The sequence below is a fragment of the Aquarana catesbeiana genome, linkage group LG08, assembly GCF_042186555.1.
Source record: "Aquarana catesbeiana isolate 2022-GZ linkage group LG08, ASM4218655v1, whole genome shotgun sequence".
In the NCBI taxonomy this organism is placed as follows: domain Eukaryota; kingdom Metazoa; phylum Chordata; class Amphibia; order Anura; family Ranidae; genus Aquarana; species Aquarana catesbeiana.
Genome location: NC_133331.1, coordinates 32,200,838 through 33,354,270, shown reverse-complemented (window position 1 = coordinate 33,354,270; position 1,153,433 = coordinate 32,200,838). Strand labels below are relative to the sequence as shown.

Below are 1,153,433 nucleotides of genomic sequence, written 5' to 3'. Positions count from 1 at the left end.
GGGAAATGTAGTTCCAAAACATCTGGGGTGTCAAGGTTCGCCATCACTGGCCTAGGGCATTAACCCCCCTGGCGGTATTCCCGAGTCTGGCTCGGGGTGAGATTTTAGTACCAAAAGCGGTAACCCCGAGCCAGACTCGGGATCGCATCGCTGGATCCTGGAAGACGCGACTCACCTTGTCTCCGGGATCCCGCGATGTTCTCCCGCTGTGTTCGGCGGCCGGATCTTCCGCCCGATCCACTGTGTGCCCTGGCTTCCGTTCCCTGCGAGCGTAGCGACGCAGGGGGTGGAACCGGCGGCAAATTCAAAATGTATAAAGCACAAACACACTGACACATTGTAATCCTATTGGATTACATTACAAAATATAATAAATATTAAAAAATTGACCTCAGATTGCCCCCCAGTGCTTTGTCCAGTGCCCCTGCCTGCAGTTTTACTGTACTTTGTGTCTGGAAACTGCAAAGCGACCATGGCATCCAAAAAGCGCGCTTCAACATCAAAAGCGACATATGACCTGCTGGAAAACAGCGACAGCGAGACAGAATCGCTTGCAGATGTGAGTGATAGCGAATCATGGGGAAGTTCGTCATCAGGCACGGAAAGCGATTTCAGCGATGATCCTGCGACTTTGCCCAGCGATGTGCGGACTTGGTGCTCGATTGATTGCGGTACAGAGCACGCAGCGCCCCCAAGATTCCCGTTTACCGGAGCGCCTGGTATAAAAGTGGAGGTTGAAGATGACAGCCCCTTGGGATACCTCCAACTCTTTTTGACTGATGAGGTCATAGAAATAATTGTTACAGAGACCAATCGGTACCAGGAACAACAAGCTGCTATACCGCAGAGGTTTTCAAGGAGCAGAAAATGGGAACCAGTGACCAAGGAGGACATCTGGAAGTTTCTGGGCCTAATTATTCTCCAGGGAGTGGTGGGCAAACCCCTGCAAAAGTGGTACTGGACAACCAACAAAATATTAGCCACTCCTTTTTTTGGCACCATAATGTCGGAATACAAATTTTCACTCATAATGAAATATCTGCATTTTCAAAACAATGACGAATTTGATGAGACTTCTCATCCAGCTCCAAAACTGAAAAAAATTTGGGACTTATATCAAATTATTCAGAAAAATTTCCAGCAGACCTATATACCAGACAGAGACGTCAGTATCGACGAAAGTCTTATGGCCTACAAAGGAAGACTTAGCTGGATACAGTACATCGCGTCTAAGAGAGCGCGATTCGGCATAAAATCATTTATGCTCTGTGAAGCCAGCACTGGTTATATATGGAATTCGGTCCTTTACACCGGGAAAGGGACGAAATTCAACGACAGATTCAGTCAATATGGAATGGCAACCGCTTCTGTTCTCACTTTGATTGAGCCATTGTTGAATCAGGGGTACTGTGTAACCACAGATAATTTTTATACTTCTCCAGAACTCTATGAGTTCCTTATACAACACAAGACAGATGCTTACGGGACTGTTAGAGCTAACCGGCGTGACATGCCGCCAACCTTTGCCAAAAAAAAGCTCACTGCAGGAGAAATAGTTGCCTGGCAAAAAGGCAAAATGATGGCACTAAGATGGCGAGATAAAAAAGATGTGTGCCTAATGAGTACCATTCACAACACCTCTACTGTCATGGTACGTACAAAAGTTGGAAAAGATGTTATGAAACCTCAAGTCGTAATGGACTACAACAACACAATGGGAGGTGTTGACAGAGCTGACCAGGCCATGAGTTTTTACCCTGCTATGAGAAAGCAACAAAAAAAATATTATAAAAAAATCTTCAGGCATCTTCTTGAACAGTGCCTGTGGAACGCTTTCATTCTTCTAAAAAAAAAGAGTGACAGGCCTGTGATTCATGCAGACTTCGTTTGGAAAGTTGCAGAACTCATATTTCTGAAGCACCAAACACCGACCACTGTAAATCGATCTGGACGTCGTGCTGCTGGCGTTGTGAACCCGGAACGTCTGACAAGTCGACACTTTGTGGACCACATTCCACCAACAGAAAAGAAGGCAGCACCCACAAGGATGTGTGTGGTTTGCTGCTCTAAACGTGACGACACAGGAAGGAAAGCCAGAAAAGAAACCCGGTTCTACTGTCCTGACTGTGACGTCGGACTTTGCGCTGTACCCTGTTTTAAAATTTACCATACCCGAGACGTTTACTAAAAGCAATATGACTACTAATATTGCACTCTTGTTTGGACAAAAAAAATGTCAGTGTTTTTGATTTATATTATTTACTAAAATTTATTGAATAAAAAGTATTATTACTATTATATTATTATTTGTTATTATTTATAGTTATTTATTATATTATAATTTATGATTTTGTGTTTCAAACTTTATCATACCCAGGATGTCTACTAGACTCTTGTTTGGACAGATTTCAGTGAGTTATTCCTAAGAATTACAGGCCTACAATATAAAACGCCACATTTCCATGCAAAAATAATGGTACCGCTTTCAGCACCTAAAATCTGAAATAATCATACCGCCAGGGAGGTTAAGACTTTGGGTGTCACTCTTAGAGTCAATGGCCCACAACAGGAATTCTGTCTTTCCTGAACTGCATGCTTGTTCCAGGACAGTGACCCAGATAGTACTGGAGTCAGAGACAAGCAGGCAGCTAGCCTTCAGAAGTTGGTAAGCCATGTCAGCTTTCACATTTATCGCCTCAGTACAGGTTTTCTTCAACCTTTTCAAGGTCATTGATACCTAGACAACCAGGCCAAATTAAGAAACATCAGCAAGTGTGGGTTGACTAAACAATAACTCTAATATAAAACCAGCAAAAAAATGGGACTTTATGGGTGCTTAATATTGCAATAAGCAAGTGTTTCATAAAAAAACAAATACCCATGCTCTAGCTTCAGTCTTAAAATATGAGTACTAAAAAGAACATTAAGAATATCTTAACATATTAATAATAATAATAAATAATACAAAAACATATGTGCCAAAACATGAAGGTATAAAACCTTCACTATGATCACACTTTTTTCACAGACGATTAATACATATTACAAATGTGAAGGTTACATGGAAGGCAAGGCAGGTTGTATTATTTCTGGAGATATTGTGCCCAACGGAGGAAGGATCCCAGCACATGGAGTATTATTCTTTCATTATTTGATGCCCTAGCGTTGATCTGGCCAGCTCATACCTGTGTACATAATACCTGAAGTATTAGCCCCCTGCCACCTGTCGTGGACTCCTCGTGGGGTGGATTGATGTGGTCACTGGCTCCCCTGAACTCAGGATTTATGCACTCATTGAAAGCAATATACAAGGACTTACAACTAACTTCCAAATATCCCCCTGAAGAAGCAAGGCTCCCTACCAAATGCATCAAGGATTTATTTTATTTTTTACCTCTGGATGGGATTATCACACCATGTAACACTTTGGAATTTTGTTATTACTGTAAAATCATACAAAATCGTAGGTGGTGTGTGCGGCTATTCCTTTTTAAGGACTGCTCTGCCCTCATCTGTGGATGGAATGATATTATGTGACACTTCTGAATTTTGTTGTGATATAAAGCATATGGACCCTGGCAGGGTTTGCATTTGATATAACCTTTGCATTTGTAATATGTATTCATTATCTGTGAAAGATGTGTAATCATACTGAAGGTTTAACCTTCGGCACATATGTTTTTTTTTTTTTTTTTTTTATGTCTGTGTTAAGATATTCATAATATTCTGTTTAAATAAATAGCTGAAAATCATACAAATATGTCTCTCTGGTATTTCGTGTGAAATACTTATCTCGATATTAAGCACGCATAAAGTCACTTTTTGTTGGTTTTATTTTTTCTCAGTTCTGTGGATGTTGTGCTGCTAATACATAGGCCAGAGACCTCGCCAATTAGACTAAACAATAACTCCAGGAATCATTTTTATATACAGTATTTTCAATGGCATTAATGCCTCGTTTCCACTGAGCGGATCGGTTCAGTACGGTACGCTATTTTGGGTGTTTCCATTATGAAAGCGGCCCATACAACCGAACCGTACCGCTCCATTCAAGGTCCTGTTTCAGATGTGAGGCCATAGAAAATGGAACGGTTCGGTTAGGGCGGAGCTACGATACATTCCACTGATTGGCGAACGTGTGACGCCATGCTAGGCATTTTTTCTAAACCCACATATGGCCCCTGTCTGTCCGACTTGCAGTGGAAATGCTCACCAGAATAGGCCGGACCATTCCAGGCCTTCCAAACTGTACCGACCTGAACCGATCCACTCGGTGGAAACGAGGCATTAAGTGGGTTTTTTTTGTTTGTTTTTTTGGTATACTGTTTTAGTTAAAACACCCTGCTCTGTTTTTTTTATAGGCAGACAAACACCGAAACATTTTATAAAAATGCATTTTTTCTACATTAAATATTTTTTTTTTTTTTTTTTAATAATGCGACTGTATTTGACAGTTACACTATTACATTAATGGCACCGCAGATGGAAATTGCAGCCTGAAGGTGGCAGTGTTCATCTGCAGGCTAACCTAACCACTTGCAGTGTTGGAAGCTGGGGGTGGGGTGAATATATTTACTTACTTTTTTTTTCCCAAAGATTTTTCCTTTATAACTTTCAAGCAGCAATTCCTCATAATGAAGGGCCCTATAGAAGGCTTCCCTTGTTGATGCAAAGTCCACTTTGCAGTGAAACTGGGTCGCTGTAAGGGGGCGATACCATACCTCCAAACTTTTTGAGATGGGAATGAGGGACACCCATCAGCAAAAGTGTGCAGGCATAGGACACACCCCTTGCCACGCCCCCTTAAAGGAGAATTGTACAGACAAACAAGATTGGTTAAACCCACAAGTGCTTTTTTTTACCACTATTATTCCTTTATATTGGATTTTGGAATTTACATTTGCAACAATTTAGAAATCAGATGAAAGGTTTAGTGCTGGAAAACACTTTTTGATAGATACAAAGTGCATTTTCTATACATTTATATAGATCAGACCAAAATGAGGGACAAATGAGGAGGAATGAGGGACAGAGGGACATTGCTCCAAATCAGGGACAGTCCCTCCAAATCAGGGACAGTTGGGGGCTATGCGATACCACCAGCCTGTGGGCCAAACAAAAGAAATCTCTCAGATTCCTCCATCCATGCTAAACAGGGCAGATGGACTCATTTCCAATTACCGCTATTGTGTTCCAACAGCTGGCCCTGTTGGCTGTCAGAATACCCAAACAGTGCCTGCATCTGTGTCCACCTGGAAAAAAATCTATATGTCTGTGGCCAGCTTAACCACTTTAAGACCAGGCCTTTTTCGGAAATTTGTTGTGTACAAGTAAAAATCAGTATTTTTTGCTAGAAAATTACTTAGAACCCCCAAACATTATATATTTTTTTTAGCACAGACCCTAGTGAATAAAATGGCGGTCATTGCAATATTTTATGTCACACTGTATTTGTGCAACGGCCTTTCAAATGCAATTATTTTAGAAAAAATACACTTTAACTAATTAAAAAAACAAACAAAAACAAAACACAATAGTTACCCCAATTGTTTTTTTACAATGTGAAAGATGATGTTACGCCGAGTAAATAGATTCCTAACATGTCATGCTTTATAATTGCGCACGCTCGTGGAATGGCGACAAACGACGCTACATAAAAATCTCCATAGATTTTTAAACATTTTTACAAGTTATCTGTTTAGAGGTTATTGCTTTTGCTCTAACGATTGCGGCAATACCTCACACTTGTGATTTGAAAACCGTTTACATATGCGATTTACTAATTTTTTTATTTTTATTTTTACTTTTTTTTTATTTACACTGCCCCTTTATTTTTATTTTTTATCATTTTATTCCTATTACAAGGAATGTAAACATCCCTTGTATTGAAAGTAGGCATGACAGGTCCTCTTTATTGAGAGATCTGGGGTCAAAAAGACTCCAGATCTCTCATTTACCCTTAAAAGCAAAAGACTTAAAAAAATCAAAAACAATCTGGTTTTGCACAGAGTGGCCCTGATCCTCCTTTTCTGGGGTCTCTCTGCGACGCTCCTGGCTCTTCCTGTTCTTGAGTGCCGCTCTCCCTCAGGGCACTCATGCGGGCGCGCTCCCATGTCCTTCTGCGTCTATTGACACAGGCAGCAGGACTCGCCCCCCCCCCCCCCGGCGCCCACGTCATTGGATTTGATTGCCTTTTGGCTAAGATCAAGTGTAGTATCTGTTCTTATCAGTTTCCAGAGGAGGCGCTGTGTCACTCTCGTTGGGGAGGGCCAGCAAATCCAATGGTGTCATAGTACCTGGAAAGGCGATACTCAGCAGGGACTACGCCGTGTTGCCCGACAGTATACTGGGGACCGGCGAATGGTTGAGTCTGAGCCGTCTGGAAGGGTGCTCCTGGTAGGGATGGGTGCTGCATTTTGGTCTGGCTGAAGGGTCGGGTCCCTGGCCTTCTGGCCTGGATTGTGGTAGCTCTAGCTGCTGACAGTTATTTGGGTAGGAGAACGCTTACTCCCCTTTTGCTGGAGGGGGGGAGTGGCTAGTATCCATTTGCCCGAATGTGAAACTGGAAGGGGTGATGGGAGTGCAGTGGAGCCTACGGGGCAAGGGCTCTCACCAAGCTTCCTGAACCTCATGCCTTTTCTGTCTGCGGTGGGGGCTGTCGTGGTCTAGGCTGTGGGCCAGGGTAGGTCTTGAAAGCCTATGGAGTAGTGCCATAACACAGCTTTTTTTGCACCTGCCTCTTGGGCCGGGCCTTTTGGCTAGGACCAGAGGAATTTTTTATTCTTGGCCGGAGGGCCTGGTCATTGTGTTACACAATGGCCACTTCTTTTCACTCTCCTCTCCACTATCCCTTCCCCCACTTTTTATTTATTTTGATTGAACCTATGTAGTCTGGTCACGTCTTGTTTTTGTCACGTTTGTCTCACTGTGTGATGAGTAAGGATGCGGGTCCTCGGGTGAGCCCTGAAAGTCTTGGGAAGGGGTGGACATGGCCTTTTGGCTTAGTTCGCCCTCTCTCATGGGGTCTCCCTTCGGGGGAGCCCCACCTAGTACTTCGGTGGGCCCTGTTTCGGGAGGCCCTCCAGAGAATGGGGTCTGTCTGGTTTCGGCCAGATAGACCATTGTAAGTACCTTTGTCCCCGCAGGAGTATTAAAGCCCCGGGGGATCAGGGAATTGGCACGTCTTGTGTACCCGTGGCACTTTTTTGTGAGCACTCTTTATGTGTGTGCACATTTTTTATGCACCGGGTGAAGTTTTTGGGTGTGTTTTGCACGCCATAGGCTTTCAATAAAAAAAAAAAAAAAAATTGGATTTGATTGCTAGCAGAGGGAGCCAATAGCTACGATGCTATCAATCTATCCAATCAAGACCCCAGACACCGGCTGGAGCGGGCGTGCTCGTCCCCGCCGCTGGAAAGACCAGGTTCAGGTAAGTATAAGGGGGGCTCTGGGGAGGGGGCTGCTGCATCACAGGTTTTTTTACCTTAACCACTTGCCGACCGCCTCACGCAGATATACTGCGGCAGAATGGCACGGGCAGGCAGAATCACGATCGGACCCCCCCCCCGGTGGCAGAGGCATCGGCTTCTGTCTGGGAGCGATGAGAGGTGAGGGGGAGACCATCCATTCGTGGCCCCCCCCCTCGCGATCGCTACCAGCCAATCAGATTCTTCATCTGCTGCTGTATGCTAAACAGCAGCAGAGGAAATTATGTCATCTCTCCTCGGCTCGGTATTTTCCGTTCCGGCGCCGAGGAGAGAAGACTTCAATGTGAGTGCACAACACATACACACTCAGTAGAACATGCCAGGCACACAATACACCCCCGACCCGAACCTGGAACCGGTTACAGTTATAAAAGTTACAGTTACAAAAAAAAGTGTAAAAAAAAAAAAAAAAAAACACAAAAAAATATATGAAATAAAAAAAAATAGTTGTCGTTTCATTGTTCTCTCTCTCTCTATTCTCTCTCTATTGTTCTGCTCTTTTTTACTGTATTCTATTCTGCAATGTTTTATTGTTATTATGTTTTATCACGTTTGCTTTTCAGGTATGCAATTTTTTATACTTTACCGTTTACTGTGTTTTATTGTTAACCATTTTTTTGTCTTCAGGTACGCAATTCACGACTTTGAGTGGTTATACCAGAATGATGCCTGCAGTTTTAGGTATCATCTTGGTATCATTCTTTTCAGCCAGCGGTCGGCTTTCATGTAAAAGGAATCCTAGTGGCTAATTAGCCTCTACACTGCTTTTACAAGCAGTGGGAGAGAATGCCCCCCCCCCCCCACTGTCTTACGTGTTTTTCTCTGGCTCTCCTGTCTCAACAGGGAACCTGAGAATGCAGCCGGTGATTCAGCCAGCTGACCATAGAGCTGATCAGAGACCAGAGTGGCTACAAATATCTCTATGGTAAAGAAACTGGAAGCTACGAGCATTTTATGACTTCGATTTCGCCGGATGTAAACAGCGCCATTGGGAAATTGGGAAAGCATTTTATCACACCGATCTTGGTGTGGTCAGATGCTTTGAGGGCAGAGGAGAGATCTAGGGTCTAATAGACCCCAATTTTTTCAAAAAAGAGTACCTGTCACTACCTATTGCTATCATAGGGGATATTTACATTCCCTGAGATAACAATAAAAATGATTTTAAAAAAAATGAAAGGAACAGTTTAAAAATGAGATAAAAAAGCAAAAAAATAATAAAGGAAAAAAAAAAAAAAAAAAAAGCACCCCTGTCCCCCCCTGCTCTCGCGCTAAGGCGAACGCAAGCGTCGGTCTGGCGTCAAATGTAACCAGCAATTGCACCATGCGTGTGAGGTATCACCACGAAGGTCAGATCGAGGGTAGTAATTTTAGCAGTAGACCTCCTCTGTAAATCTAAAGTGGTAACCTGTAAAGGCTTTTAAAGGCTTTTAAAAATGTATTTATTTTGTTGCCACTGCACGTTTGTGTGCAATTTTAAAGCATGTCATGTTTGGTATCCATGTACTCGGCTTAAGATCTTCTTTTTTATTTCATCAAACATTTGGGCAATATAGTGTGTTTTAGTGCATTAAAATTTAAAAAAGTGTGTTTTTTCCCCAAAAAATGCGTTTGAAAAATCGCTGCGCAAATACTGTGTGAAAAAAAAAATGAAACACCCACCATTTTAATCTGTAGGGCATTTGCTTTAAAAAAATATATAATGTTTGGGGGTTCAAAGTAATTTTATTGCAAAAAAAATAATTTTTTCATGTAAACAAAAAGTGTCAGAAAGGGCTTTGTCTTCAAGTGGTTAGAAGAATGGGTAATGTGTGACATAAGCTTCTAAATGTTGTGCATAAAATGCCAGGACAGTTCAAAACCCCCCCAAATGACCCCATTTTGGAAAGTAGACACCCCAAGCTATTTGCTGAGAGGCATGTCGAGTCCATGGAATATTTTATATTGTGACACAAGTTGCGGGAAAAAGACAATTTTTTTTTTTTTTTTTTTTGCACAAAGTTGTCACTAAATGATATATTGCTCAAACATGCCATGAGAATATGTGAAATTACACCCCAAAATACATTCTGTTGCTTCTCCTGAGTACGGGGATACCACATGTGTGAGACTTTTTGGGAGCCTAGCCGCACACGGGACCCCGAAAACGAAGCACCGCCTTTAGGCTTTCTAAGGGCGTAAATTTTTGATTTCACTCTTCACTGCCTATCACAGTTTCGGAGGCCATGGAATGCCCAGGTGGCACAAACCCCCCCAAATGACCCCATTTTGGAAAGTAGACACCCCAAGCTATTTGCTGAGAGGTATAGTGAGTATTTTGCAGACCTCACTTTTTGTCACAAAGTTTTGAAATTTGAAAAAAGAAAAAAAAAATTTTTTTTCTTGTCTTTCTTCATTTTCAAAAACAAATGAGAGCTGCAAAATACTCACCATGCCTCTCAGCAAATAGCTTGGGGTGTCTACTTTCCAAAATGGGGTCATTTGGGGGGGGGGTTGTGCCATCTTGGCATTTTATGGCCTTCAAAACTGTGATAGGTAGTGAGGAGTGAAATCAAAAATTTACGCCTTTAGAAATCCTGAAGGCGGTGATTGCTTTTCGGGGCCCCGTACGCGGCTAGGCTCCCAAAAAGTCCCACACATGTGGTATCCCCATACTCAGGAGAAGCAGCTGAATGTATTTTGGGGTGCAATTCCACATGTGCCCATGGCCTGTGTGAGCAATATATCATTTAGTGACAACTTTTTGTAATTTTTTTTTTTTGTCATTATTCAATCACTTGGGACAAAAAAAAATTAATATTCAATGGGCTCAACATGCCTCTTAGCAATTTTCTTGGGGTGTCTACTTTCCAAAATGGGGTCATTTGGGGGGGGTTTGTACTGCCCTGCCATTTTTGCACCTCAAGAAATGACATAGGCAGTCATAAAATAAAAGCTGTGTAAATTACAGAAAATGTACCCTAGTTTGTAGACGCTATAACTTTTTCGCAAACCAATAAATATACGCTTATTGACATTTTTTTTACCAAAGACATGTGGCCGAATACATTTTGGTCTAAATGTATGACTAAAATTGAGTTTATTGGATTTTTTTATAACAAAAAGTAGAAAATGTCATTATTTTTCAAAATTTTTGGTCTTTTTCCGTTTATAGCGCAAAAAATAAAAATTGCAGAGATGATCAAATAACATCAAAAGAAAGCTCTATTTGTGGGAAGAAAGGGACGCCAATTTTGTTTGGGTACAGCATTGCATGACCGAGCAATTAGCAGTTAAAGCGACGCAGTGCCAAATTGTAAAAAGTGCTCTGGTCAGGAAGGGGGTAAATCCTTCCAGGGCTGAAGTGGTTAATGCATAGAATGCATAAGGGTGAAAAACCTTGAGGGTTTACAACTCCTTTAATACATCTGAGGAGGTACCTATCCAGTTAGAAATCCCATAACTGAACCGCTCTTGCACTGACTCAGCAGGGGTGTTTAGACCACTGCAGAGAGACTGCTGCTTCAACAGAGAGAACAAGGATCCTTCTCTATAGTATGTTTGCAGGGGACAGCCTTTTCTACTCAAGTTGTGGCTGCTAACTAATAAATAAATTGAAAGACTTTGCACACCTTTTGTTTTTGATGCATCTGGGATGTATTTAACTGAGTTAAGCTGAAAGTTCAGTTGGGTTTTAAATCAATTTCACGTTTTTTCAATTAAATCGGTGTTCTCCTGCAAAACTACTACCACAGTGTAAAAAAAAAACATAATATCCATCTTGCCAAACAAGTTACTTAACTGCCACTACAATCTATGCACAAGATAATCATAATTCAATTGACCAAATCCGGCTAGCGTGACGGCTCCCCGCCAGGCGCATCTTAGGGGTCTAATCCTAGTTTGATTGAATTTCATTTATTTTCATATAGCAATATAAATAATTGAACTTCAGAGCCTTTCATCACAGAATCCTGCCATTTAGCGTGAATTTTATAGTTATTAGTTTTTCTCATAATCTGAGCACCTAAGCAGATGTTTCCAGCCAGGTTGTTGTATAATTGGAAGTGAGATATGTAGTCGTTGGTGCATTCGGAGGGGAAAATGCCCTGCGAGACTTTGCCAGTCTGCAGTATGTAATCTCGTCAACTGCGGGGCTATGCTGCGCTCAGCAATCGGCTGCCATCCCTTCTTGACACAATGCAAACGCCATTATGGTTGTATCGAAAGCCCATCTATTTCAAGGGTTTCATTTCCAAGCCATGAATGGTTATTGGTACAAATTACCGAGACATTTTTACTGTTTGTCTCTGTTTTCTTACTGCATAGTGATGGCTTATTAACCACTTCAGCCCCAGGAGATTTGGCTGCTCAATGACCAGAGCACTTTTTACAATTTGGCACTGCGCTGCTTTAACTGGTAATTGCGCGGTCATGCAATGCTGTACCCAAACTAAATTTGCGTCCTTTTTTTCCCACAAATAGAGATTTCTTTTGCTGCTATTTGATTGCCTCTGCAATTTTTATTTTTTGCGATATAAACGGAAAAACACCGTAAATTTTGAAAAAAAATGATATTTTCTACTTTTTGTTATAAAAAAAAAATCCAACAAACTCAATTTTAGTCATACGATTAGGCCAAAATGTATTCAGCCACATGTCTTTGGTAAAAAAAATGTCAATAAGCGTATATTTATTGGTTTGCGCAAAAGTTATAGCGTCTACAAACTAAAAAAGAGGCATGTTGAGTCCATGGAATATTTTATATTTTGCCACAAGTTTCGGGAAAATTACAATTTTATTTTTATTTTTTACACAAAGTTTTCACTAAATGATATATTGTTCAAACATGACATGGTTATATGTGGAATTACACCCAAAATACATTCTGCTGCTTCTCCTGAGTACAGGGATACCACATGTGTGAGACTTTTTGGCAGTCTAATCGCGTACAGGACCTCGAAAACCAATCACCACCTTTCTGAAGGCGGTGATTGGTTTTCGGGGTCCTGTACACGGCTAGGCTCCCAAAAAGTCTCACACATGTGGTATCCCTGTACTCAGGAGAAGCACCCCAAAATGCATTCTGCTGCTTCTCCTGAGTACGGGGATTGGAAAGTAGACACCCCAAGCTATTTGCTGAGAGGCATGTCGAGTCCATGGAATATTTTATATCTTGACACAAGTTGCGGGAAAGTGACCAATTTTTTTTTTTTTTTGCACAAAGTTGTCACTAAATGATATATTGCTCAAACATGCCATGGAAATATGTGGAATTACACCCCAAAATATATTCTGCTGCTTCTCCTGAGTACGGGGATACCACATGTGTGAGACTTTTTTGCAGTCTAATCGCGTACAGGACCCCGTAAGCCAATCACCGCCTTCAGGCTTTCTAAGGGCGTAAATTTTTGATTTCACTCCTCACTACCTATCACAGTTTCGGAGGCCATGAAATGCCCAAACAAATAGCACAACCCCCCCCCCCCATGACCCCATTTTGGAAAGTAGACACCCCAAGCTATTTACTGAGAGGCATGTCGAGTCCATGGAATATTTTATATTTTGCCACAAGTTTCGGGAAAATTACAAACTTTTTTTTTTTTTTGCACAAAGTTGCTACTAAATGATATATTGCTCAAACATGACATGTCATTTGGGGGGGGTTTGAACCGTCCTGGCATTTTATGCGCAACATTATCACCCACTCTTCTAACCACTTGAAGACAAAATCCTTTCTGACACTTTTTGTTTACATGAAAAAATATTTTTTTTTTTTTTTGCTAGAAAATTAATTAGAAAACCCCCAAACATTATATATATTTTTTTAAAGCAAAGGCCCTACAGATTAAAATGGTGGGTGTTTCAATTTTTTTTTTCACACAGTATTTACGCAGCAATTTTTCAAACGCAATTTTTTTGGAAAAAAAACACTTATTTTTATTTTAATGCACTAAAACACACTATATTGCCCAAATGTTTGATGAAATAAAAAATATGATCTTATGCCGAGTACATGGATACCAAACACGGCATGCTTTAAAACTGCGCACAAATGTGCAGCGGTACAAACTACATACAGTTTTAAAAGCCTTTAAAATCTTTTACAGGTTACCACTTTAGATTTACAGAAGAGGTCTACTGCAAAAATTACTGCCTTCGATCTGACCTTCGCAGTGATACCTCACATGCATGGTGCAATTGCTGTTTACATTTGACACCAGACCGACGCTTGCGTTCGCCTTTGCGCGTGAGCACAGGGGTACTTTTTTTTTCATTATTATTTATTTTGCTTTTTTTTTTACCCACTCATGTGGTGTGGCTGTGGTGGCCTCCTCTCCTGGAGTGCGGGCAGTGGCGGCTCCGGTGTCTGCTCCTCCAGTTTCCTCTGACGTGTGTCTCCTCTTCCACCAAACAAACAAGATAAACTCATTAAGTACCTCTCATTAGTGTCCACTTGTGTCATGGATGGAGACCTTAAGATTCTCCCATTTAGAAGAGTGTAATCTCTCATGGTTCAGAGAAGCAGGATCTCCCAGTCTATGGATAGTGTAGGACCCACTAATCATGGGGTACTTTGTCGCAGTAAGTGGACTTAGCACCATATAGTAATATGGTGTGACCAAATCCCCATATTTTTTGATAATTTTTTTTGAAAATGTCTAGGTGTTTTAAACTAGCCTTGCTGGAGGTAAATGTCTTTTTTGCATGTGTGCGCTGTAATATTTTCTTCTTCCTCTTCCACCAAAGCGCGAGGCATCCAATAGGATCACCTGACACTTTGGCCAATCGGGAAACAGGTCTCACAGACCTGCCTCGTGATTGGCGGGGAGGAACTTTAGTGTGATAATAGCGAAAATTAATTTGTCACAACTCTGCACTCCGAGCGGACCCTTTTTTTAAAGCCTATTAGAGCCTCTGGCTCTAATTAAGTGCTTGAAAAAAACACAGCGCCACATTGGAATGCATGGTCCAGCGCCACTGTTATGTAGATCAGGGGTCCTGGCACATGGATAGGGGAGGCGGCGCCCATGCGCCCTCTATGGATGGGCCGCCATTGCCCACAACACAGCCCTGCCTATCAGGGGAGGGGAACTCATCTTTCTCTGCTGTAGTTTCACTTTCATTTAAAGCAGGGGTGTCCAAACTACGGCCCTCCAGCTGTTGCGGGAAACTACACTTCCCATGAGGCATTGTAAAACTCTGACATTCACAGACATGACTAGGCATGATGGGAGTTGTAGTTCCTTAACAACTGGAGGGCCATAGTTTGGACACCACTGATTTAAAGGTATCCTCCTTACCCCACTCTGTGACTTGACAGCGAAAGGAAAAGCAACACACTGATGATCCCTGTCACTCTGTCTTTCCTACTGTCAGCATGCTCCTTGCACTGCAGTACACCTGACTGTCTCCTTGTGCTGATTTTCCATCCCCTACATGCCGTAGACTTTAAAAAGCTAATACCAAATCAAATTTAGTTACCTACATTGACTGCTTTAAATTAAATGTTTACAGAGCTGCATTATTGGCAATTTTGCATTGTGGGACTATGCCTCAACTGGCTCATGGTTGCAGCATTGTTCCATACACTTTCATAGGAGAGTATGACAGGCAGCAGCACCTGTAAAACTTGGCATGTTCAGTTAAAATAGCCACTGTGGTAATGAGTACTCACCTGAGCGGCACCGAGTCTGTTTGTAGGTGGGAGGTCAGGGGGCAGTAAAAACACAGATCAGCCCCCTGCTTTTACCATCCAATAGCTTCCCATGTGAAAGAAGCCTTAAACAAACCCTCACTAGCCAGTGTATCTGCAGGAACTGTTTAGTAATTCATCTGCACAGTTCATACAGGAACACTGAAGTCCTTCATTATTTCAACAGTTAAGCCGTCTGTTACCCCCTCTCAGCAGTGACTGAGCATGCATGACCTCTGTCTGTAATCTGAGAACTGAAGAAACTAGATATCCCACAATGCCCGAGTCTCTCAGTCTAGTGCTGGTGCAGGTGGGAGAAAACAGTAATTAGATCTGACACTGATACAAACAGGCAGAGAAACTAACAGAGAGCTCACCATGCTGGAAGAGATGTATTTCATCACATTAGCACTTCCACATTTTTGAAGCAACACAGAGGAAATGGCGAGGCATGGATTGGACGCTGTGTGACTCGGAACAAAAAGTTGCCTGACCCATAGGTGAACAGGGACAAGCTTAGTGAATGAATACACGGACATAGAGGAATCGATCAGTTATGACACTACAAACTGCAGCCACAACAACATGTGAGCCCCTCAATACAAGGTAAGGCACACAAACGACACAGGGAATATAACTACATAATGCCGCATACACACGGTCGGATTTTCCGACGGGAAATGTTCGATGGGAGCTTGCAGTTGGAAATTCCGACCGTGTATAGGCTCCATCGGACATTTTCCATCGGAATTTCCGACAAAATTTGAGATCTGGATCTCCGACAACAAAATCCGTTGTCGTAAATTCCGATCGTGTGTACACAATTCCGACACACAAAGTTCCACGCATGCTCGGAATCAAGCAGAAGAGCCGCACTGGCTATTGAACTTCCTTTTTCTCGGCTCGTCGTACGTGTTGTACGTCACCGCGTTCTTGACGATCGGAATTTCCGACAAGATTTGTGTGACCGTGTGTATGCAAGACAAGTTTGAGCCAACATCCGTCTGAAAAAAAACATGGATTTTGTTGTCGGAATGTTGTTAATTTTGTTGTCGTGTGTACGCGGCACAATACTAGCTAAAACAACAAAAACATTTGAAAGCGTACAATGTATATAAGTGACACAAGAAGCCGGTTCAGCAAAGAGATCCAAACCATATAAGCATGATCAATGTGGCTGTTCCTAAGATTTTTCTTCTTTTTTGTCCACTTAACTAAGTCAAAAGTTAAGGTCGTTTTCAGGGGATTGAACACTTTTGGTGTCTTGCCAGAAGTACAATCACAGATTCTACCAGCCAAGTATCACATATATGGAGGGTCTTCCATCTTCTCCAATCCAATGAACAGCAACATTAACCACTTGCCATCCAGGCCAATTCTGACATTTCTCTCCTACATGTAAAAATCATACTTTTTTTGCTAGAAAATTACATAGAACCCCCAAACATAATATATACAGTGGGGAAAAAAAGTATTTAGTCAGCCACCAATTGTGCAAGTTCTCCCACTTAAAAAGATGGGAGAGGCCTGTAATTGTCATCATAGGTATGATGACACACTTTCTGTGTGTTGTTATTGGGGATTTAACTACATTGTACAAGATCCTGTGCAGCTAAAGGTGGATTCCAGAGAGAGCATACAGCACATGATAGCCATCTCTGCAGTATACCAGCATCACATCTGATACCTGAGGTGTTTTCCGTGTTTCAAAGAATTTACCTGACCTGCAGATGACAGCCAGCCCAGCAGCTTGCCACGGGTCCATTCATGCCGTTTTAGACCCCCTATAACCAAGGGGTCAATTGGATCTGGTAAGCACAATCTTATTTTTCATTACATCTCCTGGATAAGTGCCTTATACAAGCATCCCCAGAAGAGGGTGATTTCCTTATCGTTAATGAACTTTTTGACTGCCAATTTATGATTGGACTATTCATTATCCCCTTTATTCATGAATATAACATTTTTTTGCGCTGCACTTACTTTGTTTATTGAAAGTTAGCCCAATGTTTTGGATATTATGAAAGATGAAGTTACGGCGAGTAAATAGATACCTAACATGTCACGCTTCAAAATTGCACACGCTCGTGGAATGGCATCAAAGTTCGGTACTTAAAAATCCCCATAGGTGACGCTTAAAATTTTTTTACTGGTTACATGTTTTGAGTTAAAGAGGAGGTCTAGGGACAAAATTATTGCTCTCGCTCCAACGTTAGCGTCGATACCTCACATGTATGGTTTAAACACCGTTTTCATATGTGGGCGGGACATATGCGTTCGCTTCTACGTGTGAGCACACGGGGACAGAGGCGCTTTAAACTATTTTTTTTTTTTTTTTATTGCTAATTATACTTTCTTTTTTTTTATTTTGATGCTTTCTTGGAAAAAAAAAATGTGATCACTTTTATTCCTATTACAAGGAATGTAAACATCCCTTGTAATAGGAATATGACATGACAGGTCCTCTTTATAGTGAGATATGGGGTCAATAAGACCCAACATCTCACCACTAGGCAAGGGGAAGCCTGAAATAAAAATAAATAAATAAACCGATCACCGTTTCCTAGCCGAGGCAGCGCCGTTTTTTTTTAATGCAGAGGCCGGGCGTGACGTCATAACGTCGCCTCCGACGATCATAGAGACTCCGGCGACCATCTGGTCCGTCGGAAATCTCTATGATCAACATCCGGGGCCAGCGGATCCTGTGTCCGACTCACCAATCGTAGCGGTGAGTCAGTAGAAGCACCGGAGGGTGGCGGGAGGGGGGATGTCCCCTTTCACCTCCCGTAAGAACAATCAAGTGGTGCAACAGCCGCTATGATCATTCTCATGGTGTAGGGAATTGCCGGCTGAAAACGGCAATATCTGAATGATGTCTGTAGCTATGGCTAATCATGCTTTTATGTCTTGGACTTTGGAATCTTTTTGCTGTACCTGCTATTTGCTCTTCCTATAAAAGCATATGTGTCTTTAAAGTATGTTATTTACTTGCAGACATCCAAAAATCTAGGACTGCACTGCCAACTTGGATGTGGTGCTTGAATTTTATGGTGCTAAAACCTTAGGTAGATGTTACTTGGTACATGTGATGGTTTTATCAAAACTATAAAAATTTATAGCAAAAATTCAAGATTAACTCCAACCAGAGACTGGCCCAATGGAACCCTTCTCTAACTATTCATTCCAGTAGATTAAAAACACTAAAACTAAAGCTGGTCTTACACTAGTAGAATTTCATTCAAATTTTTTTCATTTCAAAAGTGTTCATTCAATTTATAATCATTAATGGGGTCAAAATGACGTTAATTTTCGACCACAGTAATGAGAAAATTCAAAGGAGAAGAATGGAAAATTTTTCTTGAAGAAACAAATTTCCATCAGTGTGTGTGGTTTTTTGTTCGGTAAAGTCTGTTCCAAAGTCGAATGTTAAAAGTAAACACAATGTTCAACTGCTTTCAAACAACATTTCTCAGGTCTTCAAAATAAATTTTTGTATACATTTTTGTGCAAATGTTTGTTCAAAAAAAACACCTGAATCTGTTGTCATGTGACACTCAAGGTCCCGAGGCTTCTCAGGAGGATGCTTCTTCAGGTAGCCCACACAGCTGCCTGGTGATATGAACACTTCTCATATAGCGCATCAATGGGAACCTTAGTGGGTCCCAAAGACTCTACTGGTGGTGTGATGACTTTACAAAGGGGGACTTCAACATGACTGGTTGGCAAAAGGTCTGGACTGCGGGGGTAGATGACAGGTTTTCACTGGCCAGAAATGGCACCTTAGCAGGTCACATGACAGGTGAGTTAAATAGAGATTATTAAATGGGCAGGAACAGGGTGAGTAGGAGGGATCAGGGGTTTTTTACATTTTTCCTGGAGATAGACTTATAATATAATGAAAGTATTACAGTAATAATGTAAAATACGTAAAAAGCCACAAATTACTTCAACATTAAAATAATAATAATATTCCTACTGCATCTATTTTTTTTTTTACGTTTTTTAATTTTTTTTAAATCCTTTATTTTATTATGGCCACATGGGTCACATAGGTAACATAAGAGGATTCCCAATTTAACCTCGCTGCTGTACCACCAAAATTGCAGTTTTTCATTATTTGTAACTTACGTTTTCAATGGCGACCTCAGATAAACAGCTTTTTCCAGAGCAGAGTGTACTATTGTCTTCATGTCGCTGTGAACATTGAAAGCTTACACAGAAATACTACAGCCATACAATTTTCAGGTAATATTTAAATTGAATAGAAATTGTTATGAACCATCCACAGCAACGTGTTCAATTGACTGATCGCTGTTAAGCCTTGATGATTAAGTCTGTAATACCTTCTATTCAGAAAGCAATTAGCCTTGGAAAGCTAAATGTATTTCAGTTACATGAATATATAATTTTTTTATCTTTATTTAAAAAGTGCCATTTAGACTCAAAATCAATAGTTTTGTTGTCCTCTTAGAATGGAACTATTGTGCATGTCAATACAAATCATAATTCAAAGTAGAAGGCAAGGCAATACAATCAGCTACATTTTAAACATTTCCTCTCCACTATTATTATATTTCTTGCATACAGTTACAAAGAAATCTTTAAAAAATACCTTTCTTTTAACTTTTTCCAAGTGGTCACATTACCCCAAGGCGCCAGCGAACATGTCTCTGTGGTTGGTGTGACTGATGAGTGTGAATTCTTTCTGGGCTGACAAGGCCTTACAGATATGGACCCCGGTGGGATGATGTCACAAGCTGTTCATACATTTAGCAAACTTTTGACCAGTTCCTCCTGAATAACTGGTTGAAATTTACTTACTTACACCCAGGTGCACCATCCCACCAAACATCCTTTGTCTAAAAAATCAAAGGAAGCATGTGAACAATTGGCAGCCAAACAGAACCTGCATTCAGTCAGATGCAGGAGCTGTTTATTATTTTGGTAGCCAATGTTGTCAGAGTAAAATATCCACAGCAGGAGATTCGCAGATGCGCAGATAGAGGAATCATTTTTTTCATCGCACCCTCCTAGATAGTTTGCTAGGAAAGCTAGGTAAATGTAGTTCTTTTGATTCCACTGCAATCAGTGGAGCAGTTTGTGATTGCTTTGGGCTGTTCTGGGCTCCACTGGTTACATGGTTGCAAGTTTGATTGTTTCCCCCTGCCTTCTGGAAGATTCCAGAATGTAGTGGGCTGGTAAGGCAAATCAGTATATTAATGTTGTCTCATCTAATCCCTGGGGGGGTGCAAAGAAGGTTGCTGGAAGAGTGCATAAATAGTCTGGGGTTCAGAGCTGCCCTCTTCTTGTCCAGGAGGAAAAGTTCCCAGACTGAGGGGCTGCTGCACTTCTAGGCAGCCCAGCTGAAATTCCACTCATGCTCATCGAGGAAAGTCTCCTAATCTTGACCCTATATAGGCCTCAATCTATAAGCAGTATAGGCCACTGATGCACCAACTTAAAATTGTACCTTCGTTATAACGATCGGCGCTTCCGCTACACCTTCCTCCGCTCACAGATTGGACGTACGACGCACGCGTGTTACACTTTATATGCACTGCGCATGCATGAAACTCCGCCCGCGTCGCCCGCCCCTGACGTTCTTTCTAGAATATTCCCCGCCCCGTCTCTTTTGTCGCAGTGGGAGACGACATGGTGCTTAATAGCAGTAACGAGGAGGAAAGCCCAGAGCAAGAAACGTCCCGATCCAGGAGGAGAAGATTTAAGGCCTCAGATATGTCCTTTGAAGGGATGGTGGAGATGGTCGACATATTGAAGAGGGCCCACTATGATGGGAAGTATGGACCGTACCTAAACCCAAATGTGAGAAAGGCCAAGATCATGACTAAAGTTGTGAAGAGTCTGCGCCGGAATTTTGGGGTACGACGATCCAAGGAGGAATTGAGGAAACGCTGGTCGGACCTCAAATTAAGGGAGCAGGATTAGTACAGAAGGATCAAGAAAGTGCTCCTAAAAAGTAAGTAGTTGTCGTGTGTTCCTATTCTTATTATTACTTGCATGCTGCGCCATGTGCTTTTCTTTACTGTTGGACAGTTTAAAATGGCTACTTTCATGTTCGTGGGCACAGCAATCGGTTGTAGTAAACATATTCGTTTGCAAATAACTACGCTGTTTTTGCTAGATACAGGATTAACTACATTTGGTCATGATAATTTGTATTCAAAGAAGTTTAGGACATTGTTGTCTAGATGTGTTTCAAACTAGAATGAATTGCAAACTTGATTCAGTGTAATGTAAGGACACTCAGCAGCACATTTTACACATCTGGACTCTGGAGCACTAGTGTGGGACACAAGAACAAACCTTTTAGGGTGTCTCACACAGGTGCTCCAGCGGATACTTGGGGTGTCTACATGTGTGAAAATTGTCCAAAAAAGGTAAGTATTCCAGCTTTGGTAAGACAAAAATACATGTCTTCAGCTTGGAACTCTGCCCAAACAGACAATTGTACCCCAATTCCAAGCAATATTTCATATTCCTATTTCTGAACTCAAATATCTGTGTGCTAAATATACCCTTTGTTTCATTCTCATAGGGGAGCAAAGACTCGGAAAATATGAGGACACCAGGGATCCCCCATCCCCCCACCCACCTCCTTAAGAAGGGGAACAAAGGTTCCTGACCTGAGGATGTGGAGGAAGGAGAAGTGGTGGAGATTGTCACCACAACAGGTCAGTGTCAGACACCACAGATTCAGGTAATAGATGTATGCCTGCATATTTATAATACATGGTGTGTATTTTTATTTTAGGTGATGTTCAGGTTGTGGTACCAAAATTGAGTCATTTCACCAGTGACAGTGCCCAACGGATGATCCAGGAAATCATGTTTTGTAGTCAGGATTTGGACATTATCAAAGAAAAAAACCAAGGAGATTGAACAAAGACTGAGGAACATGATTGATGTACTAGGGAGAATTTAAATCCTAAACAGATTCCTGGAATTTTTTTTTTTATTTTTTACAATAATTTTATCTAAAGTTTTAATACAGTTTAAAAGCCAAATTTGGAAGATGCACACAGTGTGTCAACATGTGCTATCTGCCATCAGGGGATTTCAATGTACGCGTTTTGTGGGTGCAACCCCTTCCTCCCAACTCTAGTAGGTGAGAGGAAGTGGTTGCACCCCCAAAACACGTCCATTGATCCCCCATGATGGGAGATAGCACATGTTGACATTAGGTATGGGATCAGAAAGGAAATCCCCATTTTGACTCACAATTTGTGTGCATCTTCTAAATTTGGCTTTTACAGGGGCAACTTCACCCTGATGAAGGCAAGATCAAGACCTTTTTCACATATAAAATGTCTGATATTGCCTTCTTTTTTGCAATGTTGAACTTTGTAAGTTCCAGAGTTGTGTATGTTATGTTTGTAAACATGCCTGTTTCTGTATTTTTTCTGAAATTTCAAGGTAAAGCTTTGAAAAAAAAAAAAATTAGTGTTTTTTTACCGCCAAATGTTTTATAAAACGCACATGTGAATGTGCACGGAGTAAAAGGTTTTATACTCAACGATGTGTGGCTTCTTCTTTCAATGATCAATACCATTTTTTGTGTTAAGTTGGTGTTTACAGTGACAATGGGTGTTATTTAATATTGGAAAAACCACTTGGCACTACAAGTGCACTAGGAGAACCTAGGAGACAGCTAAAAGAAACCCAAGCAGTAAATGAAAATCAAGATTTGATCTGATAAAAGAGAAAATTTATTCAAAATGTGCTTTCATAGCAATGGCCCCCCCTACCGGTAAAATATTCTACACATTTTTTTCGCACGTCACGGGCGCTTTGGGGGGCATGCCAGGATGGACAGCTTCCAGGGCCATCATTGGAGTTTCTGAAAGTCCGGCCTCAGGCCCAACTGAGGCAAGATAATTAGGATTATTACACCAAGCCCCTGCACAGCACAAACTCTACGACGAGCACATATCCTCAACATGGCTTAAAAAAGGTCGGCTGGTCAGAACGAAGTAAACAGAACACACTGAAGAACAAACAGCAAGGCTTGTGAAGAGCGAGCTGAAAATCAGTAACGAGCGGACAAGAATGCACTGGAAAACAGATATGAACTGACTTCACGCACTGAAAACCAGATACAAACCCACAAGCACAAACTGAACAGCAGTAAAACAAACAGAAAAAGCAGGAGTCCGAAAAGCATGAATTGTCTCTCATCAAACTTCTACTAACACGAGATAAACACGAGATTAGCAGAAGGAGCCCAAAGGGGGGCGCACTGGGTATTGAATTTCCCTTTTCTAGTCCCGTCGCATGTGTTGTACGTCACCGCGTTCTGGATGGTTGGACTTTGGTGTGACCATGTGTATGCAAGACAAGCTTGAGCGTAATTCCGTCGGAAAAACCCTCATAGCTTTTTCCGACGAGAATTCCGATCGTGTGTACGTGGCATTAAGGTTCTCTAACTTAATGCATTCTCTGCATTAGAGTTACAAACCTTTCCGTGCTGCAGGATCCCCTCCTCAACCCCTTTATACTTACCTGAGCCGGAACTCAATCCAGCACTGTGCACAAGAGCAGTGGCTCTTTCGCTATCGCTGCTCTCTCCCTCCTCACAGGGCAGATTGATAGCAACAGCAGTCATTGGCTCGTCCTATAACGAGGGAGCTGTCTGCGTCAATGGATGCAGGCAGTGGGGCTTGGGAGCGAGTCCGCACCAGTACCCCCCCTTAGTTAGCAGCTTGCTATGGTGGGGTAGGAGCCAGGAGCACCAGTGGGGAACCCCAGAAGAGTTGAATCGGGGGCTGCTCTGCGCTAAACCAGAGCAGATAAGTATAGCATGTTTAATATTTAAAAAAAAAAGTTTAATATCACTTTAAAGATTAAAAATACAATTTTAGGGCAGTGAGTGAATTCTTTCACATGCCGATACTGTTACATTTTTAAAATCCCACCTTTAGAACATCCTAAAACCTTGTAGAATGGCAGCTGGCAGATGCAGCAATTTCCATTTCTTAAAATATTTCAAATGATCGTTAATTTGTGACACTGTGTAAAAGGAAGCATAATTGAATTTCAGCATTCAAACAGAGAGCAGATAAGGGTCCATCAATAGAGAGGAGCAGGCACAAAGCAGTGGCAGGCACTATCTCCCTGAGATATTAAAAAGTATGCATGCCATGACATTAGTTTATGAAGCAGAAATTATTATTCTGAAGTTGTAAGACAGCAGTTGCACTAAGACAAATCTGGAGATTAGCATTGGCAGAGCACAGCACAATAGCCCAATATGATACCAGGGAGACACAGGAGGGATGGCTGTGGGTGTAAAATTAAAGGTACAGTCCACTGTGAACATTTCATGAATATTCTTACTGAGTGCACACAGTGGGGTGATATTAGTAAAAGAAGAGAATCTATTCACTGTGAAAGTGTTTGCTCACTTATAGGGCTCATTTACACTTGCTTCGGCTTCAACACACATTAACGGCTAGTTTACACTTGCTTCAAAACAAGGCTTCGGACGCACTTTGTTGAAGCTCTCTGAACGCCAGTCAAAGCTCCTGTCATTAAATAAAAAGGTTAGCTTACAGTCCTGTTTACACCTTGCTTTTGCTTTGGCTTCGCTTCAAAAATTATACCCCATGTAGCTTTAGTGGTGCTTCAAAGCATCTTCAAAGCCTCCATAGAAGTCTATGAGAAAGCTCACTTGAAACCCCACTGAAGCCCCACGAAGCCTCACCAAAGCCCCACCAAAGGCTCGTCGAAGCCTCATCGATGTTCAACGAATGCCTCACCAAAGGCTCATCGAAGCCTCATCGATGTTCCACCAAAGCCTCACCAAAGACTCATCGAAGCCTCATTCATGTTCCACCAAAGCCCCACCAAAGGCTTGTCGAAGCCTCATCGATGTTCCACGAAAGCCTCACCAAAGGCTCATCGAAGCCTCATCGATGTTCCACCAAAGCCTCACCAAAGACTCATCGAAGCCTCATTCATGTTCCACCAAAGCCCCACCAAAGGCTCGTCGAAGCCTCATCAATGTTCCACCAAAGCCTCACCAAAGACTCGTCGAAGCCTCATCGATGTTCCACCAAAGGCTCGTCGAAGCCTCATAGATGGTCCGCCAAAGCCTCACCGAGGCCTCATTGAAGCACCAAGCAAAATCAAGGTGTAAACAGGACTGTAAGCTGACCATTTTATTTAGTGACAGGGGCTTTGACTGGCGTTCAAAGAGCTTTAACAAAGCATGTCCGAAACGTGTAGACTAACCCTTAAGGTGATCTAAATGCTGATAATCTCCTGAAGCCCTTTTCGCAGCTGCATTTCCTCCAGCGATAACTGCATGGCATTTCTCAGAGCAAGTCTCCCGATGGTGATAGCACTGGACCGTAGCTGTGTAATGTGTGTTGTCTCCATTGGAAGGCCTTGTGCCAGGAGGATAACTCACAAGCACAATTGGGAGACAGGAACAAGATGTTGTCACCCTGTAACAGGAAGTGCCTGAATAAGGACCTTCATGGCAGGTATTCATTAACCACTTGCCGACTGGCTCACGCCGATATACGTCGGCAAAGTGGCACGGGTGCGCAAAACAACGTGCCCGTATGCCGCTGCGTCATCCGCGGTGCGCGCATGCCGCCGCTGGTGCACCGCAGGAGCCTGCCCGCAGGTCCCGCAAACTCGATGTCCACTGGTGGCCCACGATCGTGGCATGGGGAGATGCCTATATAAACGAGCCATTTCCCTGTTCTGCCTAGCAACATGACAGGGATCTACTGCTCCCATTGATCGGGAGCAGTGATCTCTGTCATGTTCTAGTGGGCCCATCCTCCCTACAGTTAGAACATGCTGAGGGAACACAATTAACCCCTTGATCGGCCCCTAGTGTTTAACCCCCTCCCTGCCAGTGACATTTACACAGTAAGTGCATTTTTATAGCCAATGCCAATGGTCCCAAAATAGTGTCAAAAGTGTCCGACCTGTCCACCGCAATGTCGCAGCCATGATAAAAAGATCGCCGCCATTACTAAATTCAAAAAAAATTATTAATAAAAATGCCATAAATCTATCCCCTAGTTTGTAGACGCGATAACTTTTGTGCAAACCAATCAATATACGCTTATTGCGATTTTTTTTTTTTGCCAAAAATATGTAGAAGAATATATATCGGCCTAAACTGTGGAAGAAATGTGTTTTTTTTTTTATATATTTTTGGGGGATATTTATTATAGCAAAAAGTTAAAAATATTGGGTTTTTTTTCAAAATTGTCGCTCTTTTTTTGTTTTTTAAAGCGCAAAAAATAAAAACCGCAGAGGTGATCAAATACCACCAAAAGACGCAGTGCCGTATCGCAAAAAAGGGCTTGGTCAGGAAGGGGGTAAATCCTTCCAGGGCTGAAGTGGTTATGGCTGGGTTCACATCATTGCGGATTGGATGCGGGTTTGCTCCGCATCCAATTCGCAATAGCAGGAGATTGTGACCGGCACTCTATGGAGCCAGTTCACATATCTCTGCAGCAAAAAAATGCATAGAATGCATTAAGGTGAAAAACCATGAGACTTTACAATCCCTTTATTATCTCTGCTCTTGTAACTGAAACTGACTGCTTAGAAATTCATTCAGTGCTTGAGTGGAGTGCTGAGAATTGTGCCTGAGCCAATGATTTGCACAACATATTCGAAGTTATGTACAATCTCCCTTAACCACTTAAGCCTCGGACAAAGACCAGAGCACTTTTTGCGATTCGGCACTGTGTCGTTTTAACTGACAATTGCGCGGTCGTGCGACGTGGCTCCCAAACAAAATTGACGTCCTTTTTTCCCCACAAATAGAGCTTTCTTTTGGTGGTATTTGATCACCTCTGTGGTTTTTTTTTTTTGCGCTATAAACAAAAAAAGAGCGACAATTTTGAAAACAAAGCAATATTTTTTACTTTTTGCTATAATAAATATCCCCAAAAAATATATTAAAAAAACATTTTTTCCTCAGTTTAGGCCGATACGTATTCTTCTTCATATTTTTGGTAAAAAAAAAATTGCAATAAGTGTTTATTGATTGGTTTGCGCAAAAGTTATAGCGTCTACAAAATAGGGGATGGTTTTATGGCATTTTTATTAATATTTTTTTTTTTTACTAGTAATGGTGGCGATCAGCGATTTTTATCGTGACTGCGACGTTATGGCGGACAGATCGGGCACTTTTGGCGCTATTTTGGGACTATTCACATTTATACAGCGATCAGTGTGATTAAAAATGCATTGATTACTGTGTAAATGTGACTGGCAGTAAAGGGGGGCAGTGAAGGGTTTAATTGTGTCCTAGGGAGTGATTCTAACTCTGGAGGGGCTGGGCTATGTGTGACACAACACTGATCACCGCTTCCGATTACAGGGTCACTAGGCCGAACGGGGAAATGCTTGTTTCCATCAGCATTTCCCCGTTCTTCCATTCCGTGAGACAATCGCGGGTATCCCCGCGGATATCGAGTCCGTGGGACCCGCGATCACACTCATGGAGCTCGTGGCGGGCGCGCAAACGATGACACGGTGGCAAATTTACATGGACGTACCAGTACGCCCATTTGCCTGTCCGTGCCATTGTGTCGACGTATATGTACATGCGGCGGTAGGCAAGTGGTTAAATCTACCATCAACTAGGTAGTGCAAGAACCTGCATGGTTTGATGCAAGCTTAAAGCGGAACTTCAGTCATTTTTTTCAATTAGCGCCAAGCCAATCCTTTAAACAGCTTAGGAATTTATTCAGTATATAAGTATAAAACAACACTAAAAACTTGCGTGAAAAATGTAGGAGTACTTGCAGAGTACTTGTGGGTGGGAGCGTCCACGTGCAGTGTCACAGGAGCACAGGAGGACCACCGCAAAGCCTCTATTGAGGGATCCACGAGCGCCATGTGTTAGCCGCAGCTGGAGCCTCGATAAGCCTCGTGGGGACGTCGGCTGTGTGTCTCTGGGTGGGAGTGGTCCAGGGCTGTCAAACTGGGGACCCGCCCACACGCTGTCTGGCCAATCAGACTGCATTTTGAAGGCACGGCCTCGCCTTCTTCATCAGCTCTTTCAGGCGGTCCTCCTGTGCTCCAACTACATGTGGAAGCTCCCACCCGCTCTAGCACTCTGCAAGTGCTCCAGCATTGTTCACGCAAGTTTTTAGTGTTGTTTTATACTTATATACTGAATAAATTCCTAAGCTGTTTAAAGGATTGGCTTGGCGCTTCTCTCTCCTCCTTGTACAGAGGTTGTACAATCAGATTGTATGGCCAATTTTAGGCTAGGTTTAGATGGGCAGCATGTTTTCTGTGCCACTGAAAAACAATCCGCGTTTTGGTTGCTTTTCAGAGCCGTTTGACAGGCGATGAGGAGGCGATATGATGCCTCCTCACCGCTTGTTTTAACCCTGTGAGTGCCCCACCAATGTGCATTTGTGATGCTTTTTCCATTTACTTGATTGGGCTTATAGGTGTGGCCCAGGATCACTGACCAAGGCTCCCCCTGCCCCAAAGCACCCACCCCCCCATGGTACTGTTCGGGGGGGGTGCTCATCCCCACCCCATTTCCTGGCCTGCCAGGCTGTGTGCTCGGGTATGGGTCTGGTATTGATTTTGGGGGGACCCCATGCCGTTTTTTCAGCGTTGGGGTTCCCCTTAAAATTCATGCCAGACCGAAGGGTCTTGTATGGTCTTGCAGGGGGAAACCATGCCAGTTTATTTTAATTTTCTGCGTGGAGCCCCCCCTAAAGATTCATACCAGGCACAAAGTGCCTGGCATTGTCGGGATCAAAGCCGGATCCCCGTTCATTGAAATCGGACGCATGTCCAACTTCAAATCGCAGGGCAAAGTCAGATCCACAGTCGTACCAGTATGAACCCGGCCCTAAGCCTCGTACACACGATCGGATTGTTGGCCAACAAAACCGTGGAATTTTGACCGAAGGGCGTTGGCTCAAACTTGTCTTGCATACACACAGTCACACAATTGTTGGCCAACAATTACAAACGTAATAGACGTACTACATGGTTTTTCAGCTCTTTAGCGCCACCCTTTGGGCTCCTTCTGTTAATTTCATGTTAGTAGAAGTTTGGTGAGTGTTGATTCGCGCTTTTCTTTTTGCGTTTTTCATTTAGCGCTTTTCAGTTCACGCTTTTCATTTCGTGCTTTTCGGTTTGTTTCTGAACGGCCGTTCGACTTATGCCCTGTACACACGATAGGATCTTCCGACGGAAAATGTGTGATAGGACCTTGTTGTCGGAAATTCCGACCGTGTGTGGGCTCCATCACACATTTTCCATTGGATTTTCCGACACACAAAGTTTGAGAGCAGGCTATAAAATTTTCCGACAACAAAATCCGTTGTCGGAAATTTCGATCGTGTGTACACAAATCCGACGCACAAAGTGCCACGCATGCTCAGAATAAATTAAGAGACGAAAGCTATTGGCTACTGCCCCATTTATAGTCCCAACTACGTGTTTTACGTCACCGCGTTTAGAACGATCGGATTTTCCGACAACTTTGTGCGACCGTGTGTAGACAAAACAAGTTTGAGCCAACATCCGTCGGAAAAAATCCATGGATTTTGTTGTCGGAATGTCTGATCAATGTCCGACCGTGTGTACGGGGCATAAGGCTAAAACTAAATTGAAGTTTGACTTCAAAATTAACACTGGTCTGTAGTGCATGTTCATACCTCAATGTAATAATAAATAACATTTTAGATTTTTCACTCCAGCAGTATATAATGAGTTTGCAAATTGTAGAGAATTGTTAACTAATGCATTACAATTGCATTACACCCATTAGATTTTAGACGACTAAAATGAGTTATAGTCAACTAAAATATACTGGAGATTTTAGTTGACTAAAACGTAGGACATTTTAGTCGACTGAAATGTACTGGAGATTTAGTCGACTAAATACGACTAAAACTAAAACAATTGCAGAAGACTAAAATGGGACTAAAACTAAAATGCCATTTTAGTCCTAAGACTAATGGCCCGTACACACGGTCGGATTTTCCGATGGAAAATGTCTGATCGGAGCGTGTTGTCGGAAATTCCGACCGTGTGTGGGCTCCAGCACACATTTTCCATCGGATTTTCCGACACACAAAGTTGGAGAGCAGGAGATAAAATTTTCCGACAACAAAATCCGTTGTCGGAAATTCCGATCGTGTGTACACAAATCCGACGGACAACGTGCCACGCATGCTCAGAATAAATAAAGAGATGAAAGCTATTGGCCACTGCCCCGTTTATAGTCCCGACGTACGTGTTTTATGTCACCGCGTTTAGAACGATCGGATTTTCCGACAACTTTGTGTGACCGTGTGTATGCAAGACAAGTTTGAGCCAACATCCGTCTGAAAAAATCCTAGGATTTTGTTGTCGGAATGTCCGAACAAAGTCCGACCGTGTGTACGCCCTATTAAACTAAATCGAAATTTGCTGCCAAAATGAACACTGCTGTCTCGTCCTTGCTTCCGAGCATGCGTGTTTGTACTTTGGACTTTTGTCCGACTGACTTGTGTACACACGCTCTGAAAATCCGACAACACACATTTGTCTGTGGAAAATTTGAAAACCTGCCAGCCAACATTTGTTGGCGGAAAGTCCAACAACAATTGTCCGATGGAGGGTACACACGGTCGGATTTACCGCCAACAGCCTGACATCGAACATTTCCCGTCGGACAGTCCGATCGTGTGTACGAGGCTTTATGCCCCGTACACACGGTCGGACTTTGTTCGGACATTCCGACAACAAAATCCTAGGATTTTTTCCGACGGATGTTGGCTCGAACTTGTCTTGCATACACACGGTCACACAAAGTTGTCGGAAAATCCGATCGTTCTAAACGCGGTGAGGTAAAACACGTACGTCGGGACTATAAACGGGGCAGTAGCCAATAGCTTTCATCTCTTTATTTAGTCTGAGCATGCGTGGCACTTTGTCCGTTGGATTTGTGTACACACGATCGGAATTTCCGACAACGGATTTTGTTGTCGGAAAATTTTATAGCCTGCTCTCAAACTCTGTGTGTCGGAAAATTTGATGGAAAATGTGTGATGGAGCCCACACACGGTCAGAATTTCCGACAATAAGGTCCTATCACACATTTTCCGTCGGAAAATCCGACCGTGTGTACGGGGCATTAGAGTGTGTGAAGATACAGCATTTATATAAAAATGATGCAACTGATGCTGCAGCTGCTTCTATCTCCCTACTAATACTCTCTGCAATTTACCGGTACTTTCCAGGACTATGCATTTTCGTTATCTATGAATGAGCTTCAGATGATTATATGTTTGTAGCTATCTACCAGGTGTCCAGAGCATTCTAGTGACCTGCTGTCGTCATGATACAAGACACAGAGCAAAAATGGTCTTATTTTAGATGATTAAGGAGAGAATTGCAGTAGATACAATATATAGATAATGGGTAATAATTTTTTTGTATAGATTAGCATACAAATGACACAATAGTTTTACTGCAAATGGATTTCAAGGTGAGATAATTGAGCTGGGAAGGGATAGAAATTATAGTGTTCACTTACCATATCATACATGTAGTGATAATGTGTGGTAAAAGGTGTCATTAGTCAAATGAAGAAATGTGAGAAAATCTTCCTGAATCCTTCCAGATATAGTACTGTATTTGCAAAGTATAAATCTGTCTATCTATCTATCTATCTATCTATCTATCTATCTATCTATCTATCTATCTCTGTCTGTTGCGGATAAGTGCCGATTCACACTCCAGCGATCCGACTTGTAAGACCTCAAGTCGCCCCAAGTCGCTCGACATAACAAATGCCATAGAAGTGAATGAGAGCCGTCTTAATGTACACTACAGAAGTCACTCCAACTTCAGAAAAGGTTCTTGTACTACTTCAAGGCAACTTCTAGGCGACTTGTACCCCATATATTCCAATGGAAGTCGCCTCCCAAGTCGGATCTCCATCTACAGTATATTGAAGCGACTTTACAGGAAAAAGAAAATCATTTACCCAGGTACTCCCCACGTTTACCCAGGCAACCCCCTATCTCCAAAAAAGATAAAACGACTCCTGCGCACAGGTGGATCACCATATAAATAATACGTCAACACAGGCCTTGCTGCCCTCAAGGATGGGGGATCCTAGTGGAGACCAAAAGAAAAAAGAAACGGGGGCGCACCAGCCATGTGCATTAACTTTTAAAACATTTATTGAATAAAAATAGTAAAAAGAAACAACTCACAAGCAATTGGTGAAGGAGGCACAACATGAAAGTGCGCCGACAAACAGCATGCGACTTAAGATGAGCGAAACCTTCCAAAGATCGTGGAGGCACGCACAGGCATCACAATCAGCTAACGCGTTTCGAAGGGTACGTCCCTTCTTCGTCAGAGCTATGCTGTGATTGGCCGTAGCCACGATGACGTCCCTCCCGCGCATGAGCGCGGGAGCTGCCGGTCACGACACAGGGCCCTGAAGAAACAGCGCGAGTGGCCGTTCCTTCAGAGCGCATGCGCCGATAACGTAATTGGTGCAGTATACAATAATTATCTCCTAAATGGGACAAGTTTACAGTACAGTACCTACCTATAGATAAGCCTTATTATAGGCTCACCTCTAGGTACAAAAAAACAAGGGGAGATTACTTCCTCTTTAAGAAAACACCTTCCTTTGGCTATGAATCTTTTGCAGTTGTCTCTTCCACCAGTCAAAGCAAGCTTAGTACTGCTTGATGGAAAAGCATGCTAAAAATGACCTAAAAAACACAAAAAAACAAACAAAAATAAATTAGATTGAGGTTCCAACGCTAAACCAAGCTCATTGTACAAAACAAAAAAAAATCTATTTCACTGGCAAGTATGCACTTCTAGAGTACACTGTCTCTAATGCCGCGTACACACGATCGGAGTTTACAGCATACTTGGTCCGGCGGACTGGATTTCGTCGGACAATTCGATGGTGTGTGGGCTCCAGCGGACTTTGTTTTCTCAAAAGTTTGACGGACTTAGATTTGAAACATGTTTCAAATCTATCCGACGGACTTGAGTCCGGTCGAAAAGTCCGCTCGTCTGTATGCTAGTCCGACGGACGAAAACCAACGCTAGGGCAGCTATTGGCTACTGGCTATAAACTTCCTTGTTTTAGTCCGGTCGTACGTCATCACGTACAAATCCGTCGGACTTTGGTTGATCGTGTGTAGGCAAGTCCGTTCATTCGGAAAGTCCGTCGAAAAGTCCGCCTGGGCAAAGTATGCCGTAAAGTCCGCTCGTGTGTACGTGGCATAAGATTGTCCAGGAAAATAATACAATTAAACTGCATACAGCTTTAACACATCCCGCAAGCTTGTAATTTAAAGTATTTTTTCAATATACATCTCAAAGCTGCATGAAAAGGCCCTCTCCCGATCTATGGAATCTTTAAATTACGGCATTTAAAGCCTGTGCCTGGCTTCCTATGCTGTTTATTTGACAATAGCTTGTTTATTCCTCCTACAAAAGTCTAGAATTGAATTACAAAGTTTACCCCTTTAGGCTGGATTCACATCTCTGCATTTTTAGTGCTTTTTGCATTTTGCAGATTTGCACTACAGAACGTGTTCCATAGGAAACAATGTTAAATGAACTGTAGTGCAAATCTGCAAAATGCAAAAAGCACTAAAAATGCATAGGTGTGAATCCAGCCTTAAAGGGGCTCAATGGGCTTCACTGTAAAGTGCCAAAACTTTGAATTTTGGGCAAAATTTTAGAAATGGTTCACAAACCAAACCCTGGTATGTTTGAGAATATCTTAACTGAATCAAATGATTGAATTCAGGTCAGCTGTAACTATGAGAAATAAATTAACAAAAACAACAATTGATATTTAAATGATGCCTTAAATTCACAATTTAAAATAATATTTAATTACACAAATTAGTGATTGTTATTCCCAATATTGTGTGTATATGAGGGGTCGACCGATTAGCAGCGCAGCCGATATTCACTTTTTTTTTAAGAATCGAAATTGGTCACAAACTTACCGATATTGCTCCAAGGGAGTTGTAACAGGGTGATTCCAGGCATTACCCCGGTGCCATTCTTTAGAGCGAACGGTTGGCTTTCTTGTAATAACAACGGATACGGCTAAGCAACCACTCGGCTGTTATTACAAGCAGCAGGAGGGGATATCCCCCGCCACCTTCCGCCACTCCGTCCGGGTCCCACCGGGCGACCAGCCGGTCTCGGATCTAGTAACCTGGAAGCGATATCATGACATCACTTCTAGATTACTGGCATCCTAAAGGCGCCAGTTTTTAAAAATAGAAAATATTCAAAAACACAGATCTTGGCGTTTTGAATACATTCAAGTGCAGAGGAGGGGTTTGGGGTCTTATAGACCCCCGATCCCTCCATAATGAGTACCTGTGACTGACTATTACTGTCACAAGGGATGTTTACATTCCTTGTGACAGCAATAAAAGTGATAAAAACAAAATAATGAAAAGGACAGTGTAAAAATAAAAAATTTACATCTACAGAATATCGGCACCTGATATCCTCTATCGGCCTGAAAGGCAGGCAAAAAAGTGGTATTGGCCCTGATATCGGTCAACCCCTAGTATACACACAGTAAATAAATATATATATATATATATATATATATATATATATATATATATATATATATACAGGTAAAAGCCAGTAAATTAGAATATTTTGAAAAACTTGATTTATTTCAGTAATTGCATTCAAAAGGTGTAACTTGTACATTATATTTATTCATTGCACACAGACTGATGCATTCAAATGTTTATTTCATTTAATTTTGATGATTTGAAGTGGCAACAAATGAAAATCCAAAATTCCGTGTGTCACAAAATTCGAATATTGTGTAAGGGTTAAATTTTGAAGACACCTGGTGCCACAAACTAATCAGCTGATTAACTCAAAACACCTGCAAAGGGCTTTAAATGGTCTCTCAGTCCAGTTCTGAAGCCTACACAAACATGGGGAAGACTTCAGATTTGACAGCTGTCCAAAAGGCGACCATCGACACATTGCACAAGGAGGGAAAGACACAAAAGGTTATTGCTGAAGAGGCTGGCTGTTCTCAGAGCTCTGTGTCCAAACACATTAATAGAGAGGCAAAGGGAAGGAAAAACTGTGGTCAGAAAAAGTGTACAAGCGATAGGGATCACCGCGCCCTAGTCAAGATTGTGAAAAAAAACCCATTCAAAAATGTGGGGGAGATTCACAAGGAGTGGACAGCTGCTGGAGTCAGTGCTTCAAGATCCACCACCAAGAGACGCTTGAAAGACATGGGTTTCAACTGCCGCATACCTCGTGTCAAGCCACTGTTGACCAAGAAACAGCGCGAAAACCGTCTCACCTGGGCTAAGGAAAAAAAGAGCTGGACTGCTGCTGAGTGGTCCAAAGTCATGTTTTCTGACGAAAGCAAATTTTGCATTTCCTTTGGAAATCGAGGTCCCAGAGTCTGGAGGAAGACAGGAGAGGCACAGGATCCACGTTGCCTGAAGTCTAGTGTAAAGTTTCCACCATCAGTGATGGTTTGGGGTGCCATGTCATCTGCTGGTGTCGGTCCACTCTGTTTCCTGAGATCCAGGGTCAACGCAGCCGTCTACCAGCAAGTTTTAGAGCACTTCATGCTTCCTGCTGCTGACCTGCTCTATGGAGATGGAGATTTCAGGTTCCAACAGGACTTGGCGCCTGCACACAGCGCAAAATCTACCCGTGCCTGGTTTACGGACCATGGTATTTCTGTTCTAAATTGGCCAGCCAACTCCCCTGACCTTAGCCCCATAGAAAATCTGTGGGGTATTGTGAAAAGGAAGATGCAGAATGCCAGACCCAACAACGCAGAAGAGTTGAAGGCCACTATCAGAGCAACCTGGGCTCTCATAACACCTGAGCAGTGCCAGAAACTCATCGACTCCATGCCACGCCGCATTAATGCAGTAATTGAGGCAAAAGGAGCTCCAACCAAGTATTGAGTATTGTACATGCTCATATTTTTCATTTTCATACTTTTCAGTTGGCCAACATTTCTAAAAAATCCCTTTTTTGTATTAGCCTTAAGTAATATTCGAATTTTGTGACACACGGAATTTTGGATTTTCATTTGTTGCCACTTCAAATCATCAAAATTAAATGAAATAAACATTTGAATGCATCAGTCTGTGTGCAATGAATAAATATAATGTACAAGTTACACCTTTTGAATGCAATTACTGAAATAAATCAAGTTTTTCAAAATATTCTAATTTACTGGCTTTTACCTGTGTGTATATATATATATATATATATATATATATATATATATATATATATACATACACACACACACACACATACATATATAATCCGTGATAATACAACTGATTATCAGAATCCATTATCTATCAAGGTTTATTTTTAGTTGCAGAGCTGTAAATTGTTCAGGATGGAATAACAAAAGCATTTCCATAACCCTTAACAGCAGCGCCATCTGGTGGACAGCAAGCCTATAGCTATACCTGCTAAAGATCATTGACTCATCTGAAAAGCAGAGGTTCTGTTTGCAAAACCACAGCAGGCTCTCCTGGCCATAAATAATGTCACAGGGTAATTGTGAGAATTTTATCATACAAACTGAAATAAATACAAAGTATCATAGCAGCACATATTTGAATACCTTATTGAAAGGCAATTAGAGTGCCTGCGTTTTATTGCACCCTTCTAGGCTTCCAGCCTGGCTCCTCGTATCCATATATCGAGCTCTTGTATGGAGAGCCTGTCAGTCAGATCAGCTTTAAAATTAAAAGCCCTGCTTGAGAGTAGACAATGCAGGGTTCCTTCTATTATGTTTTAAAGCCACTCCTGTGCTATCTTCTCATCATGGTTTCAATTTGTTACTAAGGGTAAAGAGATGAGCGAATTAGCCTGGGTTCAGGTTGCGGGCTGTCTGTTGAATGCATCATAAAGTCTAAAAAGTGAAAGCTTTATTTCTGAACTCCATCGCATCATTTCTGTCCATTTTCAAGATTAAAAGGAAAGGGATTGTCAAAGGGCATGGAGAGCTAGGCACTGGCATGGGAAAATGTACCACTTTAAAAACATTACTATACAGCCGGAAGAGGACCCACTTTTCAATATGACTTTGAGGACAACATGTAACCAAGCATTATCATAGACTTTTATGGAGGCTTTGAAGATGCTTCGAAGCACCAAGAAAGTAACATGGGGTACATTTTTGAAGCGAAGCAAAGGCAACATGTGAACAGGACAGTAAGGTAACCATTTTATTTAGTGACAGGGGCTTTATTTGGCATCCAGAGTGCTGTAAATAAGTGTGTCCAATGCCACAGGGGATCTGCTGAACAAGGGTACTACTGAGCAGGGGATCTGCTGAACGGGGGTACTACTGAGCAGGGGATCTGCTGAACAAGGGTACTACTGAGCAGGGGATCTGCTGAACAAGGGTACTACTGAGCAGGGGATCTGCTGAACGGGGGTACTAATGAGCTGGGGATACTACTGAGCAGGGGATCTGCTGAACGGGGGTACTAATGAGCTGGGGATCTGCTGAACGGGGGTACTACTGAGCAGGGGATCTGCTGAACGGGGGTACTAATGAGCTGGGGATCTGCTGAACGGGGGTACTACTGAGCAGGGGATCTGCTGAACGGGGGTACTACTGAGCAGGGGATCTGCTGAACAAAGGTACTACTGAGCAGGGGATCTGCTGAACGGGGATACTAATGAGCTTGGGATCTGCTAAGTGGGGGTATTTTGGAGAAAGAGTTGTACTGGGCCTAAAAATAGAAAATCAACTCACACAGGACATTTGCCAAACTTCATTAAAGCTTCAAAAAAAGCATCAACGAAAGCATCATAGAAGCGTCAAAAGCACATCAAAAAAGCATGTTGAAGCTTTCATGTTTCGAAGCAATTGTAAAGGAGCCCTTAATGTGAACGTTTATTAATGCATCTCCTGTCGGCGTCTCAGTTGTGGTTTGCATCCTCTGCCTCAGCTGTGGTGAAAGTGCCAACCATTTTGGTACCACATGCCTGAAGAAACACGTGACTCTGCACCACAGAGTTTGGTGGAAGCAGCACCTCATTGAGACAAGCAAAAGACACATCCTCATTGTTCCTAATATCAACCACTTTCTTTTAAAGTGCTGCTTATGCATTATCTTCTTCCTCCTCCTGCTGGGCACATAGCAGCCATTTTCCCTGAGAACGGATAGTGTGCTCTTTTCCTCCACTTCTGCTAATCCTGCTATAGGAGAAGTACAGTTTGGAGAAATGTGGTTTTAGAAGAGGAGTTTATTAAAACAAAAAAAAAATGCTACCTGCCCTTCCACAGGGTAGGGAGAAAGGCAGGTAGCATGAAAAGGAGAGGAACGTGAACGACTTGAGTGTCCCATCTCTGCAACAGAAGTCATTGCGGCCATTAAAGTGTTTGTTAACCCTATCATGCAAGTCTATGCCAGCCCCTCTATTAGAGCCTGGCATAGCACACTGTACATGTCTTATAAAAATGAGCATTGTAAATACTTGTTTAAAGCTGTCTTCAGGCCGGTCACATGACTTGCGGCCGCTGTACAGCTTCCATGGATGGCTTTTGCAGGAGGGGCCGAGATCTCCCTCTATGACATCAGCTGGAGAGATCACATGACCGCTCAGCCCCTCCTTCAGTAACCCTGGAAACCGGCCGAGAGTCACCTGACCGGCCTGAAGATTGCGATATACAGGTATTTACAACACTTGTTTTTATAAAAGAATAACCCAGTGTGCTATGTCTGCCTATAATACATAGCTGGCAGTGATCATTTCTAATTTTTTATTTTACAAATAGTGGCGGGGGCTGAGGGGGCGGAGACGGGGACACACAAGTTGCTGACAGGCAGAGAGGAGGGGGTGAGGGGCAGAGAGGAGAGCTGAGAGCAGGGCTTTGTATGACAGAGTGATGCAAACTGACTTAGGATAATTGATTTATATTTAGCTAACTTCCCTTCATTACTAAAACAGGTTACTGAATTATTATCACAATGGTCCTCTATCCCTCTGTCCTGGATAGGCAAAATTAATGTAATTAAGATGGTTATATTGCCCAAGTTTTTATATCTTTTTAGAGTCTTACCCATCCCAAGCCATCTAATTTTTACGGCTTATGCTGCTGGTAAACGGACGTTTAGGAGCAGTTAGGCATTTTTTTCAGCTGCCCCTGAACTCTCCTCTATCTTATCTTATCCATACATGTACATGGAGTCGTTTATAGTTGTTTCTAAGCAGTTGAGTTTAGAAGATTTTTTTGGAACGCAAAAAAATGGGTTCAGATGGATTTGAAACGCCAAATGCCTGTAACAGCTTGTAAGCCCTGCTAAACGTGGTAACTCGCTTTAGCAGCTTTTTTCATTTTAACAAAACAAAAAAAAAATAAATAAATAAATATATATATATATACAAACGCTTCTAGATGCAAACACGGCTAAACGTGGCATGTAAATGCGGCTAAGCGGCCGTTTTTAGTTGCCGGTTTCTAGCTGTCAAGGTAAGGCCCCTTTCACACTACCACAACTTCAAAGTCGCGCGATTTTGCGTCCACGATTTTTACGTAATTTTAGCTGCTATTTTAGGGAATGCCTGTGTAACTCACATCAAAGTTGGACCAAAGTAGTGCAGGGACTACTTTAAAGTTGGCACGACTTGAAGTCGTACTAATATGAATGGTAGTCATTGGAAATTATGGGGAGCGACTTGTCATACGACTTTGCGGTCCCAAGTCGTAGGAAAGGTCGTACAAGTGTGAAAGGGGCTTAAATCATTCAGGAGAGGTTGAACAACGTCCCATGTACATGAAGCCTTATACAGCGCAGAATTCTCTCCTTTATCTGGGGTAAAATGAAACCTCGAACCTCTAAATCCACTCTCTGTCTCCCACAATGTTGCGGAGGTTTAGGTCTCCCAAATATTTCTGCTTACTATCATGCTGCATACCTTGCACATTTACCAAAATACCATGCAATCAAAGAAATTCCTTTATGGGTAACAATTGAGTTTAATAACTGTGACTCTATTTCAGTATCTAACATGTTATGGTTAAGACCAACCGATCGTACTTTTATTCGCAATCCTATCACAGAACATTCTTTATCCATCTTAGACAGATTCAAAACTTCTCTTGGCCTTCAATCCTCATTTACCACTCTTTTTTTTTCTTTTGTTAAAAATCCCGCTTTTTACCCTGCCTGGATGGCTCCTAATTCTTTCAAAGCATGGAATACAGCTAATTTATCCTGTTTAATTATATAATTTGGTATCTGCCTCCTCCATACATTCTTTTCCTACTTTGTGTGATAAATTTGGACCCCCTCAATCTGAACTGTTCCGATATTTGCAGATCCAAAAAATTTTCCAACCTTATCCCAGATGTCACATTTTGAACGCATATGTATTTCTGACCCTGATGCTGGAGGACTTGTTTCATTTCTCTATAAGCAAATTTTAGCTAGTACTAACACGGTTCCCCCTCATATGTCTCCAAATAGAAATTCACCTTAATCGCTCATTTAATGCTACTGAATGGTCTAGCATATGGTCTGCCACTAAGTCTGCTTCTTCTAATGTTGTTACTGTGGAAACTAACTTTAAAGTGCTAACCCGTTGGTATTTGGTTCCTGCTAGAATATCGAAATATGCTTCTGATTACCCTGGAGCTTGTTTTTGTGGCTGGTCAGAGTCTGACACTCAACTTCATATTTGGTGGGATTGCCCAATTGCCCAAAAATTCTGGAAGGCAGTTTTTGACTTAGCCTCCAAAATCTTTGATACACCTATACAGCCAAAACCTGCTACAGAATCAATTTCACCTTCTTTTACAGCTCCTAACAGCCACAAAACAAACCATTGCTAAGGCAAGGAAAATTAAATATTTAATTCTAGCTGAGACCATACACAGAACTAATAAAGCTCTTATTCATGCTAAAATGAAAGCATTCGAAAGAGATCAAATTGGTCAATTTGAGAAACTCTGGCTTCCTTGGGTTAAGCATTGTTTACCTCCAGACATTGATGACACACTATTATTGCCTTGGTAATTTTACTCTATTATGCCCCGTACACACGAGCGGAATTTCCGTCGGAAAAATCTTGGATGGTCTTTCCGACGGAATTCCGCTCAAGCTTGGCTTGCATACACACGGTCACACAAAAGTTCACTGAACTTTCGACCGTCAAGAACGCGGTGATGTACAACACTACGACGAGCCGAGAAAATGAAGTTCAATGCTTCCGAGCATGCGTCGAATTGTTTCCGAGCATGCGTAGGAATTTTGCGCGTCCGAATTGGTACAGATGAATTTCCAATCGCAACTTTTTCCGACCGAAAAATAGAGAACATGCTCTCAATCTTTTGCAAAAGTCCGATGGAGCATACACATGGTCGCATATTCCGCCCAAAAGTTCTCATCAGAGTTTTGCTTGCGGCATTTCCGATCGTGTGTACGCGGCATTAGCCTTATATATAATTTATATTAATCTGGGATCGCATCACCACTTGTAAACCCCCTCATTCCCTTCCCCACTTTTTTCTACCCTCTTCTCTCTATATACCCCTATTTTTTGTTTTCTACCTTTCTTTTAATATTGTGTGGTACTTATATACACAGTATCTCTTCTGTTCTGAATATATACCTATTAGTTTGATCTCTTTATTACTGCTCTTGCAAAATAAACCAATAGTCACTAGCTTACTTTTTTCCTTCTGATGGAAGTTTCTAATGCTTTTGATGTAGTAATTTATTGCTTTATTCGTTGCTCTACTTGTTACATTTTTGCATTGTTAAGTACTTATCCTGTTCATAAATCGATATATTTAGCTTTATTGCTATTTGAATATTGTACCACAATCCTTGTATGTACTCAATTTGTCAATCTTTGTTATATTTAAAAGAGAATAAACTAATTCGACGAGAAAAGGAGAGGAAATTCGATAGCCATGGGGCAGGGCAGGCAGCAGCAAAAATGAAGTGTATAATCATAAGGTCATAGGCAGGCCCCGGACTGGGACAAAAATAGGCCCAGGCATTTTAGACTGAGCAGCCCATGCCATATTTACCGGGAGGCACGGAGAGAATGGGGGGGTGTGGGGGGGGTGTGGAGAACATGGGGGGAGTGGAGATCACTAGGGGGGCTGAAGAGCACTGGGGGCGAAGAGCACTAGGGGGAGCTGGAGAGCACTGGAGGGTCTGGAGAGCACTAGGGGGTCAGAGAGCACCGGGGGGCCTGGAGAGCACTGAGGGGGCGGGGACCACAGGGGGGCTGGAGAGCACAAGTGGGGGCAGAGAACACTGGAGGCGAAGAGCACAGTGGGGCTGGAGAGCACGGGGGCTGGAGAGTACTGGGGGGGGCATTGAGTACAGGAGGGCTGGCTTTGCACAGGGGCTGGAGAGCACTGGGGGGTGGAGAGTACAGGAGGGCCAATGCGCACAGGAGGGCCTGAGAGCACTGGGAGGGGCTGTAGAGCATGGGGGCTGGAGAGCACGGGAGGCTGGAGAGCATGGGGTGGAGAGTACAGGGGGGCTGATGAGCACAGGGGGGCCTGAGAGCACTGGGAGGGGCTGGAGAGCATGGGGGGAGTTGGAGATCACTGGGGGGCCCAGAGAGCACAGGGGGCCTGAGAGCACTGGGAGGGGTGGGAGAGCATGGGGGGAGTTGAAGATCACTGGGGGGGCCGGAGAGCAGTGGGGGAGCCTAAGAGCATGGAGTGGGGGCACCCGAGAGCATGGTGGGGGCCTGAGAGTACAGGGGGGGCCTGAGACCACTAGGGGGCAGTAGAAAGAAGCTGGATAGGAGGAGCGACTGCTAAAACAGTGGAAGAATCCATATCTTTTTTTTTATCTCTTACAGCCTCTGAATGCCCACGGGAGGGAGAGAATGAGAAGCAGGCATTCAGAGGCTGTAGGAGAAAAATAAAGAGATGGATTCTTCTACTGTATATGCAGCTACTCCTCCTATCCAGGCACATGCATGGGGAGCCGCACTCACTTTCCCTCCTGTCAGGCATCTCTTGTAGATCCCCTCCCTCTTCATGGTCACAGTAACGTGACCTGTAGTCTCCGTCCACCGGCCGAACTGAAACGGCCACCGGCTGGCCGCGGAGAGACCAGGTGAGCGGCGGGGGGCTCAAGGAGTGGAGCCTTGGCCCCACAAGGACATGCAAGTGCCTGGTGTGCCCTATGGCCAGTCTGGGCCTGGTCATAGGTTGTCTGCCCTTCTCCAGATCTTTCTATGATAGGCAAATGCCAAAGGCAGTCTGGATCGGCCTTTCGGCATTCATAGACTGAATGTTATGTTTACATCATGCAGTACTGTACCCAAACAATATATATATGATTTTTGGCACACAAATAGAGCTTTCTTTTGGTGGTGTTTGATCACTGATCACTGTTTTTTTAATTGTTTGAGATATAAATGAAAAAGAAGGAAAATTATGGGAAAAAAAAGACAATATTTTTTACTTTCCGCTATAAAACATATATAAAAAAAATAAATTATTAAAAATTAATCTAATTTCTTCATAAATTTTGGTAAAAAAAGTGTATATTGATTGGTTTGTGTGAAAGTTATAGCAACTACAAACTATAGTATACACAGTATATTGGATTTTTTTTATTTTTATATACTACTAATGGCAGTGATCAGCAACTTATAATGGGACTGCCATTGTAAGACAGGCAATCTAAGACTAAGAGCCCTTTCACACTGAGTCGTGCCGGGCGTTAGCGGTAAAGCGCCGCTAGTTTTAACGGAGCTGTACTGTCGTTTTAGAGTAGCTTTTCAGCTGCTAGTGGGGCGCTTTTAACCCCCGCTAGCGGCCGAAGAAAGGGCTAAATGCGCCCGAAAAGCGTCGCTGCCGAAGCCAGGGGCAGTGGTGGCACCGCCCCTCCAGCGCCCCAAAGATGCTGCTTGTAGGACTTTTTCTAACGTCCAGCAAGCGCACCGCTCCAGTGTGAAACCACTCGGGCTCTTACACTGGGGCTGCAGGGGAGGCATTTTTCAGGCGCTTTACAGGCGCCATTTTTAGCCCGAAAGCACCTGAAAAATGCCTCCAGTGTGAAAGGGGTCTAACTGATGCAGGAAGGGTGCTGACTAACTGCCACTGACATCACCAATGACACTAATACAGTGATTAGTGATAATACTATACACTGTCACTGTACTAATGACACTGGCTGGGAAGGGGTTAAAAACAAGGGCGATCAAGGGGTTAAATGTGTGCCTAACAATGTTTACTCTGTGTACTGTGTGCTGTATGTACTAAGCAATGTGCCAGTTTTTACTATCTGCTTTGCAGGGAAAACCGGCACATCACTGCTGACAATAGAGAGCTGTGTGTTGTTTACCTACACAGGGCTCTCTTGTGTCATTCGCTCAGCCATTTGGTGGGTTCCCAGGATTCCACTGATCATCTTGTGCTGTAGCAAATGGCAGCACAGCTAGGGTGGCGCATGCGTGTGCCTCCTACTCAGAAATGCTGAATCATGCAAATGTACGTGTTCCAGCCAAGCAGGGCCGCTCTGACACAGTAAATCTGCAGTAGGTGGTCCGCAAGAGGTTAAAGCTGAGTTCCACCCAAAAGTGGAACTGCCATTCATTGTACTCCTCCCCCCCCCCAGTGCCATATTTGGCACCTTTCGGGGGGGAGGGGGGACAGCATACCTGTCTTTCATAGGTATGCTTTCCCCACTTCCGGGAGCCTTAGCCGTGGGTATTGACGCCATGGCTGGGGCTCCCTCCTCCTCCCCCTGTTGCCAAGCCAATAGGAGAGAGGAGCGGAGCCTCGCGCATGCACAGTAGGATTCCCGGCGTGAAGCCAAAAGGTTACACTCCCGGGTTCCCTTACTCGCAATGGAGGCGGCATGCACCCAACAGCTGATGGAAACAGTCCAGCAAAGTTGGCCCTGCAGCTGATGGAAACATCAGCTGCAGGGCCAACGTCGCTGGACTCCAGGACTTGTAAGTGTCCTATTATTAAAAGTCAGCAGCTGTAGTATGTACAACTGCTGGCTTTTAATTTTTTGCAGCGGTGGGTGGACCTCCGCTTTAAGGGAGCTGGAAAATAAGAAAACCCACAAGACTGGCCCTTCTAAGTCACCTTACCACAGTTTAGAGGCCAGGAAGTGAAACAAGTGGTAAGTGATAATCGGCTGCTATAGCTGTGAAAGGCCTAATTATTTTGCCATTATCTTGAACTAAAAACAACTTTTGGTTCAGTTCAAACTCATGTTCAACCCAAACCTAAAACTCATCCTTGAATTAAACACTAAGCGCCACCTTCCCTCCATCATCGCGTTCCTCTCTCTCACAGAAATTCCCTGGCAATCATGGACTTGCCAACATGGCGAATTGTGACCACGCATGTGAGCATGTGAGGTCACATCCGCCGCTAGAGTTCCGGACATAAGCTATAGCGTTGTCAACATATCCGTGCCCCGTTGGTGACGTCAGACGCCGGCAGGATGGGGAGAGTTTTAAACGTGGCGTTCCGCCACCATGCACTGACGGGGAATTTCTGTGAGAGAGAATGTGTGCCTCCTCTCTTTCCCCCTTCATCAGTGGCGGCCCATCCATAGGGGCGCACGGGCGCCACCCCCCCCCCCCAACTCCCCACCAGGCAGTCACAAAAATTTTTTAAAAAAATAGAATAAAATGTTCTTTAAGTGCACTGTGTTCGGGCGCGGGACACAGTGCACTATGGGAAGTGCCACATCAATGTAATCACAAGATTGCAGACGGTGGGCTTCATTTGCAGGCTTTTGACCTGCTTTGCGGCCCAATCCAAAGCGCCGAGCAGCTTCCACTATTACTACGGGTGGGAGCTTTGTTCTTCTAGTTAAGAGGTTACTTCCAGTTTCCCTGTACTAGAGGGAAACCGGAAGTGACTTCGGCAGCTCCATGGAATGCACAGCCTGAACGGAGCTGCCTGTAAGGTAAGTGCAGTTGAATATGATGGGGCACAGTGAGGCTGCATTTGATGGGGCACAGTGAGGCTGCATTTGATGGGGCACAGTGAGGCTGCATTTGATGGGGCACAGTGAGGATGCATATGATGGGGCAAAGTGAGGCTGTATATGGTGGGCACAGTGGCTGCATTCGATGCTGCACAGTGGCTGCATTTGATGGGGCACAGTGGCAGCATTTGATGGCACAGTGGCAGCATTTGATGGCACAGTGGGAGCATTTTATATGGCACAGTGGCTGCATTTGATGGCACAGTGGCGGCAATTGATGGACACAGTGTCTGCGTTTGATAGCACAGTGGCTGCGTTTGATGGCACAGTGGCTGCGATGGATGGTACAGTGAGGCTGCAATTTATGGGATTTTTTTCAGAATTTTTCAGTTTGTTTGCGCCTCCCCAAAAATTTTGAGCACCCTCCGCCACTGCCCTTCATAGCTAGTCTTTTCTTGAATTTTTGGCACATGTAAGTACTCTTTGTTGCAATATGTCCATTAGTTTTTTCCTGTTGGGGAGGGGGACTTGGGGTTCACTGGTCAACATTTGCCTATGTCTGCATGAAAAGAGGTGGCATCTTTTTCAGCCACAGATGATTTGTTTCCACCTGTTTTTCTGAAGTGCTGATTCCCCCGTCAAATTGACCCTTGAGCTCCAACCCCATCCAGGACAGGAACAATCTGTATGAACATATTTAGGAAGTCTGATATATAAATTTCCATTAAAAGGAAACAATTTCTTTTTCTTTTATGGATTACGCTGGCTGATTTCCCAGGAAAACAGACTTTGCAGCAGGAGTGCTGTTGGTCTGTATCTGGGTCTTGTTAGGGTCCATCAAATATCCTCTGCTGTTTCTCTACTAGACATCCCAGCAATAAACCACATCCCCTTGTCTTGGAGACAAAAAGATCGTACTGGTTCTATATTTTTGCAACTTTGAACAAGGTAATTTTGCCTCATTTTAAAACTACTATTAACCATTTCTACGATCTTAGTTTGATTAATTAGGGTCATAGAGTTTAAAATATACATGTGGATTCTATACATTTCAGAATCCTATCCTCTCCCTATGGTTGCACATTTGCCCCTATAACTCGGGCTTCAGTCTAGAAATCAGAATTGTCCAATTAATTCAAGTGTTATTGAGAACAAAAGCATCTGGTAGGCATGCATTCTCAGCTCGTTATTATTACATTTGAAAAAATTTATGTAATCATGATTTATGATTTGTTATGTAATCTTTTTTGACACTATTGTCTCAAAAATCTTTCAAGTATAATTATTTATAATTATTTGTTTCTTTTGTAGTATTTAACTTCATGCAGCACTTTCAAAAGCTCCTGAGGAAGCTCCTATGAGCGAAACATGTAGAGTAAGAAGTGGCTGCACTTGTTACATGAATTCTATGCTTTTTGAACATTAATTGTCATTTTAAAGAAACTGATGTTTAATAAAATGTATATTTTTATACATCTATTTGCTAATTTTTTTGGTACCTTTAAAGTCCCGCTTGTTCTTTACCAGTTGTTTCTATTTACTTAATGGGATGCGGTGCCTAGTTCCAACCCCTCATTGCCCAGTTCTAAAAATATAAACATTGTAAGTTTTGTTCTTTAGATCAAAGGAATGAACTTTGGTCTGTAAATGAGGGAAGTTTAACCACTTAAAGACTTAACCTTTTTTCTGACACTTGTTGGTTTCAAATTAAAATCATTATTTTTTTGCTAGAAAATTACTTATAACTCCCAAACATTATATATATATATATATATATATATATATATATTTTAGCAGAGAACCTAGAGAATAAAATGATGGTTGTTGCAATATTTTATGTCACACTGTATTTGCGCAGTGGTCTTTCCAATGCAGTTTTTTGAGGAAAAAATACACTTTAATGAATTTAAAAAAACGAAACTGTAAAGTTAGCCAAATGTTTTTGTATAATGTGAAAGATGGTGTTACACCACGAGAATCATGAGAGAATCGTGATCTTTATTCTAAGCAAAAAAAATGTGATTCTCATTTTTCACAGAATTGTGTGGCTCTACCTAGACTCCTTAGCTTGTTCACACATCAGATGATGTAGTTCTGGGGTAGTGGCTCTGTCAATAGGAACTGCCAACAGCTGCTCTGCAAGAGGTTTTCAAGTCTGGTGATGATCTCAGGAGTAAGAACAGTTTCTCATTACAGAAGCAATCTAATACGTGGACATGATCAAGAGTGGTAGAGGGAGGTTTGGGGGTAAATTTGAGTCATGACTACACAAACCATGAACTCTTGCAAGATACACTAAAGCCCTCATCACTCTAGAAACCCACCAATCACTGCATCTAGTTCCATTTATCAACCTATCCATGGCATTTTGTTTACTCCTGAATGAAAGGGGCTCTTTAAAACTTAGAGGCTTGAAAAAAAAAAGGATATACTTAGCTCATTTTTCAATTTTATTTCTCAAACTTAGGATATGGTTGTCTTCAGAGGCAATTATTACCTCAATAATTAATACAATTACAAACCTGCCATTTGGCGCCTGTACTGGAATTTGTATATTAAGAATCGTCGTGTTCCAAATGAACATTTCCCGCATTTCAAAGTAATGCAAAGCTCTTTGGAAGGGCTCAGGCAGTTATCTTAGATTGTAATGAGAAACCATCTGTCTCTCCACTATCAGATGTGCAAATAAATGTATCCCCTTAGTTCCACATGATCCAGCAATGTGCTGCTTTGTAGCCTGCTTCTAAATGACATAACTGTGTGCAGGTTACAGAAAATACCATTTGGAAGTATCTGTGATGAAAACATTTCCAGGCCAGTTTTCAATATATCAATGTTCTTGTTATATTCACATCTGTGCTCCTCTATACAGCAGAGGTCCCAACACTCCTGATGGGACTAATTTAAAATGGAGCTTTATATGCAGGTTCCTCCTCCAGTTTGTTAACAGTAACATGTAACAGACAGGAGAACTGGGAGTGAGCCAAAAATATAGGTACTGATGAGACCTTTGAGTATTTGAACAAATGCAGTCCAAGTTTTTTTTTCTTATGAAGTTGGACATGTTGCCTGTATGCATGGGCGTCTGCAGGTAGGGGCAAGGGAGGTCAAGTGTCCCCCCTGGAATCAGGGATCGGATCGGCACATTCAGCACAGTGGTGTCGCTATGGGGGTGCGGGCAGCCATTGGGGCGACACCATGAAGGTGCTGTCAAAGCCACCCCATCAGTGTAGTGTGACTGCAGGCTCTTTTCCCTGCTCAGTCCAGCAGAGAACTTGGCGGCGCTGTGTCAGGAGAAAGGCGAGCTGCGGGCTGTCAGAGGCTTCCCCTGCTCACCCCCCCTTCTCCTGTTCGGGAGAAGAGACGGCGTCTCTCACCAGGTTCCCCGCTCAGATTTCTTCCCACTCCGTTCCTTCCCCATTGGCCATAACTGAGAGCCAATCAAAGGAGACTAGGAGAGGAAAGAATAATGGAACATGTAGTCCCGAAGATTGGCGGCCCCATTTTCCACAGGAAGGAGGCTACAGCTCGATGAAGAGAGATTGAGAGACTGCAGCCTGGAAAAAAGCTCAGGGAGTGAATGCTACAGGACAAAGAAAAAGGCGTGTGCTGGGCGGAAGCCAGAGAGAGCCACACTGCCCAGTGTCACGAGAGAGAGAGCCACGCTACCCAGTACCACCAGAGAGAGCCACGCTACCCAGTACCACCAGAGAGAGCCACGCTACCCAGTGCCACCAGAGAGAGCCACGCTACCCAGTGCCACCAGAGAGAGCCACGCTACCCAGCGCCACCAGAGAACCATGCTACCCAGTGCCAGAGAGAGAGCCACACTACCCAGCACCACCAGAGAGAGCCACGCTACCCAGCGCCACCAGAGAGATCTATGCTACCCAGCACCACCAGAGAGAGCCACGCTACCCAGCACCACCAGAGAGAGAGCCACGCTACCCAGCGCCAGAGAGAGAGCCACGCTACCCAGTGCCAGAGAGAGAGCCACGCTACCCAGCGCCAGAGAGCCACGCTACCCAGCACCAGAGAGAGAGCCATGCTACCTAGCGCCAGAGAGAGGGCCACGCTACCCAGTGCCAGAGAGAGAGCCATGCTACCCAGTGCCAGAGACACGCTACCCAGTGCCACCAGAGAGAGCCATGCTGCCCAGCGCCACCAGAGAGAGACAGACTGAGCCACTGCCAGGGTACAGACATGCTACACTACTGACCAGAATCGCCCCCCGGGAAACCCAGAGTGAGCGATCGTCCAGCCGGAGGGATCACTGCTGTAGTTTCGCTGGGTCTGGTAAGAAGGCCTGTTGGCCATTATCCATTACTTATCCTAGGGACTGTACTAGGCCTGCTGTCTCTGACCATGACAATGTGATAATGACATTGTTGAAAGGGGGCGGCGCATAGGTGTCCCTAAAATGATGCCCCCCCCCTGAAAAAAGTTCTGCGGACACCCATGCCTGTATGTGTATGGTTATAGTCACTGGATCAGGAAGAATATTAATAAAAAGCAATGACCACTTCTTGCATTATTGAGATCAGTTTCTCTAGTGAAAAAAATATTCTTTCCATCACAATTGTAGCATGTTGCTCTATAACTTGGTCATTGCTTGAGCCTGTACTTATGTCTCTATGGCTTGAGCATGTAATTCCATCTTCATTGCTTGAGCCTGTATTTATTTCCACATTGATTGAGCCTGTACTTATGTCTCCATTGCTTGAGCCTGTTCTTTCCACATTGCTTGAGTCTGTACTTCTCTCACCGTTGCTTGAGCATTAACTTCTTTCCATATTGCTTGAGCATATACTTATGTTTCTATTGCTTGAGCCTTTACTTGTGTCACCATTCCTTGAGCCTGTACTTATGTCTAAAATGCTTGAGCCTGTACTTTGTCTCCATTGCTTGAGCCTGTTCTTCATCTCCATTGCTCGAGTTTGCACTTCATCTCCATTGCTTGAGCCTGTTCTTCTTTCCACATTGCTTGAGCCTGTACTTCTTCTCCATTGCTTGAGCATTTACTTTGTCTCCATTGCTTGAGCCTGTACTTCTTTCCACATTGCTTGAGCCTGTATTTCTGTTCACAATGCTTGAGCCTTTACTTGTTTCCACATTGGTTGAGCCTGTACTTCATCTCCATTGCTTAAGCCTGTACTTATTTGCACATTGGTTGAACCTGTACTTATGTCTCCATTGCTTGAGCCTGTTCTTTCCACATTGCTTGAGCCTGTACTTATTTCCACATTGGCTGAGCACGTAATTCTGTCACCATTGCTTGAGCATGTACTTCCTTCCATATTGCTTGAGCATATACTTATGTTTCTACTGCTTGAGCCTTTACTTGTGTCAACATTGCTTGAGCCTGTACTTTGTCTCCATTGCTTGAGCATGTATTTCTTTCTACATTGCTTGAGCCTGTACTTGTTTCCACATTGCTTGAGCCTGTACTTCATCTCCATTGCTTGAGCCTGTACTTCATCCCCATTGGTTGAGCCTGTACTTATGTCTCCATTGCTTGAGCCTGTTCTTCTCTCCACATTGCTTGAGTCTGTACTTCATCTTCATTGCTTGAACTTGTACTTCTTTCCACATTGCTTGGGCCTGTACTTTTTTCCACCTTGCTTGAGCCTGTACTTCGTCTCTATTGCTTGAGCCTGTACTTATGTCTCTTTTGCTTGAGCCTATACTTCTTTCCACATTGCTTGAACCTGCACACCTGTCACCACTGCTAGAGCCTGTACTTCTGTCTCCATTGCTTGAGCATTCACTTTGTCTCCATTGCTTGAGCCTGTACTTATTTCCACATTGGTTGAGCCTGTACTTATGTCTCCATTGCTTGAGTCTGTACTTTGCCTCCATTCCTTCTGCCTGTACCTGACTGATAACATTACCTCAGCCTAGGCAAATTTGTCTACTATAGCTCAGGTAATACTTTTTAATGATAAAAGGCAGAATTGTGTTTATTTTAAATACACTGCTGCTCTGTATTTGTGACATGTCAGGAATTTATTCATGCAGACTAGTAATATTAAAGGTTTCAAAGTAAAATGAATATGAGCAGTTCCTCTTTTCTGATAATGTGTTATTGCAGCGTTGGCTCTGCACTGCTTAAAGTGGTTGTAAACCCTTTACAACCACTTTTTGCTACAGGTAAGCCTATAATAAGGCCAGGGGTGGACTGACAACTCATGGGGCCCCCGGGCAATAGGAGATTATGGGGCCCCTGGGCAATAAGAGAAGATTATGGAGCCCCCGGGCAGTAGGAGATTATGGGGCCCCTAGGCAATAAGAGAAGATTATGGGGCCCCCGGGCAACAGGAGATTATGGGGCCCCCAGGCAATAGGAGAAGATTGTGGGGCCCCCGGGCAGTAGGAGATTATGGGGCCCCCAGGCAATAGGAGATTATGGGGCCCCCAGGCAATAGGAGATTATGGGGCCCCCAGGCAATAGATTATGGGGCCACACAGTATACACACACACACATACACATACAGTATACACACAGAGATACACAATATACACACACAGTATACACACACTGAAAAGGTACTGGAGAGGCGGGGCAGCTATAATCTTGGAATTTTTAAAAAAACACAGATTTTTACATACTGTCCCTGGTTTTATTGAGGCTGGCAACCCTGATGGGGCCCCTTAGTGGCATGGGGCCCTCAGGCAGTGCCCGAGTGCCCAAATGGTCAGTCCCCCCCTGAATAAGGGTTACCTGTAGCTACCCTGGATATCTCCTAAACCTGCACGGTTTAGGAGATATCCCCTGTATTTGCATTTACCCATGTTATCGGCACATGCGCACTGAAGCAACGGCACGTAAGTACCGTTGCTTCAGTTAGACTGTGCCGTTACTGGCGGCTCCCATGAGCATGCTCGGTAGTGACGTCGTAGTGGCCCTAGCCAATCACAGCGCCGTAGCCCGCGATACACGGGAGTAACTCCGGGCGCAATGTCACCGGCCGGAGAGGTGAAAGAGGACCGTTGCGGGGGCTTTGATCTCAGGTAAGTAATACTAGCTCATTATGCCTTTGTCTTGCAGGCTTTTTTTTTGCTTGTTTTGTTCCTGGGTTTACAACCACTTTAATGTTCTAAGCAGCTCTCCAACTAAATTTATATTGTAAAGCAAATAGCAACACACAACTGATAAGAAATCAATGTTCAATTTTTGACTGCTCTAAACTGATAAAAGGTGAAATCTGATTTGTTGCTTACTGTACATCAAACCTCTTTGCACAGCCTTATAAAAATAAGTCATTTTGACTTATGTAGCTGTAAAGAAGCATCCTTTTCTAAGGCAGAATATACTGTTACACGGCTCATCGGGAAGATGCATTGTTCAGAGGAATGTGTGTTCCATCTGCAGGTTTTCAGTCTTCCGGTAAGCTTTCACCACAGTCCAGTGAAGCATTTACATCAAAATTCCTGTAATAAGCGCTCAGCTTTTTTTTTTTCTAAGCATACAATATTGGTCATTCGGCAGGACTTTAAGCGTGTAGCTTACTCATGTTTATTTGCTATATTAAAGCAAACTAAGTCAATGGAGGCGATTCATGCAATACATGGCACTGGCAGAAGAAAGCACGTCCTCTATATATTCATAAATACAATGCTAAAACCTTTTGTGCCTCTTCAAAATCATTTTTAGCTGAGTATGTCAGATTCTGCTGTATAGGAAAATGGAAGAATTTCCCATCAATACTGAATTCTAGCCATAAAGCTACTGTATATTTAGAGTTAAGCTGGCCATACATTACTGATTTTTGAGCAAACATTCATATAAAACATTCGTATGAATTTTCTTATCAATACATTCATTCACATAAATGCCATTCTAAAATACTTTCACCACCTGACCTCCAGAAGATTTACCCCCTTCATTTTTTGCAATTTGGCACTGTGTTCATTTAATCTGACAATTGCCCGGTCGTGCAACACTGTACCTAAACAAAATGTATGTCCTTTTGTTCCCACAAACAGAGCTTTCTTTTGTTGGTATTTGATCACCTCTGCGTTTTAAATTTTTTGCGCTATAAACAAAAAAGCCTGACAATTTTGAAAAGAAAAACAATATTTTTTTACTTTCTGCTATAAAACACATCCAATAAAAAAATTTAAAAAATTTAATTTCTTTATCAATTTAGGTCAATATGTATTCTGCTACATATTTTTGGTAAAAAAAAAAAAATCCAATAATATATAGCATATAAAGCATGCATATAAAGCATATATTGATTTTTTTTTAACGAAAGCGTATATTGATTGGTCTACAAGCTATGGGATATTTTTATGTATTTATTTTTTACTTTTTCACTAGTAATGGTGGCAAACAGCGACTTATATTGGAACTACGATACTGCGATGGACATTCTGACAATAATTGACAGTTTTTGGGAACCAGTGACACTAATACACCAGTGCATAAGAGTGCCAGCAAACAGTGCCACCTATAAATGCCCACGAGTGCCACCTATCAATGCCCACCAGTGGTGCCAATCAGTGCCACCTAGCAGTGCTGCCTATCAGTGTCAACTACCAGTGCCCATTACTGCAACCCATCAGTGCCCATCACTGCCACCTATCAGTGCCCATTAGTGCCAGCTATCAGTGCCACCTATTAGTGCCCTTCAGTGCCACCTATCAATGCCCATCAGTGCCACCCATCAGTGCCACCTCTCAGTGCCCCCCAATGCCATCTATCAGTGCCCACCAGTGTCACCTCATCAGTGCCCACCAGTGCTGCCTATTAGTGCCCATCAGTGCCGCCTTATCAATGCCCATCAATGCAGCCTATCAGTGCCCATCCGTGCAGCCTCATCAGCATACATCAATGAAGCAGAAAAATTACCTGTTTGCAAAATTTATTAACAAAATATAAAACGGTTTTGTATTTTTTTTAAATTTTTTTAACAAACTATAAAAAACCCAGAGGTGATGAAATACCACCAAAAGAACGCTCTATTTGTGGGAAAAAAAAGACAGTACCGCGCAATTGTCATTCAAAGAGTGACAGCGCTAAAAGTTTTAAGTTGGTCTGGGCAGTCTGCCCAGTAAGCAAGTGGTTAAGATGACTTCTCCAGTCTACTACAAGTGTCATGAGTCCCCAGTCTGCAGTAACATGTTGAGAGCCCCCCTCATACTCCCTTTAGTTATAAGAGTTCAAATAGAGAAAACGCTGGAGAACTCAGTTTCAAATTACTTTTGTCTTTTATTGCAAACAAATGACAGCTCTGTGTTTTTTCTGGAAAAGCGGTAAAGAGAAATGGAACTATTGAACAGACATTCATTACCATGCTTACTAGACAATGGGGAAAATATTGCTAGACATTTCAGTACTACAGAAAAACCTTGGATTGCGAGCATAATTCCTTCCAGAAACATGCTTATAATCCAAAGCACTTGTATATCAATGCGAATTTCCCCATAAGAAATAATGGAAACTCAGATGATTTGTTCCACAACCATTTATTCATAAGTCCCTCAGTTTATAGTCCATATAAAAAGATTATAGCAATGTGATAGGTCAGTGATGGCTAACCTTGGCACCCCAGATGTTTTGGAACTACATTTCCCATGATGCTCATGCACTCTGCAGAGTATGACGAGTATCATGGGAAATGTAGTTCCAAAACATCTGGGGTGCCAAGGTTCGCCATCACTGTGATAGGTTGTGTAACCATAAAATGTCCATCCACAAATGGAAGCCTCCACAAGGGGATTAGAAGCAAAATCCAGCAGGAGCTCCAGAGTATAAAAGAGAAGAGAGGAGCCTCTAAGTGTAGCAATATGGTTACATTTAACCACTTGCCGCCAGCCATATAGCAGAATGACAGCGGCAAAGTGGTTTCAATATCCTGACTGGGCGTCATATGACATCCTCAGGATATTAAGCCGCTGCGCGCCCCCGGGGGCACGCACCGCGGCGATCGTTGTTGGGGTGTGTCAGTCTGACACACCGCAACTCCGATCTAGGTAAAGAGTCTCTGACGGAGACTCTTTACCACGTGATCAGCCATGTCCAATCACAGCTGATCATGATGTAAATAGCTAGAGACGGTGATCTGCTTTTCCTCACTCGCATCTGACAGACGTGAGTAGAGGAGAGCCGATCGGCTGCTCTCCTGACAGGGGGGTCTGTGCTGATTGTTTATCAGCACAGCTCCCCCTCGGATCCCACCCAGGACCACCATCATGCCGCCCAGGACCACCAGGATGGCCATCCACACTGGACCACCAGGTATGCCCCCCCCCCTAGACCCCCAGGGAAATACCAATCTGTGCCCAGGCAGCTGCCAATCAGAGCCCACTCAAATGCCTACCACTGCCAGTGCCACCAGGGATGCCCATCAGTGCCACGTATCAATGCCCATCAGTGCCGCCTATCAGTGCCCATCAGTGCCCATCAGTGCTGCCCATCAGTGCCCAGCAGTGCCGCCTATCAGTACCACCCATAAGAACTCATCTTTGCTGCCTATCAGTGCCCATCAGTGCCCATCAGTGCCGCCTATCAGTGCCCATCAGTGTCGCCTATCAGTGCCCATCAGTGTCCACCAGTGCCACCCATGAGTGCTCATCAGTGCCGCCTATCAATGCCCAGTGCTGCATATCAGTGCCACCCATCAGTGCCGCCTACAAGTGCCCATTAGTGCCGCATATCAGTGCCCATCGTCAGTACCTGTCAGTGCCTGCTCATTGGTGCCACCTCATCGGTGCTGCCTTATCAGTGCCTGTCAGTGCCGCCTTATCAGTGCCCATCAGTGAAAGAGAAAACTTACTTATTTACAAAATTTTTTAACAGAAACAAAAGCAAAACTTTTATTTTTTTCAAAATTTTCGGTCTTTTTTTATTTGTTTAGCAAAAAAAAAAACCCGCAGAGGTGATCAAATACCACCAAAAGAAAGCTCTATTTGTGGGAACAAAATGATAAAAATTTAGTTTGGGTACAGTGTTGTATGACCGCGCAATTGTCATTCAAACTGCGACAGCACTGAAAGCTGAAAATTTGTCTGGGCAGGAAGGTGTCTAAGTGCCTGGTATTGAAGTGGTTAATGAAGGTACAACATTTAGCAACTCACATGGTTAATGATTAAAAGAGGCACATCTAAGTATGCAAATATCCGGGGTAAAGCTGTCCACATAGACCATCCCCCACACCGCCGGCTCTCACCGCTGTCAGTCTGTAATCGTGACCAGAAAGACTACCCTGCAGTAGAGCGAATTCATAGCGAGGCTTGAAGCGCTCATGGAGCACAGCGTGGAAGGGATGACGTCCATGGTGGTGTGGAGTGGCGGATGGTGGCGTTTTAGAATGGGGGCCAGACCCTGCCCTTCCTTTTTGACCCCTCCCACTTCCCATAAGCCCCACCCCTTATAGAATCCTATGAAACAATTGAGTCTCAATGAGAAAAACTTTCCATGAACATGAAAAACATAATTTGTACTAATAAATAAAAAGTGAAAAATAATAGCACACATTAATAGAAATGAAACAGTGGTGATAAAGTCCCAATATATTGATGAGTACAAAATAGTGTTGAATAAATAGTGGTCTTGAAAGGTAAGTAGATTCCTCTGTAAATATAAATAGAAAATCCTTCACCAAGAATTTAGATGCACCTCGCAGTGGGAAATGGATAACTGCTTACCAGATACCAATGACTCCTTTAGTTAAAAAGAGAGTCATTAGCGCTTGTGCCGGATTGTGCCCGCTCACATGGAACGGCTGGATGCTGGATGACAATAGACAATTTTGTACTATATTGGGACTTTATCACCACTATTTCATTTCTACTAATGTGTGCTATTATTTTTCACTTATTTTATTTATTAGTACAAATTATGTTTTTCATGTTCATGGAAAGCTTTTCTCATTGAGACTCAATTGTTTCACGGGTTTTCCTATACTGATAACCACTAGCGCCCTCTATCTACTTACAATCCTATTGACCAATTTTTTTTTGTTCAACAAGGAGAGCAGCTTATTACTAATTACTTTTTTCTTTATTAATTTAATCTCACAAGCAATTTTCTCTGGCGCAGAGTTTTATTTTTCATTTCCCTTATAGAATCCACCCACTCCGTCCCCTGTATTCCACTTGCTTCCACCCATAGTGTCAGGAGTATACAGCTCAGCCTCACAGATAGGGTATATAGCTCAGCATTACAGATACGGTATATATAGATCAGCATCACAAATAGTATATAGATCAGCACCACAGATAGTATATGGATCAGCATCACAGACACACTGACGGCACCCGAAACTGCAAATGGGTCGTGGCACTTAGAAAAGTATCCTCCCCTGCCCCCTGCTAGGGGGCAGAAAAAAAAGGAGAAAAAAAAAGGAGAACCTTTATAACTTATATTTTATAACAGAGCTTTAAGGGCGTCAGAAGTGGAAAAATCAATCCAGACATACCACAAAGCTTTGAACTTCTCCAAGGAGTCATTATCCATTGCCAGCATCACCTCCATCCGCATCATATTACTCACCGTGGAGACCCACAGAGCCAAAGAAGGAGACACGACTGACTTCCAGAATAGAGGAATCAATTGTCTTGCGGCTGAAAGGAAGAAACAAAGCAGACTCTTCTTTTGTGAGGCAATCGAGCCAGGGAGTACAGATAGCAATGCCACTTCAGGTGAAGGCAGTAGGGAAGTATTGTATATTGTATTATCTACAGTGAAAACTTGAGACCAAAAGGGTCATATCCTGCTGCACTCCCACCAGATGTGTATGTAGGTCCCTTCTGCTGATCCACATCTCCAACAGTTGGCAGGTGTGGATGGGAATATTCTATGTAAGGAGGGATCTCTGTACCATCCAGGCATAAGCTTAAAGTTTTTCTTCTGAGCATAGCAGGAAATAGTGGATTTGTGGTGAAGTGGAGGGAGGTCTGCCAGTTGGCTGTCGTGAGCTCCCTTCCCAAGTCCCTGGACCACATCCTCGTGTAAGTAGGGAGCTCCTTATTGCTCAACGTGTGGAGTAGTTGAGAAATCTCAGATTTAGCTGGCAGTGGTCCCTGTGATTTCCTCTGTGACCTTTGGAGATTATTGTTCCTCTTAGACTGAATGCTGCTATTTGGTGACTAGTTATATTGCAAAAATTCTGCAGTTGTTTGTGAGTAGTTTTCTTTTGTATTACTTTTAATAAATACATATCCAAAGGTTAATGCACAAGGCTGGTGCGCCCCTTCTTTTCTTCTATATCTTTGACTATTAGGATACCCCTATCCTTGAGGGCAGCAAGGCCTGTGACATTATATAGTCTGTCTGGTAATCCACTTGTGCGCAGCAGCGTTTCTTCTCTGCTATCAAATTTTTTTGGAAAGGGAGCACAGTCGCTCAAATTCAGTAAAGGGGCGGTGAATCTGGGTAGAGCGTAATAGTTCCATACAGAAGGTAGAGAGATAGAGGGCGGTGAGCCAATTGCCATCACCCCCTGGGATAACCGGCTGCCCAGTAGTCTGGTGCACAATCAAGTGTACCACTGGCCACATGGCTCTCGTCAGTGTACCCACTGTAGGTGAACCCAAGCTCTGGGGGAGAGCGGGGTTATCGAATAGGGCTGTAAGGGGGGAGGGGTCAGAAGACAAGAGGTTCTGTAGGCCTCTCTGATACCATATACAGGTTAGAAGTGAAGAGGAGTGTAGCCTGGGTAGGTCTTGGGAGTACCCCCAAAGAAGGGCCCTGAGATCCAGAGGAGAAAGATCTTGTTCCACCATAATGGATGATTTAATGAAGGGGCGAGTGAACCATTCAAGCACTCTTGCCAAGATAGCAGCTTTGTGGTATACTTCATAATCTGGGAGTCCCACTCCACCCTGTAGCCTGGGGAAGGTAAGCAGTTTGTGGTGTATACGAGAGAAACCCCTATTCCAGATAGATCAAATAGACATTGACCGTAAAGAGAGGGAGAACTGTTTAGGGAGGAGTATGGGAATGGTCTGAAATAGGTAGAGCAGCTTTGGCAGCGTGTCCATTTTCAAAGTGTTTATGCCCCCAAACCAAGGCAGGGAAGAAGACCCCCAGGAATCCAAGTCATTCCGTATCCGAGTTAGCAATGGGGGGTAATTCAGTGCATATAGATTTGAGAGATTAGATGGGATGGTGACGCCTAAGTATGAGATTCCTTTAGTGGACCATTGAAAGGAGAAATTAGAACGGAGCTGGGAAATAGTGGCGGGGGGAGTGATATATTAAGGGCCTCTGTTTTAGATAAGGACTGCAGCCAGGAAACAACCTTGTTCTTGTTCTTAGCCACTGTAGAAATCGAGGAGTGATATTTTAATTTGAGAAACACGTACTGTCCCTTGGGGTCTATTAGAGAGTCAATAACTTCTGGGTGGAAGGACTTGTGGAAGGCTATAGATGCCCCTATTGATTTAGCCTGTGGATTAGTGCTATGATGCCAGGAGTGATAGAAGTGGTTATTTATGGCCGGAGTGCTATCAGAGCGGAAGTGGGTCTCTTGGAGGAGCAAAATCTTGGATCAAGTTTTGTGGAAGTAATATAAGACTTGGCTCCTCTTCTCAGGCGTATTAAAGCCTCGACAATTAAAGGAGGAGAAAGTAATATGATCACGAACCACCATAACACTTGAAGGGGGGGTGAGCAGCCATCATAAAATGGAATCCCATAGTAAAATGGTCAGTCAGGTCACGAGAGAGCTCAAGAAAGTAGAGAGGGAAGAGGAGAGCAGTGGGACAGGAGAAAAAAAAGAAAAAAGAGAAAGAGCAGAGAGTGGAGAGTCGACTGTCCTCGTCCACAGTAAGATGTAGCCTGTGAATGTGGTAGGGAGGAAAGCAACCAGGTGTATAAACATCTCAGGCCACTAGGTGGCAGTATGTCACTTAAATGGTGAAAACATCAAAAATCATAGAACTGTAGAAACATAGTCCAATGCATTTTTCTACACCGGAGGGCCTAAGTGGGGGTAGTAAGGAAGGCACATGGACCAGCCCCCGGGCCCATCCCCCTGGGGTATAGTAATTGAAAAACTAGAAACATTAGGGATTACCTTAAGGGTGTAAAAAAAAAAAAAGGTATAGTGTACAATCGATCGTACAGATGCATATTGCAAACGTCCAAGTGAACCTAGGCAATAGCAGGGCAGATCAGGGCACAATGGGGATACCTCAATCACAGTCAGTAGAGTCACTGAGCCCTGTGGAATGAAAATATTAATGAAAAATAAAAATAAACATCATTCAACAGTGATAACTAGAAAAAATCTGAAATAAGTAAGAAAAACAAAGACCTCCCGGGTGGAGCCAGAGCTCATTTCCGAAGTGAGTAAAGTCCTGTATGCAGGGGGATCCCCAGAAGAAAAAAAGGCCATGGTGACTCAAAACGTCAATCATCAGGTGGTCTTTGTGAGGAGGATCTAGGGCGCTTGTTCTTCCCAGCTTTCTGACCAGGTGTCGACAGCGGGAAGGGCCAATCTGGTAGGGAAACTTGGGGCAATTCCAGGGTCCCGAGGAAAGTGGGTAGGTCCCACAGAGTGTGAAACAATGCAGTCTTGCCCTCATGGTGCACTTGGAAAAGAAGGGGGAACCTCCATTGATGCTTGATATGTCTTTCTTGGAGAAGCTGTGTGAGTGGTTTCAATGCCCGCTGCATGGCCAGGGTCTGACGAGATAGGTCTGGTAAAAGCATGACAGGGGTGTCATTGAATAGGATGGTGTCTTGGGAGCTTGCAGCCCGCATAATATTCTCCTTGATCTTGTAAAAGTGCACTCTGCATAAGGTATCACGGATGAAAGTGGAGTCAGGGTGTCTTGGACCTGAAGTCCTATGTACTCTGTCCAGTTCCAAGGGTGCATCTTTTGGCCACTGCAATAATTGGTTGAAAATGGCAGTGGCCGCCGCAGGAAGGTCCTTATGTTCAATAGTTTCAGGAATGCCCCTTATTCGGATGTTATTACGTCTGTTTCTATTTTCCATGTTTGGTGAAAACAAGTCTCCCACAAAAAAATAAAGCAAATGTCTTAACACATAAAAAACAAATAAAATCAAATTCTAAATTGAATTAAAAAATGTGGATAATATGAGTGTCAAAACACAGAGGGAAGATGCATACAAAATAAATGTGCAAATAAAGTCCCAATAACAGGTAGTGCAAAGGATTCAAAACTGATCAGTCCATATACAATGTGAATTAAGATCCAATGTGAATAAAATCCAAAGGGAATGTGATACAGGTGAGTCCATCATCCAGAGTAATTCACACCCAAGTGAGATATGAGGCTCCTTACCAGCTAGAGATGACCACCATAACAGTGGTCTCAGCAGGCATTTGGGAAATTATCAGGTCACCCACAAACCTATGCCGACATCCACAGTTGAAATCGTGGTACTCAAAAGACAAAAGCAAAATATGCTCCCATAGTGTAAAAATGCAAAACAAGTAGTTTATTGAGCTATTAAGGTTGCACTTGCAGAAATCTCCATCCGTTAAAAGCATGTAACAAAAAGTAAGGATCGCGGCGTCTCCATGAACTTCCTCCCGCTTACTGTGTGTATCCCATCAATCACAAAGGAAAAACGTAGTGACGTCAGCGTCACAGGCTCCACCCTACTAGTCAAGGAGCTATTCTTACACCTGCACATACACACTTTGACACCGCCTCCTCTGCTCATTTCACGGTCCCATGAAATCCGGGATGGTTGGGAGGTATGGGTGATAAAAGTTTTATACCTTTGCTGGGACAAGCAGAGGTGGGGGACTCGAGTCACCTGTTTGAGGACTTGCTTGACAAAATTAAATAAATGACTCGACTTGACTTTGACTTGTCACTAATGACTTGCGACTTGACTTTGACTTGGGCTATTTGACTTGCAATAAAAATTCAAAAGTGTGGCGCTAGAATTTACGTGAAAAAATAAGTATACAAATACAGTGACTGCAAATCAGAATTTTCGATATGAACCAAAAAAAGTGCGTGAATATACAAATTAATAAATAAAAAAATGACAATCAATATACATGTATTGAACCAAGTGTAAAAAAAATGTGAAATATAAAGTCCAAATAAGTGTGCAAACACAAGCAAAAGAGTCTGTGACAATGGTGAAAAAATGATGGTAAACAGGTATCTCCTGAGCTTGCAGGGGGATGGTTCCGAGCCAGCAACCTGGTAAGTAAATAAACCGTAGAGAAACCGGGAGTGCACAGAGGATTGAAATCGGTGCCAGGACCATCACCAGAAACCAAGGAGGCTTACCAGAAAATGTGGCCTGAAATGGCGTATGCCATACAGGTCAAAAAGGCTTGATGACCAACAGTTCTAGGCAAATAATCTGGCCAGATGTCATCACACAAGGAGGGAAGGGGATCAGCACGGCTTCCTCAGCGGTGGGTACACCGTAACCAGGTAAATGGTATGGATAACATGTGAGGGAAAAAACACTCACATAGCGTAATAACGTTTGAACTTGGATTTATTAAATTAAAGAGAAAACAAACTCACATTTTCAGAAGATAAAAACAGCATATAATCTTGTAGCGGTAGTTATGAGGGGTCCACCCGACATGTTTCAACTAAAAAGTCATCATCTGACTTGGCACCACCAGTGCTGTGTCTTGGCCTAGGCAAAAGCCCCCCCCCCCACAAAAGAAAGCTCCCCCAAGTCCCGGCTTCGGGGTAGATCAGTATTTTGACTTAATTTGTGACTTGACCAAAATAAATGACTTGACTTCTAGCAGGGACTCAACTTGACTTGCTTGCTTTTCGCCACAGTAACTTGGGACTTGCTTGTGACTTGCACATGTGTGACTTACTCCCATCACTGGGGACAAGCACATCATCAGTTACCCGCAGTCCTAGCAACCAACTGACTTGGAGAAGGTGGAACCTGACCTGCGGCCCGAATGCTATCCTGTAGCAGGCTGAATTTGACTTGCAGGTCGTAGTTTCGAGACCCCTGACCAAGACCATAGCGGCAGCACAATCAAACCCAGATCTATGCGGAGGAAGTTTGACTTTACCTCCTGGTAGTAACAGCAACGGCACAGCAAAAATTGATGGCATTATATCAATTAATAATAATGAAAGTGGAAACTCCTTTAAACTGTAAATAGAAATAGACCTGAGTGACAATTCTTTGCTGCAAGCTGTGGGGTTCCATCAGCAGAGGAAATTTCACAATTTTATGCACTCCGGGATATAAACTGAGGCTCTGTTCTGTGTCAAACATTAGCAGTAACTATATGCTGCCATTAAATTCAGTAATAACTCTGCGCCAAATACTCCCTCAGGCCTCTTTTACTGCAAATTACAATGATTTGTCATTTAATATTCATCAATATCCTCTTATCTACCAGCAAGCCTACTTTTTTTCAATATTCAGAAAATATTTACAAGCAGGACAAGCCAGTATGAGGGAAAGTCCCCTTTGTATAGACACCTCAACCACATCAACTGTCTGTATCATTCATAATCATTTCCTGCAGCTTTAGTGCTTTCACCCAGGAGACTGCTGCATGTCGTTGCCGGAGGCCGAATACTAGTTTTATTATGTAAATTACATGTTTTTCAGAAGTTTGCCTAAGCAGGTATAAAAAGGAATAATTACCAGTAAAACTTTATTTTTTATTTCTGTATTTTTGCTTTACAAACCACAGAACAAAAAGATCAATATGAAAAGAAAAAAAAATTGCTTAATACACATTGGGATCCCATTCAGGTTTAGGCAAGTTAGGAATTGAACAAGCTGACAGTGCCCTCTGCTGGAGATGATCAGACATTAGAATGCAGGAATACATTGTTGAATGATAATAGCTTGTTATTATTTCAGATTCAATTGCTACAAACATAAATGATGTTGCTACATTATTGATACAAATTACTGCAAACTAAACAAGGATCTTCTTTAACCGCTTAAGCCCCAGACCATTTGGCTGGCCAAAGACCAGACCACTTTTTGTGATTCGGCACTGCGTCGCTTTAACTGACAATTGTGCAGTCGTGCGACGTGGCTCCCAAACAAAATTGACATCCTTTTTTCCCCACAAATAGAGCTTTCTTTTGGTGGTATTTGATCACCTCTGCGTTTTTTTATTTTTTGCGCTATAAACAAAAAAAGGCGACAATTTTGAAAAAATTGCATTATTTTTTACTTTTTGCTATAATAAATATCCCCAAAAAATATATAAATAACATTTTTTTTCCCTCAGTTTAGGCCGATACGTATTCTTCTACATATTTTTGATTAAAAAAAAATCGCAATAAGTGTATATTGATTGGTTTGCGCAAAAGTTATAGCGTCTACTAAATAGGGGATAGTTTTATGGCATTTTTATTAATAATTTTTTTTTTACTAGTAATGGCGGCAATTAGCGATTTTTATAATGACTGCAACATTATGGCGGACACGTCGGACAATTTTGACATATTTTTGGGACCATTGGCATTAATACAGTGATCAGTGCAATTAAAATCGCATTGATTACTGTAAAAATGTCACTGGCAGTGAAGGGGTTAATGTGTGTCCTAGTTTGTGTTCTAACTGAAAGGGGGTTGTGGACTGTGCAGGGAAACTAACAGATCGCTGTTCAAACTCTGTATGAACAGACGATCTGTCAGTTCACTCCTCAGAGAACCAGAAACTGTGTGTTTACATACACAGATCCCGGTTCTCCGTGTGCCCCGAGCGATCGCGGGAGCCCGGCGGTGATAGAGACCACCGGGCACTCGCATCGGGGAGCGAGCGGGGGTGCACACGCGCCTCTGGCGGCACGCAAGCGCCCCCTAGTGGCCGTTTATGTTACCAATGTAACATAACGGCGATTTGCGCAGCCGAGCCATGTTGCCGCAGTACAACTGCGGCGGCTGGTCGGCAAGCGGTTAAGATGGTTAATATTAATATGTTTGGGTTAAAGTGGAACTATACTTCATCTGAGCGCCACAAACCAAAAATGTTATTTTAGGCTCCATGCACACTGGGTTTAAACACTTGCCAACCAGCCGCCTTCATTATAGGCTGGCACGTTCCCGCGAATCTCTGTAGCTGTGCGGTGGCTCCTCTAAGAGCCATAGCAGGCGCGCGCCCACTGCATTGCGGAGGAACCGATGTGCGTGGCAGGCGAGCGTGATCATGGGCACGAGAGCCAGAACAGGGATTTGTGTGTGTAAACACACAAATCCCTGTTCTGACAGGGGAGGAGAGACAGATCTGCTGTTCCTAGTAAGTAGAAACAGCCATCTGTCTCCTCCTTTAGTCAGTCCCATCCCCTCACATTTAGAAACACACCTAGGGAACACACTTAACCCCTTGATCGCCCCCTAGTGTTAACCCCTTCCATGCCAGTAACATTTATACAGTAATCAGTGCCTTTTTATAGCACTGATCGCTGTATAAATGTCAATGGTCCCAAAAAAGTGTCAAAAGTATCCGATCTGACCGCCACAATGTCGCAGTCCCGCTAAAATCGCAGATCACCAACATTACTAGTAAAAAATAAATAAATAATAAAAATGGCATAAATCTATTCCCTATTTTGTAGACGCTATAACTTTTGGCGCAAACCAATCAATATACGCTTATTGCGTTTTTTTTACCAAAAATATGTAGAAGAATACATATTGGCCTAAACTGAGGAAGAAATTTGTTTTTAAAAATATTTTAGGGGATATTTTTTTTAGCAAAAAGTAAAAAATAATGTTTTTTTTTCAAAATTGTTGCTCTTTTTTTGTTTATAGCGCAAAAAATAAAAACCGCAGAGGTGATCAAACATACCAAAGGAAAGCTCTATATGTGGGAAAAAAAGGACGTCAATTTTGTTTGGGTACGTTGTCGCACGACCGCGCAATTGTCAGTTAAAATTATGCAGTGCCGTATCACAAAAAAATGGCCTGGTCATTAACCACTTGCCACCCGCCATATAGCAGAACAATGGCGTCAAAGTGGTTGTGATATCCTGACCAGACGTCATATGATGTGCCCAGGATAACACAGCCAGCACGTGCCCGCGGGGGGCGCACAGCGTGACGATCAGAGGTGCTGTGTGTCAGTCTGACACACCGCAACTCCGATTGAGTTATGAAGCCTCTGAAGGAGGCTTCTTGCATATCACGGACTTCGGGCTACAGGAGAACCATGGCCTGGAGAACTGTGTGTTGTTATGTGTTCTAAAGTTATCCAGAGCTGGTCACTAATTGCTTGTGGCTTCTCCTGCAGCCCAAAGTCCGTGATATACTGTATGCAGCATATTGGCATGGGGGCTTTAATGCCAAGAGGCTGCACATATGTGTCCTTATGTAAACCTATTTCTGTGCCGAGAGTGCGCTCCCGCAACAGTTACCAGCAGGTACCAGAAAGCTTCCAATACATACTTGTAATCGGGAGCTTTCCAATCATGTGACCACTGTGCCTGCCAATCACAGCAGCCACATAATCAGAATGCCCGCCTACCAGCATTTAGAACCTCTTAAAGCGGAGCTCCGCCCAAAAGGGGACGTTCAGCTTTAAGACACCCCCCCTTTCCTCTGCCTAACTTGGCATTTCATTTTGGAGGGGGAGGAGAGGGTACCTAGTTTTAACAGGTACCCACTCCCACAAAACCACTCCCTCCCTCCCCACAGTCTTCTGGAACACGTCCCAGAAGACTACGGGACCATTCAAAAAGCGCAGCACGATTCTCACATACGCAGTGGGCAGCCAGGTGTGAAACTGAAAGTCGCACAGCCAGCTGCCCACAGTTAGGATGCCGGCACTGGGGACCTGGAGGCTAGTGAAGAACTAGCCTGGGTGAGGATGCGTTAGATCGTTGGGCAGGTAAGTGTTCAATTATTAAAAGTCAGCAGGTACAGAATTTGTAGCTGCTGACTTTTTTTTTTTTTTTTACAGATGGCAGGAAGGGGTTAGCACCCCTAACTGCTAGACTAAATGAAGCTTTAGAATTAGGCTGTAGTTTGTATAGGTTGGGGGAAGACAAAGTATGCCCCAATTTTACATAGTTGTTTAAGTTGAAATAAGGTGATTGCCCATGTTGTTGAACCTCTCATTGACATAAACATTTTTGAATCAGAGTAATGTAAAATAAAATCCCCCATCCATTTGTAACTAAATTTAACTCTAAGGATCGTTTCACAATGCTGCGCTGCGGTTTGGCCGCAGCGTGGGTGCAGCGCTGATGTCCGCGGCTTTTCGTGTGGATTAACTGCAGTTTCCCTTGGACTTTCATTTTTGGCCCATTTTCTGAAAGGGAGTCAAAAAGTCCTGCCTGCTGCATGTTTGGTGCTCTTTGAGAAAACGCGCCAAAAACAAGGGACATAAAAGAAAGTCTATGGGAAACCACAGGTACATTACACTGTGGCCAAACAGCAATGCAGCAGCCTGAAACCACTTACAGTATATTTGGAAAATGTTATTTGCTGACAATGCTAGATGGTCAGATTACATGAAAACAAACATACTAGGCTTAGTAACCATAACTTTGGGTAACTGCTTATTGCATGAATTTTATCCAAATCAGTCACTGAATTTGCTATAAGTAACTTCATGACATTCGACAACCTAACCAATACCACCAAAACTGCCACTGCTGGAAACATTGCTGGAATTCGTTTTCCGGAACACTGCACAGTATCTTTGTCATAGTGCACTGGATATCCAGTGTCATCAAATCTGTGTCCTTTTAGGGAGCTTTTTAAAAATGTTTCCATTTTGGAAACAGTGAAATATTGCAGGGTGCTATATCAGGGTAATAGAAAAGTGACTGGTCCAGTTTTTCAAAAATAGATTTCTGGGCCAGGAACTTGCAAACACCTAATGCATCATATGCAGGAGCGTTGTCATTGTGGAGAATCCACTTGTCAAGCTAGAGAGAGAGTCCCGGTCTTTTACTCTAAACAGATTACCTTAACTTTTTCAGAATTTCCAAGTAACAATGTTGGTTGACCACTTTACCATGTGCTATGAACTCATAGTGAACTATCCCCCTGTGATCAAAGAAACACACCAGTATGGTTCTGAACTGAGAAGAAGACATGCCTGCTTTCTTCAGACCAGGTGAATTCTTTGTTTCTCACTGCATGCTCTGGCGTTTTGCTTCTGGATCATACTGGAAACACCATGTTTCATCACCGGTAAAAACCCTATCAAACACCTCTGCATTCTTCAAAAGATCCAATGAAATTTGAAGATGAGGTTTTTTCTGATCTTCTGTCAAGATTCGAGGCACCATCTTTCTCATTCCCAAATCCTCTGTAAGAATCTGCTGCACTGCCTCCCTGTTCATGTTAAATTCTTCTGCCATCATTGGCACATTCAATCTTCAATCTGTGCGTACGAGGGTTTGCACTCCATCCACATTTGCATCCATCCTTTGCACTTTTGACTGCCCACCTCTTGCGTCATTGTGCTCATCTTCCCACCCCTCTTTAAACCACCTATGCCATTAAAAAAGCACTTGATTTCTTCATGGAATGTTCACCATAAGCGTGTTGTAACAGAGCTAAAGTTTCATTCGTACTTTTGGCAGTTTTCAAGCAAAATTTGATGTTAAACCGCTGCTCCAAATTCCCATCACTCATTTACCGCCAACAGTGTAACGCACACATGTGATATTTCTTCTACTACTCCATAAAGACTGAGTCAACTGGTCTGCAACCCAGGGGAGTGCAAGTCAGAATACGCTTGAGTGCGAATGGCTGTGTGACTCACCATCATAGTGCTCCACCATGGCCATTCCGGGAATTAAATTGTCACACTTCATATACACTGTGCATGTGTCACCTGAAGGAGCATAATGCCGTTACCTTTCATGGCACTAGGGAACACTGGTCCAAATGGCTGCCCCTAAAATATCTCAGGATTGAGCCATTGCAGGTTGTAGAAGGTTTTAAGAAGGATTCTTCTTAATGTGTTTTTGGCCTTCATTCTTTAAACTGAAAAGGAGCCCTGGCTGGAAGGAAGGTTTTGCACACTATGCTGCTTTACCCATATGGGGCAGCCTAGTGTGCTTTTTGGTAATGGTGAACTAACCCTTTAAGCACTTTCATTGGTTCATAGCAAATATAATTCCATGCAATTTATAATCACCAGCCACTCTATTAGGTACACCTGTTCAATTGCTTGGTAACGCAAATTGCTAAAGAGCCAATCACATGGCAGTAACTCAATGCATTTAGGCATCTAGACGTGGTGAAGATTACTTTCTAAAGTTTAAACCGAGCATCAGAATGGGGAAGAAAGGGGATTTAAGTGACTTTGAACATGGCATAGTTGTTGGTGCTAGACGGGCTGGTCTTATGCCCCGTACACACGGTCGGACATTGATCGGACATTCTGACAACAAAATCCATGGATTTTTTCCAATGGATGTTGGCTCAAACTTGTCTTGCATACACACGGTCACACAAAGTTGTCAGAAAATCTGATCATTCTGAATGCGGTGACGTAAAACACGTACGTTGGGACTATAAACGGGGCAGTAGCCAATAGCTTTCATCTCTTTATTTATTCTGAGCATGCCTGGCACTTTGTGTGTCGGATTTGTGTACACACGATCGGAAATTCCGACAACGGATTTTGTTGTCGGAAAATTTTATAGCCTGCTCTCAAACTGTGTGTGTCGGAAAATCCGATGGAAAATGTGTGATGGAGCCTACACACAGTCGGAATTTCCGACAACAAGGTCCTATCACACATTTTCCGTCGGAAAATCCGACCGTGTGTACGGGGCATAAGTATTTCAAAAACTGCTGATCTACTGGGATTTTCACGCACAACTAAATCTAGGGTTTACAGAGAATGGTCCAAAAAAGAGATAATATCAACTGAGCAGCAGTTGTGTGGAGGAAAATACTTTGTTGATGTTAGAGGTCAGAGGAGAATGGGCAGACTGGTTCAAGATGATAGAAAGGCAACAGTAACTCAAAAAAACACTCGTTACAACCAAGGTATGCAGAATACCATCTCTGAATGCACAACACATCGAACCTTGAAGCAGATGGGCAGCAGAAGACCACACCTGAGGCCACTTCTGTCAGCTAAGAACAGGAAACTGAGGCTACAATTCACACAGGATCACCAAAATTGGACAATAGAAGATTGGAAAAACGTTGCCTGGTCTGATGAGTCTCGATTTCAGCTGCGACATTGAGATGGTAGGGTCAGAATTTGGCGTAAACATGAAAGCATGGATCCATCCTGCCTTGTATCAACGTTTCAGGCTGGTGGTGGTGTAATGGTGTGGGGGATATTTTCTTTGCACACTTTGGGTCCCTTAGTACCAATTAAGCATCATTTAAATGCCACGGCCTACCTGAGTTTTTTTGCTAACCATGTCCATCCCTTTATGACTACAATGTACCCATCTTCTGATGGCTCCTTCTAGCAGGATAATGCACCATGTCACAAAGCTCAGATCATTGCAAACTGGTTTCTTGAACATGACAATGAGTTCACTTTACTCCAATGGCCTCCAGAGCAGTGGTGTGTGGTGGGCTTTTCTTCTGGGGGGGGCGGCAAACAACCAGCACTACTACCCCCAGGTCCCTCACTTACTATGCGATGGGTGGGCTGGCTGTGTCTTCCTTTCCTCACTGGCTGTGTATTCCTCTCCTCACTGGCTGTGTCCTCCTCTCCTCGCTGGCTGTGTCCTCCTCTCCTCGCTGGCTGTGTCCTCCGTGCAGCAGCAGCGCAGGTCCGGCTCCAGTGTCTCCTCTTCCACAACGTAAGGCATCCAATAGGATCTCCTGGCGCTTTGGCCAATCAGGAAACAGGTCTCACTGACCTGCCTGCTGATTGGCGGGGAGGCACTGTAGTGTGAAAACAGTGAAAATTCTATGGTCACACAATTGGGTGGGATCGGGGCGCAGAGTGTGCTCACCCTATTTTGAAGCCTATTAGAGCCTCTGGCAGACTGGCTGTAACTTCTGGCTCTAATCTTCTGGCCGCAACTTCTGGCTCTAATCAGATGCTTCAAAAAACACTCCCCCCCACCCCGCCATAGGAATTCATGTGACCGGTGTCCTGAAAGGGGCCAGGCACATGGACAAGGGGGTCGGCGCCAGTGTGCCCACAATGCACCTAACAATGCACGGTCCGCCACTGCTCCAGACTCACCAGATCTCAATCCAGTAGATGTGGTGGAATGGAAGATTCCCATAATGGATGTGCAACTGACTGATGCTATCATGTCACTATTGACCAAAATCTCTGCAGAATGTTTTCAACACCTTGTTTAATCTACGCCGCAAAGAATTAAGGCAGTTCTGAAGGCAAAAGGGGGTCCAACCCAATACTAGCAAGGTGTACCTAATAAAGTGGCCGGAGAGTGAATATCTGTCTGTAAAAGACCCCTGGTATCTCTCTGCTTTACCTTTTAATGAGACGTGTACATCACCAAGAAGAACAAGCAGCTTTGAAAGCTTTCCCACTCTTGTAGCGGCTGCACGTCCTGGGATAAACACATACTTATGTTCCTGCCTTTCATATAACAAAATTCCAATTATGAACACTACTTCTCAGCAAAATTAGGAAAAAAGTACCGGCCTCAAAACAGAAGTGCATAATGACAAGGGAGAATTTACAGGGCCGTAACTGTGATCATTAAGTACTTTGGCTGTTTGCTTACAAACATAATTGGTAATCGTTGGTAATTCAGAAGCTGTGTCTGCGGCCTGCAGCAGAGGGCCCTTAACTCGTTAGAAAACACATGAAGCTTTTCAAAAATTTTGCTGACTTGTTTCATATTGTTATTTTAGTTATCAGACAACAAAGCTTTTTTCTTCTTTTTTTTTTTTTTTTTTTAAGGGGTCCTTTATTCTTCATATAAAAAGGACAGTATGTGATCCTGGTGACGATGTCTTGGGAAGCTCCAATCAGGGTGCAGCATTTAAAATTGCTGTCTTTTTCAAAGCTGCAGATCCGCTTTTTTTGTTATTCATGCTTGTGATCATCATTTTGATTGTTATTTTTAAGCAGCTTTGCAGAGTACATTGAATCACAAGTCAAGTGTTAGCTAAAAATTCTTAACTTTGTGGATAATTAGATTGGGAATTAGGTGACCCTGCTTATGAAAAAAGAAGCTGGTGGGATTTCATTACGTTTGGCATTAATTAGATAGTTCTTTTTGTCATGTTCAATAAATAAAATCTTTTTTAAAAAAAGGCAAGATAACACATGATGAAAAAAAAAGCTTTTTTAAAGGGGGTGCACAGCAGTGAGGAAGGGGTAATGTTATTACTTTCTGGAGGTGTCCTTTAGCCTGTGCCTGACTGCTGTTAGGTTCTTTGGCCTGAAGCTAATTGGTGGTGACTGGTGAGTTTCCTTTGACTTGAGTCTGATTGGCGGTGAGTGTTATGAAGGTGATCTTTGGCCTGTAGCTGATTGGTGGTTAGTGTTCTGCATGTGGTGTTCTGAAGATGTTCTTTGGCCTGTGGCTGATTGGTGGTCAATGTTCTGGAGATGATCTTTGGCCTCTGGATGATTGGTGGTGACAAGGGTCAAGTCCTGAGAAAAGAAGTATGGGAACTCACCCAAGCCCCCCCCCCCCCACACACACACACACACACTGCAAAAAAGTACCTAATATGGCCATATTCTGTGCTTAACAGTGCAAATATCAATATTTAAACTATAAACATGTAGCTAGTGATATTAGCAATGTGTTTAAGTTAAACAAAAGTAAAAAAACATATTTCTGCACTTACATGGAGGTCAGGGTGATATCACCCAGCCAGCACAGAATTCCTCCTTTCATCAGAGTCTGCAGAGTTCCCCCTTACAGTGCAAGGGAACTCTGACATAAAGGGGAATACTGCAGATCATGATCTAAAGGGGAACTCTGATATAAGGGGGGCTCTGGTGACCAGAGACCACCTTATATCAGAGTCCATTGAAGTCCCCTTTACATTAGAGTTCCCATTTACATCAGTCTGCAGCATTGTCCTTTACATCAGAGTTTCCCTCCACATCAGCATCCACAGAGTTCCCTCTTGCACTGTAAGGGGGAATCCTGCCGACTGAAGAATTCTGATGTGGGGGGGGGACTCTGGTGACCAGAAAACACCTTCCACAGAGTGAATGCACTAAGGTAGGGGGGTCCTGATATAAGGGGGAACCTTTATATCAATGCCCCCTTACATTATTGTATTCAATCTTCAATCCCCCTTACATCAGTGACCCCCCCCTCAGTCTGGCCTGGCGGCGCTGCCACTGACCTCCTCTCAGGTGCACCGTGCAGGGCTCAGATCCAGGGCAGCGCGGGGCAACCGTGGATCTGTGCCAGCCAGCCCAGTCAGCACTGCAGAATGCTGCCAGGCTGGAGAAGGAGGTGGGACTCACGGGGCTGAGGCTGGAGACACAGAGTGAAGAACATCAGTGAGTCCCTGGCTGCAAGTCACTCTGCCTGGGCACCACGGCCAGAGAAGGAGAGGAGGTGGGTGGATTTGCAGCACTAGCGCAGGCCTTGCTCTTCTCTGCCTCACTCTGAGACTCTGATTGTGACGTCACTGGTTGCTATACGCCAGGCGGGAGAAGGAGGTGGGACTCACGGGGCTGAGGCTGGAGACACAGAGTGAAGAACATCAGTGAGTCCCTGGCTGCAAGTCACTCTGCCTGGGCACCACGGCCAGAGAAGGAGAGGAGGTGGGTGGATTTGCAGCACTAGCGCAGGCCTTGCTCTTCTCTGCCTCACTCTGAGACTCTGATTGTGACGTCACTGGTTGCTATACGCCAGGCGGGGCGGCCCTAGCAACCAGTTCCATCAGTCAGCTAGTAGGATGGCTGTGTGTCCTCATTTCTGGGACACTGTATTGTCCAGGAATGAAGGTGACAGGACACACATGTGAACGCGGCTGCTAATAACAACAGCGTTCCTGCTGTGGAAAAAGTGCAGGAACGCACTTTCCCATGAGTTCCCACAGGACTCGAGCCCTGGGTGGTGAGTGTTCTGCACGTGGTGTTCTGGAGATGTTATGTGGCCTGTGGCTGATTGGGGATCAGTGTTCTGGAGGGGACGTTTTAAAGATGTCTTTTAGCCCATGTCTGATTGGTGGTGAGTTTCCTGGAGGTAATTTTCTGGAGATGTCCTATGGCCTGTTTCTAATTGCTTGTAAGTGTTCTAGAGGTGTTCTTTAGAAAGTGCCTAATTGGTATTGAGTGTCCTTTAACCTGTGTGTGATTGGTTAAGAGTGCTCTGAAAGTAATGTTCTGGAGATATCTTTTAGCCTGTGCCTGATTGGTGTTGAATGCTCTGAGATGTTCCCTAGCCTGTGTCTGTCCGGTGGTGAGTGTTCTGGAGATGTTCATTAGCATATGCATTATTGGCGGTGAGTGTTTTGGATATGTTCTTTGGCCTGTGGCTGATTGGTGATGAGTATTCTGGAGGTGATGTTCTGGATATGTTCTTTGGCCTGTGGCTGATTGGTGATGAGTATTCTGGAGGTGACGTTCTGGATATGTTCTTTAGCCTGATGCCTGATTGGTGGTAAGTGTACTGGAGATGTTCTTTGAATTATAGCTGATTGGTGATGAGTGTTCTGGAGGTGATGTTTTTGAGATGTTCTTTGGCCTGTGGCTAATCGGATATGAGTGTTCTGGAGTTGGTATTTTGGATATGTCCTTTAGCCTGTGCCTGATTGGTAGTACGTGTTCTAGAGATGTTCTTTGAGCTATTAGTTATGAGTGTTTTGAAGATGGTGTTCTGGAGATGTTCTTTGGCCTGCGTTTGATGGATGATAAGTGTTCTGGAGGTAGTGTTCAAAAATGTCCTTTAGCCCATGTCTGATTGGTGGTGAGTGTCCTGGAGGTGGTTTTCTTGAGATGTCCTTTGACCTGTGTCTGATTGGTTGTGAGTGTTCTAGAGGTGGTGTCCTAGAGATGTCCTGTAGCTTGTGTCTGATTGGTGGTGCATTTGCTTCATTAAGCCAACTCATCCCAGTCAATTAGGTGTTTTCAAATAGGTCCAGAGGGTATAAAGATAACTACTTTTGGGTGATAGTAGTCAGAGTGTATTGAAGAGATCTGTCTAGTAATTTTTCCTCTACTTCTGTACTAGGATGGCCCAACAAAAGCAGTGTAGAATTTCAATATGAGGCTAGGGAGGATCTCCTACAGCTATGCTAAAGGGAAGTAGGCAGTGTGTTCCTCTCACATTTCTGAACCAGGTACGTCCACTAATTCAGCGTGAACCTGTGGGAGTACAAAGAAAATACAATAAACTGGACCAGTGTGAACCTGGGGAAGTAGAGAGGCGTTTGGATACAATAAATATAAAAAAATCACTGCACTCAGGCACAATACTATAAGCAGCCAGCTCAAATTTGTGATACCATATTGTCAAAATAATAATGTAAACAGTGCAACGCTAATAAAAAATGTGATCAGAGCAATTAATACACATTGAAATTATCCTCAACGTGAACCAATTATCCCAAATAAATAATGTAAAAATTGTGATCCAATCAATATTAAATATATATTCCATATACTGAACGAACATCAACAATACGTGTTCATAAGAATGTCAAAACATATATAAAAATAATATGATGTTCCTCTTCTCCAAAAGGCACCAATGAGTTCACACCACCAACCATGTGTTCCCACAAAACGTGCACATAGGACGCTTACCAGATCCAAATGATCACCCTATTATAATGGTCAAATAGCATTCAACGGGTTAGATCCACAAAGTCTGCGCATGCGGGTACACGGGTTTTAACACCCCCAGGGAGAGTTCAGGGAATGCACCTACGTGGATCATATTGACCCATGAACGTCCCACATGGACTTCATATTGGGACATAGCGGTTGTGTCCATGAAGCTGCGTTTCCCAATAGACATCTATGGGACTGTCGGCATGGGGATGCACGCAACACCTGTGCATCTCTGTGCCAGCAAAACATGGCCCTGCATAGGGTCGTGTGAACTAGGCCTAACGCATATGAAGTAAATGTATAAGGCTATGCTGCAGAAAAACTGCAGATTAAAATTGATATAATTTTAATACACTTTACTTTAAGAGGCTTGCAATGGTAGACCTTGAAACTTAGCAACTTCCTAAAGCCAAACTCCAAAGATATGTGTATATATCCACTTCCACCACTCATGCTGATTGCCAGAATAGCTCTTGAGGGAGCCGTAGTCCTACAATAAAGGTGTACAGATAGGTGGGGCTCTCAATAGCAACTCAGAATGAATGCTGACAATTTAGAAAAAGGCAACCAAGCATACAATTATAACCTGATTAATGTGTTGGTACAAGTTTTATGAAGAGTACCTGTAACTTGTCCTACAAGAACATGTCCTGACTTCCTATCAATATGAGTCAACAGGGTGTTATGAGTTTGTTTGCACAGCCTGGAAGCCAAGCTGACACACTGACTCAGTGTAATTCATGATACAAGTTCATCATGCTGCATACTCCTCCTCTGGACACATTCCTTAGTAAATATTTGTTAAACTTCATATGCATATGACCATCATCACAAAAACCTTTCCGCTTCATCTTGTTTCACAGGATTGCATGTGTAATATTTATCTGCATATACCAGGAATAGGAGTGCTCCCCAAAAATAACTCATATTTCAATTTGGGTGGGTCCCTGTGGGTTGGATTACTCACAAGGCCACAATGCATGTCACTCTCTTGCAATAAGATTTCCCTATTATTTATTCTACATAAGACATACTGTACATTCCCACATTCGGCTTTGTGATATTCACTACATTTGAAAATTGTCAAGACATCTGGTGGGAATATGTCACCACTGATGTCTGTGGTCTCTAGGGATAAGTTCAGATTTGCTGCTACCATGGATTTGAGGTCGACGGTTTGCGGTGTCTATGAATTTATGTTGGGTTACCCACAAGGCCGCAATGAAAGTATAATTCTCTTGCAAATAGATTTTGCCAATTATTTATTCTGTGTTATACATGGGGTTGATTTACTAAAACTGGAGAGTGCAAAATCTGGTGCAACTTTGCACAGAAACCAATCAGCTTCCAGTTTTTTGGGGTTTTTTTTGTCAAAGCTTAAATACTTCCCACCCGGCCACTGCACATAAACGGGTGGGTGGACTCTTCCTCCTCCTTAGTGGACATTCCTGAACGTCCCTCAGAAGGAGCGGGATCGCGCGGCCTCGTGCCCGTGCAGCCGAGCGATCCCGATGCATTTGCGTCACCTGGACACAGCGCATCTCAGATTGGCAGGAGGGCTCTGTGATTGGCTCTCCTGATCCCATGATGGCTGTGTCCAATCACAGCCATCATGTGATGTAAATAGAGAGCCAGTTGCTAGGCGATCGGCTCTCCTTCTACTTCTTCACGGAGCTTGGCAATGAGGAGAAGGAGAGCGGATCTCTACAGCCAGCCAGTGATCAGTGTGTATGAGCTGTTTTTTACAGCTTTTTACACACTAATCAACGGGCTAGTGTTCCCACACAGTGTCCCCACACAGTATCCCCACAAAGTGTCCCCAAAACAGTGTCCCCACACAGTGTCCCCAAAACAGTGTCACCACACAGTGTCCCCACAGAGTGTCCCCAAAACAGTGTCCCCAAAACAGTATCCCCACAAAGTGTCCCCAAATCAGTGTCCCCACACAGTGTCCCCATAATAGTGTCACCACACAGTGTCCCCACAAAGTGTCCCCAAAACAGTGTCCCCAAAACATTGTCACCACACAGTGTCCCCAAAACAGTGTCCCCACAAAGTGTGCCCAAAACAGTGTCACCACACAGTGTCCCCACAAAGTGTCCCCAATACAGTGTCCCCGCACAGTGTCCCCAAACAGTGTCACCACACAGTATCCCCACAAAGTGTCCCCAATACAGTGTCCCCACACAGTGTCCCCAAACAGTGTCACCACACAGTGTCCCCAAAACAGTGTCACCACACAGTGTCCCCACAGAGTGTCCCCAAAACAGTGTCCCCAAAACAGTATCCCCACAAAGTGTCCCCAAAACAGTGTCCCCACACAGTGTCCCCATAATAGTGTCACCACACAGTGTCCCCACAAAGTGTCCCCACAAAGTGTCCCCAAAACAGTGTCCCCAAAACAGTGTCACCACACAGTGTCCCCAAAACAGTGTCCCCACAAAGTGTGCCCAAAACAGTGTCACCACACAGTGTCCCCACAAAGTGTCCCCAATACAGTGTCCCCACACAATGTCCCCAAACAGTGTCACCACACAGTGTCCCCAAAACAGTGTCCCCAAAACAGTGTCCCCACAAAGTGTGCCCACAAAGTGTCCCCACACAGTGTCCCCACACAGTAAAAGCACCTGCCCCACATATGTCCCAGTAAAATCATCTGTCCCAGTGATCATCTGCGCACATCTGTCCCAGTGATCACACAAACCAATTATTATACAATTGTCAGGATTTTTTTCACCAAAGATGTGTAGCAGAATACATTTTGGCCTAAATTTATGACGAAATTAGATTTTATCGGATTTCTTTTAAAACATAAAGTAGAAAATATAGTTTTTTTTCTAAATTTTCGCTGTTTTTTCGCTAATATCGCAAAGATTAAAAAAAACAAGTGGTGAATTTGGGTACAGTGTAGCATGGCCACGCAATTGTCATTCAAAGTGTGAGAGCACGGAAAGCTGAAAATTGCTCTAGGAAGGAAGGGGGTGAAAGCAGCTGATTGGCTACTGTGCACAGCTGCACCAGATTTAGTAAATAACCCCCTAGTTTATATCATCACTTGGCTTTGTGATATCTACTGCATTTGAACATTACCAAGACATCTACATCTAGTATGAATATGTCACAACTGATATCTGTGGTCACTAGCATAGAAAATATCATTGTGTGTTTCTGGGCAGTTTTTGGGCTGTGCCCATTTTATAATGCCTTTTGCTTGCCTATTGGCCTTTAAAAAAATTAACAGAATTTAATACTAAGATTTGCCTCCATAGATTTCATCTGCATTTGGGTTGGCTGAACTTCAGACAATATTCAATTAAATATTTGGCCAATCGAATGTGGGCAGATTTGCCCATCACTAGTGGTCACCAGGACAAGAAGTTATAATTTTTTATCATACGGGATTTACACTCACCAGCTACTTTATTAGGTACACCTATTTAATTGCTTGGTAACACAAATTGCTAATCAGCCAATCACATGGCAGCAACTCAATGCATTTAGGCATCTAGACGTTGTGAAGATCGCTTACTGAAGTTCACACTGAGCATTAGAATGGGAAAGAAAGGAGATTTAAGTGACTTTGAACGTGGCATGGTTGTTGCTGCCAGACGGGCTGTTCTGAATATTTCAAAAACTGCTGATCTACTGGGATTTTCACGCACAACCATATTTCCATTTTACAGAGAATGGTCCGAAAAAGAGAAAATATCCAGTGAGCAGCAGTTGTATGGAGGAAAATGCCTTGTTGATGTCAGAGGTCAAAGGAGAATGGGCAGACTGGTTCGAGATGATAGAAAGGCAACAGTAACTCAAATAGCCACTTGTTACAACCAAGGTATGCAGAATACCATCTATGAATGCACAACACATCCAACCTTGAAGCAGATGGGCTACAGCAGCAGAAGACCACACCAGGTGCCAGTCCTTTCAGCTAAGAACAGGAAACTGAGGCTACAATTCACACAGACTCACCAAAATTGGACAATAGAAGATTGTAAAAAAGGTTGTCTGGTCTGATGAGTCTCAATTTCAGTTGCGACATTCAGATTTTAGGGTTAGAATTTGATGCAAATAACATGAAAGCATGGATCCATCCTGCCTTGTATCAACGGTTCAGGCTGCTGGTGTAATGGTGGGGGGGATATTTTCTTGGCATATTTTGGGCCCCTTAGTACCAGTTGAGCATTGTTTAAATGCCACTTCCTACCTGAGTATTGTTGCTGGAGGAGCCTTCCCGACCAGCAGAATATTGTGGTTACCACTAGTTGCCATAGCCACCGGCAGTAATTGCATGTAAACAATCTGACAGGCTGGTTGTACCCAAGTCGATGAACCAACTTATAACCAGTATAACCAGCCTGCCCTGCTGAACCGGCCGAGATTCGATCCATCTATGGCTGGCTTATTATTGTTTCTAAGCCTAGAACTAACTTTGGCTGGAGTTGGCCTATAATGTGAACCTGTGAGAAAGCTGCCATTACACATGGTACCTAAGTCAGGACTTTGTATAATTTATTTATATTTAAATAAATCACTAGTAACACCAGACTTGGATCAAAAAGGCTGCAGTTCTTTTTTATAGGCTTAATAATGATAACAAATGTTATAACTTTAAATTACTGTATATTTCAGATATATAACAATATAATTTTAAAATTTGACCATTTAACTTTACATATTAATAACTAATAAAGGAATAATAATAATAACCCAGCTATCAAAGCTCAGGTTAAATACAAAATTTACAAAATTATACAATTTCATCCAGACGCCAGGTTAATTCATGAGCCTGGCACCCCCCCCCCCCCCCCCCCACCTTCAGTGCTGACAGTTGGTGTAAGCCTAAATTAAAAATATCCAAGGCAACGTTGGACAAATGAACACCTTCAGTCCGATAAAAGCCTTGAATGCCACCCTCCAAAACCACATGTCTAAAAGACAGTCCGTGTAATGAAAGCATAAATTTGGCTAGTGTCCTTTTAACTCTTTTCCAGATTTTTTAGAAATGCTTAACTTCTTTCGAAATCAGCCAATTCAAACGCGGAACAATCTCGGAATAAACTAAGATTGCATCCTGAAAAACAGAATGAAGACACAAAAAATCAGACTTAATTTGAGAAAAAAGGTCAAAAGTCTTGCAATGGCCAATATCATTGCCAGCTATATGCAGAACAATGGTATTAGGTGAAGGCCAAGATAAATACAATAACAATAAAGTTTCCCTTAAATTTGACCATTTCATTCCTTTTTTACCATACCACCAAATGTGAAATTCAGACGAAGGCAGACCCAAATTAGAGCCGTAAATCCTCCGGAAAGCATGATGTTGGGACCAAAAAATATACGAATGTCCAATAACCCAAGCATTATATTTGACACCTGTAAAGTTCAAAAGAAGATATTAGGGCGTACATTACATAGATAACAATCCGACTTCCACCCACCAATATTTTTGATATCAGCACCAGATAATCCTAACTTGGCCGCCTCCGTAGTGTTGTATATGTTGTAATATGTTCACCGATTTATGTGGGACATTGTTGTGTGTATGTACACATGCAGTCAATGTTGACCAGGCCAGAATTCAATGGACAATGGTTGATTTGTCCAACTGAATTTTAACATAGCAAGGGGACAGCTGAAGACTCTTTGATGTGTTAATCTTATGCAAGTCTATTTGAACATTTCAAAGGGTGTTCAGGTGGTATCTGTTAATCTAATCTAATTACACATATCTAAGGGGACTTGTTGATGTTGATATGCGGGAGTGCAAATTGGGGTGGTTTATGACTACAGCTGTTCACGGCTGGGAGTTGTCTGTCTGAAAGACTAGAGTATATCAAAGACCTAAATGGAGACGGCTAATCAAATTGCTCAGCCATTCAATATCTAGTGAATATAACATGATGTTCAGTCTATAGTTTAAGTATCGTCTGTCTGTGTATGATGCACACACAGACCTAAGAACATGGGACTTTGAATTATATACTCTGTCGGATTTTTTGTCACCTGTGGACTTTGGACTTTGTTCTGTGTTGGAAGTCAATAAAGTGCATCTCTCTGGAAGAATTGGGTTGCTGTGGAAGAGTACTTACTAATTCATTATCATACCCACGATACTATCCACCCAATACATATACCCGATCACTACATTGGTGCCGTTCAAGTGACCAGAAGAGCATTTTCGGACTTAGTAACAGAAGTCGGTGGTGACAACAATCCTGTGAGTTGGACAGAAGTCTGATGAAGAACCAAGAGCCGTGCTGTGACTCTAATGTCTGGAATGTCTGGTTGTGACATAAGAGAGTCTGATCTACAAATTTAAACAAGTTGGGAACCCCAGAATTATCCTCTGGAGACTGGAAACAAAAAAAAAAAAAAAAAAGGACTGTGTCGTGTACCAGAAGACCTGGAAGCTGAAGGAGTAACTAATGCGGTGAGTAAAATATTTCCTTTTTTTAAATTATTAGTAATATAGTCAAAATGCTTACTCAGTGTGAAGCTAGTGTCAGTTCTGATAAAGTTAACAGATGGGTATTAAAATGTATTAAGCGCCATGGCGGTCCTTATGAAATTCCAGAAAAATGTAAGCAGATGTGGACGATGATGAAGGAATTTTTAGAGAAAAATGTTTTTGATAGCAAAATTTCAGAAAGTCAAAGAAAAGGTTGTATTATACAGGGCTTGTTATCTTGCTGTTTAACAATGGAAAGTTCTTTGAATGGTAAGGTTGAGGAAATTACCCAGTTACAGAAGGCAGTTGATAATAGCAACAATGTTTGTGAGAGGTTTCAAAACCAATCAGACACTGAGACAGTAAATTTAAAATTGCATGCAGCTTTGCTTGAGAAATCTAAATGTTATGATGAATTATTAGAGGAAAATGAGAGATTAAAATTAAGAATTATGGAATTAGAGAAGAGATCTCAGGAATGCAGATATGCATCAAATCTTGGATTCAGCAATCTGCAGCAAAAAGAAGCTCATATTAAATCAGATAATTCCTTACCAGCTGCCCCCACTGTGACTACCACAGTTTATAACAATAATAATAATACAGGTGAAGTTCAGCTTGTAATGAAGCCTTTGAAATCAAAAGAATTAGACGCAATTCTTAAAGAAATAGGAATGGTTCCATACCATGATTTAAACAGATTTTTAAAATGGTTTTGTGACGTGCAGCAAGTCAGAGATATGTACAATCTCAACCTATCTGACTTAGAAAGAGTTTTGCAACATTCTGTAGGAAATGGTCTTTGGATGAGAATTAAACAGATCTGTATTCAGCCTCTGAGGACAAGGGACATATTAATGGAATTATTATGTGTTTTGTATGGTGTACGTTCTGATGTTACTATTCATGGGAGGATCCAACAGATGCAAAATGAATCTCCCTATGAATTGTCACACAGGATAGCAACTATTATGGAATTATTGGTCGGTAATAATCTTGCATTTGAGTGTGGTGGCTTGATACATATGAGTATGTTTCTAGATGCATTGCATGAAGATATCAAACAAAATATTTTATTAGTTACCCCAAATCCTCATGATTTAAAAGACATATTGTTGAGAGCAGACCATTTATGGAGAAAGTCAAATGAGCAGGCTGTCAAAATTGATTTAGCCACATTGTTTAGGACAAATACTGAACATAAAGATCAGAAGATAATATCCTATGATAACACCCAGAGAGGACACTCCGGGTCAAATATAGGTGATATTAATATGAAAAACAGAGCTGACCAAAATAATAATAAGAAAATTTTCAAAACCTGGATACCGTTTTCTCAGTTAAAACAGAAATATGACCACCTGAAGATTGAGTATGACAAGATGAGAGGAGAACGTGATAAATTATTAGAGCAGTTGAAGGGGGTACAAGATGTACATTCTCCAGATCTGTTTTTGAATGCAAATGACACTTCTCTAGCAGTGGGGGTGAATTAGCGCCAAACTGTAAACGTGTAAATAGTGCTTTGTTTTAACTTCAAACAACGTTTAAGGACCTTGCTAATTAGTTTTGTTGGAGAGTTTTTTTTGTCTTTCAGATATTGACATTTAAATGAAGGTGAATAGCAGAAGCACAGTCTGAAATTGCTGGCTAGTGGGGGAGAATTATGGGAGAAATGCTGAATAGACAACAAGGAATTATAAAGAATTCATCAAGCAATGGACTTTTTCTTCTTTTTCTTCAACGCCCTAATTTTTAATTTTTCTCCCTTTTCCTGATATATTTTGCTTTTCATTTTTTATTTTCTTTATGTTTTATTTTCTTGAACTTTATCTTAAAACCAAAGAGAAGCATTTAAACCTAAAATAATTTTCATAACATCTGTACATATTACATAATGCGTATTGATCAATATATTTGACATCTAAGGTGAGATGCTGCACAATGGCTTGGCATAGCATATATTTTAGTATGTTGGGTGGTTTTCCTAAATTTATAAGAGGGGAGAGTGAAATTCATCACTCCAGTCATGATTTGAAACTTTGTTGAATCAGTTGTTTATAATATACTAAAGGCTATGGCATATATGGATGAAAAAGACCTTTCTACCTTTCATGGTGAGGATACTGGCAAGAATTTCCACTGCCGCTTTGTCTGGATAGAAGATCTGATAAACACTGATGACTCTATCTGAACCATCGTGTGGGGTTATATCTATGTGTATATGTTGGTATACCATTCAGGTGTAATTGTGGACTGAATGATCCAAGTAACTGCTCTATTGAAGGCAATGAGGGGTCGGCCTACAGCAAATTACAAAAGCAAATTTTGACTGGCAATCAACAAAGGTGGACTCATGAATGTCAAGTGCAAGGAAATAGTTTGCAGCACAGTTTTTACTGCCATATCCAAACCTTTTCTACCTTGAAAGTGAGTGCTGGTACATTGATAGTTCTTCTTACTATAAAGATGAAAGTAGAGTGTTTGCGTTAAAGCATCTTTAAAAATGGAAAGCTTGAGCCTGGAGATGAAAAAAATCCTGGACTTATGTGGACTGGAGTTCCCAGAGCATACCAAGTTTACTTTCAGTGAGATAGTGAGAGATGTGATGAAGTCAGACCAAAGGATGGACTGTGACATCAGCTCGTCTTTGCACAATAATCAAGATTTTGATGTGATATAATAAGGCCTAACAGCTATATGGGCCACTGATGTTTACCAAATCCTTTTCTAGTCATGGTCTAAAAGTTATATTATCTAATAACTGTTTCATGGGGATACTTTAGAGGCTGGCGAAGAGAGATGTAACCAGTTTCAACTTCATATTTTATATGAGCCATTGTAAAGCATCCAGTACCTTAAATCATAATGATATTTTTTGTTGTTTGTTTTATGGGTCAGTTCTAGTAGTTAGAACCAACCCAAGTGGGGGTATATGTTGTATATGTTGTAATATGTTCACCGATTTATGTGGGACATTGTTGTGTGTATGTACACATGCAGTCAATATTGACCAGGCCAGAATTCAATGGACAATGGTTGATTTGTCCAACTGAATTTTAACATAGCAAGGGGACAGCTGAAGACTCTTTGATGTGTTAATCTTATGCAAGTCTATTTGAACATTTCAAAGGGTGTTCAGGTGGTATCTGTTAATCTAATCTAATTACACATATCTAAGGGGACTTGTTGATGTTGATATGCGGGAGTGCAAATTGGGGTGGTTTATGACTACAGCTGTTCATGGCTGGGAGTTGTCTGTCTGAAAGACTAGAGTATATCAAAGACCTAAATGGAGACGGCCAATCAAATTGCTCAGCCATTCAATATCTAGTGAATATAACATGATGTTCAGTCTATAGTTTAAGTTTGGCTTGTCTGTGTATGGTTGGGAACACACAGACCTAGGAACATGGGGTTCTGAATTATATTTCCTCTGTCAGATTTTTTTGTCATCTGTGGACTTTGGACTTTGTTCTGTGTTGGAAGTCAATAAAGTGCATCTCTCTGGAAGAATTGGGTTGCTGCGGAAGAGTACTTACATCATCATCATTATAATACCTAAATATTAATTATCTATCCACCCAATACATATACCCGATCACTACACGTAGCAGCGCCGATTTGAAATGAGTGCGATGAAATACGAAAGTGACCAAATCCAAGAAAACATAAACATTTATTCAGTACAGATTGAAACTGATACCTAGTCAAAGGTGGCAAAAAGTAGGTGTCCCAAAGACAAAGACCGAACCGACAAAAATTGCCGCAGTAAATAAACAGCACATATAATTGGATTATTAATTTTTCCCACTCTAATCCATCTACCTTTACTCAATTGATACGTTTTACCGCGCCGAAGTAAGAACTGGATATAACCGGGACCCAGGAAAAAAATCCTCAAACAATAATCCCGCCTTACCCAAAGCATTACGCGGAACTAATTCTGACACCATGAAGGCCCCAAAAAAACAAAGGCTAAATGCAGCTTTGAACAACATCGATTCGTACTGAGAATAACAAATCGACTCTGTTGCTAAGCAGATACAGCTCAAAAGATCAGGAGTAATAGGCAGCCTACTATCTGCTACAAAATAACCTTTCAATTTAGTTTGTTGAACTGAAAAAAACTCAGGCAAGAAGGAATACCTTTCAATTTAAAAAATAAAGAAACACCAGATAGCGTCTTTCCAATATGTGAATAAGAATAATTACCTGACAATAAGAAATCCAAAAAGGTTAATACTAAACTCTCTGAAAATTTGGCAAATAAATTATTAGAATGTTCCAAAAAACAATACCACAGCGACCACGCGGCTTCATAACCTGCCCACGTGTTGGGTGTGACTGAATTCCGAACAGCCAAACTTTTGAACATTAAATTAGGTTCCATAGGAAATTCGGGCAAGGGGTACCATCCTGGTCTGCCTCCGTCACCAACGCACAAAACCAATCTAACTGTAAATAAGATAAAGCATCAGCCACAGTGTTTAAAGTACCAGGAACATATTCAGCTTTTAACCATACGTTCAATGTTAAACATTTAAAGACCAAGTGACGTAACACAGCAATGACAGGTAAAGACTTTGATGACAAACAATTAATGGCGTAGACTACACCTTTGTTGTCTGAATGAAGCAAAATGCGACGATTCCTAAAAGCCTCACCCCATAATTCTAATGCTACTACCACAGGGAATAGCTCCAATAGAACTATGCTCTTTGTAAAACTTTTAGCATGCCATACCACTGGCCATTAACCACTTGCCGACCGCCTCACGTCTATATACGTCAACAGAGCGGCACGGGCAGGCAAAATCATGTACCTGATACGTGATGCCTTCCCGCGGGCGGGGGGTCCGATCGGACCCCCACCCCGGTGCCAGCGGCGGTCGGCATTTGTCTGGCAGCGATCAGAGATGAGGGGGAGGCCATCCGATCGTGGCCCCCCCCTCGCGATCGCTCCCAGCCAATGAGAAACATCCCCTGCCTGTGTATAGTACACACAGGCAGAGGATGTGATGTCATCTCTCCTCGGCTTGGCAGTTTCCGTTCCGACGCCGAGGAGAGAAGACATCCGAGTAAGTGTAAAAGGAAAATTACGGAAAGTCTTTTGAGTTCCACATTTACAACTGGATAGATCGGTATAGGTTGTGGGTGACCTGATAATTTCCCAAATGCCTGGTGAGACCACTGTCATAGTGGTCATTCTGAGCTGGTAAGGAGCCTCATACCTCACTTGGGTGCAAGTCACACTGGATGCTGGATTCACCTGTATCACCTGTGTCACATCTCTCCTGATTATATGCACCTTGAGCATCTATTCACTTTACTTATGGACTTTTTTGAATATTTATAATTGGGACTCGCTTTATCACATTTTTTATTTTATTTATTTATATGTGATTTTTTATAATTTTTCACACTTGTTATATGGTGAAACATCTGTCTCTGTCCTTTATGGGAGACTTATTCTGTATACTTATATTTCATTTTTGGTGGATTAACCTTATTTGTTTATGGTCATTTTTAGTGTGTTATACAATTTATATCTTGTTTTAGCGCTGCACTTATTCTGTTTTTTTTGGTGTTTTGAAGTTTAGTATTGGACTTTTAGTGCTGGCAGCTTTTACTATTTCACTCATTAATTTACACTGTTCTAGCGCAGCGTTAACCCTTCTCTTGGGTTTTTTTATTTTTTAAGTGTAAAACACTACACAACACAGTAGAACATGCCAGGCACACTAAACACCCCCGATCCCCCCCCCCGATCGCCCCCCGGTCCCCCCCCAATCACCCCCCCCCCCCCTGTCACAAACTGACAGCAAGCTGTTTTTTTTTTTTTTTTTTTTTTTCCTGATTACTGATTGGTGTCAGTTTGTGACAGTTAGAAGTGGTAGGGCAGTGAGTATTAGCCCCCTGTAGGTCTAGGGTACCCCCCTAACCCCCCCTAATAAAGTTTTAACCCCTTGATCACCCCCCGTCACCAGTGTCGCTAAGCAATCATTTTTCTGATCGCTGTATTAGTGTCGCTGGTGACGCTAGTTAGTGAGGTAAATATTTAGGTTCGCCGTCAGCGTTTTATAGCGACAGGGACCCCCATATACTACCGAATAAATGTTTTAACCCCTTGATTGCCCCCTAGTTAACCCTTTCACCACTGATCACTGTATAACCGTTACGGGTGACGCTGGTTAGTTTGTTTATTTTTTATAGTGTCAGGGCACCCGCCGTTTATTACCGAATAAAGGTTTAGCCCCCCGATCGCCCGGCGGTGATATGCGTCGCCCCAGGCAGCGTCAGATTAGCGCCAATACCGCTAACACCCACGCACGCAGCATACGCCTCCCTTAGTGGTATAGTATCTAAACGGATCAATATCTGATCAGATCAGATCTATACTAGCGTCCCCAGCAGTTTAGGGTTCCCAAAAACGCAGTGTTAGCGGGATCAGCCCAGATACCTGCTAGCACCTGCATTTTGCCCCTCCGCCTGGCTCGGCCCACCCAAGTGCAGTATCGATCGATCACTGTCACTTACAAAACACTAAACGCATAACTGCAGCGTTCGCAGAGTCAGGCCTGATCCCTGCGATCGTTAACAGTTTTTTTGGTAGCTTTTTGGTGAAATGGCAAGCACCAGCCCCAGGCAGCGTCAGGTTAGTGCCAGTACCGCTAACACCCACGCACCGTACACCTCCCTTAGTGGTATAGTATCTGAACGCATCAATATCTGATCCGATCAGATCTATACTAGCATCCCCAGCAGTTTAGGATTCCCAAAAACGCAGTGTTAGCGGGATCAGCCCAGATACCTGCTAGCACCTGCGTTTTGCCCCTCCGCCCGGCCCAGCCCAGCCCACCCAAGTGCAGTATCGATCGATCACTGTCACTTACAAAACACTAAACGCATAACTGCAGCGTTCGCAGAGTCAGGCCTGATCCCTGCGATCGCTAACAGTTTTTTTGGTAGCGTTTTGGTGAACTGGCAAGCGCCAGCGGCCTAGTACACCCCGGTCGTAGTCAAACCAGCACTGCAGTAACACTTGGTGACGTGGCGAGTCCCATAAGTGCAGTTCAAGCTGGTGAGGTGGCAAGCACAAGTAGTGTCCCGCTGCCACCAAGAAGACGAACACAGGCCCGTCGTGCCCATAGTGCCCTTCCTGCTGCATTCGCCAATCCTAATTGGGAAACCACCACTTCTGCAGCGCCCGTACTTCCCCCATTCACATCCCCAACCAAATGCAGTCGGCTGCATGAGAGGCATTTTCTTTATGTCCTCCCGAGTACCCCTACCCAACGAACCCCCCCAAAAAAGATGTTGTGTCTGCAGCAAGCGCGGATATAGGCGTGACACCCGCTATTATTGTCCCTCCTGTCCTGACAATCCTGGTCTTTGCATTGGTGAATGTTTTGAACGCTACCATTCACTAGTTGAGTATTAGCGTAGGGTACAGCATTGCACAGACTAGGCACACTTTCACAGGGTCTCCCAAGATGCCATCGCATTTTGAGAGACCCGAACCTGGAACCGGTTACAGTTATAAAAGTTACAGTTACAAAAAAAAGTGTAAAAAAAAAAAAAAAACACAAACAAAAATAAAAAAAAATAAATAGTTGTCGTTTTATTGTTCTCTCTCTCTCTATTCTCTCTCTCTATGGTTCTGCTCTTTTTTACTGTATTCTATTCTGCAATGTTTTATTGTTATTATGTTTTATCATGTTTGCTTTTCACGAATGCAATTTTTTATACTTTACTGTTCACTGTGCTTTATTGTTAACCATTTTTTTGTCTTCAGGTACGCCATTCACGACTTTGAGTGGTTATACCAGAATGATGCCTGCAGGTTTAGGTATCATCTTGGTATCATTCTTTTCAGCCAGCGGTCGGCTTTTATGTAAAAGCAATCCTAGTGGCTAATTAGCCTCTAGACTGTTTTTACAAGCAGTGGGAGGGAATGCCCCCCCCCCCACCGTCTTCCATGTTTTTCTCTGGCTCTCCTGTCTCAACAGGGAACCTGAGAATGCAGCCGGTGATTCAGCCAGCTGACCATAGAGCTGATCAGAGACCAGAGTGGCTCCAAACATCTCTATGGCCTAAGAAACCAGAAGCTACGAGCATTTTATGACTTAGATTTCGCCGGATGTAAACAGCGCCATTGGGAAATTGGGGAAGCATTTTTTCACACCGATCTTGGTGTGGTCAGATGCTTTGAGGGCAGAGGAGAGATCTAGGGTCTAATAGACCCCAATTTTTTCAAAAAAGAGTGCCTGTCACTACCTATTGCTATCATAGGGGATATTTACATTCCCTGAGATAACAATAAAAATGATTAAAAAAAAAAAATGAAAGGAACAGTTTAAAAATAAGATAAAAAAGCAAAAAAATAATAAAGAAAAATAAAAAAAAAAAAAAAAAGCACCCCTGTCCCCCCTGCTCTCGCGCTAAGGCGTACGCAAGCGTCGGTCTGGTGTCAAATGTAAACAGCAATTGCACCATGCATGTGAGGTGTCACCGCGAACGTCAGATCGAGGGCAGTAATTTTAGCAGTAGACCTCCTCTGTAAATCTAAAGTGGTAACCTGTAAAGGCTTTTAAAGGCTTTTAAAAATGTATTAATTTTGTTGCCACTGCACGTTTGTGCGCAATTTTAAAGCATGTCATGTTTGGTATCCATGTACTCGGCCTAAGATCATCTTTTTTATTTCATCAAACATTTGGGCAATATAGTGTGTTTTAGTGCATTAACATTTAAAAAAGTATGTTTTTTCCACAAAAAATGCGTTTGAAAAATCGCTGCGCAAATACTGTGTGAAAAAAAAAAAAATGAAACACCCACCATTTTAATCTGTAGGGCATTTGCTTTAAAAAAATATATAATGTTTGGGGGTTCAAAGTAATTTTCTTGCAAAAAAAAATAATTTTTTCATGTAATCAAAAAGTGTCAGAAAGGGCTTTGTATTCAAGTGGTTAGAAGAGTGGGTGATGTGTGACATAAGCTTCTAAATGTTGTGCATAAAATGCCAAGACAGTTCAAACCCCCCCCAAAATGACCCCATTTCGGAAAGTAGACACCCCAAGCTATTTGCTGAGAGGCATGTCGAGTCCATGGAATATTTTATATTGTGACACAAGTTGCAGGAAAGAGACAATTTTTTTTTTTTTTTTTTTTTGCACAAAGTTGTCACTAAATGATATATTGCTCAAACATGCCATGGGAATATGTAAAATTACACCCCAAAATACATTCTGTTGCTTCTCCTGAGTATGGGGATACCACATGTGTGGGACTTTTTGGGAGCCTAGCCGCGAACGGGACCCCGAAATCCAAGCACCGCCTTCAGGCTTTCTAAGGGCGTAAATTTTTGAATTCACTCTTCACTGCCTTTCACAGTTTCGGAGGCCATGGAAAGCCCAGGTGGCACAAACCCCCCCCAAATGACCCCATTTTGGAAAGTAGACACCCCAAGCTATTTGCTGAGAGGTATAGTGAGTATTTTGCAGACCTCACTTTTTGTCACAAAGTTTTGAAAATTGAAAAAAGAAAAAAAAAATTTTTTTTCTGGTCTTTCTTCATTTTCAAAAACAAATGAGAGCTGCAAAATACTCACCATGCCTCTCAGCAAATAGCTTGGGGTGTCTACTTTCCAAAATGGGGTCATTTGGGGGGGGTTTGTGCCATCATGGCATTTTATGGCCTTCAAAACTGTGATAGGCAGCGAGGAGTGAATTAAAAAATTTATGCCCTTAGAAATCCTGAAGGCGGTGCTTGGTTTTTGGGGCCCCGTACGCGGCTAGGCTCCCAAAAAGTCCCACACATGTGGTATCCCCATACTCAGGAGAAGCAGCTGAATGTATTTTGGGGTGCAATTCCACACATGCCCATGGCCTGTGTGAGCAATATATCATTTAGTGACAACTTTTTGTAAATTTTTTTTTTTTTTGTCATTATTCAATCACTTGGGACAAAAAAAATAAATATTCAATGGGCTCAACATGCCTCTCAGCAATTTCCTTGGGGTGTCTACTTTCCAAAATGGGGTCATTTGGGGGGGGTTTGTACTGCCCTGCCATTTTAGCACCTCAAGAAATGACACAGGCAGTCATAAACTAAAAGCTGTGCAAATTCCAGAAAATGTACCCTAGTTTGTAGACGCTATAACTTTTGCGCAAACCAATAAATATACGCTTATTGACATTTTTTTTACCAAAGACATGTGGCCGAATACATTTTGGCCTAAATGTATGACTAAAATTGAGTTTATTGGATTTTTTTTATAACAAAAAGTAGAAAATATCATTTTTTTTCAAAATTTTCGGTCTTTTTCCGTTTATAGCGCAAAAAATAAAAACGGCAGAGGTGATCAAATACCATCAAAAGAAAGCTCTATTTGTGGGAAGAAAAGGACGCAAATTTTGTTTGAGTACAGCATTGCATGACCGTGCAATTAGCAGTTAAAGCGAAGCAGTGCCGAATTGTAAAAAGTGCTCTGGTCAGGAAGGGGGTAAATCCTTCCGGGGCTGAAGTGGTTAATCTGCCGACCAGTTTCCTTCCCAATAGGCACCATAACCAATTGCTCCAGAAGCATCTGTATGTAAATTTAATGCCGTAGTCAAGTAAAAGGGTGCCTGCCATTAAGTATGTCCATTAAACAAATCCAAAAAACATTTCTAAACAATTAAATCATCTCTAACAGACGTAGTCAAGCGAACAAAATGCCACAGAGAGGTAACACCAGCAATAGCTAAATACAATCTCTTAGAAAAAACTCTACCCATTGGAATAACCCCAGATGTAAATGTCAAAAGGCCTAATAAAGATTGAATTGTTTTCAAACATACTTTCTTTTTTGAAATAACAAAATCCAACAACAAACGAATTTTAATCACCTTAGGCATAGGGAGGCGGAATTCCATTTTAATTGTGTCTATAGTGACACCTAAAAATTCCAAGCAATGTGTAGGTGGTACCGGTTTTTCCGGTGCCAATTGAACACCAAATTTTTCGTAAACAATCTTAAACTCAGTAAATAGATACAAACAGTCATCAGTAATATCTTTGTCATTAAATAAAAAGTCATCTAAGTAGTGCAATATGTCCTTGGATCCAAAATTGCGAACTAACAACCCATTCCAAAAATTTTGAAAATAATTCAAAATATCTGCAGGATAATGATCCATGGGAAGGCACTTATCAAAATAAAACTGTCCTTGAAAATAAATGCCCAAAGAATTAAAGGCCGATGGATGAATCGGCAATAATCGAAATGCGGATTTCACATCAGCTTTAGCCAAAAGAGGTGAACCTCCCACTTTTCTAATATTTTCTAGGGCATCATCAAACGAAGAATATGACACGGAACAAAATTCCGAGTCTGTTTCATCATTTAATAAAAAAAAAAACTTCAGAGTAAGATGAATTGTGTATTATTCTGAAAGAATTCACTTCTTTCTTAGGAATGATCCCTAAAGGCGAAATTCGAAAATGATCAAACGGAGGTTCCGAAAAAGATCCTGCTATTCGTCCTGCAAAAAATTCTTTATTGAGCTTGTCATTAACCACATCAATGTAACAATCAACTGACGATAAATTATTATAAACAGTGCAACCAGATCCAGAAAAGGTGGGTAAAGGAAAACCTTCCGAAAAAACCTTCAGTTAAGAATGCCGCTATCGTTTGATTTGGGTAACGTATAAGCCACGGTCGCATGTTTTCTAGCATCACGGGAGTCAATGCTCTTAAGAAAGGACTCCTTCGATGGATTACTATCACTAACAGTCATTTTCTTAAAACATCTAGCAGTAGGGTGTGCACCCAAACAATACTCACACTCCTGCTTATATCTACAAGTGGGCGGCCACTTACACCGTCCATCATTAAAATTAAAGCACAAGCCTTTGCGGAACCCAACAGGGTTCGTAACAGTCGGTTTAGAAAACTGTGGTTTCTGAGGTAATATTAGGTTTAACCAGAGACCCACATCTTTCATCCCCTATTTTAGAGAATGATGCACTGCTAACTTTTGTCAAAATGACTCGTCATAGTAAAACCAAGCTTCTCCATGAAAATTTTTATAGGCCTTCAAAATAATTTCAACATGTTGGAAAAGCCCACTACAACGCTCAGGGTATTTTTCACTCAGAACACTCGCAAAGAAACAAAAAGATTGTAACCAATTATTAAATGAGCAAGGAACTGATCTTCTCCTATCATCGTCAAACTTGTCATCTTTCTTTTCAAAACGATAGAAAAGAGAGAATGTGAATATAATCACCTCTCCAGATTTTCTCTTTTGCAAGTTGCATTAAGATGAAAACCCAATGGGGAAATCTCGCAAGACAACGCTTCTTACAAACAACCTTCAGGCACTAGCGTAGAAGGAACAACAGACGACAGAGACATAGAAGGAGTAACACAGAGAGAATTCGTAACATTAGACTCTCCGGACTGAGTCAGCATGGAATTCGATGAATCAACTTGCCACGCCGATGCAATACCATTAACATCTACAACAGCAGGAGTTTTTGCGCCAATTACACAACGTAGCAATACCAGTTGACTCAACTGATGTAGGGACCACCTGTATCGCACGGTTAGGTAAGGCAACTGTAGTAACAGGCAGAGCTTGAATTTCCATGGCAACGGTAGTATCATTGGCAACATCAGGTACATTCAACTCATGTAGCTAATACAGGAGGCTCCACAGGCATTATATCAATCTCCCTCTCAGGAGCCACACCAACAGCTGAATTATTTCTTTTGTTCATAATAAAGTTTCTTCTCGTAGGAGCAGGAGCAGAACTCCTAGGCATCCTCATCTTCTTTTTTCCCCTTGCCATTCCCTAGGAGGGGACCAGGATTCGGACCAGCAAGGTCTCCTCGGAGATGGACGCTGACTCCGAACAGAAAACGAGAGGGCTCTGACCGGAAGTAGTAAACAAGGAGGTTATACCACATCCCATAGTAGAGAAAAAGAAAAAAGGGTTCCCCTTGGGTGGGATTTTGAGGGCATTACCATAAATAATACATTGTAAGTAAAAAAGGTAATTTTATTACAAAGTACAAAAACATGACAAAAAATACACCATATAAAATTATTAAATCAAACACAAATGATACATACAAACAATTGCATCAAGGGCAACATGTATAAGATAAAGAATACCACAACATGGCAAAGAAAACAGACCAATGGTATGGAATGAGGTAAGTCTCACTAAACCAACAGACCAATGGTATGGAATGAGGTAAGTCTCACTAAACCAACAGACCAATGGTATGGAATGAGGTAAGTCTCACTAAACCATAAGTGACAGCTGACACAGGAAGAGGTGGGTTCGGTCCCTGAGCTGACAAGGCTGCGTGATACAAAGGAGGAAACAGAAGCCCTGGGGGGCGGAATAACGAAACCGACAGAACACTCTCCGTCTCCGGCGTAACAGCAGGCACTGCAGAGTTAGCGGAGATGGAAGCCTGTGGACCCGATGGCATTGATAAACACCGCTGCATCCAATCTTCACCTCCCTCCGATCCGGCCCGCTCCGTTAATCGTCTCAGTAGCGACTTTATCTTGATCCCAAATGACCTTCTACTTTCAGCCAGCGCCGTCTGTTGTTTCTATGACGCAGTCTTCATGAATTTATACCCTCCCACATGAGCTGAGTACCGTTAAACACTTGCCGATTACCGCATGTACATATACGTCCCTACTTTGGGGGTGGATATCGTTGTTATGGCAGCAGCTAGCTCCCATAACCCCGGTATCCCTGTTTTCGGCCGGCGATCGGCTACAAGATAAAAGTGGTCTCTGTGGCGGAATTGCCGCGAGATCACTTTTATCAGTGAGTGGGAGAGGCCCCCCCCCGTGATCCGGTGCCCTCTGCCGCTTACCGGAGCCATCAGCAGCGATCGCATCCTTTCCCTAGCTGTGCATGGAGGCGAGTGAGGGGAAGATGGCCCCCACCCGTCTCCATGACACTGCAGGGTGGAAGAGACATCAAAACTTCACTTCTGCCCATACGTCTTAAAGCCACATTTTTTCAATGTCATTTTAACAAATGACTTTTTTTTTTTTATTGCATTTAGGTCCAAATATGAGATCTGAGGTCTCTCATATTTAAGAGGACCTGTTATGCTTTTTTCTATTACAAGGGATGTTTACATTCCTTGTAATAGAAATAAAAGTGAGACAATTTTTTTTTTAAACAGTGTAAAAATAAATAAAATCAAGTAAAATAAATAAGAAAAATCAAAAAAAAATTTTTTTAAAACGCCCCGTCCCGACGAGCTCGCGTGCAGAAGTGAACGCATACGTGAGTAGTGCCCGCATCTGAAAACGGTGGTCAAACCACACATGTGAGGTATTGCCACGATCGTTAGAGTGAGAGCAATAATTCTAGCCCTAGATCTCCTCTGTAACGGAAAACATGCAACCTGTAGAATGTTTTAAACGTCGCCTATGGAGAATTTTGAGGGTAAAGGTTTGATGCCATTCCACAAGCAATTTTGAAGCGTGACATGTTGGGTATCAATTTACTCGGCATAACATTATCTTTCACAATATAAAAATATAAAAATAATAAAAATTGGGCTAACTTTACTGTTGTCTTATTTTTTTTTCAAAAAAGTGAATTTTTTCCAAAAAAAGCACACTTGTAAGTAAGACCGATGCACAAATACGGTGTGAAAAAAGTATTGCAATGACCGCCATTTTATTCTCTAGGGTGTTAGAAAAAAAAAAATATATAATGTTTGGGGATTCTAAGTAATTTTCTAGCAAAAAAACTGTTTTAAACATGTAAACACCTAAATTCCAAAACGAGGCTGGTCTTTAAAATATTTAAATATTAACTTTAAATATAACCAATCAAAAGGTACTTTTTTTTACTTATTAAATTCTTTTTTGCCTGCCACGGTCCCATAGGTCTTTGGGGGGGGGGCAGTTTATTGCCCCACCTCTCACCTTTCATTTGCTTTTTAAAGGTTGCAGGGTCCAAGGCTGGACATGGCTTCACCACCTATTGCATGAGCTCTTAACTAGGGAAATCCAGTCAGCTTGGGGGCACTGGAACCAAATGATAGGGGTTTGGGACTGGGTCTTTAAACAACCTAAAATTACTGAAACAAGATTCTTTGTATTGATACATCTGAAATCAAAATGGAAAAATTGACTTGATGTGTCAGATGAAAATTGAGTTACATAGTCAGTGATTGAATCTCAGTTCAATTTTTTTTTTGCACAAAAACAACAGCAAAAATCTCAGTAGTTTTAGCTAGCGTGTGTGTTTTAATTTGGGGTTTTAAAATAACTAAGTATAATCAAATACTTATGATGACTGTCAGCTTTTGAAGTCATTCTGGTAACTAATAGGTCTGGTGATGATGATTTTGACAGCCAGGAGAAAGAGTATGGGGACATACTGGGCAATTCATTGTGTTTCTGTTGTAAAAAATACAATTCTAAAAAAATTGTATTTCTTTTTTCATATGCCATATTTCTAAGTAAGAAATATGGCATATAAAAATTGTATTTATTTAAAGTCAGCAGAAGACCTTGCTTTGTGCACTGGTGTGCAGTCATGTTGGAACAGGAAGGGGACATCCCCAAACTGTTCCCACAAAGTTGGGAGCATGAAATTTCCAAAATGTCTTGGTATGGTGACGCCTTAAGAGTTTTCTTCACTGGAACTAAGGAGCCAAGCCCAACCCCTGAAAAACAACCCCCACACCATAATCCCCCCCTCCACCGAATGATTTGGACCGGTGCACAAAGCAAGGTCCATAAAGCGAGTTTGGGGTGAGGAACTTGAGTCCTGACCTTAACCTGAAAGAACACCTTTGGGATGAATTAGAGCAGAAACTGCAATCCAGGCCTTCTCGACCAACATCAGTGCCTGACCTCACAAATGTGCTTCTGAAAGAATGATCAAACATTCCCAAAGACACACTCCTAAGCCTTCCCAGAAGAGTTGAAGCTCTTATAGCTGCAAAGGGTGGGCCAACTCAATATTGAACCCTACAGACTAAGACTGGGATGCCATTAAAGTTCACATGTGTGTAAAGAGAGGCGTCCCAATACTTTTGGTAATATAGTGTATATTTGCAGGAATAAAATGCATTTATTATTTTTTTCCATAGGAGCCTGCAAAGCATTGCACCATCATGCAGTGGATTGAAGATGCACCATCAGGCCACTTTCAGACTTTTCAGCTCTAAGGTCATAGCGGCGTACAGACTTCTAGTTACAGAACTGGAGGAAGTGTCTATGGACTACAGCTTCAGTCATCACTGCACTCATACCCAATTGAGAACAAGTCTGTCTATCACAGTGGCAGATGGGACTTGTGGTTCATTCATTTACAGATCTCTCGAATGATTGACACAGTGGTGGAGTGGGCACAGCCAAATAAATTTCAAAAGTGAAAGCTGCGTATAACATGTAACATGGTGTTAAATGTTTATTTGTAAAACAAACAATGAAAATAGAGAGCGAAAAACAGATATAAAACAGTTTAAATTTAATGAACACAAAATAAGACTGTCCCAAACTAATTTTTATGCGTTGTCCATGCTTTATAGGGTCCTATCGATGACAATGGCAGCGCATAGCAATACATGATTGGTAATAACCCATTAGAAAGGTATGAATCCAGCCTCAAGGTATGCCAGTAATTTAAAAAAAATGAATGCAAAAAAAGAAAAAAAAGGTATTGCAACTGAATCAAAATTAAACTGTACAAAAGCATGCCAAAAAACATTTTTCGCAACCATCTTGCAATTCAGATTTTCGGTCTTTTTCCAGCGGAACGTGTAATAGACACTTTGAAAGCTTACCCAAATGCTGAGTACACAGATAATGAACAGGTTATTTTTAGAAGCAGGAGAATGTTCTGAGAAAGCTGGCTCCCTCCCTGTCTTCCTGTACAAGTCGACATTTTCTCATTGTTTCCAGCTAGTTGACTTGATAGGTTAACCCTTTGCTCTCCATTCTTCCTGACACGTTAAATGTGATACAACACAGTCCGGGGAAGTCCTGCTGGTGTACACACCTGAAATATGTCATTGGAATGCACAGCAGAGGACAATGTATAATAAGGCTCTAAATATAGCCAGCAAAGGGTATGAACATTAAAGTGGAACTTCACTCTCTCAATTAAATATTTTTAATCCATATGCTGCCATTAGTAAATAGATAGGGAAGTATATCCTATTCACTTGTTACATAGTTACATAGTAGGTGAGGTGGAAAAAAGACCATCAAGTCCAAACTATGTGTTTGATTTTATGTCAGTGTTACATTGTATACCCCTGTATGTTGTGGTCATTCAGGTGCTTATCTAATAGTTTTTTGAAACTATCGATGTCCCCGCTGAAACCACCGCCTGTGGAAGGGAATTTCACATCCTTGCCGCTCTTACAGTAAAGAACCCTCTACGCAGTTTAAGGTTAAACCTTTTTTCTTCTAATTTTAATGAGTGGCCACGTGTCTTATTAAACTCCCTTCCGTGGAAAAGTTTTATCCCAATTGTGGGGTCACCAGTACGGTATTTGTATATTGAAATCATATCCCCTCTCAAGCATCTCTTCTCCAGAGAGAATAAGTTCAGTGCTCGCAACCTTTCCTCATAACTAATATCCTCCAGACCCTTTATTAGTTTTGTTGCCCTTCTTTGTACTCGCTCCATTTCCAGTACATCCTTCCTGAGGACTGGTGCCCAGAACTGGACAGCATACTCCAGGTGAGGCCGGACCAGAGTCTTGTAGAGCAGGAGAATTATCGCTTTATCTCTTGAGTTAATCACCTTTTTAATGCATGCCAATATTCTGTTTGCTTTGTTAGCAGCAGCTGGGCATTGCATGCCTTTGCTGAGCCTATCATCTACTAGGACCTCCAAGTCCTTTTCCATCCTTGATTCCCCCAAAGGTTCTCCCCCCCAGTGAGTAGATTGCATTCATATTTTTGCCACCCAAATGCATTATTTTACATTTTTCCACATTAAACCTCATTTGCCATATGGTTGCCCACCCCATTAATTTGTCCAGATCTACTTGCAAGGTTTCCACATCCTACGGAGAAGTTATTGCCCTGCTTAGCTTAGTATTGTCCACAAATACAGAGATTGAACTGTTTATCCCATTCTCCAGGTCGTTTATGAACAAATTAAATAGGATTGGTCCCAGCACAGAACCCTGGGTAACCCCACTACCCACCCCTGACCATTCTGAGTACTCCCCATTTATCACCACCCTCTGAACACGCCCTTGTAGCCAGTTTTCAACAGAACCTGGGACCAATCCACAATGATTCCTCATGAATCCATGCTGATTACTGCTAATGGTACCGTTTTCATTACTAAAATCTTGTATATAGTCCCTTATCATCTCCTCCAAGAGCTTGCATACTATTGATGTTAGGCTAACTGGTCTGTAATTCCCAGGGATGTATTTTGGCCCCTTTTTAAATATTGGTGCTACATTGCTCTTCTCCAATCAGCTGGTACCATTCCAGTCAGTAGACTTTAAGTAAAAATTAGGAACAATTGTCTGGCAATTACTTGACTGAGTTCCCTAAGGGCCATCTGGTCCTCTTGACTTATTAACGCTACGTTTTTCAAGTCTTTTTCTAATTCTGTCCACTGTTAGCCATGAGGGTGCTTCCTGTGATGTTTCATGAGGATAAACACTGCAGTTTTCATTACTGAAGCCCCGATTCCCTCGTAAAGACTGAGAAGAAGAATAAATTCATTACCTTCACCATCTCACCATCCTTTGTAACCAGATTCACTTCCTCATTCTTTATGGGGCCAACATGGTCTATCCTCCCTCCTTTACTGTTTATATACTTAAAGAATTTCTTGGGATTTTTTTTGCTCTCCTCCTATGTGTCTTTCGTGTTCTATCTTAGCCGCCCTAAATGCACCCTTACATTTCTTGCTGCATTCTTTGTAAAGTTTGAATGCTGATGATGATTCCTCAGCCTTGAATTTTTTGAAGCCCTTTTCCTTTGCTTTTATATGCATTTTTACATTGGAGTTAAGCCACCCAGGACTTTTGTTTGCTCTTTTATATTTATTTCCCAATGGGATGTATTGGCTAATGCCCCTATTTAATATGCTCTTAAAGCAAACCCATCTCTCCTCTGTGTTCTTTGTTCCTAAGATTTTATCCCAATTAATATCTTCTAGCAAGGTTCGTAGTTTAGGGAAGTTGGCTCTTTTGGAATTCAGTGTCTTTGTATTCTCCTTATGTTTCCTATTTGTGTGATTTATACTGAAGCTAATTGACCTGTGATCTCTGTTTCCTAAATTGTCCCGTATTTCCACATCCGTGATCAGGTCTGTATTATTGGTCTAGTAACGCTTTGTTTCTAGTTGGTGTGTCTACCATCTGACCCATGAAATTGTCCTGAAATACATTTAGAAACTGGCGAGGCTTAGACGAATGCGCTGTTCCTTCCGCCCAGTCTATGTCTGGATAATTAAAATCCCCCATTATGATGACACTTCCCACCCTTGCCGCTAATCCAAATTGTGATAGGAGGTCTGTCTCCCCCTCCTCCCCCAGGTTAGGAGGCCTATAGCATACTCCCAGTATTATTTTCCTCTTAGTTCCATCCCTTTGGAGCTCTACCCATAAGGATTCCACCTCCTCCCTAGCTCCATTAGTGATGTCATCTCTCACATTCACTTGTACATTATTCTTGATATACAGGCATAGCCCTCTCCCTTTTTTACCCTCTTTATCCCTGCGATAAAGGGAATACCCTTGAATGGTTGCCAGCCAATCATGAGAGCTGTTGAACCAAGTCTCTGAATTCCCACAAAATCTAAATCCTCCTCGTACAACAGTATCTCTAATTTTCCCATCTTGTCCGCCAGGCTCCTGGCATTGGTGAACCTGCCATGTAGTTTAGAATGGTCGCATACTGTCTTCCAACTGGGGGTTCCAAGGTTGCAAATAGTATTAAACCTTTTTTTATATGTCTTTTACTTCCTGGTTTCCAGGCCTAGGAAAATGAGGTCACACACCCCAGGAGTCTTTAGGAGGGGAGGAGGGGATTCTCAGCTAAACACACCCTCTTGCCTGCATGCCTAAACTAAGGGCAGATGGATTCCAGGAAGTAAATACTACATGAACCATCAGCCCTTACTCAAGATGGCCATGACCAGAAATGCTAGGGGGGTGTTTTTCAAAGTGATTTCTCAGCAAAATAAATCATGGAGACATGGACGGATGGGAGAGATTGCTTTGAATATTATAAATGAATTGCAGCACTGCCCCCATGGGGGTTGCTGAGTATAGACTTTCCTGGGCCTCCCACTGATTATCCTGCAGTCAGTTACACTGTATTTTCACACAGCCAGGTGCACACACTCTTCCCCTCGTTGTCTCCTATGATCAGTCTAGGAGATTTGTTTTTATGTTTTATTTGGAGAGCTTGGATAGGAGAAGGGACTTCTAGGACCAAGAGGGGGACTTCAGCAACACACTCAGTCTCAGGGATCCGAGGGTCTGTACTCACAAAATGTCCTCGGACAGCTGGTAGCCTTCTTCCAACATCCAAGCGACACCCTATACCAGTGACATCAGACCAGGTCCATGGACATCCTTCCTCATATAGATTGCACAGGAACCCTGGGTTGTAGCTTTAAGGCTTCAGGCCCTCAGGCCAGTCACCTGAGGCCGCCCTGAGGCCGCATGGCAGCCTACGCTGGGAGAGGCAGCCACCTCCTCCCCACCTGAACCCCTGTCCTTAGAGGTGGGCTGGACTGGAACCCCAAGCCCATGTGCTCCTCAGTAGGGATGAGCCGAACACCGCCCCCCCCCCCGGTTTGGTTCGCAGCAGAACATGCGAACAGGCAAAAAATTTGTCCGAACACGCGAACACCATTAAAGTCTAAGGGACACGAACGTGAAAAATCAAAAGTGCTAACTTTAAAGGCTTATATGCAAGTTATTACCATAAAAAGTGTTTGGGGACTCGGGTCCTTCCCCAGGGCACATGTATCAATGCAAAAAAAACTTTTAAAAACTGACGTTTTTTTCGGGAGCAGTGATTTTAATAATGCTTAAAGTGAAACAATAAAAATGAAATATTCCTTTAAATATCGTGCCTGGGGGGTGTCCTTAGTATGCCTGTAAAGTAGCACATTTTTTTAGAACAATACCACAGCAAAATGACATTTCTAAAGGAAAAAATTTAATTTAAAACTACTCGTGGCTGTAATGTATTGTTGGGTCCCGGCAATATAGATGAAAATCATTGAAAAAAATGGAATGGCCCTTTGGGTCTGGTATGGATATTAAGGGGAACCTGCACCCAAACAGGGGCAGAAAAATTGGGCCTTTGGTGGTGGTGGTGGTGCCACAACACTGTAACCCCTCACAGATACTCTTGTTGGGTGCAGGAATGGGCCCTGCTGTGAAATATTATATCAAAAACTGTAATTACATCCCCCTGTTAGACAGGGGCAGAAAAATTGGGCCTTGGGTGGTGGTGGTATGGTGCCACAACACTGTAACCCTTCACAGATACTCTTGTTGGGTGCAGGAAAGGGCCCAGCTGTGAAATATTAGATCAGAAATTGTAATTACATGCCCCCGGTAAACAGGGGCAGAAAAATTGGGCCTTGGGTGGTGGTGGTGCCACAACACTGTAACCCCCCACAGATACTCTGGTTGGGCCCAGGAACGGGCCCTGCTGTGAAATATTAGAATTAGAATTTTAGTTACATGCCCCTGTTAAACAGGGGCAGAAAAAATTGGGCCTTGGGTGGTGGTGGTGGTGCCCTAAACCAAAAATACTGTTGGAAGCTAGCATCATAAAGATTGAGGAGGAATAGGATAGTCAGCATAGGCAGTCTTCAAGGGATCCCACATCCATAGCAAATTCAATCAGTTACATCAGCATCAGGTGTTTGATAGCTGCTGATTCAAGACTGATTCATTTTTTATGAATGAGAGCCTATCAATGGAGTCTGTGGACAGGCTCAGTCTTTGATCTGTTACAAACCCTCCAGCAGCACTGAATGTGCATTCAGAAAGCACGTTGGATGCAGGGCAGACCAGTAGCTCAATTGCATATTGAGCAAGTTCTGGCCAGTGGTCCATCCTCAAGACCCAGTAACTCAGTGGATGCTCTATTGGAAAGGTCTGATCGTGTGTACGTGGCTTAAGAATTACAGGCCTACAATATAATATGCCAAATTTCTATGCAAAACAATGTACCGCTTTGAGATTCAAAAATCTGACATAATCATACCGCTAGGGTGGTTAAGGGGGTAAAACCTTCTGGGGCTGAAGTGGTTAATATGATTCACCAAACTTTTCCAAGCAAGGAGCCTTTTATTTCCCCATACATCCCAGTAATGTATTCAGGTTCTTATCTAATTTGCACCAATTCATTTTATGGGTTTACATATACTGTAAGTAGGCATTATAAGACATTGCTCGAAGGGATGATACGGTTATATTCTATATATTGGATATACATAAGTTGTTAGTGCAGCTTCATTGAGTGAAGATATAAATAGCTCCAGTCCTCAGCTCAACTCTGTACACTGTGTGGACCTGCAGCGTCAACTGATACAGAATACCAAATGAATTAGTAGCTGCTGCATTAATACTGTATGCATGAAATCAACTGGAAATGGCAAGCTGTGTAATAAGGAAAAGAAAAATGTGAAAAGAGAAGTAACTGCAGCCAATCAGCAAACACCTTTCATTGTTCTCATCACTATTGAAAGCTACGCAATGGGGTTGATTTACTAAAACTGGAGAGTGCAAAATCTGGTGCAAAGAAACCAATCAGCTTCCAGGTTTTTTGTCAAGACACACTATGGCGGTAACAGGCGTTTTACTGCATGGTCTGTCACCGCAGGGACACACAGGAAACGTTTGTTTCCTATGTGTCTCATTCACACTGCAACGCAGCCTAGTGCTGTGCTACAATGCAGACATGATGCATTTTATTGCAGCGCACCTGGCCCGAATCACGCTGCGCTGTCAGACAGCACAATGCAGCATGCTGCCCCGACATTGCAGTGAATAAAATGTACGTTTTGTACTCTTCAAATAAAGCTGGCACAAAACAACAAAAAAGGGAGCCGCGTGGCAACCAGCAACGCCGACATAACAATTCTGATTGGGCGCATCTAGGGTTGCCCCCGTCTGGGATTTACCCGGACAGTCTGGGTTTCGAATCGCATGTCCGGGTTTCAGACCACCTGAAACCCGGACACAATATTCAAGTAACCAAGTACCAAAACCGCTGAGTGCATAGGTGTGCACACGGGCCCCACCCCCCATACACGGACAGGAGAGAAGAAAGGGCTTGATCTGCTCCTCCTCCCGCCCCTACCACTCTGTCTGCCCACCCACATTCCAATCCCCAGAGTTCTGTGCCTCAGGAAAGGGATGTGTGGGCTGGAAGTTTGAAGCTCAGCAACCAGCAGATACATTGTGGATGAAAGGTGCTAAAGCCTGAGCCTCCATCCTCAGATGTCTGTGACTGAAGTCCCCCCCCCCCCTTATCTCTCCTACCTCTACCTGAGTACACTAAAGTAAGAGGGACCTCAGATGTAAGGGGTGTCCCGTAGACTCGGATGTAAGGGGGGGCTTTGGGAACCCTAATTTAAGGGGGCATGTTGGGAACTCTGATGTAAGTGGGAGGTTTGGTGAGCAGAATCCCCCTTACATCAGAGTTCCCCTTTACACCAGAGTCTACAGTGTCCCCTCTAAATAAATTGTTATTGTGTGTGGCTAAAGTGTTTGAGTTTGGCTGGAAGAAAATGCAAAGTACATGTACAACTATGTAAAGGGCCAAAGAGCCCCAGCACTGCCATAATGCCATGTTTCCCCAGCCGCAGCTCAACACACACATATATATATATATATATATATATATATATATATATATATATATATATATATATATATATATATATATATAGTAAGATTGGGGTGATCAGACTCAAGCAGTAGGTGCGTTTTCAATGAGTGTGCCAGGCCAAAACTGTATTTTTAAGGGCATGGTAGCCCACTTTTATTTAAAAGAATAGAGAAGTTCACAAAAGACATCAGAAGCCCGCGCAGGGGGTTCCACCTTTACTGTATCCTGCAAAATCAGAACACTTCAGCCTCCTGGCTTACTCTCTTGCCACACGGCTGTTTCAGGCCTCCAGCTTAGGCCATAGGTCTGCTCCTCAGACCAAAAGAGTTCCTTGGAGTCAAGCTCTCTCCTAGCTTACTCACAATCAGCTCCTTGCTGCTCTGTCACAGACCAAATCTGCAGACATGCACGCTCTGGATGCCCCATGCAGCCTCTGACTCCTCTCAGAGGAATGGGAGTCCACCTGACTCTCCAAAATCTGGCGTAAACCAGCAATCTTCCAGGTAGCACAGGGTCCCACTGCCACAATATATATAAATATATGTGTGTGTGTAACATTTGTATATATTTTTGGGGCAGGACTGACAATATCATATGCTGATATGGGGTTGGAGGGGCCATTTGCTCTCTGGTTATGATTGGTGGATGCAGTAGAGTATTTAGGGTTTGTGCTGCGCTAGGCCTGACTAAACTTGTGCACCCCCTAATTTAAATATGACCCACCCCTTCCTGTCAAGGCCACACCCCTTGTTGTTTAAGACCCGCCCTGAAATTTTCGAATGGTGACACTAGTTCTGAGGGCCTAGGGGGGGCAATGAATTCCCTTAATTTGCATAGATTTCTTTCACTTCCTGTTTGGCTATGGGGCAGGAAGTGAAGGGAAATCTCTGCATTGGGACAGGAATGGTAAAAAAATAAACTGGCAAGGGGCTATAACCCTCCCTTATTCTATCCAAAATGAAAAAAAAAAGTGTTGCCCATAGTTCTACTTTAAGCACAAGATTCTGATAATTTTATGGAGAGGACTAAGAAGATATAACCATGCCAATGGTGCAGCAGAAAACATATAGCACAGTGAGGAAGGTTTGTGGTCCAGGATGATAGGACAGACAAAATTAGAAGAGGTGCCCCCCCCCCCCACAGTTGTGGAATGCCGGCTCCCCGCATACCGGAAGCAGTGCGGCCGCTTTATGGGGGTGCTAGAATAATTTGCCTCTCAGCCCAGTCCGCCCCATAAGACTGGCGCTTACACTAACAGTGTAGCGCAAGCCAGCGGGGACTCTTTCCATGCCCCCCTGCAAAGTGCTGCCCTAGGCCAGGATACAGCGTTGGGTGGATGTTCATTTAACTACTTGCCAACCGCCCGCCGTTGTTATACGTCTGAATTTTAAAGAGGAGTGTCGTTGTTATGGCAGCAGCTAGCTGCCATAACCCCAGTATCCTCTTCTTCAGCAGGCGGTAAGCTTTCAGATAAAAGTGGTCTCTGCAGGGGATTCGCCGCAAGATCACTTTTATCGGTGGTGGGAGAGGGCCCGTCGGTAGCGGCAGAGGCAATTGGATCCTTCTCCCTGTGTGGTATGGAGCTGAGTGAGGGGAAGATGGCCCCCACTCGGCTACATACTAGAAGTCCCTCCATACTAAAGGAGAGCCAGGAACGTACACGGCAGGTGCCGGCAGGGGCCAGCACAGAGGCGGGTGGAGACAAAGAGGTGCAGGCACTAGCAAAGAGTAGATGGGTGACAGTCAGGAAGGGTAGAGGGGGAAGTGCCAGGGAGGCCGATCCAGGACTGGAGCATCCCAATAAGTACGCTCCATTGAGTGACATTGGTGAAACCAGTCAGGGACCTGCACTGCTGGAGCTAAGGGACTCTCCTAGCTGCCGGGGGAAGAACTCCTCCAGTGAGAGTGGGGGGGCAGCGAAGGGGAAGGAAAGATAGATTCTGGTGGTAGGGGACTCAATTCTTAGAAGGACAGAGAGGGCAATCTGTAACCAAGACCTGAAGCGCCGAACAGTATGTTGTCTACCGGGCGCTCGGGTTCGGCACATCACGGATCTTGTGGACAGATTACTGGGAGGGGCTGGGGAAGACCCAGCTGTCATGATGCACATTGGCACCAATGACAAAGTCAGAGGCAGATGGAGTGTCCTAAAGAACGATTTTAGGGACTTAGGAGCTAAATTTAGGAAAAGGACCTCCAAGGTAGTATTCTCAGGAATACTACCGGTACATCGAGCCACACCAGAAAGGCAGAGGGAGATTAGGGAAGTAAACAAGTGGCTGAAGAGCTGGTGTAGTAAGGAGGGGTTTGGCTTCCCGGAGGACTGGGCCAACTTCTCAGTCAATAAACGGTACTATAGAAGGGACGGACTGCGCCTAAATGAGGAGGGTGCAGATCTGCTGGGAATGAAGATGGCCAAAAAGTTAGAGGGGTTTTTAAACTAGACGATGGGGGGGAGGGTCCAGAGGTAGAGATAGTCAGAGCGGAAGATATTCCAGAGGGTCGTATTGGGGGCATTAGTGGTAGGTTGACCAAAGCACAAAAACACAAGGTAAGTATAGTAGCAAGTCCTAGCTGCAATCTCGAAACACCCAATACGAGGACAATATGCGACCGGTCTAAACTATGTGGCATGTTCACCAATGCCAGGAGCATGGCGGACAAGATGGGTGAACTAGAGATACTGTTGTACGAGGAGGATTTGGATTTTGTGGGAATTTCAGAGACCTGGTTCAACGTGGCAAACATTCAAGGGTATACCCTTTACCGCAAGGATAGAGAGGGTAAAAAAGGGGGAGGGGTATGCCTATATATCAAGAATAATGTACAAGTGAATGTGAGAGATGACATCACTGAGGGAGCTAGGGAGGAGGTGGAATCCTTATGGGTAGAGCTCCAAAGGGATGAAGCTAAGGTGAAAATAATACTGGGAGTATGCTATAGCCCCCCTAACCTGAGGGAGGAAGTGGAGACAGATCTCCTATCACAATTTGGATTAGCAGCAAGGATGGGAAGTGTTATCATAATGGGGGATTTTAATTATCCAGATATAGACTGGGCGGAGGGAACCGCGCTTTCATTTAAGGCTTGCCAGTTCCTTAATGTCTTGCAGGACAATTTTATGGGTCGGATGGTAGACGCACCAACTAGAAATAAAACATTACTGGATCTACTGATTACCAACAATACAGACCTGATCACGGATGTGGAAATATGGGGCAATTTAGGTAACAGCGATCACAGGTCAATTAGTTTCAGTATAAATCACACAAATAGGAAACATAAAGGGAATACAAAGACACTGAATTTCAAAAGAGCCAACTTCCCTAAACTACAAACCTTGCTAAAAGGCATAGATTGGGATAAAATATTAGGAACAAAGAATACGGAGGAGAGATGGGTTTGCTTTAAGAGTATATTAAATAAGGGCATTAGCCAATGTATCCCATTGGGTAATACATTTAAAAGAGCGAACAAAAGTCCTGGATGGCTTAACTCCAATGTAAAAATGCATATAAAAGCAAAGGAGAAGGCCTTCAAAAAATACAAGGTTGAGGGATCATCCTCAGCATTCAGACTTTTTTAAAGAATGCAACAAGAAATGTAAGGGTGCATTTAGGACGGCTAAGATAGAACATGTAAGACACATAGCGGAGGAGAGCAAAAAAATCCCAAGAAATTCTTTAAGTATGTAAACAGTAAAAAAGGGAGGACAGACCATATTGGCCCCATAAAGAATGAGGAAGGACATCTGGTTACAAAGGATGGGGAGATGGCGAAGGTATTGAATTTATTCTTCTCCTCAGTCTTCACGAGTGAATCGGGGGGCTTCAGTAACCAAAACTGCAGTATTTATCATTATGACACAACACAGGAAGCACCTCCATGGTTAACAGAGGACAGAATTAAAATTAGACTTGAGAAACTTAACATTAATAAATCACCGGGACCAGATGGCTTGCATCCGAGGGTACTTAGGGAACTCAGTCAAGTGATTGCCAGACCGAACATTTGGAATAGAAAAAAAAATGGAAATTTGAAGAAAATTTGAAAAATTTTGAATACGAATTGAACGAATCAACCAAATTTAACGAAACAAAATAACTAGATTGACGAATCGAAACGAATTTTATCGTCATGCACATGTCTTACCCTGCACCATTCTTTGCGATTTCAGGTGCGACTTGCCTGACATCTATCCAACTTCATGCACAGATGTCTATGCAAGACGCACCTGAAATTGCAAAAAAATAGTGCAGGGTAAGACCTATGCATGAAGTTGGACAGATGTCAGGCAAGTCGCACTGATTTGCGGCTTTGAAATCGCGTGACTTCAAGTGAAGTCACACGATTTCAAAAGTCAGATTCAGTATAAATGGGGGACTTACTGTATCAGCAGTGTAAAATTGGCCTAATTGAACGAGCTGAAGTTAGAAGCTGATTGGCTATCATGCAGAGCTGCACCAGATTTTGTACTCTAGTTTCAGGAACAGTTCACACCACATGCAGTCCAGTGCGTTTTTTTCTGCATCAAAAGCGCATGGAAAGTAGGTTATTTGGTTTTCAATGGCATAGTTCACAAAAGTGCTTGCAGTTCCAGTGCGTTCCAGTTCCAGACAAAAAAAAAAGTAGAACATGCTGCATTTTTCCTGCACTGGACTGTACTGGAACGCTGTAAAACGCATCAAAAATGCACTGGAACGCACCTAAATGCACCAAAAATGCACTGTAACACACATGTCTTTATTTAAGGTTGGGGAAAAAAGAGGGGGAAAAAATGCATTGGACTGCATCAAAAACGCATCAAAAACGCACATGCAGAAAGGCATCTGGAAAGCATTCGGACTGCGTTTCTATGGTGTGAATTGGCCCTTAGTAAATCAACCCAATTGACTTCTATAGGTTACATAATGTTGTTTCAACAGCCTTGTTAAATAATAACTATAACGGCAATGCATTGTATCCAGATTGCTCCCCCATCATCTGGTAAGAGTTATGACATTTGGCAAAGAAAATTCTTGGAGACAAGACACAATCTGTAAATTAATCGACCTCAGATCTATTTTCAGATCAGGATGTTTTATTAAAAGCTCTGCCGCTGAAAATACTTCAGCTCTGATGGCTTTGGTTCATCTCTTCATTCAGTGATGATTCTAATTTGTACAAACTGCCAAGAAAAACAACTTACAAGATGACCGGATGTTACCTTTAGGTCTAGTTCACACCACATGCATTCCAGTGCTTTTTCTTTCTGCATACAAAACGCATAGAAAGTAGGTGACATGGTTTTCAATGGCATAGTTCACACGGGTGCTTGCAGTTCCAGTGCGTTCCAGAATAAAAAGTAGAACATGCTGCATTTTTCCTGCACAGAACCATACGGGAACGCTGTAAAATACATCAAAAATGCACTGGAATGCACCTACATGCATCAAAAATGTACTGGACCCCAGTACAGTGAAAAAAAAAAAAAAAATAGGAAATGAAAGATTGGTCAAAGCGGTGGAGAATGCGGTTTAATATTTCTAAATGTAAAACAATGCACCTAGGGAATAAGAATCCCCTGAGAGATCCAACATTGGGGGTACGGTGTTAGCCAACAGTACAGAAGAAAAAGGATTTTAGATTTTCCGCTTTCAGATGGTTGCAAAATGAGCAAACAATGTGACCAGGCTGTGAGGAAAGCAAATAGAATACTAGGATGCATCACTAGAGCGGTTACCAGCAGGAGGAAAGGGGTTCTGATCCCCCTATCTTTAGTGAGACCTCATTTAGAATACTGTGGCGGTTGGTGGTATAGTGGTATATATTTTTGGGGGTGTGGCAAACAATCCACCCGCCGACAGCACATCCCCCCATCCCCGGGCGGTTGGGTCACAGGCACCCAGACCCCCCCTTTCCCCCTCAGTCGGGCGGTCACCAGCCCCACACTTACCCCATCTAGGTCGTGGGGCAGCGCTTCCTCCGGGCGGCAGCTTCACCCTGCGTCTCCTCCTCCTGGTGCTTCTCGGCGGCTTCCCCTGTGTCTCCCCCCTCCTTGGCGGCCAATAGATTTGCTTCTCCTCTCTCCACACGTTTCCTGATTGGCCCGGGAGGAGAATCAGGGAGACAATAGCGAATTTTAATTCACTATTGTCACACAACTGGGTGGGCTGGGGGCGCAGTGTTCTGCGACTCGAGGCCACCATTTTTTTAAGCCTATTAGAGCCCCGGGCTCTAATCACGTGCTTGGCTGGGCCGCCACTGCTGTGTCCAGTTCTGGAGACCTCACTTACAAAAAGATATTGATAAGATAGAACGAGTCCAGAGACAGGTAACAAAAATGGTGGAAGGTGTGGGGGGGATAAAACATATCGAGAGCGACTTCAGGAACTTAAAGTGGAGTTCCACTCACTTTTACAACCCTTCCAACTCTTCAGCATCTCTCACTAAACTGTGCACTGTAAACGAATTGGATATTTTTTTTTCTCAGCACCTACTGTATATCTGCTGTATTCATTTTTCACTTCCTCCTCCCTGGCCGTGGCCTATCACATCATTTCCTGTTTGCAATGCCTTCTGGGAAGGGGCGGCAACTTCCTCTGACACTGCCGTTGCTATGGAAACCTGACCTGAAACCTATTACACTGCTTGTGCTGCACTGAGCATGTGCGAGATCTCCAAGGATGAGATACAGTCTGGCTTCAGATGCCCACACTTAAGATGGCCACAGCCTGCTGTAAGTTTATAAAATAACAAACTGCTGCTATAAACTAACAAAACAGACCTTAGTTTACAGACTAACTTTACTAGAATACATTAAGCTTGTGTATTATAGGGGTATTTTTACTTATAAAGTATCATTTCGGCCGGAACATCACTTTAATATGTACAGTCTGGAGGAAAGAAGGGAAAAGGGAGAAATGATTGAAACCTTTAAATACACCAAGGGGGTGGATAAGGTTCAGGAAAAGTGGATAATTGAGCTGAATCAAGTAAGGAGAATGGAGGAATTACCGGCAAATATGCATGAATGCTATCCTAAGTATATGGCTGTATACAGTAAGCTCCCTGGATTGATTCTTTGGGCTCTGGCGCTCTGGGATCTTTTTTATAAATAGTTTTGTTTTTTGTTTTTTTTTTTTATAATTAATTTTTTATTCTATGATGTGGCTCTGATTTTGGGGAGACGCTTCCCCAGATGGATTGTTGGAGAAATGGTTAGACTCAGTTGTTAATTTTTTCCCCACTTTTTTTTTTCTCTTTCTTCTCTTCCGTTGTTTCTTATTCTTTTTTTTCTCTTTTCTTAGTGTCTAGTTTGATGTGCTTTTGGGCAGATTTTTTCCCACGCGAAGTGATGGTCACCTAAGTACAAATGCTTTGTCTGAATAGGTGGTAAGGCATAATTATACTGATCTACAAAATATTGGAAAGGATTGTCTCTCTCAACCTCTATGAATGTTTTGATATAGGGGATCTAGGTGGTCCAGATGATGTGCTTTCAGGGCCGCCATCAGGGGGGGTACAGCCGTTACAACTGTAAGGGGCCTCGGGCTTTTCAGGCACTATTTTTAGCGCTATAGCGCCTGTAATAATGCGCCTCAGTGTGAAAGTAGCCTTGTGTACATGTGATTTTTTTCGTTTTTTTTATTTTTAATACATTTGCAAAGATTTCAAACTTCTTTCGCGTTGCCATTATGGGGTATTGTCTGTAGAATTTTAAGGAAATATTGAACTTAATCCATTTTGGAATAAGGCTGTAACATAACAATATAAAAATATGTTGGTGCGCTTATCAAACTCTCCCCATCTGTTGGAGTGGTGCTTGTATATAAAATCCTAAACCATTAAAAATACCCTGATATCACAATCAGTAAAGTGAATAAGTGCAAATAAATATATCAATCAATAAAGTGAATGGATGCAAGTAAATGCATCAAAAACCTATAAGGGAACACATATCCCTAGATATATGTTGATGAAAGAAATAAAAATAAAAAAACATTGAATAGTGTCTGTTTGTGTTAATCCAGCTCAGATTTAAATGCCCAATCAAATGCCTTTGATGAACTTGCTTGTATTTCAATTATCACAAATCGCAGTTGCATGATGAATTACATTTGCAGGGTGATGATTCACATAAAGATAAAAGAAATACCATCATTGCGCAGTGTTTTTAAATGCTACAAAACTGGGCAATCAATGTAATCCACTCACATGTTCACAGTAGCTGAATCGCTTTTGTTACAATGGTCAGAGCGGTGAAGCTGTCTGACCATTGTAACAAAAGCGATTCAGCTACTGCAAATGTGTGAGTGGATTACATTGATTGCCCAGTTTTGTAGCATTTAAAAACACTGCGCAATGATGGTTTTTCTTTTATCTTTATGTGAATCATCACCCTGCAAATATAATTCATCATGCAACTGTGATCTGTCTTTGCCGAACACTATGCGATGATGTCACTGACTCCTCTTCCCCACGCGTATCATCACATGTCACGTGACTTTCTCAAGTCACCCTAATTGAAATAATTGAAATACAAGCAAGTTCATCAAAGGCATTTGATTGGACATTTAAACCTCAGCTGGATAAGGTGACAGACAGTCTGTCCCCCTAACAGTTAGAAACACCTCCCAGTGAACACTTAACCCCTTGATCGCCCCCTAGTGTTAACCCCTTCCTTGCCAGTGCCTTTTATCCAGTGATCAGAGCATTTTTATAGCACTGATCACTGTATTGGTGTCACTGGTCACCAAAAAGTGTCACTTAGGGTCAGATTTGTCCGCCGCAATGTCGCAGTCCAACTAAAAATCACTGATCCCCGGCAGTACTAGAAAAAAAAAATTACAAAAATAAAAAGTCCCTAAATCTTTCCCCTATTTTGTAGATGCTATAGCTTTTATCTTTTTTTCTGATATGTATAAGGCCGGGTTCACACCTATGCGAATTAGATGTGTGATTCCCCGCAACCAATTTGCATAGAAGGAGAATGTGACTGGCTCCCTATGGAGCTGGTTCACATATCTCCGTTGCGGCTGCGGAGCGCACTGCACAGAAACGCTGTGTGTCTTTGGCTCAGTTTCAGGGCCGAATTCAGGCATAGATTTGGCCCTGAATCGTCCCTGAAACAGGGAAAAGGGACGCACAGCGCTCCTGTGTGATCTGCAGCGGGTTACAGTGTGAACCCGGCCTTATAGCAGAAAGTAAAAAAAATATTTTTTCAAGATTGTAGCGCAAAAAATAAAAACCGCAGAGGTGATCAAATACCACCAAAAGAAAGCTCTATTTGTGGGGGAAAAAGGAAATAAATGTTGTTTTGGTACAGCGTCGCACGACTGCGCAATTGTCAGTTAAAGCGACGCAGTGCCGTATCGCAAAAAATGGCCTGATCATTAAGGGGGTAAATCCTTCCGGGGCTGAAGTGGTTAAGGGTTGTTATCTGCGTGAAACGTGTTAACATTTTTTTATCTCCTGGTGCTCGTTGCACAATAAAAATTTGGGCATCCTTCCGGGGAGTGCAGCCATTCACCCAGGATCTTTGGTGGCCATCTTGGCAGGGGACCTAATGGTGTGCCCCACATCATTTGGAGCATGTGTGTGGATAGAGACAGATCTCCACTGGTTAGGGTCTGGAGTAATAGAGCAGGGAGAGGTTCCAGGGCAGGTCAGGGTCCCCCTGGTGTGTATACAATCCAGTACCTAATAGAGGGGAGTTGGATAGCCCTTATACAGTAGGGATCTTTGTCATCAGTCACAAGTATGTTATTAATACCCCTCCAGCAGAAGCACTTCTCTGGTACTTGCATTGGTGAAACCATCCATGTGGACTGGGTATACTTTTACAGCTGTTTTATTGTGCCTCTCCTATCAGTGCATTGCAAATATTGTTTATAATCCCGTTTAAAGCAACACCTAACTAACTCTAAACCTGCTCTCTGCCACATTCTAAACCTAATCTATCTAACCCTGTAAAGCAAAAATCACTATACTTACCTATTCCGCAGCCAATCTGGTCCGGTCCCGTCCAGTGGTGGCCGGTGGGAAATTTTTTTTTTGGGGGGGGTGCCAAACAGTATAACACCCCCCCCCCAGTTGGTCGGTAGCACTTACCCCATCACCGGCGGCCTCCCATTCCCTTGCTCTCCATGGGTCATCACGGCGACGGCGTCTTCCGTTTCCTCCCCCCTTCTCAGTGGTCAATTGAGAGTCTTCTCTTTTTGGCCAATCGGAAAACGGGTCCCACACCCGCTTTTGATTGGCCGGATTGAGGATCAGTGTTTCAACAGCGAAAATTCATTCGCTGTTGTTACATACCTGGGTGGGCTCCGGTCGCATCATCTGCTCTAATCAGGTGCTTCTAAAAGAAAACCCTGCTGCTGCAATTCATGCGCCCGGTGCCCTGAAAGGGGCGGACGCATGAATAGGGTGTGGCCGCGGCAGCCAAGGTTGGATTCGTGCTTTGCATGAATCTATCCATTGCATATAGGAGGTGGCGTGGAGAGAGGGGCCCGGGCACCCCTAATGGCTGGGCCTCCGCTGGTCCCATCCCAGCATCAGCTGTCAGTGGCGGCTTCAGTGTGGAGGTGGGTGCAGGAGAGGCAGCCGACAATGGAAGCCCCCCATAGTTACTCTATAGGTGATGTCACTTCCCAGCCATTGGATTGTTGGTCCTCTCCTGCACAAAGCTTCCACTGCTGGAAACCGGATCAGCTGCAGAATAGGTAAGCACAGCCATTTTTGCTATACAAGGTTAGATAGATTAGTTTTAGAATGTGGCAGAAAGCAGGTTTAGAGTTAGTTTGTTTTTTCCTGGACTTACACTTTAAACTAATACAAGATAAATACTGTGCCCACATACTATGTGGTGGTTTCTCCCAGGTTGGGTACATTTTCCTAGGCCCTGCCTACATGTTGGCCAAGATGCTGTTCTAAGTTAAAGTGGTTGTAAACCCTTCGATATACCATATATAGCGAAGTGCCTGGTCTCAGGTGATACACAGATATGAAACAAATCCTCCTACATAAGTTGTTCCTGATCATCTGCATCCTTTTCTTGGATACATCCTTTCAAAGTCCAGAATTTTTAAACTTGCCTGAGCTGTTAGAAAAAAAGGGGAGGAGGGCTGAAGTTACACTCTGCAGAGCTCAGAGAGGAGAAGTCTGAGAGCTGATTGGAGGCAAGGGACACCCCCCTCCACACAGCTCACAGGAACAGAGCTGAGGCTGTCAATCAGTTGGAGCTCACTACCCTGTCCCCATTTTTCTCTTGGTGTCAGGAAAACTTGTTAGAAGTGATGCATGCTGATAACAGAGGAACGAAGCAGCAGACAGAAATGACAGTTAGTGCTCTGGACTGAGACAAGTACACACTATAGAGGGATATGCTTTGTTCATATTTCATATCTGAGGTTTACAATCACTTTGAGGGTTACTTTAAATGTATTCCGCCAAAGCATAGTAAACCATCCAGGATGGTTTAACAGGATCCATCAGGTGCTTGAGCATAGACATAGCTATCCTCTAGGACAGTGGTCTCCACACTGCCGCCTGGGGGCCATATGTGGCCCTTTAATAACCTTTATCTGGCCCTTGGGGCACCATTGCTTCCTCTGACACCACTGATGGAGAACTATTCCTCCCACTGATAGCAATGATGGGGCACTAGTTCTTCCACTGACACCAATGATGGGGCACTATTCCTCCCACTGATACCAATGATGGAGCACTATTCCTCCCACTGATACCAATGATGGAGCACTATTCCTCCCACTGATACCAATGATGGAGCACTATTCCTCCCACTGATACCAATGATGGAGCACTATTCCTCTCACTGATACCAATGATGGGGCACTATTCCTCCCACTGATACCAATGATGGGGCACTATTCCTCCCACTGATACCAATGATGGAGCACTATTCCTCTCACTGATACCAATGATGGGGCACTATTCCTCCCACTGATACCAATGATGGAGCACTATTCCTCTCACTGATACCAATGATGGGGCACTATTCCTCCCACTGATACCAATGATGGAGCACTATTCCTCTCACTGATACCAATGATGGGGCACTATTCCTCCCACTGATACCAATGATGGGGCACTATTCCTCCCACTGATACCAATGATGGGACACTATTCACCCCACTGATACCAAAGGTGGGGCACTATTCCCCCCCACTGATACCAAAGGTGGGGCACTATTCACCCAACTGATACCAATTATGGGGCACTATTTCCCTAACTGATACCAATGATGGGGCTTTTTCTACTCCCGATGGGCACATTCCGGCCCTCCTAAAGCCTGAAGGATAGCAAACTGGCCTTGAGTTTGGAAAGTTTGGAGACCCCTGCTCTAGGACACCCTGTACATCATTTGTTTTTAGGAATTGGCATTGTTGGTTTTCAGCATGCACCTTTCTGTACTAAAAATGTGCAATTCACAAACCTCCCCTTAGTGTCCCCAAATGAAAAATGCCTCTGTGTGCTTCAGGGACAACTGAAGTTGTAGTTGATGCAAATACACAGGTCTGTTTGATTTCACACAACTGTTCAGTCTGGCTAATGAGACTGTTGCAAGGAGAAAGGACTGCGGCAGATGGTGGAAGAAAACATTTGAGACTGATCATTAAAATTAGTGTTCTAGGACTCTGGATGATATGTAATATGAAAATAAAACAAAAAAGCCCCCATTGAACATGCTGCGGGTTTAGACTTTAGAGATATTCTATAAAGATTAAGAAGGAATGAACCACTCCCTCATGTAGATAAATACAGTCCTCAGAACCTGACTTGATTACAAGTACAGTCTCCAACAATATCCTTTCCAGAGCTGACAACTACTTAGAAGAAAATGTGGTTGAGTGAATTATATCCTTGAAACCAAACCTTTAGGAAAACAATGTTCACCTCTAGGACAGTTTCATGATTAGGTTTAATACGTGCAATAAATATCACTAGAAAGAAAGAAATAATGGTATTCAGTCCATAATAGCCCCATTGGGCATTGCTTTCAAAATCTAGTGCAGTGTGAACCACACCAATGATGACTTAAGTTCTTAATAAAGGCGCTGTAATGAAATTCCACATCCAGTGGTAATTCCAAAAGCCATGGCATTCAGTATACAATCTAAGTGCTCCACCACTATGTGCAATGGCCGCTCACCTTAAGATTCAATGTAACACACTTCTATTGAATCACAGATCTCCGACCTCTTCTTATTTCTCTCTTTTCATATCTAACTATTATCCATTACTTTGCTCCTTATCGCCACTTATACAGTCTTGATAGTTCCCACACTTGTCCTGGGTAGGCCGGATTAATTCCGTAAAAATGACTATTCTGTCCAAACTTTTATATTATTTTAGCACTCACCCGATGTGGGTTCCATCACACTTTCTGCACCTGCTCCAGAATAGAATTTTTTGGTTCATTTGCGCTAACAACGCCCTAGGATCTCCAGAACGACCCTTATGATGCATAGACTACAGGGGAGCCTGGGGGTTTCTAGCATCGCCAAATGTTACCTTGCCGCTCAGATTGCCCAATTATCTCTGCTTCATGCCTCGATAGATGTTCCCCTGTGGGTACTTTTGGAACTGCCCAACTGAGCTTCTGTCACTATGCCATCCCTCCTCTGGCTCCTCCGTAACCTTTGCCCACCGTTATTGAGTCTGCTGATTAGGGATGAGCCCGATGTTTGAGTCGAACATAAGTTCGACTCGAACATCGGGTGTTCGCCTGTTCGCCGAATAGCGAACAATTTGGGGTGTTCACGGCCAATTCGAAAGCCGGAACCCTTTAAAGTCTATGAGGAAAATCAAAAGTGCTCATTTTAAAGGCTTATATGCATGGTATTGTCATAAAAAGTGTTTGGGGACCCGGGTCCTGCCCCATGGGACATGTATCAATGCAAAAAAATGTTTTCAAAACGGCCGTTTTTTCGGGAGCAGTGATTTTAATAATGCTTAAAGTGAAACAATAAAAGTGAAATATTCCTTAAATTTCGTACCTGGGGGGTGTCTATAGTATTAAATAAATAACAGTGCAGCGCTAATATTACGAGAAGCAGACTAACATATTGCTCATAGCATAAAATTATTGAAAGTCCCCTTTTGATGTAGAAGAAAATGGAAAAGAAGAGTTGACAGAAACGATCTCCTCTGCGGAGGTAAAGGTGCTCACAGACATTCACAGTGCAACCTAATCCATGATTCCACCACCAGCTAGCCAAACCACTCACCTCAGTCACTGGACCCCTGAACTAACAGATGGGTCAAACAGGCATTCACCTCTGAAAGTGGTCATAGATAGAGGCTTGGGTAGACAGATGAAAGGGATACGATGTCCCACCACTTTAAACAGCCGCACGTTGTTACTCTTAATTTCCAACCGAAGTACCATGAAATGCAATAAAAAATACCGTATTTATCGGCGTATAACACGCGCCGGCGTATAACACGCACCCCAAGTTTAGGAGGGAATTTTAAGGAAAAAAACTTTTAGGAGGGAAGTTTAAGGAAAAAAAACTTACATTTAAATGCCCATCAATGCAGCCTCATCAGTGTTCATCTGCAGCCTTTCCCCAGTGTCCAGTGCAGCCTTGTCAGTGCAGCTTTGCCCCAGTGCAGCCTTGTCCCCAGTGCAGCTTTGCCCCAGTGCAGCCTTGTCCCCAGTGCAGCTTTGCCCCAGTGCAGCCTTGTCCCCAGTGCAGCCTTGTCCCCAGTGCAGCCTTGTCCCCAGTGCAGCCTTGTCCCCAGTGCAGCCTTGTCCCCAGTGCAGCTTTGCCCCAGTGCAGCCTTGTCCCCAGTGCAGCTTTGCCCCAGTGCAGCCTTGTCCCCAGTGCAGCTTTGCCCCAGTTCAGCTTTGCCCCAGTGCAGCCTTGTCCCCAGTGGTCCGTGCAGCCTTGTCGCCGCCGACATACAAACGTTTAGTTTGTATTTTTAAACATGGCGCCGCGGAGTTCGGAGGGACTCGGGGGCGCTCGTTCAGCTGAACGAGCGCCGCCGAGGACACAGTGACTGGGCGGAGCCAAGATACACATATCCGAGGGTTCTCGGCTATTCTCGGCGCCGTTCACAGTCACGCCCAGTCCCTATGATGGACATAACAGAGGTCCAATGGCGGGACTGGGCGTGACTGTGAACGGCCCTGAGAAAAGCCGAGAACCCTCGGCTATGTGTATCTCGGCTCCGCCCAGTCACTGTGTCCTCGGCGGCGCCCATTCAGCTGAACGAGCGCCCCCGAGTCCCTCCGAACTCCGCGGCGCCATGTTTAAAAATACAAGCTATGTGAATGTCGGCGGCGATCGCTCCGACAGATCACAAAATAGCGGGGATCGGCGTATAACACGCACCCACGATTTTCCCCTTATTTTAAGGGGAAAAAAGTGCGTGTTATACGCCGATAAATACGGTATATAGTGCACACTGTAAGGCTAAAATCACTTTCTTTATTATAAAAGACAGGTACTCACATAAATAGCACTATAACCCCAGTGCTGGGATGAATGGTATGTAGTCTTTACAGACATAGGTGGATAAGGTGGCTGCAGAGATGTCCCAGGGTCATCCCGCACGCGTATCGTCCTAATGCGGGACTTCCCCAGTGGTAGTGGAGGCCCGTGCGTCTATTCTATATATAATATGGCACCTATATGATTCACCTGTGTGATTACCCTCCTCTGGCAAATGCTGCCCAATCGGCTTAGACCGCCTGGAGCTTACAAAATCACTTCCTGTTTACATCTGTCCATCGCTATAGCGGCCGTGACGTCAAGGACAGCATGACGCCCGGTCATGTGACCACAAGCACGTGATTCAAGTTTCTACCTGGAACACACAGGAAGGAAAACTCCGCCCTTTCGAGCCAATCCTCACTGTGAAGCCATTACCTGGGTAACAAACTAACACAGCCATAAGCACAGCCAGCATACAACCCACTGCATGCATGTACATAGGAGCCGGAGAACATCATCAGCTATACTTGACCAGTGTTCAAACACCCCCGGCAGGCACACAGGAAGGGATACTTTTATGTGTGTTAAAAACAGATATCCAATCAGAGAACATATTTAATATTGTTAATTTAGAAAATACAAAAGAATATAAGGCAAAAAATACCTCACTTATTTTTAAAAACTCACATCATCGCAGCCACCTTTTAACAATATTAAACAAAAACATCACCATTCAAATTCAATCCTCATTAATATAATCACAATCTAAACATGATAAATCAAATGTGAACACAAATACATTCCATATAAATATATAAAAAATATAGAAAAAATAAAATAAAATGAAATAAATTAATCCAAGAAAAAGATTCTATCGATCTGAAATGAAACAATTTAAATCAAATTCGACATTGAGCCCCGTGGGTACCCCCACTTGGGTCTCATAGACCCAGAAGGACTTACGGGGGCTCAATTGTCAAATGAAATTACCCCCCCTCCAATGTGGAGTCACTTTCTCAACCCCCCGAAATTTTAATTTAGCGGGGTTGCTATCATGAAACAGTTTAAAATATTTGGAGACATTGTGTGTAACAAGGCCCTTTTTAATGTTACCCACATGTTCTCCAATCCTTATATGTAGGGGTCTAGATGTTCTCCCTACATATTGGAAGCCACATTCACACTCCATCATGTACACTACCCCTGACGTGGAGCAAGTTATCAGAACTCTGATTTGATACACTTTCTTCGTAGCTGTGGCAACAAACTCTTTACGTTTCTTGACATTACCTTTAGCTTGTTTACATGGTGGACAATGTCCACAGGCATAAAACCCTGTCAGGAAATTGAATATCCTATTCTCAAACAGGATAGGTGGATCAATGACCCCAGGGGCCAATTTGTCTCTCAAAGTAGGGGCCTTCTTATATACAAACTGAGGATATTCTGGGAGCACTGGACCAAGTACCCTATCCTGTTTAAGGATAGGCCAGTGCTTCCGAACAATCCTTTCAAATTTTTTGTGTTGAACATTAAAGTCCAAGTCCATTCTAACATTCCTAGATGTATCCTGTTTATCCTTAGGACAATTGGACACCAATGTTGTTCTATCTAACCTCCGGACAGTCTCGATATCTCTTTGAATACTAGATTTATTAAACCCCTTTTGTAAAAAGCGGGCAGACAGAACCTGAGATTGTGATAGGTAATCGCTTTCATACGTACAATTTCGCCGGATGCGTACAAATTGTCCCCTCGGAATGTTGCACAACCACTGAGTGCGGTGACAATTTCCGAAGGGAATGAACGCATTACGATCCGTGGGCTTAAAATGGTTCATCATCTTTATCCTATGACCCTCCTTGCTTATGTCTTAATCCAGGAAGACTATCCAATCATTGCTCACATTCCAGGATAAGATAATGTTCCTATTGTCACTGTCAAGCCTCTGCATAAATTGTTCAAGGCTTGACCTTTCATCGTTCCAGATCATAATGATATCGTCGATATACCTTTGGTAGCTGAAAAAGTTCCGGGGGTCTATTTTTAAAGATGGCATCTTCCTGTGCCATAAAAAGATTGGCAACACTGGGAGCGAAACGAGCCCCCATCGCTACACCTCTCGTTTGGAGGTAGAACTGTCTGCTATACCAAAAGTAATTTTTGGATAAACAAAACTTCAAACAATCCAAAATGTAGTTCTTATGTCTTCTGGACAGGTCAGATGTTCTAAATGCCCATTGTACAGAAGTCAGGGCATCTTCATGACTGATAATAGTGTACAAAGAACTCACATCTGCCGTTATCAAAAAACAAGAAGACGAAATAGTAAAAGCTTCAAGGATATGGATGATTATGTTTTGTATCCTTTAAGAAAAATCTGGTTTCACAATGGGTTGAAGGAAAGAGTCAATGTACTGACCCAGTCTGGATGAGACTGAGTCAGTCCCATTGATTATTGGCTTCCCTGGTAGATTAATACTGTCCTTATGGATTTTTGGCAAAAAGTATATTATTGGAGTGCGTCAAAATAGTGGGTCCAAATATAATGCTCCTTTGATGTTTAGAACTCCTATATGTTTCCTTAAACTGAAACATAGGATCTTTGGTAAGCATCGCATATGTATTATGGTCACTAAGTAAATTATCCATTTCGTTGTTATAATATGCTTTGCTAAGTACTACAAGGCCTCCTCCCTTGTCCGCCAGACGCATCACTGGTGAAGTACAAGACGTATGACGAGCCGAGAAAAAGGAAGTTCAATAGACAACGCGGCTCCTTCTGCTTGATTTCGAGCATGCGTGAACTTTTGTGCGATGGACTTGTGTACACACGATCGGACTTTCTGACAACAAAGTTATGTTGGCGGAAAATTTGAGAACCTGCTCTCAAACATTTGTTGGCGGAAATTCCGACAGGAGACTGTCAGAGAGGGTGCAGACATGGTACAGGAGAGGGTGAAAGGTGGCAGGCATGGAACAGGCGAGGGTGAGAGGGTGCAGGCATGGTACAGGAGAGGTTGAGAGGGTGCAGGCATGGAACAGGAGAGGGTGAGAGAGTGCAGGCATGGTACAGGACAGGGTGAGAGGGTGCAGGCTGTCAGGGCTGGCTCAGCCCTTCCTTCTCTGAGCTGGCCGCTCAGCTGTCTGCTAATTGCCAGCTCTCTTCTCTCTTCACAGTTAACCAGCTGTTGTGGATCTGCTCGTCAGTCCTGCCTACTTAAAGACGTCCACCTCACTTCATTCCTGCCTTCGCCTTGGTCACATCACAAGAAACCACCTCCTGCCTTCCTGTTTAAACACTGGCTTGCTGACATCCCTTCTGGCTCCTTATCCTGCTTGCTGTTCCTCCACTTGGATCCCTGACTTCTGGCCTGGCTGATTACCCGATCTGGTTACTGAACTCTGGCTTGGCTGACTACCCGATCCGGTTACTGGACTCTGGCTATGCTTTGACAACGTTTACTCTATTTACCTTTTTATTTTTATTAATAAATAAGTGTGATTTAACTGTACTTCTGTCTCGGTCTGGTTCATGGTTTCTGACACAGGCAATGGAACAGGAGAGGGTGAGAGGGTGCGGACATGGTACAGGAGAGGGTGCGGACATGGTACAGGAGAGGGTGAGAGGGTGATACAGGAGAGGGTGAGAGGGTGCAGACATGGTACAGGAGAGGGTGCGGACATGGTACAGGAGAGGGTGAGAGGGTGCAGGCATGATACAGGAGAGGGTGAGAGGGTGCGGACATGGTACAGGAGAGGGTGCGGACATGGTACAGGAGAGGGTGAGAGGGTGCAGGCATGATACAGGAGAGGGTGAGAGGGTGCGGACATGGTACAGGAGAGGGTGCGGACATGGTACAGGAGAGGGTGCAGGCATGGTACAGGAGACTGTCAGAGAGGGTGTAGACATGGTACAGGAGACTGTCAGAGAAGGTGCGGACATGGTACAAGAGAAGGTGAAAAAATACAGGCATGGTACTTTCCTGTTATGTTGAATAAACAAGTGTGATTTAACTGTACTTCTGTCTCGGTCTGGTTCATGGTTTCTGACACAGGCAATGGAACAGGAGAGGGTGAGAGGGTGTGGACATGGTACAGGAGAGGGTGCGGACATGGTACAGGAGAGGGTGAGAGGGTGCAGGCATGATACAGGAGAGGGTGAGAGGGTGCAGACATGGTACAAGAGAGCGTGCGGACATGGTACAGGAGAGGGTGCGGACATGGTACAGGAGAGGGTGCAGGCATGGTACAGGAGACTGTCAGAGAGGGTGTAGACATGGTACAGGAGACTGTCAGAGAAGGTGCGGACATGGTACAAGAGAGGGTGAAAAAATACAGGCATGGTACGAAAAAGAAAAAGGAAAACAGGGAACCCCCCTAATGGGGCTTTAATGCAGCCAATAATATGGTTCGAAAGAGTGATGGAATGATCAAATGTAATTTTTATTAGTACAAAGGTTATAAAAATTAGTGACTTCTGACATTAAAAGTCAAGACATGGACTGTGTTACAGACATTGTTAAAAAGCCGGCAACAATATAAAATACAGTATAGCTAAAGTAACAAGGTCAAAAAATAGTTATAGATGTACTGACGCGTTTCGACCCCAATGGGTCATCTTCAGAGGACAGATGATTAACAGCTGCAAAAATGTAAGCATGTATACAATCTGTATTCCATATATTTTTTGTTTCACTCCTTACTGTTTTTTTCAAAAAAACAAAAAAAAAACAAAAAAAAGATTGTGATACATGCTTACATTTTTGCAGCTGTTAATCATCTGTCCTCTGAAGATGACCCATCGGGGTCAAAACGCGTCAGGACATCTATAACTATTTTTTGACCTTGTTGCTTTGGCTATACTGTATTTTATATTGTTGCCGGCTTTTAACAATGTCTGTAACACAGTTCATGTCTTGACTTTTAATGCCAGAAGTCACTAATTTTTATATCTTTTGTACTAATAAAAATTACATTTGATCATTCCATCACTCTTTCGAACCATATTATTGGCTGCATTAAAGCCCCATTAAGGGGGTTCCCTGTTTTCCTTTTTCTTTTTCATGCATCTTGTGGGGTGCGTAGCCCTCTTGTCCTTAACTCTCTGAGTGTCTCCCTTCTTTTCAAGCTGGAAGGCGAGGGTGAGAGGGTGCAGGCATGGAACAGGAGAGGGCGAGAGGGTGCAGGCATGGTACAGGAGAGGGGGAGAGGGTGCAAGTAGGGTACAGGAGAGGGTGAGAGGGTGCGGACATGGTACAGGGGAGGGTGAGAGGGTGCGGACATGGTACAGTTAAGGGTGAAAGGATGCAGGCATGGAACAGGAGAGGGTGAGAGGGTGCAGGCATGGTACAGGAGAGGGTGCAGGCATGGTACAGGAGAGGGTGCGGACATGGTACAGGAGAGGGTGCGGACATGGCACAGGAGAAGGTGCGGACATGGTACAGGAGAGGGTGCGGACATGGTACAGGAGAGGGTGCGGACATGGCACAGGAGAGGGTGCGGACATGGCACAGGAGAGGGTGCGGACATGGCACAGGAGAGGGTGCGGACATGGTACAGGAGAGGGTGTGGACATGGTACAGGAGAGAGTAATGCCGCGTACACACGATCGGACTTTCCGCCAACAAAACCGTGGATTTTTGTTCGAAGGATGTTGGCTCAAACTTGTCTTGCATACACATGGTCACACAAATGTTGGCCCAAAATTCCGAATGTGAGAACGCGGTGACGTACAAGACATACGACGAGCCAAGAAAAAGGAAGTTCAATAGCTAGTGCGGCTCCTTCTGCTTGATTCTGAGCATGCATGAACTTTTGTGCGATGGACTTGTGTACACACGATCAGACTTTCCGACAACAGAGTTATGTTGGTGGAAAATTTGAGAACCTGCTCTCACACATTTGTTGGCGGAAATTCCGACAGGAGACTGTCAGAGAGGGTGCAGACATGGTACAGGAGAGGGTGAAAGGTGGCAGGCATAGAACAGGCGAGGGTGAGACGGTGCAAGCATGGTACAGGAGAGGGTAAGAGGGTGCAGACATGGTACAGGAGAGGGTGCGGACATGGTACAGGAGAGGGTAAGGACATGGTACAGGAGAGGGTGCAGGCATGGTACAGGAGACTGTCAGAGAGGGTGCAGACATGGTACAGGAGACTGTCAGAGAAGGTGCCGACATGGTACAGGAAAGGGTGAAAGGTGGCAGGCATGGAACAGGCGAGGGTGAGAGGGTGCAGGCATGGTACAGGTAAAGGTGAGAGGGTGCGGACATGGTACAGGAGAGGGTGAGAGGGTGCAGGCATGGTACAGGAGAGGGTGAGAGGGTGCAGGCATGGTACAGGTTAGAGGGTGCAGACATGGTATAGGAGAGGGTGAGAGGGTGCAGGCATGGTACAGGAGGGGGTGAGAGGGTGCAGGCATGGTACAGGAGAGGGTGAAAGGGTGCAGGCATGGAACAGAAGAGGGTCAGAGGGTACAGGCATGGAACAGGAGAGGGGGAGAGGGTGCAGGCATGGTACAGGAGAGGGTGCGGACATGGTACAGCAGGGGATGCGAGGGTGCGGACACGGTACAGGAAAGGGTGAAAGGATGCAGGCATGGAACAGGGGAGGGTGAGAGGGTGCAGGCATGGTACAGGAGAGGGTGAGAGGGTGCAGGCATGGTACAGGAGAGGGTGCAGGCATGGTACAGGAGAGGGTGCGGATATGGTAAAGGAGAGAGTAATGCCACATACACACACGTTCGGACTTTCCGCCAACAAAACCGTGGATTTTTGTTTGAAGGATGTTGGCTCACACGGTCACACAAATGTTGGCCCAAAATTCCGAATGTGAGAACGCGGTGACGTACAAGACATACGACGAGCCGAGAAAAAGGAAGTTCAATAGCCAGTGCGGCTCCTTCTGCTTGATTCCGAGCATGCATGAACTTTTGTGCGACTGATTTGTGTACACAAGATCAGACTTTCCGACAACAAAGTTATGTTGACGGAAAATATGAGAACCTGCTCTCAAACATTTGTTGGCGGAAATTCCGACAGGAGACTGTCAGAGAGGGTGCAGACATGGTACAGGAGAGGGTGAAAGGTGGCAGGCATGGAACAGGCGAGGGTAAGAGGGTGCAGGCATGGAACAGGTGAGGATGAGAGGGTGCAGGCATGGTACAGGAGAGGGTGAGAGGGTGCGGACATGGTACAGGTGAGGGTGAGAGGGTGCAGGCATGTAACAGGAGAGGGTGAGAGGGTGCGGACATGGTACAGGGGAGGGTGAGAGGGTGCAGGCATGGTACAGGGGAGAGTGGGAGGGTGCAGGCATGGAACAGGGGAGGGTGAGAGGATGCAGGCATGGTACAGGAGAGGGTGAGAGGGTGCGGACATGGTACAGGGGAGGGTGAGAGGGTGCGGACATGGTACAGGGGAGGGTGAGAGGGTGCAGGCATGGTACAGGAGAGGGTGTGGACATGGTAAAGGAGAGGGTATGGCCGCGTACACACGATCGGACTTTCCGTGGATTTTTGTTTCAAGGATGTTGGATCAAACTTGTCTTGCATACACACGGTCACACAAATGTTGGCCCAAAATTCTGAACGTGAGAACGCGGTGACGTACAAGACGTATGACGAGCCGAGAAAAAAGCTGAGTTAGACTTACCGGTAACTCCTTTTCTGAGAGTCTTCCAGGACAGCCCATGAGACCTTGGGCTCCTCCTACCAGGACAGGAAACACGTCACCCCCACCAGATAAAAGGGCGGTCCTCCAGGCCCATGTCAGTCTTCTCAAGAACCGTAGGACCCTGCAAAACATATCCATAATACACATAACTTCAGACAATACCCGGTGGGAATCCGGCTGTCCTGGAAGACTCTCAGAAAAGGAGTTACCGGTAAGTCTAACTCAGCTTTTCTCCAAGCGTCTTCCAGGACAGCCCATGAGACGATGAGCCAGAACTTACCAGTCTAGGGAGGGACAACTGCCTGAAAGACCTTACGACCAAACGCCTGCTCCTGAGCTGATAGGAGATCCAGGCGATAATGTTTAATGAAGGTCGAGTAACTGGACCAAGTGGCAGCCCTGCAAATTTGTTCCGGTGAGGCACCAGCCCTCTCAGCCCAAGACATAGATAAGGCTCTAGTTGAGTGCGCAGTAACAAAAGGTGTAGGAACCTCCCTAATTTTGTAAGCTTCCAAGATGGCTTGCTTTATCCATCTAGCCAATGTGGCTTTAAATGCACTATTCCCCTTGTGAACTCCAGAAAAGAGGACAAATAAGGCATCAGTTTTCCTAAAGGTCTTCGTGACCTCAAGATAGACTAAGAGACTCCTTCTTACATCTAGAAAACAAAATTTTCTTTCTAAGTTGCCCTGTGGTGAACTACAAAAGGTTGGCAATACAATGTCCTGAGATTGGTGGAATGTACTTGCCACCTTGGGCAAAAAACCTGGATCGGTTCGTAAAACAACTCGATCCTCAAAAATCGTGAGGAAGGGCTCCCTTACTGATAGGGCCTGCAACTCACTTACCCTACGAGCTGAGGTAACAGCTATAAGGAACACAGTCTTTAATGTAAGTAACTTAACTGACATACTTCCCAGAGGCTCAAACGGAAATTCTACCAGAGTTTGAAGTACTAGGGACAGGTCCCACGTTGGACAACTTCTCACCACTACTGGTCTTTTCCCTAGAGATAGATTTGAAAAATCTGGCTATAGTGGGATTTTCCAGGAGAGAAAACTGGAGGAACACACTAATAGCTGCCGCCTGTACCTTTAAGGTACTAACTGAAAGACCTTTGTCGACACCCTCTTGGAAAAATTCCAAAATAGACGGAATATCATGTGTTAATCTTTCATTTTCAGATAACCATGAGTTAAACCTTTTCCAAACTTTGGAATATATGGCTCTAGTAACCGGCTTCCTGCAATTAACGAGAGTCTTGACTACCTTGTCAGAGAACCCCTGGGCGCTCAGTATCTTTTCTTCAGATACCAGGCCGTCAAGTTTAAGGAAACCACCTGAGGGTGTGATACTGGACCCTGCAATAATAAGTCTTCCCTTTTCGGAAGACTCCACGGAGGCTCTGAAACCAGAGACTGTAGCAGGGAAAAGCATGGCCTCTTAGGCCAAAATGGGGCAATTAGAATCAGATCCGTCTCTTCCAGCAGAAACTTCCGGAGGACTTCTGGAATCAGTCTGATTGGCGGGAAGGCATAACATAGGCCTGGAGGCCACGGGTTTGCCAGAGCATCGATCCCCAAGGCTTGGTCTGCCGGATTCATGGAAAAGAATATCTCTGTCTTGCGGTTGTTTCGGTTTGCGAACAAATCCGCTACGGGATAACCCCATCTCTTGGTGAGGTCTGCAAAGACTTCGGGATGAAGGGACCAGTTGTCTCGGTCTATCCTGTGACGGCTGAGATAATCTGCCAGGCTATTGTTTGTCCCCTTCAGGTGCACAGCAGAAATAGAAGCTAGATTCCCCTCTGCCCATGAAAGGATCTCCTGGGCAATGGACTAAAGCTTCCGGCTTCTCGTGCCTCCCTGCTTGTTGATATACTCGACTGTCGCGATATTGTCTGACAGAATTTGGAGGTTGTGACCCATGATCTCCATCTGAAAAGACTGCAGGGCTCTCTGGACTGCAAGCAGCTCTCTTTGATTGGATGAGGCCCTTGCCTCCTCTAAGGACCACTCTCCCTGTGCTACTGCATTGCTGAGGTGGGCCCCCCATCCCCGGGAACTCGCATCCGTGGTAATCCTTCGGGAAATGGGAAAGGACCATGGGTGACCTCCTGCTAGGTGCTGACCAGCTCTCCACCACCACAGGCTTCTTTTTATCCTGTCGGGAAGCCGGATCCTTGACTCCAGGGACCTTACGTCCCCGTCCCAGTTTCTTAAAAGAAACATTTGTAACGGACACTGACGGAGTCTCGCCCATGGTACTGCGGGAAAACATGAGGTCATAAGACCCACTGTCCTCGACACCTGTCTCAGAGAGACCGACTGGTTGGTCTGCAATGCTGACATAGTCTGGAACACTTTAGTAATCTTCTCCTGAGGAAGAAAAACTCTTTGGTTCACTGAGCAAAAATCGTAACCTAGATAAGTTACTTTCTGGGCCGGGATTAAGGACGATTTTTCTTTGTTTATCAACCAGCCAAGGGACTGTAAGAATTCCTGTACAGCCTGGAGATTCTCCAACAGCCTTTGGTATGATTTTGCCACTATCAGGACGTCGTCCAAGTAAGGGATAACAGTTATCGCCTTTAACCTTAGTGGAGCCAGCGCTTCCCCCAACACCTTCGTAAAGATGCGTGGGGCTGAGGAAAGACCGAAAGGGAGGGCTTGAAATTGAAAATGTCGGGTCTCCATACCCGTCTTCACTGCCAATCTCAAAAACTTTTGGAAGGCTGGATGGATAGGGATGTGAAGATAGGCATCCCTTAAGTCCAACGTGGCCATAAAGCAGTTTGGGTATAGTAGGTTTTTGATTGTAAAAACCGTCTCCATACGGAAATGCTTGTATCTGATGGACTTGTTTAAGGTCCGGAGATTCAGGATAAGTCAAAACTTTCCCAACGGCTTTTTGACCACAAATACATGGGTATAGAATCCCTTGGTCTGGTCTGACTGTGGAACAGGGATCAGGACTTTTTGATCCAATAAGTCTCCGATCTGGAGACCCAGAGCCCTCGCTTTCTCCCGATCTTGTGGAGGAAATGTGACCAACAAACGTTCTGGTGGTTGGTAAACAAACTCCAGCCTGTACCCGTTGGTCACTAGGTCCAGGATGAATGGGCTCGGAGTGACTGCTGCCCACTGTGGGATGAAGGCCCTCAATCTCCCTCCCACCGGGGAACACAAGTCACTGTGGCTTGGCGGGCTGTTGAGGAGGGTTAAACAGCACTCCCCCTTTGCCTCTGCCTTTGTGCCGAGTCCAATGCTTTTTCAGCCTGCTGTATTTTTCTCTAGGACTCTGTTGCCTGCCTTGGCCACGAAAAAATTTTCTGGCTGTCGGAACTCTCTTTTTCTCTGGAAACGCCTTTTTCTTATCAGCCGTGCGTTCCAGTGCCTCCTGTAGACCTGGGCCAAATAAATGATCGCCAGTTAAGGGAAGGCCACAAAGGCGCAACTTGGAGGCCGAGTCCCCTGACCAGGTCTAAAGCCAAAGGCTTCTCCTGGCCAAGTTCACTAGAGCCGAAGTCCTAGCCGACATTCTTACCGACTCAGCAGAAGAATCCGCCAAAAAACCCACTGCCTAAAATAGGAGAGGAAAAGACTTTAAAATTTGCTCTCTGGAGGTACCTGCTGACAGATGTGACTGAATCTGAGTCAACCAAACCTCCAGATTTCTGGCCACACAAGTGGAAGCCAGAGCTGGTTTCAGGTTTCCAACCGCTGAGTCCCAGGCTCCGTGGAGAAGGATATCCCCCCTCTTGTCCATCGGATCCTTAAGCGTGCCCATATCATCGAAAGCTAGGTCCGAGTTTTTTGAAACCTTTGAAAGAGGTGCGTCTAACTTGGGATTCTTATTCCACGGCTGCGCAGTGTCCTCATCAAAAGGAAACCTCCTTTTTAGGTTACTAGAGAAGAATGGTTTTCTCTCAGGATTATCCCATTCCAGTTTAATTCCAGTTCAACCAAAGAACTATGAACTGGAAAAACTCTCGATTTTCTCTTATGCAATCCTTTATACATAAGATCATGTTTGGATAACTGAACCTCTTCCTCTTTTAATTCAAGGGTAGTATAGATAGTCTTTAATAAGTCATCTACATCCTCAACAGATAACTTAAATCTTGAGCCTCGAGTGGATTCTCTATCCCTGGGCTCTGTATCTGACCCTGATTCTTCCAGAGAAGAACGGGTAGATTTGACCTCAGCCTCAGAGTCCTCACTCTCTGCCTGCTGCGGAGTGTTTACTGACGCCTTCAGTGAAGACGGACTCTCTGCTGGAGTCTGGAGCTTGTCAATAAGCGTTCTAAAAGAAATGAAGGTGGACGCAAGCTCATCCCTAACAGAAGTAAGCATCTTCTGGCAAGAGGCAACCAGGTCATCTTTTACTAGGCCTTCTATACAGGTGCAACAAACTGCTTTGCTCCTTGGAGGAGCTCAATTTGTTTGCGCAAACCGCACATTTCCTTTTAAGTGGCTGCGATTGGGCCTTGTCCTGAGTCTTGGTCTACAAGACAAAATAAATGACCCAAAATGTAATTAAAGCCACCCAATCGCTCCGTAACACCACGTGCAGGAGGGAGGAAATGTGTCCCCTTACACCCACTAATACAGAGGGGGGAGGGGGAGGGAACACTCACAGGGATAGCAAGGTGGTGACAGAACACCCCAGGCTTACCTGTGAGGTGCTGGTGTTGGGAACCGCATCTGCTGCCTGTGCAGGTACTGCAGGAGGATCCATTCTGCCCCTCTTTGTCGTCCACAGCCTGGCTGCTTTACAAAGTTGTGTTGGCGGAAAATTTGAGAACCTGCTCTCAAACATTTGTTGGCGGAAATTCCGACAGCAAATGTTTGATGGAGCACACACACGGTCGGACTTTCAGCCAACAAGTTTACATCGAACGTTTCCCATTGGAAAATCTGACCGTGTATACGTGGCATTAGAGGGTGCGGACTTGGTACAGGGGAGGGTGAGAGGGTGCAGACATGGTACAAGAGAAGGTGAGAGGGTGCAGGAATGGTACAGGAGAGGGTGAGAGGGTGCAGACATGGTACAGGAGAAGGTGAGAGGGTGCAGGAATGGTACAGGAGAGGGTGAGAGGGTGCAGACATGGTACAGGAGAGGGTGAGAGGGTGCAGACATGGTACAGGAGAGGGTGCAGACATGGTACAGGAGAGGGTGCGGATATGGTACAGGAGATTGTGAGAGGGTGCGGACATGGTACAGGAGATAGTGAGAGGGTGCGGACATGGTACAGGAGATGGTGAGAGGGTGCGGACATGGTACAGGAGATAGTGAGAGGGTGCGGACATGGTACAGGAGATCGTGAGAGGGTGCGGACATGGTACAGGAGATAGTGAGAGGGTGCGGACATGGTACAGGAGATGGTGAGAGGGTGCGGACATGGTACAGGAGAGGGTGCGGACATGGTACAGGAGAAGGTGAGGACATGGTACAGGAGAGGGTGAGGACATGGTACAGGAGAGGGTTCAGGCATGGTACAGGACTTCACTTGATGTGCACCTCCAACACAGCACTCCCCCCCCCCCAACACACAGACCATCCAGCAGATCACCCGATGATGGCCACTCACCTGAAACATCCTGGTACCTGCAGCATCTCCCCCTGCACCCCTGCTGGCTGTAAGCTCAGGGGTGCCCGTCTCTTCCATGTGTACAGTGCAGAGGGTAGGGGCCTCCAACAGTATCAGTGTACAAGTTAATTGCTCTGCGTGTACACTAAAGAGAGAAGCTGATTAGCAGCCCGGTTCGGAGGCCCCTCCCTTCTCCACCGTACACACGGAAGAGACCTGCTAGGCACATGGAGATCCCCTGTGGCCATGTCTTCACACCTGGGACCAGTGACGGGTTGCTGGAACAATGCCAAATTCCTGTGATTCACAAGGGTCTAAAAACCGTGAATGTCCCCGGGAAAATTGGGACTGTTGGCAGCTATGGATGCACTGTAGACTTCCCCTCTGTTAGCTGTGGTAGGACCAGGTTCAGCCACACAGACTTCAGGCTCTCAGGTCACCCACCTGAGGTCACATGGCAGCAAGTGCTGGGAGGAGGAAGAGCCTCTCCCCTAGCCTGGTGCAATCATCTGCTAGGAAAGATCAAGAGCCCTTGTGCCCCTAGAATATAAATACAGGCACTCAGCATGCCTAGGGGCACCCCCCTCCCCTTGTAATTGGCCATGCTCCAATCTGATTCATGCTCCAATCTGATTCATGCTCCAATCTGCATGATTTCTGCCTATAATCCAGGACTTTCCATAGTTGCTAGGATACAGTGAAACTTTAAGACAGCATGAGCAGCACCAGAGCGCACCAAGCAGACTACACCAACCGATCACCACTCTGTTAAGCAGACAGTTTTGGTTATGAGTATGCACGAAATGTCTGTGTGAAAACCGCGTCAGCAGTGTCTCTGTTTTATGTCTGGCATGGTGATGAATAAAGGATTTGAACTGCTCCAGCTGCTTTGTGGTGTGTGGCCATTTCCTTTTCTTTATCTATGAAGTTGGCGGTGGTGAGCGGGGGCGAGCATCGAGCTTGAGGCTGGAGCTATGACGGGGGGAAAGTCTTCATCTTTAATAAAGGACTTGTCAAAAACCGTCTCTTGTTTTTTGTGATCCTACACTGCTTTTTTTTTTTGGTGAGTGGGTAGGAGTACAGTGTACCCCATACTCATTTACATGGGGGGTGGAATCCAGGGGGCCCCTTTCTTTCTTAAAGGGGGCTTCCAGATTCCGATACGCCCCTTGCCCGCAGACCCCCACAACCACCGGCCAGGGTTGTGGAGAAGAGGCCCGTGTCCCCGTCTTTTGGCTATAGCGGGGACGTCAAGCTTCAACATGCTTTTTCTTCAGCGATGGAGTGTTGCGTGGTGAGCGTACATACAGGACATGACAGGTGAGTGCATTACTTATTGTTTTCTTTGAAACAATCGTACCTGATAATTCCAGTTCTTTCTGAAGCTCTCCACAAGTGATCCTTGGCTCTTGGACAACTCTCCTGATAATTCTTTTCACTTCTCTGTCAGAAATCTTGTGAGGAGCACCTGGTTGTGGCCGGATTATGGTGAAATTATGTTCTTTACACTTCCGGATTATGGCCCCAACAGTGCTCACTGGAACATTCAGAAGTTTAGAAATGCTTCTGTAACCAATGCCATCAGTTGCCAAGGTCTTAAAGAAGGTCTCTTTGCTTTCACCCATCATGAGATGTTTCTTGTGTGACACCTTGGTAACGAGACACCTTTTTATAGGCCAGTTGAGACTGAACGAGCTGATATTAATTTGCACTAACAAGGGGCAGGATTGCTTTCTAATTACTGATAAGTTTCAGCTGGTGTCTTGGCTTTCCATGCCTTTTTGCACCTCCCTTTCTTCATGTGTTCAATACTTTTTCCCTGTGTCATTGCATTTTATTACATAGAACTTAATTTTTGAACTTTTTTCTTTTGGTTTCTTTGTATGTATGGATTGCATGGGTTGTTACTCACATGTGGTGAACATTTCATGTCAATAGTACCTTTAGAAATAGATTTACCTAGAAAAATTGTGATGTGTTCAATACTTATTTTACCTGCTCTATATAATATATAGATCTATGTACATATCATATATTATACAGGAATGTATGTACATATCATATATAGATATAATACAGGGATGTATGTACACATCATATATATATAATACAGGGATGTATGTACACATCATATATATATAATACAGGGATGTATGTACACATCATATATATCATATATAATACAGGGATGTATGTACACATCATATATATATATAATACAGGGATGTATGTACACATCATATATATCATATATAATACAGAGATGTATGTACATATTATATATAATACAGGGATGTATGTACACATCATATATATCATATATAATACAGAGATGTATGTACATATTATATATAATACAGGGATGTGAATACACTCATGGACAGTCTGGTATCACACACAGTGACATAGGACTGTATACATGGGGAGGACATCCCTCTCCTCTCCTCTCCAGGCAGCCGTAGGGTTAAATGACGTCATCGAATCATGTCGACGAGCAATGGGCGCCATTTTGAAACCCCATCCCGGAGCAGCCGAGAGCGGCTCGTGACCGCCGCATCCCCTCCCAAAGTGTCAGGGCGGCTCCTCCTCCCTCACCGGCCCCAGCACCCGGCTCTACCGAACACCTCCGACCGGACCGAGAGAGAGAAACACACCGAGGGGAGGGCTGACCCAGCGACAAGGAAGCCGCCTCCTCCCCCCACCCCCCCAGGATAGGAAGGCCCGCTCCTACAGGGCAGCCATGGCAGGTACACACTACTACAGGCGGGCTGCGGCCTACTCTGCGGGCCCGGCGTATACCTCACCCCGGGGACCCTGCACACCCCGCCCGGGGTCACTCTACCGCCCCGGCTTCTCTCCCTCCCCGGAGCTCCCCGGCTTTTCTCATTCACTCCACGGCCGCCTTCCCTTCCCTCCTCACCCGCTCTGCACCCGACTCCTCGTCCCCGTCCTCTGTCCTCCTCATCCCCGTCCTCTGTCCTCCTCATCCCCGTCCTCTGTCCCCTCTCATCCCCGTCCTCTGTCCTCCTCATCCCCGTCCTCTGTCCCCCCCCTCATCCCCGTCCTCTGTCCCCTCTCATCCCCGTCCTCTGTCCCCTCTCATCCCCGTCCTCTGTCCCCTCTCATCCCCGTCCTCTGTCCTCCTCATCCCCGTCCTCTGTCCTCCTCATCCCCGTCCTCTGTCCTCCTCATCCCCGTCCTCTGTCCTCCTCATCCCCGTCCTCTGTCCTCCTCATCCCCGTCCTCTGTCCCCCCTCATCCCCGTCCTCTGTCCCCCCTCATCCCCGTCCTCTGTCCCCCCTCATCCCCGTCCTCTGTCCCCCCCCCTCATCCCCGTCCTCTGTCCCCCCTCATCCCCGTCCTCTGTCCCCCCCCCTCATCCCCGTCCTCTGTCCCCCCTCATCCCCGTCCTCTGTCCCCCCTCATCCCCGTCCTCTGTCCCCCCCCCTCATCCCCGTCCTCTGTCCCCCTCATCCCCGTCCTCTGTCCCCCTCATCCCCGTCCTCTGTCCCCCCCCTCATGCCCGTCCTCTGTCCCCCCCCTCATGCCCGTCCTCTGTCCCCCCCCTCATGCCCGTCCTCTGTCCCCCCCCTCATGCCCGTCCTCTGTCCCCCCCCTCATGCCCGTCCTCTGTCCCCCCCCTCATGCCCGTCCTCTGTCCCCCCCCTCATGCCCGTCCTCTGTCCCCCCCCTCATGCCCGTCCTCTGTCCCCCCCCTCATGCCCGTCCTCTGTCCCCCCCCTCATGCCCGTCCTCTGTCCCCCCCCTCATGCCCGTCCTCTGTCCCCTCTCATCCCCGTCCTCTGTCCCCTCTCATCCCCGTCCTCTGTCCCCTCTCATCCCCGTCCTCTGTCCCCTCTCATCCCCGTCCTCTGTCCCCTCTCATCCCCGTCCTCTGTCCCCTCTCATCCCCGTCCTCTGTCCCCTCTCATCCCCGTCCTCTGTCCCCTCTCATCCCCGTCCTCTGTCCCCTCTCATCCCCGTCCTCTGTCCCCTCTCATCCCCGTCCTCTGTCCCCTCTCATCCCCGTCCTCTGTCCCCTCTCATCCCCGTCCTCTGTCCCCTCTCATCCCCGTCCTCTGTCCCCTCTCATCCCCGTCCTCTGTCCCCTCTCATCCCCGTCCTCTGTCCCCTCTCATCCCCGTCCTCTGTCCCCCCCCATCCCCGTCCTCTGTCCCCCCCCATCCCCGTCCTCTGTCCCCCCCCATCCCCGTCCTCTGTCCCCCCCCATCCCCGTCCTCTGTCCCCCCCCATCCCCGTCCTCTGTCCCCCCCATCCCCGTCCTCTGTCCCCCCCCCCCCATCCCCGTCCTCTGTCCCCCCCCCCATCCCCGTCCTCTGTCCCCCCCCCCCATCCCCGTCCTCTGTCCCCCCCCCCATCCCCGTCCTCTGTCCCCCCCCCCCCATCCCCGTCCTCTGTCCCCCCCCCCCCATCCCCGTCCTCTGTCCCCCCCCCATCCCCGTCCTCTGTCCCCCCCCCATCCCCGTCCTCTGTCCCCCCCCCCCATCCCCGTCCTCTGTCCCCCCCCCCCATCCCCGTCCTCTGTCCCCCCCCCCCATCCCCGTCCTCTGTCCCCCCCCCCCATCCCCGTCCACTCTCTTTCCCCCCCCCCCATCCCCGTCCACTCTCTTTCCCCCCCCCCCATCCCCGTCCACTCTCTTCCCCCCCCCCCCATCCCCGTCCACTCTCTTTCCCCCCCCCCCATCCCCGTCCACTCTCTTTCCCCCCCCCCCATCCCCGTCCACTCTCTTTCCCCCCCCCCCATCCCCGTCCACTCTCTTTCCCCCCCCCCCCATCCCCGTCCACTCTCTTTTCCCCCCCCCCATCCCCGTCCACTCTCTTTCCCCCCCCCCCATCCCCGTCCACTCTCTTTCCCCCCCCCCCATCCCCGTCCACTCTCTTTCCCCCCCCCCCATCCCCGTCCACTCTCTTTCCCCCCCCCCATCCCCGTCCACTCTCTGTCCCCCCCCCATCCCCGTCCTCTGTCCCCCCCCCCCCCCATCCCCGTCCTCTGTCCCCCCCCCCCCCCCATCCCCGTCCACTCTCTTCCCCCCCCCCCCCATCCCCGTCCACTCTCTTCCCCCCCCCCCCCATCCCCGTCCACTCTCTTTCCCCCCCCCCCCCCATCCCCGTCCACTCTCTTTCCCCCCCCCCCATCCCCGTCCACTCTCTTTCCCCCCATCCCCGTCCACTCTCTTTCCCCCCCCCCCCCATCCCCGTCCACTCTCTTCCCCCCCCCCCCCATCCCCGTCCACTCTCTTTCCCCCCCCCCATCCCCGTCCACTCTCTTTCCCCCCCCCCATCCCCGTCCACTCTCTTTCCCCCCCCCCCCATCCCCGTCCACTCTCTTTCTCCCCCCCCCCCCATCCCCGTCCACTCTCTTCCCCCCCCCCCATCCCCGTCCACTCTCTTTCCCCCCCCCCCATCCCCGTCCACTCTCTTCCCCCCCCCCCCCATCCCCGTCCACTCTCTTTCCCCCCCCCCCATCCCCGTCCACTCTCTGTCCCCCCCCCCATCCCCGTCCTCTGTCCCCCCCCCCCCCCCATCCCCGTCCACTCTCTTTCCCCCCCCCCATCCCCGTCCACTCTCTTCCCCCCCCCCCATCCCCGTCCACTCTCTTCCCCCCCCCCCCCATCCCCGTCCACTCTCTTTCCCCCCCCCCCCATCCCCGTCCACTCTCTTTCCCCCCCCCCCCATCCCCGTCCACTCTCTTTCCCCCCATCCCCGTCCACTCTCTTTCCCCCCCCCCCATCCCCGTCCACTCTCTTTCCCCCCCCCCCATCCCCGTCCACTCTCTTTCCCCCCCCCCATCCCCGTCCACTCTCTTTCTCCCCCCCCCCCCCATCCCCGTCCACTCTCTTTCTCCCCCCCCCCCCATCCCCGTCCACTCTCTTCCCCCCCCCCCCATCCCCGTCCACTCTCTTTCCCCCCCCCCCCCCATCCCCGTCCACTCTCTTTCCCCCCCCCCCATCCCCGTCCACTCTCTTTCCCCCCCCCCCATCCCCGTCCACTCTCTTCCCCCCCCCCCCCATCCCCGTCCACTCTCTTTCCCCCCCCCATCCCCGTCCACTCTCTTTCCCCCCCCCCCATCCCCGTCCACTCTCTTTCCCCCCCCCCATCCCCGTCCACTCTCTTTCCCCCCCCCCCCATCCCCGTCCACTCTCTTTCCCCCCCCCCCCCATCCCCGTCCACTCTCTTTCCCCCCCCCCCCCATCCCCGTCCACTCTCTTTCCCCCCCCCCCCATCCCCGTCCACTCTCTTTCTCCCCCCCCCCATCCCCGTCCACTCTCTTTCTCCCCCCCCCCCCATCCCCGTCCACTCTCTTTCTCCCCCCCCCCCCATCCCCGTCCACTCTCTTTCCCCCCCCCCCATCCCCGTCCACTCTCTTTCCCCCCCCCCCCATCCCCGTCCACTCTCTTTCCCCCCCCCCCCCATCCCCGTCCACTCTCTTTCTCCCCCCCCCCCATCCCCGTCCACTCTCTTTCTCCCCCCCCCCCATCCCCGTCCACTCTCTTTCCCCCCCCCCCCATCCCCGTCCACTCTCTTTCCCCCCCCCCCATCCCCGTCCACTCTCTTTCCCCCCCCCCCCATCCCCGTCCACTCTCTTTCCCCCCCCCCCCCATCCCCGTCCACTCTCTTTCTCCCCCCCCCCCCATCCCCGTCCACTCTCTTTCTCCCCCCCCCCCATCCCCGTCCACTCTCTTTCCCCCCCCCCCCATCCCCGTCCACTCTCTTTCCCCCCCCCCCCATCCCCGTCCACTCTCTTCCCCCCCCCCCCCCATCCCCGTCCACTCTCTTCCCCCCCCCCCATCCCCGTCCACTCTCTTCCCCCCCCCCCCATCCCCGTCCACTCTCTTCCCCCCCCCCCCCCCATCCCCGTCCACTCTCTTCCCCCCCCCCCCCCCATCCCCGTCCACTCTCTTTCCCCCCCCCCCCCCCATCCCCGTCCACTCTCTTCCCCCCCCATCCCCGTCCACTCTCTTTCCCCCCCCCCATCCCCGTCCACTCTCTTCCCCCCCCCATCCCCGTCCACTCTCTTCTCCTCTCTCCCCCCCCCCCATCCCCGTCCACTCTCTTCTCCTCTCCTCCCCCCCCCCCCATCCCCGTCCACTCTCTTCTCCTCTCCTCCCCCCCCCCCCCCCATCCCCGTCCACTCTCTTCTCCTCTCCCCTCCCCCCCCCCCCCCCATCCCCGTCCACTCTCTTCTCCTCTCCCCCCCCCCCCCCCCCCCCCATCCCCGTCCACTCTCTTCTCCTCTCCTCCCCCCCCCCCCCATCCCCGTCCACTCTCTTCTCCTCTCCTCCCCCCCCCCCCCATCCCCGTCCACTCTCTTCTCCTCTCCTCCCCCCCCCCCCCCCCATCCCCGTCCACTCTCTTCTCCTCTCCTCCCCCCCCCCCCCCCCATCCCCGTCCACTCTCTTCTCCTCCCCCCCCCCCCCCATCCCCGTCCACTCTCTTCTCCTCCCCCCCCCCCTCATCCCCGTCCACTCTCTTCTCCTCTCCCCCCCCCCCATCCCCGTCCACTCTCTTCTCCTCGCCCCCCCCCCCCCCCAATCCCCGTCCACTCTCTTCTCCTCGCCCCCCCCCCCCCCAATCCCCGTCCACTCTCTTCTCCTCTCCCCCCCATCCCCGTCCACTCTCTTCTCCTCTCCCCCCCATCCCCGTCCACTCTCTTCTCCTCTCCCCCCCATCCCCGTCCACTCTCTTCTCCTCTCCCCCCCATCCCCGTCCACTCTCTTCCCCTCCTCATATCCCCCTCCCCTCATCACCGCACCTCTTACCCTCTCTGCCTCTTGTCTTTCAGGAGTGGCCGGAGGAAATGACTTCCAGTGGTGTTTCTCCCAAGTCAAAGGTGCCATAGACGAGGATGTGGCAGAAGGTGGGTGATGTAACCTGGAGGACTACAGGTCCCAGCATTACTATAGTCTAGATGGGAAGGGGGACTTACAGGTCTCAGCATTATATAATGACTTTCTAATTGCTGTATAGGGACTACAGTTTTGTGCAATATTGTGATGTTGGTGGTTGGAATGTTTTATTGAATTTCGCCCATCTTGCAAAAATGTGAATGAGCCCCAGTGTCTGGTGTACTTTTAGAGTAAGACCCCTTTCACACGGGAGGCTTTTTTCAGGCACTTTTGGGCTAAAAATAGTGCCTAAAAACGGCTCCCCTGCAGTCTCGGTGTGAGAGCCCGAGTGCTTTCACACTAAGGCGATGCGCTGGCAGAACGTTCAAAAAACTCCTGCAAGCAGCATCTTTGGAGAGGTGTATACACCGCTCCTAAACCCCCCTGCCCATTGAAATTAATGGGCAGCCCGCTGAACCGCCAGCAAAGCGCTGCTGCAGTGGCACTTTGCAGGTCGTTTTAACCCTTTTTCGGTCGCTAGCGGGGGTTAAAAGCACTGACTTTTAATAATCAGACACTCACCTGTCCTACGGTCCATCGATGTGGGTGTATGAAGCCCCGCTCCTCTCCCCCCTCCTCTCCACGGTGCCGGCATTCTTATTGTGGGTGCCCGGCTGTGGCTTCACATCCGGGCACACACTGCACATGCGCGTGCCATGCTGTGAATGGCCGGGCAATCTTCTGGGACCTGTGACATGTCGCAGAAGATTGCATGGAGGGGGGTGAGGTGAACTTGCAGCGCCGCAGACCCCCGGGAGTAAGTGGGAGCTGGATGCCTCTAAAAAGAGGGTATCCACTCCCCCCTAAAAAAAAAAAAAAAAAAAAAAAAAAAAAAATGCCAAATGTGGCATGTCAGGGGGTCACCATCACTTAAAGTGGTTGTAAACCCATTACAACCACTTTAACCTACAGGTAAGCCTAGATTAAGGCTTACCTGTAGGTGCAAGAAATATCTCCAAAACCTAAAAAATTTAGGAGATATTTGCAGGAATAGCGGCACCGATGTCTACAGCGCATGCCGTAGACATCGGGTGCAGGCGCACTGTGTGTGCCGTTTCTAGCGGCGATCATTCCGTTAGTGGAGGGACCAGCGCGCATGCGAGGGAGTGGCGTCATCGCGGCTCTGGCCAGTCACAGCGCCATAGCCACGATACCCTGAAGCCACTCCGGGATAGATGGCGGCGCCGGAGGAGGCGAGCGAGGGTCGATGCCGGGGCTTCGATCTCAGGAAAGTAATTGCATACTAGCTCATTATGCCTTTGCCTTGCAGGGTGTATTTATTTATTTATTTATTTTTTTTTTTTTAAGAGGCTTTACTTCCTCTTTAAAGTGGAAGTTCCATTTTTGTGTGGAAGTCCACTTTAAAGTATATGTGAACCCTCACCTTTCACCCCCTTCTTGCCCAGACCAATTTTCAACTTTTAGTGGTCACACTTTGACAATTACTCAGTCATGCTACATTGTACCCAAACAGAAATGTTATCATTTTTTCACACAAATAGAACTTTCTCTTAGTGGTATTTAATCACCGCTGGGTTTTTATTTATTTATTTTTTTGCGATATAAGTGAAAAAAGAGCAAAAATTTTGAAGAAAACACTTTATTTTTTGTTATAGAATTTTGCAAATAAGTAATTTTTGTTCAATAATTTTGTTACATATCTTTGGTAAAAAATAACCCAAATTAGTGTATATTATTTAGTCTGTGTGAAAGTTAGCGTCTACAAGCTATGGTGTCCCCTCAAAATAACTCGCAGCCTTTATTGTCTAAACCACTGGCAACAAAAGTGAGTACACCCCTAAGTGAAAATTTCCAAATTGGGCCCATGTCCTGTGGTCTGATGAGACCAAGATAAACTTATTAGGTTCAGATGGTGTCAAGCGTGTGTGGTGGCAACCAGGTGAGGAGTACAAAGACAAGTGTGTCTTGCCTAGAGTGAAGCATGGTGGTGGGAGTGTTATGGTCTGGGGCTGCATGAGTGCTGCCGTCACTGGGGAGCTACAGTTCATTGAGGGAACCATGAATACCAACATGAACTGTGACATACTGAAGCAGAGCATGATCTCCCCCCTTCGTAGACTGGGCCAGAAGGGCAGTATTCAAACATAAGGACCCCAAACACACCTCCAAGACGACCACTGCCTTACTAAAGAAGCTGAGGGTAAAGGTGATGGACTGGCCAAGCATGTCTTCAGACCTAAACCCAATTGAGCATCTGTGGGGCATCCTCAAATGGAAGGTTGAGGAGCGCAAGGTCTATAACATCCACCAGTTCTGTGATGTCGTCATGGAGGAATAGAAGAGGACTCCAGTGGCAACCTGTGAAGCTCTGGTGAACTCCATGCCCAAGAGGGTTAAGGTAGTGCTGGAAAATAATGGTGGCCACACAAAATATTGACACTTTGGGCCCAATTTGGACATTTTCACTTAGGGGTGTACTCACTTTTGTTGCCAGCGGTTTAGAGGGGACTACTCACTTTTGTGAGATACTGTACATTCCTGACTACCTATCACACTTTTGAATGCCCTGGAGCACCAGGACAAAGAAATTACCAACAAAATGACCCCATTTTGGGAAAGCAAACACCCCCAAGGTATATTCTATGGGGCATGTTCTTTTCCACAAGTTTTTGGAAAATGTGGAAATAAAGTGAAAACTTTTTTTTTTATTTTTTACAGTTTACTATTTATAAGATATTTATAACACATGTCATGTACATAGCAAAAAATTACCCCCCAAAATACGTTCTGCTACTCGTCCTGAGCATGGCCATACAACATGTGAGACTTTTACACAGCCTGGTCACATGTAGAGGCCCAACATCCAAGTAGCACCGTCAGGTGTTCTAGGAGCATAATCTACACACCTAATTTCCTAACTACCCATCACATCTGTGGAGGCCCTGGAGCACCAGGCCAATGCAAAATGCCCACAAAATGACCCCGTGAGACAGGTAGCGTGCTCTGGACCGGAGACAGGTCCTCTTTAGTTTGTGGAGCAATCTGGGGACTGTGTCTTACTACTGTAATCGGTAACTTATTGTTACCAGAATTCCTCACACTGGGTCAGTTTGTGAGGAAGAGAACCCAGTAACGATGAGTTACAGCCGTTTGACATTTGTGACCGGCTGTGATTGGACACAGCTGGTCACGTGGTAAAGAGCCATTTTCATTGGCTCTTTACCCTGATCGGGGATGGACTGTGTCCAGAGGGACACACCTCGCCCCCGCACTGTGCGACGAGAACGGGTGGATGTCAGATGTTCCTGCTGGTGTCATTTTTACTATGCACTGGTAGGGAAGTGGTTAAAATAGGATAGGAAGGCTATATATATATATATATATATATATATATATATATATATAATAATTTTTTTTTCTATTATATATTCCCCCTCCTGTGTCTGAGTGATTACATAACCTCTGTTCCCAACTGCATACGGGACTTAGAGAGCTGGGGGGTGTAAGCACATGTCTGACCATTAGAGGACAGGCAGGCTTTGCTCCTCGCACAGCCAGAAAACTGACCATGCTGGGATTGATGCGCTACTATGCTTAGCGTGGTTGGTTTGAAATGGGAAAGCAGAAGAACTGGTGGCAGGATCACCAGGTATTTCACACAAGGGAAGTAATGCAAAGAGAACAGGATACTTTTTAACACATGGTATGGTAACAGACACATATTGTAAATATGAAATGTTGGGGAAACATACTTTTTACACATGTTTTACTATAGATCAGCCCTGTATTTGGCACCACCTTCTTGCCCTCAGTCCTACTTTGTATTACCAATTGTTAGTGAAGAAAAGAATAATACATGTCTGCTGAATGCAGTATTTTGTGTTAAGGCTATAAAGTGTAATTTTGCTCTCATCGGATCAGAAAGCCCTGTACTGTATGTGGTGTCTTTGGTAAGTTCATGAACTGGTTTTATATCAGGGTTTCCACAGTGGCTTTCTTCTCATCACTCTTTTATGTAAAAATTGTGTTCTGCAAACCTTATTTATAACAGTCCATGCACAGGAGTTTTAGAGGCAGATAAAAAAAAAGCATCGCAAGTGCATTTTTGAGAGGAGTTTTCTGGCAGAAAAAAAATGCTTAGTGTTATTGAACCCACAACAGTAAAAATCGGTCTGTATATGCAGTAAAACATGCTTGTTGTACTCCCTGTGGAAAGGGGTTAATCTTCTGCATTGTGTAAAAAGGCTGATCTTGTCTTCTCTGATCCTCCCCTTCCATAGTCCCCAATCCATATCCCGACAGTACAGAGTCTTGGGGGGCCCTCTGCACATGCTCAGTTTGGTGTGTGTTAGGTTTTTTTTTTTTTCTTGGGAGAGTGCATATGATCAGCACAGGGCCAATGGGCACTGTCCAGACAGAAGGTCAGGGGTCCTGCAGCCTCATAGGACAGTCAGAGGTGAATGAAAACTCCTCCTACAAGCTAGAACCAGTGCTTGGCTGGACACTGATAGAAGTCACAAGACTGCTATATACTGCTGATGAGAAAAGGTATTTAACAGTTTATATTTACTAAAATAATTGGCTTTCCATGTTCTGTGGGAGAGCAGATATAGTGAATTCTGGGGTGGTGGTCCTGGGTTTGTTAAGTTTAACGCACCTAAGTGTACATTGATTAGAGAGGAATGTTTTGGGATAAAAAAAAACGTATAAAAGCAAATGCCTTTTAAACTCTCCTAAACGCTTGTGCAATACAAACTAATGTGAGCTTTTTTTTTTTTTTTTTTTTTTTTTTTTTTTTTTTAAATGCCACTTTTTCTGCCGGAGGTTCTGACACTTTTTTTCTGCTTCTAGTGTGCTTGGACCTTACATGTACTTCAAAAGGTATCTTGGATGAGTAAATTACTATGCAGCAGATGTCTTGGGGACCGTTTTCTCATTCACTTCAGACTGACCACCAAATTTAGTTCTTTTATAAAGGCAAGACTCTGCGCCATAACCAATACAAATGTAGCTTTCATTGTTTGAAGCCACGTTCCGATATACCAAATTCTAAAGAATAATCTATCATCCTAAAAATACATATGAAAAAGCTGCAACCATTAGCAAGTGACCTCAACACTCTAAAAGAAATAACGATAATTAAAAAATGGAGCGCTAATTCAAGAAGCTATGCAACAAAAATGCAGTAATAAGCGATAATGTTGTGAAACGATGATAAAGTGCGCTAATTCAAGAAACTATGTAGCAAAATAAACAAATATGCATGAATGATTGTCCCTAATATCAAAAATGTTCTATGTGTCGATGCACATTACGACGTTTAGAGGCATATTTTAAGCTCAGCGTTTAGGGCTGGTTCACACTGCTACGATGTGCGAATCCACAGCGGGTTCCCGCATCGCATGTCTCCCGGTGTTAGTTAATGACGCCCCCAAATCAGTTTGCATATCGCAGTGCAGTGCGATCTGCAAATTCGGACAGGAATAGGATCGTATGGGTGCGAACACCCATGCGATCTGATTCTGCTACGGACCAAAAAAGGGTCCTGAGCGAGTTTGGTCTGGATGCGATGCAAATTCAGCCATACTATCTATGCACATCACATGTGCATAGAGATCGCATGTGATGTGCGAATCGCAGCTGATCTCGGACCTCGCACCAGTGTGAACTGGCCCTTAGGGTCGGAAAAAAATAAACCCTTCTGTTTTGAGTTTTTGAGAGCAGTTTTTTGTCAGAAAAAAAGCTGCTAAACCCTTCTAAATGCTCTTAAAGGCTTGTACAAAACAACACTCAAAATTGTCGTTTTTTTTCTGCCAAGAGGATTGGTGGGTTTTTTAAGCCAGTGTGCATGGACCCTTAAAGTGATATATTTTATTTATTTTTTTCCCTTTTAAAAATAATAAACATGTTCTACTTACCTGCTCTGTTGCAGTGGATTTGCACAGAGCAGCCCAGGTCCTCCTCTTCTCGGGTCCCTCTTCTGTGATCCTGGCCCCTCCCTCCTGTTCAGTGCCCCCACAGCAAGCAGCTTGTTATGGGTTCACTCGAGCTGAGTCACAGCTCCCTGTGTCCATTCAGACACAGAGACGCGCACCCTCCCCTCCTTTCCCCTGATTGGCTAGCTGACTTTGACAGCCGCAGGAGCCAATGGCGCTGCTTCTGTCTCAGCCAATTGGGAAGGAGAATCTCGGACGGCTAAGACATTCGTGGACAGAGATGGAGCTCAGGTAAGTATTAGAGGGTGCTGGGGCAGCTGCTGCACACAGAAGGCTTTTTATCTTAATGCATAGAATGCATTAAGATAAAAAAAACCTTCTGTCTTTACAGTCGCTTTAAGTTCAGCTTTGGGACCATGTTCTACCTGTTTTTAGGGTGGAACATTTAATGTTCCCACTGCTGCAGTGGTTCAGTGATCTCTGCCCTCTGTGTGACAGCAGTATTGGGGATAACTTCCCCGTACTAGCGGCCACTTTTTAAAAAGAGTGTGGACGTGTGGGGATTTGCTCACACAGCCACGTCATTCATTCATAGATTTCTGTGAATGAAAGAACTAGAAGTACCAAGATCCTTTATGGCTGTCAGTTTGTAGTTCTCAGTGAACTACCATGGTGCTGTTTGATTCTTCCTGTCAGTGTGAAAATGCCTGCCCACACGATGTATGCTCATACTGGTAGTCTGCAGGAGACTTGCTTGGCATCAGTGATCTGCTGATCACTGGTGCAATGCTTTCCAGGCTCCCCCCCCCCCCAAAAAAAAAAGGTGAATGCACTTTTTTTTTTTTTTTTTCCCCTGCAAAAAAAGTGCATTTTTATTTATTATTTATTTTTAAAGGTGAACTTATCCTTTTTATCAAGTTTTTTTATTCTTCTGTGTAATCACATAACAGTACATGCACATTGGGGTTGATTCATGAAAACTAGAGTGCAAAATCTGGTGCAGCTGTGTAGCCAATCAGCTTCTAACTTCAGCTTGTACAATTAGGCTGGTTTCACTACAGCGCTAATGCCTTCACATAGCAGCACTTCTAAAATGCACTATGCTTTTAAAAAAAAAAAAAAAAAAAACTGTTGCGGCAGCGTATGTGCGTTGAGGATGCTGTTGGGTTCTTGGTAACGAGCTGGAACCCGCAGGTGTCCTTAACAACAAGCAGATAAATACACATACGGTGCCCCTCCTGTACCTCCATGGTGGTCACCAAGCTTCTCTCTGCTCGCTTTTTGCAGAAGTTGTTTGGTCGGCGGAGCAGCACAGAGCAGAGCCCGCCATCTTTAGTACTGGTCATTACACAGGACACTGCAGAGGGGGCAGGGTGAGGAGCTAGGATAACTGGACGGGACTGCAGGAACAGCTCTGGCGCAAATGTGAATGTGTGCGGAGGAGAGGGGGCGGACCCAATTTTGAAGAGAAAAATTGGTCAGGAAAGCCAGGAACCTCGGGCGGCATGTGAGGGAAGGAGAGGGAGCATTCAGACTGAACATTGTACAAACCATGGAGGTACAGGGGGCATATGTGTAAAGGATGCCAGTGGGTGCCAGTTCCTTTTACAACCTGCATCTTTTTAAAGAAAGTGTCATGTGACCCCAAAAAACACACCCTTGGTGTGTCTTATTACTGACTTACATTAGATGTTTTTTTTTTTTTGTTTTTTTTTTTGTTTTTTTTTGTTTGGTGCACTTTTGGAAAGTGCTGCAAAGATGCTGCAAGCGTGACTTTTTAAACCGCAGTGCTAATGCAATGCAGCAGTGTGAAAAGTCACATAGGCTTTAAAGGGAAGTATTTTTTTGATGCACTTTTGTCACACTGGAAATGTGCCGTCTAGCATGGCAAAAGCACATGCGTGTGAAAGGGGCCTTAAAGAGGAAGTAAAGTCTTCCTCTTTAATTGTACCTTCAGGTAAACCTATAGTAAGGCTTACCTGTAGGTACTGTAAATATCTCCAATATTTGCACCATTTAAGAGATGTTTACTATATACACGGATGTCATTGGCGCATGCGCACTGAAGAAATTGCCTGCTCATGCTGTTTCTTCAAGGCCTGTGCCGTGTATGCGAGGTAGTGATGTCATTGCAGCTCCGGCCAATCGCAGCGCCAGAGCCCACGAACCCGGCAGTAACTTCAGGAAAGATGACGGCCATGTGAGCGGAGTGCAGGTGGCACTGGAGGGCATTGTTCTAAGGTGAGTATTTCATAATGAGCTAGTATACAAGGCATACTAGCTCATTATGCCTTTTTTTTGTCTTGCAGGTTTGTTTGTTTTGTTGTAGTTTTTTTTTTTTAATTTGGAGGCTTACAACCTCTTTAAGCTTTGACAATAAAACCAGAACTCTGATTGGTTTCTATGCAAAACTACACCAGATTTGGCACTCTCCAATTTTAGTAAATCAACCCCTCTGTCTCCTAGGAGTTGCTTTTATATTTTGCAAGGTTATTCTTTTTGGCCAATTTAAAACATCAAACACGGAAATGAAGGGTGTGTTGCGACTTTAACCAGTGATGTCACTTCAAAATAATAGTAGCTTGTGCATCTGATGAAACTTGCACAGCTTGTATTTTTTGTAAAACTACAATGAGCTTTGTTTAATTGTCTCTTGTAGCAGCGTGAGTCACTTCCAGGTTTACTAGTGTCAGACCCTTTTTATTGGCTTTGGAATATTGCACGTAGCCAGAGATATACTTCATTTTTCACTTTCACTCAGGTGTCATTTTGATGTTCGCTTTATTTTTACATGTAAACAAAATAAAAGTAATATTTTGATAAAAGGTGGGTTAAAAATATTGAACATTTTTATGTAAATTGGGGGCTGAGGACACTGATGTAGTGTAAAAAGGAAAACGAATGCAGCCACCGCATCAAATGATTGGTAAGCTGCAATAGGTTACATTTTTGGTTTAATTACACTTTTTCTATTGCACTGCCCATTAAGTTGTAGATCTGGACAGAGGCCGGGAGCTGCCAAACTTACTATGTTAACCAGCAGGTGATAAAGTTGACCCTAAAAAAAAAAAATAAATAAAATGCTCCCGTTTATTTAAGGCATGATCTATACCAGTGATGGCCAACCTTGGCACCCCAGATGTTTTGGAGCTACATTTCCCATGATGATCATGCACTCTGCAGTGTAGTTGAGCATCATAGGGAAATGTAGTTCCGAAACATCTGGTTCGCCATCACTGATCTATACCATAATGCTTGTGCAGTGTAATTTGTGCCATTCTTTGTTTTAAAATACCTGGTTGATCTGCCTGTTCCTGTGCGGGGCGATTTTTCTCCCAAAAAAATCTGCAATTTCACGATTCGAATCTCGTGTTTTGTTTTTTTTTTTTATGGACACCGCGCCGGTCCTAAGGAGCTGCGGACAGGAGTTTTTAGGCGAGGCCGCGGCTTTGGCCTAGTCAGCGGCGTCCTGCTTTGTGGACTAGGCTGAAGCCGTGGCCTCACCTAAAAACTCCTGCCCGCAGCTCCTCAGGACCGGCGCGGTGTCAGCGCCGGTCCTGGTGAAAAAAAAACAAACACGATTTGACCTCTCAACTCGATTCAAGATTCAAACCGATTTTTTTTCCTTAGCCTACGGGAGCGGGGGGTGCTCTGTAGAGGTCGACCGATATATTGGCCGATATTTGGCTTTTTTTACTTAATCGGCATCGGCTGATTGTGCTGATAAAAAAAGCTGATTATAACTTCATCGGGACTTGCAAATGACTTATGTAATAGAAGTCAATGCAAGTTTCCCGAGGTTATCTGTGGAGAGGATTCTCTCTCCCCCCTGGGCAGCCTGCCAAGTCTGATAAGAAGAAACATTGTATCTTTTCAAGTTCTTTTTATCAATGAACTGATCTCCAAAAGTTCTCAGTTTAACCATTTAAAGACTAAATCTTTTCTGACACTTGTTGCTTACAAGTAAAAATCCTGTATTTTCTGCTAGAAATTCACTTAGAACCCCCAAACATTATATATATTTTTTTTAGCAGAGACCCTAGGGAATAAAAAAGCGGTTGTTGCAATATTTTATGTCACACGGTATTTGCGCAGCGGTCTTTCAAACGCAATTTTTTTTTAAAAAATTAATGAAATAAAAAAAAAAACTAAGCAGTAAAGTTAGCCCATTTTTTTCATCCAAAAGTTTTGATTACCTGTTTTTGTGTATTTAATATTTAAGATAGTTATTTTTTTTTAAATCTAAATTATACATAGAAGTGAACTGATTGGAGGTTTGTTTTGTTTAATAAATGTTTAAATGTAAAAAATTTTCTGTATCACTTATTACTTAAGGTTGCTTCACACTGGAGCGGGCATGCGTTGACGGTAAAACGCTGTTAGTTTTAGCGGCACTTTACCGTCATTTTAGCGGCGCTATTCGGCTGCTAGCGGGGCGCTTATAACCCAGCCAGCGACCAAGGAAGGGGTTAAATGCACCCATGAAGCGCTGCTGCCGAAACGCTTTGCAGGCGCTTCGGCAGCGGTGCGCATTCATTTCAATGGGAAGGAGTGGTGGAGGAGCGGTATACACCGCTCCAAAGATGCTGCTTGCAGGACTTTTTTTTAACATCCTGCCAGCGCATCGCCTCAGTGTGAAAGCACTCGAGCTTTCACACAGACTGCAGGGGAGCTACTTTACAGGCGCTATTTTTAGCCCAAAAGCGCCTGAAAAACGCCCCAGTGTGAAAGGGGTCTAACTGTTAGATTTTATGAGATGAAGGGAAAAAAAAAAAATCGGCCTAATATATCGGCCCAAAAAAATCGGCATCATATATCGGCCATCGGCCACCGCAATTTCTAAATATCGGCATCGGCCAGAGAAAAACCCATATCGGTCGACCTCTAGTGCTCTGTGCAAAACCATTACACAGATCAGCTAAGTAATGCATGTTTATTTAAAAAAAGAAAAAAAAACATTTACAATCTCTTCAAAGACATGATTTTTATTAGGGTTACTTCAAACTGGCATTAAGAGGAGGCGTTTGAGAGGCATTAAAAATGCCCCTCAAACGCCTATGTACAAGATATATTAGTGTGAACAGCACAATGTTCTGTCTAAGTGTCAGCGTTGCTTCGCTTCAGAATTGAAGCCTCCTGTCGAGTCGGAAGGCGTTTGAAGCCTTTCAACACCTCCCATTCAAGTCTATGGTAACACTCCGCAAACGCTCTGGCAGGCACTTTCAGAGCGGTATTGTTGCGGTGCATTAGTCACTTTCCATTGTGGAGCAGTTTTAACGCTACGAAACCGCGCATAGGGCATTTAACGCTTGTAAAATGCCCCATTCTAAAGCTCATCGATGCCCATACTAATGCCATACAAACGCTGTAGGAGCGTTTGTTGAGCGTCGGTAATTTACTCAAGTGTGAACAGACCATTACACAGAGAGAGTGACATAGTTTTTTATATTGCTGAAACCTTTAACTATTTGCTGACCGGCCCATAGTAAGTATATGTCATTACTTTGACGTTAAATACCGGGTTTATGGCAGCAGCTAGTTGCCATAACTCATGGTATCATTTTTATTTTTACTATGGCTGATTCTCTGTAAGATAAAAGTGGTCCCATGGGTGCCCCCTCCTGCTTCCCGGGCTTACATGACCTATTGGTAATCTCTGACTGAAGCAACCTCTGATGTCACTTCCGGTTCCAGGCCGTAATAAAAAAAAATGTTTTTTTGTTTTTTGCTTTTAAAGGTAAATGAGAGATTTGGGGTCTTTTTGACTCGGCAGGAGGGAGGGGCCAGGAACGCTGGCTAGGGACCCGAGAAGAGGAGGATCTGGGCTGCTCTGTGCACAACCGCTACACAGAGCAGGTAAGTATAACATGTTTGTTAATTTTAGACAAAAAATAAACAACACAAAACTTTATTATCACTTTGGGTACCGTTCACACCAGCCTGATGTCAGACAGCGCATGTAATTCGCACCGCACTGCTGTGCAAATCACACACAATGTCTGTGCGATGCAAATTCAGCTATACAGATTCAGACCCCTTTTTTTTTTTTTGTGTGTGTGTCTGCACCAGAATAGGATTGCACGGTTGTGATCTGATTCCTGTCCGAATTCACAGTTCGCACTGCGATCTGCAAACCTATCTGGGGGTGTCATTAACTTTTGTATTGACACCTGCAGCTGTTCGCATAGGGCAGTGTGAACTGCCAGCGAGTTGTATGCAAAGCGGAAACCGGCACTGAAAGCGTTTCATTATAATATTTGACGTAACTCCGATGTCATGAAGTCTTGTGATATTTATCTCAAATAAAATTGTGCTTTGGACAAAAATTGGCAGGTGAATGTATACAAACTATGGAAGTGCACTTCTTCCTGTGACTGCAGATCTGCAGATTTATTTTTTTTCTGCCAAGAAACTGTTTAACATTAAACTGTATCTGTTTTTGTTTTAGCTGACATTATTTCTACTGTTGAGTTCAACCTTCCTGGAGACTTGTTAGCTACAGGAGACAAAGGAGGAAGAGTGGTTATATTTCAACGGGAACAAGAGGTTTGTCTTTTTTTTTTTTTTTTTTTTTTTTTTTCCTTCTGATTGATATTGCCTGTGACTCTGATATTATACACGGACCATACACATGCCAAATTCTCTTGTCAATTTCAGCCACTTTAAATTTAATCCAGAATAAACAACAAATCGGTCAATCTGTCGAATGAAGTCAAAACTGGGCTTGTATTTTTCAAATGCACTTTTCACGAGTCAAATCGGGATAAAACAACATTCTCGAGTGATCATATTTTTGACAGCATTTGATTGCAGTTTTAATTCTGTATCTTTACACTCCGAAACCACCATTTTATTGCTTTGTGATTTCAACAAAAATGTTTAATCTCTCGAAATATGTAATACCAGAGTAAGGGCTCATGGGCGTGGAGGGTTCTACACCGACAAGTAGCAGCATATTTCTGGGCCCAGAAGTGGCAGGTGTTTGCGTACAGCCATGGCCAGCATCCTGTACAAATCATTGACAGGCCTGATAGCTGTATAAATGTAACAGCACATCCAAGCAGTTACACGCATACAAAGATTGATGGGTGGCCCTGGATACAAACTGTTGTATGCCTGCAATCACTTGGTTATGGGGCCACATCTATACAGCCGTGGCATCTGTCAGTCTGTCATTGCTGGTTGAGTGTAAAGCCCTTTGTACCAGTGTACTATTTTACTAACACTCTACCACAGTACTAACAATCGAGAGCCTGTTAGAAGCACTTGCTTTGCCTGCTGGTGTTTTAGAGGTGATTACAAGCATCTAGTTAAAGAGCAACTCCAGGATCCTAAAAAAAAAAAATAGCAGCTACAAATACTTTAGCGGCTGACCTTTTTAAATATTAGGGCACTTGCCTGTCCAGGCATCCAGCGGTGTTCTCACCCGAGCAGATTATTCTATAGGGTGCTGGCGCTGCCATCTTGACTAAGGAAAACAGGCAGTGAAGCTTAGAGCAGAGGTAGGCAACCTGGGGCCCTCCAACTGTTGTGGAACTACATTTCCCATGAGGCATTGCAAGGCTGGCAGTTACAATTACTCCCAGAGGCATGATGGGACTTGTAGTTCTGCAACAGCTGGAGGGCCCCATGTTGCCTACCCCTGGCCAAGAGGCTTCACAGACAGTTTTCTACTGCACATGGGCCGCAGTCTTGTGGGACCTGTGAAGTGTCCCAGAAGGCTGCGGGGGAAGGAGGGGAGACCGAACTTCCAGCTCAGTTCACTGCAGCGAACTAATCTGGAGGTGGGAGTAGGTACTTGTCAAAAATTGGGTATCCACTCTCCCCTCCCCCTCCCAAAAGGTGCTAAATATGGCAGCAGAGGGGGGTTAGAGGCAGACAAGCGGTGCTTCCCCTTTTGGGTGGAGTTCGGCTTTAAGTGAGAACTCCATTCGTTATTCTGCAGGTAAACCAAGCACTTTAGACCTCTGAGTCCACAGACTTGCAGATAAGAGGGCTTGGGCAAAATTATTCTGTACCCCTCTATAAGGCAAGTACCAAGAAATTAAAGCAGAGTTGCACCCATTTCTGTGTTTTTTATTAAAAGTCAGTAGCTACAAAAAGTGTACATGCTGACTTTTAATAAACACACTCGCCTGCCCCACGGTCTAGCCATGCGGCCGCCCAAAGCCTTGGCTTTCTCCCTTTCCTCTCTGCTGGCATTGCAAGTGTGGGCACCCAGCTGTGACAGCTAGGAGCTTGACAGCCAGGTGCGCATGCGCTAGTCAAGCTGCACGTTCTGAATGGCCAGGCAATCTTCTGGAACCTGTAATGTTTCCTTGAAGATTGCAAGGGGAAGAGAACTTCCACTCGGGCCATGAGTGGAAGTGGGAGCTGGGAACCCGTTAAAGCTAGGTACCCGCTCCCACCTCAAAAAAGACATGCCAAATGTGGCATTTCAGGAGTCCTCAAAGCAGGAACCCCCTTTTTAAAATTCCCCTTCTGTATTATTTGGTGGTTTAAAGTGGTTGTAAACTCTCCCCGACAACTTTGTCCCATGTAACTTGGCTTAAAAAAATGTAATGAACACTGCTTGTAGATATCTCCTTACTTGCTTAGTATTGTAATCCTTTTTGTTCTTTAGAATGACTTCACTGAGCATGCCCAGATCTCCCCTGATTTACGGCACACTCTGTGTACTTATTTGTCTATTATCAGATCTTCCTATGGCACAACTCTGAAATCCACAAGACTGCATAATCACTCAGAGCTTCCTACTACACCCCATGTGACAACACATGCAGTGTAAACTTGGGCATCAGACAGGATTACTGCAGCCTTATCAGCTGGAGCTGATAAGACCAACACAGGCAAACACTAAATAGGCACAAGTAAATACTATGAAATAAAACAAGTCAGCTATGAGCAGGGTTGCAATAGAAAGGTTGGATTGTGAAGGAGGCTTGGTTAACAGTACAGGAAGTGCTCAATGTAAGGGTGGAAATACACTCTACAGTGGACTCAGAAAACAATACTTAAAGCGGGAGTCCAGCGACCAATCTTCTTCCTTTTGTTTTTTTTTAGGTCATTGAGACACTTTGCTAATACTAAAATAATACTCACAGATTGGGTGTAATATTTCCGCCTCTGTCTGTTTTCGTACTGAAGAATAATTTAAAAAATGTGATGCTGGCTGTTTCCATCTTGCTTGTGGGCATGTGCAGCCCACAAGCATTGATTTCCTGGATGCGGGGAATGCTGTTCATTCACAGCTTGCTCACAAGCATGATCATTGTTTCCACACACTGAATCTTGGGAAGCCTGACACTAAGCTCCCAGGAGACAGTGCGGTGCCGGGGAAAGGAAATAAACACGCCTACTCCCATGGGAGACACAGGAAGTGCCACAATAAAGTACAATATAAAGGTAATTACAGCAATAAAAAATTTTTTCGGGCGGCATTTGGACATCTATGCAATTAACTGAAGGGGTAAGATTAAGTTAAAAATTTGAGTGGAACCCTGCTTTAAGATGGTGCTGCCTAACCCCTGGAAACAAGTTTTCTTTAAAGTTTCTTTAAACTGTAAGTAATATGCGATTTGGGCTGGATTACAGTGGCTATAGTTTGATAATTACTTATTTATAATGGACTAAATGAAAAGCAGCATCAGAGTGGGAGAGTTTACTTCCTCTTTAATCTGTTAAATGGTACACTTGCAGCTTCCTATCAATGCTTGAGAAGAGTTGATAATTTTCCTGATAAGTTTGCAATGCAAATTGGGGTGAAGGCTATGTCCTAATCTTTTAATGGGTTGATTTGTGAATTTCACAATTCCCTATTTTTTAACTAATTGTTGTAAATGTATAGAAATGTTTGTCTGAACAGTGAATGACCAGCCTCTTCATGAAACTCAATCTTTTTTTTTTTTTTTCCCCCCACAGAGTAAAAACCGTCCTCATTCTAGGGGTGAATACAATGTTTATAGTACTTTCCAAAGCCATGAGCCGGAATTTGACTACTTAAAAAGTCTAGAAATTGAAGAAAAAATAAACAAAATTAGGTGGTTGCCACAGCAAAATGCTGCCCATTTTCTACTCTCCACCAATGGTAAGTATATGACCTATTAAAAAGGCATAAGGATGATAATCAGTATTCTTGCATGGTTGAATCAGCAGTTTAAAATACTCCACGGTGTAGAGATATAAGGACCCCCTCCCCCATTGTGCTAAATCCCTCTCTGCTTTGTTGATTAGAATCTGACGATTTTGGACACTCCCTCAGAAGTTTATAGTATCTGCCTAGTTACATTGCAACACATAAAAGGGGGAACCACACTACTGGGGGTCCGTGGAAGTGGCCCAGTTGCCTCCACCTGACTGCCAACTGTGTAAACCCACCCCCGCTGACGTAGGACATATGTCAGTAGCAGTGGAAAAGTTAGTAGGGCTGACACAAATCAGGGCGATTGAAGATTTTATGATAAATAATACATATTTAGAGAATACGTGTGTCAAAAATATTAGCTGATATGATGACAAATCAATTTTTTTTTCTTAAAGTGGAATTTCGTATGAAAAATCTTGTACGACAAAGACTTTTTTTTTTTTTGTTTGGTACGAAAATCGTACGAAAACGGTACACATTTAAACAAAAATCTTTCGTTCTGTTCCAGTATGAGAGAAATTTTGGAGTTTGTCCCTTTGGGAATTTTCGTACAAAAATTCGGAATTGGCTGTCGAAAGTTGTGTGCACACTATACGAAAATCGTACGAAGATTCTATGGATGAAAATGTTCGCCCGACTTTCTTAGTGTGTACGAGCCTTAAAGTGGAGTTCCACCCAAAAAAAAAATGTCATTAACGTGCATGAAATAACACAAAGAAAAACATTTGGAGAAAATATTATTTTATTTTTATTTTTTTTGTTTTTACTTTTTATGGCTGTTGCTATGTGGTTCCTTTTAAATCTTCCTCCTTCATCATCTAGGCGCCTTGCGTCACTTTCTTCGGCGCCTCCGCTCGCTACTGCTTCTGGGAAATGTGTGTCATCATTTCCCAGGAGGCAGTGGGCAGCACCGAGGGCTAGGATGCCATAACGGGGTGGGCACTTCCGACGCCTGTTGTTATGGCAACCTGTATACTTTACAGCGCCGCTACGGCACATTACTGCACATGTGCGAGAACGGGGCGGTGCACGCTGGTCGCTCAGCTGCACCGTATCACGGAACTAAATGCTTGTGGGCTTCACATGCCCACAAGCAAAATGACAACGGGCAGCAATTATATAAGTTTATTTCGGCTATTAAACGTGACATCGGGGGACGAATTCAATAGCATTGAGTCATTAACTAATGAAATGGTTTTTTTTTTTTTTTTTTTTTTAAATTAGTAAATTTATTTGGAACTCCACTTTAAGTCTTGCATGTGTATTTGCTGTCTTCACCTTTACCTACTGTTTAGAAAGTGCACATCCTGTTAGATTTTTCACTTCCTCATTCCTCTATAGGAGGAGATCATTACTAGACACTGAGAAAGCTGATTGGAGGAAATGCGTACACCCCCTCCCCACACATGCAGGGAGTGCCTGTAAATTGTTTAGCAGTCTGCTAATCTATTTATAGCAACTTCCTCTGAGACACAGTTCAGGCTTCCTTCACCCAGAACCTGAGAACTGATAATAGAGCTATGGAGGAAGAGACATCTATGGGACTTAGCTCTTTGGAGAGAGATAAGAGAAAATTGAGTACTGTCCGTGATACTTTTTTTATTTGCACTAACATACAATTTTTCAGGACAAGCTTTTGGGGTATGTCCGAAGAAGGGGACATACCCCGAAAGCTTGTCCTGAAAAATTGAATGTAAGTGCAAATAAAAAAAGTATCACGGACAGTACTCAATTTTCTCTGTCACAATTGCACTAATACGGCTACAATCAAATCGAGAGAGATAAGAAAACGCTACAGATAGATGTGCCCAGCTCACATTTCATAAATCGGATTTACATCCACTTTACGTCAAGCTTGGCTCTGCACCCTTCCACGTTTTTAAAAATTTCTCAAGGACTATAGCCCTTTGTCTGCTAAGGAAATGTCCTACACACATGGCGATCAAAGGGTTAAAACTAGTTATTACAGCCATCAGCTTGTTATAGCATCTGTCTGCAGGTTCAGCTCTTTGCTCTTGTAGTAATAATGGACAGTTGCAAAGTTCCCTAATCACTTCTATGGGCTGCGGAAGTAACCCATAGGCCTCTTTTATATGAGCTTATAGATAGGGCTGCAACTAACCATTATTTTCATAATCGATTTGTTGGCTGATTTATTGTTTCAATTAATCGGTTATCAACCTTAAAGTGTATAATTTAGTTAATATGTAAAGTTTTAAAAGGCAATTTATTCTTAAATATCTCTGCAGTGGTAAATATAAATAACCAACCGTCAGGGAGCAAAATATCTAATCCGCTCTGAGAATAACAGACAGAAGAGAGATACTGTATATAGTTCTATTAGAGGAGAGATACTGTATATAGTTCTATTAGAGGAGAGATACTGTATATAGTTCTATTTGAGGAGAGATACTGTATATAGTACTATTAGAGGAGAGATACTGTATATAGTTCTATTTGAGGAGAGATACTGTATATAGTACTATTAGAGGAGAGATACTGTATATAGTACTATTAAAGGAGAGATACTGTATATAGTACTATTAGAGGAGAGATACTGTATATAGTTCTATTAGAGGAGAGATACTGTATATAGTTCTATTTGAGGAGAGATACTGTATATAGTACTATTAGAGGAGAGATACTGTATATAGTACTATTAAAGGAGAGATACTGTATATAGTACTATTAGAGGAGAGATACTGTATATAGTACTATTAGAGGAGAGATACTGTATATAGTACTATTAGAGGAGAGATACTGTATGTACTATTAGAGGAGATATATAGTACTATTAGAGGAGATATACTGTATATACTATTAGAGGAGATGTACTGTATATAGTACTATTAGAGGAGATGTACTGTATATAGTACTATTAGAGGAGATGTACTGTATATAGTACTATTACAGGAGAGATACTGTATATAGTACTATTAGAGGAGATGTACTGTATATAGTACTATTACAGGAGAGATACTGTATATAGTACTATTAGAGGAGATATATAGTACTATTAGAGGAGATATACTGTATATAGTACTATTAGAGGAGATATACTGTATATAGTACTATTAGAGGTTGAAGCTGGTAAATATCATCAGACTCAGAGATTAAATAAAAAAATTTTGAAGAAAAAAAAAAAAAAGAAAAAGACAGTTTTGCAGATTTTCAAACAGAAATGTAATATATTATATGCTGGCCATACAAAAACAATGTCTTCCTTCAAAAAAAATTTCATCTTAAGAACGTTCTAATCGTTAGTGGGGTCAAATCAATGTTTGTTTTCAACCACAGTGACGGGAAAATTTTCAGACAGTGGATGTGGTCTTCGTTCAGAAAGTACATTCATTTTTAAACAGAATGTTAAAAGCAAGTGAAATTTTCAAACATTCTTTCATTCAGCGAATGTACAAAGATTTTTCGTATGAATATTCTCGTCTGAAAATTGATCCGTGTGGCCAGCACAAGGCTCGGATCACACCCAATGCAGTTTGCTTTTGATCAGTTTCTGCAGTGCTTTTTGCTGTGTGGTTTGATTTTTGCAACATGATTTTGCTGTGATTTGCGTGTTTGTAGGTTTTTTTTTTTTTTTTTGGCCAATTTGTTGTTGGGCAGATAGAAAAAAAAAAACCCAAATTGCTGCAAAAACACACTACATGCTTTTCTGCAGTATATTTAGTTGAAGTGTATTGAACCAAAAAAAGCACCGTTTTGCATTGAAAAAAGTCCTTGACCCTTTCCAAATACACAGCAACTGAAAAAAAAAAAGCATAAATGTGAACGTGTCCCATAGGAAACAATGTTAAATGAACTGTCGTGTGTTTCTTCAAAAAACACATAGGTGTGAACCAGGTCTAAGACGTTTAGTAAAATAATGGGGTTAAAACAAAAATGAACCCTTTATAGTACAAAAAGAGCAAATCGCTACTGTAAGGGGTTCTTTTTTTTTTTTTTTTACTGTGGAACAGTGAAAGTAATATTTATAGTAGCGATTATTTGCTCTTTTTGTACTACAAAGGGCTTAATTTTTTTTTTTTTTTAACACCATTATGTTACTGGCCCATCGATTATGAAAACAGTAATGCCGGCCATACACGGTTCGAATTTCATAAGAATTTTCTTTCGAAAATCGTATGAAAGAATTTTCGTAAGAATTTCGCACCATTAGTGGGCTGCAACAACGGACGATTTTCATGCGGGAATCAAATTTGAGGAATCGGACATGTTGGAAATTTTTAGAAAAACTAACGATTTTCTAATCAATGATGGGAGAATCGTGCGAGAAATGTAATAAGAAAAGAAAATTTACAGAGAGAAAAAGATTCCCGGCCAAGAAAATTCTTTTCTGTAGCAACATGAGGTGAAATTGAAGGCTTGGTCGGCCGAATTTCGAAAATCAATGGTGGCATCATCGGATCACAAAAAAACAAAAAAAGAACTTGCTGATTTTGAAAGAAAATTCGTTCAAAATTTGACCGTGTATGGCCTGCTTAAGCTATTCATTTCATCTATTAGTTGTTTCGGCCCTACTTAGAGATGATATGCAGCAAAATGACAAATGCTGGTTGCATAGCTATAGTGTTAACACGCGTTCAATACGCGTTTCACATGCGATATGTCGCAGTAATACACTGCCCAAATGTCACCTCTGGTTTTTAGGGCAAGTGAATACTGTAAATGGTTCAAAAATGCTCGCTAGCATGTTTTTTTTGTTTTTTTTTTGCAAAGCAATTTTAAATGAGGCGGCAAATTTCAGCTAAGCCTAGAGAACACTTCATGCCCTAAAGCTGGTGTGAGAAGTGTGTACTGTCTTGTATATCTGCTATTGCTTAGCACATTGACATGATATGGAAGCGTTAAAAACATGGCTAAAATACTGCTTCTCTGAGCCTATGTAAAAGATTCCAAAGCTGATTGGGTTGTTGGGCCCCGTTGTGTTAGCAATTCAGCTAAAAAGTTTTTTTTTTTTTTTTAAGGGGTTGTAAACCCTCGGTTTTTCACCTTAATGCATTTTATGCATTAAGGTGAAAAACCTCCTGTGATGCAGCAGCCCCCCTTTTACTTTCCTGAACCCCGTAATTCCCGCGGCATGAACGAGTGCACCAGCTCCGGCCGGTGTCTCGTGTCCTGATTGGATAGATTGATAGCAGTGACGGCCATTGGCTCCCGCTGCTGTCAATCAAATCCAATGACGCGGGGGGCGGAGCCGAGTCCTGCTGTCTGTGTCGATAGACGCAGGACTTGGGAGTGCGCCCGCACGGGTGTCCCAAAGGAGAGCGCTTCTCCGACACGGCACTCGAGAAGAGGCGGAGCCACTGAGGGACCCCAGAAAAGGAGGATTGGGGCCACTCTGTGCAAAACCAACTGCACAGAAGAGGTAAGTATGACATGGTTTTTTTTTTTTTTTTTTTTAAAACAAGTGTTTAGTCACCCTTTAAGGACACGCACAGAACACATATATACCTAACAATTCACGCTTGCAGTATGTATGTAACCAGCAATCACACAGAACCTCAGGTAGTGCCATGTGCATATTACTTCTAGGGCTATAATTTGAATAAAGGTTAACAAGCTGTTTTGGGTGTCATAGTGTGTCGGTGTTTCGTAGGACCAAGCAATTTTGAGGCCCGACCTATTTGGTAATTATTTACATGTCGCAGTCATGTCTTTAATATTTTACTAACAAATTGAGATTATATTGTTTATGTGCACTGAAATTAATTTTAGTGTATTTCTGCTGAAAATATATAAATTTTGATGAACGCTTTTTAAATATCGTGCATCATTAAACAAAAAAACATCCTGTCATAATTTTGACAGGCCCTTTTTGCTTCCAGAAAATTTTGTTTTATTTTAAAGTAAGATTTTAAACAAAAATGTTTAAACATGCGAATAAAGAAAAAAGTTGGTCCAGCAGCAAACAGGTTCAATTACATGTAAACCCTCACCTTGTAAAACAACCCATTCAGTTTAAAATCGAAATAAAAGACAAAACATTTGAGTGTTTATATAAACAGTGGGGAAAATGAATTATTTGATCCCCTGCAGATTTTGTAAGTTTGCCCACTTGCAAAGAAATGAAAGGTCTATAATTTTTATCATAGGTGTATTTTAAATGAAAGAGAATATCAACCAAAAATCCAGAAAAAAACACATGATATAAATGTTATAATTTAAGTTGCCGTAGTATTTGATCCCCAAGCAAAACATGACTTAGTACTTGGTGGAGAAACCCTCACTGACAAGCACAGAGGTAAGACATTTCTTGTAGTTGGTTACCAGGTTTTCACACATCTCAGGAGGGATTTTCACTGAACTGCAACTCAATTTATAACATTTGGTACGTTGTGTTGTTTAAACATGTCCTTGCCTCGAATTTCTCCACTAATTGCACAATACAAGCTATTCTGAACAAAACAAGCTCATTCATAGAAATATCTAGAGATCTTGGAAATATTTATAAAAAATAAGTATGCTCTATGAAAGGGAACATACAGGTGATACTCGAAAAATTTGAATATCGTGTAAAAGTTCATTTATTTCAACGCAACTTAAAAGGTGAAACTAATATATGAGATAGACTCATTACATGCAAAGCAAGATGGTTCAAGCTGTGATTTGTCATAATTGTGATGATTATGGCTTACAGCTCATGAAAACCCCAAATCCACAATCTCAGAAAATTAAAATATTGTGAAAAGGTGCAATATTCTAGGCTCAGTGTCCCACTCTAATCAGATAATTAAGCCATAACACCTGTAAAGGGTTCCTGAGCCTTTATATGATCTCTCAGTCTGGTTCAGTAGGAATCACAGTCATGGGAAAGACTGCTGACCTGACAGTTGTGCAGAAAACCATCATTGACACCTCCATAAGGAGAGAAAGCCTCAAAAGGTAATTGCAAAAGAAGTTGGATGTTCCCAAAGTGCTGTATCACAGCACATTAATAGAAAGTTATGTGGAAGGGAAAAGTGTGGAAGAAAAAGGAGCACAAGCAGCAGGGATGACCGCAGCCTGGAGAGGATTGTCAGGAAAAGGCCATTCAAAAGTGTTGGGGACTTTCACAAGGAGTGAACTGAGGCTGGAGTCATCAAGAGCCACCACACAGACCGATCCTGGACATGGGCTTCAAATCAAGTCTTATTCCTCTTGTCAAGCCACTCCTGAACAACAAACAACGTCAGAAGCTTCTTACCTGGGCTAAAGAAAAACAGACCTGGTCTGTTGCTCAGTGATTCAAAGTCCTCTTTTCTGATGAGAGCAAATTTTGCATCTCATTTGGAAACCAAGGCCCCAGAGTATGGAGGAAGAATGGAGAGGCACACACTGCAAGATGCTTGAAGTCCAGTGTGAAGTTTCCACAGTCTGTGTTGATTTGGGGAGCCATGTCATCTGCTGGTGTTGGTCCACTGTGCTTCATTAAGTCCAAGTCAACGTAGCTGTCTACAAGGAGATTTTGAAGCACTTCATGCTTCCTTCCACAGACAAGCTCTATGGGGATGCTGACTTTCAGCAGGACTTGGCACCTGCCCACACTGCCAAAAGCACCAAAACCTGGTTCAATGACCGTGGGATTACTGTGCTTGATTGGCCAGAAAACTTGCCCGACCTGAACCCTATAGAGAACCTATGGGGCATTGCCAAGAGAAAGATGAGACATGAGACCGAACAATGCAGAAGAGCTGAAGGCCACTATTGAAGCATCCTGGTCTTCCATAACACCTCAGCAGTGCTACAGGCTGATAGCTTCCATGCCACGCCGCATTGAGGCAGTAATTGCTGCAAAAGGGGCCCAAACCAAGTACTGAGTACATATGAATGCTTATAATTTTCAGAGTTCCGATATTGTTCTATGTACAATCCTTGTTTTATTGATTGCATGTAATATTCTAATTATCTGAGATTGTGGATTTGGGGTTTTCATGAGCTGTAAGCCATAATCATCACAATTATGGCAAATCACGGCTTGAACTATCTTGCTTTGCATGTAATGAGTTTAGCTCATATATTAGTTTCACCTTTTAAGTTGCATTAGTGAAATAAATGAACTTTTGCACGATATTCTAATTTTTTGAGTATCACCTGTATAACATATTTGGGGTTTCTCAAATTTGACTGCAAACTCTTTCCAAAACCTTTATCTTGTCAATACCCCCACCCCCTTGTTTTTTCTTTTTTTTTTTTTTTTTCCCCCCTTCCATTTGTCACAAACCTTGCTTGACTGGTGAAAATGTTATTCATTCATAGGGGTGGATTTACTAAATGCAAATAGACCATGCACTTTTGCAAGTGCAGTTGCTCCAGAGTTTAGTAAATGATGCAAAGCTTTACTTAGCAAAGAACATCTAATCGCATGCAAGGAAATAACTTTTGCTTGCACGTAATTGGATTGATGATGGAAACCAGCAGAGCTCAACCTCATTTACTAGTCTCTGGAGCAACTGCACTTTGCAAAGTGCACAGTCTATTTGTCTTTAGTAAATCAACCTCAATGTGATTACCCCAGTGACAACTCGTGCACATGGGTAAAGGCTGAGATTACTAAACGGCTTGTTACATTTATTTTTTTTTTTTTGTCCTGTACAGTATACAGAAATGTGTCTATTGTTCTGTTCGGCTTTATGCAGTATCATGTTGCCCATCCTAATATTTTTTTTTTTTTTTCATACAGTCTGCACAACTGATCTTATAAGCACGTCAACATGTGTGTTTTTTTTTTTTTTAACAGATAAAACAATAAAGTTGTGGAAAATAAGTGAACGCGACAAAAGGGTAGAAGGCTACAACTTGAAAGATGACGATGGCAGGCTACGGGATCCATTTAGAATCACCTCTTTACGGGTATGGACCAATTGGATTTCCTTGTAGGTCGTTTGGCATAAATGTGAAGATTCAAAGCACCCTTAGGCTCCATGCACACTGGGCTTAAAAAACGTCTGTTCTCTCGGGAGTAAAAAAACGCTCATATAGAGCATTTTTTTTGGACAAAGTTTAGACTAGTTTAGTGTGTTTTTTTTTTTTTGTTTTTTTTTTCCCCTGCCTCCAAGCTCCAATCAGAAACACGAACCAGAAGGGTTTTTTTTTTTTTTTTTTTTGTTTTTCTGCCGCTAAACGTTAAACTCAAAATATGCCTCTTAACGTCCTAATGCACATGGACACATAGGAGCAACAATATTTAAGCCAGTGTGCAAGGAGCACATTAGGACAATTAGAGACATATTTTGAGCTCAATGTTTAGAGGCATTAAAAAAAACCCTTCTGATTGGAGCTTGGAGGCAGAAGAAATGTAAAATTCTCCTAAACTCATCTAAACTTTGTACAAAAAATGGAGTTTTTATAAGCCCAGTGTACATCGAGCCTAAGTATGCGGAACACCCCTTTCTTTTGTCTGCGCATAGATAGGAAATACAAGCTAAATATGTACACAAAGGGGCTCTGGGGCTATTTAATGTGCTGTGACACAAATGTTACTTTCTCATGTACACCTAAGATCTTGCAGTCCTATCTTCTTCTGGGGGTTTATTGATGAGGGCCACAAAAGTAGCACTTTGTTGTAGAGAGAAATAATTTGTGGTATATACAGCCCAGCACCATGATACATTGGCAGCTTTGCCTATCCTCCCTCCCATCTCTCTGCTTTTTGTTCTTGGTTTTTTTTTTTTTATTTGAGGGGGAAAAAAATTCCTTAAAATAGTGGTCATGCAGCCATCACTGGCCCAGGAAGCATGATGCACCATATGTAGTCTGTAGTACCGTTTCTCAGCTTTGAGCCCTCGGGGTGTTGCGGCAAAAAATCTGCTATATGTTAACTCCTGTATACAGACAGTAGAGCACGGCCCTCGCTTTTCCGTGGCTATCTTCCCTTCTGTGCTGCTTTCTACACTCTTGCTGGTCACCCAGGAATCTGTGCGGGAGGCCTGCCGTCATCTTACCAGCCTTTGACCTCATTGATTGCTAAGGACAGGTCAGATGTCCCGAACAGCTTTATGGGTTACCGACAGGATTATAGATGGCAGCAGAGAAAGAGGTGAGGGCTGTGCTGTCTCACTCCTCTGTGTGTGTATATACAGGTGTTAACACACAGGGTTTGAATACTGTCCCTTATCTCTTTCCCAGACTGCCAGAAGAGGGGGGGGGGAGCACAGCCCACACCACCTCCCAGCTCTCTCCTATTTTCTGTTGTCACTACTCTTGTAGTGATGTGGGATGAAAGGTTTGTGCTAGGAGAGGGACTTTTGAAAGGAAAAGGGTTGGGATATTTGTGCTAGGAGAGAGAATTTGGGGGGTTGAATTTGTGCTAGCAGGGGGGATTTGGGGGGAGAGAATTTATAACCTACAAACTCCATTTTAGGGCTTGTTCACACCAGGTGCAGTGTGGTAACGTATGTGAAATTACGCTTTTTCCCGCTCATCACTAAAAGCTCTGCCTTTTGCGGATGTGCATGCATTCCATTCTTTCTTAATGGCACCCCCAGGCGCCTAGCAAATGCGCATGTGTTTGCGTCTGCTAAAACACATGATACCGCAGTACCTTTTTTTTTGTATGTTTCAATTGCATAGAGCAACCCATTAAGATGCATGTGTGGGAAAAAGCACATGCAACTCGGACGCACCTCAGACTGGTGTGCCCCGATATTGTTTACAATTCTACATGGTGCCTTAACTGAAAAAAGTTTGAGAAACGCCTGTCTATAGAACTGCAGGAGGGGAGGTACTGTATGTCTGTGTAGCCAGATAAGGTTAGATTGACACTAATCCTCATCCAACAGCAAGTGGGGTGGCAAGAGCAGAGGAATCACCCAACGTAGCCTGTGCAGCAGCATGGGCAAGTATGATATAGAACTAAACAAGCCCTTTACTAAACCAATGTATAGCACATTCTTAGTACCGAACATATTCACAAATCTCATTCCATCACTTATCCAAACAGTTAGAGGATTATTCCTCATTTCAGTAGTGGACAAAGCTTATTATGTAAATTTAGTTTTTGGTATGTGAATTTTAGGGTTTAGAAAAAAATATTGTGTACTGTAATATTGCTGTTCAGGTTGTTTATAGGTTCTCTATTTATGGTTTCCGGTTTTCTTTTTCAGGTGCCAATTTTGAGACCCATGGACCTAATGGTTGAAGCAAGTCCAAGGAGGATATTTGCAAATGCACATACATATCACATAAACTCTATTTCAGTAAATAGTGACCATCAAACTTACCTTTCAGCAGATGACCTGAGAATTAATTTATGGCATTTAGAAATTACAGATAGAAGTTTTAGTATCCTTTTCTGGTGACCTGTGTATTTGCCTATCCCATGCATGATCAGATTTTTTTTTTTTAAATGTGTGTGTGTGTATATAATATATGTGTGTGTATGTATATGTGTATATATATATATATCTCACAAAAATGAGTAGACCCCTCTCATTTTTGTAAATATTTTATTATATCTTTTCATGTGACAACGCTGAATAAATTACACTTTGCTACAATGTAAAGTAGTGAGTGTACAGCTTGTATAACAGTGTAAATTTGCTGTCCCCTCAAAATAACTCAACACATAGCCATTAATGTCTAAACCGCTGGCAACAAAAGTGAGTACACCCCTAAGTGAAAATGTCCAAATTGGGCCCAAAGTGTCAATATTTTGTGTGGCCACCATTATTTTCCAGCACTGCCTTTTAACCTTCTTGGACATGGAGTTCACCATAACTTCATAGGTTGCCACTGGAGTCCTCTTCCACTCCTCCATGACGACATCATGGAGCTGGTGGATGTTAGAGATCTTGCACTCCTCCACCTTCCATTTGAGGATGCCCCACAGATGCTCAATAGGGTTTAGGTCTGGAGACATGCTTGGCCAGTCCATCACCTTTACCCTCAGCTTTTTTAGCAAGGCAGTGGTCGTCTTGGAGGTGTGTTTGGTGTTATCATGTTGGAATACTGCCCTGCAGCCCAGTCTCTGAAGGGAGGGGATCAGGTTCTGCTTCAGTATGTCACAGTACATGTTGGCATTCATGGTTTCTTCAATGAACTGTAGCTCCCCAATGCTGGCAGCACTCATACAGCCCCAGACCATGACACTCCCACCACCATGCTTCACTGTAGGCAAGACACACTTGTCTTTGTACTCCACACCTGGTTGCCGCCACACACGTTTGACACCATCTGAACCAAATAAGTTTATCTTGGTCTCATCAGAGGTTCCAATAATCCATGTCCTTAGTCTGCTTGTCTTCAGCAAACTGTTTGCGGGCTTTCTTGTGCATCATCTTTAGAAGAGGCTTCCTTCTGGGACAACAGCCATGCAGACCAATTTGATGCAGTGTGCGGCGTATGGTCTGAGCAATGACAGGCTGAGCCTTAAACCTCTGCAGCAATGCTGGCAACACTCACATGTCCATTTCCCAAAGACAACCTCTGGATATGACACTGAGCACGTTCACTCAACTTCTTTGGTCGACAATGGCTAGGCCTGTTCTGAGTGGAACCTGTCCTGTTAAACCGCTGTATGGTCTTGGCCACCGTGCTGCAGCTCAGTTTCAGGATCTTGGCAATCTTCTAATAGCCTAGGCCATCTTTATGTAGAGCAACAATTCTTTTTTTTTTTTTTTTTTCAAATCCTCAGAGAATTCTTTGCCATGAGGTGCCATGTTTAACTTCCAGTGACCAGCATGAGAGAGTGATCACAACAAATTTAACAAACCTCCCATTCACACCAGACCTTGTAAGGCTCACACTCTTAGATTTTCTGCAGATGTTTTGTCTGCAGATTTGCCAAAACCATGTAGTGCATGGGCCTGCCTGATTGTATACAAATTGAAACTCTTAAGGTTTGACCTCATATTATACATTAGACTTTAATGGCTGGGTGTTGAGTTATTTTGAGGGGACAGCAAATGTACACTGTTATACAAGCTGTACACTCACTACTTTACATTGTAGCAAAGTGTCATTTCTTCAGTGTTGTCACATGAAAAGATATACCGTATTTATCGGCGTATAACATGCAACCCAAGTTTAGGAGGGAAGTTTAAGGAAAAAACTTACATTTAAATGCCCATCAATGCAGCCTCATCTGTAGCATTGTCCCTTATTGCAGCCTTGTCAGTTTCTATCTGTAGCCTTGTCCCCCATTGCAGCCTTGTCCCCCATTGCAGCCTTGTCAGTGTCCATCAGTAGTCTGCAGCCGATTGCAGCTTTGCCCTGTGTCGTTTGCAGACATCTGGCGTTTAAAAATGGCACCGCTGTTCTCGGCGGCTTTCGGACGCACTCGGCTTTCTGTTGCCTTTGTATACTCTACTGACAGATTTCTTTCATGGGTCAGTTGGGGTTTTAATCAAGATGACAAATGTGCTGATGAGAAGTAATTTACAAAAAACAGGAGGATTTTATCCCCCGCTAGCGGCCGAGAAAGGGTTAAAACCGCCCGCAACGCGCCGCAATAGCGGCGTTTTGCCGGCGGTATCCCAGCGCTGCCCCATTGATTTCAATGGGGAGCAGCCGTAAACACACCGCTCCAAAGAAGCTGCTGGCAGGACTTTTCCTGATGTCCTGCCAGCACAGCGCTCCGGTGTGAAAGCCCCTCGGGCTTTCACACTGGAGACAATGCTGCAGCTGTTTGAGGGCGGATTGCAGGCGCTATTTTTAACGCTATAGCGCCTGCAAAACGCCCTCGGTGTGAAAGGGGTCTAAAGGTCAATCAGGCCCGCCTGAAAAACTGACAGGCGAACCTGATCAGACAGCCCGTGTGAAAGGGGCCAAGCAGGCAGATGACAAATACATTCATTTTAATTTTAAGAAAAAAATAAACAGTTTTTACTTAAAAAAATTAAAAAATAAAAATAAATGCTATTACGAAAAAAAAAAGGCTATCCCCACACTCACTATGAGGCCAAAGGCGCCAGATGACGCCCGCAATCACTTCCTTCTCTTCTCCTCTTTGGGAAGGAGATGGGCGGGCAGTGAAAACAGGCAGGTATCACAGCGCTGCCTCCATTAGCATTGCATTAGCATTGCTGGTTGGAATAACAATGGCCACCACAAGATGGCGCCAGATTCCAGAAGGACCGAAGAAGGCCACAAAGCCGCGGCCTCAATTACCGGCCGGCGCGGCCCGACGCGATCGCACGGGGGGGTCGGAGTCCGCACGGAGACAGGCTACCCCCAGCTGTGCCGCCCCAGGTGCCAGGTCGCTAATTCTAGTCGCAAATGCGACCTGGCGCCCGGGGTTTGTCGAACCCTGACTTAAAGTGATTGTCAAGTCTATTAAAAAAAAAAAAAAAAACAAACATGTTATAACTGCTCTGTGTAGTGGTTTTGTACAGAGTAGCCCAGATCCTCCTTCTTGTGTCCCATTTCACTGGTCCTTCCCTCCCTGTTGAGTGCCCCCACAGTAAGTGGATTGCTATGGGGGCACCCAAGACAAGCTGCAGCTCTGTGTGTCTATTCAGACACTGAGCTGCCGTTCGGCCCCAACCCCTCTCGCCCCTGATTGGCTGATTGCGGGAGTCAACGGCTCTCAGCCACTCAGGAGGGAAAGTCTCGGACGGCCGAGGGACTCGTGGACTTTACTGGAGAGAGATGGGGCTCAGGTAAGTATTAGGGGGTGCTGGGGAGGCTGCTACACACAGAAGGCTTTTTATCTTAATGCAGATAATTTATTAAGAGAAACCTTCTGCCTTTACAACCACTTTAAGTGTTTTTTCTTTAAAAAAAAAAAAAATATATATACACAGGGCATACCCCACTTTTAAGTACACAATGGGGTTTATTTACTAAAGCTGGAAAGTGCAAAATAAAGCTCACTTCTGCATAGAAACCAATGTATATGTGTGTGTGATAGATAAGTAGATATATCTATCTATCTATCTATATAGATATAGATATTATAGAGAGAGAGAGAGAGAGAGATATCTCTCTATCTATGTGTGTGTATATATTTTTTTTTTTTTTTGCCTGGATGAACTTCTACTGTATAGAAATCCTGAAGTTTTTTTATGTGGGATGCAGAACAGTCTGGTACAGTCCTAGTGCCAGTATTAGATCAAAACAGCTGTATTCTTTGATGAAATGTGTTTGGCATGGCTTTTGGATCTCTTTTTTATGGTTCCTTCAACTCCAGGTGTCACATTGAGAAAATCTTAATTGAAATGTGGAAAATTGTCCTTAACGCTGCTTTCAGACATTGTAGATATTAAGCCTGCTAACATGGAGGAATTAACAGAAGTTATCACAGCTGCTGAGTTCCATCCTCATCAATGTAACGTGTTTGTCTACAGCAGTAGCAAAGGAACAATTAGACTTTGTGACATGCGGGATTCAGCACTCTGCGATAGACATTCAAAATGTAAGCAAAGCTCCTTTTCTCCTCTAGAGAACATTTTGCTGCTTCTCCAGATAAGGTTCTGGCACCTCACAAAACAGGATGTAATAAACTATTGGTAAAGTACCATTTACTTAAAGTGGAACTTTAGTCAGAAAATTAAAGTCCTGCTAGAAGACTTTAGGCTGGCTCCTTTTGCAGGTATAGCTATGTAAAACATTAAAAATAAGTGCCTATACGGTTTAAAATTCTGCAATGCACTGTCTCTCCCTGCTCTGCACATGCTCAGTTGTTCTCTATTTTTTGGCACTGTGCCTAAAATGGGAGCCACTAGAGACCATTCTGCTGACAGTCTAAAGATTTACTGCTGCTCAGGGGCTCTGGGTTTTAGCAAAATAGCAGCCTCTGGCAAGAAGAAACTGGAGCAATAGTGGAGGGAAATTACAGCACACGGTAACTTTGGTAGCTTAATTAATGTGAGATGTATGTTTCTTGCTAAAGAACATTATTTTTCATCAAGTTGTGGGTAAAGTTCTGATTTAATGGTAGTTAAATATTTTGCTGAGTAATTTTTATACTTTTTTGTAGCATCTGGTGACTGAATAGAATTTGAACGGAAGTAACTCTGATAATGTGCTCCACTTTTTTTTTTTTTTTTTTTTTATTTCTGGGCTAACGCTTGTACTACAGAGTTCTTGAATGTATGCAGCCACTATATCGCAGGCAAGTTCCACTGACCCTCCAAGAGTTATTTTATATAGTGTTAAAGAGGAAGTAAACCCTGATGGGTGTTACTTCCTCTTTGTTTCCCTGCAAAGGTAAAGCATAATGGGCTACTTTGCATTGCATAGTAGCCCGTTATGTGACACTTACCTGCAGGAGAAGCCCGCGATGTCCCCGTCTTCCTCGCTAGTAGCAAGAGTCCATCACCCCTCTTCCTTCCGGGGCCGCAAACTCCGGCTCTGTAACTGGCCGTAGTCGCGTGACTTCACTCCCGCGCATGTGCGCGGGAGCCGCCTTTAACGTCATGACCCGAGCTGGAAACGGCACAGCGTGCCCTTTTTAACTCCGGCGCATGCGCAGAAGAAATCGCCCTATGGCGATGTGCAAATATCTCCTAGACCGTGCAAGTCTCGGAGATATTTCTTGCATCTACAGGTAAGCCTTAATCTAGGCTTACCTGTAGGTTAAAGTGGTTGTAAAGGGTTTACACCCACTTTCAAGTGGACCTTTCACCCAAAAACAGAAAAATCATTGATGCATACAGCTTTGCATGCAAATGCATAACCCTCACCCCCCTGTAAGTCAATCTATTTTTTTAGACTGTTTTCTTGGCACTTCCTGATTTCTCTGGTGCACTGGTAATGTAGCCAGGGCATCATAGGTGCCACCCTGGGGACACCACTTCACCAGTGCCTTGCAGGGAGACCTTGCTGGATTTAGCACATGTGCTGTCTGCAATCTGTCTTGTTGAAGAAGCAATTGAGGCAGATCTTGTGCATGAGCACAGAGTCTGCCTTGGCTTCTTATTGAGACAGATTGGGTACGACGTATGTGCGAGATCTGGTGCAAGCAGCATCAGGGGACAAGTGTAGGCTACCGGGATGAAATGGCCTGCTGCCGGTGATGTATTATTAAAATGATGACGCAGGCAGAGTGGAAATGAAGAGTATTTGACAAGATATGAAAACAAAAAGGATGACATGAGGTGTGTCTAAAAAGTTCAGTGAATGGTATCCGAAAACAAACAAAACAGAAGATACAAGCAAATTAAATTTATTGACCTTCAAAATAATCGCCATCTTTCACTACACATCTTTGGCAACGTTCATAAAGTTTCTGGAAACTGTCAGCAAAGGCCTCTTTAGGAATCGATCGCAGAACCGCTGTCACACTTTCTTGGATTGCTGCCAAATTCAGAAAACATAACGCTCTCCAAGAGGTGAAGCAGAAGTCTGCAGGCGTCAGATCAGGGGGGTGCGGTGGATGATTGAGAACGGGTATGCCGCGGTGAACCAAGAATCGGATTGCACAGCAATATCCACTGTCCAATCCTGTATGACTCTGGCTGAACACGGCGGATGCGTCGTAGCAACTGTTTCAAAACTTGATGTTCGCTCATTGCTCCCTTGCACGGTGACTCTCACCTCTCACACTGACTATGTTCGTCTGCCCGCAGTGGGTTTACTCTGATGGTTACGTGTACTCCACGCTCGACATGTCTGGATAGCCATGTGCATGTGCGCACACCTGGCCAACGTTGCCGTTGAGATATCAGACCATTTGCCTAACTTTTTAGACACCCCTCATATGTAAGACTTGGACATATTAAAATACTTGAAGATCGAGTTGGCAGTTTTAGTAGATTGGGGGGGGGGGGGGGGGTGAAGCTGGAGGGTCTGCTTTAAGATACGCCTCGAGGATAAAGAACTCGGTCACTATGGATTTGTTTTTAAATCTCAAACAGTTTTTGCTTGTTAATCATATCATCCTCTTCACTCATATGAACATCTGACTCTTAAAATTTATCTTTTTTTCTAGTTTTTGAAGAACCTGAAGATCCCAGCAGCAGATCGTTTTTCTCTGAAATCATCTCCTCTATATCAGATGTCAAATTTAGTAATAGTGGCCGCTACATGATGACCAGAGATTACTTGTCTGTCAAAGTCTGGGACCTCAACATGGAGAGCAGGCCGGTAGAAACATATCAGGTGAGTTTGTGACCCGCTTGCCTTCATGTTCTTAGTTTTGTACCCATATGAGCCAACTCCAGCTAAACTTTTATGCTGTAAACATTGCACAGGTTCATGAATATCTTCGAAGTAAGCTTTGTTCACTGTATGAAAACGACTGCATCTTTGACAAATTTGAGTGCTGCTGGAATGGATCTGACAGGTGAGTGTTTGAGTAGGTAAAAATTCCCATTGCATAAAGGTAAACTACAATAGTTTTATTTTAGACTTCTGCTTTAAAGTTTTATTTCCACTTTTGCAGTCAAATTTGAGAAAACCCTCACTGTTTGTGTTCCCGGTCGCATTGCATACTTTTTAACCTGTTTAATACTGGGCACTTTAACCCCTTCCTTCCCAGGCCAATTTTCAGCTTTCAGCGCGGTCACAGTTTGAATGATAATTGCACGATCATGCAACACTGTACCCAAATGAAATTTTTATCATTTTTTTTTCACACAAATAGAGCTTTCTTTTGTTGATATTTAACCACAGCTGGGTTTTTAATTTTTTTTTTTTTTTCTAAATAAAATACAAAAAAAATGAATTTTTTTTTTTAAGTTTGTCAGAACACTTTGTAAATAAGTAATTTTTCTCCTTCACTGATGGGCACTGATGAGGCAGCCCTGACTGGCATCGCTGATAATCAGGGCGCAGGTTGGCGCATCGCTGATAATCAGGGCGCAGGTTGGCGCATCTCTGATAATCAGGGCGCAGGTTGGCGCATCGCTGATAATCAGGGCGCAGGTTGGCGCATCGCTGATCATCAGGGCACTGATTATCTGTGCAGGCCTCCCCAGTGAGGAAATGCCACTGATCGGCTCTCCTCACATTCTGTCAGTGTGAGGGGAGGAGAGACTATAACCGGCATTTTCTTGTTTACTTGAAATCGGCTGTGATTGGACAAAGCTAAACACATAGGTAAAGAGCCACGTCATCGGCTCTTTACCGAGATCGGGGTTGCTCCGTGTCCTGGGGACGCAGTGCGCCTGCAATCGCCACACAAGCGTGGGGAGACTGGGGTGATGTCATATGACGTCTTCCCAGAACAAGAGAGCACCCTGCTCACCGTCTGTCTATACGCGGGCGGGAGGTAGTTTAAATGATCAGAGAGTCTATCCTGAGAACTGGTTGAGCTTCCCCTTATTAACATACAACGTAGGAAGCCAGGTTCTAAATATTTAACCCCCTTAGCTAGGACAGACCTTGTTTAAATCTAGTTTACAACTTAAGAAGTCTGCCAGCACAGTACTGAAGGGGGTAATTATGTACACAACTCCCCAGCCCTCCTATAAACAAGGGCCAAACTGGATTTATCAGAAAACTTCATCTGAAATTTTGAGCAATAATGTTTGATTTAAAAAAAAAACACACACGTGTGTATATATATATATATATAATAATTTTTTAAACGTGTGTGTGATATATATATATATATAATGCTGTGTATGTGTGTGTGTATATAGATATGTGTCGTGTGTGTGTGTATATATATATATATATATATATATATATATATTTATTATAAAAAGTGTGTATGTATATATATATATATATATGTGTATGTATATGTATGTGTATATATATATATATATATATATATATATATACACACACACACACACACACACACACACACACACACACACACACACACACACACACACACACACACATTAATATATACATTTTTCATATTCTCTCTAACACAAATTCCCAGATATGATAATTATACTATGGGATCACATATGAAGTAGGTGTTATCCCAATTTTGCTGCAGAAGTGGAAAGTTGTGAAAATATTTAAAAAAAACGTATTATATGCTTTTAATTATATATATATATATATATTTTTTTTAGTGCAATTATGACGGGCTCTTACAACAACTTCTTCAGAATGTTCGACAGGAACACACGCCGGGATATAACCTTGGAGGCCTCTAGAGAGAGCAGCAAACCACGTGCCATTTTAAAGCCAAGGAAAGTCTGTACGGGTGGTAAGAGGAAGAAAGACGAGATTAACGTCGACAGCCTAGACTTCAACAAAAAGATTCTACACACTGCATGGCACCCTAAAGAGAATATTATTGCTGTTGCTGCCACCAATAATTTGTATATATTTCAGGACAAAGTTAATTAAAGATGGTATTTTCTTTTTTCCTTTTTTTTTTTTTTTTTTTTTTTTTTTTTTCCCCTCTCCATAAGTTTGAGGACAAAGTCTTGTTCTTGCATAGTTAAACCTAGTTGTTTATCTGTAAGAGATCAGGCCATGTTGTCCTACCAGTAAAAAAAAAAATTAAATAAATAAATTGGATGCGCTTCCCTTTTGTAGAAAATAAACTAAAAACAAATTAGAAAGCTGACCTGGATTTCATTTCATAGTAATCCTCTGTCCCCAGTAAGGAGGAAGCCAGGGCCATCTAGTGTCCACAACCCAGAGAGGGCAAAACCGCTGGGAGCAATACTCAGAGGTCAGTACTCTACCTGTACTTAAATGAACTTCTTTCATTGCCATAGACCAATACCATTAGCTGGAATGAAACGGAAACCTAGCATTTAAATGTAATAGTTTTGACCATTGTTTTGTAATTCTTAATGGACTTTGGCCTTAATTCAGGACTGGACTACAATCTTTTTCTTTGTCCTTTTTTGTTGTGTTACCTGAGCCCAACCATGAAATCCCAACTATGAAATGCTGTAGAGAAGGTTGCCTAATAGCAGTAATATATATATATTTGGGCATTTCTGGGAAAAAAAGTAAAAAAAAATTCAAGCTTGCCCCCATTTTTCCCTTCCTGTTCCTTAGCATGTCGGAATTTAGTAGGTGCTTCATAAGCAGCACCCAATGTAACAGAAGGGGCAGGCACTTTTTTTATTTTTTCTTTCTGGGTGCTGGACACTGGAACTCCATATTTGCTGCTCTCTGATGGTAAGGAAAGACTAACTTTTTCCTGCAGCTTGTTTTCACACATCCTGTCTTTCCATTAGACTGGAATACTTCAGTCACAGATACTTGTGTTTACTGTGCAACTTGGTCCTGTTTATTTTACAGTGAATAATCACTGGGCGGGTGACATACTATCACTTAGTATGCAGATTAGGAATCCACTTCCATTGCTTTGATTGCCCTAAACTATATTGAGACGGTGACATCTGACTAGTTAACAGTTGCTACACAAATTCCCACTGTCTGTAACATTCCTGTTTCTGTAGGCTTGGCCGTTGCTACTGAGCAAGTGCTGCTGAGCGTTTAATTTAATTTTTTTTTTTAGTTTTTGGTTCAGTATGCAGTACCAAGCCCCCCCTTCCCCCTCCATTCACTGTATTTCTAACCAGTTTCTTGTGGAAACCCCTACGTTACCAAGTAAAAAAAGAAGCAGGCTTTTTTTAGAATTTTGGACTTGTTGGCTTTTTTTTTTTTTTATGTATACTGTTCAGACAACCCAGTTGAATTCAGATGTTCAGCATTCATGCGTTGCAACTTTTTATTCCTTGTTCCGTTTTTATTTTTAATGAAATGGTAAGGTTTCAGCAGGGTTGGCTAATGAGGCAGCCAGTCAGCTGAGGAGTTGCATTTCCCAGCATGCTCTGCTTGTCAGGACCACTATGGGATTTGTCTATTCTTGAGACCTGTCATTGAATGAATTTTAACCTACTTGGTTATATTTTGTCGGTATCCAATGAGTGGAAGTTAACAAAAAAATTTTTTTTTAATTCAGGGGGTTTTGCACAGTATTATGTAGGACGGTTGTAACATGCTAACAATTGTCATAGTGTACCTAATGTGCATTATTATTTTTTTTTTTTTTTATACGGTTATTTTTTTTTTTTTTGTCCATCACTGCACCTCAGCCCGAGACATTTTAATGCCAAACAATATTTTTATATATATATGTTTTTTTTGTGTTTTTTTTTTTTTTTTTTTTTTTCTTACAAAATGGCTGCAATGAACAAATAGGTTTAACTGTAAACAGTTGCTTGACACTTGGAGTTGGTTTCCTATAGCTAAGTAGGCGATCCGTCTAGTCGTAGGAAGCTGAGACTGGTACTAAGTGCAAGAATTTTGTGCCTCTTTGGAGATGAGAAAACACATTGACCTACAATCTGTTTTTAATAGAATTATTGGTCAGTTCCGTCAGTAATATGCAAGAACAAAATATGTACCTCATCCCCGATCTGCCCATAGAGTGCCACTCTTCACATTAGACTCGGCTCAATATTAAAGGCCCAACTCTTCCTTTCTGGAAAATATATTTTAAGTCAGGGTGGCAAAATCGGCTTTCTAAATGGTGTTGCCCATCTTGTCTGCTTCCTGATGGTATAAGCCTCTTAAATAATTAGCACTGCCTAACAGGAAGTGTTCAAATTGTGTGTTGCTACGTGAGAATTCAGAATGTTATGCCTATTTTTTTAAATGTTTGTGTGATTGGCTGTACAGAATTGTAGTCCTCTATGGTAATGACACTTTCATACACTTGACACTGTAGAAGCACGGCGAAGTGGGTGAATGACCGTTTAAAGAGCCGATTGTTTAACTTTTCCTGTCTTCAAAGTATGACTTTTTAGAAAGGTGCAGTTGCAGTTTGAAATTCTAATTCATTTTTTTTTTTTTTTTACATAAACAAAGGCTTAAAATATAAAAAAAAAACTTCCTATCTTGTATATTGGTTGTGACACTATTTCAAATTGCTAAGTTGTGAAACTTTTTGGCCATAAAATCTGACCATGTTCATGAAATAGAAAACAGACCTATACAACAGGATTGTATATATTTGTTCAATTATTTTGACCAAAAAGTTTAATAAATTTTAAATGTTTACCTGAATTTGAGTTGTGTACGTTGGTCTATTTTTTTTTGCATTCTTTTTATATAAATTTTTTTTTATTATTTTTATATAGTCTTATACTGTACTAGGAAAATCAGTATTACGTTAGCTGCTGTGAACGAGGCGAGTTCTGCAGCAGCTGAAGGCAGCTCTGTTTTAAATATTTCAGTTTAATTTGTTTGTTGTGGATGTTAGCACTGTGGCCCCTATGACATCCATGGGCACCAATTCTGCTTGTGAAGGGACCACAGAGTTTCTGTCCATTGTGATACAAAGATCTGCTAATTGGCTATATGTAAAGTTTTTGGAGTGCTATCCACCAGCATGCTTGTTAACCTGTTATGTGTTCCCTGAATAAAGCTCCTGTTTATTCTCTACTTTAGATTCAGGATTTGCTGGCTTTATGGGCTGAAAATGACCACCTGCTGTACATTAGTCTGTATTTGTAGGAGATTAGATGGATATACACATGGATCGAGATAGATATACACAGAGGGGCCCAAAAAATGTATACACACTTCAACAGTTTATCTATGCTCTTTTTAACACCCACATTCAATTATGGCACCAATGAGTAGTATTCTGTTTCCCCCTAAAGATGTCAGTCGCGCCATATTGTTGATATCATGTTACTTACTGGCCATTCATGCGGATGAGTAATTTTACTTCCAGCAAGATGGCGCATCACCTCACTACCAGCGAGAAGCGAGAGCCTATCTCCATGACATTCTTCTGCCAGGATGTTGGATAGGATGTATAGGTGCTGTCGAATTCCCTCCATGTTCCCTGGACTTAACACCCTTTGATTTCCAACTGCAGGGAACTGTAGAACACCACCTACACTGGCTGCACTAGAGGAAGAGATTCCCTACACTGGCTGCACTAGAGGAAGAGATTCCCTACACTGACTGCACTAGAGGAAGAGATTCCCTACACTGACTGCACTAGAGGAAGAGGTTCCCTACACTGACTGCACTAGAGGAAGAGGTTCCCTACACTGACTGCACTAGAGGAAGAGGTTCCCTACACTGACTGCACTAGAGGAAGAGATTCCCTACACTGACTGCACTAGAGGAAGAGATTCCCTACACTGACTGCACTAGAGGAAGAGGTTCCCTACACTGACTGCACTAGAGGAAGAGGTTCCCTACACTGACTGCACTAGAGGAAGAGATTCCCTACACTGACTGCACTAGAGGAAGAGATTCCCTACACTGACTGCACTAGAGGAAGAGATTCCCTACACTGACTGCACTAGAGGAAGAGATTCCCTACACTGACTGCACTAGAGGAAGAGATTCCCTACACTGACTGCACTAGAGGAAGAGATTGAAACATGCAGAGCAATTCCTGTGGACACTCTAGTGGTGTTTATGCAGTAGTTTGCTGAAATCAAGTGTTTGGATGCTAATGGTGACCACTTTGAGCACCTCATTTGATAGCATAATTCAAACATGACTTACAGCTACCCTTTGATGTTTATATAAATCTAGTAATAGCATTTTTATGCATATATTTTTCATGTTGAAATGTGTGTGCACACAAGCGCACACGGTTAGTCAAATAGAGCAGATTTCAACTTTTTATTTCCAAGAAACTTTAAGACCCCTTTCACACTGGGGCGCTTTGCAGACGCTATAGCGCTAAAAATAGCGCCTGCAAAGCGCCCCGAAACAGCCGCTGCTGTCTCTCCAATGTGAAAGCCCCGAGGGCTTTTACACTGGAGCAGTGCGCTGGCAGGACGCTAAAAAAAGTCCTGCTAGCAGCATCTTTGGAGCGGTGAAATCTATGGGGCAGCATGGCTATACCGCCAGATGCTAGCGGGGTTAAAACCGCCCCACTAGTAGCCCAATTGCGCTGCTAAATGATGGTAAAACGGCGCTAAAAATAGCACCGCTTTATCGCTGATGCACGGGCGCCAGCAGTGTGAAAGGGGCCTTACAGTTACTTTGACACATTAAAGCACCTACCACATGCAGTTTTGAAGCTTGGCAAATGCCCTGTGTGTGTTGATTTTCTATTTGTTTTTAAGGGGGTCCAGTAGAACCCCAGCACATTGGTATTCCCTGTTAAGCTGATCCCCAGCTCATTAGTATCTCCCAGCTCTGCTGTGCCTCTGGTTTTCTGATCCTCTCTCCCTAGTCCCCACTTGCCTCCTGCTATATTGCTCCTACGCTACACACCTTGTGTGACATTTGCAGTTTCTCCTGCTCTGGTCCCCCAGCTCTGCTGATCCTCTGCCACTCAGTCCTCCAGTCTTGTTCACCTTCCACTATAGCGTTCCCATGTTGTAAACCACATGTGCCGTCTGCTGGTTGCTCCAGTCTGGACCCTGCTCACCTTCCTGCTGTTCTGCGCCAGACACTTCCAGAATATATATACATGAACTACAATTGACTGCTGATGACCTCTTTCCAGTTGGCTCATTGCATCCTGGGATGTTTCATACCTGCGAAGCTAAAGCTGAATAAAAGCTTCAGGTGCTGTAAGCAAGTGTTGTCAGACTTCTTTGAAGCACCAAAAAAGCGACATGGGGTAATATTACATAGTAGGTGAGGTTGAAAAAAGACAAGTCCATCAAGTCCAACCTATGTGTGTGATTATGTGTCAGTATTACATTGTATATCCCTGTATGTTGCGGTCATTCAGGTGCTTATCTAATAGTTTCTTGAAGCTATCAATGCTCCCCGCTGAGACCACCGCCTGTGGAAGGGAATTCCACATCCTTGCCGCTCTTACAGTAAAAAATCTTCTACGTAGTTTAAGGTTAAACCTCTTTTCTTCTAATTTTAATGAGTGGCCACGAGTCTTGTTAAACTCTCTTCTGCGAAAAAGTTTTATCCCTATTGTAGGGTCACCAGTACGGTATTTGTAAATTGAAATCATATCCCCTCTCAAGCGTCTCTTCTCCAGAGAGAATAAGTTCAGTGCTCGCAACCTTTCCTCATAACTAAGATCCTCCAGACCCTTTATTAGCTTTGTTGCCCTTCTTTGTACTCGCTTCATTTCCAGTACATCCTTCCTGAGGACTGGTGCTCAGAACTGGACAGCATACTCCAGGTGCGGCCGGACCAGAGTCTTGTAGAGTGGGAGAATTCTCGTTTTATCTCTGGAGTTGATCCCCCTTTTAATGCATGCCAATATTCTGTTTGCTTTGTTAGCAGCAGCTTGGCATTGCATGCCATTGCTGAGCCTATCATCTACTAGGACCCCCAGGTCCTTTTCCATCCTAGATTCCCCCAGAGGTTCTCCCCCAGTGTATAGATTGCATTCATATTTTTGCCACCCAAATGCATTATTTTACATTTTTCTACATTGAACCTCATTTGCCATGTAGTCGCCCACCCCATTAATTTGGTCAGGTCTTTTTGCAAGGTTTCCACATCCTGCGGAGAAGTTATTGCCCTGCTTAGCTTAGTATCGTCTGCAAATGCAGAGATTGAACTGTTTATCCCATCCTCCAGATCGTTTATGAACAAATTAAATAGGATTGGTCCCAGCACAGAACCCTGGGGAACCCCACTACCCACCCCTGACCTTTCTGAGTACTCCCCATTTATCACCACCCTCTGAACACGCCCTTGTAGCCAGTTTTCAATCCATGTACTCACCCTATGGTCCATGCCAACAGATCTTATTTTGTACAGTAAATGTTTATGGGGAACTGTGTCAAATGCTTTTGCAAAATCCAGATTCACCACGTCTACGGGCCTTCCTTTATCTAGATGGCAACTCACCTCCTCATAGAAGGCTAATAGATTGGTTTGGCAAGAACGATTCTTCATGAATCCATGCTGATTACTGCTAATGATACCGTTCTTATTACTAAAATCTTGTATATAGTCCCTTATCATCCCCTCCAAGAGTTTACATACTATTGATGTTAGGCTAACTGGTCTGTAATTCCCAGGGATGTATTTTGGGCCCTTTTTAAATATTGGTGCTACATTGGCTTTTCTCCAATCAGCTGGTACCATTCCAGTCAGTAGACTATCTGTAAAAATTAGGAACAATGGTCTGACAATCACTTGACTGAGTTCCCCCAAGTACCCTCGGATGCAAGCCATCTGGTCCCGGTGATTTATTAATGTTAAGTTTCTCAAGTCTAATTTTAATTCTGTCCTCTGTTAACCATGGAGGTGCTTCCTGTGTTGTGTCATGAGGATAAACACTGCAGTTTTGGTTACTGAAGCCCCCCGATTCACTCGTGAAGACTGAGGAGAAGAATAAATTCAATACCTTCGCCATCTCCCCATCCTTTGTAACCAGATGTCCTTCCGCATTCTTTATGGGGCCAATATGGTCTGTCCTCCCTTTTTTACTATTTACATACTTAAAGAATTTCTTGGGATTTTTTTTGCTCTCCTCCACTATGTGTCTTTCATGTTCTATCTTAGCTGTCCTAATTGCACCCTTACATTTCTTGTTGCATTCTTTATAAAGTCTGAATGCTGAGGATGATCCCTCATCCTTGTATTTTTGAAGGCCTTCTCCTTTGCTTTTATATGCATTTTTACATTGGAGTTAAGCCATCCAGGACTTTTGTTCGCTCTTTTAAATTTATTACCCAATGGGATACATTGGCTAATGCCCTTATTTAATATGCTCTTAAAGCAAACCCATCTCTCCTCCGTATTCTTTGTTCCTAATATTTTATCCCAATTTATGCCTTTTAGCAAGGTTTGTAGTTTAGGAAAGTTGGCTCTTTTGAAATTCAGTGTCTTTGTATTCCCTTTGTTTCCTATTTGTGTGATTTATACTGAAACTAACTGACCTGTGATCGCTGTTACCTAAATTGCCCCGTATTTCCACATATTTTTGAAGCAAAGCAAATAGGACTGTAAAGTAACCATTTTATTTAGTGACAGGCACTTTGATGAGCATTCACAGTGCTATAAAAAGGTGTGTCCAATGCCACATTTTGAATCAAGTGTAAACCAGCCCTAACGACTGGTCAATTTTTCCAAACGATTATTTTTTTTATTTATTTTTTGATGAATCAACGCTTCATCTCTCTGGTAAGGTTGGTCACTGCAATGTTAGAATTTCAGGGGGTGAAAAATCCTTGCATAGTCGAACATGAAAGAGACTCGCCGAATGTGTGTTTGCACCATTTCTGTGAGAAAAGTTTATGGACCCCCCCCTAGCAAACCGACAGGATTTTCATATCTGGACATGCTACAAAACTGGTAGTTTCCTCAACTTCAAGAAGATTCAAATGACTTAATTTTCATGCAAGATGGTGCCCTGCTTCGCTTCCACTTAAAGATTTGGCGTTATCTGAGCGATACCATTGCAGGACAATGTATTGGAAGAAGTGGACAACAAGATCGTTGTTGTCTGTTGCCTTCCAGATCATCAGACCTTACCCCCTGCAATTCTTTTTTTTTTTTTTTTTTTTTTTTTAAATCTGTGGGGGTACATAAAAGAAAGGGTGTTTGTCCCACTTATGCCTACTACTCTTCACGATCTGAGATACTGAATTGTTGAAGCTCTAAAGCCAATAACTAGCGACCAGTTGATTTGTGTGTGGCAAGAAATAGTCTACTGTTTTTGCTGTTATACAACAGACGGTACTAATGTTGAGCGCATACAGCCTCAAATACCATAAAACTAGGAACGTTCCTTTACTCCAGTTCTCCCATTCTCACAAAGATAGGGCAGATTTCAACTTTTTTTTTTTCAAACAAAGGGGTACGTTCTGCCCATCACTGCGTAGAGCAGGGGTCTCAAACTGGCGGCCCTCCAGCTGTTGCGAAACTACAAGTCCCATCATGCCTCTGCCTGTGAGAGTCATGCTTGTAACTGTCACCCTTGCAATGCCTCATGGGACTTGTAGTTTCGTAACAGCTGGAAAGCTGCCAGTTTGAGACCCCTGCTCTACGCAGTGATGGGCAGAACGTACCCCTTACAGTTTATTTGAAATAAAAAGTTGAAATCTGCTCCATCTTTTTGAGAATGGGAAAATTTTTATACAGTGCCTTGTAAAAGTATTCACCCCCTTGGCTTTTTACCTATTTTGTTACATTACAGCCTTTAGGTTCAATGTTTTTTTTAATCTGAATTATGTGATGGATCAGAACACAATAGTCGAAGTTGGTGAAGTAAAGCATATATATATATAAAACTTTTTCAGAAATAAAAAAAAAAAAAATAATTGGCATGTGCGTATGTATTCACCCCTTTTGTTATGAAGCCCATAAAAAGCTCTGGAGCAACCAATTGCCTTCAGAAGTCACATAATTAGTGAAATGATGTCCACCTGTGTGAAATCTAAGTGTCACATGATCTGTCAATACACACCTTTTTGAAAAGCCCCAGAGGCTGCAACACCTAAGCAAGAGGCACCTCTAACCAAACACCAAGGAACTCTTCAAACAAGTAAGGGACAATGTTGTTGAGAAGTACAAGTCAGGGTTAGGTTATAAAAAAAAATATCCAAATCTTTGATGATCCCTAGGAGCACCATCAAATCTATCATAACCAAATGGAAAGAAAGAACATGGCACAACAGCAAACCTGCCAAGAGACGGCTGCACACCAAAACTCACGGACCGGGCAAGGAGGGCATTAATCAGAGAGGCAGCACAGAGACCTAAATAAACCCTGGAGGAGCTGCAGAGTTCCACAGCAGAGACTGGAGTATCTGTACATAGGACAACAATAAGCCGTACGCGCCATAGAGTTGGGCTTCATGGCAGAGTGGCCAGAAGAAAGCCATTACTTTCAGCAAAAAACAAAAAGGCATGTGGGAGACTCCCAAGATGTATGGAGGAAGGTGCTCTGGTCTGATGAGACTAAAATTGAATTTTTTGGCCATCAAAGTAAACGCTATGTCTGGCGCAAACCCAACACATCACATCACCCAAAGAACACCATCCCCACAGTGAAACATCGTGGTGGCAGCATCATGCTGTGGGGATGTTTTTCAGCAGTCGGGACTGGGAAACTGGTCAGAGTTGAGGGAAGGATGAATGGTGCTAAATACAGGGATATTCTTGAGGAAAAACTGTACCACTCTGTGTGTGATTTGAGGCTAGGAGGAAGGTTCACCCTCCAGCAGGACAATTACCCCAAACACACTGCTAAATCAAAACACTTTAAGGGGAAACATGTAAATGTGTTGGAATGGCATAGACAAAGCCCAGACCTCAATCCAATAGAAAATCTGTGGTCAGACTTAAAGATTGCTGTTCAAGGAGACGGAGCAGTTTTGCAAGGAGGAATGGGCAAAAATCCCAGTGGTAAGATGTGGCAAGCTCATAGAGACTTATCCAAAGTGACTTGGAGCTGTGATAGCCGCAAAAGGTGGCTCTACAAAGTATTGACTTTAGGGGGTAGAATAGTTATGCACATTGAATTTTTTTGCCCTACTTGTTGTTTGCTTCACAATAAAAAAAAAAAAAAAAAAAAATCTTCAAAGTTGTGGACATCTTCTGTAAATTAAATGATGCAAATCGTCAAACAATCCATGTTAATTCCAGGTTGTGAGGCAACAAAACACGAAAAATGCCAAGGGGGTGAATACTTTTGCAAGGCACTGTGTGTATAATTATATATATATATATATATACACATATATACATATTCTCTTAGATTGTAAGCTCTAAGGAGCAGGGCCCTCTGATTCCTACTGTATCAAATTGTATTGTACTTGTACTGTCTACCCTCAAGTTGTAAAGCGCTACGTAAACTGTTGGCGCTATATAAATACTGTATAATAATAATAATAATAATATACACACACACACACACAGAGTATATTCAAATCAATGACCGCAGAGTGCATTCATTGGTGTTTTTATAGCTGCCTGGAGATCAGCTTTTAAGCACTGCATTGGGATAATTATCATCATTTGTTGACACCCCCTATGAAGCTACAAAGGATTCCAGACAGTTGCCATTGGAAACACTAAAAATTTTATTATAGCTTTAATTTGAACTTCCATGAAATGTTTTTTTTTTTTTTTTTTAAACCACAATAGTTCTGATCGTACTGTGTCATAGGTAAAATTCAGTAACTTAAAACAGTTTGGCATACAAAACTGAATTTCCTTCTTTGTCAGTAAGGAGTCGCTCCAAGTTGGATGCGTTGGCTCCATTTATTGGAGTTTAGCATGGCTGGCTGCAAAAGACAATACTGAAGAAGTACAATTCTGATCATCAAAAAAGGTCAAACATAGGTGGAGCTGTTGGCTAAAATAACCAGAACATTATTATTTTCTAGAAGAAAAAAAATAAATAAATAAAAAAAAACAAGCTGGTTGCCTATTGCAAACTGCTTTAGTTTTCATTCCAGTTTACATAAATCGGCCCCATGTGAATGGTCTCACACAGCCAAGAAGACTCATCATTTTTCTCTCCCCATGTAGTATGGGTGAAAAAAAAAATGTTTGATTTCCCTCAATGAAATAAAAATGAGGCATTTCTGCAAATTAGACAAAGGGAGTGGGGATATGAAGTATTCAAACAGTACAAGAAACCATATTATTACCAAAAACGACCTTAAAAATTACTTTGGTTTAAAATACAACATTCACTTGTGTGCAACATAAATTCTCTATTCATTTACAATATATACGGTATATACAGAGATTAAAGTATAACTAAAAGGCAAAATGCTTTTTTCTTCAGGATTTTAATAGTGGAGAGGGGTTAGAACCATTGTCAGGTTTTTTTTTTTATTGCTATCGGTGTTCCCATTATGGAGATTCACTCAAACTGTCCTGAGCCCCAGAGTGAAAGTCAAATTAATACGTTTGAGTTGTCACTAGAACAGGAATTGCGGGGAAATCTGCCAGTGGAGGGGGGACACTTGTCCCTGTGACAATGGTCTAAAAAGAGATTTACTTCACTTTGGACAGCTATCCTCTTACTTCCTGTTGAGTCGACAGGAAGTGAAGGGAAATATCTCAAGACACACAGATAGCAAAAAAAAAAACTGAGTTGTTTCAACCCTCCCCTCCTCTGTCCAAAATGCAAAGAAAGAGTCTTGACTTTAGATAACAGCTAAAGAATATAAATCACAATTTACAAGCAAGTCATTAAAATACAAATCTACCTTATATTGTGCTTAATCTTTGATTTCCAAGACATTAAGGTGCATTTTCCAGGAGTTCCTATATCAGGCCTGGTTAACATCTATACAGGTTTCAGTTTGCGTTTTTCAATACATGTTTTTGATCCATTGGAGTCTATAGAACCAAAAACCAGAAAAAAAAGTCCCTGGCCCTTTCCATAAATTGCACAGTGTGTTTCTGCAAAACTGAAAATGCACTAAAAAAATGCATACTGTAGGTGTGAACCAGGCCTAAAAGGTATAATGGCAAATCTCTTCTGTGACGGTGCTCAGCAGGTCACAGATAACTTGGCATGGTTCAGTAGATTTCAGAGTGCTATGGGACCTGAAGGTCAACTCCAGCCAGGTTCTGGGTAGAGTGAGGAACGTTCAGAACTGCAGCCTGTTCCTACTGAGATGTTTGTCAGGTTTTTAGTGCTATGTCCCCACATCGGAGATGAATAGTTTATGTTGTCAGCACACCAACAAGCATGATCATAAAAACAATGTTTTGAGAACACGCATTGACCCTTCTTCACGGGTAAAACTTTCCAACAATCTTGCCAGTGTGCTGACAATTATATCTTATGTTAGTCTGTGAGTGGCGGGGGAGTCATTGCAGCACCCTCTTAACCATATGGTTATGCCAGTATTGCACAGACGTCAAACACCCAGCCCGCCAGGCCTTGTCATGTGGCCCTTGCACCCAGAACGTGGCAGAACTGCATTCCGCCACCTCCGGCTCTTGCCCTTCACTTCCCTCTGTCACTTGTAAACACAGAAGCCTTCTGTGTTTACAATCGACAACTTAGCGCTCCGCAGCTCCCAGATGTAACAGATCTCTGAACATGCTCATGGCGGGGACAGGACTCCAGCGAGATAGAGAGAATAAGCTCCCTGCAAGGTGAGGCAGAGCCACTTACACAGGGGGATATCATAGCAAGGCCAAATAGGAGAGAGTAGAGATGCAAGGAAGCTGTGGGGGGGATAGTGGTTGCACTCTACACAGCGCACCCCTGAACACTGCACTCTGTACATAGCGCACCCCTGAACTCTGTACGTAGCGCACCCCTGAACTCTGTACGTAGCGCACCCCTGAACTCTGTACGTAGCGCACCCCTGAACTCTGTACGTAGTGCACCCCTGAACTTTGCCCTCTGTACAATGAAGTTGAGTTTGACACCCCTGTAGTATTGTGAGCAGAAACAATATTCTCTTAGATTATAAGCGCTAACAAGCTGGGCCCTCTGATTCCTACTGTATTAAATTGTACTGTCTGCCCTAATGTTGCATAAACTGTTGGCGCTATATACATCCTGTACAATAATCATATACTCTGTGCACACATTGGAGAGGTCTCTTCCTCTTCTTTCTGACACCCCTCAGCTGGACAAGAAGGGAGAAATGATCTTCCTAATGGGCATACAGACCGCAAAAAAATCCTGACCTACCGACTTCCTGTTCTACTTGTCCGATGGAGTGAGTGGAAATCCTCCAAAGATGGATGCAGACTGATTCTAATGCCGCGTACACACGAGCTGACTTTACGGCAGACTTTGCCCGGCGGACTTTTCGATGGACTTTCTGAATGAACGGACTTGCCTACACACAATCCACCAAAGTCCATCGAATTCGTACGTGATGACGTACGACCGGACTAAAACAAGGAAGTTCATAACTAGTAGCCAATAGCTGCCCTAGCGTGGATTTTTGTCCGTCAAACTAGCATACAGACGAGCGGACTTTTCGACCGGACTCGAGTCCGTCGGATAGATTTGAAACATGTTTCAAATCTAAGTCCGTCCAACTTTTGAGAAAACAAAGTCCGCTGGAGCCCACACACGATCGAATTGTCCGACGAAATCCCGTCCGCCGGGCAAAGTCTGCCATAAAGTCCGCTCGTGTGTACGCGGCATAACCCTTCCACACTCTTTTTGGAAAAAGCTTTTGAAAGGAAAACTTTATAGAATAAATAATAATATAAAAAAAAAAAAATATAGAGAAAAATTGTTTTTGAAATGGCAAGTTCTGCAGCGGTCATCCTGGTCAGAGACACAAATATCACACTCAAACACTTATACACATGCGGACTTGCTACCTAGTCCAGGAAGGATCATGATGACAACCTAAACCCTACTTCAATAATGGCAGTTCCCATGTTTGTATCCTGACAAGCTCCTTTTAACAGGAGGCAGGTGACATTCTCATCTGTCCATACAGGGCAAAGTAGCAGCATCTCCTGGAAGCCTACCCCGAGCAAGATAAACTCTCCAATCTAAATCCTCGTACACACAATGCGATTGTTGGCAGTGGATTGTCTGACAGACTGTTAGCCTAAAATCTTACCATTAGTACGCTCCTTTTGACAATTGTTGTCCAACTTTCCGCCAACAAATGTTGGATGGCAGGCTAGTAAACTTTCGGCGGACAATGGTCTGTTGTCAGATTTTCTGATGGACAGTACACAAGTCCGTCACACAAAAGTCGAAAGTACAAACATGCATGCTCGGAATCAATGATCATTTAACACAAAATTAGCAGAAGGGGCTCAAAGGGTGGTGCTCAAGAGCTGAAATTCCTCGTAGTACGTCCCTACGTTCATGTTTGTTGGCCGACAATTGTGTACCGTTAGAATGCAAGACAAGTTCCTGGCACACGCCCTTTGGACAAAAAAAATAAATCAGACGCTCTGTTGACCAACAATCTGATTGTGTATACGAGGCTTAAGGCCCCTCACCGTGCTGGTGTTGACGGTTTCTTAGGTGGAGTACATCACCGCTTCTCCAACATGATCGTGTTCAAGCCTGCTGATTGGCCGCTCAGACCAGAGCACGGTCACATGGAGACGATCACCTGCTCTGAGTGCAGGGCAGTAAGGGAATGCAGACTTTGGAGTGTACATTGCTGGAGGGCTCTCAGAAGGAATTGTCACTCTGCCCTGAATGGGCAAAATTATATTGTAGAGTGTTTCTGCACACAACCTGACTGCTGCTAACAACATCCTGTTTATACCCAGAAGCCCTTTGTGATCAGAGAAAGGTAGCAATTGCCCATAGTTGGCATGTTTAACCTCCCTGGCGGTATTCCCGAGTCTGGCTCGGGGTGGAATTTCAGAACCAAAAGCGGTAACCCTGAGCCAAACTCGGGATCGCATCGCAGGATCCAGGAAGAGCTTACTTACCTTGTCCCCTGGATCCTGCGATGTCTCCCCGCAGTGTGAGCGGCTCGTCCTCCGCTCGATTCATCACGGAGCCAAGCTCCGTTTCCTGCGAGCGTTGCAACGCACTGGGACGGAGAACGGCGCCAAGTTCAAAAAGTGAAACACACACAATCTTATAGATTACATTACTGTATGAAATTATTTCACATCCCTTTTGTCCCTAGTGGTTTCTCCAGTTCTCTGCATGCAGTTTTATGATATAAAAAATGTTCTTTCTGCCTGGAAACTGGAGATTGTCCATAGCAACCAAAACCGTCCCTTTACATCAAAAGTGGTTTTAGACCAGCTATAAAACAGCGATAATAAATTAGAATGACTCGCAGAATTGAGTGATAGTGATTTGTGGGGAAATCCGTCATCAAACACTGAAAAGTAATGACAGCGACAATTCTGCAACTGAGCAAATTTCAGTGTTTTTGATTTGATTAGATTATTGAATAATTTTTATTATTATATTATTATTTGATATAATTATTTATAGTTATTTATTATATTATAATTTATGATTTCGTGTTTCAAACTCCCGAGAGGTCTACTAGACTCTTGTTTGGACAGATTTAAGTGAGTTATTCCTAAGAATTACAGGCCTGCAATATAGAAACACCAAATTTCCATGCAAAATTGTACCGCTTTCAGCACCAAAAATATGAAATAATCATACCGCCAGGGAGGTTAAGGGTCGCAAAACCATGCGATAGGTCTTTGATAAAAGCTGCTATTTTTCAACTGATAAACAAAGTGCTTTTTCTAGGGTAGTGAAGCTGCTCCTATTTATCTTCACTGCAAGTGAGGTTCCCCCATGTATAAATAGTATGTAGGCCAGGAAGTCGAGGAATGACTTTCCAGCAGAAGCTTTAAACACCAAGCGTTTTACTCTGTGACAGATGCCTTGTAATATTTAATAAGCATTAGGTTAATTATAGGCTTTTTTCCAAGCTGTATGTCACTTTTCAGATTCACTGTACAACTGAAGGGACAGGAAAAGATTGCACAGTATCTATTATCTTTACAGCACCTGTTCACACAGAACACTCTGTAAGCAGGATGGGTCTGATAGCGGTCACAAAAAATGGCCTTTCTAATGCCGCGTACACACGGTTGGACTTTTCGTCTACAAAAGTCTGACGGACGCCGACGGACTAAAGCTGCCTGACAATCTGATCGTGTGTGGGCTTCCCCGGACTTTCAGCTGACTTTTCCAGCCGCAAATCTGACGGACTTTAGATTTGAAACATGCTTCAAATCTTTACGTCGTAACTCCGCCGGACCCAGAAATCCGCTCGTCTGTGTGCTAGTCCGACAGGCAAAAACCCACGCTAGGGCAGCTATTGGCTACTGGCTATGAACTTCCTTATTTTAGTCCGGTGTACGTCATCACGTACGAATCCGTCGGACTTTTGTGTGATCGTATGTAGGCAAGTCCGTTCGTAAGAAAGTCTGCCGCAAGTCCACCAAAAGTCCGCCAAAAGTCCGTTGAAAGTCTGTCGGACAGGCTGTCGGACTTTTGTAGTCCCATCCATGTACAGGGGGTCCCCTAGTTACAAACATCCGACTTACAAACGACTCCTACTTACAAACGGAGGGAGACAACAGGAAGTGAGAGGAAATCTACCCCTAGGAAGGGAAATTCATTCCTGTAAGAGCTATTATGGGGAAAAGGTACCTCCACTGATGCTTTACCACCAAGGCTTGTTTCCACAACAACCCAAAATTTTCAAAATCCAATTGTCATTGGGACAGAAAGTGAGGTGAAATCTTCTGAACAGGGGCACACACAGCAAAACAAACATTACAGGGGTGTTAACCCTTCCCTATGCTATCCAAAAAGCTTAAAAATATTTTTTTTGGCTGGAGCTACACTTAAAAAATGTACATGTTCCGACTTACAAACAGATTCAACTTAAGAACAAACCTACAGTCCCTATCTTGTTTGTAACCCGGGGACCCCCTGTATTCTCTATTTTTATTCCTTCTCTTACTCCTTGGTGGGGGGAGAGGAATAGGTGGCAGTCCTGGCGGGGGGGGGGGGGGGGGGGTGATTGGCAGTGCTGGAGGGAGTTCTGATCAGCCAAATTACGTGCTGTTGATCAAGGTCAAGAGAACTGTAGTGGGGACTTAGGATGCATTAAGGTGAAAAAACACGAGGGTTTACAACCCCTTTGATGCAAGGTATGCATTGAGGTAAAAAAATGTTTAGAACCACTTTAAATTAGGTATCATAATATGAATTCAAAATATTAATTGATTTCTGCAAGATTAAAAATTAGTAATGTACTTTAAAAAAAAAAAAAAAAGTACGTATAACCCTCCCCCCCCTTTTGGATAAAGTATCGAAGGAATAGAACCCCATCAGGCTTTTATTACTGTCTGTGTTCCCATTAGGTGGGTTCAGCCTCTCTATTTGCTTGGTTGTCCATTGCCACTGTGATAGAAAGGGATGATGATACATCCAACATTTTACATTTGTAACCAGTATAGGGATAGAAGGTATGGCTTACAATGGGGACATCTGTTCCAGTGAAAACAGGGGAATTCACCTTATTATGTGGGAATTGTATTTCAGTTCATGTTGCATCTCTGGGACAGGAACTGAAGGGAAATTTTCCCATCAGGATAAAGATAGCAAAAAAATTACCTGGCAGGTTAGGTTAACTTTTGCCTATTATATCCAAAAATGTTGAAACGTTAAACTGACCATGGCCAGCTAAAACAGCCACATGCATCCAAACAAGACCAGTTGGGCATCCTTTCTTTAATGTCCATCTCCAGGGAAAATTGGCAGCCTTCTCCTCTTCCGCTCATTCACAATTTTTTTTCAAGCCCCCTTTCACTTACCTGAATTCACCATCTCATGACCCTCAATTGCATCTCTTCCATGAGTGTAGACTGGTGATCCAGCGATGAAGTCCTAACCAGTCTTGTTGTCGTCCATTATAGTCCTCTGGTGCTTGAGAGGACCTTGCTGCTGGACAGGCAATGGGTTCATGTCACTTGGGCAGTAATATTGGTAACTAAAGATGGACTCCCACCCTGAAGAAGTAAAAAGAACCCAGTGTTTCATATGACCATTTAAGATTATTTACTTTTTTTTAAATGAATGGGGTGATTAGCTAGAAGGAGGTAAAGGGGCTTCCCTGGCCAGACTTAAACTTTAAGCCGTTCTCTGCTTTCTTATATAGGGGAAGCTGCTTTTCCTGCCCTTAGAAAACAGGGTTTAGTGTATTCATCAGTGAGGATCATCAACAACATTCAAAGAATAGCATTTGAAAACACTGTTGACCCCAATTCTTATGCTGCAGCCTTAGCTAAAAAAGCAAAGTACCACCACAATGTACACCTATGGAATCTACCGAACCATGGCACCATACAAAGCCCAGTATGGAGGCAACGAGATTATTCTCTACCATTGGCAGTATATTGGGTACTGAAATCAAGCTAATGTCAACTGAACAAGTAGACTTAATCATTTTTTTTTTTCACCTGTACAGAAATGTTTTTTTTTTTTAAACAACTACAATTCACAGTGGATGAAAGCCTAGAACATGTCAATGGATCTGAATGAAACGGTTATCTTCATTAAAGAGGTTACTATCCCCCCCACTAATGATAGGCTTTATAAACAACATTCATTTACAGAGCAGAATATGATGACCAGAGGTCTGCTTTCTTCTCATTCTTGAATAAAGCTCCCCTCTCTCTCCATTTTAGAATGTACCGGCGGAGGTCGTCAAACGTCTTCCGATATAAACCCTAGGAAAAAAAAATAAAAAGGGAGAAAAATAAATATTTTACGGTGAAATGGTTACTTAAAATTCATGCAATGGTAGTCAGTGGGGGAAGATTTACTAAAACTGGTGCACAGAGAATTTGGTGCAGCTGTACATAGTAACCAATCAGCTTCTAGATTTTTTTTTTTTTTTTTGTCAAAGCTTAAAGTGTTGTTCTGCTTAAAAAAAAATAACAATAAAAAAAAGTCAGCAGCTACAAATACTGCAGCTGCTGACTTTTAATAATCGGACACTTACCTGTCCCAGGGTCCAGCGATGCTGGGGAACGAAGCTCCGCTCATCTCCCCCTCCTCTCTGTGGCGCCGGCATTGCAACTGTGGGCGCCCAGCTGTGGCTTCACAGCCGGGCACCCATTGCGCATGTGCAAGCCGTGCCAAGCCCCGTGACTGGCTGGGCAATCATCTGGGACCTGTGACGTGTCCCAGATGATTGCCGAGAGGGAGGGGGGAGAGGTGATCTCCCTTTCGTTGCCACGGGAGGAAGTGAGAGCTGGGACCCTCTAAAAAGAGGGTTTCCGCCCCCCCCCCCCCCCAAAAAAAAAAATTACATGCCAAATGTGGCATGTCAGGGGGTCACCTCCCTTAAAGCTGAAGTTCTATTTCGGGTGGAACTTTAACCACTTGACCTCCAGAAGATTTTACCCCCTTCATGACCAGAGCCTTTTTTTGCTATTCAGCACTGCGCTAGCTGGTAATTGCGAGGTCATGCGACACTGTACACAAAAGGAATATATGTCATTTTTTTCACATAGAGTCTTCTTTTAGTGGTATTTGATCACCACTGGGTTTTTTAGTGTTTTTTTTTTATTATATAAAACAAAACAAAAAAAGACCAAAAATGTAGAAAAAAATATAGATTTTTTTGCTTTCTGCTAAAAACATCCCATAACATTAAAAAACATCCCATAACATTAAAAAACATCCCATAACATTAAAAAAACATTTAAAAAAAAAAAATCAATTTTCTTCACAAATTTAGGCCAAAATGTATTCTGCTACATGTCTTTGGTTAAAAAAAAAAAAAGTGTTTAGTGATTGGTTTTGCACGAAAGAGTTATAGCATCAACAAATGATGGTATCTATACTAGCATTATTTATTTTTATACTAGTAATGGCGGTGATCAGCGACAAAGTGGGACTGCGATGGGCAATCTGACACTTGGTGGGAATTGACTAACTGCCACTGACATCACCAGTGACACTAATCCAGCGATCAGTGCTAATGATATACACTGTCACTGTAATAATAACACTGGCTAGGAAGGGGTTAATTATCTAGGGGAAATCAAGGGGTTAACTGTGTGCCTAACAATGTGTAAGGCGTGCTGCTTTTACTAATCGATGTGGCTGTGTAGCAGGGAGAAAAAAAAAAACAGCCACATTGCTGCTCCTTGTACAGAGCCCTGTGTGGTTAGTAAACACAGAGCTCTGTACTGTGATATGCTTAGACAATCAGCTGGTCCCGACCATAAATCATTGGCCAGGACCTGCTGACCAACTTGTGCTGTACTGAATCATAGTACAGGTGGGGTGGCAGGCGTACGCGCCTCCTACCCGGAAATACTGGATCACGCACATGTACGTGGTCCGGCGTAGAGTGGCCACCCTGTGGCCGTATATGTGCATGGGGTGGTCCGCAAGTGGTTTATTGTATAAGCTGAACTTAGAAGCTGATTGGCTACTATGTACAGCTGCACCAGTTTTAGTAAATCTCCCCTGATGTGCCTCAAAGCTGAACTCCAGGCAGACACAAATGAATGCAGATAGTTATTCAATAACACATTATTTGGTGTAATTTTTTTAAATGCAACTAGTGTAAAATACCTGAATTTCCCTAGCTATCTCCCTTTTGCAATCCACTGTATAGTAGAACTCAACTACAACTTCAACTACAGTAGAAGAAATGAGAGGAGCAGGCCCCCTCTCCTTTTATTTGCATGCAACACATCTGATTGCAAGCCAATAACTTGTTGCATGCAAATGTGCATAATGATTATAAGAAAGAGCAGAGAGTTGACCTCATCAGTCTCCTTCTGCTCATTCACAGTCTAGCCAGCAGCCTGGGAAGAGAATGTCCTATAGCCTATTACTATAACGGCACCTGGCTGTGCTGAATGAAAGAGCTGAAATCTCAGAACTGGATGGACAGAAATACAAATTCTTTGGCAAATAAAACAACGTCCTTATATGTATTTTATCTGTGTATTAAGGGGTTGATCAGGAGTTCATCTTTAAAAAGGAAAAGCTTGTTATGAGAGAAACATCAAGATCGCCATTGCTGGCCCCTCCTTATGATAATGCTAATTGCCTGGATGACACTCTTCCTTCAATACCTACAACCAAAGCAAGCAGATAAGGACTTCTTATTGGACTTTATAATCAGTCTACTTATTCCATAACAGTGACTTAACCACTTCAATACCAGGCACTTAAGACACCTTCCTGCCCAGGCCAATTTTCAGCTTTCAGCGCTGTCGCAATTTGAATGACAATTGCGCGGTCATGCTACACTGTATTCAAAACTAAATTTTTATCATTTTGTTCCTACAAATAGAGCTTTCTTTTGGTGGTATTTGATCACCTCTGCGATTTTTATTTTTTGCGCACTAAATAAAAAAAGACCAAGAATTTTGAAAAAAACAAGTTTTTTTCTTTGTTTCTGTTACATTTTTTTGTAAATAAGTAAATTTTCTTCTTTAATGATGGGCACTGATATGGCTGCACTGACGGGCACTGATAAAGCAGCACTGATTGGCACCAATGAGGTGGCACTGATGATGGGCACTGATAGGCGGCACTAGTATGCGGCACTCGTAGGTGGCACTGATGGGCACTCGTAGGCGGCACTGATGGACACTGTTTTTTAAATTGCCACAGAGGTGTCAGAGAGTGCCCATTTGTGGGCATTGATTGGCATATTTTGGGCATATTTTTTACATGTGGATGGCCATGGGGGATGTACCTGGCCATCCACATGTTGGGGGCTTCCCTGGTGGTCCAGTATGGGCATCTGAGGGGGGCTGCGCGACCCCCCCCGTCAGGAGAGCCGCCGATCGGCTCTCCTCTACTCGCGCCTGTCAGACACGAGTGAGGAAAAGCCGATCAATGGCTCTTCCTGTCAACATCGTGATCAGCCGTGATTGGACACGGCTGATCACGTGGTAAAGAGCCTCCACCGGAGGCTCTTTACTGAGATTGGTGTAGCGGTGTGTCAGACTGACACACCGCACCACCGATCACCGCACGGGCGCGCGGCGGCTGTTATCCTGCTGGACATCATATGATGCCCAGTCAGGGTAACTGAATCACCGCCCGGCCGTCATTCTGCTATAGGCCGGGCAGGAAGTGGTTAAAGGCCATTTTTAGTACAGCAACTTTAGTACAGTTGTCTTTAAATGTATCCACCACCCACAGGGGGTGTAGCCGGCTTAGTAAAATACTAACCGTTCCCCGCCTTCCAGCATTCTTTACTGCACCTTTCACTCTACACCAAACGTTTGTAATGAACCCCCCAACAAATCTCCTTACAGCACAAGTGTGCCAAGTTCCCATTCATTCCTAGGGGTGAGCCATGGTCTCCTTCATTCCTAGGGGTGAGCCATGGTCCCATTTATTCCTAGGGGTGAGCCATGGTCTCATTCATTCCTAGGGGTGAGCCATGGTCCCCTTCATTCCTAGGGGTGAGCCATGGTCCCCCTCATTCCTAGGGGTGAGCCATGGTCCCATTTATTCCTAGGGGTGAGCCATGGTCTCCTTCATTCCTAGGGGTGAGCCATGGTCTCCTTCATTCCTAGGGGTGAGCCATGGTCTCCTTCATTCCTAGGGGTGAGCCATGGTCCCATTCATTCCTAGGGGTGAGCCATGGTCCCCTTCATTCCTAGGGGTGAGCCATGGTCCCCCTCATTCCTAGGGGTGAGCCATGGTCCCATTTATTCCTAGGGGTGAGCCATGGTCTCCTTCATTCCTAGGGGTGAGCCATGGTCTCCTTCATTCCTAGGGGTGAGCCATGGTCTCCTTCATTCCTAGGGGTGAGCCATGGTCTCCATCATTCCTAGGGGTGAGCCATGGTCCCCTTCATTCCTAGGGGTGAGCCATGGTCCCCTTCATTCCTAGGGGTGAGCCATGGTCCCATTTATTCCTAGGGGTGAGCCATGGTCCCATTTATTCCTAGGGGTGAGCCATGGTCCCATTTATTCCTAGGGGTGAGCCATGGTCTCCTTCATTCCTAGGGGTGAGCCATGGTCCCATTCATTCCTAGGGGAGAGCCATGGTCCCCTTCATTCCTAGGGGTGAGCCATGGTTCCATTCATTCCTAGGGGTGAGCCATGGTCCCCTTCATTCCTAGGGGTGAGCCATGGTCCCCTTCATTCCTAGGGGTGAGCCATGGTCCCCTTCATTCCTAGGGGTGAGCCATGGTCCCATTTATTCCTAGGGGTGAGCCATGGTCTCATTCATTCCTAGGGGTGATCCATGGTCTCCTTCATTCCTAGGGGTGAGCCATGGTCCCATTTATTCCTAGGGGTGAGCCATGGTCCCATTCATTCCTAGGGGTGTGCCATAGTCCCAGAGACACGATTCCTCCCAATGACACCAACAATGGGGCACTATTCCTCCCTATTAACAACAATGATGGGGCACAATTCCACCCAATGGCACCAACAATGGGGCCAAATTCCACCCAATGGCACCAACAATGGGGCCCCACAAACTCAATGATTGGGCACAATTCCGCCCAGTGACACAAATGATGGGGCACAATTACTCCCACTGAAACAAAAAATGGGGCATTACTTTTTCCCCACTGGCGTCAGGACCTTTTCTATTCCCATTGGCCACAGTCCGACCCCCCCTAAAGTCTGAAGGACAGTAAACTGGCCCTTTCTTTAGAGGGTTTGGAGATCCCTGGGTCAGCATATTAGCCAGAAAAGGAGATCAGTTTCAGAAGGAGGTCAGCAGTGGTATGATCCCCCTGATTAAATATTTCCTAAGCCATTACCATGAAACAGCTATAATGTATAATAAACAAGTATAATTTAAACCTCTCTACTACTTTTGTTTGCTACATGCTGGTTCTGGATCCACAACTTCAAAGCCCTGAAGCAAGAGGTAGCCAGGTAAAAAGCACATAGGGCCAGAAATGGCATTCAAGGACAAGTGTATTTTCATTGAATGGTTCATTGAATGAGGATCAGAATTTTTTATCCGATACTGTGAACTATATAGGACAGCGCAATCCACATTCCACACCTTAGCTTTTACTCCAGTAGGATAAATGAGACATTTTCCATCAGGACAGATCTGCTTTAATAGTTTGAATCTGGCAGCCTCATTTGGGAGATAACAGGAAGTTTGAAAAATACTGCCCATTAACTATCCTGTTAAGATATTCAACCAAGGCCTAATTATATATGTTTATAGACAGATGGAATGGATGTATCATCTATGAATTATTTACAGTGCAAATACAGCATAAGGCATTCAAACCATACCATGGCTTTGTGCTTCACTAACGTTTATGCTCAAACACTTTATGTAATACAGACATATTTTAGCAGGTCTGATTCACTTTAACCTTTTTTAATCAATATACTTGTTATATAAATATTCAATGCACTTAAAGAAGACCTTAAGCTGGCGATAGATGGATTAAAATTAGTCCAGTTCACCAGGGACCAGACAAAATTTCGATCCATGCCTGGCCGTTCCCGTTTGTCAATCAATGTATTCTGGCAGTGGACAGTCCCGCTATCAGAATACAATATTCGAGTGGGGGAGATTTCTACATCCACCTTGTTTGTATGGATGGAGGAATCTTTTCATTTTTTGAACATACATGGTTTAATAATGCACAACAAAAAAAACAGGCAAGCTGGTGGTGAGATGCTGCAGAAAGAAGACATCCATATAATATGACAGTGCTATACAAAAAAATAGTACCAGAGAAATAAATGACCAGAGTACCTGGAAGTTTGGAGGAAATGGGTTGTCTCCTCAATCTGGCATTTCTTTAACATAAAAATAGGAACACCAGACTTTTCACACCAGAACATAAAAACACAGGCAATATGGTTCATCTGGCAGTAGTACCATGAAAGACATTTGACCAAGCTAGGTTGTTATATTTGTGAGCCCTCCAATACTGCTGAGTAAGTGTGCTCGGATTGTCTTTTTATGTCCAAACACTCTTGTAGGACTATGTCAGATCTGCCACCAGAACTTCATGTCAAAGATTTTCCCACAGGCTGGGCACACTGTGGAAAAGGAAGGGAAAGGGATGGAAGCACAGGTGGACATCACTCGAGGCCACTATAAATGGGACCTGGCATGGTGGCCTTACCCAAGACTGGAGCACTGACCAGCAATGGGAGCACTGGCCAAGACTCAAAGCATTATCAGGATTGGGAGATTGGAGGTGACGAAGTTACACACTTCATTCACTCCTCCAAACTCAACCACATAAGAAGAAAACAGACAAAAGGTAAAACTGAGGTCTCTACCATGCAAACAAGGTAATTGGGAAAGTCTTGTGTACCAGAGGAGCTATAAAAGGCCTTTTATGTATATACATTGACACCTGGAATGCTCCTGGAAACAGTAAAAAAAAAAAAAATCAATACTTAGTAAAAACATTGTACAGGTTGACCTAACGTGACTCAGCACTGATATCATTTCTAGAAATAATTAACCTGGGAAGTCAATTCAGAGTAATGCCTCGTACACACGACCGGACATTCCGACGGGAAATGTGTGATGACAGGCTGTTGGCGGAAAATCTGACCGTGTATACGCTCCATCGGACAATTGTTGTCGGACTTTCCGCCAACAAATGTTGGATCGCAGGTTTTCAAATTTTCCACCAACAAATGTCTATTGTCGGATTTTCCGAGCGTGTGTACACAAGTCCGTCGGACAAAAGTCCAAAGTACAAACACGCATGCTCAGAAGCAGAAGCGGTCGGTCTTGTAAACTAGCGCTCGTAATGGAGAATTAACATTCATTATGTGGCAAATTATAAAATCTCGAAATGCAGCGCACAATTCTCTTCTTCTTTATTGGGATAATAATGAAGCTGCTTTTCTGGTGATACTGATGGAGTTATTGCAAACTAATTTTCAAAGGCTTTTTTTTTCTAGTGATATCAAGAATAATATTATTATGTTTTTCTTTTTTTTATTTGTGCAAGTTACCACAACACCATTATCCCGTAGTTTTTAAGAACAAAGATACAACTATGTTGGTGTCCCTTGTCAATTTTACATTGTATTTTATAAAATGTAGCTTCCTACTCCCAAACTGTCATTTGAAGTAAAACAGATAGCCAAGTATTATTATACAAAATTATTTTATTGTGCATTAAAAAAAGAAAACAAATAAAATTAAACATGCTATCTGCCAATAGAACTTAACCAAAAAGTGCATTCTATGCATCCAAAAATAGAGAAAATATAACAAATCAAATCATTATTCAACCAAAAAAATGTGAAAGCAATAACTCCAAGGCCAATAATAAATAACACGTTATCTCCTCCGATTCCGCAACATGGCTGGTTGACGAACAGCCGTTCAGAAACGAACTGAAAAGCACGAAATGAAAAGCGCTAAATAAAAAACGCGAAGAGAAAAGGGTGAATCAACACTCACCAAACTTCTACTAACACAAAATTAGCAGAAGGAGCCCAAAGGGTGGCGCTAAAGAGCTGAAAAACCACGTAGTACGTCCAGTACGTCACTACGTTCGTAATTGTTGGCCAACATTTGTGTGACAAGACAAATTTGAGCAAACACCCTTTGGACAAAATTCCACGGTTTTGTTGGCCAACAATCCGATTGTGTGTAAGAGGCATTAGAGTAATGGGTCAGCATCCCATACATTTAATGGTACTTTACAGTATAAACAATGTTATATGGAATGTTATTGTGAAACACTATAGCTTGTTGTGCAGAAGTTAGACCAAAACAGAGCAAGATAATTGGAAATGATGGTTTAATGCTGCAGAGCTGCCATTTGCTCTGTTTTTTTATGGGAAGTATATGTAGAAACAAAATTATTGTACAACCTTCAAAGCAATTATAGGTGATTTATGATCTTGCTAAATTTTAAGGATTGACTCATTTTATTTTTTATTGTGTTGACAGGTATGTATATAGATATTTATATATCAAACAAGGTTAAAGTGAACCTGTGTTATGGCCATTGAGTGTGAAAGCCAAAAGGTTTACTTTTTTTTAGCTTCTTAAACGCCCCTGCTTTTAGCACTCAAGACCACCCCAGCTGGGTGAAGGCTCCAAGTCACTTGGAACTTACACAGGACTTAAGAATCTCCCCAAGTAACTACATTTTTTAGGGAGTCTATTAGTGAGACCTCTGATCTTGGGTTCTTGGGTCTACAAGCCTCATGTGCCCAGTATGAACAGTCCCACTCACGCTGTTGGATTATCCTTCTATAGTGTGTGCTTGTCTCAATCCAAAGCACTTAGTGTGATTTCTGGCTGTTCTCTCCTTCCTCTGCAAGCTGCACGAGTCACTTCTGACAGTTTATGCGGACACCAAGCAATCCTGGGAGGTGCCCGCTCCCCTCCAGAACATAGCGGGTGACTGACAGCCTCAACTGTGTGTGTTTCCCTAGGATGTGTAAAGGGGGTGTGTCCATTCCCTCCAGTCAGGTCTCAGATTACACCCAGCTCTGTGCTATGCAGCGTTTGAGCTCCAGAAGGCAGGGGGTGGGGATCTGATGTCAGATATTCTGTATAAAAAAACTGTGTGTTTTAACCTCCCTAGCGGTTTTCCCGAGTGTGGCTCGGGGTTAAAATTCAGTCCCATTAGCGGTAACCCCGAGCCACACTCGGGATTACATCGCAGGATCCTGGTGCCTCCTTACTTACCTTGTCCCGGGATCCTGCGATGTCACCCGCAGTGTCCGAGGGCTCCGTCCTCCTACGAAGCCTCTCCGTGCCAGGCTCCGTTCCCTGCGAGCGGCGCGCCGACGGGGGCGGAGCCTGGCGACAAATTAAAAAAAAAGTAAAAATCATAACACATACAGTACTGTAATCTTACAGATTACAGTACTGTATGAAATGATTTCACATCCCTTTTGTCCCCAGTGCTTTGTCCTATGCCCTGCATGCAGTTTTACATGATATACACTGTTCTTTCTGCCTGGAAACTGGAGATTGTCCATAGCAACCAAAAAGTGTCCCTTTACGTCAAAAGTGGCTTTAGACCAGCTAGAAAACAGCGATAGTAAATTAGAACACTTTCAGAATTGAGCGATAGTGAATTGTGGGGAAATTTATTTTATTACTATATTTTTTTTTTTTTAATTATTTATTTTTATTTATTATATTATAATTTATGTTTTTGTGTTTCAAACTTTATCATACCCGGGATATCTACTAGACTCTGGTTTGGACAGATTTAAGTGTGTTATTGTTAAGATTTACAGACCTACAATATAAAACGCCAAATTTCCATGGAAAATAATTGTACCGCTTTCAGCACCTAAAATCCGAAATAATCATACCGCCAGGGAGGTTAAGAGGCTGTAGAGACAAGAGCGCTGCAGGTAAACAGGTACAACGTGTGTAGGAGGATTTGTTTCATCTCTGTGCATTACCTGAGGCCAGTCACTTCACTGATTTAAAGGGTTTGCAACCACTTTAAATCAGTGGTTCTCAACCTCCAACCTCAAGTACCTTCAACTGGCCATGTTTTGGGAACTTCCCTTAGATAAAATAGCTCTTATCAATACCAGGTCACTGATATTGATTTAAAGCAGCTGTGCAAAGTAAAAGGAAAACCTGAAAACGTGGCCCGTTAGGGGTACTTGAGGACTGAGGTTGAGTACCACTGCTTTAAATTATTATGCCGCGTACACACGGTCGGACTTTTCGTCTACAAAAGTCCGACAGCCTGTCCGACAGACTTCTGGCGGACTTTCGGCGGACTTGCAGCAGACTTTCTAACGAACGGACTTGCCTACACACGACCACACAAAAGTCGGACGGATTCGTACGTGATGACGTACACCGGACTAAAATAAGGAAGTTGATAGCCAGTAGCCAATAGCTGCCCTAGCATGGGTTTTTGTCCGTCGGACTAGCACACAGACGAGCGGATTTCGGGGTCCGTCGTAGTTACGACGTAAAGATTTGAAGCATGTTTCAAATCTAAAGTCCGTCGGATTTGAGGCTGAAAAAGTCTGCTGAAAGTCCGGAGAAGCCCACACACGATCGGATTACCAGCCAGCTTTAGTCCGTCGGCGTCCGTTGGACTTTTGTAGACGAAAAGTCCGACCGTGTGTACGCGGCATTAGGAGTGGAATAGGAGACTCATAGATGGACAGAAATAGGCAAACCTCAGTGGTAGACAGGAACGGACATGGATAATATGTTAGGGCGATTTGGCTGCTGGAGTGTCCAAGACATAAAACGCCTGGGGTTGATTTAGCACCATAGGCATGTGCAGGGGGGGTGACGGGTGTGCCTGGGCACACCCTAATCCCCTGACTTACTTGTCTACACCTGGATGAGAGGGGCAGCAGGCGACATATAGAACAACCGATGCTCTGCATTTTCCACCCTACAGCGTTGAATGCCTCCCAGCTCCCCCTGACTCCTTCGTTCTAAATAACTGCTGCAGGACCGCCCACCCAGCTTCTCCGCGGCTCCGCCCATTGAATTTACAGCAGCAGGCAGATGGGGGCATGACGTCCGGGGGACTGGAAGAGCCAGCTGATAGAGTAGGAAGAGCGGAGGAGGTCTCCACTGTGTGAGGAGACACGTGAAGCCTGCCTGGAGGGACCCGGAGACACAGCAAGCATGGAGTCCACACTGAGAGCAAGTGGGTGCCCATTGATCCCATCCATCCCCCCACCCAGCACTGCCACAATCCCATTCATCCCCCCACCCAGCACTGCCACCGATCCCATCCATCCCCCCACCCAGCACTGTCACCGATCCCATCCATCCCCCCACTCAGCACTGCCACTGATCCCATCCATCCCCCCACCCAGCACTGCCACCGATCCCATCCAACCCCCCCACCCAGCACTGCAACTGATCCCACCCACCCCCCCACCCAGCACTGCCACCGATCCCATCCATCCCCCCACACAGCAGTGCCACCGATCCCATCCATCCCCCCACCCAGCACTGCCACTAATCCCATCCCCCCACCACACTGCTGCCACTGATCTCATGCCCCTCAACACTGCCACTCATCCTATCTCCCCCCAGCATTGCTACTGATCCCCCTTTCCACTGCCACTCAACCCCCCAGTACTGCCACGAATCCCCCCACCACCGCCACTAATAACATCAACCCCCAGCACTGCCAATGATCCCACCCAACCTTGCCGCTCATCCCATACCCCCAGGACTGCCACTGATCCCATTACCCCCCACCACAACCACCATAAACACCACTGATCCCATCAACTTTCCAACATTTCCACTCCTTCCATCCCCCCAGCACTGCCACTGATCCCATCAATCCCCTAGCACTGCCACTGATCCCATTACCCTCCCCCCCACTACCACTGCCAAATGATCCCATATCTCCCAATATCATCCCCACTTTCTCCCTCTGACCAGCTCTGCCATAAGATGTAAAATGTATTGAAATATTAAAAACTGTTTTAACACATTTCAAAATGTTTGTTTACATTTATTTAAAAGTGTGCGTCTGTGTGTATGTATATATATATATATCCACACACGTGTGTGTTTGAGTTTTGGGGTGCACACCCTAATCCAATAGGCTGCGCACGCCTATGTTTAGCACCCAAGGTTCCACCTACAACTAAATATTCACTTTTAGGCAGACTGACCTTCAACACCAGTAGGTTTCCAGGTAAAGTACTCAGCTTAGTTTTGCATCTTTGAGTGACCAAAAACTAGAACTGGGGAAATGTAAGCTCTATCAGCCTGAGAGGTCCTCGGTCAAACTTTGTGATATTTGGACAAAAGCAAACCAAAGCTTTAATGCTAAGGCTCCAAATAACAGTGAAATTCCTGATATGATCCATTTGGTGCTCAATGATCGCAGAAAACTGGGAAAAGATGCCCTGATAATTAGTATTCATAAAGGTTAAGGCTCCGTTCACATCTAGGCCTTTTTGCAGAGTTTTGCAGCGTTTTTGTACAGGCGTTTTCAAGGTTAAAATGTCCCCAATGTAAAAGCAGCAAAACGCCTGTAATCTGCCAAAAAAGCAGCTCCTGTACTTTTATGAGCGATGGGCGTTTTATTTTAGGCGACAGAACGCTCAGATGTGAACAGGGGACATTGAAATGAATGAGATTGGTCTTGTTGGGCGTCTTTAGAGCTGAGGCTTAGAGCAGAAAAACACCCAAAAACGCCTAGATGTGAACGGAGCCTTAGGGGCAAGATCCAAAACCACAAATCAAGGGAATTAAAAAGGTATAAGTTCAACAGGACAAACATTACCTACACTATGCAAATAACCATACATCAGACTCTGCCGAACAACAATACAGTAAAACCTTGGATTGCAGGTAACGCGGTTTACAAGCGCTTCGCAATACGAGCTGTTTTTATTTATTTATTTGTTTTAAATCTGACTCGGTTTGCAAGCATTGTCTCGCAAGACAAGCAGGATTAAAGCTTCTGGGGTGTGCAGTACTGCATTTGGCCAGAGGTGCAGGGGCGCCGGTGACGCTCGGAGACCTTCAGAGCCGCTCAGAGACACTCCATTCCAGAGTGTCTCCGAGAGTCTCTGGCGCCCCCCCCCCCACCTCTGGCCACATGCGGTACTGCATAGACAAACGGTGGCTGTGAAAGTAATTATCAGAGTTTCCACTGATTCCTATGGGGAAATCCGCTTTGATATACGAGTGCTTTGGATTACAAGCATTCTTCTGGAACGGATTATGCTCGTAATCCAAGGTACTACTGTAATAGAGATATATATATATATATATATCCATCCTTCTTGACACAGCTTTGCTGGGCACATTTTGGTACACATAATGTACCTCCAATTAACAAACGACTCTCACACTTAGGGGTCTATTTATAAAAGATTTGTTGGACAAAAGTCACACAAACACACACTTGTGAAAGCTGGGTACATGTTCCCTATATTTTCTGTAATAGATTAATTTCTATGATCATCACCATCTAGTGGCCCAAAATATTTTCACACTGAGGTATTTCAGAAAACTATACCACATTTTGGCCACTGGATGGAGCTCATTGATTACAGAAAATTGGGGACAATGTCTACCCGAAGGTGTGTGACATTCGTCCAATGAATGTTTTATAAATAGATCCCTTACAGAATATCTTACCAGGCTTTAGATGCAGTGGCTGAAATATGTGCCTCCATTTTTTATATATGTCTATCTAGTTAAGGAAATAGCAAACAGAATAGACAGAAATAATACAGGTACACTGTATAGATACATGTATAAGTACAACTTCAAACAAATACCACCCGTAGACCAACAGGGATGGAAAACTTAAATAAAAAGGAGGTAAGAGGTGTAACCGTATGTAGTAACCTGGGTCCGGGGAGGCATTTGAAAAATTATTCACAATCAAATGTTAAAGTAGGTTGAATGAGAGTTTAAAAGAGAAAAAAGAAAAAGAAAGAGGGAGAAAAGAGGGGGAAGGAGATGAGTGTTCTAGTCTTCGTATACAAAATTTGCAACTAACAGCAGTAGAGTAATCATCATATTTACAAACAAGAGGTCATTTTGAATTCGAACCATTGGGCCCTGATTGTGGTGTGACGCTTTACATTACCCCTAGCAATATGGGCGAGTTCCTCCAAGGGATGGACTTCATCAACTTTTTGTAGCCAGCTTTTCATTGAAGGGGCTGTAGGTTGACCCCATAAGGCAGGTATGAGAGCCTTAGCTGTATTCAATAGGTGAGGAGTGAGGGAAGGTTTATATGGGCCGACTGGCTTGAGGGTACCATGAAGAAGTATTGTCCAGGGGGTCAAGGGGAAGAAAGAGATCCACTATCTGATTTATGAGATTGAGTATGTCTGACCAGTAAGGTCGGATTAGGGGGCAGTTCCACCAGATATGGGCATGAGAGGCAATGTTCCAGTAGTTCCTCCAACACAAAGGGGAACTGGAGGGAAAAATACAGTGTAGTTTAATTGGAGTATAGTGCCATCTGGTTTGGCATTCTGCCATTTTGGATGAGATCGAAGAAATATGGGCAAGTTGTAGGATTTTGTCTTTTTGCTTGTCGGTAAGATGAGATTTGAGGTCTATAAGGGGCTTTGCAGCTTGGTGAGGAGCCTTGTAGAACTGCGAAATGCAGTGAAGTGGAGGATCTTTGTAATTGAACATGGATTCAATTAGGTTTAAGTCCTGTAGACCCCGTAGTGGGCGAGGTAAGGAGGGAAGGAAGCGTTGTAGCTGGTTATACCTCAATCTGTCCATGAAGGCGATTGGTTTTGGACCTAAAATAACCGGAAGTGGCTTAAGAGCATTGGATTGAATAAGGCAATGAAGCAGAAGACGGCCATCAGGGGACCAAGACTTAAAGCCAGAGTCCATGGCTCCAGGTAGAAAGTAGTTGCGATGTAGGAGCGGCATTAACCACTTGCCGACCAGCGATATATGGCGGCAGGTCGGCTCTATTGCGTAAATCGCTGTACCAGTACAGCGGTTCCTTTAAGAGCTATAGCGGGCTCCTGCGTCGCCAGAGCCAATGCGTGTGGCTGGCGGACGCAATGTCCGCCGGCCACAAGTAATTGCTCCTCAGAGAGGCAGAATAGGGATCTGTCAATGTAAACACACAGATCCCTGTTCTTTCAGGGGAGTAAAGTGATCTGTTCCTAGTGATCAGGAACAGCGATCTCTCTGTACTCCCAGTCAGTCCCCCCCCCCCCCCCCACAGTTAGAAACATCTCCCTAGGCCCCCTAACCCTTCGATCGCCCCCTAGTGTTAACCCCTTTCCTGCCAGTGTCATTTATACAGTAATAAATACAAAAAGAGCAGCGCTGTGACAAAAAAAGTGAAAAAAGTATATATGATATAACCAAATCAGATAAGTTGAATATTAGACCCAAATTTGAGATAGGCTCCAAAGTTCATATAAAAGTACATAATAAACAAAGGTAAAAAAGTCCTATCCAAAATCGATCATAAATAGGGGATAAAGTGGGAAGCGTAGATAGGTGGAAATACAAATAAATCAATATGTCCTTCACCGCACCACTGTGGTATTGATAAGAATGCACGCTTACCAAACGGCAAGCTTAAAGAAGCTTGCGACCTTAACCCGGTCGGGGCCTTTCAGGATGGAACCATCAAAGGAAAAGCACACCACCTTCGCTTGGATTAAGCACGCTGTTCACCAATTATCACTGTATTGTGGAGATGTGACCCCTGGCTAAGGATAAACCTCCCCGGTTCGGTTCTCTCCTGGGTCCGCTCCACTCACGAGCGGAGCGGACCCATAAAGCCATAAAGCTATCCCCTATTTTGTAGACGCTATAACTTTTGCGCAAACCAATCAATATACACTTATTGCGATTTTTTTTAACAAAATATGTAGTAAAATACATATTCGCCTAAACTAATGGAAGAAATTATAGCAAAAAGTAAAAAAAATAGGTGTTTTTTTTCAAAATTGTTGTCTTTTGTTTATAGTGCAAAAAATAAAAACAGCAGAGGTGATCAAATACTACCAAAAGAAAGATCCATTTGTGGGAAAAAAAAGGACATCAAATTTGTCAGTTAAAATGACGCAATGTCGTATTGCAAAAAATGGCCTGGTCATTAAGGGGGTAAATCCTTCCGGGGCTGAAGTGGTTCAAGGGGAGTTATAGGTCCAGTATAGAATAACTGTTATATGGGCAAAGAGGGATTCCGGGCGTAGGCCTGTAGTGTTAGAAATAGAGTTGGCGTAAGCCGTTAAGCGAGGGAGTAAGATGTCATTGAAATGTTTTATAAATACAGGACTGTATACCCATCTGGGCCTGGGGCTTTTGCTAAGGGTGTGGATTTTGATGCTTTTTGTAATTCCTCAACAGAGAAGTCGGCTTTTATATGTCTACGTGTCTTACGTGGGAGTTTCGGAAGTTTTGCTTGTTTTAGGTAGGAAAGTATGTGTTTGCGTTTCTTTGTCGGGGAAAGAGAGGAAAGGTCACCCTTGACATTCTAGGTCACCCTTGACATTCTAAAGATCGGCATAGAATTCCCTAAAAGTCATGGCAATTTAAGGGGAAGCATGAGCCATTTCACCTGAATGTAGTTTAATTTTAGGTATGAAGGAAGCAGGGTTTTTTTGCTTGAAGGGATTGTGCAAGTTGTCTACCGGGTTTATCCCCCCATTCATACATTTTCTGGGAGATAAGGTGGGACTTCTTTTTCTTTTTCTAGGCCAAGAAGAGCCTTAAGTTCTTATCTCTTTTGCGGAAGAGCCTCCAGGTGTGTTTTATGCAGGGATAATTTTTGTTTCTTATCTAGGTCAGCAACCTGTTGCAATAATTCTTTAAATTGTTGACCATGCCCTCCCTTTTTCCTCGCACCAAGTTCAATAAGTCTACCCCCTCATCGTTGCTTTGTGGGCCTTCCATATTAGAGAAGGAGCAGTTTCTGGAGATGTGTTCTCCGTGAAATACTGTGTCAAAAATGAGGATCAGACGGAGACGTCAGTAGGATTCGAGAGGAGAGAATTGTTGAGTTTCACATTATTGGTGCAAGGCAGTAGAGAGGGAATGGACAGATGGATAGAGAGAGGTGCATTATCTCATATAGATGCAGTACCTATGGAGGCGGAATGCAAGCGAGGAAGGTGGAAATGGTCAATAAAAATATTATCTATCCTTGAATAGGAGTGGTGTGATTTGGAATAATAGGAATAGTCCTGATCTTTGGGGTGAAATAAGTGCCAAACATCTATTAATTGCAGGTCATGGAGTCTTTTTTTGAACATGACAAGCGTTTGAATGGGATTCCAGAATGGCCCTGTGATGTATCCATAATGGGGTCTAGTGGCATATGAATGTCTCCTGCCAGAATAGTGATCCCCTTGGCGAAATCAGCTAGTTTAGTCAGGATTTGAGACATAAAAGTGGGCTGGTTGTGATTTGGACAGTATATTTTTGCCAGGGTGCATTGGGTGTTGCCTATAGATCCCTTAATAAAAAGAAAATGACTATGATCATCTGCTATCATCTCATCAAGCTGAAAGGATATGCTCCCACTAAACCCAATGGCTACTCCTTTAGCTTTATTGGTATCAGATAGACTATATTACCATTTCGAGAATTTTGGTGAAGAACGTTTGACAGAAGTAGAGTGCGCTAGGTGCATTTCTTGAAGAAAGTAATAAAAACAGGCAGCTTGTTTTAACTCTCTCATAACCTGGTGTTTCATGGCATAGTTCAAACCCCTTACGTTGTATGACAGAACGGTCAGAGTAGCCATTGTGTCGGTGGCGCATGAACTCTTAGCCTGTGGGACCATCTATACCAGCAAAAATCGGGAGGGAAAAGAGGAGAGGGGAAGGAGAAAGGGGGGAAGCATATAAAAGAGAGAAAAAAGCACATAAGTAAGACAGACATATAGATTTTAGGACTCTGGTGGGATACACAAAACATTTACGCAGTAAACTGCTGTGGTCCCTGTGGGGATGGAGAGGACAAGCAGCCAGCAAGGCCTCTGTAGAAGGTCTAGCCAGGAAAGCATGGAGGCTGCTCTTACTCACCAACCCCAAAAGGAGGGGGGCATGGAACATAGAAAAAAAAAACCCACAAAACATGTACTGGGGGAATTGGGCCCCCATCAGCGCACGGCCGAAATAAGTGCAAAATAACAAGAAGAAATAATCTCTAGCAATGAGGAAAACTAAAAAACTAGGGGGGGGTTTTAGGGGGCGTGGTCAACATCACCCAGTGACCATGCCCCCTAAAACGTCACAGTCCCAGCATGCCCAGGGACTGTGACATCAAAAGGGGGCGGGGTCTCCGCCTATATAAGTCACAACGCAGCCCTCGGAGAGCAGTCCAGCAGGAGAGAGCGTCGTGTCAACATCTGGAGAAGAGAAGAGAAGAGAAGAAGCCCAGAAGCCCAGGAGTCCGGACCTCTGCTGGCAAGAGAGCTACCTGAAGACAGCAGAGGAGCCGGCCGAAGAACTGGAACACCGGGAGAAGAACCAACCGGACGCCGGGAGAAGATGAAGCGCAGGGACCCCCGAAGCCGGAAGAAGACCACCGAAGCCAGAGGAAGATCTCCCCCCCCGGAGCTGTTTAATAAAATATTTTAAAAACCTGTGTAGTGTGTTTTATTACACTTTTTCCCTAGGTGAATGGGTAGGGGTACCATGTACCCCATACTCATTCACATAGGGTGGGGGGCCGGGATCTGGGGGCCCCCTTATTAAAGGGGGCTCCCAGATTCCGATAAGCCCCCGCCCGCAGACCCCGACAACCAACGGCCAGGGTTGTCGGGAAGAGGCCCTTGTCCTCATCAACATGGGGACAAGGTGCTTTGGGGTGGGGGGCCCCGCAGGGCGCCCCCCTCCCCCAAAGCACCCATCCCCCATGTTGAGGGCATGCGGCCTGGTACGGTTCAGGAGGGGGGCGCTCGCTCGTCCCCACCCCCTTTCCTGACCGGCCAGGCTGCGTGCTCGGATCAGGGTCTGGTATGGATTTTAGGGGGGACCCCACGCCGTTTTTTCGGCGTAGGGGGTTCCCTTTATAATCCATACCAGACCTAAGGGCCTGGTATGCCCCGCGACGGGGCTCGCAAGGTGTCAATCTCGCCGATAAAAGCAGCAAGATTGACATCCTTTTCTAGTCCCGTCGCACCTGAGTCACGTTCAAAATGAACGGACTTGTCCGTGTGTGGGCAAGTCCGTTCATTCTGAAAGTCCGCCGTAACTCCGGCGAAAGTCAGTCGGAAAGACGGGCGGACTTAGCCCGCCGGAAAGTCGGGTCGTGTGTGGGCAAGTCCGTCCGTTTTAAAGTCCGGCGCACCTGGCGGACAAAGTCCGTCGGAAAGTGTGCCGGACCAAGTAGGATAGAAAGTCCGACCGTGTGTACGCGGCATAAGTCCTCAAGCTTGTAGAGAGTGGAGTGATGGGCAAGTGCCAGCTGAGTGACAGTGTTCTGTAATTCCTTAATGGCAACTTCGTGTGTGTCTTGGCGTTTTTTCGTGTCCTCTACTTGGGCTAGCAGGTGGGACATATCTGACCTTACTGCTGTAATTTCCTTTGTTATAGATTTCTCGAGGCTGTGAAACATCCCTTCCAGTTCTTTCTTTAAGCCACTTACTAGGTAAGACATCTAAGCAGGCGGGTGAGCTGGGATCTTCCATCAGCTCCGAGCCGCAGGAAGGCCGGGAGCTCTCCCGGAGTGAAGCCGCTTGCACAGGGAGGTTGACCTTCTGGATCTCGAGGATCTGGTTTCCTCTCAGCGGCAAGAAATCTTTTTATGGAGCCCAAGGATGACAGTTCGTGGCCGATCCTCTCCCTGACCTCTTACCAAGTGCTGAGCAGGATTTCGAGGCTTTAGTAGGCATTGCTAGAGGTATAAAGGCCGGTGCATGGACGGAGCTCACTTCAGACACGTCCGGTCAGCGCCATGTGGAAACCATGCCCCCATATGCTTCTATTAAAGCTAAAATTACCTACTGATCCATTCTTTCCTGTGGACTGAACTGAAATTTCAAACAAGGAATCAGCTGTCTCAGCTATCTTCTGTAAACTACCTAAAGCCCATCTCCAGGCAAAAAAATAAGTTTTTCCGATACAGTGGGGCTGTGCCCACACTGCATGGGTCAGCTGCTCATTTTGGAACAGGTGCATCCGAGCTACTACCTCCTGTGCAATGCCTGGTGAGCCTCAAGAACACAGCACTCAGCCTGTGAAGTCTCTGTAAAACCTCCATATAGTCCATGCAAAAAAGGAGAAAGCCAACACGTTTTGGCCATCAGGCCTTAATCTAGCCAACACGTTGGATTTCTTTTTGACTATCGTGCACATGCAATAATAAAACTATGTTCTAACCGACTTCCATGGCACCAGCCTTTCTACTTTTTTGCATGAGCTGCTCATTTTGTCTAGGGGTGAGAAGAAACCTTATACTCCCCCAATCCTTTGTTCCACCAAAAACCGGTGCTCCCCCACAGATCAGCAGTGGACAGTTCCTTGTCTATGAAGCCTGCTCAGGGCTTGATGACATCAGGAACAGTCCACAACTCAAGACCTCTGGAGTACGGGAGTGCCGGACCAGTCTTGTACTGGGAGGATCGGAGGATTAAGTAAATTTATTTTCTCCTCTCCCTCAGACAAAATGAGCAGCTGACCTGTTCAGCGCGGGCACAGCCCCGCTGCATGAGAGAACCTTTTTTTTTTGGCTGGATGGCTATTGCCATCAATATTTCCCAGCATACTTGATAATTTATCACTCTCCCCATTAGAAAAGGACAATAACATTTTGCCCTGCGTACACGGAATAGCTTGGTTTGCTGAAAAATGTTGCTAAGTTTTGCTGTTGTATCATTTCTGAATAGCAAAAGCAAATTGCACAATGCTGTTGATAAAAAAAAAGTCAATGTCAGTCGTGACTCCTGACTACTATTTTAGGACTCCTGCAGATTGTTCTACACCATATTAAATAAAGGTCAATGGCTGTGTCATTTGCAGTGATTACTGTATTGTATACAACGTACCCCAGTCCAATAGCCAGCAGGTGGGATAATAACAAGGAAGGAAGGAAAACTTTTAAAAATTCTGCAGAGAAAATCCCACCCTTCTTCATAACACTTGTATTTCTCATGCTCAGAGCGGAGCTACGCTTCGGGTGCTTAAAGACAAATTCCCTGGGGGAAGAAAAAATAATAATCAAATTTTTTCAAATCAATCAAATCTATTTTTCAGTATGTTTAGCATCACACAGCTTTAAGGAAACCTTTTTTGTTAAAGTGTTAATAAACCCACAACAGTAAAATCAGTCTGTATATTCAGTAAAGAATGCTTGTTATACTCACTGTGGAACCTAAGGGTTTAATCTTCTGCATTGTGTAAAAAGGCTGTTTGATCTAGTCTTCTCTAATCCTCCCCTTCTTCCACAGTCTCCAATCCATCTCCTGATAGTACAGAGCCTTGGGGGACTCTGCACATGCTCAGTTTGGTGTGCATTGCTAGAGAGTTTTTTTTTATTTCTTGGGATGGTGCATGTGATCAGCACAGGGCCAATCAGCACTGTCCAGACAGAGGGTCAGGGGAACCGCATGTATGGATTCGGTACATACATGTGTTATATGGACAGGATCACCTGCCTAAACTGCAACAATTGTGAATAAGCACGCTTGCTGCTTTCAATAAAACCATATCTGCAAGTCATATAAGCCTTATGGAATGAGAGTTGTAGTCACTGGTGAGTACTGCTCTAAAATGACAAACTTATTTTAAACTGAAACCTAGTTTGTGTACATGAATGCAGTGTCAGCTGTCCCGATAAACGTAACCAAAGAAAAAGACAAGAATCTTACTTGGGAGGGATATTTTCAGGCCTGCTGGACCAATCCCAAATCCAGTCTGAATTCTTCTTCAAAAGGTTTTCCAGTTCTTTTCTCCGTTCAATATAATCTTCCTCTGACTGTCATAGAAAGAACGAATAAACCGTTAACACTCATCATACATGGGTGATCTTCCATAATCACTGACTTACGCTATTCTATGTCAAAGATTCATCTTTGAGCTGTCTGGCATTAAGGCCCCTTTCACACGGGTGGACCGTTCAGGTCCGCCTGTCAGTTTTTTTAGGCGGACCTGAACGGACGCTTCATACAGGTCTATGGAGCGACGGATGTCAGCGGTGACATGTCCGCTGACATCCGATCCGCTAAAGTGTGACGGATGGAAACCCTAACAGATCGGAGCTACTCCAACAAGCCTTAACCAAGTGATGGTGGTCCCCGTGTCTTCTGGCTCCATCCCAGGTTTCGGCAGTGTTTCAGCACATTCTCAGCTTATCAGCTTGTCTAATTTAAAGAGGAGTTCCACTCGTGGTTACGTTTATTAAAAGTCAGCAGCTACAAAAAAAGTGTAGCTGCTGACTTTTGATAAAACAGACACTCACCCGTCCCACGGTCCAGCGATGTGGCCCCCCCGAAGCCTTGGGCCTCTCCTGTCCACGGCGCCGTCATTGCAAGTGTGGGCACCCGGCTGTGACAGCTTGCAGCTTCACAGCCAGATGCGCACTGCGCCTTCTCAGTGGCCGGACAATCTTCTGGGACCTGTAACGTGTCCCAGAAGATTGCAGGGAGGGAGGGGGAGAGGAGGCGTTGCCTAAGCAGTGGAAGCGGGAGCTGGGCACCTGTCAGAACTAGGTACCCGCTCCCCCACAAAAAAAAAATGACATGCCAAATGTGGCATGCAAGGGGGCGAGGAGTGCTTAAAGCGGAAGTTCCACTTTTGGGTGGAACTCCGCTTTAAAGAAAGCCTGTCTGATAAACAAATGAGGGGACACTCCATTGCTGATCTCAAAATCAGTTTTCTGGCCACTGATTCTCTGAATTCAAACCTTTCAGAGTTACTCACCCAGATTTGATGGTCCAGTATTCTGACATCACTGTTGGCAGGTCTATGACCTGGAAACCGGAGTACCCAGGAACAGCCAGTCAACTAGCATTTCAGAGAAAGGTCAGCAATGGTACTGTGCATATTTCTCAGTTATGTCAGTAACTTACTAACAAAAGGTTTCTACACGGCATTTTTCATATTCATTATGGATACCCTTTTCAAAAGGTAAATACATAACAGGACATATTTACAGCTCCGATTTTTTATTTGTTGCAGTATGTTTTGGTGCATTTTATATACCAGTATCCATCAACAGAAAAAAATTATATAAAAAAAAAAAAAATACTATGTAAAAACAAATATTATGCGTGCATCATACATACTAGGGGGAGTACAACTAGGGTAGTCAATGGTCGAGAAGGATCTGGGGGTTTTGGTAGATCATAAGCTCAATAATAGCATGCAATGCCAAGCTGCGGTTTCCAAAGCGAACAAAGTCCTTTCTAGTATTAGGAGAGGTATGGACTCCAGAGACATATAATTTTGCCCGCTGTACAAATCATTAGTAAGACCTCATCTGGAATATGCAGTTCAGTTTTGGCCACCAGTTCTCAAAAAGGATATCGGGGAACTGGAGAAAGTGCCGAGAAGGGAAACCAAACTGCTAAGAAGCATGGAGGAGCTCAGCTATGAGGAAAGATTAGAGGACTTGAATTTATTTTCTCCTGAGGAGATTAAGGGGGATATGATCAACATGTACAAATATATGTGGCCCATATAGTGAACTTGGTGGCGAGTTATTCACTTTAAGGTCATCACACAGGACAAGAGGACACTCTTTACGTCTGGAGAAAAAAAAGATTTCTCCAAATACGGAAATGTTTCTTCACAGTAACAGCTGTGAAAACGTGGAATAGACTCCCTTCAGAGGTGGTTCTGGCCACGGAGGAAAAAAATTGTTTTATATATTTTTTGGGGATATTTATTATAGCAAAAAGTAAAAAATAATGTGTTTTTTTTCAAAATTGTCGTTCTATTTTTGTTTATAATTATGTGTTGTCTAGGGTCTCTCGTAAAACATATTCCCAGATATTTCATTTTATCCACTACTTCCAGTTGAGGAATTTCAGGTGGTAAGGAGTTTCTAAGGGGATCCACAGGCAAAAGCGTTGATTTCTCCCAGTTTACGGTCAGTCCCAAAAAACTCCTTAATTATATTCACTGCTGTCACCAGGGATGACTGGGTATCCCCCAAAGACAATACATGGTCTGCATACAATGCAATCTTTTCCTCTCCTATCCCCCTCTGAAATCCATGCATGTCTAAAGATGACCTAACCGCTATTTGCCAACGGCTCCATCGCAAGGGCGAAGAGTAGGGGCGATAGGGGGCATCACTGCTTTGTCCCCCTCCCAAGCTGGAACCTGAGGAATCATTGTTAACTCTAACTTTTGTGCTTGGGGCATTAAAACATGTTTTTATCCAACTGATGAAAGAAGGGCCGAACCGAAATTCCTTCAGGACCTGACAGAGGATAGTGCCACTCCAGGCTATCAAAATCCTTAACTGCGTCCAAGGACAAAATAGCCCTTGAGCCCTCATTCTCCATCGGGGTCTGCAGATTCGGATATAACCACCTAATATTCAGTGGATCTACGTTTCTGAATAATTTTATTAAGCCTGGTCGCCAACACCTGTGACAATATTTTTACGTCAGAGCACAATAAGGATATAGGCCTGTACGAGGATGTGTCCAACGGATCCCTCCCTTCCTTGTGTAGAACAATGATAGTAGCCTCCGTCATTGAAGAAGGTAACTTCCCCTTTACCACCACCCAGTTCAACACCTTCAGTAGCTCGGGGAGCAACACCTCCCCATTATATTTATAGTTCTCTACCGGGAGCCCATCTGGCCCAGGAGACTTTTGGTTAGCCATCCTGGCCACTGCCTGCTGCAGTTCTTCTAAAGTTATAGGGGACTCCAGGTTTTCTTTCCCTCCCTGAAAGGACTGGGACCTCCAATCTCCTAATGAAATTCCCCATTTGGCCCTCCCCGTCTACCCAATGTGACTTGTCCAAGTTTTCATAATACTCTTTAAATGTACCTGTGATCTCTGACATATGTGAAGAGACCCCGTCCCTTACCGTTCTAATAGCAGGAATAACAGAAGAAGAGGAATTCATTTTAACTAAGAGAACCAATATACATCCCACACTTTACCCCTCTCCGAAAAACATTGCCTTTGAAAGAGTCGCTTATTCTCGGCTTTCCTTATCACCACTGTTCTATAATCCTGCTGTTTATCTAACCATGTTCTTTGTTTCTCCGGTGTCTGATCTTTCACGTATTGTTTTTCTGCCTCTGCCACCTCCTCCCCGATAAGCTCCTCCTATTCCCTGGACTTCCTCTTAAACTTTGTCACTTGCTGGATCAACATACCTCGAAGAAATGCCTTCAAGGCACTGAATGTCACCTCCATTGGTGCTGTACTGGTGTTTATCTTTACAAACTCTTTCAAAGCTAATAATACCTCATGTGGTTTCCCCATTAATTCCATCCAAAACTGACTTATTTTCCAATCACCCGGACATTTTCCACCCAGGTTTACAGACAGCACCAATAGCGAATGATCTGACAAGCCTCTGGGCAAGTAAGATACACTTTTCACCAGATGCAATGCTTCCCCATTTCCCAGAGCCATGTCGATTCTGGAGAGTGTGGAATGGGAACTTGAAAAACAATAATATTTCTGACCATCCGGATTCCATACTCTCCATGTATCCAACAGCCCTGCCTCCTCCAAAAACTGGGAAAGCCAACCATCAGACAGATTCTCCATCTGTACTCCTGGTGGAAACCTATCCATTCTCCTATCCAGGACCACATTAAAATCCCCCACCACTATAACCGGTATGTCTGTCTTATCCACCATAAACTACATGAACCACTTGCCGACTGCCACATGTACATTTACGTTGGTAGAATGGCACGGCTGGACAAATGGGCGTACAGGTACGTTCCTTTGAATTTGCCGTCGTGTGCGCGCCGCCGGCAGTGCGCTCGCGACCCTGCCGCGAGCAGGATCGCGGGTCCCATGAACTCGATGTCCGCGGGCATACCTGCGATCGTCTCACGGAGCTGAAGAACGGGGAGATGCTAATGTAAACAAGCATCTGCCTAGTGACACTGTCACTGATCATAGTTCCCTGTGATCGGGAGCTATGATCAGTGATGTGTCACAAAGAGCCCCTCCCCCCACAGTTAGAATCACTGCCTAGGACACACTTAACCCCTCCCTAGCCCCCTAGTGGTTAACCCCTTCACTGCCAGTGTCATTTTTACAGTAATCATTGCAATTTTATAGCACTGATCGCTGTAAAAATGAGAATGATCCCAAAAACGTGTCACAATTGTCCGATGTGTCCGCCATAATGTTGCAGTCACAATAAAAATCGCAGATTGCCGCCATTACTAGTAAAAAAAAAAATTATTAATAAAAATGCCATAAAACGAACCCTTACTTTGTAGACGCTATAACTTTTGCGCAAACCAATCAAACGCTTATTGCGATTTTTTTTTACCAAAAATATGTAGAAGAATACGTATCGGCCTAAACTGAGGAAAAAAATGTTTTTTTTATATATTTTTAGGGGATATTTATTATAGTAAAAAATAATGCATTTTTTTCAAAATTGTTGCTCTATTTTTGTTTATAGCGCAAAAAATAAAAATCACAGAGGTGATCAAATACCACCAAAAGAAAGCTGTATTTGTGGGAAAAAAGGGACGTCAGTTTTGTTTTGGAGCCACGTTGCACGGCCGCGCAATTGTCAGTTAAAGCGACGCAGTGCCGAATCGCAAAATGTGCTCTGGTCTTTGGCCAGCCAAATGGTCCGGGGCTTAAGTGGTTAACCGGTTGCCGACCGACCGCCGCAGTTATACTGCATCAGAATGGATCCCCTGGGCGAGCCGTCGTAGCTGTACGTCGGCCCTTTAAGACGCTGTAGGAGGTGCGCGCACGCCTGCAGCGTGCCCGGCTTGTGACAGAGCGAGAACTGGGATCTGTGTGTGTAAACACACAAATCCTGGTTCTCTCAGGGGAGAGGAGAGAGATCGTGTGTTCATACTAAGTATGACCACCAATCTCTCTCCTCCCATAGTCAATTCCCATCCGCCCACAGTTAGAACACACCTAGGGAACACATTTAACCCCTTGATCGCCCCCTAGTGTTAACCCCTTCCCTGCCAGTGACATTTATACAGTAATCAGTGGATTTTTATAGCACTGATCGCTGTATAATTGTCAATGGTCCCAAAAATGTGTCAAAAGTGTCCAATTTGTTCGCCGCAATATCACAGTCCTGATAAAAATCGCAGATCACTGCCATTACTAGTAAAAAAAATAAAAATAATAATAAAAATGCCATAAATCTATCCCCTATTTTGTAGTCGCTATAACTTTTGCGCAAACCAATCAATATACGCTTATTGTGATTTTTTCTACCAAAAATATGTAGAAGAATACATATTGGCCTAAACAGAGGAAAAAAAAATTGGGATATTTATTATAGCAAAAATTAAAAGATATAGAGAACAAGATGTAACGACCAAATTCATCTATGTTAATCTGCCTGCAGGAGAAAACCACCCCACCCCCAACAAAAATGCTCACTCCTCTAGAATATGAGGTGTGAACAGAATGATATTGACACTGAAATATCCTACCTCTAAATTGAGTAGCCTTTGTTAGTTGTGTCTCCTGCAGGCAGAGCAGTCCCACTCTATGCATATCTAATATAGAAAAAACTGCGGTTCTCTTAACTGGGTCACCCAGCCCCTGGACATTCAAGGAGCCTATATTAAGCTTTTTAAACTGCATTTAGAGAAAGAAAAAATAAAAAAGGGAAGGGGTTTTCCCTCCTCCCCTTTTAATTTCACCCCATATCTTGGTGCATCCATTTCCTTTTAATCGAGACTGAACTGTGTATAAATTCCATTTTAAACGTGAAGCCCTCGTGATTCTGCAATGCTATCAGATGTACTTCCATTACACTCTTATGCTTTCTATGTGATTGTTTTGTGACTTTACTCTCCACATACCCCCACTCAACCCCCCAAATTTTACTCTAGGCTTACCCTGGGGGCTTTTGTTGCGACAGTTCCATACAACCCAAGTGATACCCATAATCCTTTTGTTTACAAACCCTTTCACTCCCACCCCTCCCAAAAAAAAAGAAGAAGGAGGAAGAAGAAGAAGGTGTAACAAAAAACACCTTCAGAAAGAAAAAACCCACTCATTCGTTATTCACTTCATCCTAAGTGCGACTCCCTGCTCCATCTCCCTTAAGTGTATTAAACTTTTATTAATCAACTATGCAATCTAAACGTCATTTTCATATCGATCCCAATTTTCAATTTGTCTGCAGTCTCTTCTTGTTGTCTTCCAGCCATGTTGCTGCCCCAGCTGGTCCATCAAAAAACTGGGTTCCCCCAGGGCTGTTACCTGTAATCGTGCTAGGTACAACAAGGCATATGTAACTTTAGACTGTTGTAAACTATGTTTGATTTCTGTGAACTTAGCCCTTCGCTTCTGCAACTCTGGTAAAAAGTCTGGATACATAGAAATCCTTACTCCATTATAAAGGATATTTCCCCATTTCTCTAGCTTTGGAGTACGGTGACTTTATCCTTATAATTAAAAAAACTTCAAGAGTAGTGACCTGGGATATCCTCCTAGTGGCGATAATCTAAAAAGTGACTCTGTGCTCTTTCAATTAAAAAAAAAGTAGTGGAAAAAGTATTTTTTCCAAAGATTTCCCTGATCCATTTCTCCAGGAACGCTATGGGATTGGAGCCCTTGCTCCGCTCAGGGAGGCCCAACACCCTCACATTATTCCTGCGCAGTCTATTTTCCATATCATCCATTTCTGACGCATGTATATCCATGTGCTCTCTCATAATTTTAAGCTCTTGTTTTATTGGGTTCAGATCATCCTCCACTAAGCTAAGCCTCCCCTCTAAAGTGGTTGTCCTTTCACATATCTTTTGTAAATCATGGTTCACTAAAGATAACTCTTCCTTAATGCCCTTCAATTGATCACATAGTTCACATAGAGAAAATTGACAGGCGTTGACTGCTTGCAGGACTCCTTTCATTGTCGGTTCTCCCTTTGATGATGGTCCTGCTTCAGAGAATGGCTCAGGCTCAAGGATTCCCCCCTCTGTCATCCTGTTGCTTGCAGGTTTTATCCCTAACGCCGCTGTTATCTGTCCATGGCCGTTTCTGTCAGAGGGGGCTCCCAGCTGAACTCTGGCTTGCGGCTGCTTCCTCCCCCTTTGTTGGTGTCTGAACAGGGGTAGGAGCAAACTGCTCCAGCTTAGCTGCTGCCGCCTGGTTCCCTTTGTCTTTGGCTGCACGCTGTGATTGTGCGCTCGCGTTCTCCTGGTGCACCGGCTTCTCTCCCCTCTTTCGTGTCATGGCAAGTATAGCGGGGATGCAAAGCCTGGCCTGTGCCCAGCTCTCCGGTTCTCACCTCCAGTGATTCGCTCGCTCTGCTTTTGAAATTCGCGCTAGAGAGCCGCTGAAGGCTGTACGAGTCAGGACTATCCTGCACCTGACTCTCCAGATCGCGCGAGAGTACTCGCGGGTATTCACGGGGATGTTCAGCAGTATCTCTCCCTGCAGCCGTCTCCGCTCGTATTGTGGGGCACAGCCGACAAGTACCTCAGAGCCAGAGCAGGGAGCTAGCCCGCACACATCCACTCACTCGGACATCCGGTCACGCCCCTGTGTATACGCATTAAACTCTTATTTTTACTTCCCTCTACCTAAAAGATTTCAGTTTGTTTTTCAATTGAGATGTACAGTTTATAGGTCACATTAAATGTGGAAAAAAATCTGAAATAATTTATCTTTGTCTCATTTTTTTACATCACAGAAACCTGATATTTTACCAGGTGTGTGTGTGTAGACTTTTTATATCCACTGTAGGTACCAAGCAAACATGTAGAAATGTTTGCTTGCTACCTATATAACAGGGGTCTCCAAACTTTCTAAACAAAGGGTCAGTTTACTCTGCTTCAGACTTTAGGGGGGGCCGGACTGTGGCCAGTGGGAATAGAAAATGCCCCAGCGTCAGTGGAAGTAAACAATGCCCCAACATTGGTTTTAGTGGGAGGAATAGTGCCCCATCATTTATTGTCAGTGGTGGATGGTATAGTACCCCAAGTGCCAGATAGAGACAATCAAAGAACCACATCCAGCCCCAGGACCGCAGCTTGGAGACTACTGCTATATAAAGTCCTATTCAATGCTTGCACACGATAATTCCTATGATCATCAGCTCCATCTAGGGGCCAGGATGCAGTATAGAAAAAATGGAAAAAACTGCGCTAAAAACCAAGTGAATAATTAGGTCGTTTGAAAAGCTGCAAATCCGACAATAAACATTAATTGTGAATAAACATAGGAAAAATAAGGAGTTGCGCTAATACCTATATAAAACATACCATAAAAATCTACAGTGAAAGAAGATTTTGGTGATAAGTGTAAATAAAGATAAATATAAAAAACGTGTGATTATAATCAAAAAGAGTCCCATTGAGTGAAATTTCAATAAAATATCCTAATGACTGCAAATCATCAGCAAAATATAGAAAAAACAAGTCCACGTGATAATTAGTGTTAATCCGTGACAGCAAGGGAGGGTCCACCACCGGGAATGGAAGGGGTTACTCCTTACCAGATGGCCATGACCCCCCACTACAGAGGATCACAGCAAGCAGATAACCTTGTGAGCCAGAGAATGGAAACTGTTAACGGCGTCCACTAGAGGTCATCTCATCGTCAGCCACACCAGCGAAACCCAGGGCAAAGGTACCATAAAATATATGAAGGGAACTCACATAGTGTAAAAATTTGCTTGGGGGTCTGGACGACGCGCTGACGTCACCCCCAAGCAAATTGTATTCCAGTAGGACGGGTTTGTCCGCGCTCCTGTGGCCAAGGAACCGGACTTAAGGCTTTTTTATCTACTACGCTTTGTAAGTGTGCATTTTGTGGTTTTTAAACTTGAATAAATTTTGTTGGTTTTACACTATGTGAGTTCCCTTCATATATTTTATGGTACCTTTGCCCTGGGTTTCGCTGGTGTGGCTGACGATGAGATGACCTCTAGTGGACGCCGTTAACAGTTTCCATTCTCTGGCTCACAAGGTTATCTGCTTGCTGTGATCCTCTGTAGTGGGGGGTCATGGCCATCTGGTAAGGAGTAACCCCTTCCATTCCCGGTGGTGGACCCTCCCTTGCTGTCACGGATTAACACTAATTATCACGTGGACTTGTTTTTTCTATATTTTGCTGATGATTTGCAGTCATTAGGATATTTTATTGAAATTTCACTCAATGGGACTCTATTTGATTATAATCACACGTTTTTTATATTTATCTTTATTTACACTTATCACCAAAATCTTCTTTCACTGTAGATTTTTATGGTATGTTATATAGGTATTAGCGCAACTCCTTATTTTTCCTATGTTTATTCAGAATGCAGTATAGCTTTCTGAAATACCGCATTGAGAACATAAAACTACATTTTGGCTACTAGATGGAGCTGACAATCATAAAACTTAATCCATTACAGAAAATACAGGGGAAAAGTCACCCAGCCTGCACAATTGTGTGTGACATTCATCCAACATATTTTTTTAAATGAACTTTTCTTAATTTCTCCATTTTGGCCAATAAATATATAATTGAAAGCATTTTGCTTTAGCAGTGTGCAAAAAAATACATTTTGATCCTGTCAGAAATGTAAAGCTTGATCGCACTGGATCAACACCAGTCACTGCTAGAAAGTACAGAAAACAATTGTTTCCCATGTGCCCCATTCACACTGTAACATACCAAGTGTTGCAGTAAAATGCAGACATGTAGCACTTTTACCATAGCGCACAGCTTGTCACTGCACAACAGTGTAGAGCACCAAACTATAATGCTCCCACTGCTGTACAGATACATGAATGAAGTTTCACTTTGTGCCACTTCAAATAAAGTTATAAAAAAAAAAAAAAAAAAGTGAAAAAAAAAATTGTGCAATGCACACCTATTTGCACACTAAAATGGAGGATTTAGTGTGCGGGCAGTTTAAACAAGCCCTTACTGCTGTCCTGTGTAAACTTCCTGTGTTATCTCAAGCAGTGATATACATGCCTATTGACAAAGACGGAACGACGAAACGCGTCTAGGCGTGACCACACGGCTTGTTGTATGTCAGCTGTTCCAATCTCCTCCCGGGAATCACTGTGGACGATCAGATCTTCACGAGCGGTGAGTGAGTATCCTGATACAGTGTACAGTGTGATGCCTTTAATACTGAATGCTACCTTTTAATAGATGTTTGTAAGTGCATAGGGAAAAGGGGGGTTTCTTTTATGGAAATAAAGTCCTAACAGATTCACGCTCTGAGGATTGTTTTTTCCTTATGTCCAAACAATGGAACTGATTGTAATAGAGCATAAGTGAATAACAGGACCAGTGTGTATAAACCAACTGCCTTGGTGATCCAATCGGGATATCCTTGTCGATGACTCTCCGGCATTTACCGAATGGGCATAATATATCCAAAAACGTTTATTCGATAGATCTCTGGTGAGTGCAATATCTAAGGGAGTGGAATCACGCGGTGTGGTGAAGGTGGAATTCCCATACATCTGATAATCTCCTATATGAACTGTCGGTTAAGCATTTTCCAGTTGGAGTAATCCTCACAGGGTGTATCTCCCCAAATACTACTAATGCTTTTTGTGTGTTACACATTGAGAAGCGCTGCTTTTTCCAGAGGGATAAATGGAGATGAACTTTATGGCTTATGATTTAAGGCATAACTGATTACCTAGGCAAGCTGGCCAACCCCAAAATCAGATAAACCGGGAGCAGTGCCATGTCAAGCTGACCATGATTTTCCATAGATGCCAATGTATTCATATTTGCAAGTGTACGTAAAGCGGGGTATGTCTGTACAGGGGAGATATGAAGGGGTGGCAGGACAGAAATGTGAAGGAGGAAAATTTATATGAAGAGGGGGGGGGGTGATGTGCAGGGGGGACTGAATGATGGAGGATAAGTAGCCACATTTAGCAAATAAGGACGGTTTCCTCCCAGTACACTCCTGCAATTGGCTGTTGGTGTAAATGAGCCCTAAAGGTCAAAAGCCTGTTTTCAGTGTTACTAGACGTCCTATGACATTTTTGCCTGTTTTGGGGTATCCGCATTCTAACCATCTCTCTTATAGTTTTTGGAACTTTAATAAACCCCTTAATCTTTCTAAAGCAGCCATTCTCAACCTGGGTTCCTTCAGAGGTTGCTAGGGGCTCCTTGAGCTGTGGCTGATTGTCCTAATATTTGATGGTGCCTGCATAGTTGCTAGGCCATGAAAGAGCCAGCTGCACAACACCAATGATAGTTTTAGCTGTCTGTAAGGTCCGACCACCACTGTGAGGGGGCATTCTGCTCACTTTCCACCAATGCAAGAGGCATTTTTCCCACAGAGTCCCAATGAACTGGTTTAAGCAGACCTAGACCTGAAAATTATTTCAAGGGTTCCTTTGTGGTAAAAAGGTTGAGAAGGGCTGTTCTAGTGACCAATTTTCTGTTTTGACAAACAAGCCGAGGATTCTGCATTTATTAAGACATTTATAGAGATGTGTAAAGAATTCTGCCAACAAGTCTATCACTTTACCAACACAGCAGAGTTGATGCTATACAAAGGTCCCGCCAATCACAAATTCAATTTTCTTTCCTTCCACCATGGGTTGCAGGCAGTGGCGGGACAAGGCCATCCAAAGCCCAGGGCAAACCTGCCAAACTGCGCCCCCCCCCCCCCCCCAAAAAAAAAAAATATTCCCACTCTACTATATTTCTTTTATAGCACAAACCCCTAAAATCCCCCCTTCTAGCACAAATCCTCTTCTCCCATCCCTCTTCTTCCCAACACAAATCCCCCCCAAATCACCACTCCTAGCACTCCTCCCGAATTTGCCCTCCTAGAACAATTCTTACCCCCTACCGCCCCCCCCCCAACTCCCCTTCTCAACACTAATCCCCCTCCCCCCAGCCTCCTTGTGGTGCCCCCCTATCTCACATGATACCACAGTGCCCAGGGCAGCCGCCCCTCCTGCCCACCACTTGTCCCGGCCCTGGTTGCAGGAAATATAATCACTTAATTTCCCCATCAACACAGTTGGGGGCACAGGCAGCCATGCCGGGTCAGAAGAACACAATGATTACTGCTAGCAGCTGTAGCCGCCTGCAGTGACCAAATGTAAAAAAAAAAAAAAAATCTGACAGGCTGATTGTACCCAAGTCGATCGATGGATCAATTTGGGTACAATCAGCCTGCCCATAGATGGATCAAAATTTGGCCAATCCCCGCTGAACTAGTCAAATTCCGATCCATCTATGGCGGGTTTTAGTTTCATCCAGTTCCTGATTTTTAACGTTCAACCACATAACCTGTGTACTAATGTGCCCAGATCCTAACAGGCCAGACAGGAGCAGGTCAATTCTGACATCAAATGTACCATTCTATAATGCAACCTTCAAACACTCGCTACAATGGTTTCCGCAATAATGTCCCTGTTTATCTGATTTCCTGTACATTAGTGTGCAGTGCTTAGCTGACTCCATACTATGCACTTAAAACATTTATTTTTGATGTTTAACAGTTAAGAGGTTTAACAACATTATATCAATGTTAGTCTTTGCATTAGCAAGGTAAAAGATAAGAACATAAAGATTTATAGCTGCAGGCCATATGGGGCCAAGATTAGTCAGCAAAGGTGAGGCCGGTGAATAGTTCCAACCAGCTGCTTCTGACACCTGTTTTTCTAGAACGTTATTTGCACAGTGGCTGCAGCAAACTAGCTTTGTGCAAGAAGAGCTTACACCTCCAGCTACAAACTCCGGACTCCAATTTATGTGTTTGTGTGGGCTACGTAATGTCAGCAAAGAATAAATGGACAAACATAGATAATCTCATCCTTTTTAATTGTCTCTATAAATCAGGGGTCTCCAAACTTTCTTAGCAAAGGGCCAGTTTACTGTCCTTTAGACTTTAGGAGGGCCGGTGGGAGTAGAAAATGCCCTGATGTCCAGTGAGAGTAAACCATACCCTATCTTTGGGGTCAGTGGGGAGGACTAGTGCCCCATTGTTGATGTCAATGGACAGAATTCTGCCCCATCTTTGGTGTCAGTGGGAGGAATAGTGGCCCATCGCTGGTGTCAGTGGGAGGAATAGTGGCCCATCGCTGGTGTCAGTGGGAGGAATAGTGGCCCATCGCTGGTGTCAGTGGGAGGAATAGTGGCCCATCGCTGGTGTCAGTGGGAGGAATAGTGGCCCATCGCTGGTGTCAGTGGGAGGAATAGTGGCCCATTGCTGGTGTCAGTGGGACGATGAGTGCCCCATCGATGGTGTCAGCGGGAGGAATAGTGGCCCATCGCTGATGTCAGCGGGAGGAATAGTGGCCCATCGCTGGTGTCAGTGGGAAGAATAGTGGCCCATCGCTGGTGTCAGTGGGAGGAACAGTGGCCCATCGCTGGTGTCAGCGGGAGGAATAGTGGCCCATCGCTGGTGTCAGCGGGAGGAATAGTGGCCCATCGCGGGTGTCAGTGGGAAGAATAGTGGCCCATCGCGGGTGTCAGTGGGAAGAATAGTGGCCCATCGCTGGTGTCAGTGGGAGGAATAGTGGCCCATCGCTGGTGTCAGCGGGAGGAATAGTGGCCCATCGCGGGTGTCAGTGGGAAGAATAGTAGCCCATCGTTTGGTGTCAATTGAAGGTATTGTGCCCTTTTGATAGTGCTCCATTGTTGGGGTCAGTGACAAGAATTATGTCCCATTGTTGGTGTCAGTGGATAGAATGATGCCACAAGGGCCAGATAAAGGCAAGCAAAGGGCCGCATCTGGGGCTACCATTTGGAAACCACTGCTATAAATGAATGATCCTTGTGTATCATAGTTAATTTGAAACTTTGTTATAGAATAAGACAATTTTGAAAGTCAGACTCTTTGTGACTCACTCCGAGCATATATAAAAGTCTATCAATTCACTTGGATTACCTGGGAGCTGCTTTTCTCTTTGCTGCCCTGGGTTTCACTGTCACTTAGTCTCTGGATGCTCTGGGGGGTCTGAGATCGAGGAGGGCTTGGAAAGACAAGACAAAGAAGAAACAGATTAGATCAGTAAATTCAATTTTAAGATTATGCAGCTTTGGAGTAGTTGCTTATTTGGTAGCCTTCTGTACCTATCCCCTTCTTAGTCTTATACCCACACAGCTGCTTGCCAAAATGCTCCTGGCTGGGACCACACAGGCACTCAAATTATTCATTCCTATAAAGGTCCATGTTTTTCACAGTGTCTGCATTATATATACACACACAGGGCTGCCGATAGAAATCACAGGTACAGACTACCTGACAGGGCCCCCCTCCTCTGAAAATAATATTTTTGCTAAAATGCAACACCCGCGATGCTTTGCAGCCATGGCATAAATTATACCCCCTTCGAACAAGACCCATTCAAGTGAATTGCAGCACAGAGGTAATAACTGCACCTCCACAGTGAGCGATCGGTACTGATCACCCACTGTGCTCATTCAGGGTGGTGTGTTCATTCAGGATAGTGAGCCCCCTGCCCACCATCCTGAAACCACCATCCTGCCTGTGTGCCCTCAACAGCTGCTGGAGGGAGAGCAGAGAAGGGAAAACAGCAAGAGGGGGGAAAGGGGCACATAGGGGTCCCAGACAGCAGGGAGAAGGGGTTGCAGATACTAGAGCCAGTCCTTCTGCAGTGCAACCATAGAAAGAAAAGAAAAAGTAGAAGCCAGCAGCACTGCACAAGAGTCACAAGGGTCGGCAATAAGGCAGTACTGCTTGCCCTCCTGCTTGGCAGGTGCATGAGTCCCCCTTTTTAAGCCTGGGCCCAGTACAGGAGGGCTGGCTGTACTGTCTTAATATCGGCCCTGTATATACATATACACAACGGGGTCGAGTTACTAAAACTGGAGAGTGCAAAATCTTGTGTAATTGTGCAAAGTAGCCAATCAGCTTCTAACTTCAGCTTGTTAGATTAAATTTTGAAAATAAAACCTGGAGGCTGATTGGTTTCTATGCAGAGCTGCTCTGGATTTTGCACATTTTAGTTTTAGTAAATCAACCCCACTGTGACTTAGTGATGAGCACTCCTGCCTTGCAGTACTAGGATTCTCGGTTGAATCTCAACTAGGACACTACCTGCATGGAATTTACATGTTCTACCTGTGCTTGTGTTGATTACCTCCAGGTACTCCGTTTTCCTCCCACACTTCCAAGACTTTGTCTTTGTAGGTTAATTGGCTTCAGTCTTAATTTTCCTGGTATGTATATGTATGTAAGCTCCTTGAGGGTAGGGACTGATATGAATGTACAATATGTGAAGCTATGTGTAAGTTGTTGGCACTGTATATAACTGCAATAAATAATTTAAGCCGAGGCACCTAATTTTACCACAAGAAAAACTGGGAAAACGTATTGACTCGAGTATAAGCCTAGGGTGGGAAATGCGTCGGCTACTGTAAATGGAAAAGAGGGTCAACAATGCCCATCTGCAGCCTCACTGTGCCCATTTGCAGCCTCATTGTGCCATCTTCATGCCCCACTGTGTCCATCTGCAGCCTCATGTTATTGATCTCCCGGCGCTGTGACATGCAGTCAGTCTAGTCGGCGGCCGTGCAGTGTAACAAAGCCCCGCCTCCTCCTCGTCCGTGGTGGAACACTGATTCAGCTTCCCAGCAGTGAGTGAGTGTTCTGCCTATCACGGACGAGGAGTAGGCGGGGCTTTGTTACGCTTTGTTACACTGCACGGCCGCCGACTAGACTGCATGTCACAGCGCCGGGAGTTTAGGCGCATGAGGCTGCAGATGGGCACAGTGACTCGAGTATAAGCCGAGGGGGCTTTTTCAGCACAAAAAAAAAAAATGTGCTGAAAAACTTGGCTTATACGGTAAATAAATACACTCTATATGTATACACACATTCATGGCAAAAGATTCCCATAGCAATATGGGTTAGCTAAGGAGACAGCAGAGCACCTTTGATATGAGATTTATCTTACAGGCTGAAGCACGCATGCAAGGACAGAACTGTCTGATAAGGGATGAATCTCTCCTATGGTAAGCCATTAATTTGCGAGTTCTGTAAACATGTTTTTTCTGAGAAGACAACACCATTAAGCAAAGAGCTCCACTGATTGGTAAAAAAAAATGCTAAATAAAGTTAATACGGAATATTTCATATTCCCCAGAATAAACAGAAGATAATATGTACAAAATCACTGCACATGCCCTTTGAATTTCAAAAATAGAAAGAAGCCCAGCAACAGAGTATTCTGTACCATATGAAGTGGGTGCAGCTGGAGGCCCTGGGACCTTTTCTAGAGGCCTTTTGTGTATGTTGACACATGTTCCTGCTTTATGTATAATATGGGAAAATACAGGCTGTGTGCACTTGCAAACGCATACAAAACTTTCCAGTTGTAAATATTCGACAAACCTACTGTTCTGGGTATCTGAGACCTTATTCAATAAATTATTACAAGGAGCAACAATCTAAATGCAATGTGCAGGACCCACAGCAACCAATCAGAATCCACCTTGCACTGGTGGTAATTTTACTAAAGTGAATTCTGAGTTTTTGCACAAGTGCATAAGCCTGAAAAGTTGCCACATCTTTCCAAATTGTAAGTTACAGTCTAGGGACTATGGTAATTAATTAAAGTAGAAACATTACTCAAAAAGTAAAGTCGCACTGGTTTGCTTCCTCCACCCCAGCCTGTAACTGAGTTACAGGTGTTTTGGGGGGCAGCAAGTATCCATTTTTATTGGTACTGTGACGGACCACTGGGCACCCAGCTTGGGTGCCTCCATCAAGATATAGCTTCCTCCACTCTGGAACCAGGAACCAGGTATTATAGCTGAATATTGCACCCAATAACTAGACAACACTAGCTTATTATTATTATACAGGATTTATATAGCACCAACAGTTTACGCAGTACTTTGCTTAGGTGCAAACTAGAACTGACTTTATTATAAATTCACACAGACTATATACCACACAAAATCAGGTAAGAGTCTGGTCACATTACTCTAAAAACAATGCAACTGTAAACGGTAATATTAGCACATCTAAGGAACAGCCAACATAAACAAACAGTAATCTAATTAAACGGTAAGCTAATTAACAACTAGTTATCTAGACAAGCCTAGGTGACTCAGTGGCCACCCAGACAGTTTGGCACCAGTTCCCCAGTAAGAAGACCTAGGGCTGTCCAAATCTCTAAAAGGATTACCAATGGGAATTCACACCTAGGAGGCACACAATGGGGAAAGACACCTTAGTAAACAGCTTTTAGCAGAAGACCCCAGCATCAGGTTGTTTTGAGCTCATTATATTAACATCTGCTCTGAGTCTCTCAGTCTAGGAGGGGGTCTGAAGCAGTCATTGCTGGTTTGGGCACAAAGGCCCCAAATCTGTATCCAGGTCCTCGGAGTCTGGGCGTTTCAGGGAGACATGGACCCGAATCAAGACCTCTCCAAGGGTTCCCCAGGCACACACCTCCCAAGAATAGAGCCACCTCAAAAGCCAGGGCCCATAGTCAGTAGGCAAGAGGCTAACCTGCAGTCCCCTCCAAAAGCCCCTGTCCTGGTTGGGTCTGTCACAGGTACCCACCTTCCACACTCCTCACCAAAGTAAGGATGACTCCGCTTGTCCTGCCCCCTCCCCTCCTGTAGCCTCCTGGGATATGTTACATGTCCCAGGAAGCTGCAGGACCATTCAGAAAGCACCAAGTGAGCTCAGGCATGTGCAAAGGGGAGAAAGTTGTGGTTTCTCAGGAAGACACAGCCGGCTTCCATATCCAAGATGGCAGTGCTGAGGACCCACAGTGGGAAGAAGAACTGTGCTGGACTCAGGCACTGGTAAGTACCTGACTTTTAGAAGTCAGCAGCTGCAGCATTTGTAGCTGCTGGCCTAAATACATTTAATAATATATACCTGTCACAACGTGAACTCTCTCTAGAGCTGCTTCGTCCAGACTCATGCTGGGCATCCAGAAGTATTTTTTCCATGTCACCATTATGAATGGAGATTGAAGCTGGCACTTGCTCTTGGCCCACTAACGGTGGTACTCCACCATGACCGTTGTTGCTGAAATGCAGCTCCACCCAGGAACCTACAAGTCGAAAGATAAAAAAGAATTAGTTAAAAAGACTATTAAAAAAAAAAAAAAACAGAAATGGCTATTTTTTTGGATTAGGAAACTTAATTTTTGCGCTTTTTATTAATTTTACTGAGAAGAAAATTAAACAATTAAAAAAGAAAAAACATACAACACATTGAAATTAAAACAAAGAAATACAGTCTCATGCCTTTCATCATTGAGCGTGCACAAGGTGTTTTGCCAAATATGGTTGAATCACACAAAGTAAAAAGAAGTGTCCGTATCACAGAACATTAATGAGCGTACAGTCTCCTGACTCACTGACCATCAGGGGATGAACCCAGAGGTGAGGGGAGGTAAACCAATGACCCCAAATCTTATTGAATATATACAGGGAGCCCCCGTTAGCAAAAATAGGTTGGTACTGGACAAAGGCCAAACTGATCACATTTTCCATTCCATCAATGAAGGAGCAGAGGACTCTTTGGCATAGAAATGTAATGCTCCAAATAGTATCTGGGACTTGGAAAGGGGTTGTGCGTCATTCCCCAACCCCAGGAAACACACTTTGGGCAAACTAGCATAAGGGAAACCCAATTCAAATTCAATGAAAATGGATTTGCACCAAATATTTGCGCATATATAAAGGACAAGATCACAGGACATAAAGCTAATACGCCTCCTGACCAAAGCCTCAAAAGCACAGTGGAGAATGGCAGATTTTCTAATTATATAGCCTCAAGGGAGAGTAGTAGATTTGATGATACAATTTAAGTTGTATTATTTTTATCTTCATATAAGTTATAGGTTGGCTTCATACCCATGCACTGTACCCACATTAAAACTCAGGTTTTACATGTGATACCACAATGTAGGGTAATGCACTGCACTCTGTGTAGTCCCGTTCATTTACAACGTCACCTAAGCTTTCATTTTTACACTTGTATTTAGCGAAAATAACTTCCACATCATGTCAAACCGTCATGTAAGGCCTATAGACACAAACACACTAAAGAGGAGTTCCGCCCACCCCACGAAAAATTAAAAGTCAGCAGCTACAAATACTTTAGCTGCTGACTTTTAAATATACGGACACTTACTTGTCCAGGGAGCCAGCGATATCAGCACCGCAGCCGATCTTCGGATTGGCTATCGGGTGCAGCCACCGCCATTGGCAGTAAGGGAACCCGGCAGTGAAGCCTTTCGGCGGCGTCTCCCAGAAGTGGGGAAGGGGACCTGTCAAAAACAAGTCCCCGTTCCCCCCTCCCCCATGAAAGGTGCCAAATGTGGCACTGGAGGTGGACGAAGAGACGAACACTTTTGGGTGGAACTCTGATTTAAGTGGAGAATAAATTTCGGCGGCCAAAACAGATGGGCTGAAAATGGTGTTTTCAACATTTTGCTGATAGAGATAATGGCGCCGAAAATGCTTTTTGCGATTTTACTACGTGCTTGTGGTGTGTTTTTTCAATGGTCAAAAACGGCATCAAAAAAATTTAACACAGGTGCGTTGATGCATTCTTGCTGCGTTCTTAATGCATTTCGAAGCGGAGGTGTGTTTTTGTTTAACTGACCAAAAATGCAGCAAGAAAGATTTTGAACACCACAACTCAAGCGCAACACACCAGTGTGAAGACATACATAGAATTTAAAGAGATGCATTTTTAATTGAGCTTTCCTTGTGCTAAAAAAGGTGCCAACATATTCATTTAAAAAAGTCAAATATATATATATATTCTATCTTTTCATGCGACAACACTGAAGAAATGACACTTTGCTACAATGTAAAGTAGTGAGTGTACAGCTTGTATAACAGTGTAAATTTGTTGTCCCCTCAAAATTACTCAACACACAGCCATTAATGTCTAAACCGCTGGCAACAAAAGTGAGTACACCCCTAAGTGAAAAATGTCCAAATTGGGCCCAATTAGCCATTTTCCCTCCCCGGTGTCATGTGACTCGTTAGTGTTACAAGGTCTCAGGTGTGAATGGGGAGCAGGTGTGTTAAATTTGGTGTTATCGCTCTCACTCTCTCATACCGGTCACTGGAGGTTCAACATGGCACCTCATGGCAAAGAACTCTGAGGAGCTGAAAAAAAGAATTGCTGCTCTACATAAAGATGGCCTAGGCCAGGGGTGTCAAACTCAAATTCATCGGGGGCCGCATCAGCAGTATGGTTGCCCTCGAAGGGCCGGTTGTATATTTAGGACTATGTATATACTCAGAGTGCAGGGGTCAGGAGTGCCCTATGTACAGAGTGCAGGGGTCAGCAATGCGCTACATACAGAGTGCAGGGGTCAGGAGTGCCCTACGTACAGAGTGCAGGGGTCAGGAGTGCCCTACGTACAGAGTGCAGGGGTCAGGAGTGCCCTACGTACAGAGTGCAGGGGTCAGGAGTGCCCTACGTACAGAGTGCAGGGGTCAGGAGTGCCCTACGTACAGAGTGCAGGGGTCAGGAGTGCCCTACGTACAGAGTGCAGGGGTCAGGAGTGCCCTACGTACAGAGTGCAGGGGTCAGGAGTGCCCTACGTACAGAGTGCAGGGGTCAGGAGTGCCCTACGTACAGAGTGCAGGGGTCAGGAGTGCCCTACGTACAGAGTGCAGGGGTCAGGAATGCGCTACGTACAGAGTGCAGTGGTCAGGAATGCGCTACGTACAGAGTGCAGTGGTCAGGAATGCGCTACGTACAGAGTGCAGGGGTCAGGAATGCGCTACGTACAGAGTGCAGGGGTCAGGAATGCGCTACGTACAGAGTGCAGGGGTCAGGAATGCGCTACGTACAGAGTGCAGGGGTCAGGAATGCGCTACGTACAGAGTGCAGGGGTCAGGAATGCGCTACGTACAGAGTGCAGGGGTCAGGAATGCGCTACGTACAGAGTGCAGGGGTCAGGAATGCGCTACGTACAGAGTGCAGGGGTCAGGAATGCGCTACGTACAGAGTGCAGGGGTCAGGAATGCGCTACGTACAGAGTGCAGGGGTCAGGAATGCACTACGTATAGAGTGCAGGGATCAGGAATGCACTATGTACACAGTGCAGTGGTCAGGAATGCGCCCCAAGTTTCCTCACATCTGTTCTCTCTCCTACCTTCCTACCTGGCCCAGCTCTGGTACCTCCCCGTATAGGCGGCTCCCTCCCTTTGTATTGGGCTATAGTTAGTAGTTTCCTGTTTATTGGGCTATATATGGTACCTCCCTCTGTGGGCGGATCTCTGTGTTTAGTATCAGTACTCAGTTTTGCTATGTTTTTTTTCACCATCACTTCAAAATAAGCAGCACACACTTCATAAACACAAGTGCTTAAAAAGCCCTCAGGACACAGCCCGCTGGATGGGGAAAAAAAAAAAAAAATAGCTGTCAGCAATCTCTGCCGCTATGCAAAAAATGTCACTATGCAAGAAAAATGTCACTATGCAAGAAAAATGTCACTATGCAAAGAATGCCAGTATGCACGAAAAATGCCACTATGCAATAAGCCGGCGTCGCTGGAGAGACTGGGGAGGCAAGAGAGCAGAGGCGGGTGGAGGCGGGTACAGGGCAATGACGGAGACAGGGCAGCATCGTTGGCTGAGGAAAAGCTGAGGGAGTCGGAGACAGGGCGGAGGCTGAGACAGAGCGGCATCGTTGGCTGAGACAAAGCTGAGGGAGGCAGGGGTGGAGGCGGAGACGGGGTGGAGGCGGAGACAGGGTGGAGGCGGAGACAGGGCAGAGGCGGAGACAGAGCGGCATCTTTGGCTGAGACAAAGCTCAGGGAGGCGGGGGTGGAGGCGGAGACAGCACGGAGGGGGGGAGGTTTACTTGTTCTCATGGAGACTGACCGGCCCTGCCGCTCGCGAGGGGGGGGATGTTTTCTCGTTGCCTGGGATACCTGGCAGAGGGCCACATGAAAAGGCCTGGCGGGCCGGATTTGGCCCGCGGACCTTGTGTTTGCCACCTGTGGCCTAGGTTATAAGAAGATTGCCAAGATCCTGAAACTGAGCTGCAGCACGGTGGCCAAGACCATGCAGCGGTTTAACAGGACAGGTTCCACTCAGAACAGGCCTCGCCATGGTCGAGCAAAGAAGTTGAGTGCACATGCTCAGCGTCATTTCCAGAGGTTGTTTTTCAGTGCTGCCAGCATTGCTGCAGAGGTTGAAGGGGTGGGAGGGTGGGGGGCAGCCTGTTAGTGCTCAGACCATACACCGCATCAAATTGGTCTGCATGGCTGTCATCCCAGAAGGAAGCCTTTTCTAAAGAAGATGCACAAGTAAGCCCACAAACAGTTTGCTGAAGGCAAGCAGACTAAGGACTTGGTCCTGGAACCATGTCCTGTGGTCTGATGAGACCAAGATAAACTTATTTGGTTCAGATGGTGTCAAGCGTGTGTGGCGGCAACCAGGTGAGGAGTACAAAGACAAGTGTGTCTTGCCTACAGTCAAGCATGGTGGTGGGAGTGTCATGGTCTGGGGCTGCATGAGTGCTGCCGGCACTGGGGAGCTACAGTTCATTGAGGGAACCATGAATGTCTACATGTACTGTGACATACTGGAGCAGAGCACGATCCCCTCTCTTTGGAGACTGGGCCGCAGGGCAGTATTCCAACATGATAACGACCCCAAACACACCTACAAGACGACCACTGCCTTGATAAAGAAGCTGAAAGTAAAGGTGATGGACTGGCCAAGCATGTCTCCAGACCTAAACCCTATTAAGCATCTGTGGGGCATCCTCAAAACGGAAGGTGAAGGAGCGCAAGGTCTCTAACATCCACCAGCTCTGTGATGTCGTCATGGAGGAGTGGAAGAGGACTCCAGTGGCAACCTGTAAAGCTCTGGGAACTCCATGCCCAAGAGGGTTAAGGCAGTGCTGGAAAATAATGGTGGCCCCACAAAATATTGACACTTTGGGCCCAATTTGGACATTTTCACTTAGGGGTGTACTCACTTTTGTTGCCAGTGGTTTAGACATTAATGGCTGTGTGTTGAGTTATTTTGAGGGGACAGAAAATTTACACTGTTATACAAGCTGTACACTCACTACTTTACATTGTAGCAAAATGTAATTTGTTGTCACGTGAAAAAGAATAAGAAAAAGAATAAAATATTAACAAAAATGTGAGGGGTGTACTCACTTTTGTGAGATACTGTATACTAAAATTTTCGGTACCAAAATTTCCATTTGGTGCACCTCTAATATTAAGTTAGATTTTCAGATCCAATTAAGACTTATGCTGACATTTTGCTTATCCAGCCATGGGCATGAGTGATGTGAAGGGGCGAAACAGCCTCTGGGAACCACGAAGGTAAAGATATCCTGTACAGCAATACTCCAGAGACCAACTAACTTGTCTCAGAACAAGTTTTTTTTTTTTTTTTTTTTTTTGCTTTTATAATTGTGGTCAGCTCATCTCTTTTTTTTTTTTCCCTTTTACTCTTCGCAGTGAATGTCCCATAACACATTGCACCTTGAGCAGCAAGGGACATTCATCTGTTACTTGTCTGAGTATAACAAGTGCAGCTAAATTATCAGTATAGCTGATAATTATCAATATATCACTCCCATAGCGCACATAACATGCATACAACTCCACTAATGGTAATGCCCACTAGTAGCATCTGGACTGCAATGGCGTCATCCCTGTAGTCTGGAAAACTACAGTGAGGTAGGTAAAGGACTGGGGAATAAAAATCGGAAATGGCACAATTGGAAGCGCAATTAAAGGCATTACTGGAGAGAGGAATTACAAAGTATCTATAGCCAAAGTTGAAGCAACCAATACCTGCCTCTTCCTGCAGCAGCAGATCAGTCCTAATGTGAGCTAATTCTGGCTGATGGGCGAGTCTAGATCATGCCTCCACTGACCACATCCAAACCTCCCATGTAGATAAAAAAATAAAAAAATAATAAATAAATAAATATAATACAAAAAAAAAATAACAAAAGTGTTTAGGTATAATTGAAAGGAACTGGCTGGCAGAAATGTGGATGGTATTGTGACAGTACAGTTCCTTGTCCTAGTAATTGTCGCCCAGGGTTCTCAAATAGGCAGGTTGAGGGGCTCCAGGGGTATTTAATGTGGAGTTATATCTGTTTTATCAGTTTCCTCCAAAGTTTGTAAAATCCATTTGGGGACCTGGAGCCCGGAGATTCCATAGCGTTATGGCTGGTTGATTGAGCAGGCGGGTCCTGGGCTTATAGCAGAGTCAGGATTAGGGTTCTGGGTTCCACCTTCCCAACGAGTCCAGATGTGCACTAGTGGAAGCCAGAGACCCAAGTCTGAGGATCAGAGCAGTTGAGGGGCTGCTTTCTAGATAGACGCTGTGTGCGGCCAAGGAGACAGATGAGAGCCTGAAGTAGAAGGCCTGAGCAGCAAGGAAGCTGAAAAGAGGTCCAGTAGTTGTACGGGAACCCTGTTATGTGGCCAACATGACTGCGCACCAGTGCACAAAGCAAGGTCCATTCAGCAATCACAAACCTGTAAAAAAGTTGCCATGCTAAAAATTTACACAAGACAATTATTTTATCTTGCATGTGCCACAATGGAGCATTAAGCTCTGGTTCACAATGGTGTGGCTTTGAAATCGTGCTACTTCAGTGGGATTTCAAAGCTGCAGATCAGTGAGATTTGCACTGTGGCTTTCAACCTCATTTAACCACTTAGTGATGGCCCTATAGCAGTTTTACTGCTACAGGGTGGCAGCTGTGCGCAGGATCATGTGTGTGTGTGTGTGTATACATATATACACATGTGATCCTGCACGCAAATGCATGCCACCAGCGGCTTGTTCCCACTGTGATTACACACAGCACAAGCCCATTGGCGGGTACTGAGGATTCGATGTCCGCCGGCACCTGCTGATCATCAGCCAGAGAGAAAGAACTGCAATCTGCCTATGTAAACAGGGATGGAATTTGTGTCTCTGCGAAGCAGGGACTAGAATCTATCTCTTCCTCTAGTAAAAGCACCTCCCACAGTTTGGTAAAACACTGGCTAGGCACACAGTTAACCCTTTAAATCGCCCCTGATGTTAACACCTTCCCAGCCAGTAGTACAGTGACAGTGCATATTTTTAGTACCGATCACTGTATTAGTGTCACTGGTTCCCAAAAAAAGTGTCAAAAGTGTCAGAATGTTCGTCGCAATATCACAATCCTGCTATAAAAGTTGCTGATCACTGCCATTACTAGTAGAAAAAAAAAAAAAAATGCCACAAAAATATCCCATAGTTTGTAGACACTATAACTTTTGGGCAAACCAATCAATATACACTTTTTGGGATTTTTTTAACCAAAAATATGTAGCATATTGGCCTACATTAATGAAGAAATTTGATTTTTTTTTTTTTTTTATTGGATATGTTTTATAGCAGAAAGTTAAAAAAATATTTTAATTTTTTTTTCAAAACTGGTTGGTCTTTTTTGTTGATAGCGCCAAAAAAAAAAAAAAAAAAAAAAAAAAAAACGCAGAAGGTGATCAAATACCACCAAAAGAAAACTATTTGTGGGGGGAAAATAAAAAAAAGGACATTGATTTTATTTGGGTACAGCGTCACACGACTGCACAATTAATTGTCAGTAAAAGTAACGCAGTGCCGTATCGCAAAAAAAATGACCTGGTCAATGGAGGTAAATCTTCCGGGAGGTCATTCGTTAACAGAAGTCTATGCAAGTTGCAACGCAATTGGGAAAAAAAAAAGTAGTGCAGGAACCTTTTTCATAATTGCGGTGACATGAGTCGCAGTGATATGAATGGTTCCATTGTCGGCAATGGGGTGTAACTTGTCATGCGATTTGACAGTTTCAAATCGTGTGAACGGGGACTAAAAAGGGGAATAAATCTCTGATAAAGCAAAGTGCAAACATTTGTGCTGAGCGTTACCATTTTGCTTTTGTTACTTATAAACCTCACCTATGAGATAACATTTTAAATCAGCAGATTTTGACGGTTATCTTTTTAGGTAAATATCTTGGGTCACGCTACATTATAGAACTTCCAGTCACAATTAAATAACTAATAACTAATTATCATTTTTCCAACACTGAAATATAGTGAAAATAAAATAAAAATATTGTATAATAAACATGTAATCAAGTCTGCTATTAAATGAAAGCCCTTTCTGTCCCCAGAAATGCAATATATGATATCTTAGGCTGCATTCACACCTGAGTGCAGCATCTTTAAGTGCTTTTCCGTCGATTTTGGCGTGTTTTTGGGCTTTTGACGTTTTTTTTTAAATAGCCAACAGAGAAAACTGTTATCTTTTTGCATCACTTGTTGCTACTTATTTCAGCTTTTTTAGCTTTTCCATTAGCTTTTATTTCTTCTTTTATTATTATTCATTTATTATGTTTTTTTCTTCAGGGTAAGGGGTTCGAGTTCAGTTTAGGTTAGGATTAGGATAAAAGGTTTGAATAAGTTGCAAACTCCATCAAAGCATGGCGGACCTTACCGGCACAACATGAGGCAGTAATTTATCAAAAATATAAATCTTTATTACAAAAGGTTAAAAAATTACATACAACGAACAGAGACACCCTACTAACAAACAAGGTCAACAAATACCCAAATGGACATAGAGCTTAGGATTGAATTATATCAAATATTGTATGAACATGGATTGTGTAGAGGTATCAATAAATGGAATCCATAAGCTCCTTCATGTCTTCTTGTCAACGCGTTTCACAATATTCGCTTCCTCAGGACATTTTTGGCTAGGTGCTGGTAAACCCAGAGACAAATAGGGGACAACACCGCATAAAGACAGATTGCGAAACCAAGGTCAACCCTTCCCACTAGATAGATGAGAATAATAAGGCAATTGTATAGCCTTACAATGGAAGGGGAGAGAATCTCGCCTCTAATATAAGCGTTCTAATTGTCATTCAGTTCGATTGGACTGTATGGAGGGGAAAAAAGGCTGTATACAGGATATTTTGTCAAATATGATGATATCAAACACTGGGATTAGTGTATCCGATCCCAAAGCAGCAAGGAAGTGTATCAAGTTTATATCACTTCTATGAGCCGATAAGCAGTAGCTTGGACTATACGTAAAGCCTTATTAGCAAGTATTAACAAACTTTCAATGTTTGGGGGGGGGGGGGGGGGGGATAGGCTGATAGAGTAAAACCACAGCCAGATAATCCCCTCGTGACGGAGATAGGTGCCTCCTGGATATCGAGTGGCTAGTGTAGGTGTCCTTGAACCCTTGGGGGGCACCCACACTAGCCACTCAATATCCAGGAGGCACTCATCTCCATCACTAGGGGATTATCTGGCTGTGGTTTTACTCCACCAGCCTACCCCCCCCCAAAAAAAAATTTGGAAGTTTGTTTATATTTGCTAATAAGGCTTTACGTGAATTCCAAGCTGCTGCCTATCGGCTCGTAGAAGTGATATATACTTAATACAATTCCTTGCTGCTTCAGGATCGGATACAATAATCCCAGTGTTTTGACATTATCAAATTTGACAAAATATCTTATATACAGCCTTTTTTTTTCCCTCTGTCAGAGAACTCACCTTGCTGGTCGCGGTGCTGGCCGCCCTGGTGCGCATTGGCACACGCGTTCCTGTGCGCGCTGCTGTGAGTGTTCCTGTAGGCGCTGGTCTGTGTACTGGCGTGCGTGCGTGCAGGCGCGTGCGTGCGCGTCTAAGCGTCGGCGTGCACTTGTGCGCGCCGTTTGGCGCCAACCGGCCTATTTAGGTTTGCCATGCACTCTGCTCAGTGCTGCCTGATCAACAGCTCCCTGTGCCATAGTTCCCGTTGCCTATCTTGTGTTCCTGTGTACCTGATCTCCTTACGACCCGGCTTGCCTTTGGATTCTATTGATTGCTGCCTGTACCTGACCTCGGCCTGTTTGACTCCGCTTCTGCCTGCTCCTACTGTACCTTTGCTGCCAGCCTGCTGCTGAACCCTGCTTGTGCCCTGATCTGCCTGCTCTGCTCCTGCTCAGCACCTGTTGGCCTGTGTTCCAGACTACTGACCTGCTGCTTGAAGATCATCTCTCATCTAGTGCCTGGATCCCTTCAGCAGGCTTTCATACCACTCCGCACTCCCATGCCTCCTGTCTGCTCCACCAGGGGCCGTGAGTTGGATACGTAAGGGAGTCTACCCTCTGCCCAAGCGGACTCACCAGTCTGGTAAGTGGAAGTCTGACACCCTCCTCCAAATAGTCCAATCGGACTGAATGACAATTAGAACCCGCTGTATCCCTGGTTATATTAGAGGCAAGATTCTCTCCCCTTCCATTGCAAGGCTATACAATTGCTTTATTGTTCTCATCTATCTGGTGGGAAGGGTTGACCTTGGTTCCGCAATCTGTCTTTATGTGGTATCATTCCCTATTGGTCTCTGGGTTTACCAGCACCTACCCAAAAATGTCCTGAGGAAGCTAATATTGCGAAACACGTTGACAAAAAGGAGCTTATGGATTCCATTTATTGATACCTCTACACAATCAGTGTTCATACAATATTTGATATAATTCAATCCCAAGCTCTATGTCCATTTGGGTATTTGTTGATCTTGTTTGTTAGTAGGATGTCTCTGTTTGTTACATGTAATTTTAACCTTTTGTAATAAAGATTTCAATTTTTGCTAAATTACTGCCTTATGTTGTGCCAGTAAGTTCTGCCATGCTTTGATGGAGTTTGTAACTCATTCAATCCTTTTATACAATTAATGGATGTTGGCATAGTGGGGGTCTCTCCTTTCTAGAGTTGGGGTTATTTATTTTAAATTGTATTCATTATTATACGAATAATAACTGAATGAATAAAATGTAAAATAAATACACAAATAAAAAAAAAATCATGAATAAAAAAAAAAAAAAAATCATGCTAAAGTAACAATAAATAATTAACCTTTAACTTTCACCCTTAAAAAAATAAAATAATAATAAATGACTAAACGCCCTAACACAAAATAAATTATTATTTTTTTTGTTCGAGTCTGGCTGTCTGTTATTTTATTATTAATAATAATGTTAATATTTAAGGTTAGAGCTTAATTATTATTTATTATTACATATTTTATTTATGATGATTTTTAGTTAGTTGTGTCTTTATTTTACATTTATTTATTCATATATTATTACTATTTTATTTTTTACTTTTTTAATTTGAGCAGAAAATCGTGCAGAAATGCATAAAATACACGCAAATGGCGTGTTTCCATTAATTTCTATGGGAATACAAACATGCCAAAAATGCCCAAATCTGCCCCAATCTGAGCGACAAAAAAAAAAGCTCCAGAACTTATTTGAGCTTCAGGCGTTTGGCTTCAGGCGACATGGAGTGGAGATGTGAACCATCTCCATAGAGAACAATTGATTTTTTTTCTCCTCCAGCGTTTTTGAGCTTCAAGCTTCAAGCAGATAATCGCCCAGGTGTGAATGGGGCTTTAGGGTTGACTACAAAGGCTAAAAGATTTAAAATGAGCAGATATTATCATCATCATCAAGGATAAGATCCTCCTAATGATCTCCTAGCCCACACAATTTAAATTGGGAAAACTGGAGTTCCACTTTAAAGTTACTACAAAACAAAAGAGGTTATATAGGTTCAGAACTGAGGAGAAACAACAGTGAGTTAATAATAAGTCTGGTGAACGGTTACGGCATTTACCGGGAACAAAAAAGGAACACAACACACGTCACAGCTCGGCATACCTTCATACTATCACTGTCATCTTTCTATTCAATGTAAACTCTCTGTATTGTATGTGGAAATCAACTGACTGCAGTCACATGGCTTTGTTTTCACCTTACTCCGAACGCAAGGGAACAAAAGTTCAGCTAAAAATAGCAAGCCAACATGAGCTAATCTGTTACTAGAATCCAACCAACAAATAAGCAATCACCTATGAGGAAATATTTAACCAGATCGTCAGCTAATTAGAGAATAGAGTGAACATCTGATCACTTGGAGGAGTGAATAGAGGCATCTCAATGTCGGAAACATTGTCCTTATAACTCGGTTGACTCACAAGTTTGTTTACACCATGAAGGCACAGAATGTGCCAACTCCAGTACTTCATAGTGTACTCCATGGTTATTAAACAGCAGATAGAATATATTTGATATTTTTGCTGCCTTGAGCATGTCTGAATAATTTTATATTGCAGAGAATGAAATTGGAAAGACGGGGGAGGCAGGGTGGTGAAACCTCCCTCACTAGCAAATATACTAAGCCAGTAGGTCATTTGGCTCATCAGAGTTCACCCAGAACTGGATTTACCAACAATGCATGGACGATTTCCAGCAAACCTTGCTTTAAGAGCTTATCATTCTAAAACTGACCTCTCACAACAGGGCAGTAGGCAGTATGTCCCACTGGTGACTTCAGTGCTCCCAGGAGCCCCCAAATCCCGGGCACGTGAAATATGCAGATACGGTCTTTCCTGTAGGTCTAAGCTAAAGTGCAAACTCACTACATGCCACAAAGTACTGCAACCTGGGCAAGGCCCTAATGACAGTTGTGGTGTGGAAAAGATTTAAAAAATAAAAAAAATATCAAAAAAAATTGCCGAACACAAGTAGCAGCCCAGAGTTCCTCAACAAACTCAATACCTCTCCCACTAAACGATTGTCATCATAATACTACATAAAACTTACTCTGTTTAGGTGCCCCTCTCCTTTTCTCCAAAACTGTAACTGTTTGAATTCCTGTTTTTGCTGTCCTTCTTTCCACCACAACTGGCCCTTTTTTTTTTATTCTCAGCTCTTCTTTCCTTCTCTATCGCTCTTTTAGAACCCTTGTGCGACTGTTCTATACAACTGTCCCATCTTAGACCTGGTGTTCTTCTCTCCCCAACGGTCATTTAGACCCCCAGTTCTTCTTTCCTCCACAAATATTCTGTCTTAGACCTGCTGTCCTTCTCTCCTCTACAACTGTCTCCCTTTTAGAACCTCTGTTGTTCTTTCCTGCACAAATGTCCCGTCTTAAACCTGCTGTCCTCTCCTCCACAACTGTGTTTGTTTTAGACCCTCTGTCCTTTTTCTTGTCACAAATGTCCCTCTTTTAGATCTTCTGTTGTGGTTTCCACCACAACAGTCTCTCTTTTAGGCCCTCTGTCCTTCCTTCTTCCAAAACTCTCTCTTTGTTAGACTCTGTCCTTCTCCCTCCAAAACGGTTTCTCTTTCAGACACGCTACCCTGCTTTCTTCCACAACGTTCTTTTTTTTTTTTTTTTTTTTTTTTTGGGCCTTCAGTCCTTCTCTTCTCCACAACTATCCTGCTTTTTGACCCACTGTCCTTATTTCTTCCATAAGTATCTTGAACTGCTTATTTTCAAACAACATTTTTTTTCCCTCCAAATGGTGCATCAATATGCAAGAATGCTTTGAGTTTGACATCAGTATCAAACAGCTAAAATACATAAAGTAAGAGGTCTTACCTGTCAAAGAATTTTTATTTTTGTCCATCTAGTCAGAGAAAATTAAATCAGACAATCAAGGAGGAGGACACCCTGTTCTCTGTTAGTGTATTAATCTGTATAAGGCATAGACTTGTGTCCTCTCTCCACCCCCAGCCACCCACTCTGTTCTATCCTTCTGTCAGCATGTTTCTTTTCATCACATTTTAATGCAGAACACCGGATGTTCTCCCAATCCTGCCCCTCCTCTCTACAAACTTGAGTGCTACTCTATATGGTATTGCAAAAGGCCAACACCAGTTTAACCACTTATGGACCGAGCCTCTTTCTGAGATTTGGTGTTTACAAGTTAAAAACTGTTTTTTTTTTTGCTAGAAAATGATGTAGAACCCCCAAACATTATATATATATTTTTTTATAACACCATAGAGAATAAAATGGTGGTCGTTGCAATACTTTTTGTCACACCGTATTTGCACAGCGGTCTTACAAGTGCACTTTTTTGGAAAAAATTCACTTTTTTGAATGAAAAATAAGACAAACAGTAAAGTTAGCCCAATTTTTTTTTTTATTGTGAAAGATAATGTTACGCCAAGTAAATTGATACCCAACATGTCACGTTTCAAAGTTGTGCCCACTCGTGGAATGGCGACAAACTTTTACCCTTAAAAAATTCTACAGGTTGCATGTTTTGAGTTACAGAAGAGGTCGAGGGCTAGAATTATTGCTCTTGCTCTAACGATTGCGGTGATACCTCACATGTGTGGTATGAACATAGTTTTCATATACGGGCGCTGCTCACGTATGCGTTCGCCTCTGCATGCGAGCTCGGAGGGACGGGGTGCGTGTTTAAAACATTTTTTTTACCTTTTTATTTTTAATTTTTAAACTATTCTTTAAAAAAAAAAATTGGGTCACTTTTTTCCTAATACAAGGAATGTACACATCTCTTTCAATAGAAAAAAACATGACAGGACCTCTTAAATATGAGATGTGGGGTCATAAAGACCTCACATCTCATATTTACACTAAAATGCAATACATTTTTTTTTTTTATGTCATTTAAAAAAATAAATAAATAAATAAATTACGTCCTTTAAGAGCATTGGGGGCGGAAGTGAGGTTTTGACGTTGTTTCCGCCCTGCAATGACATGGAGACGGGTGGGGGCCATCTTCCCCTCACTTGTCTCCATGTCAGGCTAGGGAGAGGATCCGATCGCCTCCGCCGCTACCGACGGCTCCGGTAAACGGCGGAGGGCACCGGAGATCAGCGGGAACCTCTCCCACCGCCGATAAAAGTGATCTTGCGCCATAGAGACCACTTTTATCTTGAAGTGGACCGCCTGCTGAAGAAGAGGATACCAGGGTTATGGCAGCTAGCTGCTACCATAACAACGGTATTACTCTTCAAAATAGCAACATAAAACGACGGCGGGCGGTCCAGAAGTGGTTATATAGGAATATATATATATAATTTTTTTTTTTTTTTTTGGAAATGATGAATTGGCCTTTAAAACGAGAATCTTTCCCTCTTTCACATCAGCCTGCATCTTTGTACTGGTTTCTTTAAAAAATATATTTTGTGGTTTTTTTCCCCCCTCCCCATTTTCTGATTTCCCTGAAGACAGTGGTTAGGTAGCCCAGCCACTGAGATGCCTCCTGGGAAGGGAACATTACTAGTGCCTTCAGGGTTATCTCGCTCCTAAACTGTGAGATCAAGAGATCTCACAGTGTTGTCATAATACACATGCGCTAGCTGAAGCCCACGATGTCATGCACCTCATCTCATGGATGTCCTGCACAAAATTACACTCATTTGTTGGTAAAAAAAATAACTTTCTATACGATTGTAATATTATATAGCACGTGCTGTCATGTGCTTCACCTAGTGCATGCACAGTAGACCTCATCGGTGGGCTGAAATAAGGAACAAGAAAGAAGAATCCGGCCCCTAATGACGTTAACTTTGGTGGTGTAAATAATAAAGCTTACTGATTTATTAAAGAATACCAAGTTACCCATCATCCCCTCACGTTCTCTCCAAAACATACTCCATTCTGTCTAAGCCATCCTAGGGCTATGTGCCACCTTTTCTATTTCGGAGGGAGGAGGGACTTTGACCTAACGTTTACCGATGAACAACAAGACTGTATCTTGTATTTTGCCCATCGTTCTTCCATAGCTAAAAGGCTCCAGGAATCGGGGTATAAGGTCCTGGCTCGATGGTACACCCTTTTACACAGGATCTACCCTGCAGTCTCACCGACGTGCTGATGTTGCCATCAAGATGATGGTCCCATGCTACATATTTTCTGGACGTGGCCCCGCCTCCGTCCCTTCTGGGACTCGATTTGGAATCTGGTGCTAAGGTCGATTGATCTACACCTAGAAGACTGGCCGGAGACATGTCTACTCCACTTAAAGGAGAAGTCCAGCCTGAGCTCATTCGGCTAGGCTTCTACTATGGGTCACAGGAGTGCAATTCGTTTTGCACTCCTGTGACCCGTTTAGCTTCACAAATTTATGTAATTTTCCCTGTAAATCCCATCTGAAGAGAAAAATATAACAAAGCCTTCATGGTCTTTAAAAAAAAAAAAAATGTTATGAAGTCTTTATATGAAAACAGCTGATCTAAATGTAAATTGCACAAAATCCGAGTGGAAAATTACAGCAATATAAATCCGTCATTCCTTCCTCCTCCGCAGGGAAGTGTAAACAGAAGAGAATGAGGGTGATAAGTCAGAGTTTGCGACATTAATGGGTTTGTGTAATAACATGTAGCAGCAGATTTGGACCCAATGACTTTAACCCTGAATGCAGGACCTGTGCTTGGTTATTGTGTGATCCGCAATACGCACATATTGGCACCACGATGTTATGAAAGGTGACATCATTACTCATGCCGCAATTCACCTTTTTTTTTTTTTAACACCTTTGCAGCACTGTGCCATGACCCTTATCAGTATATCAAAGATCACCATTCACTAGTCTGCACACTCTATTAGCTTATTTACATTTGCTGGGTTGAGGGGGCTGTAATTCCCCAGCAGTTAAGCCATGTTTTTGATGTTTAACTAAAACACTAAACACATAAACCTTTACATCTTAAGAAATGTGAAACCTTTCTTCTCATGTGATGGGCGAAGGTGAGTGAAACCAATGCAAGATTCCTAATTAAAGCGGAGGTTCGCTGAAAAAAAAAAAAAAAAAAATTTAAAGCCAGCAGCTTCAAATACTGCAGCTGCTGACTTTTAATATATGGACACTTACCTGTCCAGGGCGCCCGCGATGTCGGCAGCCGAAGCCGATCCGTCCTTCGGCTCTTGGCTGCTGCCGTCGCCATCCTCGGTAAGGGAATAAGGAAGTGAAGCCGTGCGGCTTCACGTCCTGGCTCCCTAATGCGCATGCGCGAGTCGCGCAGCGCGTCCTCTCAGGTCCCTGCTGTGTTCTGGGACCTGTGTGTCTCCCAGAATACAGCGGGAGAGGACGGGGTAGGCGCCGGAAGTGGCATAGATCACCGCAAGCGCCGTGGTGATCTAGGCCAGGAAGTGGGAGCAAATACCTGTATTAGACAGGTATCTGCTCCCTCCAAATGTGACACCGGAGGGAGGGGAGGAATCCAAAAAGTGGAAGTTCCATTTTTGGGCGTTTGGTTCTCCATAGGATCTCTCTCTCTTTATCTCTATCTATCTATATATATCTATATATATATCTATATAGATATCTATCTATCTAGATAGAGATATCTATATATCTATCTATCTAGATATAGATATCTCTATCTATCTAGATAGAGATATCTATATTTCTATCTATCTAGATAGAGATATCTATATATCTATCTATCTAGATAGAGATATCTATATATCTATCTATCTATCTATCTAGATAGATAGATAGATAGATAGATAGATAGATAGATAGATAGATAGATAGATAGATAGATAGATAGATAGATAGATAGATAGATAGGATAGATAGGATAGATACACACACACACACACCTCAATTATTCTGTAAAGATCTAATCAATTCATTCATTTGTTAATAGATAAATATTAGATTAAAGAAACTTTCTAACAGTGGGTGCGTGTCCCTGAATGCAGATAGTGATAGTTCAGGGACACGCACTTGCACCCACACCAATGGTATACTGGGACACAGTGGCTGTGTACATTCAGCCACTGTGTCCCAATGGACATAAATGGGTAAACATGGCCCTGCAGGTGCATACGGTATACTATGCTATGTGTGAACAAGGCCTTAGAGATATAGGGCTACATGGACAAAGTGGTATCTTACCACATCCGAGTTTTTCAGTAAAAAAAACAAACAACAAAATAAAAAAAATAAAAAAAACACGCAACTAAAATACAGCATGAGTTATTTTATGAAGTCATGCAGTATTTTAGTGGTGAAAGCCTGTGGTAAATTTACTACCAGCGGTAGCCGGTGTCCCTAACACAGACTGTAAATAGCTAGTTGTTAGGTAATGATCGGCCGCAGGCGTCCTTAAAGAGGAAGTAAATCCTTATGAGTTTTACTTCCTCTTTTGTTTCCTGCAAACCCTGCAAAATAAAAGCATAATGGGCTCCTATGCATTGCATGGGATGTGGTTATGTGAATGGAGCCCCATAGCGCAGCATTTCTCAACCTTTTCAACACAAAGGAACCCTTTAAATAACTTTCCAGTCTCACGGGAACCCTTTGCTAAAAATGACTGTACCTACCTACACCTCTCGATAGATTTAGAGATCGTCAGTGGGAAGAATGCTCCTTACATTTGTGGTCACTGGGAAGAATTACTCCCCTTACAGTTAGCTAAAAAAGATCAATAGTTTTAGAGGGAACTTATTTGAGAGGCAGAAATTGCTTATTGCTCAAGGAAACCCTAGGAACCTCTGGAGGAACCCTTGTTGAGAAACCCTGCCATAGAGTGTTGTTTTCCCCAGGTAGCTTGAAGTTTCCCTCTCGCCCTTACATGGTCCACTCAGAACATGGTAAACAACACAGACGGCTCATCACAGGGACTAAAAAACAGCCCAGCCAATAGACATGACCTAAATATAGCTCCATCCAGAAGAGATCATAAGAGGACGCATTGTGTCCTATCGTTAGAAGACATTTGATCTTCTACTTGTTTGGACGTGACCATGAAAACAGCCAGGGGAACCCCCACCATGATCCCGTCACTGAATGTTCTGAGCCAAGTCCCGCACCCTGCTGGGAAACAAATACAAACACTGGTGTATACAAGTGTGTCCCAATTCACCTACTCAGTGGCTGGTTTTGGTTGCGCTTTTTTTTTTTAAATTGCTCATTTATCATTTCTATACAGTTGTGCTCATAAGTTTACATTAATTACAAGCAAACAGATCACAGGTGAGGATGGTTACCTTTTAACCAATTAAGGACTGAGTCTCTTTCTGAGATTTGTTGTTTACAAGTTAAAAACTGTTTTGTTTTTTTTTTGCTAGAAAATTACTAAGAACCCCCAAACATTATACTTTTTTTTTTTTTTCGAACACCCTAGAGCAGGGATCCTCAAACTATGGCCCTCCAGCTGTTGCGGAACTACACATCCCATGAGGCATTGTAAAACTCTGACATTCACAGACATGACTGGGCATGATGGGAATTGTAGATCTTGAACAACTTAAGGGCCATAGTTTGAAGACCCTTGCCCTAGAGAAAAAAATGGCGGTCGTTGCAATACTTTCTGTCACACCGTATTTGCGCAGCCATCTTACAAGTGTACTTTTTTGGGGGAAAAAAAAAAATACACTTTTTTGAATTAAAAAAATAACACAACAGTAAAGTTAGCCCAATTTTTGTTTATATTGTGAAAGATAATGTTATGCCGAGTAAATTGAAACCCAAAACGTCACGCTTCAAAATTGCGCCCACTCGTGGAATGGTGACAAACTTTTACCCTTAAAAATCTCCATAGGCGACGTTTAAAAAAAAAAAAATTCTACAGGTTGCATGTTTTGAGTTACAGAGGAGGTCTAGGGCTGGAATTTTTGCTCTCGCTCTACCAATCGCGGCGATACCTCACATGTGTGGTTTGAACACCATTTTCATGTGTGGGCGCTACTCAAGTATGCATTCACTTCTGCGCGCGAGCTCGGCGCGTTTAAAAAAAAAAAAGTTTTCTTATTTATTTTACCTTAATATTTTTTATTTTTACAATGTTCTTAAAAAAAACCCAAAAAAGTTGTGTCACTTTTATTCCTATTACAAGGAATGTAAACATCCCTTGTAATAGAAAAAAAAAGCATGACAGGACCTCTTAAATATGAGATCTGGGGTCAAAAAGACCTCAGATCTCATATTTACACGAAAATGCAATAAAAAAAAATAATTGTCATTTAATTAAAAAAAAAAAGGCCCTCTAAGAGCTATGGGCGGAAGTGACGTTTTGACGTCACTTCTGCCCTGCAATAGCATGAAGACGAGTGGGGGCCATCTTCCCCTCACTCCTCTCCATACTCAACGCCAAGAAGGATCTGATCACCTCCACCTCTACCGACGGCTCCAGTAAGCGGTGGAGGGCACTGGAGCGCAGCGGGGGGGGGGCCCTCTCCCACTGCCGATAAAAGTGATCTTGTGGCGAATCCGCCGCAGAGACCACTATTATGGGAAACCGGACCGTCCGCCGAAGAAGATACCGGGGTTATGGCAGCTAGCTGCTGCCATAAGAACGATACTCCTCTTCGGAAAATTCGGAAGTGGTTAATAGCCAATCAAACCCCTTTGTGTCAACTTGTGTGCATGTTATCAGGCCAAAATCACCAGGGTATGTAAACTTTTGATCAGGGTCATTTGGGTAGTTTCTGTTGTCATTATGATTTTAAAAGAGTAAACACAGTTGATTGATAATAAATGGCTTTAGCCAAAACACTGACCATGAGTGAAAGAAAAGTTTTTGTGTTATCATTCATATTCTCTGAAAAATGGCCAAGAAATCATAAATTCTGCCAGGGTATGTAAACTTATGAGCACAACTTTATATTTACCAAAAAATGCCTACAAGTGCTGTACATTAACACTTCATAACCAGCAACGTCTAAAGAATAAGCACATTCCTAATGGCACCCACACGCATCAGCAAACCGCCTGAGTTTTCCGGCACGAGAAATCACTTTGCTTCCGTGCGGTAACTTAGGCAGGCGGGATAAATTAAAGAAAATGTGACCCCCACATTTCATACTCCTGATATGTGCCTGTTGTACCCCATGTACTTGTATTAAAAAGTATCCTGTTCCTTTGAGTACGAGTACCGCTATATTTGGTCAAGTACTTTCAGGTACCAAGTACGAACACTTTGCGGTGCAATTTGTGTCAATACAAAAAAAATTGGCGCAAATCGCAAAGAATCGCATGCAATTTGAACAGGCATGGAGTGTGATTCTTGTCCGATTCGCATGCGATTTCCCCCACTAATCCTGTGTGTGTGCGCATATATAGAAGGGAAATGTGCCATCTAGTGGGCAGTTTAAAAAAAAAAAAAAAAAAAAAAAAGTTAGAACTCACAGTACATATCATGGTCTGCCAATGATACCAAATCAGGGTCACTTGAGGTGCTCAAAGGGATGGAGGAGAAGCCCTGGGACCCCCATGGAAATAGGGAGGAAGTGAGGTTGGGACGGGAGGGGGGGGGGGGGGGGGGGTGGGACAGTCTATCTCTGCTCTAGCCCTGTGAGCACCTACACACACACACACACACACACACACACACACACACACACACACACACACACACACACACACACACACACACACACACAGGAGCGGTGGGGGAAATTCGCATGTGATTCAGACAGGATTCACACCGCATTTCTGTTCAAATCGCATGAGATTCTTTGCAGTGCGATTTGCGCCCATTCGTTTTGTATTGACGCAATGAACGGGAAACTGTGGGACCTGCTCCCGATCATGTGACCACTGTGACAGCCAAGCACAGTGGCCATGCAATCCTTCCCACCCACCAGGCCTACAGACCGGGTGAAAGGGACGCCGAGGCTGGGTGTGAAGGGGTTAAATTATATCTGAATCTAAAAACAAAATTTAATGTAATGCAGCTTACCATTCCTTATGCTAAAGGGGGGGGGGGGGGGAGGCTAATTTGGTAACTAAAACAGCTTTTCAAAACTCAGAAAAAAAAAAAAAAAAAAACATTAAATGGAAAATTATACGAGAGATCCCAGCAGCTTAGAAATAAGAAACGGTTTTCTGTTTAGACAGACGTTCCTCTGTGGACGGATGTTTGTGCCTTAACACGTTCACCCAGACATGATGCAATGTGTACAGTTATTTCTTCATATCCATCGGGTGATGTCTCTACAGAATGAATCTGATCCCTCGTCACATCACCGTCTTCAATGGAAGTGAAATGATACCGACTGGTATTGGCAATAAGCAGATCCTGCTTTTGTACTCTGCAGAAGTACAGTCATGGGAAAAAGTAAGTGTACCCCATGCAAACTGTTGACTTGGGCATTCACATCTACTTTTGGGGTCAACCAGTCCTCATTCACACCTACATTTGGGATCAACCAGTCCTCATTCACACCTACATTTGGGATCAACCAGTCCTCATTCACACCTACATTTGCGATCAACCGGTTCTCATTCACACATACATTTGGGATCAACCAGTCTTCCTTCACACATACATTTGGTGTCAACCGGTCCTCATTCACACCTACATTTAGCGTCAACCGGTCCTCATTCACACCTACATTTAGCGTCAACCGGTCCTCATTCACACCTACATTTGGGGTCAACCGGTCCTCATTCACGCCTACATTTGGGGTCAACCGGTCCTCATTCACACCTACATTTGGGGTCAACCGGTCCTCATTCACGCCTACATTTGGGGTCAACCGGTCCTCATTCACACCTACATTTGGGGTCAACGGTCCTCATTCACACCTACATTTGGGGTCAACCGGTCCTCATTCACACCTACATTTGGGGTCAACCGGTCCTCATTCACACCTACATTTGGGGTCAACCGGTCCTCATTCACACCTACATTTGGGGTCAAACGGTCCTCATTCACACCTACATTTGGGGTCAACCGGTCCTCATTCACACCTACATTTAGCGTCAACCGGTCCTCATTCACACCTACATTTGGGGTCAACTGGTCCTCATTCACACCTACAATTGGGGTCAACCGGTCCTCATTCACACCTACATTTGGGGTCAACCCGTCCTCATTCACACCTACATTTGGGGTCAACCCGTCCTCATTCACACCTACATTTGGGGTCAACCCGTCCTCATTCACACCTACATTTGGGGTCAACCCGTCCTCATTCACACCTACATTTGGGGTCAACCAGTCCTCATTCACACCTACATTTGGGGTCAACCCGTCCTTATTCACACATACATTTGGGGTCAGCCAGTCCTCATTCACACCTACAGTGTGGGGAAAAAAGTATTTGATCCCCTGCTGATTTTGTACGTTTGCCCACTGACAAAGAATTGATCAGTCTATAATTTTAATGGTAGGTTTATTTTAACAATAAAAGACAGAATAACAACAACAACAAAAATCCAGAAAAACGCATTTCAAAAAAGTTATACATTGATTTGCATTTTTAAGAGTGAAATAAGTATTTCACCCCTTCGCAAAACATGACTTACTTGGTGGCAAAACCCTTGTTGGCAATCACAGATGTCAGACATCTCTTGTAGTTGGCCACCAGGTTTGCACACATCTCAGGAGGGATTTTGTCCCACTCCTCTTTGCAGATCCTCTCCAAGTCATTAAGGCTTTGAGGCTGACTTTTGCTAACTCGAACCTTCAACTCCCTCCACATATTTTCTATGGGATTAAGGTCTGGAGACTGGCTAGGTCACTCCAGGACCTTAATATGCTTCTTCTTGAGCCACTCCTTTGTTGCCTTGACCGTGTGTTTTGGGTCATTGTCATGCTGAAATACCCATCCATGACCCATTTTCAATACCCTGGCTGAGGGAAGGAGGTTCTCACCCAAGATTTGATGGTACGTGGCCCCACCCATTGTCCTTTTGATGCGGTCAAGTTGTCCTGTCCCGTTAGAAAAACTCCCAAAGCATAACATTTTCACCCCCATGTTTGACGGTGGGGATGGTGTTCTTGGGATCATAGGCAGCATTCCTCCTCCTCCAAACACGGCGAGTTTAGTGGATGCCAAAGAGCTTGATTTTGGTCTCATCTGACCACAACACTTTCACCCCGATGTCCTATGAATCATTTAGATGTTCCTCAGCAAACTTCAGACAGGCCTGTACATGTGCTTTCTTGAGCAGGGGGACCTTGCGGGCGCTGCAGGATTTGAGTCCTTCACGGCGTAGTGTGTTACCAATAGTTATATTTGGCGACTTTGGTCCAGCTACCTTTTAGTTCCTGCCTGGACCGTTGCTTCGGTCCTCCAAGGCCACAGAGGCGATCAGAGAGTATCAACTCTTTGATTGCCTATGGGAGCAGCCAACCACACCGTCTGACAGAAAAGATAAGCCCAAGAAACATCAGCACTCGGAATGCTTTCATGAGAAAGCCAGCTGCAAAAAACATTACCGGGGTTATGGCCGATATCTTCAGCCATAGTCCTAGTAAGCCACTTGCAAACCGCAATGTATATATATGTATTGCGGTCATAAAGATCATCTGATGCAGTCTCTCAACCTTTTTTAATCACAGAAGAACCCTTAAAATAATGTTCAGGTCTCAAGGAAATCCTGTGACATTACAAAAAACTTCGGGCACCTCTCCAGGTCCCCAATCCCATGCTTTCTGGTGACTCTCACCGATCTAAAACAAAGCTTCTACCTCCACTTGTATGGGAGGTGTTTACTTTTTTTTTTTTTTTTTTTTTTTTTTTTTTTTTTAGGGGGTGTTTGACAGGCGGGAAGAAATAAGAAAGTTGTTGGGAGAGGGGGGCTAAAAATGCAGCTCAAGCACATGTCTTTGCTGCCCCCAATCGCAAGTGTAAACCTATAAGCATCGTAAATGGATCTGAGCAGTTAATTAAAAAGGTTATCAAAAAGCGTTTTTGCCATGCATTGGCCACACAGTGATGGCAGCTGTGCATACGGTGAAATGCGTCCCTATACCATGAACAGGGACTATGTGATTTTCACAAATATAAAGTGCCACCAACAATGGCTTTAGCTCATGGCTCCCACCCTAGGTCAACGTTCAGATCACAAATCTATGCAATGATGGTGTACTAGAATTATCCATTGCTGATACATGTACATCGCCTGATCTTATGCTTATCTGCCTTTGAAAATAGGAATTGCTCACAGTAAAATTATTATGGGATGAGGACATCAGTTGCTAAGCAACTCAGCACCTATTCATTGTTAGAAAGAAGAGACAGGGTCATCCCGATGTTTCTACAGCAAGGCTTCCCAGCAGAAAAGGAGGCTGTACAATCCATATGCATGGTGAGGACTGGAAGGACTCTGATCCTGGACACCTGTGGTTGAAGTGTGCCTAGAGCTTGGAAACATTAGAAGCCCCCTGCAGTCACAGCGCCCAAACCTGCAAAGTTGCAATGTATACAAGCAACATTCCCTTAAAGTCAGTTTAAGTCCTGGTTCATACTGATGTGATCCAAAATGCATAGATTTGCATGTAACATTGTTTCCTATGAAGGTCACATCTACGCGGTGCAATACTGATGTGGTTAAAAAAAAAGGGTCATGTGCATGTTTAGTGCAGAGCAATTTTAAGCTCCATAGACTATAAAAATCACATTACAATCGCAGCTGTCAAGCACAAATCTCACTGCAAATTGACATTACAAACCACATGAAAATCACACTGCATCGAGTGCGAACCTTGACTGCATTCTTTTTTGTTTCAGAGGTGAGCTACATTTGCAGGAATAAGCAGTCGCAAATGGGGTGGCGTGCACTTCAAGAGACAAGGTCACTTTGCCCATTCTAAAGGAAATGATAGTATCACCCGATAGCCGAACCCCCCAGACATTCAGTAGGTGGTAGGATCACCTGAACTCGGACAGTGGTGCACTCTTAAAAGTGCTCCGCTGATCGCTTTCCAGAGCCTGAGCAATTCATTTTTACATTGGGCCATACAAAAAAAACTAGGACTGTTGTGGAGGGCCAAACCTAAATAGGAGCTCCAGGCTCCCCCCCAAAAATTAGAAGTCAGCAGCTTCAAATACTGTAGCTGCTAACTTGGAATATACGGACTCTTACCTGCTCAGGGAACCAGCGATGTCCTCACCCGAGCTGATTGTTCAATCGCCTTTGGTAGGAAGGAAGGGGGGCCGAACTTCCGGCTCAGATCTGATGCAAAAGTGGGATCGGGTACCTGTCAAAACAAGATAACCGCTCCCACTTCCCCCCAAAAAGTGAAAAATGTGGCAGTAGAGGGGTGGGGGTGGGGGTGGGGGGGAACAAGCAGAACTTCCCCTTTTGGGTGGAGCTCCGTTTTAATTCTGGTCCAATATTAATTTTGGACCTGAGAAGGTCCATAAGTACGTAACCATATAGAAATCAAACACCTGGCACTGGGAATAATAGGTACAACTGCTCATAAAGTCAGGCTTTTTCAGATGGGCGATTGGGGGTGTTAAAGGATAAGATCACCTTTTGGAAAATGTTACATGTTCCACCTGTATTTATAGTAACGTGTTCCAGCTCCTGCAGCCTCTCCCCCTCTCAATGTGACAGCGGGTAGGGGATCTTCCCCCCTGCATCCACCGCCATAATTCAAAAACTGTGGAATAGATCAACTACTATCTACTATTACTGTCAGTCACCACGGCTGACCTGTGTGAACGGCTCCCAATGGAGTTGGTTCACACACTAAACCTTGGCACAGAGCCAGCAGCATTGGGCTTTGCGATTTTTGACACGATTGTAGCGTTTTGTCTCTCGACAATCACGGGGAAAAAAAAAAAAAAAAAATCACACCGTGTTTGAGGTGCCATTAAGAAATAATGGCATCTCAAAAACGCATCTTGCCTGCGATTCTGGAATTGCGGGTGGAATCATGAAGATTCCGCCCACGATTTAAAATCGCCTAGGTGTGAACCTATTTTTTTTTTGTACAGTTCACAACATCTACATAATATACACAGGAGGTTTATGATGAATCTGGAAGGTGACCATTTACTAAGTCTTGGTTCACACTCTGAAGCCGCCCCACACAGCGCGAGTTCAGTGCGGCTTGCAAACGACTTCTGTAATAGAAGTCAATGCAAGCCGCTCCAAAATCACCCCAAAGTAGTACAGGGACCTTTTTCTAAGTCGGAGCAACTTGAGTCGCTCCAATTAGAACGGTTCCATTGCGCTGAATTCGCCTGACAGATCGCCCCTGCGTGAACCGAGTCTTAGAATACATTGTTGTCATTTGAAACAAAATTGAATAATAAATTGGATACAGGGAGGATTTGATTTAGATCTGTTGTGCTTTTTTAAGGACAGTTTTCCCGCACAGTATTTATTATTGAGTAATTTTTAAACGAGGATATTTTTAAGATACCAAATCAATCTATATGACCCAGTCTATATATATGAAACTTATTCATGGAGACATGTGATCATACAAAATAGTTACCGTACATTTATTGGTTGACAAAAACAAATATATTAAATAAAATTAAAATACAGATTGCATCACATGAACATCTTGAAAATTAATGGAAACACCCGCAAAATGGGAGTGTAGTACCTTTGACACCATGCCAACTTCTCGGTAGAATCAAAAACCTTGTGAGAATGACAATTAAGCAGATCGTCTGTATTTCACACGTCCAACCATTACTATACTGCAGGTAAGTAAGTGGTTAACAATGTGAAATAAATTAGACGTTTGTTTTGTCAATAAAAGTGGCAACTAAAAAATATAATGAAAAATTGAAACTTTAGAGAAAAATCTACAAGGCGGTTTCGGGAGAACGATTATCAATAGTATAATATTCAATACATCAATATTTGAGAGAACATACAAGATAAAATCAACATGGCATAATTATTACCCATTCCAAAATGGCTACTGTTCCTAAAGGCTGGTTACCAGAGTTAAGATGGCAGCTTTCAAAAATGGATACTCTTATGCCGCGTACACACAGGCGGACTTTGACGGACTAGGTCCGGCGGACTTTCGAATGAACGGACTTGCCTACACACGATCAACCAAAGTCCGACGGATTCGTACGTGATGACGTACGGCCGGACTAAAATAAGGAAGTTGATAGCCAGTAGCCAATAGCTGCCCTAGCCTCGGTTTTTGTCCGTCGGACTAGCATACAGACGAGCGGACTTTTTGGATTCGAGTCCGTCGGAAAGATTTGAAACATGTTTTATTTCTAGATCCGTCGGACTTTTGGGAAAAAAAAGTCCGCTGGAGCCCACACACGATCGAATTGTCCGACAGAGTCCGGTCTGCCGGACCTAGTCCGTCGAAAAGTCCGCTCGTGTGTACGCGGCATTAAAGAGGATTTACTTCTTACGACCTCCGAGTTCCAAGGATCAGGGTTCAGGAATCTTCATGAATGTCAAAATCTGTATTCATGCATGGTGCATGGGTGTCCGTCTGTCTGGGAGTGTGTGTATCTCCCCAGTGTCCCCCTTCAGGGTGTGTCCCTGAGCTTCCTTTCTTTCATGGCATCTTTCTTGCTTCTAAATATCATCTCAGACAATGAGATCATAAAATTATACTAATGCTGGCCATACACTATACGAAAAATCGGCCGAAAGGCAGTCATTTAGACCGTTCGTTCGTTTTTTTCAGCCAGTTAATGGGCACAAAATCGATAATCGTTGGGGACGTTTTTGAGCCGAAAAAACTAAGGACAAGGTTGGACATTTTATGCCGAATGAACGATAAAATTAAAAGGTTAATGTGTTTCCCATCTGAACTGTCTGCTCTAGGTATATGTAAAAAAAAAAAAAAAAAAACGAACAAAAATGTATTTATGTCCACCGAACGATTTATCGGTCATTACATGGTGGCTCAATCGTTTGCAGTCAGGGTCGAACGTTCGTTTTTTGAGAATGGGTTTGGATTTTTCGTATAGTGTATGGCCAGCATAAGTTCTGCCCAAAAGGTATGGCTTCTTTTCTATTGGTTAAGCAAAACCTAATCATTTACCTCCCAGGGAGTTCCGAGAGTTTAAGGTAATATCACCTTCAACCACTAGGTGTCTGAGAGCAGAAAATGTGTTCTGAACTATCTTTTAAATAAAATGTTCAATTTTTATAATATGTGTTAGTTTGTAGCTTGGTGAGAAGAATATAACCACTTAAGGACCAGCCTCGTTTTGAGATTTTGGTATTTACATGTTTAAAACAGTTTTTTTTTTTGCTAGAAAATTACTTAGAACCCCCAAACATTATACATTGGTTTTTTTCTAACACCCTAGAGAATAAAACGGCGGTCATAGCACTACTTTTTTTCACACCGTATTTGCGCAGCGGTCTTACAATCTCGCTTTTTTTGGAAAAAATTCACTTTTTTGAATTAAAAAAAAAATATAAGACAACAGTAAAGTTAGCCCAATTTCTTTTTTTTATAATGTGAAAGATAATGTTACACCGAGTAAATTGATACCCAACATGTAACGCTTCAAAATTGCGCCTGCTCGTGGATTGGTGTCAAACTTTTACCCACAAAAATCTCCATGGGCGATGTTTAAAAAAATTCTACAGGTTGCATGTTTTGCGTTACAGAGGAGGTCTAGGGCTAGAATTATTGCTCTCGCTCTAACGATCGCGGTGATACCTCACGTGTGGTTTGACCACTGTTTTCTTATGCGGGTGTTACTCACGTATGCGTTCGCTTCTGCGCGGAAGCTCGTCGGGACGGGGCGTTAAAAAAAAAAAAAAAAAGTTTTATTTTTCGTATTTATTTTACATGATTTTATTTATTTTTACACGTTTTTTTGTTTTTTTTTTAAGTGTCACTTTTATTCCTATTACAAGGAATGTAAACATCCCTTGTAAAAAAAAAGCATGACAGGTCCTCTTAAATATGAGATCTGGGGTCAAAAAGACCTCAGATCTCATAATTACACTAAAATGCAATAAAAAAAAAGTCATTTAAAAAAATGACATTGAAAAAAAATATGCCTTTAAGTCGTATGGGCGGAAGTGACGTTTTGACGTCACTTTTGCCCTGCAGTGTCATGGAGACGAGTGGTCGCCATCTTCCCCTCACTCGTACAGCTAGGGGATAGACGCGATCGCCTCCGCCGCTGCCAACGGCTCCAGTAAGTACCGGAGGGCACCACCGATAAAAGTGATCTCACGGCAAAGCCTCCGCAGAGACCACTTTTATCTTGTAGCCGACTGTTGGCCGAAAACGGGGATACCGGGGTTATGGCAGCTATTATATGTTTTTCATAATACTAATTAGTTTCTTAAAGTGGAGGGCCACCCTGGAAAAAAAAAATTCCACCAAAAATCCTAAAAAAATTTTTTTAAAAATATTTGGAAAAAAAAAAAATTTTATACTTCCCTAAACCCTTGTTGCTAGGCAGTCTTCCTAATCTGCCTCTTCCTATTCCGCGGCGTGTTCTTCTCCTCGGTGAGCGGCCCCGTTGCCTTCTGGAAACTGTGTGTGTGTTCCCAGATCACCACGGGGCCATTCACAGATTGCCAATCCACTCGCGCAGTAGGAATAGCCGCAAGGCTCCACTGCCTGTTTCCCTTAGTTAGGATGGCGATGCCGGGACCCGAGAGCCAAGGGACAGGTCGGCCTCAGGCGGCCGACATCGCGGGCACCCAGGACAGGTAAGTCTACTTATTTAAAGTCAGCAGCTACAGTGTTTGTAGCTGCTGACTTTAAAATTTTTTTTTAGCTGGCCGGAATCCCGCTTTAAAACACTTCTACTTATAATCACAACTTTCATGTTTTTACCTTATAACAAATTTATTAGGTCAGCAGATACTATTTATAATCATAACTGTGACCTACAATATCATATATAATTCAAATGACTTATAACCATATAGGTACTTTTAAAATATTTCTGACTTGCACAAACTTCAAATCCTTTCCACCATGTGTTGAATTGAACTTTGAACACTTTCAGTGGATGTTTAGATAGTTTAGCTGTGTTCACAATTCCTAAAATCTACACAATGAGTTGTGTTAGCCAAGGTGTTTTTTTTTTTTTATGTGTTAACAGTCTAGTCACATATTTGTGTAACTTTTTTTTTTCTATGGCTGTGTTTGTCGCTTTTATTTACAAACCACAGACAGGTACACATCTTCTTTGTTTTGTGAAATGGGACCTTATTGTTCCCGCCATTCTGTTTCAACACAAAGTTTGTAGAAAATATTTGATCCATTGAAAACTTGGAAAACATCTGAACTCACAAAGACCTTTCAGTTCATCTGTCTTGTCTATTTGAATTTTAACATCTCCATCAGAATGTTATAAAAATATATTATTTCTTCATAAATTCACAACAGATCACTATGAAAAAGGTTTGGTAGAAATCAACGCAATTTAAAATAATACATTTTTAAAAAGCAACTGTCATCTCTGTCCCGCTGCTGGCTCCTCCTCTGACCCGCTGCCGGCCCCTCCTCTGACCCGCTGCTGGCTCCTCCTCTGACCCGCTGCCGGCCCCTCCTCTGACCCGCTGCCAGCCCCTCCTCTGACCCGCTGCCAGCCCCTCCTCTGACCCGCTGCCGGCCCCTCCTCTGACCCGCTGCCGGCCCCTCCTCTGACCCGCTGCCGGCTCCTCCTCTGACCCGCTGCCGGCCCCTCCTCTGACCCGCTGCCGGCCCCTCCTCTGACCCGCTGCTGGCCCCTCCTCTGACCCGCTGCTGGCCCCTCCTCTGACCCGCTGCTGGCCCCTCCTCTGACCCGCTGCTGGCCCCTCCTCTGACCCGCTGCTGGCTCCTCCTCTGACCCGCTGCTGGCCCCTCCTCTGACCCGCTGCTGGCCCCTCCTCTGACCCGCTGCTGGCCCCTCCTCTGACACGCTGCTGGCCCCTCCTCTGACCCGCTGCTGGCTCCTCCTCTGACCCGCTGTTGACTCACCAACAGTCCCATTCACTTTAATAGGACGGCTGGTGATGCGGCAGTGACACAAGGGGAGGGACGTGGCGGCAGCAGGTGAGTGGACGCCTGCTAATGGGCACTGCCATGATGGATCTGAAATGACAGGTGCTCTTTAAATGTAAGGACTTATTCTTGCTGGTAGTTGGAATCTTTAATACTTGCAAACAAAATGAAGGTTTCCTATTTAGGATAATACGCTGTCAGATTAGTAAAACAGCGATATCAGAACCGATTCAATCGTACAGTTTGTAGTGTACATAGATTTGCAAAACAATGTGATAGAGTAATATTCCTGAACTTTGTTTTATCTCATGGTTACTGTGAAATTGTGTGAATGCATCAATGCAGTGCATATTATCTCAACTTGCAGAGCTTGGATTCATTATAGGAGTTTACCAAAAATGTAAATATTGCAGAATATACAACCTCATGCTACATAACTAAGCTCCATTTCATGCTGAATAAACTAAATTATTAATGTATCTTAAATAGAAAACTATCTTTAGATAGCATTTTATTAAAAAAAAAAAAAAAAGATTTTTTTTTAAATAAATCATTGATTTTTATCCACCCTGCTTGGGTAAAAAGCAAGTGAATATAGGAAAGTTCCTTGAAAGCTGTCCTGCTCTCACAGCAGGGCCGAGCCTCTTTTTGAGATTTGGAGTTTACAAGTTAAAAATAGTTTTTTTTTTGCTAGAAAATTACTTGGAACCCCCAAACATTATACAATATTTTTTTTTCTAACACCCTAGAGAACATTGCATGGTCTTACAATTGCACTTTTTTGGGAAAAAATAAATTTTTTTAAATTAAAAAATAAGACAACAGTAAAGTTAGCCCAATTTTTTTTTTATATTGTGAAAGATGATATTACGCCAAGTAAATCGATACCAAACATGTCACGTGTCAAAATTGCGCCCGCTCGTCGAAATGGCGATAAACTTTTACCCTTAAAAATCTCCGTAGTGTTTAAAAAAATTCTACAGGTTACAGGTTTTGAGTTACAGAGGAGATCTGGGACTAGAATTATTACTCTCCTATAGAGCCAGCACTAAGTCCTACTGTATATAGCCAGCGCTAGGTCCTATAGAGCCAGCGCTAGGTCCTATAGAGCCAGCGCTAGGTCCTACTGTATATAGCCAGCACTAGGTCCTATATAGCCAGCACTAGGTCCTATAGAGACAGCACTAGGTCCTATAGAGCCAGCACTAGGTCCTACTGTATATAGCCAGCGCTAGGTCCTACTGTATATAGCCAGCACTAGGTCCTATATAGCCAGCACTAGGTCCTATAGAGCCAGCACTAGGTCCTACTGTATATAGCCAGCGCTAGGTCCTATAGAGCCAGCGCTAGGTCCTACTGTATAGAGCCAGCGCTAGGTCCTATAGAGCCAGCGCTAGGTCCTATAGAGCCAGTGCTAGGTCCTACTGTATATAGCCAGCACTAGTCCTATAGAGCCAGCACTAGGTCCTATAGAGCCAGCACTAGTCCTATAGAGCCAGCACTAGTCCTATAGAGCCAGCACTAGGTCCTATAGAGCCAGCACTAGGTCCTATAGAGCCAGCACTAGGTCCTATAGAGCCAGCACTAGGTCCTATAGAGCCAGCACTAGGTCCTATAGAGCCAGCACTAGGTCCTATAGCTACCACTGAAACCACTTGGAATACCATCTTTTCTATATGTAGTGCAGGTGAAAAAATAAAAAAAAATAAAAGCCGATCAGTTGCTTAAAGCAGTATTAATCCCAAAACTGTAATATATTTCAGCTTACCAAGATTTAGATTATTAGATGTGGTGGCTGCACTAGTTTTCTTCTTTTTTTTTTTTTTAGGTTTTCCCCCCCTCTGTTCTCACCTGGTGATCTGGCCAGTAGCACACCTCCTGTGTTGGAGTGCCTCCACTCTGGATGAAGGAGCACAGGGATCACAGCAGGCAGTAACATTGTTATTCTAGGGGAGGGGAGTGTTCGATGTTCTTGAAGATTTAGATATGCTGACAAAGACCCCTTTCACACGGAGCGGACACCGTCCAGCAGATCCACCTGCTCAGCGGGGAATCTGTCTGCTGATCCCCCCCCTGAGCAGGCAAATGACAGGAGCAGAGCAGACACGGACACAGCCCGCTCTTCTCTATGGGTTGGTCAGATGGAAACAAACAGTCTGCCTGTCGGTTTCCATACAACTGTCATCCAATCTGATCCGTCAGACGGATGAAGAATGGATCACCACCCCGATCAGATCGGATGCCAGCGGACAAATGTCCGCTGACAGCCGCCGCTCCCGAGAGAACAATGGGTGGTCCAATCGGGTCGTCCGCCGTTTTTTTTTTTTTTTTGGGATAAAGGCTTTACATAAATGAATAAAAGCCAGGGTGGATATAAATCAATGAAAGAAAAAAAAACATTTTTGATTTTTTTGGATTTAAATCGTTTTTATGGATTTTTATCAAATTTATTTTAGTAAAATGCTTTTGGAGTAAAAATCTATCTAAAGATAGTTTTCTATTTAAGATACATTAATGATGTGGTTTATTCAGCATGAAATGGAGCTTAGTTATGTAGCATGAGGCTGTATATTCTGCAATATTTACCTTTTTTTGGTAAACTCATTCAATGAATCCAAGCTCTGCAAGCGGAGATAACATGCACTGCATTGATACATTCACACAATTTCACACTAATGCCCCGTACACACGGTCGGACTTTGTTCGGACATTCCGACAACAAAATCCTAGGATTTTTTCAGACGGATGTTGGCTCAAACTTGTCTTGCATACACACGGTCACACAAAGTTGTCGGAAAATCCGATCGTTCTGAACGCGGTGACGTAAAACACGTACGTCGGGACTATAAATGGGGCAGTAGCCAATAGCTTTCATCCCTTTATGTATTCTGAGCATGCGTGGCACTTTGTCCGTCGGATTTGTGTACACACGCACGATCGGAATTTCCGACAACAAGGTCCTATCACACATTTTCCGTCGGAAAATCCGACCGTGTGTACGGGGCATTACAATGAGATAAAACAAAGTTCGGGAACATTCCTTTTATCGCATTGTTTTGCAATGTGCACTACAAACTGTATGATTGCATCAGTTCTGATATCGCTGTTTTACTAACCTGACAGCTTTAATCAAATCCACCCTGATAAAAGCTGAGCATTGTAAGAACCCCTGTCAGTGGTGAATGTTTTCTCTCATCCCTGTAACTAATACATCTACAAGAAAGCTTGTTCTTTAGACAAACAGACGTACTGGCCGCTTCACCAGATGAAAGTAAAGGAAAGAAAGGCTAAAAAAGAAAAAACGAATGCAGCCATCACCGAACTGAATTGGTAAGCTGCAATAGAATACATTTTTGCTTTGGTGATTGCAAAGGCTCGTTTTTTTTTTCCCCTATAAAAATAACAAACATGTTCTACTTACCTCCTCTGTTGCAGTGGATTTGCACAGAGCAGCCCAGATCCTCCTCTTCTCGGGTCCCTCTTCTGTGATCCTGGCCCCTCCCTCCTGTTCAGTGCCCCCAGAGTAAGCAGCTTGCTATGGGGGCACCGGACATTCAGACACAAAGCACCGCCCCGGCCCCGCCCCCTCTCTCCCCTGATTGGCTAGCTGACTTTGATTGACAGCAGTGGGAGACAATGGCGCCGCTGCTGTGTCTCAGCCAATCAGGAAGGAGAATCTCAGATGGCCGAGACACTCGTGGACATCGCTGGATAGAGACGAGGCTCAGGTAAGTATTAGCGAGGCTGCACACAGAAGGCTTTTTATCCTAATGCATTAAGATAAAAAAAAAAAAAAAAAAAAAAAAACTGCCTTTACAATCACTTTAATAGCTTTAAAGTTTTCCCCTTTTGTTATGCATTACACATGTATATTCTGCTGAGGATACAACAAGATGTCATTCACATGAAAGCTGCACTTTGTTTTCTTTCAATACAGCTGAATAGGATCATCTAGGGAGTGAAGGCTGACGCAAGCCCATTGGTAATTAGCATTTGTTTCTAGAAATGTAACACACCCCTCACATTTATGTAAATATTTTCTTCTATCTTTTCATGTGACAACACTGAAGAAATGACACTTTGCTACAATGTAAAGTAGTGAGTGTACAGCTTGTATAACAGTGTAAATTTGCTGTCCCCTCAAAATAACTCAACACACAGCCATTAATGTCTAAACCGCTGGCAACATAAGTGAGTACACCCCTAAGTGAAAATGTCCAAATTGGGCCCAATTAGCCATTTTCCCTCCCCGGTGTCATGTGACTTGTTAGCGTTACAAGGTCTCAGGTTTGAATGGGGAGCAGGTGTGTTAAATTTGGTGTTATCGCTCTCACTCTCTCATACTGGTCACTAAGGATGGGCTCGGGCGTGTTCGCACAGCCCACGTGCAGAGCCTGCCAGGAAGCCGGCACGGCGCTGCGCTAATCACAGGCAGTGAGACATTTCCCGATCTCTGCAGCCGCACATCGGGGAAATGTCTCACTGCCTGTGATTAGCGCAGCGCCGTGCTGACTTCCTGGCAGGCTCTGCACGTGGGCTGTGCGAACACGCCCGAGCCCATCCTTACTGGTCACTGGAAGTTCAACATGGCACCTCATGGCAAAGAACTCTCTGAGGATCTGAAAAAAAGAATTGTTGCTCTACATAAAGAGGGCCTAGGCTATAAGAAGATTGCCAAGACCCTGAAACTGAGCTTCAGCACGGTGGCCAAGACCATACAGCGGTTTTACAGGACAGGTTCCATTCAGAACAGGCCTCGCCATGGTCAACCAAAGAAGTTGAGGTCACGTGCTCAGCATCATATCTAGAGGTTGTCTTTGGGAAATAGATGTATGAGTGCTGCCAGCATTGCCGCAGAGGTTGAAGGGGTGGGGGGTCAGCCTGTCAGTGCTCAGACCATACGCCGCACACAGCATCAAATTGGTCTGCATGGCTGTCATCCCAGAAGGAAGCCTCTTCTAAAGATGATGCACAAGAAAGCCCACAAACAGTTTTCTGAAGACAAGCAGACTAAGGACATGGGTTACTGGAACCATGTCCTGTGGTCTAATGAGACCAAGATAAACTTATTTTGTTCAGATGATGTCAGGCGTGTGTGGGGGCAACCAGGTGAGGAGGACAAAGACAACTGTGTCTTGTCTACAGCCAAGCATGGTGGTGGGAGTGTCATGGTCTGGGGCTGCATGAGTGCTGCCAGCACTGGGGAGTTACAGTTCATTGAGGGAACCATGAATGTCAACATGTACTGTGACATACTGAAGCAGAGCATGATCCCCTCCCTTCGGAGACTGGGCCGCAGGGCAGTATTCCAACATGATAACGACCCCAAACACACCTCCAAGATGACCACTGCCTTGCTAAAGAAGCTGAGGGTAAAGGTGATGGACTGGCCACGCATGTCTCCAGACCTAAACCCTATTGAGCATCTGTGGGGCATCCTCAAACAGAAGGTGGAGGAGCGCAAGGTCTCTAACATCCACCAGCTCCGTGATGTCATCATGGAGGAGGGGAAGAGGACTCCAGTGGCAACCTGTGAAGCTCTGGTGAACTCCATGCCCAAGAGGGTTAAGGCAGTGCTGGAAAATAATGGTGGCCACACAAAATATTGACACTTTGGGCTCAATTTAGACATTTTCACTTAGGGGTGTACTCACTTTTGTTGCCAGAGGTTTAGACATTAATGGCTGTGTGTTGAGTTATTTTGAGGGGACAGCAAATTTACACTGTTATACAAGCTGTACACTCACTACTTTACATTGTAGCGAAGTGTCATTTCTTCAGTGTTGTCACATGAAAAGATAGAAGAAAATATTTACAAAAATGTGAGGGGTGTACTCACTTTTGTGAGATATATAAATATATATCTCTATCTGTTATCTCTGCAAATGTCAACTGCTGTAAAAACAGTTATAAATACCGCTGACACTTGGAATTTTTCTAAATACATAGGATTAACATGAACATCTAATGCCGCGTACACACGGTCGGACTTTTCGTCTACAAAAGTCCAACGGACGCTGACGGACTAAAGCTGGCTGGTAATCCGATCGTGTGTGGGCTTCTCCGGACTTTCAACGGACTTTTTTAGCCTCAAATCCGACGGACTTTAGATTTGAAACATGCTTCAAATCTTTACGTCGTAAGTACGACGGACCCCGAAATCCGCTCGTCTGTGTGCTAGTCCGACGGACAAAAACCCATGCTAGGGCAGCTATTGGCTACTGGCTATGAACTTCCTTATTTTAGTCCGGTGTACGTCATCACGTACGAATCCGTCGGACTTTTGTGTGGTCGTGTGTAGGCAAGTCCGTTCGTAAGAAAGTCTGCCGCAAGTCCGCCGAAGGTACGTCGGAAGTCTGTTGGACAGGCTGTCGGACTTTTGTAGACGAAAAGTCCGACCGTGTGTACGCGGCATTAAGATCAATGAGCTTCAAATGCTAACCAGGCAACAATGCAACCATGCTAATCTTGGGAAAAGTCCCCTCAATATACCTTCAGGGCTGCTATACAAGGTTTGATTTTCTCATGCGGGCTGAACGAGAGATAGTCAATCAATTTCCCCATTTTTGCTAACATCTTATTGTTCGGCCAATAATTTTCCCAACCAGCTCATTCGGTTGGGGGGGGGGGGGGTCGTAAAATTCAATTTCTGCCTGGGAGCCACAGATGTGCGTACAGCCATTCATAGAAATCAATGACTGTATATAGTACTAGTACACATGCGTACGGACGTACACCCCTGGAGGCAGGGCCGGTGCTACCACAAAGCAAAACTAGACAGCCGCCTAGGGCGCCCGGCCACTGGTGTTCATACTCTCTTCTCGCTGCAGCAAGCAACCAAGTCTCAGCATCAGCAGGCAGCCACCGCTCCGTTCGCACATAGTGTCAGAGGCACAGTGGCGGCGGAGGACTGTGTCTGTGTCCCGACTCCCAAATGAATGGAAGCAAGCAAACTTTCATTGAAGGGCGCTGGGGAGGCTGCATTTGATGGGCGCTGGGGAGGCTGCATTTGATGGGCGCTTCATTAAAAAGATGGGGTATACATGGGCAGGGAAAAGGGGGTGGAGCCAAGGGGGGACGGCAAAATGAGATTTTGCTTAGGGTGTCAAAAATCCTTGCACCAGCCCTGCCCTGAGGGCGGCTCACACCATGAAACAGTGTGTTCCTTTGCAATTCACATGCAAACGGGTGCAGTGGATTTCAGCCTATTCATCTGAATGCTTCCCTTGGAGTGGGATCGCGTGCCTGCGCGATCCCGATGTGCTCGTGTCACCCGGACATGGCACATCTCGGATCGGCAGGAGGACTCTGTGATTGGCCCTCCTGATCACATGATGGCCGTGTCCAATCACAGCCATCATGTGATGTAACTAGAGAGACGTTTGTTAGGCGATCGACTCTCCTTCTCCTCATACAGAGCTTGTTAGTGAGGTAAAGGAGAGCGGATCTCTGCAGTCGGCTGGTGATGAGTGTGTATGAGCTGTTTTTTTTGGGGGGGGGGGGGGGGGGGGGTTTGTTTTTTTAAACAATGATCACCAGCCTAGTGTCCCCACACAGTAAAATCATCTGCCCCAGTGATCATCTGCACACATCTGCCCCAGTGATCATCTGCACACATCTGCCCCAGTGATCACACAAACCAAATGTCATACACTTATCAAGATTCTTTTTTACCAAAGACATGTAGCAGAACACATTCTGGCCTAAATTTTATGACGAAATTTGATTTTATTGGATTTCTTTTAAAACACAAAGTAGAAAATATTGTTGTTTTTTTTTCAAAAATGACACTTTTTTTTCACTTATATCGCACAAAATTTAAAACCCAGCGGTGAATAAATAGCACCAAAAGAAATCTCTATTTGTGTGAACAAAATGATAAAAATTTCATTTGGGTACAAGTGTAGCATGACCGGGCAGTTGTCAAAGTGCGACAGTGCTGAAAGCTGAAAATTGCCCTGGGAAGGAAAGGGGGTGAAAGTGCCCGGTATTGAGGTGGTTAATTGGACTTTTGTCAAGCCAAATGTTGCTTTCTTAGCTACCCGTGTCTCAAATTTTGGTCAAATGTTTTCAGCCAGCAGAATTTTAAAGTCGTCAGTAGGGACCGAAAGTCTAACTTTTCTGAAGTCTATAAAAAATAATTATATATATTATATATATCTATATCATTTCCAGAATGACTGCAGCCTCTGGTCACGGGATTCTTTGCTTTACTGTCTCCCCCTGCTGTGGTCCCAGTAAGTAGATAGAGCTTGGGATGCACTGCATTTTCACAGGCTCAGGCCGGGCTTTTAGAATAGATCGGCAGCTACAGCGAATTAGCTTAAAAAAAAAAAACGCATTGTGGTGCGAAAGACGATTGGCAGAATGAAAATTAGAAGTACTCAGCAGATCGTCTCTGCCGGCCGCAGTCAGTTTTAAGAGAACAGTTTTGTATTTGTGTGACGTGTACCTTTAGGAATATAGCGGAGTGTTTCTTTTGTAGGTGATAAGCCGTTAGTCAATATGCTTCTGAAAACAAAGCCGCGGTTCACACTCTGTACACAGCAAATGACTATTCAGCTCCAGTCCCTTATTATATTATTATTATAGGCTCCTATTAGACAACAGTGACCCTGTGACCTATAGGATTGTGTCACATAAAGAAACGCTGACCTATCACTGGATGTATTCACTTCACACATACAGCAGGGTAAAGGTCAACAATGATTTGGGGGGGGGGGGGGTTATCTGTACCAAGTTGTCCCCTGTCACTGCTTTCCAGAGACAGCTCTGGGAATAAACACGGACACTCCCTGCACTGCCAATCAAAGGGCCTGGCGTCCCGGTACGCTGCATTAACACATGTGCTTCATGCACATTTATTTGCACAATAACGTGTGTTGCATTAAGGCAGCCCATTCAAATTAATATATTTGTCAATGCATAAAAAAATAAATGAAATATATAAAACATTTTTGGCAACCCAGTGCACCACATTACATGGTAATGTCTTACTGTACATTGTGGTGTGACATATGCAACATATGTGTGTTGGAGCTGCATGGACTTAGTGCCCTTTTGGTGCAAGATGGATAAAAAGATGAATAAAGACGGATGAAGTATAGAAGGAGGTATAGATATAAAAGTATAGAAGGAGGTATAGATATAAAAGTATAGAAGAAGGAGGTATAGATATATAAAAGTATAGAAGGAGATATAGAAGCATAGAAGGAGGTACAGATATAGAAGGAGGTATAGAAGAATGAGGTATAGATATATAAAAGTATAGAAGAAGGGGGTATAGATATAGAAGGGGGTATAGATATAGAAGTATAGAAGGAGGTATAGCTATAACAGTATAGAAGAAGGATGTATAGATATATAAAAGTATAGAAGAAGGAGGTATAGATATAGAAGTATAGAAGAAGGAAGTATAGATATAACAGTATAGAAGAACGAGGTATAGATATATAAAAGTATAGAAGGTGGTATAGATATAGCAGTATAGAAGGAGGTATAGATATATAACAGTATAGAAGAAGGAGGTATAGATATATAACAGTATAGAAGAAGGAGGTATAGATATAGAAGTATATAAGGAGGTATAGATATAACAGTATAGAAGAAGGAGGTATAGATATATAAAAGTATAGAAGGAGGTATAGATATAGAACAGTATAGAAGAAGGAGGTATAGATATATAACAGTATGGAAGAAGGTATAGATATAGAACAGTATAGAAGAAGGAGGTATAGATATATAACAGTATAGAAGGAGATATAGAAGCACAGAAGAAGGTATAGATATAGAAGGAGGTATAGATATAATAGTATGGAAGAAGGTATAGATATAGAAGTATAGAAGGAGGTATAGATATATAAAAGTATAGAAGAAGGAGGTATAGATATAGAACAGTATAGAAGAAGGAGGTATAGATATAGAACAGTATAGAAGAAGGAGGTATAGATATATAAAAGTATAAAGTGTAAACATCATCTAATAATAAAACCAGCAGTATGTTTTTCCCATGTAGTGATCGGAAACATGGGGGGGGGGGGTGTTGTGTAGTCAGGACCCCAGTGCTGTACAGAACACCCCCCCCCCCCCCATCTCCAGTAATTGGGGGACACACGTGACGTCACGGGTGTGTGGCTGTGCTGACCAGGATTTAGCGGTCACCCCGCTCCATGTACACAGCAGTCCTGGGAAAAGCAATCCCACTTCTCCCCGCTGACCCTCGGAGCTCCTCCATAGGTGTGCACAGCAGGGCGGAGGAGGAGTGATCAGTGGTGCCCCCTATAGGGCGGGTAGAGCGGTGGTCTTACCCTGCAGAGGCTCTTCCTGCACACCGTGTCCTCCATGCTGAGACATAATGCTCGGTGCTCCGGGCTCCGCACTCTTCTCCCTCCACACCTGCCTACCACAGCTGTCTTTGTCACCGAGCTTGTTATTGTTATTGCTCTGAGCTCTGGTGACGCCGCACACGTAGCCGCCATCTGATTGGCCGGCCGCACATTCCACCCACTGAGCTGGACGGCAACGTTCCAAGGAGGAGGAAGCGGCGCCTCCTATTGGTGGGTTCGGAGTTCCACGCGTTGTGTAGAAGTTGGCTGTGATTGGCCGCTCCAGGGATCTGTCATTGGTCCCCCTGTCATTGCTGGAGGGGGGGTGCACAGGAATCCCAGGGCAGAGGGGTGGACGTGTCCACTGATTCATATTCCCACTTCTAAATATAACCCCAGGTCTATTTATAGAGGGGGCAGGATTATCAGATCTGTCTACAGAGGATCACAGCTCCCAGCCGGCTCTCCCTTCAAGGGACTGTCCTTCTTTCCCCCCTTAGGTGCCCCTAGATGTATCTGATGTACTGTATATTGTTCTATAGAAATAAAAATAATAATTCTTAACCACTTCAGCCCCGGAAGGTTTCCCCCCCATCAGGACCAGACCAGTTTTTTGCGATTCGGCGTTGCTATAACTGACAATTGCGCGGTCGCGCGACGTTGTACCCAAACAAAATTGACGTCCTTTTTTTCCCCACAAATAGAGCTTTCTTTTGGTGGTATTTGATCACCTCTGCGGTTTTTATTTTTTGCGCCGTAAACAAAAAAAGAGAGACAATTTTGAAAAAACGCATTATTTTTTACTTTTTGCTATAATAAATATCCCCAAAAAATATATAAAAAACATTTTTTTTCCTCAGTTTAGGCCGATAGGTATTCTTCTGTATATTTTTGGTAAAAAAAAAATCGCAATAAGCGTATATTGATCGGTTTGTGCAAAAGTTATAAAACGTCTACAAAATAGGGGATAGTTTTATGGCATTTTTATTAATGTTTTTTTTTTACTAGTAATGGCGGCGATCTGCGATTTTTATCGGGACTGCGACATTACGGACACATCAGACAATTTTGACCCATTTTTGGGACCATTGTCATTTTTACAGCGATCAGTGCTATAAAATTGCATTGATTACTGTAAAAATGACACTGGCAGGGAAGGGGTTAACCACTAGGGGGCTAGGGAGGGGTTAAGTGTGTCCTAGGGAGTGATTCTAATTGTGGGGGGGCTGTGTGTGACACGTCACTGATCTCTGCTCCCGATTACAGGGAGCTATGAACAGTGTCCTGTCACTAGGCAGAATGGGGAGATGCTTGTTTACATCAGCATCTCCCCGTTCTTCCTCTCCGTGAGACGATCGCGGGTATCCCCGTGGACATCGAGTCCACGGGACCCACAATCCTACTCACGGAGCTCGCGGCGGGAGCGCGTGCGTGCTGATAGCACGGCGGCAAATTCAAAGGGACGTACAGGTACACCCATTTGCCCAGCTGTGCCATTCTGCCGACGTATAAGTTTATGCGGCAGTCGGAAAGCGGTTAATTGGTTTAGGCAAAAGTTATAGCGTCTACAAAATAGGGGATAAATTTATGGCATTTTTTATTATTATTTTTTTTTTTTGTACTAGTAATGGCGGCAATCAGTGATTTTTAGCGGGACTGAGACATTGCGGCGGACAGATCGGACACTTTTTGGGACCCATTGACATTTATACAGCGGTCAGTGCTATAAAAATGCATTGATTACTGTATAAATGTCACTGGCAGGGAAGGGGTTAACCACTGGGGGGGGGGGATCAAGGGGTTAAATGTGTTCCCTAGGGAGGTGTTTCTAAATGTTGGGGGGAGGGGACTGACTGAAGGAGGAGAGAGATCGCTGTTCCTGATCGCTAGGAACAGACGATCACTCCGTACTCCCCTGACAGAACGGGGATCTGTTTGTTTATATTGATATAAACAATAAAGCTGCGCTAAATTAACATAAATACCAAATACAGTGATAATGTGAATTATCGTGTAATAAGTCAGTGATTATGATAACCCAAAAATTGTGACAAAAAATATACACAATAGGCTGTGAAAAAAAGTCTGTGGTATCAGATAATCAAACGAGTGACATCCAAGAAAAAGGGATCAATCCACCACTTCACCAAAAAGCACCAATGGACTAGTGAATCTCCACCGTGTGAAATACAAGCTTACCAGATAGCAAGCTTAATGAAGCCCGTGGCTTTAACCCAGCCGGGGTCCTTGATCCAAGGCAACAGCGACAGCACTTGCGGTTCTGTGAACGATCCGAACGAATATCCAATCAGGATTCCATGAAACCCATTACAGGTGGCTGACCGTTACCGCTGTGGCTCGAGTACCTATCCACACCTATTTGGAAGCTTGCTGTAGTTTGTCCGTCTGCTATATTATACTATACGCCAATGTGAAAAAAAGGTGTCTCCTCTGGGCTGGAACCACTGAAATGATGTCACATAAAAAAGGTTATAAAAGCAATATAGGGAGAGCCTTGTCCGACGCGTTTCATCCAATTTGGACTTCACTTTTTGATGCCCCTGTAGAAGTCCAAATTGGACGAAATGTGTCGGACAAGGCTCTCAGTTCCCTACATTGCTTTTATAACCCTTTTTATGTCATCACTTTTTATATCTTTGTATATTGGTTGGTTCCAATAAATGTATTTTTTGACCTGCACCATCGGAGCATTCTATATTTTTCTCCCCATACCTTTTGGTTTTACGAGAAATTGGGACGCTCCCACCAGATGTCCTGCTTCCCTTGACTCGGAGGACATCATTTCAGTGGTTCCAGCCTAGAGGAGATACCTTCGGAGACCCTGGACCTCTATTACTATCCGGGAGAACCTTCCATCTGATTCCATAAGCCTATTTGATTCGGTGTCATTGGCATTCAAATCCACCTGCTCCGGTAAGGGTATTTTCACCTTCTTTACTACAAGAGTTATCATTAGATAAATCGTATGTCAGAAGACTTCCTCACTCTTATTGGATTTGCCATCCATCTTACTGTTTGGACTTCATCATCTTCTTTATATACACAATGAACTGGATCATACCTTTTTATCACTGAACTTTGTTAGTTCACATATATGTGTCTTTTGTTAGCGCTACATTTTTTTCACTTTATCTTATTTGAATTCCAGTCACATTCTAGTGTAGCTGCTTGTTATTTTATTTTGTTTTTATTGGGTCAGCGCAGTTATACCTTTCACACTGTACTATACACTATGGAATCCTGATTGGATATTCGTTCGGACCGTTCACAGAACCGGAAGTGCTGTCGCTGTTGCCTTGGATCAAGGACCCCGGCTGGGTTAAAGCCACGGGCTTCATTAAGCTTGCTATGTGGTAAGCTTGTATTTCACACGGTGGAGGTTCACTAGTCCATTGGTGATTTTTGGTGAAGTGGTGGATTGACCCTTTTCTCTTGGACGTCACTCATTTGATTATCTGATACCACAGACTTTTTTTTTCACAGCCTATTGTGTATAATTTCTTGTCACAATTTTTTGGTTATTATAATCACAGACTTTAGACACGATAATTCACATTATCGCTGTATTTGGTATTTATGTTCATTTAGCACAGCTTTATTGTTTGTATTGTTTTTGGCGCGTATCTCACTTTCTAGCTGCAGCTTTTAGTTAAGGGGTGATTTGGGTTAGTGCAGTGTTCCATATATTTCTATTTTGTTTATATTGATAGATCCCCGTTCTGCCTTTCTGTGGAGCGATCGCAGGTGGTCGTGCCCCAGGAAGACGTCACAGATGACGAAACATGTATGGCGGTGCTACGCGCTGACACGTCATCACGCCCCACGTGACCCACGTGATGTACAAGTGTCATTTGTTTTTTAAGCTTGCTGGCTGTTTTTATGTCCTATGCGGCTGTGTCCGTTTTTCTAGCAATAAAGGCTACTCCTTTGTGCTGGTGACTTTTGTCATAGTGCACTCCACAGACCGGACTCTTCATTCCTAATCAGGATTCCGTGGAGGATGCCTTGCTGCGTCCAGCGTGCCCTAGGAGGACGGAGGCTCATTTTTAGACCCCACAGAGGGCTAACTCTGCTTGCACAAAAGACCTTGCTCTTTAGGGGGTCCACCGGTTCCGGTAAGGGTCCCCACGCACCGAGTGGGGTTTTGACTTGAGGATCTACCGCCCCTTCACCTTGTCTTCTCCCTTTCTTTTTCTTCGTTGGTGAAGGTGGAAGGATTTTGGACTTTACTACTCTTTTGGGATTATTATTATTTTTCACATTTTAATTACGGACTCAATTGTTATTTTTATTATTGTTGATGTAAAGTTTTTCATATAGACTTTTACACACAGATTTTTATTCACTGTTTGTTTTAGAATTTGTTTCATTGCAACAGTGCACCTTTTTCTGTGTTTCTTTCATTGGTTTACAAAGGACTGCTCACGCTATCAGCGCAACTTATTTGTACACATTTGATCACTCTGTACTCCCCTGACAGAACGGGGATCTGTTTCTTTACATTGATAGATCCCCGTTCTGCCTCTCTGTGGAGCGATCGCAGGTGGTCGGCGGACCCCGCGACTGCCGGCCACGCGCATCAGCCCCCCCCGCTGTGTGCCTGCTATAGCTATTAAAGGGACCGACGTACAGTTACGGTGATTTGCGGGAACAAGCCGACCTGCTGCAGTATAATGACGTCAGCTGGTCGGCAAGCGGTTAAAGTAGATCTATAGGCAAAACTTTTTTTTTTTTTTTTTTCATTTTGGATAGAACATGGGAGGGCTATAAACCCCCTTTTTTTTTCGCCATCCCACTGCAGAGATTTCCCTTTACTTCCTGCCAAACAGGAAGTGAGATAAAATCCAAGGAATTTCTTGGGGACCCCCAGATCACCAGAACTAGTGTCCTCATTGGAAGATTTCCCCTCTATTACTTTTCTGGGGACAACCCAAAGTTTGCATCATTTCTTTTAGTTTCACTTTCAATGATAATGATAAACAGGACAAATACAGAGGGTGAATCTCCTTAACCACTTAAGGACCGCCCCACGTACATGTACTGCAGCAGGGCGGCCCTTAAAGCGGAGGTCCGCCCACCCCACGAAAAATTTAAAATCAGCAGCTACAAATACTGTAGCTGCTGACTTTTAATATAAGGACACTTACCTGTCCAGGGAGCCAGTGATGTTGGCACCCCAGCCAATCTTCGGATCGGCTTTTTGGGTGCAGCCACCACCATTACCTGTAAGTGAACCCAGCAGTTAAGCCTTTCGGCTTCACAGCCGGTTCCCTACTGCACATGCATGAAGCGCACTGCGCTTTCTAATTGGCCTGGCAGCAGAGAAAGGAGGAGGGGGGGGCTGAGCTTCGCCACGGCACCATCCCCGGAAGTGGGGAAGGGGACCTGTCAAACAGGTCCCCGTTTCCTTCTCTCCCCTGAAAGGTGCCAAATGTGGCACCGGAGGGGTGGAGGAGGAAACGAATAAGCGGAAGTTCCACTTTTGGGTGGAACTCCGTCTTATGCGCAAAATCACGTACCTGTATGTGATCATCTTCTTTGGCTCTGGGGCACGCCGATGGAGCTCCGCTGTGATTCTCCACTTACCTAAGCAAGTGATGCTAGAATCCAGCTGTTGCCTGCACTATTTCACTGTTTGGCACGTTTAATGAAGCATTGGACTTGTTTGCTGCTGCACAAGTCACTTTTTTATTGAACTGTAATATTGCTTTTATACAACTGTGAGCACCTATTGTTGGCACTGGACACTTTATTTCATCTGTCACAGACATTGTGATCTCTTTGGACATCCATTGTAACATTGCACTTTTGCGGTTTAGTTTGCTTTTATGTGATTTATTTTCTAAATATTTATTTTTGCACTATAAGCGAAGTGTTTACACTGCAGATTGAATACACTTATGTCGATATTTTTTCTTTAGGACTATTTAGATGTAGTCTGGCAATTTTCACCTACTTTATATTTATATAAATTTTTCTTTGAGCACAGCACATTTATACTTTTATTGTTTGCTTGAGGCTATTACCACATTGTATACCGAGTGCAGGAGATTAGCCTTCCACCCAGGAATATCCTAGCATGATTGCACCTATGCATCAGTGTGTATTTAAAGATTAGCGCAGCACCATTCCCACTTATACAGTGACAGTGCTTTTTTTTTTAGCACTGATTACTGTATTGGTGTCACTGGTCCCCAAAAAGTGGCACGCAATGTCGCAGTCCCGCTAAAAATCATTGATTGCCGCCATTACTAGTAAAAAAAATTGAAAAAATAAAAAGTCCATAAATCTTTCCCGTATTTTGTAGATGCGATAGCTTTTGCACAAACCAATCAATATTAGCTTATTGGGATTTGTTTTTACCAAAAATATGCAGCAGAATACATATTGACCTAAATTTATGAAGAAATTTGAATTTTTACATTTTTTTATTGGATATGCTTTATAGCAGAAATGAAAAAATATTGGGTTTTTTTTTTCAAAATTGTCGGCCTTTTTTTGTTTATAGCGCAAAAAATAAAAACCACAGAGGTGATCAAATACCACCAAAAGAAAGCTCTATTTGCGGGGGAAAAAAGGACATCAATTTTATTTGGGTACAACGTCGCAAAACCACGCAGTTGTCAGTTAAAGCAGTGCCGTATCGCAAAAAATGGCCTGGTCATGAAGGGGGTAAAACCTTCCGGAGATGAAGAGGTTAACGGGGGCACAACCTGCAAAAAAAAACTGACTGGTGTTCTAATCCCCCTCCACTCTATCCAAAAAATAAAAAAATAAAAATTTTTTTGCCTTTAGTTATACTTTAAGGCATAGATCCCAACTTTGTGAGATGGGAACGAGGGACACCTTAGCAAAAGTAAGTAGGCACAGGACACGCCCCCTGACACGCCCTCTTAAAGGAGAATTATACAAAACAAACGAGTTAAACCCACATTTTTTTTTAGTTTTTTTTTAACCACTACTATTCCTTTATACTGATGTAATGCCTACCCTGATTTTCCGGGAGCCTGATGGTGACTACCAGGTTAGGGATGGCTGACATACATTCTCAGAGTGCAGGTTTGTGGCCTTGGTGGGTAATGAATAAGAAAAAAACATTGGGCGCCAGTCACTTTTATGCTGTAAACAATAGAGAAGTTTATTTCTCAGAACAGGAAAAATGTGGGAGAGAGGGGACAGGGCATAGGACACCCTTAAAAAACGATCAGCAACAGGCAGATTGGCAGAAAAATAGGTGAGATAAGGTAGACAGCAGTAAAGAAAGTAAGAGCCTTGAAGCTGATCCAGCACATCTGTACTTTGTAGGACTGTCTGTCTCCTGTAGTAACTGAACTTTACTCACTGCTTCATGCACGGATTCCCTTGGATGAGTTCTCTCTTGCAGTCATCCCAGCCACTTTATAGCCTCCTGCTCCTGAAGGGTCTCCCCTGGTTCTTCTTTAGAACTCCATCCCTCTAGAATCGTTTCTGGATCTTTGGCAGGCTTTCCTCTGCATAACTTGAACACCTGGATAGGCCTCTGATAGGATTAGCAGCCGGCAGCCAGGAACTATACGCACATCCACCCAGGCCGAAGCCCTGGGCGGTAAGACTGACCCTGGTCACCTGACTTCTTTCCATTAAATAGCTTTTCCCAGCATGCATCACAGAGAATATGAATGGCTGAGAAAAGTATGTTTATCCATAACTTGCATATACTGTAGCTCATCATACTAATGTCAAAGGCAAAATCACCACCTACTGACAAAAGGGAGAAGCCACAAACAAATGTAATTAGCACAGAAGTCATTTAACCACTAAACAATACAAATTAGCCAGGCTGGCTGCCACCCAGCATAATTAAATTTACCTACTTTTAGGACGAGGGTGCTACACTCTCCCCCTGCCAAGGAGACTACGTTCTCGGAGTCTGCAAAAAAACATTTGCTCTCAAGCCTGAGAGTGGATGTCCTGGCAAAAAAGTGGATGGGAAAGGGTAAAGGAAAGGTTTAAACTTTGAGTACAAATACGTGTGGCATGCCATACGAAAACAGGTGAAAAATGCAATAAAGCAATGACATTACATCTATCTATCTATCTATCTATCTATCTATCTATCTATCTATCTATCTATCTATCTATCTATCTATCTATCTATTTATCTATCTATCTATCTATCTAATGTACTATATGATAAGTAATAGAAAATTTGGTTGGTGTTGAATGAATTTAAGACACTGTCTCTCCTTAACCAAGGAAGATGCAAAATAAGCATCACTGTACACACTTAAAGGTTCTTTGTCTCTCCTTAGCCAAGGAAGACACGAGGGGTACAGGAACACCTGAAAATAGAAAAATAGAAAGGCACGCAGTATGGAAATACGAAATCCTAGCAATATTCTATATCTACCACTATAGTAATATCTATCCTAAAGCAAACATTTATGTATTCGTTTGAAATGTCTGTCCTCAGCAGAAGAAGACAAGTGTTATCACTATACATTACACTAAAGAACACATATCTACATATATCTATTTAGAAAAGAGAGGAAGACAAGAGTATATAAGGGAAACTCACCTTAGTATATTTTTAATATACTCTACAGTCCTAGCAATTAACTATACACTGAAATATCAACAGTATGAAGTGGACCCTACTCCCTAGAGCAGGGGTCTCATCGTACCGGCCCACGGGCCATTTACTGCCCGCGGACCGGTTACAAATGGCCCGCAGGCAGGGCCGATCCTGGGCGGGTGCACGGGGTGCACCGTACACAGGTGCCGCAGAGGAGGGGGGTGCTGAAGTGCCTGGAATGTCAGGTGAAGTGGCGTCTCTAGGAGGGGAAAGATCGCCCCCACCAAGTTTATTCCTTGCCCCAGCTTATTACATGTGGCAGCGCGCAGCGTCTGGGAGCTTTCTCTCTGTCTCCTGTGTCCTCTCCCCGCATGCTGCTGCAGCCCAACGCGCACAGCATAGGAAAACAGACACAGCACAGGAGAGCAGAGAGAGAGAACAGAGCAGGGGGAGGATCTGCCCCCCCCCCCCCCTGCCCACCTAGGTACTGATGATCAACCTCAGGGAGATCATGGAGTTCTTGGTATGCCCTGCCACTAGGCCTGTGTTGAAGCCAGGGCCTGACAGGAGGTGAGGACTCGAGAGGCAGATTATCAGGCCACGAGCTGACTGCCAGGCCGAGCAAAATCCTTAGTTGGGTGACTGAGGTTGAAATTTGTGAAGAGGGGGTATTTGTGAAGTGTGGGGGGGCGGTATTTGTGAAGGGTGGGGGGTATTTGTGAAGTGTAGGAGGTATTTGAGGAGTGTGGGGGTATTTGTGAAGTGTATGGGGTAATGCTGTGTGTTAATAGTGCGTCCGCTGACACCAATGCTGGAGGGTTAATAGTGCGTCCGCTGACACCAATGCTGGGGGTTAATAGTGCATCCACTGACACCAGTGCTGGGGGTTAATAATGCGTCCGCTGACACCAATACTGGGGGTTAATAGTGCGTCTGCTGACACCAGTGCTGGGGGTTAATAATGCGTCCTCTGACACCAGTGCTGGGGGTTAATAATGTGTCCGCTGACACCAGTGCTGGGGGTTTATAGTGTGTCCGCTGACACCAGTGCTGGGTGTTAAAAATGCGCCCACTGACACCAGTCCTGGGGTTTAATAGTGCGTCCGCTGACACCAGTGATGGGGGTTATTAATGCGTCCGCTGACACCAGTGATGGGGGTTATTAATGCGTCCGCTGACACCAGTGATGGGGGTTATTAATGCGTCCGCTGACACCAGTGATGGGGGTTAATAATGCATCCGCTGACACCAGTGATGGGGGTTAATAATGCGTCCGCTGACACCAATACTGGGAGTTAATAGTGCGTCCGCTGACACCAGTGTTGGGGGTTAATAGTGCGTCCGTAGACACCAGTGCTGGGGGAAAGGAAAGTTTGCATGCGGCCCCCATGGGATATGAAAACTTGTCCTGTGGCCCTTAGGTAATTTGAGTTTGAGACCCCTGCCCTAGAGAGTAACACCTTCTTCCAAGAAGTATATACACATCCTATCTATATCCCTAAAGTACTATATTTCTAAATATTTTCCTATGGCGATGAAAAATTGTACTGTTCACTCAGATTGGCTCACCTATTACCATCTAGTCACAGTAAAATAAAAAGTCACTTGAATACCTTGCAATCCATGCAGAATAGGTTTCCGATGTAAACTGGCCCCAGGTTCCAAAAGCACAGCCTACCCTGACTACCTAACTAGAATATCACATTGTCTCTGTAATCCCAAAGTCCAATGAACACAAAGTATCTTTATCTCCAAAGTTCAGTAGGTACAAACTTTACTGTGAACATCTTGCTGGCTCTGTCACACCAAAATCCAACAGGTATTTTCCTTAGGTCTTGAAGTAACAACAACTTGTTTTTAGTTTGCAAGCACACACAACTGTTTTTTCCCTAGTCACCGATTTCAGGAACTAAAGACTTGAACTTGTAGTGTTGCAAAATTCGCACAGGCAACACAGAAACCTGAGACATGACTCCGCATTTTCCAGGAGACTGAGGCTATTTTCCACACACATGAAGGACAAGGACATGCAGTTTTTTTTTTTTTTTTTTTTCAAAGCAACAGATCAGCATATTACTTTGGGTAGTGAGGTAAACTGACGGTTCAGGGATAACAAACCAGTACATCACTTTAAGGGCATTTCCTGTGAATGCTGGCATCGGGAGCACAGTTCAGCAGTAACACAGCTACCAACTGTCCCTGATTTGGAGCAATGTCCCTCTGTCCCTCATTCCTCCTCATTTGTCCCTCATTTTGGTCTGATCTATAAAGTTATATATAAAAAGTACTTTTTATCTATCAAAAAGTGTTTTCCAGCGCTAAACCTTTCATCTGATTTCTAAATTGCTGCATTATAAAGGAATAGTAGTGGTAAAAAACACTTGTGGGTTAAACCAATCTTTTATTTTTTTGTACAATTCTCCTTAACCACTTCAGCCCCAGAAGAATTTACCCCCTTCCTGACCAGAGCACTTTTTGCGATTCTGCACTGCGTCGCTTTAACTGACAATTGCGCGGTTGTGCGACGTGGCTCCCAAACAAAATTGACGTCCTTTTTTCCCCCACAAATAGAGCTTTCTTTTGGTGGTATTTGATCACCTCTGCGTCAATTTTAAAAAAAAAACGCATAATTTTTTACTTTTTGCTATAATAAATATCCCCCCTCGGTTTAGGCCGATACGTATTCTTTTACATATTTTTGGTAAAAGAAAATCGCAATAAGAGTTTATTGATTGGTTTGCACAAAAGTTATAGCGTCTACAAAATAGGGGATAGTTTTATGGCATTTTTATTAATAATTTTTTTTTACTAGTAATGGCGGCGATCAGCGATTTTTATCGTGACTGCGACATTATGGCGGACACATCGGACAATTTTGACACATTTTTGGGACCATTGGCATTAATACAGCGATCAATGCTAAAAAATTGCATTGATTACTGTAAAAACAAGAAAATAACTAGCTCATTCTAGGTTTATAAGGGGGCCGTGCCACATCCATGAAATACATATTAACTAAAAAAAAGAAATTCCCCTAACTGGATTTTTCCGGCACTTGCACAAGAAATTGTATAGATTGTGATCTCATATAAGAGTAAAAACAGTATTTTTATTTAAAGATTATAAAAACAAAACATTCCAAGCAACGGAAACATGTATAATACATATAATTCAAAAACAGTACTGATTATGTTCAACTAGACAATGATATTCCTACAGTCGGGGCTTTTTAGGCCCATTAATTGTATTCCACTGCACGGTGGTATTTAAACGATGGAAACTCTTTGGGCTGGCAAAGAGTTTCCATCGTTTAAATACCACCGTGCAGTGGAATACAATTAATGGGCCAAAAAAGCCCCGACTGTAGGAATATCATTGTCTAGTTGAACATAATCAGTACTGTTTTTGAATTATATGTATTATACATGTTTCCGTTGCTTGGAATGTTTTGTTTTTATAATCTTTAAATAAAAATACTGTTTTTACTCTTATATGAGATCACAATCTATACAATTTCTTGTGCAAGTGCCGGAAAAATCCAGTTAGGGGAATTTCTTTTTTTTAGTTAATATGATTACTGTAAAAATGTCACTGGCAGTGAAGGGGTTAACCTCTAGGTGGCGCTGTAGGGGTTAAGTGTGTCCTAGAGAGTGTTTCTAACTCGGGGGGGTGGGCTGTGTGTGACACGTCACTGATCACCGCTCCCGATCACAGGGAGCTATGATCAGTGACAGTGTCACTAGGCAGAACGGGGAGATGCTTGTTTACATTAGCATCTACCCGTTCTTCCTCACCGCGAGACGATCGCGGGTATCATCGCGGACATCAAGGTCACTGAAGCCCCCGGCGGGCAAGCCGCCTCTTAAAGGGCAACGTACAGGTACATTAATCTGCCTGTACGTGCCCTTATGCTGCAGTATATCTGCGTGAGGTGGTCGGGAAGCGGTTAAGGGGGCGACACAAGGGGTGTGTCCTATGCCTGCATACTTTTGCTGATAGATGTCCCTCATTCCCATCTCAAATAGTTGGGAGGTATGCAGTAAGGAGGCATGGACAAAAGTGTCCCCAACAATAGGATTCTTTCATGCCAGGAGCATGGTGGACAAGATGGGTGAACTAGAGATACTGTTGTACAAGGAGGATTTGGATTTTGTGGGAATTTCAGAGACCTGGTTCAACAGCTCTCATGATTGGCTGGCAAACATTCAAGGGTATACCCTATACCGCAAGGATAGAGAGGGTAAAAAAGGGGTAGGGGTATGCCTATATGTCAAGAATAATGTACAAGCGAATGTGAGAGATGACATCACTGAGGGAGCTAGAGAGGAGGTGGAATCCTTATGGGTAGAGCTCCAAAGGGATGAAGCTAAGGGGAAAATAATACTGGGAGTATGCTATAGGCCCCCTAACATGAGGGAGGAAGTGGAGACGGATCTCCTATCACAAATTGGATTAGCAGCAAGGATGGGAAGTGTTATCATAATGGGGGATTTTAATTATCCAGACATAGACTGGGCGGAGGGAACCGCGCATTCATTTAAGGCTCGCCAGTTCCTTAATGTCTTGCAAGACAATTTTATGGGTCAGATGGTAGACGCACCAACTAGAAATAAAACATTACTGGATCTACTGATTACCAACAATACAGACCTGATCACGGATGTGGAAATACGGGGAAATTTAGGTAACAGCGATCACAGGTCAATTAGTTTCAGTATAAATCACACAAATAGGAAACATGAAGGCAACACCAAGACACTGAATTTCAAAAGAGCCAACTTCCCTAAACTACAAACCTTGCTAAAAGGCATAAATTGGGATAAAATATTAGGAACAAAGAATACGGGGGAGAGATGGGTTTGCTTTAAGAGCATATTAAATAAGGGCATTAGCCAATGTATCCCATTGGGTAATAAATTTAAAAGAGCGAACAAAAATCCTGGATGGCTTAACTCCAATGTAAAAATGCATATAAAAGCAAAGGAGAAGGCCTTAAAAAAAAATGGTTGAGGGATCATCCTCAGCATTCAGACTTTATAAAGAATGCAACAAGAAATGTAAGGGTGCAATTAGGACGGCTAAGATAGAACATGAAAGACACATAGCGGACGAGAGCAAAAAAAATCCCAAGAAATTCTTTAAGTATGTAAACAGTAAAAAAGGGAGGACAGACCATATTGGCCCCATAAAGAATGAGGAAGGACATCTGGTTACAAAGGATGGGGAGATGGCGAAGGTATTAAATTTATTCTTCTCCTCAGTCTTCACGAGTGAATCAGGGGGCTCCAGTAACCAAAACTGCAGTGTTTATCCTCATGACACAACACAGGAAGCACCTCCATGGTTAACAGAGGACAGAATTAAAATTAGACTTGAGAAACTTAACATTAATAAATCACCGGGACCAGATGGCTTGCATCCGAGGGTACTTAGGGAACTCAGTCAAGTGATTGCCAGACTGTTGTTCCTAATTTTTACACACAGTCTATTGACTGGAATGGTACCAGCTGATTGGAGAAAAGCCAATGTAGCACCAATATTTAAAAAGGTCCCAAAATACATCCCTGGGAATTACAGACCAGTTAGCCTAACATCAATAGTATGTAAACTCTTGGAGGGGATGATAAGGGACTATATACAAGATTTTAGTAATAAGAACGATATCATTAGCAGTAATCAGCATGGATTCATGAAGAATCGTTCTTGCCAAACCAATCTATTAACCTTCTATGAAGAGGTGAGTTGCCATCTAGATAAAGGAAGGCCCTTAGACGTGGTGTATCTGGATTTTGCAAAAGCATTTGACACAGTTCCCCATAAACGTTTACTGTACAAAATAAGGTCCGTTGTCATGGACCATAGGGTGAGTACATGGATTGAAAACTGGCTACAAGGGCGTGTTCAGAGGGTGGTGATAAATGGGGAGTACTCAGAATGGTCAGGGGTGGGTAGTGGGGTTCCCCAGGGTTCTGTGCTGGCACCAATCCTATTTAATTTGTTTATAAACGACCTGGAGGATGGGATAAACAGTTCAATCTCTGTATTTGCAGACGATACTAAGCTAAGCAGGGCAATAACTTCTCCGCAGGATGTGGAAGCCTTGCAAAAAGACCTGAACAAATTAATGGGGTGGGCGACTACATGGCAAATGAGGTTCAATGTAGAAAAATGTAAAATAATGCATTTGGGTGGCAAAAATATGAATGCAATCTATACACTGGGGGGAGAACCTCTGGGGGAATCTAGGATGGAAAAGGACCTGGGGGTCCTAGTAGATGATAGGCTCAGCAATGGCATGCAATGCCAAGCTGCTGCTAATAAAGCAAACAGAATATTGGCATGTATTAAAAGGGGGATCAACGCAAGAGATAAAACGATAATTCTCCAACTCTACAAGACTCTGGTCCGGCCGCACCTGGAGTATGCTGTCCAGTTCTGGGCACCAATCCTCAGGAAGGATGTACTGGAAATGGAGCGAGTACAAAGAAGGGCAACAAAGCTAATAAAGGGTCTGGAGGATCTTAGTTATGAGGAAAGGTTGTGAGCACTGAACTTATTCTCTCTGGAGAAGAGACGCTTGAGAGAGAATATGATTTCAATTTACAAATACTGTACTGGTGACCCCACAATAGGGATAAAACTTTTTCGCAGAAGAGAGTTTAATAAGACTCGTGGCCACTCATTACAATTAGAAGAAAAGAGGTTTAACCTTAAACTACGTAGAGGGTTCTTTACTGTAAGAGCGGCAAGGATGTGGAATTCCCTTCCACAGGCGGTGGTCTCAGCGGGGAGCATTGATAGCTTAAAGAAACTATTAGATAATCACCTGAATGACCGCAACATACAGGGATATATAATGTAATACTGACACATAATCACACACATAGGTTGGACTTGATGGACTTGTGTCTTTTTTCAACCTCACCTACTATGTAACTATGTAACTATGTGAAGTTGCACTTCCTGTGGAATAAACACAGCTAAACAAAGCAAAGTTCCACTCTGACTAGAGAATAAAACGGCTTGTGGCATCACCAGTAGTAACGTGGATCCGGCAGTTGGATTGCACACCTCCCTACATTTTGAGATGGGAATGAGGGACACCTACTATCAAATGTATGTAGGCATAGGGCACGCCCCCTGCCACACCCCCTTAAAGGAGAATTAACCAAGAAAAAGGTTAATTAAATCTACAAGGGCTTTTTTTTTCCACTACTATTCCTTTATCTTGTCTTTTAAAATTTACAAATGCAGCCATTTAGAATTTGGATGAAAGGTTTAGCACTGGGAAACACTTTTTGAAAGATAAAAAGTGCATTTTATATACAACTATATGGATCAGACCAAAATGAGGGACAAATGAGGGGGGATAAGGGACAGAGGGACATTGTACCAAATCAGTGACAGTTGGGAGCTATGGGATTGGCTTCCCTGACAATCCGATAGTGGTGATGTAATGCCGTAGGTCAGCTTGATTAGGCCGTCTGATGATAACACAGTCCGGGTAAATGAGCCGACCATGATCCCAGGTTTGCAAGATTGTAGTGTATTTTCCTGCATTTCTGGGTGACAATTTCTTCACATCACAAACTGCAGAAATGTTCCGATCGTCTCTGATGGCAGTCTCAATCCACTGCGTACGTTTACATTGGATCTCAGCAATCAGAGCCCCTGCACATATGGTTACAGGTAACCATACTCTTCAGCTACCTTTTTCATCACAATACACTGTAGTTTGGATAACTTTGGCAGCAGTTTAGGGTCTCCACAGCCAGGCAACACTAGAGTATCAGGCGCACACTTACCAGAGTAACCTGCAACGGTATCCGGCTTCTGGGAAACACTTGTGAATGAGGAGGTCACTCGCACAGCAACATTTGTAGTTTTTGCATAAAGAGTCCACCGCTTCTCCTCTGGAAAACTTGCCAGACAGAGAACGGGAGAGGTGGAGGTGGACGGTTCAGGCCTATTACTGGGAGTACAGGTAGGTGAGGGAACATCCTCCTCTATAGGCTCAACTTGATGCTCAGAATCACGATCAGACCATCTTTCTCCAAAGGACACAGTGTCAGAGAGCCACTCAGATATTCTATCAAACAACACGGAGTCTGACTCTGTAGCAAACTCTTCAGCCGGGAGTAAGCTGGCCTCCAACACACAGTGGCAGACTTTCCTGACTCTGCTCCCTTTGTAGCTAAGGGTTTCACTGTCCCAACAAGCACACAGCCCTCATTCACATCTGGCTTGCCAGGTTCAGCAGCTTTCTCCCTGGGAGGCTTCATCATCAGGGAATGTAGGCAACCTCGACCGCAGCCGTGGAAGGTCACTGAGGCACCTGGCTTTGTAGTGGGCACGGTTGCAGTAGATATGGTAGTAGTAGATTGTGACGGGAGTCACTTTGGGTGGGGGGCTTGTGGAGAGCACTGGAAGCTCCTGGTCCAGCTCCCATGGCCCCTCCTATGTGTAAGTCACCCTGTGTCCATTCGGGGCACAGCGTGAACGAGAACCCCAGTCTGATCTGTACTAGTCAGACTCACTATTCAACCACACTGAAATGTTGTGTGTGTATATATATATATATATATATATATATATATATTGTATATTGTTGTGGACTGTTTGCTGGGTCATTTGGGGCGTGGCTGCATTCCATTGTTCTATTGTTTGTGTCTGCCTTGTGAGCAAAGTATTATGAGATGTATGCAGGGCCAGCCCTACCATGAGACATGATGGGACCATTGGTCCCAGGCAGCCAGTTCTGAGGGGCGGCACGTTGATGTCCAACAAGACAGTGGTACCGCCCGATCGGGCTCCACTCTGCCCACCCGCTCCGCTCCCCTCCTTATCCCACTATGGGGATGGATAGGCACCGCTGCTATTACAGGTAATGGCAGTGCACTCGCTGCCATACTCACACAGCTGGCCGCCCGCCCATCCTCTCCACTGCTCCCCCCATTGCTGCTGACAAGAGAAAGTCAGCTGACAGCCAACAACGTACAGGGGGAGGAGCTTTCTGATGAGCAGAGACCCCATGATGAAAGAGGGATCACTATAGGCGTGGCTGACACTGAGAGAAAGTAAGTGCCACTAATCCCATCTCCACCACCCCTGCCTGTGTCTATCAACCCCACCACCCCTCCCTGTGTCTAACCCCCCTACTATCCCTGCCGGTGTCTAATTCCCCCCCACCACTCCTGCTTGTGTCTAACCCCCTCCTTACCACCCCTGCCTGTGTCTAACCCCCCACCACCCCTGCCTGTGTCTAACCCCCTTTTCCTACCACCCCTGCCTGTGTCTAAACCCCCCTAAACCACCCCTGCCTGTGTCTAACCCCCTCCCTACCACCCCTGCCTGTGTCTACCCCCCTACCAGTGTCTAACCCTCCCACCACCCCTGCCTGTGTCTAACCCCCTCCCTACCACCCCTGCCTGTGTCTAACCCCCCAGCACCCCTCCCTGTGTCTAAACCTCCCCCCCTCACCACCACCGCAGCCGCGTCTGTCTGAACCCCACCACTGTTGCATGTAAATCTGACTTCCTAATACATTTAATTTTGGTTTTAATTGTCATGATATAAAATAATGAATGTGGGGGCCTTTTGGTGGGCGTAATTTTTAATTTTTTTTGGGGGGGGGGGCAGGATTTCGATCCTGGGCCCAGGTAGCACAATGTCTTGGCGGGCCCTGGATGTATGTCTATGTGGATAAGCTGTGAGAGGGGAGGGGGGGAAATTCCTTCAGCTGCCCCTCCCAAAGACAGTCTACTATTGGATAGTTGAAAACCTGTGTGTCATGCTACTGGGGGAGGTAAAATTTACCCTGCCCTGAATGCAAAGCTGGGGGGGATTGTACCGAGTGTTACCTCTGTGTACCTGTGTTTCAATAAAACGTTCCATGTTCAGCTTGTAACTAAGCTAGTCTCGTCTGGTTCTTGGTTACAATATATGACTGTAATATTTGATATCTGAAGGTTAATTGGAGGAAGCAGTGTACTGATGGAAGCACTCAAGCGGAGTGCGACGGGGATCCGTTACATAGATGCAGGCACACGAACAGGGTCATTGGTGACCGTGAAGGACTCACAAAGAATGGTGGCAGTGGGAACTGACACTTCCACTGCAGGAATGGTGAGTCTGGCAGGTGCGGTGGCCTCTGACAAGGCAGGATGAATTCCAGCCGACGCGGACATATGATGAGCGGAGGCAGTGGGAACTGACACTTCCACTGCATGGGCAGTGATGCTGGCAATGCGGTAGCCATGGTTGTAGTAGCGGATTCCTTAGTGGACAGAACAGCCGTGGCAGCTACCACCGGAGCTGGCTCTGGTGCAGCAATAGCAACACACTTGCCCCAATCTACTTGCAACACCCATGGTGATAAGGCCGGCGAGACTACCTCCAGTAGCGATTCCTCACAGTGGCCACAGGTGATTCAGGGCCGGATATTGGTAGCCAGTCCTGAGCACTTGGAACACAGCAGCCCAATCACTTTGTAGCCTCCCACGTGTAGAGCGCCAGGTTACCTTTAGGGATGAAGCACAGTCCAGCATTGGTAATAGCTTCTCTCAGCCCAACAGGCCCTGGGCCAACATCCGGTGCAAAGATTTTCCAATCAGCACTGGAATCTCCAGGATATGCCATGCTTGCTTCTCCGTCTCTCAGCACCTGGATCCAAGATGGCGGTTCGTGCCACCACGTCCCCACCTTTGCAGAGTGGCAACCCCTCCCCCTGCCGAAGGATTGGTCCGGCTGCTCAGTAAAAACTTCAGCGCCTGCCTCTTCCTTCCAGCAACGCACCAAAACTGTTATGGAGTCTGCCCTAACCCATTCAGCACTGGCGTAAAGTAACAAAAAGCCAGGCGGACACTCTCCCATGAGCAAAAAGACAATTAGGTTCTTCCCCGCGTGGTTTACAAGAACAATAGCACAGTTTCTGAGGTACACGAACATTACTTGCCACTCTCCCACGGAGCCAAACAAAATTCCTGTGTGATTGCAGTCTGTTGCTAGGGGCGGCCAACACAAAAATAGCGCTTTGCCCCACGTTGGGCGCCAGATGTAGCGACTACCCTGATTTTCCGGGAGCCTAATGATGACTACCGGAGGTAGGGATGGCTGACATACATTCTCAGGGTGCAGACTTGTGGGCATGGTGGGTGGTGAACAAGAAAAAAACATTGGGCGCCAGTCACTTTTACGCTTTAAACAATAGAGAAGTTTATTTCTCAGAACAGGAAAAATGTGGGAGAGAAGGGACAGGGCACCCTTAAAAAGCGATCAGCAACAGGCAGATTGGCAGACTCCTTAGACAAAAATAGATGAGACTAGGTAGACAGCAGTACAGGAATAAGAGCCTTTAAGCTGATCCAGCACATCTGTACTTTGTAGGACCAATGCTGCATTCACCTAGGTATTGCCGCGTACACACTATCGCACATTCTGACAACAAAATCCATGTTTTTTCTCCGACAGATGTTGGCTCTTGCATACACACGGTCACACAAATTCCGAATGTCAAGAACGTGGCGACGTACAACACGTACGACGAGCCTGAGAAAAATGAAGTTCAATAGCCAGTGGGGCTCTTCTGCTTGATTCCGAGCATGCATGGAATTTTGTGTGTCGAAATTGTATACACACGATCGGAATTGCCGACAACAGATTTTGTTGTCAGAAAATTTGAGATCCAGATTTCAAATTTTGTTTGTCGGAAATTCCGACGGAAAATGTCCGATGGAGCCTACACATGGTCGGAATTTCTGACAACAAGCTCCCATCGAACATTTTCCGTTGGAAAATCCGACCGTGTGTAAGCGGCATAAGTGTGATTATGGGATAAAAAAAGTTTTAAACACTACAAATTAGCCAAGCTGGCTGCCACCCAGCATAACTAAATTTACCGGCAGCCCTACTTTTAGGACGAGAGTGCTACACTGAACATTTAAAAATGCAGCAATTTAGAAACTGGATGAAAGGTTTATCACTGGGAAACACTTTTTGAACAATAAATAGTGCATTTTATATACAACTATATACACCCACTGGCAGTGCCAGGACAAGATCATCTAGCTAACGCACTGGGGCCGCCCGTGCGTTAGTGGTAAAGCGCCGCTCGTGTTAGCGGCGCTTTACCGCTGTTTAAACGGTGCTTTTCAGCCGCTAGCAAGGCGTTTTTCTTTTTGTTTAAACGGTGCTTTTCGGCCGCTTGCAAGGCATTTTTTAACCCCCCACTAGTGGCTGAAGAAGGGTTTAAAAACGCCTGTGTTGTGGGGCTTTCCGAATCGCTTTTCAGGAGCTTCGGAATCACTGCCCACTCATTTCAATGGGCAGGGGCGTTTTTGGGAGTGATGTATACAGCGCTCCCAAACCGCCCCAAAGATGCTGCTTGCAGGAATTTTTCTAACGTCCCGCAAGCCCCGGTGTGAAAGCACTCAGGCTTTTACATTCGGGCAGCATGGGAGGCAGTTTTCAGGCGCTATTTCTAGCGCTAAATTGCCTGAAAACTGGCTTAGTGTGAAAGGGGTCTTAAAGTGGTTGTAACTTTATGCTACAGGTAAGCCTATAATAAGGCTTACCTGTAGCTACCCAGGATATCTCCGAAACCTGCACGGTTTCGGAGATATCCCCTGTCCCCTGCATGTGCTGATGATATCGGCACATGCGAACTGGGGCAAACTGAAGCTATGGCACTCTGTCTTGCAGGGTTTTTTTTTTTTTTCCCAGGGTGGTTTACAACCACTTTAAAGCTGAGTTCCGACTGTTAACATTTTTTTTTTTATTTTTCTTTATGAATATTGTTAGTTTAAAACTTCTATTTATAGCACTCACCTTTCTGGGATGTATCGCTGCTCGATTTCCAATTTCATAGAGGAAGATATCTTATATTCCTCTTTCCTGGCAATTTCCATATTGCTTGTGGGCATGTGAAGCCCTACAAAGACTATCTTCTGGGATCAGGTGCAGCTGAGCGACCAGCATGCACCGCCCGTTCTCGTGCATGCGCAGGAGGTATGGCGCCATACACTTTTAATGTCGCCATCACAACAGGCGGCGTCGTCGGAAGTGCCCGCCCCGTTATGATGGCAGCGAGGCGCTTGGCACTGCCCACTGACTCCTGGGAAATGATGACACATATCTCCCAGGAGCACTAGTGAGCACGGGCGCTGAGGGAAATGACGTCAGGCGCCAGGGAGAGGAAGAAGCAGATTACGAGGCAGATTACAAGGCACAAAAATTTTTTTCCAAATGTTCTTGCTTAGGTTTATTGCTGCTGAATACTGCAAAGTACATTTAAAGGGTGGAACTCTGCTTTAACCACTTTCCGACCGCTGCACGGCGATATACGTTAGCAGAATGGCACGGGTGAGCAAAAGGGCGTACAGGTACGTCCCCTTTAAGAAGCAGCACTGCGTGCGCCCGCCGCGTTCTCCGTGACCGCGGGTCCCACGGACTCGATGTCTACCGGGTGCCCGCGATCGTGTCACGGAGAGGTAGAATGGGGAGATGCCTTTGTAAACAAAGCATTTCCCTGTTCTGCCTTGTGACATGACAGAGATCACTGCTCTCTGTCATCGGGCGCAGTGATCGCTGTCATGTGTGTTGAAGCCCCTCCCCCCCACAGTTAGAATCACTCCCTAGGACACACTTAACCCCTTCATCACCCCCTAGTGGTTAACCCCTTCACTGCCAGTGTCATTTACACAGTAATCAGTGCATTTTTATGTATAAATGACAATGGTCTGAAAATAGTGTCAAAAGTGTCCAATGCGTCCGCCATAATGTTGAATTTACGATAAAAGTTGCAGATCGCCGTCATCTACTACTTAATAATAATAGTAATAATCTATTACTAATAAAAAAGAATTAATTATAAAAATGCCATAAAACTATCCCCTATTTTGTAGACGCTATAAATTTTGCGCAAACCAATCAATATACGCTTATTGCGATATTTTTTTTTTTTTTTTACCAAAAATATATAGAAGAATACATATCGGCCTAAACTGAGAAAATAAATAGTTTAATTATATATTTTTGAGGGATATTTATTATAGCAAAAAGTAAAAAATATTGCTTTTTTTTTCAAAATTGTTGCTCTTCTTTTGTTTATAGCGCAAAAAATAAAAAACGCAGAGGTGATCAAATACCACCAAAAGAAAGCTCTATTTGTGGGTAAAAAAAGGACGTCAGTTTTGTTTGGGTACAACGTCGCACGACCGCGCAATTGTCAGTTAAAGCGACACAGTGCCGAATCGCAAAAAGTGCTCTGGTCAGAATGGGGCAAATCCTTCCGGGGCTGAAGTGGTTAAAGAAACGCAGTGCCATATCGTGAAAAAAATGGCCTGGTCGTGAAGGGGGGTAAATCTTCTGGAGGTCTAGTGGTTAATAAGCAGATCTTCCATCGAAGGTACCAAGGTCTGTTTTAACCTTGCGGGTCTACAGTAGGTTGTTGGAAAGCTAAGGGCACTTCTGCTAAAAGCAAGATCCAACGCCAACAACCGTGCTTTGAATGGAAGCCTTGGCATTAGTGTAATTACAATTGCATGGCACAGCAGGCATCTCAACGAGCATTTTGGCAGTGGCCTCCCTTTGCTCCGGACATCATTTTTTTCTCCGGGCTCTCTCCCTTCTGGCACCGATGAGGATGCTGGGCAGTTTTTATAAGTGTCGGTTTGATGACGTTGCTTGCACTGGGGTGCTGGCTGCAGTGACTCTGCAAGGGCTGATAGGAGCTTTGCCGAATGCTAGCAAATGAGCTCATTCTCCCAGGAGAGAGCAGAAGCCTCAGTGCATCTCTGGGTAACAGCATCCCGCCTGTGAAAGCCATCCCTGAGCATCCTCTCTGATGCTCCACTTTTGTGGGTGTGTATGTGGTGAGCAGCTATTTCCCATTTGCTACATGCAGATATTTTTTTTTTTTTTCTTCCTCCCTCTCCCTCTCCTCTAAGCTCTGGTATTGCTCTGAATCTTGCTTCAGCATCCATCTCCTGCCTGCACAGAATAGGGCTTTACCATCCAAGCGCAGAATGGATTGGTTTATTACGAGGATGTTTTCCAGCATGAATGATAAAAAGCATTTTAGATTTAATAGGAAGGACCTGCTGGTTGTAGAATGAATTGTGCATCCAACTGAGGATTGGGGGTGATCTGCAGGTAAAAGGCACATAGAACAGGAAACATCTCAGTGGCCCCTTCACTGTAAGGTCAGTGCTTTTTTTTTTCCTTTTTTTTCTTTTTTTTTTTTTTTCTTTTTCTTCTTTAGGTTCTTGCATAATGCCGACTTATATTGCAGTCGTTGGGGATGTGAACCCTTCCTGCAACATGTAGGCCTTATAAAGTACATGAATACTGTACGGCTGCAGCTGTACTGCCCTTGTGCAGCTTGACGAAAAAATCATTCTGAACAGGTGTTTGCATCAATTTTGGAATTGTTTTTTTTTTTTTTTTTAATTGCATTGCTTTATATTGCAAAATAGATAAAAAGGAGCATTTAAGGCTTGTGGTATTTTTTATATCTTTGATGCTCTGCCTGCTAGTGTAGATGTATATGTGTTCATTGTTGCTGATGCTAACGTACTGTATAGGAGTTTAATGCTGTCTTGGGGCTGGTTTAATGTACAGTACTTTGTCATGAATTGCCGGTGGGGGCAGGACTCAATGTACAGGAATGCATTCACTGAGTGCATCCCCGATTGTCTGTGATGGTTAATCTGTTGGCTATTAGTATAAATTTTCATCTCCTGCAGAAACTAGTTCTGTACAAGAAGACAGGTCTCAGTGCTGGTGTAATCGTTTATTATTTTATGTACAGTTAAAATATATATATTATTATTATTAATAATTATATATAAATATTATTATATTTATTTATTTTTTACATTTTATTTTTATAATATATATATATATAGATATATAGATATATATCTATATATATATATATATATGTATATATCTATACATCTATATATATATATATTTTTACATTTATATTTAACGCTCTTTGTAATTAGTTTATACTATATGAACTATATAGAGCAGGCATGTCCAAAGTCCGGCCTGTGGCCCGTGGCCCGGGTTTTATGCGGCCCCACTGGTAATTTGGATATATATATCTTTTGTGGCCCCCAGCGAATCCCTGAGCGCCCGCGCGGCACTCAGGGATTCTTTGGGGGGCCACAAAAGATATATGCTGTCTTTATCGTTCCTCGGAGGGGGGCGGGACAAGTGCCGTCAGATTACATACAGGAGAATCTCCTGTTTACTCGGTGGCCTCTGTAATAGGAAGTCCCATCTCCTGGGCTGGCATTGGACGACTGTTCTGTCTATCATAGGAGGCGGGACTTTGTATTAAAGAGGCCGCTGAGTAAATAGAAAATTCTCCTGTATGTAATCTGTTGGCGCTCGTCCCTCCCCCTCCCTTTCCCCTCCGAGGCTGCAGATAGGCATGTATCAAGCTGCACTGATGGCAATGGTGAGGCTGCATTCATGTCAATGGGGAAGCTGCATTCGTGTCAATGGTGAGGCTGCATTCATGGCAATGGTGAGGCTGCATTCGTGGCAATGGTGAGGCTGCATTCGTGGCAATGGTGAGGCTGCATTCATGTCAATGGTGAGGCTGCATTCATGTCAATGGTGAGGCTGCATTCCTGTCAATGGTGAGGCTGCATTCCTGTCAATGGTAAGGCTGCATTCGTGTCAATGGTGAGGCTGCATTTGTGTCAATGGTGAGGCTGCATTCATGGCAATGGTGAGGCTGCATTGATGGTCACTGACCCTTACTTTGCTTCACAGTTCTTTATTTAAAACTACATTTTTTCCTATAACTTCCCTCTTAAAGTGAAGGTGCGTGTTATATGCCCATAAATACGGTATATCCAAATAACACGCCCAAGCTCATCCTTAGACCCTTCACCACACATAGCCACAAAGGCAAGAGAATTCTTGTTGGGCAGTGTACTAGTTAATTTTCATTCAATTTTAATGGTTCAAAGAATGTCAGGCAAAATGGTCGGCCCGCACGCATGTTCACTTCATCAAATCTGACCCTCTTTGAAAAAAGTTTGGACACCCCTGATATAGAGTGTACTTAGTATATACTATACCAAGCACTGGCAGCTGGTGCTAAACATTTTGCGGGGGGGTGGCAAACAAACCCCCCCAGGTCCGCACTCACCCCTCCAGCAGTCACGGCGCTGCGGCTTCCACCCGGCTAACCCGGTCTTCTTTAGATGCGCCTCCCTGTCCTGATTGGCCAGGACGAAAAGCCGGAAACCGACAGCGAATATTGATTCGCTAGTATCACATGTGGGAGGGTTTGGGGAGCAGCGCTCTGCACCCCGTGGACATCCTTTTACAAACCAATTAGAGCCTCAGGCTCTAATCACATGCTTGTAAAAAAAAATGACAGACCTCATAGAAAGCCATTAGTCCGGCGCCCCGCATGCAAACTAGGGGGGGGGGCTGCACCCCTTATGGACCGGCCGCCACTGATACCAAGTATATATTGTGCTTTTCATCCAAGCTGACCATTGTATTTAGAAAGGGTCTAAAAGCCATTATGACATCACTATCAGGCTTACTCAATGATGCGTTTGGAAGAGCAAAGAAACGCAAAGCTCAATAGCACAGGACAATTTCATTTTGCTGAAATCACACCAGTACAAAACCAGTAAAATAATATGAATGGAGCATGAGGTTTTCTGTCACCTGCATAACTTCTCTTGAATCAGTCTTTTGGGGCCATTACTAATAAATCAAAGCATGAAAACATTCAGAATTCACATAGTGATTTCAAATTTTAATGGATTAATGCAATTACATAGTCATATCTTTGAAGGCTAACTCCACCTTTTACAAAAAAAATATAAATGCTCTTATTTTGGCTGGAAAAAAGTATGCAGTTATTAATTTTTTGCAAATCAAAGCAGTGCAATCGTGACCACTGGATGGACCTGTTCACACCGAGGTATGGACTTTAAGTTAGAGAGCTGGAAGAAGTGATTGCTGCACTCCTGTCCCATTGAGAGCCACAAACTGCAAGCGGTGGCAGAAAGGACTTGTAGTTCATTCATTTACAGATTTTTGTGAATGAATGGCGCAGATCTGCAGGCCTGGCGCTGCACAGCCACACAAATTTCAAAAGTGACAGTGGCTGTGGGGATGAAGACCCTCTACATGCCGTCATGGGTGGCAAGACGGGGGGTCTGGGGGAGGTTTGGGGGTGGGGGAGGGTCCCATTTGCACCATGTTACATCCAACACCCTAAACACGGGTGTAACATGTAACATCGTACAAAAGGTAGAATTAGTCTTTAAAGGGAATGTTGTATGTTTCGATGTGTTGTTATATGGGTAGATCAGCTTAAGGTAAATAATGTGACCAATGTATGTAAATGCTTTGCTTCTGTGTATAGTTTATATTCATATGTGTATATGGTGGCAGCCATATTTATTACATGCACAGGCTCTTCCTGTTTTATAGTGCTACTCAATGCATGTGCTGTAGTGCCCATAGCAGCAATTGATAAGCCAACTGTAAATCATGAACATGAGCGGTTGGGTTACCTTTTTCTTTGTAGCGGTGGTATTAATCCCCATATCACAACCTCAATGGGTGGTTTACCTGGTTCACCTGTATCTGTACAGAGACTAAACATGTTCAGTGCTTCCACAGGCCTGCTTCTCTTATGCTCCAGGACAGCAGAGGAATCCTCCACACCCTGCCTGACACCCTGAGGGCCATGGAAAAAGACACCAGTACACCTATCCTCACTGTTTACTAGATCCAACAATGATATACAGACCCTTCACTTCATGCACTGTGTCATAGTCATCCGAGGTTGCCCATTAATGGAATCCCCACTCAGAAAACGTGTTTTTCTGCTTACTTTACTGAATGGTAAAACAGAATTACAGGCTCCAAATAATGGTCAAAAAATTCAAACATTATCATCTCTTCCATGGAGTTCAATAATCCTGCACTGTGGTACATAGCCTACTGTGGGCTATGTCTGTATCCTTGGCCATAGGCTGCACAGAACTTTTCTATTGAATGACTGGACTAGGCCAAGAACTGGGGCTTGCTTAGGGGGTGGCTTGTGTACCACCACCTGCTGGAGCTCTCTATGGTACTGCTATTCTCATATACCATACTACCAGCAGCTCCAACCCTAGTATATATATCCAGCAAGGGGAAAGGAAGACCAGGCCAGATTGGCTGGGGACAGGGAGGAGCCCCACCATGAAAGGGAAAGTAACCCCTTTTACATGTTTACTGCTCCTTCTCACAGTACAAATCTCTGAGTGGGATGACTTATGCGAGGTGCACACTATAAGGACACTAAAAAACCCAACAGATCGCTATACTAACACAAGCGATGTTAATACAGTGGTCTCCCCTGCCATGCTATTGTGTTCTGACAGGGCGACCCCCCCCCCACCAGAACAGACTGGTCAGCGCTTGCAGCCACTGGCTGCGAGAGCTGATCAGATGCCAGTTGGCAGCTTGTTTTCCAGCATAGAGGCCAGACAGGCTGCTATGCACACTTGCCAAATAGTTTCTGCCACTGGTTTCTGTTGAACCGGCCGATACCTGCCGAAATTATCCCTGTGTGTACCAGCCTTTACTGAAAACAACATATTGCCTATGTATCTGATATCTTAACAGCCGTTAAGGTAAACCTGTCATGAGCGAAACATGAAGGTTATCATTATTGAGCTGTAGCATGTAATTCCCAAGCGAGAGTTGGCCATTTTCTCAATGGAAGGAGACCTCTCAATGTCAAGCCCAGAGGGCATTGGTGAAGTGTGTGCAGTCCAGCTGTGTATCTCAGCAAACTCACTTCTTCCTCTGATATATGCTCATATATTTCATTACCATTCCGGCTCGAAACTCGGAAGACCACACCAATAGTTTAGCTACAAAATTAGCCAATTTCTGTCCCTCCCTTCCATTCTCTCAGTGTGGCAACCATTATCTAGGCCTCTTCCATTTCCTTGAACCCAAACTTCACATCTCACCTGTACAGGTAGATTTACAGGTGACACGTGACATGTAGATAATCTCCCTCTTTGCTGAAACTTGTCATTTATAAAGCTCAGTTTTGGGAAACTTCAAGAAACTGCATGTTTAAGTCCAGGTGGCATGGGAAAGATTTACTTACCCGCTCTTCCACGTGGCTCGACCTGTTTCTACAGCATCTTTTTCCCCATGCTCCAGCATTCTAAGGTCCTGATGTCATCAAGACCAATGTAGGGTTCAAAGCCCTGCATAGAACATGAAGACACTGAAGGACTGTCCACCACTGGAGCATGGAGGAGTGCCTTCTGTCATTGAAGCAGAGAATCAGGTAAGTAAGACGCTTTTGTTCTCCCCTAGACCTAAACGAGCAGTTAAGCCATGCAATGTGGGCGCAGCCCCACTGCTAGGAGGAATTTTCTGATTTCACATAGTTCAGCCTTACATTAATGGTCACCATCATAGGATCAGACATGTTCTAGTATAATGTTGTTGGTTGATACAAGTCATTGCGTCAAAACACTCATCTGAAGGAGGTTTTCCAACTGTCTAGTACTGTCTGTCCCTAGTACCCTCCTTGAGAAGAAGAACTTTGCTTGTCTCTAACCTGTCGAGCATAATTGCAACTGCCGAAAAAGTTCTACTACAGCCCCTGCAGCTGCAGAGCTCCTCCACTCAGCATCCGACATCCTTTCTTTCAATAGGAGGAAGATTTCCTTCAATCATAGCATTAAGCCTCAGTTACATACACTAGAAAGGGAGGAAAAGGGGCCAAAGAGCTGTAAGAATCTTATACAGACCTTCTGAAATTTGCTATTTGCCTTTATGTAGATAAGAACTTTCTCTGACTTCTTTATCTGCTTGATGTACATGTCCAGTCAATGACTTAGGCTGCCCACACACTAGTAGACTTTTGTTTGAGAATTTTTTTCGTTTTTGGAACCTTTGTTGATTTTTGAATGGCTACTGGGGTCGAATTGATTGTTTGTTTTTGACCATAGTGATGAGATGAGAAGGAGTGGGATGGAAATTTTTATATTGAACGAATGGATTCCTAAGAGTATGTCATTTTTGTTCAGGAAATTCCATTCACATCAAAATCAAACGTTGAAAGCAAATTACATTTTGAAGTACTTTTTAACATCATTCATCAAATCTATGCTGGTATTATAAAATGTACTGACAAGATTGTTTTTGTACAAATGTTCAATTGAAAATCTACCACTGACCGGCCAATATTAAGCTTGCCATATACTAGTGGAATTTTGTTTGAAATGTTTTCATTTTTCAAATGCTCATTCAATTTTCTAATGGTTAGTGGGATCAAATCGATGATTGATTTTGAACTTAGCAATGAGAACATTTTCGAAGGAGCATGATTGAAATTTTTCTTCTAAATGAGCATAACCTATACTGTGAATGTAGTTTTCATTCTGGAAAAATCATATATATTGTAATACACATGTGCTTGGCACAAAAGAAACCTATTTCGTTTGTTTGGAACGCCATTCAAGTTGCAGGCCTGGATACAATTTTAGGGGTTTTCAAACAAAATCATTTGACTCAAACTAAATTATCTGATAGCAAAATCAGGTGCTCTGAGGAACAATTTTTCAGAATTTTATTAAGAACATTAAAATGAAATTCTCCTTGTGTATGCCCAGCTCATGTAAGTACTGAAGTCAGAGATCAGCTTTCAACCCAGCCATCTATGATTTTTGAAGATGGTTCAGCAGTGACAGCCCCAGGATTTCTCCAATGGTATGACTAAATTCTGCATTCTAGAACCAAATATTTCAGAAACGTTGACTAACTAGTTCTTTTGGTGATATTTGATCACCTCTGTGGTTTTTTTTTTGCGTTATAAACAAAAAAAGAGCGTCCATTTTGAAAAAAAAAACCCTAATGCCGCGTACACACGGTCGGACTTTTCGTCTACAAAAGTCCGACAGCCTGTCCGACAGACTTCCGGCGGACTTTCGGCAGACTTGCAGCAGACGTTCTAACGAACGGACTTGCCTACACACGACCACACAAAAGTCCGACGGATTCGTACGTGATGACGTACACCGAACTAAAATAAGGAAGTTCATAGCCAGTAACCAATAGCTGCCCTAGCATGGGTTTTTGTCCGTCGGACTAGCACACAGACGAGCGGATTTCGGGGTCCGTCGTAGTTACGACGTAAAGATTTGAAGCATGTTTCAAATCTAAAGTCCGTCGGATTTGAGGCTGAAAAAGTCTGCTGAAAGTCCGGAGAAGCCCACACACGATCGGATTACCAGCCAGCTTTAGTCCGTCGGCGTCCGTTGGACTTTTGTAGACGAAAAGTCCGACCGTGTGTACGCGGCATAAATGTTTTACTTTATGCTATAAAACATTTAAAAAAAAAATATGTAATGAAAAAAAATGTATTCATCAGTTTAGGCCGATATGTATTCTGCTACATATTTTTGGTAAAAAAATCACAATAAGCGTATATTGATTGGTTTGCACAAAAGTTATTGCAACTACAAAATAGGGGATAGATTTATGGCATTTTTATTTATTATTATTATTATTATTTTTTTACTAGTAATGGCGGTGATCAGTGATTTTTAGCGGGACTGTGACATTGCGACGGACAGATCGGACACCTAACTGACATTTTTGACACTTTTTTGGAACCAGTGACATTACAGTAGTCAGTTCTAAAAATATGCACTGTTATTGTACTAATGACACTGGCAGGGAAGGGGTTAACATCAGGGGCGATCAAGGGGTTAAACGTGTTCCCTGCAGGTGTTTTCTAACTGTATGGGGGACTGTGTGACTGGGAAAACACACAGATCCGTCTTTCTGCATAGCAGAATGACAGAATCTGTGTGATTTCCCCTGTCAGAACTGAGATCTGCCTTGTTTACCCAGGCAGATCCTCGTTCTGTCACTGCTGGGAACGATCGAGTCATTGAGTCCGCTGGACTCACTGATTGGCTCCCCTGCTGGGCAATGGGAGCCCACAAAATTGAGTTCACAAGTCGATGTACACCTACGGTGGTTCGCGGGAATGAGCCAACCTGCCGCAGTATAATGACAGCGGCTGGTCGGCAAGCGGTTAAAGTTGTGACTCCGGAGATAAACATTTTGCCATGAACAACTAGCTACCTGTCTAACAATGCCTTTAAAAGACTCTACGTGTATTGTGTGGGGGATTGCGGTTTCCTAAAATTGCTGGTGCTATAGGACAATACATTTGTGTTCTACTATATCTAAATGCATTAAAAATTACCTCATGGTTTGTAAAAATACGACAACTGTTGCATATATGTAAGTGGTGTTCATAAAGCTTTTAATAATATATAGCTCCTATTTACAGTTACAGTAATGTGAGGCACTGCACTTACAGTCTGTCCTCAGTCTTCTAATATGATTGACATTGGAAATCATTCAACCCAAAAGACTGAGGACATCTTGTTGCAGAAAGAGAGTATTGCAGTCCAAGCTGCTTTTTTTTCCTCCTACACCAAGGAGATGAATATGAATGGATTAATTCATATGTGAAAATAATATCATTAAAAAGTCAAACACATCTTATGTCCCTAAAATGCCATAGCAGCGCTCATGTCAGTTCATCCACATGTGATAAGCTTTTATATGATTCCGGATATAAGATAGAAAGGGTGAGGTGACTTATTTAAAAAGGAGAAGCTCTTGTTACGGTGATCTATTTGTTGTTACTCATGCACCACATACCCAGAACGCCACCACGTGAGTAAGACTGCCCTTAGGGTATACACTCACCAGATATTGCTATTTCATGTGCCTTAAGGTAAACTTTTGTTGTCACTTCCAAGGCATCCCCTAATTCTGTTGGGATTCTATTAGGATGGAGGTATGGATGGCTCCAATACAGCAGGATCATATGAGAGAGTAAAATTGACACATAGCGTAATCCTGTTTTTCAAAATGTTATTGTAGCCAATAGCCCCATACATAATATACGTACTAGCTCGTTAAAACAATAGAGCAGTGTAAAGAGTAAATTGTAGCGTAGTCATCGGTCCTGCTGTGTAGGAAGCCACCTGTATCAAACGCACAGTCGCGCTGATTCCTTCCTGTGGTTCCCAGCTGACCGTGACCCCCAAACGTCACTTCCGGTCGCCGCTGAGGTCACGCAGCTGACATGTTTCGTCACTTCCGACTTCAACTGAGGGCGTGATCTCACAACGTCACAATCCAGTTTAAAATAGAATAGGATCCGTGACTCAGTCAATCAACCTATCGTGTACCAATCATTCCTCCCCCTGTGCACAAAACATAATATAGTCCGGCAACAAGGGGGAAGAAAGAAAACCACAGGTATTGACAGCCGAGTGACGGAAACTCGACATACTTTTGTTAATTGCAACAATATAAGAATGCTGCCATTCGCTGACAACATTGTTTAACAAATCTGCATAGACAAATAAATATACATGTCTGCCAAAGCAGTAATATCCGGCTACTAAATCAATAGCAAGCTGAAGCAAAACTTTCAAAAGACGGCTGAAGACATTAGGTATACCTTTTGGTATATGCACTAATAGGAAAATTAAGAAAACTAAAAAGGATTAAAAGAATTTTAAAATTAATCTGTTAAAAGATATATATATTTTTTTTGGAAAGATGTTTTGCAATTAACACTCAGAAGAATCCCAACAGTGACAGCAAAAGTTTACCTTAAGGCACATGAAATAGCAATATCTGGTGAGTGTATACCCTAAGGGGAGTCTTACTCACGTGGTGGCGTTCTGGGTATGTGGTGCATGAGTAACAACAAATAGATCACCATAACGAGAGCTTCCCCTATTTAAAGAAGTCACTTTTTTTCTTATAAAAGCTTGTCACATGTGGATGAACTGACATGAGCGCTGCTATGGCATTTTAAGGACATAAGATGTGTTGGCTTTTTAATGCTATTGTTTTCATTTTTGATATACTGTATTTATTGGCGTATAACACTTTTAACACTAGCACTTTTTCACCCTGAAAATCGGGTGCAAATAGCGGGTGCGTGTTATACGCCAATACTTCAATTTTAGCTGCCTCGGAGGGGACAGGGAGGGGGGGCGGGAGGAGCGCCGTCAGATTACATACAGTGAGAATCTCCTGTTTACTTGGCAGCCTCTGTAATAGGAAGTCCCGTCTCCTGGGCCACCATTGGACCACTGTTTTTTCTATCATATGAGATTCTCACTGTATGTAATCTGTCGACGCTCATCCCACCCCCCTCCCTGTCCCCTCTAGGCTGCAGATGGGCATTGATCAGACTTCATTGAAGGCAATGGTGAGGCTGCTGCATTGATGTCAATGGTGAGGCTGCTGCATTGATGGCACTTGTGAGGCTGCATTGATGTGGACTGATGAGGCTGAATTGATGGCACTTGTGAGGCAGCAGGTGGGCATTGATCAGGCTGCATTGATGGCAATGGTGAGGCTGCAGATGGGCACTGACCTGTATTTTGCTTAAGTTCCTTATTTAAAATTTAAGTTTTTTTTCCTGAAACTTCCCTCTTAAAATGAATGTGCGTGTTATACGCTGATAAATATGGTATTTTATAGCAGCTGCTAACCTAATTACAAATGCTATTGTGTTTTGTTTATAGAGGTTAAGATTTAGTTTTATGCAGGTTACATCAATTTTTGGAATTTCCTCTGGTGCTTAGCGGTGCTATTTAGGCCGATTTTTCTTTGCACTTTGGTTTATTTTGATTAATTCATATGCTGATTACTATCATGATATGTATACAGTTATAAGAATAAATTATTGTGTGCAATAGTTGTCTTCTACGATGAAAAAATAAGCATCCAAAAAAGAGTGTTCAGTAGAAGGAAGACAAAAGATTCCAGCTCAGCAGGTCGATTTTTTTCTTACAATGTTGGTCTAAGTAAGACTATTTATATGAACAAACTAACAGAGGGTTGTTCCATTTTGTTAGACCAAGGGTCTCCAAACCTTTTAGAACCAGGGCCACATCGATTATTTATTACAGATATTCATTGGCTGAAAAAAAATCTAAATCAACGAAGTATAAATAAATTAATGCATTTGACTTGGATCTTTCTTGGAATCAGCATGGTATGATTCAGAACAATAGAGAAAGAACTTAAAGCGTTTGTTACCCCAACCCTTCATATTCCTGTTATGTGCCTGCTGTACCATGTACTTGTATGAGAAAGTATCCTGTTCTCTTTGTATTACTTCCTTTGTTGCTTCCCTGGTGTTCCTGCCAGTCCCCTCTGCTTTCCTATTAACTGACCACGCTAAGCAGGAGATCACAGCATGGTCAGTTCTCTAGCAATGCTGGGTACTTGGTCTGCTCTCCTCCAATAATCAGACTTGTCCTGACACCCCCCCCCCCGCTGCACAGCCATTTACTGGGAAGCTCAGTGTGCTGCTGCTGCTTCTTCTCCCCCCTAGCTCTTATGCAGCTGACAACAGAGGGAATGTGATCACTTATAAAAAAAGGGAAAAAGGGTATTTATAATGTTTTTTTTAATATCTATACAAAATGTTTTGCTTTCATTTCTATGTTAAAATGAATGGGTTGTTTTAGAAGGTAATCTTTTACAATCACTTTAACTAAAACAAAGTCCCCTCTTGCATCAGGGTCCCCACCAGAACTCCTCTTACTTTAGAGTCCACATTAGGGATCTGTCAGGAACCATGAATCAGACCGAGACAGAGGTGCAGTAAAAATCACACTATTTAATAAAATGGTTAAATGGTATAAACAGAGCAAACTTAGTCAAAACATAGCCAGAGTTCGGTAACCAGGATGGGTAGTCAGAACAAGCCAGAGAAACAGAGGTCCAGAGGTCAGCAAAGTCGGGTGCAGCAAACGGGATCAGGAACCAGAAGGGAAGTCAGCCAAGCAAACGTCTTTCACAGGAAAACACAGCAGAGAGAGTCTGGATATGTTGACCAAGGCAAAGTGACAGAAGATCTGATCCATGCAGTTTAAATAGCTAGCAGAGTTAGCTGACGAGCAGGAAATGAAGGCAAGGCGAGTCACTGTGGAATGAAGAGTACTGGCAATTAACTGACAGCTGAGCGCAGAGCTCTGAGAAGGAAGGGCTGAGCCCACCCCTTACAGTATCCACTTACATCAGAGTCCTCTTCAGATTCCCCCTTACATTAGGACCCCCATCAGAGCCCCCTATTAATTCAAAGTCCCCATCAGTGTCCCCCCTTATATCAGGGTCTCTCCATCAGAGTCCCCCTTATATCAAGGTCTCTATCTGAACCCCCCTTACATGTGGGTCCCCATCAGAGTTCTTCTTACATCAGGGTCACCATCAGCAGAGACCTAGTTACAGTATCTGTATCCTCTATTGGTGTACATTAGTTGCAGGTCGGATAAAATCTTGTAGGGGGGCCATAGTTTGGAGACCCCAACATTAGACTATTATTTTATGTATATGGCTAGCTTTTGAAAATAATGAATTGTATAGAACACCTGCCCAGATATACTTGGAGTTCCATTAACAATAACCTGTTTCCTGGGTGTCTTAAAGCAGTGGTCATCAACTCCTGTCCTCAGGACCCACTAACAGGCCAGGTTTGCAAGATAACTGAAATACATGACAGGTGATATCATTTGCTGCTCAGTGATTGCCGTATTCTAGTCTGCATCTCCCCAAGGTAATACATAAAACCTGGCCTGTTAGTGGGCCCTGAGGACAGGGTTGGTGACCACTGCCTTAAAGAACACTTTGGTTATATTACACTTACGCTAAGTATGCAGGTGATCCATTCCAAATCCACTGGCTGCGTGCTTGCTTGAGTTCAATGACTAAAGCACTGAAGTTAAAGGGTCAACATAACAGCAACAGCAACTAACTGTTTCAGAAGACAGTTAGCCATGACAATCCATGTGTTTCTCTAATGTTAGGTATGCTTCTTCTCTGGCTCCCTAAAAGGCCTTAATGGTTTCTCTGTGCAGCTCCAGAAACTCCATTAGTTTGTCGTCCTTCAGACATTTCATGAAATAATGTGTCTGAGAGGCAGCTTGTTTTTCCTTTGCAAACAGTGCTTCAGCAGTTGGGGAATCACTATAAAACAATATTTTTCAACAGAGTACAATGGCAGGGGTAGGACTGGAGGACACTCTACTTTGCTATCTTTAATAAAGGTTTGATTTGTCATTGTCACGGAAATGTATATTTTCAGCTGAATTTTTTCATTTGTGGATAGTTCGGGGAAAGTTTAGAACCCTTTGTCTAGTTTTACTGCTATTAAGGGCCCTGTTAAGCTGGCCATAGATGATTCTTTTTTTTTTTCTTTTTCATTCAGTCAGTGGGCTCCATTCACACAAAAGAGGTGGGACATCCTAGGTATCCTGGTAGGGGGACTCTCTGCTGTCAGAATACACTTGAAATTTGAAATTGAAAATTGAAATTTGGCCAGGCCCTGGTAAACTGGCTGAATTTCGATCCATCTATGGCTGGCTTTAGAGAGATTTCCCCTCACTTCCTGTCCTGCTCAGGGCCAAAACTAGGGGGAGCATCTGCTCCGTGGGGGGTACTTTGCTCAGTTAGAGGGACAAAGAGAGCACTGATGCTCAGTGGGAAGACAAGGGCAACATTGGTGCTCATTGGGAAGACAAGGATGGGCATTGGTGCTCAGTGGGGGAACAAGGGGGGCACTGTTGCTCAGATGGGGGACAAAAGGGGACATTGGTGCTCAGTCGAGGGAGATGGGGGTCCTGGGGAGCATCTGCTCCAGGTGCTGCATTAAGAGGGTGCTGCCACTGACAGGAGAAGTGACAGGTATCGGAACTCGTGTGCCCAGCACCTCTGGAGGGATGTTGGAGATGCCAGTGCAGGGACAGCTAAGCCAAGTATACAAAGAGCAACAACAAAGGAAAACTTCCACCACTGGCTTCCTCTGCTGCTGGGCTTTGCATTAGATGAGTCAACAGTCAGAGCCTAGCGGAGAAGTGAGTAGAGGAACTCTTCTTTTGCTTTCAGCTCTTTTGTTTACAAGTGGCAGCAGTGATCATCTGAGCTATCACTGCACTGGCAACCCCAGCGATTCTCCAGATGAGCCAAGGCCTGTCACTTCATCTGTCTGGATAAAGATCAGCCAACAAGAAAAGTGAGAGATCCTTCTTTAGATGGATCAAGCAGCCAAGTATTGGGCACCAGTGCCCTCCTCGGACTGGCGGTGTCCCCAATCTGCCCCCACTATGCACCAGGACCTCCATTTCCCCCCACTAAGCACCAGGATCCCCCATCTCTCCACACTAAGCACCAGGACCCCCATCTCCCCCAAATGAGCACCGGTGTCCCCTTGTCCCCTCACTGAGCACCATAACCCCCCATCTTTCCCCACTAAGCACCAGACCCCCATCTCCCCCCTACTGAGCACCAAGACCCCTCATCTCCCCTGACTGAGCACCAGAGCACACTTGTACCCCGCTGAGCACCAGGACCCCCATCTCCCTCGACTGAGCACCAATGTCCCCTTTTGTCCCCCAACTGAGCAACAGTGCCCCCCTTGCTTCCCCACTGAGCACCAGTGCCCCCCCCCCCCTTGCTCCCCCACTGAGCACCAGTGCCCCCCTTGTTCCCTCAATGAGCATCAGGTCCCCCTTGTTTTCCCCTGAGCAACAGTGCCCCCCTTGTTCCCACACTGAGCACAAGTGCCCCCTTGGCCCCCCAGTGAGCACCAGTGCCCCCCTTGTCCCCCCCACTGAGCACCAGTGCCCCCTTGTCCCCCCACTGATCACCAGTGCCTCCCTTGTCCCCCCCTTGTCCCCCCACTGAGCACCAGTGCTCTCTTTGTCCCCCCACTGAGCAAAGTACCCTCAACAGAGCACCAATGCCCCCCTTGTCCCCCACTGAGCACCGGTAAAGGAAAAGTTAGGAAAGGAAAGTTAAAAAATCCACAAACTATGGTATATATCTGAAAATCGATCAGTCCTGATGTACTGACGGCCTCTCATTTCTTGAGGCCCAAAAATGTCAGGACTGTTCAAATACCCCCCAAATGACCCATTTTGGCAAGTAGACGGTCCAAGCTATTTAGAGGCATGGTGAGTTTTTTGAAATTTTTACACATTATGATTGCTTATACCAGTGAACTTCACTGTTATAGACAACCATTTTTACTGAATGAAACTGATTCATTCAGTATTTATTGTTGTGATTAGCTGTCGTTGGCACTGTCTGTACCATGTGATCACTGTGACCAATCACAGCTAGCAACACAATTAGACACAATGAATGGCATGAAAGGAAGTCATTCATTGTTTACAATTTTCATGAAATCAGTTGTGATTGGTCACAGCGATCACATGGTATCAGCAGCGGGCCATTGACAGATTGTGCCGCAGGTGCGTTCCAGGAGGACATCATACATCCACTCGTTTCGATGAAAGTCCCACCCGGCCACAGGAATTCAGTGTAAGGGCCGGTTCACACCGCAATCCAGCGTCTTTTTATTTCTGCATCAAAAACACACGGATAATAGGTTATATGGTTTCCAATGGCATAGTTCACACCAGTGTGGTCAGTTCCAGTGCATTCCAGTTTTAGAAATAAAAGTAGAACGTGCTGCATTTTTTCTGCAATGGTAAAATGCATAAAAAAACGCACAGGAATGCACCTAAATGCATCAAAAACGCACCGGAACGCACATGTGCTTATTTAAGGTGAGGAAACAAAGAGGGGAAAAATGCACCTGAATGCATAATAAACACGCATCAAAACCGCGCATGCAGAAACGCATCCGGGACTGCGTTTCTATGGTGTGAACCAGCCCTGGGACAGAAATTCATAATGGATTGCCTCGAAATAGGGGTCCATAAATTTGAAGGAAAATAACGATGTTCCTTATAGCCCCCCTCTGGAATAATGACTTGCCATGTAAGATATTCTAAGCTTGATGAATAGTGTTGAAGCATAAACTTATATGTGGATATTTCAAAAACAAAAGATGTAAGTGGAGATATCACAGAAACTGCAAAAGGCATCTGTGACATAAAGACATAAGTTGTCAATTGGTACAAGAGGAGCATTGTGTGCCTGGTCATTACTGACATAATTGTGTCTAAATGTGCCTGTTTGTAGCCCTGTATATCATATCCAGTCTCGGCCAGCTTGGCTTTTTTTTTAAAGTGAATGTAAAGTTTGCAACTTTTTTAAAATGAATATGTAAAAGAGGTTAGCTTATTGTAAATAAGGAAATCTGTGCTTTTTTCAGCTGAATTCCAGGAATTTTACATAGTTACATAGTAGGTGAGGTTGAAAAAAGACACAAGTCCATCAAGTCCAACCTATGTGTGTGATTATATGTCAGTATTACATTGTATATCTCTGTATGTTGTGGTCATTCAGGTGCTTATCTTATAGTTTCTCAAAGCTATCGATGCTCCCCGCTGAGACCACCACCTGTGGAAGGGAATTCCACATCCTTGCCGCTTTTACAGTAAAGAACCCTCTACGTAGTTTAAGGTTAAACCTCTTTTCTTCTAATTTTAATGAGTGGCCACCAGTCTTGTTAAACTCTCTTCTGCGAAAAAGTTTTATTTCTATTGTGAGGGCCCCAGTACGGTATTTGTATATTGAAATCATATCCCCTCTCAAGCGTCTCTTCTCCAGAGAGAATAAGTTCAGTGCTCGCAACCTTTCCTCATAACTAAGATCCTCCAGACCCTTTATTAGCTTTGTTGCCCTTCTTTGTACTCGCTCCATTTCCAGTACATCCTTCCTGAGGACTGGTCCCCAGAACTGGACAGCATACTCCAGGTGCGGCCGGACCAGAGTCTTGTAGAGCGGGAGAATTATCGTTTTATCTCTGGAGTTAATCCCCTTTTTAATGCATGCCAATATTCTGTTTGCTTTGTTAGCAGCAGCTTGGCATTGCATGCCATTGCTGAGCCTATCATCCACTAGGACCCCCAGGTCCTTTTCCATCCTAGATTCCCCCAGAGTTTCTCCCCCCAGTGTATAGATTGCATTCATATTTTTGCCACCCAAATGCATTATTTTACATTTTTCTACATTGAACCTCATTTGCCATGTAGTTGCCCACCCCATTAATTTGTTCAGATCTTTTTGCAAAGTTTCCACATATTGCGGAGAAGTTATTGCCCTGCTTGGCTTAGTATCGTCTGCAAATACAGAGAATTATACTCCTTTGTAAAAAGTGAAGGCACGCTATGAGTTAAAGTGGAGTTCCGCCCACCCCCAGCAAAAACATATACTGTAGCTGCTGACTTTTAATATTAGGACACTTACCTGTCCTAGAATCCAGCAATGTTGGTACCCCAGACGATGTTTCCATCAGCTGTCAGGTGCTGCCTCCACCATACGTAGTAAGGGAACCCGGCAGTGAAGCCTTGCGACTTCACAGCCGGTTCCCTACTGCGCACGTGCGCTGCGCTTTCTGAATGGCCCAGTGGACAATCCCCCCCCTCCCCGAAAGGTGCCACTGGAGGTGGGAGGAGTCAGATATGGGTGGATCTCCGCTTTAAGTCCAAGGAGGTGCATGACACCACCTGGGCTTAGCTCTATTTATATCCGACAGCTTTATAGTACTGCTGAAGGACAACCATTGCTGTACTTCTGGGATAGCAATGCTGTCCTTCTGAGCTCTGCATCTTGAACAGGAGAGTCGCTGAAGCTGTTATGCCCGCCCCTTCCCTTCTCCTGCCCATTCACAGAAGCCTTTGTATTATGTGAACACATTCACAAAATACAAAGGCTTCTCTGAATGGGCAGCAGGGGGGAGGGATGGGCATAGCTGCTCTGTGTGCCTTTCTCCTCTCTCACAGCCGTGAGTATTTCAGAGCAATAAACCTGTCAGATATAAATAATAGAAATAAGCCCAGGTGATGTCATACAGCTCCTTGGACTTTAATCATAGTATGCCTTAGTTTTTTTACAAAATGGCTAAATTCCTAAAATTCAGCTTTAATGTTTTAAAAATCGTAATTCTCTATATAATTTGTAATATATACTCTATGTACATTTGGGAAGCCATCCTCACTCATTACATGTGCACGCTCTGCTTCCTGCTTTGTAGCAACACGCAAGGCTCCTGTTGGAATCCAGCCAAGCAGAAAGCTGAGGGGCATATAGGTGAACGTTGGTAGAGCAAATTTTTCATTATTTACTCATCTCTAGTGAAGATCTATGGGCAGTCATTAAAAAAAAAAAGATTGCAAGCGTTTTAAATGAGATTCTATGGATGGCTGGCAGGCTTAATCTTTATCATACAGGAGCTCAGGGCTTCTAGGCATATTGGAGAAAGACTACTCTAATTCCACAAACGTTACCGCCTTCTATATTCACCTTCTATACTTATTACAACTCTCACATTTGGCAATGATTATGATGTCATAATAGAAGATATATCTACATATGTAGAATATAATACCATGTGTAGCGCCACCCCCCGTGAGGGCCGCTTGCTGAATCTGTACCCCACTGGTTGCCCCGACCGTGCAAGTCCTCCGACACCTCTGACACACTGGGTTTAGACATTTTCAATGATAATCAAAGAGTTACAGACACACAATTTAGGTGCAAAAGTTGAATAATGTTTACTGAAGAGCTAAGAGCATAAGGCCCCTTTCACACGATCGGACCGTTCAGGTCCGCCTGTCAGTTTTGACGGCGGACCTGAACGGGCACTCCATGTTAGTCTATGGAGCATTGGATGTCAGTGGAGACATGTCCGCTGACATCCGACCGATGGCTCTATGTCCAGGTCTGTCGCTGGCGGATTGGATCGGGTGAGATCTGATGAAAACGGACATGCTGTCCGTTTTCATCCGATCCCTCCATAGGCGGCAGCGGCGCCTGACAAGCTCCTCCCCGCTCAGTGAGCAGAGGGGGATCTGTCATCCGCTGGCTCAGCAGGGATCAACGGACAGATCTCCCGCTGAGCCGGCGGACCAAGGCGGGCTCCGTAGAAATGGAGTCCGCCTCGTGTGAAAGGGGACTTAATCCCTAGTGACCCCTGAGGAAGTTTAACAGTAGCAAGAAAACAATAATAACAATGATTTAGCTACTTTGTTTCTACATGTAAAAATCATCATTTTTTTTCTGGAAAATTACTCAGAACCCCCAAACATTATATGTTTTTTTTTTAGCAGAGACCCTAGGGAATAAAATGGCGGTTGCTGCAACCTTTTATGTCACACGGCATTTGCGCAGCGATTTTTTTTTAAACGCGTTTTTTTTTTTTTTTTAAAACAGTTTAATGAATTTAAAAAAAAAAAAAAACAGTAAAGTTAGCCCAATTTTTTTGTATAATGTGAAAGATGATGTAAATAGATGTCACGCTTTAAAATTGCACACACTTTGGTACTTAAAAATTTCCATAGGTGACACTTTAAAATTTTATTACAGGTTACCTGTTTAGAGTTACATAGGAGATTTTGGGCTAGAATTGTTGCTCTTGCTCTAACGCACATGGTGATACCTCACATGTTTGATTCAAACGCCATTTACATATGTGGGCGCGACTTACGTTTGCGTTTGTTTCTGTGCACAAGCACGCGGAGACGGGGCACTTTAAATTATTATTTTTTTTTATTCTTTATTTTACTTTCATTTTTTTATTTTTACACTTCCTCTTTAAAAAGAAAAAATGATCACTTTTTTTCCTATTACAAGGAATGTAAACATCACTTGTAATAGGAATAGTGCGTGACAGGTCCTCTTTATGGAGAGATCTGGGGTCTATAAGACCCCAGATCTCTCCTTTAGGCTGGGAAGGCTGAGATAAAAAAAAAAAAAATTCTCTCTGCCTTTCCAGCTGCGTCCCCGGCATTGTTTACTTTCTGCCGGCCCGGATATGACATCATAACGTCGCACCCGGGCCTCCGAGGGTCATAGAGATGACTGGGGAACATCTAGTCACCAGAAATCTCTATGCTCAGCTTCCGGCAGCAACCGATTCGTTCTCCGGCTTGCCCCTCTCCGTCCCCCCCTCTCACCGCCCTCCGGTGCTTCTACTGGCTCGCTGCCGCTATGATTGTTCTTATGGTGCACAGAATCGCCGGCTGAAAAAGATGATATCTGGATGGTGCCTGTAGCTGCACCCATCATTCAGATATCCTCACTCAAAGTCAAGGACATCATGATATGACGTACCTTGGGTGGGAAATGGTTAAGACAGTGACACAGAAGCAATACTGATTGTAGAATATAAAGTGGATGTAAACCCTCACAGTGAAGTGAAGTGAACAGCCTCAGATGATACACAGGCAGGGCCGGTGCTAGATTATTTTGCACCCTAGGCAAGACCAGCTACTTGCGCACCCCCCCCCCAAAAAAAAATGTATAATAAAACAAATTTAAAAAAAACACTGAATGGCTTTGTGCAGTCTCATGAAATAATAGCACAACACACTCTTTGATCCCAGATACCAGTGTGTATTTTGTGAAAATCTGTCAGTGCACTTTTTAATTATTTCGCTGTGTGCCATTATAAAAAAATATATTAGTGGAGGAACACCAGGGCCCGATTGCAAGTGCGACCTTTGTGCCGTTCAGCCTGGATTAAGAGCATCATGGGCCTGGTGCTGAGGATTTTGCTGGGATCTGAATTATGAAGCCCCTTGCCCTGTATGCTACATTAAAATTTTCTCTACAGCCCCGCCTTAACCACCACTTGTGCCTAGGCACTCCTTCCATCACCACCCACTGCACCTGGGACCCCTTTCCTCATTATCTACTGTGCCTGCAGCCTCCCTTGCCTTACCACCCACTGCACCTACAGCCCTCTTCCCTCACCACCTACCATGCCTGTAGCTCCCCTTTATTGCAGAAATACTACAGGAGAGGGTCAGAGACTGCAAAACGTACTACAAGAGAGGGTCAGAGACTGCAGACATACTACAGAAGATGGTCAGAGACTGCAGACATACTACAGGAGATGGTCAGAGACTGCAGACATACTACAGGAGAGGGTCAGAGACTGCAAATCGTACTACAAGAGAGGGTCAGAGACTGCAGACATACTACAAGAGATGGTCAGAGACTGCAGACATACTACAGGAGATGGTCAGAGACTGCAAAACATACTACAAGAGAGGGTCAGAGACTGCAGACATACTACAGGAGATGGTCAGAGACTGCAGACATACTACAGGAGATGGTCAGAGACTGCAGACATAGTACAGGAGACGGTCAGAGACTGCAGACATACTACAGGAGATGGTCAGAGACTGCAGACATAATACAAGAGATGGTCAGAGACTGAAGACAAACTACAAGAGATGGTCAGGGACTGCAGACGTACTACAAGAGATGGTTAGAGACTGCAGACATACTACAGGAGATGGTCAGAGACTGCAAACATATTACAGGAGATGGTCAGAGACTGTAGACATATTACAGGAGATGGTCAGAGACTGCAGACATACTACAGGAGAGGGTCAGAGACTGCAAAACATACTACAAGAGAGGGTCAGAGACTGCAGACATATTACAGGAGATGGTCAAAGACTGCAGACATACTACAAGAGATGGTCAGAGACTGCAGACATACTACAAGAAATGGTCAGAGACCGCAGGCATACTACAGGAGATGGTCAGAGACCGCAGACACACTACAGGAGATGGTCAGAGACTGCAGACATATTACAGGAGATGGTCAGAGACTGCAGACATACTACAGGAGATGGTCAGAGACTGCAGACATACTACAGGAGAAGGTCAGAGACTGCAGACATATTACAGGAGATTATTATTATTATATTATACGAGATTTATATAGCGCCAACAGTTTACTCAGTGCTTTACAATGTATAAGGGGGACAACACTAATACAGTACAGTTCAATACAAAAGGTACAGGAGGGCCCTGCTCATAGAGCTTACATTCTAAAGGGAGGGGGAGTTGGTACAAAAGGTAATAGCTGCAAAGAATGATTTCATGGGGGTGGCTCAGGGACAGTTATGTGGGTGTGGGATAGGCTTCCCTGAATAAATGAGTTTTCAGGGATCTCCTAAAGGTGGACAGGGTAGGGGCTGATCGGACATACTGGGGCAGGGAATTCCAGAGGATGGGAGAGGCTCTGGAGAAGTCCTGAAGGTGAGCATGGGAGGAGGTAACAAGGGAGCTAAAGAGCAGGAGGTCCTGGGAGGAGTGGAGGGGACGATTTGGGCGATATCTGCAGATGAGGTTGGTGATGTAGATGGGGGCAATGTTGTGAATGGCCTTGTATGTTATGGTTAGCATTTTGAATTTTACACGGTGGGGTAGGGGAAGCCAGTGAAGGGATTGGCAGAGAGGAGCAGCAGTCACGGATCGATTAGTGAGGTGTATTAGTCTAGCAGCAGCATTCATAATAGACTGAAGGGGGGATAGCCTGTGTAAGGGTAGGCCATTAAGGACAGAGTTGCAGTAGTCGAGGCGGGAAATAATCAAGGAGTGAATAAGTTGCTTTGTGGTGTCATTAGTCAGGAAGGGTCGAATTCTGGAGATGTTGCGGAGGTTAAGGCGGCAGGATTTAGCCAGTGATTGGATATGGGGGCTGAAGGAGAGGTCAGAGTCAAGGATTACACCCAGGAACCTGGCATGTGTGGAGGGACCAATGGTTGTGTTGTTGATATTAATGGTAAAGTCACAGGAGGGGGACCGTGAAGGAGGAAATATAACAAGCTCAGTTTTAGAAAGATTAAGTTTGAGGAAGTGGTGTGACATCCATACCGATTTGTCATTCAGCAAGTTTGAGATCCGTGAGGAGATAGTGGGGGTGAGTTGAGGAGTGGAGAGATAGATCTGTGTGTCATCGGCATAGAGGTGGTATTGGAAGCCATGGGAGGTTATCAACTGGCCCAGGGAAGAGGTATAGAGTGAGAAAAGGAGAGGCCCAAGGACTCAGCCTTGGGGTACCCCAACAGAAAGAGGAAGGGGAGCGGAGGAGATGGAGTTGTAAGTGACACTGAAAGTGCGCTGAGATAGGTAGGAGGAAAACCAGGATAATGCAGAATCACGGAGGCCAAGGGAGTGTAATTCGCTGAGGAGCAGCAGGTGGTCAACTCTGTCAAAGGCAGCAGAGAGGTCTAAAAGTATGAGTATGGAGTAGTGGCCATTGGTTTTGGCAGTTATTAGGTCATTGGTGATTTTTAGTAGGGCAGTTTCAGTAGAATGTTGTAGGCGGAAGCCAGACTGTACGGGGGTCGAGAAGGTTGTTGTCCGTGAGGTAGCGACTCATTTGGTCATGAACAAGGCGTTCGATGAGCTTAGAGGCAAACGGGAGAAGGGAGATAGGTCTTAAGTTATTCAAACAGGTGGGGTCTAGTGAGGGTTTTTTGAGTATGGGGGTAACCAGTGCATGTTTGAGCGGGGAAGGAAAGGTGCCAGAGGAGAGGGAGAGGTTGAAGATGTGGGTTAGGGAGTTGAGGATAGAGTGGGAAGGTGGTCGCAGTAATTGAGAGGGGACAGGGTCCAGGGGACATGTAGTGAGGTGGGCTATGGAGAGCAGTTTATCAACTTCTTCTGTGGTAACTGGGCAAAAGGAGGAGAGTATTGAGTGTGGTGTTGGACCCTATATGTTGGGTAGGGGAGGAATTTGAATGCTGGATATCTCCTTGCGAATTGTGTTGATTTTGCTATTGAAGTGGTTGGCAATCTGTTGAGCGGTAAGCAAGTTGGTGGGTGGGGGCAGTGGGGGGTGAAGTAAGGAATTAAGGGTAGAAAAGAGTTGACGAGGTTTGGATGAGATGGTTTTGATGAGAGTGTTGTAATAGGTTTGTTTAGCAGTGTGGAGGCAGGAGTTGTATTTGAGAAGGACAGATTTGTAGAGGGTAAAATCTTGCAGGGATTTAGATTTACGCCATGCTCGCTCAAGAGCACGGCTGCGTCTCTTGAGACTTCTGGTGTCGTCTGTTTGCCAGGGTTGTGGCAGATGGGGCCTGGTTCTGCGTGTAGAAAGAGGAGCAAGTACGTCTAGGGAGGATGACAACGTGGTGTTGTAGATGGAAGTGGTTAGGTCTGGGCAGGACAGGGGTGCGATTTTGTCATAAAGGCCATCAGTAGCAGAGTGAAGAAGGGAAGGTTTGAGGTTGCGAAGGTTCCTGCGGGTAGTGGTTTGTAGGTTGGCAGCATGGGATATAGGAGACAAGGAGAGTGTGAAACGGATAAGCTTGTGATCAGAGAGAGGAAAGGGTGCGTTGGAGAGATTGCAGGCAGTGCAGCTATGGGAGAATACAAGGTCAAAAGTGTTGCCGTTGGAGTGAGTGGTGGTTTGTGTCCATTGTGTTAGGTTAAAAGAGGAGGTTAGGTTGAGTAGTTTAGAAGTGGTAGCATTATTAACATTGATTGGAATGTTAAAGTCACCTAGGATGATGGCAGGCACTTCGGATGAGAGAAAATAGGGTAACCATGCAGAGAAGTCATCCAGAAAGCGTGACACTGGTCCAGGAGGCCGATAAATGACTGTGGCCCTCAGACAAGCTGGAGAGAAAAGACGAATGCAGTGCATTTCGAAAGAGCAGGTGGAAAGAGAGGGAGGTGTAGGCAGTACCTGGAAGGTGCATTGTGGGGAGAGGAGTAGTCCGACACCACCTCCTTTTCGTCCACTGGGTCTGTTGGAGTGAGTCCAGAGAAGGCCACTGTAGGACAGTGCAGCTGGAGAGGTAGTATCGAATTCCTGGAGCCAGGTTTCAGTTATAGCAAATAGATCAAGGGATTTGGAGAGGAAAAGGTCATTGACAGAAACTAGTTTGTTGAAGACTGAGCGGGCATTCCAGAGGGCACATGAAAGAGGGGGGCCGACTTGTGGAATCAGGGGAATTGGGATGAGAAGGTTGAAGTTACGACTACTGTTGGAGGAGGTAGATGGCCGATCTTGACGTTGGGAATTGGGTGTGGGAGGGCCGGGGTTTGGTGCGATGTCCCCAGACATTAGGAATAGTAGGAGGGTGAGGGTGGTAAGGCGGGAGTGGGATTTATAGGAGGGTAGATGCTGTGGTGGAATTGACGTGGTGATACTGTGTGGGCTTAAAATGAGCAGGAGGTGGTAAGTGGAGTAATATTGAGTGGGCAGAAGAGAGGGAGATATGTAAAGGTTGGGAGATGGAGAGGGGGGGTAAAGACATGAGAGTTTGAGGAGAGAGGACATTATAACAAAGATTAGTGTGAGCATTTTAGAGGGTGGGGACAGGCTAATAGAAGGAAGGCTGAGGAAAGTTAGAGAATGAAGTGGAAATTCCTGCAAAATAGCTGTGGAACAATAATGTCTGTACTTACTTTTTTGTAGCAGTGCCTTAGGAGATGATCAGAGACTGCAGACATATTACAGGAGATGGTCAGAGACTGCAGACATACTACAGGAGAGGGTCAGAGACTGCAAAACGTACTACAAGAGGGGGTCAGAGACTGCAGACATACTACAAGAGATGGTCAGAGACTGCAGACATACTTCAAGAGATGGTCAGAGACTGCAGACATAGTACAAGAGATAGTCAGAGACTGCAGACATACTACAGGAGATGGTCAGAGACTGCAGACATATTACAGGAGATGGTCAGAGACTGCAGACATAGTACAAGAGATGGTCAGAGACTGCAGACATATTACAGGAGATGGTCAGAGACTGCAGACATAGTACAAGAGATGGTCAGAGACTGCAGACATAGTACAGGAGATGGTCAGAGACTGCAGACATAGTACAGGAGATGGTCAGAGACTGCAGACACATTACAGGAGATGGACAGAGACTGCAGACATAGTACAGGAGATGGTCAGAGACTGCAGACATAGTACAGGAGATGGTCAGAGACTGCAGACATAGTACAGGAGATGGTCAGAGACTGCAGACATAGTACAGGAGATGGTCAGAGACTGCAGACATATTACAGGAGATGGTCAGAGACTGCAGACATAGTACAGGAGATGGACAGAGACTGCAGACATAGTACAAGTGTGTCTTAGGCTAGCAGTGACCAGTGTGGAAAAACATTGATCGCTGCACTATGTGTAAACAGGAGTTTACAAGATATAACAAAGTGCCAACAAAACTAAAAAAAAAAAACTTTACTAACAGTCATTTCTCAAGCACAGGAGGACAGTAAATGGCTAACAGGTCTGTGAAGCTCCTCCCAGCCTGACCAGCTAATGCCTTCAAAGATAACAAGGCAAATGTCAAACCAATCATGGATGGACTCTGGCACATATAGCTACAGAAAGAGCTGAAGTTGCAGTGTCTTGCAGAAGTCTAATCCGCATTCTCCTGTCCTGTGTTCAGTGTGAATAAAAACAGAGATAAGAAGCAGTGTGAGAAGAGGGAGGGGAATCCCTCGATCAGTGTGATCACTGCATATTCTACACACAGTACAGGAGAAGGAGAACACACTGATAGATTTCTGCAGCCAGCATTGTGACATGTTTGATCTCATACCTTCTTCATACTCAGGTATGTCGGATCCTCTCCATCCTGCCCTGCTCTGGCCACCAGCATCTTCTGGTCAAATGTGGCGGGCTGGACAATCTGATTGGCCAAAGAGGTAGTGGGAGGTGGAGCAACTTAGCAGTCACGCCCCCCCACTCAGAAGAGCAGCGCTATTGGCTGCCTGTCTTGTTACACAGACATCCTTCTCCCTCCAGCATGTGAAAGCCGATGAGAGGGAGAGGGGAGAAGCTGCATGCCGCACCGCAAGGCTACCACCTGCCCGCAGCACCGAGCTCCTTGCTGTCCGGGTCCCCTATCAGCGGCTCTGCCGGGAGCTTGGGGGGGCGACAAGAAGGAGCAAGGGGTAAGGCAAGGGTCATCTGCGGTTGCCTAGTTCGCCTAGTGGGTGCACCGGCCCTGTACACAGGGAGGAAAACAAATCTCAATACATACGTTTTACATGTATATCTGCTGTCTTTGGCTTTATATACTGTTTATAAAGTGCACATTTTTTGAATATTCACTTCCTCATTTAGCAGTAGCAGTGTAGTGTTGGATTACACTGGGAGACAGCTGATTGGAGGAAAGGCACACACCCTCCCCTCCACATAGGCAGAGACTTTCCGAGCTGTGCTTTGAGTAGAGCCGCTTTCTGCTAATCTATTTATTATTATTATTATTATTATACAGGATTTATATAGCGCTGACAGTTTACGCAGCACTTTACAACATTAGGGCAGACAATACAAGTACAATACAATTCAATACAGGAGGAATCAGAGGGCCCTGCTCGTTAGAGCTTACAATCTAGGAGGGTCAAGTTATATTTATAGCACTAACCCCGACACAAAATTCAGCCTGCTTTTATCTCATGTTTCAGAAAACTTGTCAGAAGTTATCCTGCTGATAACAGAAGAACGGAGCAGGAGAAAGCCACAGGACTTAGTGCTTTGAAGAGAGATAAGAAAACACTACAGCTATATGTAAATGAAAAGATCTTGCGAGCTGCCCAATACACCAAAAAACTATTTAGTGTATATGCTGTGAAAAAAATGTGTATGTGTATCTATATATCTATATATATATAGATAGATATATATATCTATCTATATATATATATCTATCTATATATATAGTGTATATAATGTGATAACTAATGAAAAACCGGCTGCTAACACTGATCACATCCCCATATACATGTTAAAATCAATGAATACATAAAAAGTGCAGCTCTAAATCATAAATATTAAATAAAAGGGGCATCTAACAAAGCAATCAATAAAACCATTTACAGATGCGAAGTGCATAATGAGCAAAAAAGTCCATAGAAAAGCAAGAACAAGAAACTGTCCCTCAAGTGAATATTTGATTGATGAACAACTTGATCCTAATTGTGAACAAATATATATAGCATCGAAGACACCAGCAGATCACCTCACTCCTGCTCCCCACAATGGGTATAGGCTCACCTCTAGGAGTGTGACCTCCTAACTAAGCAGGATCAAAAAGTGCCTGTGAGCCACCCTAGGGCTCAATAAGATATCCAACACAGCTGGCTCCTCAACTTCTCCCATAGCCTCTTCCTCAGTACAACAGCAACAGAGTATATGCACAGATAAAGACTCCAATAGTGCTTGAATTGTTTTAAAAACTTGTAAATGTTTATTTAAAATGTACAGGGTACTCACATGGTGTAGGTGCTTCCAGCGCACCACACTATAGAAAACTTTAGGCTTAACTGTGTAACACAGAGCCGCACATCCAAAAATCTTGTACAGCTCCTAAATCTCTGTAGAACCTGAGTGCCTTCACCGTCCTAGCCCCTCCCCTACGTGTGTCGACACAGGGTCATGTGTCTCCCTGAGGAAGAAACGTGACCCTGTGTCGACACGCGTAGGACTACTTCACAACTCCTACTACTGTTTATCGGTCGAACTACAATACGAACCACCTCCTGTGCATGTGTGTGGTAGTCGGACAGCGATGCTTCTCACATATCCACTGCCCAAAAAGGATAGAGAAAGAAGCGCGGTGCTTTGCTGCCTTGTAAGGACTGGGGATGCCTCAATAGCATAGTACTGCAAAAACAAGTAAGAGAGGGTACACCAGCCTTGCCATTAACCTACAGAACCATTTATTATAACCAAATAGATATACTCACAAACAACTGTGATATACAAAGCTCATCAAAGTAATCATCAATAATAACATTGCACGATCCACTGCACATGTTCCCTCACTTGGGAAACTGCCACCTGGATCTACACCGCCTTACATGTTTGGAGGGGTTCCAAGTAAGAGGGGACACCCCTCGAAACAAGTAAACCAGTATAGATCGAGGTGGCACCTTCCCAAGCTGAGGAGCACGTGCAGTGAATCGAACAACATTGTCCTTGCTGATTAGTTTGATGATCTTTGTATATCACAGTTTGTGAGTATATCTATTTGGTCTTAATCTTTTTTTAGGATGAAGCGCAAGGATGGGGCACCCTCACTTTATTGTTTTTGTGTCTTTTTTAAGCCTGACTACCTCAGTAACTATGCTCCCCTTGCTGGCTCTGCAGACACAGACCCCCTCCCCAGCTATACACTCATTCTTTCCTACCTAGGAATCATGGGCCTGCCATTCGATCAGTTCAGCAAACTTTTTCATGCTGGCAAGTCATTGGCCATGGAAGATTTTTATTGACTATTTTTGATCAATCCAATGAATATATGCATGTGTGTCAGATAACTAATCATAATATAGATCCATCAAATTACCATTTTCAACCTTTTTTTTTTTTTTTTTGTATACCATGACATTGGGCATTTTCAATAGATTATTTTTGATGCATTGTATTTCGAATATTCAATGTACTGATGCAACACATACAGTATCATATTTTTTCTATTTTGTTTTCTGTTGCTTTGTTCAGTATTTAATTGATGATGGATCATTCATTTGCGATCACTTGTACCTACATTGATCACACATTGATACATATAAGACCTTTAGCCCTGGTTCACATTGATGCTACTTTGAAATCGTGCTACTTTACTTGAAGTAAAGTAAAGTAGCAGGTCAATGCGGTTTTTAGGTGCTATATGAAAGACATCTGTGCTGCTTCATGCACAGATGTCTATTGAAACAGGAAAGGAAATTAGTGGGACTTTGAATGCGGAACGTCACTAAAACAGATATTGCATAGATCATTTGTATGTAAATGTTTTCTTAATTAAATGCAAAATACAAATACATTGATAAATTCAATAATGAAATACATAGTGTGGTCATAACATTGGTACACCATATGCAACAGAGCCGCTATAAAAACAAGGGAAGATACACATGCACATTGATAATTACATAGTACTTGATAAACTCTGAATATATAGAGGTATATATGGGCCAATAAGTAGGTAATGAGCCAGACTTGACTGAACACCCCCAAGAAAACTCAACGCGTTTTATAGCTTATGCCATTCATCAGGAGATGGGTACAGAAATAAACTGTAAATACAAATGGGTAAATAATATTAGTTAATATGTTCTACCCCTAAGGGGAGAAAACAAACCTCATGGGGAGAAGGGGGTCTATACTCGCAGGTCGGCTAAAACACTGTGCTTGGCTAGCATCGAGGAAGATGGAACCCCAAACGAATCGTTTATTCCGGAGCTGAGGAAAGGAACCTGTCCTCAGCCGAGAAAACATCCAGAGAGCATGTCCGATCGCTACAACACATTCCACATGTGTGGAGATGATTTCAAACTTTGTGTTCTGAATTTTTTTTATTACAAAATATGTAAAAAATATGTAAGAAAATTGGGAAAAAAGTGAAAAAAAATGTGAAAAAGTGAAAAAAACATGATGAATGATTGGGATGCAAAAACATAAAATAAAAATTAAAAAAAAAAAAATATATATATATATATATATATATATATATATATATATATATATATATATATATATATATATATATATATACTTGACCAGTCAAATTGCATGACAAATCGCTCCAGTGTGAACGAGGGCTTCGTATCACTCCAAAATAATCATAAGTCACAGCCCCACAAGGCACACTGAGGGTTGGGGGTGGAGAGGATGAAAATGACACTTTTCCCAGGGTGGGGGGATGAGATGTAAGTAAACAGTATATTGCTTTACCAAAAATGCTAAAGCCATTAGAACAGAAGGAGAGTGGAAATCCCATCAATGGGGACACAGGCAGCAAAAAACAAATTTCCTTGTAGAGTAACAACGAAAGGCTAGAACCTTTGTCAGGTATGTATTGCTGTCGGTGTATCCATGAAGGGGGTTTCTATTTCATGTCTTGTCTGGGTGATGAATGTTGAATATGACAGTCAGAGAAATCTCCTCTGAACACGGACAGCAATAAAAACCTAAAGTACTAACCTCTCTTTGCGTTTTCGAAAGCTATGAAAAAACGTTTGGTTGAAGTAGGGCTTTAAAGCCCAATTCCCCCTAAACATGCAAGCCTATTCCCCTTGACTACTTCCCCCCTTCATCCTTCAGCATTCATTTTTTTTAGATCAATTTATATATTCTTATCATTTGATGTTATGGCTCTTCTTCTTTATCTTCTCCTGGGTCCAGAATGGATCAGAGAACAGCTCCATGCCTTTCCTTGCACCTTTCTCCTGTGAAGATGACTTGATAATGTGTCTCCAGGATCACTGACCTCCTTGGCTCAAAGGAAGTGGGTTGAATAAAGTTAAGCATTGTTTACCTAGGGGAAGTCAATTGCTACATCGCAGAGTAGAAAGTCTATGGTGGACAGGAGATATTGCAGTGAGAACTGGGCTATGTATAGAGGCAAATCAACCTCCCAATAAAAAATAAATGTAATTTCCCCTTTTCTTTTGGTGCTCTTCTTGCGCTGTGATCACATTATTAACCAGTTGATCCAGTGTTGTCCTCTTCTCTTGCACCGCTGTCCTGCTGCATGTCTAGTCTAGCGGCACTATCTCCTTTGTTCACAATATGGGGAGTCGGCTGTCTCTTCCTGTCCCTCAATGATGTAGCGGCAGACCTAGCGCATGCACAGAGATCTGGAGTTGTGACTGTTTACATATTGTTCCTCTAAACACGTATGTACGTTAGAGCTGCATGATTAAGTGTTAAGAAATCGTGATCTCGATTCAACCTCCCTCACGATCTTAATCCGCCATTTCCATGATTCTATGTAAAAAGTGCAGAGCCGTTCTCTGCTCACTCACAGCTGTCAAGAAGAAAAAAAAGGGCCTCCGACAAATGTTTTTCCACATTTCTCAACTCTGAGAGATAACTATAAACAATGTAATGTAATATTTGGTTCTTTTAGATCAAAGGGATGAACTTCGGTCTGCAAATGAGGTCAGTTAAAGACTAAGCCCTTTTGTGACACTTGTTGCTTACAAGTTAAATTCATTATTTTTTGCTAGAAAATTACTTAGAGCCCCCAAACATTATATATAAATATATATATATATATATATATATATATATATATATATATATATATATATATATATATATATATATATATATATATATATATTTTTTTTTTTTAGCAGAGACCCTAAAGACTAAAATGGCAGTCATTGCAATATTTTATGTCACACTGTATTTGTGCAACGGTCTTTCAAACACAATTTTTTTGGGGAAAAAAAGAACACTTCAATGAATTAAAAAAAAACTAAACAGCAAAGTTAGCCCAATTTTTTGTATAATGTGAAAGATAATGTTACGCGGAGAATCGTGATTTTTATTCTAAGCAAAAAAATTAAGATTCTCATTTTTTCCAGAATCGTGCAGCTCTAATGAAAGTGCAAACGTATGCAAACGCACAATTCCCCAGCACAAATGTGAACAAAACACCAGAAGGCTCAAAACTCAACCAAAGTGTTTACAGATGTTACCAAAAATAAGGGAAATTATAAGTGTGACCTAATCCTATACAAATCCATAATCCAAAAGTCCATATTCCTCCATAAATTTAAAGGATGAACACCGTCAGCGTTGGCAGATTTTGTCCAGATGGCAGGATGGGGGTGATTCCCACTTGGAGACTGGTATGTATGTAAAAGACAAGGAAAGAGAAACAGCAGCACTGATTAAGTGTAGTAGTTTATTATCGCTCATAAAAACAAGGATAACATACACTCACAGTGTGTGATCCAAAAAGCAGCATGTAACTTAACGGAAGCCTTTTCCCAGGCACTTCCTCATGCAGATAGCCTCTTGCTAGGAACCAGAAGGGCATGATGATTTCAGAGAAGGCATGGCAACATGTTTCGGGGCGTTTTTGTCCTTTCAGGAGTGTCTTCTTTCCAGCATCCTGGTTATGACTGTGGCATTCTCCTTGTCTGTCTGTCCACCTGCAAGGTGATTAATGTGGTCAGTCACTGGGTGGAGGCCAAACCTGATATAAGCCAGCCAAACTTGCAGTCTCATGCTTGTGATATTACATTTGTCACACGTTTTCCAAGCTACCTGTTTGTCTGCTCTGTGTATATCCTCAAGTGAGATATTGACTGTTCTCTGAACTCTGCCTGCTTTTTGCCTGGACTGTCATTGAACCACTCTGCCTGTTTGCCAACCTCAAGTACCCGTTTACTTTTCTCCGTTCATGCCTGCCCTGCCATGGTAGCCAGGCACTATATCTGTGTTTAAGTCTTGGGGCTAACTAAGTACCCAGGGGCGGCTTATCCATTAAGGGCGCATTGGCGCCGCCCGTCCTACCCATGCGTCCGCCCCCCATGCAGTACGCCGAATGCATGAATAGCGGGGTGTCTTTTTGAAGCACGTGATTAGAACCAGAGGCTCTAACAGGCTTCAAAAAAGGGTGGGCTCGGGACGCAGAGCACTGCAAACCGAGCCCATCCAGTTGAGGAAGGAGGTGGGGGGAGACGGAAGCCGCCGTGATGCCCGTCACCTGTTGCCCAGGTGAAACGATGCCCGCCATAGATGGGTTAAGTGCTTCGGACCTGACTGACCTGACCGTGTGTGTGTGTGGGGGGGGTTGGGTGTTACGGGTTACCTGACGGGGGGGTTGGCTGTGGGTGCACTGTTTGCCGCCCACCACAAAAAAATTACCACCAGCCGCCACTACGGGTACCGGTAGGCCTGCTTGCCTTATGGGAAAGGGGGCTGCTATAGGTGAAGAACACAGTAGCCAGCTATAGTGTCTGACCACCTACATTAAGGATAAAGGTGACACCCCCTTTCGCAAGCCTGCCTAACACTGTAAGTGTTACATGCCATTCTGGTGTAAAATCCAGATCCCCTGTATGTTGGGGCTAGTTTGTTTAGTCCTTAGACCCCTCCCATCTTCTGCTTGTTTCCTCAGTACATTACCAGCCTGCACACAGTGTTAATTTCCTCAACTAAAACCGACTAAAACATTTTAGTCGACTAACTTAATACCATTTTAGTCAACTAAAATACGACTAGAACTAAAACAATTGAGATGACTAAAATACAACCAAAATTAAAATGCCATTTTAGTCAAAAGACTAAAACTAAAATGCCATTTTAGTCAAAAGACTAATGCCCCGTACACACGGTCGGACTTTGTTCGGACATTCCGACAACAAAATCCTAGGATTTTTTCCGACGGATGTTGGCTCAAACTTGTTTTGCTTACACACGGTCGCACAAAGTTGTCGGAATTTCCGATCGACAACCACGCGGTCACGTACACCACGTACGACGAGACTAGAAAAGGCCGGTTCAGAACCAAGCGCGGCACCCTTTGGGCTCCTTTTGCTAATCTCGTGTTAGTAAAAGTTTGGTGAGAGACGATTCGCGCTTTTTCAGACTCGTGGCTTTCAGATCGTTTTCTGCTGTTCAGTTTGTGCTTGTGGGTTTGTATCTGCTCTTCAGTGAGTGCAGTCAGTTTGTATCAGAGTTTTCTGTGTGATCTTGCCTGCTCGTTGCTGTTTTTCAGGTCGCTCTTCACAGGCCTTGCTGTTCTTCAGTGCGTTCTGTTACTTCGTTCTGAGCAGCCGACCGTTTTCTAGCCATGTTTCGTATGCGTACTCCTCGTAGAGTTCGTGCTGTGCGGGGGCTTGGTGTTGGGGTCCTGACCTTGACACAAGTCCAGTCCATGAACAGGGTGGGCAGGAGTTCATGGACCAAGAATTGGTTGCTCCAGCGTGACCAGTTCTCTCATATGCCTTTGCTCCGTGAGATCCGTGAGAATAATCCTGATGATTTCAGGAACTTTCTCAGGATGACGGACCCCGTGTTTCACAGTTTGTTGGCTTTGCTGACCCCTTATATTAGCAGGCAGGATACCTGCATGAGGCAAGCCATCACTCCGGAGCAGAGGTTGGTCGCTACCTTGCGGTATTTGGCCACAGGGAGAAGCCTGCAGGACCTCAAGTTCTCGACAGGCATCTCCCCCCAGGCTCTTCTTTGTGGACATTTACTGCTTGTGTTTGTTTGAGCTGACCCTGACAGAAATGTGTGGAGTGCAGAAAATGTCATGATTGTGTAACCTTATACAAAGCACTGTTGGCTGTTATTTACTAAATGCAAAGACACTTTTCACTACAAGTGCACTTGCAACTGCACTGAAACTGCACTTGTAGTGCAAAGTGGATTTCCCCTTAGGAAATAACCCCCATTTTCTCATAAAACAACAATTACATCACCCCAAAAGTGTTGTAGCGTGAGACAATAATCCACACATTTTTGATGAACAATCTTTTTAATACCTGCACAATCACATGTGCATTTACCAAAGGTTTTTCTGACAAACCAACATGTTTGTTGTATAACAATTTTTGTGGTGTCATTATCCAAAATCAAAATGTGCATTTTATAGAAAACAGGCCTGTGTAAAACCCACAAGAAAGACACAAATCTTGATCTTACAAAGTTCACATTTGATAGAACTGGAAGGCAATATCAGACATGAGTATTTAGGAACTGTGTTTGATATTGCGTTCAGATGGGGGGAAATCACCCCTGGAAAAGCCAAATTTGGAAGATGCACACAAATTTCCCAATGTCAACATGTGCTATCTGCCATCACGGGGGATCAAGGGATGTGTTTTGGGGGAGAAAGCCCTTCCTCACCGCTACTTTATTATTGAGGAAGGGGTTGCACCCCCAAAACGCGTCCATTGATCTCCCGTGATGGCAGATAGCACATGTTGACACACTGTGTGCATCCTCCAAATTTGGCTTTGGGAAAAATCACAAAAACATTTAGCACATTGTAGCACACAAAAGAAGAAAGTGATTTGGAGGGGTTTTAAACTCGCCCCAAAACATCAATGATGGTTTTACATTTTGGAATAACATCATTGATGTTTTGCTTGATGTTTTCCAATTGTAAATTACACCCCATGATCTCCCTGATCACGATCTGGGCACTTTCGGATGTGAAAGGATCTGGATCCACAACCTCACGATCACCTAAAAAGAGAGGAACCCCAAAATAAATTAGGTTTCAAAAAAATGCCGCAATCCATCTCTTATCTGAGCCTGTGGTTGCAGACACTCACCTGTTGTGGTGACTACTTCCACCACGTCTTCTTCCTCCTGCTCAGCTTGTGTTGTTGGGATTTCCCCTTCTTCCAGAGGGGGGGGGCTCTGGTCTCCTCGGATGAGGGGTGTCCTCCGAGTCTTTTCTCCTCTATGTAAAACAAAAATGGTATAATTAGCACACAGATATTTAATGTCAGAACTATAAAGATGAAACATTGCTTGGAAGTGGGGTACAATTGTCTATTTTAGCCGAGTTCCAAGATGTAGCTTTTTTAGTGTCCTTTGTCAACCTGCAATACTTTACCTGTTTAGTACAAGCTTCACAGATGTAGCCCCCCCTATAGTATACACTGGGGCACCTGTGTGGCCCCCCTAATAAAAATGGTGTTCTTGTGTCCCACACTAGTGCTCCAGTGTCCAGATGTGAAAACAGCTGCTGAGTGTCCTCTCCTTACACACAATCTAGTTTGCATTTCATTCTAGTAACAAAGCCATCTACACAACCCAATTCTTTGAAGACAAGTATAGGGCGTCTAAATGGTGGCCAAATGCATATGGCCTAAACAATGGTATTTTATCGTCCGAAATAACAATGTGTGATCCGAACGAATAATGTGCCCATGAACATGAAAGTTGCCATTTTAAACTGTACAACAGTTCCTAAAAGCACATGGAGCAGCACGAACGTAATAAACATAAAGAATAGGAACACAGCACAACTACTTACTTTTTTGCAGCACTCTCCGGATCTTTCTGTACTGCTCGTGTTCTCGTAATTTCAGGTCCGACCACCGCTTCCTGAGCTGATCTTTCGATCGTCGTACCCCGAATTTCCGGTGCAGACTCCTGACCACTTTCGCCATGATCTTGGCCTTTCTGACATTGGGGTTGGGGTAAGGCCCATACTTTCCATCATAGTCGGCCTTCTTCAGGATGTCCACCATCTCCAACATCTCCCCAAAGGACATATTTGAGTCCTTTAATCTCCTTCTGGATCGGGACGTTTCAGGCTCCAGCCTTTCCTCCTCCTCCTCCTCGTTGCTACAATTAGCACGATCCTGCTGTCTATCCGCCATGTGCTCTTCCCCCACTGCGCCGAACGAAAAGGGGCGGGGAATAGACTAGAAAGAACGTCAGGGGCGGGCGGAGTTATACGCATGCGCAGTGTGTATAAATCGTAACGCGCGCGTCTTACGTACGATCTGTGAGCGGAGGAAGGAGCATCGGAGACGCCGATCGTGCTAACGAAGGTAGGATCTAAACTTGGGCCTATACTGCTTCGAAATGGAAGCCTATATTGTAACAAGATTAGGGGAGTTTGGCCTGACATTAGGCTTTGTCTTGTGTTGTGTCTTACAGAGAAAATGGATGGATTCAACGACCACAATTTCCTGCCCCTGTTCATAGACAAGTACAGGGAGCTGCCCTGTCTGTGGCAAGTGAGACACCCCCACTATAATCACAAACAGAGGAGGCAGGCAGCGCTGGAGAAACTGCTGGAGTTGGTGAAGCCGGTGGTCCCCACAGCAACCATCCCTTATTTGAAAGCTAAAATTGGTGGCCTGAGGAGCACTTATCTTAGGGAGCGCAAGAAGGTCACAGATTCCCAGAGGTCCGGAGCTGCAGCAGATGACGTTTATGTCCCCAGGCTGTGGTACTATGAGAGACTGCGATTTCTGTCAGACCACACTGAAGTCAGGGAATCCCTCTCCACTCTTCCTTCCACTCTTCCTTCCACCCCAGCTGAGGCTACCAATGTCCAACCTGGGCCTTCCAGCCAGGAAGAAGTGGAGGAGCCCAGCTGGAGTCAGGTATAGCATTCTTCAACAGATTTCTGGGCAATAAAGAAATTATGTTTACTAGATGTTATTATTGATCACTAATTGCTGATTGAAAGTGTTTTACATATCAATAGACAGTAGTGGGCACCCAAAATTGGGAAAAGAATGAAAACTGCTGGGCTCAGAAGGATAGTCTGTTATATTTGTTAACATTCAATTTGCAGCAGTCATGAGCTGAAAATTGTGTGTGATTGATGAAAACAATACTAAAACTATGTCCCTTTTTCATACACAGGAAGACCTCAGCCAGGAGGAGGCTGTGGAATGTGGCAGTCAGGAGGAGGCGGGGATTATTAGTGTCAGCCAGGAGGAGGCGGGGATTAGTGGCAGCCAGGAGGAGGCCGGGCTAAGTGGCAGCCAAGAGAAGCCTGGGACAAGTCACAGCCTGACTGAGTCTCAGGTCCCTCCCCTCCGCCTGCCATATAAACGAGCCAGGAAGGCCACTCCGAGTCCCGTGCAGGATTCAGCGTACAGACTGATCCAGGAGGCTTCTGCGTCCCTCAGAGCCTTCCCCAGTCCTGAAGAGGCCTTTGCCTGCATGGCTGCCACAAAATTGCAGGGCATGCAGGAGGGTCAACGCAAGATCTCTGAGGACCTGATTTATAAAGTCCTACGTAAGGGGGAGAGTGGGGAACTGACACACAAGACGGATGTCATTGAGAGGGACGATCCTCCTCCTCCTCCTCCTCCTGCTGCCACAACTCCACCACCACAGCCAAAGCCTGTAAGGAAGCGTGGAAGGAAGACCTGAGAGTGATGACCCTGGGTTCAGTCTGGTCTGACAGAAGATGCAGTCTCTCGTATGACCACAGCCTGGGGACACAGATGTCATCTGCTGCTTTCCGGATCTCTGGGACTTCTGGACCAGACTGCCCTCCCTTATGATATGGACTCCTCAGGCCACCAATTTTGCTTTTAAATAATTGATGTCTGCCCTGGGGGTCCCAGGCTTCACCCACTTCTGCAGTTTCTCCAGCGTTGCCTCCCTCTTTGTTTAGTTGTGAGCCCTTACTAAAATTTTTTTGGGTAAATTATACTCTCCTGTGTGTGTTTTCATCCAAAAAGGACAGTTTGTTGGTGACGATTCAGGTACATTTCTAAAGTACAATGTGAAATTAACAAGGGACAACAACACCAAACAATCTCCTACAGATTAAATAGAACAACATATCAATGGTGTTGTGGGAACTTGTCACCAAAAACACACACAAACATTTTCGGGAATACAAATCAAAATCACCAAAAAATAAAAAAATAAAAAAGAGAAACACAAAAAAAGAATCTACATTAAAGTCCAAAAAAAACAAAAAATTTTGTTGTCAGATGTGAGAAATCAAAATATATTGAGGGAATCCCGATAAATAGTAACGAAATAAGTTTGTGAGAAGTGTGTATGAATATGAGCAGCAAAACGACTTAATTCTTGTCACATTATAAAGAAGAAGAGAGTGCGCTGTATTAAACCATTTTGAACATTGCAGCGTGACGAAAGTGCTGTATCCATTCCGAACGCTACGTTTACCAGAACGAGCTGTCCCGTGTCGGAATTTCTTCTGAGCATGCGTGGCACTTTGTGCGTCGGAACAGGCCACACACGGTCGGAATTGACGCGATCGGATTTTGTTGTCGGAAAATTTTATGTCCTGCTGTCCAACTTTGTGTGTCGGAACATCCGATGGAAAATGTCCGACGGCGCCCACACACGGTCGGAATTTCCGACAACACGCTCCGATCGGACATTGTCCATCGGAAAATCCAACCGTGTGTACGGGGCATAAGACTAAAGCTAAATTGCAATTTGACATGAAAATTAACACTGGTCTGTAGTGCATGTTCATACCTCAATACCATAAATAATAACATATTAGATTTTTCACTCCAGCAGTATATAATAATTTGGAAATTGTAGAGAAATGCTTAAATAACGCATTACAATTTAACTCTACCTTTTCTATTAGATTTTAGATGACTAAAATGAGTTTTAGTTGACTAAAATGTACTGGAGATTTAGTCGACTAAATACGACTAAAACTAAAACAATTGCAGAAGACTAAAATGGGACTAAAACTAAAATGCCATTTTAGTCCTAAGATTAAAACTAAAACAAAATCGAAATTTGCTGCCAAAATTAACACTGCCTGCATAGCAGACATAAGGCTTAAAATGTTATTGTCTATTTACATTTCAAATGACCGGTGAGCATCCTATGTTACTGCCTTTTAACAAGTAAAACTTTGTTGGATTAAACTGCCGCGCCCTTTTGGAGAGTTAATCTCCATGAAGAAAGTGCTTATAGGGTAGGGGACAATACTGGCCAGATGGCAAGAGGTCTAAAGGAGGAATGTCAATGCATAAAGTGTTGGTGTGATACTATAGACCTTGTCATTTTCTCTTTTTAGAGAGAAAGTGAAAAACCAGCATGCAGTCTGCTTTAGTAAGCTTCCAAAATACCAAATTCTGGACTCGAAAGGAGAAGATAATCATTCCCTTTGTCACGCCTTGAAATATACCCAGAGAACGACTTCTTCTGTTGTTTGATTTATTAGCAAATTCTGTGTAGAACAAAAATCTCATTTTACCAATCCAGCCATCAAGTGAAAATTAATCCGATAGGAAAATCACAGTTTAGACTCCTCCAACAATGGTGTTTCATTATAAATGACGACTAATTATATCTGCATCATTGTTCTGGAAATTCTACAGCTGGCATCCAGTACAATTTGTGTTTGGGACCAATAGATTTTAATAACTTTGTTTAATAGCTTGAAAGCATCAGCAGCACAAGACGTCCTGAGTGTGACGTTAGACATGCTGGCGTTACAAGGCTGTGATTTTCCATTGTTATATTCTCTGTCTTAAAGTGTTACTAAACCCAGGACCCTGCATTCACTATATCTGGTCTCCCACAATACACAGAACATGGAACTGCAATTATTTTAGTAAATATAAACTGCTAAATACCTTTTCTCATCAGCAGTATATAGCAGTCTTGTGACTTCTATCAGTGTCCGGCCGATCACTGGTTAAAGCTTGTAGGAGGAGTTTTCTGTCCTATGAGGCTGCAAGGCCCCTGACACTCTGTCTGGACAGTGCTGATTGGCCCTGTACTGATCACATGCACCCTCCCAAGAAAAATAACAAACTCTGCAACAATACACACTAAACGGAGCATGTGCAGAGTGACTCCAAAGGCCCTGTCTTATCAGGAGATGCATGGGGAACAGTGGAAGAGGGGGAGGATCAGAAGATTAACCCCACAGGTTCCACAGTGAGTATAACAAGCATGTTTTACTGCAAATACAGACTGATTTTACTGTTGTGGATGTAGCGCCCTGGGGTTTAGTCAGGGAGCTCCTCACCAAATTCCTTGTCAGGAGTAGCTACTGTAGTTAATTACTAGGGATCCATTGACTTCTCCCTAAGTTTGGCCTGGTCGTTCAGCTGATTCCTGCCATACGGCCAAAATTCAAGCAATAGTTCGCCCTACCAACACCGCCCAGCTCGACAAACTTTGAGTAAAAAATTTAGCTGACAGCTGTCAGTTGGGTGGTGGCTGTCAGAACACAATAGCCAGTAGTAGCAAGAGATTCCTGTGCTCTCGGCCTGTACTGACTGTTATCAATTACATTGTTATCAGCTTTCCCTGAGGACTACAGATCCATGCTCCTCTATGCAATGAAAAATAGGAGATAGATAGGTTCCATTGTCCTCTCTTGTTTGTGTTGTACTGATGCAGAAGGGTAGAGCGTTGTCATCCTAGTATGGGAAATGTGTTGCTGGCAAAATCACCGGGTGAGGATAAAAGAAAAAAAGCTTGAAAATAGAAAACGAATGCAACCACCACATCTAAGGATTGCAAACTGCATGAAAAATGCCCCTGCGGGGCATTATCCAGTCCGCAGCAACTGTCAACTGTCAACTGACTGGCTGGCTGGCAGTGGGTTTGCCAGTCTGTGCATACAGAGACCAGTGGATTCAATTCCATAACCCTCCTGCAGTTCTCAGAACAGATCCCCCCACCCAGTGGCATCAGGAGGGGGGGCTGGAGCCCCGAGTGGCTCCCCAAATATCCTGGGTCTCGGGCATGCACAATTCTGTTATTAGCCCTGAGCCCGAGCACCACCGCCGCGCAGGGACCGATCTGACCACAAGCGCAGCCGAGTAACATAGCTGGTCCCGCCTTCTGGAGCCTGCAGCGCCTATGATGGACGTCCCACAGGTCCAATGCCGGAACCGTGGGACATGTGACGTCCGTCATAGGCGCTGCAGGCTCCAGAAGGTGGGAATTAGGTGGGAATTACTGTCAGAAGATTCCCCACTCAGCGCTCGGGTGGGCGGCTCACCTCTCCTGTCCCGTGTCATGGCTCTGGCTCTGGCTGCCTGGAGTGCCTGCTGTGTAATCCTCTACTGTGATGGGCACGCCGCACACTACGGCTGAGCTGCAGGAGGAGGTCACGTCACCTGAAGTCTGGTCAGGTAGGTCAGTGCGTGTCTGTGTATGTCAGGTAGGTCAGTGTGTTTCAGGTAGGTCAGTGTGTGTCAGTGTATGTCAGGTAGGTCAGTGCATGTCAGGTAGGTCAGTGTGGGTCAGTGTATGTCAGGTAGGTCAGTGTATGTCGGGTAGGTCAGTGTGGGTCAGTGTATGTCAGGTAGGTCAGTGTATGTCAAGTAGGTCAGGTAGGTCAGTGTGTGTCAGGTAGGTCAGTGTGGGTCAGTGTATGTCAGGTAGGCCAGTGTGTGTCAGGTAGGTCAGTGTATGTCAGGTAGGTCAGTGTGTGTCAGGTAGGTCAGTGTTAGGCATGTGCATTTCGTTTCGTTCCGAATCGAAATTCGGACGAATTTTTCATTATTCGGAAATTCGGATGCATCCGAATTTCCGAATGACAAAAGTAAAGAATTTAAACGAATCCGAAAAAAAACGAACAAATTCGAAAACATATTCGAATCGAATTCGAAAACATATTCGAATCGAATTCGAAAACATATTCGAATCGAATTCGAAAACATATTCGAATCGAATTCGAAAAAATATTCGAAAACATATTCGAATCGAATTCGAAAACATAATCGAATTAAGAAAAAATAGAAAACGTTTTTCTAAAAAAAACAATAAGGTAGAATATAAAATAATAAAGCAATAGAATATGTATATATATATATATATATATATATATATATATATATATATATGTATATATAAAAACATTTTTATTATTCTCTTCTATTGTTTTTTTATGCTTTTCTTTTCTATTATTTTATATTTTATAATAGTATTTTCAATTCAAATTCAAATTCATTCTATACGAAATTCGAATTTCGGAACATGGCTTCTGAAGTTTGAATTTCGTATAGAATGAATTCGAATTTGAATAGAAAAGATTAGAACAGAAAATAATAGAAAAGTATGGACTATAAAAACAATAGAACAGAATAGAAGAAAATATAATATATATATTATATTTTCTTCTATTCTGTTCTATTGTTTTTCTAGTCTATTCTTTTCTATTATTTTCTATTCTGTTCTAATCTTTTACATTCAAATTTGATTTCGGTCTATATGAAATTCAAATTTTGGAAGATGTTATATATATATATATATATATATATATATATATATATATATAAAATTTTCTATTCTGTTTCATTGTTTTTCTATGCTATTCTTTTCTATTCTATTCTAAACTTTTCTATTCGAATTTGAATTCATTCTATAGGAAATTCGAATTTCGGAAGATGGCTTCTGAAAGTGGAATTTCGTATAGAATGAATTCAAATTTGAATAGAAAAGATTAGAATAGAAAATAATAGACTAGACAAACAATAGAACAGAACAGAATAAAATATAATATATATAATTTATTCTATTCTGTTCTATTGTTTTTCTAGTCTTTTCTCTTCTACTCTATTCTAATCTTTTCTATTCAAATTTGAATTCATATTATAAGAAATTAAAATTTCGGAAGATGGTTATATATATATATATATATATATATATATATATTATACATATACACACACACATATATATATATATATATATATATATATATATATATATATATATATATATATATATATATATATATATATATATATATATATATATATATATATATATATATTATACATATACACACACATATACACATATATATATATATATATATATATATATATATATATATATATATATAAAACCATCTTCCGAAATTTGAATTTCTTATAAAATGAATTCGAATTTGAATAGAAAAGATTAGAATAGAGTAGAAGAGAAAAGACTAGAAAAACAATAGAACAGAATACAAAAAATTATATATATTATATTTTATTCTGTTCTATTGTTTGTCTAGTCTATTATTTTCTATTCTAATCTTTTCTATTCAAATTCGAATTCATTCTATACGAAATTCCACTTTCAGAAGCCATCTTCCGAAATTCGAATTTCGTATAGAATGAATTCAAATTGAAATAGAAAAGTTTAGAATAGAATAGAAAAGAATAGCATAGAAAAACAATGAAACAGAATAGAAAATTATATATATATATATATATACATATATATATATATATATATATATATATATATATATATATATATATATAACATCTTCCAAAATTTGAATTTCATATAGACCGAAATCAAATTTGAATGTAAAAGATTAGAATAGAATAGAAAATAATAGAAAAGAATAGACTAGAAAAACAATAGAACAGAATAGAAGAAAATATAATATATAATATATATATATATATATATATATTATATTTTCTTCTATTCTGTTCTATTGTTTTTCTAGTCTATTCTTTTCTATTATTTTCTGTTCTAATCTTTTCTATTCAAATTCGAATTCATTCTATAAGAAATTCAAACTTCAGAAGCCATGTTCCGAAATTCGAATTTTGTATAGAATGAATTTGAATTGAAAAGACTATTATAGAATATAAAATAATAGAAAAGAAAAGCATAAAAAAACAATAGAAGAGAATAATACAAAAAAAATTACCGTATTTATCGGCGTATAACACGCACCGGCGTATAACACGCACCCCAAGTTTAGGAGGGAATTTTAAGGTAAAAAAAACTTTTAGGAGGGAAGTTTAACCAGTTACCAACCGGCCCATAGCCGAATGACGGCTGCAGGGCGGTTGGATAACTCTGGGTGGACGTACTATGACGTCCTCCCAGAATTCCCCTCTCGCGCGCCCCCATCTGATGACGCCGGTTCCTCTCCTCCCCTCCTGTGTACCGATCGGTACACAGTGAGCGGGGAGGGGGATGGATGGATGTCTGCAGCGCTGTGGGCTGTATGTGTAGTGCCCACAGCGCTGCACAGAGACATCCATCCATCCATGCTCAGCCATCCCTCACTACTAATGCTGTGCAATACTCTGCAATACCCCCACAATACTCTGCAATACCCCCACAATACTCTGCAATGCTGTGCAATACTCTGCAATACCCCCACAATACTCTGCAATGCTGTGCAATACTCTGCAATACCCCCACAATACTCTGCAATACCCCACAATACTCTGCAATACCCCACAATACTCTGCAATACCCCCACAATACTCTGCAATACCCCACAATACTCTGCAATACCCCCACAATACTCTGCAATGCTGTGCAATACTCTGCAATGCCCCCACAATACTCTGCAATGCTGTGCAATACTCTGCAATACCCCCACAATACTCTGCAATGCTGTGCAATACTCTGCAATGCCCCCACAATACTCTGCAATGCTGTGCAATACTCTGCAATGCCCCCACAATACTCTGCAATGCTGTGCAATACTCTGCAATGCCCCCACAATACTCTGCAATGCTGTGCAATACTCTGCAATGCTGTGCAATACTCTGCAATGCCCCCACAATACTCTGCAATGCTGTGCAATACTTTGCAATGCCCCCACAATACTCTGCAATGCTGTGCAATACTCTGCAATACCCCCACAATACTCTGCAATGCCCCCGCCATAGTCTGCCATGCCCCCGCCATACTCTGCCATGCCCCCGCCATACCCCGCCATACTCCGCAATACCCCGCCATACTCCGCAATACCCCGCCATACTCCGCCATACCCCGCCATACTCCGCCATACTCCGCCATACCCCGCCATACTCCGCCATACCCCGCCATACTCCGCCATACTCCGCAATACCCCGCCATGCTGAGCCATGCTCAGCTGTACTCGCCCTCTGTATGTGGCCAGGCTGTGGAAGTCTCACACATGTGGTATCGCCGTACTCAGGAGGAGCAGGAGAATCTATTTTGGGGTGTCATTTTTGGCATGTACATGTTATGTGGTAGAAATATTGTATAAATGGACAACTTTGTGTTAAAAAAAAAAAAAGCGTTTTAACCACTTCCCGCCCGCCGGCCGTCATACAACGTCCTTGACTTTGTGCGGAGATATCTGAATGATGGTTGCAGCTACAGGCATCATTCAGATATCAGCTTTTTCAGCCGGCGATTCCCTACACCATGAGAATGATCATAGCAGCTGTTCCACTGCTTGATCGTTCTTACGGGAGGCGAGAGGGGACGTCCCCCCTTCCCGCCGCCTTGCGGTGCTTCTACCGACTCACCGCTACGATCGAAGCCAGGATCTTTTTTTTTTTGTTTTAAATTTCAGGCTTCCCAGCCTAGAGGTGAGATGTGGGGTCTTATTGACCCCATATCTCACTGTAAAGAGGACCTGTCATGCCATATTCCTATTACAAGGATGTTTATATTCCTTGTAATAGGAATAAAAGTGGTCAAAATTTTTTTTTTTTTGGAAAAAAGCATCAAACTAAAATAAATAAAGTAAAATGAACAATAAAAAAAAAAAAAAAATTTTTTAAAGCGCCCCTGTCCCTGTGTGCTCGCATGCAGAAGCGAACGCATACGTAAGTCCCGCCCACATATGAAAACGGTGTTCAAACCACACATGTGAGGTATCGCTGCGATCGGTAGAGCGAGAGCAATAATTTTGGCCCTAGACCTCCTCTGTAACTCAAAACATGTAACCAGTAAAAAATTTGAAAGCGTCGCCTATGGGGATTTTTGAGTAGCAAAGTTTGGCGCCATTCCACAAGCGCGTGCAATTTTGAAGGGTGACATGTTGGGTATCTATTTACTCGGTGTAACTTCATCTTTCACATTATGCAAAAACATTGGGCTAACTTTACTGTTTTGGTTTTTGTAAAGCACAAAACATTTTTTTTTCCAAAAAAAATGCGTTAAAAAAATTGCTGCGCAAATACCGTGCGAGATAAAAAGTTGCAACGACCGCCATTGTATTCTCTAGGGTCTTTGCTAAAAAAACATATATAATGTTTTGGGGTTCTAAGTAATTTTCTAGCTAATAAATGATGATTATTACATGTAGGAGAGAAATGTCAGAATTGGCCTGGGTGCTCCAGAACGCCTGAAGGTGCTCCCCTGCATGTTGGGCCTCTGTATGTGGCCACGCTGTGTAAAAGTCTCACACATGTGGTATCACCATACTCGGGAGTAATAGCAGAATGTGTTTTGTGGTGTAATTTGTGGTATACATATGCGGTCTGTGAGAAATACCCTGCTAATATGACAATTTTGTGGAAAAAAAAAAAAAAGTAAAAAAAAAACCTTGATTTTGCAAAGAATTGTGGGAAAAAATGACAACTTCAAAAAACTCACCATGCATCTTTCTAAATACCTTGGAATGTCTTCTTTCCAAAAAGGGGTCATTTGGGGGGTATTTGTACTTTTCTGGCATGTTAGGGTCTCAAGAAATGAGATAGGCCGTCAGTACTTCAGGTGTGATCAATTTTCAGATATTCGCACCATAGCTTTTGGACTCTATAACTTTCAAAAAGACCAAATAATATCCACCAATTTGGGTTATTTTTACCAAAGATATGTAGCGGTATAAATTTTGGCCAAAATATATGAAGAAAAATTACTAATTTGCAAAATATTATAACAGAAATGAAGAAAAATTTATTTTTTTACAGATTTTTCGGTCTTTTTTCTTTTACGGCGCAAAAAATAAAGAACCCAGCAGTGATTAAATACCACCAAAAGAAAGCTCTATTTGTGTGAAAAAAAGGACAAAAATTTCATGAAGATACAGTGTTGCATGACTGAGTAATTGTCATTCAAAATGTGAGAGCACCAAAAGCTGAAAATTGGTCTGGTTAGGAAGGGGGTTTAAGTGCCCAGTTGTCAAGTGGTTAAGGGAAAAAAACTTACATTTAAATGCCCATCATTGCAGCCTTCTCAGTGCAGCCTTGCCCCAGTGCAGCCATGTCAGTGCAGCCTTGTCAGTGCAGCCTTGTCAGTGCAGCCTTGTCAGTGCAGCCTTGTCAGTGCAGCCTTCCCAGTGTCCATTGCAGCCTTATCCCAGTGCAGCCTTGCCCCAGTGCAGCCTTGCCCCAGTGCAGCCTTGCAGCTCGCAGTTTGAAAATCCTGTGATCCCCTGCGATCCTGAGCTTCAAAATCGCCGACCGCGATTTGAAAATGGTGCCGCCGACACCAAAATACACAGAGCCGGTCCTCGGCTCTTCTCGGCGGCTCTCGTTCACTTTAGTCTCCACTCGTAGTCCCGCCCGGGATGGGCGTGACTGTGAGCGGAGCTATCCGAACCTAGCCGAGTACACTCGGCTAGGTTCGGGCGGCGCTCGAGTGAAGCCGAAAGTGGCCGAGAAGAGCCAAGGACCGGCTCTGTGTATTTCGGCGCCATTTTCAAATTGCGGTCGGCGATTTTGAAGATCTGTCAGCTCAGGATCGCAAGGGATCGGCGTATAACAGGCACCCATGATTTTCCCCTGATTTTAAGGGGAAAAAAGTGCGTGTTATATGCCGATAAATACGGTATATATATTTATATATATTTTTTTTATTTTTATTTTTTTTCTATGCTGGTCTATTGTTTTTCTATTCTTTTCTATTCTTTTCTACTTTATTCTAATCTTTTCTATTTGAATGCGAAATCATTCTATACGAAATTTGAATTTCCAAAAATGGTTATACAGAAACAGAATGAAACAGAATGAAATTGAATTCTAATAGAAAAGACTAGAACAGAAAAACAATAGAACAGAATAGAAAAAAAAAATATATATATATATATATATATATATATATATATATATATATATATACACACACATCTTCTGAAATTGGAATTTGGTACAGAATTAATTCAAATAGAAAAGATTAGAATAGAACAGAAAATAATATAAAAGAATAGCATAGAAAAACAATAGAACAGAATAGAAAAAAAATATAAAATATTCTATTCTAATCTTTTCTATTCAAATTCATTCTGTACCAAATTCCAATTTCGGAAGATGATTTTATTTATTTTTATATATATATATATCTATATATATATATATATCTATATATATATATATATAGATATATATATATAAAATATTTCTTTCTATTCTGTTCTATTGTTTTTCTATTCTATTCTTTTCTATTAGAATTTGATTTCATTCTATTTCTATAAAACTATTTTCCGAAATTCGAATTTTGTATAGAATGAATTGAATTCAAATAGAAAAGATCAGAATATAATAGAAAATAATAGAAAAACAATAGAACAGAATAGAAAAAATATTATATATATATATATATATATATATATATATATATATATATATATATATATATATATATATATATATATATATATATATACCATCTTCCAAAATTCGAATTTCGTATAAAATTAATTTGAATAGAAAAGATTAAAATAGAGTAGAAAGAATAGACTAGAAAAACAATAGAACAGAATAGAATAAGATATAATATATATTATATTTTATTCTGTTCTGTTCTATTGTTTTTCTAGTCTATTCTTTTCTATTCAAATTCAAATTCATTCTATACGAAATTCGAATTTCAGAAGCCATCTTCCGAAATTCGAATTTCGTATAGAATGAATTCAAATTCGAATAGAAAAGTTTAGAATAGAATAAAAAAGAATAGCATAGAAAAAAAATGAAACAGAATAGAAAAAAATATTATATATATATTATATTGTATTCTCTTCTGTTCTATTGTTTTTCTAGTCTATTCTATTTCTATTCTAATCTTTTCTATTCAAATTCGAATTCATTCTATACGAAATTCTAATTTTAGAAGCCATCTTCCGAAATTCGAATTTCGCATAGAATTAATTCAAATTCGAATAGAAAAGTTTAGAATAGAATAGAAAAGAATAGCATAGAAAAACAATGGAACAGAATAGAAAAAAAATATAATATATATATTTAACCATCTTCCAAAATTGGAATTTGGTACAGAATGAATTCGAATTCAAATAGAAAAGCTTAGAATACAATATATTATATTTTTTTTCTATTCTGATCTATTGTTTTTCTATGCTATTCTTTTATACTTTCTATTCTATCCTAATCTTTTCTATTGGAATTCAATTTCATTCTATTCGAATTTCAAATTTCGCAAAATGGTTATATATAGTTTACTTTTTCAAATTTAGTTATTGTTTTTTTCGAATTTGACAGTTTTTTTCGAATGTGGTAGAATTTTTTCGAATTTAATATTTTTTTCAAATGTAGTAACATTTTTTTTGAATTTGATAGTTTTTTTTCGAATGTGGTAGAATTTTTTCGAATTTGACAGTTTTTTTCGAATGTGGTAAAATTTTTTCGAATTTGATAGTTTTTTTTGAATGTGGTAGAATTTTTTCGAATTTGATAGTTTTTTTCGAATGTGGTAGAATTTTTTCGAATTTGACATTTTTTTTCGAATGTGTTAGAATTTTTTCGAATTTGACAGTTTTTTTCGAATGTGGTAGAATTTTTTCGAATTTAATATTTTTTTCAAATGTAGTAACATTTTTTTTGAATTTGATAGTTTTTTTTCGAATGTGGTAGAATTTTTTCGAATTTGACAGTTTTTTTCGAATGTGGTAAAATTTTTTCGAATTTGATAGTTTTTTTTGAATGTGGTAGAATTTTTTCGAATTTGATAGTTTTTTTCAAATGTGGTAGAATTTTTTCGAATTTGACATTTTTTTTCGAATGTGTTAGAATTTTTTCGAATTTGATAGTTTTTTTCGAATACGGTCGAATTTTTTCGAATGCGGGTCGAATTTTTTCGAATTCGAATACGAAACGAAACGAATTCCGAAAACGAATGTAATGAATGCAACGAATTTAACTAAACGAATTAAGTTAAATAACGAATCGAAACGAAACTAAACTAAACAAATTTTTTCATCCTGCACATGTCTAGTCAGTGTGTGTCAGGTAGGTCAGTGTGTGTCAGGTAGGTCAGTGTATGTCAGTGCATGTCAGGTAGGTCAGTGCGTGTCAGGTATTATTATTGTTATTATTATTATTATACAGGATTTATATAGCGCCAACAGTTTGCGCAGCGCTTTACAACATGAGGGCAGACAGTACACTTACAATACAAATCAATACAGAAGGGATCAGAGGGCCCTGCTCGTTAGAGCTTACAATCTAGAAGGGAGGGTCAAGTGGAAACAAAAGGTAACAACTGTGGAGGATGAGCTGATGGAAAAAATGAAAATACAGTTGTTAGGTGTGGGTAAGATAGGCTTCTCTGAAGAGAAGGGTTTTCAGGGATCGTCTAAAAGTTAATAGAGTAGGAGATAAGCGGACAGATTGGGGTAAGGCATTCCGTAGGATTGGAGAGGCTTTGGAAAAGTCCTGGAGGCAAGCATGGGAGGAGGTGACGAGGGAGCTAGAGAGTAGGAGGTCTTGAGAGGAACGAAGAGAACGAGTAGGTTGGTATTTAGAGACTAAGTTAATGATGTAGCTGGGGGCGAAATTGTGGATGGCTTTGTACGTAGTTGTTAGAATTTAGAATTGAATTCTTTGGCCGAGCGGAAGCCAGTGGAGGGATTGACAGAGAGGAGTGGCAGACACTGAGCGATTGGTAAGGTGGATGAGTCTGGCAGCGGCATTCATGATGGATTGAAGAGGTGATAGACTATGTAGAGGTAAGCCAATGAGAAGGGAGTTGCAGTAGTCGAGGCGAGAGATGACCAGCGAGTGAATTAAGAGCTTTGTTGTGTCATTGGTTAGAAAGGGGCGTATTTTGGAGATGTTGCAGAGGTTGAGGCGGCAGGATTTGGACAGTGATTAGATGTGTTGCTTGAAGGAGAGTTCAGAGTCTAGGACTACACCTAGAACCTTGGCATGTGGGGATGGGCTTATAGTTGTGCCATCAATTTTGACAAAGAGATCTGGTAGGTCAGTGTATGTCAGGTAGGTCAGTGTGTGTCAGGTATGTCAGGTAGGTCAGTGTATGTCAGGTAGGTCAGTGCGTGTCGGGTAGGTCAGTGCGTGTCAGGTAGGTGTGTGTGTCAGGTAGGTCAGTGCATGTCAGGTAGGTCAGTGTGCATCAGGTAGATAACATCCCCCCGGTGCCGGGCTCGGACTTCGGGCTGAAGCCCCTGGTCTTTTTGCCACCTAGAAATGCCCCTACCCCCACTCCTTTACCATAGTTGTTAGGACTGATTGCTAATCCCCATCATTTATAGGAGGACTGGGCTTCCTTCATCCAGACTTGCTCTGCCTCCTGGCTTCTGCTCTGCTGCTCTGCCTCCTCAAAAGGTAAGGGAGGACTCTGCTGGGCACTACTGAAAGTAAGCGGTGCCCTTATAGTCACTAATGGATTTAATAGGGGACTGTGCTGAGCACACATGGATGTAAGGAGGGACTCTGCTGGGCACACATTGATGTTAAGGGGGACCCTCCTAGGCACACATAGATTTGCATGGGGATTCTACAGGGCACAATTGATGTAAGGGGGGACCCGGCTGAGCACACATCTATGTAAGAGGGAACTCTGCTGGGCACATATAGATTTAAGGAGGACTCTACTAGGCACATTGATATAATGGGGGGCTCTGCTGGGCACACATCGATATAAGGGAGGACTCTGCTAGACACATATTTTTAAGGGGACTCTGCTGGGCACACATCAATATAAGGGGGGGATTCTGCTGGGCACAAATCGATATAAGGGGGGATTCTGCTGGGCACTGCTGAATGTAAGAAGGGACTATTATAGGCACTCCTGAATGTAAGCGGGAACTCTTATAGGTTTACTGGATGTAAAACTTGTTGTAAACATTTGTTTTCCAAATATTTGTAAAATATACTATGTGGTCCTTGTACTGCAAAGTTTGGAGACCCCTGAATTAGTGGATAGCATTATTTCCCTTCACATTTACTGTTCTGAGTCTAAAGGTTAAAAAGAGTACTGTCTATATAAAGTTTGTATTTGTTAGTTTGTTGACCGATCTTGGTCTGGGTACCACGTTATGCCTTCATTTCTTATGAAGTGTGATTAAAGAACTGTAGAAGAGACATCAGAGTGTAAGATCTTCTGCAGAGGGACCAATGTCAGGCTTCAGTACAGGAATTTATATATCTGTGTAAGAAAATGTCCAAAATTAGCTGTTCCCTATTAAAAAATAGTTGGGGTGTGAAAAAAATACAAAGAAAAAGCAGTCAACATATTTAAGTAGTACATTGTCTTCTCTCTTTATTGCTGTACAGTCTGAAATCCACAGTGTGCTCTTTATCTAGATTATGCTCAGGATAATAAATTGTCCTTAGAAATCCCTCCTCCAAACCGGATAATACTGTCTAGCAAAACATGAAACGTGGACACATTTAAGAGCAGAAATAAACTGACATCTGCTGTGATTATATAACTGCCATTTTCACAAACATACAGATCGTTCCATTTACTGATTTTTCCTATGTGGTAGCTTTTGCTACCACATGCTTCATTTAAAGTCCCGCCCCCTTGCTTTCTCCCCCCTTTTGAATTTTCCTATGTGGTGTGAATTTTTTTTTTTAATGGTTCATTCAAGGCTGCCCAATGCCATGTTAATGAGTTCCGGCAAGTCAGCAAAATAAAGTGAATTTGTAAGTCATGTTTATGAGATAACCAATTTTTTTATTACTGAGCCCCATGGAAATAAGGTCCTAAATGATTCCACTTCTTGGTTCTTGGAAAATATATTTGTGTAATATGAACTATTGTAAATGGATGCAGGTGTCATTGTATGACAGATGACGAGCACTTCTTGTCATTTTGTTTTTGCATATGAAATGTTTATTTTGACATGATTGGTTGCATTGGAATTTGGTAGAGAGCACAGTGTTCTGTATTCTTCTGTACTAAAAATCTCTTTAAAGGTCAGACCACCAAAGACTGATATTTCAGTTTCTGGTAGAGACTGAAGAGTTAAAAATCACCCAACAGATCTCTGTACTGTATCTTCAGCTGGCCAAACACTAGTAGTTTTTTTTTTTTGAATCATTAAAATTTTTATTGGTTTGCAGAGAAACAACATAACAGCACAATTAACATAGAGGTCACATAGTCTAACCGTAAACTGCATATTGGCCCACCGGTGATTCAGCTAGGAATAACAGATTTAGCAACAAACTAGTTTTACATTCCTTTAGCAACTCACAGTAGCTTAAACTATAGTTCAGCATAGGAGGACTTTGTTACCCTGCCCCACTCTGAACACCCCTAAAGGGATTATGCTGTGTCCAGCGTAGGGCTTAGGCCACATCCGCTCGTGTCCGTTATAGTCCCTTAATGGTCTCCTAACGACGAGACTAAAGCATCTCCGTCCCCCTAGGAGACCATGCCTGCAATGTATCTTGACCTCTAAAGTGAATGCAGACCTGGAATACCGTTGGTCTTTTTTTTTTAATCAACAAAAAAGTTTTTATTAAAGAGAACACAAGACATTACAAAATACGTAGGACATATGTATGACATTTTAAATACATATAACTAGAGTACCTTCGGTCTACATTTTTCACACTACCATAGGTTGTGAGGTTAATACTTTTATCATACTCCCTTATTGATAGGGTTATGTCGCTCCAAGTGTTCACTCAAATAATAAAAAGAAGGGGAAAAAATAAAACTAAATTAAGAAATAAACAAAGAGACAAGTATCAAACCAACCATTGATGCTTCACCGTGGCTCAGATTCGGCAGCCATGTAAAGCTCTCTCTATGGTATACTCTATAGCTTATAATATATATCTACAAATGTATAATCATTCATTCAGTTATCCCAACAGTAGCCTATACCATTGGTCTTTAGTAGGTCATAAAGACCTTATCATGAGGTGATTAACTGGTGTCCTAACGTGAGGACTTCAGAAGGTAAGTAGAGAAAAAGGTAGGAAAAGAAAGGAAAGAAAAGAAAAGAAAAGAGGAGAGGAGGAGCTGCCAAACTGAGGGATGCTAGTCCCAGTGGTCAGTGGCCAGTAGTGCCAGTGGTGCCAGATATCAGGGAAATGCCCATGTGTTGGGCCCAGGGTTCCCATATCACTTCAAACTAGTTGGTTGTGTCCAATAAGGAACTAACGAATTTTTCTTGGGCCGTTATCCATTAACCAGGATTGGTTTGCGACACTAGTAGTTTTTTTAAATAATTTTCTGTGCATTCAATGACTTGACAAATATTGTTCAGAAGTACTTTTGCTTTTAAAGCTGAAGTTTAGCTATAAAAAAAACTACTAGTCACATCACTTACCTGTAATGAAGTATGCCCCACATTATGCAGGCAGCTGAATGCTGGAGAGACCTTCATTGAAGGGATGCCTGTCCTCTTCCTGTCTCTGAACTTCTAGCGCTGCAGTGGGTAACAGCTTCAGGACTTCAGGCAGAACAGGAATACAGATGGTCCAACATCTGGACATCTGAAGTAATTATGTGGTTCAGAAAAGTAAATATCTTGTCCTCGACGCAAAGTATTAAAGGCAAAGGGGCAGTATGACAGTAAAGCTGAGAATTCTTCACTACCACCCTTAAAGCGGAGTTCCACCCTGAATTTTTTTTTATATTATCAGAGACCTTTAAACCTATAAAGAAACATTTGGGGGAATTTTTTTTTTTATACTTACCAGAAACACCTTGTTGCTATGTAGTGCTCCTAATCTTCCACTTCCTGGTCCGCGGCCCTCCTCGTCACTTCTTCCCTCGCCTGTGCTCCTGGGAAATGTGAGTCATCATTTCCCATGAGTCTGTGGGCAGTACTGTGTGCAAAAACTGCGTTATTTCCCGACGGGAAATGAAACGATTTAGGGCTGATCAAAGATATGGTTATCGATGTAGCCATAACAACGTGGCAGGACCTTCCCCCATCACCGCCCGTTGTTATGGCAACTTTAGAAAACAATCAGCGCTACGGCCACCAGAGAATTGCGCATGCGCAAGATTGAGAGGTGCATGCTGGTTACCCAGCGTGCGCCTCTACATCATTATTCCCGGAATAGATTTGGATTGGGCTTGCCCACAATGATCATGGCAACGGCCAGAAGAAGAATTACAAAGTTGTGAGTATTAAAAGAATATATTCACAGCATCCACAATACACAATCATTTTTAATACTAATAATGCATTATGCTCGTATGAAAAAAAAAAGTGTCGCCGGAACTCTGCTTTAAGGAAAGACTTCCGTTAATAAATTCCTTCTATTGCATACTGTTATATGCGTGGGTTTGTGTATGTATGTAAAATCATAAACAGTATTTACTATATAGACAAAAGTATATGGGCACCCCTCAAAGTATTGATGAGGGGGTGAGTGGTGAATGTGAGGTAACTATAAACCTACATAGATACCATCCCAAAAAGAACGAAGAACAAAAACAGATAAGTTATGGTGGGACTTGTAGGGTTTAATAAATACATATACCAAGAATTTTAAAAGAACAGTATTATTCTTTTAAACTGTTCTTTTAAACTTCTTGGTATATGTATTTATTAAACCCTACAAGGTACATACAAAGTCCGACCCTACCTCAAAGTATTGAGTTCAGGTGCTTCTAGTGAAAATTACAGTTAATGCTACAGCATAAAAATACATTTTAGGCAATTGCGTGCACCTAACCTTATGGCGATAGTTTTGGGAAGACTTATTCCTGATCCAGCATAATTGCGCCCCTGTACACAAAGCCAGCTCCCTAAAGACATGGCTTCGTGAGCTTGGCATGAAGGAACTTGAGTAGTCTATACAGAGCCCTGACCCCAACCTTACTGAACAACTTTGAGATAAATTTTAATGCTAATTGCATGTCAAGTCAATGCCAATCAGGCCAATCAGATTCATCAATCACTAGTGTGAATAAATTGATTGCTGACCTCAACCCTGCTGAACGCCTTATTGGAGTTGGATATTTGATTGTAAGCCAGGTCTTCTCCTCCACCATCAGTACCTAGCCTCACAGATTCTTTATTGGCGTAATGAACACAAATTCCCACAGACACACTTCAAAATTGTGTAAAAAGCCTTCACAGAAGAGTGGAGGCTGTTATAGCTGCAAAGAGGAGGTCAACTCTATATTATTACCCATAAGGTTTGAATGAAATTTCCAATAAGCCCATATAGAGCCTCTGTGCAAGAATCCATGAAGGCCCCCCTGACCCCCCTTTTCCCTCCGAGCCCAGGGTTTTTTCTATTGATCTTGGGGCCCTTTACTGCCATCTCAGAGCCCTTTATTATGGCCCCCTGCGGGCCTACTTCCTGCTGTCTTGGGTAGGGTTGCCACCTTTTCTTCAAGTCAAACCTGAACTCTTTAGGTTTTTTTTTTAGTATACACAATACATATATTTATGATTACCGTATATACTTGAGTATAAGCTGACCCGAATATAAGACGAGGCACCTAATTTTACCACGAAAAACTGGGAAAACTTATTGACTCGAGTATAAGCCTAGGGTGAGAAATGCGCAGCTACTGTAAGTGGAAACGAGGGTCAACAATGCCCATTTTCAACCTCACTGTGCCCATTTGCATGCCTCACTGTGCCCATTTGCAGCCATAGGTCCCCCAAACTTCAAACTCGGTAGTTAAGGGTTCCTAGATGCCCTCTAGCTGCAGCCAAAATTTGGGGTCTCTGGGCCCAAAGGGTCCCGAAATGACATTGCTGCAGATGGACACAGTTGACCGACTTTGGGGCCCTGTATCTCGAGGCCACTTGATGCTAGGAACCCCAAATTTGGTGTGCAAACCCAGTGGAAGTAGCACTACAACATATCCATATCGGAAAATGTCAAGCACTTTTCTGCAGCAGAGAATGACATTTTCATACTGACTTTGGGGCCCTGTTTTTCGAGGCCACTTGGTACTAGGAACCCCAGCTTTAAATATATGTTGTAGTGCTAGTTCCAGTGGGTTTGCACACCAAATTTGGGGTTCTTAGCATCAAGTGGCTCTGAGCCCCAAAGTCGGTTTGGAAAATGTCATTCTCTGCTGCAGAAAAGTGCTTGACTCGAGTATAAGCCGAGGGGGGCATTTTCAGCACAAAAAAATGTGCTGAAAAACTCGGCTTATACTCGAGTATATACGGTAAATAACCTTTCTAATCATATTGATTTATTCACAAGAGTCACCCTCACATCAGAGTAGACAGGGTTCTCCTTTACATCTGAACCCACAGGGTTCCCAGAGCCCCTCCTTACATCGGAGTTCATAGCATTCCCGTTTAATCAGGGGTCCCAGAGCACCCCTTACATCAGAGTCCACAGAGCCCCCCCTATATCAGAGTCCACAGAGTGACCCTTACATCACAGTCCGCAGAGCGCCCCTTACATCAGAGTCTGGAGAGACCCCCTACATCAGTGTCCGCAGAGCGCCCCTTACATCAGGGTCCATAGAGGCCCTCATTGCAATGTTCAGGTGTCCACAAGCCTTTGACCATATAGTATACATACACACTTCACTCCCAGATTTTCCTTGAAACCAAATGTAGACCAGCCAGATAATATCATTTATGGAAATTAATTGTGGACCATAGATGGTATTTCCAATGTATCCCTGCTATGCTCATTTCCTTCATACTCCAGCCTGGTGTAATGGTTTCCAGGATCATTGCTGGAACTTACACATGAAACTGGTGACAGTAACGTACATATTGGAGTGACAAAAACTGGCAAGTATACACCTCTTTGGACCATGGCTGTTGCCGGCTCTCTAGTTATGAATAAATCACCATTGTTGAGTCTCTTATGGGTTGTCATTTGACACATGATATCACTCCGTATAAAGCCAGGATTGTTGATGTTTCTGTTTCTTCAAACCGAAAACATCGTTAACGCGTATAAATTGCATTGATTTGTTTTAAAAGGTCAGCGAAGCAGCGAGGAGAGGAAATCATGCTGTAGCTGTTAATAATTTATGCCGGTTAGCATGACTTGTTTCAACTGGATAGAATTCAGAACTCTTGCCATGATTTTTAATTGCATATAACCTGGCATGATCTGTGTTGTTTGAATCACGTCTTGTTTTGTGGATATTATCAGCTGATCTAGAATTATTGATCCGTATAACTTTAATCAGGGAACAATTAGACGGCTCAGTTCCTTTTTTCATTTTTTTTTTTTAATTTGCAATTGCTGACCTCTTTCTGAATATACTAGATACCTGGCTGGTGTGCTTCCATGTGTGGCTTGGTATGGAAACCAGAGAATTCACATAATAGCCGAGAAAATTACGTTTTAAACAAGTGGAGGGATCATCAATGGCATTATCCATTGTTCTCTCAGGACAACTTTTCATAAAGCGTAACTAAACTCTGCCGCTGTCAACTTCTTCCTGGGCTACCTCCTTGTGCCAGATTTTTGGTCTCTTGTCTGTCTGGCGGGGGATGCCAAGATGCGGGAATGCATGCTGAGCTGCGCAGTGTACATTCGATCTAAGATTGCAAGTAGACAGGAAGGTACGTTTTACTGCAGGAGTCATAGCATGTCTTTTCTGCAATAAAGAGCTGCATGTTTACAATTTTTTTTATTATACAGTGAGGGAAAAAAGTTTTTGATCCACTGCTGATTTTGTACGTTTGCCCACTGACAAAGAAATGATCAGTCTATAATTTTAATGGTCGGTTTATTTTAACAGTAAGAGACAGAATAACAACAAAAATATCCAGAAAAACGCATTTCAAAAAAGTTATAAATTGATTTACATTATAATGAGTGAAATAAGTATTTGATTCCCTATCACTCAGCAAGATTTCTGGCTCCCAGGTGTCTTCTATACAGGTAACGAGCTGAGATTAGGAGCACTCTCTTGGGCGGACAGGACGTGCTGACGTCATTGCGTTAGACCTTCCGAGCGAACGGGTGCTCGCAAGCCGGCCGGCTATTCATGCTCTTTTATCCACATTGTTTGTAAGTGCAACCTTTATCTTTTATGAATAAATCTCGGTTTTCCCGGCCAACACTTGGTACCCACTTCCATACATCCTAGCGGGTGTCGGCTTCATGGAGTCCCAGTTGATGTTCTGAGTTATTCATCAAGGATCCCCACATTAAAGGCCTTGGCTGGGTGTATAGCCGCAAGCTGTCATTTGCTTGCCTTCTGGTAAGCGCATATTCCTTACGGTGATCAGCACTCAATGGTGGTGGAAGATTACATTTTATTGTCACAGCATTTTTATCAGATATAAAAATTGTGTTTTGTAATTGTATTTTCATTATCATTCTTATTTTTTTTAGTCAATATTCACTTATTATTTTTTGGGCTGTCATTTATTATCTTGGATTTATCACATATACCACTACTATTCATTTTTTTTTTTTATTATTATTTTTATCTCTAATTTTCACTTATTTGTCTCACATTGGTTTATCACCATTATGTGCATCAATTTTTAGTGCAGTTTTTTCCATTTTGTATATATGTATGTGTTCCGTGTATTAGTTGCTGCTATTTCTACTTTCTAGCCCAAGCGCGGTATTAGCCTTCTTTTTCTTAAAGGGAGTGCTCCTAATCTCAGCTTGTTACCTGTTTAAAAACACCTGTCCACAGAAACAATCAATCAGATTCCAATCTCTCCACCATGGCCAAGACCAAAGAGCTGTCCAAGGATGTCAGGGACAAGATTGTAAACCTACACAAGGCTGGAATGGGCTACAAGACCATCGCCAAGCAGCTTGGTGAGAAGGTGACAACAGTTGCTGGGTGCGATTATTCGCAAATGAAAGAAACACAAAATGACTGTCAATCTCCCTCGGTCTGGGGCTCCATGCAAGATCTCACCTCAGAGTTTCAATTTCTTTGAGAACGGTGAGGAATCAGCCAAGAACTACATGGGAGAATCTTGTCAATGATGTCAAGGCAGCTGGGACCATAGTCACCAAGAAAACAATAGGTAAAACACTACGCCAGGAAGGACTGAAATCCTGCAGCACCCGCAAGGTGCCCCTGCTCAAAACAGCACATGTACAGGCCCATCTGAAGTTTGCTAATGAACATCTGAATGATTCAGAGGAGAACTGGGTGAAATTGCTGTGGTCAGATGAGACCAAAATTGTGTTTTTGGCATCAACTCAACTCATTGTGTTTTGAGGAGGAGGAATGGTGCCTATGACTCCAAGTACACCATCCCCACCGTCCAACATGGAGGTGGAAACATTATGCTTTGGGTGGTGTTTTTCTGCTAAGGGGACAGGACAACTTCACCGCATCAAAGGGACGATGGATGGGGCCATGTACCATCAAATCTTGGGTGAGTACCTCCTTCCCTCAGCCAGGGCATTGAAAATTGGTTGTGGATGGGTATTCCAGCATGACAATGATCCAAAACACAGGGCCAAGGCAACAAAGGAGTGGCTCAAGAAGAAGCACATTAAGGTCCTGGAGTGGCCTAGCCAGTCTCCAGACCTTAATCCCATAGGGGAGAAAAATGTAAATAAAGTTGTGCTTTAACCACTTGACCACAATTTTTTGCTATTCAGCACTTTAACTGGCAATTGCTCAGTCATGCAACACTGAAATAATATTTTTTATCATTTTTTTACACACAAATAGTGCTTTCTTTTGGTGGTATTTAATCACCACTGGGGTTTTTATTTTTTGCTATATAAATTAAAAATTCTGAAAATCTTGAGCCTTTCCGAGGCTTTCTGAGTTCAGCCGAGCTGTCCCCGAGTATTTCCAAGGCTCTCCGGCGCCCCCCCACCTCTGGCCACTTGCAGTATTGCATGCAATAGAAGTCAATGTGGAACAAATTATCTTCGTTTCCATTAACTTCTATGGGGAAACGCGCTTTGATATGCGAGTGCTTTGGATTACAAGCATTCTAGTGGAACGGATTATGCTCATAATCCAAGGATCCACAGTATATGATTTAGTCTGTGTATAAGTTATAGAGTATACAAACTATGATATATATATTTAAAACTCGATCAATCCTCATGTACTGATGGCCTATCTCATTTCTTGAGGCCCTAAAATGCCAGGACAGTACAAACACCCCTTTTTGAAAATAGACAAGCAAAAGTATTTAGTAAAACGCATGCTGAGTTTTTTTTTAATTTTAACGTCTGTCACAATTTTTTGCAAAATAAAGATATCAAATAAAATTTGTTTTTTTTTCCACAATTTTTTTTTTTTTATATACTGTTACCAGTGCAGTACAGCGTCATCATATGACTGGTGTGGTGCTGATCAGGGATGCTAACTGGTGACAATATGTAAAAAATATTACAATTATGTTTTATTCAATTTTTTAAAGCTTTTTTTCTTTTTTAAAGATGTTATTTTTTTCTACAAACCATTTATCATTTTTCTTCCACTTCACAATTATGTGCCACTTTGTGTTGGTCTATCACATAAAATCCCAATAAAACACATTTACGTTTTTGGTTGCAACATGACAAAATGTGGAAAATGTCAAAACTTTTTCAAGGCACTGTAGTTTTGGCAAACTATTGGCAAATTTTGAACCTGTATGGAGGCACGCCTTCTACTGAGCAAAAGATAGCGGTGCAGCTCTAAACTAGGAAAATGCTTCTTATGGAGAATAAAATATTCTGTTTAATCAGCCTCATGTATGAAGGTCCAGATGCTCTGAACTAGACTTTTAATAAACAGGACTCTGGGGACACTTTATTTATGTCAGCACCACTACAAATAAATCATCACTGAGACATTTAATTTGTGTGCCGAATGTTTATATCCATTCAAAATCACAACTTTAAACTACTGTATGGGACTTTACTTTTATTCAACATATTGCCATCTCCCGTCTCTTTTTTGGTCTGTCTAATTATACTTGTTGATCCCACAATATGGACTAGAAGCCACTCAGCTTGTTGTGTCATAAAAGCACCATTATTGTATGAATGGTAAAAGCAATATGCATTTTGAACAATCATTTCCTTTGTCAAGCCACCTTGAGCCACCTTCCCCCAAAAAGTGACAACACTGTAATGCCACTATAGAAATATCCACAGTGTTGTCACGTTTTCCCCCTCACTGCAGTTGCTAAACTATAGCTCTATAATCACAAATCCTAAGTGTTGCCACCAGATTACTCCTACAGCCACTAACAGCCCTTTCTCTTATGCCGCGTACACACGATCAGGGGCGTAACTAGAAATAGCAGGGCCCCAATAGCAAAATGTTGTATGGGGCCCCCCTGCAAACAGTCCCCCCCCCCACAGCTGCCCTAGTGTCAATGCAGCGTGACCTGTACCACATACAGCGTGACCTGTGCCCAATGCAGCGTGACCTGTGCCCCATACAGCCTGGTCTGCCTGTGCCCCATACAGCCCCACCTATGCAGAGGAAGAGGCAAGCCACCCGGATCAGCAGAGAGTGGGATTGCCCGCTGTAATAGCTTTCATTTGAATTTCCTGTCTTCCCGGGGCTCATCGTCACATAGCCCCACCTCTTGGCCCGACGCCTTTGATGACGTCACATGTCCCGCATTGGATCAGCGTTCTGTCTATCAAAGGCACCGGGCCAAAAGGTGGAGCTATGTGACATGAGCCCCGGGAACACTGGAAGTTCTAATGAAAGCTCTTACATTGGGCAATTCAGCTCTCTGCTGATACGGACAGCTCGCCTCTTCCTTTCCTCTCTCTTCCCCTGGCTGGGAGACTGTTCCGGCGGTGCTCTTATCCTCACTGGGCCCCACTCGGCTGCGGGCCCCATAGCGCCCGCATGGGTCGCTATGGTGGTAGTTACGCCCCTGCACACGATCGGTTTTGCCGTCGGAATAAACTCAGAAGGTTTCTCCGACGGAACTCTGACGGAATTCTATTCAAGCGGTCTTGCCCACACACGGTCAACCCAAAGTCCGACCGTCCAGAAAGCGGTGACGTACAACACGTACGACGGGACTAGAAAAAGGAAGTTCAATAGCCAGTAGCCTATAGCTTCCGTCTCATACTTGCTTCAGAGCATGCGTCTTTTTTGGTCCGTCGGAACAGCATACAGACAAGCGGTTTTCCTGATAGGAATTGGTTCCGTCGGAAATATTTAGAACATGTTCTATTTCTAGGTCCGTCAGAATTTTCGAAAAAAGGAGTCCGATGAGGCATACACACGATCGGAATAGACGATGAAAAGCTTCCATCGGACTTTTTCTGTCGGACATTCCGCTCGTGTGTACGCGGCTTTAGGCTGCATTCACACATGAGTGTCTTTTATGCCGTGTACACACGAGCGGAATTCCGACAGAAAAAGTCAGACGGGAGCTTTTCATCGTATATTCCGATCGTGTGTAGGCCCCATCTGACTTTTTACGTCCAAAATTCTGACGGACCTAGAAAGAGAACATGTTCTAAATTTTTCAGACGGAACCAATTCCTATCGGGAAAACCGCTCGTCTGTATGCTGTTCCAAAGTACCAAAAACGGCGCATGCTCTGAAGCAAGTACGAGACAGAAGCTATTGGCTACTGGCTATTGAACTTCCGTTTTTTAGTCCCGTTGTACGTGTTGTACGTCACCGCGTTCTGGACGGTCGGACTTTGGTGTGACGGTGTGTATGCAAGACCACTTGAGCAGAATTCCGTCGGAACTCCGTCGGAAAAACCTTCAGAGTTTATTCCGACGGGAAAACCGGTCGTGTGTACAGGGCATTAGAGTTTTTTTCAAGTACTTGTATGTGAGTTGTTAAGCACTTGTGTACAGTGTTTTTTAACATATTTACATTTTTTGAGCTTTTAGCGTTTTTTATATAGCCAGTAGAGAATAATATCATCTGTTTCATAATTTCTTGCTATTTTTTCAGCTTTTTCATCCGGTTTTATTATTGTTTTCTTATTCATGTTTTTATTTTTTTTTTCTAAGGGGTTAATTTATTTATTATTTATTTACTTTTTATTTATTTTGTTAGGTTAGGGGTTAAGGTTAGGGTTTAGGGTAAGGGATTAATATTAGAGTTAGGGTTAAGAATTAGGGTTTGGTATTAATATTAGTGATAGGATTAGGGGTTATTATATTAGGGTTAGGGTTTTTTATTTATTTATGTATGCATTTTATTATTATTATTTTTTTTTTATTTAATTATTGTATTTGAACATAAAAACACTCCGAAACATGCAACAATGCTTGAATTAATTGATTCCATGCATTCCCCTGGACCAAAAAGCACTTCAAAAATCCACCCATCTGCCTGATTCGAGCTACAAAAAAAGCTCCAGAACTTTTTTGAGCTTCAGGCATTTGGCTTCAGGCAACTTGTAGTGGAGATGTGTGAACTAACTCCATAGAGAATTATTGATTTTTTTCTCCTCCAGCGTTTTGGAGCTTCAAGCTCCCATTTGTTCAGTTGGCATCAGGGACATACAGAGTCTATAGCAGTGCAAGGTTCTGCACCCGCCGCAATTATTTTCAATAAAAAGGAAAACACTTCATCACTGCTAGATGGAACAGAAATAAAATGTTCCTTTGAAAGGTACACAGACATTGCTACATATTATGATTTATCAGTCAATGGGCGCTCAGTTGTGAAAATAAAATATAAGGACCCTCACTTACAAAATAGCAGGTAAAAGCACAAAAAAATCAAGTATTTTAACCCGTTCGCGCTAATGGTAAAACAAATCTTAATGAATGACTGGACCTCTGTGCTACTATGTGTAGCGGTACCCCCGTAGGGGCTGCTGAAAGCTGTGGTCCACCTGTCATCCTGCCCAGCCCAGCATTCATTTACCAATCACCTTGGAGACAATGAACAGTCCATATGTTTGTTTTTGTATTTTTATTGAGGGATTAGAACTTGGATAGGGATGGAAATATATGGGATGCCCAATAGAATTTTAGAACAGTCAATTTGGGACAGAACTATGTACACTCTTTGTACATGACACTTCTCCAGACTCCTCCTGCACAACACTTGCTTGCAGACTAATGCCCCGTACACACGGTCGGATTTTCCGATGGACAATGTCCATTCGGAGCGTGTTGTCAGAAATTCCGACCGTGTGTGGGCGCCATCGGACATTTTCCATCGGATTTTCCGACACACAAAGTTGGACAGCAGGAGATAAAATTTTCCGACAACAAAATCCGATCGCGTCAATTCCGACCGTGTGTGGCCTGTTCCGACGCACAAAGTGCCACGCATGCTCAGAAGAAATTCCAACACGGGACAGCTCGTTCTGGTAAACTTAGCGTTCGCAATGGATACAGCACTTTCGTCACGCTGCAATGTTAAAAATGGTTTAATACAGCGCACTCTCTTCTTCTTTATAATGTGACAAGAATTAAGTCGTTTTGCTGCTCGTATTCACACACACTTCTCACAAACTTTTATTTGTGTTTTTTTAGTGGGATTCTCTGAATATATTGTTATTAGTTGTCACATCTGACAGTTTTATATTTTTTTATTTTTTTTTATTTTGGATTTTAAGCCTTTTTTTTTTATTTAATGTTTGTATTTTTTCCAAGGCTGATCTTTGTTCAATGTTATTTCCAGAATATTTTTGGGTGTGTTTTGTGTGTCAAGTTACCCCAACACCATTGATATCTTTTATTATTTAATCTCAAGGAGATTGTTTGTTGTTGGTGTCCCTTGTTCATTTCACATTGTATATTTGAAGTGTACCTGAATCCTCACAAACAAACTGTCCTTTTTGAAGTAAAACACATAGGAGAGTATAATTCAAAACAAAAATCCTTTATTAAGGGATCAGAACCAAACAAAGAGGAAGGCAACACTGGATCAACAAGAGAAATTAGCGAAGCCTGGGACCCCCAAAATTGGTGGCCTGAGGAGTCCATATGTAAGGGAGGGCAGTCTGGTCCGGGATTCCCAGAGACTTGGATAGCAGCAGATGACATGTGTGTCCGCAGGCTGTGGTACCACAAGAGGCTGCATTTTTTTGCCCAACAGACTGGATCCAGGATCCTCACTGTCTGGTCTTCCTTTCACGCTTCATTCCCGGCTGTGGCTGTGCAGTTGGAGATGTGGCAGGAGGAGGAGTAGGACCTGGAGGAGGAGTAGGACCTGCAGGAGGAGGAGGAGGACCATCCCAAAGCTGTGTGTGAGGTGTAATTTGGCCCCTCATACCTTTCGCCAGAGCCTCCGATATGAGGGCCTCACACATGGCTTTTTGGCCCTCCTCCATCCTCTGCATTTTATAGGCTATGAATGCAGCAATGTTCTCCTGCCTGGTGTGTGGTGCTCCCAGGACCTCTGTAGCCCTCCAAAAGAATCTGATAGCCTCCTCCTCTAGGGCACTCGTCCTACTGCCACTTTCTGTTTTCAGGGGGGGTGGAGGGACCTTGATATCAGCCAGCCGGCTCGGCCCGGCCACCTCCTGGCTGAGACTTCCCTGTGTATGAAAAAGGGACATAGTTGTAATGTTTTGCATCATCAATCACAATCCTTAATTAGTACTCCCAACTAACATATAGTTCACATCATTGATTGGACAAGCAGAAATATTTAGAGGAATGCTATACCTGGCTCAATCTGGGCTCCTCCACATGCGGCCTGGAAGGCCCAGGTTGGGCGTCAGAAGCCTCAGCCGGGGGGGAAGGAAGCGTGGAAGGAAGACTGGAGAGGGATGGCCTGGGTTCAGTCTGGCCTGCCAGAAAGTGCAGCCTGTCGTAGTACAACATCCTGGGGACATAGATGTCACCTGCTGCTCCGGATCTCTGTGAATCCAGGACTTTATTGCGCTCCCTCAGATATGTGCTCCTCAGGCCACCAATGAAAATCTTTAAATAAGTGATGTCTGCCGTGGGGATCACCTGCTTCACAATTTCACACAATTGCTCCAGTGCTGCCTTCCTCTTTGCTTGGTTCTTGTAATGGGGGTGTTTAATCTCCCACAGACAGGGCAGCTCCCTTAGCATCTCTATGAATACTGAAATGAAGTCCTTATCTTTGAGTACCATATCCATGTTCACTGCAAGACACAACACAAGACAAAGCCTAATGTCACACAAAACTCTCCTAATCTTGTTACAATATAGGCCTCAATCTAGAAGCAGTATAGGCACAAGTTTGTCTCTTACCTTCGTTCTTACGATCGACGCGTCCAATGCTCCTTCCTCCGCTCACAGATCAAACGTAATACGCACGCGTGTTACGCTTTATATACACTGCGCATGCGTGTAACTCCGCCCGCCCCTGACGTTCTTTCTAGTGTATTCCCCGCCCCTTTTCGTTCGGCGCAGTGGGGGAAGAGCATGATGGCGGACATACAGCAGGTGCGGGCTAATTGTAGCAACGAGGAGGAGGAGGAGGAAAGGGCGGATCCAGGCACGTCCCGATCCAGAAGGAGACGTTTTAAGGCCACAAATATGTCGTTTGGGGAGATGTTGGAGATGGTCGACATCATGAGGAAGTCCGACTATGACGGAAAATATGGGCCTTACCCCAACCCGAACATCCGAAAGGCCAAGATCATGGCGAAAGTGGTCAGGAGTCTAGAGCGGAATTTCGGGGTACGAAGGTCTAAAGATCAGCTCAGGAAGCGGTGGTCGGACCTGAAGTTGAGAGAGCCAGAGCAGTACCGAAAGATCCGGAGAGTGCTGCAAAAAAGTAAGTAGTTGTGCTGTGTTCCTATTCTTTCTGTCTTTATTACGTTCGTTCTGCTCCATATGCTTTTATTAGTTGTAACGCTTCAAAAGGTCAACTTTAATGTTCATGGGCACATTATTCGTTCGTATCAAACATTTTTCTTTTGGCCTCTAGAACACCATTGTTTAGGCCATATGCATTTTCACACATTTTTGGGGGCCTACTTGGATGCCAAATATTTGTTTGTGTAGATGGGTTTGTTACTAGAATGAAATGCAAACTAGATTGTGTGCAAGGAGAGGACACTGAGCAGCTGTTTTCACATCTGGACACTGGAGCACTAGTGTGGGACACAAGAACACCATTTTTATTAGGGGGGGCACACAGGTGCTCCAGTGTATACTATAGGGGGGGCTACATCTGTGAAGCTTGTACCAAACAGGTAAAGTATTGCAGCTTGACAAAGGGCAATAAAAAATATACATCTTGGAACTCTGCTAAAATAGACAATTGTACCCCACTTCCGAGCAATGTTTCCTATTTCTAGTTCTGCCATCAAATATCTGTGTGCTAAGTATACCATTTTTGTTTTACATAGGGGAGAAAAGACTCGGACACCCCTCATCCCAGGAGACCAGAGACCCCCCCCCTCTGGAAGAAGGGGAAATACCAACACAAGAAGAAGAGCAGGAGGAAGAAGAAGACGTGGTGGAGATTGGCACCACAACAGGTGAGTGTCTGCGACCACAGGCTCAGGTAAAAGAGATGGATGGTGGCAGATTTTTGAGACCTTTTTTTTTGTTCTTTATCTCTTTTTAGGTGATCGTGATCCAGAACGCTTTACATCTGAAAGTGCCCAGATACTGATCGGGGAGATCATGGGGTGTAATCTCCAATTGCAAAACATCCAGCAACAAATCAGTGATGTTATTAAAAAAAATAATAACATCATTGATGTTTTGGGGCGAATTTAAACCCCACAAAATCACCTGTTTTATCGTACCAAAATTTTTTCAATGTTTAGAAAAGCCAAATTTGGAGGATGCACACAGTGTGCCAACATGTGCTATCTGCCATCACGGGAGATCAATGGACGCGTTTTGGGGGTGCAACCCCTTCCTCAATTATAAAGTAGCGTTGAGGAAGGGCTTGCTCCCCCAAAACACGTCCCTTGATCCCCCCTGATGGCAGATAGCACATGTTGACATTTGTAAATTGGTGTGCATCTTCCAAATTTGGCTTTTCCAGGGGTGATTTCCCCCCATCTGAACGCTATATCAAACACAGTTCATAAATACTCATGTCTGATATAGCCTTCAGGTTTTACCATATGTGAACTTTGTAAGTTCAAGTTTTTTGGCTTTCTTGTTGGTTTTACACAGGCCTGTTTTATCTGAAATGGATATTTCGATTTTTGATAATGCTACTGCAAACATTGTTATACAACAAACATGTTGGTTTGTTTTAAAAACCTTTGGGAAATGCACATGTGATTGTGCAGGTATAAAAAAGTGCCTTACTCAAGAATGTGTGGATTATTGTCTCAACACTACAACACTTTTGGGGTGATGTAATTGCTGTTTTATGCAAAAATGGGGGTTATTTCCTAAGGGCAAATCCTCTTTGCACTACAAGTGCAGGTTCAGTGCAGTTGCAAGTGCACTTGTAGTGAAATGTGTTTTTGCATTTAGGAAGTACCAGCCAACACTGTTTTTTATAAGGTTACCCAATCACGACATTTTCTGCGCTCAACACATTTCTGTCAGGGTCAGCTAAAACAAACACAAGCAGTAAATGTCCACAAAGAATTTCTTTTGGTTGTTTTTTATTTGAAAAAGGTGTCACAGATTGTCTGGCATATTGATAGCCCCCCTACCCACAAAGAACTCCAGGTAGCATAACCGGACATCACGGGCATTCAGGGAGGGCAAGCCAGGAGGGCCACTTTCAAGCGCCGTCAGTGTTGATGGATTAGGGATTCCGGCCTCAGGCCCAACTGAGCCAGCATAGTTGGCTGAATGTTTTCTTAAAAAATTATGGAGAACACAGCAGGCAAGTATTATATGGTTCAGTTTATACTCCGCCATATGGATGGGTGTCAGAAATAATCGGAACCGGCTGGCCAGGATTCCAAATGTGTTCTCCACCACTCTTCGGGCTCTGGCCAGCCGGTAATTAAAAACCCTCTGTTCCGGGGTGAGGGTCCTCATCGGGAATGGCCGCATCAGGTGGTCCCCCAGCGCAAATGCTTCATCAGCAACAAACACAAATGGGAGACCTTCAACATTGTCCTCTGGAGGTGGCAAGTCCAAGCTGCCATTCTGGAGACGCCTGTAGAACTCCGTCTGGGCGATCACTCCACCATCGGACATCCGGCCATTCTTCCCCACGTCCACATACAAGAACTTGTAATTAGCCGACACCACCGCCAACATCACTATACTATTAAACCCCTTGTAATTATAATAGTACGACCCCGAGTTGGGTGGTGGGACGATGTGGACGTGTTTCCCATCAATTGCCCCTCCGCAGTTAGGAAAGTCCCACCGCTGGGCAAAGTGGGAGGCCACAGTCTGCCATTCCTGTGGCGTTGAAGGAAACTGTTGAGGAAAAAAAAATAAACATTACTATTTTTTCACAGAAACATGGCAAGCAGATTAGACACAAACATTATGGGGCAACCTCCAGATAGCATTTACTAAGGGGAATTTAACAACAACAAAGTATAAGGTACACCTATCATATTCCCCCTCCCCCCCTCATGGGCCATTTCTAACATTATAGGGGGGGGAACTCTTGGACAGGTAACCCTCTTCACTTCATTGAGAGATGAATGCCTAAATACAGGGTATTACTTGGAACAGCCCCTCCTTAGTTACACTATTGGCAGACCACTGGACAGGTAAGAAGTGTCATAATACAAAGATATAAATACACACTGTACACATTTGAGGACATTTGAACATTCTGCTATTACCTATCAAGATAATAATAGGATACAAAAACTTTAAACAGTACCATTGGAAAGTATACAGGCAGGCCCTTGCACTACATGCTTTGGGGAATTCATCCATAAATCTGACCAGTAAAGAGATGGGTATAGTGTGTATGGGTTTGGCAAAGTCAGCAGATAGATGATTGAGGATAGAGAATTGGGATCAGCTGACTTAGCAGTTGGGGGGGAGTGTTAAAAAAAATTTGGGGACACCACAAAAAAAAGCCTCTGGCACTCTGCCTGAATTTAAATCAAAAATAAAATTTCCAAACATTTTAGGGGGTGTTTGGGGTAAAGCACTACTATGGAGCTGATAAAATACATTGTTAAGTGACTACATGAGGTGAATATAGGCCAGGAGACACCATGCTGGGGAGGTTATTGAAGGGCAAATATGTATGAAGGACATAAAATAATAATTACCTAAAAATCCAGCATGCATGAGAACAAAGGGGACATTCACAGCATATTACAATCATGGTAATTAGGGAATGAGGGAAGAAATACAATATATTATCAAACATTCAATACAATAAAATGTGATATAAAAGGATAAAAATCTTACCTTCATATACTCCTTCTGCAGGACCTGGATGATGGCAGAACAGGTCTCTGGGATAATGATCCCCAGAGCCTGGGGGGAGATGCCAGTCGAGAACTTCAAGTCCTGCAGACTTCTCCCTGTGGCCAAATACCGCAAGGTAGCGACCAACCTCTGCTCCGGAGTGATGGCTTGCCTCATGCAGGTATCCTGCCTGCTAATATAGGGGGTCAGCGAAGGCAACAAACGGTGAAACACGGGGTCCGTCATCCTGAGAAAGTTCCTGAAATCATCAGGATTATTCTCACGGATCTCACGGAGCAAAGGCATATGAGAGAACTGGTCACGCTGAAGCAACCAATTCTTGGTCCATGAACTCCTCCCCACCCTGTTCATGGACTGGACTTGTGTCAAGGTTAGGACCCCAACACCAAGCAGAGCAGATACAAACCCACATGCACAAACTGAACGTCAGAAAACGATCTGAAAGCCACGAGTCTGAAAAAGCGCGAATCGTCTCTCACCAAACTTTTACTAACACGAGATTAGCAAAAGGAGCCCAAAGGGTGCCGCGCTTGGTTCTGAACCGGCCTTTTCTAGTCTCGTCGTACGTGGTGTACGTCACCGCGTTCTTGGCGATCGGAAATTCCGACAACTTTGTGCGACCGTGTGTACGCAAAACAAGTTTGAGCCAACATCCGTCGGAAAAAATCCTAGGATTTTGTTGTCGGAATGTCCGAACAAAGTCCGACCGTGTGTACGGGGCATAACAGTCTCCCTCTCTCCTGCACAACGCGTCACTTTCAGGTACAGCTAGCACACAGTTAGGCCCAACACGGACTCAGTCGGGTCCTAGAAATTACCATTTGCAGGCAGGAACCGCAGGTCCCTTTAATGTAGCAAGAATAGAATAGGAAGTCCTTAGTGCTAGCTGTCCTATGGCGGACTACTGCTCCCAGCAATCCCTTTTCAGGCCTTGCCAGCCCTCCTGGCTGCAGCTGTCTGACTACACTGCTCATGACATTGCAATCCTCACTGGCTCCACACCCAGCTCTGACTGTTTCCTCCCAGTCCTCTCTGACATGCCTCTCCAGTCCTCTCGATAGCACATGTCACTCACAAGCCCTCCTGGCTGCACACACCGGTGGTTCCCTCCTGAAGACTTGCCCAGAAGTACTAGCTCCCGCTGTCCTCTCTTGCTCCTCTTGTGCCTCCTCTTCATAGCCTCTGCGATTTCCTGGAGGGCTCCGTCTTGCACTTGAGGTCACCCCCCTCCCCCAGAATGGGGAGCTCCTTCAAAGGCCCCGACAGCCTAGTACTCCATCCTCAGTTCTTCCACCTGGCAACTACTACTCAACTGAAGTGACTCTGGGTATTTAAGGAGGCCTGCCCCCTGTCAAATCCAGGTATGGGATTGGTCAGGGCTCCTTAGAACACCCCAGGCAGCTCCACCTCTCTTCCCCACCTCTCTTCAGGAATCCTCTAGAAGCCAGAGGGAGGTAACCGAGAAGTGAAGCTATCTGTGTCACCAACCTACTCTGAGCCACTCACAGCCCACACAGATAAAAAAACAAACAGGCCTAACTTCTAGCTAAGCCTGCCTAAATTTACCTGCACTCACCAAAAATTTTACCTCTAGCACCTACCTAAGTAGAGGGTGCTACATATGTGTAGATCTACAAGCTAGTAGTGGCCACCACTGAAATAAAATATCCTGTGGTTGCTGCTTAACACCTATATGTGTTCCCACATATGACAAACAAAAATATTAACAGTGAAGAGTGAAGTGCTACCTACCTGACAAAGTAAACTACAAAAATATTGCAATTCTGAGAAAACAGTGATTTTTCCAATTACTGCTATTATCAAAACTTGCAATAATGGTGATGACCCCGACATTTATAAGCGAACAATACAAGTGGTTACCGTGCATGATTCAGTGACAATAACAAGCAATAATAATAATACATAAAACAAATAAATATGCAAAAGTAACTGTGATGATGTAACCTCTCCTTGCAATGTCACGAGTGGCATAAAATCTATGTGAACAGCTACTGGATGTGAACCAAGTCCAAAAATTGAACATGCCAAACAATCAGTGATAGCAATCCTTAAGACCCCTTTCACACTGAGGCGGTTTCCAGGCATTTTAGCGCTAGAAATAGCGCCTTAAAACCGCCTCCCATTAATTTCAGTGTGACTTTTCACACGGGGGCGGTGCACTTGCAGGACGTTAGGAAAAGCCCTGCAAGCAGCATCTTTGGGGTGGTTTGGGAGCACTGTATTTAGCGCTCCCAAGATGCCCCTTCCATTGAAATGAGTGGGCAGCGCTTCCAAAGCGCCTGAAAAGCGCCTGAAAAGCACCTCAGAAGCACCGCAACACGGGTGCTTTTAATGCCTTCTTTGGGGTTAAATGCATCCCGCTAGCAGCCTACAGCGGCGCATAAGCAGAGCGCTTTATCGCTAATGCGGCCATGGCCCCAGTGTAAAAGGGGTCCAAAGATATCAGGCTTCTGTGAATACTGAAAGACATTGGGGTATACTGACAAATAGTCTGGGTTTAGCAGAAATAGTGGGTCCAACACCCAAGTTGGTAGCCCGCCGTGCCAAAAACCTAGGAGATATGTTGACACAATCCGAGTTTATCAAGGAACCTAACTCCAATTGGCTGTCAACCTATCCCAGGACAAAAGGAATGTTTCCTTGTAACAGATGCCAGATCTGCCCCTTTGTGGATAGAACCAAAACTTTCCAGGATGCCTTAGGACAAACAATGAGATTAGGGATTAATTCAATTGCTCCACAATGAGAGTGATCTATATGATCACATGTCCCTGTCCAAAAATCTACATACAGAAAACAAAAAGATAATTGATGGTGAGAATAGGAGAACACCTGAGAGAAATCAATGAAAAAGAAAGAACCCAAAAAACCTCTAGCCAATCATTTAGCATGAAGGTAAAAGGGATCTCAAATTACCCACCATAAGAGGTGACTTTGACTGTATACTCCTCCAAAAAGAAAAATTGTGGATATACAGGCTAAAGTCCCTCGCGCCGGTGGACCTCAATACAGAATTGAATCTCCAGGTCTTCCCGGAGAGTTAATAATAACTTGATTAAAAACAACCTTAACCCTAGTTACAAGTTTAACTGACCATTCCCCATTCTATTCTTATTGGTTCCTGGAGATCATGAAACACCAAAAACAAAATTAGATGTATGTCCCTTTAATCTCTCTTTGGATGGGCAGCATCCCCACAATGAAATGACGATATAAGGGAGTGAGGCCTGCTGTTCAATCACCGTTCAGAAGAAGATACGCAATCCTTTCTAGCGAAACGCGCTAACGTCACGACCGTTCCATCACGTGCCACCATCCATGCAAGCCCCACTGAGCTGAGGTTGCCAGCTACGTGCCAGTGATCGCCGAAGGGGCATGGAAATAAACAAACAAGTCTACCCGACAGGCGGAGTTAGACAGCCACAAACCACTTACGGATAGCATCACAGAGGATTACAATCTGATGGACATCTATCACACAGGACAGTAATGTACCTCCATCACATGGTGGCTAATACAAGCCCATAACTGGAAGTTTTATGCTGTGATACATGTATAAGTGAAGTTTCCCATTCCTATCCTTGAAGCTGCTGCTGATACCACCTTTAGCACCCCAGACCATCGGGACTTGTATATATTAAGGCCATGGTCTCTACAGCAATATGAGTGTACTGTTTCTTATAAGAGGAATTTTCTCAGCCATTCACTGCAACTTAAAATACTTCATAATTTAGTGCTGTGATCTGTATGAGCTGATTCAAGTGAACGCATGAGGTTTATACTTGATCATACCCCACCTTCAGCTTTATAGGTCACCAAGGATACCTTGCCTTGATGAACAAGCCAGGACTATCTTCTCTCCTCACGTGGAACTATTGAGTTGTTCACGCTCTCCAGAAATCTCATCAATACCAGCTGGCACCCATTCCCACATCCCCTTCCCTCCCACCCCTGGGGCCACACACTGTTAGGATATCATATATCCATGATGATACCTGCAGTTAACTTCATTAACATTCATATGATGAGAATTTCATCTGACAACCTATCTGTGTGTTGTTTATGGCGTCCGGATGTTTTTCTTTTTCTTTTACTTGTTATATGTAATGTCTTGTGTTTATGTTCTTGTTTGATGATATACTTCACAATAACGGAAAATTGTTGCTAGCCAATTACTGTGAAGCTGTTTTTCTATTATTGGCCTTAGATTGTGCCATATCTTGCCATACAATAAATCAAATTTGTAGACTACTCTAGTATGATCTAATTTTTGTTACCATTTGTAACCCTTTCCCTGGTGCTCTATACCAGGTCATTTTGTGATATTCTGTGAATACTGTGTTCTTCAAAAATGAAAAACGCGTGCCCTCCACCTGTTACACTATGTGTTCGCCTCATAGGAAGACCTAATAAAGGTCCATACAAGCCTTCCCCTTTAGGGGTATAGCTCCCATGGCTGCCGGCTCTGCTGTTGTTCCTGGGACACTTGCTTCCCTTGTGCAATTTTCCTACTAACTAGTGCTGAACTGTATAAAATCAATCATTTATTTGAAAGATTAAGAATCACACTCACATTTGTAGGTGCACTGCCTCCAGTGCAGTCAAGTAAATTGCTATACACATTGGGGGTGCATGGTCCCCTTACACAGTCAAGGGGTCCTTGAGAAAGTCAAGTGAGGAGTGACAAAATGCGTTGGGGCGGAGCCTTGTGACGTCATTGCGCATCAATAGGAAGTACACTGTATCCCCCAGGGCTGAGGACATCTAAATGACTGTTAAGGGGGCCAATCCACCTGGGCACAGACGGTGGATTGGTGTGTAGCAGGTTTGAATGCATGGAGCACTTTTGTTTAAAGGCATCTTCACATGAATTTAATAGCTGCATAGCCACTTTGGATTTTGCATTTTTGCTGGACTTTATGCACTTCAATGCTTTCATTTGCACTTTATTTGTTATTGATTGCATTTTATTGACACATTTGGATACATGATACTTATTGACTGTGTCGATTTATATTTTAATATTATTTATTAAGTAGGGTAAGCGCAGCTCTTGTTTACAACAAGTAGCACATTTAGAATGTTTTATTTGCCTGTAGCTCAGCTTTACAGCAACCCAGTCTAAAGGAAAAGCACTAACGTAGCTTAATCTGAATAGAAACATTTAAAGCTGCAAATCCAGGAAACTTGATATGTGTATTGAGCATTATTTAAATGCTTCTACCGATAAGACTATTGCCTGTATTTCAGGGACTTTTATTAGGCATATATGTTTATCACAACAGTAAATACTTCTACTGATAAGTCAAATGCCTGTATTTCAGGGACTTTTTAACTATTGTTACTGAGTCTTCGTAAATGGTTGTAAAAAAAAACATTTAAATGCCATACATTTCTTGAAGACAGAGCAATGTAGCACTAAACAGCTCCAGTACAAAGTGAGCTGGAATGAGAGAAAAGTTAATGTATATAGAATGTGTGTCTGCAGACACCACCACATTAGATATCTCAAGGGACATACTATTATGATGATCGTAAAAACCTTCCCTGATTTCTTTTACTTCCTTGAGATAAACCAACTCTGGAAGTGTCTGTATGCATTTCCTACCATGCCTCTCCATAGAATAATACTTGGGTGGCCCGATTATTTGTATTTATGTCTGAGGTTGTACAGAATGATATACTACCATATGTGGCCAAAATGTTATAGACACCTTATCATAATACCTTTAAAGTGATTCATTTTTTTTTTTTTAAATAACATAATAATGACATAATAACATAACATGTTATACTTACCTCCACTGTGCAGTTTGTTTTGCACAGAGTGGCCCCGATCCTCGACTTCCGGGGTCCCCCGGCAGCGCTGGAACCCCCTTCCCGCATCGTATACCCCCTAGGAGAAACGCTCTCCTGGGGGGCTTACCTTGCGGGCGCACTCCTGAGTCCAGCATTTGCCTCCATAGAAGCAGAATGCCGGACTCAGCCCCGCTCCCCAGCACCCGTGTCATTGGATTTGATTTACAGCAGCGGGTCCAATGGCTGCGCTGCTATCAATCTATCCAATCAAGAGCGTGTGAATCACAGGACTCAGGTGAGTAAAATGGGGGGCTGGTCAGTGACAGTTTTAATGCATGTCCTACTGCATCCTATGCATTAAGGTGAAAAAACATGAGGATTTACAACCCTTTTAAGTTCCTGTTGGACATCCCATTCCTAAATCATGGCTATTATATGGGGTTGGCTTTCTCTTTGCAGCTATAAAAGCCGCCACTCTTCTGTGGAGGCTTTCCACAAGATTTTGAAGTCTGTAGGAATTTGTGCTCAATCAGCCAAAAGAGCATTTGTGAGGTCAGGCACTGATGGTGGAGGAGCAGACCTGGCTCACAATCAGAGATCCAACTCCAATAAGGGGTTCAGTAGGGTTGAAGTCAGCACTCTGTGCAGGCCACTTCAGTGACTCAAGTGACAATACTGATGGATGAATCTGATTGACCAAGAGTTTAGTGCATCTGGTTCAAAATGTGGCAAATCCAATTGAAATCTAAGGGGAAGTGGGGAAGGAGGGATCTTGTAGTAAAACGATGGCCATTTTAATGGCTAATAGGCAAAGTACTGTCAAAAGGGCATACATAGCTGAGGACTGCCACGAGGGCATGTACCAATGGCAATATATCTTTTTAAAGAATACCATACAGTGAGGAGAAGGTCTTTTCATGTTGTTTTATGAACAACGTTAAAAATCCTTTACATATGCTTAATGGATGCCTTAAAGCTGTACTTAGTACCTGTACCTAGTGTTGCAGACCAGTACAATTTCTACAGACATTTTCAGTGACTGTGTATACTGGCAATGCATACTTGGTTGTGGAATAGATTTTTTGTCCTTTACAATTAGCTTGGCATATATACGGAAAACACACCCCATTATGGGTAATTTGAGTTTGACAAAGGGTCTTTATCAGGTAATTTTAGCACCGACACAATCTTTTCCAACAAATAGTAATAAACCTGCTTTGACCACCTGATAGAAGCTGCCCCTCCTGGGGGAGAAATACTCTTGCAATTTATGTCAAATGCACAAAGGCATCCATGTGAATGAGTCCTAAGAATTAAGACACTGCAGATAATACAGTAGTGCAAAATTGGCAAGCAGCAGTGAGACAGTTTTTTTTAGGGATAGTAGACCTAACCGGTGTATGCCTAACTTTCATTCAATCTATACGGGTTACAGTGAATGAGGTAATTTAGGTGCACTTCGTTTTTTTCTTTCAAATGATGCAGTGGTGTGCTATGAACAACAGGTAGCTCCTAAAACAAATGGTAAGTAACCTGTGTTTTGAACACCCCAACTTGAAAAAGGCCCCATCAACATAAAATTCAAACAAAAAAATAGTAAGAAATACCACCTGAAACAAAAGCAATATACCCGCAAAATAAATAAAAAACCCAAAATACCAACACCCTCAAACAAATGCCCTTTTTTGTTAGGAAAGCCTTGCAATAAAAAATAAAAATGTTTGCTATGGAGAAGACAGCACTCCAAATCAATCACAAATTCAAATGCAAAACCAAACTCCCCACCAACCCCCAATAATAAGAGTAAAAAAAATGGTTTGATTGTCTAAAGAGTTTGTTATCAGAATTATTAGCTTATTAATTCTAATATCTCTCTGTACAGTTTATCAGCTTTCCCCTTGCTTTCATTGCAACAGTTCCAAATCAGAGACACTATGGCTGCTTTGTGACCCCCCCCGCCCAAACCTGTTGGTCAAAGTTAAATGCCATGCTGTATACTATGTTTTTTTTTTTTTTTTTAATTGCTGGGGAAATCTGCACATAAATTCGACCAGGAGCCACAAGTCTTAAACACACAAGATTCACCTCAAACCCATGGTGGCGGCAAACTCGAACCTCATCTCTAATCTTTACCAAACTTATGTAATCATTTCTTTTTTTAGGCCTGGCATTGTACACAGAGCAGCAGTCATGCTGCAACAGAAATAAACCTTCTCCAAACTGTTGCCACAAGTTTGGAAGCACACAATCACCTAAAATATATTTGTATGCATTAACAGTACCCTTCATGATATACTAGACTTTAAAATATATACATATTAAGTGATTTTGCCCATATAGGGGCAAAATGGCCATATCAGCTGATATTGACACATCAGCATGGATGTCACACCACTTCCTAAAACTCAATCTTTCTAAAACTGAGCTCATAATTTTTCCTCTGGCCCGTGCCCCCCTTCTCCATCAAGATTACTAATACAATCATAAGTCCCAGCCCTCATGCCAGGGTGCTAGGTGTATTCCTGGACTCTAACTAGAACTGCACTATTCTGGGAAAAATGAGAATCATATTTTTTTTGCTTATAATAAAGATCATGATTCTTGCGGCGTAACATCATCTTTCACATTATACAAAAAAAAAAAAAAAAATGGGCAAACTTTACTGTTTATTTATTTTTTTTTATTCATTAATTTCATTTCATTTTATGCATTTGAAAGACTGCTGCACAAATACAGTGTGACGTAAAATATGGCAACAACCACCATTTTATTCTCTAGGGTCTCTGCTAAAAAAATACATATAATGTTTGGGGGGTCTAAGTAATTTTCTAGCAAAAAATAATGATTTTAACTTGAAACCAACATGTGTCAGAAAAAGGTTTAGTCTTTAAGTGGTTAAACTGCCCTCATTTGCAGACCGAAGTTCATTTCTTTAAGAAAAAGTAATCCCCCTTCGTTGGGACTTTATAGGCAACAAAACGAACGACCGCAACATACAGGGATATACAATGTAATACTGACATATAATCACACACATAGGTTGGACTTGATGGACTTGTGTCTTTTTTCAACCTCACACACATATGTATAGTCAAAAAAGTATATTTTATATTTTCATATCTTTGATCTAAAGAACAAAATGTTACAATGTTTATAATTAGCTCAGCAGCTGAGAAATGTTGTGAAACTTGGCAGACTGCCTGTTTTTAAATTTTTTTGACAGCTGTCGGCTTGAGCAGAGAACGCTGCATTGAATCGGGAAAATGCTTTGTTAAGATTGTGAGGGGGAAAGACTCACGATCTCGATTCTTAACGATTAATCGTGCAGCTCTAACTCTAACCTGTCCTTTCAGCCGCAAATTCAATCGCTGTCCAAATCTTACAGACTTCCCCTCCGTAACATCTACAAAATATGCCTCTTTTCTAACCGTTGAAACCACTAAGCAACTCATTCACTCCCTAGTTATCTCTCGCCTTGACTATTGTAACTCTCTCCTCATTGGCCTACCTCTATCCCCTCTTCAGTCTATCATGAATGCCGATGCCAGACTCATCCACCTTACCAACCGTTCAGTGTCCGCCACTCCTCTCTGCCAATCCCTGCACTGGAAGCTGATTGGTTTCTATGCAGAGCTGCGCCAGATTTTCACTCTCCCATCTTAGTAAATCAACCCCACAGTGAATTAAAAAACAAATTATCATTCTGTTAGAGTTTACATCAGCTTTTACTTAACCTAACTGCTTGGCCTAATGCCAACTGAACCCCTAACTGTATCACTAAAAATAAACCTAAACCATAATCCTAATACTTACCGTATATACTCGAGTATAAGCCGAGTTTTTCAGCACATTTTTTTGTGCTGAAAATGCCCCCCTTGGCTTATACTCGAGTCAAGCACTTTTCTGCAGCAGAGAATGACATTTTCCGAACCGAATTTGGGGCCCCGTATCTCAGGGCCACTTGGTGCTAGGAACCCCAAATTTGGTGTTCAAACCCAGTGGAACTAGCACTACAAAACATCGAAAGCTTAGATTTCTAGTACCAAGTGGCCCCGAGATATGGGGCTCCAAATTTGGTTCGGAAAATGTCTTTCTCTGCTGCAGAAAAGTGCTTGACATTTTCTGAACCGAATTTGGGCCCCCGTATCTCTGGGCCACTTGGTGTCAGGAACCCCAGCTTTAGATATGTTGTAGTGCTAGTTCCTCTGGGTTTTCATACCAAATTTGGGGTTCCTAGCACCAAGTGACCCTGAGATACGGGGCCCCAAAATTGGTCAACTGTGTCCATCTGCAGCAATGTCATTTCGGGACCTTTTGTGTCCAGAGACCCCAAATTTTGGCTGCAGCTAGGGGGCATCTAGGAACCCTTAATGACCGAGTTTGAAGTTCAGGGGACCTATGGCTGCAAATGGGCAGAGTGAGGCTGCGAATGGGCATTGTTGACCCTCTTTTCCACTTACAGTAGCTGCACATTTCTCACCCTAGGCTTATACTCGAGTCAATAAGTTTTCCCAGTTTTTTGTGGTAAAATTAGGTGCCTCGGATTATATTCGGGTCGGCTTATACTCGAGTATATACGGTAACATTGACTCATATCCCCAAGACCTAACCCCTAACCCTTAATATCTGACACTTACCTAAGCCCCTAGTACTTAAAGTAGATGTAGGGGTTCGTTCTAATATTCATCAATAACTGAAATCCATTTTGCAGGTTTTCTGCTCTGAAGATGCAGTTTGCCATAGTTCCTTGTCACCTCTGGTAGGGGCATGCTCTAGTTGCAGTGGCTGCATGCCACTATATTGTGCGGTTTTTAATTGCCAACTCTGGGCTGACAACACTGACTGCCACTTTGATAGCACCGTCTGCATGTTGTCACCTTGTAAAAGGAAGGCAAGATCAACGGGCGTGTTTTACTTTACAGAACACGCACACATGCAAATCACTTTGTGTGATTAAGTGTTAGCTCTATGTGACATACAATGTGTATTTTTTTTTATTTTAATTTTTTTGCACATACGGACTTTGATGCCCATTGAAGTTTCAATTTATCTCATATGTCCTTAACAGAATTAATGTAAACTGCAAAGACTTGAATAAGATTTTCTCCGGTAGAGAAAGGAACAGTTTGACCTTATACAAGCTCCAAAGACAGTGACCTAGTTTTCTCCAAATCATTTTTCTTACTTTTATTTTTCTTTATAGATTAACTATTTTCTATTTATTTAATAGTACAATGTCTGGCTGTATATGACAATGACATGACAAATTATGATTTTTTTTTCCATTTTGGGTAATTTAGCTTTTATAAGGTGATGTACAAGAAAAAGTTGCACTCGCCTTGTATGGCCTTTTTTTTTTAGAATTGCACAATAATGTAATTTCTCTCAATGGAAAACATATTTTGTAGCTCCTGGATTGTTAAACGTAACTGCTTTTCTGAAGCTGAGGCTTTCTATGGAAAGAAAAGTCCCAGAGGGCTTATACTGAAAACTCTATGAAGGAAAAATAGCTTAGATCGCTAAGAAGATCCTCTCTTTATGTTTTCTGGTGTAGTATAGAAAAATTAAAGTGAAAATCAAATTAACTGGTGAACTGCTGTGAGCCATTTCTTTTTTTTTTTTTTCATAATTTTTATTGTTTTCAGGATAATTTGTATAAACAAGAGGTTATCATACAGAATGTGTCAAATAACGCTTATATTGGAATACAGTATGTGCGGTTCATCTGATAATAATTTGTATTCTTAACGTAATATTAATTGTTAAGCATGGATGAACAGTTGGACCATTTTACAGTTTAACATTTTAACAATTCTAGATTCCTTGTCAAAAACCCATTCTTAAGCTTCGTACACACGATCGGATTTTCCGACAGGAAATGTGTGATGACAGGCTGTTGGCGGAAAATCCGACCGTTTGTACGCTCCATCGGACAATTGTTGTCGGATTTTCCACAGACAAATGTTGGATGGCAGGTTTTAACATTTTCCGCGGCTAAATGTCTGTTTTCTGATTTTCCAAGCGTGTGTACACAAGTCCGTCGGACAAAAGTACAAACACGCATGTTCGGAAGCAAGGATGAGCCAGAAGCGGTCGGTCTTGTAAACTAGTGTTCGTAATGGAGAACTAACATTCGTGAAGCGGCAAATTATAAAATTTTGAAATGCAGCGCACAATTCTCTTCTTTAATGGGATAATAATGAAGCTGCTTTGCTGGTGTTACTTATTGCAAACACATTTTCAAAGGCTTTTTTTTCTAGTGGTATCAAGAATAATATTATTATGCTTTTTTTTTTTTTTTTTTTGGGCAAGTTACCACAACACCATTATCCTGTAGTTTTTAAGATCAAAGATACAACTATGTTGGTGTCCCTTGTCAATTTTACATTGTATTTATTTAAATGTAACTGCCTACTCCCAAACTGTCATTTGAAGTAAAACACATAACCAAGTATTATTCTACACAATTTTTTTATTGTGCATTAAAAAAAGAGAACAAATAAAATTAGACATGTTATCTGCCAATAGAACTTAACCAAAAAGTGCATTCTATGCATCCAAAAATATAGAAAATATAACAAATCAAATCATTATTATTCAACCAAAAAATAAAAGTCTCATGCATGTGTCCTGCTTCTTAATATAGGGGGTCAACAATGCCAAGAGTTGGTGAAAGCAGGGGTCCGTCATCAGGAGATAATTCTGAAAAACATCCGGATTATTCTTCTGGAGCTCCCGCAGCAAAGGCATATGACATAATTGGTCACGATTAATAAAGCAACCAATTTTTGGTCCAAAAAATCCTCCTCCTCCTGTTCCTGGGTCAAAGCAATAACTCCAAGGCCAATAATAAATAACACGTTATATTCTCTGATTCCGCAAAACGTGTCTGGTTGACGAACGGGTGTTCAGAAACAAACTGAAAAGCACGAAATGAAAAGTACGAACTGAAAAGTGTGAATCAACACTCACCAAACTTCTGCTAACACGAAATTAGCAGAAGGAGCCCAAAGGGTGGCGCGAAAGAGCTGAAAAACCACGTAGTACGTCACTATGTTTGTTTTTGTTGGCTGACAATTCCTTGCCATTTGTATGCAAGACAAAATCCAGGCACACGCCTTCAGACAAAAGTCCAAGGTTTTGTCTGCGGAAAATCCGATCGTGTGTACAAGGCTTTACTGAGTAATTTAGAGTATTTTAGAGCATGATAAAGTATAATTTAAAAAAAAAGATAAAAATAGGAATAAAATAAAACAAAAGTATAAAAATAAAGAATGAAAAACAAAAAAATATGAATATAAAAATAAAAGAGAAGGAAAACTAATGACTGAAACTGTTGTACCTATGTGTAAGAAAGTGTAATTTCAGTCCAGAGGCTATCTGAAGCAATGGGATAATTTCCAAAAGGATTTGCAGAGGGCTGCATGTTGTAGATAACCTGCCCAGTTTCTTTATAAAGGGTTTCTAGACATTAAATGAAAGTACTATTATGCAAAAGAGCCACTAGCACATTTTAAAACTGTTCATTAGGGATCGGCATAATTGAGAGTTTTTATTTCTTGAAATTTTGGTATAGGTCAGTAGACTTCTTTAAAAATGCCATGTTGGCAAAATGCATTGCAGTCGACTGGGAAGGCGATGTTAAAGAGGCATTTCTTTTTTTTTTGGGGGGGGGGGGTTATTTTTTAATTAATAAACTAATTCAACAAATACATGTGTAACATCTCAGTATCAGAAAACAGAATAGATGTCCAGTTAATAAACAATAACGTTTAAATGGGTCAATAAAAAAGTTAAACAACTTATAAATCAGCATTAAGTCGGGGGAGGTAGAAACTAAAAAACAAATTCTACCCTTTCTTTTTTTCCCCCAAAATAGAAAAAAAAGAAAGGGAAAAGAGGGATATGATGTAGGTAGTAAAGGGTAAGGGTCAGAAATGTCCTAAATTAAGTAGCAATTTGGAATAATGCCTTTGCCTAGTCAGTATTTAAAAGTGCTCCAAGAGAACTATATTTTGTTGTAATTTTCATGTAGGTTGTGTGAGGAGAGGACTTGGTCTTCCGTGTCCTTAATATTTTCAACCTTGGATAACCATAGTGACAAAGTAGGTGGATGTGGGTTTAATTAATGCCAGTAAGTAAAGAGGGAATTCACCCTAACCTATCCTATATGAATTTTAAAATTCTTAAGTTCTTAACACTTGTAGGGACAAGGGACACTTGTAGGATAGGTATGCAACTTAAAAATACATACTAACTAGTCCATCTTGCAGACAAGGCTTTCTTTGCTCTGCTTTGTTCCAGCATCGCCATCTTGAAACATGATCCAGCGCATGCATAGCCATGCCATGGTTTCCTAACAGGTGCCAATAGCTTTCATCTCTTTATTTATTCTGAGCATGCGTGGCACTTTGTCCGTCGGATTTGTGTACACACGATCGGAATTTCCGACAACGGATTTTGTTGTCGGAAAGTTTTATAGCCTGCTCTCAAACTTTGTGTGTCGGAAAATCCGATGGAAAATGTGTGATGGAGCCCACAACAAGGTCCTATCACACATTTTCCGTCTGAAAATCCTACCGTGTGTACGGGGCATAAGACTGGGATGTCATTAAAGTTCATGTGCGTGTAAAGGCAGGAGATATATATATATATATATATATATATATATATATATATATATATATACACACACACACATAAAGATATAGACAAATCCAAAATAGATATAGGGGCACTCACGGGTCTTGCAACAGAGATGCATGAAAGCAACAGTATTTTATTGGCAGTGTTTCAATGAAGTTTGGTCCATCTCTCTCAAGCATGAGCTCTGTCGAAACATTAAGAATAAAATGCTGTTGCTGCTGCAAGACCCATGAGTTTACCTGTTTTAGATTGGTATGGATTCCTTTGTGGGTGAGCACCCGGGCATCTACATCATACATAGAGTGCAGTGGCTACCCTTAGGACTATAAATATATAGACTGTATTAGAGATCTTTTTTCCATAAGCAGAACTGCAAGCTCCTCAGCTCACAGCTTTCCCACCCTTTCTTACATGACTTTATTCCTTCTATAGTTATATTTTCATTTCTAAATTATACACCACTGCAGAATTTGTTGGCACTATATTAAAAAGAAATAATAATAATGTGTTCTCTTTTTTTTTTTTTCCTTTTTCCAGAAAAGAAGAAAAATGTAGAAAGAGGACCAGGGAGGCTTGGCTCTGTGACTCTGTGGCAGAGGGGCTCTCTCTCTGATTGGGCCTGTGCCCTTCCTGCCACTCCACCTCACAATGTCAAAAAAGGGCACCAGCAGCAGAGCTAAAGCAGAGAGAACCGACTCATCTGCTTCCCTGCAAGCTGCCAATGAAGACCTGAGAGCCAAACTTACTGATATCCAAATAGAACTCCAACAGGAAAAGAGTAAGGTGAGTATGTTGACTCACATGGTAGAACACTGTCAAGTCATACCAAGCTTACCTTGCACATAAGGTAAATACATCCACCTTTATAAATTAATTTTCCTTATGGTTTTGGTGCTTGTAGAATTGTAATGTACAACTGTAATAAACACGGGCTATGATATCCATATTGCCTGTCACAGCATCACCATATCCTCTCATTCACAGTCTGCTTGGCACAGAGATTGGTGGAACCACTGTGACACCAGGGCTGACAGCTGACTAACAGGAATCACGGATGTTAGAGTGGTATAAGTCCTTAGACTAGGGGTCTCAAACTGGTGGCCCTCCAGCTTTTGCGAAACTACAATTCCCATCATGCCTCTGCCTGTGGGAGTCATGCTTGTAACTGTCAGCCTTGCAATGCCTCACGGGACTTGTAGCTTCGCAGCAGCTGGAGGGCGACCAGTTTGAGACCCCTGCCTTAGACAGATGGTCAGAGCAAACAGCAGAAGAGCTAGCAGATCAGGCACAGACAAACAGATCTAAAATCTGAAGTCCATGTCCAAGACAGAGCAATCTATGTATAGTGGAGGCAGAGCGAGTGCCAAACACATATTTTGTGTGTCCAAAAATGATTTTATTGGCAAGTGCCAAAAGCATAACAAAAGGCAACCAACATGTTTTGGGGCAACCCCCCATCAGGGCCTTAGCAAGTGCCACAGTATACAGTCAAGTCCATAAATATTGGGACATCGACACAATTCTAATCTTTTTGGCTCTATACACCACCACAAAGGATTTGAAGTGAAACGAACAAGATGTGCTTTAACTGCAGACTTTCAGCTTTAATCTGAAGGTATTTACATCCAAATCAGGTGAACGGTGTAGGAATTACAACAGTTTGTATATGTGCCTCCCACTTTTTAAGGGACCCAAAGTAATGGGACAATTGGCTGCTCAGCTGTTCCATGGCCAGGTGTGTGTTATTCCTTCATTATCCCATTTACAAGGAGCAGATAAAAGGTCCAGAGTTCATTTCAAGTGTGCTATTTGCATTTGGAATCTGTTGCTGTCAACTCTCAATCTGAGAGCCAAAGAGCTGTCATTATCAGTGAAGCAAGCCATTATTAGGCTGAAAAAAAACAAAACAAACCCATCAGAGAGATAGCAAAAACATTAGGTGTGGCCAAATCAACTGTTTGGAACATCCTTAAAAAGAAAGAATGCACCGGTGAGCTCAGCAACACCAAAAGACTCGGAAGACCACGGAAAACAACTGTGGTGGATGACCAAAGAATTCTTTCCCTGGGGAAGAAAACACCCTTCACAACAGTTGGCCAGATCAAGAACACTCTCCAGGAGGTAGGTTTATGTGTGTCAAAGTCAACAATCAAGAGAAGACTTCACCAGAGTGAATACAGAGGGTTCACCACAAGACGTAAACCATTGGTGAGCCTCAAAAACAGGAAGGCCAGATTAGAGTTTGCCAAACAACATCTGAAAAAAGCCTTCACAGTTTTGGAACAACTTCCTATGGACAGATGAGACCAAGATCAGCTTGTACCAGGGTGATGGGAAGAGAAGAGTATGGAGAAGGAAAGGAACTGCTCATGATCCAAAGCATACCACCTCATCAGTGAAGCATGGTGGTGGTAGTGTCATGGCGTGGGCATGTAGGGCTGCCAATGGAACTGGTTCTCTTGTATTTATTGATGATGTGACTGCTGACAAAAGCAGAAGGATGAATTCTGAAGTGTTTCGGGCAATATTATCTGCTAATATTCAGCAAAATGCTTCAGAACTCATTGGGCGGCGCTTCACAGTGCAGATGGACAATGACCTGAAGCATATTGCGAAAGCAACCAAAGAGCTTTTTAAGGGAAAGAAGTGGAATGTTATGCAATGACCAAATCAATCACCTGACCTGAATCCGATTGAGCATGCATTTCACTTGCTGAAGACAAAACTGAAGGGAAAATGCCCCAAGAACAAGCAGGAATCTAATACAGTTGCAATAGAGGCCTGGCAGAGCATCACCAGGGATGAAACCCAGCGTCTGGTGATGTCTATGCGTTCCAGACTTCAGGCTGTAATTGACTGCAAAGGATTTGCAACCAAGTATTAAAAAGTGAAAGTTTGATGGATGATTGTTAATCTGTCCCATTACTTTTGGTCCCTTAAAAAGTGGGAGGCACATATACAAACTGTTGTAATTCCTACACCGTTCACCTGATTTGGATGTAAACACCCTCAAATTAAAGCTGAAAGTCTGCAGTTAAATCCATTGTGGTGGTGTATAGAGCCAAAAAGATTAGAATTGTGTCAATGTCCCAGTATTTATGGACCTGTCTCTATATTGGACTCAAAGCTAGATTCCTGGGTATATCAATCAGAACCAAAAGAGGAAACCGTGACAAAGTGCCTGTGCCAAAGAGCAGGGAAGCATGGTCACATTGAAACAACTTAGCTGTCTTTTTTTATCCTTTTGCCACTTGCTGAACCAATAAAATTCTTTTTGGCCTTTCAGAACTCTTTTGGCTCTTTTTTTGTGCCTCAAATATATATATAGATTTCTCGGTGACCCCCTATCTCTAGCTTTGTGAAAACCCGCTGAACCTAGGTGATCTGGCTCAAAAAAAAAAATGCTTACTTTTTAAGGATTTGTATTAGGCGCCTCGCTGCCACTTCTACCCAGACAGAGCAATGAATGATAAGCAGGGATAAGTACAAGCTAAGTACAAATGCAGTCCAAACAGTTTGCAGGAATAATTCAGCACAGGAATATGCTAAATCATACAGACCTGAATCCAGGGTATGAACAGGGCAGTTAACTCTTTGGTTGGGCACAGGCATCATGTCCAGCAATATACTTAAGCACCCTGATTAGGTTAGGTGTGCATTGCAGTGTCTTGAGCTACAGTGCTGAGTAATAGCCAGCAGCTAGCAAAGGCTCCAAATTAATCACTGTGTCCTTGTACATGACAAAATGAGGTGCTGCTGTGGCCTATGTTTCCTTTCCAGCCTGTGTGCCACACTCTCCTGAGTTTTTGTGACCTTGTTTCCTTATCTTCTAATGCTTTAGCCTTTCACTTGATAAACCAAATGGATAAATTGATTTTACTCCCTTATTAGGACTATAATTACACCTGGCACATTGCTGTGCATTTTTTAGTATTTTGCAATGCAGTAAAATGCATTGAAAAATGGAGTCTATGACTTTCTTTGGAAACAGCGACCAGTATTATTGTTATCTAAGATTTATATAGTAAAAACAGTTTGCACAGCACTTTACAATATAACGTGAGTCAGTATAGTTACGACGCAATTCATGACAAGAGGGTTATGGGGGTGGGGGTAGGGGGGGCTGCTCCTGAGAGCTTACAATCTAAAGAGAAGGGGAAGCGATACAAAAAGTATGATGGGAAAATAAAGGTTCAGTTGTTAGGTAGAGGTGAGATTTCTTGAAGACATACTTTTTCAAAGGCAGACAAAGTAGGATATAGGGAAGACAGGTGTCATGACTAACGTCCGAAACGCGTAGGCTGTGTTTACAGAGTTGTACATGTCTTTTCAATTAAGGAATACTATTTTTTGGATGTCATCCTGAGTGCTGACTATCCCTTTAAGTAGTAAACTAGTACAACTAGCCAACTAGTACTGCTTTACCATGCATTGGCATAAAGTCCCATATATTGCCTTTGTGCTGTGTTGGCCTGGATGGTCTCATTCAAGGTAATGCAACTTATGTAAGAATACATGACAACTCACAATACCAAGCACGCTATGTTGTAATCAAGGTCTTATTCATCAAATTTTTTTCAGGTACATCTATTGCTGATCTTGGCCTTATTATTGTAGCTGTCATTTGTTTTTCCCTCGGTTAGTCGGTCATGTAAAGCTCAGTCACTGTTCAGTAGACCCTACATAACCTTTACGGTGAAATCCATAGCTGCATATTTTTATGCAGAGTCAGGATGTTAAATGAGACGTCCCATCTGCAGAAGACTCTCCGATAACACTGCCACACTGCAACATTATCCATAGAGCTTAGTCATGCATGCAGGATGCTTATTCTTAAGTCGTGGCTGGAAAGCTTTTACATTCATCCCTGTAAGCTAGATTTATTGGCAGCAGCAGCAAGTCTGTAGGCCTTAGAAGTACAAAATCACCAGAATTCATTGGAATCAAGAATTTCTAATGTCAAAAGGTGTCGAAGTCTTTAACCACTTAAGGACCAGAAGAATTTCCCCCTTAATGACCAGGCCATTATTTTGCGATTCGGCACTGCGTCGCTTTAACTGACAATTGCGCGGTCATACGACGCTGTACCCAAACAAAATAGACATCCTTTTTTTCTGACAAATAGAGCTTTCTTTTGGTGGTATTTGATCACCTCTGCGGTTTTTATTTTTTGCGCTATAACAAAAAAAGAGCAACAAATTTGAAAAAAAAAAATTTATACTATTTGCTATAATAAATATCCCCCAAATAAATGTAAACAAAGAAATTTCTTCATCAGTTTAGGCTGATATGTATTCTTCTACATATTTTTGGTAAAAAAAAAAAATCACAATAAGCGTATATATTGAGTGGTTTGCGCAAAAGTTATAGCGTCTACAAAATAGGGAATAGATTTATGGCATTTTTATTATATATAAATATATATATATATATATATATATATATATATATATATATATATTACTAGTAATGGCGGCGGTTTGCAATTTTTATCGGAACTGCAACATTGTGGATCAGATCAACTTTCTTTGCAAACATTCTGCAAGTCTACTGCAAGTTCTATTTCAGATATGTTGTGCAATAGTCATCCCACCACAGGAGGTCACTGTGGCTGAATTCTTATGCTGTAGACTTGCAGAGCTCTTTCTGTAGAATCACCAATGCAACTTTGCTCTTGCTAGAGACTTGCCATGCAAATTTGTTACAAATGGGAAAAAGGTAAACTAGAACTTGTGCTTCAAGCGCTCTGCAAGTGTACAACTTGTCAGTGAAAATGTGCAGCAAGTCAACAGACTTACAATTCAACACTGCCACAAATTTGTGGCAAGTTATCCTTGCTATCTGGGAAGGATAAAAAATTGTCAATGTAGATAGAGAGAGCGAAGTTCCGCTTTAACATAAATCAAGAAATAATACAAGTTTTTTTCTCCACTTTTTTTTTTTACCTTTTTTTGTAAGCAATTTGACCATCAAAAAAAAGCTATTCTACATGCTGGAAGAGATAAGGCTGGTTAAATTTGATCACTCCATCTAATTACCAACAGTCATATGTTCTTGGAATGGGGTGCATGAAAAGTGTAAAATATAGGGTAAAATATACAATGAGTTGCAGTTTGTGAAGGTCGAAGGATCACTGCAGTCTTCTTCCCAATTTTGCCAGTGGCCCATGTGTAAGGAAGGCTTCATTCTTTTTCTCTATAGGAAAGGATAGCAATTGACCTTTGGCTATGTGCAGCAAAGAGATTTTCCACAAGCGAATTGTTTCATATTGGCACCACGCTCTTGTCACAGCTGCTGTCTTTATATATTGTACATTTATCCATGAATTTAAAATAAGAAATATCTTATGAAAATTATGGAATTTTTTGTCTGATGACCAATTTTATTTTAAGTTCATAAACTTTTAATCTTGTATTTAATTTCTATAAAATCTGCCATTTTAAAAACATATTGTTTCATATTGGCACCACATTCTTGTCATAGCCGCTGTCTTTATATATTACATATTTATCCATGAATTGTACGAGACATATCTTATGAAAATTATGGAACTTATGTCTGATGACCAATTTTTTTTTTAAACTTTATAAACATTTAATCTTGTATATAATTTCTATAAAATCTGCAATTTGAAAAATGAATTGTTTCATATTGGCACCACATTCTTGTCACAGCCGCTGTCTTTGTATATTGCACATTTATCCATGAATTTTACAAAAAATTACTTATGAAAATTATGCAAATTATTTCTGATGGCCAATTTTATTTTAAGTTTATAAACTTTTAATCTTTTATTTAATTTCCATCAAGTCTGCAACTATGAAAACTAATTGTTTCATATTGGCACCACGTTCTTGTCACCGCAGCTGTCTTTATATATTACATATATATCCATGATTTTTACGAGAAATATCTTATGAGATTCAAGGAATTTATGCCTGATGGCCAATTTTATTTTAAGGTTATAAACTTTTAATCTATTTTTAAATTTCTATAAAATCTGCAATTTTAGAAACAAATTTTTTCATATTGGCACCACGTTCTTGTCAAAGCTGCCTTCTTTATATGCTGTATTACACATTTGTCAATGAATTTTACGGGAATATCTTATGGAAATTATGGAATTTATGTCTGGCCAATTGCATTTTAAGTTTATAAACTTTTAATCTTTTTTTTAATTCTATCAAATCTGCAATTTGAAAAACTATACCCTCCTCCCTCCTACGCTAACTAACCTGGGTAAGAAAGATGTTTAATACCTTCCTATTTTCAGTTGCTCCGATCCGGTCATGTGATTCAGTTCCCGTGTGTCACCCAGCGTGGTTTCAGGGGAGAGGAGGGAGTGCCAACAACAGATGGGCCATAGGTGCCTATAGGTGACCTCACCGCTCTTTACCAGCCATTGTTGAGCGCTGTCTCCTCTCCCCTGCAGCCACCACTGGCTGGCATGGGAAATCACGTGACCGGACCAAAGCAGCCTGAAAATAGGTAAGTATATGCATCTTTCTTACATAGATTATTTGGATAAGTGTTGGGGCGGGGGGTACAGTTTTAAGTCTAGATAGCTGTAAGCTGGAATTCCACTTTAAGTGTATCTACAGCCAAAACTTGTGTTGTGGTTTTTTTTTTTTTTTTTTTGGATATGGGTGGAAAGGATTAGAACACCTGTCAAGTTTTTTTATCTGTCTGTGTACCTGGTAGATACATTTGCATCTCTCTATTTCTCTTTTGTTTATGGTCACCAGGACTGAAAGGGAAATCCAAAATTTTGAGTTGTCACAAGAGGAGGTATTGCAGGAAAATATTTCAGTGCAAACACTCACTCAAGTGAAAATTGTCTAAGAGGTGATTTACCTCCCATGGGAGAGACTTCCTGTTACTGTTGGATGTAAAGTACAGAATAGAAAGAGGGATGTCTCCCCAATAGGATAAAGATGGCAAAAAAAAAAAATCTCACGTGGGATTTTGACTAGGGTTGCACCGATACTAGTATCGGTATCGGTGCCAATACCGAGCATTTGCACGAGTACTCATGCAAATGCTCCGATGCCTAATCCGATACCTGTGCAGTCAGGGAATGATCGGTGCGGCGGTGGGGGAATTACAAGCACCAATCTTGTAATTCCCCCAGGACCTTAGGAGCACGGAGGAGGAAATGAAGGAGGACACAGGAGACAATCGGGGATGATTGGTGCGGTGTTGGTGGAGTTACAAGTACCGATCTCCCTGTATAGATTTCAATAAAGCAGCTGACAGCCACTTCTCCTCCTCTCCCTCCCGCAGCTTTAAGCTGCTTTATTGAAATCTATACAGGGAGATCAGTGCTTGTAACTCCACCAACACCGCACCAATCATCCCCGATTGTCTCCTGTGTCCTCTTTCATTTCCTCCTCCGTGCTCCTAAGGTCCCCCACCATGTACTCCTCCATTCCCCCTTCATGTCCTCCTCCGCTCCTCTTTCACTCCCCCTCCATGTCCTCCTCTGCTCCTCCTTCATTCCCCTTCTGTATCCTCCTCTGCTCACCCTCCGCTCCCCTTTTGTGACCTCCCCTGCTCCCCCTCCATGTCCTATTCCGCTCCCCCTCCGTGTCATCCTCCGCTCCCCATTCGTGTCCTCCTCCAGTCCTCCCTCGCTCCCCCTTTGTGTCCTCCTCCGGTCCTTCTCCGCTCCCCCTTCGTGTCCTCCTTTGCTCCCCTTCCGTGTCCTCCTCCTGTCCCCCCCTGTTCCAGATCTGTCAGGATTGAAAGAGGGTAAATCTGTCATTTACCGACTCCTTCCTTTTCCAAATGCACAGAATCAGTGATCACTGACTCTGTCCATTCATAGCTGAGCATCCTAAACTGTGCTTCAGTTTATGAATGAACAGGAGCCCCTGTCTCCTGTCCATTCATCTTTAGTACAGCTGAGGCTGCAGAGAAAGGGACTGGGGAATCTGTGTCCTTAGTCCCTTTCTTAGACCCCTGATATCTCACCAAAGCCCCCCCCCCCAGAGGGTTGATTACAAAAAAATAAAAAAAAATAAAAATTGTAAAAAAAATAATTATTTAAAAGTAAAATTGTAAAAATAATAAAAAAATAAAATAAAATAAACACTGACAGTGTCCATCCCCCCCCCCCCGTTCAAAAAAAGAAAGCATTGTAAAACTATTAACAAAAATATATAAATTGTAAAAAAAATTTAAAAAAAGAAACTGTAAAAAGTTAAATTGTAAAAAAATAACATAAAAACTACTGACACAGTCCACACCTCATCAGTGCCACCTATCAGTGCCCATCAGTGCTACTGTCACATGACATTAAAAAAATATTGGTAATTGGTATTGGCAAGTACTTGAAAAAAAGTATTGGTACTTGTACACGGCCTTAAAAAAGTGGTATCGGTGAAACCCTAGTTTTGACCATACCTTACTGTATAGAAAATGAAAAATAAAGCTTTGGCTTTAGATATATTTTAATACAGGGTACATCAATGGCATTCAATTTGTAAAGCATTCTGGGCTTTCTGGTAAGAAAGCCTAGTACCATTTGCTTGAAAGCACCCAGTGTATAACTGCTAAGATAGTACTTTCTGATAGGGGAGAGAGAGAGCGGTGGGTTGTGTCCTTTGTGAGCCACCTGTACCCTATGTAGTCCGATCTCCCTGGGTTTCAGGCTTGTTGCTGCTCTTCTTTAGAACTCATCACCTTCTGGCTGCAATTAAAAATACTAATTAAAAATTACCAAAACATAATTATCGAAGAATCTTTATAATTTTCCATTTTTTGGTTATCTTTGTTTGCTGCAATGAAATGAAAAGTTATTAAAGGATAATGTTTCGTTTTGTACATTTGTTCATTTTGTACTACCAGGTAAACAAACTCGAAAGAGAGAAAAACCAGGAGATCCGACAGATTCGAGAGCACGAGCAGCATAAAAGCATTGTTATTGTGACTGAGCTAAAGGCCAAGTTGCACGAGGAGAAAATGAAGGAGCTGCAAGCTGTACGGGAAGCCCTCTTGAGGCAGCACGAATCTGAACTCATCCGGGTGATAAAGATCAAAGACAGTGAAAATCAGAGGCTGCAAGCGGTGGTCAATGCGCTTCGAGATGCCGCCCCTGAAAAAGTCAAAACTGTTCTGTACAACGAGGCCAGGGAGGAGGCCAAGAAAAGTTTTGAATCTGAAAAAAACAAAATGCAGCAGGAGATCTTCGAGCTAAAAGGGGCCAAAAAACAAGTGGAGGAAGCCTTGACTGTCGTGATGCAGGCTGATAAGATGAAGGCTGCGGAAATCCGAAGCGTTTTCCATTTACATCAAGAGGAGATCTCTAAAATTAAGCGGGAATGTGAGCGGGAAATCAGAAGGCTGGTATGTGCGGAGATTATGTTTATTTATTAAAATATCTTTTCAAGTATTTTAATTCCATGACACCAGACATGTAGGGGTATTCTGTATAAACTGGTAGAAAAAGAGGTTTGTTTCATCTAACAGCTAATCAGAGTTCAGTTGTTATTTTTCAGTTTAGCTTGAAAACAGGAAAGTGTATGTAAAGCCAATTTTTTTTTTTATCATTTGGGATAAATTAGGCGATGGTCAAAACCACAGGGTTTTTTTTTCCATACTTCCCATTAAGTAGATTTTCCTTGACTTCCTGTCCTGTAGACACAACAGAAAGAGAGAAAGAGGAAACCTCTCCAAAGTGAGGGAAACCCATTTTTTAGTCTACAAGTAGTCTCCCCATTAGAAGATTTCCCTTCTTTTCCTGTTTGGCTGGCAACCCAATATTTTGGATTTCTCCTCCCTTTTAGTCCCACAACAAAAGTCATCTGGACAATTAGAGAGGGTCAATTTCTCCAGAGGGATCATAGACCGCAATAAAAAACTGGAAGAGGTTCTAACTATTCTTACGAAATCTAAAACATGAAAAGTTGGCTTTTTGGCTTTAGATACACTTTAACCAATTCAGATTTTACCCCCTCTAACTGACAATTGCGCGGTCATGCGACGCTGTACCCAAATAAAATGTTTGTCTTTTTTTCCCCACAAATAGGTGGTATTTGATAACCTCTGCAGTTTTGAATTTTTGCACTAGAAACAAAAAAAGAGCGACAATTTTGAAAAGAAAAACATTATTTTTTACTTTCTGCTATAAAACATATCCAATAAAAATGTAGAAAATCAAATTTCTTCATCAACTTAGGCCAACGTATTCTGCTACATATTTTTGGTGAAAAAAAATCTCAATAAGCGTATATTGATTGGTTTCCGCACTAGTAATGGCGGCGATCAATGATTTTTAGCGGGACTGCGACATTGTTGGCGGAAAGATCGGACACCTAACTGACACTTTTGACACTTTTTTGGGAACCAGTGACATTACTACAGTAATCAGCGCTAAAAATATCCACTGTTACTATACTAATGACACTGGCAGGGGTTAACACCAGGGACAATCAAAGGGTTAAGTGTGTCCCTAGGGGATGCTTTCTAACTGTGTGGGGTATGGAACTCACCAGATGAACACAGTGATCTGTGTTCCTGATTAGCAGGAACACAAGATCACTGTGTTCATCTCTGACAGAACGGCGGTCTGCCTTGTTTATATCGGCAAACTGCCATTCTATCCCTCTGGGGAATGATCGCGGATGGCCGGCGGACATAGCGCCTGCCGGACATCGCGTCCGCCGGACATCGCGTCCGCCGGACATCGCGTCCATCGGACATCGCATCTGCCAGATCCACTGATTGGCTCCCTCTCTGGTCAATCAGCGCACTGCGCCTCCGCTGGCTATTGCTCGAAATGAAGTACAGGTACGTCGTTTCGCGCAATAGAGCCGACCTGCCACAATATATGTACTGCGGCCGGTCGGCAAGTGCCTAAAGGAGAACTTCAGACAAAGCACAAGATTAATATGAAAAGTAAAAATCTACTTACACTTATAACATATTGGGCTCATTGCAGGGACATAAACCTCTCTCAGATGCTGGGGTGGATTTACTGGGACAAGAGACTCTTCAATTAGCAAAATGGAACTTTTAATAAAGTTGACCATGCACTTTTTTATTTTTTCCCACAGGGTAATTGAAAAAAAAATCAATTGATTCCTCTATTCACACTAAAGCCTGGTACACACTATATATTTTTTTTTTCATTCAACCCAGCAGGCTGAATGAAAAAAAAAAAAACCTGACAGATCACTGTACTAACGCAAGAGGTGTTAGTACAGCGATCTCCCCTGCTAAGCTATTGTGTTCTGACAGGGGGACTGCCGCCCGCCATTGGCTGCCAGCACTGATCAGTTTTCCAGCATGCACGTTCAACAGAAGCCAGTCATGAGACTAGCTTTTGTTGGACAGGAGGCTGTACACATGAGCGAAAAGTCAGCCGGTGTCTTGCCGAGAAAGTTCCCTCGGCGGATAAGTTCCCCCCCCTGTACTGCGCAGGTGCAGCGCCTGCGCAGTACGTACTACTGTCAGCCGCCGGAGATAGCCGAAGCTCCAACGCTTCAATCAGCTGTACACGGCGCCTGCGCTCTGGGTCCAGGTTCCTTCCCCACGATCCAAGTGGACCTAGAGGGGGAAGCTAAAAGTGCCGAGTGCAGCGAGGCCGTGCCCAAAGCGTGGCGAGCGAAGCGAGCCCACGGGGGGGCCCTCTTACAGGCGCCGTGTACAGCTGATTTTCAGCTGTTCCGCTTCGGCTATTTCCGCCGGATGCTACTGCGCAGGCGCAGTAGAGGGGGGGGGGGAACTTATCCGCCGAGCAGAACTTTCTCGGCAGAACACCGGGTCCTGCTGAACTGACCATATTCGGCCCGTGTGTACCTGGCATAACAGCATGGATGGAAGAGTCTCCACTGCTGGCTATTGTGCTGCCTATCAGATGCAGTCACTGTTTAGCCAATCATTTTCCACCCAGCTCAATCATTTTTGAAAAATTACCTTTTTTTTTGAGCCAGGTGGTGCTTGCGGGGTCATCCATGACTCAACTTTCAACTGATTCAGCAGAAATAGGACAGAATTTTAACGTTTATGGCCAGCCTTAGCTTTAGTGAATGAGGTAAAGCTATGTTCACAAACGTAACCACAAAGTTTAACCACGGAAAAAAGTTTTGTCACTTGGCAAAAGTATTGCTAAAGTTTTTGAGTTGTTATAAGAAAATGTATTCAATTGTTACTACACAATTACATTGTTCTGTCTGACAACTGGTTGTTATGGGAAGCTCTCTTAATTTTCAATTCCTTTTTTTCAACTCCCATTCACAATTCACCCATCTAATCTATTAATTTAGTACTTTTAAAGTAAAAAGTCTACTTTCTCTGCCTTTGTCACTGTCAGGCTTCTCCAAAGTCTACGGAAAATATAGATTTTACTTGGTTATTTGTAATGGTAACTACAGCGCCTTGAAAAAGTAATCATACCCCCTGACATTTTCCACATTTTGTCATGTTACAACCAAAAACGTAAATGTATTTTATTGGGATTTTATGTGATAGACCAACACAAAGTGGCCCATAATTGTGAAGTGGAACGAAAATGATAAATGGTTTTCAAAACTACAAATACAAATAAATATGTGAAAAGTGTGGTGTACATTTGTATAGCGCCCCCCTGAGTCAATACTTTGTAGAACCGCCTTTCACTGCAATTACAGGTGCAAGTCTTTTTGGGGATGTCTCTACCAGCTTTGTACATCTAGGATAGTGAGATTTTTGCCCATTCTTTTTTGCAAAATAGCTCAAGCTCTGTCAGATTGGATGGAGAGCGTCTGTGAGCAGCAAAAATCTTGCCACAGATTCTCAATAGGATTAAGGTCTGGACTGTGACTGGGCCATTCTAACACATGGATATGCTTTGATCTAAACCATTCCATTGTAGCTCTGGCTGTATGTTTAGGGTCGTTGTCCTGCTGGAAGGTGAACCCCTGCCCCAGTCTCAAGTCTTTTGCAGACTCTAACACTGTGGTCAGCAACCTTTTTCCACTTAAGGGCTGGATTCAATGTATGTGAATGCATGGAGGGCCGCATTCACCTGCTAATAAATGAAGTTGGGAGGGTACAAGGGGGATACAGAGGTGGACGGGGGGGTACAGAGGTGGCTGTGGACGGGGGGGATACAAAGGTGGCTGTGAACAGGGGGGGTACAGTGATGGCTGTGGACAGGGGGGGTGGATACAGAGGTGGTTGTGGACTGGGGGCTACAGAGACAGCTGTGGACTGGGGGGGTACAAAGATGGCTGTGGACAGGGGGGATACAGAAGTGGCTGTGAACAGGGGGGTACATTGGTGGCTGTGGACTGGGGGGTACAGTGGTGGCTGTGGACTGGGGGATACAGAGGTGACTGTGGACTGGGGGATACAGAGGTGACTGTGGACTGGGGGGATACAGAGGTGGCTGTGGACTGGGGGATACAGAGGTGGCTGTGGACAGGGTGGTACAGAAGTAGCTGTGGAAGGGGGGGATTCCATGGTGGCTGTGGACAGGGGGGTACAGAGGTGGCTGTGGACAGGGGGGATACCGTGGTGGCTGTGGACAGGGGGGTACAGAGGTGGCTGTGGACTGGGGGGTACAGTGGTGGCTGTGGACAGGGGAGGGGGATACCTTGGTGGCTGTAAACAGGGAGGTACAGAGGTGGCTGTGGACAGGGGGGGGGATACAGTGGTGGCTGTGGACTGGGTCCAGATAATATTAAAGATGGCCCTGAATATTCCTATTATTCACTGTTTAATACGGTTATCTGCAAAAGTGTCTGTTATATGATAAAACTGCAGCTAAATACCTCATTAAGAGCGCCACTCGGCGCTCAGATTATTCGCCGCCCCTCTTCTTCTCGTCTGACAATTCAATGGGCAGGGCCGAGAATGATGCCAGTCAGACGGGGAGGAAGGGGGGAGGAGAGGGGCGGCAAGTAATCTGAGCGACGAGTGGGGCTCTGAATGGGGTATATAGCTACAGTTTTTTGCAGATAACCGTATTAAACATCAAATCACTTGTCCGTGGGCCGAGTGCCCGTGAATTAATTACGGGCACTGACGGGCTGGAGATTTAGCGGTGGCGGGCCAGGTGTGGCTCACAGGCCATGGGTTGCCGACCCCTGCTCTAACAGGTTTTCTTCTAAGATTGCCTGTATTTGCCTCCATCCATCTTCTCATCAACTCTGACCGGCTTCCCTGTCCCTGCTGAAGAAAAGCATCCCCACAACATGATGCTGCCACCACCATGTTTCACGGAGGGGATGGTGTGTTCGGGGTGATGCGCAGTTTTCTGCCACACATAGCGTTTTGCTTTTAGGCCAAAAAGTTCCATTTTGGTCTCATCTGACCAGAGCACCTTCTTCCACATGTTTGCTGTGTCCCCCACATGGCTTCTCGCAAACTGAAAATGGTACTTCTTATGGCTTTCTTTCAACAATGGCTTTCTTCTTGCCACTCTTCCATAAAGCCCAGATTTGTGGAGTGCACGACTAATAGTTGTCCTGTGGACGGATTCTCCCACCTGAGCTGTGGATCTCTGCAGCTCCTCCAGAGTTACCATGGGCCTCCTGGCTGCTTCTCTGATTAATGCTCTCCTTGCCCAGCCTGTCAGTTTGGGTGGATGGCCATGTAGGGCTGGGGAAAAAATCGATTTAAATCTTGAGTTTTTTTTTGTTTTTTCACCGCGCTGGTCCTGAGGAGCTGCGGGCAGGAGTTTTTAGGTGAGACCACGGCTTCGGCCTAGTCCGCAAGGCCGGACGCCACGGACTAGGCTGAAGCCACGGCCTCACCTAAAAACTCCTGCCGGCAGCTCCTCAGGACCGGTGCAGTGTCCAAAAAGAAAAAATCGTTTCGAATCGTGAATCGAGTTTTTTTTAAGAAAATCGCAGATTTTTTTTTTGGAATATCTCCCAGCCCTACGGCCATGTCTTGGTAGGTTTGCAGTTGTACCATACTCTTTCCATTTTCGGATGATGGATTGAACAGTGCTCTGTGAGATGTTCAAAGCTTGGGATATTTTTTATAACTAAACCCTGCTTTAAACTTCTCCACAACTTTATCCCTGACCTGTCTGGTGGGTTCCTTGGCCTTTCATGATGCTGTTTGTTCACCAAGGTTCTCTAACAAACCTCTGAGGGTTTCACAGAACAGCTGTATTTATACTGAGATTAAATTACACACTGGTGGACTCTATTTACTAACTAGGTAACTTCTGAAGACAATTAGTTCCATTAGATTTTAAGGGTCAGAGTAAAGGGGGCTGAATACAATTGCACACCACACTTTTCACATATTTATTTGTAAAAAATGTTGAAAACCATTTATCATTTTCCTTCCACTTCACAATTATGTGCCACTTTGTGTTGGTCTTTCACAAAAAAATCCCAATAAAATAAATGTACATTTTTGGTTGTAACATGACAAAATGTGGAACATTACAAGGTTTATTAATACTTTTTCAAGGCACTGTATTTGTTACATTGATATCATTTTTATGATGTGTTTGCTTTTTGTACCATTAAACATTGTGACGTCTGTATCATCCTGTATTACACAGGTATAGCCCTTCTTAAAAGTTCAGATACACACTGGAGAAATTCAGCTGCCATTAAGAGAGTTTGTCCTTGTGATGTGTCCCTGCACCTCAAAGGAGGAACGGACTACCTCTAGGGTGTGCCTGCTCTCAATCTGTTCATTGCTACATACAGTATGTCCTGAAATAGGAGCACTGTTAGACAAGCGTTAGGGACAACACTTTACAGAGTTGACTTTGTATGACAGTTTGGCTTCATATATATTTGCACATATATGTAATGAAAAAAATGTTTTTTAATGTACCTTGTTAAAGACAGCTCCGATGTTGTTCTTGAGGGAATTTTGCTGGGGATTTTTTACATTGTATTTTGTATTGTATTGTTCTGTGGATTGCACTGCCCATGTGCACTCTGGAGTTTATTTACTAAAGGCAAATAGACTGTGCACTTTGCAAAGTGCAGTAGCGCTCTGCAAGTGCAGTTGCTCCAGAGCTTAGTAAATGAGGTAAAGCTTCACTTTGCAAAGAATACCCAATCACATGCAAGGAAAATGAAAAAAAAAACGCATTTTTGCTTGCACATGATTGGATGATGAAAATCCGCAGAGCTTCTGCTCATTTACTAAGCGCAGGAGCAACTGCACAGTCTATTTGCCTTTAGTAAATCAACCCCTATACTTGTGCTATGTACACATTGATGTGAGTGTTTGCAATTTTATGATAGTACTTTTCACAAAAAACGAAATTTTATCTTTTTTATATCAGTTTAAAGTATAACTAAGTATGAACAGTTAATAGTCAGGACTATCGTACCTTAAACAAGATACTACATTTCAGATTTGTCTCTTGTCTGGTGACTTCTTTTAGGTTTTGAACTATTGTTATTTTAGTTGTAGTAAAGAAAACTTTTTTTTTTTTAAATCATAGGCAGATGGATTGACATATACAGGGCGTGATTTACTAAAGGAGTTGAGAGTCTTCACAATTCTTCAGATTGCATGAATATTAACTTATTCCCGTTCACTTTGGATATTCAATCACTCAGATGCTCAATACTCAGATGCTGCCTATGTGATTGGATAATTGAAATGAACATTACCCAAATTTTGAATGAAGATTCTTAATCCTTAGTAAATTAGCTGTAAGGCCCCATTCACACCTGAGCGTTTTGTAGCTTGAAGCCTGAAGCTACAAAACGCTGGAGGGGAAAAAAATCCCTTATTCTCTATGGAGATGGTTCACATCTGCACTTAAAGTCGCCTGAAGCCCTACGTCTGAAGCTCAAACAAGTTCTGGATCCTTTTTTGTCGCTTGAATCGGACAGATTTGGGCGTTTTTGGAGCAGGAAGCAGATGACAACATAGCAACAAATGATGAAACAGGTGATCATTTTTCCTATTGGTTAATAAAAAAATCGCCAAAGCTCAAAAACGCCGGAAAACGCTGCATGGAAATGTGCAAATACACGCGACAAATTGAGCGAGAAAACGCCAGAAAAAAGCTAAAAACCGCCACACTCAGGTGTGAATGGGGCCTAACTGTGTTTTAAAGTGTGTCTCTCCTCTGAGAGCTACAACCATTAATAATATACAGTTAGGCAATTTCATGGCATAATCGGATTAGTAGCATTGTCAAGATAAGCTATTATGAATGATTAATCTGAAAGGGTCACACAGACCAGGATAGCAGGACTACAGGGCCCATGGCCCAAGGGCTTTAGCTCTGGCCCTGATTCACAAAAATGTGCTTTTGTGAAATTAAACATGTTTATTAGATAGGGGAGGCATTCTTGCTCACAAGTTTGTCAAATTTGGAAAGTAATATTTGTATGTCCAGCAAGCACGCTTCGCTTTTTCTTAGTTTTGGATCGATTGGGGAAGAATTATTATCCCTGTCGGGTTTATTTTTTTGCTATCTGGAGCTCCATTAGAAAGATTTATCTTCAGTTTCTGTTCTGCTGACAATGTTTTATCAGACAGAAATTGAGGGCAACTTTGTGACAGGGATATAGACAGAAAAAAAATTTATTTTCTTTGGACCCCTTTCACACTGAGTCGGTTTTCAGGTTTTAGCGCTAGAAATAGTGCCATTAAAGCGCCTGAAAACCGCCTCCCATTCATTTCAGTGTGACTTTTCACACTGGGGCGGTGCGATTGCGGGAAGTTAGGAAAAGTCCTGCAAGCAGCAACTTTGGGGAGGTTTGGGAGCGCTGCATACAGCACTTCCAAAACGCCCTGTCCATTCAAATGAACTGAAAATCGCTTCAGAAGCTCGGCAACATGGGCGTTTTTAACCCCTTCTTTGGGGTTAAAAAGCGCCCCGCTAGCTGCTGAAAAGCGGCACAAAAGTGCCGCTTAAACAGCGGTAAAGTGCAGCTAAAACGAGCGACGCTTTACCGCTAACAGCCGGCACTTTCAGTTTGAAAGCAGCCTAATGCCCCGTACACACGATCGGATTTTCAGATGGAAAATGTGTGAAAGGACCTTGTTGTTGGAAATTCCGACCGTGTGTAGGCTCCATCACACATTTTCCATCGGATTTTCCGACACACAAAGTTTGAGAGCAGAATATAAAATTTTCCAACAACAAAATCCGTTGTCGGAAATTCCGATCGTGTGTACACAAATCCGACGGACAAAGTGCCACGCATGCTCAGAATAAATAAAGAGATGAAAGCTATTGGCCACTGCCCCGTTTATAGTCCCAACGTACGGGTTTTACGTCACCGCGTTCAGAATGATCGGATTTTCCGACAACTTTGTGTGACCGTGTGTATGCAAGACAAGTTTGAGCCAACTTCCATCGGAAAAAATCCTAGGATTTTGTTGTCGGAATGTCCGAACAAAGTCCGACCGTGTGTACGGGGCATTAGACTGCATTCACCCTTGTGAAACGCGCGCACAATGGGGGTTAATTTACTAAAGGCAAATAGGCTGTGCACTTTCCAAAGTGCAGTTGCACTCTGCGAGGGCAGTTGCTCCAGAGCTTAGTAAATGAGGTAACGATTCCCTTTGCAAAGAGTACACAATCAAATGCAAGGAAAATGAAAATAAAAAACTGCATTTTTTCTTGCACATGATTGGATGATGGAAGTCAGCAGAGCTTCTGCTCATTTACTAAGCTCCACAGTCTATTTGCCTTTAGTAAATCAACTCCATAGTTTTGCATGCAAAAATAATGCGTTATAATGCACAGCTAAAGCTTCATGCACACTGGGCTTGAGCATTAAAGTAGAACTACAGGCAAAACTTTTTTCTTCATTTTTGGATAGAGTAAGGGAGGTTTATAACCCCTGTCAGATTTTTTTTTTTCACCATCTGTGTGCCATTGCGGAGATTTCCTTTCACTTCCTGTCCCATAGCCAATCAGGAAGTGAGGGTAAATCCTTGCAAATTTAGAGAATTCCTTGGGGACCCCCAGGTCACCAGAACTAGTGTCCCCATTGGAAGATTTCCCCTCTAATTCTTTTCTGGGGATAACCCAAAATGTAGGATTTTCTTTTACTTTCATTTTCAATAAAATTGGTAAACAGGACAAATAGAGATGGTGAATCACTATAATAGGGGCACTGAAAGCAATAAAAGCTGACAAGCATTTTAATCCCTCCGCACGCTATACAAAATTAAAAAATAAAAGTTTTGCCTTTAGATATACTTTAATGCATTCCAATGGCCAGAATAAGTTAATATTCTGGCCAATGGAATCCAATACTGCTCAAACACTTTACGCCACTAAACTCAGTTAAACGAGTATAATATGTGCAGCTTTAGGTTTGTTTTTTAAGCAGCTTTTCTCCTGCCAGGAGTTCTGGCTTTCAGAGGAGCAAAGTAAACTTTCTGTGTGCATGAGGCCTAAACACAAAAAGCTAAAAAAAAAATTTGTAAATCAGTGAACAATGATCTTGAACAGTACGGTTGTTTCCATGTGTTGTGCATAACTAGCTTTCCAGACATATGTAGCAAAGGCCACATGGATGCTCACAAGGAACATCATAGTTGGCTTTCATTATTGCAGGGTTGTGATGTCAATGTCCCACCAAACTAGCAGCCTTCAACTAAAGCTTGTTTAGATTTTTTTTGCTAGTGTTAGGGCATTCACCCCTTAGCCTGTACTATTATCAATTTGCAGATATTCCATAATAGCATAGGCTATAGGCAGAAGAACTGTGGCTCAAAGTTTGTCTCTACATCCACTGTGACTGCAGGTACTTATAAAAGTGAGCCAATCAAGAAGATTTTGGTCTATCCTAAGATCGTGTGCTAATGGAGATTTGCAACATGTAAGTCATAGAGTAAAGGGTGACAACCTAACACTGACTAGGGACATTTTTGGTCAACCCCCAACACTATAGGGTTGATTTACTAAAGGCATATAGACTGTGTACTTTGCAAAGTGCAGTTGTCCTCTGCAAGTGCAGTTGCTCCAGAGCTTAGTAAATGAGGTAAGGCTTCACGTTGCAAAGAGTACCCAATCACATGCAAGGAAAATAAAAAAAAACAGCATTTTTTCTTGCACATGATTGGATGATGGAAGTCAGCAGAGCTTCTGCTCATTTACTAAGCTCTGAGCAACTGCACCTGCAGAGTACAACTGTACATTGCAAAGTGCACAGTCTTTTTCCCTTTAGTAAATCAACCCCAATGTCATTAGCTTTGTAACAGCACCATGACCAGCCTTTGGATTCATAGACCTTGTATGGTGACCACATCTGTGTACTGAATTACCATCCATCCATTCTCATCCATGACCGTTCCATGCACTCTTTTGCGGACTACATGACTGTTCGAATCCTTGGAACTCTTCTTCTTTTTCTGTCTGTCATGTCTTTAAATTCTCCATTTTCGTAAACCCAGAAGAGGAATGGATGGCGTGGATCAGAATGAGACCAGCGGCATGCACCAAGTTAAGTAATCACTAAAGATGTGGAATATCAAATTTAGACACAAACATGCGCTTTGTGGATCTGTTATTGAGCCTGTGTTTCTATTATCTTTCAGATTTCAGAACATAAGAAAATTCTGAAAAAGACCAACCAAGGCTGGAGGGTGAGAAATATTTCAGTGATCTTAGAGGGCATATTGCTACATCAAGTGAGAAAAGAAAAAAAAAGAAAGAACCTTAATAATGTGATTGTCTACAAACACTTGTTTTTTTTTTTCCTGACATTTGCACAAAAATGTGAAGTTTCCAGCTTTAAAATGCTGGATTGTTTATTGCAGCACCGGATATGTCAAATACTGTAGACCCCACTAAAGAAAACACTTTTGACGTTCCTTTTTTAATCTTATTTAGTTCCCTGCTAACATCTGTCACTGTAATGGGAAGTTTACCATTGAAGTTGGGTTGGGGGGGCATTATGCAAAGGATACAGGAAGAGCAAGATAAAAATTGTTGCTTCATTGGGAAGCAACATTTTACAAAATAAAGACCTTCCAACTTAAACTGGATCATTTTCATTTAACCTACAGACAAGATTTGGTTACTTGTTTTTTCCTTCGTTTTGCTGACCAAGTTTAGTTTGGTTTATCCTGCTGTAGGACCGTATCCAAATATCTGTGTCTTCACATGTTCTAAAATTCTGACCACACCACAGATCTATAGTGGGCAATGTACAAGCAGAATTCCAGACTCCAGGTATTCTGGGAGGTTTGTAGGTCCTTGTAGGTTCTGCTTTGCATACAGTCAGTTAATAGGTTGCTACAAATGGCGAAGTAAGTTGGAAGAGCAGTATATAAAGTTTGGGAGAAGATTTTGCAAACTATTTTTAACCCAGTTTCTTTCTCATGTTCTAGTTAGGTAACAATTTTGTTGCTCACTGGGTTTAGCTCGGGTACATAATTGAAACCCATCAAGGATTCTTCTTCTGGACCTTTTGATGGAATAAGTGCATTTTGTTGGCTCGGTAATTTAAAGCACATCTGTCATAAGAGAACTATGGAGGGGGCTATTGCTTTATGCTTCTCTGGCTATTACACTGTTGCTAAGGCACTAATACTGTATCTGTGGGGACAGAACAGGTATAGAGTTAAAAACTTTTCTCAAACTCTCACCTGCTACATGTTTTTTTTTAGATCAGTTGCTAAGAAATATGAAATATAACCTTTCTCAGCCAGACAACTAGCACGTTTAGTAGGCAGCAAGCAATGTGGACCTTCTTGTTTCTGTCATGACAGGTGGAGCTGTATTATCTTTGGGAATGTGCACTATTTTACCTAGTTAAATACATAACAGAATACATAACCATAACTAAACATATCTGACAATAATGAGGTCTGAAGACTCCAAACAAAGTAGGAAGAAAGGGGAAGTTGCATCTGATTTATATTATATTTGGTCTTTATTAAAATGTGAATTCATTTTATTCAATAACATGCTGGATGTCTTATTGTAAAATTGCATTTCTGAACCACACCCCTCAACCCTTTTGGACTGGCTCAGCGACAACCTCTGGAGGTCAACAGAAAGCTGTAGCAATTGGCACCTGGGGCTCTTGTTTACCATTAAATTTATGAAGGATTGCTGAGGGCCATTTATGAGACCTGATGATCTTATTACATCAGATTGGACTTACACTGCAGTGGATTGGACTCTGCTAGAACCAAACACCAGGAGAACTTTGCAAGTACTTTTCACTTTTAATCTGGTTTATTCTACTTTGGCTATTGTGTATATATTGTAATATATTTTCTGTAACTATTATTTTACACCATGTTTCTGTTGTTTTCATTAAAACACTATTTTAAAACCCTTATGCTAAATCTCTAAATGCTCTAATCGGAATTGAAAGAATCCTTACCTTTTTGAAGAAAACGACCACATTTTAAACTATGTACATTCACATCTAAACATGGTGGCAAGTGTCAAAGATATATCTTAAACTTCAGAATAGCTTCAGCTGACACTGTAAACTGTGCATGTTTTGATTACAACACATGGTGGTGATTACTGCTTGTGTGTATAAAGGGTTAAAGGAGAAGAACAGCCAAAGCGCGTTTGGCTGTATTTCTTCTGTGGATCACAGGAGTTCAGTTTGTTCTGCACTCCTGTGACACTTTTTCAGACAACAGTGGGCTAGAGCCGGTCAAGGTTAGGTAAAGATCTTGGTCATATGATCGCGATCCACCCAGGAGCCTGGACCAGCACCTGGCTCAGCCTCTCACTGAGCCACTGAAAGCCTGAGCCAGTCAATCACGCCCCCTTCCACAGCCCAGTGCTCCAGTAATCATGGGGGGTGGGAAGAGCAGAGAGCCAGTGACTGACAGAACTGAGAACTGAAAAATCTCTGGGAAGGGTTAGGCTAAGAATGCAGTCAACACATTCTGATGGCAGTGGTGGGACCTTTAACTATTACAGGTCTCCTCTACACTCCCCAGCCTGTGATTGAACACTGAAAGAGAAAGTAGCAGGCTGAGGTGCTCATCACTTGATGACTCTACTCTTTCCACTTATCAGCATGTTCTGTAAACTGTAGCACAACTGATCAGCTCCTTGTGCTTCTTCACCCTCCCCTGGTCTATGCTCTGCTATATAAGAACTGCAAGCAACTATTACCAGGTAAAGTTCAGTGCGGAAGGGCCATTAATGAGACCTGATGATCTTAATACATAAGATTGGACTAACATTGCAGTGGATTGGACTCTAGTGGAACCAAACACTAGAACTTTGCAAGTACTTTTCACTTTTAATCTGGTTTATTTTACTGTGGCTGTTCTGCCGTCATTACACGTGGCTGAGGTATAATTAAACAGACAGCTAACTCTCCACCCTTAACAACTCATTGAGGCAGGCACAAGGCCCTTATTTCAAACTTTTATTGCTGGGAAGTTAGAATAAAACTACAAATAAAAGAAATAACATTCAATTAGTGTATACAATATACAAAATATACAGTCCTGACACACTAGTATAACTAGGGAAAGGAGTTAAAAACATACCGCAATGATTACGTTAGGCAGACGATAGAATTGCAGAGTAGATGTGGCGTCCTCTGGAGAAGATGCAATATGGCTACTGGGGCTGTCTCTCAGACCACATGGTCTAGACCAGTGGTTCTCAACCTCAGTCCTCAAGTAGCCCCAACAGACCATGTTTTAGGAATAAAGTAGCTGTCCAAAATACCAAGCCATTGTCTCTGATTTAAAGCACCTGTGCAAGATAAAAGGAAAACCTGCAAACATGGCCTGTTGGGGGTACTTGAGGACTGAGGTTGAGAACCACTGGTCTAGACCACTAGGATTATGGGAAGGTACTGTGGCTTTTAAGCAACACATCTGTCTACCTACAGTAATAAATCTAGAGAACTATAAGTATGCAAAAGGACCACTAGATGGCGATATTACAATTTACTTTACATACCATTAGCATATTCAACAATTAACAATAGAACATAAGAAGCTTGTCCCATGGATACCAACTATGATGGTCCTTCTGGGGAGAACAGTAAATTAGTTCAGACACAGGTCTGAGGAAAAGTTTAGGCTCATCTTGCCTAATGACCTTAATTTCAACTTTCCTGACTTTCCCATCTTCGCTTGGAAACACTTGGGTTATCAGGCCCAAGAGCCATTCATTTCTCTTTGACTGAGAGTCTTTCGCAAGCACAATAGTACCAGGTTCTTGTAAATTGGGTTTGCTGTCTTCAAAGGGTTCTTTTGGAACATTCTTGTGATTTTGAAGGCATTCTAGTGTTAGTGCATAAGTCTCTTGTTGGACACAATGGATGGTAACATTTTTAACCTGTGTGAGCTGATCCACTGTGTATGCCTTGCGACAATAGTGGCAACCTTTGCAATGTCTTGATGCTGTAGGTGTGGCTTTAAAAGATATGTATATGTGAATTAAAAAAAAAAAAAGAAGAGAAATAGCCCTGGGACTTTAGATGAGGTGAGAGAGGTTTAGCCAATGTTCACAGCTAACACTGAGACAAAATCAATTTATTAATTTCAAAATGTTATGTAACGGGGTGGCAACAACAATGATTGTGAGTTACCTGGCATAATAGCCAATGCACACAACACAGATGAAAGTAAATATACAAAGATTTATTACAAGTGTTACATATCAATGAGCAACAATAAAACTTGAAAGTTGCTGGGTCAGTAAATACACATACACAATAAGAAAATAAAATGTAAATACATATGGACTGGAAAGTATGTAAACAGAATGCAGACATCAATAATACCCAGCATGTACTGGCATAAAACAAGCATCAATAAAGCCCTATGCATTTCACGAGACCCTGCTCGCTTCTTCAGGGGCGGATGCATGAATGTTGTATCAAATGGCTGAGATAAATCGCCAAACGCTGGATATCAAGATGGCGGTCGTGTAGTGCATCCAGCTCGGGAGCTGAGGAGGCGGAACAAACAATAGCCACAACAAGGGAACATCCGGAGGATCAGCACGGTCTGGATAGGGGTATTTCTCACTGCGCTCTCCACTTAGTTACATAGTTACATAGTTACATAGTAGGTGAGGTTGAAAAAAGACACAAGTCCATCAAGTCCAACCTATGTGTGTGATTATGTGTCAGTATTACATTACATATCCCTGTATATTGCGGTCATTCAGGTGATTATCTAATAGTTTCTTGAAGCTATCAATGCTCCCCGCTGAGACCACCGCCTGTGGAAGGGAATTCCACATCCTTACCGCTCTTACAGTAAAGAACCCTCTACGTAGTTTAAGGTTAAACCTCTTTTCTTCTAATTGTAATGAGTGGCCACGAGTCTTATTAAACTCTCTTCTGCGAAAAAGTTTTATCCCTATTGTGGGGTCACCAGTACAGTATTTGTAAATTGAAATCATATCCCCTCTCAAGCGTCTCTTCTCCAGAGAGAATAAGTTCAGTGCTCGCAACCTTTCCTCATAACGAAGATCCTCCAGACCCTTTATTAGCTTTGTTGCCCTTCTTTGTACTCGCTCCATTTCCAGTACGTCCCTCCTGAGGACTGGTGCCCAGAACTGGACAGCATACTCCAGGTGCGGCCGGACCAGAGTCTTGTAGAGCGGGAGAATTATTGTTTTATCTCTGCGGTTGATCCCCCTTTTGATGCATGCCAATATTCTGTTTGCTTTATTAGCTTTATTGCTGAGCCTATCATCCACTAGGACCCCCAGGTACTTTTCCATCTTAGATTCCCCCAGAGGTTCTCCCCCCAGTGTATAGATTGCATTCATAATTTTGCCACCCAAATGCATTATTTTACATTTTTCTACATTGAACCTCATTTGCCATGTAGTCGCCCACCCCATTAATTTCTTCAGGTCTTTTTGCAAGATTTCCACATCCTGCAGAGAAGTTATTGCCCTGCTTAGCTTAGTATCGTCTGCAAATACAGAGATTGAACTCTTTATCCCATCCTCCAGGTCGTTTATGAACAAATTAAATAGGATTGGTCCCAGCACAGAACCCTGGGGAACCCCACTACCCACCCCTGACCATTCCGAGTACTCCCCATTTATCACCACCCTCTGAACACGCCCTTGTAGCCAGTTTTCAATCCATGTACTCACCCTATGGTCCATGCCAACGCACCTTATTTTGTACAGTAAACGTTTATGGGGAACTGTGTCAAATGCTTTTGCAAAATCCAGATACACCACGTCTACGGGCCTTCCTTTATCTAGATGGCAACTCACCTCCTCATAGAAGGTTAATAGATTGGTTTGGCAAGGACGATTCTTCATGAATCCATGCTGATTACTGCTAATGAGCTCATTCTTATTACTAAAATCTTGTATATAGTCCCTTATCATCCCCTCCAAGAGTTTACATACTATTGATGTTAGGCTAACTGGTCTGTAATTCCCAGGGATGTTTTTTGGGCCCTTTTTAAATATTGGTGCTACATTGGCTTTTCTCCAATCAGCTGGTACCATTCCAGTCAATAGACTGTCTGTAAAAATTAGGAACAACGGTCTGGCAATCACCTGACTGAGTTCCCTAAGTACCCTCGGATGCAAGCCATCTGGTCCCGGTGATTTATTAATGATAAGTTTCTCAAGTCTTATTTTTTTAATTCCGTCCTCTGTTAACCATGTAGGTGCTTCCTGTGTTGTGTCATGAGGATAAACACTGCAGTTTTGGTTACTGAAGCCCCCCGATTCACTTGTGAAGACTGAGGAGAAGAATAAATTCAATATCTTTGCCATCTCCCCATCCTTTGTAACCAGATGTCCTTCCTCATTCTTTATGGGGCCAATATGGTCTGTCCTCCCTTTTTTACTGTTTACATACTTAAAGAATTTCTTGGGATTTTTTTTGCTCTCCTCCGCTATGTGTCTTTCATATTCTATCTTAGCCATCCTAATTGCACCCTTACATTTCTTATTGCATTCTTTATAAATTCTGAATGCTGAGGATGATCCCTCAACCTTGTATTTTTTGAAGGCCTTCTCCTTTGCTTTTATATGCATTTTTACATTGGAGTTAAGCCATCCAGGATGTTTGTTCGCTCTTTTAAATTTATTACCCAATGGGATACATTGGCTAATGCCCTTATTTAATATGCTCTTAAAGCAAACCCATCTCTCCTCTGTATTCTTTGTTCCTAATATTTTATCCCAATTTATGCCTTTTAGCAAGGTTTGTAGTTTAGGGAAGTTGGCTCTTTTGAAATTCAGTGTCTTTGTGTTCCCTTCATGTTTCCTATTTGTGTGATTTATACTGAAACTAATTGACCTGTGATCGCTGTTACCTAAATTGCCCCGTATTTCCACATCTGTTATCAGGTCTGTATTGTTGGTAATCAGTAGATCTAGTAATGTTTTATTTCTAGTTGGTGCGTCTACCATCTGACCCATAAAATTGTCCTGCAAGACACTAAGGAACTGGCGAGCCTTAAATGAATGCGCGGTTCCCTCCGCCCAGTCTATGTCTGGATAATTAAAATCCCCCATTATGATAACACTTCCCATCCTTGCTGCTAATCCAATTTGTGATAGGAGATCCGTCTCCACTTCCTCCCTCAGGTTTGGGGGCCTATAGCATACTCCCAGTATTATTTTCCCCTTAGCTTCATCCCTTTGGAGCTCTACCCATAAAGATTCCACCTCCTCCCTAGCCCCCTCAGTGATGTCATCTCTCACACTCACTTGTACATTATTCTTGATATATAGGCATACCCCTCCCCCTTTTTTACCTTCTCTATCCTTGCGGTATAGGGTATACCCTTGAATGTTTGCCAGCCAATCATGAGAGCTGTTGAACCAGGTCTCTGAAATTCCCACAAAATCCAAATCCTCCTTGTACAACAGTATCTCTAGTTCACCCATCTTGTCCGCCATGCTCCTGGCATTGGTGAACATGCCACATAGTTTAGACTGGTCGCATATTGTCCTCGTATTGGGTGTTTCAAGATTGCAACAAGGACTTGCTACTATACTCACCTTGTGTTTTTGTGCTTTGGTTAACCTACCACTAATGCCCCCAATACTACCCTCTGGAATATCTTCCGCGCTGGCTATCACTGTCTCTGGACCCTCCCCCCCATCGCCTAGTTTAAAAACCCCTCTAACTTTTTGGCCATCTTCATTCCCAGCAGATCTGCACCCTCCTCATTTAGGTGCAGTCCGTCCCTTCTATAGTACCGGTTACCGACTGAGAAGTCGGCCCAGTCCTCCAGGAACCCAAACCCCTCCTTACTACACCAGCTCTTCAGCCACTTGTTTACTTCCCTAATCTCCCTCTGCCTTTCTGGTGTGGCTCGATGTACCGGTAGTATTCCTGAGAACACTACCTTGGAGGTCCTTTTCCTCAATTTAGCTCCTAAGTCCCTAAAATCGTTCTTTAGGACACTCCATCTGCCTCTGACTTTGTCATTGGTGCCAACGTGCACCATGACAGCCGGGTCTTCCCCAGCCCCTCCCAGTAATCTGTCCACAAGATCCGTGATGTGCCGAACCCGAGCGCCCGGTAGACAACATACTGTTCGGCGCTTCAGGTCTTGGTTACAGATTGCCCTCTCTGTCCTTCTAAGAATTGAGTCCCCTACCACCAGAATCTGTCTTTCCTTTCCCTTTGCTGCCCCCCCACTCTCACTGGAGGAGTTCTTCCCCTGGCAGCTAGGAGAGTCCCTCATCTCCAGCAGTGCTGGTCCCTGACTGGTTACACCAATGTCACTCAATGGAGCGTACTTATTGGGATGCTCCAGTCCTGGAACGGCCTCTCTGGCACTTCCCCCTCTACCCCTCCTGACTGTCACTTGGCCCCTTGAAGATCATGTCTAGAAAATGTCTCAATGGAGTGAAAAATATCCAATGGTTGTCAGTTTGTTCTTAGAGATGTGACCGCTCTATCTAATCGTCAAGTTGTGAATCCAAATCCCAGCCATGCTGAATGTCCAGATATACTTACAAGGGCCCGAAGGCTACGCCACCAGCGTCATGTATGGGCGGTGACGCATGGGCGTCCGTAAGGCATCCTCCATCAAAGGGGGTGCACAAATGCGGGCATAAAGACTTGCAAGTGGAGAAAGCGCTTGGATCACAACAATTTGTTAGAAGCTGTTGTGTGTAGTGCAGGGTGGATTTCTGCATCTGATTCAGGCTCCATCAGTACATATGTGCCTTTTTCAGTAGTGCTAGGCACTGGTTTGTACAGGAAGGGTCGTTCTGTGAGCCATGTAGTATCTCTAAGGCGGGATGATGGCACATCCCTTGTAGCATGATCCGCTATGATCAGTTGATACATAATGCCACTGGGTAGGCTGTGTAGACTTCCTTATTCTTATAACTCTGTTATGTACATAGACATAGAATCTCCTGCTCTCGTTGAAAATGTAGCCCAGCACTACCTTGCTGTCCATATAAAACTCTGTGTCCTCAAGTTCTGCATTTATTTCAGACATAATCAGTTCTGCTAGCTCCACTGCTAGAAAAAAAAAAATGTTCTAATCTTGGAATGGTGATCTCAGGACATGGTGCTAGCTTGGCCTTATCCATTACAAATCCAATATGGACGTGACCCTTGATGTCTACTGACTTAAGGTAGGCTACTGCGGCTATTGCTTTTACTGAAGCATCACAGAATACACATAGCTTTCTGTACTGAACTTTTTCAGGGAAATGTAAGCATATGGCCTATGTATGTGTAAGTTGAATAATGCCTTTAAAGAGTCTCTCCATGTTACCCATAATGTTTCTTTCTTGGAAGGAAGTGGAGAATCCCAATGACATGTGTCTACAGCAAGCTCTCTGAGCAGAATCTTACCTTGGATGGTCACAGGTGCTGAAAGCCCCAGTGGGCCATACAGAGTGTTTATGGTAGACAAGACACCACGCCACGTGAGAGGCTTTGGCTCTTGGTCGACCTGCAAGGTGAAGGTGTCAGACTTGAGATCCCAATTGAGTTGCCAAGTGTAGGTCTTTCAAATCTCTGGCATGATCTTGAGAGGGAAAGGCCTCCATAACAGCCTTGCTTTTTGAAGCTATCTTATGCAACCTAAGGTTTGACCAGGCATGTGTGGTTCGGGTCCTCTTAAGTAGACTGACTGCAGCCTCAGGCGATGAAAGTGACTTCAGGCCATCATCTACATAAAGGTCTCTCTCAATGAACTGTCTAACATCCTGCCCATAGCCTTTTTCAGATTTCCTTGCGGAATCTGATGAGAACGCCAAGAAGTGTGTTGTTGAGATCTGGTCCTTTTAAGAGGACGTCGTTGATAGAGATTCCTTCATACTTGGAGCTGGAGTCAAATACTTCTTGGATTTTCCCTGACTTTTTGGGGTGGTAAACACTGAAAATTGGTAGGTACCAGCACTCTTCTTTCTCTTTGAGAGGTGTGGCCACCTCTGCATGGCTGTCTTCAAGCATCTTACTCATGAACGAGAAGAAATCCTCTTTCATTTCTAGTTTCCTTTGAAAATTGTGCCTGAGAGAAGAAAAGCGTTTTAGAGCCTGTAGTCTGTTGTTAGGAAGACAGGGTCTCTTTGTTTTGAAAGGCAGGGGTGCTGCTACTTTGCATCATTTTTGTAGAATCCCTGTTCCATTATCTTCACGAAGATATGATCTTCAATAGATAGGGCAATCTTGTGGTCTTCTTTTGTCTTTTGGAAAACTGAGCATCCCAACTGATCTTTGTCTTCTTCGCAGGGAAAATTGCTAGTTTAAAGGTTGGAATGTATGACACTCGCGGGTTTCTCTTTTATGATAAATCTGATAGGGCAAGGTTGGAAAAGGGATGGACGCCTGTTCTCTAAAGTCTTTGTAAAAAGAAAGTTCATGCTGGTTGGTTTGTGAGCATTTCCTAGGCAAACATCACTTATAATGACCCATCCCAGGTCCAGCTTCTGATCATAAGGGGGGTTGTGAGGGCCATTGATTTGTATTCTCACCTTGTGAACTCTGATGATATCTCTCCCAAGCAGGAGCACTATTGAGCCTTGGGATCAAGCATAGGGATGAGATGTGCTATGCACTTCAGATGTCTGTGATGAAATGCCACCTCTGGTGTAGGGATCTCCCCTTTGTCAGTTGGGAACTGATTGCACTCGATTAAGGTTGGCAATCAATGGATTAGATTTGGTAACCAATGGCCCTTCTCCCAGCTTCTTCACTCACGCCCATACAAGTCCTGAGTGAGTATGAAGAGCTGGCTCCCTTGATTTTAAAGATGTCGAAGAAGGCCCAAGCTAGCAAGTAATCCGTTGCTTTGATCGTCCAATGTCGCGTACAGCTTTACTGCTTTTTGTCTGTGACCTATGGGGTAAACTGTGACAAGACAAATCTTGGAGCAAGATTTGCCAAAGAGACCTTCTCCACAGACTTGGGTGCACTGGGGTGTCACTACAGGAGGTACCGTGTCTCGCTGCTCCCCGCCATGTTCTTCAGCCTGGTTTTATGAAGTAACAGTTCATGGCGCTGGCCTTGGATTTCTAGCTGTATTGTGCTCTGTGCTGTCACACTCTGAACAGTTTATGCCCGCTTTGCAGTTCTTTGCAAGGTGCGAAGTTGATGCACAGCACCTGTAGCAAATTCTGTTTTCTTTGAGGAAGGTTTTGCGATCTTGGAGAGTTTTTCCTTTGAAACCTCTGCACTTTAGCAATGAATGGGGCTTCTTGTGAAGGGGACACTCTCTGCTTGGGTTCTCTGTTAATGATATGCTTGTTTTGTGTACTGCAACAGATATGTATTTGAAGTTGCGAGTTGAAGTAGGCTTACCTGTCCTAGGGTAAGCAGAGTCAGTTGATGAGAAGTCAAAAACTGTGATCATTTTTAATCTTTGCTTGTTGGCGAACAAAGTCCATAAAGAAAAGAGAATGGTGGGAAAGGGACGTTATGCTCTTGCTTGTAGTTAGCCTTGTGTAATCCACATTTCTTGAAGGCTGTAAGGCAGTTTTTGCATGTTAACACCACGGGCTGTATCTAGAAAAGCAAGGCCTGGCAAATCTCCTTCTGCCTTGGCTACTTGGAGCTCTGTCACCAGGTCGCTTAACTCTCTCAGCTTCTGGAAGCCTTTGTTAGAAATTTTAGGGAAGTCCTCTATTGTTTTAAAGTGTGAATTTTCTATGGATTCTGGGGAACCGTAACACTCTTCAAGTCAATCCCATATCACGCTCAGTCCTCTGGGTAGTTAACATTAATGTCTCTGATTCTTCTTGCATGCGCTGCTGACTCATTCCCCAGCCATTTGCTAAGAGATCGGCCTCCTCACTTGCAGATAGATCTAGATCTTTTATAGCATTTCTGAAGGAGGATCACCATTATTATTATTATACAGGATTTATATAGCGCCAACAGTTTACGCATCGCTTTACAACATTAGGGCAGACAGTACAAGTACAATACAATTCAATACATGAGGAATCAGAGGGCCCTGCTCGTTAGAGCTTACAATCTAGGAGGGAGGGTCAAGTTATACAAAAGGGTAATAGCTGTGGGGAATGAGCTAATGGAAAAAAACAGTGAAGTTGTTAGATGGAGGCAGGATAGGCTTCTCTGAAGAGGAAAGTTTTCAGGGATCGCCTAAAAGTGGATAAATTTGGAGACAGTCTGACAGATTGGGGTAGGGAATTCCAGAGGATAGGCGAGGCTCGGGAGAAGTCCTGGAGGCGGATATGGGAGGAGGTGATGAGGAAGCTAGAGAGCAGGAGGTCTTGGGAGGAACGGAGAGGGCGATTAGGTTGGTATTTTGAGACTAGGCTAGTGATGTAGCTGGGGGCAGAGTTGTGGATGGCTTTGTAACTTATTGTTAGTATTTTGAATTTAATTTGTTGGGTGAGTGGCAGCCAATGGAGGGATTGGCAGAGAGGGGTAGCAGACACTGAGCGGTTTGTAAGGTGGATGAGTCTGGCAGCAGCATTCATGATGGACTGAAGGGGGGATAGTCTATTTAAAGGTAAGCCAATGAGGAGGGAGTTGCAGTAGTCGAGGCGAGAGATAACCAGGGAGTGAATCAGGAGCTTTGTGGTTTCATTGGTTAGAAAGGGACGTAGTTTAGAGATGTTGCGGAGGTTGAGGCGGCAAGCTTTGGAAAGTGATTGGATGTGGGGCTGAAAGGAGAGTTCAGAATCCAAGATAACACCTAGTACCCTGACATGTGGGGACGGGTGGATGGTTGTGCCATTGCTCTTGACAGACAAGTCCGGGGAAGAGGCACGTGGGGGAGGAAATATTACCATGCTCTATAGCCTTCAGGTTGGTCGTTAAACCTTGTGAGTCCTTTTGTCAACAGCTCACGCTGTGCAAACAGCTTGAGAGAATCTAACATACCCTGGTCTTTGTGTGAGTAGTCTGGAGGTGGTCTGCTGTGCGGGGGACTTGGTGGGTATTTGTGATCATCAGAAATGCTGTCGCTGTAACTTCTACCCTGTGATCCTTCCTTTCTGAAGTGGGTGACTGTATCATAAGGGTTTGATAACTTGGATGCAGGTTGCACTGAAGGCTGACCGAGTATGGGATTATTTTCTTGTTTAATGAAGGGTGTGTGGACGGCAGGAGTCGACTCTGCCCTTGGATGCAGGCAGTCATCTGACTTGGCATGTTGCAGCACATAGTCTGTAGTACGCTGCGAATTGTCATGATGATCAGGTTTAATCTTAAGTATGTTGCTGAGTCTCTCACTGTCACTGGTGGGGTTGTCAAGTTCCTCTAAGATGTCTGCCTCAGCTACTGCTGCCGCTGCTTTCTTCTCTGCAGCCAATTTCTCTAACACAGCTTCTATGTGTAGCTTCTCTAATTTAATTTGCATCTCTTTTTCGGCAAAGGCAGCCTTTACTTTTGCAGCTTCTGCTTTTTCGCGGGCAATAACGACCAAGCCGCTGCTCACTGACCTCTTTGAGCTCCTGGAGCTAGCTGAGACTTGGGACCTCATCTCTAATGGCCCTGACTTTTTCTCTGACATGATGCCTTGCAATGTGGAAGCCTGTAAAGACTGCTGTTTCACTGGCCTTCTATGTGCAAGCCTGTTTGGAGCTGCTGTTTTACTGTTCTACCCTCATTACACATGGCTGAGGTATATAACTCTCCTCCCTTGACAACTCACTGAGGCAGGCGCAAAGTTCTTTTTTTAACTTTTATTGCAGGGAAGTTAGATTAAACCTACATATAAAATAAATAACATTCAATTAGTGCAGTGGTTCTCAACTCCAGTCCTCGGGACCCACCAACAGGCCAGATTTTAAGTATTACCTTGGGGAGTTGCAGACTAGAATACTGCAATCACTGAGCATCAAGTGATATCACCTGTGATGTATTTCAGCTATCTTGCAAACCTGGCCTGTTGGTGGGTCCTGAGGACTGGAGTTGAGAACCACTGAATTAGTGTATACAATATACAAAATATACAGTCCTGACACACACTAGTCTAACTAGGGAAAGGGGTCAAAAACATATGATAATTTTGTCAGGCTCATGATAGAATTGCAGCTGAGTAGATCTGGAGAAGATGCAATATGGCTACTGGGGGCTGTCTCTCAGACATCATGGTCTAGACCACTAGGATTATGGGAAGCTATGGTGGCTTTTAAGCAACAATCTGTCTACCTACAGAAATAAAGAGAATATAGAGAACTATAAATATGCAAAAGAACCACTAGATGATGATATTACAATTTACTTTAGATACCAATAGCATATTCAGCAATTAACAATAGAACATAAGAAGCACATGCTGAAGGCATGACAGTGGCTATTGTCTATTGTCTATTGTCTGGGAAGGGTTAGGCTAAGAATGCAGTCAACACATTCTGGTGGCAGTGGTGGGATATGTAACTTCTACAGGTCTCTTCCACATTCCCCAGCCTGTGACTGAACATTGAAAGAAGAAGCAGCAGACTGCTATATAAAAACTGCAAGAAACTATTACCAGGTCAAATTTAGATACCTACACTGCTTGCATTTTAAAGAAAAATACATTTAGGGTCCATTCACACTAGTAACTGCATGTGAATTACACAGGAACGTTGTTTGGTTCCTGTGTGATTCACATGCAGTTCTGTGTAGTGCGATTTCAGCCCCATTTATTTTGAATGAGCTGAAATTGTACCACACCAAAAGCAGTACATGCACTACTTTTTGAAACACACAGCAACCACATCGCACGGTACTTTTGTACCATGTGATCTGGTGTGGGCAAAGGCACTGCATTTGCAAACAGTGTTTGGGGTGTCTTTGCACTGACCTCCGCAGCAGATCGCAAGGGTAGTGCGATTGGAATGTGCCACACGGGAACACGGTTTTCCTGCACCGCATTCTAGTGTGAACGGGCCCTTAGAGATGTAATAATGAATAAACTGTTGCATTTGTGCATTTTACATCTGCTTGGAGTTTAAAACCTTTCCATCTTTATATTCATATTTTTCCCTCTGTAGACCTCCTGACACTCTAAACTGTGAGCAGATGTTACATATGATGCAGACATTTCTGATGACAATGGCACTGTCACTGAACATCAGATGCATTCCCTTGAGAACAACCTGAGTTTTATGTTGTATTTATAATCTCCAGAAGTGACAGTGCTGAGATGACAGATTAAGCTATCAGTCATAAGTGGAAGCAGCGCAATCAGCTTTAAGAAATATATCAGCCGTGTAGATTCTAATGTGAGGAAGGACGTTTTTCCAATGACGCCTTAAAGCTGAACTCCAGGAAATATATTTTTTGCATACTTACATTGGGCCAGCTTGGCACATGTGATACCTAGAGGACTACTGGGGATGTTGTTAATCACTATAGTAGCCTTCTCTGCATACAGCGAGAGTTGTGATCAGGCTATTTGTGAATGGTATTCCCGCTGCACAATGACTAAAGGGGGTCGCTCATTTGGCACCTCTGCCAACACAAGGCATTCTACTGCATAAATTGCGGAGGTGCCAAGTGAGTGACCCCCTAAAGTCAGTGTACAGAAGTGGAAGCCACTTGCACAGAAACTGAAAGATAATGGCTATCATTGTATGCATAGTTGCCAACATTCTTAAAACATTTTTAGGGACTCTTTTTTTTTCTGGGGCCAGGCATTCGTTTGTAAGCGTGGTCTAGCAGGAGTGAAAAAATGCGCTGTGGGGTAACATGGGCATTGGGGAGATAGAGAAGGGTGCTTAACAGAGTTGGGAGGGGTGGAGAAAAGGAGGGGGGTCAACAGAGTTGGGGGACGGAGAAGAGGGGGTGAGCAGAGTTGGGGAGGATGGAGAATATGGGGGATGAGCAGAGTTGAGGAGGATGGAGAAGAGGGGTGAGCAGAGTTGGGGGGAATAGAGAAGAGGGGTGGGCAGAGTTGGGGGGAATGGAGAAGAGGGGTTGAGCAGAGTTAAGGGGGATGAAGAAGAGGGGGGTGAATAGAGTTGGGGGGGTGGAGAAGAGGGGGGTAAATAGGGTTGGTGAAGGGGGGGGTTATGATCAGAGCTAGACTGTTAGGACATGTGTTTGGGGAGTTGGAGCGGAGGCTGCTGGGAGGGAAGACAATGGGACAGGACAGTGGGGGGACACAAACACAGAAGTTCCGGAAGACAAATAGGGCTAACAGCGTTTAGAAGCTGAACCGAAAAATGGTGAATGGTGGCTACAATAAACCACATTGGCTCTCAAATAAGCTTGCTGGCAATTTATTCAAAGAGGTAATTGAAAACAGTACATAATTCATAAATTATATGGTTGCAACGTTGCCACGCTGGCCGTGGGGCTGGCTCGGGCACTGATGGATCACTATGATTGGACTGGGAAAATCCAGGAAAGAACGCCAACCATCATTGCCGCAAATCGAAGCAGACTACAGTGTGTTCCATGCCGGACCCGCCAGCGTGTGTGGATGGCGTCACTGGTGCTGAAAGTGGATACACAATATCAAGAGGGAAAAGACGCCATGGTAGGCGTGGAGGAAGGCATCACTGGAGTCCTGGATGGAATTGAGGTGTCCGGCAGAGGAAGCAGCCGCGGCCAGCATGGAACGAATGCGTCCCTGGATTTCCCTAGTCCGATCATAGTGATCCATCAGTGCCCGAGCCAGCCCCACAGCGTGCGTGGTAACGTTGCAATCATATAATTTATGAATCATGTACTGTTTTCAATTACTTCTTTGAATAAATTGTCAGCAAGCTTATTTGAGAGCCAATGTGGTTTATTAAAAAAGAAGTAAAAAAAAAAAAGGGTGCGCAAAAAACTGCTACAAATAACGGTAAATATTACTGTGAATAAGTTCTATAACATATAAACATGTGAAAAAATGAATATTGTATCAAAACACAAAGTCCATATAGTATATGAAAAATAAATAAATAAACTAAAATTGAATGTGTCAAAAAAAACAAACGAAATATCCCACAGTGAATCTTCAAATTGGGAAATGTAAAGTCATTCACTTATTCTCAGAAAGTAGGACAAACATTAATGTGAGAACACGTGAAAAAATGAAATAAAATCCATGTGGTATGTGAAAAATGAAATAAATAAAATTATCAAAAAACGGGAGATCTCACAATGAATATTCGAATTGTCGGGTGGAGCATGAGCCTGTGACGCCATCACGTGGAACAGCTGACTGGTAGATACCGCGGCTGATTCATACCTTTTCTTACCTGCTTGAATTTTTGGACTTTTTATTTGTATGATTTGTTTTTAAATAAAATACCTCTGCTGGAACATACTGCATCATGAAGCCTTTTGTGTTCCTCCTCATATGAGTGTCTTCCTATCCATGCTCATTTAAGAGTGTCCTGGAAGGGAAGTCTGTATCCTTGCTGGTTCCTGGATAAACGAGCGGACCCTCTTCTGTCTTCAATCAATGCGAGTTCACCTGCCGGCAGGCTAATGCACAAAGCACTTCTGATCTCTATGACTTGAGATCCAACGGATCTGGTAAGAAGCCTGTATTTGCATTCTATGCCTTGTATCCCATATGATTTGAATAAGGAATATGTGTTCTGCTCCTTGAGAATAAGTGAAAGACTCTACATCTCCCAATTTGAAAATTCTTTGTGGGATCTCCTGTTTTTTGATAATTTTATTTTTCCGTATTTCATTTTTCACATACCACATGGATTTTATTTCATTTTTTCACGTGTTCTCACATTAATATTTGTGCTACTTTCTGAGAATAAGTGAAGGACTTTACATTTCCCAATTTGAAGATTCACTGTGGGATATTTTTTTTTTTTGATACATTCAATTTTAGTTTATTTATTTATTTTTCATATACTATATGGACTTTGTGTTTTGATACAATATTCATTTTTTCACATGTTTATATGTTATAGAACTTATTCACAGTAATATTTATCGTTATTTGTTGCGTTTTTTTGCGCACCTTTTTCTTTTTTAGTACTTGTTTTAGGTTTGGTATTTGACCCATAGAGGTGCAGCAATTAATCACACGTTTATTCAGCCATACCACTTGAGCACATATATTGTTGTATATATTAACTATTGGGTGGTTAGTGCAAATATCCCCCTTTCTTTAATGTGGTTTATTGTAGCCACCATTCACCATTTCTCAGTTCAGCTTCTGAGCGCTGTAAGCCCTATTTGTCTTCAGTATTTCAGCATCTAATCCTATGCCACTGGACAACAGCACCATTCAGCTGTGTTTACAACACCACCATTGGGTGATTTTCTAGCCATTAGCACCTGGAACTCAGTTTCTATTGTCTTTATGTTTGGATTACATACATTCTCCAATGGCTGCTTTTACCGACATCACAATGGAACTTTGAAGTCAAACCCTGGCTAAAATTCTAGCTCATAGACTTGCTAGTGAAGCTCACTACTCTGGGTGATCGCTCCATTAATGCACAGTTATTGCAATTGCCCTTGATTTTATTTTAATTTTATTAGCTTTTTATGCTTCTATATGTTGCTTAGCTCACTGATATGTTTATCTAGCATAGTACTATATGCATATTGATGTATTGTGGTTTTCGTTTTTCTTATTTTTTATGTGTTATACAGTGGGCCTTGTTGCCAATCTTATTTATAATTACAGCCCAGTTAAACCATTTCAGCCCCGGAAGGATTAGCCCCCTTAAAGACTTTTTTGCGATACGGCACTGCGTCGTTTTAACTGACAATTGCGCAGTCGTGCGACGTTGTACCCAAACAAAATTGACGTCCTTTTTTTCCCACAAATAGAGCTTTCTTTTGATGGTATTTGATCACCTCTTCTTTATTGCACTATAAACAAAGAACGATCGACAATTTTGAAAAAAAAAAACAATTTTTTTTTACTTTCTGCTATAATACATATCCAAAAAAATATATACAAAAACAAATTTATTCATCAGTTTAGGTTGATATATAGTCTTCTACATATTTTTGGTAAAAAAAAAATCGCAATAGGCGTATATTGATTGGTTTGCGCAAAGGTTATCACTTCTACAAACTATGGGATAGATGTAAAAATGACACTGGCGGGGAAGGGGTTAACACTGGGGGCGATAAAGAGGTTAAATGTGTTCCCTGGGTGTGTTCTAACTGTAGGGAGGGGTGGGCTACCAGAGACATGACAGAGATCGCTGTTCCTGATCACTGGGAACAGAAAACCTCTGACATGTCATCTGGCAGAACGGGGAATCGCCTTATTTACATAGTTCCCCGTTTTGCCTCTGTACACTGCGATCGCGGGTCGCTAGCTGACATCGTGTCTGCCGTACCTGCAGGCATGCTCCTGCGGCATGCGGCAGGTGCACGTTTGCGTGCCCGCTATCACTTATGCAAAGACCGACGTACACCTACGACGGTTTGCGCAGAAGAGCTGACCTGCCGTATAATGACGGCGGCTGGTCGGCAAGTGGTTAAGACACGGAGATGTAGACACATAATTTTTCACAGAATTTTCATATAATTTTTTATTTATTTACACATAGATACACTTTTATATATATATGTAGGAAGGCCAGTATGGTGGCCTGAATTTATGGGAGGAGCCCGGGGGGTATTTAAGCAGCCCGCTCACCTGTGGTGCTTGTCGGTTTCCTGTGCGCGATATACGTCACTAGGCCGACGATTCGAATGCCAGCGTCCGCTAGTTCTTGTTTTGCAAGTTCCCGTTTTTGCAAATTTCCGTGCTCGAGAGTTTCGAAGTCCGTGTTACCGATTCGTAGTTTGTACCGCGCGTCTGACTTGGCTGTCGCAGGTAGGGTCCCGTCGGACTTTGTTTTTTACGCATTGTTAGATATCATGTCACTAAACCGTGATATCAAACTTACGAGTCACTCGCAATTTTCGAACGTAACCGCATGCATACCACTCGCACTTTTGTTATGTTACCATTTCTCGTTATCTGAAAAAACCACCGCGACATGGACGTCGCTTCATTTCAGGCATGTCTAATTATTACCAGGCGTCAGCAAACAGCCGTAGCGATTCGCAATTCCTTATCGAACCACGTCAGTTCGATACCAATCATTTCTCATTTTTTGAACATTTCTAAATACATTTCTAACATTTCAAACCATTTCAATCATTTCTCATTTCAGTCACGTACCGCGCTCCGGTTTGAATCCAGTCGCATCTAAAGATGCATCGATTCACTCCAGTGTGCCCCAGTAGTTACGGCCTCATTTCAGTAAATGCTCCAGAGTCACGTCATTGTCAGTCGCTTTCGACTCACCGATTCGTACCTCTGTCATGGTTTTTCATGCCACGTATCACGCTCCGTTACGAATTCAGTCGCATGGAAATGCACCGATTCGTCCCGGCGTGCCCCAGGTATTGGCCACATTTCAGTACATGCTCCAGAGTCCGATTCGCAGTCAGTCGCTATAGCAGCATGATCGATTCGCGCCTCTGTCATGGCAACAAATGTTACACCTGCACTTACCGCGCTCCGGTTCGAATCCAGTCGCATCTTCGATGCACCGATTCGTTACGGCGTGCCCCAGGGCCCGGCCTCATTTCTGGACATGCTCCAGAGTCCGGTTCGTTGTCAGTCGTAGTTTGCGGCTCACCGATTCGTGCCTCTGTCATGGGAATCATTTCAACTGTCACGAATCACGCTTCGATTCGAATCCAGTCGCATCCATGATGCAACGATTCGTCCTGGCGTGCCCCAGGTATTTTCAGCCACATTTCAGTACATGCTCCGGAGTCCGGTCGTTGTCAGTTGCAATCGCGACATGATCGACTCGTGCCTCTGTCATGGCACGTGCCTCTACTATGACAAATCATTTCATTCATTTCATCATTTCACTCATCTCACTGTCACGTACCGCGCCCCGATTCGAATCCAGTAGCATCTGAGATGCACCGATTCGTCCCGGCGCGCCCCAGTTGTCTTGGCCTCATTTCATTCGTACTCCATAGTCCGACTCGTCATTTGTCGCAGTCGAGAAAAAAAAAAAACATGTGTATGTATATATACATATATATACAAAAAAAAAAAAAAAAAAAAATCATGTGTGTATGTATGTACGTATATATATGTATGTATATATAAATAAAGTAGTATAAATAAAACGTTTGGGCCTCAGCCAACACCTGCATCAGAACTTGGTTAGCTATCAGTTGCGGCATAACCAATTTGTGCCTTTGCCAGGGCAAACATTTCACGGTTACATACCACACTCCAATTCAAATCCAGTCGCATCCGTGATGCACCAATGTATTCCGGCATGCACCAGCGTTTCTTTTGCCTCATTTCAGTACATGCTCCAGAGTCCGGGTCGCTGTCAGTTGCAGCTGCGGCACGACCGATTCGTGCCTCTGTCATGGCGAAACTTTTTTCATTCATTTCACTCTAAGGCAAACATTTCATTTATTTCGTTGCCGCACCCCGATTCAAGTTCAGGGCATCCGTCAGACATCGATTCATCCGGGCAAACCCCAGTTGGCGTGGCCTCATTGGCGCAGTCATGGCACACCGATTCGTGCCTCGGTCAGGGAACAAACAGTTCACTCATTTATTTAATGCCAGGCACCTGTCGCTTAAACATGTTACAATTTACCTTTCAAACCAGGTAGTCAAACCCTCCACCGGTTCTCTTCTGTCATTTCCTCCAGGTCAGTCAAAAAAAAAAGAAAAAAAAAAAAAAAAAAGGGGGGGGGGCCACACCATGTCTTCCTTCGAAGCTCAGTCATGGTCCCGATTCATTCGTTGAAACCTTCGCCTCGCTACTATACCCCCTCATAGTCACAGCACATCCAAGTATAACTTTTTGCAATCGTCGCAAATACGCATCCAAACACAAGCATTTCATTGCAAGCACACATCGAAACATAACTTCTTGCAATTGTTGCAAGCACACATTCCATCATGACTTCTTGCAATCGTTGCAAGTACGCATCCAAACAGAACGTCTTGCAATCGTTGCAAGCACACATCCAAGCACAATTTCTTGCAATCATTTCAAACACGCATCCAATCATAAAACTTCTTGCAAACGTTGCAGGCATGCATTCAAGCATAAACTTCTTGCAATCGTTGCGAGTACGCATCCAAGCTTAAACTCTTGCAGTCTTGCAAGCACATGCAACAATACGAACTTTTCACAGTCACTACAAACACATCTCCACCGACAGGAACTCCCTTGCAATCGTTGCAAGCACACATTCAAGCACAAATCTTACAATCATTACAAGACACGCATCTTAGCATAACTTCTTGCAATCATTGCAAGCACGCATTCAGTCACAACTTCTTGCAAAATGTTGCAGGGACACACCCAAGCATAACTTCTTGCAATCATGGCAAGCACGCATCCAAACACAACTTATAATCGTTGCAAACACGCATCCAAGTATAACCCCTTGCAGCCCGTGTAAGCACATGCAGTAATACAGACTTCCCGCAGTCACGGCAAACACATCACCATTGACACAAACTCCCTGGCAATTGTTGCAAACACGTATTTAAGCACAACTCTTGCAATCATTGCAGGGCTCACATCTTAGCATGACTTCTTGCAGTCAGTACACATTTCCAGTGGCACACAATCAGTCACACATCATTCTTCAGTGGCACTTAATCGGCCACTTGTCTCCAGTGGCATTTCATACGAGCCACTCATCAATTTCTGTGTCATTTCTCGCTTAGGTCAGTTGAGTTCAGGTTCCACCCCGCACCAGGTATCGTATTGCCACACACAGCTGGCTCCTCATAACATCATCAGGCTATACCTAGCCAACATCCAGCATTTCTTGCCCTCACAGGAACCCAGAGAGTCATCCGTGTTTACGGCGCATACAGTAGGATCCTTTCTACGTGGCGTCCAGAAGCATCAGCCCATAGCTAAACGGCAAACGCTTGCCCATCACAACTGCCGTCTTCAGGGACATGTCAAAACCTCAGACATTCCCCAGTCTAGTCATACAAGCAGCCATCTACCTGGTCCTCTGTGGTTTTCTACGGCCTAACAAATTCACTTTACTGGCACAGGCAGCCAGGTACTACGTAGACACAACTTGACTCGCTGGTAATACCATTATGTCCTTCAGCTTATAGTCTCAAAAAACTCAATAATCCGGAACCGAGGTCTACAATAACCTCCTCCGAATTAACGAACACCACACAGGCCAGCCTCCCCCTTGACAAATTGACCCGTATCAGGTTAGTTCCCCAAAACTTCACCCATACACGGGTGTGTACTAACAAGTAGCTGCAGTCTTTCCTAAGAATGTGGACCTATCAATGTCGGATGGTCCCGTACTACGTGGATCGGTGTATCAATGATTATACCTTAACTCTAGGGTCTTATCACCTACGTCGCCCTTGTCACCCCAGGTAACGACAGATGCCACAGCCACCACAGGCATCGTGGCAATTTTTGGCCATCATCGGTTTACAAGTACATGGCCCCCAGAGACACTCCTAAAACCCCGGGTTTACCCGGACTTCCTCCCTCTTCAAGTTACACCCGGTCATGGCAACCGCTTAACTCTAGGGTCCTATCTGGACAGGACAGGCCGTGGCTTTTCCACCGACATCCGGTCCAAGGCGAGCCTCTTAATGAAGCCAGGCCCGCATCGCTCTGTGATGTCCTTCCTGCGCACGCTGGTGTAATTATCTTGGCAACACCAGTTTAATGTCCACTGCATGTTCGTTCCAGGCTGCCATCTTCTGGGACATGTCTACTATATTAACCAGGGCCTTCTACCCAGTTTGGTTATACAAGCAGCCATTTACTTGGCCTATCACGGGTTCTGGCGTCCCAGCGAGTTTACCCGCAGCTATCCCGCAGGCCAAGTTCTGTGTACTTGGCTCGCTGCCAACACCATTTCATCCTCCACCCTGCAGGGTCCAAAACCCAGCAATCAAGCTCCAGGATAGACTTCCATCTCCATAAAGTAAACAACGTCCAGTGGCCAGTAACCATACTCGACCGCCTACTGTCACTCCTACCGGAACACTCAAACTCTAGTCCCCTATTATCTTTCGGGCAACCCTCGAGTGCCTGCCAGTTCATCAAACACCTGGGGGTTCTTCTACACTGCCTACACCTCAACCCCAGTCAGTACTCCGGTCACTCTTTAATATTGGGGCAGCCTTGGCAGCATGTCGGCATGGGTCCCAGACCAGATCAAGAGACTTAGCAGGTGAAACTCTGCCTACCTCGCCCGGCACGTCCCCACTCCTTAGGTGGAAACGGCACAAGCATTCACCTAACTTGCTCAAATAAATAAAGCCAAAACTAATAAAACCACACCCCTACCTGAATGTTTTTGCCCCCTTATTCTGGCATACCGACCAGCAGACCAAGGCACACTTTCAGGTCCATTTCATATGGTAAGTCCACACTTCCAGGTCTATTTCCGATGGTAAGTTTTATGTTAACTACAAATGTTATCTATGTCCATATCGGACATAGGGCTCCACCCATAAGTAGGAAGGCCAGTATGGTGGCCTGAATTTATGGGAGGAGCCCGGGGGGTATTTAAGCAGCCCGCTCACCTGTGGTGCTTGTCGGTTTCCTGTGCGCGATACCCACCCTCCCATCCCCATTTCAAGGCATTCATTTCATTTCATTCATTTCTCTCTACAGAATAATCATTTCTTAAACTAGGGTATGCCCCCTTATTCTGGCATAACGACCAGCAGACCAAGGCACACTTTCAGGTCCATTTCATATGGTAAGTCCACACTTCCAGGTCTATTTCCGATGGTAAGTTTTATGTTAACTACAAATGTCATCTATGTCCATATCGGACATAGGGCTCCACCCATAAATATATATATATATATATATATATATATATATATATATATATATACACACACACATTATTTTTTCCTCTTTTTTTTCTCTTTTCACCGTAGCCACTGATAGGTTAATAGATTACAATGTATTTTTAAAGAGATTGTTGTCGATAAGGATCAGTCTGAATCCTTGTACCAAAAGGGCAAATAATCCCACTGGAAGGAAACCACCACCTCATACAGAGGCCTTTGAGGCTAATATGAGAAAGGCTTTCTCACAATAACAACAAGCTAAGCAATATAAAAGCACACAATGGTGGGATCTATCCTTCCTGCAAAAATATCTAGAGTTGGGAATCACACCCAGAGGGCTACGGATTAAAAAACAATACGGCTTTTTGGATGACGATCTGACAAAAGAGTGGAGGTCACAGCAACGGGGACACACGCATTCTACGCTGGCCGCGGCTGCTTCCTCTTCCGGACACCTCAGTTCCCTCCAGGACTCCAGTGATGTCTTCCTCCACACCTGCCATTACGTCTTTTCCCTCTGGGTATTGTGTTTCCACTTTCAGCTCCAGTGATGCCAACCACATACGCCGGCGGGTCCGGCGTGGAACACACTGTAGTCTGCTTCGATTTGCGGCAATGATAGTCGGCGTCCTTTCCTGGATTTTCCCAGTCTGATCATAGTGATCCACCAGTGCCCGAGCCAGCCCCACGGCCAGCGTGGTAATGTTGCAACCATATCAATTATGAATTATGTACTGTTTTCAATTGCTTCTTTGAATAAATTGCCAGAAAGCTTATTTGAAAGCAAATGTTGTTTATTGTAGCCACTATTCACCATTTCTCAGTTCAGCTTCTGAGCGCTGTCAGCCCTATTTGTCTTCATTATTGCAGCATCTAATCCTATGCCACTGGACAGCAGCATGGTTCAGCTGTGTTTACACCACACCATTGGGTGATTTTTTAGTCATTAGCGCCTGGAACTGAGTTTCTATACACAGAAGTTGCTGAGTACATGGCAGTGGTACTGAGGAGTCAGGCTTGGCACAAGAAGGTCAGCAGACAACTTTCTATAGAAGGACTCAACGCGGCTGTGGCTCTTCTGGCGGCAGGCATGGGTGCCTGCCTCAGATTGTCTCTCCCTGTTCACCACCGCGCCACCCTTATCTTCAATAACCCAGAGATAAACAATGTAAAAGGGGGCAGTCCTGTGGCTTCATGAGGCACAGGAGACACTCAGCCCCTTCTCAGATGACTTCACCTATAACAAGCTGAGCCAGGACCAGCCTGGAGACTGAAAGGTGCCGTATGGTGGGCATGAGTCAGTGTGACAGGGGGGCCACTTGGGACCCCTGAAGCTACCGACTGGCTGTGATAACTGTGTCCCAGTGTCAGTGACAGAGCCTAATTTTTGGGATTCTGCCTGGGACAGGCTCAGACCGGGACATCAGTCTGATTTCAATGAATGTCCCAATTTGGGACTGTTGGCAACTATGCTGTATGTAGCATGGATTACTACAGTGACATACAGCTTCCCCAGCTGCCCAACAGTGACAGATATCCGGCATGCTTACATGAAGCCAAGCTGAACCAAAGCATTTATGCAAAAAATATAATTCCTTGAGTTTAACTCATTATTTACACATTTATGGCTGTGTGATGTTTGTGTTATATCACCAAACTCTAGTCTCACAATTTTAGGATACAGTGAATGCTGCATTAATCATTTATCTATTTTGCCTCTCTGTGTAGTTAATAGATCCTCTTGCTGTATTTTTTAAATTCCTTTAAAGCCTAAGGCGCTCAATAAAACCTTCTAATCTGTTACTGAGGCAACATCAACACCCAGTGAATGATGTGTAAACGGTTTAATTTAATCAATGTCGGTTTCCATGGAGACGTTGCATTTCTACAAGTTAGTCTTTTATTTATTACAGCATATGAGTGATGAAGAAAGTTTGGTGACATGTAGCCACCAATCAAAAGAAGCTTTTATGATTTCTATTGACACCAAGCTGAAAATCACTGAATTGTTTTAGGGTATAGTATTTCATAATTATTTTGAAAATCATCATGTGTACCTGCTTACATATGTGTCAGAAACCATGAATCAGACCGAGACAGAAGTACAGTTAAATCACACTTGTTTAATAATAATAATAATAATAATAATAAAAAGGTAAACAGAGTAAACGTAGTCAAAACATAGCCAGAGTTCAGGAACTGGAATGGATAGTCAGACAAGCCAAAACGTCAGGAGCCAGTAGAACAGCAAGCAGGATCTGGAGCCAGAAGTAATGTCAGCCAAGCAAGTCTTTAACAGGAACACAGGAGAACGTCTTTAGAGATGTGACCAAGGCGAAAGCAGAGATCATCTGGGCTGGACGGCTTAAGTAGACAGGACTGACGAGCAGGATATCATTAACAGGTGAGTCACTGTGGAGAGAAAGGAGCTGGCAATTAGCCAACAGCTGAGCGGCCGGCTTTGAGAAGGAAAGGCTGAGCCCAGCCCTGACAATATGGAATTGTTAGTGGTCATAGGTTTGTGGGCAATGTGGTGAAATTTACTTTGCAACTTTGAGTGTATAGGTGAAAAAACAATCTCTATTCTTTGTTAAAAATAAATATTGCCAGCCTAATAAAGCGCTGATATCTTTCAGGTAGTGTCAGTCACTTAAGTCACTAAAAAAAAAGGCTTCCATTCCCGAGACCGACAATATGATTTTACCTTTCTAATCTTCTACATTTGATTTTTCAATTAGACTACTTTTTTGCAAAAATATGCAGCCTAAGCAGGATTACCAGCCCTGTTACTTATAGGCAAATTTGGACTTTTTATCAAAATCATTAGTTAATCTCTTATCTCTATTACTAACCATTCCTACTGGCTGCTGACATATGGCTGTCATATGAAGGGAAGAATTGAAATGTAACAGAATCAATGAGGTTGTTGGATTTAAATAATGAGCTAGTAAGACAGCAGTGCAGTATACAACATCTATATGAAGACACCACACAAAGGATTGCTGCCTCACCATCTCTTTTGATCCAAAAATAAACATGCATTGGCACGTCTGCTACTCCTGAAATTTGTTGGCTATTAGCTTTTAATAAAGGAAATTTGCATCTAACCACCTCATCCATTTTTCCCTTTGGTGCACCGTTTCTTTCAAAATATATTTCATCAACCAAGGTCACAAATTGGTATTGAGGAACTATGGTTTATGAACAGCCTAAAGTGGAACTAAAGGGAGGAATATCTATGTCTGTTCCAATGGTCTGATGCCCATAAGATCCCTCACTGATGGTGGCATCTTCTCCCTGGCTTTTTTCAGCAGCTGGTCCTTGGTCATCTTGATTAGATGGTGCCAAATGACTCGATTCCTCTAACACTGGCACCATGTTGGAAACGTAAAGTGCCCTGCCCAGCTCAGCGTACATTCTGCTGAGGGTTGCGAACAGGCAGGACACCCTAAAACCCACAGTTATCCACATCATCAGAACCTGAGAGGTTTTTGAGATCCAAAGCAACTGTTGACCAATTCCATTAACACAGCAAGGAAAGAAGTCTCTTTCACATGATTAACATGCCTGGCTTTACCTTCTCTGTACAATAGACTAGATAGAGCCACCAAACGTGGAAATAACTGGGTTTTTAAAGAAAAGTTTTTATGTGCTGATCATGCCTTTTGTGAGTTGTTCAGCTAAGATAAATTGTTCATAATTGTCAGCAGTTTCTGTAAATGTAGGAAAAAGAGTCTTTTAATATCATTTTGGTGGAGGATTTTTACAGCCTCTTTAAGAAAAATGAGTTATGTCCAACAGAGAAGCAAAATGAAAAATGTAATCAATAGGTTCTAAACCTGTTGCTGATCTTCAAAATGTGTTAGTTGAAATCAACCAATACAAACAGCCACTGGAATAATTCAACAGTATGTGATTTATAGGTGAACTCCACCCCAGAAATTGGTTCTTCAGCTTTCCATGTGTAGCGGGTGCTGCCCGCTGGCTTATGGAGTCATTGATTGCCCTCCCTGCCAATGTGGAGTTGTGTGGGATGAAATTGCTGGCGCCGGCTCCTCTACTTGCTGCTGATGCTGCCCAGGACATGGTGAGCCATGTGTTTCTACCTCCCCTCCTTGCAGCTGCCATGCTGGGGATTGGAGCGGCTGTGTTATACAGAAAAGAGCGGCGTGGCTGCAGGCTGCCTGTGTCACTTTTCTCCCTTCAATGAGCTGTGTAAACCCCCCCTCACTTCTGCTCCCCCCTCCCTCCCTTTCTGGCAGCAGGATCAGGTCCAATCAGGGGCAGAGCAGCCATTAAGGATACAAGAGTAACAAAGGAAACTGGATCTTGTAGTTCTAAAAGGGATGCAGCACAATACAAACAAACTGAGGACAGATGAGCTACGAACTACCAACTGTCAGGGCTGGCTCAGCCCTTTCTTCTCTGAGCTGGCCACTCAGCTGTTGGCTAATTGCCAGCTCTCATCTCTCTCCACAGTTAACCAGCTGTTGTGGATCTGCTCGTCAGTCCCGCCTACTTAAAGATCTCCAGCTCACTTCATTCCTGCCTTCGCCTTGGTCACATCACAGGAAACCATCTCCTGCATTCCTGTTTAAAGACTGGCTTTGCTGACATCCCTTCTGGCTCCTTATCCTGCTTGCTGTTCCTCTAATTGGATCCCTGACTTCTGGCCTGGCTGATTACCCGATCTAGTTACTGAACTCTGGCTTGGCTGATTACCCCATCTGATTACTGAACTCTGGCTTGGCTGACTACCCGATCCGGTTACTGGACTCTGGCTATGCTTTGACTATGTTTACTCTATTTACCTTTTTATTTTTATTAATAAACAAGTGTGATTTTAATGTACTTCTGTCTCGGTCTGGTTTATGGTTTCTGACACCATCCCGGACGAACCCCCATGTGTAGTGCCACCCCCTAAGGAACCACTTGATAATTTGGGGTTTTCTGTTCTGAGCCTCGACTCCAAGAACAACTGCAGCCTCTCTGACACACCTGGTTGAGTATAAATCACTGCAAGCATGTATAAAGGGTAAATACAACAATATAAAATACCCTTTGCCTGGCTGTGGATTGCTACCAGAAAAATGGACACACACCCATTTAATATTAAATTCACTTTATCTATTGATGCAAGTTTAGAATAAACAGCAGTAGAACACAAATGAGCACACACCGGGTAAATCTGAACACAATATGCTAGACAGAATAATAACTATACCAAAGTGACTAAGGTCAGGTTCTGTATCACTAACTGAAATCACTGCATGAATTAGCAAACCAGCAATAAACAATGCAAATATATGTTCAATGCAGTATGAATGATAATAATACTACACTGATTTAGAGTGCACTCTAACCACTTAAGGACCAGCCTCGTTTTGGATTTTAGGTGTTTACATGTTTAAAACAGGTTTTTTTGCTAGAAACTTAGAACCCTCAAACATTATATATTGTTTTTTTCTAACACCCTAGAGAATAAAATGGCGGTCATTGCATTACTTTTTTTCGCACCATATTTGCGCAGCGGTCTTCTAAGCGCACGTTTTTTGGAAAAAATTCACTTTTTTGAATAAAAAAAAAGACAATAGTAAAGTTAGCCCAATTTTTTTTTATATTGTGAAATATAATGTTACACCAAGTAAATTGATACCCAACATGTCACGCTTCAAAATTGCGCCTGCTCGTGGAATGGCGTCAAACTTTTACCCTTAAAAATCTCCATAGGCAACGTTTAAAAAATTTTGCAGGTTGCATGTTTTGCATTACAGAGGAGGTCTAGGGCTAGAATTATTGCTCTCGCTCTACTGGTCGCAGCAATACCTCATATGTGTGGTTTGACCACCGTTTTCATATGCGGACGCTACTCACGTATGCGCTCGCTTCTGCGCGCGAGCTCGTCGGGACAGGGCGTTTTAAAAAAATGTTTTTTTCTTATTTATTTTACTTTATTTTAAAAAAAAATGTCACTGTTTTTTTTTTTTTTTAAATTGCATAACTTCTATTCCTATTACAAGGAATGTAAACATCCCTTGTAATAGAAAAAAGTATGACAGGTCCTCTTAAATATGAGATCTGGGGTCAAAAAGTCCTCAGATCTCATATTTACACTAAAATGCAAAAAAAAAAAAAAGACAAAAAAATATGCCTTTAAGACATATGGGCGGAGCTGACGTTATGACGTCGCTTCTGCTGTCCTATGGTATGGAGACGGGTGGGCACCATCTTAGCCTCACTCATCTCCAGACCGAGGAAGTGACAGGTCCCGATACCGCCGGCTCTGCAGCGGTAAGCGGTGGAGGGCGCGGGAGAGCGGCGGGAGGGGGGTGGCACCTCTCCCGCCGCCGATAACGGTGATCTCGCGGCGAATCTGCCGCGGAGACCACCATTATCGGAAACACGACCAGCTCCTGTAAAGATGGATACCTCGGTTGTGGCAGCAGCTGCTGCCGTTACCGAGATATCCCTCTTAAAAGTGCCGACGTATATGTACAGGAGCCGGTCTGTAAGTGGCTAATGTATTAGTAGGGGGCATGGTGCAGTGTATCCTAAGAGGTACCTCTTTAACAAAGAAAAGAGACAAAAGGTCTTTGGGTACCAAATGTTAGGGGCAGTCTTTGGTCCTGACATTTTATGTTGGAGCCCGGTAACTGTCGGCATGCTTTAAGGCAGTCAACAAGGCCTGTAGGCAATACTAGAACTATAGGGTAGCTGATTAGGTAGTTCCAAAACACTCAGTCTCTAGAGGTGGTAGCAAACAGTGACCACAAGGCCCTCTCACCAGACCTAGACACAGTAGCAGAGGGTCCTTCGATCAGGTGTCCGCTCCCTCCAGATTGTCCTAGAGGAACAGTCAGAGTACCGAGGGGAGAGCTATTGAGAGGACCGAGCTGTGGCGTGCCATCCAAACAAAAGAGAGAAAAAAAGACTGTAAGCAAAAGCCCAATGCCATGTGTAAGACAACCATAGAGTACAGCGTGTGATCCGAGTGTGAAGTCACTGTCAGGATGCAGACCTGCTGTGCTGCCTAGTCACCACGGGCAACCCAGAGTGAGCGGACTCCTGATCAAAGGGACCTCTGCTGTTGTGTCACTGCGTGGTGACTGAGGAGAGGGGGGATAATCCTGGTAGTAGTGTTGGCACACTGGTAATTTCTTACCACTGGTGTGCCCACCCAAAATACATAAAAGCCAGCATGTGCTTCACCAGTGCCCATCCAAAACTGAAATGTGTTTGGTTATAGATGTACTTGTAACAAGCAAAAAAAATCAAGAACAATCTCTAGTGTTGGTGGCAGATATTTTCCAGTATGAGTATATTCAGAAATAGTAATTGGAAGGACATTAATTCATATTGGCTAACGGATACCTGTTCATGTTGGTTGAAGGATATCTGCCCATGTTGGCTGAAGGACATCTGTCTAGATAAGGGGCGTCTTGCTATAGATGTAGGCCATTTACATACCTCACGAAGCCTGACCTAAAAACTCACAGGGTGTTGCTAGGATGTTGCAAAGTGAAGCCCAGCTATTGCTGTTCACCTTCACCATCACAAGAGTGAGCTCTCAGAGAAAGAGCTCTATCCTGTGAAGGTGAAGATTACCAGCTAGGCCTCACTTAGCAACGCCCTAGCAATGTCCTGGGATTTTCAGGTCAGACTGCATGAGGTGCGTAAATGTCCTTCACGTTTAGCAAGGACCTTATTCAATTCTGGTTAAAGATACACAATTTGTTTTCATCTACAGATGTCCCTTATCTGCATAGGCAGTTTTTTGGTAAACGTGTACTAACCCTTTAAGAGAGAAACAGTTGCTATAATAGAGATAAATCTACTAACAGTAAAAAAGAAATCTAAGATCAGGTTGTGATGTTATGTGCTATTCAAAATACCAATGCCACCAGGGTGGGGGGAGCTACCTACTTAGATGATAACACTATGATATATATTTAGGTAGGTTGCAAGTCAGGATGTCCCTGCAATCATAGACAGTCCATAGGCTCCAGCGTTGGCAGACTGGACCCCTTCATAAAACACACGCATTTTAGTGCATTGAAGTGTTCTCGTTAGGGCGGCCCATTAATTTTAGACAGGCTTACAGCATATTTGGCAGCACAGCACTCTACATGCCACTGTATGAGGTGCACTGTACAGCAAGTGCATTAGCAGCTACTATATGTGTTTGTAGAGGGGCCATTCTAAATGAATGGCACTGCAAAGCACATTGTACCATGGGTTGTAATAACCCGCAGAAAAAAACTGCTTTTTAACATTGGTTACCGTAACAAATAAGTGTGAAGCCATTGTTGGGGCATCAAGTACCTTTCTGGAAATCCTCAGATAGAAGCTACAATTTGTACTTCTGCATACTAATTCTTAGGAATGCTTACAACAAATGGGCAAGGATGTGCAGTACAGAGAAATCACTAGATGTGGCACATTCTGGTATTGCAGAAAAAGATTAAGTCTAAACTTTTAGACACACTCTCATCAGCATCAATGCATTTCTTCCTGGATCACAGAGATGATTACAGTCACGCAATAACTTCAAATAAACAATTTACTGATGTTCCATGCAGCTTGCCACTGTTGGCCACAACATCCCCCCCCTCTGCAAACAAGCAATATGGCACAAGTGTTCCACCGCTACATGAACACAGTTATTACAGGACTATGGACATACTGTACATGTAACATGGAACTTCAGGTATTTCAGTTTTTGACAGACTGGAGAATGGGTAAACCCTCTCTTTTTATTTGTGTCTGTGTCTTCATTAAGTAGGTTCTCTACCATCTCATCTTCTATCGACAGCTGTTACTAGGAATGCAAGTAAGCCCCCATTCACATTTGAACATTTTTTCTGTTCATTCTCCTACACCTGACTACACTCAAACATGCAGATTCCCTTTCTTTCTAATTTTCTCTGTTCACACTTGAACCCTCAGTTGCCCTACACTCAAGTATATGAACTTTTTTTTTTAGTGCAGTTAGGTATATTTGGCCTCATGAACTTAATTTGGAGTGCAGGTACTGGTGATGGGCAGACAGGCAGAGTGATCAGTGACAGTCCAGGTACAAGGCAGGCAAGGCTGAGAAGATCTGTAGTCAAAAGGCAGGCAGTGTTCAGAGAATAGTCCAAGTTCCAGTCCAAGGTCATAAACAGGGGAATCCAAACACGAGGGCAGACAAAGAGGGAGCTTGAACCACGTGTAAAGAACACTATCACAAGCATGAGACTGCAGACTTGGCTAGCTTAAATCAGGTTTGCTCTCCACCCAGAGACTGGCTTCATCAAACACTTTGCAGGTGGACAGGCAGACAGGGAGAATGTATCACAGCTAAAACCAGGATGCTGGAATGAGACCTGCAGCTGTCATGGAACAGGAGCGTCCAAACGCACCTGACAAGCACCTGTAAATATGTGATGTGTGCATCTTGATGCCCAAGGAACTCCTCCACCCCTATAGATCTGCTCTCCACCCCATGCTTAGTCCAAAACACAAATTCCTGAACACTTCAAAATCACCAGGAATGCGCTCTGCTCAGATGTGATTGCAGGCTCAGGAGTAATCTCTCTAACAAAGAGACACAGGAATTTGTTCATATTAAAGAGATTCTCCCAGGGGCGTAACTACCACCATAGCGACCCATGCAGGCGCTATGGGGCCCGCAGCCGAGTGGGGCCCAGTGAGCATAAGAGTACCGCCGGCACAGTCTCCCAGCCAGGGGAAGAGAGAGGAAAGGAAGAGGCGAGCTGTCCGTATCAGCAGAGAGCTGAATTGCCCGATGTAAGAGCTTTCATTAGAACTTCCAGTGTTCCCGGGGCTCACGTCACATAGCTCCACCTTTTGGCCCGGTGCCTTTGATAGACAGAACGCCGATCCAATGCGGGACATGTGACGTCATCAAAGGCGTCGGGCCAAGAGGTGGGGCTATGTGACGATGAGCCCCGGGAAGACAGGAAATTCAAATGAAAGCTATTACAGTGGGCAATCCCGCTCTCTGCTGATCCGGGTGGCTTGCCTCTTCCTCTGCATAGGTGGGGCTGTATTGGGCACAGGTCACACTGTATTGGGCACAGATCACACTGCATTGGGCACAGGTCACGCTGTATGTGGCACAGGTCACGCTGCATTGACACTAGGACAGCTGTGGGGGGGGGGGTGCTGTTTGCAGGAGGGCCCCATACAACATTTTGCTATGGGGCCCTGCTATTTCTAGTTACGCCCCTGGATTCTCCTCATTTCCTGTGACAGGAAGTAAAGGGAAAATTCCTCAACAGAGGCACATAGTGCATCAATAAACCTGACAGAGTTTACAAAAATTCCTCATTCCATCCAAAACTAAAATATAAAATGATTTCAATTGCATTCCATTTTGTTCATTGTAAAATTAAATTTTTTCCTATATTGTCCTGTGGTCACATGCCTGCCATGAAAATTGCTTCTATAACTTATGACAAGACTAAATTTATAGATCTAGACCTTTTTAACATGGAGAAACCCTTGAAGTTATTTTCTGGTCTCAGGGAAACCTTGAAAATAATTACTTTTATCTACTAGTCAACTGTACATTGGCATGATGGTCAGTGAGAAGAATGCTCCTAGGGCAGACCATAGATGATGTGAATTTCTTTCCTGCAACCACAGACAGTTCTGATAGGGGAATCCCTCCTGCTGAGACATTATATTCTCCCAGCAGGAGGAGGGGGGAGTGGCTAGTGGCTATAGCAGCCATTAGCGATAATCGCAAGCGAATCCAGCAGGCTGGTTGTACCCAAGTTGATTGATTGATCAACTTGGTTCGTTCAACCTGCCCACACACGGTTCGAATTGTCTATGGCCGGCCTTACACTTGACCCCAAAGATCATTGGGGTCAGTGGTTACTTATCTGAGAGGCAGAAACTGCTCACTTCCCATGGAACCCCTAGCAACCCATCGAGTGTTCCAACAAACCTTGTTTAAGGAAGGCTGATCTAGACCCTCTGTATGCATATGGAAACAATATTTTGAAAGCATATTTCCCAGACTTGTCTTACATTATGAGATTTGCAGAAAATGTGTTGTTTTTCCTTGGACAATAGTGATTTCCTTGCAGATCTCCACGTGGTTGCCTATGTGTGATAGTTCTCATAGACATCGCACAGACACACTGAGCTATCCCAGTATATTTCTATTCCATTTTTACAGGTATAAGCTGCTTATCGTTGTTAACTTCACTGTGTTCTCTGTATGACCCTGAAAGTATTTATTATGCCAGAAACTGGATTGAATTAAGCAGGGATCTGCTGCTTTGTGTGCATTCTGCTCAAGTTTTGCACAGTGTCACAGTGATTTAATTATTCTTGGCGATTATGATGGTAGATTACCTAGTTTACTAAGACAATTACACTTTCCTTTGTGTTACTACTTAGTCCAAGAGAAATTGTAGAATATTTTAGGTTCTTATTTTTTTCATAATAAAGTTTGTCTGAAAATCATTTTTGATGTGTTTTTTTTTTTATACCCGGTGTAATATTTGGTGTGATATTTAATTTTGAGTTGTTTTGTTTCATATTTTCATGATCATCTTTCATATCCACCACTGTAAACATTTGACAGCTCTATTTTACAAGCCTACATTAGAAGATCTAAGAAGGCCAAACCTACATGTAAGAATCCATCCTGAGCAGTGAATGATGCAAAGAAGTAAAGCCGCCTGAGGAAGTAGATGGGCACCAGACTGTCTGTCAGTGAGATGGTTCCTTGAGAGACTGGTTTGGCAGCTCCGAGAGGGAAGAATTGTTGCTTGCTTCACATAAGTGGGTGTCTATATATGCAAGGATTGGCTGTTGAGCACAGAAGCCACTTACCTCAAAGAGGTTGGGAGAGCTCTTGCAAGGTGTGTTTGCGTATTCTAATGATTCTTTGATGAACCAAAAGCAGCAGTAGTAGTGGGAATCTGTTATGAAGAGACCATCCCCAAAGCTAAGAAAAGGGCATGCATGTACTTCCAGTGGAAACAGCTAATTTTAGCACGGGTAGGCTGCTTGCATTTATAACCCTACTCCTAGTGTGCTGTTACCACACTAGGCTAGAGAATGCTTATGTCAGGGTGGAGCAAAGCTTCCAGGCTTTCTGACCTTTCAAATCAACATTTCCCACAAGAGCAGTTGGCCATCAGGTATTTACCTGCTTCTATAGACTTGAGATCATCAGCCTGTCCAGGCATATCTAGCCTGATTGATTAAATATCATCTTATGTCCATGGGCTTCATGCTAAGTGATTTGAAGAGATACTGTTTGTGTTTTAGACAAATGCCATTTTACTGGTGGTGTCAGAAGTTGACATCTAACCTGTCCCTGAGGTGCAGATATGCCTACCACGCCCAGGATTCCTGGACCTCCACTGGCTGCAGAGGTAAAGAAAAGAATGTTGCACCTTAACAAAATCCAAACTCGAAACAGGACAAGTGGATTTACATCAGTATTATCTGAGATGAACAGATATCTGTTATAAGACCATGAGCCTAATTCGGGTTGAATTTGAGTTGGGTCCAATCTGGTTTGCCTATCTCCACTGGTGGCACTGTCAATGCAACATACTGGAGATCATTGCACCAGTATATACACTCTGCTTTATGTATTCCATGGCACACTTCTCCACTGTATACACTCTCTGCTTTCTGTACTATACTCCATACTGCTCCACTGTATACACTGCTTTATATACTTTGCTCCCCACTGCTCCACTGTACCTATTCTGCTTTATACATTGTATTTTAGGCTTCTAACAAATACATAAAAGACTGTTGATTATTATTTTGTTTTTAAAGGTTAATCTTGAGTGAGTGCCAGAAAATTGTAAAAAAGGCAAGACGTTTTGTATAAATTGTTGTAGGCTATAATATCTGTCATGTTTTGTTTTTTTCAGCCTTGGCTAAGGTTAGGCTTTAATCTCCATAACATATTTGTGTTACAAGAACCTGAGTTGTAAAGACATGCATGCCAACCATGCAAAAGCCATACACAATTTATGAACATGATAGGTGATTGTAGCCAAGATTTGTGGATTCACAAGGGATAGTCAGAATGTAATTTTCAGATACATCTAGAAGGAGGGCATTGAAGTGAAAGTAGAACTATTGCCATCTGAAAACTTATTTTGATGTAGAGGCTGCTGGTTAAAGGATGTTTTCTGCAGTACCCCCCACTTTCACACACCAACACATTCCATTAGCTTATTTGTTTATTTATCCCACCCCCCACCCCCTTTTTTTCCCCCCTTCCCTTAAAAAAAGTTGGGCATTTTTTGTTTTTCCGTGACTAGTTTTACACAATTTTCAGCTTACCATAAGGGAGCCAATAGTAGCTCCCCTCCCCGATGACTGATTTGTGGATAGTCTACTGGATTTGCATTGTCTGTGAATCCGCTGATCCCTTTATGTATCTGGATTTTATCTACTAGTTGCCTACAATTGTATTCTGTATAATGATGTAAAACTTATCATCTTTTATTGTCTCGCTGTCATGGAAACTGCCTTTTTTGTTAAATGAAGAATTTGAAAAAAAATAACTATGGCTTCCCATTAAAAAATGTACTGAAGCACTGAAAGTATAACTTAGGACAATTTTTTAAATTTTGGACAGAGTGGTGAGGGGTTAGAACACCTTCACCCTCTCTATTTTTCTGTTTATCATCAAAAGTGAAAGTAAAAGAAAATCCCAAATTTTGGGTTGTCCCCAGAACAGTAATAGAGGGGAAATCTTCCAATGGGGACACTAATTCTGGTGACCCGGGGAATTAATTCCTTTAATTGGCAGGGATTTACTCTCACTTCCTGTTTTGGCTATGGGACAGGAACTGAAGGTAAATCTTCCAAATGGGACATAGATGGCTATAAATTGACAGGGGTTTTAACTCTCCCTTACTTTATCCAAAATGAAAAAAAAAAGTTTTGCCTATAGTTCTACTTTAATCATAAATGACTCTGTTCATCGTTTTCTGCTAGTCCCCCTGCAAAGTCTCACAAATACCTGTTGATTCTACCAGTGGAGTCCACTTAATGAAGCTTCCTATGATAGTATGGCAACAATGCTGCACTGCTCTTGAATTAAGAGCAGAGTTGACACTGTCATGTAGGATGTGCCTGTTTGCACTACAATGGGATGAATAATTGTTGCAGGTGGCATGCCTAACAGCATTGTAACTGCTTATTCACAAGCTTGTAGCATGTCATTGAGCTAGGGGTGCCACAACATCCATTTAAACCTGAACACATATGAATTGCACAGGTTCTGAGGCTAATTTATTGTAGATAAGGCACCAAGTGAGTTTAATTTCCACCTTAATCAGTCACAGAACCTGTGTAATTAATATGTGTTTGGGTTTAAAGGGATGAGTTGGCAACCCTACAATGGGCACCTGGCCACACCTAGTCCTGCCCCCTGCTTTCTGGATTGACAGCCTTACCTCTAATGCTGAAATCACTGTGAGCTACAGTTTCTAGAATAGGGAGTGTGTGAAGCACAAATAAAGAAGAATTTGGAAGAATCATGGAAGGTAAAGGAAGTTTTGGCTTGCTTAATAAGGCCTGTACATAACACGGTAACCGGATTTTTTACTTGTTTAGACTGTCATACATGAGAAGTACATTTTTGGGTAATCAAGGGGAATAGTGATATTGAAAACTTCCAAGCCGCTGTTTGAAGTAAACAGCGAGCCACCCATTTCATAATTCAATGAGCAGGTGCACAGTGGTGTACGCTGTTCTACTAGATAGCAAAAAGGACCTCTTAAATTTGAAATTTGGCTAAAAAAAAACCTTCCTTACAGCTTCAAACATATCAATTACCTGTAATGAAGTATGTTCCGTGTTGTGCAGAGGTCTCGGAACCTCTGGCACTGCTATGGTTAACAGTTTGGGGTCTTCAGGCAGAACAGCAGTACATATGGTCAGATGGGCACATGCCCTTCCTTACTGCTACATTGAGAAACATCCTTTTATTGCTCTCACGGCCTTTAACACAATCTGTGAATGGGGGAGAGTCTGATCAGTCACAGAGCTCTCTCATTCACAGATCGTGTTACCAGCAGTGTAACTAATGAAAGAACTCTTCTCAATTGAGGAGAAGAAAGAAGGAGGGGGACCCATCAGACCATTTGTACTGCTGTTCTGCCTGAAGCCCCATCTGTGAACCATTGTTGTGCTGGAAGTTCAGAGACAGGAAGAGGACCGGCCTCCCTGCACTGAATAACAGGATGCCTGGACATCGTGGTTTATACTGCATTACAGGCAAGTGATGTGACTAAAGCTGTAGAGAATTTTTTCTAGCTAAACTTCAGCTTTAAATCTGTTTCTAACATATAATAAACACCTACATGTAAGGCATATTTAGCATCTGCAAACTAGGTCATGGTGTCTCTATGCCACGTTTTCCTATTCTAATCCATGAAAGTATGACGCTGGGACATATCTGTATTAAGCCCTAAATACTTTGAGAGCAGGCTTACCTAGAGGTATCTCCATTTATCCTTATGTACAATAGGGTGTCCAGACTTGTGAAAAGGCACTTGAAGACCAAAGGGCAAACTGCTAACTCAAAAACTAGGAAGCAAGGAAAACTCTTAGGTCAGTGTCTCTCGATGTTTTTGGATCTGTAAGGCACTATAAGAAATACATTTGGCCAGTGCCCCAAGGGACTTGTTTTATAATCATTGGACAAAAAAGGAAAAGCGGTTGTGTTGAAACCAATTTGTTAATGTTTTTCATTTTAAATTCTACACTGAAAAACGTTGGGATTCTGGTTGTTTTCAAGAACATTTCCAATATTTGCCTCTCTTATTCTGTAAATGTGGTCAATGAATCCTACATCTGTGTGGTCATCAAAGTTTCTTTATGGGTATGATACTAACAAATTTAAACTGTTAATTGTTTTAATTTCATTCAGGCTTTTTTCATATAAGTTGGTTACCCAACATCGGTAAAACGGCACATTTTATGTTCTAGATAGTATTTAATTTAGGAAGTTGTATACAAATTCTTACATGGTAATATGGTCCTCAAAGATCACTAGATGAGTCCAGCAAGTTGTCCTGCATATAAGTGACGTTTCTTCTGTTCTCCTTGTAGATGGATGAAATTAAATTTAAGGACAGAGCAGTCTACATGCTGGAGAAAGAGTTAGGTGTGCAAGCCGGCCATACCCAAAGACTGCAGCTCCAAAAAGAGGCTCTAGATGAGCAGCTTACCCAGTTCAAAGAGTCTGACCGTCATCTGGGTAGCCCAAAGAGAGAAATTCCTTTTGCAAGTGGTGCAGGAGAAGCTTCTGATCCGGGGAGCCCTGTAAGGATTCTGCTCGCTGGCTAACAAATCGTCCTTTTAACAATTTTTCACCCTAAACTTTCTTGCTGTGTTGCTGTTTTGTGTAGGGTAGAGCACATTTTCTTACAAAATAAGTATTTTTGAATTTTAAAATATCATATGAGGCATATTTTTTTTCTTGAGTATATGTGTTCCTGCAGGACTAGAAAATGACTGTCTTCGGCAGGAAAGTCCTCTATCATTTCACTACATGCTTGAAGCTGCAGAAATCTCATATCTGGATGAATGCCCCTGTTGCCCTTAAAGTGGAAAACCTTTCACTTTCTACTGGGTGACCGCTTCTAATGGTGTCCTCATTTTACTAGGAAAGTACTTTTATGCCTGTGTCCCCATCAAAGAGATTTCCCCTCACTTTCTGCCACCTTCAGCAGATCAGAAAATTCTTACATAGTTACATAGTAGGCGAAGTTGAAAAAAGACACCAAGTTCAACCTATGTGTGTGATTTTATGTCAGTATTACATTGTATATCCCTGTATGTTGTGGTCATTCAGGTGCTTATCTAATATTTTTTTAAATTATCGATGCTCCCCACTGAAACCGCCGCCTGTGGAAGGGAATTCCACATCCTAACCGGTCTTACAGTAAAGAACCTTCTACGCAGTTTAAGGTTAAACCGCTTTTCTTCTAATTTTAGTGAATGGCCACATGTCTTATTAAATTCCCTTATGTGGAAAAGTTTTATCCCTATTGTGGGGTCACCAGTACGGTATTTGTACATTGAAATCATATCCCCTCCCAAGCGTCTCCTCTCCAGAGAGAACAAGTTCAGTGCTCGCAACCTTTCCTCATAACTAATTTCCGCCAGACCCTTTATTAGTTTTGTTGCCCTTATCTGGACTCTTTCCATTTCCAGTACATCCTTCCTGAGGACTGGTGCCCACAACTGGACAGCATACTCCAGGTGCAGCCAGACCACAGTCTTGTAGAGTGGAAGAATTATTGTTTTATCTCTGCAGTTAATCCCCTTTTTAATGCCAATATTCTGTTTGCTTTGCTTGCAGCAGCTTGGCATTGCATGCCATTGCTGAGCCTATCATCTACTAGGACCCCCAGGTCCTTTTCCATGCTAAATTCCCCCAGAGGTTCCCCCCCCCCCCCTGTGAGTAGATTGCATTCATATTTTTGCCACCCAAATGCATTATTTTACATTTTTCAACATTAAACCTCATTTGCCATGTAGTTGCCCACCCCCATTCTAAAAAATTAAAGAGGTTCTAACCTTTCCCCTACTTTATTGAAAACTGGAAAATAGCTTGGGCTTGTGCTCTAAATTAAATCTGACATTTTCTTTCCCACTTGCCCATCTATGTTCCTGACAAGTGCTTCACCCTCATTTGAATTTGGCATTGTTAATCACTCGTTAAGTATTTATCAGTAGAGGTGATTGATTTCCATGTCAACAGTAGTACTTCACCTCTGACTCTCAATGTCTTCACCGCATCCCATTAACCCTAGAAGGAAATGTGGCTTTGATGCTGTCAGGATGAAGAAAACACTGCTTGATCCAATACAGAGGTGGCAGGATGCCTCAACACTCCCGACTAGGAGCCGTTAGCGAATTTCATAAGTTGTATATCATGTGATCAAACCTAATATGAGGAAAGGAAGCCTGTCATTTGAGAAATTCTGGGGCTGCCATTGGTGACCTCTTATTCTGAAAATGCTGGCCTGGAACAAGTATATAGATAGGTATTTGTGACCTTTCTTCAACTTCTCTGATCTTTATACTTGTTTTGAGTCAGTGACTGGAAAGTGTTAAGCCCAGCATAAAAGTCAGGCCACTGGGATTAGTGGTAACAGCACAGCAGCACTGCTATTTCTTTCATGACAGGTTCAATTTAAGGAATATTTATAGCCATAACTTTGTTTTTAATTTTGGATAAAGTAAGGAGTATATATTCCATCAGGGAGTTTTATATTCATTTCCTCTCCCAGAAACACAGCAAAAATTAAGAGGAGATCTCTTCAAAGATAGAGAATATAGTCTCATTGAAAGGGATGTCCCCATTGAAAGATTTCTCCTAACCACATTCTATACTGAAGACAATTGCCAATAGTACCTATACTGTGGATGAATCTCCTCAGTGGTGACACAGAGAGCATTAGGTACCTAAAATAGGGTCTAACCCATGCCAACTCAAAATCAAATCAAATCTAAATCAAAATGTTTTAGCTTTAATACACTTTATGTTAGAGGCTACAATATATACAGTATATACTATATATATATATATATATATATATATATATATATATATATATATATATGTATATATATATATATATGTATATATATATATATATATATATATATATATATATATACACACACCGATCATCCATGACTTTATGTATGACCACCGACAGGCTAAGTAAATAACATTGATTATCTCATTACAATAGCATCTGCAATTTGGTAGTATATATTAGGCAGCAAGAAAACATGTTGTTCATGAGGTTTTTTTTTTTTTCCATGAGGTTGATATGTTGAAAGCAGAAAAAATGAGGGCGGATGTTACTATGACATGTACCACCTCCACCTCTTCATGGAAATGGTACTCCCTGATGGTAGTGGCCTCTTTCAGCAGAATAATGCACTCTGCCACACTTCAAAAACGGTTCATGAATGGTTCGAAAAACCAAAAATTCTCCAGATCTCAATCCCATCGTGCATGTGTGGGATATACTGGAAAAACCCGTCTGATCCATGGAGGCCCCACCTCCCAACCTACAGGACTTAAATGATCTGCTGCTGGTGGATTGGTACCAGATACCACACACGGCATGTCTTCAGAGGTCTAGTGGCATCCATCCCGAGGGGTCAGGGCTGTTTTGGCGGTAAAAACTGGACCTACTCAATAATCGGTGGATGGTCATAAAATTATGGCTAATTGGTGTGTGTGTGTGTGTGTGTATATATATATAGATATATAGATATATATCTATATATCTATATATATACTTGTAGCTATGCTGCTCTAATCTATACTAATTCACTCTTCAATTTTTATGAATCTTAAGTGATCATGACGTTAACAATACAATCATAAACAAACAGCATGAATATATAACCATATAGATGCAGGGTTTCATTTTTGTAGTGTTCCCTTAAATCTTGTTTAACGGGCAGTCTAATTTCAGCTGCTTCAGTGCAAATTGCAGACTTCATCTTCTAGGTTTGCTTATACAGTAACTACAGCAAAATATATTACAGGAAATATGCTTCCAAAGACTCGTCCTTCTTCTACATTATTCAGTTTTGAAGATATAAATGTAACTTATTTGTAACTTTGATTTGGTAAATTCCAAGATGTAACGCCTTGGCTTCAGATGCTACCAGTGCCAGATTTAGACCTTGGGGGGCCTGGGACACTTCAAGACTGGGGGCCCCTCAACATAGAAATTAAATTATATGACAAATAAAAAAGTGAACTGAAGCAAACGGTTCACCACATTTGTTCTAAAAAAAATGTTAAGTTTTCCGAAGAGGACATTTGTCAGATTTTTTTTTCTCAAATTGTATTGACTGTATGAATACAGTCAATAAAAGATAATTGGAACTGGCAAGTCATGGTTATACATCACACTACAATATTTACAAAGAGTCATTCTGCCTTGCACTTAGCATCGGCTAAAACTCATCAAACTGTATCATCCTGAGGAAACTGCTCTCGACAGCCAGTAGGCCCAGAGCATTCAAGATGGCCATAGACATTTCAAATCTTGGCTGGTTCAGCAGGGACCAGCTGAGATTCGAACCATGTATGGGCAGACTGATTGTACCCAAGTTGATCCATAGATCGACTTGGGTACAACCAGCATGCTGGATTTTTACATGCGATCATTGCCAGTAGATTTAGCTGCTAGCAATAATCACTGTGCTCTCCTGGCAAGCACGGCAGTGCTAATTTTGCCGACTAAAATCTATTCGCCAATTAAATTAACACTATTTGATACAACTAAAAGAATTTAGATAACTAAAATACCAAAATTAAAATTGCATTTAGTCAAAAGCCTGTGACCAAATAGAAATCGAAATTTGACATTTAAAATAACACTGATTATATATATCACAACAGCTAAATCTGTGTCTGTAGTACATGTTCAAACCTTAATACCATAAATAATAACATTTTATTAGATTTTTACTCCAGCAGTATATAATTAGTTTGGAAATTCTAGAAAAATGCTTAAATAATGCATTACAATTTAAGTAAACCCATTCGATTTTAGCAGACTAAAATGATTTTAGTAGAATAAAATGTACTAGAGGTTTTAGTGGACTAAAATATGACTAAAACTAAAACAAATCAGATGACTAAAATATGACTAAAACTAAAATGGGATTTTAGTCAAAAGACTATGACTAAAACTAAATTGATATTTGACATCAAAATTAACACTGCTCCCCCCCCCCCCCCCCACGCGCACCAAGAGAACAATAGCTCCAAGGCAGGGATGCCACCATCAACACTAATGTTGGGGAATGATGGGGAAACCAAGATGTTTTCTTTCCTGCAAACCATAGTTGCAGGGAAAGAAAATCATATCATCTATGGCTGGCTTAAAGGCTAAGTTAACTTTTTTTTTTTTTTTACTAAATTTCAGCCCCTCTATGTACCAATATAGCATTAATGTACTTATTTTGCAAAAATAAGCTTTCCCTTTATTCTACAAATGCTTACATCACTCTCTTCATAGCTGTTTAAACACACTGCTTGATTACTTCTGCCTTACTTCCTGGACAGACTTTAGGTCAAAACACAGGAAGGAGTTGACCAGCTGAGGGTGGATGATGCAGGGTGTGTGCTAATGAGATCAGCTGGTCAACTCCTTCCTGTGTCATGTTCTAAAGTCTGACCAGGAAGTAAGGCAGAAGTAACCGAGCGGTGTTTTGAAACAGCTATGAAGAGAGGGAGGTAATACGGTGTAGAATTAATGGAAAGCTGTTTTATTTTTGCAAAATAATTACATTAATGCTATATTGATACATAGGGGGGCTGGAATTTAGTAAAAAAAATAGAAAAAGTGAACAAAGGTGAACTTAGACTTTAAGCCTTTCATGGGTCATCATGGTTCTCAGATAATTCTCAATCAGTGCCAATTTGCTGAACGACCTGGAAAGGTATCAGCAAGCCCTTCATCATGTAAAAAAAACTTCCTGTTGAGATGGATTGAGACATAACCGGAGCTTGGCAAAGGCTGCAAGCTGAACAATTTCCTCAAATACCACAAAACTGAAGGCTGGAGGGAAAATAAGTTTCATTTTTTATAAAGGAAGTCTTTGGCTCCCCGTGGCAGGGGGGCCACCTCTGGCAGGGGGGCCCGGGGCAATTGCCCCTTTTACCCCCTTATAAATCCGGCACTGTATTCTACAAATTTGTCTCTGCTTGCTTTGTGCATACCATGTCTTGTACATGCTTTGTGGCATTTTTCGTAAGGGAGTTTTGTGGATTCCATTTTCTATTGTACATATTTTTTGAAAACAAAATAGTAGATTAAATAATATTACATTTTACTTTTTGAATACATGCAGCGATTGCTAGGTAATCAGAAGTGTAAAGTCAAAGCTTTAGCTTTCAAGCACACCTGTACTTTACTTATGCAGAGCTACATGCACAGCTACAGGTTGACTTTAATGCCCCCCTCCCCAGCAACACATACTCTGCTCTCCCACTGCTCCATTCAGCCGCTGGGAGTAAGGAAAGGAAGCCCGTTGTAAACTTCAAGTTACTTTAGCCAGAGTTTACACAGGACTGTGGACTTTCTCACAATGTGACAGTACTGGACCATTGCCAAGGACCAGCACTTTTATATACGAGGAAGGGGAGGGCGTTACATGCTCTCCTGTACCTGGAGTTACTCTGTATTTTCCTAGTCCCAGGCAATTAAATGGAACACCTGGAAAAGAAAAGGAAAGGTTGATGGGGAGGGAGGGGCACTAAAGCAGAAGGATGTACGTCTTGATGGTATTCTGCAGCTGGACACTGCTACCCAGTGTGACTTTTCTATTACATTATATTATATTACAACAATAATGCAGGAAAAAGTGAACACTGTTATCCCAAAAATGTCTAAATAATACCCCCTGCAAAATAAGAGATATTATACTTACCTCTCTAGTGGGCAGCAAATTCTAACTTCACTCTGCTGAAGGTCTATTCAGCTGGAGATTCTTCAGCTTCCAATGCTCTTCTGGGTTTGTTGGAGGCCTGGTTCCCCTCTGTGATCGTTGATATTTTTTGTTGGCCTCTATGGTAGTACTGTATTCTTTAACGACATAGTGCTAGCATATAATGGAACCACTGAGCACAAGGGGGATAACCAAAAATCCAACTCTCTTGGAAGAATCTATGGGACACCCAGAGCACACCTAGATGCTGAACATTTTTCAGCCACTATAGTACTTCAAGAGTGTGAAGTTAGGACTCATTGTCTTCTGGGGAAGTAAGTATTATCTTTTTTGCATATATATATATATATATATATATATATATATATATATATATATATATATATATACAGTGGGGACTGAAAGTATTCAGACCCACTTAAATGTTTCACTCTTTGTTATATTGCAGCCATTTGCTAAAATCATTTAAGTTCATTTTTTTTCCTCATTAATGTACACGCAGCACCCCATATTAAAATAAAAACTGAAATATCACATGGTCCTAAGTATTCAGACCCTTTGCTGTGACACTCATATATTTAACTCAGGTGCTGTCAATTTCTTCTGATCATCCTTGAAATGGTTCTACACCTTCATTTGAGTCCAGCTGTGTTTGATTATACTGATTGGACTTGATTAGGAAAGCCACACACCTGTCTATATAAGACCTTACAGCTCACAGTGCATGTCAGAGCAAATGAGAATCATGAGGTCAAAGGAACTGCCTGAAGAGCTCAGAGACAGAATTGTGGCAAGGCACAGATCTGGCAAAGGTTACAAAAAAATTTCTGCTGCACTTAAGGTTCCTAAGAGCACAGTGGCCTCCACAATCCTTAAATGGAAGACGTTTGGGATGACCAGAACCCTTCCTAGAGCTGGCCGACTGGCCAAACTGAGCTATCGGGGGAGAAGAGCCTTGGTGTGAGAGGTAAAGAAGAACTCAAAGATCACTGCGGCTGAGCTCCAGAGATGCAGTCGGGAGATGGGAGAAAGTTGTAGAAAGTCAACTATCACTGCAGCCCTCCACTAGTCGGGGCTTTATGACAGAGTGGCCCAACGGAACCTCTCCTCAGTGCAGGACACATGAAAGCCCGCATGGAGTTTGCTAAAAAAACACCTGAAGGACTCCAAGATGGTGAGAAATAAGATTCTTTGGTCTGATGAGACCAAGATAGAACTTTTTGGCCTTAATTCTAAGCTGTATGTGTGGAGAAAACCAGGCACTGCTCATTACCTGTCCAATACAGTACCAACAGTGAAGCATGGTGGTGGCAGCATCATGCTGTGGGGGTGTTTTTCAGCTGCAGGGACAGGACAACTGGTTGAAATCGAGGGAAAGATGAATGCGGCCAAGTACAGGGATATCCTGGAGGAAAACCTTCTCCAGAGTGCTCAGGATCTCAGACTGGGCCAAAGGTTTACCTTCCAACAAGACAATGACCCTAAGCACACAGCTAAAATAACAAAGGAGTGGCTTCACAACAACTCTGTGACTGTTCTTGAATGGCCCAGCCAGAGTCCTGACTTAAACCCAATTGAGCATCTCTGGAGAGACCTAAAAATGACTGTCCACCAACTTTACCATCCAACCTGATAGAACTGGAGAGGATCTGCAAGGAGGAATGGCAGAGGATCCCCAAACCCAGGTGTGAAAAACGTGTTGCATCCTTCCCAAAAAGACTCATGGCTGTATTAGATCAAAGGGGTGCTTCTACTAAATACTGAGCAAAGGGTCTGAATACTTAGGACCATGTGATATTTCCGTTTTTCTTTTTTAATAAATCTGCAAAAATGTCAACAATTCTGTGTTTTCTGTCAATATGGGGTGCTGTGTGTACATTAATGAGGAAAAAAAATGAACTTAAATGATTTTAACAAATGGCTGCAATATAACAAAGAGTGAAAAATTTAAGGGGGTCTGAATACTTTCCATCCCCACTGTATATATATATATATATATATATATATATATATATATATATATATATATATGTAACTTTGTAACTTTCTTTCTTTGTTAAAGTATGTCCTCATTTGGTGGGATTTTTAAGGCAATAAACATATTGATTTTTATAAAACCATGTATTGAAAAAATTGTATCATTAAAATTGTTGAAAATTTTCTACAATTTCAATGATATATTTTTTTCAATAAGTGATTTTATAAAAATCAATATGTTTATTGCCTTAAAAATCCCACCAAATGAGGACACGCTTTAAGAATTATATTCTGGGATGATGGCAATTCCACCCACAATCATTTGAGTCTATCTATTTAACTTTCTTCTTTTCTAATATAATAGAAAATTCACTCAGGATGTGGCAGTGTCCACTGAGAAGGAGATATTCACTTTTAGTGTTCAGGTCAACTTTTGGGATGAGCTAAACACAATCAGTGCCAATGAAGTAGTATCAGTGGCTTACAGTCCCATGCCCAGAGAGGCACTTGGTGCATACCTGGTTTGTGGCTTGCTTACATAGAGTAGACATCCATGTTTGACATTCTATTTTCTAGAGTTTTCATTACTTATTTTACTTGTTTCATTACTTACTTTCATTACTTATTTCATTATTTTTCATCAGTGTCTACTGTTTTCATTGTTTTGGTGGGAAAGGACACCATTTTTGCTTAAGGAAAACCTCGCTTGATTCTAACAGGACCTGTCAGGACAGCTGCCATCCCATGTTGAAGTCTGCCCCTGCCTGACTCCCCGGAAGCGATGGCAGTTTAGGTGCTGGCTCGTTTGTGTGATGCTGCTACTTTCTATATTCATATATACTATGTGATCATTTGCCTCCAGTTATTCTTAGAATCCTGTTTTTTTATTACTGCTTATTGAAAGTGGAATCCATCGTCCTTGCTAACAGATCATGCAAGCTTTGCTTCTTTGCTTTAGTGTTGTGTGCCTTGTTCCTTTATTTGAGAGCTTGAAAAAAAAACCCAGTCTGGGTCTGCAACAAGGCATTTTACAGCTTCCATCACAGCTTTTTTTTTTATTTGCATAGCTGACCTCTACAACCTACTTCTGAGGGTTATTAACCCAAAGTCTCTCATGCACCAGTTGTATAATGATGATGAAATTGTGACCAATTCTAGAGCGACAGTTCTTTGGGGAAACCAACCATTAATCTGTATATGACAATACGGAGCCAGAATAGGTAGCTGGCTTTATGCTGTAGGGAGTCAGTTGTCTTTGAAGGCAGCTGTATTTCATCAAGAATATAATTTTGCTGTTGCAGAATAGAAAAGTCTTTGGGTGAGTACTGTGGTTGAAATGTCATTTGTATTTTAGGTAGGATGAGAAAGCTTTATAGATGTCGGTGATTCCAATAGTTTGTTCATTTGGTGTCTGTGGCTTCTTTGTGCTTTCATGAACATACATTTCCCCCTCCCTGATGCCCCCTGTTCCATATGTGTCACATGTCTGGTTCTTGGTTGGGGGTGTCAATGCGTTTTTTGGAGTCTTTGGCTTTGCTGCCACATTAATCACGAGTTCAGTTATTTGCAGTGGGTCTTTGTTTCAGGAACAGCAGTTGGATGAAAAGGATGCTCGTCGCTTCCAACTTAAGATTGCTGAGTTAAGTGCAATTATCCGGAAACTAGAAGACCGCAATGCTCTACTGTCTGAAGAGAGGAATGAACTGGTATGTCTGTCTCTTAACAGGATGCATCCACTGAATTTAGCAGTAAATACTTTCATTTTAGACCTATGAATGTGCTTTATAATAAGCCCCTTTTAAGCTACTACATGCTAAGGTGTTTCTCTTTTTGACAAGAGTTTTGCTTTGCTTAGAACAGCAATCAAGAGATATGCCAAGTTGGAATATTTTAGACAATATTTGTCACCAGCCACCTTATTTTCCTCTTTGAAAGAGTCATCGTATCTTAAAGATGCAATGTTTTTTGGTTGTGCAGGGTCTCCTTTATTGAAACATATAATGAAAAACATTATTCCGCCTTTATACAGTATACCCACAGTAATGAATGGAAATAGACAGCTCCTATTACATAGCGTCATTAAACAAGGTGTAAAAACCATTTTCTGTAACTGATACGCATTCATCAACAAAATCAATGCTTGAGTTGAGAGGACCTGAACTGTGGAAGCTATTTAGACAAAGAGAGCAAGAGAGCAAAGGACTAGTCACCAGTATTCAATGTAGGCTTCCTGCTGCTGATCTTTATTCCATTACTCAATTACCATGACTTGTTCCGTGACTTTGTGTGGAAGGGGTCAGCTTGGTATGCAGCTAGCAAGCAATTGTGCTGCAAGTTTGAAAATGACTTGCTAAGCTATTGCTAGATTTGCCAGGCTTCACAAGTTTGTTGCACAATTGCAGCAAGTCAACATTGCAGGACTCCAGATCAACTTTCATTGCAAACATTCTGCAAGTCTGTAGCAAGTTCTGGTTCAGTTATGTTGTGCAATAGTCATCCCACCACAGGGGGCACTGTGACTTGCAGAGAATTTGCTGTAGACTCACCACTGCAAGGTTGCTCTTGCAATGCAAATTTGCTACAAATTGGAAAAGTGTCAACTAGAACTTGTGCTTCAAGTGCTTTGCAAGTGTACAACTTGCCAGTGAAAATGTGCAGCAAGTTAACAGACTTACAATTCAACACTGCCACAAATTTATGGCAAGTTATACTTGCTATCTGGTTAGAAAAGCACAGATTTACTTCCCCATGTCAGAGCTGTTTTTCTGATTACTGGTGAGGAAATATTCAAGAAGCAGTAAGGAAGGTGTGGAAAGCACAGACTGAGTCAATCAGAAGCAGGGAGATACTTGCACTGCAGGTCCTCAGGTATAGCTTCCTCTCCAGCAAGGAAAATTGTGAACAGCACAGTAATGACATTGCCAAATCTCACTCCAAATCTCGTAAGACTAGCAGTCAGAGGCAGCAATACCTAAGGTAAGCCATAGACGAATCAATTTTCTTTCCTTCCACCACGGGTGGAAGGAAATAAAATCGCTTGAGTCCCCCATCAACACAGTCAGTGTTGATAGGTGAATGCCTCCCACAGCACTATTGTATTCTGCTGGCGGGGAGGGGGAAGCCTACCCTGCCGGCAGAATACAATGATTACTGCTAGCGGCTATAGGCGCTGGCAGTAATCGTATGTAGAAAAATCCGACAGACTGATTGTACCCAAGTCGATTGATGGATTGACTTGGGTACAATCAGCCTGCCCATACATGGATCAAAATTTGTCTAGTTCAGCAGGAACTTGACAAATTTTGATCCATGTATGGCTGGCTTTAGATTTGTCCTAGATGTGTGGAGATAACCCTGGAGCAGAGCAGGAGGAGCTTCTGAACAGTTGGGATCCTCCTCCTGCTTCATTGATGATACTGGTGTGACACTGACACACCTGTAACTTTTATAATAGGTTTTATCAGTGGCTATGCCCTATATTGGTCTGCCACATATAGCCCCTCTCTTTCAGAGTCTTCCGTGGCTTTAGATGATTTAACATTTCACATATACAGCTGCTATGATCAAGACACAGGAACTACTATCAGATACTCTTTTGCAGGCACTGCTTAGGCACAATTACCATTTATAGATGTTCACAGCAGATAACACAGGAATTCTATAGTTTTTGAGTGTCAGTCTAATTTAGAGATTTCTAGGTTAAACACAATCTATGACAATGAGGATATCCATGGTACCAAGAACTGGTGCATACCTGGGTTGTGAATTGTTAACATATCATAGACATTCAGGTTTGAAATTATATTTTATAGTGTTTTTATATAGTTCTTTTTGATAATTTTAATGACCTGTGTATATTGTGTACATTGTATTGGTGGGATAAGACGTTATAATGATGTGTTCTTGTATTGCAGTTAAAACGTCTGAGAGAAGCAGAAAGTCAGTATAAGCCTATTCTAGACAAAAACAAGCGGCTGAGTCGCAAGAATGAAGAAATGTCCCATTCCCTACGGCGTATGGAGAACAAGTTAAAGTTTCTAACCCAGGAGAACATAGAAATGGTGAGAGCTGTTTCAATACCATCAGCATCTGTCATGGCTGCCCCTTCTTGGAATTCTAGCTCCTAATGCCATTGCTATGGCTTCAATACTTTGAACAGAAGAAGTATAGATCGGAAGTCCGATAATTCTCTAATTTAAATTTTTTGCATGTTTGTTTCGGGTCTGCCTGAATTATTAACTCCAGATAAAGCCAGGCAACTAGAATTTTTAGTAGATCTGTAGTGGTAGCCTCCATATTTGGCTAAGATACTTTTTTAAGCACCATCAACCTTTAAGCATAGTTGAATGCGAATAGTGGAAATATAATAAATATAGATTGCAACTTTTTACATATTTTTTTTTTTGAAAATTTTCGAAACGTATCGTTATAGAGGCAAAAAGTTGGTGGGAGAGATATAAGAAGACCAAGTTCTCTGAATGACCTAGACCAAAGTCGAGAAGAGAGGGAGATCGATTTTTTGAGACTGCAGATCAATGAACAACAAATATTTATTGATGAACTCTCTAAAGTAAGACATGTTTAATTTCACTCACTTATATGCATGACTAATAGATAACCTGTCTAAGGCACCATTCACACCTGTGCCTTTTATATACACCATCTCTCCTTTCAACCTCCAGGTACAAAGAAAGAATGCCTGGTACTTCTGGGTATAAGGGAGCAAGTGACTCACTCCCAGACAGCGAATGCCAAACTAACTATGACCCTCAGACTTGGGCAAGCCTCATATGCTTGCTGCATACTGTAAAAGTGTTTTTCCATTTTATGATACAGAAAATGGAACTGACTTAAACCTTTAATACATCTCTCTAAAAGCAGTAATAAGTACTTCCCATGCTTCCACGTGCCTGTCTGGTATTGCTTTTCCAAATGTTCGTAAACGTTGCCATTTATAACTGGATCACGTGCATTTACTACATTTTTTTATGGGCAGCCTTACCAGACCCTTTAATCCTTGGTCCATTATAGGTTCCCATAATTAAAATATATATCCCTACCAATGCCTCAAGGTTCTTAGCTGTTCTTTAAAGGTATCAGAAGAATTTAGCTAATTTACCAGGAAGAGTCAGTGGATGATTATTAGCGTCCTCATCTACACAGTAAAATGTGCATGGAAACCAATTGATGCTTATAGATAAAGTTATTTCATTTTGGTTTTATCAGATTTATATTGTCTTTCTAGACACTGGAAACTGCAGGATACGTGAAGAGTGTCATTGTAAGTATTTTTAATGACACAAAACATTCTTATTATCATTGCATCATCTAAACTTTTAAAATAACCTTACAGTTGTTTTGGGAAGGGGGTGGTTCTTGTTCTGACTTCTGTGGCTGAAGGCACTATGGAGTAATTCATTTTCACTGTAGCAGTATTGAAGGTTGTTAAAGCTAGATATTTTAGAAATTAAAGATAAGCATTTTGTTTCCCTGCCCCTGTGTAGTAAGCGTAAAATGCTTATTTAGTTTAGGGGTAAGGAATATGGGCGTCCGCAAAACTTTTTTTGGGGGGGCAACATTTTAAGGTCATCCATGCTCTGCCCCTTTTCGACAATGTCATTATCACATTATCACGGTCAGAGACTTCAGACATAGTACAGGAGATGGTCAGAGACTGCAGACATGGTACATGAGATGATCAGAGACTGCGGACATGGTAACGGAGACGGTCAGAGACTGCAGACATGGTACAGGAGACAGTCAGAGACTGTGGACATGGTACAGGAGATGGTCGGAGACTGCAGACATGGTACAGGAGATGATAAGAGATTGCAGACATACTACAGAAGATGGTCAGAGTTTGCAGACATAATACAGGAGACGGCGAGAGACTGCAGACGTAGTACAGGAGATGGTCAGAGACTGCAGACATAGTACAAGAAATGGTCAGAGACTGCAAACATGGTACAGGAGACGGTCAGAGACTGCAGACATAGTACAGGAGACGGTCAGAGATTGCGGACATGGTACAGGAGATGGTCAGAGACCCCAGCCCCACTTCACTTGTCAGCTTCAATTATTACTGTCCTGTCCCCCAGTCACAGTGCCCAGCCCCGACTTGTGTCACCTTCTATTGCAGTTATCCATCTTATTCCATATCCTCACCTTCTAATAATGATATCATAGAGTGGGGGTGAGTGATGGTGGTCCAGGGTCCCTCAACAACAGTTGAGCGGTCCGCGGGCTGGAGGAGAAGTCAGGCACTGCCACTGCAGGTACGGCAGTCGTGGAATCAGATGGATCTCTGAACCAGTCTAATCGATGCCACTGGTCAGTGGGCAAGGGCCGCGGGTGCCAGAGAAGGAGGTGGGTGGAGACTGAAGATCAGTCCCTCCCTTCCCTGCTGCCTGCAGATCACTGGGCTCCACGGCCGGAGAAGGAGGAGGTGGGTGGAGAGAGAGAGACAATCTCAGGACGCAGTGCAGAATGCAACACTAGATGCAGACCTCGCTCCACTCGGCCTCACTGAGGCAGGCGGCTCTAGCAACCAGTGCCGAACTTCAGGAAATCAGTTAGTAGGGTGTCCTCTATTTAATTCCGGGACATTATATTGTCCCGGAACGAAGGTGCCCATCTTCTAATAATGGGGCACACATGTGTATTGCTGGCGCTGCTTCTGAATGTAAGTGCCGATCCGATCCAATCCCTGTTTCTGGGGGGGCTCTTGCCCCCCTTGCGGACGCCCATGGTAAGGAAACAACAGAAATATTTTTTTTCCTTGCTACCACAGGCTTCTTCTCCACTGAATGACAGGTCCCACAAAGTTAATAATCTTCACTGGTCATGTAGGTGCAACCTTGACAACATCATCACATACAATGCAGTACCAGCTGTGCTGCATTGTACATAATGATGTTGGGGGCACGCCCATATCTCAGGAGTGGAGGAGAGCGCAAGATCTCAGGAGAGTGAGGCATAAGGTAAGTATTCCTCTACTTCTTCCCCTCCAGACTAAACAAGTATTTTACTCTTCCCACCTGGAGGGGGAGCCACAAAATTCTTATATTTAATGGCTGACTTGTATTCAGCTTTAAGTCAGTCTCTGAGCAGCTGGGCTCACCCTCTCCCTCTCACAGTTGTAATTGGCAGTCTTCTAGTCCCTAAATTAAACAGAACAGGATCTCCGGGACTGGGAAACAGGGGGAACTAAGCTGTTAACAGATAGATGTGCCCCAAATAATCCACAAAGGCTCAAAATTGATATGGCCCAAAAGATGGCCTACACCAATGTGATCTTAATAAGTTGAGCTGTGTTAAAGCCACTGTTTTTAATTGTTTCTAACCACAGGATTGGTGTAGGGCCAATGTGGTTCCTGTAATTAAAAAGGATCAAAGCCGGTTTAGTTTGACTTCTGTAGTCAGGAAAACACTCAAGAGTTTAATAAAAAAACACATAGTATAGTTTTTGCTGAAAAACATTATTTTATGCAATAGTCAGCATGGATTCATGAAAGACCGAAGTTGTCAAACAAATAAGTATAAATGGGTGGTGCTGCGCTAATCCTCACTAAACAAACTTGTGTCATAAAGGTGAGTAAAAAATCATAGAATCAAATCTTATATCATAAACCAGATGCAGAAAATTATTAATAAAAACGTGATATGTGACACTAACCAATAAATACAACTAATCCAGTGGAGAGAAAAAAATTATATCATATACGTGAAAATATATACATGATGGCACATAAATATGGCCTCCTAGCAATTTAGTAAACCTCGTGATCATTAAAAAAACATTCCATCATATAGTGCAATACATAAATAGAAATAAAAATAATTTAAACTGTGTGCAAAAAATGCTCAGAGAAAGTGACAATGTGCAATGGGGTATTCCAATCAAAGGAATCCGTACCCCATACTGAATACAAGGTGACAGATGTGCAAAAACGTCCATCCAACTAAATATAACATAAATTGTCCCGAACAGTTTAGTGCAAAAAGTGCTATATACGGAAAGTCCTTAATAAAGCTAAAATATGTGACAGCAACGGTTTAGCATGCGGCCGTTGCAATTAAAGTGCTCAGTGTGGATGACATCACATGTGTCTTCATGTGCATACACACAAGTGGGTAGTGGCCCCTTAACTTAAGGTTATAGGGCAAGCGCATATAATCAGCAAGCCTTTGGGGTGTCCACCTAGGGGCTCCAGCGCATCCCTCACGGTCCTAGATCCGGGATATGGTTCCCTCAGATGTAGTGCAGGGGGATATATAAAGAGCAGGGAGGATCCCAATAGTGTAATACCGTTTCATCAGATAAATTTTATTGAAAAATAAAGCTACTCACATCACAGAAATAAAAACAGTAGATTGCATCCAACGAGCGGCGAGCCTCTAACAGCGTCTGCAGCCTGTCTCGTCCCTACGCGTGATGTCACACCTCACGTGACTTCATCAGGGGATCAGTCACGTGAGGTGTGACGTCAGGTCAGGTGTGAGGTTATTAGTAGTGAACCCCAAGGTTTGGCATTCGGACCCTTACTTTTTAACCTATTTATAAATGATATAGAATTTGGGATTAAAAATGCCACTTGAGTTATAGTAGAACTACAACTAGTATTTCCCCTAGAACAGCTGCTTAATTTTTTGTGATTTCTCTCCACACCCGAAGTTGACACACCTCGTTCTCACAGCACTTACTGGCACACCTTGAAGTATTTTAAATAATTTATTAGGACAAGCATAGTCTAAAGGTTTAGGGTTAGGGCGCTGTGAATTTTGAAGACTAATTGTGTCAAAATATCTGCAGCTACAGAGGTCAGTAAGGGCTTACTGTAATGCTCATCTACTGCTTCTTTGGTACATGTAAATAATTGAATGTCCATATCCTGTCCACAGGTTCATTTTAAAACCAAACAATGGATTCTGTGCTTTGATGACTACACTCTGGTTACAACTGTAAATTAAATTGGGACAGATCCCCCTTTGTTTATGGAGGAAACTCTGTGCTCAGATGTGTAATGCCGCGTACACACGAGCGGACTTTCTATCCTACTTGGTCCGGCAGACTTTCCGACGGACTTTGTCCGCCAGGTGCGCCGGACTTTAAAACGGACGGACTTGCCCACACACGCCGGGACTTTCCGGCGGGCTAAGTCCGCCCGTCTTTCCGACGGACTTTCGCCGGAGTTCCGGCGGACTTTCAGAATGAACGGACTTGCCCACACACGGACAAGTCCGTTCATTTTGAACGTGACTCAGGTACGACGGGACTAGAAAAGGATGTCAATCTTGCCGCTTTTATCGGCGAGATTGACACCTTACTAGCCCCGTCGCGGGGCATACCAGGCCCTTAGGTCTGGTATGGATTATAAAGGGGAACCCCGCTACGCCGAAAAAACGGCGTGGGGTCCCCCTAAAATCCATACCAGACCCCGATCCGAGCACGCAGCCCGGCCGGTCAGGAAAGGGGGTGGGGACGAGCGAGCGCCCCCCCCCCCTCCTGAACCGTACCAGGCCGCATGCCCTCAACATGGGGGTGGGTGCTTTGGGGGAGGGGGGCGCCCTGCGCCCCCCCCCAAAGCACCTTGTCCCCATGTTGATGAGGACAAGGGCCTCTTCCCGACAACCCTGGCCGTTGGTTGTCGGGGTCTGCGGGCGGGGGCTTATCGGAATCTGGGAGCCCCCTTTAATAAGGGGGCCCCCAGATCCCGGCCCCCCACCCTATGTAAATGAGTATGGGGTACATGGTACCCCTACCCATTTACCTAGGAAAAAAGTGTAAGTAATAAAACACACTACACAGGTTTTTAAAATATTTTATTAAACAGCTCCGGGGGGGGGATCTTCCTCCGGCTTCGGGGGTCTTCTTCCGGCTTCGGGGGTCCCTCCGCTTCATCTTCTCCCGGCGTCCGGTTGGTTCTTCTCCGCTCTCTTCTCCCGGTGTTCCTGTTCTTCGGCCGGCTCCTCTGCTGTCTTCAAGTAGCTCTCTTGCCAGCAGAGGTCCGGACTTCTGGGCTTCTGGGCTTCTCTTCCCCAGATGTTGACACGACGCTCTCTCCTGCTGGACTGCTCTCCGAGGGCTGCGTTGTGACTTATATAGGTGGAGACCCCGCCCCCTTTTGATGTCACAGTCCCTGGGCATGCTGGGACTGTGACGTTTTAGGGGGCGTGGTCAACATCACCCAGTGACCACGCCCCCTAAAACGTCACAGTCCCAGCATGCCCAGGGACTGTGACATCAAAAGGGGGCGGGGTCTCCACCTATATAAGTCACAACGCAGCCCTCGGAGAGCAGTCCAGCAGGAGAGAGCGTCGTGTCAACATCTGGGGAAGAGAAGCCCAGAAGCCCAGAAGCCCAGAAGCCCAGAAGCCCAGAAGCCCAGAAGTCCGGACCTCTGCTGGCAAGAGAGCTACTTGAAGACAGCAGAGGAGCCGGCCGAAGAACAGGAACACCGGGAGAAGAGAGCGGAGAAGAACCAACCGGACGCCGGGAGAAGATGAAGCGGAGGGACCCCCGAAGCCGGAAGAAGACCCCCGAAGCCGGAGGAAGATCCCCCCCCCCCGAGCTGTTTAATAAAATATTTTAAAAACCTGTGTAGTGTGTTTTATTACTTACACTTTTTTCCTAGGTAAATGGGTAGGGGTACCATGTACCCCATACTCATTTACATAGGGTGGGGGGCCGGGATCTGGGGGCCCCCTTATTAAAGGGGGCTCCCAGATTCCGATAAGCCCCCGCCCGCAGACCCCGACAACCAACGGCCAGGGTTGTCGGGAAGAGGCCCTTGTCCTCATCAACATGGGGACAAGGTGCTTTGGGGGGGGGGGCGCAGGGCGCCCCCCTCCCCCAAAGCACCCACCCCCATGTTGAGGGCATGCGGCCTGGTACGGTTCAGGAGGGGGGGGGGGGCGCTCGCTCGTCCCCACCCCCTTTCCTGACCGGCCAGGCTGCGTGCTCGGATCGGGGTCTGGTATGGATTTTAGGGGGACCCCACGCCGTTTTTTCGGCGTAGCGGGGTTCCCCTTTATAATCCATACCAGACCTAAGGGCCTGGTATGCCCCGCGCTCGCCGCAATAGGAAAATGTGTTTTTCCTATTGCAGCGAGCGTGAGATGCAATACCCTGCCCTCGTGTCGTATCTGGTCCGTCGGACCAGCCTACACACGAGCGGGCTTTCCGTCGGACCAGCACACACACGAGCGGACCTTCCGCCCGAAACTGAGTCCGGCGGAAAGATTTAGAACTTTCTTCAAATCTAGGTCCGGCGGGCTTTTGGGAAAAAGTCCGCCGGAAAAGTCCGCCGGTGCCTACACACGGGCGGATTGTCCGGCACACTCTGGTCCGCCGGACCAAGTATGCCGGAAAGTCCGACCGTGTGTACGCGGCATAAGAAGTGAAAAAATTAGCTGCCAACACTTATGCCGTGTACACATGGGCGGACTTTTCGACCGGACTGGTCCGACGGAACCAATCCGTTGGACAATCCAACCGTGTGTGGGCTTCATCAGACCTTCAGCGGACTTTTTCTGTCGAAAATCAGACGGACTTTAGATTTGGAACATGTTTCAAATCTTTCCGATGGACTCGAGTCTGGTCAAAAAATCCACTTGTCTGTATGCTAGTCCGACGGACAAAAAAGGACGCAAGGGCAGCTATTGGCTACTGGCTATGAACTTCCTTATTCTAGTCCCTTCGTACGTCATACCAACGGACTTTCGAACAGACTTTTGAACAGACTTTAGTCCGTTCATGTGTGGGCAAGTCCGATCGTCCAAAAGTCCGTCGTAACTCCATCGAAAGTCTGTCGGAAAGACCGTCGGACGTTTGATGCTGAAAAGTCCACCCGTGTGTAGACGGCTTTATAGATCTTGACACAAAATCCTACATAAACATTGATAAAACCCTCAAAAAACAAGTGTAAACAATGTATACAAACAATATTCAAATATAAGGAAAATATGTCCATCCAAGGAAAAAAAATGGAAAAAACAGGCAGGAATAAAAAAACCGTGTGGGGAAAAAAGTATATATATTTCAAATATGTGATGAATTCACACAAAAAGTCATATTAGTAAATTCCCAGCAGATTAATAGTGAATCTTCCAAAAAAAAATTAATTTCAAATGAAGGAAGTGAAAATGAGACACCTCCACCGCAAACACATGCTCTAGTGAATAGATGTACCTTACCAGAATGTTTGACCACCTATAATGGATGGTCCAACAAGCTTTGTGTGTATTACATGTGACAAGACAAGGGGATCATCAGACCTCTTAGAAGCAGCTCTCCATGTAGTAACTGACAAGGAATCCATCCAGATCAAAAGTAATTGTAAAGGACACATAGGGGGATAATTACGAAAGGCAAATCCACTTTGCACTACAAGTGCACTGCAAGTGCACTTGGAAGTGCAGTCGCTGTACATCTGAGGGGTAGATCTGAAATGAGGGGAAGCTCTGCTGATTTTTTCATCCAATCATGTGCAAGCTGAAATGCTGTTTTTTATTTTCCTTGCAAGTCCCCCTCAGATTTACAGTGACTGCACTTCCAAGTGCACTTGCAGTGCACTTGTAGTGCAAAGTGGATTTGCCTTTCGTAAATAACCCCCATAGTGTAGTATTTCGTAAAAGCTGGTTTATTACAAAAGATTAAAACTACTCACAAGACAAATGCGGTAAACAAGCAATATGTTATAACTGTACATAAGCCCCCAAACTCTTTCCTCATGTTGCGCATCGACTTCCGGGTCCCGGCTGACGTGGTTGCGTCACTGTCATTGGCTTTACAGCCACTGCCAGCTGTCAAAATACCCCAAAAGTGCTTGCATCTGTTTGGCCAATAATTTTCCACCTGGAAAATTTCACCGGTTCATTAGGATACAGCTAAAATTTGCTTAGTGAATGTTTAGCTTTAGATCTACTAAATCTCTAGATACTAGAGATGCAATCTACCTGCGCAGGTTTTTGGTTTACATCTAAGCAAGACTGAAGTGCACCAGGCCTCACCCCTACTTAAATCCCAACTTGGCCTTGTTATCTTGTGTCCTGGCCAAAACTGTCCCAGAGTCTAAGGATGTGTAGGTCAAGTGTTCTCATCTCCCACACTAGCCTTTCTTTTTTTCACTCAGACAAGGAGAGAAGGTGTGCTGGATCTTTGGGCAAGGAGCTATGGCCCTACCACAAATGTGCATGAAATGGATTTGATAATACCCAATACAAAAATGAGTTGGCTTGCCAATTTTACTACATTTGTGATGTTTCCTTAACAGTATTAGCAGCAAGATGCAGAATAAAGAGCTTCCAGCTTCCCCTCTTTGATGGAGAATGGGCATTGAGCCATGGGCAAGTCGTAGATTCACTGACTTTCCATAGAGAACAGGAGTTTTCCTTGGTAACTTCCTGAGAGGAATTTTGTTTTGGCATCCTTGTGCTTGGTCCTATTAAACAGCATGTCAGATGCTGCGTCAATGACAGTTTTAAAGTGACATTGCCCTAGTATGCACACAGCATACAAGATGTTCCCAGCCCTTTCCTAAGCAAAAGGAGATTTACATCACCTCCATGATGATTATACTGGGGACTAGGCACTGTGTATAACCAAAAAGTTATTAAACTGGCAGACTCAAAGTAAGCCTGCTATCCATTTTTTCATGCATTATGTTTGGGAATCACTCATCATGGCTCGTATTTTAACTTTCTTATGCCAGATGCAAACTGGAAAATTTCTCTTCACTGTGCAATTAATTTATATGTGCAGGACCGAGAAAAGCTTTTAAGATTACGGAAGCAGCGGAAAAAGATGACAAAACTCCCTAAGGTAAAAGCATTTTCCATTTTTATTCTGAGTTTTATGGTCAGAACTAATCATAGAAAACAAATCTTCCTGTCAGGAACTGCTGTTCCTGATTAGCAGATCCAGTGAAGCACAAATATAGCAATTTGTTCCTCCAAAGTGCTTTATTAGTTTTCTGCACAAATGTCACTTATATTTTACATCCATCATCTTGTTATATAATTGCTGTTTGCCATTTAAATTTTAATGCATTATAAACCTTCCTACATGCACCTTGTGGTCTTTCAACTGCAGAAGATGTGCATTGATCATGCAGTTTACGGTGTCATTTGTTGGACTGTATGCACAGTTTCTGTGTATTGTAGATCTGACTGTTGACTCTGTTTTAATGTTTGTAACTTTATTATGAACATTTAAAAAAAAAAAAGAATAAAAAATAATAAAGAAAATTAGGCTTATCACTGCACAGGTTAATAAATGGCCTCTGTCTGTAGTCTGAGAACTGACAATTCCTGTGAAGAAACTACATATCCCACAATCTTTGGGTCTCTTAATTAAGTTCACTGCAGGTGAGAGCTAAATAGAAATTAGATCTGACACAGACAGAGCAATTGACAGAGAGATCACCTTGCAATTTTTCATCACATTAGCACCCCCACATTTATGATGCATCACAGAAAAAATGGTAAGGCATGGACTGGACGCTGTGTAAACTGGAACAAAAAGTTGCCTGTCCCTTGTAGCAAATAAGGACAAGCTAGATGAATGAATACATAGGGGAATACACTACAAACTGCAGCCACAACATGTAAACCCATAAATACAAGGTAAGGCAAACAAATAACACAGGGAATGTAAATACACTAATACTTAGTTAAAACAACAAAAGCATTTGAAAGTGTACAATTTGCTTTTAAGGCACAAGGCTTTTTCTATGTGTACAATATTTACTGTGAACTTATATTTCAGATGTAAATTGTTGTTAAAGGCAAAACTTTTTTTATTCTGGATAGAGTAAGGGATGGGTATAAACCCTGTCAGATTTTTTGCCATCTGTGTCCCTTTGGGGAGATTTCTCTTCACTTCTTGTCTCATAGCCAAAACAGGAAGTGAGGGAATCCCAGCTTGTCACCAGAACTACTGCCCCCATGGATGATTTCCACTCTATTCCTGTTCTGGTGTCAACTAGGGAAGGGCGAACGGTTTGGCTCGAGCATAAGTTCGGGCCGAACTTTCGTTGTTCGGATGTTCGGCGAACATGCAAACAAACAGGTCGTTCGACTGTTTGTTCGGCCCCCGAACCGAGCACAATGCATTGCGGCGCTGAACAGTGCATTTCAAGCCCTGATTGGCTGAAGCCGTGAAAGCTTCAGCCAATCAGGGCACAGAGCACTGTCAGAGTCATGATTGGACACTGTGACTTTATCCAATCATGGCTCATTCCCGCACCACAGTATAAAAGTATTCTTTCAATGGCAGCCATTTTCAGTGTGATTTCGGCATGGAGAGAGATAGAAGAGGGCTCTGTTCAGTACTATTAGTTAGTTAGTTAGTGTGCTATACTGTGCTATTTTGCTTCAATTCTCAGTGTAGAATATTAGGTTACTGTCAGTCTAGGGATAGTGTGAGTGTAGTGAGGAGGACGATCATTCAGCTTTGCAAAGTGTGCAGCTAGAGTAGGGACAGCTCAGATAGTTTCACTGTAGTGTAGTGAGACCGTGTCATTCATACATACATTAGTGTAGAGTAGGGACAGCTCAGATTGCTTCAGTTAAATGTAGTCAGACCGTGTCAGTAATCTTGACATTAGTGTATAGCTAAAGTAGGGACAGTTCAGATAGCGTCAGTGTAGTGACGGTTGAACACTGTCTATTTGATTGCGTTACTGCCAGTTTAACACCTTCTACTTCTGTGTGTGTTACTGCCAGTTTAACGCATATCGTTTGGTGTGCGTTACTGCCAGTTTGATGCCATATAGTTTTGTGTGTGTTACTCCCAGTTTAATGCCATATAGTTCTGTGTGTGTTACTGCCAGTTTAATGCCATATAGTTTTGTGCGTTACTGCAAGTATACCGCCTTTTACTTCTGTGTGCGTTACTGCCAGTTTAACGCCATATAGTTTTGTGTGCGTTACTGCCAGTTTAACGCCTTATAGTTTTTGCATTACTGCCAGTTTAACGCCATATAGTTCTGTGTGCGTTACTGCTAGTTTAATGCCATATAGTTTTGTGGGCGTTACTGCCAGTTTAACGCCTTAAAGTTTTGCGTGTTACTGCCAGTTTAACGCCATATAGTTCTGTGTGCGTTACTGCTAGTTTAACGCCATATAGTTCTGTGTGCGTTACTGCCAGTTTAATGCCATATAGTTTTGTGTGGGTTACTGCCAGTTTAACGCCATATAGTTTAACGCCATTTACAGTACTTTACGTTACTGCCAGTTTAACTCCTTATAGTTTTGTGCATTACTGCAAGTTTAACGCAATTTACTTCTGTGTACATTACTGCCGGTTTAACGCCATATAATTCTGTGTGCATTACTGCCAATTTAACGCCATATAGTTCTGTGTGCATTACTGCCAGTTTAACGGCATATAGTTCTGTGTGTGTTACTGCCAGTTTAACGCCATATAGTTCTGTGTGCGTTACTGCCAGTTTAACACCATATAGTTTTGGGTGCATTACTGCCAGTTTAACGCCATATAGTTCTGAGTGCGTTACTGCCAGTTTAACGCCATATAGCTTTTTGTGTGTTACTGCCAGTTCAATGCCATATAGTTCTGTGTGCGTTACTGTCATTTTAACGCCATATAGTTTTGTGCGTTACTGTATGTTTGGCGCATTATATTGTAGTATATTATAGTGTATCCGTGGAGTGTGTCTGTGTAGTGTGAGTACTCAAATTAAAGTGCACCAAACACCACTTTACATTGATTAAAGTGCATCTACGTACAGATTTCCACTTCTTCTTTACATTTGCTTAAAAGCACCGCCCCCTCCCTCCCAATAATGTCTGGGAGGACAACAAGGACAGGTAGACAGACGTCCCTTGGCACTGTAAGGAGGCCAGCAACAAATGTGTCCACAGGCAAAGGTGGACGTGGTGGTCAGTCCTCAGGCAGGGCATAATTTCCTCTGTTTAGTGATTTTGTCCATGCTATCCAGCCACAGTATGCAGAGGAGGTGGTGGACTGGCTTACTAAACCTTCCTCATCCTCCTCATCCTCTGTCACGCAAGCAGAGACAAGTTTGCAGTCCCCTGCAGTTGCCAGAGTGGATAAACCTGGCTCCTTGTCCACATCTATTCCATAGCCCCAACATCAGCCATGGAGGAGTCAGCTGAGTTATTTGACCACAGCGTCAGCCACTTGCTTCTTGATGATACCCAGCCATTGCTGGATTCAGATGTTGGTTCTGAGGTTGAGGATGACAGGAACATGAGCCTAGAAAGAGGGGAGAACACTGGTAGACAAATTGGCATTCATGTTCCCCCAGCCGCAGCGTATTGCCAAGTTGTCTCCAGTGGTAATGATGATGATGGAGGAGATGATAATGATGATGAGGTCACTGATGCGACTTGGGTGCCAGATAGAGCAGAGGAGGAAACTGAAGGTGAGGCGGCACAACCCCAAGGTGGCCGACATCAAGAAAGAATAGAGAGCAGCCACCCTATTCCATCACATTCTGCAGCTGTTATCTCCCGGCCCACTCCCCAAAGCTCAGCTGTCTGGGCCTTTTTCAGCACATCTGCAGCAGATCGCACTGTTGCTATCTGCAAACTGTGTCTCAGGCACATCAAACGTGGCAAAAACACCAGCCATTTGGGTACCACATGCTTAACAAGGCATTTAACGTCCAACCACTCAGCCCGTTGGCAAGAGCACCTAAAAGCCACACAAAAGAGGCACAAATCTGTCCCTTCTCCTCCTTACCCACTTCAGTCTGCCCCTGCTATACTGAGTCATTACTTCTCAGCTGCCTCCACTGACAGGGATGATGGTATAGCACAGGGTGTCACAGGTCCTAGCAACACATCTGCCAGCAGCACTCCACCAGCTGTAGACTGTAGCCGGCAAATTTCTCTGCCCCATCTGCTGCAGCGGAAAAAAATACAGTCCCTGCCACCCACATACCCAGCATCTAAATGCAAGCTTGTTATAGCTGTTGGCTGTTCTGCTCCCTTTCGTGAATTCGCACAATGTGCTGTACCACAATGGCAGGTTCCCAGTCACTACTACTTTTCACGTAAGGCCGTTCCATCCCTCTACCATCACGTGGAAGGGAATGTTCTGGCATCGTTGGGCAAGGAAGTCAGCCATAAAATCCACCTTACTGCTGACATGTGGTCCAGCAAGCATGGGCAGGGACGATATATTTCGTTCACAGCACACTGGGTAACACTGCTTGCTACTTGAAAGGATGCAAGACAGGGCTCAGTGCTGCAGCTTGTTGTGCCCCCATGTCTCCATACAGCTGGTGGTGATGATGCCAGACTGGTGCGCTCAACCCTCTCCTCCTCCTCTGCCACCTCCATGCCTTCCTCTGCAGAATTGTCCTATGAACATCATTTAGACCCTAAGCATTCAGAGATTCTTGCAGCTCTGCAGGGACAGGCCCAGAGGTGGTTCACACCATGCCAGCTGGAGCCAGGAATGGTGATGTGCGATAATGGCTCAAACCTCCTGTCCGCCTTTAGACAGGGAAAGTTGACACATGTGCCATGCCTGGCACATGTCCTCAATTTGGTGGTGCAGTTTCATAAATACATACCTAGGGTTGCAAGATGTGCTAAAGCTGGCCAGATAAGTCTGTAGCCATTTCAGGCAGTCATACACAGCCAGTACTCGGTTGGCTGAAATTCAGAGGGGATTTTACCTGCCCGTAAACCGCCTGATTTGTGACATGCCCACCAGGTGGAACTCGACTTTGGCAATGCTGCAGCGGCTATACATGCAGCAGAGGTCCTGTGCGAATATGGCACGACGACAGGCTCAGGCCGCCTCTGCTTTTTTTCTCCACGCCAATGGCTGATCATTAAGGATGCATGCACTGTATTGTCACCATTTGAGGAGGCCACAGGATGGTGAGCCGTGACAGTGCATACATCAGTGACACAATCCCTGTTGTGTTCCTACTGGAGCAGACTCTGTGTGGCATTATGGACAGGGCACTGGAGGCAGAGCAGCATGAAGAGGAGATCTTCCTTTCTTCTCAAGGCCCACTTTATCCAGACACCATCATTCCTATGTCACAGAACACACAGGAGGAGAGAGGGGAGGAGGATGAGGAGGAGGATTTTGGCACTTTCATAGGCTTCAAAGCAGAGGAAGACATGCATCAATCTGTAAGCAATGGCTTTCCAACCCCAGGACCCTTGGGAGTAGTACGTGGCTGGGAGGAGGAAGTTCTCGATGCTGTCATCCTGACTGACCCCGAGGAGTCTGCTTCTCAAGCCTCGGCAAATTTGAGCAGCATGGGCAACCTCATGCTTCAAAGCCTGCGAAAGGACCCAAGAATACGTGGCATAAAGGAGAATTATGATTACTGGTTGGCAACCCTCCTTGACCACCGTTATAAGGGGAAGGTCTCAGAACCTATCCCATCCCCACAGAGAGTGCAGAAGATAAAATCTCTTGAGGACACGTTGAAGAGAATTTTATTGAACCTTTTTTCCTGACTCCAGTAGGTTACAGTGTCATGGAAAACGTAGTTTTGAGCCTTCTGTTGGTCAAAAGAGGAGCGTTGGAGAAGGCGTCCGCCTAAGCGAGGCATTTCGGAATTTTTTTAGTCCTCGCCTCCCAGGGCTGTCAGCTTCCACATCCCATCGACAGCGTCAGCATCACATGCTGGACGATTACCTCGGGGGTGGAGAGCTTTCCAGCTGATGATCCACTGACTTACTGGGTCATGAGAATAGACCACTGGCCAAGACTTGCCTAGTATGCTATTGAGTTGTTGGGCTGCCCTGCATCCAGCGTGCTTTCAGAACGGGCATTCACTGCTTGATTAACAGCTATGAGGTCCCTGATGCTGAAGTCACTGATTACCGTATATACTCAAGTATAAGTCGTTCCGAGTATAAGTCGAGGCCCTAATTTACCACAAAAAAATGTGAAAAACGTATTGCTTCGTTTTCGATGCATACTAGCCCATTATGCTTTTACTTTGCAGGGAAAAAAAAGAGGAAGTGAAACCCATCAGGGTTTATTTCCTCTTTAAAATCCCTGCAATGTACAATGATTGCCCAGAAGGGATTTTTTTCTCAACAAAAGTGGGGTTACTCCTTAAAATGGAAGAGGGAGTCTCTGTACTCTAAGCCAATCAGAGCACTCTTGGTTTGCACAGTGCAATCAGCCACACATTCAGCATTTGTAAAGAGAGAATAGCAGGGAGATGATCTCATCAGTATACTATTGCTTCTTCATTGTCCCATAACATGCCAAGGAAGGTCCTGGACCACACAGTGCTGGTAATTGCTATGTAGTCTATCAAGAGGCCCAGGATCTGTCCGCCAGCTGAACAGAATTAAAAAATCATTTGGCAAGTGTAAAACAGGTCACATATATAGATATCTCCATTGAATATTTAGCTGCTTAACTGGAGTTCAGATTTAAATGACATGTGCTAATGTTCTTTTCATTATTTATATTTTCTTTATCAGCCAGTTGTGGAAACTTTCTTTGGTTATGATGAAGAGGCCTCGCTGGATTCTGATGGTTCTTCAATATCCTACCAGACCGATAGAACAGACCGTACCCCCTGCACACCAGATGAAGATGTGGAAGAGGTGAAAGATCTTCATTCAATAATCCAGCTATACAAAATGCCTCCTGCACATCTAACATGGTGTTATCTATTTGTAATCTGTTAAAAAGAGTCCAGTAAAATGAACAGCTTTGTTTGATAGTGATGAATTGATCTGAAGATGGGCATTAATATTCATGTTAAGTTGTAGATGTCAGTACTTGTCCTTTAAGGGACTGAAATACCATAATTATATACTGACAAGAATTTTAATACCACTGTACAATGTATGAAATTATATAAGTTCATGGGTATTAAAAGAACATATCATATAAAATTAAAGTGGTCATTCTCCAACACATATCTAACCTCCTCTCCAAAAATTCCAGCTATAGTCATTGTTGTGCCTCCTGTTTCCTGCAATGCCTATGAAGCCATAAACTACACAGTAAAAAAAAAGTACGAATAGACGTGAATTTGATAGGCTTAAAGACCAACCCCAGTAGAATTAAAAGTCCTCTTTTGCAGGGGGGCTGTGTCCACACTGCAAGGTTTAAAGAGGTTATAAACCCAAGATAAAAAGAAAAAAAAAAACCTCTAAGACAAAGGCATCCCATACTACCCTGTTTCCCCGAAAATAAGACCTAGCGTGATTGTCGGTGATGGCTGCAATATAAGCCCTACCCCCCAAATAAGCTCTACCCTGTTTCCCCGAAAATAAGCCCTACCCTGAAAATAAGACCTACAAGGACTTTAACTAGGGCTTATTTGGGGGGTAGGCCTTATATTGCAGCCATCACCGACAATCACGCTAGGTCTTATTTTCGGGGAAACAGGGTAGCTCATTATGAAATACTTACCTTAGAACGAAGCCCTGCAGCGGCGCCCGCACACCGCTGAGATGGCTGACATCTTCCATGGTGTTTCTTCTGGGTTTGCGGGCTCCAGCACTGTGAGTGGCCAGAGCCGCAATGACGTCATGCGAGCGGGAGCTGCCTGTCATGGCACAGGGCTCTGAAAAAACAGCACATATAGCCATTCTTTAAGAGTGCATAAGCCGAAGATGTATTCAGCGGCGTATATAGTAAATATCACCTAAACGGTGCAAGTTTAGGAGACATTTACAGTACCTACAGGTAAGCCTTATTATAGGCTTACCAGTAGGTACAATTAAAAAAGAAGACTTTACTTCCTCTTTAGCTGCTCATTTCTGTCTAGGGGATGGAAAATGCCCTTGTACTTACTTGTTCCTTTGCTCCCCTGGTAGTATATTAATGGAACCTTTACTAAAAAACAAGAATGTTGCATATACTGCACAAACTACTTACAGTTGTAGAAAAACAATGCAGAACATACAGAGTGTGTCACAAACATGCATACAATACACCTACACAAACTATCCGGCCTAGCTAATGAGTTTTGACAATGGTCTGTATGTGCAAAGGGATACACTAAAGCGTTACTTGGCTTGCGTTATAGCTGGCCTACAATTTCCATAGCAAACAGGACTCCAGGCATCTCAAGCGATTGCAAGAAACCAGGTTCTTGCTATTTATCTCTTGTAGTGTAGATTCTAGTGTTTCTCCTCTGGCAGTTTTCCTTCACCTTGTGGAGTCCACTCTGGCAGAGCCATTCCTTATTTTTGTGGAGTCTCCTCTTTCAACTTGTGTTCATGTATTTAGAAAGTTTCAGTAGCCATTGCCACATGGGTGTATACCTTTCTATGTCTTTCTTTCTACATCAGTTTCTGTGAGAGAAGCATATTCTAAGTCCAAACTCTAGATGTAGTATCCTACATGCCATGGGTCAAATATGTCAAAGGGTCAAGTTATTGTTATCCTTATTGACATAGCTTTGGGTCCAATGTTTGAAAAAGCGCCCCTAAAACAATGGCATTAATTAAATATGTATACATTGTCCAAATCTGAAACATTAGTCTCTATATCCCCATTGTATTATAAGACAGTGAACTAGTCATGTGCAAATATAGTTCCAATGGCATTTGAGAGATGTTCCCTCAAGAAAACTAATGTTGTTTACGCCAACAAGAAATGTGTTTATGTAAGTCTGAAACATCCCAAAACCTCTAACACACCTGCCAGACGGTGCTCCCCTACACTCCATCAATGGATCGTCCCTCAGCATCCTCACATCCAATGCAGGGCTATGCAGGTCTTGATGAGATCAGAGGAGAAGAGGCTGCAGGTACCCATCTGGCTGCATGGAGTGAAGGATCAGGTAAATAAAATGCTTTATGTGGTCTTTTAGTTTTCCTGGAGTTCAGCTTTTAATATTCTCTACACAGGGCATGGCCAAAGAAGAGACAGAGCTGAGGTTCCGCCAGCTAACTATGGAGTACCAGGCCTTACAGCGGGCATATGCCCTTCTGCAGGAACAAGTGGGTGGAACCCTGGATGCAGAGCGGGAAGTCAAGGTGCTTATTTGTTTCATTTCTTTTTCCCCTTTTCCTTTACATTTCTGTTATTCACAAGCCATTGTCTTTGCAGAGATAACCTCTTAAACCCCTCAATCCTTTATTGGTTCATGTTGTATATTTTTTGTGGCTATGAACTATTAGAAGTGTAAATAACTGATATCTGTATTAATGCTGAATTGGCACATATCAGCTGAAAGTGGAAATTTTTTGTTGTTCTTACAGACTCGAGAGCAACTGCAATCTGACATTCATCATTACCAAACAAGAATAGAAGATCTTGAGAAAGCCATGGCTGAACAGGGCCAGGTGAGATGCGTTTATGAGGCTTCTATGAATGGATGGGAACAGGATTGTATTTAAAGATTAACTCCAGGCAATCCACTCCACTGATATACAGAAGTATGAAAGCTGTTTTACCAACTAAGGGGTTTGCATCTCTGTACATCCTGGCCTTAGATTTATACAGCTCTGTCACATTGCATGACAGATAGATTACACCAGTAACAGTTAGGCAATACAGTGGTCTCTTCTCTTTACCTACAGCCTGCTGACTGGACAGCAAAGGTTCATTCAAGCCCTGTTCACATATAGTACAGTGACTTGCATTTTACCAGACCGGAACGCAGGTTACTGCTAGGACAGACTGAAAACAATTGTTTTCTATGTGTCATGTTAACTGCACCGCACCCCAGAGGTGCATTGCACTGAACTGCAATAAAATACAGACATGCTACATTTTTATCACGGCATGCAGGTAAGGATTGCATGTCACTATATAGTAGGGTCGCCACCTTTTCTTCAGAGAGAGGGCCAATGCTTACGGGGGGGGGTCAGATATGTGCTAGGGGGTGCTTTGGAAGGGGAGAGGGCTAGTGCAAGATGGGGGGGTATGTGCTGGGAGCGCTTGGGGGATCTGATATGTCTTGGGGGGGGTCGATTATATGCTGGGGGGGTGTTTTGAGAGGGGAGAGGGCTAGTGCAAGGGGGGTTAGATATATGCTGGTGGGGTGCATTGGGAAAGGAGAGGGCTAGAGCGATGGGGAGTCAGATATGTGCTGGTGGGCGCTTGGGGAGGTTGGATATTTGCTGGGGGGGCGATTTGTGAGGGGAGATGGCTAGTGCAAGGGGAGTAGGATCTGTGCTGGGGGCGCTTGGGGGGTTGGATATGTGCTGGGGGGTGCTTTGAGAAGTGAGAGGGCTAGTGCTAGGAGGGGTTGTCAGATTTCAAATCCAACCCACACTTCTAACATGTCTTTCCCCTGCCAAAGCCCCCCCAGCACATATCCTCCTATCCCCTGAATCAATCCACATATTTTCTAAATTGTCCTTCTTTCCAGCCACTCTCTCCCCTTCCCCATGTTCATCTACACAGTATAGAAAACTTTGTACAGACCTCGATCAGAGCGTCCCTGCTCCCCCCTCCTCCTCCTGTGGGTGTATACAGAGCGGAGAAGGAGGGAGGAGCTTTGATTCACTGGCACTGTGCTGAACCAGGCTGCGGTCAGAGAGGGGAGACACATCAGATGTCACTCTCGGTGCAGTCCGTGTGAATGATGTGTCCGGGTCTGGGGCAGATGAAAACCCGAACACATCATTCAAAAACCGGACTGTTCGGGAGAAAACCGGACAGTTGGCAACCCTACTATACAGCAGTGCCATGCACCACAATGCTAACAGTGACATGAATAAAGTGTCACTTTGTGCACTTGAAATAAAGTTGGGACAAAAAAAAAGGAATGCTGAAACATGCATCACACTGCCTCCCACAGCTGGCTCACTGTAGCTGGAGCAGAGAGATTCCCAAACACTAAACCACTGCGGTTTAGAGTGCGGGCAGTGCGAACAGGCATTTACACTTGTGGTTGGGGGAAAATAAAAGCAGAGACTGAGCCACGTTTTTACCACCTCCAGCCACCCCTCAACCACTTCAATACCAGACACTTTTACCCCCTTCCTGCCCAGGCCAATTTCCAGCTTTCAGCGCTGTCACGCTTTGAATGACAATTACTCAATCATGGAGAGGGTTAAGAGGGTTAAGGCAGTGCTGGAAAATAATGGCGGCCACACAAAATATTGACACTTTGGGCCCAATTTGGACATTTTCACTTAGGGGTGTACTGACTTTTGTTGCCAGTGGTTTAGACATTAATGGCTGTGTGTTGAGTTATTTTGAGGGGACAGCAAATTTACACTGTTATACCAGCTGTACACTCACTACTTTATATTGTAGCAAAGTGTCATTTCTTCAGTTATAAATAAAAATAAAAAATTGCGCTGCGCTTAGGTGTGCTTCATATATGTCCATTCACCATAGTGATACCATAAATAATAAAAAATATATATAAATACATATAAATAATGATTATATTATCTTTTAAAGTGTGATGAGCAAATACTCCAAATCTATAATGAGCCCTGCATATATAAATAAATATACAGATATATCAAAAAAGTGCAAAAAAAATATCTCTCCATGAGATTAATCTATAATAAATAGAAAAAAACGTGCACTAAAAACAGCATACAGCATAAAGTAATACATGCAATAGACTCAGATATATCCATATAAGTGATAAGTGATAATTAAATCCACATGATCCTTGTTTGTGAAAAATCCTTCATGTGCCAGTGTTCAAAAAAATTCCAAAAAAAGTTCTAAAAAAAAGTCTTTATGTGCAAAAAGTGTTCACAAAATAAACAAACATCCAGTGGCTAAATCAAAGTGCCATAAACATGCCGTGATGTGCCTCGGTGACCCCCAAAGTGGTTGCGCTCGCCTGCAGTGTTCAGCTGCGTCAAAACACCCTATGGAGCCACCCCTGGGCTCAGTATGGTTAGTAATAAAACGACCTCCAACCAGGCTCTCTGTGGCTCCATAGGCATCATCCCAAAAAAAAATAAAGAGGACTATATAGTGTGATATCGCCAAATGAATTTACTAAAAAATATATATACCCAATCCCCACACTGGGGTACTCACATTTCTCAGGTGCTACTGTGCACCACACAATACAGGTTCAATCAGCGCTAATCGGCGTGCTGCGGGGTGTTAGATTCTCACAATCCAGCTCTGTGCTGTTCGCTCCGTCCTGGCCCCTCCCCTACGCGTCTTTGACACAGGGAATCACGTGTCTTCATCAGGGGGATATCATTTCTTCAGTGTTGTCACATGAAAAGATATAATAAAATATTTATAAAAATGTGAGGAGTGTACTCACTTTTGTGAGATACTGTATCACATGATACAGGGACGCTGTGATTGGCCCTGTCTGATCACTGTGACCAATCACAGAGATCACAATGGTACTCAATGAATGACTATGAGTGAAATCTATTGTGTACTATTGACATGTTATCGCTGTGATTGGTCACAGCAATCACAAGGTACAACGATCTGTGTCCAGTGGACACAGCAGATGACAGATCACGCAGGTGTGCGGCTCCTAGGGCATGCATGAGTAATGCACCTGTAGGATGTCATATGACATGCACCCAGGATAACAGTGCTCCCGCTTGGCCGTCATTTTACAATAGGCTAAGCAGGAAGGTGTTGAGCTACCAGAGGGGGATGTTTACATGACACAGACATTGCAAAAATGATCCCCCTGTCTCATTCAGCAGGAAGGTCAAACAATCAACAGCAATCTGGTTGCATACCAAAATGTAGCCTAAAAGAGCAGCAGTAAAATAAAGAGGTAATCCCTCTACTCACGCTGCTATCTCCCCCATTAGCATCTTCATAGGCGTGCGCACAGGGTGTGCCTGGGCACACCCTAATCACCCCTTGGGGAGCATATTACCCCTGTTTAGACCCCTAACATTTCACCAACACCCCCTAATGGGGCTCCTAAAAGAATTGTACAAAAATAAAAAATTTAAAAAATAAAAATTGAGAAAAATAATAAAAAATAAAATAATAAAAATGAAAAAATACTGACACCGTTCACTGCCCTACTGACACCAATTTTTGCTCTACTGACTCTGTCAAAAAAAAAGTTATATATATATATATGTATATATATATATATATATATATATATATATATATATATATATATATATGTATATATATATATATATATGTATTATATACACATGCGCACACACACGCGCATATGTGTTTGATCTTTGGGGTGCACGTCCTAATGCAATAGGCTGCGCACACTTATGAGCATCTTCATTGTCAGCACATAGGATGTAGCGCACGTGGATCCCAGTCCTGCTCCCCCCTCTCCCAATCTAAGCACTGCTGTATAGGGATAGCAAGAGGCTGATACCAAACTAAGTTCAGGTACTTAGGCACTAGTTGCAGTTAAATACATGCATTAATAATTTACTATTATACATTTTCATTAATTTGTGTCTTTTTTATCCAAATGGAATCAGGGACTGCTGGTTCAGACCTGCTTAATTTATTTATTTTTTACTTTTTTCACACTGTTGGAGATATGAAAAAGATAGCAAGGCGTTTATTTTAAACAGATAATGTAAGTGCAGTGACTATGTGTAAAGCGCAGTAAACCCACTGCAACCAGTAAAGCAAAACATATGAATATAGCCATTGGACTTTGCTCTGCATAGTAAACATGCTCATTAGCGTCTTCTACTCTCAAGAAGCGTGGTTGTTTTTTGGGATTTTATTGTGTGGGTATGTCAGTGTATAGTACATTTTGTTATTTTCAGATCCCCTTTATAAGGTTTCAATGAACATTATTTTTTTTCCCTGCTCATTTCTATTTCTTTGCTTGTACAATTTTACCAACATCAAATGGGGATGTCTTCCATTCCCCTGATTGTCTGCTTGTTTTAATCTTATCATATATCTACAAAGACAATATAACCTAGGCATGTCTGAATTCCTGCATTTATGTGGATACAATATCACAGCAATTAGACTCAAAACATACCTGTGATCAAAGCTTTCCAAATTATTCTGCCATGCTCAGTCTTTGTTTTCTAGAACAAACACTCTGACTTTGTACAGTCTCAAAGAAACTCAACAGGGTAGAGAATATCAAAGGTTGGAATTTGTAGTGGATTGTGAAATGATCATAATACATAAGCTGTTAGAGGGAAAGCGGCTTGGTGGTTTGCTTCCCAAGAACAACCTGATGGAACAGAAACTTTCAAAAAAGCAGAAACTCTGTGTTTAAACAAAATGACTGTCTGCCTGCATGCACTACAGTGCCTTGAAAAAGTAATCATACCCCTTGAAATTTTCCACATTTTGTCATATTACAACCAAAAACGTAAATTTATTTTTTGGGGTTTTATTGATAGACAGACCAACACAAAGTGGCACATAATTGTGAAGTGGAAGGAAAATGATAAATGGTTTTCAACATTTTTTTACAAATAAATATGTGAAAAGCGTGGCGTGCATTTGTATTCAGTCCCCTTTACTCCGATACCCCTAAACCCTAAAACCCTAAAATCTAGTAGAACCAATTACCTTCAGAAGCCACCTAAGTCCACGTGTGTGTAATTTAATCTCATTATAAATACAGCTGTTCTGTTCTGTGAAGCCCTCAAAAGTTTGTTAAAGGACCTTAGTGAACAAATAGCATCATGAAGTCCAAGGAACACACCAGACAGGTCAGGGAAAGAGTTGTGGAGATGTTTAAAACAGGGTTTGGTTATAAAAATATATCCCAAGCTTTGAATATCTCACGGAGCACTGTTCAATACATCATCTGAAAATGGAGTATGGCACAACTACAAACCTACCAAGACATGGCCGTCCACCTAAACTGACAGGCCGGGCAATGAGAGCATTCATCAGAGAAGCAGCCAAGAGGCCCATGGTAACTCTGGAGGAGCTGCAGAGATCCACAGCTCAGGTGGGAGAATCTGTCCACAGGACAACTGTTAGTCGTGCACTCCACAAATCTGGCCTTCATAGACGAGTGGCAAGAAGAAAGCCATTGTTAAAAGAAAGCCATAAGAAGTCCCATTTGCAGTTTTTAAAATTGTATTTTTATTGAAAGATTTCAACAACAAAAAATTACAGAAAAAAGAAAAATAGAAATATATAAATGTGTTACATTGGGCAAACATTAGCCAACACAGCAAATTTGCAAAATTAAATGTATACAGAATCCTAAAGACACATCATTAATGATAGTCAGGTAACAGGTCATAAACCATAAGACACAAAACTGGAGGAAGGGGAAAAAAAGAAATTATAGTAACGAAAAACCTATGTACAGTTGCAATATCACACCAGGGGTTTTTGGTCAGTAAAGTGGTAGTATAAAAACCATATTTGGACAGTATTGCGAACATACAGGGCCAACTTAACCTGTCAAATGCTTTCATGGCTAGGGATTTGAGTTGATTGCGAGAGAGGTCACTGCATGCACAGAGGCGAGCCACTGTGGGCGAGAGCATAAGAGCACGTTTCGCAGATCTTAGTTTAGTCATCAGAAAGGTTGTTTGGGCAGCTGCATCTCTCTTCAGATGGGATCCCTCAGAGATACATTGCCCACGGAAATAAGCCTTGTGCCCTTCTCACAAAGTAGAGGCATCCGATACAGAGCCTGTGTTAAGCTGAAAAAACTCAGTGAGGGAACTAGAGCTTTTCTCTTTAGTATCCATTCGACTTAACAGAGATTCAATAAGTTGCCAGTGGCATTTTTTTGAATACACATTATTCAGGGAGAGATCTGAAGTGACAGGGGCGTTATCGGACCAGGTTATCTGGCCAATCCTCGCTGCTACTAGGTTAGTTAGAAGAGGGGCAGAAACAAAAAAGTAATCTAGTCTGGAGAAGATTTTGCGAGGTGGGGAATAAAAGGAAAATTGCCTACCAGTAGGGTGTTTAATTCTCCAAGAGTCAAGCAGGTGACAAGCTCTGATTAATGTTCAGAAGGAGGTAGCTACGGATTGAGTCAAGGAGGGTGGACCAGATTGGAACATGGATTTTCTATCACGTATAGGGCAGAACACAGCATTAAAATCCCCCCCAACAATTGTAAAAGGTTGGTCAAAGCGCTTCAGCACTTCAAAAGCCTCATTGAAAAACTTTATCTGGCCGGTATTGGGTGCATATATGTTCATCAGCGTGAATGAGGTGGATAAATAGCTGCAGACCAGGATCACATAACGACCATGGGGATCTATATCACTAAATATCTGGATCCTGTCTCCTTTGTACGCAATATGTGAGTGGTTGTGTGTGACCAATGTGAGAGCTTCTTTGCTTTCATAATAATGAAACTGAACCACAATGTCCCTTGGTCTGGCCCCAGCAGGGGGTTTGGGGGCCAAGGACCTGTGGGTCCTTTCTAAGCGCTAGACAATATCTGCAAAATCAGGAACAATTGAATAGTCCCAGAAGATATGGGCAGATATGTTTATCACTTACATTTTCCGATACTCCTCGAATCCGCAGATTTTGACGATGTTCTCTGTTCTCAAGATCCTCCTGATGTAATTGGAATTGAGATACAGCATGTTTAAGGGAAACATGGACATAATGAGTAATGTCATCAAATTTAGTCTCTAACACATCTGTACATTCCCCCAATTGATCCAGTTTACCTCGCAGTTCCTGGGATAACTGCCCTATTTTCTGAGCTATATTTTAGGTGATATCGTATAATAGAGCTTGGAGTTTGTCATACAGCAGCTTAGGGAGAGTGGGAAGCATGGTGTTGCGATGTGGAGAGACTCAGAGGGTCAGTTTTCCGGTCTGTGGTGCGGCGATCGTGTTTGGCTGGATCAGGCTGTGAACTTGAGGCTGGGGATGCGGGCCTAGTTATGAAGCGATCCATACCAGAAGAAGGCCGTGGCTCAGAGTGTGCTCAGGGAGTGGATTTTTGATATCCTATTTTTTCCATGAGGTGGGCAGGCGAGTCAGGGGATCAGGATGCCTACCCCCTTTTGAAACGAATGGAGTGGTACAGGGGCCGGAGAGAACGGGGATGGACCGGAGCTTCTCTGGTGTGCGGCTGCCATCAATGAGAGCCATGCATGCCCCTCCCCATTTTCAGTTTACGAGAAGCCATGTGGGGGACACAGCAAACATGTGGAATAAGGTGCTTTAGTCAGATGAGACCAAAATTTAACTTTTTGGCCTAAAAGCAAAACGCTATGTGTAGCACTGCACATCACGTGGCTGAGCTGGTGGAGCCCTCCCTGAATCTGAAACGTGACAGTGGTTGTGGGGGAGAGGAACCCCGGCCCACTGTCACTGGGGGAAGGATCAGGGGGTGAATGGGGAGGTGCTGGAGCATATTACATGTAGAACCCTGGAATTTAGAAAGGGATACTCCTCACAAATGTACTTGCCAGGAGTAGTTATCCTGGTTGATTTTTAGAAGTCCATTGATTTCTCCCTAAGTTTGGGCTTGTTGCACTTTTCTCTCCTACCGCTAGGTGGCCGGGTATTTGGTGGTAATAGATATGAGAAGGGCAACTCAAGGTTAGTTTATGGGTATATGGGGTATCTCAGTCAATGGGCAGGGATTTTCTTGGATCCTTTGGCCTGCTGGGAGAGCCTATATATTCAGGCGGAGTCAGGTGATTTCTGTTCTGTGCCACCTGGATGGCTGTCTGGGTGGACATGTGTCGTGTGCCCCGGGCTGCTAGGCTGGAGATTGGGCCTATCCCGGGGGCGCCTGGCTGCTAAGTTGTCTGAGGGCCTATCCAGAAGCAAGAGAGCAGCGCAGGATTAGGACTGCGGCTTGCAGTCCAACCAGAAGTGACGGTTCTGCCGGCCGGAGAACCTGTCGTGGTCGGAGGTAGAGGTGACGCTATCGCCAGTAAGGGACCATCCACCTTATTACCAGGGACCACAGTGAGTAACTGAAGCAAGTACCAGAGCAGAATTCTCACCAACCGGGGACGGTGAAGAGTCGGAAAACTTCAGTGGGTATCAAGCCAGGGACCCAGCCAGCGGAGGTGATGCTTACAGAGTAGCCTTGTGTGTCAAGCCAGGGACTGAGCAGGCCAGTGGGGTGAAGCTTGAGAAGTATCGGGAGTGCCAAGCTAGGGAGCTAGTGCAGAGCTGGGTGACTCACAGGCAGCATCACCAAGACCTCTCACTACTTTCCAGAATGTTCTAGTGTTTTCTGGAAGGGAAGGAAGAGAGGGGAGGTGGTGCTGTGTGGGGTGTTCTAAGGAGCCCTGACCAATCCCCAATCTGGAATGGCAGGGGGCAGGCCTCCTTAAATACCTAGGGCCAGCCCAGCTGAGGAGGAGTTGTTTGGGAAGCTGGGGATGGATTGCTAGGCTGTCATGGCCTTTGAGGGAGCTCCCCAGTCTGTGGGGGGGGTGACCTTGGGCCTGGGGTTTGGGTGTGGACAGGACCCTTCTCATGACACACGGAGGTGTCCTGGAAAGGTGGCACGGGAGCAAGAGAGGACAGTGGGAGAGCATTGCCAGGCAAAGTCTCCAGGAGAGGATAAACAGGTCGCAGCCAAGAGGGCTGGTGAGTGTCACACGGTCGGGAGATCTGGGAGGCATGCCTGAGAGGACTGGGAGAGTGTAGTCTGAGATGGGTGCAGAGCCAGAGGAGTGGACTGGGGTGTCACGGGCAGTGGAGAGAGGCAACTGCAGCCATTGATGGCTGGCAGGGCCTGAAGATGTACTGGGCTCAGTAGCCACATGGACAGCTAGCACCAGGACTATCTACAATTTTGCTACACTAAAGGGGCCCCGCGGTCCCTGCCTGCAAAGGACATTCACCTTAGGCCTGGCTGAGTCAGTGTCCGACCTACAAATCAGTGATAGCTGGTCCGGGAAGTGCAAACAAGTGATGTGCTGGAGGTGTTGAGGAGAGATAGTCTGCAAGCAAGTGATGTGCTGGAGTTGAAGATTGGAGTTGTATATACCGGAGGTGTATATAGCCTGTCCCATATATATTGTTCTGCAAATCAGTTTGGGCATCTCATGAATATCCCATCCCCATCCAAGTTTATTCCCCTCAATAAAAATAAAAACAAAGTTCAAGAACTGGTCTTCTGCCTGAGAGTGAATGAGAACTGTGTGCCTGGCTGGGCAGGGTGAGAGACGGACTACAACACTCAGCAGCCCTCAAGAGTGTACCGCTACACATGTTTGTTTCTATTTTCTTTTAAAGAGACTTTAATATCACTTTAAGAGTGGCATTATAACCACCACTGTAAAGTAAGGTGACCTTGACAGTAGTGACTGTAGCGAGTAGTGAGCAACACCAGATCCCAGAGGTGGAGGAAGTGGAACCCTGGCTGAAAAAAAAGCCGACGGGCAGCGAGGGCTCAAAGGGAAGCTGCTTTGGACCCACAACAATGGCGGGGCCCTGGGCAGATGCCCTGTTTGCCCTTCTTATAGGTCAGTGATTCAATAGGCAGTGAAGCAAGGATTAGGATGACAACCATGGAGCATGCCTATTTTACTTTTAATCAGCAAAGGCGGGACCCTGATCTCTTAGTTATATCTTCTGTATGTGCATGCAATGGTGTGATCTGTATTTCTATGGATTAAATTCACCCTGCAGGGTATGGAGTGCGAAGTCTTCTAAACAGTTCACACGTGTGCACAAACATTATAATATGTACAGAAGAGCTGCACGATTCTGGGAAAAATGAGAATCACTATTTATTTGCTTAGAATAAAGATCACGATTCTCGCAGCATAACATGATCTTTCACGTTATACAAAGAAATCGGGCTAACTTTACTTTTTTTTTTTTTTTTTTTTTTTTAAATACATTAAAGCATATTTTTTTCCCAAAAAATTGCATTTGAAAGACCGCTGCGCAAATACAGTGTGACATAAAATATTGCAACAACCACCATTTTATTCTCTAGGGTCTCTGCTAAAAATATATATATAATGTTTGGGGGTTCTAGGTAATTTTCTAGCAAAAAATAATGATTTTAACTTGAAATCAACAAGTGTCAGAAAAAGGATTAGTCTTTAAGTGGTTAAACTGCCCTCATTTACAGACCTAAGATCGTCCCTTTGATCTAAAGAACAAAACGTTACAATGTTTATAGTTAGCTCATTGGTTGAGGAATGTTGTAAAACTTAGCAGACTGCCTGTTTTTTTTGACAGCTGTCAGCTTGAGCGGAGAACTCTGCATAGAATCGGGAAAATGCTTTGTTAAGATCGTGAGTTGGAAAGAATCAAGATTTCGATTCTTAATGATTAATCGTGCAGCTCTAGTGTACAAAAGTATTTTCCTATAGGTCACTGTATAAATATCATACTTATTACATGTTTTGTATGTCCTTGTTTTTCTTGTTTTAAGGACATGAAATGGATTGAGGAGAAGCAGGCACTTTATAAGAGGAATCAAGAGCTACTGGATAAAGTAAGACTTCTTTCTAAAATACTTTATAGCAAGACATTTATCTTTTTTTGAGACACAAAGAGAGTAGAAAACGGTGTAAACCCCATGAATTAAAAGAGGATTTTAATTGTAACTCGCTTAAAAAAAAAACATACAGTAAAGTATTAATAGTATTAATAAATATTAATCAAGTGCTCATCGATGTCAGTCTGGGGATGAAGGAGTGATGTAAAGCCCTACAGTCCACTTTCACAAGGCTTGAGAAAGGGATAGAGCCCTAAAATGCACTGCTAGCAATCCAACAATGCTTCCAGAAGTAATTCTCGCCCCATAGCCATCCAAGCAATCTAGGACATTGCATGTTGCCATGCTTGAGCGGGTCCCGCACTGAAGATGCTATTGCCAGCTGATATTTCCATCTTGGAGCCCCACCACTGACCATGGACTGTAGGACTTTATGCTGCTACCACGTTCTCAAACTGCCTTTGATGATGCTCTTTTAATGCACATGGTTTGCACCCTTTTCCTCTCTCTGTGTCTCAGTGCTGGATCTCCTTGGACTTTTAGAAGCTCCAGAACCAACCGCATTTCTCATCCTCTTTTCATCTCTGGACTTTTTTTTCGACTTTGATTAACTGAGCTATTGATGCATTGACCATTTATAAAAAGTACTGTGTACTGCTTCATTTTTGTTCTATTATCTGTCCATTTTTATTCTTTGTCCAGGGCACTACAAAAGATTCCATTGCAACCAGTTAGAACTTATTATTCTCTATAAGATGCTGAAACTGGCTTATGTTAGCTGCTATGAGTTACAGCTTTTCATAAATCTTTGCACACGCTCAAAAAGCTACACTATCTACATGGATGAATGGACCTGTAGTGGTTGCCCAAGGCAATCTGATTCTTGCTTTCAGTTTTTCAGTGTAACATTAGAACATAAGTAAATCGTAGCTTGCTATGACAACAACATTAGTTTTTCCTTTAGACAGTTTGATAAACAAGACTGACTGTAGGATAGGAATATTGCTTTGTGCAGAAGAAGTTTGCTGAAATGAGCATATGGTAAAATTGTTCTTTCCACTGCAGATTAAGCAAATGGAGATTGATGAGGCAAAACTGAAACATGACGTCCAAGATGCAAAGGACCAGAACGAGCTGCTAGAATTCCGAATCTTAGAGCTTGAAGTAAGTAATCAAACCTTTTTTTTAAGGTGGCTTCTTTCGGTGTATGATGTTGGTATAGACGTTTACAGACCCAGACTAAAACAGCTTAGAAGGTCCTAGCAAATTGCAGTAAAAAATATACCTGTCCACAATTAAATAAAACTACTTCTGCATGCTTTGTCTGACTGATATCTATATCAGACTAATATGGTCTCCATGTACTGCAGTACAGTACAGTACATATAACTTATAAAAATGGGGAGCAAAATACTATCCACCAAGTGAGATGGTGAGATGGTAATCAGGGAAAAGCTCCAAGGCAGCTCCAAATGTACCAATCCACAGAAAGTGGGAAAATCCAAACTACAAAAGAAAATGGACAGAAACGCCTCTAATGCTGCGTACACACGATCAGAATTTCCATCAGAAAAAACTTGGATGGTTTTTCCGATGGAATTCCGCTCAAGCTTGCCTTGCATACACACAGTCACACAAAAGTTCTCTGAACTTTCGACCGTCAAAAACGCGGTGACATACAACACTACGACGAGCCGAGAAAATGAAGTTCAATGCTTCCGAGCATGCGTCAAATTGTTTCCGAGCATGCATGATTTTTTGCGTGTCCGAATTGCATTTTGCTGGCTGGAATTCCGCCAGCAAAAGACCGATGGAGCATACACACGGTCGCAATTTCCGACAAAAAGCTCTCATCGGAATTTTTCTGGCGGCATTTCCAATCGTGTGTACGCGGCATAGGAGTATCACTCAAATCTAAATAAGGCTGTCAACAAAAACTATAGTGGCCAACACGTGCACCATGGCAAGCTATTGAATCGAGTGATTTCTCATGTTCTGCCCATAGACTAAACAAGAGAAATCTTAACGTGTATGGCTAGCCTACTCCACCTGAATTTTGGTAATTAGAGGGCTAAGTTAGTCCCAGGCTTCTTATATGTCTTAGTAGAAGGGTGGCATTCTGACCTCTACTGTACGGGTTGTGTTTTTCCTACTGATTACCAAAGTAAAAGGCATTTTTTTTCATTGACCCCTGATGAATTGGTTTCTTTAAGGGTTCTCTGAGACCTAAAATATTTTAGGGGTTCCACTGGGGTAAAAGGTTGAGAAAAACGTCTCTATAAAAAATAAGATAAAGAAGTCCAACAGGAGGCCACAGCAGGTGTGCAGACCCAGGGTGTGAAAACAAGTGCAGAGATCTCGTCAGATGGTTTATCTCTCCAGCATCTACCAAAAACTGTACAAAGTTTTGGGTGAATGCCCCTAAAATTAGGTCTATGACTCTTGTCTTCTCAGGAGCGAGAGCGGAGGTCACCTGCTATTAATTTTCACCTCATACCCTTTCCAGAAGGGAAGAGCCCCCTCCAGGTCTATTGTGAAGCTGAAGGTGTCAAAGTAAGTAGAGCATTGCCTCTTCTGTATAGACCAAGTTTTTTAAAGTGTTGTTTCTACTGACAAGTTTGATCCATCTTCTTTAGGACATCATAGTCTGTGAGCTGATGAGAAAGCTGGACATCCTAGGGGATAACGCCGTAAGTGTATGTTCACTTTCTAAATTGTGCATGTTCTAGCGGCTTTATTTGTCGCACACACAAACACAATCTGGTCTAACAGGTGGAGCGTACTGACTGAACGTAAGCTAGTGACTTGTGAGAGGACAACATTGTGGCATTTCACAATCTGTCTGGGTCCTGCTCATCTTTCTGGAAGCAGCATTCTGCACCATTGCTAATCCTATGCTCAACAAAATACTGCTTTTTTTCTGTGCTACAAAAGTGTTCATATGTCATCTGCCTTCCTATATTTGTAATTCCATACTGGGTGTTGATGAATTGAAGTAATATGCAGTGAAGTTGGTGGTTAAGAAAACTAGGTACTACCCTATTTTAAAGGATTTTGGGGTTTTGTGCTCATATTTGTGTCTCACCTCCCATAAAATGTCCTCCCTCTTGTACTTTTATTTAGTTACCAAGCCAAAAGCATTTTCCAACCAAGTATATCCAAACCTGTAAGAGAGTGTTGGTAACCCTTTAGGTTTAATCCCCTCCACCTTTTGTTCTAAGCAAGGGGCCTGTCAGTTATGGTCACGTGAATGACGTTTAAGGGCCCCGTGCGAGAGGGACTAGAAGTTGTAGAGTTTGGACACTTCTGTGGTGAGATCTGTTCTCACCTGAGCAGGCCACCTTCTGTTACTTGGGTTCAGGAGTTACTGTATCACAGTAAGTTAAATTCCATGGAAGTTAAATGTCCCAAAGATAGAATATGGATAATGCAATGGGAATAGCAGAAGGGACAATACTATAAATGGGGACCCATCTAAACACCCACACAATGGTGAAGAAGAGAGTACATTTCAGTGGGAACTTTGGTAAGCTACCTTGCTGAAAAACCTGTGTAAGCAAAACCAATATGTATGTTTTAAGTGTTTTAGGCAAAACCATTGAATTGCCACCTCTACCCAACTGGACAAGTCAGTATGAACTGGAGTAAAGAGAGAGTGAGATGATCAAGTAAAGAAAGCTTGCAAGCGCAGAAAATACCTGTTGACCCTGCCTTAATTTCAGTGTCCCTGTAACTTCCTGTGGACAGAACTGAATTCTCAACCAATGATTTTAGCATTCTTACCTACCTTCTGGGAACTGCAAAGCAACATTCCTATATGCAAGCAGGATGAGAAGAGGGGAAGGTGTTTGAAGCCCAATCAAGGAAGCAGCCTACGGTGACAGCACTGCTCTTCCCAGTGCAGTGAATGAGCATTATATGACAGGAAGTATGTTCCTGGCAGAATCTCCAGGTGAAAATCGTAAGCTGCAGTATATTACATTGTTGTTTTTTAGTTTAGATATACTTTAGGATGAATTAGAGAAATAATAGAACAGAATAGAATCAAGTTTTTATTGCTACCTGGGGTAATAGAAGAAAGGTAATATATGCAATACAGACAGACAGAAATAGAAATTGGTCAGGGTTTCAGCCTCCCCCTACTATTACTAATGGTAAAAACCTAAAAGGAGCCCTAATGTTTCATGTTTTCACTGGAAATACACCACAAAGCTTAACTGGAGGCTATTTTTTATAGAATGGGGAGGTGTAACAATCAATACAAGGGCTTTATTTCTGACTCTGACACCACTGTGGAGAGTTTTACTTACTTCCTGTTACTGGGACCCCCATACAAGAAATAACCCTTCCTATATTTGAGGGAGATAGGAAACTTTGGCTGTTGGGAGTTGTGCCTGAGGTTCCAGTATTTGGAAGGTATAGGTAAGAATATGTATGAACTGACAGGGAGATTCTGAACTGAAGCTGAATTAGTGAAGGCCATCACATCTAGGGTCATATTTCCCATAAAGTGTTCATGGGCCTGTCCAAAGACAGTTGGGAGTAGGGAACAGCACCAAAATGCAACATTTATAATTTTTTTCATTGTCTAGCCATTTTCAGAGCCCTGTGGCTATACCTAACAGTAGAACTGTTCTTTTCTAGAACTGGACTGTTTTAGAACTTCTTACTGGAGTCCTATAACAGTCCATAACATGCAGCCTACCACAAAAACCTATGGCTAGGTGGCATGGCTGGTAAGGCACAGAACCTGAATGAAAAAGACCAGCCTTTCTCAAGCAGGGTTTTGTGGAACCCTAGGGTTCCTCCAGAGGTTACTAGAGACTCTGTGAGAAATGAGCAATTTACATATCTCAGATAAGTAACCACTGACTCCAATTATGTTTTTAGTTATCTCTCAGGGGAATTCACAGAGCCCTAAATTGCCAGTGACCAGCAATATAAAGTGGCCACTAAGGAAATGGGGCACTTCACTGACCACCAACGTGAGGGAACACTAAAGTTTTCACTGTTTGCATTTCATGTCTGGCCATTACCAATATCATCAATATTAGGTCAGTCATAATTTAATTATTATTAGAGAAAATACATTATTAGCAGGAGTTCCTTGGGACCTGGAAACTATTTCAAGGATTCCTCCTTGTTAAACGGTGGAAAAAAGGTTGAATTAGAAGTCTAATGACAACAGGTAAAACATATGGAGGCATAGAGACTCAAAAATAAACCATTGTTAAAAGCCTTGTAGACTGTCTAACTCTCCTTTCCACCTGGACAGCCGCACTCGAAAAATGTTTTGCCTTTATTGATTGAAAACCATCAAAAATACAGCTTAAAAATAAGCTGTGATTAAGCACTGACTACAAAGTGAAACGTGTCAGCTTTCCTGCATTTTTCTGCTGCGGCATGTATTTTTGATGATTTTCATTCAATAAAGGCAAAACATTTTTCGATTGCGGCTGTCCAGGACTTTTTCTCATTACACTCTTCATTGTACAAACATTACCGGCACCTGCCGCTTCCAGCGTGGAGGAGATGTTTGCTCCCTATTGACCTTCCTAGAGTGGTGATACCACGCTTTCTCCCCTTTCCACCTGCCTTACAGCATTATATTTTTTCAGAACAGGAAATCTTTTTAATGACAACTCCATAGAAAACCTTGGTTCAAGCTATCCCAGCTAATACACATTGGAGTATGCAGTGGATCACTCATATGCTCCCAGTTTGTAATGATGAAATCTGCACCATTCTCTTTCTATCTAGAATTATTTTTCTTCAGTAAATCAGCATGTTGGCTTGATACTAAATACTGACAACATGCAGAAGGGTAGAGGAAACAAAGAGTGAAAGGAGGCATGAAGAGACTCCCTAGATCTCAGTAAGGTAATAGGATCCCATAGGAAATTGAGTTTTAGCTGGTCTCTTTGGCCTCTTTTAGTACTGTTTGGACTTCTCTGGTCTTGCAATGAAAAGAAAGATCTATTTGGAGAGAGTCCATTGGCATTTTAGGATCAGCAAATGGATGGTTGCCGGCCTGCTCCTGCTGTGATTATACAATGTCCGCCGGCACCCACCGATCTGTCGGTACAGAGGGAGAAACGGCGGCCTGTAAACAAGGCAGATCGCCGTTCTGTCAGTACAGAAGGCATGGATCCTGTGTACCTGCAAAGCGGGGACATGGGACATGGATCCATGCCTTCCCCTAGTATAAGCACCTCCCCCACTGTAAGAAAACACCAGCTAGGCACACAGTTAACCCTTTGATCGCCCCTGATGTTAACCCCTTCCCAGCCAGTGTCATTAGTACAGTGACAGTGCATATGTTTTTGCACTGATTTGTCACTGGTCCCCAAAAGTGTCAGTTAATGTCCGATTTGTCCACCCAAATATCGCAGTCCTGCTATAAGTCGCTGATCGTCGCCATTACTTGCAATATAAATAAATAAATAAAAATATCCCATCGTTTGTAGACACTATAACATTTACACAAACCAATCAATATACGCTTATTGGAATTTTTTTTTACCAAAAATATGTAGCAGAATACATATTGGCCTAAATTGGTGAAGAAATTTGTTTTTTCAATTTTTTTTATTGGATATGGTTTTTATAGCAGAACGTAAAAAATATTGTTGTGGGGGAGGGAATTAAAAAATAATGCATGTCTTAGGCTAATGCATGAGATATGTAAATCACCTGTCACTCACAGCAAGGGGGAGGAGCTGACAAAGTTTTTCTCTGTTTGTTAAGTTTTATCTCACTGAACAATAAAAGAGGATTGCTCAGAGCTGGATTAACGCTTTGTGGCAAGACTGGGCTCAAATGATAGGAAATCTTATACTCTACATTATGACATCAAAAAAAAAAAAAAAAAAATCGGGTTTACATCCACTTTAAAGCAGACCTTCAGTCATTTTTCATCTTTCCATCTATTAAATCTTCTTCTCTTGTTGTTTTAACTTTGGATAGTAAAACATTTTTTTTTCTGCCAGTTAATACCTTATACAGCCCACTTCATGTTTCTTGTCTGGTCATTAGCCTAGGCTTATGACATCATGCACAGCTCTCTCTCTCACTGTGAGAGTTTGCCAGGAAGGGAGGGGTGATGAGTCATAAGAGGGCCAATGAGAGCTGTGTAAATCCAGGAAGTGAACAGGCAGCAGCTTCAGCTGCCCACAGTTATAATGGCTGTAGCCAGACTCAGTGGAGGGAGATTTCTGCAGCATATTTGGCAAGTACAGAATCACAGTATATAAAAAATAATAATCAAAGTGGTTGGAGGGAAGCTTCAGAATGGCAAAGATGTTTTTATTACAAATGATGTGAGCAGACTGCAGTTCCTCTTTAAAGGGCAGAGAAGACTGACCACTATACTGTCCAGAAGAACATTGCAGGATCCGAGGAAAAAAAATAATGGTCAAAGTAGGGTCAGTTGTTAACTGGGACCGTTGATTAGGAAAAAATAAATACTTTATTTCATCAAATAAATAATATACATAAGTGCAATCACTGGCATTAAATATAAAATACTAGCAAAAAACCCAGACAAAAAGCTACACTAAAAAGCTCATCATGGAAAGATGAGATGGTTCTATTTTCCTGGCAGATTTTGTATGCCGTCAGTGCCGAGACCTTTATATCAAATCCTGGAACACATTATATAATGATGTCAGCTAGTCTGTCATGATCAGATATCAAGTCCTTTACTGTCTGGAATCCCAATTAAACAGCAGCTCCAGACAACACGTCTACTAGTGGAAAAGTCCTTTAGTTCACTTTGAACTTTCATGTAAATCCCTTTCAGTCAGGTTCAAATATATTCTGGTGGAGCTGCTTCACCCGGTACATGATCTGAGCCATGCTGGCTTCCTCCTTTGCACCGTTGGGTGTAGACGTGGCTGCTGTGGGCTCAATAAAGAGCTTTCATTGAAGAGACAGTCTTATGCCGCGTACACACGGGCGGACTTTTCGACCGGACTGGTCCGACAAACTTTCCAGCGGACTTTAGACGGACTTTTGTCGGACTTCCGACGGACTTTCTAACGGACGGACTTGCCTACACACGATCAACCAAAGTCTGACGGATTCGTACGTGATGACGTACACCGGACTAAAATAAGGAAGTTGATAGCCAGTAGCCAATAGCTGCCCTAGCATCGGTTTTTGTCCGTCGGACTAGCATACAGACGAGCGGATTTCCGGGTCCGGCGGAGTTACGACGTAAAGATTTGAAGCATGTTCCAAATCTAAAGTCCGTCAGATTTGCGACTGAGAAGGTCCGCTGAAAGTCCGGTGAAGCCCACACACGATCGGATTGTTCGCCGGATTTGGTCCATCGGCGTCCGTCAGACCAGTCAGGTCGAAAAATCCGACCGTGTGTACGGGGCATTAGGCCTGGTTCACACCTATGCATTTTTCACACCTCCCAACTTTTTGAGATGGGAATGAGGGACACCTATCAGCAAAAGTATACAGGCATAGGACACACCTCCTGGCCACGCCCCCTTAAAGGAGAATTCTACAAAAAAAAACAAGATTGGTTAAACCCACGAGTGCTTTTTTTTACCACTACTATTCCTTTATATTGGCTTTTGGAATTTACACATGCAGCAATTTAGAAATCAGATGAAAGGTTTAGCGCTGGAAAACAATTTTTGATAGATAAAAAGTGCATTTTATATACATCTATATAGATCAGACCAAAATGAGGGACAAATGAGGAGGAATGAGGGACAGAGGGACATTGCTCCAAATCAGGGACAGTCCCTCCAAATCAGGGACAGTTGGGAGCTATGGTTTTTTAGTGTGTTTTCAGTTTTGCAGAAACACACTACGTTCCATTTAATATGGTTTCCTATGGATGTAGTTCACTTCTATGCATTTTATGGAAAGGGCCAGGGACTTTTTTCAGTTTTTTGGTTCCATAGACTTCAATGGATCAAAAGCATGTATTGAAAAACGCAAAATACACCTGCAATATGCAAACTGCAACCTGCATAGGTGTGAATCAGGCCTAAAAAAGGTAAAAACTATTGCTTACTATGCTTTTTTGTTTAAAAACCCGTAATGCACTGTAACACCAGTGTCATGGGTGCAAATATACTTGATATTTAATTGTAAATAAAAAGTTTTAAATAAACAGCTAAATCTATAAAAAAAACATAGATTTTAACAGTGGCAGCTGATGGGGTTTTCTTTGGGGTGGGGGCGACAACCCCTCCCCCCCCCGGGCTGCCGGTGGAGTGGCACTAGCACAACTGCCCCTACCCCCCTCCCACGGTGCGGTGAACCCCCCCCCCCGCGCGGCATGGCACTAACACCCCCAGCAAACACCCCCACCCACTGTCTGGTCAGTCCTTGCCCTGGATGCGGCCATCTTCCTATCCCTGTCCTTAATCTAGGCGGGCTCAGGAAAAGCTGCTCCGGTGTCCTCTCCTAGAGCAGCTTCCGCGGTGCATCTCCTCTCTGCTCCTCCCAGTGCTAGACATCCAATAGGATCACCTGATGTGCTGGCCAATCGGGAAACGGGTTTCATATCTGCTTCCCGATTGGCCAGAAGGAGGATCAGTTTCGCAGCAGCGAATATTCATTTGCTGTTGCAACACACCTGGGCGGAAACGGAGCGCATCCTCTGCAACCCGAGCCCACACGATTTTGAAGCCTATTAGAGCCTCAGGCTTGAATCTATCCATTGCATATAGGGGGGTGACCTGAAGAGAGGTGGCAGTGCCCGGGCGCCCCTAATGGACGTGCCTCACACTGGATTTTAAAATGTATAAAAAAATTGCAACAAACCTATATAGTATATGTAAAGTCTGCTACGTAAAACTTGTTCTTTCCATCAGTCAGAACACTTCACGTGGATCTGCTGTAAGCTTTCTGTAGGACTGCAACAGATAACTTACCAGTGGATGACAAAGGATTGTGACCGCCATGCTTCGCTTCGTTGTAAAGCTTTGTGTCTTTAGGCTGGGTTCACGTGTCTGCGGCTGCGGTTTGCAATCTAAAGTATGTTTCTGTTCACCTGTTCAGGTGCAATTCAGGTGAATTTTTTTTTTCCTGAATTCGCACCAGAACCGGACCCGAAAACGCACAGGACCCTTTTCAAAACCACTCCGTGGCCGCCCCGCTTCATTGAAAGCCGGTCACATTCACATGTTATGTTGAATTGGATGCGGTTAAAAATACATCCGATTTGCATATAAGTGAACCCAGCCTTAGAGGTGATTGTTTCATTGCTTTGCTATAACTACTTTCCAATTCTTTTGGGTACAGAATTTGACAAACGACGAACAAGTGGTTGTTATCCAGGCAAGAACTGTCCTAAATCTGGCTGAAAAGGTAGGTGTACGTTTAAGCCAAGTAAGCCTGCTTGATATAAGTTATGTGGGTCTAGAAAAATATGGGCGGCCTCTAGGAGCAGTGTCAATAAGTATGTGTGTTAAAACGAAGGTTGTGCCATCATCCAAGATTTAATGAAATAAAATAAAAGGTTTGGGAGCCTGGTCCTCAGCCAGGGCTCACCAAGGAAAAGGAGGCAAGCAAGTGGACTATCTCGGTACAATGCATAGAGGAATACAATGCCTAATATGTAGGCAATAATAAAATTTAGAAAAGTTTATTAATACATAATACATGATGAAAAAAGTCAGTAGTAAATTCAAAACATAGGTGACTTGGTCATGGACAGTGTTTCAACTCATTTCGCGGGCTAGGCTGCTTCATCAGGAAGACATCTGCAATTTAATCGACACAAGATCAATGACAATATAGTGAATCATATATAAAGAATGTATATACAATTCAAAAAATGTATATGTTACACAAGGGGAAAAAAAAGAGGGGGGGGGCTGTAGGGCTGCTTACCCAAGTCCTGGTGTGCACACGGCACAGGGCGTCTCCAGTAGGGTCTAGTTGAAGCATAGTAACTGAAATACATGTTAAATTCTCATTATGCACTCAGTGACTATACTAGAAAGGATTCTGGTTAGCATTTGTTTTGTTTTTAACCACTTAAGGACCAGCCACCGCAATTATACTGCGGCAGGTTGGCCCCCCTGTGCGAATCACCGTCGTGGTACGTCGGCCGCTTTAAGAGCTCTAGGACCCTTTGTGTTGCTATTGCCGGGTCCCTGGGCATGTCCCGGGATCACAGCATCAACCTTATTGGAGTTATTACACATGCTGGAACTCATAAAGGCATAATTGCTCTGATCGAGTCTGTGAGTGGGAGGACCCCGCATAGGTGTCTGGGCGAGACCAACCAGTAAAGTGGAATTGTTGGCGGTCCCTTTATATTTAGAGGTGGGGTCTGGGTGGGACCAACCTGTACATACACATTGGTGTTGATACACTAAAACTGGATAAGATTTTCACTGACCAGACCCCACATAAAATAAAAATGTGCAAAAAAAGGTGTAAAAAAAAAAAAGGAAATCAATATACTATGGGGTTGATTTACTAAAACTTGAGAGTGCAAAATTTGGTGCAGTTCTGTATAGAAACCAATCAGCTTCCAGGTATTTTTGTCAAAATGTAAAGGGGTTGTAAACCCTCGTGTTTTTTCACCCTAATGCATCCTATGCATTAGGGTGAAAAAACACCTGGCAGCCCCCCAGCCCCCCGTTTCACTTACCTGAGCCCTGGAATTTCACCTGGCGGAGACGCGCTTTTCTTTTGCTCGGGGTTCTCAGCTCTTGATTGGATAGATTGATAGCAGTGCAACCATTGGCTCCCGCTGCTGTCAATCAAATCCAATGATGCGGGCGCCGGGGCCTTGTCTGGCATTCGTGTCTATGGATGCAAATGCTGGACTCGGGAGCTCGCCTGCAAGGTAACCCCCCGGGAGAGCGCTTCTCCTAGGGGGCTATCTGATAAGAAGAGGAGCCGTGAGAGCCACCGAGGGACCCCAGAAGTCAGTGTTCGGGGCCACTCTGTGCAAAACGAACTGCACAGTGGAGGTATGACATGTTTGTTATTTAAAAAAAAAAATGAAAACCTTTACAATTACTTTAAATGAACAAGCTGAAGTTAGAAGCTGATTGGCTACCATGCAGATGCAACTGTGTTTCCAAAAAGGGTTTAGAACAGAGTGGGACTTTGATTGTGCCTCAGAGTAGTATAATAAGAAATATACACATACTTGAATTTATAGAAAAATATACAAACTTTATTCATCTGCCATACAGCAGTAACTTTTGAGAATAAACAAGTTAAAAAGAGTTACAGTTTTGGAATTTCGAGGTCAGGGTGTGCCAGTCCCAGACAGAATAGAGAGGATATGGCCTACGCGTTTCGCGGACAGTTCCGCTTCGTCAGGGCCTTGAGAGTAGCAGCACAGTGGATATCACATGAATTCCATAGACTGTGGACAGAAGACACTGGCTCAGAGGGACATGGGTTTGGCCTTTGTGCCCGTGGGGACACTCCACCGAACCTCGACAGAGGAAAAATGCAGGGGGAACCCCCCAGAGTATATGTTGTAATTTACAAATACTCCTGATGGAAAAATCAAGGATGCACTCAATACCAGCTGATCAGGTAAATTGGATTTAGAGAAGATGGAATGTGTACAAAAAGACTTTGCGGAAAAGTACGTAGGTTAAGCCTCTGGGAGAGAATCAGTGATATTTCAGATAGCTGTTTCTCCTTCTCATCCCTCACATAAAAGAAGGTGAGCTCACCTTCTTGGAGTGTCACCACGGGCACAAAGGCCAAACCCATGTCCCTCTGAGCCGGTGTCTTCCGTCCACAGTCTATGGAATTCAGGTGATATCCACTGTGCTGCTACTCTCAAGGTAGCGTCTGGGAAACGCGTCTGCGAAACGCGTAGGCCATATCCTCTCTATTCTGTCTGGGACTGGCACACCCTGACCTCGAAATTCCAAAACTGTAACTCATTTTAACTTGCTTATTCTCAAAAGTTACTGCCGTATGGCAGTTTAATTGTAATGACCCGAAAACATGATTATCTCTACAGTATAATATAAGATTAATGTTTTTATTAATTATCGGCTGATACCCTTTTACCACTTTTAGTGGCTTCAGCAAATTGAGGTGACAGAGTCTGCTCTTCAGCAAAAGATGGTCGATCTGGAGCATGAAAAGGTAATAGTGACCGTATATCAGTGTCTATTCAGGTATACAAATCAAAGATGTCCGTGTGATGGAAATATTCTTTCAGGGTCAGTTCACACCATAGAAACGCCGTCCGAATACTTTTTGTGCATACGCGTTTTTTAACTATTTTTTGATGCGTTCCAGTGTGGGTTTTTTCCCCCTTATTTTTCTTCACCTTAACCACTTGCTGGCCGCCGCACGCTGATATACGTCAGCACAATGGCAGTGGTGGGCAAAGCGGCGTACCTATGGGCATACCTGTATGTCCCCTTTAAGAGCCGGGGATAGCAGGCCTGCGTGGCCATGCCCGCGGGACTGGCAGACTGGATGTTCGCCGGTCTCCCGGCGATTGTGTCACGGAGCCTCAGAACGGGGAAGTGCCTATGTAAACAAGGCATTTCCCCGTTCTGGCTTGCGTCATGACAGAGATCACCGCTCCCTGTCATCAGAAGCAGTGATCGCTGTCATGTGACTTGAAGCCCATCCCCCCACAGTTAGAACACCTCCCTAGGACACACTTAACCCCTTCATCGCCCCCTAGTGGTTAACCCCTTCCCTGCCAGTGTCATTTACACAGTAATCAGTGCATTTTTATAGCGACTGATCGCTGTATAAATGACAATGGTCCCAAAATAGCGTCAAAAGTGTCCAATGTGTCCGCCATAATGTCGCAGTCCCGATAAAAATCGCAGATCGCCCCATTACTAATAAAAAAAATGCCATTAATCTATCCCTTATTTTGTAGACGCTATAACTTTTGCGCAAACCAATCAATATACGCTTATTGCGATTTTTTTTTTTACCAAAAGTATGTAGAAGAATACATATCAGCCTCAACTGAGGAAAAAAATTTTTTTTTTTATATATTTTTGGGGGATATTTATTATAGCAAAAAGTAAAAAATATTGCGTTTTTTCAAAATTGACGCTTTTTTTTTGTTTATAGCGCAAAAAATAAAAACCACAGAGGTGATCAAATACCATCAAAAGGACGCTCTATTCGTGGGGAAAAAAAAAAAAAGTCAATTTTGTTTGGGTGCAACGTCGCATGACCGCGCAATTGTCAGTTAAAGCGACGCAGTGCCGAATCGCATAAAGTGCTCTGGTCAGGAAGGGGGTAAAACCTTCCGGGGCTGAAGCGGTTAAATAAGGACATGTGAGTTCCAGTGCGTTTAGGTGCGTTCCGGTGCTTTCTTTATGCGTTTTACCATTTTTCACTACAGTTCAGTGCAGAAAAAATGCAGCATGTTCTACTTTTTTTCTGGAACTGAAACACACTGCAACTGACCGCAGTGGTGTGAACTATGCCATTGAAAACCATGTAACCTACTATCTATGCGTTTTTGATGCAGAAAAAAACATGCACCGGACTGTATGTGGTGTGAACTGGCCCCTTAGTGTGTGTGTAAATAATTTAGATTGATTGTTTCTATGTATAATACATGTAAAAGGTTGAGCCATATTTTCTTTTGACATATCCCGGCATCTGATTATGTGCTATGCAATCGTTGTCATTTATTGCTTCTCTTTATAATACAAATCGGGCGAGTTAACCCAATTGAATCAAAAGATAAAAGCTGAATGTCTAGATATCTTATCTCAAAGCTTTTAAGCAGTGGTAGTGTGATTGCACTAAGGCAATGAGAGTTCCCCTTGGTGGCTACATTTAATACAATAAGAAATCTATGAATGGGCCAGCATATAAAATGGGAAAGTCCTATCTTACTTAAACATTAATAATATATTTTTAAGAAAAATTGCATAGCAAATCACCCAGTGAAAGTTCAACTATATTTATTTTGTGAGAACGGGACAAAAAATGTTATTAGGCTATTTTTTGTGCTGATTGTGTTTTTTTTTTTTTTTATTTGAAATGGAAAATACTGCATTTGGCCACTAGATGGTGCAACGTATCATAGGTAAATTGCTAAGATATTTTCCACCATTTATTGGTTTATTTAATCATCTATTTTTAATGTTTTTATTATTCTTTATTTATAATTGCACAAGTGCTTCCACATACAAGTAGAGAAGGTCATATCTACAAAGATAAGGCACAGTATGGGATTTGAAAAATTGAAAAACTAATTTTCACAAGAGATGTAAGGGTCACAACACTCTGTGGGTGCGATAAGTATATAAAAATAAAAACTGTTTTTTCTTTGTTTCTGTTATAACATTTTGTAAATAAGTAATTTTTCCCCTTTACTGACATGCGCTGTTGAGGCTGCACTGATGGGCACTGATAGACTGCACTGATGAGGCTGCAGTGATGGGCACTGATGAGGAGGCACTAATATGCAGCACTGATGGGCACTGATAGGCAGCACTTATGGGTACTGATAGGCAGCACTGATGTGCACTGATAGACGGCACTGATGGGTGGCACTGATGGTTACTGATAGACAGCACTAATAGGTGGCACTGACGAATAGGCACTAATATGCAGTGACAGGAATCACTGATGGGCACTGATAGGCATCACATAATATTTTGCCCCCCCAAAAAAATGATAGGCGGGACTTATGTGTACTGATAGGCAGCACTGATGGGCAGTGATAGGCAGCACTTATGGATACTGATGGGCAGGACTTATGGGTACTGATAGGCAGCACTGATGGGCACTGATGGGCACTGATAGGCAGGACTTATGGGCACTGATAGGCAGGACTTATGGGTACTGATAGGCAGCACTGATGGGCACTGTTAAGCAGCACTGATGGGCACTGATAGGCAGCACTTATGGTACTGATAGGCGGGACTTATGGGTACTGATAGGCGGGACTTATGGGTACTGATAGGCGGGACTTATGGGTACTGATAGGCGGCACTGATGGCCACTGATAGACAGCACTAATAGATGGCACTGATGAGGAGGCACTAATAGGCACTGACAGGCATCACTGATGCGCACTGAAAGGCAGGACTGATGGGCATTGATAGGCAGCACTGATGGGCACTGATAGGCAGCACTTATGGGTACTGATAGGTGGGGCTTATGGGCACTGATAGGCAGCACTGATGGGCACTGATAGGCAGGACTTATGGGCACTGATAGGCAGGACTTATGGGCACTGATAGGCAGCACTGATGGGCACTGTTAGGAAGCACTGATGGGCACTGATAGTCGGGAATTATGGGTACTGATAGGCGGCACAGATGGCCACTGATAGACAGCACTAATAGGTGGCACTGATGAGGAGGCAGTAATGGGCACTGACAGGCATCACTGATGGGCACTGAAAGGCAGGACTGATGGGCATTGATTGGCATCACTAATAGGTACTGATTGGCAACACTTGTGGGCACTGGTGGCCATTACTTGAGGGTACTGGTGAGCATCACTGATGGGCAGTGGCAAGCATTACGGATGGGGCTGCACTGATAATCATTGCGCTAAGGAAAGCTGCTTATTTGCTCTCCTGTCCTCACACACTGTGGCATGGTAAAGAGCCTACGTTACAGGCTCTTTACCATGATCGGTGATGTGGTGTGTCCAAGGGACACACCGAACCACAGATCACCGCGCTGTGTGCCCCCGGGGCACGCACAAAACGGCCCATTCTGAAGGACATTATGGGGGAGATTTACTGAAACGGGAGCACACAGAATATTGTACAGCTGTGAATGGTAGCCAATCAGCTTGTTCAATTAAGCTCTGACAATAAAACCTGGAAGCTGATTGGTTTCTATGCAGAGCTGCACCAGATTTTGCCCTCTCCAGTTTCAGTAAATCTCCCCCATATGTCATCCACTCAGAAAGGTAAAGCCACAGGAAGGGGTTAATTGTTATGAAGGGGGAGGTTATAGCAGTGGTGGTGAGGAATAAAGGGGAAGAAAGAAAAAGAAAAAAAATTTGGGGGAGTGAATTTTCCATTTTAAATCAATGAAAAACATTTCACCGACACAGCTAATAGCCTAATAACATTCTTATTTTTTGCCCCATTTGCACAAACTGGGCAATTTGCTATGCCAATTTTTTTTTTTTATAAGAAGTGTTATTTATTTTTATTTTTTTATAAAAGTGGTTGTAAACCTCTGACATGAAATAAAATCAAAGCATATCCCTCTATAGTGTGTACTTCTCCCAATCCAAAACACTAAGTGTCATTTCTTTCAGCTGTCTTGTTCCTTTACTATCTGTGTGAATCATTTCTGAATTCTGACAAGTTTTCTGACACCAAGAGAAAAAAAAACAGGTGACAGGGGAGGGAGCTACAGCACACAGCTTGTGATTGACAGCACCAGCTCTGCTCCTGGGTGCTGTATGAAGGGGGGGGGAGGGGTGTATCCCTTCCCTCCAACCAGCTCTCACTCAGCTCTGCAAAGTGTAACTTCAGCTCCCCGCCCCCTGCTTTCTGAAAGCTTGGATAAGCTGTATAAATTCTGCACATTGAACAGCTGTAGAGGAGAGGTGGCCGCAGATAAACAGGTACAACTTATGTAAGAGGATTTGTTTCTTTTTAGTGTATCGCCCGAGGCCAGTCACTTCACTGGGTATATGGAAAGGTTTAGAACCACTTTAAAAACTATAACTGCAGTAATAATTGATTGTATGTGATTGCTAAAAAAATAAAAGATACTTTCATCTTAAAAGAGGCTACCAATAGTGGTTTGATCGCTCCTTCTCCTTTCTAGCAACTGTTCACAAGGCAGAAGGGATATTTGGATGATGAGCTTGACTTCAGGAAGAAATCACTGGATCAGGCTCACAGGGTAAGTGTAACATCTTATAGATATTTATTTCCAGCACAAAGTATGTGTGAGAATGAAGTTGTACATGGACTGTGGATTAAAATTAGACGATCATGGTGGCTCTATCTGGGAGGGATGGTGGACCCAAGAAGAAACTTCCAGTATTAGGTTCCGTTTCCACTAGTGTGACTTGTCTTGTGACTTTGGGCACATAAAATGTTTCATATTCCCATCGCACACATTCCTGGTATAAGCTCTAAATTAACACGTTCATTTTTGGGTCTTTTCTGGCGGGATTTGTGACGTCATACCTCTCTGGGGGGGGAGGAGTTTTCTTCTTTCTTGATTTTTTCTTGATTTTTGATTGGTTGATGGTTATTTAAATTCTCTTCACTGTTATCCTCACATTTATCACATGCCTGACGGAGGGGTCCTGCGTGACTCCGAAACGTTGCACCTCTTTGTGTTGTGATCATGCAATAAACTTAGCCGTTTGGACGCCACCTTGTGCTGATCCTTGGTGTGCTGGCAAGTATCTACATTTGGGCACATAAAGTCACATGACAAGTCACAGCCCATTGATTTCAATGGCACCCACTTCCATCGATGTGACTTAAAGTTGCAGCGACTTTGAAAAGGTTCCTGCGCTACTTTGATGCGACTTTTGATGCAGAGACTGTAAAGTTGGATCAAAGCTGCACTCAAAGTCGCATCAAAGTCACACCCTAAATCGCGCATCACATTACTGGAAACGTCGCCTTAAACATGGTTACAAAGAAGAGATCTTGCACACGGCTGTGAAAAAAGCAGGATTTTTTATCACAAAACTTTTTTTTCTTATACAGATCTAAATGCAGATATATTGTTTTCCATGGACCCATGAACACAGCTGCCTACAGATCAGCAGACATGTGCTTCTTTCATATACATAAAATTTTAAAAAGTTAGTAAAACCTGTATTTGAGGTCATGTGTATGCACCAAATTTTATGCTATGCATGTAAATGTTTGTGCTAACATTTACATGCATACGGCACAAATGTACTCTATTAGAATACAGTACAGGAATGGTCTGCATCCTAGCAACAGAGGACACTAGATGGCAGTAGCTGCCTACGTCCTAGCAACAGAGGACACTAGATGGCAGTAGCTGCCTACCTCCTAGCAACAGAGGACACTAGATGGCAGTAGCTGCCTACGTCCTAGCAACAGAGGACACTAGATGGCAGTAGCTGCCTACGTCCTAGCAACAGAGGACACTAGATGGCAGTAGCTGCCTACGTCCTAGAAACAGAGGACACTAGATGGCAGTAGCTGCCTACATCCTAGCAACAGAGGACAATAGTTGCAAATAGCTGCCTACATCTTAGCAATGCAGGACAATGGATGGCAATAGCTGTCTACGACCCACCAACAGAGGACACTAGATGACAATAGCTGTCTATGGTCTTGCAACACAAGTCACTAGATGGCAGTAGCTGCCTACGTCCTAGCAACAGAAGACACTAGACATCAATAGCAATAGCTCCCAATGGTCCCTGATTTTGAAGGACTAAGTCCCTCTCTCCCGCTTTCCTCCTCATTGGTCCCTCATTTTGGTCTGATCTATATATTTGTATATAAAATGCACTTTTTGTCTTTTAAAAAGTGTTTCCCAGTGCTAAACCTTTCATCCAATTTCTAAATTGCTGCATTTGTACATGTCATTAACCAGTATAAAGGAATAGTACAGATAAACAAAAGCACTTGTGTGTTTAACTAATCTTTTTTGTTTGTATGATTCTCCTTTAACAGGGCATGGCAGGGGGTGTGTCCTATGTCTACATACTTTTGCAAATAGGTGTCCCTCTTTCCTATCTTTAAAAGTCGGGAGGTATGGCAAAAGCTGCCTACGTTCTAGCAACCGAGGACACTAAATGGCAATAGCTGCCTGTGTCCTAGCAACCGAGGACACTAAATGGCAATAGCTGCCTGTGTCCTAGCAACCGAGGACACTAAATGGCAATAGCTGCCTGTGTCCTAGCAACCGAGGACACTAAATGGCAATAGCTGCCTGTGTCCTAGCAACCGAGGACACTAGAGGGCAATAGCTCCCAACCGTCCCTGATTTGGAACAAAGTCTCTCTTTCCTCCTCCATTTGTCCCTCATTTTGGTCTGATCTATATACTGTATATAAAATGCACTTTTTATCTTTCAAAAAGTGTTTCCCACTGCTAAACCTTCCATTCAAATTCTAAATTGCTGCATTTGTAAATTTCAAAAGCCAGTATAAAGGAATAGTGGGTTTAACTAATCATGTTTGTTTGCATAAATCTCCTTTAACAGGGCATGGCAGGGGGAGGGTGGTTGTCCTATGCCTACATACTTTTGCTAATATGTGTTCCTCGTTCCCATCTCAAAAAGTTGGGAGGTATGGCAATAGCTGCCTACGTCCTAGCAACAGAGGACACTAGACAGCAATAGCTGCCTATGTCCTAGCAACCAAGGACACTAGACTGCAATAGCTGCCTACGTCCTAGCAACAGAGGACACTAGACAGCAACACCTGCCTACGTCCTAGCAATAGAGGACACTAGACAGCAATAGCTGCCTACGTCCTAGCAACAGAGGACACTAGACAGCAATACCTGCCTACGTCCTAGCAACAGAGGACACTAGACAGCAATACCTGCCTACGTCCTAGCAACAGAGGACACTAGACAGCAATACCTGCCTACGTCCTAGCAACAGAGGACACTAGACAGCAATATCTGCCTACGTCCTAGCAATAGAGGACACTAGACAGCAATAGCTGCCTATGTCCTAGCAATAGCTGCCAGTTTACAAATAACAGAGGACACTAGACAGCAGTAGCTGTCTGCGTTCTAGCAACAGAGGACATTTGGCAGCAATAACTATGTAAGTCCTAGCAACAAAGGAGACTAAACAACATTGGCTACCTGTGTTCTAGCATTGGATGACACTAGACAGCCATAGCTGCCTGTGTCCTACCAATAGGCTGCATTAACACTGTGTGCTTGTGAGCATGTAAATGTTGTTCAAACCTTAAATGTGTGTAGTGCGCAGAGCACATTTTTACACAGGGTCTCACTGCCAGCAAGATTTTCATAAGGCCATACAGATTATCACACAGCCATGTTCATGTACCCTAAAAAAACACACACATCAAATCAAACATAGATCAGCAGATTCCTATTAACTTCAGTGGTGCAGTGTGGATGACAGGCAAGATTCATTTGTTTGGACTCAGCAAGATTCGTGAGATCCACCCACAATGAAGGCAAAATCAGGTCAAACTCTATGTGAACGGGTTTATTAAAATCACTATGCAAATGCCTCAGCATTCATATAGCCATCATAAATAATCCCACTAATCTGTCTAAGACGTGTATTTCCTATGGTTGTCATCTCTATCCAGTGGCTATAATACAGTTTTTTTCCTGATTAAGGTATTTCAGGAAAATACTCCATTATGGCCACTAGATGGAGCTGATCATCACAGGAAATACAAATATTACAGAGATTATTTATGTAAAGTGAATTTTTTAATAAATAGACTGCTATAGGATTCAACAGAAACTTTGGTCTACACAAACCCTTAACTTGGAATATATCTATCCTTAGCATATCCTGGAGCTGGAAGCCATGTTGTATGATGCATTGCAGCAAGAGGCTGGAGCCAAGATGTCTCAGATACTGTCAGACGAAGAACGGGATGAGCTGAAGAATGCCGTGGAGCAGTGGAAACGCCAGGTGATGAGCGAACTACGAGAGCGAGACGCCCAGATTCTCCGCGAACGTATGGAGATAATTCAGCATGCACAGCAGGTAAAAAAAACTCTCCTTATTCCTTGAGCTAATTACCTACTGACAATTGCGCGGTCGCAGTTTGTACCCAAACAAAATTGAGGTCTTTTTTTTTCACACAAATAGAGCTTTCTTTTGGTGGTATTTGATCACCTCTGCGGTTTTTATTTTTTGCGCTATAAACAAAAATAGAGCGACAATTTTGAAAAAAAACAAACAATATTTTTTACTTTTTGCTATAATAAATATATAAAAAAAATTAATAAACAAAAAAATTTGTTTTCCTCAGTTTAGGCCAATATGTATTCTTCTACATACTTTTGGTAAAAAAAATCGCAATAAGCGTATATTGATTGATTTGCACAAAATTTATAGCGTCTAGAAAATAGGGGATAGATTTATGGCATTTTTATTATTCTTTTTTTTTTTTAAACTAGTAATGGCGGTGATCAGCGATTTTTAGTGGGACTGCGACATTGCGGCGGACAGATCGGACACTTTTGACACTTTTTTTGGGACCACTGACATTTATAAATGCTATAAAATATGTATAAATGTCACTGACAGGGAAGGGGTTAACACTAGGGGGGCGATCAAGGGGTTAACTGTGTTCCCTAGGGAGGTGTTTCTACCTGTGGGGGGATGGGATTGATTGGGAGTACAGAGAGATCATTGTTCCTGATCACTAGGAACAGATGATCTCTCTCTACTCCCCTGTCAAAACGGGGATCTGTTTATTTACATTGGAAGATCCCCAGTCTGGCTCTCTGTGGAGCAATCGAGGGTGGCCAGCGGACATTGCGGCCACCAGCCACACGCATCGGCTCCCCCGCCATGCAGCGCGCACGCGCGCCTGCTACAGCTCTTAAAAGAACCAACTTACACCCACGGCGATTTGCGGGAACGAGCCAACCTGCCACCGTATAATGACGGCGGCTGGTCGGAACTGGAACTTTAATGTACTTTTAAAAATGTTCAAGCCTACTTACTTAAGCCAGAGTCATACTATGGGGTTATTTATATAATATTCAAGGTACAAATGTGACAAGCATTCACACAGCCGCAACAAAAAAAAAAAAAATTGCTGTATTTTGTCTAGTATGTTTATTTCTTATGATCATCAGCGCCATCTAGTGGTCAAAATGCAGTATTTTCCTATTGAGGTATTTTAGTTAAAATACTGCATTATGGCCACTAGAGGGTGCATACTATTATAGGAAATAATCAAATTAGACACAATACTGTGTTTTTTTTTTTATTATTATTGCAGCTGTGCACAGATGCACAGATATTTAAATCATAATGATAACAGAAATCACCCAAATGGCCCTGATAAAAAGTTTACATACCCCGGAATGTTTGGCCTTGGTACAGACACAGAAGGTGGCACACACAGGTTAAAATGGCAATTAAAGGTTAATTTCCCACATTTGTGGATTTTTAAATCACAATTAGTGTCTGTGTATAAATAGTCAATGAGTTTGTTAGCTCTCACATGGATGCGCTTAGCAGGCTAGACACTGAGCCATAAGGAGGTAGAAAAGAACAGTCAAAAGACCTGCATAACAAGGTAATGAAACTTTACAAAGATGGAAAACGATATAAAAAGATATTCAAAGCCTTGAATATGCCAGTCAGTACTGTTCAATCACTTAATAAGAAGTGGAAAATTTGGGGATCTCTTGATACCAGTCCAAGGTCAGGTAGACCAAGAAAGATTTTAGCCACAACTGCCACAGGAACTGTTTGGGATACAAAGAAAAGCCCCACAGGTAACCTCAGGAGAAATACAGGCTGCTCTGGAAAAAGATGATGTGGTTGTTTCTAAGGAGCACAATACGATGATACTTGAACAAAAAAGAGCTGCATGGTCAAGTTGCCCGAAAGAAGCCTTTACTGCACAAGTTCCCCCCAAAAAGCCTGGTTACAATATGCCAAACAACACCTTGACATGCCTCTTTGGGCTTTTGTGTGGCATTGGCGCAGTAAAGGCCTCCTTCTGGTAGCTCAACCATGCAGCTCTTTTTTGTTCAAGTATCGTTGAATTGTGCTCCTTAAAAACAACCACACCGTCTTTTTGGAGAGCAGCCTGTATTTCTCCTGCGGTTACCGGTGGGTTTTCCTTTGTATCCTGAGCAATTCTTCTGCCAGTTGTGGCTGCAATCTTTCTTGGTCTACCTGGCCTTGGCTTGGTATCAAAAGAGATCCCTAATTTTCCACTTCTTAATAAGTGATTAAACAGTACTGACTGGCATATTCAAGGCTTTGGATATCTTTTTATATCCTTTTCCATCTTTGTAAAGTTTCATTACCTTGTTACGCAGGTCTTTTGACTGTTCTTGTCTACCTCCTCATGGCTCAGTGTCTAGCCTGCTTAGTGCATCCATGTGAGAGCTAACAAACTCATTGACTATTTATACACAGACAATAATTGTGATTTAAAAGAGCCACAAATGTGGAAATTAACCTTTAACTGCCATTTTAACCTGTGTGTGCCACCTTCTGTGTCTTTACCAAGGCCAAACATTCCGGGGTATGTAAACTTTTTATCAGGGCCATTTGGGTGATTTCTGTTATCATTATGATTTAAAAAGGATCCAAAAAATGATGTGATAATAAATGGCTTCATGTGATTGCTATCCTTAAATAAAAGACAATTTTTTTTGGCATGATCAGTAATATTTTCAATATTAAAGCCAAAGTTTCACAATTTATGCCAGAGCATGCAAACTTTTGAGCACGTTAGTAGGTGTGAACCCAGCCTAAAATACTATCGAGTCAGATGAAAATGGCTAATTGGGCCCAAGTAGGACATTTTCACTTAGGGGTGTACTGTCATGGTTATGCAATAGAGTTTCTCTGTCAGCTTACCTGTCTGGTTTTATTTTTTTTTTTTTTTCCAAAATGTTTTATTCTCTTCTTTACAATTCTTCTTTTTTTTTTTCCGATAAAATTTTTTATTTTGAAAGAAAACAAGTACAGAAAACTCAAACATCATGGAAACACATACAGGTGTTGGCATTGCAATACTACAGTGCATGCGTAAATATCAACATTCCAGTAGTGGCCTTTCCTCACTGTCGCCTGGTCTTGTAATATCTGTGTAGAAATACAACTTGCTCTACTAGACCTGGCCTAACAATAATACCTGTGTAGTGTTCACCTATCTTCTGGTTCACAGATTTAATGTCCGGAGGAATTGGTTATTCTAAGTGGTTGGGAGAGTTACTTTTAAACTTGGTTAGTGGGGTTTGTGGGTGTTAGTAAGGGCCGGTATGTTGTGTCTCCGACTTGGTCGTGGAACTAAATGCGTTTGACAGAAGAATGGGTATGGTGAAATGTATTTAAGGAGATAATCTGTAAGTGATCTGGTTAGTATTTTCATTGTGGGGGTAGGGGGGGTAGAAGGGAAGGGGGTATCTAAGGGGGGGATAGGGGGGAGGAAAGAGAGAGAGAGAAAAAAAAAATAAAAAAAAAAAGAGAGGGGGGGAGGTTTCTGTCTCTGACTCCTCTTCCCGATTTATTTGAAAAAGTGGGGGTTTCCCGTTTCTGTTTACCATGAGAGTTTGTTTTGGAGTGTCTGGGAGTAATCCTGAGTGAGTATTGTGATTGCTACGTCTTTGCATGATGTTAACTTAGGTTGGTTTGGGTGTTCTCTATTGCTTTATGGTGGGGGTTCGAGTGTTCTGTGGTATGCGGGTGTGGTTTGGAGATGTATCCAACATGCCCATTTTGTACTGAATTTCAAGGGTGAGTCTCGTGATATGTGAATTAGCTCTTCCATCTCAGAGGTTTTACGTATTCTGTGGAACCACTCTTTGACTGTGGGTATTTGGAAGGAGCCCCAGTGTATGGGGATACATTGCCGAGCCGCATTGATCATGTGCATTGTCAGGGACTTATGGTATGTCCTGTGTGGTTGTGGGGAGTGGTGAAGGAGAAACTGGGCTGGAGTTAGAGTTAGTTCATATGTGGTTACTTGGGAGGTGATTCTATATACTTCTTTCCAAAAGGTTTGTATTAGAGGGCATGACCACCATATGTGCAAGAGTGTTCCTTTATCTTTGTGGCATCTCCAGCATTTATCTGGTGTGGAGGGGTAAAGTCTATTTAGCAGTGCGGGTGTGCGGTACCATCGGGATTGAATCTTGTAACCGGTTTCTTGTGTGCTGACGTTCAAGGATCCCTTATGGTTATTTAGAAAGATATATTCCCATTGTTCGTCAGTAAGTGAGAGGGATAGGTCTTCTTCCCAACGTGTACAAGCTTTGCTTGTATTGGGGTGTCTGTTTTCAAAGAGAAGGTTGTGTGTGTGAGCTATTAGGTGTCTTTGGGGTGGTTTTTGGGAGCAAAGTTTTTCAAAAGATGTTAGTTGTCTCGAGCACTGTAGGTCTTTGTCTAGTGATTTGAGGAAATGGGCGATCAATAGGTATGTCCAGGGTGGGATGGGAGGCCTGTTCATTTGGACAGCTAGGTTTGAGGGCGACCGGAATTTCCCCGCGTTAAAGAATTGATGTGTCCGGGTTTGGTCCTGTGACCAGTTGTCTGCGAGGAAATGGTGAGACATTCCAGGAGGGAAGTCAGGATTTAATTTGACTGAAGTTAGTGGTCCTGGTATGGAGGATATATTCGTGCAGGTGCATAGTTTTTGGAAGCACGATAGTGTTGGTCCTATGAGTGGGTGTTGCTGGATTGTCGACGGGATGTGTTTAGGAGTCATCCAGGGAAGAGAAGCTAGGGGGAAGGAGATGAGGGATTCCTCAAGGGGGACCCACTCTTTGTGTGGTGAATGAATGTTCCAGTCTACTATTCTGGACAGGTGTGTGGCTGAGAAGTAGTTGTGAATGTCTGGGAGGCCAATTCCCCCTAATCTTTTTGAGTTGGGTGAGTTGCTGGAAGCTGATTCTGGGTTTCCGATCCCCCCAGAGGAATCTGGAACACATGCTTTTGTGTGCCTTAAAAAAGGTTTGTGGGACGTGGATCGGTATTGTTTGTAATACATACAGTATTCTTGGTAGAGCATTCATTTTTAGGATTGCTGCTCTGCCAAACCATGAGAATATAGGTTTGTTCCAGTTTTTAAGGTCTTTATTAAGCGTATTTAGCAGAGGTAAATGATTTGTTGCGTAAAGATCGGATAAATTGGAAGGGATTTGGATGCCTAAATATGTAATTGAGTCATTTTTCCAATGAAATGGGAAGTTGACCATGCATTGTTTTTTAATTTCTGGTGGGAGTGATATGTTAAGGGCATATGATTTGGAAAAGTTAATTTTAAGATTGGATAAGGATTGGAAATGTTGAAATTCAGACAGAAGGTTAGGTATGGTAATTAGGGGTTCTGTAAGGAACAATAATATATCGTCCGCGAAGGCGGCGTATTTGTATTCCTTGTGGGGAGTTTGGATTCCTTTAATGTCCTGATTTAACCTTATTTTCCGTAAGAAGGGTTCCAAGGTGAGAATGAAAAGGATGGGGGAAAGGGGGCATCCTTGTCTGGTACCATTGCGGATGGAGAAGGCGTTTGACAGAGTGCCGTTAACCCTGACTTTGGCCGTTGGGTTGGAGTACAGGGATAAGATAAAGCTTAGCATGCGGGGTCCTAAACCTATGGCCTTAAGTACTGCTTCCATGTAATCCCATGCCACTCTGTCAAACGCCTTCTCCGCGTCTAGGGATAGGAAGAAGCCTTTTTTTCCGGTGTGGGTCATCAGATAATGTAGGTTGATGGCCTTTATGGTGTTGTCCCTGGCTTCGCGTCCAGGGACAAAACCCACCTGGTCTGCTGTAATAAGGGAGGGGAGGAGAGGGAGAAGTCTGTTTGCTAAGATCTTTGAAAAAATCTTGATATCGACGTTCAATAAAGAGATTGGCCTGTAACTGCCTGTATTAGTGGGGTCCTTGCCTTCTTTAGGGATGACCGTTATGTGTGCTTCTAAAAGCCCGCGGGAAATTGTTTTTGAGGGGGAGATTGAGTTAAATGCTTTTAGATAGGGGGTCTGAAGTGTCTCTGCAAATAGTTTATAGTATGCCGCGGATAGTCCGTCTGGGCCTGGGCTCTTGCCGGGTTTTAATTGTTTTATAGCTTGTGACCATTCAGCTGGGGTGATTGGTGATTCGAGTGTTTTGGCTATGTCTGTTGGGATTTTCCCTGCACCGAAGTCGCTTAAGAAGTTTTGTATTTCTTTTTGTCTGCGTTGGGAGGGAGGGGTGTTGTTGTTGGACTTGTTGAGGTTGTATAGAGATGCATAATATTGTTCAAATTCCTGTGCGATATCTATGTTCTTCGTGTGTATATTGCCTGTTGAAGAGTGTATCTGATGTATGGTATTTTTGGCTCTTTTCGAACGGAGAGCCTGTGCTAGTAGATGACCTGATTTGTTGCCGTACTCATAGAAGAGCTTCTGAGAGAGGATACATTTTCTTTTTAAGTTACGGCCCAGTTCTTCTTGTATGTGTGAACGGAGTTCGGTAAGTTCTGCATGTGTGTTTTGAGCTAATGTGCGCTTATGTTTCGCTTCTAGTGTTTTGAGTTTTGTGAATAGGTCTGAGAGCTTGGCTGATTTCTCTTTTTTGATTGCCGCAGCTAGAGATATTAGTCTGCCTCGTACTACACACTTGTGAGCCTCCCATTGTGTCAGCTGTGATACCTCTGGTGTGTCATTTTCGGCAAAGTATTGTGTTAGGCATTTACGGATCTCTTCTTCTCTATTTTTGTCTGTCAGGATGGACGTGTCCAGTCTCCATATGTTGGTATGTGCTATTTTGTCTGGGTAGGTAAATGTGGCCGAGATAGGGTGATGGTCTGAGAATGTCATGGGCTCTATTGTTGCTTTAGTTAGGGTTTGGAGGTCCTGTTGCGTGATAAAGAGGTAGTCTAGGCGGGAATACCTTTTATGTGGGATGGAGAAGAAGGTAAAGTCCTTCTCTTTGGGATTGAGGGTTCGCCAAGTATGATGAAGTGACAGGTCTTGTAAACTCCTCCTAATTTGTTTGATGGCCCTAAAAGGGAGATGTGAAGTGCCAGATGAGGTATCTAAGAGAGGGTCCAGTGGAACGTTCAAATCGCCTCCTAGAATCAGTGTTCCTTCTTGAAATGTAATTAGTCGGCGTGCTATGTCTCGGATGAAAGGGACCTGGGATGTATTGGGGCTATATATGTTTGTGTTATTCGTTTATTTTTGAAAGTTCCTTTCAGAAAGAGGAACCTGCCTTGGTCGTCTACAAGAGAGTCCGCAATTTGGATAGGTGTGTCCTTGGAAAGAAGTATGGAAACCCCTTTGGATTTAGTGGTGGGGGAGGTTGCGTGGAAGCTGTGGGTGAAGAAATGATTTGTCAGTTTGGGAACTGATTTTGTACAAAAGTGAGTTTCCTGCAAGAAAACTACATCTGCTTTCATGGATCGCATGCTGTTTAGTGTTTGTGAGCGTTTTTCAGGGGTGTTCAAACCTTTTACGTTCAGAGATATGAGTTTCAGTTTAGAGTTAAGGATTCTCGTTTTTGGTGTGTCCATGGTAATGGTAGACACGGGATGGGATATGATAATGATACTTTTGGGAAAGAGGAGTCAGAGAGGGAATGGAAAGGTCGGGGGGGCTGGAGTAGAGGGAGTTGGGGAAGAAAAAGAGAAGAAAAAAAAGAAAGGGGGAGGGGGGGGGAGGAGGGGAGTGAGGGTTAAGGGAAGTTTGGATAGGATAAGAGGAGTGGGTAAGGGGGGTGTGTATCAGGGGATAATACTGGTTAGAGAGTTGAACCTGTCAGCCCTCTATATAGGGGGGTGGGAGTCCGGTATGGTCAACAATAACTGCCAGAGTCTGTTGCGTGGGGGTGGTAGATAAGGTAGCACAAGAGGTGTGTGCTCTGTGTTCCTATGAGGCCAGAGGGCTATTTGTTCGGCATGTTGTAAGTGGTGTCTATGGTTTATGGGGTGAGGGATGAGTCCTCATCCTCTTCTGAGACCGATCCACTACATTAGTAATTAGTGTTAGTAATGGAGTGCGTGTGGGTTGTCAGTATCGAATGGGGGGGTGGTGTGAGGTATATTCTAGGGGTGCTGCCGTCTGAATAGAAGACACGTCTTGGACATAATGACGATAGAATACTATGGCTGAAATATGTTTAGAGGGAATCTCATTTGAAATTGGAGTGAGAACAATTCCTAGTGAAGGGTTTAAGCAGGTGGATGATGTAGAGAGTACCCTTGGTGTGATAGGTTTGTTTAATAACTTTTTAGAAACGTAGTGTTGAGCAACTTGTAGTTTTAACCTTTACATGACACTTAATAAGAAGAAAACCATATAAAAACAACAATCATGGAAACTATAACTGTAATACCTGCTGTGAGTAAAAGTGGGGTTTCGGGGTCCGAGATGGAGGTGTCCAGCTATTAAACCGATAAGTTAAGTTTTATGGGTTAATCACGATGAGGAAGAGGGTGGGATCTGATAGGCAAGATGTCATTTTGGGTATGATATGTATGACCCTTAGCTCTTCTTGTCATATGTTTTGTGAGGAGTGTGAGAATTTCACCTGGACACCTCCATCTCGGATTATCCGAGATAAGGTAAGGGGAGGCATGAGGTTCTTTAGTGGGACCTCTCGGTCCGTACTCCACTAGAAAAACATGAAAGTCTGTTGTTAGATCTGCTTATGATACAATACAGTGTAGCCCCATTCACAATCAAAGAGAGTAAGGGATAAAAGAGAAGGTGAAGGGTAAAGAAGGTAGGTTAGTTAGGGTGGCAGAAGAGAGACATTAAGAGAGTAGTAAGAGAGGTGAGTTGAGTTAAGTGTGTAGGGTGGATGGTATAGTTAAGAGGTGGGTAAGAGTAAGAGCATACTTGACTTCACGTCCTCAGGTGGTGAGGGTTGTTCCAGTAAGCTGTTGTATGATAGGGGAATGCATAATTCGGCAAACAAAAAGAATGGTTAGGGGGGTGTTGCCCGTCCCCAAAGGTTGGTCCGTATGTCCACAATTGTTGATGAGTTTTGAGCTTCAAGTCTCCATAGGTGTATGGGGTTTGGTGAGGGAGGTGTTCGTGCTCCGGCTGATCAGGTGAAGGTCCTGGCGGTGAAAAGCTGGGGAAGTCTCTAGGGTGGAGCGGTCCTGCCGTTGCCATTTTCTGCTTGGATCTCCTGGGACATGGCACATAGTGTATCGTGTGGGGATAAGGGTGCTCATGTGGTAAGATAAAGTGTGCTTCGGTCTCCATTGGGTGCTCCGTTAGCGTCTCAGGCGGTGGATGAGAGAAGCTTTGCAGGCTGCAGTATGTTTCAGCTCCGCGGCGTGAGTTAGCTGGCGAGCTTCCTCATTTGTGGGTACAGGTGGATAGCAGAACATGTGGGAGTTATAACAAAAGTCTTTGGTGTGCTTCCGGGGAAAGTCTTCATATCTAAATTGTTGAAGTTGGGCTTTAGATTTCACTATAATTGTATTTGAATGTGATTCTGATAAATTTATTACTGTCCGATTCAGTATTCTCTCTCCGAGTGGGAGTGGGGCAGGCACTGTGTGTCTTGATTCTGTAGTTGTTGAGCTGGGGGTAAGTTTACTTCATGTGGGGCAAGCGATGGGAGCTTTGCTGCTTAAGCATAATGGTGTCAAAGCGTGTGGGCATATACGAGTATCATTGTAGTGCTTCTTATCACAGTCAGGTATAAAGGAGCGAACTGAACTATTGAATGTCAGGTGTCATGGAGGTGCTGAGGTAAGAAAACTGTACCTGATCAGAGCATTCGTGCTCTGCGGTGAGCCGGAGAGGCTGTCGGGCTTCCGTTCCTGGGGCCTTCTGCGGTTGCCTGATGCCCCGTACACACGGTCGGATTTTCCGACGGAAAATGTGTGATAGGACCTTGTTGTCGGAAATTCCGACCGTGTGTAGGCTCCATCACACATTTTCCATCGGATTTTCCGACACACAAAGTTGGAGAGCAGGCTATAAAATTTTCCGACAACAAAATCCGTTGTCGGAAATTCCGATCGTGTGTACACACATCCGACGGACAAAGTGCCACGCATGCTCAGAATAAATAAAGAGATGAAAGCTATTGGCCACTGCCCCGTTTATAGTCCCGACGTATGTGTTTTACGTCACCGCGTTCAGAACGATCGGATTTTCCGACAACTTTGTGTGACCGTGTGTATGCAAGACAAGTTTGAGCCAACATCTGTCGGAAAAAATCCTAAGATTTTGTTGTCGGAATGTCCGAACAAAGTCCGACCGTGTGTACGGGGCATTAGGTGAATGTGGTGGAGCCGGTTGCTGCGTGTGGCGGCGGCGGCGTCTTATGCTGAAGCTTCCTGCTTCGTCCACTCCGTCCATGGATGTTGCTCTGTTGATTGAAGGGAGTCTGAAGTCGCTGTACCAATCAGGTAGGTCTACAAGTGGAAGATCTAGGGTAGAGCAGAAGTGTTCTAGGTCTTCAGGGACTCTGAGGTTTGCTGTACGTCCCTGGTGTGTGACTGACAGGCAGAATGGAAACTTCCAGCGATATACAATTGATCTCGCCCGTAGCGTGTCAAGAAGGGGCCTCAGTTCCCTTCTGCGCTGAAGGGTTATGTTGGACAAATCCTGGAAGATTTTGATGTTAGAACTCCTGAAGGACAATTGGTTTCTGCCTCTTGCTTTATATAGAATTTCCTCCTTTAGTGGGAAATCTGTCAAGCAGCATATTGCATCCCTGGGAGGGTCCATGTCTTTCCCCCTCGGGCGGAGTGCTCTATGTATTCGCTCAAAGGCGATCGGTGTGTCAGGGGGTCTTTCTAATAGGTCATTGAAGATATTGGCGACCACTTGTGAGAGATGGCTGGGCTCTATGGATTCGGGGATCCCTCTTACCCTAAGGTTGCGGCGTCTCCCTCTGTTGTCGAGGTCCTCCATGTGTCGGTTGATTTCCCTCAGGTGTATGGCGTGTGATTCGGTTAGCTGCTGTACTTGGCAGAGGGAGGCATCATGGCGGGCTTGTGTTGTTTCCACCTCTTCCACCCTTAGAGCTATAGCTTGGATGTCGGCTCTTAAATCCGAGATAGCGGCAGAGAGAGTGTTCTTTATGTCTAAGGCGACACTGCGGAGATCATCGAGGCACAGTGCTGGAGATGCACGGTTCTCTGAGCTCTCACTACCGCGCCGCGGGCTTCTGCTGTGTGAGCGGGACTCACGAGGGATGGCGTCTTGAGAGGGCTGCGTCCCGCCTCTAGGCCTTGTCCGGAATATCTCGGGTATTTGGCGGCTTAGCTGCGTGTCTGGCTCCGGAGCGGAGCTGGGTCTTGTCGCCGGTGCACTCCTGGGTGTGCTCTCCATTTTGTAGTGGCGGTGGGTTCGTGTGTTAGCCAGATGCTGAAGTTGCTGGGCCTCGTGAACGGGAGCTCCAGAACTACACGTCCATCTTGGTACGATGTCAGGCCACGCCCCCCCCTGTCTGGTTTTATAACCTCTCCTCTAAGCATGGCCCCAACCCAGGCCCTATCAGGGAACCCTATATTAACCTGTGCACTGCAAGCCATCAGTGCTGATCAACCATTGTGTGTTAGCCTCCGTGTGTACTTGCTGTGTTTCCTACGTCTGATTCCTGTTACCGACTTTGGCCTGTTAACTATTCCCGTCTGCTCGTGACCCTGACCTTTGGCGTGTCCCCAACCATCCTTGTTTGCCTGTGACCCTGAACTTTGGCGTGAACTCTGTTGTCCTTGTCTGCTTGTGGCCCCGACCTTGGCTTGTCCCTTACTTTCCTTGTTGTTCCAGCCTGCTGCCTCCTTCCTCTTCTCCTGTAGTCTACCGTGAGCGTGAGCTGTGAGACCCTGGGGGCCGTGACCTGGAGCCAGACTGCAGCGCATTCCATCCTCACCACTGGAGGCTCTGGTGAACAACTGCTGGCTCTTAGACTCCGCGCCCTGGGGAATCTATGCTCTAGCGCCCAGTGGGATCTGTGTCAGTGATCCAGTAGACCTGCTTCCTGAACCTCCCAGGGTTCAATCCGCAGCAGTCAGTCCTAGGGTCCACTACCTTAGCGGTGCACTTCTGACTCCTACAGAGTGCATCTGTCACCTAGCCTCAAGGTGACATGACAGTTTGATCAGCTATGGACCCGGCTGATGTGCCGCTACCCGCAGATGATCCGTTGCAGGGCTTAGTTCGCAGACTTGAGACCCAGGAATCGCATCACACCCAGATGATGCGATTCCTTCAGGATTTGGCATCCCGTTTTGAACAGGTTCAGGCCTCATTAGGACCCCCGTTTCAACAACCTCAACTGCTATCTGCTGCTGCACCTATCGCACCAGTCGCAGCCACATATTCATTACAACTGCCAGCTCCGGCCCATTTCTCTGGGGACTCCAAGGATTGCAGGGGGTTCCTTAGCCAGTGCACGATTCATTTTGAACTTCAGCCCCAAAACTTCCTGTCCGATCGGGCGAAAGTAGCCTATATTATATCCCTCCTGTCCGGCAAGGCGTTAGCCTGGGCTGCCCCTCTGTGGGAACTGAATGATCCAGTGGTTTCTAGCCTGTCTGATTGCTTGAAACTTTTTCGGAATATCTGCGAGGAACCGGGTCGTGTCTCCTCAGCGGCTAGCGCTCTTTTACGTCTCCGTCAAGAGTCCGCTTCTGTGGGATAGTATGCTCTTCAGTTCCGTATCCTCACAGCTGAATTGAGCTGGAATAATGAGGCCCTAGTTGCAACCTTTTTACATGGCCTCTCTGATAGAGTGAAGGATGAATTAGCAGGAAGATCCCTTCCTGCTGATCTGGACGGTGTCATCACCTTGTGTAACCAGATCGATATTCGCTTTCAGGAGAGGGCCCTGGAAAAAAGACGCCAGCACTCCTCGTTCCTTAGGCAGCTTGAGCTCCCAGTCCCTTCTCTTCGATCCGAGGAGCACCCCCTTCCCGTTGAGGAGCCTATGCAGCTGGGCTGGACCAAGTTGTCTCCTGAAGAACGCGCTAGGCGCAGAACTCTGGGCCTGTGCCTCTATTGTGGGGCCAAAGGTCATTTTCGTGACACTTGTTCTCTTTGTCTGGAAAAAACGATCGGGGCTAATACATCTGGAAGGTGGAGTATTAGACCCTAAAGTATCACCTTCACCTTCTCGTCTTCTTCTTTCTGTGTTCCTTCATGTCGGCGCTTCCTCTCGTTTGGTCTCGGCACATCTTGATTCCGGAGCCGTTGGCAATTTCATGTATTGGGAAACTGCATCTTCCATGAGACTTACCTTTTTGCCCCTTTCAACGCCATTGGTGGTCTTGGCGATTGATGGCACTGTTCTCCCAGGGGGTCCTATCCGCTTCCAGACCCTTCCTGTTAAGATGTCGGTAAGGACACTCCATCAGGAGTGGATATCCTTCCTTGTCTTGCCTAAGGCTTCATCTCCTTTCATATTAGGTCTTCCTTGGTTACGGTTCCATTCTCCACTCATTGACTGGACTGCTGGACGGATCCTGGCTTGGGGTTCCTCCTGTTCCTCTTCCTGCCTACTCAAGGTTACCCCAAAAGAGAAACTTCCTGTTGCCACCATCCCAGTATCTTCTGCTCTTCCCGCTGCATATAGCGATTTCTGGAATGTCTCCTGCAATAGTCGGGCTGAGGCACTCACTGGGTCAGGTGGCACTCTGGAGGAGGAGCCCACCTGTGAACTGTGAAAAAAAAACCCTATCTATCTGTAAATCTATCTATCTATCTATCTATCTATCTATCTATCTATCTATCTATCTATCTATCTATCTATCTATCTATCTATCTATCTATCTATCTATCTATCGTATCTATCTATCATACAGTATCTCACAAACGTGAGTACACCCCTCACATTTTTGTAAGTATTTTATTCTATCTTTTCATGTGACAACACTGAAGAAATGACACTTTGCTACAATGTAAAGTAGTGATTGTACAGCTTGTATAACAGTGTATATTTGCTGTCCCCACAAAATAACTCAATACACAGCCATTCATGTCTAAACCGCTGGCAGCAAAGGTGAGTACACCCCTAAATGAAAATGTCCAAATTGGGCCCAAAGTCTCAATATTTTCTGTGGCCACCATTATTTTCCAGCACTGCCTTAACCCTCTTGGGTATGGAGTTCACCAGAGCTTCACAGGTTGCCACTGGAGTCCTCTTCCACTCCTCCATGACGACATCACAGAGCTGGTGGATGTTAGAGACCTTGCGCTCCTCCACCTTCCGTTTGAGTATGCTCAATAGGGTTTAGGTCTGGAGACATGCTTGACCAGTCTATCACCTTTACCCTCAGCTTCTTTAGCAAGGCAGTGGTCATCTTGGAGGTGTGTTTGGGGTCGTTATCATTTTGGAATACTGCCTTGTGGCCCAGTCTCCAAAGGGAGGGGATCATGCTCTGCTCCAGTATGTCACAGTACATGTAGACATTCATGGTTCCCTCAATGAACTGTAGCTCCCCAGTGCCGGCAGCACTCATGCAGCCCCAGACCATGACACTCCCTCCCACCATGTAAAGTAGTGAGTGTACAGCTTGTATAACAGTGTAAATTTGCTGTCCCCTCAAAATAACTCAACACACAGCCATTAATGTCTAAACCGCTGGCAACAAAAGTGAGTACACCTCCTACTTGGGCCCAATTAGCCACCCCACCCCCCCAGTGTCATGTGACTCGTTAGTGTTACAAGGTCTCAGGTGTGAAAGGGGAGCAGGTGTGTTAAATTTGGTGTTATCGCTCTCACTCTTTCATACTGATCATTGAAAGTTCAACATGGCACCTCATGGCAAAGAACTCTCTGAGGATCTGAAAAAAAGAATTGTTGCTCTACATAAAGATGGCCTAGGCTATAAGAATATTGCCAAGATCCTGACACTGAGCTGCAGCATGGTGGCCAAGACCATACAGCAGTTTAACAGGACAGGTTCCACTCAGAACAGGCCTCACCATGGTCGACCAAAGGAGTTGATTGAACGTGCTCAGCGTCATATCCAGAGGTTGTCTTGGGAAAGATGTATGAGTGCTGCCAGCATTGCTGCAGAGGTTGAAGGGGTGGGGGGTCAGCCTGTCAGTGCTCAGACCATACACAGCACACTGCATCAAATTGGTCTGCATGGCTGATGTCCCAGAAGGAAGCCTCTTCTAAAGACGATGCACAAGAAAGCCCGCAAACAGTTTTCTGAAGACAAGCAGACTAAGGACATGGATTACTGAAACCATGTCCTGTGGTCTGATGAGACCAAGATAAACTCTTTTGGTTCAGATGGTGTCAAGCGTGTGTGGCGGCAACCAGGTGAGGAGTACAAAGACAAGTATGTCTTGCCTACAGTCAAGCATGGTGGTGGGAGTGTCATGGTCTGGGGGTGCATGAGTGCTGCCGGCACTGGGGAGCTACAGTTCATTGAGGGAACCATGAATGTCTACATGTACTGTGACATACTGGAGCAGAGCATGATCCCCTCCCTTTGGAGACTGGGCCACAAGGCAGTATTCCAACATGATAACGACCCCAAACACACCTCCAAGATGACCACTGCCTTGCTAAAGAAGCTGAGGGTAAAGGTGATGGACTGGTCAAGCATGTCTCCAGACCTAAACCCTATTGAGCATACTCAAACGGAAGGTGGAGGAGCGCAAGGTCTCTAACATCCACCAGCTCTGTGATGTCGTCATGGAGGAGTGGAAGAGGACTCCAGTGGCAACCTGTGAAGCTCTGGTGAACTCCATGCCCAAGAGGGTTAAGGCAGTGCTGGAAAATAATGGTGGCCACACAAAATATTGAGACTTTGGGCCCAATTTGGACATTTTCACTTAGGGGTGTACTCACCTTTGCTGCCAGCGGTTTAGACATGAATGGCTGTGTATTGAGTTATTTTGAGGGGACAGCAAATTTACACTGTTATACAAGCTGTACAATCACTACTTTACATTGTAGCAAAGTGTCATTTCTTCAGTGTTGTCACATGAAAAGATAGAATAAAATATTTACAAAAATATGAGGGGAGTACTCACTTTTGTGAGATACTGTATATGTACGGTATAGCTCAGTCCTTATTGCAAGCTGCTATTACATGATATATTGAATTAGCGATGACTTTTTTGGATGTTTGATTTCCGATTCATTGCTTTGTGTTATTTCACTTTGATCAATTCTCCTTGCCATACTGAATAAGATCACTTGTATTTTTTTTTACATAATTTGATAGCCATCTTCCCAAATAATCTTCTGCTGCGCTGACTGATCATATTTTTCTTTCAGAGAATCAAGGAGCTAGAAGAGAGATTAGAGTTCCAGAGAAGACAGATAAAAGAATTAGAAGAAAAGGTAATTTAGCAGACTAATTCTATTATTTTGTCATATTGAGGAAGGACATCTTCAGGATGATTTATGAGAACTTGAAGAAAAGACGTGCGCCTACGCTCTCCATAGCAACCAGTCAGATTCTGGTTGTGTTTAGTGACATGTTTGAATATGACAGCTAATCCTGATAGGTTTGATGGCCTTCATTAGTTCTAAATCTGATGTAGATTGCTGTAATGTATGTTTTTATGGTATCACTTTAGGCATTAATAAGGTCAATTGACTAACTCACAAACTATTTTCATTACCATGCATAATCCATCACCATTTATCATCAAAGGGTATTTTTTCACTTCCCCAAATTGTATTATTGCATGAATTAGCTGAATTCATCACATGCACACTATGTTATTCATTTGTAAGTGATTTGTGTATTTAAGAGGTGTGTGTATAAAAAAAAAAAAAAAATGCATAACTCTCCATCTATCAAAACCGCTTGTAAATTTGTTCTGTGTGAACGGGCAAAATCGAATGTTTCCAGGTTATATTCCCTGCAATCTGAATGTACGCATGCGGAAAATACTGCATTATGCCCAAAAGATGGCGCTGAGGGGCATACTTCTTTGCTATGATAGTCAGCACCATCTAGTTGTCATATACAGCATTTTCCACATTCACGCATTTGAACTGCACAGATTATAGCGTGGAAACATTTGATTTTGCCCCATTTGCACAGAACAAATTTCCATGCAGTTTCAATGGGCAAACAGCTATATAAAACCCTAAAAGTAAATTAAGAATGGTTACACAGGTAATTGCTCTTTCCAATACCGCTAGAACCACTAGTTTCTGATTGGGGTTATTCTAAGATTCTATGAGGGCCAGTGGCGGCTGGTGCTCAATATTTTGGGGGGCGCGGCAAACCAAGGACACCTCCCCCACATGCAAGGGAGATGGACAGGAAGGTGGTGAATAGCCCCACCCCCTCCCCTCTGCGCGGGAGATGGACGAGAAGACAGCGATCCTCAACACCCCCCTCCCCCAGTCATAAGACTCCCTGGCCAATCAAGTCTCGGGACCCGCTTTCTGATTGGCCAGGAGGATAATCAGGAAGACAATAGAGAATATTAATTTGCTTTGTGACTGAGTGTTCTGCACCCAGAGCCCACCCTCTTTTGAAGCCAATTAGAGCCTCCGGCTTTAATCACTTGCTTAAAAAAAAAAAAAATTCAAATCCATGCGTCCAGCACCCTGCAAGTAGATTAGGGGTTGGGCGCATGGATTAGGAGGGCGGTGCCCCTGCACCCCGTATGGAGGGGCCGCCACTGAGGGGTCTAATGAGGAGAGCAGTACAAGGGGCCGTTGAAGGTAGAGATTCAATGCCAAGAGGAATAGAGGATATAGGTGGCTGGATGGCAAGTTCATTCCTGAAGAAATTACTGCACCCTTATGCAATATTTAGGTATGTGAATGGAACATTTTGATGAGGAATATATAGGGAGGTCAGTGCCAGTAAAAAAACTCATACATCTAGTGAAGTTCACCTAATGCCTCCAACTGCTGTGCCTGATAAGGTTAGTGCGATATGAGTCTTCTGATAGTTTTGTGTTCTGGGAGTTGGACCCAGGCATGGTCTATAAGAGTGACTACCATTACTGGACACCAGTAAAGCACCTAAAGCTGCCCATAGTATTATATACCAATCAAACATGCACGCATTATCCGGTCATCAAATACATTTTTTATAACATTAAAAGTGGATCTGTCGTGCTGGTGGCCGGGGGGGAGCGTGATAGACTTCTCTTTTGGGTTGACCTCTGACAGCTCCAAGCTCCTTCTCGTTATGAATCCAATGTCTTTCTTCCTTGGTCATAAAGTGGCCACTGGTCGTGTGATTTCCGCTCATGTAAATTGGAGTTATAATATCCTCATATACATCAAGCTTTATTATCTTACAGATGCTATGAAAGGACTGAGAGTGTACAGTGCACTACACATGTGCCACAGGCAGGATACAAAAAAATGTTAAGAGATAGAAAGGGAATTTTTTGGCAGAAGAGACTTACAAGGTTTCCAACTTTTTTTTTCCTTGATATTGACAAGTAGCTTTCCACTCCGAGCACCTCCTCTCCACTGCCACTTGAACAATGTTTGCTGGGGGAAAGCCAAGCCATCCTCACTCACAAGCTCAGTGTAGGAACAAGAAGCCATCGCACACTGAAGAGATCACTAACATCCCCTTTATTGTAAAAGACATCCACAGATATAGTAATAGCAATCCCCACAGAAGGACTGCCCCCTCTTAACACGTTTCACCCAATAGGGCTCTACGACTAAGCCATATTGGGTGAAACGTGTTAAAGGGGGCAGTCCTAGGGCAGGGACTGCATACACTATGTATATGGATATCTCTTACATCAAACAGGATGTCAGTGATCACTTCAGTGCATGGTGGCTTCTTGTTCCTACCATTTTTTTTTTTACACTTAAAGTGGACCTTTGGCTCCCAAACACAAAAATCTAAATCACTTGCATCCCTGCATGCTCATCTCTAAACATCATTAAGAATTTGTACACATAAGTCGTTTTTTTTTTTTTTAATCTTCCAATTTTGTTCTCGCCCTTCCTGTTTTCCAATAGGCTTTGCTAACATAGCCAGGGCCTTATAGGTGCCCCCAGGGAGGGCTACATGACCCGTGCCTTCCAGCGAGATCTTGCTTTGTTTTGCACATGCCGATCTCATACAACACATGTGCCGATCTTGCACATGCACAGTAGAAGACCTGGTGTGGTCTGTTATTGAATAACAAACCATACCAAGTCCCCTACGGCGCATGTTGGGTCACATCAGCAAAAAAAAAAAAAAGCAAATTGGAGATTTGGGGGAACTGAGAGCAATATAATGGACATTTCTGAGCTAAGAATGCATACATATATATATATATATATATATATATATATATATATATATATATATTTTTTTTTTTTAAAATCAGAGTTTAGTGACCTTTATTTGACCAGTCCTAAGAATGATTATCCTGGGTTCCCACAAATATTTTGATTTTGATGTGACAGTCACATCCTGAATATGGGCACTATGCTTTAAAGCAGTGGTCTCCAAGCTTTGTAAACCAGTTTACTGCCCTTCAGACTTTGGGGTAGCTGAGCTGTTGCCATTGGGAGTAGAACATGCCCCAGTGTCAGGGCAATAAACAATGTCTCAGGCTTGGTGGTCAGTGGGAATAAAAAATTACATAGTGCTGCCTCTACATCACTGGTATTAGTAGGAGGAATAGTGGCCCATTGTTGATGTTAGTGGAAGTGGGAGGAACAATGTCCCAATGGCCGGATATAGGCAAGCAAAAAGCCGCATTCGGAAGTTTGGAATCCATGCTTTAAAGGAAGGTGAAAGGCTTTCATTACATTGGTGGTCTGATTCAGGATAATTTAGTGGATAGAAAGAATGTTGCATTATGGAACTGATTCAGGCCAATGGTTTATTTTATCTTAGACGTAAATCTAGTGGTAAAGTGTTGTTTTGTAGACCCATCTTTACATCTCAGCTGTGCTGTACTTCCAATATACGTATGTATTGCTATGAATGAGGAGAGTCTCAATGTGTAATGTTGACTCCATCCAATGTTTCAATGTTGCTGTGATATTTTCCTGACAAAGAGATGTTGTAAATTCTAACTTTTTTTTTTCTCCCCTTTTTCCAGTTTTTATTTTTGTTTTTATTTTTTTCATTAGCTTTTATCCTATGGTCCTAGATGGTCTGCACATCGTGCCTGGTAAGTGTCAAATTGTAGCTTCTAACTATGAGATGCTGTGCTTTATTTATTTATTTGTTTGTTTGTTTAGGCCTCATTCACACAGCCAATTACATACAGATGATTATATACATTTAGAGGACATTTCTAAACACATATACATGTAAATAGCATATTTTACACTGAGCATTTACTTGCCGTCAGGTATTTGCGCTTAGCAAAATAGAGATCTGTGTACCCGAGAGGCAGATTAAATGCTACCAAATGCTTGTAAACTAACGTTTAAATGCCATGCTTACCAGATTGATTTCAGGACTCAGTCTGGGAAGGACACTGGAACAAACTATGAATTTCAGAGCAGAAAATGGAAGAACTCCTTGAAATGCATATTGATCATGGGTTTGTTTTTTATCAACTAACACTAAATAAAACAAATGCTGGAGATTACAGCCCGCAGCGCTGATCAAGCAGGGAAAATCTGATAGGGCAGTTGTACAGAAGTTGATCAGTAGACCAACTTTTGTACAACCAGCCTGCTCATACATAGATTCAAATTCGGACGTCCCTGCTGAACTGGCTGAATTTCAATCCATATACGATTGGCTTCATAGCAGACATAGAGATCAAGATATGGCTCTTATTGTATTGAATGTAAAGAGGTGCTGTAAATATCAATTTAATTAACTAAACTAAATTAAATGTTTTTTTTTTAATGTTCAATTTGTGGTGCTTGTTTTAAATTATTGTTTGTATGATTATTTTATCATGACTAATTTTCTATTGTCGTCTGTTCTTCACTCTTCTCTGCTCCTCCCTCTCTTTTTTTAATTCAATGTTCTGTGTTCTTTATCTCATATTGTTCTTCCCTCTGTGTCTCTTCTCCGTCTCTCCTCTTCCACCGTGCTTTTTCTTTTTTTGATGGCTTCTCTTTACCTTCTCCCTTTTCTGTATCTTTTCTTTCTCTCCTTAACACTTTTTTTTTTCTCACTCAATGTGTCTCTCTCCCTCTTTGTCCTCCTCACTTGTTTCTTTTTATCTTTCTCTCTCTCTCTCTCCCTTGGTTTCTATTACTCTCTTTATGCCCCTTTCCTTTCTTTTATCCCTTTCAATTATCTCCTTCTCCCTCTCTTTGTCTATATGTATGTCTCTCTTTTTATGCACCCTATCCACACTTGTACTTTTTTTCTCAATTCTTCTTTGGATGCCGAATCATTCTCACTATGCTTCTGCCTTCCCCGCCTCATCTCTTTTCTCAATTCAATCCTTCCTTTTTTTTCCTTTTCTCTCTCTCTTCCTCTCTCTATCTCTGTCTTACTTTCCCTATCTATGCCCTTCTCACTCTTTCTTTCTCTCTCTCTCTTTATCTATTCAAACATCACTCTCTTTCTTTATCTATCATTCCTTTCTATCTTTCTCTATTTATTCATTCTCTCTCTCCCCTTCTCTCTCTCCTATTCTCTTTCCCTCTCTCTTCCTCTCTCTCTCTCCATTTCTCTCTCTCTCTTCCTCCCTCTCTTTCTCCCCCATCCTCTGCCTTTCTCTTCTTCTCTCTCTCTGTCCTTTTCTTCCTCTTTCTATGTCTGTCTCGTCCTCCCCCTATCTCTCGCTCTATCTCTCTTACTTTCTCTCTCTCTTTCGTTCTCTTTCATTCTTTCTTTATCTCTCATTCACTTGTTCTTTCTCTCTCGTTCTTTCTTTATTTCTCTCTCTCTCTATCTATTAAAAACTCTCTTTCTTTATCTATCCATTCCTTTCTGTCTTTCCCTATTTATTCATGCTCCCTCCCTTTCTCTATCCATCTCTTTCTCTCTCTCTCCCCCCTCTCCCTCCCCCTTTCCCTCCCCCCTTCCTCTCTCCCCTTTCACTCCCTCTCTCCCCCCTTCTCTCTCAAACTCTCCCCCTCTCCCTCCCCCCCCCTCTCTCTCTTTCTCACACTCACTCACTCTTCCTCTCCCTGTCCCTCCATCTCCACTCTCACTCACTCTCTCTCTCTCTCCCCCTCTCTCTCCCCCTCTCTCCCTCTCCCCCTCTCTCTTTCTCTCCCCCTCTCTCTCTCACTCTCATCCCCTCTCTTGCCCCCTCTCTCTCTCTCTCTCTCTCTCTCCCCCTCTCTCACCCTCACCCTTTCTCTCTCTTTCTCTCCCTCTCCCTTTCTCTCTCACTCTTTCTCTCTCTTGCCCCCCTCTCCCTTTCCCTCCCACTCTCTGTCCCTCTCCCCCCTCTCTCTGTCTGTCTCGTCCTCTCCCTATCTCTTTCTCTCTCTCTTTGTCCATTTTATTCTTTCTTTCCCTCTCCTTCTTTCTCATTCTCTCTCGTTCTTTCTCTCCCCCCCTCTCTCTCTCTCTTTCTCTATCCATCTCTTTCTCTCTTTCTCTCTCTCTCCCCCCTCTCCCTCCCCCTTTCCCTCCCCCCTTCCTCTCTCCCCTTTCACTCCCTCTCTCCCCCCTCTCTCTCAAACTCTCCCCCTCTCCCTCTCTCTCTCCCCCCCCTCTCTCTCTTTCTCACCCTCACACTCACTCACTCTTCCTCTCCCTTTCCCTCCATCTCCACTCTCACTCACTCTCTCTCTCCCCCCTCTCTCTCCCTCCCTCTCTCTCTCTCTCTCTCTCTCTCTCTCTCTCCCCCTCTCTCTCTCCCCCTCTCTCCCCCTCACCCTTTCTCTCTCTTTCTTTCCCTCTCCCTCTCTCTTTCTCTCTCACTCTCTCTCTTTCTCTCTCTTGCCCCCCTCTCCCTTTCCCTCCCCCTCTCTGTCCCTCTCCCCCCTCTCTCTGTCTGTCTCGTCCTCTCCCTATCTCTTTCTCTCTCTCTTTGTCCATTTTATTCTTTCTTTCCCTCTCCTTCTTTCTCATTCTCTCTCGTTCTTTCTCTCCCCCCCTCTCTCTCTCTCTCCATTTCTCTCTCTCTTTCTCCCCCACCCTCTCTCTTTCTCTTCTCTCTCTGTCTCTTTTTTGCTTTTTCTCTTTTTCTTTCTTTCTTTCTTTCTTTCTTTCTTTCTTTCTTTCTTTCTTTCTTTCTTTCTTTCTTTCTTTCTTTCTTTCTTTCTTTCTTTCTTTCTTTCTCTTTTTTTCTTTTCTTTCTCTCTCATTCTTTCTTTTCTTTGTCTCTCATTCTTTCTCTCTTTATCCTTCCCTCCTGTGCCCCTCCACTCTGCGCACCCAATGTATGTCAGCTGTAGCCTGGTTCAGTATGATATATCGCTGCCTGTGAATGGGCTGGATGGTACTGACGGACTGAAGTGTATGATATCAAGACCAGACTTTTAAACACATTTTTTACTGACTTCCACTTCTGTGGTGCTTTGCTGGATACTCACAGCAATTTGTGTGCTAAAGATTAAAAAAAAAAAAAACACAGCGAAAGCTGAGAACTTCAACTGAAAAAACAGATCTAATGATTCAGGATAAATGGACACCCTGATTTCCTGCTAGGCAGGCAGTGTATTGCTTCTGTATAGAAGTGCATTTATCTTGTGTTCAGCTCTTACATCAATTTGCATCATGTGTACGAACAATGGGACAAGAACAGAACTCAGCCCCCGGCTTCATCCACATGGTCCCTCCACCCTACAAAAGTTGCAAAGTCACAACTCCCAGGCCTTCAATTTGCTGGGATCACCACTGTTTTAGCTGAGTGAATAACTCATATTTTAACAAACTTTAAAATAAAATCCTTCAGATGCTTTAACAGAGAAATATATAATCTAACAAGGAAAGCACAAACAATGTACTACGAGTCACCTCCGTACAATACATTGCATCAAGCTACGAATAAAAAGGTTTATTTTTTCCTGCAAGAAATGATGGGACAATGTCACACAAATGTAATGAAGTTTGTTAGAACACAGAAAGTCGTAAAGAACAGCACAACCACAAGACAAGGACGTTTAGGAAATGGACGTTTTATGACGGTTTTTAAGGAGGTGCATATTTAAGACAGGTAAGAACACTTTAATTCTAATATTCTTAAAGCCCAACTCTAGAAAAAAAAATCCACTCTTGTAATGCACCCTTTCCCAAAGGTTAATTTCACTTTTTGTCTAGGGATAGAGGATTAAAGAGGTTACATAGTTACATAGTCAGGTTGGAAAAAGTCCATCCAGTTCAACCAAAAAAAAATCAAATAAAAATACAATCCCTTATACACAATCCTTCACCTACAGTTGATCCAGAGGAAGGCGAAAAACCCCAACAAAGCATGATCCAATTTGCTACAGCAGGGGAAAAAAATCCTTCCTGATCCCCCAAGAGGCAATCGGATTTTCCCTGGATCAACTTTACCTATAAATGTCAGTACCCAGTTATATTATGTACATTTAGGAAAGAATCCAGGCCTTTCTTAAAGCAATCTACTGAGCTGGCCAGAACCGTCTCTGAAGGGAGTCTATTCAACATTTTCACAGCTCTTACTGTGAAGAAACCTTTCCGTATTTGGAGATTTTTTTCCCTCTAGATGTAAAGAGTGCCCCCCTGTCCTCAGTGTTGACTGTAAAGTGAATAACTCAACACCAAGTTTACTATATGGACCTCTTATGTATTTGTACATGTTGATCTTATCCCCCCTTAATCTCCTCTTCTCAGGAGGGAATAAATTCAGTTCCTCTAATCTTTCCTCATAGTGGAGCTCCTCCATGCCTCTTATCAGTTTGATTTTCCTTCTCTGCACTCGCTCCAGTTCCCCGATATCCTTTTTGAGAACTGGTGCCTAAAAATGACCTGCATATTCCAGATGAGGTCTTATTAATGATTTGTACAGGGGCAACATTTTGCCTTCCTCTGGATCAACTGTGGGTATAGGTTTGGGTATATGGGATTGTATTTTTATTTTTTTCTTGGTTGAACTTGATGGACTTGTTTTCAACCTGACTAACTATGTACTTATTTAAAATGACATCTCTCTCTCTCTCTCTCTGGAGTCCATATCTCTCTTAATACAAGAAAGGACTTTGCTCACTTTGGAAACCGCAGCTTGGCATTGCAGGTTATTATTGAGTTTATGATCTACTAAAACCAGATCCTTCTCCACTATGGATCCCCCCAGTTGTACTCCCCTGAGTATGTATGATGCATGGATATTCTTAGCCTCCAAGTGCAGAACTTTACATTTATCATCATTAAACCTCATTATTTGCCACTTAGTTGCCCAATTAGACAGTGCATTGAGGTTGGCTTGTAAATTGGAGACATCCTGTAAGGACGTTATTCCATTGCATATCTTGGTGTCATCTGCAAAGACAGAAACAGTACTTTTAATCCCAGACCCAATATCATTTATAAAGATATTAAAAAGTAAGGGTCCCAACACTGAACCTTGGTGTACACCACTGATAACCTTAGACCATTCAGAGTAAGAATCATTGACCACTACTCTCTGAATTTGGTCTTTTAGCCAGCCATTTACAAATTGATCTTGCCAAGCCTGTAGACTTTACCTTACACATTAGCCATGTGTGGGGAACTGTGTCAAATGCTTTTGCAAAATCCAAGTATACGACGTCCACAGCCACCCCTCTGTCCAGGGTTTTACTCACCTCCTCATAAAAAGAAATCAGGTTTGTTTGACAACTTCTGTCTTTCATGAATCCTTGCTGTCTGTTGCTTAAAATATTTTGTTCCAGCAAGAACTCGTCTATGTGGTCTTTTATTAAACTCTCTAGTATCTTCTCGACTATAGAAGTTAAACTAACAGGTCTATAGTTACATGGCAAAGACTTTGATCCTTTTTAAATATGGGCACCACATTGACCCTGCGCCAATCCAGTGGTACCATTCCAGTCATTAACGAGTCCCTAAAAATGAGAAACAATGGCCTTGAAATGACAAAGCTTGGTTCTTTTAGGATCCGTGGGTGGATGCCATCTGGTCCAAGTGCTTTATCCACCTTTATTCTGTCTAAATACTTCTGGACCATATCACTTTGTATGCTGGTTGTAAACTTCTGAAAAAAAAAAATCATATACAGGAAGTAATCCCCATAAGAATACTAGGGGACTTTAGGGGCAACCGATCAACAAAATAATATTATAGAAGATAGAAATGTATTAATTATATAACATATGTGGTGCATACATCACCATAATCAATTGCATAAAAAAGACAAGAACAGAATTATATACCATGTGAATGCAAATCCTTCAATGTTAAGCCCAATGCGTTTCTGGACCTATGTAGAGTCCTTTCTTCAGGGGCATTCCATGCAGAGTAGTACTCCTATATAGTATTCTATAATGAGATAAAATCACACATCAGAATCAACACCAGGGTCAGAAAAAAAAACCCCTGCAAGACAAAGGCATAATGCGCTAGTATGCATTGCATACTAGCGTATTATGAAACATTTACCTCAGAATGATGCCCTGAATCGGCGTCGGCACTCTTCCACCAGAGTTACTTCCAGGTTCGCAGCTCTGGCACTGTAATTGGCCGGAGCCACGATGATGTCACTCCTGCGCATGCACGTGGGAGCCACCGGCCATGGCATGAGTTCTGAAGAAACTGCACCAGCAGCCGTTTCTTCAGTGCGCATGCGCCGATGAGGTCGGCAACAGCGCATATACTGAACATCTCCTAAACTGTGCTAGTTTAGGAGATATTCATGGTACCTACAGGTAAGTCTTATTATAGGCTTATCTGTAGGTAAAAGTGGTGTAACAGAGTTTACAACCACTTTAAGGAGCCCCCCCCCCCCCGAAGCTGCTCTCTTAGCTGTGACCAGCTACATTTGCACTCGAGCCTCCTCAGCGTACCATAAAGCGTTAATGTCCCTGTATTGTATGTGATGACACCAAGGCTTTGCCTACAGACCAGAGCTTTGGGCAGAGGAGGAGAACACCATCAGAGCTAGGAATCAGATAAGTCTCTTCCCTAGACATAACAAGCAATTAACCCTTGCAGTGTAAGGGGTGGGGGTAGTTTTTTTATTTTCCTGGATTTGGGCTTTAAAGCCCAATTGAATTTTCAGCTTAAATTGGCTAAATGTTTTCCATGTGCATCGACACAAAAGCTGTGCAAAGTATCACACTTTATTTTCTATATAAAGGAACAATGGAGTAGAAAGGCCTGTCCCTTGCCAGGATGCTGCAGAGAAGAACCTTCTCTAAAGAGATCTGTCATCCCCCTGATGAGTCAAAGCTGGAGCTCTCCAAATAGCAATGTTTATAGGTCTAACTTAGCAAGGGGCATGTCTAACCTTTAAATAAAGGCAACTACTTCCAGGCAGAGAGCTGGCGCTTTTCTCTGCAGCATGCTGGCAGAGGACAAGTTTTTCTACTTGGTTGTGGCTGCTTTCTAAAAACCAACTGTAAAACTTTGCAAAAGTTTTGGTTTGATGCACCTTTAGCATTTAGCAGATTAAAATTGTATTTAGCAGATTTAAACGGAACGGTTTTGATTACCATACATACCAACGTTGAAGAACAAATAGCGTAGGTGCCAGGTGTACCAAACCAGTCACCAGCATGCATTTTTAAATGATATCCGAACCCAAGAACAAAAATATTATAAATTGGAGTTTATCAGTCCTTAGAAATGGTGGCGACCAGTGGCGGCCCGTCCATTAGGGGACCACGGGCGCCGCTCCCCTCTCCATGCGTCCATGGAACCATGGATTCCAATGAGGGGGGAGGGGTTTAGCATGTGATTAGAGCCAGAGGTTCTAATAGGCTTCAAAAAAGGGTGTGCTCGGGGGGCACAGAGCACTGCATTGCAAGGCCACCCAGTTGTGTCACAATAGCGAATAGTGGGGCAACTTCTACACAAAATAGTGTGTCTATATATATATATATATATATATATATGTATTTTGTCTCACTACAGTAATTGCAGTTAATATTAGAAATATTAGAAATACAAAGGGCCCTTCCCCACCTGTATGATCCTATTCAACGTGGTAACACACATACGGCAACCTGCACTGCACATCAAGGTTATATTGCTCATTAATGTGCATTGCATTAGGCCGGCCCATTCTTTCAGTGGGCTGCCAGCTCATCACAATGTACCTAGAAATGAACTTGCACCATATCCCAGCAGAGTGCACTACAACACATGGTAGTTCTTTACCAAACCAGCAAACATTATGGTGCTCTGTAATGCAGGTGGATTGGGATTCCACTGGTTTGGTATATTGGAGTCCTATTAAAAATGAATATGTATGTATTGCTCTGCATTATGCTGACATGCATTTCAACCTGCATTAATGTAAGCACATCGATCTAAACGGGGCCTAATGGTTTTGCTATTAGTCCCATTACACATAGTTATGGCCCTGCACCACACAGTTGCTTTTTTTATCCAAAGGAGATTGTAGAATCACATTGTAATCTGTTTGAGCAGCTTGATTTCTGCTTACAACTTATCAAACCCGAAAGTTCTAGTTGTTTGTTTTTTAAAATTTGCAGTTGCATAGCACAAACTTAAAGAGGAACTGCAGTCGGCTCACATAATTTGTAATAAAAACATCTTTGCCATTCTGAAGCTTCTCTCCAACCACTTTGCATATTATTTTATATATACTGTGATACTTGCCAAATATGCTGCAGAAATCTCCCTCCACTGAGTATGGCAGCAGCCATTATAACTGTGGGCAGCTGAAGCTGCTGCCTGTTCACTTCCTGGATTTACAGACACACACCTCCAGCTCTGCCGCTCTCATTGGCCCTCTAATGACTCATCCCCCTCCCTTCCTGGCAAACTCTCACAAGAGTGAGAGAGAGCTGTGCATGATGTCAAAAGCCTAGGCTAATGACCAGACAAGAAACAGGAAGTGGGCTGTATAAGGGATTTACTGGCAGAAAAAAATGTTTTGCTATCCAAAGTTAAAACAACAAAAGCAGAAGATTTAATAGATGGAAAGATGAAAAAAATACTGAAGTTTCTCTTTAATAATCTAGACCTCATGCTTTAACTTAGTATAACCACAAGAGGGCAGTATGATCCAACATGATCTGCAGTTTAAGATTTGAGTGTTCTTCAGAGTACATCATTGCATAGGACTTTTGGGTACATGTATATGAATCCTTACATATTTTTAAATTAAAGGGTCAGGCCACACAAAACTGATATATTGGCTTTTGGTTGAAAGTCAAACCACCAGGCAATTTCTTACATACCCAGGGGCTCTGTTGGAATGAAATCTGGGCTTGTGAAGGATTCCCACTGTTTTTTATTTGATATTATATTGAGAAATTAAACAGGAGAAGGTGGGCAGGAACATCTAAAGCTTTTAGGTCATACTGCTGGAGTATCTAATGCATGTAGAAAGCTACTTGGGCCACTGAGTTCCACCTAGAATTTCATTATTACTTTCGAGCAGATTGGCCTGTTATAAACTGTAATGTGTGCCATGCACCTCTTGTATTGTGGATGCAGTTTTGTATACCAAATAGAATCTAATTATTTAGTAGTTTATTGATATTGGGATCTGGTTCCTTGGTACTGCCTGTCCTTACCCAGCTGCCCATGTCACAGTGCTTAATACTAAAGAGCATTGGTCGCATGTTTAGAGGTGATCACTTTGTAATCCTTTACGAACCTTGCGCTTAAATGACCACTGGCCTGCAGAAAGCAGATGGAAGTCAGTTGTACATTAGTGTGTATCCACTAAGGTAGTGGTCTCCAAACTGCGGCTCAGGGGCAGAATGTGGCCCTTTGCTTGCCTTTAACCATAACCAGTACCATTCCTCCCACTGACAGCAATGATGGAGTACCATTCCTCCCACTGACAGCAATGATGGAGTACCATTCCTCCCACTGACACCAATGAAGGGTCATCATTTCTCCCACTGACACCAATGAAGGGTCACCATTTCTCCCACTGACACCAATGATGGGTCACCATTTCTCCCACTGACACCAATGATGGGTCACCATTCCTCCCACTGACACCAATGAAGGGTCACCATTCCTCCCACTGACACCAATGATGGGTCACCATTCCTCCCACTGACACCAATGAAGGGTCACCATTCCTCCCACTGACACCAATGAAGGGTCACCATTTCTCCCACTGACACCAATGATGGGTCACCATTCCTCCCACTGACACCAATGAAGGGTCACCATTTCTCCCAGTGACACCAATGATGGGTCACCATTCCTCCCACTGACACCAATGAAGGGTCACCATTTCTCCCACTGACACCAATGATGGGGTACGATGAATGCAGACTATATATATATATATATATATATACAATACGTTCAGCGTTCTGCGTTCAGCGTAGCCTATATATACAGTGTAAACTCTATATTCAGTCAGTACAAGCAGTGTATTTGATATATATATATATATATATATATATATATATATATATAGTGTGTGTGTATATATATATATATATATATATATATATATACTTTGCATTCAGCGTAGCCTATATATACAGTGCATTCAGCGGTGTACAGTTTCTAAGACAGTGCAGGCGGTGTACACAGTATATAATACACAGTGCGGTGTTAAAATTAAAAAAAAATTACCCATCATGTCCAGAAGGCCTCCAAGGAGAGGCAGACGCTCACAGGCCACTAAAAGAGGGCAAGCAGCCTCTGAAGTAATATTTAACAGCAGGGACCGTTTCTGCACCCAATAAGAGTAACTGTGAGGGGCTACCGTGTTCTGCCACCACTAACACCTAAGGCCCAATTTTTCAGCAGAGTATATAGTGCAGTCTGTATAGTATATATACTGCAGTCAAGTGTATATAGTGCAGTCCGTATAGTATAAATATTGCAGTTCAGAGTATATAGTGCACTCAGTGTAGTACCGTATTTATCGGCATATAACACGCACTTTTTTCCCCTTAAAATCAGGGGAAAATTGTGGGTGCATGTTATACACCGATCCCTGCTGTCTCTGAGGGAAGAGGAGCGAGCGCCGCTGAATTACATAGAGCCGTGTAATGGCGCTCCGTCACTCACAGCCACGCCTCCTGGCCCCGCATTGGGCCACTGTTCTGTCTATCATATGAGCAGGGCCAGGAGGCGTGGCTGTGAGTGACGGAGCGTCGGGTACACAGGAGAATGCGTATCTGTGTAATTCAGCGGCGCTCGCTCCTCCTCTTCCATTGAAGACAGCAGGGATAATCCAACACTGGCGAGGCTGCAATGATGGGAAAGGCGAGGCTGCAGATGGGCACTGAACAGGCTGCATTGTTGGTCAATTTAATGGCTGCAGATGGGCACTGAGCTGGGTCCATTGATGAGCTGTGACCCTAATTTTGCTTCAAAGTTCTTTATTTAAAATGTAAGTTTTTTCTCCTTAAACTTCCCTCCCAAAAATTGGGGTGCGTGTTATACACCTGTGCGTGTTATACATCGATAAATACGGTATATATATTACAGTGCAGGGTATATAGTGCAGTGTACAATATATAATATAGTGTATTGAAGTGGTTAAGGGGAGCCCTCTGACAGAATTAAGAAAAAAACGGCATGGTTCCCCTGTCCATACCAGGCCCTTTGGGTCTGGTATTGTTTTGGGGAGGGGGGGGGCATGCCAATTTTTAAAGAAAAATTGGCGTGGCGTTCATCTTAATATTCATACCAGACCCGAAGGGCCTGGTATTGACTGGGGGGGGGGGACCCACGCTGTTTTTTAAAATTATTTTTAATGTATATTGCCAGGATCTGGCAATACATTACAGCCGTGGGCAATTTTAAATTAAATTTTTTCCCTTAGAAATGTCATTTTGCTGCGGTACTTTTCTAAACATGGGGAAAATGCACTACTTTACAGGCAGACTAAGGGGACTCCCAGGCACGGTAATTAAAGGAATATTTCATTTTTATTGTTTCACTTTAACCATTATTAAAATCACTGCTCCTGAAAAACACAGTAGTTTTAAAAACTTTTTGTTTGCATTGATCCATCTCCCCTGGGGCAGGACCCGGGTCCCCAAACACTTTTTATGGCAATAACTTGCATATAAGCCTTTAAAATGAGCACTTTTGTCCTATAGACTTTAACGGTTTTCGCATGTTCGCACTAATTTTTGTCACAAGTTCTGGTGCGAACCGAACCGGGGGGTGTTCGGATCATCCCTACTCTTAAGGCAACTACGCCTACCAGCACTTGGATGCCCCCAGAACGTATGGTGCAAAAGGTGCAGAACAGAGAGTCTACCCAATAATGATTACAGATGATGTGAAGATGGTGGTGAAAAAAGCAGGTGCTGAGTGCAGGTGCAACCAAGGCAAGTGGCTGGATGGACACCAAGCTAGCAGTAGTTTGAGAAGGCAGGAGACAGTAGCATAGTCTGTTGTCCAGGGTCAGGGCAGATTGCATTCAGTAGCATAATCTGCTATTCAGGCAAGGGTCAGAGCAGGCTGAAGTCGGAGATGTAATCCTTGTCCAGACAAAGGGTAAAGCAAAGCAAAGGATGCAAAGCAAAGGATGAGATAATCAGAAACAAGCAGCCAGGCAGCAGGATGCCATCACAAGCTAGAACCCTGGGCTTGTGATGCTCAAAAAGGGCGCCATGGTGCCACCAGAAAATCATTGCATAGAAGAGGAGCAGAGAGCTCTCAGTGAGGGTGGAGGGGGAGTAGCTGGCAGTACATGGGTTGTTCCCTAGCAACCGACGCTGGATGTGGTACCTTCAGATCTAACCAGTCCTTCCATATGACTAATTAGAACTATGGTTATTAGTTGGCGAATATTTGTTTGGCATGCACAGCAATCACAAACTAAAATACTGTATATCTGCAACTGTTCAGTTTTCAAATGATCAGAAAGAACACCCAACTAGCATATATCCATTAAAGTACCAATTATAATAATTATGTTACTCCCATCAATTTTTATTATAAATTAGACTAAGAATGTGAAGAATTTGCATTATCACCGAATCTTCATCAAATCTGAAAATGAGATCCGTGTCTGAGCAGCCTATCCTAGCTGCAGGGAACAATATGCTGCTAGATGTATTTAGGAACAATGACTCTACTGAGCAATATTTTTCTAGTTGGCTGTTCAAAGACATTGTTCACACACAATTAACTACATGTCTAAGGGGGCTTTAAAATACATGCATATATTGACCTTGGCACAATAAAACAAGGATTAAGTTGCAAACCGAGAAAACAGGAGGAGAAGTACTGAAGTTTTTACAGTGCAAAATCTTTTAAAAAGGACCAAAAATCAATTTTATATATATATTGTACTTTATGCAGCTGCTTCTCCTGAAATGTGCATTGGTAGCCTATGCAGATCACAAGAGGCTTCCCCAGCACAAAGTATTAACAAAAACCCTGGAAAACAGAAGCCCAAAAGGTAGTTACTAAATGTAACTGTAAATGTAAAGGCTTTTAATGAGAGAAATATTGAAATGTAAAAAATAGTCATATAAAAAAAAAGCATAAAAAAACACCATCACACTAAAAAAATAAAAAGACAGCGTTGTCTCGTCCCAGCACAAAGTATCTTGAGTAACAAGAGGAAATTATTAAAACAGTTGCATCAAAAATACTGAGGGCTGACATTTTAAAAATGTAGCTCTGGCTACAATATTCACCAGCAATCCAGTGATGTCAGCCACAGTACTTCTCCTTAGCATCATAGAACCTGGAAGGTTAGGAGGACATACTGAGTGCAGAGCATCATGGACCTGCAGTCAAAGTGAATTGATGCAGAAACCGGCATTGACATCATCACACCAGCTTTGCTCTCTGCATTTTTGAGGACCACCCTCCACCTGGGAAAGACAAAAGAGGACCATCTGAATTTAGCACTGCTCCTCCTGGTGTGATATGGAAAGACCCCCTCAGTAGTGTGACAGGGTAACATTTCCATCACAAGTTCTGGTTCTTGGTGTTTGTTGGGGAGAAAAATAAGTTAGGCACCAGTCACTTTAGTCTTTTGCCTTTTATTGCTGAACTGAATTCTAGGAGAGAGTTTAGGGGTGCAGGATAGCCAAACAGAACACAAAAATAGGAGAGGTAGGAAGGAAGTAGCAGTAGGCCATTTAGGTACAGCATCTTGGTAATTGCTGGTCCTGTGACAGACACCAGACAGATCTATGACCCTGTAAGGGATATCACAGTCTTTCTTAGTTGGAATTAATTTGGCCCTTGACCCTCTGATAGCAGTTAAAGATACATTGATTTGTCGGGCAATAAATCCTCCTTACAATGTCCAGCAGTAGCTTCTAACCAGCTCCTCTATGACGCTCTTCAACATAAATGTTCTTTACAGATGCTGCTTCCAGGCTTTTATCCCAGCTCCCTCCAGCTATACACCTCAGAAGATGGCTGACGTTCTGGGACCTCCAGCACTTGCCCCTAGTTGAGACAAGGCCCAAGTATAGATCACTCTTAAGGCAGAAACCCAAGAGGTGAAGAAAACTCTGGAAAAGTGCTTCAAACCATACCTCTGACCAAAGGAATTGGTTACCTAGTTACATGGTTAGTTAGGCTGAAAAAAAGACATAATTCCATCTAATAGAGACAAATAAAGAAAATGGAAGACCTCCATATACAAAATTTTAAACCCACAGTTAGTCCAGAGGAAGGTATAAAACCTCTATGAAGCATGGTCCAATTTGCTCTAGTGGGGGAAAAAGAAATTCCTTCTTGATCCCCCAGAAGGCAATCGGATATTCCCTGGATCAACAAGTCCTGGTGTTATTACCTATAAATTGTAATATCTAATTATATTTATCGGCTAGGTAAGGCAAATATTCATAAATCAGTGATTGTCCTTCCCACACCAATGGCTTGAACCTCCTCAACAGTAACAGACAGAAGCAAACAATTCATTGAGTTTAGGAGAATCAGAAGAGTCCATAAAATTGTAAACAGAGTTGAAGAGGCTGGTTACGGCCTAGCTACAAAACACACACTTTTTTTTGTGGACACTTCAGCTTAGGGCAAGGTCTCTGCAAAAGGTAAATACACAAACTGAAAACATAAAATAATGTGGTGGGGCTCAAGGGGGATCCTCTTGAGGGGTGTTGAGCCTAGTGTTGGACTGTAAGGTAAACACCATCATATTATCTTCAAATATCTGCTCCATGGACATTCACTGTACTTTCCCTTTAAGTTGATAATGAGCCACTTGCTTGCACGTCTATTTGTTCTATTGTGGAAGTTAAGATTGTCTGTTGGCATCACGTCACAGCCAGCGCTGTCTCGATTCACCCATCTGGAAATGCTGGGAGCGAAATCCCCGTCGTCTGTGACAGAATTCTCTCTGACCTGTCTGTGGCAGGTGGGAGTCGGGTCTTTGTTCTCCTAAGTGTCGGATGACAAGGGAATTTTATCCATTGAAAGGAAGATTACTGAGTGTGTATACATGGATTGCTTTAAGGAATTTAAGAGTCAACATAAATGGTTTGCAAGAAAATACGCCGGTACAGTTTCCAGCAAGCAGTATAGAGGTCAGCAAGTACAATATCTTCTCTTCTGCTATGCTGCTTATGTAAAAAGAGATATACGTGGAATATAAAAATACAACCATTTCCGCTTGTCTTATTTCCAGGTTTGAGGTTTTGTTTTCCCCGGAGATGTTGGACGTAGTTGGACAAGCGATGGAGCTTACCGAAAATAAAATCTGTCACTTTGCCAGTTTAGAACAATGCATAACCCAAATCCCTGGTACTCACTCATTTGTATGCTGGAGCCCTTGGAAATGCCCAGTACTTCCAAGTATGGGGGAGTATGTGGCTCCTCCCCCTTCCTCCCAGAATGCAGTGCCTGAGTAGGCAATCAACAGACCCAGAAACTGTCATGTGGAGGAGGAGAGCAAATTATCAGTCTTTTGTAAGCTACAACCAGGGCTGCTGATAGAAATCGCAGGGCCCCTGTACAGACTACCCCCCCCCCCCCCCCTCCCAAGAAAATGTCTCTAAAAATACAATAAAATTATTATCAGCAGACACAAATACAATATAACTTACAGAATTCCTGCTAAATCTAAAATGTAAAACTGAGTTAATAAATAAAAATGAATGTGAGATGAAAAAAATATACAGGCTGGGCAGTTGGAGCTCTAGGATCAGACAGACAGAGGGAGAGAAACAAAGTTACAGAGATAACAAACTCAGGAGCAGAGCTAACATTAGAGCCAGCACAAGGAGGGGGGATTAGAGAGGGACAACTGTCTCTTTCTCAGCAGATAAAAGCTGGCAGCAGGGAGAGGGAAAGAGAGACCAGCTTTCTGCTGCTGGAGGAAGAGTTTTGCAATTATCGACCTTCACTAATCCCCCTCCCTGTGTGGGCCCCCCCTGTGTTCTCGGGCCCCCTACAAGAGGACCGGTGGTCCCAACCTATCAGTGACCCTGGTTTCAACACACTGTAACACATGGCTTACACAAGGTTTAGATCAAGACTCTGAGAGATGGACAGAGCAACAGGCGAGTGCAGTGAAGAGGAGTGGCTGAGGTGTAAGCTTTCTTTATCCACTTCTGCAGGTCTATTAGGAGGTTTTGAAAGCCAGGTAGCAGACGCAGGCTTTCTGATCATGTAATTGGCCATCACGGTGGCCACATGTTCAGTAGCCCCTTTCACTGGCCCACAAACGTAAATCGTGACCAGAAACTGACAATACAAAATATTTTACAGCGCACACATTCAAGAATGACATTTCCTGCAAGGCTAGTTAAAAACACCTGAACATATTCAAATAATACGGGGGTTTGGTCACACTATATGGTCATATAGTGCTAAGCCCACTTACTGCGACAAAGTATCCCGAATCAGAAGCTGACAATAACAGCTCGGTCACTGTGCTGGAAGCGTGCATTGAGCAGACTCCCACCACAGAACAGTGGAGCTGGCTGACGCATATACAGTATGCCTACTGCCAGTGTTAAGGCCCTTCTGCCATACTAGCACATATGTGTGTTACGACAGGAGGAAGAGGTTATAGTGTATGTCTAGCCAAATTCTTTTTCTTTTAGTTTTGAATAGAGAGGGGAAGGATTAGAACTCCTTTTAGAATTCTACTGCTCTCCTGGGCTCTGATAGAGAGTTTCTGCTCACATCCTATCCTAGTGACAACGGTTTTACCAGACAGGAAGTAAGGTAAAATCCTCAAGAGCAAAAAAGGCAGACATAAAAAATAAAGTAAGGGAAGGCTAGAACACCCATTAGCTTTTTATTTCTGGCTGTGTCCTTGTTAGAGATTTTCCATCACTTCCTGGGTGGTGAAACTGTTGTCACAGTGACAGTAGGTGAGGGTAAATCTCCCCAAAGGAGCAAACACAAAAATAAAAGCATAGCAGACATTGTAACTTTTCCCCACTCTATACAAAACTAAAAAAAAAATTAATATAAACTACAAAAAATTATTTGAATCACATCACTTATAATTACATCACATACAAGCACATGGGCTGGATGTGAGAGTTGGATCAGCAGGATGAGTGTGCCAGGACAAGTAGATGTGTCTCATCTCTGCTTCCTTTCACCACTCTGAATATCATAGATGAGAAGAGGGTACAGCAGTGGAGCAGATGAGCAGGAGGGTACAGCGGTGGGGAAAATGAGCAAGAGAGGTTCAGAGGTGGGACAGAAGAGTAGCAGGGTACAATGGTGGGGCAGATGTGCAGGGGGGCACAGTGGTAGAAGAGATGAGAAGGGGGTTCAGCTGTGGGACAGAAGAGCAGGGGGGTTCAGTGTTGGGGCAGATGAGAAGGGGGTTCAGTGGTGGGACAGAAAAGAAGAGGAGTAGAGCAGTGGGGCAGATGTGAAAGGAAGTGTATTGGTGGGACAGATAAGCAGGGATTACAGTGGTGGGGCAGGAGAGCAGGGGGAACGGTGGTGGGGCAGGAGAGCAGGGGGTAACAGAGATGAGACAGATTTGCAGGAGGTAAATTGGTGGGGCAGATGAGAAAGCGGATTACAGTGGTGGGGCAGATGAGCAGATGGGTTCAGTGTTAGGACAGATGAGAATGTGATCTAGCAGTGAGACAGAAGGGCATGGGGGTACGGCGGTGGAGCGGATGTGGGGGGGAGGTACAGTGGTGGGACACAAGAGCAAAGGGGTACAGTGGTTGGACAGATGTGCAGGAGGTACAATGGTAGGAGGGATGAGAAAGGGGTTCAGTGGTGGGACAGATGAGCGGGGGAGGGCAGTGTTGGGCCAGATGAGAAGGGGATTACAGTGGTGGGAAAGATGAGCAGGGGGATTCAGTGTTGGGTCAGAGGAGAAAGGAAATACATTGGTTGGACAGATGAGCAGGGGGTTACAGAGGTGGGGCAGATGTGCAGAGGGGTGCAGAGGAGAAAGGAGGTACATCAGTGGATCACATAAGCAGGGGGTTACAGTGGTGGAGCTGAAGAGCAGGGGGGACAGAGGTGTGACAGATATGCAGTAGGTACAGTAGTGGGGCAGATGAGAAGGGGTTCCAGTGGTGCGGCAGATGACCAGATAGGTTCAGTGTTAGGAGAGATGAGAAGATGGTTCAGCGGTGTGACAGAAGAGCATGGGGGGTACGGCAGTGGAGCAGATGTGCAGGGGGTTACAGTGGTGGGACAGAAGAGCGGGTGGTACAGTGGTGGGGCAGATGTGCAGGGGGTTACAGTGGTGGGACAGAAGAGCGGGTGGTACAGTGGTGGGGCAGATGTGCAGGGGGTTACAGTGGTGGGGCAGAAGAACGGGTGGTACAGTGGTGGGGCAGATGTGCAGGGGGTTACAGTGGTGGGGCAGATGAGCAGTGTAGTACAGTGGTGGTGCAGATGTGCAGGGGGTTTGAGTATGAAGTTGACATTTTTTTATTTAGTTAATACAGCTTTAAACTTTTTTATTTGTTTCAGAGCGTGTAGAGAAGGATAAGAACCCCTGTCACATTTATATTGCTGTCTTTGCCATCATTAGGTAAACCGTTTTTTTAAAATAACTAACATGTCTATACTTACCTGCTCTGTACAATGGAATTGCACAGAGTGGCCGTGAACCTCCTCTTCTCGGGTCCCCCCATTGGCGCTCCTGGCCCCTTCCCTCTGTCCAGTGCCCCCATGGAAAGCGGCTTGACACAGACAGTGGGACTCGGCCCGTCCCCCGCTCCCTCGTCACTGGCTTTGATTGACAGCACTAGGATTCAATGGCTCCCGGTGCCCCAGCAAAGCCAGGGAGACCTGGAAGTGAGGGAAGAGAAGAGCTGCAGAGGTGCAGAGCACTGGATCAAATGAGGTAAGTAAAAGAGGGGGAATGCTGACGCATAAACATTTTTTACCTTAAAGGGTTGTAAAGACTTCTTTTTTTTTTTTAAATAACAAACATGTTATACTTACCTCCTCTGTGCAAGGAGTGGCCCCAATCCTCCTCTTCTGGGGTCCCCCAGCGGCGTTTCTGGCTCCTCCCCGCATCGAATGCACCAACGAAGAAACGCTTTCATTGGGGGCACTCGTGCGGGCGCGCCCCCGTGTCCTGCTGCTGCGTCCATTGACACAGACAGCAGGACTCGGGCCCGCCCCCGGCTCCCGCGTCATTGGATTTGATTGACAGCAGCGGGAGCCAATGGCTGCACTGCCATCAATCTATCCAATCAGGACCCGAGACACCACATCACAGGAGGTTTTTGCATTCTATGCATTAAGGTGAAAAATCTTGAGGGTTTACAACCCCTTTAATACAAGGAATGCATTAAGGTTAAAAATGTTTAGGCTTTACAACCACTTTACCAAAACAATTGGGTTTATTTACAAAAGGCAAATCCACTTTGCACTACAAGTGCAAACTACAAGTGCAAAGTGCACTTGAAATTGCACTGAAAGTGCACTTGGAAGTAAAGTCACTGTAGATCTGAGGGGGACATGCAAGGAAAATAAAAAACAGCATTTTTACTTGCACATGATTGGATGATAAAATCAGCAGAGCTTCCCCTCGTTTCAGATCTACCCCTCAGATTTACAGCAACTGCACTTCCAAGTGCACTTTCAGTGCAATTTCAAGTGCACTTTGCACTTGTAGTTTGCACTTGTAGGGCAAAGTGGATTTGCCTTTCAGAAATAACCACCAAAGTGTTGTAATCAAAACAAGAGGTAAAGGTAAAAACGGAGCGGGCAGGAAGCTGGGCAGGGAACCTGGTGAGAGCTACCGTCCCTTCTCCCTGACAGGAGAAAGGGGGGGGCGAGTAGGGGGACCTCTGACATTCCGCAGCTCGCCTTTCTCCTGTCACAGCGCCGCCCAGTTCTCTGCTGGACTGAGCAGAGAAAAGAGCCAAAGTCACACTACACTGATGGGGGGGCTTGACAGCACCTTGATGGTTTCACCCCACTGGCACCCGGGTGTGGGCTGCCCACACCCCGATAGCGACGCAACTGTGCTGAATTTAAGATCCGATCCCTGATTCCGGGGGGGGGGGGCACTTGACCCCTCTTGCCGCTACCTGCTGATGCCCATGGGAACAATTGTGTATTTTCATCATCGAGAACAAGTCTGGCCACTCTCATCTGACATCTGTCTCTATCAAGCTCTATGCAATAGACCAGGTGTCTCCAAACTGTGACCCAAGGGCCAGATGTGGCCCTTTGCTGGCCTTTATCTGGCCCTTGGGGTATATGAGGCACCATTCCTCCCACTGACACCAACAAGGAGGCACTATTTCTTCCACTGATACCAATGATGGGATACTTACTATTCCTCATACTAATAGGGGCACTACTCCTCCTTCTACTGACCACAAACCCTGAGGCCATATTTATTCTCACTGATGCTGGGCCTGGGACATTTTCTGGCCACAATCCGGCCCTCCTAAAGTCTGAAGGACAATAAACTGGCCCTTTGTTTGAAAAGACCCCTGCAATAGACTATACATGAACATGTACATGAAAATCCCTGCAGGCGTACCTAATGAAATGACCACCGAGTATATGCCTGTGCTTGAAATGTAATTCCTGTGCCCTTGTCCTCAGCACACATGCTGACCCGCCTCCTGAATGGAAGAGTTATGTCCCAGGGTGGACAATTTGCTCATTATTTGGCTTCCGTCATGCATAAACTATAACAAAGACTTGTGATGGTGCCTATGGGACAGGCTCACGCAGCATCTGCACAGCCAATCAATCACTGCTAATTTCTTGGAGTGCTCAGTAAATAAAACAATCCTCTTTTATTCCTGGGAGCCTGAACTCCGAGTCACCAGCAGTCTCTGGTTACCTGTACATTATTAAGTGAGCATGAAGACCGTTTGACAGGACAAGCTCCTTGTTTAGAGAGACCTAGTTCTGGGGTTGGAACTGGATTAAAGCATTTTTTTTTTCCTGGTGTGTTTGTTTTCAAGACTGACAGGCTAAATCCAAAAAAAATATATATATAGATTTTACACTAAATACACCCCTCTCCAAAGTATTATACTAAAGATTCCTACAGACACTACAGTGGATCATTATTACTAGGCATGCTTTATATAGTGCCATCAGTTTGTGCAGTGCTTAAGGAGACAGTATGGTTACAATACAATACAATTCAATACAAGAGAGTCCAGAGAGTCCTGCTCATTAGAGCTTAAAATGTAAAAGGAAGGGTCAAGTGATACAGCATGTAATAACTGTGAGAGATGAGCTGATGGAGAAAGTAATACTTCAGTTTATTAGGTGGAGGTAGGAGAGCTTTTTCCTGAAGAGATGAGGTTTCATGGATGGCCTAGAGGTGGACAGAGTAGGAGATTCTAGAGCAGGAGTTTCACAACCAGGGTTCCTCTAGAGCAGGAGTAGTGAATTCAAATTCAAGGAGGTCTGGTAACTAATTTTTTTTTTCCGGTCGAGGTCTGAATCACAAGCCTGTGTCACGAAAGGTTGTACGCGTCTTCTTTTCTTTTTTTTGGCGCAAGCCGCACTCTCTGGCGCTTTTCGTACTGTTTACTCCACACACTCTGGTAATACTCTGTAAATGTAAATGTCCCCAATAGTGTTCCCCCTTCCATCAGGTGCCCCTACCAGAGTAATTCATTACATTGGGTGCCCCATCAGACTACCCCCATAAATCAGTTGCCACCATCAGAGTATCCCCTTTTATCAGGTGTCCCCATCAGGGTGCCCCCTTAAGTCAGGTATTCCCATCAGGGTGCCCACTTACATCAGGTGTCCCCATTAGAGTGCCCCTTTACATCAGGTGTCCCTATCACATTGCCACCTTACATCAGGTGTTCCCATCAGAGTGCCCTCTTACATCAGGTTTTCCTATTACATTAAGGTGTCCCCATCAGAGTGCCCCCTTAACATAATATGTGCCCATCAGCGTGCCGCCTTAACATAACATGTGCCCATCAGCATGCCCCCACTGACATATGTGCCCATCAGTATGCCTCCATAACAAAAAATGTGCCCATCAGTGTGCCCCTTTAACATAAAATTTGGCTTCAGCATGCCCCTTATTTCATGTTAAGGGGCACTCTGATGGGCATATTTAATGTCAAAGGGCTCTCTGATGGGCACATTTCATGTTAAGGGGCACGCGGATGGCCACAACAAAATGTGCCCATCAGCGTGCCCCTTATCATAAAATGTGCCCATCAGCGTGCCCCTTAAGATTAAATATGCCCATCAGAGTGCTACTTAAATTGAAATAAGGGTCACACTGATGGGCACATTTTATGTTAAGGGGCACTGTGATGGGCACATTTTATGTTAAGGGAAAATCTGATGGGCACAACAAAAAGTACCCATCAGTGTGCCCCTTAACAAAATCTGCCCATCAGTGTGTACATTAAAAAAAATCTGCCCATCAGTGTGTATATTTAAAAAATATGCCCATCAGCGATCACCTTAAAAAAAAATGTGCCCCACATACCTTGCTTGCAGAAGTCAGCACCACTGGCAAGCTGCAGGGGACAGAAGCTGCAATATATACCTTGCAAGGAGTTAGAGCCAAGGGAGGCCCGAGCAGCAGGGGGGCGTGGCGAGCACGTGACGTCACGCCCCCAACTCACGGCCCGTCCGGGAGTGAAAACCGCGGTCAGGAGCAGGGGGCGGGGTGCACACACACATGACGTCACTGGTTTCTGGGAAACCCGCGGTCCCAGCAAACACCAATGACTGCTGACACTCGGCACTACACAGGTGGCCTGGCGGTCGGGGAAGGAGCATTGCTCAGTCCGTACACGGACCGTGGGCCGCTATTTAATGATGGCTGCTCTAGAGCATGGGTGCTCAGCCTGTGGCCCTCCAGCTTTTGCAGAACTACAAGTCCTATGAGGCATTGCAAGCCTCTGACAGTTAGAAGCATGACTCCCAAAGGCAGAATCACGATGGGACTTGTAGTTCCGCAACAGCTGGAGGGCCACAGGTTGAGCACCCATGCTCTAGAGGTTGCTAGGGTTTCTTAAGCAATCAGAAATTTCTGCCTCTCAGATAAGCTCCCACTGACACCATTGATCTTTTTAGCTTTCTATAAGGGGGTAATTCTTTCCAATGACCACAAGGGTAAGGAGCATTCTTCCCACTGACCATCACACTAATTTATCGTGAGCTTAAGATATAGTAATTTTTAGCAGGGGTTTCCTGAGACAGTAAGGTTATTTCAAGGGTTCCTCTGTTTTTTGTAAATGTTGAATAAGGCTGTGGTCAACCTTTCGGACTTCACGGACCACTAAACTGACAATTTTCAATTTTGAATCCTGCGGACCACTATCATGAATTTTACATGCCTTATATTCACAATGCTCTAGCTCTCTGCCCCCTCCCCCTGCATACCCCCCCCCCCCCCCCGCACTCTGCATCACACTGCTGCCTTACACAGACTCACCATTCGATCTCACCTCCTTATCCAGCCATGTGCTCAAGCTCCGTGCTCCCTCCCACAGTCTGTGATCAATGTTGCCATTGCATTGGAAGTCCTCTCCTTCACCTCCCACTCTCTGCACTACTCCCGTCACTTTCTCTGAGTTCATAGGAGCCAGAACTACAGAGGAGGCATCAGATATCAGTATGGACTGTCAGCGTGCATTAAGAACAACACTGGGCTGTATACATCCACAAAACAATGTTGATTTGGGGGGCCAAAAAAGAGAGTTCAGGGGGGGGGGCTGATAGTTGTGCCATTGATCTCAATGAAAGAATCAGGAGGAAATATTATGAGCTCAGTTCTGGAAATATTGAGTTAGAGGAAGTGGTGTGACATCCATCTATGTTAGTTAGCAACTAATATTGCATGAGGAAACTGACGAGGATGAGCAGAGGAGTAGAAAGATAGATTAAGGTTTCAGCAACATAGAGATGGTATTGGAAGCCATGGAAGGCTATCAGTGTGCACCCATGGGGAGAACCAAAGGGATCGGAGAATGGATCCTTGGGGCACCCCTATAGAAAGAAGAAAAGGAGAGGAGGCAGTAAGGTTATAGGTGATGCTGAAGTTGCAGTGAGATGGGTAAGAGGAGAACCAACAAGAGACAGTATTTGATGCCAAGGAAAGTTTTTGAGGAGAAGCAGGTGGTAAACTGTATCAAAGGCAGCAGAAAAATCTAAGAATTATGCCGTGTACACACGAGCGGAATGTCCGACAGAAAAAGACAGACGGAAGCTCTTCATCGTCTATTCCGATCGTGTGTATGCCTCATCTGACTTTTCTTTTAAAAAATTTTGACGGACCTAGAAATGGAACATGTTCTAAATATTTCCGACGGAACCAATTCCTATCGGGAAAACCGATCGTCTGTATGCTGTTCTGACGGACCAAAAACAACGCTCTGAAGCAAGTACGAGACGGAAGCTATTGGCTACTGGCTATTGAACGTCCTTTTTCTAGTCTCGTCGTACGTGCTGTATGTCACCTCGTTCTGGACAGTCGGACTTTGGTCGGACTTTGGTTTGACCGTGTGTAGGGAAGACCGCTTGAATGGAATTCCGTCGGAGTTCCGTTGGAGAAACCTTCGGAGTTTATTCCGACGGCAAAACCAGTCGTGTGTACAGGGCATAAGAGTACGGAGTAGTGGCTGTTGGTTAAGGAGATAGTAAGACATTAGTGAGTTTTAGGAGGGCAGTTTTCTATGGAATGTTGTGGGCAACAACATGTCTTAGAGGGTTGAAGAAGATGCAGGTAAAGGGGGAGAGATTGAAAATGTGAGCTAGAAAGTTAATGAGCTAGAGGTGAATGGTCCTCAAGATGCACAGAATGGAGCTCAGATTGTAGCACGCTAGCACTGTTTTGTGCAGCATTTTCCTGTGATTCTATGCTGGTGTGATGACTTACCCTTTAGGATGCATGTCCATTGTAGCCTGGTTTTACGGGTAGTGGGCTGAATATTCTAAATGTTAGTTTCCTGGCTGTTGTTTTGATCCCCTGACTTCAATACTGCCTCGGAAAATATATGCAGATCAGAAATGCCAGATGTCTTGATGCCTGCATAACTTGGGGTCAGTGACTCAAAGTGTTGATGCCAGAGGGACAGCCAGGCCAGCATTATAGCCAGGCCGTTAGAATTTTTAGGTGGAAAACCAGGAATGGCAGCCTCGGTGCTTATCTAATAACAGACTTACTTTAAGGAGCCTCTCAGGCTTAAAGTGGAACCTGTCCACTTAGTGGAGGTAGGCTCTTGCCTTAGGGCTCATTTACAGTTGCTTCAGCTTCAACACACATTAACGGCTAGTTTACACTTGCTTCAAAACATGGCTTCAGACACGCTTTGTTAAAGCTCTCTGAACGCTAGTCAAAGCCCCTGTCACTAAATGAAAAGGTTAGCTTACAGTCCTGTTTACACCTTACGTTTGCTTTGCTTCAGCTTCGCTTCAAAAATTATACCCCATGTCACTTTAGTGGTGCTTCAAAGCGGCTTCAAAGCCACCATTGAACTCTATGACAAAGCTCGCTTGAAGCAGCTTTTGAGAGGCTTTAATTCAGCATGTTGAAGCGGTAGGCGCTTTAATGTGTGTTGAAGCCAAAGCAAGTGTAAATGAGCCCTTAATGTGTTGCCACCATCTTCACGAATTTTTGCAGGTCCTACATATCTCCTCTTTGGCTATTAGGTGACCACTGATGATTAAATTCCCATACATATGCCAAATAGGGACATTGCCCTTGCTCCTAGCTCCACTGTTGGTATGTTACAGAAGCCATGCTATGCACATGCCATGCACTCTAATGCCCCGTACACACAATCGGACTTTCCGACAACAAAACCGTGGATTTTTGTTCAAAGTTGGCTCCAACTTGTCTTGCATACACACGGTCACACAAATGTTGGCCAACAATTATGAACGTAGTGACGTACAAGACGTACGTGATATCTCCATTACGAACGCTAGTTTTACAAGACCGAGCGCTTCTGGCTCGTACTTGATTCCGAGCATGCGTGGACTTTTGTGTACGCACGATCGGAAAGTCCGACAACAAAAATTTGTTGGCGGAAAATTTGAGAACCTGCTAGCCAACATTTGTTGACGGAAAGTCCAATCGTGTGTACGGGGCATTACACAAAATAAAAAAGTTGATGGAAGAAAGAGGAAGAAGTATTTTGGCAATAGAAACCTTGCATGTCTCTTCTGCCAAAAAAGTCTAGAGCATTTTTTTTAATTATTTTAGTTTAGCTGCAATTTATTTTTTTATCAAGATCTGCTTGTCCCCATTCACATCTCTGCAGCACTGAGACCCACTGCAGTTTTTCTTTGACCTCACTTGATCCAGCCCTGGTACTGAGAAGCCACTGCTCCCTTTTCAAGATTCATAGAAGGGCTTATTATACAGTTTGATTAATTCTAAATATATCCTAATTGTTATATCACTTTTCTGGCTTCTACCTGCTTCTACGCAAAAGTCAGTCATTGTACTGGAAAGGCTTTTGCATCTTATTCTAACCAAACCTCTCTGTTGACCTGAGCTTGCTCATTACAATACTTTTAATCTGCCTATTATTACAGCGACTATTCATACTACAAAATAAATATCTATAAAAGCTGTTTGCGTTTATAGCAAGCTGGGGCTTTTTACAGAGGCACAGAAAGTCTTATGGTTTTACACTGTTTAATTCCAGCTTGATACAGGTCCATGAATTGGATTACTAATGTAGTATTTTGTAGCCATTTGGGTGCATAAAAGTCAATGAGTTAAATATCCTCATTAACATGAGAAAGGCTTGAGTCCTCTCTGTAGACATTCTACACAGCTGCCACTGCAGAGTTTATAGGTTCCGATTGGAATATACCATCTGCCAGCTGTCACCCCCCCGTCTTCCTGACTCACAAATACCATTCATTCACGTCCGTAAATGGTTCTTTAGTAGGTTCTACTAAGTCTTTCATCCCTTCATGTTTAAGAAATTTGATCTGGTTTTGTTAGCAATGGCATGATGACCAGCAAATCCATCCTAAGTAACATTGACCATATAGATGTGCCGTAACATGAAAGGTATCAATAGGAAAAAATGTTCAAAGTAAGTCTGAAACTTTACAGCAGGTATCTGCTCCTACCTTTTACCACTCTCTCACTCACTCACTACAATATAGGTATTTGCATAGAACTAGGCATGTCCTCAACCCACCATATGTAACAACAATGGAAATTGAAGTGCCACATCAATACTAAGGGGTCCAGATACAACTTTATTCCAATATCAGTCAGGGGGACAATCCAAAAAGTAGCTGTAGCACCCTGATGTTTAGGCAGGGTTCCTCCTAAATTTGATTGATTGTGATTGAGGTTCTGTGCCACCTGGGCGGCTGTCTGGGTGGACGTGTGTTGTGCTGCCCGGGCTGCTAGGGCAGTCGGAGTGAGTTTGTGCCTATCCCGGGCTGCTAGGCTTTCTGAGGGCCTATCCAGAAGCAAGAGAGCAGCATAGGATTGGGATTTCGGCTTGCAATCCAACCAGAAGTGATGGTTCTGCCGCATGGAGAACCTGTCGTGGTCGGAGGTAGAGGGGAAGCTGTCGCCACTAAGAGTCCATCCACCTTATTACCAGGGACCACAGTGTGTAGCTGAAGCAAGTACCGGAGCCGTATTCTCACCAACCTGTGAAGAATCGGGAAATTTCAGCAGGTGCCAAGCCAGGGACCCAGCCAGTGGGGTGACACTTGAGGAGTATCTGGAGTGCCAAGCCAGAGACCCAGCAGGGAAGAGTGGGTAATGCTTGAGGGGGATACTAGAAGATTAAGTAAGAAGATTAGAAAAGCTCACAGGATTCAATGGCAGTAAATCAGCAAGTTTAGTGAGAGACTGGCAGCTCAATGGGTTAGGAATCTACAAGAAGTGATCGTAAAAGTAAAGGAGTTTGTTACAATTTGTGATAGGAACTGTTCTAAGACTGTTGCCATAGGAGACAGCGCTCCTACACATGCAGACGTGGTGCCTTGCTGGGTGCCTTTCCCTGCATTGCTGTCTACCTGTAGAAGTCTCGGAGTCTGCCAATTGACATTGCAACTACCTAAGGGTGTCCTGGCCCTAAAAATCTCTCCCACAGTTCTGTTCAAGAGAAAATAAATCTCTTTGCATTCAAGAAGTGTCTGGCACCCATGAATCTACCTTGCATCACACCCACTATGCTTTGCAACCCACTCTATACAGAAGGATGTCAGCTGTTCCTGGCTCTGGAGGTTTCCATTAGACTAAAGGAGGCCTGGGACATTGCTATAGAGCCAAAGCTTTTCAGGGGTCCAAAAGCAACCCCTTTATTAGGGCGGGAAAAAAAAACATAAGGACATCTCCATATCAATAGGAGCAATTGCAAAGCAATTGAATACGCAGGCTTTACACACTACATTTTAGTGTTTGCAAGCTTAGAGGTGTGAAAGCACAGATCAAGCCTAATCATAGGTATCCTAATTAAATTTCTCACCGTCAGCCCAATCATATCCATGACTTTAGCCATGATGAAGGGGGAGGCATTTCCTCTGAAATACTTTGGCTTCTCTTGATACCTGTTTTAAAATGGATTAAAACTCTTTAAGTAGCACTCCTCAACACTGACCCCAAAGCCTTGACACTGCATTTTAATAATAAAAGGAGAGTGCACAAATACCCAGAATTGGTGGGTGTTTATTGACGTGTTTTACCACAATGTAGGGAAACACATGAAATACAATGTGATATGTTGTAGTGCCATTCATTTTGAAGGAACCCCTTCACACCTAGAGAGCACAATACAACACACTTGCATTTTAGCACAACACACTGATGAGAGCCATCTGCAGGTTGTGGGGTACTCTGTTGTAAAAAGGTTGCATGTCCATTAAATGTGTTGTTAAATAAACACATCAAAGAAGGTTAACTCAAGTATGTATAGCGTGTGTCAACATGTACAAAACCCCACACAAGGTGTACGAATGAAACCTATGGTTTAATTACTGGACATTCTTTGGGGCTAATTTTCCCCTTACCTAATTAGTATCTAATACCAACAATAAGGAATGAAAATCAGTTTTACAACAACTGCGTCTTCCAATATTTATTCTGACATATTTGGTTGTATGGGAAAATAATATGTATGACTGGGTCCTATGGCCTGATCTTTTTATCTATGAAAAAATGTACCAAGCATTTTTAAAGGTTATATGACCCATTTCAAGTGAAAGGTGGGTTACTACATTTGTTGGGTAGATGGCCCAAATTAGCAGTTGACAGCTGAAGTAGCTGCAGTAAAACAATATATCTTTCAGTGTATGCTGTAAAAGGAACAGACATGTGGCCTAGGAAGAACATAATCATCTCGATAATGCATTGCCTGAAGGGATTTTCCTGTCATTTGGTAAGGATGAGTAAAATTGCTCTCAGCCTGCTCCTGTAGAGGATGAATACTGTACCCGCAATGGGCTTGTTGTGTCATAGGAGGCTTGCTACATCACGGGGAGGGTTTATAGCCTCGGCCATCTGGCCCTTCTGAGAGGAGGAATTAGCTCAACGTTGTTGATGCTCAGTATTGTATGTCACACTCTCAGTCCGGGAGCTTAGTATGATGATTAATTATTCATTATTACTGACACTGTCCAACTTGGCTGTAGATCTGCCTTCAATCTTAGCTGTGCCCAATACTGACTAATCACATCATTTAACTTGAAAAACTTAGCATTATGAATACAAGGATAAAAGCATCCTTACTTTCCAAAAATTGCGAAATTGGTCTTTATTTTGAAAAATTTTTGGAAAATATGACACATATAGGAAAACAAGGGTTGGTTGGATACCGCAGTGGTAATTATTATTGCAATACATAAAGAACTTATATAGTTACATAGTAGGTGAGGTAAAAAAAAAGTCCATCAAGTCCAACCTACAGTATCTCACAAAAGTGAGTACACTCTTCACATTTTTGTAAATATTTTATTATATCTTTTCATGTGACAACACTGAAGAAATGACACTTTGCTACAATGTAAAGTAGTGAGTGTACAACTTGTATAACAGTGTAAATTTGCTGTCCCCTCAAAATAACGCAACACACAGCCAATAATGTTTAAACCGCTGGCAATAAAAGTGAGTACACCCCTAAGTGAAAATGTCCAAATTGGGCCCAATTAGCCATTTTCCCTCCCCGGTGTCATGTGATGTTACAAGGTCTCAGGTGTGAATGGAGAGCAGGTGTGTTAAAGTTGGTGTTATCGCTCTCACTCTCTCATACTAATCACTGGCAGTTCAACATGGCACTTCATGGCCAAGAACTCTCTTTGGAGGATCTAAAAAAAGAATTGTCGCTCTACATAAAGATGGCCTAGGCTATAAGAAGATTGCCAAGACCCTGAAACTGAGCTGCAGCACAGTGGCCAAGACCATACAGCGGTTTAACAGGACAGGTTCCACTCAGAACAGGCCTCGCCATAGTCAACCAAAGAAGTTGAGTGCACGTGCTCAGCATCATATCCAGAGGTTGTCGTTGGGAAATAGATGTACGAGTGCTGCCAGAATTGCTACAGGGGGTGTAGGGGTGGGGGGTCAACCTATCAGTGCTCAGACCATACACCATACACTGCATCAAATTGGTTTGCATAGCTGTCATCCCAGAAGGAAGCCTCTTCTATAGATGATGCACAAGAAAGCCTGCAAACCGTTTGCTGAAGGCATAGATTACTGGAACAATGTCCTGTGGTCTGATGAGACCAAGATAAATTTATTTGGTTCAGATGGTGTTAAGCGTGTGTGGCGGCAACCAGGTGAGGAGTACAAAGACAAGTGTGTCTTGCCTACAGTCAAGCATGGTGGTGGGAGTGTCATGGTCTGGGGCTGCATGAGTGCAGCTGGCACTAGGGAGCTACAGTTCATTGAGGTAACCATGAATGCAACATGTACTGTGACATACTGAAGCAGAGCATGAGCCCCTCCCTTCAGAGACTGGGCTGCAGGGCAGTATTCCAACATGATAATGAACCCAAACACACTTCCAAGACGACCACTGCCTTGCTAAAGAAGAAGAGGGTAAAGGTGATGGACTGGCCAAGCATATCTCCATACCTAAACCCTATTGAGCATCTGTGGGGCATCCTCAAATGGAAGGTGGAGGAGCGCAAGGTCTCTAACATCCACCAGCTCCATGATCTCATCATGGAGGAGTGGAAGAGGACTCCAGTGGCAACCTGTGAAGCTCTGGTGAACTCCATGCCCAAGAGAGTTAAGGCAGTGCTGGAAAATAATGGTGGCCACACAAAATATTGACACTTTGGACCAAATTTGGACATTTTCACTTAGGGGTGTACTCACTTTTGTTGCCAGTAGTTTAGACATTAATGGCTATGTGTTGAGTTATTTTGAGGGGACAGCAAATTTACACTGGTATACAAGCTGTACACTTACTACTTTACATTGTAGCAAAGTGTAATTTCTTCAGTGTTGTCACATAAAAAGATATGATAAAATATTTACAAAAATGTGAGGGGTGTACTGACTTTTGTGAGATACTGTGTATGTGTGATTATATGTCAGTATTACCTTGTATATACCTGTATGTTGTGGTCGTTCAGGTGCTTATCTAATGGTTTCTTGAAACCATCCATGCCCCTTGACAGGTGGACTTTACCCTTACCACATGGATATCACGGTATTAATATACAATCATTTTAATGATATCATTCATGCAATTATTGTATTTTCATACCATGGTCTTCATGTGGTATGGGTAAAGTCCACCTTTCAAGTTCTCTGTGTATTAGGAAAACACGGTCGAATCCTTTGCTAATATATTTTCTATTAAATCAAAGCTTATTGGGACAATTTCAGTAAAAGCTGTTTAATCCATTCTTATGTTTCTGGGTCATATGGATACCTTCATTCATATAACATTGTATCTGCACTGCACATGGTTTTATTAGGCAGTAGAACTAAATTTGAAAAGGCAAAGTCCTCCCTTAACCCCAATTGCCCAAAAAGAAGAAAAGATCAAATTATTACAATACGATTAGCCTGGATATGTGTGAAATGTGTGTTTTTAATAATATGCACTTATTTTAGATCCTGTCATCCTGTATTTGTTTTTTTATACAATCAAATGAAATAAATAGGGCCACTAGATGCTAAAACAAAAAGGCACAGTCAGGTACCTGCTCCTCAATAATATCATTACAATCAAGGTATTTGCTTGAGTGCGGTATATAAGGTATACTCACTCACACGCCTGCTTGTGGAGCCACATGAACATGTCCTTTGCACACATCTTTGTTAAAGTACATTTAAGGCTCCATTCACGCTTGTGTGACTTGTCATGCAACTTTGGACATCAAAGTCGCATAGGTACAAGAGAATTTATGGGATTTTCAAGGTGCAGGTATGATACAGTGATCTCAAAAATGTAGTATAAAATTATTTTATTAAACAGAGATAAGGAAATTGTCTAAAAACAAATTATAGCAGGTACACAAAACATTAGGGAAAAAAAAGGTATTGCTAAAAGTAATACCAAAAATCGGACTTTGTAGGCCAAAAAAAAATGGAGAGATGACAAAAAATATTATTCAGCACATTTATTGAAAAAAATACAAAATATAAACATAATGTTCAAGGAGGGATAAAAAACATTGTACATATGCATATACTACAGTTTGTACAGTGAGCCCTTGTGCGTCTACGCGTTTCGCCGTTAGGCTTCTTCAGGACACGACCAAGGTTCAAAGACGTAACAAATAGGAGATAAGAGAACCAATCTCACTATTAGTAAGTGAGTTTCAGGTATTTGAACAGGGGCAGGTAAGAACCTTCATTCCAAACATGTAGGGAACCAGCAGAGCAGTACTATAAGGTCCAACATACATGGAAGAAACAGACCCTTATTGGGATTAAGCAATGCTCATGGCAAATAAAGCCTAGACTAGCATGCTGTACATGGAGGATTAGGTAAACAGGCGTGCCCCTGGGAGACAGCCGGGTGCTGCACACACCTTTGTTAAAGTACATCTAAGGCTCCATTCACACTTGTGTGACTTGTAATGCAACTTTGGACATCAAAGTCGCATAGGTACAAGAGAATTTGTGAGATTTTCAAGGAGCAGGTATGATACAGTGATCTCAAAAATGTAGTATAAAATTATTTTATTAAGCAGAGATAGAAAATTGTCTAAAAACAATTATAGCAAGTACACAAAACATTATTCTTAAGGATACAGCACTTTAGATGGAATTCCCAACATGTTTTGCCCACATCCGGGGCTTCCTCAGGGGATGCTGTTCACTTGAGGTACAAGCCTTCTAATAGAGAAAAAATATATATCTATACAACAGTTATATCAATATAAAACTTATAATTATATAAGAAAAACATAAATTTATTTAGACAATGAAAATGAATTTTCTAGAAAAATAAATATGAACATACATGTGTACATGTGTACAAGTATTGATATGACTGTTGTATATATATGTATATATATATATATATATATATATATATATATATATATATATATATATATATATATATTTCTCTATTAGAAGGCTTGTACCTCAAGAGGAAGCCCAGGATGTGGGTGAAACATGTTGGGAATTCCATCTAAATTGCTGTATTCATAAGAATCATGTTTTGTGTACTTGCTATAATTGTTTTTAGACAATTTTTTATCTTTGTTTAATAAAATAATTTTATACTAAATTTGTTAACCCTCAACCATTGCATGAAAGCCGTACCTGAATTTTGTACAACGCAACAGTTGTGCAACAGTTGTCCATTATCACTGGTCAAAGCCAAAGTCGTATCCAAGTTGTACCCATCCAAAGTTGCATCAAAGACTTTGGAGTCATAGAAGTGTGAATGAAGTCTAAAGCCAAACATTTTTGGATAGAGTTCAAATTAAAGTGAGGTAAATCCCTTCTTAGAAAGTTGCAATTATAGCAAGTGCCCCCATTGGAGGATTTCCCCTCTATTAATGTTCTGGTAACAACTCAAGATTTTGTATTCTTCCTCACTTTCAGTGCCAATGACAATGGTCAGGAGAAAGGAATGAATCTGCCCAAGATGGAACATAATAATCAAGTGTGGCGCTAATGAAAAACAAAATATTTTGTTTTTCATTAGCGCCACACTTGATTATTATTTTTACATCTACAACGGTCAGATTGTTGTGTTGGCTGCTCCCTTTCGTTTAGTTTGGGAGTTGGCGCAATTTTTACACCTTCCTTTCTATACAAGATGGAACATAGCAATAAAAAATCTGAGATTAAAACATCAAGAACATAGGTAAAAGCCCACATACAAATGTACCTATCCCAATGTAAAATCAAGTAGAAGATTAAATAGAAAAAAAAACCTATTTGAAAGGACAGAACTCACCCTTTTCATCAGGGCTAGAACAATACAATAAAAAAAGGGTTATATGAATAGATATAGTATATGGTTTCACATTGGACATGTATATACTGTATGTACAGCGTGAAACCATATACTATATCTACTTGGCGCTTTGATCTCAGATTCATTTAGATGCATCACAAACCAAGGAAATGTTGACATCCTTTAGTGTGTAGAAGCTGCCAGCTCAGAATCCAAACACCCTGTTCGAAAAATGCCTACATCACTATTGGATAGTAACACCAGTAGGATGGTCCTAGGGTTCCAGTGCTACCTATCCTTTCTTCCAAGAAATAAAAACCTGACAGGGGTTTCATCTACTCCCAACTCTATCTAAAAATGTAAAAAATGGCTTCAGGTAGAGTTATTAATGATGATAGCTATGTCATTATAAAGGAAAAACAGCGTTTTTTAGACTAATGATCTACTATTGCTGGAAAGGAGGCAGTTTTCCTCCAGTGACACAGACTGGGTTTAAGTTATTTTAACCAGGTAACTTGTCAAAAATTCCACAAAATGACAGCTATGAAGAATTTAGTGTAAGTTGAGATATAGAAGACCCTGACATAGACAGAGCCGTACGATCTGAGACAGATGTTCTATTTAACGTCTATATCTTTTCCACACACAGGGAAATCTCTAATGTCACTCTTGGGATTTTATAGGATTTCCTGAGATCAATAATTCTATTAGTCTTCCCTCCCGAGTAGCAATTTGGTGATTATGGAGTTCCAGTCCTCTTCACCAATACCTAGAACATGATCGCATTACTTATGGGACTATGGATTTACTTCTCTTTGCAGCAACCTTGCACTTCACTCACCTAATCACCAACACGAAAGTATTGTGATAATGCATAATAGTGTTTTGGGCTGTCTCTGACCCGTCAGAGAGATTACCCTTTACTTTCTGACCCACAGACACAACAGAAGGTAAGAGGAAATCCCTCCAAAGCAAGATTTTACCAAAATTTCTAAACAAAGGGCTAGTTTACTATCCCTCAGACTTAAGAGGGGCCAGACTATGGCCAGTGGGAGTAGAAAATGTCCTGGCGTCTGTAACAATGCCCCATCAATGGTGTCATTGGGAAGAATAGTGCCCCCTCCTTGGTGTCAGTGGGAAGAATAGTGCCCCATCCTTGGTGTCAGTGAGAGGAATAGTGCCCCATCCTTGGTGTCAGTGAGAGGAATATGTGCCCCATCCTTGGTGTCAGTGAGAGGAATAGTGCCCCATCCTTGGTGTCAGTGAGAGGAATAAGTGCCCCATCCTTGGTGTCAGTGAGAGGAATAAGTGCCCCATCCTTGGCGTCAGTGAGAGGAATAGGTGCCCTATCCTTGGTGTCAGTGAGAGGAATAGTGCCCCATCCTTGGTGTCAGTGAGAGGAATAAGTGCCCCATCCTTGGCGTCAGTGAGAGGAATAGGTGCCCTATCCTTGGTGTCAGTGAGAAGAATAAGTGCCCCATCCTTGGTGTTATTGAGATGAATAGTGCCCCATCCTTGGCGTCAGTGAGAGGAATAAGTACCCTATCTTTGGTGTTAGTGAGATGAATACTACCCCATCCTTGGTGCCAGTGAGACAAATAAGTGCCCCATCCTTGGTGTTAGTGAGATGAATAGTGCCCCATCCTTGACAGCAGTGAGAGGAATAAGTACCCTATCCTTGGTGTTAGTGAGAGGAATAAGTGCCCCATTGTTAATGTCAGTGGGAGGAATAGTGCACCAAGGGCTGGATAAAATCAAGCAAAGGGCCGCATCTGGCCCCTTGGCCGCAGTTTGGAGACCATTGCCCTAGATGATTTTCCCTCACCTCCTGCCCCATCCTTGCTGTCAGTGAGAGGAATACGTGCCCCATTGTTAATATCAGTGGGAGGAACAGTGCACCAAGGGCTTTATAAAGTTAAGCAAAGGGCCGCATCTGGCCCCTTGGCCGCAGTTTGGAGACCATTGCCCTAGATGTTTTTCCCTCACCTCCAGTTCATGTGCCAGGGACAAAAATCACCAGGATTAATAGTAAGAGTGAATCTCACAGATAGCAATAAATACTAGACTGGGTTTTACTACTAGCTTTTTCTATGCAAAACCAAAATAAATATTTTGGATTAGGATATACTTTTTAATTAAGCATTGGTAACTTCAGTACTACCTATTAGGTTACAAAGCTTTGGAAGATCTTGCCTGTAATGCAACAGAATAATTATAATGCTGTGAAACTACAGACTGCTGTACAATCGTATTGGAAGTCAGACAGTAAATGGAAATGAGGTGCTGCTTTTTTAACCACTTAAGCATTGTCATAAAAAACTCCACATACAGTATATTAAAAAAAACTATGTATATATATATATATATATATATATATATAGTATATATTGTGAGAGCTAGCATCAAATGGTGGAGCTTTACAGGACACCGCCACTCGCTTTCTTATTTTTAAGGTCTTTTCTTGTCCAATTTTTTTAAAAGAAAGTTCAAAGTTCCAGAAAAGCAAAACAGGTTTCCCTCACAGGGGGTTCCAGCATTTCACTCTTGCAAAGGAATGAACATTAAGCCTCCTGGCTTATACATACAAGACTGCAGCTCTGGCCCTCGTCTGGCTCCTACAGACTGTTTCACAGTACCACTAAGTACCTTGATCCATAAACTTAGCAGCCACTTGCTGCTCTGGCTTCCATCTGTACTCCTGGACAGAGACCTCCTCTGTTTGCTGGGTGGAGCCCAGAACCATGGTCAGGTCACCACTAAAAGCCCAGCACACACCTGACCAATTACTGTGCTGGTGGTTCTGAAAACCTGGACCCAGAATTGGAGATTTCATCCCACCCAAATCTCTAGGCTCCAGGTCCCAAGTTGCATGGGCCTGAAGAGCTGCGGGCAAGGAGTTTTTAGGTGAGGCCGCGGCTTCGGCCTAGTCCACTAGGCCGGACGCCGCGGACTAGGCCGAAGCCGCAGCCTCGCCTAAAAGCTCATGCCCGCAGGGCCTCGGGACCGGTGCGGTTTCCAAAAAAAAAAAAAAAAACCTCGATTCGAATCGTGAATCGAGTTTTTTTTAAGAGAATCGAAGACTTTTTTTTTAAAGAAAATCTCCCAGCCCTACACAGGACACATTCACACATACACAGGGACACATTCACAGGATACAGGTACTGGACACAGGACACATGCACATATACACAGGACACATGCACATATACACAGGACATATGACACATGCACATACTGTATACACAGGACACATGCACAGGACACATGCACATATACACATGACACATGCACATATACACAGGACATATGACACATGCACATATACACAGGACATATGACACATGCACATATACACAGGACACATGACACATGCACATATACACAGGACATATAACACATGCACATATACACAGGACACATGACACATGCACATATACACAGAACACATGCACAGGAAACAGGGAGGTATACAGCTGCAGATGGGCATTGTTGACCCTCTTTTTCCACTTACAGTAGCTGCTTCATTTCTCACCCTTGTCTTATACTCGGGTCAATAAGTTTTTCCCATTTTTTTGTGGTAAATTAGGGCCTTGACTTATACTCGGATCCACTTATACTCGAGTATATACTGTATATAAAAAATACCTTGCTACTTTATATACAATAACCTTTGCCTTGAGCTATCATATAAGAATATTACTGTATATTAATCAGTAAGACTTGATTTTAAATTCCTAATGTGGAACATCCTTATTAGGCTGTTGAATTGTACTGAAGATGTTCCTGTTAAAAGCATTTCAATCTTTTAGTTTTTACAAGTTTACCTTTCTCTGTCTTTTCTAACTTCTGTGTACTTGCTATAAGTATTGCCCCGTGTAAATATATTTTTCAACTCATGCTATTTATCTTGGGATTTTATGAACGTCTTGTTTATGAGATGTGATGGAATGTCACAAACATTTGTAAAGTACTTTTAAAAGCTTTAATAGATCTTTCCAATCTTCTTTTGTAGACGCTACCCTGAAGTGCTGCAGTAAGCCGGAGCAGACCTCAACAAAAGCATCTGATTTCATTCTATATGTCAAGCATCACAATCACCAAAGACATCATTCTAGCTGCCATGGATTTAATGGCTTGTTAAAATCCATATGCTTGGTATTGTTTAGAAGTCATCGGTGAAGTGTCAGCCCACCCAAAATTGATATTTTAGTTTTGGTTTGAAGCCAGCGGTATGTAATACATGTATCCTGTGTCCTTCTGGTGCTCTGGTAGCAAGATCTCTCTCTGTTCATAAGTTCTCAGCTCCTCCTCAATCCAATCCACCCAGCACCACATACCTTTTTGCCCTTTAGGGAGGTGCAAAGCCAATGGTTATACTGTTTTATAGATCATTCACCCATGGGTTCACTGCACGGGTGAACTTCAAAAATGTAATGGGTGTGTTGGGTGTGTTGGTGCTCCAAATGATTGAACTCTTCCCTCCTGCCTCCTAGTCTCACTCTCACCATTAAATTTTAAATTTTTTGGTACTGAACACAGATAGCTGCAGGAATAATACAACTTCAGAGAAAGGACAGCATTAGGTGTCCTGCAGGGAGAGGGCCACTGTAGTTTGTTAGAGACATTTGGTAGTTGAATGATCCAGTCAATGTCCATCCATAACTGAATGATCAATTTTGGAAGAACAGAACTTTTGAGATCTTGGTAAGGGTGCACAACAGTAACATTGCTTATGACGGACCCTAGTATACTTTTATGGCTGGCGAGTACTTGGTTCTCTGCCATTCGTTGTGCCTCTTCTTTATAATGGAATCACTATCATGGCTTAGTTCAGCACTTTGTGTTGTGTTACATGGGAAGCACTGTGATTCTGTCGCTGCACAGCACTGACACTGCCAGAATTCAGGCGTAGCCTGCCTGCATTTCCTGCTAATAAGCTGTGCACAGAGGTGCTTTACTTGCCAGTGTTTACCATGTATAATTTGTAGCTTGACTTACTGCATATGTATTGGGTAAAGTCCAGTTCACAATTAAGCTTGTATTTGTACCTGTATTGAACACTAAAGATAACTTTAGCTGTGTAAATTTGCACTAAACATCATGTAGAAGTGACCCCTATTGCAGTGGTTCTCAACCTCAGTCCTCAAGTACCCCCAACAGGCCATGTTTTCTCTTAGATAAAATAGCTGTCTAAAATACCAAGCCATTAACTCTGGTTTAAAGCACCTGTGCAAGATAAAGGAAAACCTGCAAACATGGCCTGTTGGGGGTACTTGAGGACTGAGGTTGAGAACCACTGCCCTATTGAACCAAAATCTATTGCCAGAGATAGCTAGTTGACTACTTTTTACAAACAGTCTACTGACTGGAATGGTACCAGCTGATTGGAGAAAAGCCAATGTAGCACCAATATTTAAAAAAGGACCAAGATATATCCCTGGAAAATACAGACCAGTTAGCTTAACATCAATAGTATGCAAGCTCTTGGAAGGTTTTATAAGGGACTATATACAAGATTTTAGTAAAGAAAACGGTATTATTAGCAGTAATCAGCATAGATTCATGAAGAATTGTTCTTGCCAAACCAGTCCATTAACCTTCTATAAGGAGGTGAGTTTCCATCTAGATGAAGGAAGGCCCGTAGATGTGGTGTACCTGGATTTTGTAAATTCATTTATACAGTTCCCCACAAATGTTTACTGTATAAGCCAAGGTCTGTCGGCATAGACCAAAGGGTGAGTACCTGGATTAAAAACTGTCTACAAGGGCGAGTTCAGAGGGTGGTGATAAATGGGGAGTACTCGTAATGGTTAAATGTGGAAAGTGGGGTCCCTCAATGTTCTGTCCTGGGACCAATCCTTTTTAATTTATTCCTAAACGACCTGGAGGGTGGGAAACAGCCCAATCTCAGTGTTTGCAGACAATACTAAGCTAAGCAGGGAAATAACTTCTCTGCAGGATGTGGAAACCTTGCAAGAGGATCTAAACAAATTAATGGGGTGGGCGACTACATGGCAAATGGGGTTTAATGTAGAAAAATTTTAAATAATGCATTTAGGTGGCAAAAACATGAATGCAATCTACTTGCTAGGGGGAGAACCTCTGGGGGAATCTAGGATGGAAAAGTACCTGGGGGGACCTAGTAGAGGACAGGCTCAGCAATAGACATGTGCATTCGTTTTTGTCAGAATTTCAGGGATTTTCATGTTCGTTTTAACAAACGATAACGAACACGCAGAATCTGAAATCCGAAAGATCTAAAATAAAAAAATGCTTTATTTTGGTATCCATTATATTTTTGTATCATTGCGACAACAGTTCCATATAGATAGAAGATTCGACATGACGGTGACAATAGCGATCTGTGTCTATCGAACCTGTGGTTGAATGTGCCTAACCTAACTCTATTAGTTCAAGATTATTCGACATAGAGAGAAAAGATTCAACATTACAGAGACATGAAGATTCGACGAAGCTTCTAAAAACATATGATCGCTGCGAGCAGTCAAATGTTCCACACATAGGCTATAGAAGACCTGTAATAATAATTAATAATTATAATTATTACTAGTAAAACAACATTAGAATTCTACTATAGCTTGTGGGTGGAGCATTCGACCGGAAATGTACGATCGCGCCGTCGTACAGTTTAGCTGCTTCGTCGAATCTTCGACCTTAATTCATTCGGATTTTCAGACGTATGCATTTTTTAACGAAACAAAATAAATAAAAACAAATTTTGGAAGTAACTAAATACATTTATTTTTCGGACGAAACCGAAATTCCGAAACAACATATTTCAGTGTGCAGGTCAATCTCTGTATTTGCAGACGATACTAAGCTAAGCGGGGCAATAACTTCTCAGCAGGATGTGGAAACCTTGCAAAAAGACCTGAACAAATTAATGGGGTGGGCGACTACATGGCAAATGAGGTTCAATGTAGAAAAATGTAAAATAATGCATTTGGGTGGCAAAAATATGAATGCAATCTATACACTGGGGGGAGAACCTCTGAATCTAGGATGGAAAAGGACCTGGGGGTCCTAGTAGATGATAGGCTCAGCAATGGAATGCAATGCCAAGCTGCTGCTAACAAAGCAAACAGAATATTGGCATGCAATCAAAAGGGGATTCATTCCAGAGATAAAACGATAATTCTCCCGCTCTACAAGACTCTGGTCCGGCCGCACCTGGAGTATGCTGTCCAGTTCTGGGCACCAGTCCTCAGGAAGGATGTGCTGGAAATGGAGCGAGTACAAAGAAGGGCAACAAAGCTAATAAAGGGTCTGGAGGATCTTAGTTATGAAATTAGAGGAAAAAAAATAAAAAATAAAATAAAATTAGAAAATTAGAGGAAAAGCAATTTAACTGGAAACTGCGTAGAGGGTTCTTTACGGTAAGAGCGGTAAGAAGGTCTCTTCCACAAGCAGTGGTTTCAGCAGGGAGCATAGATAATTTAAAAAAAATTATTAGATAGGCACCTAAATAAACACAACATACAGAGATATACAATGGAATATTGACATAAAAGAACACACACACTTGATGGACTTGTGTCTTTTTTCAACTACCTTACCAACTGTGTAACTATGTAACCCCCTGTTTATGCAGGCAAGAATGTCAGTGAGAGGCTCCTGGAGTCGAAACAGGCCAAACAAAGCTATAGATGCTCAGTGCCAAAACTGTATTGCAGAATCACTGTCACACCTGACTGATAATTATGAAACCCCTCCCATTAGATCCACTATGCCCAGAGGCACAGACAAACACACAGGGATTTCTTCAGAATAACAAAAGGTAGGAATCTGCAACAAAGGTTGTTATAATCCTTGCAATGTACATAAATCACCCAGAGGGGAATGTTTTTTTTCTCAACAAAAGAGGAGTTACGCTTTAACTATATATATACACATCATAATTCTTCTTATTTGTCCACTTTGTAAAAAAAAAAAAAAAAAAAAAAAAAAAAAAAGACTTTTTGGACTGTAACAAAACCTTTTTTTATAACACTTTACATTTTTTCAGCATCAAGGACACAAACAAAATATTGCACAAAAGGTAATATAATTCAGCAGGTGCAACACCCCCACTATGCCTCAGGCTGGATTCACACCTATGCAGTTTTAGTGCTTTTTGCATTTTGCGGATTTGCACTACAGTCCATTTAACATGGTTTCCTATGGAACACGTTCTGTAGTCAGGGCCGTCTTTAATATTGATTGGACCCTGGGCAAAACTTTTCTTGGGGCCCCCCCCATGCAGTTTTGCACTCCACCTGCTTTGAGACATACAATAAATAGCAGCTAGACTCAAAACCAGTTTACCAAATCAGATCAGACAGCTATTGCGTTTGGTTGTCAGAGGTTACAGTGTATCATTACCACTCACTGACTGGTTGCTAGAGGTTACAGCATACATTACGTCTCACTGATTAGTTGCTAGAGGTTACAGCACATTATTTCTGGTTGTTGATTGGTTGCTAGAGATCACTGTGGATATGACCTCAGGGGGGCATGATATACATATCAATGCTGTCGGCCACCGCTATTTACATATGAATACGGGTAATTTACATGAAAATACAGGGTCTGCAGGTGAGTCATCTGTACACAACAATAGGGCAGAGCTGGGCAGCATTAGTAGCAGCACTTCACACTGAGATATTGGGACACAACACAGGACTAAAACCTCAAGGGACAAGGGACTTTAAACCAGGATAGTTAGCAAGTATGAGGCAACTGCTTTGGGCCCCACAACAATGACAGGGCCCAGGGCAGCTGCCCCTTTTGCCCTGCCTTAAAAACGGCCCTGTCTGTAGTGCAAATCTGCCAAATGCAAAAAGCACTAAAACTGCAGAGATGTGAATCCAGCCTTAGGCTGGATTCACATCTATGCATGTTGATTTTGAGCGTTTTTGGAGGAGTTTTTCTTGTGATGCTTGCCACGATTTTGAGCAGTGTTTTTGTAGCGTTTTTACAGCATTTTTGCTGCGTTTTTGCTGCATTTTGCCCTTTTTTTTTTTACATTTTTTTTAGACTGTATACAGTCTAAAAAAAAACAAAAAAAACCCCGCCAAAAACAGCAAAAACGCATCAAAAATGCTGTAAAAACGCTGCAAAAACGCTGCACTTGCGTTTTTGATGCTGGTCCATTGAATTCTATTACATGCAAAACACTGCATTTTGCATGAAAAAAAGTCCCTGACCCTTTCCAAAAACGCAGAGGTACAAAGAGGCATTGATGTGAACATGTTCTATAGGAACCCATGTTAAAAAATTCCCATGCATTTCTGCAAAATGCAAAATGCATCAAAAAACGCGCTAGTGTGAATGGAGCCTAACTGTGGTTGCAAATACCTGTTGGTAGCTGGTTGTTAACCTTTATCAGTAGAGTCCATTCATCTGCACAGAGATAATTCTTCTTTAAGTGTATACACGTCACAGTAATAAATGAAAATGACAGCTGTCCGGAAGTTAGACGTGCATATAATAACCTGTATTTACAGAAAAAAAGATTTTATTTTTAATGCATACTAAAGAAAATAATTATCTAATTGCATCTGCTGGGTTAAATCCCTAAAATCTGATCATCTTTAAAATGTGCTCAAATGTTGGACACCTGAGTAGGCTACACAGGTGTGACATAATTGTGACCGTGATCAAAGGCTGTCCCCTCTCATCCTGTACAGGTGCGCTTTCAAAAACAGCTTACTTGGACAAATCTATAACAGAAAACCTAAATTAGGATAGTTTCACCAACAAAAGGTTCCCTCCAGCCTTTCTAAAGGCAAAGTGAGTCTTGGGATGACCTGATCTATCAGCGCTCATTATGATTTAAAACAGTAGTAAATATAAATACAGGAATCAACGCCTAATTCCTATATTTAACAAGCGCTGATGGATAAGGTAAGAGCACTAAAAGAAGTACTATAGCCAATTAAGGCAAACAGCTGCTATCTAATGTCCTACCAAGGCTCAAACACATAATAAAATGCACACAAATATAGGCAGCACTATTAAAGATACCTGAATGGTGTAATCTATATAACCATATACCGTATATATCAAACATAAATGGCCATGCGATACATAAAGTCAATACATAAAGGCATAAGTGAAGAAGTCCATAATTAAAATGGTAAAAAGTCCATAGGATAATCCAGAGTGGGGTTTCTATAAGTAGAAGATGGCTAAACTTTCACCGACACCACCACACGTGAAGAGCCAGGGGAGTACTCACATCCCCCTCTGAATAAAACTCTTACCGGAAAATTTAAAGTAATAAGCAGGTAAATGGCACTTGTTAACACACGTTTTATATTCGATTTCCCTGGACCAGCTTTATCATAGGGACTCGATCACATATAGAGATATTCGTATAAATAAAATTGTGTTGACTGCGCTACCCCAATATAAAATACACCACTCTCTGTGAATCATACATGAGCGAAAAACATTGCAAAAAAATATAAAATAATATATAAATGTGCATAAGACATATAATTTATGCAACGGTGAACAATCTTTCTGTCATCCTTATTATTCAAACAACCGAATAAACCCTAAGTGTATTTCAACATGACATTAGTATATAAAATGAAACCTTTACATTCAAAATATCAGAGCTATATTGTCCAATTATTGTGCAATGTGCCAATCAATACAGAGGTTTCCTTATGGACCGTCCTTTGTAAACCTCTGTATTGATTGGCACATTGCACAATAATTGGACAATATAGCTCTGATATTTTGAATGTAAAGGTTTCATTTTATATACTAATGTCATGTTGAAATACACTTAGGGTTTATTCGGTTGTTTGAATAATAACGATGACCTAAAGATTCTGCACCATTGCATAAATTATATGTCTTATGCACATTTATATATTATTTTATATTTTTTTGCAATGTTTTTTGCTCATGTATGATTCACAGAGAGTGGTGTATTTTATATTGGGTTAGAGCAGTCAACACAATTTTATTTATATTTTTTTCACCTATTGGTGAGTTTTATATATGCACATTTATATATTATTTTATATTTTTTTGCAATGTTTTTTGCTCATGTATGATTCACAGAGAGTGGTGTATTTTATATTGGGGTAGAGCAGTCAACACAATTTTATTTATATTTTTTCACCTATTGGTGAGGTTTTTTTTATTAAATTGCAGCAACCGATTTTTACGTTTTTTAGGTTTTTTAGGTTTAACACACAATATAATCGCCTATTATTTAATATTTTGCGCTGGTGACTCACATATACTCATAGAGATATTCGTGTCCAATCTATGCATCAGGGTCTACAGATTTCCCATGCATGCCAGAAACTAAAGATAGCTGGTTTCAGGTTGTCGTTTTCTGAAACAAATCGGGATGGTAGATAAAGTCTGCCAGTTCACCAACCCTCAATTGCAAGCAAATTGGAGGATAGCACAGAGTGTGGGTCATGTAAACAGAATCCAGGTGGTGGAAGGGGAATTGCTCACTAAGTTCTCTTAGGCCTCTTTCACACGGACGATCCGTATGTCCGTTTTTCATCCTTCCGTTTTCGGATGAAAAACGGACATACATTCATCCCTATGGAGCGTCGGATGTCAGCGGTGACATGTCCGCTGACATCCGACCCCGCTCCGATCCGAAAAGTGTAACGGAGGAAAAACCTACTTTTCCATCCGTTTTCGGATCGGATCGGGTGACGACGGACACTACGGTCCGTCGTCACCCGATCCCCCATAGGGGAGAGCGGCGCTCTGACAGGTCCGCCGCTGCACAGCGTGCAGCGATGGACCTGTCATCTTCCTGCTCAGCGGGGATCGGCGGAGCGATCCCCGCTGAGCCAGCGGATGTTCACGGGGCGGATCATCACTGATCCGCCCCGTGAGAAAGAGGCCTTAGTTGTAATAAATCCCTCAGCTATACATTCTACTCCTACTCCACACTATACAGTTGGCCGTAGATTATATACAGCTGGTTTCAGCGGTGACAAATTACTCAAGTGTACAGGTTGGTACACTTTTGTTGAGAAAAAAACATTCCCCTCTGGGTGATCTATGTACATTGCAAGGATTATAACAACCTTTAATGCAGATTCGTACCTTTTTGTTATTTTGAAGAAATCCACGTGTGTTTGTCTGTGCCTCTGTGCCTAGTGGGTCTAATAAGAGTGGTTTCATAATTATCAGTCAGGTGTGGCAGCTGCAGGGCAATAATGAGGAAATCTGCTGGGCCTGCATCCCTTTAGATGTGTTCCTATTGGAAATATCTCACCAAAAATGACATTTTTGTTGCAGGGGATGCCTGAAATCTGACTTGTATCTTAGGCTGTCTTCTGGGAAAATTGTAGAGCCAATCACACAAGCAGGAAATGATGTTTCTGGGGAGTGGTCAGTACACATTCTGCGTACAGAACAACTCCATGTAGCCATATTGCATTGCATTTTCGGAAAATTACAGCGGCTGCAGATTGAAAAGGAAAGGTCATTTTTAATAACATACAATTACAATATGACTTGTATCGCAATTGTACACGTTATGTTATTTTTTCTTTTTTTTTGTTATTTTTTTTCCCCACGAACGTGGAGTTGCCCTTTAAAATTTACCAGATGAGTTATAGCCAATCAGGCTGTGACTGTACATAGTATTGGCTGAGGAGTTCACGGGGGTACTTCTGAAGACAGCATAGATACACGGTCGATATTTCAAGTACAGCTTCCATCCTTTGCAAAGACTCAAAGGACTTTTTCCAGATGGCTAAGCAGTGATAAAAATGGGCTGCTGCCCCCTGAACTGTCACAATGCAGCCATACGTGGCTGTTCACATGCTTTGCTTTACCACCACAGCATTTTTATATCAGGGTGCAGATTTTGGCAAGTGGCACTGCTTGCCAAACGTGCCCATTGAGTGCAAAGGGTCCATGTCGCAACCATGTGCAATGCACGCAATTGCAGCATGATAGTGAACCATTACATAGTTAAATCAGGCAGGGAGGATGGAATATAATGCCTCCCACTGCCTGTCAATTGCACTCTGAAAAAGGGATCCGAACACAGATCAAACAACACCACAAATGTGAAAGAGCACTAAAACTGACTTCACATTTTTGCATTGCGGTAATACGCTCTTTACCACAGTCCATCGCAACACGTTACATACATTAGTGTGCTGCAGTGCCCTTTATTTTCAGTGTTGCTCCAAGGAACTAAGGCAATGTCCTTGCATTGCAGAAAACACACATATATTCATATATATATATATATATATATATATATATATATATATATATATACAGTATTCCCAGGTTTGCGGTAAGCTTATGTAAGCAATGAGACCTTCTAAGAGATGTGTTCCATCCCTGTGCATGCATTGAACTTTTAATGGTCATTCCAGGAGAAGACATTGATCTCTTATGAGATGTGTATAAGAGCTAAGTAACTCAATGGTAGATGAACAGAAGTGCAGGTGAGAAATGAGAGCAGGACAAAGGGCGTCTTTGCTGGCCTCTCCTTTTGGAAATGCTCTTATCTTAGCTGTCATTCTGATCCTCTGGCTTCAATTCTTTGAGGCACTGACCTAAAACAAGGATGCAAATAATATACTTTCATTTAATTTGCTGTAGTATATAGCCCAGGGTATTAGGTTCAGAGGCAACCAGGCAACTAGAATTTCCAGAAGGAAATCCGCAATGGTAGCCCTTGTATTTCTTTTATGGTAGGTATGAATAAAAAAGGTCAGACAGCTGGCAATACTGGGTTGAAATTTGACTGACTTGGACCAAATTTGGGCTGACTAAAATGAACATAAATGCATAAATCTCTGACATGTTTTGCAGTGCTGTGTGATAGGATGGTAAACATGTGGTCTATACAGGGGTAATGCGCATCTATCAGTAAGTGGCAAATGGAGAGGTACCTTTCTGTAATGGTTCAAGATTAATACAGAGGGTGACAATACTGTGACAGAGATGTGATTTGTTCATACAGGTACTATAAATGAATGCTGGGAGCTGCTTGGGTTTAGCCCCTCACTTTCATTGACTTTATGTCACAAAATCCAAATGGCCAGAAAACTCTGTAATGAATGACTTGAGTGCATCTGCCAATCACGGAAAAAAATTTCCTGCCCAAACCTTTTTTCAGCCTTCCATCGAAGAATCTGAGCTTACCTCTTTGCAGCTAGTCCAACCAAACTTTGCCATTCAGCCAGACCTCCATGAGTGTCTTTATGCCATGGTATGTGTCCCCACAGAGTGTGAATTACAGGACATTTGGCCCAGTATAGCTCTGCGTGGCTCTATATGGAAACAAAATGTTGTATTTTTCATTATATAACATTATCAGTATTAACTAGTTCTGAAGTATTTACTGCCACTTGACCCAGTGAAATGTTTGAAATCCAAAATGAATATGTGATTCTTTATAAAGAACACAATGTTAAGGTCTAGGTGCATGATTTAAATGTATGCTTACTCATGAATGCATTTATTTGTTTATTGTTTAAGGTTGGATTTCTTCCTATCTATGCATTATTTTCCTCATTTTGTGCCATTGCCTCATGGGTGTCTTTCATTCCCTTACTATTCTTCTACTTTCTGTTATTTACTATTCTTTCGTCCTACTGTCTCTCCACTGTACCTTCTGACTATCCTTTAAAGCCCAATTAAAAAAAAGAACTATGTAGATGTTCAGTCAGTGAGACATTGTACTACCATCCTCTGTTTTTATAGTCTAACCCAAGGGTCTTCAAACTATGGCCCTCCAGTTGTTCAGAAACTACAATTCCCATCATTCCAAGTCATGTCTGTGAATGTCAGAGTTTTACAATGCCTCATTGGATGTGTAGTTCCGCAACAGCTGGAGGGCCTTAGTTTGAGGATCCCTGCTGGTTGGGCAACCAAAGGCACACATGCTGGGGCAGACGCTCACCCATGCTCCAGCAATGGACTGTTTCTCATTGTCCCTATGTAAAAAGCAGGTCTATGGGCCGTGTGTTGGGCTTAAGGATATCATATGACATCCAACTGCTGGAGCATAGGGGAGAAGAAGCTGCAGGTTCTGGTTTCCAGCATGGAGGAGCTTTTGTGAGCAGAGGATCAGGTAGGTAAAACTGCTTTTCCCAGTCTCCTAGACCTAAATGAGCATTTAACCCTTGCAGGGACAGCCCCAGTGCAAGGGAAGATTTTAACTTTCCTTAGAATTCAGCTTTAAGGGAAATCTGTCCAATGTGCATTCAAAGCATTTGACTTGAACAGACCCATAACAGAAATCCTAAATTAGGATAGATCCACCAACAAAGGACTGCTTCCACCCTTTTTCTAAAAGCAAGCCATAGGATGACCTGATCTATCAGCGCTCATTATGATATACTGAAACAGATTATTCAGAATTTACCAGATGAGTTATAGCCAATCAGGCTGTGAATGTAATTAGCATTGGCTGAGTAGCTCACTGAGGTCCTTCTGAAGACAGCACAATATACAGCTGGTATTTCCTAAATCCCAACTCCAGGTTCCACTCTTTACCAAGAGGTTGGCCTGCATGACAAGAGGGATTCCAAACTCTATCCAAGACAGAAAAAAGAAAAAGTTTTGGCTTTACATATCTTTTAGGGCATTTCAACGAAAAAAATCTGTCACAAACCCTACTGGACTATAAAGAGAAAAAGATGCAACACCTCAATCAGGCTTTAATGCCTCTGCACCTTCTTCCTTTTCCTTTAGTCTTGCAATTCTCCTGTATGTCCTTGATTACTCAGCTTCTGTCTTTCCATGGCCACTCCTGTCCCACACCATTTCTCCTCCATATGTTCTGGTTGCACTGATGTTGAGCAATCTCTGCATGAAGAACTTCATATGACTCTTTATATTTCTCCAGTTATTGTATTGCATCCTATTTATTGATACAAATAACCGTAAATACTTGCTATAATACAACCAACAGTCACATAAATGTTTCTCATTTCTATTCAATGTGAATGCAGGTGTTGTCATTTATGTCTGAACTAAACTTAACTTGAGGTACGTCATCCACAGCTAACCCTAAAGGTACACACAATGCACCTCACTTGTTAAAACAGGAGCCAAAGGAAGCTGAAGTGTTTCCCAAAGCAACCAATCAGATCTAATTGTAATATTCCAGCATAGGTTTCAAAATAAAATTGAATAGCTACACTTCAACATAGGCTTGTAATATGACAATAGGTGGGGCAGTATTCTGCCTAAGCGGGTTCCTCTCTTGCCCATTGTCTCTAGCTATTGACAATACATACTCCACACAATATTTCAAATTTACCTGTTATGCAAAGGCTTGTGTTTTGCTCATTTGCAATGTCCTTTTAGGGAAGCCTCAGGCTGCTATACCATCTTCCTCAGCAGTTAGGAATAGTTATTTTAGTTTCTCCCAGACCTCTATGTCTAAATTCAGGTCCAGAACTCCCAAATTTTACAAGCCTGTGAGGAAGTCCTCCTCCCAATTAGAGTCCCTGCCTCTGCTTCTGCCTCACTTCATGTTGTTAACCTGCCAATGTCTCCAAACATCTCCAAACATCTAACAGACCTCTGTGCCGCTCTGGCATGACTCATTTTCCATTGTTCAGAAAAATAAGAGATTTCTAGGCTTCTGCTCAAACCAGTTCAGCATTCCTGAGAAAAAGCCGGCATTCATCTCATACTGGATCTAAAAGCCCACATGTATTCTATCAGGTAAGTAATTTCTTCCCTTCATCCGGGAAACATTCTAGCCTCTGTGAATATCAATACCTAATTGCAAGTCCCTATTTTCCCAGTGCATCAACGCTACCTTTGTTGTGCTAAGGGCACAGGACACTACCCGTTTGACCTTCCCTATGGCTTGTCTACTGCACCTTGAGGTTTCACCAAGGTCCTAGCCCCTGTACTAGCCTTGCTTTGGCATTATCATAATGGAATACCTGGACAACCTCCTCTTGAGGGAATGGTCAACAAAGACTCTGTAAGTCAATGTCCAGCGATTATTTGCATTGTTTGGTTGGATCCTGAACTTCCAGAAGTTAGCACAAGAACCAACTCATCACTTAGCGTTTTTGTACCTCCTTCTTGGTACTAATCAGTAAAGTGTTTTACTTAAACAAGGAAACATCTGATTTTCTGCTTTCAAGATCATCACCTTGGCGAGTTGAGTTTCTCATATATTGTCTCTCTCTTGTAGAGAACCCCTTCTTGTCCTCTCTAGGACAAGGTTGTCTAAAGCCTTGGGGCCCCCTTTCTCTCTAGGGTGGTGTCTCCTTTATCAATTTTCTCCCTAGACATTAAACTTCCATCCCTGTCTTCTGCTCCGATACATCCCAAGAAATTCCCTTAGTTGTTTGGGTATGGTAGATGCTGTTTGAGATTTCCCATTAGACATGTCCTCTTTAGAATGACTGACTCTGTCTTTGTCATTCCTGGGGGCCCCCATAGGCCCACCATTTCTTGGTGGCTTAGGTAGCCTAATTATATTGCCTTAAGGATAAGGTTCCACCTTTTCTTTTCTTGTCATAGCACACGCTCCTAGATCAGTATGTGCCTCTTGAGCTTTTTGGCATAATGCATCTGTTCTCAGATTCCAAGGCTCCCACCTGGTCTTCTGTTCACACATTCTCTAAGTTTTATGGGGTGGATGTTCAGGCCTCTTTAGATGCCATCTTCTGAAGTAAGGTCCTTCAGGCAGCTTTGTGAGCTTCATCTAGTTCTCAATGTTAACATGTATTTTTGTGGTCCTGATAGCGTGTCATTTGTTATGCTGCCCATCCCTCTGTTGTTTTGGACATCCCAGATGTTTGAGGAATTTATTCTCCCCATGTTCCTTAATGAATGATAAAGAGAGCAGGATTTTTTTTTCACCCCTCTCTCTTTATGATCCACTTCTAATATTGCTTTTCCTCAAAAATAAAGCATGGTGAGAGTGGGAGGGAATATACCTGGCTGATTCACAGCAGTATTTTTCAGTGTCCAATCTCATTTAAGCAGCGGTATAACCCAGTTGACTTCTCCCCATGTCCCTTAATTAACTCCATGAAAAGGTCAAAATCCTGTTTCACAAAGCTTAGGTAGCTGCACAGATTATACAGTTTGAATTACATGTTTTTTTAATGCAAGGTCCATAGTTTTGGAGTTGAGAGAGAGGAAGCCAAAAAACAACCCCTTTTTGTTATATAATAATTGTATAAACTTGATTAAATTCACTGCAAAATCAAAGTTATCTTCTGATTGGTTGTTGTGGGCCACAAACTCCCTTTTTCTATGTTTGTGTAGATCAGCCCCAAAGTACCATGGATACAAACACCGTGTTCCAGTTCTTTCTGTATTGTGGCTGTTAGTGTACGTTTTACTCTTTGATTATCTGTGTGTAGCCTTTGGTACACCCCTGAGTGCCTTACACAGCTTGTAAACTAAACTCTTGTAGTAACAGTACAGATTATATTTACTTGGGGGTAGTTTCTGATGTCCAAAGGGTCCCTACAGCAGTCACACCATCAGTACCTTAACTATGCTAGTGTGTTTTAGCACAGTAATGGGTTTAGTTTAGACTCAGGGAATTGTGAAGGTGGAATAATGTATTCATGTATTTACCTTTTGTAACCAATGTATCTTGCTGTACAATATCCACTGTAAATCATGTACAAATAGTATTTATTACATGGCAAGAGGTGCCCTTACTCCGTGCTGTATGGATAACCATATATTTAGACTGTCATGTTTGTTATAGTGCTAAAATGGTTAACTTTAGGTATTTGAAAGGACATTTTTTTCTGTTTGCTGGTTAAAAGTTTTAAAGATATTTTTGTAATGTAATATGATACATATCTCTCTATATATATATTAAAGAATTTATATTTATTTGTAAAGTATCTAATTTATTGTTGAATTTTTAATAAAAAGGATGGTTCAAAATGTCTTAACCATTTATTCTGGCTGTATTAACAACCTTTTCTGTTTCAATATTTTTTATTGTTTTTTAGAAAACAAGTAAAAAAAAGGGATCTTTAAGTGGAGCAGCGAACAATCCTTGTCTGCTCCACGCATGTAACGGTGAGACATACAAATGTATTAACCTTTTAAACGTTTGAGGGCAAAGGACTAGTCTGGTCTCTGCAGGTGATCTTTTCCTCCTTACTGACTTGCACTGACTTATACTTACATCTTGGTAGAAGCAGAGCTCTGCTTCCCCATGTCAGAGCCTCCAGGAAAGAGAACAGTGAATAGCATAGTGGTGACATCTCCAAATCTCCTGAGACCAGCAGTCAGAGGCAGCAGTCAGTGGCATCACTAGGGTTGGTGTCACCAGCTGCAGTAAAACATGGCGTCACCCTCCCCTCCCCAGTAATTTGTTCCCATATAACCCTGCATATATTGACAATAGTAGTGCCCAGTACAGACCCCTCGGTAGTAAAACCCCTTCTTTTTCCCCAATGCAGATCCCTCAGTAGTACAACCCCCTCTTGCTCCAGTGCAGACCCCTCAGTACTAGAACCACCTTTCCCCCAGTACCAACCCCTCAGTAGTAGAACCTCCCTCTTTTCCCCAGTACAGACCCACCAGTAGTAGAACCCCCCCTTTCCCCCAGTACAGACCCCTCAGTAGAAGAACCCCCCTCTTTTTCCCCAGTACAGACCCCTCAGTAGTAGAACTCCCCCCCCCCCCCCAGTACAGACCCCTCAGTAATAGAACCCCCCTATTCCCCAGTACAGACCCCTCAGTAGTAGAACCCCATCCTCGCATTTCCCCTAGTACAGGCCTCTCAGTAGTAGAAACCCCCCTTTCCCCCAATAAAGATCCCTCAGTAGTAGACCCCCCTTTCCCCTCAGTTCAAACCCTTCAGTAGTAGAACCCCCCCTTTCCCCCCAGTACAGATCCCTCAGTGGTAGAACCCCCCCCTTTCTCCCCAATACAAATTCAGTGCAAGTGAACTTGTGTGTCCCCCTCCAGCACTGTGGTGAGTACAGTTTCCTAGACTCGCTCTAGATGTCATGAAGGTAGAAGACAGTGCAGAACAGAAGTGGGGGGCATAGAGGAGACTCTCCAGTATGAGTGAAGCCCCCACAGATCCATCCAAGGGCATCATAGGCCAGCAGTGCCCACAGCCCAGACACACTGTGCGACCAGCTATGAGGACAAGGTGGGTGGGGACAGGATCTACTGTTGCCAGTATACCAGCAAGTCTGAGAGAATTAGCAGGAGGGGTGGACTCAGCAGAGTGCAGAATCTAGGCACAGAGCGGGAAGATGGGAGGAATATAAACACAGTACTGACAGAGCCACAATGCCAGGACATATCGCAGGACACGCGTCTGCAAATCGGCCAATGGCAACTATGATAAAGGAACCGGGAGCATATCATGGGGCCACCCCTGGTGTCACCCCTCTGGCAGGTGTGACCCAGGTGCGGTCCACACCCCTATAGCGACACCACTGCAGTTATATAACATTGAGGTTGTAAGCAGAGGAGTGTCTAGGTACACTCACATATCAGGAAGTGCACTGCTATTTTTAGGAGGAGTTTCCTGGGTACTGCTTTGGCACCATTAACAATTCTAGGAGTTCACCATAACAGTAAACCCTGACTTTTTGAGTTCATGTCTACTAAGGTTAACTTAACAGTACTTTCTGAGTCCGTGACCTGGACAAAGCATCAGATCAAAAAACTCCAAGTAAAGTTGGCGCTCCTCATCTACATATTGATTTTCAGGTTAGTGACTCAGAAAGTACTGAAGCCATTGCGTCACCCTGATAGCCAGATAATTAACATTTTCAGAAGACAGGGTGAGTTTGGTAGACTCCATGTTTTTCTTGGTATATCTTCTTTTAAGTAAATGTTAAAAGGGGATTTCCAGTCAAAAGGTGGTAACATTCTAGACCACATGCATACTTGGTGTTTAGCCTTTGTGTGGCCAATCCCAGAGTTTTAGTGCACCTGCTGCCTTCAGCCTGTCAAAGTCTGCTGCAGCTGGACGAGGCTGGATGTAGTAACATTTAAGGCTGTGCCCAAGAAAAAATGCCCAGAATGCAAGAAGTTCTAAACAATAGTACCACTCAGTACAGCATCCAGCCCCATCTAGTTACAACAGCTTTTAACCTCTCATAGACGTTTACAGGTTGTTGACAGCAGGGCTGGAAAGGACACATGTGCCTTCTGTCTGCACAAAAATGCCAGAATCTCTAAGCACCCAGTGTGCATGAGGCCTAAGTAGAATGTGGAACGGTCAGATTTTTATTGCTCCCTGTATCTCTATCACACTGATGCAACTGAAAATGAGAGGGAATCTCTTCAACATAAATGCAGATGGCATTAAAAATCTGAGATTTAATACTAGTGATGGTACAGCGCTCCCCTAAAAAGCGTGGCCCTTTGAGAAAGTCACGTGACGTGTGACGAAACGCATCAGAAGTGGGGCCTAGTGATATCAGCACGCCCCAACGAGGAAGCTATCACCCTGTGGATTTGTTGCTATAACAACAGCCAAGTGATCCTTAAGGGGGCTGCACACCCTTAATGTGCTATGTCTGTGATCTGAGTGCACCAGATGCAGTGCACCAACAAATGTGAGTTTTATACATTTTTTAAGAGCTTTTATAAAAGTTTCCTATAAAGATTCAGCACTATGTTAGTCCTTTCCACTTTCCTTTGAGCACCATTGCTCAGGATCATCATAGGATACGTTGCAAGTACCTGTCAGGCATCACCGACAGGGGAATTAGCCATCCACAAGAGGATCTATATACCCCTTAAAGGGGAAGGTGCATGGTGACCTGTATTAGGTCCAGAGTGGAGTTGAGCACATATGAGTGAAGGTGGAGGGACATTGGAGGTGTTTTTGCATGCCAGCACAGTACCTACGTACTCCCACTGATTCTGTGGACTGTTTATTTGTTATACCATATGTTTTTATGCTTACCATATGCTTACACACATGAGATTCTCTGCTTATGGATACTGGCATCACAGTGGTGTTTCTTTTGCATTTGATGTTGCAGTGTCTTCACTGTTTTATTCATTATTTCTTTTTTCATAATTAATAATGTCATCTCAGTAGAGTATCCACACAGAGTATTGAGTTAATTTATCTTCACGCTAATTAGGGGAGCGCTGTGCCATCACTAGTATTACATTTCACCTTTCAGGAACACTTTGGGTATTCAGCAGCAAACCCCCACACACAAAGTTTACCCGTTTTACAAATAGTTATTGGTTGTCACAGTTTTTCAGCACACATAGTAGCGCAGGGAATCAGGAATTTTTTATTAAAAATCTGAGGTTTTAACTCTTCCTCACTCTATACAAAACTAAAAAAAGTTTCAGAGTTCCGTTTTAGTAGGAGAATTCTAATTTCACCTGTAGTTCTTGGAAGCAATCTGGAAAATATTTCCTGGTGGTAGCCACCAAGGATCAGAATTGAAAAGCAGTGCCTCATGTCATACCCGACATAGAGACAAAAAGTAGACCTATTGGGTTTCATTTTATATCTTCAAGAAAATAGGAACTGCGCTCAGAGACTAAAAATAGCAGCCAACACTCACTATACATATAATGCAAACGTATAACAAATAAATAAATAGTGCAGGGCTCTGTACAATGTGAGAATATAAAGTGAATAGATAAATGAACTGTCAATAGGACTGGTGTAGTGATACAACAAAATCACATTATAATGTCCATCAACAATAAATGGTAATAAAAGAAAAAACTTGCAGTGATCAAAAAATGTAAAGGATTATAAATAGATAATCATATGAAAAATAGTCCACTGCTAAAATGAAATCACTGAGGTGAGGAAAAGACACTCATGTGAGGGCACAAAAGGGTTTTGACTTCGCCTTTGATTGTGAAATCCACCACCATATGATAAGATTGGCACGCTTACCAGAGAGAGTGGACTCGTATACCGATAAGTATTGAGTCAAACAAGAGTTCGTGAGGTATACCTCAACAATATCCAACAGGATCAGATGGATGGTTGGAGATCACCCGGCCATAGCATGGATGGAGAAGTTTTACTTGAAGCAAACAGGCTCCCAAAACTGGCAGACATCAATAGGAAAGGCTGCTCCTGAACATATAGTATATATAGAGAATAAAGGGCCATGCATAGTGTAAAACGACATAAAATATTTAACATAAAAAAAAGTTCACTCACAAACATTGACTTGATTCACGCAATAAAATCCAAGATGGGATCAGAAAGGATTGCAATGACTCAACGAGTGTCATCCGATGCGTTTCGTCCTATTGGACATCATTTTATATCTTGACTGGCCATTAAAGACACCAATAATGTATGCAGTATGCATTTCTTCCTGCATCAGAGATCTTTTTTCACCCATGGTAACTGTAAATAAAAAAGTGAAGTTATAAAATATATCTGTATCTATATAATGGCTGCACAGTATGTTGTCAGCCCACTTAGATAGCATTAGATCAACATTTTCAGTTTCTTCTAAATGTATGTATTTCTATAAATTATTGTCTTATATCTATACACAAATCCCCACATGCTGTCCAAGCCTAACAACAAACACATTGTTGGATCCAATGGAAGACGAAAGCAATCAGATGGTTCTAATGATCACTTTTGACCTTTGCTTCAGGAGACCCTATCAAGCACCAAAGTGCAAATGGCACTCCCCTGCAATAGAAAAGGTATTATACTCCGTTTCTGGTGGCCAATATCACCTACTATTCCTTCTTTCCAATGATGCAGCCTCCATAATATTCTTCAGCATTTGACACTTTCAGAACTATTCCCCACCACATATATAGTCCTATATCAATACAGGACCTAGGGGTTGAAGGAAGGATCTCAATGAGCTCCAGACACAGATTAGAGACATGAGCTCAATGCTCTAGACCAGGGGTCCCCAAACTATGGCCCTCCAGATGTTCAGGAAGTACAATTCCCACCATGCCTTGTCGTGTCTGTGAATGTCAGAGTTTTACAATGCCTCATAGGACATGTAGTTCAGCAACAGCTGGAGGGCCATAGTTTGAAGATCCCTGCTCTAGGCAGAGAGCAGAGCCATAAACTCAATGTTTCAGATAGAGAGTAGAACCCTGAGCTCAGTACAACAGACAAAGAGCGGAACCCTGAGCTCAGTACTACAGACAAAGAGCGGAACCCTGAGCTCAGTACTACAAACAAAGAGTGGAACCCTGGCTCAGTGTTACAGACAAAGAGCAGAACCCTGAGCTCACTACTACAAAGAGCAGAACCCTGAGCTCAGTACTACAAAGAGCAGAACCCTGAGCTCAGTACTACAAAGAGCAGAACCCTGAGTTCAGTGCTACAAACAAAGAGCAGAACCCTGAGCTCAGTACTACAGACAGAGCAGAACCCTGAGCTCAAAACTACAAAGATCAGAACCCTGATTTCAGTACTACAGACAAAGAACAGATCCCTGAGCTCAGTACTACAGACAAAGAGCATAACACTGGCAGTATAGTCAGTGTTATCTGGTGCTCCAAATGGAGTAATCCTTAGGGGTATAGTCTGTGGCCATAATAGCTGGATGGTGATGTATCCATAAGTTTGGTGGTTGGAAAAGAAAGGGGTATTAAGGGTTAAAAAGGAAGGCAGCCTTCCTTCAGAGTGTGTCCAGAACTCTGCAAGACATGTAAGGAAAAAACAGGGAGGGGGAGGTGCCGACCTGAGTGTAGTATTAAAATGATGACTTTAATAGGATAAGATTACAAGTAGATCATACAAGTTGATAGAAGATGCATGCTCATCAAAGTAAAGTGCAGTCCTGGCATTCCACATGGCTCTGTGGGTCACACCGCTGTTCTAGGTAGCTGGAAAGGATTGGGCAGCTGGCTGGAATGAATCACAGTGTTTCTCCAGGTAACAGGAACCAGGAAGCTCCACACTAACCAGTGTGGTCCGTGGAACAGGAAGTGATGTCACCGGCGTCTGATTGGACCAAGGCAGGGCTGGAATCTTGTCAATCAGGGATGCAGTGGTAAAGGCGGCTACGCCCTCTGAGCTGGCTGCTCCTTCTATTGGCCTGAGCACTGAGCTCAGTACTATAGACAAGGAGCAGAACCCTGAGCTCAATACTACAAAGAGCAGAACCCTGAGCTCAATACTACAAAGAGCAGGACCCTGAGCTCAGTACTACAGACAAAGAGCAGAACCCTGAGCTCAATACTACAGACAAAGAGTATAACCCTTAGCTCAATACTACAGACAAAGAGCAGAACCCTGAGCACAATACTACAAAGAGCAGAACCCTGAGCTCAATACTACAAAGAGCAGGACCCTGAGCCCAATATTACAAAGAGCAGGACCCTGAGCTCAGTACTACAGACAAAGAGCAGAACCCTGAGCTCAATACTACAGACAAAGAGCAGAACCCTGAGCACAATACTACAAAGAGCAGAACCCTGATCTCAGTGATACAGACAAAGAGCAGGACCCTGAGCTCAGTACTACAGACAGAGAGCAGAACCCTGAGTTCAGTACTGCCGACAAAGAGCAGAACCCTGAGCTCACACACATTTCAGATAAAGGACAGAGCCCTTAATTTATATTTCAGACAGAAATCAGAGTCCAGAGGACATTGATAAAGACAAAGAGGCAAGCCCTGAAGAATTTAGAGGGGCTGAGTCTCTCTTTCGGCACAGACCATGCGACTGAAGGATTGAAAGGAGATCAGTTTGATTTTCCTAGTTTTTAGCAGTATTTTTGTAATTTAAGATTTGCATATAGTTCCCTTTTCCTTAGCGTTTGGAAAAACAGCCCAGCCTTTTGTTTTAAAATGGCCATGGTATGAATATCCTCTAACATTTTTATATTTTAACCCAGGATATAATAATTCTTTAGGTACATAAAATAATCAGGCAATATGTTTATTAATATATCAGTATTCTACATAGTTTTAAGTAGTTGTTCCATTGTACCAAGGACCATTTTTTGTTATATCAAGCAAGCAGGAAGGCTCCTCATAGTCATAAAGTACTAATTTAAGGCCAATTCCATGAGTAAAATCTGAACACTCTCAAATGTTTCTATATTCTGACTCAGGGCCTCCAATAGGGGGGTACCACTGGGCCTCCTGTAGGGGGCCTGGGTACACAGGGGGGCCCAGACAGCAAGGGAATCAATGCGACTGGGCAGGAGAACAAGTAATGTTTCATATTCCCATTGCACACATTCCTGGTATAAGCTCTAAAGGTTGGGTGCTGCAGCAACAACCAGCTGGATACTGGTTCAAATCACAATGTAAATACTTGCCAGCACACTAAGGATCAGGATCAGCACAAGGTGGTGTCCAAACGGTTTAATTTATTGGAGCACCTTTTTGTGTTGTGATCATGCAATAAATTAAACCGTTTGGTCGCCACCTTGGACAGGAGAACAATTACAGAATGATGCACTATGTCTGTGTCTCTCCCTTCAGCAGCTGAAAGACAGCTGCTGGAGGGAGAGACACAGACATAGTGCATCATTCTGTAATTGTTCTCCTGTCCCGCCCCACCGGTCCACCTTCCTCTGGCCCTCCTCGCTTCCCCGCAGTGCTGGCCGGCTTTCCTCTCCTGCCGGCCACCTTCCTTCTGAATTAGACACAGTGAGTGTTCATTACCGATTGTCTCTGTGTCCATTGATAACTGAGCATAGTATACTGTGTTTACTATGCTTCGGTTTATGAATGAACAGGACCCTCTCTCTCCTGTTCATTCATCTTCAGTGTCACAGAGGCTACAGAGAAAGGAACAGAAGAATCTGTGTCCTCAATCCCTTTCTCTGTCTCAAAGGTGAGATGTCAGGGGTCAGGGGTTTAGACCCCTGATGTTTCATCCAAGCCCACCCTCCCTCCTCCCCCGAACAGCATTTAAAAATAATAATACTAAATTTAAAAATTTCAAAAAATACACTGGAATTTTTTTTTTTAAATTGTAAAAAAAAAAAAAAAAATTAAAAAATTGGAAAATTATTTTGAAAATTATAATTTTTTTGTAATTGGGGGGGGACTGTCAGGTAGGCTTTATGGGGCCCTGTGATTTCTAATGGCAGCCCTGTTCTGACTGCTTTGTAAATATTGTATATGGCAGGTACAGGAATACCTATCTATATTGTATACAAATGCAATGCATATATACACTTATAAAACTCCTATCCCTGCATAAGATCCTAGCTGTTTTACAAAGGTGCCGAAATCTCCCTATTTTTCAAAAAAATTCTGGGAAATGAAAATTCTGTTTTCTTTATCCCTTATTCGGCATAAACTTTTTCTCCGGGTTCTCCGGTTTCCTCCCACACTCCAAAGACATGCTGGTAGGTTAAGTGGTGTCCCTAGTATGTGTGAATGTGAGTTAGGGACCTTAGATTGTAAGCTCCTTGAGGGTAGGGACTGATGTAAATGTATATGTAAAGCGCTGCGTAAATTAATATAAGTAACTGAAATAAACAAAAGATAGAAATCTGCAACAAAGTTTGTTAAAATCCTTGCAATATAGATCACGCAGAGTGGAACGTTTTTTTTCTCAACAAAAGTGGAGTTACGCTTTAAGCAACTTTACAATTCCTTGGGGAAGTTGGAGTTATGATCTGTGAATGCATTTGCAGTAATTACTCTTATGTCCCGTACACACGATCGGATTTTCCAACAACAAATGTTGGATGTGAGCTTGTTGGCGGAAAGTCTGACCGTGTGTATGCTCCATCGGACATTTTTTGTCGGACTTCCTTCCAACAAATATTTGCTAGCAGGTTCTCAAATTTTCCACCAACAAATTTTTGTTGTCGGACTTTCCGATCGTGTGTACACAAGTCCGCCGCACAAAAGTCCACGCATGCTCAGAAGCAGAAGCGGCCGGTCTTGTAAACTAGCATTCGTAATGGAGAATTAACATTCGTGACGCGGCAAATTGTGAAATCTCGAAATGCAGCGCACAATTCTCTTCTTCTGGAGTTATTGCAAACAAATTTTCAAAGGCTTTTTTTTTCTAGTGATATCAAGAATAATATTATTATGCTTTTTTTTTTTTTTTTTTTTTTGGGCAAGTTACCACAACACCATTATCCCGTAGTTTTTAAGATCAAAGATACAACTATGTTGGTGTCCCTTGTTAATTTTACATTGTATTTTTTAAATGTAACTGCCGACTCCCAAACTATCATTTGAAGTAAAACACATAGCCAAGTATTATTCTACACAATTTTTTTATTGTTCATTAAAAAAATAAAACAAAAAAAAGTAGACATGCTATCTGCCAATAGAACAAAAAGTGTATTCTACGCATCCAAAAATATAGAAAATATACCAAATCAAATCATTATTCAACCAAAAAAATAATGTCAAAGCAATAACTCCAAGGCCAATAATAAATAACACGTTATCGCCTCCAATTCCGCAACATGTCTGGTTGATGAACGGCCGTTCAGAAACAAACTGAAAAGCGCGAAATAAAAAGTGCGAAATGAAAAGCGCAAATCAACACTCACCAAACTTCTACTAACATGAAATTGGCAGAAGGAGCCTAAAGGGTGGCGCTAAAGAGCTGAAAAATCACATAGTACGTCTAGTACATCACTACATTCGTAATTGTTGGCCAACAATCGTGTGACCATTGTGTATGCAAGACACATTTGGACCAATGCCCTTCGGACAAAATTCCATGGTTTTGTTGGCCAACAATCCGATCGTGTGTACGAGGCTTAACATTACCCTCTCCCCAGATGGACAATGCTGTTGTCCAAGAATGGCTCCGGTACTCCTCCATCCAGAGTGGTGACAGAAGTGTGTTACTGATGGCTGGATCCCCAGGTGAAAATAAAGAAATGCAAAAAAAAACAAAAAAAAAAAAACGAATGCAGCCTCCACGTCTAGAGATTGGTAAATTACAATATATAAACTTTTTGAGGTTTAATATTTTAAATAGAAGATCATTTCATTTTTTTCTATGATAACAATTTTAGCACAGTAACCGAGAAGGAGGTGCCTTTAATTTTCCTAATGTTACTCTCAGTTAAAGCATTCGAAAAATAATGCTAACTGTCACATCTAAACAGTCACGTCAGAAAGTCAATCTGATTGAGTAAATAGAATGTAAAAAATAAGAATTTCCATGATCTGTTAAAAATACACAATATCTGTGCAGTCCTATCACACAGGGACAACATAGGCAGCTCCAGGGTGTCATTCTCACCAGTTCAGCACCACACCCATTGGACAGCTCAGTCATCCCTAAATGGAGCTGCCAGCTGGGGTAATGTAACCTCAGGGGGTTTATGTGACACATTGTAGACACAGGCCCTTCCTCAAATTAAGCCTGGCAGACCAGGAGCACACTTCACTTCAGATTATCATAGGGGACAACCTGCAGAGAACCAGCAAGCCAGCAGACATGGCAGACAGGAGGAAAGCAGAGAAAGTCCAGGAAGAGGTCCCCACTTACTTCTCCAAGCTGGGCTCAGGAAGTCCCAAACCCAGGCAGAAGTATGGGGGCATGTTCTGCAATGTGGAGGGGGCTTTTGAGAATAAGACCATCAATTTCGAGGCATTGAGTGTTGGCAAAAAGAATGGCAGCAGGAAGATGGATGGGGGCAGTCCTGGTTCTGGTTCTAATGGGCTCAGTGAGTCCAGCAGTGAGAGCAGCAGCCTGGGCAGTGTGGATGGACTGGGAGCTGCTGAGAAGGTGGACCTACAGGGACCTGTATCTGTCCCAGTGGAGGAACCAGCCAAGCATAGCCAGGTAATGGCAGCATCACACCCCTCAGTACTGGGGGCCTCATTGCATTCATTACCAGTACTGGTGAGGTCCCATTATTGGTAATATTTTTACTATAAGCACTAGTGGTGAAAGAGTTACTATTATTTTTGGTAGCAGTGTTATTAGGCCTATATTGATATTATAATTTTATTTGTATTAGCAATAATAGTGGAACATTGTTAATTACTATTGGTAGCAGTGTACTTAGTGGTATATTATTATTATCAGTGAATGGTATCTAAATTGTATTATTTGTATTATTAGCATTAGTGACAGAAGATTGTTAAGTTTTATTAGTAGCAGTGTAATTAGTAGTATGTTATGGTTATCAGTAAATGGCATCTCAATTACTGATATAATTAGTTGTATATTATTATCAATGAATCATATCTAATTGTATTATTATGTGTATTATTATCAGCACTAGTGGTGAAAGATTGATAATTATTATTATTAGCAGTAGTTGTATTAACATTACTGTTATTACTAGCAGAGGGTGGTAACCCATTTTTATCATTATTGTTAGTATTAGGAGCAGTCTTGATGGAAGATTGTTAACTATTATTATTTGTAGTGGTTTAGTATTATTGCCAGTGAATAGTAACTTATTTTTTTTTATTATTATTACGAGTAGTGGTAGTTGAAGATTATTAAATATTATTAGTAGTTGTGTTATTAGTAATGTCTAATTGTTGTTATTAGCAGTAAATGGTGTCTATTTTTTTATTATTATTTGTAATATTATTACCAGTAGTGGTGAAAGATTATTAATTAGTATTGGTAGCAGTTTAAGTAGTGATATGTTGTTATTATTGTTAGTAGTAGTAGCAGATAATATCTCTTTTTTTATTATTATTGACAGGAGTGTTGTTTAACTGTATTGTTATTAATAATATAATTATTATGATTATTATTATTATCAATACGGTAGGTGGATTATAGATTAGTAAAAGAGGAGGTAGTTTGTAGAGAGGGTATGCGTATACTTTGGGAGAGGTATGTATATATTATGCTTTGTGGGAGGTATATATATATATATGCATATATATATATATATATATATATATATATATATATATATATATATATATATATATATAGTATACTTTGTGGGATGTATATATATATATATATATATATATATATATATATATATATATATATATATGTAGTATACTTTGTGGGAGGTATATATACGGATATATATAGTATATTTTGTGGGAGATATATACGCATATATATATAGTATACTTTGTGGGAGGTATATATATGGATATATATAGTATACTTTGTGGGAGAGATATACGTACATATATATATAGTATACTTTGTGGGAGGTATATATATGCATATATATCATAGTATACTTTGTGGTAGGTATATATATATATATATATATATATATATATATATATATATATATATATATATATATATATATAGTATACTTTGTGGGAGGTATGCATGCACTATACTTTGTGGGAAGGGTAACCAACAGAAAGTTTCACTTTCCCATAGTTAGAAAATTATAATGGAGTTAAATTGGGTTTATGTACTTCTTATGTAACAATTGCACATCATTCCAAATTATTCTATTTTCATAAACAGTCCAGGTAACATGTGTGGAGTAAAGAATAGCACAAGAGAGAGGACTTGGTTCTTAAGCTGGCCATACACAATACATTCTGATGCACAATCAATTTACCAAAACGATGTAATAGGAGGACAGACCCAAGCAATCCATTAAATTTGTATCAAATCAGGCAAGCCCTTGCACTACATATTAGTATATCTAAGAAAGATTGTGCAATGGGATTGTATAGTGTATGGTCACTTTTAGTGTGCATTGATAATTAGTAATATCTTTCCGTGGTGTATGTTCAATGGCATGCAATGCATCCAATACATCTGCCAGCATCCTTAGGAGCCCCTACCAGTATATGGCACCTGACAAGGCTGTAGCGGCATACACAGGCAGGCGCCATAGTGCAGCTCTCAATAGACATTGGTTTAACCACTTGCCGACCATCCGCCGTCATTATACAGCGGCAGGTCGGCTTGTTCCCGCGAATCGCCGTAACTGTACGTCAGTCCCTTTAACAGCTATAGCAGGCGCACGGCGGGGGGGAGCTGATGCACGAGACCAGCGGCCGCGCTGTCCGTCGGCCCCCCACAATCGCTCCACAGAGAGCCAGAACACGGATCTGTCCATGTAAACAAACAGATCCCCATTCTGACAGGGGAGTACAGAGTGATGTCTGTTCCTAGTGATCAGGAACAGCAATCTCTCTGCTCCCAGTCAGTCCCCTCCCCCCACAGTTAGAAACACCTCCCAAGGAACACATTTAAGCCCTTGATCGCCCCCTAGTGTTAACCCCTTCCACGCCAGTGACATTTATACAGTAATCAGTGCATTTTTATAGCAGTGATCGCTGTATAAATGTCACAGGTCACACAAAAGCGTCAAAAGTGTCCGATCTGCCTGTCGCAATGCCGCAGTCCCACTAAAAATCGCTACTCACCGCCATTACTAGTAAAAAAAAAAAAAAAAAAGAATAAAAAAAAGTCCATAAATCTATCCCCTATTTTGTAGACCCTATAACTTTTGTGCAAACCAATCAATATACGCTTATGGCGATTTTTTTTTACCAAAAATATGTAGAATACATATTGGCCTAAACTGATGAAGAAGTTAGTTTTTTAACATTTTTTTGTTTTTTGGATATTTATTATAGCAAAAAGTAAAAAATATAGTTTTTCTTTTCAAAATTGTCACTTTGTTTGCGTTTAGCGTCGCACGACCGCGCAATTGTCGGTTAAAGCAAAGCAGTGTCGTATCGCAAAAAAATGGCCTGGTCATTAAGGGGGGAAAATCCGGTGCTGAAGTGGTTAATATATGTGATCTCCATAGACATGAATTTAATGTCGGGTAAGCTAGATGTGATCTGATAAAAAGGGTGGTGGACTGCTGGGCTCAGGCTATGTATGGCGCCTGCCAGGGCTGTAGTGGAGTACACAGGCAGCTTTTCATAGACAGGGATGTATTGTCGGGTATATTAAATGTGATCTCCATAGACATGGATGTATTGTCGGGTATAGTTGATCTGATGGGGAAGGATAGCGAAGGGTTGCTTGGCTTTGACTGTTTTGGGCGCCTGCTAGGGCTGTAGCGGAGTACACAGGCAGCACTGTATAAATCTGAATGTATTGTCGGGTATTAAGAAGTGATTTCCATAGCCATTAATGTATTGTCGGGTATGGTATGACCCAGGGAGGATGACGGTGGGTTGCTGGGCTGTGGCTAGCTATGCCAGGACTGTAGCGGTGTACAAAGGCAGGAAGCATAGGAATGGAAGGATGATGGTGGGTTGCTGGGCTCTGGCTGGGTATGGCTTCTACGAGGGCTGTAGCGGTGTACAAAGGCAGGCAGTATAGGACTGGAAGGATGATGATGGGTTGCTGGGCTCTGGCTTGGTATGGCTCCTGTCAGGGCTGTAGCAGTGTACAAAGGCAGGCAGTATAGGACTGGAAGGATGATGATGGGTTGCTGGGCTCTGGCTGTGTATGGCTCCTGCCAGGACTGTAGCGGTGTACAAAGGCAGGCAGCACAGGAATGTAAGGATGGTGGTGGGTTGCTGGGATGTGGCTGTGTATGGCTCCTGCCAGGGCTGTAGCTCTGTACAAAGGCAGGCAGTATAGGACTGGAAGGATGATGGTGGGTTGCTGGGATGTGGCTGTGTATGGCTCCTGCCAGGGCTGTAGCGTTGTACAAAGGCAGGCAGTATAGGACTGGAAGGATGATGATGGGTTGCTGAGCTCTGGCTGGGTATGGCTCCTGCCAGGGCTGTAGCGGTGTACAAAGGCAGGCAGTATAGGACTGGAAGGATGATGGTGGGTTGCTGGGCTCTGGCTGTGTGTGGCTCCAGGCACAGCTTGGCATCCTATGCCTCTCTGTGTAGACCTTCTCTCTGTCTATTGTCTCTGTGCTGGGGGGGAGGGGGGCTGGGGGCTGGATCGTGGCCCTAGGAGAGGCCCCTGGCTGGAGCTTGCAGGATGTGGCTGGCATTGTAATGAAGGAGCTGGGCTGACAGCTTCTTGCAGTGCAGGGGGAGCCACCGAGCCTGTGACAACAAAAAGAGAGGAAGGCACATCCCCCACCTCCATCTACACAATAACACAGGGATCCTCGGAGCCCAGGACCCCCCGATCTGCTGGACACAGGGGCCCACCCCACACCCTGACAACATGTCCTACCAGGGCAAGAAGAACATCCCCAGGATCACAGTAAGACACGGGGGGGGGGGGGGATCCATTGCAGACAGCCATGATAGTTCTGGGATCTTCTATGCACTAATGCAAAAGATCTAGGGGGTCTTTGGGGGGACCCTGCTATGTGTACTAAGGGGGGACCATTCTTTGTAACCCTAGGGGTTTCTATAACTAGGAAGCCTTTGCAGCCTGTATACTCGATGGTATCTGTGGGTGACATTGGTCTGCAGGGACACAATCTCACTGAATTGAAATATATTCTGTTTTGCATAAATGCCTTATTTATATAGTTTTCATCCAGTTTTATGATTGCATGTTTTAAGGTGCATACAGGCCATCACCAAAAAGCCATCATCACATCCACATTAATGTCACTGGGTTGTCACTGGCAGGAAAATAATATTGAAACTGGGTCAAGCATTTTCCTGCGCCAAACATCCCAACAAATCTGTTCAACCGGCTTCGTTACAAGGAATCTGACTATTTGTTGGCAATTATGTAACATGCATGACATTGCTATATCATTAGATTAGAATGGTCCTTAGAAAAAGGACTGAAGGCTCAAATATAACACACCAGGAACAAGAGTCCTTATTTTGCAAAAAAAAAAAAAAAGTGACAGTTTTCAGCTGGAACCAATGGCTAAAATAAAGATAATTATCTTGATGCTACAACTTTGGGAATTGGGCAGTTTAATATTTTTTTTTACTTATTTTATAAATATCTATCTATATATATATATCTCTATATATATATATATATATCTATATATATATCTATATATATATATATATAGATATATATATATATCTATATCTATATATATATGGTCTGCTCATTAATGCTTTCTTTGCCAGATCATAGCAATACTTAAATGCTTATTCTCTCATATTAATAAAATACATAAAAAAAAATAAATAAATATATATATATATATATATATATATATATATATATATATATATATATATATACATACATATGTACCTTTTGTAATATATATATATATATCAATAATAATACTATATATATATATATATATATATATATATGCTATTATTGTATTATTATTGTTTTATATATATATATATATATATATATATATATATATATATATATATATATATATATATATATATATATATATATTACAATAATAATACAACAATAGCATATATATATATATATGTATATATGTATTACAAAAAGTACATATATATATATATATATATATATATATATATATATATATATATATATATATATATATATATATAATTTGTATTTTATTTTTATGTATTTTATTTATTTATAAATTAATATGAGAGAATAAGCATTTAAGCATTGCATTGATCTGGCAAAGAAAGCATTACTGAGCAGACCTATTCAATAATGCAGGGCAAATTTACTGAAGACTCGCTGCCCATAGCAACCAATCAGAAGGCAGTTTGTTTTTAACAACAGTCACTGAAAGATGTTTTCTGGTTAGTTGCTATGGGTGACTGCCTGACTCTTACATGCAGAGTAGATTCTGAGACATCTCCTGGATGAGGACTACAGTATGCACTGCTATACCAATCTGCATGTGTGAATTGGTTTGTCCTTATTTAATAATGTCTTGCTTATGGCTGTGATTACAGGCAGAGTGCCAGAGCTTACAGCAACAGTGCAGCAACCAATCACGTTTCACCTTTAGGCCTCATGCACATAGACGTGGCTCACGCATAAAGCGTTAAAATACCCAGCACTTTCCTGTGCCCAGGAAACCATGGACGGCGCGTACAGCTGGCTATATAAGTGAATGGCCGTATGTGCCCATACTCATGAAAATACCAATTCTCCTGTGCATCAGTGTTTAGCCATGCATGCGCATACATCGTATATCTCAAACAGGTGAGTCTTGCATTCAGAAAAATGCACTCACCGGCCCCTTTATTGGGTACACCTGGCTAGTACCGGGTTGGACCCCTTTTTGCCTTCAGAACTGCCTTCATTCTTTGTGGCATAGATTCAACAAGGTGTTGGAAACGTTCCTCAGAGATTTTGGTCCATTGTGACATGATGGCATCACTCAGTTGCTGCAGATCTGTTGGCTGCACATCCATGTGGTTCCACCACATCCCTAAGGTGCTCTATTGGATGAGATCTGGTGACTGTGGAGGACATTGGAGTACAGTGACCTCATTGTCCAGTGGTGAGATGATTGGAGCTTTGTGACATGGTGCATTATCCTGCTGGAAGGAGCCATCAGAAGATGAGTACACTGTAGTCATAAAGGGATGGACATGGTCAGCAACAATACTCATTCTGATGCTCGGTTTGAACTTCAGCAAGTCGTCTTCACCACGTCTAGATTCTTAAATACATTGAGTTGCTGCCATGTGATTGGCTGATTAGCAATTTGTGTTACCAAGCAATTGAACAGGTGTACCTAATAAAGTGACCAGTGAGTGTACATTGATGCATAGGAGCATCAACGTTTACACGACTTAGGCCGCATACAGCCATTGACTTATATGGCCAACTGTACATGCTGCCCGCGGTTCCCTGAGTGTGGGAAAGTGCCAGGAATTGTACGCTTGAGCACTTTTGAGCCTTATCCATGTGCATGAGGCCTAAAGATGAAACCTGATTGGATGCTGAGGGTTAGGGATGTTATACGAATAGCGCTAAGACTCACTATACACATTACAATCTGACCAGACAATCTCTGCACAGTCAGCCTTACAGTGGCCACACACTTTGATTGCATTATATGATTGAGATTCGATCAAAACAATTGAATCAGCAAACAATCAAATAACCATAACTTCCCTTCTGAATTAGATTGGATTCAGTCAAGCTGAGTTGATCTATGATTTCACCAATCCCTTACTGCCTACTGGCAAGCTATATAGCCAGCAGCAGTGGCGGAACTACCAGGGTCTCAAAGGTCGCAATTGTGACTGGGCCCTGGCATTCCGCCAATGTCGGGGGGAGGGGGCTCCATCAGGGTTGCTGGCCACAGGGCTCTGAGCTGAGAGCGTCTTTCTCATACAGCCCAGAGCCTGCACTGACAGTTCCCCGTCCCCCCTCCCTCGCATGGATGGGAGAGGAGAGAGCCAATCTGCTCCTTCTCCTCCCGCCTCTCTCCTTTGCTCATTCAGCTGCTGGGCTTCATACTTCCTGCAGTGCACACACAGAGGAGAGAGGTGGAAGGAGAAGGAGCAGATCAGCGAGGGAGGAGGGAGAGCGAACTGTTAGTGACGGCTCTGACTGGGCTGTGTAAGAGAGATGCTCTCAGCTCAGAGTCCTGCTGAGGGGGCACTGATAAGGTGGTACTGATAGGCGGCACGAATAAGCGTCACTGATAGGCATCACTGATAGGTGGCACTGATAAGCGGCACTGATAGGTATCACTGATAGGTGGCACTGATGGGCAGTAATGATAGACTGCACTGATAGGTGGCATTGATGAGTACTGATAGGTTGAAAAGATAGGCAGCACTGATAAGCAGCACTGATGGGCACTGATAGGCAGCATTGATGAGCACTGATAGGTGGCACTGATGGGCAGCAATGATAGGCTGCACTGATGGGTACTGATTGGTGGCATTGGTGAGTACTGATAGGTGGCACTGATAGGCGGCACTGATAGGTGGCACTGATAGGCGGCATTGATGAGCACTGATAGGCGGCACTGATAGGTGGCATTAATTAGTACTGATAGGTGGCACTGATAGGCGGCATTAATGAGTACTGATAGGTGGCACTGATAGGCTGCACTGATGGGTACTGATAGGCCGCATTAATGAGCACTGATAGGCGGCACTGATAGGCAGCATTAATGAGTACTGATAGGTGGCACTTATAGGCTGCACTGATGGGTAGTGATAGGCAGCATTGATGGGCACTGATAGGTGGCACTGATGGGCAGCAATGATAGGCTGCACTGATGGGCACTGATAGGTGGCATTGGTGAGTACTGATAGGTGGCAGTTATAGGCAGAACTGATAGGCTGCACTGATGGGCACTGATAAGCAGCATTGATGAGCACTGATAGGCGGCACTGATAGGCGGCATTGATGAGCACTTATAGGCGGCACTGATAGGCGGCATTAATGAGTACCGATAGGTGGCACTTATAGGCTGCATTGATGGGTACTGATAGGCAGCATTGATGGGCACTGATAGGTGGCACTGATGGGCACTGATAGGCGGCATTGATGAGCACTGATAGGTGGCACTGATGGGCACTGATAGGCAGCATTGATGAGCATTGATAGGCTGTACTGATGGGCACTGATGGAGTTGCACTGATAATCAGGGCAGTGATGATTAATGCCCTGATTATCAGTGTAAACAATGTACTGACAGTCTTGCTGGTTACCAGCTCTCCTTTCCTCACACAGACACAGTGTGGGAGGAAAAGACTGCCAATAACCGGCAAATCTGTTTACATGTGATCAGCTATGATTGGCCCTTTACCATTATCTGTGATCAGCTGTCTCACAGAGTACACTGGATGTGCACCCCAGGGGGCACACCGGAGTAAGGGTCCTGGGAGGATGTCCATGAAAGCCCTCCCAGAACTAGAAACCCGAGGCTCAGATGGAAGGGGGGGGGGTTGGGGGGCCCTCCATGCTTTCTTGCACTGGGGCTTTGAAGGTTCTAGCTACACCTCGGGCCAGCAGACATGTTTGCATACATTGCTATAGTGGCTTCACAGTGCAGCAAGTTTCCTATAATGGTACCACTTGCCAACCATGCCCCATTCAAGTCAATGGTAACATGCTGTGCATCTAAGGCATGCAGTTGCAGCACCTTCTCTTGGCTAGGTCAGATTTATAAGGGGGCGAAAGGGACAATTGCCCCAGGCCTCCTTGACAGAAGGGGTCCCCTCTATACAAAAAGTATATAAAACAATATAAAAAATGATATATAAAATAATAAAAAATAAATAATAATAATAAAATAATATAAAATGTATAATAAAAAAAAGTACTCTCTTTTATTAAATGTATCTTGAGAAGTAATTTTTTGCCAGCCATCATCTGCAAAACCCTGGACTGGTATATTGTATAGTTTTTCAAAAATGTTTGCACTATGCATGTGTGACCCCAGAATGACATTGTGTTATGCATTGTAAAAATGTGTGACTGTCATTGGGAATGTAAACCCGCTCTGTGTATAAGGGGTCCCCAAACCTAAAGAGCCCCGTGCCCCCCCAGGTCTAAATCTGACTCTGACTACTCCATTGTTCCATCAGAACACTCAGTAGATACCTTGTCTTTCTGGGTAGGTGGGCTCCAAGGATGCAGTGCTCAGGCCTGAGCGGTCAATCACCAGGCCCAGAACATTGTTACATGAGGAAGAGGAGGAGGAAGAAGTAACTGTGTGTGAAAATTCTCCATGTGTAGTGTCAGAATTTAGATTTGGATTCAGTACTGTGACAGAGCAATGGAGTGATAGGAGATGATAAAGTGGTTCTAAAATCAAGGAGTTTTTTTACCTTAATCCTTTGCAGTGAAAATTTTTCTCCACTACTTGTTCACCCCCTCCTTAAAAATTTAACTGGGTCCTGTTACGATCCAGCGCTGTTCCAGGTGCAGCACCGCTCCTCTCACTAGGCTCCTGCTGCTGTTAGTCGAACTCCCGTGAGGAGTGAGAGGGGGTGTGGCTTATTGGATCTGTGTGTGCCTATGGACGCACACAGCCTGGATCAGGAGCGCACGCGCACTGGTGTCCCTTCAACACTTGGCTTGCTGAGGGGGCACCCTTTTTGGAGGACTCCAGAAGAGGAGGTAAGAGACTACTCTGCGTAATACCATTACAGTGAGGGGAAAAATGTATTTGATCCCCTGCTGATTTTGTACGCTTGCCCACTGACAATGATCAGTCTATAATTTTAATAGTAGGTTTATTTTAACAGTGAGAGACAGAATAACAACAAAAATATCCAGAAAAACGCATTTCAAAAAAGTTGATTTGCATTTTTATGAGTAAAATAAGTATTTGACCCCTTCGCAAAACATAACTTACTACTTGGTGGCAAAACCCTTGTTGGCAATCAGAGGTCAGATGTTTCTTGTAGTTGGTTATCAGGTTTGCACACATCTCAGGAGGGATTTTTTTATGATCATTGAAACTCCACGAGGTGAGATCTTGCATGGAGCCCCAGACCGAGGGAGATTGACAGTTATTTTGTGTTTTTTCCATTTGCGAATAATCGCACCAACTGTTGTCACCCTCTCACCAAGCTGCTTGGCGATGGTCTTGTAGCCCATTCCAGCCTTGTGCAGGTCTACAATCTTGTCCCTAACATCCTTGGACAGCTCTTTGGTCTTGGCCATGGTGGAGAGATTGGAATCTGATTGATTAATTGCTTCTGTGGACAGGTTTCTTTTATGCAGGTAACAAGCTGAGATTAGGAGCACTCCCTTTAAATGAGTTCTCCTAATATCAGCTTGTTGCCTGTATAGAAGACGCCTGGGAGCCAGAAATTGTGCTAATTGATAGGGTATCAAATACTTATTTCACTCAATGTATAACCAAGTATAATATCTTTTTAAGGGAGTGTGGGTCATTTTTGATTATTTGTGTACACATATATGCAGCTTCACAGAAGTATTCTTCCATGAGGCCGTATATATGTGTACATGTGTTTGTGCTGTGAGCACGCTGCACAGTGTGCGCCCAGCACAGGGACTAAGCTCTCAATGAGAACCCTGGGTCCTGTGCTAACAATCCATAACCGGAAAGCCCAATCACCTGATAGTTGTGATAGCCTCTGATTGGCTATCACAGTGATCAGTCACTGTGCAGCCCACCCCTGTGTTTTTTTTTCCTCTAAACTTTACTAAAACAGGTGCACACAGAATCTGGTGCAGCTGTGCATACAGTAGTAACCAATCAACTTCTAACTTAAACTTGTTTAGTTAAGCTTTGACAATAAAACCTAGAAGCTGATTGGTTGCTATGCACAGCTGTATGAGATTTTGTGTGCTCCAGTTTTGGTAAACCTCCTCCAATACTTTTTTTTTCTCCTGTTATAGGAGAAAATGTAATATATGTATATGTATATGTATATATATATATATATATATATATATATATATATATATATATATATATATATATATATTAGAGCTGCAGGATTCTGGATAAAATGAGAATCACGTTTTTTTTGCTTAGAATAAAGATCACGATTCTCAGCGTAACATCATCTTTCACATTACACAAAAAAATTGGGCTAACTTTACTGTTTAGTTTTTTTTTAATTAATTGAAGTATATTTTTTCCCCAAAAATTGTGTTTTAAAGACTGCTTCGCAAATACAGTGACATTAAATATTTTATTCTCTAGGGTCCCTGCTAAAACAATATATATATAATGTTTGGGGGTTCCAAATAATTTTCTAGCAAAAAAAAATATATATATACTGTATATAAAATAGGTAGATTAGAATTTAATCTAGGTTAGTGGCAGGGCTAGAGTTATGGTCAAGGTCAGTTTATTTTTAGGTAAGATTTATATTAAAAAAATACTTTTTTTAAATTGGTATCAGTGGCAGTTAGTGTCAGCCTTAGTTCACACGGATGCGATGTGGGAAATGCATAATGCCGCGTACACACGGTCGGACTTTTCGTCTACAAAAGTCCAACGGACGCCGACGGACTAAAGCTGGCTGGTAATCCGATCGTGTGTGGGCTTCTCCGGACTTTCAGCAGACTTTTTCAGCCTCAAATCCGACGGACTTTAGATTTGAAACATGCTTCAAATCTTTACGTCGTAACTACGACGGACCCCGAAATCCGCTCGTCTGTGTGCTAGTCCGACGGACAAAAACCCATGCTAGGGCAGCTATTGGCTACTGGCTATGAACTTCCTTATTTTAGTCTGGTGTACGTCATCACGTACGAATCCGTCGGACTTTTGTGTGGTCGTGTGTAGGCAAGTCCGTTCGTTAGAAAGTCTGCTGCAAGTCCGCCGAAAGTCCGCCGGAAGTCTGTCGGACAGGCTGTCGGACTTTTGTAGACGAAAAGTCCGACCGTGTGTACGCGGCATAAGATTTGATGCATTTCCCCTCATCACATCACACTGCTTGGCAATCGCACGACGTCCATGCTATTTGCTATGGGTGTCAATGTTAGATTAGCACCCTGAAACAGATCGCAAATCCAGTGCGATTGCCAGCATTCAGGTGCAGGAAAAAAATGTCCCTGCACCATTTTTGTTGCAGATGTAGGGCTCAAATCGCACCGCACAGACATTGCATGTGATGTGCACGGGAATGCCCTCTTACATTGGTGAACAATGGGAACAACGCCCTTACATTTGTACACAGTGCGAAGAATGCCCCCTTACATTTGTGGACAGTGACAAGAATGGCCCTTTACATCGGTGGACAGTGGGAAGATTGGCCCTTTACATTGGTGTACAGTGGGAAGAATGCTTTCTTACATTGGTGAACAGTGGGACGAATGCCCCTTATATTAGTGGTCAGTGGGAAGAATGCCCCCTTACACTGATGGGCAGTGGGAAGAATGTTCCTTTATATTGGTGGACAGAGGGAATAATGCCCCTGTACATTGGTGGACAGTGAAAAGAATGCCCTATTACATTGTGGTCAGTGGGAAGAATGATCCTTTACATTGGTGGACAATGGGAAGAATGCCCCTTTACATTGGTGGACAATGGGAAGAATGCCCTCTTACATTGGTGGTCAGTGGGAAGAATGCCCTCTTACATTGGTGGTCAGTGGGAAGAATGCCCCTTTTCATTGGTGGAAAGTGGGAAGAATGCCCTGTACATTGGTGGTCAGTGGGAAGAATGCCCCTTACATTGATGGTCAGTGGGAAGAATGCCCTTTATATTGGTTGACAGTGGGAAGAATGCTTTCTTACATTGGTTGACAGAGGGAAGAATGCCCCTTTACATTGGTGGACAGTGAGAAGAATGCTCCTTTATATTGGTGGACAGTGGGAAGAATGCCCCTTACATTGGTGGACAGTGAGAAGTATGCCCTCTTACATTGGTAAACAGTGGGAAGAATGCCCTTTACATTGGTGGACAGTAGGAAGAATGCCCCTTTACATTGGTGGTCAGTGGGGAGAATGCCCCTTACATTGGTAGTCAGTGGGAAGAATGCCCTTTACATTGGTAGTTAGTGAGAAGAATGCCCCTCACATTGGTAGTCAGTAGGAAGAATGTCTTTTACATTGGTGGACAGTGGGAAGAATGTCACTTTACATTAGTGAACAGTGGGAAGAAGCTTGCTTACATTGGTGGCCAATGGAAAGAATGCCCCTTACATTGATGGTCAGTGGGAAGAATGTTCTCCTACATTCGTGGCCAGTGAAAAGAATGCTCCATACACTGGTGGCCAGTGGGAAGAACGTCCCTTACATTGTTCGTCAGTAGGAAGAATGCCCTCTTTACATTGGTGGCCAGTGGAAAGTTTACCTCCTTACATTGGAGGTCAGTCGGAAGAATGCCCTCTTAAATTGGTGGAAATAATGTCTCTTACGTTGTCGGTCAGTAGGAAGAATGCCCTCTTTACATTGGTGGCCAGTGGGAAGTTTACCTCCTTACTATAGTGGTCAGAATGTCACCCCCTTATAGACAGCTGAAAAGATCATTGGTGTTACAATGCCAGATTGCTATGTGGTATTTGAACCAGAACGATGCGGACAACATATTAATGGGAGGTTGATCAGCCACAGCTTTTGGAACCCCTAGCAACATCTGGAGGAACCCCAGGGTTTCAGAGAATGCTTGCCATTTTAGATTATGTTGGAAGACAACACAACAGCTTTGCTGGAGCAACTAGTTATTGGTAAAGGTTCATGTACTGAGTATCTGCAGTATATTTATTTGTTATCAGCCTCAAATATATATAAAAATAATACCGCAAAGGATTGAGATAAAATATGAACACCTTGAAGCAGATCTATCATCTTGTCACTTTGTGTTGTTACAAGTCACATCTAAGGTTACATAGTATGTACAGATCACAATCTCTGGAAAGACAATATTATTTAGAATTTTCAGAATACCATTATAAGAATATTTCATGTTTATTACATTGCATTCCATGCATTTGATGTACACAGCAGGAAATGGTGTGGACATGGTTAATGTAAAGCTACAGCATTGGGGGGATGGGTATAAGGACACGCATGAAAAGTGGAACAGGAGATAAAATATAATTAGTCATGTTGAATATTAAATAGAATTGTATGACCCTTCTTAAGCAAATCCTCGTTATTTGAATATTTATTGCTCCCCCATGCATCTGAAAACGCACACATTAATGTGCATTACCCTGCGTTTTTAGATGAGTTGCATTGCAATTTCGAAGGACCCCCTTCAGTTGACTTGAATGGAAAGTTGTAACCTAAAGCACCAAAAGTGCCTCACACAGGATTTTCTATTTTAGTATACTGTTAAGCACCATACACACGATCGGATTTTCCAACGGGAAATGTTGGATGTCAGGCCGGTGGTGGAAAATCCGACCGTGTGTACGCTCCATCGGACAATTGTTATCAGACTTTCCGCCAACAAATGTGTGCTGTCGGATTTTCCGATCGTGTGTACACAAGTCCGTTGGACAAAAGTCCAAAGTACAAACACGCATGCTCAGAAGCAGAAGCGGTCGGTCTTGTAAACTAGCGTTCGTAATGGAGAATGAACATTCGTGACGTGGAAAATTATAAAATCTCCAAATGCAGTGCACAATTCTCTTCTTCTTTAACAGGATAATATTGAAGCTGCTTTGCTGGTGATACTGATGGAGTTATTGCAAATGAATTTTCAAAGGCTTTTTTTAAAGTGATATCAAGAATAATATTATTATGTTTTTTGTTTTTTTTATTTGTGCAAGTTACCACAACACCATTATCCTGTAGTTTTTAAGATCAAAGATACAACTATGTTGTTGTCCCTTGTTAATTTTACATTGTATTTTTTTAAAATGTAACTGCCTACTCCCAAACTGTCATTTGAAGTAAAACACATAGCCAAGTATTATTCTACACTATTTTTTTATTGTGCATTAAAAAAAAAAAAAATTAGACATGCTATCTGCCAATACAACCAAAAAGTGCATTCTATGCATCCAAAAGTATAGAAAATATACCAAATCATTATTCAACCAAAAAAATAATGTCAAAGCAATAACTCCAAGGCCAATAATAAATAACACGTTATCTCCTCCGATTCCACAACATGTCTGGTTGACGAACAGCCGTTCAGAAACTAACTGGAAAGCATGAAATGAAAAGCGCTAAATGAAAAACGCAAAAAGAAAAGCGCGAATCAACACTCATCAAACTTCTACTAACACGAAATTAGCAGAAGGAGCCCAAAGGGTGGCGCTAAAGAGCTGAAAAACCACATAGTATGTCTAGTACGTCACTGCGTTCGTAATTGTTGGCCAACATTTGTGTGACTGTGTGTATGCAAGACAAGCCCTTCGGACAAAATTCCACGGTTTTGTTGTCAGAAAGTCCGATCGTGTGTACGGGGCTTTAATCTCAGGTGGCAACAAGCTCTGCTGAAAACAATGGATTTTCTCTTGTTCATGCATTGTGTCTGTGTGGGAAAATGTAGCAAAATGCCTGACAAAGTATCTGGTGGGAACAAACCTTTAATGAATATATTTGTACAGCTCCTGTTATGGCCTGGTGTATCAGGCTTCCGTAGAGCCTTCTAGAGAAAGCTTCTATTGATTGAGTCTTACCATTACCGGCAGTGAGTTATTCATAGCCCAAAGCGTCATGAATGGCATTATCTGCAAATGTATTTTCCCATCACCTCCTGGAATTGTGGACATCCAACTTCCCACAATTCCTCATTTCAACACTGAAAAACAAATGTTCACTGCCTCTTGTGATCCTTTATTATTTCCCTTGTTTGTACCTTCGGCTGTGTAGAATTGATATTTATTTTCATTATATGTGAAGCTGTAATATATGTAACAGAAAAATCAATGATTCTACATTTTTTATTTTGTAGCTTTAATGGTAGATTTACATTTGGTCTACATTTGATTTCCCCGAAGTTGCTGGAGAATGTGAAATTTCATTTCTGCTCCAAAACTGTACAGAGTCTTCTTATGACTTATGGTCCATTCAAACTGTTAGCCTCCATTACGATCAGCAGGGAATCCATGAACAGATCTTCTCCTTAAAGTGGTTGTAAACCAGAAAATAAAACAAAAAAAACAAACCCTGTAAGACAAAGGCATAATGAGCTAGTATGCATTGCATACTAGCGCATTATTAAATGCTTACCTTAGATCAAAGCTGTTTGCAGCGGCACCACATACCCCTGTGACTGGTGACATGGGCCCTGGAGTTGTTTCCGGGTTCGCGGACTCCGGCGCTGTGATTGGCCAGAGCCACGATGATGTCACTCAGGAGCTGCCAGTCACAGTACGGCTGCTGAAGAAACGGCACGAGTGGCCTGTTTCTTTAGTGCACATGCGCTGATGACGTCGGCGCAAGTGTATATGGTAAACATATCCTAAACCATGCAGGTTCAGGAGATATTTACAGTACCTACAGGTAAGCCTTATTATAGGCTTACCTGTAGTTACAAGTATTGTTTGTATAGTTATATCCAACTTAGGTAGACACCTGGTATCAAACACCTAATCCCAAGAAGTCAGATGTGCAAAAAGGGTTGGAGGGGGATTATCACGGTGCTTACAGATAATAATGGAAACCATCCATATATAAAAATATATAGATTTATTGTAAACATGATTAAAAACCGAACATAACAAGTCTTTCAGTTTTATTGGACATCTCATTATGGTGGTTATGTGTGAAGGGTTCCAGTTGAACAAAGATTAGATATTCGTATGATATCCCGACATGTTTCGCCTTGTGGCTTCATCAGAGGATATACGAATCAACCAATGAATACGAGAGACACCTCAAAGCCCCCAGGAAGGTCACCACTGGAGGAAGGACCACCAAGAGAAGGAGCCACCATGCGGCCACAGTGAACACACAACGACCAGGTTAAAGGAAATGTATTCAGAGCTTGCACAAGAGGGCGCCTGTATGTGGAACACTATGTGTCAAATGGAGATGAGTTTAACTAATGCTGGCTAGCAAACAAGTCCTGTTCGCAGGTCGCCCCCTGATCTCCGGCGAAGATCTTTAAATATGTATGGATTCCATTATTATCTGTAAGCACAGGGATAATACCTGTCCAACCCTTTTTTGCACATTTGTAGGTACAAGTGGTGTACCGGGGTTTACACTTAACCGGAGTGAACAAAACAGATTTCACTTTTGTGACATTCATGTTTCTTCAGCTTTTTTTCCTCCAGCTTGTGATTGTAAACAAATAGATTAATGCTGGATAGATGGACTGTTAGAGAAATGGACAGATTTGTTTGCAAAAATTTTTCCCCCCTTTTTTTGTTTCTCTCTTTTTTTCTTCTTTTGTCGTTTTGTCTTACTCTTTTTCTTTTTCTTTTTAGTCTTTGGTTTGTTGTGTTTTTAGGCAGATTCTTGCCCAAGTGAAGTCATAGCTACCTAAGTACATTTGCTTTTCTTGAATAGGTGGTAAGACATATTTATATTGATCTGAAAGGATTGTCTTTCTCTATTAATGTCTTGACATATGGGATCTAGGTAATCCAGATTATGGGCTTTTTGTATGTGACTTTGCAAATTATCTAATAAAATTAATCATCGGCGCACAACACAGTAAATTTCTCCTAAATGGCGCACGTTTAGGAGATATTTCCAGTACCTATAGGTAAGTCTTATTCTAGGCCTACCTATAGGTACAAGTTCCCCATGGAGGTTTACACCCACTTTAAATCCCCTTTCTTCCCCAATTTGATGATTGGCTTGAACTTCAGCAAGTCCTCTTCACCACGTCTAGATGCCTAAATGCATTGAATTGCTGCCATGTGATTGGCCTATTGTCACCAGGAAAGGAAGGCACAGACATCAATTGAAACAGAAGTTCTGACCCTATTCTTTTAAAAATGTGTTTATGTTTTTGTTTCTGATTGGAAGATTTCCCATTACTCCCTATGGATATGGACACAACAAAAAAGTCCTGAGGGAGGCTAATACTTCTCCACTGTATCCAAAATATAACATTTTGGCTGAAGTTGGAATTTACTAGCTGAGAATAGCTTTTTGCACTTTAGCTCTACGGATATTACAAGGTTGGAAGGGGAATCCTTCTCTTGAAGCACATTGTGGAAGATCATAGAGAAACCTTTCTCAACCAGGGTTCCATGGAACTCTAAGGTACCTCCAGAAATTGCTAGGGGTTCCTTGACCAATTAGTAATTTTTGGATAAATTATCACTGACACCAATGAGTTTTTTAGCCATCAGTCATTCTTCCCAGTGACCACCACCAATATAAGCTGGTCTTTCCACCACAGACCACCAATCTAAGGGGAAGCTTCTTTTCAGACCACCAATGTAGCGGAACCCTCACTGATCAACATTGTAAAGGGACTGCTAGTGTAAATGGGTGGGGGAGGACTAACATTTTACAGACTTTTCTTCTGCCCATTAGCATTATTTCTTTCATTTCATTATTATTACTGAATAATTTTGTCATATAGAGCAGCCCTTGGTGTCAACTACTCTAAACATTCCTATTTTTTAAATTTTCTTTATACTTACAAATTATTTCATATTAATTCCCCATGAGCAGTAGAAGTAATCCTTATTAGCAAGGCTTCACTGAAGCCTAAAAGTTATCTCATAGGGTTCCTCTGTGTTAGAAAGGCTGCCATAGGCTGTCATAGACCTTGCTGAGCAGATATTTATATACCCAAATTACGGATTCCATTGAAATAACCTCACCATCAGACCTGTCTATATGTGTGGTTATCAGAAGTCCACTAACATATTGGGAAGTATCTGAGTATCTAGCTTGTGTTGGAGACCGCACTTGACTGACTAGATTGGTCATAGGTTCTGAGTGGGTATTCGTTTTAGCAAAAAGGAAGGGATGCCTTCCGGTGGATAGTGCCCAATGTTGGATGATGGTGATATGCCGTCTTGGGGATTGGGCTGCTGCCTTTTCTGTGTGACCTTCTAAAATATGGTTCATGGACCTTTATAAAAAATTAGCAACATGTACATCAACCCAACACCTTCTTCAGGGCTGTTGCTGTGTGTATTTGGTTGGAACAATTACCATGAGTGGTAATGTTGGATCAAGGTTTCTAAATGGCAGGATGCCAGCTTTAGTTTGCTGCCTATACAACTAAAGCTTTAGTTGTATAGGCAGCAAACTAAAGCAGGCATCCTGCCTTTCCGAAGCCTTGATCCAACATAACCACTCATGGGAATGTTCCCACCAAATAGACAGCCCTGAAGAAGGGAGAGTCTTTTCCCCTGAAACACATTGGCTTGATGTACATGTTCCTAATTTTTAGTAAGGCTACTTTCACACTAAAAGTGCCAGGCGTTAGCGGTAAAGCGCTGCTAGTTTACAGTGGCTTTAGCTGCGCTTTTTGGCCGCTAGTGGGACGCTTTTAACCCCAGCTAGCGGCCGAAGAAAGGGTTAAAAGTGCCTGTGTTGTGGTGCTTCAGAAGAGCTGCCCATTCATTCCAATGGGCAGAGGGCTGTTTAGGAGCGCTGTATAGAGCACTCCCAAACCACCCCAAAGATGCTGCTTGCAGGACTTTTTTTCCCATCCCGCAAGCGCAATACACCAGTGTGAAAGAACTCGGGCTTTCCCACTGGGGTGGCATGGGAGGTGGTTTTCAGGCACTTTACAGGCGCTATTTTTAGCGCTAATGCCGCGTACACACGATCGGACTTTCTATCCTACTTGGTCCGGCACACTTTCCGACGGACTTTGTCCGCCAGGTGCGCCGGACTTTAAAACGGACGGACTTGCCCACACACACCCGGACTTTCCGGCGGGCTAAGTCCGCCCGTCTTTCCGACGGACTTTCGCCGGAGTTCCGGCGGACTTTCAGAATGAACGGACTTGCCCACACACGGACAAGTCCGTTCATTTTGAACGTGACTCAGGTGCGACGGGACTAGAAAAGGATGTCAATCTTGCCGTTTTTATCGGCGAGATTGACACCTTGCGAGCCCCGTCGCGGGGCATACCAGGCCCTTAGGTCTGGTATGGATTATAAAGGGAACCCCCTACGCCGAAAAAACGGCGTGGGGTCCCCCCTAAAATCCATACCAGACCCCGATCCGAGCACGCAGCCTGGCCGGTCAGGAAAGGGGGTGGGGACGAGCGAGCGCCCCCCCCCCTCCTGAACCGTACCAGGCCGCATGCCCTCAACATGGGGGGTGGGTGCTTTGGGGGAGGGGGGCGCCCTGCGGGGCCCCCCCACCCCAAAGCACCTTGTCCCCATGTTGATGAGGACAAGGGCCTCTTCCCGACAACCCTGGCCGTTGGTTGTCGGGGTCTGCGGGCGGGGGCTTATCGGAATCTGGGAGCCCCCTTTAATAAGGGGGCCCCCAGATCCCGGCCCCCCACCCTATGTGAATGAGTATGGGGTACATGGTACCCCTACCCATTCACCTAGGGAAAAAGTGTAAGTAATAAAACACACTACACAGGTTTTTAAAATATTTTATTAAACAGCTCCGGGGGGGGGATCTTCCTCCGGCTTCGGGGGTCTTCTTCCGGCTTCGGGGGTCCCTCCGCTTCATCTTCTCCCGGCGTCCGGTTGGTTCTTCTCCGCTCTCTTCTCCCGGTGTTCCTGTTCTTCGGCCGGCTCCTCTGCTGTCTTCAAGTAGCTCTCTTGCCAGCAGAGGTCCGGACTTCTGGGCTTCTGGGCTTCTGGGCTTCTCTTCCCCAGATGTTGACACGACGCTCTCTCCTGCTGGACTGCTCTCCGAGGGCTGCGTTGTGACTTATATAGGTGGAGACCCCGCCCCCTTTTGATGTCACAGTCCCTGGGCATGCTGGGACTGTGACGTTTTAGGGGGCGTGGTCAACATCACCCAGTGACCACGCCCCCTAAAACGTCACAGTCCCAGCATGCCCAGGGACTGTGACATCAAAAGGGGGCGGGGTCTCCACCTATATAAGTCACAACGCAGCCCTCGGAGAGCAGTCCAGCAGGAGAGAGCGTCGTGTCAACATCTGGGGAAGAGAAGCCCAGAAGCCCAGAAGCCCAGAAGTCCGGACCTCTGCTGGCAAGAGAGCTACTTGAAGACAGCAGAGGAGCCGGCCGAAGAACAGGAACACCGGGAGAAGAGAGCGGAGAAGAACCAACCGGACGCCGGGAGAAGATGAAGCGGAGGGACCCCCGAAGCCGGAAGAAGACCCCCGAAGCCGGAGGAAGATCCCCCCCCCCGGAGCTGTTTAATAAAATATTTTAAAAACCTGTGTAGTGTGTTTTATTACTTACACTTTTTCCCTAGGTGAATGGGTAGGGGTACCATGTACCCCATACTCATTCACATAGGGTGGGGGGCCGGGATCTGGGGGCCCCCTTATTAAAGGGGGCTCCCAGATTCCGATAAGCCCCCGCCCGCAGACCCCGACAACCAACGGCCAGGGTTGTCGGAAAGAGGCCCTTGTCCTCATCAACATGGGGACAAGGTGCTTTGGGGTGGGGGGGCCCCGCAGGGCGCCCCCCTCCCCCAAAGCACCCACCCCCCATGTTGAGGGCATGCGGCCTGGTACGGTTCAGGAGGGGGGGGGGCGCTCGCTCGTCCCCACCCCCTTTCCTGACCGGCCAGGCTGCGTGCTCGGATCGGGGTCTGGTATGGATTTTAGGGGGGACCCCACGCCGTTTTTTTGGCGTAGGGGGTTCCCTTTATAATCCATACCAGACCTAAGGGCCTGGCATGCACCGCGCTCACCGCAATAGGAAAATTTGTTTTTCCTATTGCAGAGAGCGCGAGATGCAATACCCTGCCCTCGCGTCGTATCTGGTCCGTCGGACCAGCCTACACACGAGCGGGCTTTCCGTCGGACCAGCACACACACGAGCGGACTTTCCGCCCGAAACTGAGTCCTACGGAAAGATTTAAAACTTGTTTCAAATCTAGGTCCGGCGGGCTTTTGGGAAGAAGTCCGCCGGAAAAGTCCGCCGCCGCCCACACACGGGCGGATTGTCCGGCACACTCTGGTCCGCCGGACCAAGTATGCCGGAAAGTCCGACCGTGTGTACGCGGCATTAGACGCCTAAAAAAGGCATTCAGTGTGAAAGTAGCCTAAAGGTCCATGAACCATATTTTGGACATCACATTTCTCTGAACACTGGACTCGCCTTTCTTTTTATCTAAGACTAACATATTGGGGGAAATTTACTAAAACTTGATCGTGCAAAATCTGGTCCAGCTCTGCATAGAAACTTCTAGGTTTTATTGTCAAAGCTTAAACAAGCTGAAGTTAGAAGGTGATTGGCTACCATGCACAGCTGTACCTAATTCTGAGTGCTCCAGTTCTAGTAAATCAACCCCATTGTGTCTAGTCATTACCAGACCCCACCAAGGGTGACGATGCAAGGACAGACCTGTCAGCAAGAGCAAAGGGCAGTGTGAGACTTGAATTACACACCATGGAGATCTAGCACAGTCTTTTGCACCAGTTTGCCTGTTGTGGGACACTGTTGGTGAAAGTTCATGTTCTGAGAAGAAGAGACCTTCACAGTTGGCTGCAAAAATTGTCCAACATGGTAGAACATCTCTAAATATTTATATATGTAACCTCTGCAAAGGTTATAGCAAGAGATGCTCAAATATTGGAAATGTGGCCACAGTAAATGCCTCAGTAAACAAAATCTCCTACTTTAGCCTTCTGGAATCATAGAAGCATCAACATAGGTCATTAACATTTAGGATAGCCAATAAAGGGTTGCACTTTATTTTCCTTGCTGCTTAGTTCTGTCAGCAAGTTTCACAGCAGAGCGGTTTTTATTTATTAGATGCAATTACCAAATTGGATTAACTCCAGCGTTTTGTTTGATACTATTCAGCATTCACCTAGTCACTTGTCCTCCATCACCAGTTCATGGCTTACACTTGACATTGTGCAGTATACTCCATATATCTAATCTTTTCTATTCCAGAGTGACAGACTTCTTATCAAAGGAGGGAAAATTGTGAACGATGATCAGTCATTCTGTGCAGACATATACATTGAAGATGGCTTAATAAAGTAAGTGAGAGGCAATAAATTACAATTTATTGTATGATTCTAGTAAACAATACATTTTGTGAGATGTGTACCTATGAAGGTTGAAGTAATTGGTGCAAATAAATATTATTCTATTCCCCTAGATAGCTAGTCTATTAAAACTCTGATCAAATGTTACTGTTGATATCGCTATAATACAAGGTTAACTATGAAACCAAGCACACGACTTAAAGTGGATGTAAACCCGAATTTTTTTTTTTTTTATGTCATAATGTAGAGTATAAGATTTCCTACCATTTGAGCCCAGTCTTGCCACAAAGACTTAATCCAGCTCTGAGCAATCCTCTTTTATTGTTTAGCGAGATAAAACTTGACAAACAGAGAAAAACTTTGTCAAATCCTGCCCCTTGCTGTGAGTGACAGGTGATTTACATATCTCGTGCACTAACCTAAGACGTGCGTTATTTTTTAATTCCCACCCCCACTCCTTTCTTCAGCAGCTCTGCAAGGATTGGCTGTTCCACACCTCAGCATGATTTGGCATGCTGAAGTCATGTGGTTACTTTCCTGTCTTTTCATTGGATGTTAGAGATCATAGCAGAAGTTCAGTGTAAGAAATACACAGGAGAAAATGCATATTGACAAGGGGAGTGTAGAGGTGGGCAGGGAGTCTACTGACATCATGACTCCACCCACCGAGCTCCAGACCCACCCACAGAATATGCAGTTTTTCGGGTCTCATAACAGACAGAGGGGAGACATTTGACAGGTAAAGATACAGGAGGCATGTATATCCTTATAGATAACCCCTATGGCAGTAGTTTAGAAAGGATGACATTGGGTTTACATCCAATTTAATAAAACACAGTCTTTTTTATTTTCCAAGAAAATAGGAAACCGCTAACATGAAAATACTAAAGAAAGATAATACAAAGCATATAACACCAGAACATATAATACAAGAATATCAAAGATACTTATCACAATGCTTTCCTCAAGGTTTTGTTTCGTCAGCTGGGCTCAGATGGCAAAAGAGATAGCTCTTTAACTTGTTCAGTCCATTATACTTCAGTCATACACCATCCAGACCCAACCCCATTGCCATCCCATCTAGACATTTGACGAATCACATATTTACGGGGCAGTCCTCCTCAATATATTATATTACTGTCCGTCCTGCTGTATTGGTCTCTAGGGGCAGCATTGCCCATGTCTATGTATCCTGGTCAATCTTCAATGCCTTTGATCTTTTGGTCTTCTGTAGCAGGACATTCATCAATCATATTTTCAGCTATGGTCCCTTTCAAATTTGCGTTATAGCAACAGACGGTCCGGAGCCAAGAGCTGTTCAGCCTTGATGGAGGCCTGATCTCTTCAAAGACATTCCAGACCGCCCCCAGGAAAGCAAATGCTTGGTTGTATCAACCAGAAAGAAACGCCAGAAATATGATATTAAATCATGTTGCCTTCCAACAAAGGTGCACTTGTGGTATTACTAGTCATATACAGAACACTGCAGCAAGAAGAAAATGACATGTTAAATTGAACAACAGTGCTTAAATAATTCTAGATATGGATATTTGATACATAGTTAAACTTTTTGAATGAATGCAAAGCGTTCTCTGAATGAAGTGAAGAGCACAATGTTACCACCCCACCTCTCCACCACATTCAATCAGAGGATGCTTTGCATTTTTTCAGAAAACTGAATACCCATACTTGGTAGTAACAGATATTGTCGCTAGCTGCAATGGAGGAAGATGTTATTAGGGAGTGCTGGCCAGGTGAGTATAAGTAAGTGGGTTGGGGGGGGGGGGGGGAGTTTGCAGATTCACTGTGACTTTGCCCTGCACAGATAAGTTGACTGCATCTCTTTATTCCTGTCTTGTTGCTTGTTTGCTTGTTTTTTGAAGGAAAATCAACAGCTGAGCCCTGTGCACTTTGGATATTATAGCCTCCACCCATTGTAGGCTGAGCTCCTTGCTCATAAGGGAGAGCCCCCCCATAATCACATTTTCCATAGATTATTTAAAACTTTATTTGGGGGTAAACTGGTGGCATTATTTGCCCTATGAAATGCTATCTGAATAATATTAGCCATGGGGTGCATGTGGTATGATGTGTTGGTCTTACAAAAACCCGAAAACATTGTCTTATCTCCTTCATTGTATTGTTCTAGACAAATTGGGGAAAACCTGATTGTTCCTGGTGGTGTTAAGACCGTTGATGCCCATGGCTTGTTGGTCATACCTGGAGGAATAGATGTCCACACGAGACTACAGATGCCTGTGATGGGAATGATAGGCGCAGATGACTTCTTCCAGGGAACTAAAGCCGCACTAGCTGGAGGCACTACAATGATTAGTGAGTAAACCAATGTGGGACTTTATCCTAAAGCAGGGGTGTCCAACCTTTTGGCCTTCCTGGACCACATTGGAAGAAGAGGGATTGTCTTGGGCTGCACGTGAAATACACTAACAAGGATAGCTGATGAGCTGAAAAAGTCAGGCAGATCGAAAGTTAACAATCACTTATATAGATAATGTACCTATCTGAGTAACAAAACTTCATATTTTTGTAATAATTTTTATTATAAAAGTAAAAGAGGGCAACTAAAACTATTGCGATATTGGACATTGTTTTTAATAAATTAACGCATCAATATCTAATTCAATGGACGTAGTAGCAAGTCTCAATGAGTTCTCAGGGTGCTCATCAGATATTTTGATTCTAATTTTGCCCTCCATGTGCTTCATTCTTGAAAATAGTTGCTCAAAAATATAGGTGCTGCCGAAAACTGAAGACGTGAATAAGGCGTGATTGTGAAGAATGGGAGATTTTTCGTGGGAAGATAAAACGTATAAAAGTCAAGTAAAGTGATACTATTATTATTATTATACAGGACTTATATAGCACAAACAGTTTACGCAGCGCTTTACAACTTGAGGGTAGACAGTACAAATTCAATACACTTTAATACAGTAGGAATCAGAGGGTGCTGCTCCTTAGAGCTTACAATCTAAGAGGGAAGGTCAAGAGATACAAGAGATAATAACTGCGGGGATGTGCTGATGGAGAAAGTAAATGTACAGTTGTTACGTGGGGGCCAGATAGGCTTCTCTGAAGGGACGAGTTTTCAGGGATCGTCTGAAAGTGGACAAAGTAGGAGAAAGTCGGACAAATTGGGGTAGAGCATTCCAGAGGATGGGAGAGGCTCTGGAAAAGTCCTGAAGGCGAGCATGGGATGAGGTGACAGGGGAGTTAGAGAGCAGGAGGTCTTGGGAGGAGCGAAGAGAACGATTAGGTTGGTTTTTTGAGACTAGGTTAGTGATGTAGCTGGGGCCAGGTTGTGGATGGCTTTGTAAGTTATTGTTAGTATCTTGAATTTAATTTGTTGGTAGAGTGGCAGCCAATGAAGGGATTGGCAGAGGGGTATAGCAGACGCTGAGCGGTTTGTGAGGTGGATGAGCCTGGCAGCAGCGTTCATGATGGACTGAAGTGGGGATAGCCTATTTAAAGGTAAGCTAATGAAGAGGGAGTTGCAGTAATCGAGGCGAGAGATGACCAGGGAGGGGATTAGACGCTTTGTGGTGACATTGGTTAGGAAGGGGTGTATCTTCGAGATGTTGCGGAGGTTGAGGCGGCAACTCTTGAATAGCAATAGGATATGGGGCCGAAAGGTTAGTTCGGAGTCCAGGATTACACCTAGGACCTTGGCGTGGCGGGACAAGTTGATAGTTGAGCCGTTGATATTGGGACTATCACATTTTTCTTTGGCTGCATGTGTTTGCTAAGTGTAAATGCATTTTTACAAAAAAAAATTCCCCCAAAATTTTACATTTTTAAGTAAGTTTACAATTTTGTGTTGGGTTGCATTCATAGCTGTCTTGGGACACAGGTTGGACACCCCTTGCCTAAAGTGTATATAAACTCTAAGGTTGATCTTCTCTTATTTGCTTTCTTTTGGTCTCTTAAACTAATCATTTAAATAGTTTTGTTATATCTGTTCAGTAAGTACAAACAAATACCTGTTGATACTGCTCGAAATCCAGTGAGCTCATACTTTTCTGTCATCTATATGTGTGCTGCACTTATCTGCCAAATCAGTAATCAACTCTATCCTGTTCACTTCTGTTAACTACCAAACACCAACTCCTATGTTATAGCAATGATGAGAAGGGAAGGTCTTCTGTATTCCACAGAAGTCATTAGGCAGGGCTGATAAGTGATAGAGCAGATAAGTACAGCACAGGAAATTTTGAAGTCACTGAATTTCTGGCAGGAACAGCGGGTATTTTTTAATTTTTTTATGCACTTTTTTTGGACCACCTACAACACAAGGGAAACCATGCTGTTATCCAATACATAAAGAACAGTGAGTGAGTGTTGTTACCCTAGGACAAGAAGTGTGTTTATGTCAGGATCACCGGGTGAAGGTAAAAGGAAAAAAAAACTATGCCAACTGTATGGTTGGTGTGCTGGTAGCTAGAAGGGCCAAGCAAGGGTTTTTTTTTTAGTTATTGCTCAGCATTACATGGGCTGCAACCTTTTCTGATTGGTAGAGTCAAATGTTTATTAGGCCCCTTTCACACAAGGCGGACTCCGCTTCCACGGAGCCCGCCTCGGTCCGCCGGCTAAGCGGGAGATCTCTCCGTTGATCTCCGCTGAGCCAGCGGATGACAGGTCCCTCTCTGCTCACTGAGCGGGGAGGGGCTTGTCAGGCGCCGCTGCCGCCTATGGAGGGATCGGATGAAAACGGACAGCATGTCCTCACCTGGACGTAGGGCCATCCGTCTGCTTTTTGCGGATCGGACCGGGTCGGATGTCAGCGGACATGTCTCCACTGACATCCGTCGATCCATAGGCTAACATGGAGCGCCCCTTCAGGTCCGCCATCAAAACTGACAGGCGGACCTGAACGGTCCGATCGTCTGAAAGGGGCCTTAGAGTGCAGTAGGCATTTATAGTATGACTGAATTAGTGTGATAATGAATTATAATGGTTACATGTCTGTGTATCTACAAGTATCTTAAAGGAGTTGTAAAGTCTCAAGGTTTTTTACCTTAAAGGGTAACTAAACCTTGTTTTTTTTTTTAACCACTTAAGCCCCGGACCATTTGGCTGTCCAAATACCAGAGCACTTTTTGCAATTCGGCACTGCGTCGCTTTAACTGACAATTGAGCGGTCTTGCGATGTGGCTCCCAAACAAAATTGATGTCCTTTTTTCACCACAAATAGAGCTTTCTTTTGGTGGTATTTGATCACCTCTGCGTTTTTTTTTTTTGCACTATAAACAACAAAAGAGCGTCAATTTTGAAAAAAAAAAAAAAAACGCATTATTTTTTACTTTTTGCTATAATATATACCCCCCAAAAAATATATAAAAAAAACATTTTTTCCCTCAGTTTAGGCCGATACGTATTCTTCTACATATTTTTGTAAAAAAATCGCAATGAGCGCTTATTGATTGGTTTGTGCAAATGTTATAGCATCTACAAAATAGGGGATAGTTTTATGGCATTTTTATTAATAATTTTTTTTTTTTACTACTAATGGCGGCGGCATTATGGCAGACAGATCCGACACTTTTGACGCTATTTTGGGACCATTCACATTTATACAGTGATCAGTGCGATTAAAAATGCATTGATTACTGTGTAAATGTGACTGGCAGTAAAGGGGTTAACCAGGACGGGGAGCTGCGGGGGTTAAGTGTTTCCTAGGGAGTGATTCTAACTGTGGGGAGGAAGGGCTGTGTGTGACACGACACAGGGAGCTGTGATCAGTGTCCTGTCACTAGGAAGAATGGGGAAATGCTTGTTTACATCAGCATTTCCCCGTTCTTCCTCTCCGTGAGACGATCGCGGGTATCCCCGTGGACATTGAGTCCACGGGTCCCGCGATCACACTCACGGAGCGTGCGGCAGGGTCTCGCGCACGACCACACGGCAGCAAATTTAAAGGGACGTACCTGTGCGCCCATTTGCCTGTCCGTGCCATTCCATCAACGTAAATGTTCGTGCCACGGTCGGCAAGTGGTTAAAACAAACATGTCATTCTTACCTCCTCTGTGCAGTTGGTTTTGCACAGAGTGGCCCCGATCCTCCTCTTCTGGGGTCCCCCAGCGGCACTCCTGGCTCCTCCAGTTCTCGAGTCCCCCTCAGAGAAGCGCTCTCCCTCAGGGCACCCATGCGGGCGCGCTCCCAGGTCCTGCTGCTGCGTCCATTGACACAGACAGCAGGACTTGGCCCGCTCCCCGGCTCCCGCGACATTGAATGTGATTGACAGCAGCGGGAACTATATAAAGACCTATGATTAGTTATTAATAACTGTTTGTACTTAGGTCTCTGATTCACTGGGAATACCCAAAAAATGGTTCTTAGACAGGGGTCCTTTGCTAACCACTTCTTCCACTTGCTCGAGTCAAAGATTATGTGTCGTGTATAATCAGTGGTGGCCGTGGTATATTTTTTGTTTTGGGGGGGGGTGACAAACAGTGCACAGGGAACAACACTTACCCCAGGCAGCGCTTCCCTCCGGGCAACGGGCGGCCAGCTTCCCTTGCGTCTCCTCCTCAGCATCACACCCAGATAGCAAGAATAACGTGCAATCAAGAATAAAATAACGTTTATTAACTTGCTGCACATTTTCACTGGCAGGTTGTACACTTGCAGAGCACTTGAAGCACAAGTTCTAGTTGACACTTCTCCAGTGTATAGCAAATTCTGTGGCAAGACTCTAGCAAGAGCAAAGTTGCAGTGGGGAGTCTACAGCAAGAGCTCTGCAAGTCATCAGCATGAAAATTCAGCCACAGTGACCCCCTGTGGTGGGATGACTTTTACATAACATAACTGAACCAGAACTTACAACAGATTTGCAGAATCTTTGCAAAGAAAGTTGATCTTGAGTGATGCAATGCAGACTTGCTGCAAGCCTAGCAACTCTAGCAATAGCTTAGCAAGTAATTTTCAAACTTGCAGCACAATTTCTTGCTATCTGGGCGGCTGTGTCCTCCCTGTGCGTCTCCTCCCTCCTCCTCCCTCAGCCAATAGGGTGGCTTCTCCTTTCGGCCAATTGGGAAACGGGTCTCAGAACCCGCCTCCTGATTGGCCGGGAGGCAGAATCAGTGTGACAATATTCATTTACGATTGTCACACAACTGGGTGGGCTTCGGGCGCAATGCTCTGCCAACTGAGTCCACCCTTTTTTGAAGCCTATTAGAGTCTCTGGCTCTAATCATGTGAGTCAAAAAAAAAAAAAAAATCTATTAGAATCCATGCATCCGGCGCCCTGCATGTAGATTAGGGGGGCGGCGCCCCGTATGAATGGGCCGCCACTGTAATGTATAAAAGCTATATACATTTTTCTATGTTTCTATAACATTGTGTCTTCAAAAGTTCGCCCTCAAAGTCCCACAGTACCGGGGGGGAACTTGTTTTCTCTAAATACATAATAATAACAGTTTGTACTTAGGTCTCTGATTCACTGGAAAGACCCAAAAAATGGTTTTCAGACAGAGGCCCTTTGCTGACCACTTCTTCCACTAGCACAAGTTGACCATTATGTGTCATGTATAATGTACATTTGAAAACTATGTACACAGAATTGCGGTATTTACGGTAAAAATAGCATTTTGAGTTTTCTTTCAATCACAGACCCTTTGCTTTCTCTTTCAGTTGACCATGTTTTTCCAGAGGCTGGAATGAGCCTGACTGCCGCATATGACCAATGGAGAGATTGGGCTGATGGGAAAGTCTGCTGTGATTACTCATTACATGTGGACATCACACACTGGCATGAGAGCCTGAAAGAAGAGATGGAGGCTTTAGTAAAGGACAAGGGTGAGATCACAGCCACACTTCTATTTTAGAGGTTTGGGAACCTGGTCCCCAACAAAAGGCTCACCAAGGGGAAGAAAGGAAGCAAATGGACTATCTACTTTGTACTTAGTACCGACTTAATACCAAGATAGTCCATTTGCTTCCTTTCTTCCCCTTGGTGAGCCTTTGGTTGGGGACCTCTATTTCATTAAGTCTTGGATGATGGTACAACCGTTGTTTTAAATTATATACCCAGTGATACTATTCTTAGAGGCCACCCAAAAAAAAAAAAAAATTTCACACTTCTATTTTAGTTTTTTTGGGGGGATTTTTTAAATCTGAAATAGTTGTATGATTCCATTTTGTTCTTGCTAATGAGAGGTATGGGAAGTTCTGTCAAAGCAGGTACATTCCTATTGTGATCAGTTGATATTGGATCTGGTACTTTGCACTTACTGAATAAATCCAGCAGTCTTCCACCTATATACCCGATATGGCAGACTCATCAGTAATTTACAATGATGAAGCAAGGCCAAATGTGGACATGGAGCATATGCAACTGACAACCATTTAACTTTTCCCACCCAGAGGAACCAGAGCCAATCTAAAATGACTTACCATGTTTCTCCATCTCTTTCCTTTTTTTATTTTTCAGGTGTGAATTCATTTCTTTTATTTATGGCCTACAAAGACAAATACCAATGTTCGGATGCCGAGGTAAAATAAAATAAAACATATGCAGATCAAAAAATGACTAGCTAAATCCATTATATTAGGCTATTGTTGTCATTTCAAAGCTCAAATAGTGACCTGCTATGTCATGCTCAGTAAGTTTAGAGATATTTTTATAAAAAAGCAAAAAGGGTGTTAGCCTAAGCAGTGGCGTCCGGTGGTAATTTTCTTTGGAGGGGGGGGGGAGAGGCAAACAGTAACACCCCCCTCCCCTGTCAGTCAGTGGGTGGGTCTGGTGCACTTACCCCATCTATGCAGCGCTTCTCCCGGGCTCTCGGCGGCGGCGGCTCTCCCGTTCTCCTGCTCTCCACGGACGATGGCTCTGGCTTCCTTTCCTTCCTCTTCCTTCCTCCCTTCTTCTCATCGCCAATCATGAGTCTTCTCTTTTCAGCCAATCAGAAAATGAGTCTCACACCTGCTTCTGATTGGCCGGATTGAGGATCAGTGTTACAGCAGCGAATATTCATTCCTTGTTGTAACACCTGGGGGGCTTATGGTGCAATGCTCTGCGCCACGAGCCCACATATTTTGAAGCCTCTAGTAAGTTTTTCAAAAAAACACACCGCAGTAATTCAGGCGCCCGTTGTCCTGAAAGGGGCCGGACGCCTGAATAGGGGGTGGCAACAGCGGCCGTGGATAAATTCATGCTATGCATGAATCTATTCATTAGTCATATAGGGGGAGGTGTGGAGAGAGGGGGTGGCGTGGAGAGAGGGGGTGGCGTCCGGGTGCCCCAAATGGATGGGCTGCCACTGAGCCCAAGACAAGCTGTCAAACAAGAGCAATTTGAACTATGATCAGCATAAGAGTGCATATTTCAGTCCTCTTGAGCTCTAGGTATATATCAACAAGTTAACTAAACTCCAGCACAGGATGGAACTGTGGGAATTTTGTAACAGGACAGTGCCAGTCCTAAATGGCAATTTAAATGGAGCAAGAACAACAACAAAAATGGACTTTATAGGCACCAATTATTAAAAAAAACATACATTTTTATTAAACATATAGTACAAAAATATACTTTAAAAATGTTGCAATTAAAATGCAAACAGCTAGCTAGACCTCTCTAGTTTATGTTAAATACAGTAAATACATAACAATTGCAGAGATGAAAACCTACAGTCATTTTAGAATATGAAAGAAAGAAGCTCTACATGTTTCGTAATTTGAATGCTTCTTCAGGAGCTTATAAAATATTCTACAGGAGAAAGACGAAATTGCAAGCAGTCAGTAACAAAAAACAAACAAAGTTTAAGGATAGGAAGTCTCAAATTGTTTGCAGGGGGTATCAGGAGGTCACCAAAATCGAAGACTCCCAGAGCTAGCGTGCATGCGGTGATACAGAGTATACGTGGGGGCGTGCCTGGTATAGAGCGTATTAAAATGTAGAAATAGATAGTGGTTGTTAAGGGGTAAAATCAACCACCAAAAAGAGTGCAGATGGTGAACCCATAAACAGTTAAAGAAGTCAATGAGTTGACTCCATGGAAGAGGACAACGTTTTTAAAGTATATTTTTGTACTATATGTTTAATAAAATTCTATGTATTTTTTACAATTGGTGCCTATAAAGTCCATTTTTGTTGTTCTTGCTCCATTTAAATTGTGCTCTAGGTAGCCAAAGCTCCCATTGTATTAGGCTCCGTTCACATCTAGGCGTTTTTGGGCGTTTTTCTCAGCTCTAAAAACGCCCAACAAGACAAATCCCATTCATTTAAATAGCCCCTGTTCACATCTGAGCGTTCTGTCGTCTGAAGCAAAACGCCCGTCGCTCAAAAAAGTACAGGAGCTTCTTTTTTGGCAGATTACAGGCGTTTTTCTGCTTTTTTTCATTGGTGACCTTTTGACCTGTACAAAATCGTGACTAAAATCGGGGCAAAAATCCCGTATATTTCTGCCAGAAAACAATTCGCTCAGGTGTGAATGTAGCCTTTAGAGCTCAAAACCAGAGACAACCAGATACATTCACTATTGAAATACTAGACATGTGCGATTCGTTTCGTTTCATATGTTTCGTTATTCAGAGATTCAGATATATCCGAATACCCGAATTACAATATAAACAAATTTTACTGAGTGCTCCGAATAATAAAACTAAATTTGCCCCAAATTTCGGAAATTCGGACTGAAATTCTAATCGAATTTTACATCGAACTCCACTCGAATTCTAGCGTACACATATTGCTGAAATCAAAGACTGTGTGTGTTATTAGAGTACCATTTCCAAATAATGCTGTTTTAGTTAAGCCAAAGGTGATTTAAAGAGTCATTGATGAAGATTTTTTTTTTGTTTGTTCACTTTGCCACATTCGAATCGAAAAAAAAAAATCGAAAAAAAAAGTCTAAACTTTTCGATTTGGCCAATTCAATATTTATCGATTTGAACGTTTTGAATTAAAAAAAATTGGTAAATTTGAAGAAAATTTGAACAATTCCAAATACAAATTCTGAATACATATTCCGAATATGAATTGAACGAAACAACCAAATTTAACTAAACAAATAACTAGATTAACGAATCAAAACGAAAAGGAAACAAATGTTATTTTCATGCACATGTCTTTGAAAGTAGGAGCTGTTTTACCTGTTAAAGGATTTATAATTCTTTCTCTTCATTGCTGAGACTAAAGCCAGTCATAGATGGATTGAATTGGTGGCCGGTTCAGCAGGGACTGGCCGAGATTCGATCCATCTATGGGCAGGCTGGTTGTACTGAAGTGGATCCATCCATTGACTTCAGTTCAACCAGCCTGTCAAATTTTTACATGTTATTAATGCCGGTGGCTATAGCCAACGGCAGTAATCATTGTGTCCTGCCCAGAGGGAAGGGTCCCCACCAGCAGAACACAAAAGTGCTGCAGGTAGGGTTTCCCGACTGTGTTGATGGGGGAATCAAGCGGTTTTCTTTTCTGCAACCCGTGGTTGACTATCTTGTCGCAGCCTTGAATGTTATTAAGCTACCATTGTTCTCACCTCCATCTTCTTTTCACAGATGTTTGAAATCTTCAGCATCATTCGGGAGCTGGGTGCCATAGCACAGGTTCATGCGGAAAACGGGGACATCATTCTAGAGGTACCATCATCCTCACCCCCTCTCATCTGCAGCAATAGTTGCTGTTAAAATGTAGCTAAACCCAAAACCCAACATTTTTTAAAAATATTTTGCAGTCCTTAGATGTGGTGTCTGCATTCCTTTTCTTTTTTCAGGCAGTTGTTTTCCTTAGTTCTTTAGTTTAGTTTCTGTGAAGGTCAGTTATAGGCAGTGGCCATGTGTTTGTTTTCTTTAGTTTATCTGGTTATCCTGCCAGTAACACACTTCTTGTTCTAGGGAAGCTTTTCTCAACCTTGTTAACCCTATTAAAACCCTTGAAATAATATTTAATTCTCAGGGAACCCCTTCATGGGGGTCAGTGGGAAAAATGCCCCATACAATAGTGGTCAGTAATTACGAGCTAAGGTTCAGCACAAACTCACAGGAAGTTCTCCCATAATAGCAGGCTGCTGTCCCATTTAGCTGCAGCCTTGTAACAAAGGGATGGGGATTGCTGATGACATCATTGACCTTTTATGGGCACATGGACACATTTCTTCAATGACATTGTCAAAATGGCCATATTAGGTCAATGATGTTATCTGCATCCCAGCCCCTGAGTTACACGTGGCTGTGGGGCAGAGAATTTCATGACTGCCACTGGTTGCGGTGGGGGGTCTGCTGACAGTTTCCAGCAGGTTTGGGCTGAACTGAAGTTGGCCTGAACCCTAACTCATCCTTACTGTCCACCAATGTAATGCCGCGTACACACGAGCAGACTGTCCGGCAGAAAAGGTCCGACGGAACGATTCTGTCGGACATTTCGCTCGTGTGTGGGCTTCCTTGGACCTTCATCGGACCTTTTCTGTCGAAAATTCCGATGGACCTAGAAATAGAACACGTTTCAAATCTTTCCGACGGACTCGATTCCTATTGAAAAATCCGTTAGTCTGTATGCTAGTCCGACGGACCAATAACGACGCAAGGGCAGCTATTTGCTACTGGCTATGAACTCCCTTATTCTAGTCCGGTCGTACGTCATCATGTTTGAAACAATCGGACTTTGGTGTGATCGTGTGTAGGCAAGTCCGTTTCGCTGGAACTCCGTCGCAACTCCGTCAAAAAGTCCTTCAGGGTTCAGTCCAACGAGAAGTCCGCTCGTGTGTACGCGGCATAAGGGACATTTTTCCCACTGACCCCTCATGAAGGGGTTCATAGAAATCTGAAAATTTCAAGGGTTCCTCTAGAAAATCCTTTCTCAATCAGGGTTCCTCTAGAAGTTGCTAGGGGTTCCTTGAGCAATTAACAATTTCTTCCTCTCGGGTAGGTATATAATATATGTAATGAACATTCTTTCTATTTACCACCACAATAAAGTACTGCTAGCATGAGGTATAGTAACAATTGTCAGGGGTTCCCTGGGACCTGAAAGTTGCTTCAAAGGGTTCTTCTGTGTGGAAAAGTTGAGAAATATTGCTCTAGAACAGGGGTCTCCAAACCTTTTGAACAAGGGACCAGTTTACTGTTCCTCAGACTTTAAGGGGGGCTGGACTGTGGCCAATGTGTGTAGAAAATGCTCTGGCTTCAATGGGAGTAAAGAATGCTTCATAATTGGTAATAGTGGGAGGAATATTGCCCAATTGTTGATATTAGGGGAAGAAATAGTGCCCCACCATTGGTGGCAATGGGAGGAATAGTGCCCCGTTGTTGGTATCGGGGGAAGGAATAGTGGCCCATCATTGGTGTCAGTGGGAGGAATAGTGCTGCAATGTTGGTACCGGGATAAGGAATAGTGCCTCATCATTGGTGTCAGTGAGATGTACAGGGTCCTGCAGTTGGTGTCAGTGGGAGGAACTGCGTCCCATCATTGGTGTCAGTGGGAAGAATAGTGCCCCATTGTTGGGGTCAGTGGTAGGAATAGTGCCCTATTGTTGGTTTAGAAGGAATAGTGCCCTGTATCAGTGAGAGGAATAGTGTTCCAAGGGCCTGATAAAGGCAAGCAAAGGGCCACATCTGGCCCCAGGGCCATAGTTTGGAAGCCATTGCTCTAGAGTAAATCTAGCTCATTCCAAGTGATACATTGAAAGAATGTCCCCCTTACAATGGTGGACAGAATGTCGCCCTTATGCCCCGTACACACGATCGGACATTGATCGGACATTCCAACAACAAAATCCATGGATTTTTTCCGACGGATGTTGGCTCAAACTTGTCTTGCATACACACGGTCACACAAAGTTGTCGGAAAATCCAATCGTTCTGAACGTGGTGACGTAAAACACGTACATCGGGACTTTAAACGGGGCAATAGCCAATAGCTTTCGTCTCCTAATTTATTCTGAGCATGCGTGGCACTTTGTCCGTCAGATTTGTCTACACACGATCGGAATTTAAAGGATCGGATTTTGTTGTCGGAAAATTTTGTAGCCTGTTCTCAAACTTTGTGTGTCGGAAATTCCGATGGAAAAAGTCTGATGGAGCCCACACACGGTCGGAATTTCCAACAACAAGCTCCGATCGCACATATTCCGTCGGAATGTCCGACCGGGGCATTACAGATTGCTAAAAAGAGCATTGCTGTCATGCCACTGACTCTGCCAAGTGGTGTTGGCCCTGGAATTATGCAGGAACCATCAAATGGGAGGTCAATCAGCCACAGCTCAAGGAGCCCCCGACAACCTCTGGAGGAACCCTATTTGAGAATGGCTGTAGTAAGTTGACAATGCTTACTTACTATTCTGTATCCACAAAGGGCATGTCAGTTACCAGTACCTAAGAAAGCTAATTTTCTTTTAGATTTCAGTTCAGTGTGCAGGAGTAACAAGAACACTGGATTTCTGTCAGGATCACAGGGTATTTTTCTCTACTTGCAGAAAATGTTCTAGGCCTGAAAAAACATTGCATCTACCACATCTATGGACTAGTAAGCTGTAATATACTACAATTTTGATCTTGGATACTTGAAAGTGACACTAAACTGTAGTCTTATTTGCCTAAAATAATTCATGCACATCCACTACTTAATAGTCCTGTAATCTATTTTTGACAATTGTTTCTATCTGTGTTTTTCTGCCTCCTTGTCCTCCATGAGCCCTTGAACCTCTCTTTCTCTTCCTCGGTTCCATTTGTTTGGAACAAGCAGAATACATTAGTTACAGTCATGTGCACTGCTCAATGTACTCTACAAACCCCATAGTCCATCCAAGCAAACAGGAATTCAGATCACAGCAAAAGATTTAAAGGTGGCTGAAAGCAATAGAAAGTATATTTTTGAATTGAGAATACGCACTACCTGTCTGAAGTTTACATGGGTTTTCTCTTGGTACTCCAGTTTATTTCCACACTCCAAAGACACGCTGGTAGGTTAATTAGCTCCAGTCTAAATTGGGCATAGTAAGTGTGAATGTGAGTAAAGCCTTGTACACACGATCGGATTTTCCGACGAGAAATGTGTGATGACAGGCTGTTGGCGGATTGGATTTTCCATGGACAAAAAGTTGTGCATTAAAAAAAGAAAACAAATAAAATTAGACATGCTATCTGCCAATAGAACTTAACCAAAAAGTGCATTTTATGCATCCAAAAATATAGAAAATATACCAAATCAAATCATTATTCAACCAAAAAATAAAATAAAAGCCTCATGCATGTGTCCTGCTTCTTAATATAGGGGGTCAGCAATGCAAAAGTTGGTGAAAGCAGAGGTCCGTCATCCGGAGATAATTCCGAAAATCATCTGGATTATTCTCCTGGAGCTCCCGCAGCAAAGGCATATGACATAATTGGTCACGATTCATAAAGCAACCAATTTTTGGTCCAAGAACTCCTCCTCCTCCTGTTCCTGGACTTGGGTCAAAGCAATAACTCCAAGGCCAATAATAAATAACACATTATCTCCTCTGATTCCACAACATGGCTGGTTGACGAACGACCGTTCAGAAACTAACTAAAAAAGCACGAAATGAAAAGCGCAAACTGAAAAATGCTAAATGAAAAGCGCAAAATGAAAAGCGCAAATCAACACTCACCAAACTTCTACTAACACAAAAGTAGCAGAAGGAGCCCAAAGAGTGGTGCTAAAGAGCTGAAAAACCACGTAGTACGTCAGTGCATTTGTGTTTGTTGGCCAACAATTCCTTGCTATTTGTATGCAAGACAAAATCCAGGCACACGCCTTCGGACAAAAGTCTGAAGAAAATCTGATTGTGTGTACAAGGCTTTAGTGACCTTAGATTGTAAGCTCCTTGAGGGCAGGGATAAAAATGTGAAGCGCTGTGTAAATTGATGGCGCTATATAAGTACCTGTAATGAATACAAATAAATAAATACTTGAGTTGCGGCACTTTCAAGCACAGGCTTATGAAGGTCCCTTTTGAATGTTAACATTTTTTTTTCTGTTATAACATCAGTTCAGCAATCCTTCTCTGTAGCTTAATGGATAAACAATGCAATCTCATTGCTGACGCCTTCCCCTCCCAAGCAATTTACTTGTGTTTCATAATTCATGTTGTACAGGAACAAAAACGTCTGCTAGAACTTGGCATCACTGGACCTGAAGGCCATGTCCTCAGCCACCCAGAGGAGGTAATGAGCTGCTTTCATTCATTCACAAGTGAGGTGTCTGTTCCTGATGGCTCCAGCTGCTGTACATAATGTGATTTCTGCTCTGCTAGGTTGAGGCCGAGGCAGCTTACCGTGCCATAACCATCGCCAAACAAGCCAACTGCCCCCTCTACATCACTAAAGTCATGGGCAAAGGGGCTGCCGATGTGATCGCCCAAGCAAAGAGGAAAGGTAAAATATTAGCTTGTCAGTCTTCTGCTGGGGCCATTTTTTTTTAAAGAATTTTAATGGGAATGTTTTCTCTGCTCGTTCTTGCAGCAAATTTAATTTTGTGTTGGCCAAAAAGCCAATTGTCAATCATTCTAAGAAATCACACCTGTACTACAATCTCCTGACCCATGGAGAACCAGGACCATTAATAACTGCACCGAGGGACCGATGTGTGAACACATTTCTCATTGCTTATAGAATCCAGTCGGAATTGCTGATTTATTTCTATACTTGGGCTGTGAGATTAGCAGTTGGAGGCTGTTTTCTTTAGCACACTTCATACATCAGCACCCTCATACCCTTCAAGTAAGCTCACAAAAGAAAGGAAAAAATATGAAAGATTGCCACTGTTGACCTCATTATAAAGAGCTGCTGACTCACATTAACAACAATAAAAACAGCATGAAACTTTTAACAATCGACACTTTTGTTGATTTACCAAAGGCAAATAGGCTCAAAGTGTGCGCAGCCTATCGCATTAAGGCGTGCACCCCAAGGTTTACATAAAACACTATTATAAAAAATTTAAACAAACGTGTTGCTTTGCTGTTCACCTGTTTTCAGCCCTCCATTAAGAGCGCACGGGCGCCACCCCCTCCGTCCTAGATACCACCTATATGGTTAATGTATAGATTCATGCATAGCATAAATCTATCCACGGCCGCCGCGGCCACCCCCTATTACAGCGGCGGGGGTGCTTTTTGAAGCACCTGATTAGAGCCATAGGCTCTAATAGGCTTCAAAATAGGGTGGACTCGGAGGGCATGAGCATTGCGCTCGGAGTACACCCAGGTGTGTTAGAAAAGCAAATGAATATGCGCTTTTCTAACACTGAAATGCCTCTCCGCCAATCAGGTAACGTGGATCTGATACCCATTTCCTGATTGGCTGAAAGGTCAGGCGATTCTATTGGATGCCTAAGAGGAGGAGGAGGGGGATGCACTGTGGAAGGCGCCATGATCCACACCACAGGAGGAGGAAGAAAGCCGCCGGACATGCTGCCCACCCGCTTCCTAGATGGGGTAAGTGCGGGGCTTTGATGTCCCGGTTGTCCTCTCGGGGTGGGGGGGGGGGGGTTGCCGCCACCGAGGACAATTGACAAGGGGGGTGGCTGTTTGCCGCCCCCCTTCTAAAAAAAAAACACCAGCCACCACTGCAGGCCTAGTAGGATATCCTATAAAAGCATAACATGTGGAGATCTTAACATCTTAAATGTCATTCAGCATCTCACCTATCTGTGACATCAAAATCCTCCATAATCGAATCTTTTTGCAGTAGTTTTTGAGTTTAATGATGAAGGAGGTTAAGCTTTATATACAGATATTCCACATACAGCCAAAGATTTGCCAATAGCGGGTGTCAGCCCCAATTTATATACAACGGAAGCAACAAGAGAAATGGGGAAATGGTGAGGAACTCCGGGGCTTTGTGACACCCAAGGAGCAAATAGTTGAGTATAACACGAGTAGTGAAAATGGAGCATTGGATAGACACAGAGGAAAAGGGGGAACAGTGTCATCCCATGTGTCCCAAGCACAAGGGATATCAGCTAGAGAGTGAAAACAATGTGCTTTAATGAACAGATGGGACAGTGAGCATATGACCCTGCAAATGGCAAGAAGTTGTTAAGGAAATATATAGGGGGTCTGTGGACAAAAATCCATTGTCAGATGAAAAATCAATGCAAGGGTCACAGCAAACAATCCCAGAAAAATTCTCCACTGGCAACACATACACCTCCAACCAGTATCTGCTCAGTTACGCCTTTCCCTCTCTGTCTATCCAATGCTCCATTTCCATCCTGGATGACCTCCGGCATCACTAGTCAACTGCATCTTGTGTATTTTACTACTCATAGAATCCTTTACTGTGCTATCCAAGGGCAATCCCCTGAAGAAGACCATCTGGTCGAAACGCGTCTGAGCCACTTGGCAAACGCACCATCCATTATATCCACTTGGATGTCTTGTATTCTGTACATGTTTGATGTTATGCATTTTTATATGTTCAGTCATTTTTGCTACTTTTATGTAGAGGGGACTTTTTAAACTTTCCCAATAAATATTTGATTTTATATCTACTAGTGTTATACTCAACTATTTACTCCTTGGGTGTCACAAAGCCCCGGTGCAACTCACCATTTCCCCATTTCTCTTGTGGATGAGGTTGAGCTTTATTTTTTTTAGCGAGTAGGATTTTATTAGTGCTGGATGTGGGGCTAAAAGGTATATTATCCTGAGTACACTGGGAACTCCTTCGTCATGCAGCAGGATTCAATAGGGGTTGATTTGCTAAAGGCAAATAGGCTGTTCACTTTGCAAGGGAAGTTGCACATTACAAGGGAATTTTCCCCGGGAGCTTAGGAAAAGTGATGAAATTTGAGAATTAAGAATATTCAATCCCTTGCAAGGAAAATAAAAAACAGCACTTTTGCTTGTTCATGATTGGATGATGGGAGTCAGCAGAGCTTCACCCCATTCACTAAGCTCTGTGGAAAATTCCCTTGCAACAGTCTATTTACATTTCGTTTTTAAAAAAATGTGTTGTGCCAAACATGAACAAACATTATACAAATGCATAAAGTGCATATAGACACAAACATATAAAATACAAGAATTGTGTGATAACAAATGATAGGTGTATAAAAGTCTATAGAAAGAGGCGAGCCCCATCAACCGTGGGCTGACACATAATAAATCATTTCTTCCTATTAGCATAAAGTGCTGCCACCAGACACCTTCACCCAAAGGTGATAGTGGGGTGCACGCTTACCAGCTTCCCATGACCACCTAGATCTAGGGATGGTCTCAGAGCGCGTGTATAGTCTCCATTGGAAATAAGGTTATCCTCCACACAGCCTCAGTATCAACCAGGAACACCGTGACTAGAAGTGGCGGCCGGTGGTAATTTTTTTTTGGGGGGCGGTCGGTCAGGTGGGTCGGGTGCACTTACCCCATCTATGGTGGGCAGCGCTTCTCCCGGGTTTTTCCGGCAGCTTCCCTTGCTCGGCAGAGACAATGGCTTTCCCTTACCCTATTCTCCATGGGCATCGCGGTGGCTTCCGTTTCCTCCCTCCTCCTCGGCGGCCAATTGGGGCTCTTCTCTTTTCGGCCAATCAGAAAACGGGTCTCAGACCTGCTTCTGATTGGCCGGAATTGAAAATCAGTGTTTCAATAGCGAATATTCATTCGCTGTTGTAACACCTGGGTGGGACCCTGGCGCAATGCTCTGCGCCATGAGCACAACCTATTTTGAAGCCTATTAGAGCCTCTGGCTCTAATCAGGTGCTTAAAAAACACCCCCGCCACTGTATTTCACGTGCCCGGTGTCCTGAAAGGGGCGGGATGTGTAAATAGGGGGTGGCGGTGTCCTGTCAAAATAGTGGCTGTGGATAGAGCATTGGGTGGCGGCCGTGGATGGAGGGGGGCGGCGCTCCGGCACCCCTAAAGGACGGGCCGCAACTGGTGACTAGGATACACATGGCCAGTCCAATTCTCAGTATATCTCATGTAAAGCAAGAGGAAAAAGGCCTCTCCATAGTGTAAAACTTTTAAAATGCTTTATTGTATAAAATAATTGCACTTACACCAGCTTAAAAAAACATGCGCATGTATAAATAATCATCGAACCGGCATGGACATCCACTTCCTGGCACGCGATGACATCAGTACCAGGAGGCTCCTACCGACGTCATCATGTACCAGGAAGTGGATGTCCATGCTGGTTCGATGATTATTTATACATGCGCATGTTTTTTAAGCTGAAGTAACTGTTATTCTTTTACTTTGTGCACCTCAACGTTTACATACATACACACACTATTATAAATACATTTAAACAAACATTTTAAAATGTATTAACCTCCCTGGCGGTATGATTATTTCGGATTTTAGGTGCTGAAAGCGGTACAATTATTTTGCATGGAAATTTGGCGTTTTATATTGCAGGTCTGTAAATCTTAACAATAACACACTTAAATCTGTCCAAACCAGAGTCTAGTAGATATCCCGGGTATGATAAAGTTTGAAACACAAAAACATAAATTATAATATAATAAATAAAAATAAATAATTAAAAAAAAAAAAGTAATAAAATAAATTTCCCCACGATTCACTATCGCTCAATTCTGAAAGTGTTCTAATTTACTATCGCTGTTTTCTAGCTGGTCTAAAGCCACTTTTGACGTAAAGGGACACTTTTTGGTTGCTATGGACAATCTCCAGTTTCCAGGCAGAAAGAACAGTGTATATCATGTAAAACTGCATGCAGGGCATGGGCCAGAGCACTGGGGACAAAAGGGATGTGAAATCATTTCATACAGTACTGTAATCTGTAAGATTACAGTACTGTATGTGTTATGATTTTTACTTTTTTTTTAATTTGCCGCCAGGCTCCGCCCCCGTGCGTCGCGCCGCTCGCAGGGAACGGAGCCTGGCACGGAGGGGCTTCGGAGGAGGACGGAGCCCACGGACACTGCGGGTGACATCGCAGGATCCCAGGGACAAGGTAAGTAACGCCGCCCCAGGATCCTGCAATGCGATCCCGAGTGTGGCTCGGGGTTACCGCTAATGGTACTGAATTTTAACCCCGAGCCACACTCTGGAAAACCGCCAGGGAGGCTACAACATGGACAATGGGGTTGATTTACTAAAGGCAAACAGACTGTGCACTTTGCAAAGGGCAGTTGCACTCTGCAAGTGCAGTTGCTCCAAAGCTTAGTAAATGAGGTAAAGCTTCACTTTGCAAAGAATACCCAATCACATGCAAGGAAAATAAAAAAAACAGCATTATTTCTTGCACATGATTGGATGATGGAAGTCAGCAGAGCTTCTGCTCATTTATTAAGCTCTGAAGCAACTTTGCAAACTACACGGTCTATTTGCCTTTGGTAAATCAACCCCAATGTCAGTAGAGCAGTAGATGGTATCGGTAGGGCAGTGGATGGTGTCAGTAGTTTTTAAATTTTTATTATTTTTTACAGTTTTTTTATTCTTATTTATATTATCCTTTTTTTTTTTTTTTTTTAACAATTTTTTTTTTAGGAATCCCGTTGGGGGACTTTGGTGAAATATCAAGGGTCTACTCTAAACAGACTCCTGATGTCTCACTTTTGAGACAGAGAAAGGGACTGAGGACAGAGATTCCCTAGTTCCTTTCTCTGCAGCCTCAGCTGCACTGGACAGTGAAAAAATTGGGAAGTGATCTGTGCTGAGCAGCTTTTGGTTTCTTCACAAACACAGTTTACTATGCTTCAGTTATGAATGGACACACTAGCAATCGGTACCGATCACTTCAGAAAATGAAGGGGCTGGTAAATGACATATTTACCAGCCCCTTCCCTCACTCTGACACATCCCCCGCGCTGCGGGTGGGGCAGCAGGGGGTAAATCGCAGCTGCACAAGGTGATTAGGGTGTACCCAGGCACGCCCCCTGCACACGACTTTGCAAGAAAATTTTCAGGTGGCAAGGGTATTTTCCATTGCAAGTCATTGAAAATTTCCATTCCAAAGTAAACAGCCTATTTGTCTTTAGTAAACCAACCCTACTGTCTGCAAAACAAGGAGGTTGATTTACTAAAGGCAAATATACTGTGCATTACAAGTGCACCTGGACGTGCAGTTGCTCTAGATCTGAGTGGAAGCTCTGCTGATTTCTATCATCCAATCATGTGCAAGCAAAAATGCTGTTTTTTTATTTTTCATTTAATTAGAAAAATTATTAATATTAAAATTGTTGTTGTTACTATTGTTGCCATATATGCTTTACTGGTATTTAAGTGTCAGCCTTGTCCTTGTCAGGTACGGTGGTGTATGGTGAGACACTGGCAGCTGGACTGGGCAGCGATGGGACTCACTACTGGAGTAAGAACTGGGCAAAGGCTGCAGCTTTTGTTACCTCACCACCTCTGAGCACTGACCAGTCAACCCCAGAATATCTCTGTTCATTACTGTCCTGGTATGTATAGAGTTCTGTTATAGTAAATAATACATGGTCATATGTGGGTGGATCCATTCAGATATTTTATTATGTTATTTAATTACATATATATATATATATATATATGTATATATATACTGCCGCAGGACAGAATTCCAACATGATAACAACCCCAAACACACCTCCAAGACGACCACTGCCTTGCTAAAGAAGATGAGGGTAAAGGTGATGGACTGGCCAAGCATGTCTCCAGACCTAAACCCTATTGAGCATCTGTGGAGCATCTTCAAATGGAAGGTGGAGGAGTGCAAGGTCTCTAACATCCACCAGCTCCGTGATGTCATCATGGAGGAGTAGAAGAGGACTCCAGTGACAACCTGTGAAGCTCTGGTGAACTCCATGCCCAAGAGGGTTAAGGCAGTGCTGGAAAATAATGGTGGTCACACAAAATATTGACACTTTGGGTCCAATTTGGAAGTTTTCACTTAGGGGTGCACTCACTTTTGTTGCCAGAGGTTTTGACATTAATGGCTGTGTGTGGAGTTATTTTGAGGGGACAGCAAATTTACACTGTTATACAAGCTGTACACTCACTACTTTACATTGTAGCAAAGTGTCATTTCTTCACATGAGAAAGTATACATACAAAAATGTGAGGGATGTACTCACTTTTGTGAGATACTGTATATATATATATATATATATATATATATATATATATATATATTTCTTCAGTGGTGGCTGGTGGTTTTTTTTTTGGGGGGGGCGGCAAGCAACCACCCCTCTGGTCAGCCGGTAGCACCCCCACATCCCTCCCCCCGGGGGTCTCGTGGTCGGTTGATCACCCAGCACTTATCCCATCTAGGTTCTGGGTGGTCATCTCCTCCTACTCTGCATCACAGCAGCTTCTGCCATGCGCCTCACCCTTCCTCCTCCTAGGCATCCAATAGGATCGTCTGTCCTTTCAACCAAGGGGGTGATGGGTTTTATGACCCGCTTCCTGATTGGCCCAGAGGAGGATCAGTGTGAGAATAATGAATATTCATTCGCTTTTGTCACACAACTGGGTGGGCTCGGGGTGCAGTGCTCTGCGTCCTTAGCTCACTCTATTTTGAAGCCAATTAGAGCCTCTGGCTCTAATCACATGCTTAAACCCCCTCCCAATTGGAATCCATGCATCCAGCTCCCTGATCGTAGATTAGGGAGCCAGACACATGGATGGGGGAGTGGCGCCCCTAATGGATGGGCCGCCACTGTATATACACCCCCGCCATAGGAATCCATGCACCCAGCGTCCTGAAAGGGGCCGGGCGCCAGGATAGGGGGGGGGGTGGCGGAAGGAATAGGTGGGCAGGGATAGGTGGGCCGCCACAGAGGAGGACAATAAAAGGAGATATAATTACCCGCTCCTCCACTCCTTCTCCTGCAGCCCCTGCATCCCCATACTCTAGTGATCTAGGATCCTGACATCTTCAAGGCCAGAGTCCATAGCCCTCGTCTGGAATCGAGGATGACGAGGGACAGGCCACTACTGAATTGTGGGGGAGCACCATCTATTGGGGGAGTAGAGGGTCAGGTAAGTACTGTATAGCTGTTTCTCCTCTGCCCTAGAGAAAACCAATTATTAACCCTTGCAGTGCGGGCACAGCCCCACTGCAAGAGATGCTTTTTTTTCTGCACAGAGTTGGGCTTTACCTATCTTTGGTGTTTTGGCCATCTTCCCATTATTAAGAATGGTGCATGTAGGGCTGCAACTAACGATTATTTTCATAATCGATTAGTTGGCCGATTATTGTTTCGATTAATCGATTAATCGGTTAATAACCTTAAAAAAAAAGTGTGGTGTATAATTTAGTTAATATGTAAAGTTTAAAAAAAAAGGCAATTCATTCTTAAATATCTCTATGCAGTGGTAAATATAAACAACCAACTATATGGTTAGGGAGCAAAATATTGAATCCACTCTGAGAATAATAGACAGAAGAGATATACTGTATATTCACTATTAGAGGAGATATACTGTATACACTATTAGAAGAGAAATACTGTTTTTTGGCCAATTTGTTGTTGGGCAGATTAAAAAATACAAATTGCTGCAAAAACGCATTACATGCTTTTCTGCAGCTTCTCCATTGAAGTATATTGAACCTAAAAAGCACCATTTTGCATTAAGAAAAAAAAAAGTCCTTGACCCTTTCCAAATACGCAGCGGCTGAAAAAAAGGATAGATGTGAACGTGTCCCATAGGAAACCATGTTAAATTAACTGTAGTGTGTTTCTGCAAAAAGCACCAAAAAACACATAGATGTGAACCAGGTCTAAGACGTTTAGTAACATAATGGGGTTAAAAGAAACTAAAATGAGCCCTTTATAGTACAAAAAAAGCAAATAATCGCAACTGTAAGGAGTTCATTTTTTTTACTGTAGAACGGTGAAAGTAATATTTACAGTAGCGATTTGCTCTTTTTGTACTATAAAGGGCTCATTTTATTTTTTTAACCCCACTATTTTACTGGCCGATTAATCGATTATGAAAATAGTAATCGATTAATTTCATAATCGATTAGTTGTTGATTAATCGATTAGTTGTTTCAGCCCTAGGTGCATGTTCCCACCTCAGTGCTGCAGTGCACCTTGTTTGGAAAAAATAGACATCTGTTTTTTTTTTATGCATATTAGTGTGTTGGGGGGCCTATAGAAGTCAATGGCAGCACAGCAAAGTGCATTCAACATGCATTTTGATGCACTGGCAACAGGTATTACCAAGCATTGATCAATGGCTATTAACCCTATCAACTCCAAATTTCTAAATTCAAAAGTGTAATGCCCCGTACACACGGTCGGACATTGATCGGACATTCCGACAACAAAATCCATGGATTTTTTCCGATGGATGTTGGCTCAAACTTGTCTTGCATACACACGGTCACACAAAGTTGTCGGAAAATCCCATCGTCCTAAACGCGGTGACGTAAAACACGTACGTCGGGACTATAAACGGGGCAGTAGCCAATAGCTTTCATCTCTTAATTTATTCTGAGCATGCGTGGCACTTTGTGTGTCGGATTTGTGTACACACGATTGGAAATTCCGACAACGGATTTTGTTGTTGGAAAATTTTATATCCTGCTCTCAAACTTTGTGTGTCGGAAAATCCGATGGAAAATGTGTGATGGAGCCTACACATGGTCGCAATTTCCGACAACAAGGTCCTATCACACATTTTCCACACAAATCTATCGTGTGTACAGGGCATAAGAAGGGAGGACCCCCACCATGCCAACATCATATGAAAAAGGATTGAGCCAGCCATTAATGTCTAAACCGCTGGCAACAAAAGTGAGTACACCCCTAAGTGAAAATGTCCAAATTGGGCCCAATTAGCCTCCCGATGTCATGTGACTCATTAGTGTTACAAGGTCTCAGGTGTGAATTGGGAGCAGGTGTGTTAAATTTGGTGTTATCACTCTCACTCTCTCATACTGGTCACTGGAAGTTCAACATGGCACCTAATGGCAAAGAACTCTCTGAGGATCTGAAAAAAAGAATTGTTGCTCTACATAAAGATGGCCTAGGCTATAAGAAGATTGCCAAGACCCTGAAACTGAGCTGCAGCATGGTGGCCAAGACCATACAGCGGTTTAACAGGACAGGTTCCACTCAGAACAGGCCTCGCCATGGTCCACCAAAGAGGTTGAGTGCACGTGCTCAGCGTCATATCCAGAGGTTATCTTTGGGAAATAGACGTATGAGTGCTGCCAGCTTTGCTGCAGAGGTTGAAGGGGTGGGAGGTCAGCCTGTCAGTGCTCAGACCATACACCGCATCAAATTGGTCTGCATGTCTGTCGTCCCAGATAGAAGCTTCTTCTAAAGATGATGCACAAGAAAGCCTGCAAACAGTTTGCTGAAGACAAGCAGACTAAGGACATGGATTACTGGAACCATGTCCTGTGGTCTGATGAGACCAAGATAAACGTATTTGGTTCAGATGGTGTGAAGCGTGTGTGGCGGCAACCAGGTGAGGAGTACAAAGACAAGTGTGTCTTGCCTACAGTCAAGCATGGTGGTGGAAGTGTCATGGTCTGGGGCTGCATGAGTGCTGCCGGCACTGGGGAGCTACAGTTCATTGAGGGAACCATGAATGCCAACATGTACTGTGACATACTGAAGCAGAGCATAATCCCCTCCCTCCGGAGACTGGGCCCCAGGGCAGTATTCCAACATAAAGACCCCAAACACACCTCCAAGATGACCACTGCCGTGCTAAAGAAGCTGAGGGTAAAGGTGATGGACTGGCCAAGCTTTTTTCCAGACCTAAACCCTATTGAGCATCTGTGGGGCATCCTCAAACGGAAGGTGGAGGAGCGCAAGGTCTCTAACATCCACCAGCTCTGTGAGGTCATCATGGAGGAGTGGAAGAGGACTCCAGTGGCAACCTGTGAAGCTCTGGTGAACTCCATGCCCAAGAGGGTTGAGGCAGTGCTGGAAAATAATGGTGGCCACTCAAAATATTGACACTTGGGGCCCAATTTGAACATTTTCACTTAGGGGTGTACTTACTTTTGTTGCCAGCGGTTTAGACATTAATGGCTGTGTGTTGAGTTATTTTGAGGGGACAGCAAATTTACACTGTTATACAAGCTGTACACTCACTACTTTACATTGTAGCGAAGTGTCATTTCTTCAGTGTTGTCACATGAAAAGATAGAATAAAATATTTACAAAAATGTGAGGGGTGTACTCACTTTTGTGAGATACTGTAAAAAATATAAATGTCTTTATTACAAAAATACAAAAAAATACAATAAAAAAGAAACGTAGACACTAAAATGTGACAAAAAACAACACCCTCAACTGGATAAGGTCAACAGATACCCAATCTACAAGGAGGCATAGATTCTGTCAATAAGTTGTAAAGCAATCCATTGTAAAATATATACGTGTATCGGGAATTAGGGTCCATGAACTCCTCCAAACTTGTATAGTCAAATTCAAAAAGTAAATTCAAAAGTGATTTGAAAACATCCGTCAAAACATTATGAACACACAAAGTAAATGCACAGGCATAGATCTAAATGGGCTTTTAATGTTTTTAAAAGTCGTTCCACCTAATCCTCATAAAATAAACCACTCATTATCTTCTCACAGGTTAGGCTTGTCAACCAATCACATCCTTCCTTTATTATATTTTGTTAATTCAGTTAATTAAAAGGGTTCATGATTAAGGCCTGGTTCACACCTTTGCATTTTTTAGTGCATTTTGCAGAAACACACTACAGTCCATTTACCATGGTTTCCTGTGGATGTAGTTCACATCTGTGTATTTTATGGAAAGGGCCAGGGACTTTTTTCAGATTTTTGGCCCCATAGACTTCAATGGATCAAAAATGTGTATTGAAAAACGCAAAATGCACCTGCAATATGCAAACTGCAACCTGCATAGGTGTGAATCAGGCCTAAGTCTGTGTTGCTTTGCTGTTTACCTGTTTTCAGGTCTAGTAGGATATCCTATAGAACAGTGATATGCAATTAGCGGACCTCCAGCTATGCCAGAGCATGCCTCTGCCTCTGGGTGTCATGCTTGTGGCTGTCAGAGTCTTTCTATGTCTCATGGGACTTGTAGTCCCTGCTATAGAAGCATAACATGTGGAGAGCTTAAAGGGGTTGTAAACCCTCGTGTTTTTTCACCTTAATGCATCCTATGCATTAAGGTGAAAAAAACTTCTGACACTGACCGGCCCCCCTGTTTTACTCACCTGAGCCCTATCGTTCCCTCGCCGGAGACGCGCAACTTCGATCTAGGTAAAGAGTCTCTGACAGAGACTCTTTACCATGTGATCAGCCGTGTCCAATCACAGCTGATCACGATGTAAACAGGAAGAGCCGTTGATCGGCTTTCCTCACTCACGTCTGACAGACGCGAGTAGAGGAGAGCCGATCGGCTGCTCTCCTGATGGGGGGGTCTGTGCTGATTGTTTATCAGTGCAGCCCCCCCTCAGATGCCCACCCAGGACCACCAGGGATGGCCACCACACTGGACCACCAAGTATGCCACCCTAGTCCACCAGGGAATTGCCAATCAAGGCCCAGGCAGCTGCCAATCAGTGCCAATTCAGTGCCAATTCTGTTAAATCTATCAGTGCCAGCCATCAGTGCCGTCTTTCAGTGTCACCTGTCAGTGCCCAGCAGTGCCATCTATCAATGCCACCATAAGTACCCATCAGTGCAGCCTTTCAGTGCCCATCAGTGTCGCCTATCAGTGCCCATCAGTGCCGCCTTTCAATGCCCATCAGTGCCACCTATCAGTGCCGCCTATCAGTGCCCATTGCCAGTGCCCATCAGTGCCATCCCATTGGTGCCACCTCATTGGTGCCGCCTTATCAGTGCAGCTTATCAGTGCCCATCAGTGAAGGAGAAAACGTACTTATTTACAAAATGTTATAACAAAAACAAAGAAAAACTTTTTTTTTTTCAACATTTTCGGTCTTTTTTTATTCGTTTAGCAAAAAATAAAAACAGCAGAGGTGATCAAATACCACCAAAAGAAAGCTCTATTTGTGGGAACAAAATGATAAAAATTTAGTTTGGGTGCAGTGTAGCATGACCGCGCAATTGTCATTTAAAAAGTGACAGCACTGAAAGCTGAAAATTGGCCTGGGCAGGAAGGTGTGAAAGTGCCCGGTATTGAAGTGGTTAAATGTCATTCAGCATCTCACATATCTGTGACATCAAAATCCTCCATAATCTAATCTTCTTGCAGTAGAGCTTAATGATGAAGGAGGTTGAGCTTTATTTGTTCAGTAAGTAGGATTTCATTAGTGCTGGAGGTGGGGCTAAAAGATATATTATGCTGATTACACTGGGAACTCTTGCAGCAGGATTCAATAGAGGTTGATTTTCTAAAGGCAAATAGGCTGTTCACTTTGCAAGGGAATTTTCCCCAGAGCTTGGGAAATGTGATGAAACCTCCCTTTGCAAAGAATACCCAATCCCATGCAAGGAAAATAAAAAACAGCACTTTTGCTTGATCATGATTGGATGATGGTAGTCAGCAGAGCTTCACCTCTGGGGAAAATTTCCTTGCAAAGTGAACAGTCTATTTACCTTTAGTAAAACAACCCCATTAAATTAAATTACAAATGAATTAAAGGGAATCTGGGAGAAGTATCACCCTCCAAAATACCCTAAAATCAACACAGATTAAAGAGGAGTTTCAGCCGCAAAAAAGTTATTTTTTTTTTAAAAGTCACCAGCTACAAGTACTGTAGCTGCTGACTTTAAATGAGGACACTTGCCTGTCCAGGGAGCCAGCGATGTTGCCCCCCCGAGTCCGATTCGTCCACCGGCTCGGGTGTAGGCACCGCCATTCCAACTAAGAGTTACTGTGGCGCTTTGTGAATGGCCAGCATGTCTTCACACAGGTCCCAGAAGGCAGCGGGGGTGAAGGAGGAGGTCTCGCCGCAGTAGAGAACATGACGCCCAGCGCTGCGGCCGAGCTAGGACGGAAGTACACTTAGTACTTCTAAAAAGGTATGAAAGAAAAAAAAATATTTATATAGATATCCAAAAATGAGGGGTGGAGGGGTGGTCTTTAGTTTAAGACCACCTTGTAAAAGTGGGTGGAACTCCAGTGGAGCTTTATCACTTATCCCCCCCCCCCCAGAAGAATTGGAGCAGTTTTAGAATTTTTGATTTTTATTAGCCCTCTACCTCCCTGTCATTGCACCTTAGGCCAGAATGACGTACACCGGGTCCTGAGGCCTCTTGGGATACTTACATCACATCTCCCAGGAGGTTGCAGAATCGGCACACAGAGTGGCTGGAGAAGTGTGCCGGAGGTGGGCCAGACCAAGCAATTAGACCGAGCAATTTGCAGCTTAGTAAATGAGGTAAAGTTTCCCTTCGTAAAGAATAGACAATCACGCGCAAGGAAAATAAAAAAAACTACATTTTTGCTTGCACATGATTGGATGATGGAAGTCAGTGAAGCTTCTGTTCATTTACTAAGTGCAAAGTCTATTGGCCTTTAGTAACTTAACCCCATAGTGTTGAATGACACTGGGGGGTTTTTCCTACATAGCCTGACGGGAGAAAGTGACTAAAACAAAAGATGTTTTATCTTTTAGCTAAGAAAGCAGTGGCGGCCCATCCATACGGGGCGCAGGTGCCAATCCATGCGCCCGACCCCTAATCTACATGCAGGGCACCGGACACATGGATTCCAAATGTTTTTTTTATTTTTTTAGAGCTTGAAGCACTAATTGGCTTCAAAAGAGGGTGGGCTTGGGGCGCAGAGCACTGCAACCCTGAATCCACCAAGTTGTGTGATAATAGCGAATTACTATAAATAAAAAATATGTATGTATAACAAATCAACAACACAAATAAATGGTGACATTAGCATATAAACATTATAAAGTGCATTGTGCAAATATTTATATGAGGTATCCAGAAGTGAGACCTTCCATATATAAAGATATAAGAGGAGTCATATAGTATACCCACAGTATAACAAAACAGTCCAAATAGTGAGTGAAAATCACAAGTTAGTTTCAATGATGATTATAAGGGACAATCCAAAAGGGGGGGTCAACACGGTATGTGCATCAACCACCCAGGGGAGAAGAGTGAATATGCTTACCAGAAGACAACATCAACCGAGCATATAGCAGTACTGATCAGGATGGTAGTCACAGAAATGATATCCAAGAATAAGACACCAAGATTCTTTGCAGTGATAGACCCTCTTGTCAAATCATAGACTCCAACTTTTATAGAAGACAAGAGACCTCCACATAGTATAAAACTGTTTAGCAACAAATTTTATTAAAAAGTAAAAAACCTACCCAAATTTCAAAATGACAGGCATCAATGAGACATCTCATGTGATCACATGGGTATTGAAAAGTGCCGCAATGACATGAAGCAGACTCAACCAAATCTAATGTGTTTCGTCTGCAAAGACTTCACCACTGAGTCGTGGTCCATACATTGGGCATTAATATAGATAAAATAATCCACAATAATCTGACAAACCTGTGTAAAATGCTTAGACCCGGAGCCGTGTCCATCAATTAATATTCAATATTGCCTTCCTGATTCTCCTCCTGGCCAATCAGGAAGCAGGTCCTGAGACCCGATTGGCCAGGGAGTTTTAGGACTCCCTGGCTAATCGGGTCTCAGGACACACTTCCTGTTCAGCTGGGAAGAGAAGCAACGGCCCGGCTCTTCCTTCCCCCTGCCTCCTAAGTTACGGTCAGTCTCCCGCGGCGGGGTGGCGGTGGATCGCCGCCATGTTCTAGTACATCTAACGCGGGGGGGGCCTGGCTGGGTGCTTATGGCGAATGCTGCCTTCCCATCCATCATCTCGAAATATGGCGTTAGTTTGCCCCCCCCCCCCCCCCCGAAATATTTAGCACCAGCCACCAATGTAAGGATAGTGCAAATTACTTTTAATGGCAGAGATGGGCAACTGGGTGGGAAACCTGGCTGAAGGCACAAAATGTGATAAATGCTGTTTCTGGGCTGACAGTCTAATGCCAATTCTCTCCTGCAGTTCTGACCTCCAGGTAACAGGCAGTGCTCACTGTGCCTTCACCACAGCACAGAAAGCCGTCGGGAAGGACAATTTCACCCTAATACCAGAAGGCACCAATGGGGTGGAAGAACGAATGTCGATAATCTGGGAAAAATGCGTGGTAAGGAGAATACGGTTTTTGTATTGCAACAAAGCTGGTAAATGCCACACAAAATAACATTAATGGTAAAATGTAAAAGATAAAAAGTCAACACTTATTTTTATTCCTAATAATCTGATATAAGAATAAGCACAATATGGACAAATGCAGCAGTAAGGTATGAATAATAGAACCCTGCTAAAAATATGAGCATTGTCATTACTGTATAACAAAAACCTACAACTTTTTTTTAAGACATAGCAAGAGAACAGACTATGGGATTTTTAAGGTGCCAAAACACAACAAAAATAACAAAAAGGTATCAAAATTTAATTTAGAAACATCTAAAAATCAAGTTGTCGTCATAAATAACCATACAATACATGTAACAGATGCATCTGATTCTAATCTCTACATGTTTCGTCAAATGATGGCTTCTTCATGTGAACTTTCATTAGGCACTGCGTATATGATCACTATAAATTGAAAATTACATAATTTAGACACAACACATCAAAGATAGTAATATTCATAAAAACACATAATTATATCAAAATATTTTTTTTTGCCTATATGTCCAATGTGTAAAGGCCTGTGCATTGTTCATAGGTCTCCATTACCTGAGTGTTGATGAATATTCTGCTTTAAAATCCAATAGGTGTTTGGCTCCAAAAACACTTTTTCATCAACACATGATTGGATGATGAACGTCAGCAGCTCTTGTAGAGTTCAACCTCACTTTGCAAAGTTCATAGTCTATTTGCCTTTTAATAAATCAACCCCTATACTGTCTGGAGTTAGGCTTTTTAACCACTTCAGCCCCGAAAGGTTTTGCCCCCTTCATGACCAGGCCGTTTCTGTTTTTGCGATGCGGCACTGCGTTGCTTTAACTGGCAATTGCACGGTCGTGCGACACTGTACCCAAATAAAATTGATGTCCTTTTTGATCACCTCTACGGTTTTTATTTTTTGTGCTATAAACGAAAAAAGATTGACAATTTTGAAAAAGAAAAACAATATTTTTTACTTTCTGCTATAAAACATATCCAATAAAAAAGAATGTAAAAATTCAAATTTATTCATCAATTTAGGCCAATATGTATTCTGCTACATATTTTTGGTAAAAAAAATCCCAATACACAAAAGTTTGCGTCTACAAACTATGGGATATATTTATAGAATATTTTTTTTTTTTTTTACTAGTAATAGTGGCGATCAGCGATTTTTAGCGGGACTGCGACATTGCGGCGGAAAAAACTGCCACTAAGGGGTTGATTTATAAAAGGCAAATGAACTTTGCACCTTGCAAAATGCAGTTGCACTCCAGAGCTTAGTAAATAAGGTAAAGCTTGCAAAGAACACCCAATCACATTCAAGGAAAATAAAAAAAACAGCACTTTGCTTGCACACGATTGGATGATGGAAGCTTCTGCTCATTTACTAAGCTCTGGAGCAACTGCTCATGCAGGGTGCAACTGCACTTTGCAATGTCAACAGTTTATTTGCCCCCCCCCCATCGGGAGCACACAATGGATCAACAGGAGGGATTCCCCTGTCAGCACTGTCTGTGTTGATGGGGGAATCATGCAAATTTCTTTCCTGCAACCCGTGGTTGCAGGAAAGAAATTCACACCGTGTATGGCCTGCCTTACACTTCTTGCATTCAAAAAATCAATATAAAGCGGAGCTCCACCCTAATATGGAGCTTCTGCTCATCGGATTCCTCCCCCCCTCTGGTGCCACAATTGGCACCTTTCAGGGGGGAGGGGGGTGCAGATACCTTTATAATACAGGTATTTGCACCCACTTCCGGGAATAGCTAGCCGCAGATGCCCCCCCCCCTTCCCCCCCGCTTTTGTGTTCTGGGAAACACACAGTTCCCACAACACAACGGGGACCAGCAAAGACGTGCAGCGCGACTCGCGCATGCACAGTAGGGAACTGGGCAGTAAAGCCGCAACGCTTCACTTCCTGATTCCCTGACCGAGGATGGCGGCGGGGGCAGCCGAGAACCGAGCGATTGCTCATCATCTGCTGCGGACATCGCGGACACCCTGGACAGGTAAGTGTCCATTTATTAAAAGTCAGCAGCTGCAGTATTTGTAGCTGCTGGCTTTTAATATTTTTTTTTAAGGTGGACTCCCACTTTAAGGATGTATTGTGTAATACAAAGTTGCACATATTTCTGTGTGTTATGTTTACTGGAATTTCGTTTTAATTGGTAAAATGGATGATGTAGATAAAATAAGATCCCAGAAAGAGGATGCAGACTTTGTCATACACATAATGATATTTTGATTGTGCATTACAAAAGTTAAAATTGTATTTTATATGCAAAGCTTATTAAACACACTAAGAATGTTTGATTTGGTGAAATGCGTTGTTTCTCTGGGGCTGATCATTCCTCTCCATGAAAAGAACCCCACGTTGATTGAGGATCATTCTCAAACAATTGTATCATTATGTGCAGGGCCAACGTATGGGCCCATCAGTATGCATTGTGTGTATTTTTCCAGTACAGCAAGAAAATCTCCATTGTTCTTATTAGGATCTGTTCCCTCCAATGCATGTCATTGCAGTGCATTGAGAAAGAGTCTTGCATATTGCCCTTTGGTGCCTTGGCCTATATTTTCCGGGTTCCTTTCTTTACTTTAAGAAATAGAGATTAAATCTTTCAAAAAAGTTTTGTATCTACAATATTAATACATTTAATTTTGAGATGAATGAAGTCTAGGGGATATTAACATGGTCAGGTTTATTTTTAAATTAGAGAATATTTTCTTTTTTTTTTCTTTTTCATTGTTTTTCTTCTCTTCTTCAGACCTCTGGCAGGATGGACGAGAATGAGTTTGTAGCGGTGACCAGTACAAACGCAGCCAAAATTTTCAACTTGTATCCGCGGAAGGGAAGAATCGCCACGGGCTCAGACGCTGACCTAGTTATCTGGAATCCAAAAACATTAAAAATCATTTCTGCCAAGACACATCATTCAGTAAATAACAGTTTTACTTGTTCCCTAAGTCATTTTTATTTAGCCATTCATGTTTGTTTATGACAAAAAATAAAGGGGTCGATTTACTTAAACTGGAGAGTGCAAAAACTGGTGCAGCTGTACATGGTAGCCAATCAGCTTCTAGGTTCAGCTCGTTCAATTAGGCAGGGTTCACACTGGTACGACAAACGCTCCGACATTGGGAGCTCATGTCGCATGACGTGTGAAAATCAATGTTTCCCTATGGGAGCCGTCTTAACTGGTCCGACACAAGTCGGTCCGACTTTGAAAATGCTCCCTGTACTACTTTGTTCCGACTTTGTTCTTACTTCAACCCATTGAATATCACTCAAGTCGGATCAAAGTCGGATCGCCGTCTTGACTGATCCGACTTTGGCATGCGACTTGTGTTCTGATGATCTTGAAGGGGAACCCCAGGCAAAAAATGAAAAAAAAATGGGTTCCCTCTCCAAGACCATAACAGACCCTTTGGACTGGCATGGATTTTAAGGGGAACATCCCACGCCAAAAAAACGGGTCTGGTATGGTCTTGGGTAGGGAACCCATGCCGTTTTTTTTTTTTTCATTTTTTGTGTGGGTTCCCCTTCAAAATCATCAAAACACAAGTTGCATGCCAAAGTCGGATCCCAAAATCCATACCAGACCCTTATCCGAGCATGCAGCCTGGCAGGTCAGGAAAGGGGGTGGGGACGAGCAAGTGCCCCCCCCCCTCCCCCTCCTGAAACGTACCAGGCTGCATGCCCTTAACATATGCAGCATAGCTTTCTTGTTATACTCATTGTGGAACATAAGGGGTTAATCCTCTGCAGTGTGTAAAAAGGCTGTTTGATCCTGTATGCACAGATCCTCCCCGTTCCTGCACTGTCTATCTGGGGAAAGCCAGCTAACACAGGCAGGGTAGCCCACCAGCACATGCTCAGTTGTGTCTTTTATGCTGGAGAGAACATTTACTTGTTCTCAGAGCTAGCCAGGTCACATGATCTTGGCATCACACACATGGGCCTGAACACTCAGCACTGGAGAAACTGTGTAGTTTATCACTGACTGTGGTATACAGATCAGCCAAAAAGGTATATATTGGCAATATTTTAATGTAAAAATTGTATTTTATAAGCTGTGGGCACTGTGGTGGGGGGGGGGGGGGGCAAATGAACTATTTTCATGTTACTGGATTTAGTAACACTTTAAGGCTCTGCTCACATCTAGGCGTCCCATATCACAGGCCGAATTGCCGCGATTCTGTCAGTGATCCCAAATTGACGCAAAATCGCGGGACGTGCTTGCGATCCCTGTGACTTCCAATGGCACCCCCCCCCGATCATGATGCAATTGTGCAGCGACTGTTGCCCGACGAATTGCGGTAAAATTGCACCAACAGATTTGTGGGACACCTGTTGCTCAAAAGACATTTGCGTCGATTTGGGATCGCAGGCAGAATCGCGGCTATTCCACCCGCTATCCGGAACGCCTAGATGTCAACATAGCCTAAAAAGGTCTTGTTTTTGTACAGAACTACTTCCAGCTATAGCCAAGACCTCAATAAATGAGAACATATAAAAAAGGGATGTTATAAACCTAATTCCCCTTTTAAAGAAACCCTTTTTCTGTGTGTAATAACTGTTATCGAAGTAATAGCAGTGTTAACTCCAATGGATTACGGTGTTCTCTATATCAGCTGCCAGTCGTGTATAATTTAAAGGTTTCTTTTTTACATTTTAAGCAGAATAAAATATAAAACAGAAAATTGCAGGCAAACACAATCCCAGGCAGAGACTTATGCCGCGTACACACGGGTGGACTTTTCGACCGGACTGGTCCGACGGACCGAATCCGGCGGACAATCCGACCGTGTGTGGGCTCCATCGGACCTGCAGCGGACTTTTTCGGTCAAAAATCTGACGGACTTTAGATTTGAAACGTTTCAAATCTTTCCGACGGACTCGAGTCCGGTCGAAAAGTACGCTCGTCTGTATGCTATTCCGACGGACAAAAACCGACGCTAGGGCAGCCATTGGCTACAGGCTATGAACTTCCTTATTTTAGTCCGGTCGTACGTCATCACGTACAAAACCGTCGGACTTTGGTGTGATCGTGTGTAGGCAAGTCCGTTCGTTGGGAAAGTCCGTCGGAAGTCTGCCGAAAGTCCATCGGATAGACCGGTCCGGCCGAAAAGTCCGCCCGTGTGTACGCTGCTTTATTGTTCTCTGCTGAGCAGTAGTCAGGTAATCCATAAACAATATTTTTTTTTTATTAGTGATCCCTCAGAGCAATGGTAAAGGTATTTTGGAGGCATTTCAGAAAATGTACACCTAGTGCAGAGGGATTTAAGGGGTCAGCTTAGCCAAAAATGACATTTTAGCTGAATGGAACCCAGTGGGCTAAGCCTGGCTCTGGAATTGTACATGTGCTGTAACTTTCCACCAATATTTATGTGTCTCAGCTCCTCCTATTGCATTCTCCATAACATAAAATAAGTCGATCCAACACAGAGAGTTGGACTCCATATAATAGATGCAGCGTCCTCAGGATACAGTATGTCTAGAAAACTCTACCAAGATCTCCCTTCCATATTTCTGTCTTATTCTGGGAAATGTAGGTGTTTACACCAATCTACTCCAGATCCTCCTGTGACATTCTCTGTATAAAAAAAGTCCAGTGGGAAGAGTGTACAATGGTCAATGCAGGTGTCCAGGAACTCAACCACAGGGATCTCACCAATACCAATAGATTTCTTGAGAGATATAAGAAACAATTATGGGGGGGTTTTCTTTGCAGCATCTACCAAAACGAAAATATCAGTTTTGGTTGGACTTAAATGATCACTAAAGCTATTTTTTTTTTTTATAACAAACATGTTATACTTACCTCCACTGTGCAGCTCGTTTTGCACAGAGTGGCCCCGAACCTGGTCTTCTGGGGTCTCCCGGCGGCTGTCTCGGCTCCCCCCCCCCGCAAGGACTCAACAATTTCATGCAAACTCCCTCACATGGTGTTGAGTGCGTGCGGGCGCGCTCCCGTGATACCGCCGGCGGCCATAGCCGCTCACTGTATCACTCGGCCCCGCCCCCCGACGCGCCGCGTCATTGGATGTGATTGACAGCAGCGCGAGCCAATGGCTGTGCTGCTTTCAATCTAACCACTCTAGCCAGTCAACGGCCAGGCTGATCGGCGAAGAGGATGTCAGGAGCAAGCGCGGGACTTTCGAGGGGTCAGGTTAGTAAAACGGGGAGGGGCTGGGGGGGACCATTATTGTCAGATGTTTTTTCACCTTAATGCATAGAATGCATTAAGGTGAAAAAACTTTTACCTTTACAACCCCTTTAAGTTGACCATATGAAAAAAGGGGGGCGGGAATGGGACTTTAACCCCCTTCCTGACCAGAGCACTTTTTGCGATTCGGCACTGCGTCGCTTTAACTGACAATTGCGCAGTCGTGCGACGTTGCACCCAAACAAAATTATCCTCCTTTTTTTCCCCACAAATAGAGCTTTCTTTTGGTGGTATTTGATCACCTCTGTGTTTTTTATTTTTTGCGCTAAAAACAAAAAAAGAGCGACAGTTTTGAAAAAACGCATTATTTTTAATTTTTGCTACAATAAATATCCCCCAAAAATATATAAAAAAAACAAGTTTTTCCTCAGTTTAGGCCGATATGTATTCTTCTACATATTCTTGGTAAAAAAAAAATCGCAATAAGCGTATATTGATTGGTTTGCGCAAAAGTTATAGCGTCTATAAAATAGGGGATAGTTTTATGGCATTTTTATTATACTTTTTTTTTACTAGTAATGGCGGCGATCTGCGATTTTTATCAGGACTGCGACATTATGGCGGACATATCAGACACTTTTGACACATTTTTGGGACCATTGGAATTTATACAGCGATCAGTGCTATAAAAATGCACTGATTATTGTAAAAATGACACTGTCAGGGAAGGGGTTAACACTAGGGGGGCGATCAAGGGGTTAATTGTGTTCCCTAGTGTGTGTTCTAACTGAAGGGGGGAGGGGACTGTGCAGGGGAGATGACAGATCGATGTTCATACTCTGTATGAACAGATGATCAGGCTCTTCTCCCCTCAGAGAACCATAAACTGTGTGTTTACACACACAGATCCTGGTTCTCCGTGTGTCAGCAGCGATCGCAGGAGCCCGGCGGTGATCGTGACCGCAGGGCACTCACATTGGCTCCAGGGGAGAGTAGCAGGCGCCCCTAGTGGCCACAGGGCGAAGCAACGTAACATAACGTCGTTTTGCCCAGCCATGCCATTCTGCCGCAGTAGAACTGCGGTGGCTGGTCGACAAGTGGTTAAATGAAGCATGTAGGTATAAAAATAAATTTTATTGTATATGTAAATAATATAGTACATGATGGTAATAATGAATCATTATACATGAACAGTTGATATATATATATAGATGAATCATACAATAAAGGCAAGGAAACCACATAATTGCAGACAGTAGATATCACATAATACTGAAAACCATTGAATAAAACACATATTAAACTAAAGCATGGCATATAGCAGCTCTACGCGTTTTGTAGATTAATCCACTCTTCAGGAGCATGCACGTGGATTGAATCTGAAGTGTATTGGTAGAAAAATTTTCTATAAGGTCCGACCCTATCAAGGAAAAGGAACCCTTAGGGGGTCTCCGATCTCTAGTGCCATGCCGTCATCACAAAGCTACAACTGTAAGTATTTTAGAGAGTGGGGGTTTTATAGTCTTAATCTCCATTTCAATATATAATAATTTCCTTTTCCTTGATAGGGTCAGACCTTATAGAAATCTCTTCTACCATTACACTTCAGATTCAATTCACGGGCATGCTCCCGACGTGTAGATCGATCTAGGAAATGTGTAGAGCTGCTATATGCCATGTTTTAGTTTATGTGTTTTATTAGATATTTTTCAGTATTATGTGATATCTACTGTCTGCAATTATGTGGTTTCCTTGCCTTTATTGTATGATTCATGTGTGTATATATATATATATATATAACTGTTCATGTATAATGATTCATGATTACCATCATGTACTGTATTATTAACATATACAATAAAACTGATTTTTATACCTACGTGCTTCATTTAAAGTCCCATTTCCTTCCCCCTTTTTTCAATTAGACAGGGGTGGAGGCACTGCACCTTACCAGGTCACCGGCTCATTTAAAGTCCCAATTGCTGCTCTCTCCTTTTTTAAGCTGACCATAGAGAGTGTGATTTTCTTTCCTGCAACCACGAGTTGCAGGAATAAAAGAAAAGCTCAACATCCCTATCAACACTGTCAGTGTTGATGGGACAATCCCTCCCGCAGAGCTATTGTGTTCTCCCGACGGGGGGGTTGCGGGGAGCCGTCCCTGCCAGGAGAACACCCAGTGATTATTGCTAGCGGCTATAGCCGCTGGCAATAGTCGCATGAAAAATCTGACAGGTTGGTTGTACCCAAGTTGATCGATTGATCAGCTTGGGGACAATCAGCCTGCACATACATGGTTTGAAACTTGGCTGGTTCCTGCTGAACCAGCCAAGGTTTGATCCCTCGAATTTTAATTGTGAGATATAAAAGAAATACTTGCACTCATTTTCTTATGCATGTTTTTTCTACCTCTGCCAGGTTGTGGAGATGAATATATTTGAAGGGATGGAATGCCATGGAGCACCAGAGGTTGTTATTAGCCAAGGACGGGTTGTTCTAGAAGGTGAAACTCTTCACGTCAGCCAAGGGTCAGGCCGCTTCGTTCAAAGGAAGACGTTCCCTGATTTTGTCTACAAGCGGATTAAAGCCAGGAATAGAGTGAGTATTGTTCAAGTACATTTCTGTCTCAGCAATGCCCTTAACCTGATTTTGTTCTTCCCCTTGCTTTTTTTTAGAGCAGATCATTGGCCATAGAAGGCTAACCCTTTCATGCTGCCAGTGTATATTGATTGGGGGTAGAGAACTTCTCCAGTGCTGGCAGTGTATGCAGGTGGCAGGCCTGTAGTTTGAAATCATTTCACTGTATCCAGTCACTGGAGAGAATAGACGGTTAGGGTCACACTGACTCTCTACAATGGAGATCAATTATTTTCATTCTATCTTTTTAGGAAAACCAACAATGTAATTTATATTGGCATGGTAAAAGACAAGTTCCTCAGATTGGGATTTTAAACTGACCACAAACAGTAGTCGTACAAGAATATACAATTTATTAATATATATGACAAAAAACAATGTTCAAAGATAGTAAAAACAAACACATATGTTGGGGCAGATATGAGAACAGCTGAGAAGGAAGCCCAAGATTGTCAAGCCGACAATGTCCAACGCGTTTCAAAAAAACACAGTGCAGATCTTCTTCAGGGAATAAGAGGGCTCGAAACTTCCAAAACTGTGGCTTAAGTCCCAAGTGTAAGTGTTCCACCCGAACAGCAGAAAATAACTCAACAAATGAAGAAAGAGAATGTCAGAGCCACGCACGAACAACAGGCCAGGGTATCACCGACCAACAATGATTCACGTAAGACACAGTGGGCACTCAGAGGGAGTGCTGCTGGCCGATTAATTTAACTGTGATGTATCTCAAATCACAGGAGCTTCACAAAAAATATTCGTCCTCTAGAGGCGTATCGTGTCAATAATAGACACAGTCTCAATCTCTATATACAAGCCTTCACAAAATCACCGGCCAATTGTATAGGGGTCTGTCATGAGACTAGGGTACCCATATAGTCTTGTAATTGGAGTGTCCTAGTATGGCTATAGAGGTTTCTTGGAGATAAAAAGATTGAGAAAAGCTTTGGCTTCATAGTTTTATCCACAATATAGAGATTCCAGAAGGCCAGTCACTAATGTTATGGCTATTTACATGATGATATACAGTATATTTTCCATATATTAGCACCACTTCCAGAAATCAACCCCTTCAGTCCTCATAAATATCAGCTTTTAGTAGATGCTGGAGAGTTGAATCAATGGGTTGTCATGTCTGTCAGGGACTATGGTGGAGAGTTATATGTGTTTTGAATAGGTCCAACTGTCCCTAATGATTATTATTTAATTTATTTCATGGAGTGGGGAAATTACAACCACCCAATTAGAAAGAAGGCAAATCTGCAAACAGAACTGAAATCTATGCTGGATAGATATCACCAATGCAGTCCCCTAGAAATATAAGACGCTAATGAGTGAGTCAGTCTGATGGTACACCTATAACTGACTCTAAATGATTAAGTTTAGGAGTTTTCCGTGAAGGTTGCTGTTAATGCTGCAGAATAGAAAGACATTTTAGACGTTTATGTGCTTCCAACCTTGTGGGAACTGTTTGGGGAGAGAACTGAAGCCAGCTGTATAAAGGCATGGTTTAATGAGTGTCGTGTAGAGGAACTTTAGTGTCCTGTGTAGAAGAACTTTAGTTTGGAATAAACTGGAGCGCTGATTGCACACTAGGTTTACTCGTCCAACATCAGTAAATCACTTCAGAAATGCTTATTTGGCTTTAAAGGCTCAAATTCCCAGAGACACACGGAAACATTTTGGGAAAGCCTATGCAGAACAGGTTGAAAGCCTTCTCTCATGTAGTCATTATGGTGTGGTGTCCACAAACTTTTGGCCATATAGTATTTTAAAGGCTATTCTCTAGAACAGTGGTTCTCAACCCTGTCCTCAAGTACCCCCAAAAGGCCATGTTTGTAGGTTTTTTTTTTTTCTCTTGCACAGGTACTTTAAATCAGAGTCAATGGCTTGGTATTTTGGACAGCTATTTTATCTAAGAGAAATTCCCAAAACATGGCCTGTTGGGGGTACTTGAGGACAAGGTTGAGAACCACTGCTCTAGAAGAGAACACATGTATTTGTCAGATATTTTAGGCCAGCAGTTCTCAACCAGGGTGCCATTTGGGTTTGTCAGGGGTGTTATCACCGGCACCATAGAAATGCTAATCCAGAGTGGACAGTATTCAAGACAGCCACAGCTTTCAGAAGGGGAGGTAAGTCCAACTCCAACTAGACCTGCTCCACTTCCCACCCACTGCCATCTTGCCACAACCTCGCTGTGATAAAAAATGGAGGGTAGGAATGTTAGGCTCCATTTGCATGGACATTTAGCCATGCTGCGAATACCAGCAAAAAGAATCTACTGATTCCTTTAGGTGGGATTGACAGCTGTGTGCGGATAGCTGCAGCCACCAAGCCTGTACAATGCAATGACAGGCTGTTGGTGGCAGCATCTATTCTTGTGCGGCAAGCTGCGATCACTACAGGTAATCACTGGCTGTGCCAACACTCATGAATAGCTGTGGCCAGTGGTGGCCCATCCATTAGGGGCACCTGGAGGCCGCCACCTCTATCCACACCACCCCCTATATGGTTAATGAATAGATTCATGCATTGCATAATTCTATCTATGGCTACCGCGTCCTATTCAATTGTCGGCCAAAAAACATGAACGTAGTTACATATGACGAGGAATTTCAGCTCTTGAGCGCCATCCTTTGGGCCCCTTCTGCTAATTTCGTGTTTGGTGAGCATTGATTCCGAGCATGCGTGTTTGTATTTTTGACTTTTGTGTGACGGATTTATGTACTGACCATCAGAAAATCTGACAACTAACCGTTGTCCACCGAAAATACTAGCATGTTGGCAGAAAGTTGGACAACAATTGTCAAAAAACAAACATGTGACTTAAATGAGGTGTCCATGGTGATCACAGGTACATGCATAAATAATAGTATGAAAAATATCAAAATTTATTTAAATCATTGACATCGAATACAGGTCTTACATATAGATGACAATTCATAAGAACAGCAGCATAGCATATAGTCCTGAAAACAAAGCCACAATGACATACATCAAAGTATAATGAATACAGATATACATGGTGCATCTCTAATCCGACTAGTTTCACGAGCTCTCCTCGCATCATCAGGGGCTGATGTGTATATCTGATATCTGTACAACAAGTAACAAAATATATTGGGATATAGGTTATGATTGGACAACGATATGAGGCCAGAACTCGTGATCCCATACTCATTTGTCAGGTAATTGGCTCCAGAGGCCGACCCCCGGCAGGGGTGAGCGGAAAGCATCTCCCACGGGAGCTGAAGGGGCGAAGGCCAAAGCGTGAAGGACCGTGGTCAGGCACAGGGGAGGCACGGCAAGAAGATGAAGAGAGGGAAAGGAGGGTTGGACTCAGCTGTCACCCAGGATCATCGCAAAACGTACTCGCTATAAAGAAATGTATGAGTATGAATGTATGGATGTTAATCCAAAAAAATATATATGTATATGTAGCAGGGAATATCAAATAGTGTATTATGGTGCGAAGGGTGCACAGGTGTCCAACAAAGCAGGAAGGCGAAGGAAAGCAGGAACAGAAAAGATAGAAAAAAGGGAAGAAAAAAGAGAGGAAAAGGGGGCCCAAGTGTTGCCCCTAGGTCATGCAGGGTGTATTGACTATAAAAAGATGTATGGATATCTGTATGTAGGTAGTTTATGTAACAACAATCATGGTATCCTAGATGACTAATAAATCTTTATATAGTGTACTCACTATGAGGGATTGTACATGTATGTATGTATCTTAAATAATTAGTATCAATTAGTTCCCGGCGAGCGTGCGGTGTTTTCAGGACTATATGCTATGCTGCTGTTCTTATGAATTGTCATCTATATGTATGACCTGTATTCGATGTCAATGATTTAAATAAATTTTGATATTTTTCATACTATTATTTATTCATGTACCTGTGATCACCATGAACACCTCATTTAAAGTCCCATGTTTGTTTTTTGACAATTGTTGTCCAACTTTCTGCCAACATGCTAGTATTTTCGGGCGAATTTCTGTTTGTTTTTTGTGCAATTTAGGGATGGAGGTGTCTCTTGCTAGGGATCAGTTTTCAGCCTTTTTTCTTTTAACAATTGTCAAAAGGAGCATACTCATGGTCAGATTTTAGGCCAACAGTCTGACAACAGACAATCCCCTGCCAACAATCGCATCGTGTGTACGAGGCTTAACTCACTGTCGTTGAGATGACACCTTTGATTTCCCTGTGTCTGTCAGTCCCGTGTTGATGCAGATAGTCCAGCCAAATAATCAGTTTGTTATTTCCCGGATAGTATAAATCCTTATCCAACGGCTATAGTATCAGCATGGGTGTCTGTGTAAGCAGCTCTCCGGCGGATCCAGACTTTATTGTCGTGACTTTTGTTCTGTTTTTATTGATGTCAGCAGAGAATGGACTTCAGCCCGCTCTCTGCTATAAACGGGTCACAGGAGTGCAAAACTAATTGCACTCCTGTGACCCATAGGAGAAGCCCAGCCAAACGAGCCCAGGCTGCACTGCTCCTTTACATATTACTGATAAATATCACACTTCCAATTTGAAAGGCCTCTTTAAAAAAGTTTTTAAAATCGTTTTAAAGGTTAATAATCTTAATTATCTCAGGAGATGCATGTTTTTTTTCTGTTTGATCTATGTACTTGTAGTAGTGTTAATTATTTTTACTATCTTTGTAGCACATTACTAGATTACTGAGCAGTTTAATAAGTCTGTATAAATGAGGTCACACAGCTCTACCAGGAGCCTCTCACCCACTTGAAAGCGTTCTCTGCATGACGGATTCAATGTGATGGCTACTACATCCCTGCAGCTCTGCTCGTCTGGAAAAATCACTGTGGATTAATGTTATCCTGGAACCTGGGAACGTTTAAGTCTTACTTTTCTTATAAAGTCCAGCCCCAGTTATCCTCACATAAGGGCAAGACTGAGAGGGAAACGTATGGAGGCCTCTGGGTGTCCTCCGCACCTGTCATCCTGGAAATACATTTCTGCCTTTTTGATTTGAAGCTCAGAATGCAGAAAGTAATGATGTCATTATCCCCCCCAGCAGCCTATCACTTCGCATGCATTTAGCCGTGGTAATGAAAGATGATTTCTGATTGGTTTGTATGAATCACGGCTCTTTACGCATTACTTTACAAAATATAGTATATGGTGCTTAAAGTACTATCATATTTATTCAATAGAGCGGTGCAAAAGAGTGTAAAGAGTAAGGATGAGCACCCCTCCCCGGTTCGGTTCGCACCAGAACATGCGAACAGGCAAAAAACTCGGACGAACACACGAACACCGTTAAAGTCTATGGGACACGAACATGAAAAATCAAAAATTCTCATTTTAGAGCTTATATGAAAGTTATTGCCATAAAAAGTGTTTGGGGACATGTATCAATGCAAAAAAAAGTTTCAAAAACATCAGTTTTTTAGGGAGTAGTGATTTTTTTTAATGCTTAAAGTGAAACAATAAAAATTTAATATTTCTTTAAATATCATGCCTGGGGGGAGGGGGGGGGGGTGTCTATAGTATGCCTGTAAAGTGGCACAGTTTTCCCATGTTTAGAACAATACCACAGCAAAATGACATTTCTAAAGGAAAAAAGTCATTTAAAACTGATGGCGGCTGAATTGAATTGTCGGCAATATAGATAAAACTCATTAAAGAAAACAGCATGGGTCCGTCCCCCCCCCCCCGTCCATTACTAGGCCCTTTGGGTCTCGTATGAATATTAAGGCAAACCCCGAACCAGAATGTAAAAAAAAATTCCGTGGGGGGTCCCCCCAAAATCCATACAGGCCCTTCAGGTCTGGTATGGATTTCAAGGGGAACCCTGCGCCAAAATAAAAAAAATGGCGTAGGGGCCCCCCAAAATCCATACCAGACCCTTATCCGAGCACGCAACCTGGCAGGCTGCAGGAAAAGAGGTGGGACAACGAGAGAGCACCCCCCCTCCTCCTGAACCGTACCAGGCCACATGCCCTCAACATGGTCCCTCAGCAGGACTCTCCAGCACACTGATTGATTCCTGCTGAACTGACTGAATTTGAATGCATCTATGTCCAGCTTAACTGTTTCGCTTTTGAGTTTTCATTAGTGCTCACGGTGGGGAGGTCCACTTTGGGTTTAGGGCTTGCAAACAGATGAAAAACACATAAAAGATGAAACAAATTCAACAGCTACACGAAATTTGCTCAAAGTAGATGAAAATAACTGGTCAAAAATGAATAAAACACAGACAAGAGATTGATGTGAACATACTGTACCATACACCAACCAATGTCGGGAATGCTCGGGGTTAGGGTGGTAAATAAGCCCACCAGGTATGATAAGAGGTTTGCATTACTGATCGATTCTGGAACATCCTGAATAAGCAGATCTTGGCGTCTTTCTCTGTTTTCCAGATCTTCCTGCTGTTACTGAACTTGGGAAACATTATGCTTTAAATGATGTTCCTCAAGCACATGGACATACTGGACTAAGTCATCAAATTTAGTCCCTAGGTGATCCATGCATTCCCCTATCTATTTCTCCCCTTCCTGTGCACTTTTGCCCACTTCTAGAGATATACTTTGAGCAATATTATGCAAAAGTACCTGGAGTTTATAAGCTTGTCTTTGTGAGATAAGGTACTAAGTGAGGCAGAGATGGCAGGAAAGAAGCACTGTCCTGATCCTTCATGACCTGAGCAGGTCTGCAGGCTCTGCTGGGCAGTCGAGATTAATCAAGATTGGGGATGCAGGCCAGATCAGAAAGGTCTTCTGCCAGTCAGTTTTCCCCATAAGATGTGTGGGTGAATTTTGTGGTAAGAACAGATGCCCCCAGGCTAATAATCACAGCTTGAAGTGGAGCAGGAGTTATGGACAATGCATATGTGATGGAGCTCCTGTGTTGAGCATCCGCCATGTCTGACTGCGGCGTATGCACTGTACCATACTGTAATTAGATGAATGAAAGATAATTTTTGATTGGTTGCTCTGGGTTACTGTACTTTTCTGTTTTAATATGTTTATTGGTTTTGAGAATAAACATGTGAATACAAAGGCAAGCTTGTAAATCGCCCACGCAGGGGCTAGATAATGGGTAGACATTACAATTTGAGCAATAAAGATCACAATTATGATAACCAAAATGACAGAAGTCTGAAATTTTGGGATGATACTGAAAGATGAAAACTTCAAAAATGGTATGTCCCCAAAATCTACATGCAGCCACCACGATGGGAGGCTTTTCTCCTGCAGCCCACCCCATGGGCCGCGACAGTGTGAACAGGAACAGAGAGGAACTAGAATATAACCAAGGAAAACAAAAAAAAAAACAAGAAAAGAGGGTTGGTTACTGTACTTTTCAAAGCATTGCTCATATCCATTGTTGTTGGTTGAACTAGATGGACATGTGTCTTTTTTTTTCAACCGGACTAACGATGTAACTACATTGCCTTTTGCAGTTAACGCAATGCAAAGTACCTCTATGGAAATCTCTGATGTTAGCTGCAATGACTCCTGGACTGAATTCTAGTTGTGTGGAAGAGAAGCTTTAACCCAACCTTTCTCAACCAGGGTTTCCTTGAGCCATTGCTGATTGACCCCTCATTTGATGCATAGTTCCCGGGTCAACACCACTTGGAAGAGTCACCAGCATGACACCAATGATCTTTTTAGCTATCTGTAGGCAGCATTATGAACATCATGGTAAAGGGTGGGCATTATTTCTACTGAGCATCCATGCATTGATATGCAGCACTGATGGGCACTGTTAGGCGGCACTGATATGCAGCACTAATAGGTGGCACTGATGGGCACTGACTGGCATCACTGCTGGGCCTGCACGGATAATGAGGGCACTGAAAATTAGTGCCCTGATTACAGTATCTGTGCAGATCTCCCCTGTGAGGAAATGCCACTGCCACTTTTCAACGGACCCTCAATAAATTGGTTTTAGCAAGGGTTCTGCGGTTCCTCGGGGGAAATGGTCAGGAAAGGCTGCTCTAACCATTCAGCTTTGCTGCTAGAGACATCACTCCTTATCTTACATGCAGTTCAGGAATCTGAGAATTGCAGCCGTATCAGAATCTTCTCACACAGGTGTTTTGAGTCTTGTCAGGTCCTCTTTAACTCCAAAAAAAACTGTATGAAAAGCAATGTGGAGAAAGGACTCTCTGTGATACCACCCAAGTGACCTTCCCCTATATTTATCCGTGATGTTGTAGGAAGTTCTAAACAAACTATGCTGTGGGCCCCGGGACCATTTCTTCTTTGTGATCCCTTGATACACGCATCTGACATGTATTTTTATTTAAAACAAAAGGAAATTAGCTCATATTCACTTTCCCCTGTAAAAGCTCCTAATGTAATATAATGTATAGTATGAAATAAGGGGCTCGTAGGCACTTGAGATAAAACTCGGGAAAATAGGACGTGGCAGTTCTCTCTGAAGAATTGGCTTTGATGGTTATAAAGGCTCTGGCGGTTCCTCTGGGGGTTACATTACAGAATGCAAGGGGATAAGTGCTCTCTAAGCATCGCAGCTAATGTTGGTTACAATATTATGTTATATCGAGAGGAAGAGAAAATTAGGTCAGTTCATTTGTGCTGTAATCATTACATATTCTAACACGTTCCTATGGGGACTGGAATCCTATAATTGTGTCCTGCATGCCAAGAGCCTACCGCACAAATTATTAATCATGTCGAATTGTCTTCATTTTTTAGAAGTTAGACATTTCAGATGCTGTTTTAGAATAAATTTAGCTCATTTTATATCATGCAAATTGCAATTGGCACCGACCAATAAGAAATCAGCTTTTCTAGTCCATTAAAGTATAACTAAAGGCAAAACATTTTTCTAGATTTGGATAAAATGGACAGGAGTTAGACGCACTGTGATTTATTTTTATTTTTTTTGACTGTGTCCCTGTTAGAGAGATCTACTCTTTCGAATTGTCCCGATCAACAATGTCAGGGGGGATAAACGTGAGGGTAAATCTAAACCTTAGAGTGGCCACCAGAACAGGAATAGAGGTAAAACCTTGCAATTAGGGGGCACTTGTTTTCATGACAATTTAAAAGGGGATTACATTAAAACAATATCATCTTGCTTCCTGATGTGTCTACAGGACAGGAAGTAAAGGACAATTTCTCCAATGAGATACAGATGGAAAAAGAAAAGCTGACAGCAGTCTTAACCCTCCCTTACTCTATCCAATATGGAAAAAAAGTTTTGGCTTTAGATATACTTTTAAAGGTTAAGTTTACCTTACAATAAAATTTCCCATGCATGCCTGCATACCCATTACATTAGAAAACATTGCTCGGGTTTGGGAAAAGAAGCTACCTTCAATGCCATACCTGTAGGCCGCACATGGCCTCATTCAAGCCTGTCCGAAAAACCTCCTAGTCAGGCAAACCCATCCTGCTCAGATGGAGACAAAGACTCACCCAAGCTCTACCGCATATTTATATGATAAGGAGTTGAATAACGGTGCTCAGGCCATTGTGTCCCATACATCAAAATTGCAAAAAGAATGCCGGCAAATTGATTTCTTCTTCTTAAATCTTTATTGAGCACAGACAGCAGTGGGACATCAAAACGCTAACATGTTTCAGCAAAAGCCTTCCTCATAGCAGTGCTATGAGGAAGGCTTTTGCCGAAACATGTTAGCGTTTTGATGTCGCACTGCTGTCTGTGCTCAATAAAGATTTAAGAAGAAGCAATCGAGCTGCCAGCATTCTTTTTGCATCCTGCCCAGATGGTAGGATTGGCCGAACATTGGGTGTGTGCCCTCAGTTTCACAGGAACGAGTGTTCTGGCTCGTTCAGAGGGAGAGAACGAGGACTGCACATAAGCAGGTTTTGAACAAGCCAGAACACTCGTTTCTGTAAAGCTGGGGGCACACACCCAACATCTGGGTTGTCCTGCCATCTAGGCAGGACAGAGGGTACCTCCTACCTAAGAGTTTTTCGTACTGGCTTTAAAGGGGCCGTGCATGGCCTACAAGTATGACTTTCTTAAAAGGCTCCTTTTTTAAAACCTGAGCAGTGTTTTTTTTTTTATTTACTCTACTGGGGATGCTTGGGCAAGTTTATTGTAAGGCTGGGTTCACAGCATTGCGAATTGGATGTGGAATCTCCGCATCCAATTCGCAATAGCAGGAGATTTTGCCCGGCTCTCTATGGAGCCGGTTCACATATCTCCGCAGCAGATCTGGTGTGTTTTGCACAAAAATGCTGTTCGTCTTTTGGTCTGTTTCAGGTCTGAATTCAGCCCAAATTTCAGGCTGAATTCGGACCTGAAACGGTGAACCAGGACTCACCGGACCCCTGCTGTGAGCCACATGCTCACAGGAGGGCTCACGTGTGAACCGAGCCTAAAGGTGAACTAACCCTTAAATATATATCTAATTGATTGTTATAAGTTAGTAAGCCCCATTCTCCACTATAATAGGTTTGTAATGTTATATACGGTAAGTGCATATGAATTGACAAATTTATTTATTTATTATTATTTATTTCAGGTACTTATATAGCGCCGTCAATTTACGCAGCGCTTTACATATACAAATTTGAATGAATGTCAAAGTAAAATAAAGTGGACGTATGGACATGATAAAAAATTTAATATTTGAAGCAGTCTGTCCAGCATTGTTCCAGGTATGGATATTTTTTACATAGTTACATTGGTCCAGCTTGGAGCAATGTAACAATGCATATATCATACCTGGCCAATGCCTTTGGAAGATGGAAAACCTCTGAAGACAATGCTACACCAGTGATCTTCACTTGCTTCCAGGTCTCACTCCAAGCGGCTGCCCTGCTGAATTCTGAACACAGAAGGAAGACCACTAGTCATGGACGCCATTCAGAGAATGCTTTGCATTTTTTGAATGAATGCAAAGTGTTCTATGATTGGACGAGGTAGAGAGGCGAGGCGGGGTGGTGACGTCACGCTCTCCACCAGTGGAGGCTGGTGCTCTATTTTTTTGGGTGAGGGCAGCCAACAACCCCCCCCCCATTCGTCGGCTGATTGGCGAACAAACCTCCCCCTCCACTCACTCTCGAACGTCTACCCACCAGCTCCGCACTTACCCCATCCAGGTCTGGGGCAGCTTCAGTGGCTCCCCCCTGCATCTCCTCCTTGGCAAATTCCCCCCTGCTTCTGCTCATGGCCAATGCGGTCTCTTCTCAAGACCCGCTTCCTGATTGGCCAGGAGGAGAAGCAGGAAGACAATAGCGAATGTTTTTCCGCTATTGACACACAACTCGGTGGGCCCACCTTTTTTGAAGCCAATTAGAGCTTCAGGCTCTAATCATGTGCTTCAAAACAAAAAAAAACATTGAAATTCATGCGTCTGGCACCCTGCATGTAGATTAGGCAGCCGGGCGCATTCGCCACTGCTCTCCACCTTGTCCAATCAGAGAAAGCAGAGAAATGCAACAGGGCAGCTGCTTGGCATGGAACCCTAAAGCAAGTTGAGATTACTGTAGTAGCGGTGTATACTTCATTGATTTCCAGCTTCCAGGGGCATCAGTAAGGTATGGTATATACATAGTTACATTGGTCCAAGCTGGACCATACAATTAAGTTTAACATATCCATGGCTGGAATTCTTCCTTAAATTGACTTTGAAAGAGACTAACAAATGAATGCTCAACTCCATATAACACATTTTAAAGTGATTGTAAACCTTCACCTTGTAAAACAACCCATTCAGTTTAAAATAGAAATGAGAGGCAAAACATGTGTATATAGATATAAAAAAAAATATTATAAATACCTTTTATTCCCTCTATTCTCAGCTGCAGAAGAGGGGAGGAGGAGAAGCAACAGTACCCTGAGCTTCCCAGTGAAAGGCTGTGCAGGGGTGGGGGTGGTGGGTGGGGGGGGGGGGGGGCGGGGGAGTTGTCAGCACAAGTCTGATCATTGGAGGAGAGCAGGCTGAGAACTGACCACAGGGTGTTCTCCTCAGTGTGATCAGTTGTTAATAGGGAAGCAGATGAACTGGCAGGAACACCAGGGATTACATGGAAGTATATGGAAACCCGCATCCAATTCGCATAGGTGTGAACCCAGCCTAAATGTTAGTACCAAATTATTATGTACCTTTAGGAAAGAATCCAGGCCCTTTTGAAAGCAATCTACTGAGCTGGCCAGAACCACCTGGAGGGGGTCTATTCCACATTTTCACAGCTCTTACTGTGAAGAAACCTTTCCATATTTGGAAATGAAATCTTTTTTCTTCTAGACATAAAGAGTGCCCCCTTGTCCTCTGTGGTGACCTTAAAGTGAATAACTCAGCATCAAGTTCACTATATGAACCACTTATGTATTTGTACATGGTGATCATATCCCCCTTAATCTCCTCTTCTCAAGAAGGAATAAATTCAGTTCCTCTAATCTTTCTTCATAGCTGAGCTCCTCCATGCCTCTTATCAGTTTGGTTGCACTTTCTCCAGTTCCCCGATATTCTTTTTGAGAACTGGTGCCCAAAACCGAACTGCATATTCCAGATGAGGTCTTACTAATGATTTGTACAGGGGGGCAAAATGATATCTCTCTCTGCAGTCCATACCTCTCCTAATACAAGAAAGGACTTTGCTCGCTTTGGAAACCGCAGCTTGGCATTGCATGCTATTATTGAGCTTATGATCTACCAAAACCCCCAGATCCTTCTCCACCATTGATTCCCCCAGTTGTATAGTATGTATGATGCATGCATATTCTTAGCCCCCAAGTGCATAACTTTACATTTATCAACATTAAACCTCATTTGCCACATAGTTCCCCAATTAGACAGTGCATTGAGGTTGGTTTGTAAATTGGAGACATCCTGTAAGGACGTTATTCCCCCACATAGCTTGGTGTCATCTGCAAAGACAGAAATGGTACTTTTAATCCCAGTGTGAAATTGGAAACTCCTGCGCTGTCGGGGGGGGGGGGCCTATGCTAAAAGGACACTGCTGCAACACCTAAGTACTGATCCAAGGCAGGACAAATGGGACAAAAGTGGGGGAAGATGGTAGTTGCGCTGTGATGAAGGGGGGGGGGGGGAGCTACAAAGATGACTAAAGTGGCAAAGTGAACTAAAAAAGCAGAAACGGGCCAATGCATGAATGGATCCTACATGCTAAAAGAACATGGTGGGGATGCAGTGCAGTGCAACGTAGCTGATCAACATGACATGTTGCGAGCAGACAAAGCCTAATATATAAAGGTAATCGTGAAACAGTGACTGCTTGAATATAGCAAAACAAAAATGCATATACCAACACAAATAGGGTGAATAATGACACAATGCAAAAAAAAAAAAAAATATATAATATATATAATGCAAGAAAAATATATGTGGGCTAGTGCCCCATTAGCAAAAACGTGCCAGATCATGGTGAACTACAAGTGACAAATCCCTAGGACAAACATGAATATTAGTTCTATCATCCAGTCCAAAAAGCAAAAACACGTAATGAGAAACACAAAACAAGTCCAATTGTGAAGGGAGGGGGGATCTTCAGTGAGGACACCTCCGTGTTTGCAAGCCGCTTACCTTACAGCTGTAAGGTGTACAGCCTGTGTTGCAAATGACCCGCAGGTGTAGACGTTCCGTGTATACAGGCAGTGACAATGATGAACATGCCAAGCGAAATAAAAAGTATACAGCATGTAAAATAACTCTGCAACGACCACAGTGGAGGGGGGGCAAGACACACACAGGGGGAGGTTGCACTCACTTTCATGAAGTGAGTGTAGGCATCAATCCACGAGCGCCGAGCTCGTATGCCTCCAGGAGTGTCACCAATCTGGAATCTGTCCCCGTGCCTGGAAACTGGAATATGTCCCCGTGCCTCTCTCCTCAGTGTTCGTCAGGTAGAGTAGTGATGTACAGTGTGAGGGGGAAAGAGACGCACACAGCGTGATCCCATATAGAAGGTATATTTATTTAATAAAACAAGTCCAATCAACTTACATTTAAAACAATGCTGCAGTGTGTAGTAACTACGAGCGCCGAGCTCGTCTCCTGTTGTTTGTCTATGGCAGCGTCCCGTGCTCCGATCCTAATGCATATCGTCACGTCACGTGACTTCTTCAGAGGATCTGTGTCATTATTCACCCTATTTGTGTTGGTATATGCATTTTTGTTTTGCTATATTCAAGCAGTCACTGTTTCACGATTACCTTTATATATTAGGCTTTGTCTGCCCGCAACATGTCATGTTGATCAGCTACGTTGACTGCACTGCATCCCCACCATGTTCTTTTAGCATGTAGGATCCATTCATGCATTGGCCCGTTTCTGCTTTTTTAGTTCACTTTGCCACTTTAGTCATCTTTGTAGCTTCCCTCCCCCCCCCTTCATCACAGCGCAACTACCATCTTCCCCCACTTTTAATCCCAGACCGTATGTAATTTATAAAGGTATTAAAAAGTAAGGATCCCAACACTGAACCTTGGGGTACACCACTGAAAACCTTAGACCATTTATGCCGCGTACACACGGGCGGACTTTTCGACCACACTGGTCCGACGGACTTTCCGATGGACTTTCAACAGAACGAACGGACTTACCTACACACGATCACACCAAAGTCCAACGGATTTGTACGTGATGACGTACGACCGGACTAAAATAAGGAAATTGATAGCCAGTAGCCAATAGCTGCCCTAGTGTGGGTTTTCGTCTGTCGGACTAGCATACAGACGAGCGGATTTCTCAATAGGAACTGGATCCAGCGGAGTTACGACGTAAAGATTTGAAGCATGTTTCAAATCTAAAGTCCGTCAGATTTTCGACTGGAAAAGTCCGCTGAAGGTCCGATGAAGCCCACACACGATCGGATTGTCCGCCGGACTCGGTCCGTCGGACCAGTCCGGACGAAAAGTCCGCTCGCGTGTACGCTGCATCAGAGTAAGAATCATTAACCACTACTCTCTGAATTTTTGTTTTTTTAGCATGAGTACCCTCAAAATGAGAATGTCTGAATCTTGTTCCTGTGTCTCTTGATATAGTTGGCAGAGGTCCGTGGAGTTCCCAGGGGGTTATATGATGGACCTGTTCATGATGTCACAGTGGCTACTAAGTCTGTAGCACCCACGCCAACCTCCCGGGTAGCACCATGTGCTGGAAAAGTGCAAATGGCGCCAGTTCGAAATCTTCATCGGTCTGGGTTCAGTTTATCAGGTAAGTTAATAACACCAAGATTGTGAGATCAGAGTCAACTTATAGATGTTACAAGGCTTTTATACCAACTATACTGCTTTAAAGAGACCCCGCCGTCTGACCATTCATTTCAACAGCAATCCTCCTATAAGATTATTTGTACAATCAACGTATTTTATGCATAATATCTACCTGTAAAAGCCTCCCTTGTGTAGACATGGGAAAGCCATAAGACTGCTGTTGGGTGCCACTATCTTGGATATGAAGCCAGTAGCCCCAGCAGACTGATATAGATGTCCCTCTTTAACCACTTGCCTACTGGGCACTTTTGCCCCCTTCCTTCTCAATTTTTAGCTTTCAGTGCTGTCACACTTTGAATGACAATTGCACGGTCATGCAACATTGTACCCATATGACATTTTTATCATTTTTTTTACACAAATATAGCTTTCTTTTGGTGGTATTTAATCACCACTGACAGAAAATGTTGGAAAAAAATGTTGGAAAAAAACCCAAAACATTTTTCATGGTTTGGTATAAAATTTAGCAAACAGCTAATTTTTGTCCTTCACTGATGTGCCCTGATCAGGCTGCACTGATGGGCACTGATGAGGCAGCACTGATGAGGCTGCACTGATAGGTGGCACCTATGAGCACTGATAGGTAGCACTGATGGGTTCTGATAGGTGACAGTGACAGGTGGCACTGATAGGCAGCACTGATGGGCACTGGTATGCGGCACTGATAGGTGACACTGATGAGGAGGCACTGATTGGCAACACTGATTGGCAACACTGATGAGCACTGGTGGGCACTGTTGGAACTGCACTGATAATCAGGACACTGATCATCAGTGCCCCGATTATCAGTGTAGATGTCCCTTTAACATAAGTCAGTTATTGATAGCCGGCTTGTGTTTACATCCCTGATCAGCTGCCATTGAACACAGCAGCCCTTTACCCTGATCTGTGATCAGGACAGGGAGCGCGTGGGCAGCGCAATCACGGGAGGACATCCATTTACATCCGCTGTAACTGTTTTCTGCTATAGCACAGGTGGAAGGTGTTTAAAGTGGTTGTAAACCCATTACAACCACTTTAACCTACAGGTAAGCCTAGATTAAGTGACAGCGCCGGAGCTGCGATACCCGGAAGTCACTCCAGGATAGATGGCGGCGTCGGAGGAGGCGAACGAGGGCCGATGCGGGGCCTTCGATCTCAGGTAAGTAATTCATAATGAGCTAGTATGCTATGCATACTAGCTTATTATGCCTTTGTCTTGCAGGGTGTTTTTTTTTTTTTCAGAAGCTTTACTTCCTCTTTAAGTTGCTCCCCGGCCCCATCAGTTACATAAAAGGTTATGTAGCGAGGGAAAGGGTGGTGGAGCTGGGCCAGCACAGAGTAATTAGATACAAAAGAGGAGAGGGCTATGATATGCAAGGAGGGAGGAGCTGTGCTAGGGAATTGACCCAGAAGAAGCCAAATTTGCTAGCAAGCTTAAAAGCACATTGCAAGTGAATATAAAAAAATGTTTATGAAAAGGAAAAACAGTGCAGTAAGCTTTTAAAATACAGAATGTATTTGTGCTTTTGCCTGCAATTTTTTAAGTTGATGACAGGGTCTCTTTGTAAAAGGCATTTCAACATCAAGGACAAAGGGTCAGGGCTGTTTTGGCAGCAAAAGGGGGACCTACTCAATATTAGATGGGTAGTAATAATATTGCTCATATTGTTATGGCTGATTGATATATGGATATACAGTGAATATATTCAGTATACACATAATATACACATATGAGTACATATACAGTATACACAATGTGTAAAATCCAATAGCAGGATTAACAGAATAATAAATATATCTGCTCGCATATTCTTTTTCAGGATCCCAAACTGATGACCATATCCCGAGGCGCAATACTCAGAAAATTTCAGAACCCCCTGGTGGTCGCTCTAATATTACTTCACTTTCATAATACTGGATACAAGTGGATTTCACAGCCATTTGAAAGTGGAGAGGAGATCACAAGAGTCTGCATGATGATTTTGTGAACAATTACCCTTGAGGCAAAGATCCCCACTGGCCCTGATCCACATATGTGTATGGTGTCTAATAGGGGAGAAGGTTAGCATTATAGAAGGATGTAAGCACTGTTTTGTTTTTGAGACTACGTGATATAGTCAATTGTTGGCTTTAGAGTGCCCCTTTTCCTGCTCACAATGGAGGCAGTCAAGTTGCTGGTAAAAGAAAACCTTGTGACAGTGTACCTTAAACTTTCATTGGGAACCTTGTGACATCAATGCATGCCTAGTCTGGGTCAACCACTAACTTTGATGTTGCCAGTTGGGGTGGTGTGTCTGAGAGAATGTTTGGGTCTATAATGACCTCCGTGGGCCTCATCAACTCTACTGATTTGTCTTTTATTATATCAACTGATCTGGGACTTGGCAAACTTTTAGTATGCATCTAAATAAATCAGATGCCAAGGCTACTTTTAGTGCCAGTCTGGGCCATCACTATGTAGACAGTCATGGCTACCTACACTCAGTTTCATTGGTATTTTTTACATCAATGAGGCAGATGTTCTCTTGTGAAGACAACCTCTTATGAGTATTATTTCAGTATAAGATGGCTTCCTCTCCTGAGTCGCACTGGCATCTTGTAAACTACTAACACTCAGTTGATGTTATAGTGTGGCTATGTTCTAGTTCAGCACAATATCTCTGCCTTTACTGTTTTCCATTTGTTCCCTTCAACATCACTGGAATACAATTTTGGTTTACCTACCAGGGCTAAGTGATTTTTTTTGTAGGGTTCACCCTATAGGTGATAGATATCACCTGACAAAAGATTGCCTTTAGTTCCATACCCGTGTTATCTCTAATGCCCCGTACACACGATCGGATTTGACAACAACAAATGTTGGATGTGAGCTTGCTGGCAGAAAGTCCGACTGTGTGTATGCTCCATCGGACATTTGTTGTCAGACTTTCTGCCAACAAAGGTTGGCTAGCAGGTTCTCAAATTTTCCGCCAACAAATGTTTGTTGTCGGAAAGTCCGATCGTGTGTACACAAGTCTGTCGCACAAAAGTCCACGCATGCTCTGAATCAAGTACGAGCCTGAAGCGCTCAGTCTTGTAAAACTAGGGTTCGTAATGGGGATATCACGTACGTCTTGTACGCAAACACGTTCGTAATTGTTGGCCAACATTTGTGTGACCGTGTGTATGCAAGACAAGTTGGAGCCAACAACCTTCGAGCAAAATTCCACAGTTTTGTTGTTGGAAAGTCCGATCGTGTGTACGGGACATAAACCTTAGTTCACGCTGAACACGGCTTTCAAATCGTGCAACTTCATCTGAACTCGCACGATTTCAAAGCCGCATTTCAGTCCGACTTCGGGGGCGATTTGAAAGACATCTGGGTGCGGGTTCATGCACAGATCTCTATTGAAGTGGCTCCCCGAAGTCGCCAAAAGTAGTGCAGGAACTACTTTTGGAAAATCGGTGCTGCGCCGCAAAGTCGGCATCCCACTGATTGGGATGGTGCCATTGCTGGCAATAGGCTGTGATTTGATATGTGGTTTGACCTGTCAAACCGCATGTCAAAACACGCCGATGTTAAAGCACAAAGCAAATGACCAGCTATTGAGCTGCTTCTGGTGCAGTGAAGCTGTTACTATGGAGTCACCACCCTGAAACTAGTAGTTGATCTGTATGTTGAAGAACATTAGCTTCTATCAAAAAATAATTAAATAGGTGCTTGCTTTATGACAGACTTCATTTGAGCTGTTCACACATGGCTGCCTTCCCATGAATAATGGAAATATGGTTTCCTCTTCTGAGTTTAATTGGGAAACTGACACAATAGAAATATCATTGTAAAAGTTCCTACTAAGAGCTCCAATCTCATGTTGGCCTGGCCCACAATATGGCTGACTTCATTGTATAAATGACGGGTGCACTCTAAAGCAAACATATTGAATAATTTCACTTTAAGAAAGCCAAAATTGCTGCCTACAAGCAGCAATCCTATTGTAATGATTGGATTGTTTGTTGCACAAGAAATGTTTAAACACATTCCAAGCAGAACACGTATTTCAGGTAATAAGTATGGTGGTTGAATCCTGTAACCAAAGCCCAGTTCTGGAAGATGGTAACTATATTCCATACAGATTTCTTTATATCACTCTATCTAACAAAAGTGCTATCTCAAGTCAACCGTGCATGTGTATAACCCAATGACAAGAAACAACTGTACTGTATTAATTATATATCTATATGCAATTTATGTTTTCTTTGGTTAAGGTACTTAAGTAACCATACAGTATATGAGGATTGGCAAGTGTTTCCTAAAAATTAGCCAGGTACAAGATTGCCCATTGTGAAAATGTTATTGATAAAAGTATAGGCTGCGATTATTTATACTGGGGATGTACTGCTACATGTTATTGTGCAGATTCTTGGGTACCTATAACCTTAATACAATAGTTGGCAGTTGGCTGACTTATCAGGAAATCTATGCATACTATGAGACATCAGCAGACCCACTTGAAAATGGATCCTGATAGATGATGGCTATACACACTTGCAATCTGAACGTGTGCATATTAAAAGTAATTGTGTGACAACCAATATAGTCCAAATATCTTAATTTTATAACTGCTTCTGACAATGTAGCCTTAAGCCTCGTACACATGATGCGATTGTTGGCAGGGGATTGACTGTTGACAGACTGTTGTCCTACAATCTTACCGTTATTACGCTCCTTTTGACAATTGTTGTCCAACTTTCGGCCAACAAATGTTGGATGACAGGCTAGTATGTTTTCGGCGGACAATGGTTTGATGTCAGATTTTTGTATGGTCAGTACACAAATCCATCACACAAAAGTCGAAAGTACAAACATGCATGCTCGTAATCAGTGCTCACCAAACACAAAATCAGCAGAAGGGGCCCAAAGGGTGGCACTCAAGAGCTGAAATGCCTCGTAGTACGTCACTACGTTTGTGTTTGTTGCACAACAGTTGTGTACAGTTAGTATGCAAGACAAGATCCACGCCTTAAGTAATTGGTACAATAAATATTATTGGAGGGTGGTTAAGGATTCCCTCTATTTATTTCACCTATATATTAACTTGTCTATTCCTATAGTTAGCTAGTCTATTAAAACTCTGATCACATGTTACTGTTGATATCACTATAATACAAGGTTAGCTATGAAACCAAGCACACTGCTTAATAAAACAAAGTCTTATTTATTTCCCAAAAAGATAGGAAAACGCTAACATGAAAATACTAAAGAAAGATATTACAAAGCATCGCCAGAACATATAATACAAGAATATCAAAGATACTTATCACAACGCTTTCCTCAAGGTTTTCTTCCGTCAGATGGCAAAAGAGAGATAGCCATGAGGCTCAGAACCATCAGGCAAGAGCCATGAGCGACGAAGGGTAGAGGCAGAGGAGGCTCTCTGGCTCGTTCAGTTATTTTATACTTCAATCATACACCATCCAGACCCAACCCCATTGCCATCCCATCTAGACTTTTGACCAATCACAGTACATATGGGGATTATATTACTGTCCGTCCTGCTGTATTGGCCTCTAGGGGCAGTATTGTCAATGTCTATGTATCCTGGTCAATCTTCAATGCCTTCGATTTTTCGAGCTTCTGTAGCAGGACATTTATCAATCATCTTCTCAGCTATGGTCCCTTTCAACCTTGCTTGCATCAGACGATCCGAAGCCAAGCGCTGTTCAGCCTTGATGGAGGTCTGATATGCTACAAAGCTTTGATGTGCAACTTGTTACATTCCAGACCTGGTATCAACCAGGAAGAACGTCAGACCTTTACCCTTTAAAGCCATGGAACTGCAAGTATCAGCATGGCTGATCTTTGGGAATAGGAAACAGATATGTAACGGATCTATGACAGATCCAATTCAAACTCTGGATAATACCAAAACACTGTTACCAATAAACGCAGTAACATTGACAGAGAAACTCCAGAAATATGACATTATACCATGTTGCCTTCCAACAACGCCCTTAAGAGAAAAATCAGATGCTCGGTTGGCCAACAGTCGTACTGTGTGTACAAGGCTTTAGGCTCCATTCACACTTGTGTGACTTGTCATGAAACTTTGGACATCAGAGTCACGTGACAAGTCGTTCCCCATGTTTTCCTATGATAACCATTCATATATGTGCGACTTACAGTTGCAGCGACTTCAGAGTAGTTTATGCATTACTTTGGTCTGACTTTCATGCAAATTGAGGGCCATAGACTTCAATGTTAACCCTCAAAAGTTGCATGAAAGTCGTACCTGAATGGTATACAATGCAACAGTTGTCCATTATCACTGGTCAAAGTCCTATCCAAGTTGTACCCATCCAAAGTCGGGTCAAAGTTGCATCAAAGTTGCACTCCAAAGCCGGCGCAACTTTGGAGTCGTACAAGTATGAATGGAGCCTTAAAGCGGAGGTCTGCCCAAAAAAAAAAAATTAAAAGCCAGCAACTACACATACTGCAGCTGCTGGCTTTTAATAATAAGACACTTACCTGTCCTGGAGTCCAGTGATGTCGGCACCGCAGCTGATGTTTCCATCAGCTGTCGGGTTCTGCCGTAGCCATTGCGGGTAAGGGAACCCGGCAATGTAGCCTTAAGGCTTAACGCCGGGAACCCTACTGCACATTCGCAAGGTTTCGCTTCTCTCTCCTATTGGCCTGGCGTCAGGGGGAGGAGGAGGGAGCCCCGCGGTGATGTCAAGGGCCACAGCGCAGACTCCCGAACGTGGGAACGGGATGCCTGTCAAAGACAGGTATCGAGTCGTCCCCCCCCTTCCCCCCCGAATGGTGCCAATTGTGGCACCGGAGGGGGAGAGGAGACAAATGAGCAGAAGTTCCACTTTTGGGTGGAACTCCGCTTTAATGTCTGATTCTCAACCGACACAAGAATTATTTTCAAAAGAGAAACTGCACTTCCAGTAGGCGGGTAATGAAATATTGATCACACTTATAATGAATGGCCTTGTTTATTAACAAAGTCGTAATCTCCATGTTAGTGTTGAGATGCCAATCATGTGGCCTTGTTAATAAACAAAAGGTTAGCATTAGTATTACCATTAAGGTTTGCGATAGGGTTAGTGTGTTTGATGCAAGAACATGTCCAGAATAGTTGGGGGGAGCTTCCCTAACCCTCAAAATCTATTTAAATATTGCATCTTTAAAAAAACACAAAAAAACATCTTAATTTAACTTTTCCAAAAGACTCCAGGGTATATTTCCAAAGGTCCAAATTTTTGGTAAAGTGACACTGAAGCAGACTCCCAATTTAACTCTTCCCTACATGCCAGTGGTAGTTTTGTTGGCAGTCCATTGTCTCATCTTAAGGCTATTCTTGTGGCCAGTTATCTCCAGCTGACTACTATATAGCAATATAATCATATGGCACAGTGGCTTATTGGTTAGCCCTCTTGTCTTCTATCTAGTAAACACAATAAGAAAATCGTACGAAAAATAGTGCTTTTAAAGAGATCGTACGATAATCTGGTCGTTAGTACACAGCTTTCGAGAGCCGATGACGACAGTTCATCCAAAATTATCTCCACAAAACACGAAAACTTTTACATACGATACCAGATCATATGAATTTTCATTTAATTAGTACAGTTTTCATCCAAAAATTCAATACAAATACAATACAATACATACATCACTTCCAAAGCTGTATTTCGTCGTACAAGAATTTTCGTAAGTAACCTAACCTCTTCATTTTCATTATGAGACTAGTATGCAAAAAAAAACAGATGATCATTCGTGCAATAGTCTCATTGTGTGTACGGCCCTTTAGTGTAATGCTGCAGCAGTTGTAAAGAATTTGACACTAAGGTGCTATGATGACTTGTATGTTCATGCTGTGAAGCGCTGTGTAAAAAAAAAAAATCAGCCTAAATAATTAAAACAATTTTGCTTGATCAATATGGTTTATCTACATCCTGAAACATAACTTTTTTAACATTTGGCAATCTTGTACAATAAGTGTGGAGTTATCAACATGTATTAACCTTAACATTCAAAAAGCTAAGTCATTTACATATTCTAGAACTGTAAGGATGAGCTGTGATATGGATTATGAGAACTATACTGGTGCTTTAATATTTTAGCTGAAAATGGAAATCAGGACTTAATATCATGGGTGTATTTTTTTCTTTTTTTTTGTTAAATATTTGCTAAAAGTCTTCATTTTTTTAGTTGCTTAACAGATACAGATATTTAATCTTTTTCTAAGAAAATCATAGCTGTATATATCTGTGGGATTGGAACAAGTGGTGGGCAACAAGGGGTCCAGAGGCAATATGTAGCCCTTAACCCTGAGTCATACAGCCTTAACAGTCCAGGCTCTACAATTTGTGGTTGGTTAAAGTCTATGTCCAAGCATTACCCAAACTTACTTCAGATCTCCATGTTACCCTCCAGAACAGCTGTTCTCAACCAGGCATCTGTGAAACCCTATGGCTCCTCCAGAGGATGTTATGGGTTCCTTGAGCAATAAGCAAATTCTACCTCTAAGATTAGTAAGCACTGACACCTCTGATCTTTTAAGCCATGGGTGCTCAACCTGTGGCCCTCCAGCTGTTGCGGAAGTACAAGTCCCATCACGCCTCTGTCTTTGGAAGTCATGCTTGTAACGGTCAACCTCGCAATGCTTTATGGGACTTTTAGTTTCAAAACAGATGGAGGGCCACAGGTTGAGCACCCATGTTTTAAGGTGTAAGGTGTTCTGTAAGGCGTGGGTGGTATTCTTCCCACTGACCACCAATTTAAGGAGCATTCTCCCCACTAACATTCATGATCATGTACCATCAGTTGTAGATATTTATTGGTAGGAGATCCCTATGTAACGCACAGCCTGATGCCTAGGTCAGGAAATATAGCTTCTGTTTCTTCTGCCTATATCAACCCTCATTCCCTTATGGCAAGCAGGCCTACCAGTGTTTGGTTGCCCCCAGGTCTTTGAACACAATGCTATAGCAGTGGGACTGAGACATGGAAGCAAGCGTAGTCCAAAAATAGTTCCAAAGTCAGGGCTGGTAGCAAGCAAGCGCAGTCCAGTTAGCAATGCGAGGTCAAGTTGAGGAGGCAATCTAATAAGTAATCTGGGTACAAGGCAACAGTTGGCAAACAAGGGAATGCAAGATAATAGCACTGGTCAGCCAGGGAAACAAATGGGGAGCCAGAAACCTAATGCTATCACAAGCGCAGTGACACAGTCTTATATGCTTTAAATAAGGTGCCTCCTGCGCCGAGGACCAATCCAGCTTGGGGGGGTGTGTGGCCAGACCCGTTACCCCGAAACTGGTGGAATCAACTTGGAGTTAGAGAAGACTCATTAACCCTTAGCTGATAGGAGAAGTTGGAAGGCTGCCCAACACCCAGATCAAGAAAAAGGTATGTCATATTAAAGAGGTTGAGAAAGGCTGCTCTAGAAAATGTCCTAATGTTGTTTTTTATTTTTGCCTTGCTTCTTCTACTCCCTCCCTGTACTGGTATCACCAGGCTTGTAATAATTTTGCAGGAGCAGCAGCTGGGAGCTCAGTTCATATTGATGTAGGCAGGTCCATATAGCTACAACTCCCAAGAGCTATTTTTCTAAACACATTCTTGGGGCTCAGTCAGCAGCATAATTTTGCTGGAAAAGTAATCCATAAATGCATGTCGAGAGGAACAGAGAGGGGTGGGTAGAGGCTGAGTTCTGTAATCCAGCAAGGCAGGGCTGATGAAATCCAGTGTAGCAAGGCATTGTGTTGTCAACCCAATTAGTTACCATAAACCATGGGTCTATATGTATGGCCGAGAGGTACCGAGATTGTTTTCTTTTCCTGACATACACTTGAATCTGTTGATGGAGAACATATTGCAGATGGCTGCTAATATCATCGTATTCTAGATCTTGTAGGACCTCAACAGCAGAGGGGTGAAGGGTTACATAGCCAGTATTGAATCTGGATTTCATGTTGTTCATTGGTTTTTGGAGGGCCCTTGGAGGCTTACCACTGATTTAAACAAATCCACAATTCCATCTCAAACAGATCATTGTAAATGACCATCGTCATATAGAGTTTATGGTCTAGATTTTACTTGTGGCCATACATTTGTAATTTTCCTACAGAGCAGCAGAGTTATAGATAACATTCTTGATTATTTTCTTAGTCTCATTTTAAATTTTACTAGGGCAATGCAGTTCCTTTTGACCTCACAATCTAAAACATTTAGTTCCAACAGAGCACATTCCACTGGATATCTAGCACTGTAAGCAGTTAGGTACCGTTCGTCATGAATATTGTTTATATTATTGTCAAGCTATGCATGTTTCTATATGACACATGTTTTTTTCTTATTTGTTATGAATAAAGTTTGTTGAAAGCGATCTGCATTCTGATTGGCATATGTGGATGGGTGAATGGCTATAACTGCAGAGGAATTACAAGTTCTAAAGGATTTTTAAAAACTTTGATAGTACAATGGCTTCAGCTGCCTTTAACTGGCTAATGTATGTAAGTAAAAACCCCAAATAGCATTAACCTGATAACATTATACTATGTAACTTCCTGACATTAAACTCAAATTTTTTATAAAATAAATGTAATACAGTGGAACCTTGGATTACAAGCATAATCCGTTCCAGGTGAATGCTTGTAATCCAAAGCTCTTGCATATCAAAGCGAGTTTCCACATAGAAGTCAATTGAAACGAAGATAATTTGTTCTGCATTGACTTCTATTACATGCAATAGCGCTGGAGAGCCTCGGAAATATTCTGGGACAGCTCGGCTGAACTCGGAAAGGCTCCAAATCGTTCCGAGTGTTCCGGTCGCCCCCTCACCTCTAGCCAAATGCGGTACTGCACACAACATTAGCTTGAATTCTGCTCATTTTGTGAGACAACACTCACAAACCGAGTCAGAATTTAAAAAAAAAAAAGTTGCTTGTCTTTCAAAGCGCTCGTTTACCGCGTTACTCGTAAACCAAGGTTCCACTGTATGTTTAAAAAAATATAGAATGTACCTGCCAGGGGGGGCGTGGCCGAGTGCGGCATGCAGTGAAACGTGCCTCTGCGAGCTCCGCTGAGAATTCTGCTGAATTCTGTCCATAGCACCGCCATCCTGCCTCGCACTGCTTCGGGACACACACCGCTGGCTGCCGCCATGCCTCTAAACTCCTTGGCTGGTTATATTTCTTGCCCTGGTATGTCTAAAAGGGGACAGAGCCATTGTTATCGGCCCTACTCCCCCGGCCAGCAAAAGGGGCCGCACAGCATCTCTTTTCAAAGGTTGGTAAGGAACACCCCCCCACCACCACCTCCACCCCAGGCTGTTGATCCTGGAGGGATTGAGCCTGATGATGACCTGGGAGACCTGGATTCCACCCCCTTGCTGCTCACTGATCTTCCTGCCTTCTCACACGTGAGTACACACAGCACCATGCTTCCAATATGATAGGCATTGACCAGCAGGCCAACACCTACCCTACCGCCTGGTTCACACCTATGCATTTTTTAGTGCGTTTTCAGTTTTGCAGAAACACACTACAGTCCATTTAACATGGTTTTCTATGTTCACATCTGTGCATTTTATGGAAAGGGCCAGTGACTTTTTTTCAGGTTTTTGGTTCCATAGACTTCAATTGATCAAAAACGTGTATTGAAAACCGCAAAATGCACCTGGAATATGCAAACTGCAACCTGCATAGGTGTGAACCAGGCCTTAGGGAATTATATACTGGCTACTATTACCACATGTAATACATCTATTGCGGATCTTACTGGGGAGGTGAAGGGTATGAAGATAGAGATCTCCCTAGTGAGGCAGGACATGCAGAAACTGAGGGAACATACCTCTGCCCTGGAGGAGCATCTTAGAGGATGACTGGCAACCTTTAGAATGTACCTGCTAGCCATCTCCTCCTTCGTTTCATATCCCAAATGGAAGCTTTTTTTCTGCTATTCTTGAACTTCCTCTTCTAGGGTTCTTCATGCTTCCTTGTTCTTCATGCTCCCCTTGTGTATGTGAATGTAGCCACCCTTTCCTCCTCACCCCGAGATGGACTTCACATCTATGTGCAGATGCATTCAGTGCTATGGGTATTGTAAAGCATGGAGCGGCACATGTGACCAGAAATAACAGGCACTGCTCGTGCTACAATAGTGGCGGTTAGATGCATCAGCGGAGTATGGGGAGTGCGCACTACCAAAACAGAAGCCTGGCTATAAAACAAAGGTAAGGGACTTTTTTGAAAAAAAGAAAAAACAGAGCCGTGGAATACTTAATATTTTAGAACAATTGATGTTAAAAAAAAAAAATGTTAGCTTTGCATCACTTTAATAAAGACAAAAATCTGAGATGAAAACGTCATGCTGGCAATTGTTGCACAGCCCGCAGTCCGCTTCACACGTTGTGTTGCATTGACCAATGAAGAAATTCATGTTTTAGTGCATGTTACCACAATGCAAAATAATGTACAAACAATGGAGTGGTACCTTTTTTTTGACTGGCACCCCAACACACTATTACAGAAGTAGGCAATGCACCTGCACTGCAGCGCACACACATGCTGTACGTTGTAGTGCACAGTTACAAAAGGAATCATGTCTGACTTTTTTGTGTGTTATGGTGTGCTGCTTATCTCAGAGGCCTCCAAACTTTCTAAACAAAGGCCCAGTCTATTGTCCTTCAGGCTTTAGGGGGGTCAGACTGTGGCCAGCAGGAGTGGAATTTTTCCTGGCATCAGCAGGAGTAAACATCACCATATTTGGTAGTAAGGGGAGGAATAGTACCCCATCTTTGGTATCATTGGAGGGACTAGTGTCCCATGGTTGGTGTCATTGGGAAGACTAGTGTCCCATGGTTGGTGTGATTGGGAAGACTAGTGTCCCATGGTTGGTGTGATTGGGAAGACTAGTGTCCCATGGTTGGTGTCATTGGGAAGACTAGTGTCCCATGGTTGGTGTCATTGGGAAGACTAGTGTCCCATGGTTGGTGTCATTGGGAAGACTAGTGTCCCATGGTTGGTGTCATTGGGAAGACTAGTGTCCCATGGTTGGTTTCATTGGGAGGACTAGTGTCCCATGGTTGGTGTCATTGGGAAGACTAGTGTCCCATGGTTGGTGTCATTGGGAAGACTAGTGTCCCATAGTTGGTTTCATTGGGAGGAATAATGGCCCATTGTTGGTGTCAGTGGGAGAAATGGTGCCCCATTGTTCATATCAGTTGGTAGAATAGGGTCTCATATCAATGGGAGGAATAGTGCCCCAAGGGCCAAGTAAAGGCAAGCCAAGGGCCACATCTGGCCCCCAAGCCGCAGTTTGGAGACCACTGTGCTAGCCCTTTAAAATTAGGGCCAATTGACACGGGTATGTTACGATAGTAACACATATTTTACTGCGTGTCAACCACAGCACATTGTAACACACAGACGAGGATGGAACCCCAACGCCTGTTAAAGTAGCAGGAAATGCATGCGCACTGCAGCACACCTTCTAAAATCTAGCAGGTAATAGTGAATCAGGTGACACTGATGCACACAGGAAGTGAGGTGGGAATCTTTGTATCCAGCTGACCACAGGAGCTGTTTGTTTTAAACTTAAATGTAAGTCACTATTTTTTAATAAATACCTATTTTGAAATTACTACACCATGAGGACCCCATTTTTTTTGCATGAATCTTTATATGGAGGAAAAATTGTGGTTTTAAAGGGCCACACACCCCACTAAAGAAAGGGGTTCTGGATATACAGTGGAACAAACGAGGAGGAGGAGAATGTCAGAGGAGCCCACCGTGCATACCACAGCATATAGGAGAAGGCGACATTTGACCTACTAAGAGAGGTCAAACTTAGAGGTGAGCGCATTAGCTGAGAGGTGGTGGGGATCACCGAAGCACCAGCACTTTTTGATTATGGATTATTATTTATATGGACTCACTTATGAACTGCTTATACATGTTGCACTTTTAAGGATTTTTCAGTTTATGCGCTTTATGCTGCGATATTGTTTTTTTTGCAATTATGCCATTTTGTTGTGATTTTTTCACATTACACATTGGGGGTTATTTACTAAAGGCAAATCCATTGTGCACTGCAAGTGCACTTGGAAGTGCAGTCGCTGTAGATCCAAGGGAAAGATCTGAAAGATCTGAAATATGCAAAAACAGAGAAGAGTGGGAACAAGGGGACAGTGGCTGATGTTGGCCCCGTAATATTCCCACCCTAGAAGTGGCTGGACTATATCGGTACAGATAGACAACAATGAACAATTAAATAAAAAGGTTTATTACAAAGAGGGAAAATACATGGTGTACTTGTTAAAATTGCAAAACAGAGGCTCGGGATTGCCCAAGGGATATCTGTTGTTACAGGGTATAGAATGGTCTGGTTCTCGACTAGTTTCGCGGTATTACCGCAGTAACCGAGGTAAGGTTAGGTTATGTTGTTCTTTTCTACATGCTGCATTATGATTTTTGTATGTGTTATGTCTGCATTATTTTGTATTATCTGTCTCATAGATTGGTCCTCCTGAGGAAGCGGTAATACCGCGAAACTAGTCGAGAACCAGACCATTCTTTACCGTGTAACAACAGATATCCCTTGGGCAATGCCGAGCCTCTGTTTTGCAATTTTAACAAGTACACCATGTATTTTCCCTCTTTGTAATAAACCTTTTTATTTAATTGTTCATTGTTGTCTATCTGTACCGATATAGTCCAGCCACCACTAGGGTGGGAATATTACGGGGCCAACATCAGCCACTGTCCCCTTGTTACCACTCTTCTCTGTTTTTGCATACTCATTTGGATGATGGTACGTTTTAAAAAAATTTGTTATTTTTGATTATATGAGGCTATACTCAAAATTTGTGCAAGATCTGAAATATATATATATATATATATATATATATATATATATATATATATATATATATATATATATATATATATATATATATATATATATATATATAAAAAATCAATTGCATAAAATCAAACACTGGTTCCTAAATATGTGTACTCACTTTTGTGAGATACTGTGTGTATGTATATGTATATGTGTATATATATATATATATATATATATATATATATATATATATATATATATATATATATATATATATATATATATGCACACACACACAGTATCTCACAAAAGTGAGTACACCCCTCACATTTTTGTAAATATTTTATTATATCTTTTCATGTGACAACACTGAAGAAATGACACTTTGCTACAATGTAAAGTAGTGAGTGTACAGCTTGTATAACAGTGTAAATTTGCTGTCCTCTCAAAATAACTCAACACACAGCCATTAATGTCTAAACCACTGGTAACAAAAGTGAGTACACCCCTAAGTGAAAATGTCCAAATTGGGCCCAAAGTGTCAATATTTTGTGTAGCCACCATTATTTTCCAGCACTGCCTTAACCCTCTTGGACATGGAGTTCACCAGAGCTTCACAGGTTGCCACTGGAGTCCTCTTCCACTCCTCCATGATGACATCATGGAGCTGGTGGATGTTAGAGACCTTGCGCTCCTCCACCATTCGTTTGAGGATGCCCCACAGATGCTCAATAGGGTTTGGGTCTGGAGACATGCTTGGCCAGTCCATCACCTTTACCCTCAGCTTATTTAGCACGGCAGTGGTCATCTTGGAGGTGTGTTTGGGGCCGTTATCATGTTGGAATACTGACCCAGTCTCCGAAAGGAGCGGATCGTGCTCTGCTTCAGTATGTCATGGTGCATGTTGGCATTCATGGTTTCCTTAATTAACTGTAGCTCCCCAGTGCCGGAAGCACTAATGTAGCCCCAGACACTGCCACCACTATGCTTGACTGTAGGCAAGATACACTTGTCTTTGTACTCCTCACCTGGTTACCACCAAACACCATCTGAACCAAATAAGTTTATCTTGGTCTCATCAGACCACAGGACATGGTTCCAGTAATCCATGTCCTTATTCTGCTTGTCTTCAGCAAACAGTTTGTGGGCTTTCTTGTGCATCATCTTTAGAAGAGGCTTCCTTCTGGGATGACAGTCATGCAAACCAATTTGATGCAGTGTGCAGCGTATGGTCTGAGCACTGACAGGCTGACCCCCCACCCCTTCAACCTCTACAGCAATGCTGGCAGCACTCATACGTCTATTTCCCAAAGACAACCTCTGGATATGACGCTGAGCACATGCACTCAACCTCTTTGGTCGACCATGGCGAGGCCTGTTCTGAGTGGAACCTGTCCTGTTAAACCGCTGTATGGTCTTGGCCACCATGCTGCAGCTCAGTCTCAGGGTCTTGGCAATCTTCTTATAGCCTAGGCCATCTTTATGTAGAGCAACAATTCTTTTTTTCAGATCCTCAGAGAGTTCTTTGCCATGAGGTGCCATGTTGATCTTCCAGTGACCAGTATGAAAGAGTGAGAGAGAGACACCGGGGAGGGAAAATGGCTAATTGGGCCCAATTTGGACATTTTCACTTAGGGGTGTACTCACTTTTGTTGCCAGCGATTTAGACATTTAGGGCTGTGGGGCATCCTCAAACGGAAGGTGGAGGAGCGCAAGGTCTCTAACATCCACCAGCTCCGTGATGTCGTCATGGAGGAGTAGAAGAGGACTCCAGTGGCAACCTGTGAAGCTCTGGTGAACTCCATGCCCAAGAGGGTTAAGACAGTGCTGGAAAATAATGGTGTCCATGCAAAATATTGACACTTTGGGCCCAATTTGGACATTTTCACTTAGTGGTGTACTCACTTTTGTTGCCAGTGGTTTAGACATTAATGGTTGTGTGTTGAGTTATTTTGAGGGGACAGTAAATTTACACTGTTATACAAGCTGTACACTCACTACTTTACATTGTAGCAAAGTGTCATTTCTTCAGTGTTGTCACATGAAAAGATATAATAAAATATTTACAAAAATGTGAGGGGTGTACTTACTTTTGTGAGATACTGTATATGATCCACCAATACTATTCACTACGGACACTAAGGAGGAAGATTTTCATATTTTGTTTGCACTTACGTTTGGTAATATTATGGACTCACTTATGAATTGCATACACATGTTGCACTTTTAAGGACTTTTTTTAGTTTTATGCGACTTTATTGTGAGGTTGTGATTTTGCCATTTTGTTGCGATTTTTTTTTTCAAAGTACACATTTTGTTTCACATTTTCACTTATATTTGTGTATTCACTTATTTTATGTACCAAGGACACTAAGGAGGAAGGTTTCAGATTTTGTTTGCACTTTATAATTTAACACAATGTTTATTGACACTACTAAGGGCACTACTCTCATTATACAATAGTGAGAATAAGAAGTCAGCCCACATTGCCTTTATGGGACTTTGCTCCTCTAAAGCTGTTTCCGGGTCAACATACTCCTGAGAGCCTCCTGTCTGGTTCAGCTCCCAAAAGGGACATCCACATAAGATGTAAGAAGAATGTAAGATTTTATGAAACACATTTCCATATATATATACAGATATTTAAGCCACCCTAAAGCATTATTAAACCCAAAAACAATATTAATATATTGCAGCTTACCAATCCTTAAATGTGGTGGTGGTTGCACTAGTTTTATTTTATTTTTTTACACTTTTTACAGTTATTTCCACCTGCTGACTCAACAAATAACACACTTCCTGTCTTAGGGTGTCTTCACTCTGGATGGAGGGGCAACTGAGACACCTTTGGACAGCAGGATCTGGGGAGATGGTCGTGTTAAACTAGAAGATTTAGATGGATTTGACTAACAATTTAAGACTCCAGCTAACACTTTTTAATTAGTTGTACCAAAAGTTATTTTTTTTCCTTTTGGGATAAAGGTTTAACATTAACCGCTTCAGCCCCGGAAGATTTTACCCCCTTCCTGACCAGCGCACTTTTTGTGATTCGGCACTGCGTCGCTTTAACTGACAATTGCGCGGTCGTGCGACGTTACACCCAAACAAAATTTACATCCTCTTTTCCCACAAATAGAGCTTTCTTTTGGTGGTATTTGATCACCTCTGCGATTTTTATTTTTTGCGCTATAAACAAAAAGAGAGCGACAATTTTGAAAAAAAAGCAATATTTTTAACTTTCTGCTATAATAAATATCCCCCAAAAATATATAAAAAACAAATTTTTTCCTCAGTTTAGGCCGATATGTATTCTTCTACATATTTTTGGTAAAAAAAACTTGCAATAAGCATTTATTGATTGGTTTGCGCAAAATTTATAGCGTCCACAAAATAGGGGATAGTTTTATGACATTTTTATTATTAATTTTTTTTTATTAGTAATGGCGGCGATCTTTTTATCGTGACTGTGACATTATGACGGACACATCGGACACTTTTGACATTATTTTGGGACCGTTGTCATTTATACAGCGATCAGTGCTATAAAAATGCACGGATTACTGTATAAATGACACTGGCAGGGAAGGGGTTAAACACTAGGGGGCGATCAAGGGGTTAAGTGTGTCCTAGGGAGTGATTCTAATGAGGAAGTGATGGACTACCACTCACATGACAGCAATTACTGCTCCAGATGACAGGGAGCAGTGATCTCTTTCATGTCAGAAGGCAGAACGGGAAAATGCCCTGTTTACACAGGCACTTCCCCATTCTGCAGCTCCGTGACACGGAGACCGCCAGACATCAAGTCTGGCGGTCATGCTGTACGCGGTGGGGCGGCGCCCACGTGCCCGCTAGCCCTGCCAATTAAAGGGGACGTACAGGTACGCCCATTTGCCCACCGCTGCCATTATGCCGGCGTATATCGGCGGTCGGCAAGTGGTTAATGAATAAATGCTGACCTCTGTAAGCACTCCTGTCATTAGTAAATAGTTTGTCTCAACCCCCTAACTGCCTTTGCTGAACAGCTTGGTCTGTTAAAGGAAGTTGTTAAAGTGGAACTTCAGTCATTTTTTCATCTTTCCCTCTATTAAATCTTCTGCCCTTGTTGTTTTAACTTTGGATATTAAAACATTTTTTTTTCTGTCAGTAAATACCTTATACAGCCCACTTCTTGTTTCTTGTCTGGTCATTAGCCTAGACTTATGACATCATACACAGCTCTCTCTCTCTCTTGTGAGAGTTTGCCACGAAGGGAGGGGGGATGAGTCATAAGAGGGCCAATGAGAGCTGCACAGCTGGAGGTGTGCCCCTTTGTCATATGCAAATGTAATTAATATCGTGACCGATAATCCTAAGTCTTTGAATCAATTATTTAATTAATCAAGTAATTGATTCAAAGACTTAGGATTATCGGTCACGATATTAATTACATTTGCATATGACCATCTAGCTTTACTGTATAATATCTGTATTGCACCGGGTTGCCTCTGCCATTGCTGCTATTTACACACACATCCTCCAGGAGGCGCAGAAGGAGGATTAAAATGTACGATGTGTGAGTAGTTTTTTCTGCACACCGATAGGTGATTCCAGATAAGTAATACCATTAAGATTAGAACATCAGAAAATCTTGATTTGATTAAGGGCTCATTAGCGGCACACACCTCGGTGATTGGTCGCAATGGCAGGCACACCCGGAATATAAGGCGTGCAGTGTACCAAGATGGCAACGCCTTAGATGACGTCCACATGACGAAACGCGTGAGTCGGGACTAACTTGTTACGCATGCACGTCACATCCGGATCTTCTGGTTTTGACTTATGATCCGTGGAACACAAGCTCCGAGTGAGGAGAGCGTTACCCCCACACCACGCTCGGAGAGTATGTGAGCTAGTTAGTTCCCTCTCCTCTTTTTAAACTGTTAAACCTTTTTTCTGTCAATAAAAGTAGCAAAACGGGATTACGCTATGTGAATGTTTTTTTTTCCTTTTTTAAACACATGAATGTGGATACCTGGCCGGGATTTACAGTGCAGAGGGGAGACACTGGAGTCTCCTTTCCTTCCGCCCGTGGATGATCTTTTCGCTCCGATGCTGGGAACGAGGTGGATACTGCAGCTTTGAGACTGGGATCATATCATCTACACTTTATGCTTGTACCCCTGCAGGGGTGAAGCGCTCTGGTGAGTGAAGGCACAAGAGGGGAGCACAGTCATTTTTTTGGCACTTTCTCTGCTTACTATTGGATAAACTTTCACTAATTGGAAGGAGCACTTTATCACTTTATATGGACACTCATTTTTCATAATTGTATTATTTGTTGAGTCATTATTGGACAACACTTCCAGTAGTTATATCATGTTTACATTTTTGATATTTACCACATTGTGTTTTTTGTGGATTGATGGACATTATTAGCATCAGTTGATATTTATAGACACACTTTTATATTTTGACTTCTCCTTTTTATTATTCTTTGCATAAATTAATTTTCAAGCACATGTCACTTTTTATGGTCACTTGTTAGGAAGGATTTATCCTTGCTAGCTTACACACCTTATATGTATGTATACACATATATATGTCTACTTGATGGTACACATATTACAAGTAGTTACATATACACCTTTGTTTTTTTTTTACACAGAACAGCGCCAATTCCCTTTCTGATGTTTTTTATAGTAGGTCTGAACCATAGTGTGGGGAACTGCTCTGGTCATTCCAAAGACTTGTCCCAAAAATTCCCAACACTTCCCAACCATTGACCAGCGCAATATCTGGAAAACAACATTGCAGTCATCACTCTTTTTTTTTTTTTAGCAGACTTTCAAAAAAAAAAAAAAAAACATGAAACGTGTAGTCTTTACAAAGTTTTATTCATTTAAAAAAATTCTGATTTTTATTGTACAGTTTTTTTTTAATCTCTGCTACTGTACATAAATAGCAAAAACAAAACAAAAAAAAACACCCATAAATGCACATAAATAATATGCATTACCACATATTTGTAATGCTCATGCCTTAAAAAATACATTCATATAAAAATTGTTACATTTACAGATGGAATTTGTCATGACACGTGCTTTAGATTACATTTTTCTTTTTTGTTTTTTATAGCAAGTGCCTTATCTTAAGTTCAGCAAGCAAAATATAAAATTTAGTTTATTATTTGATAGATTAGCAGCATAAATACGAACACCAAAAATATCAGTAGTTGAAGATAATAAAGGAAAAAAAAATCAATTTGGCTAAAATTTTATTTACGTTTCTTAAAATCGTATGCTAAAAATGACATTGTATACATATATTTTGAGCATGTACTGGAATAAGTAATTGGTGACATTAGAGTCATTAACATACAAATTGCAAGAAAATGTAAAGCTGCACTCCAGCCAAAAATCTATTTGAAGAAGGGTTAGAACCTCTGTGATTTTTTTCATCGCTTGGTAAATTGAATTTACTTCCTGCCACAAAAGCCTAATGGAGGTTCCAACCCTTGCTTATTCTTAAGCGTTCTTATTATCTCAAAAACTTTTTAAAGCTGACATCTGAAATCAGCAAACATTTTCTAAATGCAAGAGTCATGTGTATTCTTACTTTGAATCTTGTTGTGCATTTCTTCCAGATCTGTGCAGCAATCCAGTCCTTTTGCCTTTGGGCCAGTTCACACTACATGCAGTCCAGTGCGGTTTTTTTTTTTGGATCAAAATGCATGGAAAGTAGGTTATATGGTTTCCAATGGCATAGTTCACACCAGTCCAGTCAGTTCCAGAAAAAAAAAAGTAGAACATACTGCATTTTCCTGCACCGAACTGTACTGGAACGCAGTAAAAATGCATTAAAAATGCACTGGGGTGCATCAAAACACATCAAAAATGCACTGGAATGCATTAAAACACATCAAAAATGCACTGGACAGTGAATAAAAAAAAAAAAACAGGAAAAAAGAAGGAAAAAAAATCATCTGGAATGCACCGGAAATGCATTAAAAATGCATCAAAAATGCACCGGAATGTGCCAAAAATGCAGAAGCGCATCTGGAACGGATCTGGAGTGCGTTTTTGTGGTGTGAACCAGCCTTTTGTGCAGGAGCTTCCTGTAATAAAGACCGGTTACTGCTGTTCTCCATCCTTGTGCAGAGTGGCCGGTCTTATATCCGCCTCCTCCTGTAGTTTTCTGCAGGCAGCCTGTACTGGGTGGGGCCTGTGGGCCCCTCCCACACCTCTGCTGTATGCACAGGCTATGTACAGCACGGTGATGATGTCATCACTGCATTTAGATTAATATTAGATAATAATTAGATAAGATAATACCCGGGCTTGCAATATTATATAAAGACATATATAAGGGATACCCCGTCTACCCTGTATGTGAAAGGAACCATTATGACCAGCTCTTTTGGACTTCAGAGGCAACTATTTACCCTCCGAATCATCAAAGCAATCCTTCCAGGAGGGTTCTTGTTTGGCTGTAAGTGATCTCTACATTGAAAACTCTAGAAAACGTTCTATGTCAGGTTCCATGGTTCTGGGTCTGGATTGGGTTTATAAGATTGTCTCAGGGAAGCAGGTGGGAATAAAAGACAGCAGCATAAGTATGGCCCTTGTACATGCAAGGACCCATCACGTTGCTGCCATCTCTTCTATACAGGGCATAGGACTTGCACCCCGTAGAGTTATCCAGTCTGAGGTGATGTGTGAATAAAAATGTGCAGCGCCAATATACTCAATAGTAAATAAAAGCAAACAAAAAAAAAAAAAAAAAAGCAATGGTGCAAGTGTTCATCAATAGTTCACATATAATTATATAGTGAAAGGAAGTCCGAATTCAAAAGTGAAGTGATGTAAAAGAAATCATGGAGAGGAGATCCTTCATATGTGAAAATCAATCTGTATAAAAAAGTGTTCAGAGATGAGCCGCCACCTTCCAATGAAACCAACACTCACCAGATCTTGCTCACTGATAGGGGATCAAAAACTTATTTCACTCCTAAAAATCAATTTATAACTTTTTTGAAATGTGTTTTTCTGGATATTTTTGTTGTTATTTTGTCTCTCACTGTTAAAATAAATCTACCCTTAAAATTATAGACTGATCATTTCTTTGTCAGTGGGCAAACGTACAAAATCAGCAGGGGATAAAATACTTTCCCCCCCCTCACTGTATCATTAAAAACATGAATAAAAAAGTACATCATGTTTTAATGATATGTTAGAAGGCTGGCTGGAGGTAAGCCTGAATTTGTAGTTGGAGTCTGGGGGGTATATAGCCCCTCCTCCTCAGATCCTTCGTCGGCTCATTTCCTGGTTCCCACCCACCCATTTCCCCCATACTTTCATTATTTCATTTACATCTTGCACATTTCATATACAGTATATTCATGCAGGGTATGCCCTCTTTTAGGCATACTGACCAGCTAAGCCAAAGCACACCTCAGGTCTTTGTAGTTAGGGTTATCGCATTTCCAAGTGAAGACTCCAAATAAATTAAATACTTCACTATTGGAGAATCTTTCTGGCTCCTGGTGAGTTTTATTCACTTCATCTTCGTTCCATCGGGGAGTGCCTTGGATGTGGATACCGGCGTACCTAATAAGCTTGCTGTGGATGTTTGACTTAAAGTCATATGCGTGCATGCTGTTGTAATGGCAGCCATCGCTTCTGGTGAGTGTTGGTTTCATTGGAAGGTGGCAGCTGACCTCTGAACACTTTTTGTAGATGGATTGCTTTTCACACCAGAAGGCGTTGGATCTCCTCTCCGTGATTTCTTTTACATCACTTCGCTTTTGAATTCGGACTTCCTTTCAATATATAATTATATGTGAATTATTGATTATCACTTGCACATTGGTTTTTGATTTTTTTTTGGGTGGGTTTTTTGCACTTATTTACTATTGATTATATTGGCACTGCACATTTTGATTCACACATTCACTTAAAATAAATATACTGCTTATATGTGAAAGCTGCCTATTCGCTTTTGAGATCACACCACAGCACAGAAGAGTCTTTATTATTATTTTGGTCCATTTAAAGTAATGTGTGTAGTGGCTTTGACCTAAGAATGAAATTTAATATATCGGACACTCTGGATGTTGCAGAAATGTATAAAACTTGAACTGGGGCCTTCACTAATATTGACTAATTTTTAGAGAGCAAATAACCGGTCTTGGGATTTGTGTTATAATTATTTTGATGGCTAGTTGAGGAGCCCCTCAGTAATGCAACGAACTCCATAAATGGAGTTACTTCCTCATAGATAAAGTAGTACTTTTTAAAAAGAAGTAGAAGATAAAGTACTGTTTTTATTAATTACTAGTGTCAATAAAATGTATAAAAATAAAAATCACGGCATGCATTTATTTACATTGCAATATACACAGCCAATATTCTAAAGAATTACAGTAAAAGAGCTTATTCATTGGAAAGATCGTTGATGATGTCAAAGTGCAGTAACCATAGAAACGAGACATACTAAAGATTCAGATTGAGCATTATGGGTTACTGCACGTTGATCTCTGCCTTAAAGAGCATGGAAATTTAATATACATATATGTGATGTTTTTATTCTGGAATATTATGTGTGCTACTAAATACACAATGAAACAAAGCAAAGCTTTCATTCAGTCAGTATTGGTAAACTAAATGTAAACTCTAACTGGATGAGGACATTTTGTTTGCAAAGCACTAGGTTTTATTTTTACGAAAGAGCTCTGGGGCCATCCTAAAAGAAATGTATGAAAAATAAGATCTGACTTTCATGTCAGAAATCTGGCTTTTATGTTTCAATCTAAACTTATTGAGTAACATTTTTATATGTACATAAAACTACAATACAAAAGTGATATATATATATATATATATATATATATATATCTACGAAAAAACAACAATTCTCAAATCTCTAATAAACATTTCAATATTATGGTGTGTATATGATATTTGACATAAAAACACCCCGTAGGAACCATTACATCTATATAATAGAAGTGAATTGTAAAACTAATAGAGTGGGATCGACAATACTGAGTATATCTTTTTATTTAAAAAAAAAATAATGTTTTAAACAAGAATTGGACACATCCCAACTTTTTAGTACAAAGAAGATTTATAGTATTTTAGTCCTTAACATCTATCATCAAAACTAAGGGGATGTAAATAACAAGTAATAAAAAAAAGGAGAGGGAGACAAACATTAAAAAAAAAAAAAAAAAAAAAAAGGAGAGAGAGAGACCAACATAACAAAAAAAATAAACAAAAACAAAAACAAAGGACGAGAGAGACCAACATAACAAAAAAAAATAATAATGGGGGGGTTGGGTAAAGTAGTATGACAACCAGATGCCGCTCCACATAGGGCAACTTTGGACCAATTCAGATCCTACAGTTGTCCTCTTATGAGTCTCATTGCTGATCATTCCCTGTATAATTTTCAAAGGAGCCATATTTGTCGATATTGTCCATATGCTTCCAATTCATGTGCCAGAAGACACTCAGAAATCTGGCATTTAATGTTAGAATTCAAACTTTAAAAGTTAGAATTCTGACATTTAATCCCAGAATTCTGACTATAAAAACAAATCTGGCTTTAGTCACAGAAATCTAAGTTTTAATATTTTTGTTTTTTAATCACAAAATTATGACTTTTAAAAGCAAAATTACCCCCCCCCCCCAAAAAAAAAAAAAATGAAATGCCAAATGTGGCATGTAAGGGGGCGAGGGGCTTTAAGTCAAAACTCTAACATATTAAAGTGCAATTTCTGACTTTTAAACACAGAATTCTGACTTTAAGGGCTCGTTCACATGTGCTTTGCTGTATGAAGAGTGGTCTGCATTTGGATTGTCCTCAACACCTGCTTTAACCGCATGGACCCCACACTGACACACCATAACTGTATGCATTGCACACAGTTTCAGGGCGGTTGCAGAGCAGCCCAATTCACTTGAATTGGTCACGTTTGGCAGGCAGTAGCAACACCCAAAACAACAGGGGTTATACTTTCCGTGTGCAACTGCCTCTGCAGCTAAGGGGAGAGCAGTTGGGGATGGTAAAACCACGTCCCAACCGCAGGGTTTCACTGCCCCCTCCAACTTTTAATGTGAATGAGCCCTAAAAGTCAGAATTTTGTTTCATAAATTTCTTTTAGAATGCCCCCAGGTCTCTTTCGTATTCTTCCATAGAATTCAGTTTTCACCTTTTCTTATCCTATTACCTATCCCAATGCTGCTGATCTTCTGCAGCCTTTCTCAGGCATTTCTTGTCTACATGCACTCGCTCAAGCATCAGCTGCACAACTTTGCTCTAGACTGGTTTCCTGATAGTAACAATGGTGGACCACGGCCGCACAATATATGTCACCAAGTGGCAGAGTGACGATGCATGAGCACAATAAGGAACCCAATGGCCAGATCACATGGATTATTTGGAACCTCCCAACATGTAAAAGGAAAGTTTGCAATTTCTTCCAACCTTCTCTTCGCTCCTGCTTACAGCCATGTCATCCTGCCCATTTCCTGTGAGCCCAGCCTGTTTATTGCACAGTCCTTAGGGGGTGCATCCTCAAGCAGTCTGTGCCCACAGGACTGAGCAGCGCTCAACTGTCATTACTTTGGCACGGCTCTTTTCTGGGAAAACACCTGTCCCGGCTGGAGGAGAAATAGAAAGCTACCTTGCCATCTCTGGACTAGTTAGAAGACTGCAGGGAATATATATATATATATATATATATATATATATATATATATATATATATATATATATATATATTTTTTTTTTTTTTTTAACCTGCTTGCCGACCGCCACACACAGATGTACGTCGGCAGAATGGCACAGGAGGCAGGCAAATGGGCGTACCTGTACGTCCCTTTAAATTTGCCACCTATCGGGCATGCGCGCACACCGCGGGAGCGTGCCCGCGTCCTGGAAACTCGATGTTCGCTGGCGGCCCACGATTGCAGTGTGGAGAGGCAGAACGGGGAGATGCCAATGTAAACAAGGCATTTCCCCATTCTGCCTAGTGACATGACAGAGATCTACTGCTCCCTGTCATCGGGAGCAGTGATCGCTCTCATGTCAGTGGTAGCCCCTCCCCCCACAGTTAGAATCACTCCCTAGGACACACTTAACCCCTTGATCGCCCCCTAGTGTTTAAACCCTTCCCTGCCAGTGCATTTTTATAGCGCTGATTGCTTTATAAATGATAATGGTCCCAAAATAGTGTCAAAAGTGTCCGATGTGTCCGCCATAATGTCGCAGTCATGATAAAAATCATAGATCGCTGCCATTACTAGAAAAAAAAAATTAATAATAAAAATGCCATAAATCTATTTTGTAGACGCTATAACTTTTGCGCAAACCAATCAATATATGATTATTGCGATTTTTTTATGTAAAGGAATACATATCAGCTTAAACTGAGAAAGAAATTTGTCTTTTTATATATTTTTGGGGGATATTTATTATAGCAAAAAGTAAAAAATATTGCTTTTTTTTCAAAATTGTCGCTCTTTTTTTGTTTATAGCGCAAAAAATAAAAACCGCAGAGGTCATCAAATACCGCCAAAAGAAATCTCTATTTGTAGAAAGAAAAGGACGCCAATTTTGTTTGGGTGTAACGTCGCACGACTGCGCAATTGTCAGTTAAAGCGACGCAGTGCCGAATCGCAAAAAATGCTCTGGGCAGGAAGGGGGTAAAATCTTCTGGGGCTGAAGTGGTTAATAATAAATACTAGGAGAAGGTGAGGGATGTGGGTAAATCCTAGAGTTACGTTTTTGATTGGCTTTATATGAGGGCTGTACGGAAAGTAATGCAAAAGTGGGCATCATTTTTTTTTTTTACCTTACACAGGTCATTCAAATTTCACATGTTGGTAGAGTAAGGCCGGCCATACACGGTTGGAATCTCGGCCGGTTCCTGCTGAATTTGAACCATTAGTGGGCAGGCTGAATGTACCAAGTTGATCGATCAACTTGGGTACAACCAGTCTTCCAGGTTAGCTTAGGATTATCCTAATTGGCTGCTATAGCTGAAAGCGATAATCACTGTCTTCTCCCTGCCGGGGCGGCTTCCCCTGCCCGCCCCCGCAGGGAGAAGACAATGGCCCAGCAGGAGGGATTCCCGTATCAACACTGTGTTGATGGGGGGAATCAAGCCAATTTATTTTCCGGCAACCAAGAAGAAATTTGCTCCGTGTATAAAGTTAAATAGTTAGTAAGGTTGAATAAAGACACCAGTCCATCCAGTTCAACCTGAGTGTGGGTGCGTGTCTACAATTGTCCCTATACATTGTGTCTCATTAAGATGCTCTTCTATTATTATTATTTATTTAAGGCACCCATATATCGCCGTCAATTTACACAGCACTCCACACATACATCACACACTCACATCGGTCCCTAACCTCAAGGAGCCCACAATCCAAAGTCCCCAACTCACATCCATATACGTACTAGGGCCAATTTTTTTTTTTTTTTGGACAGAAGCCAATTGGCCGGCCTAATTCCCCCTCTACCAACATGTGTTTCTTCTGTTTCATTGAAGGTAACTAATGGATTCCAGAATCAACATGCCATCACTGAGTTATGGACGAAGGGGGGTTCAGGCTGTCTGACAACCACAGAAGGCTACAGAATGTTTAAAGAGATGACACCATTAACAATAGTCACCAATGACAAGACAATTCTCTTCTCAATGGTGAAATCTCCTTAAACATTCTATAGCCATTTGTGTATGGCCAACTTGCACCCCTCCTTCATCAAGAACTCAATGATAGCACATTCTGGCTCGAAATCCATTAATTATCTAAAGGTACCTGAAAAAGAAGAAGATTACTATAGAGGAAGAGTTACTCTACCACCATGTGAAATTTGAACAACCTATAATAAAAAAGTTATGCCATATTCTGGAGTACGACTCGACTGAGTAATGACAAAAAAAAAAGTTATGCCCTCTTCTGCATTACTTTCAGTACAGCCATCACATCTACTTTAAAGTGATTGTAAAGTCTTGTTTTCTAACCCATAAAAATAACAAACATGTTATACTTACCTCCTCTGTTGCAGTGGATTTGCACAGAGCAGCCTGGATCTTCTTCCTGGGTCATGCAGCTTACTATGGGGGGACCTGAGCCGAGTCACAGCTCCTTGTGTCCATTCAGACATGGAGCCCCAACCTGGCCCTGCCCCCTCCCTCCCCTGATTGGTTAGCTGACTTTGATTGACAGCAACAACAGCCAACGGAGCCGCTGCTGTGTCTCAACGAATCAGGAGGGAGAATATCAGATGGCTAAGACACTCGTGGACATCGTTGGACAGAGAGGGACCTCAGGTAAGTGTTAGGGGGGCTGAGGGGAGGCTGCTACACACAGAAGGCTTTTTATCTTAATGCATAGAATGCAAAAAACTGCTGCCTTTACAACCCCTTTAAATTGAATCCCTAGCCAAACAATTTTATTGTAGAAAATGATTATAACCCAACTTAAAGCAGGGGTTCACCCACACCGCCAAAAAAAAAAAATATTAAAAGCCAGCAGCTACAAATACTGCAGCTGCTGACTTTTAATACATGGCCACTTACCTGTCCCAGGGTCCAGCGATGTCGGCAGGCGACGCAGAGAACCCGCTCGGTTCTCGGCAACTGCCGCCGCCATCCTAGGTGAGGGAATCAGGAAGTGAAGCGTTGCGGCTTCACTTCCCAGTTCCCTACTGCGCATGCGCGAGTCGCGCTGCGCGTCCCTAGTGGTCCCCGCTCTCTCCTGGGAGCTGTGTGTTCCCAGCAGACAGCGCGGTCGGGACGGGAAGAGGCATAGACTCCCATGGGAGTCTATGCCGGAAGTGGGTGCAAATACCTGTCTTAGACAGTTATCTGCACCCCCCTCCCCCCTGAAAGGTGCCAAATGTGACACCGGAGGGGGGGAGGGTTCCGAAAAGCGGAAGTTCCATTTTTGTGTGGAACTCCGCTTTAAGCACTCTCTACTCTATCCAAAATGTTTTGGTCAGAGATACACTTTAACCACTTCAGGCCCCGGAAGATTTGGCTGCTGAATGACCCGGTCATTTTTCCGATTTGACACTGCGTCGATTTAACTGACAGTTGCGCGGTCATGCGACATTGCACCCAAACAAAATTGATGTCCTTTTTTTCCCACAAATAAAGCTTTCTTTTGGTGGTTTTTAATCACCTCTGTGGTTTTTATTTCTTGCGCTTTTAACAAAAAAAAGCAACAATTTTGAAAAAAAATACAATATTTTGTACTTTCTGCTATAATAAATATCATGATTTTTTTTAAAAAAAGCAAATTTTTTCACAGTTTAGGCCGATATGTATTCTTCTACATACTTTTGGTAAAAAAAATCAGAATAAGCGTACATAGATTGGTTTGCGCAAAAGTTATAGCGTCTACAAAATAGGGGATAGATTTATAGCATTTTTATTATTTTCTTTTTTACTAGTAATGGCGGCGATCTCCGATTTTTATCATGACTGCGACATTATGGCGGACGCATCGGACAATTTTGACACATTTTTTGGGACCATTGGCATTTATACAGCGATCAGAGCTATAAAAATGCATTGATTACTGTAAAAATGTCACTGGCAGTGAAGGGGTTAACACTAGGGGGCGATCAAGGGGTTAATTGTGTTCCCTGGGAGGTGATTCTAACTGAAGGGGGGAGGGGACTGACTAGAGGAAGTGACGGATCATAGTTGAGACGCCTTTTTTATTTTATTATTGTATTTTATTTATGTTTTTGTTGTCCTGCTTTTCTGTAAACACAATGAAACCCTTCCTAAGGACAACATGGGAAGGAATGTCTATAAAGTCTATAAAGTCTCCGTAGGAAATTAATGATGGAAAGCAAGTGTGTAATAACCCACAGAGAATTTTTTGTATGTTGCTTAGCTTGTGGGTTATTTTTGGTTAGTATCGTCAGATCATAAATAATGCAATCATTTTATACTGTAATTCAGATCTTGATATATTTTCTTAATTTATTCTTCCCTAAAAACTGGAAGGAAGAACTTATTTTGTTATGATCTGCTCCACAGTATTTAGTCAACTTTGCACAAATAAAATTCTATGTCACACGTGATTATTATTTACCAGGAATATGAAGGAGCAGGACAGACGTCATACAATTATTATTTTCCTGCAGCAGCTTAAATAAAATAGCACTGCGGTTTGTTTGCAAAACAGATATCTTACAAATATAAATGATAATAAGGTATTTAAAAAAACAACAGTGGTCTTTACTACAGTTCAAACGCTAGTGCCATCTTTTTTTTGTGGCATCTGAAAGGCCAGTCCCACCAACTCATCTCTAATATCAAGCACCATTAAAGAGACACTTCCCACTGATTGTACAGTCCCTTGTGCTGATTTTGTAAAAATTGCTGGTTGTGGTTTTAGTTAGACATGTGCAATTCATTTAGTTTCCGAATTCATTTTTTAATGAATTTTAACAAATTCGTTAATTTTGGAATTTCCGGAATTTTAAATTTTCCAAATTTCGGAATTTTAAATTTTCCGAATTTCGGAATTTCTAAATTTCGGAAATTCGAAATTTCGGAAATTGGAAAATTCAAAATGTCAGAAATTCTAAATTTGGGAAATGGGAAAATTCAAGATTTCGGAAATTGGAAAATACTAAATTTCAGAAATTCGAAATTTTGGAAATTGGAAAATTCAAAATTTCGGAAATTGAAAAATTTGAAATTTGGGAAATTCGAAATTTCAGAAATTCAAAATTTGGGAAATTCGAAATTTCGGAAATTGGAAAATTCAAAAATTTCAGAAATTCGAAATTTTGGAAATTCGAAATTTCGGCAATTCGAAATTCAGAAATTCAAAATTCGAAATTTAGAAATTCGAAATTTCAGAAATTGGAAATTCGGAAATTCGACAATTCGGAAATTCAGAAATTCGACAATTCGGAAATTCAGAAATTTGAAATGCGAATTTTCAGATTTACAAATTCCGAATTTCCGAATTTTCAAATTTCCGAAAAAAGCAAAAAAACTAATGAAACGAAAACGAAAATGAACATATTTTTGTCAGTGCACATGTCTAGTTTTAATTAAAATCCTCTGATCCTCCATCACCATAGACTTAATTTTCTGGTGCTGCGGGGGCTAATGCAAGCCGAAGGACATGTCATATGCACTTGTCAAGAGTGCTGACCATGCCCGCCCTTTCCGCTCCTCCTCCATTCATAGAAGCTGTACTATACTTTCATCAAGGAAACGTGATCTATGAACAGAGGAAGGGTGGATGAATGAAAGGTCCACCTCCTCCATTTATAGATTGTGTTTCATTGATGGAAGCTAAAATACAGCTTATACAAATAGAGAAGGGGACAGAAAGGATGGGCACGATCAGCACTCTTGACAAATACATATGACGGGCCTCCCTGGCTCGTATTAACCCCCATGGTACCAAGGTGGAGGGGGTGGGGCAGAGAACTTTGGATTTCACTAAAAGCAACAGCCAGCAGCACACACAATTCTCATTTAATGTAAGCCTTTACTGCTCGGTTATCACTGCATGTGAACACTGGCACTCTGTCTTTATCTACAATTTGAAGTAAAACTCCAGCCATCATCCAATCATGTTTAAGCTTTTTTTTTTTTTTTTTTAACTTTCTTGACCACGATTGGGTATTCTTTGAAAAAGTGAAATGTCGCATTCACTAAGCTCTGGTGAAAGATCACATGCAAAGTGCAACTTCCCTTGCAAAATGAACAGGCTTTTTGCCTTTAGTAAATCAACACCTATGTGTACAAGAAGGCTTGAGGCTAAAGTGGACTTTAATAGTACTATAATACTTGGGATACACGCATGTACATAAAACAAGATACATTTTTATTGTGTTTTACAACATATTAAAACTTACAATTTTAAAACTCTTGTCAATTCAAATCATAGAGGGTACAACTGAGAGAAGTAGTGATACCAGTTCACCCTGTAGCAATCATATTGGCATGCTCGACATGTTTCGCGGATATTACCCCGCTTCTTCAGGAGCTTTATTTGCATATATATAATGTTTATAGGACAGAGGTCGTATATAATACTACAAGGTAGAAAAAGGAAAAATAACATATTAATCATCATAATAGCAAGAAAAACACATTTAAGGCCATTAGGATGACCAAATATAATAGGATGGTCATCCTAATGGCCTTAAATGTGTTTTTCTTGCTATTATGATGATTAATATGTACAGGGTGAGCTGGTATCGCTACTTCTCTCAGTTGTTGTCAGGGCTGGGCTTAGCCCTTCCTTCTCTGAGCTGACCGCTCAGCTGTCGGCTAATTGCCAGCTCCTTTCTCTCCACAGTGACTCAGCTGTTAATGATATCCTGCTCGTCAGTCCTGCCTACTTTAAGGCGTCCAGCTCACTTCATCTCTGCCTTCACCTTTGGTCACATCTCAAAGACTTTCTCCTGCGTTCCTTTTGAAGACTTGCTTGGCTGACATCCCTTCTGGCTGTTGATCCTGCTTGCTGTACTACTACGTTGATCTCTGGCTCTCTGACATTTGCATTGGCTGACTACCCGATCTGGTTACTGAACTCTGGCTATTGACTACGCTTACTCTGTTTACCTTTTTATTATTATTAAACTAGTGTGATTAACTGTACTTCTGCGTCGGTCTGATTCATGGTTTCTGACAGTTGTATCCTTTATGTTTTGAATTGACAGAGTTTTAAAATTGTGTGTTTTAATATGTTGTAAAACACATCTACATGTGTGTATCCCAAGTTTTATGGTACCATTAAAGTCCACTTTAGCCTCAAACCCAATTGCTTCTATATCTATATAGGACAAAGGTACCCCTCTTTTTTCAGTATTACACTTTTGGCACTCCATTATTTAACTATGTGTACAAGGCCTTAAAGGATAAGTTCACCTTTTGTACCATGTTATATATCACACCCATATTCATGATCTAACATGTAACATGTTACAGATGCACCAGCCTCCTCTGCACCTCTCCCCCAATCCCCTGTTGTTGGCTTGTAGTTCTCAATGAACTACCATGGTGCTGTTAAGTGTTCTAGTAGTTCATTGAGACTTCCTGACATTCAGTAACTGCCTGCCCATATTGGAAATACAGGCAGACAGCTACAAAGACAGTCTGCAGGACCCTGGCATTACACCCGCAATCTGCAGATCATGGATGCAATGCTTTACAGGCTCCCAACAAAATAATAAATGCATATTTTTTTACCTGCAAAAAAATGTGCATTTATTATTTATTTTTGTAAAGGTGAACTTATTCTTTAAGCATTCCTGAGATTACCTGTAATTTGACTTGATGTCCTGGGCAGACTTTTGAGAAGAGCAGTGAGCTATTTACAGTAAAAGGGCATGGAGGTGAGAATTCTGAGAAATCTCAACTTCAGTCTTATGCCCCGTACACACGATCGGACTTTCCGACAACAAAACTGTGGAAGGTTGTTGGCTCCAACTTGTCTTGCATACACATGGTCACACAAATGTTGGCCAACAATTACAAACGTAGTGACGTACTAGACGTACTACGTGGTTTTTCAGCTCTTTAGCGCCTCCCTGTGCGCTCCTTCTGCTAATTTCGTGTTAGTAGAAGTTTGGTGAGTGTTGATTCGCGCTTTTCTTTTTGCGTTTTTAATTTAGCGCTATTATTATTATTTTTATTATTCTTGATATCACTAGAAAAAAAAAGCCTTTGAAAATTCGTTTGCAACAACTCCATCATTATCACCAGCAAAGCAGCTTCATTATTATCCCATTAAAGAAGAAGAGAATTGTGCGCTGCATTTGGAGATTTCATCATTTGCCACGTCACGAATGTTAATTCTCCATTACGAACACTAGTTTACAAGACCGACTGCTTCTGCTTCTGAGCATGCGTGGACTTTTGTCCGACGGACTTGTGTACACACGTTCGGACAATCCGACAACAAACATTTGTTGGTGGAAAATTTGAAAACCTGCTAGCCAACATTTGTTGGCGGAAAGTCAGACAAAAAATGTCTGATGGAGAGTACACGCGATCAGACTTTCTGCCAACAAGCTCACATCCAACATTGGTTGACGGAAAATCCGGTCGTGTGTACACGGCATAAGGACTGTTACAAAGAAAAGCAAAGTAATTGTTTTGGCAGTTTGCAGATTGACAGTAGTGCTTAAAATGAAACTACAAAGTGGCTTGTGTAGCAATTACAAAGTGTTATACCAATTTTGGAATTAAATTTGAATTTTTCTTTAAAGAGTAATTCCAGGTAACTTGTGAAATCCATTACATGAGCCATAATGATGCCATTTAGCAAAAACTGCTAGTATACTGCTATCACAAGCTCACTCAATTTACATTAATTTGAGCTTTCTCTAATGCCCTGTACACACGACCGGTTTTCCCGTCGGGAATAAACTCTGAAGGTTTTTCAGACGGAGTTCCGACGGAATTCCGCTCAAGCGGTCTTGCATACACACGGTCACACCAAATTCCGACCGTCCAGAACGCGGTGACGTACAACACGTACGACGGGACTAGAAAACGGAAGTTCAATAGCCAGTAGCCAATAGCTTCCGTCTCATACTTGCTTCAGAGCATGCGTTGTTTTTGGTACGTCGGAACAGCATGCAGACGATCGGTTTTCCCGATAGGAATTGGTTCAGTCGGAAAAATTTTGAACCTGTTCTCTTTCTAGGTCCGTCAGAATTTTCGACATGAAAAGTCCGATGGGGCACACACACAATCAGAATATACGATGAAAAGCTCCCGTCTGACTTTTTCTGTCGGACATTCCGCTCGTGTGTACACGGCATAATTTGTTTCATTCACAAGCACACACCGCTCAATAAAGGGTCAGTAGGAGTATATTTCCTAAATTCTGTTCTTTGTACCTTTCCTTTTTCTGCATCAACAATCGCATTCAAACTTTAAGGCAGGCCTAAGTCTAATTGGTGTCTGTAAGAAATATTTTAGTACTGGATTATTATTATTTTTTTTTTTTTTCATTTGGGTTTCTGAATGTGATATGGATCACGAAAACTGCGGTGTGTGTTCCAGCATGTGCGCAGGCATGTTCCAGTATCACAAGATCACTGGCGCACTATCGTATTGAGCAGTTAGACTATGCTCCCAGTTTCTCAATATTCCATTTTTCAAATTTGTCGGGAACTGTTTAAACTTCCATTTGCAAAGCTCCATCTACTCCTGTGGAATTTCAAGGTGTTCACAGCTAGGAGAAACAATCTCACCCGATACACCCTTTTTGTCTGGCAGGAGCCTAACAGGGGCATTCATATAAGATGCCCAAACAAATACTGTATGACACCTTTTAATTTAAAGGAGCAGACAGCTCTACTGTGAGGTGCTCCTGGATTGGCACATTCCCAAGTGCAGTTAGCTCAGCATTCCTGCAGGAAAACCCAAAACGTTGTTTCTTGGGTATTATCCACAGCTCTTTCCTCTAGGGACATAGAATAAACTACAAGCAATGTAACTAAACAAGGCATACATGCCATAAAACTATAATATATATTAAACCGCAACTACTATCTCAGTACGTATTGGTCTTGCACTTCCTCTTTTGATCTCCAGAGAACAGTCCTAAAGAACCCCAAACTGCCTCAGAAAAGTATTCTCCACATATTCTTGCCTAAGAGACTTTCAGAGCCTTAGCTTTCTAAGACTAGGCCTTGACATTGCGTCCATAAAACTCTAAACAGGGGTGAAGGCAAGACAAAGCTCTTTATCTACAAGGTGGGTGGTTGAGGGTCAGGTGCCACTCCTTACGGGAGATGGTAACGGATTGCTCTTGTTGCACTAGCCCAGGACCATAGGCAACAACCATTAGAATGTGGAATATCACCACCAAAATAAATATTTTAATCCTATGGAAAATCCCATTTTAGAATAAGGTGGTTTCTATTTCTACACTGCTTGCTGTATAATTCTTAGTCTTTCCTGCGGGATACCTCAATGAAGTTACTAAAATCATACAAATATCTTGCAAGAGTGATTAAAAAGGCAACTTTAGTTGTACTGAAGCCATTTCTGAAAATCTCCAAGTTATAATGTAGCCATAGTCACCCTTCTAAATGAAGCTATGAATATAAAAGTTCTGAGTGAAACAAGCAACCAAGAGCTGCACTATATAGGAACCAGCACTAGTTAAGTGCTCCTTATCCACTGATCCAGTAGTTCAGCTGTGTTTGGCTGCACTGTTTGTTTCTGTATCAAAGTTCACATCAGCAACCTGAGACTGACATTCATGACCCCCCAATCTTTAGGGTAATCTTCTCAGCACGCTTCACTAGTGGATGCTCCCCGTTGAGGAGCAAACTGAGCTGCACATGTTGAGCGTGGAACTTTCAGGTTCATTTTCAATGTCTGCCTCAGCTTCACCTTCTGCTTCTGCCTCATCTGTAGAATCCAGGCCTGATCGAGATCCCATTTCTGCAGTCTTCTTTAGCCTAGCCAAAAAGATAACAATAGAATTCACGTGAATGAAGGATTATGTGTCTACTTTCCCCAACCAATCACACTTAGCAAACAAGCCATGCACACAATGCTCCAGAGATGTCTGCTCTAGCATCAGAAAGGTATAGTCAATGACAGGAGAGACATTGTAATATATGGGTTTATACATACAGTGCCTTGAAATAGTATTCATACCCCTTGAAAATTTTCCACATTTTGTCACGTTACAACTAAAAACATAAATGTATTTTGATGGGATTTTATGTGCTAGACCAACACAAAGTGGCACATAATGTGAAGTGGAAGGAAAATAATAAATAGTTTTCAATTTTTTTTACAAATGAATATCTGAAAAGTGTGGCGTGCATTTGTATTCAGCCCCCTTTATGCCCCGTACACACGGTCGGACATTGATCGGACATTCCGACAACAAAATCCTAGGATTTTTTCCGACGGATGTTGGCTCAAACTTGTTTTGTCTACACATGGTCGCACAAAGTTGTCGGAAAATCCGATCGTTCTGATCGCGGTGACGTAAAACACGTACGTCGGGACTATAAACGGGGCAGTGGCCAGTAGCTTTCATCTCTTTATTTATTCTGAGCATGCGTGGCACTTTGTCCGTTGGATTTGTGTACACACGATCGGAATTTCCGACAACGGATTTTGTTGTCGGAAAATTTTATCTCCTGCTCTCCAACTTTGTGTGTCGGAAAATCCGATGGAAAATGTCCGATGGAGCCCACACACGGTCGGAATTTCCGACAACACGCTGCGATCGGACATTTTCCATCGGAAAATCCGACCGTGTGTACAGGGCATTACTGTGATACCCCTAACTACAATCTAGTGGAACCAATTGCCTTCAGAAGTCACCTAATTAGTAAATAGAGTCCACCTGTGTGTAATTTAATCTCAGTATATATACAGCTGTTCTGTGAAGCCCTCAGAGGTTTGTTAGATAACCTTAGCGAACAAACAGCATCATGAAGGCCAAGGAACACACCAGACAGGTCAGGGATAAACATCTCACGGAGCACTGTTCAATCCATCATCCAAAAATGGAAAGAGTATGGTACAACTGCAAACCTACCAAAACATGGCTGTCCACCTAAACTGACAGGCCGGGCAAGGAGAGCATTAATCAGAGAAGCAGCCAAGAGGCTGGAGGATGGTAACTCTGAAGGAGCTGCAGAGATCCACAGCTCAGGTGGGAGAATCTTTCCACAGGACAACTATTAGTCGTCATTCCGCAAATCTGACCTTTATGGAAGAGTGGCAAGAAGAAAGTGATTGTTGAAAGAAAGCCATAAGAAGTCCCATTTGCAGTTTGCAAGAAGCCATGTGGGGGACACAGCAAACATGTGGAAGAAGGTGCTCTGCTCAGATGAGACCAAAATTGAACTTTTTGGCCTCAAAAGACTTGTGACTGGGGCAGAGGTTTACTTTCCAGAAGAACAACAACCCTAAACATACAGCCAGAGCTACAATGGAATGGTTTAGATCAAAGCATATTCATGTGTTAGAATGGCCCAGTCAAAGTCCAGACCTAAATCCCATTGAGAATCTGTGCCAAGACATGAAAATTACTATTCACAGACACTTTCCATCCAATCTGACCGAGTTTGAGCTATTTTGCAAAGAAGAATGGGCAAAAATGTCACTCTCTAGATGTGCAAAGCTGGTAGAGACATATCCAAAAAGACTTGCAGCTGTAATTGCAGCGAAAGGTGGTTGTACAAAGTATTGACTCAGGGGGGGCGCTATACAAATGTACGCCACACTTTTCAGATATTTATTTGTAAAAAAATGTGAAAACCATTTATCATTTTCCTTCCACTTCACAATTATGCGCCACTTTGTGTTGGTCTATCACATAAAATCCCAATAAAATCCATTTACGTTTTTGGTAATAAAATGACAAAATGTGGAAAATTTCAAAGGTTATGAATACTTTCTCAAGGCACTGTGGAACAAATTACCAAATCTTTAGACACCACAACACAAGAGGTCTAAATCAGAATTTAGAAGACGTCAAATCCCGCATGGATAGATGACTCCAGCTCTCTTCCTTTCATACCTCAGCAAGCCTCAAGCCCTTACTCTTTCATGAATGGCATGCCCCAAAAGTGGTCACTGGATCCCTTCTCATTATACCGGTCAGAAGCAAAAACACATACCAAGGAAAGAGCAAGGAAATCCCATAGTGAAGTATTGTTTAAAAAACATTTATTATTAAACCAAGTGGGTACACAGAAAACAAATAGTATGACAAGCATTTCACAGAGCACTGCTGACTTTCACTGATAAACTCTGCCCTATGCATGTATCGTCCAACAGGACGTCTTCCAACGGGGAAACTGAGTCAACCACTTTTGGGGCATGCAATTCATGAGAGCGTGAGACTTGAGGCTTACTGAGGTGTAAGAGGAAGAGATGGAGCCATCCATCAATGTGGAATTTGTCATATTTTAGATGCTGATTTAGACCTCTTGAGTTGTGGGGTCTAAGCATTTGGTAAGCGCCATTATAATCACTTGGTGGCTGGTGCACAGCCGCTGCATGAAGATTTTGCACACGTTTGGTGAAGTATAAGTATGCAGCATTAGTGGCAGCTCCCTTGAGAGCAAAGCAGTCTCTGGAAGAACAATGGGAGAAAAGCAAGGTGTGCCAAAAACGAAGTGCAGAAGATGCAACGAATGCTATATTTAATTAAAATCAGCCAAATGGCTACTCACACTTATATAAAGATCAATAGGCAAATAACAGTATAATACTGTGGTCACTCAGAGGTCCAGTGGTCTGGTGGTGTGTAGATGTTATCACGAGAGGAGAGGAACAATCGGCCGGAAATCCGTCTCGTCATCTTGGAACCAGCATGGAACGCACTCGGAGTCACATCGGAAGTGACGTCAGAACATGGAGATAACGTTTCAAAGCATCCGCTTCTTCATCAGATCTAAAAGGCTGGTTCTGAGATGACGAGACGGATGTCCAGCCGGTTGTTCCTCTCCTCTCGTGATAACATCTACACACCACCATCAACCGCTGAGTGACCACAGTATTACACTGTTATATGCCTATTGATCTTTATATAAGTGTGAGTAGCCATTTGACTGATTTTAATTAAAAACACCATTCGTTGCATCTTCTGCTGCACTTTTGGCGCACCTTGCTTTTCTCCCATTGCCTTCCTGAAGACTCCTGGGATATGTGACATCATTGGTCTAGGCCTGAAGACCAGGAAGTAACTGAAATGTAAAAAAAAAAGTTTCATACAAGTAAATATGATATACTTTTCTATCTATTTACTAATGCTTGCAGCATGAGGATTAAAATAGTCAGTGTTCACTGAAAGAGTGAAGTTCTGCTTTAAAGGAGAAGTTTGCATCTGCTCCTCGTCGGCTCTAATGCCCCATACACGGGGTCGGACTTTCCGACGGAAAATGTTCGATGGGAGCTTGTTGTCGGAAATTCCGACCGTGTGTAGGCTCCATCGAACATTTTCCATCGGAATTTCCGTCACACAAAATTTGAGAGCTGGTTCTCCAATTTTCCGACAACGAAATCCGTTGTCATAAATTCCAATCGTGTGTACACAATTCCGACGCACAACGTTCCGCGCATGCTCGGAATCAAGCAGAAGAGCCGCACTGGATATTGAACTTCATTTTTCTCCGCTCGTCGTACGTGTTGTACGTCACCGCGTTCTTGACGTTCGGAATTTCCGACAAGATTTGTGTGACCGTGTGTATTCAAGACAAGTTTGAGCCAAACTATACTTTCAGGGATTATTTCTATAGTTCTTGACTGTCGAAATGTGCTCTAAAGTGTACAAACTCATCATCAGTCGGAAAAAATCCATGGATTTTGTTGTCGGAATGTCCGATCGTGTGTACGAGACATTAGGGTGAGAACCAAACAATCAAACACAGATGACCACTCGGTTCTCAGACCACCGTCAGCAGAGAGCTGGTGACTATCAGTCACCCCTGTCTGCTCTGCCACCCCCCCCCCCTCCCATGCTCACTGGAGCAATGGGCTGTGGAGGGGGCAGGGGTGGCCAGCTCAGCCTCTCAGCACCTCGCTGAGAGGCTGAGCCGTGTGCCGGTCCGAGGTTGTGGGTGGATCCCAACCATAGTATCTCGATCTTTCCGCAGCCTGGACCGGCTCTGTTGACTTCAGCCCCCTGTCTGCTGAAAATGGGTCACAGGAGTGCAGAAGTCAGTGGATTATTCCAAGCAAGGTCTGTTGTGTTTCTAAATGCATAAATTATAAACGGCTATTAATATGTATAAGAAATAACACCGTAGAATGTTGATCCAGGAGTAGCCGATAGCCTTAGGTGATCAGAAAGGATTTTTTTTTATGCTACAGCAAATTAGATTCATTGGATAGCTTTAAAATGTTTTTTTTTTTACCTTCCTCTGGATAAACTGCAGGCTTACGGTTCTGAGGACGCAAGGTTTTAAATTTGTTTTTCTTTTGGTTGAACTCAATGGACAACAGAATAATTTTGTAACTATTTAAGAATCATTTGCTGGAAATTTCTACCTCTGAAGTTATTGTCTCTTCTATATCTAGAACCTGCCATAGCTTGATGTGTGCACATTTTCATTATCGCAACCTAATTACTACAATGCTGACTCAGAGCTCTAAAGCAAGCTTTAGTCTGTCCTGATGATATTATTAACATGTGATGGTTGCCAGTACCGGAAAACAAGATTAAATTACCTGGAAACATGATTTTATTACCACAAAGCCTTATTCTATTACCAGGCTATTAGGGGGAGAAAGTGCCAGACAGAGCTGGATACTGATCCCTTTCTAGCACAACATACAGGAGTGAACCGTGTGTTCTTCAAGAAGGAAAGCTCTGGCTTTTCCAATAAGAGGAAGGGCATTGTGCAAAGGGCATTAACCCATAGGACGTAGACTGGGTGCAGATCACTAAGATAGAGGAAGTCTGGTACAAGCCTATTTAATCTTAAACCTGCCCCCACCCCCATTCTAAGTCCCATACCAACTAGTCTGTAGAGCATGGATCTTCAAACTTTAGAAACAGAGGGCCAGTTTACTGTCCTTCAGACTTTAGGGGGACCGGACTGTGACCATTGGGAGTAAAAATTGTCCTAGTATCGGTGAAAATGAACAGTGAAACTTTGGCATTAGGGGGAGGAATTGTGACTCATCGTTGGTGTCAGTGGGAGGATTAGTGCCCCATTGTTGGTGTCAATGGGAGAAATAGTGCCCTATCACCAGTGTCAGTGGGAGGAATAGTGCCCCATTGTTGGTGTCAATGGGAGGAATAGTGCTCCACTGTTGGTGTCAATGGGAGGAATAGTGCTCCACCGTTGGTGTCAATGGGAGGAATAGTGCTCCACCGTTGGTGTCAATGGAAGGAATAATGTCCCGTTGTTGATATCAGTAACAGGAATTATGTGGGAGGAAGTGGGGGAATAGTGTCTTGTATCAGTTGGAGGAAAAGTGCCCCAAGGGCCGAATAAAAGCAAACAAAGGGCTGCATCCGGGCCCACGGGCCACAGTTTGGAGACCAGTGCTGCAGGGGAAAGATGTGCATAGCTAATCTAAAGGCTTCGCTCCTCCCAAGACCTCCTGCTCTCAAACTCCCTTGTCACCTCATCCCATACTCGCCTTCAGGACTTCTCCAGAGCCTCCCCCATCCTCTGGAATGCTCTACCCCAATCCGTCCAATTTTCTCCTACTTTATCCACTTTCAGACGATCCCTGAAAACTCATCTCTTCAGAGAAGCCTATCTGGCCCCCACCTAACAACTGTACATTTATCTTCTCAATCAGCACATCACCCACAGTTATTACCTCTTGTATCTTTTGACCTTCCCTCTTAGATTTTAAGCTCTAAGGAGCAGGGCCCTCTGATTCCTACTGTATCAAAGTGTATTGTATTTGTACTGTCTACCCTCAAGTTGTAAAGTGCTACGTAAACTGTTGGCGCTATATAAATCCTGTATAATAATAATAATAAAGGCACTCCAGTCATGTGATCGGCTCTCAGCATCGGGTTCAAGTAAGAGGAGAGATCCCCAACAACTACTGCAATGCCTCAGTGGTGACATTACCCATGGGCTTACTATGGGTCATCCCTTGTTGGCGGTCCCGCCTCTCGCCTGAAGCCAATCTTGGGAGCTGATCAAGTGACCGGACCAGAGTGCCCTTAGAATAGGTAAGTATTTATATATGTCCCCTACAGGGTAGTTAGTATAGGCCTTAGAATGGGGGTGGGAGCATTGTTATGTTTAGACCAGACTTCCACTTTAATAGCTTAGTGATCTGCAGTCAGTCGACTTGCCGTGGGTTTAGGCCTAGTTCACGCCTATGTAGGTGCATTTTGCATTTTTAGATACACATTTTTGATTTATTGAAGTCTATGGAGCCAAAAACCAGAAAAAAAAGTCCCTGGCCCGGTCCATAAAATGCACAGATGTGAACTACATCCATAGGAAACCATGTTAAATAGACTGTAGTGTGTTTCTTCAAAACTGAAAATGCACTAAAAATGCACAGGTATGAATCACCTGGATCACAGCACTTTGCTCTTTGTTTAACTGAATAAGCTTTTAATTTTTGTCAAAATGTGATTTGGAAAAAAAAGTCTGAAAATGAGTTATTTAATTATTTTTTTATTCAAGTTAAAACCTTAAACTATATATCAAAATATATATAAATATAGCAAAACATTTATATATAGAATCTTTTCAGGCCTTAGATGTGGTGGCTAGATTAGTTTTAAAGGTCTTTGTTCTTTATTTTGACTTGGTGATCCTGTCAGTAACACGCTTTCTGTGCTAGGGTGATAACTCTTATTTCCTTTACTATATATACGAGCAGTGTTGTCATCCTAATGCCGCGTACACACGGGGGGGACTTTTCGACGGACTAGGTCTGGCGGACTTTTCAACGGACTTTCCGATGGACTTTCTGAAAGAACGGACTTGCCTACACACGATCAACCAAAGTCTGACGGATTCATACGTGATGACGTACAGCGGACTAAAACAAGGAAGTTCATAGCCAGTAGCCAATAGCTGCCCTAGCGTCGGTTTTTGTCCGTCGGACTAGCATACAGACAAGCGGACTTTTCGACCGGACCGGACTAGAGTCCGTCGGAAAGATTTGAAACATGTTTCATTTCTAGGTCCGTCGAACTTTTGGGAAAAAAAAGTCCACTGGAGCCCACACACGATCGAATTATCCGACGGACTCCGGTCCGCCGGACCAAGTATGCCGTAAAGTCCGCTCGTGTTTACGCAGCATAGGAAATCCTAGGACAGAAATGGAGTTAAGACTGTAGAATACTTTTCTTGTTCTTGCTTCAAATTCCATAACATAGAGGATAAGAATTCTCTAGTCTACAGAGGTAAATTGAGCAGGACTGACAACACTTGAGATTTGAAGCTCATTGCAAGCTCACTGGATTCCTGACAGGATCAATGGGTATTATTTGCATTCATTAGCAGATATAACAACATGCTTTCAAAGTCATATTCAAAAGACCAAGTAAGCAAATAAGATACGCTCATTGTGAGGGTTCACATATACTTTAAATATTTTAGTGAACTATTGTATTGGCAAACTCAACTTCCTTACATCAGTTTTAGTTGGTTGGTATGATGATAGTGAGGCCTGAGGAACTCCACACCGTGGGGAGAGAATGGAGGAGTGGTACTGAACAGTGTGCCACTCTAATGCCCCGTACACACGGTTGGATTTTCCGATGGAAAATGTCCGATGAGCGTGTTGTTGGAAATTCCGACCGTGTGTGGGCTCCATCGGACATTTTCCATCGGATTTTCCGACACACAAAGTTGAAGAGCAGGAGATAAAATTTTCCGACAACAAAATCAGTTGTCGGAAATTCCGATCGTGTGTACACAAATCCGACGGACAAAGTGCCACGCATGCTCAGAATAAATAAAGAGATGAAAGCTATTGGCCACTGCCCCGTTTATAGTCCCGACGTACGTGTTTTACGTCACCGCGTTCAGAATGATCGGATTTTCCGACAACTTTGTGTGACCGTGTGTATGCAAGACAAGTTTGAGCCAACATCCGTCGGAAAAAATCCTAGGATTTTGTTGTCGGAATGTCCGAACAAAGTCCGACCGTGTGTACGCCCTATAATGCCGCGTACACACGGTCGGAATTTCCGACAGAAAAAGTCCGATGGGAGCTTTTCATCGTGTATTCCGACCGTGTGTAGGCCCCATCGGACTTTTTACGACGAAAATTTAGATGGACTTAGATGGAGAACATGTTCTATATTTTTCCGACAGAAGAAATTCCTATCTGGAAAACCGCTCGTCTGTATACTGTTCCGATGTACCAAAAATGACGCATGCTCTGAAGCAAGTACGAGACGTCATACGTGTTGTCCCGTCATACATGTTGTAGGTCACCGTGTTCTTGACGGTCGGAATTTGGTGTGACCGTATGTATGCAAGACAGCTTGAGCGGAATTCCGTCGGAAAAAACCTTCAGAGTTTATTCCGACGGTAAAACCGGTCGTGTGTACAGGGCATACCTTTCCCCAGGGCCAGATCTAGCTTATATGATCTGGAGGTGCAGGAGAGAAAAAAGTCAGAGGGCATAATGACAACACTGACAGTCTGTCACATGAGTTATGACCCGGAAGTAACACCTGACAGGTGGAGCAGAGGCAATCCCACTATGTATTAAGCTATCATTAAATTAAGATGATTAAACAGAACCTGTGCCCCCTTATATCAGGTGTCCTTACCACAGTCTCTCCTTACATCAGGAGTCCTTATAGGAGTCCCCTTTACATTAGACATGTGCGATTAGTTTCGTAGGAATCGGAAATTCGTACGAATTTCTGGAAATTCGTACATTCGTGAGGATTCGAAATACGACTTTTTATGCATACGAATTTTGTACGAAATTTCGTTTAGGAACTTCGGATAAAATTATCCTAACGAACTTTCGTTATTGTTACAAAAAGTTAATGAACCTTAACGTTTTAACAAAGTTAAAAACCCCAGGAAGTCAGCACAGCACAGGGATGGTGGGAGCCCCTCATAATGATAAATTTATCATAACGAACTTTCGTTATTGTTACGAAAAGTTTACTAGCTTAACGAAAATTCGTATGTCGTGCGAATCCGAATTGAATTTTGGACACAAATTCATTTTAATACGAAACGGAACGGAGCAAAATGAATCAAATTTATTGATGACACACATGTCTACTTTACATCAGGATCCCTCATCAGAGTGCCCCTAGCATCAATTGCCCCCTTAGAGTGCCCTTAAGAGTTCCCTTCACTGGAACTAAGGGGCCAACCCCAACCCCTAAAAAACAACCCCACATCATAATCCCCCCTCCACCAAATGATTTGGACCAGTGCACAAAGCAAGGTCCATAAAGGCATGGATGTGCGAGTTTGCGGTGGAGGAACTTCACTGGCCTGCACAGACTCCTGACCTCAACCCGATAGAACACCTTTGGGATGAATTAGAACAGAGACTCAGAGCCAGGCTTTCTCTTCCAACATCAGTGCCTGACTTCACAAATGCGCTTCTGGAAGAATGGTCAAACATTCCCATAGACACACTCCTAAACCTTGTGGACCTTCCCAGAAGAGTTGAAGCTGTTATAGCTGCAAAGGGTGGGCCAACTCAATATTGAACCCTACGGACTAAAACTGGGATGTCGTTAAAGTTCATGTGTGTGTAAAGACAGGTATCCCAATACTTTTGGCAATATAGTGTATGTTGACCTAAAACTGGACACCTGGATCCAATTTTAGTCCATATTCCATAACTCTCATGGTTATTGGGTTATCTGCCTAAAAAGTGGCTACACTAAGGTATAAGAAGTTACCAATCAGTTTAATGCCAAATACACCTAATTTACAAGGCTAATAAAAACATTTGGAAGATGCTTTGAAGGTAAAAAATATTGTAAAGTAGTTTTGTACTTACTTTTCACGATTGAAAATGACAAATTCTTGTTGAATGGCATCAAGACATTCCTGCAGGTAGTCATCCTGTTTTAAAAAAAAAAAAAATATGTACAATGTTTTTGAATACATTTTATTCAGGTTTTTATTGTTTACATTTTTGATTCACATTTAACAGGTATATATGAAACTATGGGCTTTATTTATAAGGGCTCTTTCAGACGGGCAGCTGGGAGCGGTAAATACGGGCAGCTGACTCGCGGTTTTACTGCCGCCCACCCAAACTGAGCTGCACACGTGCCTGCTTCAAGAGTTGAAGGAAAGGGGGGAAACCCCTGGAAGTTGCACATATCTGTTGTCCTACAGAGATAGATAGAGTGACAACCTCTATCTGGACTCGGACCAAGCCACGCCCCAATGCGTTTCACTCTGCCCCCCCCCAATATAGCATATCCTCATTGCCTGTCAAATGCTCTCTGAAAAGCAATCTGAAGCCAAAAGTCTGAAAGAGCGCTAAAGGTTTTTACTTTTACAGTGCCATGAAAAAGTATTCATACCCCTTACAATTTTCCACATTTTGTCATGTTACAACCAAAAACGTAAATGTATTTTACTGGGATTTTATGTGATAGACCAACACAAAGTGGGACATAATTGTGAAGTGGAAGGAAAATGATAAATGGTTTTCAACATTTTTTACAAATAAATATGTTAAAATTGTGGCATGCATTGGTATGGCGCCCCCCTGAGTCAATACTTTGTAGAACCGCCTTTCACTGCAATTACAGCTGCAAGTCTTTTTGGGGATGTCTCTACCAGCTTTGCACATCCAGAGAGGACATTTTTGCCCATTCTTCTTTGCAAAATAGCTCAAGCTCTGTCAGATTGGATGGAGAGGGTCTGTGAACAGCAATTTTCAAGTCTTGCCACAGATTCTCAATTGGATTTAGGTCTGGACTTTGACTGGGCCATTCTAACACATGAATATGCTTTGATCTAAACCATTCCATTGTAGCTCTGGCTGTATATTTAGGGTCGTTGTCCGGTTGGAAGCTCCGCCCCAGTCTCAAGTCTTTTGCAGACTCTAACAGGTTTTCTTTTAAGATTTCCCTGTATTTGTCTCCAACCATCTTCCCATCCACTCTGACCAGCTTCCCTGTCCCTGCTGAAGAAAAGCATCCCCACAACATGATGCTTCCACCACCATGTTTCACGGTGGGGATGGTGTGTTTCATGGTGATATGCAGTGTTAGTTTTCTGCCACACATAGCGCTTTGCTTTTAGGCCAAAAAGTTCAATTTTGGTCTCATCTGACCAGAGCACCTTTTTCCACGTTTGCTGTGTCCCCCACATGGCTTCTCGCAAACTGCAAACGGGGCAAAAAACATGACTGAACTGATGACACCCATGTAAAAGACTCCAAGGATTACCTTTGTTCTCTGCTCAGTAATAATCTTCATTACTGGCCATAGCCACTGTTCTTACTTCATAATTCAAAGCCCATGCATTCTATTGTTACCGTGGACTATGAGTATACTATGTGAATAATAAACATGCAAGACTTACAGACTGTGAACCGTCTTTACTGTTATCCCTGGACTTGTTCTTGGCCAGCCTTTTCTTCTTTTTATGTAGCGGTCTTGATTCTAAGATCATCTCTTCTAGTTCAAATGTGGGATCACAGTGCAGACGACCTTTCTACAGAGATAAAGAAACTCATAGAAGAGAGCTGAAGATGATCAGAAAACTACAGCTTTTTATGTCTGTTTTGTTATATCAGTAATACAATAACCATCAGATAAGCCACCCAGATGGAAGTATTTAAAGAATAAAATAGATAGCTCCAAAGTGGAATTTGATTCTCCTTAAAGGTCTTTACTTCCCCTTTGGGCCTGGCGCGCCGGTGCAAAACGCGTTAACCTAGCTTAAGGCTTCAGTCACACTTATGCGACTTGTTACGCAACTTTGAGTTGCATGACAAGTCGCGTAAGTGTGACTGAAGCCTTAGGCTAGGTTGACAAGTCTTTCCCCATGAAAAACTTTTGTGGATACTCCTGTGCTACCAAATTAATAGCAGCGCTGCACTTTCTACATTATTAAAGTCGTTTCCGATGTTTTCGAATGAGAACCAATCATATACAGTGGGGAGAACAAGTATTTGATACACTGCCAATTTCGCAGATTTTCCGACTTAAAAAAAGAATGTAGAGGTCTCTAATTTTTATCATAGGCACTCTTCAACTGTGAGAGACGGAATCTAAATCAAAAATCCAGAATATCCCATTGTATGATTTTTAAGTAATTAATTTGCATTTTATTGCATGACATAAGTATTTGATACATCAGAAAAGCAGAACTTAATATTTGGTACAGAAACCTTTGTTTGCAACTACAGAGATCATACGTTTCTTGTAGTTCTTGACCAGGTTTGCACACACTGCAGCAGGGATTTTGGCCCACTCCTCTATACAGACCTTCTCCAGATCCTTCAGGTTTCGAGGCTGTTGCTGGGCAATATGGACTTTCAGCTCCCTCCAAAGATTTTCTATTGGGTTCAGGTCTGGAGACTGGCTGGGCCACTCCAGGTCCTTGAGATGCTTCTTACGGAGCCACTCCTTAGTTGCCCTGGCTGTGTGTTTCGGGTCGTTGTCATGGTGGAAGACCCAGCCACGACCCATCTTCAATGCTCTTACTGAGGGAAGGAGGTTGTTGTCCAAGATCTTGTGATACATGGCCCCATCCATCCTCCCCTCAATACGGTGCAGTCATCCTGTCCCCTTTGCAGAAAAGCAGCACCAAAGAATTATGTTTCCACCTCAATGCTTCACGGTTGGGATGGTGTTCTTGGGGTTGTACTCATCCTTCTTCTTCCTCCAAACACGGCGAGTGGAGTTTAGACCAAAAAGCTCTTTATTTTCTTCTCCCATTCCTCCTCTGGATCATCCAGATGGTCATTGGCAAAGTTCAGATGGGCCTGGACATGCGCTGGCTTGAGCAGGGGGACCTTGCGTGCGCTGCAGGATTTTAATCCATGACGGTGTAGTGTGTTACTAATGGTTTTCTTTGAGACTGTGGTCCCAGCTCTCAAACAGGTGCAGTTAATACAGGTAATGAGTTAAGAACAGGAGGGCTTCTTAAAGAAAAAATAACAGGTCTGTGAGAGCCGGAATTCTTATTGGTTGGTAGGTGATCAAATACTTATGTCATGCAATAAAATGCAAATTAATTATTTAAAAATCATACAATGTGATTTTCTGGATTTTTGTTTTGACTCTGTCTCTCACAGTTGAAGAGTACGTATGATAAAAATTACAGACCTCTACATGCTTTGTAAGTAGGAAAACCTGCAAAATCGGCAGTGTATCAAATACTTGTTCTCCCCACTGTATGTGCATCTTAAAGTTACAAGGACTTCAAAGTATCTCATGCACTACTTTGGTCCGACTTCCATGCAATATGAGGGCCATAGACTTCAATGTTAACCTTTAAATGTTGGATGAAAGTCGTACCTGAATGATATACAATGCAACAGTTGTCCATTATCACTGGTCAAAGCCAAAGTCATATGCAAGTTGCACCCATCCAAAGTTGCACCAAAGTTGCACTCCAAAGTCGGCGCAACTTTGGAGTCATACAAGTGGGAATGGAGCCTAATGCCGCATACACACGACCAGACTTTCCGTCAGAATGAACGGTCTTTCCGATGGAGTTCCGACGGAGTTCTGCTGAAACGGACTTGCCTACACGCGATCACACCAAAGTCCGATCGTTTAGAACATGATGACGTACGACTAGAAAAAGGAAGTTTAATAGCCAGTAGCCAATAGCTGCCCTAGCGTCCTTTTTGGTCCGTCGGAATAGCATATAGACTAGCTGTTTTCCCTATAGGAACTGATTCAATCAGAAAGATTTGAAACATGTTCTATTTCTAGGTCCGTCAGAATTTTAGAAAGAAAAAGTCAGATGAAGCCCACACATGACCGTAATGTCCGACGGAGTGATTCCGTCTGACCTTTTCTGCCGGAAAGTCCGGTCGTGTGTATGCGGCATTAGAAATTATTTAGGTTTCAATCTCACTTGTGCGACTTGTCATGCAATTTTAAAGTCACATTATAAGTCGTTCCCCATGTTTTCCAATGATAACCATTCATATATGTGCGACTTAAAGTTGCAGCAACTTCAAAGTAGTTCATGCACTACTTTGGTCCGACTTTCATGCAGCTTGAAGGCATGTTAACCAGAGGCATCACGTCCATTAAGGGCACATGGGCGCCACCCCCCTATCCATGCATATGGCCCCTTTCGTGAATATCAATTAGGGGGGGTTGAAGCACCTGATTAGAGCCAGAGGCTCTAATAGGCTTCAAAATAGGGTGGGCTCGGGGTGCCGAGAATGCGAACTGAGCCCACCCACTTGTGTGACAAAAGCGAACATATATTCACTATTCTCAGACTGAATCTCCTCTCTGCCAAACAGGAAGCGGGTCTGAGACCCATTTTCCGAATGGCCGAAAGGAGAAGCGTTCCGATTGGCCACCGAGGAGGGAGGAGACAGAAGCTGCTCATAATGCCCGCCGCCCGTGATGCCCACTGTCATGATGCCTGCCGCTCGCTATGTCCGCCGCCTGTGATGCCCACGGTCGTGATGCCTGCTGCTTGTGGTACCTACCATTATGATGCCCTCGGAGGAGAGCAGGGGAAGCCGCCCGTGATGCCTGCCATTGATGGGTTAAGTGCTCCAACCTGCCGGGGGGTTGGGGGTGGGGTTGGCTGCAGGTGCACTGTATTCCGCCCCCCCAAAAAGAAATTACAACCAGCTACCACTGAGGTTAACTCTCAGAAGTTGCATGAAAGTCGTACCTGAATGTTACACAATGTAACTTGTGTAGAACAGTTGTCCATTATCACTGGTCAAAGCCAAAGTCATATCCAAGTTGTACCCATCCAAAGTTGCGTCAAAATTGCACCAAAGTTGCACTCCGAAGGCGGCACAACGTTGGAGAAGTACAAGTGTGAATGGAGCCTTAATTAAAGTGGAGTTCCACCCCCTTTTACAACTCTTCAGCATCCCTCACTAAACTGTGCACTGTAAACGAATTGGATATTTTTTAATTTTTTTTCTCAGCACCTACTGTATATCTGCTGTATTCATTTTTCACTTCCTCCTGCCTGGCCGTGGCCCATCGCATCATTTCCTGTTTGCAATGCCTTCAGGGAAGGGGCGGCAACTTCCTCTGACCAGTGGCGTAGCGTGGGGGGTGCAGGGGGTGCCGTGGCCCCGGGCGCGACATTTAGGGGGGCGCCAGGATGTGTCACTGGCTGCCTCCTCCTAATTTCGCGATCCTGTGTCCCCGGCCCGGCCGCCATGTTAAGTGGCCGGCGCCCTGTGATTGGGCGTATGGGGGTCATGTGAGGCGTTGGCCGGCGCCCTGTGATTGGGCGTATGGGGGTCATGTGAGGCGTTGGCCGGCGCCCTGTGATTGGACGTATGGGGGTCATGTGAGGCGTTGGGCTGGCCTGTCCTAGATCGCTCCTGAAGTCCCGCCTCCGCACATGACCCCTCATACGCCCAATCACAGGGCGCCGGACACTGAACATGGCTGCAGCCAGAGCGCAGGGGAGAGAAGAATTTGAGTCACCGCTGTCTTCTCCTTCTCCTCCTTCTTCTCCTCCTCCGGATCGATGCAGGCAAGATAAGAAGGTGAGTGAGAGTCTTGTTACTGGCGGGGGGGGGGGGGGGGGGGGGGCGGCAGGAGAGAGAGAGACTGTAGGCAGGACAGTGTAGTTTAGTATGGAGGTCCGTGTAGTGTAGTGGTCTGTATGGGGGGCAGTGTAGTGTAGTATAGTGGTCAGTATAGTGTAGTTTAGTATGGAGGTCAGTGTAGTGGACAGTATAGTATAGTGGACAGTGTAGTATGGTGGTCAGTATAGTGGTTAGCATAGTGGTCAGTAGGGATGAGCCGAACACCCCCCGGTTCGGTTCGCACCAGAACCCGCGAACGGACCGAAAGTTCGCACGAACGTTAGAACCCCATTGACGTCTATGGGACTCGAACGTTCGAAATCAAAAGTGCTCATTTTAAAGGCTAATTTGCATGGTATTGTCCTAAAAAGGGTTTGGGGACCCGGGTCCTACCCCAGGGGACATGTATCAATGCAAAAAAAACTTTTAAAAACGGCCGTTTTTTCGGGAGCAGTGATTTTAATGATGCTTAAAGTAAAAAAAAAAAAGTGAAATATTCCTTTAAATATCGTACCTGGGGGGTGTCTATAGTATGCCTGTAAAGTGACGCGTGTTTCCCATGTTTAGAACAGTCCCTGCACCAAATGTCATTTTTAAAGGAAAAAATCTCATTTAAAACTGCTTGCGGGTTTAATGTCATGTCGGGTCATGGCAATATGGATGAAAATCAGTGAGACAAACGGCATGGGTACCCCCCAGTCCATTACCAGGCCCTTTGGGTCTTGTATGGATATTAAGGGGAACCCCGCACCCAAATTAAAATAAGGAAAGGTGTGGGGCCACCAGGCCCTATATACTCTGAACAGCAGTATACAGGCGGTGCAAACAAGACAGGGACTGTAGGTTTGTTGTTAAGTAGAATCTGTTTGTAATTTTGAACATTTTTAACGTGTTTAGCTCCAGCCAAAAAATCTTTTCTAAGCTTTTTGGAAAACATAGGGAAGGGTTATCACCCCTGTGACATTTGTTTTGCTGTCTTTCCTCCTCTTCAGAAGATTTCACCTCACTTTTTTGTCCCAATGAAAAATGTTTTTTGAAAATTTGGGTTTTTTTGTGGAACAAGGATTGGAAAGCATCAGTGGAAAGGAGAAATTGTTTTCCCATATTAACTCTTACAGGAGAGAATTTCCCTTCCTAGGGGTAGATTTCATCTCACTTCCTGTTGTCTCCTTCCGTTTGCAAGTAGGAGTCGTTTGTAAGTTAGATGTTTGAAAGTAGGGTCCTGCCCTATATACTCAGCAGAAATTTGGGCCTTAGGTGTTGCTGTGGCCACAACACTGTAAGCCCTCACAGGGCCCTGCTGTGAAATATTAGATCAAGAATTGTAATTACATGCCCCTGTTGAACAGGAGCTGAAAAATTAGGCCTTAGGCACTGGTGCTGGTGCCACAACACTGCAACCCCTCACAGACACTCTAGTTGGAACGCAGGAACGAGCCCTGCTGCAAATTATTGCTTCAAAAATTGTAATTACACGCCCCTGTTAGACAGGGGCAGAAAAATTGGGCCTTAGGCACTGGTGCTGGTGCCACAACACTGCAACCCCTCACAGACACTCTAGTTGGAACGCAGGAACGAGCCCTGCTGCAAAGTATTGCATCAAAAATTGTAATTACATGCCCCTGTTAGACAGGGGCAGAAAAATTGGGCCCTAGGCACTGGTGCTGGTGCCACAACACTGCAACCCCTCACAGACACTCTAGTTGGAATGCAGGAACGAGCCCTGCTGCAAAGTATTACATCAAAAATTGTAATTACACGCCCCTGTTAAACAGGGGCTGAAAAATTGTGCCTTAGGCACTGGTGGTGGCGCCCAGAACCAAAAATGTTCTTACAAGCTATCAGCGTGATGATTGAGGAGGAAGAGGATAATTACTCAGGGATAGTCACTCAGCATCAGCATAGGCAGTCTTTGAAGGGATCTGAGATTTCAAAAAAAATTATTCGGTTACATCAGCATCAGGTGCTTGGTAGCTGGTGGTGATCCAAGACTCATTCATTTTTATGAAGGTCAGCCGATCGACCGAGTCGGTGGACAGACGCACCCTGTGATCGGTTACCACGCCTCCAGCAGCACTGAATGTGCGTTCCGAAAGAACGCTGGATGCAGGACAGGCCAGTAGCTCAATTGCATACTGTGCAAGCTCTGGCCAGTGATCCATCCTCAAGACCCAGTAACCCAGAGGATTTTCGGTGGGAAAGGTGTCCAAGTCTGATCTTGCCCCTAGGTATTCCTGCACCATGTAAAACAGACGCTGGCGATGGTTGCTGGAACCGATCATACCTTGGGGCTGCGGACCAAAAAATTGTCTGAACGCATCGGTCAGACAGCCACCTTCTCCACCGCTCCTTCTTTGACTGACCGAAGCCTCAGCAACACGTTGTCCAGAAACAGGAGTTTGTAACCTCCCAGTCTCTGGGAACGCGTTGCACAGACCTTTCTGCAAGGCCTCCCGAAGATGTTTCATCCTCTGCTCCCTCTGCGATGGCAAGATAAGGTCCGCAACCTTACCCTTGTAACGTGGATCAAGGAGGGTTGCCAGCCAGTATTGGTCCTTCTCCTTGATACCACGAATACGAGGATCCTTACGCAGGCTTTGCAGGATCAGGGAGGCCATGCAGCGTAGGTTTGCTGAGGCATTCGGTCCGGAGTCCTCTGGGTCACTAAGAACGACATGGTCCGCAGCCACCTCCTCCCAGCCACGTACAAGTCCATGTGTTTCTTGGGACTGATCCCTTAAAGACTGCTGCTGATGCTGAGTGCCAGGCTCCACCTCCATACTGACACAATCTTCCTCCTCCTCCTCTTCCTCCTCGTCCTCTTCCTGTGTGATCGGCGGGCACGCAGGAACACTGTCTGGATAAAGGGGGCCTTGAGAGCTAAGGAAGTCCTCCTCTTCCTGCCTCTGTTCTGCCTCAAGTGCCCTGTCCATTATTCCACGCAGCGTGTGCTCCAACAGGTGGACAAGGGGGACAGTGTCACTGATGCATGCACTGTCACTGCTCACCATCCTCGTGGCCTCCTCGAATGGTGACAGGACAGTGCATGCATCCCTGATCATGGCCCACTGGCGTGGGGAAAAAAAACCAAGCTCCCCTGACCCTGTCCTGGTGCCATAGTCGCACAGGTACTCATTGATGGCCCTCTGCTGCGTGTGCAGCCGCTGCAGCATGGCCAACGTTGAGTTCCACCTGGTGGGCATGTCACAGATTAGGCGGTTCTTGGGCAGGTTAAACTCCTTTTGGAGGTCCGTCAGCCGAGCACTGGCATTATATGACCGGCGGAAATGCACACAGACTTTCCTGGCCTGCCTCAGGACATCCTGTAAGCCCGGGTACCTGCCCAAGAACCGCTGCACCACCAAGTTAAGGACGTGAGCCAAACAGGGCACATGGGTCATTTGTCCCTGTCGGAGGGCAGAGAGGAGGTTGGTGCCATTGTCGCAAACCACCATTCCTGCCTTAAGTTGGCGTGGCGTCAACCACCTCTGAACCTGCCCCTGCAGAGCTGACAGAACCTCTGCCCCAGTGTGGCTCCTGTCCCCCAAGCACACCAGCTCAAGCACCGCATGGCATCTTTTGGCCTGCGTACTTGCGTAGCCCCTTGAACGCCTACGGAGCACCGCTGGTTCCGAGGAAGAGGCCATGGAGGAAGAAGAAGAGGAGGGGGTGGAGGAGAGAGGTGTGTCACAATCAGCATTTTGGAGGCGTGGTGGCGGAACAACCTCCAACACTACTGCACCTTGTCCTGCATCCTTCCCAGCTGCCAGCAGAGTCACCCAATGCGCCGTGAAACTTAGGTAACGTCCCTGTCCATGCCTGCTGGACCATGAGTCAGCGGTAATATGCACCTTACCGCTGACCGCCCTGTCCAGCGAGGCATGGACATTGCCTTCCACATGCCGGTAGAGAGCCGGAATCGCCTTCCGTGAGAAAAAGTGGCGTTTGGGTACCTGCCACTGAGGAACCGCACATTCCACAAACTCACGGAAGGGGGCAGAGTCTACCAACTGAAAAGGCAGCAGTTGAAGTGCTAGCAATTTTGCCAAGCTAGCATTCAACCGCTGGGCATGTGGATGGCTGGGAGCAAACTTCTTTCGGCGGTGCAGCAGCTGGGGCAGGGAAATTTGCCTGGTACAATCTGACGTCGGTGTACCAAAAGCAGATTGCCCACAAGTACTTGGCTGTGACACACCTAATTCTACACCTTCATTCCTCTCACTGCAGGTCTCAGAGAGGACTGAAGGTCTAGTGGGGTTGGAAATCTCAGCTGATGAGGAGCAAGGAGAGATCCTCTTTGTTCTTTGGTGTGGGTCTTTTAGATACGCTTGCCAACGAACTGCATGGCAGGTCAACATATGTCTGGTCAAGCATGTGGTACCCAAGCGGGAGATATTTTGGCCACGCGAGATACGCTTGAGACATATGTTGCAAATAGCAGCGGTGCGATCTGATGCACTCGTCTCAAAAAAGGCCCACACCAAAGAACTTTTTGAATAACGCGCAGAGACTGCAGCGCCCTGCACATGTGGAGCTTTGGGGTGTGATGCAGTCAATGTGCTGCCCTTAGGCTGGCCCCTGGAGGGCATCCTGCCTCGTTGGTGATGTGCTGCCGCCTCCTCCTCCTCCTCCTCCTCCTCCTCCTCCTCTCTCCTATCAGGCACCCACGTTGAGTCAGTGACCTCATCATCCCCTCCCTCCTCATCACTGGAGCAAACCTGGCAGTATGCTGCAGCAGGGGGAGCATGACTGCCAGATTGCTGTCCTTCTTGGGCACCCCCTCTGTCCGCGCTCATGTTACTGCCTTCATCGAGCTCAGTATCGTCATCAGAGCCTTCCAAACGCTGGGCATCCTCCTGGAGCATGTACCCAACACTGTGGTCAAACAGTTCGAGGGAATCCTCATGAGGACATGGTGGAGCTAGGGAAGGAGTCACTGATGACATTGAGCTGAGGGAAGAGGCCGCTGCTTTGCCAGACAAAGCACCCTGGGCATGGGTGAGAGAGGATGAGGAGGATGAGGACGGCTTGGTCATCCACTCGACCAAGTCTTCCGCATGTTGCGGCTCAACATGGCCAGCTGCCGAAAAAAAGGCCAAGCGTGTCCCATGGCCACGTGCTGATGAGGATGCACCGTCTCCACGACCAGCACTAGACACAGAGCCTGCTTGCCCTCTCTTATTGGCTTGTGACTGTCTGCCTCTCCTTCTTGGCCTTCCAGACATACTAATGGCCTGTAGCTGCACTAAGCTGGGATAGAACACCTGTAATTTTCTTCAAGTAGCTTTATATACTGTAACCAGACAAGCCTGCCTGTCAGTAGGAAGATAACAGGAACGGATCTAGCTGAACACTGTGAGCAGGACGCACTGTACTAAATGTAAATAGTCTAGCTGCCTGACCGTGGTACTAATAGGATCAAATAGAACACCTGTAATTTTCTTCAGGTAGCTTTATATACTGTAACCAGACAAGCCTGCCTGTCAGTAGGAAGATAACAGGAACGGATCTAGCTGTACACTGTGAGCAGGACGCACTGTACTAAATGTAAATAGTCTAGCTGCCTGACCGTGGTACTAATAGGATCAAATAGAACACCTGTAATTTTCTTCAGGTAGCTTTATATACTGTAACCAGACAAGCCTGCCTGTCAGTAGGAAGATAACAGGAACGGATCTAGCTGAACACTGTGAGCAGGACGCACTGTACTAAATGTAAATAGTCTAGCTGCCTGACCGTGGTACTAATAGGATCAAATAGAACACCTGTAATTTTCTTCAGGTAGCTTTATATACTGTAACCAGACAAGCCTGCCGGTCAGTAGGAATTTAACAGGAACGGATCTAGCTGAACACTGTGAGCAGGACGCACTGCACTAAATGTAAATAGCAGGAACGGATCTAGCTGAACACTGTGAGCAGGACGCACTGCACTAAATGTAAATAGCAGGAACGGATCTAGCTGAACACTGTGAGCAGGACGCACTGCACTAAATGTAAATAGCAGGAACGGATCTAGCTGAACACTGTGAGCAGGACGCACTGCACTAAATGTAAATAGCAGGAACGGATCTAGCTGAACACTGTGAGCAGGACGCACTGCACTAAATGTAAATTGCAGGAACGGATCTAGCTGAACACTGTGAGCAGGACGCACTGCACTAAATGTAAATAGTCTAGAAGATAACAGGAACGGATCTAGCTGAACACTGTGAGCAGGACGCACTGCACTAAATGTAAATAGCAGGAACGGATCTAGCTGAACACTGTGAGCAGGACGCACTGCACTAAATGTAAATAGCAGGAACGGATCTAGCTGAACACTGTGAGCAGGACGCACTGCACTAAATGTAAATTGCAGGAACGGATCTAGCTGAACACTGTGAGCAGGACGCACTGCACTAAATGTAAATAGTCTAGAAGATAACAGGAACGGATCTAGCTGAACACTGTGAGCAGGACGCACTGCACTAAATGTAAATAGCAGGAACGGATCTAGCTGAACACTGTGAGCAGGACGCACTGCATTAAATGTAAATAGTCTAGATAGAAGATAACAGGAACGGATCTAGCTAAACTGAATACAGTGTATATATATATATGCAACACCTGGGATGCATATATATACACAATACACTGTAAGTGCAGCTAACTGACTGACTGTTCTGCCTAATCTATCTAACTCAAATCAAATGACACTGTCTCTCTCTCTCTCTATCTCTCAGCACACCGGAACACACACTACACAGGGCCGCCGTGCAGGCGGCCTTATATAGTGTGGGGTGTGTACTAAATCCCCTGAGCCATAATTGGCCAAAGCCACCCTGGCTTTGGCCAATTACAGCTCTCTCTACTGACGGCGCTGTGATTGGCCAAGCATGCGGGTCATAGTGCATGCTTGGCCAATCATCAGCCAGCAATGCACTGCGATGCCGCAGTGAATTATGGGCCGTGACGCGCCACACGAATTTAGCGCGAACGGCCCATAACGTTCGCAATTCGGCGAACGATCGAACAGCCGATGTTCGAGTCGAACATGGGTTCGACTCGAACACGAAGCTCATCCCTAGTGGTCAGTATAGTGTAGTTTAGTATGGAGGTCAGTGTAGTATAGTGGTTAGTATGGTGTTTAGTGTAGTGGACAGTATAGTGGTCAGTATAGTGTAGTGGACAGTGTAGTATAGTGGACAGTGTAGTGTAGTGGTCAGTATAGTGTAGTATAGTGGTTAGTGTAGTATAGTGGTCAGTATAGTGTAGTTTAGTATGGAGGTCAGTGTAGTGTAGTGGACAGTACGGTGGTCAGTGCTAGTGTACAGTGTAGTATGGTGGTCAGTATAATGTAGTATGGTGGTCAGTGTAGTATAGTGGACAGTGTAGTATAGTGGTCAGTGTAGTATGGCGGTCAGTGTAGTATGGCGGTCAGTGTAGTATGGCGGTCAGTGTAGTATGGCGGTCAGTGTAGTGTAGTATGGCGGTCAGTGTAGTGTAGTATGGCGGTCAGTGTAGTGTAGTATGGTGGTCAGTGCAGTATAGTGGACAGTGTAGTATGGTGGTCAGTATAATGTAGTATGGTGGACAGTGTAGTATGGTGGACAGTGTAGTATAACAGACAGTGTAGTATAGTGGTCAGTGTAGTTTAGTATGGTGGTCAGTATAGTGGTTAGTGTAGTATAGTATAGTATAGTATAGTATAGTATAGTGGTTAGTGTAGTTTAGTATGCAGTGTAGTGTAGTATGGTGGTCAGTGTAGTGTAGTATGGTGGTCAGTGTAGTGTAGTATGGTGGACAGTGTAGTATGGTGGACAGTATAATGTAGTATGGTGGTCAGTGTAGTGTAGTATGGTGGTCAGTGTAGTGTAGTATGGTGGTCAGTGTAGTATGGTGGTCAGTGTAGTGTAGTATGGTGGACAGTATAATGTAGTATGGTGGTCAGTGTAGTGTAGTATGGTGGTCAGTGTAGTGTAGTATGGTGGTCAGTGTAGTGTAGTATGGTGGTCAGTGTAGTATAGTGGACAGTGTAGTATGATGGTCAGTGTAGGGTAGTATAGTGGTCAGTGTAGGGTAGTATGGTGGTCAGTGTAGTGTAGTGGACAGTGTAGTATAGTGGACAGTGTAGTATGGTGGTCAATATAGTGTAGTATAGTGGTCAGTGTAGGGTAGTATAGTGGTCAGTGTAGGGTAGTATAGTGGTCAGTGTAGGATAGTGTAGTATGGTGGTCAGTGTAGTATGGTGGTCAGTGTAGTGTAGTATGGTGGTCAGTGTAGTATAGTGGACAGTGTAGTATGGTGGTCAGTGTAGTGTAGTATGGTGGTCAGTGTAGTATGGTGGTCAGTGTAGTATGGTGGTCAGTGTAGTATGGTGGTCAGTGTAGTGTAGTATGGTGGTCAGTGTAGTGTAGTATGGTGGACAGTGTAGTATGATGGTCAGTGTAGTGTAGTATGGTGGTCAGTGTAGTGTAGTATAGTGGACAGTGTAGTATGGTGGTCAGTGTAGTGTAGTATAGTGGTCAGTGTAGTATGGTGGTCAGTGTAGTGTAGTATAGTGGACAGTGTAGTATGGTGGTCAGTATAGTGTAGTATAGTGGACAGTGTAGTGGACAATGTAGTGTAGTGGACAGTGTAGTTCTCAGTGTAATGGTCAGTATAGGAATCAGGTAGGTCAGTACTATTGTATTTGAAGGGACTTGGGGAGCGCTAAATGTCCGCAGGTTGGGGGGCACAAATCACTTGCCTTGCCCCGGGTGCTGACAACCCACGCTACGCCACTGCCTCTGACACTGCTGTTGCTATGGAAACCTGACCCGAAACCTATTACACTGCTTGTGCTGCACTGAGCATGTGCGAGATCTGCAAGTATGAGATCCAGGAAGAAATACAGTCTGGCTTCAGATGCCCACACTTAAGATGGCCACGGCCTGCTGTAAGTTTATAAAATAACAAACTACTGCTATAAACTAACAAAACAGACCTTAGTTTACAGAGTAACTTTACTAGAATACATTAAGCTTGTGTATTATAGGGGTATTTTTATTTAAAAAGTATAATTTTGGCCAGAACACCACTTTAAGACTGGATTCACACAGGTCTAGCTGCAGTTTACAGTCCGGTATTCTGTGCGATTGTGTTCACCTGTTCAGGTGCGATTTAGGTGAGAATTTTTTCCTGAATTCGCACCTGAACTGGACCCAAAAACACACAGGACCCTTTTCAAATTGACATCACAGCCGCCCCGGACATGTGTGAACCGCCTCCATTGAAAAGCTGGTCACACTCACATGTTATGCAAATTGGATGCGGGGTAAAACCCATCCAATTTGCATATATGTGAACCCAGCCTAACACTCACAAGTCCTGCCTCTTCTCCATCCTCTGTCTAGACAAGTGAAGAAGAAACAGCAGTAGTGGTTCATATTAGCACGTAAGCACTGAATCTCTGGTTCCTTGTACTACTTCTCCCTCTCCCAGTCTGAGCTCTATTATATAGGGTAGTATAATGACTCATAGAAAGTCAAATTCAGCTATTTACACTTCCTGTATTAAAAAAATACATCTAATTGTGTAATAATAAATACAATGCTGCATCAACTTCTATCTTTTATATCTGCCTACTGTTCATCTTTAGACACTTCTACTCACTCATCTACTCACCTTGCTCACATATAATTCATGTAACTGGTATAGCAAAGAGTATTCATAGAAAGAAATTACTTGCATTTGGAACAAAACCTGGTTCCACTTTCTTCTCCAGAATATCTTCCCAGACAACATCTGCTATATATGTTGATGTTTGAATATCAAGTAGGCAAGAGCAGCGATGTTCAGGGTTTACCGTCAAGAGCTGTAAAGATAAAAAAAATATATTTATTTTTAGCCAGAGCTAAATGTTTGCCTTGGGAGTCTGCTAAAACCCTCTTATCCTTCTTTCACAACCTTTGAACCCCGGAGGAACCCTTGAAAAAATGTCCAGGTCTCAGAGAATCCCTGAAATAATTTTCATTACCAACCAGTGACATACCCACCAGAGACCCGTCCGTGGCTAGCCTTAAAGTGGTTATACCGGGATGATCTCTGTAGTTTTTTTAGAGGCGATGGTCGGCTTTCTTGTAAAAGCAATCCTGGCGGCTAACTAGCCACTGGATTGCTTACAATACTCCATCCACTTCTGTGGAACTAGCCGCCGGATTGCATTTACAAGCCACCTTCCGTGGTTTTACTGGGATCTCCCGTCTCACCGGGAGTCCTGATTGACCAGCCAGGGCTTCTGCCAGCTGACCGGAGAACCGAACAAAGACTGGATTGGCTTTGTTTGGCTCTCAGCTATGGTAACCTGTGGAGATGCACCAATACCATTTTTTTATTCACAATGAGTATGAGTACCGATACTTTTTTTTTAGTACCCACTGATACCAATTACCGATACCTACCGGCAACTGTTTTGTTTACAATTCAGCTGTCAGCAATGGTACAAAGCATTAAAAAGTTTGGGTTTTTTTGCCGCTTTTTCCAATGTATATATATGTTAAAGTTGTCAAAATATGACATATATGATATATATGAAATATGAATATAATGAACAAAGCAAACAAAAAAAAGTTTTAATTATTAATAGTTTATGAAATAGAACAACAACAACAAAAAAACAGTAGAAAAATAATAATTAAAAGGAGAAGCAGAATAAGGAGTTAATTATGGTTGATTAGAGTAAATTAAGTGTTAATAACTGGTTAAACAGAGGAACAAAAATCTCTTTATTCAGTAGATGAATAAACAGAAAGATACAAAGAGAAACAATATTTCTTTTTATCTATCTGTTTCAGCCAATGTTGTTGATAAACGTTGCCTGGCTGCTTTTTTTTTTGTGACAGCTCCAATTTCCAGGACTTCATTACACTTCAGCTGTCAACAGGGACATCCCACTGACAGCTGAATGAGCGGCCCCGCTCCTTAAAGTGATTGTAAAGGCCTTTTTTTTTTTTTTTTTTTAAATAACAAACATATCATACTTACCTCCACTGTGCAGCTCGTTTTGCACAGAGTGGCCCCAATCCTCCTCTTCGCGGCTCCTCCCCGCATCAGATACCCCCTAGGAGAGGCGCTCTCCCGGGGGATTACCTTGCGGTCGCGCTCCCCAGTCCAACATTTGGCATCCCTAGCTGCCGAATGCAGGACTCGGCCCCGCCCCCCCCCCCCCGCCACTTGCGTCATTGGATTTGATTGACAGCAGCGGGAGCCAATGGCTACGCTGCTATCAATCTATCCAATCAAGAGCCAAGAACCCCAGGCAGAGAGACGGCGCATCCCCGTGGGTGAAGTTGGAGGGCTCAGGCAAGTAAAACGGGGGGGCCGGTCACTGACAGGTGTATTTTCACCTTAATGCATAGGATGCATTAAGGTGAAAAAAACATGAAGGTTTACAACCCAACAAATAATTGCCGGCTTTTTTTTGTTTGTTTGTTTTTTACATTTCAGCTATCTGTGAAGCTAACAGCTTAAAAAAACCGAGCCTGAAAGTATAGGTTTCAGGTATCACGCATTTGAACATGTACTGATACATATACTCGTACTAATGCTTAGTATCGGCATGGATAAAGATACCGGTATCAGTATCAGTGCAACCCTAGTAACCTGGAAGTGATGACCTGACATCACTTCCGGTTTCTCCCAATTTCAACAGCACCATTTTCAAAAATCAAAAGCATTCCAACACACCGATCTTGGTGTGTTGGAATGCTTTTAAGGGCAGAGGAGGGATTTGGGGTCTTATAGACCCCAGATCTCTTCAGAAAGAGTACCTGTCTGTCACATGCCTATTGCCGTCACAAGGGATGTTTACATTCCTTGTGACAGCAATAAAAGTGCTAAAATAAAAATAAAAAAATTTAAAGCAACAGTGTAAAAATAAAAAAAAATAAGTGCTGCACAAATACTGTGAGATAAAAAATTGCAAAACCCACCATTTGTTTCTTTAGGGTCTCTGTTTTAAAAAAAAAAATGTTTGGGGGTTCTAACTAATTTTCTAGCAAAAAAAATACAGATTTTTACATGTAAACAAAAGTCTTAGAAAACGGCCTAGAGCTCTGCATATCGACATGCTACAAATAGGCTTATCACAAGGAGTCAAAGGTGAATATGTCTAAAACAGGGTTTGAACTTACATCATTCTTATACAGTTACACACATACTGTATCATCTGAAAAGTGTTTGATTTTATCTACAGGTAGAACTGTAGAGACCAACACTTAGGCCTGGTTCACAATGATGCGCTTTCAGATGCAACTTGAATTGAAAATGATAACAGAAATCACCTTCATTTCAATGGTGCTTGTTCACATTAATGCAACAATACTGTGATGCAACTTTGGGGAAAGGTCCTGTGCTACTTTGGTGCAATGCAGTGTGATTTTGTGCCTCAAAGACTTCAATAGAAACACATAAAAAATGCATCTACGTATGTTTTTGATGTGACTCTAGTGCATTTTTCTCTCAACTGTTTACCTCCTCCTGCAGAAATCCCAGTAGTATGAAAAATGCATCAAAAATGTATTAAAAATGCACCATGTCATACTGCAGTTGCATTACGTAATCAAATTGCAAACTGGATAAAATCGCAGTTGTACTAGTGTGAACCAGGCCTTAGGCCTTATAAAGTGGAGAATAAGATTCTCACAAACATTCTCTGGTTGAGAACCATCCAGGTGCACGTGTTTTCCCTCACCCTCAGCCAAATCGCACTTCTCTTGCAAGAGGTGCGGGGCTGCCATTCATCCTGAATGGCACCTACACGCATCTCAGCCCACAGTGCAATTACGAGTGGTTGTGATTGTGGGTCTTTTTGACCATGCGGTTTTCCTGCAGCCGCGTTTTTAAAAAGGTGCATGCACCCTTTTTGTGCGTTTCACGTGGCACAGCAGCCCATTCATTTGAATGGGCTGAGCAAATGCAGGACACATGGCCCGCACTAGTGTGAGCTGAGCCTTAAAAGACGAGCATTCAGATACTCATGTTTTCTTTTTGGAAGTCACCCTATTCCCAAGTTTTCTGCTTTCATCTACAGCCATGGGCAAAAGTTTTGAGAATGAGACGAATATTCATTTTCACAAAGTCTGCTGCCTCAGTTTTTATGATGGCAATTTGCATATACTCCAGAATGTTATGAAGAGTGATCAGATGAATTGCAATTAATTCCATGAAAATGAACTTAATCCCATAAAAAACATTTCCGCTGCATTTGTGAAGAAGGCTTCGGGGCGCCCAAGAAAGTCCAGCAAGTGCCAGGACCGTCTCCTACAGTTGACTCAGCTGCGGCATCAGGGCACCACCAGTGCAGAGCGTGCTCAGGAATGGCAGCAGGCAGGTGTGAGTCCATCTGCACACACAGTGAGGAGAAGACTTTTGGAGGGTGGTCTGGTTTCAAGAAGAGCAGCAAAGAAGCCACTTCTCTCCAGGAAAAACATCAAGGACAGACTGATATTCTGCAGAAGGTACAGGGATGGACTGGTGACAACTGGGGTAAAGTCATTTTCTCTGATGAATCCCCTTTCCTATTGTTTGGGGCATTGTGAAAAAACATTGTCTGGAGATGAAAAGATGAGCGCTACCATCAGTACTGTGTCATGGCAACATTAAAGCCTCCTGAGACCATTCATGTGTGGGGTCTCTTCTCAGCCGAGGGAGTGGGCTCACTCACAATTTTGCCTAAGTACACAGCCATGAATAAAGAATGGTACAAAAACATCCTCCGAGAACAACTTCTCCCAACCATCCAAGAACAGTTTGGTGACGAACAATGCCTTTTCCAGCATGATGGAGCACCATGCCATAAGGCAAAAGTGATAACTAATGCCTCGTTTCCACTGAGTCGGTACAGTTTGGAAGGCCTTCGGGTCGGTACAGTTTGGAAGGCCTAGAATGGTCCGGCCTATTCAGGTGAGCGTTTCCACTGCAAGTTGGACCGCCAGGGGCCATACGTGGGTTTAGAAAAAATGCCTAGCATGGCATCACACGTTTTTCTATGGCCCCACATCTGAAGCAGGACCCAGAATGGTGCGGTTCGGTTGTATGGACCGCTTTCATAATGGAAACACTCAAAATAGCATAGTGTACCGTACCGAACCGATCCTCTCAGTGGAAACAAGGCATAAGTGGCTTGGGGAACAAAACATCAAAATTTTGGGTGCATGGCCAGGAAACTCCCCAGACCTTAATCCCATCAAGAACTTGTGGTCAATCCTCAAGAGGAGGGGAAAGAAAACAACCCCACAAATTCTGACAAACTCCAAGCATTGATTATGCAAGAATGGGCTGCCATCAGTCATGATGTGGCCCAGAAGTTGACTGACAGCATGCCAGGGTGAATTGCAGAGGTCTTGAGAAAGAAGGGTCAACACTGCAAATATTGACTCTTTGCATAAACTTTATGTCATTGTCAATAAAAGCCTTTGACACTTATGAAATGCTTGTAATTCTACTTCAGTATCCCATAGTAACATCTGACTTAAAGATCTAAAAACACTGAAGCAGCAGACTTTGTGAAAATTAATATTTGTGTCATTCTCAAAACTTTTGGCGACGGCTGTATATCAACTTTTGTCAACCTTTCTACCCTGGAATGACCCTTGAAATATTTTTGAGGTTTCTGGGAACCTTTACTAATAATGAACATACTGTAACTATAGCAGGGTTGCCAACCATCAGTAAATTTACTGATAGTTTGTAAAAACCAGTGATAGCTCCTCTAGTTCCAGCTGTTGAGTGATCTCCACAGTGCTCTGCGTACCACCCCTCTGCATAGAAAAGTAGCTGGAACCCGGTGATTGTCTGGCGGCAACAGTTCCTGAAGCCTGTGCCAACGTGCCCCGCAGCTACTATACACTCTCCTCCTGAGTAACCTATCCTGCTCTTCTGCAGCCGCAGTTCTCTATCAGGTACTGTCAATGAGGAGGATTTGGGGATGGGAGTAGAGCACTGTACTGGGGAAGGGGGTGATTTGGGGGAAAAGGGAGCCCCCCTGTACCCTGCACTCTGTATGCAGCGCACCCCTGAAACCTGCAATCTGTATGTAGCCCAAACTTAAACCCTGAACTCTGTATGTAGCACAGACTTAAACCCTGAACTCTGTACGTAGCGCACACCTGAACCCTGTACTCTGTACTTAAATAACTTACTTAAATAAAGTACTTAAATAAAACTCCCGGTATTTAATCCCCTTTTATGTCCATCCCACTGTTAGTTCAGGAGGTGATAATGCTGCCTCCTGAATGTGTTTTTCTTCCAGCCGAATAGGAATTTTGCTGTGTCAATTTTACTGTGTCACATCCGCAAGCCAAGCACTTGGCTTGTGGCTGCTGTGCAACCCCATTGAGCTCAATGGGCAGGTTTGACAGGTGATAATGCCTGTGAAACTTGTCAAGTTAAAATTGCTGCACTATGAAGCTAAGCATTGAGGCCATGGCAAAAAGGGAAGTTCCGCTTGTCTGCCTCCTCCACCCTCCTCTTTAAGTTTTGGTATTTTTTTTTTCTTTTCGGGGGGGGGGGGGGGGGGGAGCAGGTACCTGGTTTTGACAGGTACCTGCTCTCACTTTCAGTCAGTTTACTGTGGCGATCCAAGTGGAAGTTTGCCCCTTCCACTGCATTCTTTTGGGACACGTCGCAGAAGGCTGCGGCACCATTCACAAAGCGCAGAGTGGCTCACGTATGTGCAGTGGGACTCCAGCTGCGAAGCTGCAAGCAGTCACAGCCAGCTTCCCAAAGTAATCATAACGGTGCCGGGACCAGGGGCGGACTGACCATTGAGCCACTTGGGCACTGCCTGAGGGCCCTGGGCCACTAGGGGGCCCCATCAGGGTTGCCAGCCTCAGTAAAACCAGGGACAGTATGTATAAATCTGTGTTTTGTTTTTACACTCCTTACCGACCTCCTTTTGGTCTAAAAATCCAGAGATTATAGCTGCCCCACCTCTCCAGTACCTTCTCAGCCAATAGAAACATGTTTGTGTATACTGTGTGTACATGTATGTGTATACTGTGTGATTGTATACTATGTGTGTGTATACTATGTGGCCCCATAATCTCTGATTGCCTGGGGGCCCCATAATCACCTATTGCCCGGGGGCCCCATGAGTTGTCAGTCCACCTTGCCCGGGACCCAAACACCAGCGAACAGCCGGCTTGCGAAAGGTCTGCTCTGGATCCCTAGATGGAAAAGTGTCCTATTAATACAAGTCAACAGCTACAGTATTTGTAGCTGCTGACTTTTATTCACTTGTTTCTAAGTTGAATAGAACTGCTTTAACCGCTTCCGGACTGCCCCACGTACATTTACTGAAGCAGGGCGGCCCGGGTGTGCAAAATCACATACCTGTACGTGATTCTGTGCACGCAGTTTAGGGGGCACCGGCAGTACCCTCACTGCTCCCTGTCATCGGGAGCAGGGATCGCTGTCATGTCAGTGGTAGCCCATCCCCCCACAGTTAGAATCACTCCCCAGGACACACTTAACCCCTTAATCGCCCCCTATTGTTTAATCCTTCCCTGCCAGTGTCATTTAGGCTCTGTTTCCACTACTGCGTGTTGCTGTGCGAAGTGTGAAGTCGCATGACAAGTCAAAACCCATGTATTTCAATGGTCCCCATTCTAATTGGTACGACTCAAGTCGCAGCGACTCCAAAAAAAAGGTTTTAGCACTACTTTGTTCCGACATCGACACTTGTTCTCACATGGTTTTCACCGGTCGCATGACATCGCGTCACAAATCACATAGCAAAGTCGCAGTGTAAATCGCGCGACTTTGGGGACGCAATAGTGGAAACATAGCCTTACACAGTAATTAGTGCATTTTTATAGCACTGATCGCTGTATAAATGACAATGGTCCCAAAATAGTGTCAAAAGTGTCCGATGTGTCGCAGTCACGATAAAAATCGCAGATCGCCGCCATTAGTAATAGAAAAAAAATGAATAATAAAAATGCCATAAATCTATTCCCTATTTTGTAGACTTTATAACTTTTGTGCAAACCAATCAATATATACTTATTGCGATTTTTTTTTACAAAAAATATGTAGAAGAATACGTATTGGCCTTAACTGAGGAAAACATTTGTTTTTTAATACATTTTTGGGGTAGTTATTATAGCAAAAAGTAAAAAATATTGCTTTTTTTTAAAAATTGTCGCTCTTTTTTTGTTTATAGCGCAAAAAATAAAAACCGCAGAGGTGATCAAATACCACCAAAAGAAAGCTCTATTTGTGGGGAAAAAAAGGACGTCAATTTTCTTTGGGTGTAACGTCGCACGGCCGCGCAATTGTCAGTTAAAGCGACGCAGTGCTGAATCGCAAAAAGTGCTCTGCTCAGGAAGGGGATAAAATCTTCCGGGGCTGAAGAGGTTAAAAAAAGTATCGGTATCAGTACTTGAAAAAAAGTATAGACTCGGTCTTAAAAAAGTGGTATCAGTGAAACCCTAATTTAAACAATTTAAATCTATGAAAAACTATTGTTTTCTATGTGCCGTTGAAATGACCTACATATTTATCCAATGCAGAAACCAGCAGGTCCACTGGACATGGTGTGAACGAGGCCTAAATTGGTGAATCTATATCAGGGATATGCAATTAGCGGACTTCCAGCTGTTGCAAAACTACAAGTCCCATCATGCTTCTGCCTCTGGGTGTCATGCTTGTGGCTGTCAGAGTCTTGCTATGCCTCATGGGACTTGTAGTTCTGCAACAGCTGGAGGTCCGCTAATTGCATATTCCTGATCTATAGCTTATAATTGACAAGCCTGTCTCTTCTACACTACTTCATTTTCACCAGTAGATGTCGCTGATGATTTACTATGTTTTCCAAATACTGCTCAATTTTTTTTTCCATTTTACAATACAGGACGCATTTCCAATATTTATATATGCTATTTATGTAAAAGATGTATGAGATCTTCCCAGATTTTAAATGCATTCAGGGTAGTGACTGCTCACAATTCTATACTGCCTGTATCATTTTGAACCAATCATGTATTTCCTTTGCTTTGTACGATAAAAAAAAAAAAAAATCACTTTAGTTTCTTTTACAGTCAGACTTTATTGCGGAGCTCCGGAGCCGTATGTCACAGCAGGCTACAAAAATACTATATTTCATGCTTCAATCACGTATTGCCGAACTAGTTATTTTCAGCTTTTAGAAAGGCCAATTTCACAGTAGTCTACGCTTCCCAGCCAGGCTTCAAGTGCGTGCTTTATTAATGGAAGTGTGGCTAGAAAATTGCCATAGACGGAGCTCAATGCGAATGTCCATATTCATACAAATATTTTGAACACTGCAGAAAATTCCATTCATGGATATGATTGCCATGTTAGAAAAGTACAAAGCTTTATAAAGAAGAAACAATGGCTTCAAAAAAAAAAAAAAATTGTGTTAACTAAATTTTTATTATTTTTACGGGGCCACAGCTATCACAGGTATTGTATTCTAAAAAAGCAGATTAATTCCGAATTTTACTAAAAAAAGACAACAATAGGCAATTACTGTATTTATTGGCGTATAACACGCACTTTTTCACCATGAAAATCGGGTGCAAATAGCATGTGCGTGTTATACGCCGATATTTCAATTTTAGCTGACTTGGAGGGGAAAGGGAGGGGGGCGGGACGAGCGCCGTCAGATTACATACAGTGAGAATCTCCTGTTTACTAGGAAGTCCCGTCTCCTGGGCCGCCATTGGACCGCTGTTCTATCATAGGAGATTCTCACTGTATGTAATCTGTCGGCAATCGTCCCACCCCCCTCCTTGTCCCCTCTAGGCTGCAAATGGGCATCGATCATGGCAATGGTGAGGCTGCTGCACTGATGGCAATGGTGAGGCTGCTGCATTGAAGGCAATGGTGATTCTGCTGCATTGAAGGCAATGGTGAGGCTGCTGTAATGATGGCAATGGTGAGGCTGCTGCATTGAAGGCAATGGTGAGGCTGCTGCATTGAAGGCAATGGTGAGGCTGCTGCATTGAAGGCAATGGTGAGGCTGCTGCATTGATGGCAATGGTGAGGCTGCTGCATTGAAGGCAATGGTGAGGCTGCTGCACTGATGGCAATGGTGAGGCTGCTGCACTGATGGCAATGGTGAGGCTGCTGCATTGAAGGCAATGGTGAGGCTGCTGCATTGAAGGCAATGGTGAGGCTGCTGCATTGATGGCAATGGTGAGGCTGCTGCATTGAAGGCAATGGTGATTCTGCTGCATTGATGGCAATGGTGAGGCTGCTGCATTGAAGGCAATGGTGATTCTGCTGCATTGGTTGCAATGGTGATGCTGCTGCAATGATGGCAATGGTGAGGCTGCTGCATTGAAGGCAATGGTGAGGCTGCTGCATTGATGGCAATGGTGAGGCTGCTGCATTGAAGGCAATGGTGAGGCTGCTGCATTGACGGCAATGGTGATGCTGCTGCAAAGATGGCAATGGTGAGGCTGCTGCATTGAAGGCAATGGTGATTCTGCTGCATTGATGGCAATGGTGATGCTGCTGCAATGATGGCAATGGTGAGGCTGCTGCATTGAAGGCAATGGTGAGGCTGCTGCATTGATGGCAATGGTGAGGCTGCTGCATTGAAGGCAATGGTGAGGCTGCTGCACTGATGGCAATGGTGAGGCTGCACTGATGGCAATGGTGAGGCTGCTGCATTGATGAAAATGGTGAGGCTGCTGCATTGATGGCACTTGTGAAGCTGCATTGATGTGGACTGATGAGGCTGCATTGATGGCAATGGTGAGGCTGCAGATGGGCACTGACCCTTAATTTGCTTCAAAGTTCCTTATTTAAAATTTATTTTTTTTCCTGAAACTTCCCTCTTAAAATGAATGTGTGTGTTATACGCCTGTGTGTGTTATACACCAATAAATACGGTATGTACTGTAACATGGAAAGCTCAGTTCACACCATACAGGTGCGAACGAGTGCATGCCGTCCCACGTGTCGCATATAGAGCAGCCCGTTTATTTTAGTGGACTGCCCTATGCGTGAGAAATGTGCAAAAGAAGTCTCCAACCTTTTTCCAGAAAAATGCGCCGCACTAAACCGCACATTAGCAGATGCACGCGATTGCCAAGTATTGGCATCGCCACCCATCTGCTATAGGGCATCATGTGTCTGTGCCTGTCACAATTTTGCACGCATTCCAGGCACACAGTAGCCCGAAACAGTGTTCAAGTCATTATTATTACATTATAACTAATATACTCTTCGGACAGGTTCACACCACATGCAGTCCAGGCCGTTTTTTTTTTCTGCATGAAAAACGAATGGACAGTAGGTTACATGTATTCCAATGGCATAGTTCACACCAGTGCAGTGCCTTCCAGTACAGCCAACAAAAGTAGAATGTGCTGCATTTTTCTCTGCAAGGAACTGGACTTGAATGCGGCAAAATGCATAAAAAAACGCATCTGAACGCATCAAAAACACACCAGAATGCATTACACCAAAAAAAAAAAAAAAAAAATAAGAATAATGTTTAAAAAAAAAAAAAGAAAAAAAAACATAGGAAAAGACACATCTGGAACGCATCAAAAATGCGCATTCAGAAACACATCCGGACTGCGTATCTGTGATGTAAACTGGCCCCTCAGAAACAAATGTAAACACATAGGGGACGAACCTCACAAACTGTCCAGTTTACCGTTGGCACAGATTTAAAACTACCCTCCATGTAAATGTCCTGCCTTTTTGTGCCTCTTTCCAGTGGCAGCCATTTCCTCGGACCCCTCCTCTTCTCCATCTACATCTCCTCCCCTGGTCACCTGATAAACTCTCAGGGCTTCCAGTACCATCTCTATGCTGACGACACCCAAATCTATCTCTCCATTCCTCACCTCACTCTTTCAGTCTCCTCTCACATTATGAACTTACTAACAGACATATCAGCATGGATGTCGCACCACTTACTCAAACTCAATATTTCTAAAACTGAGCTCATAATATTGCCTCCTGCCTGTGCCCCCTCCCCTGATTTGTCCCTCAAGATCAATAACACAACCATCAGTCCCTCTCCTCATGCCAAGGTAGTAGATGGATTCCTGGACTCTGACCTGTCCTTTCAGACCCAAATCCAATTGCCGTCCAAGTCTTGTAGACTTCATCTCCGTAACATCTACAAAATAAGCCCCTTTTTAACCGTTGAAACCACTAAGCAACTTATTTACTCCCTTGTTTTCTCTCGCCTTGACTATCGTAACTCCCTCCTCCTTGGCCTACCTCTCTGCAGGCTATCCCCACTTCAGTGTATCATGAATGCTGCTGCCAGACTCATCCACCTTACCAACCATTCAGTGTCCATGACCCCTCTCTGCCATTCCCTCCACTGGCTTCCCATTGCCAAACAAAAATACAATTCAAAACATTAACAATAATATGCAAAGCCATTCACAATTCTGCCCCGAGCTACATCACCTCCTGCTCTCTAGTTCCATTGTCTCCTCCTCTCATGCTCGTCTTCAGGACTTCTCCAGAGCCTTTCCCATCCTCTGGAACTCACTACCCCAATCTGTCCAGCTATCTCCTACTCTGTCAATTTTTAGGCGATCCCTGAAAACTCATCTCTTCAGGGAAGCCTATCCTGCCTTCAGCTAATAACCGACTCTTCTATTTCTCCCATCAGTTCATCCCTCACAGTTTTTACCTTTTGTTCCACCAGACCGTCACTATTAGATTGTAAGTTCACAGGAGCAGGGCCCTCCTAACTCTCTTGTATTGAATTGTATTGTTGCTGTATTGTCTCCCTTTATATTGTAAAGCGCTGCACAAACTGTTGGGGCTATCCTGTATAATAATAATAATGTATTGCTGCCCGTGTAGGAGCTGCTGAGTGTTGTGGTCCACCTGTCTCCATGCCCAGCCTGGCATTCACTTCTCAGTCACCTTAAGACAATGAACAGTCCATGTGCGTGTTTTTTTTGTTTGTTTTATTGAGGGAATGTATCTTGGATGGGGTGAGGGAAATATGGGATGCCCGGTGGATTGTATATTAATCAATTGGTGGTCCACCCGAAAACAACCCCCCAGCTCGGCTGACCCTGGGTATTTAAGGAGGCCTGCCTCCTGCCAATCCAGGTTGGGGATGGGTCAGGGCTCCTTAGAACACCCCAGGCAGCTCCACCTCTCCTCTCCTTTTAGAATCCTCCAGAAGAAAGATGGAGGTCTCAGTGAGGCTGCCTGTGAGTCACCAGCTGCTAAACTCTGAGCCACTCCCAGCCCACACAAACCAAAACAAAGAGGCCTGGCTGCCAGCCAGGCCTGCCTAAATTTACCTACACTACAGAACAAAAATCCTACTCTAGCACCTACCTAAATAGATGGTGCTACAATAATAACGATAAAAAGAAGCTCAAGTTTTGAGCTTTGCGTGTTTTTTTTTCACATGCTAACCCACATGTCTCCCTTGCCACATTTGGGGTACCATTAACAATGAATGGCACTGCAAGCACAACATGGTTCTTTTGTGAATTTCATAAACGTGCAAAATTTTGTGATTTTGCAAACATTCATACACGGCTACTAGTGTTAATGCAGGCATAGGGCTCACTCAGACAGGCACTTTTGTTGAACACTTTTAAGGCCCCATTCACACCTGAGCGTATCACTTTTTGAGCGTTTTTCAGGCGCTTTGCCACGCGTATTTGTGCATATTTGGCATGCTTCCATGGTGTTTTTTCCTCTGTTTTTCAGCTTTGGTGTTTTCTTTTATTAGCCAATAGGAAAAATGATCATCTCTTTCATCATTTGTCGCTATGTTCTCATCTGCTTCCTGGGTGAATATGCTCCAAAAATGCCCAAATCTGCCCGATTTCGAGCGACAAAAAAGGGTCCAGAACTTGTTTGAGCTTCAGGCGTTGGGCTTCAGGCGACTTGGAGTGCAGATGTGAACCATCTCCATAGAGAATAATGGATTTTTCGCCCCTCAAGCGTTTTGTAGCTTGAGGCTTCAAGCTACAAATCTCTCAGGTATGAATGGGGCCTAAATGTAAATGGCAGCAACAGGCTGCATTTGGCTGCTTAGCCTGCAATTTAAGGGCACCCTTAATAAGACTTGTGGCATCCAAAGTAATACAAAGTAAATCAGGTCAAATACGGCCTCATAACTGTCATCCACCCTATACAACTATATATACTGTACATTAACCAGTTACCAACCGGCCCATAGCCGAATGACGGCTGCAGGGCGGTTGGATAACTCTGGGAGGACGTACTATGACCTCCTCCCAGAATTCCCCTCTCGCGCGCCCCCTGGGGCGCGCACCCGAACACATCCGTGACCGCCGGGTCCAGGGGACCCGGCGCATCACGGATCCCGGTAAATGGCCGCTGATCGCGGCCGTTTACCATGTGATCGAGCCGTCAAATGGCGTCTGATGACGCCGGTTCCTCTCCTCCCCTCCTGTGTACCTATCGGTACACAGTGAGCGGGGAGGGGGATGGATGGATGTCTGCAGCGCTGTGGGCTGTATGTGTAGTGCCCACAGCGCTGCACAGAGACATCCATCCATCCATCCATGCTCAGCCATCCCTCACTACTATGCAATGCTGTGCAATACTCTGCAATACCCCCACAATACTCTGCAATACCCCCACAATACTCTGCAATGCTGTGCAATACTCTGCAATGCCCCCACAATACTCTGCAATGCTGTGCAATACTCTGCAATGCCCCCACAATACTCTGCAATGCTGTGCAATACTCTGCAATGCCCCCACAATACTCAGCAATGCTGTGCAATACTCTGCAATGCCCCCACAATACTCTGCAATACCCCCACAATACTCTGCAATGCCCCCACAATACTCTGCAATGCTGTGCAATACTCTGCAATGCCCCCACAATACTCTGCAATGCCCCCGCCATACTCTGCAATGCCCCCCGCCATACTCTGCAATGCCCCCCGCAATACCCCGCCATACCCCGCCATACCCCGCCATACCCCGCCATACCCCGCCATACTCCGCCATACCCCGCCATACTCCGCCATACCCCGCAATACCCCGCCATACCCCGCCATACTCCGCCATACTCCGCCATACCTCGCAATACCCCGCCATACTCCACAATACCCTGCCATACCCCGCCATACTCCGCAATACCCCGCCATACTCCGCAATACCCCGCCATACCCTGCCAAGCTGAGCCATGCTCAGCTGTACTCGCCCTCTGTATGTGGCCAGATTGTGGAAGTCTCACACATGGGGTATCGCCGTACTCAGGAGGAGCAGGAGAATCTATTTTGGGGTATCATTTTTGGTATGTACATGTTATGTGGTAGAAATATTGTATAAATGGACAACTTTGTGTTAAAAAAAAAAAAAAGCGTTTTAACCACTTGCCGACCGCCTCACGCATATATACGTGAGCAGAGCGGCACGGGCAGGCAAAATCACGTACCTGGTACGTGATTGCCTTCCCGCGGGCGGGGGGTCCGATCGGACCCCCCCCCGGTGCCATCGGCGGTCGGCGTTTGGCTGGGAGAGTTGAGAGAGGAGGGGGAGACCATCCGATCGTGGCCCCCCCCTCGCGATCGCTCCCAGCCAATGAGAAACATCCCCTGCCTCTGTATAGTACACAGAGGCAGAGGATGTGATGTCATCTCTCCTCGGCTGGCCAGTTTCCGTTCCAGCACCGAGGAGAGAAGACATGTAAGTGCACCAACACTCACACAACACAGTAGAACATGCCAGGCACACTAAACACCCCGATCCCCCCCCGATCGCCCCCCGATCCCCCCCAATCACCCCCCCCCCCTGTCACAAACTGACACCAAGCAGGTTTTTTTGTTTTGTTTTGTTTTTTTCCTGATTACTGCATAGTGTCAGTTTGTGACAGTTAGCAGTGGTAGGACAGTTAGTATTACCCCCCTGTAGGTCTAGGGTACCCCCCTAACCCCCCCTAATAAAGTTTTAACCCCTTGATCACCCCCTGTCACCAGTGTCGCTAAGCGATCATTTTTCTGATCGCTGTATTAGTGTCGCTGGTGACGCTAGTTAGGAACGTAAATATTTAGGTTCGCTGTCAGCGTTTTATAGCGACAGGGACCCCCATATACTACCGAATAAATGTTTTAACCCCTTGATTGCCCCCTAGTTAACCCTTTCACCACTGATCACCGTATAACTGTTACGGGTGACGCTGGTTAGTTCGTTTATTTTTTTATAGTGTCAGGGCACCCGCCGTTTATTACCGAATAAAGGTTTAGCCCCCTGATCGCCCGGCGGTGATATGCGTCGCCCCAGGCAGCGTCAGATTAGCGCCAGTACCGCGAACACCCACGCACGCACCGTACACGCACCGTACACCTCCCTTAGTGGTATAGTATCTGAACACATCAATATCTGATCCGATCAGATCTATACTAGCGTCCCCAGCAGTTTAGGGTTCCCAAAAACGCAGTGTTAGCGGGATCAGCCCAGATACCTGCTAGCACCTGCGTTTTGCCCCTCCGCCCAGCCCACCCAAGTGCAGTATCGATCGATCACTGTCACTTACAAAACACTAAACGCATAACTGCAGCGTTCGCAGAGTCAGGCCTGATCCCTGCGATCGCTAACAGTTTTTTTGGTAGCATTTTGGTGAACTGGCAAGCACCAGCCCCAGGCAGCGTCAGATTAGCGCCAGTACCACTAACACCCACGCACGCACCGTACACCTCCCTTAGTGGTATAGTATCTGATCGGATCAATATCTGATCCGATCAGATCTATACTAGCGTCCCCAGCAGTTTAGGGTTCCCAAAAACGCAGTGTTAGTGGGATCAGCCCAGATACCTGCTAGCACCTGCGTTTTGCCCCTCCGCCCGGCCCAGCCCAGCCCACCCAAGTGCAGTATCGATCGATCACTGTCACTTTTTTTTGTAGCGTTTTGGTGAACTGGCAAGCGCCAGCGGCCTAGTACACCCCGGTCGTAGTCAAACCAGCACTGCAGTAACACTTGGTGACGTGGCGAGTCCCATAAGTGCAGTTCAAGCTGGTGAGGTGACAAGCACAAGTAATGTCCCGCTGCCACCAAAAAGACAAACACAGGCCCGTCATGCCCATAATGCCCTTCCTGCTGCATTCGCCAATCCTAATTGGGAACCCACCACTTCTGCAGCGCCCGTACTTCCCCCATTCACATCCCCAACCAAATGCAGTCGGCTGCATGAGAGGCATTTATATGTCCTCCCGAGTACCCCTACCCAACGAACCCCCCCAAAAAAGATGTGTCTGCAGCAAGCGCGTATATAGACGTGACACCCGCTATTATTGTCCCTCCTGTCCTGACAATCCTGGTCTTTGCATTGGTGAATGTTTTGAACGCTACCATTCACTAGTTGAGTATTAGCGTAGGGTACAGCATTGCACAGACTAGGCGCACTTTCACAGGGTCTCCCAAGATGCCATCGCATTTTGAGAGACCCGAACCTGGAACCGGTTACAGTTATAAAAGTTACAGTTACAAAAAAAAAGTGTAAAAAAAAAAAAAAAACACAAACAAAAATAAAAAAAAATAGTTGTCGTTTTATTGTTCTCTCTCTCTCTATTCTCTCTCTGGTGTTCTGCTCTTTTTTACTGTATTCTATTCTGCAATGTTTTATTGTTATTATGTTTTATCATGTTTGCTTTTCAGGTATGCAATTTTTTTATACTTTACCGTTTACTGTGCTTTATTGTTAACCATTTTTTTGTCTTCAGGTACGCCATTCACGACTTTGAGTGGTTATACCAGAATGATGCCTGCAGGTTTAGGTATCATCTTGGTATCATTCTTTTCAGCCAGCGGTCGGCTTTCATGTAAAAGCAATCCTAGTGGCTAATTAGCCTCTAGACTGCTTTTACAAGCAGTGGGAGGGAATGCCCCCCCCCCCCCACCGTCTTCCGTGTTTTTCTCTGGCTCTCCTGTCTCAACAGGGAACCTGAGAATGCAGCCGGTGATTCAGCCAGCTGACCATAGAGCTGATCAGAGACCAGAGTGGCTCCAAACATCTCTATGGCCTAAGAAACTGGAAGCTACGAGCATTTTAGGACTTAGATTTCGCCGGATGTAAACAGCGCCATTGGGAAATTGGGAAAGCATTTTATCACACCGATCTTGGTGTGGTCAGATGCTTTGAGGGCAGAGGAGAAATCTAGGGTCTAATAGACCCCAATTTTTTCAAAAAAGAGTACCTGTCACTACCTATTGCTATCATAGGGGATATTTACATTCCCTGAGATAACAATAAAAATGATTTAAAAAAAAATATGAAAGGAACAGTTTAAAAATAAGATAAAAAAGCAAAAAAATAATAAAAAAAAAAAAGCACCCCTGTCCCCCCTGCTCTCGCGCTAAGGCGAACGCAAGCGTCGGTCTGGCGTCAAATGTAAACAGCAATTGCACCATGCATGTGAGGTATCACCGCGAAGGTCAGATCGAGGGCAGTAATTTTAGCAGTAGACCTCCTCTGTAAATCTAAAGTGGTAACCTGTAAAGGCTTTTAAAGGCTTTTAAAAATGTATTAATTTTGTTGCCACTGCACGTTTGTGCGCAATTGTAAAGCATGTCATGTTTGGTATCCATGTACTCGGCCTAAGATCATCTTTTTTATTTCATCAAACATTTGGGCAATATAGTGTGTTTTAGTGCATTAAAATTTAAAAAAGTGTGTTTTTTCCACAAAAAATGCGTTTGAAAAATCGCTGCGCAATTACTGTGTGAAAAAAAAAAATGAAACACCCACCATTTTAATCTGTAGGGCATTTGCTTTAAAATAATATATAATGTTTGGGGGTTCAAAGTAATTTTCTTGCAAAAAAAAATAATTTTTTCATGTAATCAAAAAGTGTCAGAAAGGGCTTTGTCTTCAAGTGGTTAGAAGAGTGGGTGATGTGTGACGTAAGCTTCTAAATGTTGTGCATAAAATGCCAGGACAGTTCAAACCCCCCCAAATGACCCCATTTTGGAAAGTAGACACCCCAAGCTATTTGCTGAGAGGCATGTCGAGTCCATGGAATATTTTATATTGTGACACAAGTTGCGGGAAAGAGACAAATTTTTTTTTTTTTTTTTTTTTTTGCACAAAGTTGTCACTAAATGTTATATTGCTCAAACATGCCATGGGGATTTGTGAAATTACACCCCAAAATAAATTCTGTTGCTTCTCCTGAGTACGGGGATACCACATGTGTGGGACTTTTTGGGAGCCTAGCCGCGTACGGGACCCCGAAAACCAAGAACCGCCTTCAGGCTTTCTAAGGCCGTAAATTTTTGATTTCACTCTTCACTGCCTATCACAGTTTCGGAGGCCATGGAAAGCCCAGGTGGCACAAAACCCCCCCAAATGACCCCATTTTGGAAAGTAGACACCCCAAGCTATTTGCTGAGAGGTATAGTGAGTATTTTGCAGACCTCACTTTTTGTCACAAGGTTTTGAAAATTGAAAAAAGAAAAAAAAAAAAAATTTTTTCTGGTCTTTCTTCATTTTCAAAAACAAATGAGAGCTGCAAAATACTCACCATGCCTCTCAGCAAATAGCTTGGGGTGTCTACTTTCCAAAATGGGGTCATTTGGGGGGGGGTTGTGCCATCTTGGCATTTTATGGCCTTCAAAACTGTGATAGGTAGTGAGGAGTGAAATCAAAAATGTATGCCCTTAGAAATCCTGAAGGTGGTGCTGGGTTTTCGGGGCCCCGTACGTGGCTAGGCTCCCAAAAAGTGCCACACATGTGGTATCCCCGTACTCAGGAGAAGCAGCTGAATGTATTTTGGGGTGCAATTCCACATATGCCCATGGCCTATGTGAGCAATATATCATTTAGTGACAACTTTTTGTAAATTTTTTTTTTTTTTTTTTTTTTTGTCATTATTCAATCACTTGGGACAAAAAAAATAAATATTCAATGGGCTCAACATGCCTCTCAGCAATTTCCTTGGGGTGTCTACTTTCCAAAATGGGGTCATTTGGGGGGGGTTTGTACTGCCCTGCCATTTTAGCACCTCAAGAAATGACATAGGCAGTCATAAACTAAAAGCTGTGTAAATTCCAGAAAATGTACCCTAGTTTGTAGACGCTATAACTTTTGCGCAAACCAATAAATATACGCTTATTGACATTTTTTTTACCAAAGACATGTGGCCGAATACATTTTGGCCTAAATGTATGACTAAAATTTAGTTTATTGGATTTTTTTTATAACAAAAAGTAGAAAATATCATTTTTTTTCAAAATTTTCAGTCTTTTTCCGTTTATAGCGCAAAAAATAAAAACGGCAGAGGTGATCAAATACCATCAAAAGAAAGCTCTATTTGTGGGAAGAAAAGGACGCAAATTTCGTTTGGGTAGAGCATTGCATGACCGCGCAATTAGCAGTTAAAGCGACGCAGTGCCGAATTGTAAAAAGTGCTCTGGTCAGGAAGGGGGTAAATCCTTCCGGGGCTGAAGTGGTTAACCACTTCCCGCCCGCCGGCCGTCATACAACGTCCTTGACTTTGTGCGGGGATATCTGAATGATGGTTGCAGCTACAGGCATCATTCAGATATCAGCTTTTTCAGCCGGCGATTCCCTACACCATGAGAACGATCATAGCAGCTGTTCCACTGCTTGATCGTTCTTACGGGAGGCGAGAGGGGACGTCCCCCCTTCCCGCCGCCTTGCGGTGCTTCTACCGACTCACCGCTACGATCGAAGCCAGGATCTTTTTTTTTTTTTTTTTTTTAATTTCAGGCTTCCCAGCCTAGAGGTGAGATGTGGGGTCTTATTGACCCCATATCTCACTGTAAAGAGGACCTGTCATGCCATATTCCTATTACAAGGATGTTTATATTCCTTGTAATAGGAATAAAAGTGGTCAAAATTTTTTTTTTTTGGCAAAAAAAGCATCAAACTAAAATAAATAAAGTAAAATGAACAATTAAAAAAAAAAAAAATTTTTAAAGCGCCCCTGTCCCTGTGTGCTCGCATGCAGAAGCGAACGCATACGTAAGTCCCGCCCACATATGAAAACGGTGTTCAAACCACACATGTGAGGTATCGCTGCGATCGGTAGAGCGAGAGAAATAATTTTGGCCCTAGACCTCCTCTGTAACTCAAAACATGTAACCAGTAAAAAATTTTAAAGCGTCGCCTATGGGGATTTTTGAGTAGCAAAGTTTGGCGCCATTCCACAAGCGCGTGCAATTTTGAAGGGTGACATGTTGGGTATCTATTTACTCGGCGTAACTTCATCTTTCACATTATGCAAAAACATTGGGCTAACTTTACTGTTTTGGTTTTTGTAAAGCACAAAACAGTTTTTTTTCCAAAAAAAAGCGTTAAAAAAATTGGTGCACAAATACCGTTCGAGATAAAAAGTTGCAACGACCGTCATTGTATTCTCTAGGGTCTTTGCTAAAAAAACATATATAATGTTTTGGGGTTCTAAGTAATTTTCTAGCTAATAAATGATGATTTTTACATGTAGGAGAGAAATGTCAGAATTGGCCTGGGTGCTCCAGAATGCCTGAAGGTGCTCCGTGCATGTTGGGCCTCTGTATGTGGCCACGCTGTGTAAAAGTCTCACACATGTGGTATCACCATACTCGGAAGTAATAGCAGAATGTGTTTTGGGGTGTAATTTGTGGTATGGATATGCGGTCTGTGAGAAATACCCTGCTAATATGACAATTTTGTGGAAAAAAAAAAAAAGTAAAAAAAAAACCTTGATTTTGCAAAGAATTGTGGGAAAAAATGACAACTTCAAAAAACTCACCATGCATCTTTCTAAATACCTTGGAATGTCTTCTTTCCAAAAAGGGGTCATTTGGGGGGTATTTGTACTTTTCTGGCATGTTAGGGTCTCAAGAAATGAGATAGGCCGTCAGTACTTCAGGTGTGATCAATTTTCAGATATTCGCACCATAGCTTTTGGACTCTATAACTTTCAAAAAGACCAAATAATATCCACCGATTTGGGTTATTTTTACCAAAGATATGTAGCGGTATAAATTTTGGCCAAAATATATGAAGAAAAATTACTAATTTGCAAAATATTATAACAGAAATGAAGAAAAATGTATTTTTTTACAGATTTTTCGGTCTTTTTTCTTTTACGGCGCAAAAAATAAAGAACCCAGCAGTGATTAAATACCACCAAAAGAAAGCTCTATTTGTGTGAAAAAAAGGACAAAAATTTCATAAAGATACAGTGTTGCATGACTGAGTAATTGTCATTCAAAATGTGAGAGCACCAAAAGCTGAAAATTGGTCTGGTTAGGAAGGGGGTTTAAGTACCCAGTTGTCAAGTGGTTAAATGTATCATTATTTCTACAGGAATAAAATTAGTTCCATATGTTCTAAAAAATGAACAAACATAGATCTACAGCAATACTCTTTTGAAAATTTGAAGTCTTTATTAAAACAATTGCAGCAGCAGATACAATTCTCTATCTGCAGTCCAAAAACTAGCAACTGTAACTCTCAAAAAACAAGAATTATTTGCTTTAGGGCTTCACCATAGGACATGGAGAAGTCACAAACCTTGAAGTGATTGTAAAGGTAAATGAAAGAAAAAAACAAAAAACAAACAAAAAACAAACATGTATATACTTACCTGCTCTGTGCAAAAGAATTGCACAGAGCGACCGCAAACCTCCTCTTCTTGGGTACCCCGCTGGTGCTCTTGGCCCCCTCCTCTCTGTCCAGTGCCCTCATAGGAAGCCGCCTACCATGGGGGCACGTGTGCGTGCTCGCTCCCGAGCCCCGCTGCTGCGTCCACTGACACAGCGGGACTCGGCCCCCGCCCCACTCCTTCGTCACTGGCTTTGATTGACAGCACTGGGAGCCAATGGCTCCCGGTGCCCCAGCAAAGCCAGGGAGACCCGGAAATGAGGGGAGAGAAGAGCCGCAGACGTGCAGAGCGCTGGATCAAATGAGGGCTCAGGTAAGAAAAAGGGGGGGGGGGGCGCTGCCTAAACATTTTTTTACCTTAATGTGTTACTAAACCCAGGAGCCTGCATTCACAATATCTTGCCTCCCACAGTACACAGAACATGGAAGTGGAATTATTTTAGTAAATACTAAATACTAAATACCTTTGCTCATCAGCAGTATATAGCAGTCTTGTGATTTCTATTAGTGTCCAGCCAAGCACTGGTTAAAGATTGTAGGAGGAGTTTTCTGACTGACCTATGAGACTGCAAGACCCCTGACCCTCTGTCTGGACAGTGCCGACTGGCCCTGTGCTAATTACATGCATCCTCCCAAGAAAAAAAACAAAACTCTCTAGCAATACACACCAAACTGAGCATGTGCAGCCCAATTCCATAGACTCTGTGTTATTGGGAAATTATTAGGAGTCAGTGGAAGCAGGGGAGGATCAGAGGAGACAAGATCAAACAGCCCTTTTACACAATGCAATGAATTAACTCCTTAGGTTCCACAATGATTACAACAAACTTGCTATGCTGCATATACAGACTGATTTTACTGTTGTGGGATTAGTAACACTGTAATGCAAGGAATGCATTAAGGTATGTAGCGCTGGTAGATTTTTTAATCTACCGCTGATAGGTTAATCTTGTGGGTTACTTATTAGGTGAAGTTAGATTTGCCTCTGTTCCAGCTTGGCTGAGTTGCGTGTAGTTCCACATTGTGCCGGTGGGTGTCGTTGTCACCATCGGCTGGTGTCCCGGAGATAACTCGGTGGAGGTGGTCCTCCGAGTTGCATTCTGGGAGAGGGTATTTATGGGACAGACACCATGTTTAGGGGTTCGTTTTCAGCCACCTGCTGGCCCTCCTGGCCGACAGGTATGCGTTAAGAGTACCATCTCGTGGTCCTCCTATCCGGAGGCCCACGTCGCTGCGGCGTGTGGGTGGGCCCAGAAGCCTGTCTGGGGCCTACCACAGCGGCAGAGGAACGGTCCTGAGCTGTCTATCCTGAGTGAAGAAGCTGGACAACCAAGGAGATCCCAGGGGAGGACCCGTCATGGAAGGATCATGCAGAGTGCTGGTCTGGAGAGGGGCCTGGTGACTTGGTTGGAGGGCGTATCCTGAAGTAATCCTACTGCATAGTACTGCCGGGTTGGCTTAAAGGTTCAAGTACTGTGTCTGACATTTATTGCAAACCAATACATCCTGTGGCAGAGGATCGTACAGGTTTTATTCCAAACAAGTCTGTGGCAGAGACTTTTGTTCGTGCTGCGTACTGGCTGCTAGGCAAGTGAGAGAGGCCTATCCAGGTGGGCACAGATTGAATTTCACAAGGGGAGTGCATTCAACTATAAGTGTTCAATTCCAAAGAATGTTCTAAAGAATACTAAGGAAAGGTATTTGAGTTTCCCTGCAACTTTCCTTCTGCCTCTTTCTTGCTACTTCCTTTATTACTTGTTTATTAAAGCATTGGAAAATCTACTCAAGTGTTTGGTGTCTACATCGTCCAGAGGTAAACTCAACGGGACCCTAGACCCGGTGCCGGTGAAACAGAGGTATCAAGAGTGAAGGTAACAGCCCGCTTTAAACCAGTAGCTCCACCGAGAGTTAGTGCTACAGGTAAAAAAATGTTTAGGCTTTACAACCACTTTAAGCTGACCATACACGCTTATTCAGTAGGGTTGAGTTTCCTGCTTGTCCCCACTGGTGTTGATTTACTAACGGCAAAAAGACTGTTCACTTTGGTAGAGAAGTTGCACTTTGCAAAGGAATTTTCCCCAGAGCGGAGATAAGATAAAGATAATAATGTTCAAGGAAAATTAAAAAAAAAAAAACATTTTTTGCTTGCACATGATTGGATGATAGACATCAGTAGAGCTTCACCTTATTTACTAAGCTCTGGGGAAAATTCCCATTTAAAGCCCATTTGCCTTTAGTAAATCAACCCCACTGTATCCAAACAAGCAGTGAAATAATTTAAAGTTGGAATTGTTACAGTGAGTAATCAGATGCATGAAGTAAATGACATTTAGGCCCATAGCTTGAAACAAGCCAGGAGCCATTAGCCAGAGGGCGTGTTGACGTGCTGACGTGCCGTACTCACCGTCTGTAGGACGGGTGTTCGTATGTAGCCGGCCGGCTTCCTATGCCTATTTTATTCGACACATTGTAAGTGTATTTTTAATTATTTTAAATAAACATCCATCCAGGATTACGCTATGTTGCTTTTCCTCTTTTTTTGTGTGGCATTGTCTGAGAGAACAACTCCTAACTAGGAGTTCAGTACCTCACGCATCCAGGTTCCCCTTCTATGGAGATTAGTGGTCTAGTCACGGTCTAAGGAACGTTTTAGTGGTGTCTCCATTTCAAGAAAGGCCCCGACCGGGTTAAGGTCACAAGCTTTATTAAGCTTGCCAGTTGGTAAGCGTGCATTTTACTCATATCACAGTGGTGTGGTGAAGGTTATCCAGTTTATTTGTCAATCATTTTTGGTAGAGACCCAAGCTGGGGTCCTCATCCGTTTCACCTTTGAAGACTATTATTATAGAACTTTGCTGATTCAATTGACCAGATATGGACTCTAATATTATTTAACACTATTGTGACATTTATTTATCACATATTGCTTTACAGCGCTGCTTCTTCCATTTATTTATTGTACAGTGTGTGTATCTCACTTTTAAGCGGCTGCTTTTCCTCCTTTATATTGTATGTCATTTATTATTTGGTAATTGTTTAAGGGTATACAGCGCGGTGCTTTTTCTTCTTTATATTTAGCCATTATAAAATGTTGTCTACAGTGCCCAACTATTTGTCAAGTGGTCATTTATCAGGCAGCTATACAGTCAGCATCTATGTGATCCACAAGCTTACTGGAAACCTCTAGTAAACTCGTTTCACACTGCTTGGCATCTTGGTTGTCCACTCAGTAACCTATGGATTTCTAATCCATTTTACAACTGTCTGGGTGAATCCTGGCCAGCCTAAATATGGCCCCATAACTCCTTTGCCATACAGTTCAAATCATCATCATCATTACCAGTCCTTTTAAGAACCAGTATGACTTCAAAAGATGTTAAATGCTTTTGCTTTAGTTTCACTTACAGATGGGTTGCTAAGAATAGAACAATCAAAGAAAATTTAGGATTCTACTTACATAAAATTGCAAATCACAAAAAACACAAGTTAGCTACAAATAATGAGATGTTTCTTTTGTTTATGTGCAATCAAAACATGGAATCGTGGTAAAGTCTCCACTTTGATTGCAGTTTCAAAAAGCAAAGAATCCTGTTTCATGAAGATGAATACTTGTTAAGGCAATCAACATATTCATTACCCACAAGTCAATACATATTGATAATCTGATGCAGCCATTCTCAACCAGGCATCCAAGGAACCCCAAGGTTCCTTTAAAAGTTGCTAGGGGTTCCTTGAGCTGTGGCTGATTGACCCCCCCATCTGCCTGCATAGTTCTGGGGCCAATACCACTTGGCGGGGTCTTTTATTTGTCTATAGGAACAGCATTCTGACCACCATTGTAAAAGGCATTTTTGTTAGGCTGCTTTCACACTGCTCCATTGCATAAATGCAGTAAGAACGCATATGTGTTTTTTTTTACATGTTTTTGTTGTGTTTCCAATGCATTTGTGAAAAAAAGGACATGTGGCTCAAAGACCGGTGCTTTTTTTTGCTGCATTTTCTATTCAATTCTATGGGGAGGTGTGTGTATTTTTTTAAAGGTTCCTCTAGAGCAAAAAGGTTGAGAAAGGCCATTGTAATGATTACATAGATTATATTATAGGAAAAGTGCACAATATTAATAAAAACAAATATATATACTCACCTATATGGCTGCAGCATCGTTCCATTGCTGCAACGATCCCCTGCCAGCTCTGAGACCAAGATCTAAGCGATCACATGACCACTGCTCACTCAGTTCATGGTCATTACTGAGCAGAGAGTGGTGATGGTCAGTCATTGGCTCTCTGCTCTGCCCCTCCAACACTCATTGGATCGTCGGGCTGTGGAGGGGCTGGGAGCGGCTGGCTCAATCTCTCAGTGGTGTGCCGAGAGCCTGAGGCAGCTGCCGACCAGGCATCTGCATGGATCCCAACATTATTGTTAGGATCCCTGCAGAGTCTGAACCAGCTCTGTGACGTTAGCCAACACTTTAGCCCACTGTCAGGTGAATCTGGGTCACAGGATTGCGGAAATAAGTGCACACCTGTGACCCAGAGGAGAAGTATGGCCAGAAGAGCTTTGGCCATACTTTTTTAATAGTTAGGTTCTAACTATTTTTGTCTTCATTCTTCATTTCGTTTTCAAATCCCTATGGTGTACGTAGACTCCATTGTTAAAAGCTCATGCACTAATCCATTTGAACCAAGCAAAGATCTCTAATATTTCTTCTTGTGATGTTACAATACAGAGATGGCTCTTAGCAATGAGCAGTGATGGAAGGAGTAGAACTGGCCCTTGGCCATCCTTTGATGAACCCCTAAAACCTTTGGGCTTTGCACAATATCAAAGATTGCATAAAATGAACATCACCAAAGGCAGTTTCCACCCTCTTACACTGTCCACCTAATCTACAAGATACTGTCCCCAAAACAATCATCTTCAAGGAAACCTATTCTTTACCAAAACTCCCTTGAAGTTTAAATGACCCTATGCATTTTCTTTACTAAAGGGGTAAATAGTTCAGAGAGCATTTTCAGAATATAATACAGCATTCTCAATCGTGAAAAAAGGTGATGATTCTACGGTAAATGTAGGGCATGTGACAGTTTTGTAGATTGCAGAAAATAAATTTCACTTTAGGCTAACTTCTTCAGGGATTCTGTAGGAAGTATGGTGGATCAAGCATCTTCTGCCTGCACAGTTATGATAACCATTCATAAGTTTTTAGGATTTTAGCATAAATGTCATCAGTCTGCTAAAAAAAAAAAACTGCTGCTGGAGTGTTTTGGCTCACACACAGCATATAAAAAACGTACTTCAACGCTTAACACACCTCTTCCATTCATCATTTAGAGCAGTGGTCCAAAAATTGCCGCCCAAGGGCCAGATGTGGTCCTTTGCCTGCCTTTATCTGGCGCTTGGGGCACTACTCCAATGACAGGGCACCATTTCCCCTACTGACACCATCAGCACTATTCTTCCTATTATAACCAATGATGGGGCACTGATGCTGGTGCACTTTCCACTCCCACGGGCCACAGTCCAGCCCCCCTAAAGCCTGAAGGACAGTAAACCGGTTCCATGCTTAGAAAGTCTGGAGACCCCTGATATAGAACCCCAAAACATGTTGACCTATCCTTATGGATGTTTTTGGTTAAATAAATACACTATGGGCTTGTTCACACTAGCGGTTGGGGGGTGCTAAAACCCCATGGCTGAGCATTTTTCCACCCCCTAATCGCTCCACTTCAGCTGAGTAGGCAGTGGCCGGGGTGTACAAAAGTAGCAATGCTTTGGCTTTTGGCAGGTGCTAGTGCATTCAGGTGAGTGTGGTTACTATGCAACCAAGTGCAATGCACAAGGTTGCAGCGAGCTAGCGAGGGATTCAAGGGGTAAAAGCAGGCGGTGAGGAGTTGATACAATGCCTCCTCACCACCTGTTAATGCTCTCTTAAAAACAATCTGAGCATGGATCTCCATTCAGAGAGCAAAGCTAGTGTAAAGGAGCCATTAGACTCTAAAGCCTCGTACACACAAACAGGAACGTAGTGACATATTACGTGGTTTTACAGTTCTTTAGCGCCAATCTTTGGGCTGCTTCTGCTAATTTCATGTTAGTAGAAGTTTGGTGAGTGTTGATTCGTGCTTTTCATTTCGCGCTTTTCATTTAGCGCTTTTCAGTTTGTTTCTGAATGGCCGTTCGTCTACCAGATATGTTGCAGAATCGGAGGCAATAACATGTTATTTATTATTGGCCTTGGAGTTATTGCTTTGACCCAAGTCCAGTCCAGGAACAGGAGGAGGAGGAGTTCTTGGACCAAAAATTGGTTACTTTATTAATCATGACAAATTATGCCATATGCCTTTGCTGAGGGAGCTCCAGGAGAATAATCCAGATGATTTTCGGAATTATCTCCAGATGACGGACCCCTGCTTTCACCAACATTTGGCATTGTTGACCCCCTATATTAAGAAGTAGGACACATGCATGAGGCTTCTATTTAATTTTTTGGTTGAATAATAATGATTTGATTTGTTATATTTTCCATGGTTTTGGATGTATAGAATGCAGTTTTTGGTTAAGTTCTATTGGCAGATAGCATGTCTAATTTTATTTGTTTTCTTTTTTTAATGCATAATAAAAAATTGTGGAGAATAAAACGTGGCTGTGTGTTTTACTTCAAATGACAGTTTGGGAATAGGCAGTTATATTTAAAAAAAATGTAAAATTGACAAGAGACACCAACATAGTTGTATCTTTAAACTTAAAAACTACGGGATAATGGTGTTGTGGTAACTTGCCCAAAAAACAAAAAATAAAAAGCATAATAATATTATTCTTGATATCACTAAAAAAAAAAAAGCCTTTGAAAATTCTTTTGCAATAACTCCATCAGTATCACCAGCAAAGCAGCTTCATTATTATCCCATTAAAGAAGAAGAGAATTGTGCGCTGCATTTGGAGATTTCATAATTTGCCACGTCACAAATGTTGATTCTCCTTTACGAACGCTAGTTTACAAGACCGACCACTTCTGGCTCATCCTTGCTTCCGAGCATGCGCATTTGTACTTTGGACTTTTGTCCAACAGACTTGTGTACACACGCTTGGAAAATCCGACAACACACGTTTGTCCGCGGAAAATTTTAATCCGACAACAATTGTCCGATGGAGTGTACAAACGGTCGGATTTTCCGCCAACAGCCTGTCATTGAACATTTCCCGTTGGAAAAATCCGATCGTGTGTACGAGGCTTTAGTCCTTGTTTTTACTTTAGGCTCCCTTTTTACCTAAACCCCAACCAAACATTATAGCTGCTGATTTGATTTTCACAGTGTTTAGGAAAATTGGTATCAATTCTTAAATACAAAGTACTGTATATGCAAGGTGGTTTTTTACAACTGCTATAAACTGAATCTGTTAGAAAAAAAAGCAGAAAAAGTACCTTCCGTAAGAGTGCAATCATGTCCTTCGACCAGACGGAGGAGTACTGGACAGTGACTGTGCTAAATAGCTGGACCAGAGATTCCACGGAACTGTTTGAATGGATATCATACGGTCGCTTTAAAAAAAGAGAATATAATGAATGTATAAATGTATTTTTTAATAAGGTAAGGGTCACTAATGAGTTTCTGACCTTCATTACCCTGAAATTACCTATATTGAGTTCCCACCTGCGTTTGTGCATTTGTCATCGCATGTAGGGCAGCCCATTCACTTGAATGGGCTGCTCTATGCGTGACAAACTCCCCAAAGAAGCTCCAGAACACTATTTGGAGTGGAGTGTGGTGTGTTTTTTGACTGCACATTTTGTCTCGCCTGAAGCGCGTTTGCCACACCGCAAAACACGCGTCTGCTACCTGCTCTTTGGCTTTGGGTGCCATTAACAATTAATGGCACTGCAAGCAGGACACGGGTTTGCAGTGGGTTTCCAAAACGTGAGCCAAAATGAGCATTTTCTGTGCACTTTGTAACGCATTCCAGAAAAGCTCAGTTGTGATTGGGGCCTCAAGAGCATTCTATCTCTCAAATGTGTGACTATTCAGGAAGAAAGAAGGAAAGCAACAGTGTAATATTGATACATTTAAGATGATAACAGATCTCCAACTGAGCACAACCCTATGTTATGGGAAGTCTTGGGGCAAAGGTAGCGTGTAGATTAAATCGGGTTGTGATAACAATTCCAAGATTGGTGGATACTGGTTGTACAGAATTTAATTGGCCACAGATGGATCGAAATTTGGTTCAGCAGGGACCAGCCAAATTTTGATCCATGTCTGGCTCCTCCTACTCAAAAGAAGTTGATTTAACAAACTACTTCTGTTGGAAGGGCTTGTTGGAAATTTTTTTCTCGACCAGTAGCCGAAGCCAATGGGCTGCAGCAGCTTATCAGTGTATTCTGACAGGGAATAGTCCCCACTGTCAGAATACAATAGGGTTATTTTACTAAAGACAAATAGACTGTGCACTCTGCAGGTGGAGTTGCTCCAGAGCTTAGTAAATGAGCAGAAGCTCTGCTGACTTCCATCATCCAATCATGTACAAGCAAAAATGCTTTTTTTTAAATTTCCCTTGCACGTGATTGGGTACTCTTTGCAAAGTGAAGTCTTACCTCATTCACTAAGCTCTGGAGCAACTCCACTTGCAGAGGGCAACTGCAATTTGCAAAGTGCACAGTCTATTTGCCTTTAGTAAATCAACCCCAATTGCTCAGTGGGGAGGATTCTTCCCACTGTTAGAAGACAATGACAGGGAGGATTCCTGCATCCACATTGAGTGTGTGGATAGAGGAATCAGTTCATTTTTTTCATTCAAGGTGTTGGTCCCATGTATGGCCAGCTTCAGGGTATATACATTTCTAATGAACTGTAAAATGAAATCTTACCCAACTTCGGAGTAGCTCAAATGCCATTATGCCTAATGACCACCAGTCCACCTCAAACGAGTAGCCAGTTCCCCCATTAACGAAAGACTGAAAAATTTCTGGAGCTGCGGTTAAAATACAAAAGGTTAGAGTGTGTACATATAGCATACAATTTAAAAAAAGACAATGCAGCATATGCACAAGATAGTCATGATATTTATATACTGTAATAGAGGTCTTTACTGGGACTGCAGCTGTACACTTTTACTTTCTGGACAGAAATAAAACAGTGCCTAGAAAAAGTATTCACACCCCTTTGACATTTTCCACATTTTGTCATGTTATAACCAAAAGCGTAAATGTTTTTTTAAGGGATTTTATGTGATAGACCAACACAAAGTGGCACATCATGGTGAAGTGGAAGGAAAATTATAAATGTTTTTCAATTTTTCTTACAAATAAATATGTGAAAAGTGTGGTGTGCATTTGTATTCAGCCCCCCTGAGTCAATATTTTGTAGAACCGCCTTTCGTTGCAATTATAGCTGCAAGGCTTTTTGGGGATGTCTCTACTAGCTTTGTACATCTAGAGAGTGACATTTTTGCCCATTCTTCTTTGCAAAATATTTCAAGCTCTGTCAGATTGGATGGAGAGCGTCTCTGAACAGCAATTTGCAAGTCTTGTCACAGATTCTCAATTGGATTTAGGTCTGGACTTTGACTGGGCCATTCTAACACATGAACATGCATTGATCTAAACCATTCCATTGTAGCTCTGGCTGCATTTTTAGGGTCGTTGTCCTGCTGGAAGGAGAACCCCCAGCCTCAGGTATTTTGCAGACTCTAACAGGTTTTCTTCTAAGATTGCCCTGTATTTGGCTCCAACCATCTTCCCATCAACTCTGACCAGCTTCCCTATCCCTGCTGAAGAAAAGCATCTCCACAACATGATGCTGCCACCACCATGTTTTACGGTGGGGATGGTGTGTTCAGGGTGATGTGCAGTGTTAGTTTTCTGCCACACATAGCGTTTTGCTTTTGGGCCAAAAAGATCAATTTTAGTCTCATCTGACCAGAGCACCTTCTTCCACATGTTTGCTGTGTCCCCCACATGGCTTCTCACAAACTGCAAACGGGACTTCTTATGGCTTTCTTTCAACAATGGCTTTCTTCTTGCCACTCTTTAATAAAGGTCAGATTTGTGGAGAACACGACTAATAGTTGTCCTGTGGACAGATTCTCCCACCTGAGCTGTGGATCTCTGCAGCTCCTCCAGAGTTACCATGGACCTCTTGGCTCTTCTCTGATGAATGCTCTCCTTGCCCGGCCTGTCAGTTTAGGTGGACGGCCATGTCTTGGTAGGTTTGCAGTTGTGCCATACTCTTTCCTTTTTCTGATGATGGATTGAACAGAGCTCCGTGAGATGTTCAAAGCTTGGGATATTTTTTTTATAACCTAACCCTGCTTTAAACTTCTCCACAACTTTATCCCTGACCTGTCTGGTGTGTTCCTTGGCCTTAATAATGCTGTTTGTTCACTAAGGTTCTCACAAACCTCTGAGGGCTTCACTGAGATTAAATTATACACAGATGAACTTTATTTACTAATTAGGTGACTTCTGAAGGCAATTGATTCCTCTAGATTTTAGTTAGGGGTATCAGAGTAAAGGGGGCTGAATACAAATGCCCCCCACACTTTTCACATATTTATTGGTAAAAAAAAATGTTGAAAACCATTTATCATTTTCCTTCCATTTTACAATGATGTGCCACTTTGTGTTGGTCTATCACATAACATCTCAATAAAATACATTTACGTTTTTGGTTGTAAAATGACAAAATGTGGAAAATTTCAAGGAGTGTAAATACTTTTATAAGGCACTGTGTGTCCATCGTACTTGAAAAAGGGAAGTAATGACAGCATCTTCAAAGTAATATATTTATAGCTTTAATTTGGAGCACTGGCACAAAGTAATATATATCATGTTTTCAAAGTTTAATAAAATTCACACTGTTACTGAGGACCTCGGGACAATATGAAAAAGGCCTATTAGGAGCAATGTCTGACTTTATTGGAAGCACAGCAATTGCCATGTAACGGTGCCTATTAAATCTTCTTACTCTGTAAAGTTCCACTAGTATCTAGGTAGATAAAACTGCTACTGGATTTTTCTACCACAAAGTTTTTGCAGCATCTAATGCAGAAATATTTATTTCAGAGGCAAGCTTTCTGGTCCTATACAATGATCAGTATAGAAACTTATTGAATTCTATGTAACAGGACCAGGGTTTTCAAGTTACTCAAATTCTGCTAAATTTTTTTACCACCTTTTGAGATAGACAGGATAGTGTTGCTACTTATTCTGCAAATGCTAGTTTCCTGGCTGTCATGCTCACCCTCTGGCTTCAATACTGTGTGCAATTTACCTGGCACAAGTATGTGAACAAGGACATTGGACTCTGACTTTTCTGACATGCTTACTTGTTGCAGGTCAGTATTTCAAACATTACCAAACTTAGAGGATGAATGTAATAGAGAACATCTGAAGGGGTTTGTCAATGGCAGCCCTCATATGCCTCCCAGGAAAGTTCTGGTTTAATCAAAAAGTTAAGGACTTAGGCCAATAACATCAATTTGAAATGCTTGTGAGATTATTCAGAATTCATTTACAGGTACATTTATAAGCACCTAGAGACCAAAGGTCATCGTGACTTGCTAGGGACCTTACAACGGAAGGAATCCTCACAAGGATCCTCTCCTCAAAGACAGGAGTTTTTTAATCTTCACCTAAGGACCGGGCCTCTTTTTTAGATGTGTTGTTTACAAGTTAAAAACATTTTTTTTTTGCTAGAAAATTACTTAGAACCCCCAAACATTATACATTTTTTTTTCTAACACCCTAGAGAATAAAATGGCGGTCGTTGCAATACTTTCTGTCCCACCGTATTTGCGCAGCGGTCTTACAAGCCCACTTTTTTTTTTAAAAATACACTTTTTTGAATTAAAAAAATAAGACAACAGTAAAGTTAGCCCATTTTTTTTTTTTATATTGTGAAAGATAATGTTACGCCGAGTAAATTGATACCCAACATGTCACGCTTCAAAATTGCGCCCGCTCGTGGAACGGCAACAAACTTTTACCCTTAAAAATCTCCATAGACAACGTCTAAAAAATTCTACAGGTTGCATGTTTTTGAGTTACAGAGGAGGTTTTATTGCTATAATTATTGCTCACCGTCTACTGATCGCGGCGATACCTCACATGTGTGGTTTGAACACCGTTTTCATATGCGGGCACTACTCACGTATGCGTTTGCTTCTGCACGCGAGCTCGGCGGGATGGGGTGCGTTGAAAAAATGTTTTTTTCTAATTTATTTTACGTTTTAGTTTTTATTTTTACACTGTTCTTTTAAAAAAAAAAAATGTTTGTCACTTTTATTCGTATTACAAGGAATGTAAATTGTAAACATCTCTTGTAATAGAAAAAAAGCATGACAGGACCTCTTAAATATGAGATCTGGGGTCAAAAAGACCTCAGATTTCATATTTACACTAAAATGCAATAAAAAAAAAATATATAACATAAAAAAAAAAATTGTCATTTTACATTTTTTTTTTTTAAATGGCCCTTTAAGAGCTATGGGCAGAAGTGACGTTTTGACGTCGCTTCAGCCCTGCAATTGTATGGAGACGGGTGGGGGCCATCTTCCCCTCACTCGTCTCCATGCCACTGACGGGAGAGGATCCGATCGCCTCTGCTACTGCCGATGGTTCTGGTAAGCGGCGGAGGGCACCGGAGAGGGGGCCTCTCCCGCCGCCGATAAAAGTGATCTTGCGGCGAAACTGACGCAGAGACCACTATTATCAGGAAACCAGATCGCCGGACAAAAAAGAGGATACCGGGGTTATTAACAATGATATTCCTCTTCAAAGTTAAGACGTATAGCGGCGTGCGGCGCTCCGGAAGTGGTTAAAGTCAACATTTAACTACCAATGAAAACTGAAATCCTACGGCAACCATTTTACATGTGACTTAATCCAAACAAGACATTACTGGCTGCAATAGGACCAAAGAAGTCAATAAATCTCCATATTATATGATGTAAATATTAAAATTGTCATTCAGCTTCATAGGCATCTAAATATGCCATCTGCGAAGTTTTGAGTTTGCATAGAAATGCATCAGTCCGTACTGAATGAAGATGCTACGTATTCACATAAAAGGCTGACAGTGTACGCTTCAGCTGTGAAAAATAAAGTGCATGCTCTTTGTGCTACAGTAAGATGCTCATTATAATATTTCAGGGGTATCTGAGCCAACAAGTGCTTCATTAGGCAGGATCTATTTATCAGGGTCAGAAACATTCATACACAATTTTATAACAGATTTCTACTAATTGCATCCTCTGTACACCCCTTTAGTGGCCTCTGTAATGTAAAAGCTGTAGAAAGATGTATTAAGCCAGGCTTTAATTTTTCTTGCACTGGATAAATAAATACAACATTTGATGTATCTCATTGTAATATTCATGAATCATTAAAAAAAGCACGGCAGAAAATATACTGTTCAGCCTTTTGTTTACTTGCCTGGGGAAAATCAATTATACAAAATCAATACATAGCTGCAATAAGTACACATTGTATCAGGTTCTGTCTTGGCTGAAAGTATAGGAAAATACCTATGGACATTTTAAAAAAAAATCTAGTGAGTGGTTGTAAATGTGGAAGTTTTACCTATAGGTAAGCCTATTATAAGGTTTACCTATAGGTACAGTAAATATCTCCTAAACGTGCGCTGTTTAGGAGCTATTTACCTTGTAGTGCGCCGATGATGTCACCGGCGCATGTGCTGTGAAGAAACGGCCTTCCGTGCCCTTTATTTACTAGCACGCGACTCCAACCAGTCACAGAGCCGGAGTCCGCGGCCCCGGAAGGAAGAGGGGCCAAGATGGATGAGGCCTCCAGCGGGGACGTCGCGGGCTTCGTTTGCAGGTAAGTGGCACATAATGGGCATGCATGCTTTTACTTTGCAGGGAACTAAAAAGCCAGTAAAACCCATCAGGGTTTACTTCCTCTTTAACATCATGTAGTGAGCTGACAACGATGCATCTGGTGCACTGAAATCCCAAGCAGTGTTGTCCTCCCTGCCCAAGTTCTTCCCTGTTCCAATACACCTCCTTGTTATGTTACGGAGATTAGGAGAGTCATTTTTTTTTCTGTACATTCAACATATTTAAAAAGACAAAAACATGGGAAAATGTGCATGTATTGCAGCAAAGTACTGCATATTGTTTTTCATTTTGCCCAGATATACACTTTAACCAAAGAACTTGATCAGTAGATTAAATATGGCTTCTAATCCTCACTCAAGGATCAGACAGACCGTTTGATGTACCTCTCCCGGGATCCAGCTCTGGGGGCCCTGTCTGGCTTTTGGCCACTGGCACTTCTGGGTTTCACCTAAATCCCTGCCACCATGACCAATCAGGAAAAAGTCTTCCTGACCTGGTACTGCAGCCAATTAGAAAACAGTTTTCCTGCGTGGCACAGCCTTAAGTTGCGAAGCAATGCATGGCTCAACATTCTAGTATGCCATGCTTAAGTTGAGCTTACCTATCTTCTCGTGCCTCATGTCTTCCGTACCAGCTCCCATCCTTTGTCACCTTGTGACCCCAGAAGAACCTGTGTTGCTCAATGACTTCGTAATATCCGCTGTCACCCAGTTACCCTAGAGCAGTGATGGCGAACCTTGGCACTCCAGATGTTTTGGAACTACATTTCCCATGATGCTCATGCACTTTGCAGTGTAGTTGAGCATCATGGGAAATGTAGTTCCAAAACATCTAGGGTGCCAAGGTTCACCATCGCTGCTCTAGAGCATCCTGTGTCACCCACTGACCCCGGAGCATTCTGTGTCATCCAGTAACTCCAGTGCGTCTCAGGATAGCCCCTTTTAATCTCCAGGACTAACTGACTCTCAGTGGATACAAACCATAGTCCATTGCTGTTTACCTGGCATGCACACACATTGGACATTCAATTTTGGAAAAAGGTTCCCATGCTATGCTATTTTGTGTACTAGCCTGTCTCTGTTTATCTCCTCAAAAGGAATCTGAATATGTAATCACTTCTAGTTCCTCGTGTTGTGTCCACATCTGCTATGAATGGTTCTCTCTATTGCATCTGGTGAGAATGTTTCACATTTGTATTGGAATTCTTTGGCTCAGAATATAGGCTCCTAATAATTACCACTAATGCATTATTGGCTTGGGATAATCATTGCTTGATATGGCTGATATTGTCTTGAGCAGCCATTGTTTCTTTTATTTGTGGACACCAGCCCATGGTGTCACACACCCCCTGGACAATTGATCTCACGGAAAATGGACATCAGCTGCATTAGATACATTAAGTTGTATTTTGTAGACATGCGCACAACAAAAAAAAAAAATGTTTCATTTAGTTTCTTTACGTTTCTGTTGATTCGTAATGATTCGTAATTTCGTAAGACGCGAGTTTTTATATTCGGACTCGTTTGTATTTTCGTAACAGATATATTTTCATTGATACGAAATTATTCGTAATTCCATTAGTCTAATGATTCTTAATTTTGTAAGAAGCAAGGTTTCATATTCGGACTCGTTCATTATTTTCGTAACAGTTACATTTTTTTTTATACGAAATTATTCGTAATTCCGTCTAATTTTCTCGATGGAGTGTGAATAGGCCATAATGGAAGTTTGACACTTTTACGCAAACATGTGTCTTAACTGGCATGTACTTAATGTACTAAGACGACTTTTTTTTATAATTAATATAAAATATTACATCACAACATAATCAATGCCAGTGCAAACATGTACTGTGTGTATGTGCTGTATGCACAATTAAAATAATTTCAGCCCTCTTTCCTATTGCAGATCTTCAGTATGGGATTTCCCACGCAACACCCAGCATAGAATAGCATAGAAAAACAATCGAACAGAATAAAAAAAAATATATAACAAATATATATAACCATCTTCCGAAATTCAAATTTCGTATAAAATGACCTTGAATTAGAATAGAAAAGATTAAAATAGAATAGAAAATAATAGAAAAGAATAGCACAGATAAACAATAGAACAGAATAGAATAAAATATAATATATATTATATTTTTTTTCTATTCTGTTCTATTGTTTTTCTATGCTATTCTTTTCTATTTTCTATTCTATTCTAATCTTTTCTATTCGAATTTGAATTAATTCTATACAAAATGCGAATTTCGTATAGAATGAATTTGACTAGAAAATAATAGAAAAGAGTAGAATAGAAAAACAATAGAACAGAATAGAATAAAATATAATATATTTTCTATTGTTTTTCTAATGAAAAAATGATTAAACCCCCGCGCTTATGGTGAAAATGAAAAATGAGGAGCTGCAGCCTCTATCAATAAATTCTATTGTTTTTCTAGTCTATGCTTTTCTATTATTTTCTATTCTATTCTAATTTTTTTCAATTCAAATTCATTCTATACGGAATTCGAATTTCGGAAGATGGATATATATATATATATATATATATATATCTATATATATATATATAGATATATATATATATAATATTTTGCTCTGTTCTGTTCTATTGTTTTTCTATGCTATTCTTTTCTATTATTTTCTATTCTATGCTAATCTTTTCTATTCGAATTTGATCTCATTCTATATGAAATTCGAATTTCGGAAAAAGGTTATATATATTTTAATTAATAGAATTCGGATGAATTTTTTCGAATGCGGTAGGATTTTTTCGAAATTTGATCGTTTTTTTCGAATTCTGTATTTTTTTTGAATGCGGTAGAATTTTTTCAAATGCTGTAGGATTTTTCGAATTTGATCGACATTTTTCCAATTCGGACAAATTTTTGAATACGAAACAAAACAAATCCCGAAAGCGAATCTAACTAATACAACGAATTTAACTAAACAAATTTAGTTAAATAACAAATTGAAACAAAACAAATTTTTGCATCCTGTACATGTTTAACCCCAACAGGAGACTTTTCCACACAAGAGCTGGACATATCTGGCCATCAAAAGTACATAGTCTGCCTTTCCTTACCCATGTATGGTTTGGTTCCAGCTAATGCGGTAGCTCTTTCGCCGTCTTTGATTATAGTCGCCACATTGAAGTCCGTTAGATGAGCATGGCCTGGGGAACAGAAAAGAACAAGTTCTCAGACAAGAAATGAGGTACACGTTCATCATATAACCATCCTTTTAGCTATTCGCAACCTCTCACATCTGTGGGAAGGCAATGGATCTAAAATGTTGACCGGTGATGACAAAGTACAAACTAAAAAAAAACAGACTGTGAATGAATTTCACGTACGGAATTATTCAGCTGAAAAGTATTTAATGCATTTAGAAAAGTTGTTAATGTAACTGCATCAAGTGGACTTGGTATTGGCCTCATTAATCCCATGCACAAACACACTCAGACTGGGACATGGAGGGACAGTTCTAGGAGCCAATCAGTGCACAACTGAGCCTGCATGGAGCATTCTGACAGGAGGAGAGAGCAGAGTGGACTGCTGAATGACTCTAATCAATGTGCTGCTCCAATAATGGGCTGGGGACAGGGAAGTGACCTGGCTGTATTACCTAACTGCAGTAAAAAAAAGTAAGATTCCCAACCTAGCTCAGCTGTCTGCTAGAGCTGTGTATATTTTAGAGCTGGATGGACAGAAATAGAAATATAATTTTGTTGCAGAAGAAACATCTCCCATATATCGTATGTATTTCAATTGTGTATTTATTTGTTTGTCTGGAGTTCAAGTTTAATATGTACTGTATCCTTTTTCTTTTTACTAGCCATGTCATGTGCTTTAATCAAAGAAATGTAAATGATATTGTATTACTGAAGACAGCCTGGTAATTGTTTTACAGCCCTGTACAGTCCATTAATAACAGCCCACACAGGAAGAGACAGCTGCTGTATGTTCCATGAGCCACATACACTATTATGCCAAAAGTATTGGTCTATAGCAGGGATATGCAATTAGCGGACCTCCAGCTGTTGCAGAACTACAAGTCCCATGAGGCATAGCAAGACTCTGACAGCCACAAGCATGACACCCAGAGGCAGAGGCATGATGGGACTTGTAGTTTTGCAACAGCTGGAGGTCTGCTAATTGCATATCCCTGGTCTATAGGGTTCACTATTGAGGTGGCCCACCATTTGCAGCTATAACAGCTCTTTTGGGAAGGCTGTCCACATTGTTTAGAAGTGTGTCTATGGCAATGTTTGAGCATTCTTCCAGAAGCGTATTTATGGAGTCAGGCACTAATGTTGGACAAGAAGGCCTGGCTCACAGTCTCTGCTCAAATTCATCCCAAAGGTGTTCTATCGGGTTGAGGTGCAGGCCAGTCAAGTTCCTCCACCCCAAACGCGCTCATCCATGTCTTTATGGACCTTGCTTTGTGCACCGGTGTTGGGACAGGATCCACAAAGTTGGGAGCATGAAATTGTCCAAAATGTCTATGGTATAGATTGGTATATATAAGTGGTCAGACATAGTATCAAAATATGTTCTATGAAGCTTGCCAACATGTCTCACGGCACACAGGCCACTTCTTCAGGGCTTCCATAGGTCTGGCTTCACAAATCTCTAAACAATTCATCAGGTGTGTTCAAGCTAAGGGGAGTCCTGTAATAATGCACCGTCTTGCTGTGATCCAACCTATACATAAAACTGGATCATCGGGTCTGGCTGAATCATCGGGACCTCCGGAGACCCCCGATATACATTGCGCTGGGCTCTTTATACACACATATCCCCCTCCCTACATCTGTTTGGGGGATGTGCGAACCCCTCTGTCCTGGAGGAGATCTCTACTTGAGGAGTCCTTACCTGTAGAACTATCTGGTGTCATTTATGTTGCGAAGGGACTGAATGGCCATTGGTCCGGTCCTGAGTCACCTGTTACACTCAGATGGGAATGGACACACTAGTCGATTTATGACCACAGTGGGTTTTATGTATATGTTGGATCTCAGCAAGACGGTGCATTATTAGGCGCCTTTCACACGGACAGCTATTCTGCCGCAGTTAAAAGCATGTTTTTTTTTCTGTGAAATTCAAGACACCAGGCACTGTTATCAGCTGCATTTGTACAGTGTGATTAGCTACGGTTGCTTTTAGCTGCGGTTTGCCATTTCCATAGCAACCTGACAGGGTACCGACTCATATTGAACGGGGATCTGACTTGGATCCCCGCCAATACCAGGCACTGTGTTTGGTATGAATCTTGAGGGGTATCTCCACGGCAAATTTTAAATAAGAAGCTGGCATGGGTTCCCCTCCAAGAGCATACCAGGCCCTTCGGTCTGATATGGATTCCAAGGGGCACTCCCTACGCCGAAAAAACGTACCAGACCCTTATCCGAGCACACAGCCTGGTCAGTCAGGAAAGGGGGTGGGGACGAGCGAGCAGCCCCCCCTCCTGAACCGTACAAGGCCGTATGCCCTCAACATGGGGGGGTTGGTGCTTTGGGGCAAGGGGGGGCGCCCTGTGGCCCCCCCGCACAAAGCACCTTGTTAAAGGGGGCTCCCGGATTCCCATAAGCCCCCCGCCCGCAGACCCTGACAACCAACGGCCAGGGTTGTCGGGAAGAGGCCCTTGTCCTCATCAACATGGGGACAAGGTGCTTTGGGGTGGGGGGGGCCACAGGGCACCCCCCTTGCCCCAAAACACCAACCCCCCCATGTTGAGGGCATGCGGCCTGGTACTGGTTCAGGGGGGGTGCTCGCTCGTCCCCACCCCCTTTCCTGACGGACTGGGCTGCGTGCTCGGATAAGGGTCTAGTATGGATTTAGGGGGACCCCCACGCCATTTTTTCGGCATAGGGGGTGCCCCTTGGAATCCATACCAGACCAAAGGGCCTGGTATGCTCTTGGAGGGGAACCCATGCCACTTTTTTATTTAAAATTTGGCGTGGAGTTCCCCCTCAAGATTCATACCAAAGACAGTGCCTGGTATTGGCGGGGATCCAAGTCGGATCCCCGTGCTTGTCGCTCATTGGGAAAGGAAAAAACATTTTTCCTTTCCCGATGAGCGAGCCAGCTCGGCGCTGCTATCCGCAGCTGACACAGTGCACTGCGATTACCTGCGGTTATGTGCGGATAGCTGCGCTAAATCGCTCCTGGACGCAGTCAATTCAAATTTTTCTATCCGCACAAAACTGCAGGTAATCAAAACGCAGCTAAACACAGTGAGTGAATGGGGCCATAGGAAAGCATTTTGTGCGTTTAGCTGCGGTAAAAAACGCAGCTAAAAGCACAATTCTATCCGTCCGTGTGAAAGGGGTCTTACAGGTCTCTCCTTAGCTTGAACACACCTGATGAATTAATAAAAGAATTGGTGGATGATGGACTTTATAGGCATAACACAGGTATAGATTAAAAAAGAATATTTATTACAAAATTTTGAATTGGGACAATAGTGTAAAATTTCATCAAGTATTCAGAGAAATTTGCCTTTAAGCATAAACAACACACCACCTACATACATATACACTATTAATCACGGACTGGAGGACCAATTAGATCACTTTCCAATATTGGTAAAAAGAACAAAAAGGCGGTGTGTCACAGTCTAGCTCAGCTCTACATGTTGCGGATATTCAACAGGCGCTTCCTCAGGAGCTTATGGCGTATTATTCTAATAGAAAGATGAAGGGGAAGGGCAAGCAGAGAATAACAGCTAGATATTCAGGGAAACAAGTCTTAACATCACTTCTAAGCCGGACTGAAAGGCAGTCTAACAACATAAAACCTATGGCGGTTGATAATCCTTGACAGAAGTAGTTGAAAATTTCCACAATAACTATTATAAAAATGTCTGGATTAGTAAGGGGAGAACCTCCCACTAGTCACACCGCTCAGGTATCTGTTGTGTAAGATTTCCAATTTGTGTCTTGGGGAGTGAGGTTCCCTGGAGATATCCACTCGGATGACAGCCCCAAACGTGGTGGAGTCACCTGATGAATTGTTTAGAGATTTGTGAAACCAGACCTATGGAATCAAGCCCTGAAGAAGCGGCCTGTGTGCCATGAAACATGTTGCTTGGTAAGCTTCATAGAACATATTTTGATGCTATGTCTGACCACTTATTATATATATATATATATATATATATATGTGTGTGTGTGTGTGTGATTTTATACATTTATGGGCCTTTGTTTGCCCAACTGTATGTGTACACCTGTCCTTTATATTTGAATTTATATATTTTTATATTTATATATTTTTTTTTTATTGATTTACCTGTTTATTATATCATCAGGGAATTTAACGCCTAATTCTTTCATTTCCTTTATATACGATTTATTATACAGGGCTGGGTTCCCCTGTTGGTTGTTAAGCTGCTTTAGCTGTAGGCTTTGACTATATATACCCAAATTCTTGCTTTCAATATCTAAATGAGCTATACGGTTAGAATACATCTGGGCTGTGCCCTTAAGTGACCTTTTATTCAATGTGGAACTATTGAGAGATTTTTCTTTATTATCTGCGCATCACTTAAATCTATTAGTGAGGCACATAAAAACCACATCATTAACACATACACCGCTAATTCACACAATAACAAGACACCTTCCAGTGTCACTAGAGAGTGTGTAATAATCGAGGCACGTGGCTTTGTTTGCTCACCTTGTTCATCAAGGAGAATGTTGTCCGGCTTTACATCTCTGCAACACAGTAAAAAGTTGGGTTTAATGTTTGAGATATCAAGATTTCACCGTGTCCCTATTATCCCTATTATGTGATACTCGAAAAATTAGAATATTGTGCAAAAGTTCATATATTTCACTAATGCAATTTAGAAGGTGAAACTAATATATGAGAGATTACATGCAAAGCAAGAAAGTTCTATAACTTGTTTATTAATGCTATTGAGTAGGAATAAAAGAGTTCAGCAAACGGTCTAAAAATTGAATAGGGGGTTGGAGAACCTCAGTTATGTGAAATGATTACCGAGATTACCGCTAACCATGGGGAGAAAAGATGCCTAAACTTTAAATATGACCTGTCATTAAGGGCAAGGGAAGTGACAGGTCCTGACGTGTGTCGGAGAGTGGTGTTGTTTTCTTTCGACGGGTCACGCATCCTGATTAACATATATCTACATTGCTGGATGACATGATTGGTGATGAATGTACATCGTGGGACATTACGTTTTTTTTTTTTTTTTAAATAACCGCTTCCCGACCAGCGCACGCCGATATACGTTGGCAGAATGGCACTGGTGGGCAAAAGGGTGTATAGGTACGTCCCCTTTAAGAAGCAGCGCTGTGGGCACGCGCGGGCCGGCTGCGTTCTCTGTGACCGTGGGTCCTGTGGACTCGATGTCCGCCGGGTGCCCGCGATCGTGTCACAGAGAGGTAGAACGGGGAGATGCCTTTGTAAACAAAGCATTTCCCCGTTCTGCCTAGTGACAGGACAGAGATCACAGCACTCTGTCATCGGGAGCAGTGATCGCTGTCATTTGTGTTGTAGCCCCTCCCCCCACAGTTAGAATCACTCCCTAGGACACACTTAACCCCTTCATGGCCCCCTAGTGTTTAACCCCTTCACTGCCAGTGTCATTTACACAGTAATCAGTGCATTTTTATAGCACTGATCACTGTATAAAGGAAAATGGTCCCAAAATAGTGTCAAAAATGTCCGATGTGTCCGCCATAATGTTGCAGTCCCGATAAAAATCGCAGATCGCCGCCATTTCTAATAAAAAAAAATTTATAAAAATGCCATAAAACTATCCCCTATTTTGTAGACACTATAACTTTTGCACAAACCAATCAATATACGCTTATTGTGATTTTTTTTTACCAAAAATATGTAGAAGAATACATATCGGCCTAAACTGAGGAAAAAATGTGTTTTTTTATATATTTTTGGGGGATATTTATTATAGCAAAAAGTAAAAAATAATGCATTTTTTTCAAAATTGCCGCTCTTTTTTTGTTTATAGCGCAAAAAATAAAAACAGCAGAGGCGATCAAATACCACCAAAAGAAAGCTCTATTTGTGGGAAAAAAAGGACGTCAATTTTGTTTGGGTGCAATGTCGCACAACCGCGAAATTGTCAGTTAAAGCGACGCAGTGCCGAATCGCAAAAAGTGCTCTGGTCAGGAAGGGGGAAAATCCTTCCGGGGCTAAAGTGGTTAAAGAACTTGTCAATATGGAAGGCCATTCATTATGCAATTTTCTTTCCTTTAACCAAAGGCTGAAGGAAAGAAAATTGCTCTTTTTCCCCATCAAAACAGTCAGTGTTGATGGGGGAATCCCTCCCACTGCGCTGTTGTCTTCTCCCAGCGAGGAGAGCGGAGAGCCTTCCCCGCCAGCGAAATACAATGATACAAGGCCCTAACAACCAACGGGCCAGGGTTGGGAACAAGGTACTTTATAATTGGGGGGGCTAGCCTCTGGAACTGTTCAAACGGGGGCATGTGCTTCTTCCCCCTTACTTTCCTGGCTTGCCAAAGCTACATGCTTGGATAAGGGTCTGGTATAGATTTTTGGGAGAACTCAATTTTTTTGTTCGGTGTCCCCATGAAAATTCAAAGTAGACCTAATGTACCTGGTAGGAATTAAAAAAAAACAAAAAAACAAGGGCTTCCTTTCTTAAGTCTCTTTACTCCTCCTTTACTTACATGGTCGGAGATGTATGTGAATAGGGCTGGTGACATCACTGGGTTGCACTCACCAGCATTCTTGAAGTGCTTGTATACCCCCAATGCGGAAGTTGTACCTATAGATAACCCTATAATAAGGCTTACCTATAGGTACTGTAAATATTTCCTAAACGCGCGCCGTTTACCTTGTAGTGCGCCGATGATGTCATTGGCGCATGCGCTGTGAGGACACGGCCCTCCATGCCGTTTCTTCACTAGCAGGTGCCGTAACCGATGGCTCCTGTGCGCATCCGCGGGAGCGACATCACGCGACTTCCAGACAGTCACAGAGCCGGAGTCTACGGCCCCGGAAGGAAGAGGGGCGAAGATGGACGCGGCCACCAGCGGAGACAACGCGGGCTTTGTTTGCAGGTAAGTGGCACATAATGAGCTAGTATGCGATGCATATTAGCCCATTATGCTTTTACATTGCAGGGGAAAAAAAAGAGGAGGTAAAACCCATCAGGTTTTACTTCCTCTTCAAAGAGTATGTTACCCCAACATTTCATATTCCCGGTATGTGTCTGTTGTATCACATACTGGTAATAAAAAGTATCCTCTTCTCTTTGTATTGCTTTCTTTGTGTGAAATACCTGGTGATCAATCCAGTCCCCCCGTTTCCTATTCAAAACTAACCATGCTAGGCATTAAAGCCCATCTTAGCGTGGTCAATTTTCTGACTGTGCTGGGAGAACAGCCTGCCTATCCTCCAAAGGCAAAGACTTGTGCTGACACTCCCCCACACCACCATTCACTGGGAAAACCAGTGTACTGCTGTTTCTCCACCCCCGCCTCTATAGACTCCTTATGCAGCTGAGAACAGAGGTCATGGGATCACTCATTAAAAAATAAAAAAAATAAAAAAGGTATTAATAATGTGTTTTACATCTATGTATAAATGTTTTGCCTTCATTTCTACTTTAAACTGAATGGGTTGTTTTACAAGGTAATGGTTCATATATATTTTAACAACTATTGACAGAGGGAAGCTGTTATGTACAATATAATTGCAGAAGTAAAATCAAGATTCTACATGACATACGGCTCCTGAAAAACGAGCAAATTTTCGGGTGTTAGACTGAATAGCCAAGGTTCAGTCCTAACTTTCATTTGGACCAAACCTTAGGCTCATCCCTACTATCTCTCTGTTACTGTAATGTAAGAGGCAGTAATTAGACTCTCCAGGTTATCAGTACTTGTCTTAGGCTGGCCATACACTATACAATTTTCTTATTCAATTTTCTTTAGATTTACCTTCAACTATGTAGTGCAAGGGCCTTCCTGATTGCATACACATTGAAAGTGTTTAGGTTCATATTATATAGTTTTGGTAAATCTAAAGGAAAATTGAATAAGAAAATTCTATAATGTGTGGCCAGCCTTATGCCGCGTACACACGGTCAGATTTTCCGACAGAAAATGTTTGATGGAAATTCTGACCGTGTGTAGGCTCCATCGGACATTTTACCATTGGAATTTCTGACGCACAAAATTTGAGATCTGGATCTCAAATTTTCCAACAACAAAATCCGTTGTCAGAAATTCCGATTGTGTGTACACAATTCTGACGCACAAGGTTTTACGCATGCTCGGAATCAAGCAGAAGAGCCGCACTGGCTATTGAACTTCAATTCTCTCGGCTCGTCGTATGTCACCGCGTTCTTGACGTTCGGAATTTCCGACAACATTTGTGTGACCGTGTGTAAGCAAGACAAGTTTGAGCCAACATCCTTCGGAAAAAAATCCCATTTGTCCGATCGTGTGTACACGGCATTAGATGTAAAAAAAAAAAAAAAAGGCTGAATAAAAAAAAAATCCAACCCACCTGGTCATTAGTGGGTCCCTTACACAATATACAAATTGTGCAGCATTACCTATTTATGGCAGACTCAATATAGAAAAAAAAGGAGATGTATTTTTATGCATTTATGTTCCATCTGATTTGGGTTCTCTTTAGCAGGTACTTTCCCAAAGAGGATCAATTATCCTTCATATAATTCCATTCACATTGTGAGGAAATTTAGAACAGATGAAGTACAGACACATAGATATTTAAAGAGGATGCACAATCAAGCTGTGCTGAAACTCTGGCTGCTATGGTACGGTATATACGATATATACTGTAAATAGTGTCAGCATTTTGGCTCTCATTTCGTAACACTGCGCACAGTGATGGTAAGCAATAAGGCCTGGTTCACGTCTTATGCAGGTTGCAGTTTGCATATTGCGGGTGCATTTTGCATTTTTCAATACACATTTTTGATCTATTGAAGTCTATGGAACCAAAAGCCAGAAAAAAGTCCCTGGCCCTTTCCATAAAATGCACAGATGTGAATGTGACCCATAGGAAACCATGTTATATGGACTGTAGTGTGTGTAGCACCCTCCACCATAGGTAAGTGCTAAAGTGAGCATTTTTTGGTAAGGAACTGTCGGTACAGGTAAATTTAGGCAGGTCTATGCTTCAGGCTAGGCCTGTTTGTTTTGACCTGGAGGGCAGGGAGTGGTTAGTGTAGCAGTAGGTGTGACCACCTGTGCTTCAGGGCTGAGGCGCCGCCCCTGCTTCCAGGGAGAATGTTCTGGAAGAGGGGCAGGGCCTAGAACTGGAGTGGCAGGCAGCTCATGTGAGGAGCCCTGACCAATCCCCAACTGGAATTGGCAGGGGGCGGGCCTCCCATATAAGCTGAGGTAACATGCCACTGGGAGGAGTTGTCGGTGAAGTGGAGAATGGAGTACTAGACAGCAGCAGGAGGCTGCCCCCATCTTGGGGGGGAAGCGCCGATCGCAAGAGGAGGCTCGGGAGAGCTGTGAGGGAACTTCACCCTTACACGGTCATGGGTGACGTGCTCATCTTTACACGGTCAAGGATGAGGAGTTCCTGGAGCAGAGGGGCTGGATAAGCTGTCGGAACGTACGGTCCGTTTAAGTTCTCCATCATGGACTCGGGGGCAGAGAAAGGTCGGTGTGTGTACCACAGTGGAGGGCTGGATGTGGAGACATGCCAGGAAGTCTGTGAGGGTACTCCATCCTTACACGGTCACGGATGAAGTCCTCATCTTTACACGGTCATTGATGAGGAGTCCTGGGACAGAGGAGAGACTGTGGGGAATAGTGTCAAATCGATGCGGCCCGAGGGCGCAGAATTTGCAAGATGTACTAGCCCCAGCCCACAGTAGTCCACTGTTCAGCACATGCTACTAAACTACTAGGCCTCCGGGGAGAGGTTCTGCAGACCTCTGGCCTAGTAGCAGCGAGCAACCAGAGTCAGCATTAGAGACTATTCAGAGTGGGTTATTTTGCATATAGAAGAGGATGTGACAAGAAATATAATGTGCTACAGAATAAGTTTGTGCAGGAGGGAAGGATTCCTGGGAGCGATAGTCTGCAGGAGTTACGCAGAGGAGGAGCAATAATCTGCATGGCGATGTAGGGAAGAGACTGTAGATATTATACATGTGCATCATTTCTTCAAGACTCAGTTCTAATTTATAAATATGATGGTAAAGTAATTCGATCTATGAGCATCCCATATACCCTTATCTCCAACCAAGTTATATCCCCCCAATAAACAAAAACAAAACAAAGCAAATGACTGTTCATTTTCTCAGGATCGATATATGAAGGTCGGGCAGCAGGGTGATATGGTGGATGTTAGTTACTAGTGGCAACAAACCGCTACATGTGTTTCTGCAAAACTGAAAACGCACTAAAAAAATGCACAGGTGTGAACGAGGCCTAAACCACCATTCCTGGGCTGCTGAAAGCTGATTTCTGAAGGTGACATTGATTGCCACCAAGAACTGCTCTTGGCATTATATGGTTGAAATTTGGAAAACTCATCTGACATTACCGATGGATTATATGTTGACTTCTCAAGTAGTCTAAAGCTAGAGCCATTTCACATATATACATCTTAACAGTCTCCTCTGTAAACTGGACGTTTTGCTGTAGATGATATCGAAGATCTCCGCCCAAGAGTAAGTCTACAACCATAAACATGTCCTCTTCATCCTGGAAGGAATACCTGGAAAACAATAATATAGTAAGGGTGACTTTTTGTTGCTATTAGAACATCTGATTGACTGCTTGTGTTAGAAGAAAAATACAATAAATTGCACAAAGTGTTATTATAACAATGGATGCACTAGAAAAACACTCTCTAGGCACAATTAAAAGAACATTGCAGAAAAAAAAATATATAACCATTTTTGTCAACAATCCTCCTTCCTTTGCTGCCCTTTCCTTGATGTTGTCTATGTCTCCTATGCAATACAGGAACTTTACCAAAAGAAAGGAAGGTTTTCTGTGTTTTGTTTAAAGTGGTTGTAAAGGCTGAAGGTTTTTTACCTTCTGTGTACTGCTCCCCTTACAACCCCCACTAGTACTTAAAGCGGACCTTCAGTCATTTTTTCATCTTTCCATCTATTAAATCTTCTGCCCTTGTTGTTGTTTTAACTTTGTATAGTAAAACACTTTTTTTCTGCCAGTAAATACCTTATACAGCCCACTTCCCGTTTCTTGGCCGGTAAAAAGCCTAGGCTTATGACATCATGCACAGCTCCCACTATGGAAGGGAGGGGGAATGACTCATAAGAGGGCCAATGAGAGCTGCAGAGCTGGAGGTGTGCCTCTGTGTGTCTGTGTAAATCCAGGAAGTGAACAGGCGGCAGCTTCAGCTGCCCACAGTTAAAATGGTTGCAGCCAGACTCAGTGGAGGGAGATTTCTGCAGCATATTTGGCAAGTACAGAATCGCAGTATATATAAAATAATATGCAAAGTGGTTGGAGGGAAGCTCCAGAACGGCAAAGATATTTTTATTACAATTGATGTGAGTAGACTGCAGTTCCTCTTTAAAATAAAGCAGAGGTGAGGTGTTACAACCCGACATGATGAGAGAATTTTCCAGAACTGCCGGGTGCGGAAAGGCAGGCGCACAGCTGCAATAGAAATTGGGAAAAGACATAGTCCGCAACTCCTTGCTGCACTTAACAGTCTTCAAAATGTATTGGTTCTCCATAAAAGACAAAATGTCTAGACAGCAACTGTAAAGCACAGGAGCTTCAGCTCTCCTTATTGGCTGAGACACAGCAGTGGGAGCCACTGGCTTATATGCCCAAAGAGAGGGGCTCGGGAGCACGCACGAGTACCCCCAGAGCAAGCTGCCCCCAAAAAGGAGGATTGGGGCTGCTGTGTGCAAAACCATTGCAGAGTAGGTAAATATAACATGTTTGTTTTTTGTTTTTTTAACCCCAGCCTTTAATATCACATTAATATCTGAACTCTGCCTGACTTTCCTGATCTCCAAAAACCAGTCAGTGGACACCAATAAGAAGTTAGACATGTGTGGTTCGTTTCGTTCTGAATTAAAATTCGGACAAATTTTTGTTTTTTGGAAATTCGGATGTATCCGAATTTCTGAATTACAATGGTAACGAATTTAAACGAATCCGAAATAACAGGAAAAAAAATTCGGACGAAATTCGAATTCAAATTGGTTTCGAATCATTTTTTAATACTTTTAGAATTCGAACAGGTTTCAAATTTGAAAAGTTTTCAAATTCAAAAAGTTTTTGAATTCGAATAGTTTTCCAATTTCCAAAGAGAATAAATAGAATAGAAAATAAAGGAATAGAATAGAAAAAAAACAATAGACTAGAAAAGAATATAACAGAAAATAAAAGAATAGAATAGAATATAATAGAGTAAAACAGAACAAAATAGAATAGAAAATAAAATAACAGAATAGACTAGAATATAATAGAAACAAATAGAATAACATAAAGAATATAACCATCTTCTGATATTCAAATTTCAAATAGAATAAATTTGATTGCATAAAAAAAGAATAGGAGAGAAAAGAGTAGAATAGAAAAAAAAGAATAGAACAGAAGATAATATAATTAAAAAACAATAGAATAGAATAGAATAGAATAGAATAGAAAGAATATAACCATTTTCCAACATTCTAATAGAATCAATTTGAATTTAAATATAGTAGAAAAGAATAGATTAGAATAGGAAGATGGTTATATTCATTCTATTCTATTCTGTTGTTTTTTTTCTATACTATTGTGTTATTTTCTATTATTTTCTACTCTATTCTTTTATATTCTATTCAAATTCAAATTGATTCTATTTGAATTTTGGAAAATGGTTATATTATTTCTATTCTATTCTATTTTTTTTTTAAATTCTATTCTTTTCTATTATATTTGAATTGCAGAATAGAAGATAGTTATAATCTTTCTATTTTATTATATTCTTTTTTTATTCTGTTCTATTCCTTTCTTTTCTATTATATTCCATTATATTCTGTTCTTTTATTTTCCATCCTATTTTGTTCTGTTTTACGCTATTATATTCTTTTATTTTCTGTTATATTCTTTTTTATTCTATTCTTTTCTATTCTATTTCTTTATTTTCTATTCTATTTTATTCTAATTTAGAAATTGGAAAACTATTCGTATTCGAAAAATTTTCGAGAACTTTTTGAATCAATCCAAATTTGAAAAATCTGAATCGATTCGAAAACAAATAAACAAAACTAATTCCAAAAACTAATTAAACGAATGAAACAAATTTAGCTAAACAAATTTATGTAAATAACTACTGTAATTGAAACGAAATGAAACAAACTAAATATTTGCACATGTCTATATGAAACTATGAAAGCTGTAATCAGGACAGACATAAGATGCTACAACATGGATGGAGTGTGGAAGTAAGGGAGCGTGTAGGGAGGTAGACTGAACTCCAGTTATTGTCACTAATGTCACTGTTGTTGTCATTGCTCATGTATTGTCAGGATTGCTCATTTATTGAAATGATTGCCGCTTTGTTACCTGTGTATTCTAACAAATTTTTTTTTGCTACTAAATTGTAAAGTATGTCTGTTTCCCCCCTATGTATTGTAACCGTAGAGCTACCCACAAAGGAGTCGGTTGCTAATTTGGGTTCTATGTTCTGCACCTCAAATCCAAGAACACCTTCAGCCCCTCTGACACACCTGGTTGAATGAAAGTTACTGCAAGCATTTATAAAGCCTCGTACACACGATCGGACTTTCCGCCAACAAAACCGTGGACTTTTGTCTGAAGGGCGTTGGCCCAAACTTGTCTTGCATACACACGGTCACACAATTGTTGGCTAACAATTATGAACATCGTGACGTGCTAGATGTACTACGTGTTTTTTCAGCTCTTTAGCGCCACCCTTTGGGCTCCTTCAGCTAATTTCGTGTTAGTAGAAGTTTGGTGAGTGCTGATTCGCCCTTTTCTTTTCGCATTTTTTATTTTGTGCTTTTCAGTTTGTTTCTGAGTGGCCGTTCGTCAACCAGACATGTTGCGGAATCGGAGGAGATAACGTGTTATTTATTATTGGCCTTGGAGTTATTGCTTTGACATTATTTTTTTGGTTGAACAATGATTTGATTTGGTACATTTTCTATATTTTTGGATGCATAGAATGCACTTTTTGGTTAAGTTCTATTAGCAGATAGCATGTCTAATTTTATTTGTTTTCTTTTTTTAATGCACAATAAAAAAATATGTGGAGAATAACACTTGGCTATGTGTTTTACTTCAAATGACAGTTTGGGAGTAGGCAGTTACATTTTAAAAAATACAATGTAAAATTGACAAGAGACACCAACGTAGTTGTATCTTTGATCTTAAAAACTACAGGATATGGTGTGGTGGTAACTTGCCCAAATAAAAAACAATAATATTATTCTTGATATCGCTGGAAAAAAAAAGCCTTTGAAAATTAGTTTGCAATAACTCCATCAGTATCACCAGCAAAGCAGCTTCATTATTATCCCATTAAAGAAGAAGAGAATTGTGCGCTGCATTTTGAGATTTCATAATTTGCCGCGTCACGAATGTTAATTCTGCATTACGAGAATTTACAAGACCGACAGCTTCTGGCTCGTCCTTCCTTCCGAGAATGCGTGTCTGTACTTTGGACTTTTGTCCGACGGACTTGTGTATACACGCTCGGAAAATCCGACAACACACATTTGTTGGCGGAAAATTTGAAGGCACGCTAGCCAACATTTGTTGGCGTAAAGTCCAACAACAATTGTCCGATGGAGCGTACACACGGTCGGATTTTCCGCCAACAGCCTGACATCGTACATTTCCCGTTGGAAAATCTGATCGTGTGTACAGGCCTTAAGAACACGAGTATAGATACCTTTCACTCTGCTGTAAATTAGCACCAGGAAATAGACATAAGACAGTTTAGTGGTAAATTAACTACCTGGCATCCGCGCTATAGCCGAATGACGGCTACAGCGCGGACCTACATTCCCGGGAGGCCGTCATATGACGTCCTCCCTTGTGCACGCTCCCTGCAGGGCGCGCGCCGGGCGCGTTGTGATCACCGAGTCACTGAGACTCGGCTGATCACCGATCTGTGTAAGGGGCCGGTCCCGGCCCCTTACCATGTGATCAGCTGTCAGCCAATGACAGCTGATCACATGATGTAAACAAAAGATCGGTAATCGTTTTTTTTTTTTACACGCGCTGACAGCGCGAGTAGAAAAAAAAGCCGATCACCGGATCGGATGTGAGGGACATCGGTCCCCAAGTGGAAGAGGCACATCTGCCTCATCAGTGCCCAATAAAAGTGCCACCTAATAGTGCCCACAGTGCCACCTAATAGTGCCCACAGTGCAACCTAACAGTGCCAACAGTGCCACCTAACAGTGCCCACAAGTGCCACCTATCAATGCCCACAAGTACCACCTATCAATGCTCACCTGTAGTGCCAATCAGTGCCACCTGCCAGTGCTGCCCATCACTGCCACCCATCAGTGCCCATCACTGCCACCCATCAGTGCCCATCACTGCCGCCTATCAGTGCCCATCCTTAGATGCAGACAAGCAAAGAAAGTGTTTCCACCGCTCAGGCTGACACTGACCCAGGTGTAAGTGGAAGTTTCAGAGCAGAAGAGTTCCAGGTGCTGGCTGAATGCTAGACAAGGCAGGCTTGAATGGAGGAGAAGATTTGGATGCCGCACACCGGATGTAATCAAAAAACTTCACTTTATTGAAAAAATGGGATCATCAAAATAACAAGACTGTCACGCAGAAAGTACAGGTAAGCTGACGCGTTTCGCACTCAGGACTGAGTGCTTACTCATAGCTGAGTAAGCACTCAGTCCTGAGTGCGAAACGCGTCAGCTTACCTGTACTTTCTGCATGACAGTCTTGTTATTTTGATGATACCATTTTTTCAATAAAGTGAAGTTTTTTGACTACATCCGGTGTGCGGCATCCAAATCTTCTCCTCCATTCAAGCCTATCAGTGCCCATCACTGCCGCCTCATCAGCGTACATCAATGAAGGAGAAAAATTACCCGTTTAAAATTTTTTATAACAAAATATAAAAAAATTTACTTTTTTTAAAAAAAAAAATCAGTTTTTTACATTTTTTTAATAAAAAGTAAAAACTGCAGAGGTGATCAAATACCACCAAAAGAAAGCTCTATTTGTGGTGAAAAAATGATAAAAATTTCATTTGGGTACAGTGTTGTATGACCGCGCAATTGTCATTCAAAGTGCGTCAGCGCCGAAAGCTGAAAATTGGTCTGGATAGGAGGGGGGTTTAAGTGCCCTGTAAGCAAGTGGTTAAGTCAATGTTTTGGTACGGATTAGAATTAATGGTGGTTTGATCATAACTGAGCACACAGAAGGTAGGTTCAGACAGTCTGCTAAACAGTATAATCACTATGCCAAGGTAAATTAGAATAGAGTTCTGTACCATATACTGGGATTGACTTATGAATCAGCAAACTCATCAATAAACAGTGCATATATGCCTTAACTGCAATGTGAATAATAATACCTATAATTAGGTAACTATAATTAATCTTGAGTGCACTCTAAGAGAATGGCTAGAATATGGTGCAATGTCCTCTGAGAGGTACCTCTTAGCATAAGCAATAGGTGAAGGTATCCGTGTAGCAGCTGTAAAAAGACTGTCTTGAGTCCTAATTCTTTAGCTTGGATTTGGGCCCAGTTGTACCGTTGGTCATTGGTGCACATGAGAATAGTCTCAGTCAAGCCTGCAGTCAGCAATAAGGCTACTTGATGGCTGTATGGTCAGTTCCTAAAGGGCTCAGTCTCTCTAGCAGCAGATAGTGAATCCCCACAGCAGCAGCTCACCAGTCCCAGTGATATTGCAGTTCACTATCCGGTCACACATAGCGATTAGTCTACTCTCTGCTCTGCACCCAGGTGACTTTGGCTGTCGGTACACCTGGATTCCGGATCCTGCTCAGGCCGCCGTTATGCAGCAGCAGTGGTGCACACTGGACAGTGATATGCACCCTCTAGGCTCCCTTGTGGCAAGAGGAATCTGTGTCCTGTACAGCCTAAGAAAATGCAGCTCTTTCCCCTCCTCCTGCCAATCTTCCTCTGGGAAATGCAGTTCAAAGCTCTTGATTACAGTAGTGTCTTTCTCCTCTGGACTACAGTTCCCACAGTACAGTGCTGTCTGACTCTATATACTATTGAACAGACAGTCTATTGAACTCAACTTGCTCAGCAGCTCCCTCCTATTGCTGATATAGAGGTTAACCAGTTTAGAGAGCAGCTGCAGCCAGTTTTTTATTCACTCTCCATTCTTAATCAAGCACCTGGCTACTGCCCACTTGTAGCCCATATATTATGTAGCAGACCATCAATATCAAATGATGCCTTTTCTATAATTAAATGTTGATGCTCCATTAATAACAATGACCTTTGCCTGTATTATAACACAACTCCACAAGCTTAAATTGGTATATACTGTATATCCTGGGAACCAGCTTCAAAGAGCAGAGCCTTGAGGAACCAGCCACTAATTTAAATGTCCTTTTTAAGAGCTTTTTCCTACCCATTTTTATTAAAATAACGTTCAAGGCATTATACAGTATGGTTTTTATTCACAGGAGGTTTTCAGCATTTCTCAGCCACTAAACAAATATTCATAAACCTCCTGGCTTACACTTGCAGCGCTGCTGCTCTGGCCGCACACTTCATGCCCTTGTCAGTGTCTTCTCACACAAATTCATACACCTAGCAACTCTCTGGTGTCTCCCAGTTGGAGCCTTCCTGATTTCTGGGCAGAGACCTCCCCTGTCCACCATAGTGGAGCTCTTAACCATAGTCAGGTCTCTTATAAATTCCCTACACACACCTGCTCTAATAGTGTTGTGGTTGTTCACAAAACATGAACCCAGGATTGGAGTCTTCATAAGTTGAGGACCGTAGTTGCAGTGGTTGGCCAAAGCAACGTAATGCAGCAGATGGAAGACACATCACGCTTACTTCCCTTCGATAACAAAAGATGTCCAGCAGTGCCATCAGCACAGAACTGGTGGAAACCAGTGGGACCCAGGTACACCCATCTAATATCCGGAGAAGTCTAGCCAGAAGTAGACTCCATGGAAGAATTGCGGCCAAAAAGCCATACCTCCAACATGGAAACAAGTCTAAGCAACTCAACTATGCATGAAAACATAGCAACTGGGGTGCAGAAAAATGGCAGCAGGTGCTCTGGACTTAAATCAAAATTTGAAATATTTGGCTGTAGCAGGATACAGTTTGGTGAAGGGCTGGAGAGCGGTACAATAAAGAGTGCCTGTGGGCAACAGTGAAGCATGGTGGGGTTCCTTGCAAGTTTGGGGTTGCATCTCTGCAAATGAAGTTGGAGATTTGGTCATGATCAATGGTGATTGGCCCCAAGGTTATTTTGCAGCAGTACAACGAGTCTGTCTGGGACGACATGAAGAAACAGAAGGCAGCCTACATCTACAGAAGATCTGTGGTTAGTTCTCCAAGATGTTTGGAACAAAGTGACTGCTGAGTTCCTTCAAAAACTGTGTGCAAGTGTACAGTACATAGAAGAATTGATGCTGTTTTGAAGGCAAAGGTTGGTCACACCAAATATTGATTTGATTTAGATTTCTCTTCTGTTCATTTACTTTCCATTTTTTCACACTTGCCTACAATTTTTTTAACTGTATATTGTATAGAATTGTATATATATACTTACTATACTTCTAGAATTATTTGAAGGTGCACTTTACATTTAAGCTCATCCAGGAAACGTGGTCCTCTAACTTTTATCCAGTCAGTCAAGTTCTGTTGCTGACTGTCTGTACCTTGGGGTTGCCAATGTACACTTATTTTTGAATGGCACTGAATATAAGCCCAGGGATATAAAAGACCAGTGATCTATGGTTCCAAGCGCCACCCTTTGAGAGAGAGGGTGCAGAAATTACACAGAAGGCTCTCGTGCCAGGAGGCTACAAGGTACAATGCAAAAGGCCTATTGGCTACAATGGATAAAATAGAACTCAAGGTGAATTACATTCTCTGACTTTTCACGGATGGCCTTAGATGATTGCAGATTAATTTTATTTATTTCCTTGAGTTGTTCTTTAAGCACTTAATAAAAGTACCAAAGGCAGCACACACAGCACCCATCTCTGTTCAAGGCAGCAATAAAACCGCTTTTATTTACACACATAAATGGGCACATCTGTCGTCATTTTCAAGGTTATTTTTTTGTGTGGGTTTTGAGACTCACAAACCTTCACAGCAGTGTCATAAAATATGCAATTAAATTTAATGTCGGAACATAAAAATTGAAAAGAGCTATCGATCAATGACATGCCATTTATTTGGGCAGGATTCATTTTCTTTTACAGTAAAACCTTGGTTTGAGAGCGTTTTGCAAGAACATTTTTTAAATCAATTTTGACTTGATATACAAGCGATGTCTTGATATACAAGTAGCGTCATGTCACAACAGAGTATAAAAGAGAAGAGAGGCGTCTCTAAGTGTAGCAATATGGTTACATTTAATGAAGGTACAACATTTATCAACTCACATGGTTGATAAATAAAACCGGCACATCTAAGTATGCAGGCAAGAAAATTGTTTATGGGAATTGAATGTGTAAAAGTGCCAACATCCTAAATACAGCGAAAAGGATAATGCATCAAAATGCAGTAGGGGCAGCCCCCTTGGACGTTTGAGGAGGAAAATGGGAGCAGAGAAGTAGTTAAAAGGCAATGCAGTGCCACTTTTATTGGGTATACAGCATAACAAAATGTGTGAACATAACCATAAACAATATTGTTAAAATATACGGAGTATACCAATGAACCAAGTATTACTTATATATATATATATGTTAAACCCAAGGCGAATAATCCAGGTACTGCCAGAGTCAAACTAAGGTCAGTCCGTGAGGGTTTATAGCATGTATCCCAACATGTTTCGGAAATTATTGGTATATATTTTCCTTCATCAGGGAAGATTTACATTTGGGTGATTTTATCTTTATCTGAAATTTAGGTATAGTTACTTAGTGTAGTGGTCACACTACAGTGCGTATACATAGACTAAACAATTCATTTTACACAATAAACTATATAGTACTTGGCTTTGAGGTACTTACATAGAAGGTTCATTAAATGGACACAAGAAGGAGACCGGTAGTTAGAAACAGTATGATAAATTTCATGTTGGCTGAGAGGGTCCGCATGGAAACATAGGTGAACCAGTGTGTGCTCCCGGGCAAGCTGCTGGCTTACATCCACAAGAAGCGCTCTGCTGGCTACACCAGCAGCGAAGTATTATTGTCTAAAAGCCAAGAGGACGAGGTGAAATTAGTAAATGTTTTGAGGCTGATACTGTCAGGGCTGGGCTCAGCCCTTCCTTCTCAAAGCTGGCCGCTCAGCTGTCGGCTAATTGCCAGCTCCTTTCTCTCCACAGTGACTCATCTGTTGATGATATCCTGCTCGTCAATCCTACTTAAGCCGTCCAGCCCAGATGATCTCTGCCTTCACCCTGGTCACATCTCTAGAGACGCTCTCCTGTGTTCCTGTTAAAGACTTGCTTGGCTGACATTCCTTCTGGCTCCAGATCCTGCTTGCTGTTCCTGCTTGCTGTTCTACTACGCTCATCTCTGGCTCCCTGACGTTTTGGCTTGTCTGACTATCCGTTCCGGTTCCTGAACTCTGGCTATGTTTTGACTACGTTTACTCTGTTTACCTTTTTATTATTATTATTATTATTAAACAAGTGTGATTTAACCGTACTCCTGTCTCAGTCTGATTCATGGTTTCTGACAGATACACAGACACAAACAATGTGCTGTGATGGCAAGACAAAGCACAAATTGTCATGAGTTGCCTGGGTTACAAAATACTTTACTTTTCAATACACTGGTGGAAGTGCACACATCACAGCGGCTGTGTTTGAACCGAGATATGCCAGCTGTGTGTGATTACTATAAATAGGAAGTATCCTAATGAGGGAGCCTATCCTCAGAAGGGGGGTGCTGGAAATCTGGCGCCAGTTACTGCATGAGTTGCAGCTGGGGCCAGATACAGGGCGGTTCTCTGATGCAGGGGCGCACAGCGTAGCCCCGTACCTAGGGGTGGGATGAGGTCACGCGCTGACATGTCACCAGCAAAGGAGGATCCCCTTCTGTGTCAAAGACACAGCGGGGATGGGTAGGAGTTCCTCCCTGCACACAGGACCAGAGATAGAGACGGGGAGGAGTCCCTCGTCATCCATCAGCCATGCGCAGGTGGAGCCTACACACTGGGTGGTGTAGAAGGATGGCAGCCAGGGGAACTCATGCAGCAATTGGCGCCAGATTTCCAGCAACCCCCAGGGAGCCAGAGATGAGCGTACTAGAGCAACAAGCAGGATCTGGAGCCAGAAGGATGTCAGCCAAACAAGTCTTTAACAGGAACACAGGAGAGCGTCTCTAGAGATGTGACTAAGGCGAAGGTAGAGATCATCTGGGCTGGATGGCTTAAGTGGGCAGGACTGACGAGCAGGATATCATCATCAGCTGAGAAACTGTGGAGAGATAAGAGCTGGCAATTAGCCGACAGCAGAGCGGCCAGCTTTGAGAAGGAAGGGCTGAGCCCAGTCTTGACAGTATCAACCTCAAAACATTTACTAATTTCACCTTGTCCTCTTGGCTTTTAGACAATATTACTTCTTTGCTGGTGTAGCCAGCAAAGCGCTTCTTGTGGCTGTAAGCCAGCGGTTTGCCCGGGAGCACACACTGGTTCACCTATGTTTCCATGCGGACCCTCTCAGCCAACATGAAATTTATCATACTGTTTTTAACTACCGGTCTCCTTCTTGTGTCCATTTAATGAACCTTCTATGTAAGTATCTCAAAGCCAAGTACTATATAGTTTATTATGTAAAATTAATTGTTTAGTTTATGTATACACACTGCAATGTGACCACTATGTAACTATACCTATATTTCAGATAAAGATAAAGTCACCCAAATGTAAATCTCCCCTGATGAAGGAAAATATATACCAATAATTTCCGAAACATGTTGGGATACATGCTATAAATCTTCACGGACTGACCTCAGTTTGACTCTGGCAGTACCTGGATTATTTGCCTTGGGTTTGACATATATATATATATATGTATAACTTGGTTTATTGGTATACTCTGTATATTTCAACAAAATTGTTTATGGTTATGTTCACACATTTTATTATGCTGTATACCCAATAAAAGTGGCACTACGTTGCCTTTTATCTACTTCTTTACTCCCATTTTCTGCCTCAAAAGTCCAAGGGGGCTGCTCCTACTGCATTTTGATGCATTATTCTTTTCTAAGTATGCAGGCATCCGGGGTAAATCTGTCCACATAGACCATATTCCTCACAGCCATTGATGTTATCCCTTCCACGCTGCGCTCGATGAGCGGTTCAATCCCTCTACTGCAGGGTAGTCTTCCCAGGCATGATTTCAGACTGACAGTGGTGAGAGCCGGCGGTGCGGGGGATGGTCTATGTGGACAGTTTTACCCCGGATGCCTGCATACTGAGATGTGCCTCTTTTAATCATCAACCATGTGAGTTGCTAAAAGTTGTACCTTCATTAAATGTAACCATATTGCTACACTTAGAGGTGCCTCTCTTCTCTTTTATACTCTGGAGCTCCTGCTGGATTTTGCTTCTAATCCCATTGTGGAGGCTTCCATTTGTGGATGGACATTTTATGGTTAGGCAACCTGGTCACATTGCTATAATCTTTTTATATGGACTATAAACTGAAGGACTTATGAATAAATGGTTGTGGAATGAATCATCTGAGTTTCCATTATTTCTTATGGGGAAATTCCCTTTGATATACGAGTGCTTTGGATTACAAGCATGTTTCTGGAACTAATTATGCTCGCAATCCAAGGTTTTACTGTACATTAAAAATGTGTATCTAGCAGCTTTATTTAAAAAGTACATAACAGCAGTGTTCTATCTGTAAGGCTGTGATAAGTCATGTCATTTACAATCCTATTAGTCATATTTTCCCTGGTCTGTGTGTTTTACAATAGTATTCAATCAATGAAGGGTGATATGTGCAACCAGTTTATTCCAGAAACTAGACTGGTTGTAAGGGAACCTGTACATAGAGGAATATGAAGGCTGGCATCGGTGAACTAAATCTGAACATGCTATTTGCCTGGCTACCGTGGTGATCCAATGGGTTTACCAATTTCTGGGTCAGGAATACCAAAGAAATATGCAGTACAGGAAATTTGAAATAATCTACTATATGTGGCAGAATGTAATAAAGACACAGGAAGTCAGTGAACTAGAATTTTCAGAAAGAGATCTTGTAAGCCAGGAGAGGCAGAGATGCACAGCGCATTAAAACAACCTTTAATGGAACAAATGAATATTACTCACAAAGGGAGTTAGGTTATAGGCATGTAATCAGTGTGACAAGATCCTGTCTGTCATCAATCCGGAAAGGGACTCACCGCCGATCGGGTCACTGGATGTAGAGCACCGGCTGATGGGTCGCATTCCTGGTTGCGATGGAACACACAGTCAATTTTGGTCTCATCTGACCACAGCACTTTCTCCCAATCCTTCTGTGAATCATTTGAATGTTCATTGGCAAACTTCAGAAGGACCTGCACATGTGCCTTCTTGAGGAGGCACCCATCTGCTGCAGGATTTTAATTCACAGCGGCGTATTGTGTTACCAATGGTTTGTTTGGTGACTGTGGTCCCAACTGCCTTGAGATCATTCACAAGTTCCTCCCAAGAAGTTCTGGGCTGATCCCTCACTTTTCTCATGATAATCCTCACCCCATGTGGTGAAACCCTCTATGGAGATCCAGACCGAGAACGATTGATGGTTATTTTGTATTTCTTCCATTTGCGAACAGTTGTCTCCTTCTCATCAAGCTTCTTGCTGATGGTCTTGTAGCCCATTCCAGCCTTGTGCAGGTCTACAATCTTGTCCCTGACGTCCTTTGACAGCTCTTTGGTCTTGCCCATGATGTTGGGTTTGAATGAAAAAAAGAGATTCTGTGGACAAGTGTCTTTTATACACATAACGAGTGGTCGTTAGGAGCACCTTCTTAAATTGACAGAACTAATCTGTGTACCACATAAACACATACTGTAGCCAGTCTGCGGGAGCTAGAATTATTGTTGGCTGGGGATCAAATACTTATTGTACTCAATGGACTGCAACTCAATTTATAACATTTGTATTGTGTGTTTTTTTCTGGATTTTTGGTTGATATTCTGTCTCTATTATTTAAAATACACCTATGATAAAAAATTATAGACCCTTCATTTCTTTGTAAGTGGGCAAACTTACAAAATCTGCAGGGGATCAAATAATTAATTTTCCCCACTGCAATGGCCCGTACACACGATCCAAAAATCGGTATGAAAAATACAGATTTCGAAGCGATCGTACAATAATGGGATTGTTAGTACAGAGCTTTCGAGAGCCAATCATGACAGTTCATCCGATATTATTTTATCGGACAGACACGGAAATTTTTCTCTTACAATACCAGATCGTACGATTTTCGTTTTAATCAGTACAGTTGTCGACCGAAAATACAATAGAAATACACTACAACACGTGACATCACTTCCGATTTTTTATTCTGTCACTTTAGTAACCTCTTCATTTTCGATATGCGACTAGCATGCAAAAAAAAAACCTGACGATCTGTTGTCCGATTTCTGGATTGTGTGTACGGCTTAAAGGGGTTGTAAAGGCTCTTTATTTTTCACCTCAATGCATCCTATGCATTAAGGTGAAAAAACACCTTGCAGTCACCGGTCCCCTAGCCATTTTACTTACCTGAGCCCCGAATTTCCGCCGGCGCGTCCCCGCCCTCCCTCACTCCAGGGGTTCCCGGCTCTTGATTAGATAGATTGATAGCAGCGCAGCCATTGGCTCCTGCTGCTGTCAATCAAATCCAATGACGCGGGCGGGGGGCGGGGCCGAGTCCTGCATTCGGCCTCTATAGAATGCTGGACTTGGGAGAGCGCCCACAAGGTAACCCCCTCGGGAGAGCGCTTCTCCAAGGGGCTTATCTGATGTGGGGAGGAGCCGCAAGAGCCCCCGAGGGACCCCAGAAATGGAGGTTCGTGGCCACTCTGTGCAAAACGAGCTGCACAGTGGAGGTAAGTATTATATGTTTGTTATTTTAAAAAAAAATACAAAACGACCCTTTAGTATCACTTTAAGTATGTACCTCAGCTTCATCTAGTGGCCATAATGTGGTTCTTTCTCAAATTACACATTCAATCTGCAGTGAAAAAAAACCTGAGAACATTTGATTTGACTCCATTTTCACAGAAGGAATGGGTGAAGGATGGACAGCAGTGCAATTTTTTTTTTTATAAATAAACCATTATGTTTGAGATCATACTTGAGGCATCCATTACATCCTTTAGGACAGCCTTTCCCAACCTGGCTGGATGACCAAGGCAGCACACAAGGATAAGGACATCAATAGGAGCTTGTGTGATAGCCAGCTGCACAAAAACCAGGGTGTAAAAGAGAGGCAATCATTGCTAGATAGACAGACCATGTGTACTCTGAGTCTAAAAATAAAAAAAACTGAGAACAAACATCCTTGCCTTTCTCCTAGTTACCCAGTAAAAGATGTGAGTTAGACGCTGTGCCAGAATACCGCTGTTCATAATTCTGCTTTGACAGAATGAAGTCGCAAGTTAAAAAGAAAATGACTTACCAAAGATTAACTAAAAAGACATGTTCAATTTCCTGCATGATCTCCAGCTCCCGGAAAACGTTGCGCACTTCGTCCCGCTCAATGCACTGCTGTTTATTCATGTACTTCATGGCATACATTGTCTCTGTGTCTTTCTTCTGAACAATGCAAACCTACAATGATATAACAAAGAAAGGGAAATGGATTACTAAACTAACAAATAGTAATTATTAGATTCAAAGACAAGTGGCAACATATTATGAAGTGTTGTACATCGGAATCTCCTAGATATAGCTAAAGAGACATGGATAGAAATGTCTTCTAATAATAGGTAATGGGAGGAAAAAAACAGGTGGCTGATCATCCATCAAAGGTGTAAAATACAGCCACAGGGTGCCGCAAATTGACCCTACGTTCACACCTATGTGGTTTTTTTTTTTTTGTGCGTTTTTCAGAAACGCACTACAGTCAATTTAAAGGCGTTGTAAACGTTTTTTTTTTTTTTTTTTTTTAAAACAAACATGTCATACTCACCTCCTCTGTGCAAGGGTTTTGCACAGAGTGGCCTCGATCCTCCTCTTCTGGGGTCCCTCAGTATTATTGCCATGAATGCCGCCTCACTATTGCTATTAATGCAGCCTCACAAGTGCCATGAATGCAGCCTCACCATTGCCATGAATGCAGCCTCACCATTACCATGAATGCAGTGTCACCAGTGCCATGAATGCAGCCTCACAAGTGCCATGAATGCAGCCTCACCATTGCCATGAATGCAGCCTCACCATTACCATGAATGCAGCGTCACCAGTGCCATGAATGCAGCGTCACCAGTGCCATGAATGCAGCATCACCAGTGCCATGAATGCAGCCTCACAAGTGCCATGAATGCAGCCTCACCATTGCCATGAATGCAGCCCCACCATTACCATGAATGCAGCCTCACCATTACCTTGAATTCAGCGTCACCAGTGCCATGAATGTAGCGTCACCAGTGCCATGAATGCAGCCTTACCAGTGCCATGAATGCAGCCTCATCATTGCCATGAATGCAGCCTCACCATTGCCATCAGTGCAGCCTGATCGATGCCCATCTGCAGCCTCCGAGGGGACAGGGAGGGGAGCGGGACGAGCGCCGACAGATTATATACAGGAAAATCTCCTGTTTACTCGGCTGCCTCTTTAATACAAAGTCCCGCCTCTCATGATAGACAGAACAGTCGTCCAATGCCAGCCCAGGAGAGGGGACTTCCTATCAGAGGCTGGAGAGTATACCGGAGATTCTCCTGTATTTAATCTGTTGGCACTCATCCCGCCCCCTCCCTGTCTCCGCCGAGGCACCGATAAATATGGGTATATATATTTTGTGGCCCCCGGGTCGCTCGGGGATTCGTTGAGGGGCCAAAAAAGATATATATATATATCCAAATTAACAGTGGGGCCATTTGAAACCGGAACGTGGGCCGCCATTGCCCCATGGGACATGCCTGTTATAGACCCTTCGTTTCTTTGTAAGTGGGCAAACTTACAAAATCTGCAGGTTATCAAATAATTATTTTCCCCAATGTATATATCCGGATAAGTATCCATATATGTAAAAAAGTCCAAAGTAATAGAAAAATGTGAACACCAAACACATTGTGCAAAAGATAGTCCACTCCACCTCTTGTTACATCAAATCTGCTCACCTCCAAAATATGATCTCAAGTGGTAAAGAGAGGTCATAAAATGTTTAGCACACCAAAACGGGTGGGTATAGATGGTAAAGACTGTTCACTGCCACTCCACCTTCAATCCTCCCCAACTCATATCACAGATGTCACATATTAAATGGAAAACGAAAGGGACTGATAGCGCTCACTGTAATATTTATTAGGCAAAGGTAAAAGGAATAAAAACACTCATGAAAGAAGTGATGAAAAATCGCATGTCACAAAAAATACTCCACTGTATACAACCAGCTCTCATGTATGGGAATCTTACTACTCTGCCCCTAGCCTCCAGAGATACAGCATGCTGATGTCATTGGCGCATGCATCCACCCCTTCACGCATTACGTCCAACCAACTTGGACTTCCTTTACTGAGATTCCCGTACATGAGAGCTGGTTGCATACAATGGGTTCCTATGTGCACAAGGATTGAATGTCACAAAGAGTTCTTCATACCTCCCAACTTTCTGAGGTGGGAAAGAGGGGACACATCCCCTGCTATACCCCTTAAAGTTGAATTATGCAAAAAAAAAAATGATTAGTTAAACCCACAAGTGCTTTTTTTTATCCATTACTATTCCTTTATACTGGCTTTTGAAATTTACAAATACAGCAATTAAAAAATTGGATGAAAGGTTTAGCACTGGGACACACTTTTTGAAAGATATAAAGTGCATTTTATATACAACTATATAGATCAGACCAAAATGAGGGACAAATGAGGAGGAAAAAGGGACAGAGGGACATTGTTCCAAATCAGGGACAGTCCCTCGAAATCCGGGACAGTTGGGAGCTATGAGTCCTCACAAATGCAGGTTGAGGGGCTCCAGAATGTCAGTTCTGAACTGAGAAAATTGTTTTTTATTTTTTCTCCTGGACTGGTAATTCCCAGATTGGGTTCTGGAGCCCAGGGGCTTCAAAGATTCCTGAAGGACAAAGCCTCTAACCCTGTGTCCAGGTCTTACTGGAGACCAGCAGGGTGCGTGTGCAGGTGTACACAGCCCTTATAATCAATGGCCTGACAGTAGATCATGACTCCACCAGGGAGACAGGAGGTCCCCTGCCCAGAGACGAGCTTGTGGAATAGAGCAGCAACAGCTGCAAGAGAAAGAGCCGAGAGAGCTGCAAGAGCTGAGAGAGAGGTACAGAGTCCCACGTGAGCACAGTAGTACTGAAAGCTGGTCTGAAGGACCAGACCAGAGGCCTAGGCTTGAGGCCAGAGCAGCTATGCTGCAAGAAGAAACCAAGAGGCTTGATGTCATATTTCTTTGTGTTTCAAATGATGGTAAAAACCCTGGAGAGTGCAACCATTTTCTTGGAACTTTTCATTTCTTTTTAAATAATAGTGGGTCAACAAGCCCTAAAACAGTATTTTCTGGCTGGACTGAACTCATTGGAAAGCACTACACTAAGGGCTAGTTTACACTTGCTTCACAACATAGCTTTGGACATGCTTTGTTAAAGCTCTCTGAACGCCAGTCAAAGCTCCTGTCACTAAATAAAATGGTTAGCTTACAGTCCTGTTTACACTTTGCTTTTGCTTGGTGCCTCAATGAGGCTTCGGTGGTGCTTCGATAAGCCTTTGGTGGGGCTTTGTTGGGGCTTTCGATAAGGCTTTGTGGGGCTTTGGTGAGAAAAACAAGGAGAGGGGCGCCTCTGAATAAATAGTATTAGTAATAGTATTTAATTAAATAAAAGCAATATCAACTCACATGAAAGAAAGCAATGTAGGTGAGCTGGATACCCTCCAGGAGCAGGGTCAGAGTGGATGATCTGGTTACGGTGAGGTCCACTTCTCACTAGTATAATGGAGTCCTCCTGGGACATCAGATATCCAGGAAAAGGTGTGAGCTGTCAAAGCCGGGTCGATCAACGCTACTGTCCCTTGTATGTCCTCACTGATCACCGCTTTCAAGATGGAGAACGGCCATGTGGCGTCAGATCTCATCCAAAGCGAGGCTTGGAAGGCACGTGGCGGCATGGCGCGGGGCTGTGACATCACTAACATGCAATGCATTTCCGAGCTTTCTCACGGCTGCCACACCACTCGCAGAACGAAAGCTTGGAAACGCCACCTTCATACCTTCTCCTGGATATCTGATGTCCCAGCAGGACTCCACTATACTAGTGAGAATTGGACCTCACCCTGACCAGATCATCCACTCTGACCCTGCTCCTGGACGGTATCCAGCTCACCTGTGTGCAACATTGCTTTCTTTCATGTGAGTTGATATTGCTTTTTTTTCATTAAAGTGTATACTATTTATTCAGAGGCGCCCCTCTCCTTGTTTTTCGTAGCTCTACTGGATTTCTGGCTTCTGGTCTATTTTGGTGGCAGCCCTGACTCGCAGACCCATTATCTATCATAATCATATACCCATTGCTGGACTCTTATGGATTTTATTATATGGTCACCTTCGAGGTACTAGTGTGTTGCGCCTTTTACTTGTATTGGGGCTTCGGTGAGGCTTTGGTGGGGCCTCAGTGGGGCTTCAAGCTAGCTTTGCCATAGACTTCTATGGAGGCTTTGAAGACGCTTTGAAGCACCACTAAAGCTACATGGGACATAATTTTTGAAGCGAAGCCAAAGCAAAGCAAAAGCAAGGTGTAAACAGGAATGTAAGCTAACTATTTTATTTAGTGACAAGGGCTTTGACTGGCGTTCAGAGAGCTTTAACAAAGCCTGTCCGAAGCCTTGTTTTGAAGCAAGTGTAAACTAGCCCTTAATGTGTGTAGAAGCCGAAGGAAGTGTAAATGAGCCCTAAGGGGTCTAATCATGGGGCACTTGATTGCATGCCCCATGCAGGTCTGTGTTTTCCTGGAATGGGGATGTACAGGCGTTGCGCGCATCCTCGAGCCAGCAGTCCATAGAAGTCATGGGGCTGCATGGACAGAGCCACCATGTCCCAATATGAGGTGTGCTGATGCAGTTCCTCAAACTCACCCTGCACAGGGATGCACGCTGCACCTGCACATCCCCGTGCCGGGAAAACATGGATCTGCATGGGGCACGCAGTCAAGCGCCCCATGTGAATGGGCCCTGTGAGTAAAATCTTCAAATGATAACAATTTAGCAGATTAAAGTGGTTCTCGAAGCAGAAGGTTTTTAATCTTAATGTATTCTATGCATTAGCGAGGGAGCAAGCCTGCTCGAGTGCCTCCATAGCAAGAGCTTTGCTGTTGGGGCACAATCGGCAGGGGAGCCAAAAAGAAGAGGATCAAGGGTGCTCTGTGCAAAACCATTGCACAGAGTAGGTAAGTATAAGACAAACTTTAGAATCACAATCTAAGCATTAAACATAATGTATTTTGAAATAATCTGCAATATTGTGAAGAAAAGATGCATTTTTTTTGTCGTCTATCAACCAGCAGTGTTCTGCTAGAGTAAAAAAAAAAAAAATACAATAAAAAAAAAAAGAAACCCTGAATATAAATGTCTAGCACTCAGGAAGGAGCCATCATCCATCACTGGAGGCGCTCATGAAGAATGTACTTCCAGAAATATCATTCCTCCAGACTGCTGTGCACAAATATATGGAGAAGGTTAGTTACTGCATAGAAGAAAAAACATTCATTATTACACACTGACAGATACTTAATATGAGCTTTACCATGCAAGCCAGTGATAAACCATTCTGTCAGTGAATTAATTGGAAAAGAGCAAAGGTACAAGGTGCTCCGGCTTCCGCTGCACCTGCATATGCGCTCAGGAGGTGAGAAAGGGGATCTCTGGCCTGAAGCTGTTGGTATTGAGTAACCTGAGTGACTTATGATGATGAGCTATAATTACTGAAGTAGAAAACATCATTATACATTCAATTACCAAACATGTGAACAGTAAGAATGCAAGCACAAGCAGACATATTGGTGTATTTATTTTTAAAAAATGCAAAACTACTTCTGTGAAACTAAATGTGCATTTGTTCTATGTGAATGGGGACAAAAACAAATGTTATTAGGCTATTTAATTTCCAGGTCCAAAATCTTCATTCTTACAGAACAGAGTGAATCAGGAAGATACTGCATTATGGCCACTAGATGGAGCTGATAGGAGACATATGCTTACTATATTTACTATTATTATCAGTTCCATCTAGTGGTAAAAATGTGGTATTTTCCCCTGATTTTACTCCATGAAGAACATTCAACCTGGAGAGAAAATAGCCTAACAACATTTGATTTTGCCCAGATTCACACTTTTTTTTTTAAATGACACCCCATAGGGTTATGATGACCTACCTGCAAAGAGGAGATGCCTGCTTGTTGCTGCTTCATATCTGTGCACACCATTCTACCTACATTAGGAACTTACATGACACCTAAAGTATACAAAGTAAAGTTAATGCAGCTGCTAATTGTGAATCTTTTCCTCTTGTTATTATCCACCTTATTAGCTGCCTTTTTTTTTGTTGCCAGTCAAATTATTAGCAACAAATGCCTAATCATATGCAATTGCCCCCAAAGTGTAACTATAAGCAACATCAAAAATGACATGTGTGATGCAGTTATTTTTTTCCACTTCCTGTAATATGGTGACAACGCTGTTTGTTCTGCTCTAAAATCACACAGCAGCGTTGTCACCCTGTGGACAAGGTAGTCTTACTAGGTGAACATATTGTTTTAAATGGACTTTACGGGCCCATTCAAACTAGAAACTGCACATCTACTTGCACGTATGCATGCATTTGATATGCGTCTTCATGTGCAGCTGACACACATTTTTCTATCTGCATTTGTCCTGTGATGTCACTTCCTTCTTTCTTTCCCTGAGCTTCTATTTGCACTGTTATGCGTTGCAGTGTGTTTACATGTGTTTGCATGAATTTTGCGTTGTGGAAAAATGCAGCATGGTCTACTTTCTTTGACTGCACTAATGTGAACTATGCCCATAGGAATATCTTGATTTTGGACTTTCTATGCGGTTAGAGTGCAGTCAACAATGCATCCAACTGCATTAAGTGTGAATGAGCCCTGAAGGGTGTGTTTATACAAAATTTGCAAAGGTATTCCCCCTGAAAAGCTGCACGTATATTCATTCTGTGCAAATGGTGACAAAATCAAATGTTACTGGTCTATTTTCTCTCCAGATTTGATGTTCTTCATTCAAAAGAATAGCATGACTCAGAAAAATCCTGCATTGCGGCCACTAGATGGCGCTGACGATCATTGTAAATAAGTATATATTTCCTATGATCATCAGCTTCATCTAGTAGCCATTATACAGTATTTTTCTGATTCAGGCTATTCTTATGAACGAAGAACACCAAACCTGGAGAGAAAATAGACTGGTAACATTCAAATTTGCTGGCATTCAAACTAAAATGAATTGCATGTAGTTTTGCAGGACAACCAGCTCTGCAAATTGTTTTTTAAATACACTCCTAAGGGCCCGTTCACAATACTTGGTGCAGGACCAGTCAGAAACACCCTGCACTCTGCAGATGGATAGATATGAACAGAGAAAATATTTCTCCTGCGCTCGTGCAGGCGGTATTGATATGAAAAGGTAGTACTTTCAAATGGTGGGAAGTAGAGGATGATCATGCGTGTCCCGCTGCCTAAACTGATCAGGGGTGGTCTGAAGAAGGGCGAGTGAAAGAAAGGGGTGGAAGGCGCGTGATCTAATGCTCGAATCAAGAAAATACAGTTTATTCTTATACAAAGTGGATAAATACAAGAAAGTTACTACGTATTGATAAAAAACTAGGTTACAAAATATACATTAAAAATTAGACATGCCCATGCAAGGGCAAGTGCTCAAAGGTAGGCCGACGCGTTTCAAAGGGTTTCCTCATCATCAGAGCCTTGGAAAACAAAAGAAACAGTACAAAAAGAAAACTGTACAATGTGGTAGACCAACATAAAGAGGAGTGGCTGATTGGGAAGTGTATCACATGGTGAGTGATGGATTCTCCTCTACTCTAGAACTGTCCACATCACAGCAGTCTACATGACGTAGAGAAAACTCTGCAGATGCACGCGGGTGCTATTCATTCTTAAAGGGTTACTAAACCCTCGTTTTTTGTTTTTTTAAACAACAAATATGTTATACTTACCTCCTCTGTGGAGTTGGTTTTGCACAGAGTGGCCCCAATCCTCCTCTTCTGGGGTCCCTCAGCGGCGCCCCTGGCTCCTCCTCCTCTTGAGTGCCCCGTTGGAGAAGCGCTCTCCTTCGGGACACACGTGCGGCGCGCTCCCGTGTCCTGCTGCTGCGTCTATTGACACAGACAGCAGGACTCGGCCCCGCCCCCCCCGGCGCCTGCGTCATTGAATCTGACTGACAGCAGCGGGAGCCAATGGCTGCGCTGCACTGCTATCAATCTATCCAATCAGGACACGAGACACTGACTAGAGCTGATGTGCTCGTCTCTGGGTCTGGGGGGCTGCTGCATGACAGAAGGTTTTTTTCACCTTAATGCATAGGATGCATTAAAGTGAAAAAACACAAGAGTTTACAACCCCTTTAAGGGCACCCCCAAGCATCTAGCAAACACAGGTACGCTCGCAGCCACTGCAACGCATGCTACCGCGATACCATGTAGTTTGGTACAGTAAGATTTTAAACATTGTGGCTGCTTTACTTTTTTTTCATTCCTATGCCCATGAGGAAAAGCCTCATATGGAAACATGCAAGAAAAATGGTGAGATTGAGCCCTGAGCCCTAAGTAAGATACAATCAATTTAAAGGCCAACTCCAGCTAATGCTTAAAGTGGTTACAAATTGTTTGTTTGCTTTTTAAGGTTTAAACTATATAAATAAAATCTGATAATTCTAAGATTAAATTTAGCCCTCTTATTTACTTAGGTAAAACTGGTAAGAGTCCAGCAGGGCCCCTTTCCCTGGAGAACCTGACGTCCCTTAGAAAGCATATACCAGAATATAGGGTCATACATGGGGGAAAAAATAGTTAATTTAAAAATAAAGCATTTTAAAAGCCATTATTTCTTATATTTCATTACTGACTGCGGAATGATGTTAATTTTTCTGTAATGGATTTTTCTTCTCAGTACTCGGATTGATTGAATATGCCACTTAACTGAAATTAAATGGAAAAAATTACATGAGTGTAAGCCTAGGGGCTTGTTCAATGAGTATTTAGCCTTATCCCCCAAAACTGAAATGAAAGTCATTGTACTTATAATACAGTTCCTAGGCAATATTCAATTGCTGTGGCATAGTGAGATCAAAGACTAGGAACATTCCAATTTCGGGACTTAAAATTCCGGATATCTGCCTATATAGGCACAGTATTCTGCCCTACTTTTATGTAATTTTTTGGTGTTTTATTGAACTGCATGAGGTTATTGTTGTTCTGTTGCATCTCCTCCGCTGAAGTGAATTGGATCATGCTTTATTGGGGGTTTTTGGTCTTCTTCTAGATCCACTTTTCTCAACCTTTTCAACACAGAGAAACCCCTGAAATAACGTTCTGGTTTTAGAGAACCCCTGCTAAAAATTACTATATCTACTCATGATCCATTAGTATTATCAATGGTGTCAATGGGAACTTATCTGAGAAGCATATATTGTTCATTGCACAAGGAACCCCTAGAAATCTCTGGAGGAACCCTATGATTCCATGGAACCCTGGTTGAGAAACCCTGCTCTAGCACCTATGAACTTTCCTTTCTTGGCAAAAATTACTATATCTACAACTTATGATACATTATTGTGATGGTCATCGAGAAGAATGCTCCTTACACTTGTGGTCATTGGGAAGAATTACCCCCTTACAGATAGCTAAAAAGATTAATGGTGTCAGTGGGAACTTATCTGAGAAGCATATATTGCTCATTGCTCAATGAACCCCTGGAAACCTCTGGAGGAACCCTGGTTGAGAAACCCTGCTCTAGATCAGGGATCTCCAAACTTTGACCCACCAGCTGTTGCGGAACTACATGAGGCATTGTAAAACTCTGACATTCACAGACATGACTAGGCATGATGGAAATTGTAGTTCCTGAACAACTGGAGGGCCATAGTTTGGAGACCCCTGCTCTAGATCAACTGTGGGTCAGGGGCGGATCCAGAGTCTAGTCTCGGGAGGGGCACTGTCAGAAAATGTAAGGGGTATAGGACGCGTGACATAGGAGACAATGTGCGTGGGCGGTGGCTGCGATGTCCGCCGGCTACCTGCAATGTAAACAGACAAATCTCCATTCTGTCAGGGGAGGAGAGACAGATCGTCTATTCCTAGCAATTAGGAACAGCGATCGGTCTCCTCCTCCAGTCATTCCTCCACAGTTAGAACATTTAACCCCTTGATCGCCCCCTAGTGTTTTTAACATTCAACTCCTTCCCTGTCAGTGACATTTATACAGTAATCAGTGGCTATTTTTAGCTCTGATCGCTGTATAAATGTCAGTGGTCCCAAAGAAGTGTCAAAAGTGTCCGATCTATCCGCCACAATGTTGCAGTCCTGCTAAAAATCACTGATTTGAGCAGCCGAGCCAACCTGCCGCAGTAAACAAAGGCAGCAAATGTTGTACATGCTGGGTATAGTGAATTTCTCTCTGAAAATCTGAATAAAATGGGTAGTTCCAGACACTGTTCAGAAGAACAGCGTACTTCGATTAAAAAGTTGATTGGAGAGGGGAAAACATATGAAGAAGTGCAGAAACTGATAGGCTGCTCAACTAAAATGATCTCAAATGCTATAAAATGGCAACCAAAACCAGAAAGAGGTAGAAGAAAATGGAAAACTGCCATTCGAATGGATTGAAGAATAGCCAAAAATGGCAAAGACTCAGCCAATGATCAGCTCCAGGGTGATCAAAGAAGATGTAAAGTTATCTGTGAGTACTGTAACAATTAGAAGATGCCTATGTGAAGCCAAGCTATTGGCAAGAAGCCCCAGCGAAGTCCTACTGTTAAGAAAACGGCATGTGCTGAAGAGGTTACAGTTTGCCAAAGAACACTGGCCTAAAGAGAAAAGGCGCAACATTTTGTGGACTGATGAAAGCAAGATTGTTCTTTTTGGGTCTAGGGGCCGCAGACAGTTTGTCAGACGACCCCCAAACACTAAATTCAAGCTACAGTACACTGTGAAGACAGTGAAGCATGGTGGCGCAAGCATTATGATATGGGGATGTTTCTCATACTATGGTGTTGGGCCTATTAATCGCATACCAGGGATCATGGATCAGTATGAATACTTCAAAATACTTGAAGAGGTCACGTTGCCTTATTCCAAAGAGGAAATGCTCTTGAAATGGGTGTTTCAACAGGACAATGACCCCCAAACACACCAGTAAGCGAGCAGCATCTTGGTTCCAGACCAAAAAGTTTAACGTTATGGAGTGGCCAGCCCAATCCCCGGACCTTAATCTAATAGAAAACTTGTGAGGTGACTTAAAAAATGCTGTTTCTGAAGTAAAAACCAAAAATGCAGAGGAATTGTGGCATGTAGTGCAATCGTCCTGGGCTGGAAAACCTGATCACAGGTGCCAGAAGGTGGTTGACTCCACCATGCAAGACAGATGTGAAGAAGTTCTCAGAAACAGTGCTTATACAACTAAATATTAGTTCAGTGATTCACAGGAAAGCGAAATCTTCAAGTATTTTTCAGTTTATACAGTGATTGAGTTTGTATAGAAAAACGCAGACACTGCTATTTTTTTTAAAAAAGGTCTAATATTCCTTTTTCTTTACTTTCTGTAAAGTAATAACAAATTTGAAACCTTTTTCTTAATGTTTTGATTTGGAATAGGTTGTGCAGTGTTCCCAATGCATTTGCGTGTGTGGAAATAAAAGCTATTATGAGGATTTTGCGCTTTACTCCCTTTTTTTTTTACTGCTATTATTTTGAACACAACTGTATGCTGAAATGTTTATTTATGTGAACTGGTATCCCTTTGTCCTTCCCGCCTGTTAAGTGCTAAATAGATTTGTCCTAGCTAGACCCCACCCTGTTTCTTCCATGTTCCCTCAGTCAGTCTAAAGCCAGCCATACACAGATCGATACTCATCCTTTTCAGCAGGGACCAGCCAAATTTTGATCCATGTATGGGCACTGCAGTTGTATAGAAGTCCATCTACTGATTGATTTCTGTACAACTACCCTGTTGGATTTTCCCCACTGGATCAGAGTTGTAGGCTATAGCCTGCAATACTGATCGGTGTATTTAATATTCTGCAACATATGCATGTTTTTTTGCCATTTTGAGCCTGTTTTGAATTTTTGCTTGTAATGTTGCACCTGTTTAGTAAACTGCAAATTAACCGCTGGCTGACCGCCGCACACAGATATACGTCGTCAGAATGGCACAGGCAGGTAAATGGGCGTACAGGTACATCCCTTTAAATGTGCCCGCGGGTCCCGGGAACTCGATGTTCGCCGGCGGCCCACGATTGGGGTGTGGAGAGGTAGAACGGGGAGATACCTATGTAAACAAGGCATTTCTCCATTCTGCCTAGTGACATGACAGGGATCTACTGCTACTGAACAACTCCCTAGGACACACTTAACCCTTTGATCGTCCCCTAGTGTTTAACCCCTTCCGTGCCAGTGACATTTATACAGTAATCAGTGCATTTTTATAGCACTGATCGCTGTATAAATGACAACAGTCCCAAAATAGTGTCAAGAGTGTCCGATGTGTCCGCCATAACATTTGTTTAAAACAAATGGCAGATATGAACCTGCTTTATAAAATAAACTCTCTAGTGTAGTAATCCTTAGAAATGGCCCCAGTACACGCACTCCCACACAGCTATCTTCGTTTTGTTCTCCACCATACTGCCTGCCTTATGCATGTCAGGCTGTGGAGGAAACCCACTGTGTCCAGAATGCTTTCAGCATTGGCAAGGTTACAAGAAAGCAATATTTGATTTTTTTTTTTTTTTTTTAGCAAAAACATAGCTTTTTACCAAACATGGCCTTGGCTGATTCCTCAGAAAACAGAAGCTTTGCAAATGATCAACTTTCACAAAAAGAAGTGAATATGTACTGTGGAAGCTTGCACTAAAAAGACAAGTACTAGTCACCAGTAGGGATGAGCCAAACACTCCCCAGTTCGGTTTGCAGCATAACATGCGAACAAGCAAAAAATTTGTGTGAACAACGTTAAAATCTATGGGACACGAACATGTAAAATCAAAAGTGCTAATTTTAAAGGCTTATATGCAAGTTATTGCCATAAAAAGTGTTTGGGGACCCGGGTCCTGCCCCAGGGGACATGTATCAATGCAAAAAAAAGTTTTAAAGACGGCCATTGTTTCAGGAGCAGTGATTTTAAGAATGCTTAAAGTGAAACAATAAAAATGTAATATTCCTTTAAATATCGTGTCTGGGGGGTCTTTCGCATGTTCATAACAGTCCCGCAGGAAAATGAAATTTCTAAAGGAAAAAATGTAAGTTAAAACTGCTCGCGGCTGTAATGTATTGTCAGATCCCGGCAATATAGATAAATATCATTGAAAAAAACGGCGTGAGTTTCCCCCCAGTCCATTACCAGGCCCTTTGAATCTGGTATGAATATTAAGGGGAACCCCATGCCAAAATTAAAAACAAAAATGGTGTGCCCCCCCCCCAAATACATACCAGGCCCTTCAGGTCTGCAATGGATTTTAAGGGGAACCCTGCGCCAAAATTAAAAAGAAAATGGCGAGGGGGTCCCCCCAAAATCCATACCAGACCCTTATCCGAGCATGGAACCTGACAGGCTGCAGGAAAAGGGGGGGCCAGAGAGCGCCCCCCTCCTGAATCGTTCCAGGCCACATGCCCTCAACATGGGGAGGGTGCTTTGGGGTCCCCCCCAAAACACCTTGTCCCCATGTTGATGGGGATAAGGGCCTCTTCCCCACAACCCTTGCCCCATGGTTGCGGGGGTCTGCGGGCAGGGGACTTAGAATCTGGAAGCCACCTTTAACAAGGGGGCCCCCAGATCCTGGCCCCCCCATGTGAATGAGTATCGGGTACATTGTACCTCTGAACATTCACCAAAAAAAGTGTCAAAAAAGGTAAAAATTACAGGAGACAGTTTTTGACAATTCCTCAAATCTTCAATCACAGGGCCGATGACCCGAGAAAAAAACAAAACGGAAAAACTCTGCCTCGATGGCAGGTGTCCCCGCAACTGCAGCTTTTTCACGATGACAGCTGTTATATAGCTGAAGGCAGGGCCACTTGTTGACGTAATCGGGTGACCCAGCCCACTTCTGATGTCATGTGACGGGTTGGCGGCGCTGTGATTGAAGATGGATGGACATCGCGGGACACTTTCTTTGACCCCAACAACCACCGGGCAAGGATTGTGGGGAAGAGGCCCTTGTCCCCATCAACATGGGGACAAGGTGTTTTGGGTGGACCCCAAAGCACCCTCCCCATGTTGAGGGCATGTGGCCTGGTATGGTTCAGGAGAGGGGGGCACTCTCCCGCCCCCCCTTTTCCTGCTCTTGCAAGGTTGCGTGCTCGGGTAAGGGTCTGGTATGGATTTTGGGGGGACCGCCACACCATTTTTTTTATTTTGCTGCGGGGGTTCCCCTCAAAATCCATACCAGACCTGAAGGGCCTGATATGGATTTTTGGGGGCTCCCACGCCGATCTCGCAGTGCATTGACGGTCTCGCAGTGCATTATGGGGCGTTCTGCGGGTGCTCAAATTTCCCGCGAATGCCCCATAATGTTCTAAGTTCGGTGAACGTGCGAACACCGGATGTTCCAGTCGAACTTACGCTTGACTCAAACCGCGGGCTCATCCCTAGTTACCAGTATTGCCAATACTCTTCCCACAGCTGATCTTTCCATATTACTGACCTACCATTCCTTGTCTTACACTGTGTCTCTGTGTGAAGGCTGCCATCTTGCTAGAGGAGAAGACTTTGCTTCCTCATTTCAGATCTACCCCCCTGATGACTGATGATCTGATGGATAAATAATCAAGCAGCAGTAGTAGAAGTTTAGAAATCACTGATACACAAAATTTAGCAAGCAGAATCAAGGAGATCCTTGCAATGCAGGTCTTCAGGTACAGCTTCCTCTGCAGCATGGAGAACAGTGAGCAAAACAGTAGTGACACCCCCAAATCTCGCAAAACTAGCAGTCAGTGGCACAGTTCCTTAGATCAGTGGTTCCCAACCTCAGTCCTCAAGGACCCCCCAACAAGTCATGTGTTCAGGATTTCCTTCACCCTGCACAGGTACTTTCAATTAATGTCAATGGCTTGGTATTCACGACAGCTGTTTTATCTAAGGGAAATTGACAAAACATTGCTTGCTGGAGGTCCTTGAGGACCTCAAGGAAAAGGAGTACTGCTTAGGCACAATTAATATTTATATGTTCCCTATGGCATAGAAAATCCTTACTTTTAGAGTCAGGTCCACTTTAAGTCTGTAGTTTAACAATGTTAAAAGAGAAGCATTGCCGCAGCTTCTTTGGCCATATATCTCTTATGGGCCACAACGGTGCAGTGCACTTACTTTTGCTCTCCTGTGACCCAGAGTCAGCTAATACTGGGCTATTGCCTGCTATTAGCTGGCAAGGCAGGGCCACACAAGGCTCTGGAAGAATCTGGAAGGATCCGCCCAGCTGCCTAATTGACAGCTGGCTCTGACTCTCAGCTGAGAGCTGGGGCTAGCTGCACCAACCCCCTTCCCTGCTCAAAGCTCCAGTGAGTGCTGAAGGAGCAAAGTGAAGAGCAGTGACTGACAGCCACTGCTCTCTGCTCCGGTTATACTGAGAACTGAGTGATCAGCCATCATGTGATCGCTTACTTCTTGGGCTTAGAGCCAGTGGCGTCGCTAGGGGGTGGCTTTCTGGACTATAGCCCCGAATCTGGGGCCCATAGCCCTGAGTCTCTGCAGGGGTCCCCAAGGGGAGGGGAGGCTCTCTGGGGACCCTGATGTAAGTGGGGGGCTCTCTGGGGACCCTGATGCAAGGGGGAGGCTCTCTGGGGACCCTGATTTTAAGGGGGAGGCTCTCTCGGAACCCTGATTTAAAGGGGAGGCTCTTTGGGGGCCCTGATTTAAGAGGGAGGCTCTCTGGGGACCCTGATGCAAGGAAGAGGCTCTCTGGGGACCCTGATTTTAAGGGGGGGCTCTCTGGGGACCCTGATGTAAGGGGGCTCTCTGGGGACCCTGATGTAAGTGGGGGGCTCTCTGGGGACCCTGATGTAAGTGGGGGGCTCTCTGGGGACCCTGATGTAAGTGGGGGGCTCTCTGGGGATATACACACACACACACACACATATATTAATGTAAATACCTGCCCAAGCATATGACTTTCTTTACTACGCTGCTATTTGGGCTCTTGCCCCAGATCTTTTGTAGACATAGCAACGCCCCTGCTTAGAGCCGACATGGGACAGCTGGTGTTTTAACACCGATGCCACAGCATAGAGGTGAGTACGAACATTTGTTATTCACAAACCCATCCTTCTCCTTTAAATAAGTCACTAGCATAAGACAACTGTGCAGCTAACAGAAAAGGAAATATGTTAATTGCGTTCTTCTTGAGGAAATCTGGCAAGTCAGAGGAACAGAAGGAGCAGATCAGTTGGTTACTGCGTGATAAAGAGCCCACATGAAGCAGAAGCCAGCGAGGGTTGGATATAGTGGAAAACGTGGGTTATGTCAGCGAGTCTACTCTGCAAGCAACATTTATATCCCTGGAGTGCAGATCAGGCACTGAGCACTGTCACAAGGGCTGCGACACTTGCAGAACAAACCCCATTGGGTTATATTTGTGTGTTGTTATTATACCGATGAATGCTGGAGAAGAATCACCGACTTTGGAATACTGGCAGCCAATTTTGAAATGAAAGGCATTAAATTAACTAAGCCGTCAGCTGGTTTTCGAATGGAGAGAAAAGCCTCCGCAAGGGACCACTACAAATGAGAGATTAGGAGAAAGAAAGCAAGATGGATTTGTACTGTCTCCAGCTTCATCCAGAACAAATTCTGCTCATCTGGACCCACAGGGAAACTTTCCGTAAATAAATTGCTTTCTTCTAGATACAAAGAAACGTCTGGAAAGGAAACTTCTCAGCCCAACAATAAATAAAATAAGCTTTTAAATGTATTTATGTGTAACAAAAGACGTGTCTTGGCACGCAGCCTTTGCTTCTTGTTCGGGAAAGGCTTTAAGCTGAAGTTTGGGTATGACATATTTTTACATAGTTCCATTGGACCAGCTTGTAGTAAGCACCACTACTACAGTGATTGCTGCTAGCTTCTAGGTCCCGTGCTAAGCTGCTGCCCTACTGTTTACTAAACACCAGAGGTTGCACACTTGGCACGGGTGCCATTCAGAGAACACTTTTCTCAATGAAAGCAAAGTGTTCTCTAATTGGACAAGGTGGAGATTGTGACCTCACTGCCCCAACTCATCCAATCAGAGAATGCCTTGGACCTATTGAGAAAATACAAAGCGTTCTGTGAATTGCACCTATGCTGAGTGAGTAACCTTCTGTATTCAGAATGCAGCAGGGTAGGTTCTCAGTATGGCATCTGGAAGCTAGTGGAGATCATCGTAGTAGTGTTGTCCACTACAGAGATTTCCAGCCTTCACGGAGATCCCACAGGTATGGCACATACATCCAAGCTGGTCCAATATAACTATGCAAAGGTTGCTATACCTTAACTTCAGCTTTAAGATAAAACTCCAGCCCAAAGGTTTTTAGTTTTGGATCAAATGGAAACAAGTGGAACCATGTGGTCATGTGGTCATAATGCAGTTTTTTTCCTGTTTAAAGAGGAAATAAAGCCTGATGGGTTTTACTTCCTCTTTTGCTCCCCACAAGGCCTGCAAATGAAAAGCATAATGGGCTAGTATGCATCGCATACTAGCCAATTATATGACACTTACCTGCAAACGAAGACCGCGCTGTCCCCTGAGCAGGCCGCGTCCATCTTCGCCCCTCTTCCTTCCAGGGCTACGGACCCCGGCTCTGTGACTGGTCGGAGTTGCGTGACGTCACTGGGTGGGAGCCGTCAGTCACGGCACACGCTGGGGGAAGAAACGGCACGGTGGTCCGCTTCTTCACAGCGCATGCGCCGATGATGACATCGGCGCACTACAAGTGAAATATCTCCTAAACAGTGCACGTTTAGGAGATATTTCCACTACCTATAGGTAAGCCTTATTCTAGGCTTACCTATAGGTAAAAGTCAACAAAAAGGGTTTACAACCACTTTAAGGTATTCCAGGAAAATACCACATTATAGCCACTAGATGGAGCTGATGATCATAGGAAATAAACATTTTAGACACATTGAGGCTATTTTTTTGTGATGGCTGTACAAATGCTTGAGGCATTCAAACAGCATTTTTTTTTTATATAAATAGACCCCTTAATGGTGAATTCCTGCAGTGGGAAGGTGAGAGCAGTGGGTGAGTATACCTGCCTAGGGGGTGGTGGACTATTAGAAGGCCCTTTCACTCTGCCCTGAATAGGAAGGACACAGTGTCTTTAGTTTATTGTCAGTCAATATTTTCAGGCTTCTCAGCAGTCATGTCTGTTCTGTACGCTAAGAAGAAGGGGGTACCTACAAGTACAATCCCATGCAGGCTGGGCAGTGTGAGTCATATGTTCAGGAGTAGGGATGAGCCGAACACCCCCCGGTTCGGTTCGCACCAGAACCCGCGAACGGACCGAAAGTTCGCACGAACGTTAGAACCCCATTGACGTCTATGGGACTCGAACGTTCGAAATCAAAAGTGCTCATTTTAAAGGCTAATTTGCATGGTATTGTCCTAAAAAGGGTTTGGGGACCCGGGTCCTGTCCCAGGGGACATGTATCAATGCAAAAAAAAAATTTTAAAAACAGACGTTTTTTCAGGGAACAGTGATTTTAATGATGCTTAACGTAAAAAAAAAAGTGAAATATTCCTTTAAATATCGTACCTGGGGGGTGTCTATAGTATGCCTGTAAAGTGACGCGTGTTTCCCATGTTTAGAACAGTCCCTGCACCAAATGTCATTTTTAAAGGAAAAAATCTCATTTAAAACTGCTTGCGGGTTTAATGTCATGTCGGGTCATGGCAATATGGATGAAAATCAGTGAGACAAACGGCATGGGTACCCCCCAGTCCATTACCAGGCCCTTTGGGTCTTGTATGGATATTAAGGGGAACCCCGCACCCAAATTAAAATAAGGAAAGGTGTGGGGCCACCAGGCCCTATATACTCTGAACAGCAGTATACAGGCGGTGCAAACAAGACAGGGACTGTAGGTTTGTTGTTAAGTAGAATCTGTTTGTAATTTTGAACATTTTTAACGTGTTTAGCTCCAGCCAAAAAATCTTTTCTAAGCTTTTTGGAAAACATAGGGAAGGGTTATCACCCCTGTGACATTTGTTTTGCTGTCTTTCCTCCTCTTCAGAAGATTTCACCTCACTTTTTTGTCCCAATGAAAAATGTTTTTTGAAAATTTGGGTTTTTTTGTGGAACAAGGATTGGAAAGCATCAGTGGAAAGGAGAAATTGTTTTCCCATATTAACTCTTACAGGAGAGAATTTCCCTTCCTAGGGGTAGATTTCATCTCACTTCCTGTTGTCTCCTTCCGTTTGCAAGTAGGAGTCGTTTGTAAGTTAGATGTTTGAAAGTAGGGTCCTGCCCTATATACTCAGCAGAAATTTGGGCCTTAGGAGTTGTGGCCACAACACTGTAAGCCCTCACAGGGCCCTGCTGTGAAATATTAGATCAAGAATTGTAATTACATGCCCCTGTTGAACAGGAGCTGAAAAATTAGGCCTTAGGCACTGGTGCTGGTGCCACAACACTGCAACCCCTCACAGACACTCTAGTTGGAACGCAGGAACGAGCCCTGCTGCAAATTATTGCTTCAAAAATTGTAATTACACGCCCCTGTTAGACAGGGGCAGAAAAATTGGGCCTTAGGCACTGGTGCTGGTGCCACAACACTGCAACCCCTCACAGACACTCTAGTTGGAACGCAGGAACGAGCCCTGCTGCAAAGTATTGCATCAAAAATTGTAATTACACGCCCCTGTTAGACAGGGGCAGAAAAATTGGGCCTTAGGCACTGGTGCTGGTGCCACAACACTGCAACCCCTCACAGACACTCTAGTTGGAACGCAGGAACGAGCCCTGCTGCAAAGTATTGCATCAAAAATTGTAATTACACGCCCCTGTTAGACAGGGGCAGAAAAATTGGGCCCTAGGCACTGGTGCTGGTGCCACAACACTGCAACCCCTCACAGACACTCTAGTTGGAATGCAGGAACGAGCCCTGCTGCAAAGTATTACATCAAAAATTGTAATTACACGCCCCTGTTAAACAGGGGCTGAAAAATTGTGCCTTAGGCACTGGTGGTGGCGCCCAGAACCAAAAATGTTCTTACAAGCTATCAGCGTGATGATTGAGGAGGAAGAGGATAATTACTCAGGGATAGTCACTCAGCATCAGCATAGGCAGTCTTTGAAGGGATCTGAGATTTCAAAAAAAATTATTCGGTTACATCAGCATCAGGTGCTTGGTAGCTGGTGGTGATCCAAGACTCATTCATTTTTATGAAGGTCAGCCGATCGACCGAGTCGGTGGACAGACGCACCCTGTGATCGGTTACCACGCCTCCAGCAGCACTGAATGTGCGTTCCGAAAGAACGCTGGATGCAGGACAGGCCAGTAGCTCAATTGCATACTGTGCAAGCTCTAGACCCAGTAACCCAGAGGATTTTCGGTGGGAAAGGTGTCCAAGTCTGATCTTGCCCCTAGGTATTCCTGCACCATGTAAAACAGACGCTGGCGATGGTTGCTGGAACCGATCATACCTTGGGGCTGCGGACCAAAAAATTGTCTGAACGCATCGGTCAGACGGCCACCTTCTCCACCGCTCCTTCTTTGACTGACCGAAGCCTCAGCAACACGTTGTCCAGAAACAGGAGTTTGTAACCTCCCAGTCTCTGGGAACGCGTTGCACAGACCTTTCTGCAAGGCCTCCCGAAGATGTTTCATCCTCTGCTCCCTCTGCGATGGCAAGATAAGGTCCGCAACCTTACCCTTGTAACGTGGATCAAGGAGGGTTGCCAGCCAGTATTGGTCCTTCTCCTTGATACCACGAATACGAGGATCCTTACGCAGGCTTTGCAGGATCAGGGAGGCCATGCAGCGTAGGTTTGCTGAGGCATTCGGTCCGGAGTCCTCTGGGTCACTAAGAACGACATGGTCCGCAGCCACCTCCTCCCAGCCACGTACAAGTCCATGTGTTTCTTGGGACTGATCCCTTAAAGACTGCTGCTGATGCTGAGTGCCAGGCTCCACCTCCATACTGACACAATCTTCCTCCTCCTCCTCTTCCTCCTCGTCCTCTTCCTGTGTGATCGGCGGGCACGCAGGAACACTGTCTGGATAAAGGGGGCCTTGAGAGCTAAGGAAGTCCTCCTCTTCCTGCCTCTGTTCTGCCTCAAGTGCCCTGTCCATTATTCCACGCAGCGTGTGCTCCAACAGGTGGACAAGGGGGACAGTGTCACTGATGCATGCACTGTCACTGCTCACCATCCTCGTGGCCTCCTCGAATGGTGACAGGACAGTGCATGCATCCCTGATCATGGCCCACTGGCGTGGGGAAAAAAAACCAAGCTCCCCTGACCCTGTCCTGGTGCCATAGTCGCACAGGTACTCATTGATGGCCCTCTGCTGCGTGTGCAGCCGCTGCAGCATGGCCAACGTTGAGTTCCACCTGGTGGGCATGTCACAGATTAGGCGGTTCTTGGGCAGGTTAAACTCCTTTTGGAGGTCCGTCAGCCGAGCACTGGCATTATATGACCGGCGGAAATGCACACAGACTTTCCTGGCCTGCCTCAGGACATCCTGTAAGCCCGGGTACCTGCCCAAGAACCGCTGCACCACCAAGTTAAGGACGTGAGCCAAACAGGGCACATGGGTCATTTGTCCCTGTCGGAGGGCAGAGAGGAGGTTGGTGCCATTGTCGCAAACCACCATTCCTGCCTTAAGTTGGCGTGGCGTCAACCACCTCTGAACCTGCCCCTGCAGAGCTGACAGAACCTCTGCCCCAGTGTGGCTCCTGTCCCCCAAGCACACCAGCTCAAGCACCGCATGGCATCTTTTGGCCTGCGTACTTGCGTAGCCCCTTGAACGCCTACGGAGCACCGCTGGTTCCGAGGAAGAGGCCATGGAGGAAGAAGAAGAGGAGGGGGTGGAGGAGAGAGGTGTGTCACAATCAGCATTTTGGAGGCGTGGTGGCGGAACAACCTCCAACACTACTGCACCTTGTCCTGCATCCTTCCCAGCTGCCAGCAGAGTCACCCAATGCGCCGTGAAACTTAGGTAACGTCCCTGTCCATGCCTGCTGGACCATGAGTCAGCGGTAATATGCACCTTACCGCTGACCGCCCTGTCCAGCGAGGCATGGACATTGCCTTCCACATGCCGGTAGAGAGCCGGAATCGCCTTCCGTGAGAAAAAGTGGCGTTTGGGTACCTGCCACTGAGGAACCGCACATTCCACAAACTCACGGAAGGGGGCAGAGTCTACCAACTGAAAAGGCAGCAGTTGAAGTGCTAGCAATTTTGCCAAGCTAGCATTCAACCGCTGGGCATGTGGATGGCTGGGAGCAAACTTCTTTCGGCGGTGCAGCAGCTGGGGCAGGGAAATTTGCCTGGTACAATCTGACGTCGGTGTACCAAAAGCAGATTGCCCATAAGTACTTGGCTGTGACACACCTAATTCTACACCTTCATTCCTCTCACTGCAGGTCTCAGAGAGGACTGAAGGTCTAGTGGGGTTGGAAATCTCAGCTGATGAGGAGCAAGGAGAGATCCTCTTTGTTCTTTGGTGTGGGTCTTTTAGATACGCTTGCCAACGAACTGCATGGCAGGTCAACATATGTCTGGTCAAGCATGTGGTACCCAAGCGGGAGATATTTTGGCCACGCGAGATACGCTTGAGACATATGTTGCAAATAGCAGCGGTGCGATCTGATGCACTCGTCTCAAAAAAGGCCCACACCAAAGAACTTTTTGAATAACGCGCAGAGACTGCAGCGCCCTGCACATGTGGAGCTTTGGGGTGTGATGCAGTCAATGTGCTGCCCTTAGGCTGGCCCCTGGAGGGCATCCTGCCTCGTTGGTGATGTGCTGCCGCCTCCTCCTCCTCCTCCTCCTCCTCCTCCTCTCTCCTATGAGTCAGTGACCTCATCATCCCCTCCCTCCTCATCACTGGAGCAAACCTGGCAGTATGCTGCAGCAGGGGGAGCATGACTGCCAGATTGCTGTCCTTCTTGGGCACCCCCTCTGTCCGTGCTCGTGTTACTGCCTTCATCGAGCTCAGTATCATCATCAGAGCCTTCCAAACGCTGGGCATCCTCCTGGAGCATGTACCCAACACTGTGGTCAAACAGTTCGAGGGAATCCTCATGAGGACATGGTGGAGCTAGGGAAGGAGTCACTGATGACATTGAGCTGAGGGAAGAGGCCGCTGCTTTGCCAGACAAAGCACCCTGGGCATGGGTGAGAGAGGATGAGGAGGATGAGGACGGCTTGGTCATCCACTCGACCAAGTCTTCCGCATGTTGCGGCTCAACATGGCCAGCTGCCGAAAAAAAGGCCAAGCGTGTCCCATGGCCACGTGCTGATGAGGATGCACCGTCTCCACGACCAGCACTAGACACAGAGCCTGCTTGCCCTCTCTTATTGGCTTGTGACTGTCTGCCTCTCCTTCTTGGCCTTCCAGACATACTAATGGCCTGTAGTTGCACTAAGCTGGGATAGAACACCTGTAATTTTCTTCAAGTAGCTTTATATACTGTAACCAGACAAGCCTGCCTGTCAGTAGGAAGATAACAGGAACGGATCTAGCTGAACACTGTGAGCAGGACGCACTGTACTAAATGTAAATAGTCTAGCTGCCTGACCGTGGTACTAATAGGATCAAATAGAACACCTGTAATTTTCTTCAGGTAGCTTTATATACTGTAACCAGACAAGCCTGCCGGTCAGTAGGAATTTAACAGGAACGGATCTAGCTGAACACTGTGAGCAGGACGCACTGCACTAAATGTAAATAGCAGGAACGGATCTAGCTGAACACTGTGAGCAGGACGCACTGCACTAAATTTAAATAGTCTAGAAGATAACAGGAACGGATCTAGCTGAACACTGTGAGCAGGACGCACTGCACTAAATGTAAATAGTCTAGAAGATAACAGGAACGGATCTAGCTGAACACTGTGAGCAGGACGCACTGCACTAAATGTAAATAGCAGGAACGGATCTAGCTGAACACTGTGAGCAGGACGCACTGCACTAAATGTAAATAGTCTAGAAGATAACAGGAACGGATCTAGCTGAACACTGTGAGCAGGACGCACTGCACTAAATGTAAATAGCAGGAACGGCTCTAGCTGAACACTGTGCGCAGGACGCACTGCACTAAATGTAAATAGCAGGAACGGATCTAGCTGAACACTGTGAGCAGGACGCACTGCACTAAATGTAAATAGCAGGAACGGATCTAGCTGAACACTGTGAGCAGGACGCACTGCACTAAATGTAAATAGCAGGAACGGATCTAGCTGAACACTGTGAGCAGGACGCACTGCACTAAATGTAAATAGCAGGAACGGATCTAGCTGAACACTGTGAGCAGGACGCACTGCACTAAATGTAAATTGCAGGAACGGATCTAGCTGAACACTGTGAGCAGGACGCACTGCACTAAATGTAAATAGTCTAGAAGATAACAGGAACGGATCTAGCTGAACACTGTGAGCAGGACGCACTGCACTAAATGTAAATAGCAGGAACGGATCTAGCTGAACACTGTGAGCAGGACGCACTGCACTAAATGTAAATAGCAGGAACGGATCTAGCTGAACACTGTGAGCAGGACGCACTGCACTAAATGTAAATAGCAGGAACGGATCTAGCTGAACACTGTGAGCAGGACGCACTGCACTAAATGTAAATTGCAGGAACGGATCTAGCTGAACACTGTGAGCAGGACGCACTGCACTAAATGTAAATAGTCTAGAAGATAACAGGAACGGATCTAGCTGAACACTGTGAGCAGGACGCACTGCACTAAATGTAAATAGCAGGAACGGATCTAGCTGAACACTGTGAGCAGGACGCACTGCATTAAATGTAAATAGTCTAGATAGAAGATAACAGGAACGGATCTAGCTAAACTGAATACAGTGTATATATATATATATGCAACACCTGGGATGCATATATATACACAATACACTGTAAGTGCAGCTAACTGACTGACTGTTCTGCCTAATCTATCTAACTCAAATCAAATGACACTGTCTCTCTCTCTCTCTATCTCTCAGCACACCGGAACACACACTACACAGGGCCGCCGTGCAGGCGGCCTTATATAGTGTGGGGTGTGTACTAAATCCCCTGAGCCATAATTGGCCAAAGCCACCCTGGCTTTGGCCAATTACAGCTCTCTCTACTGACGGCGCTGTGATTGGCCAAGCATGCGGGTCATAGTGCATGCTTGGCCAATCATCAGCCAGCAATGCACTGCGATGCCGCAGTGAATTATGGGCCGTGACGCGCCACACGAATTTAGCGCGAACGGCCCATAACGTTCGCAATTCGGCGAACGATCGAACAGCCGATGTTCGAGTCGAACATGGGTTCGACTCGAACACGAAGCTCATCCCTATTCAGGAGCACATAAGTACATCTTAATAATTATTCATATTAAGATATAAAGCGTTTGGACCATGGAGAGACTAAAGCAGGGGTCTCCAAACTATGGCCCTCCAGTTGTTCAGGAACTGCAATTCCCATCAAGCCTAGTCATGTCTGTGAATGTGTCAGAGTTTTACAATGCCTCATGAGACGTGCAGCCAACTGCTTGTCAAGTGTCCTTGGTTGGGCTCCATACTTATGCTTTGCCATCCATGCATTGTCATGACACCAACAACGCACGGATATTATTGCTTTCAGTGACACCACCAACTCAGGGATATGTTTTAATTTCAGGGACACCACCAGTGCACGGGCATTTTTTCTCTCTTTTTAGTGCCATCACCAAATCGGGGTCATTTTTTCATTTCAGTCATACAACAATCTTAGGGACGTTTTTCATATCAGTGACACCACCAATCCAAGGACATTTTTTCCTTTGCCACTTTTAGCCACATATTTGTGCACTCATTTTAAACAGGTCACTGCAGAATACCACAGACATTGGTACCATTTCATTGCATGCCGCAAACAGTACTAACATTTTTAAGTTTGCCACTATTGGCCCCAATGACCCAATGGGGTTGGAAAGCTTATGGGGGGGGGGGGGGGGTGTAGTTTCCCATCTTTGCCCTGGGCACTGGTTGACCTTGTTTTGGCACTGGTCACCCTAACAAATGGGGTGAATTTCCCAGTAAGTACATATTCTATCCATAACTACAAGTAAAGTGGTCTTAGACCTTAAGGCCTTTAAATGAAAGGGGTCAATAATACTGTGATGCAGTGCCATTCAGTAGGCACAAGATTACCCCTTTGCCCACACTGTGCTAGCTGGTATGTGCTGCAGTCTGCCTTTATCACAAGAGTGGATTGGGCTATTATGAAAATGCATATCTGAGCAATATTTGTGCTGTCTGTCAAAGCACACATGTAAAGACGCAGGTGTTTGTGTGCATGAGCTCTAAGATTCATAATGTTATTCCAACAATATGGTTCTCAATCAATAAGCTGCAGTCTTCAAAGCATCAAGATGAGTTAAAGGAGCTGTAAAGGCAGAAGTTTTTTATCTTAATGCATTCTATGTATTAAGATAAAAAACCTTCTGTGTGTAGCAGCCTCTCCAGCACCCCCTAATTACTTACCTGAGCCCCATCTCTCTCCAGTTATGTCCACGAATGTCTAAGCCATCCGGGACACTCCTCCTGATTGGCTGAGACATAGCAGTTGCGTCATTGGCTCCAGTGGCTGTCAATCAAAGTCAGTCAGCCAATCAGGAAAGAGAGGGGCGGGGCCGGGGTTCTGTGTCTGAATGGACACACGGAGCTGGGAGTGCCCCCATAGGAAGCTGCTGACTGTGGAGGCACTCAATAGGAGGGAGGGGCTAGGATCAGCTAAGAGGGGCCCGAGAAGAGGAGGATCCAGGCTGCTCTGTGCAAAACCAACTGCACAGAGGAGGTATAAAATATGTTTGTTGTTTAAAAAAAAACACACTTTACAGTCACTTTAATGATAAAACCTCAACATCTTAAAGCATTTATATAACATTATCAATTAAAGAATTCCCAACACCCAGTTCAACAGCTGGGGAGCCACTGTGTATGATGAGGCCACAATGTAGGGCACTGGGAAAAAGATTAGAGATTTTTTTGATATATTCTGGTATCACTTTGACTTTGTATAGAAGTAACAGGTGTGTAAAAATTGGTCTTTGGGTGTCGGTGGCACCTTCCCACCGTAATCCTATTGAGGTACTCTTGATGAAAGCAAGAATTGGCCTTGCTGTAAAAAATTGCAATGATACGCACCTGTCAAACAGGTGCAAAAAAATTACTCTTTGGGTGTCTAGGGCGCCTTCCCACCGTAACCCTATAGAGGTGCTCTTGATAAAGGCAAAAAAAATTGTAATGATATGCATATGGTTGGTGTTTTGGCCACGTTTAATGTGCCTGAGACAGTTTGCAGATAGCAACAGTGTGATCTGCTGCAGAAGTGCTGAAAAAGGCCCAGACATTTGAGCTTTGGGGAGTGCCCCGGGAGATAACAGCTGCAGAAGGTGATGGAATAGGGTGGCTACTCTCTACTCTTTCTTGATGTCGGCCTCCTTGGGGTTGTGCCGCCTCACCTTCAGTTTCCTCCTCTGCTCTATTTGGCACCCAAGTCGCATCAGTGACCTCATCATCATCTCCATCTCCTCCACCTTCATCATTACCACTGGAGACAACTTTGCAATACGCTGCGGCTTGGGGAACGTGAATACCAATTTGTCTACCAGTGTTCCTCCCTCTCTCTAGGCTCATATTCCTGTGATCCTCAACCTCAGAACCAACATCTAAATGCAGTAATGGCTGGGCATCATCAAGGAGCAAGTGGCTGACCCTGTGGTCAAATAACTCAGCTGACTACTCAATGGCTGATGTTGGGGCTATGGCAGGAATAGATGTGGACAAGGAGGCAGGTTTATCCACTCTGGCAACTGAAGGGGACTGCACACTTGTCTCTGCTTGCATGATAGAGGATAAGGAGGATGAGGAAGGTTTAGTAAGCCAGCCCACCACCTCCTCTGCATACTGTGGCTGGATAGCATGGGCAAACTCACTAAACAGAGGAAACGTTGCCCTGCCTGAGGACTGACCACCACGTCCACCTTTGCCTATGGACACATTTGTTGCTGGCCCCCTTACAGTGCCAAGGGAACGGCTGCCTCTCCTTGTTGTTATCCCAGACATTATTGGGAGGGAGGGGGTGGTGCTTATTACCAATGTAAAGTAGAAGTTGAAATCTGTACATAGATGCACTTTAATCAATGTAAAGAGGTTTTTAGTGCACTTTAATTTGAGTACTCACACTACACAGACACTCCACGGATGCACTATAATATACTGCAATATAATGCGTCAAATGTACAGTGACGCACAGAACTATATGGCGTTAAACTGGCAGTAACGCACACAGAACTATATGGCGTTAAACTGGCAGTAACGCACACAGAACTATATGACGTTAAACTGGCAGTAACGCAAAAACTATATGGCGTTAAATTGGCAATAACGCACACAAAACTATATGGCGTTAAACTGGCAGTAATGCACAAAACTATATGGCGTTAAACTGGCAGTAACGCACACAGAACCATATGGCATTAAACTGGCAGTAACGCACACAGAACTATATGGCGTTAAACTGGCATTAACACACACAAAACTTTATGGCATTAAACTGGCAGTAACGCACACAGAACTATATGGCGTTAAACTGTCAGTTACGCACACAGAAGTAAATGGTGTTAAACTGGCAGTAATGCAATCAAATAGACGGTGTTCAACCGTTACTACACGGACGCTATCTGAACTGTCCCTACTCTAGCTATACACTAATGTAAATATTACTGACACGGTCTCACTACACTACAGTGAAACTATCTGAGCTGTCCCTACTCTAGCTGCACACTATGCAAAGCTGAATGATGGTCCTCCTCACTACACTCACACTATCCCTAGACTGACACTAAACTAATATTCTGCACTGACAATTGAAGCAAAATAGCACAGTATAGCACACTAACTAAATAATAGCACTGAACAGAGCCCTGTTCTATCACTCTCCATGCCGAAAAATAACACTGAAAATACCTGCCATTGAAAGAATACTTTTATACTGTGGGTCGGGAAGGAGCCATGATTGGATAAAGTCATGATGACAGTGTCCAATCATGACTCTGACAGTGCTCTGTGCCCTGAATGGCTGAAGCTTTCACTGCTTTAGCCAATCAGGGCTTGCAATGCACTGTTCAGCACCGCAATTCATTGTGGTTGGTCCAGGGGGCCAAACAAATGGTTGAATGACCCGTTTGTTCGGCTGTTCGTCGAATGTCCGAACAGCGAAAGTTCGACCCGAACTTATGCTCGTGCTGAATCATTCACCCATCCCTACTGCTGAACAGCTCTATGGAGATGCAGATTTCATTTTCCAGTAGGACTTGGCTCCTGCCCATGTTGCCAAATTTACCAATACCTACTTGTAATTCATGCAAAATAAGCCCTGACCAAGTATTGAGTGCATACTATACTGTACATGGACACGATCTTTTCAGTAAACCAACATTTCTGTATTAAAAATCCTTTTTTTATTGGTCTTATGTAATATTCAAATTTTCTGAGATACTGAATTTTGGGTTTTCACTAGCTGTAAGCCATAATCATCAAAAGGAAAGAAATGCTTGAAATATATCACTCTGTACGTAATGAATCTATAAAATATATGAGTTTCACTTTTTGAATTGAATTACTGAAAGAAATTAACTTTTTGATGATATTCAATTTTTTTTAGATGCATCTGTGTATACAGTACAAAAGAAACAAATTATATTATATTTTTCTTTAGTGATTTCTAAAATGGAAGTGGGTGTTGGGAATTCTTTAATTGATAATGTTATAAGATGCTTTAAGATGTTGAGATTTTATCATTAACTCATCTTGAAGCTTTGAAGACTGCAGCTTATTGAGAACCATATTGTTGGAATAACATTATGAATCTTAGAGCTCATGCACACAAACACCTGCGTCTTTACATGTGTGCTTTGACAGGCAGCACAAATATTGCTCAGATATGCATTTTTATATTAGCCCAATCCACTCTTGTGATAAAGGCAGACTGCAGCATCATTTTTTGAGATGCACCTGTAGTTTCTGGAACATTTGCATATTAATAAATATGTATATGTAGCACCCTCTGCCATAGGTAGGTGCTAGAGTGAGTATTTTTTGGTAAGGAACTGTCAGTACAGGTAAATTTAGGCAGGCCTATGGTTCAGGCTAGGCCTGTTTGTTTTGACCTGGGGGCAGGGAGTGGTTAGTGCAGCAGTGGGTGTGACTACCTGTGCTTTAGTTCTGAGACGTCTCCCCTGCTTTCAGGGAGAATGTTCTGGAAGAGGGGCAGGGCCGAGGACTGGAGTGGCAGGCAGCTGATGTGAGGAGCCCTGACCAATCCCCAACTGGAATTGGCAGGGGGCAGGTCTCCCATATAAGCTGAGGTAACAGGCCACTGGGGGGGGTTGTCGGCTGGGAGAAGCCACCCTCATCGGGGAGGGGGGGTGCCGATCACAGGAGGAGGCCCTTGGAGAACTGTGAGGGAACTTCATCCTTACATGGTCATGGGTGAAATCCTCATCTTTACACGGTCATTGATGAGGAGTTCCTGGAGCAGCGGGGCAGGAGAAGCTGTCGGAACGTACGGTCCAGTTAAGTTCTCCATCATGGAATCGGGGCAGAGAAAGGTCGGTGAGTGTACCACAGTGGAGAGCTGGATGTGGAGATATGTCAGGAAGTATGGGAGGGAACTTCATCCATATGCGGTCATGGATGAAGTCCTCATCTTTACATGGTCATTGATGAGGAGTCCTGGAACAGAGGATAGACTGTGGGTAATAGTGTCAAATCGATGCGGCCCGAGGGTGCAGGATTTGCAGGCTGGACTTGCTGGGAACAGTAGTCCACCGTTCAGCACATGCTACTAAACTACTAGGCCTCTGGGGACAGGTGCTGCAGACCTCTGGCCTAGTAGCAGCAACTAATCAGAGTCAGCATTAGAGACTATTCAGAGTGGGTTCTTTTGCATATAGAAGGGGATGTGACAAGAAATATAATGTGTTACAGAATAAGTTTGTGCAGGAGGGAAGGATTCCTGGGAGCAATAGTCTGCAGGAGTTACGCAGAGGAGGAGCAATAATCTGCATGGTGATGTAGGGAAGAAACTGTAGATGTTGTACATGTGCATCATTTCTTCAAGGCTCGAACTAAGTTCTAATTTATAAATATGATGGCAAAGTAATTCGATCTATGGGCGTCCCATATATCCTTTCCCCCAACCAAGTTATATCCCCCCAATAAACAAAAAACAAAAACAAAGCAAATGACTGTTCATTGTCTCAGGATCGATATATGGAGGTCGGGCAGCAGGGTGATATGGTGGATGTTAGTTACTAGTGGCAACCACACCGCTACATGAATATACGCAGTCAGGCTGATGTAACACCGGCCACAAATCGCCAGGGGCAGAGTCATATGGGACAGCCTTCCATTAACCTTTCTGGAACGGCACCCTTGCTGGCCCAGTATGCAGCCAAATCATCCTAACTAGCGAGGGAGAAGCAAGGGAACAACGGACAGCAGCGCGAGCCATTGGCTCCTGCTGCTGTCAGTCAAATCAAGAGAGGAGTAAGCAGGGGCAGTGCTAAGCCGCACAGTATGTGTCTATAGATAGCCCAACTCTGGATCGAGCCTGCATGAGTGCCCCCATACAAGTGGCTTGCTATGGGGGCACACCAAGAAGAGAAGGAACCACGAGCACCTGTGGGGGACCCTCAGAAGAAGAGGTTCAGGGCCACTCTGTGCAAAACCATTACATACAGCAGGTAAGTATAACCTGTTTGTTATTAAAAAAAAATAAAAACAAGACTTTACAATCACTTTAACCCTAACATATTTATAGCAAACTGCTTATAAAAAGGGGGCTTCTTAGTTTGCATATATTGCAATCCATGTTCAAGCTGGCCAACTGTATCAAAGTGATCCCTCTATGCCCAGTCTCTACTTTATCTTGCAGACTGACAACCTGCTATTTGCTAAAATAGCGTACTCTTAAGCGCGTGGACATTTAGTTCTAATATGGGGAAGACACAGCTGGAGATGAAATGAACCCCAGACCAAAGTCCAGCAATGCATGTTCACAAAGGGAAAAAGTACAAAGTTTAGGTTGGTGGATAGTACCAGCCAGCAAAAACAGTTATCTATGCACATAGCCAGGTGTGTCCCCCCCCCCCCCCAAAAAAAAACATCAAAATAATCAATATATTGAACTCCCTTGTATTATACTGTATATTGATTATTTTGGTGGCACCATTTCTACAGCATGGTGGCGGTCAGCAATTAAAAAGGGCAGAGATGCCTAAAAGTACTGTATTATCTTTTGATAAAGCTACAAATTATGCTTACTGTGCTATAACCCCCTTGTATTATATAGATTGTAAGCTCTAAGGAGCAGGGCCCTCTGATTCCTACCATATTAAAGTGTATTGTATTTGTACTGTCTATCCTCAAGTTGTAAAGCGCTACGTAAACTGTTGGCGCTATATAAATCCTGTATAATAATAATAATAATAATATACAGTCAGTACAGTTTTCACATTTTGTCATGTTTCAACCAAAAACGTAAATGTATTTTAGTGTGGCGTGCATTTGTATTCAGCCCCCCTGAGTCAATACTTTCTAGAACCACCTTTTCGCTGCAATTACAGCTGCAAGTCTTTTTGGGGATGTCTCTACCAGCTTTGAGAGATATTTTACGCGTTTCGTCAGCAACGCCTGAAGTCATCAGGGGTCATGGCCACACGTTGCTGACGAAACACTTCGGGTCCCGTGATACGTGCCACATCACTTCTGCCACTCGTTGGAACGCATGTGGAATGCGGACGGCGTCCCTGCCTTTTCTTATGAACGCAATTTTATCTTCTGCTTGTAAGTGCAACCTGTAGTTTTAACAAATCCTTTTTTAATGGTACTGCACTATGAGGAGCTTCTGTTCTTGTCTTCTTGATTTACATACCATATCCATTCGGTGACCGTGACAATCTCTGAGCTGCCGTTTCTGGATATCCGTTTGCTCTGCTGATTTTGACTATCTGTCATGGGTGTCAATTCTGTCTGGTGAGTAGGCTATATACCTAGAAGTTGGTGGAAGGAGACACACTGGAGACATTAGCACTTTATGTTTCTTCACCATCACGTTTGATGAATTAGAAGATTTATCAGCACTTTGTGTGGGGTGATGGGTTTGTGTGGGTTTAACTGGTGGTGGTTTATTGGACTTTTGTTTATATCATTATTCACTTGATATTTACCACAATATATCATTACACATTTAAATATTTCAGCGCGGTATGAATTCACAGTTGTTTTTATCCCTGACCTGTCTGGTGTGTTCCTTGGCCTTCCTGGTGCTGTTTGTTCACAAAGGTTCTCTAATAAACCTCTGAGGGCTTCACAGAACAGCTGTATTTAAACTGAGATTAAATTACACACAGGTGGACTCTATTTACAAATTAGAGGACTACTGAAGACAATTGGTTCCACTAGATTTTAGTTAGGGGTATCAGAGAAAAGGGAACTGAATACAAATGCATGCCACACTTTTCAGATAACAAATGTTGAAAACCATTTATCATTTTCCTTCCACTTCCCAATTATGTGCCACTTTGTGTTGGTCTATCACATAAAATCCCAATAAAATACATTTACATTTTTGGTTGGAACATGACAAAATGTGGAAAATCTTCCACCACACATCTCCTGAAATTTAAGAATTAAAAAAGGCTTTACAATGTTTTACTTCAGTTTTATGTTTGAATCATTTTTTTCCTAATTAGTGCAAATTTTTTAGCGTAAGAAATATGTCATGACAGCGCGTTAAAAAAGACAACCGCCATCTCCTGTTTTACATGTTATCATTTCACTTTTAAGATATAATTATAATAATTTTGCAGTACTGTGATCATTCTCAGAATTTGATATGTTTCTGTATGTATTTGAAAAGTTGGCAACTCTGGCATGCTGCACAAACCAGCAAAAAGTAACAGCAAAATTATTAGACCCAATGGGCAAAAAAAAAAAAAAAAAGCCTGGACTCATGGGTCTCGAATTTCCTGCCTGTGGATTTCACTGGTCCACTGGACTGCAAGGTTTACACTCCACTGGCTGCTGGGATTTGGAACCCCCCAACATAAATCTGAGCCACTCACACCCCCCCCCTCTTTTCACCCTTTTCTAGTTAAAAACAGTTTGCTCTAAACTAGGATTGGATGATTTTTTGTACATTTTGTACACTTATGTACTCACTCTGTGTCTATCAGATAACATCATGACTTTTTACCACTGTTAATGACTCAACTGAATAATAAACTATACTCTGTATGCCAACAAGCCATCAAGTACCAGATAGATCACCTGTACACTGAATGTTTCTAATACAGTGGAACCTCGGATTACGAGCATAGTCCGTTCCAGGAGTATGCTCGTAATCCAAAGTACTCGCATATCAAAGCGAGTTTTCCCATTGAAGTCAATGGAAATGAAAATAATTCGTTCCACATTGACTTCAATGGGATGCAATACCGCATGCGGCCAGAGGCGGAAGGCGCCGGAGAGCCTCGGAAATGGCCCAAAAAGGCCCGAGCACGCTTTGGCTGACCTCGGCAAACCTCGGAAAGACTCCGTTCACGATCCGAACAGTGCACTTTACTTCTGGTCAATGTCGACGACATTGAAGTGACGTGTGCGCTCCACGGGCCGAGGAACCAGGAAGTGTATCGTTGCTGTACACAGCGGTCTCTTTGCTTAATTTTCCGGCGACCGGGTGAATACACAAGCACAGTGCACTTTATTTCTCGCTCCATGTTAACTTTTATATTGTACGCTTAACTTGTAAAGGGGTTTTTTTTTGGTCTAAATAAAACTTTTAAGCTGTATTACACTATGTGGATAATTCATTCCCTTCACATGGTTTTACTGGAGCCCTCTACAGCGTGACTGACATCTGGTGGAAGCTTTGGTTGGAGCGGGGGAGAAGTTCTTATAAATTAAAGGCGCATTTCTACTGTATTTCTGGTGAGTGCACCCCCAAAAGGGGAGAATTCCCTCACGTGGTGAAGTGTATGGTGGAAGGTGTTTCAAAAATATCACAACACAAGCTATAACAGATCTCCTCTGTTCCTATTGACTCACATATGAACTATATATGAAAGCTTGTCATTTGATTTTATTTGACAAGAGCGCTGCTGAAATATTTTAAAGGACTATATGGTTTTGTGTGTTTTTTAATATTGTATTTTATTCTATATTTTATAATTTAAGTGTAAGTCCTAGTTGCAATCTCGAAACACCCAATACGAGGACAATATGCGACCGGTCTAAACTATGTGGCATGTTCACCAATGCCAGGAGCATGGTGGACAAGATGGGTGAACTAGAGATACTGTTGTACAAGGAGGATTTGGATTTTGTGGGAATTTCAGAGACCTGGTTCAACAGCTCTCATGATTGGCTGGCAAACATTCAAGGGTATACCCTATACCGCAAAGATAGAGAGGGTAAAAAAGAGGGAAGGGTATGCCTATATATCAAGAATAATGTACAAGCGAATGTGAGAGATGACATCACTGAGGGAGCTGGGGAGGAGGTTGAATCCTTATGGGTAGAGCTCCAAAGGGATGAAGCTAAGGAGAAAATAATACTGGGAGTATGCTATAGGCCCCCTAACCTGAGGGAGGAAGTGGAGACGGATCTCCTATCACAAATTGGATTAGCAGCAAGAATGGGAAGTGTTATCATAATGGGGGATTTTAATTATCCAGACATAGACTGGGCGGAGGGAACCGCGCATTAATTTAAGGCTCGCCAGTTCCTTAATGTCTTGCAGGACAATTTTATGGGTCAGATGGTAGACGCACCAACTAGAAATAAAATATTACTGGATCTACTGATTACCAACAATACAGACCTGATCACGGATGTGGAAATACGGGTTAATTTAGGTAACAGCGATCACAGGTCAATTTGTTTCAGTATAAATCACACAAATAGGAAACATGAAGGGAACACAAAGACACTGAATTTCAAAAGAGCCAACTTCCCTAAACTACAAACCTTGCTAAAAGGCATAAATTGGGATAAAATATTAGGAACAAAGAATACGGAGGAGAGATGGGTTTGCTTTAAGAGCATATTAAATAAGGGCATTAGCCAATGTATCCCATTGGGTAATAAATTTAAAAGAGCAAACAAAATTCCTGGATGGCTTAACTCCAATGTAAAAATGCATATAAAAGCAAAGGAGAAGGCCTTCAAAAAATACAAGGTTGAGGGATCATCCTCAGCATTCAGACTTTATAAAGAATGCAACAAGAAATGTAAGGGTGCAATTAGGACGGCTAAGATAGAACATGAAAGACACATAGCGGAGGAGAGCAAAAAAAATCCCAAGAAATTCTTTAAGTATGTAAACAGTAAAAAAGGGAGGACAGACCATATTGGCCCCATAAAGAATGAGGAAGGACATCTGGTTACAAAGGATGGGGAGATGGCGAAGGTATTGAATTTATTCTTCTCCTCAGTCTTCACAAGTGAATCGGGGGGCTTCAGTAACCAAAACTGCAGTGTTTATCCTCATGACACAACACAGGAAGCACCTCCATGGTTAACAGAGGACAGAATTAAAATTAGACTTGAGAAACTTAACATTAATAAATCACCGGGACCAGATGGCTTGCATCCAAGGGTACTTAGGGAACTCAGTCAAGTGGTTGCCAGACCGTTGTTCCTAATTTTTACAGACAGTCTATTGACTGGAATGGTACCAGCTGATTGGAGAAAAGCCAATGTAGCACCAATATTTAAAAAGGGCCCAAAATACATCCCTGGGAATTACAGACCAGTTAGCCTAACATCAATAGTATGTAAACTCTTGGAGGGGATGATAAGGGACTATATACAAGATTTTAGTAATAAGAACAATATCATTAGCAGTAATCAGCATGGATTCATGAAGAATCGTTCTTGCCAAACCAATCTATTAACCTTCTATGAGGAGGTGAGTTGCCATCTAGATAAAGGAAGGCCCGTAGACGTGGTGTATCTGGATTTTGCAAAAGCATTTGACACAGTTCCCCATAAACGTTTACTGTACAAAATAAGGTCCGTTGGCATGGACCATAGGGTGAGTACATGGATTGAAAACTGGCTACAAGGGCGAGTTCAGAGGGTGGTGATAAATGGGGAGTACTCAGAATGGTCAGGGGTGGGTAGTGGGGTTCCCCAGGGTTCTGTGCTGGGACCAATCCTATTTAATTTGTTTATAAACGACCTGGAGGATGGGATAAACAGTTCAATCTCTGTATTTGCAGACGATACTAAGCTAAGCAGGGCAATAACTTCTCCGCAGGATGTGGAAACCTTGCAAAAAGACCTGAACAAATGAATGGGGTGGGCGACTACATGGCAAATGAGGTTCAATGTAGAAAAATGTAAAATAATGCATTTGGGTGGCAAAAATATGAATGCAATCTATACACTGGGGGGGAGAACCTCTGGGGGAATCTAGGATGGAAAAGGACCTGGGGGTCCTAGTAGATGATAGGCTCAGCAATGGCATGCTGATAATAAAGCAAACAGAATATTGGCATGCATTAAAAGGGGATCAACGCAAGAGATAAAACGATAATTCTCCCACTCTACAAGGCTCTGGTCCGGCCGCACCTGGAGTATGCTGTCCAGTTCTGGGCACCAGTCCTCAGGAGGGACGTACTGGAAATGGAGCGAGTACAAAGAAGGACAACAAAGCTAATAAAGGGTCTGGAGGATCTTAGTTATGAGGAAAGGTTGCAAGCACTGAACTTATTCTCTCTGGAGAAGAGACGCTTGAGAGGGGATATGATTTCAATTTACAAATACCGCACTGGTGACCCCACAATAGGGATAAAACTTTTTCGCAGAAGAGAGATTAATAAGACTCGTGGCCACTCATTACAATTAGAAGAAAAGAGGTTTAACCTTAAACTACGTAGAGGGTTCTTTACTGTAAGAGCGGCAAGGATGTGGAATTCCCTTCCACAGGCGGTGGTCTCAGCGGGGAGCATTGATAGCTTCAAGAAACTATTAGATAATCACCTGAATGATCGCAACATACAGGGATATATAATGTAATACTGACACATAATCACACACATAGGTTGGACTTGATGGACTTGTGTCTTTTTTCAACCTCACCTACTATGTAACTATGTAAGTGGCTGCTTTTAGAGTGTGTTTATAATTTTATATTGTTGTATTCACTTATAACTGCACAGGGGTCTTAGGTATTGTTGTCCAGGGCGCAGAGCGGTGCTTTTGTAAGTGGGCCAGTTTTTAAGCATCTTTCTAGCATGCCGGATGGAGAGAATCTTCTGTAGGGGGCAGCATCAGAGATGGGGCGAGTATTAACATAGGAGGAGCTTTATTTTATTTTGACTTTGTCTTTGACTTTCCATTTTATGGCTGTAGATTATTGCATAAACGCCTAGTGCATTACCACCAATACCATGTTTATTCATAAAAATGCCAAAAACAAACACGAGGAGATACAAGCTTGTAAAATCACAACTCCAGCATAGGTGATTTCCAAAAACACTGTGGCTAGAAACTGATGCGTTTCGAGGAGACACACCCCTTCTTCACGGGTCCGAGGAAGGGGGAGTGTCCCCCGAAGCGCATTAGCTTTTCTGTTGTATTGATAATTATCTTGTCAGAAATCTATTTCTTCAAATATATAACACTTGGTAGAAGAGCATTAGAGAAGCAATACTGGGTCGTCAGCTCTTTAAAGCCTAGGCCCCAACAAAGTTTTATTTTTAGTTCAAAATTCAGTTTTTATTACTGTATCTAACCCCATTGGGGATATTTGCCTTACTGTCCCTGTGACACCAGGACAAGAGATGTTCAAAGCTTGGGATATTTTTTTATACTTCTCCATAACTTTATCCCTGACCTGTCTGGTATGTTCCTTGTCCTTCATGGTGCTGTTTCTTCACTAAGGTTCTATAACAAATCTCTGAGAGCTTCACAGAACAGCTGTATTTATACTGAGATTAAATTATACACAGGTGGACTCTATTTACTATTTAGGTGACTTCTGAAGGCAATTGGTTCCACTAGATTTTAGTTAGGGATATCAGAGTAAAGGGGACTGAATACAAATGCACGCCACACTTTTCAGATATTTATTTGTAAAAAAACTTTGAAAAACATTTATCATTTTCCTTCCACTTCACAATTATGTACCATTTTGTGTTGGTCTATCACATAAAATCCCAATAAAATACATTTACGTTTTGGTTGTAACATGACAAAATGTGGAAAATTTCAAGGGGTATGAATACTTTTTTAAGGCACAGTATTAGTCTCTGACATAGCTGCCTAAGCAGAACAGCCTTCTCCAATATGTTATACTTTTCGGAGAATTTTTAATTGGGTCCATTAGAACCATATCTTGTTTTCTAAGGGCTAAGGTAGATTCCTCCATTTTCATTAGACCATTTAGTGACCTGATCCATTGATCTCCCGTGGGGGTTAAGGTGACCTTTCAATTAGTTGATATGCAGGTCTGGGTCACATTGAGCATGTGAATTACTAAGGAATGGCGGTATTTCCACTTAGGAAAAGAACTGTTAAAGAAGTAAATCTTCTGAACTGTAAAAAAGAGGTGTAGAAGTCATGCTGTTGGATGATCGCAAAGCAGTCTTTCTCAACCTTTTCAACACATCAGAACCCTCAAAATAACTTTCCAGTCTCAGGGAATCTTTGTCAAAAATTACTATATCTTCAAGTCGTGATACATTAGTGTGATGGTCAGTGGGAAGACAGATCCTTACACCTGTGGTCATTGGAAACAATTAGTTCCTTACAGATAGCTAAAAAGACCAACGGTCAGTGGGAACTTATCTGAGGGGCAGAGATTGCTCATTGCTCAAGGAACCCCTAGCAACCTCTGGAGAATACCTAGAGTTCCATGGAACCCCGGTTGAGAAACCCTGTCGCAAAGGGACAAACCATTGAGTTCTAGGATCAGATCTGTGGGCAAGACCAAAATAGAGCAACATACCCTTGGAGTCCCCAAATAGACATTCTAATTTCTCTTTAACCAAAATAAGGCCATAAGGTGATGAATTACACACTAGGGAATTTTATTATTGTTATCTGTAATCTTGACACCCACATCTTCTGACTTAAACATTAAATTCTGCAGAAACTCAAGAGAGGGGTGGACGGATATATAGGTAAAGACCGATATTTTAGCCAATGTGAATACTCTGAACCCCAAAACCAAGCATGCCAGAAAAAACAAGCCCTAAGTGGTCTCTCTGACAACACATTCATTGATGAATTCAGCAACAGCTTTTATCAAAATATCACATACAGTTCAGATTTAACTGGATGCACAAAATCAATCTAGACAAAATGGATCCAAAAGTCATCACTAAGCGAGCCAGCACCTAACATTTCCCGATGGATCTACAGAAGCGAGAGGGATTATTTATATATTTACCCTTTTGTGGGAAATGAAAAGTGTATTTTTAGGCACGGCTCGACATTTTAGCACTCAGGGGTTTTGGTAGAAATTGTAAAGTAAAATGAGTTTGTGCTGAAAAAGATGCACCTCATTGAATTTCATCAGTTCGGCAGATTACTTGTAAGTGTCGAAGACTAATATGCAAATTCTCGAATATCTGCACTTGAAAGGTTTATGCTGCATGAGATATGCAGCACCAGAACATTTTTCACTTCTCATGTTTCATTGACCTGAGTGGCTGGAAGTGAAGCATAAATTATAGAGTATTCTTAAACTATTATCTGAATGCTACAATATCTGCACAGCTCAGAACCTTCCTTGCTGACAAGACAATTGTTCCTGAACAAAGTCTCAAGACACAAGGGGAAGAAAGAACACCGAGGACTTGCTGGTAATGTAATCTGTGCTAAAGACAAAAACTGAATGTTCTCATTGAATACGCAGATTTGGTTTATAAAATGTGCAAAATAAACTCAATATAAATGTAAAAAAAATGGTTTTCTATTGCACTTGTGAATATTAGAAGGGAGAGTTTGAAACACCATCAATGCCTAACTCAGCTCGCTCTCATTAAAAATGACTCATGGGACTGCTTAACTAAAAAACTGGCAGTAGATTTAAGTCACGTTCGTCAATATAAAACTGTTGTTAAAAAACATTAATTGATAAATACATAAAAGTCTTTGTAACAGAAAAATCCCTAGCCTTTTGATCTTTCTAAATACCATTTACAGTATGTCAACTGTTTTTATGTTTTTTTGTTTTTTTTCTGGGAGATGCCATGATAAAGCATACATTTTTGTATTTTTTATATAGTTTATACTTTGTATGTATAGGTTTGTCATACATATGGTTTATACATGACTGTGATTGCCATAATCATATACCATATATTATAGATACTCTGTACTGTGCTCCTGAAGAAGCAGCAGTTGCTGCGAAACACGTCAAGCCTGTAAGCCGTGGATTAACAATATGAAGATCCAGAACTATGGATAGGCTTAAAGAGGAGCTTCAGCCTGGAAACAAAATGTAAAATACTTTTTAAAAAAACACACAACTACCTGTCACAGTATCTAGTGATTTCCCCATTTGTCCCGGCTCTTTGTCAGTTTTTGGGTGCAGGCACCAGCACCAGAACTGTGGGCAGCAGACTGTGTCTCCTTGTGACTTCACAGCTGGCTGCCCACTGCACATGCACGAGCCGTACTGCACCCCATGAATGGTTCCACAGGCTTCTGGGACCTGTGATGTGTCCCAAGAGGCTGGGGGGAAGGAGGGGTGGCTAACTTCCACTCAGGACGTTGCAGCAATCTGATCTAACAAAAGCAGGTACTCATGCCCCCCCCAAAATGTGTCAGCACAAATCTTGGCCATTGGAGGACAGGCAGGCTGTGCTCCCAGCACAACCAGAAAATTGCCCAAGCTGAGATGGATGTACTCTCATGCCTAGCATGGTCAGTTTAAAATTGGAAACCAGGGGGACTGACAGGAAGACCAGGTACTTCACAAAAAGGAAGCGATACAAAGAGAAGGGGATATTTTAACACAAGCACATGGTACAACATGCACATGTCAGAAATATAAAAAGTTGGGATAACGTATTCTTTAATGACTGATGAAAGGGGTGTTTTTATCTATTGGTAGTAATTGGTTTAAATAGATTATGTCTTGCACTACATTGTCATGCTCATGCCTGCATCGTCTATGTAAGTGAGACATCATGGCCTTTTTTTTTTTAGATCCTGGGAACACTGAGGATCTCAAATCGCATGGGAAGGTACTCCTACATTGTGCTGGAGCATCTACTCATGAATGACTGGGGATACTCAGTTCTCAGGATCTCTCTTTAAGGACCACGTGATCACCCTTTCACCCTGTAGAAGCCAGAGTATAAAGGTAAGTATAAATTTTAACTTTTTTTCCACAACTGTGGAGGTCCCTACACAAGTCTTCATCATCTTATATTGCCCAATGCTGGATCTATTTAAGCATGTGCAATTCGTTTCGTTCCAAATTCGTTTTTTAACGAATTTCGACAAATTTGTTAATTCGGGAATATCCGAATTAACGAAAACCCATTTAACGAATTTTTCCGAATATTCGTAAATTCGATAAAATTGGACATTCGTAAATTCGGGCATTCGTACATTCGTACATTAGCAATTTCCGAATGTACATTCATACATTCGTACATTAGTGAATTCGTAAATTTGTAAATTCGAAAATTCAGAAATCTGAAATAATAGTTAACTAATAATAATTTAACTATTAGTAATTACTAGTAACTTTTAAATTATAGGTATTGTAATTTCCTTTCAAATTTGGCTGTTAGTGAACGTAACACATACAAATTTATCCAAAGTTATGAATGATCTGAAAAAACGGAATGGAACGTAATGAATTAATAATAATAAATAACAACAATAATAATAACAACGTTTTATTATTATTATTTATTATTAATTTGTTCCGTTCCATTTGTTTAGATGCAGCATTCGTTTTGGATAATTCGTAACTTCGGATAAATTCGTATTTGTTACGTTCACTGACAGTCAAATTTGAAAGGAAATTACAATACCTATAATTTAATAGTTACTATTTCAGATTTTTGCATTTTCGGGTTTTTGGATTTTCAAGCTTCGAATTTACAAATTTCCGAATTTTCTAATTTACAAATGTACGATTTTACGTATGTACGAATGTACAAATGTAAAAATGTACGAATGTACGAATGAACGAATGTACAAGTGAACGAATGTTCCAATTTACGAATGTACGAATGAACGAATTTACGAATCGCGATCATACCGAATGACCCGAAAAACGAAAAAAATAATAAACTAATGAAACGAAAATTAACAAATATTTTTGGCTGTGCACATGTCTAGATCTATTTACAGTAAATAGATCCAGCATTGGGCAATGTAAGATGATGAAGACTTGTGTAGGTACCTCCACAGTTGTGAGATACTGTATATGTGCAGAGCTCCTATACTTGTAGATAGTGTCAGAGCATGCCCTGTCACTCTTAGCATTCCACATTCATATTGGCCCATCCCTATGATGAGATGACCAAAAGGAATATATGTGTGTGGTGAGAGGTCATGGGTAAACTCCATCACTACCAGAAGGTGCCCGATCTTTGCCCACCATTTGGCCACAACAAAAGGCATGAGAGCTGCTGCAGGTATGAATCTCTTTAGTGTTCTTTCTGATAAAAGCCTACTTAAAACAAAAGATTTAAGATTTAAGTTTCAATGCAAACACCTGAAAAGAGAAAACGAGATATGCCTGTATTACCAATACAAGCAACTCAGGCTCCAGCTACTATTTTCCTTTTACACATTCAGTTAACAAGTGAAAGGTATCACCCATACATTCACTTTCTTCCAACACTGAAACTAAATGCTTTATTCTGACTGGTTGCTGTAGCAAAGAAAGCCCAATTTCATTTCAAATCTTTATAATTTTGCCCCATTGTAACATTTCGTGGAGCATAAAGACGAAATGTCCTCGCTAGTCCCATGCTTCACATATAGCAGCTTTCCATTGATCTGTATATCTATACCCTACCACTGTGACTTCTGTATAACCTCTATACTACTCCTTTCTAATAAATAATTCAAGGTTTATAGATTAAAGCACATTACAGAGATATATGATTTTACAGCTGTATAATGGAGAGAAACCTCTACAGCTCAGAAGTGTTCCACAGGCTACATTTCCTTTAACTGACATCATTCCTCGGGTCTTGTGTTCTGTAGCATTTATAAATGATGAAATATAACAGCCGGTATTATTTTACTAAGAAAAAAAAAAAATGCAGCTCGTCAAGATGAAAGGACAACTGTGATAATCCCCATCTACATGTATAATGCCATACGTACGGACCAGTATGTTCCCACATCATTGCGATACAACCAGAGCATGTCTGATGGTCTTGCACACTGGAGTCTAAGCTACAAACTACTGAATGGTTTTACGTGACAATTTTTTAACAAGTAAGGGACCAGCCTGCTATTCTTATATAGCCTGCATTCAGTACGAGATGAGTAGGTAGCAAAATAGGGGTTCTTCTTGGTCTTGGGTTAAAGTTTGTCATCAAGGGTTAAGTGTTGGAATAGGAAGGTTGAGTGTTTTAACTCTGGAAACAATGCCCAAAGTGGGCAAATGACTAGTCACCAGCCTGTGGTCACCCTACTGCCGATCTTTTCCTATAACTGACCCATCATGCCTTATTCTGCACTGTGACTCTGTGTGGAGGTGGCCATCTCTGTAGAGCCAGGGCTTTGCTTCCTTGTGGCAGAGCCTCCAAAAGAGAACTGTGAGCTGTACTGTAGTGATATCACAAAATCTCATTTCAAGTCTCTGGAGACTAACGGAGACAGCAGTGCCTTAGGTCTCACCCGGCAGATATACAGTTATTGGGCTGTAGGCACAGGAGTGCCCAGAAATCCTCACATACCAGAAAGCGAAATGATATTTTTTAGAAGGAATTCAAGACAAAAGGTACATTTTTCAGGGTACTTCTTGTTAAAGGGTGACTGTCTCCTCCAATTACAGAATTCCTTGCATTTATTGATAAGAATGCAATGATTTAATGAATGGAGAAGGTGACGAGCGAGTGACCCACAGTGATTGGTGTTTTGAGTCTACTGCAGCTGAAACTACAATTCTCAATGCCAGATGTTCAGAGCTGCCTGACTAAAAGTAAGACATGTAACAAACCTTAGGAGCCAGAGATGGCAGATTAGAGTGAGAGTTTAGAGTAACCTTTTTTATATTGTGCAAATGGCCATAAATCAGTTCTGGTCATACTTTAGCTTTTATATTTCTAGATGTTCCCTATACCACAGCAAATCTTCACTTTTTGAGTTCAGGTCTACTTTAAGGACAGCTGCACTTTAAAGCGGAGTTCCAGTCAGAAAACAAATTTAACATTATTCAGCTGCATTCAATACAAAGTCAACCTTTGGAAAATTTTTTTTTTTTTTTACTCACCTTTTCAGGCCTGTTGCTAGGGGGTCCCTCGTAATCTGCCTCTTCCTCTCCAAGGCGCCTGACGTCATTTCCCTCGGCGCCTGTGCTCGCTAGTGCTCCTGGGAGATGTCCGTCATAATTGCCCAGGAGTCACTGGGCAGCGCCGAGAGCTTCGTTGCCATCACAAGGGGGGTGGGCACTTCCACCGACACCGCCCGTTGTGATGGCAACGTCAGAAGTGTACGGCGTTGCGCCATACATACGGCGCATGCGCGAGACTGGTGGTGCATGTTGGTAATACAGCAGCACCATATTCAGAAAGTGTATGCTTGTGGGCTTCACCTGCCCACACCTAAGATGGGAATGCCCAAGCACAAATAATATAAGGTAAATTTTATTATAAAATAGTAATGAAAGCGGCGCCGTTTACGAGAATAACGATTGTTAATTTAACATTGTAAGATAGAAAGAGAATGACTTTTAAAAAAATCATATATGTGGATGGAACTCTCTCTCTCTCTCTCTCTCTATATGTATATATATGTATATATATATATGTGGATGGAACTCTCTCTCTCTCTCTCTCTCTCTCTCTCTCTCTCTCTCTCTCTCTCTCTCTCTCTCTCTCTCTCTCTCTCTCTCTCTCTCTCTCTCTCTCTCTCTCTCTCTCTCTCTCTATATATATATATATATATATATATATATATATGTGGATGGAACGCTTTAAATAATGTTGAAGCCAACAGCCCCCTCCCAATCTAATGTATATCACCCACTACTGACTTCAGATCAGTGAATTTATCTCCTTCACTGGAAACGGCCTAAACATCACAGGCGGCTTCAGTCCTCTTCGCTGAGGTTCCCTCATGCAGCATACTGAGCATGCATAGCCTTTAGTACACAGGCTTTAGGCTCCATTCACACATTGGAGTCAACTTTGACGCAACTTGATGGCGCTACAACTTTGGCTTTGACCAGTGATAATGGACAACTGTTGCATTGTATAACATTCAGGTCCAACTTTCATGCAACTTCTGAGGGTTAACATTGACATCTATGGCTCCCAAGTTGCATAAAAGTCAGCCCAAAGTAGTGCATGAACTAATTTGAAGTTGCTGCAACTTTAAGTATGAATGGTTATTATTGGTAAACATGGGGAACGACTTCTCATGCAACTTTGATGTCTAAAGTTGCAGGACAAGTTGCAACAAGTGTGGACTGTGGCTAAATGGAGAAGCTGTTTACCTTCCAGAAGGCATCTTCTCCATTAGGGCCTATAGAGCAGTGTTTCTCAACTCCAGTCCTCAAGACGCCCCAACAGGTCATGTTTTCAGGATTTCCCTCAGATGAAACAGCCATGGTAATTACTAAGCCAGTGAAACTGATCAAATCACCTGTGCAAAATAATGGAGAGCCTGAAAACATGACCTGTTGGGGCGCCTCGAGGACTGGAGCTGAGAAACATTGCTATAGAGAACAGACATTGCATTTGCAGTTTACCGTAACCCAATGGCTCAATGAAAAAATGGACTGCCGCAGTCTACAATCATTGGAAGAGGTCAATTTGATAATCTGAGGTCAATAGTGAGTGATGTAAATGGGATGAGGGCAAGGGTCAGTTGGCCCCAACTTTATATCGAGTGAAGCTGTCATTTATGGGCTCACTTTAGAAGTAAGGTTCAATGTTAGGATTGGGAAGGAAGTTAAATATCAAGAGACAGGTGATGGGTTAAGTGAGTACTGTTGGAAGCCGCTAAGTGTTAAGTATTATTGCTCTATGTAGACATATAGCCTGCATTAGGAAAAAAAATCAATGACATTGTAGTACTACATACTTTCATCACAGAATGCATGCTAATTAGTAATTAATACCTACAAGGTTCTGTATGAAATATTTATTAAAGCCCCAGCTGTAAACACTGGTGACGTTCAAAACAATGTGTTAATCCACAGGTGGAAGCACAATCACTGCCACTGCTAAGGCCAAGAGATTAAAATATGTTTCTAGAACAAATGCAAACTGTGATCTGGATCTTCATCAGAAACGTGAAGACCTGCAGTTAAGTTCTCCATGCTAACCAAATCGCCATAGATATGTACGGAGGACAAGCAATGAATCCACAGAGAAACATCTGCAGACTCAAAAACAGACATAGTTTTAAAGTGAATAGTGAATTTTGCACCTAGTTCCAAGGACCAATCCTCTTTTATAAATAGAGAAACAGGGGGTCTTAATCATGGCATAGAACAGGGGTCTCCAAACTTTTCAAGCAAAGGGCCAGTTTACTGTCTTTCAGACTTCAGGGGGGCCGGATTCTGACCAGTGGGGGTAGAAAATGTCCCGTGAGGATAAACATGGCCTCAGTGTTGGTGGTCAGTAAGAAGAGGGATAAGGCTCCACCATTGGTGTTAGTGGAAGAATTATTGCCCCATTGTTGGTGTCATTGGGAGGAATAGTGCCCCAAGGGCTGGATGAGGGTTAGCAAAGGGCCACATCCGGCCCTCAGGTTTGGAGACCCCTGGCATAGAAGATAAAGTGATGGCCGAGCAGGTGTACAGCTTATTTCTCTAATTGTTTTACTATGGACATTGTTTTAATGTGGACTTTTTTTTTAAAAATGAGAAGTTTCAAGATTTACTAAACCCAACCAGTCAACAGGTTAATCTCCGTTCTTTGCCTAAAAGGCAGTGTCTAATATGCAGTCTGATTTTTGAAATTTGAAATTGTCTGTACCGCCTCCTCTGCTTCATCACACTGAATGATATCGTAGTTCACATAGAGCAGAAGGGGAGTCCATATTACATCAAAGGAGCTTTCTCCAAAATATGACCTACTTAGCTTTGACAGGTAGAGAAGGAGTGTCTAAATATTAGTCCGGTTTATGAAAGTAGAAATAAACCTTCAGTGCAAATTGATGTTTTGAGTCTAGGTCCATGTAAATGACTGTTAAACAAATATTCATTCCCTTTATTTAACAATTACTTTTTTAAAAAATGAGCACTTAGGCCTTTTGAAAAATATCAATGCTGTGCCCTCTCTGCTGCGCGTGTTATTATTATTATTATTATACGAGATTTATATAGCGCCAACAGTTTACGCAGCGGTTTACAATGTATAAGGGGGACAACACAATTACAGTACAGTACAATACAAAAGGTACAGGAGGGCCCGGCTCGCAGAGCTTACATTCTAAAGGGAGGGGGTGGTGGTACAAAAGGTAATAGCTGCAAAGAATGATTTGATGGGGGTGGCGTGTTCTGTACTTCCAGTTGGGGAGCACACATGTGCAATTGTTATGAAATTATGTTTTGGGACTACATTCTCTATAATCCTTTGCCCACCCTTTCCCCTGATAAGGGGGAAAAAGTAGGTGTTGTACGCAGATAAATACGGTAACTAATAATAACTTAACTATTACATCAAATTTGTCTGTTAGTGAATGTAACGAATACAAATTTATCCGAAGTTACGAGTTATCTGTAATAACGAATGCCATATCTAAGGGAATGGAATGCAACAAATTAATATAATAAATAACAATGATATTAATAATAAAAGCGTATTATTATTATTATTTATTATTATTTTGTTCCGTTCTATTTGTTTAAATGCGGCATTCTTTTTTTCGGATAATTCGTAACTTCAGATAAATTTGTATTCGTTACGTTCACTAACAGCCAAATTTGAAAGGAAATTCCAAAACCTACAATTTAATATTTATTTAATATTAGTTAGTTAGTTAGTTAGTTATTATTGCTAACTTTTGGATTTTCGTTTCTTATTTTAGTTTTTTTGAATTTCCCAATTTTCAAAGTTCTGAATTCCGAATTTTTGAATTTTCTAATTTTTGAATTTCCAAATTTTCGAAATTCTGAATTTCCGAATTCTGAATTTTCAAATTTCAGAATTTTCGAATTTACAAATTTACGAATTTACGAATTCTGAATTTTCTAATTTACGAAAAAAGCAAATGAAACCAAAACAAAGACGAACACATTTTTCGGCAGTGCACATGTCTAGTAAATAGTGCTTATTTGATTAAACCTAAACCTGTGCTTTGCCCATTTAGGCTAAAGTAGCGGGTTCGTGTGACTGTCCTCCCATATATCCGCCTTACTTTTGCTCCTTCACAAGGCTGGATTCTGTATAACCAACCAAGGCTGTGGCCTTGGGCGAGAGGTCTTGCCAAGGGTGCCACATATTTCAGATTCCCAAACTACCAGCCAATGCAATCCAACTGGGCCATTGTGTTTGCTCCACTACAGTCTGTGAACTTTTCTTAAATATTGGAATAGTGTACTGTGTGCCTACTGGTAATCCATTAGGGAACTGTACACCTGGATCCAAACTGCCAGCAGAATATGGAGACAGAACTGACAGGGAAACCTAGCGGGGGCATTTAAAAGGAGATGTAAAAGACACATTTATAAGAGCCCTTTCACACTGGGGCAGTTTGCAGGCGCTATTGCGCTAATAATAGCGCCTGCAAACCGACCCGAAAGTGCCACTGCCTTAATTCCAGTGTGCAAGCCCAGAGGGCTTGCACACTGGAGCGGTGCGCTAGCAGGACGGTAAAAAAAGTCCTGCTAGCAGCATCTTCGGAGCGGTGAAGGAGCGGAGTGTATACCGCTCCTTCACCGCTCCTGCCCATTGAAATCAATGGGACGGCGCGGCTATACCGTTGGCAAAGCGCCTCTGCAGAGGCGCTTTGCGGTGGTATTTAACCCTTTCTCGGCCACTAGTGGGGGGTAAAACTGCCCCACTAGCAGCTGCATACCGACGGTAAAACGCCGCTAATAATAGCGGCGTTTTACCACCGACGCCTCCCCCGCCCCAGTGTGAAAGGGCTCTAAAGCTCAGCAGAATGCCTTACAAATGTCATTTGTGCTTCACTGGCTCCAGTAGTCCAAAGTTGGCAGGACACAAGAAAAATGTATAGGAGAAGTAGTAGAAAAAAAAGACACTGTAAATACACTATATAGCAGGTTGCTAAGAAGGGGGCTGGGAAGGTGGCCACATGGGGGCTGGGGGCTGTTGAGGGCATGCGGCCTAATATGGTTCAGAAGGGGGGGGTGCGCTCGCTCGTCCCCTCCCTTTCCTGACCTGCCGGGCTGCCTGCTCAGATAAGGGTCTGGTATGGATTTTGGGGGGAACCCCACGCCATATTTTTTTTTGCCGGCAATTCCTTTTTTACATTCAGCTGTTAGTAGGGAACCCCGCTGACAGCTGATGACTCTTTGGTTGTTAAGGATGCGGCGGCCGGCTTCTGGGCCCCCTCCTTAGAAACCAGCTATATACAGTGTTTTAAACAGAAAAATAAAAACCTCAAAACGCAAAACACATCAAAAAATGGCATCACAAGCAATTTCATTGAAGTCTATCACATGCAAAACGCTGAAAAAAAAGTCCCTGACCCTTTTCAAAAACACACCGGCTGCAAAACGCAACGATGTGAACGTGTTCCATAGGAAGCCATGTTAAATGGACTGTAGTGCGTTTCTGCAAACTGCAGAACATACTAAAAAGTGCATAGGTGTGTAACTAGGGTAAAGCGATACTAGCGTATTTTATGCAGGTTATGTACATCTAAAAGCCTCCCTCGTGTAGACATTGAAAAGTCTGGAGACTGCTGCTGGGTGTCACCATCTTTCATGTGAGGTCATCAGGCTCCCAGCTGTCACTCAAGTGACATTTTATAGTATTTCCTTTCACTCATCCCCTAATAGCTAAACGCATGTTAAAATATGTAAACCCCTAAAAAAAAAAAAAAAAAAAAGTAGTTGCAAAGTAGTTGGAATTTTTTATGTTGCACAATATTTGCACAGTTATTTATCAATGCATATTTTTAGGAAAACATACACTAAAATTAGTTTTAGCGTAATTTCAATATTATACACAATTTTTTGGTAAAATATAAAAAATGGGGTTGTGTCAAGTAAATAAATTCCAAACATGTCAAGTCTTGTTGTGAGCGCCCGAGGAATTGCAAAAACTTTTGGTACCCCAAATTCTCCATAAGCAACGCTTTAAGTCTTCACAGTCTATTAGATTAGACTTAAAATCGTATACACATTACATTGTGTTCATACTGGGTATTTTTATTTCCATACTAGTGTTTACCAGTGTTTACCCACCCATTGTCCATACACAACATAGTGTGTTTATATTGGTTCACACACATATACCGATCTAGCGCTGCACTTTTTTTTTTTATAGTATTACCCTGTTTCCCCAAAAGTAAGGCCTAGCGTGATTGTCGGTGATGGCTGCAATATAAGCCCTACCCCCCAAATAAGCCCTACCCTGTTTCCCCGAAAATAAGCCCTACCCTGAAAATAAGACCTACAAGGACTTTAACTAGGGCTTATTTGGGGGGTAGGGCTTATATTGCAGCCATCACCGAGACAATCACGCTAGGTCTTATTTTCGGGGAAACAGGGTATATTGTGTTTGTGTGCACTAAAACGTATGTATTTTTTTTTTTCCCCTGAAAACAGGCATTTGATAAATGGCTGTGCAAAAACAGTGTGACAAACATTGCAACAGGCACCATTGCATTCTCCGGGGGCCTCTATTTTCAGAAAACTTTGGGGGTTCTAAGTGATTTTCTAGCAAAATATGCTGATTTTAAAATGTGTGTGAAAAAAAAAAAAAATTGCCCAGGATAGCAGATGGTTAACAGTAAAAAAGAAAACTCAGGTCACACAAAACTCAAGCAAAGTCTTAACTGATCAATGCGAAGTTTTCCCATGGAAAGCAGTTGCTGTGTGCGTTTAATAGCAGCCAGCCCACCTTTCCATGTAGACAAGAGCTTCATACATCAACAGAGCAAGAAAGACCTTGAGAAGATCCTGAAAATAGCTTGTCAGAGGGTGACACACACGTCACACTGTATAGTCATGTATTGTCAGGTTAGCAGAACATACAATTACACAATGCTAAGAGAGCTTTTACTTCAACAGCAATGTATACACCTCTGTACAAATCTTTAATCTACAACGCTTGTCGGAATACTAGTGTCTGAATTAATAACTATTATTTATTATTATTACTATTTATTTATAATTATTTATTCCAGAAATCCTCCTTTTATCAAGAAAACTCCATGTTATGAATTGCTATGAATTGCTATGAAATGGCGATCTCTACTAGGCGTGGAAAATGCCTTCAGATTTTTTAATTACAGGTCACCGTTTATGCTGTATTCACAGTTTTTTTTTTTTAATATATCAATAAATACACTATATTGTCAAAAGTATTGGAGCACCTGGCTTTACATACACATGAAGCTTAATGGCATCCCAGTCTTATGCCCCGTACACACGGTCGGACATTGATCGGACATTCCGACAACAAAATCCATGGATTTTTTTTCCGACGGATGTTGGCTCAAACTTGTCCTGCATACACACGGTCGCACAAAGTTGTCGGAAAATCCCATCGCTCTGAACGCGGTGACGTAAAACACGTACGTCGGGACTATAAACGGGGCAGTAGCCAATAGCTTTCGTCTCTTAATCTATTCTGAGCATGCGTGGCACGTTTGTGCGTCGGATTTGTGTACACACGATCGGAATTTAACTGACCGGATTTTGTTGTCGGAAAATTTTATAGCCTGCTCTCATAATTTGTGTGTCGGAAATTCCGATGGAAAAAGTCAGATGGAGCCCACACACGGTCGGAATTTCCGACAACACAATCCGATCGCACTTTTTCCATCGGAAAATCCGACCGTGTTTACAGGGTATTAGTCTGTAGGGTTCAATATTGAGTTGGCCCACCCTTTGCAGCTATAACCGCTTCAACTCTTCTGGGAAGGCCGTCCACAAGGTTTAGGAGTGTGTCTATGGGAATGTTTGACCATTGTTCCAGAAGCGCATTTGTGAGGTCAGGCACTGATGTTGGACGAGAAGGCCTGGCTCACTGCCTCCGCTCTACTTAATCCCAAAGGTGTTCTATTGGGTTGAGGTCAGGACTCTGCGCAGGCCAGTCAAGTTCCTCCACCACAAACTTGCTCATCCATGTCTTTATTGACATGGGTCATGTTGGAACAGGAAGAGGCCAACCCCAGACTGTTTTCACAAAGTTGGGTGCAAGAAATTGTCCAAAATGTCTTGGTATGCTGACGCCTTAAGAGTTCCCTTCACTGTAAGTAAGGGGCCAAGCCCAACCCCTGGAAAACACCCCCACACCATAATCCCCCCTCCACCAAATGAATTGGACCAGTGCACAAAGTAAGGTCCATAAAGACATGAATGAGCAAGTTTGGGCTGGAGGAACTTGACTGGCCTGACCGTAACTAGATAGAACACCTTTGGGATGAATTAGAGCGGAGACTGCGAGCCAGGCCTTCTCGTCCACATCAGTGCCTGACCTCACAAATACAATTCTGGAAGAATGGTCAAACATTCCCATAGACACACTCCTAAACCTTGTGGACGGCCTTCCCAGAAGAGTTGAAGCTGTTATAGCTGCAAAGGGTGGGCCAACTCAATATTGAACCCTACAGACTAATACTAATACTTTTGGTAATATAATGTATGTAACCCGGGGACTGCCTGTATATGGGTAGGCAGATGTAAACAGACGTGCATCTGTTTACATTGGTTACCTCTGAGTCTGTCTAAGTTAAAAAAAGGAAAAGGTTTCCATCCTTTTCCACTAATTTTTTGGACCTAAAGTAGATGGATTGGAGATAAAAGACTGTACACAGGTGGACATTCGACTACATCTGCCTGCCCATAGATCCAACATTGATCCATTTGTCTACAATCACAAGCTGGAGGAAAAAAATCTGATGTCCTGACCTCCACCCGATAGAAAATCTTTGGGATGAATTACCCTGCCAAACTTCTGTGCCGGTACCTGAGTTTGTGTATCCCAGACTCTATCAATCGGTCTTACAATGCTGTTACTGTAAAGCCTTGCACTCGGCACCCAGTTACAAGCAATGGAAGAGGTCATATTGCCTTGGTAAAGGAACCCATTGCACTGATTTGTGACTCATTTGATTATGTACAATTAAGGTAATATATCCTTAATGATGAAATTGGTGTGCTGGGAGCATAGGTTTCAACTGTTAATCATGGGGCATAATTGTCAACTCCATTGGATTTGTCAGGACAGTCCTGTGTTTTTTTGTTTTTTTTTTAACTTTAAACTTTTTCATTAGTTTTCGAAAATACATTATAGTAGTAGTAGTAAATACATTTAAATTGGTATTACATTTCTCGTTATATACAGTAAGTCATATAATATCGTACAATTGTAGAGTATGCAATGAAACTGCAAAGAGAATGAAGTTGGAAAATAAAAATTAAAATATGAAAAATTAAAAATGACAAGGATCAATTAAAAATTACAAGGATATGACTGACAGTCCTGTGTTTTTGATAAATTGCCCCAGCATGGCTGTGTCCCAGGAATGAGCTGTGGGATTTGCTTATCAATGAGCCACGGGAAATGTATATGAATAAATCACATTATCTGCACATGAATGAAACATGGTTGCCTTGAAGAGGAGGAAGGTGTTAGGATGTGGCTAAAAAATTAGGAAGTTAGGTTTGGGTTAGAAGGCCTACTTGGTGGTAAGTTGGGCCACACGGGGTGTCCTAGAAGTGTTGACCCATAAAAAAGGTGGCAGGGAGGAAGTGGAAGGACAAACAAGTAGGGCATTGGGGTAGGTATCAAAATCTACTAATCCATCTAACACTACCCTCTCCAGACAATGCTGTTGTGTAATGCCGCGTACACACGGTCGGAATTTACGACAACAAATGTTCGATGTGAGCTTGTTGTCGGAAATTCCGACCGTGTGTAGGCTCCATCGGACATCTGCTGTCGGAATTTCTGACAACAAATGTTTGAGAGCTGGATCTCAAATTTTCCGACAACAAGTTAAATTCCGAGCGTGTGTACACAATTCCGAGACACAAAAGTCCACGGATGCTCAGAATCAAGCAGAAGAGCCGCACTGGCTATTGAACGTCATTTGCGTTCTTGGCGAATTTCTGACAACATTTGTGTGACCGTGTGTATGCAAGACAAGTTTGAGCCAACATCCATTGGAAAAAAATCCACGGTTTTGTTGTCGGAATGTCCGATCGTGTGTACGGGGCATTAGAGTGACTCTGTTGTTCCTTCATAGATGAAGAAGAAACCTTAAGGCAGGAAGTGTGTTACTGGTCAAATCACCAGATGAAAATTAAGGGAAAAAGCCTTACATAAAATGTGTACAGCAACCATATTTAAGGATTGGAAAGCTGCTATATATTACATTTTATTTATTGGGTTTAATACCACTTTAAGCACAAAGAAAATCCTGACCACTGGGAGGTTACTATGATGCTTGATATCCAAAGATCCCTAATTTATATACAGTATATATCAAGTATAGTACATACTGCATCAGTTTACAGGTCATGTGTTTGGTACACAAACCTATTAAAACCATTTTTAGGCCTCCATTCTCTTAGGAATTGCTTACCTTCACCAAAACTGATGCCATCAGGGGGTTGAACAGACATAATAGCTTACTTTATAGGGCAAAGTTGTCAGGTCTAGGCTTAGCCCTTCCTTCTCAAAGCTGGCCGCTCATCTGTCGGCTAATTGCCAGCTCCTTTCTCTCCACAGTGACTCACCTGCTGATGATATCCTGCTCGTCAGTCCTGCCTACTTAAGCCGTCCAGCCCAGATGATCTCTGCCTTTGCCTTGGTCACATCTCTAGAGGACGCTCTCCTCTGTTCCTGTTAAAGACTTGCTTGGCTGACATTCCTTCTGGCTCCAGATCCTGCTTGCTGTTCTACTACGCTCATCTCTGGCTCCCTGACGTTTTGGCTTGTCTGACTATCCGTTCCGGTTCCTGAACTCTGGCTATGTTTTGACTACGTTTACTTTGTTTACCTTTTTATTATTATTATTAAACAAGTGTGATTTAACTGTTCTTCTGTCTCAGTCTGATTCATGGTTTCTGACAAAAGTATAGTAATGTACAGCACAGAGAATGGCAGCTCTACTTAATTATTGTGTGTACATGACTAGAAATACTTTACCAGCAGCTCAGAATAACAAGAAAAGTCAAATGTTGGACTGCGAGTTATATCTAAGAGACACTGTAAATGCATTAAAGTAAAAATTAATTTGATTATATTCTATATTATATAATGCATAGATTCTACTTTCACTTTGCCACTTTTTTTGCGTCTTCTTGGCCCTTCCCCAGAGAGATCCCATCTCCACTCCACAGACTGGTCCTTCCCCAGAAAATCCCATCTCCACTCCACAGATTGGTCCTTGCCCAGTGAGATTCCATCTCCACCCCACAGACTGGTCTTTCCCCAATGAGATTCCATCTCCACCCCACAGACTGGTCCTTCCCCAATCACATTACACCTCTAGCACACAAACTGGTCTATTCCCATTGAGGTCCCACTCCCAGCCCACAGACTGGTCTTTTCCCAGTCACATCACCCCTCGAGCACACAGATTGGTCTATCCTCATTGAGATCCCACCCTCAGCCTGCAGATTGGTCTATGCCCAGTGAAAACCCACCCCCGGCATACACTATTCAATTTGTCCTCCAGACTCTTCAGTGTGCAGTGTTATACTCTCACCACACAAATTGCATATTGAACAATGCTCATGTCCTCCCTATAGACACATAGTTGCCAACATTTCAAAAACTTGTAGAATCACGCCAATTGTAAATGAATGTCCAACCCCCCAGTTTACGAGACCCTAAACTGACCACCAATGTAATGGGGAACCACCATGTAACAGAAGACTTTATATCAACCGTCAATATAAGGAGGAATTTAATACTGACCACCATTGCAAGGGGGGATTTTTACTGACCATTAATGTGATGATTATTTACACTGACCATCAATGAAAAGGGAGACCCTAAACTGACAACCAATGCAGGAGGGAATCTACACTGAGCATCATTGCAGGGGGGATTTTATACTGACCATCAATGTAAAGCAGGATTTAACACTGACCACCAATGTAAGGGGGGCATTTACATTGACCGCTAGTGTACTGAAGGGATTCTACACAGAACCCCAAAGAAATGAGAAGATTTACACTAACCACCAATCTAAATCCAACATAACAGGTGTAAATACAATAACCATCAATGTAACAGAGACATTTGCACTGACCAGCAATGTAACAGGGGTATTTATAGTGACACCTTCCCCTTTTGCTAATCTCTGTATCCTTATCCACCCCTTCTCAGTTTAGCTTTGCATCCTAAATCCCTCTGCTAACCGCTGAACCCCAAACCCCCTTCTTTATCCCAAACTCCCCCTCAATGCTTATCTCTGCATCCCCCTCTGCTAACCTTTGCATCACAACTCTTACTCCTCACTTACCTATGCATGCCCCTTCTCTGCTCACCATTGCATCCCAACAACCCCCTGATCACCTTTGCATCCCAAGCAATTATTCTTTCTATGCTAACCTCTGCACCCCCTCCCTCTTTAGTTGCAGACAAAAGAGTACCCCCGTTCACTTACATCAACACCCCTACTTTGCCCACCTTTGCACCCCAAAAACCCCTGTTTACCTCTGCACCCCAAACAATAACCCCCTTCCCTCCACTAACCTCTGCTGCAGCCTTGCAGCCCTCTTTAAGTCTAGTACATGGTGGCTGGCTCAATGGCAGCAGTGTCAAGCAGGACTTCCAAGCGTGCTCCTGATAGCTTACATCCTCAGATGAGCAGCATTTACTGTGGACAGGACCATGATTAGCATGTGTGTGCAGAAGTAGGTACACGGATGGTGTCACTGTCAGTGCAACCACTGCATCTGCATCCACTTCTATTTGCAGGTTGCACGCAGCTCCAAGGCGAATGAAGATACAGCAAAAAGTGCTAAGAACAGAGGAAGGGGCTCAGCACCTGTCTGAATGACCCTCTAGGCCAGGGGTCTCAAACTGGCGGCCCTCCAGCTGTTGCGAAACTGCAAGTCCCATCATACCTCTGATTGTGGGAGTCATGCTTGTAATGCCCTGTACACATGACCGGTTTTGCCGTCGGAATAAACTCTGAAGGTTTCTCCGACGGAACTCCGACGCAATTCGAACTCAAGCGGTCTTGCATACACACGGTCACACCAAAGTCCGACCGTCCAGAACGCGGTGACGTACAGCACGTACAACGGGACTAGAAAAAGGAAGTTCAATAGCCAGTAGCCAATAGCTCCCGTCTCGTACTTGCTTCAGAGCATGCGTCGTTTTTGGTCCGTTGGAACAGCATACAGACGAGCGGTTTTCCCGATAGGAATTGGTTCCCTCAGAAATATTTAGAACATCTAGGTCCAACAGAATTTTAAAAAAAAAAGTCAGATGAGGCATACACGACCGGAATAGACATGGAAAAGCTTCCGTATGACTTTTTTTACTGCCTCATGGGACTTGTAGTTTTGCAACAGCTGGAGGGCCCCCAGTTCGAGACCCGTGCTCTAGGCGGTACTAAAATCCAAAATATTTACCTCTGTTTCAACAGTTCAATGCCCGTGAGGTCCTTCACCAGCACTGTCCTCTTCTCCCCGGGTTCTTCTGGGTGGCAGTATTTGGCTATCCTGATTTGCCATTGCAGGATAATGTCACTCTCGCACATGCACAGCAGTGGAACCTTGGAACACAGGCACTATGCTGGAATGTAAACCGAGCTGCGCATGCACAGCTTGGTGTTCATTTTACAAAAGTCCCTAAGCAGGCAGGTGGGTTCAGCTTATTGCAGAAGAGACATTGCATGTCTCTTCTGCAATATAGCCTGCCTGCTCCCAGTTTTTTTTTTTTTTTTTAGACTTTTTTTTAGACTTTCGTTCTGCGTTTAAGGGGACCCCACCAATGGACAGCCAATGGGAAATGTTCATCTCAACTAGGCAGGCTCATGGTAACCCTGATGGAGACACTTTATGTAAGGTACTCTAATGGGGACACCTGATGTAAGGGAGCACTCTGATGGGAACTCCTTATGTAAGAGGACACTCTGATGGGGACACCTGATGTAAGGGGAACTGATGGGGACACCTGATGTAAGGGGAACTGATGGGGACACCTGATGTAAGGGGAACTGATGGGGACACCTGATGTAAGGGAAACTGATGGGGACACCTGATGTAAGGGGAACTGATGGGGACATTTGATGTAAAGGGGAACTGATGGGGACACTTGATGTAAGGGGAACTGATGGGGACACCTTATGTAAGGGTACACTCTAATGGGGACACCTAATGTAAGGGGAGAAATCTGATGGGGACACCTGATGTATGGGGCACTCTGATGGGTAAACCTGATGAATAGTAATAGGTAATAGGTAAAAATGTCTATCTGGTTGCAAAAGATGGCAAAAATTTACACCATAAAATATGCTGTGTCTCCTGAGTCTGTTTAAGCACTTCAGCCCCAGAAGGATTTACCCCCTTCCTGACCAGAGCACTTTTTTGCGATACAGCACTGCATCGCTTTAACTGACAATTGCGCGTTCGTGCGACGTTGAATCCAAACAAAATTGACGTCCTTTTTTTCCCACAAATAGAGCTTTCTTTTGGTGGTATTTGATCACCTCTGTGGTTTTTATTTTTTGTGCTATTAACAAGAAAAGAGCGATAATTTTGAAAAAAAAAAAAATATATTTTTTACTTTTTGCTATAATAAATATCCCCAAAAAATATATTAAAAAAATATTTTTTTTCTCAGTTTAGGCCAATACGTATTCTTCTACATATTTTTGGTAAAAAAAATTGCAATAAGCGTATATTGATTGGTTTGCGTCTACAAAATAGAGGATAGATTTATAACATTTCTATTATTATTATTTTTTTATTAATAATGGCGGCGATCTGCGATTTTTATCATGACTGCAACATTATGGCGGACACATCGCTCACTTTTGACACCATTTTGGGACCATTGTCATTTATATAGCGATCAGTTCTATAAAAATGCACTGATTACTGTGTAAATGACAATGGCAGGGAAGGGGTTAAACACTAGGGAGCGATCAAGGGGTTAAGTGTGTCCTAGGGAGGTGTTCTAACTGTGGGGGGGATGGGCTACCACTAACATGACATCGATCACTGCTCCCGATGACAGGGAGCAGTAGATCTCTGTCATGTCACTAGGCAGAACGGGGAAATGCCTTGTTTACAAAGGCATCTCCCCGTTCTACCTCTCCACACCGTAATTGCAGGCCGCCGGCGCACATCGAGTTCACGAGATCTGCGCGCTCCTGATAGGCGGCAAATTTAAAGGGACGTACAGGTACGCCCATTTGCCTGTCTGTGCCATTCTGCCGACGTACATCTGTGTGCGGCGGTTGGCAAGCGGTTAAATTCAAATTTTCTCATTGACTGAAGAGTACCTTTAAAATTCTCTAAGTCTTGACAAATGTTTTGCACACAGCACGCGCCTCTCTGCCCTAAAGTAAAATTGCTTAAATAAAAGTTACTATTTCCAACTCTCATGTATATTCATGTATCAAAATAAGTAACCTGTATAACAAACGGCTCTAACTTTTAATTACTCTTTTATGCAGTTGCCATGTTACATTTTAACAGAAAACAAAGAAAATAAAGCAATGCTTTTAACATCTACGTGAGTAATCCGAATTCTGTTACCAGAAATCTCCAAATTTAGATGTCCTAGCAGTGGCGCTAACAAGCCCCTGTTAATTGCTATCTATCTGCCTGGAATAAAGGATTTGTCTTGCAGATAGACACAATAGTTTGTTACTGAGAGGTCAAGGCATCAAGTAATGTATTGAAACATCAGCACCCACCCCCATAATAACAGTGAACAAATTACAGCTCTCTGCCTCTGTGCTCTTGATTATAGTGTGCTCATGAACTTGCAAGCAGTTAATTAAAAAGTCATATTAGAAAGGCAATACAAGCCACTTACAAAAAGGTTCCATGTTTCCTCCTGAGTAAAAAAACATTTGGAGAACTGCATAAACCATACCGCCCAACTTTTTTAAATGGGAACAAGGGACACCTATTAGAAAAAGTATGTAGGCATAGGACACATCTCCTGCCATGCCCCCTAAAAGGAGAATTATACAAAATTATACATTTCCTATCGTCAGATAAATTCTCAATACTGAACCGTATTGAAATATTCATCCAAAGCAGCGCTCTTGTCAAAAATTAAAATTGACTAGCTTCCAAATGTCCAGCAACATAAGTGTACTTAGAGAGAACAACAGGGGTAGCAGATGGTGATGAGAACAAAAAGTCCAAAACACACCCAGCTGGAAATCTTAGTGTTATCTGTAAAACGTGCACCTTCCACCAGATTCCTCTAATGCCGCGTACACACGGGCGGACTTTTCGACCGGACTGGTCCGACGGACTTTCCGAGGGACTTTTGAACGAATGGACTTGCCTACACACGATCACACCAAAGTCCGACGGATTCGTACGTGATGACGTACGACCGGACTAAAATAAGGAAGTTGATAGCCGGTAGCCAATAGCCGCCCTAGCGTGGGTTTTCGTCCGTCGGACTAGCATACAGACGAGCGGATTTTTCGAACGGACTCGAGTCCGTCGGACGAATTTGAAACATGTTCCAAATCTAAAGTCCATCAGATTTTTGACCAAAAAAGTTTGCTGCAGGTCCGATGGAGCCCACACACGGTCGGATTGTCCGCCGGATTCGGTCCGTCGGACCAGTCCGGTCGAAAAGTCCGCCCGTTTGTACACGGCCTTAGTGTTATCTGTAAAACGTGCACCTTCCACCAGATTCCTCTAAAGCCGTGTACACATGACCGGAGTTTTCGACCGGACTGGTCCGACGGAACAAATCCGTCAGACAATCCGACTGTGTGTGGGCTTCATCGGACCTTCAGCTGACTTTTTCTGTCGAAAATTAGATGGACTTTAGATTTGGAACATGTTTCAAACCTTTCCGATGGACTCGAGTCCGGTCAAAAAAATCAGTTCGTCTGTATGCTAGTCCGACGGACAAAAAAGGATGCAAGGGCAGCTATTGGCTACTGGCTATGAACGTCCTTATTCTAGTCCCTTCGTACGTCATCATGTTCAAATCAACAGACTTTCGAACTGACTTTATTCCGTTCGTGTGTGGGCAAGTCCGGTCGTTCTCCGTCAAAAGTCCGTCAGAAAGACTGTCAGACCTTTGATGCTGAAAAGTCCACCTGTGTGTACACGGCATTACTCATGTATCACACACCCCTCTGGGGTTTGAACTCACCAAACCTCTGTAATAATCGAGTCTTAACCGATATCCAGGGATACCTCCACACAATGTCCTCAATCGGAATCTCAAACATTTCTTCGGGTACCCAAAACATGAGAAGGAAACTCCACAGCCCCGTTTTGAAATCTTTATTTGAATACTTCCGATAAAAAACAGATCCTCTTTAAAGAACGATTTTCACACTCCTTGCTCCTCGGTTGATCTTATAACCAGTTGTCTTTCGTTATTGTCAAACCCTTTACTGAGGGGACATACGATGGTTCCGTGGTGTGCTGAGCGTTCCACGCCGTCCCGCACCACTTCCGGTTTCCTCACTCAGTTCTTTGGAACGCAAGGCATCACTATGTCTCTTCCGGTCGCCGTAAGATCACGCCCTTAGCATTATTAGTTAAATCCCCAAGTGCATTTTTTTTTTTTACCACTATTAATCCTTCATACTAGCTTTTAAAATTTACAAACACAGCAATTTAGAAATTGGATGAAAGATTTAGCACTGAAAAATATTTTTGATAGATAAATAGTGCATTTTATATACAATTATATAGATCAGATCAAAATGAGGGACAAATGAGGAGGAAGGAAGGACAGTGGGACTTTGTTCCAAATCAGGGACAGTCCCTCCAAATCAGGCACAGTTGGGAGCTATGCATAAACTGTAATTTGGACACTCTGTCCTATGGAGGGTGAATTACAGCCATAACTTAAAGTGGTTGTAAACTCTCCCCCACAACTTTGTCCCATGTAAATCAGCATAAAAAACCCTAATGAACACTGCTTGTAGATATCTCCTTACTTACTTAGTATAAAGAAGGAAAGGATGGCCTTGGGACTTTGAGTGAGGTGGGAGAGATTCGGAACACTTTCACAATCAGTGCAAAAAATGTTTATTATTCACAAAATGCTCAATACAGAAATGAGATCAGCAATAAGTGTGCGTTACCCGGCATAGTGGCCTAGTAATGAAGCATAAGTAAAAAACAAATACAGTTCGTTACACTTGATTTGTACATTCATAAAACGTATTATACAAAGTATACATATATCATTTGAATTAGTAAAATACATATTACACATGCATGGGTAGCAGTAGTATGTGACCATGTGGTGATCAACTTCAAATACCCAGCAAAGTGGGCATGCATGTGGCATCGGTGTTGCCCTACGCGTTTCGCGAGTCTCCTCTCGCTCATCAGGGGCTGATGCATAATTTGTATGTCTAGAACAAAAAATATTAAAAGTAATAAGAATATGGAAAATGACTAATGAGTCGGGGCACGCAAAATGGTTGGCACGAAGGGTTCTAGACATACAAATTATGCATCAGCCCCTGATGAGCGAGAGGAGACTCGCGAAACGCGTAGGGCAACACCGATGCCACATGCATGCCCACTTTGCTGGGTATTTGAAGTTGATCACCACATGGTCACATACTACTGCTACCCATGCATGTGTAATATGTATTTTACTAATTCAAATGATATATGTATACTTTGTATAATACGTTTTATGAATGTACAAATCAAGTGTAACGAACTGTATTTGTTTTTTACTTATGCTTCATTACTAGGCCACTATGCCGGGTAACGCACACTTATTGCTGATCCCATTTCTGTATTGAGCATTTTGTGAATAATAAACATTTTTTGCACTGATTGTGAAAGTGTTCCGAATCTCTCCCACCTCACTCAAAGTCCCAAGGCCATCCTTTCCTTCTTTTTGCTGTATTTAGGGATGGAGGTGGCAGAGTGGTTTCTTCAGACCGCAACTCTCCTTTGTTTGTTACTTACTTAGTATTGTTGTAATCCTTTTTGTTCTTTAGAATGACGTTACTGAGCATGCCCATATCTCCCCTGATTTACGGCACACTCTGTGTGCTTGTCTGTCTATTATCAGGACTTCCTACGGCACAACACTGAAATCCCACGAGACTGCATAATAACTCAGAGCTTCCTACTACACCCCATGTGACCATGTGACATCACATGGAGTTTAAACCTGGGCATCGCTGATAAGATAAACCTGGGCTGAAGCTGATAAGACTGACATAAGCAAACACTTGATGATCGGCACAAGTAAATACTATGAACTAAAACAAGTCAGCTATGAGCAGGGAAGCAGGGTTGCCATAGAAACGTTGGATTGAGAAGGAGGCTTGGTTTACAGTACAGGAAGTGCTCAATTTAAGGGCAGAAATACACTCTACTGTGGACTCAGAAAACAATACTTAAGATGGAGCTGCCTTGCCCCTGGAAACAAGTTTTTTAAAGTTTCTTTAAACAGTAAGTAATATGCGATTTGGGCTGCATTACAGTGGCTATAGTTTGATAATTACTTATTATAATGGACTAAATGAAAAGACGCATCAGAGTGGGAGAGTTTGCTTCCTCTTTAAACCATATAGTAAAGGACAAGCCCAGGAAAAGGATCATCTTAATAATAAGCACATGAAAAGTCAATTATATGTAGCTGCTTTTTTGGTTTTCTGTTTGCCATCTGGAAGAAAAAGGATGATCGATGAAGAGTTGAGTCTGTAATGGCAAATCAAATCAATTCCCAAAACGCCCTGCTTTTTGTGGCCTTCGGCTAACATAGCAGCCATTATACACAATGCAACTTAATGACACAAAATAGAGGTGCCACACTTGAAGGTTGACTTTCATAAAAGGGTGAAAACCTTTTGGAGTAAAAATGTATCTAAAGATAGTTTTCTATTTAAGATACATTAATAATTTAGTTTATTCAGCATGTAATGGAGCTTAGTTATGTAGTATGAGGCTGTATATTCTGCAATATTTACATTTTTGGTAAATTAATTCAATGAATCCAAGCTCTGCAAGCTGAGATAACATGCACTGCATTGATGCATTCACACAATTTCACAGTAAGCATGAGATAAAACAAAGTTCAGGAATATTCCTTTATCCCATTGTCTTGCAAATCTATGTACACTACAAACTGTATGATTGCTTGAAGAGAAATGAAAGTGAAACCTTCCAAGCAGCTTATAAACCTTGTGATCTTTCTGCACATAGCTTGAAGTGCTTTATTCCTCCCTTGAGGAGCAAAATGGCAGCAGGCCGTAAAAGAGACCCAGTTTGGAAATATTTTAGTGAAGCTCCTCTACTTATGGATAAAGCAGGTAATATAATGCTATTGTTTTAATTAATAAAAGAATTTGAATAGTTCTCCAACTATGTGTGATTAACCCATTAACCTAAAATCGGTTCAGATATCGCTGTTTTACTAACCTGACAGCTTATTATTCTAAATAGGAAACCTTCATTTTGTTTGCAAATATTAAAGATTCTAACTACTAGCAGGAATAAGTCCTTACATTTAAAGAGCACCTGTCATTTCAGATCCATCATGGCAGCGCCTGTTAGCGGGCATCCACTCACCTGTTGCCACTACATCCCTCATCTTGTTGTGTCACTGCCGCATCAGTGAGTCAACGGCGGGTCAGAGGAGGAGCCGATGCGGGACAGAGATGCGTTTTGGAAATTATGATCGAGTTGATTTAAATCAAGCCTTTTTACTAGTAAATTAAATCAAATCCACCCTGCCTGTGTTGGGGCACTATTTCTCCCACAGACACCAATGATCGGGTGCTATTCCTCCCACTAATATTAACAATGAGGCACTATTTTTCCCATTGATACCAACAAAAGGGCACTATTCCTTTCACTGATGCCAACAATGAGGTGCTATTACTCTCACTAAAATCGGTGATGGGGAATTGTCTATTCCCATTGACACTAGGGCATTTTATACTCCCACTAGCCTCAGTCCGGCCCCCCTAAAATCTGAAGGAGAGTAAACTGGCCCATTTATTTAGAAAGTTTCGAGACTCCTGGTCTAATGTAACCATGTCGTAAAAAACATACCTGGAGTTCAGTTTTAACAATTAGTAATTGAGCTTTAAAACAAATCCGCATTACGGATCTAGACCAACTGACAGTCAAGTTTGAACCATCAGCCTGCTAGTCTGCAGCGCTGGATCCCCACTAAACAGCAGTCATTAGTTGCTAGGGACGCCAGCATCCTAGCAACCAATGGCATCAAATTGCCTCGCGCCCCTTCCTGTCTGGCTACAGTAACGTGTACACTGGGCACTCTAATGGGCTGTGCAGAACAATAGGGAGATTCTGATGGGGAATTTGATCTATGGGGGTACTCTGATGGGGGTAACTGATCTATGGGGTACCGGATGTAATGAGGTACTCTGATGGGGACACATGTTGTAAGGGACACTCTGATGGAAGAACTTGAAATTTGAAGAGCACTCTGATGGGGCAACTAATATATGAGGATTTTCTAATTGGGGTTCCCGATTTATGGGGGTACTCTGATGAGGGCCCCTGATGTAATGAAGTACTCTGACTGGGGCACCTGATGCAATGGGGCTTTCTGATGGGGACACCTGATGTCTGGGGGGACTCTGATGCGGACACCTGATGAAAGGGGGGACTCTGATGAGGGCATCTTATATAAGGGGGGCCTTTGTTTGGGACACCTGATGTAAGGAGGCATTGATGTGAACACTTGATGTAAGGGGGCACTCTGATGGGGCACCTGATGTAAGGGAGTACTCTGATGGGAACACTAGATGTAAGAGGGCACTGATGGGAACACCTCATGTATGGGGACAACTTATGTAAGGGGCAGCTCTGATGGAGACACTTTATGTAAGGGGGCACTGAAATGGGGACACCTGATGTAAGGGGGCACTGATGGAGACACTTGATGTAAGGCGGGCACTCTGATGAGGACACCTGATGTAAGGGGGAGCCCTAATGGGGACACCTGATGTAAGGGGGGCACTCTGATGGGCACACCTGATATATGGGGGAACTCTGATGGGGAAACCTGATGAATTGGGGTACTGATGGGGACACCTGATGTCTGGGGGCACTCTGATGCGGACACCTGATGAAAGGGGGGACTCTGATGAGGGCATCTTATATAAGGGGGGGCTTTGTTTGGGACACCTGATGTAAGGAGGCATTGATGTGAACACTTGATGTAAGGGGGCACTCTGATGGGGCACCTGATGTAAGGGAGTACTCTGATGGGAACACTAGATGTAAGAGGGCACTGATGGGAACACCTCATGTATGGGGACAACTTATGTAAGGGGCAATTCTGATGGAGACACTTTATGTAAGGGGGCACTGAAATGGGGACACCTGATGTAAGGGGGCACTGATGGAGACACCTGATGTAAGGCGGGCACTCTGATGAGGACACCTGATGTAAGGGGGAGCCCTAATGGGGACACCTGATGTAAGGGGGGCACTCTGATGGGCACACCTGATATATGGGGGAACTCTGATGGGGAAACCTGATGAATTGGGGTACTGATGGGGACACCTGATGTATGGGGGAACTCTGATTTGCACACCTGATGTTAGGGGGATCTCTGATGAGGGATGTAAGGACATTATATTTTCTTATATTTAAGGATGTGATTGGCCTACTTTTATGTTTTATTAAAGAGGTATTTAGTTGTCTTACATGCTGTTTCTGTTAAAGATAGTTGTTTACATTCCATACAAATAGAAGAACAAATGTATAACCATCCAAGTTCAAACTATCCACACTTTTAATGTCCTAACTGAAAAGTGACAATAAATATTGTTGAAATGCTATAGAAATTGTACCATTCTCATTTTTTGATAGACATACAATTGTTGAAAGAACAACAGCATGTAATGTAAAGTTATTAATAAACTGACAATACTGTATGCATTATACCTATCTATGCAGCAGGTGGCGCTGTAGTATTATAGTGTATAGTTCATGTTTTGTATGATATAACAGGATATATTGTCTCTCTCAGTGCTGTACTTGTATATTCCTGCTTTCTATTCGTCTACATGATGTAAAGTCATGTTTCTGATACCGCTCCATGAAAGTAAAGCCGTATTACTACATCCAATAAGCTTCCAGTCCTTCATTCAATACTCTGACAATAAGAATGCCTGCATCCCATCTGAGTCACAGCACAAACATGAGATTTCGATCTCAGCTGGAAGAACATTTTAGCAATCTGACCTTTTTATTCTTTACCCCTAGTCTAATGTATAAACCACCATAAAAAAATGTACTTTTACTGCACTACACCTTTCTTTCAACTTAAAAATATTGAATTTGTAATTTTCAAAAGTCAATCGGAAAATGAACACTTGGGAGCCTAATCAATAATCTTTTGTGTTTTGATCCTACATGGTCCTACCTTCTTTGAGCTAAACGTTCCCTGCTACCCCCTGCTGAACCAAGTGGGTGATGACACTGATTGACATTTCAAAATGTTTTTATGATATTGTAAGAAGAATGTCACCACAAACGCACACAGTAACAGGCTTTTTAGTTTCACAAATACAAATGATATTGCGTTGGCAAAATTAGAATTCATTGAGAAGTGATCCATCACACAATGAAAGGTTTTCTAAAGGTGCGAGAGCAGCTCACGATTCCACTTCGATAGCGATTATATGAAAAACTGCTTTCTTCTCTTTGAAGCTCAGAGGAGAGAGAAGGTCAGAGAATGAAAGAGAAGGTGAAAAGGGAGAACCTTTCCAATGCTAAAGAGAAACTGCAGGAGACATTCAAAAGCCATGTAGTGACAGACACTTCAAAGCGCTAGCTCTATGCCCAAGTTTTGATTAAGACCGGGGCTATCAAAAATTTAACTGTGCAGCACATTAAACAAGTTACATATTAGCATTTGCTTGGTTCAGGTGAATAGAAATATTCCAGGTATAAAGGGAATTTTCAAACAGCATTGTCAGTGTTTCGAGGGATCTGGAGGAGAAACAGCATGTCCATTGTACAGGTTATGGCAGCCACTACCTAAACACTAACCTATAAGATAACATATAGTAAAGGTCATGTTTAAAACTGCCTGATAGTGAAATTGTCACCATGTAAAGTACCAGTGAGAAGATTCAAGTAGAAGCTGCCAACTAGCTCTGTGCTTGTGAAATTGAACATATTCAGTTTTAGTAAGACCTGCCTCCCTGCATTGGATACTAATGCCACGTACACACGGTCGGATTTTCCGACGGGAAATGTTGGCTGTCAGCTTGTTGTCGGAAAGTCCCACCGTGTGTACGCTCCATCGAACATTTGCTGTCGGACTTTCCGCCAACAAATCTTGGCTAGCAGGTTCTCAAATTTTCCACCAACAAAACTTTGTTGTCGGAAAGTCCGATCGTGTGTACACAGGTCCGTCGTACAAAAGTTCACGCATGCTTGGAATCAAGCAGAAGGAGCCGCACTGGCTATTGAACTTCCTTTTTCTTGGCTCGTCGTACATCTTGTACGTCACCGCGTTCTCACGTTCGTAATCGTTGGCCAACATTTGTGTGACTGTGTGTATGCAAGACAAGTTTGAGCCAACAACCTTCGAACAAAAATCCACGGTTTTGTTGGCAGAAAGTCCAATCGTGTGTACGGGGCATTAGGGTTGTATTTCTATTCTTTCTGCAAAACTGCATGTCTGTTGTTGTAGGCTATTTTCTCTTCAGGTCAAAAGCCATTCATTCATGAACAGTAGAGTGATTCAGGAAAATACTGTACTATGGCCATTAGATGGAGCTGATGATCATAGGAAATAAATACTTCTTTACTACTTCTTAGTACTCTTTACCATGATTTTCAGCTTTATCTATTTCCATAATGCGGTTTTTTCCTGATTGCCTCTATTCTTATGAATGAAGAACATTTGCCCTGGAGAGAAAATAGCCTGGTAACATTTGATTTTGCCAGCATTTACACAGAACAAATGTACATGCTGTTTCACAGGACGGATAGCTCTACGCATTTTTTATAATTACACTCCTAGTACTTCTGAGAAGTGCAGAATTCATAAAATATTTTCAAACCTCCTTACTGATGTAGCACCCTGATGTTTAGGCAGGGTTTCTAGTAAATTTAACTGCCAGGTATAGTTGCCTTGGCCAATTGATAGGAGATCAATTGATTCCACCCCGATTCTGGAATTGCTGCACTTCTCTCTTCTGTCACTAGATGCCCAGATTAGAAATAGATGGGGTATCACAGGCAATGGGCAGGGATCTTCTTGGGTCCCTTGGCCTGCTGGGAGAGCCTATTTATTTGAGTGGAGTCAGGTGATCGGGGTTCTGTGCCAGCTAGAGGGCTTCTGGGTGAACGTGTGTTATATTGCCCTAGGCTGCTAGGCCAGAGCCTGAGGCCTATCCTGAGGACATCTGGCTGCTAGGCTGTCTGAGGGCCTATCCAGAAGCAAGAGAGCAGCACAGGGTTGGGACTGCGGCTTGCAGTCCAACCAAAAGTGACAGTTGTGCGGGCCAGAGAACCTTTCCTGATCAGAGGTAAAAGGGAAGCTAAGGGTCCATCGACCTTGTTACCAGGGACCACAGTGAGTAGCTGAAACAAGTACCAGAGCAGTATTCTCACCAACTGGGGACGGTGAAGAATTGGGAAACTTCAGTAGGTTTCAAGCCAGGGACCCAGCCAGTGGAGGTGACGCTTGCAGAGCAGCCTTGTGTGCCAAGCCAAGGACCGAGCAGGCCAGTGGGGTGACACTTAAGGAGTATCCGTGAGTGCCAAGCTAGGGACCCAGCAGGGACGCAGGGGTGATGCTTGAGGAAGATACTCAGTGAGAAGATTTGAAGAGCTCAGGAGATCCAGTGGCAGTGGATCAGCGGGTCTAAGTGATAGACTGGGAGCTCAGTTGAGTGAAGATCAAAAAGGGAGATTGTGGAGGAAGTGAAAGAGTTCATTGCAACCTTTGTTAGAAACTGTTCAAGATTGTTGCCATAGGAGACAACGAGTCTACACATGCAGATATGGTGCCGGCTGGGTGCCTTTCCCTCTATGGCTGTCTACCTATAGAAGTCTCAGAGTCTGCTAATTAACATTGCACCTACTAAAGGGTGTCCTGGCCCTAACAATCCCCCCCCCCCCACAGTTCTGTTCAAAAGAAAATAAATCTCTTTGCATTTAAGACTCAACATATAATAAATAAATAAGTAATTAGGTAACAAGGGAAATCAATAAGCGATATTGTTACTGGAAAGCTATAAATCAGAAAGTGTGATCTGGTGACAGGTTTTCTTTAGGACATCCTTCACAATATTGCGTTGTGGTGATAATCAGGAAAATGCACCTGTTGCCACTCAATACCGCAACACACAGTAACACCCAACCCATTGGCACCCCCCTGCATAGTCACACTAGGGGCAACATGCCTGTGCTGCAGAGCCCCACAATGCACATACCATGTTGTCAGTTCATATGTGCTCAGATTATTCCAGCACCTGGGTTTACATTACAAGGCATCACAAGGCATGTGTGCTCATAAGGGTGAAAATGCCAGATGGTTCAAACTAGGGTTGCACCGCTACCAATACCATATTGGTATTGGTGCCAATACTAAGCATTTGAATTAGTACCCATACTCGTGCAAATGCTCCAATACCTGAAACCGATAACTTTGCGGTGCAATTTGAGCCCATACAAAATTAATGGGCTCAAATCGCACTGCACAGAATTGCATGTGGTTTGAACAGGAATTCAGTGCAATTCCTGACTGAATCACATGCAGTTTCCCCCACCGCTCCTGCGTGAACCCAGGCTTGTCATAGTGACTTTAGCCTGGTTCACACAGGAGTGGTGTGGGAAACCGCATGCCATTCAAACAGGAATCACACCACATTCCTTTTCAAATGGCATGCCATTCTTTGCAGTGCAATTTGAGCCCATACATTTTGTATGGGCTCAAATCACGACGCAAAGGTATCGCTAATTGGTATCGGTGAGTACTTGACCAAAAGTATCGGTACTCATACTCGCCGGTAAATAAAGCATATTGATGCAACCCTTGTTCAAACAGTCGCCATCTTTTAAGTCATTACAGTGCCTTAAAAAAGTATTCATACCTCTTGAGATTTTCCACATTTTGTCATGTTACAACCAAAAATGTAAATGTATTTTATTGGGATATTATGTGATAGACCAACACAAAGTGGCACATAATTGTGAAGTGGAAGGAAAATGATAAATGGTTTTCAAAAATTTTTACAAATAAATATGTGAAAAGTGTAACAAAGTATGGGAAGGGAAAATGGGACTTTAAATGAGGCATGTCAATGTGATTGATAGAAATATGTATGTAGATCTGAGAATTATTTTTCTTTTAATTTTGGTGCAGGGTTCCCCTTAAAATCCATACCAGACCTGAAGGGTCTGGTATAAGTTTTGGGGGGACCCCTACGCCATTTTTAAAAAAAATTTGGCGCAAGGTTCCCCTTAATTTCCATATTAGACCTGAAGGGTCTGGTATAGATTTTGGGGGGACCCCTATGCACTTTTTAAAAAAAAATTGGCGCAGGGTTCCCCTTAATTTTCATATTAGACCTGAAGGGCCTGGTATAGATTTATGGGGGACCCCCACACAATTATTTTTTTTAAATCTTGGTTCAGGGTTCCCCTTAATATTCATACCAGACCCAAAGGGCCTGGTAATGGACTGGGGGGGAACCCATGTCGTTTTTTTCAATGATTTTTATCTATATTGCCGAGACCCGACAATTCATTACAGCCGCGATAAGTTTTAAATGACTTTTTTCCTTTAGAAATGTAATTTTTCTGTGGTATTGTTCTAAACACAGGAAAACTGCGCTACTTTACAGGCATACTATAGACACCCCCCAGGCAGGATATTTAACCACTTGACCACTGGGCACTTAAACCCCCTTCCTAACCAGACCAATTTTCAGCTTTCAGTGCTCTCACATTTTGAATGACAATACAACACTGTACCCATATGAAAATGTTGTCCTTTATTTTCACATAAATAGAGCTTTCTTTTGGTGGTTTTTAATCACCGTTGGGTTTTTTATTTTTTGCGCTATAAAAGAAAAAAGACTGAAAATTTGGTAAAAAAATGAATTTTTCTTTGTTTCTGTTATAAAATTTAGCAAATTAGTAATTTTTCTTCGTAAATTTTGGCCAAAATTTATACTGCTACATATCTTTGGTAAAAATAAGTACAACTTGGTGTATATTATTTGGTCTTTGTGAATGTTAGAGAGTCCAAAAGCTATGGTGCCAATATCTGAAAATTGATCACACCTGAAGTACTGACGGCCTATCTAATTTCTTGAGACCCTAACATGCCAGAAAAGTACAAATACCCCCCAAATGACCCCTTTTTGGAAAGAAGACATTCCAAGGTATTTGAAAAGATGCATGGTGAGTTTTTTTTAAATTGTCATTTTTTCCCACAATTCTTTGCAAAATCAAGATTTTTTTTTCTTTTTAACAAAATTGTCATATTAGAAGGTTATTTCTCACAAACAGCATATGCATACCACAAATTACACCCCAAAACACATTCTGCTATTACTCCCGAGTATGGCAATACCACATGTGTGAGACTTTTACACAGTGTGGCCACATACAGAGGCCCAACATGCAGGGAGCACCTCCAGGCATTCTGGAGCACCCAGGCCAATTCTGACATTTCTCTCCTACATGTAAAAATAATCATTTATTTGCTAGAAAGTTACATAGAACCCCAAAACATTATATATATATTTTTTAGCAAAGACCCTAGAGAATACAATGGCGGTTGTTGCCACTTTTTATCTTGCACGGTATTTGCGCAGCAATTTTTCGAACGCGCAGGCATCATTCAGATATCCCCGCACAAAGTCAAGGACGTCATATGACGGCGGGCGGGAACTGGTTAAAAATTGCAGAGTGTTGTGGGGTATTGTGGAGTATTGTGGAGTATTGCGGGGTATTGCAGAGTATTGCGGGGTATTGCAGAGTAGTGCAGGGTATTGCGGGGTATTGCAGGGTATTGCAGGGTAGTGCAGAGTATTGCAAAGTAGTGTAAGGTAAGACGACCGCGCTGCAGCCTTCTTTCGGCTATGGCCCGGTCGGCAAGTGGTTAAAGGAATATTTCATTGTAATGGTTTCGCTTTAAGCATTATTAAAATCACCGCTCCCGAAAAAAGTCAGTTTTTTAAACTTTTTTTTGCATTGATACATGTCCCCTGGGGCAGGCCCCGGGTCCCCAAACACTCTTTTTATGACAATAACTTGCATAAAAGCCTTTAAAATGAGCACTTTTGATTTTTCGTGTTCGTGTCCCATAGACTTTAACTGTGTTCGCGTGTTCAAACAAATTTTTTGCCTGTCCGGATGTTCTGGTGGGGTGTTTGGCTCATCTTTACTGTTGACAGATTCTCCCACCTGAGCTGTGGATCTCTGCGGCTCCTCCAGAGTTACCATGGGCCTCTTGGCTGCTTCTCTGATGAATGTTCTCCTTGCCCGGCCCGTCAGTTTAGGTGGACGGCCATGTCTTGGTGGATTTGCAGTTGTGCCATACTCTTTCCATTTTCAGATGGATTGAACAGTGCTCCATGAGATGTTCAAAGCTTGGGAGATTATTTTATAACCTAACCCTGCATTAAACTTCTCCACAACTTTATCCCTGACCTGTATGGTGTGTTCCTTGGCCTTCATGATGCTGTTTGTTCACTAAGGTTCTCTAACAAACCTCTGAGGGCTCCATAGAACTTATATTTCTCGTATTTATACTGAGATTAAATTACACACAGGTGGACTCTCTTTACCAATTAGGTGACTTCTGAAGGCAATTGGTTCCACTAGATTTTGGTTAGGGGTTTCAGATATTTATTTGTAAAAAAAAATTGAAAACCATTTACTCTTTTTCTTTTCACTTCACAATTATGTGCCACTTTGTGTTGGTCTATCCCATAAAATCCCAATAAAATACATTTACGTTTTTGGTTGTAACATGACAAAATGTGGAAAATTTCAAGGGGTGTGAATACTTTTTCAAAGCACTGTATATGTCATTATATGTCGTTAAAGCTGATCCCCAGGTTTTCTACCTGTCACCCCCTCTAGTATTTTTTTTCTAAAGCCCCTGTACATATGTCTTTTCTGTAATGCTCCTTGCTGGTTCTGTCATCCCCGGATCATCTTCTTCAAGCAACGGCAGGGGTTGGGCATTGTTCCAGGACTGAATGGCGCTGATCACGTAATGCCATCCTGGAGTACTGTGAGCCCCGCCCACATGATGGTGACAGACAAATTATAGGAAATGGGCAGCTTGATTGAGTGACATTCTGTCCAGAAAAGAACTAAGGAGTAAGCCAGGGACAGCACTGGAGCATTCAGTGTGTAACAACAACTTACAAATATTTGACTTTGTTATAAGAGGGGAACTTATAGGGAAAAAAATACATGGTCCCATTGTATGAAAATACAAAGCCACCCTCTCTTGCTCGCTCCTGAGATGGACAATGGACTCTGGGATTTGTATGGTGCATAGAGTAGTGAACATTGATTGCAACCAGTAAACAGTAAGACACAATTTCATGAAAAAATAGATTCCATACCATTATGTAGTGGATGTGTATGGATTATAAGGATCAATAAGGATATTGTTTAGTTCTACTTTAATTCAATTGCAGCAGTGGAATTTCTTGCCTCTGACGCCAGTGTTAATTTTGACATCAAATTTCAATTCAGTTTTAGTCATAGTGTTTTGACTAAAATGCAATTTTAGTTCTAGTCATATTTTAGTCATCTGAATTGTTTTAGTTTTAGTTGTATTTTAGTCAACTAAAATCTCCAGTACATTTTTTCGTCGACTAAAATCATTTTAGTCGACTATAATCAAATGGGTTTAGTTAAATTGGTTTAAGTATTAGTTTTAGTTATAGTCTTTTGACTAAAATGCCATTTTAGTTGTATTTTTGCCTTTTGACTAAAATGCCATTTTAGTTTTAGTCATATTTTAGTCATCTGAATTGTTTTAGTGTTAGTCGTATTTTAGCCGACTAAAATCTCCAGTACATTTTAGTCGACTAAAATCGAATGGGTTTAGTTAAATTGTGATGCATTATTTAAGCATTTCTTTAGAATTGCCAAACTCATTATATACTCCTGGAGTAAAAATCGAATGGTTTTATTTATGGTATTAACGTTTGAACATGCACTACAGGCACAGATTTAGCCGTTGTGATATATAACATCTTTATAAATAAAACCACGTTTCGTAAACAAACAAAAATATTGCATTTTGACAAGCAGAAGTACAACTTGGAAATATAAAAAAAAAAAGCAAAAACTGTAAACTCTATTGGCTGTAATGCCATTGCACATATTACCTGAATATATCGCCATTAAAATATTAAGAAAAAAAAAATAAGAAAAGCCTTTTTCTTAATTTTTTTTTTTTTTTTTTGCAGCTTAGTAGATGCCCCCTATGTATTCTTATGTGGTAGTGCAGTGTTAATTTTGACGTCAAATTTCAATTTAGTTTTAGTCATAGTCTTTTGACTAAAATGACATTTTAGTTTTAGTTGTATTTTAGTCTTTTGCCTAAAATGCCATTTTAATTTTAGTCGTATTTTTAGTCATCTCAATTGTTTTAGTTTTAGTCATATTTTAGTTGACTAAAATAGGATTAATTTAGTCGAGGAAAATATTTTAGTCGATTAAATCAACACTGGTTGTAATGCGTTATTTAAGCATTTCTGAGGAGGCCTGTAATGCACACAGTGCTCTGGATGGTCTGAGGAGGCCTGTTATGCACACAGTGCTCTGGATGGTCTGAGGAGGCCTGTAATGCACACAGTGCTTTGTATGGTCTGAGGTGGCCTGTAATGCATAGTGCTCCGGATGGTCAGAGGAGGCCTGTAATGCACACAGTGCTCTGTATGGTCTGAGGTGGGCTGTAATGCATAGTGCTCTGGATGGTCAGAGGAGGCCTGTAATGCACACAGTGCTCTGTATGGTCTGAGGTGGCCTGTAATGCACACAGTGCTCTGGATGGTCTAACGAGGCATGTAATGCACACAGTGCTCTGGATGGTCTGAGGAGGCCTGTAATAAACAGTGAGTGCTCTGCATGGTCTGAGGAGGTGTGTAATGCACAGTGCTCTGGATGGGTGAGGAGGCCTTTAATGCTGCACAGTGCTCTGGACAGTCTGAGCAGGCCTTTAACCTCCCTGGCGGTATTCCCGAGTCTGGCTCGGGGTGGATTTTTCATACCAAAAGCGGTATCCCCGAGCCAGACTCGGGCTTGCATCGCAGGATCCAGGAAGAGTTTACTTACCTTGTCCCCTGGATCCTGCGATGTCTCTCCGCTGTGATCGGCGAGTCGCTGTGTCTCGCTCGATTCACAGTGCCGAGCTCCGTTCCCTGCGAGCGTTGCGACGCACAGGGGGCGGAGTTCGGCGGTAAATTCAAAAGTGAAACACACAGTACAGATACAGCATACTGTAATCTTACAGATTACAGTACTGTATCAAATAACTACACATCCCCTTTGTCCCTAGTGGTCTGCCCAGTGTCCTGCATGCAGTTTTATATATATAAAACTGTTCTTTCTGCCAGGAAACTGGAGATTGTCCATAGCAACCAAAACTGTCTCTTTACATCAAAAGTGGCTTTAGACCAGCTAGAAAAAAGCGATAATAAATTATAATCACTTGCAGAATTGAGCGATAGTGATTTGTGGGGAGATCCGTCATCAAACACTAAAAGTAATAAAAGCTAAAATTCTGCAACTGAGCAAATTTCAGTGTTTTTGATTTGATTACATTATTATATAATTTTTATTATTATTATATTATTATTTGTTATAATTATTTATAGTTATTTATTATATTATAATTTTTTATTTCGTTTTTCAAACTTTATCGTACCTGGGATGTCTACTAGACTCTTGTTTGGACAGATTTAAGTGAGTTATTCCTAAGAATTACAGGCCTACAATATAAAACGCCAAATTTCTGTGCAAAATAATGGTACCGCTTTCAGCACCTAAAATCTGAAATAATCATACCGCCAGGGAGGGTAATGCACAGTGCTTTAGATGGTCTGAGGAGGTGTGTAATGCACACAGTGCTATGGATGGTCTAAGGAAGCATGTAATGCACAGCGTTCTGGATAGTCTGAGGAGGCGTGTAATGCACAGGGACTGCTCTGGATGATCTGAGGAAGCCCATAATGCACACAGTGCTCTGTATGGTCTAAGGAAGCCTGTAATGCACACAGTGCTATGGATGGTCTAAGGAAGCCTGTAATGCACAGTGCTCTGGATAGTCTGAGAAGGTGTGCAATGCACAGTGAGTGCTCTGGATGGTCTGAGGAGGCCTGTAATGCACACAGTGCTCTGGATGGTCTAAGGAAGCCTGTAATGCACACAGTGCTATGGATGGTCTACGGAAGCCTGTAATGCACACAGTGCTATGGATGGTCTAAGGAAGCCTGTAATGCACAGTGCTCTGGATAGTCTGAGAAGGCGTGCGATGCACAGTGATTGCTCTGGATGGTCTGAGGAAGCCTGTAATGCACACAGTGCTCCGGATGGTCTGAGGAGGCCTGTAACGCACACAGTACTCTGGATGGTCTGAGGAGGTGTGTAATGCACAGTGAGTGCTCTGGATGGTCTGAGGAGGCGTGTAATGCACAGTGAGTGCTCTGGATGGCCTGAGGAGGTGTGTGATGCACAGTGCTCTGGATGGTCTGAGCAGGCCTGTAATGCTGCACAGTGCTCTGGACGGTCTGAGCAGGCCTGTAATGCACAGTGGTCTGAATGGTCTGAGCAGGTGTGTAATGCACACAGCGCTATGGATGGTCTAAGGAAGCATGTAATGCACAGTGCTCTGGATAGTCTGAGAAGTCGTGTAATGCACAGTAAGTGCTCTGGATGGTCTGAGGAGGCCTGTAATACACACAGTGCTCTGGATGGTCTAACGAAGCCTGTAATGCACAGTGCTCTGGATAGTCTGAAGAGGCCTGTAATGCACACAGTGCTCTGGATGGTCTGAGGAGGCCGATAATGCACATGCAAATGCACATGCAATACAGCCACGCTGTCAGAAAACCCGAAAAGCGATTCACCAGCCTGGGGATTTTAAATCCCAGCAGCTTTCTCTCCTCTCCTTGCAGTGCTGACAGTTCAGGCTTGATGGCTTCTGATTGGTTCAGCGCCGTCCATGTGACTACAATTATATTTTAGTTTTAGTCGTATTTTAGTCATCTGAATTGTTTTAGTTTTAGTCGTATTTTAGTCGACTAATTAGTATTAATTTCACCAACGAAAATAATTTTGTTGACTAAATTAACACTGCTAAATCCATATGAAAAACATGACTTAGGAGAGTTCTTGCAGCTGATTTTCGTAGCGTTTAGAAGAGCCCCTGTGTGCATGAAGCCTAGGTAGTCCCTTAGCACTTAGCTCCTTACCACTTCTGGTGGGGTGGGGTTATTTGAACAGAAGTATTGGTAATAAGCCACCATGGCATACTGGGACTTAGAGTTCCTCAGCAGCTGGAAAAACCAAAGGTTTCCAGCTCTATTTATAAAAATATAAGAAATCCATATAATTAACTCAGAAAATAACTGTGAGCTTCAAAACTCACAATGTAATTAGCTGCTATTCAGAAGCACAGTCTTACATAGCTTGGCAAGACTAATGCACGGAACGTTACAAAACAATTGGAAAAATTATCTTTTTTTTCTATGTTTTGTAACTTATGTCTCACACCTCCTATTAGCAAATCACACAGCCCAATATGATACATATGGAACACAATAAAAGTGTAAAATACCTGACCTCACATTAACTCTGACAAGCATATGTTCAAATAAAGTCTGTGGTTATGTAGTCTCATTAAAATGTAACAGTATACTATAAAATATAACCACAGCATCATTAAAGAGCCAGTATATAAAATTACAGGTTGGTGTATACAAAAAAAAAAGCATTAGGAACTGCTAAAGTGTATCTAAACCCATTAACACACTTTAATATATTGCAGTTCAAAGGCCCATAGATGTGATGGCTGTGTTAGTTTATTTTCTTTTTTGGGCTTTTATTCTTTTACTTTCTATTATCACCCGGTGATCCTCCCTGTCTTAAGTGAAAATATTCACTCAATGTAAAGAGTTTTTACGTAGAGTTACATACACCAACCTCTGAAAAAACTATAACTGCACATGAAGTTACAGATGAGCAGCTATTCTTATGGCTTATTTATGACCCAGTTTTTCTATTTTCTATAGTTCCTTTTAACCACTTAAGTTCCAGGTGGCCATGTGTAGTGTTGTTGGTGTGGACAGAGAGATAGCTTGATTTAGATTAAGCAGGCAGGTTATTCAGTTAGGCAGTGTATTTGATATATATACATATACATATACACAGTCAGTCTAATATCTATATATATATATATATATATATATATATATATATATATATATATATATATATATATATATACTCTGCATTTACCATAGACTATATATTCAGGGTTTACTCTATATTCAGGCAGTGCAGGCAGTGTATTAATATATATATATATATATATATATATATATATATATATATATATATATATATATATATATATATATATATATATATATATATATACTCTGCATCCGGTGTAGCCTATATCTACAGTGCATTCCATGGTGTACTGTTTCTAAAACACTTCAAGTGGTGTACACAGTATCTAATACAGTGTGTACAGTGTCTACTACACTTCTGGTGGTGTATACAGTACACAATAAAGTGCAGCCGTAGTACAGTTGTTAATACAGTGCAGGAGGTGTACACAGTATCTAATAGAGTGTGTACAGTCTCTACTACACTTCTGTTGGTGTACACAGTACACAATACAGTGCAGCCGTAGTACAGTTGCTAATACAGTGCAGGCGGTATACACAGTGTCTAATACAGTCTGTACAGTTTCTACTACACTTCTGGTGGTGCTCACAGTACACAATACAGTGTAGCTGTAGTACAGTTGCTAATACAGTGCAGGCGGTTTACACAGTATCTAATACAGTGTGTACAGTTTCTACTACACTTCTGGTGGTGTACACAGTACACAATACAGTGCAGCCGTAGTACAGTTGCTCTCTACCGGCATGTGGAAAGCAATGTTTTGACCTCGTTGGACATCAGTAAGGTGTATATTACCGCTGACTCATGGTCCAGCAGGCATGGGCAGTGACGTTACCTTTCCTTCAAGGCGCACTGGGTAACTCTGCTGGCAGCTGGGAAGAATGCAGGAGAGGGTTCAGTGTTGTTGGAGCTTGTTCCGCCACCCCGCCTCCACAATGCTAGTGGTGATTCTGCCACAGCTCTCTCCTCCACCCCCTCCTCTTCTTCTTCGTCTATGGCAGGGGTCTCAAACTGGCGGCCCTCCAGCTGTTGCAAAACTACAAGTCCCATCATGCCTCTGCCTGTGGGAGTCATGCTTGTAACAGTCAGCCTTGCAATGCCTTATGGGGCTTGTAGTTTCGAAACAGCTGGAGGGCCGCCAGTTTGAGACCCCTGCTCTATGGCCTCTTCTGCAGATTTATCCTCTGAACCAGTGGTGCTCCGTAAGCATTCAAGGGGCTACGCAAGCAGTCAGGCTAAAAGATGCCATGTGGTGCTTGATTTGGTCTGCTTAGGAGGCAGGAGCCACACTGGGGCAGAGATTCTGTCAGCTCTGCAGGGGCAGTCTCAGAGGTGGTTGATGCCACGCCAGCTTCAGCCAGGAATGGTTGTATGCAACAATGGCACCAACCTTCTCTCTGCCCTCCGACAAGAACACTTGACACATGTTCCATGTTTTGCACACATCCTGAATTTGGCGGTGCAGCAGTTCTTGAGCAGGTACCCAGGCTTACAGGATCTCCTGAGGCAGGCCTAGAAAAGTCAGTGGTTATTTCCGCCGGTCATACAATGCCAGTGCTCGGCTGGCTAACATTCAAAGGGAATGCAACCTGCCCACCAACTGCCTCATTTGTGACATGCCCGCCAGGTGGAACTCAACGTTGGCAATGCTGCAGCGGCTGCACACACAGCAGAGGGCCATCAATGATTACCTGTGCGAGTATGGCACCAGGACTGGGTCAGGGGAGCTTGGCTTCTTTTCGCCATGCCAGTGGCTACTGATCAAGGATGCATGAACTGTCCTTTCACCATTTGAGGAGGCCACAAGGATGGTGAGCAGTGACAATGCATGCATCAGTGACACTGTCCCTCTAGTCTTCCTGTTGGAGCACACACTTCGTGGAATCATTGACAGGGCATTTGAGGCAGAACGGCGGGAAAAAGAGGAGGACTTCCTTACCTCTCAAGGCCCCTTTTATCCAGATAGCATTCCTGCGGGCCCGCCAAACACACAGGAAGAAGAGGAGGAGGAGGAGGATTGTGTCAGCATAGATGTAGAGGATAACACTCAACATCAGTCTTCAAGGGATGGTTTTCAGTCCCCAGAAACCCAAGGAGTTGTACGTGGCTGAGAGGAGGTAGTTACGGATCATGTGATCCTTAGTGACCCAGAGTACTCAGAATCGAATGCCTCTGCAAACTTACACTGCATGGCCTCCCTGATTCTGCAAAGCCTGCGAAAGGACCCTAGGATTTGTGGTATAAAGGAGAGGAAGCATTACTGCCTGGCAACCCTTCTTTAGCCACGTTACAAGGGTAAAGTTGCAGAACTCATCCTGCCTTCGAAGAGGGAGCAGAGGATGAAACGTCTTCAGGAGGCCTTGAAGAAAGGTTTGTGCAATGCATTTCCAGACCCTGGGAGGTTACAATTTCCTGGTGCTGGACATCGTGTTGCTGAGGCTTCGTTCAGTCAGAAGAGCGGTGGAGAAGGTGGCCGGCTGACTGATGCCTTTAAACAATTTTTCAGTCCTCAGCGCCAAGGTCTGATCGATTCAAGCAACCATCGCCAGCGTCTGCATTACATGGTGCAGGAATATCTAGGGGCAAGAGCAGACTTGGAGACCTTTCCAACAGAGCATCCACTGGGTTATTGGGTCTTGAGGGTGGACCACTGGCCAGAACTTGCTCAATATGCAATTGAGCTACTGGACTGTCCTGCATCCAGCGTGCTTTCTGAACGCACATTCAGTGCTTCTGCAGGGTTTGTAATGATCAAAGAGTGTCCACAGACTCCATTGATAGGCTCAAATTCATAAAAATGAATCAGTCTTGGATCAGCAGCTATTAAGCACCTGATGTTGATGTAACTGATTGTATTTGCTATGTATATGGGATCCCTTGAAGACTGCCTATGCTGACTTTCCTATTCCTCCTCAATCTTGATGATGCTAGCTTCCAACAATATTTTTGGTTTAGGGCACCACCACCACCACCCAAGGCCCAATTTTTCTGCCCCTGTTTAACAGGGGCATGTAATTACAATTTTTGATATAATATTTCAACACAATTTTTCAACGCCCAATTTTTCTGCCCCTGTTTGCATTGTAGCAATTCTTGATACAATATTTCACAGCAGGGCCCGTTCCTACGCCCACCAAGAGTAACTGTAAGGGCTTACAGTGTTCTGGTACCACCAACACCTAGAGTAATTGGTGATGACTTACAGTGTTCTGGTACCACCACCAAAGTCCCAATTTTTCTGGACCTGTTTAACAGGGGCATGTAATTACAATTTTTGATATAGTATTTCACAGCAGGGCCAGTTCCTGGGCCCACCAAGAGTAACTGTGAGGGCTTACAGTGTTCTGGTACCACCAACACCTAAGGCCCAATTTTCTGCAGAGTATATAGGGCAGGCCGTATAGTTTATATACTGCTGTTCAGAGTATATAGTGCCTGGGGGACCCCCACACCATTTTTTTTTTATTTGGGTGCGGGTTCCCCTTAATATCCATACCAGATCCAAAGAGCTATGCCGTTTATTCAATGATTTTCATCTATATTGCCGGGACCCGACAATACATTACAGCCGCAAGTAGTTTTAAATTACATTTTTTCCTTTAGAAATGTCATTTTGCTGTGGCATTGTTCTAAACACGGGAAAAATGCGCTACTTTACAAGCATACTAAGAACACCCTCCAGGCATGATAATTATTGTTTCACTTTAAGCATTAATAAAATCACTGCTCCTGAAAAAACGACTATTTTTAAAACTTTTTTTTGCATTGATACATGTCCCCTGGGGCAGGCCCCAGGTCCCCAAATACTTTTTATGTCAATAACTTGCATATAAGGCTTTCAAATTAGCACTTTTGATTTGAAACGTTAGTGTCCCATAGACTTTAACAGTGTTCGTGTGTTTGAACAAATTTTTTGCCTGTTTGCATGTTCTGCTGCGAACCGAACTGGGGGGTGTTCAGCTCATCCCTAGTCACTAGTATGGTATTTGTAAATATGAAATCATATCCCCTCTCAAGTGTCTCAGAGAGAATAAGTTCAGTGCTCTCAACCTTTCTTCATAACTAATATCCTCCAGACCCTTTATTAGCTTTGTTGCCCTTCTTTGTACTCGCTCCATTTCCAGTACATCCTTCCTGAGGACTGGTGCCCAGAACTGGACAGCATACTCCAGGTGCGGCCGGACCAGAGTCTTGTAGAGTGGGAGAATTATCGCTTTATCCCTGGAGTTAATCCCTTTTTTAATGCATGCCAATATTCTGTTTGCTTTGTTAGCAGTAGCTTGGCATTGCATGCCATTGCTGAGCCTGTCATCTACTAGGACCCCCAGGTCCTTTTCCATCCTAGATTCCCCCAGAGGTTCTCACCCTAGTGTATAGATTGCATTCAAATTTTTTACAACCAAATGCATTATTTTACATTTTTTACATTAAATCTAATTTGCCATGTAGTTGCCCACCCCATTAATTTGTTCAGATCTTCTTGCAAGGTTTCCACAACCTGCGGAGAAGTTATTGCCCTGCTTAGCTTAGTATCGTCCACAAATACAGAGATTGAACTGTTTACCCCATCCTCCAGGTCGTTTATGAACAAGTTAAATAGCATTGGTCCCAGGACAGAACCCTGACCATTCCGAGTACTCCCTATTTATCACCACCCTCTGAACTCACCCTTGTAGCCAATTTTCAATCCATGTACTCACCCTATGGTCCATGCCAATAGACCTTATTTTGTACAGTAAACGTTTATGGGGAACTGTGTCAAATGCTTTTGCAAAATCCAGATACACCACGTCTACAAGCCTTCCTTTATCTAAATGGCAACTCACCTCCCAATAGAAGGTTAATAGATTGGTTTGGCAAGAACGATTCTTCATGAATCTATGCTGATTACTGCTAATGATACCGTTTTCATTACTAAAATCTTGTATATAATCCCTTATCATCCCCTCCAAGAGCTTGTATACTATTGATGATAGGCTAACTGGTCTGTAATTCCCAGGGATGTATTTTGGGCACTTTTTAAAATTTAGTGCTACATTGGCTTTTCTCCAATCCGCTGGTACCATTCTAGTCAGTAGACTGTCAGTAAAAATTAGGAACAATGGTCTGGCAATTACTTAACTGAGTTCCCTAAGTACCCTCGGGTGCAAGCCATCCAGTCCCGGTGATTTATTAATGTTAAGTTTCCCAAGTCTAATTCTAATTCTGTCCTCTGTTAGCCATGAGGGTGCTTCCTGTGATGTGCCATGAGGGGATAAACACTGCAGTTTTGGTTACTGAATCCCCCTGATTCCCTCGTGAAGACTGAGGAGAAGAATAAATTCAATACCTTCGCCATCTCCCCAACCTTTGTAACCAGATGTCCTTCCTCATTCTTTATTGGGCCAATATGGTCTATCCTCCCTTTTTTACTGTTTATATACTTAAATAATTTCTTGGGATTTTTTTTGCTCTCCTCTGCTTTGTGTCTTTTGTGTTCTATCTTAGCTGCCCTAATTGCACCCTCACATATCTTGTTGCATTCTTTGTAAAGTCTGAATGCTGATGATGATTTCTCAACCTTGTATTTTTTGAAGGCCTTCTCTTTTGCTTTTATATGCATTTTTACATTGGAGTTAAACCATCCAGGACTTTTGTTCGCTCTTTTAAATTTATTACAAAATGAGATGCACTGCCTAATGCCCTTATTTAATATGCTCTTAAAGCGAACCCATCTCTCCTCCATGTTCTTTGTTCCTAAGATTTTATCCCAATTAATATCTTCTAGCAAGGTTCATAGTTTAGGGAAGTTGGTTCTTTTAAAATTCAGTGTCTTTATATGTTTACTATTTGTGTGATTTATACTGAAGCCAATTGACCTGTGAGTCAATTGGCTTCCTAAATTGCCCCTTATTTTCACATTTGTGATCAGGTCTGTATTGTTGGTAATCAGTAGATCTAGTAACGCTTTATTTCTAGTTGGTGCGTCTACCACCTGACCCATGAAATTGTCCTGCAAGACATTTAGGAACTGTCGAGCCTTAGACGAATGCGTGGTTTCCTTTCGCCCAGTCTATGTCTGGATATTTAAAATCCCCCATTATGATAACACTTCCCATCCTTGCTGCTAATCCAAATTGTCATAGGAGGTCCGCCTCCCCCTCCTCCCTCAGGTTAGGGGGCCTATAGCATACTCCCAGTATTATTTAACCCTTAGCTTCATCCCTTTGGAGCTCTACCCATAAGAATTCCACCTCCTCCTTAGTTCCCTTAGTGATGTCATCTCTCACATTCACTTGTACATTATTCTTGATATACAGGCATACCCCTCCCCCATTTTTACCCTCTCTAGCCCTACGATAAAGGGGAATACCCTTGAATGGTGGCCAGCCAATCATGAGAGCTGTGGAACCAAGTCTCTGAAATTCCCACAAAATCCAAATCCTCCTCGTACAACAGTATCTCTAGTTTTTCCATCTTGTCTGCCAGGCTCCTGGCAATGGTGAACCTGCCACATAGTTTAGACCGGTCGCATACTATCCTCTTATTGGGTGTTCCAAGATGATGGGGCACTATTCCTATCACTGATGCCAATGATGGGGCACTATCCCTCCCACTGACGCCAATGATGGGGAAATATTATTTCCACTGACGCTAATGATGGGGAACTATTCCTATCACTGACACCAATGATGGGGCACTATTCCTACCACCGACTTTAATAAAGGGAAACCATTCCTCCCACTGATACTAATGATGGGGCACTATTCCTCCCACTAGTCAGGGTAGATGTGCATTTTTCAATAAGCTAAATCATGTTATGGTCACTTGTACACATATATTCCCTAATCTGAACATCTGGGATATATCTTTTTTTTATATCTTTTATATCTGATATATCTTTTCTTTTTTTAAAGGAGGACCATCAGATATGTACTTTTCCATATGAAGTGCTTGCAAGATCCCTCCACCAATGTACCGTAGAATACATATTTGCATTCCTAAAACAGAAAGAATCGATCTAATTAATATAAGCTGTACTGTACATCACATACTCCAAACTGCTGCACTTTGTAAGCTGTGATGTACCTGGCATATTAGTACGCTGTGCTTTACATTACATATTTTGTATTTCTGTAATAAGTAAGGTGTGCTTAACCTTATATTACATACTCTCAACCATTGCACTTGGTAAGCTGTGCTGCACATTATATAAGTACGTCTGACTGCTGCACTTTGTAAACAGTGCTGTACATGATATACTCCAAGCCACTGCACCTTGTAAGCTATGCTGTACATTACATATTCCTTATCTATGCACTCTGTTAGCTGTGCTAAACTTTACATTCTACCAACCATTACACTTTATAACCTGAGATATACCTTACATACTCCTCACCACTGCAATCTCTAAACTGCCCAGACATTAACTGCTTGGCTTGCAGACCTCCCACCCACAATGCACTGCGGACAGGCAGCCTGTAAAGGCACAGCCACGTACCTGTACATCACTGCCTGTTTCCAGGTACAGGGCACGTGTGCACGCCCCCGCCCACCATCACAATTCAATCACAGCCCAGAGCCCTGGGTTGACAATCAACACGGGGCTCTGTACACGGGTCGATCTCTATTTCTTCTCCTTGCAAAGCAGAGATAAGAAACAAAGAGATGTTTAGTAAAAAGCAGCACACATTACACACATTAACACTTGTTAGGTACACAGTTAACCCCTTGATAGCCCTAGATGTTAACCTCTTCCTAGCCAGTGTCATTAGTACAGTGACAGTGTATAGTATTTCACTGATTACCATAATAGTGTCACTATTGATGTCAGTGGCAGTTAGTCAGTTCTCCCAGCATCAGTTAGTGTCAGATTGTCCGCCTCACCATCACAGTGCCACTATAAGTCGCTGATCACCGCCGTTAGTAGTATAACAAAAATAAATAAATAAACATTCCAGTTTATATACAAGACATGCGCACTACCGAATAATTTGTTTTCGTTTCACTCGCTTTTTGGGTCATTCGTTATAATTGCAGTTCGTAAATTTGAAAGTTTGAAAACGTGAAAATCCGAAAATAAGAAAGAAAATCTGAAAATTTGAAAGAATAACTCACTAACTAACTAATAATAACTAACTATTAAATTATAGGTATTGGAATTTCCTTTCAAATTTGGCTGTTAGTGAGCGTAACGAAAACGAATTTATCCGAAGTTACGAATTATGCAAAATAACGAATGCTGCATCTAAACAAATGGAATGGAACAAATTAATAATAAATAAATACCGTAATAATAATAATAATAATAATAATAATATTAATACGTTTTTATTATTATTATTGTTATTTATTATTATTAATGCGTTACGTTCAATTCATATTCGGATAATTCATAAATTCATATAAATTCGTATTCATTACGTTCACTAACAGCCAAATTTGAAAGGAAATTCCAATACCTACAATGTAATAGTTAAGTTATTATTAGTTAGTTATTATTTCAGATTTTCGAATTTTTGGGTTTTCGGATTTTGGAATTTCGAATTCACGAATTTTCATATTTACGAATTTTTGAATATTAAAATTCAAATATTCAGAAAAATTCGTTAAACAGGTTTTCATTCATTCATTCGGATATTTCCTAATGAACCGATTTGTCAAAATTAGTTAAAAAAAGAATTCGGAAGGAAACGAATTGCACGTGTCTATTATATACCATAGTATGTAGACGCTATAACTTTCATGCAAACCAATCAATATACACTTATTGGGATTTTTTTTTTTAACAAAGACATGTAGCAGAATACAGTTTGGCCTAAAGTTATGATGAAATTGTTTTTTTGTTTTTTTTTAGATATGTTTTATATCAGAACGTAGAAAAGATGTTTATTTTTTCAACATTTGATCTTTTTTTCGTTTATATAAAAAAACAAAAAAAAAACAACAACCCGATGGTGATCAAATACCACCAAAAGAAACCTCTATTTGTGCGAAAAAAATTATATAAATTTTGTTTAAATACAGCGCTGCATGGCAATTAAAGTAGTGCAGTGTTAAATAGCTGGAGACAGCTCGGCTGTACTCGGAAACCCTCAGAGAGGCTCGGAAACACTTGGGAACGGAGTATTTCCGAGTGATTCCGAGTATTTCTGAAGACTCTGAACCGTTCCAAATGTGTCACCGGCACCCCCACACCTCTGGCCAAATGCGGTACTGCACACCCCATTAGCTTAAATTCTGCTCATTTTGCGAGACAACACTCGCAAACAGAGTCAGGATTTTTTTTTAAAAGTTGCTCGTCTTTCAAAACGCTCGTTAACCGCGTTACTCGTTAACCAAGGTTCCACTGTAAAATCTACAGGCTACACACTTCCGGCCTAAACCACTTCATTCTTCCCCACATAATACCTACATGGATGGAAAGTATGAATCCAGGAGCCAATCAAAGAACAGGAGTCATCAGAAGCCAGAGCCATGACAATACGTTAACCTTGCTAATTTAAAGATATTTAACGATGTCAGCACAAAAAGCATCATTTTTTTTTTTTCATCAGCCCACACATGTATAGAAATAAACCTGTGCAGCGTATAAAAAGTGCAGGCTGTAGTGTTTTCATTGTGCATGTTTAACCGTGGAAGGCATGCTCTGAACAACTGTGTAGGAGGAGAGACGAGAAAAACGACTTTAATATAAGAGCTACCTTCGTGACACGCCAATTTTCATTCAAATGCTGAATATATATAGTACTATACTGTGCAAAAGTTTTAAGCAGGTGTGAAGAAATGCTGTTAAGTAAGAAGGCTTTCAAAAATATATTTTTTAATTGTTAATTTTTTTTAATGAATTTACAAAATGCAAATTGAGCAAACAGAGGAAAACTCTAAATCAAATAAATATTTGGTGTGACAACCCTTTAGCTTCAAACCAGTATCAATTTTTACACTTGCATACTTTGTACACTTGCGCAAAGTCGGGAATTTAGTAGGATTAGAGTCAGGTGCATGATTATCCATTTATACCAAGCAGGGGCTAATGATCGATTTCATATATAGGTTGAAAGACAGTCATTGGCTAACTGAAACACAAACTGTTGTGTAGGAGGCTTAAAACTGGGTGAGGAACAGCCAAACTCTACTACCAAGGTGAGGTTGTGGAAGACGGTTTCATGTTACAGGTCATACACCATGGCAAGACTGGGCACAGCAACAAGACACAAAGTACTTATAGTACATCAGAAAGGTCTCTTCCGGGCAATGATTTTAAAGCAGACTGGGGTTTCAAGATTTGCTTTTCAAGCTTTTTTGAAGAAGCACAAAGAAACGGGCAACGTTGAGGGCTGTAGACGCAGTGGTCATCCAAAAAAACTTAATGCAGCAGATGAAACACATCATGCTTACTTCTCTTTGACATCAGAAGATGTCCAGCAGTGCCATCAGCACAGAACTGGTGGAAACCAGTAGGACCCAGGTACACCCATCTACTGTCTGGGGTCTTCTGGCCTGAAGTGGTCTTCATGGAAGAATTGCAGCCAAAAAGCCATACCTCTGACGCAGAAACAAAGCTACATGGCTCAATGATGCATGAAAACATAGGAACTGAGGTGCAATAAAATGGCAGCGGGTGCTCTGGACTGATGAGTCAAAATTTGAAATATCTGCCTGTAGAAGGAGGCGGTTTATTTGCTGAAGCGCTGGAGAGCGGTAGAATACTGAGTATCTGCAGGCATAAAAGAAGCATGGTGGAGGTTCCTTGCAAGTTTGGGGCTGCAAGAGAGAGACCTTATCGCCCACATTCTTTTAAATCCTAAGGGTGACCATGAACTAGCTTTAAAAAAGCAAGCAATGTAAAACTGAGAGCATTTCTTACAACACTTGGGCCATCAAGGGGTTTGACAAGAGTTATAATGTGTGTTTCCAAGCACTTGTTATACACAGGGTTTTTTGACATGCTCCAGAATGCAGCCCTTTGCTTGCTTTTATCTGGCCCTATTCCTACCACTGATACAAGGCATTATTACTCTCATTGATATGAGGCACTATTCCTCCTATTGACTCCAACAATGGGGCATTTGTCCCACTAAAACCAATGATAGGGCACTATTCCTCCTACTGACACCAATAATGGCGCAGTATTCTTCCCATTTACACCAAAGATGGGGAACTATTCCTCCCACTGATACCAACAATGTGGCCCTATTCCTCCCATTGACACCAATGATGGGGCAGTATTCTTCCCATTTACACCAAACATGAGGAACTATTCTTCCCACTGATACCAACAATGTAGTACTATTCCTCCCACTGATACCAACACTATGGTACTATTCCTCCCACTGATATCAACAATATGGTACTATTCCTCCCACTGATACCAACACTATGGTACTATTCCTCCCACTGATACCAACACTATGGTACTATTCCTCCCACTGATACCAACAATATGGTACTATTCCTCCCACTGATACCAACACTATGGTACTATTCCTCCCACTGATATCAACAATATGGTACTATTCCTCCCACTGATACCAACAATATGGTACTATTCCTCCCACTGATACCAACACTATGGTACTATTCCTCCCACTGATACCAACAATATGGTACTATTCCTCCCGCTGATACCAACAATATGGTACTATTCCTCCCACTGATACCAACAATATGGTACTATTCCTCCCGCTGATACCAACAATATGGTACTATTCCTCCCACTGAAACCAACAATTGGGGCACTACTACTCTACCACTAACACCATAAATGGGGGACTATTCCTTCCACTGACACCAATGATATAGCACTATTCCTCCAACTTTTATTTCCGCTGACCACCAAGCCTGTGATATTGACTACTCCTACTAATGTCTGGGCATTTTCTACTCCCCACTGGCCACAATCCGGACTTTCTATAGTCTGAGGGACAGTAAACTGGCCTTTTTTTTCAAAAGTTTGGAAACCCCTCTATATAGCTGGCCATACATTGATTGAAATTTGTCAGGCTCAGCATGGACAGATCGAATTTTAAAACATTTGTGGCCACACAAATCAGCATTTGCAGCTCCCCCCCCTGAAAGTGTGGGAGGAGACGGATAAGCGGAAGTTCCACTTTTGCGTAGAACTCCGCTTTAAGGCACCCGTTGATTTGGGTGGGTGCTATTGCCTGCCAAATTGCCAATCGCGACCCATTCAAGTAAATCTGTGTATTCTGACAGTGGGGGAGTCTCCCCTCTGACAGAATACAATACTGCAGCGGGAGGACTCCCAATAAACCTCAAATGTGTGGCTGGGGGAATCGGTTCAGTTTATATTTATTCAGGTGGTTGGTTTAATTTAAAATAAAAAATGAACTATTTATGTCCAGCTTTAGAATATCCACAAGACAGCGAGCAGACTGTACATTCTCCTATGGAGAAATGCTGAGGCATTTTCTACTCCCACTGGCCACTATCCGGCCTTTCTAAATCATGAAATTGTAACATAACACATAAATGAAATGGATAATCAATGGGACCACATAACCTCAAAATAATAAATCATAAAAAAACACAATACAACTTATGGAATTAAATGGCCGCAGCCCTTTATTATAATTAAATAATAAAAAATTAACGAATAAATATTATATTAGTATTAATTAAACATAACCTAACCTTTATACGACTTATAACAAATACAAAAACAAAACCAAAAGATTCAGCTCAGCCATTACAGTTCAATAATAAGCAGTAATAACGGATAATAAATATTAACACCGTCCCCTTCAATAGAAGGGGCTAAACCACATAACAGCGGACAGTGACAATGGGTGGGAGGGTGGAATGTTTCTGTGTCAGCTGTCAACCTCCGCTCTAATTGTGCACTTCTTCTCCTTCATAATGAATATGTGAAGCTTGTGCAAGGACTGTTATTAGAACCTATGAGCAACAGACTGCATATGACAACAGGTAAGTCCAAATATAGTCAGGACCAAGACCCATTCTGCGGTCTGCCACGGTAGCACCAAAATTGTAATGTATAGTCTAGAATTCACATACATTAACCATACACCTCAATCAGTTTTAACAAGTATGCTAATAAATTCAGTCAAATTTTTTTCTTGCAAATTGCATTGTTGTTTTGATTGCGAGATGGTTACACAATTTGCAGAATATATACTGTATATATTCATATATATAGATATCTATATCTATATAGATATCTATATATCTATATATATCTATATATATCTATATATAGATATATCTATAGATATAGATATATATATCTATAGATATATCTATATATAGATATATATAGATATATCTATATATAGATATATATATACAGTATCTCACAAAAGTGAGTACACCCCTCACATTTCTGTAAATATTTTTTTCTATCTTTTCATGTGACAACACTGAAGAAATGACACTTTGCTACAATGTAAAGTAGTGAGTGTACAGCTTGTATAACAGTGTAAATTTGCTGTCCCAACACAGCCATTAATGTCTAAACCGCTGGCAACAAAAGTGAGTACACCCCTAAGTAAAAATGTCCAAATTGGGCCCATTTTTTCATGCTGTTTTGCAGAAACACAGGACATGTTTTGTTAACATCGGTTTCTGTGGAACACGTTCACATCAATGTATTTTTGTGCCTCTGCACAAAGGGAAACGGTCAGGGACTTTTTTAAACGCAAAGTGCTGCTTTTTTTTTTTTTGCTTTTTTGGACTAGATGTCAATGGAGACGCTGCAGAAAAGCATGTAGTGGGTTTTTAGCCCTTTTTTTTTTTTTTTTTACGTGATTTGCATTATTTAATCTGCCCATCAAAACAGATTGGCCAAGTATTATTTCCATTCTTTGACCTTTTTGATGTTCAATTTCTTAGCATTTCCCTTATACCTTCATGTTTTTCAGTTGTTTAATTATCACGACTGCCAAATACTGGTTTCTTCACAATATACCAGGCCATCCCGTAGAGGATATTTGAGCAGCATTGACAATCACGTGTTAGGACCCCTGCCAGCACTGGGAAAGCGATTTTTCACAGTTAAATGCAAATGTAAGTCGCATATAATACTTTTCTGTTGTAATGCGATTTCTGTAGATATAGGTAACAAACAAATATTTAAGTATATACCAATAATCATGCTGTTACTTAAAATTTTAGAATCTGATGCAGTCCCTCCCTGAGGAAGACTTTATCCTTACAATAAGTTGAAACGCGTTGGAAATCTGCTATCAGGACGCCATCACACCTATCGGGGGTGGTACTTGTAACTAGCAGTAGGATGCATCATATGTTTCCATATATCTGATGTTTTTATAATTATTCTTAACTAGATCAATGTGTATGTTCATGTATATCCTATTCGTTTTTGTATCAATAAACTTCTTTTTAACTATAATTCAACACTGCCAATTTCTGCATTGCCCTTAAAATCCCATTTTGAGGTACACATCTAGTTCTAAAAAAGACAAAAGCGTAAAAAAAAAAAAAAAAAAGTGAAACGCATCAAAAACAAAAACGCGGAAAGCACAGCTAAAAAGCACGGCAGAAACGCTCAAAAGCAACATGCATAGATGTGAATGGAGCCTTCCTCTGCCTTGAGAATAGAAGCTTTTAGAAAAGTATGGGGCTAAAATCAGATGTAAACCTGATTGGCCTTCATTTAGAAACAAAATTCTGAGTGTGCTTTTTGCCGTGCTTTCCGCGTTTTTCTAACTGCATTTTACTGCGATTTTACCGCAATTTTGCGTTTTGCTTTTTTCAATGAATTCATTTATTTATTTATTTTTACATTCGGATGTCAGCGGGGAAGGGTTGTTAACCCTTTCATGCCTATGTCTATTTCTGACATTTGTTGCTTACGCGTTAAAATTTGTATTTTTTGCTGGAAAATTACTTAGAACCCCCAAACATTATATATGTATATATATATATATATATATATATATATATAGACCCTAGAGAATAAAATGGCGATTGTTGCAATATTTTATGTCACACGATATTTTCGCAGCAGTCTTTCAAATGCAATTTTTTGGGAAAAAAATACACTTCCATAAATAAAAAAAAATGAAACAGTAAAATTAGCCCAATTTTTTTGTATAATGTGAAAGATGATGTTATGCCGAGTAAATGGATACCTAACCTGTCACACTTTGAACTCTCGTGAAATGGCGACAAACTACGGTACCTAAAAATCTCCATAAAGGATGCTTTAAAAATTGTTTAGCGGTTACCAGGTTAGAGTTACAGGGGAGGTTTTTTCGTTAGAATTATTTCTCTCACTCTGACGATCGCGGCGATACCTCACATGTGTGATTTGAACACCATTTACATTTGTGGGCGCAACTTACTTATGCGTTTTCTTTGCTGCGCGAGCTTGCGGGGACGGGGGCGCTTTAAAAATGTTTATTTTTTTTTCTTATTTTTTTATTTTTTTTACAAAAAAAAAAAAAATTATGATCACTTTTATTGCTGTCACAAGTAATGTAAACATCTCTTGTGACAGTAATAGGTGGTGACAGGTACTCTTTATGGAGGGATCGGGGGGTCTAAAAGACCCCCAATCCCTCCTCTGCACTTAAAAGCATTCAGATCGCCAAAATCGGCGACTCTGAGTACTGTAATTTTTTTTTTTTTTAATTGGCAGCCGAGTAAACCTGGAAGTGACGTTGTAACGTCGCTTCCCGGGATTTTACATCGGAGACCCGATAAGAGCCGAATCCAGTACTTGTTTTTTGAATACGGGTCTATTGAAGTTTATTTTTTTATTTATTTTTTTTTATGGTTGAACTAGATTGGATTGTGTCTTTTTTCAACCTGACTAATTATGTAACTATGAAGTCTATTACATGCAAAATGAGGGGGAAAAAAAGTCCCAGATCCTTTCCAAAAACGCAGAGGCACAAAAATGCATTGATGTGAACGTGTTTCATAGGAACCCATGTTAAAAAAATGAAATGCGTTTCTGCAAAAAGTAAAAAAGCAGAAAAAAAGCGCATTGGTGTGAATCGAGCCTTAAAGCACGTGGCGTCACGGCATTTATAAAGAGGATTGTAAAAGAACGCAGCCAGCTGTTACAAAGCCCCTTGCATCTTCTATGAGGATAAACAGTTACAGTACATTATATTAATAATAATAATAATCATCGTTCCCCGTGGCGCGCTGGAGGGTAAAAAATAGCACAAGCCACCGTCTAGACTTGGTGGCTTTCAAGTCAACCAATAAAGCCAGAATCAGTTGTGCTCAGAACAGAACATTAAAGCTAAATTGACTCCACAATAAATGATTTGGTTGGTTGGAAGTCGCTGGCAGGGAGAGCTGCTGTTTGTAAAAGCGAAGCCATAACCTTGGCTATGTCAGCGATTGTTTATTACATTCCACTTTCAAAAGGATTTGGGGTTGAATCAAATTAATCAACGCTTCCTTGCCCGAGCTACTGACATCTCTATTATTGGGGCTTCGTGTGCAAACATACAGAAAGATGAATGCTTACAAGGAAAACTACACCGCTTAGGAGAGAAGACTGGATTCTGCAATGGTTGAACTCCTCCTGAAAATGCTACGTGCCTGGCTGTCATGCTGACACTATGGGGTTGATTTACTAAAGGCAAATAGAATGTGCTTTTCAAAGGGCAATTGTACTCTGCGACTGGGCCCTGCCGTTGTGGGGGGGGGGGGGGGGGGCTAAGACCCGACATCTCCCCCTGCACCTCTGGCTGTCCATTTAGAATGCAGTGAGGGAGGTGGGAGACGACGGCGGCTCTATGTTGCCCACGGGCGGAGGGATCTCCCTGGGGCTTGTAGCTCTCTTCCTGAGTCTACACAGTGGAGAGGGGAGGGGCCTCTGTTCCGGGGATCTAGCAGTTTCACTCTTCAGTGTAGAAATGAGTCGCTCTGCTTGTACACTGTTACTGATACATGCTCGTGTCAGAGGCCCCTCCCCTCTCCACTGTTACTGATACATGCCCGGGTCAGAGGCCCCTCCCCTCTCCACTGTTACTGATACATGCCCGTGTCAGAGGCCCCTCCCCTCTCCACTGTTACTGATACATGCCCGTGTCAGAGGCCCCTCCCCTCTCCACTGTTACTGATACATGCTTGTGTCAGAGGCCCCTCCCCTCTCCACTGTTACATGCCCGTGTCAGAGGCCCCTCCCCTCTCCACTATTACTGATACATGCTTGTGTCAGGGGCCCCTCCCCTCTCCACTATTACTGATACCTGCTTGTGTCAGGGGCCCCTCCCCTCTCCACTATTACTGATACATGCTTGTGTCAGGGGCCCCTCCCCTCTCCACTATTACTGATACATGCTTGTGTCAGAGGCCCCTCCCCTCTCCACTGTTACTGATACATGCTTGTGTCAGAGGCCCCTCCCCTCTCCACTGTTACTGATACATGCCTGGGTCAGAGGCCCCTCCCCTCTCCACTGTTACTGATACATGCTCGTGTCAGAGGCCCCTCCCCTCTCCACTGTAAACATTGGGGAAGAGAACTACTAGCCTCAGGGAGATCCCACGACCCGTGGACACTATAGAGCTGCCGATCGTCGGCTCCCACCTCCCCAGCAAGGTACACGGGGAACCCCTGATGTAAGAGGGGGGCCCTCTGGGGACACTAATGTAAGGAGGGGGCTCTCTGGGGACACTAATGTAAGGGGGGGCTCTCTAGGGACACTAATGTAAGGGGGGGCTCTCTAGGGACACTAATGTAAGGGGGGGCTCTCTAGGGACACTAATGTAAGGGAGGGGGCTCTCTGGGGACACCAGTGTAAGGGAGGGGGCTCTCTGGGGACACTAATGTAAGGGGGGCTCTCTGGGTACACTAATGTAAGGAGGGGGCTCTCTGGGGACACTAATGTAAGGAGGGGGCTCTCTGGGGACACTAATGTAAGGGGGGGCTCTCTAGGGACACTAATGTAAGGGGGGGCTCTCTAGGGACACTAATGTAAGGGAGGGGGCTCTCTGGGGACACCAGTGTAAGGGAGGGGGCTCTCTGGGGACACTAATGTAAGGGGGGCTCTCTGGGTACACTAATGTAAGGAGGGGGCTCTCTGGGGACACGAATGTAAGGGGGGGCTCTCTAGGGACACTAATGTAAGGGAGGGGGCTCTCTGGGGACACCAGTGTAAGGGAGGGGGCTCTCTGGGGACACTAATGTAAGGGGGGCGGTCTGGGGACACTTATGTAAGGGGGGAGCTCTCTGGGGACACTAATGTAAGAGGGGGCTCTCTGGGGACACTAATGTAAAGGGGGGCTCTCTGGGGACACTAATGTAAGGGAGGGCTCTCTGGGGACACTAGAGTTAGAGGAGGGCTCTTTGGGGACACTAATGTAAAGGGGGGCTCTCTGGGGACACTAATGTAAGGGGGGGCTCTCCGGGGACACTAATGTAAGGAGGGGGCTCTCTGGGGACACTAATGTAGGGGGGCTCTCTGGAGACACTAATGTAAGGGGGGGCTCTCTGTGGAATCTGATGCAAGGGGAGGCTCCCTGGGGACCCCGATGTAATGAGGGGGGGCTCTGGGGACCCTGATGTAAGTGGGGGATCCACACCCAGATATGTAACAAATATATATATATATATATATATATATATATATATATATATATATATATATATACACACACATGTATATTATATACATGTGTATGACTTTCTTTGCTTCGCTGCTATGTGCTCTAGCCCAAGATCTTTTGTAGACCTAGCAACGTCCCTGGTGGGGGCCCTTCATGGTTTCTTGCACCGGGGCCCTGAAGATTCTAGTTACGCCTCTAAATCACGTGCAGGGAAAATTAAAAAAAACAGCATTTTTGCTTGCACATGATTGGATGATGGAAGTCAGCAGAGCTTCTGCTCATTTACTAAGCTCTGGAGCAACTGCACTTTGCAAAGTGCACAATTTGCCTTTAGTAAATCAACCCCTTTGTATTCAATGGGGTAGATTTACTAAAACTGGTGCACTCAGAAACTGGTGCAGCTGTGCATGGTAGCCAATCAGCTTCTTACTGCAGGTTGTTTAATTGAGCTTTGACAATAAAACCTGGAAGCAGATTGGTTACTATGCAGAGTTGCACTAGATCGTGCACTCTTCAGTTTTAGTAAATAACCCCCAATGCCTTCTTCCTCCCAGAACGAGCATGCAAATCTGGAATTCTAACTTCACTTGTTGCCCGCTCACTAGACTGTGAACCTATTTCACGTAGAACTCAATTTTATTTAACCACTTCAGCCCCGGAAGGTTTTACCCACTTCCTGACCAGGCAATTTTTTTTACGATACTGCTTTGCTTTAACTGACAATTGTGCGGTCGTGCGGCGCTGTACCCAAACAAAATTGTTGCCTTTTTTTTCTTTTTTTTTCTCCCACAAACAGAGCTTTCTTTTGATCACCTCTGCGGTCTTTATTTTTTGCACTATAAACAAGAAAAAAGACCGACAATTTTGAAAAAAAAAAAACAATATTTTTTACTTTCTGCTATAAATCATATCCAATAAAAAAAAAAATCATCAATTTAGACCAATATGTATTCTGCTACATATTTTTGGTAAAAAAGAAAACCCAATAAGCATATATTGATTGGTCTGTGCTAAAGTTATAGCGTTCACAAACTCTGGGATAGATTTATAGCCATTTTTTAAAAATTGTTTTTACTAGTAATGGCGGAAATTTGCGATTTTTAGCGGGACTGCGGCATTGCGGTGGACAAATCTGATACTAAGTGACACTTTTTGGGGCCCTGTGTCACCATTACAGTGATCAGCGCTAAAAAATATTGCACTGTCACTGTATAAATGACACTGGCAGGGAAGGGGTTAACACCAGGGGTGATCAAAGGTAGACGTGCAATTCGTTTTGTTCTGAATTCGTTTTTTTTACGAATTTCGATAAATGAGTTAATCGGAAATATCCGAATTAACGAAAACCCGTTTAGCGAATTTTTTTGAATATTCGTAAATTTGAATATTTGAAAATTCGTAAATTTGAAAATTCTCCATTCCAAAATCCGAAAACGCGAAAATCGAAAATCTGAAATAATAACTAACTAATAATAACTTAACTATTACTAACTATTAAATTATAGGTATTGGAATTTCCTTTCAAATATGGCTGTTAGCGAACGTAACGAATACGAATTCTCATTGACTCGGTGATCACAGCGCGCGCGCCCTGCAGGGGGCACGTGGGGAGCGTGCAAAGGGGAGGATGTCTATTGACGGCCTCCCGGCAAAGCAGATCCGTGCTGTAGCCATCATTCAGCTATAACACGGATCTGAAGGGGTTAAAGTGTTACTAAACCCACAACAGTAAAATCAGTCTGTATATGCGGTAAAGCATGCTCGTTATACTCTCTGTGGAACCTAAGGGGTTAATCCTCTGCATTGTGTAAAAAGGCTGTTTGATCCTGTTTTTTATGATCCTCTCTTTCTTTAAGTGTCCCCAATCCATCTTGCTGATAGTACAGGGCTGGCTTGGAGCGCTCTGCACATGCTCAGTTTGGTGTGTATTACTTTTTTTGGCAGAGTTCATGTGATCAGCACAGGGCCAATAAACACTGTCCAGACAGAGGGCCAGGGGGTCCTGCAGGCTCATAGGACAGTCAGAGGAGAATGGAAACTCCTCCTACAAGCTTTAACCAGTGCTTGGCTGGACACTGATAGAAGTCACAAGACTGCTATATACTGCTGATGAGAAAAGGTATTTAGCGTTTATATTTACTAAAATAATTGCATTTCCATGTTCTGTGTAATGTGGGAGACCAGATATAGTGAATGCAGGGTCCTGGGTTTGCTAACACTTTAAAGTGATTGTAAAGGTTTTTTATTTTTTTAAATAACAAACATGTTATACTTACCTCCTCTGTGCAAGAGTTTTGCACAGAGTGGCCCCTGATCCTCCTTTTCTTGGGTCCCCCGGAGGCGCTCCTGGCTCCTCCTCTTCATTGAGTGCCCCCACGGAGATCCCCATTCCATGGGGGCACTGGTGCGGGCGTGCTTCTGAGTCCTGCTGCTGCATCCATTGACACAGACAGCAGAACTCGGCCCCAACCCCCCCCTCCCCCGCTCCCGTGTAACTGGATTTTATTGACAGCAGCTATGGATCTATCCAATGAGGACCCAAAACAGCAACTGGAGCTGCTGGGCTCGTGCTCGTCACTGGAAGGATCGGGTTCAGGTAAGTAAAAGGGGGGCTCTGGGGGGGCAGCTGCAGCACAAAAGGTTTTCCACCTTAATGCATAGAATGTATTAGGGTGAAAAACCCCAAATCGCTCAGGGTAACTCCACTTTTGTGGGGGAAAAAAATAGCAAGTAAAGAAAAAATAATATAGTGCATATAATTGCGACACTAATCATATTGTAATTGAATGTTATTAAAAATGACCTTTCCTTTTCAATCTGCAGCCGCTGTAATTTTCTGAGAATACATTGCAATATGGCTACCTGGAGTTGTTCTGTACACAGAATGTGTACTGACTACTCCCCAGAAACATCATTTCCTGCTTGTGTGATTGGCTCACCAATTTTCCCAGAAGTCTGCCTAAGATACAAGTCAGATTTCAGGCATCCCCTGCAACAAAAATGTCATTTTTGGAGAGATACTTCCAATAGGAACACGTCTAAAGGGATGCAGGCCCAGCAGATTTCCTGATTAGAGCCCTGCAGCTCCACACCTGACAGTTAATTATGAAACCACTCCCATTAGACCCACTCAGTACAGAGACACAGACAAATACACAGGGATTTCTTCAGAATAACAAAAGGTAGAAATCTGCAACAAAGGTTGTTATAATCCTTGCAATGTACATCGATCACCCAGAGGGGAATGTTTTTTTCTCAACAAAAGTGGAATTACCCTTTAAGCTTTCATCAAACACAATTAAACGTGCAATGCAAAAGATCCGTATCCTGTGCCATTTAATGTGCCATTTAATAAACAGTCCAGTTGTGCAGGCAATCATTTATACTCTTGGCACTTTGCTGGCAAGACAAACTGGGTCAGCACCCAAACATAGAGGATGGACATTAGAGATCCACCTGGAGCTGTCCCATATTTATCCAGGGACAAAATCTTGACAAACGATTGTCTATATAGAAAGGTGAGAGAGAGGAGCAAAGGAAGACAGACACAGAGATGAAAGGCAGAGAAAGTGACTCCAGCATACCCCTTGAAATTTTCCACATTTTGTCATGTTACAACCAAAAACGTAAATGTATTTTATTGGGATTTTATGTGATAAACCAACACAAAGTGGCACATAATTGGGAAGTGGAAGGAAAATGATAAATGGTTTTCAACATTCTTTACAAATAAATATGTGAAAAGTGTGGGGTACATTTGTATTCAGCCCCCCTGAGTCAATACTTTGTAGAACCTCCTTTCACTGCAATTACAGCTACAAGTCTTTTTGGGGATGTCTCTACCAGCTTTGCACATCTAGAGAGTGACATTTTTGCCCATTCTTCTTTGCAAAATATCTCAAGCTCTGTCAGATTGGATGGAGAGGGTCTGTGAACAGCAATTTTTAAACCTTGCCACAGATTCTCAATTGGATTTAGGTCTGGACTTTGACTGGGCCATTCTTTTTTTTTTTTTACAAGAAATGACTGGGCCATTCTGACACATGAATTTGCTTTGATCTAAACCATTCCATTGTAGCTCTGGCTGTATGTTTAGGGTCGTTGTCCTGCTGGAAGGTGAACCTCCGCCCCAGTTTCAAGTCTTTTGCAGACTCTAACAGGTTTTCTTCTAAGATTGCCCTGTATTTGGCTCCATCCATCTTCCCATCAACTCTGACCAGCTTCCCTGTCCCTGCTGAAGAAAAGGATCCCCACAACATGATTCTGCCACCACCATGTTTCACAGTGGGAATAGTGTGTTCAGGATGATGTGCAGTGTTAGTTTTCTGCCACACATAGCGTTTTGCTTTTAGGCCAAAAAGTAAAATTTTGGTCTCATCTGACCAGAGCACCTTCTTCCACATGTTTGCTGTGTCCCCCACATGGCTTCTCGCAAACTGCAAACAGGACTTCTTATGGCTTTCTTCCAACAATGTCTTTCTTCTTGCCGCTCTTCCATAAAGGGCAGATCTGTGGAGAGCAGGACTAATAGTTGTCCTGTGGACAGATTCTCCCACCTGAGCTGTGGATCTCTGCAGCTCCTCCAGAGTTACCATGGGCCTCTTGGCTGCTTCTCTGATTAATGCTCTCCTTGCCCGGCCTGTCAGTTTAGGTGGACGGCCATGTCTTGGTAGGTTTGAAGTTGTGCTGTACTCTTTCCATTTTTCAGATGATGGATTGAACAGGGCTCCATGAGATGTTCAAAGCTTGGGATATTTTTTTATAACCTAACCCTGCTTTAAACGTCTCCGCAAATGTATCCCTGACCTGTCTGGTGTGTTCCTTGACCTTCATGATGCTGTTTGTTCACTAAGGCTCTCTAACAAACCTCTGAGGGCTTCACAGAACAGCTGTATTTATACTGGTGGTTCCTGATAAGCTGCACTGGTGGTCCCTGACATTCGGCACTGGTGGTCCCTGACATTCAGCAATGGTGGTCTCTGGCATTCGGCACTGGTGGTCCCTGACATGTGGCACTGGTGGTCCCTGACATTCAGCAACGGTGGTCTCTGGCATTCGGCACTGGTGGTCCCTGACATGCGGCACTGGTGGTCCCCGACATGCGGCACTGGTGGTCCCCGACATGCGGCACTGGTGGTCCCCGACATGCGGCACTGGTGGTCCCCGACATGCGGCACTGGTGGTCCCCGACATGCGGCACTGGTGGTCCCCGACAGAAGTAGAACTTGTAAAATGGACAGGTAGTGGCAGCGGTAACCATGATGAGATAAGATAGGGACACCCAGGAACAGTCCAAGTCATTTGTTTTGCACTTTTATTCAGCAAGGCAGTAGAAAAACATAGGATCAAAAGAGACGTTCAGGATTTTAAAAACATACACATTTATACTCACCTAGGTTGATGCAGGTCATGCCGACTCTGCCGTGACTGGAGCGCTGGGCTGTGGTGGGGTGGAGGAGCTGGCTCAGCCTCTCAGCGGATCGCTGAGAGGCTAAGCCAGGTGGCGGTCCAGATTACTGGATGGATACTGAGCATATGGTCGGGATCTTTCCCAAGCCTGTACCGGCTAAACTGCACTCCTTTGATCCATAGGGGAAGTATGGCCCAAAAAAGGTTTGGCCATACTTCTCCTTTAATGAGGGCTTTGTACAACAAGTCAATAAAACAAATAAAACATCTGTTCTTCTGAGCCACTAAATAAACTTTCAGTTTCTGATGACCCTTAATGGGTTTCCAAAAACAAACAGGCAGCACAAGCACCTTTTTAGTGTTCTGTCAGTACTCAGTCTTTCACACAGCAGCAGAGTGGGAGAGACCTGAGCATCAGTCAGATCACATCTATAAAGGACTGTGCAAAGCTGACTAATTAGCAAGCTCTTGCTAAAAAGTATAATGTAGACCAGGGGTCTTCAAACTACGGCCCTCCAGTTGTTCAGGAACTACAATTCCCATCATGCCTAGTCATGTCTGTGAATGTCAGAGTTCTACAATGCCTCATAGGACGTGTAGTTCCGCAACCGCTGGAGGGCCGTAGTTTGAGGATCCCTGATGTAGACCTAGGACTGAAAGGTTTCTTTCACCAAAAACTCTGCAAAGTCTTGGGGCTCCAGAACCCAAGCCAGAACTTAAAGGGGTTGTAAACGTATTTTTTTTTTTTTTTTTAAACAAACATGTTATACTTACCTTCACTGTGCAGCTCGTTTTGCACAGAGTGGCCCCGAACCTGGTCTGCTGGGGTCCCTCGGCGGCTGTTTCAGCTCCTCCCCGCAAGGACTCACCACCTTAAAGCGAGCTCCGTCGCATGGTGGTTAGTTCTTGCGGGCGCGTTCCCGTGATACAGCCGCTCACTGTATCACTCGGCCTCGCCCCCCGGCACGCCGCATCATTGGATGTGATTGACAGCACCGCGAGCCAATGGCTGCGCTGCTTTCAATCCATCCACTGTAGCCAATCAGCGGCCAGGCTGAGCGGTGAAGAGGATGTCGGTAGCGAGCGCGGGACTTTCGAGGGGTCAGGTAAGTAAAACGCTGGGGATGAGGGGCGGCGGTATTGTCGGAAGTTTTTTCACCTTAACCGGTTCAATACAGGGCATTTTCACCCCCTTCCTTCCCTGGCCAATTTTTAGTTTTCAGCGCTGTCGCACTTTAAACGACAATTGCGCGCTCGTGCAACGTTGTACCCCAAAAAAATTGACGTCCTTTTTTCCCCACAAATAGAGCTTTCTTTTGGTGGTATTTGATCGCCTCTGCGTTTTTTATTTTTTGCGCTATAAACAAAAGAAGCGTGACAATTTTGAAAAAAACACAATATTTTTTACTTTTTGCTATAATAAATATCCCAATTTTTTTTAAAAAAAACAAATTTTTTCCTCAGTTTCGGCCGATACATATTCTTCTACATATTTTTGGTAAAAAAAAATCGCAATAAGCGTATATTGATTGGTTTGCGCAAAAGTTATAGCATCTACAAAATACGGGATAGATTTATGGCATTTTTAAAAAATATATATTTATTTATTTTTTTAGCGGCGATCGCGTTTTTTTTTTCGTGACTGCGACATTAGGGCGGACACATCGGACACTTTTGACACATTTTTGGGACCATTCACATTTATACAGCGATGAATGCTATAAAATTGCATTGATTACTGTGTAAATGTGACAGGCAGTGAAGGGGTTAACCACTAGGGCCCAGGGAGGGGTTAATATGTTTCCTAGGGAATGCTTCTAATTGTAGGGGGAGGGGACGTACAAGGGGAGGAGACCGATCAGTGTTTCTCCGTTCTGGGAACACAGATCGCTCTCCTCTCACCTGACAGGCTGTGGATCTGTGTGTTTACACACACAGATCCACGGTCCGGCCCGGTTAACAGGCAATCGCGTGTGCCCGGCGGACATCGCGGCCGCCGGGCACACGCACAGGGTCCCGAGCAACGCGGTGCGCGCGCGCCCCCTAGACGGCCGGGAATCCCAGGACGTCATATGACGTCCACCCAGGATGGGAGATCCCATCCCAGGACGTCATATGACTATATGTGGGTAGGGAAGTGGTTAATGCATAGAATGCATTAAGGTGAAAAAACGTTTACCTTTACAACCCCTTTAAGATCTGAAAAAAACAACAAGGTTTATTTCCTTCAAAGTAGATATAAACTCTGCACCCCCTCGTCATGTATAAGTGGGAAACCTAGTGCCTCACAGCACACAAAAATCGGGAACCCATTCAAATCAAACCATATAAAATCCTGTATCTGTGTATAAAGTTCTCAGTATACCACAATCATAGCTCATAGAATTGGTATAGCAATAGAATTAATACAAAAGTCCCAGCCAGAGACACACTGGTGGTGGTCATCCAAGAAACAAGCAGAGTGGGTGCATGTTGATTATAAACACCTCTGGCAGTGCTTACTAACCAGTGCATTTCAGGAAACTCAGCCCCCTTTATCAGGGCTGCAATCTACATGTATGCTGCTCCTCTTATTAAGAAGCTATTAGCTCTTCTGTTGCTGTAAACAAAAAATCTATAAATACATGAATATTGGAAAAGATGCTTTCAGGTCTGTGTTAATTATAAACACAATGTATAAATTCCTAAAAAGCATACTTTAAAACAAAATAACACAGAACAAAAATAATCAATTAAGATACACTAATAGAAATAAACCAAAAAACACAAAATAGGTAAAAATATCTAAGTATTTTTAAAAAACACTAAATAAAAGTTAAAAAAAAAAACATTTATGATACATATTTATTAATGAAGAAACAGTGATTACAATCAAGTTAAAAGCTAACATTTCAAATTCTCTGTTCAGACTTGATGGACCAAATGTATTTACTCCATGCACGCATTTCTTTTCTTCCTAAATTAAATTTGAATTAAATATTTTTCTTTTTTTGTGCCGATACCACAGCCAAAAATGTTCAAAATATATATAAAATGACTTCAAATTATGCAAAACTGGCTGCTTTAAGTACGGTATATTACACAGTTGCTCTCAGCAACTGTCAGTTCAGCCCACATAGTCTAATATTTTCCTAAATGCATTTCTGAAATATATCATTCCCATTGTGCTACGCGAAATACAATTATAACGTCTCGTAAAGCTGGAGCAAATCTAAACTAGTAAAAGCTGATTTCAGCTTTTAGTTCCGATCTATTGATTTGTTGTGTTTTAGCAGAGGACACTATTCTTTTTTAGAATATTCATACTAAAAGAGACATCAAATTGTGCATTATACTTAAAAAAAAAGAAAAAAAAGAAAAAGAAAAAAGAAAAAAAGATTTGTCTTTTGGAAAATATTTTGATTGCTTGGATTGTTTTAGAAAAACTGTATACAATGCATTGTACTTGTCGTGAACAGTGCTTCCTTAATTAGTATTTTTTATCACATTCTTTCTCTAATAATTAACTAATGAAAATAATGACTGCATTTGTCCAGTCAGCTACAACCTCTCAGATTAATGTAATGGCTTTTAAGAAAGTTTAATATCAAACAGTAAATAAGATGTGAATTGTAAAATAAAATAGTTTGCCTACAGGTTTCAGATGTGTCTTAATCAGACTTATTTTGCAATTAACTAAAAAATAGTTGTTACAATACCCTCTGCCAGGTGACGCAGAGTCTTTACTTTACGGCAGAGGGGATTTCGTCGGACAATTCGATTGTGTGTGGGCTCCAGTGGACTTTGTTTTCTCAAAAGTTGGACGGACTTAGATTTGAAACATGTTTTAAATTTATCCGTCGACCTCGAGTCCGGTCGAAAAGTCCGCCGTCTGTATGCTAGTTCAACGGACAAAAAGCCACGCTAGGGCAGCTATTGGCTACTGGCTATGAACTTCCTTGTTTTAGTCCGGTTGTACGTCATCACGTACGAATTCGACGGACTTTGGTGGATTGTGTGTAGGCAAGTCCGTTCATTCGGAAAGTCCGTCATAAAGTCCGTCGAAAAGTCCGCCGGGCAAAGTCTGCCGTAAAGTCCGCTCGTGTGTATGCGGCAAAAGTACCAGTTGGTCTTTACCAGACCACCTGTTAGTGGAAGGAGAAAAAAAAAAAAGTGGTCCCCCAAACTATTCGCAGCAACTGGCACCAGGACATGGCTTCTGGGATTACCCCACCAGGGAGTAGCAGGTACAGAAGGGCTACAATGAGACAGGAGACCAGGGTGCAGTCAGGATCAAGCAGGGGTCTTGGCGGGCAGCAAGCAGAGAGAAGTCAGGCAGTGTGGCTCAGAAACGAAGAAGACAAGGCAAAAAGCCTTGGGAATAGTTAGGCAATCCAAGTCAGCAAACAGGTAACAGGCTTCAGTATTATAGTTCTTGCTCACAGTTAGCTGGCTTGAAGACACAGGCTGGAGCTTAAATATACTTTTGGTCTGTTAACATGCCCAATGTTATTTCTGGAGACTTCTGGAGAAGTCCTGGCAGATATTCTACCAGTACCATTGGAAGTACTGGAAGGGACTTTGGAAGTCTTTGTAAGGATTCTGCAAGTACAATTGAACTTACTGCAATGATTCTGCAAATACCATTGGATGTACTGGAAGGGATACTGGAAATCCCAGTAGAGGTTCTGCACATACAATTCGAAATACTGCCAGGGATTCTGCAGGTAGCAGTGGAATTACTGGCAATGATTCTGCAAGTACTTTTAGGGATTTTGGAAGTGTTGTAACAATAGTAAAAGCCAAAAAGCGACATTGTTTTGTAATAAAGTTATAATTGATCAGCTTTCCATATGGAAGATACATTATCTATAAACTTTTTCCTTTTTCATAGATTGTATTCCCTGCCCAACTCACAAACTATCCAGACACCAAAAACATACCAAATGGGTTTTAAACAAGTGGGCACAGATATGCAGGAGAAAAATGTTGCAGACATTTGGTAAATATCTGTGAAGAACTTAGAATTGATATGGAATGAATGAATAAATGAATGAATGAGTAACTTGTATAGCGCTACATATGCAAACTAAATTGCCTCAAGGCGCTTTTGCCGCTAGCGTCCATCTGGGTCTTCAGAAGAGATGGGTCTTGAGCTTCTTCCTGAAGGCCAGATGGTTTTCTTCTGAGCGGATGTCTGCGGGTAGAGCGTTCCATAGCCGTGGTCGAGGTTGGGTAGAAGTTCACTTCAACTGTCCGATTAGGAGCATACAGAAAGCCTGTTTTTTTGTTTATATTAATTTTCCTTACAGATGATTGGGTATTTAAAATAAATACATCTTCACCTTATTTACTAACTTTCACTTTGCTGGAATGGCAACCTCCATTCCTTCAATTCTTATTAAAACTGGAGCAAAGTGGAGGAGCTCCCAGTGGAATCAATTGGCTGCTTGGGCAACAATTCCACTTTTGTTCTTTTTTCTTTTCTCTGGCTTTTATGTATTAGCCCCCTTGTGTAATCACATGACCTGGAGGTTCAAACAATTCTCGTTTGCATTGGCTAGGCAACTGATTCACACTGTATCTTCATAAATTCTTTCATGACTCCTTGACATTCTATAAAGACTTCTGCTGGAATTGAGTTACTTTTCTCAGCTAAAATAATGTGCACACTGAATAGATTCCAACCAGCAGTCAAAACTGAGCTTCTGACAAAGCCTGTGAAATAAAGCGGAGTTCCACCCAGATTTTTTTTTTTAATGTAATCCGTTCTTTTACACTGTTTTAAAACATTAAATCAAAGTCATTTAACAAATCGCCGCTCAATTACCATTCTTTAGACGTACATACTGTTTATTTCTGCTCTGCAGAGTGCTTCCATCTCTACTGTGGGCATGTGAAGCCCACTAGCAGTCTCTTCCGGGATATGGTGAGGCTGGATACCCAGCATGCACCTCCCGATCTTGCGCGCGCACACCCTATACACAGGGTGTAGCGCAGAATGATTCCTTCAGCGCTGCCCACTGACTCCTGGGAAACAATGACACACATCTCCCTGGAGCTCAGGCACCGTGGGATATGGCGTAAATCGCCGCGGCCCGGAAGTGGCAGATTAGAAGGGACCCCAAGGCAACAATGTAGAAAGTGTAAGGAACTCCGCTTTAATTCAGAAGGTCTAAATCTGTAGGGATATCTAGACAGCAAAACAAACCAAAGCTCAGTAGCTAGAAATGTCCACACTGTACCAGCACTTCAAAAAGAATTGGAATTTGCCGTGTATCCTTACAGGGTGACACTGTGGATACCCTATGCCAACATCCCGATATTATATGAGAAGAACTAGAAATGACAAGAATGGACTTTGTAGGCACACATATTAGAATAATTATTCTAACATGTGTGCCTACAAAGTCCATTCTTGTCATTTCTAGTTTTTCTCACTGTACCGGTACTGCTGGCATAAACCAAGGAGTCTATATGGAGCAGTGAAAGATGGACAAGAGGCAAAAGTCTGGTGGTATAAAACCAAGAAACATCCCACATGTGTTACACGTAACAGGACATAGGTGTAATACTCTAATCCAACTACTATGTCTTGTTCTGGTATTATAAGAGATTCAACATTACATAAACCCAAAACACTTATATGGAGAAAATAACAGGGATATTGAGCATTTAATTACAGGTCTCTTAAATGTCAGGACATTTCTTCAGACTGAGAAAAAAATTACACAAAAATTGAGGATTATAGTTACAGTTAGTCTAGTTGAAAAAAAAGACACGAGTCCATCCAGTTCAACCAATTATAAGGAGCAAAGCCTAGTATTTTTTGATAAATTAAAAGTGTTTGTTAACCCAAAAAAAAAAAAAAAAAAAAAAAAACCTGATTCTGTTCTTTTAAAGCAGGGATATGCAATTAGCGGACCTCCAGCTGTTGCAGAACTACAAGTCCCATGAGGCATAGCAAGACTGATAGCCACAAGCATGACGCCCAGAGGCAGAGGCATGATGGGACTTGTAGTTTTGCAACAGCTGGAGGTCCGCTAATTGCATATCCCTGCTTTAAAGCATGTTATACAGCACGGTGCTTGTGCCGTGTCATTTGGCCCCCTGTATACCCTAAAAAAACCTGGCTGATTTTGCCTGGCTATACCCTCCCCTCTGCAAATTGACCTTGAAATAATCATGGCTGCTAAGCCCCTGACACCGTGGTCCGTTTGCGTGATTCCGTCAGCCACATGCCTGCTACCTGCGGCTCTCCTGTGTCTGTGTCTCCTCTGTCTAGCCTCCCCCCTCCCATCCCCTCCCTGCTTGTACCTGAGATGAGAACCCCCCCCCCCCCCGCTCCTGCTCCTCTCTTATCTATCATAAATCTTATCCCCTCTGTATCATTAGAACATCTTTCCCTGTCCCTGTGTAATGTATAAACTCCGCCGATCTGTACCTGTATAAACATGGCTCTCGGCGCCCAGCTGATTGTCAGCTCTCTCCTCTCTTCCCTGCCTCCCCGGCTGACGTCAGCGGGATGGATTGGCCCCGCCCACTGCAGCTGTGAGCCGGAGAAACAAGGGAGCTGACATGTCAGCTGAGTGCCCAGAGTGCAGCTTATACAGGTACAGATCGGCTGATTGTTTTACATTACACAGACACAGGAATAAATGTTATTATGATGCAGAGGGGATAAGAAGATTTTATTACAGTGGCTTAACAACCACTTTAAGAATAAAGGCTACCCTGAAGATCTTGTAGTAAAGGCATATAAGGGACACCTCATGGGTGAGCCAAAAGGGAGACACATTTATTACAAAATTCAATTGTAACTTTTGTGCCATTATTGGTTTCATCTGAAAAATTTGACACATTTTATTGCATGATCCCAAATTAGTACAATATAAAAACTCAGGGTGTTCATAGATCCAGGATGTCATCTGGCCATATAGGCATGATCCAACCGCTCTTGGAAACCTGTAATGGGGCGTACACACGGTCGGACTTTTCGGCTACAAAAGTCCGACAGTCCGCCCGACAAACTTTCGAGGGACTTTTGGTGGACTTGCGGCAGACTTTCTAACGAACAGACTTGCCTACATTCGATCACACAAGTCCGACGGATTCATACGTGATGACGCACACAGGACTAAAATAAGGAAGTTGATAGCCAGTAGCCAATAGCTGCCCTAGCGTGGGTTTTTGTCCGTTGGACTAGCATACAGACGAGCGGATTTCTGGGTCCGGCGTAGTTACGACATAAAGATTTGAAGCCTGTTCCAAATCTAAAGTCTGTCAGATTTGCGACTGGAAAAGTCCGCTGAAAGTCCGGGGAAGCCCACACACGATCGGATTGTCCGCCGGATTTGGTCCGTCTGCGTCCGTCTGACTTTTGTAGCCGAAAAGTCCGACCGTGTGTACGGCCCATAAGGCTCCAGCACCACATGAGCTGGAATGATCAGCTTGCCTGGACATTCCTGTTCACACCATTTAGATCCTTTTCACACTGGGGACACGTCTGTGTTCGCGCTAAAGCACCTCTGGTTTTAGCCGCTTTTCGCCCGCTAGCGGGGTACTTTTAACCCCAGAGAAGGGGTTAAAAACTCCTGTGTTGCCGCTCTTCCAAATCGCTTTTCAGGCACTTCGGAAGCGTTGCCCATTCATTGAAATGGGCAGGGGCATTTTGGGAGCGCTCCCAAAATTCTCTCTGCTCTGCTGAAGCCGACAGCCATCAAAAGAAAGGAAAAAAAAAAAAGAAGGGCAGTCTGCCAAGTATCACAACATTCTTTAGCAGTGGAACTTAAGTATAAACATTGTAACAATTTGTCCTTTAGATCAAAGGAATACACTTCAATGTGTAAATGAGGAAAGTTTAACCACTTAAACACTAAAACTTTTTCTGACATTTGTCGGTTTCAAGTGGAAATCATTTTTTTTTTGCTAGAAAATTACTCAGAACCCCCAAACATTATATATATATATATATATATATATATATATATATATATATATATATATATATATATATATATATATATTTTTTTTTTAGTGGAGACCCTAGAGAATAAAATGGTGGTTGTTGCAATATTTTATATCACACTGTATTTGCGCAGCAGTCTTTTAAATGCAAATTTTTGGGAAAAAAATTACAGTTTAATGATTTTTTTTTAAAAACTAACCAGTAAAGTTAGCCCAATTTTTTTTGTATAATGTGAAAGATTTTACACCGCAAGAATCGTGATCTTTATTCTAAGCAAAAAAATCGTGATTCTCATTTTGGCCAGAATCGTGCAGCTCTAGTGTGCAGTACCGCATTTGGTCATAGGTGCGAGGGCGCCCGGGACACTCTGAGCCCCTCGGAGACACTCGGAAACACTCCGTTCTCGAGTGTCTCTGAGCCTCTCCGAGTGCATCTCCGAGTGGCTCTGAGTGTTTCCGAGTGTCTCTGGAGCCCCCCCCACCTCTGGCCACATGCGGTACTACATACAATAGACATCACGGTGGAACGAATTATCTGAGTTTCCATTGACTCCTATGGGAAAACTTGCTTTGATATACGAGTACTTTGGGTTACAAGCATTCTTCTGGAACGAATTATGCTCGTAATCCAAGGTACCATTGTATATGAATATATATTTTTTTTAAATGACAAGAATGTGTAAGAGTGAAAGTAGCAATTAATCATAATATTGTACTTTTTTCCAGGAAAGGTGTGAAACTCAGCAGCGATGGGTAGCGATGGTACGTCGCCATGAGGAAATCAACATTTTGTTTCAGAACGGAAAGTAACATAAACACACAATGATTCATAAGAGCATAATTTCACTTCAACATTATAATGTGTAATTGAATTTGCTTAATGTATTATAGATAGCAGCACCTGGTATCAGGCATTCAATAATCTCAGCACACTCAATTATATTCAATACTGACTCACTGCTAGCCTGCCGGGAGCTACTTCTAGGTATAAAGCCTTGTGGTGTGCCTTATAATTGCACTAATCATGTGGTCTCTTGTTATTCCTGCCATTGGGGTCTAATTTACCGTTCTTTATTGGCTGCATCATTTCAACCTGTTGGGTGCGCGGTTTGTGTTTGGGATAAAAAATGCACGCTTCTAAATTAAGTTGGTTATTAGTTTGCAATAACAGCGGAATTCTTGCTAGCTGGGTTTGAATAATGATGCATAAGTAGTATTTCTGCAGGGGCAGGGGTCCACCACCCACGTCGTTCTAGAGAATATATGTTTAATAAAAGTGGGAAAAGTCTATGCGCAGCATTGGATTTAATTGGGTTCTTTAAGCTAAATAAACATATTCACAGATGATTGATAGGGGGAAATATTGTAGTCAAGAGATAGAATTAGTTTTATGGTTGTTTTCCTGAATAGTCCACACCTGTCAATCATCTGGGCTTGCATGGGTTTGCCGCATGTGATGATATATTATACATAAGCATGAAGGAGAGAAGAGAAAGATTACAGCACTGCCTTCGAAAAGCTAGCAATAGACCAGGGGCGGACTGATAACTCATGGGGCCCCCGGCAATAGGAGATTATGGGGCCCCCGGGCAATAGGAGAAGATTATGGGGCCCCAGGCAATAGGAGATTATGGGGCCCCCGGGCAATAGATTATGAAGGCACACAGTCTACACACGCACACATACAGTATACACACACAGACACACAATATACACACACAGTATACACACACAAAATACACATATACACACACTGAAAAGGTACTGGAGAGGCGGGGCAGCTATAATCTTGGGATTTTTTTAAAAAAACACAGATTTTTACATACTGTCCCTGGTTTTATTGAGGCTGGCAACCCTGATGGGGCCCCTTAGTGGCATGGGGCCCTTGGGCAGTGCCCGAGTGCCCGAATGGTCAGTCCGCCCCTGCAATAGACGCTACCCAAAGACAATAAATTAAAGTGATTGTAAAGTCTTGGTTTTTTTTTTTTTTGCTTTTAAAAACAACAAGCATGTTATACTTACCTGCTCTGTGTAGTGGATTTGCACAGAGCAGCCCCGATCCTCCTCTTCTCAGGTCCCTCTTCTCTGATCCTGGCCCCTCCCTCCTGTTCAGTGCCCCCCACAGCATGCAGCTTGCTATGGGGGCACCTAAGCCCTAAGCTCCCTGTGTCCATTCAGAGACGGAGCTGTGACCCGGCCACGCCCCTTTCTCTCCTGATTGGCTGACTGATTTTGATTGACAGCAGCAGGAGCCAATGGCGCCGCACTGCTGTCTCAGCCAATGGGGAGGAGAGTCCCGGACAGACGAGACACTCGTGCAACATTGCTGGATAGCGATGGGGCTCAGGTAAGTATGAGAGGGACTGCTGCACACAGAAGACTTTTTATCTTAATGCATAGAATGTATTAACCGCTTGCCGACCAGCCGCCGCAGTTTTACTGCGGCAGAATGGCACGGCTGCGCAAATCTCTGTTATGTTACGTCGCTTCTTATTGTGGCCACTAGGGGCGATCCGAGTCCCAAGCGCCGCCTAGTGCGGCTGAGTCACATAGCAGGTCCCGCCTTCTGGAGCCTGCAGCACCTATCATGGATGACCCACTGGTCCAATGGCGGGACCGCAGGTAGGTAGTTCAGTGTAGTGTCAGCATTGATGGGCACTGGTAAGCCAGGCAGCAACCAGCATGTGAGCTTACCCCCTCGCCACACAACCACACAACCCCACCGCCCAGCCATAGAACCCCACGCCACTAACCCGAACACATAATAATTACACAGGTTCTGAGGCTGATTAAAATGGTAATTAAACTCACTTGTTGCCCTATCTGCATTAAAATTAGCCTTCAGAACCTGTGTAATTCATATGTGTTCGGGTTTAAAGGGATGAGGCGGCAACTCTATACGTATCTGAATCCAACATTTGTTTTAGTTCAGTGCAGGCTTGGGTTCATTTGAGTTCTGAGGCTTGGTCTTGTGATTGTTTGTCTGTATCTTCTGGTTGGGAGATTCTAGAAAGTAGGTCAAGTCTCTCTTTAGTTTGTCTTTTTTGAGTTTGGTGCCTAGTAATATAAGTTGGCCACTTAATGTGCATTTATGTACTTCCCAAATACTCAAATGTAGAAGTTTGTCAGTGGAATTTTCTTGGAGAAAACTTGTAATGGCTGTTTCAGTTGTTTTTTGAAGAATGGGATCAGTAAGTAGTGCAGGGTTTGATTGCCATGTACTGTGTTTAGTGTGGTGTTGATCGGGATCATGAGACAGGGATGCTAAAGCGTGGTCAGAAATAGGAAAGCCTATCTCAACGTGGTTCAGTTTGTGGAGATCTTGTTAAGAGGCTAAAAGTCTAACAATGAGTATTTTTTGTATGATGCTGAGTAGAATGTGAAGTCCCTTGTAGTCTGGTGTGGTAAGCCTCAATGTGTCTACTAGTTTTTACTTTTTTTTTGAGTGCCCTACACATTATTGAAGACTTTTTGTCTGACATATCTATCGAGGGGTTAAGCGTTGCATTACACTCAAAATGTTAATGCCAGAAGCAAATTCTCAGAGCTCCGACAGGGCATGTTTCAGAAAGGGTACAGTACTTGTTTTGTATTGGGACAATAAATATTAGACAATATTAGAGTAATTAGTGTGATATTTAACCACTTCCCGCCCGTCATATAGCAGAATGACGGCCGCAAAGTGGTTCAGTTATCCTGACTGGGTGTCATATGACATCCAGCAGGATAAGCCGCGGGGTCGCGCATCGCAGCGATTGTCGGTGTGGTGTGTCAATCCGACACTGGGCACAGCATCGCCGATCTCGGTAAAGAGCCTCTGACGGAGGTGTCCAATCACAGCTGATCGCAGCGTAAACAGGAAGAGCTGTTTATCGGCTTTTCCTCCACTCACACTGACAGATGCCAGTAGAGGAGAGTCGGTCGGCTGCTCTCCTGACAGGGGGAGGGTCTTCGGTGATTGATTATCAGTGCAGCCCCCCCAAGGATGCCCACCTGTGCCCACCAGGGATGCCCACCCAGGAACACAAGGTATGCCCACCCATGACCACCAGGGTTGCCAATCAGTGCCCATTAGAGGTACCAATCAGTCCCCATCAGTAAAGCCTGCCAGTGTCTCCTCATGAGTGCTGCCTATCAGAGCCATCTATCAGTGTCCATCAGTGCCCATCAGTGCCACCTATCAGTGCTGCCTATCAGTGCCTATTAGTGCCGCCTTTAAGTGCCCATCAGTGCCACCTATAAGTGCCCATCAGTGCGGCCTTTTAGTGCCCATCAGTGTCGCTTATCAGTGCCCATCAGTGCCACCTATGAGTGTCCATCAGTGCTGCATATCAGTGCAGCCTATCAGTGTCCATCAGTGCTGCATATTAGTGCCTCGTTATCAGTGCCCATCAGTGCCACCTCATCAGTGCCACCTCATCAGTGCCCATCAGTGAAGGAGAAAACTTACTTATTTACAAAATTTTATAACAGAAACAAAGAAATTCTTTTTTTTTCTTTTCAAAATGTTCGTTTTTTTTTTGTTAAGCAAAAAAAAAAAAAAATCCCAGCTGTGATCAAATACCACCAAAAGAAAGCTCTATTTGTGGGAACAAAATTATAAAAATGTTGTTTGGGTACAGTGTAGCATGACTGCGCAATTGTCATTTAAAATGCAACAGTACTTAAAGCTGAAAATTGGCATGGGCAGGAAGTGTATTTGTTTCCAAAAAAAATTGCATCTGAAAGACCGCTGCGCAAATACAGCGTGACATTAAATATTTCAACAACCACCATTTTATTCTCTAGGGTCTCTGCTAATATATATATCTATAGATATATCGATATCTATATATATCTATATATATAGATATCGATATATCTATAGATATATCTATATCTATAGATATATCTATAGATATATAGATATAATGTTTGGGGGTTCTAAGTCATTTTCTAGCAAAAAATAATGATTTTAACTTGAAACCAACAAGTGTCAGAAAAAGGTTTAGCCTTTAAGTGGTTATACGTCTATTATTTACGGACCGAAGTTCATTCCTTTTAGCTAAAGAACAAAACGTTACAATGTTTATAGTTAGCTCAGCGGCTGAGGAATGTTGTGATACTTGGCAGACTGCCTGTTTTTTTTTTTTTTGTTTGTTTTTTTTACTGCTGACAGCTTAGAGAATTCTCTGCATAGAAAGAATCCGCAAAATGCTTTGTTAAGATCGCGAGGGGAAAAAAAAATTGCAATCTCCATTCTTAACGATTAATCGTGCAGCTCTAATATTTACTTGTTTTAAACTTTTTTTAAAAAAAATATTTCAGTTATTTCCTAGTTCATTGCCTATGCAAATGAAATCTTACATCCCAGGAGTCTTTAGGAGGGGAGGAAAGGCGGAGAGGTTTTCTCAGCTAAGCACACTCTCCTGCATGCATGCTTGAGCTAAGGGCAGATGGATTCCAGGAAGTAAACACTACAAGAATAATTTGCCCTTACTCATGATGGCCAATACCAGAAATGCTAGGGGGTGTTTTTCTAAATGGTTTCTCAACAAAATAAAGCATGGAGACATGGATGGGGGAGTTATAAATATTAAACATTAATTAAATAGCATTTTTGTTTTTTTGCTTTGCAGCGATAACACACAGTGAGATTGTTCCCTTTGTACAGAGCCTTGTGTTGATTGTCAACACAGGGCTCTGGGCTGTGATTGGGCACAGCCGATCAGCAGGTCCCGGCTATGAAGCATTGGCTGGGACTTGCTGACAGGTGTTGGGGGGGGAGGCGTGCCTAAACCTGAAAGCAGGTTTGCCTTTACGGGCCGTCCACAAGTAATTAATTAGGTTTAGTGTCCCTTTAACATATTGAAGCTTATCAGTTCTGAGATGAGGTGGCTGCATTGGTTTACATTTTCTGAGGCTTTTTTCTCTTTATTTTCACTTGGTGATCTTGTACACAGTTCCTGTCCCTTCCTGCCTACACTCATTCCTGGAGTTCTTTACCTCAGAAAAGGGATGTGTGGCCTGGAAGTTTGAAGCTTCGTTGAGGCTTCGGTGGAGCTTCAGTGGGACTTCGATGAGGCTTCGATGAGCCTTTGGTGGGGCTTCGGTGTGGCTTCGTAGAGCTTCGATGAGGCTTCGGTTAGGCTTCGAATGAATGAATGAATGAATGATTTGTAAAGCGCTGCAAATGCGAACTGAATCGCCTCAAGGCGCTAGATGCATTCTCTGTTGTTAGCTTCTTAGCTTTGATGAGGCTTTGGCGGAGCTTCAGTGGGGCTTCGATGAGGCTTTGTTGGAGCTTCAGTGGGGCTTCGATGAGGCTTCGATGGGGCTTTGGTGGAGCTTCGATGAGGTTTCGATGAGCCTTTGGTGGGGCTTCGTAGAGCTTCAATGAGGCTTCGGTGGGGTTTCAAACAAGCTTTGCCACTGACTTCTATGGAGGCTTTGAAGACGCTTTGAAGCACCACTACAGCTACATGGGATATAATTTTTGAAGCAAAGCAAAAGCAAGGTGTAAGCAGGACTGTAAGCTAACCATTTTATTTAGTGACAGAAGCTTTGATTAGCATTTAGAGAGCTTTAACAAAGCCTGTCCTAAGCCTTGTTTTGAAGCAAGTGTAAATGAGCCATTAGTGGTGCTTCAAAGCGTCTTCAAAGCCTCTATAGAACTCTTGAAGCTCGCTTGAAGCACCTGCAGCTTTTGAGAGGCTTTAATTCAGCTTTAGCTTCGCTCTGTTTTGGAGAAATTGCAGGTATGAGATATACAGACACACAGGGCATCTGTCAAGCTTCAACAAAGCTTCAAAAGAGCATCACTGAAGCATCATCAAAGCTTCATCGAAGCACCACCGAAGCATCAAAAACACATCATAAAAGCGCGTTGAATCGGTAGGCGCTTTAATGTGTGTTGAAGCCGATGCACCCTAAGGGGTGCCCTGTAGACTCTGATGTAAGGGGGGCTTTGGGAACCCTAGTTTAAGAGGAATGCTGGGAACTCTGATGTAAGTGGGAGGTTTGGTGTCCAGAAACCCCCTTACATCAGAGTTCCCTTTTACACCAGACCACCGTCTACAGCATTCCCTCTTAAAAATAAAATGTTGCCGTGCGCGGCTAAAGCGCTCGGGTTTGGCTTGAAGAAAAGGCGCCCCTCGTCCCAGGGGAGCATGCTCTACTCACACTCTCTCAGGAATAGGTCTATAAGCCTGTATGTAATAACAATCATCTGGTGTTCACAAGTTCTATTCTTCCGGATTCCTTTAGGTCCTGACAGTCTCCTACTTGAGTGAGTCACACTGTATACAACTCTCTGCTTGTCTATGGACGTTCCGTAATAGGCTCACTCTAATGAGTAGCACTTAGATTGCTAGCTTTCCAGGGAAGTTATATATAGATTCATAATGACTTTAGATTCTGCACTGCCTGGTTATTGTATCTATAGCAACAGTCTGGGAACTCAGTCAAGTTAAATTCTGATACATATTTTGTTACTTTGTAACTTTGTAGTCACAGGAGGTAGTTCATCCCGCGTTCTAGTTTCATTAACCACTTAAGGACCGAGCCTGTTGTTGTTTACAAGTTAAAAACATTTTTTTTTTTTGCTAGAAAATTACTTAGAAACCCCAAACATTATACATTTTTTTTTCATTATACACTTTTACCCTTAAAAATCTCCATACAATACGTATGGAGGTACAATAAAAATACCAGCACTTAGACACCTTCCCGCCCAGGCCAATTTTCAGCTTTCAGCACTGTCGCAATTTGAAAGACAATTGCGCGGTCATGCTACACTGTACTCAAACTATTTTTTTAATCATTTTGTTCCCACAAATAGAGCTTACTTTTGGTGGTATTTGATCACCTCTGCGGTTTTTATTTTTTGTGTAACAAATAAAAAAAGACCAAAAATTTTGAAAAAAAAGTTTTTCTTTGTTTCTGCACTGATATGGCTGCACTGATGGGCACTGACACGGCGGCACTGAAGGGCACCGATGAGGTGGTACCAATGAGGTGGCACTGATGAGGTGGCACTGACGGGCACTGATGATGGGCACTAATGGGCACTGATAGGTGGCACTGGTATGCGGCACTGATGGGCACTCATAGGTGGCACTGATGGGCACTCATAGGCGGCACTGATGGGCACTCGTAGGTGGCATTGATGGGCACTTATGGGTGGCACTGATGGGTACTTATGGGTGGCACTGATAGGTGGCATGGATGGGCACTGATTGATGGGCACAGATGGGCACTGATGGGTGGCACTGATGACACTGATTGGTGGCACTGATGCTCCTAAGGGTGGCATTGCTGGGCATCACTGCAATATAATGGTACCAATCAGTGCCCATTTTTGGGCACTGATTGGCACAGATTGGGCACTGACTGGGCACATTGGGCACATGTAGATGGCCATAGGGTACATACCTGGCCATCCACATGTTGCCCTCTTCCCTGGTGGTCCTAGTGGCGATCCCTGGTGGTCCAGTGTGGTGATCTGAGGGGGGGCTGCACTGATAAACAATCAGCGCAGACCTCCCGCTGTCAGGAGAGCCACCGATCAGCTCTTCTCTACTCGCGTCTGTCAGACGTGAGTGAGGAAAAGCCGATCAACGGCTCTTCCTATTGACATCGTGATCAGCCGTGATTGGACACGGCTGATCACGCGTTAAAGAGCCTCCTCCGGAGGCTCTTTACCAAGATCGGTGGAGCGGTGTGTCAGACTGACACACTACTCCACCGATCGCCACGATGCGCTCCCCCGCGGGCGCGCCCCCTCGGGCACACGGCAGCATGTTATCCTGCTGGACGTCATATGACGCCCAGTCAGGATAACTGAACCACCGCCCCGGCCGTCATCTGCTATGGGCCGGGCGGGAAGTGGTTAAAAAAATTCTACAGGTTGCATGTTTTGAGTTACAGAGGAGGTCTAGGGCTTATTGCTCTCACTCTACCGATCGCGGCGATACCTCACATGTGTGGTTTGAACACCGTTTTCATATGCGTTCGCTTCTGCGCGCAAGCTCGTCGGGACGGGGCGCATTTAAAAAAAATTTTTTTAATTATTTCTTTAACTTTTATTTTTAAAAAAAAATTAAATTGTGTCAGTTTTATTCCTACTACAATGTAAACATCCCTTGTAATAGAAAAAAAGCATGAAAGGACCTCTTATATATGAGATCTGAGGTCAAAAAGACCTCAGATCTCACATTTACACTAAAATGCAATAAAAAAAAAAAAAAAATTGTCATTAAAAAAAAGAAAAAAAAAAAGTCCCTTTAAGAGCTATGGGCGGAAGTCGCATCGCTTCCGCCCTGCAATGATATGGAGACGGGTGGGGGCCATCTTCCCCTCACTCGTCTCCATGTCAGGCCACAAGAAGGATCCAATTGCCTCTGCTGCCGCCGACGGCTCCGGTAGGCGGCGGAGGGCACCGGAGCGCGGCGGGGGGGTGCCTTCTCCCACCGCCGATAAAAGTGATCTTGCGGTGAATCCATAGTTACATAGTAGGTGAGGTTGAAAAAAGACACAAGTCCATCAAGTCCAACCTATGTGTGTGATTATATGTCAGTATTACATTGTATTTCCCTGTATGTTGCGGTCATTCAGGTGATTATCTAATAGTTTCTTGAAGCTTTCAATGCTTCCCGCTGAGACCACCGCCTGTGGAAGGGAATTCCACATCCTTGCCGCTCTTACAGTAAAGAACCCTCTACGTAGTTTAAGGTTAAACCTCTTTTCTTCTAATTGTAATGAGTGGCCATAAGTCTTATTAAATTCTCTTCTGCGAAAAAGTTTTATCCCTATTGTGGGGTCACCAGTCCGGTATTTGTAAATTGAAATCATATCCCCTCTCAAGCGTCTCTTCTCCAGAGAGAATAAGTTCAGTGCTCGCAACCTTTCCTCATAACTAAGATCCTCCAGACCCTTTATTAGCTTTGTTGCCCTTCTTTGTACTCGCTCCATTTCCAGTACATCCCTCCTGAGGACTGGTGCCCAGAACTGGACAGCATACTCCAGGTGCAGCCGGACCAGAGTCTTGTAGAGCGGGAGAATTATCGTTTTATCTCTGGAGTTGATCCCCCTTTTAATGCATGCCAATATTCTGTTTGCTTTATTAGCAGCAGCTTGGCATTGCATGCCATTGCTGAGCCTGTCATCTACTAGGACCCCCAGGTCCTTTTCCATCCTAGATTCCCCCAGAGGTTCTCCCCCCAGTGTATAGATTGCATTCATATTTTTGCCACCCAAATGCATTATTTTACATTTTTCTACATTGAACCTCATTTGCCATGTAGTTGCCCACCCCATTAATTTGTTCAGGTCTTTTTGCAAGGTTTCCACATCCTGCGGAGAAGTTATTGCCCTGCTTAGCTTAGTATTGTCTGCAAATACAGAGATTGAACTGTTTATCCCATCCTCCAGATCGTTTATGAACAAATTAAATAGGATTGGTCCCAGCACAGAACCCTGGGGAACCCCACTACCCACCCCTGACCATTCTGAGTACTCCCCATTTATCACCACCCTCTGAACACGCCCTTGTAGCCAGTTTTCAATCCATGTACTCACCCTATGGTCCATGCCAACGGACCTTATTTTGTACAGTAAACGTTTATGGGGAACTGTGTGAAATGCTTTTGCAAAATCCAGATACACCACGTCTACGGGCCTTCCTTTATCTAGATGGCAACTCACCTCCTCATAGAAGGTTAATAGATTGGTTTGGCAACAACGATTCTTCATTAATCCATGCTGATTACTTCTAATGATATCATTCTTATTACTAAAATCTTGTATACAGTCCCTTATCATCCCCTCCAAGAGTTTACATACTATTGATGTTAGGCTAACTGGTCTGTAATTCCCAGGGATGTTTTTTGGGCCCTTTTTAAATATTGGTGCTACATTGGCTTTTCTCCAATCAGCTGGTACCATTTCAGTCAATAGACTGTCTGTAAAAATTAGGAACAATGGTCTGGCAATCACCTGACTGAGTTCCCCAAGTACCCTCGGATGCAAGCCATCTGGTCCCGGTGATTTATTAATGTTAAGTTTCTCAAGTCTAATTTTAATTCCGTCCTCTGTTAACCATGGAGGTGCTTCCTGTGATGTGTCATGAGGATAAACACTGCAGTTTTGGTTACTGAAGCCCCCCGATTCACTCGTGAATACTGAGGAGAAGAATAAATTCAATACCTTTGCCATCTCCCCATCCTTTGTAACCAGATGTCCTTCCTCATTCTTTATGGGGCCAATATAGTCTGTCCTCCCTTTTTTACTGTTTACATACTCAAAGAATTTCTTGGGATTTTTTTTGCTCTCCTCCGCTATGTATCTTTCATGTTCTATCTTAGCCGTCCTAATTGCACCCTTACATTTCTTATTGCATTCTTTATAAAGTCTGAATGCTGAGGATGATCCCTCCACCTTGTATTTTTTGAAGGCCTTCTCCTTTGCTTTTATATGCATTTTTACATTGGAGTTAAGCCATCCAGGATTTTTGTTCGCTCTTTTAAATTTATTACCCAATGGGATACATTGGCTAATGCCCTTATTTAATATGCTCTTAAAGCAAACCCATCTCTCCTCCGTATTCTTTGTTCCTAATATTTTATCCCAATTTATTCCTTTTAGCAAGGTTTGTAGTTTAGGGAAGTTGGCTCTTTTGAAATTCAGTGTCTTTGTGTTCCCTTCATGTTTCCTATTTGTGTGATTTATACTGAAACCTGACCTGACCTGTGATCGCTGTTACCTAAATTGCCCCGTATTTCCACATCTGTGATCAGGTCTGTATTGTTGGTAATCAGTAGATCCAGTAATGTTTTATTTCTAGTTGGTGCGTCTACCATCTGACCCATAAAATTGTCCTGCAAGACATTAAGGAACTGGCGAGCCTTAAATGAATGCGCGGTTCCCTCCGCCCAGTCTATGTCTGGATAATTAAAATCCCCCATTATGATAACACTTCCCATCTTTGCTGCCAATCCAATTTGTGATAGGAGATCCGTCTCCACTTCCTCCCTCAGGTTAGGGGGCCTATAGCATACTCCCGGTATTATTTTCTCCTTAGCTTCATCCCTTTGGAGCTCTACCCATAAGGATTCCACCTCCTCACTAGCTCCCTCAGTGATGTCATCTCTCACATTCACTTGTACATTATTCTTGATATATAGGCATACCCCTCCCCCTTTTTTACCCTCCCTATCCTTGCGGTATAGGGTATACCCTTGAATGTTTGCCAGCCAATCATGAGAGCTGTTGAACCAGGTCTCTGAAATTCCCACAAAATCCAAATCCTCCTTGTACAACAGTATCTCTAGTTCATCCATCTTGTCCGCCATGCTCCTGGCATTGGTGAACATGCCACATAGTTTAGACCGGTCGCATATTGTCCTCGTATTGGGTGTTTCAAGATTGCAACTAGGACTTGCTACTATACTCACCTTGTGTTTTTGTGCTTTGGTTAACCTACCACTAATGCCCCCAATACTACCCTCTGGAATATCTTCAGCGCTGGCTATCACTGTCTCTGGACCCTCCCCCCCATCGCCTAGTTTAAAAACCCCTCTAACTTTTTGGCCATCTTCATTCCCAGCAGATCTGCACCCTCCTCATTTAGGTGCAGTCCGCCGCAGAGACCACTTTTATTTGAAACTGGACCACTCACTGAAGAAGAGGATACCGGGGTTATGGCAGCTAGATGCTGCCATAACAACGATATTCCTCTTCAAAGTACCGACATATAACAATGGTTGGCGGTCTGGAAGTGGTTAAATACAAACTCTGATGATTACAAAAAAAAAATAATATTACCCTTGCATTGGGGTCCCCTGCACTGCAATGGTTTATGCTCATTAAAATGTTACTAAACCCACAACAGTAAAATCAGTCTGTATATGCAGTAAAGCTTGCTTGTTATACTCACTGTGGAACCTAAGGGGTTAATCCTCTGCATTGTGTAAAAAGGCTGTTTGATGCGGTCTTCTGGGATCCGCCCCTTCTTCCACTGTCCCCTAGTAACTTCCTGATAACAAAGAGTCTATGGAGTCAGGCTGCACGTGCTCAGTTTGGTGTGAATTGCTAGAAAGGTTTTTTTTTCTTGGGAGGATGCATGTGATCAGCACAGGACCAAAGACAGAGGGTCAGGGGTTTTGCAAACTCCTACAAGCTTTTACCAGTGCTTGGCTGGACACTGATAGAAGTCACATGACTGCTCTAACTGCTGATGAGAAAAGGTATTTAGCAGTTTATATTTACTAAAATAACTGCCATGCCATGTTCTGTGTACTGTGGGAGACCAGACATAGTAAGTGCAGGGTCCTGGGTTTAGTAACACTTTAAGGCTAGGGGAAGTGTAAAAATGCCCTTACACTTGACTCGGGCAGGCTCCCTCCATCTGTGCAACTGATCCCCCAAAGCTTCTTCTATAAGACACTCTGGCCTGCGGCCACGTGATGAGGTCACTAAATACAGTGCAGAGCCAAAAGCCCTGCATTGTACATGAGGAGGTGTCAGGGCTGGGCTCAGCCCTTCCTTCTCTGAGCTGGCCGCTCAGCTGTCGGCTAATTGCCAGCTTCTATCTCTCTCCACAGTTACTCAGCTGTTTTTCATATCCTGCTCGTCAGTCCTGCCTACTTAAGCCGTCGAGTCCAGAGGGTCATTGCCTTTGCCTTGGTCAACATCACAAGAAACATCTCCTGTGTTCCTGTTTAAAGACTGGCTTTGCTGACATCCCTTCTGGCTCCAGATCCTGCTTGCTGTTCCACTACTTTGATCCCTGACTTCTGGCTTGACTGACTATCCGTTTCGGTTACTGAACTCTGGCTATGTTTTGACTACATTTGTTCTTTTTACTTTTATTATTAAACAAGTGTGAATTAACTGTACTTCTGTCTCGGTCTGATTTCATGGTTTCTGACAGGAGGGCAAGGGGCCGCCTACAAACGGCATTAGAGGAGAGCACCATAGACTGCCAGAGCGCGGAGTAAGGCAAACACCTTATTCCTCACCTCCTAGAGTTAAAGTGGAACTTCACTCTCTCAATCAACATTGACATTTTTAATCCTCATGCTGCTAGCATTAGTAAATAGATACTGTAGGAAAGCACATCCTATGTACTTGTTTTATTTTATTTTTTTTACATTTGTTGTTCTTTCCTGGTTTCCAGGCCTAGGCAAACAATGTCATACATCCCAGGAGTCTTCAGGAGGGGAGGAGGAGTTTTCTTGGCTAAGCACACCCTCCTACCCCCATGCCTGGGCTAAGGATAGATGGATCCCAGAAAGTAATGCTACATGCCCTTACTCAAGATGGTCACAAAAATGCTAGGGGGTTCTTTTCAAAGTGATTTCAAAGCAAAATAAAGCATGGAGACATGGATGAATGGGGGAGTTTGCTTCAAAAATTAAAAATGAATTAAATAGCGCTTTTGGTTTGTGATGCTCTGATACAGTGAAGTTCTACTTTAAGCTATTTCCATCAATGTGATAATTGTCTTCTCTTTTTTTCTTTTGTTTATAGAAATAAAGCTGATGTTTGCTCTGTAAATATACAATTAGCTCCTGAAGAAGTGGACGTTCATCCGCGAAACGTGTCAAGCGATAGATTTACCAATGACATGTGACAACTTAAAAAATAAATTAAATAGCGCTTTTGGTTTGAGGTGCTCTGATACAGTGTAGTTCTACTTTAAGCTATTTCCATCAATGTGATAATTGTCTTCTCTTTTTTTCTTTTGTTTATAGAAATAAAGCTGATGTTTGCTCTGTAAATATACAATTAGCTCCTGAAGAAGCAGACGTTCATCCGCGAAACGTGTCAAGCGATAGATTTACCAATGACATGTGACAAATTAAAAAATGAATTAAATAGCACTTTTGGTTTGTGGTGCTCTGATACAGTGTAGTTTTACTTTAAGCTATTTCCATCAATGTGATAATTGTCTTCTCTTTTTTTTTTTTTTTGTTTATAGAAATAAAGCTGATGTTTGCTCTGTAAATATGCAATTAGCTCCTGAAGAAGCAGATGTTCATCCGCGAAACGTGTTAAGCGATAGATGTACCAATAACATGTGACAATTTAAAAAAAGAATTAAATAGAGCTTTTGGTTTGTGGTGCTCTGATACAGTGTAGTTCTACTTTAAGCTATTTCCATCAATGTGATAATTGTCTTCTCTTTTTTTTTCTTTTGTTTATAGATATAAAGCTGATGTTTTCTCTGTAAATATACAATTATGTCCTGAAGAAGCGGATGTTCATCCACGAAACATGTCAAGCGATAGATTTACCAATGACATGTGACAACTTAAAAGTGTTAGCCCTTTAGTGTCACCGCATTTGTGTATTTGGACTTTATAGAGCATTTTGAGTGCTCCATAGCGACACATTTCATTATCTTTCATATGTATGTTTTTTTTACAAATTATTTTTGTAATCAATTCTATTTTTTTATAATTATGTTGTGTGTGTAAAGCCTTTGTATGGTACCATGAAAGTCCATGATAGCCTCAACCAAATACCCTTCTTCCAAACATTTAGGACGTAGGTACCGTATATACTCGAGTATAAGTGCCGGTTCACACAGGGGCAGCACGACTTGCAGATCGCCTCACCGATCATTAAGGGTTCCTAGATGCCCCCTAGCTGCAGCCAAAATTTGGGGTCTCTGGACCCAAAGGGTCCCGAAATGACATGCTGCAGATGGACACAGTTGACCGACTTTGGGGCCCCGTATCTCAGGACCACTTGGTGCTAGGAACCCTAAATTTGGTGTGCAAACCCAGTGGAACTAGCACTACAGTATATCCTAGCTCCAAGTGGCCCTGAGATATGGGGCCCCAAAATCAGTTCGGAAAATGTCAAGCACTTTTCTGCAGCAGAGAATGACTTTGAATCGAATTTGGGGCCCCATATCTCGGGGCCGCTTGGCGCTAGGAACCCCAGCTTTGGATATGTTGTAGTGCTAGTTCCACTGGGATTCCACTTTGGGGTTCCTAGCACCAAGTGGTCCCGAGATACGGGGCCCCAAAGTCAGTTCGGAAAATGTCATTCTTTGCACCAGAAAAGTGCTTGACTCGAGTATAAGTCGAGGGGGGCACTTTAAGCACAAAAAAATGTGCTGAAAACTCGACTTATACTCGAGTATATACTGTACTTTTTAATGGTGTTATATACTTGGCACATTTTCTATATTTACATCAAGCATTTAAACCTTATAGTGCAGAGTGGGGACCTCACTCTTCAGATTGGACACTGTTTGTGAATTTGGGAACACTTGGTATGTGAAAAAAAAAAACCACAAAAAAATACACTAGATTGCGCACAGTTGTGTGGCATTAATGGTCACACATTTTTTTTTTTTTTTAAGTTTCCTAATCAAGTCTTTTTGGTTCTGACCAGAAATATACTGTGGTACATCAGGATAAATTCTGCATGCTGCAATTTATACACATTGCTGAAGTTACAATGTCACCCTTATGTCCCGGCTTAGCTGTTTGTAGAAAAGCAGAACGCGCTGTTACCTTGCCAAAGCTTCCCTTGCCAATTGCCCGAAGAATCTGAAAATGATCCAAGATCACTGCAAGGAGAAGAAAATCTGTATTAATAAACTGTAAACTCTTCTGGAATGGATTTCATGCCATAGCATTTTGTTTTGTAAGACTGTTACAAGCATTAATAGTTTACAGCATCCTAAACTATAGCAGTGCTTCTCAACCAGGCAATGCAAACTAATGCCGCGTACACACGATCGGATTTTCCGACAACAAAATCCATGTTTTTTTTTCTGAAGGATGTTGGCTCAAACTTGTCTTGCATACACACGGTCACACAAATCTTGTCGGAAATTCCGATCGCGAAGAACGCGGTGATGTACAACATGTACGACGAGCTGAGAAAAATGAAGTTCATTAGCCAGTGCTGCTCTTCTGCTTGATTCCGAGCATGCGTGGAACTTTGTGCGTCGGAATTGTGGAATTGTCTACACACGATCGGAATTTCCGACAACGGAAACGAATGTTGTTGTCGGAAAATTTGAGATCCAGATCTCAAATTTTGTTTGTCGGACATTCCGAGGGAAAATGCCCGATGGAGCCTACACACGGGCGGAATTTCCGACAACAAGCTCCCATCGAACATTTGTTGTCGGAAAATCCGATCGTGTGTACAGGGCATAAGAGTTGGTATTGCATGGTACACTGACAACAATTAAATAAATGATAGACTTTTGTAGATTTGTTATTCTCAAATGTATTTCAAGGTGCACACCAGTCAAAATACAAACTTAAAAGCACAGCCAACCTACTCACAGCAGTGGCATATCCTCCATTGGTTTAATGTGTGCCAGGCACATGGGCCCCATGGGTGCTGGGGCCAAGGTCATCCAGCACCTAGGGCAAAGATGCCAAACTGTGCCCCCCCCCCTTCCCTTAGGGCTAGGGTCAGGGGGCCTCCATCCCTCCAATAAACCATTGTGCCCAGGGCAGCCACTCCTCCTGCCCACCCCTTGTCCTGGCCCTGGTGATGGGGCCCACTGTGCTCTCATACACTTCACATGATGGGGATTAACACGTCTGTACGCAGCTGCAGGCACACCTGTCACTTATGATTGCTTCTATCGGCTCCCTCTCTCCCACACTGGTCCATCCTCCATCTACGCACTGCTAGTGACTCAGGTGGCCATGTTACATACATAGTTACATAGTAGGTGAGGTTGAAAAAAGACACATCAAGTCCAACCTATGTGTGTGATTATATGTCAGTATTACATTGTATATCCCTGTATGTTGTGGTCGTTCAGGTGCTTATCTAATAGTTTCTTGAAGCTATCTATGCCCCACCGCTGAGACCACCGTCTGTGGAAGGGAATTCCACATCCTTGCCGCTCTTACAGTAAAGAACCCTCTATGTAGTTTAAGGTTAAACCTCTTTTCTTCTAATCTTAATGAGTGGCCATGAGTCTTGTTAAACTCCCTTCTGCGAAAAAGTTTTATCCCTATTGTGGGGTCACCAGTACGGTATTTGTATATTGAAATCATATCCCCTCTCAAGCGTCTCTTCTCCAGAGAGAATAAGTTCAGTGCTCCCAACCTTTCCTCATAACTAAGATCCTCCAGACCCTTTATTAGCTTTGTTGCCCTTCTTTGTACTCATTCCATTTCCAGTACATCCTTCCTGAGGACTGGTGCCCAGAACTGGACAGAATACTCCAGGTGCGGCCGGACCAGAGTCTTGTAGAGTGGGAGAATTATCGTTTTATCTCTGGAATGAATCCCCTTTTTAATGCCAATATTCTGTTTGCTTTGTTAGCAGCAGCTTGGCATTGCATGCCATTGCTGAGCCTATCATCTACTAGGACCCCCCAGGTCCTTTTCCATCCTAGATTCCCCCAGAGGTTCTCCCCCCAGTGTATAGATTGCATTCATATTTTTGCCACCCAAATGCATTATTTTACATTTTTCTACATTGAACCTCATTTGCCATGTAGTTGCCACCCCATTAATTTGTTCAGATCTTCTTGCAAGGTTTCCACATCCTGCGGAGAAGTTATTGCCCTGCTTAGCTTAGTATCGTCTGCAAATACAGAGATTGAACTGTTTATCCCATCCTCCAGGTCGTTTATGAACAAAATAAATAGGATTGGTCCCAGCACAGAACCCTGGGGAACCCCACTACCCACCCCTGACCATTCTGAGTACTCCCCATTTATCACCATCCTCTGAACACGCCCTTGTAGCCAGTTTTCATTCCATGTACTCACCCTATGGTTCATGCCAACGGACCTTACTTTGTACAGTAAACGTTTACGGGGAACTGTGTCAAATGCTTTTGCAAAATCCAGATACACCACAGATACATGTTAATCAGCACCTTGTCACCAAGGCAATGGCACCTCGAGCTCAACATTTATAAAAAGGTTATAATAGTAGTTTAGCCATCACTGAATCCCAACAATCTGATACTAAAGTTGGCCATAGTTGGATTGAAATTCAGCCAGTTCATCAGGGACTAGCCAAGTTTAGGCAAGTGGAGAAAATACCTATTGATTATTGATGAGCTAGGGTTTAGCAGGCCTCCAGCCTAATCAGCTGCTACTGGGGATTGATGACAATTTGCATCGTTGGTCAACATGACTGCCAATGCGCACAGTGGGGCATTTTTTGGATTTTTACGTGAAAAACTTTTTTTATGAAAGGTCTTTTCAAAAAGTGTGTGTTTATTTTTTTGATGATCTTTGTACATCTTACTCATGTACATGGGAGGCGGTATCTGGGTGCCCCCTTATTATTCACTGGGGGTTTCAGATTCTGATAAGCTCTCCACCTGCAGACCCCACAATCACCAGGCCAGAGTTGTGGGGAAAAGACCTTTGTACTCATCAACTGGCAAGGCATCATGCTGAGGAGATGTGGCCTGGAATGTTTCACGAGGTACGGTAGCCCACCTCCCTTTCCCGGCTTGTGAGGCTGTATGCTCAGGCCTGGTGTGGATTTTTTGGGAAAGGGGGGGGCATGTTTTTTTCTCCTTGATTTTTGTGTGGGGTTCCCTCATAAAATCCTTATCAGACCTGAACGGTCTAGTATAGAATTTAGGGGGACCTCGTGACATTTTTTACTGTCTTTTTTTTTGTGCTTGGGGTCTACCTTAAAATTCATACCAGATCTGAAGGACCTGGTATGAATTATGGAGGGAACACTGTTGCATTGTTTTTTTTTTTAATCGTTTATTTTTAACTATTCCTGGCCAGCAAACGAATGAGGATGGGCGACGTCACTCATTGCTAAAAGCTGCTACTATATATGAAGTTCGACTCCTGCCGAACGAGCTAAAAGCCTGGAGTTTGAACAAACACCCAAACAAGTAAAATTCATTAGACATGTGCACAGCCAAAAAATTTGTTCTTTTTCGTTTCATTAATTTATTATTTTTTTCGTTTTTCGGGTCATTCGTTATGATCGCGATTCGTAAATTCGTTCATTCGTAAATTCGTAAATGCGTTCATTCGTACATTCATAAATTTAAACATTCGTTCATTCGTACATTCGTTCATTCGTACATTCCTACATTTTTACATTTGTACATTCATAAATTCGTAAAATCGTACATTTGTAAATTAGAAAATTCGGAAATTTGTAAATTCAAAGTTTAAAAATCCAAAAACCCGAAAATTCAAAAATCTGAAATAGTAACTAACTATTAAATTATAGGTATTGTAATTTCCTTTCAAATTTGACTGTCAGTGAACGTAACAAATACGAATTTATCCAAAGTTCCGAATTATCCAAAACGAATGCTGCATCTAAACAAATGGAACGGAAAAAATTAATAATAAATAATAATAATAAAACGTTGTTATTATTATTATTATTATTTATTATTATTAATTCATTACGTTCCATTACGTTTTTTCGGATCATTCATAACTTCGGATAAATTTGTATGTGTTACGTTCACTAACAGCCAAATTTGAAAGGAAATTACAATACCTATAATTTAAAAGTTACTAGTAATTACTAATAGTTAAGTTATTATTAGTTAACTATTATTTCAGATTTCCGAATTTTCGAATTTACAAATTTACGAATTCACTAATTTACTAATGTACGAATGTACGAATGTCCAATTTTATCAAATTTACGAATATTCGGGAAAAATTCCTTAAACGGGTTTTCATTAATTCGGATATTCCCGAATTAACGAATTTGTCGAAATTCGTTAAAAAACGAATTCGGAACGAAACGAATTGCACATGCCTAAAATTCATTTCCAGCTTGTATTCAGACCAAACCAGGAGCATACCTGGTTATAATGAACCAGACCCTCCTATTCAGGAATCAGTCTTAAAAGGACATAGTGGAACAAACAACTTTTTTTCAGAGCAGAGAAAGGTAGGATTCGGCTACAAAGTTTGTTAAAATACTTCCATTAAAAGTAGTAATAATAAAATTCAGCGCTGACTAGTAAATGGACACAACAAGATAAATGCAAGCAGGCACTAAGGTCAATTCAAAAAATACCTCAAAAGCATAAATAATATAAAAAGTGCTGCGCAAATAAAAAAGTCCTTAAATCGACATATGAAAAATGTAGTGACAGGATCAGAAGGCAGGGACCACCAGTGACAATATGCACGCTGAGATCAATATCTGGATAGTGACTATTATCCCTCCACCGGGCATGGATGGCCCCTCACCTCAGATATTCGACCTGAAACAGGTCACACCGCTTAAAAACATAGATGGATCAATCTGTATGGTTGGTGATTCCTCCTTCACTTCCCAGCACTCAGTACAATAACGAATGGTACATATAAAATAAAAGGCAAAACATAGTGCTCTCCGTAGCTAGTTTATTGAATAGTAGAATAGTAGAAAAGCAAGTAGATAAAACACTCACAGAGACCGGCACTCCGATCCGAGTGCCGGCTGACAGGCTTGTGATCGTGTCTAACGAATGACCGCGGGTGACGTCATACGCTCCTTCCCCCGTACGCGTTACGTCCTATGGGCGGGACTTCATCGGCGCCCCTTGCACCAGGCTAACTCTCACACCAGTCCACCCAACTGACTCTTCACCAGCCCAACCGGCTGACTCTTAGGAGATCCCTCAGGGAAGGAATGAAGACTTAAGCACACCGCTGTCTTCAAGGGAGACTGGCTACATATGACAGTTTCCCTCCTTGTTAGTCCCTAACGGTGTTGCTATTCACTCTGTCCTCTCTTACTCCAGTGCCTCCAGAAAAGCTTCCTCCTGTGTGTTTTAGAAGGATCCTTCCAGCCCTGGCCCAAGGCAGGACCCCCCCCCCCTCCAGAGTAGGGGGAACCCCCGAGGACAACCGACAGCCTACTCAACACAGTATCTCCATCTTCCCCCTGACTCCTCTTGCTGGCATGGCCCATGCCTATTTATGGAGTGGTCTCATCCCCCTGCCAGCCTACCTCTAAGGATTGGCAGCTCCTCCTAACCTTCACCCATTAATTCTAGAAGATTCTCCAACCTTCTAGACCACGGGGAGGCACCAAAAGTCTGCCAGGAAGAGTCATCCAGCCCTGAACCTTACTGAACTCTCACCCAGATTTATTGGCTCAGACTTAGCTCTAAGCCAAACTATATTTTACTTTCTCTAAATTCTAACACACCCTGTACTAACTTCTAGCACACACTAAAGCAGTGTTTCTCAACCTTTTTCCTGTCGTGGCACCCTTAAAAAGTATTTTCAGTCTTGAGGCACCCCAGTCCAAGGCTTGGTTCACGTTACTGTGTGTCGCAGAACAAGGGTAAAATAGCGCTCGTTCCTGACCCACAGGCAAATGCTCTGCTCTTTTGGGGTGCCATTAATTCCTAATGGTACCCCACACATTGGAAAATGTGGGGTGCATTTGGTGTAGTGCAATAAAAAAAAAGGTCAGGGACTTCTTTCCCTGCATTTTTGTGGGTAGGGAAGCCCATGTGTACACCCCCAACTTCTCCCCTTTTAGCTGCAGAGGCAGCAGCTGGGGGTGTACACATGCTGTGGCTGCAGCTGGAGGTATAACCAGGGTGAATGGGGCTGTACTGCAACTACCCTGCAACTGTGTGGTGAGGAGGCAACATAATGCCTCTTTGCAGCCTGTCAAATGCGCCTCTGAAAAGTGATCTGTGCATGAATTGCTTTTCAGAGGAGCAGCAGTCCTTGCTGCTATCACAAACAAGCCCTACAAAAGCAGTTCTGATGGTACAGGAATGGGGGGGGGGTCAGGATTAAAAGTAACATACACACATACAGACACACATACAGACACATGCACACACACATACACACATACAGACACATGCACACACACATACAGACATGTGCACACACACATACAGGCACTTACACACATACAGACACATGCACACATACAGACACTTGTACACACACATACAGACACATACACACATACAGACACTTGTACACACACATACAGACACATACACACATACAGACACTTGTACACACACATACATACACACATACAGACACATACAGACACGTGTACACAAACATGCAGATACGTGCACACACACATACAGACACATACACACATACAGACACTTGTACACACACAAACAGACACATACACACATACAGACACTTGTACACACACATACATACACACATACAGACACATACAGACACGTGTACACAAACATGCAGATACGTGCACACACACATACAGACACATACAGACACGTGTACACACACATAAAGACACGTGCACACACACATACAGACACATACACATATACAGACACGTGTACACACACATAAAGACACATGGACACACACATACAGACACGTGCACACACACATACAGACACACACATATACAGACATGTGTACACACACATAAAGACACGTGCACACACACATACAGACACATGAGCACACACACATACATACACATGCACACAAACATACACACACATGCAAACACACATACAGACACATGCACACACACACACACACACGAGCACACACACATACATACACATGCAAACACACATACAGACACATGCACACACACACACACACACATGTACAAACACACATACAGACGCATGTACACACACACACACACACAGACAGACAGATACTCACATGCATAAACACACACAGACACATGTATAAAACAAATCTAGCTTCTAGCACAGTAGCTTCCAGTTTCCTCATTCAGCCGGGTACTGCACTGTAGGGGGAAGCAGAGAGCACAGCACACTCCCCTGCACTTTAATTTCACTTTTGCTGAGGTTGATGGAGCTTCTCACAGTGCCGATATACAGTTCAGCCGGGGGACCGGGAGATCGGGCTCATCTGACAGCCCTGCTCTCCCCTGATCCTGCGGCAAACCTGAGAACCTCTGACGGCCGCGGCACACTGGTTGAGAAAGGGTGCACTAGAGGGTGCTACATTTTTTCAACAAAAAGGAAGTTACAAGAATTCCACTAGGCACTATACACACTACTCCCTAAGGCCCCATACACACTATTAGATTTTCTGATTTTTGTCTTCAGACTTACCAAAACCATATAATATGAGGTCAAACCTTAAAAAATTTGTATGCAATCAGGCCCTTGCACTACATGGTTTTGGTAAATCTGAAGACAAAAATCTGCAGAAAATCTAATAGTGTGTATGGGGTCTAACTCCCACCGCAGACACACACTGGGCATACAAGATAACCCCTACACAATTCCACATTTATTAATAACTATTTTGTATATAATACTTTCTGCAAATAAAAAAATAATAATCAGCACAATCTTACTAAAAAGTGGAGCATATCAACCACAGGCACCGGTCTCATTCAGACTTTTAGGACTGGTTTTAATCTGCCCTATGACACTCCTATGTTTGTTTTCAGCAATGTGAACCTAGTGTGGCAATTCTTTGTGCTGCAATGAAAGCAAATTGAGCATATTCTGTGTATTCTGTGTTTTCTAACCTATCCCTAATGGTTATTTCAACCCTAACACTTAACCCTAACACTAACACCATAGCTCCCAACTGTCCCTGATTTGGAGCAATGTCCCTCTGTCCCTCTGTCCTCATTTGTCCCTCATTTTGGTCTGATCCATATGGATGTGTATAAAATGCACTTTTTATCTATAAAAAAGTGTTTCCCAGTGCTAAACCTTTCATCGGATTTCTAAATTGCTGCATTTGTAAATTCCAAAAGCCAATATAAAGGAATAGTAGTGGTAAATAAAGCACTTGTGGGTTGAACCAATCTTCTATTTTTTGTACAATTCTCCTTTAACCACTTCAATACCAGCACTTAGACACCTTCCCGCCCAGACCAATTTTCAGCTTTCAGCGCTGTCGCAATTTGAATGACAATTGCGCGGTCATGCTACACTGTACTCAAACAAATTTTTTATCATTTTGTTCCCACAAATAGAGCTTTCTTTTGGTGGTATTTGATCACCTCTGCGGTTTTTAATTTTTGCGCAACAAAAAAAAAACGAAATTTTTTTAAAAAACAAATTTTTCTTTGTTTCTGTTAAAATTTTTTGTAAATAAGTATGTTTTCTTCTTCAAAGATGGGCACTAATATGGCTGCACTGACGGGCACCGATGAGGTGGCACCAATGAGGTGGCACTGATAAGGTGGCACTGATGGGCACTGATGATGGGCACTGATAGGCGGCACTGATGGGCACTGATAGGTGGCACTGGTATGCGGCACTGATGGGCACTCATAGGTGGCGCCGATGGGCACTCATAGGCGGCACTGATGGGCTCTCGTAGGTGGCATTGATTGGTACATATGGGTGGCACTGATGGGTACTTATGGGTGGCACTGATAGGTGTCACTGATGGGCACTGATAGGTGGGCACCGATGGGCACTGATGGGCACAGATGGGCACAGATGGGCACTGACAGGTGGCACCGATGGGCAATGACAGGTGGCACTGATGACGCTGATTGGTGGCACTGATAAAATTTATTGGTGGCATTGCTGGGCATAACTAAAACATAATGGTGCCAATCAGTGCCCATTTGTGGGCACTGATTGGCACAGATTGGGCACATTGGGCACATGTGGATGACCATGGGGTACATACCTGGCCATCCACATGTTGCCCCTTCCCTGGTGGTCCTAGTGGCGATCCCTGGTGGTCCAGTGTGGTGATCTGAGGGGGGCTGCGCTGATAAACAGCAGACCCCCCTGTCAGGAGAACCACCAATCGGCTCTCCTCTGCTCGCGTCTGTCAGACGCAAGTGAGGAAAAGCCGATCAACGGCTCTTCCTATTGACAGCGTGATCAGCTGTGATTGGACACGGCTGATCACATGGTAAAGAGCCTCAGGCTGACACACCACTCCACCGATCGCCGCGATGCGCGCCCCCCACGGGTGCGCGGCGGCATGTTATCCTGCTGGACGTCAGTCAGGATAACGGAACCACTTCCCGGATGTCAATCCGCTATAGGGCGGGCGGGAAGTGGTTATGGGGGCGTGGCAAGGGGTGTGTCCTATGCCTGTATACTTTTGCTGATAGGTGTCCCTCATTCCCATCTCAAAAAGTTGGGAGGTGTGCTAACACTTAGGCCTCATGCACACGGACGTTTTTACAGACGCTTTTTTGAGCGTTTTTTGCAGCCTAAAAAGGCCTGTCTATGTTAGTCAATGGCTTCATGCCCACCTAGGCGTTTCTGAGCTGCAAATGGCATAGGCGTTTTTAAGCTGTAAAAAAAAACCCAGGACCAGTGGGTTCTGAGAGACGTTTTTCAGCTGTAAAAATGCTCTAACGCTGATAAACGCTGATAAACGCTCAAAAACACTCAAAAACATCATTCACCAATGTTTTTTAACGTTTTTGATCCATTGAAAAAAAAAGAAAATTTTGAAAAAAAAAAAACAACAAAACGCTACAAAACGCTAAAAAACGCTAAAGCAGAAAAACGCTCAAAAACGCTTAAACCGCTATTGCAAAAACGTTGAAAAAAGCTGAAAAAACTTTTAAAAAATCACTGCAAAGATACTGGCGTTTTCATAACGTTGTTTTAACATCCCGTGTGCATGAGGCCTTAACCATCTCCTTCTGTAGTCCACAACAAAAGAGGTGTGCACAGAACAGGTATGAATTTACGACAAGGTCAATTGGTAACTTTTTGCACTTAAAGTGGAACTTCAGTCATTTTTTTATCTTTCCATCTATTAAATCTTCTGCCCTTGTTGTTGTTTTAACTTTGGATAGTAAAACATTTTTTGTCTGCCAGTAAATACCTTATACAGCCCACTTCTTGTTTCTTGTTTGGTAAAAAGCCTAGGATTATGACATCATCCACAGCTCTCTCAATCTCTCTCTCTCGTGAGAGTTTGCCAGGAAGGGAGGGGGGATGAGTCATAAGAGGGCCAATAAGAGCTGCAGAGCTGGAGGTGTGTGTCTGTGTAAAGCCAGGAAGTGAACAGGCAGCAGCTTCAGCTGCCCACAGTTAAAATGGCTGCAGCCAGACTCAGTGGAGGGAGATTTCTGCAGCATATTTGGCAAGTACAGAATCACAGTATATATAAAATAATATGCAAAGTGGTTGGAGAGAAGCTTCAGAATGGCAACGATGTTTTATTACAGATTATGTGAGCAGACTGCAGTTCCTTTTTAACCAGTTGCCGACCAGCTGCCCCTGCGCAAATCGCCGTAGCTGCACAGAGGCCGCTTTAAAGGGGTATAGGGGGTGCGCACGCCCGCCACGTCACTTAGGAGCCGATGCGCATGCCCGGCGGCCGCAATGCCTGCTGGGCACCCGCGATCACTCCTGACAGAGCCAGAACGGGTATCTGTGTGTGTTAACACACACATCCCGGTTCTGTCAGGGGAGTAGAGACAGATTGTGCGTTCCTAGTATTTAGGAACAGTGATCTCTCTCCTCCACCAGTCAGTCCCAGCATCCCCCCTACAGTTAGAAACAACTCCCAGGGAACACATTTAACCCCTTGATCGCCCCCTAGTGTTAACCCCTTCCCTGCCAGTGTCATTTACACAGTAATCAGTGGCTATTTTTAGCTCTGGTTGCTGTATAAATGTCACTGGTCCCAAAGAAGTGTCAAAAGTGTCCGATCTGTCCGTCGCATGGTCACAGTCCCGCTAAAAATTGCTGGTCACCGCCATTACTAGTAAAAAAAAAAAAAATAATAATAAAAACGCCATAACTATATCCCCTATTTTGTGGATGCTATTACTTTTGCGCAAACCAATCAATATACTCTTATTGCGTTTTTTTTTTACCAAAAAATATGTAGAAGAATACATATTAGCCTAAACTGATAAAGAAATTATTATTTTTTGGATATTTATTATAGCAAAAAGTACAAAATATTGTGTTTTTTTTCAAAATTGTCACTCTTTTTTTTGTTTATAGTGCAAAAAATAAAAACCGCAGAAGTGATTAAATACCACCAAAAGAAAGCTCTATTTGTGGGGAAAAAAAGGACGTCAATTTTGTTTTGGCACAGCGCAGCATGACCGCGCAATTGTCAGTTAAAGCGACGCAGTGCCGTATTTCGCAAAAAACGGCCTGGTCCTTAGGGGGGCAAATCCTTCCGGGGCTGATGTGGTCAATGAACATACATATCAATGTGATTTCAAAGGTATATTTGACCGACCACAAGGGAGCAAAAAAGAGAAGTTCATTGTTGGGGTGTACGTACAGCTCAAAGGGGAGTACATGTTCACATTAGGCATGTGCAATTCGTTTAGTTCCGAATTTGTTTTTTAACGAATTTCGACAAATTCGTTAATTCGGGAATATCCGAATTAACGAAAACCCGTTTAACGAATATTTTTTCCGCATATTCGGAAATTTGATAAAATTGGACATTCGTAAATTCGGGCTTTCGTACATTCGTACATTCATAGTAAATTAGTGAATTTGTAAATTTGTAAATTCGAAAATTCGAAAATCTGAAATAATAGTTAACTAATAATAACTTAACTATTAGTAATTACTAGTAACTTTTAAATTATAGGTATTGTAATTTCCTTTCAAATTTGGCTGTTAGTGAACGTAACAAATATGAATTTATCCGAAGTTATGAATGATCCGAAAAAACGGAATGGAATGTAATGAATTAATCATAATAAATAACAATAATAATAAAAACAAAGTTTTATTATTATTATTTATTATTAATTTGTTCCGTTCGATTTGTTTAGATGCAGCATTCGTTTTGGATAATTCGTAACTTCGGATAAATTCGTATTTGTTACGTTCACTGACAGTCAAATTTGAAAGGAAATTACAATACCTATAATTTAATAGTTAGTTACTATTTCAGATTTTTGAATTTTCGGGTTTTTGGATTTTCAAACTTCGAATTTACAAATTTCCGAATTTTCTAATTTACAAATGTACGATTTTACGAATTTACGAATGTACAAATGTAAAAATGTACGAATGAACGAATGTACGAATGAACGAATGTTCGAATGTACAAATGTACGAATGAACGCATTTATGAATTTACAAATGAACGAATTTACGAATCGCCATCATAACGAATGACCCGAAAAACAAAAAATAAATAAATAAACGAATGAAACGAAAATGAACGAATTCTTTGGCTGTGCACATGTCTAGTTCACATTACTCTACTGAATAATTGTAATGCACTTTATGTTACTAGGGATGGTAGTCTATTCTATTCCCCCCCCCCATACCATCAACACACCGATTGCGATTTTTATTAAAGTAAAGCTTTTCATTAAATATTAAAGGAAAAAAAATCCCAATCTGCCAATGAGCTTTTGAAAATATCCCCCAGTAAAGATTGAAAAAAAAAAGTATTATCCAATAAAAAACAAAAAGGTTGTTCTGTATTATCTTGTAAATTCTAATTTATTTTAGAATGTCGTCATAGAAAATATGTCTCTGTATATGCTGGTTTAGAAATATTTCTAGGTTACCAAAATGCTCATTTGATGCTGTAATCAGGAATGCCAGATGACCATATATTCCACGGGGAAGCTATGAAAAAGGAATTGCAAGTCTTCATCTCTGCAAACACGGAACGCTATACCGTCATCCATTCTATGGCTTCTTCCAACATTTCCTACAGCAGAAACCATTGTTTAGAGAGAAAGGATCTGACATCTTTGTTCTCAAACTCTAGGGACCCCTTTACAGTTCAATGCCTGTACCAGAGCCAGATTCAGAAATGATATTAAGCATAAAAGCTGGTAGGTTAACCCTTTATTTTAGTGTTTTTTAAAGATCCAGTAGCACTGGAGAAATCATGCTGCAAAGGTTGTCATTGCCCCATCCGTTTGCCAGTCTGAGTGCTACTGTCAACGGGTTACAAGAAAGCTGAAATTAATCAAAATAAAATATTTTTCATTACCACTTGCATTTAAAATACATTTAATTCTTATAAAATATATAACTGGCCTTTGTAAATATCTGCTTGGAGTTCAGCATTAAATGAAGTATTTAGCTATTTCTTAAAGAGGAAGTAAACCCTGGTGGGTGTTACTTCCTCTTTATTTTCCTGCAAAGGTAAAGCGTAATGGGCTCCTATGCATCGCATAGGAGCCCATTATGTGACGATGCATAGGAGCCCATTATGTGACACTTACCTGAAACCGAAGCCTGCAATGTCCCCGCTGTCCCCACTAACAGCGAGCTTCCATCTTCACCCCTCTTCCTTCCAGGGCCGCGAATGCCGGCTCTGCGACTGGCCGAAGTCGTGTGACGTCACTCCCGCGCATGCGCGCGGGAGCCGCCAGTCACGGCATGACCCTTATTAGAAATGGTGCAATGTGCTCTTTCTAAAGTGCGCATGCTCCTTAGGCATCGGTGCGCGGCTTTTTCGTGAATATCTCCTAAACCGTGGAGGTTTAGGAGATACTTCCAGCACCTACAGGTAAGCCTTAATATAGGTAAGCAGGTAAGCCTTAATATACAGGGTGTACAACCACTTTAAAGGCAATAAAAATCTTCCATCCTTCACTTTGTGTTTTTCACCTCCATAAGATGTGCATTGATCCTGTAGTTTCATGGTATCATTTGCTGCCCCGTACGTACAGCCTATAGTAGAGTAAATCTGCACATTCCTATGTCAGAAGTTTCTGTTCAAACATGAGGCATGCCACTGCACAGGTTAATGCGTGACCTCTGTCTATAGTGTAAGAACTTTCACCTCCTATAAAGAAACCACATTGTTAGGACCTGGTTCACCTGCTAGTGGCACTGGGCTTCCCAGAGCAGGAGGTTGCAGTTCCAGTGACCACCAGCAGGTGTCTCACAGCAGCCAGCAGTCTCCAGTATCAAAACGACTTCTGTATAGAAGTCAATGCAAATCGCCTGAAGTCGCCCCAAAAATACTACAGGAACCTTTTTCTAAGTCGGAGCGACTCCTATTAGAACGGTTCCGTAGTACAGAACGGGACGAGACTTGTCTGGCGGCTAAGTCGCCGGACAAGTCGCCCCTGTGTGAACCGGGGCTTAGGCTTATGTTTATTTTGTTTATTGCTCACAAGTTCTTTTTTTTTTTCTGGGTTTTTGGTTTCACGTTTGCTGTGTATTTTGGGTGCTAGTGTTTGGATGTGTTTGTTTCGCTGTCAATGAGCTTGTTTAACCACTTCAGCCCCGGAAGGATTTACCCACTTCCTGACCAGGCCATTATTGGCGATACGGCACTACATCGCTTTAACTGACAATTGCGCGGTCGTGCGATGCTGTACCCCAACAAAATTAACAGGCTTTTTTTACCACAAATAGAGCTTTCTTTTGGTGGTATTTGATCGCCTCTGCTGTTTTTAATTTATGCGCTATAAACAAAAAGAGTGGCAATTTTGAAAAAAAACTATATTTTTTTGCTATAATAAATATCCACAAAAAAATAAATAAATAAATAATTTCTTCATCAGTTTAGGCCAATATGTATTCTTCTACATATTTTTGGTAAAAAAAAATCCCAATAAGCGTATGTTGATTGGTTTGCGCAAAAGTTATAGCATCTACAAAATAGGGGATAGGTTTATGGAATTTTTTTATATAATTTTTTTTTACTAGTAATGGTGGTGATCAGCGATTTTTAGCAGGACTGTGACATTGTGGCAGACAGTTCGGCCACTTTTGACACTTTTTTGGGACCATTGACATTAATACAACGATCAGAGCTAAAAATAACTACTGATTACTGTATAAATGTCACTGGCAGGGAAGGGGTTAACACTAGGGGGCGATCAAGGGGTTAAGTGTTCCCTAGGGAGGTGTTTCTAACTGTGGGGGGAGGGGACTGACAGGGAGTAGAGAGAGATCGCTGTTCCTGATCACTAGGGACAGCAGATTTCTCGCTACTTCCCTGACAGAGCGGGGATCAGTCTGTTCACATTGACAGATTCCCATTCTGGCTCTCTTAGGAGTGATCACAGGTTGCCGGTGGAGCAGGCCTCCTGCAGCATGTGCGTGCCCTCTATAGCCCTTAAAGCGTCCGCTGTACAGCTGTGGTCACCGTACAGCTACAGCGATTTGCGCAGGGGAGCCAACCTTCCGCCGTATAAAGGAGAAAGTTTATTTTCAGATGACAGCTGTTATCACAGAGCCGGTCCAGGCTGGGGAAAGATCGGGACCACATGGCCGGGATTCACCCAGATGCTTGGACCAGCACCTGACTCAGCCTCTCAGCGAGCCACTGAGTGCCTGAGCCAGCCGCTCCTGCCCCCTCCACAGCCCAGAGGAGAACTGAACAAACAACAGTCTTTGATCGATCGGTTCTCAGTCTTAACCTTCTTCAAGGCTACTGATCGCAACGGATATATTCCGATTGACAGCTGCCACCACACGACATGGCTTAAATCAGTACCTCGAAGCCAGCTGATGAGGATCAGACGTAACTGTTCCCTCCTCTCGGATTATTACTCACAAGCCGAGACTCTTAAGTCAAGGTTCTGTGATAAGGGATACGACAGACGTCAGATCGATGAAGAAATCCAGAGGGTTGCCTTAGTCGACCGATCAGCACCGTTAAACGAACAACCGAAAAGACCTCCAGATAACAGACATAAATGGTCTTTTCTTACCAACTACTCAATCCAACATAAACAAATCAAGGACATCATTTCCAGACATTGGAAAGTGTTAAAGAACGATTCGATACTAGGCCCCTTACTTCCTGAACGAGCTGGAGTGATTTACAAGGGTGCACTATCAGTGAAGGGTCAGATTGCACCAAATGTAACAGACCCCCCAATAATTCCATCTTTTTTTCACAATATGAAGGGTTTCTTCAGTTGTCGGAAGTGTACAGTGTGTAAACACAACGTATGTAAAGCGCGAAAAAAAGAAACCTTTACATCATCCACTACTGGAAGAGAATATAAGATGAAACAATTTGCCACATGTACGACCAAATATATTGTGTACCTTATCACTTGTCCTTGTGGAAAGCAATATATAGGCCGTACAATACGTAATTTTGCTACGCGAGTTAATGAACACATCACAGCCATTAAAAAGGGACGCACGAATCATAGTGTACCCAAACACTACCTACGTTGTCATAACCAAAATCCATCAGGGACGAGATTCCAAGTTATTGATAAGTTCGTGCCCCATTGGAGAGGCGAGTCTGATGTAAGGGGGGTCTCCAAGTTGGAAACTGTTTGGATACACCAAATTAAATGCTCTACACCACATGGACTCAACATCGATTGGGATATCAATGCCTTCATCAATCAATCCTAGGCAGTGGTGGTCTCTCCACTTCAAGAGTGTTCATTACTGACATACTCATACCTCTGTACCCACCCATTTATATTTCTTGGAGCTCCCCTGCTTACTATTTCATTAGACTAGTTCTATTATCTATATGCCATATAATATACACTAAGAGATCTCTCATACCTTTGTACCCACTCATTTACATTTTCTTGGAGCCCCCCTGCTTATTACATCATTATATTAGTGTTAGAATTTATTTATATGCCATATAATATACACTAGAAGATCTCTTTGTGATATATTCATTGCTCCCGTATTCCTGGTATATCATATTAGGATTAGATATCATGCTGCCACTTTGAGCATCATGAAGGCTATTTGGCTCTGCTTGTATCTAAGAACATCATTCCTTGTTCCGGTCTTCTTCTGTTCTATTTATATATTTTTAGTTCTTACTTACATTTTTCAGTTTATTTTTATGGTCCATTGTATTTTATTTTTATGGGGATTTGATACAAGTATCTCCATTTACTTACCATAAAAGTTTTTCATGTTATGGATATTGCCAGATTATGTATATTCCATTTTATTTTTAAGCTGACATTTGTTATAATTTTTTACATTTACGTTCTTCTTTCTGGATTTCATACAATCATTTTTAATTTTAATTTCATGATATGTCTGTACATTGTATGTGTTGATATATATTGTTTGGCTATGTATGCGTGTCATTTGTATGTGACGTCACCATTTGCTTATAACCGTGTGTGACTTGACTTCCGGTTATTTAGGGCACTCAGAGTATTGCCGTTGTGTCTATCGACACTTAGCCTGGGTTGTAATCCTACCCATCGCATAACCATCTCCGATCACACAAAGTTTTGGAACATGTTTCACATGTTCCAAACCTCGTTACAGGCCGTCTCCTCTTCCTGCCTCCTATGATATAAAGTCTCCGAGTGGTCTACGCGTCATTCCGTTCACGTCAGGTCACGTGACGATCATGTGACCATCTCTGCAGAGGAATACTCGTGAGCATTGATTGGAGGTTGACAGAGAGGCTTGGCTTCTTACCAACCATGCCTACACACTATTGGCCTTACATCTATCACATGTCCGCAGAATCACCAATGACGCTGACAAGCCCGGAAGTCACGGCGTACACCGGTCCGATCATGTGTTTGTCATAATTTTTATAGATTTCTATATAAAGCGCAGTAAATGGCAGGTAAATTTACACCACAGCAGAAGTCTTAGAGGACGAAACGCGTCGGGTCCGTTTTTTACCATAGCCATCACCTACTGTGCTGCTAGGTTCAAGTGAACCCAATTTTTACCGCTCTAGATTTTATCATTTGTTGGATATAAATTTTTTATAGTTTTTATACCAATAAATTCCTGTTTTTATGTGGAAGCTTCTTCTTTTATTTCCCTGCCATATCATGGGGACTATAGAGGATTGAGTGGAACCCAGCGGATGATCGAGGTTGGTCCATTAGGATGTCCAGGTCCAACCCAGCTTCTCCAGGGATACATCATCCTTTGAGGCTTTTCGTTTCCCCAAGCCAAGCCTACCAGCGTGATTGGAACCAGATACATCCTACCGTTTAACGGTACAAGCTCTTTAGACTCACCGCTGACGGCCTGTGAATCCATCTCCTCCGGTAAGGGCATTTTTACTTCTATCTGCCTGAGATTATGTCTGGAGAAGATGTCACCCTATATGCCGAAATGTTTCTAATAGTCCTGTAGAAATATCTATGAAGATTTGGAGTACCTACAGTGTTTTAGTGGCACCTGAATGAGCCTATATTTCACACACGGACATTATAGTCATTATGTCACATTTCTATGTTATGTATTTCACACTTCAATAGATTGGTTTGATGGACCCACAATATAGTTGAGTTGATCTCAACTACATCCATATTAGTTTGATGTATATGGTGTTATTTACCTTCACTCTATTTCTTGTTTGTAGGCTATTTAATATATATATATATATATATATTCTTTCTATTTTTATTTTTATGTGGTTTTGAGATCACATTTACCTTGATAGATATACTTGAGTGTAAATTTATCACTAGAGGTTACACGTAGTCCAGTTTTCATTATTCTTTCACCAGTATAATATTATTTGTGATTCTCCAATTCCTTTTGGGGCTTATACCCCCTTTTTCTCCTATTTTTTAGTTCATTTTATGGGTTATTGTTACTTACAGTGATTTTATAATCATTAGTATTGTTTTCCAGCACACCTTATGAGCGCCACACTTTGCCGTTTCACTCACATTTACAATTAGTCTGGTTGTTGTGTTGGCTGCCTTTTTTTCCTTTTGAGTTTGGCGCAGCATTTCCCACATTTCACAGTGTTTGATCGATCGGTTCTCAGTCTTAGATTCAGCGGGGGGACAGATGCAGCATCGTCCACCTAGGTAAGTATAATTCTTAAAAAAAAAAAAAACATATATAGATTTGGCCATTCCTGCTGCTAAATCCTGACACACATATCCCACAATCCCTTAGTTTAGCTCTGGTGCAGGTGAGAGCTAAATAGTAATTAGATCTGACACAAACAAAACAAGCAGAGCAATTATCAGAGAGGTTACAACATTTGTGAAGCAACACAGAGGAAATGGCATAGTTAGGCAAAAAGTATAGATTGGTTGTTGTGTAACCCAGAACAAGAAGAAGTTATCCTGTCCCATTAGCGAATAGGGACAAGCTAGGTGAATGAATACATGGACATCAATCATCTATGGCACTACAAACTGTAACCTCAACATGTGAGCCCATCATTACAAGGTAAGGCAAACAAATAAAACAGGGAGTATAACTATACTAATACATAGATAAAACAACAAAAACATTTGAAGATGTACAATGCCTATAATTTATTAATATCTAGCAAGAACAGTATAATTGTGTCTGTTCTCAGCAATTTTCCATGTGTTACAACCTCCAGCACAATTTCCCATTGGATCTATTCAGGTATATTTGTTTGTAAGACCTCAGCTGCCCTAAAAACCTCATATATTGTTTTCTCTGCCGTCTGCTTTAATCACACCAATCTTGCCTGCCTTTTTTATATGTACAGCATGGGAATCATTAAAAATTACAGAGCGTTATTAAATACATTTAAGAAGAAGCCTTCCAAACCCAACAGATGGAGAAATGTTTTACATGCTGTTTTCACAGGGAAAGTATCGCATTTTTTCTAGAAAAATACAACACGTGTGGTGCCAAAATATGACAATCTTATTAGGAATACATCACAGCGAGGGTCTCTACACAACAGATATTTCTCACTCATTTGTAATCTTTAGGTTTTTATTGCAAAATGTGTGCCATAGGGCAATGCTCTATACAGAACACTGTCTCAGAGCAACTTTTATAATAAAGAACATTAAAGTGATTGTAAAGCTTATTTTTTTAACCCCTTCCCGCTGAACGTACGCAGATGTGCGGCCTCGGCTTTCCGGTGTTATGCAGGGATGATGCCCGCAGCTGCAGGCATCATCCCGGTACTGTTTTTTTAGAGTGGGCGATTGGCTATCCTGGTATAACAACCGATGCGGATACCGGAGGAGTGGGAGGGGACGTCCCCCCCTCCCGCCGCCTCCAACCGCTCTTACCGGGCCTACCGTTCCATCCGAAGCCCGGTGACCAATCGGCTGCCTCCGGCGACTGGGGGCGGGCTGGATCCTAATCGTAAACACGGAAGCGACGTCATGACGTCACTTCCTGTTTACTCGGCTGCCAATGGCGCCGGTTTTACAAAAAATACACAGTATTCAGAATCGCCGTTTTCGGCGATCTGAATACTTTAAAGTGCAAAGGAGGGATCACTCCATAAGGAGTACCTGTGACCACCTATTACTGTCACAAGGGATGTTTACATTCCTTGTGACAGCAATAAAAGTCATCAATTTTTTTTTTTTAACACAATTTATAAATATAAAATAAATAAAATAAATAAGAAAAAAAAAATTTTTTAAAGCGCCCCTGTCCCCGCGAGCTCGCGCAGCAAAGAAAACGCATACTGAAGTCGCGCCCGCATATGTAAACGGTGTTCAAATCACACATGTGAGGTATCGCCGCAATCGTCAGAGCCAATGCAATAATTCTAGCACTAGACCTCCTCTGTAACTCTAACCTGGTAACCGTAAAAAAAATTTAAAGCGTCGCCTATGGAATTTCTTAGGTACCGTAGTTTGTCGCCATTCCACAAGTGCGTGCAATTATAAAGTGTCACATGTTTGGTATCTATTTACTCGGCGTAACATCATCTTTCACATTATACAAAAAAAAAATATAAAAAAATTGGGGTAACTTTACTGTTTGATTTTTTTTAAATTCATGAAAGTGTCCCTTTTCCCAAAAATTTGCGTTTAAAACACCACTGCACAAATACCGTGTGACAGAAAATATTGCAACAATCACCATTTTATTCTCTAGAATCTCTGCTAAAAAATATATATATAATGTTTGGGGGTTCTAAGTAACTTTCTAGCAAAAAATACGGATTTTAACTTGTAAACACCAAATTTCAAAAATAGGTTTTTCATGAGAGGGTTAACTTAAAATAATAAATGTGTTATTCATGTATTCCACAGAGCAGCCCTGAACCTCCTTTTCTGGAGTCCCCTGCAGGTGCTTTTGGCTCCTCTTCTTTTTGGTGCACCACCATAGGCAGCCACTTCCTATGGGTACGAAGGATATGAACATTTGTTTATGCTTGGCGGACCTTATTGGAAATTGGCAATATCACTGGCACTGAAGATTTGTCCTTTCATCACTACATGATAAGTATCCATTTACTTTCTTTCAGTTTGGGACTTTATGCTTTGATCCATGCATGGTCTTTCATGGACCAGGACTGTCAACTTGCATGCACACTTTGGCCATCAAACCAAGGTTTGCAACAGTGAGAGGGAGGTTACAGGACATTGTTTTGTATTCAATCTTTGGCGTTCCATGCCACACACATGTTGTGTTTGCACCTTTCATATCCACATACCTCCTCTAGACCACTGTTTACCTAGCGTACTGTCCCTATCCCCTTCATACCTCAGCATCTTCCTTTTTGGATACACCAAGGAACTAATACTCACCATAGTATGCCAGTGTGCCTTTTCCCAGGATCCAGGTTTGATCCCCCCAGGATCCATCCCCTGTAAGGAGCCGGCCTAGCACTACGCTTTATCCATATGCATGCAATTTCTATATTTTGCTCAGGATTGAAGATATTGGGCATTCATTTTCCTTGCCATATACATACCTACCAACATTTTTAGATGGGAATGAGGGACACCTACTAACAAACGTATGTAGGCATAGGACACGCCCCCTGCCACACCCTTTTAAAGGAGAATTAACTAAAAAAAAAAAGGTTAATTAAATCCAGAAGGGCTTTTTTTATCACTACTATTCCTTTATATTGGCTTTTAAAATGTACAAATGCAGCAATTTAGAATTCGGATGAAAGGTTTAGCACTGGGAAACACTTTTTGAAAGATAAAAAAAGTGCATTTTCTATACAACTATATGGATCAGACCAAAATGAGAGACAGAGGGACATATGCTCCAAATCGGGGACAGTCCCTCGAAATCAGGGACAGTTGGGAGTTATGCATATATATTATTGTCACTGGATGGGGGCAAGAATGGTGGACATTGACTGTTTTAGCACAGTATGATTGACACGTTGTGAATGATTGAATTTTAACACTATTGGCTATTCCATTTATGTGATTTTCATAGAATAAATTTAGACTTTGTACTTGCACAGTGGGCTGTGTTTTTCCCTTTTCTTCTTTATATCCCCTTTTTTTACCCCTTCTAGGAGTTGGTTGAGCCCAAGCAGGGTTTTTATCATGAGTTTCTGATTATATGATACTCCAATCCTCTTCTCCCTCTTCCCCTGTTTGCAGTTTTGAAGTGTGTAGCACTTACCCCCGAAGGAGCTGCTGGTATTTGATTGGGCTTACCGTTCCTCTACTGTTTCACCATAGCCGTCATAGGGATCCCATTAAAGACTTCTTTTTAGTAATTTCAGCTCTGACACACATTCTCTTTCTTCAATGCTTTATTTAAGAAAGACACATGCAATAGAGGTATGGAAGGTTTAGGGGGAATTCAGGTACCTTGAAATTGCAGATCAGGAACACTCTCTTTGATCCAGAGGGCAACAGCTCCACAACTGGATTCAGCAACCACCGGACTGGCCTCTCTCACTGACCTAGCAGCCGATGTGATGCTCGGTCATAGTCTCTGCCACAGACTTTAAGATTTGGTGTAACTGTTACACAATCCTCTACCACAGGATTGGGTAATTAGCGACTTGTTGCAATATCAAACGCTGGAACACATAGTACCGGTTCCCTTCTTCCGAACTTACGGTACTGTGTGGTATGTGACCCGGGATGCATCCTCCAACTGCATCTCCAGGCTCTTCTAGAGGCACCGGCCTTATTGCGCAGTCCTTTCCTTAAAAGTCCTCCCCTGGATTCTCCAGTCGCTCGGCTTCTTCCCACAGGCAAGACAGCACAGGACCATCCCTGGATCGGTAGGCCCCAAGACTTTTGGGCCTACCTTCAGTAGCGACGCCTCAGGCCAGCCGGCCCCAAGGCAAACTTGACGGCAGAGACACACCTTAGGCCAGGAGGGCCATCAGGTCGGAACTCTCTCCTGTCACAGGGTCTTGTCCCTTAAGTACCCTCTCCCAGAATGCACAGCAGGCAGACCACACCCACTGACTGTTTGCGGGCAAGTAGGCACTCAATACACCCAGCTTGTTGCGATTTCCAACCTTGGCCAAAATAATAGGGCGCCATCCCTAGGCCAAGGGGAAACCACACAACCAGCCAAGCTGAAACAGAACCAGAATTTACAATAATTGCAGTCTGAGCTAAACTACAGCTTCAGACAACTAATTTTTTACTTATAGTGTCTGTATTAAAAATACTAGCGCTACAAGTGTATAGGGGTAAATTTACACATGTGTTTATAGCTAGCATTAGCAGGGATTTGCACCTTGAGGGATCCTTATTTTAGTTTTCAATAATGTGCCATGGCTGTTTAGTGGCTCCATCACTTGGCTTTTGGAGGAAAACCTTGTTTAATTTGCACAGGAAATTACTTTTTAGGCTGCAATCACATCATTTCATGTATGGCTGGGTTTTAATTGATTGATTTAAAGTCATCTCATGTATCGTAGTGATACTCTATGAGTCATGTTCAAGCGAACTATTGTGTTTTCCATGACACTGCATAAAGCTTAAGTTGTAGAGGCAAACAGCCTTGATTTTTGTACAGGAACAAATAAAGAGGGTGTTTAAAGAGTTAGATCAGCAATCTTCTACTGTGAGAATGAAACTAGCAGGGATGTATTCAAAGAAAAAGAAAAGAGGCCGACAATTGGAGCTCATCATTTACCCACCACTTCTCGGATCACACTTGGCATCGGGTTCAGTGCCAGTAGGTGCAGTGACTCATGCTGCAGATGTTGTTTCTCTGAAGCTCTCAAGGGGCTTTTAAACTATAATACTTCCATTACATTCTATAGGGGATCTCTGCCTCATGTACAAGTGGGCAGACTGCTTTTAAGCAGATAAATATAGGTTCGGCTAAATCACAGAGACCGGCTTTTAAGAGGGAAAAGAGGGTCCCCTTTGTGGCAACATTTTATCCTTTATCATTTCAGATCGGAAAAAGAACATACATCTGCAACCACAGATGATGTCTTCATACATTTGCAGAGAACTATAGCACCCTTTGTCAAAAGGGTTAACAAAATAAAAGGACTTTTGACTTACCTGCAAATTCCATATCTGGAAGTACAGTATAGGACACACACAGGCCAAATATATATACACCATGGATTATAAGCATGTACCTTCAGGTGATTGGGCACTGGCAAACCTTTAGAGGAGAAGCCCTCTGGGCGCCTCTCCTATAACTCTACCCCACCCTGTTAAGCCTCAGTTCGGTAGCAAGCAATGGAGAGTAAACCAATGATTGGAAGGGAGGAAGGCCCATGTCCTGTATTGTATTCCAAGACATGAAATGTACAGGTCAGTCAAAATTTCTCTTATTTTAATCTAATGCCGCGTACACTCGAGCGGACTTTTCGACCGGACTGGTCCGACGGTCTATCCGATTTTTGGCGGACTTCCGACTGACTTTCCTAACGAACGGATTTGCCTACACACGATCACACCAAAGTCCGATGGATTCGTACGTGATGACGTACGACCGGACTAAAATAAGGAAGTTGATAGCCAGTAGCCAATAGCTGCCCTAGCGTCGGTTTTAGTCAGTCGGACTAGCATACAGACGAGCGGATTTTTTGACCGGACTCGAGTCCGTCGGGAAAGATTTGAAACATGTTTTATTTCTAGGTCAGTCAGACTTTTGGGGAAAAAAGTCAGCTGGAGCCCACACACGATCAAATTGTCCGATGGAGTCCGGTCCGCCGGACCAAGTCTGCCGGAAAGTTTGCTCGTGTGTACGCAGCATTACAGTACAGAACACAGGCAGAATATTCATACACCATAGGATGTTCTAAGGCAATGAATAGGAAGGGTGGGCAACAATGAGGCAAACAGAACTGCGCCAACAGGCCCAACAACAAGGGTCAGACCCAACCTCAGAAAGCTGCTGTGTTAACCCTTCCAGCTAAAGGCTGCAGCGGCAGAAAACTGCACATCCACCCGGTAAAACTTTGAAAAAGTATGAAGATAAGACTAGGTTGCGGCCTTACACAATTTAGCTACAGAGGCTTGGTGCCAAATAATCCATAAAACTCCCACTGATCTGGTGGAATGGGCATGTAAACGTGCATGAGGAAAATGTAAGCTCTTGATTCAGGGCATAGAAATGGGAGGACAATGTTCTCCGTGGGGTGGAATGCCTGAAACCACTTTCAGAAGAAAGGATGGCCTTGGGCATAAGTCAACCTTGCAATTGTGAAGTATGAAAAAAGATCTGGTGGTGCCTGCACATTTTCCTATGTATCTTGGTGTACCTACTCCTTCTTATCCCAGCTACCACTTTTATTTATTATTATTACACAGGATACTTACAGTATCTTACAAAAGTGAGTACACCCCTCACATTTTTTTTAAATATTGTATTATATCTTTTCATGTGACAACACTGAATAAATGACACATTGCTACAATGTAAAGTAGTGAGTGTACAGCTTGTATAACAGTGTAAATTTGCTGTCCCCTCAAAATAACTCAACACACAGCCATTAATGTCTAAACCGCTGGCAACAAAAGTCAGTACATCCCTAAATGAAAATGTACAAATTGGGCCCAAAGTGTCAATATTTTGTGTGGCCACCATTATTTTCCAGCACTGCCTTAACCCTCTTGGGCATTGAGTTCACCAGAGCTTCACAGGTAGCCACTGGAGTCCTCTTCCACTCCTCCATGACGACATCACAGAGCTGGTGGATGTTAGAGACCTTGTGCTCCTCCACCTTCCATTTGAGGATGCCCTACAGATGCTTAATAGGGTTTAGGTCTGGAGACGTGCTTGGTCAGTCCATCACCTCTACCCTCAGCTTCTTTAGCAAGGCTCAGGAGAAGTCCTGGAGGCGAGTATGGGAGGAAATGAAGAGGGAGCTAGAGAGCAGGAGGTCTTGGGGGGAGCGAAGAGGACGATTTGGTTGGTATTTTGAGAGTAGGTTAGTGATGTAGCTGGGGTCCAAGTTGTAGATGGCTTTGTAAGTTAATGTTAGTATTTTGAATTTAATTAGTTGGGTAAGTGGCAGCCAATGGAGGGATTGGCATAAAGGTAGAGCAGACGCTGAGTGGCTTGTAAGGTAGATGAGCCTGGCAGCAGCATTCATGGTGGACTTTATATGCTCCCCGATTAAGTACTATAACTAAAATGAAAAAAAAAGAAAGCATCGCTAACTACATGTGCTAAATAAACAAAAAATGCTAATTACCATTTGTGCAAACTATTTGTATATACATCATGTGCAAACATAACATGATCCTAACTTTTAAAGTGCCATAGTGTTATAATTAACTGCTTGCCGACCGCCGCACACACATATACGTCGGCAGAATGGCACAGGCAGGCAAATGGGCGTATAGGTACGTCCCTTTAAATTTGCCACCTATCGGGGGCGGGTCCCGTAAACTCGATGTTTGCCGGCGGCCCGCGATTGCGGTGTGGAGAGGTAGAACAGGGAGATGCCTATGTAAACAAGGCATTTCCCCATTCTGCCTTGTGAAATGACAGAGATCCACTGCTCCCTGTAATCGGGAGCAGTGATCGCTGTCATGTCCTAGGTAACACCCCCCCACAGTTAGAATCACTCCCTAGGACACACTTAACCCCTTGATCGCCCCCTAGTGTTTAACCCCTTCCCTGCCAGTGTCATTTACACAGTAATCAGTGCATTTTTATAGCACTGATCGCTGTATAAATGACAATGGTCCCAAAATAGTGTCTAAAGTGTCCGATGTGTCCGTCATAATGTCACAGTCACAATAAAAATCGCGGATCGCCGCCCTTACTAATAAAATAATTAATAATAAAAATGCCATAAAACGATCCCCTATTTTGGAGACGCTATAACTTTTGTGCAAACCAATCAATATACACTTATTGCTATTTTTTTTACCAAAAATATGTAGAAGAATACATATCGGCCTAAACTGAGGAAAAAAATAGTTTTTTTTATATATTTTTGGGGGATATTTTTTATAGCAAGAAGTAAAAAATATTGTTTTTTTTATTTCAAAATTGTCACTCTTTTTTTGTTTATAGCGCAAAAAAATAAAAACCGCAGAGGTGATAAAATACCACCAAAAGAAAGCCCTATTTGTGGGGGAAAAAAGGACGTCAATTTTGTTTGGGTACAACACCGCACGACCGCGCAATTGTCAGCTAAAGCGACGCAGTGCCGAATCTCAAAAAATGCTCTGGTCAGGAAGGGGGTAAAATCTTCCGGGGCTGAAGCAGTTAAATACCACACATCGAATAACAGTAGTCTAAAAAAAAATGTAATCAGAAACTTGATGAAGTACTTCAAGATTTTATTTGCGATTAAAGCAGAACTAAACCCATTGAAGTAATGGCTTCCCAAAACAGTTTAATTTAAGGCATGCCTCAAATGATAACTGTCTCTCAAACAAACTGTCAAGCCATCAAATGGCTGGTGTCATAACTTATCACATGTTCAGCACCATGGCAACTGTAGATCAAAGGCTAAAATGGCAGCTTCCTTGGCTGTAAAGATCAAGAGGGTTTAATTCCACTAGGCCTAAATTGATGAAGAAGTTAGATGTTTTCCATTTTTTTATTAGATATGTTTTATAGCAGAAAGTAAGAAATATTGTTTGTTTTTTTTTTTAATTGTCGGTGGGTAAGTTCAAGTATGTAAGCATATGCATAAAATAAAACAAAAGTTTATTAATACAGAATTAATAACGCATAACAAATAATCAGTTACAGGTTAAAACCATGGTAACAATCCATGTGTATCATGAAGATAATGATCCCCAAGCGGGGAAGATCACAGTGGGATAGTTGATCACGGATAATATCTCAACTAGTTTCGAGGGCTAATGCTGCTTCATCAGGAGACCATCTGTAATTTGATTGACAAATGATGGTCAATTATATTGTCATTGATCATTTGTCAATCAAATTACAGATACCCTCCTGTTATGCGTTATTAATTCTGTATTAATAAACTTTTGTATTATTTTATACATCTGCTTACATACTTGAACTTACCCCCTTTTTTATTGTACCAAAACAGTCCAATTGCCCTACTCCTTTGGGGAAGCCTGGTTGGGAACCAAGCTCCCGATCCCTTTATCTTCCAGAGGGCAGGTGGTTAACAATCAATTTTGGAATGAATGCAGTTTCCTGAATGAAAACCCCATTTACTGTCGACTATACATGATTCATTTTTTTTGTTCAACTAGCGGGTTGAACAAAAAAAAAAAAAAAAAAAGCTGATTACCCCATCCACACATTCAATGTGGATAGGGGAAACCTTCCTGCTGAGCTAATGTATTCTGACAGCAGGGAAACTTCACCGCCCTCAGAACACACTGATCAGTGTTGCCAGCTATATCTGGTTGCACTGAATGTTCGGCAAAAACCCAACAGGCTGATCAACTTTTGTACAACCTGCCTGCCTATACGTAAAGCAGTCCCTGCTGCTCTGGCCGAATTTCAATCCATGTATGCCCAGCTTTAAAATTGTATTCATTCATAAGAAATTTCCAACCTTCTCCTTCGAACCTTTTTTTCATTGTGGTCGAAAATTATCCTTGATTTGATCCCACTAGAAAAATGCCGGTAAGAGACCAAAGCAGTATTTACATCAACTTATACATCAACTCTTATGCCGCGTACACACGAGCTGAATGTCCGACAGAAAAAGTCCGACGGAAGCTTTTCATCGTATATTCCGATCGTGTGTAGGCCTCACAGGACTTTTTTTTTTTCTAAAAATCTGACGGACCTAGAAATGGAACATGTTCTAAATATTTCCGACGGACCCAATTCCTATCGGGGAAAACCGATCGTCTGTATGCTGGTCCGACGGACCAAAAAAGACGCATGCCCTGAAGCAAGTACAAGACGGAAGCTATTGGCTACTGGCTACTGAACTTCCTTTTTCTTGTCCCGTCGTAAGTGTTGTACGTCACCGCGTTCTGGATGGTCGGACTTTGGTTGGACTTTGGGTTGACCGTGTGTAGGCAAGACCGCTTGAATGGAATTCCGTCGGAGAAACCGTCGAAGTTTATTACGACGGCTAAACCGGTCGTGTGTACGCGGCATTAGGGACCAAAGCAATATTTACATCAACTTATACGTCAACTCTTATACATCTTATTAGGATGTCAGTGCAGGGATGGGGTTGGATAAGGTTGCCCACTATTTACTATGAGCCATCTTTCCACAGACCACACTCCCTGGTTCTGATCTTTGGTCAGTCGCCTGACCCTTGTTTGCACGGTTTCACCTAAAAAGCCCCCTTATTTATCATCGTAGCACCAGATGCCATATGGATACACCGTCGCACTGTGCTCCTACATTACTTGCGAGATAAAAGACATCTCTCATACACAGCGTTCCCCAAACTGTTCTGCTGTAATAAGCACTTTCTTTATTGATACATGAAAAATATTAATGCACACGCTCCCTATTTATAGTCATTAATTAAGCCTTTTGTGTTCATCTTCTAATGTTACTAAAACAGCTTCATTACTGGTGATAAGTTTTATCTTGTCTCATTTGGTGTTGTAAGCCTGCAAATGAAAAATTGTACAATCAAGTGTTGAAAAAAAAATACATAAAATTAAATAAAACTTGACCCAAAAATGCTTTCTGAAACATTAAACTTAATTCAGTAGGTATGGGAAATTTGTATGCTCTTAGACTGCCAAAGGGCCACAAGTCCCAGGGTGTCCTGCCAAGTGTGGGATTGGGGGTTTCTCAACCAGGGTTTTGTGGAACCTTATGCCGTGTACACATGATCGGAATTTCGGCCCGCAAAAGACCGATGAGAGTTTTTCGTCGGAAAATGCGACCGTGTGTATGCTCCATCGGTCTTTTGCTGGCCGGCATTCCAGCCAGCAAAAGATTGAGAACATGCTCTCAATTTTTTGGTCAGGAAAAGTTCCTACCTGAAAAATGCGATGGTCTGTGGCAATTCCGAAGTGCAAAATCCGACACATGCTCGGAAGCATTGGACTTCATTTTCTCGGCTCGTCGTAGTGTTGTACGTCATCGCGTTCTTGACGGTCGTAATTTCAGCGAACTTTTGCGTGACCGTGTGTATGCAAGGCAAACTTGAGCGGAATCCCGTCGGAAAAGCCGTCATATCTTTTTCAGACGAGAAGTCCGGTCATGTGTACACGGCATTAGAGTTCCTCCAGAGGTTGCTAGGGGTTTGTTGAGCAATGACCAATTTTTGCCTTTTGGATAAGTTCCCCCTGAAACTATTGATCTTTTTAGCTATCTGAAAGGGGATCATTCTTCCCAAGGACCACAAGTCCACCATCAAAACTAATGTATAATGAGTTGTAGATAAAGTAATTTTTAGCAGGCGTTCCCTGAGACCAGAACATTATTTCAAGGGTTCCTCCATGTTAAAAAGGTTGAGAAAGTCTGTATTGAATGCTTCATTAGGCACCTAATTAGACAGACTGAGCTGCCTGGAGTCTTTTTTTATGCAAGTGTCTAGGCACTTGTGTTCTGTAGCCTCACAGCTGAATACCTGTAGTGTGAAATCATCTAGGGCATTGTGCTTCCGACTTCTAGTCTCATGAGGTTTGGCGTGAGATTTGGTGATATCACTACTGTACTGTTAAGGCTACTTTCACACTGAGGCGCTTTGCAGGCGCTAAAGTGCTAAAAATAGCGCCTGCAAAGCGCCCTGAAAGAGCCACTCAATTCACTCCAATGTGAAAGCCTCGAGGGCTTTCACACTGGAGCGGTGCGCTTGCAGGACGGTCAAAAAAGTCATCTTTTCACCGCTCCTAAAGCATCCCATCCCATTGAAAACAATGGGGCAGCGCTGCAAACCCGCCCGCAAAGCGCCGCTGTAGCAAGCACGAGACGGAAGCTATTGGCTACTGGCTATTGAACTTCCATTTTCTAGTCCCATTGTACATGTTGTATGATACCGCGTTCTTCAGCGTAATTCCGTTGGAACTCCGTCGGAAAAACCTTCAGAGTTTATGCCGACGGAAAAACCGGCGTGTGTACACGGCATAAGTGTTCTCTTTGCTGGATAGGAAGCTGTACCTGAGGACTCACAATGAAAGGCTCTATCTACTTCCCCCTAATTCATTCAGTGGTGCTTTATCCACCTCTCCTGAGGCTTCATGATCATTAACCCACCAGTCATCAGCTCACCAGCAATCGGGGGCCAGCTTTGTCATAGGAAAGCAAAGTTCCACCTCTCTACCAAGATCTTCACACAGAGATCCAGTGAAGAGCAAAGCATGGCAAGTCAGTAATCAGCGGCAGGAAGCCTACAGGCAATACTGTTAACAAGTCCTTTGTCTTCTGCTTGTCTTTTTTTGGGAAAAACTTTCACAGTACTAAAAAATTGTTAAGATAAACTGGGTACAAAACCATAAGGTGAAATAATGCAGACCTACAAATTTAAACAAATGCCCTATAATTCCTTGTATTTTCAGCTATAAGAGGCATCCTATGTGCAAATGCTGACGATCATCAGAACCCCAAACGTTTCTTGATCCTGTGGGACATAAGCACATATTCCAGCATTTGGCACTGGGTCCCGCACTCATTTCTCATCCCAGCATCTGGGACTGGGTCTATGCTGGCACTGTTGGATAAGATGAGTTCCTGCCTAATGAGGCCCTGCATAGTTCCAGCATTTGATGCCAAACAGAGCAAGAGGCACCAGAACAGGATATTAAGTGTCTCCTTAGTAAGTAATCCCTTAAACCAATGCTAGGGCATTTTTTCTTCCACTAATACCAAAGATGGGACATATTCTTCCTCCCACTGATAGCAATAAGGCATGTTCTATTTCCCACACACATCAACGTTGTGGCCATCTGCTGACCCTGACCACCGGCACTGGGGAATTCTTTCATCCTACTGATATTCTTTTTACGTGGACTTTTACAAAATGTCAACTTGTAAGGTTATACACAGTGAAAAAAAATTGTACTACGCTACTGTTCTTTTGGAATCTAACATGCAGTGCTTCCAATTTTTTGTATACAATTTTATTTTGCCTGCAAATAATGAATAAGGATCAAACTTGGGAGCCACCGCATGCTACACACCTTTCACATTGAACTACTTGCTTTTTCAGATCATTACAGTAGTATTAAAACCCAGCATTATTTTAGCCTGACGCATTAAGCACAATAAATTAACATTCCCCAGTAATCTATGTGTTAAAATTCATACCTGACACTAGTGTTTTACAACTTTCAATGCTGCTGGCTTCTGCTGTCTCAATGCTGCTTCCCTCCCTGAACTTCAGGTCTTCACAGGAAAGAGTTAGCAGTGGACAGTGCAGTCTATGTAAAGTCTGTTAACTTGGAGATGGGGATAGAGGAGCCATCCTACACTATGGAGCTGTGTGTTTCTATTGATACATACAATGTAAGGAGTGTAAGGAGACACAATATTAGTCCCTACATGCAAGCGTGGTCCCATAGGACACTGCAAACGAAAAGAGCCACTCTGAAACAGGAAACGTTGGGCAGTGGTCATGGTACCAGCTAAAAACTGGAACACAGGGAAGGAATACAAGATAAAGAAGCAAAATATCCAGCAAGCGATTTAATCAGCTTTTAAAAGTGCTAAAAAAACTAAGGATTCAATATCTCTTTAATGCATCAAGGCCTGAATCTTTATGAAGATGCACTTGCATGGAGTTTGCAGTCACACATAGATGTTCTTGTGTTCATCTACAAACTACAAAGCCCCTGGAATGGTTATTTGTTCCCAATACAGTGAAACCTCGGATTACGAGCTTAATCCGTTCCAGGAGTATGCTCGTAATCCAATGTACTTGCATATCAAAGCGAGTTTTCCCATTGAAGTCAATGGAAACGAAAATAATTAATTCCGCATTGACTTCAATGGGATGCAATACCGCATGTGTTTTTTTTTTTAAGCACCTGATTAGACTCTCTAATAGGCTTCAAAATAGGGTGGGCTCACAAATAGGGTGTAGGGTGGGCTGGTGTTACAACAGTGAATGAATATTTGCTATTGAAACACTGATCCTCAATCCAGCCAATCAGAAGAAGGTCATGATGACCCGTGGAGAGCAGAAGAATGGGAGGCCGCCGCCACCGAGCAGGGGAAACCGCAGGTGATGGGGGTAAGTGTGCGATGACCCATTTTCCGATTGGCCAAAAAGAGAAGAGTCCCAATTGGCCGCCGAGGAGGAGGGTGGAAACGGAAGCCTCCGTGATGTCCGTGGAGAGCAGTGGAAGGGAAAGCTGCCGCCGAGCAAGGGAAGCCACCGGTGAAGTCCGGGAGAAGCGTTGCTTACCATAGATGAGGTAAGTGCACCAGACCCACCCGACCTGGGGGGGGGGGCTACTGTTTGCCTCCCCCCCCCAAAAAAAAATTACCACCGGCCGCCACTGCTCCACAGTCTCCTTGGCTTGTGCTGTAATGTAACAAAAATGGAAATAGAAGTGCCACACCACCCCTAAGAGGTCCAGATACAACTATTTTTTTCTGATAAAAATCAGGGGCCAACACATTTTGGAAGTCCAAAAGCACCCCTTCATCGCTTTTCAGAGGTCCTTGCTGTTTGTAAACAAGCCCTAAGATGATGGACATGTATGCATTGATGTAGATATTTAGCTCTTTGCCTGGTGTTCCAATTTAGATCTATAGCATCCTCTTTCGGTGTTTCCATGGTAACATACAAACAGGATGGAGGCACACAGGACCCGCGTACATATTTACCGTGACACTTCTACGCAGTAAAACCTTTATCACGACGGCTTTCAAATGTGTTTTGTTTACAGTCTGGACATTTCTTTCCTTGAAAATGAAGTTTGCTGTTTCCTTTAACAAAGCCCGCGCCATGACCTCAAATAATTTACCATAACACAGTTTGTTCCTGCCCTGAAGAGAAAGTACACTGGTAAATGTGTAATCCAGATGCAGATCACAGCAATCAACCAAGGCAATTACATTTATTGTCGCCTGATTCACGATTCTGGTATCTAATGCTTCTAATGTGCAATCAGGGCACTAATTAGCAAGAGAGCTCTCGTTTTCATTGCCAAACTAATACAACACTGGAAAACAATGAGAGAGGAAAAAAATTAGCAAATCATTTTAAAACATGCATTGGGAATTTTTTTATATTTCCCATATAGGCACGTAGCATAGGCAGACAGTGCAGGAAAAAAAATCTAATCTTTTCACAATCACATATTTGCATGAACGCAGTATACACGATATTGCGCCTGTACTGTAGGAGAAAGTCTTATGCTGCAGAGAAGAGCATGCACTGATCTGGTCTACCAGTTAAAGCGGTAGTAAACCGTAACTTTCAGTGACCTGAAAGTTAAAGGGAGTGGCGGATGGTGCTCAAAATTTTTTTGGGGGGGGGGGCGCAAACAAACTGAAAAATTCTGAAAAAAACCCCATCAATTGCAGCCTCACTGTGCCCATCAATTGCCGCCACTGTGCAATCAAACGCAGCCACTGTGCCCTTCAATTGCCGCGACTGTGCCATAAAACGCAGCCACTATGCCCATCAATTGCCGCCACTGTGCCATCAAACGCAGCCACTGTGCCCTTCAATTGCCGCGACTGTGCCATAAAACGCAGCCACTATGCCCATCAATTGCCGCCACTGTGCCATCAAACGCAGCCACTGTGCCCATCAATTGCCGCCACTGTGCCATCAAATGCCGCCACTGTGCACCATAAAATGCCGCCACTGTGCACCATAAAATGCCGCCACTGTGCACCATAAAATGCAGCCACTGTGCCCCATAAAATGCAGCCACTGTGCCCCATAAAATGCAGCCACTGTGCCCCATCAATTGCCACCACTGAGCCCATCAATTGCCGCCACTGAGCCCATCGATTGCTCCCACTGAGCCCATCGATTGCTCCCACTGTGCCCATCGATTGCTCCCACTGTGCTCCATCAAACGCAGCCACTGTGCCATATCAAATGCTGCCAGTGTGCCCCCCTGCCGGCCCACCGTCTGCACTTACCTGTCTCGGTGGGACAGCTCCTCGATGTCTTCTCCCGTCCTCTCTTCCCGTCCTCTGCTATGATTGGACGCCTGGCGTCCAATCACAGCGCCTGTCGTTTCAGCCAATCAGGTGACGAGTAACAGATCTGAGCACCTGATTGGCGGAGAGGCGGTTTAGTGTTAGGAAAGCAAATATTCATTTTCTAACACAGCTGAGTGACCTGCGAGCGCCCAGCATGGCTATTAGCCTGTGGCTCTAATCAGGTGCTTTAAAAACACCCCCCGCCGCTGTAATTCAGGTGCCCTGCGCCCCCAAAAAGGGGCCGGGAGCCTGTATAGGGGGTGGCAGCGGCAGCCATAGATAGATTCATGCAAAGCATGAATCTATCTATTGGTGCTAGAGGGGGTGGCAGGAGAGAGGGTGCGGTGCATGTGCGGGAGAGCCACCGTTTACGGCACAGGACTCTGAAGGAACGGCCAGGGGGGCCATTCCTTCAGAGCGCATGTGCCGGTGACATCCTCAGCTGCATATACAGTAAATATCTCCTGAACGGCGCACGTGTAGGAGATATTTACAGTACCCATACTGTACACGTCAGAGATGGGAGTTTACTCCCACTTTAAATGTTTAACCACCTCAGTATAGGGCACTTTCACCCCCCTTCCTGCCCAGGCCATTTTTCAGCTTTCAGCGCTGTTGCGCTTTGAATGACAATTGCGCGGTCATGCAACGCTGTACCCAAATTAATTTTTAATCATTTTCTTCACACAAACAGAGCTTTCTTTTGGTGGTATTTAATCACTTTTTTCATAAAAAAAATAAAATAAAAAAGAACGAAAATTTGGAAAAAATAAAAAAGTTAGTGCCTGTTAGCAATAGATTTCCAGCCACACTATCACAGTCCCATTATAGGTTGCTGATCACCGCCATTATAGTATAGAATTTATATCTGCGTAAATTCCTGTATATATACCATAGTTTGTAGATGCTATAACTTTCACACAAATTAATATACACTTATTGGGATTTATGTATTTTTTTTTAACCAAAGCCAAGTAGCAGAATACATTTTGGCCTAAACTTATGAGGAAATATGATTTTTTTTTTTATTGGCTATGTTTTATAACAGAAAGAAGAAAATATCGTTTTTTACAAAAACAATTGTCTTTTTTTGTTTATATAATACAATTAAAAAAAAAAAACAGTGGTGGTCAAATACCACCAAAAGAAAGTTCTATTTGTGTAAAAAAAATTATATGAATTTCATTTGTGGGCACCGGTTCTCAAAAAGAATATCGGGGAACTGGAGAAAGTGCAGAGAAGGGCAACCAAACTGATAAGAGGCATGGAGGAGCTCAGCTATGAGGAAAGATTAGAGGAACTGAATTTATTCCCTCTTGAGAAGAGGAGATTAAGGGGGATATGATCAACATGTACAAATATATATATATATATATATATATATATATATATATATATATATATATATATATATATATTGAACTTGGTGTTGAGTTATTCACTTTAAGGTCATCCTAGAGGACAAGGGCGCACTCTTTATGTCTGGAGGAAAAGAGATTTCATCTCCAAATACGGAAAGTTTTCTTCACAGTAATGCCCCATACACACGATCGGACTTTCGGACAACAAAACTGTGGAATTTTGTTCGAACGTTGTTGGCTCCAACTTGTCTTGCATACACACGGTCGCACAAATGTTGACCAACAATTAAGAACTTAGTGACGTACTACATAGTTTTTCAGCTCTTTAGCGCCACCCTTTGGGCTCCTTCTGCTAATTTCGTGTTAGTAGAAGTTTGGTGAGTGTTGATTCGCGCTTTCCTTTTTGTGTTTTTCATTTAGCGCTATTATTATTATTATTATTCTTGATATAACTTGAAAAAAAAAGCCTTTAAAAATTTGTTTGCAGGGGGAGATGGGCGGAGCCTAACGGAGCAGACATGCATTGTTAGAGCTCCACACCACTGAGGAGAGAAGAGAAGGACAAAGCGGAGCCTGCAGGCTCAAAAGGTATCCATTTGAACCTTTTTGCCCCAGGGAACAAACTGTGAAAGTTTGGGCAGGAAATATGGTACTGGGAGGAAACCGTGGCAGAAATAAAAATCACCTCACAAAGAGCTCACAGGCACTCACTGCAGCTGAAGCAGCTCCAGTCACCTCACAAGATACAGCATCAGGGCGCTCTCACAGACAGAAAATGTCACAGCAAGACTCTCCATTTGAGTCAGATACAGAACAAATCCTCTCACAAACTTCTCCACAAGCCTCCTCAGCATCCCCAGTAATATTATTACAATTTGAAAAGATGCTTCATAAGGCTTTAAAACAAACCTCAGACCAAATAACAAACAGCCTAACCAAAGAAATAAGAGAGCTGGGAAACCGCACCGCAGCCTTAGAAATAAAAATGGATGAAATTGAAATTACAACCCAAGTAAATATAACAGAATTGGAACAATTAAAAGAAGAGAATTTAATACTTCAAACTAAGCTCGAAGATTACGAAAATAGAGCCAGACGTTCAAACTTGCGCATAAGGGGAATACCTGAAACTGTGACAGACCTGCAATCTACTATTACTGCTCTGTTACAAGAACTAAAGCCAGATATCCCTATTGAACGTTTAGAACTGGACAGAGTACACAGAGCCCTCACAGCTAAAAAGAAAGATGGACCCCCACGTGATATAATCACAAAATTTCATTATTACAGAACGAAAGAACAAATACTAATTGCTGCAAGAGAAAAAAAGGAACTTAATTTTCAAGGACACAATTGTCAAATTTTTGCTGACCTATCCCAACTTACTATTACTAAAAGACGATCCATGAAACCCCAACTAATGGAACTGCAACGCCACAACATTATGTATCAATGGGGCTTCCCCTTTTCAGTCAGATTTAACTACCAAGGTACAATTTACAGAAGCAGATCAGCAGATGAACTACAACAAACCCTTTTAAAATTAAATCTGACAGAACCCACAAGCAGCAACTCTCCCACACGCAGAAGAATGGCATCATCTTCAACTTCAGGCAGCACCCAGAAAATTCCAGAACAAAATGGGAATCATCATTCTCACAAAAGAGGCCGTTATGCCACATCATCCATGGACCAAGAAGATTCAATGGACTGACATCCTAATTCCTGATATCTCTTCATTTATTATACTAAGAGATGGTTCTCTATAAAAAACCTGTATTTATAACTGAATGTAACTGCATTCTGATAGTCACACACTGTGTGGGATCATGTTACATTCCAGTTATATTTCTTATTGCTTCTGATTCATATAGCCTTAGAATATATAAGTGAAATAAGGAAATTCTTGTTCAGTTATATATTATCAGGTAATAACAATAGATTTATTACTTTTTAGGACAAATATGTTCAATAATCCAGAAGTAATGGAAGCTTTTTCTTTCTTTTTTTTTTTTTCTTAAAACAAATATATTATTACCTAACTAGTTCCTAGAAATATGTTTTTGTTTATTCCAATCTGATGCAATACAACCTCAATTTTATGAGTTAACATATCTAAACAGTTACATATGAAAAAAATATGTAATTGTTTACTCTAAAAGGGTTAAAATCCCAAAATAATTCAAACTATCTTCATCAATACCAAAGTTATTAACAGTACCTTTCTAACTGAATTATTTAGCCTAGGGCAAGACTAACCATATACAACCACCCTGGAATAAATAATTTCAACAAAAACTATATTCTGCACTCCAATTAATGAAACATCATTTTGATGTCTTTTGACATAGCACTTCTCTCCTGTAAGCGGAAGATCCGTGTACCCCCATTAGCCCTCCTCATTCTCCCAACCATATTATGTGGGAGTGTGACGAAGGCACTTATTTCCCTGAGAGAGATATTTATTCTCTTTCACGGATAAATTGTGATTACTTGCAAAAAATAATTTATACAATGTATCATCTAATCTCATATGTTTTTTGTTTACTCTTTACTCCAGAATTCACTGGTTTCTTTTCTATCTTTTCATCTCTTCAGTCCACACAGGTTGATCTGCGCAGTCAGCTCTGCATAACAAAAAGTAAGTCAAAACTATTTGATCTATTGCCATGGCACCACTGAATAAACTTTCCCTGAATGTTCAGGGAATAAATGTCCCTCAAAAAAGGACCAAAGCCTTCCGTACTTTCCATAACAAGAAGGCTCACATAGTATGCCTCCAAGGAACACACTTCACCAAAGATTCTACTCCAAAATATATTTCTCCTTTTTATCAACAAATTTACACGGCTTCTGCCTGTACCAAGCAAAGGGGAACTCTAATTGCATTTCACCGATCCACACCATTCACCTTATCATCAGAAATTAAAGACCCAGAAGGTAGATACCTGATACTCATGGGTTATATAATGGATACAGCAATCACGGTGATTTCCTACTACGCTCCTAACAAACAACCTACACCATTCCTCTCACATATTTTACAAGTGATTAATACACACAAAATAGGAACAGTGATAATGTGTGGGGATTCGAACAAGGTCCTCCTCCCATTTCTAGATAAATCACCTTTTACACCATCCAAAATAACCTCTAGATTACCTTTTTCTCAACTTCTTTCCAAATACAATCTGGTAGATTCGTGGAGAGAAAGTAACCCAATGAAAAAGAAATTCACTTATTTCTCGCACCCTCATCAAACCTTCACCAGAATAGATCAAATTTTTCTAACAATAGGAATGCTACCAGAAATTATTGCATCAGATATAATTCCGATTCCGTGGTCTGACCATAATGCAGTATACACTACTATAGCCTCAGCCATACCAAAAGCGCATGACCCAACGTGTTACTTACCGGACATAATGCTCAAACACCCACTACATCAGATGGCCATTGAACAAGCTTTAAAGGAATACATATCAATTAATAATACAACAGACATCTCCCCAATAACACTGTGGGAAGCTCATAAGCCTGTCTTGCGTGGTACAATACAAAGACAAATGGCACTATTTAAACGGGAACGCAAAAATCTAGCAAAAAAACTAGAACTCAATTTTAATGCAGCCTACATATCATTCCAAGATAATCCATCTCAGAGTACAAAATCTCATCTGGAAAAATCTAGATTGGAATACGATCTATTTCTCACTGAGTCAGTTGATAAATCCCTCAAACGCTCCAAACACAATTTCTACATGAATACAAACAAACCAGGTACATATTTGGCTCAGGCATTAAATTCAACTAACAAATCTTTCAAACCAATACGTTTGAAATTATCAAAAAATGTTTATACTTGTAATCCAGTTAAAATAGTCCATAAATTTCACTCACATCTCGCAACTTTATACAAGACAAACAATGAATTTAATCCTACAGAGGCTGAATCCTTCTTCTCAAAAATAACCTTACCTGAGTTATCTCAGAATCAAAAAAGCAGTTTGGATGAGCCTATAACTATAGATGAAGTTGCTAACGCCATAAAAGACCTAAAACTTAACAAAAGACCAGGCCCAGACGGCTACTCGGCTTTATACTATAAAACATTCTCAGAAATACTCTCTCCCATTCTCACTGAAACTTTTAACAAACTTCTAGATGGACATTCTTTTCGGCAAGAAACACTAATGGCAATTGTTTGTATGATCCCAAAACCCCTTTCTGATGATACTTCCTGTGTGAATTATCGGCCTATCTCTCTGTTAAACCTTGATATTAAATTATTAGCAAAAATAATAGCAAAACGCCTCAATAGCATTATAGGAAAATTAATACATAGAGATCAAGTAGGCTTCATGCCAAATAGACAGGCAGGCGATAATATACGCAGGGCAGTGTTATTGGCACATATTGCTAAAAAACGGAAAATCCCTTTATGTTTTCTATCTCTCGATATTAAGAGGGCATTTGACACAGTATCCTGGCAATATATGCAATATTCATTACAAAAATGGGGTTTTGGACCCCACTTTTTAACATGGATCAAAGCATTATATAATAAGCCCAAAGCCTATATAAAATATGCTGGATACAAATCTGATGCCTTTAATATCGAAAGAGGTACCCGACAGGGTTGCCCATTATCTCCCTTATTATTTGCCCTTATACTCGAACCCATGGCCCAATACATCAGAACAAACCAAACTATAACTGGCATTGAAGTAGGAGGTATTATACACAAATTATGTATATTTGCAGATGATATATTACTTTTTCTATCATCACCACAGGTCTCTGGTCCTAACTTAATACCAGCTCTTGATGGATTTGCAGCCCTATCCGGCCTTATGATTAATCCTAAGAAATGCCTAGTGCTTAATATTTCACTCACAAACATGGAATTGATCCCGGCTAGGGCTGCACTCCCATTCACATGGGCAGAAAAATCAATCCCATATCTTGGAATTCATTTAACAGCATCTCATTCTGACTTATTCTCAACCAATTATCCTCCTGTATTAAGACAGATCACAAATCTAATAAAACAATGGTCGCAATTTCCTTTATCCTGGATAGGGAAGATTAATGCAATCAAAATGACTATTCTACCCAAATTGCTTTATCTATTCAGAGTCCTCCCTATTCCAATTCCTTCCTATTTTTTGAGAATAGTACAAAAAAGAGCAACTTCGTTTATATGGGGCTCTTCTAAACCACGTATACCTATACACACACTACATCTTCCCAAAAATAAAGGAGGCCTGGGATACCCTAATTTTACTAACTACTACAGAGCAGCACATTTGGCCAGTCTGTCCAAATGGCATGCAAAACAGGAAATCCCATTATGGGTATTTATAGAGGCTTCAGAAAATGACCCTCTATTAATATCAAACTTATTATGGCTTGATCCTAAAGACCGCTTTAAAATTCATAATCCCATAACTAAACACTTCTTATCTGGGATAAACTAAAAACCAAATATCAGTTACAATCTCCACACAATCCTCTCCTTTCTTTTATCAGAAATCCGGCCTTTTATCCGGCATGGATCTACCCAAATTCTTTTAAAGCTTGGACAACATCAGGCATTCAGACACTAAATGACTTCATAGCATCTAAATCATTCCTTTCATTCCCATCGCTTAGAGAAAAATATGATCTACCAAACTCTGAGATATTTAGATATCTCCAAATCAAAAATTTCTATACACCATTCCTAAAGGGGGATACACCATTATCCCAATTATCCATTTTTGAATCAATCTGTACAAAAGATCCATTTGCTAAAGGTACAATTTCATCACTTTATAATCAATTATATGGAGTAGCAAATCTTAATAGACCCTCTTACGTTCAGAGGTGGGAGGAGGACCTGGGACGAACTTTAGAAGACACGGACTGGTCTAACATATGGCTCACATCTAAGTCATCTTCACCCAACATCTTAGCACTGGAGACAAATTATAAAGTCCTAACTCGCTGGTACCTTGTACCCGCTAGAGTGGCAAAATATTCACCTAATACCTCAGCTCTTTGTTTTCGAGGATGCCCAGAAATAGGCACATATTTACACATATGGTGGACGTGCCCAGTAATCCAAACCTTCTGGAAGGAAGTCTTCGTGATTGCATCTAAAATATTTAAAAAAATAATACAACCAGATCCATATTTAACTTTACTTAATCTAAAACCGGAATGGTTAACACTCTCTCATTTCAAACCTATGATCCAACTAATAACGGCTGTAAAACAAACAGTGGCCAAGTCAAGGAAATCTCCTACATTTGTACTAGCAGAAACAATTCACAGAATGAATAATACAATGTCCCATGCTAAGATGGTAGCCATCGATCAAAATCAAATTCCAAAATTTGAAAAACTTTGGCATCCTTGGATAAAACAACAGTTCCTGTCAAACTTCAATGACTCTGTCCTGTTGCCATGGTAACAGATTAAATGACTTACAGAGACACCCATTCTAAGGCTTCAAAGAGAACTAAAAAGAATAATAAACTGACGAGCGGGACAACCTTGTGGACCATACCTCTACCTTTCTACCCTTTTTCTTCTTTCTCTTTCCTTTTCTCCACCTTACGATTAAAGCTCATTATCAGAATTTATTTGACCTATATACACTCTACCTGTAAACAATATGTATAGTAGGTATAAATCATTTAAATACCTACAAAAGTAACTAAGGAAATGATATATATCTTTAATTTAGGTTTACGTGAACCCAATGTTTAATATTTGAAATTTCATGATATTTACCTATATAAACCCTACTGTAAAACAATGAGCTTACTTTATAGATCCTTGTAAACTTACTTTATGTATCTTTATAATATTGTATACTCAATAAACTTCTTTTGACAAGAAAAATTTGTTTGCAATAACTCCATCAGTATCACCTGCAAAGCAACTTCATTATTATCCCATTAAAGAAGAAGAGAATTGTGCGCTGCATTTAGAGTTTTCATAATTTTCCACGTCACGAATGTTAATTCTCCATTACGAACGCTAGTTTACAAGACCGACCGCTTCTGCTTCTGAGCATGCGTGAACTTTTGTGCGATGGACTTGTGTACACACGATCGGAAAGTCCGACAACAAAAATTTGTTGGCGGAAAATTTGAGAACCTGCTAGCCAACATTTGTTGGTGGAAAGTCCTCCAACAAATGTTCGATGGAGAGTACACACGGTCGGACTTTCCGCCAACAAGCTCACATTCAACATTTGTTGTCGTAAAATCCGATCGTGTGTATAGGGCATAAGAGCTGTGAAAATGTAGAATAGACTCCCTCCAGAGGTGGTCCTGGACAGCTCAGTAGATTGCTTTAAAAAAGGCCTGGATACTTTCCTAAATGTACAGAATATAACTGGATACGAACATTTATAGGTAAAGTTAATGCAGGGAAAATCCGATTGCTTCTCGGGGGATCAGGAAGGAATTTTTTCCCCTGCTGTAGCAAATTGGATCATGCTTTGCTGGGGTTTTTCACCTTCCTCTGGATCAGCTGTAGGTGAAGGATTGTGTATATGGGATTGTATTTTTTTTTGTTTTTTTTGGTTGAGCTAGATGGACTTGTGTCTTTTTTCAACCTAACTGTGTAACTATGTACAGTGTTGAATGACCGTAAAATTGCCATTTAAAGTAGCGCAGTGCTAAATAGCAAAAAAATCTCTGGTCATGAAGGGGGGAACAACCTTCCGGAGGCCAAGTGGTTAAACTTTAGAGCCAGAAAGGAAGTATGGAAAAATTAAGTCAATTCTGTTCTTGCTGTCTGAAGCCATCCAGATGTCTCCAAGGGCAGTTAGACATACGTGAATGACCCAGATGCCCCCAGGCTGGACAGACATAACAGCTCAGTTTGCCCAAGGGCATGCAGTTATATTAATATCATATCTTATAGTTGAAGACTTTTAAATATAATCATAACATAAGGTCTTCATTTAGGGAAACTGCGAAGGAACTGATGTCAGGTATGTGCTGAGGCTCTGAATGACAAATAAAGCAAAACTGTCAAATAAAAATGAAAAACATAAACTATAATATAGCACTGAGCTGTATATCTCAGCAAGCAAATAAATTTACCTTTTAGAAAATAATATCAGACTTATACTCCTTACTTGACAGTTTTACATGTACCCAATTCTCTTCAGATCCCAGCATCAGAATAGTGCCAGACATGAGGAGGTCTCGCAGGTAAGCAGAGAAGAGAAATGTTATCAAGAGATCCTGCTCTGATAATATCATTCAGGAGCATTATAAATAAGACACACAGCATAAGGTTACTATTAGTCCCTGTTTCCTGTGAACAATTCCTTTTTTTGTGGCGTCTGCTCCTGGGTACTGAGAATCAGCAGTAGGTCACTGGCCGGGAGGAAGTGCAGTGTAAACATTACACAGCGTAGGTTACTTAGCCACTACAAAATGGACATTATGGATTCCTGACCACTATTTTCCATGCATTATTTACCTCCGACTTTTGTATTTTGTACATTACACACTCCTGACCTCTGCATTACTTAAGTTCGAGCCTCGCACTCACTCTACATGTTACATACTCTGATCCCTGCATTATGTTCAATACTTACACCAGAGCCCTGCACTCTGTGCATTACACATACCAGACCTCTGCATTCTATGCATAGCACAATCATGACCTTACAGCACTCCTGACCCCTGCACTCTACACTACTTCTTAACCCTGCACTTTGTATGTTATTTACTCATGACCTCTACTCTCCGCTTGTTCATTACTCCTGAACCCTGGACCTTAGGCACCAGTGGCGGCTCGTCGTTTTTTGTTTGGGGGGGCGGCAAACAACCCCCCCCCCCACACAGCACCTAAAAGCCCCCCTGCTCACTGTCTGCTGGTCTGTCCATTTATCCCATCATGCCGGCGGGCATCGGGGAGCGGCAGACATTAAAGATCGGCGGGGATCGGGGCATCAGCGGGCATCAGGCTGTGGCAGCCATTGGGTGGAGGATCAGTGTTGCAACAGCGAGTATTCATGCGCTGTTGTAACACCTGGGTGGGCTCGTAGCGCAATGCTCTGCGCCACGAGCCCACCCTATTTTATAGCACAAACACCCCCGCTGCTGTAATTCAGGCACCCGGCGTACTAAAAGGGGCCAGACGCATGAATAGGGAGTGGCTGTGGCGATGGATAAAGCATCGCATCGCTACATCGGTAGGAGGTGGAGGGGGTGGCGGCCATGGGTGAAGGGGGCCATGCTCGGGCACCCCTAATGGAAGGGTCGTCACTGTTAGGCACTCCTGATCCTTGCACTCTGTATGCTACTTACTCTTGACCTGTGCACTCTGTATGTTACTTAGCCCTGACTTCTACTCTCCATGCATTAATTACTCTTGACTTCTGTACATAAATACACCTGACCTCTGAACTCTGTGCATCACTTTTCCTTGAGCCTTGCACTTTGTATGTTACACACTCCTGACCCCTGTTCTCTGTGCATTACTTTTTCTTGAGCCTTGCACTGCATTACACATTCCAGACCTCTGCATTCTGCGTAACGCACTCTTTACCTTACAGTACTAACTGTCCACTAAAAGTCCCTCCCACTATTATGGCAATTTGGTCACACCCACAAAGCAGTGATATACCGCCGACAAGTACTAGTAAACATAACTACTTGCCGTCCCGCTCCAATAATTATATTTAGGCAGGGCAACATGTGCAGGCAGATCATAAACATACTCCTGTCATGGTGCCTTCTCCGGGTTAGGAGCGTGCAGCATGCCCCCTGTGGCGTGCCACATGGCCCTCTTATGACCGCTGTATCCACCTGACACAGCAGATTACAATTACCGGTAATTGATAACCGGGTTATGATTGGTCATAGTGACCACATGATAAAAATGTAAACAACCTGTCATGACATTTTATTTAATTTAATCATTTTGGGGAAAAAAATTTGACAAAAAACTACAACTTCCAAAAACTTGACATGCTTCTTTCTACCGTGTTTCCCCGAAAATAAGACCTACTCCGAAAATAAGACAAAATTTAAAATGCTTGTAAAATCCTATAATCCACTATATTACAGTAGTATATAATGTACAATGTGTTTGTTTCTGTAATATAATTGTGGAGAAGAGATCCGGCGGGTCACAGAAGCGCAGTGCGGCGCTATAACGAAGGTATTTAGCACAATTATATTACAGAAAAACAGACATTGTACATTATATAATACTGTAATGGAGTGGATTATAGGATTTTACAAGCATTTTAACTCAGTTCACACTGGGGATTACTGTCAGGCAGGGAGAGAGAGGGGGAGAGAAGACAGAACATTACATGGTAAGACCTACCCCGAAAATAAGTCCTACTGTGTCTTTTGTTGCCAAAATTAATATAAGACCCAGGTTTATTTTCGGGGAAACAGGGTATATACCTCAGACTGTCTACAAAAAAGAATACCCAATCACATGCAAGGAAATAAAAACAAAAAAAACAACATTATTGATTGCACATGATTGGATGATAAAAGTCAGCAGAGCTTCTGCTTTATTTTCTAAGCTCTGGAACAATTGCTCCTGCAGAGTGCAACTGCACTTTACACAGTCTATTTGCCTTTAGTAAATCAACCCCTCTAACTTTCATACAAACCAATTAAAGCGGGATTCCGCCATTAAAAAAAAAAAAAATTAAAAGTCAGCAGCTACAAACACTGTAGCTGCTGACTTCAAATAAGTACTTACCTGTTCTGGGTGCCCGCGATGTCGGGCGCCCAAGGCCGACCCGTTCCTCGGCTCTTGGGTCCCGGTACCGCCATCCTAGGTAAGGGAAACAGGCAGTGGAGCCTTGCAGCTTCACTGCCAGTTTCCTACTCCGCCGCGCGAGTGGCGTGACGCTTTGTGAATGGGACGCGATGTGTTGTGGGACACACACAGTTCCCATGACACACCGCGCCCCATTCCCCAGAAGAAAACACGGGGAGGAGAAGACTGAACATCACCGCGGTGTAGGAAGAGGCAGATTAGGAAGACTGCCTAGCAACAGCCATTTCACGTAAGTAAAAAAAATTTTTTTTTCTTTTCCTCCATTTTTTTAGGTATTTTTTGGTGCATTTTTTTTTTTTTTTTACAGGGTGGACCTCCACTTTAATATAGACTTATTGGGATTTTTTTTCTACCAAAGACATGTAGCAGAATACATTCTGGCCTAACCTTATGAAGACATTGGATTTTGTTGGATATGTTTTTATGTTTTATAACAGAAAGTAGAAAATATATATATATATTTTTTCAAAATTGTAAGTCTTTTTCATTTTTATAATAAAAAATAAAAAACCCAGTGATGATCAAATACCACCAAAAGAAAGCTCTATTTGTGTGAACAAAATTATATAAATTTCATTTGCGTAGTGTTGCATGACCGCGCACTTACCAGTTAACCACTTACGGACCGTCCACCGCAGTTTAAAAAAAATAAAAAATAAAAGGTAAAATAAATAAGAATTTAAAAAAAATTTTTTTTTAAACGCGCCTAGTCCCACAGAGCTCGCATGCAGAAGCGAACGCATATGTGAATATGAAAACATTGTTCAAACCACACATGTGAGGTATCGCCGCGATCGGTAGAGCGAGAGCAATAATTCTAGCCCTAGACCTCCTCTGTAACTCAAAACATGCAACCTGTAGAATTTTTTAAACGTCGCCTATGGAGATTTTTAAGGGTAAAAGTTTGTCGCCATTCCACGAGCGGGCGCAATTTTGAAGCGTGACATGTTGGGTATCAATTTACTTGGCGTAACATTATCTTTCACAATATAAAAAAAATTGGGCTAACTTTACTGTTGTCTTATTTTTTAATTTAAAAAAAGTGTATTTTTTCAAAAATAAGTGCGCTTGTAAGAGCGCTGCGCGAATACGGTGTGACAGAAAGTATGGCAACAACCGCCATTTTATTCTCTAGGGCCTTAGAAAAAAATATATATAATGTTTGGGGATTCTAAGTAATTTTAGAGCAAAAAAAAAAAACAGTTTTTAACTTGTAAACAACAAATCTCAGAAAGTGGCTCGGTCCTTAAGTGGTTAAAGTAGTGCAGTGATGAATAGCAAAAAATGCCCTGGTCCTAAAGGGGGTAAAGCCTTCTGGAGCTGAAGTGGTTAATTCATGTGTACATTATATTTCTTTCTTGGCATGAGCTTCAGATGTGTCCGTGATGTTGGCGAAGCTCTCTTCAGCACAAGTTCACTTCTTCAATCGACAGGAGCAGAGAAATGTAGACATGTCTTCTGCTAGATCAAAATAGTTATCTCTCAGCGGTTAGACCCTATTGTGTTACAAACCTGAATGTTGTTCAACAAATCAAAGAGTCCAAAGCGGCAAATAAGATAAAAAGCCATCAACTCACGCACCACCCATGCTATTGAATTTTCTTTAGACATGGATTTCTCTTTTAAGATTTCTATAGTCTTCTGCCTCAACTTATCCTACACCGTAGGATTTTGATTGGTCAATTCAAAAATCGACACTAATGTGTAATATATTGACTGATCCTAATTAATAGATTGTTCCTTATATTCCATGTCTGTTGGTACAAAATTATAACACTGACCAATTCAAATTTTAAAAACGCAGTTCCAGGCAAAAAGAGAACTCGTTCTCAAACAATTGACGACCTCACCTCCTCTCATTTTTTGGATATTTTTTTCTTTTTGGTACCTTTCTTTGCATGTTTTCTTCAGGACTTCCATCCCATGTCGCCACGGCGAGGTATGGCACTTCTGCAGTTTTATCTGGCCCTTCTCCCCCCCCCCCCCCGTTGCCTTCTGGGACCTGTGTGTGTGTCCCAGAAGATGGCGGGACCGCTCAAAAAGCACCGTGCGACTCACGCATGCTCAGTAGGAAACCGGCTGTGAAGCCTGAAGGCTTCACTGCCAGCTTCCCTTACTTGCAATGCCGGCGCCTGCACCCGAAGCCGATGGACGGACATCGTAGGCTCTCTGGGCAGGTAAATGTCCTTATATTAACCATTTGCTGACCAGCAGCCATCATTATACTGCGGCAGGTCAACACGATCCTGCCAACCGTCGTAGCTATATGTCGGTCACTTTAAGCGGGATAGCAGGCGCGCGTCATAGGCTGGAACTCCGTTTTATTATAAAAAAAAAAAAAAAAAAAAAAAGAAAAGTCAGCAGCTACAAATACTTTTAATATATGGACACTTACCTGTCCAGGGGGCCCGCGATGTCCTCACCCGAAGTCGATCTGTCCCTTTTCTCATGGGTGGAGGCGCCAGCATCTTCGGTAAGGGAATCAGGAAGTTAAGCCTTGCGACTTCACAGCCTGGTTCCCTACTGCGCATGCGCGAGTCGCGCTGCCCAATCTCACTGGTCTCTGCTATCTTCTGGGACCTGTGTGTCTCTTCTAGAAGACAGCGGGGGAGACGGAGGAGGGGCCAGACATGGCGTAGATAGCCGCAGATACTGCAGCGATTTGGATTATAAAGGTATCTGCTCCCCCCCCCCCCTGAAAGGTGCCAAATGGGACACCGGAGGGGGGGGGGGGAATCCGAAAAGCGGAAGTTCCAGTTTTGGGTGGAACTTCGCTTTAATAGACAAAATAGACCCCTTTCACACCTAGACTGCCACGCGGTCGTGGTAAAGCGCTGCTTTACCGGCACTGCAGCGCCGCTTTGCGGGCGGGAGCGGGGCGCTTCTAACCCCCAAGAAGGGGTTAACAAGGGGTTAAAAGCGCCCGTGTTGCGGCGCTGCCTATTCATTTCAATGGGCAGGGCGGTTTGGGAGCGGTATATACACCATTACCAGACCGCCCCAAAGACTTTTTTTCCCATCCTGCAAGCGCACCGCCCCAGTGTGAAAGTACTCGGGCTTTCACAGTGGGAGGCATGAAAGGCGCTTTACAGGCCCTATTTTTAGCGCTAAAACGCCTGAAAATTGCCTCCAGTGTGAAAGGGGTCTTAAAGCGGTATTAAACCCAAAAGAAAACATTTATTACGGAGATGTGACTTGGCTGGGGTGCCCCCCATAGCAAGCTGCTTGTTGTGGGGGCACTGAACAGGAGGGAGGGGCCAGTGTATATACTCTAACTAGTCCAACTAGAATTAACTAGTATATAAATATATCAGACAAGGTGCCCAGAGAGCTGGCTCATTAAATTGCTAAGAATTGGATATGACTGTATGAACCTAAACACTAGGTATATGTCCAAAATAATTTCTGTTTTCTAATGATATGAAAAGTGGTTGCAGTCTGGTTTGGAAAACCGTCAACACATTTGCTGTAAAAAAAAAAAAAAAAAATCAATAGGCAAAGGGCAAGGAAGAAAAATCTAGAGACCTGTAAAAATCAAACCTCCACTCTTTGATCCTAACATCAGATAACGAAACAATGTATAATTTATATTCTGGAGTAACCTCTAAGGCTCGGTTCACACTGGGACGACTTGGGATCCGACTTGTCGCCCCTCAAGTCGCCCCAAGTCGCCCCAGAAAGAGATTCACATGACAGTGAATGGGAGCGTCTTATTAGACACTACTGAAGTCGCTCCGACTTCAGAGCGTACTCCCTGTACTACTTGGATCCGACTTGGTAGGCGACCTGTACCATAGAAATCAATGGAAGTCGCCTCCAAGTCGGATCTCTCTCTACAGTCAAGCGACTTTGCAGGGAAAAAATTTAGTTTGCCCAGGCAAACCCCTCCCTCCCAGAGAGCTGATTATCCTGTGATTGGCCACAGCCAAAGTCGCCTGTCCTGGAGGCGACTTGAAGTCGCGTTGTAATTTGCTTAAAGTCGCGCTGAAGTTGCGTTGAATCCGCGTTGAAGTCGCCGTACAAAGTCGCGCTGAAATCGTGTTGCCCCTGTGTGAACCGAGCCTAATAGTTTATATGACCATTCATTAAAGGGCACCTCCAGGAATCTGCAACCCTGAGCTTTCAATTGACCTTACTTTCAGTTCTCTATAATCCAGTGCAATCAAACCTTTACGCGGCATCTCATATGTAAGAGAGGTCTGCTTTCTAAAGTTTCTGTTCTGTTCTTTATCTTTGCCTTTAATAATTCAAATTATTATCACTACTTCAGAGGGTAAGTTCACCTTTTCACAAAGAATTTGCTGCTACAAAGACTCTTAGAAATACACAGCATATGTACAGTTACATAGCTCCCAGATGTGTATAGGTTTATAATTTTTTATTTTAAGTTCTTCGCTGTGGTCTACTTTTGTTTATATTAATAACTATGTTTAATTAGTATGTAGCCCCGTGGTCCTGCGAGATATGACATTCCGTTCTACCGTATGTCCTCACGTGTAGTAGAAAGACAATAAAGCTTGACTTGAACTCCAATCCTGGCCACCACCGTCCCCCCAGACCCTGCAGAGCATAGCAGCCATGATGACCGGTGCTGCCGGTGTGGTAGTACCCTGTTACCCCGAAAATAAGACCTAGCGTGATTGTCGGTGATGGCTGCAATATAAGCCCTACCCCCCAAATAAGCCCTACCCTGTTTCCCCGAAAATAAGCCCTACCCTGAAAATAAGACCTACCCTGAAAATAAGACCTACAAGGACTTTAACTAGGGCTTATTTGGGGGGTAGGGCTTATATTGCAGCCATCACGACAATCATGCTAGGTCTTATTTTCGAGGGAAACAGGGTAAGTATACATCATAATGCTTGCGATGACAAGCACTCATTGGTCAGCTTGACCATGATCACTCAGACCGGTGAGAAGAGCTTCTTTCCATTGGGAGACCTTACCAGAAGAGGAAGCCTCAAACTGTTTATCATTGGACAGCTGACCACTAAGGGCTTGTCATTGTGAGCATTATGATGGATACTTATCTTGGGAGTGTGCATTGTGGTGTACAATATACAGACCACTATATTGGCAGCACAGAACATGACATAGTAGTTAGTTAGTAAGGTTGAATAAAGACACCAGTCCATCCTGAGTGAGTGTGGGTCGTGTCTACAATTGTCCCTATCCCTTTACATTGTGTCTCATTAAGATGCTCATCTATTATTATTATTTATGGTACCCATATAGCACCGTCAATATTACGCAGCGCTCCACACATACATCGCATACTCACATCAGTCCCTACCCTCAAGGAGCCCACAATCCAAGGTCCCCAACTCACATTCATATACTAGGGCCAATTTTTTGGACAGAAGCCAATTCACCTACCAGCATGTCTTTCGACTGTGGGAGGGAACCCACGCAGGCAGAGGGAGAACATGCAACCTCCAGGCGGGTAGTGTCGTGGTTGGGATTCGATCCAGCGAACCATTTTAGTGCTAGGCAAGGGTGCTAACCACTACACTACTGTGCCACCCTTTTAAAATTGCTTTGGACAATACTGTTTTTTTAGGAACTGAAGTGGTTAAGCCCCACTTGCCCTACCAGTTGCACTGTCTCCATGCAAACAAATCCCGGATGCTATATGTCGCAGGGTCTGGAGGGGTGGCCAGGATACTAGTTCACTTTTTAATTTTTTAATGAAAAAGGTGAACTTACCCTTTACACATACAAAAATACCTCCATCTTCCCCCCCCCATGCAAGATAAAAATGTGGAGCCATTGTCCAATGCAAATAAACCAAACCACCCCTCTTCCATTTTGTCATGTTTTCATCTTGTGTTCAGGAATGCTGGAGATCTTTTTTATGTATTTTTAGTAGTGATATTAATATGAATTAATAAAGTTGATAAAGTTATTTTTACTACTACTACTATTTATAATAGTATTATTATTTAGGTTAGTTGCCAACAATTTTTAATGTAACCCTTTTTTCCTGTATAGTAAAAATTGAACTGGCCAACTTGGAATCCCAGGTTTTAAAACCAATATTTTAAGTGCATTCAAGTAATATTAAATCCTCATTGTGATATTGTTCTTTGCATTATGCTCCACCTGATGCCGCGGTTTTGCCGTCGGAATAAACTCTGAAGGTCTCTCCGACGGAGTTACGACGAAATTCCACTCAAGCTGTCTTGCATACACACGGTCACACCAAAGTCCGACCGTCAAGAAAGCGGTGACGTACAACATGTATGATGGGACTAGAAAAAGTGCAAAAGGCAGTGCGCCACCCTATGGGCTCCTTCTGCTAATCTCGTCGGAACAGCACACAGACGAGCGAGCTTCTGGGTAGTTAGTTCCGTTGGAAAAATTTAGAACATGTTCTCTAAGTCCGTCTGAATTCTCGACGGAAAAAGTCCGATGGGGCATACACCCGGTCGGAATATACGATGAAAAGCTCCCATCGGACTTTTTCTGGTGGACATTCCGCTCGTGTGTACGCGGTATAACTCGTAGATAATAAACAGTTATTCTCTTTTCTTTATTTTTTAATGGATGAATATATTATCCTACAGTACATGGTTCAATATTATACTCTTCTTTCGAAACAAATACTGTATTTATTGGCGTATAACACTCACTTTTTCACCCTAAAAATTGAGTGCCAATAGCGTGTGCGTGTTATACGCCAATACTTCAATTTTAGCTGCCTCGGAGGGGGCAGGGAGTGGGGCGGGACGAGTGCTGTCAGATTACATACAGTGAGAATCGCCTGTTTACTTGGCGGCCTCTGCAATAGGAAGTCCCGTCTCCTGGGCCGCTATTGGACCACTGTTCTGTCTATCATAGGAGATTCTTACTGTATATAATCTGTCTGCGCTCGTCCCGCCCCCCTCCCTGTCCCCCCTAGGCTGCACTGATGGCAATGGTGAGGCTGCTGCATTGATGAGGACTGATGAGGTTGCATTGATGGCACTTGTGAGGCAGCAGATGGGCATTGATGAGGCTGCATTGGTGGCAATGGTGAGGCTGCAGATGGGCACTGACCCTTATTTTGCTTCAAAGTTCCTTATTTAAAATATAAGTTTTTTTCCTGAAACTTCCCTCTTAAAATTAATGTGCGTGTTATACGCCGATAAATACGGTACTTTTTTTTGCCCCCTAGATTGTACAGATGAGATCACCTAGGAAGGCATTGATGGTGTAACCTTCCAAGGGGGGCATCTCTGAGGCCCTAGTTACATCACCAGGGCCTCACGAAGACCAGGAAGTGGGGTATTTTTCCTGCATAATGTTTATTTTTTTGGAAGTTTGTATGTTAAAAACTAGGTATGGAGGGTAGAAGAGGAGCCCATATGGAAAGAAAGTAAATCCAAATGGTATTCTCACAAAAATGGTATTTATTGATAGTGAAAGCAGATAAGAAACACCATCAACAGGTTCAATGGCTCTTTGGTGGCCACGTCATCAGGACATAGTTTTACGGGAGTAGCTTACATCCCTCCACCAGTCCTTGGACTTAGAGAGATATGAAATGTTGATGGTGTTTTTTTTATCTGCTTTCACAATCAATAAATACCTATTTGTATAAAATATCAGTTTGGATTTATTTCTTTCCACATGGGCACCTCTTCTGACCACACTTTTGGCTCCTTTTTTGGACCCCTACCCTTCATATGTAGTTTTTAACATGCAAACTTCCAAATGGTATCAACAAAATTAATCTTATCACTGTCAAGATACATCCAGTACCAAACAGGTAAACTTGTCCCATATCTCTGGGGTCATTATTAACCACTTGCTGACCGCCTTATAGCAGTTTTATTGCTACAGGGAGGCAGCTGTGCGCCGGATCATGTATATATATATATATATATATATATGTGATCTGGCTCTTACAGGTAGCAGACGTGAATGCGCGCCGCCCGCTGTAATTATACACACTCAATGTCCACCGGCGCCTGACGATCATCCTGAAGAGACACAGAATGGCGGTCAGCCTATGTAAACAAGGCAGATTGCCGTTCTGACAGGAGGGAAGGCATGGATCCCTTGTCTCTGCAAAGCAGGGTCTAGGATCCATGTCCTCCCCTAGTAAAAGCACCTCCCACACTGTAGTAAAACACAGGCTAGGTACACAGTTAACCTTTTGATTGCCCCCTGATGTTAACGCATTCCCAGGCAGTGTCATTAGAACAGTGACAGTGCATATTTTTAGCACTGATCACTGTATTAGGGTCCCCAAAAAGTGTCAGTGTCCGAATTTCCACCGCATTATCGCAGTCAAGCCATAAGTTGCTGATTACCGCCATTACTAGTAAAAAAATTAAAAAATAAATAAAATTTATAAAATAGTCCCATAGTTTGTAGACGCTTCTGTATAACTTTTGCGCAAACCAATCAATAAGCGCTTATTGGGATTTTTTTTTTACCATAATAATGTAGCAGGACACATAGTGGCCTAAATTAATAAAGACATTTCAGTTTTTCAATTTTTTTATTGGATATGTTTTATAGCAGAAAGTAAAAATTGCATTATCGCAGTCCAGCTATAAGTTGCTGATCGCCGCCATTACTTGTAATAAATAAATAAAAAATTATAAAAATATCCCATAGTTTGTAGACGCTACTGTATAACTTTTGCGCAAACCAATCAATACACGCTTATTGGGAATAATATTTTACCAAAAATATGTAACAGAATACACATTGGCCTAAATTAAAGGGGTTGTAAAGGTAAAAATGTTTTCACCTTAATGCATTCTATGCATTAAGGTGAAAAAACTTTTGACAGTACCGCCGCCCCCAGGCCCCCCGTTTTACTTACCTGACGCCTCGAATCTTCGCTCCTCGTCCTCGTCAGCTTCATTGCAGCTCAGCCTGGTCGCTGATTGGCTGCAGTGGATGGATTGAAAGCAGCGCAGCCATTGGCTCGCGCTGCTGTCAATCACATCCGATGACGCGGCGCGCCGGGGGGCGGGGCCGAGTGATACAGCGAGCGGCTATAGCCGCCGGCTGTATCACGGGAGCGCACCCGCAATAACTAACCACCATGCGAGGGAGCTCGCATTAAGGTGGTTAGTTCTTGCGGGGAGGAGCTGAAACAGCCGCCGAGGGACCACAGAAGACCAGGTTCGGGGCCACTCTGTGCAGAACGAGCTGCACAGTGAAGGTAAGTATAACATGTTTGTTATTTAAAAAAAAAAAAAAAATAACTTTACAACCCCTTTAATGAAGAAATTTCAGTTTTTCAATTTTTTTTATTGGATATATTTTATAGCAGAAAGTAAAAAATATATATTTTTGTCAGACTTTTGTTTTTGTTCATAGCGCACAAATTAAAAAAAACGCAGAGGTCATAAAATACCACCAAAAGAAAGCTCTATTTGTGGGCAAAAAAAAAGGACATAAAGTTTTATTTGGGTACAGAGTCGCACGACTCCGCAGTTGTCAGTTAAAATAACGCAGTGCCTTATCGCAAAAAATGGCCTGGTCATGAAGGGGGGTAAATCTTCCAGAGCTGAAGTGGTTAAATGGATTGCCTCGGCAAAATATAAAATCACTAAAAACAAGGCTTTTTTTTTTTTTTTTTTACTGATGTAAATGCAGACCATTGTTTTCAATGTGCCTGTACACACAGCGCGTAAACATGTGCTGTGTATAGAACAGTAAAAAAGTCAGTCAGTATTTTTATTCTTGTGCATTATGCCAAACTCAATTAAGATAAAGCTAGAGGAATTTTTAAAGCGTAACTCCACTTTTGTCGAGAAAAAAACATTCCTCTCTGGGTGATCTATGTACACTGCAAGGATTATAAAAAACTTTGTTGCAGATTCCTAGCTTTTGTTATTCTGAAGAAATCCCTGTGTGTTTGTCTGTGCCTCTGTACTGAGTGGGTCTAATGGGAGTCGTTTCTTAATTAACTGTCCGGTGTGCAGATGCAGGGCACTAATGAGGAAATCTGCTGGACCTGCATCCATTTAGACGTGTTCCTATTCCTATCTCTCCAAAATTGAAATTTTTGTTGCAGGGGATGCCTGAAATCTGACTTGTATCTTAGGCAGACTTCTGGGAAAATTGGTGAGCCAATCACACAAGCAGGAAATGATGTTTCTGGGGAGTAGTCAGTAAACATTCTGTGTACAGAACAACTCCAGGTAGCCATATTGCAATGTATTCGCAGAAAATTACAGTGGCTGCAGATTGAAAAGGAAAGGTCATTTTTAATAACATTCAATCACAATATGATTAGTGTCGCAATTATATGCGCTATATTATTTTTTCTTTATTTGCTATTTTTTTTCCCTACGAAAGTGGAGTTACCCTTTAACCACTTCCAGACCGCCGCATGCCAATATACATCCTAACTTTGAAGAGGGATATGTTTGTTATGGCAGCAGCTAGCTGCCATAACCCCGGTATCCTCTTCTTCGTTCGGTTTCCGATAATATTGGTCTCTGTGGCAGATTCGCCGCAAGATCACTTTTATCGGCAGCGGGAGAGGGCCTCCCCCCTCCCGCCGGTGCCCTCCGTCGCTTACCGGAGCCGTCGGTAGTGGCAGAGGCGATCAGATCCTTCTCCTTTCTTGGTATGAAGGCGAGTGAGGGGAAGATGGCCCCCACCCGTATCCATACCATTGCAGGGCGGAAAAAATGTCAAAACGTCACTTCCACCCATAGCTCTTAAAGGGCCTTTTTTTTTTTTTTTTCCAAAAGACAAAATGTATTTTTATTTTTTATTGTATTTTAGTGTAAATATACGATCTGAAGTCTTTTTGACCCCAGATATCATATTTAAGAGGTCCTGTCATGCCTTTTTTCTATTATAAGGGATGTTTACATTTCTTGTAATAGGAATAAAAGTGATCCATTTTTTTTTTTTTAAAGAACAGTGTAAAAATAAAAAATAAAAGGTAAAATAAATAAGAAAAAAAAAATGTAAACACGCTCCCATCCGCCAAGCTCACATGCAGAAGCGAACGCATACGTGAATAGCACCCGCATATGAAAACGGTGTTCAAACCACACGTGAGGTATCGCTGCGATCTGTAGAGTGAGAGCAATAATTCTAGCCCTAGACCTTCTCTGTAACTCAAAATATGCAACCTGTAGAATTTTTTAAACGTCGCCTATGGAGATTTTTAAGGGGAAAAGTTTGTCGCCATTCCATGAGCAGGCGCAATTTTGAAGCGTGACATATTGGGTATCAATTTACTTGGTGTAACATTATCTTTCACAATATAAAAAAAATTGGGCTAACTTTACTGTTGTCTTATTTTTTAATTCATTTAAATGTCGCCTATGGAAATTTTTAAGGGGAAAAGTTTGTCGCCATTCCACGAGCGGGCGCAATTTTGAAGCATGACATGTTGGGTATCAATTTACTTGGTGTAACATTATCTTTCATAATATAAAAAAAAAAATTGGGCTAACTTAACTGTTGTCTTATTTTTTTAATTCAAAAAATTGTATTTTATCCAAAAAGAGTGCGCTTGTAAGACCGCTGCGCAAATACGGTATGACAGAAAGTATTGCAACGATCGCCCTTTTATTCTCTAGGGTGTTACAAAAAAAAGTATAATGTTTGGTGGTTCTAAGTAATTTTCTAGCAAAAAAACTTGTTTTTAACTTGTAAACAACAAATCTCAGAAAGAGGCTCGGTCCTTAAGTGATTAAGCGTGTGTATATGTATGCGCAAATACATGGAAGTGCTATACACATTTTTTTCTGCCGGAAATGTTTGACGTTCATGCATCATAACAGTGCACAAGTCCACTAAATGTTCTGTAAAGTACAGCAGAACGCCAGAGATACATAAATTGATAAAACATAAAAATAAAAGTAGAAACGTGGTATGTAAAGGGTTATTTATTACACATGTGGCATATAATGGAGGAGAGGGTGTCAGAATTATAGGGGCCAATACTTCACCCACAGCCTACGTCATCATTTTCCACAAGTGACCCGGCTCCTCTCTCTGCTTAATGCAATATTGATCAGATAAGACTTGAAAAATGAACCCGGGGTAAAAGCTTTCATATATTCAAGAAATGACTCAACTGAAATGAAATCATGAAAACTGGCAGTAAATTAGTACCCTCACGTTCCTTACAAAACAAAAAATATATTGAATAACTGTAGATGTTCAAATACTCACATAAAACAAACACATACAAAAATAACAGAAAAGTTATCAGACGTACTACTGTACACTGAAACAGGAATCTAATCATATACACTTGTATATCTGTTTCAGAATCATTAAAGGTGAAGTGTAATCTGCTTTTATTTTGCCTTCCCTGGTTCCTCCCTTCCCTCCTCATCAAGTGGCTAATGAACATTTTAAACAAAACTTTTTCGTTTTCATTACACATCATATTCCAGATCCAGTGACATCATCACTGGGTCTCTGTGATTCTTTAAGCAATGCAGGCAGATCATGGCTGATGGGAGGAGCCAGCAGGGTGCATGGCTTGCTGAAAACATCACAACACCCTGCCTTATGCAGGCCATACATTATGCAATTTTTCTTTCCTACCACCATGGGTGAAAGGGCCCCAAAAAGATCCTAAAGTATCAGAGGTGTTCTTGTGGAAAGAAAGTAAATCTAAACAGTATCTCTAGTAAAAAAAAAAAATAGGTATTTATCGATCGTGAAAGCAGATAGGAAACACCACTAATGTGTTCAATGGCTTTTTGGTGGCCATGTCATCAGGACATGTGTGCCTCTCGTTCTTATAGGAGGTGCTGGAAATGTACCCAGGTTCTTCCCAGCAGCCAGGCACACAATCTCAGCCACACTTTTCCACAATCTGACATCCCGATTGCCTTCCCCCAATTCATACAACATCAACAACACTGACAGTCTCTTTTTTTTCTGTTACTAATAGCAACCGCTGTGATATCCTTGGGGAAAATCCCGGACGAGCCCCCACATGTAGCGTTTAGGGCCATTTTACACCACATGCAGTCCAGTGCCTTTTTTTGTGCATCAAAAACGCATGAAAAGTAGGTTATATGGTTTCCAGTGGCATAGTACACACCAGTGCAGTCAGTTCCAGAGCTTTCCAGTTCCAGAGAAAAAGTAGCACATGCTGCATTTTTCCTGCACTGGAATGCAGGAAAATGCATGAAAAATGCACCGGAATGCATCAAAAATGTTGTGATATCCTAGGGGAAAATCCCGGATGAGCCCTCATGTGGGGGCGCTTAGGGGTAGTTTACACCACATGCAGTCCAGTGCGTTTTTTTCTGCATCAAAAATGCATGGAAAGTAGGTTATATGGTTTCCAATGGCATAGTTCACACCAGTGCAGTCAGTTCCAGAGCTTTCCAGTTCCAGAAAAAAAGTAGCACATGCTACATTTTTCCTGCACTGAAACGCAGTAAAATGCATCAAAAACGCACTGAAATGCACTGGAGCGCATCAAAAACGCACCGGACACCAGTAGAAGGAAACAAAACAGTAAAAAAGAAGAAAAAAAGAATTTGGAATGCATCCGGAAATGCATAAAAAACGCACCAGAATCTGCCAAAAATGAGCTGAAAAAAGCACATGCAAAAACGCATCCAGAATGGATCTGGAGTGCGTTTTTGTGGTGTGAACCAGCCCTTACTCTCGTAGAGCCGCTGGAAATTTGCCCAGGTTCTTCACCAGTGGATTTCCCCGCAGTCAGGCACACAATCTCAGCCACACAGTATGACTTGTTTAGCAAATGTATATGCTATATAGTTATTTTTTTGCTATTTTTTCCCACAAAAGTGGAGTTACCGATTAAGTCCATCTTTCTGACCATGTTTCATGATATATCCATATTTAGGATATAACATAAAAGATGGTCACAGCCCACTCCAAACTCCCCCCTTACAGAATATAAGGATTCTTCTTAATGCGGGCTCCTGTCGTTTTTTCAGTGTCGCACGGCTGTGTTTGTGGCTCCACCCACACAGCTACATCATTAATTTACAGGAATCTGTGAACCAAAAAAACCACAAGTCCCATCTGCCACCGCAACAGTAGTTCTAAAGGGAGAACAAGTGTGGTGATGTCACAGCGCTTGCAGTCCACTGATACTTTCTCCAGTCCCATAGCTGATGGTCCATATCTTTGTAGCACCCTGCTAAAAGTTAGGCTAAATTTAGGTTTTTTTTTTTTTTGCTTCACTGTACTGAGTGTAGAAATTATCTGTTTTTTTCTGGTCAGGGTTTCCTAAGCTGGGTGACTGATTACTCCTGTCTGTTTCTAGAAGAAGCTCACTCAGTTATGAATATTTATCAGACCTTAGCCAATCCCTGGAAGGGGGTGTCCAGAAGGGGGCAGAGGAGGTGATAAATGTTTGGGAAGCCTGGGCAGAGTGTTCTTACCTCTGCGGGGAGGTTTCCAGTTCTTCTGGAGAAGGATCTTTTACATCCCTCACTGAAGAGTGTTGTGTGGTAGTTGGGTGGCAAACAGCTCCTAGGACATTGTGAGTAAAGCCTCGTACACACGATCGGATTTTCCAAAGGGAATTGTGTGATGACAGGCTGTTGGTGGAAAATCCGACCGTTTGTACGCTCCATTGGACAATTGTTGTCGGATTTTTCGCGGACAAATGTTGGATGGCAGGTTTTAAAATTTTACGCGGACAAATGTCTATTGTCGGATTTTCCGAGCGTGTGTACACAAGTCCGTCGGACAAAAGTCCAAAGTACAAACACGCATGCTCGGAAGAAAGGAAGATCCAGAAGCGGTCGGTCTTATAAACTAGCATTCGTAATGGAGAATTCACATTCGTGACGCGGCAAATTATGAAATCTCCAAATGCAGCTCACATTCTCTTCTTCTTTAATGGGATAATAATGAAGCTGCTTTGCTGGTGATGCTGATGGAGTTATTGCAAACACATTTATAAAGGCTTTTTTTTTCTAGTGATATCAAGAATAATATTATTATGCTTGTTATTTTTTTTTTTTTTTTTTGGTGCAAGTTACCACAACACCATTATCCCGTAGTTTTTAAGAACAAAGATACAACTATGTTGGTGTCCCTTGTTAATTTTACATTGCATTTTTTTAAATGTAACTGCCTACTCCCAAACTGTCATTTGAAGTAAAACACATAGCCAAGTAGTATTCTCCACAATTTTTTTTATTGTGCATTAAAAAAAGAAAAGAAAATACAATTAAACATGCTATCTGCCAATAGAACTTAACCAAAAAGTGCATTCTATGCATCCAAAAATATAGAAAATATACCAAATCAAATCATTATTCAATCAAAAAATAAAATAAAACCTGTATACATGTGTCCTGCTTCTTAATATAGGGGGTAAACAATGCCAAGAGTTGGTGAAAGCAGGGGTCCATCATCCGGAGATAATTCCGAAAAACATCTGGATTATTCTCCTGGAGCTCCCGCAGCAAAGGCATATGACATAATTGGTCACGATTAATAAAGCAACCAATTTTTGGTCCAAAAAATCCCCCTCCTCATGTTCCTGGACTGGACTTGGGTCAAGTCAATAACTCCAAGGCCAATAATAAATAACATGTTATCTCCTTCGATTCCGCAAAATGGCTGGTTGATGAACGGCCGTTCAGAAACTAACTGAAAAGTGTGAAATGAAAAGTGCGAATCAACACTCACCAAACTTCTACTAACAAGAAATTAGCAGAAGGACCCCAAAGGGTGGCGCTAAAGAGCTGAAAAACCACGTAGTATGTCACTACGTTCGTGTTTGTTGGCCAACAATTCCTTGCCGTTTGTATGCAAGACAAGTTTCTGGCCAACGCCCTTTGGACAAAAGTCCGAGGTTTTGTCTGTGGAAAATCCGATCGTGTGTACGAGGCTTAAGACCTGCCATAGACAGTTCGAATCTCAGACACAATGTCTCGGCAGGAGGGATTCCCATCAATACTGTCCATGTTCATGGGGAAATCATGCAAATTTGCAGCATCTATGGCCTGCCTAGGCTCCATTCACATCTGGGTGTTTTGAGATCATGGCCGAATCGCTGCAATTCTCCCCACAATCTCAAAACGCACTACAATCTCAAAATGCAGGTTTATGTGCCATTATTTTCAATGGCACCTAAATCGCAGTGGACTAATATGGACTGAGGCTGGAGGAATAGTCTGCAGGAGCCACAGCATTGTACCTAATATGCAGGCTTCAAAGTAAAAAAAAAAAGAAAAAAAAAAATGAAAATAAAAAAATAAGACAACAGTAAAGTTAGCCCAATTTTTTTTTATATTGTGAAAGATAATGTTATGCCAAGTAAATTGATACCCAACATGTCACGCTTCAATATTGTGCCCGCTCGTGGAATGGCGACAAACTTTTACCCTTAAAAATCTCCATAGGCGACACTTAATTTCTACAGGTTACATGTTTAGAGTTACAGAGGAGGTCTACAGCTAGAATTATTGATCTCACTCTAACAATCGCAGTGATACCTCACATGTGTGGTTTGAACACCGTTTTCATATGCAGGAGCGACTTACGTAAGCGTTCGTTCTTTGCACAAGCTCAGCGGGACGGGGCGCTTGAAATTTTTTTTTTTTTATTATTTATTTTACTTTATATTTTTTATTTTTACACTGTCCTTTTAATTAAAAAATGTTTGGGTCAGTTTTATTCTTATTACAAGGAATGTAAATACCCCTATAATAATAGAAAAAGAGCATGACAGGACCTCTTACATATAAGATCTGGGCTCAAAAAGACCTCAGATCTCATATGTACACTAAAATACAATTAGAAAAAATGAAAAAAAAAGAAATTTCATTTTTTTTTTACAATAGAAAAATATTTTCCCCTTTAAGAGCATTGGGCGGAAGTGATGTTTGAAGTTTTCTTTTGGTGGTATTTGATCACCTTTTATTTTTTTCGGCTATAAACAAAAAAAGATCGACAGTTTTGAAAAAAACAAACAATATTTTTTACTTTCTGCGATAAAACATATCCAATAAAAAAAATGTAAAACATCAAATTTCTTAATTAATTTAGGCCAATATGTATTCTGCTATACATTTTTGGTAAAAAAAAAATCCCAATAAGCATATATATTGGTTGGTTTGTGCAAAAGTTATAGTGTCTACAAACTATGGGATTTATTCATGAAGGTTTTATCTTTATTTTATTTTTTTTACTAGTAATGGCGGCGATCAGCGATTTTTAGCAGGACTGCGACATTGCGGCAGACAAATCTGAAACCTAACTGACACTTTTTGGGGACCAGTGACTCCATTACAGTGATCAGTGCTAAAAAAAAAAGCTCTGTCACTGTATTAATGACACTGGCGGGGAAGAAGTTAACATCAGGGGCGATCAAAGGGTTAAATGTGTTCCCTGGGTGTGCTTGCTAACTGTGTGGGAGTTGCTTTGACTAGGGGAAGACAGAGATCCATGTTCCTGCTTAGCAGAAACACAAGATCTCCATTTTCACCCTCTGATAGAACGACGTTCTGCCCTGTTCACATAGGCAAACCGCCATTCTGTCTGCCTCGGGAACAATCGTTTGGTCCCGGCGGACATTGGGTCTGCTAATTGGCTCCTGCTGTGTCCAATCACAGGGAGAGCGGGTCACCAGTGGCACGCACGCCCGTCCCAGACCCGGCAATCAAAATCACGTACAGGTACGTGATTTTGCCCTGAAGTGCTGTCTTGCTGCAGTTAATGTACGTGGGGCCACCCAGAAGCAATTAATTACTATGTGTGTATACATACAGTGTGTTTGTATACATATATATTAGGGTTGCACCGATACTAGTATCGGTGCCGATACCGAGTATTTGCACTAGTATCGGTACTCGTGCAAATGCACAGATACCTGAAACCGATATGTTCAGGCTCGGTTCTTTGAGCTGTCAGTGGGGATAAACAAATGTTCCTCTGTTTAACCCCTTATTAACCCTTAATTTGCTCTAATCAGCCTCAATTAACTCCCTATTCTCCTCCATTTAATTATTATTCTCCTGCTTTTTTTTTTTTCTTTTGTTCACGTCTATTTTATAAACGATAAAAAATTAAAACTTTTTTTTTGTTTGCTTTGTTAGTGAATATTTTTACACATATATATTAACATATATTTACACATTTCACATTGAAAAAGCGCAAAATTAAAAAACAAAATCAATTTATTTCATTTGTAAATGACTTTTCAATGCTTTGTACCATTGCTGGCAGCTGAAGTTTGCGGTGGGTATCGGTAATTGGTATCGGCGAATACTAAAAAAAAAGTATCGGTATTCGTACTCGTGAAAAAAATGGTATTGGTGCATGCCTAAAATATATATATTTATTTACACACACACACATACATACATACATACATACATATATATATATAACCCTTTCATGACTAAGCCTATTTCTGACATTTGGTGTTTACAACTTAAAATCCATATTTTTTGCTAGAAAATTACTTATGCCGCGTACACACGGTCGGACTTTTCGTCTACAAAAGTCCGACGGACGCCGACGGACTAAAGCTGGCTGACAATCCGATCGTGTGTGGGCTTCCCCAGACTTTCAGCGGACTTTTCCAGCCTCAAATCTGACTGACTTTAGATTTGAAACATGCTTCAAATCTTTACGTCGTAACTCCGCCGGACCCAGAAATCCGCTCGTCTGTGTGCTAGTCCGACGGACAAAAAGCCACACTAGGGCAGCTATTGGCTACTGGCTATCAACTTCCTTATTTTAGTCCAGTGTACGTCATCACGTATGAATCCGTCGGACTTTTGTGTGATCGTTTGTAGGCAAATCCGTTCGTTAGAAAGTCTGCCGCAAGTCCGCCGCAAGTCCGCCAAAAGTCTGTCGAAAGTCTGTCAGACAGGCTGTCCGGACTTTTGTAGACGAAAAGTCCGACCGTGTGTACGCCCCATTAGAGCCCCCAAACATTATATATATATTTTTTAGCAGAGAATCTAGAGAATAAAATGGCGATTGTTGCAATATTTTATGTCACACGGTATTTGTGCAGCGGTGTTTTAAACGCAACTTTTTTGGGGAAAAGGGGCACTTTCATGAATTTTAAAAAAACAGTTAAGTTAGCCCAATTTTTTCTTTAATGTGAAAGATGATGTTACGCCGAGTAAATAGATACCAAACATGTCACGCTTTATAATTGCACGAACTCGTGGAATGGCGACAAACTACGGTACCTAAAAATCTCCATAGGCGACTCTTAAATTATTTTTTACGGTTACCAGGTTAGAGTTACAGAGGAGGGCTAGAATTATTGCTCTTGCTCTGACGATCGTGATTTGAACACCGTTTACATATGTGGGTGCAACTTCCCTATGCGTTTTCTTTGCTTTCTTTGCTGTGCAAGCTCGCGGGGACGGGGGGGAGGGGTGCTTTAAAAAAAAAAAATCTTATTTATTTTATTTATTTTTATATTATTAAATTGTGTTTAAAAAAAAAAGTTTGATTACTTTTATTGCTTTCACACGGAATGTAAACATCCCTTGTGACAGTAATAGGTGGTGACAGGTACTCTTTATGGAGGGATCGGGGGGTCTAAAAGACACCAAATCCCTCCTTTGCACTTCAAAGTATTCAGATCGGCGTTTTCGGTTGTTATCCCTGGAAAGCCGATCGCCCGCTCTAAAAAACGGTACCGGAGGATGCCTGCAGCTGCGGGCATCATCCCGGTATAACCCCCGAAAGCCGAGGCCGCATATCTGCGTAAGCTCAGCGGGAAGGGGAGATATATATATAGGGGGAGATAGGGGGATATATATATATATATATATATATATATATATATATATATATATATATATATATATATTTATTTTTCTTTATTATTTTTTTTTTTTTGCCAAAAGGTGGAATTTGCCTTTAAGACAACATATAAAACCTTCTACACGTACCTGGGACCAGTAATAAAACGAAGCTAACACATGAGGTTGGAAATAATAGGCTGTGTACAAAGTGAAAGGTATCAATATTTCTAATAGCAGTAAACAGAAAACTATATTCTTTTTTCTTCTAGTTCAGCTAAAATAATAATTCTTAGTATTACTATTATTACTGCAGCTAATAACAATAATATACAATAAAAGCCGGTATTGGTTTCTGCCTTTTCACTTTATTTTGCTGTCTTTACAAAAGACCTAACATGCTGAGCCAAGCGGGTTCAGAAAATGATGTCACATCTATTGCAAAAAGATATCCTGCAGTAAACCTGGAATTGACCGTAATATGATGACCAATAGCCGGTGTCATCTACTTTTGGGATAAAAGTACACGTGTTGCCATAGCAACCAGGAAAGACTTTGTCTTTTTTTTTTTTTTTTTTTTTTAATGCAGGTTACAAACCCGCATCTAACAGCTGACTGGTTGGACTGGTGTTTAAAGTGAACCTGGGATCACATAGATATTCTCATGTTAAAGTGTTACTAAACCCAGACCCTGCATTCACTGCATCTGGTCTCCCACAGAACATGGAAATGTAATTATTTTAGTAAATATAAACTGCTAAACACCTTTTCTCATCAGCAGTATATAGCAGTCTTGTGACCTCTATCAGTGTCTGGTTAAAGCTTGTAGGAGGAGTTTTCATTCTCCTCTGACTGTCCATTGTTGTGGGTTTAGTAACACTTTGAAATGAAACGATACACCTGATGATGGGCCCATGCTTTGTAATGTATGCATTTTCACACTTAAAGAATATGTTACCCCAACATTTCAAATTCCTGATATGTTTCTATTGTATCATGTACTTGTATGAGAGAGTATCCTGTTCACGTGCCACACTAGGCATGAAAGCACATCCATCCCAGCGTGGTCAGTTTTCTGGCTGTGCTGGGAGAAAATGACAAATGACTGACACAACCCAGCCACAAATCAGCACACTCTTACATTGTGACTTGCTACAAAGTTACAATATTGTAGTCTGATCATTAGGAGAGAGGAAACTGAGGAAATGCTTTCTCCCGCCTGCAGCAGACGGATGACATCATCTTAAAGTGGGAGTCCGGCGACCAATCTTTTTTTTTTTTTTTTTTTAGGTCATTGAGACACTTTGCTAACCCCAAAATAATAATCACAGTTTGGGTGTAATATTTCCGCCTCTGTCTGTTTTCGTACTGAAGAATAACTTAAAAAATGTGATGCTGGCTGTTTCCATCTTGCTTGTGGGCATGTGAAGCCCACAAGCATTGATTTCCTGGATGCGGTGAATGCTGTTCATTCACAGCTTGCTCACAAGCATGATCATTGTTCCCGCACTGAATCTTGGGAAGCCTGACACTAAGTTCCCAGGAGACAGTGCGGCGCCGGGGAAAGGCAATAAACACGCCTACTCCCAAGGGAGGAGAGACAGGAATTGCCACAATAAAGTACAATATAAAGGTAATTAGGGCGATAAAAATTTTTTTCGTGTGGCATTTGAACATCTATGCAATTAACTGAAGCTGGTAAGATTAAGTTAAAAATTTGAGTGGAACCCCGCTTTAAGCAACGTCACTGACTGGGACTCAAGGATGATCTTCTGTAGTCTACCAATTGCCCTGCCCTGCCATTTAATGAAGAGGAAGAGATACGGATATGTTTGTAGTCCATATCAGGAGAGCAGAGCAGGGTGACAACCGTGGCTCCCCCATAGATTATTATTATTATTATTATTATTATTATACAGTATTTATATAGCGCCAACAGTTTACGTAGCGCTTTACAACTTGAGGGTAGACAGTACAAATACAATACACTTTAATACAGTAGGAATCAGAGGGCCCTTCTCCTTAGAGCTTACAATCTAAGAGGGAAGGTCAAGAGATACAAGAGGTAATAACTGTGGGTGATGTGCTGATTGAGAAGATAAATGTACAGTTGTTAGGTGGGGGCCAGATAGGCTTCTCTGAAGAGATGAGTTTTCAGGGATCGTCTGAAAGTGGATAAAGTAGGAGAAAATCGGACGGATTGGGGTAGAGCATTCCAGAGGATGGGAGAGGCTCTGGAGAAGTCCTGAAGGCGAGCATGGGATGAGGTGACAAGGGAGTTTGAGAGCAGGAGGTCTTGGGAGGAGCGAAGAGAACAATTATGATGGTATTTAGTGACTAGGTTAGAGATGTAGCTGGGGGCCAGGTTGTGGATGGCTTTGTAAGTTATAGTTAGTATCTTGAATTTAATTCGGTGACTGAGTGGCAGCCAATGGAGGGATTGGCAGAGGGGTGTAGCAGACGCTGAGCGGTTTGTGAGGTGGATGAGCCTGGCAGCAGCGTTCATGATGGACTGAAGTGGGGATAGCCTATTTAGAGGTAAACCATTGAGGAGGGAGTTGCAGTAGTCGAGGCGGGAGATGACCAGGGAGTCGATTAGAAGCTTTGTGGTGACATTGGTTAGGAAGGGGCGTATCTTGGAGATGTTGCGGAGATTGAGGCAAGCTTTGGATAGTGATAGAATGTGGGGTCGAAAGGTTAGTTCAGAGTCCAGGATTACACCTAGGACCTTGGCGTGGGGAGATGGGTTGATAGTTGAGCCGTTGATATTGACAGGGAAATCAGGGGAAGTGGCACCTGAGGGAGGAAATATCATGAGCTCGGTTTTGGATAGGTTGAGTTTGAGGAAGTGATGTGACATCCAGGCTGATATGTCTGCTAGTAAGTTGGTAATGCGTGACGAGACAGATGGAGAGAGCTGGGGGGTGGAGAGATAGATTTGGGTGTCATCAGCGTAGGGATGATATTTAAAGCCGTGGGAGGCAATCAACTGACCCAAGGAGGTGGTGTAGATTGAGAAAAGGAGAGGTCCAAGAACAGAACCTTGTGGGACCCCAACGGAAAAAGGAAGAGGAGAGGAGGAGGTAGAGTTGTAAGTGACACTGAAGGAGCGGTGGGATAGGTAGGATGAGAACCAGCGAAGAGTACAGTCACGGAGACCAAAGGAATGGAGTTTTTTGAGGAGGAGGGGGTGGTCCACAGTGTCAAAGGCAGCAGAGAGATCCAGGAGAAGTAGTACAGAATAGTGTCCATTGGCTTTAGCCATTAGTAGGTCATTTGAGAGTTTAAGGAGAGCAGTTTCCGTGGAGTGTTGAGGGCGAAAACCGGACTGAAGGGGATCAAGAGATTTATTCATGGTCAGATGGTCGCTTAGTCGGTTGTAGACCAGTCTTTCAAGAAGTTTAGAGGAGAAGGAGAGTAGGGAGATGGGCCGTAAGTTGTTGAGATTGGTGGGATCCAGTGAGGGCTTTTTTAGTATGGGGGTGACTAGCGCATGTTTTAGAGAGTTTGGGAAGATGCCACAAGAGAGGGAGAGGTTGAAAATGTGAGTTAGAGAGTGTAGAATCGAGTCAAAGGGTGAGCGTAGCATTTGCGAGGGAACAGGATCCAGGGGGCAAGTGGTTAGATGAGTGCTAGATAAAAGTTTAGCAACCTCAGTAATAGTAGCAGGGTTGAATGAGGGAAGTAATGATTGTGTCTGTGGACATGGGGTGTTGCATGGGGGAGGTTGTTGTGCATTGGTGATCTCCTCATGAAGTGTATCGATCTTAGTTTTGAAGTGATTGGCAATCTCATGGGCAGTGAGTGAGTTGGTGGGTGGAGGCAGTGAAGGACAGAGTAGAGTGTTGAAGGTAGAGAAGAGTTGACGTGGACTGGATGAGAAGGTGTTAATGAGTGTGATAAAGTAGGTCTGTTTGGCAGTGTGAAGGCAGGAGTAGTATTTTAGGAGGGCAGATTTATATTGTGTGAAGTCTTCCTGGGTCTTAGTCTTATGCCACAGGCGCTCAAGAGCGCGGCTACGTTTTCTGAGACTTCTGGTGTCATCTGTTTGCCAGGTTTGTAGCAGTCGGGGCCTAATTCTGCGTGTAGTGAGGGGGGCAAGCTTGTCTAGGGAGGAAGACAGTGAGCTGTTGTAGATGAAAGTAGCTAGGTTGGGGCAGGACAGAGGTGAGATTTTGTCATAGAGGTGATCAGTAGCAGAGTAGAGAAGAGAATGGTTGAGGTGGTGAAGGTTTCTATGTGTAACTGTTAGGCGATTGGAGGGAGAAGAGGTGGAAGACAGGGAGAGAGCAAAACTAATAAGGTGGTGATCAGAGAGTGGGAGTGGATTGCTGGAAAGGTTGCACGGAGTGCACAGATAGGAGAAGACAAGGTCAAGGGTGTTGCCGTTGGAGTGGGTAGGAGCCTGTATCCATTGCTTCAGGTCAAGCGATGAGGTTAGACTGAGAAGTTTAGAAGTAATAGTAGTGTTAGTGTTAACAGGGATGTTGAAGTCCCCAAGAATAATTGTGGGGATTTCAGAAGAGAGAAAGTAGGGTAGCCAGGCAGAGAAATCATCAAGAAAGGCTGATACTGGTACAGGGGGCCGGTAGATGACAGCAATTCTTAGAGAAATGGGAGAGAATAGACAAATGCAATGTGCCTCAAAAGAGGAGAGTGTCAGAGAGGGAGGTGGGTGAAGTACCTGATAGGTGCTGCATGGGGCTAGAAGGATTCCCACTCCACCTCCCTTCCGTCCACTTGGTCTGGGGGAGTGAGTCCAGAGAAGGCCCCCATGGGAGAGGGAAGCAGGAGAAATAGTGTCCGATTCATGAAGCCAGGTTTCAGTAATGGCAAGTGGGTTAAAGGAATTTGTGATAAAGAGGTCGTGAAGGGCGGTGAGTTTGTTGCAGACAGAACGTGCATTCCACAGGGCACAGGAAAAGGGGGGGCTGGTTTTGGAAAGAGGAATAGAGACCAAGTTCTGTGGGTTGCGGCTCCTGCCAGAGGGTGTAGGGGGATGGGAGCGTTGGGCAAAGACAGATGATGGTGGCCCAGGGTTTGGGGATATGTCACCAGAGATTAGAAGCAGGAGGGTGAGGGAGGTAATGTGGGAATGTGATTTATGTGAAGGGGCATGTCTCAGAGTACTGGAGGTTTTATCAGTATATGGATGTAGAATGAGCAAGAGTTGGTAGGAGCAGTAGTAGGGAGAAGGCAGGGTAATATGTATAAGCAGGCGGGTGGAGAGGGGGGGTGAAGGTAAGAGAGTTTGAGGAGAGAGGACACGAGTGTCAGAAGCAGTGCTAGAGAGTGCATGTTACAGAGTGGAAGGAGAGCTTACTAGAGAGACAGGGTCACCTGCAGTCTGTTAGGTGCTTTCCAGTGCAGATTGCTGTATTTGCTTCGTGCAATCGCTGAAGTGCAGAGATTGAAGTGCATATCACTTGTAGAAAGAATCACTTAGAGATAGAAGCCTTAAGGATAGAAGCCATTGCAATGTGCTCCCCGAGCAATGTGCTCACCCCTTAAGGATGCTCAAATTTATACTGTTATAAGGGTGGGGTTGAAGTTCATTAATTAATCATGAGTGACTATAAGAATGCCTAAAAATCAGTGATGTAGCCACCCAGGGGCAGGAAGTGTGTTATTTGTAGGAGTGCCAGGTGAAAATACAGCAAAAGAAGCTAGAAAATGAATACAGCTACCATACCAGGACCTAGTAATCTGTTATATATTACGTTTCTGGTTTTGGGTTCAGATACACTTAAAGTGATTGTAAAGGAAAAAAAAAAATAAATAAATAAATAAATAAATAACAAACATGTTATACTTACCTGCTCTGTGCAGTGGTTTTGCACAGAGCAGCCCCAATCCTCCTCTTCTAGGGTCCCATGCCGGCACTCTGGGCCCCTCCCCCTTGCCAAGTGCCCCAATAGCAAGCCGTTTTCTCTGGGGGCTGTGGGGGCACTCATGCGCGCTTGCTCCCGAGCCGGCTCTCCGTGTCCATAAGACACTTGCATGGAGATCAGGGGCTAAGTGGGGAGCTGCACACTGAAGGTTTTTTATCTTCATGCATATAATGCATGTAGCACCCTCTAGTGCTAGAAGTGTAAATAGTTTTTTTTTTCCTAGTGGTGGTAAATTTATGCAGGCTTGGCTGGCAGCCAAGTCAGGCTGTTTTTGTCCTGGGTTGGGCAGATATCCAGGGAGGGCTGGATGACTCACAGGCAGCATCACTAAGACCTCCCCTTTATTTCTAGAATGTACTGGAACCTTCTAGAAAGATGTGAGGGGAGGTGGAGCTATCTGGAGTATTCTGAGGGCCCTGACCAATCCCCAACTTGGACTGGCAGGGGGCAGATCTCATCAAATACTCTGGGTCAGCCTAGCTGGGGAGGAGTTGTTTGGGTAGAAGATGAAGATGGAGTGTTAGGCTGTCGTGGCCTTTGAGGGAGCTCCCAAGTCTTTGGGGTGACCTTGGGCCTGGGCTCGGGTGTGGACAGGGCCTTCCTAAAACCACAGAGGTATCCTGGCCAGGAAGCACTGGGAGAGAGGAGGACAGCAGGAGAGCACTGCCAGGCAAGTCTCCAGGAGGAACAAGGAGAACAGCCAGGAGGGATGGTGAGTGACACACAGTCGGGTGGACTGAGAGGCACGCCTGAGAGGACTGGGATGGAGCAGTCTGGGATGGGTGCAGAGCCAGTCGGGAGGACAGGGAGGCACGCCTGAGAGGACTGGAATGGAGCAGTCTGGGATGGGTGCAGAGACAGTCGGGGGAGCTGAGAGGCACGCCTGAGAGGCCTGGGATGGAGCAGTCTGGGATGGGTGCAGAGCCAGTCGGGAGGACAGGGAGGCACGCCTGAGAGGACAGAGATGGAGCAGTCTGGGATGGGTGCAGAGCCAGTCAGGAGGACTGGGAGGCACGCCTGAGAGGCCTGGGATGGAGCAGTCTGGGATGGGTGCAGAGCCAGTCGGGAGGACAGGGAGGCACGCCTGAGAGGACAGAGATGGAGCAGTCTGGGATGGGTGCAGAGACAGTCGGGAGGACTGGGAGGCACACCTGAGAGGACTGGGATGGAGCAGTCTGGGATGGGTGCAGAGACAGTCGGGAGGACTGGGAGGCACGCCTGAGAGGACTGGGATGGAGCAGTCTAGGATGGGTGCAGAGTCAGTCGGGAGGAGTAAGAGGCACGCCTGAGAGGACTGGGATGGAGCAGTCTAGGATGGGTGCAGAGTAAGTCGGGAGGACAGGGAGACACGCCTGAGAGGCCTGGAATGGAGCAGTCTGGGATGGGTGCAGAGCCAGTCGGGAGGACAGGGAGGCATGCCTGAGAGGACTGGGATGGAGCAGTCTAGGATGGGTGCAGAGTCAGTCGGGAGGAGTAAGAGGCACGCCTGAGAGGACTGGGATGGAGCAGTCTGGGATGGGTGCAGAGCCAGTCGGGAGGACTGGGAGGCACGCCTGAGAGGACTGGGATGGAGCAGTCTGGGATGGGTGCAGAGCCAGTCGGGAGGACTGGGAGGCACGCCTGAGAGGACTGGGATGGAGCAGTATGGGATGGGTGCAGAGACAGTCGGGACGACTGGGAGGCACGCCTGAGAGGACTTGGATGGAGCAGTCTGGGATGGGTGCAGAGACAGTCGGGAAGACTGGGAGGCACACCTGAGTGGACTGGGATGGAGCAGTCTGGGATGGGTGCAGAGACAGTCGGGTGGACTGAGAGGCACGCCTGAGAGGACTAGAAAAAAGCAGTCTGGGATGGGTGCAGAGCCAGTCGGGAGGACTGGGAGGCATGCCTGAGAGGACTAGAATAGAGCAGTCTAGGATGGGTGCAGAGCCAGTCGGGAGGACTGGGAGGCACACCTGAGAGGACTAGAATAGAGCAGTCTGGGATGGGTGCAGAGACAGTCAGGTGGACTGAGAGGCACCCCTGAGAGGACTAGAATGGAGCAGTCTGGGATGGGTGCAGAGACAGTCGGGAGGACTGGGAGGCACGCCTGAGAGGACTAGGATGGAGCAGTCTAGGATGGGTGTAGAGTCAGTCGGGAGGAGTGGGAGGCACGCCTGAGAGGACTGGGATGGAGCAGTCTAGGATGGGTGCAGAGTCAGTCGGGAGGAGTGGGAGGCACGCCTGAGAGGACTGGGATGGAGCAGTCTAGGATGGGTGCAGAGTCAGTCGGGAGGAGTGGGAGGCACGCCTGAGAGGACTGGGATGGAGCAGTCTGGGATGGGTGCAGAGACAGTCGGGAGGAATGCGGTGGCATAGGCAGTGGAAAAAGGCAGCTGCAGCCAGGGCCTGAAGAGGTGGTACTGGGATCAGTAGCCACGTGGGACAGCTAGCACGGGGACTACCACATTTTGCTACACCAAAGGGGCCCGCTGTCCCTGCCTGCAAAGGGCATTTGCTTTGGGCCTGGCTGAGCCAGTGTCAGGCCTGCAATTCAGTGTTAGTTGGTCCTGGGATTGTAGTTCTACAAGCAAGTCTGTGCCGGAGGTAGAAGAGGAGAAGTGTGTATATATCAGATGTATATAGTTGTGTCTCTGAAGAATTCCTATTGATGAAGTGGGCACCCCCTATGTACCCTATGCCCATCCAAGTTATAATCCCCTCAATAAAAACAACAAAACAAAAAAAGAAAAACGAATACAAAGACTATTTCTTGACTGCTGTATGTCTGGATATTTGTGTGCCTGGGTGTGCAAGGCGAGAGATGGACCACAATTACCAGCAGCCCCTACAGGGGTACCGCTACATGCATAAAGGTAAAAAACCTTCAGCCTTTACAACCACTTTAAAGGGTAGCCCCCGACCCCTCAATATGACCCCCCTTCAGAAATCTCTGTGCGGCTTGTTCTCATATAGAAGCTGGAAGGAAGGTGCTAACCATGCATATGTCACTGCAATCCACTGGTCCCGTCATGCAATAAACAACAGCGGCTCCCAGAGCTATCAGTGACTGGCAGATGTCTCCCCGCACGCCGCTCTTCGGGAGATGTCTTCTGCTACACTCGCAGTCTGAACGTTTATATCCAACACTGGCCGTGAGGAAATATGTTTCTGTAAGCTTTCTGTTAAAAAGCAGTTCTATGGTAGCAAACTATTTTATTACCCAATTAAGCTTTTACATTTCAGCTGCTGGCCTATAATTTGACAAGCGGATCCAGCATGGGATATATTTTACATTAACATGCACTTAAAGTGTTACAAAACCCACAACAGTAAAATCAGTCTGTATATGCAGTAAGGCCCCTTTCACACTGGGGCGGCGGGTGCGTCGGCGGTAAAGCGTCGATATTTTTAGCGGCGCTTTACCGTCAATTTTGCTGCGCTAATCGGCCGCTAGCGGGGTGCTTTTACCCCCTGCTAGTGGCCGAGAAAGGGTTAAAACCAGCCAGGGTTGAAACCACCCGCAAAGCGCTGCTGCAGCAGCGCTTTTGCCGGCGGTATAGCCGCGCTGCCCATTGATTTCAATGGGCAAGAGCTGTGGAGGAGCGGTATACACACCGCTCCTTCACCACTCCAAAGATGCTGCTAGCAGGACTTTTTTTTTAGCGTTCTGCCAGCGCACTGCTCCAGCGTGAAAGCCCTCGGGGCTTTCACATTGGAGAGACGGGATCGGCTCTTTCAGGGTGCTATTTTTAGTGCTGTAGCGCCTGCAAAGCGCCCCAGTGTGAAAGGGGTCTAAAGCATGCTTGTTATACTCACTGTGGAACCTGAGGGGTTAATCCTCTGCATTGTGTAAAAAAAGGCTTTTTTGATCCTGTCTTCTCTGATCCTCCCCTTTTTCCACTGTCCCCAAACCACCTCCTGATATTACAGAGCCTTGGGGACAAGCTGCACATGCTCAGTTTGGTGTGTATTGCTAGAGAGTTTTTTTTTTTTTTTTTATTGGGAGGGTGTATGTGATCAGCACAGGGCCAACCAGCACTGTCCAGACAGAGGGTCAGGGGTCCCGCAGCCTCATAAGACAATCAGAGGAGAATTAAATCTCCTCCTACAAGATTTAACCAGACACTGAGAGAAGACGCTGATAGAAGTCACAAGACTGGTATATACTGCTGACTGCTGTAACTGCTGATCAGAAAAGGTATTTAGCAGTTTATATTTACTAAAATATCTACATTTCCATGTTCTGTGGAAGACCAGATATAGTGAATGCAGGCTCCTGGGTTTAGTGACACTTTAAAGTGTTACTAAACCCAGGAGCCTGCATTCACTATATTTGGTCTTCCACAGAACATGGAAATGCAATTATTTTCGTAAATATAAACTGCTAAATACCTTTTCCCACCAGCAGTATATAGCAGTCTTGTGACTTTTATCAGTGTCTGGTTAAAGCTTGTAGGAGGAGTTGCCATTCTGACTGTCCTATGAGGCTGCATGATCCCTGACCTTCTGTCTGGACGGTGCTGATTGGCCCTGTGCTGATCACATACACCCCCCCTCTCCCCCAAAAAAGAAAAAAAAACACTCTCTAGCAATACACACCAAACTGAGCATGTGCAGAGTGATCCCACGGCTCTGTACCATCAGGAGATGGATTGGGGGCAGTAAAAGGAGGGGAGTATCAGAGAAGACAGGATCAAACAGCCTTTTTTACACAATGCAGTGGATTAAGCCCTTAGGTTCCACAGTGAGTATAACAAGCATGCTTTACTTCATATATAGAATGGTTCTACTGTTGTGGGTTTAGTAACACTTTGAAATAAAAATATACAGTGGGGACGGAAAGTATTCAGACCCCCTTACATTTTTCTCTCTTTGTTATATTGCAGCCATTTGGTAAAATCATCTCTGGAGCTCAGACACAGTGATCTTTGGGTTCTTCTTTACCTCTCTCACCAAGGCTCTTCTCCCCCGATAGCTCAGTTTGGCTGGACGTCCAGCTCTAGGAAGGGTTCTGGTCGTCCCAAACGTCTTCCATTTAAGGATTATGGAGGCCACCGTGCTCTTAGGAACCTTAAGTGCAGCAGAATTTTTTTTGTAACCTTGGCCAGATCTGTGCCTTGCCACAATTCTGTCTCTGAGCTCTTCAGGCAGTTCCTTTGACCTCATGATTCTCATTTGCTCTGACATGCACTGTGAGCTGTAAGGTCTTATATAGACAGGTGTGTGGCTTTCCTAATCAAGTCCAATCAGTATAATCAAACACAGCTGGACTCAAATGAAGGTGTAGAACCATCTCAAGGATGATCAGAAGAAATGGACAACACCTGAGTTAAATATAGGAGTGTCACAGCAAAGGGTCTGAATACTTAGGACTATGTGATATTTCAGTTTTTCTTTTTTAAATAAATCTGTAAAAATGTCAACAATTCTGTGTTTTTCTGTCAATATGGGGTGCTGTGTGTACAATATGGGGTGCTGTGTGTACAATATGGGGTGCTGTGTGTACATTAATGAGGAAAAAAATGCACTTAAATGATTTTAGCAAATGGCTGCAATATAACAAAGAGTGAAAAATTTAAGGGGGTCTGAATACTTTCCATCCCCACTGTACATCTGATGATGGGCCCATGCTTTGTAATGTATACATTTTCACACTTAAAGAATATGTTACCCCAAAATTTCAAATTCCTGATATGTTTCTATTATATCATGTACCTGTATGAGAAAGTATCCTGTTCTCGTGTCACATTAGGCATGAAAGCACATCCACCCCAGCGTGGTCAGTTTTCTGGCTTTGCTGGGAGAAAATGACAAATGAGTGACACATATCGCTTCCTTTGTGAGAAATATTTGGTCATCGTGCCAGTCCCTCTGCTTTCCTATTTCAAACTGACCACACTAGGCATTAAAGCACATTCATCCCAGCGTGGTCAGTTTTCTGGCTGTGCTGGGAGAAAAGCCTGCCTGTCCACTAATGCTCAAACTTGTGCTGACCACCACCCTCCCTCCTCCCCCTGCACAGACATTCATTGGGGAGATCAGTGTGCTGCTGTTTCTCCATTCCCACCTCTCGAAGCCCTTTATGCAGCTGAGAACAGAGATGATGTGATCACTTATTAAAAAATAAAATATTTATTTATAAAAATAAGAATTTATAAATAAGTATTTTATTTTTAAATAAGTGATCACGTAAACTCTGTTCGAATTCATGTAAATGTCAACTTTGTATTTGTTAAAAATTTTCTGAATAAAAATATTGGAAAAGAAAAAAAAAAAAGAAGAAGAATTCATTTACTTTGTATTTTAAAAGTATAAGGAACAGAAACCACACACTTTTCCAGACTGAGCAGTGATTTATAACAGTTACTTTGGATACAAAACACTAATTTCATTCTGTAATCGCCTCCATTTATCATGACATTAAATTTGTATCTCTAGTGCCAACCATGGAAAAATAATTTGCAAATTACATAAAAATAACATTGTATTTATTTAATGAATAAATAAAAAGTATTTTTGGGAAGATATTTTCTTAAACCCCAACTCTGGGCACAATAAAAGTACTCTTGCAGTGGGATCCGTCGCCCACACTGCAAGATTTAAATGCTTGTTAAACTGGAACTGCAGTACACGGCATCTGAGCACTACAAACTAAAAACGCTATTTAATTGATTTTTAATATTCAAAGCAAACTCCCCCATCCATCCATGTCTCCAGGCTTTATTTTATTGGGAAATCACTTTGAAAAACATCCCCCCTAGCATTTCTGCCTATGGCCATCTTAAGTAAGGGCGGATGGTTCATGTAGCATTTACTTCCTGGAATCCATCTGCCCTTAGCTCAGGCATGCAGCCAGGAGGGCTGTGCTTAGCTGAGAAAACCCTTCCTTCTCTCCTGAAGACTCCTGGGATGGGTGACATAATTTGCCCAGGCCTGGAGATCTGGAAGCAACTAAAGAAATGTAAAAGCATTTAAAATAAATAAGCAAATATATTACCAGCGTCACGCCTGACACGCCGAGACTACGGCGTCCTTGTGGTGCCACAACGCCGGCGGATCAATTAACATCTGTCAACTTCGGGGGAGGTTGGTTTGGCACTAATCGCCTGGCCGCCTGAGCTTGTCCAGATGACAGCGCCTTCCTCTCTCTCTTTGCACGCTAGCGTGACGTTGGGGGGTTGGGTTGTGGTGGCGCTCCCTATATGAGCCTCATTCATGGCTGGGTCACATACACAGGACAAGCTCATTTCTGTCTCTGTTACACCATGCACCGTTGGACCATCGCTCTAATTCATTCAGCAACAGGTATCTATTCACTTATGAGAAATTCAACGTAGCAGCACTATAAAAATAAAAACAAATAAAATAACACAAAAAAAAAATTAACTAATCCAAACAGTGTATATCTGTGAACTACAACACACAGCAACATGTGTAAAATTATGAAAATTGATAAACAGTCCATAAAAACCACATCAGAGTAGATTCTTGTGATGACGTCAGCACGTCAACATCCCTATGCGCGTTTCGTCACAAACTGACGTGGTCTCGGGGAACACCCTTTTATCATTCATCTGGAGTTTTCACTTTTTGTTCCTTCCTAGCCCTTCATTTTTTCCTTTCTTATTCTTTTTTCCCCCCTTTTTTCTTTTTCTGCACTTCACATTCTACTCCTACACTTCAAACACACTGGTCACATAACTTTATACACATTTTATTTTTATTTTTTTTCTGTTGTACATTTTTTTTCATAGAGGTCTCTTTTAGGGTCACTATGTTCCAGCACACACCAAGATTATATCATAAACCCTGACCCGCCTTGGATGTTGTTCGTGTGGGTTGTTGTCGCGTGCAGCTCCCAGAGATGATGTCTTTGGCTGGTTTGCGATCCTCATTGCCGCACCAATAAAACATAGATGTGTCTGTAAGTTTTGTGCTACTAAGGGGGGTTCTCACCCTATACATAATACAATATATTTACAATTTTTTGAGCGCTTTTTTATTTTTATAGATAATTTAGATCATTTAGACATGACTGCCCTTTCTATTTATAGATAATCACTACGGTTCTGCTCCTGATGAGTGGCTAAAAGGCAGCGAAACGCGTTGAGATAACTACCGTATCCACTGCTAGTTGTGGACTGATAAGATTCCGTTATTACTCCATATATGTTTGTATCATTTAATTTGTGGAGCTTTTCTAATACATTTCATCTCTTTTATTGCAATTCATTAAAAAATCAACTAAGTCAACAGTTTGCATGGGTATCAACTGCAATATGTGTATACAGGCATACCCCGCTTTAAGTACACTCACTTTACGTACACTTGCGAGTACGGACATACATGTAAAGTGCCTCGGAAGTGCTGTACAGACATTTTGCAGCCTCAGTAGAAGGACCTGAAGCTCCGAGAGCGTAGCCCACCCTGTTCCAGTGTTCCCCTGACACCCTCACTACAGCCCCTGACACCCCACTACAGTCCCTGACCCCCCACTACAGACCGTGACACCCCACTACAGACTCTGACCCCCCACTACAGCCCTTGACACCCCACTACAGTCCCTGACCCCCACTACAGACCCTGACACCCCACTACAGACCCTGACACCCCCACTACAGCTCCTGACACCCCCACTACAGACCCTGACACCCGACTACAGTCCCTGACCCCTCACTACAGACCGTGACACCCCACTACAGACTCTGACCCCCCACTACAGCCCTTGACACCCCACTACAGTCCCTGACCCCCCCCACTACAGACCCTGACACCCCACTACAGACCCTGACACCCCCACTACAGACCCTGACACCCGACTACAGCCCCTGACACCCTAACTACAGCCCCTGACCCCCCACTACAGCCCTTGACACCCCCACTACAGTCCCTGATCCCCCACTACAGACCCTGACACCCCCATTACAGCTTCTGACCCCTCCCACTACAGCCCCTGAACCCCCACTACAGCCCCAGACACCCCCACTACAGTCCCTGGTCCCCCACTAGAGACCCTGACCCCCCCACTACAGACCCTGACCCCCCACTACAGCCCCTGACCCCCCCACTCCAGCCCGACACCCCCACTACAGACCCTGACACCCCACTACAGCCACTGACACGCCCACTACAGCCCCTGGGCACCCCCCACTACATCCCCTGACACTCCGACTACAGTCCCTGACACCCCGACTACAGCCCCTGACCCTCCACTACAGCCCCTGACACCCTAACTACAGCCCCTGACCCCCCACCACAGCCCTTGACACCCCCATTACAGCCCCTGCCCCCCCCACTACAGACCCTGACCTCTCCACTAAAGCCCCTGACCCCCCCACTACAGCCCCTGACACCCCTACTACAGACCCTGACACCCCACTACAGCCACTGACACGCCCACTACAGCCCCTGGGCACACCCCACTACAGCCCCTGACACTCCGACTACAGTCCCTGACACCCCCACTACAGCCCCTGACCCTCCACTACAGCCCCTGACACCCCACTACAGCCCTTGACACCCCCATTACAGCCCCTGACCCCCCCACTACAGACCCTGACCCCTCCACTAAAGCCCCTGACCCCCCCACTACAGACCCTGACACCCCACTACAGCCCCTGACACCCCCACTACTGCCCCTGACACCCCCACTACAGACCCTGACACCCCACTACAGCCCCTGACCCCCCACTAAAGCCCCTGACACCCCACTACAGCCCCTGACACCCCCACTACAACCCCCGACACCCCACTACAGCCCCTGACACCCCACTACAGCCCCTGGCCCCCCACTACAGCCAATGGCACCCCACTACAGCCCCTGACACCCCCATTACAGCCCCTGACACCCCACTACAGCCCCTGACAGCCCCACTACAGCCCCTGACACCCCCACTACAGCTCCTGACACCCCCACTACAGCCCCTGGCCCCCCACTACAGCCCCTGACACCCCACTACAGCCCCTGGCCCCCCACTACAGCCCCTGACACCCCCACTGCAGCCCCTGACACCCCCACTACACCCTAGAAGTGAAAAAAGGTATTGCTTCACTTTCAGTACATTTTCATTTTACATACATGCTCTGGTCCCATTGTGTACTTAAAAGTGGGGTATGCCTGTAATATGTATATATGTATCAACTATCTCTTATGTATTTGTAAATGTATGGATTTTTATTGGATTGTCAACTAGTATGTGATTAATTTCAAATGTAATGTAAAGACTATCAATATAAAATAATGTGCAAAAAACATTTAGATATGGAACTATATAGCATTATAACCAATAAAAAATATTTATGTTTCCATACATCCAACCTATTCATTTTCTCCCGTGTGCCTCATATAAAGTCCCACCTCCTTCTTGCTTCCTTTTAATAATGATAGGGATGGAGGCAGAGACCTATTACGCTCTTACTTCATATAAAGTCCCAAAAAAACCTGCTTTCGCTATAATAAATAGATTATACTTTCCTATCTTTTTACAAAGGCTAGCAGCATAAGGATTAAAAATAGTCAATGTTGATTAAGAAAGCGAAGTTCTGCTTTAAGTCTAAGGGGGTTGCAAGAGCCTGCATTACCTCCCTGACTCCCCACTCCAGCAGGCTCCCTCCCGGCTGCAGAGGCGTGCTCGCCCCCCCCCCCACCACATACAATACAGACATACTCGTGCGCAGGGGGTGTGCCAGGTGTGCCTGGGCACACCCTAATCACTATGTCTGTGCTGATTCCCTTACTGCCTATGCTTCCCCCACCTTGTTGCCCCCCCCCCCCAACCCACAGTGCTGCTGGTTTCTCTTCTCTCCTCTCCCCCGGCTGCTACAGGGGATGTTTTAGGATGGAGAGTGGGGGAAGGGGCTAGTAAATATGTAATTTACTGGCCCCTTCCTTTTCTAAATGAACACAGTGAACACACTTGCTCACTGTGTCCATTCATAACTGAAGCATAGCAAACTGTTTACTATGCTTCAGTTTGTGAATGAACAGGAAGCCTCTCAACACAGAGCACTTCCCATTCATTCACTGTCCAGTGCAGCTGAGGCTGCAGAGGAAGGCGTATGTTTGAGGATTGGGACGCGCACCCTAATGCAATAGGCTGCGCACACCTATAAATACAGAGTATACACCCCTGTGCTATATGTGATGACGCAGAGGTTCCGCCCATAGACATGAGCTTTGGGGAGAAGAGCAGAGCACTGCTAGAGTAGGGAGTCAGGTAAGTAATGCAGCCTCTTCTCTCTTCTTAAATTTTACAATAATGCGCCCCCTAGTGGCTGCTAATAGGCTGATGTATATGTATATATATATTTTTTTTTTTTCTTTTACTTTCTGCTATAAAACACATCCAATTAAAAAAAGAAAATAAAAAAAATCGAATTCCTATATCAATTTAGGCCAATATGTATTCTGCTACATATTTTGGGGAAAAAAAATTCCCAATAAGCGTATATTGATTGGTTTGCGCAACAGTTATAGCGTCTACAAACTATGGGATAGATTTATGGAATTTTTATTTATAGTTTTTTTTTTCCTAGTAATGGCGGCGATTGGCGGCTGTGATATTGCGGTGGACAAATTGGACACTAACTGACACTTTTTTGGGAACCAGTGACACTAACACAGCGATCAGTGCTAAAAATATGCACTGTCACTGTACGACAGATGACTGCCACAGGAACAGGTGTCCTCCCCATTGGAACACTTTCCCGCTATTACTGTTCTCTGAATTTTGGATTTACCCTGATTTTCATTCTCAATGACATTGGGGATCAGATATAGTTAGAGAGATGGTGAATCCCCCAAATAGGGGCACAGAGAGTAATAAAACATTGACAGCAATTGTGACCCCTCAGCACTCTGTCCAAATCTAAAAATAAAAGTTTTGCCATGGTTATCCCTAAAGTTATACTAAGGATAACCAGAGGTTAATTGGGAATAAACGTGTAAAAAAAAAAAATCCAAATCCGGTGTTATTCCTGGCATAATCTTCATGATTTGCTCCATTTAACAAGCAGCTCAGGTTCTGAGTGGGCAGCAGTTTGTCCCATGATTATGTGCTATTAAATCTCTGTACAGAAGGTGTGCTCAGAACAAGGGAACACGTGGCTTCCACTTCTGCAGACTCCGATTCAGGGCCATTGAAGGCATGCTATGGAGATTTAAGGCAGGAATTAAACCCAAAAGAAAACCTTTATTATATTGCAGCTTACTAATTCTTTGATTTGTGATTTCTATATTAGGTTTCCTTTTCTTGGCTTTCTTTCTTTTATTCATCATTCATTTTATTTTATTCTTCAACAGTACAAGCTCTCCTGTAGTTGCAGAAGTTAGAGGGTTGGGACAAACCATTTAACACTGACAGGGGTGCTTACGATGATCTGCTTTTATGTAAAACCTTTATATCAAAAGGAACAAAACTGTTGCTTTAACATCTTGAAACTAGAGATGGGGTAAACACCACTTCGGTTTGCGCCACAACTCTCTAACCTCGCAAGCGACTATTAAAGTGTATGGGTCCCGAACTTGAATAATCAAAGGTGACCATTTTGAAGGCTTATATGCAAGTTATTGGCCATAAAAAGGGTATTGGGGGCCCGGGTACTGCCCTGGGGGACATGTACCAATGCAAAAATAGTTTAAAAAAAAAAGATAATTTTTTTTGTTTACAAATGTTTTTATTAGCGTATTTGAGCAAGTACAAAAATATAAATGCATGGAGAGAATAAAGTGTACATTTAAAAACCAACGTGTGATTGTACAGGTATACAGCTCTCAATATATCATTACCTGCTTGCTGCCCACCCACCGTAAGATGACGGCGGGGCAGTGCGGCTTTCATTCTGGGGCGATCGCAGCCGCGTCGTTTTGCTAGGACACGGCGCGACCCCCATCTCAGTAAAGAGCCGTGTCCGCGGCTCTTTAACCATGTGTTCGGCTGTGTCCAATCACAGACGATCATATGTAAACCCGGAGGTGCCGGTAATCAGCACTCCTCGCCTCACACTGACAGAGTGTGTGGCAAGGAGAGCCAATCAGCGGCATCTCCACACAGGGAGACATCTAGGAATGTAATCAGGGCACTGATCATCAGTGCCCTGATTACAATAAAGAAATATAGTGTCACAAATCAGTGCCCACCAATGCCAGCATACAATGCCCACCAGTGGCAGCAATCAATGCCTACCACTGCCCACAGGTGGTACCAATCAGTGCCCATTAGCGATGCCATTCAGTGCTGGCAATCAGTGCTGCCCATCAATGCCCATCACTGCTGTCGATCAATGCCCATCAGTGTCGCCCATTAGTGCCACCCATCTATGCCCATCAGTGCCCATCTGTACCGCCTATCCGTGCCGCCTATCAGTGCCCACCAGTGCCGCCTATTAGTGCCCACCAGTGCCGCCTACCAGTGCCCACCAGTGCTGCCTATTAGTGCCCATTAGTGCCACCTAACAGTGCCCATCAGTGCCGCCTATCAGTGCTCATCAGTGCCACATATCAGTGCCCACCTATCAGTGCCCATAAGTGCGGCATATTAGTGCCTCCTCATCAGTGCCACCTCATCAGTGCCCATAAGTGCCACCTCATCAATGCCCACCAGTTCATCCTATCAGTGCCCATCAGTGCAGCCTCATCAGCGCACATCAGTGAAGGTGAAAAATTACTTAGTTACAAAATTTACTGACAGAAAAAAAAGTAAAAAACATTTTATTTTCAACATTTTTGGTCTTTTTTTTGTAAATAATAAAAAACCCAGCAGTGATTAAATAACACCAAAAGAAAGCTCTTTTGTGTGAAGAAAATGATAAAAAATGTGTTTTTGGTACAGTGTAGCATGACCGCGCAATTGTCATTCAAATTGCGACAGCGCTGAAAGCTGAAAAATGGCCTGGGCAGGAAGGGGTTGTAAGTGCCCGGTAGGCAAGTGGTTAAGTAACAAAAAAATAATAATAATGAAATTCAAAATGAAAAGAATCTGAGTAAGTAACAGTGTTGCTTCTGCGAGATAAGAAGAATGACTACATGGAAGATATGCTCTAGACAGAAATTTTCCAAAATATTTGAATCGACAGTACTGAATGCGTTAACTGCTAGCATTACTAATTCATCTAATAAACTCAAATGGGGAAAAAAGGAAACCCTTCAAACACATATTATATATGGTAAGGCAACCAATTAGCTCACTAACGTTCGAAGATGTGCATGGTGTCAATGAGGGTGTGGTGCACCCTTTCCATCAATCTAATGGATTCCATGCGATGGAGCACCTGTGACCATGAAACAGAGGGGCATCACCAGTTTAGGGCAATCGCCCAGTGGAAAAAATATAACTTTTAAAGGAGCAGTGAGTTTAATGATGCTTAAAGTGAAACAATGAAAATGAAAAATTCCTTTAAATATAGTGTCTGGGGGCCCCCTTAGTCTGCCTGTAAAGTGGCACATCTGTACCATGTATAGAACCTGCTGCAGCAAAAACCAACATTTAAAATAAAAAAAAAAAATGACATTAAATTGATTTTCCTTGCAAGCTTTCTTTATTTAGTAAACAACGGCTGGGAGCCAGTCTGTATGACGAGGCCACAATTTTAGTGAACTCTCAGATTAGAGATTTTTTGGATAAATTCTGGTGTCTCTATGGCTGGATTTGGATGGAAATACCAACATTTTGCACCACAGTGAGCAAGCCTTATGTGAAGAAGCCAAATTATAGCACAGGCCAAGATTACCAATTTTTGGTATCTCTTTTGCAGACTTGGGCTTTGGGTGTTGGTGGTGCCTTCACACCATAACACTATAGAGGTAGTCTTGATGAAAGCAAGAATTGGCCTTGCAGTAAAAAATTTAAATTTGATGCCCCTGTCAAACAGTTGCGGAAAACTTGGTCTTTGGGTGTTGGTGGTGCCTTCACCCTGTAACCCTCTAGAGGTACTCTTGATGAAAGCAAGAATTGGCCTTGCTGTAAAAAATTGAAATTTGATACCCCGGTCAAACAGTGGTGGAAAAATTGGTCTTTGGGTGTTGGTGGTGCCTTCACCCCGTAACCTTCTAGAGGTACTCTTGATAAAAGCAAGAATTGGCCTTGCTGTAAAAAATTTAAATTTGGCGCCCCAGTTACACAATCACGGAAAAATTGGTCTTTGGGTGTTGGTGGTGCCTTCACCCCGTAACCTTCTAGAGGTGCTCTTGATGAAATCAAGAATTGGCCTTCCTGTAAAAAATTTAAATTTGACGCCCCTGTCACACAGGTGTGGAAAAATTGGTCCTTGGATGTTAATTGTGCCCATGAAACATACATAAAAAAATTACCCACAAAACTAGGCAGCCTTGACAGTCTTGCAGAGGTTCGAGATTCAAATAACACTTAATCAGCGACATCAACATTAGGGGCTTGATAGCTGCTGCTAATCCAGGACTGATTAATTTTGACAAATGTCAGTCGGTCAACAGAGACTGTTGACAGATGTGCTCTTTTATCTGTCACAAAAACTCCGGTAGTACTGAATGCTCATTCGGAAAACATGCTCGATGCAGGGCAGCCCAGCAGTTCAATTGCATACTGGGCAAGTTCTGGCCAGTGGTCTATTCTCATGACCCAGAAACCCAGTGGATCATCTACTGGAAAGCTCTCTATGTCTGTTTTCCAATGTGATCTTTAAGCTGACAGCCCCGGGCGCAGAGGACAAAACAAAATTGTGCAATGCATCATTGAGGCAGCCAACTTCTCCACCGCACCCCCTTTGACCAACAGAAGCCTCAAAACAAGCTTTTCCATGAGACTGTAGCCTACAAGAGTCTGGAAAGGCGTTACATAAACTAATCTTTAAGGTGTCCTCAAGATATTTCATCCTGTGCTCCCTCTGCGAGGGCAGGATGAATTACGAGACTTTCCCCTTGTAACAGTAGTCAAGGAGGGTTGCCAACCAATAATGATCCCTCTCCTTGATGCCAAAAATTCTCAGGTCATTTTGCAGTCTTTGAAGCATAAGTGAGTTCATGCCCCGCAAGTTTGTTGGGGCATGAGTAGCAGAGTGATCAGGGTCACTGAGGATTACAGTATCTGGAACTGCCTCCTCCCAGCCATGTACTACTCCCAAGGTTTCTGAGGACTGAAAACCATCTGCTAAGGATTGACGTATGTCTTTCTCTGCTTCTATGCCTCCAAAGCTGCCAGAATCCTCCTCCTCCTCCCTCTCCTCTTATGTGTTCTGTGGCGTCGCAAAAATGATGTCTACATAAAGCGGGCCTTCAGAGGAAAGGAAGTCCTCCTCTTCCTCCCGCGCTCTGCCTCAAGTGCCCTGTCCATAATGGCATGCAGAGTATGATCCAGCAGGAACACAAGAGGGATTGAGTTACTGATGCATGCAATGTCACGGCTCACCATCCTTGTCGCCTCCTCAAATGGTGACAGTACAGTGCATGCATCTTTATCAGCAGCCATTGGTGTGGGGGGAAAAAGGCAAGCTGCCCTGTGCCTGTTCTTGTGTCATAATCACACAGGTACTCATTGATGGCCCTCTGCTGCATGTGCTTGGTGCTGCAGCATTGCCAAAGTTGAGTTCCACCTGGTGGGCATGTCACAAATCAGGCAGTTTCCGGGCAGGTGGAATTTCCACTGAATTTTAGCCAACCAAACACTGACTGTGTATGACTGCCTGAAGTGGTTGTAGACTCTTTTGGCCTGCCTTAGAAGCCAGGTATTGCACGTGTCAAGTTTCCCTGTCGAAGGTCGGACAGAAGGTTATCACACATCACTATTCCTGACTCAAGCTTCCGTGGTGTGAACCACCTCTGGGTCTCCTGCATTCAATTTGCAATGGTGTGAACCCAGCCTTCTTCTACCTCAGAACCAATATCTGAGTCAGGTAATGTCTGTGCACTATTAAAAAGCAAGTGGCCGACGATGTGTTCAAATAATTCAGCTGACTCCTCCATGCATGATGCTGGGGCTATGGCAGGAGTAGCTGTGGACAAGGAGGCAGAAAAAGCCACTCTGGCAGCTGCGGTGAACTGCACACTAGTGTTGGCTTGGGTCATAGAGGATGAGGAGGATGAGGATGGTTTAGTAAGCACCACCTCCTCTACATGCTGTGGCTGGATAGCATGGGCAACGTCACTAAACAGAGACAAATGTGCCCTGCCTGAGGACAGACCATGTCCACCTTTGCCTGTGGACACAGACGGTGCTGGCCTCCTCATAGTGGCATGGGAACGTCTGCCTCTCCTTGTTGGCCTCCCAGACATGATGGGGTAGGGGCTTATTACCCAAATTTAATAGAAACTGGGAAATGTGTGATTGAATGCACGTTATTGAATGAAAAGTGGTGTTTGGTGCGCTTTATTTTGAGGACTGCCACTGACAAAAATGTAAAATCTATAAAAAAAAATCAACAGGCGGAACAATAGCGTCGCAGTCAGAAAAACTGCAGCTGACAAAAAAGGGGGCAGGCAGGGGAGAAAAAATAAAAGACAAAAAAAACATGCAGCAACCAAAAAAAAAAGGGGGTATACAGCACTGTATACAGCACTAAATGTTATATAATGCTGTGTTAAACACTGCACTACACTAGCACACTACACTGACACTACACTATACTGACACACTACACTAACACTCTACACTCAGAGTCACAATAAGTGAACACACTCATTTGCTAGTAGCAAACTGAGCGCTGCTCTATCTCCACTCCAACAACACACTGCAAAAGTTTCATATGGGAAGGAACCTTTTATACTGTGTGGTGGGAATATGAGCACTGAGCCGTGATCGGACAAAGTCATCATCACTTTGTCCAATCAGTGCTCTGTGCCTCAATTGGTAAAGCCTTGCACCTGACCGCTTCATCCAATAAGGGCCCTAGAATGTACTGTGCAGCACAAAAAAAATGTGCAGCAAAAAAAAATTAAAAATATGCAGTATATTTCTGCCATACGTGCAGGCAATTCCCCATGTTTAATCACTTTAAAGTCCCTGTATATACAGTACCTGTTGATCTGATAGAAATGCACTCCTAAAGCAAGTCGCGGGCTGACAATACAGCATTTTTGTGGACTGAGTGGTGTCAGCCCTGCTCAGTTGTCTTTTGCTAATCAAACCAATCCCCTATCCTGTTCATCATAACACAAGAGTAATCACTGTGTAGTCCCAACATAGGGGGGACTTTTGATATCCGCATATTGCCCCCTAGGTTCAGGTGCTCCCGGGATGCTCGATGGAGGGCTCTTTTTAAAGTCACGGTATTCAAAGGCATATGGGTCTATTATGCCAGTGCACATTGTGTGTTCTACGAAGAGGTTCATTTAAAGTTCAAACTGGATCCAGCAACACATCCAAAACCACAAAAGTGCTGCAGATTTCTTTTTTTTTTTTCACTATTATCTGCACTGAGCTCCTATAATACAGATTCCTAATACAGAATATGCACACCATACAAAAAGTACCGAATGTTCCTCTTCCAATTGTGACATTATCAGTGCATGAGAATTCTTGACAGTCTGTTAACACATAAATTGGAGTTTAATCCTATTAATAATTCATATGGCTAACATCTGTCTTTCAGGATTTTTCCCGTTGTCATTTTACAAAGTTAGAATTTTCTATATATGTAGGGATTGTATTTCATTATATATCGCTTTGCTGTAATACTAGAATGTCAGTTTGACTGGTGATTAGTCCATTGAGTTTAAGGATCGGTCACTGGTGACCGATACAGAATTTGAAGAAATGTCCAAAATCTATTAAATAGCTTGGAAATCCAAACATGATGAAAACAAAGAGCGACAGACCAGTAATCAAAGAATATGATTCAATTTTGAATTACCGTACATACTCGAGTATAAGCCGAGTTTTTCAGCACATTTTTTTGTGCTGAAAATGCCCCCCTCGGCTTATACTCGAGTCAAGCACTTTTCTGCAGCAGAGAATGACATTTTCTGAACCGAATTTGGGGCCCCGTATCTTGGGGCCAGTTTGTGCTAGGTGTGCAAACCCAGTGGAACTAGCACTACAACATATCCAAAGCTGGGGCTCCTAGCATCAAGTGGACCCGAGATACGGGGCCCCAAATTCAGTTCAGAAAATGTAATTCTCTGCTGCAGAAAAGTGCTTGACATTTTCCAAACTGACTTTGGGGCCCGTATCTCGGGGTAACCTGGTGCTAGGAACCCCTTTGGATATGTTGTAGTGCTGGTCCCACTGGGTTTGCACACCAAATTTGGGGTTCCTAGCACCAAGTGGCCCCAAGATACGGGGCCCCAAAGTCGGTCAACTGTGTCCATCTGCAGCAATGTCATTTCGGGACCCTTTGGGTCCAGAGACCCCAAATTTTGGCTGCAGCTAGGGGGCTTCTAGGAACCCTTAACTACTGAGTTTGAAGTTCAGAGGACCTATGGCTGCAAATGGGCACAGTGAGGTTGCAAATGGGCATTGTTGACCCTCTTTTCCACTTACAGTAACTGCGCATTTCTCACCCTAGGCTTATACTCGAGTCAATACGTTTTCCCAGTTTTTTGTGGTAAAATTAGGTGCCTCGGCTTATATTCGGGTCGGCTTATACTCAAGTATATACGGTAGTCAATATCTGAATACAGTAAAAACAGCCAACACATTTTGGGGGCTCTAGCACTGCCTCGGGGCTACAATACAAATAAAAAAGTTAATGTAAAAAAAAATGTGTATATATACAGATGCCTTATATATAAAACACTACGGTACAAAAGTTTTAGGCAGATGTGAAAAAAATGCTGTAAATTAACCACTTCGCACAAGTCGCCGTACCCATACGTCGGTACGTTGACACTAAATACCGGGGTTATGGGAGCAACTATTTTCAGGAACGGCGTGCGTTTCTCTTTTAGATAAAAGTGGTCTCTGCGGCGCAGTCGCCGCAAGATCACTTTTATCGATGGTGGGAGAGGTGCCCAGCCCCCTCCTGCTGCGCTCCGGGCATCTCTGCCGCTTACCGGACCCGCCGGTAGCGGCGGAGACGTTCGCGTCCTCTCCCCTGTTTGGCTGGCTGCCGACTGAGGGGAAGAAGGCCCCCGCTCGGTTCCATAGCATGGGAGGGCGGTAGCGACGTCAAACGTCACTTCCACCCATAGCTCTAAAAGGAGAATTTTTTTTTTTTATTGCATTTTTGTGTAAATATGAGCTCTGAGGTCTTTTTGACCCCAGATCTCATATTTAAATAGGACCTGTCATGCTTTTTTTTTTCTATTACAAGGGATGTTTACATTCCTTGTAATAGAAATAAAAGGGACCCAAAAATTGTTTTTTAAAAAGACAGTGTAAAAAAAATAAAATAAAAAGTAAAATAAATAAGAAAAAAAATTTTCTTTTAAAGGACCCCGTTCCGATGCGTTCGCGTGCAGAAGCGAACACATACATGAGTAGCACCTGCATATGAAAACGGTGTTCAAACCACACATGTGAGGTATCGCCATGATCGTTGGAGCAAGAGCAATAATTCTAGCCCTAGACTTCCTCTGTAACTCAAAACTGGTAACCTGTAGAAATGTTTAAACATCGGAGATATATGGAACATATGGAGATTTTTAAGGGTTAAAGTTTGTCGCCATTCCACGAGCGGGCGCAATTTTGAAGTGTGACATGTTGGCTATCAATTTACTCGGTGTAACATTATCTTTCACAATACAAAAAAAAATTGGGCTAACTTTACTGTTGTCTTATTTTTTTAATTCAAAAATGTGTATTTTTTTCCAAAATAAAGTGCGCTTTTAAGACCGCTACGCAAATACGGTGTGACAGAAAGTATTGCAACGACCACCATTTATTCTCTAGGGTGTTAGAAAAAAATATATATAAAGTTTGGGGGTTCTCAGTAATTTTCTAGCAAAAAAAAATGATTTTAACTTGTAAACAACAAGTGTCAAAAAAAGTGGTTAAGAATGTTTTCAGAAATTGAAGTGTAAAAATATTTTATTTTTATCAATTAACAAAAAGTAAATGAAAAGAAGAGAAATCCAAATCAAAACAATATTTGGAGTGACCACCCTTTGCATTCAAAACGGCATCAATTCTGCTAGGTACACGTGCATGCAGTTTTTGAAGGAACTCAGCAGGTAGGTTGTTCCAAACATCTTGGAGAACTAACCACAGATCTTCTGTGGATGTGGGCTGCCTGAAATCCTTCTGTCTCTTCATGTCATCCCAGACAGACTCCATGATGTTGAGATCTGGGCTCTGTGGGGACCAAACCATCACTTCCAGGACTCCTTGTTCTTCTCGATGAAGATAGTTCTGCTGCGGAATAAAATGTGAGCCAATCACATGTCTCCCTGATGGTATGGCATGATGGAGAAGTATATATCTTCTTGTATTTCTCAGCATTGAGGACATTATTGATCCTGACCAAATCTCCAACTCCATTTGTAGAAATGCAGGCTCAAATTTGCAAGGAACCATGCTTCACTGTTGCCCACAGACACCCATTATTGTACTGCTCTCAAGCCCTTCACAAACAAACTGCCTTCTGCTCCAGCCAAATATTAACATCAGTCCAGAGCACCTGCTGCCATTTTTCTGCACCCCAGTTCCTATATTTTCCTGCATAGTTGAGTTCCTGCTTAGCTTTGTTTCCACATTAGAGGTATGGCTTTTTGGCCGCAATTCTTCCATGAAAATCACTTTTGGCCAGACTGCGCCTAACAGTAGATAGATGGGTGTACCTGGGTCCCACTGGTTTCTGCCAATTCTGTGCTGATGGCACTGCTAGACATCTTCCGATGTCGAAAGTAAGTAAGCGTGATGTGTCTTTCATCTGCTGCATTAAGTTTCCTTGGCTGACCACTGAGTCTATTGTCCTCAACGTTGCCCATTTCTTTGTGCTTCTTCAAAAGAGCTTGAATAGAAAATCTTGAAACCACAGTCTACTTTGAAATCTTTGCCTGGGAGAGACATTGCTGATGCACTATAAATACCTTGTGTTTTGTTTCTGTGTTCAATCTTGCCATGGTGTATGACTTGTGACATCACCTTAGTAGCAGAGCTTGGCTGTTCCTCACCCAGTTTTAAGCCTCCTACACAGTTGTTTCTGTCTCAGGTAATGACTGTGGGGTCGATTTACTAAAACTGAAGAGTGCAAAATCTGGTGCAGCTGAGCACAGAAACCAATCAGCTTTCATGTATTTTTGCCAAAGCTTAATTGAACAAGCTGAAGTTGGAAGCTGATTGGCTACCAAGTACAGCTGCACCAGATTTTGCACTCTCTTTATTAAATCAACCCCCGTGTTTCAACCTACATATGAAAATGATGCACCTGCTTGGTATACTTGGTTTATCATACACCTGACTAGGGCTGCAACTAACGATTATTTTCATAATCGATTAGTTGGTCGATTATTGTTTCGATTAATCGGTTAATAACCTTTAAAAAAAAAAAAAGTGTGGCGTATAATTTAGTTAATATGTAAAGTTTTTAAAAAAAGGCAATTTATTCTTAAATATCTCTATGCAGCGGTAAATATAAATAACCAACTATATGGTTAGGGAGCAAAATATCTAATCCACTCTGAGAATAACAGACAGAAGAGATATACTGTATATACTATTAGAGGAGATATACTGTATATACTATTAGAGGAGATATACTGCATAAACTGTTATAGAAGAGATATACTGTACATACTATTAAAGGGTGAATCTGATAAATATTATCAGACTCAGAGATCAAATGTCTTCCTTCAAAAAAAAATTGGTTTGTAGCTGAATTTCCAATAAACAGTAGTATAACTTACCCATTTCTACTCTTATTATTTTGTTGACCTATTTATTGCAACTTGAAATATTCAAAATCAGGTTAGTAAACAGTCTGTTTTGTATTTACACAAAGGGATTAACCCAGAATAACTATGAAATTTGCTCCAACAAACTGCTACAAAAGATAAAGAGAAGTAACATAAATCAGCTCAATGCTATGTTTCTCAGCAGAAGCGATAAGAACGGTAAGCAGTTTGATACTTAGGCTTTATTGTGTGCAATCTTATCTGGAAAAATGGAAACGTCTGTTTTTTTTTTTTTTTCAAATCACAGTACTCTGGGGAACCACTGTAATTAGAACTAGAATAGTGTAATTAAAAAATACTTTGCTAAATGTTGCAAAAGATTAAATTTTCTGAACATTATTCAAAATTAACACTCAACCCAGCATATTGTAGTTTTTGGTGGGGTGCATTACAGTATTAGGGCGTACACACGGTCGGACTTTGTTCGGACATTCCGACAACAAAATCCTAGGATTTTTTCCGACGGATGTTGGCTCAAACTTGTCTTGCATACACATGGTCACACAAAGTTGTCGGAAAATCCGATCGTTCTGAACGTGGTGACGTAAAACACCTACGTTGGGACTATAAACGGGGCAGTGGCCAATAGCTTTCATCTCTTTATTTATTCTGAGCATGCGTGGCACTTTGTCCGTCGGATTTGTGTACACACGATCGGAATTTCCGACAACGGATTTTGTTGTCGGAAAATTTTATCTCCTGCTCTCCAACTTTGTGTGTCGGAAAATCCGATGGAAAATGTCCGATGGAGCCCACACACGGTCGGAATTTCCGACAACACGCTCCGATCTGACATTTTCCATCGGAAAATCCAACCGTGCGTACGGGGCATAAGAGTTCCCACATATCACAACACAGAGTAAGAGACTTTTCCACAATATGTCTCTGCACAACCTCCCACATCATCAGGAAGGTCTCACCTTCTTGACACTGGACTCCTTTTTTATAGTGGTGCACAGAAATGAAAATTCTGGACCGAAACCAAAAAATTCAGGATGCACTTGGCCGAAAAACCGAAACCGAAACAGTTTAAAAAAAATATATATTTTTTTTAAATCTAATTGTATTATATTCAACGTTTTAATTAATAATGTAAACTTAAATGAATATGTATCTTTTCGGCCATTTTCGGCACCTACTTTCAGCTAATAATTTTCAATGCCCATTATCGGCACCTTTTTTTCTATTGGTAAAAAAAATGCAGATAACCCTATTTTCGGCTGATAATTTTCAGTGGCTGTTATATGGCAACCAAAATGTTATGAAGTTAGAAAAAGGAATTGTCCCCCATGAGGGGTTTTCTAGGCAGGAAAGAGAATTTAAAAAAATATATTGAAGAAATGTATCAAAAATTTCTATCTTAGACATAAATAATCAGTACATGAGCTGTGATCCACAGTTAATAAAAAACCAACATCACTGACATGGCAGTGTACAATAATGATACATATCGATCGTGCACCATAAACAGATGGTATATAAATCTTGTAAATGAATCTGACGCGTTTCGCGTTATAAAGTTATGGACAGATGGTGAAAAGTATATTTAGTGTTATTTTCTGTCCGTTTCCCCATTAATACTATTCAAAAATTGCCTGAATTTCCAATTCTTCTTCACAGGGAACCCTTTGTGGAAATCAATACTGATTTGAACATGAAAGTGATGTGCTTATCTCACCGAGCATCAACCCTTCATTTTTTTTTTTCTCCATTTGTAGGGAGATTATAGGTTTATTTCTTCCCATTCAGTTGTAGGAAATGCTGTTCTTTTATAGGAGGTGATTTGATGCTCATTTACTTAAATTGTAAATAATAGTTTTAGGATCCAGTGGGGCTGATGCACAGTGAGATAAGTGCATCACTCTTGCTGTCAAAGTCAGTGTTTCCCCATTAAGTAGCTTCTCCCTCACATCCTACCCAATGATAGGCAAAACCTTAGGGGCAATACAAAGGCTGAGAGTGTCACAAGAAGAGTAGAGGAAAATCTCCCAATGAAGACGCATCTCCACCACTGATAGCTGTCAAAGCTGGAAGCTCTCATCACAGTTGCCTGATGATGGAGCTGAAGTAAAAGCTCCAAAATGTTGCTGTATCTATATGACTAATAAATAAGCTTAAAGGAGAAATACAGCCAAAGCTTGTTTGGCTGTACTTCTCCTATGGATCACAGGAGTGCAGTTTGTTCTGCACTCCTTTGACCCATTTTCAGCAGACAGTGGGCTGTGGGTGGACATCACAGAGCCTTTCAATTTGGGACCTGCACCACACCCCTAGCAATTGACTCCCAGTTTTGTTGTACTCTTATTGACTTTAATGGTGCCCTTAGGGAGATTCAGTCTGTCTACTTGTCCATTATCACTGAAAGTGAAAGAAAATGACATATTTTGGGTTGTCACCTGAACAGAAATAGAAGGGAAATCTTCCAATAATGGCACTAGGTACTCGCTTCTAGTTTTATACAAAAAAAATCCTTGTTTTTTTATTTATACTGCATAGCAATCTATGATGCAGTGGCGATGCATGTTCAGTCTCATTAGTTTCTCCACTGCTGCCTGTGTAATCCCCCTCCCCCTCCTCCCTGCTATGCCGGCTTTCTTCTCCTTGTTACATTCCCGCAACACCGCCTGTGTTTCCCCTACAGCTGGCTATAAAGCTGGTTGTTTAGCATACACTGGGCTGTCTTTGAAAAATGGCCCGAAAACCCAAAACGCGTATGCCAGCCCACTTCCTCCTTCCCAGATTACAGGGATAACTTTCCACAAATTTGTGGCAGTGTTGAATTGTAAGTCTTGTTAACTTGCTGCACATTTTCACTGACAAGTTGTACACTTGCAGAGCACTTGAACCACAAGTTCTAGCTGACACTTTTCCACTTTTCGTGGCAAGTCTCTAGCAAGAGAATCAGAGGCCTGGTCGTTGGACACTCCATTATGGTTTAATCCCAGACTATCCCATTTTAATAAAATTCCAGACCAGTATGGGCCCGACTAGGCATCAAACAACTGAGGAACATAATGGGAGGGGAGAGATTGCTTACCTTTGATCAATTAAAGGATAGACATGACCTCCCAAACTGGTACTTTTTCCGTTATTTGCAGCTGCAGAACGCATTTACCACACAGTTCGGGACAGGCGCAGTGGAACTTCAAACTTCACCCCTGGAACGGTTACTTTGTGACAAATCTGTGCGAAAGACGCTGTCAGAAACCTATAAAGAGCTATTTGTCGACATGCCCCAGACACTTGGAAAGTGTGGGGATAAATGGAGCTCAATAGTCCCAATTTTCAAGGGGACGACTGGGACGATATGTGGGACCACCCAACTCAGTTCCTGGTATCCTGGCGCGTGATCGATATGTCCAATTTAAGATACTTCATAGGGTATACTATACCCCAGCAAGAATAGCCAGTATCTATGGTTCAGATAACGCAAATTGCTGGCGGTGCACTACCGCCATGGCAGATTTCAATCATATATTCTGTCATTGTCAACCAAGATAGGAATTTTGGGCAGGGGTTCCAAGAACCATTCAGGGGACTACTTTTCCCCGTGACAATATCAGTATGTCTGCTGGGTCAGGTGGAGGAGGTGGCACCACTTAGGGCCCAAAGAACCATGCTTTCCCTCACTTTGTTCTATGCATGCAAAGCTATACTACTATGCTGGAAAAAGCCTGAAGCCCCATCTCTAGCCTACTGGAAGGGCTTGGTGAATAAGGCACTGCCCTTCTATAAAGCCACGTACTTGAGCAGAGGTTGCCCCAAAAAGTTTGAGAAAGTATGGCAATGCTGGCTGTCATCAGATGACACTCTGTAACTGAGGGGTTTAAGTAATGCATAAACAGAATCTCCACTAGTTGGAGTAGCCTGGCATGCTTAGCAATGACCAAGTGATTTGGCTTACTGCTCTATATCACATTAGTCTACACTGCCTTAATTGATGTAAGGATGCTGGAGGGGTAATACATACTGTTTAACTGCCTGTAATTTTTGGGACATTGCACAACAGGGATGGGGGTTGTTGGGGTTGCATTTTATGTATTGTTTATAAAAATGTGAATAAAAATAATTTTTCAAAAAAAAGTCTCTAGCAAGAGAAAAGTTGCAGTGGTGAGACTAAAGCAAGAGCTCTGCAAGTCTACAGCATGAAAATTCAGCCACAGTGACCCCCTGTGGTGGGATGACTATTGCACAACATAACTGAAACAGACATTGCAGTAGACGTACAGAATGTTTGCAAAGAAATTTGATCTGGAGTCATGCAATGCGGACTTGCTGCAACTATGCAACAAACTTGTGAAGCCTGGCAAGTCTAGCAATAGCTTTTCAAATTTGCAGCCCAATTGCTTTCTATCTGGGTTGGCATTGGTTGCTGTTTTGAGTGTTAAGCCCCATACACACGATAGGAATTTGTACAAACTTTCCCTTGGATGTTTGTACAAAGGGCGTTGGCCATAAGTTTGTATTGCATACAGATGGCAGGAATTTTCCAGCCAACTTTCACCAAATCACGTGGTTTTTCAGCTCTTTACCACCACCCTTTGGTCAACTTCTGTATTGTTTTTTGATACTGTGTCAATCTCGCCACTTTTATCTGTGAGATTGACACCCGAGCCGGGTTCGCACTGGTGCGGGTATGTTTGGTATGAATCTTGATGGGGAACTCCACGCCAAATTTTAAATAAAAAAACGGCATGGGTTCCCCACCAGGGGCATACCAGGCCCTTAGATCTGGTATACATTTTAAGGGGAACCCCCTACGCTGAAAAAACGACGTGGTGGTCCCCCCAAAATCCATACCAGACACTTTTCCGAGCACGCAGCCCGGCCGGTCAGGAAAGGGGGCTGCGTGCTCGGATAAGGGTCTGGTATGGGTTTTGGGGGGGACCCCCATGCCATTTTTTTGGCGTAGGGGGTTCCCCTTAAAATCCATACCAGAACGAAGGGCCTGGCATTCCCCCAGAGGGGAATTCCCTCTCGCGCCCACCGCAGTAGGAAAATGTGTTTTTCCTATTGCAGCCAGCGCGAGATGTACAGTACCCTGTCGCCGAGAACATTCTCGCGGCTGGGTACTGTAGTTTGTACAAAAGTTCGATGCTTTTGTGTACACACGATTGGACTTTGCTCCATCTGGCTTTTGTTGCTGGAAAGTTTGTCCGTTCGCACAGCCAACAAAAGTCCGATGGAAACAGAAAAAGTTTGTCCGATGGAGTGTACACACGGTCGGATGTTGCTCCAAAACAGCTAATTTGCATGTTTGTTGTCAAAAAGTCCGATCGTGTACGGGCCTTAAGAGGGAGGCCGGTGCAGATGCTGTTTGTGGGCTGATTCTGTTGGCCCTGGCTCACCATCATCCAGCTCACCGATCCCTCTCTTGGTCTGTGTTGCTGTGCTATGGATTACCACCCTCTACCTCGGTGCCGCCCCCCCCGTTTGCCTAAACGTTTGGATATTTTGTGTACAATAAATTCTGACACTTTTTTACTGATCCAACGCCTTGGCACCTTTGTTTTTCATGGCACTAGTTCTGGTGACCTGTTTTGGCCATGGGACAAAAGTAAAGGTAGCTTTTCCCAATGGGACGCAGAAAAAAAAAAAAACCTCACAAGGGTTATAACGTTATAACCTTACCTTACTCTATTCAAAATAATAAAAAAAGTTTTGCCATTAATTTAATGTGTTATTCACTTTCACCTTTGAAGAACGCCTACCCAGATAAAAAATCACCAGTTACCATACAAAAGGTCATATTGAGTGAACCTTCTTCTTTCTCCTATAATGAGCTGCAACAGCACTGAAGTCTTCAAAAAAGGATAATTCATCCCTGTCCGAGAACCTGCCCTAGTACTGAGTGCCAAATGGATCATGTTTTCAAATCCAATCACCTTTGGATATCTATCGGTGTCCTAGATGTCTGTAGCACAAAACCTCAGAAAGCCAAATCATTTGTTAAATCCAAATACTGTAGAGCACTAGCTGTACAAGCTAGGTGCGTAGACTCATCGAAAATCTATTCCTTTATATTCAAGACAAGGCTTAGATGACTTTCACCGATTACAGACTTGTTTATTAACAGACTAGACAAGAAACTCTTGATATTGATCATTTCATTAAGCTGCTAGTTATTTATAGAATTAGCTCCCGGTAAATACTCAAATCACGAACGCCATTATCTGCTTTTAGACACTAAGAAGAAAGCTCACGGTTTCAGCCAATGTGCAATACACAGCTGAAGAAACACAAGCGCCTTAAAGGGAAATTCCCATACACCTCATTGGGACTCGTGTATCATAAATAATCATTTTATACAGAAACTAGCAAAAGTGTGCCCATTCCAAAGCAGGCAAGGCTTGGAATGGGGACAACTGTGGTAGAGAGGGAAGCTAGGTATGGGGGTGGGGGGAGATAGATGCTAGTAGAATGGTGAGTGTGTGGGGGTCTTTGGAATAGTGAGACTGTTGGGGCTATAGAGTTGTGAGTGGGGCAGAGAAGAGCGGTGACAGCAAGGTGCAGAGAGAAAGGGGTGGAGGCAGAGTGCTGAGGAAACGGGATCAGAGTGGTGATAGTGATGGTTTCGCAGTGGTGAACAAAGGGCACAGGGTCTAGTGGTGATAGGGACAGTGCGCCTATGGCAGAATTGTCAAGAATGGGGCCCAGGGTGGCATGAAGAGAGAGGGAGGTGGTAGAGCATTGGGAGCAGGAGGGGCGGCAGACTGGTGAGGGGGGGCAAGAAAAAATGGTGAGAGCAAAGATGGGTAGGTTGGCAGTTGGTGATGTTTTTAGTGCATTGGCATAAACCTGGTGCATGTGCGTTTGGCATAGTCCCTAGATACCAGAAATTCTGAGCATGGACGCGTACCGCAATTCACTTCTATGCGCCACCTTTAACTCCGCAGCTATGGAAAATTGTTATGGAAGATTTTATGCAAGGCATATTTTATTTTTCAAATCTTTTATTTATTCAGAAGAGAAGACTTACAGGTTTAACGCAATGAGGATACACAAACATATAATACAACACAGTATATCATTAGATAACATCATGTAACAAAATGAGGACGGAGACCTTATGTTTCATAGAAGTCCAGGCTGCAAGGCATATTTGATGCCCAATAGGATCATTACATCTTAACTTTAACCCAGGACCAAAGCCTAGTACACACTAGCTGATTTTTTTTTTTCATTCAACCCAACAGGCTGACTAAAAAAAAAACTGAAGAGCTCATGAGAAGGCTCAGCAAAAAGTATCGAATGAATAGATGACTGTTGCGTATCTTTTCAATCAATACTTTTTGCTGGGCCTTCCAGGGTGATGGCGGTCTTCCGGGGGTACGTTTTGCTTTCTGTTTTTAATCCAATGGAGTGTGCTATAAGCATCTGACTGTTGCAATTGTAAGTTTAAAATGCAATAGATACATGCATAGTATTTTATGGTTAATAATTTGTATAGGCATTGACTGTTTGTACTTTTTTTTGTAGAGTTATCATATCCTATCTACCCCTGAGGAAGGAGTATCTCTAGCAGACACCCAAACGCGTTGGGTGAAGGATATTTCCTACATACCATCTATTTGTAACAATTGTATCACCAGTAGTGGCTGTAATGTATACTCCATAACATATGCTTTAACTATGTATTTCTAATAAATATATGCATACTTTTTCTACAACATTAAGTTGTTACATTTATCCGAGTGCCGCTAAAGTCCAAACCCCAAGGGGAACTCTCTTTTCTCTGTCCTCTGAGCTATTGTGTATTGACAGCAGGGAGACTTCCCTGATCGGATAATAAATATGATCAAGTGACAATGAATTACCTTATGTTTTTTTTTTATTTGGCTGAAAGTGAACCTAGGCTATATTATTTCCTCCACTTGATTGATAATAATAGTAAAAACCCTATTAACAATAACCGTAACCACTTTATTAATATTAATAAAAAAAAAAAAAACCTGGACATGAAAGTAGAACTGTGCCCATATATGGGCATGCAAAATGTTTTTAATATTAATAATGAATAGTAAATATGCTCTAAAACAAGCCCTCTAAAACTGTGGAGTCATTTTCTTTTGTGCAGAAAGAGTTTTCACTTATATTTTTTCTTAGTAGCTGTTTCCCCCTCCCTACTGACGTGGCAACTTCTGAGCCCTCTAACCTCTAATGTAATCGAGAAGATGCATAGGAAGAGGGGAGAGCAAATTGCTAAGACCCATCATGAAAGACCTAAGCTAGTCATACACCAGTAGAATTTCATTTAAAGGTTCAGACGAAAATTCAGCAAAATCAGTCATTAGAATATTCAACAGTACAATCATAGACTCAACAAATTGTGTTCAAATTTTGTCCAGAATAATGGACATTCTGAATTTATTAAACAACGCTTCAATCCACTCAAATCCACTCAATACATTATGCAAAAAAATTGTATTTGCATTGGCCTTTCATACATTCTTCTAATATATATATATATATATATATATATATATATATATATATATATATATATATATATATATATATATATATACACAGTAGCTTATAGTACATCAGGGACGTGCGGTGAGGTGAGTGGCTGGTGAGGCACTGGCTAGTATCAGAGCCAGATACACACAGGTTACATACGCCACAATCGTTGTAATGAGTTGTAGTGAGAGCAATAATTCCAGCACTAGACCTCCTCTGTAACTCTAAACAGGTAAACTGTAAAAAAAATTAAAGCGTCGCCTATGGAGATTTTTAAGTACTGAAGTTTGGCGCCAACTTTCGTGTGTGTGTGTTTTTTTTATATATATATATATTCATGAAACAGTTTTTTCCCCAAAAAACGCGTTTGAAAAATTCCTGCGCAAATACCGCGTAACATAAAAAGTTGCAATGACCACCATTTTATTCTCCAGGGTGTCTGCTAAAACAATATATATAAGGTTTGGGGGTTCTAAATAAATTTCTAGTTAAAAAAAAAAAGATTTTTACATGTAGGAGAGAAGTGTCAGTTTTGGCCTGGGTGGCAAGGGGTTAATTACCATAAGCAATATACAAATAATTCGTTTATATTATTTTTAAGGTAATTTACTATATTTTCAAAAACTGGACTCAAGCAGGTGGCTTAACGGACAAATTACTGAAGTTTGAAGTTATAACTTCAATCCAGTAATTTTACAGTAAATGGATAAATAATAAATTATTATCTTATAACATATAGTATAATAATATATGATTTCACTTGTACCTTTTCAGCAGGCAGCAGATTCTCATTCTCCCTCTTAACTGTGTGAGAAAAACGTGGGATTGTGGGTAAATCTTTTTTCCTTCTAGTTAAGAGGGCTGGGCTGGAAGGGAGTATTTGTCTTTTAGACACATGCCCCCTTCTATGACACTGTAGTGAGAGGCGTGCCTCCACTGCAGCATTTTTATTGGACAGCTTGTTCCAATGGTGCTTTACCATTGGTCCAAGACTCCAAGCTGTCCATTAGGCTCAGTGCTTCTGAGAAGAAGTGAGGAGAGGCACTGTGAGCTCATCCTCTCAGTCTGCTGCAAACAGTGTGCCAGCTTGTATTTAAACTGGCCGCTCTGTATGTAGCTTCTGACAGGCTGCACAAGAAGCCCCGTATCTCCGGAACTATAAGTGGCAGGAGCCCCACATTTTGACCAGTGATGGGGTAGGACTTCAGATCGCCGAGCTACGACCCTCAAAGCTTGATCTTTTTTTTTTTTTATGTTTGTTTGTTTTTTGGCCTTTTTTTTTTAATGTTCATGGCAGGAGAGGCTCTGCCTTACCTGCCTCCCCTGACTGCACATCCCTGCAGTACATGAACCAACTAATGTCCTTGACAATGAATGTTTTACTTCCACATTAAAGTTTTCCAAGCACATGCGCTATTGCAAAAGTTTTGATTTTTCAAGGATGAATTTCTACATAGTAAGTTCAACTACAGAAGTCAGGGGTTTTTTTAAAGTTTCTTTTTTATTTGAGAGTTAATTTCTATACAGTATGTGCAACTACAGAAGTAAGAGGATTCTTTTTGTTTTCATATATATTAGTACTGCATGTTGGGAATTTGCAAACATTTGAATGTTAATTGCTTGCCCTGAGTTCTACGTGAGGAAGGCGGGTTAAGGGTAGTCATGCCAATTTATTTTACTACTCCAAACCTGCTTACTTTATGCCTGGGAAACTTCACAGTTAGATTCCGCTTAAATCTTTAGCTTTTATTTGAATCTAAACACAGACAGAAAAATCAAGAGGTTCATTAAAAATGCATTTAACAAGATCAAGGTGTAGCTTTAGGTGCAATAAACAAATAGGGTCTAACATTCTGTTTTAAATACAGTAGATCCGTTACACTTCAAAGACTGTTAGTTAAATATTAATCTAAGCTCAGCATATTTTGTTAACTATGCACAGGCTTTTAGAATTTATACCTTCCTAATTTTTTTTTCATGAATACCTGGCTATGGAAAAAAAAATCTAAATTAATCTATAGCAAAGTCTAAAAACAGGAGCAAGACCTTCTAGAACAAAGAGACTTTATATATGGTGATTGATGATATTTTCTAAACGATACATTTACTTGTAAAATGTGTTCATTTATTTAAAATGATGTTACAGGCTTTTTTTTTTTAATAACAAGCATTTCATAATTACCTGCTCTGTGTAATGGATTTGCACAGAGCAGCCCTGATCCACCTCTTCTCGGGTCCCCCCGTTGGCGTTCCTAGCTCCTCCCTCCTGGAGCTTGCTATGGGGGGCACCCAAGCAGGCTCACTCACGAGCCACTGCTCTGTCTGTTCACTCAGACATAGAGCGTGGCCTGGCCCCGCCCCGCTCCCTCCTCACTGGTTCGCTGGCTGTGACTGACAGTAGCAGGAGCCAATGAGCTATGAGTAGGCACTTGGACAAGTGCGAAACGCGTTAGCCTATGATCTGTACACTCTGTCCGTGATGTCCTGTATCTGATGTGTTCCTGATTTTATAATAAAGATACTTGGATTATTACTTCCTGGAGTGCGGCTGTCCGGACCTTTTCGTTTGCAAGGAGCCAATGGCTCCCGCTGCTGTCTCAGCCAATGAGGAGGGAGAAACACGGGAGAGACACTGCTCTACAGCACATCGCTGGATCGAGATCAGGCTCAGGTAAGTATTAGGGGGGCTGGGGGGGGTGCTGCACACAGAAGGTTTTTTTACCTTCATGCATAAAATGCCTTAAGCCTTTACAACCACTTAATATATTTGTGGAAAAAAAGCAATTAGTCAAACTAAACTTCTTACCAATGTCTTTCGTTTCCTGGTATTTGAGAGCTGCTATTACAACCCAGACCAGTGTAAACATTGTGTGTTTTACAGTCAGCAGCCTGCTCTGTAAATGCAGACATGGACAAGAACAAAGACATCTGCTCAGCACACCTGTTTAAAGCGGAAGTTCCACTCATAAAATTAAGTTTGCATTATTCTGCAGCATTAAACACAATTAACAACATTTGGAAACATTTTTTTTTTTTTTTACTCACCTTTTCATGTCTGTTGCTAAGGGGTCTCTCGTAATCTGCCTCTTCCTTTCCCTGGCGCCTGACGTAATTTCCCTCGGCGCCCGTGCTCGCTAGTGCTCCTGGGGAGATACTTGTCATCATTTCCCAGGAGTCAGTGGGCAGCGCCGAGGGCTTCGCTGCCATCACAACGGGGGCGGGCACTTCCAACAACGCCGCCCATTGTGATGGCAACGTCAGTAGTGTACGGCGCTGCGCCGTACATACTGCGCATGCGCGAGAACGGGCGGTGCATGCTGGTCACTCAGCTGCACCAGAGCCCGTAAGATAATGCTTGTGGGCTTCACATGCCCACAAGCAAGATGGTAATAGCCAAGAGCAAGGAATAAAAGAGATCTTGCTCAATTAAATCGTCAATCGAGCAGCGTTTAAAAAAGAGACACGTGACTGCTAGTAATAACTTTTTAAATATTAAGATATTCATCCAAAAAAAAAAAAAATTTTCACAGTTGGAACTCCGATTTAATCAAATGCCTTTAATTCCAGGAGCCATAATGATTTCTGTGCTGCAATGCACTCATGCAGTCACTGGAGATCACAAACTGATAGAAGCAGGCAGTCCCTACATCAGTTGCGCTAAGCACACCATCCCACTTGCATAAAGAACGCCAAACTCAGGAGTCAGAGTCTTAAATAGACTCTGCCTGACCTAAAATGGCCACGAAGGTCACCTGGAGTATGTGCATCCAATTGGATCACTACCCGAGTGACCAAGGAAATGATAGAGAAACATAGCTTCTCTCGCTATAGCATTGCTGCTATGGAATAGCACCACCTGCAGTGGAGAACATAGACTGCACCTGCCTACGTGCTCTGTATTTGTGGATATATTAAAAGAGTCAATGGGGTTGATTTCCTAAAGGCAAAAAGACTATGCACTTTGCAAAGTGCAATTGCTCCAGACCTTAGTAAATAAGCAGAAATAAGAAGCGGGTTTTTGGGACTTTGAGTGAGGCACAAGACACGTGGTAGGAGAAATATTAAAATTGTTTAATTGGCATATAAACAAAGCGTTGAAGATGAGTATTTTTATCTATATACACAAGGCGATAGCATCCAAAAAAAAGAAGAATTCATGTATGTACATGCACGCATCTGAAATTGCATAGTATCCCATGGAAGTAACTAGTATAAAAAGCCAATGTTTATTGAATAATAGATACAAATGGATTATAGGATGCAAATAAATCACAGTTGCCACTCATCAGGAGAAAACGCATTGCGTATCTGAAAAAACATTTTTTTGAGATACGCTATGCGTTTTCTCCTGATGAGTGGCAACTGGCCACGAAACGCGTCAAGCCTATCAATGTCATCATGTTCCCAACACATAGCTTGACCTCAACTGTGATTTATATGCATTAAATAAATCTGTCCTGTCACTAGGCGGAACAGGGAAATGCTTTGTTTACAAAAGTATCTCCCCGTCCTACCTCTCCGTGACACGATCGCGGGCACCCGGGGGACATCGAGTCCGCGGGACCCCCTCCTAAAAGATTTCAGTTTTATTTCCCCCTCCTAAAAGATTTCAGTTTGTTTTTCAACTGAGTTGTACAGTTTATAGGTCACATTAATGGTGGAAAAAGTTCTGAAATGAATTATCTTTGTCTCATTTTTTTGCATCACAGGAACCTGAGATTTTAACAACGGGGTGTGTAGACTTTTTATATCCACCGTATACTGTACATTAAAAGTAATCCTAAGCAGGCTTTCTTTTATATAACTGAGTAACTGAGCTCATGCAATCTACTGCCCACGTCTGTGGGCACATTTATCAAGAAACACAAAAAAACTTGAACTGTCAGGCAGGGGCGTTGCTAGGGGGTGGCTTTTGGGGCTATAGCCCCGAATCTGGGGGCAATAGCCCCGAGTCTCTGCAGGAGTCCCCAAAGGGGAGGGGAGGCTCTCTGAGGACCCTTATGTAAGTGGGGGGGCTCTCTGGGGACCCTGAAGTAAGGGAGCGGCTCTCTGGGGACCCCGATTTTAAGGCAGAGGCTCTCTAAGGACCCAGATTTAAGGGGGGGGGGCTCTCTGGGAACCCTCATGTAAATGGGGGGCCCTCTGGGTACCCTGATGAATGGGGGAGGCTCTCTGGGGACCTTGATGTAAGGGGGGCTCTCTGGGGACCCTGATGTAAGAGGGGACTCTCTGGGGATATATACACACACGTATATTACTGTATATACATGTGTATGCCCGCCCAAGTGTATGACTTTCTTTACTACGCTGCTATGGGCTCTAGCCCCAGATCTTTTGTAGACCTAGCAACGCCCCTGCTGTCAGGACTGTTGAAGACCCCAGTGCAGCTTTCAAGGGACAGCGGCAGAAAAAGGAACCAGTTGTATCTCCAGGGTTGTATCTTTTTGATTTACCTGGACATATTGAGGTAACTGTTGTGTTTTAAAGTGCACAATCTTTAACCACTTTAGCCCCGGTAGGATTTACCCCCTTCCTGACCAGAGCACTTTTTGCGATTCGGCACTGCGTCGCTTTAACTAACAATTGTGCGGTCGTGCGACGTTGCACCCAAGCAAAATTAATGCCCTATTTTTCCCACAAATAGAGCTTTCTTTTGGTGGTATTTGATCACCTCTGCGGTTTTTATTTTTTGCGCAATAAACAAAAAAAAAGAGCGTCAATTTTGAAACAAAAAGCAATATTTTTTACTTTTTGCTATAATAAATATCCCCTAAAAATATATAAAAAAACTAATTTTTTTCTCAGTTTAGGCCGATATGTACTGTATTCTTCTACATATTTTTGGTAAAAAAAAAAATATTGATTGGTTTGCACAAAAGCTATAGCATCTACAAAATAGGATAGATTTATGGCATTTTTATTATTATTTTTTTTATTAGTAATGGCGGCGATCTGCCATTTTTATCATGACTGCGACATTATGGCGGACACATCGGACACTTTTGACACCATTTCGGGACCATTGTCATTTATACAGCGATCAGTGCTATAAAAATGCGTTGATTACTGTGTAAATGACACTAGCAGAGAAGGGATTAAACACCAGGGGGTGATCAAGAGGTTAAGTGTGTCCTAGGGAGTGATTCTAACTGTGGGGGGGAGGGGCTGCCACTGACATGACAGCGATCACTGCTCCCGATGACAGGGAGCATTGATCTCTGTCATGTCACAAGGCAGAACGGGGAAATGCTTTGTTTACAAAGGCATCTCCCCGCTCTTCCGCTCCGTAACACGATCGCGGGCCCCCGGCGAACATCGAGTCCACAGGACCTGCGGGCACGGTCACGGAGCACGCGGCGGGCGCGCTTACAATGCTGCGATTTAAAGGGGACGCACTTGTACGCCTATTTGGCCAGCCGTGCCATAGTGCCGACGTACATCGTCGTGCGCTGGTCGGCTAGTGGTTAATGTCATGTGTGTTGATATTTTAGTAATAGTTGGGTATCTGAGGGTGAAGAAAAGAATGTTCCCAGTCTACAATACAAAGAATTGTTTTCACCCAGTTACTTATTATTAAACGTCCTGGAAACAAAGAATGCGCAAATGTTCTGCCTGCCTGTTCCCTCTCGTTTTCATCATATTTAGTAGCTGGCACTATTTTCTTTCTGTACCAGTTTGCTTTTCAGTTGCTGTTGCCATGGAAACCCAAGGTAATTGTGAATAACCTGCAAGTCAAGCGCACTCTACTTTGTATTGCAGGCACTGACACCATGGCCTGGGACACAATGCCTTGTCAAACTTCCAGATTTGTGTTCATCAATACTTGGCCTTCCATTTAGACATGAGTGGCATATTTTCTCTGCAATCAGGCTGTCTATTATTCCAAACAAGAGAAATAGACAGCCATCAAAAATCAATACTATGTACTATTCAACATTGCTCTGATGAATCGGTGATCAATGAACCATTGTTCATTGATCACCGATTCATCAGAGCAATGATGAACTTCAAAACCTGAACGCCCATATATTTGGCCAATAAAGCTGCTTCTCATAACTCACAATGGTAACGTATTAAAATAATCTACATTTCAAGTTAGGACAATCATGGGCAAATTGTGCCCATTTACCTGTGGGCAGCAGGGTTGCCAACCTCCCGCAGCTTTTTTTACTGACAAAACATGGAGAATTTACTGGCGGAGCACATTTTTTTAATGGCAACCTGAGAAATTACAGAACTCCTATTGAAAACTAACACAGTGAATATTTCAATAGTAGACATGTGCACACTGAAATATTTCGTTTCCAACCGAAAAATACATTTAGTTACTCCCGAAATTCGTTTTTATTTATTTTGTTTTGTTAAAAAATGCATTCATCCGAAAATCCGAAATAATTAAGGTCGAATCTGTCATTGAAGGCTTATGGTGTCTGTCGAATGTTCTAAGAAGATTCGACGAAGCAGCTAAACTGTGCGACGCCGCAATCGTACATTTCCGGTCGAATGTTCCGCCTACAAGTAGAAATCTAATGTTGTATGACACTAGTAATAATTATATTTATTAATTATTATTACTAGTCAACCAACATTAGAATTCTTCTATAGCCTATGGGCGGAGCATTTGACCATAAATGTCCGCTCGCGGCGACTGCTTCGTCGAATCTTCATGTCGAATCTTTTCTCTCTATGTCAAATTATCTTGGACTAATAGAGTTAGGTTAGGCACATTCGACCTTTTTTTGCTATGGTCTCTATAATATCGAATCTTTTCTCTCTATGTCGAATCTTTTCTCTCTATGTCGAATCTTTTCTCTCTATGTCGAATCTTTTCTCTCTATGTCGAATCTTTTCTCTCTATGTAGAATAATCTTGAACTAATAGAGCTAAGGTTAGGCACATTCGACCACAGGTTCGATGGACAACAGATCACTATTGTCAGCGTCATGTCGAATCTCCTATCTATATCGAACTGTTGCCGCAACAAAAATGAAAATAAAGCATTTGTTTATGTCGGATCTTTCGGTTTTCGGATTCTGCACTTTCGTTATCGTTTGTTAAAACAATAACGAAAATACCGGAAATTTGGATAAAAATGCATTCAGACGAAAACGAATCTATTGAACAGTATAAACATGATATGGAACACACTGACAATACCTATAACAAAGTAATTTGCTTGATTTACACTTAAAAAGTCAACACAGCATGAAATTATCAGCCCCTGATATTTACTGGCAGTTGTAAAAAAAAAAATCACTGATTTTTACAAACTGTCAGTAAATTTACTGGCAGTTGGCAACCCTGGTGGGCAGCCACAAGTTCAAGTGCAGATGAAAATTGTATGAAGATTGTTTTCTTCTGTTTTAAATTCTATTTCATTCTACTGATAGACGAATGGCAGGGCAAACAGGGACTTTTTTTTGGGGAGGGGGGAGATTCAAGGGCTTGTCCAACACCCAACAAAAATACACTTTCAATAACCACTTCTATACCGGGCACTTTCGCCCCATTCCTGCCCAGGCAAATTTTCAACTCTCAGCACTCTCACACTTTGAATGACAATTGCACAGTCATGCTACACTGTATCTATATGACATTTTTTATCATTTTTTTTAAACATATTGAACTTTTTAGTTGGCATTTAATCACCACTGTTTAAAAAAAAAACGTTTTTTCTTAAACTCTTTTAAAAAAAATTGCAAAAAAATTTTTCTTCTTCACTGATGTGCACTGATGAGGCTGCACTGATGGGCACTGATAAGGTGACACTGAAGGGCACTGATAAGGCGACACTGGTAGATGGCACTGATTTGCACTAATAGGCAGCCCTGATGGGCAGCACTGATAGGTACTGATGAAAAAAACAACGCTTTACACAGGGGTGTTGCTAGGTCTGCAAAAGATCTGGGGCTAGAGCCCATAGCAGCGGTCACCAACCTTTCTGCAGACCTGGGGGGAGGGGGGGCACTCCGGTGGTAAGCAACTTTTCGCGGGCAAAGGCTGGTGTTGGCGTTTTCAATCATTATGGCACCATGGTTGATATGGTGTCAGGGTGATCGAAGCGCATTGTTTCTAGTGTTACATTCTAATATATAATGAAGTGGTTCAACTCACCATAATGCAGAATCAGTGGGAGCCCTGGGCATTTCACTTGCCACATTTCCTGCCACCAGATGCAGCTTTTTAACTTGCCACCGTCACCTGCCACCATTTGCAGATTGTCACTTGCCACGTCACCTGCCACCATTTCCATCACCTGCTACGTCACCTGCCACCATTTGCAGATTGTCACTTGCCCCGTCACCTGCCACCTGATGTGGATTGTCACTTGCCATGTCACCTGTCACTAAATTTGGGTTGTCACTTGCCACCATTAGCAGATTGTCACTTGTCATGCCAGCCAGTGCCACCAAATGTGCATTGTCGCTGCATTGGTGGCAGGCTGACAGCACTGGTCCATTTAGTAAGGGCAGGAGAGTGGAGATGCAGGGCGGGCAGTGATAGATGATGTAATCTCTCTGCTCCCCGCCGCACCTCCGACATTTAAGAGGCCCGCCCTGTGAGGGAGGAAGAGCGCCGTGTGGCAGGCAGTGAGAGATGATGTCATCTCTCTGCTCCCTGCCGCACATTGCTCCCACATTGAAGTGGCTCAGCTGTGAGGGCAGAAGAGTGGTGACTCGGAGCGGACAGAGAGAGAGATGATGTGATCTCTGCTTGTCCGTCCACTCGTCTCTCTCCTCCACCTCTAATGCCGCCCACCCGCCCGCCCCAGCCGAGACTAGGGGCTATGGGCTCCAGATTCGGGGCCCCAGCCTCGATAGCCACCCCCTGGCGACGCCTATGGCTTTTTACATATCCTTTAAGAACAATGTTCTCCATCAAGGACACTCCGTGAACAATAAAACAATAATAGAACTCTTTCGCTATGAAAATACACCACAGTATGTAAGGATAGTTCACATTTTACGGTAAATGCACATTCTTATATAATAAGATACTCTACAGACTTCTATGATTAAAGAGGAGCTTCTATCCCCCCCCCCCCCCCCCTTCCCATAAAAAAAAAAAGTCAGCAAAATACTGTAGGAACCCAGCAATGTCCTCACCCAAGCCGATTCTTCAATCAGCTACAGGTCCAAGCGCTGGTATCTTAACCAAGGAAAACCGGCAGTGAAGTCTTGCGGCTTCAAAGATGGTTTCTTACAGGGCAGGCAAGTGGCTTGCTATGGGGACCAGGACCTCCAGCGGGGGTCTCCAGAAGAGGAGGATCAGGGCTGTTCTGTTCAAAACCATTGCAAAGAGCAGGTAAGTATAACATGTTTGGTATTTTTGAAAAAAAAAAATAAACCTTTAGCATCACTTAAAAAAATGTAAAAACTATCGTGTGCATGTTTTGTATTTTTGTAGTCATTTTTTATTTCCAGTTTTTGTATCACACTTGATAGAAGCATCAGATGAGGTGTAGAATGGAGCCTCTTGTTTTTCTTTCTCAGAAAGTTGATAGGTAGGATGTGCTTCACTTAGAAAGAACTTCAGCCAGTGGAACTCTTGGGACTTGCTCATTGATTTACATAAATTGTTGTATTATAGATCTAACAGCATGCTGTCACACTATATTCACACAAAACATGATTTAAATACAAGGATAAAGCTATAAAAAGACAGATTTACACACAGTCTGAGAATAGCTGCCATCGCTCCCTCTGAAAGGTACTTTTAATAGCAAATTTACTGTCAATCCATACCATCAAAAGCACAGATTTTAGAGAAAAAAAAAACACTCTGATGAGCTCATCTAATTTGTTGTGACTGTAAATCCTCGTACACACGATCGGATTGTTGGCCAACAAGTCTGTCGAATTTTGTCCGAAGGGCGTTGGCCCAAACATGGCTTGCATACACACGGCACACAATTGTTGGCCAATGTAGCGTCACATATGGCGACCCATCACATTTCGCTACCCGGTGGAGTGCGCATGGGCGACGCCACCATATGCGTTCCAACACTTTTACGACAAAACTCCACACCCCTTGCGGGCTCGCTTCGCTCGCCACGCTTCGGGCATGGCCTCACTTCGCGTGGCATAATTATAATCTAACTCTATGTCCACTTAGATGGTGGGGCTTGAACCTGGACATAGCGGTGGAGTTTTGTCGTAAAAGTGTTATAACGCATATGCGCACTCCAGCGGGTAGGGAAATGTGATGGGTTGCCATATGTGACGCTACACCAACAATTACAAACGTAGTGACATACTAGACGTTTTTCAGCTCTTTAGCGCCACCCTTTGGGCTCCTTCTGCTTATTTTGTGTTAGTAGAAGTTTGGTGAGTGTTGATTCGCGCTTTTCTTTTTGCGTTTTTCATTTAGCGCTTTTCGGTTCGCGCTTTTCAGTTCATGCTTTTCAGTTCGTTTCTGAACGGCCGTTCGTCAACCAGACATGTTGCGGAATCGGAGGAGATAACGTGTTATTTATTATTGGCCTTGGATTATTGCTTTGACATTATTTTTTGGTTGAATAATAATGATTTGATTTGTTATATTTTCTATATTTTTGGATGCATAGAATGCTCTTTTTGGTTAAGTTCTATTGGCAGATAGCATGTCTAATTTTATTTTTATTTTTTTAATGAACAATAAATAAGTTGTGTAGAATAATACTTGGCTATGTGTTTTACTTCAAATGACAGTTTGGGAGTAGGCAGTTACATTTAAAAAAATACAATGTAAAATTGACAAGGGACACCAACATAGTTGTATCTTTGATCTTAAAAACTACGGGATAATGGTGTTGTGGTAACTTGCCAAAAAAAAAAGAAAAAAAAAGAATAATAATATTATTCTTGATATCACTAGAAAAAAAAAGCCTTTAAAAAATTAGTTTGCAATAACTCCATCAGTATCACCAGCAAAGCAGCTTCATTATTATCCCATTAAAGAAGAAGAATTGTGCGCTGTATTTGGTGATTTCATAATTTGCCGCGTCATGAATGTTAATTCTCCATTACGAACGCTAGTTTACAAGACCGACCGCTTCTGGCTCGTCCTTGATGTGATGTGAAGCGCGTTAGCGATTATACCCCGTCCTGTCTCTATTTATGTGACTGTATTTTGGATTTTTTAAGTTCTACAATAAAGATGTCTTTCTTCAGAGTGCGGCAATCCAGGAATTTTCTTATCTCCACCATTATCCGTAGTTTTTAAGATCAAAGCTACAACTATGTTAATGTCCCTTGTTAATTTTACATTGTATTTTTTTAAATGTAACTGCCTACTCCCAAACTGTCATTTGAAGTAAAACACATAGCCAAGTATTATTCTACACAATTTTTTTATTGTGCATTAAAAAAAGCAAACAAATAAAATTAGACATGCTATCTGCCAATAGACTTAACCAAAATGTGCATTCTATGCATCCAAAGATATAGGAAATATACCAAATCAAATCATTATTCAACTAAAAAAATAATGTCAAAGCAAGAACTCCAAGGCCAATAATAAATAACACGTTATCTCCTCCGATTCCGCAACATGTCTGGTTGACGAACGGCCGTTCAGAAACTAACTGAAAAGCGCGAAATGAAAAGCGTGAAATGAAAAGCGCGAATCAACACTCACCAAACTTCTACTCTACACGAAATTAGCAGAAGGAGCCCAAAGGGTGGCGCTAAAGAGCTGAAAAACAACATAGTACGTCACTACATTCGTATTTGTTGGCCGACAATTCCTTGCCGTTTGTATGCAAGACAAGTTTGGGCCAACGCCCTTCGGACAAAAGTCCACGGTTTTGTTGGCCAACAATCCGATCGTGTGTACGAGGCTTAAGTGTTACTTTTATATCTTGCCATCAGAAGAAAATTACATTATCTGGGAAAGCCCTATTAAAAACGAATACAATGTAAAATATTTTAAACTGAATCCCTGTTCCTGTGAGAATAAAAAAAAAGAAACCCTATGTGTATGTAATTCATGAGCTTACACAGCGCCTAAGGATTCTCTTTCTTCTCACGTAACAGTGGGAGATAATGGCATGTCCCTTGTTCCTCATACATACTGGGAACACCACTTTACTTCCCCAGGCTAATGGAGTAGCAGAGGAGTAAAAAGGAATATAAGAGTTGGAGAAATGGTCAACTACTTCTTTGTATTGAATGGGTAGGATAGCATTGGTTAAAATGTCAAATCTACCTAAACTTTTATATTATTTTAGAACTCTTCCCATACAAGTACCTATAAAGATGCTTAAAGCGGAGTTCCAGTCGTTTTTGTGTTTATTAAAAGTCAGCAGCTACAAAAAGTGTAGCTGCTGACTTTTAATAAACAGACACTCGCCTGTCCCACGGTCCAGCGATGTGGCCGCCCAAGGCTTCGGTTCTCTCCCTCTCTTCTCCCTGGCACCATTACAAGAGTGGGCACCCAGCTGTGACAGCTTGCAGCTTCACAGCTGGGTGCGCCCTGCACATGTGGGAGTCGTGCAGCACCTTCTTAATGGTCAGGCAATCTTCTGGGACCTGTGATATGTCCCAGAAGATTGCAAGGAGGGAGGGGGAGAGGAGAACGTCCGCTCGAGTCGCCTAGAGGAAGTGGGAGCAGGTACCTGTCAAAACTAGGTACCTGCTCCCCAACAAAAAAAATGACATGCCAAATGTGGCATAGGAGGGGGGGATGCTTAAAGCAGGACTTCCACTTTTGGGTGGAGCTCCGCTTTAATCAGTTTCAAACAAGCATACTGAAAATGATTTGGGGATCCAGAGTAGACTGACTTGCCATACTTTAGAATTGGGAAGGTTGGGGGGTTCCTGGACATTGGAAAGTATTATAATGCCTCTCAATTGACCCAGCTGATTCAAATCTACTCTGCTTCCTACAGGCCAGATTGGAGTTCTCGAGAAGGTTAGGCCTGTGCTCCACTACCACTAGATCTAGTAGTGTGGGTCTCTCCTAAAATTCATAAAATAGTTCTAAACCCTACTTTATCTCACTCTCTGAATTTGTGGTATTCCTCCTGTAGGAGATGGCCACTTCAGTCTCCTGATACCCTGATCGCCCTGCTATTTAATAATCCCATATTCCTACCTGGCCTACAGGTCTATCAATTTCAATGGTGGTAAATAAAGGTTTATATTGCATTGGACACTTCTTTGACCACAAAGGTATACACCCCCTTTCCTTTCACTCAGCAACTTGAGGTTGTCGCCCCCAGAGCTGTGCAGACTACAACAAATCTTACACTATTTTCACTCACTCCAGAAATCTACTTCTGATATTACGCTGAGAATAGTTTATGGAAATAAATGCTTTGGAGACAGTGCAGAGGGGTGGCAGCTCAATGTTATATAGGTGGCTTCTATGCCTAATATGTTATCATACCAGTTAGCATGGGAAAGAGATCTAGGCTGGGAAACTGAGGAACAGAATTGGAGGCACTGGAACTCTCAAATTCACAAAAGTATTATGAATGTGACATTGATTGAAGCCGGTTATAAGTTTTTTTCCAGATGGTGCTTAGTTCCTGAGAGGCTCTCTAAAATGTACCCTGTATACTCTTCCTCTTGCTTTCGCAGATGTGGTCAGGTGGCAACAGTATTACCACATATGGTGGACCTGCCCCAAGTTTAGGTGATTCTGAATGTGAGTTAACTCCATGCTAAATTTAGGAACCAAGGTTAATATCACCAAGAATGCCATGGTTGCCCTTCTAAATAAACCAGTTGACATCTTCCCAGGCATACTCAAACATTTATTTATTTTTTTTTTTTTAGTGGCTAAGAGAGATAGCCACAGCCTGGAGGGGCATGGTGGTTGATCTATCTTTGATGAAGTGCAAATTAACCTGGATAATGCCTATAAAAAAATGGTTATGCCCCGTACACACTCAGACATTCCGACAACAAAATCCATGGATTTTTTCTGACGGATGTTGGCTCAAACTTGTCTTGCATACACACGGTCACACAAATCTTGTTGGAAATTCCGAACGTCAAGAACGCGGTGACGTACAAGACGTACGACGAGCCGAGAAAAAGGAAGTTTAATAGCCAGTGCGGCTCTTCTGCTTGATTCCGAGCGTGTATGGAACTTTGTGCGTCGGAATTGTGTACACACGATCGGATTTTGTTGTCGTAAAATTTGAGATCCAGATCTCAAATTTTGTGTGACGGAAATTCCAATGGAAAATGTCCGATGGAGCCTATACACGGTTGGAATTTCGGACAACAAGCTCCCATCGAACATTTTCCATCGGAAAATCCGACCGTGTGTACGGGGCATAAGTGTGCTGTGAGACAATCATTGTTTGAAAAGCTCTGGATTCCTAAGATTTCATATTTACAACTCCAGTCTGGATGAGAGCGGATGTGTGGAGAAGAAGACTGTAGGACGGGCACTCTTCTCCTTTTCTTCTTCCCTAGCCCTTTCATTATCTTCCTTTCTATACCATCTTTTCCCCCTCTTCTCTATACGCTGAGTCCTGTGCTCACACTCATAGGCTGATGGGAGGTTCTATATGCAATTTCTGTTTGAAGAGATGTTTATGTTCATTCTGCCACTATCAAGAGCGGACTTTCTCATAACTGGCACTGTGATACTTAGGAATGATGTTGCTTAGTTGCTTACTGTGGGTTCATCTCTTTTCCTTGGATGCACTTTAGAATATGCCGTATGGAATGCTTTCTATCCACTTCAATACCGGGCACTTATACACCTTCCTGCCCATAAAAATTGTAAGTGATTTTGCAATTTGAATGACAATTGCGCGGTCATGCTACACTGTACCCAAACAAAATTTTTATCATTGTGTTACCACAAATAGAGTTTTCTTTTGGTGGTATTTGATCACCTCTGGGATTTTTATTTTTATTTTCTGCTAAACAAATAAAAAAAAGACCAAAACTTTGTAAATAAGTAAGTTTTCCCCTTCACTGATGGGCACTGATGGGGCTGCACTGGCGTGCACTGATAAGGCAGCACTGATGGGCACCGATGAGGTGGCACTGATGAGGTGGCATTGATGGGCACTGATGATGAGCACTAATATTCAGCACTGATGGGGCACTGATAAGTGGCACTGATGGGCACTGATATGCGGCAAGGATGGGCACTGAAAGGCGGCACAGATGGGCACTGATAGGTGGTAAGGATGGGCACTGATAGGCGGTAAGGATGGGCACTGATAGGCAGCACAGATGGGCACTGATAGGCGGCACAGATTGTATTTCACTGATGGATGCCAAACAATAATGCCTGCCAATCAGTGATGCCCATTGTGGGCACTGATCGGCATCCCTGGTGGTCTATGGTGGCATACCTGGTGGTGACATCCCTGGCGGTCCTAGTGGCATCCCTGGTGGTCCAGCGTGGGCATCCTTGCGGGGGCTTCGCTGACAATCGATCAGAACAGACCCCCACGTCAGAGGAGCAGCTGATCGGCTCTCCTCTACTCGCGTCTGACAGACGCGAGTGAGGAAAAGCCGATCACTGGCTCTTCCTTTTTACACTGGGACACGGCTGATCATGTGATAAAGAGCCTCCGTCAGAGACTCTTTACCTAGATCGGTGTTGCGGGGTGTCAGACTGACACACAGCAACAACGATCGCCACGTCATGTGACGTCTGGTCAGGGTATTGAAACCACTTTTCCGCCGCCATTTTGCTATATGGCGGGTGGCAAGTGGCTAGAGTCAGCCGTTGTCAACTGACTGCTGTATACTATGCTGTGTACTATGTATATTAATGTAATCTTCAGCGCACTCTCAGTTATCTTTTCTACTTCTATAATTTTCACCATTGGTATATAGTTTTTGTGAAAAATCAATAAACACCTTTGAAACAGAAAATCAAACATGAGCATCACCTGCCGGGGGGGGGGGGGGAACAATGTGGACTTGTTCCTTTGCTCTCCATGGGCACTTTTCACAAATCTTTTCACCGCTACACCAGCAGCACAAGACATCACGGCCACTATGTGTATCAGGGTCAGGAAGGGGTGGCCAGAATATTCCGATTTACTTCACCTTGCATTTTTTCCTGAAAAAGTGAACTTACCCTTTAAGTTATAATAATCACTCACTTTTTATTATTTTGCAACTTTAATATTTAACAACACGTTTAACTTCTACAGCAAAGAAACTGCCTAGTTTTAGTTATTTAAAAAAAAAAATCCACTTCCCGCAGCTGTGTGCAAACCCTGGGGCGCATATCCATATCCTTGATTTGTTGCTGACCCAGAAAAGTCTGCAGGTTAGGAGCTCTGCCATCACTTCAAGTAGGCTACTAAAGGTCAACAGCTCACTAAGAAGTGAAGGAAGGATGAAAATGATATCTCAGAAGAACCTTCAATATCAGCTACCAAATTTCTATCTTAGAGGTTCCCTTTTACGTCTCCTGCTTACTTCCACAGAAAAACACAAAGCATGAACAGAATGTCTAAGGATGTCTATTATTTAATACAATGTTATTAACCCATTCCCCAACATACCAATACCAAAAGGAATGTAATGCTTAAAAATAAGTAATAAGGTTCAATTGAGCAAAAAACAATCCACAACTCGGTGAAACCTTATGAAACTCTTGAAAACCCTGCCTAGTGTAGAACAAAAGGCTTACAATGTGGTGTTTGATACACACTGAGCTCAAAGGAGAGGAGAAGTTTGTGAACATCATGCATCCTTGGTTGCTATAGAAGTGAATGATTGAGATTTGTTCCACTGTACTTATGAGTCACGCTGTACATAGACAGTGAATGTTGCATAATACAATGCAGTAAAAGCTGCATAACATAGAAGAATGCAGAAATATCACCCAGGCACAGAACTTGAGGACCAAATTACTTGTTTAGGTCAAATTTCTTACCACCAGAATACCTACAATATGCAAAAAAAAAAAGACTAATTCTACTTAAAGTGGAATTAGGCTTTAGCATAGAGAGAGAGAGAGACTGAGAGATAAATAAGAGGATGCGAAGTCCAAAAATGGTCAACCTGAAGAATGTGGTCATTGAAAACTGTCAATCTACTGCTAAAATGTGATTTGTAATATTGGCACTTGGAGTTATAAGTTAGGAGCATTTTGGAACAATTTACTACACATCCTTTTATTTCTCTACATGGGAGCAGCGAGTATGGAGCCTGCTTGATATGGACGTCTGTTTATTGAAGTTTGCTAACAAGTGTTATGCCCCGTACACACGGTAGGATTTTCTGACGGAAAATGTGTGATAGGACCTTGTTGTCGGAAATTCCAACCGTGTGTGGGCTCCATCACACATTTTCCATCTGATTTTCTGACACACAAAGTTGGAGAGCAGGATATAAAATTTTCCGACAACAAGATCCGTTGTCGGAAATTCCGATCATGTGTACACAAATCAGACGGACAAAGTGCCACGCATGCTCAGAATAAATAAAGAGATTAAAGCTATTGGCCACTGCCCCGTTTACAGTCCCGATGTACATGTTTTACGTCACCGCGTTTAGAACGATCGGATTTTCCGACAACTTTGTGTGACCGTGTGTATGCAAGACAAGTTTGAGCCAACATCCGTCGGAAAAAATCCTAGGATTTTGTTGTCGGAATGTCCGAACAAAGTCCGACCGTGTGTACGGGGCATTACTCATCCACAAATGAATATACAGTACATACATAGGCATGCGCACAGGGTGTGCCAGGTGTGCCCAGGCACACCCTAATCACCCTGTGCAGCACAGATTCCCCCTACTGCCCTGGCTCCCCACTCCTTCCCTCTGCAGCACTTCTGGCTTCCCTCCTCTCCTCTCCTGCCGGATGTTGCTGCGGAGATGTTTTAGGATGAGTGAGGGAAGGGGCCAGTAAATATGTATTTATCAGCCCCTTCCCTTTCTGAATGAACATGGTGAGTGATGTGAGTAGTAGTGAGTAGTGTATGTTTGAGCTTTGGGGTGCACACCCTAATGCAATAGGCTACGCACACCTATGAGTACATACATATTCATATATCTCAAATCTACCTATGTGCGTGGTGGCATTAATCCGGTACCACATCCACAAATGGATAAAAAGTCTAAAGCCTAGTACACACGATCGGATTTTCCGAGGGGAAATGTGTGATGTCAGGCTGTTGGCAGAAAATCCGACCGTGTGTACGCTCCATCTGACAATTTTTGGCCACTTTTCCGTGGACAAATGTTGGATAGCATGTTCTAAAATTTTCCACAGACAAATGTGTGTTGTCGGATTTTCCGAGCGTGTGTACACAAGTTCGTCAGACAAAAGTCCAAAGTACAAACACGCATGGTAGGAAGCAAGGACGAGCCAGAAGCGGTCGGTCTTGTAAACTAGCGTTCGTAATGGAGAATTAACATTTGTGACGTGGCAAATTATGAAATCTTGAAATGCAGCGCACAATTCTCTTCTTCTTTAATGGGATAATAATGAAGCTGCTTTGCTGGTGATACTGATGGAGTTATTGCAAACTAATTTTCAAAGGCTTTTTTTTTTCTAGTGATATCAAGAATAATATTATGTTTTTTTTTTTGGGCAAGTTACCACAACACCATTATCCCGTAGTTTTTAAGATCAAAGATACAACTATGTTGGTGTCCCTTGTTAATTTTACATTGTATTTTATAAAATGTAACTGCCTACTCCCAAACTGTCATTTGAAGTAAAACACACAGCCAAGTATTATTCTACACAATTTTTTTATTGTGCATTTAAAAAAAAAATTAGACATGCTATCTGCCAATAGAACTTAACCAAAAAGTGCATTTTATGCATCCAAAAATATAGAAAATATACCAAATCAAATCATTATTCAACCAAAAAAATAATGTCAAAGCAATAACTCCAAGACCAATAATAAATAACACGTTATCTCCTCCAATTCCACAACATGGCTGGTTGACGAATGGCCGTTCAGAAATTAACTGAAAAGTGCGAAATGAAAAACGCTAAATGAAAAGCGTGGAAAGAAAAGCGCGAATCAACACTCACCAAACTTCTACTAACACGAAAAATGGAAATGTTGGATGTGAGCTTGTTGTCGGAAAGTCCGAACGTGTGTACGCTCCATCGAACATTTGTTGTCAGACTTTCCGCCAACAAATGTTGGCTAGCAGGTTCTCAAATTTTCCGCCAACAAAATGTTGTTGTCAGACTTTCCAATCATGTGTACACAAGTCCGTCGCACAAAAGTCCGCGCATGCTCGGAAGCAGAAGCGGTCAGTCTTGTAAACTAGCGTTCGTAATGGAGAATTAATATTCGTGACGCAGCAAATTATGAAGTCTCCAAATGCAGCGCACAATTCTCTTCTTCTTTAATGGGATAATAATGAAGCTGCTTTGCTGGTGATTCTGATGGAGTTATTGCAAACGAATTTTCAAAGGCTTCTTTTTTCAAGTGATATCAAGAAGAATAATAATAATAGCGCAAAATAAAAAACGCAAAAAGAAAAGCGCGAATCAACGCTCACCAAACTTCTACTAACATGAAATTAGCAGAAGGAGCCCAAAGGGTGGCACTAAAGAGCTGAAAAAACATGTAGTACGTCACTACGTTCGTAATTGTTGGCCAACATTTGTATGACCGTGTGTATGCAAGACAAGTTTGAGCCAACACCCTTCGAACAAAATTCCACAGTTTTGTTGTCGGAAAGTCAGATCGTGTGTACGGGGCTTAAGGCTTCTTTCAAACTGAGGGGGTTCTCAGGTGTTTTAGCGCTAGAAATAGCCTCTAAATAACGCCTGAAAACCGCCTCCCATTCATTTCAGTGTGTCTTTTCACTCTGGAGCGGTGCACTTGCGGAACGTTAGGAAAAGTCCTGCAAGCAGCGTCTTTGGGGCGGTTTGGGAGCGCTTATATTAGAGTAGTACTAAAATCTGAGAATTGTTTTCATGGATATGATCATTTTATATATAATGCACAATACTGGTAAAAGTTTACTTTAAATGTAATTGTAATGCCTTCTATTACCTCCAGTCTATCAGCCTTCACCTTCTCTGGGTTCAGATACTGATCTTCCCTGCACACAGTCTTTAACCACATCAATACCGGGGCACTTTCGCCCCCTACCTTCCCAGACCAATTTTCAGCTTTCAGCACTCTCACAAATTCAATGACAATTGCGTGGTCATGCTACGCTATACCCAAATGAAATTTATATCATTTTGCTCACACAAATAGAGGTTTTTTTGGTGATGTTTTTTATTTTTTGCGATATAAGTGAAAAAAGAGTGGAAATTTGGAAAAAAACAATATTTTCTTCTTTCGATTTTAAAAGAAATCCAATAAAATTGAATTTTGTCATATATTTAAGCCAAAATGTATTCTGCTACATGTCTTTGGTAAAAAAAAATCCTGTTAAGTATATAATTGGTTCGTGTGATCACGGACATATGTACGCAGATGATCATGTACAGATGTGCGCAGGTGATCATGGACATATGTGTGCAGATAATCATTAGGACATATTTTACTGTTAAATCTGGGAGAACATGTGTGCGGGGAACATGTGTGTTTTACATTGTGTACATGTTTTACTTGTGTGTTTTACATGTGTGTTTTACACTGGTGATCAGTGTGTAAAAAACAGCTCATACTCACTGATCACCAGCCGGCTGCAGCGATCCGCTCTCCTCTCCCCAACTTCTGTGTGAGGAGAGGAGAGCCGATCGCCTAGCAACCGGCTCTCTGTTTACATCACATGACGGCTGTGATTGGACATGGCCGTCATGTGATCAAGAGGGCCAATCACAGAGCCCTCCTCCCGATCGGATATGCGCCGTGTCTGGGCACGCGCGCGCGCGATCTGCCTCCTTCTGAGGGACGTTCCTGAATGTCCACTCAGAAGGAGAGAGCGTGCACCCGGCCGTATATATTTGCAATGGCTGGGTGGGAAGTGGTTAAAGTGATATTTTTTTAAAACAACAAACATGTTATACTTACCTGCTCTGTGTAATGCAGTGGTTCTCAACTCCTGTCCTCAGGACCCACTAACAGGCCAGGTTTGCAAGATAACTGAAATACATGACAGGTGATATCATTTGCTGCTCAGTGATTGCAGTATTCTAGTCTGCATCTCCCCCAAGGTAATACTTGAAATCTGGCCTGTTAGAGTGGGCCCTGAGGACAGGAGTTGAGAACCACTGGTGTAATGGTTTTGCACAGAACAGCCCTGATTCTCCTCTTCTGGGTTCCCTCACTGACGCTTCTGGCTCCTCCTGCCTTCAGAGTGCCCCAATAGCAAGCTGTAAAGTATAGTATAGAGAGCCCCTATAGCAAGGTAAAAAAAAAAAACTCTGCCTTTAGAACCACTCACTTCCTGCCAGAACTACATGTCCCATGAGGCAATGCTCCTCATACATTCACAAGTTCTCAGGCACTTACTGACATGTATGTATGGAGGGTGTACTGAACTGTATGTGTGCTGCACTGTGTCTTCTGACATGTATGTATGGACGGTGTACTGAGCTGTATGTGTGCTGCAATGTGCAGTGGCGGTCGGTTGGTTGGTTGGTCGGCGGGCGGGTCTGATTCACTTACCCCATCTATGCGGCTTCCCTAGCTCGGCAGCGGAGACAGCTTTCCCTTCCCCTGCTCTCCACGGGCATCAGCGGCTTCCGTTTCCCCCCGTCCTCCTCAGCGGCCAATCGAGAGTCTATTTTTTTTTTTTTTTTGGCCAATTGGAAAACGGGTCTCAGACTTCTGATTGGCCGGATTGAGGACCAGTGTTAGTATCAATATTCATTCGCTGTTGTAACACCTGATTGGGCTCATGGCGCAATGCTCTCTCCGAGCCCACCCTATTTTGAAGCCTATGGCTCTAATCAGGTGCTTAAAAAAAAACACCCCCCCCGCCGCTGTAATTCAGGCACCCTGAAAGGGGTCGGATGCATGAATAGGGGGGTGGCCGCGGTGGCCGTGGATAGATGCATGCAATGCATGCATCTATCCATTACTCGTATAGGGGGGTGGCGTGGATAGAGGGGGCGGAGCCTGGGCGCCCCTAATGGATGGGCCGCCACTGGTCCTGTGTCTTCTGACATGTATGGACTGAGCTGTACGTGTGCTGCACTGTATTTCCTGATATGTAAACAAATAATGCATTCTGTATGCAGGTCAACTAATCGGCTGACCAACTTATACGATCATGAAAATAGTTGACAGCTATTTCCATAATCGATCAGTTGTTTTCGGCCCTGGATGCAGGTCATTTCTCAGAATAAATATGAGTTCAGTCCCCAGAACGGTTCTTCCTGTCATTATATTACAAATACTATCTTAATTCTGTTCAATTAGAAATTTGATCTTCCCAGTGGTCAACATTTTTTTTTTTTTTTCAAACCAGATATATATATTTACATGACCTTGTAGTATGCATGTCATTTATCGTTATGCTATACTAAGAAACATCATCTGGATTAATACAGAAAATCGATATCACGTACAGAGTAATAGATTTCCTCCAGAGATGAAGATTCTGAGCACTGATTGTAGTTGGAGATCAACCGGAAAAAAAAAAAAAAGACAACTAGTAGATGCTTGAGGCTGCATTCACACCTGAGCGTTTTCAGCTCATAAAACGCCCGAAAAAAACGCCTGAAAAACGCCCACTCCCAATAATTTCAATGGCACCTGTTCACATCTGAGCGTTTTTGTCACCTGGATCAAAACGCCTGAAAAACACCTTCAGCTCAAAAAAGAACATCTTTGGGGCAGATTACAGACGTTTTTTTCAGCTTTTTACATTGATGAACTGTACAAAAGTGTTTCCCAGTGCTAAACCTTTCATACAAATTCTAAATTGCTGCATTTGTAAATTTTTAAAAGCCAATATAAAGGAATAGTAGTGGTAAAAAAAAAAAGTCTTTGTGAATTTAATTAACCTTTTTTTTGGGTTCATTCTCCTTTAAGGGGGTGTGGCGGGGGGGCGTGTCCTATGCCTACATACGTTTGTTGGTAGGTGTCCCTCATTCCCATCTCAAAATGTTGGGAGGTGTGCATGATGGACTGCTGGAGAGTCAGGCAAATTGGTTGTGTGAGAGTGCTGCAGAGCGACTCTCCGATGTGCTGCCAGCACAGGGTATTATAGCCCTTGCTGCAACATTTACTAGATAGAGAAAAGACAGTAAAGAGCCCCATATCTATCACTGTATATATTACAGCAGTATGTAAATGAGAATTGATTTGGGCTTTCATGGGAAAGAAAAACTGGGTAGCATTAACACATCTGACATTTTAATTTAGAATTGAAGGCAAAGCTTGATATCATTTTGGATACAGCATGGGAGGGCTGTAACCCCTTCCCCGCTAATGTCATTAGCACAGTGACAGTGCATTTTTTTTAACACTGACCACTGTATTAGTGTCACTGGTCCCCAAAAAAAGTGTCACTAAAGCTGCGTACACACGGGCGGAATGTCCGACAGAAAAAGTCAGACGGAATCTTTTCATCGTCTATTCCGATCGTGTGTATGCCTCATCGGACTTTTTTTTTTTTTGAAAATTCTGACAGACCTAGAAATAGAACATGTTCTAAATATTTCCGACGGAACCAATTCCTATCGGGAAAACCGCTCGTCTGTATTCTGGTCCGAAGGACCAAAAAGGACGCATGCTGTAAAGCAAGTACGAGACGGAAGCTATTGGCTACTGGCTATTGCACTTCGTTTTTCTAGTCCCGTCGTACGTGTTGTACGTCACCGCGTTCTGGACGGTCGGACTTTAGGTTGACCGTGTGTAGGCAAGACCGCGTGAAAGGAATTCCGTCGGAGTTCCTTCGGAGAAACCTTCGGAGTTTATTCTGACAGCAAAACCGGTCGTGTGTACGCGGCATTAGTGTCCGATTTGTCCACCGCAATGTCGCAGTCCCTCTATAAGTCGCTAATCACTGCCATTACTAGTAAAAAAAAAAAAAAAATCCATAAAAATATCCCAATCTTTGTAGACGCTATAACTTTTGTGCCAATCAATCAATAAACGCTAATTGGGTTTTTTTTTTTCTACCAAAAACATGTGCAGAATACATATTGGCTTAAATTGATGAAGAAATTAGATTTTTTTTACATTTTGTTATTGGATATGTTTTATAGCATAAAATAAAAAAAATATTTTTTTTCTTTTTGCAAAATTGTTGGTCTTTTTTTGTTTATAGGGCAAAAAATAAAAACCACAGAGGTGATCAAATACCACCAAAAGAAAGCTCTATTTGTGGGCGGAAAAAAGGACATACCGTATATACTCGAGTATAAGCCGACCCGAATATAAGCCGAGGCACCTAATTTTACCACAAATAACTGGGAAAACTTATTGACTCGAGTATAAGCCTAGGGTGAGAAATGCGCAGCTACTGTAAGTGGAAAAGAGGGTCAACAATGCCCATTTGCAGCCTCACTGTGCCCATTTGCAACCATAGGTCCCCCGAACTTCAAACTCAATAATTAAGGGTTCCTAGATGCCCCCTAGCTGCAGACAAAATTTGGGGTCTCTGGACCCAAAGGGTCCCGAAATGACATTGCTGCAGATGGACACAGTTGACCGACTTTGGGGCCCCGTATCTCAGGGCCACTTGATGCTAGGAACCCCAAATCTGGTATGCAAACCCAGTGGAACTAGCACTACAACATATCCAACATAGCTGGGGTTCCTAGCACCAAGTGGACCTGAGATACGGAGCCCCAAACTTTTCTGCAGCAGAGAATGACATTTTCCGAACTGACTTTGGGGCCCCGTATCTGGGGGCCATTTGGTGCTAGGAACCCCTTTGGATATGTGGTAGTGCTAGTTCCACTGGGTTTGCACACCAAATTTGGGATTCCTAGCATCAAGTGGCCCCGAGATACGGGGCCCCAAAGTCGGTTCAGAAAATGTCATTCTAAAAGTGCTTGACTCGAGTATAAGCCGAGGGGGGCATTTTCAGCACAAAAAAATGTGCTGAAAAACTCGGCTTATACTCGAGTATATACGGTAAGTTTTATTTGGGTACAGCGTTGCATGACCGCGCAATTGTCCGTTAAAGTAACGCAGTGCCGTATCACAAAAAATGGCCTGGTCATGAAGGGGGGGTAAACCTTCCGGGGCTGAAGGGGTTAAGGGAATTCCTTGGGGACCCCCGGGTCACCAGAACTAATGTCCCCCTTTATTACTTTTTTGGGACAGCCCAAAAATGTGGGGTGTTCTTTTACTTTCACTCTCAATGATAACGGTAAACAGGACAAACAGAGAGGGTGAATCTCCTTAACGGGAGCCACAGACAGCAATACAATCTGCCAGGCATTCTAATCTCTCCTTACTCTATCCAAAACTAAAAAAAAAAGTACAACTTCAGTTTAAAAAAAAAAAAAAAATCCAACCCACACTCTTTAATTTATTCTAAGTTATAAACCCTTACCCCCCTCCCGCCCCCAAAGACTTAAATGAGGCCATACACATAACACCCCTTGCCTCACATCTAGCCCAGGGTGTCAGCTTTGCTTACATAATTTCTGATACATTACAAAGAACACTTTACGTACACTCGCGAGTACGGAAATATTGTCGTCTATGGGAAATCTTGGTCAGCTTGACATGGCACTGCTCCCGGTTTTTAACATTGGCATCTATGGAAAATCTTGGTCAGCTTGACATGGCATTGCTCCCGGTTTTTAACATTGGCGTTTATGGGAAATCTTGGTTAGCTTGACATGGCACTGCTCCCGGTTTTTAACATTGGCATCTATGGGAAATCTTAGTCAGATTGACATGGCACTGCTCCCGGTCTTTAACATTTAACATTGGCGTTTATGGGTCTTGGTCAGCTTGACGTGGCACTGCTACCGGTTTTTAACATTGACATCTATGGGAAATCTTGGTTAGCTTGACATGGCACTGCTCCCGTTTTTTTTTTAACATTTAACATTGGCGTTTATGGGAAATCTTGGTCAGCTTGACATGGCACTACTCCTGGTTTCTAACCTTGGCATCTATGGGAAATCTTGGTCAGCTTGACATTGCACTACTCCCGGTTTTTAACATTTAACATTGGCGTTTATGGGAAATCTTGGTCAGCTTGACATGGCACTGCTCCCGAACCATAAGTGACAGGGACACCAAACTTGGGGAGCACTGAGAGGGCACTGGGAGAGGACCCAGAACTACAACATATCCAATTTTGGGATTGGCCAGCTTGCCTAGGTAATCAGTTATGCCTGTAAATGTCTATTGCAACACAGTACATGCATTGAGAAGTGAAAAAAGGTATTGCTTCACTTTCAGTACATTTTCATTTTACATACATGCTCTGGTCCCATTGTGTACTTAAAAGTGGGGTATGCCTGTATACATCATAGGGATGAATTCACTGCTACATTTACAAAGTAATAATAGGGTGTGCAAACCCATTTGGGAACAAAAAATAGTTTTATATCCTTTATGGCTATTGAGGACTGTACGGAGTTTTTGTGCCTGGAGTTAAGGTTTAATTCCATTTTAAAGAAAAAAACACGCTAAACGAAATGTGCCATTGATACTATAAACATAAAAGCACCAAAAAAAAAAACCTAGTAGTCAATTCACATGCTGCGCGACCTTTGTCAAAAAGTTGCAGGAAAAGCCACCAAACAGGACATGAAATAGCTGATGGAAGTGTGTTAACAATCTTTATTTTGTTTAATTTTGTATGGTGCTTGAAAGCTACACCGTAGTGTTCATTCATCTTCCCAGCAGTTCAAGGCATAATAGGCTAAAAATATCTTCAATGCTGGAACCAAGGGCAGGTTGTAGAACAGAGCAACGTCAGGCTGCAAGCTCTGGGAATAGGGCATGACAAGGATCTGGAGGTTACCCACTATCATTAAAAAAATAACCCTTTCACATCCGCAGGCAAGAAAATACCTGCCTGTGGATGTGAGCCAACTAATGTCTTAATGGGTTGGTGGTCCAACTGTGCTGATGGCTCCATGCTGGGCACAAAATGTTACCATACTTGGCATAATAATGTGCTCACAGTCAGCCTCAAAGTGTTCCAAAGAATTGTCTTCCCTTATTGGATTCTCTATTTTTAATTTGCACTAAAATAATAATAGTTGGCTGTTCATATGAGCAGTACTGACCATCCTTATTTCAAAGACAAATGAAGAAACCAATTTAGGTTAGGTTGAGGTTAGGGCTGCACAGAGCCCTGACCTCAACCCTACTGAATACCTTTGGGATGAATTGCACTGCTGACTGCAAGCCAGGTCTTCTCATCCAAGATCAGACATAGATCTCACAAAAGCTTTTCTAGTTGGATATGCACAAATTCACAAAATCTTGAGGAAAGTCTTCCTAGTAAGATGGAGACCGATATACTTGCAAAAGGTAGGGGGGCATGCAACTCCATATTACTCACTTCCGGACCACGACGATGTATGTCCTTACTTTGAAGGGGGATATTGTCGTTATTGCAGCAGCTAGCTGCCATAACCCCAGTATCCTCTTCTTCAGTCCGGTTTCCGATAAGAGTGGTCTCTGCGGCGGATTTGCTGCAAGATCACTTTTATAGGCGGCGGGAGAGGGGCCCCCCCTCTCCCGCCGCTTACCAGAGCCGTCGGCAGCGGCGGAGGTAATCAGATCTTCACCCTTGCTGGGCATGGAGACGAGTGAGGAGAAGATGGCCCCCAGCTGTCTCCAAAACAATGCAGGGCGGAGATGATGTCAAAACTTCACTTCCACCCATAGCTCTTAAAGGGCCATTTTTTAAAATATTTTTTTGAAATAACAATTTTTTTTTTTTTTTATTGCATTTAAGTGTAAATATGAGCTCTGAGGTCTTTTTGACCCCAGATCTCATATTTAAGAGGTCCTGTCATGCTTTTTTTCTATTACAAGGGATGTTTACATTCCTTGTAATAGGAATCAAAGTGACACAATTTAAAAAAAAAAAAAAAAAACGTGTAAAAATAAAAGGTAAAATAAATAAGAAAAAAAAAATATAAACGCGCCCCGTCCCGCTGAGCTCGCGTGCAGAAGCAAACGCATACATGAGTAGCGCCCGTATATGAAAACGGTGTTCAAACCACACATGTGAGGTATGGCCACGATCGGTAGAGTGAGAGCAATAATTCTAGCCCTTGACCTCCTCTGTAACTCAAAAAATGAAAACTGTAGAATTTTTTAAAGGTTGCCTATGGAGATTTTTAAGGGTAAAAGTTTGTCGCCATTCCACGAGCGGGTGCAATTTTGGGTCAATTTACTCGGCGTACCATTATCTTTCACAATATAAAAAATTGGGGTAACTTTATTGTTGTCTTATTTTTTAATTCAAAAGGTGTATTTTTTTCCAAAAAAAGTGCGCTTGTAAGACCGTTGCGCAAATGCGGTGTGACAGAAAGCCATTTTATTCTCTAGGGTGTTAGAAATAAAGAGGACCTCTCATCCTTATTTCTATTACAAGGGATGTTTACATCCTTGTAATAGAAATAAAAAAGATTAAAAAATTAAAGAAAAATAAAGGGACAGTGTAAAAATAAAAAATAGAAAGTAAAATAAATAATAGAATAAAAATTTTAAGCGCCCCATCCCTCAGTGCTCGTTCGCAGAAGAGAATGCATACGTAAGTCATGCAAGTATATGTAAACAGTGTTCAATCCACACATGTGAGCTATTGCCACGATCATTGGAGGGAGAGCAATAATTCTAGTGAAATTCCTCCTCTAACTCCAAACAGGTAACCTGTAAAATGTTTAAAGCTTCGCCTATGGAGATTTTTAAGTACCCTACTTTGGCGCCATTCCATGAGTGCGCGCAAATTTAAAGCATGACATCTTAGGTATCTATTTACTTGGCGTAACATCATCTTTCACGTTATACAAAAAAATGAAGGTAACTATTGTGTTTTGTTGTTTTTTAATTCATTAAAATGTATTTTTTCCCCAAAAAATTGCGTTTGAAAGACCGCTGCGCAAATACTGTGTGACATAAAATATTGCAACAATAAAATAGCCTAACACTGCTGTTCATAAGGAAGAGGGATCACCCTTTTCCAGAAAATGTTTTTTAGGGATAGTTAGGCTGCTTTTTGTTTCATAGTTTGGTAAATATTCGGGACAAACATAATTTATGCAGGGTAAACCATTGTACCTTCACAAGGATCTGTATGGCCAATAGTAGAACAAAATGAAAACCAGTATATACAACAAGAGACAATAAAATATTGGGACTTTATAGGTGCTGAAAACTCCTCCTGGAATAATGAATCTTACAATGTGATATTTAAAATTTCATTTTATTATAAATTATTAAAATTGCGTCTATACCAAATAATAGACATATTGAAAAAACAAAAGTTATACAGCATAACTCTAATGAATTGAACAAACTTCCCCCTCTCCAACGTACAGTATTTCCTCTATAGACAATTGTGTATCCAGTCATGGATGACCATGGCAACCAATATTTCACATATATGAGGAGATGCACAACCCTAAGCGTTTCGCCTTGTCAGCTTCTTCGGGGGGTTTTCCTTTGGAGGGGAATTAATGTGGGTCAGTCTTGGAGGTACTTTCAGTGGTGGCAGTTGTATCCAGCTCGGATTAGGTGAAGAGTGTGGACGGCTTAGCTGTGACATCCTTTCTGTGGGAAATAAGATCTGGAACTGTGCACTATATCTCGGCCATTGGAACCTGTTTACCTTTCTGTTCATGGATTTGAACAGAAGATTTCTTCTCTAGTACCTTTTGGTTAAACATAAGATTGAACAGCCTGAATTGCCAATCCCTTGTATTGGACCCTTTCTTGGCTTTTTGGATAAGCCCCTCTATTCAACCCCAGGTCTGCCTGACATAGACAGACACCCGGTCCACATTATAGTGCTCTGACAGGAATGTGTAATACCCTTAGGGGGCCTCCCAAAGTCAATACATACCAGATCAACTCTACTACATTCATTCCCCTCCAAAGGAAAATCCCTGAAGAAGCTGACAAGGCAAAACGCGTTGGGTTGTGCATCTCCTCAAATATGTGAAATATTGGTTGCCATAGTGTCAGGGCTGGGCTCAGCCCTTCCGTCTCTGAGCTGGCTGCTCAACTGTCTGCTAATTGCCAGCTCCTATCTCTCCACAGTTTCTCAGCTGTTGATGATATCCTGCTCATCAGTCCTGCCTACTTAAGCCGTCCAGTCCAGAGGAGCTCTGCCTTCGCCTCGGTCATCATCACAGAAACTCCTCTCCTACGATCCTGTTCAAGACTTGCTTTGCTGACATCCCTTCTGGCTCCAGATCCTGCTTGCTGTTCCACTACATTGATCCCTGACTTCTGTCTTGGCTGACTATCCGTTCTGGTTACTGAACTTTGGCTATGTTTTGACTATGTTTGTTCTTCTTACTTTTATTGTTAAACTAGTGTGATTTAACTGTACTTCTGTCTTGGCCTGATTTCATGGTTTCTGAAACATGGTCATCCATCACTGCATACACAATTGTCTATAGAGCAAATACTATACTTTGGAGAGGGGGAAGTTTGTTCAATTCATTAAAGTTATGCTGTAAAACTTTTGTTTTTTCAATACAGTATGTCTATTATTTGGTATAGAGACAATTTGAATCATTTATAATAAAATGAAATTTTAAATATCACATTGTAAGATTCATTATTCTAGGAGGAGGTTTCAGCACCTTTAAAGTCCCAATATTTTATTGTCTCTTGTTGTATATACTGGTTTTCATTTTGGCTTTCACAGATCCTTGTGAAGGTACAATGGTTTACCCTTCATAAATTATGGTTGTCCCGAATATTCACCAAACTTATGCTGCGTACACGCGACTGGTTTAGCCGTCGTAATAAACTCCGACGGTTTCTCCGACGGAACTCCGACCGAATTCCATTCAAGTGGTCTTGCCTACACACGGTCAACCCAAAGTCTGACCAAAGTCGGACCGTCCAGAACGCGGTGAAGTACAACACTTGCAACGGGACTAGAAAAAAGAAGTTCAATAGCCAGTAGCCAATAGCTTAAAGAAAAAAGAAACAATAGCAGCGCTAAGATTGATAAAATTGTGAATAAAAATAATAATAATGATATTTGGTGAGCATCAATGTTAATAACTGAATCACTCAATTACTAGTTAACATTATCTATAATCGTGAAAAACCTTACCCTTAGGGGTATAAATTAATTGAAAAATCAAAAAATTAATTGATAAATACAAAAAAATCAAAGAAATATTCCGAGGTGCAAAAGTATAAAGTTCAAATATGATGAAAATAATTCTTTGACAAATCCATCACCGCATCCAAGAAGTGACCACCATGAGAAATGAAGGCTTACCAAACAGCAAGCAAAGAAAGCTTGTAACCTTTATCCCAAGGCAGGCAGGTACCTCTGAATGCCAAGCTGGTCTTAGGGACAGAGCGGATGTCTCAGGGAAATTCAGTGTACATCAGATGATATGAATGATCAGCTAACTCTCTCGGGCTGGAAACCCCCCGACATACCGTCACATAAAATCCAGAAAGGAAAGGCTCACCATAGCGTTATACCATCAGGATAATTTATTGAGAGTAAAAATAAATATTGCACTTACAGAAGATTACAGAAGCACTTACAGAAGATTTAAAAACAATCAGCAAGGAAAGCCAGACGGCTAAACAAATCACCTGTCCAATAGAGACTCTGGTACGCGGTGACATCAGCACGTCAACTCCTCCCGACGTACGTTTCGTCAACAAATGACATCGTCTGGGCCAATAGCTTCCGTCTCGTACTTGCTTCAGAGCATGCGTCTTTTTTGGTCCGTCAGACCAGCATACAGACGATCGGTTTTCCAGATAGGAATTGGTTCCGTCGGAAATATTTAGAACATGTTCCATTTCTAGGTCCGTCAAAATTTTAAAAAAAAATGTCCGATGAGGCATACACACGATCGGTATATACAATGAAAAGCTTCCCTCTGACTTTTTCTGTCGGATATTCCACTCGTGTGTACGCAGCTTATGACGTTGTAAGATTCATTATTCTAGGAGGCGGTTTCAGCACCTATAAGGTCCCAATATTTTGTTTTCTCTTGTATATCCTTACTCTGGGATGTGGCGCTGACTGTCAACTGAGTACATTATTATTACATAGAAAATGAAAACCAGTCCTGACCATACTTCAGGGTCTCCTATCAGCTGAGATACTTCCTCTACTGCTGTTGACCCTGCTTATGGGAGACATTTATTAACTATTTTATAATCATAACGTATTCACTCTATATACTTTACACCTGACATCATTCACACAAATCTGACTTTCTCATATGCTGGCAAAATATTAAACGCAAACACGGTGAAAAAGGAATATGTCAGTAAGATTGTCTGAGTGCGGCCAAGAGCACCATTATCTCATTACATTATTACGATGGGCCCATTACTGGGTAAACGCCACTAAATCACTACGTCCAGCACAATTTACTGAGTGTTTGCTCACCTCTTTGTACCCTCCTGATGTATTATTTACCTGCAGCGATGAAGGTTTCATAATGTGCTTTAATTATGTATGCTGCATTGAACCGAATATGTGATTTAGGCTTGGCAGCTGAAGAAATGCTTTGCGAAGCACTGACTCGACAGAAAGTGCCGTTTGTCTACCTTGTGTAAAAAAAAAATTGATAGATCACTCAGTTTTGCTTTTTATTATTTCAGAGTAACAACAAACCACAAGTAAACCTGTGCTAGAAGTAAACAGTAAAAGCCAAAACCAGAGATTAAAATTGGCCCTGAAGAAGTACCTGCCTGTATGTACATTTATTTTTTCCTAGAGCCCCCAATGACCCAAACCTCAATTTCTAGCATCTTCTTCACTGAGACTATTTAACCACTTCAATACCTGCCGCTTTTACCCCCTTCCTGCCCAGGCCAATTTTCTTTTTTTTTTTTTTTTTTTTTTTCCTCAGGCCAATTTTCAGCTTTCAGCGCTGTCACACTTTGAAGGACAATTGCGCGGTCATGCAACACTGTACCCATATGACTTTTTTATAATTCTTTTTTTTTTCACACAAATAGAGCTTTCTTATGATGGTATTTAATCAGCATTGTGTTTTTTATTTTAAAAAAATAAATAAAAATAAAAAAGTCTAAATATTTTGAAAAAAAAAACATCTCATCGTTTCTGTTATAAAATTTAGCAAATACAGTGGAACCCTGGATTACGAGCATAATCCGTTCCAGGAGAATGCTTGTAGTCCAAAGCACTCGCATATCAAAGCGAGTTTCCCCCATAGAAGTCAATGGAAACTAAGGTAATTCGTTCCGCATTGACTTCTATTGTGTGCAATACCGCATGTGGCCAGAGGTGGGGGGGCGCCGGAGAGACTCGTAAATACTCGGAGATGGCTCGGATGCACTCGGAAAGGCTCGGAAACACTCGGGAACTGAGTATTTCTAAGTGTTTCCGAGTATTTCCGAGTGCATCCGAACGGCTCCGAGTGTCACCGTCGCGCCCGCACCTCTGGCCAAATGCGGTACTGTACACCACAGAGGCTTGAATCCTGTTTGTTTTGTGAGACAACACTAGCAAAACGGGTCAGTATTTTAAAAAAATAATAGCTCATATTGCGAAACACTCGTTAAAGAGGAAGCAAACCCTGATGGGTTTTACTTCCTCTTTGTTTCCCTGCAGAGGTAAAGTATAATGGGCTACTATGCATTGCATAGTAGCCCATTATGTGTCACTTACCTGACACAGGAGCCTGCGATGTCACCGCTGTCCCTTCTGCTACGGAGCGTCCATCTTCTTTCTGGGTATCGTGTCTCCGGCGCTCTGATTGGCCGGAGCCGCGATGATGTCACTCCCGCGCATGCGCACGGGAGCCGCCACTAACGGCATATTGCCATTAGCAGCGGCATGCTCAGTGCGCATGTGCCGTAGACAGCGGTGCCTGTCTTTTTGCAAATATCTCCTAAACCGTGTAGGTTTAGGAGATATTTCTTGGACCTACAGGTAAGCCTTAATCTAGGCTTACCTGTAGGTCAAAGTGGTCTGTAAGGGTTTACAACCACTTTAACCCCATTACTCGCAATCTGAGGTATTGCTGTAAATAATCTTTCTTCATACATTTTAGGCCAAACTGTATTCTGCGACATTTCTTTGGTGAACAACATCCCTTGTGACAGCATGGGCCGTGACAGGTCCTCTTTATGGAGAGATCTGGGGTCTATCAGACTTCAGGTCTCTCCTCTGGCCTCCCATGCCGCCAATCAGATACAGATCGGTCTAATCGGCTGCTTTCATGGTCGCTAACGGCCAGGTAAACAAAGAGGGGAACCAGAAGTCACGACATTACTCGTCGCTCCCGGTTTCTGGGGGGGGGGGCACAGAGAGAGAGGAATAATGTCAGTTCCTCTCACTCTCTGTTCCGTGCAGCCATCGACGCTGACTGCATCTTTCCGGGGCTCCGCAATCGGACGGTAGAGCCTGGGAAAGGCGGCGGCAAGAGGGGGTGTGACCTCCTTCCGCCACCTGTAGAAGTGATCGAGTGGCTATTTAGCCTCTCTAATCACTTCTGCTAGAAAGGTAATCGCCGGCTGAAAAAATCCACACCGGGATGATGCCTGTAGGTGCAGATATCATCCTGGTATAACTACTTCAACTCGAGGACATCCATGGACGCACTACGGGTGGGAAGTAGTTAAATACTGGGACGTTTATAAACATACCTTGGTCAACAAAGGGTTAAAAGATATCCAAATTCAAGCATAAAATGTCATAGATTGCATCTTACCAGTCACTAGAAAATACTAGAATAGTAGAAATACTTGTTGATCCCACCAGAAATCCTTCCTTGTCACTTCCTGTGTGCCGATCTGAAATCTCAAACAATGTTGAGATCTTGATTTTTGCCTCAGTCACAATTACTTTTGGTATGGTGACACTTTTTATACACAACAGAGAGGTGTGGCGATGGGCGCAAAGTTTGCGCCGAGCATCGCAAATCTTTTTATGGCGGAAAACACAGAAAAACAAAAAAATACTGCGCTACCTATAGAAACTATCCCCCCAAAAAGCAGCAGCTAAACAGTGAGATGTGCACTAAAATAACTAATAAAAAATTAATAAAAAATAACTAATAAAAAAGCTAATAATAAATAACTAATAAAATAACTAATAAAAAAGAAATAACCGCGCTATTATTACTTTTTATGGGGGAGTGGGAAGATTTTTAAAGAACAACGTCCAGAATTAATTTTTTATAAATGCTTCATTGATGACTTGTTTTTTATTTGGGCCGGGCCACCTGAGTCACTGGAACAGTTTTTGCAAGTATTAAATTGTAATAATAATAATATTAGATTGACCTCAAATTGGCATAGTGACACAATCAATTTTCTGGATGTTACTATATATCGACGTAATGATAAATTGGAGACTAAGGTGTTCTTCAAAAAGACGGATAGGAATAGCTATTTACCTATCACTAGCGGCCATCACCCCTTATGGCTCAAAAATATTCCAAAAGGACAGATCATGAGGGTGAAAAAAAATTGTTCTGAAGAAAGTTTTTTCTCCAATCAAAAATTCTTACGGAGAGATTTGAAGCTAAAGGGTATAAACCGGAGATGTTAAAGAAAGTGGTAGAAGAAGTGGCAGCTCTCCCCAGAGCAGTGTGTCTACAAGAAGCATCCCAGGAGATGCCCTCTAAGAAAGTAAATAACCGTAATAATGAATGGGGTTTCATCTCTCAATTCCACTCCCAGTATAAGGAAGTTGAGGATATTTTCAGAAAGCATTGGCACATTCTTCTAATGGACAAGAAACTGACGAACGTGCTTCCATCTGCACCTCAATTCATTTACAGAAAAACCACGAATTTCGGTGATAAAGTGGTAAAAAAAAAGTAATAGATCCCCCAAAACGCCCTCAGACATTTTGGGATCGTAACGGTTTCTTTGCATGCAGAAAACGCAAAGCATGCAGAGAAGTCGCTAGACCCCTGAGGGGTATTGATAATTTCATTTCTCCAGCGAATAATCGTTCTTTTGATATTAAACAATTCATCATGTGCAATAGTACTTATGTGGTCTACGCTCTAAGGTGCCCCTGCGGCCTGATTTATATAGGCCGCACTAAGAGATTGTTACGGATTAGAATTGCGGAGCATATTAACAACATTAAAATTGGTTATAAAGACCACAATGTGTCTCTACATTTTAAGTTGAAGCATAATAGGGACCCCACGGGGTTGGAATTCTGGGGGGGGTCGAACATCTCCAAACTCATTGGAGAGGTATGAATCGCATCAGAGAATTATCTAAACATGAAACTCGGTGGATTTATTCCGTGGACGTACTTTCCCCCAGAGGCCTCAATATAGAGCTTGATATAAATTGTTTTATCAGTGACACATAGTATCTATTTTATTTTAGATTTCAATTAAATCCTAAGTAGTCCCTGTTAGATATACTCCAATTAGCGATATTACATTTAGATTTAGAATTATAATTTTAAATTAATTTTTAATCATATAAAGACTCGAGTCTATATATATCTATACATTTCAATTTAATCCTTTTGGACAACTATTATTTTGGAGGAATGTTTAGACATATTTTTAGACTTAGATTAGTTTATATAATTTTATTTTATTGGTCACACATTGTTATATGGAGATCGTGTACCTCTTTTTCTACTGCTATTGTGTGCATAATGCCATTGTATTGCATCCTCCATGTATAGTAATTTTTTATCCTGATATTCAAATTTTTTATCCTGAATTTTTTATCCTGATATTCAGTTTTTTATCCTGATATTTATATTTATGCTGAGGGTTGTTACCCTATATGGTAACAGTAAGTTGAAACAGGACAGGTTAATACATGGGCGGATGTATGCATTCCATCAGAAAATCACATATGTCTTGATTTACCTTATCGATACGCATAGAATGCATAGAATAATATATACATGATATTTGTGTATTGGTGTAGTGATAAATGTTTATAAGGTATGGTCCTATAATAGACATATAAGTCACTTTTTCCTTGTAAAGTCGGTGGTGACATGTTTAAAGCAGCTTAGTTATATTAAGGGCGATAAAGGGCTTTGTTCCCCATTGCTGACAGCTCTGCAAGCACTCATTTTTGTGCGGTAGGGGCTTGTCAATAGCCCTTTTCCCATTGGCTGCTGAACCTGTCACTTGTATAAATACCGTCTTAATGAAAGGTAGATTACGCCCTCAGACGATGTCCGGAAGTGACGAAACGCGTCAGTGATGTAATCTACCGGAAGTGACGTGTGCGTTCCACGCACCGGAAAGGAACCAGGAAGCGAGTAACCGGCTGTATACAGCGAGCGTTCTGGAATACCTCCCGGGAGATGGGAATACAGGCACAGTGCACTTTACAAATGCTCTATCTTATGGTACATCTGGTACGCAGTTTTTATAAAGGGGGGAGTTATTTTGCATGTTAAATAAAATTTCTTTAGCAATATTATGCTATATGGACATTTTATTTTCCCCCTATATATGTCACGATATTAACCGAGAGTGTTAGCGACATCTGGTGGTTGGATAGAGGAGACGGAAAGCTATCAAAGATAACAACATAAAGGCTTGTGTTTGCTGGAATTGTGGCGAGTGCAATCTCACTGGGGGTTACCCCCTCACGCGGTGATCACTCTTGGTGAAAGAAACTCTTCATACTCACAGACTACAGCTTTTTTTGAACTTTCCTAAAACTTCTTTACCATTGGTCTTATTTGAATGCGTCCTGACATCTGACACATAGAGCTGCTGCAATAAGAAATCAGAGACTTGGCACCCATTTTTTGTTTATGATTTATTGCTTATTTATAAATGTTGTCAGCTTTGCAGCAATCTTCTGTGATCTACAGAAGGGAGGTGTTATGTAGCCCTGATCTAGGGTGACAACACTAGAGATGCATTGACGTCTGTTTTGCATCTCTCAATGGACAGGACAGAGCCCGTATGAAAGGGGCCTTAGCTACATACAGACTGCACTCTTTAACCACTTCCCGCCCACCCTATTGCGGATTGACATCCGCAATGTGGCTCTGTTATCCTGACTGGAAGTCATATGATGTCCAGCAGGATGAGCCGCTCACGCGCGGCCCCGGGAGGCGCGCAGCAATGCGATCGGTGGTGCTGTATGTCGTTCTGAAACACCGCATCTCCAATCGTTGTAAAGATACTATGACGTAGGATCAGCTGCGACCAATCACAGCTGATCAAAGCGGTAACCAGGAAGTGGCGGTAATCGGCTTTCCTCGATTCGCAGTGAAAGGGAGAGCCGATCGGCGGCTCTCCTGACAGAGCGGGGGTCTGCGCTGATAATCAGCGCATTGATCATCAGCGCAGCCCCCATCAGAGGTGCCACCACAGATGCAAATCTGTGCCCTTCAAAATGCAAATCAGTTCCTATTAGTAACCCCTGTCAGTGCCCATGACAGATGCCAGTTAGTGCCCATCAGTAATAACCGTCAGTGCCTCCTCATCAGTGCTGCCTATCAGTGCCCATCAGTGCCACCTATTAGTGCCCATCAGTGCCACCTATCAGTGCCCATCAGTGCTTCATATCAGTGCTGCCTATCAGTGCTACATATTAGTGCCTCAGTGCCCACCAGTGCACCTCTTCAGTGCCCATCAGTGCCACCTTATCAGTGCCACCTCATCAGTGCCCATCAGTGAAGGAAAAAACTAAAAAAATTTAACAGAAATGAAGAAAACCTTTTTTTTTCAAAAATTTTTTATTTGATTAGCAAAAAATAAAAACCCCAGAGGTAGCATTTTTGGGGGATATTTATTATAGCAAAAAGTAAAAAATAATGCGTTTTTTTTCAAAATTGACGCTTTTTTTTGTTTATAGCGCAAAAAATAAAAAACGCAGAGGTGATCAAATACCACTGAAAGAAAGCTCTATTTGTGGGAAGAAAATTATAAAAAATGTAGTTTGTGTACAGTGTTGTATGACCGTGTAATTGTCATTCAAAGTGTGACAGCGCTGAAAACTGAAAAAAATTGTCCTGGGCCGGAAGGGGGGGGGAGTGCCCAGTATTGAAGTGGTTAAAACAGAAGTATGGGCTTCTTTTTTTTTTTTCTTATTCATACTTACCTAGGTGGATGCAGCATCGATCCCATGCTGCATCTGTCTCCCCCCCCGGTGCCTCTACACTTAGAACCGAGCGATCGCACAATGCCGATCGCTCAGTTCTCATAGCTCCATGAGCAGAGAGCTGTAGACTCCCCAGCTCTCTGCTCTGCTCCCTCCTCGCTCACTGGAGCGCTGGGCTGTGGAGGGGGAGGGAGTGGTCGGCTCAGGCTCTCAGCGGCTCACTGAGAGGCTGAGCCGGGTGTTGGTCCAGGGATCCGGCGGATCCGGACTCCGTGGTCGTGATGACGCGGTGCCTGGACCGACTGTGACATCAGCAGAAAGCGGATTTCAGCTCGCCGTCAGCTAAAAACGGGTCACAGAAATGCAGAACGAACTGCACTCCTGTGATCCATAGGAGAAGTACAACCAGACGAGCTCAGGCTGGACTTCTCCTTTAGGATTTGTATTCAGCATTCCCTAAGTAGAGAAAAAATTGCTTTGAGGGCTTCAAGAAAACTGCTGACTGCTTTTTGAAAGGCTTTGTAAATCGTTGTTGAATGTTACAGTCCTCAGCCTAATTAGATACTAAAATTAAAAAGTAATTGTGTGTACTGAACCTAACACCTAATAAGATGCGGGTCTGTAAATGCCAACTGACAACGTGAGAGAAATGGGAGCAAATGCCAGGGAATGCAAATGAGGATTTTTCGATTAATATGTACCTGTGGTCAGACAATGGACGTTAAACTATTTACACATTCTGAGTGTTTTGTTTTAAATGCCGCTTTATGCATTGACATACCTTTCCTAGACCCAATCTGTCTGAACATCATGGTCACCTGCTGACTTGGCACCATCCGCACGCAGCTTGGCCCTTTTCACACGTGCGGACCGTATGTCCAGATTTCATCCATCCGTTTTCGGATTAAATACGGACATACATGCATCCCTATGGGATAGCGGGTGTCAGCGGATGAACATCCGCTAATACCCGATATCATCCAGCCCCGCTATGGTCCGATTCTGCAGACGGAGGAAAATCCTATTTTTCTATCCGTCTGCAGAGCGGATTGGATGAACATGGACAGACGGTCCGTGTTCATCCGATCCCCAATAGGGGAGAGCGGAGATCTGACAGGGCCTGTCAGACTCAGCGGGGATCAGCGGAGCGATCCCTGCTGAGCAAGCGGATGTTCACGTGTCGGATCAACACGGATCCGTGCAGTGTGAAAGGAGCCTAAAGCCCCATACACACGATAGGACTTTGTACAAACTTTCCCTTGGATTTTTGTACAAAGGGCGTTGGCCATAAGTTTGTATTGCATACAGACGGCAGGACTTTTCCAGCCAACTTTCACCAAATCATGTGGTTTTTCAGCTCTTTACCACCACCCTTTGATCAACTTCTGTATTGTTGTCTGATATTGTGTCAATCTCGCCACTTTTATCGGCGAGATTGACACCTTGCGAGCCGGGTTCACACTGGTGATGTTTGGTATGAATCTTGATGGGGAACTCCACGCCAAATTTTAAATAAAAAAACGGCATGGGTTCCCCTCCAGGGGCATACCAGGCCCTTAGAACTAGTATGGATTTTAAGGGGAACCCCCTACGCCGAAAAAACGACGTGGTGGTCCCCCCCAAAATCCATACCAGACCCTTTTCCGATCATGCAGCCCGGCCGGTCAGGAAAGGGGGCTGCATGCTCGGATAAGGGTCTGGTATGGGTTTTGGGGGGGACCCCCATGCCATTTTTTCAGTGTAGGGTGTTCCCCTTAAAATCCATACCAGAACGAAGGGCCTGGCATTCCCCCAGAGGGGAATTCCCTCTCGCGCCCGCCGCAGTAGGAAAATGTGTTTTTCCTATTGCAGCCAGCGCAAGATGTACAGTACCCTGTCGCCGAGAACATTCTCGTGGCTGGGTACTGTAGTTTGTACAAAAGTCCGATGCTTTTGTGTACACACCATCGGACTTGTCCGATGGAGTGTACACACGGTCGGATGTTGCTCCAAAACAGCTAATTTGCACGTTTGTTGTCAAAAAGTCCGATCGTGTGTACGGGCCTTAACTCTTCAGATGTGTTTCTAGTCTTTTGAAGTGTAAGAAGACAATGACTTTTCCTAAGCGCTGTCTCTGCAAGTTACTAACATGCACTGAAGGAACATGGAAGAAACAGGGAGGGTCTTGCTAGGACTAAACTAACTAGCACTAAACAAGAGGAGAGGGGCTGAGGCAGAAACCAAATCACATGGTAAACAAGTTGTAGTGGCCCAAAACTTACCCCTAGATGTCAGCATACTACTAAACAATAATAACCTGATACAGTTCAACACAACACAGAACTGCATCAGAAGGTGTCTGTAGAAGGTGTATACACCACTCCTTAACCACTTTAATACCGGCACTTTCAGCCCTTCCTGCCCAGGACAATTTTCAGCCTTTAGCGCTGTCACACTTTGAATGACAATTGCGCGGTCATGTAACACTGTACCCAAACAAAATTTTTATAATTTTCTTCCCACAAATAGAGCTTTCTTTTGGTGGTATTTGATCACCTCTGCGGTCTTTATTTTTTGATAAACAAACTAAAAAAGATCAAAATTTTTTAAAAAAAAAGTTTTACTTAGTTTTTGTCATAAAATGTTGTTTTCCCCTTCACTGACGGGCACTATTGAGGCAGCACTGATGGGCACTGATGAGTTGGCAGTGATAAGGTGGCACTGATGGGCACTAATGAGGAGGCACTAATATGTAGAATTGAAGAGCACTGATAGGCGGCCCTGATATGCAGCACTGATAGGCGGCACTGATATGCAGCACTGATGGGCACTGATAGGCAGCACTGATGGGCACTGACAGGCGGCACTGATGGGCACTGACAGGCAGCTGTGATGGGCACTGACAGGCGGGTGTGATGGGCACTGACAGGTGGCACTGATTGGCACTGATAGGTGGTACTGATTGGCACTGACAGGTGGCACTGACAGGTGGCACTGATGGGCAGCACTGATGATGAGGTACTGATGTGTTACATGTGTTACTGCTGGGCACTGATTGGCACTGTGGTGGGCTCTGATTGGCACTGTGGTGGGCACTGATTGGCACTGTGGTGGGCTCTGATTGGCACTGTGGTGGGCTCTGATTGCCACTGTGGTGGGCACTGATTGGCACTGTGGTGGGCACTGATTGGCACTATGGTGGGCTCTGATTGCCACTGTGGTGGGCACTGATTGGCACTGTGGTGGGCACTTAAATGTTTTTTTATTGGGGGAATGCTGGGCATTGATTGGTAGTGTTTTTTTGCACATCTGTGGGGGCTGTGCTGATAATCAATGTGCCGATTATCAGCACAGACCCCACCCTCAACTGCCCCAGTGTGAAAGGGGTCTTATGCTGCGTACACACAGTCGGATTTATGGGAAATGTTCGATGGGAGCTTGTTGTCGGAAATTCCAACCGTGTATAGGCTCCATCGGACATTTTCCATCAGAATTTCCGACAAACAAAATTTGAGATCTGGATCTCAAATTTTCTGACAACAAAATCCGTTGTCGTAAATTCCGAGCGTGTGTACACAATTCCGACGCACAAAGTTCCACGCATGCTCGGAATCAAGCAGAAGAGCTGCACTGGCTATTGAACTTCATTTTTCTCGGCTCGTCATAGGTGTTGTACGTCACCGCGTTCTTGATGTTCCGAATTTACGACAAGATTTGTGTGACTGTGTGTATTATGCAAGACGAGTTTGAGCCAAAATCCGTCAGTAAAAAAACATGGATTTTGTTGTCGGAATGTGCGATCGTGTGTATGTGGCATATGAGTGTTGTCAAGGTCCTCTCTCATAGGAAAAAAAATCTAATGCCGCGTACATATGGTTGGATTTTCCGACGGGAAATGTTGGATGTGAGCTTGTTGGCTGACCGTGTGTACGCTCCATCGAACATTTGTTGTCGGACTTTCCGCCAACATATGTTGGCTAGCAGGTTCTCAAATTTTCCCGCCAACAAAACTTTGTTGTCTGGCTTTCCGATCGTGTGTACACAAATCCGTTGCACAAAAGTTTGCGCATGCTCGGAATCAAGTACAAGCCACAAGCACTCGGTCTTGTAAAACTAGAGATAATGGAGATATCACTTAAGTCTTGTACATCACTACGTTCGTAATTGTTGGCCAACATTTGTGTGACCGTGTGTATGCAAGACAAGTTGGAGCCAACAACCTTCAAACAAAAATCCACAGTTTTGTTGTCAGAAAGTCCGATCGTGTGTACGGGGTATAAGATTCCACTGCCGGTGTTGTGAAAACTAAAGCTGAACTCCAAATAAAGGAAAAGTCCTTTGTTGCAGTGAGGGTGTCCCACAGGTCTTCTGACCCTAGATGGCCCATAGCATTGGATGTGAGCATAGCTCCCAACTGTCCCTGATTTTGCGGGACTGTCCCTGATTTTGCGGGACTGTCCCTGATTTCGCGGGACTGTCCCTGATTTGGAACAAAGTCTCTCTGTCCCTCTTTCCTCCTCATTTGTCCCTCATTTTGGTCTGATCTATATAGAAGCCAATATAAGGGAATATAAAAGAGAAAACGAATGCAGCCATTATATCTAGGAATTGGTAAGCTGCAATATGATAAATGTTTGCTTTTGGGTTTAATACTAATTTAAAAGTTCTGAAACACTTATCATGTATCCATCACTGCTGCACTGGATTTCATTATGTATGTATACAGTGGGGACGGAAAGTATTCAGACCCCCTTAAATTTTTTTCAAAAGGGTGCTTCTACTAAATACTGAGCAAAGGGTCTGAATACTTAGGACCATGTGATATTTCAGTTTTTCTTTTTTAATAAATCTGCAAAAATGTCAACAATTCTGTGTTTTTCCGTCAATATGGGGTGTTGTGTGTACATTAATGAGGAAAAAAAATGAACTTAAATGATTTTAGCAAATGGCTGCAATATAACAAAGAGTGAAAAATGTAAGGGGGTCTGAATACTTTCCGTCCCCACTGTAAATGTTTTGGTGGTTACACCTAGTGAGAATTTGTGTAAATACAACTTGTTATTTTCATGTCTGTAAACAGTATATTCAGGTTTACCTACATGTTGGGACTAGTTGGTTTAGTCCTTAGATAGAACCTTCACTTCTTCATGTTTCCTCAGTTATCTTTCACAGTGGGCATAAGTGGGCATAAGTGGGCAGAGAAGATTATTGTCTGTTTACACAATAAATGACCCATGTACTGCAATTGAAGTAAAACTATGCTGGATTAAACCAGCGATCTCCAAACATTTCAAACGAAGGGCCAGGTCACAGTCCTTCAGTCTTTAGTGGGGGGGGGGGGCGGATTGTGGCCAGTGATGGTAGACAATGTCCCAGGCTCAGCATCAGTGAGAATAAACATGGCCTCAGGCTTTGTGGTCAGTAAGAGGAGGATTAGTGCCCCTATTATTGGTACTAGTGAAAGAAACGGTGCTCCATTGCTGGTGTCAGTGGGAGGGATAGTGCCCCATGGTTGGTGTCAGAGGGCGCAATAGTGCCCCATTCATGATATTAGTGGGAGGAATGCCCTATCTTTAGTGTCTGTGGCAGGACTTATGCCCTACTGTTGGTGTCAGTAGAAGAAACAGGGCCCCACTGTTATGCCCTGTACACACGATCAGACATTCCGACAACAAAATCCATGTTTTTTTAACCGATGGATGTTGGCTCAAACTAGTCTTGCATACACACGGTCACACAAATCTTGACGGAAATTCCGATCGTCAAGAACGCGGTGACGTACAACACGTACGACGAGCCGAGAAAAATTAAGTTCAATAGCCAGTGCGGCTCTTCTGCTTGATTCCGAGCATGCATGGAATTTTGTGCATCGGAATTGTGTACACACGATCGGAATTTCCGACAACGGATTTTGTTGTCAGAAAATTTGAGATTCAGATCTCAAATTTTGTCGGAAATTCCAACGAAAAATGTCCAATGATGCCTACACACGGTCGGAATTTCCGACAACAAGCTCCCATCGAACATTTCTCATCGGAAAATCCGACCGTGTGTACGTGGCATTAGTGTCAGTGGGAGGAATGATGCCCCAAGGGCCAGATTAAGGGTAACAAAGTGCCACATCCGGCCCTCTGGCTACAGATTGGAGACCACTAGATTAAACTAGCATCTCCTATTGGAGAGTTAAGCTGTCTGTGGAGGGTGCTTATTCAGCAGGTGACCATAGTGGCCTGATGGGCTGAGATCTAAGGGAGGTATGTCAATGCATAAGGCGGTGCTTGAAACAGAGCATTAAAGATACAGACATGAATGTGGCTTCTAATGAAGTGATTTTATTGCTAGTTCAGAATATGTACATGATCTGGGCAAATTCACTTAAAAATTGTTATGTGCTGCATGTGCTAGACATGTGCGGTTAGTTTTGTTATTTGGAAATGTTGATGCATCTGAATTTCCGAATTAGAATAGTACCGAATTTAAAAGAATCCGAAATAATGAAAAAAAATTGGACAAAATTTGAATTCAAATCGCTTTCAAATTTCCAAAGAGAATAAAATAAAATAGAAAATAAAGGAAAAAAATAGAAAAAAATATTTTTTTTCTATTTGTTAGAAACCTTGAATCAGACTGAGACAGAAGTACAGGTAAATCACACTTGTTTAATAATAATATTAATAAAAAGGTAAACAGAGTAAACGTAGTCAAAACACAGCCAGAGTTTAGGAACCGGAACAGATAGTCAGACAAGCCAAAACGTTAGGGAGCCAGAGATGAGCGTAGTAGAACAGCAAGCAGGATCTGGAGCCAGAAGGAATGTCAGCCAAGCAAGTCTTTAACAGGAACACAGGAGAGCATCCCTAGAGATGTGACCAAGGCGAAGGCAGAGATCATCTGGGCTGGACGGTTTAAGTAGGCAAGACTGATGAGCAGGATATCATCAACAGGTGAGTCACTGTGGAGAGATAGGAGCTGGCATTTAGCCAGACAGCTGAGTGGCCAGCTCAGAGAAGGAAGGGCTGGGCCCAGCCCTGACACTTTTCTATTCCTTTATTTTCTATTCTATCTTATTCTTTTTCTTCGAAATTTTCGAATTCGAAAACTATTTGAAATTGATTCGAAAACTTTTCAAATCAATTTGAAAACGATTAAACGAAGCGAATTCCGAAGACGAATGAAACAAATTTAACTAAACTAATTTATGTAAATAATGAATCGAAACAAAACCAATTTTTTCGTTCTGCACATGTCTAGCATGTGCATTAAAACACACATTATTACAATTCATTGGCCTGAATCTGACTTTTCTAATATATACTGTAGATATACACTCACCGTCCACTCTTTTAGGTACCCCTTGCTAGTACCGGGTTGGACCCCCTTTTTTGCCTTCATTCTTCGTGGCATAGATTCAACAAGGTGTTGGAAACATTCCTCAGAGACTTTGCTCCATAGTGACATGATAACATCATGCAGCTGTTGCAGATTTGTTGGCTGCACATCCATGATGGGAATTCCACCACATCCCAAAGGTGTTCTATTGGATTGAGATCTGGTGACTGTGGAGGCCATTGGAGTACAGCGACCTCATTGTCCAGTGGTGAGATGATTGGAGCTTTGTGACATGGTGCATTATCCTGCTGGAAGGAGCCATCAGAAGATGGAGACACTGTAGTCATAAAGGGATGGACATGGTCAGCAACAATACTCAGGTAGACCGTGGCGTTTAAACAATGCTCAATTTGTACTAAGGGGCCCAAAGTGTGCCAAGAAATTACCCCCCACACCATTACACCACCAGCCTGAACCGTTGATACAAGGCAGGATGGATCCATACTTTCATGTTGTTTACACCAAATTCTGACCCCACCATCTGAATGTCACAGCTGAAATCGAGACTCATCAGACCAAGAAACGTTTTTCCAATCTTCTATTGTACAATTTTTGGTGATCCTGTTCGAATTGTAGCCTCAGTTTCCTGTTCTTAGCTGACAGGAGTGGCACCCGGTGTGGTCTTCTGCTGCTTCGATGCGTTGTGCGTTCAGAGATGGTATTCTACATGCCTTGGTTGTAACGAGTGGTTATTTAGGTTACTGTTGCCTTTCTATCATCTGGAACCAGTCTGCCTATTCTCCTCTGACCTCTGACATCAACAAGGCATTTTCCTCCACACAACTGCCGCTCACTGAATATTTTCTCTTTTTCCCACCATTCTCTGTAAATCCTAGAGATGGCTGTGCGTGAAAATCCCAGTAAATCAGTCGTTTTTTAAATACTCAGAATAGCCCGTCTGGCACCAACGAACCATGCCACGTTCAAAGTCACTTAAAGAGGAAGTAGAGCCTCTGAAAAAAAATAAAAATAAAATAACACCCTGCATAACAAAGGCATAATGAAGCTAGTATGCGTAGCATACTAGCCCATTATAAATGACTTACCTTAGATTGAAGCCCCGGCATCGCCCATCGTTTGCCTCCTCCGACGCCGCCAACTATCCCGGAGTGACTTCCGGGCATCGTGGCTCCGGCGCTGTCACTGGCCGGAGCCGCAATGATGCGCACTGGTGCCGCCACTAACGGCATGGTCGCCGTTAGAAACGGCACGCTCGGTGCGCCTGCCCCTGATGTCTATGGCGCATGCGCTGTAGACATCGGTGCCGCTGTTTCTGCAAATATCTCCTAAACCTTTTAGGTTTGGGAGATATTTCTTGCACCTACAGGTAAGCCTTAATCTAGGTGTACCTGTAGGTTAAAGTGGTTGTAATGGCTTTAGAACCACTTTAAATCCCCTTTCTTCCCCGTTCTGATGCCCGGTTTAAACTTCAGCAAGTTGTCTTCACCACATCTAGATGCCTAAATGCATTGAGTTGCTGCCATGTGATTGGCTGATTAGCAATTGGTGTTACCAAGCAACTGAGCAGGTGTACCTAATAAAGTGACCAGTGAGTGTATATCTAGCTAGAGACTAGTAGTCAGATGCCTAGGCGTTTAATACAAAAATGAAACATTGGAGGACACAATTAACATTTCTCCATGTTTCCTACAAGATAGCAAGTCTTCACTTCTTCATTTCTAGTCTACTTCCACAAAAGTTGTTAGACTTTTAAAATATTCTATGTAACAGTCTTGGAAAGTGATGCTTTGAGATGCTTTGAGATTAACAGCATTTCTGCAGGTTTTTATTTGGTCCTATCAATGCTCATTAGCACAGATGCTTGGATGGTAAAACCAGATATGGCTGAAGGTGGTAAACATAGCCAAGAACAAAATAATAATAAGGGGGTGTTAGAGCATTTTGCCCACATAGCACAAAACAAAATGTAATTAAAAAGTACTTTGAGCCTTGTGCCAATATGAAAATTAGAAAGGAAAAAAGACATTACGCAGATGGCAGCAGTACTATAGGCATACCTTCCCAACTTTTGAACTTCAGAATGAGGGACCCTGGAGGAGGGAAAAGACTTGCGTCACGTGGTAAAATGTAGGTGTGGCCAAGCGCGTAGCAGTGGGGGAGGCTTAAGGGCTGTGGTTAAACAAAACCTGGGTTTCCTTGTACCTCTAAAATATGCTTTGATTGCTTTGTCTGAGCCTTCCTTAAAGAAGAACTTCATTAAAATAGTTAGGGACTGCATAGCAACCAGAAACTGGTTGTCTGTCAGAAGCAGCTGGAGAGAGATGCCGGCTGCAATGCAAAGTGTTGCTCGCGGCTTGCGGGTACCAAGATGCCCCGCACATGACTCAGCCCTGATTTGCCGGGACTTCGGGACAGGGACCAATCTCCGGGACGGTCCCGGCGAATCAAGGACGGTTGGGAGGTATGCTACAGGTGTACCCAAGAGGCTAGAATGTGTTTGAGTAGACCTACAGTATACTTAAAGGGTATGTACACTTAATGAACGTCCCTTTTTTGGTCTGTTTAATTTGCCATTGAGGCTTCAATCACCTATCCGTACACCCGTGTTAAAGGCAATTTTTGCCCACACGGGATGCACAGGTTCCGTACATCCATGTGCAGACAGGCCCATTCATGTATATTGGGATATAGCGGCTGCACAGATACAGCTGCTGGTCCTAATTTGACAGCCATGCAGGTGCATGTTCCCGAAAGCACACTGTCAACACCTGTGTATCCTATGCAGGCAAAGACGGCCTTTCGCATGGGTGTATGGATAGGTATGCCCAAGAGAATAAGGCCTAGGTATGTTTTGCAATATCTATAGATAAGTGCAGAAATACCTGTTGATCTTGCCAGACAGCTCTCTGCCTTGCTTCATCAATTACATTGTTCTCAGCTGTCTTTAAAGAGGAACCCCACCCTTCTCCTAAAAAATACAGTTATTATGCCCTTTACCTCTTTCTTCCTATGCTGCATAAATTACCGTTCCCCTGAAAATAAGCCCTACCCCGAAAATAAGACCTAGCATGATTTCCGGGGATGGCTGCAATATAAGCCCTACCCCAAAAATAAGCCCTAGTTAATATCCTTGTAAAAACGTTCTGTAAAAAGATTATATAATGTGCAGTGTGTGTCCATTTTGTAACTTTATTGTGGAAAATACCTTATTTACAGCGCCACCGGATACTCACGTGACCCACCAGAGATCTTCTTCTCTCCTCCCGGCTGACGTCAGTGGGGATCTCTGCCCCTCCCTCTGCAGTATTCAGAGTGGGGAAGAAGAGCTTCGGGGGGGGGGGGGTCACGTGAGCGCCCAGCGGCACTGTAAATAAGGTATTTTCCACAATAAAGTTACAAAAGGAAACACACTGCACATTATATACCGTATTTATCGGCATATAACAAGCACTTTTTTCCCCCTTAAAATCAGGGGAAAATCGTGGGTGCGTGTTATATGCCGATCCCCACTCTCTGTGTGCCAAAAAAGCAGCGAGCCCAGCGAAAAAAACGAGCGCCGACGGAAAAGAACGAGCGCCGACGAAAACGACCGAGCCGAGTGCTCGGCTCCACTCACAGTCATGCCGTCCCGCCGCCCCGCCTCCCTGCTGAGAATGAGAAGCGAGCGCTTCCGAAAAAGACTGAGCCGAGTATACTGTGTACTCGGCTCGGCTCGCAGTCCCGCCCAGCTCCTTTGATGGACATAACACTCCGTCCAATGGCAGGACTGGGCGGGACTGCGAGCCGAGCCGAGTACACAGTATACTCGGCTCTGTCTTTTTCGGAAGTGCTCGCTTCTCATCATCAGCAGGGAGGCGGGGCGGTGTGATGAGCCGAGTACACAGGCTCTGTCTATCGGCGGCAGATTTAAATGGTGCGAACGGCGCAAGGCTGCACTGGGCAAGGCTGCATTGGGCAAGACTGCACTGGGCAAGGCTGCATTGGGCAAGGCTGCACTGGGCAAGGCTGCACTGGGCAAGACTGCACTGGGCAAGGCTGCATTGGGCAAGGCTGCACTGAGCAAGGCTGCACTGGGCAAGGCTGCATTGGGCAAGGCTGCACTGAGCAAGGCTGTACTGGGCAAGGCTGCATATGACTAAGGGCAAGGCTGCTTATGACAATGGGCAAGGCTGAAAATGGCACTGGGCAAGCTGCAAATGGACACTGATCATTCTGCAATGATGGACAAGGCTGCAGATGAACACTGATGAGGCTGCATTGATGGGCATTTAAATGTAAGTTTTTTCCTTAAACTTCCCTCCTAAAAGTTTTTTTCCTTAAAATGCCCTCCTAAACTTGGGGTGCGTGTTATACGCCAATAAATACGGTAATCATTTTACAAAACAGATTACATCATTTTACAATGACTTTAACCAAGGTTTATTTTTGGGATTACAGAAGGTCATAATGTTGACTCCTGAGCTGACCGTGGGAAAGGGGGAGAGAAGACAGGGGCATGGGAACTTTTTTAAAAACATTTTATTGTTTTAATTCAGGTTTTTTAGAACATTGGTAAGAAAGGGGTAAATGACACAGCGCAAGCACTGTGCTGTCTATCATGCTTTAAAGGATCACAATATACAGTATTATATATATATATATATTTTTTTTTTTTTTTTTTTTTAGGGTTACAACCACTTTAAGATCGTCATTGTACATACCGTAAATAAATAAGACATCCCCTGAAAATAAGCCCTAGTGTGTTTTTTGTAGCCAAAATGAATATAAGACCTGGTCTTATTTTTGGGGAAAAACAGTATACCTAAAAGCCCAGCAGGTCCAGCTTTGTCCTCTTCTCCAACACCGTTCTCCTCCTATTGGTCCTGTCTCGCCCGCCATCTTTCTCTTCTACATCATCGGGGGGCTAGCTGTCTTTTCTAGGCTCTTGCAGTCGGCCCTCTGATATAATACTATGGCCCATGCTCATCTGGTGTAGATTGCTCAGAAGCCTCCTGAGATGCATGACATGGGTGTATCCCTGGAAGCTGTGTGCGACTGGGGCTACCTCATTCTCGCACAGGCAAGACAGACAAAAACAAAGGTATTTGAAATAAAAATTTGTGACGGAGTGAAAGGAGGGGAGAAGGAACAGTATTAGGTAAAGACAAAGAGAGTGAAAATCCACTTTAAGGATTGCAGAAGCTCTACATTCTTTGTTTATCGAGAAGAGGAGATGGGAAGCTTCTGTAGCCCTCTCCTGTTTGTGATTTCCTGATACAATAGGGTTAGTAAACAAAGTCACCCTAAGGCTTAAGTGTGTTACTGGTACAATCACCAGGTGAAACTATAAGAAAAAAAAGAAAACTAATGCAACCACCACACCAAAGGACAGGTAAGTAGCAACATTACATTTTTAGTTAAATATTATTATACAGGATTTATATACCGCCAACCCTTTGCGCAGCTCTTTAACATGAGAGCAAACAGTACAGTTACAATGCAATTCAATACAGGAGGAATCAGGGGGCCCTGCTCGTTAGAGCTTACACTCTATAAGGGAGGGTCAAGTGATGCAAAAATTAATAACTTTGGGGGATGGGCTGATGGAAAAACTAAAAGTACAGTTGTTAGGTGGAAGCAGGATAGACTTCTCTGAAGAGAAAAAGTGGGAATTCCATATTGTGGGAGAGGCTCGGGAGAAGTCCTGGAGGCAAGCATGGGAGGAGATCAACGGAACTACAGAGAAGGAGGTTGGGAGGAACGAAGAGAACCATTTGGTTGGAATTTTGAGACTAGCTTAGTGATGTAGCTGGGGGCAGAGTTGTGGATGGCTTTGTAAGTTATTGTTAGTATTTTGAATTTAATTTGTTGGGTGAGTGGCAGCCAATGGAGGGATTGGCAGAGAGGGGTAGCAGACACTGAGCGATTTGTAAGGTGGATGAGTCTGGCAGCAGAATTCATGATGGACTGTATGAGGTGTAGCCTATGTAGAGGTAAACCAATGAGGAGGGAGTTGTAGTAGTCGAGGCGAGAGATAAACAGGGAGTGAATTAGGAGCTTTGTGGTGTCATCTGTTAGGAAGGGGCGTATTTTGGAGAGGTTACAGAGATTGAGGTGGCAAGCTTTGGAAGGTGATTGGATGTGGGGCCGAAAGGAGAGTTCAGAGTCCAAGATAGCACCTAGCCCCCTGGCATGCAGGGATGGGTTGATGGTTGTGCCATAGATCTTGACAAAGAGGTCAAGGAAAGGGGCACGTGGGGGAGGAAATATTATGAGCTCAGTTTTGGACAGGTTGAGTTTGAGTGGTGTGACATCCAGACTAATTTGGCTGTTAGTAAATTAGTGATGTGTGAGGAGACTGATGGAGGGAGCTGAGGGGTAGAAAGATAGATTTGGGTGTCGTCAGCGTAGGAAGGATATTAAAAGCCACGGGGGGCTATCAGTTGACAAAGGGAGGAGGTGTAGATTGAGAATAGGAGAGGTCCAAGAACAGAACCTTGGGGGATCCCGAAGGAGAAAGGAAGAGGAGAGGAGGAAGTAGAATTGTACATGACACTGAAGGTGGGAAAGGTAGGATGTGAGCCAGAGAAGAGCACAGTCATGGAGACAAAAGGAGTAACGTTTTTTGAAGAGGAGGGGTGGTCAATCCTATCTAAGGCAGCCGAAAGGTCCAGAAGTAGGAGTACTAAGTTGTTTGTGAGTTTTAGGAGAGCAGTTTCTGTGGAGTGTTGAGGGCGAAATCCAGACTGAAGGGGAACAAGAAGATTATTCTTAATGAGGTGGTCACTCGGTTGTAGGCCAGGCATTCAAGGAGTTTGAAGGAAAAGGACCCGGAAGATTGCCACTAACACCATAGTACAGTAAAACCTTGGTTTGAGAGTAACTTGAGAGAGTTTTGCAAGACAAGCAACATTTTTTAATACATTTTTACTTGATATACAAGCGATGTCTTGATATATATAAGTAGCATCATGTCACAACTGAGTATAAAAGAGAAGAGAGGCACCTCTATGTGTAGCAATATGGTTACATTTAATGAAGGTACAACATTTAGCAATTCACATGGTTGATGATTAAAAGAGGCACATCTAAGTATGCAGACATCTGGGGTAAAGCTGTCCACATAGACCGTCCTCCGCACCGCCATCAATGTCATCCCTTCCACGCTGCGCTCCACGAGCTTCAAGCCACGCTTTTAGATCATTCTACTGCAGGGTAGTCTTCCTGGTCACGATTGCAGACTGACAGCAGTGAGAGCCAGCGGTGCGGGGAATGGTCTATGTGGACAGCTTTATCTCGGATGTCTGCATACTTAGATGTGCCTCTCAATCGTCAACCATGTGCGATGCTAAATGTTGTACCTTCATTAAACGCAACCATATTACTACACTTAGAGGCGCCTCTCTACTCTTTTATACTCTGTAGCTCCTGTTGGATTTTGCTTTTAATCCCCTTGTGGAGGCCTCCATTTCTGGATGGACATTTTATGGTTACACAACCTATCATCACATTGCTATAATCTTTTTATATGTACTATAGACTGAAGGACTTATGAATAAATGGTTGTGGAACGAATCATTGGAGTTTCCATTATTTATTATAGGGAAATTTGCTTTGATATACAAGTGTTTTGGATTACAAGTATGTTTCCGGAACAAATTATGCTCGCACTCCAAGGTTTTACTGTAGTTAGCACTACTACAGTGATAGCGGCAATCTTCTGTGTGTAATAAAAATTGATTTCGCGCTAAATGCATCTATCACCTAAAAATAAAGTGCATACAATAATACAGATCACTAACCGTGCAGTATTTAAAAGTGCTCCATAGTGCAATAATATATCAAAGTGCTATGTGCATCAAAGTGAAAATAAATGAAAGAATAAATGACAATGCAAATGAAAAACGTAAATGTGATCAAAAGTTCATAATGTGCACCAAAGTCTATATTATGTTGTTCCACTAGGGTCATTCAGTGAAGGTAAACAGTAATATTAATCTTGAATTTTCTAATCCGGTGGCACCGGGCTCTCTAGACTCTCACCTTGAATCAGATTATAAGGGGCATTGTAACCAGATTCTTTGCTCTTTGTAATATGGTGATGTGGAAGTAAAACTTCTCTGATGTTGCAGCGATCTCTCTGCTTGACAGTACCTGTGATTTGTAAGGACAAAGAGGGTTGCCCACCTGGGCTCCACCAGTCCGGTGGTGTAAATGGGAAGGGGAGAGAGAAAAGATGCCTCCGATGGTGTAGTAAGTTAAAACAACTGGCTATTTATTAAAAAATACAGGTGGTCTCTTACATTTAAACAAGTTAAAAACAGCATAAAAGGTATAGGAGTTGCGGAGCGGCGTTACGTTACCGCCCGTGACTTCACAGTTGAAGTCACGGGCGGTGACGTAACGCGTAGGGCGTGGCCGAGCACAGACGAAACCGAAAACTAGTAAGGAGGCGTCTCCAACGCCGCTCCGCAACTCCTATACCTTTTATGCTGTTTTTAACTTGTTTAAATGTAAGAGACCACCTGTATTTTTTAATAAATAGCCAGTTGTTTTAACTTACTACACCATCGGAGGCATCTTTTCTCTCTCCCCTTCCCATTTACACCACCGGACTGGTGGAGCCCAGGTGGGCAACCCTCTTTGTCCTTACAAATCACAGGTACTGTCAAGCAGAGAGATCGCTGCAACATCAGAGAAGTTTTACTTCCACATCACCATATTACAAAGAGCAAAGAATCTGGTTACAATGCCCCTTATAATCTGATTCAAGGTGAGAGTCTAGAGAGCCCGGTGCCACCGGATTAGAAAATTCAAGATTAATATTACTGTTTACCTTCACTGAATGACCCTAGTGGAACAACATAATATAGACTTTGGTGCACATTATGAACTTTTGATCACATTTACGTTTTTCATTTGCATTGTCATTTATTCTTTCATTTATTTTCACTTTGATGCACATAGCACTTTGATATATTATTGCACTATGGAGCACTTTTAAATACTGCACGGTTAGTGATCTGTATTATTGTATGCACTTTATTTTTAGGTGATAGATGCATTTAGCGCGAAATCAATTTTTATTATATTTATGCAGAGTGAAAGTGAACACTGTTAATTTTGCTGCTATCCACAGAGATATCATCACCGTTCATTTGCATCATTCTACACATATATAGGCTAGCTCCGTTTAGGAATATTCACATAATCTATACACTCAATTTAGCGCGAGGGATCACAATACACCATAATCTTCTGTGTGTAGTGCCAACTACTACAGTGATCGTATGCTTCCATAGCGGTCCCTCACATATAAGATATGCACATTTACATTGGTCCAAGCTTGGCCATGGTAGGTATGCAATAAAAATCATTCCTGGAGTTTAGCTTTAAGGTCAGGACAATGTTTTCTGCAGCCTACAACAAGGGATATTGGATATATTGTGAAGGCATGATCTGGTATGCTTGCTCACAAATACTATTAGAGCAATCTCATTATAACGCTATTTCCCTTCTCTTTCCAATCTCCTGCTGGCTGCCTCTTGTTGTTCTGCTAATCAGTCACTGGCAAGCGGTTACAAACTGCAAAATCATTAACAATACGCACATACTCTGAATTGTGACTTTTATAAATGGCAATCATGTATCGCCAATGGGATTCAAATTTTACATTTAAAAATCTGCAGGGATATCGGCCTAACCTATTCCATCTGTGAGATATCTGTCTATTGTCTGAGGCTTTCATTGCATGAAACTAGGCACAGGTTATAATTGATGGTGAAAGTTAATTATGCTCCGTCTGGTTCAAAAAAAAAGTCAGCGCTGAGATTCGGAAGTGGGCATTTATCACCCCGACAAAACGAGTCTTGATGTTGCTGCATCTACAGTATAAACCTTCCAACATTTATTATTTAACGTTAGGAAAATTTTAAAATTAGTTTGTCGCATGTGAAACAAAACTGTGCAGTTGTTGAGCAGACTGAATCAATATAAAAAAAGGTTTTACTTTTTAAAGTGCTAGTTAACTCCTATGCGGCGTACACGCGTTCGGAAGACCGATGAGAGTTTTTCGTCGGAAAATGCGATCGTGTGTACGCTCCATCGGACTTTTGCTGGCCGAATTCCAGCCAGCAAAAGATTGAGAGCATGCTCTAAATTTTTCGGTCGGCAAAAGTTCCTATCTGAAAATGCGATCGCCTGTGGCAATTCCGACGCGCAAAATTCCTACGCATGCTCGGAAACAATTCGACGCATGCTCGGAAGCATTGAACTTCATTTTCTCGGCTCGTCGCAGTGTTGTACGTCACCGCGTTCTTGACAGTCGTAAGTTCAGCGAACTTTTGTGTGACCGTGTGTATGCAAGGCAAAACTTGAGCGGAATCCCGCCAAAAAAGCCGTCATATCTTTTTCCGACAAGAAGTCCGATCGTGTGTACGCGGCATTACAGAACAAATGAAAAGGTGAACACTGTACACTCTCCCCACCTTCCCCTGTGGTCCCCAATGTACTTACCTCCAGGGATGCTGAGCTGTCAGAGCCCATGCAGCTGGTCCAGCCCAACTTTTTTGAGACATGTTGCTGCCATCAATTTCAAAATTACCTTTTTTTTTCTTAAAATGGTATATTTTCTCACTTTAACCACTTGCTGACCGCCGCACGCCGATATACGTCAGCACAATGGCAGCGGTGGGCAAATGGGCGTACCTGTACGTCCCCTTTAATTTACGGGGCTAGTGGGCATGCGCGCACACGCCCACTGCGTACAGCGTGACGTGCCCGCAGGTCCCCGCGGACTCGATGTCCTCCAGTGTCCTGCGATCGTGTCACGGAGCGGGGAGATGCCTTTGTAAACAAGGCATTTCCCCGTTCTGCCTTGTGATATGACAGCGATCACTGCTCCCTGTCATCGGGAGCAGTGATCGCTGTCATGTCAGTGGTAGCCCACCTCCCCCCCCACGGTTAGAATCATTTCCTAGGACACACTTAACCCCTTGATCACCCCCAAGTGTTTAACCCCTTCCCAGCCAGTGTCATTTACACAGTAATCAGTGCATTTTTAATCGCACTGATCGCTGTATAAATGACAATGGTCCCAAAACGGTGTCAAAAGTGTCCGATGTGTCCGTCATAATATCGCAGTCATGATAAAAATTGCAGATCGCCGCCATTACTAATAAAAAAAAATGAATAATAAGAATGCCATAAATCTTTCCCCTATTTTGTAGGCGCTATAACTTTTGCACAAACCAATCAATTTACGTTTATTGCGATTTTTTTTTGCCAAAAATATGTAGAAGAATACATATCGGCATAAACTGAGGAAAAAATTATTTTTTTAATATTTTTTGGGTATATTATTTATAGCAAAAGTAAAAAATGTTAATTTTTTTTCAAAATTGTCCCTCTTTTTTTGTTTATAGCGCAAAAAATAAAAACCGCAGGGGTGATCAAATACCACCAAAAGAAAGCTCTATTTGTGAGGGGAAAAAAAGGACGTCAATTTAGTTTTGGTGTAATGTCGCACGGCCGCGCAATTGTCAGTTAAAGCGACGCAGTGCCAAATCACAAAAAGTGGTCAGGAAGGGGGTAAAATCTTCCGGGGTTAAACTTTTGATATGTTTTCTATTTTCTTATGTGAATAAAATGGGTTTATGAGAATTGAAAATCATTGCATTTTGTTTTTATGTAGATTTTACAAAGCATCTCAACTTTTTGGAATTGTGGTTTTACTAGGCAAATCACAGGTCCCCTTTAAGCTTTTATCATCAACTTGCCAATATTCAACTCTGACTGCACCCAACCTAAAGCGATTGTAAAGTCTCTTTTTTTTTTTTTTAAATAACAAACATGTTATACTTACCTCTTCTGTGCAGTGGATTTGCACAGGGCAGCCCGGATCCTCCTCTTCTCAGGTCCCCCTTCGCTGCTCCGAGCCCCTTCCTCCTGTTGAGTGCCCCCCCCCACAGCAAGCAGTTTGCTATGGGGGCACCGGTGCCGAGCTGCAACTCTGCGTGTCCATTCAGACACAGAGCTGCCGATCGTCCCCGCCCTCTCTCTCTCCTAATTGGCTAACTCACTTTGATTGACAGCTAAGGAAGCCAATGGAACCACTGCTGTGTCTCAGCCAATCAGGAGGAGAGTGCTGGACAGCCGAGGGACTCATGGACATCGCTTGACAGAGATGGGGCTCAAGTAAGTATTAGGGGGTGCAGGGGAGGCTTCTACACACAGAAGGCTTTTTAACTTAATGCATAGAATGCCTTCTGCCTTTACAACTCCTTTAAGAGAAGCTATGTAAACTCTTTATGTGGAGGAAAGAATCTTGACAGTTCCTGTAAATACAGTGCCTTGAAAAAGTATTCACACCCCTTGGAATTTTCCACATTTTGTCATGTTACAACCAAAAATGTAAATGTATTTATTGGGATTTTATGTAATAGACCAACACAAAGTGACACATAATTGTGAAGTGGAAGGAAAATGATAAATGGTTTTCATTTTTTTTTATTAATAAATATGTGAAAAGTGTGGCGTGCATTTGTAGAGTCTTTTTGGGGATGTCTCTACCAGCTTTGTACATCTAGAGAGTGACATTTGTGCCCATTCTTCTTTGCAAAATATCTCAAGCTCTGTCAGATTGGATGGAGAGCGTCTGTGAACAGCAATTTTCAAGTCTTGCCACAGATTCTCAATTAGATTTAGGTCTAGACTGTGACTGGACCATTCTAACACATGAATATGCTTCGATCTAAACCATTCCATTGTAGCTCTGGCTGTATGTTTAGGGTCGTTGTCCTGCATAAGGTGATACTCCGCCCCAGTCTCAAGTCTTTTACAGACTCTAACAAATTTTCTTCTACAATTGCCCTGTATTTGGCTCCATCCATCTTCCCATCAACTCTGACCGGCTTCCCTGTCCCTGCTGAAGAAAAGAATCCCCATAACATGATGCTGCCACCACCATGTTTCACGGTGGGGATAGTGTGTTCAGGGTGATGTGCAGTGTTAGTTTTCCCCCACACATAGCGTTTTGCTTTTATGCCAAAAAGTTAAATTTTGGTCTCATCTGACCAGAGCACCTTCTTCCATGTGTTTGCTGTGTCCCCCATATGGCTTCTCCCAAACTGCAAACGGGAATTTCTATGGCTTTCTTTCAACAATGGCTTTCTTCTTGCCGCTCTTCCATAAAGCCCAGATTTGTGGAGAGCACGACTAATAGTTGTCCTGTGGACAGATTCTCTCACCTGAGCTGTGGATCTCTGCAGCTCCTCCAGAGTTACCATGGGCCTCTTGGCTCTTCTCTGATGAATGCTCTGCTTGCCCAGCCTGTCAGTTTAGGTGGACGGTCATGTCTTGGTAAATTTGCAGTTTTGTCATACTCTTTTTATTTTGGGATCCCATGTCTTGGGATATTTTTTTTTATAACTTGCCCTGCTTTAAACGTCTCCACAACTTTATCCCTGACCTGTCTGGTGTGTTCCTTGGCCCTTATGATGCTGTTAGTTCATTAAGGTTCTCTAACAAACCGCTGAGGGCTTCACAGAACAGGTGTATTGATACTGAGATTAAATTACACACAGGTGGACTCTGTTTACTAATTAAGTGACTATTGAAGGCAATTGGTTCCACTAGATTTTAGTTCGGGGTATCAGAGTAAAGGGGGCTGAATACAAATGAATGCCACACTTTTCAGATATTTATTTGTAAAAAAAATTGAAAACCATTTATCCTTTTCCTTCCACTTCACAATTATGTGTCACTTTGTATTGTTCTATCACATAAAATCTCAATACAGTAAAATACATTTATGTTTTTGGTTGTAACGTAACAAAATGGGGAAAATATCAAGGGGTATGAATACCTTTTCAAAGCACTGTATATCTTTTAGTTGAGTGGTATCTGTGGACTGCTCAGTATTTTTGAGCATAATCAGAAGTGTTTATTCTCAGACTCCCACAGTGTGACTCTGCTTCATCAACAGCTTCTGATTTTAACAAATGTATATGTATGTTTCTAGGAATCGAGAAACGCATCTATCCATCCATAAAACAAACAGAAATCATTGCAGAAAAATATCTAACGGGCTTAAACAAAACTTTTCTAAAAGGAGAGGCAAAGTGTAAAGTGCAGGAACCTACAGCAACCAAGCCAATTTCAGTCTATTGTGGTCAAGGCAGTAAAACTTCAAGTTCTGATTAGTTGCTGTGGGTTACCGCCTTCTGGTCTTTGCTTTATTAGGTGAATATAGTGACTAGTGAAAGCAAACTGAATGGCTTGTTGTGGATTAAACTTGCCATACAGAATTTGGCTTTGGTAATGAAAGGTCAAGACTATGCTATCAACAACCTTCTAGATACAGAGTGGCTACAAGTGAAGATCCTGGAGCGTAGATTACCAGATAGCTCTGTAGATACCCATTGCAGAGAACCTTGCTTTATATTCGGTATGTTTCAATGTACAGTGATCTGCAGTCACACAGACTAATATTAGGAATCTCATTAAAGCTGAACTCCGGGTATGGTCTTTATCAGGGCTTTTTTTCTCAGGGGATAGATGCAGGAACTCCCCCCTTCCGAGTCACCCTTCGTCTCTGCCCCCCTACCCATCTCTGAGCACCATCCCTTGGTTCCACCCCCCCTACCCACCTCCCAGTACAGCGCCTTTCAGAGAATACAGAACCAAGTATTTTGTGCTACTCTGTAATTTCTATGAAATTTGTTAATGAAAACAAAGATAGTAATACAGATCCCTTGCAATGAGCAACAATAGACCCCACCCCAGCAACAATAGACCCCACCCCAGCAACAATAGACCCCACCCCAGCAACAATAGACCCCACCCCAGCAACAATAGACCCCACCCCAGCAACAATAGACTCCACCCCAGCAACAATAGACCCCACCCCAGCAACAATAGACTCCACCCCAGCAACAATAGACTCCACCCCAGCAACAATAGACTCCACCCCAGCAACAATAGACCCCACCCCAGCAACAATAGACTTCACCCCAGAAGCAAAGGACCCCCCCTCCCAGCAACAATAGATCCCCCACACAACAAAAGACTTTCCCCCAGCAACAATGGACCCCCAACAACAAAGTACCACCCCAGCAACAATAGACCCTCCAGCAGCCAGCAACAATAGACCTCTCCCTCAACAGTAGATCCCACCCAGCAACAATTGACACCCCCCCAGCAAGATTAGACGCCCCCCCCCACCAGCAACAGTAGACTTACCCAGCAAGAATAGACCCCTACACAAAAACAGATCCCCACCAGCTACAATAGATACCCCAGCATCAATAGACCCTCCAGCACCCTCTTGCCAGTACGTACATAGATTTAGTCCTGGAGGTACCAGAAGTGCGTTCCCCCACGTTCCAGCTGAAAAAAAGCCCTGGTCTTTATTGCATACTTACATTGAGCCCACTTGGCACAATGGAGGGAATTAACAAAGAGTGGTGCGTGCATAAGGCTTGCATCATCCTTCTAAATGAAAAAAAAAGAGCAGATGCCGCTCCTAATTACAAAAAACAGAGCAAGCAGGACACAGCACAGAGGACAGGCTTGATCCAATCCATCTGCCTGTCCCTGCCTCCCACTCACCTCAGAGCGGGAGGGAGGAGGAGGGTTTCTAACTCTGCAGGCTCTGCTCGTGTAGTGTAATCACTGCATGGGCAGAGGGATGTAAGGTGTCTGCTGAGTCACACAAGGTCACACTTGATGGGGACCTGTGGCAGTTTCTATATGGAAAACGATATAGTCCGCAGTCCAACGATATATGGAGTATATTACCGTTATATGTGGACCACCACCCTCAGTAACATATGGTGCAGAATGCTATGATTTTAATGTGAACATTTTTAAGCTTTTTTCTGTGCATCAATAAAGTTTTGTATTTTATTTAGAATTTGTGTGGTTGTGCTCATAAAGTCTACGAAGTTTTGTTTTTTTCAGTCACTATATAGAATTTTTGGATGTGGCACTGATATACTAGTATGGTTATCAAGGACCCATTGTGCCCTCCTATGGTCCCTCATTCTATTTGCCTTTAATACTATATGGACAACTGACACATTCCCTCTGTTAATTAGGTGTAGACCCTGCCCTAGTTTGTATTTCACACTTAACCACTTCCCGACCGCTGCACGACGATATACGATGGCAGAATGGCACGGGTGGGCAAAAGAGCGTACAGGTACGTCCCCTTTAAGAAGCGGGACTGTGGGCGCGCGCTGCATGCTCCATGACCGCGGGTCCCACGGACTCGATGTCTGCCGGGTGCCCGTGATCGTGTCACGCAGTGGAAGAACGGGGAGATGCCTTTGTAAACAAGGCATTTCCCTGTTCTGCCTTGTGACATGACAGAGATCTACTGCTCCCTGTTATCGGGAGCAGTAATCGCTGTCATGTGAGTTGAAGCCCATCCCCCCCACAGTTAGAATCACTCCCTAGGACACACTTAACCCCTTGATTGCCCTGTAGTGTTTAACCCCTTCCCTGCCAGTGTCATTTACACAGTAATCGGTGCATTTTTATAGCACTGATCACTGTATAAATGACAATGGTCCAAAAATAGTGTCAAAAGTGTCTGATAAAAATCGCAGATTTCCGCCATTACTAATGAAAAAAAATTAATAATAGAAATGCCATAAAACTATCCCCTATTTTGCAGACGCTATAAATTTTGTGCAAACCAATCAATATACGCTTATTGCGATTTTTTTTTTTTTACCAAAAAATACAGTGGGGATGGAAAGTATTCAGACCCCCTTAAATTTTTCACTCTTTGTTATATTGCAGCCATTTCCTAAAATCATTTAAGTTCATTTTTTTCTTCATTAATGTACACACAGCACCCCATATTGACAGAAAAACACAGAATTGTTGACATTTTTGCAGATTTATTATTACTCCATAATCCTTAAGTGGAAGACGTTTGGGACGACCAGAACCCTTCCTAGAGATGGGATATCCTGGACGAAAACCTTCTCCAGAGTGCTCAGAACCTCAGACTGGGCCGAAGGTTTACCTTCCAACAAGACAATGACCCTAAGCACACAGCTAAAATAATGAAGGAGTGGCTTCACAACAACTCCGTGACTGTTCTTGAATGGCCCAGCCAGAGCCCTGACTTAAACCTAATTGAGCATCTCTGGAGAGACCTAAAAATGGCCGTCCACCAACGTTTACCATCCAACCTGACAGAACTGGAGAGGATCTGCAAGGAGGAATGGCAGAGGATCCCCAAATCCAGGTGTGAAAAACTTGTTGCTTCTTTCCCAAAAAGACTCATGTCTGTATTAGATCAAAAGGGGGCTTCTACTAAATACTGAGCAAAGGGTCTGAATACTTAGGACCATGTGATATTTCAGTTTTTCTTTTTTAATAAATCTGCAAAAATGTCAACAATTCTGTGTTTTTCTGTCAATATGGGGTGCTGTTTGTACATTAATGAGGAAAAAAAAAGAACTTAAATGATTTTAGCAAATGGCTGCAATATAACAAAAAAAGAAAAAAAAAAAAAGAATCGCGCTAATTAAATAATAAATGTGAAGTGAATCAAATTGATATAAACAAACATGAGATGAATACAGTGATGACTCTAGACGACTCACTTCACTCATGTATAATAGTGCTGAACCACAAAAAATTGTGACATGTGACAAAACTAATACAAATCTAATATATATTAAAGAAGAAAATCAAGAAATATGTTCCTCATACATAAAAAGTCCCAATAAATAAAGTGACTTGTGCCAAATAGATCTTGAAAAGGAGAAGTCCACCACCAATACAGAAGGGGTAACTGCTTACCGGACCCCCATGATCCCCCACTAAGAGGATCAGGGGAATCTGGTATATAATAACTCCTGCAGAGTATGGCCAACGGGACAGCTGCTGGGTTATTTTAGAGATGGTTGTTTCTAGACCTCCTCTGGAAGGTTCCTGATGTTTCCAGCCCGCCTCATGCACGATAGGCTCAACCACAGATGTGCATGGTGAAAGAGAACATAGGCGCTTCCATAGTGTAAAATCTTTTGGTTTATTAATAAGTAAAAATAAAATGAACACTTACATCGATTCAAATAAAACAAGCCTTGTTTGTCTGGTGCGCGCGGCCGTAGCACACAGACCAACCCGTCCTACTGAACGATCAATGGGATACACGTAGTGACATCAGCGCGTCGCTCGCCCTACGCGGCGTTTCGTGATAGGTCACGTCGTCCAGGGGCCCCTGGACGACGTGACCTATCACGAAACGCTGGACTCTCTCTACAGCATCCTGGCTGCTCCTGTCCCACATGGACTTATTCTCAGGCTTGGGTCTTCCTCTGTCCCAGCCGGAGCACCTTGATGCACAGCAGCATCTCACTTGGTTCTTCTCAGACACACTGACCTCCCTCAGGAGGGTAGGACCCTGATCTATAACTCTATGGCTCTATTATGAAACCAGCACACACCTGAGCCATCAGTGTGCTTGCTTCCCCCAAAATATGGTGTAAACCACCAATTTACTGAGTAGCTCCGGGTCACCCTGCTACAATACGTACAGTGCTTTGAAAAAGCATTTATACATCCTTGAAATTTTCCACATTTTGTCATTTTAAACCAAAAACGTAAATGTATTTTATTGGGATTTTATGTGGTAGACCAATACAACGTGGCACATAATTGTGAAGTGGAAGGAAAAGGATAAATGGTTTTCAAAATTTTCTACAAATAAATATGTGAAAAGTGTGGAGTGCATTTGTATTCAGCCCCCCTTAACTCCGATATCCCTAACTAACATCTAGGGCAGTGGTTCTCAACCTGGGGGTCGAATGACGATTTGCCAGGTCCTCTGGCTCCTCTGCTGTCAATCAAATCCAGTGGCACGGGAGCGGGGGGGGGGGGGGCGCGGCCAAGTCCCGCTGTCTGTGTCAATGGATGCAGCACCGGGACTCGGGAGCAAGCCTGCATGGGTGCCCCCATGGAAAGCGGCTTTCCGTGGGGCCCCCCCCCCGATGAAGAGGTGGGACCTGAAGCGCTGGCGGGGGGACCCCAGAAGAAAAAGATCGGGGCTGCTCTGTGCAAAACCATTACAAAGAGCAAGTAAGTATAGGCATGTTTGTTATTTTTATACAAAAAAATAAAAAAAAAAGGTTTACAAACACTTTAAGCACCCAAAACACATTGGCTATAGTTTTTACTCTTGTGATGAATAAAAATTGAACTACTGTATATCGATCACCTGGCGCTCTCTTCACTCTACCAAAGTTTACCAAGCTCTCTTCAATGCTGTCAACATGGGAGCCTCTTTTTTAGATCCATCGGATCTTAGAGAGCAGCCTCTTAACTAAAATATCAATAGACTTAAATACCTACCAAAATCCCAAGCCAACACTCAGCATATCTTGTTTATAAACCTTGTAATAGTAGATTGTAACAATTTGAAAACCCCTTTAAGTATACCAAAATGTTTATTGGATTGTTTGGAATCACATCTATTCTTTGTTTTAATTAGTTTTATTTCTCCTTTTCAATTAGTTTTACTTCCTTTTTTAACCGTGTATCAACAAAGAAACAATAACAAATGCAGCTTTTCGGTTTCTTTGGCACCGCCATAGAATAGCAATGTGTGCTACACATAATAAAGCTGCATAACTCTATTCTAAAGCCTCGTACACACAATGGGATTTTCCGCAGACAAAACCTCTGACTTTTGTCCGATGGCGTGTGCCTGGATTTTGTCTTGCATACAAACGGTACACAATTGTCGCCCAACAAATACGAGCCGAAAAAGAGGAAGTTTAATTGTCAGGCACCACCCTTTGTGCTCCTTCTGCTAATTTCATGTTAGTAGAAGTTTGGCGAGTGTTGATTCGCCCTTTTCTATTCACACTTTTAAGTTTGTTTCTGAACGGCCGTTCATCAACCAAAAGAAAAGAAGGAAAAGAGGGCGCACCGACCTAGTGCATTACCACTGATAGCGTTTATTAAAAAAAGGTAAAACAGCAAATGAATACTCACAAACGAGCATGAATGACAAGCATGAACAATAGCTGCAGGTGCGCAGTAACAGACATCAGAAAGAAACCGGGACTGGACATCAGGTGGATAAGGCAATGGCTGACGCGTTTCGGGGGAGAACCCCTTTCTTCAGAGCCTAAGCGGGTGGTGACTGCTCGCAAGTAAGAGTTCCTCTATATATGTGTATGCGTATGACTATGCATCCCAATCACCACCAGCACCAGCCCACAAAGTCCATTCCCACATGTGGGCTGGTGGTGATTGGGATGCATAGTCATACGCATACAAATATATAGAGGAGCTCTTACTTGCGAGCAGTCACCACCCGCTTAGGCTCTGAAGAAAGGGGTTCTCCCCCGAAACGCGTCAGCCATTGCCTTATCCACCTGATGTCCAGTCCCGGTTTCTTTCTGATGTCTGTTACTGCGCACCTGCAGCTATTGTTCATGCTTGTCATTCATGCTCGTTTGTGAGTATTCATTTGCTGTTTTACCTTTTTTTAATAAACGCTATCAGTGGTAATGCACTAGGTCGGTGCGCCCTCTTTTCCTTCTTTTCTTTTCGTAGCCCATGAATACCCATTATTCTGAAGAGGGCTGCAAGACGGCAGACACCACTGAAGCATTCTGGCCTTAACACACATTGAGGGTCTAGATACCCGAGCGCAGGAGAGAGTTTATTCGGTTACGTTCATCAACCAGACATGTTACGGAATCGGAGAAGATAATGTTTGTTATTAATAAATTTATTATAAATTATATAAATTTATATAATTATATAAATTTATTATTGGCTTTGGAGTTATTGCTTTGACCCAAGTCCAGTCCAGGAACAGGAGGAGGAGGATTTCTTGGACCAAAAATTGGTTGCTTTATTAATTGTGACCAATTATGTGATATGCCTTTGCTGCGGGAGCTCCAGGAGAATAATCCGGATGATTTTAGGAATCATCTCCAGATGACGGAACCTTGCTTTCACCAACTCTTGGCATTGTTGATCCCATATATTAAGAAGCAGGACACATACATGAGGCTTTTATTTTATTTTTTGGTTGAATAATGATTTGATTTGGTATATTTTCTATATATTTGGATGCATAGAATGCACTTTTTTGGTTAAGTTCTATTAGCAGATAGCATGTCTAATTTTATTTGTTTTCTTTTTTTAATGCACAATAAAAAAAAATTGTGTAGAATAATACTATGTGTGACTATGTGTTTTACTTCAAATGACAGTTTGGGAGTACTTTCTGAAAGTAATCAGGGAAGAAAAGGTTGAGTCATTTATATTATACTGTAGTGGAAAAAAATATCTTGATTTAAACATTATCTTACTTTTTCTTTTTGCATAGGGTATAGTTATTGATCAAGTCTAAAAAAACAACAACCCTGGATGGTAACAGAAAACTAATGTTTTGGGATATGCAAATATTGTGCATTTAACCTGTAGTTCTTTCATTTTGAAAATGCTAGATGTTTGTTTCTTATGCTAACCCTTTGGTTCTAGTACTCTTTGAAGCCCAAACTCTTGCTTGGGATCCCCTGTTTCTTTGTCCCCCTCCATGTTGGAAAACCCCAGCACCCTTTCTGTATACATACATTTTCTAGGTGCCTACAGTGCAGTTCATTGATGTCACGGGTCTTCTTTATCCTGTTTTTCCTCTGAAGTATCCTAAATGCTGCAAAAACCTAAATGATGTGGTGCTGCTGTCTAGAGTATCCCCCCCTGTATATCTAGGGCTGGGGGAGGAACCTTGACACCTGGGATCACGAGAAGCGGGCTGAATGACTCTGGGTATTGCAGCAGCACAACGTTGAACCAATGAGTCAGCAGGGTACAGCGCCAGAAACTGGGTGCTTATGAAACACCCAGAGCAATTTTTTTTAAGAGCTGTTACAGGATCTATGTATATACTGTATATTTTGGTCCAAACTTGATTTGGGTTATTGGAGTCACTCATTTAGTAAACAAACATATGGGGAAAGTCAGAAGTCCTTATCTGCATACTTGTTCTGGTTTAGCAACTGGAAGTACTGAAGTCAGAAGCTTAGCATCCCAGTCAAACAACTAACATTTTTTTAGAATGAGAAGACACCAACATAGTTGTATCTTTGATCTTAAAAACTATGGGATAATGGTGTTGTGGTAACTTGCACCAAAAAAAAAAAAAAAAAAAGCATAATAATAATATTCTTGATATTACTAGAAAAAAAAGCCTTTGAAAATTCATTTGCAATAACTCCATCAGTATCACCAGCAAAGCAGCTTCATTATTATCCCATTAAAGAAGAAGAGAATTGTGCGCTGTATTTTAGACATGTGCGCCGTCAATAAATTTGTTTTGTTCCATTCCGTTTCCTATTAAAATTAATTCGTAATTCGTGTCCGAAATTCAATTCGGATTCGTACGGAATACGAATTTTCGCTAGGTTCGTAAACTTTTCATAACAATAACGAAAGTTTGTTATGATGAATTTATCATTATGAGGGGCTCCCACCATCCCTGTGCTGTGCTGACTTCCTGGGGTTTTTTAACTTTTAGTTTCGTTAACTTTTCGTAACAATAACGAAAGTTCGTTATGATCAATTTATCCGAAGTTCGTAAACGAAATTTCGTACTTCGTACAAAACTCGTATGCGTTAAAATTCGTATTTCGGATCCTCACGAATGTACGAATTTCTGGAAATTCATATGAATTTCCGATTCGTACGAAATGAATCGCACGTGTTTACTGCATTTCGAGATTTCATAATTTGGCGCGTCACGAATGTTAATTCTCCATTACAAACGCTAGCTTACAAGACCCATCGCTTCCGGCTCGTCCTTGCTTCCGAGCATGCGTGTTTGTACTTTGGACTTTTGTCCGATGGACTTGTGTACACACGCTGGGAAAATCCGACAACAGACATTTGTCCGCAGAAAATTTTAAAGCCTGCCATCTAACATATGTCCATAGAAAATCCGACAACAATTGTCCGATGGAGCGTACGAACGGTCGGATTTTCATCACACATTTCCCATCGGAAAATCCGATCGTGTGTACGAGGCTTTAGACAAAACTTTACCTCTCCTAATAATGACAGCTCTCCTAACATCAATGGCTTGAAACCATCAGCAGCTTAATAGGCCATTTCTTTCCTTACTCAGAGAGATATAAATATGAAAAAGTGAGAAGGATATTTCAGCTCCGCCATTCACACCTCTCATAAATAATTGGCCAACAGACTAACAGGTGCTGCCACTTAGTACCACATCGGTGACAGTGACATACGAGGACCGTCACACTCTAATTGCGTTCATCTCTGCTGTCCGGAATAAAATTTTAAATGTATATATTTGCACACAGCTAATAGTAACCAAAGCCAGTTCTTGAAAACCAATAAAAGAATGGAGCATCGGCAACTAAATCTCTTAACTGTTAAAATGCCTAAATGAAAGATGGATTCTGGCATGCTGCTATGGGCAAGAGCTCCGGAGTTCATAAATCAACTGCCTAATGGAACTTCCCAACAAATAAGTACTTTAAAGTTTAATAAATGTGTAATCCAACACAGTAAATATACGCTATATTGCCAAACGTATTGGGATATTGCCTTTACACACACATGAACATAAATGACATCCCAGTCTTAGTCCGTAGGGTTCAATATTGAGTTGGCCCACCCTTTGCAGCTATAACAGCTTCAACTCTTCTGGGAAGGCTGTCCACAAGGTTTAGGAGGGTGTCTATGGGAATGTTTGATCATTCTTCCAGGCACTGATGTTGGACGAGAAGGCCTGGCTCGCAGTCTCCGCTCTAATTCATCTCAAAGGTGTTCTATCGGGTTGAGGTCAGGACTCTGTGCAGGCCAGTCAAGTTCCTCCAACCCAAACTCGCTCATCCATGTCTTTATGGACCTTGCTTTGTGCACTGGTCCAAATCATTTGGTGGAGGGGGGATTATGGTGTGGGGTTGTTTTTCAAATGTTGGGCTTGGCCCCTTAGTTCCAGTGAAGGGAACACTTAAGGTGTCAGCATACCAGGACATTTTGGACAATTTCATGCTCCCAACTTTGTGGGAACAGTTTGTGGATGGCCCCTTCCTGTTCCAACATGACTACGCAGCAGTACACAAAGCAAGATCCATAAAGACATGAATGAACAAGTTTTGGGGCGGAGGAACTTAAATGGCCTGCACAGAGTCCTGACCTCAACCCGATAGAACACCTTTGGGATGAATTCGAGTGGAGACTGTGAGCCAGGACTTCTCGTCCAACATCAGTGCCTGACCTCACAAATACGCTTCTGGAAAAATGGTCAAACATTCCCATAGACACACTCCTAAACCTTGTGGACAGCCTTCACAGAAGAGTTGAAGCTGTTATAGCTGCAGAGGGTGGGCCAACTCAATATTGAACCCTACAGATTATGACTGGGATGCCATTAAAATTCACGTGTATGTAAAGGCAGGCGTCCCAATACTTTTGACAATATACTGTATAATATTTGGAATTAAAAGCAGTGCTGGGGCTCATGCATTACAGTCTTCAAAGCAGAAGACCCTTTGAAATTTATCTAAAAATGCTGACAACAGTGGGCATTCCAGAAACATGAAACCCTCACAGTATGTCACCATTCTGACAAAAGATGCATCCCCATCTCTGGTAATATAGCATACCCCTTGTTATAAGCATACCCTAATCCCTTGTTACATAGCACACATGATCCCTTGTTATGTACCACAACCATACCTGTTATTATTTAACCACTTCCAGACCACCTGCCCGCAATGTACTGTGGACGGGGATGGCCAGTGCAGGCAGAGCGACGTACTGGTATGTACTGGTAAGTCGCTGCCTGCTTATAGAGGTGCTTTGCAGGGATAAGAAACAAAGAGATGTGTCAGTAAAGTCTAAAAACGTACAAGTTGATCCAACACGTTTTGGGGGAACTGCCTCCTCCTTCTTCAGGGCTTGTGGATGGGGGCGGGCTCCAAAGCGGGCCCTAAATTTCAGGCTGTAGTTTGGCAGAGTCCTGGCTTGTACTGATAAAGAAGCAGACTTTTGCCTTGTACTGATGCCGGCAGAAAGCCAGCTTGTGCTGATGCAGAAGCAGCCAGGCTTCCTCTGCATTCGCACAACCTGGTGCTCTATCGAATAGTGCATCCCAGTCGGATAATGCCTCTGACAATCTGCGCATGCGCAGGATGCAACGTCACTTCAGCTGATATGTTGATCAGCTGGCGTGATGTCAACACTGCGCACGTGCAGACCATCTAAGGCATTATCTGACAATCTGCAAAGGGTAATTATCCAACAATCTCGCATGAGCAGAGAGTTGACCGATCACGTTACAGGCGGTTTTTGGTGTGTTGCACGATTACATTCTCCCTTTGCAAAAAGTCAGACGATGCCTCCGACGATCTGCGCATGCGCAGTGTTGACATCATGCCAGCTGATCAACATGTCAGCTGGAGTGACGTTGCGTCCTGCACATGTGCAGATGGTCGGAGGCATTATCCGTTGGGGATGCACTATTCGATAGAACACCGGCACTCTGCCAAACTACAGCACGAAATTCGGGGCCTGCTTTGGAGCCCACCCCCATCCACAAATATTTACCAACAGCTCTGAAGAAGGGGAGGCGAAACGTGTTGGTTAAACCTGTACGTTTTTAGACTTTTAATAAAACGTTGTATTCTTCCATCAAGATTTGCATTATTTTGGACACCGGGTGCTCCTCCTTCCTTATCCAACTACTGTCTATGCTGATACAATGGCCCCGTCACACCAGTAAGGTAGCAGCCCAAACCTCCAAAGAGGGGCCAGCACCACCATTCAACTACGGAACCACCTGATAACTACAAATGACCATATTGACTCAGTCCACCATGGTCTCCAGCTCAAACTAATCCTCCTCAAGTGGCTGATGGAGTCCATAGCAGGGGACATTTAGTCCTCAATGGTCTCCTACTAGCCCGAAGTAATGGCACAGTGCCACCTTCAGGTTGGTGGATATACTGCAGCCCACACCTGCCTACACTGCCATTTAGCACTGCATAATACTTGCTAATTTTGGTTAGAATGAATTATATAAAACAGACTAAAGTAAATACACTTAACCTTCTAACTTTATAGGATATAGGATTGTGTATATATGATTGTTTTTTTTTTTTATTTGTTATCCTTTATTGCTTGAACTAGACGGACTTGTGTCTTTTTTCTACCAGACTAACTATGTATTTTCAGAACAGCTGTACTGTTTCCTTAACAGCATTAGCAGATCTATGATAGACTTAACTACGATTTACATTTTAATTCTTAAAACATTACCGACGGATTCCGAAAGCGTTGCACGTCATTATTATACTTCATCATATTTTTACTATACAAGCTGACTTATTTCTGGCATTAATATAAAAATCTGTGTCTATTGTGTCGCACATTCATTAGCAATTAAAAACAATAAGCCGCGGAATAGAAAATTTATTAAAATCCCAGTAGGCAGTTAATACCTCTTTACAAAACTAATTACGGCAGTTACATGGTATATGTTGATTAGATATAGAAATTCTATCGCACCTTTAGGAAGTAGCTTAAGGTCCCACTTCCAATAACAGAAAAAAAAAAAGTAATAATAAAATATACTTATTTTGTGTGAGCAGCTGTGCTGTGCTCAGTATTATGCGCTATAATACAGTATTCTTGTTTGAAGAGTTTTTTTTTTTTTTCCATTTCAGCTTACAAAGAGGGGGGAGCTTTTCTATAGTCTGGTTATATTAAACACTAAATTGTCATTAGTCCCTCGCCTTCAGGCTTAACGGAGAAAACCACATGCTGCTAAGCTTGTACGTTTCTCCCACATGCAATAATATGGAAAAGATATACATTCTAAATCATGCACTAAGAAACACTGTACTAGTATAGTGCAAACACTTTAAATGCACTTGTTGCTTACTAAGACATTAGCAGAGGAGGGCTAGCAAGGACAGCAAGAGTACAAACTCAGCCAGGGCTGCAAACACATCTGCAGTGTTAATTCTAGTAATAGACTGCATCATATATGTCATTGTATTATTTTGCCCATAGTTGTAAAAGAGAAGTATGGAGTTTTTTTTTTTTTTTTTTTTTTAATCTGAATCATATTTACCTAGGTGGATGCAGCATCGATCCGATGCTGCACCTCTCCCCCACCGACTCTAATGCCCCGTACACACGGTCGGACTTTGTTCGGACATTCCGACAACAAAATCCTAGGATATTTTCCGACGGATGTTGGCTCAAACTTGTCTTGCATACACACGGTCACACAAAGTTGTCGGAAAATCCGATCTTTCTGAACGCGGTGACGTAAAACACGTACGTCGGGACTATAAACGGGGCAGTGGCCAATAGCTTTTATCTCTTTATTTATTCTGAGCATGCCTGGCACTTTGTCCGTCGGATTTGTGTACACACGATCGGAATTTCCGACAACGGATTTTGTTGTCGGAAAATTTTATCTCCTGCTCTCCAACTTTGTGTGTCGGAAAATCCGATGGAAAATGTCAGATGGAGCCCACACATGGTCGGAATTTCCGACAACACGCTCCGATCGGACATTTTCCATCGGAAAATCCGACCGTGTGTACAGAGCATTAGACTGAGAGTGACCAAACACTGTCGAACGCTCAGTTCTCGGGGCTCCCTCAGCAGAGAGCTGGTGACTGTCAGTCACCGTTGTTTGCTCTACCCCCCCCCCCTGCTCACTGGAGAGGGAGAGAGCGACCACCTCAGGCTCTCAGCGGCTCGCTGAGAGACTGAGCCGGGTGCCATTCCAGGGATGTGGGCGGATCTCGACCATATGGTCGTGATCATTCCCGAGCCTGGGCCAGCTCTGTGATGTCAGCCAACAGCGGACTTCAGCCCCGTTGTCTGCTGAAAACAGGTCACAGGAGTGCAGGACGAACTGCACTCCTTGTGATCCATAGGAGAAGTCCAGCCAAACGAGCTTTGGCTGGACTTCTCCTTCAACCGCTTGCCGACCAGCCGCCGTGGTTTTACTGTGGCAGAATGGCACGGGCAGGCGAATCGCCGTCATGTTACGTTGCTTCTTCTGGTTGCCACTAGGGGCGCGCGCCATCTGCTCGCCCCCCCGGCTCCCGCGATCGCTCGTGACACAGCGAGAACCGGGATCTCTGTGTGTAAAAACAGAGATCCCGGTTCTCTTGAGGGGAGAAGAGACCGATCGTGTGTTCATACAAGGTATGAACACCGATCTATCTCTTCCCCTAGCAAGTTCCGTCCCCCCTTCAGTTAGAACACGTAGCAGGGAACACAGTTAACCCCTTGATCGCCCCTAGTTTTAACCCCTTCACTGACAGTGACATTTTTACAGTAACCAATGCATTTTTATAGCACTGATCGCTGCATAGATGCCAATGGTCCCAAAAATGTGTCAAAATTGTCCGATGTGTCCGCCATAATGTCACAGTCAAGATAAAAAACGCAGGGCGCTGCCATTACTAGTAAAAAAAAATAATAATAAAAATGCTATAAATCTATCCCCTATTTTGTAGGGGACGCTATAACTTTTGCGCAAACCAATCAATATACGCTTATTGCGATTTTTATAACCAAAAATATGTAGAAGAATACACATCGGCCTAAACTGAGAAAAAAAAAATAGCTTTTAAAGAAAAAAAAAGGGGATATTTATTATAGCAAAAAGTACAAAATATTGTGTTTTTTTTTTTCAAAATTGTTGCTCTTTTTTGTTTATAACGCAAAAAATAAAAACTGCAGAGATGATCAAATACCACCAAAAGAAAGCTCTATTTGTGGGAAAAAAAGGACGTCAATTTTGTTTGGGTGCAGCGTTGCACGATCGCGCAATTGTCAATTAAAGCGTCGCAGTGCCGAATTGCAAAAAGTGGCCTGGTCATTCAGCAGCCAAATCTTCCGGGGCTGAAGCGGTTAAAGTGTTTGTGAAGGTAAACCACTTTCTGCTATAGTTCCCTCTGTATAGAACACTAAGCTCCCCAGTGGATGCCCTTTATAAAAATATGGGGTATCGGCGCTGCCCGCTGATCTCCTGTCCTGATGCGATAGCTGCAGGGGGAGGTGCTGAAAAACCCCCGCTGACGTCAGCCAAGACGAGGAGAGGAGGAGACCGGCGGGCAGTCACGTGAGCGCCGAACGGCGCTCTGAAGTAACCTATTATACCACATATTTTTATAAAGGACATCCACTGGGGAGCTTTCTGTTCTATATCAGAGGGAACTATAAAAGAAAATCGCTGTTATTTTTAGTGCAGGAGGGGAGGATCAGGGAGCTGACAGGGAAGGAGGGGAGGAGGGAGGAGAACAGAGGGAGACACAGACACAGGAGAGCAGGCTGCAGCATGACCAAGGCGTGTACTCTGACCACGGTGTCAGGGCTCAGCAGCCCTGATTATCATGGTCAGTTTACAGGGGGGCGGGTGGAGCCAGACAGGATCAGCCAGGTATTATAGGTGTTACAGGGGGCCAAAATTACACAGTTACTGTATAACATGATTTAAAGAAACAGGATCAATATTTTTTTTCTGGTGTTAACACTTTAATTTAGGGTCGGTTCACACCACAATTTCTGCGTTCTGGATGTGCTTCTGCATGTGTGTTTTCGGATGTGTTTTTTATGCATTCCAGTGCAGTCCCCTCTTCTCTTTGTTCATCTCAATTGACATGTGCATTCTGGTGCGTCTTTTGATGCGTTTTTCCATTTCCCATATGCGTTCTATACAAAAAAATGCAGCATGTTCTACTTTTGTTGACTGTACTGCAATGTTCACACCAGATGCAGTCCAGTGCATTTTAATTCTGCATCAGAACCGCATGGACAGTGTTTAACATATATTCCAAAGGCCCTAGTTCACACCAGTGCAGTCAACAAAAATAAAGTACGTTGCACTTTTCTCTGTATGGAACGTATCTGAAACGTGGCAAATTGCATCAAAAAAACGCACCAGAGAATTGAGGTGAAGACAGAAAAGAGTGGAAAAAATGCACAGGAGAGCATCAAAAATGTACCAGAATGCATCAAGAATGTGTGTGCAGAAACACATCCAGAACGTAGAAATTGTGGTGTGAACTGGCCCTATGATTTTCAGGAGTTACATTTTCAGGTTCAACATCACTTTGCCTTTGGATGAGCCTGCAGACTTCAAGCATGACTATCTTTAAAAACAGGACCTTGATCTTGTTTGGAATTAAAGTGACACCAAATCATATCATTCTCCAATAATAACCCATACACATCCATTACTTAAAATCGAATTCCAGCCTAAACCTAGCTAGTCTTAAAAATATCCCCATCCCTTAAAGCGGAGTTCCAACTGTATACAATTTTTTTTTGTTTTAAGATTAATATCTTTGGATTAGAACTCATAAATATAACTCACGTTTTTATTCTTTAGTCTTCAAAGGAAAAAGTTAACAGTGGACAGTGTGGTCTCCAGCCAGTCTGTTAGTTTGGAGCAGAGAGGGGGAGGAACAGGGGAGTCCCTTGCCATCCTAGGCCACAGGGCCCTGTGTGTCTATTGATGCACACAGTGTAGGGAGACACAAATCTTGTTCCCTATGCAAGGGTGGTGTCCGTAGGCTGTTGCAAAGAAAGGACCCTGAAACAGGAAACCTGAGAAAGCAGTCATGACACCATCTTGATCTGAAACAAGGGCAAAGATTGATAAATAGAGTTGGGCCGAACCCCCCCCCCCTCCCCACTCCAGTTTGGTTTGCGCCAGAACTATCGAACATTGCAAAAGTTCAGACCTAAACCCTGAACCCCATTGACGTCTATGGGACCCGAATTTCAAAAATCAAAAGTCCCTATTTTGAAGGCTTATATGCAAGTTATTGGGCATACAAATGGTATGGGGGCCCGGGTACTGCCCTGGGGGACATGTATCAATGCAATTTTTTTTTTTTTTTTTTTTAAAAGATCGTTTTTACAGGAGCAGTGCTTTTATGATGCTTAAAGTGAAACAATAAAAATGAAAAATTCCTTTAAATATAGTGCCTGGGGGTCCCCTTAGTCTGCCTGTAAAGTGGCCCATCTGTACCACGTATAGAACCTGCTGCAGCAACACTGCCCTTTACCTAATTAAGAACTGTCAAATGGCAGAGCAGGCATTTGGCAGTTAGCCTTCATAGCGTGCAGAGAATTTTTTTTTCTTTTTTTAGGGTACAGGGGTGTGGCGGGCGTCATGATTGACAATGGATCTACATCGGGGGGACTGCTGATGACTACTCCATTGTTAAGGACGCAGCGGCTGGCTTCCTGGCCCGCTCCTTAACAACCAGCTATTCACAGCACCCTGATTAGGCAAAGTTTTGCCCAATCTGAGCTTAGAATGTACTGTGCAGCGACAATGCATTGTGAAGCGCTCAGCAGGCGAACATCCTGCTGAGCGCCCCGCAAATCCATGTGTTCGCCGAACGGGTGAACAGGCGATGTTCGGCCCAAACTTTTTTGCTCGGCTAGAACTATTCGCCCCACTCTATTAATAAAGAACCTGCATAATCAGCTGCTGAAAGTGCTTGAAAAAAAAAAAAAGAATTTAAATGATGCATACTGACACTACCAATTTTGATTTGAACATAGAAAGCTTCAATGACCTCTCATCTCGAAGGGGTTAAACAGCCTAAATCAATAAGAAGACTTTATAAATCGTGATGGTGCACTTTAAATCGAGCTTGTTCCTTACCGCAGCTCCTTTAGAATGGCATGTACACATAAATACAACAATTTCCCCCAGGAGAAGCATTCACTGGCCAGCATCATTAAAGTGTCCTTTTATGTGAAGTGTTAGAGAAAACACCCGTCATTGTGTTCCATCTCACACTTGGCAGCCGGAACTCACAACTTGACATTTCAGCTCCCAAGTGAACCGATGGGAGGCAGAGCATTAGTACCATCATACCCAAACAAAGCGCCAGTGTCTTCCATACAAAGCTCGGCACAGCTTGTCCTTTAGGAAATGATACAATCAGAGAGAGAGAGAGAGAGAGAGAGAGAGAGAGAGAGAGTGCTGGCTTTGCAAGTGGTTGAATCACATTAACAGAAAACAAAATCTTGATAGCCATCCCAGAAAAACAGGAGAGACTTTTTATGTAAATCGAAATGGCCATTTCCCAATTCAACGCTGTAAGCTGTTCTTTTCCCACTGAAAACATTTTATTTTTTTAAGGATATTTTAGGTACACTCTTCCCTCTTGTCCTCCAAAGGTGTGCCCACAGAAGATTTTTTTTTAATCTAGGTATAGCTGGAATGTATCAATCCACCCAATGATTAAAAAATCACTAGAATGACACAAATGATTGACTAAAGCTGGTCAAACAGTGGGAGAATTTTGTTTGAGAACTTTAATTTTTGTTTAAATTTTGCTTGGTTTTCTAATGGTTAACAGGGTCCAATAGACATTTGTTATGAGCTATGATTTAAATGGGGGGATATTATAGCACTTGATGGAAGGAGGGAAGTATATTATAGTCACTCTATATTCACTATATACTGTATATTTTTTTGTGCTGCGCTATTTAAAAAAAAAAATTGTGGCCCTAATGCAACACTGGTATTTGTGGTGCTGGGAGCCACCCTGTCTGCCCCATTGCAACTCATGGCGCTAATTGAGGGCAAACTGGGTCCTATGCTCTCGACACCTTGGGGAAGCCCAAAAGGCACCCCAGGGTGGTGTGGCACCCCAGTTGAGAAACACTGTACTACAACATACATTAACACCTTTGAAAAACTAACACTGTCTTCTCTAACATGGCTCTGAAGCCCACATATTCATTTCTCTGGTTAATCATTATGCCCCAATCTAGTGCCCTAATGACCAACCTATGGCCCTAGGACCCCATGCAGCCCTATTATATTTTCTGTTTAGCCCTTGCACACCAACAGTCTATGGTTGGAGTGGGAGCATTGATCTGTAAATGGTTAGTAGTATGGATCTCTTCCGCAACATGTTTCCGGTCTCCAACCAAAACTATAAATGTCTGTAGTCTCTGACGATGTATTCCTCTAGGACAGCTATTCTCAACCAGGGTTCCTCCAGAAGTTTCAAGGGGTTCCTAGAGTTGTGGCTGTTTGACTTTCCGTCCTATCGTCTGTAAATGGTTAGTAGTATGGATCTCTTCCGCAACATGTTTCCGGTCTCCAACCAAAACTATAAATGTCTGTAGTCTCTGACGATGAATTCCTCTAGGACAGCTATTCTCAACCAGGGTTCCTCCAGAAGTTTCAAGGGGTTCCTAGAGTTGTGGCTGTTTGACTTCCCATCCTATGGTGCCTAAATTATTCCAGCTCCAACACCACTGGACAGAGCCAGTAGTAGGACACCAATGAATGTTTTAGCTGTGTGTAAGGGTCTATTCTGACCACCACTGTAAGTATTCTTCCCACTGAAAATGTAAGTGTTCCCCAAGACCTGGACATTATTTTAAGGGTTCCTTTGGGGGGAAAAAGGATGCGCTAGGATGTTTTCATTACTTGACAGCCCTCTATGACATTACATATAATGAATATTAAATACTATGAGTGTCCCTGCGCTGTGGTTTGCCTAAATAAATTGAAATTAAATGAAATTTTGACTGCTGCAAGAAAAAGGTGTGTACTCCTTTAAGAAGTGGTATGGGAAGTTCCTGCGCTGTCTGTGCTCAGTAAAATATATAGAATCATAAAAAATAGTCTACAATATCTACCATATAATCAACAATATCTGCTATAACAAATGACAGAGCATAACAATAACATTTCATAAAGTGCTGTGATTCTTCAAAATCCTGATGATTCCTTTAAAGTGCCATCCGTGCAAAAAAAAAAGTTCTCCAGCCCAAGGACTTCACATGACGTCCTTGACTTTCAGTGGGGATATCTGAATGATGGGTGCAGCTACAGGGATCATCCAGATATAATCTTTTAGTGCCAGCGATTCTGTGCACCATAAGAATGATCATAGCGGTTCCGCCGCTTGATCGTTCTTCTGGTGCTTCTACGGGCTCTCCCGTGCCATCGGGGACCCAGAGAAAGAATCTGCCGCCGCCAGATGACGACCATAGAAATTTCTGGTCAGAGGCCTGGGTGCGACGTTATGACGTCACGCCCGGGCCGTGATTGTAAACAAAGCCGTGATTGCGGCTGGAAAGCATGGGATCGTTAATTTTATTTTTGATCTCATGCTTTCCAGCCTGGAGGAGAATTGTGGGGTCTTATAGACTCCACATCTCTCCATAAAGAGGACCCGCCACACACCATTCCTGTTACAAGGAATGTTTACATTCCTTGTAATTGAAATAAAAGTGATCAAAAAAAATTAAAGAGAAAGTGTAAAAAAAAAAAAAAAAAATTAAAAAATAAATAAAGTAAAATAAACAATAATTAAAAAAAAATTTAAAGCACCCCCGTCCCCGTGTGCCCGCGCAGAGAAGCGTACGCACACATAAGTCCTGCCCACATATGTAAACGCCGTTCAAACCACACGTCAGGTATCGCTGCATGCGTTAGAGCGAGAACAACAATTCTAGCACTAGACCTCTACTGTAACTCTAAACTGGTAACCTGTAAAAAAGTAAGTACCGAAGTTTGGCGCCATTCCATGAGTGTGCGCAATTTTAAAGCGCGACATGTTGGGTATCTATTTACTCAGCGTAACATCGTCTTTCACATTATACAAAAAAAATTGAGCTAACTTTACTGCTTTGTTATTTTTTAATTCATGAAACAGTCTTTTTCCCCCAAAAAAAGTGTTTGAAAAATTGTTGCGCAATTACTGTGTGACATAAAAAGTTGCAACGACCACCATTTTATTTCCTAGGGTGTCTGCTAAAAAAAACATATATCGTGTTTGGGGGTTCTGAGTAATTTTCTAGCAAAAAAAAAAAATGTGGATTTTTACATGTAGGAGAGGAGTGCCAAAATAGGCCTGGTACGGAAGTGGTTAAGAAAGTGCAATCCATGCAGAAATATATGGCAAAAGTGATGAAAGTGCTGTGCTCCCCTTTCTCTTGTGCCCTCACTCACCAGCTATCATTTGTTATAGCAGATATTGTTAAATATTGTTGCTTAAAGATCTGTATTGGTGAAATACATAGAGGCTCCTCTAAGTGTAGCAATATGGTTACATTTAATGAAGGTACAACATTTAGCAACTCACATGGTTGGTGATTAAAAGAGACACATCTAAGTATGGAGGCATCCGGGGGAAAGCTGTCCACATAGACCATCTTCTGCACCGCCGGCTCTCACCGTTGTCCGTCTGCAATCGTGACCGGGAGGACTACCTTGCAGTAGAGCGATTTGAAAGCGAGGCTTGAACTGCTTGTGAAGCGTAGAGTGGAAGGGACAACGCCGATGGCATTGCGGAGGACGGTCTATATGGACAGCTTTACCCCGGATGCCTGGTTTAATCATCAACCATGTGAGTTGCTAAATGCTGTACCTTCATTAAATGTAACCATATTGCTTCACTTAGAGGCACCTCTCTTCTCTTTTATACCCAGTTGTGACATGACGCTACTTGCATATCAAGACATCGCTTGTATATCAAGTCAGAATGTATTAAAAAATGTTGCTTGTCTTGCAAAACGCTCTGAAACCAAGTTAGGCCCCTTTCACACTTATACGACTTGTCCCACGATTTTGTACTGCAAAATCGTATGACAAGTCATTCTCCGTGATTTTCAATGACTACCATTCATATTGGCCGACTTGAAAGTAGTCCCTGTACTACTTTGGTCCAACTTCCATGCGAGTTGTACTCCATAGACCTCAATGTTAATCCCTCAAGTAGCATGCAAATCGTACCTGAATAATATAGACACGATTTCAGTACGACTTTGTAAGCACAAGCTGTAAGCACAAGCTGTAAGCACAAGCCTCACACCATGTATGTTTTCATTTGTTAATGCCAAAGTTGTGGCAAAGTTGTACAAAGTAGTACTGCTCCCAAATCGCGGCAAAATCAGGGTAAAATCACGGCAAAATAGCGGCCGCGAAATTGCTGTAAAATCGCGCGACTTTGAAGTCGTATAAGTGTAAAAGGGGCCTTACTCTCAAACCAAACTTTTATTGTATTTATGAAGAAGCACAGTTGTCCCTAGGCTTAGGGTTGCCACCTGTTTGGGATTCACCCGGACAGTCCGGGTTTTAGTCCACCTGAAACATGGACACATTAGTCAGACAGGAATCTGCATCTTTGAATCATCAACCATGTGAGTTGCTAAATGTTGTACCTTCATTAAATGTAACCATATTGCTACACTTAGAGCCGCCTCTCTTCTCTTTTATACTCTGAAGCTCCTGCTGGATTTTGCTTCTAATCCCCTTGTGGAGGCTTCCATTTGTAGATGAACATTTTATGGTTACACAACCTATCACATTGCTATAATCTTTTTATATGGACTATAAACCGAAGGACTTAAGAATAAATGGTTGTGGAACCAATCATTTGAGTTTCCGTTATTTCTTTGCTTTGATATACAAGTACTTTGGATTACAAGCATGTTTCTGGAACGATTTACGCTCGCAATCCAAGGTTTTACTGTACAGTGCAATGAGAGTGAGCGAAGCCACCTAATGACAGTAAAAGTGTTACTAACAGGATCACCGGGAACAAATAAAAAAAAAAAAAGCCTGGAAAAAAAGAAAACGAACGTAGAGCTACCATAGCTAAGGACTAATGAGCTGCATTATATTACATTTTATGTTTTTTTCTTAAGAAACAAATGACTGCACTAAAATATTTACAGATAGATAGAGGACATTTTTTTAACATTAAAACTTTAAACATACAATAAAAAAAAATGTATGTGAATGAATGGGCTCAGTAAGCTGGAACCATAAGACAGATGAGCGGCTGGTGGTATTTTAGGTAACACATATCCCATTTTTATTCCTTCAAGGACATTTTAACATATAAATTACATCAGTATTGTTGTAGGTTGGCTAAATACAGAGTTTGATATTAATATTACAAGCCTCTAGGCGGTAATTAATTGCAGCAAATGCCATAGGACAACTCTTCTAATAGCTTAAAAAAAACAAAAAACTTCTTTAAAATGAGCCCATCACTTAGAACTAGAATAGTTTTTTTTTTCTTTACGTTGATTTTATCTTCTTCACTTTAGGGCACAGCTTCACCCAAATCTAACAGTAAAAACTTCAATGGATTGGCAAGTATAATAATATCTGTCAGTTTCAATTTCTATGATCTCATGCCGTGTAATCTCTGCAGCCCTACTTGTTATAATGTCTGTTAAAGGGAATGTATAGTGTTTTTTTTTATAGATTTTCTGGATTTTTAGGTTTAGGGTTAAAAGATAAAATGTAAAAACTTTATTTTGAAGTAGTTACACATTAGACATTGTATATAATTAGTATTCACTAGGCATGTGCATTTCGTTTCGTTCCGAATCGAAATTCGGACGAATTTTTCATTATTCGGAAATTCGGATGCATCCGAATTTCCGAATTACAAAAGTAAAGAATTTAAACGAATCCGAAAAAAAAACGAACGAATTCGAAAACATATTCGAATCGAATTCGAAAACATATTCAAAAACATATTCGAATCGAATTCGAAAACATATTCGAAAACATATTCGAATCGAATTCGAAAACATACTCGAATTCGAAAAAAATAGAAAACATTTTTCTAAAAAAAAACAATAAGATAGAATATAAAATAATAAAGCAATAGAATATATATATTATATATTCTGTAATAGTCTTTTCAATTCGAATTCATTCTATACGAAATTCGAATTTCGGTACATGGTTTCTGAAGTTTGAATTTCGTATAGAATGAATTCAAATTTGAATAGAAAAGATAGAAAACAGAATAGAAGAAAATATAATATATATATTATATTTTCGTCTATTCTGTTTTCTATCTTTCCTATTCAAATTCGAATTCATTTTATAAGAATTTCAAATTTCGGAAGATGGTTATATATATATATATATATGTGTGTGTGTATGTGTATATTATATATATATATAGTTTACTTTTTCAAATTCAGTTATTGTTTTTTTCAAATGCGGTAGAATTTTTTCAAATTTTATAGTTTTTTTCAAATGTAGTAGAAATTGTTCAAATTTGACAGTTTTTTTTTAATGTGGTAGAATTTTTTCGAATTTGATATTTTTTTCGAATGTAGTAAAATTTTTTTTGAATTTGATAGTTTTTTTTGAATGTGGTAGAATTTTTTCGAATTTGACAGTTTTTTTCGAATGTGGTAGAATTTTTTCGAATTTGACAGTTTTTTTCGAATGTGGTAGAATTTTTTCGAATTTGATAGTTTTTTCGAATGTGTTAGAATTTTTTCGAATTTTATAGTTTTTTTCGAATGTGGTAGAAATTTTTCGAATTTGACAGTTTTTTTTCGAATGTGGTAAAATATTTTCGAATTTGATATTTTTTTCGAATGTGTTAGAATTTTTTCGAATTTGACAGTTTTTTTCGAATGTGGTAGAATTTTTTCGAATTTGATAGTTTTTTCAAATGTGTTAGAATTTTTTCGAATTTTATAGTTTTTTTCGAATGTGGTAGAAATTTTTCGAATTTGACAGTTTTTTTTCGAATGTGGTAGAATTTTTTCGAATTTGATATTTTTTTCGAATGTGTTAGAATTTTTTCGAATTTTATAGTTTTTTTCGAATGTGGTAGAAATTTTTCGAATTTGACAGTTTTTTTTCGAATGTGGTAGAATTTTTTCGAATTTGATATTTTTTTCGAATGTAGTAAAATTTTTTTTGAATTTGATAGTTTTTTTTGAATGTGGTAGAATTTTTTCGAATTTGACAGTTTTTTCGAATGTGGTAGAATTTTTTCGAATTTGATAGTTTTTTCGAATGTGTTAGAATTTTTTCGAATTTGATAGTTTTTTTTTCGAATACGGTCGAATTTTTTCGAATGCGGTCGAATTTTTTCGAATTCGAATACGAAACGAAACAAATTCCGAAAACGAATGTAATGAATGCAACGAATTTAACTAAACGAATTTAGTTAAATAACGAATCGAAACGAAACTAAACTAAACGAATTTTTTCATCCTGCACATGTCTGGTATTCACTTGCCAGTCCTCATTTCAGGACAGGGAATTTTTGTCAGTAAAATTAGAAAATTGGTGAAGGCTTAACACTTTTACAAGGCCACTTTAGTAAATTGCACATTTTCGGTATAGTAAAATCTGCAGAACTAATTTTGACCACAGAGATAACAAAGCATCTCAAAGAAATAGTAGTTCCATTCTTCTTTTATCTACGGAAGAGAATTCATAAAAGTGATCTTTCATTGATGACTGTCACCAGAAAAATCAATCTGCAGATTCTGGTAATTTTTTGTTGATCATCAAGCTATCTTTTTACAGTTATTTTTCTATTTTATTGTAGCTGATGGTATGCAATATGTATAGTATCTCACAAAAGTGAGTACACCCCTCACATTTTTATATCTTTTCATGTGACAACACTGAAGAAATGACACATTGCTACAATATAAAGTAGTGAGTGTACAGCTTGAATAACAGTGAAAATGTCCACATTGGGCCCAATTTGCCATTTTCCCTCCCTGATGTCATGTGACTTGTTAGTGTTACAAGGTCTCAGGTGAGAATAGGGAGCAGTTGTGTTAAATTTGGTGTTATCACTCTCACTCTCTCATACTGGTCACTGGAAGTTCAACATGGCACCTCATGGCAAAGAAATCTCTGAGGATCCAAAAAAAAGAATTGTTGCTCTACATAAAGATGGCCTAGGCTATAAGAAGATTGCCAAGACTCTGAAACTGAGCTGCAGCACGTTGGCCAAGACCATACAGCGGTTTAACAGGACAGGTTCCACTCAGAACAGGCCTCGCCATGGTCAACCAAAGAAGTTGAGTGCACATGCTCAGCATCATATCCAGACGTTATCTTTGGGAAATAGACATATGAGGGCTGGCAGCATTGCTGCAGAGGTTGAAGGGGTGGGAGGGGTCAGCCTGTCAGTGCGCAGACCATACACCGCACATTGCATCAAGTTGGTCTGCGTGGCTGTCATCCCAGAAGGAAGCCTCTTCTAAAGATGATGCACAAGAAAGCCCGCAAACAGTTTGCTGAAGACAAGCAGACTAAGGACATTGATTACTGGAACCATGTCCTGTGGCCTGATGTGACCAAGATAAACTTATCTGATTCAGATGGTGTCAAGCGTGTGTCAGGCAGCAACCAGATGAGCAGTACAAAGACAAGTGTGTCTTGCCTACAGTCAAGCATGGTGGTGGGAGTATCATGGTCTGGGGCTGCATGAGTGCTACCAGCACTGGGAAGCTACAGTTCATTGAGGGAACCATGAATGCCAACATGTACTGTGACATACTGGAGCAGAGCATGATCCCCTCCCTTCAGAGACTGGGCCGCAGGGCAGTATTCCAACATGATAACGACCCCAAACACACCTCCAAGATGACCACTGCCTTGCTAAAGAAGCTGAGGGTAAAGGTGATGGACTGGCCAAGCATGTCTCCAGACCTAAACCCTATTGAGCATCTGTGGGGCATCCTAAAATGGAAGGTGGAGGAGCGCAAGGTCTCCAACATCCACCAGCTCTGTGATGTCATCATGGAGGAGTGGAAGAGGACTCCAGTGGCAACCTGTGAAGCTCTGGTGAACTTTTTGCCCAAGAGGGTTAAGGAAGTGCTGGAAAAAATGGTGGCCACACAAAATATTGGCACTTTGGGCCCAATTTAGACATTTTCACTTAGGGGTGTGAATAAAAAATATATTAACTAATGAGCAAAAACCACACTAATAGATGAAATATACAAGGAGCCGCCAACATAGAATAGTGTACTCACATAACCCTAATAATAAAGTGTAATAAGATATGTGGCGCTACCTCAATCTCGATGTGACAAAAATAAAATAAACGGAATAGTCTAAAACCTAAATATAGTGCCAAAATATTAACTAAAAATAGATGCAAGAATAATGTGTAAATATACCAACAAAGTGCAAGGTACACACGATGAAACAATTAGACCCAATATATGGAAACAATCAGTGTGAACAACGTCACATGATATACTGCGTGTCCAATCAATTGTGAACTTTTAGCATAACCACCAGTAATGGAAACAATAAGTGTGAAAAATGTCACATGAATATAATGAGTGTCCAATCAATTAACATAACCTAACATCAAAATGAAATAATATTATCTGAAAATAATAAGTGTATTACACCAACATACAATGCGATTTTCCAATGCGACTCCCAGAGAGGGAATACTTACAAAGTGCAATGTGCTTACAATATATAATATGAGAAAATAATATGCAGATAAACAAATGAAACAAATAATGTCAGTATTGCCATGTGATATAATAAGTGTCCCATCCACTGTGAACTGGTAGCAAAAAATAGCATCAAATGAAATGAAGGTGAAAATATATTGTGCAGTCCAAAACCATGCAATGCAATTTTCAATGCGACTTCCAATGTGAACAGCAAGAAATCCTTCCAAAAGTGAGAAAAGTGCAAGTGCAGTGGTGGCAGATGTCTATAATTCATCCAATTTTGTTCTGATGTGCGGTGACCATTTCCCCCAGCCTCTCACCTGCAGTGGTGGCCCCCAATGGGCCCAATCAAGCTTAAATCCACAGGTAGGCAGGGATGTAAACACCGGAGTGGCTTCCAGAATCGACTTCCAATCGAGGTCCCAGCTCCCAGGGGAGTATAGGTTGGTAAAGGAAGAAATGGAACTCTCCCACACTCGGTATTTCTCAGATAAATAGTGAAAGGAAAAGAATGTGTAGTAAGTGTAGTAAGTTAAAATAAATTTTAATAAAAGGGCTGTAGTAACTTACATAGAAATAAAAGGCAATCAGCAACGAAAGTATAGGCTTCCGGGTTCGGCCATACCCTGGAAGCAGCGGCACCTGGCTCCTCCCTCCCTGATGCGTTGCGTCACACCACACGTGACTTTATGGTGGCCACACAAAATATTCACACTTTGGGCCCAATTTAGACATTTTCACTTAGAGGTGTACTCACTTTTGTTGCCAGCGGTTTAGACATTTATGGCTGTGTGTTGAGTTATTTTGAGGGGACAGCAAATTTACACTGTTATACAAGCTGTACACTCACTACTTTACATTGTAGCAAAGTGTCATTTCTTCAGTGTTGTCACATGAAAAAACATAATAAAACATTTGCAAAATGGGAGGGGTGTATGCTTGTACTTCATATCCCCAGAAGTGCTGTTTTGCCATTATCTGTGACCATTAAAGCCTGTGGCAGGAGAACCCAGAATCCATTGGAGAGGTTGGGAAACCCTTGTTTCAGCTCTCCATGCACCGCCCCTCTATGTGGCTTGGATTACTTAAAATGGGACAGTAATATTAATCCACAATATCTCCCAGGATATATATAAAAACTATTCTTGGTTTGATTCTAAACTCAACATGTTAATTGAAAGAGCAGATCACATTGGACTCTGTACAATGTAGGCGAAGGTCCGTCTGCAACTGGAAGCTCCTGCTATTGTGAGAAGGTATCCTGTGTTTATACTTATGATGTATTATCTACTGTGTGAAGCTCGGTGACAACAAGTCTGGCCTGTAGTGAAATCCTGATAAATCACAACAATGGCCAGGTGGGCATGGAGTCACCTGTATTGCTAGAGAGATGTCCTCCTGGTGTATATATTTGCGTGAGTTTGTTCAAATAAACATTCCATGTTCAAGATGTGTAACTGAGCTAGTCTTGCCTGGTTCTTACAATATCTGATCTCTGAAGTTCCAGACTGGAGGAAGCAGGGTGCTGACGGAAGCACTCAAGCGGAGTGTGGGACCTTCCGTTACAAAGCCCAACTCCAGGTAAATGTAAAAATGATCCTTGCACTGCAGGAGGAACCCCTATAATGAATGTCTTGTTTAGTCTGGGGGAAGAAGATTAAAGTGGTTCTAAAGACAAAAGGTGTTTTACCTTAATGCATTGTCTGCAATAAGGTAGAACTTTCAGCATGCAGCTCCCCCCTATACTCACCTGAGCCTGGTCTCAATCCAGTGATGTGCACAAGAGCAAATGCTCCCCCGCTCTCTCCCTCCTCATTGGCTCCTGCTGCTGTCAACCGCAGCTAGTGAGGAGGGAGCAGGGGGTGGGGCCAAGCTGTGCTTTGTGCATGTATGGACACACAGAGCTGGCTTGGGAGTAAACACGCATGAGTGCCACCCATGGCAAGCGGCTTGCTATGGGGGAACTCAAAAGGGGGGAGGAGCCAGGGGCGCCCATGGGGGGGACCCGAGAAGGGGGGAATCAGGGTTACTATGTGCAAAACCATTGCACAGAGCAGGTATATAGAAACATTTTTGTTATTAAAAAAAAATTAAAAATGTTCCTTTACAATCACTTTAAGGTGTAAATACTTACCTCATCTCTCACTCCATCAGGCTTCTTCCAGCACCGCAAAGAGTTGCCTGCATCTTCTCTGTAAGCTGTGGCCGGTCACGCTCCAGCCTCCTCAGCGCACAATACAGGGTTAGGGTTCATTCACATGTGCGGCCAGGGGGGAGCTGTAAAACCAGATAATTCAGCTGACGTTTTAATGCCCCCAACTACCCACCCGAACACAGACATGCAGCCGCTCAGGGCTGTACACATGACGTGGCAAAAAGTAAACAGCATGCCACATTTGGAGGACATTACCACTGCCAACACGGCCCATGCAAGTCATTGGGATCCCACCGCAATCATGGTGGTGCAGCATTTACAGGGATAAATCAGGTGGTGAGGAGGCAACATACTGCTTCATTTCCGCCTGTCTAATGCCTCTGAAAAGCGATCAATAGCAAACTCCCACAGGGAACAATTATACAAAGTAAAGCATTTAATAGGGTGGATGCATTCACAGCAGACGGCCCCTGAGTATAGGCCCAGGATTTCACAAGTGATAAGAACCGGCTACCAGAAACCAACCCAGTGAGTGAACTCCCAATAACAAGGATTGAATGGGATACAATGGAATACATATGCTCCAAACTGGAGGTAACAAATAGAAGTCCAAAAATGGGGGAAGGTCCCAAGTAGCCAAGACAAGTTGTAATGAGAAGAGTCACGGGTATTTTCCCATTCGGTGGTTGGTGGTTGGGCAAAACAAATTTACCTGCCTGTTTCCTAATCTTCTTTAGAATGTACTCTGAGCTGCACATGCATGGTGCCAGAATTAATGACCTCCTGCACATATGCATTAGTTAATTCATCCTGTGCCGGCCAATCAAAAAGGCTGAAGACCCAGCACTCAGAAGAAGCCAGGAAGAAGATGTTGGTGCAGCATGGGACCTTCAAAGACATCAGAGCAGAGGTAAGTATGACAGTCACTATACTCAGCCATGTGGCTGTTATTTTTAACTCTCATTGGTTGCCATCAGGGGCGTTGCTAGGTCTACAAAAGATCTGGGGCTAGAGCCTATAGCAGCGTAGTAAAGAAAGTCATACGCTTGGGCGGGCATACACATGTATATACAGTAATATACGTGTGGGTGTATATATATCCCCAGAGAGCCCCCCGCTTACATCAGGGTCCCCAGAGAGCCCCCCCCTTACATCACCTTACATCAGGGTCCCCAGAGAGCCTCCTCCTTACATCAGAGTCCTCAGAGAGCCTCCCCCTTCCTTCAGGGTACCCAGAGCCCCCCCCCACTTACATCAGGGTTCCCAGAGAGGCCCCCTTACATTAGGGTCCCCAGAGAGCCTCCTCCTTACATCAGAGTCCTCAGAGAGCCTCCCCCTTCCTTCAGGGTACCCAGAGGCCCCCCCCACTTACATCAGGGTTCCCAGAGAGGCCCCCTTACATCAGGGTCCCCAGAGAGCCCCCCCACTTACATAAGGGTCCCCAGAGAGCCTCCCCTCCCCTTGGGGACCCCTGCAGAGAGTCGGGGCTATTGGCCTCAGATTCGGGGCTATAGCCCCAAAAGCCACCCCCTAGCAACGCCCCTGGTTGCCATGAACAGAAAAGTCGGCCCCACTTTCTGCTGCTGCTGCACCATCACAAGCCGCCACTCTGCAGTGCCAATGGGACGTTCAGAATATAGAAATCACTCCAGAACCTATCCCCACCCATAAGAATGCACCAACAGCCCTGAAGAAGGGGGAGTTCATTCCCCTAAAACACTTTGGTGTGATGTACACGTCTTTCCCTTTTCAATAAACGTTTTGTGAACCCTACACCAAGAGTTGCATTTTTCTGGGCACAGGGCGCTCCTTCTCTCTCACTCCACTCCAATGACATCATCCTCACGAAGCTTTATTATTCCAGCACTCGACCACTAAAGAGTCCTTCCAGACTAAGCCCAGTGAGCTGAGCCCAGTGTGTTATCAACAGGCCTTTAAAAGGGCAACAACCAGCCATATGAGGCCTCTCAGTGCCCATAATCAGCTCCTACAGTCATCCTTAGATAAACTAAGCAAAGCTAAATGATAATTATTTAGGGCCAATTTTTCAGATTCTTGCATAAGCCCATCCACATTGTAAACAGCTATAACTAAGAGTAGTGTAGCGGTAAACCGCTCCATCCAGCTTACAACTCCTTGAAGAAAACACATTCTTCTTCAGAGATGAGCCTGCCATTTACCAATCATTTTCTCTGAAGCAGAAAAGGTGATATAATGATGTCGCACGGAGCTGAAGTCACATTTGACACAATGAAGTCAATTCTCTCCAGAGCTCTCATTAGTTCTACATCAATGAGGTTACACACGGCCATTAGAGCGCATGGCACAGCAGGTCACAGTCATCCACTAGCCTCCGCTCTTATGTCTCTTTGGTGGGTGGAAAACGCAGAGAGCATGCTATAGACATTTCCTAATATACATGTATTCCGGGACTAGTGTAATGTATAAAGGTCATTAGGTTCAATTCACAAAGCTTTAAAGAGGAACTAAAGGCAACATTAAAAACCTATAAGCAGCAGTGGTTTATGGGATGCTGCAGTCGGCTGAGTCTCAGAGTAGGCCGATTTAGATACAGGAGTGGGAGAGAGACCTGCGGCATACATTCACGGTGACCCAACTGGAAGACCTGTATAGCCTTACCCACAAGAGGTCTGTGGACTCAAAGATGCAAGAAAATAGCTTCAAGTTGTTGACCAGATGGTACAGAGTTCCGGCCGCATTGGTTAGAATTTACCCGGCAGTTTCTGATGCTTGTTGGAGGGGCTGTGGGCTTCAGGGTACCTACCTACATATATGGTGGGAGTGCCCGCGGCTTAGGCCCTTTTGACAGGATATCAGAGCTCAGGTGAAGGTTATAATGGACATAGATATGAACGACTCCCCATTGGAGTTTCTTCTTCACGTGCCATCCATGCCTCTTAGCGTATACCGTAAATCGGTTTTGCCACATCTTTTAACCACTTGCTTACTGGGCACTTAAACCCCTCTTTTGCCCAGACCAATTTTCAGCTTTCAGCGCTGTCACTCTTTGAATGACAATTGCGCGGTCATACAACACTGTACCCAAATGACATTTTTATAATTTTTTTCTCATAAATAGAGCTTTCTTTTGGTGGTATTTGATCACCTCTGGGTTTTTTATTTTTTGTTAAAAAAATGTAAAAAGTCCAAAAATTTTGAAAAAAAAATACAAAACAGTTTTATATTTTGTTATCAAATTTTGCAAACAGGTATTTTTTCTCCTTCATTGATTTACACTGATGGGCTGCATTGATGGGCACTAAGGCGGCACTGGTGGGCACTGATAGGCAGCACTGGTGGGCACTGATGAGGTGGCACTGGTGGGCACTGAGAGGTGGCACCAAAGGGCACTAATAGGTGGCACTGATAGCTGAACTGATGGGCACTGATGGGTGGCAGTGATGAGCACTGGTGCGTGACACTGAAAGGCAGCACTGCTAGGTGGCACTGAAGAAGCATTGATTGGCACCTCTGGTGGCCATTGATAGGTGGCACTTGTGGGCACTGATAGGTGGCACTGTTATACACTGGTGGGCACTGGCAGATGGTACTGGCAGGTGGCACTGGTGGGCACAGATGAGGAGAAAAAAAAAAGATTACAGATCTTCTGTTTACATCACGTGATCAGCTGTCATTGGCTGACAGTTGATCATGTGGTAAGGGGCTGGGATCGACCCCTTACTCCGATCTGTGATAATCCGAGTCTCATTGACTCGGTGATCACAGAGCGTGCCACGCGCACCCTGCTGGGGGCCCGCGGAGAGCGTGCAAAGGGGAGGACGTTTAATGATGGCATCCCGGAAATATAGGTCCACGCTGTAGCCGTCATTCGGCTATAGCGCGGATGGGAAGAGGTTAAATGCTGCCAGGCGCTTAAATCCAGTACATTTGAAGTCGCCTCATGTTCGTGGAAGATTTGACTGGATCCGTCTGGTTATTAATATCATGGTAGCGAAGGAATGGATGGCAAAGTGCAAGGATAGATATGAAAAATGTTATAGTATATGGGCCACTTGGATACATTACAACTCTAATATGTCATCAATGCTGTAGCCAACTACCTCTAGATTCTTTATGCCCTGGTCAGTAGTACCGGAGATCTAAACGGTAATGTTCTCATGTAATTCAGTTAGAGGCAGAGGCCTGCATGTTACAGACCCCTAAAATATACGTTTTAGCACTATTCATAAATCCAGGTAAAGTGATAGAGGTTTCTTCTCCTGTTTTCAGTGTTTATAGGGTCCATGCCCTCTACTCCCTGTTCTTTCTCACCTCTATTCCCTTTCCTTGCCTTCTCCTTATGTCTTCTATATCCCATCTCCCCCTTTATTCCTTTCCCCATGTCATAACCAGCACACGACATATAGTGTCGCTCATGGGTACGTAACCATGATATGGTACTCTGGTTTTATTACACACCCCTCATGGTATATGGTTTACAAAAGTCGGAATCATCTGCTGCTCATGTCTGTATGTACCAAATGCTTTTCTGAATCTAATGTTGCAGACCAGTGAATCGTGGTTCACTACCCTTTGTTATATGTCTCCCCCCCCCCCTTTTTTTTTATTTATTGTATGTCAAACCTTTCTTTTTGAAAAATGAAATAAAGATTATAAAAAGAAAAAAACCCTATAAGCAGGCAGGCTATTTATCGCAGAAGGCAATGTCTACAATAAAATAAACCCACCTGCCTGCTCAAAGTCTTCTGTGGTATCTTCTACATAGCTGGCACGGTCCTTGTGATCCTGCACATGCAAAAGACTTACCTCATCCTGCGTTGGTCAATCAAGACAGCCAAAGACTGGCACTGAGAAGGAGCCAGGGAGAAGATGCCAGCGCCAGCAAGAGACCCCACAAGTTCTTCTGACCATTGGAGAGGAGGTGAGTTCGGGGTCTTTAGTTCCACTTTACCATAAGGATAAGGTTTTCAAATTTATAAATTTGACTGTAATATTTAAAAGACAAGAAAAAAAATTATACTCACGTCAATCTGATGCTGCATCTGTCTCCCGTCGCTTCTAAGACCGAGATCTCTCAGATCTCAGTCTTCACTGAGCAGAGAGTCGGTGATTGTCATTCACCGGATCTCTGCTCTACGCCTCCAGAGCTCATTGGAGCTCTCACCTCTTCACAAAGCCCCCCCACACAGCTCTCACCTCCTCACAAATCCCCCCCACAGCTCTCACCTCTTCACAAATCCCCCCCACAGCTCTCACCTCTTCACAAATCCCCCCCACAGCTCTCACCTCTTCACAAATCCCCCCCACAGCTCTCACCTCTTCACAAATCCCCCCCACAGCTCTCACCTCTTCACAAATCCCCCCCCCCACAGCTCTCAACTCTTCACAAATCCCCCCACAGCTCTCACCTCTTAACAAAGCCCCCCCCCAACAGCTCTCACCTCTTCACAAATCCCCCCCCAGCTCTCACCTCTTCACAAATCCCCCCCAGCTCTCACCTCTTCACAAATCCCCCCCACAGCTCTCACCTCTTCACAAATCCCCCCACAGCTCTCACCTCTTAACAAAGCCCCCCCCAACAGCTCTCACCTCTTCACAAATCCCCCCCCCAGCTCTCACCTCTTCACAAATCCCCCCCCCAGCTCTCACCTCTTTACAAATCCCCCCCAGCTCTCACCTCTTCACAAATCCCCCCCACAGCTCTCACCTCTTCACAAATCCCCCCCCACAGCTCTCACCTCTTCACAAATCCCCCCCCCCCCCACAGCTCTCACCTCTTCACAAATCCCCCCCACAGCTCTCACCTCTTCACAAATCCCCTCCCCCCACAGCTCTCACCTCTTCACAAATCCCCCCACAGCTCTCACCTCTTCACAAATCCCCCCCCACAGCTCTCACCTCTTCACAAATCCCCCCACAGCTCTCACCTCTTAACAAAGCCCCCCCCCAACAGCTCTCACCTCTTCACAAATCCCCCCCAGCTCTCACCTCTTCACAAATCCCCCCCCAGCTCTCACCTCTTCACAAGTCCCCCCCCAGCTCTCACCTCTTCACAAATCCCCCCCACAGCTCTCACCTCTTCACAAATCCCCCCCCCCCCCACAGCTCTCACCTCTTCACAAATCCCCCCCACAGCTCTCACCTCTTCACATATCCCCTCCCCCCACAGCTCTCACTTCTTCACAAAGCCCCCCCCCCACAGCTCTCACCTCTTCACAAATCCCCCCCCCCCACAGCTCTCACCTCTTCACAAATCCCCTCCCCCCACAGCTCTCACCTCTTCACAAATCCCCCCCACAGCTCTCACCCCTCTTGACAAATCCCCCCTTTCCCCCACAGCTCTCACCCTTTCACAGATTCCCCCCCCTTACATGCGCCCACCTCTTCACAAGTCCCCCCCAGCTCTCACCCCTTCACAAATCCCCCCCCCCACAGCTCTCACCTCTTCACAAATCCTTCCCTCACAGCTCTCACCTCTTCACAAATCCCCCCCCCCCCCAGCTCTCACCTTTTCACAACCCCCCTCCCCCCACAGCTCTTTGATTGTGATTGTAAAGTCTAGTTTTTTTTCTATAAAAATAACAAACATGTTATACTTACCTCCTCTGTTGCAGTGGATTTGCACAGAGCAGCCCCGATCCTCCTCTTCTTGGGTGCCTCTTCGATGTTCCTGGCCCCTCCCTCCTTTGAGTGCCCCCACAGCAAGCAGCTTGCTATGGGGCACCCAAGCCCAGCTGCAGGTTCATGTGTCCATTCAGACACAGCGCTGTGGTTCGGCCCCGCCCCCCTCTCTCCTGATTGGTTAACTGACTTTGATTGACAGCAGCGGGAGACAATGGCGCCACTGCTGTGTCTCAGCCAATCAGGAGAGAGAGTCCCAGATGGCCGAGACACTCGTGGACATCGATGCACAGAGATAGGGCTCAAGTAAGGATTAGGGGGGCTGCACATAGAAGGCTTTTTATCCTAATGCATAGAATGTATTAAGATAAAAAAAAACCTTCTGACTTTACAACCGTTTAAAACTCAAGCTAACATGTTTTTTGCAGTTAGAGCAACAGTTTTTTTGTTTTTTTTTTCTTTTGCGATAAAGATTTTACATAAATTAATAAAAGTTGATCATTGTAAGCACCCCTGTCAGCGAAAAGTGTTTTGCTTCAACAGTCTAAAACTGCCACTTTTGCTGGACAGCTTGGTCTGTTAAATGAAGTTGGAAAATAGCAGACTTACTGGCTGGATCACTAGGTGAAAAAAAAGCAAAAAAAAAAAAACGAAATATAAAAGAAAACTGCCATCACATCTAAGAACTGGTAAGCTGCGCTTAATTAAATTTTCGTTTTTGATACCGCTTTACCAGTTTCCTGCGCCATTATAATGGTGGTGTGCCATAAATTGATATAGCAGATTGTTTCAGGTCTATCTTTGCCACCTGTGGATCACTGGCGGGGGAACCCAGAAAAAAAAAAAATTATCCTTTGCCACTTTAAGTGAACCTTTCTGTGCTTGGTGTTCAGCTTTAACCACTTCAGCCCCGGAAGGATTTACCCCCTTCCTGACCAGAGCATTTTTGCGATTCGGCACAAATAGAGCTTTCTTTTGGTGGTATTTGATCACCTCTGCGGTTTTAATTTTTTGCGCTATAAACAAAAAAAGAGCGACAATTTTGAAAAAAAAGCAATATTTTTTACTTTTTGCTATAATAAATATCCCCAAAAAATATATAAAAGGACTAATTTCTTTCACAGTTTAGGCCGATATGTATTCTTCTACATATTTTTGGTAAAAAAAAAAAATCGCAATAAGCGTTTATTGATTGGTTTGCGCAAAAGTTATAGTGTCTACAAAATAGGGGATAGTTTTATGGCATTTTTATTATTATTATTTTTTTTATTTGTAATGGCGGTGATCTGTAATTTTTATCATTATGTCGGACACATAGGACACTTCTGACACCATTTTGGGATCATTGTCATTTATACAGTGGTCAGTGCTATAAAAAAGCACTGATTACTGTGTAAATGACACTGGCAGGGAAGGGGTTAAACACTAGGGGGCGATCAAGGGGTTAAGTGTGTCCTAGGGAGGTGTTCTAACTGTGGGGGGGGGGGGCTACCACTGACATGACAGCGATCACTGCTCCAGAGATCAGTGATCTCTGTCATGTCACTAGGCAGAACGGAGAAATGCCTTGTTTACATAGGCATCTCCCCGTCCTTCCGCTTCGTGACACGATCGCGGGCACCCGGCGGACATCGAGTCCGCGGGACCCGTGGTCACGGATCGTGCGGCGCTTGTGCACCCACAATGCCGCTATTTGAAGGGGATGTACCTGTACGCCCATTTGCCCAGTCGTGCCATTGTGCCGACGTACATCGTCGTGCGCTGGTCGGCTAGTGGTTAAAGATTTCCCCTCTCTTTTTATCCTGGTGACAAAAATCTTCCTGCAATTTCATTTCCACTGAAAATGGTCACCAGGACAAATGAAAAGGGTAAATTTCCCCAGAGGGGGGCACAAACAGCAATAAAAACCCAACAGAGGGCCCAACTCTTCCCCATTCAATTAAAATAAGAACTATTTGCCATAAAAATAAACTTTTGGAGAATACAATGTTGGGTTTTCTACTACATTTGTAAGAAGAAACGGGAATCTGTAATGACGAAACACACGAGCGGAGGGGAGGTCCAGGCATGCTGAATATTACACACTACATTTCCTGGTTAATGATGTAGAGTGCATGTGTAAGATTTTTACCTAATCCATTAGTACTGCGCATATAAATGACTAATCCAATTACTTCCTACAGCATTAAGGGTTTCCTCAAGCTACATTTAAGCCAAGCCAAATCCACTTGAGATTCATATTTCATATTTCATGTTCTCCCACTGGGAGCTCCACGTGGTGATGGAGTCTAATGGATAATGCAAAAGAACCACACAAGTCCATCATTTGTATATTAAAGAGTACCTGTCATATACAGGTAGAAAATCTGTGGACTGCAACAATATGCAACCTATGAAATCGCTTAGAAATAATCACTACAGCTGTGATGTCACACGTTCCCACGATGGTGATAGGATAAGTAATGCAATGGTCCTTACTTCTGTATAAGAGTAAAGGTCACCAATCTCTTGTAACCCTCAATTCACTAAAGTTAGAAGAAAAGAAGTTTAACCCTAAACTGCGTAGAGGGTTCTTTACTGTAAGAGCAGTGAGGATGTGGAATTTCCTTCAACAGGCGGTGGTCTCAGTGGAGGAGCATCGATAATTTCAAGAAACTATTATATAAGCACCTGAACAACCGCAACATACAGGGATATACAATGTAATACTGACATATAATCTCACACATAGGCTGGTCTTGATGTGTCTTTTTTCAACCTCGCCTACTATGTAACTATGTACTACTGTTTAGTGTGCGAGCATGCGTGCCCCCCCCCCACCCACCCACCCAGCACCAGCTGTGATTGTACACAGCCAGAGCCTGTCAGCAAGTAACAGTCAAAGATTCACTGCCAGGACCTGCTGATTGGCTGTGTGCAACCACAGCCTAGAGCTCTGTGTTGGTAAACAACACAGAGCTCTGTACAGAGGAAGCAATCTAACAGAGGGAGCAAGCTATTAGTTTCTCATCCCTGCAAAGCAGGGATGAGAAACTGAGAGATCTCTTAAAGCGGAACTTCAGTCATTTTTTTTAATCTTTCCATCTATTAAATCTTCTGTCCTTGTTGTTGTTTTAACTTTGGATAGTAAAACATGTTTTTTTCTGCCAGTAAATCCCTTATACAGCCCACTTCCTGTTTCTTGTCTGGCCATTAGCCTAGGCTTATGACATCATGCACAGCTCTCTCACTCTTGTGAGAGTTTGCCAGGAAGGAAGAGGAGATGGGTCATAAGAGGGCCAATGAAAGCCGCAGGGCTGCAGAGCTGGAGGTGTGCCTCTGTGTGTCTGTATAAATCCAGGAAGTGAACAGGCAGCAGCTGCAGCTGCCCACAGTTAAGATGGCTTCAGCAAGACTCAGTGGAGGGAGATTTCTGCAGCATATTTGGCAAATACAGAATCACAGTATATATAAAATAATATGCAAAGTGTTTGGAGGGAAGCTTCAGCATGGCAAAGATGTTTTTATTACAAATGATGTGAGCGGACTGCAGATCCTCTTTAAGCAGGCCATACATGGTTTGAATCTTGGCCAGTTCAGCAGGAACCAGCTAAGATTGAAATCAGGTATAGTATGTGGCGCTGATCTATCCTCAAGTACCAAACTACGGAAAAAGGATCACCAATGCTGCACCAATCAGTTTGAGTACAATCTTCCTATTACAAATACAAGTGTGTAGCAATAAATTTTAAGACCACTCCAAAAACCGGAAAAAAACACAGATTGGTACCACAATATTACCATATGACTTCTTACTTCCAAGTGCACAGTGCATATATATTGAAAATACCACAGTATAAGGCCTCATGCACATAGGCTGTTAAAATAACGTTATGAAAACGCCAGTATCTTTGCAGTGATTCTTTTAAAAACTTTTTTCAGCTTTTTTCAACGTTTTTGCAATAGCGTTTTTGAGCGTTTTTCCGCGTTAGCGTTTTTGAGCGTTTTTTTTTTTCAAATTTTTTTTTTCAATGGACCAAAAACGTCAAAAAACGTTGGTGAATGACGTTTTTGAGCGTTTTTGAGCGTTTATCAGCCTTAGAGCGTTTTTATAGCTGAAAAACGTCTCTCAGAACCCACTGGTCCTGGGTTTTTTTTACAGCTTAAAAACGCCTATGCCATTTGCAGCTCAAAAACGCCTAGGTGGGCATGAAGCCATAGACTAACATAGACAGGCCTTTTTAAGCTGAAAAAAAAGCTCAAAAAAGCAGCTGTAAAAACGTCCGTGTGCATGAGGCCTAACCCCTACATCACAATATTGACTTGTGAATCTTCATGCTTAAACTTACATAAACTATTAAAGTGCTTTGTGCAAAGTGCAACTCCTGATGCGAAAAATAATACAAATAATGATAAGTGACACAGTGTGCAAAATAATCATAAGTTGCATAATATGTGACTGAAAGTACAGCCCAAAAATTATTATAGTGCAGAAAAATATATGTGTGGTTCCTCGTGCTGTAAAATATAGAGTGTGCACTGCTCCTCTCTAAAAACACGACAATTGTTGAAAAAATGCAAAAATGGCCCAGTGTGCAAAATACTCATAAATGCATATCTGCGACTATAGATGCGAGAAAAAGCCCCGCATCAACATATAGGCAGTAATAGTATACAGAGAGTGATGCAATGTAGTCATACATGCATCTCTGCGGCTTGAGATGCGATTAAACACCCAACATCCACAATTAGACAGTGTAGTACATAAAAAGTGACAATAGTGCAATAAAGTCCACACCAATGCTGTTGTCATGCAATGTGACTTCTGATGTCCACACAAAAAAGTCTATTCTAAAGTGCAAATAAAAGTGACTTGTGCTGAATTCTTCCACTTCAGTTCTGGCGCACACACCAATTGTTTCCCCCAGCCTCTCACCTCCAGTGGCGGCCCCCAATGGGCCGAATCAAGCAGATGGATAGTGCTTTGGTGGAGAGGATGGGTTTCCTGAGGCGATTCACCTTCCCCGGAGGATGTCCGTGGATCTGGCTCTCTGTCACGATTCCCGCCACTCACAGCAATCCCAGAGTAGTGATAAGGAAGAAAGGAATAGCTTCCATAGTGTAGTAGTTTAAAATGAAGTTTATTGTAACAAACGTAGTAACTTACATTAAGGTAAAAAAACGAGCAGTAGAAAAGCAATAGGCTTCCGGGTTCAGCCGTACCCGGGAAGCGTCGGCACCTGGCTCCTCCTACCCTGACGCGTTGCGTCACACCACGTGACTTTCTCAAAGGGATCAGCTAAGATTAGAACCATGTATGGACAGGCTGAATGTACTAAGTTGGGTACAACCAGCCCATTGGATATTAGTTGCGACTATCACAAGTGGCTGATAAAGATGCTAGCAATAATCACTATCTTCTCCCGGCAAGTACAGCTTCCCCCGCCCCCCTCCCCCCCCCCCCCGCCTCTAGAAGACAATGGCTCGACAGGAGGAATTCCCACATCAGCACTGTCTGTGTTGATGGGGGAATAAAGCAAATTTCTTTCCTGCTACCCATGGTGGCAGAAAAGAATGTTGTAACGGCATAAAATCAGCACACTGTATACACATTACACATTGTTAGGCATACATTTAAACTCTTGATCGCCCTAGATGTTCACTCTTTCCCAGCCAGTGTCATTAGTACATTGACAGTGTATATTATTATCACTGATCACTGCATTAAAGTGACTGGTGATGTCAGTGGCCAGCTGGTCAGTTCCCCCCAGTGTCAACTAGTGTCAGATTTCCCGCCGCACTATCGCAGTCTCATTATAAGTCGCTGATCACTGCCATTAGCAGTATAAAAGAAAAAAAAAATTCCAATATATATCCCATAGTTTGTAGATGCTAAAACTTTCACGCAAACCAATCAATATACACTTATTTGGATTTTTGTATTCAAAAATATGTAGCAGAATTCATTTTGGCCAAAATTTATGAAGAAATTAGATTTTTTTTATTGGTTAGGTGGGATTCTCAGGTGGGAGAATCTGTCCACAGGACAACTATTAGTCGTGCTCTCCACAAATCTGACCTTTATAGAAGAGTGGCAAGAAGAAAGACATTGTTGAAAGAAAGCCAGAAGAAGTCCCGTTTGCAGTTTGCGAGAAGCCATGTGGGGGACACAGCAAACATGTGGAAGAAGGTGCTCTGGTCAGATGAGACCAAAATTGAACTTTTTGGCCTAAAAGTAAAACGCTATGTGTGGCAGAAAACTAACACTGCACATCACCCTGAACACACCACCCCCACCGTGAAACATGGTGGTGGCAGCATCATGTTGGGGGGGATGATTTTCTTCAGTAGGGATGGGGAAGCTGGTCAGAGTTGATGGGAAGATGGATGGAGCCAAATACAGGGCAATCTTAAGAGAAAACCTGTAACGCCACGTACACATGACCGGACTTTCCGGCAGAAAAGGTCCGACGGATTAATTCTGTCAGATATTCCGATCGTGTGTGGGCTTCATCTGACTTTTTCTTTCTAAAATTCTGACGGACCTAGAAATAGAACATGTTTCAAATCTTTCCGAATCAGTTCCAATCTGGAAAACCGCTTGTCTGTATGCTATTCCGATGGACTAAAAATGACGCAAGGGCAGCTATTGGCTACTGGCTATTGAACTTCCTTTTTCTAGTCCCGTGGTACGTCATCGCGTTCTAAATGATTGGACTTTGGTGTGATCGTGTGTAGGCAAGTCCGTTTCAGGGGAACTCCGTCGGAACTCCGTCAGAAAGACCGTCGGAGTCTATTCTGATGGAAAGTCTGGGTTGTGTGTACGCGGCATTAGGGTCTGCAAAAGACTTGAGACTGGGGCGGAGGTTCACCTTCCAGCAGGACAACGACCCTAAACATACAGCCAGAGCTACAATGGAATGGTTTAGATCAAAGTATATTCATGTGTTAGAATGGCCCAGTCAAAGTCCAGACCTAAATTCAATCGAGAATCTGTCCACAGAATTGCTGTTCACAGACGCTCTCCGTCCAATCTGACAGAGCTTGAGCTATTTTGCAAAGAAGAATGGGCAGAAATGTCACTCTCTAGATGTGCAAAGCTGGTAGAGACATCCCCAAAAAGACTTGCAGCTGTAATTGCAGTGAAAGGAGGTTCTACAAAATATTGACTCTGGGGGGCTGAATACAAATGCACACCACACTTTTCACATATTTATTTATAAAAAATTTTAAAAACCATTTATCATTTTCCTTCAACTTTACAATTATGTGCCACTTTGTGTTGGTTTATCACATAAAATCCCAATAAAATACAATAACGTTTTTGGTAGTAAAATGACAAAATGTGGAAAATTTCAAAGGGTATAAATACTTTTTCAAGGCACTGTATATATGTGCTCAAAAATGCCTTTTTATGTTTTCTCATGGTAAATTCTGTTTACTAAGCATTTGCGGCACATCTAATCCCACGGATGTTAAAAGAGCGTTCTATATAATATATTTTAGGCATCATTGGCAATGCATCTGATTCCTTTAGACAGAAAGCTCCCAGCATGATTTTTGCCTAATTACAAGTCTTTCCGACTTAATTAAGAGGTAGCTTAGTTTCCTATTTCCGTGTCTTACAAAAATCTGGAGGGATAAATTAAGTCATATGACATTGAAGAGCAACAGATCTCTGCTGGAATAAACTAAAGGGAAAGTTTGACCGCTAAGATTTGTTCATTATTTCCCCCCCAAAAAATGACTTTGGCTCAGACTTGGCACAGCAGCTTTATCATCCATCGGTTCACAGAAAACCCTCCGGTTACATTGACATGTACTGAAATCAATAATCTAACATCTATATTTAATTACAATGGGAACAGCTTCTAATATTTAGCAGGGAATTTTATTATAGCAGCAAAGAAACAGAATTGATACAACGAACATGATACAGTATTTCTTGTTTGTAAACTTGTAATAGAAAACAGCTACAAAAACATAATCACTAATGATCCATGTAGAAATATTTAGGATTTAGGAATTTGCTTTATAAATAAACTATCATATATTTTCAGTGATGATTACATATTTTGATGTATTATGTAAAGAATTTTGAATTTTTACATTTTTTTTGTGCCATAGTTTGATGTATATATATATATATATATATATATATATATATATATATATATATATAAAAGAAATCAGGTGGATTGCTGCACAACATTTCTATTTTAATGAAGATGTAAAAAGAAAGTATTTATGGTTGATAGCTTTGGGCTGGACAGATTACGTCCTTCTTCATAACCGAATACATACAAGTGAAGTAACACAACACATAGCATATATATATATATATATATATATATATATATATATATATATATATATATATATATATATATATATATATATATATATATATATATATCAATCACATCATCAATCAATAATGAATCACCATACAATGAATATCTGGTAGACAAAACGATGAAACGAAAAAAAAAATCAGGTGTTGTAGGCTCCCCGCGCTTCATGAGGATACTATCGGACAGGCACCTACAGTTAAAGTCAAAAAATATTTTGATGTATTATGTACTTGTATGAGAAAGTATCCTGTTCTCTTTGTATTGCTTCCTTTGTGTGAAATCCCTGGTGTTCCTGCCAGTCCCCTTGCCTTCCTATTAAAAACTGACCACACTAAGCATGAGAGCACACAACGTGGTCAGTTCTCTATGTTTGGAACTCAGTGCACTCTCCTCCAATGATTTGACTTGTCCTGAGACGCCCCCGCGCCCATTCACTAGGAAGCTCAGTGTACCCCACACTAGGAAGCCCCCCCCCCCCACACACACACACACACACTTTTATGCAGCTGGGAACAGAGGGAATGTGATCATTAAAGTGGATGTAAACCCCAATTTTTTTTCTTTTTTTTTTTTTTTATATCATACTGTAGAGTATAAGATTTCCTATCATTTGAGCCCAGTCTTACCACAAAGAGTTAATCCAGCTCTGAGCAATCCTCTTTTATTGTTCAGTGAGATAAAACTTGACAAACGGAGAAAAACTTTGTCAAATCCTCCCCCTTGCTGTGAGTGACAGGTGATTTACATATCTCGTGCACCAGCCTAAGAGACATGCATTATTTTTTTAATTTCCTCCCCCACTCCTTTCTTCAGCAGCTCTGCAAGGATTGGCTGTTCCACACCTCAGCATGATTTGGCATGCTGAAGTCATGTGGTTACTTTCCTGTCTTTTCACTGGATGTTAGAGATCATAGCAGAAGTTCAGTGTAAGAAATACACAGGAGAAAATGCATATTGACAAGGGGAGTGTAGAGGTGGGCGGGGCGTCTACTGACATCACGACTCCACCCACCGAGCTCCAGACAACAGACCCTCCCACAGAATCTGCAGTTTTTCGGGTCTCATAACAGACAGAGGGGAGACATTTGACAGGTAAAGATACATGCAGGAGGCACGTATATCCTTATAGATAACCCCTATGGCAGTACTTTAGAAAGGATGACATTGGGTTTACATCCACTTTAATAAAAAAGGGGTAAAAAGGTATGTATAATGTTTTTTTTATATCTATACAAAAATGTTTTGCCTTTCATTTCCATTTTAAACTGAATGGGTTGTTTTACAAGGTGATCGTTTACAATCACTTTAAGTGTTTTTTCTGCGGGATCCGGAGTCACACTTTCTACTTACTGACCTTGATTGGATGAACGTACACCCCTCCCCCTCCCCTTGCCTGTAACCTTCTAGTATACCCACATCCTAGGATCCCGATCTCTACCTCACTGTCCATGCACCAGAAAAGTCTCCGTCACACTGCGCATGCGCTGGGAAATCTGCTTTGCCGTTCATCACCAGGGGGATTGCTCACAAAACCCAGAAGAGACGGCTGGCCTCCTGGTGAGTGACGTCACCTGTTAAGATGGCACCACGTGACCTGGAGGTCTTTGATGGAGCGATTGCTTAAACCACACAACCGTGGATTTGTGTGTGTGTGTGTGTGGGGGGGGGCAATTATGTTTAATGTGGACAACCCAGTGGTACAGGTAGGTGGGTAAAATAAAAAATTCAAACATGGAGTGAAGTTTATCTTTAAGTTGTGAACAGTCACTATAGGGGAGAAGCCCTCTGATGGTGACACTCTCACTCACTATCTTTTGAATCTACAGGAGGGGAAGTAAAGGAAATCTCCCCAAAGGGACACAGATGGCAAAAAAAATTAAATATATAAAATCCCTACTCCATTCAAAATTAAAATTAAAAAGTGCTTTAATATTAATATCAGCCCCTCTGACTGGTATAAACAACTCATGCTATAATTATGATGGTGTTTGCAGAACCCTATTGAAGCTCTATAGTGGACTGTTTTGACAGTTTCATTTTCTCTGGAATGTTTATGCCTTTATTGTGATTTTGTATCTCTTGTACATTGAAAACAAAATAAAGATTTAAAAAAAAAAAAAAAAAAAAAGCATTCAAATCAGCCGGTTATTACATACATGTGGGGAATACTATAGAACAGCCAACCTCAACCAGGGTTCCGTGCACGTCCACCAAAAGGCCCCCACATCCATTATTTTATATCGTGACAATTAAAACTAAATTTACATTTATCAGAAAGTCAGATTTAAATGTTTACATGCAACAGCACCTTGTCTATATCCAAAGTTATATGACATATCACCATGTAAGCACTCCCCCATCTTGGCACCCTAGGGCATCCTTGGGGACAGTGTGTGTCAGCACAGGGTAGAATATAGACAGGCTAGGGTAGTATATGAACAGGCTAGTGTAGTATATAGACAGGCTAGGGTAGTATATGGACAGGCTAGAGTAGTATAGACAGGCTAGGGTGGTATAGGGGTGGGCTAGGGCAGTCTATAGACGGGCTAGGGTAGTATAGGGGAGGGCTAGGGCAGTATATAGACAGGCTAGGGCTTAATATTGACAGGCTAGTGTAGTATATAAGCAGGCTAGAGTAGTATATAAACAAGCTAGGGTAGTACATGGACAGGCTAGAGTAGTATATAGACAGGCTAGGGTAGTATAGGGGTGGGTTAGAGCAGTATATAGACAGGCTAGGGTTGAATATAGACAGGCTAGTGTAGTATAAGGGCAGGCTTGGGTAGTGTAGGAGCGGGCTAGGGCAATATATAGACAGGCTAGGGTAGAAAATAGACAGGCTAGGGTAGTATATGGGCGGGCTAGTGTAGTTCATAGGCAGGTTGGGTAGTATAGGGGCAGGCTAGGGCAGTATATAGACAAGCTAGGGTAGAATATAGACAGGCTAGTGTAGTATATGGGCAGGCTTGGTAGTATAGGGGTGGGCTAGGGCAATATATAGACAGACTAGGGTAGAATATAGACAGGCTAGGGTAGTATATGAGCAGGCTAATGTAGTATATAGACAGGTTAGGGTAGTTTATAAACAGGCTAGGGTAATATATGGACAGGCTAGAGTAGTATATAGCCAGGCTAGGGTAGTATAGGGGTGGGTTAGGGCAGTATATAGACAGGCTAGGGTAGTATAGGGGCAGGTTAGAGCAGTATATAGACAGGCTAGGGTTGAATATAGACAGGCTAGTGTAGTATATGGGCAGGCTTGTCTGGTCTAGGAGCGGGCTAGGGCAATATACAGACAGGCTAGGGTAGAATATAGACAGGCTAGGGTAGTATATGGGCAGGATAGTGTAGTATATGGGCAGGCTAGTGTAGTATATGGGTAGGCTAGGATAGTATAGGGGGCAGGCTATGGCAGTATATAGACAGGCTAGGGTAATATATGGACAGGCTATATAGGGCTATGGCAATATATAGAGCGGCTAGGGTAGACTATAGACAGCGGTGGTACGCTGGGGTTCCTCCAGAAGTTGCTAGGGGTTCCGTGAGCAATAAACAATTTCTTTCTCTCAATTAATTTACCAATGATCCTTTTAGCTATCTGTAAGGAAGGAGGGGAGGGTGATTGTTCCCAAGGGCCACCAATATATGGGACATTCTTTCTACTGACCACCGTGAGCTGGAGATATAGTAACACCTGGGCAGGGGTTCCCTGAGACTTGAAAGTTATTTCAAGGGTTCCTCCACGTGTAAAAGGTTGAGAAACATTGTTATAGAATGAAATTCTACCAACTACAGGCAAATCACCAACTTTGTGAAGGTTTAGGAAGGAATTCACAGCACACAACCCATCCATGTGTAGGTGATCATTGGAGGTTGATGGGTAAGGTGACACCATGGACTTATTGTGGTACCCAGACTCAAGTTGATCTCTCTGGGATCTCTGGGATGGATCCTTCCTCCTTATACATCTGATCTCTATAAATAATTGCAAAAGTGAGAAAGATCATCAAAAGAAAACAACCCTAGATGATTGCTACTTACCGTCCTCCTTCTCATCAAACACGGGTCTTTTGGAGGAGATGTTGGCCCCCATCCTCTTCTTCCACTTGTTCCAGTGAAACATTGATGCAGAGGTGGAGATAGCATTCCCTATCTCCTGGAAATAGAAGAAGAAGATGCCGGGAACCCAACCCCAAGCACACTCATCAGCGCTCCATATCCCGGGGCTCCCAGTGATTGCCTGGCGTGCTCTGATCACTCACATCGCCTTCAGCACCATGGTGAGGGGTGGAGAGGAGAGCGCTGCTCTGCTGGCCGCCACTCCGCTAATACAACTCGCCGCCGCCGCCGCTTCCCTTCAACTGGAGCGCTGATGATCCATGCCGCCTGCACGCGGCTACTGGGCTTTAACAGCGATCGCATCCGACAACAGGCGAGTGGGCGCCACCGCATGGTGAATCTGAGAATTGCACAGGCACTAAAAAGTGGATTTGGCGGAGATCGTCATTTTTTAATTTTTTATTTTTATTTTACATCAGCTATCCTGATCAGTATATATGAATTAATTCAAGTTTTAAAAATCTCCCATTTAATGTAAAACCCGGACCAGTTCTGATATTTTTCCCTCATACCTGTAAAAAAAATCTGCATTTTTTTTTCCTTCAAGGAAATGACTTAGAACCCCTAAACATTATACCTTGGTTTGAGAGCGCTTTGCAAGACAAGCAAAATGTTTTAATAAATTTTGCCTTCATATACAAGCGATGACTTGATATACAAGTAGCGTCACGTCACAACTGAGTATAAAAAAAGAAGAGAGGCACCTCTAAGTGTAGCAATATGGTTACATTTAACCGGTTCAATACCGGGCATTTTCACCCCCTTCTTTCCCAGACCAATTTTTAGTTTTTCAGCGCTGTTGCACTTTAAACGACAATTGCGTGGTCGTGCGACGTTGTACCCAAACAAAATTGACGTCCTTTTTTCCCCCACAAATAGAGCTTTCTTTTGGTGGTATTTGATCACCTCTGCGGTTTTTATTTTTTGCGCTATAAACAAAAGAA

General features: G+C 42.8%; 5 protein-coding genes across 16 annotated transcripts; 3 read left to right on the top strand and 2 right to left on the bottom strand.

Moving 5' to 3' along the window:
• The first annotated feature begins 138,292 nt into the window (after positions 1 to 138,292).
• On the top strand, positions 138,293 to 182,645 carry PPP2R2D (protein phosphatase 2 regulatory subunit Bdelta). The gene is made up of 10 exons (XM_073595689.1): positions 138,293 to 138,569; positions 143,627 to 143,701; positions 156,075 to 156,172; positions 159,548 to 159,713; positions 168,502 to 168,614; positions 170,867 to 171,044; positions 174,952 to 175,116; positions 177,634 to 177,803; positions 177,896 to 177,987; positions 179,681 to 182,645. Exons 1-10 carry the CDS (start codon positions 138,563 to 138,565, stop codon positions 179,958 to 179,960), a joined length of 1,344 nt encoding a protein of 447 aa, XP_073451790.1. The 5' UTR covers positions 138,293 to 138,562; the 3' UTR covers positions 179,961 to 182,645.
• A 14,290-nt stretch (positions 182,646 to 196,935) lies between these two features.
• BNIP3 (BCL2 interacting protein 3) lies at positions 196,936 to 280,468 on the bottom strand. Its single transcript, XM_073595687.1, has 6 exons — positions 280,203 to 280,468; positions 238,321 to 238,498; positions 234,349 to 234,433; positions 220,196 to 220,302; positions 219,374 to 219,523; positions 196,936 to 198,674 (listed from the first exon to the last, which is right to left on the bottom strand). Exons 1-6 carry the CDS (start codon positions 280,246 to 280,248, stop codon positions 198,629 to 198,631), a joined length of 612 nt encoding a protein of 203 aa, XP_073451788.1. The 5' UTR covers positions 280,249 to 280,468; the 3' UTR covers positions 196,936 to 198,628.
• A 22,983-nt stretch (positions 280,469 to 303,451) lies between these two features.
• On the top strand, positions 303,452 to 581,836 carry JAKMIP3 (Janus kinase and microtubule interacting protein 3). Of its 7 annotated transcripts, none has more exons than XM_073595683.1 (24): positions 303,452 to 303,654; positions 390,888 to 391,133; positions 400,200 to 400,697; positions 452,544 to 452,756; positions 462,494 to 462,613; positions 464,822 to 464,968; positions 465,340 to 465,477; positions 466,153 to 466,188; positions 474,670 to 474,729; positions 481,365 to 481,490; positions 483,753 to 483,881; positions 484,107 to 484,190; positions 495,122 to 495,184; positions 496,253 to 496,351; positions 497,642 to 497,740; positions 497,824 to 497,883; positions 505,460 to 505,525; positions 508,223 to 508,291; positions 512,941 to 513,018; positions 516,622 to 516,825; positions 533,014 to 533,079; positions 536,775 to 536,846; positions 539,995 to 540,761; positions 575,441 to 581,836. In XM_073595683.1, exons 2-22 carry the CDS (start codon positions 390,999 to 391,001, stop codon positions 536,823 to 536,825), a joined length of 2,541 nt encoding a protein of 846 aa, XP_073451784.1. In that variant the 5' UTR covers positions 303,452 to 303,654; positions 390,888 to 390,998; the 3' UTR covers positions 536,826 to 536,846; positions 539,995 to 540,761; positions 575,441 to 581,836. The 7 variants fall into 7 exon arrangements, with proteins under 7 accessions (XP_073451784.1, XP_073451783.1, XP_073451785.1 ...); XM_073595682.1 differs by having other exon boundaries at positions 303,452 to 303,665; XM_073595684.1 differs by having other exon boundaries at positions 303,452 to 303,995; positions 497,824 to 497,877.
• Positions 581,837 to 600,626: 18,790 nt separating this feature from the next.
• DPYSL4 (dihydropyrimidinase like 4) lies at positions 600,627 to 683,328 on the top strand. 4 transcript variants are annotated; one of them, XM_073595675.1, is made up of 14 exons: positions 600,627 to 601,128; positions 624,450 to 624,538; positions 626,697 to 626,881; positions 632,195 to 632,359; positions 632,994 to 633,055; positions 636,062 to 636,142; positions 640,616 to 640,684; positions 640,774 to 640,894; positions 646,733 to 646,889; positions 656,428 to 656,569; positions 659,370 to 659,540; positions 665,187 to 665,366; positions 680,393 to 680,564; positions 682,426 to 683,328. In XM_073595675.1, the coding sequence occupies exons 1-14, from the start codon at positions 600,781 to 600,783 to the stop codon at positions 682,515 to 682,517; spliced, it is 2,034 nt and encodes a 677-aa protein (XP_073451776.1). In that variant the 5' UTR covers positions 600,627 to 600,780; the 3' UTR covers positions 682,518 to 683,328. The 4 variants fall into 4 exon arrangements, with proteins under 4 accessions (XP_073451776.1, XP_073451777.1, XP_073451778.1 ...); XM_073595676.1 differs by lacking the exon at positions 600,627 to 601,128 and adding an exon at positions 604,398 to 604,509; XM_073595677.1 differs by lacking the exon at positions 600,627 to 601,128 and adding an exon at positions 604,666 to 604,761.
• Positions 683,329 to 716,440: 33,112 nt separating this feature from the next.
• STK32C (serine/threonine kinase 32C) lies at positions 716,441 to 1,153,056 on the bottom strand. Of its 3 annotated transcripts, XM_073595673.1 has the most exons (13): positions 1,152,412 to 1,153,056; positions 1,044,338 to 1,044,396; positions 938,152 to 938,207; positions 807,826 to 807,977; positions 792,615 to 792,788; positions 786,741 to 786,778; positions 782,147 to 782,236; positions 774,066 to 774,169; positions 772,626 to 772,742; positions 743,325 to 743,454; positions 729,441 to 729,568; positions 727,897 to 727,961; positions 716,441 to 717,905 (listed from the first exon to the last, which is right to left on the bottom strand). In XM_073595673.1, coding segments are annotated over exons 2-13 (1,215 nt in total). In that variant the 5' UTR covers positions 1,044,339 to 1,044,396; positions 1,152,412 to 1,153,056; the 3' UTR covers positions 716,441 to 717,745. The 3 variants fall into 3 exon arrangements, with proteins under 3 accessions (XP_073451774.1, XP_073451773.1, XP_073451775.1); XM_073595672.1 differs by lacking the exon at positions 1,044,338 to 1,044,396 and having other exon boundaries at positions 1,152,412 to 1,153,054; XM_073595674.1 differs by lacking the exons at positions 716,441 to 717,905; positions 1,044,338 to 1,044,396 and having other exon boundaries at positions 727,893 to 727,961; positions 1,152,412 to 1,153,054.
• Between the last annotated feature and the right edge of the window lie 377 nt (positions 1,153,057 to 1,153,433).

Bases quoted from the DNA above. Each gene is read 5' to 3' on its own strand.
- PPP2R2D (XM_073595689.1), top strand. The intron at 156,173-159,547 runs GTTTGTCTTTTT...TTCCCCCCACAG, and splicing joins TATTTCAACGGGAACAAGAG to AGTAAAAACCGTCCTCATTC. The intron at 159,714-168,501 runs GTAAGTATATGA...TTTTTTTAACAG, and splicing joins TTTTCTACTCTCCACCAATG to ATAAAACAATAAAGTTGTGG.
- BNIP3 (XM_073595687.1), bottom strand. From the start codon at position 280,248: ATGTCTCAGCATGGAGGACACGGTGTGCAGGAAGAGCCTCTGCAGG. The intron at 234,434-238,320 runs GTATATATTATT...TGTCTTTCCAAG, and splicing joins GAGAGTTCACGTTGTGACAG to CCCTCCTCGATCTCAGACCC. The intron at 220,303-234,348 runs GTAATCCAAGTG...TTTCTATGACAG, and splicing joins AAGAGAAAAGCAGCTCCCAG to TCAGAGGAAGATTATATTGA.
- JAKMIP3 (XM_073595683.1), top strand. From the start codon at position 390,999: ATGTCAAAAAAGGGCACCAGCAGCAGAGCTAAAGCAGAGAGAACCGAC. The intron at 464,969-465,339 runs GTGAGAGCTGTT...GTATCGTTATAG, and splicing joins CCCAGGAGAACATAGAAATG to AGGCAAAAAGTTGGTGGGAG. The intron at 495,185-496,252 runs GTAAGACTTCTT...TTTCCACTGCAG, and splicing joins ATCAAGAGCTACTGGATAAA to ATTAAGCAAATGGAGATTGA.
- DPYSL4 (XM_073595675.1), top strand. From the start codon at position 600,781: ATGGCAGACAGGAGGAAAGCAGAGAAAGTCCAGGAAGAGGTCCCCACT. The intron at 632,360-632,993 runs GTGAGATCACAG...TTTATTTTTCAG, and splicing joins GGCTTTAGTAAAGGACAAGG to GTGTGAATTCATTTCTTTTA. The intron at 680,565-682,425 runs GTAAGTTAATAA...ATTCTTTTTCAG, and splicing joins GTCTGGGTTCAGTTTATCAG to GATCCCAAACTGATGACCAT.
- STK32C (XM_073595672.1), bottom strand. From the start codon at position 1,152,493: ATGTTTCACTGGAACAAGTGGAAGAAGAGGATGGGGGCCAACATCTCC. The intron at 786,779-792,614 runs GTAATGTCAGAT...ACTGTGTTGCAG, and splicing joins AGTCAACATATAATCCATCG to AGATGTAAAGCCGGACAACA. The intron at 717,906-727,896 runs GTAAGTACAAAA...CTTTTTGGCTAG, and splicing joins GTCATTTTCAATCGTGAAAA to GCTAAAGAAGACTGCAGAAA.